Raw genomic sequence first — 1,153,433 nt, forward strand, 5'->3', positions numbered from 1 at the left:
CTTCCGAGACTGACCAGTTGGCTCAACTACTGGGGGAATTACGGGCCGAAGTACACGCCGCTCGTCAAGATACTAATGCTCTCAGGAGGGAAGTGATTGTAACAAAGGAAAGAGCTGATGACCTGGCTAGACAACTTTTGCAAGGTCAAGCTGGACAAACCCCTTTACTCGGTTCCGGAGGGAACCCCGCTCCTGTGCTTTCCAGTAACCCGGTGCAGATAAATCTACCTGGAAACATGCCGCTGGCCCCACCCGAACGCTTTGCTGGGGACCCCAAACGATGAGGCCTACCCCCGGAGCACCAGGCCAGGCCCAGCACCCCCGGGAGCAGGCATCACGCCCCCGGGTAAAAGCCCAGCGGCCCTATTGTAGGGGCTCTTTGGACTCTGTCCTGGCGCCGTTGGCGCTCGGCTCATGTTGGACATCAGTCCTGGCGCCATAAGCGCCAGGCTCATAAGGGGAAGTGTTTGGTGCACTTACCTGAAGCAGACCATGCTGCACACTCACCTGATGCGGACCATGCTGCATGAAGAACCAAGCCAAATGAGGCTTAGGGGGAACTATTTTTCTGATGGAACTATTTTGTTACTTGGGTGGGGCTGTGGAAGAATACTCACCTGAAACTTCTTCCAAAGCTATTTAAGCCACACCTGGACAGCCACACGTGCTTCGCGTTGTTCTGCATCCCAGCAGCTGAACGCTCACCGTGTCTGCTCCTGGACTCCAGCCACGCCCGCCTCGAACCTGGAACACCTGTAAGGGAATAAGAGAAGAGAAAGGTGAAAACCAAGAACTTATTCAAACTTCTTACCTGCATCCGGAATCTTCACGCCAGCATTCCTGAAGGAAGACTTCCATTTAAAAGCACTGCGCTGCTCTCTGCAGCGCCGCGCTTCACTCACCTGTTCCCGAGACGCCGCCCGGCTCCATCGCGGCTCTCAGCACCGGTCGCCACATCTCTGCACCTAGGGGAGAGAAGAAGAGACAAAAGGTGAGCAAGGGAAGACAAGAGGAAAGCCGAATTTTCAGCCATATTACTTACCGGCTTTTCTTGGTAAAACCATTCCACATCTCGGGTCGGTGCCGCATCTTTGGCAGGTACCGCACCCCGGCCCCTATGGGGAAAGGACATTTTTAGCCATATTACTTACCGGCTTTTCTTGGTGAATCATTCCACATCTCGGGTCGGCGCCGCATCTTTGGCAGGTACCACACCCCGGCCCCTATGGGGAAAGGACAAAAGACATTACTGGGGAATTATAAAGACATTTAGAGGGGTCGCCCTCATCACTAACTCACCTGATTTTACCACCGGCAATTTAACCCCTCAACGCATCGCCTTTGTTCTGCACCTGAAATAAAGGACAGAAAAGACAACATAAAAGGAGGCTCACACTTGAACTTTTGCATCTTCATACTTATGGCGTATTGCTCAGAAAAGTCAAGTGGATGTGCCAGCGCCATTCTGAAAACCAGTGAAGTAACTGGACGAACGCGCGCCCCTGCGCCAGAAGCAGGATGGAGAGTTCATCCTTCCAAACCATAAGGTGAGCTTAAACCGGGGGTTTTGGAGGAATCAGAGAGGAACGAAGGGGGGAGCAAGCACACTATTCGGCAGACAGTTAATCCCCTTTCTCATCTGCAGAAGGATAATCCTACGGGCCCGACAAGCAAGATTTGGGGGTCCTGTTCAATCGGTGGTCTGAATTCTGCGCATCACGCTTGAAGAGGCCACAGCAACCCAGACCAGCGCCTCCGTGGGAGCCAGGTGAGCGTTACAGCGGAAAGGGCTTTGCATTTGCTGCACGTTGCTCGTGCCTTGAAGTTCTACGTGGCACGATTGAAGAATTTTCAGAAGACTTCTCAGTTGTTCGTCAACTTTGGACCTGTTAATCAAGGAAAGGCCTTGTTGAAGGCTTCCATCTCCAGGTGGCTTTCCGGCTGCATCATGCACTGTCATCAACTGGCTAGCAGGCCACTGCCAGACGGGCCGAGAGCCCACTCCACCAGAGCCATAGCAGCAACAACAGTGTTTCTCTCTGGTGTGCCCTTACTCGACATCTGCAGGGCTGCTACATGAAGGTCCACACACACCTTCCTGAGGTTCTACTGCATTGACGGGGATTCCAGGGAGGAGTCCCGAGTCAGCCAAGTGGTGCTACACAACCCGTTTGTTGGAGGTGAGTCTGTTCCAGAGGAGAGTGTTTATTGCATCTGTTGAGCCTTACCAACTCCCTGTGGTTGTGTATATTTACTGCTATGTAATCATTATTTATGAGCATGTGAATCCATGCCAGACCCCATGCTGGAGAGGGTTTGTTACTTACCTGTAAGTATTGTTCTCCAGCCTGGGTCTGGCATGGATTCACATGCGGACCCTCCCACCTTCACCTCTGTGGCTCTTCTTGGTTCATACTGCCACTTTACATGCTTACCATATCTGAAGTTGGCCATCAGGGGTGAAGCTTGGGGAGAGGACTGTCATTGGATGGGGGCAGTATGACCCAAAAGGCTGTGATTGGTTTAGAGGAGAAATACAGTTTTAAAGTGAAGTGAAACTGTTTTTTTCTTTTACCGAGCATCCTCAGCCTGACAACAGGAATATTCATGAGCATGTGAGCCCATGACAGACCCATGCTGGAGAACAATAGTTACAGGTAAGTAACTTAAACCTTCTACCTGGGGAGCAGAGGCGACATTGGATCAGGGAAAACAGACCTTCCCCAATACCAAGTGCAGTGCTTTTGTTTCCACGTTAAGGGAAGCAAGGAAAGATGTTCCTGCGAAACCGACAGTGCCTGCCATTTTGCTGCCCTCGCGCAGATACAGGAACCCCATTGAAAAGTATCGAATGAAAGACTGGCACCAGAATTAGGGATTGATACTCGTCGGTCAGCCAGACATCCATCGCACAAGTCCTCCACTCTCATACAGTTGAGAACCAGGGGGAACTGACCAAGAGGAAGGGACCTGCCAGCTCTATGTCCCACCTCAGAACAGGATTGGCTGATGGACTCCAGAGGTGGAGTCCACCAACCTATCCCTATCCCAGTTACCTGAGGAGACACAATAGGGTTCCCTTGCCCCAGAGAGGGTCTATGCCGTAGGACCAGGGTGTGGCAGAAAGGACTGCCGAAGGAGAGCGTTGAGCCAATCGTGAGTCCAATATTGCAGCAATGAGTTATCCCAGGTGGCGGACCCAACAGCCAGGTCCCTCCTAGATAACATACCTAAAGCCCTATTCTCCAGAGACAGGCTGAAAGACTGTGACACAGCACTATAAAGAACAAAGCCCCTTTCTGTCACTGCAGGTGTTTGGAATGGGAGCTAAAGACGACAGTGGACACAGGAGTTGTTTTGGAGAAGGATGATGGAGAGAGCAGGAGGACCTGGAGTTGTTTCACATATCGGGGGCTGTTGGAGAGACCCAGGAGACAAAATTAAGGGGTGTTGTGAATTGGAGGCACAGCCCTTCTTATGTTTGGAGAGAACTAAGCCACAGGAACAGTGATGGTCCAGCTGCTAACAGAAGTGCCTCACAGAGGCTGGTTGGAGTAGGATTCCCTGGGTGTGTCACCTATTCTGAGATTCTCTTTATATAGTTCCTTTAGGTGGACACTGGCCCATCAGCAGCTGAATAGGAACTACACGTCCCAGCAACTGTGAGCTTTGGAGGCAGACCGCAAACTGAATTCTTCCCTGAACGTGAGGCGGAACAAACACATCTGTATGTTAAGAGGCAACGACGAATCCAGACCGCATTGCACAGTCAGCCATAAATGCCACACCAGCTCTATCTGCCTGTGCTGACAACCACAAACAAGTATGCCAGTGATTTCCAAGATGGCCACAACATCACAGCACATAATTAAAGCCGGTAATTGAGAAGAGTAGAGGCCAGTTTGCATTACCCCAATATGAAGAGAATAACAATAATGGAATTACAAACTAAATGAAGGATCAACAGAGAAAGGGCCAATAAAGACCTGAAACTAGTAAATCACGGGAAAGAGCAATCCAGGACCTGTCATTACTTTAATCTATGAAATATATCTCAATTTTTGCAGGTGTTTTTTAGGGAGAAGCGTCCACTGATCTAACATCCCCAGCCACCATGACAATCCCACCCTAAAATCTGGGACAAGAAACAGTTGTTTTTTGTTGTTAAAATAAATCAAAATAATAGGTGGTCCCCTAACTTTGACTGGTGGGGAAGTCTCCATAATATCCCACACAAATATAGGCAGCTTGACTACAGAAAAGAAACACAAAATGCCTGCTATTATTTTGCTAATGTTTACATTCACAATGCACCCAAATAACCATTCATATAAAAGCAAGACCGAATAGCTATTGTAGAGAGAAATATGCAATCTTCCCCAATATCACTGCTTTTCAGCATCACGTTTCAAAGAAACCACAACTTTTCCAGCATGGGGTCTGGCATGGATTCACATGCTCATGAATATTCCCCGTCGTCAGGCTGGGAATCCTCGATAAAAGAAAAAACAGTTTCACATTCGTTTATAAACTGTCTTTCTTCTATAAACCAATCACTGAGCTCTGGGTCATACTGCCCTCTACCTAAGCCCCTCCTCTGGCAGCCATATTCAGATTTTTACTGCACGTTCAAGTGTTGGGAGTCCTCGTGTTTTGCTCTTCCAGCTTTCTGTGTTTTTTCACGCTTTTCCGGTAGGAAAAGTCTGTTTCTGTCATTCAAGCCTGTGTGCTCCATTGTTTATCCATCCGATTAACAGGGACCTGTTTTTCGGCATTGTTCATCACCCCTCAAGGGCATACATCGTCAAGTGTTTTCTTTGTAGTTTTCAGAAGTTCATCGGGCCTTCACCACGCCGGATCATGTTGGAGCAGAAGGACGGAGCTTCCCTGTTCAAGCTCTGCACCAGCTGCGTTTTGCAGAATGTTTTCATGGACGACAAGTGCCTGTATTGTCTACAACCGATGCACAAGGAAGAAGATTGGGAGATATGCCTTCGCTTCTCCAAGAGCACGATGAAGGACCGGCACGTCCGACTGGTGACGTGGCTCAAGTCCAAGGCCTCTACGCCGGGTGGTCCACAGGGGCAGGCCTCCTCCGGATCCGGCCATCCCGAGCAGGCTTCTAAGTCCTATGAGGGCGCTCCACCCGTGGGGGCCCAAGACAAAGCCGAGCACTGCGAGGCCGCTTCCGCTGGGGTCGCTGCACAAGTGGGTCCTGCGACGGTCGGGGCACGTTCATCGTCCCCATCAGCCTCGATCTCCAGCCATCAATCCAGCTTTTCGTCCAAGAGAAAGTCAGCTACCCCGGGGAAGCTGTGAGAGAAATCCGAGAAGGCCAAGCAGGACAAGGTGTCTGTCCTGCCAGCTCAGGCCCAGGTGATCCAGGCCAATATGTCCTCTTCCATCGAGATGGTTGCTGCCACCCTCTCAAAGGCGAAAGGGGGTGACCTGGCCCAGGGTACCTCAGTGGTGGCCAGGGTGGCGCTCCCTCCCAGGCGAGAGGCCTCGGCCAGGCCTGTGGAGAAGACTCGGGAAAAGAGGATGCTGGACCTCAGCACAAGGCCCACACCTCAGGACCCGAAGAAAGGGTGGGGGCGTGAAAGAGCTACAGGGCATGGATATTTCATCATCCGAGAAGGAAGACGTTGTTTCCGTCCACACCATCGCTGAGGCGGTGACGTGACGAGGTAGGGGGAGACGACACAGGCACTGGGCCCAGCGATCCTGTCCCCCAGGCACCTCCCAGGGATCTGTCGCAGGATATTCTCTCGACCCTACACACGCTGCTGTCAGAGATTCAGAAGAGGATGATGACGGCACCACCAGCGACTCCTCCAGCGATGACCCCATTGACACCGGGGCCACAACCGCCGAAGAAAAGAAGGCACCCTGCACCTCCACTCCAGCCTTCACTGCCCTCCCCCCGCCAGGGAGAGGGGGATGGACACGGCTACAACGGACACTGACGACGACGGTGGACTCTCTCCGCCACCAAGAGCTTCTTCGCTGGACAAAGTGTGATCCTGCCACTCCATGATTGCCCGTACGTCTGAACTTTTTCAGCTCACCCCGGAAGAGAAGAAAAGGAAGGTTTCCTGTACCAACGCCGCGAGGCGAAGAGGAAAACTATTTTGTCAATACCACTCCTGGACGACGTCTGGGATGAGGGGCTGACTCTCCTTAAGTACCCCTCCTCGGCCCCAGCAAAGAGGGACCGGCTAGAGAAGAAGTATCGAGTGCCATAGTCTGCGCCCAAATGTCAGGTCGCAACCATCGCCGGACTCGGTGGTCTCGACTGCGGCAAAGAAGAAATCGTCCAACCCATCGTCGTCAACCTCTGCACTCGCCGACGACGGTCAAGGTGGCCAATGCCTTAGCGATCCTGGCCAGGTATGATCGGGAGCTATGGTACAAGATGGCTCCCATCCTGGATTTCCTCCCCTAGGACAAGTGGGTAGAGGCAATGGAGATCCTTCAGTAAGGCGAGGTGGCATTGGACCATGCCATCACTGTGGCCTTGGACATTGGGGACACAGTGTTCCGCCAAATGGGAAACAGGGTTTTCCTCCATCGTCGTGGCTGGCTGAAGGCCACCAACTAAGAGATCCAGGCGAGGGTCCTGGACATGCCGTTCGACAGAGACAACCTTTTTGGCAAGGCAGTCTATGAATCTCTTCAGGCCATCAAAGCCGACATAGAGACGGCCCGTGCCTTGGGCATGCTGCAACAGCACCGTCCATCCTTTCGTCCCTCAGGAGGGAAGTCAGGGAGGTCTTTGAAGAGTTTTGGCGATGGATCGTCCTCTTACCGCCAACCCTCCCGTTCCACGACCCAAGAAGCCTAGAGGGGTAGTTCAAAGGCCCTCTGAGGTGGGCGGCCGTTGTTGTCAAGGCACCCAGGGTGGCATGCCGGCCTCCAAGCAGGATTGAACCGGCCGTGATGTCGGGCCCCCACCCCTGCAACCCGGTGGGAGGCCGGTTGGTGAACGTCATCAGCGTGTGGGAAAACATCTCCACTGATCAATGGGTGCTGGACGCTCTCGCCCAGGACACACTTTGGAGTTTCAATGAAAGTGTCCGAGAATACCACTGGTGGCCCGGCAGGAACAACACATCCCTCAGCTACTGCTGGAGGTTCGGGCCATGTTAAGAAAAGGGGCGATGGAGCTGATTCCGAAGCAACTCCGGGGCTCCGTAGTTTACTCAAGATACTTTCTGGTAAGAAAGAAGACCGGGGTCTGGAGGCCCATTCTCGACCTACGATGACTCAACAAGTACATCAATTCCCAGAAATTCAGGATGGTCACATTGCAGCACGTGCTCGGCCAACTGGAGAAGGGAGACTTTCTGTCGTCGTTGGATCTAGAGGACGCATACTTCCACATCCCCATTCATGTAAAGCATTGCAGGTTCCTGCGCTTTGTCGTACAAGGGAAGCACTACCAGCTCAAGATCTTCGCTTCGGACTGAAGTCGGCGCACAGAGTCTTTCTGAAGTGCCTGGCTCTGGTGGCGGCCCATCTACGACTACAGGGAGTTCATGTGTACCCTTACCTCGACGACTAGCTCATCCCGGCCAAGTTGGAGGACATCGTTGTTAATCACACGGAAAGGACTGTTCGGCTGCTAACGAATCTGGGGTTCTCAGTGAACTATGCAAAATCCTGCTTAACTCCATCGCAGAACGTGCCGTTCCTGGGACCCAGGCTTAACACAGTGTCCTGTCTTGCGGCTCCGTCTGAGGAGAGAATAGCGGCCATTTTGGGCAAGGTCCAATGACTGTTAGCACGAAGGATCGCCATGGTGAGGACCATCAAGCCGCTGCTCGGCATGATGTTGTTGTGCATCTACCTGGTTCGCCTCGGCAGGTTGTGGATTCCACCGTTCCAGGAGTTCCTGGATGTTCGTTGGATCCGGATGTTTCACAGAACTCCTCGTCGAGCGATAAGGTGGTGGGGCGCGCGCTCCAACATCGCCGGGGCACAGGCTTCCATAACCCTCCATACCAGGAGACGGTCACGACAGGCGCTTCCCTGGAAGGGTGGGGTGCACACACCGAACATCTCCATGCCAGAGGACTCTGGCGACTGGAGGAGAAGACGCTACACATCAACGTACTGGAACTATAGGCTGTGTTTTGGGCCCTCAAGTCATTTATTCTGTCCCTCAAGGGTAAAGTGGTGAGGGTCTTCACGGACAATACCACCACAATGTTTTACATCCGGAAGCAGGGGGCACCAGATCCACGGCGCTCTCCAGAATGGCACAGGCATTGTGACACTTGGCTGTCGCCCAGGGGATGTTCCTCATTCCTTTCCACCTTGCAGGAATAAAAAACACTCTCACTGACTCTCTCAGCAGGGAGCTGCGCTCTTGTCACGAGTGGGAACTTCAGCAGGATCAAGTGGACAACCTCTTCCTCAGGTCGGGCAGTACCCAGACCGATCTGTTTGCGACAGCGATGAACACCAAGTGCCAGAAGTTTGCCAGCAGGATTCCCCAGCCGGGGAGCATGGGGGACGCATTCTCCTTCCCATGGGAAGGCCTTTTCCTGTATGTGTTCCCTCCGTTGCCAGTTCTACTACGAGTCATCAGTCAACTCAAATGGTGCTGGTGCAGGATGAACCTCTTCGTGCACCGTGGGCGAGGCAAATCTGGTACCCAGACCATCTCAGCATGTCAGAGTCTCCTCCAGTTAAGCTGCCAGTGGTCGTGGATCTTCTCGCTAGGAAAAGAGGCACAATCCTGCACCATGACGCAGGATCGCTGTACCTGAAGGCCTGGCTACCGCAGCATTAGAGTTTGGTGGGTACGAGTTGCATGCGGACTGCATGGAGATCCTGCCAAGGCCCGGACGTCATCAACTCTGAAGTGTTACAGACACAAATGGAAGCGTTTCACGACTTGGTGCCGGTCGCAGAAGATTAACCCTCTGAGGGTCATGACCCCCCAGGCCCTTCCATACTTGTTGTCGTTGGCTTAGTCGGGGCTGGCGCACACCTCCATCAAAGTGTATCAGGCAGCGGCTATCTCCCGTTACACCAGGTCTTCGGGAAGGGTGTTCTCTTTGGTCACACTGTCTGGTGAAGGAGTTCATCAAAGGATTGTTCCTGCTGGTGAAGGCACCTGCCCCGGCGTGGGAACTCAATGGGGTGCTGACTAGGCTCATGGGGGCACCATCTGAGCCGATGCATCAAGCTCTGCTTATGTTCCTGTCTTGGAAGACCGCTTTCCTCGTGGCCATCACCACTGCCAGGAGAGTAGGTGAGATCCATGCCTTGTCCTGCAAGCGGCCTTATTTGACTTCCCACGAGATGAGGGTGGTGCTACGGATGCACCCCTCATTCATGCCCAAATTTCTGTTGGAATTTCATCTCAACGAGCCCTTGGTGTTACCTGTGTTTTTTCTGACGCCTTTGTCGCAGGCTGCTAGGACTTTGCACTCACTGGATGTGGCTCGAGCGTTGAAGTTTTATGTGGCCCGCACAAAGAGTTTCCGGAAGACTTCTCTGCTTTTTGTGAACTTTGGTCCTGTGAACCATGGGAAGGCCTTGTCCAAGGCTTCCATCTCCAGGTGGCTCTCCGGCTGCATCACTCATTGTCACCGGTTGGCAAACCGACTGCTGCCTGGCCGTCCAAGAGCGTTTTCTACCAGAGCAATCGCTACAACGACGGCATTCCTGTCTGGTGTGCCCCTGCTGGACATCTGCAGGGCTGCTACGTGGAGGTCTACACACACCTTCATGAACTTTAACTGCGTCGACAGGGATTCCAGGGAGGAGTCGGCCAAGCAGTGCTACGCAACCTGTTTGCTTGAAGGTGAGACTGTTGAGGAGGTAAGAGTAATTGCTTCTGTTGAGCCTTGCCACCTCCCATGGTTGTGTATGTATGTACTGCTATGCATTCTTTATTCATGAGCATTTCAATCTATGACAGACCCCATGCTGGAGAAGGAACAAGTTACCTGTAACTGTTGTTCTCCAGCATGGGCCTGGCATGGATTCACATGCGAAACCTCCCTCCTGCCCCTCTACGGCTCTTGGTCATACTGCCACTTTACGTGCTTCCAAATCTGAAGATAGCTGCCAGAGGAGGGGCTTTGGTAGAGGACAGTCATTGGCTGGGGGCAGTATGACCCAGAGCTCAGTGATTGGTTTATAGGCGAAAGACAGTTTATAAACGAAAGTGAAACTGTTTTTTCTTTTACTGAGGATTCCCAGCCTGACGATGGGGAATATTAATGAGCATGTGAATCGATGGCAGACCCATGCTGGAGAACAACAGTTACAGGTAAGTAACTTGTTTTATTTCTAATATTAACTTGAAATTATTTAATTCACTTATTTTTCTCTGGCACCTGTCAGAGGTATTTTGCTGTATTTTTGGTGAGCTTGTTGTGGTATTCCATGGTATAGTGGTGCGCATAAATACATAAAACTGCCTGATATTATTTTATATCGCTATAAACCGGACCTGGTGCACGCCCTAAATCACAATTTCATCCTCCTGTGGTATTTTATCTACAACACCACTTTGGAAGTAATAAACAATACACTTGCTGTTATTTATGTCATCAGCCCCTGGATGGACCCAATTCAGAGTTTTACCACAAACAGTAAAATAGCAATACCACCTGCGGTAAGATGCAATTACCACCTTGTTCACAATTGTCAGTATGTTATTACAAGAGACCAGGACACATAATAAGTAGTCTGAGGCTGATTCACCTTGCTTTTTTTTCATAAGGGATTAGAATTTATAATATGTAAAAACAAAATATGTAATGCACTGAGTTCTCTCATTACATCCCCTTGTGATTCAAAATGAAAATAAACAAAAACCACACAATCCATTAGCAAAGTTCCCCCACTGTAAATAACTTTTTCTCCGAACAGGCTTCTTCCACCCTTCTTTTAGTATTGCAATTTAAATCATTGTTATCAAAAGACCTTGGCTCACAGCATCTGCTTTTCAAAGCTTAAAGAAAGCTCAAGCTATATTTGACACTTTTTCCATGGAATGAGTAACAAAAGAAAAATATCTGTCTCGGTTTAAGAACGCATTTTCTAGGCTGTCACTGTTTAAAAATGCACTTATCAAGAGCCCTTGAATAACAACCCACGTCTGTTAACTTATGACAACATTCGCCAGACTACACGCTCCTCTCGGGTGGAACTGTTTAATTTGGTTAACATGTACAAATTGTTCCACATTCAACTCCCCCTCCTTTATGGCAGTTCTGTAGACTAAAGGTGAATCCTTAGCTACAATCCTAAATGGCCCTCAAGATGATACGAGGAACTTTGCATTTTTATGTTTACTTTTTCGGAAATCAAACTTATATTCCTTGTCACCTACTTCATATTCCCTCACCGAGGTTTTCTCGTCATAGTATGATTTTTGCACTATCAGCAGCTTTTTCCAAATTCTGCCGTGCAAATGTTAAAGCATGTTGTAGGTGCTTTCTCAACTCTTCCACATATTTGTGGATTGTGGTTGCATTTACAAAGACCTGTTAATTGGGTCTGTAAAGCAGATGTTGTGGCAAAACCATTTCCTACCTGTCAAAATTTCATGTGTACTGCAATTTGTTAATCTTGATGGTGTGGGACCTAATAGTCATTAACACCAGAGGAAGTCACAAATCCCAACTAGATCACGCTTCAGTTACATATTTTTTCAATATTTCAACTATTGATCTGTTTGCACCATTATACACCTCCAGAAGAAGAGGGCCGGTATGAAGTGTGCAACTTTCTTTCCACACCCAAGATTTGCCACATTTTTGTCATTACTGCACTAATGAAATGGCTTCTACGGTCTAACTCTGTTATCTGAGGTAATTCAAATCTTGCAAAAATATTATTGACTAGCAGAGTGGCTGCCGTTTGCGCACTACAATCTGGGGCTGGGATACATTCCACCCATTTGGACATCAAACAAACGACTCAACAAATACCTGTTTCCCCGTGCTGACCTTTGCACAGGCCTGATGAAGTCTATTTGTAGGTCTGACTATGGGAGTATCAAACCTCTTTTCATTTGTGGCACCCTGTGTGTTTAGGAAGTAGGCTGGAATTGTGCACCCACTAAACTTCCCCTATAGAGTTCTACATTCCCGTTAGGTGTGTGGTCAATATGCATAATCTTTTAAAATGTCTAAAGATTTCTGGGAACCTTTGTGGCCTGCAGTTATGGCATGGTGGGCATGATGTAGCATCAATCCTCAAAATGACAACGGTACAACGGATTGGATTTAGCCTGATACTGATTCCTGAATCTTCAGCCCATCTTGTAAACAAATTCTTTTTGTTTTTTAATGCAACTCACAATTCTTTCCCTTTGCAGTCCTCCTCAGTCAATGGATTTTGCACTGCATCTAGCAAGTGGTTATAAAATGGACCTAAAATCAGATCTTTTTTTCTGTGCCTTAATCAAGTCTTGATCAGGGGTATCAAAGCTCCACTGTGCCACAGACTGATCAACTGTTTTCTGGGTTTTGAAGCTTGTTATTGCATCTACCTGGATTTCACCAAGCAGGTCAGTAGGAAGCAACTCCCCCATCACAGCTCCAAAGTTTGCTAATTGGTCTCTGTAATGAATCCCCTGTGAAGTGTGCAGGAGATCTGCCATCAGACGCTGACTCTGGCAATACCAGGATAAGCAAGGAGAACCGGTCATCAAAGGGTCAATTCCTTCTGTCAGCTAGGGAGAGTAATTGACAGTGTTTATAGCCAATCATGGCAGAGATTCAAGCTGTTGACCATTTCTTTTGTTTAGCTGGTTACTAGGAGACGGGGGAGTTGGAGGAGGAAAACAACGGTTATAGCTGGGCTTACTAAGAGAAGGGTCCGGGAAGAAGTAACAAAAAAACAAAGAAGACTGTTTTAACTTGTAGAAGTTGTAGTAGCGCTGTTGCGCTTATGTTAACAAATGTTGCTGTAATTTAAGGAGCAAACAACAATCGATATGTGATGCCAGTGCTGAGGTCTTCACGCCGTGAACAGCCCGAAGAGGTGAGAGGGAAATGTGTCCCGATAAATGCTGAGAGGGGAGGAAGAGTGTGCGAAGCGACACCCTCTATGAAGTAGATGCAGTGGAGAAAACCCTCCTGAAACAAGCGATCCGAAGATCGTTACTACGAAGGCGGGGAGAGGAGCGGAACAAGTTGTACGGAACGCGTTGTTCCCTGAAGTGAGAACGAGAGGCAGAGCCACCAAGTTTCGTTGGTACCACCGCTGAAGGGGCGGAACACTGTAGGAGCAGACGGGTGTGTACAACGGAGCCCCGAGGCTCATTTAACAGACAGCTGAGGGGCGGAGCTTTCTAGCCGCTGCCGAGTTTTGGAGAAGAGAGTGGCTGGGAGGCTGAGGGCTCCATACAGCGTATAAAAGGGGACTTGAGACTCGAGGAGAAGAAACGCTGCCAGCCAGTCCCGAAGGTAAACAATGGAACAATTCAAGCTGTGTGGGTGCCAGAGAGAGTCAGAGTGAGAAAGAGGAATTAAGGGCATATACAAGCATCTAGGGAAAGTGAATTTCCCAAACGAAAGAGACTGTCCTCCATTGAAGGAACTAGACTTTAGTAGCTGAGAGGAGAAGAAAAGGGAACTCTCACGAACTGGGGTTAAAGGTTAAAGGCTGAAGAGTGGACCAACCCAGGCGTTATAGGGTTAAGAAATTGCAGTTCAGTAAGGGAAAAAGCACCAGAACTAATTAAAAGAAACAGAGACTGTAAGATTCAGAGAATTGGAAGAATCTATAGTGAATTGACAAGAAAAGGCAAACGACAAGCTACAAGATATGAACTAACAGAAACCATAAGGAAAGACGTAAAGGAAATGAGAGAAGAACGTTACTACTCTTAGAGACTTACCTGAAAGAACAAGTCCTGCCGTCACCAGTAGCAGTTCGCATCCAAGTTGAAACGTATCCTTTTTCTTAAAATAGAATAGAAAAGAGAATTAATTCAAAATAAAAGTTATTCCACTAACAAGAAAACAACTACATTGAGTCTCAGTGTACTGATTTCATATCATATAGAGATTACCCGGTCACAGTCTGGCTTGTCATTTCCTTGCCCTGGTGTTTTCAAATTACCACAGATCTTCCTCCAATGGATGATCAGGTCATTTTCTGAAACAAGTTTGTCTAAGGCTTGGATCATTTTGCCATGTGTAAGTGCCGGGTAAGTATTCCACAAAGCTATTTTGTGCATAATCCAAATCGTTGACAAAAAAAAGAATTCTTTAAGCTTGTTTCTACTGCTGTAGATATTCCCTTATAAATGGTGGCCAATTCTGCAACCTGACTGCTTTTAGAATCTAACCTCATGCTTACTCTTGGAATACCATTGCATTTAAGTCACCAATTTCCTATTCCTGCCACTAGTTCTTTTTGAGAATCACCTTCCACGTGGCATGCACATTCATCTATATAATTGGTTGGGAGGTGCCTACACGTTTCTTCATTGAAAGCCTTGTGTGGGGATTGCTCACATTAATTTACATTTGTTTCTAGCTCTGTCTCTTAAGTTGCACAATCATGTAAATCTGCTAGCACTTGAGCAACTGGGCTCTTTTTGTTCTGTCCATATCACAGTTCCACTGGAAATCCCTGTAATGCTAACGTCCATGAAGTGATTCTTGACTAGGCCAAATTCCCTGATCTGATCATTTTACTTTGCAAGAATTGTAGAGGCTGGTGATTTGTTTCAACAATCACCCGCTCCCCTTGAATTATGGGGCGGAAATGTTGCAATGCCCAGATAGTGGTCAAAAGTGCCTTTTCACATTCACTAAATTTGCTCTCTACCGGTGACAATGCCTTGCTGGCATATTCAATGGTTTTGCTATTTACTTCATGTTTTTGGTATAATACCGCTGACATACATCGATCTGTGAATCCTATTTCCACAATGAAGTATTGGGTTTTCATTCAATATGCTAAACATGGCGCTATCATCAAATAGTTTTTTTACTTGGCCACTGCCTCACTTTCCTTTCCGATTTCCACGTTCAACCGTGCTTCAGTAATTTAGTCAAAGGCTAAGTAATCTCTGCATAATGTTTAATACATTTCCTGTTGTAACCTGTCATTCCTAGCAAATGCCTTAGACTTTTTAGGTTGGTTGGATTTTGAATTTTTGAATTGCTTCCACTTTTTTCTTTTGCGGGTTTAAGCCATGTTCTGTCACTTCATGACCTACAAAATGTTCCATTTTCCTGCACCACTGTTCTTTCTGTAAAGATACTGGGCCTCATTACGAGAATGGCGGTAAGTGGTAAAATTGGAGGTAACTGCGTTACCTGCAATTTTACCATTACGCCAAATTATGAGTTTTGGCTTTGAGTGGAAGATTTACCTCCAGCAAAACCCTGGAGGTAAATCTTGCCACTCAACCGGTAAAAAATGGGCAGAATTACAGCGGCAGTGATTCCGCCAAAAAAAGCCCCATTGGGTCCAATGGGCCCACAATAAATGGGGATTTACACCGCTACCACCACTTGTGAACAGGCAGAAATTCCGCCTGACCAAGTGGTGGTAACTGTAAATCCATTTGGTGGTATTTCAGAGGATTTCCCTCTGAAATACCTCCAAACTCGTAATGATGCCAACTGTTGCCCCATCCTTTTTGTAGTTGACCGAGCACATGTTTGATTTAATTGAAGTGACTTTTATTTTTTAAATCTCCATTTTTGATTAGCACATCATCTTCATAAACTATGGTTCCTTTCTCAGCTACATCTGGGAGCGCCTTGCTCAGGAAAATCCCAAATTCACTCCCACTGTTGACATACCCAAAGGGGGACCAGGACCATGCATATTGTAATTTGTCAAAGGATAATGCAAATAAGTGTTGCATATCTTCAGCTAGTGGTACACACCGGTACCCTGTTGTGAGATCTAAAGTGGTAAACACCTTTAACCCTTGAACCTGTGCAAGACCTTGATCAATAAATGGAAGGGGCCATCGTGAAACAGGTACCCTCTTGTTCAATTCTCTTAAGTCTGCACACAAGCGCCATTGGCCATTGGGCTTTAGCACACCTAATATGGGAGTATTTGAAGTACTGTGAATAGGCCCAATAATGCCACTAGTTTCCAAATGTTTCATTATTTCCACCTGTGACTCCAGGCATGCCAGCGGTATCCTTTATTGTTGCACAAATACTGGCTCTCTACCATATCCTTCCGGCAGTGTGGCAACATGTAAATCAGTCCACCCACAACCATGGGCATCTTTATCAAAAACCTCTTTGAATTCTATAAAAAATCTTCCTCAACTGATCTTTCTTCTTCATTTGTGCAAGCATCTACAGCTTGAATCTGCTCCTCTACCATTTCAGAACATTCTGGGAAACCCTCCAAAGGAGGAACCTCTGTACTTTCCTCTAATTGTGTGGCAGTATCTCTATGGAGAGCCGCTACTCTCAAATATATTTGAATATTGACCGCATCTCAATTTGCTGTTTTTCTTTTTACCTTGCTGCTTTTCCCTTTCAGATTCACCGACTTCAAATAGCATACAAGTATCTTGATGACAGCATATCACTTCATTTGGCTCATAGGGGTGTATAGAATGAATTCTAAAAATTCCTTTTGTTCTAGAATCCAATTATTCAGGTTAATCGCCCTGTGAAGTCACAGAGCTTTCAGGAATATTCCCGATCACTGGGTTACATCGATCAGCAGTGCAGTAAGATTACTACACTGTGTAAGGGAGGCATGGTATCGCAAGTATGACACTGACACTAGAGGTGCAAGTTTCAAAACCTTTATTCAATTTTCCGGGTTTGGAAAATCTCCTGCTTTGCCCTATAGCTACGATGGGACTAGTCTCTACCAACAAATAATAAAGAAAATGCAGTCCTAGTCAGTATTTGTTAAATCAAAATGACCTATACTAACCTAACAAAACCTAATGCCTCTTATACAAAAAGTGTGCAAAGTGGAATATGTATGCAAAGGAAAATCAGTGTTATAACATAAAGGATCAAGATGGCTGAGTCGGCTCTCCTCCCCACGTTGGACAGCATGGAGTAAGGCGGCCCCTGTAAACAGGAGGACAGGCTCAGGTTCTCAAAACAAGGCAGTTCATAACGTGGGTTGAGGCCCGCTTGGCCTTCCACGTCAAAGTCACGTATTCCAGTTCACCATAAGTTCTTTCACAGTTCAACAAAAAGTTCATGTAGGTCTCCCTCTGTTGGGCTCAGACCTCTCGGAGCTTTAACAGTTCACATAGGTCTCCCTCATCCGGCTCAAACCTCTCAATCAACAAGTACCTGATTCAACGCAGATCTCCCTCAGTCGGGCTCGGTCCTCGCAATCACAGCAATTGCAGGGGTTCCCTTCCCCAAGCTTTATTCACATTAGTTAGGGAGTCCCTTACCCTAACTTATTTCCCGCTTCCGGTCTCCCTCAGTCGAGCTAAGACCTTTCACTAATGTCAGAAGACTTTTGAATGTGCAAGGCTTTTACAATAGACCTCCACGGGACCACTTCGACTTTCACTTCAGCTTTCCCTTTGGTTAGTTGCCCCAGTGTGTCTTGGTAGTTCCGTACAGTATACAGTCTTTATAACAAAACTTGTATGTAGACATGCAGGTATACCGAAAATTTTACAATGACAAAAAATAACAAAAATGTATGTGGGGGTGGGGTAAAGGGTTACATCTTGCGGGTAAACTGTTGGGGTGGGGTTTTTGGTGTTTAAGAAAATATTTTGTTATGTTTGGCGTGAAAGTTTTGGTATATGTGCATTCGTTATAAAATATGTCTTTATAGAGACATATAATCGTTCCATACCATAAGCACAAAAGTTCAAAGAAATCTTTCTCTCAAAGCATTCACCTTTTAACTTCCCCTTTTCCGGGGATAATCTTGACCATTGTGCGTTTCAGAGTTCGTTCACTTTGCTGCTTTTGACAAGATATTGCACATTTTGCAGAGACTTTCGAATGGGCTACTTCCTTTTGCCAGACCACTCTGCTACTCTATCACTGGCTTCAAAGTTATCAGTAACTTAAAGTTCACTAGTGGTTTGCTTTCCCTCGCGTCTCATCAGCATGTGCACATCCTTCAATTGTAAGATGCACTGTTGCAGCTTCAATCTTTCCTTAACACACACCAGCCTTTCATGTCTTCCGCTAACTCAATGGCTATGTGCATTCCTTGTGGCTTTGATTCACAAATCAAGGTTGATACCACAGGCTTGGCCTCGCCTCCCCAACTCTGTCGTTAACGCGGGAGGGTTGCTGGTGTCCTTGAAACACAATGCAGTCTTCTTGTCTGGGATTTGGCCTTCTCTGTGTACCCTTCACGGCTCTTCGGAGGCAACATCCTCCTGCAGGGATCTCCTGGGTTTCCCTACCCTTTTCTCTCGTCCTTTGATCAGTCGTTCTGCTACAGTGGGCTCACCTTCGCCCCGGAAGATCTACTTCTTGTGTTCTACTTTGCTCAGAGTGGCTCTCTATGTTCCACCTTTTATCCGTGTGGTGAGAGCTAATAGCCATCAGATGTTTGCGATTGAAGTCGGATGCCTGACTTTGCCTGACCTGATTAGCGGGACATGTCCAATGAGATATATAAGTATTCGCTTCTTTACTCTCAGTTGCATGATATTACCCAAATAGAATTTATTTTGGGTTACACTTACAATCCAAATATTATGATGAATGCTTTTAGAACCAATTGTAATCTTTAGCATGCATCTTCCCACAATTCTTTGCCCCAAATTCAGGGTCATCCAGCCCAAAAATCTTTTTTTTTTTTCAATTTTAAAATTTGGAATTTCCTCTCTGTCAAGTATTTGTTTAAACACCTTTTCGTTAATGAAACTTCTTTCCTGCTCTAGCGCCAAAGTGGCTTCAATCATTTCAGGATGTCCATTCCCATGGATAGGGATCCAGGGCTGTCCTTCTCCCATGTGTATTTCTGCAATTGTGGAAAAGTATTTTTCCTGATCTGACTCTGCAGAAATATCTGGTTTGTAGTTTTCCTCATCTAGATAAAAACACAAGGCGTTTTCATCTATCTCTGCCAGTTTTTCTTAGGATCCAAATAAATCTGTTCAATAGTGATAGGAGCATAATATCTGTCCTCACATTCCTCTATTATGCATAGAAAATGTGAATTGTTACTGATTTCAGGGCTAACTTTCCTGCGACCAGCCTAGCTTTTTGCTAGAGAAAGGTCATATGAAATTACTTTTTACCCCCTTTTTGCCCATTTCTTTTTAATTTCTTTCTCTATTATCCTGGGTTCAGCATCCATTTGAATTGTAGCCATAACTGCCTCTGTGATTGGGGACCGCTAGTGCTCACTTCCCATTCCTTCATTGTTCTTTCCACATTGCTGGGTCCTTTCTGTTATATAGTTGAAGCTTTAGAAGTTATGTAATTATATGTATATGCTTTAGAGTAATTTATAGTATCCGTGCATTGTTATCATAGCATGTCATAATAGCTTAGTTAGATCAGGAATGGATTTGTGTTGCCCATGAGGTAACATTCTATGTCTTTAGGATGCTTGTGTTTATGTTCATATAGGATTCTAAGTTTGTTCGTTGCTGGAGAGAGATTTGTATGGAAGCAGCTACTCAGCTGGAGGTCCTTATATATATTATCATACTTAAATAAATATCTTGTTTCATTACCCGTGCTGACCGAAGAGTGGTATTTATCACTTTCCACTTACTTTCACTCTGGAACCTATTGACTGTGTATTTTCAGGTGACAAAATGTCAGTTCTGATGTGTGACACTTACCTGCATTTTGCAAAGTATCTGTCATTTCTGTCTCTAGCAATATCTGGGGCTCAAAATATTCTTTGGGGAATTGACCTGCATCTGTCTTTTGGGGATTTTTCATTTCTGTAGAGGTATGAACAGTATTTTGTTTCTCAAGTAACGATAAACTATCAATTGATCCTGACTTTTCATTTTGTGTTTTAGTTTCATGTTGCATATTCTTTTCAAATTGTCATCTATCACGTTGTTCTTTTTGTTTCTCCTGTTCATTTTTTATTTGCTGCTCCTCATTTTCACACACCTGAAAAGTCTGGTTCAAATCGAAGTTAAACCACATTCCCTTTTTTTTGTGTGTTACTGTTCTCTGTCTCACTCATTTGTTTTCAAAATCGCTAGACAACTGTGTTTTCATTCAAAGGTCATTCATGGGCATCTGTGTTCTCATGTCAAGAAGGACTAAATTGTCACTTGTTGTCGCTGCGCACAAGGTCACTCCTATGACCATCTGCACCTTCATTTGGTTGCTGTTTCTGCACTGCACATAATTTTCTGATTTGCTCAGACAACATTTAACCTTTACCTCTAAGCAATGCAACTTGTCCATGTCCATGAACTCATCCCTTTGTGGTCTGGGTCGGTAATGATTGAAATTACCCTGATTAGTCCTGTTCTGGTACCTTTCAGGAGATTGATTTCTGTGTGTTTTTAACCTGAATTCCTGTGACACAGGAGGTGGGGAACATGGGGTGACCATTGTCTGACCATGGTCAATCTGTGTTGGGGGTTGATAATATTGGTGGGATGCATAGTTTGCATTCTGGCTTTGTGGTGGGAATTGTTCCCTGTGCTGATTCCCATTCTCAATGAATATATCCACATACCTTGGTCTTTCTTGATGGCCATACACCATTGCATTAGGGTCAAATCTACTCTGGGCCCCTAATGTCTGGTATGGACTGTTGTGCATCTGATCTAGTTATTGTTTAGCCCTGGGATATCATAGCGAAATCCCACTTTTGTAGCATTACTGAGATACCAAGGCTTAATATAAGAATTTCTGTCACTGGGATCAATAGATTGGAACATGGGAGTTTGGGGTTGTGTTCTCTGTTGAGCCACGCCCCTTTCATTGTGTGTTGTTCTTTGCGTGAACTTGCACTGTTTCTAGGGCCACCTTTAAAGACTTTACCTCTAGAATTACTTGTGTGGATTCTTTAGTCTTTGATTTAGTTTCTTTACTTTTAGTTCCCTCTTCTTTCTCATTAAATATTACCTCATCGATCTTGGTTGCCTGTTCAGTGATCCAATCTAATGGTTTTTTCCTATCAAATTCACATATTAACTGAGGCACGATATTTTTTGGATCCCGTAAAAGTATGCAGTTTTGGATTCTCCTGAGTGAGAGTTAAAAGCCACATCAAAATGTGAGCATGCACTTTTTAGAGTTTGAAAGAATTGGTGAGGGGATTCATTTGGCTGTGCAGACATGCTATAAGCAGCCTTCTTGGATAATTGTATAGATTGATAGGGTGAGAATTGGTGTCTAATTTCTTTTTCAAAATCTGCCCATGACAATTCTGTCTGTTCGTTCAGGCCACGGATAACACTAGCAGAAGCAGCATCTAAAGTGAGGTGAAAATACTGCCCATATTGTTCCATAGGGATCTGGAGGGTCTTAAAAATATCATATATGACCTTGAGATGATCTTTGATACAGCTATCCTCTCCTTTTTTTGAATGGTTTTATTGAAGCCTTGATCGATTTCATTACCTTTAAGGCACTACATGGTGCATTATGGGCTGTGTCGTTTTGTGCCCCACTCTTGTGTTCTTTTGGATGATGTGAGAAACCAGAAGGTGTCTCACCCACTAGTCCCTGGAGATCTATCATCCAGGTGGCCAGGACATGGCCATCGCTTTTGGATCCAGTCCCTGGGGGTGGACCAGTGCTGGAGGATCACCTGGGTGAGGGGTCTTTGGGGAGTGGGACACCGGATGGTGAGATGCTGTATCCCCTTCCCTATAACACCTTTACCGCATCCTACCAAGTAGGATATTTAGGAACTCTACCCCTCCCCCTTTACAACACAAACACTTTCTCATGGACAGCCCACTATGAGAGAAAACGGACTAACACCCGAGCTGCATACCTGAAGTGTCCCAATACAAAGGTCAGGCAACTACTGACCCTCACACACACCTGACTTCCATTAAGCTTCCCCACACGGATAAAAGGGAGAGCACCAGAGCACACTCTGAGCAAGGACAAATGCACGAGGAGACAGCAGTTCCAAGATGGCAGTTTAACAAGAGAAGAGAGATGGCAAGGCAGAAGGGAATCGCAAGGAGGGAAGTTCTCTTGACCTTTTCCACAAGGAGCCATTGCTTTCATGAGCCCTCAAGATTATAAGACCAGGAAAACAGGCTGAAGAATCTTACATTGGCCCTCCTGCGTCAATAATAAAGGCAGGGAGAATCACCAGCCACCGTGGTACTGTCCTTGGCTCCAAGAACAAAGCAGCGTCAGTGAAATCCACCCAGCCCGAGAATTTGTACATGTGAACTCTTAAGAAGAAAGGAACTTTGATGTTAGTCGTGTTGCATCAGGCCCTCTGAAAAAAGACTTTGGCACAGAAGGCCATGATGTGGAAGTTTTGAACTGCACCCTCGTGCTAGAGAAACCAGAGACTGTGCTAAGCTCGAGTGTGCCGCCTTGTCCTGTGCTGAAAACGTGAGCAAGGGAAGCCAATGGCTTGAATATCCTGACATGATTTCTTGAACACTTTTCTTTTGCATAACATTGTTTCCCACACTATTTGTATTTAGAAGTAAGGATTGGTAATAGGTTTATTAGTATAGGCCCATTTTATTTTGACAAGACAACACGAGGACAGCGTTATTATTATTTGATGGTTGTAGCTTGCTCCCATCTTTAGATTTAGGATTAGATAGTTGTTTTTCAAATAAAACACCCTCGAACTACTGTTAGATACCATGCCTTCCTTACAGTGAGCATGTGGTGTTTCAGCCTCAAATACTGGATAATAGCCAGGCCTTGTCACATGGACAGAAGCTGCCAAATTTCCCTGGTTAGGGCTGTGATTAATTTCGGCTTCAGTGACTGTGTTGCACTGGCGATTTTCTTGAGATTTAAAATTACATATTTGCTGTTTCATTTCTCTCCACTGTGCATGGAGCTGCTGTGCTTCATGACGGAGAGCAGAATTCTCATTCTTGACTTTAGTGATTATTCGTTGCAACTCATTGATGTGTGCCTGTCAACGATTTTGGTTTTTTATTCATTCTCATGCAACAGTTTAAATATTTTGCTTTCCTTTGCACACAATTCTTTAACTTTCTTGACACTACCCTTCCTTAGAGTTTGAATTTCTGAAATTGCAACATCTCTATCGTTTCCTACACTGTCTAACACAGTTTTTAAATGAATTCATTCTTGCTCACTTTCAGCAAATTGCTTGTCCCTCTGAGCCAACCATGCACTGAGGTTGCTACACTTGGCCTGCAGCTCTCCATATTTTTCCATCTGTAGCAATCGTTCCCGTTCTGCATCTAAACTAGACTGTAACTTGCTAATGGCCTCAACATCTTTTCCGCGCAGCTTTATAAACTTATGTAGCAAAACCACGACTTGGCATGCAGCCTAATAATATGGTCATACTCCTATTTGCATTCCTATGCTTTAAATACTCTAAGAAGACACGTTTGTATAATGCTTGCTTCATCAAAGATCTTTTCAGGGCCCTCTTTCTCGACTTCAGTAATAATTCTGTCTTTCCATGGTATCAGATTTTCAGATGACCAGGTTGCAAATGCAAAATGTTTTGTTTCGAGATAAGCCGATAGTTCAGAAAACCCAGCTTCTATCTCAGACATGGTGGAACTAGTGACAATAACACAGTAACAAAAGTCAATGTGCACACAGCCAATAGTTGCCACTTCCCTCACAGCTGTAGATCAGAGAATGAGCGCACAATATGGTTAAGCTATACTAAACAAGGCCACGCCCAGTAATTACTTTACCGATTTCCCCGTCCAACGCACCATAAATCTGACAGGGAATTAGTTTTCATCATTGTTGAAATTCTGAACCCTAGTTAAAATTCAGAGCTTAGGCTAAAATTCTGAGCCCTCTCTTCTTACACACCATTGACAAGTGTTGGCATCAGAGAAAAACATTGGACCCACTGTAGGGAAGGAAGTGGTCCTATCCCACCCCCATAGTCAGGGCTGACTTAAATAAACTCCATTTGCAGATAAGGGAGGGAGTAGCCCCCACCCGAAGGGTGCATATACAAGCCCAATAGTGCATAGAAATAGGTGAATAACATTAGGCCTGCCCATGTCCAGCGACTCCATTTTGTTTTAGGCCTATGACAGACACGCTGAGGGCTGCAGCGCTCCCATCCCGAGTTCACACAGAGGAGCCAAGCCATCTGCGAGCTCTGCACGAACCCTGTTCCCAACGGAAGTCCATCCTTTGCCTGTCCTCTCACTGTTGCATATAGCTAGTATTATTTCCAAAGAATGTACCCTGCGAAGAGCGTTAGACAGTACCAGGCCCCAGCGCAGTGTCTATCCATCTCCACTAAACTGCCAGTGCACAACTGACCCCCATCAGACCACAGCCCACCACACCACCTCATTTCGACCCCCTAACTTTTCTCATGCCGATAAACTTTCAACCCCTGATCCTGACCCTTTCAGATTACTGACCACAGATCTAAAGGCTGTGCAACTGTATATCTTTCTAACAGAAACATGCGTCTCTTCGTATCATGAGGCACCAGGGAAGGTAGACCGTAGATCAAACCCCCAGGGGAGAAACCTGCGTGTGGGAACTGCAGTATCAACAAAGCCCTGAATGCAGGGGTCAGCATACATATATAGGCACCCCATTCATATGATGTTCATGTGCATTCCATGACTAATGAATAATTGGTTCCTGTTGTTTAGCTTAGATTAGATAGAATGTTTCTAACGTGTGGCTCGACCTTCACCGTGAGTATTAGCCCGTCTGACCCACGTGCACCAGGATCGACTGGGAAAAGACAGCCAATTAGCACCTGGCATCCCCTATGGAGCAGGCTTTGCTATATGTCCGCACCAACCAGCTGTGTGAATTGTTACCATATATATCCATGTCACGGATGATGCATTTGGCCTTTTTAGTGTGCTGCCCGTGTAATTTTTGGCAGAGCGCTCTCGGGCAGCAGAGTTCTTTGCTGGCATTTATATTATATTAACTTAGCTATCCTTGCAAAACTATCTCCTTGCTTTATTCCCTAGCGGGGCGTCTTTATTTTTTGGAGTGTACATCAGCGGTCTAAACCTTCACCGCATAGGACTTTATTCTTGGGCTGATTCTTCTCTAAAAGTTGGACATTGTTTTCTAGTTTGGACTTAGGGGGTTGGGTTTGTTTTGCTACTTTAAATGCAAGCTTAAAGCATTTCTTTTAGAGAGCACAAAATCTATATTCATTTAAACAGTCACACAAGCATGAGATGTTAATTTGAGAAAGAAAAAGAATCAACGCTTCATTTTACTTGGCATTGGGAGGGGGCGTGGCCTGACGCGCATGGAGTGAGGACGGCGCTTCCTTGAGCTCCGGCTGGGCCGCGCAGTCGGATCCTTCTTCGGGCATTACGAGCGCAGCTGTGCCGTCTACTCACCGGTACAGCTGCTCATAAGGCGATCGCCCGTGTGTGGCACCTCTTCCCGAAGAAAATCGGAGCCTGGGCACCCGTGGAATCGACCCAGCCCGGCTCCCCCCTACCTCCCGAGGGAAGTCTCCAAGATGGCGGCCGCATTACGTCGTTGACTCCGGGGCTCCGGAGCACCCGCGGAGATCGGGACGCCCGCCAGGCTGATCACTCGCTCCTTCGGATAACAGCTGCCATCCAGGGGCCCGAGCCACCCCTCGGACCGAGGCCCCACAGACCTCTACCAAGATCGGACGGCGGCATCGCGGGGGCCCCCCACTTCGCGCCCAGAACCGGCGCCCCCGCGGATCATACACCGCCGGCTCCGCGGACTCTGAGCCCCGGCCTGTGGGGTGCCTGACACACTCGCCGCCAACCGGGGGCCCTGGCCACACACTGGGGCGGACTTCCACACCGGGGCCGCGTCTGGCCTCCAACTGGGATTGGCACAAGGACGCCTTACCTGGGGCGTGGGCCGCACTTGCAGTGGGAGCCCGCCCGCCCCATCTAAAGGCCGACCCCACCATCTTCCTGCGAGCCTCAGACCAGCAGTCCACCGGCCAGACGACGGGGGCCTTCTCACCTCCCCCAACTGGCACCCTCCTGCCCCGCAGCAACCAGCTTTGACCGGCTCCCGCCACCATTCCAACTGCATCACGCCGTTGACTCCGGGGCACCGGAGAGCCCGCGGAGATTGGGTCACCTGCCGGGCTGATCACTCGTTCCCTCTGCGGACCGCTGTCACCCAGGGGCCCGTGCCACACCTCAGAACGAGGCCCCACAGACTTCAACCGGGATCAAGGGACAGCATTGCGGGGGCCCTCCGCCTCCCGCCCAGAATCAGCGCCCCCGCGGATCAGACATTGCCGGCTCACTTGGGCGGACTTCCACACCGCGGCCGCGTTCGGCGGCCTCCAACTGAGACAGACACAAGGACGCCGCACCTGGGGCGTATACCATACTCACTACGGGAGCCCCCCGCCCCATCTAAAGGCCAACCCCAACATCTCTCGCGGGCCTCAGACCGGCAGTCCACCAGCCAGACGACGGGAGCCTTCCCACCTCCCCCAACCAGCACCCCCCTGCCCCGCAGCAACCAGCTTTGACCGGCTCCCGCCACCACTTCATCCTCGGGCCGCAACGACTTGCACGCCCCTACCACGGGGCAGCTGCACACCTGTCACAGGGAGTGCACTAGGATTGGCGACACGACGCACCTAACGGACACGCAGTGGTGGGCTGCCTGAAGTCGCATGCTTACCCACTCTGCGGGAAGACATTGAACCCCTTGCCTCACTCATCGAAGCCAAGAAACTCCACTATGGCGGCCGCAAGAAATAAGGCCAGAAATGCCACCATGGACCCTTTCGTTACATCTAAGTCTCAGCCAGCCTCCCAGACCACCCCGACAGGCCCAGCACCGCGAGCCAGCTCGGAGGACGACACCAGGCACAATCAGGTACTGGATGCGATCGCCGCCCTAAGATCATCCATAGAATCGAAGATAGGCGAAGTCAAAGCTGACATCCAACTGATAAGACAGGATGCCCGCAACCTGACGGAACGTGTCACTGCTATTGAATCTTCCCAGAAGGACAGGTCCGACGACACGGCGGTCCTAAAGTCGGAGGTTGCAACTCTCAAGAACAAGGTGTCCCTTCTGGAGGCGAGGTCCGAAGAGGCGGAGGGCCGCGCCAGGCGCAACAACATCAGGATACTGGGGGTGCCGGAGGGGACAGAGGCTATGGACCCGACAGCCTTTGTGGAATCCTTAATCCAACAGGAGATCGGGGTAGCAAATCTCTCCCAGGGCTTCGCCATAGAGAGGGCTCACCGATCCCTCCAAAAGAAACCCCCCCCAGGCTCCTACCCTCGCCCCATCATTGCGAAGGTACTCAACTTCCGGGACCGGGAGGTAATCCTGAAATTCTCGCGAGAAGGCGGAGAAATACAACGGGGCAACTCTAAAATCACTATATATCCCGATTACACCCAGTCGGTTCAGAGAGCCAGGAACTCGTTCGTACCAATCAAGGCTAGACTGAGGAAACTGAATCTGAAATATATGCTGCTTTACCCCTCCAGACTGAAAGTGCTTTTTAAGGGAAGGGCAGTGTTCCTGGAAACTCCAGCGGCAGCCACTATGTGGATGGAACATAACGGCCTGGCCGAGGTCCCTGCGGATGCTTCTCTCGGACAACATAATGAAGATAGCCAGGGATGACGCAGATGCCCCCCCAACACACCAGAAATGGTAAAAGAGTCCCGACCCACCTGAAGCAAAACTACAAAAAGAGTTCGCTAAACGAGTGCGCGGCCCGCCGGACTCCCCATGCACGTACATGGACCCCGTTCCCGCGAGAGACCAGTGCAGGCCAGTTGCCAGCACATACTTACTCGCGCTAGACACCCGGATGGGGACAGACAGTGCGAGAGCACCCGAGCACTGCACCGTTGTGACAGGAGCTGGGTGCACCAGTTACAGTTGTGTTTTTCAAGTTGTTGTTGTTCTAACTCTCCCGCCTCCGAGAACTCTTACCGGCTCCAGAACGAACTCAAAATTAAACATTGAAACGGATCGCCCCTCACGGTTTGGACAGGTCATGGCCCGAGACAACATACGATCAACCCTTGGAAAAGTGGGGGTATCTCTGCTGACATCTGAAGTCGACGCACAATGGCATCAAAACCTAAGGTGATCACGTGGAACGTCAGGGGAATGGGGTCCTACCTTCGTAGAAACCGGATACACTCCTATCTGAAGAGGAAGAAGATATCCTTCGCTCTACTACAGGAAACGCACCTCTCCACAGACTCCGCGGACAAACTATTGAAATACTGGGGTGGCCAGGGGCATGGCTCATCCTACTCGAGATATGCACGGGGAGTGTACACATGGGTAAGCCCAGGCACCCCTTTCCAACAACTGGGCGTAGAAAGAGACAACGAAGGAAGATACCTGATAATGTGGGGCATGCTGGAGAACACTCGGCTATGCATAGTGAACTCATATTTCCCCCAACACGGCATTCCCTCTCACCTCGGGAAGCTGTGCGCCAGAATCATGCTCCATAGGGACCACACTCTAATATGGGGAGGGGATTTCAACTGTGTCATGGACGCTGAAATGGACAGGTCTATCACACCACGCGCACCCAACAATCTTTCCTCCGAAGCCCTTCGCAGAGCAATGGAGGAGTTACACATGACCGACATTTGGCGGGACTTGCACCCAGTTGATAGATCCTACTCGTTCTATTCGGCCCCCCACAACCTCCACACCAGGATAGACTATCTCTTCATAAACCACGAGCTGACTTCACAAGCTGAATCTGCGTCCTACCTGGGCAGATCGATATCGGACCACTCTCCGCTAGTACTGCAACTCTGTCTGAGAGGCCCTAGACCCCCTATCCTGATGTGGCGCATGCCAACAGAGGCCTTGACCGATCCCGCATTCAAGGAAACCCTAGCTGAGAAGCTTGAGGAATATATAGACCTCAATAAGGGCTCAGTCGACAAATGGAGTACACTTTGGGAAGCAATGAAGGTGGTGACGAGGGGAGAGGTAATTGCCGAAGCAGGCGGGATTAGGAGGCAATTGAGACAAGTACTAGAGTCCGAGGAGGAGGAGATCAAGCACCTTGAGAGTACACTCCCCCCAACGATAGAGACGGAAGCCAGGCTGAAGGAGGCTAGAGAAGACTGCAAAACCGCATGGGAGAGACTCTCGAAGTTCGACTATTCCACTCGGTCTGCGAAGGCACACAGCGAAGCGGACAAACCAGGTAGGATACTTGCCTGGTTATGCAGTAAAGAACACCCAAGGTCGGCACTAAATTTGATTGACAGCGGGGGTACACCCCACAGGACACAGCAAGCTATAAATGACACCTTCTCTGACTACTATGCCGAACTATACGCCCATACCAATCGCATACCCAAGGCTGACATCAAAGACACCTTGGAGGAAGTCGGTCTACCCAGACTGAATCAGGAGCAGAGAGACATGCTGGGGGAGCCCATCACGCCCGAGGACATTTCCGAGGCGATCAGATCCCTTTCCACGAACAAAACCCCCGGAACAGACGGCCTTACACCGGAGTTCTACAAGGCATACGAGGAGCTCCTATCCCCCATACTACAAGAAGTCTACGCGGAGGCATTCGAAACTGGAGGGTTACCTAGTAGCATGAGGGAGACCCTTATAGTCCCACTGCTTAAGCCTGGCAAACCACCACCTGAAAACTGTGACTCATACCGCCCAATAGCGCTCCTGAACTACGACAGCAAAATACTAACAACTATTCTGGCAAAGAGGCTCTCGAAAGTAATAGGAACCCTGGTACACGAAGACCAAACTGTCTTCGTTCCGGGACGCAACACCACGGCCAACCTGCGTAGACTCCAGCATGTGATAGCACACACGGCCGAATCCACCGAAGACCTGGCTGTGTTGTCGCTGGATGCCATCAAGGCTTTCGACTCGATCTTCTGGGAGTGGCTGATTGAGACCCTGAGGGAATTTGGGCTTGGCGATCAATTTGTTCGCTGGGTCGAGGTGCTTTACAACAACCCAGTTGCGAGAGTGAAGACTGGTAGCATGATATCGAAGGCGTGGCCCATCCAGAGGGGAACCAGGCAGGGATGTCCCCTCTCCCCAATGCTATACATTCTGGGCCTTGAACCGGTGGCGATCTATTTCAGGAATCAGCTCTTTGATGCCGGCATCAGCTTGGGCGGAACAGACAATATCATCTCCCTGTATGCCGACGACGTCCTCCTATACCTACGAGACCCCCAGATAAACGCCCCTATAGCCCTGGATATCCTAGACAACTTCGCGAAATACTCTGGGATAAAATTTAGCCGCCAGAAATCATGCTCCTTCCCCTTGGCTGGACTCAGAGGCAAGAGCGCTGACGAACTCCCTACGCTTGGGATTCAATGGCAGGTGGAGGCGTTCCGCTACCTAGGCCTCACCATTAAGCACACGCCGGCCTCTACTCATGACTGCAACACGGAGGTGGCCATGTCCGGAGTACGCAGATCTATCAAATTCTGGTCGAAACTGCCGCTCTCAATGATGGGTAGAGTGGCAATATCCAAAATGATAATATTGCCCAGATTTCTTTACTACTTCACAAACATAACATACTACATTCCACCACCCTTCTTCAGGAAGCTAGAATCCCTATTAAGAGACTTTCTTTGGGGCCGAGCCAGACACAAGCTTGCACTGAACATCCTTATGCTCCCCTACGCTGAGGGCGGCGTTCAGCTTCCCGACTTTCAGAGGTATTATCTGGCGGCACAACTGACCCATATCGCAAAATGGCTATGTGACGACCCCTAGGCAGAGACGAATCTCCTGCACCAACTAACATCCCCCATGCACCCCAAGGAGCTAATATGGAACAAGCAAGTGGGGCCTCGTGACCCACCTATGATAGCACAGCTGGGGCGACAGGTGTGGACAAAAGTCACCGCTATGCTGGGGCTACGGCACCCGTACGCACCAGAGATTCCCATCCTGGCAGACGTGTGCAAAACCAACAGCGACTTATCGGCGATGAGGAGATGGGAGCACCACGGCCTTTACTCATGGGGAGACATGTTCAGCGATGGGCTGTTTAGAGACTTTGAATCACTGCAACAGACAGATGGACTCCCCCCAGGACAATTCCTATGGTACCAGAAGGTGAGACAGGTTGCCAAAGAGAAATGGACTGAATGGCTCGTGACCCACCTATGATAGCACAGCTGGGGCGACAGGTGTGGACAAAAGTCACCGCTATGCTGGGGCTACGGCACCCGTACGCACGAGAGATTCCCATCCTGGCAGATGTGTGCAAAACCAACAGCGACTTATCGGCGATGAGGAGATGGGAGCACCACGGCCTTTACTCATGGGGAGACATGTTCAGCGATGGGCTGTTTAGAGACTTTGAATCACTGCAACAGACAGATGGACTCCCCCCAGGACAATTCCTATGGTACCAGAAGGTGAGACAGGTTGCCAAAGAGAAATGGACTGAATGGCCTGAGGAGCCGGACACACGCCCACTTGTGCGGGAATTGTATGGTGTCGGCGACGGCTGGAAACCGACGTCAAGATTGTACATCCAGATAAACGACAGGACCAACCCAAGAAGCGCACGCCTGAAAGAGAAATGGGAGTCTGACTTAGGGACCGAAATCACAGAAGGAGAATGGTCGAGGGCCCTATCATACCCGAAGGAGATATCCCGGAATGCGAGGTTCAGGTTGATTCAGCTCAATATCCTCTACAGGACCTACATGACTCCGCATAGGATAGCCACATTCTCCGACAAGGTGGCTCCGACCTGCCCATGGTGCACTGCCGACCACGCCGACATGATCCACATGTTCTGGACCTGCCCTAAAACACAGAAACTCTGGTTCGCCGCCGAACAGACCTGTAGGAGAGCTGGGTTGGAGACATACGAATGGACACCCAAGGAATGCCTCCTGGGTACCTACCCCAGGTTGAGTAAAATCAAACACCTGGTGAAGTTTATGGACATTGCATGCGCACTCACGAAAAGAACAATTGCCATGGCTTGGAAATCCCCGACTGGCCCCAGACACGAACCCTGGACTAAGGAGATGCTAAGATGGACGGCAGCCGAAACCAGGGCGTGGGAGGAAGGGATAAACCGAGGCGGAGAAGATCCAAGCACCGCGCTGGAGGCCTGGAAGTCCCTCCTGAGAGACTTGATTTCCTCAACGAGCCTCAAGCCCCCTTGAATCTACCCCCCCTGGACCATCGAGTAAGTTCGACCGAGATACTGGAACATCAAACCCACACTCCCCTCCACAATACGCTCTAGTATTATTGGCCAGCCCTCACCGACCTGAGACGAGGGTCCGACAACAAAGCGATGAGCCCAACATCCCGGAGGACATGCGAACAGTTAGTGTTACTTTTGTTATTTGTTAAGTTAAGTTGCCCACCCTTACCAAGCTCAAACTGCATATATGTTACACTTTAGGTGACTCACCCTCACCATGTTCTTGATGCTTCACTGTACATGCATACATAAATGCTAATAAAAACATTTAAAAATAAATTACTTGGCATTGGGAGTGTACTTAAGGCAAATTCCTTTCTTTTCTGCACCATATTAGCAAAAAGGGCATTGAGGATGTAAAATGATATTGTTTTCTTAGGAATGATGGGAAGGAAATAGCCATCTTCCTATTCCACCTTAAGGAATATACAACTATATTCAGGATTTTTCTTTTTACGTAAACTAAGGTTTTCACAGGTCAAGAAGTCTATAAATTCCTACAAAAATGTGATTCACATTGTACACTATGGTAAAAAATCCAGACCAAATATAAATTGCCCCTGTGAATACCCAGACATTAATTATGTGGCTACTGTCAGAGAATAATATGCTTGATGCATTCTAGGCCTTCTATTTTATATATGCTTCCACCAAATTTTCACTTATAGGCACAGTCCACATTTAGTGGCATAGCTCGTAATAGACTCCCGCAAATTAATTTTAATTGCTATCTAGGGTTTAACCCATTGTGGGGACATGTACCTAAATTCACAGGAGTTATTGTTCTGGATTTTGGTTTGTCGTTTTAAAGGCCCAGCACAGCTATGAACATCAACAGGACCAGGCAACTCTGTCAGGTAAGCTCTGCTCCCAGTCTGTCCCGTACTTCCAAATTCCCTCTCAGGAGATCTGGTTCTATCTGTAAAAAGCTTCTGCATTTAGCTCCCTCCTTTAATGGAGGATTTCCATCAGCTACATCCAGGTAGGTGGATGGAACTAGCTACATCCAGGTTATTGGAACCCCAATAAGCCCTTCCCCCATTCAACAAGACCCCTTTGTCTGCAGACTTCCCAAGAACTCTGGCAACTTCCCTCATGTTTGGCCTTAAATACTTGACAGGCTTCATCCATGCGGCATCATTTGATGCAGCAATGCCTGATTGGACAGGATCTATGATAGGTTCTCTTCTGATACTGACACTTCCAACAATCCTCCCCTTTATTGTGACTGGCCCCATGTATTTTCCAATGTGACAAGGGGGTGTGTTTCTCTCCTCCCCTCGGGAATTATGATCAAATTAAAATGAAATGTATCTTTCTCTTACAATTTCTTGCATGGACTTGCACCATTATTAAGGTCTATATATTCATTATCACAAGAAAACTTTGATTTCGTGGACATCCTTCATGTTTTAGTTGCTGACGATAGTTATTAAAATATGTACATTCATGAATAATTCACAAATATTAATATATATATCATGTTTACAGGCATGTGATGCCTATCACTTTATTGAATTTTTAATCTGGGCGAAGGACTCCTACATTATAGCAATAATGTGATTACATTATTTGGTCCCTTCAAATGAATTTATATTTAAATGGCAGTGCCTTGCACTTTTATTGGAGTTTGGCATTTACAGAAAAATGTGCAGAATAAATATTCTGAGACAGTAGATCATGAAGCAGACACATAATGACTTATCGTTCTGCTTCTGTTTAAGGGGTTGTGGGTAATGGTATGTGATCCTTTGAAGCATCCTTTTACTAAAGAACCAGTCCCATGAGCTCTAACCTATCTTCCCTCATAACTTGTTTTTTTTTAACGCAATAGGTATTTTTAAAGACAAGATATATTACTTGTAACACAACTGTGTCTGTTCAGCTCAGATTAGTTACTGATTAATGTGGTATGTTTTACCAAAAAGCTGATCTCTGGGCCTTCAGCCTAAAGAACTGAGCTCTGGATTACCACAGTCCCGATTTACAAGTTTCCTGCTGCATTGACCATTTTAAAGTCACATGCATCAAAAAAACAATGCTCCTCAAGTAATTTTCACTTGGTAATGATAATGTAATGTTTGATATAGACCTTGTCAACAAATGTATCTTAATCTGCATAATATATACTGAACATTGACTTGCCATCTTCTTGTAGAGTATTAAAATACACTTTATGGATTGTTTATGTAACCTGGCTGCACAAGTAAACACTGTTTGCATCCAATATTTTGCTGGGAAAAATGCATTCTTTGTTCTCTTAAATGTAACATTATTGGGATGAGAAGCTATGCACAATGCACCTTGCTTAGTGAAATGCCTTACATCTTGTCTTAATAAACATGACAGACAGGCTTAGGCATAGATCTCTTCACCCAGGTGCATTAAAAGGGCTGTGGAAAACCACTGAGAGCCATACTATGGGAGGGAGCAGACATGCTGCTTTCCTCTCTTAGGAGGAAAGTGAGGCTGCTACCTGGGCTGGTGTAGCTTATTTGCTGGCAGAGGCACAGCAGAAATGGTTCCAGATACAAGGAAGAGATGAAAATGCCAGCAGCCTTGGTGCACAGAAAGTGGGGACTAGAGCCAGGTTCCAATCCAGAAACCTGAAAGGAGACCGAAGACTTGGCATTTCCCAAAGAATCCTGAGACTCAGAGACCTTGGGCAGAAGGGTTACAATATCATTTGCCTCACAAAGAGCCAGACATAGAGGGGGAACAAAACTTTACATCCATCGAAGGGGTGTGTCTGGTTGAGGGAACGTAAGCCACCATTTTGAAGCAAAAGACAGGTGAAGGAGCAAGTACCCTGGCAACACAGAGTACAGAGAAGAGAAAGATTGTGCAGAGGTTTAAAAAAGCCAAAGGACTGTGAGGAAGACTGGAGTAAAGAAGGACTAGCAAGGTCTGTAACAGAGTAAGACTGAAGCAGTAAAACCAGTGGATTTGCTCTGGAGGGATTATCCAGTGAACTGCAGGAAGCAAAGGGACTGAAAAAGCCAGAACTGCAACTACCCCTAGGTGATATTGTCAACTCTGTGTTCTCCATCCACAGGGTTGAGATCATCGATCTCATCCCTGGAAGCAGTGTGAAGAGGCTGTATGAGGGTGTCTGACATCCTCTGAATCCATGCCTGAAACTAGGTCAATGAGTTGTTCCCTTGTGCCCTCTTCACTTCATGGCACTTCTGTGAGGACATGAAACTGGAGCTCATGGTCTGTGTTAAGAAGAAAGGTCTTGCAGCAGTTCTGGCCTCAGTCGGGTGCTTGACACTGTGGTCTGCAATTCAGTTTCCCGAGACTTCAAGGTACTTAAAATATACATGGACAAGTAGTGTGCCTCTGGTTGCAAAGCTGTTCTTGAGGGCCTTGGTAGCTCATTGGATGTGATGGCGACATGAACATTTTTTGGCATTTCTGTTGCTTTGATGGCAGCCTCTTTTCCTCCATTGCCTACTGCTCTTCAAAAAAACACCCTTCTGCACGTACAAGGTCAGAGTCATTTTAGCGTTCCAGAAGGTCTTCTGGCGGCATCTCTGAGGGTCTACGAGGGTGGGTGGGGCATATGATTGCAGGGCAGTATACCGTATTTCTTTGGGGAATGGCAGAACCCTTGATGTAAATTGTATTTAGACAGATTAGTTCATATATTAGCTACATGTTGCAAAGGTTGTCTGCAAAGTTGAGTGGTTGGTCATCGACGAGGCTGGAATCGCCATTGTTGTGGTCCCTGTCGTTGTCATTGACAGTGTTACAGTAGATGAGCTTGTCAATGATGATGAGGGTCTTACTGGTGCCGTGGGATTCAACAGTGTTGCATGCTTTTGATTAGCTTCAGTGACAATTGCACTGATGTTTTTTTGGGTGTTCAAAACGAGATGATTCTTGAAGTTGAAGCAGGATGGATTCTTTCAAAAACTTCAAAGACACGAGTACTATCAAGAGGGCTCACAAATCTGAAACGTGTGTTGAAGAATCTGAAGATGTCCTACATGTATAGAGTTAAGGGAAAGGTTGCCTATTATCTGGAGGGTAGATCACTAAAGTGAGTACAGTTTCTTGCCATGTAAAATGCTTTATTAATGCACCAAGGATTTCCAGCCTGATGATTGGAATATTCAACAGCAGGAGAATCTGTAAGATGCTGGAGAACCGTAGTTACAGTAATTAGGTAAGTAATTTTTTCCTCTTTCAGAGATGTCACCCGATGACCAGTGTAAACCATCTACACACCTTTACAGCTGTCATTAGGACTACTCTAGCGCAATCAAATCCAAAACAATATGAAAAATGTTCTCCAAAGATCACACTTTGAAAGAATCTAAGTAGGTAAAGTGAGGCTGCATGTAGCAAAGCATTCAGTTTCTCAAATGATATTACGCAATTTTTTTGTAACTCACTAGTCCTTTTTTGTTTCTTTCATACAAAATAAATCTAGATATTATTCCTAAGTGAAGGGAAAATATTCAAAGAAAAACACAGGATCAGGATTTGTTGGATTTTCAAGAGGATCTGCACAACTGTAATAAAAAGTCTGGAGTAATATGTAAGGGGGGAAAAGAGACCCCTGTCTGCCCGATTGACTGGTAGTTGTTTTAAAATATCAAGAAAACAACTTGGTTCCACCTACTTCACATGATAATGAGAACTTATTTGAGTAAGAAGAATATTTTCCCAAGGATGAGGAATCCTTCTAGAATGAACAGCAAAGTGTCTGGGAGGGATTTTAGATTCACCCGAGAAAACCAAGTTGCATCCTCTTACCTTAATGAAGACCAAACAAAATCCTACGCCTTCGTTTGCAGAGCTGTCCAGCATTTTATAATGAAGATAGCGACGTACGTGGTGGTAGCCTTGTTCAATCTCCCCGACTTTCTGTGAAATAGACTAGAGGGGAGCTTTTGGAAGAAGGTGCTGTGTATCCCAATGTCTACTCCGATTGCCATCATGCGGAGGGACCTGGGCCTAAACTCCTTGAAATGTACGGTTGCTTGGAACAGACTGGCTCTGTTCAGGAAATGTCATCATCGCTCACGACTGGCCATCTTGGAAATGGTGCATAAGGAAATGTTTTCCAACACAAACTCTGTTTTGACTAGATGGAACCTAACCATGATGCACCTGTTGGACAAAATTGGAAGTTCCCTAGAGCAATTGTTGTCTAACCAGATAAGGGTGGAGAAAAAAACTACAAAACTATGACTGTCATGATGCCTACCTCCAAGGAGCCAGGTCCGACCCAGCGACCCCAGAGGCAGGCATCATTTCCCCCAGGAGAGTGCCAGCGGGCCCAAGCTGGGGCCCTTTGGACGCAGTCCTGGCGCCTTAGGCGCCAGGCTCATGTTGGACCTCTGTCCTGGCGCCTTAGGCGCCAGGCTCATAAAGCTAGACATGTGTTCAAGTGTTTTCATGTGCACTTACCTGATGCAGACCATGCTGCCACATCCAGGCCCTCTTGAGGCCTGAATGGAACTACTTTACCTGTGGGACTACTTTCCACCCGGGTGTGGTCGGGGAAGGATACATACCTGTTCGGGGGATGGATACACACTTGGGACTTCTTCCAAAGCTATTTAAACCACACCCGATCAGCAACTCACGCTTCGCGTTGTTCTGCTCCTCGCAGCTGGACGCTCACCGTGTCAGCTCCTGCATCTGGACTTCAGCCACGCCTGTCAGCATCCTGGGTCACCTGCAAAGGGAGACAAGAGACCTTACCAGCTAAATCTGCCCCACAGAGACATCACCGACGATCCTGAAAGGGAAGACATTATTTTCAAAAGCATTTCGTTACGATCGCTGCAGCGCTGCATTTCACTCACCTTTCCTGGGTTCCTCCATCTTCAGCAGCGATCATCCGGATACACAGCCACTTCCCAGAGCCTAGAGAAAAAGACAAGAATAAGAGGTGAGAGAAGGAAGGGAATAAGACTTACCTCATTTCATTTCGGGTCTTGCCGCTTCCAGGCATTCTCTGGACCCCGGCCCCTATGGGGAAAAAAGACAAAGACATTGAATGAGCGTATGCAAAGTCAGTTCCCGAGCGCTCATCCAGAACTAACTTGCCATTTACTGGAACTGGAACTGCACGTTTCACTTCGGGTCGGTGCCATATCTCCGGCATTCCGAACCCCGGCCCCTAAGGGGAAAAAAGACATAAACATTAGCGCTTGCTGCAACAAGACAATGAACATTACTATTAAGCTTGGACTTTTGAACTTGCAACAGAACTTTTACAGAGCCTTACCTGAATAGTCAAGCTTACCTGAACTCCCATCAATCCTCAATCCAGTGAAGTAACTGGGTTTCAACGCGCCCCTGCATCAGAAGCAGGATGGAGAGCTCATCCTTCCTGACCCTAAGGTGAGACTTCACGGGGAATCGTGGAAGGGTATCGTGGAGGGTTGGAAGAGAGTGGGAGTCTTGATCATAACTCAGTCAGTGGGTAATACTCCCTTTTCACGCACAGGGGAATATTCCTGCGAGCCGGAGAAGCCAGAGTAGAGGGCCCTTCCTGTCCATCTTCAGAGTCCTGCGCTTCACCATTGAAGAAGCATCAGTACTCGAAGCCAGACCTGCGCCTCTGTGGGAATCAGGTGAGCGTTACAATGACTGGATTTTAATGCTGGAAAGGGCTAGTGGCTACCAGTCGGTAGCTCATCTCCCACTGGAAGTGTGAGGACAAAACACAGTCTGCGAGTACTTGAAAGAGTTTCCTGACAAACTTGTCAGGGACCAATTTCTGAGAGCTCGCCTGAACCTACACCCTACAAATGAGATGTTATCAGTGCGGGGTCAGGTTCCAGACAACCACTGTCGCCACTGTAAAGACCATTCTAAAGTAGAATCACTTTGTCATTTGTTGACATCTTGCCCGGCCTTAAAAGATCTTCTTTCAAGACACTTCAGAATCCTTTTTTCTGACTTTGAACTTTCCGACAATGGAGGCTGGTGGGCGTCCTTGATGTAAGGCCAAAAAACTAAACATGTAATTGCAACGGTGAGGTTCTTGACGGAGGCGCTGCCAGAAATTGGAACCGTCAAATATGTTTTAATTATAAATTGCACACTAGAAGCCGTACATGGTAATTTGTATCTTTTCGTTTTTGCTGAAAAAAATAGATTATAGAATTTTAAAGCAAATAAAAAAAAATTAAGATTCAGGAAGAGGAGAATTATACTAATTTCTTGTTGGAATCACTGACTGAACCAGAAAGAAATATAGGAACACTCCCTTGACTGGTGCATACTAAAAATGCTATTCTAATGGGTTGTGTTCTCCCCACATATTCCTCACCTTAGATATATTCATATTCTGCTTTTCAGTCTCAAAATCTTTTTGACAGCACAGGGCACTGTGCAGCATTGAGTTGATGTCCCTCGATGGTTACCTGATGATCGTATAAATAACACGCACTGCGCCAGTTACCTCAGTTTGTTTTTCCACATGCACAGCACGCACTCTGAACGGTTCAACTCGCCTCAGCGAATCTCTCGACTAACTTCTTCATCCTTTTTTAAGAATCTTCACAATGTCTATGACAAACAGGCTTCAAGAGATGTGCAGAATGTGATTAGAAGATGTCATCACTGATCTGTACAGGATTTGTCTCTGGTGCTTTGGTGGAACACAGTCATTGAGTGTGGCTCCTGCCAATTGATGACCAGCAAGGCCTTGAAGAAGAGTAGATTGAAGCTCAGCCTAGGTCAGTCGGTTTCCAAGTCTTCGTCTTCCACACCTTAAGAGAGAAAATCTTCTGCAGGTAGAAGCTCCACCAGAGACAAGTCTCCATAAAGGCCCAGGAAATGATCTCAACATTCCAAACAGTCAAGATACAGGAGCAATTCCTGTCATCCTTCCTCTTCATCGTCACAGAAGTCAAAGAAACTACGCCATCCTTCCTCATCCTCTGACTCCTTGCCCGACAAGGGGCAGGTATGTTTTCCTGAAAAGACCGCTTCTGCAGCAGAATGGTAAAAGTTTAGAGAAAAGATAATGGAGGACTTTTCGAAGGTGGCCCCTCCTGGTCCCTCGGAAAAGGCTATTGACTTCACAGCGTCTTCCAAGACCGGCAGGGAATCCAACAAGGCTTCGACTCGCGCACCCAGAAGTCCAAGTCTGAAGACCTCAGGGTTGTCGTCTCGCGTATCATTAACCGCAGACACTTAATCAAAGCAAAAAGCTTCTGTGACTTCCTCCTCAAAGAAGTCAAAGGGTCCTTCAATGTTGAGTTTGAAGACAACTTCAAGTTTTCACCCAAATTGAAGATGGATTTCATCAGATCTTTTAGATCTTTCTTTGAAGAGTTAAGGAGGAAGATGACCTTGTGCCCTTCGGGTCTGAACGATTTGGAACTCCCAATATTCCAGAAGAGTTGGTCTCGGGCCAATCCCAGTTTGAAGACCTAGGCCCTCATTACGACCCTGGCGGAAAGGGTTTTACGCCAGCGTAATGCATGGCGTACCTTTCCGCCTTACTACGAGTTCCCGTAGCGCCATGGTGGTTTTTTCGCCTGGTTTTTCCGGGCGGAAAAATCTATGGCGCTACGGGACCTGTTGTTAATTACGCCACCGTAATTTACGGTGGCGTAATTAACGCCTTCCCCACTCCCATTATACCCTATGGGGCAAAAATGGGAATGGGGAAGGGTAAATGGGGATTGGGGACTTACCGCCCCGCCAAGGTCAGAATGGGGTGGTAAGTCCGCCAACCCCCATGGCGGAGTTGGCAGCTCTGCGCCATGGACCATGGTGCAAATTGCACCATGGTCCTCCGCCAGGGTCGTAATGAGGGCCCTAGCCAATTGTCTAAAAGAAGCCAGTGGTCTGGACACCTCCCCTGAAGTTGAGTTTGACACACAAGACATACACTCTCACCCAAATGCAGCCTATAGAATAGTCATGAATAGGGTGATTGAGTATTTGGGTTGAGGGCTTCCTGCTAAGGACATTACCCAGGATGACCTTACAGACTTTCAGGATAGGAGCCCTCCTATGGAGCCTGTACTGCCCTTCCATACAGCACTAAGAAACCCCATCCTGGAAAGCAAACACCTAATGCAACTCCTGCTGTAAGCAATGAGTTGTTAAACAAGTACAGACCTGCTTCTGTTGACCCTGACTTCCTTTCCAAGCACCCTTCACCTGAGAGTTTGGTGGTGCAGACGGCTACTTGCACCTCAAAGGCCACAGTTTATCATACCATACCCCCCAGATAGGGATGATAAGAAATATGATGCACTGGCAAAGAGGGTATTCTCTGCTGGGAACATGCACTAAAAGCCTGGGATCATGCACTAAAAGCCATCAATGTATTTTGTGCCCTGGCAAAATACACTTGCACATTATGGAATGTCATTTCTCAGGCTGCAGAAAACATTCCCGGAGGGGAGATGAGAGATGGCTTTAATTTTTTTTTTTTTTTTTTATTTTATTGTAAAACTTCAACTTGATAAAATATATCATGTTTTTGTTACATTTCGGTAAGTCGGGGAGAAGGATGAGATGCTCATCTCAATCGCACCTTTCATCTTTTCATAGATGTTACCAAAGTTCTGGTAAATGATTCCACTTTATAGTCATACAGTTATCCGATTGCCTAAGCCATCTGATGTGTGGGCACTGAGATTAGAATTTCATCGAAGAAATTGATTAAATTGCAAGACAACTTGATGTTGTGTCCTGCCACAGCATAGTCCCACCAATCGTCTTCCTCGTTAGTTAGTGATTTAAAGTCCTTTAGGTGTGTTTCGCGTAAGTTGGTTAGCGAAGGACATACTGCTGCTAGATGTTTTAAGGGCTCGATTGCTGATGTACTACAAAAGCGGCATTTGTTGTCGGTTGCGTCTTTGTTCCTACGCATCCAGAGCATCTCGTTGGTGTTTAGAGCATTTAGGCGTAACTTCAAAAATTGTGCCCTATGATGCCGCGAAGGACAGTGTGTAAGGAATTTCGGTTGGCAATGAAGCTTGACTATGCTTCTCGAAGGAGGTAGCGTGGATTTAAGAGCTGAGCGGTTGTTATAAGTTGTAATCCAATCCCAAGAGGCTAATTTTTTTTTAGCATGTTGGGGACGTTGGATTAGCTCTTCCTCGGATTCAATTGTAATCTTATTTAGCTTACTCCTCCATGTATTGATCAACACATTTGACGTCACATCTTTGCTTGGTTGGAGGATGTGATAAGCAGAAATAGAAGAGCCAAGTTGTATCTTACGCAGCAGTGATAGAGATTTCCAAACTACTGACATATAGATTGAGTTTAAGGCTAACTCATATCTTAATGCTGATATTGAAATGTAGTTTGGAAGCTTCAGAGCCCGTCTCCAGAACTTTCCTTCCAGTCGACTCCAGACATCATGGTTGATATTCAGCGCAGCTTCACTCCCGAAAGTGATTGTAGGGACAACTTTTTGTAAATAAAACATTATGACGGGGGTGATGGAGAATTTCCCGTAATCAGAGTTAATTTTAGCCGCTTGAAGGCTTAAGATCTTTGTTTTAGCTGTCAGATCTTTAATCCAAGCAGTTTCTGAAATTGAGTCATTGATCATGACGCCTAAGTAGCGGATCGACTGGACGACCTCAAGTACTTGTTCGTCTATATGCCATCTAAATGCTTTATCTTTTCTTGACATAGATCGACCGATACACAAGATATTTGTTTTCTCAGTGTTTATGGTCATCTCGTTTGCAGATAAGAACTCTTTCAAACGAGAAAGAAGGTGCTGAAGGCCAATTTGTGTTTGATCTACCAGCACTATGTCATCAGCATAGACCAGATGGTTAATGACCCGGCCATTGAGTTTCGGAGGAAAGCAGTGAGTGGATTTCAGCCAATCTGGTAGATCAGCAATAAAGAGTTTGAAGAGGTCTGCTGCAAGCGGACATCCTTGTTTGACGCCTCTGCACGTTCTTATTGGTTCTGTGAGGTCTCCTTGTGAGTTAATTCTGATTTGAATTGAAGTATTCGAATGCAGGGCAATGATTGGTTCTAGCAGATGGTTCGGGCAATCCCACAGATGTAATTTTGCCCACAATTTGGACCGATTGATAACATCGAAGGCTTGACGAAGGTCAATAAAAGCAAAGAAGATTTTTTTCTTCGCCTCCATTGCTGACAGTTTCAGGAACGATAAAAGTGTGAGGTTTGCGTCAGTTCCTACATTCTTCGTGAAACCCGTTTGTCGAGGATCGAATTTACCAGATGAGAAAGCCCAATTTACCAATTGTTGACGCAAAAAAAAGGATCCGAAGATCTTGCTAATTGTATCCAGAAGGGCGATTGGGCGATAGTTCACAGGATCGGCCCGACAGCCCTTCTTGTAGATTGGAACCACTATGGCTTTGGACAACGAAGATGGAATCATCTTGCGGAGTGCAATCTGAGAAAAGAGTTCGTGAATGAATACGGCCCAGAGTACTCTATGCTTTTTCAGCGTCAAATTTGAAATTTGATCAGGACCAGCAGCTCTGGAGTTGTTGAGTTTAGAAATTGCGAGCTCAATCTCATCGCATGAAGGTGTAATGCTCCAACTGGAGCTTGATAAGGTGGAAGGCATAAATACTTCGGACACAGAGTCTCCATATATTGAGGTGAAATGGTCATGCCATTTTTCGCTTGATATTTCATTGAAAATTGATGGATTAGATTTCGAGCGACCTTTGTTTAAGATAGCCCAAATGTCACGAATATTTCTATGAGCCAGTAGTTTTAACATAGTTTCTGCTCGTCCTTGATCAATTATTACAAGATGTGATCTTAACCAATTGCGATAGACTTGCCTGCGCCTCTTTATCTCCATAACCTTGGAATTTTGGTCACGATGTGTTCTTTTGATCAACTTGATATCTCTTCTCAATTTTTTTTTTTGCTTCTGCAATTTCCAGACTGTACAGATGTTTCGGAGTTGTTCCAACAACTCTTGAGTTAAGATTTATCTGGGTGAAATCTGACAAGAGTGGAGTGTATTCCACGGTCTGAAGTATATGCAGGCTCCGGCTTATGTGGTTGATCTTTGGACCACTTACTCTCAGTCTATTTCCTGCGGCAGTTGATTGGAGTGGAACTGGATGTTTTTCTGGCGAGTTACCAAGGTCCTCACACCAGACTAGTCGCAACAAGTCATGATCACTCGATGTCGTTGGCAGCACGTTTAGAGAGGTTGCTTTTTCGAGCACATCAGACGAGGCCCAGATATAATCCAACGTGTTTTTCCGATTCATACTGTGCCATGTGGGATTTGCAGGAGAATCGCCTCGAATTGTTCCATTTAACATGTAACAATTGCGATCTAGAAGATCTTTTGCCCAGAGTTGTCCCCTCGAGATAACACCAGAATCTGGGAGCCGAACATTTGATTTAGAAGAGGGCTCAAATTTAAACCAGCTGCAATTTAGATCCCCGCATATTATTACTGAAACATTTTCATGCTTCAGAAAAGTATGATCAATTTCAGTCATAACAGATTGGATGAAAGCTGTAGATGAGATCATGGCGGGATTCCAATAACCATTTACGATCAAAATATTAGAAACCACGGTTTTTAATGAAGATTTGATTAAGGTGCTTTGCACGAACGGATTAGGGTTCGTGGATTTAACCAATGACCACTGGTTCCCAATTTTTAGAAGAGTTATTAGACCTGCAAATGGTCTTCCTTTAGAGTTCTTTTCAGCTGGATTGATTAGGATGGCAAATCCATCGCAAATAGGTGGGTCGCGTAACCACGTTTCTTGTAGGCATATGATAAAGACTTTTTCCAGGGATTCCTGGAATGTGTTGAATAGATGTTTGAATCCTCTGGTATTCCATGATAATAAGATTAACTCCTGCTTGGTAGTTTGTTGTCGTTGTTATTTGCATAGGCCTTGTGGATATCTTTTGAAGTTGTTGGCTCTTCTTTCAAAAGATTGGTGCATGGCAGCGTCTAAGATGTCAGGAGAGGAGACTAAAGACTGACGTAGGGCTGCACGCACAGCAGCTCCGCGGTTTGCCTCAAGGGCCATCTTAGATGCAGATGACAGAGTTGTTCCCAGAGCAGATGGTTCAAGAGTGAGATCGAAGCCGTACACCAAAAGATCTTCATTTGCTTGGAGTAACATGTTTTTTACTGCTGCAGAAGAAATGTGCAGTAGCACATGATCAGAAGCTGATTCGGATACGTATTCCACAATTTTGATATCGTCAGATGATATGGCTCGCAGCGGTGGAATACAAGCGAGCAATTTCAAGATGTTTCTTCGGTTTAGATTGACTTCATTTCCGTCTGAGTGAACATTTTGGAGACGAAGTTTCCACTTGCAATTTCTGGCTTCAGGATTTCCAAGGTCTGACATTCTTTTAGTTGGAGGTACATGCGATTTTAATTGATTTGATGTTTGTTTGGGATTTAACCTTGCACTTAGCGATTTTTGCTGTGCCTTATTTGGAGCAGAGGTAAGCTGATTAACAGCTGAGTTTACTTGTGGTAGCTTTGTGCGTTTGCCTGCCTCTTCAATTCTCCTTAAGAGATCATCAGGTGGTTTGACAGTTTGAGCTTCTACAGAAGTAGGAGTGGAATTTCCAAGGTCGTCCGAATAGGTTGATAAGTTACATAAGTCAATTGCAGAAGCTGAGGAGCCATGAGCAGAGGATGACAGACTCGAATCAATCCGCCTGCGTTTTGCCGCTAACTTTGGCTGGTTCAATTTGGTACGCGGTGAAGTTTGTTGCTTATTGCCATCAGTACTTTTGGCAGATATAGTCAGAGATGGTCTTGAGAATAAGCTTGACTTCTTTGGAGTAGTGAGATTTCTTACAAACTTGTTCGTCATTTGTTGTGATTGTTTCGGTAGAGTACTTTTTAATGGATTTGGTGTGTATACTTGTTTTCTACATGGCTTTTTCAGTTTGCTTTTTATCGTGGTAGTAATAGATTTTGCTGAGCCCTTGAAAATGTTAAATGAATTTACTGCCATAGCAGTTGATTTTACTTCTATTTTGCCAATTGAAGATGCTTGGGTTCGAGATTATTCACATGTAAGTCTGTGTCCTGAGTGATTGGAACTGTTTTTAAAGCATCATGAGTTGAAAATGGCAAGCTCGGAGCAGAGCCAGATTGTACAGGTTCAAGTGAGGCTGTCACTGAAGCTCTGATTGGAATAGAGTCAACAATTTCAAGTGACGTGTCTCGAGTCGAGTGATCAAGAGCTCGGGTGGGTGCATTCTTCCGCATCCACTTCACTGAGTCTAAGAGACCCTCCATTAGAGCATCATTTTGACAGTGATGCCTTGCAGCAAGATCGCTCAGCCTGTCCTGCCATCTCGTGGCGGTCTCGGCATTGATTGTCATTTGGTCTTGAAGAAAACTCGAGAAGTGTTCTAGCTTGTCAATTTTAGACATTAGGTTGCTTATTGCAGTGCCTTGTTCGCCGATTGTTCCAATAAGCGATTCAAGAATTTTTGTAAATGGAGCCAAGGCAATCGCCGAAGCAGCCAGTACATTATTATGAATTTGAGTAAGGGCTTCAGTTGCGATCCCAGAAGCTTGTGGTTCGAATTCATGAAAAGACGAAGAACAGTTTGAGTTGTCTAGATTATATTGTAGTTTAGCTGATCCATATTTCTTCGCAGGATTTGAAGATTGAGCTTCCTCGCCAGAATGGATGTTTGTGGCATGCGGAGTACTTGCGTTCTGAGTGGAGTGTCCCAATAGAGGAAGTTTGATGTGAATGCTTTTCCTCTTAAGCTCAGCTACTCTTTGTAGGCGGCTAGCACGCGCAGCTGCACTCCGCTCCAAGTGTGTAGACAGTGGGTTAAGAGACGGTGCTAACGGATGGATGGTGTGTTCAATGTTGTTACCATGTTGTTGATCGCTGGTGATTAGCGTGGAGGAGAGTCCTACCTCCGGTGCTTGACATGCTAGACCACTGTTGTTCTCATGGTCTGAAAAATCAGGAATGAATCCTGAGGACTGAGGACAGTTTGAATTGACTTTCAGACTGCTGCGGATATTTTCCTGATGTAAAGGAATTGCGACAGATACTTTCGAAGTTTGTGCCTTCAAGGGTGTTGGTGATGGTTTGGTAGTCACGGCATCGTTAGAAGACGAAAACTTTGTCACTGGATAATCCAAGCCTGAATTGGAAATTTTTAGCAATTCCTCATCGGATACCAGATTTGAGGGGGGTCCTTTATCTTTCCAAGGGTCAGCCTCATTGGTTGATTTGCCTGAGTTGAGAGATGAGAGAGTCGCCGGAATCCTTTTCGTTGGTTGAAAAGGAGGTGTAGAACTTGTGTCTGACAAAGAAACCGAGATGACAGATACAATATGAGCCGATTGTGGCTGATCGACTTTTGTTATTTTAGGATCAGAAGAAGCGATGGTACTGACATGCTCACAGTCGCATGAAGCATCAGTAAGAGGTGGATTGTTGATAGGTGTGAAAGTGCAGGAGCTAGATGATACTAAATTAACTTGTGAGGTTTGGAGGGCACCTGATTGAATATTGGACTGTTCTGAGAGACTCGGTGCGTCTTCAGGTGTAAATGGCTCGTCAGAGCACATAAGTGTCGAAGGTGACAATGGTTGACTGGCCCCAGTCATTATTGGACTTGATAATATTTGTGATTTGTTTGCAGCCAGTAACACACGTCCTGTTGATTTGCTTACCTTGATTCCAGCCGTACCTTTCATCATCGACCAAGGATTTGTCGAACGACGTTGTTGTATAGTTTTCTTTCTTGTTTGCGGGCCTTCTGCTCGTAGAGTCATTGTTAATGTCACTCGAACGGGAACAGCAGTAAAGCAGCAAACAGCCAAACAGTAAGATTCTTGCAGTCGCCCTTAACGCAGCCGGGCTTCACGCCGCAAGGGTTGCTGGGATTCTCTTTTGAATCTTTGCTTCCTGGAGTGGGTGGCGCCGAGAAGTGGGCGGGACTTCAACCCGCGTCGCAGCGGTTCTCTCGCACACTCGTAACCAGCCTCTCACCTCTCACAAGGCGGGGGGTGCGAGGGGGGAACTCACTGAAATGGATTCAAGGCTAAATCAATAGCGCAGCGCAGCACAGCCAAACAGTAAGATTCTTGCAGTCGCCCTTAACGCAGCCGGGCTTCAATGATGGCTTTAATGATGGTAAGGAGGCTTCTTGCCAGTCCATTCAGTCAGGCCTTGACGTGTCAGATTACGTCAGCCGGTATATGGGCTTGAGTGCACTGATCAGGAGATTTGCATGGTAACGCAAATCTAGGTTTGCCCCTAGCATCCAATCAATGCTCCTGGACATGCCCTTCAATGGGTCCAACCTTTTTGGACCAAAGGCGGACGACCTCCTAGAAAAGCTACAGGCTTCAAAGGCTGCAGCAAAATCCATAAGCAAAAGCAAGGGGGGTTCTGGGAGTTTCTCTACTAAAGGCCTATAGCCCGGGTTAGAGTCTCAACCAGAGTCTTTAGCTCACCATCCTTTCACAGAAGAGAAATTTCCACTACATATCAGTCTTTGTCCTGCCCAAGGGCAGTCCAGCACCGAAATGCCTGGCAATTCTCTTCTGAACAAGAGTACCAATAGCAACTCCAGACACGTGTTTCAGCCTGGTTGGGCCTCGTCAGTGAGGTGGAGCTGTGCCTTTCTAAGAACAGTGAGCAAGGGTTCCACGTCTGGATTACCCTAGTAACTTTGGGTGAAAACCCAAAACTACTTAATATGCAAAAACAAGGGGGTTTCTGGGAGTTTCTCTACTACCGGCCTGTATCCCGGGTTAGAGTCTCAACCAGAGTCTTTAGCTCACCATCCTTTCACAGAAGAGAAATTTCCACTACATATCAGTCTTTGTCCTGCCCAAGGGCAGTCCAGCACCGAAATGCCTGGCAATTCTCTTCTGAACAAGAGTACCAATAGCAATCCCAGACACGTGTTTCAGCCTGGTTGGGCCTCATCAGTGAGGTGGAGCTGTGCCTCTCTAAGAACAGTGAGCAAGGGTGCCACGTCTGGATTACCCTAGTAACTTTGGGTGAAAACCCAAAACTACTTAATATGCAAAAACAAGGGGGTTTCTGGGAGTTTCTCTACTACCGGCCTGTATCCCGGGTTAGAGTCTCAACCAGAGTCTTTAGCTCACCATCCTTTCACAGAAGAGAAATTTCCACTACAGAGGCTGTGGAGGAAAAACTGTTCAGGCAGCCACCTCCTCACTGCCCACTGGCACAGCCCCAAAACCTCTCTGAGCACTTTGCTCTCAGGACCCGGTGGGAGGCAAGTTGACTCAGCATGTGCAAGAAAGGCATTTCATTGCTTGTGATGCATGGGCACTATAGACAGTGGCCCAAAGGTACAGTCTCCCATTTCGACATAGACCAAATTGTCCCCTGATCAAGCAATCTCTTTGGGAACCAGACCCGCTTTTTCTACAAGAGATTCTTTCGCTGTTGGAGAAGGGTGCCATGGAAAGGGTGCCTCAAGTGGAACAATACCAGGGTTGGTACTCCCAAGAAGGGCAAAGAACTTCGACCCATGTATGACCTGAGATGCTTGAAAATATACCTCAGGAAGGACAGATTCAAGATGGTCACTCTTTTTTGAATATCCTCCAGGCCCTTCAGCTCCAGGATTGGATGGTCTCACTCAATCTTATCTTCAAGATGACTACTTGCATGTGCCTATGCAGCCCAAGCACAGAAAGTACCCGAGGTTGACCATTGGCAGTTCTCACTTTCAGTTTCAAGTACTGCCTTTTGGGCTCACCTCTGCCCAAGGGTCTTCACCAAGTGATGGCGGTGGTGGCAGCGAATCTAGCCCTCTCCCCCCTCACATATTTCCCTACCTAGACGATTGGCTGATCAGATTATGTTCACCCTAACAGGCTCTGGAACATCTCAATATCACCTGTCACTCCACAAACTGGGCTTCTCCCTCAACTTCAAGAAGTCCCAGGTGACACCTTCTCAAAAGCTGCAATTCCTTGGCACAGTCTTGGACTCTTCTCCGGTAAGGCATTGCCTCCGGATTTGAGGGCTCAACATATATTGCAGATGGTAATGAGAATTTGTAACACCCTATATCTACTGCCATTTGACTTTCTGCGGTTGCTGGGCCCCATGGCATCCTGCATTCCCCTCATGCCAGAAGACTGACTAAGGATGAGGTCCCTCCTTTGGAGCCTCTGATCCCAATGGTCACAATTCTCAGGCAGGATGACAGACCTTCTTTAGGTCCAGAGCAAGGACCCAAAGGATCTCCTGAGGTGGGCCTGAGAGGAGAATGTGATGATAGGGAAATCTTTTTGGCAACCCTGGCCAGAGATGACTGTAGTCATGGATGCTTCCCTCATGGGATGGGGGCTCACATGAGCAATCTGTCAATCAGCGGACTTTGGTCCCCCGCAGAATCAAGATTACACTTAAACCTTTTAGAGATGAGGATGATCAGACTGGCACTGATGGCCTTTTTTGCTGTCCAAACTGGAAGAACATCCTGATAATGACGGACAACACAGTGGCCATGCATTACCTCAACAAAAGAAGAGGTGTAGGGTCACTACCACTGGGCAGGGAGGCAATGCAGCTCTAGTTTAGAACGTTACAAAATGGGATCTCTGTCGAGTGTTTACCTAGCTGAAGAAGAGAATACGATGGTGAATGCTCTGAGCATGCACAGCACAATCTCCCACGAGTGTCAGTTGGCTCAGACAGTCCTTCTAGAGACCTTTGCCCTTTGGGAAACCCCTCAAGTGGATCTGTTTGTGTCCAGTATCAACAGGAAGTACAACCTGTTCTGCTCCAGTGAACCTTCTCAGAGAGAAGCTCTGGGGGATGCGTTAATAGTGGGAATTTCCACTCCTGCACGCGTTCCCACCAGTCCCAATCATTCATCATGTCATTAGGAGGTTGAGGAAGTTTGGGAAATCTATGATCTTGATTGCTCCGGATTGGGTCAGGAGGACGTGGTACCCAGACCTTCTAGACATGTCCATCTGCCCTCCATTCTGTCTTCCCCAGAGAATGGACCTACTCTCACCCAAGAATCAGAACTTTGAATCTTCACAACTGGTTTCTGAGTGGTTAAGATATGAAGATTGTGATCTTCCGGAAGACGAAATGGAGGTGTTGCTTTCTGCTAGAAGTCCGGCAACAAAAGCACTATACCACTGCTGTTGGAACATGTTTTGCAACTGGTATAGAGCTAAAGATATAGATCCTTGCGCTTGCAGTACACCTACAGTGCTTCCTTTTTTTTACTGCACCTAGCCCATCAGGGGCTGCATGTGGCTACCTTCAAGGGATACCTGGTGGCGTGATCCAGTTTTAAACTCCTGAGGGAGGGAGCGGAGGTGAGTGGAAGTGAGGGAGGATCCCCAGGATGGGGGTCCTTGGGGAGTGGTAGTGGGATGCCGAGGGTGAGACGTGGTATCCCCCTTCCTTCAACACCTTTTCCCCATCCTCTTCCATAGGACCTTCAAAAACACTGCCCCCCCCCCTTTTCCGACAGAAACACTTTCGCACAACATGAGAGACAACGGACTAACCCTAGATCTGTTTACCTGACATATCCCGACACAAGAGTCAGGCAGAGTCAGACAATTAAACCATAATCACACGCACCTGACAGCCCTTTCCTTTTTGCAGAGGGATAGAAGGTGGAGCAAGAGAGCACTGTACGAGCAAGACAGACCGCAGAACGAGACCGCTATCTGGGCCCGGCAGTTCAAGAGGAGGAGAAAGGCGGCAAATATCGAGAGGCTGACAAGGAGTGACACGACCTTGTCCTTTTCAGCACAGACCCTCGAAACCTCTGCAGTGGGAATCGTAAGACCGAGAACAATAGCTCAAGTGTGCTGCAACAGATGTCAACGGTACATGGAGCATGTTGATGCTGATAAGCGGGAGCGAGGGAAACTCCTGCTACTGTGGTACCGACCTTGATTCCAGTTACGAAGAAAGCCAAGTGGTTCATCACAGCCGGTGAGTCAAGGGACGAGCCGATAAGAGCCAGTCTGTAGTGACAAGTTGAACGAAGTTCAAAGAACTGTGAAAGTGTTAAGGGGAGACGAGCTGCAGAGGGAACCGGCACCGCATGAAACCTCAAGAAACCTCGAGAAACTGTTCAATCCCTGTCTGAGTGAAACTACAGATACCGGAAGGCAGTAGGAGAGCCATCAAGTTAGGTCAAAGTGGTCATACAGGAGATCAAAAAAATCCCCATACAGTCGAAAGACTTTGACCTAAGAACTGAAGAGAAAGCAAGGGAAGTGAATCCCGCACCATGAGGAACAAGGGTCAGCACCCGGAAGAGGAGGACCCAGGGGTGAAGAATCCTCACCCTAAGTGAAACCAGGGAACAAACGTTCATTTTGTTGAAGGAACATTTGTTTTATTTGAGTACGTCGGGTTCTCGAAGGCAAGAGACTTTCCAGAGAAACGACAATTGGCCATCGAGGCTCCTGATAGATTGGACCCGTGCTTAAAATGTGGGGAAGGAAGACCGGGACTAACATATCATGACATATTATTTGTGAACACTTCTTTCTTTCCTTGAAAACTATCCCACACCCTTTTTGTATTACTTTTAAGATTTGTCAATAGGTTTGTTAGTATAGGCCCTTTTTATTTGACACAACGCCACTAGGACTGCCTTATTTTCTTGGTCAATGCTTGCTCCCATCTTAGATTTAGGTTAGATTAGTCATTTTTCCAACCTGCATACAGTTTAATAAACATCCTTGAACTGTGATCACTTGTGTCTGTCTTTCCTGTTGCCACCATGAGATCCTTACAGTAAGCAAGTGGATAACATGTAAGACAAGACCAACAAAGAAAATAAAACCACCAGATCAATGGGGGCATTACCATCTTGAACTTTTCTCAAAGGGGTTATCAAGCACCCTTTTGCAGATCAAAAGGAAGAAGTGGAGGATGTGACACAAAAGGAACACCCTTACCAAAGCAGTGACTATCCAGTACACACAGCGTCCCACAGAACACAGTTGGAGGCAGGATAACCTAATGTGCCCTTCATCGTGAGGAGGTTGCAACAGACCAATGGGTGGTAGGCAACTGGTACTGCATAGTATTTGCTAAAGAATGATCCAGTCCAGCATGGCAAAGACACACAAATCCACATCTTCAATGTCTAGAAGAAGTCTATACCCTTTTACAAATTGAGCCATAGAGGAAGTCCCAAAAGTGGATCTTGGAGCGATACACAAGACGGAGGTTATTGGCAAGAGAAAAGTGCACAAGATTGCACAGAGAGCAAAAGGCTCAAACAACATGCATTCAAGAACCAAAACAATGCATGCTAATACTCAGGTTGTGTATGTAGAAAGTTCTGAAATGGGATGTGGAGCAAGTAGGTAGTTGATCTGTATGATTACATGGATATTCCGCAACCTACTCTGCTGTTACCAAGAATGTCAGTGGTAGGTCACAGGGTCTGTGAGCGGGCACCTTTAATTGCATTATATAAGGCAATTTAAAGACCATTTTCAAAAGCCCAAGATAGAGAGGACAGCATAGGCTATTCCCATTGTTGTAGGAAAGCGCATCACTCACATAAAACTGAATACCTCACCTAATAATCAACCGGCAATCAGTGAGAAGAGCAAGTGGGAAACTAGGAAAAATCCCAACATGTAGTCAAAGAACAGAAGCAGCATAAACACAAGAACTAGCCCAAAATCACTTTGCTTCCCACCGAGAAAAAGAGCAGGGAAGGGAAGGAAACTAGATATTAAAACTCTGACAGTAGAGAGCCTCAGAGAACAATGGAAGACTGCAGAACACTGGGATGTCACAGAACTATAGAATGCAGTCAAACATAGCTGTTTAGGAACAGGGAAACAATGGAAAGTGTTAGCTCAAGAAAAAAAAAAAATCTAGAAAAGGAATCCAGGAAGCAGGAAACCCTATTCGCACCCGGGAAGGGCGCTCAGCCAATCAGGTGGCTGGAACAGCAGGCGAGAATATACAATCCTCGCCTGCTATCCCAGCCACCTGAGGTCCTTCCGCAGGTGGCGCCTTTTTTTTTCTTTCTTTCTTTCAATGCAGGGAGGCAATAGGTAGCCGCTCCCTGTTGCCCACAAACCCCCCAAAAAATTACCTGATTCCCCTCTCCACCCCCTCCTTTTACCTGCAGGACTACCCCTGGCTGCCGCCGTAGACATGAAAAGGGACTTAGCACCTTTTCTATATGGCGGCAGCAATCTTTTTTTTTTCCATTTTTTTATTGGAAGAAGATGCGTAGGCAGTGTGGAACTCCCGATGAAAAAATTTGAACGCCATTCTCACCCCAGACGAACCACAGGGTGCGAATGGCTTTCATGCCCTGCCAGTCGGGCGACATGGCCTTTAACAGCCTACAGCGCATGCTGATGCCCTCCCTTTGCTCTGGCCTGCCTTAACTCGGGCTGGCAGGCCATTAAAGGCATTTTCCTCCTGGCAGGGCAGGAAAGCCATAATATCCAACAAAATCAAATTCCAGGAACTAGAAGTAAAGCACTGGGATCAAGAGACTCTGCCACAAACAGGAATACTTCAACGATAAGCTGCATGTGTCTGAAGTAAACTGAGGCATATAAAGCTAACTAAAGATCAAATGTCTAAGGAGTGCGAGGAACCTAAGGGTGTCCTCACATATTTTCCCCATCATCCTCCTCTCAGGTGGCCTGGGAAAGGTCATCGCTTTTGGATTCCGACCCTGGGGGTAGATATGCGAGGGAGGATCACCTGGGTGGAGTAGACTTGGGGAGAGGATGTCCTTAGGTGAGACAAGGTATCCCCCATTTCCCTTTCACGACGAACCCTCAATCCCTCAAGCCTTCATATGCTTTTGTCGGCCCTTTCACTATAATTCCCCTAAAGTATCCCCCGAATTGAATCAATATGGTACTGGGACGAAGAAGAAGACAACTGGGCCAGCACATCCTCATTCGTAAACACAAACACTTATCAGCCCCAACTAAGTACTGGGATGAGGGGGAGGACAACAACAGCATGGCGGGGCTACCACTTGAGCAGTCTAGTCCTATTTGAAATGGAAATGGAGGCGGGAGCTTTAAAAGCTTGAAACCCCAAACAAATGGAGTCGGCTGTGCAAACACAGTCAGCTCTGTGCAGGGAGATCTCCGGGCTGGCAGCGTGGCAGGAGAAGCGCTGCAGATCTGGAAGCAGTACAGAGTGTATGCAGCAGGAAGCGGTGGCAGAAGAAGCTGGAGGCCAGTGGAAAGCCGTGTGAAGGAGGCCGGTCAGACCAAGGGAAGTGGTCCTAGGTATCCTGCTTCACCGTGCAAGAATTGCTCGGTGTGTGCGAACCACAAGAAGACTGCCGTTAGAGGAAACAAGTGACCACACAGAGAAACAGGAACCCATGGTGGTGGACGGACTCACAAGGAGCCGTAAGACCGACAGGTAAGTGAAATCGGAGAGTGGGAACACCAGGCTGGCAGTCGGTGATGATGAATGAAACGAAAGCACTTCAAAGCATATGTTCAATACTGAATGAAAGGAAAGCAAGGTATATTGAATACTGAATGAAAGGAAAGCAAGTTAAAGCACATTTTGAATACCAAACGAATTGAAAGCAAGTTGGAAATACTTTGGCATATTGGAAGGAGTGCAAGAAAGATCGTGAGCTTTACTGAAAGGAAAGTTTTGAACCAAATGAAAATAATGAACTGCATTTACTGAAACCAGTGGTAGCATAGCTAAAAGAGCACAAAGAGGAGAATGCAGGATATGAGAAATCCAACACTGGTCACCGCAAAAAGAGAGTTCAAAGAACTGTATATTATAAGGAAACGAGCCTTGGCAAGAGTCAAGGAAACACAAGAAGGTTGAGCAAGAGCAAGGTGGTTAAACCAGCCACCATACAGTGTCTGGAAGGTGTGATACACACAACGGAGGCAAGGCTGTATATTATAAGGAAACAAGCATTGGCAAATGCCAAGGAAATATAAGGAGGTGTGGCAAGTGCAAGGTGGTTAAGCAAGCCACAATACAGTGTCAGGAGTGTGTGACACATGTGACTGAGGCAAACCTCACTGCTGAGCAGAAGCAGTGGACTGGTGTCAAAGCGTACCGGTTGCATGGCCTGTAATGGGTGGACTGTGTGGTCCGACAACTGTGCCTAGACTGGGTGTCCCTGAATGAAAAGGCAACTGAAAACACCTACAAAGAAGCTTGTGTTGTGCAAAGACTATCTTGTGACATTTTAGTCAAGTATTTTAAGATATCCCTGTGTCGCGGCTGTTTCGACAGTGCCAGAGATCAAATGAATATGCCACTTACAGCTGAGGAACTAATTGCTGTTATTGGAAATCTTCCAAAGTGTAAGGCCCCAGGCCCGGATGGGTTGAGAGCCGAGTTTTACGCAGTGTCTCGGGAGGATAGCTCAGGGGCAACATGCTCACCTTGGAATCAAGATGACACAGAGCAACACAGGTTCGATCCCCGGGTCTGTGCTTAGAAACCTCTGGGTATTAAGCACGTTTTAAATAACCTATCATATCATATCAGAGTGTGGCGCGGTATTGGCCCCTCATCTCTTAAAAGTCTGGGAGGAATCAATGGAGAACTCGCTTCTGCTGGAATCACTATGGGACACCACAATAACAGTGTTGCTCAAACCAGATAAACCTCGCAACGACTGTGGGTCATATCGATCCCTGTCACTCATGAATGTCGATACTAAGATCTATGCAAAGATGCTGGTGAATCGATTGCTTCTGCTGATGCAGTACCTGGTCGAGGGAGATTAGGCAGGCTTCGTTCCTGGTAGATCAACAACCCTTAATATCCGTCGATTGTTCAATGTTATGGCGAGGCTGGCTCCTGAGGCTTCTACAGCAGCAGTGAATCTAGATGCACAGAAGGCACTTGATATGGTGTCATGGGAGTATCTACCGTATTGGGGAAGATGGGGCTCGGCTCCAACATGATTCGCTATATCAAACTACTGAATACCCGACCAGTGGCCAGAGTTTTGGTGAACTCTCAAGTCTCCAAACAATTTGCTCTTGGTAGTGGCCCTCATCAGGGCTCTCCCCTATCACCGCTGTTGTTTGCCCTAGCCATCGAGCCAATTGTGGATTTAGTTAGAGAACGCCACGGGAAGCGAGGGATACAGTTGAAGGGACCCCCAGAGATAATTTCATTGTATGCAGATGACGTATTACTTTACGTCAGAGACGTGCAAATTAACTTAGACCCGATTATGCATGATATTATTGGTGAGTAGGCTTGGTAGTAAACTATACTAAATCCGAAATCTTCCCGCTGACAGCTGCCACAAGGGAACCGCACAAGGACTTTCCTCTGCGATGGCCGCCAGACCAGATTAAATATTTAGCGGTCATTATGTCGAGGGAAAAGAGCACGCTCTTCTGGGACAATTATGCTGCCCAGGAGCGATATGTGGAAGAGAGAATAACTAGGTGGAACCTGGCCCCCATCTCACTTGTGGGTAGATTGGCTTGGTTAAAATGAAATTTTTGTCTGCCTCAACGCCAAAAAGGCTTTTGACTGGGTCGAGTGGTCATTTCTTTTTCTCACGCTGTCTTAGATGGAATTCGGCCCAAAGTTTATAGAGAAGAAAAAGGTAAACTGTGAATCTCTGATAGCCTGCCAATTGATTAAAGGACAACTCTCTCTTCCTATTACACTTCAAAGAGGGATTAAGCAGGGATGTCTGGGTTCACCGCTGCTTTACGCCATCTGTCTAGAGCCGTTTCTCGCAAAGGTCTGCCAAATGAAAGATATACAAGGGATAATATTTGGGGGGATTTTGCATAAACTGATGGCCTATGCGGAGGATATGTTGCTTCTCATAACCGTTCCAGTAAGAACTTTGCCCTCAGTGGAACGAGGGCTAAAGAAATATGGCTCGATGGCAGGGTTAAAAATCAACCATACTAAATTGGAAATTTTAAAACTTTCCCTTTCCCTGGAGTATGTACAGGCTCTCCGCACACAACCACAATTTGGCTGGGCACAAGACGGAATCAAATTGTTAGATGTCACTGTAACCCCTGGACTATCTGGGATGTATGAGGCTAATTATCCTCCCCTGTTGAAAGAAATCATGGGCCAACTAAGTAAATGGGCCCAAATTAACACAATAAAAATGGCAATCCTCCCCAAAGTGCTTTACTGCTTCCAGGCTCTCCCAATCTGTGTTCCAGCCCCCTACTTCAAATAGCTACAAACTATATCATCTACATTTGTCTGGAATAACAAAACTCCACGGGTAGCATATGTTGTTTTAACTACTCTGACAAATAGGGGAGGACTAGGCCTTCCAAATATTCAAATGTTCTACCAAGCCGCACAACTTCGAATAGTGATGGACTGCTGGGGTAAGGATTCAGAGAAAAGGTGGGTGTAAATGGACCATGCGACAGGTGGGCCGCAAATAGGAGACAATGTATGGCTGCCCAAAAGGGATCGCCCCCACCATATCCATAAGAGCAGGATTACAAGCTTAGTCGAAGAGGTCTGGGACATTGCGTTTCAGAAATACCAATTCACGACATTTCCCTCGCCCTTCACGCTGCTGTTTTTTAACCCCCAGTTCACACTGGGACTAGACTCACAGGCATTTAGTAAGTGGAAACAGGCTGGCTGCATGAAAATGCGAGACATGTTTCAGGGTAAAGAGCCCAAGCCTTTTACTCAATGCAAAACAGAACTATGTCTAAATGAATTGGCTAGATTTCAGTACTTCAGGTCCGGCATTGAATATTGGCTCCCCCGAACAAACAGGCAGCTACCAAAGAGCTAACCTCTTTTGAAAAATTTGCTATTTCCAAACCAAGGAATAAGGCTCTAATTTCAAATCTATATAAAATGATCGCAGAGGTTCCCCTTATTAGTCCCCCGCACTATAAATCTCGCTGGCAGCTAACCTTGGGAGAACAAATGTAGTAGAATGGGAGGGGCTTTGGAAAGATATTCCCAAATGTACCCAGTCACTCCAAGTAAGGGAATTCTGGTATAAGATGTTAGTTCAATGGCACTACACGCCGGCCCGTTTACACAAAATTAGATCATCTCTCTCGCCGCAATGCTGGAGACCGTGTGGCTTGCTTGGTGATTGGGGGCGCATATGGTGGAGCTGCCCGAAATTGAAGGGATACTGGGCAGAAATCGATGTTCAGATGACACAGATATTTGGTATAGTGAAATCTAGTACCCTTAAGTCTAATGTTCTGTTGATACTGGAGTCAAAAATGAGACGATGTTCGAAACAAAAACGCAAAACCTTTGTTATATTACAATTGGCAGCTTTACTATGCATAGCACAAAAATGGAAATCCAAAGACTCACTACATTTTGCTGAATGGATATGCAGAATATGGAACTTTGTCACACTTGAATGGATCACGCACATTATCCAAGGAGATCAATCGAAATGTTCACAAGTCTTGGCGGAAGTACTTTTCTTCAAAGTGACTATAACATTCGATACTGTCCTTAGCACTTCCGAATCATCCTTGGAATTCATTGACTTAATGACTATTTTAATATGTACCATGCATAAGAGTTAGAGGGAGTGGGTTGGGGGGCAGGGTTGGGAAAAGGGGGGTCGAGGGGTGTAACCTACTGTTTGTTATATGCGAAAGGCCAATAAAAACATTTTTTTTAAATGTTTTTTGTGCCCAAACTACTTTATATTTTTGCCCATGTTCCCCTCTGGCCAGGCAAAACTTTTTTTGCGCGGATTCATGGATCCCTCTCGCAGTTTCTGTGGCATGCGGGTGCTGTACAGAAGAAATGGGGTGGTTTTGCTGCACCGCAGTTTGAAATGTACTGGCTTGTAGCCCAAGCAAAGTTTGCCACATATTGGTATGGGAATGGGCATGCCCCGCTGCATGTTAAACGGGAAGGGTTGGCGGCAGGCAAATCAGACACTAGGACATTAATAATTGACACAAAGTTTACAGATGACTGCCCATACGATCCAGTTCTCAGTACAGTGAATGCAGTGCAGGCTACTTATGCCAGAATTGGAGTGGCACATCCATACTATAAATGGCTTCCATTGTGGAAGTTCCCTGGCCTCACCCCGACATGGGATATACCAGTTATTGCGCACTGGGAGCAGATGGGGTATAGGGCTCTGGGTAACCTGTTCCCGAAAGGGAAGTTTCTCACACCGTAAATGTGGTAACAGGAACATAGGGGCACTGGTCTGGAAATGGTACCATTTTTATTGGCTGCATGCGGCGGTCTCTGCATGGTGGGAGGGCTACCCTGTTGAAGCCCCTAAAGATGACCTCCTTGTGTATATCACCAACTCTTGGGGTGGGTCCAGGCTGCTGGCCACACTATATAAAATGACAATAAGCAAAATAGAGTTACTTAATCCCAGAGTAAGGCTCCAGTGGGCTGAAGATATTGACCTGTCAGATGGCCAATGGAAGCAGATGTGCTCTCTGACCAAAACGATATCACTTAACTCCAGGTTCCAACTTGTGCAATACAAGATTCTAAACAGACTGTACTACACGCCTGATAGGATTGGCAAAATGTATGAGTTGGTTAACAGAGCATGCCCGAGATGTTGCCTTGATAAAGATGATCATCTGCACATGCTATGGAGTTGTGGTCGCCTGGGTGAATTTTGGAGAGGTCTGTATTTAATATGCTGTCTGAGGTGGTGGGGTGGCTTGTTACATACTCGCACATGGGGCCACTCTTTGGCCTGTGGTCCGTCATTCTCGTGAAACAGATGAGAACTTTTGGCAATATGGGGTGCATGGTAGCCAAACGGTATATTTTAGGGAAGTGGAAGGACAAAGCCCTGCCATGGACTAAGGCGTGATTGGCAGATCTGACTTGGGCCGAGAATTGTGAGGCTTATATTGGGACACTACCGAATATGTCCAGGCCCAAGGACATTTGTGGGGAATTCCGTGCATATCTGGCTAATACAATGCATAGCAAGGGGCTTATCCAGCACTGGTGGTGGAGGACAGGCCCAAGCAGAGTCTGTCCCTATGGAGATCACCTGAGTATCTACGTTTGTTATTCCATACACAATTGTTGTGAACATTATCTGTTGATTTATCCTTTTCAGGATTCTGTACTCTTACGCTGCCTAGCTTAAATACAGTTTTCAAAATAAAAAATAAAAAAGGGCGGGTAGAGAATTTAGAAAAGCCCAACCAAAAGGAGAAGAAAATGAAGAATAAACAAGAACCCTGAATTCTTTTATACACAGGAGGTAAAACCACGTATAGAGTCCCTGCTACCCTAGAGAGAAAACTTATTTGGGCGCAGTTGGATACTGGGAGTAAGAGGTGCGCTATCAGACTGGAGTTACTTCCCCATAAATGCAAGAGAATTGGAAAAGAGAACATGGGCTTTGTTCATGGATACATTGAGAGATGCCCACAAGCACACATCCCATCTCCATCTTAGGACGAGAATTAAACTCTGTAGTGGCCATAATACCCATGTTACCAGCCCCATTAATCCTGGGAAGTAATTTACCACAATTTGATCAGTGGATCTCATGAGTAGCTCCAATCTACCAAACCCAAAAGGGAGACCTCCCTGTCAGAAACAACCATCGAACCCACGGATAGAAGAAAACACCTCGGAAAGGGTTAGCAACGGCCTAAGGGGATACCCAGGCCCCAATTTCCCAAGTATCCCTTGTGCTGGAGGCCCATTTATTAGGGGAGGGGTATGTGGGGGACCTGAGGACGGCCTCACTTCTTTTCCCCCTGGATTCTCTTCTCAGGTGGCCTGGGAAAGGCCATCATATTTGGACCTGACCCTAGGGGGTGGATAAGCGAGGGAGGATCACCTGGGTGGAGGAGACATGAGGAGTAGGGAGAGGACATCCTTAGGTGATACATGGTATCCCCCATATCCCTTTCACAGTGAACCCTCAATCCTTCAAGCCTTCATAGGCTTTTGTCAGCCCTTTCACTATAATTCCCCTTAAGTATCCCCCAAATTGCATCAATATGGTACTGGGAGGAAGAGGAAGATAACTGGACCAACTCATCCTCATTTCGTAAACAAAAACACTTATCAGCCTCAACCAAGTATTGGGACGAGGACGACAACAAGAGCAAGGCAGGACTACCGCTTTGCTGGTGAGCCGTATAGTCCTTTTTGCAATGGAAATGGATGCAGGAGTTTTAAAAGCTGCAAACCCCGAACAAATGGAGTCAGCTGTGGAAGCACAGTCAGCTGCAGGTGCAAAGACAGCTGTGTGCAGGGAGACCTCTCTGATGTGGTGGGGTGGCAGGAGGAGCGCTTGAGGACCAGGAAGCAGTGCAGAGTGTATGCAGCAGGAAACGGTTGTGGAAATGGCAGTATCCATATGTCACTTGTTTACTGTGGGTTTGCATTTTACCAATGTATCTATCGTGTAAATGTCATGGTTCCCAAATGTATTTTCCACCTTGCAATGCATATGACTGTATATTCACTGCACTGTTTATGCTAGGTGGGTGACTCTGCCTTGCTAGTATCTGCCATTGGATTTAGTCCACTCTGGCCCCTGCACCTGGGGTATGTGGGGGGTTTGGTGGACTTCCTCCAGCCCTGGAAAAGGACTCCAGAAACCAATTAAACCTGTTTCCCGCCCAGCTACCAGAATTCCAGAGCTAACAATCTGGCCTGACCTTTTTACCCAAGTGTCCCACCCTATAATTTCAATCTCCCCTTTGTCTTGGCATGAAGCCTCTCTTAGGCCTGTAAAACTAGTTCCACTTGTGCCCATCATGGGGGTGTGAGGGCTCTGGAAAGCCATGTGTCCCTGCCCAACAGTTAGCCTGCCATTTGGCCCCAACTGTCCTGCACTGTATAATTTCATCTCCCCATACCCTACAATGAACATCCCCTCTGGGCTCACACTGCCATTCCCCTGACCTGGGAATCACACAGAACACCTGAAACTGTGTGTCCCACTCTGCATCCTATTTTCCCTGGAAACGACCCTGGCAACACTTGCCCAAACAAACATTTGCCTCGGTGACGGGGGAAGCAACCCTGGCCACACTTGCCTAGGTGAGAGAAGATGGCCTGGAGGGGGCAGAGCGACAATACGTATCCTGCAATGCCCAAACACTTGCCTGAGTGAGGAAGGCTGGCCCTGGAATGGGTGGAGCAACAGCCTTATATAAGCCTGTGTAGAGAGGACTCTGGGTCTCTTTTTTGGCTGCTGGCAGAGTGTGCTGACCATGGGGGTTGAGGGCCGAGAGGCCTCCTATCTAAGGTACCTTTGTCCTCCGTCTACCCTTTATTTTCGCCCTCTTCCCCAAACTGTTCTATTTCTCCTCTCACCCTTCTTCCCCCCAGTCAGTGTCTCTGTGTCCCTGTTTGTGTCTGTGTGTCGCTGTGTGTGTGTGTGTTTGTGTGTGTCTCTCTTTTTCTCTTTCTCCCCTCGTGTGCGATCTCTCACTGGGCGCCACCTTTCTCATTGGGCACCCATCTCTCTCTCTCGCATCCTCTATCTTTTGTCCTACCTCTCTCAGCCCTTTGTCTCCACCAACCCCCTCCTCCCATTTCCTCCCCAACCCTTCCCTTCAGGTCCATGTTCCACAGTGCATCCAAGTGTACTCCCCGGACCCACGGGTTCCATGCCAGTGGGGGTGCCTAGCAAGTGTGCCTCTCATCAATGCCCCACCTTGTGCCTGCATCGCAATGTAGGCCATCACCTGTGTCCAGGGTGTCTAATTTGTCCTGCTGGCAATGATTTACTCCTCTTCCTGTAATAAATGGGTTCCTGATTTCTACAAAGACTTTGGTGCCTTCATTGTGTTCCCACCTTTCAGTGCAGCCTGCCTGTTATTGCCAGAGGGGGAGACCCAGTCCATCTGCATACACAACGCTCCCCCACCGGGTCTGTTGACTCTATGGTCCAAAACTGTGGCCCTGTCTGGGGTCTCCATCTCGACCTACCCCATGTTGGCCTGCCCCACAATTCCACACGTTGGCAGAAGAAGCTGTAGGCCGGTGGCAAACCCTGAGAAGGAGGCTGGTTGGACCAAGGGAAGTAGTCCTACGTATTCTGCTTTGCCGTGGAATAAATGCTGCGTATGCGCGAGCCACAAGAAGGCCACCAGGAGAAGACGCGAGCGACTGCACGGAGAAACAGGAACCCGTGGCGGTGGATGGGCTCGTGGGCAGTCATAAAACCACAAGGTGTGCGAAACCAGAGTGGGCGCACACCCGGCTGGGAGGCGGTGATGCTAAATGAAACAAAAGCATGTCAAAACATGGGTTGAATACCGAATGAAAGGAAAGCAAGGTATATTGAATAAAAGGAAAGCAAGGTATGTTGAATACTGAACAAAAGGAAAGCACGTTAAAGCACATTTTGAATACCGATCGAACTGACAGAAGGCATTTTGAATACCAAACTAATTGAAAGCAAGTTGGAAATACTTTGACATGTTGGAAGGAGTGAAAGAAAGATTGTGAACTTTACTGAAAGGAAAGTTTTGAACCACATGAAAATAATGGACTGCAATTACTGAAACCAATGCTAGCATAGCCAAAAGAGCACAAAGAGTTGAATGCAGGATATGAGAAATCCAACGCCTGTCACAGCAAAGAGAGTGCAAATAACTGTATATTATAAGGAAACAAGTCTTGGTAAGAGTCAGGGAAACGCAAGAAAGTGAAGCAAAAGCAAGGTGGTTAAACCAGCCACCAAATAGTGTCAGGAAGGTGTGACTCATACAACGGAGGCAAGGCTGTATATTATAAGGAAATAAGCATTGGCAAGAGCCAAGGAAATATAAGGAGATGTGACAAGTGCAAGGCGGTTAACAAAGCCACAATACAGTGTCAGGAGAGTGTGACACATGTGGCTGAGGCAAACCTCACTGCTGAGGAGAAGCATCAGACTGGTGTCAAAGGAAAAACAGTCAAGGAAGAGTACCGGTTGCATGACCTGTAATAGGTGGACCGCGTGGTCCGAGTGGTGCGACAACTGCGCTTAGACCGGGTGAAAATGAATGGAAAGGTCACTGAAAACACCTACAAAGAAGCATGTTTTGTGCAAAGACCTTGTTGTGATATTTAAGACGAGTCTTGTTTTGAACGCTGGAGGAGTTAAACTTTTGGGGAAAGAAATCCCGCTGTGTTGTTTCTGTTTTGAAAGCTGGAAGATTTGAGCTTGGGGAAGGGAACCCCTGTATTTGCTGAACTACCTTGAACTTGGGGAAGATAACCCTTGTTTTTTATGAACTACCTTGAACTTGGAGAAGGGGAGCTAATTACAAGCCAGAGAGCTAGAAGAAGCTCTGAACTTTACTTTGAACTCTATTCCTTTTTGATGCTGACATCCCTACAGATTGAATGCAGTTAGTTATGAGGGCAAGTATAGGTTTTGCACACAGATGGATGTTTTACTTTGGACTTCCTGATGTAAACTATCCGTAGCTTTCTCTAGGTAGGGAAATCCCACCTTAGCAAAGGGCAAGTTAGGCATTCCTCCACCTTGCTTTTTAAGTTGAATAAAATTTGGTTAAGAAAGCTTGAACCTGTCTGTGCCTGATTCATGATGCCTTCAAAGGTGTTATTAAATGCTATCACCCTCACCCATGGGCTTTCCTTATTCTCCACCCAACATTGTCCTACCGGGTTGGAAAGGAAGCTTTGGGCAAGGAATTCTGGTAGTCTTTTTTGGTAGAGTGCACAATGGCTGCCAAAAATCCAAAATAGATCTGGATAGGAAGCTTGATCCAACAGTTATTGGATCACCACAGCCATGGACAACAGTAGGAAAGTACAATACTGGGCAGGTCTCAAGACATACCCTAAATTGGTAGGAAGGAGATTGGAGGGGAGTGAATGATAATACCAGAAAAGAATCAAGGTATGTGTTTCTACATATTTCCTTACTTCCAAAAAGGACAGAAGAGTATGTCCCATTCTGGACTAGTGATTACTGAAGAAGTTTACCGAAATGCCAAAGATTTGGATGACGGCACTCCAACAAGATGCCATATATCAGGTAAACGAATATGATTACAAGACCACCATCAATCAATGGGATGCTTATTTTGTATAGATAAATGCATCCAAGCCAAACAAAATATCCACTCTTTCTGGTGGGTGTCACCCCTTAACGGTTCAAAGTCCTCCCTTTTGGTGATAAACTCAGCAGTAAGAGTGCTTAGCAGTGTGATCACTGGTGTCAGCAAAAATGGGATACGTATGTATAATTACCTAGATGACGGGAAGGTAAAGGAGAGCATGTCCAATCAATGCATTCAACATACACAGAGGATAGTTCAAATCCTACACCACACTGGATTTACAGTAAACATTGAGACATGTGTAGGCGCTGTAATAGATTACAAGCAGGCACTGGCCTTTTGGTCAAAAGAGGATTTACAAGCCTTTGGGGACATGGTTGTTCTTTAGAAGTCATCAAATGTCACAGATGGCACATAAACACTCTGAGGTTAAAGACCTTTCAAGGGTCTTTATTTTAATTTTGTGGGCCCTAGGGCTGTCTCTTGCTCTTCTCCAAGGGTGTTTCTCCCTAACACAGGTGTCTGTAATCCCAGATTAGAACTACCAACCGGTAACCCCTCCTGTCTATTTCAGTCTTAAACTACTAATGTCTCCATAAGACGATGGCTCTCCATACTCCCTCTGGGGTTCCTAGCTGTCCCTGTCCTAGCCAGTTGTTACTCTAAGGGAGATGGGAAGTACCTTGCTCAGTTGGAAACAGGCTTGTTCACTTACACCCACCCTTACCTCTTCTCTTCTACTCATACTTTCACACCCTCTTTATTACTCCACCCACCCCTCTTCTGTTTCCCTGATGTGTCACTTCCCCTAGCTCTCACTTCCATCCGTTGGTATTATGTCTCCTACCACACCAATCAACTCCTACTCCCACCACTACTACTGAAATGGCACCACTACTACACTCCTCTTCCCAACACTACTACTCTCCTCCCTCCCACTTTCCAAGCACTCTTCTTTCACTTTGTAACAACCACTTCACATTCACTCCCTACACTAATTTTCTCTACTCACTTGCTACACGAGCATGCACACTCACACTGCAGAACCGCTGTCACTCCTAAGCCAGTACCTCAAGTATTCACAACTCTCCACAAGCCGCCACTTCCTCCTTCCTCTCGCTGGTCTCTTGGCCCACCTCCACTGCTGACCACACCGGAATAACCCACACGTCCTACTTCCTTGCGCAGGTTCACTAACATTGGAATTCCCAGTCTAATTTCTCGTGATTTGTGGCAGCTCTTGGTAGGTTCACTGGTGAAGGGTAGGTCTGTTGCCCCTATTAGACCCCAGTGGCCTAGGGGGTTTTGTGAAGCTGTGTGGGTTTTCCTGACCCGCTTAGGCTATTCTTCTCCCTGCCGTGTATGAATGTGGCTTCTCGCTCTCTGGCCCATACGGTGCCGCATTGTTGTGCGTCGCTTACATCGGCTCTTGCCTCTTTCTGCTCCAGGGGACTCTCTCCGCAGTGTGTAGCGTGTAGCTGCGCCGTGGTTGCTGTCATCCGGTACTTAAGGACAAAGCACTGGTGAGCAATTGTGCAAGGGGTAAGGCTCGAGGTACCTGCCTGCCATCATTCATAGCGGCACAGAAATGGGGGTTGACTTGGCAGGCTGTGGACTGCCCCCATTCCCTTCACCTACCCACCACTACTTCTTGACAAGCCCTGTAGTCTCAAACAGTGAGGAAGGTGATGAATATGTTATGCATGGTGCCAATTCTCCTGGTATCAAATGTCAGACTACAGATGACACCGTTACAAGAATGGCTCAGTTCACTATGGTCACAGGCAGATGAGGACTACGAGGGTCTCGCGATAGTAGCGCCAGAGACCGTTCAGTAACTCAAACAGTGGAATGCCTCAAACCTAGCAAGGGAACAGCCTTTCACAGTAACCCTCTATGGCAACCATAGCAGAATCATGCCTCCAATGATGAGGGGCCCACATGCAGGAAAGCACTGTGGGTGCATAGTCCACAACCATCGCTACACATCAGAGTGTTGGAGATTATAAGATGATAGCAGTAAATCTTTGCACTTTTCACACACGAATAGGCAAGCTGAATTGCGAAGAGACCTACGTAATTTAAAATTTGTCCCTATAATCCATCGTTTGCTTTTGAAAACAAAATTAAAAGCATCCTATAGAACATGGCTAAAGGGTCAGAGAGCTGTGCGCTATCAGCAAAATGGGGAAACCATGATGTCCCAGATTATTAAGAAATCCACTAGTGGTATATGGGCTTGTCTAAATGAGGCCACGCATAGAACACAGGATGCTGTTCAAATAAATGCTATTCCAAATGCAATTTGGAAAACTTACTGTGAAAAGCTTTATGCATCGTCCTTCTCGAACTTGATTCCAAAGACATACTCCCTAGGCTGGTCCCATTTTTTTACCATCACCGTCAATGATATACTGATATGTATTAAAAACTTCAGTCGCTCGAGGGCAATAGGCCCGGATGGTCTCCATAATAGCACACTTAAAGATCACCCACAAGAATGGGCAATGATCCTCCATCAGATCTTTAGCAAAGTCATCTCGACAGGGGTCATTCCTAAATCTTGGCAGAAGTCCATCATTCTGCCCATATTTAAGAAAGGGAAGCGTGATGACCCAGCTGCTTACCGCCCCATAGCACTCTTGGATTGTCCTGGGAAAATTTTCGCCCGACTAATCCTGAATAGATTTAACATTTGGTTGGAAGAAAATAACTATCGAGACATCTTCCAAACAGGATTTTTGCCTGGAAATGGGACGACTATAAATGTTATTACCCTTACAAGTATTATTCAGAAGGCTTCCCACCAACACCAGCCACTCTATGCAGCATTTATAGATTTTAAAATGGCGTTTGACGCTGTTCCTCGTGAACTTCTTTTTAAAAAACTTATGGATAAAAAATGTCCCTGGTCAATTGTCAAGTGGATAATTGACTTACATACAGATACCTCGATACAAATCAAACTTTCTAGTGAGGGACTATTGTCTGACCCAATTAAGACTGCATGTGGGTTGAAACAAGGTTGTTTGCTAGCTTCTGCTTTATTTACTTTTTTTATCTCAGACATTGGTGTAGATCTCAGTAAAACTGTGGCAGATCCACCCAAAATTAATGGGGTTAATGTTACATATCTACTCTATGCTGATGACATGGTGTTATTCTCAAAGACTCCCAAAGGATTACGGGCACTTTTGTGTGCGTTGGATACCTACACTAAAAAGAACTGTATTTCCTTTAATTTAAGTAAAACAAAGGTTATGCAGTTTGGCAAAAGCATGCAAAGGAAAGCCACCTACAAATGGCCTTTACAAAATGTCAACCTGTCTTCAGTTTCCTCTTACATCTATTTGGGGGTCTTCATAAGTAACTCACCAGATAAGAATGCGAATCATCGACATCTAAAACAGCGTCTAACGACGGCTATATCACAAAGCAGACTAATAAGGAGTAAATATTGTAAGTTTTCAATAGTACCATTATTGGTTTATTATAGACAAAAATGTATTCCGGTAATTCTTTATGGTTCAGAGGCTGTCTTGGGAAAATCATATCAATACTGGGCCATTATGGAAGGATGCTATTGGAAGCGTGCTCTTAACCTCCCATTGTCAGAACCCATTTGCATCCTGCGACACGAGCTAGGACTCCTGTCTTTATATGCCATCTACAAGTGGAGGCTATGCTCGTTGTATTTCAAATGCATATTGAGTGTCAATCAGCCTGGGTTGTTAGGAATGATTGCTATTTACCTTTTAAGATCTGATGATCCATTTGCAGTGTCTTGGAGAAATCAAGCAGAAAAAATCATTATTAATATTGGATTTTCAATGGCACTATTGCTAGGCAATCCCACTAAGGCAAAAAAACGGATATGGGAGGATGACTGGATAAAAACAAGATCTGCATGTCTCCTATACAAAAAGTTTAAGAAAAACCCATTTGCCTTAAAGCGCTATGGGGAAACAGAAAGTTACCTAATGATGTTCCCACATTCCCGACAGCGGGATGATTATTTAAGATTTCGATTAAATATCTGGCCCGTAAAAGAAATTCTGTGCCATCGCAGAATTATCAGAAAAGACGATGCTTTGTGTCGGTTTTGTCAATTAGCCATTGAAACAATGCAACACTTATGTGTTGAATGCCAAAGTTTGCAAGCAAAAAGAATTGTGCATTTTGAACATTTATTTACTGGGTACATGACCATGTCTCAAACACGTTGCTGGTCTCTCCTATTTAATAGTCAGTTGAAAGTTGTTAGATATGCAATATTGAGTTTTTTGTATAGTTTGGGACTTAAAGGCAAAGTTAGTGTGCAAAGTCACACTGAAGGAAGTTCACTAATCAGGTTTTAGTTACAGGATTTATTTTATTACTTGCTTTTTTTGAATGCTCTTATTTTGTCTAAAGTGATTAGGTTTAAATCTGTATCTAATGAGTTTGTTGTTATTAACTATGTAAATCTGCATATGGACGTAATTCTTGTTAATATCAATTTTATTTTTTCATAATATGTTCTCTTTTAATTTTAAATACGTTATGTTAATTTTGTATGTTGAAAAATCAAGATATACTTGATTAAAACAACTTTTAAATAATAAAAAAAAAAAAATAGGCAAACTGGACTTCATTAGCATAGACAATCCCACAGCAATTATATATGTCAAAAAACATGGAGACGAGCAGGATGATCAGGCTGGCACAAATGCTATGGCGCCAGTGTCCCCTAAGGAGCATCACAATAGTAGCAGGGCATCTGCAATGTATACAAAATCACATTACGGATCAATGAAGTCATACTTTACAGGATTCACATGCATGAGAAATAGGCACATTGTGGGATATCTTTTAACATTGGTTAACGCCAGATGGTGATCTGTTTGCAACCTGAGAAAACAAGAGTTGCTATAGAAAATCCAGCATCATGCCTTGTGGTGCGGGGAAACAGTTATTGCTCCTTGCATGATGTATTTACTAGAGCAAGGACTACTGTACAAATTGTTCAAGGGTCATTTGTCTTTATTGACAGCCCACCCAACTTCACATCACATGCTCGTGGTGGAAAGTGCCAGTCATAAAGGCCTTTCTGGAGGCGGCCAAGTGTTTGCACCCACCATTGGCAAACCTGGTCCCAAACTGAGATTTAAATACTGTGCTGCATACGCTCGTGCTTCCTCCTTTTAAATCGATGTACAAATAGTCCTTGAAACATTTTAAAGGTCGCTTTCTTAGCGGTTATTACTTCAATTGCAGAATGAGTTATAAACCATGTTATCAGGCATAAAGACAGGGGGGCTTAATGTCTGCGACCCTCATGGTCTCATGAACTAACCTGCCCAAAAAATTTATAACTTTAATATAAGTGTTTTGCCTTATGTAGCAAGTCCTTTTAAACACTCCATAATGCAATAGTCTTTGCAAAGATTCTAAAAATATGTCAATTATTTTCAAATTTAAAGACTGGTGGTGTGTGGCGTTCTCTTCTTTCCTCTCTCTTTCCTCCCTTCCTGCTTTCTTCTTTGTCTCTCTGTTTCTTCTTTTTCATTGCCCGCTTAGCCCTCAAACCCACCATCCACTGACAGACCCGAATAGCCCCTCTTGCCTGAAATAGAGTTCACTGATGGTGATAGACAATGAGGGAGTGTCGAGGATTGTGGGGAGTTCAGAGTTCTCCTTGCTATCTCCTGAATTTGGGAGTCACTCGGCTAGCAACTCCCTTTTAGACACTCCATAATGCAATCGTCTTTGCGAAGAATCTAAAAATATTTAAAGGATTTGCAAATGTAAAGTCCGGTGGTGCGCTCGGTGCCTTTCGGTGGCTAAAGGTTAAGCCATATGTGCACTGGTATGGAATGCATTAGCGAGAAGTGTTGTGATGTCACAGCCTTCGTTTCTCCTACATCGCTTTGGAAATTCGGCCGAAGCAGGACATGAAGACGCTGCACCCCCACTTTCTCCCTCTATCTCAGGATAGTGGCAGGGTCAGTCCCCTACCCCCACAGCTAGCCTGATTCCTGATCAATGCAAGGGAGTTGTGAAAGGAGGCTTCTAACCCCTAACCTCCTTTCTTCAACCTGTGCCTGGAGGAGAGTCCTTTGGAAGGAGAAGCTGTCATCCCCATTACCCAAAAGTACGTGTTTAAAAAAGAGAAAGAGAGAGCGAGAGAGAAAGAGTGTGTGTGTGCGTGCGTGCGCCTGTGAGTGAAGTTAACATGGTGCGAGGTAGGACTTCTCCCCCATACAAACCACAGCTCCACAAACCCCGAGCCCATTCAACTAGAACAAAAATGGAGCTAGAATTGCTTTCTTAGCTAATGTAACAATACCGTACATATGCAAATCCGTAACTTGGAGTTATTTGCATACTTTTTCAAAGCATTACTGAAGAGTGACTCAAACGAAGGCTGATTCACAAGTGGGAAATGCATCCTACTCCAATGCGTACGGGTGCTTGCTATTTCCTGATCTATGCAAATCTAAAACACATTTTTGCAGAGTGTGTCTGCTTTAGATTTCCTGCACCACAGCCAGTCGCCTGTTGTTTGATATATTATAAATGTATGCACAAGTGTATTTTATGAGTGATTAAAGTGTTACACATATGTGCTTTTTTTGGAGAAGTGTTTGACATTAGTTTTACTTAGCGTAGTGTTAAACATGACAATATCTTCCACTAGACAATTCTTAATGTCGGGTCTTAATGTAGAGTGTAAAATATGAATCTGAAGATGGTGTCAATTTTAAAAAACCATTGTAGGAAGAACATGCAAATGTACATACAGAGTTATACGGATCCTTCCATACCGACACCCATTTCAAAACTTACAGTAAATAGTGAAATACTCCTAATGAACCACTAGATGGCAGACTGTGCATAGCACACGATCCTTTAACAGTTCAGAACTTCGAAAATACAGTTAAATTAAGTCATGGTATCCTTACTTATTTGTATAAAAAGGAGGGGTGTTTGTGTCAGATTGAGGTATATTTCAAACAAAACCGTCCTGGTAATGGATATGGGCAAGAATTGTGTTTGCACAGACTACTATCAAATAACATGACTAGCATTACCTCCACGTACACTCTTCCTCGTTACAGTACTTACCTCATGAGGCCCCTGCCTCCGACACAGGACCTTCTTCTATTTCGTTAAATCCCTATAACTCCTCCCCCACATCCACGTCACTCAGTTTAATTTTTCCTGGGAGCACCGATTGCTGGCCCCCTTGGGGGGGCTGTGTGGCGGGGCCCTCGGCTCCCCCAGGTGCGGCGCTGCTCGTGGGCCCCTTGCAGGGCTTGGGGTCACAGTTGAGAAGGATTGCCTCGCTCGGTTCTTTGCTGGGCTCCGGACCGCAGCGTGAGCATTGTGTCCCGGGTCCTGCACGGCCCGGGGGAAGGTAAGGAGAGGGGAGGACTGGGCTTTATGTTTTTCGCCTCTCCTCCGGTTTTGGCCATCTTGATTCGACAATGATGGCAAGCACTTGGCAGTATGGGCTAGCCTTCCTTTTTGTTGTGAGGCCTCTCTGCTTCTTGTCGTGGGGTGACAGTGGCAGAGAGTCTTTGAGAGTGGGGGCTCTGTTCTGTCGCAGGCATGTCACATACCACCCGCTCCTCAGACACACACAGCCCAGGATGCACCGGATGTTAGCTGCATTCTCTGGGGGAAGGTAAGGAGAGGGGAGGACTGTGCTTAATATTTTTCCCCTCTCCTGCTGCTATGGCCATCTTGACTCCTTCGACATGCCGTTTTCCTCGTGCTTTGTGTACACATCTTTATTTGAAATGATGGCAAGCACTTGGCAGTATGGGCTAGCCTTCCCTTTTGTTGTGAGGCCTCTCTAATTCTTGGCATGGGGTAACTGTGGCAGAGAGTATTTGAAAGTGCGGGGGCTCTGTTCTGTCGCAGACATGTCACATACCACCCACTCCTCAGACACACACGGCCCAGGAGCATTATCTGGTGGAAGGTAAAGAGACGGGAAGGACTGTTCTTGGTGTTTTCCCCTCTCTTGCTGGTATGGCCATCTTGATTCCTTCGACGGGCCGTTCCTCGTGCTCTGTGTACACATCTTTATTGGATATGATGGCAAGCACTTGGCAGTATGGGCTAGCCTTCCCTTTTTGTTGTGAGGCCTCTCTGCTTCTTGTCGTGGGGTGACAGTGGCAGAGAGTCTTTGAAAGTGCGGGGGCTCTGTACTGTCACAGGCATGTCATATACCACCCGCTCCTCAGACACACACAGCCCAGGATGCACCGGATGTTGGCTGCATTCTTTGCTTGCTGCCTGTGAACACGGCGCAGATTTGGACACGTCTGCAAGTGGCCGGAAGGGTACCGGCCTGGCATAATCTACACTTCGGGTTCAAGTCTCAGCGGTGCTGACTCAGCCCTTCATCCTTCCTAGACTGATGCATTGGAACCATTTAGAGCATGGGGCTACCAGCTACTGGATACAGGGCTCAAGCCACCTCTCAGTCATGTGGCGAGTTAGGGTCTGTGCTAGCTATGGACGCAGACTCCTTCTGTCCTCTTCCTCTGAACTGCACGAGGGAAGGTCAAAGGAGTTGATTTTCGTTTCCCTTGTTCGGCATGGAATTATGGAAAATGCATCATGGAAGTAACAGCCATGCAGGAGGTTCCCAGTGTCTCTTCTTTTAGGGCCTAGGTCCTCCGGTGCCGACGTGTTGCTTTCACGCCTCCTCTCAGACTTGTGGGAAGTGATATGGCACATGGTGGCACATGTCTGTGCTTAGAGGGGTTCTCAGAGCCCCTGGTGCCGGTGGAGGGGGATGTCACTTCAGTGGGTTTTCCAGTATAGGCATGCCCCAGGTAGGGGGTTGCCTTTGATGTCTGCTATCCGGGATGGATTGCTTTGCCCTGCTTTATGACAGTACTCTGCCCTTTTGACGCCAGCCTGGTGGCTCCTCTGTTGGCTGAAGGGGCCATGGTCTGCTGGACTTCTGGGCTGTCCTGTATCTTCCTTTTGATAGGTCTGATCTTTTTGTGGGCTGATAAGCATGCTGTTATATTGTGGCGCAGGCCTGCTTCAACGTCCTGTGATTTTCCTCTGGTGCAAGTGCAGTGACTGGCGGTTTTCCCTGGCTCCTCGTCTCTATCTTCTCTGAGGTGTATGGGACCGGTGGGGTTCGGCTTCCTGGGTAATGGGCTCCTTCCGGAGGGGGTTGTCAGTTACCGTTCCTGTCTCCTCCTGTCCAGGTTTGCATGGTTAGGACTTTGGTATCCAGCTCACGGTCCAAGAAGTTGGCCATGGGATCCGTTCTCTCCGAATGGTTGTTGTGGGTTACCGTCTTGCCCATTCCTCTCCCTGTTCATGGTCAAGTTTTCTACTTACGGGTGTCCCTGGCCCCTATGCCTTCAAGGATGTGTCACCTGCTTATGGGTCTCAAGGCCCTGCTCTGCTTGTCCGGACTGAACGCTTCAACGTGGGGGCTTTGCAGAACGTACTCTGGATGTTGTGCAGGGGAGGTGCTTGCTGGCTGTTCTGGGCTGGGTTCTCAGAAGGCAGTATGTCTCAGCTCGCCTGTTGCTGAAGTTACGGGGCACGTGGCATCTTGCGTGTTTCCAGTTCCTTGAGCCCGTCTTCAGTTACGTCCCCTGGTGTCTTATACTCTCTCCCCCTGGCTCCCGACGTCTCAGCTTTCGTAGTTTTGTTTTCAGTGTCCCCAGCGCTGCAAGTCTCCCTGCTATGTTGGTGGGGGGTTCCAGGTCTACAGGCTGAGGTGTGCATGGTCCTTCCTCGTGTTGCCTCTCTTACTACCGACGCCAGCAGAATGGGTTGGGCGGGGGTCTACATTGGGGGTACTCTCAGCTCAAGGGTTGTGAGATCTGGGGAGAGCCGGCGATCATCCAATTGGCAAGAGTTGTGCCATTATCCAAGCTCTGGTGTACTTCGAGGAGTTGCTGGACGGTCGGCGATTTTGGTCCGATCAGACAATACGACGGCCATGGCATATGGCAACTGCAAAAGGGGTTCCGGCCGCTCCTTGAATGCTCTGGGAGCGCTGATAGGCACCTGCGAGGAATCTCATCTGGTGTGTCTGGTGGCCTCACGTATCTGAGGGGTGGACAATGTTCAAGCGGATCTTCTCGGACGCCGGTTTCACTCCTCTGCGGAACTGGTCCTGTCGGCCCAGGTCTTAGCGGTGACCTGTGTCAGATTAGGGTCCCCGGTTCTAGACCTGTTTGCATCCCTGGCCTCAGCAGAAGTTCCCCTCTTCTGCTCTCGGTTTCAGGCCGAGGGGATTGGGGGATGGACATCCTCTCTGTACAGTGGCCTTGAGGTTTTCCTTTATGCCTTTCCACCTATTCCTCTTCTGCCCTGGGTGGTTTGGCGCATCAGAGTGTCCAGGGTGACTGTGTTGTTTTTAGCTCCGTTCTGGTCCCACCGGAGTTGGCTCCCCTCTCTGTTGGCGCTTTGTTCCTAGGAACCTTGGCTGGTTCCGAGGTGGCCGTGTCCCCTTCAAGGGGATCTGCGGTTGGAAGTCCACCGGTTGCAATGGGCAGTGTGGCTATTGCTCGGTCTAAGTTGATATCTCAGGGGTTCTCAGATCCTGTAGTTGTGTCCATAATGGATGCTCTTAGACCCTCCAATCTGAAGGTGTTCGGCAGGCATTGGGGCCATTTCCGACACTGGTATGGGCGGTCTGGGATCCCTCCCCTGCGTTCTGGCCTCTCTGCTATCCTTTCGATTCCTCCAGGAGGGGTTTTGACAGGGGCCTGGCAGTTTTTTTCCAGGCTTCACTCTCGTGGGCCTCCATGAAATTCCTTTTGGGGGACTCCGATGGTCAGTTTGATGGGGAGGTGTTGGTGGGGAAGTTGCTCCAGGGCTTTTCTTCTTCCCTTCCTTGTGCTGATAAAGGGCTTCCCCCTTGGGATCTCCCTCTTATATTACGGTTCCTTCAAGGGCCTCCTTTTGAGCCCTTTTCCGAGATTGATATCAAACATCTTACACTGAAATCTGCTTTTCTTATTGCCCGCGCTTCTGCCCGTAGGCTTGCGGAGATTGGGGCTCTCTTATGTCACCCTCCTTTCCTGAGGGTGCTGCCAGACTCGGTGGTGCTGAGGTGTGGCCCGAAGTTCCTCCCTTAAGTTGTATCTCGGTGTTCACACTTCTCAGGATCTGGTTCTCCCTGACTTCTTTCATGATCCGAGATTGCCTGAGGAGGAAGCTTGGCATAACATTATGTCCGGCGGGACGTGTTGGAGTATTTGGCTAGGTTTGCTTTTTTCCACCAATCTGACAGTCTTCTGATTGCTTGTGGTCCGGCTGGGGCTGGGCATAACGCATCTGTGGTTTCCATTTTCCGGTGGTTCCGGGTTGTGATCTCCAGGGCCTATGTGGCTTCTGGCCTGCCTGTGCCTGCGCACGATCAGGGGTGGTCCGCCAGGAGTTTGGCGGCTTCCTGGGCCGATGCAAGGAGGGTTTTCTCTGCAAGAGATTTGTACGGCTGCTGCCTTGGCTGGTCTAGGCATTTTCATCAACCGCTATGGGTTGAGTTTCTCCCACTCGGGGGTTGGTTCCTTCGTGATTGGAGTTTTTGTCTGTTGGGATGTGAATTAAGAGTCATTGTGGGTGTGTTTTGCTGCACTGTTTTTGGCTCTGTATCTCATTGGGACCTTTTCCCCGTTGCTGCTTTGGTATACCTCATGAGGTAAGTACTGGGACGAGGAAGAGTGGATGTGGGGGTAATGCTCTGATTAGTTACTGGTAATCTTCATCACTCCTAGTCCTACTCTTCCTCGTCACAGTACTGACGACGCTCCTCACCCTGCCTGCGGGGAAGGTCCCATGCTCTGCCTTGATAATATGAAACTGAGTGACGTGGATGTGGGGGAAGAGTTATAGGGATTTAAAGAAATAGAAGAAGGTCCTGTGTCGGAGGCATGGGCCTCATGAGGTAAGTACTGTGACGAGGAAGAGTAGGACTAGGATTAATGAAGAGTACCAGCAAGTAATCAGAGCATGACTGCTTATGCTTCTTGCACATAGAGTTCTTTTCTGTTGGTAATGGTGGTTTTGTTTGCCATCGTTGGCCTTGCATGGCTGTTAGTTAGACTTCTGGGTTTTCAATGTAGAAATCGAAAGAGGTGATTGCATCTTTCAACTATGATTATCTGTGGAATTAATCACCCTAAAGAGGAAAGTTGCCTAAAAGCCACATCAGCAACTTTGGGACCAGCGCCTACAGACAGTTTGACACTCATAGGGCACAACCATATGAGTGCTGTGCCCTACACTTCAGCTTAAGAGGTATCCAACCTTGCCCATTTGATCTTGGGTTCTGAACTGTAGAAAGAGGTGCAGCCCAGTGGGCGAAAGGGTGAGGAGGGAGTTCGCTGATACCAAAACAGTGGGAGACTGGACGTTGTCCAAATATAAACATAAACCGAGGTACAGATATTGTCATTTAGCAATGCCAAAGCTAAGGTTACATGAAACGTCACATAGGGAAATGTGCACATTTTCTTCTGGAACGTTTGATCTCGCCCAAATGCATTGACCAAAATTTGGCCAAAGAAATGGCCTGGCCTCATCGTACATGCATGCAAAATTTGGTGGATGCGGACATGTCAAAATACAATGTGCAAAAAATTATTTTTTTCCATTGGGTTTCAAATAACCTTTCTATGCACACATCTTGAAATTGTCTATTTTGATTTGTGAGATGTTTTGCATTTGCCTCATCTTTACTTGGAACTGGTCCACGCTTCAATAGTTTCTAAAATTGTATCGGGCAACTCAAGATATTCCGTTTCTTAAAATGTGTAAGAAAATGTAGCTCTTAATTGGACCTGCACAACCGTCCATAGCGCAAAGAAGTATGTGTTTTTGTGGGTTATGCCTTCCCATTCAAGCACACACATTGACTACCTACCAACCATACCTTCAGAATATACACATTCCTATACAATAATTTCAAGCAATACATTCTGAACCGAAACCAGGGCAAATCACTCTGAATGATGATGACTGCACAACCCCACACACACACCACACAACCTACCCCCAACACCCACTCACACCACACATCTGCAATATAAAGGGATGTTTAAAACCACAGGACAGAATCCTCGCCACATCTACAAAACCAAGACACCAGCCAGGAAACATGGGTACCTATCACATTCCATGCTTATGGAAGATAGCCGAAAGGCACGGCCACCCACCCGCACGCCTCTGCTTTCATACACTACTCTAAGACACATTGCACAACACCTCTGCCATAAGAATACACCTATCACCCACGACACAAATTCGGTCTAGCTGGTCACATAGGGAGTCCGCAGCAGTCGCATACACTCCAGACTACATCACAGCACCCACCCACATGCCAGCTCAACATGGGTAGATAACAGGGACTTGGCTACCCCTACCTACTTTCGTATTGGCTAAAATACACACACGCATTCTAAACTCCTCTGACGAATTTCCCATACTTTGGACTATGGTCCCTCTAAGGTGTTCACCTACAGTGCTTTGAGACCATACTGTACTTTGGTTTTTATAACGCATGAACACACCCCGGGAGCCCAGGGTGCACAAAAAAGACATCAAACAGACAGACGAAAAAAAAGATGAGGAAGGAAATGCAGAAACAAAGCAAATCTAATCTACTCCTCTATTAAAGAAGACAGTCTCTGTCATTTTCCTAAAACGAGCCAATGGGAAAAGGCGCTATACAAATGACAAATTACAGGACATTACATTACATAAGAATATGCTCTGACACGGGGCAACACTCTGGTCTTGGAAGCAAGACCACGCAGAGCAACAGTGGTTCGAGTCCCGGATCCGAATTCAGGTACGGTATTAGGTGTGTTATAAAAAAAGCAATTAAATAAAATAAACTTGCATATGCACATAGACTACGTTTGGGATATAACTAAGACCAATGCACGCATAAAATATGCTTAAGCACAGAAAATGTATTTATTATGTATTACAATAAGCTTGGAATGTGCTTTGGCGAACTGTTGTTGCAAAAGAAAACAAAATGGCTAATCCGTAAGTCTATTGTCCCTGTCTTTGATCAGATGACTGAGCTCTCAGCCCTGCAGAGCAGAAAAAGGGGCAGAGCAGAAACCAGTCGGAAATGTTGAGCAGGGACCATTTGAATCCAGTGTGAGATGCACTATGGTGCAGAGTTGCTCAGAAGCTCAATAAGCAGGACAATAAGAAGGATGGCCCAAGGGCTGGAAGTTGCTAATCCTACGAAGAGCAGATGGAAAGAACCCCGCCGGTGGGTGAGAGCAACAAAGGCCAGAGATGGAAGGTTCAGAAATGGAGTTGGTGCCCGAGGAAAAGGAAGGTAAGATCGAACTATAGCAACGTCAGTGCTTGGAGACCGAAGGCAGCGATGCACAACTTGTTTCGCTGGAGGGCCGAATGTACCACACAATTCCCATGCAGTGGGCCGAACTATCCATGAGAACGAGCGGAGGAAGGTACATCAGAGCGTGAATTTGAGTTTTTAAATACATTGGTTTCAATGTGTACTTTTTATTCATTGTTTTTCTAGTGTAACACGTGATATATAGCATTTTAATGGCATTACCATGTTGATTTATTTGTATTATGCGACTGAAATCATGTTTTAAATAGAAGTAAAGCTGCACGCATCATGATGCAAAGTCCAGAATTGGAGCACAGCGGCTTCACGAGGGACATACTTAGGGACTGACTTTAGGCAAAGCAGCACTTCATCATTAAACTCGTGTGACTTGGAGGGCCATAAATAGAGTCCCAAAGGGCTGCATTTGGCCCTCGGGCTGCATGTTGTGTGCCACTGGCCCAAGGGGTCCACATGCTGGGAGCTGCTGTGCCACCGACTCTGTGCACTGGAGTGGCTTGGGCACTGAGACTGGGGTGTTGCTATGATAATGTCGGGGCTGCCAGGACTCGGGACTAGCTAGCCTTTTGGTTGTAGCCCCTGAGATTCTATCCGGGCTACAGCCAAAAGACCTGGGGCTATAGCCCTCTAAGCCCCCCTAGCAACGCCTCTGCACTGAGACATTGGGCCTCATTACGAGTTGGGCGCAAAGGGATACCGGGGACACTGGTGCCGGTAATCCCTTTGCGTCCTATTCCGAGTACCCTTGGCGGGTCCCTTCCTTAACGCCTGGACATTTCCCCACCACTATTATTGGTGGGGCGAACATATACATTTTATACATCAGGAGACATTTGCATTAAAGAATCATAGGATTTTATAGGATATATGTGGAATATTTTAGGGTTGGACTTGTATTACTCTGGAGCGGCCCCCTCTGGGATTGCAGAGGACTCCTCCAGTTGCTGCAGAGCTGATTTATATGGACCCACTTGTCTTCCCCTTCCGCCAAACTATCCTTGGGGATGTGGATCTTGTAGGCGACTGGGGAGATCTTGTCTACAATTTCAAAAGGTCCCTTCCATGTAGGCAGAAATTTCCGCTGTTTGGCCTGGTTCCTTTGGAAATTGTATAGCTAAACCCGGTCCCCTACATTGTATTCTTTCCTAGTAGTCTTCAAATCACAGTGAGTCTTCATGCTATCGGCTGATCTTTCTAGGTTTCGCTGAGCATAGGCAAAAGCATGTTGGAGGTGTTTCTTTAAATTTTCAACATACTCATGCGTTGTGGAGGCATTGATCAAGGTTTGCTCTTGGGTCCTGTAAAGCAAATGCTGGGGAAGCACCATCCTGCATCCAGTCATCAGCTCAAACGGTGACATTTTAGTTGCAGATGAAGGGGTAGATCTGATGGCCATTAGGACCAGAGGTAATCGGATATCCCAACTTGGCCCAGAATCTGCCACAAACTTTTTTAAGATGCTCACAATGGTTCGGTTGTAACGTTCTACTGCATCAGAAGAGGCTGGCCGGTAAGCAATGTGTAGCTTCCTTTTAACCCCCAGTATCTGGTCAGACTTTTCCTGTTGCAGGATACCCATATCCTCTTTTATTTTAATGATATACTGCCTACTATCATTTTTTGACTCCTGGCTCCTCTGCAGCCTCTGCTCGGAAGAGACCAGGTCAGATTGGGCCTTCTCTAATGCCATCTGTTGCCTATTCGCCAGATCTTGGCCTTCAGCACATTTGTCCTGTATGGCTCCCATATATAAATATAAATATGCCACTATCCTGACAATCTTCTCGTGCTCATCTTTGGCTTTAGGGGCCATATGTAGTTCACTCAGGGCCACATGTAATGGCCCTGATCTCTCCATATGTCTGACCCTGTTGCAGTGATCTGGGGTGCGATTGCCTGCAACCACACTGTCTGGTCCTGTTCTGTCCATTCGCCTCTCACAAATAGCTTATGTAAGAGATGCTCTCTGGCTATTTTGATATCTACCAAGGTCGTCATTCTGGAAATTGATTTACTTCCTGATTTACAGAAGTTAGTAGTTTATTTTGCAAAACAGACCGTCTCCTTAGAGCGTCCTTCTTTTGAGGGATGCTTTTACAGTGTAACACAGCGTGGTGATCCAACAGGATTTATGTATCCTGTCAGTTAGCACACTGTATTAAGCTGCAAAATTGGTAGTTCTAATCCAGACATCCCGGACGAGCCCCCACTCTGTTAAGTGACTTCAATTCAGCACTCCAACTAAGTCAATGCCTAGTCTGGGATGCCGAAGGGAAGCCCTTATTTATATATTTTTATGACAAGTTCATAGATCTGGATGATAAACCCTTGTACAACGCCCCTCTCTTTGAATCCCCCTGACCTCACTGAGCCAAGAAGTAGGTTTGTTTTGCAAATTAAAAGATTTATTTTACAAATTAAACAATATATATATATATCACACTTTTATAAATAAATTAATATTTGATAGCACACTTATGAATATGACAGTTATCAACAAGGGATAATATTACACTAGCACACTTTTTAATCACTTAGGAGTTGGTTTAGAAAGGATAAGGTAGCTGAGAATACTTTGTGGTTTCAAGGAAATGCAATGATGGAAAAGAATGCAGCACAGAAATAAATTGATATGGTTTCAACAAGAGATAATATGATCACTTTTTCCCTTGTGGCAATTCACTCCCCCCCCTATGCAATATGAAGAGATGGAAGGAGAGCACACAGTTTTCAGGAAGACAATCACAATACAATACAAATTCTAGTTCCCCCCTAGCAAGTTTGGAGCAGCCGGTATGCTTTTAAAACATGCAGAAATACTTTTAATGTGATTTACAATGAAGTGAAAATATGCTAAAAATGATTTTAATTCCCTATAGGAGATTCAGGGTAGGTGACAGTTACTTTGAATTAGTTCAGGTCAACACTAGCAATGATTCATGAGGGATTATCAGGTTGAAAACGAATTTCAGCAATGGAAGCAAAAGACAGCGATTTTTGACAGGTGGAGAAATTGAGTCAAATTGCAATTCGCTGCACTTTTTCCGAGTGCGTCGAGCGCGATTACGGAAAAACGATAAGGAGTAGAAAGTCGGTTTTGAGCTTGTTGGAAAGCTCAGATTCTTAGCTTTAAAATGAAAGTTAAATATTGTTCCATGTATGGTTCAAAAGATACGGACGATTTAGTGGAGGTAGATTCTCAGAAATAAAGTAAGATTCAAATGACAAATGACACTTTCACAGGTTTGAAATCACAGAATGAACACACGATTTCTAATACAGTTCTAGGCAGGTTGAATTGGTTTGAATTAGATTATTTTAAACTAAGAGATTGGTTCTGCACAGTTCTGGCTGGATACTCACACTATAAATTTGAACTAGGCTGTCAAGATCCGGTCAGGTTTGGACTGGACTTCTGGCGGGTGGTTCTGAAGTCACAGCTATCTGGGTCAGCTCTGCTCTCCGGGTCTGGTTCTCTGGTTCTGGCAAAAGTTCTTGGCACTGCACAGCGGTCTGGTCTGGGTCTGGTCTTCTATCGGCACTGCACGGCGGTCTGGATACAGCTCTGCTTTCTGGGTTCTGGCACAGGGTTCTAGCCAGAATCAAACAGCTCGCCCGGCTGTTGAATATCAGGTTGCAAAAGATTTTGAGGCCTGCTGAAAAGGATTCAGCTTGTGGATTGGCCCCTCTGCTTTAAGTTCTGGAGTCTAAATTCTGGATCTCAGGATCTGTCTAGATTTTAAGTCTGCAGTCTGGTTTTCTAAGTTCTGGTCTCTGGATATTGCCTGAATTTGAAGTTGTCCGTCAAAGTGCTTCGCAAGAAATCAGTTTGAAGTGGGAAGTGAATGTCCCTACCTGGGTCTCAGTGGCTCTTTTTATGTCTTTTGAAAGTGGGTGGGATGGCTGACTTTCTATGCCCAACCCTCTGAGGATACTGATAGGCTATAGGATTCTCTGTCGCCTGACTGGGGAACAGAGTTGTGAGTCATCCAGTGCTACCAATTTACAATCTATTGAAGAAACGCCCCTTCGCTTTTACTTAGAAAATGAACTTTTCATAACTAACAGGTTTCCCAGATACACACGTCGTTGAAATTACATGTACACATCACAGATTGCTTAAGGTACAGTTTGGTTCAAGGCACATGTTTCTACGAGCTTGGGTTTAGAAACAACAACATTTTGCGCTTTTTAGTGACTTTCGCCATATTGGCTTTTCCTCAAAATTTACACAGACCTGCACCCTCTCCCTGAGCATATTAATATAAGTTATCATGTTTCTAGCATAAACCCAGTGTCTGCAAGATTAATAAATCGCAGCGTTCGGTCTCAGAACATCGTACGGAGTTGAGTTGAGTCTCAAATTGTAGGTACATTTTCCATATTAAGAATCTCCAAATTGTACATTTTTGTAAGCTTCATACAATATTTTATAATCAATTTAATAAACATACATTTGCCTCTCCTTCAGTACACCCATTTGCTTGTCCCCGCCCCCGGGAACTTGGTTTGACTCAGAGATCAAATGTCTTCCTTCCCCCAGAGCAACTGTTGACAATTACACCTCAAATCAGCATATCCTATTCAGCTGAAGAGTCTATTGTGTTGTCTGAGGTCAGCAGAGCAGGGTGCCACTCTGCATTTGGTTAACAGAAACCTGTGATCTCCTTGTGCTGTTGCTGGTAAGGGCAGGTGTGAATGCTTCCCATGGACAGAGGCCTCTTGAACCTTTAATTAGATCAGACTGCCTTCTGATGTGGGGCCTGGGAACAGTAGGTGTTAAGAATTCTCATTAACCAGCAAGGCTTTGAAGTTTCCAGCTAACTCAGGTTTCTTGTCAGCTCCTGAAAGACAGGCCTCCTGTCAGAGTTTAGACCGCTAGCGCTGGTTAGTGTTGGGAGCTGTCTTGAATTAATACATTTCAGATTTTGAACAGCACCATATTTCTTTGCACTGGTTTTTGCTCTGTGTGTAGCCAAATGATAGGGCCTGGCCATGGTCTCTTGTATTAACATTAACAGAGGCAAAAATGGATGGCAACCTATTTTTCATGTTTTCCCTGTGCATTTTCTGGGGAGCTCTGGCCATCATGATGTTTTCAATGCCAGTAATGCACAGTTCTGTGGTAGGGCTTGGATGCATGGGTAAAAACATCCCACAACACATTCTGAATGTAAGCAAGCCCACTTTAAGGTATAAGGTGAGCTGAGTCTGTAGCCTACACAATTGACCCATGAAAGGTTTTGATACTAGTTGCTTTGGGAATGGTTGCGGTGCGTTTCTTCTGAAAGTTGTGATGAGGTTGCGTGCGTGTTTGGAGGGGATGTCACTGCGTGGCCAGGAGCTGGGGTCTTGGGAGAGAATGCATGCTTATTATAGGCTTGATGCATGTACTACTGCATGCCTGCAGCTCCGATGGGTGATGTTTATCCTGAAACATGTTACAATGTATTAAATGGCTCCATTAAAATTAGTAATTATGACAGGGAATTTGATGACTCTGCCCATATAGATCAAATTCTAGTATCAGAAATATCAACTGGGTGGATTTAAAGTTGTGATATCCTGCACGCACACTTTTGGATATTATCCGGAGAAGTCACCACTAATGCAACCATTCAATAGAAAAACAAAAACAAACATGCATATGAGGGTTTAAGCCCAATGCACTGTATGTTGTCTTATTTAAACAAGCTGTCACCATCCTGGATTCGCATGATACCAATGATGGTTCGGTACCATACATGGCCTGCTCCATGGGAAACATTTAAAATATACGAACACGAAATCTGCATGTGAAAGGAATCTGGACTGAGTTCTGATATTCTAGCACCCCTTCATGACAGACTCACTCAATTTAGAGAGACAGCTGATTCTGAGGTAAGAAACATTAATAGGCCAATGGGAGGCTGCCAGCGGGTATGAAAAAAGAGAAAAAGAGAAAGACCACATACGATTTTGGCATTGTTGGTTAATAGAAAAAGTGGGAAGCCTATCACGTATTGGCCTTAAGTGACGAAACGGGGCATAGAATTAACAATACTTAAGCAATATGACCCGAGCGGCGGGGGCATTACCGACTCAGGTAATGCCCTGGGGCCCATAGTTATAGGCTCGAGTCATTACAAGTGCACACAGTACCCCGGCCTGCAAGATTTGCGTGACCGGGCACTAAAAGCATTTTTTTCTGTCCCGAAACTTTTCGGGACAGAAAAAGAAAATAAAAATGACCAAGAAAATGCCCGCCGGGAAAGGGAAAGCATCCGCTCCTGAAAAAAAAGGAGACGAAGGTAAGTGGGGTAGGGAGTGAGTGGAAATAAAAAAACAAGGAAAAAAAAACATACCTGCGTCCCCGGTGGGGGCCGATGGAAGCCTCCAGCTGTGTGCCATCCTCCCCCACCGGGGACAAAGGGCGGAGGTAAGTGTGGTGGGGAGGGCAGGGAGGAGGGAGGAAAGAAAAAAAAATCCTTACCTGAGTCCCCGGCGGCGGGCGAAGGCAGCCTCTCGGCCGTTGGGAGGCTCGGAGCGGGGATGGCCCTGCTTCAAGCCTCCTCATTGGCGGAGGGGCTGCCCCGCCCTCCTCCGGGTACAATGGCCGTGGATTCCCGGCCGGGTAATGCCTCGGCGAGGGCCAATCAGAATGGTTGTTTCATTCTGATTGCGCCCTCGCCAGGTTTTAAAACAGATATGATAAACGGGATGCTAGGACAATTTTACAGTGTGCTTTATGATTCTTAAGTAGTGTTTAGGGAGGAACACCTCGAGTGATATCATGGTAAGTTTGAATTCCGCTAATTGACTAGTGAAGTTTGCATTCTGCTTGAGAGCCCAATCACACTCCCTGAATTAATCACCGCTATTGACAGTTGACAAACAGTAAATGCATGGGGCCCGAGGCACTGCAGCTAAATCCTCGAAGACATACGAGGACATTCTATCCCCCTGCTTGCTAGATATTTTTAAAGAAGCTTTTGAGGTCAGAAAACGTCCTATGTAGAATGTGGTTAACAATATTCTATTATTGTAACTGGATAAAGCGCCAGATAATTGTGGCTCATGCAGTCCTGAATCCATGTTATACACGGATAGTACTGACCAAGATCATAGCTAATCCTATAATCACACACATCACATTTGATAAGCATTGACCATTCAGGGTTTATCTCTGGTGGGTCTACGCATCTCAATTCAAGGCAAATGTTTGGCACTATCAACTCACTAAATTCTTATATTACCTTGATATCTGCATTTCTTGATGTTGAAATAAGCCTTTGATTCAGTGGAGTAAAGATCTCTTTGGGCAACATGGAAAAAATGTGCTTTTGTGGCAAACCTTACACACTGGATTAATTTAATGTACAAATGCACCATTGGCCGTGTGATCCTACATTCGGGCATTTCTGGCACTATTACATCCTATTTACTTTGGCAACTGAGCCATTGGCAATGCTATTAAGACAATTCCACTTACATTGTGGGGTTCAGATGGCACGCTGTACTTCACTTGGGTCACTGTACACTGATTACATGATTATATACATGAAAGTCCCTAAAACGATGCTTGTCCCATTATTGACAGAATTAAATAACACATTTTAGGATCTATCCCTGCCTCAATTGATTAGAATAACTATGAAATTCTTCCATTAACACTTACTGCCTTAAAGACTCTGATAAGCAAGAGATTTAAATGGTGCCCTGTGAGGATTAAATTGTTAGGGGTTATACTTATTATAAACCCCAGAATGTTGATTCAATTGTACACCACTCTGTTGGCGTACCTATACGTTCATGGGGATACGTGGGTTACGTTGCTGCTGTCCCTTCGGTTATCATTAACACGATTATATTACATTAGTTTTTATACATGTTTCAGGCAATACCACCACCCTCTGTCTTCAAACTTTTGGTACCCCTCAGTGTCTATGCTAATCCTGAATTCCCATCAACAATCATTGTAGGCTTCACCCACTGCAGCAGTTATTAAAAGCTTGACTTCCAAACTGAAGTGGGGCGGGAGCATTGCTAGAGTTAGTTGAGAAAACTTCACATGTATGTATGCTCATAGGCGGAAGGGGTTGCCCATGCCTAATCCATACTACTATTGTATACTAATGTGCTACTATTGGGGTCACAAAGGCACTTGTGGGGATGCAAGTCCAATGCCCCAAACGTAAGAGACAGTACAAGCTAAGGATATCTCTCTAGAATGAGACATGATCTACACAGAAGGCCAGACATGTAGCCATTACGCACCACATGACATATAGGCCTTATGTGAAGTTGTCAAAAGGATAGATGAATTTCTGAAAGCAGTCAAGGAAGAAATACATATGTTTGGCTGGAAGCAGAGAATGCAGCAAGTTCCCAAGCCCTAAACGAGTGAAAAATATAACAACAAAAATGTTTTACACATCACTTAAAACTAGCAAGATGAAGGCCTCAGTTAGGTGAGAACAAGATAGTGTGCTGAGAGGTGCACCAGTCGAAGTTGATTAGGCAGAAGGAACACACTTCCCACTGCCGGAAAATGGCCACTTAGACTGAAGCTGCAAGCACCAAGGGCTTTGTCAAATAGAGGCAAAAGGTTACCTGCACAAGTGAATAAAGTAAAGTATCATGGAAGGATTGGGAGGAAATGAGTTACCCCGCTGCCCCACAACCAACTATATACATACAATCTAAAGAGGGGACACGAACACACACAAACACATGCAAAGAGCAAGAAATAAGCCTCATGCAGTCACATCATGGGAAAGGAAGAAAATGTACTAAAAGAGAAGTCACAATATTAACTGTCATTTGTACAGTCACAAGCCTGAGAACAATCAGATGGTGCCAACATTTGAGTCTCAAGAGAAAGTGATGAAGTAATAATTTTTTGTTGCCACACTGTCTACACCTCACAAAACGATTGGTCTATTCAGAGGCAAGAAACCCACCATGGAACACTTGAGGTCGGACATCCAATGGGAAAATGTTTTGTAGGTTGCAAAATGTTAGAATTTATATCAACCAATTAGGAATGGAGAAGCTGTATAACCGGGTGGTTAGCTGGTTAGGAAGTTTATGTCATTATGAAGAGGAGGTCATTATATTGGTCACAAGGAATAGGATAGGCCAATAGGGCTACTTATTGTATAGATTTATGCAGGGGACTAAAATGACTGTCCAATCAGGTAAATAATAATTTACATGTATCTTGCAACATTCTTAGAGCTCTGATGTCACTCACTCCTATAAAAACGGCCATTTAGTGATGTCACGTTGAATGATTTTTAAATTGTTCCCGGGAGAGGCTACATGTAATAAACTCTTGTTTTTCTTGCTACTCATGCACTTTTATTGGGTCATTGGATTGCTTTTTGACTAATCAGTTTTTGGGAATAACACACAGAACGCAAGTGCACCTGTTGCAGGAATAACGAACGCAAGTGCACCTTTTGCAGGAGCAACAAACCCAAGTGTGAGTATCTGGAGTGAGAAGTAAAAGAGGGAGTGAAGCATGTGGTGTATATTTCTTACATTTTTAATTTTTTAGTAGACATTTAGAAGAGAGGTCCAGCAGAGGGGAGCGTGACATCACAGTATTGGTAGAGGAATAAAGGGACGTTGAAGTGAAACATCCCTCGAGAAAGGAAGAAGGGCAGAATGACTTCCAAAAAGAAGTGGGAAGTCCCGTAGTAGAGAGGCCTGTATCCATCTGTCCCGAGGTAAGGGCAAGACTAGGAAAAAGAAACCATTGTGCACATAAGTGGTGATTTTTGATTTTTTGTAGGAATTGTATGTAGCAGTATGTTTTTGATTTAAGGTAAGAGTAGTTTGGTGTATATGTGAAGAGTGGGAGGAGAATTTGGGGTGAAGAATGCATTTTGGGAGGTAGATTTACTGGGGGTTGTACTGCGGAGATGCACTGTGATTTTTGTTTCCCTTTGTGTTTTTCATGGTAAATAGGTGATGCGCCGTTGGGGGGGTGGCCTCTGTAGGGTTTTTGTTGAAAACGGCTTTTCGTTCTTGTTGTGAATGTTTGTTGTTGGCTATTGTGTCATTATTACTTTTTGTTATTTAAAATGTGTACCTCGGTTGAGCATATCTGTAAGGAGCTCTCAACATATAGGGATACAATTATGAAGTATCTGTTATGCTCACCTGGTCTTTGCGAAGGCGTTAGGGCACGGTTGCAGCCCTCCCGGCGTTGAGGTCGCTCGGGTCCGACTTCGCCCTCTGCGCTTATGTGGTGACTGGTGGTAATAGGTGATGCTGCTCGGGACTGCTCCTGTGTGGAGAATAGGGGGCGTGAGTATGCCAGCTTGTGTGCCTGATCCCCTTCCAGACCTCGTCTCCCAAACCGTGGTACCCGTGGGATGCGCTGTCCCTGGAAAGCTCACCTGTTGATTAGTTTTGGCGAGCACTCCGTCCTGCTGCTTCTGGCAGGGGCATTTGTATGATCTGGACCGAGTTCCTTCACTGTTCCCTTGCACTTGGTAGTCCAGTCCTGCTGCGACTAAGCCACTATACTTCAGGTAAGTGTTCCTGTTTGCCTTTGTCTTTCCTTGTCTGTTTTTGTTGTATTGTAAAGTTTGTTGTCTTGTATTGCTGTCAGTTCTACTTTTGATGTTTGTTCTTTTGCTTTCTTCCCTTGCAGGTGATGTTGCCGGCCCGGCTTAAGCTGCAGAGCTCGAGGCGGCAGCCGGAGGGAATGAGGAATGAAGCTGCAGCGGTACAGTAGCTGGTAAGTTGTTAACTAGGGGGCATGCGGGGTTCAAATGCAGTGCGGACCTAGGACGGATGTTCTAACCTTGTCTTTCTTCTTCTTCACAGTTTCCGAGTTCGTGGATGCGGAGTACGGTGCTGCAGCGTCGGGATCAAGATCACTGGATGTCAGGAGATGAGTCTGCAGATGAAGTGATGAAGCACTGGTTTCCTGGAGGTGAGTATGGAGGAGAACGCCTGGTTTCAAAGGTAAGTAAACTGGTCCAAGCGGCGGTGAGCACCACGTTGCACGCGAGTGCACAGTAACGCGATGCACCGGGCTTAAGGATGGAGCAGCTTATATAGCTGAGCTTCTGAAGCCACCCCCACCAGGTTCAGCCTGCCTGCCACACCTGATGAGTCAGCACATGAAGACCATGCTAGGGAGCCACACCTGATGAGTCAGCACATGAGGATGTTTGTTATGATGTAAGTGTAAGTTAAAACAAGTTCATAAAAATGTATTACCAGATCCTAGTTAAACATTGAGCTGCACTATGAGCTCATTAGGTTCTAAGAATGTTATTCTAGGAATGTGGAGGAGATACAGTAGAGACTGCAGGGAGAGAGCCATGTTGGCACTCAGCTCTCATAGGCCGCTGTCGCTGTAATGAAATAAATTACTGTTTCTTCATCACTGCTGCCTGGAGCCCTTATTTCTTCATTGGCGACGAGGATGGCTCTCAGCAGTGTCTCCCTACTCCTTTGAAGTCTCGTCATAGCGCGGCCTGAATTATTCCACACTCCTGTGCAACAGCGGACGCTGCAGAAAGGTCAGGAGGAGCGGAACAACAGGTCAGCAGGCGCGTCCCCTGGGGGGTAATCTTGCCTTCCCCATTCCTGTATTGACTCTGTCTCAAAGCAACAGTGTTTACTTTCAAGGATCCCTAGCATTGACGTTATCGTTGCTGAGCAACCTGCCCATGCAGTTCTGGCAAGTTTCAGGAGCCAGCCATTATGACATGTATCCATTCTGTGGATGAGCAGCCATCATGTTCTAATTCAGACTGATGTAAGGAGGATTGTGACATCATACACAAGGGATTGTATTCATACAAGACTGATCCCTTTGCATAGCACAGCACTGTCACTGCTCAGTCTGTGCATCCACTGGGCATACTTGAACTGATCCATAGTCTATTGGTTGCATCCAGCAAGCCCACTCTTTATCACCTTTTTACCGCTTAAGACATGGCAGCTTCAATACCTCCGCCAATGTCATTTTTGAATGAACCTGGACGCCCCCAAGTTAGGTGGGACAGGTGGAAAGACATGTTTTAAAACTACCTGGTGGCAATGGGAGGAGAGAGATTCAGCTCAACTCGCAAAAAGGCATTATTACTTCACAATCTTGGTGTGGAAGGCCATGCAGTGTTTGATGGGTTAGGCAGTGCACAAGCTGGTGAAGCGGAGGACACAGATGAATATGCCCTTGCGATTAAACAACTCAAGGATCATTTTGAGCCTAAGAAAAATGTTACATTCGAGAGGCACAAGTTCTTTCAGCGTACGCAGGAGTCCTCAGAATCCGTGGAATCGTACATAGCCTCATTAAGAACATTAAGCCACTCCTGTGAATTCGAACATCTATCTGACTCGTTAATTAGAGATCAGTTAGTGAGGTGCACAAATAATATTAGGATACAGGAGAAATTGTTGGCAAAAGACATGAAGTTGGATGAAGCAGTGGACCTAGCCAGAAGCATAGAACAAACCTCACAATATGTCAAAAAACTGAAGTCTGACAAACAGAGTACCCAAGCTGTGTGCGCAGTTGATCACAGGAAGAGACTGACAGGCCGATTCATGGAATAATTAGCGCGGCGCAAGTGGGCAAAAACGTGCGAATCGCAGTGGAATAGCGAAAATCGCAGTGCAATTGCGAAAATCGCACGAAAAGCAGCGCACGTCGATTCATGGAAGGCCGTGCGCGAGAAAACCAGCGGATGTGCGATAAAAAAGTGCGCGGCGCACGTTGGCGCACAGGCCATCTAACAGCGTGCGCCAGGTCACAGCGAAAATCGCACAGGCCACAGCGAAATTCGCACATAGCGCGGCGCACGCAAAACAAAAGTAGGCGGAACACGGGCGTAACACTCGGATTGGGGAACAACTTGCCAAAACGTGGGCGTCACGGGGGAAGTACAGGGCACAAGTGCGCGGAACGCCCACACGCTCGCCTACAACACGTATTCATGGAATAGAATAGTACAAAAAAGCGCACGCTCAAACCAGCGCACAGGCACAAACACGACCGCCACAAGAAAGCAGGCGGTAGCGTCTCTGCGGCTGTAAGAAATGTGCGCCAAAAGGTGCGCCAACAAATAGCACCTATATACTGCCATGATGAATGTCCCATACTGTGGCCCTGCAGGAAAAATGACGTGCAAAGGGGTACCCACAAACACGGACACCCGCTGACTAAAAATACGTGTGCGTGTATACCGGGGTGCGCGGGAAGTCCAACACGCGATTTCAGCAGGGTACGTGCATCACAGGGGTTCGCGTGAAGTTATTCACGCGATCGGGCCTGGGGCAGCGGGCTACGTGTATTACAGGGGTTCGCGTGAAGTTCCTCACGCGATCGGGCCTGGGGGAGCGGGCTACGTGTATTTCAGGGGTTCGCGTGAAGTCTCACACGCGATCGGGTCTGGGGGAGCGGGCTACGTGTATTTCAGGGGTGCGCGTGAAGTTCCACACGCGAATAGCCTGGGCGCGTGTATTCCAGTGGTGCGCGGGAAGTTCCACACGCGAATAGCCTGGGGGCGCGTGTATTCCAGGGGTGCGAGTTTCCACACGCGAATAGCCTGGGCGCGTGTATTTCAGGGGTGCACGGGAAGTTCCACACGCGAATAGCCTGGGCGCGTGTATTTCAGGGGTGCGCGGGAAGTTCCACACGCGAATAGCCTGGGGGCGCGTGTATTCCAGGGGTGCGAGTGAAGTTCCACACGCGAATAGCCTGGGCGCGTGTATTTCAGGGGTGCGCGGGAAGTTCCACACGCGAATAGCCAGGGCGCGTGTATTTCAGGGGTGCGCGGGAAGTCCCACACGCGAATAGCCTGGGGGCGCGTGTATTTCAGGGGTGCGCGGGAAGTTCCACACGCGAATAGCCTGGGGGCGCGTGTATTTCAGGGGTGCGCGGGAAGTTCCACACGCGAATAGCCTGGGGGCGCGTGTATTTCAGGGGTGCGCGGGAAGTTCCACACGCGAATAGTCTGGGCGCGTGTATTTCAGGGGTGCGCGTGAAGTACCACACGCGAATAGCCTGGGGGCGTGTGTATTTCAGGGGTGCGCGGGAAGTCCCACACGCGAATAGCCTGGGCGCGTGTATTTCAGGGGTGCGCGGGAAGTTCCACATGTGATTTGACAGTGTGGGTCCTCCCAGGTGTACCCTGTACACCCTCCACGGCCCCTGCAGGCAGCCCACACCACAGGGGACTACCCTGCATCCCTGGTCATGTCCCGCAGGCAGCCCACCCACCATGGGCATGCCCCCCAGCAAAGGCACATGTCTCCTTGAACTAATGAACACCAACTCATGTCCCCTTGCACCCCCACCCCCCAGCAGTGCAGGGGCAGCCTCCACCAGGCCCCCACTCATGTCTCCCACCACCCCCACCCCCCAGCCACCAGGGGCACCCTCCACCAGGCCCCCACTCATGTCTCCCACCACCCCCACCCCCCAGCCACCAGGGGCACCCTCCACCAGGCCCCCACTCATGTCTCCCACCACCCCCACCCCCCAGCCACCAGGGGCACCCTCCACCAGGCCCCCACTCATGTCTCCCACCACCCCCAGCCACCAGGGGCACCCTCCACCAGGCCCCCACTCATGTCTCCCACCACCCCCACCCCCCAGCCACCAGGGGCACCCTCCACCAGGCCCCCACTCATGTCTCCCACCACCCCCACCACCCAGCCACCAGGGGCACCCTCCACCAGGCCCCCACTCATGTCTCCCACCACCCCCACCCCCCAGCCACCAGGGGCACCCTCCACCAGGCCCCCACTCATGTCTCCCAACACCCCCACCCCCCAGCACTGTGGGGCACCTGCCAGCAGGCCCTCACCCATGTCCAACTCATGTCTCCCACCACCCCCACCCCCCAGCCACCAGGGGCACCCTCCACCAGGCCCCCACTCATGTCACCCACCACCCCCACCCCCCAGCCACCAGGGGCACCCTCCACCAGGCCCCCACTCATGTCTCCCACCACCCCCACCCCCCAGCCACCAGGGGCACCCTCCACCAGGCCCCCACTCATGTCTCCCACCACCCCCACCCCCCAGCCACCAGGGGCACCCTCCACCAGGCCCCCACTCATGTCTCCCACCACCCCCACCCCCCAGCCACCAGGGGCACCCTCCACCAGGCCCCCACTCATGTCTCCCACCACCCCCACCCCCCAGCCACCAGGGGCACCCTCCACCAGGCCCCCACTCATGTCTCCCACCACCCCCACCCCCCAGCCACCAGGGGCACCCTCCACCAGGCCCCCACTCATGTCTCCCACCACCCCCACCCCCCAGCCACCAGGGGCACCCTCCACCAGGCCCCCACTCATGTCTCCCACCACCCCCACCCCCCAGCCACCAGGGGCACCCTCCACCAGGCCCCCACTCATGTCACCCACCACCCCCACCCCCCAGCCACCAGGGGCACCCTCCACCAGGCCCCCACTCATGTCTCCCACCACCCCCACCCCCCAGCACTGTGGGGCACCTGCCAGCAGGCCCCCACCCATGTCCAACTCATGTCTCCCACCACCCCCACCCCCCAGCCACCAGGGGCACCCTCCACCAGGCCCCCACTCATGTCACCCACCACCCCCACCCCCCAGCCACCAGGGGCACCCTCCACCAGGCCCCCACTCATGTCTCCCACCACCCCCACCCCCCAGCACTGTGGGGCACCTGCCAGCAGGCCCCCACCCATGTCCAACTCATGTCTCCCACCACCCCCACCCCCCAGCCACCAGGGGCACCCTCCACCAGGCCCCCACTCATGTCTCCCACCACCCCCCAGCCACCAGGGGCACCCTCCACCAGGCCCCCACTCATGTCTCCCACCACCCCCACCCCCCAGCCACCAGGGGCACCCTCCACCAGGCCCCCACTCATGTCTCCCACCACCCCCACCCCCCAGCCACCAGGGGCACCCTCCACCAGGCCCCCACTCATGTCTCCCACCACCCCCACCCCCCAGCCACCAGGGGCACCCTCCACCAGGCCCCCACTCATGTCTCCCACCACCCCCACCCCCCAGCCACCAGGGGCACCCTCCACCAGGCCCCCACTCATGTCTCCCACCACCCGCACCCCCCAGCCACCAGGGGCACCCTCCACCAGGCCCCCACTCATGTCTCCCACCACCCCCACCCCCCAGCCACCAGGGGCACCCTCCACCAGGCCCCCACTCATGTCTCCCACCACCCCCACCCCCCAGCCACCAGGGGCACCCTCCACCAGGCCCCCACTCATGTCTCCCACCACCCCCACCCCCCAGCCACCAGGGGCACCCTCCACCAGGCCCCCACTCATGTCTCCCACCACCCCCACCCCCCAGCCACCAGGGGCACCCTCCACCAGGCCCCCACTCATGTCTCCCACCACCCCCACCCCCCAGCCACCAGGGGCACCCTCCACCAGGCCCCCACTCATGTCACCCACCACCCCCACCCCCCAGCCACCAGGGGCACCCTCCACCAGGCCCCCACTCATGTCTCCCACCACCCCCACCCCCCAGCACTGTGGGGCACCTGCCAGCAGGCCCCCACCCATGTCCAACTCATGTCTCCCACCACCCCCACCCCCCAGCCACCAGGGGCACCCTCCACCAGGCCCCCACTCATGTCACCCACCACCCCCAGCCACCAGGGGAACCCTCCACCAGGCCCCCACTCATGTCTCCCACCACCCCCACCCCCCAGCACTGTGGGGCACCTGCCAGCAGGCCCCCACCCATGTCCAACTCATGTCTCCCACCACCCCCACCCCCCAGCCACCAGGGGCACCCTCCACCAGGCCCCCACTCATGTCTCCCACCACCCCCACCCCCCAGCCACCAGGGGCACCCTCCACCAGGCCCCCACTCATGTCTCCCACCACCCCCACCCCCCAGCCACCAGGGGCACCCTCCACCAGGCCCCCACTCATGTCTCCCACCACCCCCACCCCCCAGCACTGTGGGGCACCACTCTCCACTTGCACTGCCTCCCCTGGCCCCCCCTGCACCGTGGGACTGTCACTGTATCCCTACAGCCCCCTTCCCAGCACTTGCTCTGCACTTACCTCGCACTTGCCACCAGCTGGCCCTTTTTATTCATTATTTATTTTACGCTACTTACCTTGTACTGCACTTTCCCCCCCACCTCCTCCCCTTGCACTTTCTCCTTTTTCCCCTTACCTCGGCACTTGCGCGATCTGAATGACACCTGGCCTAGTAGGATCGTTTGTCTGTCTTTCCCTTGTTTCCCCCCCCCCGCCTCGTCGCGCCTTGAAACACTTGTGTATAGGCGCGTTACAAATACCATATCATATCATATCATATCATATCACCCATGTCCAATCCATGCCCCCCTGCACTTGGGTCCCAACATTCCACAATCATGTCCGTAATGCCCATCCTCCCCTGCCAAAAGGCCCAACCAACTATCACACCCACCCACATATCAAAGGCAATTACATGTTACACCCCCAATTTAAATAATGCAATTGAACACATGTCTGTCACACACAATGGCTGCAAGTGAATGACAAAACACCCAACATGACATGCCTGAAAGCAATGAGATGATACGACACATTGAAGAATAAAAAAAATAATGTATTGAACAGCAAGTAGAATGGAAATGAAATAAGAAAAAACACAAAGCAAATCAAACAAAACAAGATGAATGTCCAGGAAAATAATCTGAAAAATAAAAATAAGCCAACGAAGAACCATGAAGAAGATCATCCTGGGTCCATGAGCCCAACCAAATTAAACCTAACTATGACTACTAACTAAAAACTGAACTATATACAAAAAAGTGGTGCATTGTCCAATCGCTACCAAAAAAAATCAAAAAAACAAAGGAAACCTAACCCTAACTATACAACTATATACAAAGGCAGCGGGCTATTCGGACGGCTCACTGGTTGTTGTCATGGGCCAGGGCATCATCGAACTCCTGGTCAATGGCTTGGAGGCGGGCATGTTCCCTGGCCCCGAGGTCCCGCAGGGATAACGCAGTGTCAAGCTCAAACTCCCTGCGAAGACCCTCGAGGCACTCAGCCCGCCTCAGCGCCCTCCGCATGGAGTCCTCCGCCCTGACCATCGTGAGCCGTTCCTCCTCTGCCCGCTGCCGCTCCGCACCTATCCGCTGGCACAACCGCTCCCACACGGAAGCCACTCCCATTCCACGGTTCTCCTGCCCTCCGGCCGATGCCTGCACCCCTGATGTTGACGCCGTCGTGCACGTGCCCTGCCCGATGATGCCGTCACATCCTCCATCTGCTGGGGTCCAGTTGCTCTGGTGTCCACCCCTGCTGGATCACTGACTCCCGACTGTGGCAGGGATGGGATCCCCACTGAGCTGGCTGCATTGGTCGGGGCAGGTCCACAGGGGGCCCTGGTGGCATCTGGGCTGGAAGACGGCAAGGAGAACGACTGGTGGATAGCCTGCACAGAGGAGGAGAGGGCCGCCACATTGGCCAACACATGCAGGAAACCCCCGAACATGGCCGATCCCAATTGGGCCACGTCGGCACGGTGCACTTCGTGATGCCGTGCGTGCTCCTCCCGGGAAGCACGCACGGCATCACGAATCACAGCCGTGCGCATCGCGACCCCAATCAGGACCTTCTCCGCACGGCCAGGGGTTCCCACGTCCGCAGGTGGAGGGGAGTCAGGTGACATGGACATCCCCTCTACCTGCGGACAGGCCTGGGACGGGGCATCCCTGCTGGTGCATGGTGGTGCACTCACAGGGTCAGGGACAGCGACATGCACAGGCCCCTCCACGGTGACCTGTGCTGCCTCCTGCCCCTGGCCCTGGACTGCACCACTTGCACCAGCAGGGATGCCCCCACCAGGCCCCATGTGTGCCCCAGTGGCGGCCTCCTCCTCCTCTGTGCAAACCACCAACCTGGATGGCTCCTCACCGTCTCCCACCGTAGCAGGCCCCTGTGGGGGCTCACCCACCCCTTCCGCTGCAGCCGTGGGGGCATCCCCGCCGCCTTGCTCCACAGCGCCGTCTCCGCCCTCCTCTTCACTAGCCGCTGCGTAGAGGGAGACAAAGAACACAAGCATCAGGGCACTGTACAATGGTCCCCTAGACAGGAAGCAATAGCAGATGAGCACCACTGTCAAAGTACACTTCCATCATGTCCCTCCACAACACATGGGTCAGTCCAGGCAAAACACACACAGTAACAGGCATGGTGCATGCCATGGACATTTCCATGCATGTCCAATGGACTCTTGGAACATTCAATGATATGTAACTCACATGCATCATGGCTCATGCCTATCACATGCACACACTTCACCTCAGTCACATCCATCTGGCCCCAAACACAGCGGATACAAGGGTAATTTGGCTGCTTTACTGAATCTGTGCATTGTCACACACATGTGTCATGCATCCATGGCATGCACAAGTCACAGACACGCAGGTCAGGCACACAGACATGGCTACCATATATGTACCTGGCATCAGCACCCATCCCTCACCCCCACCCATGTCCAGGTACAGAGACTGGCATGCTCTCATGTTCTGAATCTGCATAGGGCTCCCCATGCGGCATTTCAACACATGCAACAACCATGTGGGTCACACATCACTGGTCGCACATGCATTACCATGATGTCCCTGCACACATACATGCATACATGGCCTATGGCACACATACAGGCAAGTATCATAGAACCAGCACACCGCAACATGCCCTGTCTCACACAGTAATGCATGGATACTTACCGCTCAACTTCAGACGGGCCTCCCTCTCAAGGATCTGGGCGTGGAGCGCTGGGCGTACGCGTTCCAGGACCCTCATCTGGATGGAACTCATGCCGCCCCGGCCCCCCTCCACGAGGCGCCGGGCCTTCACAAGGGTCCTGGACCTCAAGTCCTCCCAGCGCTTCTTGATCTTCAGGACGTTGCGGGTTGCCACCCCCTCCGCGTTGATGGCAACCACACAGTCGGCCCAGATCCTCTGCCGTCCTTCCTTGCTGGCGCGGGACGATCCAAAGAGGGCATCATACTGCCCCAGGACATGCTCCACCAGGACACCAACTTCGGTGACAGTGAAGCTGGTGCCCCTCTGCCCCTCTGGCCTGGGGTTGCCACTGGTGCCAGATGTGGAAGTGCCCGACATGGCAACCCCAGAGGCAGGTGTGGGTGGGCAACTGGGTCCTGGGGCTGGGCTGTGGAGCGATGTAATCCCAGTCGGGAGTCTTCAGTTCCAGCAGGGGTGGACACAGCAACTGGACCCCTGCAGATGGCTGATGTGCAGGCACCAAATGGCAGGGCACGGTGGCAGCAGGCAGGCAGGCAGGCAGGCAGCAGCAGATGGCACGTGGGAGGCTGCTCGGGGCACGGGGGGCAGTAACTCGGCCTTCTGGGCAGGAGCGTGGTCTTCCGTGTGTTTTCGCGTGGCCAGCTTGATACGGAGTGATTTGGCACGTGAAAATCCTGCACGTCAGCGTGAAATCCGAGGAAAGGCCCTTAGCGCGTAAGCGCGCCAGCACGCATACGCGATTCTATTGGACCAGAGTCCCTCAGCGCGTAAGCGCGTCTGTGACGTGACCCGCACGGGTGTTCCCCACTCAGCACGTGATGACGGGGCACACGTGGAGATACTGCACGTCAGAGTGTCATCGCGTGTAATTGGACAAAAGTGCGCATACACGCGATTGGCCTATGTACGTGTATTTAATGGGTGCGCGGGCACTTACACACGCAAGTACGTCAGCGAACCTGTATCCCGTGGTGCGTGTGAATTTCCACACGCTATTGGACTGGGAACTGGATTCCAGGGGTGTGCGGGTCACACGCTGTATCCCGTGGTGCGTGTGAATTTCCACACGCTATTGGACTGGGAACTGGATTCCAGGGGTGCGCGGGTCACACGCTCGCCTAGAACACGCGCAAAGCATACATTTGCGGACCTTAACAATAACAAGCTCAGACGCCAGGATGAACATACCGTTCCTAGCAGCAGTGGCAGTGGGCTACCAAAGGAGGAGGAGGAGGATAGTCAGGGCCAGAATATTCACCCCCAGAACCAGCCTTTTCGGGATGCCTGATGACCAGGTGTATGGGAGGTACAGGTTTCCACCACACATTATACTGGACCTGGTGAGTGAGTGGGAGGATGACCTCACATCACCCACCCTGTGCTCCCAAGCACTCAGCCCCCTGGAGAAGGTCCTCAATGTACTGCACTTCTTAGCCACTGGATCATTTCAGCGGACAAGTGCCATAGTGGGTGGGGTGTCACAGGCCACCCAGTCACGCTGCCTACACCAGGTCTTGAACATCATCACTGCACGCCCATCAGTCCGCAGGCACATATACCTGCCCAGAACACCTGCAGAAAGGCATGCTGCCGCCCTGGATTTTTACGCTGTGGCACGATTCCCCAAAGTGCTAGGTGCCATCGACTGCACCCATGTGGCTCTACGTCCCCCCAGGGCATCTGAGCACATCTATAGGAACCGCAAGCACTGGCATTCCATCAACGTGCAGGTAGCATGTAATGCCAAGGGAATCATCACCTCAGTATATGCCAACTATCCCGGCTCTACCCACGACAGCTTCATTTACCGAATGTCCAACCTAAACCGGGACCTAGAAGCTGGGCGGCATGGCGATACATGGCTGCTTGGTGAGTATGTATGCCACTGCACATGCATGCATGTTGGATACTGAGCAAGGTCACAACCCCACCAATGATACCAATCACCACCTCCACAGGGGACAGTGCCTACCCTCTCAGCCCCCACATGATGACGCCAATTCGGAACCCCACCACACCACCCCAGGTAAGATATAACACAGCCCACATTACAACCAGGGGCATAGTGGAGCGCACATTCGGAGTGCTAAAGTCACGCTTTCGCTCCCTTGACCGTTCTGGCGGGCAGCTGTTATACGCTCCCCCAGTAGTGTGCAGGATCATAGTGGCAGCATGTGTCCTGCACAACGTTGCAACACGCCGGGGCCTGGCCGTGGACATGGTGGTGGCCCCACATCCCCAACCACATGCACAGCCGCTGCGCATGGGAGGGGAAAGGGCACGGGGGGAGGCAGCCCGTACACAGCTAGTGGCTAATTACTTCACATAGAAATCACACCCCTGTGGAGTGCACACTGCCCTGGCACATTCCATCTGACAATCAATGATGACTCAACCTGACACTGATCCTGAATGTCTGGAGAATGAACCGTCAAAACCATATCAGCCTGAGATTGTTCACCTGGAAGTGTCACAATGTGTGCATCCCTACCCACACAGACACCACCAATGCAGTTTTGTGAAGTTACACATTGAAGCAGCTAAAATGAATACCCACTTGCAAAATGCAACAAGAGGACAGTGCCATGTCAGCCAACCCAACCCCAGCACCGCCACACGACACACCGTGCCATGTCATGCTAATTGCAGGTAAACAAAGTAATCCCCACAACATGACATCAGTCTCACTATGTACAGTGGCACTATTAGAAACCTGCAACACCTGAAATGCTCACAGCAATGCCGGAACAACAACATACTTGAGCACGTAGTAACATAAACATGACATCACAAATGTTACATATTAGTAGTCTCACCACCTGGAAATGCCTGCACTCCCACCACTACCAACTGTGCAGTGTTGTCGCCATGTAGAGTTGTAGGTGCACTGCTGCCAACATGGACCCCATCTCCAGACTAGAGGTCCTTGTGTGGACATGAGGAAGGGACCTGCAAATTGGGAGGTAGACACAGAAGAAGAGTTACGCATCAATGCAACATGCAGTGTACAACACAACAGCAATATGCACTAGGAATGTATACACAGTATTGACTACAGACTGCCCACACAGCTCATGGGAGTCCAACGTCACTGTGTAATTCACTGTCACTTGGGCACACCCTTTACAAGCCCATGGAAACGGGAAGCAGGAGGGGTGTGTGTGACTCAAACCCAAGCATCTGAACCAAATACATTACAAGCCTGCATGTGCCCAGCCACAATGCAGCGTATGCCCACAGGAACCACGGAAGCCAACAGATTGTCCCAAAAAAATTGGGAATAAAAGAAATAAAAATAAAAATAAAAATAAGAAACAATCAAAAATGGCCATTGATGGGCCCGGGGGGGTTGGGGAGGCCACCCAGGAGGTCCGAGGACAGGATGCACACCAGAACCCACCTGCGTGGATCCTGGGAAGATAAAACACCTCCATGGGCTCATGGCCCACACGGCTACCCTATTGTGGGAGTATCACTGCTGTCGCTATTATCACCCTGTGCAGCTGCATCCGGAGGTGGTTGCACTATGGGAGGCAGCCCACGCAAGGCCCTAGTCTGCTCCTCCATGGCTGCAAGCATGCGGGTGTGGTAGGTCTGGTTCTGGAGGATGAGTGTGCGGAGGTCCCCATGCAACAACTCACGGTATGCCCGGACCTCCGCCCTCGTTGCCTGCATCTCAGCTGAGAGCGTACGGGTGAGACGCTCCAGCTGCTGTTCTGTCCTTTGGTGTGTTGAAGCCTCAAGCTCAACAAGAGTCGTCCTGAGGTGAAGGAGCTCCTGCCTCAGGGCTTCCCTGTGGCCCTGGGACTCAATGGAGATGGCCTCCTGCAGAGTCGCCAGTGCCGCCCGCCTGTCCCTGTTGGACCCCAACATGTCCTCCCTGTGTGACTGGCAGATGGAGTCGGTTGCCTGCTCTAGTCGCTCCATCAGCCTTTCTGGGGGGACAATGGAAGTGGCCACCCTATCCATGGCCTGAGCCATCATCTCGGATGATGCAGCCTGTTGGGTTGCCATACCGTAAATGGATTGCTCCCATGCGGTATTGCCGGGTGGCGTACGGCCACCACGTCGGCGGGCACCACACCTGTCTGGGGCAAGGCGAACTGCGCCTTGCTGTGCCGGCACTGCCTGAGGCTGCAGGACTGCATTCCCCCTCTGATCTGCTGGCCCAGGAACAGGATCAGATGTCGCGGAGTGTGACCCTGCATCCGTAACCACCGAAGGCGTAGCTGCCAACACTGACATCCCCATGGAGGGTTCTGACCCTGGTGCAGGTGGGTGAGACAGAACAGAATCCCTCCCTGGAACACTCACCTGCGACGGCACGTAGGTCTCATCCGAATCAACACCTGAGTACAGCTCGGGGGAGGTGCAGCCAGAGACACCCCTTGAGAGCACGACCTGCAGCACTTGTGGGTTCTCCCCCACCACCACACCACGTCCCTCACTGGTGGTTGGTCGGCCCTCGGACCCCTCCTGGGTCTGCACCATCTCCACAACCCCAGCAGTATCAGGTGCGTCTTCCCCTGCAAAGACATGAAAACAAAGAAATGGAAACAGGCATTAGCACCATGGCACACATTGAGGGCTGAGAAGCAAGAGAACCAGTACTTGATTGACACATGTCCCACATGACTAAAACCCTCCCATGCATGCACCCTCACTGCGTATGAAGTCCAGGCAAATGGCACACACTGATGACACCAAGATGGAAGATGAACACATTTTCTGCATGCTGCCTGGCAGTGGCATCACACATTGGCCTGTGATTGGCAGGTGAAACACACATGCCATCACACAGATGGCATGTACCATTGCTATTGAGTGAAGATGGAGAGGAGGGCAGCACCTATTCATTCAGTCCAGTTCCCGCATGTAATAGCTTTTCTAATTCTAACAGGTCAGATTTTTCACCTGGAGCTGCCAGTCTGAAATGGTCCAATTGCACAGGGACATGTGTGTACAAATGATATCCAGGTAACAAAGTCACTCCACTTTACCATACCCATGTCAGACATGTGACTAGTGGACAGCGACATGCCTAGTGAAAGTGGTGGAATGCAAACAAACTGACTGAATGAACAGTGAAAAAGAAGCAAATATGTTGTGGCAAGGTGACACTTCAAGGGCAACTGGCGTGCAGTTGGGCTAGATGTCTACTGTTGGCAGAAGGGATACTGCTATGGCCAAATGCAGCTGCGCAGGAAGGATTGCATGAAGCACATGGCTGACCCATACGACTCAGGCGCACACACTCTCACCTGGCACCCGAACAGAAGCCCTCACACACACACCATGCACATGGATGACACACACATGCATGTGCACTCACCGGACAATGCCTCGTAATCAGCCAGATCTCCCACGCCTTGGATCTGTTCCTCCGTGACGTAGGTCCCAGCGACTGACTCATGTGGAGTGAGTTCCATGTCTACTACTGGAGACCCACCTCCAGTCACTAGAGTTGCGGCATGACTTGAGGCCAGCTTACTCTTTGCCCTGCGCTTTAGGTCATTCCAGCGCTTATAGCAATCATTGGCTGTGCGCCTCACAATTCCAAGGGCACTTACGATGTCCGCAACGGTCTGCCAGTGTGCCTGGCGTTGTGCAGGTGTGGTCTTGGATCCTGCAACAATGACCATCTCGTTGTCATGTCCGGACACATACTCGACAAGTGCATTCAGTTCGTCATCCGTGAAGCTGGGCTTCCTGGACGGGCCGGACTGTGTAGCCGTGTCTGGGGCATCAGCCTGTGCCGGACGAGCACTCTTCCTCTTCCGCTTGGAAGGTGGTGGTGATCCTGAGTGTCCTGCGCCGCTCTGGACACTAGGGGCAGGAGCCCTGGTGGACTCTGTATCAGGAGTGTGGGATTGCACACTCAGCATGGGAGTTGGTGCAGGCATTAGCTCTAGTGTGATGGTGTCAGGGGGAATGTCAGCAGCATGGACTAGGACCGACACTGTCCTGGCTGGGTGTGTGAGGGCTGGGGTGGATGGAGCCGCAGCTGCCCCTGCAGCCTCTCCGCCCTGCCTCCTTGGTGCAGCAGATGACCTTGCTGCCCCAGATCCACGTGGCATGATGGCATCAACGTGCACCAGCGCACGTGTCGTAGCCCTGCTGACCTGGAAGTCAGCCAATGAGTCAGCTAGGTCTGGTGCCACAATGGGCTGGTCCAACAAGGGCTGAGCATGGATGGTGTCAGCCACATCAGCCTCAATGGGAGGGGGGGGGGATTATGGGTGCCCGTGACTGGTCCTCCACACATGGGGGGACAGGCTCACCCTGCAAGTTACGACCACGTCCCCTACCGGATCCACCACGGCCACCACTTGTGGCTCTTCCACCTTTGCCACCCTTACGGAATCCTCGCCTCCCAGCCATGGCACTGATGTTAATGTGCGTATGGGAGTGGATGTAGACTATTGTCCTGGGCAATTGGGGGTCAAAGGGGTTGGGTACCAGATGGTAATTGTACCCTAGTGCTCTAGCAATGCTGAATGTAACCCCTGGGGAAAGATGACGGGTCACGCAACGCACAGGAGGCCCAAAAAAGGGAGATGACGTGCACGCAACCCCTCCTAGACCACGTGTGCAGAAAGAAAAACCTGCACTACGCTGTGGCACCCAGAAACACAAGAATGAACGTATGCGTGTCACACGCAGCCTAGAATGACCTCTGAAGGGGTAGGCTACACACGGGGCTAGCACAGATGTTAGATACGTGCGTGACTCACCGTCTGCCAGGTAAACGAGCGTGTAAAATGAGCACGTTTGGTTGGCAACACCCCCGCCAAAAGAAGATTTGTCCGCTGTCTGAGGAGACAGGACAACAGTAGAAGGGAACACTGTTTGAGGGAACAGGCCCAGGTAAACCAGTAAAAGAGAAAAAAGAGAAAAAGCTGTCAGAGGTAACAGGGAATACGAACTAGAAACGCCGTGAAGTAAATCGCGTGTGAAACGACAAGAAGTACAGAATTCACCCACTCGCTCTCCACGAAAAGCACGTACAAGGAAAACGTGTTCTACACGTACCTTTTATACAGGCCCACACGTCCAGCGTCACTTACGCGGCGTGTACGCGCTAGGGCCATTTCCACCTATTACATGCTTTGTCACTTCTGCGTGTAGGGCCATTTCACCAATCACACGCTTTGTCACTTCTGCGTGTAGGGCCATTTCCACCAATCACACGCGATTACACTCTGACGTGCAGTCTTTCCACGTGTGCTCTGTCATCACGTGCTGTGTGGGAAACACCTGTGCGGGTCACGTCACAGACGCGCTTACGCGCTGAGGGCCTTTCCTCAGTTTTCACGCTGACGTGCAGGATTTTCACGTGCAAAATCACTCCATACCAAGCTGGCCACGCGTACGCACACGGAATACCACGCTCCTGCCCGGAAGGCCGAACTACTGCCCCCCAGAGCCCGAGCACGCTCCCACCTGCTGCTGCCTGACTGCCTGCTGCCCCTGCACTGCTGGGGGGTGGGGATGATAGGGGACATGAGTGGGGGCCTGGTGGAGGGTGCCCCTGGTGGCTGGGGGGTGGGGGTGCAGGGGGCATGAGTGGGGGCCTGGTGGAGGCTGCCCCTGCACTGCGTGGGGGTGGTGGGAGACATGAGTGGGGGCCTGGTGGAGGCTGCCCCTGGTGGCTGGGGAGTGGGGGTGGTGGGAGACATGAGTGGGGGCCTGGTAGAGGCTGCCCCTGGTGGCTGGGGGGTGGTGGGAGACATGAGTGGGGGCCTGGTGTAGGCTGCCCCTGCACTGCTGGGGGGTGGGGGTGGTGGGAGACATGAGTGGGGGCTTGGTGAAGGCTGCCCCTGGTGGCTGAGGGTGAGGGTGGTGGGAGACATGAGTTGGACATGAGTGGGGGCTTGGTTGAGGCTGCCCCTGGTGGCTGGGGGGTGGGGGTGGTGGTAGACATGGGTGGGGGCCTGGTGGAGGGTGCCCCTGGTGACTGGGGGGGTGGGGGTGGTGGGAGACATGGGTGGGGGCCTGGTGGAGGCTGCCCCTGCACTGCTGGGGGGTGGGGGTGATAGGGGACATGAGTGTGGGCCTGGTGGAGGATGCCCCTGCACTGCTGGGGGGTGGGGGTGGTGGGTGACATGGGTTGGGGCCTGCTGGCAGGTGCCCCACAGTGCTGGGGTGTGGGGGTGGTGGGAGACATGAGTCGGGCATGAGTGGGGGCCTGGTGGAGGCTGCCCCTGGTGGCTGGGGGGTGGGGGTGGTGGGAGACATGAGTGGGGGCCTGGTGGAGGCTGCCCCTGCACTGCTGGGGGGTGGGGGTGGTAGGAGACATGGGTGGGGGCCTGGTGGTGGGTGCCCCTGGTGGCTGGGGGGTGGGGGTGCAGGGGGACATGAGCAGGTCTGCAGGGTAGTCCCCTGTTTTGTGGGCTGCCTGCAGGGGCCGTGGAGGGTGTACAGGGAACACCTGTGAGGACCCACCCAGCCTAATCGCGTGTGATAATTCCCACGCACCCCTGTAATACACGTACCCAGCAAAATGGCGTGTGATAATTCCCACGCAACCCTGTAATTCACGTACCCTGCCAAATCGCGTGTGATAATTCCCACGTACCCCTGTATTACACGTGCCCTGGCTAATCGCATGTAAGACTTCCCGCGTACCCCTGTAATACACGTTCCCTGGACAATCGCGTGTTGAACTTCCCGCGTACCCCTGTAATACACGTTCCCTGGACAATCGCGTGTTGAACTTCCCGCGTACCCCTGTAATACACGTTCCCTGGACTATCGCGTGTTGAACTTCCCGCGCACCCCTGAAATACACGTACCCTGGCACCCTGGCTAATCGCGTGTATAACTTCACGCGTACCCCTGATATGCACGTTACCCGCTTTGCGTTCCTTGTTTGGCAGCCCTGTAAACTGGTCCAGGGTTAGCGCAGCCCTTTGCGATGATTTAGCGATTTTGATGGCTTTTCCTTGCGCGAGGGCGTTCTTGGGGGCGTTACTGGCGCTGCTGCAGGGTCGCTGCGATACTCTGCGCCACGGCTGGTTTGGGAGCCTAAAATCCATGAATACGCTGTGCGCGGAAATCGGTTTTAGCGCACGTGCCTGGCGCAGACAATCGCACGCGGACACTCTGCGCCAGCCGCTTGCGACACTTTTCTGCGAAATTCTATGAATTACCCTCTGAATGTCAATACAAGCACGAAAGGAACATGGGGTGCGAAGTGTACCAGATGTGGCAGTGTCAAGCATGGTCCGAATTACCCTTCGTGCCCAGCAAGGAATGCTGAATGTTTCAAGTGTAGGACCAGAGGACATTTCGCTAATGTATGTAAGAGGTCATCAATAAATCTCTTGGAAACCAGAGACAACCAAGAAGAAGGTGCTCACTCAGCTTACAACATACAGGAGGTGTACTCCTCGCAAGACAACCCCAGACATGTCTTCGAGATTTCGACCATTGGAGGAGGAGACAGCAAAGGTCCAACAGATGTTTTTGTAATTGATGGTCAAGAAATACTCATGAAAGTTGACACATGTTCCCCATGGACCATCATTTCTAAAGAGACATTTAAAGATGTTCTAAAAAAAGATGAATCAATGCTGGATCCACCAAGAATTCGGCCCTGCGGCTATGCGGAATCCCCTATTGAGATGCTGGGACAGTTTACTGCAAGTGTGCAATTGTCATGCATGCTGGACGCTACGCTCGTAGAACAGCTAGACCGTTCTATTCTAAATGGAGGTTATTCGATACGTTACCGGGAAAACGACGTTTGCACTTTTCACGTCGCTAACTTCACGTGACTTTTGCTTCGTCACGTGAACTACGGTATTACGTATTTAAGCAGCGTAGAAACTTCACTCGCTGCTTCTGATCGAATCTATTGGCGTTGTGTAGCTGAACCTCTGATCTGCATCCTGGCATATTTCTACAGCTACTTTTGGGCCTTCAATAGCGTGTGTTCCGCCACACGCTAATTCCTGGAGCTATTCCTTCGCGTGATAATTCACACGCGTTCTCTGTCTTCAAGCGTGGCTGGTCCGGACTGCGGGAATCCTGCCCGCGTGTACATCCACACGTACACTCTGTCTTCATACGCGGCTGGCCCAGACTGCGAAAATCCTGCCCGCGTGTAATTCCACACGCGCACGTTGTCTCTAAACGCGGCTGTTCCGGACTGCGGGAACACCGCCCGCGTGTAATTCCACACGCGCTCTCTGTCTTCAAGCGCGCCTGGCCAAGGCTGCGTAAATCCTGCCCGCGTGTAAAATCCACACGCGCTCTCTGTCTTCAAGTGCGGCTGACCAAGGCTGCGTAAATCCTGCCCGCGTGTAAAATCCACACACGCTCTCTGTCTTCAAGTGCGGCTGGCCAAGGCTGCGTAATTCCTGCCCGCGTGTAATATCCACACGCGCTCCCTGTCTTCAAGTGCGGCTGGCCATGGCTGCGTAATTCCTGCCCGCGTGTAAAATCCACACGCGCACGTTGTCTTCACACGCGGCTGGCCCAGACTGCGCGAATCCTGCCCGCGTGTAAAATCCACACGCGCACGTTGTCTTCAAACGTTATTTTCTTCGCGGCTGTTTATAACCGCGTGTACTTTGTTTTTCCTTAAAAAGAACGCTATCTCTAACTCCTGCATCTGTGGAATTAACAGAAGGATTGATCCCTATAGTGGGAAGGAAGCTTTTCAAGGATTATTGGAAGGTGACATTGAACTGAACATTTGGACGCTATCCTGTGGTGAATTCAACCCGTATCTAGCGTGAGCCTCGTTCCGTTCGGGATAAGTCTCCCTTACTAATTTTCCCTTCCTTGTCGTTTGTTCTTCATTTCAAATCCATCAAGAGACTTCTGGATTATTCTACCCTAAACTAAGGTCAGTGTGAACATTCCTGTCATTATCTATCTAATTCATCATACTCAGGTTGGAGCAGTTATTCATGATCCTTTAATTTGTCCTAGGCTGGCTTTCTATACTTTACCCACGCCCTTTCCAGTGATCCATCGCTCTGCCTGTTTTATCAGCCAGAGGGTTGTATCATTTGGAAGGTCTTCAATTGACTTCACAACTATCAAATCGTGTGAACAGGGATACGGAAGACCCTACCTCCTGTATCCTTTTGAGTATTGTATCCTTTTCAGTTAATACTTTGGTACATTCTGACAGCAATACAGAGGTGGAGAATGCATAGCTGACATTTTGGTTTCAAGAAAGGGAGCCTCCCTTTTAGGTTGGGAGGAACAAAGGAAGTTGAGAGTCAGGGTGCAAGCTAGCGCCACTGAGCCTGTCCCCATTGCCGAGATTGATGATATGTGGTCAAGAGAGTTCCCAGAGGTCTTCACCGAAGGTCTGGGCAGACTCAAGAACTTCGAACACCATATTAGACTAAAGAAAGAATCTCAGCCTATTGTTCATAAAGTGAGACATGTGCCGTTAAACATGAGAGCGCAACTACTCAGTGAACTCAATAACTTAGTAGATAAGGGTGTCATTGAACCTGTTGAGGCCACAGAGTGGTTGTCCCCCATTGTTTTAGTGGCCAAAAATAATGGTAAATTAAGAGTGTGTGTAGATTTGCGCAGTCTTAATCACAATATTCTGGTGGAGAGACATCCCCTACCCAACATTTCCGAGACACTCTCCACTCTTGGCGAACCCAAATTGTTCTCTGTCATTGATCTCTCTGCTGCCTATCACCAAGTTCCCCTTTCCTGAGAATCGCAACATCTCACTGCCTTTATCACACCTGAAGGCACTTATAAATACAATCGCATGCCATTTGGGTTGGCCTCGGCCGCATCTGTGTTCCAAAAGGTGATGGAGGAAGTGCTAAAAGGGTTGGAAAATGTTAAGGTGTTTCAAGATGACATTCTGATTTTTGCAAGTAATGAGCATGAGCATGACAGAGTACTTAGGGCAGTACTATGCAGTCTGAAAGAGGCTGGGTTAACGGTCCAAAGAAGCAAATGTAAAATAAGTGTTGAAGAAGTGGAGTATCTGGGACACAAAGTTTCGAAAGAAGGTATTTCTCCCAAAAAGTCACTCATAGAAAGCATTAGTAATACTCCTCATCCCCAAGACAAGGACCAACTACGTTCTTTCATGGGACTAGCGGAATATTACCATAAATTTGTGAATGGCTTTGCATCCATCTCATCTCCATTGAGGGAGTTACTAAAAAAGAACGTGAAGTACACATGGTCCAAAGAGTGTCAGGAAGCATTCTTGCAAATCAAAGATTGTATAGTCAAGGCCCCATCCTTAAGTGGATTCATGTTTGGCAGGAAAACGTTGCTTTCAGTTGATGCTAGTACCCTTGGCTTAGGAGCAGTTTTGACTCAGTTTGACTCAGGTAAAACTGAATACACAATTGCATTTGCATCCAGGCCACTTAGAGGAGCAGAAAAAAATTACTCGGTCATTGAAAGAGAGGCACTAGCAGTATTTTGGGCAGTCACGCACTTCAAGTTCTTTCTATGGGGTCGACCTTTTATTGTCAGATCAGATCACAAGCCTTTGGTTCAATTGATGAACGGTTCTGAGTGGGCCAAAGGATCTCCAAGAGTTTCGAGGTGGATGGTAGAACTCTTGGGTTATAATTTCAAGGCGTGTTACATTCCCGGGAGGGAGAATGTGGTACCAGATTGTTTATCCAGATTACCTGTGTGTGATGGTGAATTGGAGGGAGCACCTGAATTTCAAGATGTGAGCATTGCAGAAATTGAGCATGATGCCATTGATAAAGAGATGTGGATAAGAGCTGGTGAGGAGGATTTAATATTGAATCAAGTTATGATTTGGACCAGAGAAGGATGGCCTCACAAGAATATTGTGGGAAAAGAGTTTGACAGATATTTTGGTGTGAAGGACGAGTTAAGTATGTCTGAGGATGGATGTAAACTTAGAAAAGGAAATAGGATAATACCCCCAAGTGGAGTCAGATCTCATTTAGTGAATATAGCACATCAAGGTCACCTGGGCATGGGAGGAACAAAGAGATATTTGCTGCAATATTTCTGGTGGCCCGGGATTGACAGTGATGCAGAGAAGTGTGTTAGGGGTTGTAGAGAGTGTGGTAAGAGTGACAAGACCAAGATGGTTAGAGAAGTACCAATACATCCTGTCAAAGTACCGAGTGAACCATAGCAAAAAGTTGCAGTTGATTTGATGGGACCATTACAAAACCTTGACAATGGGTATAAATACATTGTTGTGTTAGTAGACTACCATTCCAAATGGATTGAATGGAAGGCTTTGCGTGAGGCAACCACTGCAGAGATGGTGTTATTCTTCGAGGAAGTGTTTTACAGGGAGGGTTTCCCGACAGAATTAATCACTGATAACGGAGTACAATTCTGTTCTGAAAGGATGTTAACTTTCTTGAAGAAATTTTGCATCAAACACACTAGAACTGCTTTATATCATCCAAGGGCCAACGGCCTCGTTGAGAGAGCCAATAGGTTCATAAAGGGTGGTTTGCAATTGGCCATGGCTTCTAATCTAAGATGGTTTGGTGTAGTAAGAGAAATGATATGGAACTACTGTACCACACCACACTCAGTTACAAATGTATCTCCGTTCATGTCATTGAAAGGGAGACAACCTGGAACAAAACTATGTCCAGGTTGGATGGACTTAGCCAAGAGTTCCAACATTGATCGCGAGAGAATTATGACTCTCATCAAAGAAGCACAGGATGTGTACAAAGAAAGATTTGATGAGGACAAGAGTGTCAAAAGTAATACCTGGAAAGTGGGAGATTGTATTCTCATAAAGAACCCTAGATTCACTCCCAAATGTGTAGAAAGCAAATACATTGGTCCCAAGAAAATATCTGCGGTAAGAAACAATGAAGTAATTGTAGAAGGGGGGGGAGTGTTGGTCAATGTCCAGAATTGTGAAATGTCCAGAATGCATGAAGGACATTGCACATGATAAACATGACAATGGTGAACATGACAATGGGGAATTTGCTAATAACAGTATCAGAGACTCTAGTGTCATAGATAAGTGCTCCAAGGATGATAACAATTCAAGGTCTGCAGCAGAGACACATTCAAATAGAGTCAAGAACAAACCCGGCTGGTTTAAGGATTATTATGTGGAGTAAACAGCTGTATGCACATAAGGGATGAAATGTGTTATGATGTAAGTGTAAGTTAAAACAAGTTCATAAAAATGTATTACCAGATCCTAGTTAAACATTGAGCTGCACTATGAGCTCATTAGGTTCTAAGAATGTTATTCTAGGAATGTGGAGGAGAGACAGTAGAGACTGCAGGGAGAGAGCCATGTTGGCACTCGGCTCTCATAGGCCGCTGTCGCTGTAATGAAATTAATTACTGTTTCTTCATCACTGCTGCCTGGAGCCCTTATTTCCTCAATGTTCTCTGGAATAAAGACTTTCAGCTCCTGGAAAGTTCTTGTAAAATGAAAGCACTCCTACACTGAAATAAAGTGTTCCTGCTCACATCACTATATGAGCCTGGCGCCAAAAGCGCCAGGACTGAGTCCAGCCAGGGCCCCTGTGTATATGGGTCCCAAAGGGACATAAGTGAGCCAAGTGACCCTTTGCCCCCCATCACTGGATGGTGTGTTTTTTGAGTTCTGGGGCCTGTGGCTATGACAGTATCACAATGAATGGGTGATGGGAACAGAAGTGAAAATGTTTACCGTGTGGCCTGCGGAAGGTACACATAATAGGGGAATCATTGAGCACATGTATATGCACTTTTTGTCAACATATAAATGCAACAAATTAAAGATGTGCCAGAGTATATTACAGTTATGGAAATTGTATGATGAAATAGATGGGAATCAGAGAGTAGAAATGTAAAATGGGATAAGACACCTGGTGTGGCCACAGCCCCACCCCTTGCAAGGGAACACACCATTGTGGCACAGGCTCCAATGCCTGTACAGTCGACAGCCCCACCCCCACTTGGACATATCCCTTACAGCCTGATGCAGGATACACAAATCCCAAGTATAAGCCCCAAGCAGAATCAGAACAGAGGGCATACTGGAGCACTGTAGAAAATAACCAAGTTTGACACTCGATTATAAGAGAGATAGAAAATAAAGCATGCAGGGATCTAGAGGCACCGATCCAGAAGACAAAGGAGGAGCTTGAGAGGGTGACGAAGAGAGGGCAGGACCGTGCCAAATGAAAATGCTGAAACATGTACAGCAAGGGAGATTCTGTTAAAAATGAATAGAGCAGTGATTACAGATGTTAACTAGAGATAGAAGCGGGTACCCGAGGGAAAGAATGAAGAAGATATACTACGCAGAGAACAGAATCATTGAAGCTTCAATTATGATTCACAAGTTTTGGAGGGTGAAAGGGAACAGGAGGAGGACAAGGAAGACTGGGAGACAGAGGAAGAGCAGAGGGAGAGAGCGCTAAGGGGAAAAGGATTAGACCTCGCCCAAGACGAATGGCTGTAGTAAGGGAAAAACAGACCAAAAACATTTAAAAAAGGAAAGAGCAGGACACAATTTCCCATGATAAAGAAAGGAATAGGAAGGTCACATTATATGCCATGGCCACACATGGATAAGAATAATCTGATGCAGACCTTCCCTACACTCACAGCGGAAGCAGGAAACTGGATTTATGCCTCGTAAAAGCAGACCACGGGAGTCACATTAGCAGTAGGAGACATGAAGAGCTTTCTTGCAGCTATATTAGGAGAGTAAATTAACACAATTTGGGAGAAAGCAGGGTACCCTGGGGTTTGATTAGATGGTGATGTACACAATAGGGCTCCATTTAATAATTGCTGAGCCCATAGCTGCGATGCCTTAAGAAGAGCATACTCAGATAAACCTGACATAGGATCAATCATAGCCCGTACAATGAGGTAAAATGAAGGCCCTGCATTGTAAATTAATTCATTTCAGGCGATGTGGTGGTGAGAAGAGACAGGGGAAGCTTGGGATAACACTATACAAATATTTTATCATTTGTTATGCAGAGGTCTTCCAGCAGAGGTACAGGTAGACTTGGACAGACTAATGGGCATTGGAGCTAAAGGAAGGGGTGAGAGACAAGCGTACATAGTGTGTTATTGTAAGCGGAAGTGCAAGAAAGAATGGGAGAAAGAAGCACACGCCCAGCGAGCATAAGCAGCCATATTGTTTCACCATGGAACATCGTAGGGGTTGAGATAAAGGAAATGTTGACTTCCTTTCTTGATTTCCATGTGAAACAACCTGATCCTGATCCATTCTGCATAGGGGAAGGGTATGTGAGGAATCTGAGTGTGTCCTCACTTCTTTCCCCAACCTATCCTCCTCAGGTGGCCAGGGAAAGGCTGCCATTATCGGATCCTGAACCTGGGGGTGGATATGCGAGGGAAGATTACCTGGGTGGAGGAGACTTGGGGAGTGGGGAGGAGGAACCCTTGGGTGAGACACGGTATCCCCCATTTCCTTTTTCTAGTTAATCTAATGTCCCCTAGGCCTTTGTAGGTTGGTACCAGTCCCTTCCCTATTATTTACCTAAATATAAATATACCCCTGTCAGGCACTGGGACGAGGAAGAGACACAACAGAGCCATAAATCCTCTCTTTTGGAAGTCTTACTCACATGAACACCACTTTGGTACTGAGATGAGGAGGCCACCATTAACACAGAAGACAGACTGGAAGAAGAAACATGAGCGGTCTAGTTTTTGGGCTCATTATCATGAAGCCAGGAACTTTAAAGCAGGCTCAGCTGAGAGAGTTAGGAGGAGGCACAAAAGGACAAAAGGCACAAAGCAGAGTTCCAGGGCAGAAGTTGTGGTGGCAAGAAGACACCTTCCCAAGATGCTGGGAGGTATAGGGCATGTGATCCAGAGCAGTGAGCGCGTGGTGCTCATTGGCAGTCTAAGGCAAAGCTGGGACAGCAGTGTGGCATGGAGCGAGGGTACCAGGAACAGTGGAGAGACTCCTGAACACTCACAGGTGCAGGACCACTGACTGCAGTCTACCAGAGCTCCAAGATAACCAGCGGGGAAGCGAGGAAGCTATGGAGGACACATATGCCAGAGGGAACTAGCGCAAGCAGACCGCAAGCCGAACCATTTCTCCAGACAGCCGCAGAAAGAGTAAAGCAGGCCGGGAGAAGGCTGGTGAGTTGACCTGGGTGAAAAGGGGGGTCTAGACATGGTGGATGGGCAGTTTAGTGCCAAAGGCATTACCGTTTGAATATCTGAATTGAAATTAACCAAACCTGGAGAGCTGGAAAGCATTGAATATTCCAGGAAATTGTGTTATTTTGAAACAGTAGACCTATTGTAAGACTTGAAAGCTTGGGCCAGGGGACCCCTCTTTTGTAAAGTGAACTAATTCAACCTTGGGGAAGGGAAACCACTTTTCCACCAAAGAGCTTCAGGAAGCTCTGAACTTTTAGTTTTAACACTTCTTATTTGATGATGACATCCCTGTACATTTTATACAATTAGGTGCAAGGGCAAGTATAGGTTTTGGACACAGGCAGACATTTGCTTTGGACATCCTGATGCAGACTATCCTTAGTTTTACTTAGGTAGGGAAATCCAACCTTAAAGTTAGACCTTTCTCCCATTCTCTTTTTAGTCAATAAAAGTGTGTATCTCAAAATTGCATTCAGTTGTCTTTGTCTACTTCATGATGCCTTCACAAATGGTGACAGAGGTGGGATCCGGCTCGGCCGATACAAGTTGGGAAACCCTAAAGTTTGAGAAGTTAAGTCCCAAAGCATCAGACCCCTCAGTAGCCACAGAAGCCTCTATTGGGTTTGATATCTGCTGTAGTAGAGAGAAAATCGCTCCCCCAAGTGAAAGAAGATTAATATCTACTGGTCTTGATTCCACCCCACATACATACATACAGTTTCCTCCCAAATCTGGGTTAGCTTGGAGATTTGGAATTGATGTGTTAGCTGGGGTTACAGACCCAGACTTCAGCGGAGACATAAAGGTGTTACTATGCAACCATGGGAAAGATCCCTTTCAGGTCTGTCCAGGTGATCAAATTGTACAGGGGGTGCTCTAAAGAGCAGTGTTTCTTAGAGTAAAGGAAGATTCTGGGAAAGAAGTAACAGAAAGAGGTATCTGAGGTTTTGGGGAAGCCTATGAAACACCTGACACCCCACAAAAACCTGAACCCAGAAGGGTTATAGAAGACGAACCTGAAACTCTTCCCGACCTACCCTTTGCCCAAAGGAATAATCCACTGTTAGCTGAAACCCTCTTGCAAATGTTACCGAAACAGGAAGGCTTTGATAAAGGAGGCCCTTTTTTCTTTTTAAATCATGGACTGATGTACAGGGTAGACACCACTTCAGAGGGCATAGTTAGAACAGAATTGGTGGTACCGAAGAATCACAAACAAATTGTCCTGGAAATAGCCCACTCCCAATTGACAGGCGGTCACTTAGGGCAGACAAAAATCCAGGCACAAATCCTTAACAAATTCTACTGGCTCGGAATTCATGCAGACATTAAAACCTTTGTGCAATCTTGTGCAATCTGCCAAAAGGCCAGCACCAATATGCCACCACCAGTACCCTTACAGTCACTCCCAATCATTGAAGTTCCATTTTCTAGAATTGTTATGGATATTGTAGGTCCCCTAGAAACATCCAAGTTTGGGAATAAGTATATTCTGTTGAAAAAAAACCTTGGCCGTGAAGGCCAGCGGTGCGGGCTGCACACCCGAACACCACACTAAGGTGGTTTGGTAAAGTACTTGTGATTTGACAAATGTTTGTTGTATTTATAAAACAAATATGTTTTTATTTTTCGCTATTTATTTCATAGATTATAGTCCCTTTGAGGGTATTCAAATTGTCGGGCTGAAATGTCACATTAGAGGCCTATGCATTTCGGGTTTAAGAACCCTTCTTCACGGCCTGTGAACGTGTATATTCGAGCTGCCTTATGGTCAAATCCACTTACATTAATAATATATTGTCCGCAATTAACAAACAAAACAACAGTTTCCACGATAAAGCAATGAAAAACCATCCATTGTATGCAGAGAAGAAAATCATCAAATGTGTGCATGGACAATTAGACATGAATGAGAGTCACATATACGTTACCAGTTGCATGTCATAAGGTGGATAATTGAATAGGTCATCATCAAGAAGTGCATCGATTAGGGTAATTCAGAGAAATAAAAGGCAAAATGAAAAAATAAATGAAATAAAAGTGTGTTCAGGTACAGGGATATTAATCACTAATGTTGCATAAAAATCAAAGATCTTCATGCAGAAGAGGGAGGGTCAGAGTACTGACCTGCTGCTCGCGTGTGTGATATTCTGCTTTCAGCCTCGTAGAATGGAGACGAACGTGTAGGTTTCTGGTCATAGTAGACTATGCCACATGTTATCCAGAAGCCTTTCCCCTTAGAGCTAATACCACCTAGAAGATCCTGAGGCCTCTACTCCCCTTCTTTGTGATGAATCAGGGCTCTACATTCATGAGCAAACCCATGGGGGGGAGTGAAACAACTACTACATATTACCACCCTAAGAACTTCAGTATACCATCCACAAACAGAAGGCCTTGTAGAAAGGTTTAATAAGACCCTGAAGACCATATTACAAAAACTAATGGAACAACACAGAAGGATTTGGGATCAGATGGTACCTTGAGCTTTATTTGCTGTTAGAAACACCATCCAGGCCTCTAGAGGTTTCTGCCCGATTTAATTACTTTATGGCCGGGAACCCCCCCCCCACCCCCGAAACATCCTGGACATGCTGAAAGAAACCTGCGAAGGAAGAGCGGAAGCCCCAAGTTCACTCTCCCAAACCATCTTAAAAAATACATGACTGTAGTAAGATCTTAAGTCCACACCCATATGGTTAAGGCACAAGAACAGCAGAAAACCTCACACAATTGAAAGGACACTTTATGATCTTTCTCAGTAGGACAAAAGGTGTTATTACCTAGCTACAAGTATAAACTCATTTCCAAATAGCATGGGCCTTATGAGGTGTTAGAACAGACAGGACCCTGTAACTACAATATCTCCCAACCTGAATGTCGATTGAAAACCCAGGTATACCATAGCAACCTTTTAAATGAGTGGAGAGAAAACCCTACAGAGTCTACTACCACCATTCTGTCATGTCTGTTACCCAATGACTCTGATAAGGAGGTACATATCCCTCCTGAACTTGGTAACAACCATAAACAAGATCTCAATGACCTACTCATCCAATTTACTGCCGTGTTCAGAGAGGAGCCAGCGAGAGTGAAAGTATTTTACCCTCATATCCGCACCCCTGAGGGCAAAGTGGTACACTTAAAACCTTACAGACTACCTGAGTCAGGGAAAGCCACCATCATCCAGAAAGTCAGGCAGATGCTTGAGGCTAATATTATTGAACCATCTAGTAGCCCCTGGTCTTCCGCCATCACATTAGTGGCCAAACCCGATGAGACAGGAAGATTTTGTATTGTCTTCAGAAAAGTAAATGCAATGTCTGCCTTTGATGCTTACCCAATGCCTCGTATTGATGATCTCTTCGATCGACTTGGCAACAGTGTCTATCTCTCTACCCTAGACCTTACAAAAGGCTATTGGCAGGTTCCATTGCATGACCCAGATAAAGAAAAAACTCCCTTTGCCACACGCCTAGTGTTGTTCCACTTTAATGTCCTTGCCTTTAGACTACATGGGGCACCTGCAACGTTCCAACGGTTGGTGGATATGATCTTACACCTTACTCTGACCTCTGTGGGGCCTATATAGATGACATTGTAATCCACAGTAAAACATGGGAGGATCATATGTATCACCTTTATATTATCATGAGAGTCTTAAGAACAGCAGGATTAACAGCAAATCCTAAGAAGTACAAATTGACTCAATCCTCAGTCAAGTAGGAATTTTCATGAGAAATGGCATGGTACAGCCACAACAAGAAACGGTCAAAGCAGTCCTACACACCCCTACACCAAGAACAAAAAAGATCTAAGGGTTTTCTTAGGTCTAATCGGCTATTACTCTCAGTTCATCCCCAATCTTTCAAGTAAAATAGTTAGACTCACTGACAAATTGAAAAATGCAGAACCCCAGAAGATCAGGTGGAATGAGGAAGATCAAAATTGCTACACAAACTTGAAAGAAACCCTTTGTCAAAGCCCCATCTTAAAGGATGACCACATTTTCAAAGGAGTTCACCCTTCAGAAAAATGCGTCTCTAGCGGGACTAGGCTGTCTTCTCCCAACATCACGATGGCCTGGAACTCCCAGTCCATAAGTAGAAAACTAGTCCAGAGCGAGAAAAACTATTCTGTTATTGAATTACAAGCCCTTTCTATAAAATGGGCCATTGTCCATCTAAAGTACTATGTGTTGGGGCGGATGTTTAGGCTAGTCACAGATCACTCACCTCTGGTATGGATTAGCCAACAGAAGGAATCCAATCCGTGAGTTATGTGGTGGTTCTTGGATCTGCAGCCATATTGTTTCACCATGGAAAATCAAAGGGGTTGAGCTCAAGGAAATGTCGATTCCTTTCTCGATTTCCATGTGAAACAAATCTTTCCATTCTGCATAGGGGAAGGGTATGTGATGAATTTGAGGGCGTCCTCACTTCTTTCCCCAACCTATCCAACCTATCATCCTCTTATGTGGCCAGGGAAAGGCCGTTGATATTGGATCCTGACCCTGGGGGTGGATATGTGAGGGAGGATCACCTGGGTGGAGGAGACTTGGGGAGTTGGGATGAAGCACCCTTGGGTGAGACACGATATCCCCCCCTTACCTTTTTCTAGAGGATCTAATGTCCCCCAGGCCTTTTTAGGTTGCTACCAGCCCCTACCCTATTCTTTACCTAATGTATTTCCCAGTAAAGTCCAGTTAGGTCCTGGATGGGGAAGAGACACAATAGAGCCGTACATCCATCCTCTCTTTTGGTATTCTTACTCACATGAACACTACGTAGGTACTTAGAGGAGAAGGCCACCATTAACACAGAAGACAGACTGGAAGAAGAAACATGAGCAGTTTAGATGTTGGGCTCATTTTCTTGGAGCCAGGAACTTTAAAGCAGGCTCAGCTGAGATAGTGAGAAGTAGGCACAAAAAACACAAAGGAGAGTTCCAGGGCAGAAGTCGTGGTGGCAAGAAGGCACCGTCCCAAGATGATGGGAGGTATAGAGAGCGTGATCCGGTGCAGCGAGTGAGAGGGGCTGGTTGGAAGTCTGAGGCAAAGCTGAGAAAGCAGTGTGGCACAGGGTGAAGGTACCAGGAGCAGTGGAGAGACTCCCAAACTCTCACAGGTGCAGGCCTGCTTACTGCAGTCTACCGGAACTCTGAGATATCCAGCAAGGAAGCCGTGGAGGGCGCGTATGCCAGAGGGAACCTGCGCGAGCAGAGAGCGACCGAGACGTTTCTCCGGAAAGCCGCAGGAAGTGTAAAGCAGACCGTGAGAAGGCTGGTGAGTCATTCTGGGTGACAAGGGGGCACGCCGGACACTGTGGATAGGCGGTTTAGTGCCAAAGACATTCCTATTTGAATATCTGAATTGAAAATAACCAAACCTGGAGAGTTGGAAAGCATTGAATATCCCAAGGAAATGTGTTATTTTGAAACAGTGGAACTATTGGAAGACATGAAGGCCTGGGGAAGGGATTCCCACTTTTGTAAAGTGAACTATTTGAACCCTGGGGAAGGGAACCTCCTTTTCCACCAAAGAGCTGGAGGAAGCTGTGAACTTTTAGTTTGAACACTTCTTATTTGATGCTGACATCCCTGCACATTGTATAGAATTAGGTGTGAGGGCAAGTATAGGGTTTGGACACAGGCAGACATTTGTTTGGGACATCCTGACCCAGATTATCCTTATTTGTACTTGAGTAGTGAAATCCCACCTTACCTTAGGGCAAGTTAGGCCTTTCTCCCGTCCTCCTTTTAGTTAATAAAAGTGTGTATCTCAAAATTCCATTCAGTTGTCTGTGTCTACCTGATGATGCCTTCACAGTATGTGCCTTAGAACTGTAATCTCTAGAGTCTCCTGACAGGGTTTCCGACTTGTCAGATTCCCTGGACTCTAGGTCATCTCTTGCTTTGAGATAGTCAGAGGTATCTGACCCCAAGGAAGGGGAACAATTATTTTCCCAGGATAGGGCCTCAGAAGCCTCTTCTGTCCCCTCAACACTTTCTGAACTATCTGGAAATGCAGTATTAAAAGGTGTTTGGTCTGATGTGGGATCAAAGTGTAAAATGAGGTTGCCCTTAACTACTCCTACTGGGAAGGGACTTTCTTGTAGGGAAAGGTTCATAACCTGGGGTCCCCTGGTTTATGTCAACCAAGTTAGGATTCCAACTCCTGACTCCATATGTAAGGGTGCAGGAGTAAGAGGTAAGGCTTGGGCACAAGTAAGGCATTGTGTTGGTTATAAACTTTTATTTAACAAAGTAAAAGGTTTGGAGAAAGACCTTTTCATATCCCTAAACTAAGAGGTGTTTCACTGCCTCCAAAAAGAAAACAAATCTGTCAATGTCCAAATAAAAATAGTCAGTCGCTGTTGTGTCCCAAAACCCTACTTCTGACCCAATTACCTAACGACTAAGATACAAGGACTCCAAAATCCAAAATAAACTGGCAGTGACAGCTCTTGCCACTTCAAAGTCTCAAGTGTTCAAAGGAAAAACAAAGGTTCTGCTTCTTAACAATCGATGTCCCAGTAACCAGGGTTTGGCTACTTTCCCCTGGCTTCGAAGTGCTTACTCTCAGGCCTTCATAAGGGTGAGAGTCCCAGACTTGCATAGCTGTATCACAAAACATGGATTTAGTCTCTTGGCAAACATACCCTTCCTTCTGGACATTCTCGGTTTCTCGTAGGGTCCCAGACCATCTTATTTGATCCCCATATGTGTGCGGGTCCCAGACTCGCAATGCGGCAACACCACAACTTGGTTTAGTCTTCTGCCAAGTATGTGTGTCCCTTTCAAATATTTCAGTACTCCTCAGGGTCCCTGACCCTCTTGGGGTTTCATATGGGTGCGGGTCCCAGATTCGCAATGTGGCAACAGAATGACTTGGTTTACTCTCCTGCCAAGTACGTCTGCCCCTTTCCAATGTCTCAATATTCATCAGGGTCCCAGACCCTCTTGTGCCTTTCAGAATTGGTTTCTTATATGGGTGTAGGTCCCAAACTCGCAATATGGTTTCCATGTGATAATGTCCCTGCAAAATGTCGCCTGGCAAAAAAGTCACCAAAAACTGGCCGTTTTTTGCAGGGGCATTATCACATTGAACATGCGGGGGACACTCCTGCAACCCGCAAAACCTTTTTTTTTTCAACGGCAGCGGGGGTTGACCACCGCTCCCATTGAGCCCATATATATATAGTCACTATATATAATGTCACCACAACCCTTTCCCGGTGACATTATGTATGGCAACCATATATATGGGGATAATATTACCGGATGCCGCAATATGTGGTTACCACAGCGTGGTTCACTCTCCTGCCAAGCTTGTGGTTCTCTTTCTTTGGTTACTTTTAGGGTCCCAGACCCTCCCCATCTCTGTTTCTCATGGGGTTGCTTGTCCTTAACTCGCACCCTGCTTGCAGGGTCTCTGACTCTTCTCAAGTGCTTTTCACTCTTCTTCCCTGGCTTCCCCAGACCTCCAGCCCTCGGGCTATGCCTTGGGTACTTGCTCACAGCGTCCGTTCTTCCGAGACTTCCAGTGCCAGACCTCCATTTTCCATGCGTGGCATCGCCCCCTTCTTTATTGGGCTTGCACATGCAGTTCTCGTCGCTGCTTGTCGGCTCCCCGCAGCTCTCGACTTTCCTCCTTGGAAGGAAGCACTCTCCCTCTGTGAACTCCTGCACTTTTCTGTTAGGTTGAATCGACCAATCACATTTTGCAGAAGACTAGACCGTTCACTCTGGTTCTCTGGAGTGATCAGTATTCTCCTGCACATCTTCTTCACAGCACTGTTATAGTCCTTATATGGAAAACCAATAGTATCCCATGGAATTCCAGTCAGATCTGCGAAATTTGGTTGACTTATAAAGATAGGGAAGAAGGGCTGGACTTTGGTAAGGAGGGGGTTTGATGTAAAGCCAGATTGTACCGCATTCTCTGGGAACGGTCGTCCCTAATCCCAGAATGGGCTTCCTCTCCCATGTGATCCTCCCCCTATGTACCACCCCTAGGGGGACTATTGCACTGTGGATGCACCACTGTGGCCCCATGGGAAAGGACTCTGCCTATGGGAGAAGGGACAGCATTCTCAGATTCGTCACAATAGCCAAGCATAATGTTTCTGGTTTCCTATGGTTGAATCAGAGAGCCCATTTCAATGTTTTCAAGTGTTCAGGAAAGTGAGCTGTGAGCGAAATAGCATACTGCTACACACATTGCTTAACCATTGGTATAGTAATTTTAATAATATGTCAGAGTAAGGGGTAATCTAAAAGGAGCTGTGAGAGAAATAGCGAATAATAAACAAATTGCTTTAACTATTGGTCGAATCATTTTAATCAGATGTCCTAGGCAGAGGAGATCTGAATTGAGCGTAGCATGCACTTGTTGATGCAGTAGATTTTGATAAATGTTTTCATTTATAAGATGATGCATCCTAGAAATTGCATTTCGAGCAGAATGATACATTGCGCTTTTAGATCAAACAAGTACGTTTGGGTGTTGGATCTGGGTGCAGCTAGCAAGAATGTTTTTCTTAGATGCAAAATCATTGTTTTTGAAATCAATGCAGATATTTAGAGGAATATACAGTGCAAGGATGCTAATCACATTAATGGAAAAACATGTAAGATCACTGAGACCACCTTCATACACCCTGATAACATTTCTCCATGGAGATGGAGTCACCAGTTGACCGTACTGCACCTGAGTGCATGTCTGCATGTGCAACTCCACAAACATATTATATTGCCTCCCACTATCATGTAGCAGGTGGAATGGAACCAAGTAACAGAACCCATAGAATGGTCTTGTCCCCAATGTGCACACAGCATGGTGATTACCTCCCATTCTAGCACTTGCAGGCACTGCTGTCCCCTCAACTCATTTACCCGTGTCAGCACATTGAAGTGTAAATGATGCATTTAAGAGCAGGCAGAAATGAGTTTCAAGATTTGTTGTTCAAATTAGTGTTTGTGCATTCACAGATGTGGGGAGGCGTTTACACTGGAGTCCTGTGGAATTCCCTACCCTTTCACAGCTGCCGAAATTTGGCAGAATATACAGGAAGCAAATGCATGTTGGCTACCATGCATGCAGTCTTAAGCATTCAAGTGCAGGTAGAGACAAGGTTTGTGTCTGTTTTGCAAGTACAATCGTGACAGTGAACAGCATTCACATTTCAGATTAATGTGCCCCCATGCACTACATCCTTTTGCACAACCCCACACCAGAACATTGATGCATGTGCATGCACTATGAAATAAGAATGGAGAAGTGAAATACATAGGATTCCAATGACCATAATCATGTCCTCACCTACCTCCTGTGACGATCCTTCAGATGACGTCACTTCTCCCCGAGGGATAGCCCCTTTACATGAGGTCAGGGATGTGAGGCCACAACCCGATAGTCCCCCTGGGGGTGGTACAATGCGGGAGGATCTCATGGGGAGGGACTCCCCCCAGCCCACGAGGAGAAGGATGAACACCTGGGTAGAATTAGGCACAACACCCCCAACCTAACCTTCACAAACCCTTTACCATCTTTTAACCAACCTCCACTTGCTAGCACTTCCATTTGCTATTGTGGCATTATACCATTTACTGACTCAGGTACTGACAAGCAGAGGATGCACAGATGCAGAAAGAGCACCTCCGTGAAATCAAAGGAGCATTCTAGCCTTCCAGTAAGAAACTTACATGCATGGGCTTACAAATAGAAGGGTCACTTGACACAATGTCAAGCCTCACCCACAGCAACAGCGTTTGTGGAAGCTGTTCGGTGCGGCAGATTCAAAGGCCTGGAGACCAGAATGCCATCGTAGGAGAGATGCATCTCTAGCAGGTCTGACAGGAGTTCCTGCAAGAAGCTGGCGTGGCAATAGCATAGCCTCCAGGCAAAGATGGACATCGTGGCCCATAACAAGTGTTGATATTACAGGGAGCCAAACGCTTCGGAGCCGCAACAGTGACCAAGAAGCTGTCGGAAACTGCCAAAGACTGATGCAAGCCAGTGTAGATCCTAGGAGAGACCGGAGCCTGGCGGAAGAAACCAAAAGTTACAGGGGATTATGAGCTGACCAGTGGGGGTATGAGAGGGTCCTGGCAACCAAGTAACAACACATGGGGGAAAAGGGTCAGGCACCAGTCTCATTTGAAAGGAAGTACGTGTGAACTGTGCATGAGAAGAAATCTTCCTCGCGTCAGTGATAGTACCAAAACAACTGACCACAAGAGAAGGATCAAGAACCCCAATGTGAGTATGTCTTTTGCATCCGAGGATATTTTCCTCATGTTGGTGGTAGCCCCAAGCCACTAATCTTTCACAGAAGGGTCGAGGACCCCAACGATAGACAGCAAGATAAAGGTACGAGTCATCTTCCTTGTGGCAGTACTTGTCAGGGTAGTGAACTAAGGGGGCCAATTCAAAGAAGAAGTGAAACCAGAATTAGGTGTTGTAGGTATGAAGCCTGATGGAAAGACGACCAGGTTGTGATGAAATGAAAGCAAGATACCAGGAGAAGGGAGTCATTCTACTGGTAACTGGGACCAACCATAAACTCCAAGAATGCCTGGGGAAGGGAGTCATTCCCTCAGGCTGTTTGAAAGAACAGATAACTCAGACTGATAGTAAGGTCAAAAAGGGGCATGGAGAAGGGAGTAATTCCCCCGGGCTATCTGACAGCACACCTCAGGAAAAGGGAGACATTTTCCTGAGCCACCAAGAGGGAGTACCAGAGTGTTTGGGACTCTACTATCAAGGGAAGGGAGCCATTCCCCCTGATAACACATGAGAAGTATTGTTTGGAAGATTACCAGCAGGAGATGGGAGCTATTCCCCCTGAAAACGTGTGAGACACAAGACTGTTTTGAATGGAATAGAACTGTTACAGCAAACCAGGAACTTGAACCCAGGAAAAGGGAGTTATTCTGCTGGGATCGGCCAGGACGATTCTACATGAGAGTTTCTAGTGTGAGGGTTAGAAGCAATGTTTTCATGACACATGATGCTGGACATTTTGAGTTGACAGACATCCTGATAGTTACCTTAGATCTTTTAGTTGAGGCAGGTTAAAAGAAACCTCCCAGAGATAGTATTTGCCTACAACTATGCCAACTTTGTGTCAGCCTCCTCCTTCAGCACCCTTACACTGCCCAAAAAATTCCCTCATTGTGTGCTGCGGCCATAATGCGTATGAAAGGTGCATCACGTTTCCAGTATTTCCACATCAACATGACTGTTAACAGCCCCCACAGAACCCACCTGACCCTCCCAACACTATAACACTATGGCCTCACCAACTGAAGACTGGTTGCTTACAAAGCACTGGGGCAAGGGGAACGGGGAAGTGGAAAGTGCTCTATCTTGTCAGCTCGTCGTCCTATCAAGCCCCCCCCCCCCCGGAAGAGCCCTGTGCAGGGATTTAGCATAATTCTGAAATGGAAGTTATGGAACTGCCTAAAAACTAGCTGATGGGGGCCAGAGGGTTTATTTGAGTATTTCTTTTTGGCCTGTAGCTGCGTGCACTGTGAGAGACGAGATTGCGGCCAGTTGGAGGCCCTTGGCTAGATCTCTGTTAGAAACAACCAAGGATTCTAGTCCCTACCCTGATTGATATACAAACACAGTGCATTCCCCAATGGGAAAAAGTCCCAGCAGGGCTCACTGAACACAGCACTCGAGCTAGTTAGAGTGAAGTTTGAGACCACACTCAACCTACCAGCCAAAATACGCAGGAAGGTTGACTGCAGGTCTGAGGTTTCCATATCTCTGGCAGCCCATTCTTTGAGTCTACAGTTTATACCTCGCATAACCCTTAGCACTCTGCTTATGGTAATGAATGGAATCACCATACTGCTCCCTCCCCTCATCTGCCAATACCCAGGTCATCATTGTACACAGGAGAGAGAGAGAGAGAGAGAGAGAGAGAGAGAGAGAGAGAGAGAGAGAGAGAGAGAGAGAGAGAGAGAAAATCAGGAGTAGGAGACCAGGCTCCTTTGCAATGTTCAGAAATTGCATGCTTTGTCGTGACTTCTAATGATTTGTTATGCCCAGCCAAACTGTTATTATGCCATGCTAGTCATGTTATGCCTTGTTACCTCAGGATTGATTGTGTTCTGCCCTCAGGAACCTGCTTACCATTCTACTTTCTAGCTCATGCTTAACTGATCCCAAGTGGCCCACTTTAATTTTGTCTGCTATTATTTGCCCTCATGTCTCCCACTACAATTTTGCTCCTGTGTGTCCCACTGCATTTACCCCCTTTGATGTGCTCCCTGTTGTCTTACTGGGATCTAGGTCTGGAGAGGGTATGGGCCAAATAGCTGGCAGGCTCAGAAGGTGTCCTACTAGAAGAGTCTTGCATAGTCATCCCATCAGAGCTAATGTCTAAAGTCTTCACCATTGCGCATACTGGCCATCAAGAGGCCTGTAAAACTGAAGCCAGACTATAAGAATACATGAAGTGTGTCCCCCTCCGTGGTAGTGGAAGAGGTAATGGCATAACAGGGGCCCCCGCAGCCCCTGCGGTGCGGGGGGCCCCGCCAGCACATGTCCTGGGAGGGGGGCCACACTTGAAAAAAAAATGTTTTTTAAATTTATATTTTTTCTCAACAAAAAGAAATGTTTCGTTTTGAATTCACTCTGAATTAATAAAGAAATAATTTCTGCAACAGAAATAATTTCTTTATGAAGGCAGAGTGACTACAAAAAGAAACTTTCTTTTTGAAGGTTGAGGGCTTCCCCCAACCCATGACATGGAAGACCCTAGGCTGGAGGGCTGCATGTCATGGGGTGGTGGGGAGCCCTATAACTTCAAAAATAAATAGTTTATTTTTGAAGTCACTCTGCCTTCATAAAGAAATTATTTCCGTTATGGTTAGCTCCTTAACTGAATAATTTCTTAATGAAGTTAGAGTGACTTCAAAAAGAAACAATGGGGCTCATTGTGACCATACCGGCCCGGATACAACGGTTCTGGTAATCTTACCGGCACCATTGTTTCCGGACCTGCATATTACAGATCTACCTGCTGGGGCCGCTGTGCCCGACAGGACTGACCCTGACGGGCACAGCGGCCACGATAGGCAGACCCGTCACAGAAGCACCGGCACCGTTAGCAACAGTGCCGGCGCTTCCGTGTCCCCAATCCCATGGAGTCCTATGGGACTCCACAGGAATGGGGATTACCGAAATTACTGGTGCCTGACTTCCCGTCCGCCGGACTTGGAAGAGCCCAGTGGCACCGGGAAGTCAGGCGCCGGTCATTTTTTACAGGTCTGGTGGCAACCCGCCAGCACGGTTACCACCGGACCCGTAATGAGCCCCAATTTCTTTTTGAAGTAATAGGGCTCCCCTCAACCCCATGACGTGTGCGTGTGAGAGTTTATGGTGAAAGGGTGCACACAAATGTATGGGTCGCTGGGTGTGCGTGTGTGCATGTACGGTGAAAGGGTGCACACTTAAATGTGTGGATGGCTGCCTGGGTGTGCATGAATGGTGAAAGAATGCACACTTAAATGTATGGATGGCTGGGTGTGTATATGGTGAATGGTGTGTGCTTGTGTACAGGGGCACAACAAAACCTGCATTTCGGGGGGCTAACCCTTCAGATGTTTGGAGAGCCGCTAACTTTACGGGTGGCGGGGAGGGGCAAACTTATATGTGTGGGGGCATCTAACTTCTTTACATGTTTTAATGAGACTATTCTAGTGCAGCTTCAATTTTACAAGCAGTTAACTCTCTCCTTTAAGTCTACTATTCCCTCTCTACCCTTCCAATCACTCCCCTGGCACGCAAGTACTAGACCCACATCGCGATTTCAATTGCCTAAAATATGTGGCATTTGAATGCAGGTACAAACAGTGAAATGCTTTACGTTGGTAATTGCTGGGCCCTTATTAACAGTAAAACCTAGGTACCCTTTAACATCTGTGTCCCGTTCTGTCCGGCAACTGCTATAAAGATCAGCCAGGTCGAGTCAACATAGCCCAAAATGTCAGGGGGGGGACTGCTGAAGCCCAGTCAACTCAATGGTGTTGCGCCACTACTTGTGTTTAATGCCTTGATTACTCCTAGCACTATTCTTCCTCGTCCCAGTACTTATGTAAAAGGCAGTACTTGTGTACTCTGCCTCCTAAACAAGTACTGGGATGAGGTAGAGGTACATGGAGGTAATGCCTGACTTAGCTACCTGTAATCTTCATTACTCCTAGTCCCACTCCTCCTCATCCCAGTACTTACCTATGAGGCAAGGAGCCTCATACGTAAGCTCTGGGACAAGGAATAGGGACGTGGAGGTAATTATTGGCCAATGAGCTGATTTTGGAGGTTGGGGTGGGGGGTGGGAGGGAGAGGGGATGTGTGGGGGCGGCGGGATTGTGCAATAAATCACGATGGTTGTCCATGTCAAGGCTACGCAGGTATGATATGTGGTATTAGTGGCTAGAGAGGCATTTTGGTGCAGCCAGTCTAGTCATTCCTCAGTTTGGTATGACTTTCTTTTAACTGGGAATTTCTGATAAAGCAGTCCTGCTAAGTGTAATTACCTGGCTAGATTGGCATTTGGGTCCTGCCAGTCTAGCCATTTCTTACTGCGGCATTGTACATTTTTCTGGGCCTCTGTGATTAAATGATATGATAAAAGTCATTTAGAACGCGCCTGTACACAAGTGTTTCTATGCGCGACAAGACAAGGTAGGGAAGATAGAGGGAGGACAAGACAAACGATCTCACTAGGCCTTGTGTCATTGTGAGAACGAGAGGTGCAAGAGGAAAGGGAGGGGGGAAGTGCAAGGGAGAGGGGAGGGGAAAACAGGGCTGTGATGCTCTGAGTAAGTGCAGCCAGGGCAGCGCAGCTATGGGTAGTGCAAGGAGAACAAGGGGCTGCAGGGTTACAGTTTGCATGATATTCACAGAGACAGTGCAAGGGGGACCGATCAAGAAAGAGCCTGGACTCCTACAGACTCTGAGGGTATGCAAGCAACTGGTCAGAAAAGCAGCAGACAGGTAGGTCAGCAGGGGAGGAAGAGAGAGAAAGCAGAGGAGAAAAGGAAAGTTTTGAGCTGCTTCCGAAACTTCAGATGGTCTGGCTCAAGTTTGAAGGGGCAGGGAGGCCATTCCAGAGGGAGGCACCAGTAGAGGAGAGAGATCTACCCCCCACTATCTGTCTGGAGAAGCATCTAACCCTTAGAGAGTTGGAGGTAGCTGAGCGAAGGGCTCGAGAAGGAAGGTATTTTGGAAGAGAGCGTTGGATGTAGTGCAGTCCCCCCGCCCCAGAAAGACTTGTGGACAATGCAAAGGGTCTTGACCTTGATCTTTGCAGCCACCGGGAGTCAATGGAGAGATTTCAGGGCTGGAGAGATATGATCCCTGGGCTTCAGGCCAATGATAAGTCTTGCAGTCTTGTTCTGGATTAGTTGCAGATGACAGAGAGTAGAGGAAGGCAGAATGAGAAAGAGGCTCTGGAGACAGTGAGCTTCTGGTGGAAAGTGAGAAAGGGAAGAGTCCCTTTGAGGGGGGGCAGATTGTAGTGGAACTTCTTGGTGACATCCGAGATGTGAGGAGAGAAAGAGAGAGTGGCATAGAAGATGAAACCAAGGTTTTTTGCCTCGCAGGAAGGTGAAGGAAGAGGGCCCAAGGCGGACGGCCAGAGTGAGAGAGGGAAAGTTGGTTCCATGGTCCCAATGAGAAGGACCTCCGTCTTACTGGCATTAAGGCAGAGATCATTGGAGGCGCACCAATCCTGAATCACGGATAGACTGTCAGGAATGAGCGAGAGAGGCGAGGAGGCTGAGGGGAGCCTGAAGGAAAGCTGAGTCATCCACATAACACTGAAAGTTTGAGGAGAAGGTAGAGATCAGGTGGGCCAAAGGGGCCAAGTGGAGGTTGAAAAACCAGGGTGAGAGTATAGAGCCCTGGGGAACGTCACAGGTAGAGAGAGGTGGCAGAGAGATAGGGATCAGTTTGGACCTAAGAGGGGGGGGCGATCCAAGAGGAAGGAGGTCAGTCACTGAAGGGCCTGGTCTGTGATGCCCAGGTTCTCACAGAATTGATTGATCAGGATGGCATTGTTGACCGTGTTGAAAGCAGAGGAAAGAAGGGGGGTGAGGATAGAAGGAATGCTGGAATCAAGGTTAGAGAGCAGATCTTCACGGGTGTTCAGGAGAGCAGTTTCAATGCCTCTGGCAACTCTGACGCCAGACTGATGGTCATGGAGATAACCAACATATTCAGTGTAGAGAGTAAGCTGGGAGATGGCATGCTTTTCCAAGAGTTTGCCCAAGAAAGGGGTGATGGAGATTGGGCAATAGTTTGCCGGGCAGGTAGGATCAGCAGACGGCTTCTTGAGGAGTGGGTGCACAAGGGAGTGCTTAAGGGGAGAGGGGAACATTCCAGTGGCTAAAGAATGATTACAGAAATCGGCCAACGCTGCAGCAAGGGTGTCAATATGGTCCTTGATGGTTTTGCAGGAGCAGGGGAGCACCTGTTTGGACGACGCTTTCATAGATCAGACTTGTCTAGAAACCTTGTCAGGTGTTGTCAGAGAGAAAGAAGAAAAAGGAGGGGGAGAGGTAGAGATGGCCAAAGGGGGCCGAGAGAGGAAGAGGGAGAGGAAGAGGAGATAGAGGACAGGATGTCCTGAGATTTAGCAGAGAAGTGAGAGTCCAAAGCCATACAGAGGGCCTTGGAGGGAACAGGAGAGGAAAAGACCGCAACAGGATTGACCAGTTCCTTGCAGATTTTAAAGAGTTTGGCCGTGTTGGTAGAGGCCGCCGAGACACAGGCTTTAATGTGTGCTCTCTTCTTGATGAGTGTTATTGCTTTGACTGGTATTTTGGTGAAACCAGTCTAGGTATGTCTAAATGTGGCCTGGCATGCTTTACTGTAATGATATTACATGTCTACACTGGCCTACCTTGTCTAGCCAGTTGGACATGTTTTCATTGTGGCATGGCATTTTTAATAGCAAAGCATTAATGTTCCTGTGCACTGTTGGTGACTTACATGTATTGGAACAGTGTTACTCTACAAAACAATTGCAAACACTGTGGCTTTATAGTCAATCTTTCTCAGAAAGTGTGCTGTATATTGCATTAAAATACATATTTATATCTTTCTCCTAGTGCACTGTGTGGCATACCCCTTCAGCAGCACGTTCGTGTATATTGCGCAAGCGTGACAATCTAGGCCAGCCCAGAGTGTGGCACGACCCGTGATTTGTTGCCGAGTTGGGGGGGCCACTCAGCATGGCTCGCAGGGGGCCCCCCACATTTTGTTTTACGCCACTTTTAATACCGGCCTTAGAAGATCTGTTTGCAGTGCATTGCATAACAGAGATACTTCGATCGAACAATGGCCCGCAGTTCCAGAGAACGTCATTTGAAACAGTCATGAAACAGCACAGCATCATGCATAAGATGATCACTGCCTGCTTGCCTCCAGCCAATGGGGACATGGAAAGGTTAATGAGAACCTTTAACAAGAAGTTCCCCATAGCAGCTGAGAGAGGAGAACCACTTGAACATGCACTTACAGCATTACTCATGGCATATCGCACCACCCCACATGCTTCCATGTGAGTGTCTATCTACGAATCCTTGTGAAACTAGAAGGCACGCTCCCTATGGCCAGAGCACAAATTGGTATGAGCCAAGTAGGTTGGAAGCAAATCAATGCAAATGGAAAATAAACCTTAAGGACAATATTCCCCTGTACGTTGGAGATCTGGTGTTAAACGAGACACTTGCTGAGTCATAAATGCTGCTGGGCACAAGCCCATCCAATACTTTGGCACAATCCTGATCAGAACACCGCTTGTTTAATTTTGAAAAAAGTTCTTTTATCTATACATGTGGTAAGATAATTACTCCTCCTTGAACAGATATCACATTGTAAATACTTTATTACAATTTTATGTGTTATAAATTATTAGTGACGTTCTATAATCTATATATTTTTGAAACTGTGTATGTCTTCATGTCCACTTTAGAAATTAACGGGGGACGACGGAGAAGGCTACAAAGGGGCCTAATCTAACAAGGGTATCTGTCTTTATACAAGAAATGTAATGGTGTGGTTGAAATTTGCTAAAGTGCCGCCGCTCATGGGCAATAATACAATTAATGATCATTTTGCTTAATTCAAAGTTGCTGAAGTGGTGCCCCTGGTGGATGAATTTAGAATACCTGTTTTGCTTAACAAACGACTATAGCTATTTTGCTTGGGACACAACCATAACAAAAGCTAACAATTAGCTCAACAAACAGCCAAAATAAAAGCTGAAAATGCACCAAACATTAGTACAAGGAAATCAGGGAAATTTTGAACAAGAGGATGCAGGCAATTACTCTACTTCACACTCAAGAAGCACATGTCCCCAGTGACAAAATAATCTGTAATCCAATCATCATACCACCCAGAGACGATCTACTTTTGGTGACACCAGAACAGGGACAAGCCAGACATCAAGCTGATGCAGCCAGACAGGCAGCACAGAGACAGCCTGAGACCCCACAACAAAGGCAAACCAGACAACAGCTTGATGCACCTTGCCATGCTGCAAAGCGGCAGCAAGAGCCACCAGTTCAACGTCAACCAAGACAGTGAGAGAGCCAGGCAAGTTGAGGTCATCTTTTTGTTTATGCCCCTACTAGAAAGACACACAACATTGTGTATAGTGAGGTGTTCAGCAACAATGGTAATTATTCCTATGCATGTTAATATATCACTGTGCATTGATGAACAGAACTTGAGCCACTTCTTCTGTCTCTTTGTTCACCAGTGGAAAACCATGTCAAATGTTTGGCTAGTTGTTAGCCCAGGCAACAGCAGGTACATCTGCTTGTATTAAATTATAATTTGATTATGCTGGACTATTTTAAGCATTTTCATTCCTGACATGCACAATAATATTAAACCTTCTTCGTTGGTTTTTCAGATTGTATAATAGCTCATTTGATTAATTCAATAGATTGAATATTAGACCATTATTATTTTTAAATAAGAAACACTATAAATGTGTGTGTCTTTTGGAAGCATAAGTATGAAAATAGTTTTGAGACTTGAATAACAACAGCTCTGTACATTAAATACCTGTTTTCTATTAGACTAGTTTGGTATCATTCTCTAGCATCAGTGATTGATGGCAAACCTTATTTGGTTTTTGAAATAATGAGTGTGCCAGCATGTACATTATGTTTAAACCCTAGCATTGTGCTGTGAAGTGTCCATTCTTTGTGTGCTGACTTGTCTTTCTATTTTCCAGATTCAAGTCTCAAATTCATGTAAAACAATTGTGTATTTTCTAGGTTATTAATTGATCTAAAAAAGCAGGTTTGTCTGGCAAAACACACGTTGGCCATTGAGTCACCCAATTTTATTTAATAATAAACTTGGTTTGAAAAATGTATATTTGGATTTCAGCTATTTTTTTAAATCATTGTATATGTCTACTAACATGGTACAACTCATAGCTGTTGTGGGGAATCCAACAGGATTCCCCCCATGAACCTGGTCTCTGACCCTTGTCATGTGGCCAGGAGAAGGCAGGCGTTGTCTGATCGTGATCCTCTGGTGGGGTACTGCGGGAGGGTCATATTGGGAGGAACCCCTTTTTATTTCCCTGATAACCCTGCCCTTTTTATTGCCTTTTGCTGTTCTAGAGAAGTGGAAAGGAAATGTTGCAAAATAAATACAAATCCCAGAGGTCTGAAGAGGCATCTAGGAGTCCAGGTCAGGCAGACAAGCCTAATGTCTCTAGACAAGGTCAGGCAATTCATCATAATGGCCTCTACCTGAATCTAATTATCCCACCTGAGGGGCATAAAAGGCTGCAGCAGGGAAGGGCAGTAGAAAGAAAAGGGCAGTAGAAAGAAACTGGGACAGGAACTGGAAGGTTGTCAGTAGTAGAAGAAGCAGAGCACGTAGCCAGCAGTTTACAAGGAAGTGTGACCACAACAGAGACACCGGAGTAGAGAGGAGGCAGATTTCACCTGCAAACTCTGTGTTGGTCCTGTGCTCACAAACCCTGTATGGGTGTGCCTCATTGCTGTGAATGCAGAGCTGAAGTTGCAGTTGTTCCCAAGGCCCATGTGCAGAAGCAAGTCGAGGGAAACTGGAGAGAATGAGACTCTCCCTTGATGAGGCCAGATCGGAGACACCCATGTAGCAGAGGGGTGTGGAGCCCAAGACTGCCCGCAGTAGTAAGCAGAAGAAGAAACAAAGTCTGGAAGCTGCAGCAGCCGGCAGTCATCGTAATTGGGATTCAGAAAAGGAAGCTCTGTACTCCTGAACAGCCAGATTACCTTGCTGATAACTGTAGCCAGCTTTTAATTGCACACATGCTGACATCTAAGTCAGTGCAGGTTAACAGCAGAAGTGGGAAGTCTTTTTATCAATGGGAAAGTAATATGTGCTTATGTGAAATGCTTGCGTGTAATTAAAAGCCTTTCTTTTCCCTAACATCAGCATTACTTTGTTGCAGAGCGGTTGCATGGCTCCTCTTAACGCAGAGCATGATGTTGGTAGCTTAATTGAAGTTAAACTGACTTCCCAATGTTTCCTGATACTGTGGAGGCTGAGTGCTGACCAAAAGGTGGGAACGCATCCCTCTTTGAAGTGGCCGTTCAAGAGTGAAACGAAATTGCGTGTGCTTATTTTGTTTTCAGTAGAAGGTCCACATATTGCACATTAAAGGCTGAAGCAGAAGTTGTAGAAATAGTTGAAGCTGAAGCCAGAACAAGTATTACCCAAGCCCATAGAGTGAACTCTATAAAAGTGAATCCTGCGCACGTAAGAACTGTACACGAGTGTTCTGAAGTTGTTGAATTCATTGTTACCCAAGAATCTTCATTCAAAGCTGGAAGAGTATCATAACAGCTCTGGGGTAACCATTGAAGGAAAGGTGTATACGAAGCTGGGGAAGGGAGCTGGGTACTTGTTAACAAAAGTTGTTTTCATATCTGAATGGTAGAGACTCCTTGAAAGAAGAAGTGGTCTAGAAGCAGATATGGTAGCTGCAAGACAGGCAAGGAGGCTGTCCTTTTTTATGGCAGAGAAAGTAAAATGCCTTGCCAACCTGTGGAGGTAGAAAATGTCTTGTAGAAATTGCCTACCCTTGAAGTTGCAGTTGTCGCAGCAAATTACCTAACCGCAGAGGTTGTAGTAGCAGTAGCAGGACTGTGGTTGTCAATATTTGTCAGAACTGTTGAAGCTAAATCTAAATGTGGGACAAGGGAGCCTGCTCTCACAGTTCTATCGCAGAAGGAAGTTGCTGAGAGAGAAACAAACCTTAAGCTAAAGCATCCTGACAAACTGTATATAAGACACTGCAGCAGTTGAAAGCAGGGAAGTTGTCAAAGTGGAAGCGGTACTTTTTGTCTTCATCTATTCTTTCCTGGAAGGAAGTCATCCAGAAAAATCCATTGGTGCTGGTATTTTCTTTGTGGAACTGTAAAGGCTGCATCTTTTCACCAAGCAAAGAAGAGACTTTGGCCAGTGGATTTTATTTGTGTGAACTATTGTTTCTTTAGAACTTTTCAAGACTTTGGTGGAGGAAAATTGACTTTGGGACATTCCTGGGGGAGCAGGATCTTCCCAGGACCACAAAGAGTCATCCAATACACTGGGTGTTTGGTAACCTTTTATTTATGTTGTATATGTGTTGTTTTGAATGTTTAAGTTGTTTATTGTGAGGGTTTGTTTTGTGAATGCAAGGCGGTTTTCCCATAAATCTTAGAAGAGGTAGGGAATCCCCTGGTAGAGTAGGTTTAGTTAGGATTTCGGATTTCTGTTATAATGTTGTGTTTTAATAAAATGACAAATCCTGAGAAAACTCCATAGTCATGAGTCTCACATTACTGACCCCTCACACTGTCCAGGGATTCAATATTTGTATTCAATTTAATCAGCTTCCCTCTGGCGAAGTAATAGCTGCTTGGGATGGTAACCCTGCTCTTGAATGAATGTGTCTGTGTTGTAGGGTGGTGGGGGAATTGAGTTGTTAAAGCATCTGACAGCTTCCTGTGTAGTGATGTAGATGAAGAATCTTTGCTAAATTGCTTCAACGATCTTCTATCAAACTATGTCTAGCAGTTGTAGCATTTTAGCCTGTTGTACTGATTAAATATAGGGAGTACATCTGGGATTCATTTTTTTCACTACTGAGGACATTACATTTTGTGTTAAGACAGATGTAATAATTGGATGCAATGAAGGTCCTGTTTTAATTTGTCTTGGCATTTATGGTCTGCTGATGCATGAATTGGTTATGGGTATCGTACATCCGTTGTAACACATGGCTTTAATAATTTCGGGAGTCTCTGGAACAGTTCATGGGTCTTTTATTACACAGATGCAAATGGCTAGTATGTCAGAACGACACAGAATCACATAATCTGAGGGAATGGCCCATGGTGGTTATTAAAAGCTTGTGGGCCGTAGGGCCATCCCTCTCTCTCTCTCTCTCTCTCTCTCTCTCTCTCTCTCACGTCTCCTTTGCATTCCCTCCCTAGTTAGGCCTCCTTTGTCCCATGTTAGTGATACCGATTGGTATACCCTACTGTCTGAGGACTGTTATTTTTCTAAGGTTGTTGTCTCTAAATGCCGGCTTGCTAGCCGCCTAAGGGGCTTTCTACCTTTCCCCAGTCTACCCACTGCTTATGGTTTCAGGAGATTGGTGTTTGTGTATTGCACATGCTCTCTTTGACTTCTGTTGGTTCACTCATGCTCACTTACACCTCTCCCTCCTCTACTTTTATTCTCACCCTCCGTCTCACTCCTGCCACTCTTCTGTCCCTCTGTTTTTATTCTCTCCTGGTTCTCACCTCCACCCTTTGATCTCACCTCTCCTACCCATTCCTCTTCCTTGTTCCCCCTGCTCCACACCATTCTACCTGTCTTACACCACCCACCCCTTGTCACCAACACTTTCCTACCACTCTTCTCCCCTACTACTGCTCTACTCCCATTACTACCCCTCTCCTCCCACTACTACCAATCTCCTCCTTCCAAACTCCTCAAAATTCTTCCTTCACTTGGTATTAGCTGCTTCCCATTTACTCCTTACACTAGGCTTCTACACACTCACCCCACAGACACGCACATTTATATGGCAGAATGACTGTCATCCTTACTCCAATAACTCTCCAACACCCTCCTCCACAGGCCACTGCTCCTTCCTTTCTCCTGCTGGTCTCTTGGTCAACCTACACCTCTGCTTCTGACCTAACCCGAAAACCCCACTATTTCCAGCTCTAATCTTTTCCTTAAATCCTCCCTCCCTTCCTACAGTTGGTTAGCTCACCCCATCCAATCCTTTTTTGACTTTCCCTCGTGGGGTGGGTTTATGTAGAAAAGGTGTATGAGACAGGGGCCAGGGACATCATTTGGGGCATTGCCAGGAGTAGCAGCTGCTACCTCTGGTTCCCCTTCTGCTACCCCTAGACCTGTCATACCCCTGGGCCACTGTACAAAGAGGCAGTGCCAAGAGCAGATATCTGGGTTGCAGCTGAAAAAGGCAGTTGTACATGCAGATACATGTGCCACCTCTTTTTTCACCTGGAATCTCGATCTCGTTAGCTGGAGAAATAGCAGGGATGCAGGAAAAACTATGAAGCGCCATCACTAACAAGTTGGCAGTCCATTAGCGAACAATGCCTGAATGGTTAGGTTCAGTGACGGGGCTGTCTGTGCAGCTCCTACGCAGTATTGTAGCAACAGGAAGAGTATAGCGGGGAGGTCTAGCTAGTTGGGAATGGGTAAGAGCAGCCTGCAGTACTCAGTGATGGCACAGCATGAATGCAAATCTCATCAGTGTTTCTTATTGTCTGCTTTGCACATCCAGTGAGCCACTGGGCCTGTGATGAGGGGTGTGCCCCTGGTGGCTACTGCCACCAATTCTGCCTGTGCAATGTGTGACCTGACTCAGATCTGCCAGACCTGCATCACAGGCAAACTGTAGATAGACCCAAGGTGCGATAATTAATTTAAATGAAGTTGTCCTCTGCCTTTGAAATTAACCATCTGTTACTTCCTCAAGCAAAACAAAAAATATATGTTTGGAAGAATAGCTCAGGGGCAATGCATTTGCTTTGAGAACAAGAAGATACAGTGCAATATGGGTTCAGTTCCTGTTCCACTGTTTAGAAGCTGGAGGAGGCTGGCATTAAGCAAGATATAAAGGACCAAAGAAAATAATAAAACACGCCTTTTCTACGGGTGATGTCATGGAGCTGCTGCTGCTCTTTACATTTTTAAATTTACAAAACTGCAATTAATGTGACCTGCAACACATCCTTTCCCCCTATCTCCCATCTAACAATAAAATGGTGGGTTACCTACCAAATAAGCAAAACAGAAAGGTGATGGCTGGAAGGTTTCAAATCATTCATAACCACTGGCACAACTCTGTGCAACCCTCCAGACCATCGTGTTTCAGCCTGCCAAGCCACCATAGAAGGGGAAAGATCATTTGCAAATCAAGCTTGTTCCCACCACCAAAAGGGGCACCACCCAACTGCTAGGTCACATCCCTTCTGCACAAGACCACAAGAATCCCCAGACATGTTGCAGACTCATTGGACGTCATGAGTGAGGAGTAGCCTAGGTCTGTAGGCCCACAAGCATTTCTAGGGATGATGTTGTGGAACTGCTTCTGTTTACATTTTAAAATAAAAAAGCCTGCAATTACTGTGACCTGCAACACATCATTCCCCTCTATCACCCATCTAACAACAACTACTGTCGGTTACATGCCAAATAAGCACAACAGAAAGATGATGGCTGGAAGGTTTCAAATCATTCATGACCACTGGCACAGCTCTGGGCACGCCTCTAGATCATCGTATTTCACTGGATGTCTGCGCTTTGGGGTTTAGGCCTCTTCGAGATGCTCTGTCTGTTTACAGTTTTCCCTGAGTGATGTACAATAGTCCAGGATGTTATATTGGACGTCTGTGATTCACAGTAATTTGGTAATATGGACCTAAACATACTGATTTTAATGCTACATATGATGATGCATTCTTGTATGAAATGTATATCATATTACAGTGATATTGTAACCATATTTTTCTTAGTGTACTGAGGAACAATACTGTGTGATGCCACTTCCTGTTTTGTCAAGGGCTAGAAGGTTGTGTGCCATCACTTCCTGTGATGTCACTTGGGGGTGGAGTCAAATGCCATCATTTATTTTGTGTGATGTCATCAAAGCCCAAGGGGCATGCACTATCACTTTGGCAGCCCTGGCCTTTTGGTGAAATAACATTCCTGACAGGGGCTAACCCCACCCATTTTCTCCATGCAGGCTCACAGTGTTTTGGAAATGCCAAAGGCCATCTACTCAGTGTTTTAACTTCTCACCGGACCCCGGTAAGCCTACTTGGTGTGAGGGTGTTACAGCCTTTTTGCATGCCTGGGCCTTGTGAGGTTCTCCCGAGATGTTACGTGTGTTTATCGGTCAGGCATGGCCACATCTAGTCATTCCTGGGACCTCTTTGCAGAGGAATGGCTTCTCAACAGCACCGCTAGCCCACCTGGAAGAGCATGCTCTGTGTTTCCTTTCCTTGTGTGTCTGCTGCACCGCCTGTTCCTTCTATCACTTCTTGCTCAGCTATCAGGTATGTTTCTTCTCTGTCCCGCAGTGGCCTCTGTATTCCCGGCAGGGGTATAGAGGGGCAAGTGATCCTACCCACACATAGGTATAGCAGGCAAAGGGGTTCTACACATCAACATACCAGCACAAGCGGGAAGTTCAGGTTTTGAATGCTTTATAGTACAATTGGCCCTCAGGTTTAGTCCTAGTGTCTCTCTCTCTCTCCCTCTCTCTCATCCTTCCCCCGTTGAAAACACCAGGTCCCTGGCCTTGTCCCACTGGTACGTTGGTGTAATGTTACACTCAATGCACAGTATGTAAATTAAATTAAATTAAGTGTTTGAGTTAGTTCATAAAGGATCTAGAGAAAAAAGGAGTTGATGTTTTTAATTTTTGCATTTCATGTAATTTATATTCCTTATATTATTGGATGTTGCAGTCTCCATGAAAGAATATCTGTTATTAAAATTGTGTTATGTTATATGTATTATTAGGATTCAATGTTCAAATGGATGAATATCTCTATGAAAGTATCCCTATTATTTTATGTGTCATTAACAGTGGGCCTCATTATAAGTTTGCCGGTCCGATAATAACGGTACCGGTAAGCTTGACGGACTAGCAAACTACAAGTTCTGCTCGTGGGTACCTTCCCGCCCACCAGGTCTGAACTCTACTGTTACCCCAGCCTATTAGAAAGCACATCAGGATAATTTTGTACCGCCATACTTATTATGGTTCCATTGAGGCATGATATTTAAATGTCTCTGGTCGATCCAGCCTACTACACAAGACCACTTTTCAGTGACATATATTTTACACATAGTTGCTGTAGGGGAGGCATGGTATGACAAGTATGACACTGACACAATAGATACCATTTGTAAAACCTTTATTGAAGTTTCTGAGGTTGGAAAAACTCCTACTTTGCCCTATAACTAAGATTGGAATAGTCTTGACAATCAAACGATAAACAAAAACAGTCCTAGTAGAGTCTGTCATATCAAAATGGCCCATGCTAAAAAAAAAACTAATGCCTGCCCTATCTCTTGTACACACAATGTATAAAGGAGAAATGTATGTAAAGGAAAAGTCACTGTTCAAAAGAATAAATATGGCTGAATCAGCTCTCCTCCCCACGTTGGACCACACAGAGTGAGGAGGTCCCTGTAGATAGGATGACACACTCTGGCTCGGGATTTCAACACAATAAACAGTTTCAAAATGTGGATCGAGGCCTGCCTGGCATTCCACGTTACAGTCTCTTTTTTCAGACTCCTTAATAATGTTTCGACAAAAGGTTCACGTAGCTCGCCCTGGTCGGGCTCAGACCTCTTCAAAATACAGTTAATGTGGGCCTCCTCTGTCCTGCTCAGACCTTTCACAACAGAGTTCACATAGGTCCCCCTCTGTTGGGCTCAGACTTCTTCAGAAGAAAGTTCCCCAAGCTTATAACACTTTGGGTCTCCCTCAGTCGGACTCAGACCACTTTCGGATGTCGAAGACTTTCGAATGTGTGTGGCTTTCTTTACAGACCTCTGCAGGTCCACTTCGACTAAAAGTTCATGGTTCAACTTTCACTTTGCCCTTCTCTAGGAGTTAATTTTGCTTACTTCACTTTTGCAGTACATTTGCTTTATCTTTACAAACAATGCACCTTTTAACAGAGACTTTTGAGTGGGCTTCTTCCTTTCGCCGGACCACTCCATTACTCAGTAACGCTGATTTCACAGCTATCCTTACTTGAAAGTTCAATCACAGGTCTGCCTTCCTTCGCATCTCATCTACACACATACAGCCTTCACTTGGGATATTATGTTGCCACTTCAAACTTTCTTTAACGCACACCGGTCTCCCAGGTCGCTTTCCAACTCACTGGCTGTGTGCATTTCTTTCTTGGTTTTCTGTTATTCATTTCAAAAGTCAAGGTTAGTACCACAGGCTTGGCCTCACCTCCCCAACTCTGCCATTCACATGGGATGGTTGCTGTCATCCTTGAAACATAATGCAACCTTCTCATGTGGGATCTGGCCTTCTCCACGTGTCTTTCGTGGTGTGTTAGAGGCAACAACCTCCAGTAGGGAACTCTTGGGGTTTTTGACCCTGCTGCTCTTGTCACTTGGTCCGTCACTCTGCTACAGTAGGATTGCCTTCACCCCGGAAGTTCTGCTCATACTTGTGTTACGCCTTGCTCAGAGTGTGTCTCCAGGTTCTGCCTTTTATGATTCCATGTAATAATGTCCCCTCAAAAATATCGTCATGCAAAAATGTCGCCGAAAAATGGCAGTTTTTTGTGGGGACATTATTGCATGGGGACATTGTTGATCGACGAGGCTTAGGAGCCCGGCCTGCACGGGATTCAACCCGGTTACTACGCCATGAACAGACGGCAGCCTTTAAATTACACTTGTATCAAGTAAACAGCCCTGGTTTGAAAAAGGTATTTCTGTGTTGCTAAAACACGTGTTACCATGAAGGGCAGATAACAACACAAAAAAGAACTGTTCAGAATAAAATGTGAAAATAAACCATATTTCTGGACATATCCTATTACCTAATCTGGCGCATTTGTACGAAGGAGAGTTCCATCACAATATTATCTTCTTATAGAGGTGGGGGTGTGTACCTCTATCTCTCCTGCCAAATGCGACACAAAGAATAGTGTTACGAGAATCTAACGTCAGGTCGCAGAATGTGAAAGTCGGCATCAAACCACCCCATTTCATTTTCTCATGTATAAGAGTTAGTCTTGTTACTCTCAGTCACCCTCTTCCTCTGCCCAGTGTTTGTGTAAAAAGGGGGGGTCAGGACCTCGGAGGATCCTCAAAAAAAGGATGGGCTAGGTAAACAAAAGAGGAGGGAATAACGCCTCTCACCATCGGCTGCTTCATCCCCACTCCCCAAAGGCACCTCACCCAGGTGATCCTCCCGCACTGGTCCAGCCCCAAGAACTGGATCCTAAAGCAACAGCTTTGTCCTGGCCACCTGGATAACAAGTCCCTGAGGAATAGCGGTTGAGACGGCGTCCGGTCAAATGGTCGAAAATAAATGGTCGAATGACCATTTGATCGAATCAAAATGGTTGAAAAAAAAAGGTCGAATATTTTTATTTATTTATTATTCTTTTTTTTTTTAAGTTTTGGTTGCTTGAAAAATATTTTTTATAAAGAAAAAGGGGGGTTAGGGGGGAACCCCCCCATAAAATAAAAAAATAAAAAAATAAGAAAAAAAGAACAAGTTCACATCTAATTATATAAACCCAGTAGCTTTACAAAATCTTAAAGTTGCAATGGTCAGGTAAATTCGTTTGCCATGTATTAATCTATATCACAAAAAAAATCCTCATAAAATCACTAGTTAATACAAATTGTTTAAAATATTTAGAATGCAAGTCAAGCAGGGCAGGACATTGAACCACAAAATCTTTCAAGGTTTTGAGTTTATGCTGTTAACAAAATCTGCAAATTCTTTTTAATAAGTCTTTGTTGTTCCTAGCTTCCACTACTTCTCCTTTAAGCAGTAAGTTAAGGCTAAATTTCAAAATGGGCTTAGCAGCATTTCTCGCCAGGAATTTTAATATATAATCTTGAGGGACCTGAGAATTAGGAAATGTAAACTTAGCTCCCATAGTCTATTTAACTTGCTCACATGTTTCTTAACCCATTCCCAGAGAGCCAACTGTTTCACCACCTTTCCCCTAAAAGTGCCTTCATTTGTTATCTCAGTTTCGAGTTTCAATTTAGTCATGAATCTTTCACAATTAATTATGTATTCCAGCAACCCTTCACACATCCTTTTCTGCAATACTTTATTTAAAATGTCCTACAACGTGTTTTCTCCAAAATTGCTAATTTTAAAATACATCATGTACGGGTGTCAAAGAAGGAAGCTGACACAAAGGTGGCATGATTTTGGCTGTAGACTTTTACTTATCGTATTGAAAACCTAACTGTCCCAAACTCTAAGAGGGGTTCCCCTGCCTCAAAACTCACACTGACGGGTCTGTCAGAATGGCCGTCAAATCAAAGTTCCACCATACTGTGTTCCAACTTACTTTTATCCCTCACACTACAACTAAAAAATAAACTAACGGAATGTTCCTTCTCAGGAGAATGGCCCCCTCCTTCTGCTTCTTGAAGAGTGTCTAAAAGAATGTTCTCTTACAACAGAAATGCCAGAGGGAATGACTCCCTTCCCCTGGCTTGCAGGTTTTACCCAGTCTTTACACAATTTCACATCCAACAGAATGGCTCCCTACTCCTGGTGTAGATCTGTACAGTTTCCAATAAAACCAGGGGGAATGACTCCCTTCCCCTGGTGTCTCCAGTACAACTGTCAGCCCAGTACCAAGTGAATATCTCCCTTCTCCTGATATTACTTGGTACAGTTCACCACAATGTCAGGGGAATGAATCCCTTCCCCTGCCCTCTTCAATGCAAATCCCAGGCCTGTAGCAGGAGAATTACTCCCTTCTCCTGATGTTGCTTGGTTCTGGTCACAATGCTGCCAGGGGAATGACTCCCTTCTCCTGGCGTCTTTATCACAACTCTTTGTTCGGTACCAGGAGAATGACCCCCTGCTCATGGTATTGCTTGGCACAGTTCTTTCTCGCTGTTGTTGACCTAGACCCTTCTCGGGTGGCCAGTCATTTCTTTGTTACCACTGAGCCAAGGAAGATTACATCTGATCTCTTTCTCTCTGTTGGGGTCTGTGAGAAACCTGAGGGTATTTTCACTCCTATTCCTCTTGAATCCTCTGTGCAGGTGGCCAGGGAAATGCCATCACTTTCTGATCCTGATCTTGGGGGTGTAGAAGCGAGAGAGAATCACCTGGGAGGAGGGTCCTTGAGGATTGGAAGTGGGGTACCCTCAGGTGAGACATGGTATCCTCCTTTCCCTGTTAACGACCAACCTAATCCTCCCCTGACCTTTTTGGGCTATTATAGGTCAGCTCCCCTCATTTACCCATATGTAACACTTGGCAGTACTGAGATGAGGAAGAGGAAGCTGAGAGTAATGCACACTATGCCATGTCATCGCTTAACTACTGGGACGAGGAAGATGCCTGCAAAGAGTAGTAAAGGTCAGTCATGTCCTGTTATTCATAGTCGGGCAAACCAAATTGAAAGTCCACACCTGCAACCTACAAAAATGTTGCAGGTGTATAAAAGGAGACAAAATGTACAGCAATAAGAGAAACAGGGAGGCATGTGGGAATGAGACCCGCAGGGCATCCGTTTTCAGAGGAAGCAGCCAGGGTAGGACCTGTGGAGGAGCCAGGATGCTGGACAGAAGCCCAGAAAGCCTATCAAACCCAAAGCGAATTGGGCAGTTAGGCTTTTGCAGGAGCAGGAGCCTCTTTGGTGACAAACCTGCAGGCGCGCAGGACAGAGCAGGACCCTGTCCCCATCCAGACAGAAGCAGGGGAACAACCAGCGAGGTCAAGACAAGCCCTGAAGCGCGAGCAGGGCTTGTAGCAGCTGGGCCACCGACCTGCGAGGCTGGAAGAAAGCAGCTCGAGCCACCAGAGAACAACGCAGAAGTCTGGTGAGTGTCGAAAGAGGCACTCGGCAGCTGGGGGCGTTCCTAGCGGGTAGCAAAAAGTTAATGCTTTACCGAACTGAAGGAAAAACTTTAAATTAAATTAAATGTTCTAGATGCATACTGAATACTGAACCAAATAGGAACTTGAAATTAAGCATATTGAACATTTGTTAAACACCGAACTGAATGAAACTTTACAACTAAGCACATTGAATATCTAGTGAATACCGAGCGGAATGAAATATCGCAACTAAACTTGTTGAATTTAAAATTAAGTGAAACATTGTGGAATATATCAAGAAAGGGCATTGGCAGTGATTGGATGAGGCAATCCAGGAAGATGGTCAAGCTCACCTCGAGTTCTGTTAAATCTTTTGTTTGAAAGACTGACATAAGTATAACTTACAGAGCTGGAGTCTTGGGGGAGGGAGCCCCGAGAGACATGAGGCATTACACCTGTTGTCCTGAGAACAAAGCCTCAAGACCATTTTTCGTTGAACTGTGCTGCTTGGAACTTGGGGAAAGGAACCCAGAGGGTTGTGTGGTGTGGCACTGTATCACCTTGCGTGGGAGAGAGGTAATTCTGGGACATTTGTGGAACTTTCTTGAACTTGAGGAAGGGGAGCGGAAAAGGAAGTGGAGAGCTGGAAGACGCTCAGAATTTGATGTTGATCACTATTTCTTTGATTATTGGCATCCCTAAACCTTGTTTAGCTCTAGTTGTGAGGGCAAGCATAGGCTTTGGACACAGACAGACTTTTAAGTTGAACTCTTTTACTCAGACTTTCCTTAGCGCCGTTCAGGTACGGAAATCTCACCTTAATATAGGGCAAGTTAGGCCTTCTATCATCCTGACATTTACTTTAATAAATCAGTTTGTTTTGAACTTTGAACCTGTTTGTGTCTTGCTTCCTGATGCCTTCACAGGTCCCAGACCCTTTTCTGATGGCCAGTGGTTTCCTCGTTACCACTGCGCAAATGAAGATTTCCTCTGATGTTCCCTTATTTATTTTATTTTATTTAGTGCGTATTCATAATGCGCCTATACAGAAAATGATGTTCCAAGGCGCAACAAGACAGAAGAGGGGGGGAACAGATGGGGAATAATAAAAAAAGAATCCTACTAGGCCTTGTGACATTTGGATCATGCAGGTGCAGTAACAAGAAGTGCAGGGGAGTTGGGAGGCAGGGGGAAGTGCTTGACAAACGGAATGCGCTAAGGCTAAGGAGGGAAAGGAAGTGCAGTTCAGAGTGGAAGCATACAAGTGCTGGGGAGCAGGGATAAAGAGGGGTAGAGGGCACCTGGGCTAGGTGAGTGCTAAGGCAAGTGCCAAGGGGGAGGCCAGGTGGACTCTTGCCAGCGGAAAGCAGAGAGTTCAGGGGATGGAAGGGGGAAGAGGGAGGTAGCCCGGTAGGGCAAGTGCAGAATAGGGGGTCAGGGAAGACCAAAGTGCTGGGGTAAAGTGGGTGAGGATGGCCTGGTGCCTTGTAAAAATCGGAAGGAACCAGGCCACCAGTCAAAAAGCGGCAGAGGGGACATTAGCAGGGGAGGAGGAGAGGAAAGGAAGAAGAGAAAAGGAGCGCCTTGAGAAGCTAACAGAACTTGAGGAGATCTGGCTCCAGTCTGAGAGGAGCTGGGCGGCCATTCCATAGGGAGGCACCTGCTGAAGAGAGAGATCTACCCCTAACTCTCTGATCTACAGAGAACTGGAGCTAGAAGACCGAAGTGCTCTAGCAGGGAGGTATTTAGGGATAGAGAGTTGGATGTAGCAGGGTCTCAGGCCCCAGAAAGCCTTGTGGATGATGCAGAGGGTCTTGAACTTGATCCTCACAGCCACCAGGAGCCAGTGGAAAGATTTTAGGGCTGGAGAGATGTGGTCCCTGAGCTTGAGGCCAAGGATAACTCTTGCAGTCCTATTTCAGATTAGTTGAAGGAGGCAAAGGGAGGAGTAAACAGTTTGAGGAAACGGCTGTTGCAGTACTCCTGTCTAGTGAGGACCAGAGCTTGGGAGACATAGAGTTTCTGGGGGAAGGTAAGGAAAGGAAGAATGCCTCCGAGCAGGTGCGCTGAAAGTACACCTTCTTGGAAAGGTCTGTGGTGTGAGGAGAGATGGAGAGAGAGGAGTCGGTGATAACCACAAGGTTTTCTGCCACACCTGTCGGTGTGCCAACACTGATGGGTGTACCACATTCCTGTACCTCTACACGGAAGACCTTCAAAGGTGGCAACCAGCTCCACTGTGCTACCCACAACTCAAACACTGCTGTTAAACATTCCTCTGACATCTGCCACCTCCTCGAAGATCTCAACATTGACGTCCTCACTCTTTCTGAGATGTGGTTCACGGCTAGCTCTGTCACTATTTTTGACACACTCGCCCCAGAGTGCTACAAGATCCTATCTAATCCCAAGACTAACCAGTCTGGGGGCGGAGTGTCCCTGATCATCCCTGAATGGGTCCCTGCTACTATCATACCCACTCAGTCCTACTCTTCCTTCAAATGCCTCTTCTGCAGGCTTGGTGTATCTCCAGTCCTCTAACTGACTCTTACCACCATCTACAGGACCCCTGGTCCAGTCTCCCTCTTCCTCCCAGAGTGGTGTGACCTCACCTCTTCTCTCCTGGCCTCCACCTCCAATCTTATCCTCCTCAGAGGCTTCAATATTCACTGTGACTCCCCTGATGTGGCCTGCCAGACACCTACTCACATCTCAGCAGACATCCCCATCTCCAACCCTCTCACTAAACCTCTCTCCTGGTCTGCTCATGCTCTCCTGTCCTCTCACCTGGATCTCTTGGGTCCCCCGGCTAAGCCTATGCCCACTCTGTTAGTCTCCGTCATTTGACCGATGAAGCGATTGTCAGTAGCTTTTGCCAGCACCTTCATTCCCACTCTAGCCACTGACTCTCACACTGACACAGCCCTTGCTAACCTTCAACTCTCCATCTGCAAACTCTGGACATCCTTTCCCCTGTCATGAGGATCCGCATAAAGCCTGCGTCTAAGTGCAAAACCTGGTATGATTCTGACCTAGCCTCTCTGAAACGCAAGTGCAGAGCTACTGGGCTGAAGTGGCAGGCTTTGAGCACATCCTCTGACAGACTGGCCTGCCATCTGCTCCAAAGGCAATACAAACTCTCCCTCCACTCGAAGAAGGTGGCCAACATCCAAGCCAGCATCTGTGGGGCCACTAACAACATGGCTGAACCGGTTCAAAATCTGCAAGGAACTCACCAATCCTACTGCAGTCTCCATTTGTCCTCTGCCATCCCTGGCACTGTGCACTGCACTGGCCTCTCACTTCATAACCAAAACACAGGACATTGTGTCCTCACTCTCCTCTACACCCCTCCCTTTGCCCTTCCCTCCTACTCCCCCCTTTCACTCCCATATCATCTTTAGACAAGTCCTCTCTATGAAAGTCTCATCCAAACAGGTGCTCCCCTGCTCCTCCAGAACTATCGAGGACAATATTGCCTCCTCGCTTTGGCTGATTTCTGCAATCACTCCATCCTGCTACTCCTCAAGCACTCCCTTGTGCACCCTCTCAAAAAGCCATCTGCCGACCCCTCAGTGTCCTGGATAGAGGCCAAAGTGCCAGATATGATAATTTCAAGTGTGGGGTGATGTACAGCAGACTACAAGCTTTTTGGAAAAAAAGGAGTAATAAGAGAGTTGAGACAGTTTAATAGGGAGCAGTAATGGCTGTTTCCCTACTTGCATCTTGCTTACCTTGTCAGTCGCTCCTGGTTGACGGCTGCGCTGCATGCTCCACCGGTGAACACTGGTAAACATGATCTGGAGCTGCAAAAGCAGGAGCTGCCCTTAGCCACGGGGCCCTTAGCCACAGGGGCTGCATGGGCAATGGGCTGCCCGGTGTTCCAGACTTAATTGGGGCAACATGCCCAGCATGGGGGAGGAGTGGGAGGCGGGGAACAGTTTCTCACTGTTGGGGTTGCAGACCCTTCTCTGGTAGCCAGTGGTTTCCTTGTTAGCACTGCGCTGAGGAAGATTTCCTCTGATGCTAGCATTCTCGCTGTTGGGGTCCCAGTCTCTTCTCACCTTATGCCCATCAAGGTTCTTGCTAATACAGGGCTGAGGAAAAGCCATCTTAGCCTCTGTGTCAAAACCCCAGGGTCCCCTCCAGTTGTCGTGTACTTCCCCTTACGGCTCTGGTACATTGCTGGGACTTCGTAGGACTAGGGCACACTTTTCTGGACTCCATGGGCTTCTCTCCTCTGCACTTGTGGCTTTGTAGCGTCTTCCTGGCTTAGGGATTCAGTCTGCCTCCATTCAGCGGGCAGAGAATTTTTTTCAGCATCCTCTTGCCACTCTCTGCTTTTCCCCAGCTGTCAGTCGGCGTTTGAATATCCTGCACTGAAGAATTCAGATGCGCTGCCTTCACCAACAGGACTGGATACCTTTGTGTCTGCCACCACTGTGCAGCTTGCTACAGCTGCATTCGGCTCTGTGGTTGGGCTCAACTATCTGTTGAGTGTTTCTTTGCTTTTTATCTTCCTTTGTTGGGCCCGCCCCTGCGGAACACTAACGCTCCTTGTGGTTCAGTGGTGGAATCTTCATACCTCCTCAGGGGCCTACTCGTGCCAGTACTGTCAAAGTCCCTTATCGGTTTCAACAATGCAATCGTCATGTTTCCTCAGGGCCTACTTATGTCAGTAGTACCATAAGTTGCAGTACTGTAATACAACATGCGAGTGTGGAAAGGAGTGCCCTGTGATGAAGGTATGGGCTGTGTGATGGGGAAAAGAAATGGAATCAGGGTTGTGTGGCCTAGAATGTACGTCCTCATCCACAAGAGGAGAATCCTCCCCTGATATGACGTCCTGCATCTTACCACCCTTAGGGGGAATATTGGTTAGAGGCCACAGCACCTTAGCCTTACAGGGAAGGGCTCCCACTTGGGGAGAAGTGAAATCATTCCATGATTCGTCACAGATATTAGATATTAGATATGCATTTGCCAGGTATTGAATTCAAATGCCTAGGTAATCACTCCATTTTCCAGCTGTTGTGATTTTATGCTTAGGTAATACCTTTATATCAGTACCTAGGCAATGCCTATCCCATAGCTACACAAAAGCCCAAACTTTTGGATTTGCCAATGCTTATTTTATTTGCTCTTCTGATCCACTGAGAGAAGATAAAAGCAGGGCCATTAGCCGTTTGATGGAGGAACATTAACACCTCAGTAATCTCTAAAGATGCTGTTTTTTATTTTATTTTTTTAATTAAAAAACATGATTCCAACTTCTCTCAAGCAATATATGCTTCTTAAAGTAGTTCCTGCTTGAATTCAATTTGCTTAAAGCTTTTTTTGAGCTTGGCGAGTGGGGTGGGGTTGGGGTTATTGCCATAACCACTCTGCGAAGACTAGTGATTTAAAGGCATGGCAACAAGCAGGATACATTCAGTTCAACATTTGGAGGATTCACAGGATTGCAACTATTCTTAGACTGAAATAAAATGTCTGTTTACAAGTCACACATATTTGCCAGAGCAAAGTATTAGCCCAGCGTATTTCCTTTTTTTTAGGGCTTGAAGGGACCATTTTTTGGAAACAAGTTTTGTCAGCGATGGTCCTTATGATATGATATGATATGGTATTAATAACGCGCCTATACACCACTGTTTCAATGCGTGCCTTACCTTACCTATGTGTGTGACTAGGATCGTGGTCTGAGGAGAAAGGGTCTGTCCCTGTGAGTCACCACTCTGAACCCTGGACTTAACTGGTCGGAGATGGCCTCAGGCAAAGCTAAACCCATGAGGAAACCCCAATGAGGTGAAAACCTCAGGCAGCTGGGGAGAAGTGTTGTTCCACAGGAGGACTTGTCAGATATGTGCAGAACACACATTCATAATATTGCAACCTCTCTAAAAAAAATAGACTTTCAACGGGAAAACATATTCTGGAAGTAAATACCATGAGCTGATGTTATTTAATGTATGTTTCTTTTTTGTGGGAATGCAAGTCTCGTAGTTACTTCATCCATAACAATAAATGCATTGGGGCTCATTACGATAATGGTGATGCGGGAAAAAATGGGTGGATTATGGCCCTGGAGGGCGGGGACAGGGACGTCATTTAGGGGTCGCTCTTGCGATCCCTGGTTCTCCCTTGCTACCCCTGTGGTCTCCCTTGCTACCCCTAAAATAAAAAATGTAAAAAAACAAAAACACTTTTTATTGTTTTATTTTTTACAAATGTAAGCTCCTGGCCTGTGGCCAATGCCAAGGGACGTACCTCCAGCACCGTGCTGGAGGTAAATCTTCCTACTTTCTGTCAAAAATCGGCGAAATTACTGCAGTGGTAATTCCACCTAAAAAAAAGCCCCACAGAGTACAATGCACTCTCAAAAAGGGCAATAAAATCCACCACCGCCACTTGTAATGCGGTGGTAATTCCACCAGGCCTGGTGGCAGTAACAGTAATTCCGTTGAGCGGTATTCCGGCGGACTGGCTGGCAGAATACTGCCCACTTCGTAATGAGCCCCATTGCTTTTTGAAATCGTGACCATGAGCAGAAGGTTTTGTCACACGTGCATATTAAAGACATCTCGGTTTGGCCCATGTGAGTGTTAGGACACGTACCAAGAAGGCTGCGGGTCGCCACTTTCCTTGGCAGCTCTATTCCAGGTATCGGATCAGTGGGAGGGAGGTTCCCCGACATCCGAATCAGCTGTTTGGTTCTGGCTACGGGCGCACGCGTGTGCCGCGGACCAAGGCGATCGATGGATTGCGCTCCAAGCCTCGTTCTCGCCCCGGAAGGACCGCAGCGCATGCGCGGAACTCTCCGTGCTCCAAGCCTTGGTTTCGTGCCACTGCTGTAAATAGCGGTCGGGTGCAGGAACGAATCGCGTCTTAACGCGGTTCGTTCCTGACCCACCGTTGTTTCACCGCCCGGCTCCAGTTGGATTCTGTAGCCTCGCTCTGCTTCCCTGCCTGGATTTCCAGCCCTCCCCTCTGTCTGGCCTCCATGTTTTCTCTGCCGGACATTCCAGTTTTTCCCGCCTGGGTCCCTGCTTTCCTGCCAGGCCGTTCAGCTTTCCTGCCTGGTTCTCCAGTTTTTTCCCACCGGACCTCCCCGCCTTCCTTTGCTTGGTTTCCCTGTCTCGTTCCCTGCATATTGCCTGGTCTCCCCTGCTTCCCAGACTGGCTCCCTACTCCTTGCCTGGCCTCCCAGTTGTCCTCTTGTTTCTCTCTCCCTGGTTCTTTCCTTTGTGGTTCCCTGAGGTCATTCCGTCAGCCTACTTGGTATCCCTATTTTTGTTGCCTTGCTGGGGTACCAGTCTTCTTGCCTGCCCCAATTGAACCTCAACACCTTCCGGATTCGCCTGGGCCTGGACTCTCTCTCCGGCAACTTGGCTACCCATCATTCCTCAGCCTGCAAATTGACTGTTGCTTGGATTCCCATTGAACTGAGTGTGCCTGGTTCTTCCCAGCGACCTTCAGAGCTCTCCTTCTGGGCCATTCTACTGAGCTCTCACCACCCTGGACTTCTCAACCTCCTTGTCGCCCGTCTCGCCTGTGCCAGCTACAGGGACCAAGATCACTACAGGAAGAAGATCTTTGGTGTCGGGGGGTGGCCCCCGTCCATTCCTGTGCCCTCAGGACAGGATTGAGGCTGCTTCCTTGTACCATAATCTCTACTGGTTTACCCGAATTTCAGTCTGGCTTCCCCAACGCGGACATCATCCGGAAACAGAGGTACGTCCAAGTTGCCTGACGCACACCTTAACAGTGAGATGCTCTACAAGCGCTTGCTTTTAGAATCCCATCAGATTGCATTCTAGTATTTGTCATGCTATGTTTTAGACTTGCAAAATAATATTTTAAAGTACTGTACAAGAATAGAGAGTGAACTTACGTAAAAAGCCACAACTTGACAAACATCCATCCGTCACCCAGAACAACTAAAGATACATCTCAAAAAGGTGCAGTGTGAGCACACGCATGTGCAAACTGTTCAGTCAGGAAATCTAGACTTACAGCCAGGCTTCCTCGCTTGACCTATCAGGGTCATCCTGTGCAAATCACTACCTAAATGGGTCTTATTTTCATGGGTTGCCAACATTGGAAACACCTAGAAGTGATTCTGTCCAGTGTCTACTACACATGAAAGCCTCACTTTAATGGATGCATTAGTCCACTGAGCCACAGACGCGGCTACAGGCAGTCCACCCTGTACTGGCCCCAGTGACTGTGCTCCACACTCTATGCCAAGGGGTCCCGTGCCTCCACTCAGTTCTTTGTTCCCTGTATTTTATTTTGTGATTTGAACGCTACATTCGATCACTAGAGATTTCTTTTTTTTAATTCAAGCAATGTTACCAATCATTTCCGATAGCGGGCACCTTTGTCAGCAATATGGTCAAAGTGCCAGGAGATGGCGCCCTTCAACAGCATAAAACATTCCTGTCGATTTTTAGCATGTTTTCTTTTTATGGAAAATGTGCATTGCCAAATAAATGAGATTTGTTTCCTCCATATCATTTTAAAGAATGTTAGCACGAAAGGAAGGTTAGTGTGTTAGGTATGCTGATTATTATAATGCGACAAACTATGTGGGTTGGCGGGGACACCCTGCCGTCTCCCGTTGCCCTAAACATACTCAATGCCGGTGTTGTATGCTATCCTGCGTCCCATAGTAGCTTGAGGGAGGCGGTGTTCGGCAATCTCATTTTTCATTTTGACGCTGTTTGTATGGCTGTAGCCATCTGTGGGTGGGCGGGGTAATCAAAGTGAGCGTGGCTCCGAAGATTGCCAAACACTGCCTCCCTGGAGCTACCATGTGACGCTGGAGAGCATACAACACCTTCTCCTATGAAAAAGACGTTTCCCTAATTTGGAGTAAGAAGAGAGCTATGGAATTGCTTGAATCGCTGCCTTGGGGTGCGGATTTGTAGTGAAGCAGAACCTGCCGCTGCACGCTTGTGGGCAGCTAAACAGTCCACATAAGGAGGGATCTGCCAGCCAACACATGAGCGCACATGTTATTAGCACAGCGTGTGGCCTTAACAGTATTGGTCTGAGAGACAATCAGCAGCCCTGCAACCAGGGCCAATTTACGGGATTTTGGGGTCGATGGTTCAGAAAATGTTCCATCCCACAACCACAAACATAAAGGAACCACAAGAATCTCTGGTTGTGCCCCCATTCCCATTCGTCATGCTCACAAAAGATAGCTTGATATGTTTCCATGGCAGCGATTAAACAAGGCATGGGAACTCTAAATCCACTTACCCTGTGCTTTAAGTGGGCTGCAAAATCAAAGGGGGGCTGGCTCTAAAGGGAGTGTGGCCCAAACGGTGGACAAGACCTAAATAGTGATAGGCTTTGCCTAAGGGGGTGCTGCATGACCCAAACAAGACACCACGAGACCCTGCAAACACTGTGAGTAAATCACTGTCATTCTGTAAATAAATCACCTATGCGAACGGGGAATTGAACAAATAGCACCAATATGGTTTCCTGGCGTTTTGCACAGAATCAAAGAGCATTTTGGGAGCATAAGAATGACCACAGAAATGTATATTTGAAATATATCTGTGACAGAACTGTGGCAGTCAAGCCTGCAACCCATCTGGCCATGCAATGCAGAGTGGACTCTGCTCATTTCATTTGCCACAACACACACCCCAATAGTAAAATGTATGCAAACAAAAAGCCATGTCTACTCATTTGGAAAGTGTCCACTTATGGGGGCCTGGGCTGTTCTGCTTGAGGGAAGGACAAGGTTTCAATGTCATACATAAATGCTTCAGAGCACGCACATGTCCTGGGGTTGTACAGGGGTTCAACAACTCTGAACACGAATAGTGCAAGCCTGCAAGAATGCAGGTGTAACAAGGTATAAATGGATCCCGAAAGAATGCTTGCTGGGCGCATGCACAAGAAATGGCAAATTTAAACACATAATCCAGTTCATGGACATGACTTGCATATTGGGCAAAAGAACCATTGCAATGGCCTGGAAGTCAGCTGGGGGCCCGCAATACCTATGCTGGTACAAGGAAATGGAGCGTGGGGTGGAGGCAGAAACCAAGGCGTGGGGTGGAGGTGTAGCCAGGTCTGAGTCAGACACGAGTGATGCATATGAAGCCTGGAAGACACTGGTTTGGGACATGGTCCATCCGTCTGATGATAAACCCCCCTGAACACACACAAGATTTTTTAGTGATACACACCACTGGTGATAATAGTGTGCATTTGTTCCCCTCCTGCGACCACCCCCAGACAAACTACAATGTCCCCCCCACTGAACCCTGCTCGTCTATTACAAATAAATGATAGCTACAAATGCAGAAATCCCCACAAGTGAAGACATTCTCTCTTGTTCTCTTTCCTTTTGTTTTGTTTGTTAACTAGTTAAGACACTGTTAATTAAGGGCATTATTTGTGAAGAAGACTTTGGACAAATATGTAAGCTGAATGTCACTATATAAATGCCAATAAAAACATTTTAAAATAAATAAATGCTTCTGGGCACTTGTAAATCAATCACTCACTCAACTTCCAGACTAAGAAGTGTACACAGGAGAAATGACATGGGGTGTTTATGGGTGAAAGAGAGAGAGCCCCAGTCGCAGTTTTTGGAGACTGCTGCGGTTCTGCACTAGCTAATCCTGGCTCACTTTAGGTCCTGCACTTATCCCCTTCATCCATGCTGGAATGAGAATATAAATGAGTGGTATTTCAAAGTCAACATTAGTTGCCCATAGTAAGGGTGCTTGTGTTCTAGCATTGGTACAGGAAGCTTTTTTGAAATAGTGAGCACAAGAAAGGTACACAGGCCATAGCATAGATGCGGAAGACATATTAGGAAACCTTTGAAAAAAAGAAGGTGATGGTTTTCAAGTGGTAGTGCCATGTGTGAATCAAGAAACAAATTGCAGAGTGCAGTATACCAATGGTCACTATTATTATATATGAAGCAACACTATAGTCAGTTAAAACATGAGGAAGGAAGTAATTTACTCTTAGGGGCTGACCAATCTGAAATATTAGGGACTAAACATTTTGGCATGTTAGGCACTATGGGATTAAATGACTTGCCTTGGAACACACACTTTAACTGGTGAAGCTAAGGTTTGAGGCAGTTCTGCAATGTGTGTACTTGACCACATTGGCTCCCAGTTCTTGTCATACAGCAAGGTGCAATTGTTTGTGAATGCTTGACTTTAAAAGTAATACCTTCTTTTGTACCCTGACTTACAAAGTGCATTTATCACATGATAAGCCAACATGAGAATATTTTTTTTTAAATCCGTAATTGCATGGAGGGGACCATGGAAGTGTACAATTGGGTCCCTGTTTTACGATTTTCGAAATGTGGACAGCATAGTGGAGCAAAGGCCTTAAATCTAGTGAAAACAGGTGAACACATTTTCTGCACTGTGGTTTGCAGGAGGCATTTCATGATTGTGGGAGGCATTTACAATGGATTCCTATGAAAATGGGCCTGCTTTTTGCAGGTGCTAAAACAGGTAGATTCCATAGTAATCCATTGTCATGCTGTTGTTAAAGCTTAAGGTTTCTGAAGGCGGAGTGTGGCGAACAGGTGGACAGGGGATCCCAATTCCATGCCCCAGATCTGTCTGCAAAAATCTGTAAATTCCCCTGGATTGTGAGAATAGGTAATTAAAAAGGCATTAACCTTTAACATGTTGGGGTGAATGTCTTACATCCCACACGTGAGATGAATTATGAACTTAGAAAACCCATAAGCAGTTTACCCTGTCATTCCCACCATATCCCTTCACTGAGAGATAAAGAGTGAATAGTAATGCACACATACATTTTGTATTTAGATGCACAGAAAGACATCAGAAACTACTAATCCACAAATACACATTAAGAGTCAACGTGGCACAAACAAATAAAGGTGCAAGCGAGTAGGCCCGAAGACACAGGGAGCCCAGTAGGCGAAAGAGTAAGCATCCAGTAGATAAAGCAGGCATTAACAGATCCTGGCAACACACACACAACGCACTAGCAGTTCCGATAGTTTCCTTTAACATAAGGTAGTGTGATGAATGCTGTGGAATCCTCACAAAAAACCTGACTAAAGTCTCCTTCCACGTGGCCTGGGGAAGGCAGCCGCTACCCTGGCCACGAGGGAGGAGACTTTAGTAAAAATTTTGCACAAATAATGTTTAAACCCCTTTAATTTCAAGCACTTGGAGGCATCTATTTTGTGAAATGGATGATCGTCCTGTGCTTGTGTTAATCTCTGCCCTCGTTGCACTAATGAAGCAAAAGCCACCTGCTGGTAGCTTTTATTACAGCGGCTATTGCTTCATTAGTGGCAGAGAGCAGAGAATGCAGGCAGGAAGGCTGCTGCCGGTAAATGCTTATTTTATTATTTATGAACACCATGGCATTTATAAATACAACATTTTTGTATCCATAAACGCTGTGGTTTTCTTTTCGTCCCTTCAACTCATCTAATGGTATATCTGGCCTGAATAAGTACTCATTTGGAAGGCGCCACATCTTCCCCTAAATCCCTGGAAGCCATGCTGTTACAATCTCAGTCCCATATTCAAACAACTCCTCGTCCACTGACAACCCCCTCTGTACCCTTTACCCACAGTATGCTTGAATGATTTCTCTCACATTGAGAAGGTGTATCCCTGGTGCGAAGCACACTATCCCTTTGTCAGTGAATGAGATGGTCATGTTGAGTCTGCTCATAATGTCTCTCTCCAATATATTTACAGGTGTCTGTCAGGAATAAAGTAGAGGCCAGGATACATTTTGTTCTCTTATTGTATTGTATTGTATTGTATTTGGTTATTTATGTAGCACTCTTTTCCCACTTGTGTGGCCTCAATGTGCTTTTTCCTGGTGGGAACGCCCTCGGTGACTCTAGTCAATATGGTAGAAAGTTCTAGGGAGTTTAGGTTAGGAGATGCATGTGTGCATGTTGCCGTTCTAGGGCTTGGATGGCTGGCAAGGCTCGACTAAGCAGCCCAAGAGAGGGCCGACACATGGGTGGGCGCTGTTGAGGGTTTGAGATAGATTGCTATTGTTGAGAGAGTCTATGTGAGGCCAACTATACCGGGTTCCTTTCGGGTGGTATTCGCTATATGCTAGTGGCAGAGGTGTTGAGTTAAGTCAGGTGTTTTATTCTGGACGACTATGTGTGATGCTAGACCAGATGTGCTTAGCCATAGCCATATTCTATCGTGCATGGATGCATGGCCGTGCCTGCGGCCTGTGTCCACACTAGTGATATGAGATATACATGCCGTAAGCTGCGAGACCGTTTGGCTGGGGCGATAATTGTCCAGGTCGAGAATTCAGAATCATGTACCAATATACCAATGTGCCTAGGTTTCACAGCGTAACATATATCAGCCTAAATTAAACAAAGATGTAGGCTACGCCTAGGTTTGAAAATCCTGCACCGTGGGAGAGAGGCCCAGGCTTCCCAATGTAGTAGGTTCCATCACATAATAAAGAGAGATGGAGGTACACCCAGACCCGAGAATCCAGCGCAGTGGGAGAGAGGCCCAGGCATCACAATGCAGTAGGTTTCATCATATAATAAACAAAGTCGGTAGTTACACCTATATTTGAGAATCCTGCTTAGCGGGAGAGAGGCTTAGGTTTGAAATGCGGTAGGCTTCATCATGCAACGGACAAAGAAGAAGGCTAAACCTAGATTCAAGAATCCTGCATGGTGGTAGGGTGACCTGGGTTTCACAAGGCTGTAGCTTAGAGCATATAGTACAGTGCGTTTCGGTAATGTTGCAATCATCCATGGTAAGTTATACTTAGTTTGGGAGTAAATCTGTAGTGGGGGACTGGTAGTGTGCAGAATTCCCTGAGTGAGGCATGCGGATTAGTAATCACATTGATTCCTTAGTGTGGTGCGTGGGCTACCCTGGCCTACTTATCTCATTGTTTGTGGTTTCTCATGTGGACCCGCAGGCGTGCAGCATGGTGAGAATGTTGTGGGTGTGCCACAGCGAAAGCTGCTGGTTTACCCTGAGTGTTTGTCAGGTGGGAGTATTGTTTTGGGTGGGTTGAATAGAGTTTCAGGTGTGCCACAGCGAAAGCTGCTGGCTTACCTGGAGTATTTCTCGGCTGCCAGTGTTGTTGAGCAATTTGTGGTGGTGTGTCAGGAGAAACCGCTGCGAGAGCTGCCGGCACCTGTGTTGTGAATGATGCAGGGGGGGTTTATTGATGTATTCTCGAGGTGCAATGAATTAGGAGAGTATTGGGAAAAGGCAGGTTTCAAGGGCCTTCCTGAATTTCAGGTGGTTTTCAGTGTTGCAAATGTGTAGGGGAAGGGAATTCCAGATGATTGGGGCTTGGACGGAGAAGGAAGAACTGCCAAGTTTTGTGGAGCTGTGGGGTGCGATCACTAGGCGAAATGCTGTGCGAGATCTGAGGTTCCTGGAAGGTTGGTAGGGGACAATTTTATTGCAGAGGAATTCTGGCCCAGTATTGTGGACTGCCCAGTGGGTGATACACATGGCTTGAAAGCTGGTGTGTCGAGCAATGGCGAGCCAGTGGAGGACTCTCAAAGTAGGGCTGATGTGCTCTCTGGCGGCAGATTAATGAGCAGGCGTGCTGTCGCGTTTTGGATTCTTTGGAGTTTTCTTAGTTGGGATACCGGTGCTCCTAGATAGAGGCAGTTTGCATAGTTTAGGCAGGACAAAATGATGGAGTTGATGGCCGAGAAACGGTGGGGATAGGAGAGGTAGGGGGAAATCCGCCTGAGAATCCATAGGTGGAAGAAGCAAGTTTTGGATAAACTGGTTGTGTGTTGGGTGAGGGATAGATCTGAGTCCAATTCAATCCAAGGTTTTTTTACAGCATTAGAGGTTGCTGGTGTTTTGGGCCAGGGGATTGGTTGGGGAGGAGTGAGGTTTTCCCACAGACAAGGATTTCAGTTTTCCCATGGTTCAGGATGAGGTGGTTAGTCGTCATCCAGTGGTGAATGTCAGAGAGGCATGATGCCAGGTCCGGGCTGCCAGAGCCTTCAGAGTTAGGGATTTTAAAGATGATCTGGGTATCATCTGCGTAGTTTTAGCAGGTAAGGTTGTACGAGCGGATGACTGAGAGGATAGGTTGTATGTATAAATTGAAGATTAGTGGTGATGTGGACGCTCCTTGGGGTACACCTTTACATACTGGTCATGAAATGGATGTGAACTGGTCAAAGTGCATAATTTGTGACCGGTTCGAGATGAAGGATGAGATCCAAGAAAGGGCTGTGCTTTTGATTCTTAGTGCTTGTATTCTGACTAATAGAATCGAGTGATCGATGGTATAGAAGGCTGCAGAGAGGTCTATCAGGATGAGAACCGTGCAGCCGTCTGCGTCGGCTGATCTTTTTAGTTCGTCCCAGATAGAGACTGGGAGATTCTGTTCCCCTTAGTGTTCTGAAGCCTGATTGCGCCAGGTCTAGGAGGTTGTTGGCTTCGGCAAATTGGCCAAGCTGTTTGTAAGCTGCACGGTCAATCAGTATGGCGATGAACCGCGCATTGGAGATGGAACGGTAGTTTTGGGGGAGGAGTGGGTCAAGAGTAGGTTTTTTGAGAATCAGTTAGATGTAGGATGTTTTTAAGGCTTTCGGGAAGGATCCTGATGTGAGTGAGTGATTAAGGATTGCATGTGCGACGTTACCTGCACAGGTGGAGGTTAGTATTTTTTTTAGCATAGAGGGTGGGCAGGGGTCTTCAGGGGAGCCTGATGGGCGGCTGGCTGGTACAAGTGAGAGGAATTCTTGGTGTGTGGTGAAAATCCCCCTGAGCCCTGCTGCATTTGTTGCCTGTATCCTCAAAGCCCCCCTGGAAATCCCCTGTGATTGTGCTGTATCTGTGGCCCGTATCTACCCACATCCTCTAGGTGGCCGCCCTCTTCCTCGAAACATGTGCTCTGCATTCCCCCACCCCATGAATCCTCCCCCCACAGGCGGCGGTGCGTACTGCGTTTGTGATGTCCCTTGTCCTCCTATCCTCATCAGTACTGCCCCTTCCATGCCATATTTAGATAGATTTCTCTATATTAACTTCGCAATCAAGAGTGTTCAATCAATGGTTACATGAGGACCGGGCGCTCCCTCATATCGGAGGGGAGCTAGATAGAGTAGAACCACTCACTCCTCTTCAGATACTGTATGATACCAAGGCCAGATTGACAGGAGTGGCCAAGACAATACAACACATTTGCTAGGTCTGGAATGAGGCCCATCACCACATTAGGTGGAAGGCGAGACCAACATTAAGTCAACCTCTCTGGCATAACAAGAACCTTCCCGAAATCAGTAAAATGGGACACTTCAAGAATTGGGGGCAATTAGGCATAGCCACACTCACAGACATAATACACGAAGGGCACCTCGTAGAATTTGAAACCCTGAAGAGCATGTTTGAGTTACTACCTATGGACCGCTATAGACATAAGCAACTAACCCATGCCATAAAGGCCCAATTCGAGGATCTGAACGACATTCCCAACTGCTCTCCCCTAGAGACTAACATTTTTCCGGCTCGCATCCCAACCAAGGTTACCACCACATTTTATCAGGTTATCAACTCCTTCGGAACTCGTGACTTACCAGTGCTAAAACTGAAGTAGGAAAAAGACATGGGCCCAATTAAAACTGAAGAATGGGTGGAAGCATTAATGTTTCCTCGCGAGATAGGCATTGAGGCAACGTTGTGGATGATCCAACTTAGGATACTACACCAATCATACCACTCTAGGTTGGCCATGGCTCGATTGGGGGGGGGGAATGTGCCTCAGGTGTAAAAGAGCAGAGGGTACCTTCTTTCACATGGTCTAGGATTGCAACATTCTGCAAGACGTCTGGGTGAAATGCTGTTAAAATGGATTTCTGAACTCTGACCTGGAGGGGCAGAGGTTCAGAAGGCCAGCCTAGTTTCTTGGAACAGTGTAACCTCTGGACAAGCCAGACCAATCAGGGTAGCTATGGCAGGCGGTCAAGACTAAGTCTCAGGAGGGGTGAGTGTGACTGAAGGACCTCAATGAGCACACAAAGCAAGGACACTTACAAATTACTCCAGACAGGTGTTATATGAAAAATATAGACACATTTATTACAAGGCCTTTGTAACATAGTCCATAGCAAAAGAATCACAGTACCACTAAGTAAACCAACACACCACTATCAATACAATGTATATACAAGACCATTGGGGTCTGAAGGGTTAACTGCACGAAATATGTTGACAACCTAGAGGGGAAGGAAACAGGCAGTGCAGATAGCCTTTAGGCCCCGTTCGACATCGACAATACACCTAACTAAGAGGCAGTCCAAGCCCTAAGAAGATAGGAGCCTTGTGCTCATTAGTACATGCAATGCAAGTGCACGCGGTTGTTCCAATGGGCAAAGTTGGGTCTCTTCAGGGGTCTCTAGCAGCTTGTGAAGGTGGATGAGGCAATGCAGAACAAGTTCCCACTATTCAAGAAGGGCCTCCACTTGAAGGCAGAGGCAGTTCGAGAGTTTGGGATGGAGTCGCTATTTCGCAATAGTTGTGGAAAGGAGAGGGACACCCAGGGGCCACTTGTGAGTAAAAATTGGCCCTTGCGCTAGGGGCCACCGGTTTGGGTATGGAGTACTCACCGGTCCCCGACGCAAGCAAACCCAAACTTCGCCAGTTCAGTCCACTTCGCTTGCAGGTTCGAATGCGGCAAAAAGGACGTCTCTGCACTGTTCAGTTCCCGAGATACAGCGATGATTCCCAAATGGGACAGTGGCAATTTCTCCGCTCCGGGTGGATGAATCGACCCAGTTTCACTGCAGCAGGCTTCAGGGGCAAGAGGGTCACAAATGCAGTGGACGTGCAAAAGACGTTGCTGCGGCAGGGCAACACGGTAACCGCGTTCACTCCAGTCCTGGCGCACTTGTCTCACTTCAGACCTGGGAATGCCAAGTGTACAAAATTCAGTGTGATGGTGCCGGGCACACAGAGCTAGCAGTATATCAAGTTTCGAGGGCCTCCTTGAAACGGCGGCTGTGACAGAGCAAAGCAACTGGGTAAGCTGGTCAGCCCACTGGTTGGTCCAGGGACACTTCCGAGAAAGCTTACTTGCAGGGTTTGATGAAGGTGCCGAGAATAGTTGGTCCCACTATTCCAATGGGTGAAAGCATCTTTGCTTCTAGGATGACCAGATGCAGAGGGGTCCCACGGGACGACAGCGGGCTCAAGGTGCCAAACCTTCCAGCGGATCACCAGCGGTTTCTCGACTCGGCTTCGTAGTTGCAGGATACTTGGATCCTATCCTTTGTTCAGTGAGAACTCAGGAGATAGACATGGTATGGGTGTTTTTGGCCCCCTCTTATCCAAGGTTCCCCCTGCACCAAAACGGAGAGGACCCAATGGGAGATCTTCTCACAAACACACACTCCACACGTGGACAAATCACAGACCCTGGTGGTCCGAGTCATTCATGGTACTCCAGACCCTTTGGCACCCAGGATGTGTATTGGAACCAGACGTTGCAGCCCACATCTTGGAGGCACACACACAAGGCACGCAGAAGCCCACAAAAGCATTGGGATTTGCGGGAAAGTGCATGACCAAATAAGCACTGACCCGGGTCGACTCAACCTGGGCAAGGTGAAGGGGCAAGATGGCCAAAGGACTGCACAAAGAACCTTGTGGCATGGCCATTTTGGAGCCAGGCCACCTATTCGTGCCAAACGTAGTTAATGCGGTTAATATGGCAGGAAAGGGTTAAAAATCATTCGAAAAGATAGCTGCCATCAGTCCTGTCCATGACACATCTGCACAGTTCATAAAAAGTCCAGCGAGAGTATCTAGGGACAATGGAAATTACTATAGACCCAAGTGTGCTGTATGGTAAGATACATTGCACACTTGTTACATGTTGCACAAAAGTGACTAAGGAAAATGGAGTCTCCCAGTACTGACTGTCTGAAGGGCAGGTCAGTTTCCCCATAAAAAGTGAGCAAAAGCCCTGAGGAGTGCAGCTGAAGGCTGTGCTTCTCTGGCAAAGTCAGTCAATGGTGTCTAAACAGCAGCAAAATGTTTGGGGGTTGACACATGGAGGGAACATTACATACAATTATGAAATCTTTCCTAACAAATACATTGAAAGAATCTCCAGGATCCTGGGGGCCCCCATCCAACGTGACCCTAAATTGATACTACTGGGCATATGGGGGGAGGAGGAATTCACTAAATACGAAAAAGGGTTCCTAGCAGCGGCATTAGGTGCAGGTAAGCGCCAGACGGCCACCACTTGGGGATATGCTACCAAGCTTAGCATGGACCGCTGGTCTAATGATATGGACAGATGCGCTGCCCTGGAGAGTCGGATCTACCAGGCCAGAGGTTGCCCCACGAAATTTCAGAAGATTTGGGTATGCGGGAGGGTTCCGGATAGCTTCCTTTCCTGGACATGGTTGCCCGAGCATCCGATAGCTCTCCTTAATGGACCATGGACCCCCATTTGGTGACCGCACTTCGTACATGCCAGTACTCCTACGGCTGCTTTTAATGTACTTCGCAGCCACTGCCGCAGCATATTGTATATGTGAACTGCCGATGGTTTTGTTTCTTTTCGATGTAATGTTGTTGTGCACTTTCATAAACCAATAAACAGAATTCTATAAAAAAATAATTTTTTACTTTCTTAGGATCTCTTCAGATTCATGTTTCATACCCTTTTTTTTGCAACAAATGAAATTATTTCTCCTCCTTTACTGCTTTAAAACATTTCTGATTATTAGGGACTGATATATCTCCTGCTTTGTTAATTTCAAACTAATTGTTATGGACATTTGTTAGAAAAGAAGCACATTTTTTATCTTTAAATAGAGAAAAATTAAATCTCCATCTATTTGATTTGGAAACAGGATTGGTATCGCCAAGTTTATTATGGACAGGGGCATGATCAGACAGGGATAAACAGTCTATAGTAGAAGCTATTTGGTTAACAGACAAATATGTAAGCCAGGAAGATATTGTTACGGCTCCAGCTTCCAGCCATCATCGCCGTCATTTACTGAAGTGGAGAAGGCCAACTGACCTTCTGTGGTGGCCCTGGCAGTTGCCATGGCGCTGTGGGATATTTTGACCCATTCCAATGTGCCCCACTGCATCACTTTACAAATAGTGAAAGAAACAGCCAAAGATGGATGTGCTATCCCATGTGCACGCAAAAATATGCAAAACTGCGTTTGGGTTACAACCAAGGAAAGGCTGCACCTCTGCCACACACAGTCAAAGTGGGGGTGAAAAACAGAGTTATCAGTGCAGCAGCATGCCAGTGGGTTTTGTTACATTCAACATGGAGCAAGGCAGCAAATGCCTGTTAAAATGTAGCTTTGCAACCTTGAAAGTGCTGTTTTTGGTTGTAGATCCATTCATTTCCAGTGAATCCTTGAGAGTAAAAGGGTTACAGATCATCCAGGTGGCTCAGAGGAGCCGGGCCTCATTGACTGACAGCAGCTAAGAAATGCATCTCATGAAAAACCAGCCCAGCAACATTTATTTTCATTTCCACGGGTAAAATGCGGCTAAAATAACAACATGTAACAATTTCAACTGTGCAGACAGAAACTCCAAACAAAGGCTGACTACATATATCCAGACTGCAAAACAAATCCCAGCACATAAGGAAAGAACAGGTGCTGAATAAAATGTGTGTGCTGCAGAGGAAAAGCTGATGTAAAGGACACAGTTTAAATGTGCTTTTTCAGGAAGAAGGTGCAAAATTGCCTGTTTAAAAGCATTTTTTTGAAAGGCCTAATTCTGTAAGAAATGTCAAAGGATTGCTAATGTCAAAACCCACCTATAAACGGTGTTCATTTTATGTTTTAATGAAAGATGTAGGTAACTTAAAGTTAAAACCCAGTCCTGAGTTAATTAACTATTTAATTCTGATCTGACAGCCTCAGCCTGGGAATGGGTGACACCTCACTGCTGGCAGGAAAGGACTAATTGCTGCTGGGAGGTTTTCACATACTCATGACAAAGAACTCATCAGACTTTCATCTGGGCCCCAGCCAAAGACAATGGCAGGCTTGAACACTCATCCCCAGAGGGGAGGGGCAGGAAACTTCCTTCTCAAGGAAGAATACCCCCACCCTGATCAAAGGAATTTGACAGCTGTTGCCAGTTGAAAGAAAAGTTTAAAAAAACTGCTAAGACTTTTGGTGGTTAAATGCGTATTTGTAATTAAGCTTTAAAGACTGTTAACTTTGCCACAAGAAGGAGGATAAATCTAAAAGTTGGTAGTTGTAAATCTAATGTTATGTTCTTTCTTTGAAGACGTGATTGGACCCTGTACTGTATAAACCACAAAAGGTATACAAAAACACTAATTGTGCAAGGACTATTGATGCTGCAAATCTAATATTGGATACCCGTGTTCTAGGGGTGATTGCACAGATATGTACCGAAATAGGAATTATGTCAAATCTTTATGATTAAAATTGACAAAATTCCACAGAAAGACAAAGCCAGCTTTCGCTGACGTGGGAGTTGGATGTAAATGTAACCCACAAAATATGTAATGTATGTGTCCGATTTTATTAGAGGGCATAATTATAGAAATGTGTATTTGTGGGAAAGTTAAATATGTGTCCAAAAAACTGTGGGAGTTCATAAAATATGACAGACCTTTCTGGCTTCCAACCAGAAAAATGCAAGTACCTTTGATCTATCAGAGCATTGTGGGTGTGGGTTGTAAGTATGTCCCTACCATAAACTTAGTGATGTCACTTGGCATGATAAATAAGGGAACCTCACAACACAACACACACTGATTCCTGACTCATCCTGATTTCCGTGTGACTCTCTATTCCTGACTTCTTCATCTTGCAGCTGATTCCTAAGTCAAGGCCTCAGCATTTGCTGAACTCATTTTCAGCTGGGCCCAAATCCTGAAGCTATCCCAAAACTTAATAAGGGAAATAATTCGGATCCAGTCTGGCTTGCTACCATTAAGGCTTGCCTGCTGAAACTCGCCATTCCACTGATCTACAGTGTCCAGCAGCCAGAAGGGCCAATCCAATCCAGTCCAATTGACCAGAACCGCCCAGCTGACAATCCCGCCAGAAGTGACTTGCTGCGTAAGACCCGATCCTTGATGACCAGAACGTGATGGTCCAATCTTAATTTACAGTGGACTGTAAGTATAAATAGGAATCATAGTAAGCCATAACATGTCTTGTCTTACCTTGTCCTATCCCCATCTCTCAACCTATCCCATCTTTAACTGAAGAACCTCCAATATTGTCAGAACCATTCTTGCAACCCTGTTTGTAATCCCTAGTGTTAGCGCTGATTTTCTCTCATTTGTTTTACTAGACCATGAGCCATTAGTGATTTGGATTAAATAAAGTAATTCCCGTAAAAGAAAAACAGAGTATCCACCACGTGAAGGGTTACAATCGGCCATGCGTAACTGTGGAGATTCACGGGTGGCATTCTTCTTTTTCTTAGCATTAACATAGTTTCAATAAAACCAATCTGTCATTTTAAAACCGAATTTCTGCTTTTCTCTGTTCTATTTTTCTCAAAAACGCCTCTCATTCAAACTTGCATAACTTCCATTTTATAGCTAGAGACTAAGGGGCTAATTCATGGAATTATTTGTGCCGAAAAACAGAGATTTGTGCGCCATTCTGCCCGCAAATCCCTGTTTAACAAATGGGGATTTGCGGCCAGAATGGCGCACAAATCCCTTTTTTTCGGTGCAACAATTCCATGAATCAGCCCCTTAATTTCAACTCTGAGTTAAACCTAAGACCTTTAGCTACATCCCTACCCAAAAACCGCATCCCAAAACAGTGTCTGTGACCCGTTTTCATTAAGAATCGCATAGTGAAAATTAGCCGGGAATTCGCAATTTTGCAAACTTTTTACACATGTGTTTTCCCATTCAAAGTATTTCCAAACTCCCATTCTGATTCTAGTGTGTATTGTTGCTCATATTGTAGATTATATTTGTTAGGACCTTTTTAGTGTTGCTCCCACAGGAATTTAAGGATTTTTGCACACTTTTCATTGTTTTTCTAAGCCATTTTTAAATGTCATTTTAAAAGTGTAAAAGTTCCAAAAACGTTTTTCTCTCTTCTTTGAGAGGGAAGATTGCATTCAAACCCTGTACACTGTTTTTTTTATTCCTGAGTACATGCTGCTTACTTACATCTGTGTAGAATTGCTTCTTTGTGAGTTGAGAACTTTGTAGGAGAAAATCTTAACCTAAGCGCTATCTTTTCACAAGCCAAAACTGTTATTTTCTCTGTGTTTTATATTTTATGTTGCTACCAAGTGAACTCAATTGCCTTATTTACTTTCTGATTTGTATTGTCACCACATTGGTGATTGCTGCCCCATATATTAAAACTTATGTTTGATTTGAATTTTAAATAAATAAATAATACATTTACCAACCAGCCTGATTCCTGGTCCAGTGTGACCTGGGGGGTATTTTGAGAAGGGTGTGATGAGTGGTACATCACTAAGAATATTGAACCTATAGACACAATAAATAAGTATTTCATTTGTGCATTGCATGCTAGGCTGAGACCCGCGTGTACTGCCTGATTTAAATCCTTAACAGATTTGGGGGCTTGTGCTGTGGTTTTGAGTTCAAGTTACCACCTGTGACAGTCTAACACAGCATACTAACCAGCAGGGTGCAGGCACCTTGTGTGAATGGTATACTGTGCTACGCTGTACAAGCACCTCTCAAAATAAATACTCCAAAATCAGGCCTGTTTGTAAAAGTAAATTCACCCTAAAATAATTCATAAAGAAATTGATAGTTTCAAAATGGCTTTCCCAGTGGAAATCAATATGGCTAGGGAAGACTTCCTGCACAAACTGTTTGTCAGGGATGAGTGGCCTGAACAGAATGAACAGGTATGGCTGCAGGAAATCAAAGAACAGGTCACTGCCATGGACCTAGATAAATGGCAGGACAAGGGCCCATTACACCAAGCTCTTAGTGAACTGTACATGCCCCCAAAAGTAAAAGAGGAGCAGAGTAATATTGCCAATAAGAGCGGCCTACCTGTACCTACACATAGGAGTAATGCAGGAAAAGCATGTAGAAAACATAGTTCTGGCAAAGAATCAGGTGGAAACACTAGAAAAAATCCAAACTTATCTAAACTCTGCAGAGCAAAGGCTACTGAAGAGCCAAGAATTAGACACAGAAGCTACACAGTATGTCAAAACTAAAAGAAGATCTGGCTTTCCTACAGCAAGAGAATGCAGAGCAGGACACCGAACTACAGGCACTGAAAGAGGAGTGTCATGAAAGGGTGGACTTTTTACAACAGAGTCAACAGAAACTGGCGCAACAATTACATTTTAATAGAGCCTCTGCAGAGCAGGTAGTCACCTTACAAAACCACGTAGAATCCTTGAAAGAGGAAAATAATAAATAAATTATTAAAGACATCCACTCTCAAGAGGAATTTGATGAGGAGCGCCAGAAATCCAGTGCATTTAAAAGACAAAGGGACGACCCCTGCTGAACAGAGGGGCACCCTAAGTCAGGAGAGGGACACCTTAGGCCAGGAAGTAGGCCAATTAAAAACCAAGCTAGAGGAAAGAAAGCTGGCCCTCCAGGAGCTCAAGGAAGTAAAAACCAAATATGAGAAGCTACTAGAGCACACCAGGTGGGTGGAGGATCCTCTGGAAGAGAACACCAGACCAATGATGCTAAAACTCAGGAGGTGAGTCTCCTGCAGCAGAAATTGGCCCAGTATTTCCAAACCAGGCAGGAAGCACAGAGAGACATTGAGGTTCTCCTTGAAAAGAATGATAGGCTCCACCAACAGATAGCCATGCAAGAGCAATTAATGCAGACCAGTAAGGCCCTGATAGAGGAACACAAGATTCAGATTTTGGCATATCACCAGGAAATGGGGGCTGAAAGAGAAGAGGTAGAGAGGGACAGAGAAACCCCTGAGCACAACATAAGGACCCCTGTAATCAGGGACTCTGACTCCTTCATTACCATGAACTCTGCCACCTTCATGTCCACTGGCGAATATGAACCAGGGGCCATGGGGATGGTAGACTTCAACAAAATGGGTAAGATGGGACTGACAGATCAGCGCCTCCCAGAAATTGATGGACGGGCGTCTCTGTACAGATCCCCAAATGTTAGGGCTAACATCTCTGATCAGGAAGACTCCTGTGAGGGGAGAGTCAGGGAACTGGATCCACAAAACTACCGCCTTCCCAGAGATCAGTTTGTTAAATTTGGTGGGGGACTCCAGGAAATAAGGCCCAAAAAGAGTATCCTCAAGACCTCTTCCCAGCTATGGCAGTGGGGAAGGGGTACTCTGCCAATCCTGGGAACAGGGGAGAGTCAGAAGACTCTTCTGAGCACCACAGGAATAGGGAATCTAGGCACCCACATTCTGCAAGCCCTTCTCAAGCTCGCAGAATCAGGGAGTGCCTAGAGAATCAGATAGCCACCTCCTGTAGTAGTGCCTCTGAGTCAGAGGATGAGTGGATGCGGGTGATTAAGACCAAAAAGGCCAACAAAATCAAGAGGGCAATGCAAAAAGATCCCCTGAAGCAGATCAAGGCCATCAGGAGTGTTATAGCTCCCTATCACAAAAATGCCAAGTATTCAGTCTGGGAACACCTTGAATTATACGAACAGATGATGGATACTTTTCATCTATAAGACAGTCAGAGTTGCACCCAATATGTGAAATGGACATTCTCCTATGAGTACTACAGCTTCTTTGCGGGGCTAGAGGATCAGAACCACTCAAGATGGTCCACCTACAGGGCGGCCATCTTAAAACACTTTTCTGTCCATAGAAATCCCCAAGAGGCCCGCAAGGCGGCCTACAATCTGCAGTGTGGGGAAGATCAGGCCCCACAAGAATTTGTGCAGGAACTCAAACGTGCCTTTGCACAGACCACCAGTAGGGTGCGCACAGACAGTAGGGAGTTCATCAATACCTTCTTCCATGCACTCCCCAAATACATCATGACACAGCTGGTGAGGGACTTTCACAAGAAGTGATCACTGGACTGGGTCATAGAACAGGCGACCCGTATTTATGAGGTGCAGAAACCTGTAGAGAACAAAAATACCAATACAAACCCCAAACCAGCCAACACCCCTGCTGCTGCTAAGGTGGCAAAGGTGAAGGTTGGGGGGCCTATAAATATACCTGCACAGAATACATCTAACCAAGGAACCAGAAGGCCCTCGGGCCAATCCCAGACAGGTAGTCAGGGGGGTAATCCGACAAATGGGACTCCTAACTCCTAACTCCCCTGATTACATTAGCCCCCATTACAAGGGCAACAACCCCAACCTGGGGTATGTGTGGACTCCCCCAGCCCAAGGGGAGGGATCCAACCAGGTAGGTACCACCCAAGGAAACTTCCCTCCTAACTTTCCCCAGGAGGGCAGTAATCCCCCTAATGCCGAGTTGGGTTTCCTTCACCGGTACCCTCAAAACTTCAACCCCCAAAACAACCCTCCATTTTTCCCCACTTCCTGAGCCCAATTCGGGAGAGGGGAAGCCAAGGGTGGAGGGTTAACCAAACTATCCAAACCCAGGGTATTATGGGAGAAGGGAGAGCCACCCTTCCCGGTATCCACCTAGGATGGACCAGAGACCCCCGTATCACCCAGAGCGGGTGTCCCAAATGGAGCGCCAGGTCCAGTACTTGTCCCAGGGTCTGGGTTGCATGTTGAGGGCTCAGCAGAACATGGCGGCTCAGAACTCCACACATAAAGGGTCTGGTACTCCAGAACAATGACGGGGAGAGAAACCCGACAACTCACTGGTTCCAAGGGAGGAGGCACAGGGGGAAGGGGGGCGCAAAGCCTTAGAGGAAGCTTCCTTCCCCACTTGTGAAAAACTCCTGGAAACCCAGGAACTGTAACCAAAATCTCCTGCCCCCGAAAGTCTGCAACCTAAGGAACAGAGGGCGGGTAGGAGAAATAAAGGACCTAAAAGGACCCATTTTGTGGAGGAGGTTAGTGTCCTCCAATTTGAAGGAGAGGGGTCCTCAGAGGACTCTGGGAAAAGGATCTTCTCCTTCATGGATGGGGGGACTCCTCCCAAAGAAAAATGGGTCCGTAGAGATCCTAATGAAGACTGGGTAAATGTGGGGACTGAGTTAGAATTGCCCACCACTGAACCCCAGAATGATTGCTTGGAAAACCACACTGCCCAAAAATATAATTTTTTTTTATTTTATTTTTTTATAATATTTATTTACAATTTAACCAACAATACAACAGTCACATAGCAAATACCATGAATGAAAAACGAGAAGAAAAAAAAAAAAAAAAACCCAACCACCCCTGTAATACATTTAACTCTCAGGCCAATGTAAGTACACATATAGGCCACTTGCTAATACAGGTCTAAGAATGAATCCCACACCTTAGCATGTATCTGGGCGGACGACTGCGGAGGGCGGACGACTGCGGAGGGCGGACGACTGCGGAGGGCGGACGACTGCGGAGGGCGGACGACTGCCGAGGGCGGATGACTGCCGAGGGCGGATGACTGCCGAGGGCGGATGACTGTGGAGGGCGGATGGCTACGAAGGGCGGATGACTGCGGAGGACGGATGACTGCGGAGGGCGGATGACTGCGGATACGAGTCCAATACCTTCTCTGATGAAATGAATTTAGAAGTGTTCCCATTAGACTCTGTATGGAAAATTGTACTTAGAAGTTCGCCCAGTTCCCTCTCTGGGAAAGTTGCATTTAGAAGTTTGCACACTGAAAGACCATATAACCCATCACACCACACCCCACGCTTACTCTCTCCTTACATCACCACTCAACTAGAACACAGAGATACTATGACACCATTCGGTATAACTGTTCTCATACGAACATCCACCGCTTACTCCACATCATTCTATGTAAACACTGCTGGTCCCACACCCCCAGCCAGGCGTTTTCCTCAGGCCTAACGCAGCCACATCCGTTCCGGATAAATCCTGCCAGAACGAACACATTCTCCTGATCTCTCAACCACCACACCTACCGATAAGAAGCAGCTATTACACGTGTACCGCACAAGCTGCACACATATCCGGTGCTCACACGCACCTTTTGACTCTCCCTACTCTCTCTACTGATCTGAACTTCGGTTCCCAAGGGCGTTCAACCTACCAGCGCCTTCAGACCATACCAATGGTATATAAGGCGCTATATAAGTGCAAAATAACAATAACAATAACAATAACACCTATAGGCCACTTGCTAATACAGGTCTAAGAATGAATCCCACACCTTAGCATGTATCTGCAATTTCCTCAATCGCCTATATATTACCCTCTCAACATTCGCCAATGAAATCATCTCATCAATCCAACTTTCCGCAGTCGGAGGAATCCGGGATTTCCAACCCCTCAAGATCAATCTTTTAGACACTGAAGCTCCCCTAAACAAAAATTTCTTTTCAGACACCGAAAGATCTTCAAGTAATTCACCACATCCCAAAACCATCGTCTTAAAGTCCAGGTCAATCGTGCAATCCAGGACTCGCAAGCACATACTGCAAACCTCATGCCAGAAGCTCCGTACCCTGACACAATCCCAGAGCATATGTTCAAGAGTCCCAACATCCAAACCACAGCACCAGCACGCATCAGAATCAATCATGCCCCTCTTCCTGAGCTTCTCCGGACACCAAAACACCCTGTTGAGAACTTTAATTTGCCTTGAACGTTCACACAGATTGACTGAGCAAAGCTGTACATTCGCACACATCTCGTTCCACATATCAACAGTAATCTCGCAACCTAAACGCCTACTCCATTCCTCCACCAACCCAGTATTATCTTTATAGCTTGCAACCATTCTGCGATATAATCTGCTCGCCACCGACCGAGAATCCATCGCCAAATTCTCCAAAGTTTCAAGTTCACACACATCAATCTCACCAACGCACCTTTTTAATTTCCTGTAATCCGCCATGGACACATTCTCAATATCAAAATTAGCACATAAAAGATCAAAATTAATGAACTTTCCGTCTCTGTAAATGTCTCTAATCCATTGAACACCACCAAGAAACCACTCCGGCTAAAAAATAGGCTTACCAGCCTCAGTGATGGATTTATTAAACCAGATCGATGCCGAAGGAGATCTCTGAGCCGATGAGCCACACATTTCATGAACTTCTCTCCACACATCTCGCAAAAACCCAGTCAAGGGAAGCGTCCTACCCCTATTGCTAACCGACGTAAGTATCGCTCTTGGTGCAAGAGGACCTAAGGCACCCGCCTCCGCCACCGCCCAAGCACCCGGAGACACATCCAGGAAAGGAATCAAAAATTGACAAGAGAAGGCAAGATGATATGCCCTAAAATTGGGGACCCCAAGACCACCTCTGTCAGCAGGGAGCTGTAGCTTCCATAACTTAAGCATCGGCGGTTTCCCATCCCAAAGGAAGGTTTGCATGGAAACATCAATCAATCTCCAATAACTTGCGCTAATCTTCATAGGAAGCATACCCAGAATGTAGTTTATTTTGGGGGCCGCCACCATCTTCAAAGCGTTTACCTTGCCCCATAACGACAGACGCAAAGCCGACCATCGTAGCAAGGATGACTTTAGTTCACGACAAGCCTCCCCCAAATTTGCCTCCACCATATCATGCACAATCGGAGTAAGCCAGAGCCCCAAATATTTCATTTTTCGAGTGCACCATTGGAATCCAAACCCTGTCGCCACAGATTTAATACAACTTCTCGTAATAGGTAAAGCCTCCGATTTCAACCAGTTAATCAAATAACCAGACGCAGCATGGAACCGATCCAAAATCGCCATCAATGAAGGCAAAGAGACTTCCAAATTTCTTAAAACCAATAGAAGGTCATCCGCGTAAAACCAAGTTTTTTGCATAACTCCATGAAAGGGTACACCCTCCAAGGTCAAATCGTTCCGCAGAGCAATTGCAAGTGGCTCAATAGCCAACACAAACAACAAAGGTGAAAACGGACAACCCTGCCTCGTGCCACGCCCTAGTGTAAAAGTTCCGGATAGTAAACCATTCGTCTTAACATTAGCCGTAGGGCAAGCATACAAAAGCGAGACCCAAGAGATAAACTCCTCACCCAAATTCATTAACCTCATCACAGCAAACATGTATTGCCAGTTAATACGATCAAAAGCCTTCTCAGCATCCAAGGAAAACACAGCCACATCATCGTCCAGATCTCGGGCCGTATTCATGGTCAACAAAAGATTCCGAATGTTGCTGGAGGTTCTATGATTTTTTATAAAACCTGACTGATCTGAGTGAACAAGTTTCTGAATCAAGTCCTCAATACGTAACGCAAGAACCTTGGCCAAGATTTTGTTATCAGTGTTTATTAAGCTTATCGGCCTGTAACTGGAAGGTAGAGCACAATCCTTACCCTTCGTAAGGAACACAGAGATGGTGGCATGGTTAGTAGACTCTGGAAGTACCCCCACCTCCCTGGATTCAACATACATGTCTCTTAGAAGACCCAACACCGCCTCCGGAAGAGCCTTATAGAATTCAGCCGGCAGACCATCAGGACCAGGTGATTTCCCAGAATTCAAACTCGCAATAGCAATCCTAATTTCATCAACACTAACTGGCTGACTCAAACCATTCATGTCATCATCCGAGACTTTAGGAATAGTCAAACTGTCCAAGAAGCATGCACCATTGCTAGTAACACCAGCCTCATTCTCATACAACTTCATGTAGAAGTCTTTAAAAACTTCATTAATCTCGCAAGGATCAAAAGTAACCACCCCATCAGTCCCTTTTATAGAATTAATGGCACCCTCCAAAATCTGTTGCCTTAATCTATAGGCCAGCCACCTGTCACACTTCTCTCCTTTCTCAAAGTAAGCGCTTTTTATCCTATATAAATCCTTCTCAGCTCTTGCGCCCAAAGCGTCATTCAGATCCCTCTTCAACCGCTTCATCTCCATTCGATTTGCAACATCATTCGGATCACGAACCAATGCACCCATCACCTCAGCAATTCGAGCTTCAGTGTCTCTCAGCACCTTAGACATTCTATTCCTCCTACTACAGGATAAACCCAGAGCAATGCCCCTCATCGTACACTTAAATGCCTCCCAAATGACACTTTTACTAATAACATCAGAAGAATCCTCAGTCACAAAATATTCAGCTTCCAGTCTAATCTTTTCTAAAACAGACTCATCATGCAATATAGAAGTGTTCATCTTCCATTGAAAAGTCCTGCTTCGCACAAAATTCAAGGACAGGCCCAAAAAGATAGGCGCGTGGTCGGTGACAGCTATACAGCCAAGTCGGCTATTCAAAAGTCTGGCAGTCGCATCCCCAGCAGTAAAAAACATATCAATCCTTGAATAGGTGTCATGTGCCCCCGAATAGAATGTGTATTCTTTGGAGTCTGGGTGGTGTAGCCTCCAACAATCCTTAAGATCAAAATCCTCAAGTAGTGTCCGAAAAGAACCAAAATGCCCATCCTTCCTCTGTACAGCAGAGCGTCCAGTGCTATCCATGGATGAATCAATCACTAAATTGAAATCCCCACCCAAAATGATATTAGCTGAGCCCAAATCAAGCATCAACTGTGACACTTCCCCAAAGAAAGTGCCACAGTCCACCGAGGGAGCATAAACATTACATAGCACATGTAGGACACCCTGTATTTCCACCAACACAGCCACCGCCCGCCCCTCCCGATCACAAGTGGTCTTCAGAATCCTAACAGGAGAACCCTTCCGTAAAAGAATTGCTACCCCCCTGGACTTAGAGGAATAGCACGAAACAGCAACCTCACCCAGCCAACCTTTACGCAAGACCCCAATGTCCTCCAGCAAAAGATGAGTTTCTTGCAAAAAGTAAACATCACACTGCATATCTTTTAAACTATTCATAACTTTTTGCCTTTTGAGAGGATTATTCAGTCCATTAACATTCCAGGAGGAGAACTTAAGTTGAGAGTCCCCAGCAGTAGACATAACATAAGATTCAAGCGATGTCGAAGAACAAAAGAAAATGAAAACAATAAAACAAAACAAAAAAAGAAGAACAACCCCAAACCCTCTGCAACAGAAAAAGGACGCCAATGCAGAAGAAGCATAGGAGACCAAACCAACACCCCAGCACCCCTCCCAAATCCAAGGTAACCATCAATCCGTCAAATCCTCTAACATAAATAACCAAAGTCATAAATAAATAATATGCAATAACGTCAATCCCACCCCATAAAATCCAGTAAAAGCAGCATTCTAATCAGGTCATCAAAGAACAGATATCAACCATGTAAAACCTACAAACAACGACACACACAGATAATTGAAAAAAGGAGAAAATAGACAATAAGGGAGACCTATTTAAAGAACCCATGCACCAAACAATGGACACAAAATCTAAAACCCGCCCGAAGAGAGCAAGCATATGACGCCCCACCACATACCTAAATTGAGAAACATATAGACAGTAGGCCGCTCTCCCATAACAACAGAGACTGCAACCTCTATCAAACTTTGCCCCATCGTCAGACCCCCCAGAACAACAACACCATATACATATATCCTGTTAAAACCAGCACATAAGGTAAGGACAAAATGGAACTCCTTAGAGCAAGTGAATGAGTGACGTGCGCCATAAAAAGTACCATAGCATTCACAGATCCATGCGTTGTAGGGGGAATTGAAAGGGTCCAAATGCAGTCCCATTTACACCAACGCTCACCGCCGCCCATTTTGCTGAGCACCGAGTTCCGGAGTAAACAATCACTGGGAGTCAGGCCTTCCACCGCGGTCCAGCAACACTAGCTCTCATGGAGCCGACAGAAAGCAGCCTGCAGCCGTGACGAGCGCTGGAGAGAGGGAAACACGGCAGCACCCGGAACCAGGAAGTACATCCCCTGTGACGTCGGGAAGAAAACGGCGTTACGTCAAATCAGCTGACCTGAGCCTCGGAAGGTGCTTTACTCCACAGCACGGGGAATCCACTTCGTAATGAAGATCTCGGCATGCGCATCATACGAAGTGATGAAAGTTCCTTTCCAACGAAAAAAGAGCAACTGTGGCGGTAGATGGGCGCCATTTTAACCCATAGCAAGTGATCAGAAATAAAGACGAACATAATTGAAAAAAGATTTGAAAGGGAAGAAGTCCTTTCTAAACTCACCCCATTCCCTTTCGTGTCACTCAGCAATGTTATTATCATGAACACCAAGTTTGTCCAGCCATAAAAAGGCTTCCTGGGGGTCCGAAGTGGTCTTGCTGCCTCCAGGCAGGATCAATGTTAAATTATTGAATCTGTTTAAAAAAGCCTTCACTTGAAGGGATTTTGCACGCTCTTTCACCCCTTTAAACAGCTTCCTTGCCTCCATCACCATCTTGGGATAATCAGGAAACAAATAGATAGGTTTCCCTTTAAAATTGACAGACACCTTACCCCTAGATGCCTCCAACAAGGACTCCTTAATTCTTGCCAGAGTAAAGGACACCAAAATGTGTCTAGGCTTCAGGCCAGGAAGTTTTCCAATACGATAGACATTGTCAATTTCACTTTCCAAAGTGTCCACACCATAGCACTCTTTAAATATCTGCAAAATCAATGGCAGCAACTTTTCACCTGTAGGATCTGAGTGCTCTGCTACACCAATTAGCCGCAAATTCCTCTCACGCAGTCTCAAATCCATCTCCAGGCGGTGATTTTTTCCCTCTTGTACATCAGCCTTCAAATTCTTGTAAGCTCTATAGCTCCCAGTAATTTCTGATCCCATTTCAGAGGCTTTCTTTTCCAGACCAGTCACCCTTGTATCCAAATGGGAAACTTTTCCATTCAGTTCTGCTATGGTTGTCTTAACCTCAGCCATGTCCATGGCCCCCTGGCGCATCAACTTGTATAAATCCTGGACACTTGGGTCGTCCTCATCCATCACTGTGATTTGTTTTTGTTTTTTTGAAGTAGGATTATCAGGTTCCAAGATCTTTTTCTTGGAATTCATATCAGCAATAAAGCAGCTTCAGGGAGGAGGCCAGGAGCTGAGGACTCAAGCTGCTCTCACCTTGACCACCATTCCAAATATTATGGTGACTGCCTCCAAAAAGGGGGGGCAGCCCAGAAACAGAACCAGGGGGCCCAACCCCCCGACCCCCCAATATCCAACTGCCACATTTTTCTTACACATCCTCAAGCTCCCACACAGAATCCTGCCCAAACTACCCCTGTGTCGGAATCAAGAATCAAGAAACTAACCCACCAAATGGCACAAAATACACATTATCTTTTCCCCCTTGAGGATAAGGAGGGAAGATTAGATGCCCCGGTCCAAGTACAAGGGCAATGTACATTTTTGGCACTGGTGGACAGTGGATCCCAACCCACTCTTCTGTCAAAGAGAGCCTTTGATCAGCTGAATTCAGGAAGTGGGGAGAGATACCAGATCCCTCTCACCCCTCTTCCTGGACAACTTCAGAACTTTGATGGGAATGAAATTCCTGCGGATTTGGAAATTAAAATTGGGTGACACAAGGTGAAACACCCGGTCATAGTCATGACTCCGGAGGGCACCCCATGATTACTGGGGAATGACATCCTGCGCAGATTGTCTCCCCTAACAGACTGTGTAAACAAGGTCCTCTGGACCCAGACTAACTGACCAATAAAATAAAAACATAGTGTCAATTATGTTAGTTTAAATGGCACATGGTTGAACAAAAACAGGATCATATTGAGTTCCATTTTCAAAACAACCAAATCCCTGATGTGACAGTAATTGCAGTAGGACAACAAACTGGTGATGGGAATTCCTCTCTATTTCTGAAAATCAACCTTCCTTCCAGTTTCAAGTGGCATTCCACACTGGAAGGAAATACTACACTAATTTACAATCAGTAAATCCCACATCCATAGTCCAAAATGATGAGAAACCAGCTCAAAGAAAATTAGAGAACAGTTATAGATCCCTATTCAGTTAAATGAGGGGAAGGTATCTGTTCTCGCCCAAGTGTGCGTGAACAACGGTAAGAGCTCCATCAGCGAAGCCATGTTCCGAAAACTACCAAAAGATCCAGCCATTCCCACATTTAAATTGATAGACCAATGGGAAATGGACCTGGAAACTCCCAATTCTAAACATCTCCTGCCTAGCAGGTGTGTGCTCAAACTTTCTATAGGCAACAAAAGCATAGTACATAACGGTTGTGCGAGATGTCTCTGCTGCATTTTATTTAGGCAATGACATTCTCAATCACTTTGCCTTTAGTTTGGACCTGATAAACTTCAAAGCCTGGTCCCGATTAAGGGGTAATCCCATGGACTTTGATGATTTAGAAAAAGCATTTCGGTCAGCCCACTTACTGCCGTATGCAGTTGAAGTTCAAATTGGAGAGGATGTCACCATCCCAGAACGGACCCAACTATTCTCACTTAAAGTAAAAATTAAAAGAGGACAGAAACTGCAGAATCCTGATGCATATGTTCACCTCAACGCCCATCTCCAACAGCAAGGGTTGGGGTTAAACCCAACACCATTTGTCAATACACAACACGACACCATTCCAATATTGGTGGATAACAGCCACCTTAGGAGTATCACTCTGGGCGCAGGCACCATTATTGGAATGGCGGTTCATGACCAACATTTTTCCATAGATTTAGGTAATGAACTGATGGGACCAATCCCCAATGACTGTTTTGACAGTGATAGCGACAATGACACACCAGACAGGATCTTCACCTGGCATGGGGGGAATTTCCTGGTATACTCTTCCTGCCATTATGGTAAGGAATAGGTGACCTGTGACTTCAGGAGGGATGAGGTGATATTTCAAATCCACAAGGACTGCCTTCCCTGCCTGGAACCCTCAGTCCAGGTCAATACTTTAACCAGGGACTTCTCCACCCAGCTGGAGGAGGCCGCTGAGATATTATTTCAGGGCTTCTGGCAAATGGTTGAAGAGAGAGTCAACCTAGCTGATGCCTGTGAGACTCTGGAGCAAAAGCAAAAGTTGAAACAAGTTTTCTTAGATTTTCAGGATCTCTTTGCGGTGGACTCGTATGACTGTGGTCGCACTGAAATCCATACAACAACAATTCCCACGGACCCTGGTATGACTCCAGTGTTTGTGAAGCAATACCGCTTGCCTCTCACATCCATGGAGTCCCTGACAGAAATAATTAAAAACCTTGAGTCCCGTGTGATAATACGTCCAGTCCACGGCACCTTTAATAATCCGGTGCTAGGGATTTTAAAACCGAACGGCCGGTGGAGACTCTGTGCTGACCTAAGGGAGCTGAACAAACGTGTCCACACTTCCCGATGGCCTCTTCCCTACATTGACCAAGGGCTGGACCAGATCCAGGGGTCAAAGGTATACACTGCCATTGACCTGACCAATGGGTAATGGACCATACCTGTCAGTAGGGCGGACCAATACAAGCTAGCCTTTACCTTCGGGGGCAGCAGTACACATGGACCCGGACTCCCTTTGGATACATCAACTCTGGCAATTCATTTAATATCTTCTTACACAAGGCCATGCTCAACCTGGGTGAAAGGGGTAACCTGGCCTATGTAGATGATGTTCTGATCAAAAGCTCAACTGTGGAGGAACACATAGCGGAGATCCGTTATGTTCTGACACCATTGAGGGCTGCCAGAGCAAAACGACCTTTCCAAAAGGCACAGTGGTGCAGGACCCGTGTCAATTTCTTGGGGCATGAGATAACTCCTGAGGGTCTCTGTCCCGAGGAAAAAAAGGTGGAAGCACTCCTGACACTAAAAGAACCCACAACTCTGCGTGAGCTAAGGAGCCTCCTTGGACTGACTAATTACAGCAGAAGGTTCATTGAGTATTACGCAGAGCTCACAAGACCCCTGATCCATCTGTTGAAGGGGGCGGGGGGTCAAGTGGCCATGGCATCCAGAACAAGCCGAGGCAGTAAAGCAACTCAAAAGAAGCCTCTCACAAGCGCCTTGCCTAGCTTACACCTGTCAAAAACATGGAGTTCTTCTTGGAGACAGGTTTCTCAAATTAATGCCTGACCGCAGTATTATACCAAAAGCATGACAAGGTCAATAAAGTCATCTCCTATGCAAGCAAGACTTTATCCTCTGTGGTGGAAAAATTCAACGATTGTGAGAAGGCACTCCTGGCAACAGTGTGGGCATTGAAAAATTACTACCCATTCATCCAGGGGGAACACATCATAGTGGAGAGTCCACACCAGCCTCTGCAATATCTTCAAAGTGACAGAAACCGAGCCGGAAATGTGAGTAATTCCTGAAGTACTTCCTGGATTCTGTCAATGCAAGGCTTTCCTGTGGAGGTCAGATATGGGCAAAACAAGAAGAGTCCCCTCGCGCAAGGTCTGGCTGACTTGCATGATTGTGCCAGAGAAAACTGTCTCAAAGACGAAAGTCTTATAAACCAAAACAACATGGGGACGTACCTCAATTCTCTGCACACAGTCTATGAAGAAGACACGTGTGAGGGAATGCCCACTGTCTATGTGGATGGGTGCTCCTACCATGTTGACAACAATAGGGAAAATGAACTAGTGGCCGGGATGGGGAATGCCTTGGTGAATGATGCCCCGGAACCCTCCGCTGGGTACAAAATTGGCCCCCGTAGTAGTCAGGTGGCAGAGCTGATGGCAGTTCATCAAACCATCCTCACTGCTGTCCAACACCAACTCCACAAACTGGTCATAATCACTGATTCCGATTCTGTCCAGAACGGGTTCATGGAGCACCTGGTTAATTGGAAAACCAGAGGCATGCCATGTGCTAACAACAAACCACTAAAAGATGGAAAACTAATACAAAATATTGATGATCTGGTCACCTCTAGTGGGATAACCATCTACTGGAAAAAGATCAAGGGTCAGTCCAAAGTAGAGGGACCAGACACAACTGGAAATTACTGATCTGCTCAATTGCTGATCTGCTGGCCAAAACTGGAGCCATCCAAGGGGATCTCCTTGAGATCGAGTCCCTGTTGGGGGAAATGCAGGTCACTGCTATCACTAGGTCCCAGACAAATGCTCACAATGAGCTCTCAACTGCCCAGTGGAGTAAGGAGACCCCAGCTGCTGATTTAATCACGTCTCAAAAAGGGGTTCTAATCATTAGTACGTTTTATCAACACATTGAGGACCCTGAGAACTTTCCTCTGATGGATACCGATTGCATTGGGAAAAAGGACCTCAGAGTGTTGATGAAATGTCCAAAGATTTTACAAATTCAAGACGGTTTGTTGGTGGGGGGATCCATATCTGGCTGTGACCAGTGGGTGGTCCCCGCCTCATTCCAAAGCCTGATGCTAAGTCACACCCATGATGCAGCCACAGCCGGTCAGCGGGGGTTTCATACTACATTAGAAATCTTGCAGGAGGTTGCATACTGGCCACACATGGGGCACGACCTCGACCACTCCTTGAAGGGGTGTCTTGTGTGTGCACAATTTCAGCCAACATCACTCACACACCGTGCTCCCCTCCAAAAGAGGGGGATGACACTGCTTTGGTCAGATTTACAAGCAGATTTCATCGGGCTCGTGATTCACTCCTCTAGGGGGAACAAGTACATGTTACCCATAACATGCTTCTTTACTAAATGGGTGGAATGTCTCCCAGCCCCAAATTGCAAGGCAGAAACAGCAGCTGCACTGATGATCAACCCAAAAGGAATGGGTTGATCATCAGTGCAGCTGCTGTTTTGGACTACCCAAAAAGATTGAGTCAGTTCGAGGTAGTCACTTGTATGTATGTATGTATGTATTTTATTTTTGTATAGCGCTGGCAGCCCGAGGGCATCAGGGCTCTTAAACTTACAACACAGCAGCTGCACGACAGACATTAAGTAACGATTACTGCGGCCTGATGAGTGACCCTGAACACTGCTTTCCCCCAATTCATCATCTAAAAAGGTGTGTCTTCAGCCGCTTCCTGAAAACAAGGTGATTTACTTCAGACCTTAGAGTTTCAGGAACGCTGTTCCACAATTTAGGAGCCAGCACCAGAAAGGATCTACCCAACCCGGATTTCAACTTGAACTTAGGTACAGTCAAAAGGCACTTTCCCTCCGAGCATAGTCTTCTCCTGGGTGTGTAGAGCACTAAGCTCTTTTTCAAGTAGTCCGGAGCTATGCCATAAAGGCACTTGTGTATCAATCAGAGAGCCTTGAACTTTATGCGTTCCTCTACTCTAAGCGAGTGCAGAGATAATCTATCTGCAGTAGCATGGTCTTTCTTCTTCAAATTCTTAACTAGCCTGACCGCATTGTTCTGGATCACCTGGCAGCTGGATAGATCCTTGGGTGAGGCCCCTAACAACAGAGCATTACCATAGTCAAGCCGTGATAGAACGATGGCTCTGGCTATCGTGGCCATATTGCCTTCATTAAGGAACGGCTTGATAGCTTTCATTAGCCTGAGATAATACGCCTTGTTTTTTTGAAGATAGCTGGTCTGGGCATGAGAATCGACCGCAGAATTGACCATCATACCCAGGGTTTTCACTTTAGGGGCCACCGAAATAGTGGCATTCTTGATTTGGAAAGAATTGTACTCTGCCCCCAGATTGGCCAACTGACGACTGGAACCAAACAACATCAGTTCGGTTTTTGAGTCATTCAGGCACATCCAATTAGCCTGCATCCAGTCGTCTATTGTCTTGTAAACCCTTGCAATCACTTCGCTATCCGTGGCGTGATGACTACCCCCAATTCCAATCTAAGTTGGGTGTCGTCCGCGTAATTCGTAAACGACACTCCTGCTTCCACCAATAAGCTGCACTGCACAGTGTGCGCATATATATATTAAACAGCATCGGTGACAGGCTGGCCCCTTGGGGAACTCCAAATAGGATGTCACAGGGATCAGAGAAACTGCTACCCCAATGGACTCTGGCTTGGCGGTTAGATAGAAATGACAGAAGCCAATCAATGGCTCCTTCGGAACAGCCCACGTTCTCTCCAAGTGCCTTGATGAGAAGATGATGTTCCACCAGGTCGAAAGCGGCACTTATGTCGAGGAGCATCAGCATCCCTAACTTATTCTTGTCTAACAAACTCAGCATCTGATTCTGCAGGTCCAGCATGGCTGTTTCAGTACTATGGGACGCTCTGAAGCCTGATTGTTGCTGGTGCAAAACCTCCTGGTTCTCTACAAAGTGGTGAAGTTGCTGTGTTGCTACCTTGTCTAGTAGTTTAAGAACGAAATTCGAGTTAGTTATTGGGTGAAGGTTTGCTGGGTCCTTAGGATCCAGGCCAGCTTTTTTAACAAGTGGGGTGATGGTGACTTTCTTCAGATCTCTGACTTCACCAGCAAAGTGATGACAAAGATGTGGGAGATACTTGGGGTAAAAAGGAAACTACACATTGCATACCGCTTCCTCTAGTGGTGGAGTTAAGAGGTACAATAAAACCATTGTGAGCACATTAAAAATGTTTGTGGCAGACTCTGGGCCAAGTTGGGATATTCGATTGCCCTTGTCCTGATGGCCATTAGATCAACCCCTTCTTCTGCGACTAAAATGTCTCCATTTGAGCTGATGACTGGACGAAGAATGGTGCTACCCCAGCATCTGCTCTATAGAACCCAAGAGCAGACATTGATAAATGCCTCCTCAACTCATGAGTATGTTGAGAATCTGAGAAAACGCCTTCAACATGCTTTTGCGTATGCTCAGCGGAATCTAGAAAGATCTGCAGACAGTATGAAGACCCACTATGACCTTAAGACAACCAAAAAGGAATATCAAGTAGGAGACAGGGTCTACTTGTACAATTTCCAAAGGAACCAAGCCAAGGAGTGCACATTTTTGCCCAGCTGACGGGGACCTTTTGAAATTGTGGACAAAATCTCACCAGTCACCTACAGAATCCGCATCCGCAAGTGTACCTAATCACCAAGGAGGATCTCCTCGGGGAACCGGGAGGAAAATCCAAAGAGATCCAGAGTGTCGCTCCACACACCAGAAAAGAAAGCATGAGAGAAGACGGGGTCTTGTTCCTACTCCATCCAGAGCCGGCAAGGAGAGCGTGTCGCATCATTCGCTGATGGGAGAAGAACCTACACCTGAAGAAACCTGTGTTCTTCACATGGACAGAAAGAAAAAATCCCACGTGCCCGACTTCCCTACGACTGGAAGTCAAGCCAAAGTCGGGGGGGGGCTTCCGTGGGATATTTTGACCCATTCCAATGTGCCCCACTGCATCACTTTACAAATGGTGAAAGAAACAGCCAAAAATTGATGCGCTAACCCCGGTGCACGCAAAAATCAGCAAAACTGCATTTGGGTCACAACCAAGGAAAGGCTGCACCCCTGCCACACACAGTCAAAGTGGGGGTGAAAAACAGAGTTATCACTGCAGGAGCATGCCAGTGAGCTATGTTACATTCAACATGGAGCAAGGCAGCAGAATTGTCCTGAAAATCGAAAATGCCTGTTAAAATGTAGCTTTGCAACCTTCAAAGTGCTGTTTTTGGCGCTAGATCCATTAATTTCCAGTGAATCCTTGAGAGTAAAAGGGTTACAGATCATCCAGGTGGCACAGAGGAGCCGGGCCTCATTGACTGACAGCAGCTAAGAAATGTATCTCATGAAAAACCAGTCCAGCAACATTTGTTTTCAGTTCCACGGGTAAAATGCGGCTAAAATGGCAACATGTAACAATTTCAACTGTGCAGACAGAAACTCCAAACAAAGGCTGGATACATATATCCAGCCTGCAAAACAAATCCCAGTACTTAAGGAAAGAACTAGTGCTGAATAAAATGTGTGTGTTTTGTTGAAAGGCCTAAATCTGTAAGAAATGTCAAAGGGTTGCTAATGTCAAAACACACCTATAAACTGCGTTCATTTTATATGTTTTAATGAAAGATGTAGGTAACTTAAAGTTAAAACTCAGTCCTGAGTTAATAAACTATTTAATTCTGATCTGACAGCCTCAGCCTGGGAATGGGTGACACCTCACTGCTGGCAAGAAAGGACTAATTGCTGCTGGGAGGTTTTCGCATTCATATGACAAAGAACTCATCAGACTTTCATCTGGGCCCCAGCCAAAGACAATGGCAGGCTTGAACACTCATCCCCACAGGGGAGGGGCAGGAAACTTCCCTCTCAGGGATGAGGTCCCCCACCCTGATCAAAGGAATTTGACGCCTGTTGCCAGTTGAAAGAAAAGTAAAAAAAAACTGCTATGGACTTTTGGTGGTTAAATGCCTATTTGTAATTAAGCTTTAAAGACTTTTAACTTTGCCACAAGAAGGAGGATACATCTAAAAGTTGATAGTTGTAAATCTAATTGTATGCTCTTTCTTTGAAGACGTGATTGAACCCTGTACTGTATAAGGGGCAAAGGTTATACAAAAACACTAATTGCGCAAGGACTATTGATGCTGCAAATCTAATATTGTATACCCATATTCTAGGGGTGATTGCACAGATATGTACCTAATTAGGAATTGTTAGGCCAAATCTTTATGATTAAAACTGACAAAATCCCACACAAAGACAAAGCTAGCTATCACTGACGTGGGAGTTGGATGTAAATGTAACCCACAAAATATGTAATTTATGTGTCTCATTTTATTTGAGGGCATAATTATAGAAATGTTTATTTGTGGGAAAGTAACATTTTGGTCCAAATAACTGTGGGAGTTCCCAAGTCACATCATAAAATATGACAGACCTTTCTGGCTTCCAACCAGAAAAAGGCAAGTGCCTTTGACCTATCACAGCATTGTGGGTGTGGGTTGTAAGTCTGCCCCTACCATAAACTTAGTGATGTCACTTGGCATGATAAATAAGGGAACCTCACAACACAACACACACTGATTCCTGACTCCATCCTGATTTCCATGTGGCGCTCTGTTCCTGACTTCTTCATCTTGCAGCTGATTCCAGACTTCTATGAAAAGCCAAGACCTCAGCATTTGCTGAACTCTTTTTCAGCTAAGCCCAAATCCTGAAGCCATCCCAAAACTTAATAAGGGAAATCATTCTGATCCAGTCTGGCTTGCTACCATTAAAGCTTGCTTGCTGAAACTTACCATTTCACTGATCTACAGTGTCCAGCAACCAGAAGGGCCAATCCAGTCCAATTGACCAAAACCGCCCAGCTGACCTTCCCGCCAGAAGTGCCTTGCTGCCTGTAGACCCGATCCGTGATGACCAGAACCTGACAGTCCAATCTTAATTTACAGTGGACTGTAAGTATAAATAGGAATCATAGTAAACCATAGCATATCTTGTCTTACCTTGTCCTATCCCCATCTCTCAACCTATCCCATCTTTAACTGAAGAACCTCTAATATTGTCAGAACCATTCTTGCAACCCTGTTTGTAATCCCTAGTGTTAGCACTGATTTTCTCTCATTTGTTTTACTAGACCATAAGCCATTAGTGATTTGGATTAAATAAAGTAATTCCCATAAAAGAAAAACAGAGTATCTGCCATGTGAAAGGTTACAATCGGCCATGCGTAACTGTGGAGATTCACGCGTGGCATTCTTCTTTTTCTTAGCATTAATATAGTTTCAATAAAACCAATCTGTCATTTTAAAACCGAATTTCTGCTTTTCTCTGTCCCATTTATCTCAAAAACGCCTCTCATTCAAACTTGCATAGCTTCCTCAATTTTATAGCTAGAGACTTAATTTCAACTCCGAGTTAAACCAAAGTCCTTTAGCTACATCCCTATCCAAGAACCCCAATCCAAAACGGTGTTTCTTACATGTGTTTATTAATAATCGCATAGTGAATATTAGGCGGGAATTCGCAATTTTGCAAAGGTTTTACACGTGTGTTTTCCCATTCAAAGTATTTCCAAACTCCCATTCAGATTCTAAGTGTGTATTGTTGCTCATATTGTAGATTATATTTGTTAGGACCTTTTTAGTGTTGCTCCCATAGGAATTTAAGGATTTTTGCACACTTATCACTGTTTTTCCAAGCCATTTCCAACTGTCATTTTAAAAGTGTAAAAGTTCCAAAAACTTTTTCTCTCTTGTTTGGGGAGGGAAGATTGCATTCAAACCCTGTACACTGTTTTTTTTTTATTCCTGAATACCTGCTGCTTATTTACATCTGTGTAAAATAGCTTCTTTGTGAGATGAGAACTTTGCAGGGGGAAATCTTAACCTAAGCGCTATCTTTTCACATGCCAATACTGTTATTTTCTATGTGTTTTATATTCTGTGTTGCTACCAAGTGAATGCAATTGCCTTATCTACTTTCTGGTTTGTATTGCCAGCACATTGGTGATTGCTGCACCATATATTAAAACTTATGTTTGATTTAAATTTTAAATAAATAAATAACACCTTTACCAACCAGCCTGATTCCTGGTCCGGTGTGACCCGGGGGGCATTTTGAGAAGGGTGTGATATGAGTGGCATATCACTCAGAATATTGAACCTATAGACACAATAAATAAGTATTTCATTTGTGCATTGCATGCTATGCTGAGACTCGGGTGTACTGCCTCATTGAAATCCTTAACAGATTCTCACAGAGCGTCGTGGCTGTAGATGGCCCCGTCCACTTTCTCCTCTTTGTTCCGTGTCTGTCTCTATCGTTAAGCGGAACAAGCCTGCATCGCACTTACGCAACTTGCACGTCAGCCGGGAGAACGCCTAGCCCGGAGTACTAAAGGGCTCTTATTTCATTGCACAAGCGCTTCTGATTAAAGTGAGTTCCTTGTGCTTTTGATCCTTCGCCTTGCTTCCTGCCCTTCATTGCCTGGTTATCGACTTCTGCCTTGCTGACGCCTATCGATTATCCTCCTGTTTTCTGACCTCCAACTCTGGTAATACGCCTCTGCAAACTGATTGCGATTTTGGACTCTTTGTTTTGGCTGCTACTCACCTGGTAAGATACATTGTTTTTTTGCAGATTTCTCCTGGATTACCTTCCATCTGATGAACTGGTCATTTATAATTCAGAAGTGCCTTTGAACTTAGACGCCTTGCTGTTTTCCATTGCACTTCTGTCCCCTTTAGGGTGCCCTTGTTTCGTCTGGGAAAAGTTCCTTACTAACCATATTAACTCCCCTTCCCTTTTACCCCACTTCATTCAAACCACTTCATTCTTGTGCTACTACTTCAATCCCGGAATCCTGTCAGAGAACGTCACTAAAAATAGTGTTTTCTGTCTCCTTCTATCCTTCCATCCATTGAAAGCAGATTCCCAGCTATCTCAGGTTAGTCTCTCTCAGTGCTATTATTACTATATTTCCATATTGCTCTGGCAGTAAAACGGTCTTCCCTTTCTTTTCATGCTGGTGAATACCTGGCAGTATTTTGCTCTTCCAACTGAAATTCGTTCCCGCCTTATCACAGTCCGGACGTTGTGGTATTTCATAGGGAAGCATCGCCCTCTTTGAGGAGGCCCAAACTGGGCTACCTGTTTTTCATCCAAATACAGAGTTTTGCTGTCTCTGAGGACAGAGGGCCATTTTCATTATCAGGGAGTATTTAATCAGAAGCTTTAATGCCATGGAGGTGGCTGATACGCTGGCCGCCATTTTATAATTGGTCACAGATTTGCGTACCGACATGGCCACTGCTCAGCCGGATTTCCACTATAGAATGGATGATCTGCAAGAACTGGCGTGCCTTTCCTCTCGGGATTCAGACTATTCTGGTGCTGCAGCGTCAGCCCCTGTTTACCCTATACCACAGCAAAATCTTGTCCCTGTCTTGATGTCTACCCAATTCCCATTCGCTCCTCCGGAAAGATTCCAGGGTGATCAGAAATCCTATTGTACTTTTATCAACCAACTTAGGGGGTAATTCATGGATTTGCACTGAAAAAAACAGGATTTGTGTGCCATTCTGCCCGCAAATCCCCATTTGTTAAATAGGGATTTGCGGGCAGAATGGCGCACAAATCCCGTTTTTCCGGTGCAAATAATCCATGAATTACCCCTTAATTTTCTCTGTCGTCCTGCTTTGTTTCTCGACTCAACCACTAAAATGGCTTTTGTGCTTCCCTATCTGGGTGGAACCGCTGCAGCTTGGGCAAATCTGTTACTGGAGTCCAACAGTTACATGTTGTAAGACTACGATGCCCTAATAAATGCTATGAACCGGGTATTTGATACCTGAAATAAATCTCAAGCCACTGACCTAGAACTTTTGGAATTTAAGCAGGGGAGTGCCCCTTTACTGACCTATTTGGCCAAATTCAATCAGTTGGCTGTGGAAACTGGCTGCCCAGAGGAAAAGAAGGCTGCAGTTTTTTATAATGGTTTGTCAGATGATTTGAAGAATATTATTGCCACAGTTCCCGTAGTACCTGTGGAGCACCCTGAACTACTCAATTCGGTCCTCCAGCTAGACACATGCAGAGCAGAACACAAGGCTGAAAAGAGGGCTCCTCATATTCCCCCTCTCAAATCTGAGACCCTTGCTATCATACCGTCTGAGGGTGAACCCATGCAAGTTGGTGTGGAACGTGGTCCTATATCCTCACAGAAAGGGTGCCTAGACGGTCTTCTAATCTATGTATGTACTGCGGTTCGGTTGATCATTTTTTGCGTAACTGCCCAAAGAAACCCATCCGGAAAACGGGAAACTCCAAACTCTGGCCGCATTAGGAGTCCCTCTGCCGGGTGCTGAACCTTTGGACTCCTTGTCTTCAGCAGCCATGTTGCCTATTTATTTATCTGTTTCCTTGCAGTTTTCAGATGATCAATGAATCCATACTCAAGTGGTCCTAGATTCTGGGGCCACTGGTAACTTTAGTTATGTTCGTTTTAGCATGGTTCAAAGGGGGTTAATGTCACCTTTAATAAAAGTCCGGAAGGACCGTTGTGGCATATACACTGCCCTTTTTATGCAATAATATGTATTTTTCTATTAACTCAACTCCAGCCTTTTCCTTTATTCACTTAAGTTGCATTTACCCTTAAGCATGTGATCAACCAGAGGCTGGATCATGTTTTTGTTCGCCTTCCCCTTCAAGGCTTGCAATGGCCCTGATTGCAACTCTAATGCACATTTTATGGGAATTGTGACCTCAAGGTCACTTTTTATGAAAGAACAGGCATGGCCTTATCTGTTTCCACTGTGGTTTAAATCTAAGCAGTGTATTTCTTTCTATATATTTAAGCAATGGCCCTGATTGAAGGTTGACAACCAGAACTCCCTTTCCAAGATCAGCAGCGGAAAGGTCTTGGAGGTTAAATTTTATCTTTAGGAGAAATGACCGGCTGCATGTAAAATGTAAATGACTGGAGCACAATTGGCTATTACATTGAAGATAATGTACGCACGGCTGTCTCTTTAAGTAAAGGTGCAGCTCTCCATGGATTGAGTAAAATAGCACTGTCAGCCACATGTCTTTCTTTTCCTTGCGGAAATGCATTGTGCATATCTTCGCACTTTTGTGATTTAAGCCCACTTTCTTTCCTTTGAAATGTAGGCCTGGTTTTGGTTCAATAGGCCTCATGTCCGACATCACCGTTTCTGTGCTGGCGTTATACTTCAATGGGATTTCCCAAATCACACTGGCCTCTTTATTTCTGGCCTTCAGAGGCTCAATTTCTCCCCACAGGGTTTTTGACTTTCTGTCAAGAAATGGATCTACTATTTCATTGCAATCCCCAAATACAATAAGGTTTTGTATATTTGAGCAGATGTTCCTCAAGTTGTTTCCAGAAGATAGGATCTGATACGTTAGGACCATATACATTTAAAATTGAGTAGTAAGTAGAGTTGAAGAAAAGATTCAAAAGGACCCATCTACCTCAGTCATCAGATTCTGAGCTAATGGTCATGCAATCAAAATGTTTTTTATCAGGATAATAACACCATTTGTCCTGCTTTGTGCCGCACTAGCATACACTTTACCCAGCCAGACCTTTTTAAGCTTAGCAGCGTCAAAGGTAAAAAATATGCACCTAAAATAAATGGTTAACTGAGTAGTTGGTGATTATGAAAACGTGGATTTCCAAACAGTTTTGGTATGACATCAGGTTATTATGAATGATATGATACAGTTGGGGAAAGAACAAAAGGATAAAGAGATACACAAGAAGACAGGGGTGACAAATACCAACATGAATATGAGTAAATGTTGACAATAACACTTGATATCACACAAAAATATGGCTAGCAGGAAACAGCCAAAACATTTCATGTTGAACAGAAAAATGATAAGGGCCATCCAAGGCATCACTCTTGCACGGTTATATTTGAAAGTCAGAGAAGAATTTACAGAAGACCTTATGATACCTTATTTGGAGGAGGAACAGCATTAGCATTTCATCCGGCTTTTAATACTGAATAAATTGCCTCAGATCCCCAGGATTATCAAAAGAAGTGGTGTGTCCGTTAGAGGTTACTTTCAAGGATGTAGGATGAACCAGTCCATATCTGGCATTATGTTGTTTCAAAGCTGGCCGTAACGCAAGGAGTTATTTTATTCTAGCAGCAGTAGAGTTTGCAACATCTTGAGAGAAAAATATATTTTTTCTGTTCCAGGTAAGGTGTTTAATCAGCTTAACCTTTTTCATTATAAGCTGTACATGTTTGAAGTCTAAAAGAGCAAAGATAAGAGTTCTTGAAAAATTTCTGGTTGTATACGAATTGTACGAATGACAACTGTTTGAATAACAATTGACCTTCTGGACAATTGACCTAATTTAAACGGTCAATTAGGATATATATATGCAGGGGGAAACCCCCCTCACCCCCCCACCCAATCCAACCCCCACCCAATCCCCTTATATTATTATTACACCAACCCATAATATATATAAAAATGACCATACGGGCAATTGTGCAGAAGGTCAATTCGGACACCTATTATTCGAACAATTGTGTCATTCGAACAATTGTAAATGAACGATTCGGGTAATACCGAATTTCTAGCATTAGCTAAAGCGCGTATTGGACCAATCCTATGAGCATGTTGGATGTTGTGTTGCAAGGAAGGGGGTAGATCCAATGTATTTATTTATCTATTTCAATTTTTATAAAGCACCACACGCCCGTGGGCCTCAAAATGCACCAAAAAACTAAAGACAGACAAACAAACAAAAGGGGAGGAGCAGGGGAAGTCAGCAGAGAGAAAGCAGGCTATGTTCAGCCCGGATTCAAGATTAAAAGAAACGTTTTTATTTATTTTTTTAAAAGAGCCAGGTTTTCGGCCATGTGTATATGTCCTGGAAGAGGTTTCCACTGCAGTGGTGCTTTGACATTGAAGGAAGTACCTCCAAAGTGTACCAGTTTGTACCTAGGTTGAATGAGTGTGAGGCAAGTGGAGGAGCGAAGCTTCCTTCCGCCTATCTTAGGCTTTACGCTGCCAATGAGATAGGTCGGGCAGGCATTTATTTGAAATTTGAAGGACAGGGTCAAGATCTTACGAGTGATCCTATAGCATGGCAGCAAGGAATAGAATAGAATCATCATTTCAATTCCTTCAGGAAGGCCAACAATGCAAAGGTTATTTAGTCTATTCCTATTTTCTACGTTTTCATAGTGTTTTTGAAGCCCTTTGACTGTGTTTTCTTAGTTAGAGATATCTACTGCATCACTCCCTCTACGTCCTACTTCTGATATCCTAGACTAAAAAGCTCACCATTTATCATCCAGTAGTTGCAGTTTGTTGTCAGTTGATTCCATAAATGGTTTTAAGGCTCTTATTTCAGTTAAAATGGCAAGCATAGCTGGATCCATACCTTCTTCATTGGGAGTTGGTGATTCACTTTTTTGCCTTTTTATCGTGGTAACAAATGTTGAGGCAGAATCTTTAACAAGGTTTTTCTTAGATGTAGCCATAATTGTATTGTAGAGGTGCCCCGAGAACGATAAGTTGAGAGGTATAATATTAGTACCAGATATCACCTCTTTATATTGCAGAGCCTCAAATTACCAATACAATTTCAGAGTTAAGCATCCAAAATTACTGAAATGAGGAAAAAGACGTTTTTCATGCAGTATAAGGAGTTATTGCTAGATAAGTCTGTGAAGATACACCCGAAGGGCTATCATTCAGCACCTCCAGTACTTCAGAGAGCAAGAAATGATCTCACTGAGCTAACTTGGTCAAAGAGATATATTATAGTTTTATTTGAAGTACCCAGAGCACTAATATATGATGGTTTAGTGATATTTTCTGCCCGTTGACTTTAAATGGTCTGTGTTGTGAAAGAAATGAGCCTCCACGAGCAGGAGATATGCACGCTACACATCAGCTGAAGTAGCTGACAGGAACCTCCGCTACGCCACTACACCAGCGCGCTCCTTCACGGTCTTCATATGCTGCCTCCTCCACACTACGGTCTAACAGCCATGCCAAGCATACGACATTCTGTAGTCTGGCTCGCCTCTCTCCAAAAGCCTTCCGGATGTAAAAAAAAGGTTCGTAAATACGACTTTTAGATACTTGTTATATTATCCGAGTAAGTGGGTAGAGCAGAGCCGAGAATGAGCCTGCCATTTCCCTCAGCGCCAAGCCACACCCCCTCCCTTCCCATTTTGAAGTGAGCAGCAGTTGCTAATTTTGCAAGATGCATGCTGGCACTTCACCAAGCCTGAATCCAACATGAGAGGATACATAAACCCTGCCAAAACCAGTGATTTAGCTGAGCATTGCAAGGAGAATGTGTGCAACTACAACCCTCTGCCCCATGTACTCAGCGCCTATCCATATATCATTGAGACTCCCCACCTTGTTTTTTGAAGCCCTGTTAATTATGTAAACATTTGAAGACCTGAAAATTTACTTACTTTCTTGCCTCAAGACCTCCCAGGTAAATAGGCTCTGTAGTACTATAAGGCACTCCTGCAGTAAATGCAAGCTGCCATGTCTGCACCAGAGCAAATACCTGCCCTGCCATGACATTCTTAGAACTTGATTGGAGTTTATTTCTTTATCTGTAGCTTCTGAAATAAAAGCATATGGCTAGTTTGGATAGGATGGCCAAATATGTACACAATACAAATAAATACAAATGGGAAACACACACACAAACAGCAGCAAACTGCAATCACCATATTTTTGCAATGCCTTCCATAGTCTGGTGGTGTTTTCAAACAATAGTTTAAAAAATACCTTTTACAAATGATATTTTTACTTGGCACCTAGTGCTAAAAAAGAATAAGCAGCAAACGACACTCTCAGAGCTACCTGCATCGTGATTCCTGTTATGATATGGTTTGAAGCAACGAAACACAATGGATACTGGAGAATATATCAAAAGGTTCTTGTAAAGGATACAGGCTGGTAGTAACAAAGGATACACTCGAAGTCTTCTTATCTTCGTAAGATGACAGGTAGGGCGTAGAGTATCAAAAGAGAACCTTCTAATCAATGTCACTCTCTGACTAGTAAAACTAACAGTCAAAGAGAGTTATTGGTGGGAAGGGCATTAGAGGACCAAGATTCACCAGGCTGTTGATGAGAGGGAACTGATTAGAATGCTGGTTGATAAGAAGGACCATATAAACCTATGTTGTAGACACTAACCTGGATGTGTAGACAAGGAAGTCTCTCAAGATGCTCCGAAGGGTCCAAGGATACAACGACCAGGAAAGGGTAGTGAGGAATCTAACCCGGGCGGAACGAGGGCCGTGCTAGAGACGGGTTGGTGCAAACAGGAAAGCGTCCAGCGTCCAGTGCACGTGTAGGAGAGAAGAGGAATCCTGATCCAAGAGAAGCAAGTCCTTAAAGCAGTGGAAGATCGGTGAGAGAGGCAGAGCGGGTATCTGCAGGGTCTTGGTTGACTGAGGTAGAGCGGGACTCTGCGGGATCATGGTTGACTGAGGCAGAGCGGGCCTCTGCGGGATCATGGTGGACTGAGGCAGAGCGGGACTCTGCGGGATCGTGGTGAACTGAGGCAGAGCGGGACTCTGCAAGATCGTGCTGAACTGAGGCAGAGCGGGACTCTGCAAGGTCCTGGAAGTCGTCGCTTGATACGACGGGGCTCCGTTTGGATAAGTGGAGAGAAGAGCCGCGTATGAGTGCGGTTAGCAGGCAGCTCAAGGAGGAGCTGAAATGTTGCCGGGAACTCTGCAAGGTCCTGGAAGTCATTGCTTGATACGACGGGGCTCCGTTTGGATAAGTGGAGGGAAGAGCCGCGTATGAGCGCAGTTAGCAGGCAGCTCAAGGAGGAGCTGAAATGTTGCCGAGAACTGCGTGGGAACGCGGAAGGCAACCGTACCTTGAATGGAAGTAGCGTCCGTGAGAAAACAGCAGAAGCAAGCTCCGGAACGCGGGATAACAATTAACGATCAGAAGCGCAGTTGCAAGGCTTCCGCCTTGCTAAATAGTGTCAGCTGACGTACGTCTGACCAACGCTCTGACGATACGTGTACGTTGGTCATGTGACCTTTGTATTAGCGTCTCCCGGACAGCTTCCATTGGGTGTAGAACCGTCTAGCCGTTCTCAAGGCTGAGGAAGCCGGGAAACAGGGACGCCTGGATTTAGTAACGGAGCCGGATGGGGAGGTAGGCATGACAATTCCTCTTTCTTTCTACAAACAGACTGTTTTTCATCGAGCAAGTGGTGTCCACAGTACTAAAGATTTTTTCTTCCTTTACTGTACTTGTAAAAATCTTATTGATTAAACACAAGAATAAATAAACATAAAAAATAATAATATTTTTACCAATTACATCTGGGCAGAGATGTGTTCAAGTTTCTGAATTGCAGACTGGTCTCAAATCCTGGCTTCTCCACTTAACCACAGCGCGTGCTCCAGGCCAAATCTTTTCATTGCACTTATCTGCCAAAATGTAAAGACTATTTAGGGTAGTTACCTCACACTGTCTGCTACTTCCAAAAAAGATTCACTCCTGATATTTCAACATAGGTAAAGATTAACAGTGCCAGTTCATATACTGAACATCACAGTTTATTTCTCTGCTGCGTTACTCGTGGCATCATGTTTTTAATGTGTCTTCCCATGATACCTTTGTGTATTGAAGACTCATTCTATGATATAATTTCTGTAATATCACTATATATGCAAATAAAGGGGGCGAAGGGGCACACCTAACGCAACCCAGGGCCCAGCAAATGCAAGCTTATGCCCCTGCTTGTACCTTGGCATGGGTGTATTAAGGCATTATCGTTTGAACCCTACAGCTAGTGCAGGGTGCTCCAGCTGCACAACCCATTATTATTCTGTGCCTCATCAAGCAGAGCGCTTTCTTCTGAAAGTAGTTAAGTTCAGAACACACACAGACATGTTTAACATTTAAAATTGTGGACATTATGTTGTTCCCATAATGCACTTTGGTTTTATGCAAATCGCTAGGATTGGCTTCTACGTAGAGATACTAGACTGTGTTACCAATCTGGCCAGGACACGCCCCTTAGCGCCGCCCCCTCCTTCCCAAAGCCCTGCCCCTAAGAATTAGGTTCCCCAATAAATGTTTTCCATTTCCAGCACTGCCTGCTGCAGACACTACACGTGCTCAAATAAATATACCACTGAAGGTTTGCCCTGAGAAATTCCAATGGTTGTGATTTATTTTAAACATCACCATCTATCACTTTTAAGTATTTGCAGATAGCAGAATGCAATACAAACGAGACTCTTTACCGCCAAACCACACCCCTGAATCGCCCTCTTGCCCCAACCACGGGAAAGTGAAAAGTGTGTCACCCCCGCCGGTTCTTGTAGGTCCTTGTGTAGGACTGGAACAGCAGTGCTACCGGTGCACAGATTGCAGGTCCTTTTCCCTGTGCAGCTCGGGAGAACAAGCTGCAGGTTCTCGCATTGCTGAGTCCGGGCACGGCTGGCTACGGTGGCTCCGCCCCCTGCCCGGTCCCGCCCGCCTGCGCAGCAGCTCCCCGGCTCAGTCACCCCCGGCGGCAGCGGCAGGCGGAGGGCTCACCGCATCCAGTACGCTCCCCGTGCTGCTCAGGTCGCCATCTTCACCCAGGCTCCCTTCCCGAGCCGGTTCAGAGATTCGGAAATACCTAGACAGACTGGCTACTGGCGTGCGAGGGAGCTGTTCACACACTCCATCTTCAGGGAGGGCGCGGCGCTGCCCGAGCACCAGCTGCGAGCTGGCGGTGTCGGGCACACTGGGCTCACCGACACACCGTGTGCTCCGGTAGGGTCTGTACCCGTATCCAGCGAGGAGCGGCACGCAGTCTTTGGACATGGGAGGGACAAAGGAGCGAGCCGGGCTTTAACGGTGAGTGCTGGATGTCTGCTTGCACAAGGTAGCTCGCCCGCAAGCGGACAGGGCTGTTTGTGTTGTTGTGGTTCTCGCCTAAACGTTGCACCTCCGAGGATGATGCGTGTGATGGAGGCATCGGTCTACAGACGGCACAGCATAGCTCTGTCCCCTGTTCCTCGGCGGAAGGACTTCGCGAGCGCTCTTATTTAGGTCTCCGCGGTTACGTGTTGTCACTTGCGGTTGCGCCCTCTGCCCGTATTTTCCGTGTTTCTCTCTGTGCGCACGTCCCATTTACCTAACCAAGCGTGCACCAGTGTTGCTATCAGTTGACATACAAGGCGTTTGCCGAATTGAGAGCCCGATTAATAAAGCGGGAGCAGCAAAATCTTTGAATTGGTTAAGAATGCACATCTTTTAATTCAGTGTTTTGCACCTGGCCGATATCCCGTCTTGGCCCATCCGGAAATGTATGTGCGTGCACCTGTCCACCGCATCTTTGGTTTATGTACGTTTTCATGATTTATGAAATCCAGTAAACAACCTATTAGGGTTAAATCAATCCTCCGGATCTGTTATTTGCAAGTATCGAAGGCCACCTGTTAGTGGAGCTCTCGGGTGCAACGGGGGAATGTTGCTTGCGTTCACCACTTTTGGCATCTCCGGCCACCCCCGATAATTTAGATCAGAGGCGTTGCTGGGGGGGGGGGGCTATATCCCCTGGTCTTTTGGTTGTAGCCCCGGATAGAATCTCAGGAGCTACAACCAAAAGGCTAGCTAGCCCCCAGTCCCAACATTTCCGACATTAGCTTAGCCCCGGGTCTTTTCCAGACCTAGCAACACCCCTGATTTAGATGCACCCAGGCATACAAAATGTAATCCCTGAATGAAAACAGTATGTGAATCGTTGAATTGAGACCGTTGAAAATGGGTCTAAATGCTCATGTGCGTACGTTTTTTTCGCCCGTATGTCATGAAACATTGTGTATACGTGTGAGACTTAACTCCTGGAATTGAAATGCCGCACTCTTGCAGCATTCTGAGCCAGGTAGGGTTGCTTCTGTCTTTCGCCAGACTGCACTCACGTAATTTTTAGCAGGACGCTTGCATCTTTTTACATGGCGCAGAGCTGAAGGAAAGGCCGCTTCTTGGACATTTAAACGTCGTGACGTCGTGTGTTCCTGGCGTAGAACGTATCCCTGGTTAGTGTAATCGCTTAGTGGTTGCTGGCATTTCGGGTGGGTGGTTAGAGCGAACTCTGTGCTGGGTGGCACTTCGCTTATGGCTTTTCACGAGCAATACGGCCAAAACGTGATGGATGGAAGTGTTGCTGATACCGCATCTGTACTGCTGGGTATTGCTTCCGGTAGAGCAATATGTGCCAGTCTAGAAGAGGACAAGGTATAAGGACCCCGTTCGCTTGTCTTTTCGGCATATGCTAGCCATACGGATATTTGCTTGTATTTCCATTGACCTGAAGGGAGGGCAGTTAGTGTGTGCAGTGATTTCATTTGTGTGAATGGCAGTGGCTTTAGTTTCTGTATATGCGTTGTTGACAGTTCATTGCCTGTCACTTCCTTGACCAGGTGGCTTGTGACTTGATGGGTAAGGCTGTTTTAAATAAAATCTGGTTTCTTTTCTCTATCGAAGACCATGGCCGTGTGTGTATTGATTCCATTGGATGGCTGGGAGTTGCTGGAAGTTTCCAGTGGGTGAGCTGGTAGCCGGACAGAGGAATCCGGATACGATTTTGACAGATATGTTTTTGAGGTGATAGAAATAAAATGCTATTTTTTAAGTTGTAAGTAAAATAATTTTTTCAAGGAATCAAAAGGAATTCACTTCATAATGAAGATTCCCCTGCTCATAGCGCAGAGAGCTCTTGATTCTATTAACGACAAGGAGGCGCGCATTATGCTTCATCTTATTTATTACTCTCCAGCAGTTTCAACAAATGACTAAATTTTTTAATCCTTCCATTGAAATAACATTTAAAAAAAAAACCTTCATATCCTATCAGTCTTAGCTCCATGTACTCCAGTGACCTAGTCCTTCATCTTCCTGTAACCCTCCTCTTCTTTGACTGCTTTCAAGTGCAATCTTAAACAACAACTGAACAGTCAACTTGTTCCACTTAGTCTCTGAACTTTAGAGCTCTGAGTCGATCCTTCGCATTCTAACTTGCGATCTTGGTCAACGTGTCTCTTTCACTACTCGTACTTCTTCAGCCGTTCTTCTGCTCGTCTCCTAATGATGGTAACAGTACATGTTAGGGCGGCGGATACACACCTTATTCTGGGAGGAAATCATGTGAATTATGCTGATGCATATCGCAGTACATTTTCCTGTTATTACTTTGGCTCTCCCGTGTATCTAGGGCGGGAAAGTAATGCTCGCCTCCTTGTCTTTAATAGAATCAAGAGCTTCCTGAGCTGTTAGCAGAGGGAATCTTCATTCTATATCAAGACAGAGGCGAGCATTCTACTTTATCATAGCTTCTGCTAGTGTGTTAATTGGTCTAAAATAAAACGTTCTAAACGTAGTATCACTTGCCCAATCAGCTGCTTTCAGGATATCTTGCAAAGTCGCGACTTGCCTCAGTGCTTTTGATGCCATTGCGCCTCGAACTGAATGCGTTCCAAATTTTGCCATGTCTGTTCCTGCTCGGCTCATAATCTCTGTAACCCATCTCGCTATGGTGGCTGTCGCTATGCCTTCCTGCAGCTTCCTGCACGCTTTCAGCAATTGCGTCGTTCCCATCGGTCTCAGCTCAGCTGTCTTATTTACATATTCTTTTATGCATGCGGCCACGCACCACTTCGGTGTACTTGCATATATGGGTATGTTATTGTGGAAAAATCTGTCTTCGTTCTCCTGGCCAGATGGAAAGTCACTCAGTCTGGTCCATGTACCATTCTGTCTGTTTCTAATGCTCTGACATCTGCTACTCTTCTACATGATACCATACATAGCAGCATTGCCGATTTCACAGACAGTCTGTCTAATGGCAGATATCTATTGCTGGGCCAGTCTGCTAATAGCTGCAGTACGACTGCTACGTCCCTTAAGGACTCGTATCTTGGTTGCAGTGGTTTCCTAAATCTTATCCCTTTTAGAAGTCTAATTCCTGCCACCTTCTCCCCTACTGGGACTCCTACGTTGGGCGTGTGGCCTGCTGATATTACGGATCTATACACTCCTATCGTTCTGTAGGCTTTCCCATCTTGTAGGAGCTCTGCTAAGAAATGTAGTATCTCTACTAAAGGGGCAGAAACAGAATGAAAACTTCTCCTTTTGCTCCACATTGACCCTCTGTTCCACGCTGCGGCGTAGCTCCTTCTGGTCGACGGAGCCCATGACTCAGCGATGATGCTCGCAGCTTGCGCCGAAATTCCTGGTAGATTCCAGCGTCTTCTGCTATCCTGCACGCCATCAGAGGCAGTGTCACCTTCACTCTCAGAGGGTGACATGACCCAACTGGGTTTGTGAGAAAGTTTTCTCTGAGGCAACATTCTTGGATAGTCAGATATTGGCTCCATGAGCGCTGGAAATCATACTTGCGACTTCCATATCGAAACTACTATTATCAGATTTGCTGCTTCTCTGCGTACTTTCGTTAAAACTCTGCTTATTACGAATGGAGGAAACACGTATAGCGTCTCTTCTCCCCAATCTTGCTGGAAGGCATGTGCCCCTGCTGCCGCTGGGTCCAGCCTCCAGCTGAAAAATCTGTTCTTCTGTGCGTTCAGTCTGGATGCAAACAGATCTGTGTGAATTGGCCCCCAGAGCTCTTCTATCTGCCGAAAAACTGCTCTGTCCAACATCCAGTGGCTGGAGTCTGTTAGATGTCTGGAGTTCCAGTCTGCTACTACATTTGGAGAGCCCGGTAAATATTCTGCTATTACTGAAGTCCCTGACTCCAGGCAGGAGTCCCAAAACTCTGTGGCTATTTCCGCTAACAATCTGGACTTCATTCCACCTAGTGATTTATGTACCTGACTGCTGAGATGTTGCCCATCTTCAGTGGGATACATGAATTCACCCTGTCTTTCATGAAAGCTTTGATCGCGAATGAACCGGCTAATAGTTCTAGACAGTTTATGTACAGTCTGAGTTCCTCCAAGCTCCATCTGCTCCTGTTTGGAGCTCCCCACACCGGGCTCCCCAGCCTGCTCTGCTGGTGTCTGATTCTATTACTATGTCGGGTCGGTCGCCATAAATGGCTCTGCCGTTCCATGCCTCCATGTTCTGCAGCCACCACTCCAGCTCTGTTCTGGACTCTTGGTCTAGGGGCAGTAGCTGGTGGTAGCTGAGGCCCTGCTGAAGATGTCTCATCTTCAGCCGCTGCAGCGCTCCATAATGCCGGGGTCCTGGAAATATTGCTTGAATTGACGCTGCTAACAGGCCTACTATTCGTGCAATCGTTCGCAGCGATGTGACTGTTCTGCTGAGACAGTTCCTTATGTCCCTTTTTATGTCCCGAATGTTCCTGTTCGGTAACTCTAAGGTAGCTGTACTGGTGCCTATGATGAATCCTAGGAACTCTATCCTCTTCGCTGGTATCATCTCCGACTTCTCTCGGTTCATTAGAAAACCTAGGGAGGCCAGAAGATTCGCTACCCAGCTGGTCTGGTAGCGTAGTATGTCTCCGCTGCTTGCCATTAGCAGGATATCATCTAGGTAGACCATGATCCGTATCCCTTTCTCCCTGATCGCTGCTGCTACAGGCTTCATCAGTTTTGTAAACGCCCAGGGCGCTGATGCTAGTCCAAATGGCATCGTTGCAAATTGCCATAATTGCCCGTACCAGTCGAAAGCTAGAAAGGGTCTGTATTCTCCTTGTACTGGTACCGTAAGATAAGCATCTTTCAGCTCTATCCTCACGAGCCAGTCTCCTTGTTTGAGCGTGTCTCTTAATTGGTGGGTACCTTCCATCTTGAAATGGTTGTAGACTACCCAATTGTTCATGTCTTTCAAATTTATAACTGGTCTCGCTGTCTTTTCTGTGAAACAGAAACATATTGCTTATGAACCTCAGAGCTTCGCACAGTTCGATTTCTTGTTTCCCCGCTAGGCTCTGTAGTTCTGCGTGTAGCAAGTCTTTCTCTGTTCGCGCTGATACTATTGGTTGGGGGGCTTTGTACTAGGTTGGGGTCTGAGTAAATTCTATGTGCAAGCCTTTGGCTGTCTGCAATACCAAAGCGTCGTTGGAAAGCGTGCGCCTGTTTTCCCAGCATTTTGCTGTCACGCCCCACCCCCTACCGATGGATATGTGGATGCTCTCACCTGTGTGAAAGTTTGGTCCTCTGCCTCTGCCTCGCCTTTCTCTGCTGAAGCAACCTCTGGGTGGGAAGAAGGTGTCTGGCTGCTTATTCTCCCAGTATTGTCCTCTGCTCGATTGTGGCCTCCTGGACGTCAAGCAGTGACCAGTCGTTCGGCCTCTATACCGACCTGTCCCGCCAAAAACTCTTCCGGGGAAGATCTTTTTTATGGAGGCTTGTGCCTTCTCCAGGGAGGTGCACGTCCCTACGAATCGCCCCATCTCTTTTCCAAAGGTCTCACCGAACAGCAGCCCTTGCGCTGCTTCGCCTGCTTTTGTATGAGGACAGATCCCCTAACTTGGGGTCTATTTTAAGCAGTAGCCCACTTCTGCGTTCGGAGGATATTGTGCAATTGGCATTCCCCAATAACCACTCCGCTCTCTGTGTCCAGTTTGCTAGTACTTCCGGGTCCACTTCTTCTCCGTTGTCTTTCGCTCGCTCCGCCAAGTCCATGATCTTGGCTAGAGGACCCGCCAAATCCAGGACTTTCTCCTGACAACTCCATGAGCGATCGATCCCTTTCCTGGGGTCTCTGTTAGATTTGGTGACAAAATCCAGCATCTTGGGGTCCAGCTCTGGTGCTTCTGCTACTTTACCTGGAAGTTCCGGTTTTGGGCATTCCGCCTTCATCCTTTGCCTCACCTCTTTCTCCAGCACCTTGCACAGTCTTTGAGTCATGTGTCTTGTGACTCTTGAGGAGGGCACCCATTCTGAGGGTTTCGGGTTTCGAATCTCTTCTGGATGAAACACATCTGAAGTCTCCTCGTCCTCTTAGATTGTTTAGCTTCCTCAGCCTCTTCTTTGGTGGATGCAGACTTCCTTCATCCCCTTCCTTATCAGCTTCCTCTTGCGTAGAGGTTGGCGATTCTGTGGGTTCCTCTTCGGGGAAAACCTCTTCCTCTGTATTGCACATATTCTCTTCCCCTGGGTAGGGGGTCACGAGGCTCGGCACCACCGACTTAATCATGAAGGCTTCTCTCAGCCTTTTAAGAGTCGGTCGCCTCTGGGGCCTTTGGATCTGCCCCTTCTGGCTGGCCCGGGGGGTCAGAAGAGTCCTTGCTCTTCTGGGCCTTATTACACACCTGTGGGCCCTCTGGCGCGGCCCTCGTGGATGTGCTTGCTTGTAGTGTGGTGCTTCTGTCTCTTTGGCTCAGGAATACCTCAATTGTTTCCAGTCTTTCTTGAAGGGGTCTGACCCTTGAGCCACTGCCTCTATGAGCGAATCTCCTAGCACTTCCTTGACGTTGTGGGCCAGGTCCTCTGGGTACTTGCTCCTCCTCACTCCATTCAAACTCAGCTATACTGTGTGCAGGTAGGAGCCTGGTGTTAACTTCTCGGGTGTAGTGGCCCGTCCACTGCTCACTCTGCTTAGATGAGGCTGCACCTAAACTGCTAAAGCAGCTTCTTTTATTCAGTGCAGGGCACTGTAATCACTGTCTGCTCTTGTTCAGAGCTTATCACTCGCTCTGGTGTGAAAATATATATCTTTTTCTAAGCTTGAGTGTCTGGGGCTTTCTCTTGCGTCTCTTTGATGTCTCAGTACGGGAGACCGGAGCGCAATGCCTGCAAATCGTTTAGCGAGGGTGGGGGCTCCTCATGTGGCTCTCTGAGAGCTGCTTACTAGCGCTTGTGAGTCCGCTCCGCCCCCACAAGTGTGGGGGCGCCTCGCTCGCAGCAACACAAGTGAAGCAAAACTGCCGGCAAAAACCCCTGAGGTGCTGAAAATGCAGCACGGGGCCGCCGGATGATATTTAATGTCAATTGTATTTTGCTGCGCGGTCCATGCGCTACAGCCTAAATTCAATCCCCATGTGAATTGATATCCTCACTCGCACTATTATAATCCCAAACACGACTTTAATGCTGACTGTATACGCAGCTAAGTCAAAAGGGTACTTCTCTCTGGAGAGCAGGAAAAGAAGAGGAAGGACTAGGTCGCATGACCAGGACACTGGCGTACAGGGACCTAACACTGATGGGATATGACGTTTTTTGAAAGAAAAGTTATTTCAATGGACGGATTGAACATTTTTAATAATTTGTTGAAACTGCTGGAGAATTATGAAGATGAACCATAATGCTCGCCTCCGTCTTGACATATAATGGGGGTGTCACTTAGCCATGTAAAAATAGATTCTGTTTACACCATGCTCCACATGTTTGTAATCCGTACCAGTTTCTTTGTATGGAGTCATTTATGCACATTTAAAAGTCCTGTACATGTGTTCCCTCAGAACAGGCAGTATTAATATTGGAGGTACTTGCTGTGGCACTACCCTGTCAGTACCACTTATTCAAAGATATATGTGTAGCCTTTGCGTGAATCCAGAAGGCAGGACCCTACTATGTGTCCAGTGTTTCTGTATTTTCTCTCCTCTGTTTTGAGTTTGTTTCTAGGGAGCACACGGCACCCACCTATCTGCAGGGCTGCCTGGAAATGTGGACATTTCCTGACCCGTTGGAGAATTGGTTTCAGGCAGTCAGTCGCAATGGATATACACTGTTTTACTCTCTCCAAAAGGGGGAGTGCTGAGCGAGCCAGATCTCCCTCTGTGCATAATTGGGCAACCTGGCTGAATGAGGAGACACGGGCATCGCTGTGCAGCACAACAATGTGGGTAGTGTGCTGCTGGGTGGCAGTGTCGAGCAGGAGCAAAGATGTAGCTGAACACCAAATTGAGGTGTGCAGCAGTCATTGCTGTTATAATATTTGTGTGTAGGTCAAGAGTTGACTCTAGCTGGGATCTCTGGTAATGTTCTCTGCATGGATCAGATCCCGTAATTCAGCGGATGGCACTCCACACCCATGCACCTCATCTGCCAGTCATGACTCTAGTACTTGGTTTGGGGAAGAGGTAGAAAGGCGTAGACACCAGCCTTATGTGGAGCCTCTGGCGGTGAAATTTGAGTGGATGGACACTTGGAATAAATATTGGCTTCACAAAGTGCGGGGGATTTAGGGCCACATTCTTGGTGTATGTGGAAAGAACTGGAGCGAGTACCAGCTGGGAAGAAGCTAGTGATTTGCATGGAGCTGTCACCAAGAAAGTAAAGCAAGGCAATAGATTGCAACAAATGGTGCCAAGGAAATTGCTACATGGCCCTTCTGCAAGTGCTCGAATAAGTAGAAACGCTAGACAGGAGTGGACATTGTTCGTTTGTCATGATTCTTTGGGAGGACAAAGATTGTTGTTCCCGACCCAATATTTTCTCACTTCGACTAGGGTCGGCAATGGAAATCTCGGTATAGCCATTGCAACTTACATCTGAAAAGTGGATTGTTATTGGGTTGTGGAAGAAACAGGAGTGAGCAATCCAGGGTAGTCGATTCAAGAACCCTGGCTGTCGACACGTAGGCCTGTTCTCTTGTTCTACCTAGCCGGTAGCTATGTGCCGCGTTTGTTTTTATCCCTTTGTTGCTTTCTGTCGTGAGGCCTCAGCTGTGGTGTAATGGAAGAGGGATTCGTCATTGAGCTTGCTGGTGGTCCCAGATCTGTCTATACCTGTCACAAGGAGCACTACCGGTGTTGGCTTGTGATGGCCCAATGGGTTTGTAAATCTCCCCATGGTAGAGCAAGGCATAACATGAACAGTGTCGTATAGCAATTTGCTACACTATTCTGTAGGTTTGCTAATTAAATGGACACTTGTATACCACAGTTAGTTATTTCAATTGCCCTGTTCAATGAAAGCAAAGCTCACCCTGCATTCCTCCCGGGACTCTCTCCACCCTCTTTTTCTCTTCTCACTGCAAGTTCAAAGGGGCTAACGGAGACGGTGCAGCCGAAATCCTCTCCTCCACTCTTAAAAAAAAAAAATGCCAAAGGCCTGGATGGGAGTGCCAAGCTAGAAAACATTTCTTTTTTCTAATAATTGCAAACCAGAAGTAATTGGTATAATATTTTTACTAAGCAAACAATATCCTCTTGGGCAAACACCAGTATGTGTTAAGTTTGAATGTATATATATTACAGTATTGCTATTGTAAAACATTGTATTGTCTCTGTTTTTCAGTAACGTTTAAGTTCTTGTATGTACATCTCACACTGTCAACTTTATTTCATTTTGTTAGGTGCTTCATATTAAACACTTTTGAAAATATACATGATCACATGGCCAAATGCTTTTGATGGAAAACTAGTTCTGTTACCTGCTGGGTGCATACATCTCTGCAATTGGTGCTCAACCCATGAGCTGATCCCGACATTGTATCACCCTGTTGCAAGTGAAAGGTAGCCCAACTTACAAGGGTACCCCTAATCATGCTCACAGCAGATTAAAGTTCACCCCTCTAGGGAATTAAGACCAAGAGTCTTTATCTTGCAAGGATAACAAGTTTAATCTGTACAGAAATGAGGATGGGGGGGATGGCATTCTGTCCCTCTTCCGTGGCTGGCTTCTGCAGACTTGTGCCAAGGTGGAGCCTTATATACTGTTTAACTTGGATACTGTATAATGGCATGGCTCATCCAAAACTGTCCTTCCCTTACAAGGGATGCTGCAGTCTTCCTTCTTGCATGGCTGGGTTTCCATTTAGGACAGTGCGCTTGCTCCTTCCCAACACAAGTGAGATGGCCACAAATTACAATATTTCACCTTGTATGCCCAGTTCTCTGCTTGCTACGTCATCCATTCCACTTAGTCTCTTACTTTCTTTCCTCTTGCATAATGAAATCTACAAGGCGAACTGGAAGTGATCAATAGTTCTATCCAGTATGTACAGCTACAGATCTACTGCAATACCTTGCACTGTAGTTGGCCTCAAGAGCTCGCTTTGCTCTACAATTAGGATTGCATTATATATTACCACCTGTGGGGGAGGCCGGGAATATAAACGTAATCTGCAAGTAGCAGTCCATATTTCATGCCGGGCTGCTGTGCCTCTGCCCAGCTTTTACCCTGTCCTTGGAGGCAGTGCCGCAGGACGAGTGCCACACCTCCACACCCCTGTACCTCCTGTCTCACATTCAGGTACTAGAAATAGTTATTTCCAATTGAACAGGTATGTGTGTAATTTCATTTTAATGGGAGCATAATTACACAAAGCCTGGTTCCCTTACAAACTTACCAAAACATTTTTTATCAGCACCCCATATGGGACTCGGACTGCTGATAGCGAATTCTGTGCTTGGGACTACCTGGCTTTTACTTGAGGATCTTTAGAGGCCCGGCCCTCCCCAAAAGTGATATTTAACGGTACAGGTGATATCGATGACTTGCCCACCTGAAGTTTAAAATTACTCTACTTGCCACAGCTCCACATTGTGTACTTGGACTCGGGCTATAATTTTCCTTTAACATTGTGAACCTTTGGATTTACAAAACCTCTGAGCTTTATTACACTGCAAATGATGAGTCAAACATACAATATACGGGACAATGCCCTGTATAACACCGACTGCACTCAGTTGCTCAAAGCCTAGCATTGAAAACTGTTTTCAGAGCCTTTTTATCGTATTTATTAATTTGTTTACATTCATGCAGACAACCTTTACATTTTACAGACTTCACTGTTGCACAAAAATAATGTATTGTTGCTCATTTTATGTCTTGGGTACAAATAACACCTGGTGACATTAGAAATATCAGTACAAAATTGCTAATCAAATGTTTGCCAATCAAGAATATACACCAAACCACTCCCAATAGATTCTGGACAAGTTAAGCTGAAAAAAAGAAGTGTGAGCAAAATGGCACTCCAACAATTTTAAAGGGAGGGAAAGACAGTTAGATACAAATTGAGCAGCACCAACAGGTAAGTAAGCAGGGCAATCTAGAAAGAGGAACTACAGTGATGAAATCAAATCAAAAAGGCTTAGGGTCAAAGTCACTAGGACAAAAGTCTTTTGCTCAAGATCACACAGTTCACGGTAGGTCTTTGCCAAGAGTTCCGGACGAAGTTGGTCAGTAGAAAAGTTAGTTTAAAGAGTAGAGAAGGGTAAGCCCTCGGATTGGCGAAAGGTTTCACAGACCTCCACCGCGGCTGGACGAAACGAACAACCGGAATTGCACAGTACCTTTAAATGGAGAAGAAGCTGTGGATGAGGCAGACGTTCCTGGCAGGTCCTGCAGGCTCACAGTTCCTGGAGCGACTGTCGGACTGTCACAAAGTAGGAAGACTGGAGGGTCCTGCGCTGCCCAGGGAAGAAACCAGCCGCAGAGCAAAGCAATTAATAAAAGGTGCACTCCTTAAAACCCAAGCAGGGTCTGACCTTCCTGGTTATCCGGTTCACTGTAGCTCTGTACAGCAAATTTGACCAGAGGAGGGAGTCCTGGCTTGCACTTTGGGCGAACTGGTTGGTCCCACCAGTTCAGGGGAAGAAGATTCCTGGTGGATCTTCTGTCATTCCAAGTCTGAAGATTCGGACCTGCAGCAGGGCTTCACCGTGCAGGTCGGTCGTTGTAGGGGTCCTCTTCCGTTAGCTCCTCGTCAGTTCCTTCGTTCCAGTGGCGACTCTGCCTTTCCAGACCCAGAGAAATGCTTTTTATGCAGTTTTCCCCCATTCACACAACCTGGCTGTCAATCGCACAGCAGGGTGGCTGTCCTGGCGGGACAGTCACCTAGCCAATCAAACAGGAGTGCGACTTGGGTTACCAAGGGAACCCATGGCAGGGGTCCTAAAACCCCTCCCTCACATCCTGCCTACCCAGACTTTCAGGCGCCTAAGGAGGGCTTCTGCGGAGAAGCCCGCGAAAAGACGGTGAACAAAGGAACCAAACATAGTTTGGCGAACGGAGTAAAACACGAGAGACACTTTCAAAAAGGAATGGTTAATAAACCCAGCCGGAACCGTATAAAAACGTATATGGTCTAGCAGGTTTAAGTTCGAGGATACCAAGATAGCCTAAAACAATACCAAGGTTATTTAAGATAACCTTGCTAGGAAAAATAGGGTAGTTACCATTACCACTGCCACCAGCCAAGTCTTGATGAAAAGGGAGCGAAACAGTGCTCCAAGAGAAACGGCAAAAAGAGATAAGTATTAACCCTTTCCAATACTCTATGTAAGATAGTTTGTATTGGGTCTGTGGATTTTAAAGAGACTAATAAAGTCAATGGCAACTTTACATGTTCTGGGAGACAGTGTCAGTCCCAGAAAATGGAGTGTGAGTTGGGAAGTCTAAAAGACAACCCTGTGTCACTGCACTGAAGGTGCTGTGTAACACACAGTAAAAAGATGATGCCTATGGAGTAGCTGAGGCTCCACAGTCTATGAACACAGGAAAATGGTAAACACACACAGCAAAACGCATGTAAGAGTGGTAAAAAATGCTCACACTCTTAACATGTGAAAAAAATAAATCTATGAAATCCAGCAAAGCTGCTGAGGGACTCAGTAGGTAAGCAAAATAGCCATTCTGGCAAATTCTAACACTTGTAGTGGTAAACTGAGAAGGTGGGCGAGTCCAGGGAGGAGGCAGTTCCGCCATTGCATGCAAAATGTACCTCCCTGAAAACGTAGGTGTCTAGTCTGAACTGTTTGGACCCAATACATACACAGAGGACATCGTAACCCAACTTTGTGTTTCTGAGCACTTTGAGCAAACCGCAATGTAATTGAAAAAATTGAAAGTTCTGACTGTTTTGATAAACCACACAAGACTCTGCACACATTAGGCTTCTACAGGGGCCCTGTGCCCCTGAGAGAGCCAATAGCCCTAATGCCTTTTTTATTTATAGTTTGTGTGGTGGGGTGCTCTTAAGAAACTCTGAGACTGTGCTTCAATTTGCAAATTGCCAACTGAGTGCAAAGCACTGTCTGCTTTACCATTGACTCGGCTCTCATGCCAGTTTGATAGCATTGATGATCTTAAAAATGATGGAATTGACCGTCGATCAGACAACTTTATATTTCCTTAATTGATGTCAAAGTGTCAACTTGATCAATTGTGATATTTAGGACATGGGCCTATTTCGCCTTTCATAAATGTGTTCCAAAAGGGTATCTCCTAATTGATGCTCATAAAACCACTTTTATATATAAAATGCAGGCAAATCTGTGTGAAAGAAAAGTATGCAAAACTATACGTTTAAAAACAGTGTTTGTGAGCTGCATCGTGTGCACAGAATCTAAACAATTGCATCTGCAAGGAAAATGTGTGATCTTTCGCAGCAAAACTATACGTTTAAAAACAGTGTTTGTGAGCTGCATCCTGTGCACAGAATCTAAACAATTGCATCTGCAAGGAAAATGTGTCATCTTTCGCAGCCTATCTACAATAAGATTATGTCCACATTATTTGACAAGGCACAAAAAGGAATTGTTGTTTTACATGGAAGAATCCAGCACACTTTTATTAAATGTAGAACTGTCCAATCTGAGATGAAAAGCACAGCAGGTCATATGAGAGACAAAAAACGAATTTGGGCCTTGCATTGTGTGTATTTTCCTTTGTAGGACAGTCGGATTTGTATAAAGAAACATAGAAGTATTAAAAATGAGTTGTAACGGTCGTATGATGGCCAAGAAAATGTTATAATCCTGCTCTGTTTAAAATGCAGAAGCCACATGGAAAATAAATGACTATAAAGGTGTCATTGTTGAATAAAGCCACTTTTCCTAATGGTATTCATTCCAACCCACAGCAAAGTACTGGGGAGTGGCATGATTTCCCATGAGAAAAGTATGTACACTGGCCTTGAAATTGACCATTAAAGCTGATATGACTGGCTTGAGTTGGTTTTCAGGAAGCCGGGCCGAGCAGAGCAAAACTGGTACGTACTCACTACTTCACCTGTCTCTGAACCTTCGCTGAAAGCCTTAACTATACAAGAACTAGCCCTTCTGCAATAATCTGGTTCACCATCAGCAAAGAGAAGGCAATGTCGGCCCTCATCTAGATCCTGGGATCACTCAAGGGGGCGTGTGAAGGCATCAGGAAGTAGATTACACACTTTTATTAAAATCACAAAAGGGGTTGGCATAAGGCCTATCTTGCACTGCTATGCTAAAGTAGGATTTACCTACCTAACTGAAACTAATAGTCTGTGTCAGGAAGTCCAAAATAAATGTCCGTCTGTGTCCAAAACCTATACATGCCCTCACATCTATTTGTTCAAACTGTGTAGGGATGTCAGTATCATATGAAAGTATTCCAACAAAAGTTCAGTGCTTCTTCCAGCTCTTGGTCGGAAAGGGGTTCTCCCTACCCCAGGATTGAAAACATTCACTTTTAATCACACGGGGTTCCCTTCCCCATGCTTTCAAGTCTTATTGTTTTCACAACACCATTCATCTGGATTGTTTCCAGCTTTTAGGCTTTTTGGCTCTTTCATCAATATCATGAAGTTCAACTCGTGAAGTTCACAATGTACCAGCTTCTCTGGATATTCAATCATATACGTATAGATGAGTCAAGTGGCTTCTCTTTTAGTGGGGTGTATTTGGTCTAGGCACAGTTGTCGACCGCTTGGTCCACCCATTACAGGCCACGCAACCAACACACCTGATCAGCTTCCTTTCCACAGTTAAACCACCAATGCTTCGGCTCAACCATGATATTGGACTTATATTCTTGCAGTACTTTTTACACTTGTTTTGCCACCATTCACTTGTTGGATTGTTAAATCTTCTCATCGTATTGCCACAGTTTCAACTTTCAATTTGTACAGTTCCCCTTTTCCTTATGGCTCTTGTTAATGCTCTTTTTGGCTCAGCTTGTACAATTGAGTTCTTTATATTCAGTACCAATGCTTGGTTTCTTTAGTTTCCATTGTGTCAGGGAACACTTTTCTCTGATTTCCACTCTGTGGCATTCACTCATTACTTTATTTTGGTCCCGTATTTAAAACTTTATTTGATTCATATCCAAAACAACATAAATGCAAATTCCCAGTTCACTCTCCTGCTGGGAATTTGCACCCTGCTCACGGGTTCCCCATCCAATTTAAAGTTTACTACTTTTCTGACCCTTTTCGTGACCATCCCAATTTCACTACAATTCGGTATTCACAAACCGCTCCGTTCATCAACCTTCACATTATCATAGCCCTCAAACATCTGTGTTTTAGATTTGACCAGCAATCCCATTGCCTCCTCATTTGTGAGCACCTCGAATGGCATTCACAACGTGGCTCGCACTACAGCGTCCCAGAGTCATTCAGCCTTACTTGACTCACTGGGTACACTGTCCTTGTGTGCCCTTCTCCGCTTCAGTTGGACCTTCATGGCTGAGCGGATCCCGGCTCGGCACGCCCCTCTTCCTTGGTCTCTGACACTTCGGGCTACCGGAGATGGGGTCCTCTTGACTCCAGGAGGTCAGCAGTCTGCCACTGGAAACCTTCCGACAATGCCCGCCACAGTCTGCTTATAGTGCAATGTCTTTGCAGTGCTTCGGAGACGCACCTCCCAGCCTTCACCTCCGGTTTCTCCGTCTGCAAGCATTCCACAGGCGATGATCTCATTGGCCTCACCTGAGCGAGCCATTTATGCCGCCCCTTTGGCTTCAGGTACAGGTCATTCTCATTGATTTCACAAGAGTCTTGGTACTCAGCATCCCTCTTCCCAGCACCAGAGTGGTGTTTCTGTATGTCTCAGTCAATAAAGGATGAATCTAAGTTCCTATGTTGTCTCTTCCTTGTCTCAGTACCATAGTGGTATGCATTGGGAGATGGTTTTCTAACACAATAGGGAAGGGATTGAAAATATCCCATAATATCCTGGGGGACATCAGATTCCTGATGAAGGGGAAATGGGGATAATGTGTCCCACCCAAAGATGCCCCATCCCGACTCCACAAGTATCCTCCCTTGCATATCTACCCTAAAGGTCGGAATCTGAATGCGACAGCCTTTGCCTGGCCAGCCAGGTGGGGTCTATTTTGTGGAAAGAAGTGAGGACACCCTTGGATACCTCACAGGTGGGGCTGAATCATAAATGGCCACTGCCAGTTGCAATTTCATAGGGCATAACACCATGTTGACTGCACTTTCAAGTGTCATACATGACCAGCTGTCAGATGCAAAGGAACCAACAGTATCTGATCCAGATGTTCTGTTACCATGCAAAGGAAATTAAGATGCCATTAACTATTATGTAAAGTCAGGGAAAAACCTGCCTTTTGAATTTAACATGTGCAATGATATTTTCAATTGTAACTTCTAAACAGAAGGACCTAAAGACTTCATTCTTAAAGTATTCACGGTGAAATGCTCCATCAGCTGAATGTAAAATGATATGTTCATCATGTAAATTAGGCCCGTTTTTCATATATCCTAGCGTTTGCACTGTTCTTTGAGATGGCGAAATAATGTTTGTATAGAAGTCTCCATGTGTAACTCATAAACCATAATTTGTGCTAAGATGAAAATCACATTATTTGATTCATCTAAGGGAGAGTAATCTTATTAAGTGACTAGTAACGTGATCACGTGTGAGGAACATGCTGGTCCAGTAAACTGCAATTTTTAATGTAGAATTATCCAAGATATCAGATGAAATGGGAGGGAAACTGGGTGTAGAAGTTAATATCCTCTTCATTAAATGGCCCAATGAGTACAGAGGGGCTGGTTGAATGTGATGTCACTTTTGGAACCTTGTCCAATCACATTGACCAATTAGATTACAGAAATTATACACCCACTGGAAGGGAGTGTTGTCTTTAAGTCCAAACCTAGAGATTCCAGAGGGACACTCGCCCGCTGATGGAGTGGAAGGAGAGAAAGAACTGATAACGGAAACGAGAATGGTATAGATTGTGTTCCCTTTGTGCCCATATTGGATTTCTAGCCGTACACTGCAAGTGAGGCCTACCTGGAGTTAGTAACAGGTCTTCAGTGGGAAAGAATGCAGATGGGCCCAAATACAGAAATAAGGGAACCAGACTCTGGAGGGAAGCTGACAGTCTTGCTGACTGATGCTAACCTGTTCCACAGGGGGAGAATTAAACCAGTGCTTAAGAGGGTTCCCACCTGGCAGTAAGATAGCCAAAAGAAATTCCTATTTAAGTATAATACCAACGGGAAATAGTTTTCTCTCGAGAGAAATTCTCTAAAGGGAAATATAATAAATACTGGCCTCTTTCACTTGGAAGTTTTGAGAGGTGAGGGGGTATAAATTGACTGTACATCCTGAGAGGTTAGTACGCATTTCAGAAGTATATGTGTTTCTGGAAGGATAGCTTTTAATAGATTAGTCCCTATAGTGTGTAAACTGGGAGATTTCCGGACTGTAATGCTCAAACAACGAATAATATTCAGGGAGCTAAAGGGACATCTCACTGTCTGGATACCTAGACAAATACGGAAATTGACTTACTTGTGCTGATCCAATAAAGAGAAAAGGGCGATTAATCGCTTTTCCCACCTTTTTTAAGTTGCTTATTTAAAATGAGAAATGCACACTTTTACACATTAATACAATAGAAACACCACTGAAGGGAGTTTGGCAAACATACGCTTTCCTTTTGTTGATGTTTCACATGCAGGAAAGTTAAGTAGATTGTCTTGCATTTGAGTTTGCTATAACGGTCTGAAATTCTGACCTGTTTACTGAGGGGGGATTTTTGTTTGCAATGAACAATAAGTACAGAGATTAAGATGGGCATGTATGTTATGATTTTCATTTGGTTTTCTGGAAAAGGACAATTTTAACCCAAGCCCTCTTACACTGTACAACTGTGTGGATGGGCCTTTAACCACCTTAACCCAAAGCAGACCCACCACTTAAGTGAGTGCACCTTTGTGCGTTAAGCAAGTTTATTGTACAATTGGCCGGGAGGGGCTAGATGATGATATAGATTCAAACTAACATGAGTCTCCCTGAATCACACAAGTTGACACATTACATACATTTTTGCAACAGTTAAAATACTCCCATATATTTTATTACAATCCACCCAACATGTGATTGGTCAAGACCTATACAAAAAAAAAAAAATATTCTTTCTCCAATTCCCCCGTTCTCAGTGGTCATGATGACGACCTAACCCTAAACGTAATTGCAGGTGGTTTGCACACATTCTTCAAATAACATGAGGAGAGGAAGAATAAATGGGTTCCCTTTGAACTGGCGATAACCATCTCATCCACCCTGACTTGCTGTCATCTTCAGAACACTCCAATGGACTACCAATTCAACACACATGGCCGCTGTTTACAGCCTGAGAAAACAATCAGAACTCAGTATTGGTCACTCTTGCCTCGAGTGTTACTTCACCCCAAGTTTATTTTTGGTCAAAAGCAAATGGACGAATCCCTCTGAACAATAAATAACAAACTCGTATGCAATTAAAAGATTACATCTTCCTTCTGCAATACTGCCAAGCCATAGAAACCCCAGCCTGGCTTGTTGGCTCTCCATCTGCTTAATGTCATGGGTAATAATTACCTTTTCTTTGGCCTCCAGAACCCCGCAAAACCAGTTTTTTTTCTCAGTCACTCAGAATTTGCCTAACAAACCCATACTGTGGAGTTTAACTAATTTATAAAAAGAGCACACTGCATATGGTTTTGTAAATTCCCCATGTGTGTATCCGTGCATACATGTTTAGTAACTATTGTCTTCTTTACAGTGGGTTTTTCGTGACAAGTCGCCTTCCTCGCATGCACACTATGAAACTCCTCAATGCCCAGCTTCTAGGCACTTCGTAGCACACCAAATCTAGATTGTGCACATATTTCATTGGTGACTTGGACATGTCTTGCTGCGCCTGTGTAAGCCTAAAATGTATCAACTTAACACAAAGTAACACTTAAAGTAACGCATATCCCATTCACATTACCTACGCTTGATACATATAACATTGCAACATCGCGCCAGCTTCGCCGCTCCCCCAGTCACAAATATGGGACCTTTCCTGACACCAACACAAGCATGGTGGATGTGTGCGCAGGATAAGTAAAATGTACATTTGGTGATGTGTGATTTAAACGTTTTCTTTCATGTTAATGGCATTTTGTCAGTTGAAGCCAGAATTTCATAGAAGGATAATTTGCTTATATTTAAATTATATTTTACTAATAAAATACCTGTGCAACCCTGCTTATTTCTTGTTCCGAGTGGAGGGAGGCTGTTGGGAATCAATATTATTTAATTGGGGGTCCCAGTTTCATAAAAAGAACTTAATTTAATAAATATAAATTGTACACGCCTGGTGTGGACTGGGTGGAAAATTGCCCGAAATTGGATGTCGCCTGATTAAATGTCCTAGAAAACTGTAGTTAATATTGTTAAGATTATCCGATTTATGGTAAGAAAATCCATGAAATTCAGCGGATGTGGGAAGTCTGCACCAACTGTAGATGTCCCACATAAGGCCATTTTTTTCAGTCTCATTAATCCCTGTTGTGGTGACACGTATGTGCTCCTGGGTTGAGAAACTGGGAGGACTTGGTTAAGTTTTTAATCACTTCCCTCGCACGCTGAATTCCATAGTTTATTTTTTTTTGTTTTGGTGATAAATTGGATCATCTTGTTACCAAAAAAAGAAAATCACTGACTTTGGTTTTTTTTATACTGTACTTTGGCAGTGTTTAGCAGGGGCAACTGTCCTCTTAAGGAAACGGATCCCTCTGACCATGGGTAGTAGCCATATGCTTTGGCCATGTGCATGTTGCAACACTAAGGATACCAATTGTGGACTAGCCCTGTACCCATAGTTAATGTGCCTATACTCCTGCAAATGACCATATTCCTCCTGCATGGTAATTTGCCAATGTCCACGGCCTTCAGCTGTTTGCACAGTCCCTGTTTCACCAAATACGCTAGAAGACCATAGCCATTGTCAGTGGTACAGGTCTACAGCCAAGGCCAACATTCCCATCACAAACTATAAAATCACATGGGTTATGTGTGCTGTACTAATGTTGGTGGGCCCCTGCATGTTTTAGCATACAGTTTGAAAGAGTTTTCTGATCCACCCTTTGTTCTCATGTAAATTCACTGCAAAATGACTGCAGAAATGGCTCAGTCAATGGGAAAAGAAGATGGCTGGTTAGTGTTTACTGCAGGATCGGAAAAACGCTTGACAATTTCTCTTCTCCACCCCTACTGCAACTTTCCATGCATTTTTATTTATCCCCCCCCTTTCTCCTTTCTAGCCGCCCTTTGCTTTGTATAAATTTTTTTGAGTAGTTGACAACTAGTGGATGGTTAGTTTAGGTTATATTCTTATTAAATTTGGGGATTAACAGATAATTGGGTTTCTCCAATGGTATTGGAGAGCTCGAATTTGGGGTGAAGATCTCGGTAGAGTTATCCATACTTGATAACGATCTAATGGTTTGGAAGCTTAACTGCTCACAATGCGATGGGTATTAACTGCAAAAAGGAGGTGGAGTGTTTTCTTTTGGATTCTCATTGAATGTCCATGGCTCTATGATCAAATTGAGAAATTCAAACCGCATAGATCTTAGCGTGCAGTGTGTGTAATTGCACACTGGTGAATCGTGCTAATAGAATTCGAGCCACTACTGAAGGCCTAAATAGTTTCCTTCCTCAAAGAATATTTTGATGTATGTATTAAACCATTGCATGGCCCTATTTCATTTTTCATTATGAACTGGTACTGTATATTGGTGGTGCAAATGTCTATCGCTCTATCTTTGGACACTTGCAAGAATAGTGCCCTGTGGTTTTATACTTGGCCTGGGTGTTTTTGTCTTGTGGATTATTGCAAATTTCTGATTTTTGTAAAATACATGATAGTTACTGTAGAGGCCTTTTGACTATAGTTTAAAAAAAATAAAGATCCATGGGATCATTGTTAATTATGTATCTTAAAATATATTTAATGAAAAGGGACTATTGTTTGCTGTTCACATCCATTGGCAACATTTGACATTGGTGTAAACATTTCATCTTTTGAAGTGAAAAATCAGGCCTTTCATCGAGATGTTAATGTAACTCATCCGAAAAAGACCTACAAGAACGGTAGTATTTTTTTTTTTTTTAAGGTCTACTAAGGTGCAGACGAGCATTGTATTGGTTATTAGACACTGTATCAGCAATAATCGAAAAGAGGACTATCCTTTTTTTTAAAAAACATCTTTTCATTGGTTTCATAAAACAATACAGGTGAATAAAGACTTTTGCATGCATTTCAGTGTAACTTTGCAGCCAGCGGTTCAGAGGCGTTCTGTAGTCCTAATTCACCTGTCGCGAAAGTTCCCCTCCTTCCCCCCCTCAGTAACTTGGTTTAACTACACCCCACACCCCTGCCCTTAACTGCGTGAGTGCTCTGTAGGAGATAGCTCATTAGTGATTGTTGTTGGTTCGCTAGTGTCTGTTAGTCATTCAATCATCCCACCTCGACTTGCTGTGTGGCTGCTCAGTGTAAATCCCATCGTTCCTCCCCTTACCCTTATATGTTACGGTTCGACAATTTCCCCAAACCTGATCCCTCTAGTGGGGTTGTGCACCGATTGCCTCGTGTATGCCACTCTTTCCTTTTGGTATGTCTTGGAGAGGAGGTGGGCCCGTTCAGAATCTGATGGTGGGGGTTTGGACTTCCAGTGGATGACTAGAGGTTTTTGTGCTGTGAACAGGATGAGACTGATGAGTGTGCAGATTAGTATATCTGCGTGTCAATCGTCGGAGTCTGCTCCCAGTAGCATGGCTTCGGGTGTGAAGGCGACAGCCGTCCCCTCGATATCTGTAATTTGTCTGTGTACTCCACGTCAGTAGGAGGTGATAGCGGGGCATTTCCATATTATGTGACCTATTGTGCCTATCGCTCCGCAACTCCCCCAGCACTCTGTAGAGGGAGCGATCCCCATCTTCTGTAATTTGGCCAGAGTGTAGTATAGTCGTTGCAGGATTTTATATTGGATTTCCCTGTTTTTGATATTTGCGGAAATTAGCGGTATGGCAGTAAAGTATTTGAGAATGTCTGGTATGCCAATTTGAGCCTCGAGGTCCTCGGACCATGCCATTGCCAGTGAGTGATTCCTGCTAAGGTTCCTGGGGATTACCATCAGGTAGGTGCGGAGCCGTGGGAAAGTGTTAAGGTGCTGTTCCATCTCTTTCTCGGAAAGGGCCGGGTGAGGAGGCGCGAGTTCTGTGTCGTTTGGGTGTATATTGTGGCTTGTATAGTTTGGTATGTAAGCCAGTCCCCGTGGTAGTCCCAGCACTGCACGTGCGGCTTGGAATTGCATTAATGTTCCTTCTTTGCTAATGTCCATCAGCCTTATAGTTGCCCATTCTTGGTCTTCTTTGCCATGTGCTCTTTGTATTAGCCCGTATGACAATATCGCCCGTAGGCTGGACCATAATGGTGCGTTCTGGGTTGGTACCCCCTGTGCGGGCCGTAGTTTGTGCCATTGGGAGATCATTGGCCCGATGATCGGGTGTCTCTTGTATGTTTGCAGACAGCTTTATTGGGGCTCGTGGCTTCAGTAGGACTATTTCCATTGCCCTCCAAAAGAGGATTATTCTTAACTGTGGTGTGGCCTTCCCAAGTGTATTGCCCTTTTAACAGGTGTCATGTCAACGTCATGACACCATGCTAATAAAAGGAGCTCCTGCACGCACGTGCCTTAGAATGGCTGCAGACTCCAACAATGGAACTCCTGTGTCCGTCTCTCATTCATGGGCCTGCAGGCCTCCCCACGTCACCACAGTCCTGTGGCCCTGGTCTGCAGGCCCTCACCCTGTGATCACGGGCTCACTGACCTGGGACCCTCAGTCCAGCATGGTGCCCTGGGTACGCCCAGGCAACTCCACAATCCGGATGCTCCCAGCATCCAGTGTCCCGGCACCCCAGGTCACTGTCTGCATGTCCTAGCAGGGTCATCCCTGCAGCACACTAAGTCTGTGGTGATCCCGGCAACCAACCGAGGTGCTGGCGCCCAGCACTGATGGGGACGGCTCTTGTGAGCATGCCATGCCCCACAACATTAACCACCACTTAGACTGGTGCACTTCCTCATGTCCCTTTTGTTGATAAAGCTGTTTTAGGACCAAATTGCCCGTGAAGCCGTTTTTTTCCCCCTTGTTCTCGCAATAAAGAATTTGCATTTGTAATGGGGTGCAATTTATTTTCTTCACTGGTGCAGACCGTATTGAGAAGAGTGCAGATGTGGAGAGGGAGCTGTTTGCTTGTTTCAAAGATGAGCCTTTGGGAGAGGTGCGTGTGCGTGTGTGCGCTTTACCTGAATAGTTTGTCATGTATAATATCCATTATGCATGGCAAACTTTATTTCTTTAAAGAAATTTATATACACACAAATACGTACACCGCACGAGGCTCAAGTTTGAACAAAGCATACCTCTATGTATATTCGCTTTACCTGAATACGTTTTTGTGATCTATGGTATCAAGATTATTTCAGGAGTTCTGTTTCTTGTGCTTCCTTACATTGTCTCCAAGAGATGATATTGTAATGAACATTATTTAACATCACATAGCATGCATCTTTCTGCCACGATGTCCATTATCTTCCTAGAACTCGTGCATGCCACTCCACTGTCCTATTAATGCCTTTTCTTTCTATTTGTTGAATGTTTTTTTTTTGTTTTTTTTTTTTTGGGCCCTACAAAAATTGAAGTAGCATACCATTGTAACATCATGGGCTGGCCACTGCAAACGATAAAACTTTTCTTATGAGACAGTATTGTACTTATTCAAACCTCTTAACAGAATATTCGACAGCTTCGTGATATGACAAATGTAAGTATTGAAGCCTTTCACTTGATCAGTTAGTCGTTCCAGGTTTCGAAATATGCTTTTACCAAACTCCTAGTCCTTAATGTTGATCTTTAGACCCGGCGGGCAAGGGCATGCTACATGCTCGAGCGGCCATGTTCTATGTGCATCCTGTCAAGCATTCTGGACTAAGTCTGAGGTGTGGTGATGTTTTCTATAAGACATAGTCGGTGGTGAGGGATCATGGGATTTGTTGTATGGTAAAGCTGGATAACCATAGATTGCAGACCCTGCCAGGCTAAGTGATAAGATTTTATTTCAATTCGAGAGATTGTTTGTTCTGATCACTGTGTAAGTCCTTCTTATGATGGCCGTTAGTGTCTGTTAGGTGGTGGTGTCGCCTTCTATCCTCCCCCCCTGTAATTTTATTGAAGATCTGGATTTAACTTTTGGGTTTGTCTTTCGTATTTAGTTTCGGCTTGTCCTATTGCTGTTGGAGTCTTGTCCACAGTATCGAGTATCTAGAGTGCTTGTTGCAAACTCCACCTCCTCTTAATTCAGTGCTGCTTTAGATGATAAATAAGGACGCTTGGTTTCATCCGGGACTGACATATCCTTTGTGTCCCATCCTGTTTTGTCAAGTCGTTACTGAACTCTGTACTTTTGTGTAATTTTTTTTGTTTGTTTTTCCCTTTTGCAGTTGGTAACGCCCTTTGGCCGAGTCCAATAGGCTTTTTTAATAAACTTTATTTACTGCCCGCAAAGAAGCCCACGTGGGGCAAAAGTGTAGCTAAGTGAAAATGCTGCAGTTGACAATGGTGGTGATTTTTGTTCGAAAAAGGGTGTTTAGCTCCTCGTATAGACTAGAAGTGCCTTTTTTCCCTTTAATGTGCGTTCTTTGTCCCATATTGAGACTCATTAAGAATGAGTTGCACTGTCCACATGGTAATGTTTAATTAAAGGCTTGTTTTATTTTTTTTAATTACTTTTCGTCTGTGTTCTCTTTAGCTTTTTGCTGCCACGTTTTTTTTATTTTTTTTTCAGGCTTTCATAATCGCTTGTTTACTTTATGCTTTGAGATTCTGTAATTCTGTAACGCTCAAACAGAATCTTCCTGAACACTACACACCCTCTTATACTAAATGGAGAATGACCGGACAGTACACCTAATGGCAAAGGGGAAGTTCGTATAATAAAATTTCAACGTTTTGGGATGTACGATGCACAACTTTCTTGTGTGATTTTTGGATTAAACATGAAGGGAATTCTTTATAAAGACCATTTTGTCAGAGCATTAGCACATTTTATTTGGTAAGGTAAGTTTTGTGGTCTTGCAGGTAACTAAGTACGCCTGCTCCCTGCCCACGCCACCGAAGTATGTGACATCCTCGCCAACCCGGAGCTAAACCCCCTAGCCATTTTTGGGGTCATGGCTTCATGAAGCCGCAGGACCTGCCATCGCCTTAGCTCTGCCACCAGGGTACACCATCTACTGCCAGGACAGACTGCAGATGAAAGGGAGAGGACTAGCCATCATTGTCAAGGACTCTTTATCCATCAGACAAACTCCAATCTAGCAGGGAAAGCTGATTCCCTGGTCATTAAACTCTCCCTCTCCCCAAACTGCACGATCGCCATCCATGCCGTCTACTGCTCCCCAGTCCCCATCCAGAGTTTCAGGAAAGCTTACTCCATCTCTTAGCTGAGAACCTAAAATCTACCACAAAAACTATCCTACTGGGGAATTTTAACTTTGGTCTCAATGACTCCAAGATAAGCAAGCCAAAGCCCCTATGAAAGAACTTCAAGATACGGGATTCTTGCAACGGGTCACCGAACCCACTCATTCCAAAGGACACACCCTTGACTGGGTTGCAGACTTCAACTGCTCTGCCACCATTAACTCTAACACTCCTTACCCCTGAACTGACCACCACCTCATTCACTTAACTATCCCCATCCCCATGACTACCAAACCAAATGCTACGACAAGTCCCTCAATAGCGAGGAGTGCACATAAACTTACCAAAGCAAGTCTACAACCTTTTCTAGAAGGTCCTTGCTTCAAGCCTCCATTTTCCAAAGACCCAGTGATTCTAGCAGAATTATACAACAGCACCCTTAAATTAGCAATTGACACCATAGCCCCGCTTGAACAAAATGAAGTTCTGAAGCATGCAAACCCCTGGTTCACCTCCGAGCTCGAGGCATTACGCACTCTCAAGCACAAAGCACGCACCAAATGGCAAAACAATCCACAGGACTCCCTCGAGGAAGATTTTAAAAAACCTATCAAAATCAATATAAAAAAGCCAAAATCACAGCCAAGGCCAACTCATATAAAACCGAATTTCCAATGCCACATCCGAATCTAAAGAAACGTTGGCAATTTTTAGAGAACTAGCTGCTCCCGCCACCAGCGCCCAAGACATTGATAAACAATGAAGCCTGGTGCTCTAGTATACAATTAGCCATGCTGAGCAAAATTGACCTTGTGCAGACGAAAATTCGAGCCCACCATAAAGCCCTTGATAAATCTGACCTCCCCTCCTCTCCCACAAAAGACACACTCCACCAGGACAGAAACCTATTCTTCTTCAGGGTTGTCTCGGAATCTGAAGTTGTAGCCCTGCTCCAACATCTAAAACCATCTAACTGCAAAGGGGACATCTGCCCAGTCAAAATGGTCCAAGAATGCGCGGAAACCCTTGCACCGCTTCTGACCGCATTCATTAATGCTTCCTTTGCCTCGGGCATCGTCCCACCTTGCCTTAAAGAAGCCTGGGTTCTCCCGCTCTCGGAAAAGCCAACTCCAGACCCCATCTGCTCCAACAGGTACCGTCCCATTACCACGGTACCATTTCTGTTAAAAATCCTTGATAAAGAGGCCTATACCCAAATGCAGCACTTCCTTGAATCTAATCGCATTTTAAGAAAGAGGCAATCAGGCTTTCGCCCAGGTTATGGAACTGAAACTGCCATACTGGATCTAAAAAAACAACTGGCTGAGATGATGGCAAAATAAATGCTCTTCTACTTTTGATTTATCTGCAGCATTTGATCTCGTGGACCACGGATCCTCTGCAGATATCTCACCAAGTCAGCCGAGTTCACCCATCAAGCCACTACTTGGATCACCTCCTTCCTTGGGGGGAGAGCCATGAAAGGCTTCTCAGACCAGGCATGAGCAACACCTACCACCATCCGTTGCAGTGTCCCCCAAGGCTCCTGCACATCGCCCACTCTGTATAATATGTTCACAGAACTGCTTTTTGACAAACTTGACGCTCGCAGCATAGCTTGTACAAACTATGCTGACGACACTCGGGTCCTCCTTCCTCTCTGGCTCATAAGAACATAATTCCATGACACTGCACCTGGTCTACTCCACCATCCAAGATTGGATGGCAGCCAACAGACTATGCTTACAACATAAATCCTCATAGTTGGCCCAGGGAAACTCTCAGCAAACTGGATAAACAATACAGCGCTTTGATGATAGACCATACAATACAATAATTTCTCTCACCCTCAGTCAAGACTTTGGGGGTATACCTTGACTCCACACTCTCAATGACTCGCCAGGTCAGCGTCATTGCCTCCTCGGCTGCTTTCACAAATAAACTCATCAATGCAGTCAAGCAATACATGCCCAAACAAAACTGCCTCTCAAAAGCCAGAGCCACTATTGGGGCCAAACTAGATTATTGTAACATGCTCTTTGCTGGCGCTTCCTCCAAAAACCTGCACCAACCCAAAGTTCTTCAAAATAATGCACCCAGGGCTGCATTCAACATTCCTAAAAGAGAACACATCTCCCAGGCTAGGCACGATGCCCACTGGCTTCCCATCAAAGAGCGTATCACTTTCAAGACGTAGGCCATAACTCATAAATGCCTCGCGCTCACTGCCCCCTCTTGTCTCTCAGACATAATTGTAAGAAATAACTCTGCCAGACCAAAAAGAATGAACTAAACCAACCAACCATCCCCACCGTAAAAAGGGCTAAAGCAGGCGGTGCTAGTTTCCCCTTTGCCTTCCGGAAAGCCCTCAAAACCATGGGCTTTAACTAGCCTGGCTCCCCATTCTGCTAATGTTGCCAACCATCTAAGAACCCCTGAGTTCCATAACTTGGCTCTCTGCTAACTCCATATTACCCCCTTCGTCAAGGTACACCTCATGTATTTACCCATGTATTTCTGTCTGCGTTTGTTTCACTCTCTCCCCAAGGTCAGTGTCTTGTATTGGTTCACTTTAACCATGAACCACATGTCTTGTGTTTTTCTCCATTTTTTTTCATCATGTAACTAAGCAAGTTTTGCTCGCAAAAGCGTCACGATGCCCAAGGGCTTCTTTGTGCGCTTTATAAATGTAAAAAATAAATAAATACGTTTGTGGTTTTGAATTGGCAGTGGGTCGGGCATACTGTAATACCCTGTTTAAATCCAGGGTGAACGTATTTGCCTTTAGCATTTAAGTGGTTAAAGTACAATACCTCCAACTAAAACCAGTTAACCTGCCTGGGTCAGGGTAGAGACCCAGGGAGAATAAGGGGCACCTTGGTGGTACATACGGATCCCCAATGGGTGTTCCGCCGGGTCAAAAAATAGTTCACACAAAAAGGCAAGTAAAAAGTGGAGGATACTCTCAAAATGTGCAAGAAGTGGATTTTCCTCTTTGTACTGCCTCTTCATCTGCAGACCTTCTGAGGAATCCAACACAAGAATCCAGTTTACTCCTAGATAGCTGTAATTCATTAACTGGTAAACCAACAGCCACAATTACAAGCTTAGTCTTGTACCAAGCATTGTGACTGTATAAATTGTAGCCATTTTGGCTCACTGGAAGGCTTTCCTAGTGGCTTCCAATATGGAGCCTTTTGGTTTTGTGAAATCCAGCATCCAGTCAACTGTGCTTGGCTGCCAATAGACATGATTATGTGGTAACAATGCATGCCAATGTAGCAGGAGCTGGGTGTCTGGGGTACCTCTGGAATACATATCCTCAGTGTGTCCCTGGGAGAATAGCTATAGAGGTTTGTGTGTGGTGGCCAGCACATGCTTGGCTGTCAAATGTTTGAATGGTTCATGTGTATGATTGGTTGGTGGTTGGGTTTGCCCCCCACTCTCTTGTTTTGGCTTAAAAGCTAACACTCAGTACCAGGAACTTGACAAATGCAGCGGTTCGATCCCGAAGCACCCAACAGAGATGACTGACCTGAATATGTCTGTGGAAGCTCTGCACCAGTATAGTTTGGCTTTCTCAAGAACTGACTGCTAAACTCTGCCTCTCTTCTGACCAGAAGGAATGTCTGGTGCTCCTTCTTCAGGAGTTGGATGCCTTCGACCCCCATGGCTTGCCTGTGCTGCTTGACCCTTGGAGACAGTCGCTACATCCTCTTGCCATCCTAGCAGGGCCGTTTCCTCTGCTTGGTCTCTGTAATCAATGATTCAATGATTTTTCTATGTAGTGAGACCATGGTTCAGAGTGTGGAGACCTCCTGTGGCATATCCTACAGCACTTTATTTAAACTATGTGACCACCTGGCTTGGGGGCACTACTGCTAGATATTGATACCACTGGCACAGAGTTGCTGTTCCACTGCCTGCTTTACTTCAGGGGATCCATCTTACCTCACTCAGTTGGGCTACTAGTTTGGTTCCTTCGGAGGGTCTTCTGGTGCAAACCTTGCTACTCCTTTTGTCGAACCATCCCTGCTGCTCCTGCAAGGGTTCCAATCTGCTGGCTCTTCACTGGAACATCTCTGACTGGCCTTCAACATCATGCTTTTTTGTTCAGGGTCTTCTAACTCACTTGCAGGTGTGTGTTCCATTTGTCCGTGGCTGTAGGGCTTCCTCGCTGAGCTACCCCATCTGGAACAGAACTGCATTCTTCCCTACTGGTGATCTAATCACTCGCCTCTGCAAGCTCCCATAGTGGTGTTTGGTGAGTACAACTCGTGAGCTGGCCTGCCTGTGCGTTCTGATCTTGCAAGTTACTTTTTCTTGTGTTTTTTTTTTTTTTTTTTTTTTTTTTGTTGATCCAAACTACCTTCAAAGCCACGTGTGCAGACCCTGTACCTACCTCCTTGCTAACATTGGTATATTGTTTCTAATTGACCCATAGATGTAACTTGGCTGGGGGTAGTGGGACAGAGGTGAGGCTGGCAGGGGTGTGGTTTTCCATGCCTGTGCACTCCAACTTCTGTAAAATATGTGAGCATTCTATGATCCCTGGAGACCGCTTTCTATATTTTATCCATATTCTGCTGTTATTTGAATGTGTTCTTTCCTATACATTTTGTAGTTCATTCCTATGCGACTAAAAGTATTTTTACGTATCTATTTTATGGCCATTCCCTGATAACAAAAAGGGATTACTGTCTATTTAAACCAGTTCACTCCTTCCAGAGTGTTGCCTTGACTGCTCTGGCCATACTACCACCCGGAATCCAAGAAGAGTGATCTATTTTGGCCCTAGGAACAGAGCCTAACAAATAATTACAACAGGTACTTGCGTGTGGAAGTGCCAGAGGCGTTGCTGGGTGAGCCAGGCTGCGGGGGTGATTTATAGTTCCAGGACTTTTGGTTGTAGCGCCAGATAACTCTGGGGGATCCAACCAAAAGCTGGCTGGCTAGCCCTGCGTCCAGTCCCGGCATTAGCGTAGCCCTGGACCTTTTCCACACCTAGCAATACCCCTGGGCAGTGCAAAGATTTATTATTTTTTTGTTTTAAACTAGTTGTGAATACTTTATTAGAGAAACCATGCTTGGTGACTGTGACAAATTAACTTCCGGGGCACCTGTTGTCCAGGGATGAATGTGTTTCTAAACCATCAATCGGTCCCACACCTCTAGTACACCAGTAGGAATCCAAACAGATTGGAAACACAAGCAAATTATAAACCTCCTTGTCCAATTTTGGTAACGTGAACGGAACAGCAGGCTTATCGCTGCAAGGTCGTGGATGTTGGTTAGTTGCAACACAGCGAAAATACAATTATTACCCAATGACGAAAGGGACTGTCCAGTCAAGGTTGTATACAAATATCTACTTTATTATCACAACCGACAGTTCTAGCACACTACAAAATATAACCCACCCTGTAAAGGAATGCAGAGGACAGACCGTTTCAAAGAAGTAAAGGGGATGAACTCTGGATACTGATAGGAGGGTAGTCAGTAAAGTAATTCATCGGAATAGTTCAAGGATACCTGGTTTCAGCATCAAGGGAGCAATGGGTCGTAAAAGTCCCTGTAGGGGCCTTTGGACAAGGATCAGGGGGACAGCACCACAATGTACCTTCTGAAAGTTCTTGGTGCTCGACGGGGTCGAGTCAGTTTCAGGGCGCTTTGCAGCTTCTGCAAGGATGGGAGACAGCTGCGGGTATTAGATGTATTAGATGGCAGGCCGTTCGGCCAGCGAGGCTGGACGGATGGCTACAGGCTGGTCTATATGGTGGCTCACTGTCGGAAATTGTTGTCTCGGTGCTGGATAGTGGGTCTGAAGCACTGGTTGAGGTGTCTCGGATAACGTTAGCGACATGCAGCGTGACAAGTCAGTGGAGCAGTCGGTTGCAGCTCAAGGGGCTCGACTGGCTCAACAATGTCCTTTAGATGGGTGCTGATTGATGCTTGTCGATGCACTCCTCCTAGCTTCTTCACTGGACTTGTGTGGTCCTTTAAGGCGGACGGCCCAAAGTTGAGGGGAGTGTTGCAGGCACCGGCCTTGTCCTGGGTTTGATTCAGAGAGACTCTGGCTCTCTAGCATGCTTGCAGAGCCTAGCAGGGCATGTTGTGTGCTGGCTCGGTACCGATTCTGGAGCTGCTGGAAGGGTCCTCTGGATACAGTTTCTCCCTCTGTTCCCTGGGAGATGTTTAGGGGAGGGATCTTGCTTCCCTCTTTGGAAATCCTGGCCTTCCTTCACTGGCGGAAGCTGTAAGGCAGACTGTACCTTCAGCCAGTGTCCAATTTAGTTCTTCTAGTTACTCACTCTTTTTTAAAGACAAATGGGCCACAGTGATTGGTGTAGGCTACGCCTACCTTAATGAACCAATCCTGGGTCTCCACCAACCATCTCCTGTATGCATGAGGTCATAACCAGAGTGCTTTGCAACAGAAAATGTAAAGGGGTAAAAACGTGCAATACTGAGTCCCACCCATCTTCCTGTCCATTGTGGATGAAAGGGGCTCTCTGGTTAATTGAGCTCTATGTGGTTACTGATTTTAAAGCAGAAGGTCTCCCTTGAATCTACAGCAAGAACAGACTTTGTCTCTATCAATCCACACACTCATACCTTCTGAATGGGGTCCCCTGCGGGGGTGACTACTGTAAATGCATAGTACCGGACATGACCGGGTCACTGCCCTTGATACTGAGGCCGGAGCTGGCTTCAGGTTGACACAGTGCATATGAAAGGGGTGTTGAGGTTTCCTGTCCTTTGTTTTAGCCTCTGCGGCCAGGCCCTATGTGGGCCTGTTTGAAGTATACTCTTAGTATGTCCATTGCTGCCACCATCTGCAGAGGTTAAGCAAACGGACAGGGTAGATCCATGGAGCCTTTGATAGTTAATTAGGCTGGCCCTGGCAGGAGGAAGGTTTTGGCCTTCCCGCCTCTGAGATGCATCATGTACTCTGCCTGTCTGATTCCAACTAAATATGATGGGGAGGACTGCGCCTGTAGGCTGTGTCCTCCCAGAGTACATGGGTCTATGTTGTGGGATGAGCATATTAGCCACCCACATTTTCCAGAGGTTGATCTACCATCATTCAATTTCATATAAAATTTCAAGAAAGATCAGGTGAAAGCACACCCACTGCCACAGTAACACGTGGTCAAATAGAACTGTCCATCTAATTTGTCCTGGCATCCCTTATTCCACAGCAAGGCATGCAATAAGCAGTGTTGCGTAGCGATTTGCTTTGCATTTCTGTAGGTTTGCTAATTAAATTGGCACTTGTGTTACCCTGTTCAATCGGAGCACAGATCGCCCTGCATTCCTCGCTTGACTTTAGGGCTCCCTCTTCCCTCTTAACTGCAATTTCAAAAGGGCTAATGGAGAGACGGTGCAGCAGTTTCCTCCACCCTTATGTGCCAAGGCCTGTGTGAGTATGCAAGCAAGAATTTTGTTTCCTTTTTCTAATAATTGCAAACAAGAAGTAATTGAGAATATCTTTTTATTACGCTAATTGTATCCTGTCTGCCAAAGACAAGTGTGTGTGTGTGTTAACTTTATTATTTAAATGCAGTCATTCAGGTCCATTTCTAAAAATGTAATTGGTTATATCATGCATAATTACAGTATTGTTACTGTAAAACAGGAGGTCAGTCAAAATCTCAAAAATAAGGTCGAAAAAAAAAGTCGAATTCCTGTTTTTTAAATTATATATTTATTTTGGGGTCCGAGGATAAAACAAAAAGAATAGGGGGGGAACCCCCCCCATTTCGAATAAAAACATTTTAAAAAAGTGACTTTTTTTTCGAGATTTTATTGTTCGAGATTTTGTCATTCGACCTTTTCAAATTCGACCTTTTCACTATAAACCGTAAAACAGTGCAGTGTCTCCTTGCTTTACAGTAAAGTCTAGTTAAGTGTCTAAATCAGTGTCAACTATATCTCATTATGTTGGGGAAGATGCATCACATTGACAAGTGGACACTTGAAAATGTACATGATCAAACGGCCAAATGCCTTGGATGGCAAACTTAGTTCTGTAACCTATTGGTTACATGCAGCTTGCAACTGTTGCTGAACTCACCAGCTGATCCCATACTCCTTCTCGTTTTGTCTCCTCACCCTTTTGCTTTATACCAGCTACCCTGAAAGAGAGATGTCCACGAACTACAATATTCCACCTAGTTTGCCCAGTTCTCTGCCTGCTACACAATCCAACATGCTTTGTCTTTTCTTTCCCCTTACATAATGAATAGACAAAGCTAACTAGATGTTTAGTCTGTACATCTATAGATCCACTGCACTATCATCACTGTAGTTGGCCTCCAGAGTTCGCTTTGCTCCAGGATTATGATTACATTATATATTGGCACCTTCAGTAGGGAGCTTGCTAAACTGTTTTCAGAGCCTGGAGATTTTACAGACACTCATCCAGGGCTTGCAAAGTATTTTTTTCGCCCACTCACATAGTCTAGTAGATCTTAAGAATGGCCAGTACCATCTGCACAGGATGTTTGAAACTTTTATTTAAGCTTTACTTTGTTTGCAACAAATGTCAAATAAGTTTCACAGTGTAGGGTTGGCCTCTGGGTGGCAGCAGTGTGCCAAACTAACGCTGGATTGTAGTGACATGCACCATTTTACAGAAAGCACATTTAAATTTGTTGTCATCCGTTGCCACGGGTCTAATGCATTTCTTTTCAGTTGAGTGGGTAAACGGAGTTATTCGACCTGAAGGTGTAGTGAAATTTGAAAGAACTCTCCAGGTCTGGTTTCTCACTAATGTCTTACTTAAATGATGCACAAAACTGCTGCATTGTTGTACATTTGTATGATACATATACCTTCTGGTGGCATTAAAAATATTAGTACAACATTGCTATAATTAAATGGGATTCTTTGCTAATCAAGAACATTTTAATTAGAAAACTCTGCTAATCAATTTTGGAAAACTAATGTATGCCTTGCACAGACGCCTGCCTACTTGTTTAGTCTACCTTTCACAGTCTTAATCATTGTTCTTGGAAAACCTACAGCAAGGCCCCTCCCGTAGTTCAGCTTTGGTATCCTTAATGTGTAAAGAATGTTGAGATGCTGGCAATGGGTACATCCTCCTTTTTAGTTTTAGTCAATGGATACTTATTGAACAAAGTTTTATGGAGATAAACACAGAAAATGCAGTTGGTGAAAATACCCTTTCTTTCGAATAATCATACAAGATGGTTGCATTAATTTTATCTGTAGACATCACCCAAAACGTTTTGTCATCTACCCATGCGCTACAAGCCCCCATCAATTTAAACATGGAAATTAACCTAACGTCAAGACCCTCTATTGGGACTCCTAATTCTGAATTGCTTGGAGTATCACGGGGCAGCACTTCTGTTTATTGTTCAAGTGATCATGCCATTACAAAGTAAAACCATCCGCCAACCCACAAATGTAGTAGTCTGGCTGAATTGTAACTCGTGTACTCTACGAATTAGACAAAACGCGATTTAACTCTGATGTGTTATGACCTCATTGGGCTTCTTGTAGGGCTGCATGACCTGCTCCTTTTTGCTTCTCTCCCCCCAATCCAGTTCCTGTCTTTATAAGCGCAGATCTAAAATGTGTATAAGGGTTCTATTTACCATTGTGCAGAGGCTGTTGAGTGCCAAGGGTTACAATTGGCAGTTCAAGGAACCAAGGCGCAGTTATGCACTTTAAGCAGATGCAGTGAGGTAAGGATTTGGTTCCATACCTGAGGCAACAGATAGTCTTGTCAAGCGGTGACAGGTATTGGCATGATAGACTTTTTTAACAATACAAAATGAAACATTTTCGGTGGTGTTGGCAGGCACTTACACTTACAACGGCGCTCAACCTTTTTTCAATGCGCTCTGTTTAATCCAGTCTCACTTGTTTTTATCAAAAACATTGATTGTATCCTGCCATTCCCTTTTGAGTGCCGTGCCTTGTGCTTTCAGATCGAAAATCAGTTGGGTTGGTATGTTCGCTGCTACCAACTTGCTCAGACAGAGCAGTGCCCAGTGGGTCAATATACCCTGATATCAAAGACCTCGCTGTCTGCTGGCCCCCACGGACTGTGATGAGGATAGGAGGAAGTTGGGTCCAAGAACTGTTGCGCCACACCATTTTGTATAAAACAAATTGCAGCCAGAGATTGTGATACGTGCAGACTTCAATGTTCCTCTTGCCACCAGGCGTAGTCCTTTTGGTTTCATTGCAATCCTAATATGACTGAAGTCCCACCAATGACTTTGAATACTGAAAATATATCCTAGCTAGTTAGGAGTGAGAAAGAAGGAAAGTACAGTTCTGCGATGTGCATGACCACATTACCTTATTGTGAACTAACAAAACGTTTTGAAATGAAGCCAGTGGTGTAGGTCTACAGAATGCCCACACTGGCAACGATATGGGCAAGCGATGGCAGAATGCCTCCTAGCTCCGTACCACACGCACCCCATTGGCACTGCTTTGAGTTGGACAGCGCTGGTTCTCCACTGTAGGATAGCCGCAAGCGGGATCCAGACTCTAGCTGCAACCGTGTACAGCAGTGCATATGTATGTCCTGGTCACAGCATATTGTTTGCACATTTACGAAGAAACGACCACATACTCTTAGAACTCCTGTTTGCTTGACGATGCACAATGTGAAACATTTTGGATTCAGAAAACGCAGGCGTTGCATTGAACTGTGACCGTCGTTCTGCACATGGGAGTGTTGCAGAATCCAAGCTTGACACAAGGGCCGGCTACTGCATGCAGCATGCTTCTGGATATTTCATGTGCAACAACCAACATGCTATATACTACGTGCATGCAGCCGACACCTTGCGCGCTGAGTGTTCTGCGTCATTTGTACATGTTCCTTAGGTCTGCTGCCCATCGTTTCACGCGAGACGTGCACCATGCTTATTTGTTGGTGGTTCTCTTGTCACCGTTTTGAATCCACAATAGTATTGTCCACAACAAATGCGATTGCAGCACAGGGCTACATGCACCACATTCATTTGATGGGGAACTGTTTCATGTCAAACTATTTTGCCAACAAGATAGTGCATCTGGCCACATTGATTCTGTGCCTCCCCCTATACGTTTCAAGTAGTGGCTTGGAGGGACGTCAGTGGTCGGTGCTATTTTGTCACCATTTTATCTTCCTCAAGTTAATAGAAAGATCCTAGTTCAGGCTATAACATAATGCATTGTTTATTTAATCTGCACCCCCCCCCCCCTCCTCAAAGGAAATAGACTGACAATTACAGAAATATCACAAAACCTATTCTCGCCCAGCCTTTTGGGGGGAGGGGGAGTTTAAAAGTGTGTGCTTCCATGGGGATGCAACGGGATCTGCATGTGCTCCTTCTGTTGGCCTTGCGCGGAGCATTGCCCTGCTCCGAGCGTCGTCGTGGCCGCGCAAGCGGAGGCAGATCATCTTTCTCATTTCCAGTTACTACTTGTCTCCAGTTGTAAAGCAGTAGCACATTCTGAAATATCTTGGAGCACATTCTTTTGTTCTGCTTTATTCAGCCTACAAAGAGAGCCAGCCACGCTCTGCTGCCGCTTGTGCACTCATGCTGTCAATTAGTGTAAGCCCACAAGCGGTGCTCGATTGGGAAATTCATCTTCTGTGCTCACCGAGGGTCTCGCACGTAGCAGGATCCCACTCCTCAAAGCGGAAAATAACATTTCCTGATCTACTTCAATTTGCCTCCATCTACTCCTACCCCCCTCACATTTCTCTTTTCACATCCCTAGATCTGCATAACCCACACCATTCGTATTCTAGAAACCCCAAGTGCTGGAGCTCTACTACTGTGGTAACTGGCACAGCATACATTAATATTAAATTGTGTTCTGTGTGTTTGAGCAGTGCCATGTCTGTGTCATGTGCTGCTTTGTTATACAAATCGGTGGTATATTTTACCACAAAGGTTCCAATCCTACCTCAGGGTTCGAAATTGAGGGGAGCTATTTAGATCCTGCTTGTAGCCCAGAAGATCCTAGTTAGCTGGACACCCATAGCTATTAGGTGCTACTTTTGGCTCTGCAGGCCAACTGAGGCCGAGTAAAACACACCTGTGTCAATATAAGTATGTGCTTTTGGGACAATCCACAAATAAACATTAGGACATATGACATTTAAAGCATAAGGGGGTGATAACTTAATCATTGCATCTTATGTGAAAGTTAGATTTGCAGAATGCTATAGACTAGCTCCTTGTTTCCCGATGATGGCTCCTGGTCATTGGTTAATGCTGGATACCCAGGAGCTGCCATTAGCTCCTGCTTAGCCAATCTTAATTTCGAGCCATTAACCCATAGGAGAATGGCACATTGCCCATGTGTGACTGTTTGGTACAGAGGGAGAAGTGATTCTACGGCGGGTGATCCACTCTACAGGTGGACGGTCTCCTTCAAGGCGCCCTTCAGTCCAGCATTTACAACTTGAAAACTAGCTTGGTATTCTTGGAGGTCTGCTCCCTAGAAACAAGGCAATGAAATTGCTTTAGTTTTTTCAGTATGGACCCCCCCCCCCAATCATTTTGTCAGATTGAGTCTGTCTGCTGTTTGAGATGCTCCTAATGAGGTTGAGCGCAACCCTTGAAAAGGGAGAGGTAGAAGTAGGTTATTTGAAACCTTGACACCAGTGTAACAATGAAATTGAGTTTCACCAAATGCTCTCATTGTTTAAACATACTTTAGTTGTCTAAAGATGCATAATAAACAGGTGCTCTTAAGCAGAAGTATAGAACTGGGTGCCCATTATGTCAATTATCCAAAATGCCACACTGGTCTATTTGAACCAAACTGCTTCAACAGGATCAACACATTTGGATAAAGAGGGCACCTTGCGAGAAAGGAGATGCCTGAAAAGGAAAAATATGTATTGCAATGTGCAGGAGAAGAGAGAAAAAACATAAATGTAGCCTTTGTGAACTCTGGTGTAACAATGGCCGTGGCAGCATCGCCACCTGACACTGCATCATAAAGCAACATTGATGACTGAACGATGAGCAAGAGACCAACACAATTAAAGTTCTCGCGATGGACTAAAGAAGCAGCTACTCTATTTGCTTTTGGTGGTAGGAGAAAGTTTAGTTTCTCTTTAAGAATGCCTCTCCTTGTTGTTTTTTGTTGGGGGTGTGTACAGGGGCAGCTATTGCTTTCGTTGTGCATAGACACAGCTTTTGATGAGGTTTTATTTGTATTTATCGTGTTTTATATAGCGCCTTTGTCCAAAGCGCTTTACATAGGACAGTCAACAATATAATGAATCAGAATGCAAATCAGCGTTCATAAACAGTAACATTCAAACTGTGTTCATAAATAGTAACAATCAATTATCATTCCTGGGAGTATCAGTCAATCAGTGTTCATAAACAGCAATCAATTAGCGTGCATAAGAATAAATGAATCGGTGTTCAAAGCAGATTAAATCGGAGGACTCTAGCAGATGGGTTTTTAGAGAGGGATGGAACAGAGGATAGGAAGTAATGGAGCAAAGAGACACTGCAAGCATGTTCCAGTGAAGAGGGGCTAGGAGCTGGAACGAGCGAAAACAGGATTGGGCACAAGGGGGATGTGGGACTTTGAGTCTAAAGATTAGTAGAGCGGAGGGAGCGAGATGGAGAGTAAATAGAAAGGACAGATGCAAGGTAGTCGGGAGCAAGGCCACAGAGACATTTGGACACAAGACCGAGACAAGATGTATTTAAGTTGAGAGTAGAAGGGCAACCAGCTGAGAGACCAGGGAAGGAGAAATTGGGTCATGGTAGGAGAGAAGACAGAGTGAGCGAATTGAAGAATGAAACATTTAAGAGGAGCAAGGTGTGAGTGCGGAAGACCAAAGAACAGAACAATGGAATAATCGGGAGAAGACTAGTGAGGAGATGAGGAGTTTTGTAGCATGGAAAGTGAGAAAAGGGCAGACTTCACGAATGTTGTAGAGATGAAATCGACATGCGCAGGATGTAAGGGAGATGTGGTGGTCAAAGGAGAGATTGGAGTCAAAGTAAATGCCAACATTGCGGGCGGAAGGAGATATTGAGAGACTGAAGGGAGGAAAAGAGATGGAAGAGGGAGGGGATTGCGAGATGAGTGTTTGCGGGAAAGAATAGGAACTCTGTTTTTTTCGGCATTGAGAAAGTGAGAGGCCATCCAGGACCTGATGGCGGTGAGGAAGGATGAGAGAGTCTGATGAATGTCCGAGGAGAAGGATGAGAAGGATAGAAAGAGCTGGGTGTTGTCAGCGTAGAAGTGGTGTGACACTCCACAGGAAGAGATAATGGGGGCAAGTAAATGAGGAAAATAGAAAGCGACCAAGGACTGAACCTTGAACGCCATGGACGAGAGGAACGTGAGAAGTGTTGCCACCCCAAGACAGCAAAGGAACGGTTGGTTAGGTAAGATGAAAACCATGATAGAACAGATCCGTGCAGACCAAGGGAGGAGAGAGTGTCCAGGAGCAAAGAATGATCTAAAGTGTCAAAGGCAGCGGATAGATCAAGTAAAATAATAGATGAGTGTTTAGATTAGCAAGCAGTGAGAAGAGAATAAAGTACGCAGGTAAGGGCTGTTTCAGTTAAATAGTGGGGGCGGAAACCAGACTTTGGAGGAAGGAGAGATAGGCTAGACACAAATTATGAGATTCGTGAATAAACGAGGTGCTTTAGGAGTTTGGATAGAAAAGGTAAGAGGGATATAGGACGGAAATTAGAAGCAAGAAGGGGGTTAGCTGTAGGTTTCTTTAAAGGCAGAAGGAAAGGTAGAGGTGGTGAGACCAATGTTAAAGAAGGAGGTGAGAAAGGTTACTACAGGTGGGAAGACATTGGGGGTAAGTGAAGAGGGGGGGTGGGGTCAGCGTGGGCTGCTGTAGGGTGAGCTTTGGCCAGGAGGAGGGCCATCTCAGAGTCCGTTACGGCAGGAAAGGTAGAGACAGTGCTGGAGGGGTTAGGGAAGGATAAGGGGGAGGAGTTATAGGAAGGTGAAGATGGTATGTCCTGGAGTGGGGAGTGTACTTTGGAAGAGAAGAAATTGGCAAGTGGTTCATATAAGAACAAATGTTCACACTAAGATTAGGCTTTTAGAAGGGCCATAACCAAAACCGCGCAATACCACTGCTTCTGAAGGTGCTCCAAGCAGAGTAGAATTTACACTGAAGTGGACATTACCTCTTCCACTCTGCAGAAATACAAGCCATCATCTGAGTAACACCTGCTTGAGTTGAAGGTGCCTGCCCTTTCTTTGATGAGGTAATTTCCGGCCAATCAAAAGAAGCAAATGCCCTTCATACAAGCATTCAGTGTGAGTGTAGAAAAAGTTTACAACAGCTTTTCTCACGGCCTGCGGTATAAACCTGAAAAAGAAAAATCACATATTCAATGTTTTTACTGGTCTATGCAAAAAAAGAAAAAAACATATGTATTTTACTGGATACATGTTCAGTCAGACTATTTTTTACTTAGTTCAAGTAGTAAGAACATTTTTGACTCACCCAGTCAAAATGAGTCAAAAATGTTCTTTCTACTAAGTAAAGAATAGTCTGACTGAACATGTATCCAGTAAAATACATGTTTTTTTTCATTTTTTGCATAGACCAGAAAAAACATTGAATATGTGATTTTTCTTTTTCAGTTTTGTTAGAAATAAAGTTCCATCTCCTGAAGAACCACTGCCAATAACAGTGGGGAAACGCGTGTCGAGTTAGGAACTACGATAGTAAAACTAAACATTGAATTACAAAATCAATGTGTCAGAAACCAAAACAAAGAAAGTAATGGATTGTCATTAAAGCCAAGAACCAATAATCAAAATTAAAATCAAACCAAAAGTTAATGAACCAAAACAAAACTATAAGTTAATGTGCCAGAAAATTCAGCCAAGGAATGGATTATTTGGTGCGAAAACACTGAACCATCTTTTGAAATTTATGACCAGCAAGAAGTGAAAATCATATTTTACCAGCATTGTAATTCAAAGTGAAACAATGATCAAATTATTAAGGTGTGAAAATAACACAGAACTGGTTTTGTTTATCTGAATAAAAATAATTAACGATTCAGACTCACCTGTGAATATTTGACCTAATAGGTTGGCGCATTCGAGTAAGCTATTCCCATTTCTTTATTGTGTAGCAGCCACACAGTAATCGGGAAATTACTCATGCTGACAACAAAAAGATTTTAGACAACTGCTATCTTAGTACGCATCTTTAACAAAAAGGTAGTCGCCAAGGGAGTGTGTTTTCTCAGTCTGTAATTTCTTTTATTTAGACATTATGAATACCATATCATATGATATATGCCCCACAATTGTTTGAGTGACACACTTTCGAAAATGTCCTTCTAGATGCATGCGAGGAGTCGGGCGGGAGGGGGTGGGGGGGGGGGGGCGAATGAAACTTGGATACAAGGTGGACATGGTTTTGGCTAAAGACTTGTATTGATAAGAGGGGGTTGGGAAAATGCCTCGCTGTCCCTGCACTACAGGTGTTTCCCTACCTGAACTCAAAACGAAGGATCTGCCAGTGTCAGAATGTCCAACAAAAAAAAACATACTATGTCCAAGTACTATTCCGACCCTCACATTCTAGGGAAATGAACTTTAAAGTGGAAAGGATAATTGTCTTTGGCCTTCAATGTTCTAGAAATGTTTGAATGGGCAAAGCAAATAAGTAACTCGAACAAAATCTCTCAATGATATTGCTCCTTACTCCAGAGGCGTTCTCCCTTCCCCTGGATCCTTTTTCACGTTTTCTTACAAATAACTGCTCTGGTCTTTTCTCTTGATCAATACCAAAATCATGCCCAATTACTTTGCCCTTTGTTTTGTCAGGTTACCTGGGGTACTCTCCTACCAGGGTTTCTCTGTTCCCTTATCTTCTGTTTGACACAGCCCTCTTCATAGTCTTTATTTATTCTCAGGACCTCTTTATTCTTGGTTAACACAGTTCTGGTATTTCCTTTCAGAATTTCTTTAGCTTTAATATATTACTTGTGACTGCCTCATATACCCTCCTGCAATGGCTTCTTGTATTCACACTGCCTGGTCTACTCTCCTGCCAGGGCTTTTCACTTGTGTGCCCTTGTCTGCACTTCAACTCTTAGTAATTCACCACATTAGCCCTTTTGGCTAATCCATTCTTTCCATGGCATATTGCCTCATCAGTATTTTGCTCTCACTTCCACTCTTGGTAATTCACCACTTTAGCCTTATTGGCTATTTTACTTTTGTTAAATACTGACTTGTTACTTTTTCCTATATGTATATCTGGCGCATATTGGAAAGGTTCCCTGCTTTAGCAGATATACTTTCAGTTTTTCTCTTTCTGGTTTCATAAATGTTTTCTTTCTTACTCTGATCTCTTTTGTTCAATTATTTGCATGTGGCATACTTGCCAATACGCCCTGGTGTTCCCTTCATCCTAGCGTGGACTCGCTGGTTCTTCGTGGCGTTCCTTGTCCTTCTAGCAGCCTGCCGGCAACAGCCTTTGGGCGTTTTCTGCTTCACAGCGATCGTCTTTCCGCATCCCTGCTTCCTGCGGCTCCAGCTGCACGTCTCTGCTTCGCACAGGTCTCTGGTAAGTGTTTGCTGCTTCCTTTCACCAGTGAACGCCCAGGCGCCCTGCATTGGCCTCTGGCATTCCCGCTGTGTGAAATCTTCCTCGCGCAGCTTCCTTCTTCTCTGCACTTGAGCCGGTTGATTCAACCTTCTTCCTTTCAGCCAATCCGTCACACAGAGAGTAGCAGCCTGCTCCCATCAGCAGTCTACTATGGTTTCTGACGGTCCTGCTTTAAATGTCTTGGGCACAGGTGTGTGCTCCCAGCAACTAGAGTGCTGCCTATGCTCGGTGCTACATTTGCTCTGTAGTCCTCTGCTCCTCTTCCTGCCTCGTCAGTGTTAAAGTGTTTCTGGGAACAGTAGTCTCCTTTTGGATAACATGTGCGAAAACATTGGAGTAATGTTCTTAACAGGTTTTGATGGCAAGTCAATGTTTGAGAGATGGTCTGCAGATTGGAATGGGAGGGATTCAACACTCTCCATTGAGGGAGAATGGGAGGAATCACAATAGTCCATTAGAGTATTACAAATGGGAGTTTCATCTGGCAGGGGGAAAAGAGGATACCATGTCTCATCCAATGAAGCCATGCTATTCCCCTTGAGGTTGTCTCCCATGTGATCCTCACTCATATACCGCCCCCAGGGTCAGGATTAGCTAGCGGCTGCCATCCCCTGGCCACATGGGAGGAGGTCACCACCAGAAAAACAGTAACGACTCCATTGGATTCATCACATGCACTAAGATGACCTTCGCAAAGCTGCCCACCACAGTGAATGTCTCAGCCCTTCTGGAAACATTCAGACACTGGCACAACTAGACCTCAAGGGCACATAGGAGTGCACGCAAATTCAAACCCTACACAACGGCGCAAAGACATCTAACCAGAGGATCACTCGTCCCTCAAATGCCTGTGTACCAAACGCAGACACATGATCTCTAAGGCAAAGTCTGTTTACTACACCTACCTCCCTACCCCCAACAGAAGAAAATCCTTAGTCCAAGTAGTCCAGCCATGCACAAAGAACACACCTCTCCCCAAGGTGCTGCCTTCACAAGAAAGATGGGACTAAATCAATACCTTCTTCATTAACCTAATTGAAGCGATCAAAGGTCTCAACAATGCTTCAAAGCCAAACAGTGCTGTATGGTTCTCCCCTCCTACCCCAGGCACTGCCTTCCTTGATGGACTTTACCTTTGTCAGGGGTCAGCAATGAGAGGTGGACGCAAATATTGGTCATTTTTATTAACAGAAAAGGGAATATGGATAACAGCCTGACTTTCCCTATCCTAACGTAAATGCCCCTTCCTATGGAATAAACAGGATTAACTTGTGTCCAGACACAATCTGACCCTCACATTAACATACACAAGCAAACAGTGCAAGGTAAATGTTTCAACGATCAACTTAATATAAATGTCCAACAACTCAAAAATATAACTTCAACAAAAAATCTTTCTGTATCCATGGTTGACTCCCTTCCCCTCGATTTACTTCAGGCTAATCTCTCAAAGGCATTACAAATATCTTTTTCACCTAATACTTTCCTCAGGTTGATAAAACAAATGTTCTTTTCATAACGCTTGTTCAGAAAAAGCAAGGAAAAGTCTTTATTGCTTTTCAGGATGGCAAAGCAAATGTCTTTTTCAGAACAATGACTCTATTTAAGTATTGCCAAAAAAGCACGTTTTTTCAAGTCTTCTGGTTGACAAAATGTTCATATTTAAAGAACTTAATATGATCAATTTTCCTTTTAAAACACCAACTCAAAATAAGTTTCCTTACTCTCCTGCTTGGAAACTTCTCAATCTAAAAAACTCCCGATATCCGGGTTTACTCTCCTGCCAGGAATATCCCCCTTTTGGTTCAGTTAGATACCCTGGTGTACTCTCCTGCCGGGTATCTCCTTCCAAAAAGGTTTCACTACCTGATATCCTTATCAGGCTTCGCTGCAACATTTACTCTCCTCTTAGATATTCTTACAGTTGCACCTCTCCAGCGGTACAACCTTTGTTGACTTCAGTTAGTACTTGCACCAATCTCCCTCACACTAGTCTGATATTAGGGGTTTGTTCAAGCTTCTTCTGACAACCTCTCTTATAAAGTCTCTTGGCAATGTTGGTTCCAGCTTTCTCCCAAGTGACCTCCTTAAATCATGTGAATTGAACCATATTTTCCCCTGTTGTTCTTCGGGCAATATATCTTGGCTTAGACAATGCTGGTCACAGGTTTTCCCCCAACTGACATTTCCGCTCAGGAAAATTGCACCATATTAGTCTTTTCCGTTCACTTATATTTGATCGCTATTCAAAAGTACTTTAACAATGCTGTTTAGCATGTTTGCACGTCCCAGGGCCCCCTTCGACACCAGGGTGATTAACCGGTTCACTGTACAGCAGCTGAGATGTGCTCGTGATTGGCCAGCTTACCCCCCTGGACAGAGTCTCTCTGGGTCTCCTCATCGGCTCTCCGGGCCTATGCTGCCAAGACCTGCGCAGCCTCGTAGGACCACGTCTCTCACAGTCCCACTGTGTCGTGTGCTCTCTCCCGGAGTTCTCCTCTGCACCTGAGCAACGCCAAACTGGTTTGGCCAGGTGTCTCTCGTTCTCCCTTAGGTCTTCCTGTGCCACGGTCACGCTTCCTGCTATGCACACTCTGCAGCCTTCTTTCTCTCTTCCTTTGTTCCCGACGTTCTCAATGTCTCCATTTCCACAGCTGATCAGGGGATTTAAATTTCCAGTATATTTGACTGGGCTTACAACAGCTAGACTGCACATTGGTTTTAAGTCCCGTTTCCTTCACATGAACTCCTTGTGATTCCTCCTCGTCCCAGTATTTGGAGCTTTCTGGGACTTGAAGTTCTCATAGGTTTCAAAGGATTTTGAATCCCGTTGTTGAGCAGTTGTGTTTCTGATTAAATCATCAGATGTTACACAACAATATGCCATCTCAAATTCTGGTTTCCTCCTCACAAGAAGGGGGAGAATACCACGTCCCTCCCGTCATAGCCAACACTCCGCCCCCCGGTCTAAATCTTCTCCCACAAGATCCTCCCTCCTGACACCACCCCCAGGGTAAGGATCAGGTAGTGGCTGCCTTTCCCTGGCCATGCGGGAGGAGACCGACACTGGGGAATCGGTGAAGACTCTGCAGGATTCATCACACCTTCTTCTCCCCAATAATATCTCATACACGCTTGCTTCTCTTCAACGTATCTCTTGCACAAAGATGACTTCCTATCCTCCTCCCTCAATAAACAACTCGCCTTCCTAGCACCCCATGCACTACTTGGTGTTGTGAACGGCTCCCTCAGTAAAGGTGTATTCCCAGACGCATTGAAGATTGCACTTGAGTGGCCCCCCTCTTTCTCTAACCTCCCTTGCTTGACTCGGAGAACCTAGACAACTACAGGCCTATCGGGAGTCTCCTTTTCATCCAGAAGCTTATCGAGAAGATGGTTGCGATTACCAGTCCAGCTTCTGACCCAAATGCAGTAAAGAGACTGCATACTTCCAGTGCTGGATGATGCGCTGCGAATCACAGACACAGGTTACTTGTGCCTCCTAGCCCTCTTGGCTGCCTTTGATGCATTTGACTACCCAACCCTTCTCTGTCTTCACCGACAGGACTGGCTTTTCCAGAACCATCATAAAATGTTTTGCATCCGATCTATCTGGCAGACACCAGACCATACCGATGGCCTCATTCAGATCCAGCCAACTCCAAGTCACGTGTGGTGTCCCCCAAGGTTCTATGCTCTACCAAACCAGCTTGTCTATACATGGAACACTTGGGAGCTTTCCTAAAGACCCAAACGTAGTCCTCCTCCAGTAAGCTGATCACACTCTGCTGTAACCGAAGGTCAATGGCCCCATAAGACATGCCAAATAGCTGGCCACCATCCAAACATGGATGTGAAATGCATTCCTCAGAGACTCACCAAGACCAAATTTGTTACCCTCAATCCTTCTGCCAAGCAACAACTTGGGCAACAAGGGCTGGCAGACATGCGCCTGAAGGGATTCACTCTGCAGTTGTTCTACTTGTTCAAATCCTTGGGCTTCATTATTAACTGTCGCCTTTCCTTCCAAAAGCACAAAGCCAAAAAGGAGCATACCGCGTGGTTACACACCGCCACACTCCATACAAACGCTTAACCCCCTGCCTGACGTCTGTACTCCCTCTTTTCTGGGCTTCCAGCTGCATACTTCTATCCCCTCAAGGCAGCCAACCATGCTGCAGCCTGCCTCATTGAAGGCGTACACAAATTCAACCATACCTTTCCTACACCACACACTTCACTGGCTCCCTCTCCCCACCAGGATCATATATAAAACTGCATGTATCCCCTACAAAGCATTCTTGAACAGACTTGCCGGATAAACCCCACACATCGCGCCTCATGTAGCAACACCATAAAAACTGTTTTAGTCTAAGCTAAGTCGTAAATGGAAGTCTCGCAAGCAGCAGCCCTCTGCTTGCCATGCACCAACAGAGGCTCGAAAATGCCCCATCATCTGTTCTTCAAAAGTCTAAAAATTGGGCTTTTTCAACTGTATATGCTGGACGAAGAATACAAATCCAGCCCGACTTCAGCAACAGTACTGTGCTACTGTATAACATGCCAAGCCTAAAGCTTGCACCCACCTATTATGAAGCGCTCCACTGCTCTTGAGTCACGTTTGCACAATAAGCGATAAAAGAAATAGCTTTTGATTGAAATGTAAACCAACAAACGCAAAGATTTAAGCAAACCTGCTATGCACAGGAGTTAAATAGGAAATGATAGCCTTCACTAAATGTTGACTTGGGCAAGTGCAAACATTTCAGTAGAGACATTTTTCTATCCTGTTCGACATGCACGAACAGCAAGAGGTAGCTACAATTTCCAACTGGAAATAACCTGCTGACGTGTTGACCTTTAACGCCCAAACCCAACAGAGGCTTACAAGGAGCACAAGACCATCACATGAACTGACCACGTTTCGTTAGGCACATTATAATTGCCCTTTCATGGATCTGTATAGTGTTCCACTCTAAATGATAATTAATGCATTAACAATGGTTCTTCAGAGAAACCCTAATTGACCGTACTCTGTTAATGTTTGAAATGTTGTACGTTTCAGGAAAGCCCCCTTGGGGCGTACATACTAAGGGCCGTTACAAAATGACTATTTTGTAACAGCCTGAATCCTCGGGCACCTTCTGCTAGTTCCTCGACCCCAAAGTTATCCTTGCAGTCCTACAATAGCAGCTGCCCTCTCTCCACTGCTATCACAACAGAGGTTTCTCTGTAATGCCATAGCAGTGTTTTTATTTTTGAGGGAGGGGTGCCAACTTTGGGTATATACTGTCTTCTTGTTCCTGCTTCCCTATTCCAAGGCTTCTTGTCCCTGCTGCACTTAGTCCTGGGCCTTGGGATCTGATGCTATATATATATATATATATATATATATATATATATATATATATATATATATATATTATGGATTTTGAATCCCGTTGTTGAGCAGTTGTGTTTGAAATTAAATCCTCAGATGTTACACAACAATATGCCATCTCAAATTCTGGTTTCCTCCTCAGACACTCTTTTGCTGAATTGGTGGTTCCTTGGAGTGTGATACACCATACTTGGTGTTTTGGATATATATATCACGGAAAATACTTTGTTAAAGGGACGTTATGGTTCAAAGTAAAACCGAAAAACCCTTGAAATTCGGCAGTTATGGTAAGATAAGCAACCATAACTCGCGCCACCGTGCACTGCTAACACTAACACCCAGGGCATCAAAGATGACATCACAAATGTCATTGATGACATCACATGGCTGGCTCTCCCTTTGTTTCCTTTACTGACATATCTAAGCCACATTGTTTTCTTCAGTAACAAGAGTTATCAGCACTTTCTCATAGTTTTATTTTTATTACTATACCTTCCCTGTATATGCTTGTATTTGTATACATTGTACTCGCACTCCTTTCCTTAGGGTTCACTGACATCATTTGATACACATACATACAGTAAGTAGCACCTTTGAAACCGAGCAATCATTTCTCTGCATAAAGATAATCAGTTAGGTTATGCACTCTTTCTGCTACTACTTCTGCTTTTTTGCTTACTTCTCTGTCCCTGTATATACTTATATTTGTATGTGTTGTTGTCTCTTTGTGTTTTGTCTGTATTAAGTGTAATTATGTATTAAGTGGGTTTTATTAGCTACTTATTACATGTTAGATTATGAATATTGCACCTTCATCATGTATACTGCACACACTGCCTAAGTTTCTGCATGAGTTGCTTCGTATACTGGATAGAACTTCATAATAGAATGCTATTTATATCAATGCATTGCTTAATGCACTAATTAGCTCATGATATTTATTGAAATGATCCTTCACACTTTTTGGTCAACATTATAAGAATCCCTCCTACAGAGTTTTCATGAAAAGTAAATGCACATGTGATGTCATCAGTGATGCCATCAATGACATTTGTGATGTCATCTTTGATGTCCTGGGTGTTAGTGTTAGCAGTGCACGGTTTCGCGAGTTATGGTTGCTTATCTTACCATAACTGCTCAATTTCAGGGGTTTTTCGGTTTTTCTTTGAACCATAACGTCCCTTTTAACAAAGTTTTTTTTCACTGAATTTCATATGTTTTTAGTAGCACAACTTAACCATAATATCACTGACTTTATATACATGTAACATAGAACATACTGAACCCCTAGCTAGTGATTTCGTTGTCCGCGGACTACCGCCATGTCCGCGGACAAATCGAAAATCTGAGCGTGGTGAATGTAAATTTAAATAGTGTGCCCCATTTCCCCTTTGAGGTTGGCTCTGAAAAGCGCTGTTTTTTGGGGGGGGGGGGGGAGGTTTGCAGATGCTTGACACACCTGTTTTGATTTTTTTTCTTTTTTTTCTTTTTTTTTTTCTTACTTTACTCCTAAAATCTTCACATAACCTTCTCCAAAGCAACCCTTACATTCCAAAACAGAATGACATTTCCCATAAAAGATAAGGAAATGCCATGTTCTTTAAAATAAACAGCATTACTGGAATCAATATTCTCATTATTACAGAAGAACATACCAGCTCTAAGCATGAAGGCACACGTGCCTCGGTTGATTACACACCTAGCATTGTTTTGCTGAGTACAAAAAACTGAACTATTGTCCCATATTGCCCTAGGCACTAATCCCGAAAAAAATTACTTTGGCATTTGGAAGGATGTTCATTACTGCTTGAACCAAGTGTTCCAAATCTGCCAACAAAGTAGGGGCACTGACATAGCCCAAATGGAAAGCACCATAGTGTAAAGCTACTACATGGGGACTGTTGATCCTGCCCATATCTTCACAAACTTGTACAATTCCCTGTACATTGCAATCAGGCACAGTGCTCCACACCACCTCCACTCCTTTAACATCAAAATTCTTTGCAACATGCCTGCATTGAGCATACTGTTGTAAACCATGCACAAACATATCTCCGAGCACCAACACCCTGACTTTCTCCACTTCTGCCATCTTCACTACACAGTCTCTTTGAACAAAAATCCACAACCTCAACATCTGATTGGCTGATCCTTAGTCTTCTTTCCATGCTGGATTTGCTGGAAAACCCTGGATGTAGCACGCTCTGTCCGCAGACCGCATAACTCTTAGACAGCCCTTCTACCATTTCCACTTCATTCTCTGTGCCATTCCCTCATTGGATACAGCTAACCAGGCACACAATACGGAGAACGTCCTCAGAACACCCTCATTTTGTTTATTTTCGAACATTTCAGGACACCGCAAGTGTTCTTGGATCACTTTCAGCTTGACAACGAACAATACAGACGTCGTCTTCAGGACACCCCCTGCGAACATTCCAGGACCCCACGAGTCTTAGAACACTTTCAACTTGACACCGAATCCATTCTGTTTATTTACAAACATTTCAGAACAGCCGTGTTGTCCTCAGAAAAATCGAACACAACAAAAGTGTCTAGCACATAAAAAAAACACAACATTGAACCTATCTCATACTCCCCCCCCCCCCCCCCCTCCACAAACACTCTTACACACCAACACACTTCACTAAATACAATTTTTAATCCAAGTTTCACCGCGCTGTCCGCGGTTGTCTGCGAATGCAAGATGGCGGGCGCCACAGAAAATCTGACGCGCTTCACGCACCACGCCATCCAATCAGCGAACACGTCGCATGTCCACAGACATCACGCAAGCCGCTCGGCCAATCAGGGCACTGTCCGCGGAGCGAACCGGGAAGTCCGTCCGCGGAGCGAACGGAGATATCACTAATATTTTTTCCTTACATTTTGGTCATTTTAAAAACGGCTACTGGACGGATGTACACCAAATTTGCAAAAGAAAGCTTTCGGGACCAAGCCCCCACTCCTGCCGCAAATTTGGTGTAAATCCATCCAGCGGTTTGGGCTGTAGGCGTGCGCAAAGTTTTTTCCCATTACGTCTATGGGAAAAAAACAAATGTTTTGGGACCCCCCTATAACTTTGCCCCCCCTGGACCAAACCTCTCCAAACTATGCAAACAAATTCAGAGTGGGCCATATACTTTTTTTTGCAAAGTTTGGTGAGGATTCATCCAGAGGGAGCGAAGTTATGAGCCACCCAAAAAATGCTCTTCCTATGGAAACACCAACTTAACCATAACTACATGGACGCTACTGCGTCCATGTAATTAGTGACATCCGTTGAGTATCAAGTTCGAAAGGAAACCTGAAAATGTAATAACTTATAACGTTTGACTTGCACAATGGACTTGGGCACGAAGCGTTTCAGGAAGGGGTCTGAGGTTTTACAGTCCAGTAGATATTTGATGGAGAAGGGGGTGGCCTCTTCTCCCAAAATTATAGATATATGCTTTTCATGGTGCTTTGCAGCAGAGCCCTTTCAGAAATGAAAACTGCCATTTTTTGGTTGTTGCCTGCTGCAAGCGTTAACCACGTTTATAATGGGTACAACCGGGGTTAGCCAAAACGGTAAAGTGGAAAAAGGTCATATGGAGGAGGTCAAAGGATGAAATGGCATCAGGCTAGAGGAGGGGGGCTGTGGGGGGACACCATGTGACACTGGTGAGTTGGTGTGGGGGGGGGGTCACAAAGTTCAGAGCTCAAATGTTTTCGCATAACCAGGGTTATACTGGGGATAACAATGGTTATAGTAGTAAACTGTATCGGTAATGAAAGTGCGTCACACGAAAATAGCCACGGTTATTTAAGGGCATTTCCAGATAAACAGGGTTATATGTATTACATTACTAATATAACCGCGGTTATAGGAAAAATGTCATTTAAAAAAAATGAGTAATACCAAAAAAAGTTGAATTTTACTGCCACATTGAGGTGGGGGTAATGAGTGTTGCCGAAGGATATGGGATCTGTGTTACTTTAGAGAACCGAATGGTGCAATATGGAAAGCGAACACGACTGAAGGCCATGGCTAGTGGGCCCCTACAAAACCCTATATGGGCAAGATGTCGAGAGGTGCAATTTGGAAAATGCTCTTGCCATGGCCATGGCTAGTGTACCCAAAGGAAACCTAGTGGTGTGGCTATGGCGAAGGTCATGGCTAGTGGGCCCATTTAGGAAACCTATTGGAGCAATATGTAGAGTGGCCACGGTTCCATGCCATTTTTCCAACGTTAATTACTTTGAAGTAATTTACTTCGAAAGAATCACCCCTCCTTTTTTTATTTTGCGGGATTCCCCCCCCCCCCCCCCCCAGGCCCCTGTACTCTTACCACCCCTTTTTTTTTTTTTTAACCCTTTAACTAATCGAAGTCATTACTGTCGGAAAAAACCACAGGATACCCTGGCCATGGCTAGTGCGATGTGAAGAAAGCTATTGGGTTAGCATGTAAAGGGGTTCTGGCTGGGGCCAGTGGTCATGGGCGAAGGACCTGGCTAGTGAGTAAGAAGGGAAGATAATGCTTTAAAATATACAGTGGGCATGGCCAAAGGGCGTGCTCACTCTCCAGGGTCAAAATCCAAACTAGTGGGCCCGAAAGACATAGTATAGTGGCTATGGCTGAAGGCTGAAGGCCGGGGCCAGCCAGTGGTTCCAGAAGATGTATAAAGTGGCTGGGGGGGGGGGCAATTCAACTTCCAGTATTCGAACCCAACACAGATCCACTGTTAAGAATGGCAGAGTAATACTGATCACTCCTTCATGGCAAGTAGAGACCATTGGCAATTCAGTAAGAAAGTGTACCTAAAGGTATCGTCCACTGGGGAGGACCCAGCTCAGATCCATACAAAACAAAAAGATTTGACTTGGGCAGTCATTTTCACAGAGCAGGTGAAGCCCAGGAAGTTTGAACCTGGGAGAGAGAAGCCAGGCATTCCAGGGAGGGGGTGGGGGGGGGCAGATGATGAGGAGGAGGAGCGGGAGAGGGAGGAGGAGGAGAGAGGGGGATACTTGTCTCAGTGGATGGGAAGACCAAGCAAAGAACCACCTACATGGTGGTTCCATAAGTGGAAGTACTTAGAAGATGATAAAGTGGTATAAGGGATCAGGGACACTTGTCTCTGTGGAATAAGAGACTGAAACAAGTACAAGTGGGAGATATTGATGCAAAATAAATCCTCGAGTGGGAAAACAAGGAACTGTAAAGAAGTAAAAATGGGGGATCCCTGAGAGAAAGTGCAAGTGTTCCCTTGAGGAATTCAAGGAACTGATTATGTCACAAGGAACTATCTCAAGATAGACTTTTAAGGCTGAAAAGACCTTTCATTCTCCTAGAACCACTCGGTTGATACAATCTTTAGTGGTGGGGGTCAGTGTAGGGTTTTATTTGTACGGAGGACTGACTATTTTGATTTGGGCTACTTCACTGATGACGACGAGCACCCTTGTTAGATTTTTAAGGTAATGAAACCCCCATTTTTGTTAGGGATAGCTAGGCCTTTTGAACAGAATCGCAGGTATGCCACCTCTTTGTCAGCCTCCTTCTTCCGACTAGCCACAATGTTTTGTGAAGGTGGAGTTTACACATGGTTTCTGGTCATTCTGGAATACACTTGAGGTATCTTGTGAGTTGGTGGAATTTGTTGGCTTTGAGTTTGAAGATGATTTGGCTGTAGTCTGCATAGTTATAGCAGGTGAGGTTGTATCTCTTGTCTCATAATTGGGGCCATGTATTTGTTGAAGAGCTGGGCAAGTGAGCTTTATCTTTGCAGGATTTAATGGATTATGTTGCATGTTTGATATGTTGCGGTGTAGCTAGGTGGCTTCCATTCTGCTGGAAAGGAATGAGATCATGCATCATAGTACAGTGTTGACCAGTCCTGCAACTCTGAGTCTTTGTGTTAGAACTGACTGGTTCACCTAGTGCTACGCTGTGGAGATGTTCAGTAGTATGAGGACAGAGGTGATGTTACTGTAAAGTTGCATCTTTATTAGATAGGAGTGCTTTTTCTGTTTTTCATGGGTATGAAGCCTACTTTGTTGTGGTCCATTGGGGTGTTCGACTCAATATTTCATGATCTTGTTATTTAGTTCCCTCCCCATTAAAGTTGTTGGAAATGCTTGGTTGAACAGATGGCATCTTGTGGGTTCTTCGGGATTTCCATTTTTGAGCAGTGATTTTATGCATGACATTTTGAAGTATTGTGTTGGGGTTCCAATAACCAATGATGAGTCCATAAATTCTAATTGGAGGTTTCCTTGCTGTGAATTGGTCAACTGGTGAGCCTGCTTTGATTTCCTTAAACAATTTGGAGGTTTCAAACTCTTAACTGAACCGGAAGTGGTTGAGTGCAGGTGGACTTGGCATGAGATCCTTTGTATGATGTGTTTTTTTTTGTTCCTATTGGTTCATGATGCATCTATGGCTCCTTGGACTTTTCTTTATTTTGAGGTATCTGGTGATGTTGGATATTTCTTCTGATGTTGTTCAGGGATTGAAATTGTAATTTGTAACTAGGAGTGAAAGGCAGCTCCTGGGTATCTGTATAACGAGTTAGGCAGGAGCTACCTCTGGGGAACCAAGAGCTAGTACAAGAGTGCGCAGCAAATTGAAATTTGCGCAAGATACAAACTCTAACTTTTTGTCCATTTCATGTTATCCAATATGCTCGAAATGCTCCTTATGTGTGTTCTTAATCTTCCTTAATATACATTCCCAAACATACATAGTTAAATATCACATAGCTTAGTTTGTATGGCACCACTTGTGCCAGGAGTCAAAAGTAGCTCCTGGTAGTGGTTTGTTTCAAGCTAACCAGCCTCCCGTTGGCTATATCCAGGAGCTAAATGGCTCCCAGCTCCTGGCAATTTTAAACCCTGATATTGGTTTTGCTGCATTAGCTTGGATTTGTCATTTAGTTGATAATCCTGAACATCTTTCTGTAGATGTGTTGCCTTTCTGATGCGTCCTGCATGGTAGAGTTCCTCTAAGCCTTTCTAGGGCAAGACTGTTTTGTAGTGTCGAATCTACCTTTTGGTTTGTTGCTTTGTCCTTGCTTCTGTATCATGTCCTCCTTGCCTGTTCCCCCTGTTCCAATTTCCAGTTGGCTTTCCTGAGGGTGCATAGTTCTAAGCTGCACCCCGGATTGTGTTGTGTGTCGGGTGAAGTCTTTCAAGTTTGTTGATATGTCCAGTGCTTTAGTTATTGATTTGTGAAGGATATTTGCCTTTTCCTCTTGCAGTCCTTTGATGTAGGACTGCTAGGCTCAGTTTAGTGTTATACATCACTTTGTTCAGATTCTCTGAAGTGAGCTTTCCAGGTGATCATGTTGGACTATGATATTATCAACTGTGTCTGTGGCTCACTCTGTAAAAGTGGGGATATTGGTTGGAGGTTCTGTTTTTAGTTGGAAGGCTTGAATTGGTTGTAGGTTGAGGTGGGCAAGAAGTGATTCAAATGTCTGTGCTCTTAGGCTGAGTTTGGTCTTTTGCATGGCTGTGATTCCTCTTCCTCCATGGTTTGCATGGATGAGTTTGATGTTTAAGAGCTTTGTATGCTACCACCTTAATCGCCCAAAATCCATGTTTTCCTTAACAAGTAGGTGGGTGTCTTCCCACTTGGTTAAAGGGTCATAGATGTCAGTTATGTGCAGTGTACTGTTTTGTCTGCTGGGGTATTTCTCTGATTTGGCTAGTGTTTCTGTTTGGCTGGGGCATGTCCCTGCTGTTGAGCTCTTTGGTGCGGTCCGAAGAATTAAAGGGATCAGAGTACCAAACCAAGACTGATTGTTCAGGCATTAAATCTTTATCAAGGGAATCTATATAGCATGCACCAAAATAACAACACTGTGAAGGGTTATGAATTGCCAACTCAAAAACGTGGGTTCCAACTGTGTTGGATGTGTCCCACAACATGGGTTGGGAATTAATTGCCTGCCCTCTGTTCTTCTCCCTCCTGGAAGGTAGTCTTGACCAGGTTAAGTGGGGCCTAAGTGTTCACACAATTCATCACCCTCCCTTCCTTCCTTTACGCTTTGTTTGGACTCGCATACCAGGGTCGTACGGTCACTGAGCGTGCCATCCTGCTCATGGCTGGCGTCTTCCGTGGCACCTTGTGCAATGGGTTTTGCATTCCAGATGCAGTGTTTCCCATGGTGTTCAACTGCATGAAAGAAGTGGCGAACACAGGACTGGTATTTCTCTGCTGCAGTAATTGCCTCTGGGAGTCGCTATTTCTGGATTACCTATTGGATTTTGGAACTTTGGTTTATGGACTATGCCTTTCTTCCTGGGTAGCTACTGGTACTGCGATTCGGACACTGCATTCTGGAACACTGTTGCTGTTTTCCCCCCTTGGATCAGGTGCTGATCTTCCTCTTAGTTTCTGTCCTTGTTCCGCCTGTGCATAGGTTATTGCGTTTTGGTGACTTTTGGCATTCGCTTGACAACACAACATCCAGTGTTTTTTCTAGTCTGTGGACTGTGTATGCTGATGGTAGGAGAGATTCATCATTAGGTACATCCTTGTTTTTGATTCCGCGATCGGGTTGGATAAGGGAATTGGGAGACCGGAGTGGGGGTGTCTTGCTATTCTTGTATAACAGGTACCAAATTGTTTATTCTTCTTTGTGTTCCCACGGCCTGGGAGTGGTTCAGCTATCTCACTCATGCCTTCTCACCTGAGCCTAGCCATTGTTGTTTTTTTTGCATTATAAAGGCTGTGCTCTTGTGAGGAAAGCCGCTCGGAAATAGGGGACCTTCAGTTTCTGACATTATGGTCGTTGGTGATAGTTGGTTTGTTTCTCTTTCTCTTTCTCGCATGCTCTTTCTCTGTCTCGCATGCTCTTTCTCTGTCTCGCATGCTCTTTCGCACATGCACCTTTACAGCAAGCGTCTTCTGCATTTGCCTTAAAGGGGTTTCCCGACACCTTTCTTTGGCTTATGGGTTTTCGGCACCCTTCACTAAAGCTTCAAGGACCAAAAACTGAACCTGCAGTTGAATGACAATTGGTCTGATATGTGATGGGGTGTTGTCTTTTAAATGATTAAAAACTGAAGAGGTTTTCCATAGAGCGTTAGGTTGAGATGTTGAGCCTGAACTACCCTCACTGTTCCCATAGATCTTCACAGGGATTTCTGTTTTACAAGACTGAGCACTCCCACCCCTTCAACCCCCCACTTTTCCCATTGATCTTTCAAGGCGAAGCGCCCCCCACCGAACCCCCTCATGTTAGTTTCTCTACTATTGTCCCAGCTCTCCTTGATGATACCCGTGCTATTCTTCCTCCTCCCTTTGTGTGTTCAACTGCTTGTTATCAGGGTGTGTCCCCCCCTCTACCCCCTGTCTTGGGCCAAACTGGCGTTGATGAACCTCCCTGTGCTGTCCCTGCAGCACACCTCCTGATATTTGTCCACCTGTTCCTTAAGTTATTTTAGCACCTCCTTTTGACATTCTCCAAGAAGCTTCTTCTCGTCCTCTAGCATCTCCTTCTGATGTTCACCCATATCCTTTGTTTTCCTCTGTCGCCTCCTGATTTAGACCAACCTCCCCCTTTCCTCTAATGCCTCCATCCTGATGTTCACCAGCTTCCTCCTTATTTACATCTACCACCGCTTCATTATTTGCTACTCCCTTGCCCCATCTTCCTGCTACTCCTTTCTCCATGCTTTTTCCTCTCTCCAAACTCTTGCCAGCAGATCTTCAACAAACACCCTCCTTGTCTGACTGGGCAGGTTGGCTAATATAGCACAGTATTCCTCTGTCCACCCCTCAGGGCTCCGTCCCTGTGAGGGTCAGCACCTGTGCTAGCAAATTGGAGAGGAATTGGTATTGGCCTGGGCCATAAGTTCACCTGTGCTCATAAATTGACTGGATAGACCGAGTCTTTAAATTGCTGATCCGCCATCTTGGATTACATACAGAGAGCCTTGGGACTTGTGATATACTGAGGTATGGTGTTGAAAATGATAATACGTGCATGTTAAGTGGTATCACCTCTTCCGCTTAGCATGTTGTTGGTTCCGCTCATGGAGCAAGTGCTGATGTCAATTTTGTAGTGGCCTGTGGTCTGATACTCGCTCCATCATTCATGCAGGAGATTTCTGAGTGAGGGCAGGAAAGATTTTTTTTTTCTTTTTTTTTTTTTTTTTAATGTTTTTATGTCATCTGCCCCAAGAAGGGGACTAATCGTGGGGTACCCAGGAGGGCCTTTCCCATACAATGTCTGTGCTCATCTGAGTGATTGGTAAGGAATGCTGCACCGGTTGCATGTCATTTCATTGCGGGGATGTTTTTTCGTATTTTTTACTGCGACTTTTTTTTCGAAAAAATCCATTTTTTTTCTATTTGGGGGGGGGGTCCCCCCAACTAGCCCCCACCCACCAATTTTCTGAAAAATGAGTTTTTTTCCCCCAAAAAACAGTTGCGGTTAAAAAAAACCCTGCAACAAAAAAATCCTGCGACAAAAGGACGTGTATCGCTGCACGTTGGTCGTCTTATTGCATCGGCCCGTAATCTGATGGGTGACCTGGTCTCATTGGTTTTGGAGGCATGCAGACTCTCTTCATTGTTCTTTTAGTTGATTGGTCTTTATATTTTTCTTTCGGGGTTTCTGTGTTTAAGCAACTGTGGCTCTGTGGGTTAGTACACGGCTTTGGAAGCAACTGGTGTCATAATTGGTTACATGTATGGTTTTATATGTCTGACAAGCAATCTTAAAAAGTGGTCCGATGAGCTGCCCAATGCAAAGCGTAAATTATGGGCATTAAATGCTTCTGCCGCCACGTTAGCAGTGGAGTTTAAAAATCTCTGAAGGCTCATACCATGTAGTGTCCCCCAAATTGAGCTTGGACAAAAACGAATGCCTGAGCAATCATCCACAAGATTGAAGCACTTTTCCTTCTAGCACACAATCGGATTTTCTATGAAGTTTGGCATATGTTTTATATTGGAGAAGTATACTGGCGGTACCAACTTCCAAATACTTAACAGAACCAGCTAACACACCAACCCTATTTAGGCATACTAGATATTTAAAAGAACTATGCGATCAATTATTGGGGTTATTGAGAGCAGCATTTTCCCAACCTAAGTTTGCACAGGGCCTAGAAGAAAACCTGCAAATTGCGAACCACCACTGTCCCTACATTCAGACTTCTAGGAACACATTAAGCCTTTTATGTGCAATGGAATTATGAGGCTAAAGTGTCATGAAATTCTCTGTATGTCTATGGTTTTAATTAATTATGATCGCTCAATTCCTGGCCCTGATCCCTTTTATGTACCACAGAGATTGCTTTTCACCCACTCTTGTTGTTCTTAATATGGAGCCATTGGGACATCATAGTCAGATATGTTTGTATACACCAATACACTGACACCCATCTCGACTTGAAATTATATACGAATGGAGATTTAATGAGATTGGGCTAGTGCTTACAGGACATTGCGGGGTGGATGGCCTCATATTTGTTTTAATTGAATACTTAAAAAACTGGATTTCTTTTAATTTCACATGCAAAGTCCAATCCCTAGTTTATAAAGCAATTCCATGAAGCAAAGATTGTGGTTGCCCCTTCAAAGATTGTAACGTGAGCAAAATACTTTGGTAAAGACCTTTCATTTATTTGTGAGCTACATTGACCGACGGAACAGAATTCCTCCCATCCTTAACAAAGCTACATTTCAGCAGGAACAGCAAAATGGCTGCACTGGCTCCTGTGCGCACCATGGCCCCAAAACCACGTTTTGCAGCAACAAAAAAGATGGCTGCACCACCTTGCCAAGCACACATTGGGCAGGGTGGAACAATGGGGCACACTGAGGGAGCGTGCCAGTGTGTTCTTACATATACAAAGGGAATCGAGTGAAAAAGCAGCGCTGTTTTGCTGCCAGCCCAAAGTTCCATGGAAAAAGGGAATTATTCACATTTAAAAATGATGCTGCTCTGATGCTCTTTTCCTCCGATTCCTTATGCCAGCACGTTATTAATAAGACACTGCTATGCTTATCCTCTTGAATGAACGACCTGTGCACGATCCGCTGGATTTGAGAATGCAGCAATCGGCTGTTTGAATTCACTGATCTCTTCAATGATCTCGATGATTAACAACTTGGTAGGACTTTATTTCCTGTTAAAATGTGCTTCAGCTACTCCGCACACTGTTTCCCTGTGCTCGGCTTATCAGACCCCAAAAGTCGCAGAGAAAGTGATCAGCAGGCACCAGAGCTAAAAACTGTTTGTCGTGCCTTGATCTCTTCCGTGACCGTGATGCCTTTCTATGGGCCTGATCTATTGCAGTCATCGGAGCGTTCGCTCTACTTACCAGCTCGATGATGAAGCTTACTTCCTAACTTCTCACGGATATGCTCCGTCAATCCCCAATGATGCCACACTAGCACTACACTGCTAACTTTGCTACTGATTATTTGTGTAATACTTATTTCGACTATTCCACATATTAAATTGACAAAATGTACTTAACTGGCTGCCCGAGCAGCAAAGAAAGAGGAGGATCTAATATGGTCGACCGTGTTTACTGGAACTGGTGAACGACTACTGGTCAGAAGAATCACTTGGTAAAGGAAAGTCCAATAATCTGAACTACCAAAGACTCGAACATGTTGGGGATTGTAGTTTTATGCTTTGTTATATTGATTATTGTGGTTATGTTTGCTGCTCGAGAAGGTAAAGATGAGAGAGGGAGAGAGCATAATACGAGCCTCCTGGTCTTGACATAGAATTTTGTTTAGTGCTGTAAACTGATCTTTAGAGGTCCACCTGTGTCTAAGTCCTTCTGTAAGAATTGGAATCGAGTTACTTTGAAATATATGCCTTATTTATGTGATCATAAAAACAAAATGTTCCGGTTTACTTGCCAAACGTTGCATTCAATATGTGCTGGCGTTTCGACTTTATGCTGAAAAACAGTGATTAACAAATTAATTAAGAAGAGTAGGGCCCAGCGATTTGCACTGTTTTCAGTACAGCGCAGATCCACTTGGCAGAATCTTGATTCATACACAAATCTTTACTGCCTTGTTGTCTAAGCCAAAGGATAAGTAGTTTCAATCGTATGAAGTGATTGGATGCATTAGCTATTTCGTTGACTCGTCACTCATTGTACATACAGGGCCTTAACAGGCAGTTTGGCATTGGATGTAGGTTTTGAGAGGTACAGTTTTAAATGTGCAGCTTAAGGAATAGATCTGCATGGGGATCTCCTTGCATAAACTGCATTGAATTTATGTGGCATAAGTGTATGTTCACTTTGGGAAAACTGGGTGTAAGCCTACGTAATCATACTTCGGCTCCATGGTACCGATCTATGAAACTAATTCAGCCGTTTGCAAAGTGCTGGCTTTCTGGTTCGCCTCTATACGTTGCAGAATTGGCGGGTCTGATGGTGGTTCTCCTGTATCCAAGGCGGCCTTGGCTCGGATTAGTGGACTAAATTGCTAAATTAGACATTCTTCTCCTGTAGCTTGTGTTTTTGTTGAAAGTTTTTAAATGGTTTTTGGTAGAAATGCCAAACAGTAAATATGTTCGGGAGGATATAGGGGACGATTTGGGGGTGGATGGGCACAGCACTTTATTTGGGAGTGTGGGGGGGGTGGGGTGGCGTGGGGTGGCTGAATGATGTGCATATTCTTTGAACGCATCTTTCCTAAACATTATTTATGCATAAAGTTACAGCTCAAGCGTGCAGTTAATGGATTTTTGCTGCTGATCTATTCATGGGTCAGGCAAAATCAGCTCTGCACTTTACGAGGGGTCGCTAATTTTAAGCTAGCGAAAGCATCTGTCGCAGATTTTGTGCTACACCATCAAAGGTCGGCTGCAGGTTTGCATAACAAGGCCGGTGGAGGAGTACGAGTTGTCTTCTGCAATGCTACTATTTTTACTTGCGTCGGGTCTGAGTCACGTGACCAGTGTCACTGAATTGACGAGCTTTTTGTAGATGGGGCTATGAAAATGAAGGAAACCGAATGCTGCATCTCCATGGCAATGGCATGTGTAGGTGGAAGGAAGAGCTCGACCACAAGCTGATTTGTATGTAGACTGGTGCATTGCCTCAGAGATCCGCCAGCCCTTGTGAGCAAGGCTCGCGCGCTGCTTGACGGGCAGCATTGAGGAACCAGCGCTCCAAGTCTTGGGTGCATTCGTTTATTTATCCGTGAGTAGTCGAACTAAAAAATCTTATATAAAACGTGCAGGGTTGGGTATTCTGGACTAGATGTATAGAACGCAACGTAGACTGGGTTACTTGATCGTACGCCATGCACGCACACCGAGCCTCGCGCTGACGTCGCTGCCATACTTCATATAATTTAGCGTCACCCGTGCCCTGGTTAATTGCAATTATTGAAATATATTTCGTGAAAAGGGGGTGGGGGGGGGTAGCTAGAGGGGTGTATGTATCGTTTTGATAAAAATAGTCGGAATGCGCCTCTTTCAGTATATACCCAGGGATGCAAGAAAGCTCCCGTGATAGGGTCCAGTTACTGGCGAGCCAGCGGCGATGTTCGCGCACAGTCGACACGAGAACCGCCAGTCCACCGCATTTGCACAGCGAGGCGTGAGGGGCAGATGGTAATCGGCACGGAAGCAGGAGCGTGCATTAAGAAAGGGCCATAACAATTTTAGGAAAAGGTCAGGAGGGCATTGCAGGAAACGGCCACAGACCAAACTTAAGAGAATGTAGATTGCTCTGAATTCATATCGGAGTCACGGCATACGTTTAACAAAAACGTGGTCCGAGCCCAAAACTAAGCTACCAGTAAAGTTTGACCAAGTAATGTGAGGGTCAAACCCAGAGACGCCACTATGTACAGGGCAGAGCTCACGAAGTGAAAAGGCCCTCTGCACAGGGCTGCCTAATATCCAAGACAGGCCCAGAGACTGCGGGGTTCAAGCTTTTCTCCGAGTCTCCAGGGGAGAGAAGGGTGGCTCTGGGTTTTCAAGTGTGCTGCAGCGTCTGGAAAAAACAAGCATAATATTCCCTAACCTGCACCAGGGTGCACTAGCGGCTCTTCAGACGCAACACGTGTTGCGCCTTTTATGTAGGCGCTTTATGGGACCCGAATATATAGAGGCTGCAGGAGTTGTAAAACTCGCTACAGTGCCAGAGCTGGCTGCCTCCCGGGCGATTAACAGGCACTGGGGCACAGCTATCCCCTATGGGCCTGTCAATGACTTACTGAACACCTTTTTGTTATCGGCATTATTATATGGGTAATGGGGTATTTGCATCTAAAAGTTAGACTGAGAGCACCAGTGAACTTCAAATTCTGTGCCTTCTTCCAAGACCATTAAAGTGAGAGAAGTACAACACCCTTTTAAAGCTTAGTATACATATTCATGATGTCTTGAAGTCTAAGAAACTGCTTTCTATTATTTACAGTCTTTCATTCAGGACGTGGAAAATAAAGCTCTAATTGTACCCTGAGTAATATATGCATTTATATATTGTCACATGGCTGATTTGTGCAGTTTACAAGTAATCTCTGTACTACAGTAGCTGTGCAGTTCTTAAATATTTGTACCATATCGTTCAGAACGTATGTGTTAACGTGCCTACATTTTAGAGCAGTGGAAATACGGTCTTTACTGCTTCACGAAAGTATGTTATCCTGGGCAAATAATGTAATGTCACTGGGCAACATTCTTTTAGAAAGTGTAAATTGCATGCAGGGTATCGCGAACATTAGCACTGACATGAGGTTATGTCCACTGCATGCCATTTTCTACTTTTGCAAAGCGGAATGCAAACGTGGAGTGTAAAAGGAGACCTAGTCGTATTATACTTCACGTTTGCAGTCCATTTCATGAAAGTCAAATGCAGCTGGTATAAAACCGAGTGGTTTTGCAGGCGGGAAGTGGAGGCGGAAATCTACTACCCCTCCCATCTCCTACTGCAAAACATGACCAAGCAACCCCGGATCCTTAAAGTGTGGCATAAAATGCTTGCACCTTGGTTTTATGCCTCACTTTACCGCTCCACGGCATAGAAAGTGAGCCCACTGTGTCTCATCAAGCATTGGTTGGGCATCCCTATGAGTCATTAAGTTCACACTATTCATAAAATGCCTCTGTTACAATGGGGCAGATTTCATGTTTTTAGGTATAGTCTGGTGTCCTCCTGATCAACTGTTATGGTCCTTCATGCTGTGTCCTAAAATTGGCTTATTGTAGCGCTGACCCCGGTAGAGTTACCCGTCACTTGCTTTAAAAGGAAATATACACTCCGCACCTTGTCAGTATACCACAGATTCTAAAGAAGCAAAGGGACTGTAGGAGAATGAACTGTCATTTCCTCCCCTGCTACTGGCAGTCACTAGAGTACCTTGGGCGAGGCAGCGCTCTTCCTCGCAGTAGAATGAGTTCAAATGTGATATGCCATGTAGTTGTGTTTTCATTGGGTCTTGTATAGCACACATTCTGCCAGTTCATTGTCTTTTAGTGCTTCAGGATCTGCAAGGTATCGACAAACATAGGTGTTGAAGGAGCATGGTAAGGTTGCTTTGTTGCAATGATAATGTGTGCAAGTCTGGATAGGTAGGCCCCAATGTGGATTGTAAGTGATCGATTATTTTCAAATAAGGTTGTGTAAAATGTGTTTGGCTGCCAATGTTTGGTTAAATCATCCTTTTTAAAGGTATGCTATGCTAGTGCACAAATACAATGTTTACACTTTGGAGTAAGTTGCCGTAACCCGCCATTCTGATGCCCGACGGACACCTCAAAGAGACATAAATGGCACTATTCAGACTTGTATGGGATTATGGTACAATACAGCTGGACATTCACCATGAACTAATGGGATGTCCTTAGGCATTGCCTCGATGAGAGGGTGGTTCTTAAAGGGGAAGGTAACGGGCCTGTCGCAGGAGCAGTGGTATAGCGCAAGGAAAATAGGGTGGTCACCCATCCAAGCACCTTCCATGTGTCCCGGTGCTCCCCCTGTTGCCTGCTTAGCCACTGACTTGCTTTTACCGTTGAAGTTTGCAATTCCGTGTGGGAGTGTCCCAAGTGCTTTTTCACATTACAATGCATACAAATTAAGTATGGTCCATGGAGCTTTGTCACTTGCTCATTGCCTTTGCCGGTCTCCAGGTCCTTTACTTTCATTGGGGCTGGAGCCTTGCGGACATTGGTCTGAATTGCCAAATCTATACTGATCTTATTTTATCCATTTACTTTCTGTAAATGCACAGTACAGCATCTCTACCCGCAAACCTACCTGGACATGAATGACACAGATGCTTAAAAAAAAAAAAATAACACTCCTTCCGCTTCCAGGTCCCATTTTGCAGCTTGCGCTGCCTCCTTTACTGTTTTGACTTGCTGGTGCCTCGAGCAGAGTTAACAAGGACAATGGCTCACTACACTGGTATATTTTATTTTTAAAAAGGGCAACATTTGTTTGTGTGTTTGCCTGTGGTGATTGCGATGTGTGTGTGTGTGTGTGTGTGTGTGTGTGTGTGTGCGTGCACGCGCAAGAGTTTTAATGTGGGTGTCTGTTAGCACATGTGTGGTGAGGGGGCGATTCACCAGCACCTTGACTGTGAGGGACCCACACCTTGAATAGGTTTTACAGTGGCATACTGAGTATACTCGGCACCATTATTACATTATTTTAAAGGCAGCATGAGAAATGGGTTACAGGGTTGTGCTGCATTTATCATAGACACGGGCATCATGAAACTATGCTTTTATAGTACCACCGCTGGCATATATTTCAGACTGACCAGCATGGAGTGTTTTACAGTGGCAATATTGGCATATATTGTTCTGACAACATGGGTAAGTATTTTACAAGGCAAAGGTGGAATATATCAGAGATGTGGGCAGAAAACCACTTTCATCACAGTGGCAATATTAACAAATATTGTGGGCACAGGCATGTTGTGTCATCCAATGCGCCTGTGTACTGTTTGGAACCTGGCATTCATTTATTAGACTTTTTTTTTCACAGAACCAATTGTAAATTGTACGGCATTTTACTCAGTTCTTCATAAACAGTTGGTGTAAAATTCACAATTTCAACTCGTTATTTTAAAAAAATCTTGAGGGGAGTGGTGGTGGGGAGAGAGAATCTCCCCTAACCCTCTGACATTTTATCCTTGGTCATTCACACACATTCAGGACACATTCACTCTCCTTCAATGAAAACCGCTACAGCCATCATTAACTTTGTATCATTTATAATCGAAGTGCCTCACCGGCATCCCCAGCGCTTCTCACCATGTGAGGCTGGGACAAGGATCAATGGGCGTGGGGATAATGACTGCTGCCGCCGCCCATGTTCAATGTGTGAAAACCAAGCCACAGAGAGACACAATTTGCCAACACTAATAGGCCCTGAAACACATGCCCCTGACATGGCAGCAGCAGCAGTACATCTGTAGGAGTACTTTCTTCATCTCATCTTGACTTGGATTTCATTCTCCTCCTAGTTTTTCCAATACAGTTCAGGTTTTTAAAATGCATTTTCTAAATATAAAAAGTGCTCACATTTGGTTTAAAAGATAAACCACACATTAATATTAAATACATGACTTATTTTTCATTGGGACCTTGATCATACATCATTCACCAAAGAGGACCCACATAACTATTCTTTTTCAATTATCAATTGAAGAGCCTACCAGAGTCCTGTGTTTAAGTAACACTCCTCTACTAGAGGTGCCAACATGCACTATGTAAAACAAGGACTGTCTGAATGCGAGGCCCACTAAGACCCCTGTGACTGGAGAGGGGGCCGAGTTTGGTGGGCAGGGGCTGTGTAAAATGTGGCCTCAGCTGCTCGCCCCCTTCCTCTGGTCCCCCCACCCATCCCCACTCGGTGCACAATGATGGCACAAAGCAACTGGGCCAGAAACGGCCAGGTGTGCTGTGTGGGAGAAGAGGCATGGTCGGGGGCGTGTGCTGAATTTCATAGGCTTGGCGGGGACCGGGAGGGAAGTTGGCGGCACAAAAAATGCTATTTAAGGACAGCCCGAGGAGGTGGAGGGCATCGCCTTCATCATCCTCCTCCTCTGTGATCCCGCTGCCGGTCCCTCTCCTCATCCACAGCTTGTGTCATGAATCGCAGATGATTCCCCAGAAAACCTGGCCTGGGACCCTTTTCATGTGGCCAGGGAAAAGACCCTCTTTCTGATCATGACCCTGGGGGGGGTTGATCTGTGGGAGGATCACATGGGGGATGACGGGCAGGTCAGGAGAAATGGGGAAACCCCTGCCTCCCCCCTCATTAACTTCCCCAGAAGTTCTACCATCTTAATGGCCTACTTAAAATTGAAACTGTAAAAGAAAGAGTTAATTTGAGCATTGGGCATTGTGGGACTTGAAGTCTACAAAGTACTGAAACGAGGAAGAGGGATGCAAGCCACTGAACTGCAAGATGCAGCCCAGGGAGGCTAATGACCCACACCTAAGAGGGAATGGGCATTATAAAGGGCCCCCTCCGGTGCAGGTCATGAGGAGAAGCAGATGGCAGAGTGATTGTCATGACTCCACGTTGCATTGACCGTAGAAGTTGAAATAGAGCAGAGACGCTGGAGCCACTGCTATTTACGGAGCGGATGCTGATTCTGAAATTGTCTCTACCTGTCAAGACCTTGTATGCAACAGCTGTGCAGTTGGAATCCTTGTTCTGGAAAGCTTTCCCCCTTTGGGCCATGAGTGCAGAGGTCACGCTGTGGGAAGCGTTACACTTAAAAGGGGTGACTCCGATGGCAGGCGAGCACTAGAGTGTTTGTGGAGCAGGGAACCCTCCTCTCCCGACCAGTGTGGGCCGCATGGAATGCAGAGGAGCGGACTGCCGTGTAGAAGGAAGCGGAGGAAGCGAAAGTTACTGTGGCAGTGGAGCAAGCAGACGTGTATGCAGTGAGTTCACTGATACTGTGTAACCCAGGAATGCTCCGTAATCGCCCGCTGGCCATTAGTGAATACCAAGTTGATGTGCAGAAGGTAAGTGGCAGACCGATAATGCCTTTGAATGTCGAACTGATGAAAAGAAGTTAGAGGCTGATTAAGAACTTTGCGAACAAACAAGAAGGGTATCATTATACCTATAACAACCTAAGGAATTGCCAAATACCAGAGGGGGTAATTTTAAGAGAAGTGAAAAAGAACCGCTATTGCCAAAGCCAAGAGAGGGCAATTCAGAAACAAGAGTATAACGCATGTTGCCAAAGCGACAGAGGCAATATTTGTAAAATAATCAAATAAACATGGTCCAAGCCTAAGAATAGCAAGTGTGAGGAAAAAGCTATTTTCTGTCATTGGTTAGTAGAAGCGTGAGAAAACAGAGTGGCAGAAGAGCTGCCCTCCTTTTATAGAATGTAGTCAGGAGGAGCGGAGCATAATCTGTATTGCAGGTGGTAATCACAAGTGTGGAACAACTGGCAACAATGTGTTTCACGTCTTCCCAAAAGAAGCAGTCAATACTGAAGTAGTTGGAAGTCAAAAGCTGTTTGAGGCAAACTTTACCAGATAAGTACTTGAAGCAAACTTTAACACAGATGTACTTGTAGTGTTGGTAGATTTAATTAGTCCTGGCAGGCGAGTGCACCAGGCCAATGGACTTTGTAGTGGTAGACCTGGCAGGTGGGTCTACCAGGTGAAAGTCATTGAAGGTCTTTGGTCTGGTTAAAAGCGTTGAAGTGGCAAGACCACTAAAGTATATTGTGAACTGTTGTGGAACCATCCTGACAAAAGCATGATTATTGATGCAGATTAACTGTGGAAGTGTGCTCGTTATTTAAGAAGTTATGTGGAACGCTCTACAAGTGGAGAGATAAAGACTTGTGGAATATTTTGAACTGTTGGTCAAAGTCCAAGTGGAGACTTTTGGAGCAAGAAGAATCTTATTAAAACTCTAGATACAAAGATGACACTTTCCTAATTTTGAGCGGTTGGTTGAAAATCAGGTTTGAATCTGTCGAAGGGGAGTTCACCCAAGTTGCAAGGAGAAACAGTTATCCGGTTTATGTTGAACAGAACTGGTATTTCTGTTATGCCATACATTACATTGTTAAGTTTGTTGTATGTACATCTCTGAGGGACAGATTCCTTTTGTTAGTTTCCTTTCGCTTATTTTGATGGGCAGGTAAATCCTCATCAGGGTAGGGATAGTGAGGCGCTTGTCAAACCCTTTTTGAGTTAATAAAATGGCATCTTATGAAAAACCTTTACTAAGTTGTCCGCCTCACATATGCCAGCAGGACATCTTTTTGGTTGCCTTTGCTGAAATTTCTGTTTGCAGCTGCCTCGGGGAGCGGGGGTTTCATTCAGCCTCTGTAGAGGGGACAGTGCAAGCTGAGGCACAAAGGGGGGAGGTAGCCGTGCCACACCCAACCAGTATTGATATGTGGGACAATGCAGTGGTGACCAGTGAAGGAGGAAGCAGGACCTATCAGTGTAATGATGCATAGTCTGGACCCCTGGTGTGTGGGAGACTGGCAGTGATCGGTCCGGCACACGCCATTCCCACACAGATGGACAGCATGGGCATCAATTAGGTAGGAACCCATGGACAGGAGTGGGGTGGTGGTTGTAGGGTTACTGCCCCCCCTTCCGTGGGCCTCCCAGTGTGGTCCATGGTCACTGCATCCCAGGTGGGCGGCTCCATGATCTGGGCAGCAGGGGAATAGTGCCCAGTGACTGGAGTATCTTAATCCCAACGGAACGGTTCCGAAGTCAGTCGGAACTGCAGTGGCCAAGGGTTTGCAAGGGGTGGAAAGCCCGTCATCAGACTTTGCTGTGCGGAAAGGTACCACCAGGTTGGAGGAGGTTGCAGGGGACGTGGAAAAATGGCACAATGCTCATGGACCCTCCAATGCTGTCTTATCATGCAGTGCTTGGGACAGTTGGACGTTGTGCTGTTCAGGGTGGCGCTTGTAACTGCCTTCTTTGGGGCCTTCAGGATTGGCGAGCTGGTAGGGTCCACAAATGCTTTTGAGTGAGGTGAGAAATCGGGGAGGTGCTGTAACGAGGGGTGTGGCCTACATGATGGAATTGGCCTGAAATGTCCCCAGCATGGGAAAATTAAAAAAATAAAGTGGCTTTCCTCCCTGTCCAGCACCTATGAAATGCTTTGTTTCAAGGAGTCTATAGAACGAAATAAAAGAAATCTAGCATCTACTAAATAGCATAGTGTGATGTGACACTAGCTTGTCACAGAAATCGATTCCCCAGCATGGGACCAAAAAAGTGACTTTCCTTGCTGTTGGGAGCGGAGGGAGCCCCGGTAGAGCCCTGGCCAGTTCGATCAAGGTTTTGGGAGACTGCCGACCCTGGCCCACTTAAATCTCTGGTCGGCCACCACATTGGGGGTAGGGGGTTCTCATGCTCAGATGTGTTGGTCTGTCACGGCACAACGGTCCAGTTTTGGGTCAGATGGTCCAAGACGGATGAGCAAGGAAAAGGGGATGGAGTATCATTACAAGGACACCACGATACACATATTTGTCCTGATCGGGTAATGGCAGATCTCCTGAGGTTGTTTGGGGGGGGGGGGGGGAGATGCAGGGCCTTTGTTTTTGCACTATGATGGCTCCAGCTTGCCTCGTTTCCAATGTAGGATGGTTTTTGAGAAGACGGTAGCAGGGCTGGAAGATTTAGGATTTGCACCCCATTTATTTAAGATAGGGGCAGCCACAACAGGATGGGATAAGGAACATATTATGAAATTGGGTTGGTGGAGATCCAATGCATTTAAGAGTTAAATTTGCCTGCACCTATCATATTAAGGCGTACAGGGTGTAGATGAGCAAAGCAATAGGGCATTGAGGGTTCGCCAGTAGTTTTATTTCGGTGGCAGAGGCAGGTTTGTTAATCCATCATTATCGTGTGTCTCATGTGTCTTATTGTCAACTTACAGGATGCTGCCAACGAGAGTGGTATGGTCATTGGCCGCTCATTTATCAGGAGGATGGAGCAGATGGGGCCTCCTGAAGTTTCCAGGGGTCCGTTTTTTTTCCATCGGTGTAGGGGCCCTGTGGGCGCAGTAAGTGCATGAGGTGGTGTCAAAGGAGAGAACAAAGTGGCAGCTGGCTGTCCCACACTTGGTGATGTTTCTACATTGGGAGCAGCAACCTGGTTCCCTTGGGAAGGAAGGTGCTGAGGGAGGGGTTGGTGTTCCTCTTCTTGTGGATATGCAGGTCCTGCCCTCGAGTGATTGTCGCATAGTCAACGACCATTCCACGATCTAGGTGAGACTCAGGTGGCTGCTCACCCTTTGAACATTTCTGCAGGAAAATTGGAACAATGCACTGGCTGGCATCATGCCACTGGCGATTCAGGATTTTGGCCAATGGTTTGGTGAGGGGCATGTCTTATCAGGACAGGGAGCACCTGTCTGATCAAGGAACTGAACTTTTGTGGCAGAACCATTTTGACTTTCATATGCACTGTTTGGGTTGGGGCATTGGGAGTGCCCTGGAACGGTAGGTCCTGGTCCCTGTGGCAGGTGGTGGCAGTCCTAGAGCATGTTGATTTGCCCCTTTGGGGGGCTCCCCACTGCCCGGGATTGGCCAGTGGTGTAAGTGGGTTGCCTTCACTAGGGATTGCTGGCCGCTCGAGGTGACAGGGGCATGATCAGAAGTCAGTCAGTACAGGTACTCTGTATGGGGCCTCCTGGTACTACCCCCAGAAAGGGCATGGTGTCACCTCCTGGTCCTGCACCGCCCAGAAATGGTCTCCAGTGTTTCGTCTGTCATTGTGCGGTGCGCTGGCTCAGCCCACTACCGGCACTAAATCTAAATGGAAACAGATTTAGGTACTGTGTACGTGCTTGTATCATGGACAAAGCCTGTTTTAAATTGTATTCAGAGTAAGCCTTAAAATCTTGAATGGGGCACACTTTAACATCCCCCCCAACTCTGCCCTAAAGAGTTGTAGGTCCCGCCCTGTGGTGACCTCGATTTGAGGAGTCTGACCAATTGAAGGCATATTTGTTGCTGTAGACTTTTATTATAACATTGAAAAACCTATCTCTCCCTAACTCTAGATGTGGTTTCCTACCTCCACCAAATTAAACTCTGGTCTGTCATGCAGCGTGTGAAGTCCAAAGTAAAGGTACCGTCCTAGTGCAAACTCCGACTCTCTCCCTGTCACTTAAACACAAATCACTAACTAGTTCTTATATTCTAACCCAGGAGAAGGGATGTCTTCTCCTGGGTAAAAGTCTCTCACCGTTTGTGTTTCACAAAGTTCCCCAGATATCACTGGACTAGGAGAAGGGCTCCCTTCTCCTAGTTTATAACCGTCTTTTAGCAGGCCTCTCGTCTTGAACGTTGTCTTTAGACTTGCCTCACCAGGACGAGGGAGAGACTCACAAGCTCTCTGTTCTCTTGAGTTACTGCAATTTTAGATTTTCCATCAATTCTTTAAGTTCTTTCCACAGATTTAATGTTTTTCCTGCTTGAACACTGTCTTTCAATATGCCCCCACTGGGACGAGGGAGAGGTTCCCAGAGTCCTTCACTCTTCAATACCACAGTGTTATGGAACTGACCAGGGAGTTGCCTCCCAAAATAATCTATTTCTCTTGCTTTCAGCTTCGCCTTCTCAAGTTTTCCTAGCCCCCCTCCTGAACTTACTACCATTCCTTTTACCTTCTCTCAGGAGTGCTTCACGGTTTCACCAGGGGTCGCAAGTTAACATTCTTTCTGTCTTCTACTCGTCTTTGGCCTACATCACCTTGCACCCAGTTACTGCTGGCAGTCTAGGCGCAGGTTTCAGACCAAACGATCCACCATGTACATGTCACGCCACCACCACACTGGCTCTTCGTTTCAAGATTGTCGACTCCCAGCTGATGGACAGGACGCTTTCCTGGCATCCCTCGGTTCGCTCTAGTCACTCCATAGTGCTGCTTTGACACAGCCTTCAAATGTCTTGTTTCCAACTCATGGGCTTTTTGGCAGCATCCTAGCTCGCCAACTTCTCCTTCTGGAGGTTGCTTCCTCTCAGGAGGTTGCTCTCCTTGTCCGTCTTTACTATTTAGCTTAAGTAGCTGGAACTGCCCCAGTGTAATGTCAGTTTGACAACAGCTGGTCGAACACTCTTCATGCTTGCCTGTAGCGTTCTTGAGTTCTTCCTCCTCCTAGTACTTATTATAGTGAGACTGTCGGCCACATTACAATAACACATCTTCTCAGATTTTATGATATTTAAGGAAGGGTGGGTTGATGTTTTTGCCCTGTAAGGTAGGAGGAAAAGGGTCTGTTCCAGATGAACACCCGCGTCCCCACGAGGGAAGTCACTCCCCATGAGATCTTCCCGCATGTTACTACATCTAGGGGGGGACAATCGTTTGGTGGCCTCTCCTCCCTAGCCTTATGGAAAGGGACTCCCCTCTGGGGAGAAATGACATCTGGAGGATCATCCTAGCCCCCAATGACACAAAGGTGCGGGGGCCGCCTATGAAAGGTAATGTGTGATGTCACAAGCACTCCTGCAGAGAGGCTTTTGTGCACACGAACTACCCACACCCCACTGCACCTTCCCTTCCATCAGAATGCAGGCACGAAACCATTCAGTGACTAATGGCCCATCATTAGCAGTTTCAAGGGCTGCATTCTAATGGGAGGGGCTGCAAGCTGCTCTCCACACTATGGAGGTCACTCTGCAGAAGCCAGACAGGACACCTGAGAAGTGTCTCGTGCTCATACCTATGCCAGAATGCATACCAAGATCACTGCTAGCGTTGAGACAAAAGGAGCAGAAGGAGAGTATTTGCTGTGTTATATGCAGACATTTGCCTTAGTGAGTGTCACAAATGACACCACGAACAGAGAACATGATCACTTCTTGCCTTAGGAAGCGGGGGCACAGGATTTCAGAGGGGGGGTCACTGGCCCCCCCGAACCTCCGCCCCCTAGCGACACCACTGGGTGCAGAGGGGAAGATTGTGCCGAAAGGGCCACCTGCTGGCGTTGGTGCAGCCATTAGGACATGAAAAGTGCAGTGATTAGAAATGTTTGCATGGTCCCCATTGCCTTCATCCGTTTGCTCTCTGTGGGTAAAATGTAAACTGCTCTCAATTTACATTTCACTGGGACCATCCACTCCTCTCATTGCATTTGCTGTGAGGCTGCAGGGAGTCAGGCTGTTGTTTCTAATTGTGATGAAAGTGCCTGTTGGGTGTAGAGGGGATGCAGAAGTGCCGCCTGTTGCGCTTTGATGTTGCCATTAGGAAACAAAAGTCCCTGCTGAGTGGACATTGTTTCCATGGTCCCTATGGCGACGTTTCTGGCGATTTGTCTTGATGAAAGCCATTTTTCTGGCTGAAGAATTCATTGCTTTCAATAGTGAAGCGTGATCTTGAGGTTAAGGATAAGAAAGATCCCATTGAATGTCCTGCTGAGTTAGTGTCCTGCTTGGCTTTTAAAAGTGCCACTGTGCTGGAATTCTTATTTTAATAGCAAATTTAAACATTTTTTTTCGTGTGACCTTTTCAGCCCTCCTCAGTTTCTCAAAGCACTGGTACCAACTATCTGAACGCATCGTAGCCATTGAAAAGCCAGCATCCCGTTCTGACCAGCTTGTATTTGCTTGTACGCCGCCTTTTGCCCTGCCCCTTTGCACACCGCCATGCAAATGACGGACATTTAGCAGCAGAGGAGACCTGAAGTGTAAACGTAACGGGTTCCTGCCGCCAAATGACATTGCACTCTAATATGTGCTCAACTGTGTGAGGTCCTATCATCAGGTTCATGGAAAGCTTTTGACGTCCAAGCACTGTACACAGGTCCTCCGAATGTATGAACAGTGCTGATGCAGTGAATTAACCCAGCATACAACACGATGTGCCGGGACACTGCCTACAGTGAAGAACAATGCAAGTTTCTAGTGAGTCACTACCCTATGCTAACAAATTGGATTGCATCCCAAAAACAAAGTGTGAGTGATTTTTGCGTTCCGTCTGCCCAGTGGTTTTGAGATCAAGATGAGCGTGGAGTTAAACAGGCCAATGTATGTTTTAGCATCCCAGCCTCATTAAAACTCCCATCATGCCAGCGTTCACCCCAAAGAACTGGGCCAAAAAAGACGTTGGATGTGTCATTCTAGAAGGTGTTTGCGAATGCATTCTAGGTGGCCAAAGGTAGAAGTGCCACAAAAGTGCCTTTTTAGTAGAAAATAAGACCTAGCTAGAGCTACGACAGATTTGCTTTTAATGACACTGGTGTGGGGGTTTATTACTCTAGATTTCTGCGGATTAAGGTAGCACCCGTGATTCGCTTTTTTGAAGTTTTGCCTCGCAGACACTCGGTTACATAATGGCTTGTTGCCATACTGGTCCCTGCACCCCTTCCTAATTTGTGTGGTGGTATATGCATACTGCAGGTGGCTGGGAAATGGTGCCCTTAAAACGGTGGATGCTCTGACTCTGGCTGATGGAAGGGATCCTGGGGCTGAAAGAGTGGGTTTGATAGGGCATGGAGAGTTCAGGATCAGGATGAACCTAGGAGAGGGAGTTATAACAATCTGTGCTGATGTTTTTCAGAGCATATTGCACATGTAGGCAACAAGAGTGCAGAATCCTTTCTGTTGCATGATGCATTTTGCTTTTACTCATATTTGCATTTCCATTCATCCGGATTGAGTGTTGCATCAAAATGTGATTGCCACTCATTGACCACCTTCTAATGCTTCATCACTATGGGAGCCACCCCTGCAATGAGACCAAGTACTTATTCTCCACTGCACGACTGAGTGGCCTGCTGTCACGTATAACACATAGACTGACCACTCACGGTTGACATCACAATTCCAAACCTGGTTGGCACGATGACTGCTTGGTCACTACAGCACTCCCAATTATAATCTATTCATATATAAATAAACGCTCCCTGGCACTCCTCATTCTTTTCTTTTTTTCCCCCTCTGTTTCTACTCCTACAGGATTATTTGTAAAATGGGCAGCGGCCCACTGTATATGTAAATCGGAACGGACTGTAAGAAATGACAACCAATTAATGTAACAACATAATGACAATGGGCTACTAATGCATGTTACTAATGCAGGCAAAGGTTTACCAAGTGGTAGAACTTCAGATTAACCAAGGTAGCTGACATCCGAAAAGTGGGCATCGACGATACAAGGATATTCAGACAAACAATGGAAAGTTCCACACAATGTTATTAACACCCAATTGCCTGTGATTTAGAACAGGGTCATTTGTTTTTACCGTTGTATGATTGTTGCTACGCCTTGATAAAGCCTGCAACGGGGTGAAACATTAGCACGTGCCACCAATGGGTTAATGTTGGCTTAGGAAGATTTAGAAACAAACTAGGATGATCTATAATTGTACCATAGGTTTTTTTTTTCAATTAAGAATATAAATCCATTTGGTCATACATGCTTGCTTTGATTTCTATTGGTCATGGTGCAGAACTTACTATACCCAACTAGTCCAGTCTGCATTTTCTGTTCGAATCACTACAGGGAGGGTTTGCTGTCTCCTACAGCAACAAAATAATTGGAATCCAGTAAATGCTGTAAATGATGCAGACCAAAGTTTCCATGAATATCTCACCTGGGGCATAAGCCATTTGGATCTTAAAGTATATAAATGTAAAAAAGGGACTGGCTTCTTTGCAAATCGGCCTTGAATGAATACACATTGTTGAAACGCCCTGATGCCTTTGCTGGAAACACGTGCAGCTGGATTGCATTTTACCATTCAGGAGTGCAGGAACTCACGCATCCAGAAGCTACAGTGCCATGGACGGGTGAAGTAGTTGCCTAGGAAACTGTCAGCTGGTGCCAGAGTAGCAGAAGAGTTGGAGTCAGTCGAAAAATGGTAGGCACATGATTTCAGTCAAGTACGAAATAACACGTGAGCAAGTGCCTAACCGGATTCCTAGGCTAACTCCTTTTTAGGATTTGAAGAAACGCTTTTCAGTGTACGAAACTTCCTTCGGAGATGCAAAACATGGGAGTTCCAGATATGGGGCTGGATGGACGTAAACTACCATAAATGCCAGGCATCCATTAAAAAAAAAAATCTATACGCTATTGTGCTGCAACAATTGAGCATAACCTATAAGAAGGCACGGGAAACTCAACAGGAACAAGGTCCCCCTGGAAAGCACACAGACCCTCGCACCACGATGCCAACTCTTTCCTCTGCACCAACAAACAATAGAATGCAGCTACACCCCTTTATTAATTTGGCCTAGCTGTAAACATACTTGCGCAAAACCAGCGCCGCCAGAATGCGGCTACCCAAGTCCATTCGTCTTGCTGCACACGTTCTACTGGTCTCGCACAACCACCACACCACAGCTAGCTCTAGTATGCAGACGCACACAACTTATTCCACACTGGCTGCACACATACTGAATGCACCCAGGCACGTTTTACCACATTAATCAATCCTCTGGACCGGACTGCAGTCCCTGAGGGCGTTCAACCCACACCACTTGGGAATCATAGCAATGGTAAAAGGCGCTATACAAATGCCCAGTAACGTGTAGCGTTAATCTGGAGTTCCAGCACACATGCATACTGTTTATACAAAATTCATTTAATTGTATTTTTCTGTTGGTTGTAAAAGCGCATTGAGGTCCTTCAAATGGACAAAGGGTGCTATATAAAAGACGAACACAAGTATACTTTTTTCATAATGCATTTTAGACATATTTTTTGTTATATCGTTTGTTGTGTTCCCCTCATGGGAGACTGCTTTTTGTGTTTAATATAATTTCACCACTGTTCGCCTACTGGCGTACCACAAACCTGATTGAGAACACCCTGCTGTGCGCAATTTCAGCCGACCGTTGGTTGAGGAGCCAGAAACCAATCTGATTTGTAGAAACTGTCATTGCTGACAACTGTTGGATCATGTTCTCAGCAATTTCAGTGGGTGTTGTTGAGGTATGGCTATTTGGTTTGTTTACAGTTACAGCTTCCCACTGGTGTTGCCACGTGTGGCGCTTGTGTTTTTGATTAAGGGTTTAGGCCCCTTCACCTTTACTGCATCCCAAAGAATGCATGCTTCCCATAACAACTGCTTCCGTACTGTTTTACAATGATTTTGTTTGGGGCGGGGGATGGGGGGCTCTTGGGGAGACTGCTTTCCCCATTTTGAGTTTAATCCATCTAGTATCTAACGCTAGGCACCAGGAGCGTCGGTCTGCTTAAGAGGAAATGGCGGGGAATCGTTTTTTTTTTTTTTTGCCCTTTCAAGAAGGGCTATTTGGCACAGCTGAGCTTCTGCAGCTCTGATTTGAACGTACACGAGCGTTTGCCAGAATTTCCTGTTACTAGCCTTCATTGGTCAGTGACAGCACTTAATCTGTTTACTTGTCACCTGATGTTTTAGAGACCAGGCTTCTTTATACAATTTATCCAGCGACTAGGATGAGCCAGCCGCCTAGAACAAAGGGTCGGCGACCAGTGGCTCTCCAGATGCCTAAGACTATGACTATCGCGGTCCCTCACTATTGACTGTGCTGGCTAGGGCTGATGGGAGTTGCAAGACAAAACACCAGGAGACTCAGACACCTGACCTAGGGGGCAGCTGGTCTGACATGGTTCCCTAAGGTACCCAATCCAGCCCTTCATCACCCTCCTCCTCAGGGTCCCTTTGTTTCCTCAAGATTCCTCAAGCTTCTGGCGTGCCCCATTGCTGGACATCGCTGACCCAGCTCAGTAGCTATGGACTCTCTGGGATTTCCACAATATTGCAATTCTACTTTTTGTTAGAATTCACAAAAAGTGCACCATTTTCTTATTTGTTTTATCCCTGTTCTTCCCTGGACCTAATCCCCAAAGGCACACCTTTGGTGTAGGCGTATATGACCCATGTACCAGGAGTTTATTTTGGCTATTACCCCCTCCTAGTAAGCTACATTCCTCAGGCATTCCCGTATCACCCGCTGAGGCTCCACCGCACCTAGGACAACAGTGGGATGCTTGTGTGTTTATCATGTGCATCTGTGTCTGGGTCCTATATACCCTGTGTAAGTAATTGAATTAAACGAAACCTCACGTTTCGTGATACTTTTTGAACCTGTTGACATATGCGAGCCCATTTCTTTTCCGAGATCGCATAACCTACATCTCTTTACCATTAGGGTTTTACCCCCCAGAGCTCGTTTCTGTTCCTGAATACCTGTATACATTCTTGAGATAGCCCCTTTCCATCGTCAAGTGTCCATACCAACTGAAAAAATGGGTTTGCTTCCGGCTCCTGTGCGATGTCTCCCCCAAACTCCCCCAACCCCTTCACGAGCTTTGCGTATACCAGGAAGGAGCCCTGCTGCATATAATGGGTCTGTCTCCATTGTTCAAAAAATATCTTTTTTCCCTACCTCGAGAGAGGTCTCCTATTGTCAAGCAGCCTTTGCTGCTTAATTTACCGAGATCTAAGCCATTTCCTGCTTTTTAAAGACCAGCCTTAAATGTTCTCAAGAGTCCCGGGCTCTACATTTCAGTCATGGGCAACTTTCATGGGAGTGCCCCTTGCGACATCATGAATATTTCCCGCCTACACTGTGCACATGTGATCCAACAGTAGTTCAATCCCTTCCCTATTTCTTAGTAGTTTGAGTTGCTTCTGATTTCCCTCAGGCGAGTCATCCCAGCGGGTCCCAGCCTGTCATTAGGCTGCTATAAAATGATTCAAAATCAGGAAGGGAATAGTCCTCCTTCTTGGCAGGGCCTGCGAAGCATTCCCATCGCCACTCGTGGACTGCCACACCTGTTAACACCACCCTCCTCCCCTTTGCAGTAGGCGCCCCATCAGGAGTCTGGTTGCAACACGCACCAGACAGCTCGACTTCCCATCCTCACGACGCGGTATGGTAGAAAGCTAAAAGTATCAAAGTATGTATAGGTTGCGGGTACTGGTGTATTATTGGAAAGCTTTTATTGGTATGATTCGTGTCTTTCTTTATGGGGGACGCAATCAGACCCTGCACCATTCACAGGTGGTTAAAAGGAAAAACCTTTGCAAGTTCTCGGTAGGGGCTCTCATTGCATGCATGTCCTTTAGGTTATCTTTATAATGTCCCTCCTTGTATTTTGTCTCTGCTGTTATTGTTATTCGCGCTGGGGGAAGGATGCTCAGCCAATCAGGTGGCTAGAACAGGGAGCGAGAATGCACAATCACCACCCGCTGTTCCAGCCACCCGAGGCCCAACCCAGGGTGCATTTTTTTTGTTCCTTTTTTATTTTATTTTTTTATTTCTGACGTGGGGAGGCAACAGGGAGTCTCTCCCCGTTGCCTCCCCACATTAGAAAACCCCAATTCCCCTTCCCCGCCCCCCCCAACTAACGTGTGAGACCGAAGCCTTGTGCTGCAGTCCCCGTTGCTGCTCTTGCCTGCTAGCCATCAAAATAGAAAAGGGACATTTCGGATGACAGCCATTTTGGAGAATTATTTCCATGGCCACCGTCATCTGAAAAGGGACCTAGTCTCTTTTTGATTTCAGTGGTGGCAGCCAATTTTTTTGCTTTTTTTTCCCCTCCAGGAGATGGGCTGGTGCAGAGCTGATCTCCCTTGGATGGGAAAAAAAAAGAAAACGATCTGCACCATGGTGCGCTGGTGCGCTTGTTGTGCCCATCAAAGCTTAGGCTGGTGGGCCGTTAAACCCCATGTCCACCACCAGCTGGGCGTGAAAGCTTTAATCTCTATAAAGGAGCCAGTGTTTCTGATCTTTAGAGCAGAAAAGGGTGAGTGGAACCGGATTGGCACATCAAACATATTCACATGCTTGTCACAAAAATCTTATTTTTGAATAGTCTTTTATAATAGGCCTATCAATATGCCCAACTTTCCAATAGGCAGTCTCAAAATTGCAGCAAATGCATCCCTTAGTTAGGATATTTCCAAATAATGGTTGTCTCTTTAAAATCTTCGCTATGTACCATTCGTATTCACCTCGACATTAGTCCGAATCGGATATTAATATTTAATGTTTCTGCATCTGACTCGAGGTATGCAAAAGCACGCACTTTTTCCCCCGCTTCCCACTGTGAACCCTTTAAGTTCGATGAGGTGATGGGAAATTATTTGTCTCTATTGTGCGTTTGTCATGCGTACCTGATGCTGTACACCAGGAAACACGATCTCCAGCTTTGATGGTGGTATGGTTCAGGTAAGGTATATACATTTTTAAAGTGCAAACATCCACCTTAACAGGCAACAACAAGAAAAACCCAACCGATAGTGCAATTGGAGCAGAGATGACCCCTCTGTCCCCTCAAAGCGACTCTCTTTAGGGAGGTCTTCAGCTTGCGTCTAAAGGGCAAGATGATCTGGCTGTGCCTTATGGTGAGATTCGTACGAGTCCCCAGACATTGCCGCTCGCGCAGGCCCGACCTGACAGAATTATACATAGCTAGCTATGCGGTCACGCGAACATTGTACCAGCACTCATTTACCCGCGCTGGAAATTCTTCCGCTTTGTTTGACAACGTATAAACTATAATGGGGACCAATACGTATTACCTTTGACACCTTCATCCTTTACTGTCCTTAACAGCACGTACGCAGCTTTTTATCCTTATTTTGATGACATACAACATGTTGTTGCCTACATTTTTCCCACGCGGGTTCTGGGAGATACCGGTGTCTATCTTGGGCATATACTATTTACCGATACTTAAAAGCGTGACTATCTGGTCAACTCTGCAACGCGTTTTTGCAATGAAGGATTCCTTCCTGAACAGCAATTTAGTGGGATTAGTATCTTAATTTCACCCTGTGGGAGACTTTATCCTTTCTTTTAATGTGTATTGCAACCCGCCTTTTCTTTCCCTTTTTTCGCATCAGCACACACAGTGCTTCCAAGACCGTTCTGTTATTGATAGCTGCTGTTGCTGCTGCCGCCACAGCTGGGGGAGTGCCTTTTTAATTCTAATTCATTCTTACTGGTACAGATGTGTTTCTACTAACTCTTCTTGTTTAATTGACTTAGACTTGTACAGCAATGTTTTTCATAAACAGGCAGGATCCCTCTCACCACAATCATATGGGCTAGAAGGTTACTACCGCACATTGACAAACTTTACAGCCTATTGTACTATGTAAATAACTCCCCTCACTGAGTTGTTCTACTTATAACGCCTTAGGTGTCTACAAGCAGAATTAACCACAACACGTAGGAACAATTGGCTCACTTGCCCTGAAGATGGACCCTTAAGAGTCTGAAGCGCGTCAGCATCGCTATGATCTAAAAAGAGCTATTTTGGATTTTTCTTAAAATTGGGTGGTTGTGGACCACTTCACTTGTGTGAATTTTGTAAACACAAGTGTTCACTGGTTAAAAGTCATTAGAATTTGATTTGGAACAAAACTGTCATCAGAACATTATGGTTCTAACTATAGAACTTGATTCTTGTGTAACTGTTATGTCCTGTACCATTATTTCTCTAATTCTGATGAGATGAAGTTTCTTTTTTGCGTACAAAAAACTGATGACCTGTTGTTTTCCTTGAACCATATTGGTTTGGGATGTTTATTATGAAATATGAACTGGTTGAATGACCTTCGATTGCCTAAAGACATGCTTTAGAAATAACATAATTATTAAAATATGAACCACTGATTGTACCAGTCTACGTGTAGGCTTACTTCCTATGTTTGACCTGTGATTGAGACTATTTAATCAATTGGGGCTTTTATGTCCTCCAAAGAGTGCATCACAGGGTTACCTTTTGGCAACAAACTGTCTTGTTCTATACTCTGAAGGGCCTCCAGCAAAGAGTTCCAAAGTTTTACCGCCTCTACTGAGAAAGAGCACCCCCATCTTTCCAGTCTGAATTTGGGGGTATCGAGGAGATTGGGCCAGAGCGGAGCACCCTGGAAGGAGAATACCACTGCAATGTGCTGCCCAAGAAGCCCAGGGCCATGTTGTGGACAACTCTGAGTAATGCACAGTGCATTGAATTTTATCCGCTCGTCCACCAGGACTCCGTGTAGAGCCTGCAAAGCCAAGGAAGGTTGATTCCCTACGACCCAAGTTCATATGTGCATACATGGCCAATTATGTTAGACAAAAGCAAGGAGACCTGATGGTTTTAGGTAAATCATTGCCTCCCAGCCATTGCAACATGGAAGACTGGAGCAGCTAATGTACGAGTTGGACGTGGATAGCTACTTGTTTCAGAGTCTGAAAATGTTCTCCACCTCCTCTTAATGAGGCCTTTTCTGGTTGAAATTGTTAACTAGATTTTATGGTATAATATCAAAGAATTGCTGCACACTTGTCTCCATTTGCCATTTTGCACATTGATTCAGCCAGTTGATCTTTAAATTGTAGAAAAATGTTCCCAATGATCTACGCAGCTCTTTCACTGGAAATGGCAATATAAGTATCCTGTAAGAGCCGGCTGTTGACTTTCCGGTTGTAAATGTGCTCTTCCGACATAAGTAGTCCTCCATGAAACGCAATTTATATCTTCCCCCATCCATAAGACCCTGAACCATTTTCTTTTACGTTTTATATAAAATATTTTGGATTTCACATCCACGGGACCACCTACAACTATTGGTCCTTGTACCTGTGCAACCCTCACCTCAAATCGCCCTGACCCCACAAGTCCACCTACTCCCACAGGGTGTATTATTATTTTGTTTCGCCTTATGCAAAGACTGTGGCGTACCACACACACATTAGTCTCATCTCGGTCATTGTATTGTACTTTTTACTTTTTGTTATATTTATTTAATTCTAAATCCAAAGCTCTTACTGTCTTGTGTGTTTTTTTTTTTGTTATTCAAACCATGCAATTTCAATTTTTAGGTGCAGGCTGAAGACCCTTCTATTCAAATAAATTCAGATATCTTGCGTATTCCCTCCTTCCTGGATTCCCTGGTTTGGTTGACTGAAACGTTTTCCCTGTCTGTGTTGTCTGTCTTGTCCCCGCGCTTCTATGCCTATGGGCTTTGTCCTAGTGCGTTGCAAATAAATTAAATGAGACTTGGGATTGATTTCCCGTGTGTCCATTTTAGTCCCTTCAAAATGTGTAGATTGCCCCCCTCTCCAAAGCACCTGTGGGTTCAACACCACATTTGTTGAACACTTTTAGCACCCTTGTTGGGAGCAGGAACTGTAACCGTTTTAACTGTTTTACATTTCTCCTTGTCCACGAAATGTAAGTGCAGTGATCAGTAGAAGGGGTGGGGGTGCAACAAGCCTTCTCCCCTTTTGATATTTTTAGAATGCAACCTATTTAACGGTAGTTTTTTTGCTTCAAGCACGCCCACTGTCCTTTATGGGGAAAATGTCGTGAATTCAAGATTTTCCTTCACGAGAGCAAATGAGGACGTAACAGGAAATGGAATTCAAACCAATATAGACTTAAAAAATCATCCTACGCTTACATTTGTTTCCTCATTCTGACATTTTGCACTCATTGCGCACAGAGTGTGTAATGTTTTGTGTACATCTTTTACCGTTATGTGGGAGTTTACCTTTAAAAGAACGTCAACTCTGTTTACAAACCAGAAGGTTTTTGGAAAGCTATTATGCCTTCCCTTATCAATCCATTGTTAGATGCGTAAGAAATGCATTTATTTACAGATCAGTGTTGAAAGGTGAACTAATGGCAGGTTTTTTGTGACCATGTGAACGGGTTATGGTCGTGATGTTGACCACCTTTACCCATTGCACTACCCTTCAGGGAGGACCTGCAGATAATTTGCTTGAAGAAACATCTCGCTGATTGTTCCTCTCAACCTTAATTCCACCTCTGGAGCGCCCCACTTTCCCATGCTCCCTCTGTCCATCCAATCCCCTGGCTGTGTCGCCCATGTACGTGTCCCTTTGCTTCCCAGCTAGGTTTGCACTTTATACACCCCATAGATACATACACATTTTTTTTTCCTAGCAACTAAAATAAATAAATACATCAGGGCATTGTCAGGAACAAGGCAGGGATCTGGGAACATCTGGGGAGAAAAAAGATGCCTCAAAGAAAATGTATTTACCTCGGCTTACCGTAAATGATTTTCTTGCCAATGCACGCATGGCCTGAATCTTGGGGTTCTTTGCCGTTGAATGCCAATCCTACATGATGTGATCTGTATATTTGGGGGTTGGGGCGCAGGAGTGTTGCGCTCCAAGGGTCCTGCACTGGAAAAGCTAGTATAATTTGTAGGATACATCTTTGTCTGTAAAATGTGTAGCCCGAGTGATCTGTTGCCGAAGTCTGTACAAATCTGCTGTCTGAGACTCGAGATTGCAAAGTCTAAGTGAGTCGAAACCTCATTAAAGGCAGGCGGCCGTGTTGCCTACCCATTTCACTTATGATGGCCTCAATGAACCAAATCACCCGGGCTGCCGATCATCCTTAATGAGGCTTCTCTAGGCGTTTGCAAAAGTAGAATCTTTAGTTTCGTGAAAGACTAAGCTGGCATTGCTGCGATTGCAAAGTCGCTCCTAAAAAAACATGAGCATCCTGCATGAAAAGAAAGTCCTCACCTGCAAGTCATCCAGATGCGATGGCCGGCCAAAGATCTGGCAGGTGGGTGTCCTCATTCGCTCCTGTAGATACTTTGCAATAGTTTGGTGCATTAAAGTGCTAGGCTGGTGATTGAGTGCCTAATTGCATCCCACCTTGGTAGCTACTGCAGGGACCTGCAAGTTGTACACACATTGGGCCGCTTTACGACTTTGTTAAATTTGTGAGCGGTAATGACGGTGAGGTAATTGCGGCAATTTTTGGTAGTAAGGTGGATGATGGACCGCCCAGCTTTGCTGTGTTTTTTGCAGTGTGTGGGGGGAGGGGAAGCAATGGAGGATGCAGAGTCCTGTGTCAGGGTAGAGAGAGAACGCGCCAGTGGTTCAGCCCACCTAGACTTTCTTTTCAACAATGGACTCTGGCGTTTGTTCTGGATTTTGGATTAAGAACATATAATCGATCACAACTTACCACTTTCGTTCGAAGTTAGGAAAGTGTCCATAGTATAAAACATTTTTTGGCTCAACAAAACAATTCCCCATTACAGATGCACCGTAAAATAAAATGCATACATCATAGTTGTGCTCTGCAAAATGTTAGATTCGTCATACTTCATTGTAGACGATGCCTTTGGCATTGCAAACCTATTTCTTCCACGTATATTAAGGCATGGTGCAGAGTTGTTGCATTACAGCTAATGCCTTAAAGGTTTAGATATGTAACCTTTGCAATCCCCATTAGCAGAAAATGACCCATATTATTAAATAAACTGCCGGTTGACATGAAGAGCAATAGCAGTAACGATGCTAAATTTGAGACTAAGTCCCTTGGCCTACTTGGCCTTCAAAATATATATCTCGATAGTAGCCGCTTAATTAGCCCAACTGAAAATGTACACATATCCGTCCATGATAATTGCATTGAAGGCCAAGTAAAAAGAATCCCTTTCCAAATCAAATTTCTTTTAAACAAAGTATAAAGGTCTAAACTGGTGTAGCCCTGCAGATTTACAAATGACACGGGTGCTTTGAAATATAATGTCTACTCGATTTCACTGTTTAACTCGTGGGATTGGTTCACCGGTCTGTTGAAGTTTACACCGTGTTCTACCTTTAGTAGGTCGTTCTGGAGTACACTGGCGCCATGAAACATTGTGAAGCACTTCCATCCTTTCCCTCTCCATTTCAAGAGACCCAAGCAGCTGACCCGTAGATTATAGTACCTCAATGGTACAGTATTAAACATGGTACTATTGATTGCCTCTGGGGTCGCCAATTGCAGGCCTCAAATTTGAACAATGAACTGGAGAAGGTTGACCACCATGGATGAAACGGCCATTCAAGAATATTGAGGTGATCTTTGAGCTGTGGCCTTTCCATCACTGTGTGGCCTGTGCATTACACAACAGAAGATTAGGCAGTATAATGTTTGCAATTATTAATTGATCTATGATGGGTGCCCAAAAATCTATAATATATTTTTTTTCCTAAAATGTTAACTTCTAGGTAATATTGTGTACAATACCAGCAGTATGCTTTTAGTTTGCTTTGTAGACCAACTAACATTGCATTGTAGAGAATGGTGTCATGGGCTCATAAGAAGGCACGAGAACAAGCGTTTGGAAATGCCGTTAACTGTAGTAGCATTTTGTGCCTTCGGTTTTGCTGGTTCTTTATGTTTTTATAAAAAACATGAGGGTCCTCTATTTCTACTTTTAAAAACACTTGTTGCCTTCTGTGGCCAATCCCTAAAGGAATCTAATACAAATACTGTAACGCATGTCCCTGCACAGTGGGCGATGAATATTCAAGCCCCTCAATGACTGGCTTTGAAGAATTTACGGTTTATGCCCTTAAATGGGTATTATCAGCAATGGCTAATGCTTTCACTATTCTGACACCTCCAGGCACGTGTAGGCTTTGATGTTCACATGTGTTTAGAGAGACTGTTGTACTGTAAACTCGCCTATTAGTCGTTACAAAGGTTATCTCAGAATGTTATGTCTACCAGGAGATCGAACTTTGATTCTTTTCTTATTCTGAACAAGGTGGATAAAATCCCCTTTGGATGTGTGGGTGACTCATGGATTCTCTGACACTATCTACTAGTTTAGATGCATTTCCAGGCAGTTTGCCAGCTAATGCAAGAATTGTAAAAAGATGTGGCTCTCACAGTGGCTGGCCCTCTTCTGGGATCTTGCAATCTGTTCTCCACTGGTACAGCTCCAAGAGCAGGTGCCTGCTGATTTGGGTTTGTGCGATGGCAGCATTGGGGCTTTTGAGAAGATATACCCCTGCATTAAAGCTAAAACCTGTTGATGTAGGTTTCAAAATTTTGTAACTGCAGTGAAACGCCAATGGGAATGCTGAGTATTACGTAGGGTCAGAAACCACTCAAAACCACAGGAGGAACAATTCAGGGATGTTTTTTTGTCCTTGCTACCAAAGCTGTATAAAGTGAAACCTAGAGAAATTTGCTTCAAAGACAATATAGCACATTATTGAACCCCCACTGTCTCAATGCTCTGAAGTGCTGTAGTGTAGTGTTCTTGCAAGAAGTGTGTAGTAACAATGCATGCGCAATGACTAACAGAGGTGGCGGGGGGAGGTTGCTAAACATTTTCAATGTGGTTGCTTTGTTGATACCAGGGTCGGACTGGGGTATAAAATGGACTCTGCACCAATGGAAGAGTGGGCCGCAGTCGCAAATGGCATTTCATTGTTTTTATGATGGACCACTTGAGTAGTAACCAAAGTGGAGATTTTGTGGTAAAATGATTTGCAAATTGTGCATTTTAAAGAATATTTGATCAGTAACCATGGTAAAAAAAAAATAAAAAAAAAAAATAAACTATTAGTTGCACAGTGAAGTAAATCATCCAACTGGTCTACTTTGGGAAACAAAGTTGGCACTTTGTCAAAACTGAGCCCCACTAGCATGTTGGGCCTGCACATAGGACATTGCCCTATAAGCCGGTCCGGGCCTAGTTGATACCCATCATCACTACTTCAAACTCTACTTGGAAGGCTCCATTCAAGCACATTTGCATTGCTTCATCGAAAGCTCCCTTGTATTCTGTCTTGGTGACAAAGGTTTGAATGAACTTGGAGTAATGCATGTTTCAAACCTGCTCTGAACGACTTGGCTCCTGCTGGTAGCTTGGAAGTGCCTGGTTAGTTGGACACAAACAGCCACCAGGAGCTAGTTGTGACTTCCCAGGTCAACTGGTCCCAAACAAACATGATTATGCAACATTAACTCTTTGTTTTTGGGAAAGTATATATGAGCATAAAAACACATAGACCACATTTGAAACATAAAGGGTCATGTATAAAATATAAGTTTATATATAAAGGTTTCTAGTATACATCTCATGTGGAAGATAGATTTGAGACTCCCGTTGCACTAGGTCCTTGTTCCCTAGTGTTCCTGTTTACTGCGTGATGCCCATTTCACAGGAGCTGCCTTTTGCACTTGCTCATCGATCCTTGTTTGATTCCTGCTAATACTCTGCCATTTTCCCGAAGGATAACCCTTTATATGATATCCTCCGTCTTTTTTGTGCTTTATGGTGTGGCCAAGGTAGTACTTTTGCATTCTCAAAGGGAGACCTTTTCATTTGATGCTGCCAAAAGACGTCCCAGAGGCAATCGTCGTTCTTTTTTGCTTTTCCCGATAATCAAGTTGTTCTCTTGCCGGATGTGGATCTCTTCTGCCCCTCCTAAAAGTTCTTGCATGAGAAGTTGAAATACAGCAGTGACAGAAGCCAACACAAAGGGCAACACCTGGTATCTGTATGTTCCCAAGTGCTTGACAAATGATGTGTGGGGGTCTTGATTGCTCACAAAGGTCAAAATTATGATGGGTGGATGAGAACAATGGTCCATATTTATGTACTTCATTGATTCACGGTGCATCGCCCTTTCTCAACTTTCATGCTGGACTTCCTTTGCATTTTGTAGCCATGGTGGCCCAGAATCATGCTGTTCCCACCTTCACCTTGTAGCCTGGGTTGCAACATTGTGTTACTACTGACTTCTGCAATTGTATTCGCTCTCCCCTCTTGCTTCTCCACTCTTTTGACTGCTGTTCTCTCCTCCTCTACTTTTCTCCCTTTTCCTATCTGATCCCCTTACTTTCTTTTATGCACTTACTCTGTCAGAATTGTCCCTGGACCTAGTATGATAACCTTGTCTGTTTCCTCCCCCCTCCTATTACTTGTCCCCCTCCAAATCCCGAGCACTATCTGAAATGTCGTCAGGCCTAGTATGATGGTCAATTGTTTTGGTCCTCCCCCTCCCTTTCTGCACCCCTCACCCTCACCTTTTGTTTTTCTCTGGCTCTACGGTAGTCGCCCGTCTGTTTCCATTTCCTTCCCCCTCCCCCCCTCCCTTCCTTATCGATGCCTTACCTCTTGCACTTTCTGAAATGTCGTCAGGCCGAGTATGATAGTTAATTTCACATCCTAACTGTTCATGGGCTGTAAGAATGTAATTTTATTTTCCTTTGTTCCCTCCCTTGCCTTGAAGCGCTATGAAACAAATTGTGTATAGGCGCTATATAAATTATCATATCAATCCTTAAAGTATCCTAATGTTGCCACTAAAAACTTGATAGTCTTCTTGGAAGTCTTTTGGGTCACATTCCCCAAGGTCAGAAACGGTGAGTATTGGGCATGCGTCACCTAGGTAAAATCACCACCGCCGTGCAGTTTTCCACTATATGCAGTTTGCATACAGTGCCTATGCCCCTAAACATTGTTATCCATTCATATGCCAGAATGTGGATAGAGTTCTTTCTGTAACCAGTAGCATGTGTGCCCGCCTTGGGCAAAGGGACTTGTAGCTCCTCCAAGATCTGAGATGCATATCTCTGCATCAACTAAAGTGTATGGGAATCCTGAGTTGAACATGTCTTTCCCATCTATTTGAAGCTCGTTCCTGAACCCTTCCTCCTGGCCCCAATGGTTTAAAGCCATCTCTAGGGGAAGAAATTGGGATTTGTTGACCTGGAACAAAAAGTAGCTCCTAGGTATCGGGCATCACCTGCTCGGCAGCCGCTACCTCTGGGGAACCAGGAGTCAGCCCATAGCACGCAGTAAATGTAACATGAGCGCAAGATGCAAAATGTAACTTGTGCAATATGCTTTAACTGCCCATTAAGCGTGTCCTTTATTCTCCTGTAAACACATTCCCAAAACGAAAGTGTGTGTATATATATAATCTTTGTGCGTCTTGCACCACATACCAGGGGAGTCAAGGAAGCTCCTGTAGCTGTTGGTATCAAGCTAGTCAGTCTCCTCTTGTCTAGGGAGATCAATAGCTCCCAGCTCCTATCAATTTCGGATCCTGGATCATCCTCCAAGTCTGATTGTGTGTACTCCTGTTTTTTTTATTCATTTTGTGGTATTTGCGCCCATAGAGCCCCATGACACCATACCAGATGCGTTCTGCTCTGATAGCCGGGCATTCCTTGTCTTCATTCTGTTTTGTCAAAGTACCATTTGTTCTTTTTTTCTAGAGTTAGTGTTGGCCAAGGGCACCTGCTTGCTGTTCTACACTTCTCCATCTGGAGTGCTCTTTGCACTGCACTTCATACACCCTGCGGTAGGCACGCCTGATTTCAGCGAATAAGGACAACCATCTCTGCGCTGTTCGCAACTGGTGTGGCGGATCCGTGTATAACCCCAACCTTTGTTTGTTCTGCCTCTTTGTTTGGAACAACCCTCATGCACTTGAACCATAGCGTGATGTTTGGGCTAAGCCTATGGCCTGTTCGGGATTTGGGGTGTTTGGCTTGCCAAAGTCTGTTGAATATTGGGATCTGATCTATAGAGCAGGAGTTGTTCTCTAAGGTATTTCTCTGTTCCACCCATGAGCTTGCAGTCAGCTGTTAGGCCTAGGAGTGCAGCAGTGTAGCTATCCAGTCTTCTCCCTTGCAATGCTTGTGGGAAAATATATAGTATTAGACAACTACATTGGTTTTCTTCCCAAATGCTGTGTTTAATGTTGTTCCATAAAGCCATGTGTGGGGACTCGGCGCTTGCTGCCATGGTCCCAGAAAACTTGTGCCTGGTCTGCGTAGTGCACGCCTGACAGTTGGCTTCCTACACACAAGGTGACCCCTTCGCTGTGGTAGGTGGTGGAGTCTTGTGATGTCACAATGTCTGTCCTTTTTCTGCTCCTGTGTGCTCTCAAAGTCCTTGATGATTTTATTGCTCCAGGAATGACTTTTTCCTCTAGTGGGAATGGCTGTGGCAGGCATCGTCGGTTCCTTCTGTGCCCCGCAAGGATAGTGTTGTAGTTCTGGCGGTTGTGTCCGCACATTGCATGACTGCACTATGCAAGCAGATGGGTCTAGAGGGGTCTACATTAAGTGATCGACCCATCAATGGAGTAACTTGTTCAAAATTATGAGTGGGACGAAATGGTGTGCCACAAAAGTTAGGGGGGGAAAACACCTTTTCCCCCGCCCCCTCTTAAAATTACACCCATGCTACCCTTTGTAATATATTCAGGTAAGCTCAAAGCCCAGCCTTTCTGAAGGGAATGTTGCCCCTTTTTAGCTATATATTTTTCTACCATCATAATATCTCTGCACTCTGAACGGCCACTGGACTTCTGTTAGTTGAGGGTATTTTACACCTGTTCCCTTTATGCTTCATTAACCACAGGAATAGCTTAATTTTAATGCCAACGTTTGGTCACAAGATTGCAGCGTATTATGTGGAGTCTCTCTACTCCGCAGTGCTGGCTACAACAGTAACTTAACAAAAAATGGTATCCGCGGCGGACAGACCATGTTGGCACTGCCCAACACCCCTTCCCTCCCCCCTGGATGTTTTTGCGGAATTGAAAAAGGAAAAAAAAAAAACGTTGGTGCCGTGTCGTGTTTTCAAAAATGTCGAGATTCCAACCCAGGCGGTTGGGCTTGGGCCAAACACTTGCTCCGAAGAAATTCTGATCAAGCTGCATCTAAAGAGGATTAATCATGAACTCCCGAAAATAACCTGCGAGGTGATTTCCCTATATAACATTGCTGGCAAAGTATGAAGGCGCAAGCGATTTCCCACTGAAATTTGCAGTTTAGACACATCCCAGGACATGAACAGGATATTATGACAAAAGCGTATCCTTTTTACACACCCTGTATTCTGAAGAACAGAAGAGGAAGGGCTGCTTTGACCATTTGAGTGAAATATTCTGATTTGAAATGTAACTTTTCAGAAACCGCTGGTTAAGGAGGAACATAGTATGTTTGTGTTGTGCAAGACACAACGGGGACATTATTTCTTACTGGGAAGGTTGCAATGTATTGCATTCACAGTACAACATTCACATCCATGGATATGAAAAGGGTTTACAAGTGTCCTGCAAGGATATGGCAAGTCTTCTTTGAGTGGCCGGACTTTATAAAGAAACCCAGCCGACTGCCTAGTTCCTTTGTTTGATCCCAGCTCCTTGGTGACTAGCAATATCCTTATAAGGTACGTTAGGGGTTCTTTATCGCATATTTTAACTTAATGGCTGTAGTGAATAAGAAAAATGGTCGATTCAAGACAGCGAATGAGATCTGGCTGAATTTCTGGTCCATTACACGCCTGGAAAGAGGTTCTGATTTATTTAAGCCTTTGTTGGGAATTGACAGAATGTTCTCCCCCATTTTAACGTGCGAAGAATTTACATTTATTTGCGAAGGGCCACAGAGTTGGCCACGCGATCAAACACATTTTTCCAAACTTAACCTGCAATGAAATAACGTATTCAAAGTTCCCTAATAATGCATATTTAATTGAAAAGTGGAAATCTGTGTGAATCCTAAACATTCAAAACTAAGTTTGTGTTCTGCAACTCAAACATACCACTAATTGGTGTGAAAACTGAAAAAAATCCTTTTTTATAAAATAAACTCTGCTGGGCGTGGGTAGTGGCTGAAATGTTAATGTTAATATTAAAGGTTTTATACCATGCACGGGTGCCATTTGCGTGGTCTTTGGCGTTTCTGTGAAAGAAAGAATTAAGGAGTGGGAGGGTTGAGTTTAGTGGGAGGAGCAGAAAAAGAGCAAGGGTGCTGTGATGTGCTGTTGGCAGCTTCAGTTCGGATGCACTGTTCACTGACCCTGGGTGCGAGATTCGGAGGCAGCCGTCATGTGCTGTTGGTTGTGTGCTACGTCTTGTGGTTGCAGTGTTGTGCTATATGTGCGGTTTGCTGTGCAGAGGAGTTCTGGGTGTCTTTAGTGCAGTATGTGAGAGGTGTATGATGAGGGTCGAGTGTTCGTATTCGTTCACACAGATGTGAGAAATGGTTAAGTAACACAGTTTGCCTAGATGTGAGAGGAGGCTAAAATGGGGGCACAGCAGTAAATGCAGCAACACCTAGATTGGAGGTAGCTCAGGAGAGGGAAAAATACCTGCAATGGGGCACAACAGTACATGCAGTAACAACTAGATTTGCGAAGAGCCCCTATGATGGGGACACAGGAGTCTTAAAGGTTGGAGTGCAGAAGTGATAGGACTATGTCTTACTATCTAGCAGATCTTGGTAAGCTACGTTAAGAGGCTGAGAGGGGCAGTAGTGTCATGATTTCACTAAGGGCAAAAGGCATGGGTGTTGGGACCAGGAGGACACCCCCCCCATGAGAATGTAGTTAGAAGGTGGACTTGTATGGTGACTGGCTGGTATAGGCGTTTGATTGGAATGGCATTAACCCACACTAACATGACTGCCCAACAAGAACCCACTATGGAACCTAAGATGGCCCCTGGCAGATACAAGGTCAAAACATGGCTTCAGGAGCAAGACCTCAATCTGGCCGCATAAACATATAGGCATGTAATTACTATCCGATGTACATATGTAACCTGTAGACATATAACTGTCCATTCTCTATGGTCTACTGATGTAATCATCATCATTATTTGATGTAACCTGCTACTGACTGATGTACAATTGTAAATTCCTGTATGTAATCTATTATGCTGTATTCCTTTCTGTCTGTTTGATTTGTAATCTGGAAGAATAGCGCCCAGATGCCTCTGGGCTGGGTTGCGCTCTATAAATAAACTAAATGAGCTGACTTCCCTGGTGGTCTAGTGTTAACAGGGCATAGCCCGAGGCTATACAACCTCGCCCCGGGCCACACCCTGTGCTTAACATTTTGTCTGCTACCAACCAGAGCAGTGTAATGCTTACCGCTCCTGTTCATCCACGTGCGGTGAACGCCCGGACTTATTTACGGCAAACTCACCTGAAGACCGGAGGCATCAGCGCAAGAATTCCACTGCACGCTCTTGTCCTGACACTTAACTGGATCGTCGTCGACCTGTAGCTGCACAACCCGATAACTTAATTCACCGCAAGAAGTTCAGTTTCGAGATTTTGTTCTCTGATTGAAGTCCACAGCAACCACAGCTCCTGAAAACGAGACACACTAGTAAGAGATTGTAATTACTAGCTAATCCTCCCCAGTTCCCTGTGGTGCAGACTTACCCGCTCCAGATTTCAACCGCATCCCTTTTCCTGCACTCCGCAGCAATTCCTGCAAAGACATTTTGTGATTCCGCACCTAGGAAGAGAGAGAAAGGGACTCATTAAAGTGCATCACAGCATTTGAAAGTAGAAAACCGTACAAAGTAAGCTGTGCTACAGCGCCAGAGCAGCATTCTGCAAAGACTCGGCTTCATACTTCCAGCATCCAGTGCGTCGCAGCCGGCCTGGACCACTACCTTCAATGTAGTAACTGGAGTCGGATGCTTACCAGATCTCCCAGGCCTGCCTTCTTCATTCTTAATACAGTGAGCACCAGCATCAGCGTGCCAGCCAACCTACCTAGGGGGACAATGGGAGGTGGGGGGAGAAAGGAAAGGAAACCAATACTGAATACCTGTACTTACCTTTTTAGGGCTTCATCCAGACCCCCTATCACACCTTACCAGAGGCTCCCAGTTCATCCAAGTCCCTCCCAACCTCACTGTCCCCTGGTGTTTGATTCACCAGCGGACCAGTGGGGAAATGAGTGGCTGGGATATTAATCGTAGCAGAGTTATTCTGTGGGGGCAATGCTTTGGAACAGTCCGGACCAGTCACTCCTGCAGGGCACCAGAGGTAAGCGTTACAAGTAGGGCTTTCCGGAATATTGATTGCTGTATTCCCCACCCAGACAGTTCTTACCTGGTCTGTTGCTGCTGGTTGATGGCTGCAGGTTTCACAGGTGGACACTGAGTGGAGCTGCTTCTTCAGGAGCTGCCCTTTGCCTCTGGCCCTTAGCCGGTGGCTGCCCTCGGAGCACTGTTGAAGAAGGGTGTTTCCTGGTCATGTGTCCAAGGACACACGCCAATTGGAGGGGGTGAAAAGCAGTCTGGGGCCTATGGATCACTAATTGCAAGCAAGGGAAACTACTGACAATGGACAGACATCCCAGCAGAAAAACGATTTGTAAATTCCACTTAAAACACAGATTTAAAAACACCCCAAAAGTTCACAAACCGGCTGGAAGCATCTTACCAGGTGCTTGCTGTACAGGATGCCTATTGATTACTAAATGCAAGCCAGGGAAAACTACAGACAATGAACAGTCAACCCTGACTCCCTCATCCAACTGTTTGCAACATGGGAGGAGAGAGGGAAAAAAAGGAACAGAAACCAACAAGGAACTATACAGCCCCCAAGGCAGTCCTCTCGAAGCTAAACCAGCAGAAAGTGATTTGTAAAATCCACTTAAAACCCTGATAATCCACCTCAAAAAAGCCCCAAACAGGCTGGTAACCTATCACCGGGTGCTTGCTCTACAGGATGCCTATGGATTATTAACTGCAAGCAAAGGAAACTACGGACAATGGATAGGCACCCCATCAGTAAAACTATTTGTAAATTCCACTTAAAACACAGATAACACCTAAAAAGACCACAAATGGGCCGGAAACTTTATGTAAAAAAAAATGTTTTCTTCATTTAGAAGGTGCTTGTCATTGCAACAGAAGATGGAAATAGCAGCTGCGAAGACATTTTGAAGCATAATCTTACATTTTGTTATTATTGCTCACATTGGTTTGATACAGGATGAGGCATGGTGTACATTAAATAGTGGCATGGTTACATGCATGTTGTCTTAAAGGGGAGAGGAGGGCTAAACACTGTTTGGTGAGCCCCCATTGCTTCGAGCATTCACCTGCCTAGAGAGTAAATAATTGCGAAATGGTGGCCAAATGTCTATTGGTATACAGTTCGTGAGTTGGAGCAAGGGCCAACGTTGTTCTTGGTCGGAGGCCCATGTGATGGCCCGTAGCCATTGTGTCACGGAAGGGGAGGTGGGCTGTAGCCATAGTAACATTATACACCTAATTGCCAGCAACATTATGAGGCTTGCCAGTTTGTGGAAGCCGCGTTGCAACTGCGCGAACCTGTGGAATAAACAGTTCAATGGGGTAGTCTCAAGAGCTGGAAACATCTTACCAGGTGCTTGCTGTAGAGGATGCCTATGGAAGGAGAAGGGTGAAAAGAGCAGAAAGCACGAACAATACAGAAAGCAGGGTCAGAATGTGACAGAAGTACACTGAAAATGTGCGCTGGCAAAGTATGACTTTTCGGTAAGCACGCTTCCCCCGTAGTACTTTTCAAACATTACAACTTCACATATTACAATTTCCTACAAATCATTTCAATAAAACGATCAACAGGTTACTACTGTTTACTTTGTCTTTACAGCAAAACTTACTATGCCTCTCCCTTTTCTATACAATAGATACTGTATTTTAATTCAGAGATACTGTATTACATAGAAATAAAGCAGATGAAAGCACATTTCGTTACTGTTTGCATTGCAGCAGACGTTTCTTGATAGCTACAGAACTCGCTACCATTCTCACACATGCTGCGCAGGCAGAATTAGTAGTTTTAAATCTTCTTAATGTGATACACATTTTGATAACTCCTATTGACTCCTATGCATCACTCTACATATGCCACAAACAAAGGCCAGCCACCAAGTACTTTCTATTAATATCGTTTTTTCATATAGGTGCCTAGCGCCAACACGAAGCTAAAACAAAAAAGGGGCTGAACAGGGAAAAGGAAACTGGTAATGGGAGGGGATTTAGGTATACTCCAGTTCCCCAAATTACATTGGAGCGAGCATGGGCTTCTGTTCCTCACGAGGTGAAAAAAGTAACAATGTTTTAAATGGCTGTATGTCAATGCTTTTCAACAAAATGTTCTCTTCAGTACGTTCAAGGGGAGTGGAGAACACAATGATTTACTCTGTAGTTCAGGATGAAAATATATGCCCTTCACGCTTAAGGGGTTAAACCATAGCTGGAGTATACACACGTCTCTAACCTCTCGGGTGAAAGAATGTGCATTCAACATGCCTTGGCAAAGCCAACAGTTTTGACTTTTGTGTTACAATGAGCGCCATTTGCAAGGCATTTCCATACTGGTACTATATGGCTCTTTGGTTGCAGCAGTTGGAAAATGGTGTACCTCGCATATGGTGTCAGTGCCTGGCAAATTCCTATCAAATACCTGTACACAAACCAAACAAGATTTCAGTGCAAGAAAGAGATGCAAAGACATACACATTGCTTATTAGAAGTGGTCCTTTAGCCACTTGATTTAAGGCGTTTTTGTCGGGCCAGGAGCCCGTTTACTGCTGCCATTAAGTCATGAACACCGGTGGCTGCTTAGAAGGACACGGCATGTTTATAAATCGCCTTTGAAGTTACTGCTGGATAGGGCTAGATCCCAGGAGATGCCAGGAGGGTGGGTTTGTTTTGGGTGGAGAGTGGCAGGTAGTGGGTGGATACGGCTATATGGTTTAGCATGGCAAAGCGCCGTCAATGGGTGTGTAAAAAGCCAAACGCCCATAAGCTATGTTTCTCCTCAGGCGCCTCCTGTCTGTACTCCAGTGCAAAAAGTCCGGCTTATAACCGGCCAAAACGAAACGTTATTATGCCCCCACCTCGTGGGGTGTGAAGTCTGTTTGGTGTGGGGGAGCTTGGTGCTCTTGTGAGACTGCCATCTTGAGGCCCATATTCCCGTGTGACGTGATTGTTAAAATGACACTGGCCTTTCAGTCGCAAGCCCTTGTAGCGGGAACACCTACATGCCTGGATGTCACTCACAGGTGGATCCATAAGCAGGCACAGCTTCGAGAGCGCGAGGCTTCCTCGTTGGAGAGACTGACACTAGAGCGTTCTGCTGGCCAGCTCTGGCAGGCCACCTCCATCGAGCGGCTGGCGTTGTAGGCCTGGGGATGCTGACGCAGCAGGCAATACATGTTTGTTTAGGCCAGTACGCTCGTATGTCTGTCCTAGATTTTTAAACGACACAATCGGTCCGTCGATTTGCAACACTTCTCACCAATCAATCTCGTGACCTCCGTTGAATTAATTCATGTTTGATGTCCAAAAGCCATGGACATGAATAGTCGCTTGGTCGGATGCAAGGCATTGAGCCTGCTAGTGGGAGACACCAGCCCTTGCCTTCCTGAGCCACCTGTGCGGCCGTGATGGCTGAGTGCTCCCACATATAGCGTTTGCCAACATTTAGTTCTCTGCTGAACGAATGCTAATTATTACTAATGTTCTCTTTTAGGGGATATGTGAACAACTGTCACTATGTTTTTAGAAACGGACATTGTTTCTGTACTGAGGTGTGCGATCAATGCAATGCTCCGCCCACCCTTCTTGTAAATATACATTTTATTGAACCCGTTCATACATTTTGTTTGTTTTAGTCACACGACGAATTATTTTCTGTCATTAGGAGCCTATGTGTTTTTAAAAGGTCTGGTTTATGTCAAAATGATGAACACGTAGATCAGTATTAAGTGGCTTACATAGAGTGCTGCGAATGTGCGGAGCAACCGGCCGGGCTCGTGCCCGAAGTGTTGTGTTCACGTTAATCATTCCTAAATGATACTGTCGTGTAGCCAGGGGTAAACATGTCAAGTTGTAGGCTGCCTGACAGGCATATGTAGGTCTGTCGCCCACATGGACGCAGGGCAGCATTTCTTGCTCGCGGAGAGCCCTTCAGCAGTGGCTAGTGACGGCCTTGGATAGTGCCCAGGAAGGCTGCCTGGTACCTCCTCAAGGACCTCCTCAGAGGCTGTCTGGATTGAAGTTGTCCTGGGTTGCAGGGAGACTAGTATTGCACAAATGTTATGTTGTGAAAGAAGGGGTATGTGAAGTCCATGGGTTGAGTACAAATCGAGAAAACCGAGGGTATAGTTCTTTGGTTAGCAATGTGTAGCCACAGCCTTATCTTGGGAGGAGATAGCAAGACGACGTGGAGCAACACAGGTTCGATCCCTGGGTCCGCGCTTAGAAACCTCTCGGTATTCGGGCGTTCTAAATACCAATTCCAATTATCTGCAGCACTCCTTGTGGGTGCTCATTGGCAATTCTCGGATGCATGAAGCCAAGCTGCTTGGCTTCAGAGTTGGTTCCTGGCAACTGTCCGAGATGGCTAAGCCAGGGTTGGATTGGCCCCTTGGCCTTAAGGCCTGTGGCCGGGCCGAAATCATCCCTGGGGGACTGGTTTCTAGCTATGCCTGGGCCGGTTTGGACACACTTATTTTTTTAAGTGGAATTTTTGGGGGGGGAATAAATATATATTTTTGGAAAAAAAAATACCTGCAACTGCACAATTTATCAAAGCAAGGTAACACGTTACCTTCCTTTGATTTCTTTGCATGCATGATGTGTGCATCATTCACATGCTGCTGCAGCATGCAACGTTGAGGGGCCGGGGCTGCCCCCTGGAGTGGCTGTGCTGTTGTATTAGTGATAAATATGTATTAGTGATATTAGTTAAACAACCGATTTTACAGTAGAATAAGCATCCATTTCGGACTATGTTTTTGGCCTTTCGCAAGTTGCAGTAATAGCATGTTTTTTTTTTTCTGCCGTTGTCTCCGTTATGATCATCACAAGACATTCCATCTCGCTGTCCTCGGTCACTTGACTAAATCCTTGTGCCTAAAAGCTTCTGTACAGTGTACACATATTTGACCATAGCACATCAAGTGTTCATTGACTTCATTGTGCCACAATGAATGTTGTGTTGTGATGTGTCTATCTTTCCCATCTCACTGGCATGCTGTTCAGGATGTTTGTTTGCATGTATGAGGTAACGAGTGCTCCGAGTATGGGATGTCCTGGGAGTACACTGATTTCCCTATTTTGCCAACCTCTGAAGCCTGAAAATAGATGCATGCATGCTTGACATGCAGCCAACTTTGCACCAGACCTGCAGATGAATTTAACAGGCCTGCTGTTAAATCTCAGTTACCTGTTTAATGGTATCCGCTACAGAATAATTGCTCATTTTACGATGGCCGATATGATAGCTCAGTGGGTTGAGCGCTCGCTGCTGTGATGTGTGTGCGTGCGTGCGTGTGATATCTGCTGTTTGAATCCCAGCAAGGCCATCTCAGCCTTTCATCCTTCTTAGGTCGATAAATGAGTACCAACACAGGTTGGGTGATATTTTATGCATATTTGTTCTATAAAAAAGAGCTTGAGCGTAAGTGCTATACAATAACATATTATCATTTGGCCTTGGACGTCTACTTGCATTCGCAGCCATTTGACAATATGGATCTATATACACGGATATTAATGATGCATATGATGATCCATTCTTGTATGAAATGTATATCAGGTTAGTGAAATCGTAACCATATTTTTCGCAGTGTACTTAGGAACAATGCTATTTGATGCCACTTCCTGTTTTGTCAAGGGGTGAAAGGTCGTGTTTCATTGCTTCCCGGGTTGTCACTTTGAGGTGGGGTCAAATGACATCACTTCTGGTGATGTCATCAGAGGTCAAGGGTCTTGAGGCGAAGGGTGGGCCACTTTTTTGAGGCAAGGGGTGGGGCAATTTTATTTTTTTTAGGTGTCTGGGCCTATTTCTTGTCCCAGTCCGACCCTGGGCCAAGCACCTTTTAATCTTCAGCAGGAGCCTCCTGCTTGCCGTCAACGCAGCCTAACCAAATAGCCTGTCCTGGAGTGGTATTGATAGGTTCTCTATATGTGAGCACTCGCAACTATACAAAGCAGCCACTTGGTAAAATGCGCCCTTTTATCCTGGCATGGATACTCTTCCACCAATTCGTGTCCAGCCACTAGCCCAGTATTTGTTGCAGATTCCATGTTGGAAGATTAGGATGGCGTGAGCATTGAGTTCTGGATTCCGCCCTCCTTTTAGGAGGTCACCAATAAGGTGCTCCCGGAAGAAGTCTTGAATTCTCCATGCTGAATAGTACAATAGACACTTGGCATACAGTGGTAGGCTTATTTGTATGCTTCCAAAGCGTGTGTACTTTGTGCGAGGTTGAATATATTGCTTGGCTTTTGCGCAAATTAATTATTCTGTTAATGTTTGCAGTTTTCAGCGGTGATTTATTTATTATTATTTTTTAATCCATCTTCACGACAGCATTTCGCCTTAGTTCTGCATCGGTTCAGCTTGTTAGCATACACTACAGCAATTGTTTCCATGAATCGTAAGCAATATTACAGCCTTTACACTATTAAAGATATTGATAACGTTAGTCTAAAATATTGCATGTTTTGCTGCTAATTCAGCTCCTCCAACAGTCCCAGCCAAACCTCGTAAGAACGACTAAACTGACAAGATGAGTAACACATCTGAACTCGCTTGAGCTTCATTTTCAGTGCGACTCCATCAAGCCTATTCGTTACAGTGGCATTGCACAACCTGTCTGGTTTTATACCGTGGTTTACTTAAGCAGTCCTTCACAGTGAAGCTGTTGTCATCCTTTGGGATTGTAGGAACTCCTCATCCCTCTTCTGAGCCCCTATATTTTGAAAGCCTAGGGATCTGAAAATCCTCACACTGTTTGCCATTCTGTTTATTTGGGTGTAGGGATATATGTTGCCTTTTTAGTGTGTGCTGTTTGGTGGTGCCCGTACCACCTATAAGCCAAAACAATTGCATTAGAGAACCTATAGGAAGAAATGGCATTTGAGAAAGGGACGCCAAGCTTGTAGGTGTTTGGTTATTTGCCCATCCAATGACTGCCCACGGCCATTCTAATCTCTATGGCCATTCCCACCTACTACTTGGCCAAAACACCTCCTCATGGGAACTCTTAGAGCTCACTTTAATCAACCCTCACCCATCGCACTCGATGTGCCTGCCAGTGTTTTTCCTTCAAAGCAGTCTTCTGAGCGATAATGACTTAATTGGGGCTGTGAACGCACTCGATTTATAAGCACTCTGAATGTCCTTCCCTAAAGTCCTGTTAAAAACAAGCATTGGGAAAGCCAACAGGTTTGGCTTGTGTGGAAGTATTCAGCATCTGCCAGCCACTGACATTAGATGCCCAGGTACTCACAACTGCTATCAATGGGCAGTTAATACCACTACGGCAGTGCTTGGCAAGGGCCTAACCCATGCCTACAGACAAGCTGAAACTGTGGGCATTGCCCATGCGTGTTCGTTTTGGTGTTAGCAGGGTTTCTCAAATGACTGCTTGCTCTCCATGATGTTTGGAACTTTGGCTTACTGGGAACTCATTTAGTAATGTGAGGCTTACTGGGAGCGTCAAACTGGGACTCTCCACCTGGTAATCTGCAATTCCATTCCATAGGAAAGGGCATGTCATTGGGCATGGCATATCATGACATGTTTTGTTCAATCATGTCATGACATTTTATTTAATTGGTCATAAAGAACAAAAAGGTGGTTTTGGGTTTGCCCAATAAGTCAGACTCTGGCATAAATCAGTTTAGGAAAAGAATTGTCCTGCCGACTATCATGTATTTATCTTAATATGAAGGTCAATTAATACATTGATTTAACGCAGATCTAATTTCAAGAAAGTCATGCACCAGCAGTTTACAAAAAATACATATGCTCGTTTCTGAAACCTGTTCTGGTATGTTGTCCAGTGCAAGCATAGCTTGCCTGACCTAGCTAATAGGAATAATAACCACCGAGACGGAGTCGAAAGATCAGCAAATCAGCAGGAAAACAAACTGCTTGCAGCAAAGCAACCGGAATCCGCTTCTGGACAAATCTCATCCTTGCCCCATGTGCAAACTAGACGAATTGGACACCATGCACATCAAATGTATGGTACAATTGTTAAAGTAAAACAACTCAAGAAAATATAAAACAGGTTTTAATGTGCAAACTAGTACAGGTTTCATTACACCAACAGACTGCTTTTGGTTCATTCATGGCTCATGCCTGCTGGGCCTAGAGACCCAAGCTACTCCTCACTGATGACTTGCCGTGAGGCTGAAACATGTCCGGGATGCTTATGGTCTCGAGCAGAAGTGATTTGACCTAGCAGTTTGGGCTGGACTTCCCCTTTGGTGGTGGGACCAAGTCTGATTTGCATATGCCCTTTATCCTTTCTGTAATGGCTTGGCATGTGAAGAACGATGGTCTGGAGGGATGCCCTGAGCAATTGCCTGAGGTTTAAGTTTAATTCTGAATCTTCCAGCCGTCACCTCTGTTTTGCTTTGGTTCATTCTCCACCAGCAGAAAGGGGAGATCCCTAAAGGTCAGTTGCAGGCTAGGAAAATCGAGGGAGCACCAGTCAGCCAGGGACGGTGCCAGCCGCTGGCCTTTGCACTTTGAGGTAGAAGGCAGTGCACTCCAGTGATGCCCTGCCTGGGATTCCGATGGCAAAGGGGTGCGACGCCAAGAGCGTGTTCAATTTCTCACCTGGGAGAGCCGAGCATTTGCATTTAAACAATCATTAACCTGGCAGCAGCACAAAACGTACCAAGAACAAAAGCCTGCTCAAGCGCTGCCAATATATATCCTATGAAGAAGCCAAAGGCTTAACTGCTGGGCTCTGCTTTTAGATGGCCCACCCCTCCAATTGTTTGTGAAACTAAATAGCCTCTGAATGTGGGGTGGGGGAGATGCATCGAATGGGCCAAAGGAAGGCGTCCTAGCTATTCAGCCTCCTGGCCTCAGAGGGAGATGGGTTGGTGGGGTCGACAACACAATGGGATAATGGCCACACTCACAACCAGCTTTCAAAACGGTTGTCCAGTCCCACCTCCAAACCCCACTCCCACCCCCTTTAAGGTTGAGGCTGGCTCTGCCCGTGCAGCCATCCCTTTGAGGCCGAAGCAATGCTGCGGTACTCTGCTGCTACTCCATGTACTGATTCCTTCGTGGGATGATCCCAGAGGGAAAAATATGAACTGCATCCACAATAATGGAATGGCGGGGTGCAGGTGGCGACGTGATTGACTGGTCACGATCTGGCTGCGGACCTGAAGGATATGAGCTGGGGCAGCAAGGGAGCAGCCTGCTCGTGCCTAGCGGGCTATGAAAGATGTGTGGGCATCAGTTGAAACTGTACTTGAGAACACAGGGTTGAGAGGCAGGAGGATTCGCAAAGACAGAAAAATCACGCTGTCCCTGGACGTGGAGAAATGTGTTGGAGATCTGCATGCTGGCTACTAAACTTCGGAAAGTTTGTAGCTCTTTGCCCGCGTGCACAGTTCATCCTTTTCATAGTGGATAAATCGAAGACTGTATTTTTGTTTTGCGGCAGGCAGAAGGGGAGGTGGAAGCTTTATACTGTTATGATCCACTTTTTGGCTCCCGCGTTACTTTTGTGACACCCATGTTAGTTGTGCAGTGCTGTTAACCAATGCAACACTGCCCATTTCAGTTATTTCTGAAGTTGTTTAGGCATCCTACGACAGTTAAGGGCACAAAGCTGGTTTCCCTCTTCTTTTGCTTATTTTTTTATTGGCTCTACCCAGGCACTTGTCCCTAAGGTGATGCATGAGCTGTATGGTCTCTGCTGGTCATGAATGAGACTTGTCCTTGGTTTAGAGGTGCGCGGCTTGATGGTCTAGAGATGCGTGGGCGTGAGGCCGCCTGAGTGACAAGCAGCGTGAAAAGTTGGCCAGAGCCCACTTTATCTTCACCTCTGATGGTTACATCTTTTTGGGGCAGAGTCATTGCTGCATTTTGTGAACTTCCCATGCCCTGTTTTTTCTTGGGCCAGCGGTCTCCTGCCATTGGCATGCCGGGATTGATGGTGTTGGGACAAGGAATTGCAAGCCTATACCTAGTCTAGTGCTTCTATGCATGTGTCTGCTTGAGAGTTCTGCATGTACAGGCATGCTTCAAACTAGTGTAGTTCTCGCAGGTCTTTTCAAGTTGTCTTTTGCATGTGCTTTACTCGAGGACTATTTCTTTGCTCCTACTTCCGGTATTACTACAGCAAAGGCATGGGCGTAATTTTAGGTGGGGGCAGGGGTGTTTGTCCCCCCCCCCAACTTTCATGGCACACCGTTTTGTCCCCATTTATTTGGCTGGGGCAACTTTTCTTCAGATGTCATGCCCCCCCCCTCCCCCAATTTTTTCAGCAAAGTTACTCCACCGAGCAAAGGGTAATCTGCAAAATAGCTATGCCTAACTGTTTACCACTGTATTCATCTCCATTTAACATGTTCATAGTGCTGCAACTTTGAATATTTTAATCCGGGGTAACAAATTCAATCTGCTAGCCAGCCATCTAAAGTCACAGCCATCTATTAACAAATGCTTCATCGGCCTCGGTGTCATCCCTAATTAACAGATTCCTTCAGCTGAGTTATTGTCAGTTAAACTTTGCATTTCACCAAACCGTTACCCTGCACCTCATCTAGACGCTACCTGGACCTGTCACCACCTTCGCTGATGACATTACCTCCATCCTTGTAGATAAAACTAAGACTCGATCTCAAATTATCCTACTTGGTGACCTTAACCTTGTTTCCAAGTCCCCAACGACCCCACAGCATTGGATATTGCCAACAGTCTAACTGACCTGGGCTTCTCCCATCGTATCCAGGAACCCACCCATATCAAGGGCAGAACACTTGATTGGCTGGTTGACTTAAATTGCAACGTTAATCTACAGTCTAACCTACCTTGTGCCTGGTCAGACAACATACGATCACCTTCAGCATCAAAGCCAACGACCAATGCCTTAGACAGGACACCGCACCCTCAATTTGTACCAGAAACAAAAGGGACATAACGAGCGGAAAAACTGCTCCCCCTTATCCTACCCATCTTAAACAAAGTTTCCTCATCCTGCACTGACCCCACGGTACTAGTTGATGCTTTCAACCACACCATGCTCAAATCTAGGAATTCCATTGCCCCAATCAAATCAAGGAACCCGAAACCACGTGCACACTTCGTGGTTCATCCCACATTTGAGAGTGCTTTGTAAAGAAAAGCGAAATGCTGAAGCCCTCTGGAAAAGCCATCCTTCGGACTCCAATAAGGACTGCCGCACCATAGCTACCCTCAATTATAAAGACGCTGTCTTCCTAGAGAAAAAATATATTTATAACAAGCGTATTATGCAAGCAGAATCCAACACCAAAGACCTCTTCAATACTCCGAAAGAACTTGAATCTCCTGCAACCCCTCCTGGCACCTGTAGCAAAGACAGCACCTGGTCTTGAATATACAAAAAGCAATCCTTGACAAAATCGCTACACTCAAATCCAAAATCAATGCCAAACAAAGTAGTCTTCGGATTGACCAACCCCTGAACTCCCCCATTGGTAAAACCACCCCCATCTCTCACTCACAAACCCTTCAGTTTTTCACCTCTAACTATCCAAGAAGTTGAAAACATCATTAACAAACTCAAACCCTCCAACTGCCAGGGCGACGCATGCCCATCTCCCATTATCAAGGAGGCCTCTCATGAATTAGCCCCTTTTATCACTGCCTTCATAAACCCGTCCTTCAATGCAGGCATTGTCCCAAATAACCTTAAGGATGCTTGGGCCATCCCCATTCTCAAAAAACCATCCCTTGACCCAAACATACCCACCAACTACAGGCCCATCACCACTATACCTTTTTTCTTTTTGCTTAAAATACTAGACCGAGCTGCGTATTTGCAGATCCAGGATTACCTGGAATCTAAAACTCATCACCCTTAGACAATCTGGCTTCTGTCCTAGGCACGGAACTGAAACTGCCCTTATTTATTTAAAAACCAAAATTGAGGATCTGAAAGACAACAGGAAGCTTGCTTTTTTATTACTAGATTCATCAGCAGCTTTCGACTTGGTTAACCACCAAATGCTCTGCCGGCATCTCAAATCAACAGCCCATTTCTCTGACTCTGCCACCGCCACCTCCTGGATTAGATCCTGCCTGGAGAATAGATCCATGTCCGTCGTCTCCCCCTCTGCCTCCACTGATCCTTCATTTGTCCACTGTGGTGTCCCTTAAGGATCTTGTGTCTCACCGACACTCTACAACGCATTCACAAAACCACTTTTTGATATTCTGGACTATCTGGGTGTCACCTACACCAACTACGCCGATGACACCCAGATACTCACCCCGATCACTGGAGAACACACAGTGGATCCAAAATCCTTAAATGATGTTTACCAGGTCATTTAGGCGTGGATGGCACAACATAAGCTTTGTCTCAATGATGACAAGTCTGAGCTCCTCATCTTGGGCTCCTATCATCGGCTTAATAGACTTGACCCGTCATTCAAATTGTTCACCATCGATGGCAATACCATCAAGGTTTCCAATTATACTAAAACCTTAGGCATCTATCTTGACTCCACCTTCTCACTCACCAGACAAACTAATGCTGTAACTTCAGCCTTCGCCTACATGTGTAAACTCATCATAGCCTGCCTACCTTTCCTTACTGCTGATAACTGCACCATCCTTGCCAGAACACTCATAATGTCAAAGCTTGACTATTGCAATGCCCTTTTTCAACGAAACCTAAACAAATTACAGATCACACAGAGCAATGCCATCAGGGCAGCTCTAAATATTCCTAGGAATCAGCACATCTCTGACACCAGACGCAACTTACGTTGGCTCTCAGTAGCCCAAAGAGTCTCCCTCAAAACGCCCGCCCTCACCCACAAATGTCTGTCCAACCAGGCTCCCATCTACATGGCGAGTGGTTTCACACCTCACACCTCTACCCGTCCTCCGAGTGGCCCAAGCTCACTGTCTCTCCCTTCCTAGGTTCAAGCTTCAGAAGGCTGGCGGGGCTAGTTTCCCAGTCCTAGCCACCAAATTGTGGAATACACTGCCCCACCTGTTTAGATCTGAACCCTCCCACTCCTTAAAGAAGAAAGCCAAACTGTGGTTCTCTACTCAAGACACCTGTTAATATTTCCTTCTTTCATGTCCTACATTAATCCTCCACTAGAATGATCTTGCACCATTGTGGCTGCCATTGTCCGGCACGCACCTTGAATGTAAATACTGTGTCTATAGTCTGTACGTAATTTGATTGTGTATATATTTATATAATTTCACTGAAAAACGTTGTTAAAGGGACGTTATGGTTAAGTTGCACTAATAAAAACCTATGAAATTCAGTTAAAACCCCTGAAATTCGCCAGTTATGGTAAGCTAAGCAACCATAACTCACGCCACCACCGTGCACTGCTAAGACTAACACCCAGGATATCAAAGATCACATCACAAATATCATTGACACGTTTTGGTCATTTAAAAAAAAAAAGCTACTGGACGGATTTACACCAAATAAAAAAAAAGCATGCTTTCGGGACCAAGCCGCCGCTCCTGCTACAAATTTGGTGAAAATCCGTCCAGCGGTTTGGGCTGTAGGCGTGAGCAAAGGTTTTTTCCCATTATGTCTATGGGGAAAAAGACATTTTGGGACCCCCCCTATAACTTTGCCCCCCCCTGGACCAAACTTTGCAAAAAAATTCAGAGTGGGCCATGTACTTTTTTTTGCAAAGTTTGGTGAAGATTCGTCCAGGGGGAGAGAAGTTATAAGCTGCCCAAAAAGTGCTCTTCCTATGGAAACAGCAACTTAACCATAACTACACAGCACACCATTTCCTACTGAGTTAATTATCACTAGGCAACAACTAGTGGCGTGAGTAAGCTTTGCACCTTGTTTGAAGGTTTTGCTTTTGTTTTCTGCTGCTGACTTATATAATGTAATCTCGTTACCTCTGGGAATACATGTGCTTGATCTGGAGTATTCTTTGCTCTGTTTTGAAGGTGAGTTTTATTATTTGTGAGCTGTCTAGTGCCTCAAGACATGGCAAGGGCTCTTTTCCTAGTGAGAAGAGGGAACCAGTCTAATGGTAACATGTTGCTGCCATACTACAGGAATTGGATTCTGTTAGGCTGGCCCTTTCTAATACGGTTGACGACTGAGGTTAATTGGGCAAATATCAAAATTATGCAGGATGAAATGTGGCTGTTCACAGGGCGCCTGGATGATGCATAATCTAGAATGCCATCTTTGGAGGATAGCATGGTGGTCTTGGATCAGTTGCTACATGGGGCTACAGACCTCAAGGAGGCACACAATAACTTGGAGAGAAATAACAAGAAATAACATTAGCTTTTAAGAGAAGCTTGAAGGAAGCGACCTGGTGACTTTTATGTAGAATTGAATACAACACTGTTAAATCTTAATGTTCAACCATCCCTTTATCTCGAATTCATCGCATTGAACCAATATAAAGTGAAAGCTCGCAAAGATCTGTGCACTGAGGTTTCAGTATGACCGACAGATCTTGACTGCATCAAAATGTCTGGCCTAAAATAACTATGACGAATAAGAAATGCATTTCACTGGATTTGCCCTGGCTAGCAGCCTGCAAATTGAAAGTGTTAACGCAGCAAATTTTATACAGAGCCGTTGTGCACTATGCTATATAACGCAACCCAATGCATTTGGACAATTAAAAGGACAAAGAAGGCTGCAAAACATTACTGTGGTTAGCAACACACCACAGTGGCATCAACGACCATAAACGCTATAGGTTGTCTTTTTGCTCATGCACTCCTTTGTGGCCAGGATTTCTGTAAATTGTACAGCCCGAGTCACAGGACTGCATTATATCACGACCCTCGCCCAAAACCCCCTATGGCAAACCCATTGGCCAGTTGGAGTCAGGACTCGGGTCTCTAGAGCCTGGCATCCTCTACAAAAGCCCTCATGGGGCCAGGCTCAAACACCATGAAAAACAATGTGCTTGGGAACTACTTTATTGTATTGTCAGCCAATATGGAGGCATCCACATAGCTTTGTTTTAAAAAGGCACACGCCCGGCGTACTTTAGCATGGCTGTCTCACTTAATGTATGGCCCCCGCCCCAGCCACTCCTCGATTGACTAGGACTGTACTGTTCCTGACAAGGTGGTGCACAGGGTGAGCGGACAGTCGACTAATGTAAAGGGGAGTGCTCCCTCTTTCTGGCCCAGTGCTTGCTCCCCTCTGTACCTCCACCTACCACACTCAGCTCGACTTCCTCACGCCATCCAAAATAAAATGGCACTGTAATGTGCCTCCATCCCCTTTTCCTTGCCGAGCCCTTTTCCCCACACATCTAAATAACAGCACTCTACTCTTTTCTGCCCCATGCCCCACCATCCCCATTACCTCGTTCTTTGCCCCAGCCCACCCGTCCAAAAAAATACTGACACCGTCCTCACCTCTCTCCCCCTGCTCCACCATCCCCTTTACCTTGTGCTCTGCTCCAGCCCACCTCGCCATCCAAAAAAAACCTCACTGGAGCTGCCTTAGCCCATTTCCCCATTGCCATCTAAAAGACACTTCTGCTTTTCCAACCACCCCCCCTGCCGTCCCTTCCCAGCGCTGCCATTCCTGTTTCTCTACTAAACACCATTCCCGCACCTGGTGGCCATTTTTCTTGACTGGACGCGCATTTGGCCGTTCGCGGCCGCCGGACGCCCTGTCTTTGCCTTATTGGTGCGTTTGTTCCCTGGCTCTACCAGCTCTACCCACAACCTGGTCTTCAGCACCTTTGGAGTGGGATGCACTAGAACACTGCCTCTGCGCTCTCCCAGCGATGCGATGCGGAGGCGCGCAAACCCCATGGGCTGCGCAGCACATGATGGATGTCCTTTCAAGCTTTGAAGAAACGCCTGAAGTCACGGAAGCAAGCACAGCTTACCCTTTGCAGTTTTGAGCATAAAAAACGAAAACGTTTGGCATGCAAGGCCTGCTGCAGCTAAAGACCAGTGTCAAAAACCGGATATATTGCACACGGATATTCCTCTGCTATATGAATTCTGAGCCGTTTGTGAAGGAGCTTTTCTGGAAGTACCTGTGCAAATTAACCGCACGCTGGAACTCTGCAGACACATTTGCACAGCGTTTCCCTCTCTGGTAAAGTTGCTCTCTGGTTAATTTGTGCACCGAAATATTCCCGCTGGGCACATTTGCCATGGCTGCTGGAATTTCCTAGCCCGCGTGCTGCAGAATATTGAATCTGGTATTGGCGGCTCTATTGGGCAGTTGGAATGATGACACCTACACTTCTCCATCATGGGTGCAGAATTGAAAGCTGAGAAACGCAACAGGTGAGAATCATTTCCCAGTGTATGTGGGATATGTTGAATGACCATCTGCGAATTGTGTCGCACACAGACATATCGTGGTGCCATCCAAGGGTGACCTTTTCTGGAGGAAGACGTGGGGCCAAAACCTATTAATTAGTGGTACATCGGACATGGTCCATGAACGACACGTTAGTGCAAAAGGGTGCCCCTTGAACACACTGGATTTTAGTAGAATTTTAAGTGCTTGATGAAAGCAAGAACAAATTAGCACTCCGTTACATGTGTGGCAGATCAATAAAACGCACTAATGGTGATCTCCTTTAAAAATAATTGTTCTAGTCAAAGTGGTCACTGGGATAAACACCTATAGATCTATAGGCTTATGGTGTTCTGCACATTTAAGCATTCCCATGGATATGGCAAACCCTCACTAATTGTAAACGTCCAATGATAAAGTTCCCAGCTCACTTTTCATCCCGGGCAGAGTTCAGCAACCTGGGGTCCTCCGGTTGTTTTGACCTACAACTCCCATCAGCCCTACCTCGCCAGTATAGTCGGGGGTCAGGGATCATGAAAGCAATGGGTCAACACATTCTCTAGCACTGGCTTAGGGGTACAGCGCCCATGCCTGCTCCCACAGCCAGCCTCAGATATTCTCACCCTCTGGCTTGATCACCCTCCTTCAGTCTTGCAGGCCTCTCTGGGTTTCCAGGGCCCTCTGGGTCTCTGGGCTCTTTGGTCTCAAGTCTTTTTGCTTTCTCAGTATTGCTAAACATGTCTGCTGCCGGGTGACTGTTTTCTCAGGTTCTGGCTCTCTGCTGCCAGTCCTCCGGTCTCCAAATTCTGTCCTCTAAAGTATCTTGCGAGGTGGTGCAGCCAATAAACTACAAACTGCACCACCTTTCTAACGAGGTAGTTTTCCCCCTGGAATCTCTCTCCCCGCTGGCTCCAGGTAACTAACCCACGTACCTACCAGGCTGGCTTTTCTGCTCCCCAGAGGTGACCTCCACTCCAGAGGCTGGGGCAGGACACAGACTTTGTCGCACTGGTTACATTATATTCATTTGGAAAACCAAGTTAGTCTTATACATTGTGACCTCTTAAACCATAGCATTTTGCGTAGCATAGAAAATACAGTATTTTTCCTATTTCGGCCTCTGTGTGAATTATGAGGCTTTTCTAAAGCATCAGCCTGTACATCAGCAGGGCGCACAGCCCGTGACTAACATTCTATGAAAGACGAGGGCACGGGGCACCATGTGATGAATTCTGGTGGTGGCAGCACTAGATTCGCCATCCTCTACTTAGATTTTAGGTAACTCACTACACAATCATCTTGTAGCCTGTGCACTGGCTTGCCTACGTTCTTTTAGTGCACTGTGTACAACTTCCTTTTTTTGATTTGATACTTGCTTTGCAAAGCTGGCTTGATCCCTTCCTGGACACCCTGGTATGCATTCTAACTTGCTTTGTAAGACATTCGATTAACTTGCGTTGTCTCTTTGGTAACGGCATTGCATTCTTATACAGGTCAGTGATTTATCGCATGTTCATGATTATTCTCCAAGGTCTCCCTCTCGTACACTGGGGTCTGAGATAAACTGCACTTTATTGTCGGTGAGGTGCGGATGTTGCCCGGTTTCCTGAACCGGTCCTTCTGGGCGGGGTAGGGCGAGGCAGGGTATGGGTGAGTGGCCAACAGCTGAAGATGGTGCTACCAAGGAGCCTGTGTCTGCTTATCAGAGCTCGTATCGTGGGCATCGTGTCATTCTGGATGTGATGAATGCTCGTACATCAGCATTGAAATTAAATTGACATTAAAAGTCCATATTTTTTGAATGGCCAACTCACATTTTTCAGTTACATCTGCTGTGTTAACATGAAGAAGAGGGGCCGCAAAAATATGTAAACTGTACACTTTGGGGGCTGGTAGAGATAATGAATAGGTCTGCCCAAGGATGCTTTTTTTTGGAATTTTTATTTTACTCAGCGAAACTAGCGAGATACCAGGGACGTCATTTGGGGGATACCAGGGGTAGCAGATGCTGCCGCTCTGCTACCCCTAGACCTGTCCTTGCCTACCCCAGGGCCACTGGACAAAGTGGCATTGCTGAGAGCTGATATCTGTGTTGCACCTGAAAAAGGCGGTTGTAAATCCAGCTAAATGTGCCACCACTTTTTTCACCTGGAATCTAGATCTTGTTAACTGGAGAAATAACAGGGATGCAGGAAAAACCATGAAGCCACCATCAATAACGGGTCTGTCCATTAGTGAAGAATGCCTGAATGGTTGGGTTTAGAGGCGGGGCTGTCTGGCCAGCTCATACCCAGTACTGTAGAAACAGGAAAGCTATGGGGCTAGGTGTAGCTAGCTGGGAATGGGTAAGAGTAACCTGCAGTACTCAGTGACAGCACAGCACAAATGCAAATCTCATCAGTGTGTGTTGTCTGCTTTGCACATTCAGTGACTCACTGGCCCTGTGGTGAGAGAGGGTGCCACAGTGACTTCTGCCACCAATTCTGCCTGGGCACTGTGTGACCTGACCCAGATCTGCCAGACCTGCATCACAGGCACACTGTAGATAGACGCAAGGTGTGATAATTTACATGAAGATGCCCCCCGCCTTTGAAGTATACAATCTGTTGCTTCCTCAAGCAAAACAATATATATGTTTGGAAGGATAACTCTGGGGCAACACAATTGCTTTGGGAACAAGAGGGTTCAATGCCACATGGGTTCAGTTCCTGTTCCAGGGCTTAGAAGCTGTCAGAGGCAAAGATATAAAGGATCAAAGAAAATAATAAAAATTGACATTTCTAGGGGTGATGTCATGGAGCTGCTGCTGTTTACATTTAAACACAAAAAAATGCAGTTACTGTGACTTGCAACACATCCTTCCCCTCCATCTCCCATCTAACCAAAAAACAGTGCGTTACCAAATAAGCAAAACAGAAAGGTGATGGCTGGAAGGGTTCAAATCACTCATAACCAGTGGCACAGCTCTTGGTTTGAGAAGTTTGCTTGAGGCTGAATGTTATGGATGCTGGTACTGGAGACTTGGAGATATTGTACTAGTAACTTACAGATGTTGGGAGAGAATGTTTGAGACATAATGTGCTGCAAGAATTGAAAAGCATTGAATGCAGATATAGGATAATTGAGACTCACATTGTTAGGGTGTTGAAGGAGAATACTGGAGACTTTCTTTGCTAGTTTGCTTGAGATCGATGGTGTTCGAGAATGCTGGAGAGTTGCCAGAGAGTGACAATGTGTAACATGAAGATGTTGGAGCAAGGTATTGGAAGTGTAAGGTGCTGGAGGACGGGAGTATTTGCCAGACATGTAAAGCTGTTGACTGAGCGCGCTTATAGACAAGGATGCCGTGGTGAAAATGGTTGGGGGATATTCATGCTCTGGGTGATTGGTGGGAGTGGGTTGCTGGGCATTGGTTCAAATTGCACTATTCACAAGAAAATTCATGCGTGTATTGTCGAAGTGTAAAAGCATGAAGTGGTACAGCCTCTGATTGTGTTCTGGTTGGACCTTGTGTTGGTCAGTTGCGGTTTCCATCTGTGGCCAAACACTTGGCAGGCACTTGATCTCTACGCTTTGGGCTTATGCTTCTTCGAGATGCTCAGTCTGTGTACATTTTAGCCTGAGTGATGCACAATAGTCCAGGTTGTTTTGTTGGACGTCTGCTTACATTCACAGTAATTTGGTAATATGGGCCTATACACGCTGATATAATGCTACATATGAAATGTATATCATATTATAGTGATATTGTAACCATATTTTTCTTGGTGTACTAGGGATCAATGCTATGTGATGCCACTTCCTGTTTTGTCAAGGGGTGAAGGGTTGTGTGCGATCACTTTCCGTGATGTCACTTGGGGGTGGTGTCTAATGACATCACTTCTTGTGATCTCATAAGAGATTAAGGGTCGTGTGATGTCACTTCTGCTACCCCTGGCATGTTGGTGAAATGACGTCCCTATGAGATCCAGGGTTCTATTTATGGTGACCACGACTCCAAGCTTTCTTAAATGACCAGCGAAGATGTGCCCTTTCAGTTAGAGGAGCTTGGGTCATCTACCACTCCTTGAGGCTTGGGTCTTTCTGTTGGAGTTAATATTTTACAGCCGTGTCTGAGGTGGAACTAATTTTGAACCCTCAAGTGTTCGAGCTCACTCGAAAAATAGAGATTGACTATTTTTCTGACGGTGCCCTTATTTGTAAAGAATAGCTCTGTGCCGACTACATGCTGCCGAGAAAACAGAGCAGTCTAACATAGTTCCTAGTAAGCGGTCTGTGGGGAAATCTCAAATGAAGAACCAATGGGTGCTGGCAATGTGGATACAATCTTAAACTACCAAGTTGTAAGCCTTGGAATGCCCTGCCACCCAAGCCCCCCACCCCCACACTGTCAAAGGCAGAGGTACCGAGGACAAATGAGACTGGTGCCCCAGGAGTTCCTGGGACTTGAGGAAAGGGAGAGGACCCAACTGTCTGTGTTGTCAAAATATAAATATATATATATGCATATACTAACAAAAAGCCTCTGCATGTCCTTTGGGCACTTCATGGGTTAATGTACTAAGAAGTAGTGCCAATAAATCAATGTTTGTGTTAATTAACATCCATTGATTTCCTCCATTTACAGCAGCATTCATTTTGTTGTCATGAAAGCTCGTTCACTCCAGTCCTCATCAAGAGAGGATTAGGGTTGTGCCTTGTTGGTGGTGGTAGTAATATTGAAAATGATCAATCCGTATTTTTATATGGTAGACACCTACTTCCATCAATGCTGTAATGTAAATATTGCCCATATGCAGTTCTGAGACTAGCTCTCCAAAGAACTGAACACTTCGCAGGTTTGTGGATCGACAGTACTATATGTATTCATAAAATGCATTCTATAATTGCAGTGTGCTATATTTTACTAGTATTTGCTATCGACTTCAGCTAATCAACCAATCTATATGTTGTGATGACTCTGGACAATTTGGCCCGTCTCCCCAGAGGGGAGCCACCCACTGTGAGGCTAGGGAGGTGACGCTGCTTCCCAAAACCCTCCCTATGGGTCTGGGCAAGTAGGACCTCACTGGGAGTTACTCACCTTTCAGGGACACAGACTCCCAGTCCATGACGACTTCCAAGAGCTGACTACATTGTCCACCTTCATGGGACTTTGGAAAAACCTGTTTGTTCCCGTGTTTTGGCTATAACTATCAGTGATCCTACCGGGTTGGCTTCAGGTAATGCTGACTTTCATCTCAACGTCTCCATCAAGGAAAGACGCACCTTTTTATGCAATGTTGCCGAGCCAGCTTTGGCGTAGCAAAAGCAGAACCGCTAGCTGGAGACTATTCAGCAGATGCGCTGACTGAGCAAGAGGCTGCGGTCAGGTGCTGAATGAAGACTGGAAGCAAAGTCTTCTCTGGTGGCGTGACCACTAGAGAATAGTGGTGGGCCTAGCGCCCAGCAACTGACGCAGAGATCTGGAGAAAGAAAGGAGTCTGAGTCCCTGAGTACCACGAAGGGAGTGCCGGTAATGGCAAGACGAGCATGAAAAGGAAAGCAAATGCTCCCAACATGAGTACGCCAGTGAGGACTGTAAACATTGGTGTCAAAAAGACTGCTGAAGCCATCCATGGTATGAGAAGCTGGGAAAATTGAACGGGCCGAAGACCCAGGTAAAGCAGAGTGAGAGACGCTAGATTTTTATACTGAGGGTGGCTTCCCCAGCCGTGATATGCAGTACTAAAATAATCGAATGGGCACATATTTTGGGAACAAGAGTGAACGGGACATGTTCAGTGCTCCCAGATAAGATTTGGAAGTGGGGGTATTTTACTCCCTATTCTTTTTAAAGTTGGGAGTAAAATGACTTTTTAGGGAGTAAAAATGTAATTCGAATTCCCAATGAGAGTATTTAAGTGGGAAGAATGTTGCAACTAGAAAATTGAATTTCCTTTGGCAATTTATAATAATTTCTTTGTATTCATGCACATTAAAAGCGACTGCTTTACTACTTCTGATCAGGCAGTTATAACAGTAGTTTCGTCCCGTGGTACTACATGCATTACTGGTCCAAACATATCCATGGAGCTGTTTGGGTGAAAACAAGGTGTCCCATTTTTTGTTGGGAGTATTTCTACGCCCCATTTTTATTTTTTGCGAGTATTTGCCTATTGTTAGGCAGTTAAAGTGGCTGATACACCCCTTATGTGTAGGACTGGACATGTGTGATTGTTACCGAGGCTGAGAAAGTGGACAACTCTGAGATCGATTGTTCTGAGAGTCAATAACCCTACCAAAGTGCCAACAGACATTGTGGAGTCACAGTGCCACAAAGGAAGGCTACAGAGAAGTGTGTTCAATGCAATCCTGAAGGGATTTAACCACTGGTAAAAAGCTGAAAAACATATATAAGAAGAAACAGTTCTTTTTCCCAGAGTGGCAGGAAACAACCATCCATATAACACTTATAATTGTAATCGACAAACTCTATACTTAGACTGTGAACTGTGTAAACACATTCTAAAGGAACTCTGCGTCTAATTTCCAATGAGCCAGGTCCGGAAGTAGCCCATTCTGATATGTTCCAAGCCGCCTAGCCATTTTAGGTTACCTAAAGTGGTAGGGCCAGTAAATAACTAGGAATTTGGACTCCACACTTTCATTTTGTACTTTGACAAGCACCCTTAGTTTTTGTTTTAGAAGCTACAGAACTTCCCTCGTAGCGATAGGGCCAGGTAGGAATTTATTTTATTTGAATGAACAAATCTGCACTATGACCCATTGTATTCTTGAGTCCTTCTGGTTCATCACAATATCCACATAGCTTACTTCATGAAATCCTTAACTACCGCAATAGAGCTTAACCTATTAGTGCTGAACTGCAGTGAGCAGAGTCGTTGAAGCAAAACTAGGGCAAAGCACACACGATTAAAGTTTCAGCATTGGAAGTCTTGAGTTCTGTCAAACGCCCTAATGTTAGCTTGGCTATGAAAAGATGTTAGTTCCTCTATGAAGCAAGTTCTGAATATCTTGAATTGTGTGCAAAAGATGTGTGACTGTTTTATCCTGCCAGTGTTGTCCTATACTCTTGGACAAGCTGTCATGTGATCAATGGACTAATAATGACAATTGTCATGCTACCCTCCGTTGTCCCCTAGCTTTGTTTTGGTGACGTGTGCCCTAGACCAATGAATTGACCTCTAGCCTTGCCAATGGCTTGCCACTTGATACCTTAAATCTGGGCCTACGCTATAATATTGTTCCACTGTGCAGTTTTTCTGATGCACTGCAGCTGTGCCTATTTTAAAGAGGATTCATTTAGTCACTAAAGTATCACTTCAGATCCGCTTATCCCAAACAGGACCTCAGAAAGACCATGGGGAACGTCGACCGCAGTACAAAAAACCTTTTTTGTTTGTGTGTCTTTGGAAGGCATTCCCGGACCCTTGTACTGTTGTCAGTTTACGGTTAAAAAACGGTTAGGAGGGCTAGGATGCACCCTAGTTTTTCCTTCTCTTTTCTTAGTCCTTGAAATGTTTGGCATGGACCATATTTTAGCAGCATGGGAGAGGCCTTGCTTAAACGATCGATTTGTTTCTGGTTCAACAGGTTTTTGGAAGGGTAACTGGATGTTACTTGGGTTTGTCATAAGTCATCAACTGTAACAGTCAAGTCCTTATGTGATACTCTTCATGGCCAAAAGCCTTTTACCAATATCCCGGCCGTGGTAGTTGCTGGTGTCCTCCAGAGGTGATAGAATTCCATCTAAATGCAGATGACCGTTTTTTTTTTTTTTTTTTTTTTTTTTTTTTGCGGACATTTTCCTCTGGTCATTTCACCACAAAATCAAGGCACATGCAAAAGTTCTGGCTGTTTAAAATGTTCACTGAGGAACACCACATTTTCAGAATGCTATACGCAAAAGCAGAGACATGTGCCGTAAACAAGTACTTCTGGATCCATTGAGCTAAGAAGGTTTGAATGGTGGCATTCGAGCAAGATTAGTCGGTCACTTGGTCAATTGTTTTCAAATGTTAATTAATTCTGGCAACTAATCATGGACATCTATTAATGCACTTGCTATGGAGAAGAATGGAGTTTAATCTATTTTTAGCAATCTGGGGCAAACTTCTTGACTACTTCAGTCAATATAGTATAGTGAAATGAAAAAATGAAAACATTCGCTCTAGACCTAGTATAGACCTGCTCCCAGAAGCGCAAAAGCCTCGGGCTGCTCCAAAGCCTATGCGTGTAACCTGTGCCCCCACAACCACATCTTGGGCACAGGCCATCATGATCAAGGTATATTCTCCAACATGCATGGAGTATAGTGCAGCAGGTTTAAAATCTTACATTGAATCCGCTGAAACCGCATGTTCATTGACACTGATTTAGTAAAAGAGCACATTCTTTTCCATAGCCCATCTGATAAATCCAACCTCAGGTTGGTTGCCCACGTCCCCCGAACCTAAACCCTTCTCAGCAGGGACTTCTCTATAACCAATTCATATAGGGAGGCCAGAATTTTCCGGCAGCCATAAGAGTTGGTTATGTAGACTACCAGCTCATTTTCAGGGGGTTCCAACAGGTAACACTCCCGCCGCTTTGATGTCGCTGCTTGCAGTCTGTAAAACTGCAGCATTTCCATAGGTTTTCCCTTATGTCTCTTGTGATTCCAGTCGATTCCTCATCAGTGACTTCCTCCCATGTGGCCAGGGGACAGCAGCTGCTACCTGATCCTGGCTATAGGAGGGAGGATCACATCGGAGGAGACAACCACCGGGGAGTTGTCATGTCTTCATTGGATGAGACGCGGTATCCCCCATTTTGCCATGGAAAAGTCCCCATTGTACCCAATACCCTAATAACCTGTTGCCATACACCAGTTCCCCTCTTTAGGGAAAATAGAAAAACCTCTTCCCAACACCCTTTAGGCCAAACTCCCATTTATGGTCTAAAGTAAAGGCTCCAACCTGTTTTCAGTTCTAATTCCACTTCATATAAAATTGATCCTTCATATGGAATAATTGATAGAAGTTTTCATAGCACTGCACATCAGTTGAAATCAGTGGACTTCAATTCACACAACCACCGAAGTACTGAGACTAGGAGGATGAAGGAAATGATGCAGAGAAGTAGGAGCCGCAAGCTCAATGAACGTGCTAGTTGTTTTCTGAAAGCACCTGTGACGGAGAGCTCACAAGAAGACATTGCATCTCTCCTGAAGGAGTGCAGAAAGCTGGAGGCACGAGCCGGTGTGGCAGAGCTAACAGGCTCGCCAGCAAAGAGGGAGCAAATCATTGAGAGTAAGCAGGGCAGCAGAAGCGTCAGGGACCATGAGACTATTCCTGGGCGTTCGGCAGCTGGAGGAGGCAGCATTACCCTCACCGGAACCTGAATGCGAGTAGATGTGCAGGGGCGGAGCCGCGGGAGAAGGCAGAGCGACGTCAAGGCAGTCCAGAGTGGAAGGCAAGCGGCAGAGCTGCGCGGCATGAGCACGAACGGGACCCAAGACTCCACACAGAGCCGGCAAGTCAGCCGAAGCAAAGCGGGGATCCCAGGGATTTAGGCAACTGTCCCAAACACAATTTGAACTTTGTAAGGCCGCAAAGAATGAAATAAGATTATGAGCTGAAAAGGCTGAATACAAATGCAACTTCTAACAATGAGGCATGGAATGAAGGGGGAAATAGGGGGAAAACTGAATGTAAACAGTGAAAGCACCAGAAATAGTGAGTCGAGGAAAAGATATACAATTGTGAATGTAAAGAGAGGCTTGAACGTATATGGCAATGAAGTCCTAGCAGGTGAGTATACCTGGCAGTTGGAAGTGCTTAAGAATTCCTGGCACGGGAGTATACCAGGCAAAATGCAAACTTTCAGAGAAGTTCCAAGAAAGGACAGTGTCTGATTGAAAAGAAGGAACTTTTCAAAAGCAGGAAATCACAAGGCTGAACAGTTTTTACCTAACCAAATTGTTGTGGGCCAAGGAGAGGCTGTTATAACAAGAGACCTTGCCATCCCCTTGAAGAATCCAGGGCAAGGGAGCCATACTCTGGATCCAAGGTTCTCTTACCTTGGAGAACCTTTATGTTGGAGCTGTCATACGTTTATTTATGAACACTTTTTGCAAATACCAGCTTAAAGACATTTCCCTGCTGGCCTTATTAGTTTGTAGTGTGAGAGTCAGGATAGAACGTTTGGACACAAGGACGGCTTTTGATTTCTGACATCCTGAGAAAGACAGATCCTTCGTTTCTGGTTATAGGTACGAAACCCCTCTAAGAGCAGGGTCAGAGAGGCATTTTCCCCAGCCATTTATGTTAATAAAATTCTTTAACCAAAACATGACTACTTTGCGTGGGCTTTCATTTCTGACTCCTCACACCTTCCCCCAGGTGTGCAGCGTCAAGAACTTCCCAGGGAACAAATCGCCAAATTCATAGTAACGCAGCCTTCTCCAGTGTGTTCCCAATGCATTATCCCAAGCCACTAACAGGTTGAAGAGATTCCAAAGCGGCAACCATCTATAGTACAGGCTTTGTACACCTGCTTGCTCTACAGAAAATAGCCCTCCATGCAAGCAGCGTAGTCTGCACAGGGTCAAATGGGCAATCGTCCTTATAGAGTATTCAATGCCAATCTTTTCATCACTGAATTCCCTGCTTGCCAGTTTTTCCAGCTTGACGTGCGTCCCAAACCAATAAATTGCAAACTGTGCTTGGGCTGCTAGCTAGTATACCTCATGTGTTTTGTTTTTTTATTTTTATTTTTTTATTTTTATGTATTCTTTTTTCATTTGTATCCCCCTCGGACATCTTATTGTGTAAGCTCTTGAAAAACTGCTTTTGCTGCCATATTGGCACATTAGCAAAAAGGTATAGGAGTTTGGGTAAAAGTATCCTCTTAATCACTGGTAGCCGACTCACATTTTTCAGGTGCCGATCTAAAAGGGAATGCCCTCTGTGATCAGGCTGCCCTGCCCATCAAGGGAAGACCTCGGATTTTGGATAATTCACTGGGTTCTACGTGATTTCGCCGAATTAAATGTCATCGTGGGACATTTCATTGCCAAAATCTCATTGCTAGAAACCCTGTATTTTATTATTTCTGAGGGGGGTCCCCGTCCCCCCCCAGAGCACCCCCCTACTTTAATAATCATGCCCCAAACCGCACAAAACACCCCCCAAAAAATATTTTTTTTTAAAAAGGTTTTCTGGCGATGAGAATTCCGGCGATGAAATGTCCCACGATGACATTTCATTTGGCGAAATGCGTGTATACCCCTGACATATAACACATCATCTGCATATAGCGAGGTGATCTCAAGTTGGCTAGTAATCGGAATCCTGCGTCTCTTATGATGGTTGCTGATCAGGTCCGCCAACGGCTCAATCGCTAGAGCAAATAATATAGGCGGTAGTGGGCAGCCGTGATGAGTCCCCCCTACTAAGCTCAAACGGTTTAGATGTTGCTGCCTTGACACAGACCGCAGCGACTGCATACGTCTATAGGAGTTGAACATATTGTACTAGTCACTCAAACATGGTGCATTTACAGAGGACAGCACATTGATATGATCAGGACACCATGTTGAATGCCATTTGCGCATCTAATCTATCGCCACTACACAAGCCTCGGGTAATGATGTTGAACAGCTTCATGAGATTCAGGGACGTGGACCTTCCAGGTACAAAGCCTGCCTGGTCATGGTATACCAGCAAAGGCACCTGGGGCAATCATTTATTTGCTATGATTTTTGTATCCACGTTTATTAAAGAGTGTCCTATATGATCCACATTCTTCACTCAGATTCCCATTGTTCCTATACTTTCAGGATGAAGGTGGCGAAAAGAGCCTCATTTTCTAAATAAAATTCTGCAGTGAGCCCGTCTGGCCCAGGGCCCTTATTTCTCAGCAGATCTTTTATAACTTGCAGTACTTATTCAGTAGTAAATGGTGGTACTTGTCTGTACTCAAGCACTTGCAGGGAGCATCGACATTGGGATGTCCTCCAGCAAGATTGTTGTCTATTTTTCAGCTCCTGGTGCCCGGTATAGCACCTCATAGTATTCTGAATTTTTTTTTTTTATATCTCAAGCGTTTCATTATCTGGTGATTATCCCCAACGCCAACTATGTGGCTTGAACCCCTGTCCCCTTGTATTAGTTTGGACAGCATCCTCCCAGGGTGCTCGTTCACCATACCTTCTGGCCACCGCAGGCTTTGAAAAATATTTTACCTCTCCATTTGCATGTTTCTTTAACAGCTCGAGGTTTTCCTTAATTTCAGCGAGTGTGGCGAGGTTCGGTGTAATCACCGATTTGTTCCCCAGATCTTAGTTTACTCTCACTGAGGTTTTTGTCCCTATGGATGGCCTTTAATACCCCAAGCTCCCTGGACATAGCCATTCACCTAATAAAGACCATAAATGTTTGCCAGAGGATGCCATGCAACACTGTGCCATTGTCGTTCATATGAAAAAAGTGCAGATATTGTCCTCTACCCTCACTCTAAACATTAAATCCTGCAATGCTGCGGATTTCAAGACTCGCCCTTCATAATCCAGTCCCCCATTCCAATGAAGGCACTATTGGCGAGTGGTTAGAGTAAGTACGGGATAGCATATCCACCCCTACAGTTTTCCCTATTTGAGTAATTCGGGACAGATCGATCCTGAATGACATACCATGTGCAGTGGAGTAATATGATAATTCCTGCTCCCCTGGTGGAGGGTTCTCCATATGTTACGCAATTCTAACCTGGCCACTTGACTCTGGATACATTGTACTGCTTTTGAAAGCGGCCTCAGCGTTCTCCCTGTTCTATCCGAATAGAGGTTTAATATTGTCTTCATGTCCTCCACCCCATACGACTGGTGTTGGGCGGGGGGTGGAGGGCTGTATATCTAGAATATCTGCTATTTTCGTGTAGAAGTATGGATCATCCAGATTGGGCACATATGTTTGCCAGAAATACTTCCTTGTTTTGCAGTTTACAGTGTATTATCGCGTAACTACCATCCAGGTCCACGAGCGATTGCAACAATGTAAATTTAATTGATTTGTGGATCAGGGTGAGGACGCCCCTAGCTTGTTTAGAAGTTAGTGTGTAATCTATTCGCTCCCCAACCCTTGGCAAAACTGGCATTAGTGTACAATCTTGAATGTTTCTTGCTGAAATAACACTAGTATCTTATGTCTATTTATGTAGGAGTGTAATCTTCTGGCTTTTAGAATAATTCCCCAGCCCCTGTACATTCCAACTCATAAGTCTCCATTCAAGTTTATCTCGGTGCATACATAGTCTGGACCCATACTTTACTCGTAGTACGCTCAGATGTGTACATTAACAGCACACAGTAAACTTGACGTGCATGCAATATCAACTTTAACATAGCTGCCGCCACGAACATCACACATCCCAACCCCCTCGCTGCCCTCCCAACCAGGGTCATGTTGACCCCCCCGACCCCCTGCCCCACTGAATCCCAACCTAACCCCAAAAACAAACCCCAAGCTCAGCCAGCCACCTTGCATAGGGGAACACCTCTTAACCTAGTCGGCTCCCGTTAAGCTGCATGTTAAAACATTGGATAAATGAACCACAAATAATATTGCCCGCTCCAGTTTTAACTCCCTACTACTCATCAGGCACTCTGTGTCATTTCAGGACAGGGCCCACCACTCATCTCATCCTAGCATATCAAACCACCATGTTAGACCTGACTAGTCTGAGTTCTCCACCTTGTAGTGTCATTTGGAGGAAGCAGCCAGGTTCATCTTTTCATCAGGATCTCATGGTACAGGTATATTGGCCTCAATGAAGGCCGGCGTCTTTTCCGGGACAGTGAAGAAACAGATCTTGTCCTGGTGTTGTGTCCACGATCTCAAGGGGAAAAGCATGTCATGTGGTGTCGATCTTTCCCGAAGCAACTTCTTGATGCCCAGGAATGACTTGCGCTCCTTCAGCACTGCTGCTGAAAAGTTTGGGTAAATGCGTATTGCAGCATTCTGCAAGCCCAGTGGCCCTTTCTCCCTCGCCAGTGTAGGATGGTGTCCCAGTCCCTATAATTCAGTAGCACAAATGCCATAGAGAATACCGGGTGTCCAAGCAGGTCCCTGAGCATAGTCTCCAATGCTACTTCCATGGGTCCATGACCAAACCTCTCGGGATGGCCTACTATGAGGACGTTGTTTGTCCTGGACCTAGAATCCAAATGAACACACTTCAACAGGGCTTTCTTCAGGTCCTTGGACATCACTGACCCCTGGCTCTTGATTGCGGTTAAGTTACTTCAGCAGTGCTAATATGCGTTTCCACCTTAGTCACCCTCGACACTCACCCACTCGACTCCATTTAGCCATTAAGGGTGCTGATATTAGAAGTATTACCATCGAGCTTGTCAATAGAAGCAAATCTTGCCTGCCTGCTCTCCATGATTTGCCAGAGATTCGGGGGTGGGGTGGGCTCCGTGGTGCTCTTGTCTAGGTGACTCAGTAGGTGCACGCACCGTTTCAACATGAGGTCTGTCAGACGGGCACCCAGATACCTCCAAATTTCTTTTTCTTTTGGGCTCCACCACCCTTCGTCGTGGTGGCATCTTATTCCAGCACTGCAGATCTATGAAACCAGGCCCATCCACAGAGTTCGACACTGTGCCCCTACAAATGCAAGAGGTGCATGGACTGTTCCCAGCTAGGTATTCTCACACTTTCAGTACTTTTCCCCTCACCAGTAGCCGATCCAGTGGGCAGAGAGACCGCAGGCACAAGTTAGCACATAGCTCTGTTTTTTCCAGCCACTTCTTTAGTATATCCAGATGGGCCCCAGTCTGAATCCACACCACACGGCCCGTACGTTTGGCCCTTAATCTGCCACTGCACAGTCAAATCCTGAGGAGTCATCTGGACAAAGAGCTGGCTGCAGTGCTCATACATTGTTCAAACCCTGCTGGGCCCTACCTCCAGGTCACTGCAATGTCAATGGGCCCCCTGCCTGCTCCAGTTGGGGCGAAACTCCAGTGTCACCAGCTGCCCAACTGCCCGCTGGCAGGACTACGCAGTACTCCAGGGCCCTGGTGGGGACCCACCACCACTCCACACTGCCTCAGAGTTGTACTCGTTTTCTCCTGCCCAGCATGGGACCCCACTCTCAGCTCTGCACAAGTTTGGTCCTCAACCACCTCCCCCTCCAAGCATGGGCATCCAACCAGTTTTCTCGGCTCTGGCTGCCCACCACCTCCTCCCACATCCAGGCCCGGCAGCGTGTCATCTTTCAGCCGATATCTTCAACAAGGAGATCGCCACAGGGCTCTTGCTCCTGGCAGTCTGATCCTGGGTCCCTCACATAGCAACATTAAGTTGGGTAACTCAGCCAGGATCACATACACAGGTGGTTGAAGCTGATAACTGCCATGGAGGTTCAGCAATAGTGCAGGCTACTCAGCAGCGCCCTCTCCCTCCACCCCGGTAAAGTTCTGACCCGGTAACAATTTCAGTGACGAAACAGTACCGCCCTGAAGAGGGCTGGGTCGATCAAATGAAGTGACCGAAACTAGAGTTGGGAATTTTACATCATTGTCTAAATTGTTGAGTGGTTGCAGACACAGATATGGCCTTATTAATACAAAACAATGTATGATGAATGCATGTATTAACATCAATGCACTTGTTAAATTGTAATAGGCATTGGGGCATTATTTCATCCTGTTTTTCTGTACTACGAGATTTTATAAGTTTTGATTGTGTTGGTGGAGTATGCGTATGTATTGGTTGTGTGTGGTAGGAGTCATGTGGTTGAATGTCTGACCAGTCACCGGATGTTTGGGGGGGAAGAACTCGCACTTTGTGTGCCATGTGGTGTTCATGGCTGTCATGTAAATTGCACTTTATAATGTATATAATAAATGGTTGGCATAGAAATTGATTTGTTATTGATGAGCACATGTTTTTATGCATTTACCCTAGTAAATTCAATATGAATTGAATTTGCAGCATTTTCACAAATTGTTTAGCAAGTGTATGTGTTTAATGTGATATAGTTTTAGTATAAAACTTTACACATATACAATAAATACAGAAAACACAATTAATTTCATCATCAAATTACACTGTAAAATCACTACATCCAATCAAAATCATTGCAACAATTAAAAAATCTTACAATATAAATGTAGATAACATTGACAGACAGTATAGACCAATTTCATATATAGGCCGAAATGGCATGGAATAAGATGAAATGGGGTGAAATAAAATGTAGTCCAGTATGATGGATGTGCTTGCTTTGGGCTCGAATTATGCCAGAGTCGGTACCCCCTTCATTTTGGAGCAGTGGCAGAAGTTTATTCATGTGCCTCTTTGTTCTGTGTCGAGGTTAAAAGCCTGTCCACCACCTTCCTGATTCTGAATCAGGCCATATGGAGCCCCCTGTTGTAGGTGTTAATACATTGCTTCCAGAATAGGGTGTCCTTTACAGTGTCTAAGTGGTGTACAAATTTGCCCAGGTGACACATGTATGTGGACCGTACCCATACTAGGGCATTCTGTCAGGACATGCTTATCCCTCTGACCATTTGCTTTGTTAAGGCAGATACGGTAAAAGCGATCATGTTCCGATAGGGACAATGATGGGCCCAGAACACTCGGAACAGGCAGGCGATCAATTTGCAGGAGGAGGATAAATCTCCTCCATTGAATTAAGGGACAATCTTCCAAATACGGCTGCGCCTTCCTAAATGTGTCCAGCACATTGGACACAAAGGAATAGCTTTTTAGCCAGCTCAAATGTATAACATTTGCGTTCTAATCCCACGACTCTAGACGATTTTAAAATGGGCACCCAAGATTAGTATATTCATCCCCCCAGTTTGGGGTCCATCCTATATTTTTAAATGGAGTATTCCTGTTCTTACTGAAACTACACTTTAATTCTAGCCTCTGCTCGATGTTTCCTAAACTCTGTAAGAGGGGATTGGAAGGCCCATTCAGCATTTTGATGTACATAATGGCTCTTTATTTAGTTTTTTGTATTTTTTTTAAACCAGGGATTTAAGAGACCGAATTAGCAAGTATATGAAATTGTATATATGATCTAGAAAGGAGTCTGGCCCAGTCAGGACTAAATGGACATGTTCACATCCCTCTTTTCCTAAACTGTTTTTCTTCACTTAAGGACTCAGCACTGCCATAATTGAAATGTGATCTGTGATTGGTAACTTCGTCCAATCTCTGTCCTTTATGTAAATCCTTTGGCATGTCTTCAATGTTTTGCAATAGAATGTATAATTAAGGGTTTTGGAATGGAATTAACTTCAAAAATTCTAAGCTCCATATCTGACTGGCTGTTTGCCTGCATATATAGGTTAGTGGTTGATCTTCTCATTGATCCCTTCATTCCTAAAGCAAATGTCCACAGATGACTCTGCCTCCCACGGCAAATGCAGCCACTACAGGAAAAAGCATATCGTGAAGTTAGCTTGGCTTGTGTTGGCTAACTAAAGGGAGCAGAATGTTGGCAGGATAGTCCGTCCATTCCGTTAATATCCAGAAATCTACCATTTCAAACTGCCAACATTGTGAGTTGTGAACTAAGTCACTGTTGTGACTGGTTGTCAATCTCTTATTCCCTATCTCTTGTTTCCCTATTAACAATATTTTAAATTGACTGAATTCACAGGTATGATTTTAGTTCTAGTCACCACCCTCCCTTCTGTTGGTGACACTAGGCATAGAAAAACCCAATGCCTTGAGTCGCATTAAAGGGGGAAAACCCATTGCTGGTTATCACATCTATTAGGCTCTCTGTAACAACTTTAATCAATATCTGTGTAATTAGTCCACCGACTACCACCAAGTCACTGGACCTAGAGACACTTCAGCAATCTTGAGGTACCTTGTATTAATAAAAAATGTAACTTGAAGAGATGAGCGGATTGCTTGTGAAGATCATGGATGTGATCAGGAATAGGTCTCCTTGCATCATAGTAGGCTCTTCCAGTGGGATTCCCCCATTAAAACCATAACGGCGTGTTCTACCTATTATGAGGTTGAGTGATTTTGGGGGGGATTTGTTTTGGGTTTTTTCAGTTCGTCTCACAAAGATGTTCTCTGCTGCAGCCCCAAGGGCCAAGAGGATTTGACAAACCCAGTGATAAAGTTCCAATGCACTGCTACATCCTGAAAACTATGTATTTAATTCCCTCTGCCAGGTTGGATAGATGTGCATTAATTCTTCCCGCTTAAGTCAGATTAAGCCATTTATTTCACTCTTTCTTCAGAAAAGCGTTCCAGGGTGCGTTGTTTTTGTCCTCTGCAGAGTTGAGCATGACACGTCTGTCTAAATCTGTCTCCCAACTATCTGATGCTGATGAGTAGACCTGACTTTGATGCTTGCCTCTTCTTTTTTCTTGTACTAATGCATTTTCATCCAGGCATCTCTTGTGGGGCGTTGCTCTCTACTTTAGATGGTCTTGCTCTGTGTGCTTTACTGATCTTTATGCCTTCTAAATAGTCATTACCCAAGATTTCTGCAGAGTGCCTGCATTTGGTTTTCCTATCTGCTCCAAGAATCACTCCTCAGGAATTACACCCTCAGGTTATCCTTGAGTCCTTGTAGTGCTGAAGTAAAAATTCAGATATCTTCTCCACCAGTGCGATTCTCACCTTGACATTGGAACGCTCATCCAAATAATTCATATTTTTGGTGTGGGGCCTCTGGTCTAACCCTGCCAATTCTTTCTGTAGATACCTTAGCCGTACACTTTTATGACATTTTAAGGCAGGCCCCCACATCTTTAGCAAAAATTAATGACATGGTGTTGTTTTCCAGCTTAAATGAGACTTCAGCATTTTATCTGGGATTGTTGTCTGCCACTTTCAATGCCAGAGCCACGCACATTTTCCAAAATCCACAATGCTGAAGGGATTTGCTCTACCTATTTCCCTTAGTGGTGCTATTCTCATGCAGAGCAGTACTTTGGAGACAGGAACTGTACTTGTTAGTCTGTCATTTTTTTGCATTAACCCACACTCTTGCAGCTCAGTGTTCTTTCTCTGGACTGTGATCTCATCACTGCAGCATTTTGGGGTCTCAAATGTGGGATAAAATAGGCTTTTTATGTTTTTGTTTTCTTTTTTTAGGTGTTTCTTTGTTTGGAACCTATTACTTATTAGGTTCTGCAATATTGTGAGCCGGACTCCCTTTTCAATAATGGTCAAGCTTTTACAGGTTACAGGCTGGCTTTCTGACTCCCCCCCCAGAGAAGTCAGCTGCAGGTTGAGCTACAGGGTCCCAGAAGCGCCTTCTCAGAGTGGCCGTGCTCCTTCCTTCGGTAATCCGGATCCGCAGATCCTCCTCCAACTTAGTAGCACTGCGGTCCATCAGGGAACCATGGTCGCCTTTGTAGCTCTTCGTCCGTGCCTGTCATGAGTCGCTGCATCCACTTCTCATCTGCCTCTGTCACACTTCATCCTCAGACATCATGCCTCCCTGTCACAGAGAGCCTTCAGAAACTCGCAAACCTAAAGGATGGTTCAAGGGTTTTTATTTATATGCTTTTTATGTTGTGAGGTGTTTTTGGATGCTCGTGTAAGAAACCTGAAGGTACTCTCACTTCCTCTCCCCTGGGATCTTCTGTTCAGGTGGCCAGAAACGGGCCATCGCCTTTGGATCCCGACCCTGGGGGTGGACTAGCGAGACAGGATTACCTGGGTGGAGAGTCCTTTGGTATTGGGGAGAGGGTGCCAGAGAGCGAGACATGGTATCCCCCATTTCATAACAGAATATACATAATTTTCTTTTATAAAAACATTTTTATTGTTTTCAAAACAAGCACTGCAACTTACATTCACCTTTCCACAATCATATATCCTGGTTGTGGATAGACCACATAACAGTCACATACATAGTTATGTTAAATTGCAACAACTCGTATCCTAACATCTCCCTCCGATTCATCGTGCAGTGCCCAGAGAATCCTCATACCCTTCCTTCCTCCCATTTCCCCCAAATCTTATCAGCTTTCGTTGGACAGCCCTGTGCCGCATATATTCTGTGTTCCGTTGCTGCGCATATATCTACCTTAGCAGCCCATTGAGCAAGGGTCGGGCACTCTGGTGCGCCCCATCTTTGGGCTATATTGCGTTTGATTAATCCCACTGCTGTGGATAAGAACAGTTTTTTCCACCTGTTAACAATATTTTCCTGTGGGATACCCAATAGCAGTACCTTCGGATCCAGTGGTATAGTTCGTCCCAGGACCTCCGCTAATTTGTCACAGCATTGTCTCCAGAGGTTTTTGATCTGGGGGCATTCCCACAGGATGTGTATGAAGGTGCCCTCCCGCTCCCGGCACCGTAAACAATTTGGGTTCGGAGCACGCTTACAGCCATGAAGGGCAACCCTGTGATAGTAGACTCTCTGAAGTATTTTTAGTTGTATCAGGCGGAGCCTTGAGACAATCTCTCGTGGGTACATTAGGAACTGTATCCAATCTTCTAGTTTGATGCTACCTATTTCCGCCTCCCATTTAGCTTTGAGACTAGTCAGTTCTAGGATAGCAAAGGCTGTTATGGCATTATATAGGATGGAAGGGACTCTGGTGGGGATGTGCTCTTTGAGGAGATTGCGCTCCAGGGTTGTGCAAATTGGCACATCGGTAAGTGCTGGCAGGTGTTTCCTCAGGGAATGGGTTAATTGCATATAATGGTAGTGTTCATTCTCTGAGAGTCAGAATTTCTGTTGCAGCATTTCAAATGGGGCTACATTGCCCTCAGTAATGATGTTGCCCACTTTGATGATTCCAGCTTCCACCCACCTCGGCCATGGGGTGAGTTTCCCTAATTTAGGATGATTGCAATTGTGCCATAGGGGTTGCATCAGGGTCACACTGTTCCCCCAACCAATGTAGGTGTGTGCTTGTCTCTAGACTGCAGCAATATGTACTGCCATCATCAACTGGGGGATCTTGTGAGGGTCTTGTAGATCATGCCATGTGGCGCCATGTTGTGGGTACTGGTCAATTCGACCCTAATGTGTGGTAGTTCTCGATCGCTGTGGAGTAGATCTTTGACAACCGTCATTTGGCTTGCCCAGTAATAGGATTGGAGATGTGGGGCCCCTATACCCCCCGCCCCCCCTCCCAGACTGACCTTTGTAACGTAGCTAGAGCAATACAGGGTTGTCCACCCCCATATGAGTTTCCTGAGGAGACCTTCTACTCAGTTAAATTCGAGATCGGGAATCTTAAGTGGGGCATGTTGTAGCACATAGGAAGCGGGGTAGTGCCATCATCTTAAAGAGCGCTGCCCTGCCCATTAGCGTCGGGGGGAGGAGCATCCAGTGTTGTATATCATTCGTGAGGCGGTCAGTGAGTGAGTGTAGGATGCGTGGCATGTAGTCTGAGAGGTCCCCGGAGATCCATAATCCCCAAATAGTGAAAACCTCCATGCTCCACCCGGTACGGGCAGTTTTGGGGGGAATTGCATGTTCCCTGCCATTCACTGGGAAGAAAATCGATTTGCCCCAGTTGACTCTTAGTCCACTAAACAGGCTGAAGCATGCCAGTATCTGTGTCACTACCGGGCAAGCACGGATTGGGTCGCTCAAGTATAATAAAAGATCAGCGTAGAGGGACACTTATCCTCTCCGCCCTTCGGCCACTTGAACCCTGTCCATGTATTAACCTGTCGGAGCCACAGGGCCAGTGGTTCTATTTCAATGCAAAAAGGAGAGGTTAGAGGGGGCGTCCCTGCTGTGTTCCTCTGCTCAGTGGGAAGGTCCTATATTGGCCAACCATTCACTTTCACCTCCGTGTGTGGAGCCTTGTATAGCAGCTTCGCACAGGCCAGAAAGGTCTCATGCATCTGTTTCCCAAAAGCCTTCCCATATCACTCAAATGCCTTCTCGAAATCAATTGCTAGTAGGGCAAGTGGGGCATAAGGATAGGGGCCCGCTCCCTTATTAAATGGAGACATTGTATATTCATTCGTGTCGATTTGTGTGGCATGAAGCCACATTGATCAGGGTGGACCAGAGATGAAATGACTGACTGCAGCCGATTGGGTAGGAGCTAGGCAAGACTTTTAGCCACCCCGTTGATCAACGATATCGGCCTGTACAAGGCGCATATTTCAGGGGGTTTGCCCGGTTTGGGAATGACCACGATGCTGGCCCTGCGCAGATCAGGTGGGAGGGCACCTTGCTCCCTTGCTTTAAGGAACATCTTGTGGAGGGGAGCTGCCATCTTGTCGCTGCCCAGTTTTTTCCAGGTCTCAATCGGGAACCTGTAGGGGTCTGGTGTTTTCCCGATTGCAACTAGGCGATAGCTTCAGTAATTTCAGTTTCAGAAAGGTTCCAGTCTACCTGTGCTCTGTTGCTCGGACAAGTGTGGAAGTGTAATATTATCCAAGAAGGAGGGATCTATTGGATGTTGGGGTTCGATAGAGAATGGCGTAGAAGCTAGAAAAAGCCTCTGCTATGCCAGGGTCCGTTTGGGCCCACACATTTCGCTCGTCCACAAACTTCTCTAACATGTCGGTGCCCTTCTTCCCTTCTCTCCAGCCAGGCAGGCACCTTGCTTGCTTTATTTCCATGTTCATAGACCCAAGCCCTTGCTTCCCTGTGTGCGTGTTTGGCGTTATCTAGTGTAATGTTGCAGAGACATTCTCTAGCTTTTAACCGGGATCGGTATGTTTCAGGGGCAGTATCTACGATATCTTTAGCCTCCCATTGTTCTACCTCCCTCTCCGCCTCTGACTTTCCGCAGCTGTTCTTTTGTTTTATTGAACATCCAGGAAATTCTTTCTCCCCTGAGCACCGCCTTGTAGGCCTCCCACAGTATGACAGGGCTATCCACTGTGGTGGAGTTTATTTCAAAGTAATAGTCAGATTTCTCTGTGATATGGTCTGAGTTCAGGGAAGCCCAGGTAATAATTAGCCTCCATGTCCGGGCGGGGGGGAGGTGCAGGCCTGTCTATACGCATCTCTGTCACCAGGGGCGAGTGATCCGAAATTACTTGAGTAGTTCTATTGTGGTTACCCTATATGTTTCTGGGGTTGGGTGCAAGAAACAGTCTGGACAGGGAGGCATGGGCTCCGGAGTGGAAAGAGTAGCCCCTATCCGTGGGGTGAAACTCCCTCCGTACATCTCTAAAGCCTAATGCTGATGTAAAGGTTTCTAGTCTTGTGAGGGTGTTCGGATTACGTCGTGCGGATGTGGGTGCAGTCTAGGGTGTTGCTCATTACGTTGTTAAAGTCCCCCCTCGGATCCACATGTCTGGTTGATGTTTTACTACCAGGGCAGTTATTTCGTCTAACAAACTGTATCCGAGCCCCGGCGGGGAGTATATTTCTAAAATGGCCAGCGTTTCCTCCCAGTGTGCCCTGAAGTGTGTATGAGAACCAAGACTCCCCGGGATCCCATTGTGTACCCTGCGTGAAGTGCAGAGCGGTAGTTGGTTCTGTGGAAAAGGGTGCAGGTCAAGCCTGCCAAATGTGTTTCGTAAGGAGGGCCACGTCAGGGGAGTGCCTGTTAAGAAATTGGGTAATGAGACGCCGCTTGATTCCGGAGCCCATGCTGTTCACGTTCCAGGTAAGGAGCTTAAGAAATCTACAGCGATCAGTGGTCGTTAATGGAGTCTGTATATGTGTCATGGGTGGTGCATGACATTCGGGTTAGAAAGGCCATGTGGCGTATGTGTGCGAGTTGTACATGGTGGGTGAATGTATCGGGTTTGTCACATGGGCATGCAATAAATCTAAACAATACTTTGTAACTTGCTTCCCCCCTCCTCATACTCCACCCCAGCATGAAGTATCTGTCACCTGAACATTGCTGGCGATCAAGATCTATACCGCCAGCTCAAACTTAATAACATCAATTGTCCCAATCCCAAAAAACAAGGTGCGTTGCCAACCAACGCAATAGCGACTCAAGTTGTGTGGCTGTCGCGTATTTGGGGGGGTGAGGCCCCCCGCATGTCGGGCCGCCAGCCACGGTTGAAGGAGTAGGGATTGCGATACGCTGACGGGCAGTATATTCGTACTAGAGTTGGCCCGGGTGATGGCCATGAATCGTTGTGGTATCAGTGGCACTTATTCAATCATTGTCCATGAGTGATTCCGCCTCTTGTTCCGGGTCCTGCTGCAGGTGTAATGGTGGTGGTATTTCAGGGTGGGCCCTAGGCCTGGCGTTCTCATTCCTCCTGTCCGGCTGAAAGGGGCCCCTAGGAGTCTCTCGTGCTATGGAAACAAGGCAATGACCATACACGAAAAGATGCGCCAGACACGAGGTTTCAAATTACCAATGCTAGGGTTTATTGCAAGCAAAAGATAGTATCAATTGGCCAATTCTGATCTCACGCCCCACGACGTGCGTTTCCTAGACCTCGAGGGACGCAAGAGAGCGAATTATGTACATCAGTTACATATATACAAAATGCATATCATACAATCAGCAAAGTCATGTTCAACACCCCTCTGTATTAAGTTCCTTTGAACTCGGGATGACGACGGACATATCCGACGAGTATGACGATTATAATGCTTTCGATGTCTATTCTAGTAACCATGTGCAATTTAGAAAGTGCGGAGGCATCTTTTAGAACACGGTGGTTCTGTTCTTGGAAGCAATCTGTACACGGGGGAAGAGCCAAAGTCCAAGCTTTGCTATCTATGAGGTACTATTCGTGTCCTGAGAGCCGACACGTTCTAAAGGGTTTTGCGAAGGGGGGGCCGTAAGAGAAGCATAATTCAAGCCTTTAACTGTATTATTCTAACATATTCTACCATCGTACGAGACTGGCTGGCAGCTGTGAAGTGATTAAATGCCCTGCAGCTTCCTCCCAAGGCTACAGAGAGGGAGCGTGGGCATTCCTCTCTGGGCTACTCATGAAGAGTTTCAGCAAACTCTTCAGTCCCGCGAACTTGTCCTTTCATGTTCAGACAACAATGTTAACAGTTGAGCAGAGTAAGCAGAATCTGCAAGAATTGCAAGCTGCAAAGCAGTTTTTAGACAAAAAACAATGAGCAATGGTTAACGAGCGAAATGGCGATTCTTAATACATTTAAAATGGCCGCTCATCGGTCAAGCATAGCAGTTCATATTTCTCCAATTCGGTGCATAAGACGGTTGGCCCACGGCCATCAAGTTACGTCTATCATTCAAATGAAGGGTCTTCATTTTTCCAGATTGACAGGGCCTCCAATCCCCTTCTAAATGTTGTTCTGCCCACCTCCACGCCTCCTTGGGGTCCGTGGTCGTGCCGTTATGGTAAATTTGAGCTGTGCAGGGAATATTAGGCCGTATTTAACATTTAGGGTCTGTAGGCGTCTTGTAAGTGGGTCAAAGTATTGTCTTGCTTTTTGTACCTCCCTAGTGTAGTTAAAAAAGAACGCAATCCGGGACTTTTGAATGTGATGGAGCCTTTGGTCCTGGCCATCTGGAGGAGGGCGTCTCGGTCTCTTATAATTTAGCAGTTTGGCTATCACCGTGGTGGTGCTCTGGGCGAGGGTCGATCAGTTGGCATCCGGTGGGCGCGTTCTATGGAGAAGAATTCTCAGAAGGTCTTGGGGGCAAATAAGTCCGTCAGTGATTGTTCGAGGAATAACTCCATGCTTGGCCCTTCTGTCTTTTCAGGGAGGCCGAGGACGCCGATGTTGTTGCATCTCGATTTACCCTCTCCTTCTTCCACCCAGTCTTCAAGTGTTCTGAGATGGGTCAACACTCCGGGCATTTGTTGACCCATGGTGCGGAGACCATCCTCGGTTTCAGATATGCGGGTTTCGGCCTCTCTCGTGCGAGAAGTCAATTTCTGCAAGTCATGATGTAGGAGAGAGACTTCAGCACTTATCCAGTCCATTTTCTTCTCCATAGAGGCTTGCAAACCAGTAATGGCATTCATCACATCTTTCAGGCAGATATTTTCTTCTCCGTTCGTTATTTCTCCTGACCTTGCTTGCTCCATCTGGGGGGGTCGAGATGGTTGTTGTGTACTGTTCAATTTTGGTCTTGTCTTTGCCCATCTCTGGATATTCACCCGTCCCGGAGCGGTCTATTCTTTTTGCGTTTGGTGCCAAAGTCTGTCGGGGTCCCGGAAAGGTCGTATCTGTGTCAGGTGGGCATGCGTTTTATGGGGCCTCGCTGACGGGCATAGTATTGTCTTGGTGAGCTTCTAGCAATCAGTAATTCCTTCCCCCAGCCTCCCTCAGTGTCTCCACCACTCGCAGTACTCCAGCAGTGATCAGCTAGGCAAGAAGACAGATAGCTTGGTAGGAGTTGGTCAGGACGACGTTCAGACCGTTCCAGGCCTCTTTTACCTTCTAACGGTGATGTCCTTCACTGATGTGGGATTTCCTGTGCTCCCGCTCCACCCCTCTCTCTCCGTTCTCTATCGAGGTCACAGAGTAATGCTGGATGCGATACCTTTCACCCTTGTGACTCCTCCATGGTGTATTAATGTAAGACGGGGTCTACACTGTCGTTGATTAATGTATTATTCAAAAAGTAGCACCAACTTGGGTGTTGTAGGTCCAAACATATCAGTAAGGGGCCGCAGAGGGCAGGCACAGGTGCGGTCACCACTGTGTCAATTTGGGGACTTGGTGTTCGTGGTATCCAGTGATTCCCTCGAATACAAAGCATTTAATGCAAAAGCACCGAAAAATGTATTTTCTTTAAAGGTAAAGGTTTTATTTTTATTATAATGGGTTTTAAGGGGTAAAAAAACAGGGGTTGAGGGGGGACCCCCCCCCCATGGTCGCGAAGCGTGGTGTGGTCACAATCCTTCAACAAACTGCAGGACCTCGGGCTGGGTCTGACCTTTGAAAAGAGTCGGTATACACCTCCACCCCGTCCCGTTTCGTATCCGGACTATGGTGCCCCGCCCCCCGCAGACCACTCCCAATCCAATGTTGACCGACCTGTTGGCTGGTGAAGGGCCAAGTCACCGCTCCAGTTCTGCCACGGGTCTCGGCGCCGTATCTTGCAGGCTTTGCTTCCTTTTACGCAGATTCCACCATGCAGGTGCTGTGGCCCGTTGTGTGTGGTTCCTTCCAGTCTCTCGGTGAACTGGAGTGCTGCACGATTCGAGAAGGGTGGCAGGTGGTGGTTCTCCTTCCGTTCTCGCAGACTACGGCTTGCGTTATAAAGTAGGCACTGTAAGCGTTGTTCCCCATGATGGGGTCCGCACACCACAGGATCTCATTTCGGCACCTTCTCCTGGTCACGCGCCAGCTGTAGGTCATCGGGGAAATGGCCTGCAGGTTGGTTACTGCCTTCATTCTCCCCAGTAGCCTGCGACGTCAGGGACGCTCCTGGTAGCTCTTGGGCAGGTTATCCCAGGGGCAGGGGAGATGGTCTTTTCGTGCAGTTCGCTTGGGCGCGTGCCCTCAGGTCTGGGCCGCCTGTCTTCCTCCACGCTCCGCTTTACCATGGGTACCAGAAGATATGGGTTGCAGTCTAGCGGTGGTGCCTTGCCAGGGACTGTTTACGCCCCAGTGCTAAAGTAAGTTTTGCTGAGTTACCACGGCAGAGTGTCAGGATTGTGGGCCTCACTTGTCAGTCCTCCCAACGCCCCAGTCTCGGTGGGTCATGCGGTCTTCCGCAGGCACCAGGGTCTTCGCTGAGTGGCGGTGCACCGCCACACTCTGCATCAGAGTATTAAAGTTCAGGCCTGTCGATCGGCGGCATTAATCTGCTCTTAGGAGGTGTTGGGGTCGTGTTCAGTCCCGACTGATGTCTCGTGTCACTGCTTTTTATAGGCTCTGAGCGCCCAGGGGTCTGTCCGCAGGTCTTTTTGTTTCCGCAGCCATGATGGTTGTAACCCCGCTGCTCGGCGATGCAAGTGCACGCTGTGGTTACAGTTCTTGCAGTGATGCCGGGGGGGATAATCGTGCTGCTTGGGATGTTCGTAGGCTGTGTAGTGATCAGACATTCACGCCCTAGCTCCTTGCCTCACAATGCAGACCAGGTCCAGTGGCCATTTTGGGAAGGCTGTTTCAGCAACAGGCAGTTCATTCCGCAGCAGATCTCTGATTTCGGCCCACACCTTCCCAGTTTGTTCAGCTGGTCATCTCCGTCGGGCAGGTATCTTTCAAAGGTAGTTGGTGATCCACATTGCAGGATGTCTTCAGGATCAAGCGGGCGGCCCCGGGAGCTCAGAGGATTCACGTCCTCATTGCTTGCTCGCTGTCCACACCTCTTTGTAGGATATTGCTGTACATATCCTACTTCTCCCCTGACTAAGTACTGAGAAGAAGAAACTAACCCCAAGAGTAATATTGATTACCTATGGCAAACACCACTATAGTACCAGGACGAAGCAGAGGGAGCCAGAAGCCTATGGAGCTGAAGGTCAGGCATGTCCTGTTAATTGGATCAATTGTGGTCAGGCAATTGAGCCTGAGACTTTACACCTTCAGCCTGTTCTATACTCACAGGTGTATAAAAGGTGGAGTCCACTAACAGCAGAAGGAAGCCGGGGTAGCCTGAGAAGAGCAAGAAGCCTGTGGGAATCGAGAATCCTGTGGGGAAGAGGAGCAGGAAGGCCAGTACAGCCCATGAGAAGCCTGGTGTGCCGAGATGCTGTAGAAGGACACGTGGCAGTGTATCATTGCATGGTGAGAGAGCAGTGTCTCCATGGAGCCGGGGAGAGCAGAGACCCATGGAAGTAGGCGCTCCCTGTGCTGTGGCCGAGAGGTACTCTTTAATCGACTGGAAGCCACAGTCTAGGGATGTTTGTAGGCAAGCAGTGAGATCCTGACTGTGCGAACTGAGCGACTGAAAAAGAACAGTTTCATGACCAGTTAGTTCCAATGAATAAGAGGAACCTGGTGCGCATTTGAAAGTTGGTGAACCAACATTGCATCGGAGCGGTCGTGTGCAGGCAGCACCTTCTTGAAAGCGTCTGATGAAACCCGAATGGTGAGATTTCTGCAAGGCATCAACTAAGGGAGCAACTAACTGTGAGCAAAATACTGAATTAAGTTAGAGCGGCATTTGAATCCTCCAAGTGTTTTGCATGACCTGTAGTGGGTGGACCGTGTGGTCTATCAAATGTGCCCAGACCAGGCATGCCTGCCAAAGGAGAAGAAACTACACAAGCAATCTAGAAACCAGAAAAAGCTTTGGTAGCCTGGGGTGCTAATGGCCGTACCCCCCCACCCCATTGCAGGGCTTAACGGCCAAGAACCCTTGTTAAGGCCCTTGCTTTCCTCAGGCTGTTAGCTTGGGCTGCCCGGGCCGTTATCCCCCGTTCCAGCCCTTAGAATGGTGGCTTAATGCCATCTTCTGAGATTGTTGGTGAAAAGAGGCACTAAGCTTGGGGAAGGGAATTTTGGAAACATTAATTGGGAAACATCACCTTCACAGGACCACCGAGGTGCAGGAGCCCTCAACACTGCAGGAGCAGTGGGCCAGCCCTCCAGCAGAGTGCATCCATCTTAAGGTAGGCACCCTGCCCATTCTCAGCCCCCCTTGGACACGAAAATCCCTCCACCTATCTCCATAATTGCACGTGAGCTGTGTAAATTATATCTTTTTTGAAAAAACGAGCTAAAAAACGCATTTAGAGCGTTTTCTCTGTTCCTCCATTTGAACACACAAGGTGTTCCTGCTTCAACATGGCCGCCGACCTCCTCTTTGCTAAGATGGCGACCACATGACTTCCATGATAGCCCCATTGGCCAACTGCATCTACAGAAGGCCAATCGGGCGCCGGCAGGCGAATGCCGGCCCTCATCCAAAGGATCCTCATCTTAAGGATCTTTCCTGTCTGGAGCCTGTTCGGGGGCGTCTAAGGCCTGGGCCAAGGACTCTGCAGCTTGCCCACACCTCCCCAGAACCTAACCTTCCCACCTAAACCCCTTCATGCGGTGCGCCTCTTGGGTGCCTTTGCTTATCACCGACATTGGACAATTGCTTTCAATCATCTGGTTTATTGTTGATATGTAATATCTCACTATACTATTTAGTGCATTTACCAGTAATGTTTATCCCCATTGTAATGTATCCTCTTGTGTAGCCAAGCCTAGCAGTCTATGAACGCTGGCATCTGCCTCTTTATGCCCCTCTACTCAGCTTGCACTGAGCCTTGTTGACCCGCCTAGCTTAGCACATTCTGCGCTGTCGCTACTGTGATTGCCTCACTCCCATTGCGCTATTGACAATGTTTTTAGTTGCCCGTATCTGAGCCTGGTGCACTATAGCCACGACATTTAGTATAGTCTTTGTATTTAGCCTTGATGTTGTATCCTCCTGTCATGGCTGTTAGTAATAGATACTGCATTTTGCCTCCGTGCCTTGCCACTGCTCTTAACATCTGACATAGTATGGAGCAATAGCTCCTGTGATACTGCAACCAGCACCCGACCCTGATGTATGTTCTGTCCTCTGGTTCGCCAGCGGCACATACAACAACACGTCGTATCATGCGCCTTTGCATCTTATTAACTTGTGTCCATCTTCTGCTCTCACTTGCGTCCATCTTGGTCAGGCTGCTCACCCTTACACCTCCCTTCCACTGCTCCTGCCACCCTTCACCTACGGTACCACCTGCATACCCTGCCCAATACCAGCTACTGTGCCCACTCTGCTACACCATGGGCTGCCTCCTGCCAGCGGCTAATGAGTACAATCACAACGATGCCACCACTTACCAGTACCTTAATACCCCTGCTCTTTGGCTTGAACACTTTGCTATGAAACCTACACAAAATCAACCTTGTGCCATCCACATTAGAAATAAGAGATTAGGATCCAGGTTCTGTCATGTGAATGGGCGCTCCAACTCTTTTGCCCGCACCTCGCCCAAACTCCCCTCACCCAGTCGCAGCCCCCTTGACATACCTACGCCCATCACCTGTAATAACCCTATAACTGTAGACATAGCAGCCAAAGCTACTCAGATCAAAGGCGCACTTATCAACGCCAGATCGGTCACTGCCCATGCACTTGACATTGCTGACCTTATCACGACCCAAAAACTTTACTTTATTGCTATATCTGAGACATGGTTACATGCAGCATCTGGTCCCACATTATTTCTTGCCATACCTCCAGACTACAGTATTACGCGATGTGATTGTAACACTGCTCAATCTAGAGGGGGTGGAGTTGCCTTCATCCACAAAAATTCACTTGGCCTAAGAGCTGTACCCAATGTCAACTTGGAGTCTGCAGAACTAATCTCTGTCAAGCTACCTCTAATGCCCAACCAAACCGCCACCCTACACCTTATCTAATGACCTCCTGGCCCAGCTTCTTCCTTTGCAGATGACGTTTCTACCCTATTACTAGATAAAGCTAAAACTAACTCGCAAATCATTCTCCTTGGAGACCTTAATCTGGGATTCCGTGACCCTAATGACCCTGCCGCCATTGACCTGGCGAATACTCTAACCGACCTTGGATTTACGCAACACATCCTAGAACCGACACATATTAAAGGTAGGACACTTGACTGGCTTGCCGATACCAACTGCAACATCAAGGTTCTATCTAATACTCCTTGCCTTTGGTCAGAACCCCATATCATTACCTTTACGATTGAAGCAGCCTCACGCCTCCTACCTACAACGGCGCCTGCCCTCCCTACCAGAAACAAAAGCGACATAACTAGAGAGATATTACTCCTTCTTTTACTCCCCTCCTTTAACAAGGCCACATACTCCTGCTCTGATCCTACAATCCTTGCCGACACCTAGAATCAAGCGATGCTCTTCGCTTTAAACCACATTGGCCCCATTAAACTGAGGAAGCCTAAATCGCATGCGCACCTTAACTCCTGGTTTACACCGCAGTTAAGAGTGCTCCGCAAAGCTAAACGCTGCGCTGAAAACCGTTGGCGAAGCCATCAGTTAGATGCTCATAAGGATGGCCTTATCCTAGCCACCCTTAACTATAATGAACCATTTACCTTGCCAAAAAAGAATCTTTTAATACCCGCATCATGCAAGCAGACTCGAATACCAGAGAACTATTCAAGATCTTAAAGGAACTTGAATCTCCTGCCACACCGCCTGACAATTGTATCAAAGACAGCAATTGGTGTACTAATATCCAGACCGCCTTACTGAAAAAAATTGCTTCCCTCCAAGCCAAAATTAAAGATAAACAAATTGGATTGAAACTGGATAATCGTCAGCCCACTCCTATCGCGACTCTTCCCCAGGCATCACCTAAGATCAAACAATTTGCCTTCTCTCCACTTACCATTGCCGAAGTGGAAGTCATCATCAATGGAATTAAACCGTCCAACTGCTAAGGTGATGCCTGCCCTGCTTCCTTCATCAAGGAATCTGCTCATGACCTCGCCCCTTGCATAACTGCCTTTATCAACTCCTCCTTTAAAACAGGCATTGTTCCTGGTCCTGACAATCTCAAGGATGCTTGGGTGATCCCTCTGCTAAAAAAACCTTCCTTAGACCAGAGTATACCAACTAACTACAGGCCTATCACAACTGTCCCGTTCATGCTCAAATTACTGGATCATGCGGCCTACCTGCAGATTCAAGACTTACTGGAACGTAATAACCTCCTTGGACTAAGACAATCCGGCTTCCACCCCAGGCATGGGACCGAAACGGCTTTGATAGATTTTAAAACTCAAATCGAAGTCCTGAAAGATAATGGGAAATTAGCCTTGCTATTACTCCTAAACCTCTCTGCGGCCTTCGATCTGGTCAATCACACAATCCTGTGCCAGCACCTCCGCTCTGCCGCTTACTTCTCCGATTCAGCCACTGCATGGTTCAGCTCCTTTCTCAGCAACAGACACATGAGTCTTCTTCCCCCCTCAGCAGCTGCTGACCCAACCCCTATCCAATGTGGGGTCCCTCAAGGCTCATGCGTGTCACCCACTCTTTACAATGTGTTCACCAAACCACTCTTTGATGTTCTTGATTATCTGGGTGTCTCTTATACTAATTATGCGGATGACACCCAGATACTCATCCCCATCACAGGTGATCACATTGCAGACACCAAGGCAATGAGCGAAGTATATTTGATAATCCAGGCTTGGATGGCCCAACACGAACTTTGTCTCAATGATAAGACGGAGCTTCTCATCCGGGGCTCCCCTCAATGGCTTAACAAATTAGATCACTTGTATCAGTCCTTCATCATTGATGATAATGTCATTAAAGTGTCCAAGGATACCAAAACCTTGGGCATCTATCTTGACTCCACCCTGTCCCTGACAAGACAAACTAATGCCGTCAGATCAGCGTTGGCATATACCTGCAAAATCGTTGCGGCCTGTAGACCTTTTCTGATCACCCCTAACAGCATCACTTTAGCTAGAACGCTCATCATGTCTAAGATCGATTACTGCAGTGTCCTTTATATAGGGACCAGCCAGGCTAACCTCAATAAATTGCAAATCACCCAGAACAACGCCATTAGAGTGGCGTTAAATATTCCACGAAACCAACATATTCCGACATCAGGACAAACCTGCAGTGAATTGCGCTGAAAACACTGGCCCTTACCCAAAAATGCCTGACGAACAAGGCCCCCCCCTCTGCCTTTCCAACCGCCTCTCCCTCCACACTTCCTCTCAACCCCAAAGAACTGTCCAGACACATCTTATCCTTGCCTAGATTTAAACTCCAAAAAGCTGGGGGCGTGAGCTTGCCTGTTCAGGCCACTAAGCTTTGGAACACTCTTCCATCCACTATCGGGACCGAGCCTTCATTCAATTATTTCAAAATGAAAACCAAATCTTGGCTTGTTGCTCAAATCTAATCTTGCCTTCTGCCTGTAGTAATCACCTTGAGCTTTGCTTCCTCTAAACTTTGTTCAGCCTAAATTATGCTCCTAGGTTTATTGCTCCCGGTGATCACCTGTGTATTATACTGTAAATTTACGTTTTGTGCTTTTATATTGTATATTTTGTGTATTCTATGTAAATATGCCTACCAAGTTGTTTGAGCCCGAATGCCTCTGGGCCTGGCGCGCGTTACAAATAAAACAATACAAATACAAATTGGGAACATTGTGTTGTGAATCCAGGCTCAAAACTTTGGGAATGGAGCCCCAAACTCTTTTGAAACTTAGTTTTGGTGAGCCAGTGCCTGCAGCTTAGTGGAGTGGAAGAAGAGCCCTGAGCTCCTTTTGAGAACATACCCTGAACATGGGAAAGGGAGCTAGAGATTGCTCCAGGCTTTAATTTGGACACTATTTTGAGTTGGTCTATCCCTGCACTACATTTAGGTATTTAAAGTGAGGACAAGCATAGGTTTTGACAGACATTTGGACTTCTGGATATTGACGTTCCTTAGTTTGGTTAGGTGTAGGGCAAGATGGGCATTGTAACCATCCTGATATTTTAATAAAGGTTTTCAAAACTGTTACCTCTGTCTCTCATCTCTTGATTCCATGCCTCTCACACTGGGTAATTTGACAAAATGGTGCTCCTAGTCATCTCTCAGTCTACCTGGGAAAGCCTGAGCTAGGCAGGAGGGAGCACCAACAACCAAGATTAGCTTAAACACTACAGATTGGGACTCCCTACTGTCTATCATATTCTCTACCATGCAAGGCCCTATAGGCTGAGGTCTTATCGGCCTTACTTCATCCGGGGCTTCCTACGGGGTACTCTACTCTAATGTTCTCCCAATTTTTGTAGTTGAGCATAAACAGTGCCTGTAGTCTATCGGACGCTTTCATGTTCACTCTCTCCTTCTCACCCCTCTTCATTCCTCTCCTTGATCTTAGGTCTCCCTGTTCCCTACTCTCTTCTCTTCATCCTCCTCACTCAGTGGTCGCCTGCCTATCCTATTTCCACAACACCACCTCTGTCCTCCTGCTCCCACCTGTATTCCTCCTTTTACACTACCATCTTCTCCCATCACCTCGTCCCTCCATCCACTACATTCACTCTCTCATGCACTCACAATCACAGCTGTACTTGCACGCAATACTTAACTTGCATTCCTATTCAACTTCTTCAGACTTCTCAGCACAACGCTCTACCTTCCGTCATCCTTCTAGTCTCTGGGTCCACCACTGCACTTCCTAACCTCACCTGAACACCCCGCAGTGGGTCATTTATACCAAAATCTTCATCCTTCTGACTTCTCCGCCTCCCCCAGTGGTTTTACATTCCACCTGACTCGGTGGACCATTCTACTACTGTTTTTTTCCCCAGGGGTTTGGCCATTACGGTGCATGGTCACAAACCATTTAGGCCCGCTCCTCTGTGCACACAACAGTACAAAGGATCTTGCTTGGTGCTTGCAGACTGCAGTGTCGGTGCTCCCCTTTTCGTGATGGTGAGTAATGCAATTGTTTTGTCACCATCGCCGGAGCATCACAATTGGTATGTGTGTTTTTCGTTCTGCTGTGCTTGCTCAACACTGCGGGGTATGCTTATCTAGAAAGTCCTTCAATGAAAAAAGAGTTGGAGGATGCATGGCATTGGGTGATCAGAAGTAGTACCGGGCATTACACACACACACACACACACACACACACACACACTGCACTCCCTCACCATGTCTCTGGGGCAGGACTGGCTCTGGCATGTGCCTTTTTTGTAGGCTTTCTACTCGAGTTTGGAAGGGATCCCTGCCCTCCACACCTCCCCGCCGACACGGTCAAGCCCTGAATACGGTCACACTTCCCTACTGTAAGAACACATGGCCCATCTTAAATCCCGTATGGTTTATCACTGTGGATGAACCACACATCTGACTAGGCCCCAGAGCATTTCTTCCCTGCACAAATGACCCCACAGTGTACCCCCAGCTTTTTGTTTACCTTGCCTGCATCCGGTAGATCATCTGTTGCTTCCCCCACTGGGTTATTTGTTACAGGGGTACACAGTTACTCCCCAGTGTTTGTGGAGGCCTCATTAAATCCATACGTGTGGCCCATTGGATGCAAACAGATCCCCAGTGGTGCAGGATGACCGCATTTAGAGGAAGCGATCGACCATTTTTGCTCCTCCGTAAAGTTTGAACTTTGGGCACAAATTAATTGTGTAGACACAAGGCAGCATTATTTGACAAGAAGTAGTTGTGTCGTTTGAAATGTTCTTTAGTCGTTGGAACATGCTTCAGGAAGAGGTTTGAGCTTAGAAAGAGCATCTTGAAGCCAAATAAAAAATGTATTCATGCGTTTTCTGCAGACTGACATTGACTAATCGTCCACGCCACTGCATTTTAGAACTAGTTGGCTACCAGTAGTATTTGCACTATTAAAAGGGTGCAGGAAGTATGATTGTTTTTCTAGTTGATAAAAGACCGTGATTTATGCTGCTTTTTATAGTTAACTGCATGGATATTTGGGCATATCTAAATCTAGGGCAGCATTTGGTAGCTGGGTTAAGACTTTTTCTGGACTCTGCCTGAACATCTGCGAATGGCTGGATTGTGGATTGTGGAAATGTCGCAGAGCCTCTACGTTGACCTACAGAGAAATCTATCAGTGTGAAGTACCAATTCTGCTCTAGATTTCTGTATGTACGTGCGAGTTTGGTATTGCAAATCTGTTTTTGTTGTGTATTGTTTTATGGAGGACTCAAGAATACGAAATGTTTAGCTTGCGGAAAAGGGATTCAGAAAATGTGCTAGTGCACAAATGTAACCACCACTGACCATGCCCAGTTATAACCTTGATTTTCCGTACCAACAAAGTACAATTGGTGAAGGACTATCCCCATTCCTGAAACTGTTGTCGCCAACACAGAGGTGAAGAAAACTTGAGGGACGCGAGAGGGGCGACACTAGCTCAATAGAAGCGTTCAGTATGGAACCTGTTGGAAATGGTAGGCATTCACTACACCTCAGTACTGATGGGGAGTGATGAATAAAATGGGAAAATGCATTCCTCCCTTTCGCAAGGGGATTTTCAGATGGTTGCAGAGCTTGGCGGCTCTACACAGTAGGGTATACCATCAAGCTTTATAGCTTTTCTTTTCAGGTCTTTCCAAGCCCAACATTGATGCATCGTCCCCGCAAAAATCTCCTAGAAGGGCCACTCTCTAAAGAAAACGTATAACATTTCAGTATTTTTCTCACACACAAATAAGCTTTGCTTTCTGATTTCCAAGGTCTAGAATAGATCAAGCCTCACAAAATGTTCTTTGTAGAGCTCACAGAAGCTTTTACATAACTCAAACTTGTATTTTTTTAAAAAGATTTTTAGAGATTTTAATTCATTGCTTTGTTCACAGAACTGGTGGCCTGTCTTCTCTGGAGTTGCAGTAAACGAGCAGACTGTCCTGACTGATGTGGCATTTAGCTCCTCTAGGGGTAAGTTGCACTCTTATTTGTCCAATGGCTGCTTAATTTGTTTTGCATCCCTACGTTTCTGTTCACCTTTGTGAATAAACGTATGATGCTGCATTACCTGAAGTCTAAAATAGTGACCAGCCTGGGAAAAGCCAATACCTTTATCATATTTGAGCTTTGCACATGCATTTGCGTTGTATTTACAGGTATTGCATTCACTAGATATTGTCATCATACAAACATGTGCTAGCATCATTTGTCGGGTACTTGCATGATATCCTCTCGTTCTCGCATCTATCTCGCACTCTCCTGATCTCCTCATCACCCATCCACATGCCTGACCATCATGGGTAGCTTGCTTGGGTGTGGCTGTCCCACTCAACTATCTATTGTGGCCAAATGCACAAACACATTCTGATTCCTATGGACAATTTCCCCATACCCAGGACTCCGGTCCCCTGAGGGCACCCCACTGCCCCCACAAGCATGTTGAGGCCATACTTATGGTATAAAGACGCTATATACATGACCAGTTACTACTACCACCAGTTGATTCCATCAAATCCCAGGTATTCACTGCATTGTCTGGAATAGCCAATATGGCCTGACGGCCGCCTCCTCCAATGGAACTTGGACCATAGTTAGAGGCACATCTGCATTAGTTTAATGGTGCAGAGAATGGCACTTGGGACATACATTATGAATGCTGTTGCTGGGATGTATTGCAGGGCCAGGGCAGCCTATGCAGATACCTGCCTGCCACACGAGACATCGAAGGGCTGATAAAGCTTCACAGAGGGAAATCTCCCTGAACTCTAGACAAAGACTTGTAGCATTGACCTGAAGGGGCCCTTCGCGTATGGAAACAAGGCACAATCGCCACACACAAACTGATACGCCAGACACGAGGTTGTATTCCCAAAAGCTAGGGTTTATTACAAAGCAAATAGTCTGTTGGCCAACTGGGGCCCACGCCCCGCAATGTGTTTTTCCAGACCCCTGGGGGACGCAGGAGAGAGAGAATCGTACAACAGTTACATATATACAGAGCAAGCATCTTACAATCAGTAGTGACGCATCCAATACCGCCCCTAATACATTTCCTTTGAATTGGGCACGATGATTGACAATGGTGACGAGTATGACACCTTCAAACATTCATTTAGCAACAGTTTGCAATTTCACGAGCTTACAGACATAAGTCTTTGTTTTAAAGAAAACAATGCTTCTGTTTCTGCAAGCAAGCTGCGTGCAGGGGAGAGACACATTCCAGGCCTTGCTATCTCCTAGTTTCTATTCGTTTGCCTCAAATGGCAAATAGGGAGGGCCAAAACTGCCTGTTGGAGTCACCGTTCCCTTCCCCACATTGTGCTGTAGGCACGTGATACAATTCTGGACCATCCTCTCTGCATTTTTCTTTGTGTGTTCTCCCATACTGTGGCTAGATGCTGAACTATCTTCTTGGCACAAATATGAGTAGGGTTGTGGGCCATCGTGACCATTGCAGTTAAATGGGAGTTGGGCAGCATCCAATTTCTACTCTTCTTGTCCACCCAGCAATCTTCTAGATCTAATTCAGCAGAGCCCTCAGCCCACCCGTGTATTTAGTCAGCAGTGGCTTCTGCCTGCATCTCTTTGACAGTAGCAATTCCATTCTCTGTCATGCAGGGCACTTCCTCAGACTGTACTGTTAACATTTTGGTATTCAAGTCAGTGGCAGTTTGCTTCGCAATCCTGTCTGCAAATGCGTTCCCTTCTCCCACTTTGTATTTTACTTTTTTATGTGCCCCGCATTTCACTATTGCTAGGCACTTCGGACACGTAAGTGCAGACAGCAATCGTACAATCAAAGGGCCATGTTGAAATCTGGCACCATGTGATGTCAAGAAACCCCTCTCAGCCCAAAGTCGGCCAAAGTTATGAACCACGCCAAAGGCGTATTGGCTGTCAGTATATATGTTTACACTCGGCTTTAACCAGAGCCTGTGAGATTTCTGAAAATCTATCATTTCTGCTGCTTGTGCAGAGTTTTAGGGGATAATTTTACTTTCTACAATACTCTTTAACGTGGTGATAGCATAGGCAGCAGTTGATGTGCCATCAGGTAGTTTAAAACAGGAGCCGTCACAAAACAGTTCTCCATCTGGCTCTTTTTGTGGGGTATCTCTTCAATTCTTCCTTTTGTTTCTTCCTCAGAAACCATTAAACAATTGTGGGGAGGTGATTCATTTTCACCAAGTTCTTCAGTGGGCAGTGGCATTAAGTCTGCAGGATTCAAAGCGCTACACCTCATAATTTGGATGTGTGGCGCAAAAAGGACAATTTCGTATCTAGGCAATCTAGCAGAGGTGAGGTGTTGCGTCTGTGTTCTATTTAATAGAACGTCTATGGCATGTGGCAACATCCATATTAAGGTGTGCCCCAATACCATCCCTTCGGTTTGTTTCACTGACGCAGCAGCCGCTGCAACAGTTCGCAAACATGGTAGTGCGCGCGCTACAGGGTCCAGCGCGGAAGAAAAATAGCCGCATGGCCTATTTCTTCCACCTTGTTCCTGTGTCAAAATAGCCAGCGCGCAGCCTTTACTCTTTTGTGTATAAACAATCTGAAAATGTTGTCATAATTTGGTGTGCCCAAAACTGGAGCAGAACACAATGCAGTTTTGAGCAAATCAAATGCTCTCGGACATTCTTCATTCCACTGCAAAGACATCACAACATCCTTTTTTGTCAATTCCTCCATTGGCTTCACAATCGATGCAAAGTTTACCATCCACTGCCGGCAATAGGAAGCAATGCCTATTATGGCTGACTCCTTTCTGTGTTTTTGGAATAGGCATACCAGAAATGCTTTCTATTCTTTCCGGGGTCAGTCTTCTCCCTTCTCTCGAAAGTAGGTAGCCCAAATAAGCCACCTCCTTTCGAGAATATTGGAATTTCTTTAAGCTTGCTTTATGGCCATGTGCTGCTAAATGTGTCAATAATAAAACAGTACTCTTTTTACAAATCTCCTCTGTATCAGCAGCAATCAATAAGTCATCTATATATTGTAACAATACACAACCTTCCGGTAATTCTAGCATATATTTTTTTTTTTTTTTGGATCAAAGACTATTGATTTTAAACATAGGAAAACAACTTAACAGTACATGCATCTCTCTGTGTATCAGGGATGGGAGCAAGGGAGCAGTCATACAATCAACATTTTCAGGAGGAGGGTCAGGAGAGAAGAGAGAAGCGGGTAAAAAAACTAAAAACAACAAAAGAGAGGAAAGAAGAGAGAAGAAAAGAAAACTCTTGATAACTGGGACTGCTGTCTAGTGGTCCGTCAGACTTTGCCAGAGCAGGAGTTACTCGTGGCACAATCAGTATGTTCCTGGCTCGCTTCATTCAGCATCATGCGGCCCTGTCCGTTCCTAGCATCTGCCGTGGCACACCTGCCTTCTAGCTGGCGTCTTCCCAGCGACTCCATATTTTGTCCGCTTTTTTTCGGGCAGCCCCTTGCAGCATATACCCGATGTTCCATGTCAGCACAGATGTCCACATCCACAACCCATTGGTCGTAGTCCGGAGTGCGTTCAGCGCCCCACAGTTGTGCTATATTCCGCCTGAGCACGGCCGTTGCAGTGGAGCAGAGTATCTTTTCATACCGGGACAGGTCGGTTTCATTAGAGATCCCCAGAAGGAGATGTTTTGGGCATCTGACTATTGTCTTGCCTATAACGCTGGATAGTTTGTCACAGCATTTCTGCCAGAGTTGTTGGATATTGTTGCATTCCCATAGGATATGGAAGAATGTGCCCTCCTCACGCTTGCATCGCAGGCAGCGTGCGCCTGTCGTCTTCCCCCAGCGGAAAAGGGCGACTCTTGGGTAGTAGACGCGGTGCAGGATCTTTAGTTGGACCAGCCTGAGTCTTGAAGAGATGGTTACCTCGTGCGGGTACATTGGGGCATCCACCCAGTCTTCCGGCTGGAGCGGTCCCACGTCCCGTTCCCATTTGGTCTTCAGACTGGTCAATTCTGGTGTCGCAAAGGATGTAATCACATTGTACAAGGTGGAGGTGACTTTCCGTTTCACCTGGTCCGACACCATATTGCATTCAAGGGGGGAGCTTTCCGGTATGTTCCGTATATTTTGTTGGTGGGTGCTCCAAGCATGTTGCAATTGCATGTGGTGGCATCTTTCTGTGGCTGGGAGGGAAAATTCCTCTTGTAATGTTTCAAATGGTGCAAGTTTGTCCTCCCGCAGCACAGCCCCGACGGTGGTGATTCCTCGTTGGACCCATTCGGGCCATCTAGGTAGCTTTTGTATTTCAGGAAGATGGCAATTGTTCCATAGGGGTTGGGCCAGTGTCGGTTTCCCATCCCATCCTAGGTGTAGGTGTACCTCTTTCCATATTCACGTGTGTCGCCATATCTGGTTTCGGTGGGCGACCCAGGCTTCCGTAGAGATGTTCTAATGGTGCTGTTGTGTTGTGGGGGTTAATTGCCTTGACGTGCGGAAGTGTCCCATCTCCATGCAGCATGTCATTGACCACCGTCAGCTGGCCGGCCTAGTAGTATGATTGCAGCCTGGATAGTCCAATCCCTCCTTCCCATATGGACCTTTGGAGCGTGGAAAGAGCGATCCGCGGATGCGCCCCCCCCCCCATAGCAGTTTTCTGAGGATGCATTCGAGCTTATGGAATTCTTGCTGCGGGATATATAGAGGGGCATTTTGCAGGATGTACAAGAATTTGGAGAGGGCAATCATTTTGAATAGTGCAGCTCTACCCAACAATGTCAATGGCAATGAGATCCAGTTGCGGGTGTCTTCTGCGAATCTTGTTACGAGTGGGGCAAGGTTCAGGGGTGTATAGTCTGCAAGTTGTTGCGTGATACGTATCCCAAGATATTTGAACTGCTCCATTTCGATCTGGTAGGGGCCGTTCATTGCACTGGTTGCAGGCGCATCCCCTATAGGGAATAGGATGGATTTGGCCCAGTTCACTCGTAGGCCACTGAATGCCCCATATTGCTCCAGTATGCTCGTAACTCTGGGACAGGAGTTGGCTGGGTCCTTCAGATAGATGAGCAGGTCATCAGCATAGAGTGATACTCTGTCCTCCCAGGTTGCTGACCAGCGGAAGCCTTCCCAGGCAGGTGTGTTTCTCAGGAGAATTGCCAGGGGTTCTATTGCGATCGCAAAGATCATGGCTGACAGTGGGCAGCCCTGCCTCGTTCCTCTCCCCAGCCCAAAGGGATCTGATTGCCATCCATTGATCCTGGCAGTTGGGCGGTTGTATAGTAAGCGTACCCAGCTCATGAAGTTCTCGCCAAAGCCCATACGGTGCATTATGTCCCAGATGGCCTCCCATCTCACTGAGTCGAAGGCCTTCTCGAAGTCCATTGCTAGTAAGGCCAAGGGGCCTTGTATGCTGTGGGCTCTTTCCAGGGCTGAATATATTCTATAAAGATTCATGCGTGTTGATCTCTGTGGCATGAAGCCACACTGGTCCGGGTGTATCAGAGAGGGAATGACCTGTTGGAGGCGGTCTGCTAGTATTTTGGCGAGTATCTTTGTTTCGCTGTTGATAAGTGAGATAGGCCTGTATGAACTGCAGGTTTCGGGGGGTTTGTCCGGTTTGGGTATCGCTATTATTGTTGCTTCACGTAGGTCAGGTGAGAGAATGCCCTTTTCACGTGCATGCTGGTACATCCGTAACAGGTGCGGAGCGATCACATTGGTCCCCACCTTCCGCCATAGCTCGATCGGGAAGCTGTTGGGACCTGGGGATTTGCCGGTTTGGAGGCTGAATATGGCGCTTAGAATTTCGTCCTCCGTGACGTCTCTCTCCAGTAGTTCCTGCTGCGCCGCATTTAAGGTAGCACAGCCCCGACGGTGGCGATTCCTCGTTGGACCCATTCGGGCCATCTAGGTAGCTTTTGTATTTCAGGAAGATGGCAATTGTTCCATAGGGGTTGGGCCAGTGTCAGTTTCCCATCCCATCCTAGGTGTCGGATGGCTATTTCCTCCATAATCGAGGCATCCATTCGAGTCCTGGGTGCCTCATAGAGTTCTGCGTAATACTCTGCAAAGCCTTGTGTTATGTCCTGGTCCGTTACACAAGTGTTTTGCTCTCCTGTCTCCAGCCGCAAGACATGGCTGCGCCCTTGCTCTTTCCTCTCCAGCCATGCCAGCATCTTCCCAGCTTTGTCTCCCGTTTCATAGATTCTCGCTCGCATCGCAGTATGTGCGTGCCTTGCGTTATCCATTGCTGTATTTTGGAGCTTCTTTTGTGCTCGAAGCAGGGTGCGGTTTGTGTCCGGTGTGTCTTCGTTTATGTGCTTTTCCTCTGCCTGCTTCACTTGCTGTTCTGCTTCAAGTATCTTGCTAAGATGCTTTCTTTTTTGGGCAGTCGTCCATGATATTAGCTCGCCCCTTAGCACTGACTTGTAGGCTTCCCACAGTGTCTCAGGGTTAGAAGCAGACTGTGTATTAAGCTCAACGTATGTGTTTGTGCTCTCCTGGAGTTTATCCACTAGCTCGGGGGTCCCCCAAGTAGTAGTTATTTAGTCGCCAACTCGGCGGGGGAATCGGCCTGGATGTTGTGATTTTCAGTTCAAGCGGGGAGTGGTCAGATATGCCTCTAGGGAACAGGTCTGTTTCCTGTACCTTGTGTAAATCAGAGGCCGGGACGAAAAAGTAGTCCAGCCTAGATAGGGAGGCATGTGCCCCTGAATGGAAGGAGTATTCCCTAGTGTCTGGGTGGAGTTCTCTCCATGTGTCGCATAGGCCCAGTGCATTAGTGAATGCGGCAAGTCGGGTAGTTGTGTTGGGGTTCCTGTTGCGTAAATGTGAGCGGTCTAAAGTTACGTTCATGACTTCATTGACGTCTCCACCCAGAACCAGCAGGTTGGAAGTGTCGTTTGTGATCAGCGGGGCAATGTCTGTGAGCAGTTGGTCCAGTTGGGTTGGTGGTGCGTAGGTGGCTAACAGTGCGATGGATTGATCCCACAACCTGCCCGTCACATATACGTATCTGCCGCCAGTGTCCAGGCGCACTGTGGTGAGTTGGAAAGGAAGGTTTTTGTGTAACAGGACCATGACTCCCCTTGATCCCATCGTGAAGCCTGAATGGAGTGTCAGCTTGTAGTTTGTGCGTTTGAACAGGGTGCATTCCGTGCCCGCAAGATGGGTCTCAGTCAGAAGCACTGTGTCTGGTGCCCGTCTATTAAGGAATTGCCTAACCAGGCGCCGTTTGATAGCGTTGCCAAGGCCATTGACGTTCCACGTCATGAGCCGTAGTGTTCTGAGGGCATGAGCAGAGTTATGTGATGCCATGTCTGCTTATGGGAGTGGATACGTGTGCTGCCGATGAGTCGCGTCTCGCGAGCTTGTGGCCATAAGTTATGCTCATACTGATTGGTCCTGATATGTTTCGTGTCTGACGTGTCCCGTGTGTAATGAAACTTAACAAACCCGTTACCCACCACCCCATACTCCTACCTACTAGAAGCATCGGTCGCCCGAACCTAGAAAACCACGGGTGTCAACTGGACACCTTACATGCAATAAACTCAACTTGTGTATGTATGCTAGTCCCTGGCGGTGTGCAATCAGGGGTTAGCACCGCTGGGGCTACTCTCTGATGTCTCTTAGAGGGTGGGGGCCCCTCTGACGTGTGGCTGCGAGTCGACCCCGCAGCCGCAATTTTAGGGAGTGTGTTGGTTCGTGTCAGCAGGTACGGTTTGTGGATTGTGTTAGGGTAGTGCATTGTGTACTCACTGGTATACCGCTCGGCGTCGCTAGGAGTGGTGACGGGGGTCATCCATCGCTGTCCTCTGGTAGGTCTTGTTCCAGGGGCGGTCGGGGTGCATGTTGTTGGTCGGGGGGCGGTCTGTTGTTTCTGCTGGCTCTGGGAGTTGACCGGTCCCCCTCTAAATGTTGTTCCGCCCATTGCCATGCTTCCTTCGGATCATTGAAGTGGATTGATGTGCCTTTATGGTAAATCTTAAGCTGTGCTGGGAAAAGTAGGCCATATTTGACCCCCCAATGTTTGCAGGTGCTTTTTAAGTTGATGGAAAGACTGCCTCGCTTTCTGCACCTCTCTCGTGTAGTCCGGAAAGAAGGCGATCCTGGAGCCGTTAAAGGTGACCGGGCCTTTGGTCCGTGCCAGTTGCAGTAGGGCGTCTCGGTCCCTGTAATTTAAGAATCTCGCAATTACTGTGCGTGGTGGTGCCCCAGGCGTTGGTCTACCCGTGGGTACTCTATGTGCTCGTTCTATAGAGAAAAACTTGGAGAAGGAGCTCAGGTCATATAGGTCTGTTAGCCATTGTACAAGGAAGAGCTCCATGCAGGGGCCTTCAGCTTTCTCAGGTATGCCGAGTATGCGCACGTTATTGCGCCTTGAGCGGCCCTCACCGTCTTCAACTCGGCTTTCCAGCAGTTTGAGTTTCGAAGTAACGCTTCTGAGCTGGTGTTGCATGTCTCGTACTCCATCTTCTGTAGTCGAGACGCGCGGTTCGACTTCGCCAGTTCGCGCCGTCAGCTTTTGGAGATCGTGTCTGAGGAGGGACACGTCCAGGCTTATCCCATCCATTTTTTGCTCCATTGACGTGCGGGAGTCTGCAATGGCGCCCATGATGTCCCTCAGGGAGATTGCGTTACCCGGTTGTCCTTCTTCCAGGGTGACCGGATGGTAGTCGGGGACCTGTGTCGAAGGGATTGTATATTGTTCCATTCTGCTCTGTGTCGGGAGTTTCTTAGCTTTATCTTTCCCCATTTTCTCCGATGTGTCCCAGGGCCACTGCAGTAGTTTAGTGAGGTGCGTAGTGGCCTCACACACTTGGATAGGTCGCACAGTTGCGCCAGGGTACATATGCTCCCAGGCGGTTTGACAGCTTCACAGGACGAACGCTCGGTGCCGGTGTTTTCGCGGGCCGCCCAGGGTTGTTTCGCCAGGCTAACCGGGGCAGTTTTATGCTGGTCTCTTCTCCCGCTGTTTGCTTCTATTGGCGAGCTGTTGGTGTGGGCAATGTTCAGACTGGGGTATGGCCCCACGTCTGCTCAGTTCCGTTGTTTGGGAGACTGCTTCCACCGCCCGTCGCACTGACAAGGTAGCGGCGGATGAGACGGTAGTTTGCAGTTATTAGGCGCCAGCTCCGTATTACGGAGGAAGCGTATTATGGCAGGAGCCGCAGTCCGCTCCGTTGCCTCACCGCTTCCGCCCCAGGAGCGTACTGTATTCTCCCAGGTTCTTCGTCTTCCAGTGGCGTCTCCAGCGGTATGCTATGGTGAGTCTCCCTCGTCCGCACCGCGAGCTGTGTTGGCTCGCGGTCCCCGGCGGCGGACACTGGCTGTCGATACACGCCGCCCCACGCTTGACGATGCGTGCGGAGGGGCGTAGGGTCAACTTGCGTTCAGGTAGGAGTCACCCGTTTCAGCGCCGTCTTCTCAAACCCCGCGGGGGTGGTTGCAGCTCAGTGTGGCCCGGCCAGGGCCTAGGGGATACGCGGCGGCCATTTTGTTTGTAGCAGCGTTTCAAAACGTGGCCTCGAACCAGAGTCGATGTTTCTCTTCCTCGTGTATGCGTTTGTCCCCAAAAATTTACCAGGATATAGAGCAGATCCTCCGCATTCCGTACGTTTGCTTATTTTTGGTCCATCTTGTCGAAATCAGGCAGGATGTTTCAGGATTATGTGGCGGCTCGCGGAGCGGTGCAGATTCACGTCCGCATCGTCTCGCAGCTGGCCGCACCCCCCCAATTCTAGCATATCTAGCTGTTCTTTCAATGCTCTGCTGTAAATATTTGCTTTCTTTGTGTACTGGAATACTGAAGAAGGCATTTTTCAAATTAATCACACTATACTCTGCCGAGGCAGGAATCATTGTCAAAATTGTGGTGACGTCTGGAACCAATGGGAATTGAGGATCTACTACCTTAAGTGCACGCAGATCAATTATGAAACGATATGGTACCTCATTACCTCCTTTCTTATACACCGGAATAATGGGACTGTTACATGTACTGCCTGTAATCTCTTCAATCACCCCCAATTTTACCAAATCCGAAACAATGCTCTTCAATCCTTTCTTTAGAGCAATCTTCACTGGCTCTATCTTCAACCGTCCCACATTGTTATTCATCGCCCATATACAAATTGGCACTTCACTCAATTCTCCTGGCAAAGGCTTGGACACAAATTCAGATACCGGTACATTCTGTGGTGAAATTGTCAAGAACACTCCATCTGGTGTACAGTGGATAACTGCACTTAGTTTTTCCAATAGGTTTAACCCCAATAGATTTTCTCCGCAGTTTTCTGTTAAGAGAAATGGGCAATATTCAGTGAATGGACCTAATGTCACTGCTACTGGTTGGGGACACTGGATTTATTTCTGGGGTACCTGCAAACCCTACTGAAATATTTCTTTGCACTGACAGTGGTATTTCTGGAACCAAGTGATGATCTATCGAGCACTTTTGTGCCCCTGTATCTACGAGAAAGCTATGCTCTCTATTCCCGACTTTCATTTCTACGTAGGGTCCTTTCTGATTCACGGGAATATGCACTGGTTCCGACCCCTGTCTTGGGCTGTCCTATTGAGGAAACAACACATCATCCGATGTGTAATCGCTGCTGTTATTATAGTACGCATTTGATTGAGTGTCAAAGGTTCCCTCCCCTTCCTCTATTTCCATTTTGCGTGTTCTGATGGCTTTGATTCTGAGTAGAAGCAGTTTGATTCTGAGCTTGGTTCTGATTTTGGTTACCATTCCCTTGGCTATTTTGGTGCTGCTGCATGTTATTTCTATTTTGCCCATTTGTTCCTGGATGCCCCCTATGCTGTCTTCTCTGGCCATACCCATTTCTATTTTGCAGATGTGGACATTGCGATCGCCAGTGACCTTCCTCTCTGCAATACGCGCACTGATTTAGTCCCAGAGGCCCTCCATGCATGCTCGAATTACCTCTGCCTTGTGCGTTTCCTCTTCCTCTATTGTGTCCCGCCACTTGCTGGAGTAGCACCCTTGTTTTCAAATTAGCCCTTTCCTTCACCTCTTTTTCTTTCTCCGTGTTCACTCTGTTCTCATAATATTGGGTCATTTGCAATACTTTGCTCAACGTTTTTGCTTGCTATGCACTCTGTCATTATTGGGCTTTGAATAGGGAGTATTAACCCTCTCACATACTTCTCGACTAAACTTTTTCCTGCTTCTGTGCTTACATCCTTTACACTAAAATCTGTAAATACTTCCTCAAATCTATTAAAATAATCTGTAGCTAACTCATCCTTGCCCTGAACGCATGCAGTCAATTTGTCCCATTGAATTCTTTTTTTCTGGAATAATTTCTTTCAATCTTTGTATTATCTGTGCTGGTAACGCCGCCATATTTTCCCCCGGTTTTCCCCCCGCTTCTTGCTCCTTATCCTCCACTGCTAAATTCGCCCAAGTGGCGCCATAGGCCGTTTCGTCATCCACTTTTCTTGTTTGCTTCCATATGTCTGCTTGCAGAACTACTAGGAATATTAGATCTATATCATCCATAGTGAACATGGACGATTTCAAATAGGACTCTATTTCCTTATAGAATCCCGCCGGATTCTTTCTTATATCGGGAATCGTCTGTTTTATGTTGTTCACTTCCTGTCTGGAGAAGGGGACGTGCACATATTGTGCTGTATAATGTGCTTCTGTTACCCGCGCTGGTGTGGTACCTGTTGCAGGAATCTCTACCTTTTGGTACAAAGGTAGGTGGGAATTCTCTCATGGGAAATACCGCACTCACTGTTCCTCCCCCTTCTCTCATATGCAATAATATTCCCAAATCAATAGATAAGGCTGTTTCTCCTGTTCCATGTTCTAATGTTCTCTTATATACTGCCATCATTTCAGGGGGGCTGGCTTTCTTCTCATCTATATCTTTGTCTATCAAATATTCAACCATTGTCTGCAGTGCTTTTCTTTTCATGGGCAAGGGGTATTCATCAAATATCTCATGTATTTCCATTGTGGGGATACTAGGATCTGGAATCCATTTTAACGCCTCTCGTATACATACTTTTAGTTTATCACTTGGCTGTCTTGGCGACGGCAAAAATCGCCGCTGTATATATGACACTGCCGCTTCCTTCCTACCTCTCCTAATATCTTTACTCCTATACCCCGGTGTGACAAACATTTCAGCATATTCATCATCAAGTTTGTTCTTAAATTCAAAAAGTCGGTCTACATGTTCCCTTATTTCTTCATCTCTCTCTCTACAATGTGCTAATGCATTCAAATCCAACAACCGTTGTGGCAGTAGCCTTCCAATTAACTGTTTCCATCTCGCCATTAAATATTCCAACACTACCTGTCTTTCATTGCTCCTCCTGAAATCATACATCGAAGCTAGTGTTGACGTTTCATCATTCCAGTTTATATACATCTCTGCCTGTTCTTGCAACTCCCGTCTTCTCCTTGCTGATCGCACTACGGGTCACTCTCGCGCATCCACTTTGTCCAGCCCCTTTCCTCGTTTCAGTGAGTTCAAGTTCAATTACAGGAGGGGCAGATGGGACAGAAACTATCTCTAGGGAGGGCGGTGCAGATGGGACAACGGGAAGTGACTGTTGCGGCGCTGACTGGCTAATGGGAGGCGCTGATTGTGTGGTCTGTGGCTGTGCTGGGATTTGATCAGTAGGGAGGGGCTGAGCAACTGGAGGGGGCTGTGCAATAGTCACTGACGTGGTCTTTTTAGTCTCTTCCCTTGGGCCTCGCTTCGTATCAGTCAATATTTTATTTATCAAATCTGATGAATGCAACTCTCGTTGTGGGTATATTTTTTCTATACTCAACTGATCGTGTCTATTTGACTTTCTCAAACTATCATTCCACTCCTCCTCCTCCTTTTCTTTCACTCTGCTTTCGATTTATGCCTGTGCGCACGTTTCTCTCTACTTCTCCAACGAAGCATAGCTTCCCTTCTCCAGTCCCTAATGATATCAAATTCTGCAGGGCGTGTTTTCTTTTTCATCAACACCTTATCCAAGTTATCTATTCTTGTAATCTCAAAACTCCCATGATTCGGCCACTGAAGATCTTCCTCTTTTCTGGTTTGCCTATGCCAAGTCTCACAAAACATTATCGCTCCTACACCATATTTCACATGCATCTTATACGCCGGCGACCCCACGGGTGACGCGACCTGGCCAGTTTCCAAAGATTGTCTACCGCAGCGGAAAAATCCTGCTAAAGTGGACAATACCCCAGGCATGTTTTAACCTTACCCTCGGCTAATCAACCTTACGCTGGGTGTTTGATTTTGCAAAATCAACTCTCAACCAATATCAGGGTTACTTTGAATCGGGGCTCGACTCACCTGATCAGTCAAGTCGTCTTTCAAGACGCAATTCGTCCGTATACTGACGCAACCAATGATGATGTGTCTGCGTATCTTGGCTCACTGTCTTGTTTCGGGACCCTCGCCTCCTTGTTCTCTGGCTGGGTACGTCGATCAGGGATCAGTTGTGTGCAGATCCGGAAAGGAGTCATCGCATTCACAGGGGCGCCCCGAACACCTCTTGATCCCAGCTCTATCGTCCCGTTCTCTCCGCCTTCCTTATTTTACAACTTACACAATGGAACAAGTGGGGGGAGGGTCCCTATTCGGGTGCCATCTTGAAGGGGCCCCTGAGGGACCCTCTCGTTTGGAAACAAGGCACAATCATCACACACGAACTGATACACCAGACACAAGGTTGTATTCCCAAAAGCTAGGGTTTATTACAAAGCAAATAGTCTCAGTTGGCCAACTGGGTCCCACACCCCGCGACGTGCGTTTCCAGACCCCGGGGGATGCAAGAGAGAATCGTACAACAGTTGCATATACACAAAGCTAGCATCTTACAATCAGTAGTGACGCATCCAATACCGCCCCTAATACATTTCCTTTGAATTGGGCACGATGATTGACAATGGTGAAGAGTATGATGCCTTCAAACATTCATTTAGCAGCAGTTTGCAATTTCACGAGCCTACAGACATAAGTCTTTGTTTTAAAGAACACAATGCTTCTGTTTTTGCAAGCAAGCTGCGTGCAGAGGAGAGACAAATTCCAGTCCTTGCTATCTCCTAGTTTCTATTCGTGTACTGGGGGTCAACTTGCTCTCCAGGGCTCTACAGGGCTCGGCAAAGGGGGGCCGCAAAGAAGAGCATAATTCAAGCCATTTAATGTGCGCTTCTAACATTTCTACTGTATTAACGAGACTAGCTGGCACCTGTGTACTGATTAGAATGCCTCGCTGCTTACTCCCAAGGATTTGTGAGGGAGGAGACCGGGCATTTCTGTCTGGGTTTCTGCATTATGTTTCAACATGTCTCTCACAGCCTTGGTTATGCACTAGTGGAGCAGAATAATTTTTCAGCAAAGCAGTTTTAACAGAAGACAAAAGGCAAACATTAGAGAAAACAAAATGACGATTTCAGTCACCTTAAAATGGCTGCACTTTAGTCAAGCTTATGGCTATATATTTCTAATACTAAACACATATATTTCTAATACTAAACACATGAGGCGGTCTTCGGCCAACAAAGTACATTGCCTTATGATTGAGGGGTGTCTACTTTTTCTGCACTGACAGACCTGCAATGCGTGGTTGTGTCATTGCTTCTGCAGCATCCGACAGGAAACCAGGAATTTTCAAGAATGTTGACCTCCTGTCGGGAGCCATTGCGGAAGAATGGAGGGGCAGGAGTGTACCCGGAAACTGAACCCCAGTGGTTGTAAGAATTGTCTAACAAACTCAATAATCACCAGTCAAACACAAATTATTGCAGTAAAAGTAACCCCCTCTGGTTTAATTAAATAGAGATGAAAATAAGTTCTGATATCTGCAGATGTTCAAGCATAGCACTGTGCTATTATCCGTGTTGATGCAGAGCAGTCAATGTTCTTCATTCTAGGTCTGCATATGCGCTGCAAGAAAGCCTATACGGGGCTTCCTTTCACAAATAGTGGGGGTACGTCCAAGGCCTGCGGCTTAGAGTGAGCCACTGAAAGCCACCTCTGTTTCTACCAAGCAATGAACCCCTGGTCATCTGCCACCGAGTCAAGCCCCGATGGTGCCACAGAGCTATAAACGGCGATCAAGTCCTAAAAAAAGAAGTGGGGGGACCACATTAACATATGAAATAGCATGTGAAGTCACCAGATATTCGCATATCATGATGAAAAATACAAATTTCATTTAATTGACTTTGCATAGCTATACAAATTGCACAGGGTGAATGGCGTTTGCCTTTCATAAAATGAACACGCGAAAAAACCAAGGGACGATATTTTTTTTCTGGGTTTTGAAAACGTTAAAAGGTGTAGATATTTTAAAACCCAAGATCCAATACTAATGTTTTCCCAGGAGCATGCAGTCCCGAAATGTGACATTTCACCTTTATTCGTGTTATATATTTCATCAGGTTGCATGGTGCAGTGGTGAAATACCCGTTCGGTCGGGTGTAAAAGACAGTTGACGTTTCTCGTTTTATACACCACGTGTACCCTCGGCTTGATCCATGCCGGAAACCACCTTATCCTGAATGTATTTATACTCTGCAGTACTAATACACTGGCAGTGAGATCCAATGCACACAAGCAAAACCATATCACTTAAAAGCCCACTAATCCTGCTATGTAATTCTAAATCCTGAACACCAGTTCAAGAAACCGAGGATAACTGCATTCTCGAATGAAACTCCATCTTCAACGTAACACTGTATACATAATGTTGTGGCCTGAATGGATGACAGGACACTGTAGGATTTCTAACAGTCTTTATTGACTGACAACAAGGGAGAATGTCTTAAGACGGACCGGTGGCGCAGGGCGCTTACTCACTGTTTACTGCCCAGGTCCTGTGCTTCCCCAGTTACTTCACTGTGGAGGGGTTGTGCTCACCGGTGGCACGCCGTAAGCTCCCAGGGCCCCCATGAAGCCTCCAGTGGCTGTGGTGTTATGCCCTAAGAGCTGTGATGATGATTCTCGAGTTGACTCTCCTTTTTCCTGTAATCAGGAGCAGCGCTCCTGTACGACCGCTCTGGCTGGCAGCGCGCCAACTCTCCGAAGCGGGAACGTTTTCCTGCGGAGCGTGGGCTCGCGAGATCCCGTCTATCGAGATCTCGCGAGAACACGCTCCCGCGATCACGTGATGTCCCCACACATAACTCGAGCATAACTCTCACAAGGGACGCAGAAAATGCAAATACTTCAGGTAGATGCATAGACATCAGAACAACTCGAACGGGCTTACGTTGCTGTTTAAATGCACGGATCAGAAACGCTATACCAATGCTACGGGCAAAGAGCTAGTAGAGTAGCTTCCTAAACGTGTGCGTGTTTATACTCCAAGAAGCAATGCCAGTGTTTTCCCTGGAACATGGAGTGCCAAAATGTGACATTTCACCTTTAGATGGTTTCTATTTTATTTTTCTCAGGTTATATGGTGTCGGGTGAAGTGCCCGGCCTGCAAACCTGGCAACTGTGGTTCGAGTCCTGACGTTGGTGTAAAAGTGATAAAATGACGTCATTGTTTTTTGTTTTACACACAGGCATCTAAAATGCAAAAAAAAAATCTGAAAAAAGTGGACGTGTGCCCACGACTTGAGCCCTGAATAAAATAGTTAAAATCGGTATACATGGAAACCTTACTGCAGACTCATAACTTGCCTTTAAGAGCCCTTAGCTGCCAAATAGGCCATACGCAGTTTTGTGACGGCTACAACGGAACTAAAAAGTACTTAACTGTGACCGTTAGGAAAGGACCCAAAACATTAACACCTGTTCAGGAAACGAATTGCATTTCCCAGCCATCTTGTACCATATGTCACTTAAGATAGTCCTCAGCGTCCTTATCTTCATATTGAAATCGCATGATTGTATTTCCTCGAGGGAGCTCGTGTTAACGTCCGATAATTCTGATACAGTTGGCAAAACGTGTTACTGGTCTCTTACTCCAACGGTGGCAGGAACTCGTACGGAGAGCAGCTGCCCCAACCTTACCAGGCACAGGCATGTGTGCTCAATTCACCATGGAGTTGGCTCCCTCACTCGCAAACCCCAGCACAATGCTTAATTCAGTTCCTCCGTCCAAATATAGAGGCTCGGGCACATCACATTTTGGCATGACTTTGAGTTGCTCATTTTACATTGGCGAGATGGCTAATTGGGATAAGAAGTGCTCGCTGCTAAAGTGAGTTCTGCATTTACATGTTCGAATGCCAGTTGACTGACTCAGCCCTTCCCTGTACCGGAGGTAATGCATTTAGTAGCGTTAAATTAGCATATCGTAGAAACCTATCAATAAAGCACGTTGAAGCCCGAAGAATCTGGCTTGAAAGCCTGTATTAAATTTTGACCTACTGTATTTTGAACTGTCCCAAGATAAAACATGCAATAAAAAGTCGCTGTCTGGCAAGGCGGGGACATCTTGTCTGTTAATGAATGGCAGAAGAGGAATGTTAGGGTGCCGCTGATTCTTTCCCCTCATTCATTAATAATTTGCTTTCCACAATAATACCTTCTGCAGAACATTGAACTGTACGTCTCAATCTTTTGAGTTCTTGAAATTACATGCTTTTTGTGTATTGTGTTGAATCCGATTAAGATGTTTTAAACAGTATTCAAGTTTTGGGAGTGTACCTTGGATAATAAAGTGGGTTGTTACATCTTTGTGAACACCAATAACTATTTTCGTTTTTTCACCTCATGAATACTTTTCTTAGGCCAGACATCCATTTTGCCTGACTTAATGTTGGTGCCTATGGCCGACTAAATTTTTAGCCTGTGGATACATTCGAAAAGTATTTTCTGAATTTCTTGATTGCTAGAAATTGCAATTCTTTCTTTCTTTTTGCCTTTCATATACTTGCAGAGCATCCCAAAGCATGGTCTTGGAACAACCTCTCTTCAGAAATGTTACATGTTGTTTTTTTTTTATGTAGTGCAAGGTTTGGCTTTTTTATCTTCTTGACACTGATGTTTTTTTTTCTCTGTGGAAATCCAAGTTGTTTTGGGGTTGATTTACGTTATGGAGGTTCCTCTTTTGAGGTGTATTTTATGTTTCAGCTTGCGGCATTGAGGAAGACGGAGTGTGCGTCTGGTCATGTTTGTGCAACCTGTCACTCCTTGTTCTGGGAGTTGGTGAACTTTGTTCTTAAGAGGTGTGCTTTAGTGGCGCAGGCTTCTGCAACTCTGGGCTGTCAGTGTAGGAGTGAGATTACTTGTTGTTTTCAATTCCTCTCTCCTCACTTGTATTTTCCCATCTTCCTTTAAGCATGCCACTATTCTTGAAAATATTCTGTTTAGATGGTGTCTGCCCCAAGCTGAAAATAGTTGCCCTACCCCAGACCAAGGTCTTTTGTTGGTGGTGCCCCAATTACGCCACACGGGGCACCACCACATCATGGGACCCATGCCTGTTATCTTCTGGATGACCCTGACCACCACGTGGGGCCACCTGATCCCTCACACCGAGGCCTGCACCATATCACACCCAGTCAGCCGTGTCAGACCCCCTACTCACCTCAGCATCTCCATTGTATATGTTCTTCACGGAGGCCCCATGCCCTCATAACACGGAAAAGCATTTAGTGTTTGGGAGCATGAAGGGCAAACGAGTGAAAACAATATTGCGCACATGGAGGGGCGAGGGACAGGCAAGAGAAACAGAAGATTGAAAAGTATGATTAGCGGTATAGACCCACCGAGGAAGAGAAATAAAAGTGAACAAGACGATGGGCACACCTAAAAGCAATGTGTAGAAGTCAGTGTGAGGGCGGTTTCTGTAGAATAAGACTGGAAACCACAAAACAGTCAATCACCATCGATCACATCGAAGAAAGAACTGAAACAATCCAAAATAGATGACAAAAACAGTAGATGACCTTGCACCGGGAAAAAACATTAATCCCTTTACTAAAAAGAATGGCAAGATGGTTCACACCCCACCTCAGAGGACTGAAGAAAACTAATGGGAAACTGGAGCATGAATGGAGGAAAAACTACGATCAACAGAACATAAGAGATGGATGCGACTATACAAAGCTGAAATACTCAAAGCAGGTAGCCCTTGGAAAGGATATGCCTCTTTACAGAGCACTGGCTGCCAACACCTAGCAATGGAGGACGGTGGAAGAGGTGCCGGGGATGCTCCTGTCCCGTGCCTGGGGCAGAGTAAAGCCTATGAGGTGAGGCGGGGAGGAGAGGAGACATAAGGGGCCTCTCCTGTGGGATCGTGCTTGGTGTCCGGCTTGGTGCCCCAGTGGAAGAGCGCTGGCGACAGTACCCGACCTCCAGGGGGCCATGCAGAGAACTTAAGCCGGAGTGGGGTGAAAAAGAGACCCTGCAGGCTCGGGAGGTTGCTTGCTGGTCCGCGTGAGTCCTGGTGCACCACCAACAGAGTGAAGGACCCAGTAATGGGGTGGGGGGGGGGGTCTGGAGATCCTTGGACTACGGGGGATTGAATTAGACTGTACCTGCTGGGGATGGGCAATCAGTGCTAGCGGGCAAAATTGGCACGTTAGGCTGCGGCACGACTATGCAAGAAGCTAAAGGGCCCTCTGGAGGTACTGTAGGCTTGGAGAAGTACCTGTGCTGCTGCAGCTGGTTGCAGCTCCGCCTTGATACTCTCAAGACGGTTGGATGGAGTCTGGCCCGGGCTGTCTGGTGAGTGAGTTGCTGTGTGCAGAATACCAGGGAGAGGGCTCAGGAGGATGCAGTTGGGGCGGTCTTGAAGGTCCCCAGCCTTACTTGCAGATTTTGTGGTGGATGGTTGCTGGAAACTCTAGTGCGTCTCCCAAGTACCAGTTTGGCCAACAGGACTCCAGGTTGGGCCCTTCCAGACGGCGGATTCCCACATGCAGAGCCCTTCACAGAAATAAGCCACTGAGCTCATGTTCGTCGTGCCACCGACAAGGCTGTGAGATTGAGCGGAGATCACAGGGGGGCTATGTTGCCCCGTCAACTGCAGATCCAAGTCCTGAGGCATTTGCCGCTTCACCAGCATTCTCAAAGTGCGAGCTCCAAGAGTGTCTGCAAGCGCTGAAGGAGGAGCTGACTTGGTTAAGGTGTAAATGCAGACAGCTACTGATGAGATCAGGAAATCCATTGTGGAGCTATCCACGGACACTAAGCAGCTAAACAGGTTGTGGGACACTGAAGCCTTGGTCCATTCCCACCAGGAGGAGCTTGCAGAAGCCGAGTAGAATATGGCTCTCATGGTATCAACGATAAAGAATTTGGAAAGCAGTCAAGACTGTTCCGCTCTGCATTCCCGGAGGTGGTGACGGATGGTATAGTGCTAGACAGGTTGCACAGGGTGGGACCAATCCGTAAAGGCCCTAAAGCGCAACCTCGAGAAATTATGAAATGTCTTTTGTATAAAACGAAAGAAGAGATTCTTAAAGCCTTGATGGCTGTAGGCACCATACCGTTTCAAGGACAGTCCCTAAGACATCGCAACACTAGTCCTCCAAAAAAGACCAGCTTTTTGAGAAATCACTGAGAAAATGGGGGGAGGGGGAGAAGGAGTGAGTTACAGTTGGGCCTTCCCCTTTTGGCCATCTATTAAGTTGGAATGGGAAGACCGTTTGCTGCACGACCCCAGAAGAGGCGACAGATCGGTCTGCAATTGGCAGCGGAACCGATGCACTTGGGTGACGGAGGTTGGTTGAGGGTTCAGGCAAGGAGAGGATGCTCGCTGATGGGCCCCCAACCACTGGAACGGCAGCAGCTAACTTGAAGATCTGGCAATTTGTCCCGATGATTGTGGGGGGCAAGGTGTTTCCTGGGGGCTTTAGTGGGGTGGGCAATGATCAAAGGTGGGCTTGGGATTGTCACCAGTGTAGGGTGGTGGGATCCTTCTACCCTTTCATGTCTGGGCTTGACAATGTTGGGATTTGCTATGTCATATTAGAAGTTTCTTGTTATGTTTTCACTTGTTGTGGTGTTCATAATCCGCATGCACTTGCACACTGTTCTCTAGGGTGATCCCTGACTATTGTCCTAGTGTCGGCTCATTTGAACCCACTTGTCTGGTACCGGCACTATTGCCCAGAGCTTCTCTTCAGTCTAAAAAGTGACAATTCAAGGTCCTTGCATATGTTTGAATTCCCCTCAAGAGATTGAAGCTGCTTGCTGAACTTCGATGACCACTTGTGGACGTGACATGCCTCCAGAGACTCACCTGCTGTGGGGGTGGGAGGATACGGTCAGGCTATGGTCCAAACACTTCCCTCATCAGTTCTTCATGTCTACTGCAAAGAACAAAGGGAACGGGTATTTTTATTGGGAGGAATGTTTAGTTTAGCCTGAGGAGAATTAAAACTTAAAAAGGGATTAGAAATGTGTTCCTGGAAGGTTGGTTTAATGGGGTGCAATTTACAGTGGTTGCGATATATAGATCACTAATGCGGGACAGAACAAATTCTGCTGCTCTGTACTGAAGGAGTGCTCTGCTTTCTCTGGGGGTCTCCTGGTGGTAGATGGGGGTCCTGAATTTGACCTTCGACCCTAACTGCGACATCAGTGGTTTGGCTGAAGCAAGGTTGTCTGACTCCTGGAGGCACGTTCACCCGGGGGGATTAAGGACTTCACTTTGTACTCCCATGTATGCAGGATTTATTCAAGAATTGATTACATTCTAGTGGGTCCCGGGATTATTCTGTATATAGATGAAGGCTGAAGTGGCAGCCTTCACCTTCTCTGACCATGCTCCAGTATAGGTCTTGGTTCTACGCCCGCAGGAGCCGAAGCCAAGGTTCTGGAAACTGAAGCCCACTCTTCTTAAAGACTCTGTGTGTTTAAAGTAGAAAGGGGAAGCCATTGACCATTACTGCAAGCAATACCAGCAGGGGGATATGGATGAGTGGGTCCAATGCAATTCTTTTAAAGCATATTTGGGGACTCTTGATTCTAAGAGTGTGGGGTTGAACCGAATTAGGAGGGAAGAACACGTTCAACATTTGGGGCATTTTAAGGTCCTAGAGGAGGCTTACCCTTCTTCAGGATCTCGCAAACGCAATACAGAGCTTCAGGCGGTTTGCAACCAAATCAATGTGATCAATGTGATCGAGGGGAGTAGGGCAGAATAATACTCGCTAATGAAACAGAAGTATTATGAGCATGATAATAAAGCTGTCCGACTACTTGTCTGGAAGTTAGATGAGGGCTTTGTGCCAGAATATTGTGGAGGTATGTGGGTTTGGTGATGGAGCTGCGAGATCTGAGTTCGAGCCCTGTACACTTCGGATGGGTCCAGCCAGGATGGAATACGTGCTTTCCTTGAGGGGTCCATGATGCCAATTGCTAAATGGAGAACTTACTAAGGAGGAGATTGTTTGTAGCATCCTTGAGGACGAACAGAGCCCACTGGTTGGTCTCACTTCTAGGTTCTACATGGCATTTTCGGGGAATCTACTTCGTTATCTTTAATTACATGTGGTGTCTGCGTTGTACGTCGGGCACTGGGGGTGAGGCATTGATCCATAAGGAGGGGAGGGACCCTAAATTCTGCTCCTCATACCGACCCATTGTAGTTTTGAACACAGACATAAAGCTATATGCCAAGGTCTTACCAGCCCAATTGGATCAGATACTTCCTGATCTCATGGAGGTGAAACCAATCCGGCTTTGTAGCGGGTAGGCAGGCCGGATACAATACAAAGAGGTTGAAAAACCTTATCGACATCACACACCGGAGGAAGGAACAATCTATATTCTTAGACATAGACGCAGAAAAGGCCTTTGACTGTGTCGAGTGGGCCTACCTGAGAGCAGTGCTTCGTATATTTGGGCTGGGGAAAGATTTTGTAAGGGCGGTGTTTGCCCTGTGCCCGGTGCCAACAGTGAGGGTCTCTGTAAATTGATATTTGTCCAGTGGGTTGTGGCTGACGAGGGGTACTAGGCAGGGGTGCCTGCTGTTGCCCCTGCTATTTGCCCACTCTGGTGAACCTTTGGCAGCCAGAGTGAGTTTGGATACGTGGCATTACATATGCAGGTGCCTTAGACAAGTTGGCCCTTTATGCGAACAACATTTTTTGGGCCATTTCAGATTGTGATGCTGCTCTTCCTCACCTCCTGGAACTGCTTCAGGGATACCGGGAGGTATCCGGATTTAAGATCAATCTAGACAAAAGCAAGGCCTTAAATTTGAGCTTGCCCTAGGACAGGTTGGAAAGGATCAGGGGTGTTTCTTCTTTCTGCCGGTTGGCAAATAGCATTTGCTTTTTAGGGGTACACTACAAGTCGCACTATTCTGACTTGTATGGGGCCAACTACCCAGTGCAGTTTGGTTATATCAAAGCCGATCTCCGGAAATGGGGGACACAATCGCTATCACTATTGGGGAGCATCTCATCCATAAAGAGTAGTGTCCTGCCTAGGTTAATGTAGCTGTTCAGCACCCCCAGTGGAAGTGCTGAGGCACACTCTGAAGAAACTTCAACTAGACGACATAGCTTTTATTTGGCAGAGTAGCCCAGTCGACCCTTAATAGTACTAAAGCAGGAGGGGGCTTGGCAATGCCGCACATACGTAGATACTTTGAGGTCTCGAAGCATGAAGGCCTTAGCGGCTGAATAGATCCCAGGTCCCTGAAGAGGTGGAGACTGTCAGAGGAGCAGATGGCGTGTCGGCCTTTCAGATCTATGCCCTGGATTCGCCACAGTGAGACCCCTGGGAATGTATGAGCTCACAACAACTAGGACAACTCTCTGGGTTTGGGACGGGTTGGCACGTAGGTTGGAGTTGTATCTCCTTCCCCAGGGTCGGTAACGCCTATACATTATAATCAAAGTTCACTCTGGCATACATGGATGGGGCATTTGGTTCTTGGAGATCCGGCAGGTTTGAGGTCCTGGTGCATATTTTTGATGGACAGATTGGGTTTGGGTTTTCCGAAAGTTAGTGATTTCATTACCTGCAGATTAGGCACTGGGCATTGCAGAACAGGTGGGCAGGAGAAACCAGGCCTTTGGTGCCTTTTGAGTGGCTCATTTATTTTCCACTAGAGTTCGGCAGGGCTTATCTCGGGTGTGTATGTATGTATGTCTGATGTCAGGTTTAAATGATGGCTTGCTGTCCTACACAGCAGCATGGCACAGGAACTAGGGGGCGGGAGGGTTCTGTATGAGGAGCCAGTGGTCTAGGATTTTCCGGGTGACAGGCCAGGCCACTTTTAAGGGCCCAATATGTGGAGCAGAATAATAAGAACCTCGCTGGGTGGTACATGACGCCGGACAAAGTGGTGCATATGGGGAAAGGAGCAATGGGGATTTGTCGGAGGGGTTGTGGTGGCTCCTGGACATTCCTCCACAGCTGGCGGAACTGCCCCAAGCTGTCTGTATTTGCAGGACGTTGTGCCCCTCTTGCGTAGGGTATCGGGGATTGACGTTCCTCGATCTTCTGAAGCATGCCTTCTTGGCAATATAGATCACCCTGGGGGAGTGCGATGGGGGAGGAACTCTGCAAGTCGATGTTTTAAGGAATGCTGTAGCAGCTTTATGAATGTCTTCATGAAGGTGTGCTCCGAGACCCCCGACCGGCCCATAGAGTCGGAGTTTGCTCAGAAGCACTTTAGATAAGATAGCAGCATGCGTGAGATGAATGGGGGTGCAGATATATACTTCAACACCAATCCATAAGGACAACTCAACGGTTTGGCAAAGGGAGTCCGTTTAATGACAAGTACAATGGGGAGTCATGAATATCAGCAATGGTGCGATCTTCCTTCTCGCTTCAACTCCAACTAAAAATCCTAACATTTATACTGAAAACTTGTCATAATTGACGTGTAACACTCAAAAGTTGACATGCAATTCTATTGGTTCGGAAAAGGTAACTTTACTATAGGTACTATATCTGTACATGGTAACGGAGTGAGGGATTGGGAAAACACTGTCAGGTGAGCATTTAAGCCCTTCCTTCAAAAAAGACTACTGCAGATTTCACTAAAAGTACGATGTCCCATTGGTTCTACTAACTATAGGACCCTAGATTACTTGGTCCACTGTGATTGGGTTGGCACCAACCCCATGCATACTTTTCCACTTTGTTTAGCAGCACGCAGAATGGTCAGCCAGGTTCAGGGTGCCCCTCAACTTCCCCGGCCTTCCTCTAATCAGTCATCACTTTAGTGGCTATGTGTCAATTATTTCGCTGTGGTTGGCCTCGAGTCTGCATCTTCTGATAGATATCTTCTCCTGGCTCAGTCATGTGTGGGTATGGGGGTCTTGCTTCTGTTCGTTCGGCTAGTCGCGTGATTCAGACACCGTGGATTTGCCTTTTCTTTAACACTTTGTGTATTTAATTTCATGTTCACCCACCATCTGCCTTCTCCTTCTTATCTTGTACCTTCAAAGCAGTATATTCTGGTCCTTGCTTCAGTTAATTGTAGCTACTGCTCGTTCATTTTGATGTATACAACCTTGGTTCCCTAGGCACGAGTTGCCTCTGCAGAGTTTCGTTTCTGCTGCTCTCCTCCTGATTTCGTTGAATGTGAAACCTTTCTTGAATGGCCTTAGTAATTTTGTTGATTCTGCTTTTGTGCAAAGTGGAAGTATGCTTCATTTAAAGTGCTTTATTTGAGGTAGATATGTATATGTCGCTTGCCGCACTATCCCTCTACTAAGCGTAGCAAGACGCACGGTTCTCTTAGCTTTCTTGCGGTTCCAAGCATATGTACAGCTGTAAACTGGTCAAATATCTTTGCCATGTTTACAGCTTAAGCTTCTTATATTTGATATCGTCTTCACACTCTAGTTCACGATATCCTTGCTCATGGTGTTTCGTCTTTGCGTCATTCTCTGGTCATCATTTCTTCTACATGCGAGTCAGTCCGGGTTCTAGTGACGTCACTATTAGTCTTCCATTAGGACCGTTTTGGTTTCTTCCAGGACTGTACTTGGGCGATCTTCGGTTCGCCTCATTTGTTGCTCTGGTTTTCTCAATGGGTCCCTTACTGTCCATGGTTTCCTCGGTACAGGTACTTCAATTGGTGCTATTCTTCCAATAGGTACTGGGCAGAGCCCTACCGCGGCTCTCTGCTGGTTTATTTGCTCATCATACGTCACATATCTCGGTGTGAATGTTCTTGGTACTTCAAAATGGATGGTTGGAGTGCTGGCTGTATTTGGGACCTCCTCTACAAAGGGTTCTCTGCGCGAATGATTGGCTGACTGAAATATAAAGGATTTTGATATGCAAAAAGGTAACATGTTCTCTTCAGAACAATACAAGTTGTTTTTTTTGTGAAGAGGGGGGTGGAGGGGATTCTTCAATATGTTAAACTTGAGAATAAATATTACACTTGCCCCCCCCCCCTCTCCTCGGTTCAGAGCTCTGGGTTATTGGACATGAGGGATTGCAAGGGTCAAAATTTCTGTGGGATGAGTCTGGTGGGATTGACAGCATGAATTTGTGTAGGCTTTTTAATTGTATTTTTTTGTTTTCTCTTTTCTCTTCTTGTATTGCTCTTGGTGGACAAAGATGCAGCAGCCCCTTTGTTGGGACTGGCCTACCTTGGAGCTTGACTTATTTCTGCTACTTTTGTTAAGCATGTCAACAATGCTGTTTCATGATGCGTATTATAGCAATGTCTGCATTGTGTTACACCTTTAATAAAAAGATTTGAACACAAACATATTGGCATGCTTAAAGGATAATGGAAAAATACAAGTGGGGAAAGAGGAGTTGAAATGAAGTTAAATAGTAAAGAAAATGTACATGTATCAAAGGAATATGCGCTTAATGACGAGGATCCATTGCCGAGTTAATGGGGTAGGCCTGTTGGAGAAGGATTGCATTTTCGGCTTTTAAAGACGGGTGAAACAAGAGGAGTTGGGACTGAGAGATGGGGTGGAGAAGAAATTGTCAATTTTAGAAGTATGAAGTAAGTAGCAAAAATAGGAAAATTCAAGAAGCAGTTGGGAGGAAGTGGAGCCAGAAGATTGAGAAGAGAAAATGAGGTTAAGGGGAGAGTAGTGTGTAAGGGATTTCAATCGGGCACACACCCAGTTCTCGCCTAGCAATGTAGTGCGCAAATGAAACGCTTATTTATTTTTGTCTAGAAGTTCAATATTCTGAATGATATACCACTCATATCACACCCTTCTCAAAATATTCTTCCCCTCCCCCGCCTTCCCCGGTCACACTGAGCCAGGAATCAGGCTAGTTTGTATGGTAGATATTTATTTAGAATTTAAAATCACAATACATTTTAATAGGTAACAATCACCAAGGGGTGACGAGGACAATGAATAATATCTTTAATGCACTGGGAATCGGGGAATGCACACAAAAAGAATGCAGCAAAGAAAGGAATACTGTTGGGTTGGTTTGGAACAGATAGCACTATGGTTAGAGGTTCCCCCTTGCAACACCCCTCAACCCACCAATAGGCAACTAAATAGATAGGAGGAGAGAGCAGGTACTCGGGAATAATACAGACCAAACGGAATATCACTCCCACCTTTCTCCCTTAAACACAAGAGAAAAACGGATGTGACTTTTCAATTGTCAGGATGGCTTTGAAACTGGCTGAGCAAAAACACTAAATGTGTTCAAAAATACTTAAATTATGATACATTTCTACGGGAGTCACTTTGAACAGATACAAGCTCACAAGCAATGATTTAATCAAAAGAAACTATTTGGAATCTCAAAGGCAAAGTGGGAAATAATTTAAAGGCAATTCACAAGTGTAAAACCTTTGCAAAATGTAAATTTGTGTCAAACTTTTACTATGCGATTTATGATAAAAACGGGTCAACTACACTGCTTCGCAATGCAGTTTTTGGTTGTGGAGATAGCTAAGGATGTTAGGTATCGGGGGAGTTGAAATTTCGTTTCTATCTTTAAAACTGAGGGAATTATTTATGGAGGATTTAGTGAGAGGTGTTTTTCTGAAATAAAGACATGAATTTGGACAAAAACTTCAGTTTAAAACCAGAAAATATGGATTACCTAAAGGTCAGTTATTTTATTAATTTGAAAAATACTTTGTACCTTCCATGCCAATTAAGATCAGTGACCTTTAACTTGATGGAGGCCTCATTGAGAAGTCTGATCACCTCTAGGGAAACTCACTGCGTCGGGGTGCATGTACTCTAGAGGGAGTTTGTTCTCGGGAGGTTGTGCCGACCTCATGAGGAAAGTAAACCTTTGCTTTAGTGCTAAGAGAGTGTTTGGAGTGTGCTTCACACATACAGAATCCTAGTACCTAGCCTTACCTTTAAGATATGAGAATGTAGGGGGGAATCCCATGAGGCAGAATGAGACTTTGGTGGCATGAGGGTGGGCCCCTTTTTTGTTGTGCTCCTTTGAGATGAGTGGTTTGAATTGAAGCGGCTATAAATGATTGTATGTGTGGTGGGGGCAATTGAAGGGAGCGAGTTCAACATCTCAAAACCTGATTCTTCACCTGAAATAAACAAGCAAGCCCAAGGTCGGTACAACTTAACCTAGGTCTATTTCAAGACCGCTTTTTTAAAAATGTGTTTTATTTGAATATGATAAATCAAAATTCCACCTTTTGCAAGTGTGACCTTTTGCAAAAAGAGATGAAATAAAAGGGCATCTCTTTTTGCAAAAGGTCCCACTTGCAAAAGGTGGAATTTTGATTTTTTTATCATATTCAAATAAAACACATTTTTAAAAAAGCGGTCTTGAAATAGACCTAGCAAGTATTCCAAAAAGGGAAAAAAACATAATTACCATGTAAACCAATGTCCTCACAATCGCTAAAACGCATAAAATATCTAGTTCATGTTGTTCTTGTAATGTTAAAGGACATTTGTACCGCGCACTATAACCACCGGAGTGGTGCCCCTGGCGCACTGGCAGCTCTGAAAGAGGAAGGCAGGGTGAGTTAGTGGGAGGAAGCGGGAAAAATGCAAGAGAGCAGTGATGTGCTGTTGGCGGCCTCAGCCCGTTGGGTCGTGTACTGTTGTGCAAGTCTGTGTTTTTTTTGCTTTGTTGCAATGTAGTAAAGTTTGTGCGGTTTGTTGTGCTGTAGGTTTGTGGTTGTGTTTGGTTCGGAGTTTGAGAGTTTTATGCAGAGGTGGGAATTGTTAGTGGATTAGCTTAGTTGGCATCTCTATTGTGAATTGAGGCGCTGGGCTTGCGTAGTCTCCCCTGATGCCTCTGTCCTGATCTAGGCCCATCTTGCATTCAAGGTCCCTTTTCCATCTGGCCCTCAGCTCCACCAGCCTCCCTCACAACCCCACCTGTCCTCCCTTCCGACATCTGTGGCCAGTGCACCTGCCAATGTCCACAACTCAGCTACTGTGGAGATTTTCCAATATCTCGACAATTCCACAACACTGTGGTACCTGGTAGCAACTAATGGGCGGGTGAAGATGTTGGGTGGGATTGGCTGGGGTAGTTGACTCCGTCTCCATGGGTGTCACCTGTGTTCCAGTCTATCCGGTGTCACCCGTCCAGGTGCCGTGGGAGCTTCCCTGTCGTTCTGGGGCTGTCAGTGACCTTTCCAGTTTAGTCATCCTTTTTCTCTGTTTCGGTTTTTCAGTTTGCGTCTGGTGTTGAAGAGCCAGGTTTTTAGTAATTTCCTGAATGTGATCTTCGGTGTTTCTCTTTTGGGATGTTGTTCCAGGTTTTTGTGGCTAAGTGGTAGAAGGAGGTGCCTCCAAGTTTGTTTGTTTTTTAAGGTATGATTTTAGTTTCAGGTGGATTTTGTTGCTGGATCGGAGGGGGCCTCGTTGGTTTGTAGATTTTCTTTTGTAGGAATTCTGCTCCTTGTCCACTGATAGCCCTGTGCGTTATGCACATGGTTTTGAAGGTGATGCAATGTTTTACTGGGAGCAAGTGCAGTGTTTTTAGGGCAGGAGTTATGTGATCTCTTCTGTGTAGTTTGAGTAGTAGTACCTATAGTAGAACTATACCAGATAAAACAAAAGAATATTACAAGGAAGAACAGTTTACTTGTAAATGGCAGGAGACCCCTGCCATTAGAGACACTGGGGCCAGCATCACAGTGGTGGATGAAACCTTTTTCAAACCTGATGATGTTGCTAAGGCACTGAAAGATCCCACTAAGCTTCCTGGAGGCCCTATACCGATGGTTCCAATACTACCAGCTCTCACCTAGTGTAACAATATGACTGTAAGAATACCGGTCAATGTACAAAGTGAGGTGCGTGGGAGAGTCTTGCTGAGGAATGACTTAAAAACTCTTGGAGTTGTATCCAGCACCCCGGGCCTCCCAGTAAAAGGAAGCAGGAGCAGACTAGGAAGGCCAGAGAGCTCACCTTAAATGACTCTCGGTGGGTTGTTACAGAAGAACCTAGAACGCCCAGTCCACAGGGAAAGCCAACTTCTATTCCCAGGAAGGAAGGGAGACCGTGGAAACCCAAAGTCTCAGGAAACAAGAAACATCCCCGGGAGGACAGTCCAAAGTCTCACCTGTGACTACTCCACCAACTGAGGCTGAGATCCAACCAGAAGAAGTTGAGTCAGCTACTGATGACAGAACTGGAAGAAGACCTTCCCCCTGTTGGAGATCTGGATCCTAAAGACTATCCTGAGCTGCAGTCTTTACTGGCAGAAGGTGACCCCTGTATGGCAAACTTCAGTAGAGGTCAAAGAGTGTCCTATTCTTGAAGAACCTCACCAACAGGCAGCTTCCCAGCTGGAAGGACAAAAGCCAGGGAAGCACAGGTTGTACTGGGAGGATGGCCTCCTCTCTCTACAGTGAATCTATTGAGTCTACACCAGGAGACTACAGAAGACTTGTAGTGCCCCAGGAGGTGAGACCTCAGTTTCTACAGTTGGCCTATGAGATTCCTTTGATTTAATGAAACAATGAGTTGCAGGGATGAGTAGTGGCTAAACTGCCTACTCGGCACCACCCTACCAATAACCCTGCATTGTGATCCCAGTTATAAAGGTAGAACGGGCACAGTCCAACAGGTATACCTTCTCCATCTCCTTTTAGTAACAGTCCGAGGGCAGGGTATACTCTTCAGGTGATGTTTGAACTGGCAAAAGTAGCAACCTAAACAGCTTTAGAGCAATGGTTCCAAAATGAGACTCCAATGAAGGTTTTATGATATTGGAACTTTAGTAAAAATGAATGCAAAAAAACGAATGTAAAACCCACCCATGTAAAAAATAGAGAATGCAGACCTTTGTGTGACAAGCGTGGATGTTCAGGCAAGGATTTCTTTAACTTCCTATGTTCAAGTATATACTCTTGTATAGAAGGGGGCTTTAAAAGTTACTATGGTCCCAGAAAGTGAACCAGTGTTACTGGGCCTCTTCAAAGTACATTTAAGTGTTGTATTTGGTGCTAAACAGCATCAGGCCAGGCTTCTAGGTGCTTTTGTTGTGGTCGAGATGTCGAGACATTTGAGTCAATAACATCCCACTGGAAGTGGGTGTCTAGTGGGTTTGAAGGTGAGGATCTCTGTTTCGTAGAGTCGGTGTTCGAGACCATGACCTCCAACTGAGTCTTTGTTTTAGAAGGGCAAGTTCAATGGCTTCCAGCAAGTAGTCTGCACTCATGCAAGCTGTGCCTACTATCGGGTCGAGATGAGTTGCTCCACTTCAATGGACCAATCTGGTAGCAAGTGCAGCAAGCAGTTCAAAGTTTGCATAGAGTGCTAAAAGCAGTACTGTGGGTCTTGTGGTGTCTCAAAGGGCGCAAAGTGCAGTTGATCCAGCTCAAGCATCTCGAGGCGGCAAACCAAGATTCCAGCTGCTTCTGGATTGCAGGGAGTACCAATCCAGGTTCTTCGGGACAAGTTCAGTCATTCATTTCTGCTCTTCCACTCCAGTAACTTGGCTGGCATCTACAGGAAGACCTTCACCTCCATTGCAGGATCTTGGTTCCACTACCACAGATGCTTTGGTCCACAGCAGTTCACGCTCCGTGTTCCTTGAGGATGGTTGGGGAGAGTTTGGATGCCTTCTGTCTTCATCTCCTTGCAGAGGCCTTTGGGAGAGGCTGTTTCCCCAAAAGTGGTCCAGTGAATCATTCTGGTCTTGAAGGTCTAAAGATTAATCAAAAAACGAAGGGGGGGTTTCCCATGTTTTTATAAAGGCAAAATGTCACAACATTGTTACAAGCAAGCCTGCAGTAAGGGGTCCCATCTAACAAGTGCCCTTTACCTTCTGACATTACCAGAGTGACTTGTCCTTCAGAAAATGGGGCAATATCAAGTTGTGGAGCCCTAGCAGAAACCAAGATGGTGAAACCACTCATTCAGCCTACCTCGCTCCCCTGGCTACTCTAACTTCACCCCCTTCCCATGTCTGCTGACTTAAGAGGCTCCAGTGGACTACACCCTGGTGTGAGTGTGCCTTTGTCAGTGTTGCCTTTGAAGCACTGGCTTAACAGGAGATCTCCTGGGCAGGGCTCTTGTGTCTTGGAGGATCAAAGAAGGCAGCTTCCTTGCCATTGTCCCACTTGGCTGTGGTAAAGCCGTCCAGGCCAGATGCTGATACACCAACTGTCATAGCTGGAGTCCTCACAGAGCTGACACTTGGATGATAACAAATTGCTGTGGTGGCATAATTGTGTGAGCTTGGCACCCACCATGCCATAACCAGGTATATCTTATATTTGAAGATATATGTGCTACCAAACTGACTGTGGCATACTACTATTATATTTTGTATCAGACGTACAGAAGATTAAAAACCCATCTCTGCCTGCTGTCCCTTTGTGTTGCAGCAGCTGTCACCAATCCCATGTGACCTTTGGCCCTGTTCTGTGCCACCTGAGGGCTTGTGCATGTGGGCGCCTCTAGAATTTCACAGCAAAAACACATTTTTCACACTATCATTTTATTATGGTGCATTTGTGAAAGGGGGTCAGATTAGCAGACCTCACTTTCAGCAACAGAATGGCCTGTTTTATTTATGAAAAAGCAAACCATCTCGCCTTTCCCCTCCCTCACCAGTTGGCTATTCTCTCAATTCTCCTGTGTCACCTCTACTTTTCCGTTCATGTATTTCCTGTGCTTTATATGTAATTCTTGTGCTAACCCCGTTTTTGTTTCACGTATCACACTAGACTCGTGCCATTATTTCTAATGTTTAGTCCTTTTTTTATGTAACTTTCATCTTTAAATGACTGGTGTATCCTGCGATCAAATTTGTATCCATATCCAGCATTTGTCCTGTTCTCTGTGTACAGTACTTAGTTTGTTTCTATGTTATCTTCCTTTGTGCTTGTTGCTACTGTTATGCATTGCATCCGTTCAGAGGCGTTGCTAGGTTGGGGCTGAGGGGGCTGTAGCCCTGGGTCTTTCGGTTGTAGCCCCTGATAGAAGCTCAGGTGCTACATCCAAAGTGCTAGCTAGCCCCGAGTCCCGCCAGTGCCGACATTAGCTTAGCCCCTGATCTTTTCCAGACCTAGCAACACCTCTGCATCCGTTAACGGCATTTATGCACTATGCAAATAGAAATTGGGTTATTCCATTCATCTTCCGTGTCCTGTTTTAGCATCATTTTCCTTGTCCATGTTGGGAATCCTTTAAATGCCCCTGCGTGTGTTGATCGTTGCAAGATAATGCCGTGACAGGGTTTTGTTTTGTGCGCTCAGCACACCTCATTGTGCATTCCGCTTGCTCTGGCTGTAAATCCTTCTGCTCAGCAGGCCCTCATTTGATGGATGCTTTACCAACCTGCTGTTTTTCAAATGAGTTGCAATGCTGTGTTTGACATTGCACCAATGCCTTTAGCACGTTTTGAAATGTTTACTCCTGGGGGATGTTCAGACAAGTCCTGGTGTGGGCCTGATGCTAGGATAGCCAAGCCCATTTTTATGACTGACCGATGCTTTACACAATTACTTTTAGGTCCATGAAACCATTGCATTTTGAACGTGCAGATTCTGTTCAACTGATCGAAATAAGGAGAAATTACCAGTTGGTGATTATGGTGTTGCTTCCTTGTCCGTTCTCAATAGTGATTGGATGGCTCCCCTACTCAATCCCTCTTCCCTTTACTGGCACTCAGCAGAGTGTTGTTGCAACTGTTCACCTGCCATGTGAAACCAAAACTGGCAAAGCCAATAGTTATATCTTTTGTGTAGTCATAGGATCGGCATTTGCCAGTCACTGCCATATTAGTAGTAGTAGCTGCACATAAGCCAGCAACAGCTAAAAGTAGTGTGTGTACACCTGAGCATATGACGGTGGTGCCTGACAAGTGGTATTATATATGCCGGTCAAGTGGCACAGCGAGTAGAATGCTCGCTTTGACATCGGTGCAGAGTCTGCTAACGCAGGTTCGAATCCCGGCGGGGCCAAACTCAGCCTTTCATCCTTCCGAGGTCGATAAATGAGCACCACACACCGTGGGTGGTAATAAGCAGCGCTCAGATACCTGAGGGTTTGTAGCGCTATATAAATACCAAACTATTATTATTATTACATAAGCCAAGAGGGTTAGTTTTGCCAATGTGTGTTTGCAGCAGGACTTCCGATGCAAAAACATACATGATGCTTATAAATCAATTGCTGAGGGCACACTTAAGACATTTTTACCTCACCAATGGAGCATTTAAAGCTTCGGCCCATGGGCGTAACTTTAGGGAGGACAAGGGTGTTTGTCGCCCCCAACTTTTGCAGCACATCCTTTTTCCCCGCTCATTTGGCAGGGGTCCCTTTCATTTAGATATCATGGCCCCCCCAACATTTACAGCAAGTTATTCGACTGCTTCGGGTTTCTTCTGCCCTCTGAATGAGAGAAACCCTCAAGGGGATAATCTACAATGTCCTCTGCAGGCTTCTCGGGTCGGTATCCCTTTGTGGGGTTGTCTCCAGTAGCCCCATATCAGCTATGGGCTCCACGAGCCATTGCAATACCCCTGTGTGGCATGGTGACTCTGTTAGCCCTTTGTGGGCACTGGGACTGTATCTTGCCATTTCGTTCTCTGGGTGGTGGAGGTCTTTCATCTTGTCTCAGAGGTCCCTCCGTGTCGGGGGACTCGGCCTTCATTGAAGCATCAGGGTCTCCAACACCAAGTCCTCCACTCACCTACCATGGCTTTGTCGTCCTTGCTCTGTCGTGGCGTATCTCCTCTCTCCATCTGGGATCTTTTGGCACGTTCAGAAAATGGTGCTCCTGGAAGAATGAAGATTCCATTGGTTGGTGGCCTAGTCTGGCTGCGGGGTCATGCACAGGTCTGTACTCCAGCCATGCCCTGAGTGTTTGCCCTAGGTTCAGATCCCATATAACTCATGAATATGGATGGGTGGTGTAAGTTTGGTACTAGGTGAGAGTCTCATTAGGGCCTTCCTCATTCCCAAACGGGGGGGACAGAGGGGTCACCACCAGTGGGATCCTGCCTGCCCATACCCCTAGCGAGGGGAGGGTATTGTAGCGGGCTCATCTCCCTAGCCCCAAAGGAAGTGGCTTCCCCTTGAGAAGCCTCAGTCTGGGCAATTTAAACGTTTGCAATGTTTTGTCTCCTTAGAGTAGTTGCTGAGTATTTAAAATAAAATCTAGGTTGTCAACTTGTGGAATCAGAAAATACAATATTAAGGCATTTACACCATGCAAAGAGAAATACACCGACACAGGCTTGTAAAGATTCCCAGAATCTTTATTGCAATACTGAACAGTTTACAAAACAAAGTACACAAATAGCTATTTGGCCGTCAGTACATCACTGCTCACATTGAACCCGCTGGTGGTCTCTGAACAGGAATTGCTAGCTGGACATCAGCATATTTATACAGTTTCTTCATAACGATGTCCAGCCTCCTACAAGTTAATCAAGTACTGGGCTAGGGTTCGCGCCAGGTTCATTCCTAATTTACATATCTCGTGCATGCGGTTTACTTCTTAATACATTTACTAACAAATACTATTATTCTCTGGGTTTAACTTTACACTCTTTACACATTTGCTTCAATGCAGGTCAAACAGATGTTTCGCATGTCATGTTAAATAGCATTATTGTTCTTGTATACTTGTAGGTTAACATCGCTGATTCAAATAATCCCCTAATCCCGAGGTCAACAAAGGACAAGGTCTACATGACCCTAACATGTAGCCTGCAGGCAGGTTGGACATTAACTCGCCTACAGAGGTTGAAGAGGTTAAGTAAGAACAAGAGAACACAGGTCGGCCATTTTAGGCCACATGGTGACTTTGCATGACAAACTAAAATGGCGGCTTTAACCTAAAATGGAGGCTTGATTAACTTAAGGTCACGACCTTGCGATGCGGATTTCCTCGCAAAGCGACTGGGCATAGGCCAACATATACAATGAGGACGAAACAATATTATATCAGTTTTAACAAACTGTCTTGTAAAGTTCTGGGCAAACCAGTCATCACACAACCTGGGTTTCGTCATTTTACGTAGCTAAGATTGAAGATTGCATTTGTGTTATTTGATATTGGTGCTTCGTGATAGCCCTCCTGTGCACTGAAACACAGATTGTGTTGGGTAACGGGAAATGTCTGCGCTCACACAGCTTATGGGAAAGTGAAGATCCAGTAGCACATATATTTTTAATGTGTAGACTCTTTCAGATATTGAACAATGAAGAAAAAAAGCACACAAATGGTGCCAGGTCGCACTGCAACACAGGCACACGAATGCACGCACCAGACTCTGTAATGCCTAGTAACAAATATGTTTAATTGGAACAATGTCCAAAATAACCAGAGAATAAAATGCTACCCGTTTCACGGCCACAAAGGGTGCTTGATCACACACCAACAACATAGTGAAAGTACTTTTTATAACATCGCGCAACTCTATGGTGGTGTGTCTCTATTGTAACCTTGTGCATGGCATTGGCCATTTTATAACATTGTAAAGTATAGAGCACACAGTCTTTCAGTGTAAATGCACAGGTTAAAACAAGCAACATAAATACCTGCAAGCATACTGACAAAAAAGGTTTTAAAGTGCAAAGTGCCAAAGTCAATCTTGATGGTACACATACCAATATACCTAAAACTCGTTCATATTAAATAATCATTTGTACAACCACTGTAAAAATCGAGTGACCGCCTGCCATAAAACCGCCATAAACACTTGAGCATTTCATACAACTGCTATTAACCAATTCTCTGCCATGTGCACTAACAATATCACCCCTAGGGGAAACCACAATCAAAAGAAAAAAATAATGTAATTTAATCTTTAACCATGTAAACGCCAATAATTTGGCTATTACAGTATTGAATCAAATAACGCAATACATTTGACCTCCGGGCCGAGGACTCATAAAGGCGTTTCCACTACCCCCACCACCCGCCCAAGTACAGCAACCTATACAGAAGTACACCAGCCCGAAGACTAATGTGTACTTAATAACACAACTAGTTTGTCAAAATAGTGGGGCTCAAAGACAGGCAATGCTAAATTGAGCCATGGGCGGGTCTCTAAGGTGTGAAGTGCAATTGAATGTAAACAATAATAGCAGCGATAATCTCATCATAATCTACACAATACAAATTGTCCTAATGAACAATGTGCATAAATTAGCAGCACAATCTATAGCACGCTTCATGTGTTTATAATGAAAAATAAATATGGAAATGGAAATATAACGACAATTTAAAGAAAAGGCAAATAACGAAAGGCGTATGGTCTAATGTAAAGTGTCCTTATACAGAAAAGGAAACGACAGATGTATGTAATTAAACCGTAGGGTTACCAGGCAAGTAAAGAAGAAACTGACACAACGAATAATACTTAAGAAGTATGGCTTAACAAATAATCCACCATTCTGGAGTTTTCTGAAGCATTTGAAGAAAGAACAATCTTTCCAAGAAATTAAAATGGCAGTGTCAATTGTAAGAGATAAAACAGAAGTACAGAGCCAAAAATATAGATATGCGGCAACACAATTAAAAGAATGTATTCAGAATTTCAGTAAAATAGAGGAATTAGCATATGTACAAAGCGTGGCAATTTACTTGAAATAATAAATAATGAAAAAAGACTTACCAGCTCGGCGTAGGGATGTTTTGGGACAGCAGTACAAGGATTTTAAGTAATTAAAAAAAAGTGTAGATGCTGTTTCGAACCCTGGCCTGCAGGGCTGTGAGACTGACGAGCTAACCACTCTGCTATGGGAGTTATGGTTTCAGATGCACCAGCTACTTAATGTGGGTTATTCAGAATATGTTACGTTTACTTTAAGTAACTGTTGCAGATGAAATCCATAGCATCTCGATGGCCTTGCGGTTAACAGTTCCGCCTCGCTACCCTGCATGCCAGGGTTCGCGGCGCCATAATTCTATATTTTTTTGTTTAATTTAAAATTGTAATTTCATTACATTTTTTAATAAACTTGCGCCAAACTGGCTGCTGCAGTGATTCGCCCGTGCCACATCGGCCCGCGCCACAACAGTGGCGCCTAAATGTCCTGCTCCGTTCAGCTCAAAATACATTGAAAAAAGCCATAGAAAGAGTGACACCTACTGATGAAAAATTATATTGTGCTTGAAAAAAGAATGGAGTATTAGTTTTAAATATTAATATAAGATAAAATACAATTCAATAATTCGTTATGTTTTTCAGTAAGTTATTTAGTTATTTTAAATTCACTTCGATTTGTATGGTTGTTATTGTCGTTATTATCACTGTATACAATATAGCACCATGTTTCACCTCAATAGGTGATAAAGTGCATAGTAGTCAGATTTAAAGTGACATGTGCAGGGAGATGATTAATCCACTCCATATACAGTACAGTTACATATACCCGAAGGGCCATAAAGCACCAACAGCCCAGAAATCTGAAGGCTATAATGGTAAGAATCTAAAAACAACCATATAGTTAATTGCTTCAGTGCACGATGTGCTACACAGAATGACAATCATCAAATCATGTTCGCCAAGCCAGTCATACTCAACAAAATAATATGAAATGAACCCATCAAACAATTGGAATATAGTGAGCAAAGAAATAAGGACTATATATATATATATATATATATATATATATATATATATATATATATATATATATATATATCCCAATCAAATTACATAACCAAATATTGATAACAAGTGATACAATGACCAGCAGAAAAGAAAGAGCAAATAATATGGACTGCATGCTGGTCCTTATACTCCAATGAAGGTGTAGAGGTCCTCATCAATATTATGTCCTGAAGGGAATTTGGTTTGAAAATCCACAGTAGTTCTTGTCTCGAGCTGTCTGAGCTTCAATGTCCCGTGCTTCCTACTTGCCACTTGGAGCATGGACAACTGAGAATATAAACCAGTGTCCATGTTGCAAGTGATGTTACTGCGAATGGTGAACATGGTATCGGCTGTAGGATGTTTGAATGAGGACATGCAAGTAGCATACTGACAAACCTTACATCTGGAACACGTAAAAAAAATAAACAATGGTGTTCTGAGCTAACAAAGTTTGTGTAGGAAACTAGAAACAAGTTTATCCTTCAAGGAAGCAGCTCTATGAAAGGTAAGGCAAGGGTGAGCTGGCAGGACTCTATTCAGATCCTTATCCGCTCTAAGAACATGCCAGTACTTGATGATTTCACAGACACGAATAGAATGTGAGCCATACCTTAAAATCTATTTGATATGAGTCAATAACGCAAGTGATCGCTGTAGTCACCAAAGAATAACTAACAAGATTACAGGCTTTCACAAAAGCGCTTTCCACAGTTTTTTAGAATAACCCTGAGTGACAAACCGAGATGCAGCCGCTGCACTCTGGGTAGTGAAAGCCGTTACGGAGGAACCGTATAAACTCCCCATAGGGTATACTGTTAATACAGGTCCCAGGATGATTACTTTTGGCTGCTAAAGGCTGATTAGAACTAGTGGGCTTGCGAAACAGTGGTGCACAGACCACCAGCCTCTTTGTACCTTGACATCTAAAAATACTAGATCAGTATTGCTATGCGTTTCTGTGAAATGTAAATTTAATTCATTATTATTCAGAATCCCAACAAAATCCAGCCACTCTCCCTCGTTGCCTCTCCAAATAATACATAAATCTATATATAGGAGCTTGCAGGACACTTTGTCCATATAAAATTAATTGGCAGAAGTTCAAACCTGGTTGTGTTCCCACCACCCCATGGTGAGATTGGCATACGAAGGTGCACATTTAGCCCCACATTGCAGTTTTCTTCACCTTGTGGTAGTATGAAACATTGAATAAAAAATCATATTCAAGCAAAACCTTGTCATTTCAAAAAGAATCGCAGTATGGCACAGGTAATTTAAAGATCTGGTGTCAAGAAATGATTTGCATGCTGCTAGTCCAATTTTGTGTTCAATAGAAATGTATAAAGACACTATCTCAAGAGTGGTCAGCAGCATGCCATCTTCTGAGGGTATTCAGTTAATATGAGATGAAAAGTCCTTGGTATCCCCCAGGAAGGAGGGAAGAGTTGATACCAACAGATTTAAGGGTTCATCGATAAACCCGGCCATATTTTCTGACATTGACCCCCCCCAAAGAGTAATGGGTCTCCACGGTGGTTTCTGGAGGGACTTATGAATTGTGGGGAGGAAAAATTACTTCGATTGAGGGCATTAATAACGGATTCAAGCCCACGTTTCAAGCAATCCCAACTCCACTGCACATTCTACTTTCTTGTTCTCTTCTCCGCACGTCCAAATTGGACTCATTCAGCTCACCTCTCACGCAGCCTTCTCTTACTTTCTGAAGTTAAACACCTACGACATCCCATCTCGATCACCATGGGAATAGAGAAGCAGATTTTTCATGAGCTCCTTTTTATATTTCACACACAGGACCCCAAATTGGTTTGGGCTTCTTTTTCTTTGATGCTAAACTGCTTGCGAGAAGATTTTATCCGATTTGTATAAGCTTGCGATGTACACCTTGTACGTATTGCAGCAGGGCTAATGGTGAAAAACACCTTGGGGGTGCCATATGCAGTAATGGCCCGTGCTTCCCTTGTGCCTTCACTTTGGGTCGGCATGCTATTACTGGCCAGTACAGCCCCCCCCCCAAAACCTCTGACTTGTTCTCACCAAATTCCATGCCACCTGCATACTGCTCGAACATTCCTTGCAGGCCTGACACCACCAACAATGTGTTTACTGCCTTGGGAATACTCTCTACATCGATTAGCATATATTTCTGAATGGTGTGCTGCATCATGTTTGGGTTGTGGCATTTATACGCCTTCTTTTGTCCTTTTCCTTGTAGTGTGCAACTTTTCTTCCGTCAATGGGACGGCCACCCGCTTTATGACTGTGTTTAAAGTGTTGTTGGGGTTGTGACCTAAGAAGGCTGTCTGAATTTAAGTTTTTATATTGTTCAAGTCAACACTACTAGTGTAATCCGTGCTATAAAAGAAAAGAATCCCTACAGGGCTGTGACACTATAACCGGCAGGTTTTGCACCGACCGAACTGTACAGCATACCGTCTAACCAGCATCCAAACCTGTTGCATGCAGTCCTCGCATGCACCTCTTAGGTGGGCAGTAGTTGAAAGTACATTCCTGTCATGGCAAGATGTATTCCCTTGCAACAGGTATGACTAGTGACATTTTAAAAGCTAAAACCCCATCCGGATCAGAATCGTGGGGCAACAGAAGCGTGCTCTCTTAAGTTGTCCGGGCAGTGTCACAGGAGGTCCCAGAGCAGCCAGCTCTTGTCTTTCCTTGGACTCTCTGGCAAAGACCATTTCAGACGAGGGCTGTGCTACAGCAGCATGAGGGGCGTTTGTGGGCAGTGTGTTGGGAACCCACCGAAGAAGGAAGGAGGGCTCCAGGCTCTAAATCCTCTGTCCTGGGAGAAGTTTTTTAGTCTAGGCAAGGCTAATGTGCATGGAATTTAGGGACTAGAAGGTATTGTCTTTGCCATTTTTTAGGCTTCCCTGATCCCGAATTTAGTGGGAACGGGCTCAGTTGAAGTCCTCCTTTCGGCTATTAAGTGGGGCCGTTTCTGGCTGAAATTATCATAAGCACTTTTGATTTTTCTGATTAAGGAATGCTCTTCCTCTGGTGAGCACTTGTGCCTCTCCATAATCGGGCCTAGAAGTTACTGGCTGTACATTCAAAGGCTGTTAAATGGGAGTGCTGCATGCTTCCTTTTTTAAGGCGTTTCAAATCCTGGGTCTGCCCTTGAAAAATATGTTCAGATTGATGGGATAAACCTCTATAGAGACCAACAGTTATGGGCTCTTTAGTTGCTCTGTCTTGGTCAGTGACTCTGCTCAATTTCTCCTCGCACTGGAATGAAAAGGAATCTTATGACCGTCATATGATGAAGTTTAATTTAGGTCAAGTAAACATTTGTTCGAGCAGCAGAATATGCCTTGACAAACAGATCAAACATTACTGTAAGTCATTTACTGGGGGAGATTTGCCACTCTTCTTCAAAGCCCACATTTCTTAACCGAATCCTGAAATGTAGCTGAGACGGAGGAGAAGTCGCTGTCCTTTAAAAACCTATCATTTACTACCCCGTGTGATTTCTATACACCCACGTTCTTCAAATATATTGAACTGCAAAAACTAACTGGAGCTTAACACAAAGTGCTTGCATTTCAAGGCATTTTAAGGTCGTGAATCCTATCGTGTTAAGATTCCCGTCCCAATAGACACTTGAATTCGAGATATTGGGAGTGTCTGGGATTTGTGCTAGGTCGGAAGGAGGACATATACTCCAATTAGACATTCCACTCATTAGTTTATTAAAGAATAAGATAAAGCCTGTGTTCCCCTAGTCTACGAGGCTTCCCTACTTATCAAAACTAGCTAAGGTGCTAGTCGGTCATCAGTGAATATCTATAAATTAAGTACCGTCCACTGTTGAACTCTAACCTATCTGACCCAACCACTATTTCTAATAACTTAAATGAGTTCTCCCTTCTCATGAGGTTTTCTGACTTGACTTTCAATCACTCTTCAATAAACGATATTCAAAAAATCTTTTGCAGTCACTCTATCAGTTCATACAGTCATGCAGTAAAGTGTTGACTTTGTGTTACTTTTCCTTGTTTTCTCTTTCCCTTGGCTACAATTACTGTTCCCCTCTGGAATATCTCTTAATAGTTTATTTGCCATGAACCTTCCATTCTCAAGTCTCGGCGGCACTTTCCCAAAGTTTTTCTTATCTCATTTCTCTTGTATGTCCGACTCTTGTCTATCTTTTGGACCTTCCTGGTCTGATTTATATTCTGTTAAATACTTCCCAGTATACTTGTCTTTCAGTTTTCCATTTCTCTTGTATCAGGATCTCTTGGTATATTTTCTTTTCTCTTAACTGTGATGACTAAGAGCGTTCAAATAATGATTTTTACTTACTCTGATTGTTTGTTCTCGGGACTGCGACGAGTAGGAGCCGTCCAGTAAGGATTTTCGTTTACTCTCTCATGATAAGAAAAAGTATGCGTAATCTCAGAATGATTTTCATTCACTCTTACGGTTTTCCTCTCGTGACTGGGACTAGCAGGTGCATTCCAGTAATGCTTCACAACCCCTTCCCCCGGGTCTCCTGTTATCTCGGTTAACTTCTCTGTTAACTTCTGTGTCGAGGTTTAATGTCGCTGGGTTTTTGGGATCACCTTCCTTCCGTCCATTACTGCCGTCTCGCCAATCTCGATCGGTCTCGCTCTACCTGCTTCTTTCCTGATGAGGTATGTTCAAGTGACTGAAGCCGTGACTGGGGAGGGCTCCTAACGGGTGGAGTGAATCTAAAGCGATACCCAAAGATGCTTAGGAGAAAAGGTTCTGACGTTCAAAGTGTTTTCTACCAGGCCTTTGTTTACTTAGACACATTCTGTTTCTGGTATGGAACCTTGACTAGGTTGGTGATGTCCCTCCGAATAGCTTACTTGGACCCCCTCTCCAATGAACAAGCTTGCTCGTTAGGGCCTTTGCTGTTTTCACAATACACATTTGACTATCAACTCGATTTGTTTTCTGGGCTTGCAACCAAGAGAGAGGATGAACGTTTGCAGATGCAAAGATACTACGGGTAGTGTAGCTCAGTGGCAACGCGCTCATCTTAGAAGTAAGAGAGCAACATAGGTTTGAGTCTCGGGTCCGCGCTTAGAAACCTCTTCAGTATGAAGCGTGTTATGAAAAAACTATTATGTAAAGGGGCAGGAAAAAGCCAAAAGTGGAGAAATGTATGTACATGAAACGCTGCCAGCCATTACTGACTTCTCCCTCTCTCCAATGACTCACGCCCATTGCCCTTCTTTATCAGTTTCAAATGGGGAGGCCTCCATAGGGAGCCTGATGCATGGGACTTGTCTTCAATAAACCCTACTTGAAGTGCCAGATGAGCAGCCAGGTGTGCCGGTAAAACTGTGTAGATCAAACCAGGCTGCCCTATACCATTTTCTGAGCCCCCCGCACCCCACCCCAGGATATTGAAATATTCTGGAAAAGAATCCATGGGCTCCTTGGTAAAGCAAATACTGTTTCCATCCAACTTCCCAAGATGATGTAGATGAACATGTCAAGCTTGGTGAACAGCTGAAGGTTGGATCAGGGATTGTAATTGAGTACTACCCAGGAGAATGAGGACACAGAGGGGGGAAAGATGGAGATGCTAAGGTCCTACACTGCACCAATGGGGCTTGGGGGCCTAGGTGTAGTGGGAGCACTCGGAACAGTAAACATGTTTTGAGTTGGGGACAGCATGCTTAAGGGTGTGGTAGTAATTATCTGAATAGAGTCCAAGTGGCTCAGTGGGCCCTAAACCCCCTTTTCCTCTGCTCAGGAAGGGTTTCCTTGCAGGATAAACTGGAACTCTTTGTAGTCTCTGCTCATTTCTACCAACTCTCCTTTTTTCATTTTCCCATTTCACCCTTGCCATTAGCCCTTGGCAGAGACTTTCATTAAGGCATTCCACTTGGCCGTACCAAGATGAAGAGTAGCTAATATGCTTGCCAAACCTGGCCTGACCAGCTACCTTGGTTGCTCTTAGTTTCAGTGAGCTATATTTCTGTGGCAACTAGAGATGCCCAAGCTGGGCACTCCTATTACTGAACTAGACATCCACCTAGAGTCCCATTGTCACACTCTCAATGATGGAGCCGTAAACTCACAGATAATGATCTAGAAGGCACAATAAAGAGAGGGAAGTGGGCAATGGCTGAAGGGCTACGCTCTATGGCCACACATCTCATGGCCTCTGACCTCCCCCTTCTGCCTTCTTCCACCTTCACTCAGCCAGGGGTACCCTAGAGTAATCACTGCTTCAACTATCCTGCTTTTAGTTCACCACCTCAAATTTTAATCAGCTGAGCAATGGACAGCAATGCCGGTGCACAGATCGTGAGACTGACTGGAGGAAAGGCTCAAGCCGCACTCCATTGAGGAGCCTGCGCAAACGAGCATGCCAACGTACTACGACGCAAGATGGGTGCAATCTCTGAGCAAGGCCAATGCGTCAAGAATGCCACATGCTTATTGTGAGGGCATCCACCTCAATTGGGTCAAGGACCAGGGCTTCAATGCATGTTGTAGTGCTCTGGGAAGGTGTCCGTCAATGGCTGGTCTCTGCATCTGGTGGGACAAAAGATTATCTAAAGATATTTGAGAAGAGTGCCTAGTAGGCAGTGGGTGAGTGATATAAGGGGTTAAGACAAATAGAAACAATAGGTGTATGGTGGACAGAGTGGAAAGTGGAGCTGTGGGAGGCCTTAATTCTTAGCAAAATGTAGCCCTTTATTAAGTGAGGTTAAGTGACCCCTTTTGGGTAGAAGGCCTCTTGGTGGCTAGGACAACATCTCACATAATACCAGGGATCCTTTGTGTTGCTCTGCCAAAACATCATTCAGATTGGACTCCTCCACAGGGGGGGGGAATCTGTATTTTTGCAGCTTTTTCGAAACTTGTGTGTATTAAGAGAACATTGGTTACGGATATAATTGGATTCCGACAAAAGCCTCAGCATGCAGAGGAGTTCATTTTCTGAAAGTGAACAGAAGCGGGTGATGAACATTTCTTGTGTCCCTCTGCCACAAGCCAACCTGCTCAGAGCCCCAGACAGGATGAACATTTCCTGTGTCCCTCTGCTACAAGCCAACCCGCTCAGAGCCCCAGACGGCACGCTTCAGCCACCAATTCAGCATTGCCTCACCTTGAGACTGATGCCTAAGAACGGGCTGGTCTATGAACCCCAGATGTAGGGTGACCAACATTCAGCGGCCAATAAATTGAGTGCCCGTCATTCATAATAACGCAAGTGTGAGGCATCCGTCATTAAGTGCTATTACGAAATCCCCACTATACAACTCTGCCCTCCCTGATCTTGTAGATCATGGGAGGTTGGCAGACCGGCTCAGGGAAGTGGGCAGAGGCGCTAAAGCGGCTATTGATTGACTCCACTCTTTTTTGGGTCCCAGAAAGGCTATGGTAACCTATGGAGACTTTAAGTCTGAGGAAGGCAGCCTTGATTGTGGAGTGCCTCAAGGCTCTAGTGTGTCCCCTTTATTATGCAATATTTACTCCAAGCTATTTGTTTATATTTTGGATAACATGGGATTCAGCTATGCTAATTTTGCTGACGACACGCAGTTTGTTCTGGAACTTACAGGCTCATATGAAGATGATGCAAAGTTAGTCTCTACAGCCTTTCTAGCTAACAAGGCCTGGATGTCTAACTTCTAGCTCTAAACGACAGTAAGACCGATCTTGATAGTGGAAAGTCCAGCCAAGATCAAGTCTCTTGATTATCGATGCAGTGCTTTTCAAGTTGGAGGGGTCTCTGTCAAAGTCTCCAGCCAAGTCAAGACCTCGGGAGTAATATTTTGATTTCAACCTGAATTTTGGTAAACAAGTTGCATTTGCAAATTCAGGCTGCAATTACACAATCCATCTGCTTTGGCAGATTAGACCCTACCTTCTCAAGAAAATGTATTGCAACTGATTATTGGCTGGTACCTCTGCCTTCAATATTAAACTACAAACTTTACAAAATGGAGCTGTCAGGGCTGTATGTGGGCTAAGGCGTAGAGATCATGTGACCAATGCACGGAGGAAGATGCATTGGCTCCCAGTGGCTCAAAGGATCCGCTTCAAGGCCTCCTGCCTTATTTAGAAGTGCCTTGCCCACTCTGCTCCCCAGTATCTACAAGACCGCCTTAAGAAAATGCCTTCTAGGTGTATTCTTCGTTCAAACGATAAAGATCTGCTGCAACAACCTCGTTCTAGACTTAAATCGTACAGAGATTGCAGTTTTAATGCATTGGGGCCCAAGATTTGGAATGACCTTCCAAATGCCATTAGAAAATTGCCATCATATCTTCAATTTAGAAAGGCTACGAAAACCAGCCTATTTGACAATGCTGGTACTTACATTTTTCTTGCGCTAACTGTCCTTCTGGATATACGAATGTACTGGCATACTGACGCACTAACGGCACTATGATTCTGTCTTGTCTGTTCTATGTATTTGTGTCGACACTTTGAGGCCTGCGGGCAATTTAGCGCTTTATAAAGATTAAATAGAATAGAGCCCTGCATCCATCCTTGTTCCCACTCGCCCCCTGCATGCTCACTCCCCATCCATATCTACATATATTCCAGAGCTGTGCATTTGTGAAGTACTTGTATCATCTGGTTTACATAAAATACAGGCATTATATGTTCATGCTTTGTTCCCAGGCAGACGTCATGCTACTGTAACCTGTTGATTATTGTAGCAGATCTAAGCATCCACAAATGGACATTTTAGTACAGAGCCAATTTCCTATGTGAACATCTTTTGCCATTCTGTTCTCAATTGTTCTTCCAACATGAACATGTGACCAATGCGTGTGGATACATATACAACAACCTGGCTGCATTTCATTTGCCGGTTTGAAAATACCCCACAGAAGTTGGGTATCCTGCACTTATTAAAACTGTTAAACTTTAGGGAGGGGACGCATGTAGAGAGTAAGACGGACTGCGCACGCCAGAGAGTGCGGGTCAAGCACATCCGTGCTGGTCCTTTCTGATAGGTCTTCATGTTTATTCGTGGTAAGCAGTGTCTCTCCCTCCAGACATTGTGTGATGTCTTTTCCTCTTAAGGGGCGTTTGACATTTTACAGGAGTTTTCCCTGGCAGATCATCAGAGGAGCATTTCGAATGCTAGTTCCCTGTAAAAAAATAAAATTAAAAAATAAGCATAATTCTAGAAGTGTTGTCTGGGATTTTCTCAATCGTACCTTCCTGTTTTATACCTTTTGGTTAACAGATGTTCGTAGTCTTGCTCAACATTTGTCATTGTATCAACCTTAGCTTCCAAAAGGCCTCTCATAAACCGTCCATTTTTTTTTTCTACCCGACTTGAACATTTGTGTTTCAGGAGGTTTGTCTGTACTTCACAAGACATTGTGTACAATTTCACATAGCGTTCTTTGTGATATATTTTGTCATCTGCATGAGCACCTTTCTGATTGGTGCACACTCCTCTTGCCTTTCCATTGAATATTTTCGCTCAATTGGACCGCATCATGCGTCTTCTGACCTGCATCTTCAGTGCATACCGTGTACAGTGGATGCCCCCTGGCTTCAGGTCTATCACAAAAGAAGCGGGAGATTTTTGTATACCGGTACTTTGGGATCCCGTACAGGGAAGCTCCTTAATGCTCACTGAGCTTTCAACAGCATCTTCGTGTTCTGCCAGTTTTGCATCTGGCCTTGTAGTCTATAAACATCACCTTTGTGTTTATTGTAGCTTGACTGATGCTATCCTGTTTTATATTGGTTTCTTTCTTCTGCGGTTCTATTTTTGAAGTGTTATGCAAGGTTTTCACAATCAGTGTTCGTACTCATTTCAAATTCTTGCAGCATCAAGAAAATGTTCTGTATATTTTATTTTCTTTTTTCTTTTTTTTTAACCTAAGTTCCTTTTGTTGGTGCGAAGAAAAACACAACTGCGTCTATACAACTGGAGTGCTTGGCTTTGGACTTCAGATCTTCCATAACTTCAGTAAAACAGTTCTACCTGAAACGGATAATAAAAATGTATCTGAGATCAAATGATGAACTGAACGTATAACACTAGTGCTTTAACTCTATATGTGCACTATAGGTATGGACATTTTTGAGACACCATTGACTTCAGAGTAAATGTTATAAGGACCACTTTTTTAAATCTTATAAATGAGACTGTAGAAATTAATATCTGTTGATAAATAAGATCTTGAAGATTATATGTGCTTCGTTGGTGGTGATCACAATGGCGTCATCAACACTGCCACACATCATAAATGACACCATGGAAATCATTGATCTCTAGCTAGTTTCTGATGACACAAACCCAGTCCCACCTTTTAATCACTAAAACCGCCGCATGGCATCTTTATTGCCACCTATTCTCCTGTACTAAAAGTGGCAGCCCAGCACCCCCGAATATACAATCTTTGGCTTTGCATCTCTTTCTCACTGTATACTAACCTTTTTTTCGTCCCGGCAGCAGAGCTTTAGAGTGATCCACACACAATACCAGCCCAACTCTTGGAACAAGTGTCTGATTGCTGCCATTTAATATCTAATGATCACAGCTGAACCTTTAAGGCGGATTCCTGTGCTCCCGCCTTAGTGGAAACCTTTTAGCCCGCTGACCATCTGCAGAACTGGTCTCCATTCCAGATGAGGGTTATGGACTGAATTGTTCCCTGGATGGAGTCCTTGACAGGGAAGCAAGGGTCAAGTCCTAAAAAAAAAAGTGGGGTGACTCATTAACATACCAATTGAATGGGCTGTCACCAGAAATTAGCATACCAAGGTGCCCTCTGAAAATAAAGTGGGGGTCTCCATCCACCCACATTTACCCTCGACTTGGGCCCTGCCTCGAAGAAAGGTTTTTGGAAGTGACTCTTCCCCTCCAAAGAATTGATACCTTTTACCCGTAGTTAATTCAATGAGGTAATAGAATCACGTGAATGTAAAAGCACTTATTATGTAGTGAACTGCCCCACGTGTAATTGTTTTAGACCTGCGGCTTCCTTTATTTGCTTGAAACTGGACTACTGAATGTGCTGCGTTTGTGATGAAGCCTTGGAATCTGGCTTGGTCCTAGCAGCAGGCTTAAATCACAAATGCTGTCGGGAACAGACCTGTAATTAACTTCTCGCATTTTCCATCACTGACGGGCAGGGCCGCGGCGGAGGTTTCTTCTAATGCCAGCTGTGGATCAAGTCAGCTGTGCTTGGGTGTTGCTATGATTTCAGCGTTCATGTGAAGCCTCGGCGCTTTTAATGTGCGAAGTCTAGACTGCCGAAGTGCAACGCTGCCTGTAAACCCAGCCTGAGCCCTGTGACTGCCAGCGCCCACTTGTGCACTGGCTGTGATGGTTTAAGCAGCAGAAAGCCACGAACAATACTCGGCTGGGAGCGCGATTGCAGAGCACAAAGTCTGAACTGCGCTTTTGTAGCGAATTTCTGACAGTAATTTTCCTCCACATGTAGACACCTTAATAACAACTGATTCCCGTGTGGTTTCGGATCAACCTCGTTCAGACTATTTTGACAATGAAGGAAGTACATGGATATCGATGGACAGTCCTAGATGGATTTTCTTTTTCTTTTATTCTATAGGGCTTTGAAGCAGCCTGATACTGTGTTAAGTGGTGCATGTGACGCAAACATGCGCACTTTATCTGACGGCCAGGTGGTATTTGGTATCCTAAAATCCCTGATATTGTTTCACCGAATTTGATTATGCTTTGTACCAGTGTTGCTTGAAATCATTTTTTTTATTTTAAAAAAGGGTTTCATTGCACCTCCTTACAGGCTCCCATTGACCCTTCTTTAATTCACTTCCAGGCCCGCATAAAACATTCACAATGCTTCCTTGTGCCTGCAGTTACTGTGATTGGGCTTGGCCTTGTTTTTGAGGGTCTCCCTGGTTTCCCACATGCAGCAGACACTCGTGCAGGATGACCTAGTAACACACGAGGCCCAAGATGAAGGGGAACAAAGGACGCCCCTGGTTACCATGGCAATGTTGGTTTCTTTCACCACATGAGTTCGTTAATTAACATTGCCCTTATTTCAGTAGTGTCCAGGTTTTACATGCAGCCTGACCCTTCGTTCCTTATACACAGGGCTCAAGTCAGGGGAACACACGAGTGGACGGCGTCTGCCCACTTTTTTCAGGGGGTGGACGACGTGGCCGTATTTTATATTGAATGACTTTTTTTTTTTTTTTTTTTTAACATAAAATGCTACTTCTACTTGATACAGTCCCATTTCCGGGATTCCAACCTAGGTCCCCACGTGGTTGTTTTTTTTTTTTTTTACACATGTTTAAGATGTAAAAGGTGTGCACCGTTTCCCTTTATTAAGCCATGTTTTAAGAAATCATGTTCTCTTGGGGAAATGCGTATTTGTTCTGTGGAAATTCTTGAGTTGGGAAAGACATCCTTAAATGACATTTGCACATGTCTCTCAATTTACATTCACTGCCTGTGATGTCACTCCCCACTGTATACACCAGAATCTCCCACGTTTTTAACATTTATTTTAAGGACTCGAGCCCTGCTTACACACCCAAGCACACAAATAGTTAATTGTTTTAACCAGAACTCGATTTATGGACCTCGAAAGGACGGAATATCAACTCAGTCCAATGGAATTTCATGTTTTATTACTTTACTGTGCATTTGGTTATCATTCAAACCTTAAGCACATTTAACATCAATATATTGCATACATTCTGCAAATCCAGGTTAGGCATAGATCTCTGAAGCAAGTGCTTAAACCATTGAGCCTTCTTAGTAGGCTTTGCAATGATTCCTTAGCGACACTTGTATAGTCTGCTCATACCCTGAACTACTTTGCAAAAATGTGTGGGAGGCCTGCGTTTGAAACGCGTCATGGAGGCTGATCAAACGTTTGAAGGCTTGGGTTGTAAACCGAAGCCCCTTCCTCTCAGAGTGTACCCTCTTGGGCGTGTAGTAGCCGTCCATCTGAGCTGATTACGTGCGTGGTATTTTGAGGATTGGAGGGTGCCAATTTGCTAGGGTGTTTTTAAGGTCAGATGGACATGTGAAAAGAATGGTGGTCCTCGGATGTGGTCACGCCTGCAGACTAGATCAGTAGCCTCATTTTGGACCCTCTGGGGTTTCTCCAAAGAGGAGCTGCTATCGGGGCCATGTGCAGTCAAACCCCATGAGTTGACTGCCGCTCACACCAGAGCTCAACGTTGGGAGTGAGAATATGAATCCCTTTTGAAAGGAGTTTAAGGTGGAAAAGGTTGCTGCTTACTACTGAGGGTCATCGGGGCATCGTAACGTGAGGCGCGGAGGAAGGACTGAAATACCATGCGCGTGTTTTCAATTTAAGTAGCAAATGATATCTGTTTAGTTTTAGCTCTTTAATTGCAGTTGGTGGTCTCTTGTCCAGGTCAAGATTATATTACGGCATTCCAACAGGATCCAATTCTCAACATAGATCTTGGTGTCTTCTAGGTATGGCTGTATGAGCGTAGGCAAAGACCTCCGGGTGTAAGTGGTACCACATATACGTTGAAGTGAGCGAGGGTGCTCCAGTGCCTCTGTTAAGTGACCATGTAGGTGTTGTGGGGGGGATGGCCTACTGAACTTTCTGGGGCGTGTACTTTCTTTACTTTAGTAAAGCTCCTTTTCACCCAATCCAAGATATATTTTGGTACTCCTCATAATTCAATTCTCTGGGGCCCTGTTGCCTTATGGCAACATAATGTGCTTGTGAACATTTCATCATTCCTTTACACCGGCCTCACTGGGGAGGAATGCATAAGCTCACTGGACCAAATTTAAAGTGTGTAATTACAACTCAGTTGCGGCTGAGTCAGCTTGAGCAAGGGGGTGTTCTAAGGACTCCAGCATCATCTTGAGATTTGCTAATGACTTGGGTGGAATACAAATTCATTAGATTTTAATGTGCAAGGCACACCCCTCCCAGTGACCCGCATTCATTCCTGAAATCTTGATGTGCTTGTTTTGTGTACATGAACAGTTTGTCATGTTCACCGAGGCGTGATGCAGCCTATAGCTCTCCTGGTAAAAGAATTGTGGGTGATGTTGCTGACTTTAGAATCCACAGGTTAATTGGGTTGATTTGTTGTTTCCGCATTTGCCCTGCACATCTCGTGACGTTTGTTTGTTTTCATTCCATTACTTTGTTCAGCCCTGTGACACTTCTATAATTGCAGCTTCTACTTTTTGTTATCCGGAATTGCTGTTTAGAGCGCCCCGAGACGCGTTGGGCCAGTTCCATGCTATATAAAACCTCAAAAATAAATATGTCGCTCAATTTAAGATGTATCAGCAGACCGACTCTGAAGCGTTTCACTTCCGGAAATGGGCTTTGTCATTGACCATGGGACATGCCAAGATTCTGCTGCGCCGCCGCGAGCTCTAAATTTGTAAACGGCAGTAATTCAGCGTCTAGGCCTCAGATTTTTGTTAAAGGAGTGCACGTTTGGGAGGCGGGGGCGGGGGGGGGCGGGGCAGAGGGTGTTAAACTAGGAAGCGATAAGGGCTGGAACTGACATGCTTTCACTGCCTCTGTACCCAGGGGGTTTTGTAAGCCTTCGCAGCAGATATGTCGACACATTAACGGAGAAAAAAACCTTTTCTGCTTAGCTGCTACTCCTGCTCATGACCTAATAGCATTTTAACAGCGCATTGTGAGCGTCGCTTAACATTTTAAAAGAAACCAGCAAATATTAGATCAGCACAGGAGGGGGTGGTGTCAGGGGGGAGCTGAGAGCAGAAAGCTACTGGTGTGGGGGAAGCGGATGGGGTGAAGCTTTGGGAAGCTTACTGCTATTTTCTTACAATGCAAAAGCAAGTCCATGCAAGAAAGGTTACTCCAAGGTGGTGTTAAGCCATCACGGAATAAATGCCTCGTCTGGACTTGGCACCTTTAAGACCTCTTACATGGAAATTCCATAAGGATTTAAATCTGGATTTCCTGTTCTTAGCCAGAGATACTTCCATCCTGTGGACATTGCAAGAATAATCGCCCATAGATGGAGAGAGACAAAGCACGTCATATGAAATGATTTAACTCAATGTGCAAACTAGAAGTCCAATACTTTCTGATTAGATGTAGCACACTGATCTATCCCAACACCAAAGAGATGTGGAACCTGTGACCTGTCGCCCATACTTATTACCACGCTTCTTCTCGTGGGGCATTCTGATAGCATGCGTGTTGAGGAACCTGCCTCTTTAGCAATGGGCCAGCATGAAGCTGATAACTGATATGCTTTGCACATTGCTTGTTGGGGGTTGCCATCCTCTTGCATAGAAAATAGTGTTAGCATAGCATGCCCCTGAGGTGTTAAACCTACATGTCTATCCGTTGTACATATCTATCGTTAGGCTTATGCAAGGGATTAAGCATTTCAATTACTATCTGTTTAGACCGCCCAGATTTTAGTTTGTAACTATTTCAAAGAAATTTGAAACTAATTCACTCTTAATTGGGATGTGATAGTTGCGCTTTAAATTATATCCTGTTTGCAGGATTTAAAATGTGCATTCTGCACTAGCCATTGGCTAGTTATAACTGACTTGACGAATAAGAAATGAGGTGTTTGCATTTGTAGAATTGAGGTCGCGAGAGACTTATTTATGCTTTGCTAGTAGCTTGTAACTTTCATTTCCATCCCCCCTTGTATGCATAAGCAGGTATCCAGTGGGCCCAGTATCAAATCTTACTGTGTGATTAATCCGATTTAATGTCCAGTGTAACAAAACCATTGAAGCCAGTATCGCAGCAAACCTGGGTACGAAATATGTTTCTAATTTCTTCCAAATGTGCATACATTCCAAGTTACCTTATTTACCACTTGTTTCTTTCCATGATTTGTTGTGCTTGTCCTTAATTGTCTTTCATATAAATGTATTTTGACATTGCTTTTGGGAGTTGGATAAAGCTTGTTGGGTCTGGGGGGTTGGGCCACAGAAGCATCTTGCAAGAGTTCTCTGCCTTGTTTTCAAGGCTATCTGAAGAAGTGGTGTATGCATGGAGTAGGGGGAATTACTGCAGTGTTGACACAGCTCTCCACTGTGTTGAACGTGGCAGCAGCTCCTTGGAGGAAGAGGTGGGTGTGCTGCTGGAGGAAGGGGGGGGGTTCAGCAAAGGCTTTTTATGGGTTTGTGGTCGGAGCCATGGTTTTGCAACAATGTTGTGTGAGAAGCTGAGAGCAATGGTAAGTAGTGGAAGGTAGTGAGGGAGACTTAGATGTAGGTAGACAGGTGAGTGAAAAGGTCCTGGTGGAGGCAGTGGTGATGGAGTAGGATGCTGTGTGCTGTGGTGATGCTGGTGGACAGTCAGCACATTTGTTGATGGGGCCGCAAGGCCATGGCTCCAGTGTTATTACAGCAGACATGAATGGGAGAAAGAGGGGTTTCTGGCAGCTACAATGAAGGCCTTCATGGTGGAGAAAGTCAAGCGGACTGATGCACTGGTGCAGGAGGTTCTGGTGAAGGCTACTTAGGTGGAGGCTGTAGTTGCTGAGCCAATAATTATGAAGGGAACTGTGAGGCATTTGATAAAAGCAGGTTCCTCAGCCCCAAAGGCTCCCACCAATGCCAGTCTCATCGTCCTGCATGTTGGACTACTACACTCTGCCCAAGAAGACTAAACAGGCAGAATGCTCTTTGGCGTGACCTTCTGCCATGAGGCAGATATAATTTGATGGTAGTATGCATGTGGATCTGCTGCCACAGCTAACCTCATTGATAAGTGGAATATCAAAAGCTGCAACCTCGCCTCCAAAGCAGCATACTGTGAGGAATCCGGCGGCACCTGTGGGAATCCTGGACATGCCTCACCACATGGAGCGCTATTCCACAGGCACTGCACCACACACACACACACACAAGCTCTCCCAATCATACAGTGGCATAGGCACCAGGTAAGGCTGTGTTTGTTCCCCATCCACTTTTGGTGGTTGGATTGGCTGTACCTCCAGGTGGGGGACAATGGGGGATCGCTGGTTCGGTCACAGGCAATATTGTCTGCTTTTCGAATACTATGGTCTGTCGATACTAGCTGAATGGCAAGTCTAATTTAGGATGCTCAAAGGAGCCACCTACTGTCCCGTACAAGGGCAATTAAGAAACGGGCAGACCGAGGGAATAACTGTCCCCTGTGGGTAAGAAAAATATTTTTATTGATGCGGCAACCCTATGTAGGAGAGCGTGGTTTCTGAGGAAGTGCCTCCCCTGTGAGAGCCATGAGTATTTTTGTTCAGAGTTGCCCTGCTCCTAGGGAGAACTATAAATCTTTTCTTTAGCATCTCTGTGGTAGTGCTGCAGACCTATTTGAGGGGGTGAAAAAGGATGCTCTTTGTGGCACAGCCAGAATATTGGCAGTTAACCAGTTTTAGCCACATTTATCCATTTTCTAATACTTGGATTATTAGGCTCATAATTTAAGACCATTTGGTGTTGGGATAGAATTGAGGTGAAAGAAACCACTGTTAAAAAATGCTTGTTCATATTAACAAAGTGGTTTCATAACTGGTTCTTAAAAGCAACAATCGTTGTAGGTAGGCCCCTGTAGAGCAACATAAGCACTGACTTTAGATCTCATTTAGGAGGTAAAAGATTCAGATGTAATTGCACATTTCAAACAGACATGAACTCCTTTTCAGATCTGCTCCCACGCAACATTCTGATCCAGCGTTGGCTCTCCTAATCTGATGTGTATTAAACTTAAACCTTTTGAATGCAGTCAATACTTTACTCTCCCTTATGATTTGAGTTTGTGTCTGAATTATGGAATTCAGTCCAAGCACCAATCCACTTACCCCGGTCTCTGGAGAATGAGGTCTGGGATTAGGGATCTTTTTCTGATGCAATCATATGATTGATTCCGAAACGAAAAAGCTTTGAACCTCTTGTTTTACTCTAGTCCAACATCTTGCATTCATAGCCCAATCTGAGAGGCCATGTGATATGGCCTAGACATATTTTTGAAGACTTTCAGGATCAGTTAAGCCCTTTACAATGCTCTGTGTTTTGCATTCCATGCTTTAGTTGGTATAAATCGGATCCCAGACTTGTCTAGGTTAATTTACCTTTTGGATTGTCCTCTTGGATACAGGAGAAATAGGTTATTCTTCCAGACAGGGTCTATGGGTGCACATAGGTTTTTTATCACAATCTACTATAACACTTCCTGCTGTGACAGAGTCATGAATGTGACCCTGTCAGAGGCCTGCAGGGTACTCTCTCCAACCAAGGTAGTCTGCATATTAGGGTACAACCAGAACTGGTCCTACCACATGGGTGGTGTGGTGGAGTGGTCGGACCTCAGTCCCTAGCGCCCCAGAGTGTCTGAATACATGTATGGCTATTGGTACTACTGTCACTGTTTCTGTACCTCAAAACCTCTGTCCTGGCCATATCTTTGTTTCTTCCATAGAACAAAGTCCTGCAAGCACCTGAGGCATCTGTAGCCTGACAGAAATTACAAATCCGGGGAAGTAATACCGGGAGAAGGGAAACTCGAACTACCACAAACGGAATGTACTTGGTCACAACTGACAAAGCTCAACGTGGCGTGGGAGGAATTGGTTTGCTACACAAATGGAAATTGATTGTAGTTTCGACTTTTTAAACTAAAGTCGACACCAGACCCACACCCCAAGAACCCTACATGAGCTGCCTGGGAACAGTGGGATTGCAATCAAAGGGCTGGAACTGTAAAGAGACTGTTGGGGAAGAGTGGGGAAAACGCACTCCCCAACCCTTAATTAAACAGACACACCCAGATCGGAAGAAAACTCAGGAGCAAGCGATCGGTCTAAACACCTGGCTGCCTGTAGGAGAGTGGGGGTCTGAAAAGGGGTGGAGGCTAGAAGTCTTCTTGAAGACTTCCAGGGGGAAGTCATGGCCAACCTCTACCTGAGTTACTCCCCTTGGGGCTAAGTAGAGTAGCTGGCTTAGAGAGCCAGTAGGAACCAGGAGAAACTCTTGTGCATGACAGGCTGGCCTATTGCAGTAGAGTGTGGAAGGTGTTCGGGTGAGATCGAGAGCAGAGCTGGTGGACCTAGAGACCAGATGGTAGTACAGAGTGGTTGGAGGAAGATTTGGAGAGGAGATTTTTGGCTTGATTGGAGATGGTCAGGTAAAGTGTTAAAGCGATTAGAGGTGTACCGGTTGGGTTGTGTGCGAAAGAATGAGTGAGAAAGAGACTGAAGTGAGGTATGTAGAAAGAGATAGAATGGGGGAGTTTGAGAGTAATTGAGTGGGGTTGTGTGAGAGGGGGTGAAAGAGGTACACAAGAGGCGGGAGGGTAGAGGATGGCGGAAGGGGTAGTGTCTGGAGCAGAAGATAAGAATTGAGTTGGAGGGCAGAGACCGGCGAGAGAGCAAGAAATGAAGAGTGGTAAGACCAGTGGACTGAATGCGGAGAGGGAGATCAAGAGAAGTAAGATGAGGAAGCAGAGTATAGGGAGTAGGAAGTGAACACTTGTGGAGGTGGAGGATATGAGAAGCAGGAGAGAACTGAAAGACCAGCATATGGAGTGTGGAGAGTGTGAGACGGGACAAGGAGGGGGAGCGTAAGATGAGACGGAGTCAAGGAGTCCGCCTTCCATCCGGAGAAGCGATAGAGCAACTAGACTACCCCATTAGGCCTTTCGGGAAGTCCCTGAGGGAGGTAGCCAGATATGGCTAAAGCCCTCCCTGGGTTGAAGGATGGAATCAAGTAAGGGGTATCCTGGCTGTGATTAACCAAAATCTTGCAGGGTCCTTGCAACGAATAGGGGGCCTGGGCTCGGGAGGTGGCCCCACTGTAAGGTTATAATGGTGTACAGGGACCACCCCTAAACTGCAAACCTCAATTGCATTGCAGATATATCAATATATCTGTATATTTTTCGATAAAAAGTGGAAACCTATTCGCTGTTATTGTGGGGTTATGGAACCCCTTGTCACACTAAGTTGTACCAATAGGAGCAAAACAACGCTATCTCTTTTTCTAGTGTCAGTCTTCTGATTCATCACTTTCCCATCATTCCTTTGAGCCCCTCCTCCATCCAGTCTTACTTTAAGCTCTTCTTCCCCAAAGGTCTTGCATCAAAATCTTCTCTGCATCTCCCATCCTGCCCTAAGCCATAAAATGAAGCACTTGGAGTTATTCTAAATTTATTATATATTTTTGGTTTTTGTACTTTTAATTTGAGTTTTATATATTTAGTCATTGTTGGGTTTTTCAGTATCATTCTGCATGAAACTCACTGGACAACATTGCATTGAGAGGTGGTTCCTCCAGTCAATGTGGGTTTGAGGTCAGGGTCTCGCCACCTGCCCCTCGGGGTCGGCACTGGCCCCAAGGGAACGTGCACTCTTGGACCTGGCCTGCAGAATGCAGGTAGCACTTCTCTGGCTCCCTGGAGGCACGGCTCCCTCGCCACACTGCTGCCCCTCTTCCACACCAGGCCAGCATCTCTGCACACAGTCTTCCTCCTGCCAGCTGCTCTTGGGCCCCACCAGTCCGGACTGCATCCCCAGCTTGTTCATGTCTCTGTGACTGACCACACCTTTTATAGCTGAACACAGTCAAATGGAGACCGTTGTGAGTGGTTACCTACAATTGCCGAATCTATTAGTGCAACAGTTTTTTTCTAAAGTAGGTTGCCCTTGCTATCCCCATGTTATTCCTATAGGTAAACTTTACTGATCTTAGTGGCCTCCTCCTCATCTCAGTATTTATTGGATATGGGGGGAGGGGGAGCGGGGAGATGAGGTGCGATTGTACACATTCCCTTGAGGGTAAGGGAGAGTGTTTAAATGGATAACAGGATTTAAGTTGAGTTCTGTTCATCTTATCGGGGTATTGATAGGGGGTATAAAACTCCTTGTTTGTTCTTCCCCAAAGGAGGAGCTTGTCCCCTTCCTTATGTCTGCTGGTGATCTATCTGGATAGGGTTTTAGGTGGTGTTCACTATAATCTGGAGAGAATGAATACATATTACTGTGTTCTGATCATGTATTACTTGCATCTTCCTCCCTCTCCCTCTCGGAGAGGGAGTCCTTTTCACAGAGAAGAAATTTCCCCGCATATCAGCCTTTGTCCTGCCCTGGGGCAGTCCAGCGCCGAAATGCTAGGCAATTCTCCTCTGAACAAGAGTACCATCAGTAACCCCATACACGTGTTTCAGCCTTGTTGGGCATCATCAGTGAGGTGAAACTGTTGCCTCTCTAAGAACAGTGAGCAAGGGGTCCACGTCTGGATTGCCCTGTTAACTTAGGGTGAAACCCAAAGTTAATGTATGCAAACAAAGGGGGGTCTGGGAATCTCTCTACCAGCACGAACACAGCCCAATGACCTGTTCTTGGGTGAGTAACCCCTGGGAGAGACTCTACCAAGTCTTTAGCTCACTGTCCTTTTCACAGAGAAGAACCCTAGGTCTCCTGGGGGCAACCAGACGTGGTCTCCCTCTCACTGTGCTTAGAGAGGCATCAGCTTCACCTCACTGGTACTCTCGTTCAGATTGGAATTGCCATTGTATTTCGGTGCTGGACTGCCCCTGGGCAGGACAAAGACTGATATGCAAATGGATATTTCCCATCTGTGAAAGGCACAGTGAGTAAAAGCAGTGGCTGCGAACTCTCAAGTGGTTAACAACCACTGAACAGGTTATCATGTCTGTTCTTGCGAGAGAGGGGCGCCCGCTACCTTTGTAAAACTATTTGTTAAGGAACCTGGGATTGGTAACCCTAGGTCTCCTGGGGGCAACCAGACGTGGTCTCCCTCTCACTGTGCTTAGAGAGGCATCAGCTTCACCTCACTGATGATCCCCAACAAGGGTGAAACATGTGTATGGGGTTGCTGGTGGTACTCTCGTTCAGATTGGAATTGCCATTGTATTTCGGTGCTGGACTGCCCCTGGGCAGGACAAAGACTGATATGCAAATGGATATTTCCCATCTGTGAAAGGCACAGTGAGTAAAAGCAGTGGCTGCGAACTCTCAAGTGGTTAACAACCACTGAACAGGTTATCATGTCTGTTCTTGCGAGAGAGGGGCGCCCGCTACCTTTGTAAAACTATTTGTTAAGGAACCTGGGATTGGTAACCCTAGGTCTCCTGGGGGCAACCAGACGTGGTCTCCCTCTCACTGTGCTTAGAGAGGCATCAGCTTCACCTCACTGATGATCCCCAACAAGGGTGAAACGTGTATGGGGTTGCTGGTGGTACTCTCGTTCAGATTGGAATTGCCATTGTATTTCGGTGCTGGACTGCCCCTGGGCAGGACAAAGACTGATATGCAAATGGATATTTCCCATCTGTGAAAGGCACAGTGAGTAAAAGCAGTGGCTGCGAACTCTCAAGTGGTTAACAACCACTGAACAGGTTATCATGTCTGTTCTTGCGAGAGAGGGGCGCCCGCTACCTTTGTAAAACTATTTGTTAAGGAACCTGGGATTGGTAACCCTAGGTCTCCTGGGGGCAACCAGACGTGGTCTCCCTCTCACTGTGCTTAGAGAGGCATCAGCTTCACCTCACTGATGATCCCCAACAAGGGTGAAACATGTGTATGGGGTTGCTGGTGGTACTCTCGTTCAGATTGGAATTGCCATTGTATTTCGGTGCTGGACTGCCCCTGGGCAGGACAAAGACTGATATGCAAATGGATATTTCCCATCTGTGAAAGGCACAGTGAGTAAAAGCAGTGGCTGCGAACTCTCAAGTGGTTAATAACCACTGAACAGGTTATCATGTCTGTTCTTGCGAGAGAGGGCGCCCGCTACCTTTGTAAAACAAGATTTAAGGATCTTGCTGTCTGGATTTGGGTAATGGGAATTGAGATGTCCCAAGAAGGCATCTGGTTCTTCCTTTTCCACCACTGTCTGGTTAGAATACTGTGTCTCTCCAAAGGTATTCTCCTAAGGGCAACCCCGATATCCCCTAATTAGTTGATCCTCCCTCGCTTATCAATCCCCAGGGTTGGGATCCAAATGTGATGGCCCTCTCCTGGCCACCAGAATAGAGGATTCTGAGGGTCTACATGGGAGAAAACCCCCAGGTTTCTCACAAACCCAATTGTGAAGCCGTCTTATCACTGCTGGCATTCCATTAATCACCACCAATACCTCCTTCTCCATGATCTGAGAGACTACCCACAACTTTTCCTCTGGTCTCAGGCCGGAAAGCGGGAACCCATCCAGGTATTCCCTCATTTCCTCTACCGAGGCCCCTCCATGCTCATCATGTAGCCTTGTCTAGGTGCGTGCAAAGCAGTCTGAAATGCCTGTTGGGGTGGAGGAAACCGTCCCATATTCCTCCTGCACCTCATCTACCCATCCAGATTCCCTCTGGGCCCAAAGGCCTGTTGGCAGAATGGAATCTGCTTTGTCACCCTTCTAGTAAAACTTCTGCGTTAGAGAGGGAAGCTTCTGAACTGTTTCAGACCGTGCCAAGGATTTCAGCTCCTGACTACTCTGTTGCAGCCCACTCACTCTTCCTCCTCCCCCTCCTTCGTAAGCAGACCCCTCCACGTCGCCTTTGCTGCCTCCCAAACAGTACTTGCGTTGACCTTCCTGGTGTCATTCCACTTGAAGAATCCTTATCTCCTTACGCAACCCTTTCCCAAAAACCTGGTCTTTCCAAGAGTATTATTACACGTCCACGAAGAGGTCCCTCTGGTATCAACCTATCACCTCCATACTGACTAAATCGTGGTCTGACCAGCCCACTGATTGTACCGCACTACTGGAGACTCTCTCTACCATGCCTTTACCCATCAAGAGAGGCTATCCTAGTGTATGTCTTAAGCGTAATGGGGGGGAAAAAAGGAAAAACCTCTAACATCTGGGTTCTTCAATCTCCATACGTCCACCAATTCCCCTGGAACCCATTATCTCCCTTACAGCCCGCTACCTTGTGTTGTGTAGGAAGCGTCCACTTTCTGCAGAGAAAGCGCATCTCATAACTTATCCGCCAACATGTTTAGGTCCCCTCCAATTCTCAAAGTCCCACGGTAGACCCCAGTGCGAAATCCAATGCTGCTTGGCAGAAAACTGTATGGCCTTGATTGGGACAATATGTAGTCGCTACAGTGGCCTGATCACACACCAATCCTTGTACCACCAAAACCCAACCTTCATTATCCCTAACAACCTTAGTCACTTTAACTAAGAGCGCTCTATGATAGACAATCTCCACGCCTGCCTTCTTAGCCCTTCCGGAGGACCAGCATGTGTGACCCACAGCAGTACCCACAAATTTGCATTCCCCTCCTGCAATAGGTCTAGTTTCCTGAAAGAGCACTATGCCTAATACCTTATTTCTAAATTCCCTGACTGCTAGAGACATTTTTGTAGGGAAATACAAATCCCTTAACATTCAAGGAACCTACCCTAACTTATCTTTCCCCCATATCCCTCCTTGTATCCGCCATCATGTTACCTCCTGTTTCCAAAGGCTCCGCCACCCATCCCACCGCATCCCGAAACCGACACCCAAACTCTTTGAACATCTTGTCCACCTCATTCAGTTCTTACATCCCTCATCCCCCCCCACAACCCTAAAAAACCATAACCAATAGAGAACAAGTAAAACTTAAAACGCCCATACAAAATTGGCCCACTAGGATCAGCTTCTGCTACCCTGCCTGTATCAGTCACCTTCATCGATGCGGCAGTAACTAAACAAGCCAAATGGCATACTCCAAGCCCCCATGGGCGTGAGAGAGACCTCTGCCATTAGAGGCACCCCTCCAACAGTCTCATACCTCAAACCCCTCCTCCTGGCCAAAGTCACAACCGTAGGCCATCCAGTCCTCACTTCAGGTGAATGTGTCCCCAATCCAAAGAATGTCCCCTGCCAAACCCCTGCACCATTTACCTTAGCGTATGGCTCTGTGGGAGACTCCTTCCCTTGGCCATGGTCTTGGCCTCCACCCGATTGTTCTCCTCCTCAGGCAGGCTTGCTTAGTGTTCCAAAACCGAAGTTGCCAATGCACCGGTCTAGATCATGAAGTCCTCATTCCCCACTACAAAGTTCAACACAAAAGCTAATGCCCAGCGGTACCTAATCCCCGTGGCCGTCAGCCATTGTTCGAGTGGTTGACAGGCTCTGTCTGGCAAGTGTAAGGCAGGACAAGTCCTGGTAAATCTTCAAGGTATCTCCTTGTACTAAAATTATTTCTGTAGCCTGACTTTAGTCAACACCTCTGACTTTTCCCCATAGTAGTGGAATTGTACGACGACCGATCGAGAGCCTCCTCCGCAACCTGCTCCACACCTGTGAGCTTGGTCAGTAGAGGTTACCTTTCCTCCCTTGTCCTTTAAAAGGGTACTCAGACTTTTTCACCTTTCTCAACGTCCTCAAGTGTCTCCCAAGAGGATTTCTTCAGACGGAGTACCCGCAGGTTGTTCCACCTCTCTCATTTTCCCAAGTCGCCCACCTTTAACAACACCTCAGTTTCTTGGGTTTCTAGCTGCAGCAATCTTGCGTTGTACCACATTTCTGTCATGTCTCCTTGTAATTGGTTGTTTTACAAACCCTCAAACCTATTTTCTAAGGTGTCCACTCTACTCAGCAAGTCAGCAATCGATGTCTGAATGTCTCCCATTCAGGGCCATATTCTTGGGTCTCAGGTGGGTTTGGCCATTGGTACTCATGTCCGGAGAGCTTCAGGTACGAACTCCAGCCGCCATCAGGGCAACCCTTCAGTACTTCTGTACAGCCTGGATACTGTGCTGGCCCCACTCGTCTCCTCTACGCTCCAGAGCTCCCCAGCTGATATCACATTCTGGAGCACACCTGTGCGCCGAGTAGGTTCTGCTACACTTAAGGCCTGCATCAAGCGAACTGGCCACCTCAGAGGTGGGCTGCACAGCCCAGAGTCAGCTCGGGTCAACAGGAGGCCAACCAATCCAGGCCCCAGTCCTGCAACAGGGAGAGTTTGAAGCCACCACTCTCCACCAGGCCTCCACAGAACCCAGAAGCCGGTCCCCCTCTGATTGCTGCCTCTCAGCTAAACCAGTCCCATTGGTATTTGCCATGTGTCCCCTGCCCCGGGCAGCCAGCCTTCTTCCTCCCCACCCCCCCAACAGGCCAGGAGTCTCTAATGTCACCAACAATCGTCTAGGCTCTGGTACCTCACAGCACCCAGGACCAGGCTTCCCTGATGGCTCAGGCACGGCTCGCCTCGCGGTGTCTGCCGACAGGAGGCCACCCGCTGCTGCCTTGGCGAGTCATTTCTCCTCTTTCCCACCATGGTTCACTGCTGGGGATTGCCACCGGGTTGGACTACTTGTGCTCCGGGCTGGTCCCACAGGCCATATGTCTTTGGGCTTCAGCCTCTTCTCCAATTACACTGGGTGGCACCATGTGGCTCACAGGGCCCCTGGTAGGCCGTCACCTCTCCGGCTGCATTGGCCCACCTCTTTCTCTGCGGCATCAACTACTGGGGAAGCCCTTTGCCTCTCTCCCTGCCATGGGATATCACCCAGCGAGGGCTACTACCTCTACAAATCTCGCAAGTTGGCAGGGCAGTGACGGAGCTGATGTTCAGGTGGCCCCTAGCGTTCTCTGCAGACCATTTTTAAAGTTCTGATCGAGTTAAACCTCAATTTGAGCAGTGGAAGGACGTATGCTATGGTGGGGCAGACCTAGCATGCCTGTTAATGATTTGTATCATCATTTTGGAAGTAGCCATATTGTTGAAATGTTAGCATGCTCAGTGCGAGGTCAGATATGTTTGCAGGTTACGCTCCTCAATTTAGATTGCAAATCATGATGCACTGTAGTTGTTTTTTTATTTATGCATGAAATTCAGACTTAATACAGTTTATTTTTGGGAAAATGTCATTTGGAGCTATATTCGTATTTAGATTTGATCCTCCTGAAGAACTCTCCTCCCCATCCCCAACACACATCCTCCCTCTCATAACAACCACCACTCTCCATGGAAGAATACTTTTCAGGCGTGTACACTGTGCAAAGTTGCAAAGGTGCTTTCTGTCGATCATTTGGATGTACGTGAATATTTTGCAGGGGATTTTAACGTGGCTTAAAAATGCAAAGCGGGAAATTTCACATTGAACGAAAATTTCGAATCCGTTTATTCCCTCTACCCACCACCCATTAAACCTTACCTAAATACCCCCACTTACCGTATTGCTTCTCCCCTCGACGCCAGTTCCCATTTGCCAGTACTTCCGCCGCAGAGTCCCTTTAAAAAAAAAAGTTATATTTTTTTTCTTTCTCCCGCGCTTTCCATGTAATGGAAGCGAGGGACACCCCCAACCCATAATGTCGACCAAGGGGTGGGGGACAACCCCGCAACCCCTGCTCCCCTTATTCGACATTATGAGATGTAATGTTTTTTGTTTTACCGAATGCGAATTAAACACGCCTTTGGCTTTTTTTCCGACCTCTTCGGATGAAATGATTAATTTTAGTTGGCATGCTCGCCGCTGGGTTTTAGTTTGAGCTATAAGCCGAAACTATTGCACTGAAGTACAGGTAGGAGTGAAATGACCTAGAAGGGGCACACTGCTTGTGTGAGTTTTGGCTATTTACCCACACATTGAATGGCCGTGGCCATTACCATGTCTACCTTCCCTTCCCTGCCCAAAATCCATCCTTCTGGGATCTCGCTGATCAAGTAGTAACATCAGACAGTGGCCTGCCTAACCTTTCGGCAGTGTGTTGAGCATGAATGGCTTTATTGCAGCTGTAAATGACTAATGGATAGTTGGGGCCTTTTTATGCACACATGTCTGTAATTGCCACCATGGCAACTTTGTGTTGGCTTCCTTCCTCCACACCCTTGCACCAGGAACAGCTTTTCCCTACTGTTGACATTTTATGGTTAAGTGGTGCCATTATGACCTATCAAATACTATGCCATGCCTGCACAATAGCCCAAATTGTTGGCTTTGCCAATGCTTGTTTAATGGGGTGACCGGACAGAGTACCAAGGGTCTAAAACATTAATTGTTACTGTCTCCGGCAGAAAGAAGCACTTGTGCATTTTTCTCACGGGTGACCACAATATCCTACATACAGATCACCGAGTGTAAATGTGGGGAACACGGTATTCGATTTTTCAGTTAAATCAGACCAAATCCCTGCTTGTGGGCAGACTGTTCCAAATGTCGCCATTTATTTTTGTGGTAAATTTAGACTCCTCTTCAATAGCATCCAGTCCAGTAATGGGGCCTGAACTGCAAAACGGCGATGCAGCATAATATGGCGCTGGTATTTTGCTCTCCAATTCACTGTTCCTTGAAGGGCAAACCCATGCCTGATGTAAGAGGTGCGATTGGGGCTCTGCCCTTCCTTCCCTTTTCCTCTTCCTAACTCGTGAGGAGCAGTGGGACAGACTTTGGAAGGACTGGTAGAAGGGCCGCTGAAAGCTGCTCACAAAAAAACGGTGGTAGCAAGCAGCTTGCCCTCTCCTCCCGATACCACTAAAAAGTTGCTGGCATGGAGTTGTTTTTTCCTTCAGTATATGCATGCTGCCTATGCTTGACCTTCTCACCTCGTTATCCACGCATTTCGGCTGCAAACATCTGTGTGAACTTGCCAGCCAGGGCATGCCCTTAGCAGAAGTGCCCATTGTTGTTTTGTTACTAGGTGTAATTATGGTTTATTTAATCGAATCTCAAGTTTTCAGGGCTTTCAATTCATGCTTTTGAATTTGAAGTTGTAATATGGAGGAAAGCCACGTGCATTTTTAAGCTTTTAATCCACGTTTTCTTGCACTAGTGTAGCCTTCAAAAGAAAACAATTCGAAATCATTGTGTGTTGATGTAAAGCGGAGATCGAAGTGAGCGGGAGCTATCGGAAGCGGAGTACCAGTTTTAGTGTTACCATTTCCCCATACTTTTTTAAAAAAAAACTATTTTCACCATTTTTTAACAGTTCTTTGTGAAGTTAAAACATACCTCTTCATGTTACCACCCTATAGCAGTTACTGCTGAAGAGAAATATGTTTCACTGTGTATTCACGAGGCCTGGATGAACTCTTATTTGTCTTCAGTTTAACTTTTGTAAACAGGAGCAGGTTCTGCCAAGACTAAGGCATTCTCTCGCAACACCCCATTTCCCCCTTATTTTTGGAAAACTCGTCAAGTTGTCATCTCATGTTAAATACTTAGTATTGTTGATATAGTCCATGTCTTATTGTAACATTGGGTGGCTACATGGGATGTGCCCCTTCACGCCACTGGACACGTGTGCAGTTCTAGCAGGAGCTTTGGTGAAGTCACTTGGACTATTATAATGCACTCCTGTGGGATACTTCAAGACCACAGCCTATTCATCGCTCTGATCCTGTCGGATCAGAGGAGATCAAGCTTTTATGTCTTGGGATGCAGGCTATGTAATAAATTACCAGATTCTATTCATGACCACACACATTTTTCTAGTCGCTGGCCCCAGGCCCCAACTGCAGCTGCTGCTGTTCAGGTACAGGTGATCAGTATGGGTCCCAGCAGAGTTCAGATCAGCGCAAGGAGAGGCGTTTGGTTTCACAAAGGTCAAATTTAAATGTTTCAAATGACTGACCAACTGAGGGAAATGAATGAAAAACAATAGAGGGCCTCCTTTGTTTGCCTGTTTCGCCCACTTAGCTGACAACCTGGCCAGTCCTCCACTCCTTGATAAAATTGCTGCACCTTACTCCCTCTTGCCTACACCATCCCCGCTCGAATCACAGTTCCACTACTTTTTTTTGGCACACTTCTACCACTAGTGTAAAGGCAAAAATTGGATGGGGGACATGTGGCTTACTACCAAATTGCAGACCATGAAACCAGCAGACTCTGGTGCACATTCTGGCTTCCCCGCCCTTTTCCATTGTGATCAAAGTATTTATCACTGTGCCTTCTTTTCATCAGCTACTAAAATTGCAATATTGAAGTGATTCTGTTGAGCGTACAGTACACTATACTATGCATGGTAACGGGGACTACAGTTTTGTTCCGAAATAATAATAATCATGCTTATAGAGCGAACGCCACAGACTGAATTATCACTTAATTATTCCTAGCATGTCACCTGTGAGCTATGATTCTTTTAATGAAATGTCACACTTACGCCACTGCCCACAAGAGTGGTTTAACACAAAATGTGTGGGTCACACTTGCGAGCCAGGCTGAGGGGACCCCCCAGACTCAGCAACAAGTCACGGGTCGTGCCACACTCTGGGCCAGCCTAGATCACCACACCTGCACAATACGCACAAGCGTGAGGCGGCAGGGGTACGCTGCACACTGCACTAGGGGAAAGATATAAATGTGTTTTAATGCATTATACAGCACACTTTAAGAGAAGAATTGGCTAAAAGGCCAGAGTGTTTGCAATTGTTTTGTAGGGTAACACCAATCCAAAAATCCAACACATGCAAGTCACCAATAGTGCACAGGAACATTAATGCTTTAATATAATGCTTTGTTACTAAAAATGTCATGCCACAATGAAAACATATCCAACTGGCTGCACAACGTAGGCCAGTTTACACCCGTAATAACATATTACAGTAAAGCATGCCGGGACACATTAAGACATACCTAGACTGGTTGCACCAAAATGCCAGTTGAAGCAATAACACTTATGGTTATTTCATCATAGATGCCCAGAAAAATATACAATGCTGCAGTAAGAAATGGCTAGACTGGCAGCAACCAAATGCCAGTCTAGCCAGATAATTACACTTAGCAGGACGGCTTTATCAGAGATGCCTAGTTAAAAAAAAAAAAAAGTCAAGCCAAACTAAGAAATGAGTACACTAGCTGCAACAGAATGCCTCTCTAGCTACTAGTACCACATACCATGCCTCTTAGCCTGGACATGGATGACCATTACGATTTATCGCACAATCCCTATCCCACCCATCCCCTCTCGCCCCCTGCCCCAACCCCCAAAATCAGCTTGTTGGCCCAGAATGACCTCCACATCCCTTTTCCTTGTCGCAGTGCTTACGTATGAGGCTCCTTGCCTCATAGGTAAGTACTGGGATGAGGAAGATTGGGATTAGGAGTAATGAAGATTACAGGTAACTAAACCAGGAATTGCCTCCATGTCCCTCTACCTCATCCCAGTACTTCTGTTTGAGACAAAATGCCTCACACCCAAGTACTAGGACAAGGAAGAATAGGGCTATGAATAATGAAGATTAGCAATAAGTAACCAAGGGGTTAAACACAAGTAGTGGCGCAACACCATTCAGCTGACTGGGTTTCAGTTACTCCCCAATTCACCTCGCCCATTGAAATTTAGGGCTATGTTGACTCGACCTGGCTGACCTACAGAGCCAGTGGACAGAACAGGACACCAATGTTAAAACGGCACCTGGATTTCGCTGTTAACAAAGGCCCAGCAATTACTAATGTAAAGCATTTCACTATTAGTACCTGGAGTCAAATGCATAATTCTTCAGGCAATTGAAATCTTGATATGGGTTTAGTACTTGCATGCCAGGGAAATGATTGGAAGGGTATAGAGGGGACAGGAGACCACTTATTCTCCTGGCAGTCTATAAGTGGGTGCTTTCAGACTTAAATGAGAGAGTTAAATGCTTGTAACATTGAAGCTGCACTAGAATAGTCTCATTAGAATTCATAAAGAAGTTGGATGCCCCACACAAATGTTTGCCCCGCTCCCACCGCCCATAAATTTAGCACCTCTTGGAATGGACAGACATGTGTTAGACGTGTATGAAGGGTTCCGAAAGGTATTACTGTATAATATAAATTATACAGTAATACTTTTTGGAACTCTTCATTCACGTCTAACACATGTCTCTGTCCATTCTTTGACGGAGTGACCAGGGCCCTCCCACCACCATTTTTCTCGTCCTGGTGAAGGCCTACAAAACAGTAGCTACATAGTACAGCTAGAAATGGCCGACACTGTCGTGTCAACTTTGTCCCAGTGTCTAACACATACTGTCAAAGTTGTGTAATTACATTTTACTGAATGTGTACATTTGTTCTTACGTTATCCTTCACAAATTGAAGGTTTTGTATGTCTTGTACTGTGATCCAAGTTAATTATCTTGGGTGAACACTAATGTATCATGTGTAGATATTGTTTGTGAATTGATCAATGTCCTGTAAATATGTCCTATTTGAAATATATAATTTATGTTGTGTATTAAATCTTTGACAACAGGAAAACAATCCAGTCCATTGTGTGAAAATTAGTAGAAGCGTATGCATCGGGTTCAGTGACCCTGTTCATTTGTTTTGTCAATCATTAACCCACCTGGGAAGAGCAGCAACTTAACCAGGAGCCCTCTTTTTTGATAGTGTTATGCTGTAACAGAAATGCATTCTTTATGAAGGCAGAATGGCATGTGGCGGCGGGGCCTCCCGCACCATGAGGGATGCAGGTCCCCTGTTACGCTGGTGCTTGCAGGGACAGGGATTCCTTCAGTTTGAGCCTGCAATGTGTTATTTGTTATGGGCGGGTTCAGTTTGTGCCGGCTGGGGTCCATTAGAATTTTTGAAGAATGCGTTAACTCTGAGAACTGGTTTCATGTAAATTGTTTGAAATGTAGGTTTTTGTATTTTAAAAATGTTTCATGATTTTAATGACTGTGGAATTTATTTTTTAAGTGTGTTGATGTGTAATTATGTTAACTGTTGTTTTTATGAGATCTTTCTCTATTCCCGAAATAAACTTTTGTTTTGTTACTACTTAGAAATGTCAAACAATTAACTACTTTTTTTGATGGGCTGTTCTGATTCCTTGGTACCAATGAGACAACGCAAATATCATCTGAAAGATATCTTGCACCCTGTCCTGAAATGGAACTAATAAATAAGTATTCTTCTCGGCACACAAATACACTTGGGTTGCATAGTTACTTGGTAATGAGTCTGTTCTCTCGGGCATTCTATTGCGTGGACATGGTGAACTATGTGGAACTAGGGGCGCCTCGTCTGAATTCCGGTTTCCTTCAGAGGAACAGTATGGGCGTCCGTGGCAAAATGACCTTGCCGCGCTATGCCTCGGGTGCGCCTCTAGCAACATTGGATGTGTAAGTGCGGACCCCCTAAAACAAGCCATTGCTGTAATACAATTGAAAAAGACCATTCTCATCCAGCTGAAGTGTTTAGGGCGGTTTGTTGCTATGCTCCAGTCTCCTCACGTGCACGGTCACTTACACAGAGCAACTTGTCGTATGGGCACTAAACGTGCCTGGGCAAGGTTTCTAAACTTTTATGTAGCCCGCCCTTCCTTTAGTTTAGGGTCCCCCAACTTTTATCATTCCACCTAGAGCACTGGTAAACAGAATGTGAACAAGTATGGAATCCGCCAGATGTGTGCCCCCACCAGCCCCTCTCCCTGGCGCTCACACCCTAACCAGTCGGCACCCTATCCCACACTCCCTCCCGAGCCACCATTGAACAGCTCTTCACCCGACCCATTTGCGGGAGAGGGTGTCCCCAAAGCGTTTCATTTTCCGTCCCTGTGGCCACCCTTCCGCGGTGCCTACATTGATGAGGACAGTGGCTGTCATTAATTACTGCGTCATTACAAGTGGTTTGTCAGCTCTGGGTCTCACTGTGGTGCTGCTGAGAGGAGGGGGTTCCTCTGAGAAAGTGTTGCCAATTACCTGTGACTGAGTGGCACATAAAGGGTGCTTTGTGCCCGCGTTTGGTGGGGGAGGGAAAACGGAGGGTGGTGGTGGTGGTGGGAGAGGGGGTCGGGGGAGGAGGGCATTACTTATGCGCTTGAAGAATGCTAACGTTGCTGGCCTTCACAATGAGTGTGGAATGTTAGATTTCTCCCCCCGCGACGCTTGCGCGCAGCTGCGCGGACCTGCCCTACACATCCAGTCAGCAAGTCCTTGTGCCTTGCGCTTGGTGCCACGGTTTCGTTTCCATTTTCACCAAATAGAATATTTAAGCCATCAGTGTTTGTGATTGCTGTGAAAATATGAACCGCTATTTTCGCACTGTGATTGTCGCACGATGAACTCTGAAGTGCTTAAAGCATCATAATATGGGAATGGAACTGATGAATGATGGGATCCTAAAATAGATTACGCTGGGCGCGAGGTGCTTCCTTGCTAAATTATTTCCATTTAAAGGGTAGAAATATCAATGCGTGCTCCTATGCCAGCATGTATAGACGTTCAACTGTGAAGCGAAAACCTGTAATTTTCAAATAAAAGAAAAATCAACGTATACAATTTTTTTTAACTGTGGCGCTTGGGCGAATATCCGAGCTACACGCTCTCCGACGCCTCGTGAGCACTGCTTGAAATGGAGGAGAAGGAAGGAGGGTGCTAAGAATTTCATGTGGTAAACATCGCGAAGTGGAAAAATACAAGTTTGACTGGTGACCAATATGCTACCTCCTGCAATCCTTTGGCCTAGGCCTCAGTTTGTAGTGAATTCAGTGGGTCCGTATTAAAGAATCTCCTCCTATCCAGCATTGCCCCATTAGTCACCCCACGCAAGCGCAGACGAATCCATTTAGACAGTTAAGGGCCCCAATTACACGCGCAAATATACAGGAAATAAGATTACATTAAGAGCATATGTATAATAATTGTGGTTACGTGTGGGCAATGAAATGCTCTTGGGAAAGTGTGAGTCGCACAGCTGTTTTGCACTTTAAATCATACGAGTGGTTCAGCACCATCACGATAACTTATCCCATCGATTTTGTTTAAATGTCGGTCCTCCTGACGAACACGGAGCCGGTGTTCCTTCCTCTCGGGCTCTCTCCCTTTCTGCAGCACTTGCCACTCTTGGACGCTGAAGTGTGTGGCTGCCGCCTTGCCTTGAATGATGCGGTTCCCTGTCGTTTTTTTTGCTTGCACTTAATTCCCAACCAATCCTGTTGGAAGCGCTCTGAAGCGGTTTCGCGCCGCATGGAGTGATGTTCAAAACCTTTAGAATGAATGCATGCTCTTCGCCCAACCTGGCCATCTTGTGCAGTCATAGTGTTTTAAAAAAAAAAATATGGTGCATTAATTTAATCCCAGTGGTCATGACCACAAAAGTTGAGAAAAGGAATCATCATTGAAATTACAAAGACGCATTAGTGATGGGGTATCCTGTCTGGTGAAATGCATTTGCGATGAATCCCCCCTTACTTTTCATCCCTGGCTGCTCTCCCATGCATGCATGCACTCGTGTCTGAGTCAATCCGGGTGTTGCTAGGTCTGGATAGGAGCCGGGGCTATGCTATTGTCGGGACCGCCTGGACTCTGGGCTAGCTAGCCTTTTGGTTGTAGCCTCTGAGCTTCTATCTGGGGCTACAACCTAAGAACCCAGGGCTATAGCCCTCCCTATCCCCCTTGCCCCCCCCCGCAACACCTCTGGAGCCAATCACGGTTCCTCCTGGCGGCACCATTCCCATGCTCCGCACTTAGTCACATGATGCAAGTACCCATTCTCTTAAGTCCCACATAAACAAAACTGAATGTGTGTCGGGGGTTGCGCTCAATGACCCGACGTTATAATCTCTCAAGATTTCCACAGACGTTTTTAAAATGTAATTTGAATTGCAATATGACGACTTCATGAAAATCCATTGGAGCAGAGCAACAGGACCATGATGCTTAGTTTAGCTCAACCCGTTTCAGATCTCAGGCCCGTGTTCAGGTGCATGTTGCCTTCTCACACGGGCAGTATGCTTTGCCCACTGTAGCAGTTCCCAGTGCCTGCTGGCGACAGGCTTGGTGAGGCCCATGTTTATTTGGTCCTCTGCATACATCGTGGTGCACTTGGTGATGAAAAACTGACGTCACCCTCACAAATACCATCCGTTTTAACTCCTAGATGCTCCCGTGCGCCTTTTGTATCCTAGAACTTGCACAGACACCAGTATAGTGCTTGGATCCCTCCTCTGCGGTCACAATGGTACCTGCCCAATTCACCATGGCAGTTTCACTGCATTTGATTTTGATTGTTTATTTGTATAGCGCCTATACACAATGTGTTTCAAAGGGCTATGCGTGTACATAGAGGGCATGCGAGACCGCCCCCCATAAAAATGCCACAAAAAATGTGCCTCATCCCTCTAGTGCGAAAAACATGTATGTCACGTTCTTGTCACAACCTTCCAGGTGTGGAGAACATACAGCCAGTAGTCATTAACTGCTAATTAAGCAATAATCACAGAGCTGTGGGGAAGACCCATACTTACAGGCCTGATCAAAGCGAGGCCCTTAACGAAGCCCACGGGTCATTACTGGATTCGGTAATGCCCCCCTCTCCCCCGGCAAGGGGGATTATTGCTATTAGTACCCCGGCCCGTCGGGCGGGGGTACTAAAAGCAATTTTCTTGGTTGCGCGTTTTCAACGAAGAAAAACAAAAATGGCCGCCAAGGATGGGAGAACGTAGTACGTTCTCCCTTTCTTTCCATAGCGCCATTGGAAATAGTAAAACAAGTAAATTAAAAAAAAAATGGCCACCATGGAAAGGAGGAGGGACTATGTAACGGATCGGGAGCGGACGCGCTGGAAACAGAAGTGTTTCCAGCATGTCCACTTCTAACGAGGAGCCAAAAAAGAGCTAAGTGAAGGGAAGGGGCTGGGAGAAAAGGAAATCTATGGAGGGGGAGGGAAGTGGGGAGGGGAGCACTTGCCATATTCCCTGGCGAGGGGAGATGCCAGCCCTGAGGAGGCTCAAGGAGGCAGGATTGTAAAAAGGAAATGTGGGCACCACTAAGTTCTATTGGTCTAGTTCCAAACTCTTTGCTGGGTATGCGTTGCTTATATCAAAACATAGTTTAAAGGAGCTGTCTGGTAAAGAAGATCCAAGGACACCCGAATCAGAATACAGTGACAGAAAATGTCTAAGATTTACACACTTCATGAAATCCTCTCCATGAAAAGGTTCTGTGCAACGTTTGTATAGAAGATCCAAAAGCGTCTTACATGAACAAAACATGTATTTGTAATTACAGAACAGTTGAGGCATTCAAAAGCCTCATCAATTCGAGCTCATTAGCCATTGCATTTCGAATAAAAAACTCCATCAGGACTGAGTATTGGTAGGTGCAGTGCTGGTCATTGGGCCGGCTTTCGCCGGTTCTGAGATCGGCTACCAGATGTGTAGCCGGATCTCGGGATCCGGCCAGAGTCAGCCACCACAAACCCATGCTCTGTGCTGGGTTACATGAAAAAAAAAATGTGAAAAAAACGCCTACGACAGCAGAGCGCCCATGGCAGCAATGAGCTGCTGAGCTGCTCTGCACCCCCTACAGGACTTTGATCCAGGTCACAGCTGCAGGACAAGCAAACTAACTTCGTTTGGTGACCCTGTGCGAGGGGGACACCAGTGGAAGTTAGTCCTCAGCCACGATCCGGTTTATTTATTTATGTAATGTCTGTCAGCTCCATGGACCCAATTATTTATTTATGCAAGGTTTGTCGGATGATTTTATCTGACAAACCTTGCATAAATAAATAAATATACAGGTATACACAAACATTGCATGAATAAATAAATAGCCCTATTAACATTGGAACAATTGCACACCATGCAGCCACCCAACTGCTCTGAGGGGAGCTGCAGGAGCTGTGCGGATGTGGTCCAGGTAAAATAAAAACGTTGCTTCTGGCGAACAGAAATCACTCCGTCTGAATAGTACCCAATCGGGAGTTTTTTTAAAATAAAATGGGATTCAAATTGTATTTAAAATATTTACTCAGCAACACTGGTCAAAACTATTATGCGCACAGTGAAGTAACTCATCACCAGTGCCATGGAAGTGGTTTAAAGTGGAATTCATATATAAAGAAATTGCGCTGTTTTAAACTATTATTTTGGACATTTCCTTTGATCAGAGGTCAACTGCCAGCTCCGCCCCCCCAACCTGCCTCCTCAAGCACCGCCCCCTAAACTCTGCCCCATCCGGACCTTGAGGGATCCCCACCACATTTTTTCCAATTTCACCACTGGGTAGGTGCTAGCATAAACAAAACACCACTTCTCCCCAATTCTCTCTAGGCTGCAATGATGCAACAGCCTCTTTCTAAATATGCCTACCTCTACTCTTCACCCTCTGCAACTAATCCAGAACAGGACTCCGAGACTTGTCCTTGACCTCAAGCCTAGGGATCATATCTCTCTAACCCTGAAATCTCTCCACTGGCTCCCATTGTCTGCAAGGATCAAGTTCAAGACCCTCTGCATCGTCCACAAGGCTTTCTGGGGCTGGAGACCACACTAAAACCAACGTTCTCTTCCGAAGCACGTTCCTTCTAGAGCCCTCCAAATCTGAGGGTCAGACGCTTCTCCAGGCTAAGAGTGCGGGGTAGATCTCTCTTCTCGGCTTGTGCTTCCTTCTGGAACAGCGCCTCTCAAACTTAAGCAGGACCACTGCAGTTTATGGAAGCAACTCAAGACCTTTCTTTTCGCTTCTGCTTTCTCTCTCCCTGTCCCCTGCTTATGTTCTTGTCTGCTGCACTAACTGGTTGCCTGGCCTCCCTCTGAACCTTATTGGGATCAGGCTCTATCCAGACCAGTAGCCCCTTTCACTGCCTCTGGGCCTACCGCGCACTTGGGACTGTTTCTGCAACCCTACAGTCCCCTGCCTCCTTGCACTTACTTAGAACCGGCTACCCCAGCAGTACTTACTTGAGCTGTGCTTATTGCACTCTCCATTTCCTCCCACCCCTGGCACTTCTCCCCCCTGCACTTGCATGAGCTGATTGACACAATGCCTAGTAAGATCATTTGTTTTGACCTCCCTTTATCTCCCCTTTCTTGTCTTGTTGCACATGTACATGCGCATTATAAATGACATGACTGTAAGTGGTTTCAACCCAGCACTCCACCTAAGTCATTGCCTAGCGTGAGATGCCCAGCTGGAACCCTTAATTATATATTTTTATGTCTAAAGTTCTTTTATTCCTGAATGATGTACCCTTATATCACGCCCCTCTCTTTGAATCCCCCCCGGGTCTCGCTGAACCAAGAAGGTTGTTTTACAAAGTAAAAAGATTTATTTTATGGATTTGAACAATATATATATCACACTTATGAATTTGAACAATATCTATATATCACACTATTAATATTTATAAAATGATCACCAATGGGTGATATTACAATCAGCAATCTCTTTAATCAATAGGAGTATGGATGAGAAGAATAATGTAGCATAGAATAAAACTTTGTGGGTTCAATGAAATGCAATGCTAGGAAAGTAATGCAGCACAGAAATAATACTTTTGTGTGTTCAATCAAATGCAATGTAATAACTCTTTCCCCCGATACTACTCATTCCCCCCTAATATGCAATATAGAGATGGAAGGAGAGAAAACAGGTTCAGGAATAACACTCTACAAATGCAGGTTCAATCCCAATTCCCCCAGCAGGCTTAGAGAGAAACGGGAATGATTTCAAAACCGGTCAATTGCTTTTGAATGTGAAGGGGAAAAATGCTAAAAATGGATTTAATTCTCTAAATTGAATTCAAAACTAGTGGGAGCCGCTTTGGATAGGTTCAGGTAAACACTAGTACTGATGATTGAATGACTGGCAGATAGGAAACTGAATTCAGAGGTTGAGTGCAAGAAATAGCTATTTTACATGTGGTGAAATTGAGCCAAATGCAGATTCGCAGCAAACTTTTCAGCGTGCGGGAAACACAATTACAAAAAAACTATGAGGAGTTGGAATGCGTTCGTTTGAAAGCTGGGGATGTTAGCTTCAATTTGACATTTAAATTCCGTTTCTAGCATGTACGGTTCAGAAGGTATGAAGGTTTTAGTAGAGGTCGATTTTGTTATTTATTTTTTTATTTTTTTTAGAAGGAGTCAAGGTTTTCAAATGAAAGATGCGCTATTGAATATTACAATCATTTTCTTGGCACTAAGGAGGCTATGAAGATGCAAGATAGCCAACGGTACAGCCACCAGAACAGGGCGCCTCCGCTCGGACTTTTGCCCGCTGAGAAACTGGTCTATCTTCAGCAAATATATTAACGCAAAGATATTATCACTACAATTAACAAAGGACTATAGGGATGAGGGAAAGATTCAGAACATACGAAAGAGATTCTACAATGCAGTTCTGGATATGTTGGAATGGGTTGGATAGGATTACTTAAAGGATGAGAGATTGGCTATGGACAATTCTATGCTAAATACTCACAACTATGGTTTTGGAATAGGCCCGTCAGGATCTGGTCAAAGGTTTTGGACTGGAATTCTGCTAGCCCACCAGACAGGATTCAGGCACCTGGTTCTGCACTCAGCACAGCACTCTGGTCTCTGCACAGCACTCTGGCCTGGATCTGACGGGTTGGTTCTGGAGTTACAGCTATCTTGTCACAGCTCTGCTCTGATTTGGATCTCTGGGTTCTGGCCAGAGTTCTTGGCTAGAAGCAGAAAACAGCACAGCCAGGCTGTTCAATTTTTGATGTGCCCCTTGGAAGTCTGGGGTCAAAATCAAGTTGCAAGATTTTAAAGGCCAAGCTGAGAAAGGTTCAGCTTTGGAACTGGGCCTTCTGCTTTCAGAGCTGTGGAGTCTTGGATCTGGGTACTCCTGCAGAGCACTTTGCCAGTAAATCAGTTGATGAGTGAATGTGTGTCTGTCTCTAGGTCCTAAAACAGTCCCTATTTATGTATTTCCCACAGGGGTGGGTAGGCTGATTATACTAAGCCCACCCTCTAAGAATCCGATTGGTCAGAGTATTGCCCCTCTCCTGATTTGGGAAGGAAATCAAGTGTCATACTGATGCTGCAATTTACAATCCAGGGAAAAACCTCCCTTTGTTCCTACACAGAAAATCTATTTTTCATAGAAAGCTAATCTACAATATCACCAACTTGCTAATAATTCATATTCACATCACATATTTAATAAAGCATGTATCCGTCCGATTCCCATCTTCTTGAGAGTTTTGGTTCAAAATTGCGCTTTTGGTTGGTTATCAAGTTTCAGATCTGTACACATTTTTCCACATACACACGCATGACATCTGGGCATAATCCTGTAAATTTTCATATTCCTAGCATTATCACAATTGCTACAATATCAACATTTTAGTAGTCCGGTCTCTGAATATCGCACAGGGTTCAGAGTAGTTTCCAACTGTGAGCAGCATTTTCATATTAACCTAGAAAACTGAACAATTTGGAAAAATCTGTATTTTAGAAGTCTTTTTCCAAAAAGATATTTCGTTGGAAATTCAGATACACATCAGTCTAGCTCCGCTTCCAAGGTTTGGCTGGGCCAGAGCAACCTGAGCCACTCTTCCTTTGGCAGTTGGTTTCTGTTGACGCCCGAATTGCATTTCCTTTCAGTCAAGGGAGCCTTTTGTGCCTACTCAGAGCAACAGGCCAAAATCTCCTCCCACTTCCATTAACAACTCAATGCCAGTTCCTGAGCAGAGAGCAGGAGGAAGATTCCTTTGTTTGGGGAGAAGCTGTGGAATGTCTTTGAAGTCCAGTGTGGCTGACATTAGTGCACTTTAAAACATTGTTTGAAAATGGGCTTTTCTAAAATCCAATTTACATTTTCTACAAATATACACACATCTCTTCATTCCAGTCTTTTTAAAACATAGACTTTTAATTGTAGCAACCCATATTGCAATTGATGGCAAGTCTGTTCTTTTCTACAATTTGATTTTAAGACACAAGTTTTAAACTGACAGTATAAGTAATGACAGCTAGTAGAGAGCGACGGTACTGCACCCATTTCTGACATATTTCTCGATGGAAGCACCTTTTGAATGTGGATTTTTTTTTAATGATGAACAGTGTTTCTCCTGACATTGTGCTTATGGGGATGGTGAACACCCCACAAGGATGTTGGAACTTCTCTGCTGTTTTGGGAGCCATGATTTTGCACTTTCAACAGCCAAGGAAAAACGGATTTTAAAAAACTTCTGGGTTTTCCTTGGAATGTAGCACTGCCTTTTCAAGCAGTTTTATTTTACTCTGTGGGCAGCCCAATGATATGTTTTGGCAGTGTGGTCTCCTGTTTTACCACTGACATAGGCAAAATGGATTGGCGGTCTATTTTTCAGGTTTTCCTGTCCACTTCTCAGATTGCGCGCTTTTTGGCAGCCATTCTGTTTTTGATGAAAGCAGCACACAGTGATGTTGCAGGGCAGAGCCCGTGGGTCCGAACATCCCACATGACATATATATTAATGATGAGCCGAGTATAATCTTCATGTGTGTCGCTCAAATAGTCAGACCCATGAAGTTAAAAGCCACACAACCATTGAGCTTATACACTTCAATTGCTATCCTTTTTAAAAAGCGACATCAAATCCCAAACAAAAACCGAGCAGCAGGCAGCAGAGATACATGTGTGTTTCAAGACCATGTTGTCTACAGGCTGCACGCAGCATGCATGCAAGTTACAAGTTCCTCTCAGAACTAAATGCCGATTTACTAATAAAATCACAAGCCATTCAGAAGACGAGCTTGCTGAACTGCCATTTACCACTGCCCTGCTGTATCTTGTGCCCCATTTCCAGTATTCCAAGTAACCCATTGTTGTAAAATGCTCCACTTGCTCTGGAAGCTGCGTCCGTGCTCAATAAGCACTCCGAATAAGTAAAAGAAATAGCCAGTGGCGGTGCAAGGAAAGCAAACCGCGTGAGACTGAACAAAGGCTGATGCTGTAGTCGGGTGCCTGCCTTGTTTGGACCTCAATCTCATTGACTGTATTAATGTTTCCAGTGTTTCAAATCAGTTATTGGATCAGCTACTCATCATTTTCTAAAACATATTTCCTGCTGTTACTTTTGAGTGCGGGCTGGTGTTAAAACGCTCACATCCTTCCCAGGATGTATCTCTCAAGGGCACAAATGCTTTGAAGAGCATTGGGTTTATGCCACTTTGGGACAGTCTAGTCTACCAGTCAATTGCATTGTGGTAGAAAGACTATTTGAACCTCACTAGAAAGGCATGGGGCCTCATTATGAGACCAGCGGCACGGCTGCCGCCGGTATAATTTTGTTTCCAGCACCCGCAAATGGGCATTTACCGGCTGGGGCCTTACGGCCCCACCGGACCCGTTAATTGTCCATTCCCGGGCGCCGGAAAAAATTACTCCCTATTCCCATTTGAGTCCCATTGGACTCAATGGGAATGGGGAGGCCAGATGCACAGGTGAGGTCAGACCTGGTGGGCGAAAAGGCACCCGCGAGCAGACCTCGTAGTTTGACGGTACAGTAACAGTACCGGCAAGCTTACCGGTACCGTACCGGCAAACTCATAATGAGGCCTATGGTATCGCCCACATTTCTGTGCGAAATAATGCCCTACTTTAAAATATTGCAGCAAGTCTGCTCAGTCAATCAACGGAGGTCTCCGCCATGCCTGCGAGTGGTGTTCTAAATGTGCTAAGTGGAATGTACTTCTCAGCGCTTCAGATAGAGGGTGCCAGTCTGGTTTTATGGATGTCCTGAATTAATATATACACTTAGCTCATTCTGAAAACCAAGCCAAAATCTACTGTTCCTGGCAATTCTACTCGGTACCAAGAGGCCAAGAGCACATAGTTAATTCCATCACTGATGCCGCTGTTATGCTAAAGTTTATTAGTTAAATGTTACATCTATTGATCCAAAAGTTGAACCATTGTTGTAAGAAAACAAATTGGGAAATTATTGACATTCAGATTTTTCTTTAAATCGCAACTAATAGATAAGATTACATTTTGGAATCATGTCCAACATTCTTTGCAGGGTGCATCGCCTGATATTAACTGCTAATCATAAAGGTGTGACGGGGAAAGTCGGTTAAAAAAAAATATATGTATCCAGCTGTAACCAAGCAGGGAGAACAGCCAATCCCAGACTGCGCCAGTCTTTAAAATGCCTGTCTCAGGATTCGAAATGAAGATTTCTTGAGCAGGATGTAATACCAGCTCTTTAGTGTCGGGCATTACCCAGAAGGGAGGAGCTACCACTTGGAGCCCAGGAGCATGTACGCAGCACACCTCACATCCAGATGAGATCATGAGATGCACACTTTAACTTTTTGCCCATAGTGTATCATCCATTATATTTCAATGTGTCCTAATTTTTTATTTACATTCTCAAAGACGCAAACTTAATTGTTTGAAGGCACCAATTGGCCTGGATAGCCGCAAGTCGCTCCTGGTAACTATTGGTTATGAGCTGACCAGGCTCCCCCAGGGTACAAGCAGGAGTTAAATGGCTGCCAGCAATTTTGAACCCTGCTGGTTGCACAACAATCGGCTCATGTACTGCCTTTGTCACCCTTGCAATTTCGCTTACTGTGTGAGCTGTAAAAGTGCCTTGGCATGCTCCTGATGCTCGGAGTGGTGGGTATGGGGAGAATTGAAGGGTCTTTACGAGGGGCTGTGTGCATTTTCAGGGGGTACTGTTGGAGAAAGCTAAATTGGTCAGACCAACTGCCCCAGCCCTTCTCTGTCCTGCTTTGTCTTTCTCTTTCTTGCTTTCCCTCATAACCACACATACATAAACCCCCTGGGGATGAGAAGAAAACAGTGGTTTCTTTCTTAACAACACAAGCTCTGGCTGAAGACTACTCCAGCAAGAAAGATCTCACTCACGTTGTCGGTGGCATCTGCTGTTTAGCAGTAGTAGAGGGCAGAGCAATGCTCTGCTATCCCATGCAAGCAAAGTGATGGGCACTAAGGGAACTGGTATCTCAGACCTGGAGGCACCCTCGCAGCCATTTCCTGGTCTAAAGGTGTGTGCACAAAACTAAATGAAAATGCATGTTTATTTTGGGCCACCGAGTAGCACGACATTCTTTAGCTTTCAGCTCTTGCCCCAGTGCTGTTTTTGCCAGGGGCTACCTGGGAGGAGATTGTCAAGGGTAGCAGATGCTACCCCTGTCAATCCCTAATTCATGTACATGAGTAGGGCTTATTTAAAGCACAAATCCTAAACCAATTGCAGAAATGGTGTCATGAAATACATGTTACCCAGAGTCGGTGGTAAATTCTTTACGCTTTCAACTCGAAAAATGTGTTTTGCACATTGTTTTTTCATTAATTTATTTTTAAGCATTTGGGGGGGGGGGGTCTAATTTAGCTATTTCCGCCTCCTTTGGTCTTTCCTGAGCGGTTTTAACTCTGCCAGGTCTCTCTAATATATATATTAGAGTATCCCTAGTGCCTATCAGCGGTTCCATGATGAAGGCGTACATCATAATGAAAGTTATGTCAGTGGCAGCCTTTTTGTAGGAGTGTGGGGGGGGGGGGGACTGTCTATATTGGGGAGAGATTTGTTGAATTTGGCCTTTAAGAGCCTTCTTTGTTTCCATGATGCTTGTACATGGATTTTGTTATCACGTTCCTGTTTAATTCTGTTATGCACTTCAGCACGCTGGCGCTTGGTACCTGAGATCCATTCGTGACAGGCAGAACGCTGCGCCGGGATGGTGTACTATTGGCAGGATTCGCAGGCAGTGATGATTAAGCGTCTCAAAGACTGTTCCGGTCTCTCCTACACGAATGACACACGGGGGAGTTCTGTGCAAGTCTCCCAGCACTACAAATAATACCCCAGCAAGAAAGGGGGTGCAAGGACATGAGAGATGTATAAGCGGGTAGCAAGGTATAAGAAAGGCATAAAGTAGCTAGCATCAGGGTAAAGAGAAACAACAATGCCAGACAAGAAGAGCAAAGATGGCAAGGATAAACAGGGCAATCAATGGTCAAACCGAGCTCCAGAAGGGAGGAAGAGAAAATGAGTAGGAAAGGAGTAAATCACAACTGAAGTAGTGGAGACGCGAGGAGCTCGGTCTCAACAGGGCTTATCTAGCCTTAAGGCGGTGTTGCCATGAATGATGTTGGTTGCAAGGCGATGGTAAGCTGGTGCAGACTGCGCATGCGTGGAGTTAGTCTGCATGAACTTGTGCATGCGTCCTGGGGAAGACCTAGCAGCACCCAGTCATGCGATCAGGCGTCTGTTATTAAATGGGGACCACCGTTCTCTGTACTGTTCCTGCTGAGGCGTCGGCACCACCGTTGGTACAGCCTCCAGGCTCCTCGAACAGGTAAGACATGCCTATGCCTGTGAGTGTGGGCCTGTGTGGCCGGCCGAGGCCGGTGTGTGACATATACTGTATAAATAATTACTCCAATCCATAAAATTCGAATAAAGTACTTTAATTACCACTGTCTTGGAATTAAATCACATGCCTCAGTGCTATTATCTCCAACCACTGACTTGTGCAGACAAGGTACAAAGTGAACACCAGGATAAAATGAAGATCGCATTTCACCTAACCCTTATCAGATGTTGCCGCAATGGATTACATTGAACCCAAGCCATACAGTTGGATAGAGATATGTAGTCAGTTATCCCATAGGTTGTCGTGTTACACATCAACGCAATGGTACAGAACACTGCGCCTCAACCACTCTTCATCGTCTCTCCTGAGCTGTCTCGTTTATGTTGAGTATGTAATGAATGCTCTCAAACATTTGCTTTATATTTTTGTCTCGTCTGAACAGCAGTGTAACAGTAGCATGATGTCAGATTCTTATATTGAGGCTAGAGATTTTCTTTTTTTTGTTTTTGTTGGCAACAATGTATGAACTATTTGGCTCGACCACTTCACCTTTTTCCATTACTCGATTGCCAGTTTTGATAGTGGGAGTTTGTACTATTGTAGACGCATGTAAGGTCAGTTTGATTTGGTTTCTCTCCTGAGGTGGTAGTGGAGTGAGCAGTGCAGAGATGCTGTAAATGCAACCTCGTGGTAGCAACGTCTCTGTATTGGAGAGCTAGGTTATCTATGCCTTTTCTTGCAGCCTGGCAATTTAAGTGCCTTGTGTGACAAATCTCTTGGTATCGTCACTTCTCCCCCATGGGGCCAGGGTGATGAGGCCACTACCTGAAAGTCTGCTTGGGGGTGGTACGCGGTGGGAGGACACCATGGGAGGGGACGCCCTCTGTGGGAGAGATGACTATCGAGGGAGAACGTGATATGTCAATTATCACTCTACCCGCCAAAACCACAGCCCCACACATTGTTGGGGCCACACAACTCCCATCGTATGTAACTCTATTTCTGCTTAGTCACTTTATGCAGAGTAGACCTGTCTATGAGCATGATGAAAACCAGACTGTGACGAGGAAGAGTAAGGAAAGCTATGTCTCTGTAGATACTGACAGGAAGAGGCAGAAGAAAATAGGAATAGAAAGAGCCCTTTACGGAACCAAAGCGAACATACTTCCTCTCACACGAGCCGGCCAAAGATGGAGGAATGACTTCTCTCATGGTCTGAACCTCCCTGGAGTAACCATGAACAGCTGTGCAGAGAACAGGGACTGAAGGAAATCGGAATGGCGAACAGCCAGCATGCGCATCCCAGCAGAGCACACCAGAGAGTAGGAGAAGGTACCACTGTACCTGTGAGGGACCCATGACGGTGGAACCGCTGCACGACTTCTAGGGCTGAGAGAAGCTGGGAGCCGGCAAGAGAAGCTGGGAATCGTAGAGAGAAGCAGCCTGCTGCTCAAGGGTAAGGTGCAAGCCCTTATAGTTTATAAAAACTATAAAGAGAACTGTTAATGAATGGGAACATGCTCTACGTAGCGGGGGACAGTGTAAAAACCCTATTGAGACCCTTTGGGGTGGAGACGAACCAAGTCTGGGCTAAAGAGATCCCCAGGATAAAACCAATTGCTTAAAACAGTCAAGCCGAGTACACAAATAGTCATCTTCCGCGTGCCACCACCTGGAAGAATTCCAGATAACTTTGTGTCAAACAGTGCCTGGCAGGCTAGTGAACCGGGCCCGAGTGGGAGACGCAAGCCTAGGAAAGGGGTCAGAGGTCCCCACAAGTGGAAGAGAAGACCAATGGAAGATCAGGGGAGGAAAAAGATATCCTCTGGCAAAAACCCATACCTTAATTGGAATACTAAACGAGAGCCTGAGAAAAGGATTGTGGAAGGAGACGTATTCCCCTATCTTTGTGGAACTGTAAAGAGTTGTCCAAGAAAACCTTGGGAAGGGAGACCTTCCCCTCTTTGTGTGAAACTACCATGGATGGCCTAGTGATGGCCAAGGGAAGAAGGAGATCTCCCCAATAGTCGCAAACTGCCTAAATCCACCCAGAAGGAAGGAACCACCTTTCTGGAATCTGGGTGAAGCTAGTATTATAGTTTTCTTTTGAAGTGTGCTGGACGGAAATAGATTTGGGACATACAACATTGGACTATCTTTCTTTTGACTGACTTTCTGACACTATCTTTAGTTGTTTTTGGAAGGGAAACGCCTTTTGGTTATAGGGACAGATAGGGGTTCCACTTTATTTCCTTTCAATGAGTGTTTGACCAGAGCAATGTCGCCTCTGTGCCCGGTGTCTACTTCTGCACCCTTGCACTTGTAGTTGAGACGCTTGATCTCAACGTTGAATAAGCTTTACAAGTGTGAAGTGTTCTGCTCACTTTATCCTAGACTTCATTCTATGGTAGACATTAGTGATCACAGTTCAAGGGTGTTTATTGAACTTTATAATGGGTGAGATAAACGTATAATCTAATCCTAAATCTAAGATGGCAGCAAGCTACAACCATCAAATAATAAAGCATTCCTAGTGGCGTTTTGTCAAATAAAAAGGGCCTATACTAAAACAAAAGCTTGCCAATCCTTGCTACTAAATTTAGAAAGTGTGTGAGATAATGTTCACCAGAAAAGAAAAGTGTTCACAAACTAAGTCAGGATGGTATGGCTGGGTCTCCCTTACCCACGTTTCAAGCACGGGACAAGGCAGGACTCTCGAGCACAGCACACTCATTGGCCTCGTCACCACGAGGTTCACAGTTCAAGTTCAACACTATCAAAACTTTCAAAGGCTAAGTCTTTCCTGAAAGTTTCTTGCCGTAGAAGGCTTGCTGATTCAAAGAAACAAACAAAAGGTTCCTTTAGGTACTCTCGTACCTTGAGCGATTGCTCTTTGCACCTCAGATCTCCTTCCGTCTGGCTCAGATACATCTTGCAACTTGTGCCTCCCTCTGTTGGGTTCACGACAGCCTTTCTTTAACACAGTTAATGTATTGCTTCTTTACATCAAAAAGCAGTGTTTTTCCTTCTTTTGGCATCCAGATGTCGGGTTCACACTTGCCTTTTTCTGCAGTTCACAATCTTATTGGAAAGCGAGGTTGCTTTCCCCTAGCTTTGCTCTGGCAATGGGTCAGACTTTTGATTGTACAAGGGATTTGACGTAACCCTTGTAGGACCACTGACGCCTCACGCCACCCTTTCCTAGGGCTTCTGGTTCTTGTAGTTTCAAAGAACAGGTCCTGGTCAATAGTCTTGCAAATGAACGCCCACGTGGCACCGGACCCCTCTGCACCTGGACCTCAACTGGGCTTTCTTTAAAGTTCAAACCCATACACAAGTTTTCTCTTTCAGATTCCTTGCGTTAAAAATGTTGCTACTTGCAACTTTGGGCTCAATACAGTTCAGTTTACGATCAGCTTCCTCCGACTCACCGGCTGTGCTGAACCCGTTGGCTTCTTTGTTCTCTGGAGTGAAGGATAGAACCACAGTAGCCAGCTTGCCTCCCGTCCAGTGTTATCAAAGCGGGAGGCCCCTGTGCACCATTGACATCTGCTGCTCTGCACGCCAGCTGTAATTCACGGTTTTAGGCTTTCCCTTTCTGAGGCTCCGCGGGTCTGAGTTGAAAAGGGCAATGGCAATTCCCCCTTCTCAGTTTGAACTGCTGGTTCGGTGTAGCGGTTTCCTCGTGCATTCAGCCGTGCTCGAAGTGTGCTTTCGTACTCGGCCCTTTACCTTCGCCACAGGGATAAAAGGCAATCGGGCATGCATGGTTATTGTCAATTGCCTGACTCTGCGTAACCCGCTTGTTGGGACATGTCCGGTAAACGGCTCTGGTGTAAGTCCATTGTCTATTACAGTGTAAGAGTGTTTGTGTGGGAAAAGGGGTGGGGGGTATAGCTTCTAAATATCCTATAGGGTAGGATGGGGGAAGAGGCGTTACAAGGAAGGGGATACAGTGTATCAATCCTCTGTGTCCCACTTCTATTCCCCGAAGACACCTTGCCCTGGTGATCCTCTTCCACTGGTCCACCCCCAGGAACTGGATCCAATAGCGATGGCCGTGTCCTTGCCACCTGGATAACAGATCTCCGGTGACTAGCGTGTGAGACACCTTCAGGTTTCTTAGTCGATCAGTGAGATAGGTCTATAATTAGATGGTTGTTCCTGATATCCCTTCTTATAGATGGGGAATGAGAACCCGCCTCCCTCCAACTTTGCAGTTGCGTATTCGTGCTTAATGTGTCATTTAAAAACTTCGTGATGAAGGGAATCCAGATAGCAGGTCCATTTCTTTTATTTTTTTAAAACTTTTATTTATTGGCAGGAAGTTACAACAGGTACAACATAAATTTCAGAGATATACAGGAGCCACAATATCACATTTCAGCATTATATCATACAATTGTTCGAGCAGCACATACTGGTGGGGGCGGCGGAAGGGGAGAGCTGATAGCTCAAAGGAGCGTGTGGTGTTCAGGACTCAGGGTGTGTCAGGCAGGCCCGACGGGGGAGGGGGGGTGGAGCTCCACTCAACTTAGTCTGTTATTCAGATAGCTGCAGAACTCGGTCCACACATTTCTGGGGCGGGATGCCATGGGGAGAGAACCAATGTATTCCTCTTCACATGTTTGTACCCAAGTGAGGGATTTCAACCACATCACATCAAGGTGGGGGGGGGGACAGCGCTTCCAGCATTGTAATATACATCTTTTTGCCACTCACCAGCTCATATTCCGAACAGCAAAGCAAGTGGGTCGAGGTCCAGTGGGGACTCAATTATCTCTGAGATTTGCATTTCGGGCATATGTGAGTCGGGGTGTGTTTGAATTTCGCTACTTTGTTTGGTATATAATAAAGTCTGTTAAGGAGTTTATATTGTGTGCACCGGAATCTTGCGTTACGGCAAACTTTGCGTTGGTGTGCACACATTTTGTTCCACATCCCTTCATTAATTTCCAGCTCCAGCAGGTTAACCTTTGAACAAATCGGATGGAACTAAATCTGAGCCTGCAGCTCTACCACTTTGCTGCTAGAGTATTGCCCGCTTCACTTCCAATGACGAGATGGGGATAATCGTAGCATCACCAGACTGCAGTTATCGCTGGTGCCATATCTATAGATTGTGTTCTCTCCCCTCGCTAGTTTTATACAATCCTGGGAGTAGAGAGATTGAAAGTACTTGTACCACTATTCTGAGCAAATGTTGTTTGGAGCAGATTCTGAGCCAGGCTGAACTCTTTGCTATTGTGGGACCCTGGCGCAGTATCCAATGCCATTCAGATAGTCTGGTTGAGCTCTGCCTTCTTTCTGACCAATAGGGACCTATATGCATGCCTTAAACCCATTTTTCTCCCCTCCTTTCTTGTAAGTGCCTTTACAAGTCAGGCCTTTGCTGATCTACACTCCATATGATGAGGTTTGGGATTGGGGAATCAAACTAGAGCTGCCTAATCTGTAACATGCGGGGCCATCCACTCCACCAGCATGTTGTAAAATTTGAGGTGTGTAAATTGAATAACCGTCCAGTACTGAAAGTAAGCCCCCCCCCCGTGTATCAATACAAGAAAGACATTAGGGGCAGGAATAGGCCACCTCAGTCATATCCTTTTCAGATTCTTAGCACCAGGGTGTGAGGCAGCTTTATCATACCTATCTGGCCAAAATATTTCAGGTGATAGACTATTACTGGGCAATGATCACTGTCTGCACACACTAGATCGTCAAAAGACTGTATTTAGACCCCAATGAGTCATGGGGTCCATGATATGCTCAATTAGAATGTTTGCTTTGAGTGCGAAAGGTGGTATGAGCTGGCGAGTCCTCTATGAACCTCCATTAAAAGCTCTGATGCCATGGGAATACCATCTTGCACTAATCAGCCCTGCTAATGGGTAATTACAAGATCATGGGGGGCTGATAAAGCCAGGATTCCCCAGGCCTCATCCTCTCCCGACAGATCTTCAGAGAGTTGGTTAGATTTTTTTTTAGTTGGCAAATGAAATTGCTGACCATTATCAAAAGCCCATTAGGAGACTTGGCCATAAGATTGGACATTTTATTTAAAGCCAGTTCCAGTTGGGTGATTGTTCACGGATTTAGCCTCAGGTACTCATCAATATTATTACCCCCCCCCCTTGAACACCAGCACCATGCAAATCAAATCCGGAGATAACAATTCCACTTGCTAGCAAGATGCCCCAAGACTAGCATGGGCCCAGATAAGCATACCCCTTTTGGTCGCCCTCTACTCACTTAGACTGCTGGTTTTAAAAAATGTGTGGTAATTGGGTTTGCAGAAGGAATCAGTCGACCAAGTTTCTTGCAGGCATATGACAATGTGATTGTCAATTAGTTCACACCAATCGGGTTCCGAATATTTATTAGCCAGTCCATTAATATTCCACAATAGAATTTTGAAAGTGTCACGGATAAGGAAGTTGTTAGATGGACCAGGAATTTCTGCCTGTGGGGCCATGTTGGATCGAGGGTGGTTTGGGACCATTTATGGATTGGGGACCAAGGCCTAAGTCCCCCACACTTGATACCTTACCCTTCAAACCACCATTAGACTGTGGAGCGAAGTTCATGCAGTGAAACACTCTCTGAAGCACCACGTGAGCTAGATCTACTCGCTTGTTGAAAAGGTGCTTTCAGAGAGGGGTTCAAGATTTCCAGGACAATCCAGGATTAGCTGCATTTCTAAAGACAATTGACAACTGCCCTACTGCCCCCACCTCACCCTGGCAAATGACACAGGACCAGCTACATTACCTACATTGGGGTCAAGCCAGGAGTCGTGGAGATGACAGGTCTTAATAACATAATCCAAGTACACCATAATCCCTTTAGCAGCGAGAGCATCCTTGCAGTTAAACACACAAGTCCTGACATATGAATGAACAAAACCAAACCTAATATTGCAACCCTCGCAGAACATACAATCAAAGTATTGGACATGCCGTGAAAAAACTACTTGCAATGTCATTTACTGCTAATATTTCTGGCAGGGCCTTGACGAGGAAACTCTTGTATGCCTTCTTATTGGACATGCCGTGAAAAAACTATTTGCAATGTCATTTACTTCTAATATTTCTGGCAGGGCCTTGACGAGGAAACTCTTGTATGCCTTCTTATTGCCATGTGACCTGACCTTGAAAGTGTGCATCAAGTTCATAGATCCTCATCCCTGCAGCAAATCAGTTGCCGTCTTCTTTGTTGAGGACAGAAGGTGATTACTGCTCTAGTGAATTCCCCTGGTGAACTCTGCCAACAGATGTTTGGGCTCCCAGGCTTGCTAGTGCTACCGTCTCGGGCTCCCAGGCTTGCTAGTGCTGCCTTCTCCATCTCCCACAACTGTAGTAGAAGGTGCCATTGAAAAAGCTGTAGGATATTGAAGTACCATTGTTGAAGTAAATTGCGGCCGATTCTCCTGAGGCAAAATGGCATCCCCTTGTGCTGTCGTGAGCACCACTAACTCCGGCCAGACCTCAGACATTTGTGATGTTTGCGTTGCTTTATCCACCATTTTCAGTCTGTCAGCTTGCCTGACCTTGGGGAACAATGACCTTCTAGGAGCTTATCAATTGTACCCACACATTTGTCCAAGCAGCTATTGTCATTCCTCCTGGCTTCTTGTTCCCATATGATTTTTTCCAGGTCCTACAGATGTTGAGCAAAATTCTCCATAAACAGCAGAAAGGGTCACGCTGTGCTGTCTCATCAGGGCCATCTCTCACCTCTGTCTTGTTACAGAGAAATGGAGCGATTACAAAGCTACGATAGTGGGGGGGATCCATCTCTGGACGGAGAAACTCAAGCAGGGTAGCTCTAAGTATTCTTCTCGGCACACAAATACACTTGGGTTGGATAGTTACTTGGTAAGGAGTCTGTTCTCTCGGGTATTCTGTTGTGTGACAACGGTTGGATGTGGTGAACTATTTGGAACTAGGGGCGCATCGTCTGAATTCCGGCTTCCTCACAGGAACATTATGGGCGTCCATGGCAAAATGACCTTGCCGCTCTATGCCTCGGGTGCTTATCTAGCAACATTGGATGTGTAAGTGCAGACCCCTTAAAACAAGCCATTGCTGTATTACAATTGAAAAAGACCATTCTCATCCAGCTGAAGTGTTTAGGGCGGTTTGTTGCTATGCTCCAGTATCCTCACGTGCACGGTCACTTACACAGAGCAACTTGTCATATGGGCACTAAACGTGCCTGGGCAAGGTTTCTAAACTTTTATGTAGCCCTTCCTTCCTTTAGTTTAGGGTCCCCCAACTTTTATCATTCCACCTAGAGCACTGGTAAACAGAATGTGAACAAGTATGGAATCCGCCAGATGTGTGCCCCCCCCCAGCCCTGCTCCCTGACGCTCACACCCTAACCAGTCGGCACCCCACACACTCCCTCCCCAGCCCCCATCGAACAGCTCTTCACCCGACCCATTTGCGGGAGAGGGTGTCCCCCAAGTGTTTCATTTTCCGTCACTGTGGCCACCCTTCCGCGGTGCCTATATTGATGAGGACAGTGGCTGCATTAATTACTGCTTCATTACAAGTGGTTTGTCTGCTCTGGGTCTCACTGTGGTGCTGCTGAGAGGAGGGGGTTCCTCTGAGAAAGTGTTGTGCCAATTACCTGTGACTGAGTGCCACATAAAGGGTGCTTTGTGCCCGCGTTTGGTGGGGGAGGGAAAACTGAGGGTGGTGGTGGGAGAAGGGTGCCGGGGGGAGGAGGGCATTACTTATGCGCTTGAAGAATGCTAATGTTTCTGGCCTTCACAATGAGTGTGGAATGTTAGATTTCTCCCCCCGCTACGCTTGCGCGCAGCTGCGCGGACCTGTCCTACACATCAGCTGCCATGCCGAGATCTCCTCCAGCTGCAGACCGACCACGACAAAAGGATCCTTTTTGCTGAATATGAGCTTCTACAGTAATATTGGTTCCTGAGGTACTGTGGCACTCCAGAATTACTTCCGTAACTTCTGGAATATCTGCAAAGTTCTGTGGCTGAGAGCCACTCCCTTCGGCAAATCATGCCATCGCTAGGGAGAGCAATGGACCCTCGAAACCAATGCAATCGACCACCACCACCACCACACCTACTCCCTCCGTCGAGGCTCCAGCCACACCCTGTCTTGACCATGGCAATTTACCAAGAATAAACAGTCAATAGTGATCCACTGGATCTAAGCAAAAAACGAATTGAAGGATCCTCCACCCTGGATACTGGTAGAGCTTCTGAAACACCCAATAGCTTTACCAGGTGGGAAGCCAAAGGCCCAATCAGCAACCCTGACAGCTCTTCCACTGCTGCCGAAGCTACCATACAGAGCCCCTGAAATCCAGATTGGGTTGCAGGAGTAGGGTGCTATGAGGATACTACCCCAGTTGAACCGGGGTTCACCCCCCAAGTCGTCCATTATACACGTACTCCCGCTGGTGGAGTGTTCCAAGATTGAAAAGGCCAAAGAGTTTATAAACGCACAGGTTGCGCCACACGTGGAATTATCACACTGTAGTGCCTTCGGGCTTCACAGGGGCCCACTTATTGGATTGCTGTCTGCTCCCTGGACATTTGAAAGGTCAGACAGCAAATTGTTTCCACTTCAGCCTCCCGGACTCCCCCACCCTTTCCTGGTTCTTGGTTTGAGCACCATTCAGGCGGATCCTTACACACAAGAGTCACTTACACCTGCCCACACAGATCTATTCACAACAACCCCTCTCAACTCACTCTGCTAATCAAATGATCTATATCACCATGTACTGACTGCTAAAAATCTTTGTGCTGACAGCTTAAAAATGTATGCAGGGGCTTGTGCATGGACATAAGCAGGCTCTTGGTAGGACATATGCTTGTTCTTACCCAAGTTAAGATGTAGAATATATGCACATTACATATATTTACAAGGTGTCACTCTGAAGTATGGCTCTATTGCTTCTGTCTTTGGTGACCTTGGTTCCTCCCACCATAGCTCCTGATACAATGGTTCATATTCAGTTCTGTTTCCTTGCGAATTGCGCAAATTCATTGTACTCGTTTTTCAAATGATGTTTACAACTGGAAGATTAGAGATCTTTCTTTTAAATGCAATACATTTTCTATCGGAGAGGCCTTTACTCTTTGCCTTTTTTGCCTATGTTTTCAGTTTAGAAAGTTGAAGTTCATTATTCCATTGGTTATACGTTTTAAATATTGTTTTGTAGGGTGCCCACTGGAAAGAGGGGCGCTAGGATGCGAAACGATTGGTCACTCTTTGATCTGATCTAGAGCTGGTAAGTATGGGGAGCAACGAGGGGGTGGGGGGAGTGCAGGACAGCTTGGCAGTGTTTGAAAGGACCAACAGCTAAGGAGATTAGCGGCTGTTGTAGAGTCATCTTCAAGTCTTGAAAAGAATGTCTGGAAGCCTGAATGTAGTGTGAGTGGAATGCATTGTCAATGCAGTAGAGTCCAGTCAGCCGTGCAGGAGAGGTGGATTTCGTCGGTCGAGTGTGGTAAGCAACATCAAGTGAGGATGAGCCAAATAGTGCTATGGTGAAGGGCAGCCATAGACTAAGAACAGTGCGAGACAGTGGACCGTCAAACATGCTTTTAGAAGATCTTAAAACCCTCACATAACTGTGTCTCTTGATACTTCAGTGAAATTTGGGATGAGGTCGTGGACGGAGACTTCTGAGACCCATCTTAACTGTTTGGCCACTGGCCCGATCTATTGTGGCCCCACATATTGATTGAACATTCAATCAACTTTTCTGATGAACTATATGTCATGAAATTCTTTTATAGATTGTATTTTATATTGTATAACCCATTGGTGCATGGTATAAGTGGATTGTTTGACGGATGCATGTGGATGAATGCTTTGACGATTGAATAGTATGAATTTTATCACTTAGATGTGTTCTTAACAAGTTTTTTCCTGCTATGTAAATTGCTGCTCGAAGTGCAAATTAAGTCATGATTTGTTTCATATATTTAAATTGTATCAGGTCTAAAAAAAAATCCCTGATACCAAATCTTTGAATTGTATCCTCTGGATGTCTTTCTGCGATTAATTGCTATATTAATACTCCTACCCAGAGTGTGGGGTCCTCTGTGTCTTTCAGAGAACACATCTCGATACTTTTGCCCATAAACCCCAGTCTCCGCCCCGCCCCTCCCCGCTATGGAATCCTGTTATTTAATACCTTTAACCAACTTCTTTGTACCAGATAAATGTATTGGGTCGTTTCAACATTCATTGTATTTTTGTAATTATATACTGACTTGGTCTACATGTTGGTTAAATATTTTCTGCTTTGCTCCTTTCTTCCACGGTGACGTGGATGGGGAACCTTGGTCCATTCCAATCTAGTGCACCAGTGCGAAAGTTTGCCCACTGATAAGCATTTTGCATTCCTCTATTCTTCCACCCAGTGCTCCAGATAGGATTTATTTTAGTGTTACAGTTCAATTGAACTTTTCACATCTTACAATTATCAAAATTCTTAAAATAAATCCATACAAAACAAATGCAGTTATTTACTTTAACTGAATTCACATTGTAAACTAATTATATGCACGCTTTTGCCTTAATATCACACAATACAACATCAATCATTCTCTAATTTGTTTCTAAATCAACTGTCGACTTCTTAAATATAAAATTCCTACTAGTCTAAAATTAATAATCTGTTCTGCTTGTGACAAAGGGTACTGTGAACTTTTAGTTTTCTGTACATTTTAACTTGCTCAACACTATATCCCAAACTCGACTCAAAGCAATATTTAGGCATGTGCCGGCTGGGTAGATATTTCTGTGGGGTCATAAAGTCCAAATTCAAAACTGCAAATGTACTCGGATGTTTTAACGTTACAATCTGTTCATGATTTGTTATCCAGTCCCACTGATGGGCTTTTTCACAAGTCCATTCTTTAACGTATTCTAATCTTGTTCCCATTCTGTTTTCTGAAGAACAAGAAAAACTCATCTTTTTGGAACTTTATTAGTGGACTAGATGTTTTTCCTGGTGTTATAATGAACATTGCGGGTCTTTCATTGCCTTCATATACAATAGTCCTCTTTTTAATTGTACCTGTGTTCTGAGAGAAACTAAGCCAAGTTCTAGACGTATAACCTCCCCAGCTCTACTATTTGGCAATCTCTATAGCTTCTGCCAAATGTTCCCCTCCATAACATCTAGCCATTCTTGATTCTGTTCATAACCTGCTTCAAGACAGTAGCGTATGGTGGCCGCCAGACTGTTTATAGGCTATGGTGATGCCTTTAGGCAATAGCCTGCTGTGGACATTGCAAATGTATGAATCATGGCCAGAAGAGAGGGCCCTTGCGTCTTTTTTTTATCTATCAAATCTTTATTTTTCTGGTCTATAGACACTAAGAATTCCAAATAAGTATATGAGCTGATGCATTAAATGGCTACGATTTTGAAGGCGGGAGTATTTTACTCCCCATTTTGTAAAGTTTGGAGAAAGATTATTTTTTTGCAAGTAAAAAAGTAATTCCCATTCCTAATGGGAGTATTTCATGAACTGGTAAAAATGTTCTAACTGTAAAACAGCTATACTTTTATAATGAATGTCTGTGCACCTAGTTATTCTTGCACATTAAAAGATACAGCTGAACATCTTCAGAACGGGTGTTAATTTAGATCTGTGGCACTCTGTATAAACCTATCCAATGAGCTGTGCGAGTGAAATGTGTTTTTGATCCTTTTGGTTAATGGTCATTTAAAAAATGTCCCTTGCAGTCCTTGGTGTAGTTCTCTGGTTCATCATTACATGGTTTAAATCGTCTTTAAATCGTCGATTTTAACTTTTTTCTCTTGATCTAGGAGAGGCTCCAAAATGTTTCTACCAGTCTAAGAGCAGCATTGGAGTTGATATTTTGGGGGGCCTTTGGTATGGCAGTATACCGATAACCCTGTCCCACGCCTGTGGCATCCAAGATTCTTCAAATACAATGGTTAACACACATTTTCTTTTTTGGCGGCTTTGGCTGTGCTTCAGGTTTTACTGTAATTAACACAATCACTAGACGTGGGTTCGTTTTGATAGGAGTGTGTGCACGTGTGCGATGGAGTGGAAGAGCAGCCTGCACAGAATGGTAAAAGTTACAAGGTGTATTTGAATTCCAAATGAACATTCTTTGGTTTACTTGTCCGACTTTTGCTGCCATACCAATGCCCCACATATAGTGTGACACTTTGGAACACTGATCCTGGAAAGCTGCAGCTTACACATTTCCAGTTGGTCCACGTATTCTGTTGGTACATCTTTTCTTAACTGCAAATCTATTACTTTTTCTGGAATGACTGTAAATTCTTCTCATTCATGGTGGATGGAATTGCTGATGAAATTCATTAAAGTGGGCACACGCACAGCAAGAAAATCCCCCTGTTACCTAGTGCCCAACATTGCAAGGACTTTGGTTACTTGGCTGACGGGTTGTCTGGGAGGAGAAGCTTCATTTGCGATGGTGTTGGTACATGTCACCAGAGTCAGCCACTCTTTCTTTAACAATTTCAGAGAGTGTATGCCTTGATGACTTTAAAGGCAGGTGGTGCTCATCCTATTGATGTTCCCTTGCTTAGCTCTGAATGCCCCTGTATTTTAGAACTTCCATCTTTTGCGGTCAGTGTGAGTAGAGTAAGGAAGTGAGTCCCTTCCCGCCACCCCAATGCCCCAATTGCCTCCTTGGGACAGCTTTCTATCAAAAATGAGCATTGCCAAGCACAACCATTTTGGCTTTAGATATGCAGTAGCTAGAGATTAGGTAAGCACTGCCATCAGATGTCCAGGACCTGGTATGTGTTGGGAGTGGATGTCTGTGCCTGGTGTGAGGCTAGGTGGGGCGCTGCGATGAGTTTGGGTGGGCAGCAGGAAAAGTGCTGGAGTGAGCTTTCAAATACTCGGATGTCCATGGATGGATAATTTGGGCGAATGCTTGGGGAAACTACGGTTGTTTGGTCCATTGGGCTGGCTTGCATAAGCAAGGGTGGGAAAGGGGGGGGGGTAGCCAGGGGGCTAAGATGTAATTGCATAATATAATTGTAAATATCATGCACCACGAATTGAACTAGTGGCAGCTAGTGAATTCTTTGAAGTGGCGGTGGTGTAAATATTGGGCATGGAATGGTGTAAGTGAGCCCACTTGTTTGAGGTTGGTTGAGTGGGCTTTCCTGCAAAGATCATTGTTGAATAATGGATTGGAGTCCTGATTTTTTTTTTTTTAATTAGCATCTGTTGGGCCTCGCAGACCTCAGACAATAGCGAGGGACACACACGAGTGTAATCATAACGTCTTCTTTATTTTAAGTACAGCACGGAAATGAACTTTTTCTTTTTCTCTCCCTCCTCCACTTTTCGTCACGAATCAAGTGGTTAGGCCCACATGACTCTGTCTCTCTCTTAAAGAGACATTGGCCCTGCAACAGCATCCTAAAAAACGAAAGTTTTCCAATTCCAGTTTGAGTTGAATCGACCATGGCCAGAATCCCCGACCTAAGGGCATGCTTCCAGCTCTAGCACTGCTCCTGGTGCTGCTCTCATTGTCTGAACGGTGGTGGTACATCGGCCCAGTTGGTGGCTTTGCAATTATAGGCACCGTCTGAGCACAGAGTGGCGTGTTTCTTTTCTTCTTTGTTTACCTCTAAACTAATATGAATGCTGTTCTTGGACTGTTTTAGATTTAAAACTTTAGCTGTGCAAAAGAAAACACGTTCTCTATTGAGTAAGCTCTGAAATAAGACACAATCCCTGCTTTGTAAAACATACCCAACCATTGGAAAGTATGATTGCAAAGCTGTGGTAAGCACTTGAAAATATGTTGCTCATAGCTGTGATGCGCATTGAATTAGTGAGTAGGTCCCCATTGAGGCTGCCCTAGTCACGTTAGCGAACGAAAAGAAAAAAATAAAGGACGCCCCTTCTAAGAAATTCCTATTAAGTGCAGTCATACTTGCAATCACTCCAGTGATTTCAAGTACGATGGCTGCATACATCTAAACGGGTACTTAGTTCAGGAAATTATGTTTAGATCAGGCCTATATTTGGTTTCCTACAGGAAATGTTCATTATGTTTATGGCATATTCGTGTAGCTTTGGATGCTTATCGTCTGAGTTAGTTCTTTACGAATTGTTTAGTCTCTTATTTTAAAGGGGCGAGTCTGTCACTTTTCAGTTTTCCCGTTTTCTTCACTTATTCGTTTCCTTTGACTCCGTGTATAACTAGTGTCTGAAATCCATTTACTTTGTTGTAAAATCATGTTTCAAAATTCTTGAAGTTTGTATGCATCTTTCTTGAAAATCAAAATTGGCTTCCTAGGTTTAGATTTTGTAAATAAAGGGATGGTGAAACGTCAGTTAATATTCTAGTAACTTGATTAATGGAATTAACGGACACTAAAGAGATTTCTTGTGAAAGATTTTTTTTTTAAATTCTTTTGATATATCTACAAACTCCTGCCCTTTTTAGTGCTAGCCCCTTTTTGTTTTCTGGTCACACTAGTCAGCAGTGTCTTCTCTGAGCGCATACAAAGCATTTCAAGGCCCTAGAGAGCACAGAGCTTTGTTATAGCTCTCGCTGTCCCACGGAAAGCACCGCTGGCTCCCATGGTATGATCAAGCCTTACCCCGTGGGATGCCAAGCAATTCACAACAGTGTCCTTTGAGCATATCGCCATCAATGACTCTACTATCAGCCAGCCACACTGGCTGCACGGTAGCAAGGCAGGATTTTGAGTGGTTGTGGCAGGTTTTACTGGATGTTTAAAGTGTGCACAATATAAATGTGCAAACAATGACTGAACTCTTGTCCATATTAACACAATAGCTGAAATGTTCTCGGCCAGTATCTCGCCTTAATTGTGTAAGGATGAAGGAGACCTTGCGCGTTGAAGGGCAGTTTGTTAGATGCTTCGCGATGGAGCAGCTCCCATTATGTTTGGCTGGGAAAGTCTTAGTTCTAAATTGGCCTCCATTTCCTGTAGCTAAAAACCTGCTGGTGGCGTGTCCCTTTATATCCGCCTCCCCTCACTCTGCATATTCATGGCAATTTTTTTGCTTTGCCAAGTTTTGTGACACAACATCTGTGTGCCAAAAACAAAATGGGTGATGGCTTGAGGGGCTCAGGTGAACGAGTTTCACTTTTCATCACTTAATCACGAGGCATTTAATTATACGAATACTGAACTGTAATTACATTTTTTAATAGTCTTATTTACTTGGTAGTGAAAGGGAGAGATCATGTGATGGCCTCTGTAAAAGCCTGTATAAGAAAATGAGATGCAATATTTACAAGAAACTTGATTTAAAAAAAAATGCAAGATTTTATGTGATTAAAGCTCAGCTGGCGAAAAGCGATCTCTTACGTTAAATGCCGAGTTCCTTTCGTCAGGCTAAATGGTAGCTGACCACTGTCTTTTCAACTGAGGGTAGGAATCGGAGCGCTGAAGACTTGGGTCCCTATCAGGCTGCATACAATGTGCTAATAAGAGCCAGTAGAAACAGCATTTGATGATGGATTTGACTGCTGATCTTCCAAATTTTTTAGATTATTGTAGTAGCCCTCAAAAATATTCCCCTAGTTGCAAAAACCCTTTTGACTGCAGCATGTTATCTTGAGGAGGAAAGCACCCATCGCTGGAATTCCATGAGCCAAATATTCTTCCTTATAAATATTTCTAGAAAGCCTTTGTCTAACTTAACACATGGTAAAATGTCTTGCTGGCCTGAGCACCAGCCCAGAGACCCGCAGGTCACAGGTTCCAATCCATGCAGGCCAATTGCTTGTACTTAAGTCACCTACCGCCATCCCAGCACCCTCTCTACAGCCCCATCACATAGTCGGCACCTTGATTCAAAATGTGATCGTGGGAGGAGAGGAGTTCGATAACTGCAGTGTGTTTGTGCAGATGATGCTTTGTTTGGAGCAAGTTGTAAGGAATGTGTTTGAAAAAAGTCACGAGAGAACAAATCGCAACCTAATAATATTGGTAAGGGTAGAAAAAATCTATCGGAAAAAAATCCAAAACGGCACTGAAATACAACTGACAATTGTAAATGCGTTTGGACTTCACAAGTCTTTTAATTGACAGGTTATCTAGAGAATGTCTTGATAACCTAGATAAAGCTCTACTGTGGCAATAACACCCAAGGTGGTGGGCCAATACCGGCCCAGGTAATGCCCCCGGGGCCTTAACGAAGCCTCGGGGACCTTACCGTGGATGGTATTGGCCCGCCAGCGAGGCTCTTATAGCCATTAGTACCCCAGCCCGTTAGAACGGGGTACTAAGGGCATTTTTTCCAGTTTGAAACGCTGCTGCAGTGAAATAAAATGGCCACCGGGAAAGGGAAAATGTAGTCAGTTTTCCCTTTCTATGGCAGCCACCGGGAGAAGACGCGCTGGGAACAGAAGTGTTTCTAGCGCGTTCGCTCCCAAGAAAAGAAGAAAAAAGAAGGGAAGTGGGGTTGGGAGGGAGATGAGGGGATAGTTTGCAGGGTAGGGGGTTTGAGGAAAAACAAAACATACCACAGTCCCCAGCGGGGACGAAGGCAGCCTCCAGCCATAGGGAGGCTCAGAGCGGGGATTGCCCCGTTTCGAGCCTCCTCATTGGCTAAGGGGCTGCCACGACCCTCTCGCCGGGAATAGAGTACCATGCACACGCGAGACGCACTAACGTACACAGGAATACCGTGTGGTATGGCTCAGAAAAGAGCCAATCCACACATAGTATTCCCGGTGTACAGCGCGCGCCGGGTACTAATGTGTATAACAATCCCCACCACCTCTCCATCCCTGTAGAATCTGGTGAAAAGTCATCAAATGACTACAATGAGCTTGTGGCAAGTGTTTTTCCTGGAGTGGAAAAAGATGCTCCCACTAACACACTTCCATCATAAAAGCAGGGGGACCCTTTGTAGGAGGGTGACTGCAAAGATGCAAAAGCCAAACGGATGCCTCCATTCAAAAGAGCAGGTAACTACACCATCATCAGCCATGCATGACATTCATAAACCCCTAATCAAAATAAAAAAAGACTAATTTACTGACCTAAAATTAGGGTGAATTTGCCAGGTTGGCATCTCGGAACGAAAAGGGGACCTGTTGGTAGAGACCGATTTTAAAAAGAAACATTGAAGTCATCAAAGTAAGCAGTAGTTACAGATCTTCAGACTGATCTTCTTCACCAACTGGCAGGTAGCAGAAATGACTGAAGAGAAGATGAAAGGAGCAAGATTTGCTGCAAGAAGAGCACAAGGAAGCTTCCAACAACGACCATTAAATAATCTGACAGGAAAAGACTGACACATGGACTAACACAGATGCCTTGCGATGCTCCTGTGCCTAATTTGCTTCCTCCTGTCCGTTTCAAGGAGTTTCCCTCCCTATTGATTCCAATCCTTAAAATGTTTGTAGACCTTAATATCGCTGATCACATTTCCCAGAATCATGAAGTGCAAGCATTGTTACGTTGACATAAAATTGAACAGAATGTTTTCTGTAAAACAATAGTGAGGGGAATCAGTTTTTAGACTGTAGAGGAGCAAGTGGATGCATTCTCTAGTCACAGCCCCCTCAACCCCCCCCCTATTGGAATGACAGATGAGGAGCCACAATTGGGAACCCATGCACCAGTTTATGCAACATGTCCATACTACGTCGATTGTATGAAAGACATTATGCACTCAGGCAGCCATTCAGAAGATACTGTCACGTGGAAACAGTGAGGGAAATCTAGCAGGAAGGATGTCCCTTGCTGTGTTGCCGGAATGCAGCCATGAATAAAAGGGTGCGTGACATGGAAGTATGTTAAACAAAATCTAATGACCACAAAAGAATGTCACCAAGAAGATATATGAATCTATGCTGAAACGATATGAAAATACTCAAGAATAATGATGTATCTGGAGTACTACGAAAAATATGTGCTGCATGATGCAGTACATATGAACACACAGAAAAATTAAGTGACCCACTGGTCAATAGCTGGAAATGCACTGAAACGCAAGGTAGAAAGAATACGTAGAAGCTTGCTTAAGAGAGGTATATATTCAACATTTAGGACAACTGTTAGAATAAGATGGACAGCGGTTTATGTAAATCAGTCCAGCTACCTCCAAATACGAGCCCAGGATCTTAACGGAAATAGATGATGAAGAAGCTGTTTTCCTTTGCAAAATAAAGGAGTACATTGGCTTGAAACGAAGGATGCTATTTCGAGAGATGAAGGAAAAGCAGAAAGGGAGTCTACGAGCAGACCCTGCACGAGGGCATATTTCTCACAGATTAGGAGGAAAGGGAACATTTACCGATGCCAAAATATTGGACAATTAAAAGGGCATGAAATTGATATGGGATAGTGAGCAAGTGTCCAAAGGCCAAGAGGAGCCACTGCACCCAGCATAATTTATTCAAATGGTACTAAAAGCATCGTCAATATGAACAATTTCAAGATCCTGTAATGCGTGAAAAAGAGCTCACAAACAAGGGCTATTTTTTTAAGCCCGAAGCTAAGATAATGTGCCTACACTCCTAGCAAGATCAACCTTCAAACAGAAGACGCTGGCATGAGGCCTACCATTGAGCTTGTGTAGACTAATTGGGCAAACAAGGGGACACTGACGTATCTCCAAGTACCTGGGTTTTGTGTCTATGTACGTGCTGCTAACAAGCCGAATGTCCAAGGTTGGAGTTGGGTTGCCAACCAATTAGAATAGCCTGCCATGCACTTTTGCATAGTATATTGCAAAGTATTATTCCGCTGCTACATTCTCTGCTATAACAAGTGCCTTGCACCACGTGTATAGAAATAGCTCAGGGTGTGTTTTACAGATAAGAGACCATCAATGAGGAAATAACATGCATATATTCTATAGGTAAACATATTCCCCTAATCCAATCCCACCCCTCGATAGGTTTTAGCAACTTGCCACGTAGGATGACATCATAGATGACTCATTCTAGCATTATATAACCTAAGTATGATCGAAAAGACATTGTGATCCTGCATGAATCGACTTGATTGTTTATTCGTCCTGCTTTACTACTTTGAGATTAAAGCAGTATTTTGCCATCTCCTTTATTACCAATAAAATAGCTCATACCAAATAACTGGACTTTTAAAGTTATTTGGTATGAGCTATTTTATTGGTTTTTCCATCTAGCACACGGATGCTTCAAGGTGCTAGAGTACTGGACGATGGAGAAAAACATCCTGAGCAAATACTGGATGTCTTCCAATGAGGCCTGGCAACAGGTCAAAGGTTACAATATCCTGCATGTGAGCCGCAAATATTGGAAGAGAATGAAACCGCAATCTGTGGAAATATTTGGACCTATCGGAGGCCTTTTTATTTTATTAACCATGCCTTTGGGCCAAACCCGAAGCTATAAAACAATGTTTTGCTAGAAATCAAGACCCTATAAATGGCAATTCAAATATGCATTTTTTGTTAAGAGATAGACGTCTGTACAATCCATGGTATAATCCCAATGCCAAAAGCATACTTGACTCATTTGTGAGCTCTAGAATGGATGTCTGTGGGATAGAATACTTATTAGTACCCGTGGCGGGGGCAGCCAATCGAGTACCCCAGATCGTGGGCTGAAACCTGTAATCTCAGCCCACGTTCCCCGGAACCCACATGCTGCCTCCCCGCTGCAGGCCGCAAATCTCCACCCCTCCGCCCACCCGGATCCTCCTTTTATTTTGTTGTTGTAAAATATCTCCTAACCCCCCTTGCCATTCCCACTTACCTGATTGTGGAGTCCCACCCAACAGCAGCTTCCCTTTTCCATCCACCATGGTCATAGAAGAGGGGCTCTGTACAGAGCCCACCTTCTATAACCATGGCAGCCATTTTAAAGTATTTTAATTTAACGGGTTGCACGTGCTGTCCCGTTGAAAACCATAAATGTTTTAGCACCCTGTGTTACAGCTTTGCTAATCCGGGGTGATAGTAGCATTAAGCCCAAGTTCTAAGGGCTGGAACAAGGGGTGGTGGGGTGAGGGAGAGCTAATGGCCCGGTGCCAACCTTTTGCTGACCAGAGAATCCAGAAAAAGGAGAAACTGCTGAATCTGGCCTGAACTAAATGCTCAAAATCACCTTCACTTAGTTGCACTTTACCAGCTTCTTGCTTTGTGCTGCTTTGTATTGCTCTGGCTTACCCTAGTCAGCTTTGTGTCTCTGCCATTACATATCACACAGTTCTTGCCAGTCTTTGGCGTTGCCACACAGTTATTGCACTCTTACACTTGTGCCCTTTTATTTCATACACTTTCACATGGGCACTTGGGCTGTTTTGCTGTTCGGCTTGCCCATAAGGTTCTATTCCATTCCATGTTCAAAATGTTTAGTTTTCAGATTTCACTTAAGTGTTCAATAGCATCTCATGTTGCTTAATGTAAAGTGTCCATTCAGTTGAGCATTCAATATGTATGCATTTATTTGTATTGATTCATTATGAACCTTTACAAAACATATATAAGACATATTTAAATGATTAGATGTTTATATGTTTCATATTTCATTATCTTAGGTTTCATAGATGCCTCACCACTTATATCATGACATGTCACACTAAAAACCGTGGTCACAAAAGCACATTTTCATTGTGGATCTACAACCAGTTATTTGACTTCTAATAATCCATACTACGAGTTAAAAGCTATTTAAAAAAACCCTTAAACATCAATAATTGATATGCAAGTTCATTTCATTTGGCATTGTCCATTAATATTAGATAACAGGTATGATACTACAGGTCATTTCCTCAATTCTGGGTGCTCGCATTGTTCAAATGCTTTGATATATGACCCCAAAATCCTATATAGTGCTATGTGGACAGATTGGAGGTTAGAATTGAAACAAAAGTTACAATATTCGTTGCTTCTTATGGCATCATAACTGGCCACAAACCAACGCAAGGTAGTCATATAAACTGTTCCCATCTTGGGACCTAATGTTAGGACATGTTTTGGGGATTCGATGTTCAACTTCCGCTTACAAACATGACACATTCTTTGTTCAAGAGGGACGTTAGTGTGGCTACCAGTAATGCAAACACCGGAATTTGGTTTACTCGCAGTTTCATCATAAATTTATGGACAGCCGGACATGGACATTTCAAAAGGTATTGTTCTGTTTTGAGGTAATGGTGGCTAATATTCGGTATATAATTATGTAGTGTCTGGAGATGCAAATAATTGTTAGTCCAGTCACACTGTACAAGTTTGTTTAAACATAGCCTTCAATACTGCATACTTTGTACCGTGTGTATAATCAGGGACCCAGTTCATATCCATAAAACATTCATCATTCTATTTTAGAAAGTTGTTGAAAGATTTCAGATCAGGATTTATACCCATAAAATGTAGCAGTGGGCATAGGGGGGGGAAACCGCAGGATTTAATGTGGAGGGAACCTCTGTGTTGGTACCCGAATCTTAAGAGAAACCAGTCATAGTTTGAGGCAATTGGGGTGGTTGGGGACAGTTGTAACAGCTTCCCCCAAAAGATTCCTTCAACAACATTAAGTCATGTAAGATCTTTCATGGCTAAAGCTTCAAGACCATATAATATGGCAGGTGTAAAACTTTGCTTATACAGATTGAGGATATCTTCAGTCGAATATCCCACAATCTGGTTTGCACATTTGCCAATATAACCAGTCAACTGCCTTGCATTCCTTTTCTTACCCTCTACAATAGATTTATATCTTCCATCAGCTCAACTCCTAAATAGGGGTCTATCCACATACTCGACTCAATCTGAAAGTTTACTCTAGCAGGCTTACTTCCAGATACTAACATGATTTTGGTTTTATGTATGTTGATCACTAGATCATACTGTTTTGCAAACTCTGAGGGTCTTATTTATTTTTGGCTCCCCTTATTGTGCGGTCCAGCAGAACAAGATCGTCGGCATAAAGCAGGCTTGCAATGTGTCTGGAGCCACGCTTAACTGCACATCCATCAACAGCCAGCAACTTTGCTGGAAGGTCAGTTATAGATTGAACAGAGGGGCAGCCAGGGTACAACGTGGTCCAACCCCTCTGTTCACATCCACAGGAGCTGTCACTGTACTGGAGTTGTCTAGTCGCACTCGAACACCGTTACCAGAATATAGATGTATGATGATAGATAATAACCATTCTGGACAGCCCCATGAACGCAACTTCGTCCATAAATGGACCCTATTGACCGAGTCGAATGCAGCACTAAAGTCCACCCAAATTATGTACAAAGCAGGATTTCCTTTTTTGAGAAGCTTTGCGGATCAATGCCTCTAATAACCTAATGTTATGAGAAGTCGCAGAGACACGACGGAAACCAGTTTGGGTGTAGTGTAAAATGTTTTCTCCCACCAATGACTGGAGGGCTTTGGTACAACGGTGAAAAGTTTACCTGCGACATCCATCAAGGACAACAGTCTATAATTCGCAGCGCATAATCTATCGCCTTTTTTATATATAGGCAAGAGGATGGTCGTCTTTCATGTAGTGGGACATTTTTTTTCTGAACACACCTTTCCATATAGGATATGCAACACTTTTGCCCATGCCTCTGAATCGGACTTAAGGACAGCGTTGGACAACCCATTTGGTACAGGTGCTTATGAACTTTTCGAATTTACAATCGCTGTGTGGACTTCAATGACATTAGGGGCTAATAACCAACTCCCCTTATAAGCATTTTCGTTGGTTGCCTCTTCTATAGACACAAAATATGATAGAATATATTCTTACCACCTACACTCTGGTATTGGGTTCACCATTTGGCATCGGTAGTCACCCTTAGCTCTGGCCAGAATTTGCCAAATGGATCTGATATTCCCACTACAAAGGGAGGAGAACATTGATTGCCACTGCCCATTAAGGACCAAATGTCTTCTCCCACTTAACCAACTCCTGTACTTTTTTTAAAATTTTTATTTTCTTTTAATATGCGCCCAATTCTTGCTTCTTGAAGCCATTTGCAATCTACTTCTATTCGTGCTCTCCTAATTTGGTGCCAGCATTAAGTGCTTTGCATCGCATACTTCAATGTCAAAGGCTTTTTTATGTTTACCATAACGAATTGCAATTTGATGGCAACCTACTTTCCCTGTTTAATGGGCAAGTGTCTCCAGCTGACCATTAATGTATTCAGCATTGCATCCTCCCACAAAAAAGGCTTTGTCTAGAGTGAGAGCATTGATGTATGGTGTGACCTTGCTAAGATTTTTAGGTGTCCAGCATATCTTGGGGCCCCCATGGTTCAATGTTTTGTTTTTTCTTAATTTGAATCTTCCATTCAGTTCGGCATTCAGTAAGCATTTGTTTTGCTCAATTTGAAGTTTCCATTTAGTTCAACATTCAATATGCTTTAGTCTCAATTAGTTTTGCGGACCGGTACTTAATTTCGGTTGATAGGAGCACCTTGGTGCTCTAGTGCCCTCCCCGACACTCACCCGCTCAGGCATCCCATTTCAGCGGCTCCAGCTACTTCCTCTACACTTCTGGAGTCGGGAAGTCCACCGCTACGCGTCCAGCTCATCTGCCGGATGTTCCTTCTAACACGCCGGCAACCGGAATAACTCTTCACCGATGCGGACAGTGTACTTTCTTCTCCGGGCTTCCTCGCAGCTCCTTCTGCCTGCCCTCTATTACGGAGGGCCCCAGACCTGCTGCATTTACATGGGCCCCCTTGCTTTGGGTCCTGCAAGTCCTCTGATATATGCCGGCTTGATGGCTCCTTCTCCGGTCCTACCATGGTTGTCTCCTCCACACAAGCGTCCCCTGTTGGACTCTTCCTTAACATGCCTCCCTTTTCCTCCCTTTGGTTTTCTGTCTCTCATTTTATACACATGCAACCAGTTAACCAGATTAATTGGTTGCATGTGTGCAGGCGTGCTCTCTCAATTGGGTCTGCCTGACTTTGATTAAGGGGACATACCTGACTCTTGCATGCATCTTCTTCGTCCCAGTACTAGAGTGGTGAAATGGTTAGTGTTCACTACTCTTAGTCGCCTCTTCCCCATCCCAGTACTGTCAAGTGTAATGTGGGGAAATTAGGGGAACAGCTTTATGCTAACATATAGAGGTTGGGGGAGGGTTAGGTTGGTCTTCAAAAGACAAAAAGGGTGATACCATGTCTTGATTGTGTGTGCCCCACTCCCAATCCCCAAAGGTCATGTGACCAGGTGATCCTACCTCGCTTCTCTACCCCCAGGGTCAGGATCCAAGAGCAATGGCCTTTCCCTGGCCATCTGAGCAGAGGATCCAAGGGGAAAAGGCGTGAGAATACCCTTGGGTTTCTCACACAAGCTAACCAGGGTCTTCAATGACACAAAGATCTAAATACCTCCACCTCATGGCATTGTCTAACTTTGCTTTGACACATTGCTAGATCCAGTAGGCAAAGCTCCTATCTCAGCTCCATTCTCTGGATGGTTACATCTTTTCAATATTGGAGATTTTCCCTTCCCAGATGAAATCTTTGAATAGTTTTTCAATAATAAAGAGTAACTGTTGGAGCACCACAAGTATATCAGGAAACCGACTTTTAGGTAGAACAAACGTCTTACAAGTATTTAGTTTCCGCCGAAGAGACCAGCATTCTCAGTCCTCCTGTATTTTCTCAAATTGTTTTTAAACCCTATTCATAATACCTTCTGGGGGCTTTATGTTGATTACTTTAGTGGCCGGTCCTTGACCTCTATCTTTTGTTCCAGACTTTGATATCGGGATGGATGCTTTTTCCTCCCAGGTTACTTTATATCATGAGATGTCAGAATTTGAGTGTAATTGAATATTGTTGACATGCTGACCCAAGGCCGTCGGCAGGAAGTAATCTGCAAATTGGTCTTGAACTCCACAAAACCCCCTCCATCCCATTGTGGTTGGTCTTACATGGTCACCATCGGTTCAATGCCAAGTTGAAAAGTAGGGGGTAAGTGGGAAGCTCTGTTTTGTTCTTTCAACAACTGGAAAGAGCACAGAAAGGGGTAGGTTCTCAACAGGACAGAATCAGACCAGGATATTATAGACACTTGCACATTGACCAACCAAACAGGAAGAGGCATGTCTTTGTACTCTGCGCACTGTAGTTTGGTGAGAATGGACATTTCTTTGTTATTCCAGAATCCAGGAGAGCAGTCTGTTACAATTGTTAATTGTTGTCACATCGGAACAATCACAGGTTACTCTCCTTGTACTTGTATTTATTGTACACCCACTAACCATAGCTGAAGGAAGAACGTGTATGCACTTCAAGAAACCTTAGCTAGTCAAAAACACTAAAAAGATATCAAAGAATCATTAAGCACTAACTGGGTTTAGTTTCTAAACTATGTATTTTCATCTCTGTACTTAGTTTAGAGACCAATCGCATGTTAGTGCCTAAAAATGCTTTGTTTTTTAGTGGAGTTAAAGGCCTTTCACAGGGGGAAATGCTTCTTGATAACTGTGCCTAAAAACACATTTTTAAAGGAACTTTATGGACTTGAGTAGATTTAGGTCTGCACTAGACAAAGGTGATAAGTAATATTGAAACATTAAATTGAGAGTATAAAGTACTCCCAACAAAAATCATGCTGCTAAATGTTCGGACTATAACGGTGTTAACTCTTATATGCTTTTATTTATTTTGAAAAGGATCTCCAATTACCCAGGATTCAAATAGGCTAGTGCAAAAGAATTGTATGACATTACCACCACAAAGCGGAAAGCTGCTGGCAGCAATTGGACCATGAAATAAGGTTGAAATATTTGTAATACACTATTTGCAATATCCATTGGTTTAAACATCTAAGTTTGGATAGATTGCCGGGAGACATTAAAATGAGGTCTCCCCTGAATTAACCCCACCTCTACAGGAAATATACAAGAGCTTGATGACTAAACGCTTTTTGAATCTATCCTCCAAAATTACGCTAACACCAAAAGCAGGAGAAGACCTCAATTGTGCAACAATGTTTTATCCCAGACTTCATTGTTCAAAGACAGATGGTGCTGAAAGATCACTTCAGATTGAATTATTGAGGATTACTACAGGATCTCTTGGTATTGCAAAAAGAGGAGGGATCAAATATTTTGGTGGGGGAATTACACAAAGAAAGCTTTCCGTACCATACATTTGTAGTTATAATTCCCATCTATTCTTAAAATGGGTTGTATGAAGGCATTCAATGAAGGTTTTCACACTTTATTTTGGCTACAGAGCCCGCCTAGACATCAGCATCCTGATTTATTAAATTAAATGGTATAAAATAAATATTCACCTAAGTTACAGCGCAAAATGAAATTGCTGCAATCTCGTTCAATCCGAAAATGGATTGCTCCAACCCCACTACTCCTCCAAACTATTACATTATTCTAGTCCAGTGGTCTTTTAATTTAGAACTGTGGCAACAGCCTGTCACTATGCTTTCACCAACACCACATATTCCCCCAAATTTGTGTCACAAGTAATATTTGCCTAGATGTGTTGATTTAAAAAAAAAAAAAAAAAACACGAACCTATAGCTGCAAAGCTGCTTTTCTAGCTAGAGCGGCACAATCATTGTTTAGAAGAGAACATAAAATACATTGTTTCAACAACCCCCCTCCCCCAACCGCTCCCTCAAATTGTCTACTTGCATGCAGAATATTTTCTGTATTTTCTCTTTATTTCCATTCCATTACATGCAAGTATTTTTCTGTCATTCAATATTCTGGGCCTCTGAGTCTTTATTTTCTGTCCCGGCCTTCACAAGTGTATTCTAAAACTGTGTTCAAACATGTTACTTATTATGTTAATCAGTTTATTCGCCATATCCTTCATAGATACTCTGCTCATGATTTGCACAATTTCTTCAGCTGTTTTTCTTTTCTGCTATGAATGTTATTTCTTTTTTGATTGAATAGCTTTATTAATTAAAAGTCCTTATGGAATACAAATCTAAAGAAAAACGTAATACTGCCTACCAACAATGTAAGCAGCCTTTCGGTATGTAAACGTGTACATGTGAGGAATTATCTCTCAACAACAAAGCCAGGATAAGAAGGCAATTATTACTGTAATAAGCGACTGCTCGCATTTACCTATGAGCTGGCTTAAACATCAGGGTGATTTGACAATAATTATTTGCGGTGCAGGGAGTCACTAATTGTTCAATGTTCTGTTTTAAAGGCGCTTTTCTCATGATCAAATGTCAATTGCAAAATTGCAAAATGTATAGTTAACCTCTTAAGTGCCATTGAGGTTCCCGCCCAGTGCCAATGGTTTTTTTTTTTTTTTAAATCGCGGTATTCACCGCCCAAACCCACCAGCATTTCCCCCCTCATTAACCCCTTAAGTGCCACCGACGAGCCGGCTCGTTAGTGGCAACCTGGAGCGGTTTTTACCGACGAGCCGGCTCGTCGCTGGCATTTAAAGGGTTAATGTAACATTTTCAATTTCAAGTGCAGGGGTGGAAGTTCACCAGCGCCAAGTGAGGGCACTCAGCCCTCAGGGCCCACAGCTGCAGTATCCCCAGATGTGGTCTGGTTCTCTTGCGAAGCTTGTCCTCAGGGTCTTTTACTTTCTGTATAACTGGCAATCCGAGGAGATTTGCACCATGCTGCATTTCTACTAAAAGCTTTACTGGAGGAGCTGCCATCATTTTTGTTTTGATAAAGCTCGATTTTCCTTTGATCCTATTCTTCACCCAATTGTCTTTGCGCTGTAGATCGTATTGACCTGGGCATAACATGGCACGGACCACAGTTTGTGTTTAGTTTGTTAACTAACCTGTGGAAATAGAAGTTATTTCTGTTTCTTTACTTCTCCATGTATGGCCCCATATTTCGCATTGTCCACACAGAGTAGGACCTATAGGTTGTTGTGAACCCCACAGCGTAGTGATTTTCTCTGTGTAGGTCTGCTCTGTATGCCATTCATCAGAACTAGGTCTTATATTTTGTTGCTTAGCTTGTAAGCACACATCAGGGAAACTGATGTTCTCCTCTGAACAGTATCACGTTTTTCATAATTATATTCTTGACGCTTACTGACAGGTTTGTAAAGGGACTCCTATTCACAATATGTTCTCCTGTTTTAAGTATTGGCTACTTCAAAGACCCCAGCCGTAGAGATGAAGACGGGAAGGCATCCAGGATGGAGGAGGGCTCTGTCCCCTAACAATCCCAGGGGCGGGGGGAGGAGTAGGGTTGATTGATGTCAAACCACGGTTATATTGTTGGCTGCACTGAACCCAGGACCCTAGTCACTGGACGTGAAGGATCCCTGAAGGTGCGAGCCAAGCTCCCTGAAGTGGGATACTCGCCTTGTCCCTGTAAACCCCAGACTGGGTCTCCCGGCATCCACATGCCCAAGGAAGCGGCCCCTGGATCTCCCTGTATTTCCAAATTGCCTCGACTACGCTTACGGGACCTTCCGCTCCATCCAAGCTTCAGTAAGCAAACCACTGTAGTCATTCTTGAATTTGATGCTCAAATGGCCCCACATCCCTGAGTTGGCTCACTGCCAAAGCTGTCATGTTCACATCCGAGACCCCCAAGCTGCGTTGAGCTTTGAACTGGTGCTGCTGCATTTCCATGATGCTGTTTTGAGCCAGGTGTGCCCAATTGTTGCTGAAGCAAAGTCTCAGTTCTCCCTCAGATTGATTTCAATCACTACTGTCGTGACACCACCTGTCATTCTGCACGTCCTCGACCCCAAGCTGACGCAGCTGCCAAACAATTCTGCATTGTTGTAACCCGTCACCGCTGCTCCCAAACTCCTCCCGACCGGTGCCAAAAGCACCCTGACTGCTGTTTTGATGCCAAAAACGTGATGAGGCCCTGTACACTTCTGGGGACCATAGTGACTTTTGAACCGTTCAAGCCGTCTATCTTTTCTTTAAAGACAAACCTTTTAAATCATGGACTTGTGCCTTCTTGTGCCGAACACCCATGCTCACCTAACCAGAGGGTCCTTTTATACCAAGGTCTACATGTTGTGTTCTTTTACATGGGTGGTATTCCCTGGTGTTTACTGATTAGTTGTTGGCAACTCTATTTATAGAACTTGAGTGGACATCATTTTATTTCGGAGTCTTTGTACTATTGCTATTTGGGTTGCTTTTGATATCAGCTCACTCCGTTCCTGAAGGTATAGCCTACCTTCCGCCCATTTTACCAAAAGAGGCAGAGGCGGTGTACATTTCGGGCTGTCTGGTTTACATTTTTGATTGGGATCACTTCTGGTTTAGTAGTGTGGGGCTAAGTAGCCGGTTTAGCCACTAATCTTCCTTGTGCTCCTGCAGGGCAGTAGTCATTTCGTCACAGGTGCTAACCGTGAAACACTGTTGGTGGGCTTCGGTTAAGGCCTGAGCAAAGCAAGGCCAATTTCCTCAGGCTGAATGGCTGTTACCGGTTGCATTGTGTTGCGTTCTGTGCTTCTCAGGACACAGGACTCAATGAGGACAGGAGCAAGAAGCAGGTACGTGTCGGCTTCTTTATTGCCAGTATATGTACTGCACAGGGTACTGCTGAGATGTGATCCTCAGACACGGGTGTTATAATGTAGATGTTATAATTACAATGTTACTCATGTGTATAGTTCCAACCAAGAGTGTTCTATCCGTGTGGTTCTGGAACTTGGGATCGGAGCCACACGGGAAGAAGACGGCCGTTGTATGGGGTTAGCTGTGGGGGACTTCCTTGATGAATAAACCTACATTAATCCTATACCAATCGTGTGGACATTCATCTACATAATAATGTAACAACGGGCACCCACCACCTAGGCTGGCTGCCAGGATCTCTTCCCCACCAACAGTAACTCCTAACGGACACCCGGGAACTCGAGCACTCCCCGCACCAAAGTTCCACATGTGACGTCATCATGAAGTAGAGCTCACGCCCCACCATACAAAGATCTAGCTGACCTCCACACATTGGCTGCTGGCCACCTGTTTGTCACGTAATTAAAAGCCCCTTCCTTTCATCCTAGAAAAGGACTTTACATGCAGCATGTTCTTTTTCCAACACGTATACTTCGTAGATCGTATACAGCTGAAAGGACGTTATCCTGATGTATGTTGCATTAGGTTAATCAGTAGGCATTGCACACCCAGCCATGGGGTAGGCCATGATTGCAACAGTTACATGTTCGACTCAGCAGTATTCCAAGTGCACCACCTTAGTGGCATAACCTTTCCAACCTCGCATTAATTGCGGAAGGTTCTGACTTTTAATTATGCTTCTGTTTACTTTGGGGGTGGGGGGGGGATCCCGATGGTATGCCTGAGGTTTTGCTGAGGGCACTTTAAATGCAACTGGAACGTTTTCTCAAGGCTTGGTGAATGAATCCCACGTCATCGCCAGGGTGTTTGATGCGCGAACAGTAAAGGCTACTCGCCGGTCTTGTGACACAGGCTCCATTGCCATGGAGATTTCAGTGGGAATGTTCTGATCATGTGGCATTCCGCCCACTCGTGAAGAAGTACGCAGCTTTGAGAGGCGCGCGCGTTTTGCTCCCGGCAGGTTTAGCATGAGAACGTGCAGTGGCTGCTCTTGTCTAATGAGGCTCTTCCTGCAATGAAAGATCTTCCAGTTAATTTCGGTTCATGGACTTTGACAGTTTACTTCTGATCACCAAACTCTTCTGGTAAGGGTCCAACCAACACACTGTGTATTAATGCACAACGATGCTATCCTGTATCTTGTGGTTTCAGAAAGTCACACAGCCAATTGAAGTTAAACGCACAGTGGGTGTGTGGGGGTTATGTTTTTACAGAGATTGTGTAGCAAGTTCAGAGACTAACCTTCTTCGCAATATATATCATTATTGCTGCACCCAGCAGAAGAACATTTCTGAATTGTTTGTTGAATGTCTGTACTTCGGTATTGTCATGCATGCAGCCTAATCTCCATGAACGCGCTCTTCTGCTCCTTTGTCAGTTAAGTGAAGCATACTTTTCTTTGGCTCCTGCTTATTGGGCTTTCGCAACATCACTTTTGGTAGCCAGGGTCTCCCCTCCAACTACTACCCCTGCTGCTTGGGAATTCCTTCCCTACTGTAGTGTTTCAGATGGTCTGTTTCCTCCTTCTGCCACCTTTTACATGGTTTTCCTTATCTTCACCACATGCTTAATTTCCGGTGGCATCAGTGTCCTCCAGCTGGCATAGGTAAAGGGTGTGTATTCTCCGAAGTCTTCACAGCATCTGCATGCCCCACTGCGATTTATATATCAGACGGTACCTATCTTCATGTGCAGTCCTCCTTTCTTCTCATGAGCAGTTTTGTATCCAGGCAAGCTTGCCTGACTCATTAATGAGCACTCGGAGTACATCTTTTGTTCAAGTGGCAATCTAGGGGAGCAGGCAAGTTGCCTGTTATGTATGTGTGTTCCAGAGCTCACTTGAATGGGGGTTCTGGAACCTGTGGGGATAGACGTTTGGTGGTTGACGAGGTGGCTCCATCTTGTTACCGCTGCTGCGGTCCACAAATAAATAAAACGACTGCAACTAACCCTGAGGTCTGTGACCATTCTTCAACATTTTCGCGACGAGTGGGCACCTGGGGACTGTGACAGCAGCCTCCTGTGCGAGCAAACGCAACGTGCATTGCGAGGCCCCGACAGTGAGTGAGGGCGAATCGAAGTAGCATTAAGGAAAGAAGGCAAGTTAGGAGACGCCTGCATCAGTGCGTCACAATGCTCACCCCTGCACGGCACTGTGGCGCTGCTCCGGAAAATTAGCCAAATATAAGCCGTGTGAAGTAAAGTCGGAGGCAAGGTAAAATGAGGGTTAGACTTTATTTTGGAAGACAGAGCCCGTGGCTACATCGCCAACTCAGCCCCTTTCAACTGTCAATCTAACACCTGGAATGCTGACCGTGAAGAAAAGCGAGCCAGCATTCTAGATTTCATTAAGATACTTCCCCCACACCCCTTAGCAACACACCAAACATAACCATATAACAAAACGGGGAATTTGACACAACTACTAACTGGATAAACACACATCTGTGAGAAGCAAAGAAATTACAACAGCACTAGAATTGAATGCACACATGAAAATGCTCCCTGGTAGCAGGAAACCACACAACAAGAACAGTAAGAGAAAGTAGCAATGAACTTGCATGCGTGCATTGCTCAAACACACACACACACACACACGCACTGCTCACTGCCCCCCTTCCAAACATAAGCCTTCATTCTAACAGGGGGTGCCCGAACCCTCAATGGATGCCCCCCATCATTACCACCCGATGCATGAACAACACCCTCCTCAGACGCCACACTCCATCCCCCCAATTATCACTAGCAGGCACTTTGTTGCATCCTGCTTCCGACTCCCCAGTGGACCCACTCGCCTTCTGTTCCACAGAAAAACCACTTAAATGAGGTTCCGAAATGGACTCACTCTGAACTGATGGTGCCACAGTAGCACCCCTCAATGGAACAGCCCTTCTCTTGCTCCACCTTGTTCCATCATCCAAAAGCACATATCCTGTCCCCACCCTCACCACCACATGTGGGGACATGAATGCATTCTACCCCTTTGGTACAAACTTAGGGTTTTTCACAGAAATGCGATCCCAAACCTCAACTTCAGTGGGTTTTTTCATGCTCTGCTGTGCCCTCAGGCGATCCTGGTGTACACGCACCCTTTCCAACACATCTGACATATTCACCTCCATGATGACGCCCCCACCAAGGGCAGCAGTCCTCAATCTTGACCCAGCCATCCTACCCCTCATGAGCTCAAACAGTGATTTGCCCTTAAACGTTGAGGGTGTACGCCTATACGCTGTCAAAGCCTCTGAAACCACCTCCTGCCAACAGAAACCGTTTTCGATGACTAACTGAATGACCCCCTTTACAAAACCATTCATTCTTTCCACCAACCCACTGGCGCACAGATTTTATAAAGCTGTCCTGTGATGCCCGATACCATTGTTTCTCAGGAACGCCTGCATTCGATGGGACACAAATTGCACCCCGTTGTCTGTGACCATACTAGCGGGTACACCTTCCCTGTCAAATATCCTTTTAAGGTAACCAATCACCTTATCCTTGGCTAGTTTCAAAAGCAGCAGCCTCAACCCACTGCAAAGTATAGTGACCAACACCACCACAAATTTCAAACCACCCTCTAAACACTCCATAGAACCCATAATGTCCAATGCCACCTTAGACCATACCTCATTGGGAACACAGGTTGCGGATGCATCACTCTGCTCTCATCGCTCGTGGCACATGCCACACAATCCTTGACCACTACTTCTACTTCATCATCCATAGCCGGCCACCAATACCTCTCCTGCAGCATGCTTTTTGTCAGGGACCTACCCAAATGCCCCTTGTGCACCAGCTCAACAAGCCTCCCTCTCAGGCTCACAGGAGGCACCAACCTATCTCCATGGTCCTTCCGCCAGCTCACTCAATACATGAATGTACCCCCTTCCTTCCTCCCTACCCTTGACTGCCTTCCAGCCACCCCGCAGAGATCTGATCCACACTACTCTGCATCCTTGGACGATTCTTTCTTCCACTCGTCCTTGACCACAGCGGGAAGCACACACGCTACCTGTGTGCCTATATCCCACCCCCTGCTCTTCCAGTACTTCCACCGGCAATTGCGATAAACAATCTGCCACAACGTTCCTTATGCTTGGTAAGTACTCCACCCTGAAGTTGAATTCCTGCTGATCCACCATCCACCTCACAATCCTATGGGATACCGACCCCACAGCCTTGGTGGTAAGTAGATATACAAGTGGTTTGTGGTCGGTCCTGATGACATACCGAATACCCCACAGAAATGTTCTAAAGTGCTTTGAAGCCCAAGCAGCAACAAACGCCTTCCTCTCAATAACTGCATACCGCTTCTCGGCTTCCCTAAGTGCCATGGACGCAAATGCAATTGGCTTGCACACCCCATCCTGCCATTGCTCCAAAACTGCCAATAAGCCGACATCACTGGCATCCACAGTGAGCACCGTCTTGTTCTTAGGATCAAACAAGTTCAAAGATGGCGCCTTATCTACATCCTCTTTAGATTGTACAAATTCAGCATGACACTCCTTGAGACCATTCAAAACTGCCATTCTTCTTCAATAACACACTCGTGCACAGTGTCTTCTCCACATACAAAGGTATAAACTTGACCTAATACTCTCATTCCCAAAAACGACCTGAGTTGGTCCTTATTCACTGGGGAAGCAGCCTCCTCTCTCATGATTCCAACCAACCCTTGCCTAGGCTTTATGCCACTAGCATAGAGTGTGTGCACTAGATACGTCACACTGGGCAGCCCCACTTGACACTTTGATAATTTCAGTCAAACCACACCGTTGTAAAATTTCCATGACCCGATGTAACCTCTTGTCATGTTCCTTTTTGCTCTTACCCCACACGAGAATGTCATCCTGAAAGTAGCTCACGCCCGCCACACCCCCAAACAATTCCTGCATCAAACACTGAAAAACTGCAGATGCCAAACAGAATGGCATACTACAAAACTGGTACGCCCCAAAAGGTGTCACAAATGAAGTAAAAGGCCGCGATTCAGCATGCAGATCAGTCTGGTGATACACAGGTGACGGATCAAAAGTGGAAAACCACTCTGCATGTCCCATTGTCAACAGTAATTTGTTGGCGAGAGGATGGCGATCAACCCAAATATCGGAGTTCAGCTCCCAAGACCCACACACATCCTCAATCCACCATCCTGTTTCTGTGCTAACACCACAGGCGATAGCCACTCAGAACTCTCGATTTCCTCTGAGCCCTACCTCCAATTTTTCCAATTCCAACGTCAACCCTTCCCTGGCCAAAACGGGAACACCTCGGACTTTGTGTACCTTTGGTTTAAGACAATTTTGTGGGAAAATCCACGCAACATACCTAGTCGCTCTGTGGTACTTGTTACATAAATATTGTGCCGACATGACATCACCAGACACTTCCTCCACACTCCGCACGTGTACACTCTTCCCATGGAGTATTTCTATATCAATAGCCGCTTTCTCATCCCACCCCAAAACACTTGCACCTTTATGTGCCACCTACAATTTTCCTTCCGTGCTGCGTCCCTTGAATTCAATTCACATCCATTAATATCCCGATACCTTTATGGGCACTTGACCATATTCACTGGGATTAATGTCTAGAGGTTTGAGAGTAGACGCCTCTTTCCCAAAGTTCTCTGTACACTTCTGGGGAGAACATGGTATAAGAGGACCCCAGAGTCTACCAGCATTTCCAAACCCGCACATTCACCGTCAACATGTCCCATGGCCCCTTGTTGACCCCACCTTCGACGTGCAGTATTACCCTTTCCCTCATCACGCTTCTATAAAAGGTTCCTGCACTCCCCAGAACATTGTCGGCTTCTATCATGCTGAAGTTATGTTTTACTTGGACATTACTTGGACATTGCCATCCTCCCCATTCATCCCGCCCATCCTAGCATAATGACCTTTAGTTTTACAAAGCCTGCACTCTACTGCCCAGGCAGGACACTCCTTTGCCACAGTGAGATGAATCGACCAACCACACTACTTACATGCCTCTATCACCCCACCCCCATAGTTCACTCTATTAAGTCTGTTGGGCTGCCCCTCAAACTTCTCTGACTTTCTCCTGACATTGCTGCTAACCTTCTTGAATGGTGGCAGCACTGCTTGAATTGACTCTTCCTGGCCATTCCGGTCTGTCTTTTCAGTGACAACTTGAACACTGGCACGTGACTCCTCTATGGGTCTCGCAATCTCTATTTGTCCAAAGGCGGGTCTCTCTATCCATAACCTCTCCCTGACGACCTTGGAATTGCTCGTTTTCATCATAATCTGGTCTCTGTACCCCTCCTGCTCACCTGTAAATGTGCATGTAGCCATTATGGTCCACAGTGCCGTAACATATGCATCAATGCTTTCCCTGACTCCTGTCCTGGAGAAAAAGTGGTACAGCTCAAGTACTACATTGGGTCTCTTCCCAAACCGCCCTTCTAATTTTCTGAGCGCTGTTTCATATGCACTCACAACCTTCTCCGCTGCCTGGTACATACACCTCTTGACCCAGGAGATACCTGAAGACTGAGTCCTTCGGTCCCCAGGCAATTCAATAAAGCTGCCTCCTTTTCATCATCACTGTACTTCACTCCTCCAGCTGCTCTCATGTACACATTGAAAGCGACCACCCATAAATCCCACAAAACTGGTGGCCAGGGGGGGGTTCACCCGGGGACATAAAAAATGTTGGGGAAGCCTGACGTTGCTGTGTTGCATGATAGCTTGGGGTCAGTCTCGTTGCTATGCGGATGCAACTTGCAGGAAGGTGCACAGTGCATCTGGCCACTCACTGGCCTTTGTGCCCCTTTCCTTCCTGTGCCCCTTGAGATACAGTTTATGGGCTAACTTTGTACACTGCACGTCTTGCAGCTCAATGGCCTTATGCCTCTTTTCCTTCTTGTGCCCCTTTGAAGTACAGCTCAAGTGTTATTAATAACATATACTTTCCTTCTCACAGTACCTTCACTTGCCATATGCTGTTGCCAACACCAACTTGGTCACTCTCAGATTCCAAAAGTCATCTCCTTTACTTCTGCCATGCTTTGTGCAACTGCCGTGTAAATCCTACACAAATTGTTGCCTGGCAACCAAAGATGGCTGCCGGAGCATCAATGTCACTAGGTCCTTTCCTCTAGTTTTGCAGCATCTTATTGCCAGCTCCGATGGTTGGGGCTTGATGTGGGCAAATTTCGAGCATCCATCGTCCATGGTCGCTCCCTTGTGGGCCACTGTGCCCACCCCCTCTATCCCCACCGTCACCAAATAAGCAGATGGATACCGGCAATAACACTGCGAATCGTTAACTCACGCAGGGTCTGTCCCTCACTATAGTGCTCTTCATTGCCAGCGAAGTAAAGTCGGAGGCAAGTTAAGATGAGGGTAGCCTTTATTTCAGAAAACAGACCCCGTGGCCACACCACCAACTCGGCACCTTTCAATCGTCAATCTAACACCTGGAATGCTGACCACGAAGAAACGTAAGCCGGCATTCCAGAGTTCATTACGACACTGCGCTCCTAATTTAATGATCCATGCATGTGCACAAGTCGCGCCATCCGACAACAAGGTTGTCTAGGCCACGAGCATTCACACCGAAGAACGACATAGTACTGAGGAAGTCGCGCAAGGAAGGGAGTTGCCAAGCAACGTCCCAGTAACGAAAACAAGGCAGAGCGCATAGAAAATGCTCAAGAAGCTGTGAATCTTCCCACGATATTCAGCCAGTACTAGTTGTCCAAAAAGGATAAGAAAGAAAAGCAGCACAGCAAAGGTTTAAAGGAGTTATCTTAAATATGATTTCACTAGCCACAAACAATAAAGAGGAAATGACTTAGCAGTTGTTAAACAAGCAATCTAAAAACTGTTGCATTGCACACCAAGCACAATAGTAAAATAAAAACAACAAAGAACTCCACCAATCATATACAATATGTTGCTCCGCCTCCCCCCCCCCCCTTGCTTGCTTGCTACCCCTGGAGAGCCTCCAATTACTTGGAAAAAATGGACAACCTCATTCCAGGTGTACTTGGAGCAAAATTCAATGACTATCTTAAGGAAGCCTCCCTCTTAAATTGTCTAGGGAGTGTAGGCCTGTGCATCTTTCGCACATTACCAGAGGTAACGCCACTGGAAGGGGGGTGATGCAGCCACCTCCTCATCCAAGAGATACGATTTGGCCATGGAAATACTGGAATGACAATTTTGTCAATTAGACCAATGTTCTCGAGCATTATTATTTCTTCAAGAGGAGACAAAACAAAGGAGAATCAGTAGACTACTATATAGAAGCTCTGAGAAGTTTAATAGCAACTTGCAAGTTTACTGGTATAGCAGAGAATATATCGGGGACCAATTGGTGTTGCATACAGCAGACACACACACACACACACACTCAACGTCTGTGGCAAGCAAAAAAATAGAGATTGCCAGAATAATACAGTTGGGGAATAAGTGTATCAAAGCAATTCAACAGAAAGACCATTCGATTTCAACAGAGAAGGTGCAGCTAGTGGCAGAATCTCAGGAAAATGAGGGTTCTGAAGTGGCAATGATTAGAAAGGACCAAATTCCCATGAAGACAAAAGGGAATTGGCCTGAAAACCCCAACAGAGCAAGCTATTGCCCAAATTAAGGATGTTATCGTTGTGGTTGTTTCAGACTTGCTGACAGAGTGAAAGAATGCCCTGCCAGCACAGTAGTGTTACAAATTCGGTTTAATAGGACATTGTGAGAGTTTGTAGGAACTCGCATGGAAGAAATATGAAGAAATGCAGTGTCAAAGACAGGCCAAGTGTCGGAGGTCACCTTGTCCTGGGCACTTCTCCTGGTTCTTGAAAATGTGTGTTAGGCCTAGTTGAGACGGAGGTATGCAGCTTTCATTTATAGGTATTTGTTAGGCATTTTGGGGTATTGGCTTCAAGGTTAATTTTCAAATCTAAGGTTTATCTGTCTCAATAGCCAGTGGGCTCATACTATGTACAAGGGGACTAGCAAGGGTGACTGGTAATGTAGCCCTGCTACACATTACCACTTTATCCGGGACTATTTGGTTGGGCAAAAGCAGGTATGTTAACTGTTTTTTTGGAGCAATGACTTGGCAGGCTTTAGGGCAATGCATGAGATTCCCATCAACTCTGGTGTATACGCATATTTAAATTGTCTGCAGTGTGTAGGCTGCAAAGGGCTGGAAGTCTTGATGCTGGTCTAAGCAGAGTGCTGAGGTTTGCAGTTTTTTCCTCTTCTACAGCTGATACTGTGAAGTAGATTGTGGTGGTGTCTATGCGCAGTTTTGTTTTCTTCTATTTTGTTTTCTTTAACTCTACAGTAACTATTTAAAATGAGCTAATCATTGGCTACCACCTCAGGTTAAGTGGTGTGGATCTGTAGAAAGCAGATGATGATCACACCTCTGGAACACCCCCATGGAGGGGACATGTGGCTGCAGGTTCTGCCATATTGCAACAGTGTTTTACTTTGTGTGATTTCTTCTGGAATTCTGAGTTAGCCGTTGTAGAAAACCTTTTCTATTTCCTACAACTGGTGGACTGCCCTTCTGACTCAGGTGAATTTGTTGTCCCTTGTTTAACCTATTGGCTTCTTTAATGTAACTCCTCATGCACATTGTTTACATATGGTTGTGCTGGGTTTATACAGACCCTTGACCCCTGCCCTTGCATATCCCCGCCTGACCTGTTCAGATCGATGAAGTCTGTATCATTGGGTGATAAGTTTGATCTCCAGTTTATCTTTATTCAGGCGGGAGGGAAGTCTCTGGTTTGGGAAAACTATCGGTTATGGTAAGGTAGAGGGCTTCCAGCAGATCATGCTTTGTTCTTGGACCGTCTCGAATGTGTTGATGATTGAGTGTACTTTTTCTCTTTGAATGGAATGTTGGGGTCGGGTTGGCACTTTTTGCAATGGCAGTGCAGGATTTGTACATTGCTGATTTAGAGGATGAAGATCGAACTGTCAAGACTTGGCTGGATTGCAGTGCTAGTTTTACTTCGATGTGTCAATTCCACGTATAGTGCTCTAATGCTTCCCAGCTAGTTTTGTGCATTATACGTTCCACGCAGACAATTCTAGGTCCACCATGTCTGGTGGGTGGCATAGTCACGTTCATCAATTAGCTGAAGCTTGGGCCCTCTGCTTTCCTGGAGATTTGTGGAAATCTCTTGAGGCTTTGTCTTCCCTTTTGGTTTTTTTCCTTTCCCGATTTTGTCCTTATCCTCTTTATTCTAAACCCCAATATCTCTTAAATATGCTTGATGAATCACTGTTTGATTTGTCCTCTTTCTATTAATGTTTCTCCTCGGAGGCCTGTGCATTATGGGAAACCTAGTGTCATTGTATGCTTCATCTTGGATTTCTTTAGCTTATGGCACAAAAGCTGTGAACATTAGCTTTCCCATTCCGCTTTCATGGGGTCATAACCATTCTACACTGCAGTGTTGGGGGTGAAAATGTTTTGCTCATAATATAAGAAACATTTTAACATTGGTATTAAAGGCCAGGTATAACACCCTGAATGGGAGAAGCAATTGGTGTCCTATAATACATATCCTGAGAGGATATATTATATTATGTTATTTTAAGTATAGGTAAGCAAAGGTAGAGTGGTATATGCTTGAGGGCAGTGCAAACTGCAATACTTAAGCCAGCAACTATATTTCGTTACCATTCAACAGCGTACTCGCGCGCTTTAGTGCTCAGAGGCTCCTAAAAACCCATATTAGCTTTGTAGCAGAAAATCGCTCTATATAGCAATGGAGAGCTAGAGGTTAGGCTCAGACACTGAGAAAAGTGTGTTTAGAGTTGGCATTCATATGTTTACCATATAACATAGCAAGGCGCTAAGCAGCTTGACCATACATCATGCATGCATAACATATGTAGTGTAGCTGGATTAAGCAGTCCAGTTCATTCATCGTTCTGTGCACTTATAGCCATTAGAAGTAGGCCATGGAAGTAATTCCACTATCTAGCAAGACAATAGAGCAGCTCTTTTGGAAGCTTATATAACCACCATGTGACGCTAAGGCCTTGGGCAGGGACACTCTGGTCTTGTTTGGTAAATTCACTCTGTGCCGTTACTGATTATTTGGCTTTGGGATTCTTCTGATAATTCGGGTCGTTGGAAATGTTACTGATAAATGAGCAGAGGGTACAAGTAGTACCAACTAAAATTGTTAACCATAGTCATGAAGAATATGGGCGGAACTTCGAAGCCAGAAGCTGTGGCATAGTCTGACTGTGGACGCCTTTAGGTAAGTGGATTTCCAAAGTGGGGAACCCTATCAATATACTGGCAGCTCTGTTCTTAATGAAGGACTAAGGGACTTGAATATCCCTGCATCCATCCTTTTTAGGTTTTGGTAGGTGGTGCTGTAAGAGTTGCCTATAAGCTGAAATGCTTGCCATGGGAAGTATTTGCAGAGGGACACAGTCTGTGGGAGTTCGGCTTTTCACCCACTCATTGACCACCAGTGGACCTGCTATGTTGATGGCCATTCACACCCACTAGGTGCCCCTCCCAATACGCTCCTGCGATCTTTTTTGATCCAACATTGTGCTTTTATGGTGCTAGTGTTATTTCTAAGCATTTCTTTGTAAAGGTAACACGTTTAATTGCTGCAGTAAACCAGCTTTTGGTGTAGGTCTTAACCAAACGTGCTTTCAGCCACTTGATTTATAAGTGGTATGTGTCCTAGCAAGTGTTCTTTGTACTGAGTAACGGTTAAAACAATAACTGGTCAAAAACAGTTTGGTATTGTACAGGCATTAGGAATTTCTCAGGCACGGCCATAATAAACCCAGATACGTCTGCCAGCTATTGCCACATTCTGGCCAGACCGTGCCTGGAAAATAACTGTCCCATCCCTACATAAATGCCAAAACGATTAACTTTGCCATTTCTTGTTTGAGTGCTCCCTCAAAGTGTACTGTCATGCACGTTACTGTGGTGTAAGTCTGCATGCTGCTGTCTGGTACTTGCCTGCTCTATGGATCATGCATTTTCTGTTACCACCTCTCAGACTAGCACATTTCAGAAACACTACATTCATAGAAAGCCGTGCATTATAATTTAAGAACATACACCGCGAAGTTTTGGAACGCTTGTTTCGATCTGACCCAACGTGTGGAGGTCGCCTGCAAAGCTGTGCTGCTTTTTAATCTTCGAGCAGATCTTCAGTTGGGCGACAGTGTGTCACGCTGATGACACACTATGCTTCCTGCCGGGGTTTCTGGAGAGCCTGGGTGGCCATATATGGAAGCAATGAGACTGCTCTCATTAGGCACACAGGCGCAACATATCCCATGGCTGACAACACGTGGAAGTGGTCATCCCCACGTGCATGAACAAAGGCATTTTACATTTCCAAGATGAACAGTTCTGCATAATGGGACGCATTATTGCGCCTAACGTGAGAGCACGCCGAGGGAGGTAAAGGAGGACCTTTTTTTTTTTTAACGTTATGACCTCTGGGTTTGTCGTGCAAGTTTGCTTCCATTAACGCTGACCCACTTGGAGAGCAGGGCACCAGAACAAAATAATTAGAGCGATTATGCCGCTTTATGTGCCACGTCTATTTGCCAACTGTAGGAGACATTTGGGGATTTATGATGATTTTTCTTAAAAACTTATGATGAAAAAGACTAAAATTAGTTATACAAAAACAAATATTACACAGATTTAATAATCAGCAGACCTAGATGCATTTGCCACAATCTAGCTCGGCTATTGAGGCTTCACGCGCAGCATCTCAAAGCTCAATTTTTAACTTCACCCCGAAAACCTCAAACAATTTTCGCTACTACCGCCTTGTGCTAAAAGCATTATATAGGTGTTGGGAGGGGTTACTATTGCTTGGGATAACGACCCTTCCCCAATTTATGGCTTTCTGCTTTGACCCTGCCCCATCTTATGGCCATCAGCTTTGCCTCAGGCCCCAACTTGGTGGTGGGACATTACCTCTGTCTATAAGGCTATATTAATGTGTTAGGTATTAATTAGTGCAGTCCAGCTGGTGTGGGACTACACAAGTCTGATCTCTTGGTATTAGGTAACCAACCTTTTAATATAGGCCTGTACTACACAATTTGGTAGTGTGACTGAGCAGCCAGGCTTATCTTAAGAGGGGTAATGTGATCTGTAGAGCTGTACAATTAAATCCATAAATACAGTTATGCAATTAGACACTTGGACACTTAAAGTTAGAATATAAATATTTATTTAAATTATACACCGATATTTAAGGCATTCTTTAAAAAGCAGTAACTAGCAGTAACATTAATCCCAAGTTAGGATTCAATTCCAAAAGTGAACAATAAAGCAGTCATTTTTCATGTTGCACGCTTTCCAGCACCAAGGGTGACATAATTTGAGGTCAGTAATAACACTCATTTAGTATCACCTTTGCAGTATTGAGTTAAGGACGAAAAGGTTGGGGTTAGATCAGAACATACTGGTATTCTACAAAAAGTTAGATTCTCCCAGAGGGATGCAGGCAGTCTTTTATCCCAGCATAAAGTGTTCCCTTACAGGTTTTAATTCTTGAACAAGCACTGCCAAACCCAATAGTTTCAGAAGGACGCTTTTAGGGAGCTTGGACAGCCAAAGTCAATGGGCAAAGTCAACCTTCTTATGCGGTTCTTCTTCGAAAATGTTCTTAAATCAGTAGTTAAAAAAGAAATCGCAGCATCTCAAGATGAGTCGCCTTGAGGAAGCACAACTGAAAGGCCAGTGCAAAGTGAATTGAGGTTGACTCGGAAGGGTTAAGTAGCACCCCCAAAGGTATAAAGCACCCCCAAATGGCAAAAGGATAATGTACTCAAGCCCCACTGTACCTTTTGAATTGAATTTTTTCCAGCTGGATGCTTTCTGGTTGCAGTGCAGAAGAGCCTTGTTCCTGGTCCTTGGTCGTAGTGGCCACCACACCCCCAAACTACCCTCCCAACTACACCTCCACCCACAAACTAACCATCTCAGTACCAGGCCGAAGATTTTATGATACCCTCGGGGACCATCCCCAAAGTTTTGGCCCAGGAAAATTTCCTGAGGTTATCTCCTCTGGGAAGTATCCTGACTCCTCCCTGAGATTCCAAAACAGTATACACCAGCCCTCCACACCAGGCTAAACCTCCCGTTACCAACCACACTGCAATCCACCCGCCTCTCCACTTTACCTTGTGCTTACACACCCCTATAGAACACCACCTGTTCCCCCCTCATCTTCTCCTCTCACTTGCCCTTTCCCCAACGGTTTTTGCTCCCCTACATGCCCTCCTCCCTTGCACAGTGGACCAGTCCCATTGTCGCATTCCACGCTGGGTACAGGGGTCCCCTTCTCTTTGCGTGTCTTTTTTCCTCCTCCAAGTTCAGCAGTGCCAGACCCTTAGCGCACAATGTTATCTGGTGCTGTGTGCCCTCCAAATTAATAAGCAATTCAAATGGAAATGTCCACTTGTATGAACTGTTTTACTATCCAAGATCTTGTCACTTAGCCCATCCATGTCTCTCCTCTTGTGTAGTGTTGCCAGCGCTAAGTTTTGGAACAGCTGCACCTGTACCCCATTCCCTGAGAGATTTCCTTCCACTCTTCCCGCTTGTAAACATTGTTTTATGCCATATGAAGTTGGGGCAAGCAAAACATTCCTTAGGTCTAGCTCCCAGTTCTCTTCTCCTCGGATCGACTCTATGAACTCTGTCAATTCCTATGTTTTCCGGCTGTACATCTGTCAGTAAATTACTAAAGCATTGCTGAATTGTGCACTTCAAGTCTGTGTCTAATATTCTCACTTAAATACTTCACCCGTATGTTAACCCTCCATGATCGGTTTTTCAAATCCTCCACCTGCAATTCCACGTTATGTGAGACACTGGTCAGCTGATCTAGCAATTAACTGTTCTGCCGTACCTCGTCTGACCTCTCCGCCGGGCCCTGTTGTGTAATATTCACACTTTCACCTAGCTCTTTCACTTCTCCTTTAACTTCCGTCAGGGAGTTTCTCAGTTCTTCTTGCAATGAAGGTAACTGTTCCTGGAAATTTTTCGCAATTCTTCCTCCCATGTCTCTAAGGCATTCCTTAAGATCTTCCTTACTGAAGGCCATCTCACCCTGCTCCAGGGCATCCTCACTTTGTTCCTCAGTGGCTGCTTTGGCATCTGGGAGGGATCTCTTCCCCCCTATATATCCTATGCTTCTCTGTCACCTCTTGCTACGGGGCCGCCACCCACTTAGTTTATGAGCTCTCCTCCACTTCCTGGCTTCTTATTTACTCACTCTCCTATATCTCAAATATATCAATGTCTCAGCGCACACTGTCCAGCAGTAATTCTTCTATTTTTCACCACTTTCCACACCTCTGGCTATCTTCATGTAGGGACGCCCCCACACATCTGCCACAACATCATGCCATGCCACAACCCACTGTTCTGCCTGTTTCAGGGCAATAACCCTCTGGCCAGATTCACTATATGGGCGATATGCTTCCCCTGGAGATGGGCTTTTTTTCCAATTTGCTTTCCCTCCGATAGGCCTTTGTACCTTTTCCACTTGTCACCCTCCTTTTGCTCGCCCCCTCCTCTGCTGCTTGCTATTATTCTTTCACTTTCCAGCGTTCAGGCACTGTCACCAGAAGCCCAAACCATTGCAGTGGCCTTCTTCCTTTCATTCCATCATTATCCTTTTTTTCTTTTTTTTTTTTCCTCCCTGTCCACCTGCCGTACTGGAGGTTTAAATCTTGCTGTGATCCGTTAAGGAAATATGCCTCAATGCGCCCTGCACTGTGGCCAGGATCCCCTATTCTTATACTGCTGCTCTTCTCTGCTTCACTCCCTCTTGCCGGCAATCAATGTTGCTTCCAACGCCCCTTTCCCTCTTCATTGCAGGATCTTCAATATGCATGATGGGGGTGGGGGTGGAGCACCTCCAAGGGTCACCTACTGCACCCGCACCGCATTGTGTGGATTTGCGTGGCCCAGCCCCCTCCAAAATCTGGAGAAAGGCCTGCTAATTTGGCCTGGAACGGAGCAAGGACTAGCACGTCCTTATCCACTGGCGGCCATCTTGGAATCCTAGCAAAGGCTATTAAAAAGCATAAGGGATGGCCCCTTGCTTGATGGAATCACAGAGGAGGGCTAGGAAGATGCCTGCTAGTTTGGGTTGCTTAGTTGTTACTTTATAGATATTGGGGGAGGCATTAGTCATCCAGTGAACCTGGTGGATTGCTAAGGTTGACTATGGTAAGCTAGTACTGGGAGAAGAGAAGAAAAGCTTTCAGTGTTAGGATAGGTTGTGTTTTCTGTGCCATTGTTGGGAATAGTGGAGTTGGTCCATTCCTGTCATGGTGGTCTTGGCTTTGAAGAATTGTATTGCTGAAGTGTCGCACTAGACTAAAGGGCTTTTGAATGTATTGATCATCTTGAAGACTTCCTTCTGAACATATTGTGCTGAGCTTATTCCCTTTGAGTAATGTGATTTTTATTTGTGTTGATTGTTTCCACTCTGTATAAACATAGCTGCTGTTGATAAGCCATTTTGCTTGTCAAAAGGTAATTTCCTCTTCAGATTTGCTTGAGCTTTATATTTTATTTTCTGCTGTGATTGTTTTGGGGTAAACCATTTAGCGACTTTAATTTGTGAGTATTTCAGGAGCTTTTCAGGGCCCAGCAATGTAGGGTGATTGTTGGAGTAATCGAGTAACCAAGATGTCAAGCTGAATTTCTTTGCAGGCTCTGAATACATTTGTGGGAGTTTTAGTTGAAGATTTTTTAAGAGATGTTTCAGTGAAGATGTTGTACAGGATGGAGAAGTGGTCACCTTAGGGTTAAGGGAACTGGGGGAGCGGGGGGGATGGTGTGCACATTCTTATTGCTAAGCATGCCATCCAATGCGTGACTAGCTTCTTTGGGCGGGCCCTTTCGCTAGTTGTTAGAGGTGCTATGCTACACTCCAGGGTTGGCGGAGACTGAAATTCTAGTTTCTCTCCTTTTCTAGCTAGAGATTAAAGTCAGTGAGGTGTTTGCTCTCGTGAAAAGTTGGCAGAAGCGTCCGTCATGTTGTCTGCAAAAGATGTGTTGTATGAAGGTGATGTGTACGTTTTATTTTCCCCCAGTCCAATCCTTTTGTCTGATTGAAAGGAACCAGAAAAAAATGTCAATTCTTGAACAACCCAACAGATTATTACCCCTAGGAAAGACTAGCAGGAAAGAGCACTGCAGTACAGTAACTAGGAAATATCCTTAAGAAATGGCATGTAAGTTGACGGGAATGGGTTTTGAGGGTATTTGTCTGGGGCAGTTCTTCATTAACGGTGGAATGGCGTACCACTTACAGCCCAATAGTCCTACTGAAGTCCTTCCATTAGCATTTGACAGGGCAGTATCCAATGCTGTGGTGGCAACCAGGCAATGTCAAATGACTTTCACACACAGATCAGGAGTAGAGAGCAGGTTTGGCAGGCTGGATGGAAGAGGAACTTGGAAAGGACAAGGGGGCATGGGGATTGGAAGTGGGGAGTTTGCGTGGTCAAAAATTATTTCAGTACTTGGGGAATGGGCTTCCTAGCCGATGCACACCTGCGTTCCCAGCCTCCTGATTTGCGAGCTTCCTTCACTGGGTGCAAATATTTCATCTTTTTCATCCCATTTAACGATTGGGAGAAATAGTGTACATTCAAGTACATTTGTATGACTAAGATATATATAGTCTTGTGTTTTCAGCCAGAGATTAGTGTTTACAAATATGATCAGGTAAACAATTGTTCTCCTGTAATCGAGGGAAAGAAACCAGATATTTGGTAGAAAACAGATTGACTGGCTCAGTTCTTAAACCTCCACTTTAAATTGGAATTTTAGCCTAAATTTGCTTCACGTTGAAATTTCCTTTGGACCACACGTCCAAGTTTTTTTCATTTTCACTGTAGCAAGTTTTTTTTTGTTCTTTTTGTTTCATTTTTGTAAAGCTCATTTTTACCCAAGATATCACTTCTCTGTACTTTGTCCTTCTCAGATACTTCTATCCCAAGCAGCCATTACCTCCCTTTCAGATATCAATGCAGTCCTAATGTTTGGAGAGGTGATGCTTGTGGCATGTCATCCGATTAATTGTTGCTTTGTTACTTCTTATCAGTAGTCTCAGTGTTTGTCAAGAAGGGGTCGTGACTTATTTAAGAACAATGCTGCTGGGATGTTGGCTCTGGGGCAACGCGTTTGTCTTGGAAGAAAGACAATGCAGAGTAAGACTAGTTTGAATTCCAGTCCTGCACTTAGTGACTGGTCTCCGGTATGCTGACCCCTAGCTCCATGCACACAATGTATCCAATCTCTGACAAATTAAAGTCGTGTGGTTCAGCTATCTTGTACCCCTGGCTGACTTTCAAGAGAACTGTAACCTGCCGGCTGTGGGTGACCTGCACAGGGGAAGCTGGTCGGCGTCAAGAGTTCCTGAGCGTTTAGATCACAAGATGGGCATCGTTCTACAAGCATACTCTCCTACAGCTTATTAAGCTTGTAAGTGAACGGGATGCTCTGTCACTTGGCTGGACTCAGAGGTTTTCACCATCCTCTTATAACTGGAAGACCACTAAACTCGCCTATTGGTTTTGTCACCACTATCAATCTCTGCTTTAATCCATTACAGCCAGCTACACACACCAGTCCCTACTCCAGATTAATACATGGACCACATGCTGCACTGTATGATCAGTCACTGCATAGCCACTGGTGCATGATGGAACCTTGCCACATTAGGATAATCCATGCACCCTTGGTGTTAATAATACAAATAAGCAATTATAATCCTCCACACTGGGCAGATTTATCAATCCTCATCCTTTGGGAATCTCTGTGGTTTTCATCGCATATATTGCACTGCAGTGGCTCAGGGTTGTTGATTTCTTATTTTATTTCTTTGACAAAGCTTATATAGCACTTTAGATAAAAGTGCTGCACAGTTAATAGACGGTACAATCAAACGGACAAAGCCAAAGTAAGGAATGGAAATTAACTCAAATATGAGGAAGAAAGGATTTTGGAGACAGACTGAAGCAAGTCATGTTTTTAGACGTTTCCTCACCAGAGTGGGATAGGGGTGCATGTCGGGGCGAGGGTGGGGGGGGGACATTCAATTCTACGGACTAGAAGCTGAAATGAACAGAAGTGGGAGTGTGCTCACAAAGCATAAGGGACCAATAGAATACATTGTGAAACAGATTGGCGATATCTATAATGGTGGTACAGAAAGACCAAATAACAGAGGTGGGGGGAGCAAGTGGAGGAATGCTCTTGGAATGAGACCTAGAAACTGGAACCCAAACCGTAGTTTGACAGGGAGCCAGTAAACATGTGATGTATAAGACAAGATGTTAGAAGTCCTGTGGAGTCAAAATAAATATTACTGCAGAATGTAAGCTGGAGCACAGTCGGAGTATAGCATAGTTAGGAAGGTGGCAGGAGAATACAAAAGGAGAAAAGATAATTAAGATGAGAAAGAACAATAGATTGCAAAAGTATTCACAGAAGCGAAAGTCAGAGGGGGGTGGATTTTTCTAATATTAAAAAGATGGAACTGGTGAGATTGATACAGAAGTAATTTCCAGTTGAAGAAAGATTAGAATCAAAGATGAGCCCAATATTATGTGTTTTTTACTGACAGCTAGCTGAAGGGTTGAGGGAGGAATTCGACAAGTTGGGAGCAGTTGTGGGAAAAACAAAAAATCTGTCCTTGGGGTTAAGACAAAGGAACCAGTTAGCATTTATGACTTAGCTGCAGAGAGACCAGAGGAAAGTTGCTGCTGAATAGTCATCCAATATGGAGCCAGAGATAAAAATGAGTGTCGGCATATAGGTGCATCTGAAGACCTTGATCAAGAATTTAAGTAGCCAAAGGGTATGTGTAGAGAAAAAATAAGAGGGGGCAAAGGGTCGAACCCTGGGCTACTCTGAAAGGCAGAGAGTGTGACCGAGAGGTGGAATTGTTCCAAGAGAAAACAAAGGAGCTATAAGGTAAGTAAGAATCACAGTGTGCGACCAATGGAGGACAGTGCGAGAACTTTAGAGAAGAAATGGTGGAAAGAAGAGCAAAATGGTCCACGTTGTCAAAAGAAGCACTAAGGTCAAGTAAAACGAGAATATAGGACTGCTTAAGGTTGCAGGCGTCAATGATAGAATTTACGACGAAAAGGAGAGCGTTTTTTGTAGAGAACACAGAGTGGGAAACCAGACAGATGGCAACAGAGAAGACTGAATGAGGCAAGCTTAGAGAACAAAGTTGCAGATGGACAAGTTGCTCTAGTAATTCTGATGGGGAAGAAGGGAAATGGGGTGAAAATTAGAGGGTTCAGTAGGATCAAAGGAAGATTTATTTTTTTTGTTTTTTTTTTAAGGAGCAGAATGATAGTGGCGGCATTGAATGCAGATGGGGGGGAAAATAGCCAGAAGAGTTGAAAAGAGAAGGCCTCCGAGATGGGGCTGAAAACAAAAGCAGGAACTTCAGGCTCCAGGTTGGGGTGGGGGTGTGTGTGTGTGTGTGTGTGTGTGTGTGTGTGTGTACGTACGTGTGTACTATTGAGGTACAAGAACTAGTGGTGATCTGCGGGGTTAGATCTAATCGCAAGTAAGAAATTGGCAAAATCATTGGGCAGAAGAGCAGACAGACGAATCCATGTTGGGAGAGACTAGAAATGTATGCATTGCCTTTCATGCACTTTCCTTCTCTACCCCAATCACACTTAACCATATTGGTAATATATCGTCCCCCTCTTCTATGATGATTTTGACTTTTTGCGGTCACTTTTTTCCTCTGCTCCCTCTCCTCAATGCTTAGAGATTTCAATATTCACCTTTATTCTCTTGACCCTTCCTGTTGATCTCTGATCTTTTCTACTTGCTATTACAATCTGATGCTACTTCCCTTGCCCGCTACCCACATGAATGGTGGAGTCTTGGATCTGTGTTTTTATTTTGGCTAACTGCTCTGCAATTCTATTCAGCCCCATGTTCTTACCTAGCTTGACCATTTTATGATGTCATTGTCTTTTCTTCCCACCTACTTTTCTTCCCACTACTAGTTCATCTTTTTTCCTGCCCTCTGACATCCGTAATCTTGATCCTCTGCCTTAATTACTTCTGCTCTTTAGCCGATTTTGCTGATTTCTCCTATTTCGACCTAGCAATTGACAAGCTTCATTCTTCCATTTCCTTATCCTTGGATTCATTGTCTCCCCTGTCCAAATGTACACCAAGCCACAAATATCGGTATCCTTGGCTCTCTGGCTTCCTTGAATTGAATAACTCAAAACTCTGCTTCGCAGAGCACAAAGGAGATAGATTAAATCTCTCTCCACTGCTCTTTCAGTCATTGCCTTCTCAACTCAAACAAGCAAAAACTAATTATTTTAAGAATCGCACCCAGTCCCAGCATCCTTCTCCTAAACTCCATTCTACTATAAATGATTGCAATGCTTGACTGGTGGTTAATGCTTAGACCAGGTTATAATTACAACCCATGCACTCGGACTGTTTCTGTATCCCTACAGCCCCTACTAGCACTGCACACCCGATGTCTGCGCTTAGCCTTGCACTTGCCACCAGCTGGCTGCACTTATTTATTAACTTTATTTTACTGTTATCCTATGTACGGCACTGCCCCTTCCCTTCCCCCCCCCCCTGCACTTTTCCCCTCCCCACCCCTCCCCTGCACTTGCGCGATATCAATGTCACCTGGCCTAGTAGGACCGTTGTCTCAGTCTTTCCTCTGTTTCCCCTCCCTTGCCTCGTTGCGCCTTGAAACACTTGTGCATAGGGGCGTTATAAATGTCATATCATATCTCCTTTTGTGGGGGTATGAAGTGCTTATACTTTGATTTTTTACCTCGTGATTGCCCATAATTTGCTAGTGACTAATATTTAATGTAGCTGTATATTTTCTTTTGCTTGGTAATGTGGCTGAATTTTAAAAAAATTATCCCAGTCACCTGCAAATGTTTCCAGTTCTATGTAAGCTACAGCGTCTAATTATGTTTTCATGCTATTGTAACACTTCGTTTTTTGATTGGCTTTTTTACCCATTTCACTTGCATCTCCTAATCTGGTGTTCATTTTTGATGTTTTAAATCAAGCAATCTGCAATGCCTTTTCCTTAATCTTTTTAGTTGCTTACTAATTCATATTTAAGAGTTACAAAGACTTCAGCTCTCATTGTCCATACAACGAATCTATCTGAATGCCGGATTCTATTCATTCAGTCATTTCATACACAGCGGCATTCCTGTTATAGATGTGAGACCTTAACAAATACATTTACAGCGTCTCTTATTTTCATATAATAGTTACTTACAAATGTTTCTATATATCATGAAATGTAAATCGACACAATGGATTTAAGGGCACGTTCAATGGGGAGCATAAATCCATTGAAGTGACCAGACATATTTCCTCTTTAATCACGTTTAAGATGGTTTCTTGATCATGATGGGTGTTCTCAGCAACCTCCCTTTTACCTTAGGTTGCCAGTCTAGAATGTGCTGATAAAATACATTTCCCTACTGAAAATGTTATGCGCTTTTTGTAGCATGCCACCAATTACCCACTTCTGAGGGCAGCGTAGGAGATGTGTCCCTATGGATCTGTGGGCCTTTGGGCGATAGCAGCACAGTTGACACTGATAACGCTCTTTCTTTGATAAAAGGTTGTACTTACTGTAGGTCTCTGAAGGCTTACATATTCCATCATCCTTGGCCTTCACGCTGTACATACCAGTAATTCCCTAAACTGTCGTCCTGTCCTGTCCTTTGAATGCTGAACTTTAACCTTTGATGTAACTTCCAGTGGAAAAACTAATAATAACTTGCACATGTTTCTCTTCTGGCTATTTTTCCAGGATGCTCTGTGTGCAACAACTCAAGCTCCCACCAAGCATGTACTAATGTTCCTACAATTTCCTCTCACGCCCTGAACAAGAAACCCAGCAAAGGCGACCCTTCTTAACGTATAAACTCTGCTCAAACAATACTGCTATTAATAGATAAAAAGGGGTGGGAGGGTCCAATACTGAAATGTTTGTGGGTACCCTTGGTCTACGTGCGAAATGTGTTCCCTCTTATGAATTCTCTTTACAACTCGATTCTCTATGCAATAGTGTAAATCTCTATTTCATCCTAAATCTTTTCCATTGTGCTTGCCATGGGGTCTCCTAGTAGCTGCATAACCATATGTAGTAGCCTCTTCCGTTGACCTACGCTCTGGTCCCCTTTCATTTCTTTCTCTGTAATATTTATCACTGTCCACCTCTGAGTTTGATGATGGCACTGCTTGCGAGGCTGGCCTTGATATGGCCAACTTTTCCGTTTCCAAGGCGCTCACTTTCGGTGGGCCTGACTCTGCACTCACTTCCATGTGCCCATCACCTCTTACCCCTTGCATGCACTGTGCCATTTCACTTTCCCTCCACTTTTCTTCCACTTCGGCCGTTTGTGCTGCTCTCCTCCACGCCTCCTTAAGTGCCCCGTCATGCTTGCCCCCGTTCCTGTACATCACCTGCTTCCTCCACCGCACTCCTGCTTTAGTGCTGGGCCACTTTTACTATATTCTCAGTGATGTTCAGCTCCTGTGTCCACCTCTACCTGCCTGTTTTCTCTGTCATTCACTGCTCCAGACCTCCGTCCTAGATGCTTCCCTCCATGCCCATGCACCTCCTCACACTGCTGTATGCTGCACCGGTGACCAGGCCAAATCCACACCCTGCCGCTCTCCAATCCCTAACTCCGTGACCTGTAACTTCTTTCATGCTCTACTCCTGATATTCATCCACCACCATTTCTTCCTCCAACCCAGTCTTCTGCAACCTGAGGCTCTCCAGATATTTTAGCGTATTTGACTATTCAGACTTGGGCTGATGGGCGTTGTAGTCCACACCCTCAGTCGCATTTCTTCCTTCCAATGGCAAAACCGCTGCATGTTCTAGCCTTTCTTTGGGAAAGCAGGACCACACCCTCCCTTTGTCGTGCTGTCTCGTCAGCTAGTGTGGGTGCACTTGCCCCACTGATACGCGTGTCCAACATAGGACTGGCTGCAATCGTCCCTGCCCCAGAAACCAATGCTTTGTCATTGTCTACCTCTGAAACTATTTCCTCTAGCCTCCTTTGCTTCTCCCTTGTTTAGCATTCGCCAACCTTTCACATGTCCTTTTCCCTTTCTTCCACTTTTTCCTTTTATTGGTATGTTTGTACAGGCTAGTATTGCTACTGCTGCTACTCAGAAGGAAGTACCCCCCAATGTAGGTCTTCCCACCCCTCACACTACACCCATCTCTTAATTTGCCCCACCTTGCACCTTCTAAGTTTGTTGAACTTTGCTACCGCTCTACCTCCATTAGCCCCATTTCCACCTTAGGTCCCTGCTCCCTCATGTTGCAGGACTCGGAAGTTAACAGGTCGCTTCTGCCAGCTGCCCGCTTCAATGCTCTGGCCACCACCTCTGCACTGCTGCATAGTGAACGGAAGATAGCACAGGGGCAACTTGCTGGTCTTGGAAGCAAGACCACGCAGAGCATCAGAGGTTCGAATCCTGGATGTGCATAGTCAGTGCCAGCCCAAGGACGTGGCCCAGCAACCAATCCTCTCCCTGCACCAGACACGCTCTGCCCCTCCCTCCCCTCCCCCCACCCCCCAACACCCCAGTGGGATAAGGCATCCGGCCTCTGACACAAGGTCTTCACTACATCTGGGGTGCAAGTGTTCCACTTTCGGATGTATTGGCAAGTTATGAAAGTCGGCAACAGATGGAGATGAGGTCCTAACAGGAAGGGGGGCCCGGGGGAACGCTTAGCGCTTCCCCCAGTGTGATTTTTGGCGCTGCACAGGCCAGCGAGTGGCCCGTGCATAGAGCGCTCCATAGGGTATTTAAGGGGGCAGGGGAAGGTCCTGGAGCAGGCGACGGTTAGGACTTTAGTTTGTCAGGTCGCCTGCTCCTGAGCCTTCCCTTAGTTGGGCCTAGTTTAGGTCGTGGTTGAGGTAGGACAGCTCTATTTTCAGTATAGTGGGGACAGTGAGGTATATATTAGGGAGGTCTTGTTTGATTTGTGTATATTGTTTGTAGTCGGGTGTGCTGTAAATAAAGCGCACCCAACGCTTACCGGCATTTCCTTGTGGGGCATAGCTGGTGGTGCTGCTTTGTTCAGGGGTTGCCTGCCCCTGCTGGGTGGATGTTTTCCAAGGGAGTGGCGCTCCCAGTATTCCATACAGCTGCAGCGGAGGCTGTTTTTCATCATCGTGCTCTGTAGGCGGTCCTGCGCTTGTCCGGCTCTCGTGTGAAGTTAGGGAGCTTAGTTTCTCTTGTTGGTTTAGCATATTGTTTTTAGCGGAGGGTAGGAAGCATTAGGTTAGCAGCCGCAAGCTGTGATTGTTGGGGGCGGGCCATAGCGCGGTGCCGAGCGGCAGCCGTTAGGTGACAGTGGGATTGCCCAGGTTTCTTTCAGCCTCAGCTGTCTGTCTCCCGGCCTCGGTGTCGTGTCGGGAGGGCTTTCCAATTAAAGGGCCCGCGCACAGATTATTACGCTTATAGTGAGGAGCATCTGCTTCGCTCGGCAGGGACATTTCCCTGCGGTTCATTAGGTTTCCCTAGTTTCAGTTCGTAGCTGGGACATCATGTGTTTTTGTGGGTCTCTTTTCCTTTTAGTTATTGGTGGGGGTTTTCTAGGCTATAGGGGTATTTTTGTGAATCCTTGCAAAAAATAAAAAAATTAAATTAAACATATTTTGGTTAATAATTTTATTATGAGAACATGAGTTTAATTCTAGAAGGGTTATAAGATTATCCCAATTTTAAGTCTGCCCCTTTAGGGTATTACTTGTTAATTGGTTTTTTTTAGTGCTTTTTGGCACCCAGCTTACTAATTTTGGTTCACCATGGTGGGACAGGGGGCTAAGAGGAAGGGAATGGTGGATGCCAAGGCCCTTAGGGAAGCCTTGGAGCTCATTAGAAGGGCTACCAAAGCCCAGCTGGAGGGGGCTGCAGGTGAGGTTACAGTTGAAGGGGAGGATGTCGGAGGAAGGCCACAGTGGAGAGCAGCGGCCAATGGGGCGCTTGCGACAGGGGAGGTTTGGGAATCCAGAGGTAGGAGGTTGAGGAAGGAGACTGACAGGAGAGCGTCCAGGAGGGGAGTGCAGTTGGGAGGAGGGTCCAGACAGGGGTTTGGAAGATAACGAACAGGAGGATGATAAGGTCGGTAGGAGTGTCCAGAAAGATGCAGGTCGGGGGGGGGGCAGGAAGGTGGAGGTGTCTGGGTGCAGAGAGGTGTGACTGGGCAGAGGGGCAAGGGTGGAAAATACCTACAGAAGAGTGCAGGTGGGAGGAGGAGAGAGAGGTCCCCATCAATTAGTTAGGTTAGGGAGGGGCGCGGAACGGCCCTTCCGACAAGGAGAATTTCGGGCGGAGGGCACAGAGCAGCCGCTGCCGTTGCAGAGGATGAATATGAAGAGGGTTTAGAAATGGCCCTGCCTCGAACTCTGCCAGGACAGTCTAGAGGGCAAAGCGCGGCCCCTAGCAAGGAAGACCACAGGGTGGAGGAGAAGACACCTCGCCCGAGAGAAGAGGACCAGGAAGGGATTTCCGTGGCCCCGCCGAGAAGATGCCGAAAGAGTGGCGGGGCGGACGCCCGGTGGCGGGGCGGACGCCCCGGGCTCGAAAGAGGAGGATCTAATCGACCCGAGCAGGTGCTCGCAAGCAGCAATGGTATTTCATGGGTGATGATGAAGGGATGGAAGAATATGTGGGGCAGTGGGAGGACGAAGGTTATAGGTCAGTAAGGAGAAGGGGGCCTTAGATGGGATTGTGAAAGACAGGAGCAGGGGGATTGGGGGCAAGGGGTCGGGGGAATAACTGGCTGGGTGAGACGGCTGACCTGTTTTGTCCCCGCAGCAGGAGCCCATTAAGGAAAGAGACCAGGAGCATCGGAGTAGTGGCCAGGCTGCAGACGGGCAATGGCAGGGCAGAAAGAGGTGAGCAGGAAGGGGACTGGTCAACTGCATGGCAGAGGGGGGACACGAGAATGGGGGCAAGAAGGGAAGGGTAGGGAGAGAGATTGGCGTACAGGCTATTGGGGCTTAGGTTGTAGAAAAGGAAAATTGCTTGGTGGAGGTACAAACAGACAAGATGATTGAGCCATTGGCGCTCGAGGTACAGGTTTAAAAAAAAAAGAGGTAGAGGTGAAGGGCAAGGAGAAAAAGCTACCATACATGGGCATCACGAAACCTTTGGGAGAACATTTGTTGACAGCAACTAAAGATCAGATACAAGCAGTGGAATTTGTGGATCTGTTTAAGTTGCTCCATAGGGAAGTGAGAGCAAAGGAGGGTTCTAAGGAGGAGGAGAGGGAAGTGGCCTCGCGCCCAAGAGTACCGATGACGATAGAAAATTGGACCTCAGCATTTATTATCTACGCGAGTGTCTATTGTGAGAAATGTCCGGAAAGATGTGTGGCCCTGCTAAAATACATGGATGTGATTAGAAAGGCATTTACAGGTTTTGGGGGTTTTGCGTGGGTGCATTACAATGAAGAATTTAGGGCAAGGATGGCAGAGGACAGCCAGGCGGTCGGGGGTGAAATAGACATGGATCTATAGCTGCAGTGGATGGCACCGACGAGGCATGCCCCAACATTGCACGCAGCAAGTGGTTTGCCTGTGCCTTTCCGGCCCTTTCTTAGTCGCCCCGCCCAGAATGGGGGCAGGTGGAGGAGGCAGAGAGCAACCCTCAGCGGCATGCTGGGCCTTTTAATAAGGACAGCTGCACAAGGAATGTGTGTAGGTTCAGACATGGATGTAGAAAATGTGCAGGGAGGCACCCACTTACTCGGTGCTTCCAACAAGGAGACAGGGGGAGGGGGAGAGGATCCAGCAGAGGGGTTGGGGGGGAAAAGGCTTTTACTCCAATTAAATTGGAAGTGTTGGAGAAGTGGTTGGAATTTTATCCGGACAGAGAAGGGGCTGAGATTTTGGGGGATGGTTTTCGTCATGATTTCAGGCTGGGTTACCAGGGGCCAAGGGTGCGTCGTTGGGCGGAAAATTTGAAATCCGCCAAGGAAAATTTGAGGGTGGTGAGGGAGAAACTGGGCAAGGAGATAGTGGTACGAAGGGTGGTAGGACCATTTGATGATCTGCCAGGAGATTGAGTGGTATCCACACTGGGAGTTGTACCCAAGAAGGTCCCGGGGGAATTTAGATTGAAACATCACTTGTCATGGCCGGAGGGCATGTCTGTGAACAATTTTATTGCTCTGGAAGAGTGTGGGGTTGTAGACGCAAGTGTGGACCAGGCGGTGGACTTGGTGAGGAAATCTGGGTGTGGGGCCTTCATGGCCAAGTGTGACATTAAGGCGGCTTTTAGGTTGTTGCCGGTGCTGGGAATGCAATTTGAGGACCGCATCTACATCGACAAAGCTTTGCCAATGGGGTGCGCAATTTCTTGCGCCTTGTTTGAGCGGTTCAGTTCCTTTTTGCAGTGGGTTTTCTCACACAGTTCGGGTTGGGAAGGGGTACTACATTACCTAGATTTTCTGTTCATTAGCAGGGCAGACAGAGGGGGAGTGCGGGGAGATGCTAAAGATGTTTTAGGAATTGATGGGAGAGTTGGGGATGCCTTTGGCAATAGCCTCTCTGTGAATTTAGAAATGTCTGAAAGGGCATGTAACCCATCATATCTCACCAACACGCTTACTCTCTCCTTACATCACCACTCAAATAGAACACAGAGATACTATGACACCATTCGGTATAACTGTTCTCATATCAACATTTGCCGCTCACTCCACATCATTCTAAGTCATCACTGCTGGTTACACACCCCCCAGCCAGGCGTTCTCCTCAGGCCTAACATAGCCACTTCCGATCTGGATAAATCCTGCCAGAACGAACACATACCCCTGACCTCTCAACCATCACACCTACCGCTATGAAGCAGCTATTACACGGATACCACACGAGCTGTACACATACCCGGTGCTCACACGCACCTTTTTGACTCTACTCTCTACTGATATGAACTTCGGTTCCCAAGGGCGTTCAACCTACCAGCGCCTTCAGACCATACCATATATAAGGCGCTATATAAATGCAAAAATAACAATAACAAGAAGACCAAACAGAGCGACCGGCAGTGGTGTTGACCTTTCTAGGGATTGAATTGGACTCAGTGGCCATGACCTCACACCTGCTGCATGAGAAGGTGAGCAAACTGGTGGGATTTCTGGAGAAAGCGGTGGTGGCTCGGAAGATGATGCTAGTGGAAATGCAGAGACTGGTGGGGCATTTGAATTTTGCATGCAAGGTGGTGGCCCCAGGGCGGACTTTTTGTAGAAACATGGCGCGATCTATGGCAGGAGCAAAGTGCCCACATCATCGGGTAAGGGTATCGGGTGCAATTCGGGAAGACTGTAGGATTTGGCTGCGTTTTCTGGAGGGTTTTAATGGGGTGTCCATGTGGTTGCAAGGGGATCCGCTGTCATGGGAAGTGCAGATATTTTCGGATGCAGCAGGTGCGGGAGGTTTTGGAGTGTTTTGGGGAGAAAAATGGTGCACAGAGAAGTGGCCATCGCATTGGTTGGAAGAAGGGAGGAGCATAGCATTTCTTGAATTCTTTCCTTTGTTGGTTGCAATGGAGTTGTGGGGGAAGGAGTTGCAGAACAGGAAAGTGAATTTCAACATTGACAACGAATGCGTGGTTCATGTAGTGAACAGGCAGTCAGCTAGGGATCAAAGGGTGGCGAGACTGATGAGAGAGTTTGTTCTGCGTTGCATGGCATGGAATGTGGTGTTTAAGGTAACATGTGCCGGGGAAGGATAATGGCATCGCTGAGGCATTATCTCGTTTTTAATAGCAGAGATTCCGTGGATTGGCTCCAGGAGCGCAGCAGGAGGGGCAGCGGATTCCGGAGGAGCTGTGGAAGATGGGAAGCTGAGAGCACTTTCCTTAGTGGAGGGTTTGCTTGCCCCGGCATCTAGGGAGTCATACAGGAGAGCATGGGAGGATTTCATAAAAGGGGAGCTCGTAGTTGGAAGGGTAGGGAGGATGCAGAAGAACGGCGAAGGGATGATGACACTAACTTCCACTTGAGATGCATTGATAAGGGTTGGTCTAAGGCAACTATAACAGGGAAGATGGCAGGGATCTCTTTCTATGGGAAATGGTTTTGGGGATTGCAGCCAAGTGGTGGAGAAATGGCAAGCAGGATGTTGGAAGGTTGGGTAAGGGAAAGTAAGAGGGCGAAGGAGAAGAGGAGACTGGTTTCAGCGGATTTGCTAGCCAGGTTGTGTCGGGCGGGGGGGGGGGGTTTGCTGGTTGGCTTGGGAAGGAGAGTTGTTCGCGAATTGCTTTACATGGCTGTTCTTTGGGGCCTTTAGGGTTTCTGAGCTGGTGGGAGGAAAGGGTGGAGTAAATCGACTGCGTTGGGAAGATGTTTATTTTTCGGAATTTGGGCTGGACATCAGGATTAAAAGGTCTAAAACGGATCAAAAAGGAAAAGGCTCTTGGGTTGTTCTGGGCTGGGGAAGCAAAGATTTGTGCACTGTGCAGACTGGTCTGGCATGGAAGGAGCTATGTGGGGGAAGGACGGGTTTGGTTTTCCAGCATGAAGATGGGGCGGCAGGATCAGCTACGCAAGTTTTAGGTGTGCTACGGAAGGCATTGGTAGCGGTAGGGGAAAAGGCAGAGGAATTTGGAACTCATTCATTTAGGATGGGCGCGGCATCTGAAGAAAGCAGATTGGGTTTATCGGAAGATGAGGTGAGAAATTTGGGGCGGTGGAAGTCCGGGAAATATAAAGGGTACGTCAGGGACCTTGGGAAAGTTGCTGTTTGAAGTAGGGTTTGGGGAGGTCAGGAGCGTCGAATGTGGTGGGGTGGTTGTGATCGGAGAGTGATATTGTCATTTCTTTTTCAGAGGCTGGGGGAGATGCTGCAGATTTGGATTGTGGGTCTCTCTATTGTTAAGTGGGCGGGCAAAGAGGCGGAGAAGAGTTTTTGGCAGGCAGTTGGGTTGCAGCTACAAAGTGGCATTGGTAAGGTGGTCCGGTTTAGGGGGGCTTAGCTGGGATCAGCTGCTTCCTATGTTGGCAGGGCTGAAGGAACGCTATGGGTCTCCAGAGGGGGTGATAATTCATGCGGGCGAAAATGACCAGGTAAGAGATACAGGTGTGTTTCTTCTTAGAAAAATGAAAAGGGATTTGGTATGGGTCAGAGAGATGTGGCCCAGAGCACAGGTAGTTTGGACAAAGCTTTTGCCACAGAGTTTGAAGGGGAGCAAGAAGTGAGGGAGCAATAGAGCGGGCTAGGAAGGGAATAAACAGAGAAATGGAGACATTTTGTGCCTCAGCGGCGGTGAAGGTTTTAGAACATAAAGAAATAGTTTATGAAGGTTTTAAGATTTTCAGGGATGATGTTCACCTGTCCGTTTACGGGAATAGTTATTACTTGGTGGTTTTGACCTTGCAGGTGGAAGAGATGGTAAGGAGTTGGAGGTAGAAAGAGTGGTAGGGGTGGGGCAGAAAGAACACCTCGCTGGAGGGTTTTTCTGTTGCCGGGGGCATGGCCCCCATTAGATGAGGGGGGGAGTGAAGCACAATGGGGGAATAGCAGAGGAAAAGATGGGGGTGGTGCTGTTTGCACAAACTGGCTACCCGAAGGGAACAGGTTTTGAAGATGGAGGGGCATGGCCCCAGGGAGAAAGAGGGACGCCTTGGGAAGATGGTAAGGAGACGGTAGGGACCAAGGGATAGGTAGGGAGGAAGTGGTTCTTATTCATTTATTTGTTGGGGGGAAAGGAAAGTTTGAATTATTAAATTGGTTGTTAAAACATTTTGTGTTAGTCTGTAAGGCCAGGGAGCCAGGTTAGCAGTTAGTGAGCTTTGGCCTGTCACATTAAAGCGACCTTTTCCACTACAAGTGAGTCTGGGTATTTTGTGCAGTAAGCCAAAAGTACTGTTTACGGCTGCAAGAATGAATGTGTTATTTCTTGATACGCGAATAGATCACTGTGGTCTCGAGAGAGATCAGACAACATGTTTGAAGATTTCAAAAGGGAGCAAGAGTCTACTGTTGTCACAGGTCCTCTATAAATACAATTTCTAAAGTGGCCAGATACATGATTCGTCCATCTTCTCTAACATTTTTCCCACAAAAAATGTTCCTGCATAGATTGCTTTGTCGCAGTTTTATAAAATAGTTTGGATAACAGCTCAGACCTTCACATTAACTTGCATGCATGCTGCGCTCCTACGAGCAGTGTGGTTAAAGGAAATGGCGTCATTGTGGTACTTCCGTTTTGAAGAGGCGTTGCAACGATTTATTTACATTGATGTTCAGACAGGCAATGGTGCGACCGTCATAGGCGTAACGGAGCGTGTTGTCAACCAAAAGAGGGAGAACTGTTAGTGAGGTTATTTTACAGGACTTGGTATGTATTGTATTCGGCTTCCTTACATTTTCTGGTTCTTTACATTTCTTTTTTATAGGCTTGTCAAAGCAGCAAGCATGGTTCACGTCCAGAGTTACGATAAACGGTACTATTTTGAAACCCTTGAAAAATCGTACCAGGTCCGGAGTTGGATTAATCGCACTTGATGAAATCCAGTGACTTGTGTGAAATAAATATCGATCTTGGGGAACAACCTTTGTAGAAAAAAAAAACTTTAATTCCTGAACATTTTGTAGTAGATATCCCTGCGCTGTACACATGGGTGCTTTTCGACCGTTAATACTTGCAGCCAAATGGTTTTGATCCCGAGCGCTATCCTCCCGAAATGGAACATTTCCATTGAAAAGCCCACTGGTGGTGTGTAGTCTGATTCCTTATTGCGCTGGTGATGGGCTTTAATGAATTCCTATCTGCCATCTGAGCGCATGTTCACATACATACATATAATCAATATTGCACCTTTTCGTGAGCCCCACTGCTCGGCTGCATTTGTAGGCTCTGAAAGGAGCAAACAATCCATATTAACTTGCAGAAAGCAAAGCGGTTTTTTTGCTGTCCATATAGTACTGTTTATCTGTTATATCAGGACATTGGTAAATGGTATTATGGGTTGGGGTACATTGGCCACACTAGTTTCTTTATCACTATCTGTTTGTAAAATGATCTTCTCAGAAGAAAATGGCTGCCAGATGGTTTATGCCCCTCCCCAGAGCCCTGACTTAAACGAACTGGAAACTCGAACTGGCTTGGAGGAAGAACTACACCCAAGACAAAACCGCATACCAAAATAACCAACATATGTTTATTCTTAATCCTAACGTCCCTTTTCTCTGAATCTGTATATTCGGAGAAAAAAAGTTACGGGACATGTTTGCATCTCAAAATAAAAAAACAGACATTTGCCAGTTATGGTAAACTATACAACCGTAACTCGCGCCCCCAGTGTGCACTGTTCCGAAACACTCACATGACCTCAAAGATGACACCACAAATATACCAATTTATATCATGGCTTTGGCCCTGCTCTGGTGTACCTCTACCACTTACTGTATAGCCAGAGGCAGTAGGAATGCATGGGTGGACTAGGAACCAAAAAGAGGCCCTTGAAATAATTTTCAAAATGGCCCCATATTGCACATTTTCATCAAGCCCAACCCTTTGCCTATGAAAAAATGTGGAAATGCCACACAAGAGGCCCAGGGTGCAGAGGTGGGCTGGGAAATCTCCAGAGTTCCCTATAAGCCAGTACACCCCTGGGATGAGGCACGTTGTGTACAGTGTAAATGTGAATAGTGGCTAGTTGTATGATAGCCATCCCATATCTCAATTGATGTGGTTTAGAGATTACCCACAATATTCCTATCTAGTACAACTTCATATGTTTTGCTCCCAGCTGTGCATTCGCCCTCCACAAAACACACCCTTGCAACCTTTTTCCTCATGGCCTCTTGGTAAACGTTAAATGAAGAGACATCCATGGCTGCTGTGATGGCGGCATACCAAAGTTTGAATGGTCAACCAGCAAGGTGGACATTCCCTTCTCTCCTGTTGCTTTCAAAGGGAGATTTGCAATTCCCTTCCTAATCTATTGAAGGGCTGGCTGTACTCATGACAAAGGTACTGTACCCTAATGCCAATGAAACCACCCACCTCTGCACCAGGCCATATAAGAGTATTAGAGAGAGAGAAACAGGGAGGCTGAGGGGGTGCACCTGTCTGGGAGGCTGAGGATGTGGGACTGCTGTTGGGGGTGGCTATCTGGGTGGGGGAAGCGGGAGAGAGGGAGGGGTGGATCGTGTGGGGCGGAACGTGTGTGGCTGTCTGGGAGGCTGAGGTTGTGTGTGTGTGTGTGTGCCTGTCTGGGAGGCTGAGGGTGTGTGTGGGGCTGTCTGGGAGGCTGAGGGTGTGTGTGGGGCTGTCTGGGAGGCTGAGGGTGTGTGTGGGGCTGTCTGGGAGGCTGAGGGTGTGTGTGTGTGGGGCTGTCTGGGAGGCTGAGGGTGTGTGTGTGTGGGGCTGTCTGGGAGGCTGAGGGTGTGTGTGTGTGGGGCTGTCTGGGAGGCTGAGTGTGTGTGTGTGTGTGGGGCTGTCTGGGAGGCTGAGTGTGTGTGTGTGTGTGGGGCTGTCTGGGAGGCTGAGTGTGTGTGTGTGTGTGTGGGGCTGTCTGGGAGGCTGAGTGTGTGTGTGTGGGGCTGTCTGGGAGGCTGAGGGTGTGTGTGTGGGGCTGTCTGGGAGGCTGAGGGTGTGGGGCTGTCTGGGAGGCTGAGGGTGTGGGGCTGTCTGGGAGGCTGAGGGTGTGTGGGGCTGTCTGGGAGGCTGAGGGTGTGTGGGGCTGTCTGGGAGGCTGAGGGTGTGTGGGGCTGTCTGGGAGGCTGAGGGTGTGTGGGGCTGTCTGGGAGGCTGAGGGTGTGTGGGGCTGTCTGGGAGGCTGAGGGTGTGTGGGGCTGTCTGGGAGGCTGAGGGTGTGTGGGGCTGTCTGGGAGGCTGAGGGTGTGTGGGGCAAGGTGTGGGTCTGTCAGGAGGGTGAGGGAGGGGCAAGGTGTGGGTCGGTCAGGAGGGTGAGGGAGGGGCAAGGTGTGGGTTGGTCGGGAGGGTGAGGGAGGGGCAAGGTGTGGGTTGGTCGGGAGGGTGAGGGAGGGGCAAGGTGTGGGTCGGTCAGGAGGGTGAGGGAGGGGCAAGGTGTGGGTCGGTCAGGAGGGTGAGGGAGGGGCAAGGTGTCGGTCGGGAGGGTAAGGGAGGGGCAAGGTGTGGGTCTGTTGGGAGAGGGAGGGGGAGGTGTGGGTTCATCTTGAGGGGGAAGGAGGGAGGGAGTGGGGGTGGTGCGGGGCTGTCTGGGCAGGGTGAGTATGAGCATGGTTGTTTGGTGAGGGTGATTGCACGTGGCGGGCGGTATGTGTGGGTGCATGGACTGCAAGAAGACTACTTTAACAATTAGGTGCAATATACATTAAGCCTTATTCAATGCTAGATTGCTCATGTTGCTTTGATGTATATTCACATAACATTAAATTTAGTTTTTAATTTGAGGCAGAGATCGTCGTTTCCGGATCCAAGTGGGCAACCTCACTCCTGGAGCCGGTCAGATCGCACAGTGAGTTCAAAGATGGTCTTTGGTCTGTGCAACAGCCTGTAGCCTCCAAGAGCATGGCCAAAGCCCAGCAGGGTCGACTCTGCCATTCATTCTTCTGAGCTCTATTATCTGAGCACTGTTGCGTTTGGTAATATTTATTACCTGCTCTGTGAACCAATGCATTTTCTGGTGTGAAGTAGATAAATGGTAAATATTATATTATCAGACCAGCCATCGTTTATATTGTTAAGACCAATGTCTTTGTCGGTAGTATGAGAATTCCTGCGGTCCGAGCTATCTTGACATTCATCTGGATGCCCAGATTCCTGGGTTTGGGTTGTGCCACTAGAGTTTTCTAAGAAAATCGAGGGGGCGGGGAAGATGATTTTTAAAGAAGAAACTATTCGACTTCAGTGTTGTAAAGCAACAATACCCACTTCAGATGTACTTAGTCAAGTGGGACATCACTTTCCTTATCCAGGTTTTGAACATGTGAAAATTGTAGCTATGCGTCTTAGACTTTTTGGTACAATTAATCTCTAGCCAGAGTCTTAATACTGAATTGTTTACAGCTCAAAGGTACTCACTTGTTCTTGGAAATGGAGGCAGGCTTATTTTATGCACCTTGATGTACAGGTTTCTAACCTCTGTGTAGAAATTGCTGTTGCTCACTGATCCTCCTTATATTGTTGCATACTTCTTCTGTACTTCGCTGCTTTGTAATGGCCTGAAAACATATATGAATGAATAAGAACAAGATGGTTACAGGAAGGAAAGATTGTACTACATATGTTCTTTTAGTTTATTCTTGAATCTACCTTTGAATATGTTGTCTGTGCCCTTAGGTGTGTGGTAAATCTAAGGTATGTACCTGACTTGTAGCATAGGGTTGTTCGGGCAGCTTGTAGTAGACTCGTTTCCCAATAGGAAGAAAATGTATGTAGAGAAATGTTATTCAAAGATCTTTTCTATAGCGGTGATGGTTTAAGCAACATTGACGCATACCTTTTGAGGAAGTCCTCAGTCTATAATCCATATTTCAATTCAAATTGTCAGCAAGAGCATACCATTGCAATGCAGATGGTAAAATGCAATTCATTACATGAAATACCAAAATAAATAGTGTAGGGGAGGACTGGCCGCGAGGCCCTCCTCACCTGCAGCCTTCTCCCCAGGTGAGGACCATGACTCGGTGGCCGTCCCCTCATGCCACCCGGGCCCAGGTGGAGGAGGGGTCACCCGCCGACGACATTGCCCACACATATCCGTTCCCTGCATATACCAAAATTCAGTTAGGCCTAGAAGCCATCTTGTTTAGCAAACATGGCGTGAGTTCAGCACACTGTAACGAGGCCCCCACCTTTGGAGGGCCTTTCATGCAACTCCGCCGCCGCAGTAGCCCTGGTAGATCCGCTGCGAGCGCGTTCCCATGAGAAAGTCGGGTATGAGCTAACCCGAGATGTTAACACTGTAACATTTCATCGTTCACAATGTAATATTGCACCCCGCACGACCTGGTCCGCGAGGCCAGGGTGACGGGAAAAAAGCTGAAGCATCACTATCTGAAGAAAGTAGAAAATAATTCAAGTATTGGTATTAACGAACTACCTCTGTTTAAACAGATCCTGTAAACTGTGAATAAACTATAAAGATGCAACGTTACATGATACCACCCCAGGTCTGGACTAGTGCTGCTATAACCACAGAGAAAGATGTCGACCAAATGTGTAGCCTTTATCTGTATAAGTGTTCTTACAATTTTATGTAGAAACCTGAACTCATATATGTTTTCTTAATCACCTAAAGCAGCGAGCATTAATCTCTGTAGGCCATAACCTAGAACTACCTCGTGTAACGTCTAATGTACATAAAATAATCACACCATGTAGTAAATATAATGTTAGGTAATGAAAAGGTACTCGGACCGACTGTATTAAAGAAATGTGTAACGAAATTGAAATATATATGTGTGTTTAAATAACATCAAAATAAGGCGGAACATTATAAAAGTTCTGCATTCAAAAGTTAGCAACGCACGAGGAAAAAACCTTTGTGAATATATGCAAGGCCATTCTCCCTCCCACCCTACCAAGCCTGCCAGATAAAGAAGCTAAGGCATGTGCCGCGCTCCCTCACCTCCCCCAACCAAGCTGGAGCCGCTTCAGAGAATCAGAGGCCCCGGTACCGCACCCAAGGCCAGAGCCCGCCACCTGTGTTATTTACAGCACGGTAATAAACCCACGTTCGAATCTACTGATCTACCAGCACCCTCTCGTAAATCCCACAACCCCCCTAGACCGCCCCAAGAATCATGACGACCCCCATCACTGGGACAAGACACAGAGACCCATTTATATAATAACTTCTAACGCGGCAGACAGACATATATCATTCGGCCCAGGCCCCAGAGCCCAGCCCCTCGACCTAAAATACCGGTCAATGGGACACAGGTAAATCTCACCCCAACCGACAACCACCGGACCTCTCACGAGGTGCATTCCTCATGTGTTGCGTTTATTTTATAAGACAAACTACTGAGCGATTTATTGATGAACTTAGATGTCGTTTCTTGAATAACTGCAGTGTGCATGGCCTAGGGCAAACGAGTCAGGAAAGGTATTCATCTTTGTCACAGGCTGCCCCAGCATACCAACACCGCTCGGATGACCTCAAGCTGGCCTGCCAGGCCCAACCCAACCCACGAGGCTGACCAGTGACGTCCTCACGCCAAGACCAACCACGCTGCAGCAACACCTATAGTTAGTCGACGCCACCCAATCCCAATTAACTTGTGCCCCCTATAGTGTGTAGGTTCTGATGACGTTTTTTGTATTAGAAATACGCCTGTCTTTGCTATTGTCAGACAGAGCGCTCTCGGAGGTTGCAGAGTTCTTTGCATGCCCTAATCTTTGGATAAACTCCCACTTACGCTCACCCGCACTCTGTCTTGGTCTTATTCCCACTACGGGAGAGTCCCTTATTGTCTCTCATTGCGGGGAGGATCGTGCTGAAATTGGGGGCGCTTCCTTTCAGTGGTGACCCCGATAGCGTGATATCTCCAAATTATTTTTCCTAACTCCTTTTTAACGACCCCCTTGTAGCACGAGAATCTCCGGTCGAGAAGGGATACGCACGGTGAGCCGGCTCCGGGAGGCTGCCCGCCAACGGCGACCGGCACAATAAGAAGTGCGCACTCAATGAGAAAGGGTACGGGATCCCGATTGGAAAAAAATCCCCTTTGAGTGCCGCTCGCCGGAGCCAGGGGCTGACCGTTGAGTTACCGGTTCCACCCATCACTTTTGTGGTCAGTTTGTTTCTCCTTGTGAGAGAGGGTATGCCCAGACGTGGGTCCCTTGCTCGCTGCGCCACAGGGAACCAGGCTGCGCCTCACTGAGGAGGTCCAACGGGGCCGAGGCATGTCTGGGGTTGCTTGGTTTTCTGTGCAGAGGGGACCTGGCCTAGCAGTTCGGGCTGGGCTGCTACCTTCGGTGGCGGCAGCTGCTGACTGATTTGCACATGGCTGGTCCCCTTTTGCAATGGCGCAGACGGGCTAAAAAACGGTGGTGTGGAAGGTTGCCCAGAGCAATTGCCAGTGGTTTAGATTCATTCGAAACCTTCCACCCATCACTTTTGTGGTCGTTGAGTTACCGGTGACACCGCCTGGACGGACCCAGTTTCGGAGACTATCGGTTCAAGACGGGCACGTGAGTACTGAGTGCGAGCGATCGTAAAGGGGAAGGGAGGGGAAATTGTGAACAGAAGAACGGGGACAGGTAGAGGAGAAGAATAACGGGGGTCTACTAAAGACGGGTCTTGAAACTTTCTTTATCTTTTCTTTGCATATGGCCATTAGGAGTAAGAAATAAGTGAAGTGGTAGAAGTGACGGAAACCTAGCTCCGAAAGGGGGTGGAAGGCGGCGCCGCATAGTGCTATCTAAACTAGTACTGGGAATATATGAAGAAGTAAGAAATAAGTTATTGGTGTCTGGCAAAGGGAGACACCGGGAATATTTTTTAGTGATTGCTACTCTCTCTATTTCTTTTTTCCATTCCACGGGGCAGGGGGAGAAAGCGAAAAGGGTATAAGGTGAATATACTTGTAGAAGAACTATAAAATAGGGAGCACATTTGTAGGAGTGGGGATTAAGTAGTGGCACGTACAGACGTGAACATAGTAACCTTAGCAGAAAAACAGGGACAGCTGGCCAGGGAGGAAAGGGAGGAAAAAAAAAAAAAAAAAAAGACGAGGTGTGAGTGGAAAAGCATTGTGAAGGGTGCGCGCACCGTGTGAGTGTTGGAAACGAACGGTTGACCGCGAGGTGGCGCCAGAGAGTGTTGACCATAACTGGTATTTGATCAGTTGCGAGTGAAATCACATGAGAGTGTATGGGAATGGGAGGGAGATGAGCTATGGTAAGTGAGAAAGGATTTGCGCAGTGAATAAAATTGGGTGATAATTTTTGAGACGTCCGCTCTTGTCTGTGCCATACAGGTATACATACACATATCTACACCTAACTAAAAGTAAAAAAGGTGGACACGGCTGTGTTAGTGATTTAGAATATGGGGGCCGAAACTCCCTTGTCACATATTTGTAAGAGCTTACCGGGATACGCTGAACGAATAAATAAATATCACGATCAATGGGTAACAGAATTGAAAGGGGAGGGTCTGCCCCAGATTTGGCCCGAGGGAGGGTCTTTTGACAAAAGCGTTCTTGATATGGTACGAGCATGCATTAGCCTCAAGTATAAGGGGAAACAATGGCAAAATAGGAAGGAGATATTAGACCTCTGGAGATTGTTTGAGGAAGTACCCCCACCCAAAGCTCCGGCACCAAATAGTGATCTACCTTCCACCACAGATAATCCACTGATGATTCCAAGAGAGGAAAAGGAACAGCTAAGTACGGAACAACCTACGGAGGTGATTAGTTTGTACCCGATATTACCTAAACCAGCCCCCGCAGCAGGGTATAGCGACCCTACTTATGTGCCTCCCCCCACAACTGGTACACTACAAAGACCAACAGCCCCCCGCCATACGAAAGCACCAGAGAGCGCGCCCAGGGAAGCACACAGAGGGTGGATATAGAGAAGCTAACAAGTGACTTAGAGTCGAGGCTTACTGTGGCAAGGGATGAACTCTCAAGAATAAAAGACAGATGTGAGCGCACGGCGTGCGCCCCTATACAATCAGGACGCACGTCTAGAGCGTCGAGCGAAAGTAGACACATTGAGGAAGGATGGAAAAAGGGGGAAATACTGTTCAGAATTGAGGAAGAGCCGACACGAATAATAGAGATAGGAGCAGTAGAAGGGAGCATTGGTGATGTATCACGAGAGAGAGGGATCAGAGAGGACTTGTTATGTGATGTCAGAGGAGGGTTGGATGAGAGTGATAGGTTGAGTATGGCAGTAGGAATGGAAAGCGAGGAGGTGGACGGTGCATGTTCGCTAGGGACTATAGACGACGAATGGATGGGACGACTAAGAAATAGGGTGGGGAAGATGGCGTCGTTGGAGTCCGCAGCGACTAAGGAAAGGGAGGGTGCAACCGCAAAAGGGAAGCTACAACTTCCATTGATACACAGAGGGGGGGGGAGACCAAACTATATACCATGGGCTCAGATGGATAAGGCTAATTTAATGAAATTATTGCCCCAGCTGTCAGGAGGGGCGAGCAAGTGGATATATGCATTTGAGAAACATACCGCCGGCATACCGTTGGCAGTAGGCGATGTGAAAAGCCTACTAGTAACAGCAGTAGGAGATCAAGCGGACAGAGTATGGGCTAAGGCTGGTTTCCCGGCAGTGACGTTAGACTGTGATCGCCATGATGGGGCTTCCTTTAATACAGTACGAGCAAGGGTGTGGGACGCACTGCGGGAGACATTCCCAGATACCCCTGATTTACAGTCAGTAATGCAATGTACAATGAATGACGGGGAGGATGCTATGGATTACATTCTCCGGGTGCAGGAGATGTGGAGAGCGGAAACGGGCACGCCCTGGCACCAATCCACATCTCTATTTTATTTTATCATTAAGAGAGGGCTCCCAAAAGAGGTGCAGAAGGCACTCGATAAAATAGCGGGCGTCGAGGCAAAGGGGTGGCCAGAGATCCAAAGTATAATAGTGCACCATTGCAAAAGGATCAAAGAGAGAGAGAGGGAAGTAGCACAGAAAAGGTTGGCAGACGAGGCAAAGTTGGTACAATCAAAACTGGTGAAGGTTGCAGCAGCGGTAGCAGGGCTCCCACTCATGAGGGAGGGAGAGGAAGGAGAGGAGGGGCAAATAGCAATACAAGGAAGAATAGCAGCAAATTGGGCAGGACAAGGACAACGACAGTGGACTGAGCAGGAGCAGAACGGAGGTCCAACGTGGCAAGAGTGGGCCCCAAGAGGGGGAAGAGGTGGGTACAGGGGCCGAAGAGGAGGACAAGGGTATGGAGGAATGGGAGGAAATGGGTGGCAGGGTCCCAGAGGTCCACAGGGGAGCTGCTGGAATTGTGGGAGATGGGGGCACTACTCAAGAGAGTGCAGGAGCAGACAAAACAACGGGTTCCAGGAGATAGAACAGTACGGTCACCCCCACCCAGGAAGCCCCTACGGCCTCCCCATGGGACAATACCAACAACCAGAAAATGTAGGACAAAGAAGTAACGCACAACTACACGGACATCAGTACAGAACACAAAACCACCCACAGAATAATGACAATATGCAATACACGCCAGGTAACACTTTCGCCACAGTAGCTAACGGAGCTCCTGCTCCCGCACCTTACAGCGGGGTGTCAGTAGTTTCGGGGATAAAGACCACCATTTGTCCCCGCATGAGATCGTCACGGGAAGGAGAATGCACACAGCGCATTCGCCTCTCCGTGAACGTTCTGATGCACACAGAAGTGCAGCGATATTGGGAGAGGAGTTCACAGAGTATTTGAAAAAACTGACACGGGCAGCGCGCGTAATTGCAAAGCAACTAGCCCCCCCCTCTACAAGAGAGGAGGGGAACACAACAGAAACAGAGACACTGCCTGAAAAACCATTACAACTAATGCCTGGTGACCTCATATATGTCAGAAGTTTTGTGCGAAGGTGGAATGCGCCACGTTTCCATGGCCCTTATGAGGTAGTGTTTTGCACACCCACAGCAGTAAAGGTGAAGGGCCTACGATACTGGGTACATTTGACAGACGTACGCAAAGCCTATAGCGCCGTGGAAAGTGAGGTGCAGGACGAGGCACAGGCAACTGCGGACAATGAAGTTGTGCGGAATGAATGATGGGAATTTTGTGTGCATTAAGTGATGAACCTTGAACGCGACTGGCGCACGACAAGTGTACTGAAATAAATGTGTATATATATATATAATTTTTTACAACTTTTGAAGGTTTTTGCGGTTTTTTTTTGTTTTAGAGAAGTTTTTTTTTCTCCTCTCGACTTTCCTCTTTATATATGAAATAATGTACGGATAGTAATGATTGTAAAGTTACCTTGTCTGTGGACACACCCCCTCCCTCACCCACTCCCATACTTTGTCGAAAAAAAATGTCACAACGTTATAAATGTTTACATGCTTGTACTTAATGCACTTTTATGTTTCAAACAGGATTTACTATGGCATCGAATGGGCAGCCTGCAACTAATAGATTTGTTAGATTTAGAGAAATGTTAGTAGATAGATTGACATATTCATACGAATGTGGTTTATCAATGTGTGTTATTGTGTTCTTCATCTCAATATTTTGCCTAGTGACATATTGGGTCATAGCGTTCATCTCTACCGAGATGAACGAGGGGGGAGGGGGGAGTAACACCACCCTTGCCCCTGGCACGAATTCAATTACAAGTATGAATATTAAAGAAGGTGATTTTTTTGGTCTGGGATGGATCACGCCTTGTATGGGGTTACTACACTGCACCACCCACTGCTGCCCCGTCACAATCAAGATATAAAGATATCGAAAATGACACAATGCCCCTACCTAAAATATATAACAGCCCCACTACCCTTCCCGCCCCAATACAAAACAGCGATTTGTTGTTTATTGAGGAAAATGGAAAGGTAATTACGATGACAGAACACAAGCTCCTGTATGAGGAATTGGAAAAGGGGGGTGGGAATGAGAGAGGGGGACCTATTATTTCACCTATCGAAACTAAAAGGTATAGGAGGGGGGAGAGAAGTAGGCGAAGAAGAGAGACAAGTAGGAGGGGGTATGATGAGTATTATGGGTTAGGATTGGACAAGATGGAAGACCCACGACACCCCCACCAAGCAAATAAATGGTATACAGATATGAGTACAACAGCTAAACAGACAACCAATGAAAGCTGCTATGTCTGTTCGCTCATCCCCCATGCATCAGGTACACCCAAAGTGTTGTTGCCAAGAGAATTGCCCATTGTGGATGCCCAATGTCTCCTTCATCTCACACTGTGTAGAATAAAGAACACCTTCCAAGCACACGATGTCTCTTTCAAAATGATACAGGACAACAAAACGTGCTATTCAAAAGCGTCTGGAGTGGTCTGTCTTAAAGAACCTTTCTTTGCAATACAAGGGACGCTGTTTTCCGAAAACAAATGGAAAGATGAAGAAGTACTGTGCAAAGCGGAAGCACTGAGAGGTGTCCAACCAGACAAGCTGCGGTGGATGGAAAAAACGTGCTTACCAATATGGAAAGAACACATCTCTAAACTAACATGGGTAACAGCGATGGAGAAACCCTTCAAGCTACAAAGTGAAATACAAAACGAACTATGTTTCAAGGGAGAAGGAAAAGTGGCAATGGGAACGAATAAAAACTGTAACAAAACTCTCACCATCCCAGACATGAAAAAAGGAACAGCAGCACTAATGGACACATACTGGGTATGTGGGAATCAGGGTTACTTGCACCTTCCCCAGGCATGGAGTGGCAGCTGCTCAATGGCCACTTTGCATTCGGCCCTAATGGTGATTCCAGAAAGTCACGTCGACGAAAATAAAAGGACGCAAGGAAACGTGAACAAGGATGCGACGTCTCCCACTGCAGAAGCGCACCTCTATGTCCTGTCCTCCGGAGGGAAAGAAGAGGAGCTATCACGGAACAAGCGAGCATCAAACTACATATCGCAAGCATCATCCGATTTATTGGCACAGATCCCAGACAGGTATCGCCTGTTCAGCTCCGTGGAAACATTTTTTGCCTCACTAGTTTCAAGTGTCCAAGCAAGAGCAAATGCAAAATGGCTCCAGATCACACGGTGGGAACTGATTCAGCTGGCCAATGACACTGAAGAGGGGTTCAACATAATAAAGGTGGAACTACGAGCTCTGCGACTAATGACCATGCAGAACAGGTATGTTCTGGACCTGCTAACAGCGATCGATGGAGGTGTTTGCCGAAAAATAGGAAGTGCGTGCTGCACGTTCGTACCTTCTGAAGACGCAGAAAATGGGTCCCTGTCCCACGTCATTGAAGCAGTACATAACCTGGGAGAGAAGATGAAGCTGGAAGGTGGGGCTAAAGATAGCTCATGGTTGGACAATATCTTCTCCTGGGTTCCCTCATGGCTTGCAATGGCGATGAAGTTCTTGATACCAGTTGTGGTGGTCCTCCTCGTGGTGTTCTGCCTGTGCCAGGTGGGCCTCCGATGTTGTGCTAACGCAGTCCCTAACGGTGCAATGATGATGGTGACAATGGGCAACTCTGGTGGTACAATTAAGGCGACACAAGAGGTACATGTACAGACAGGAACAGATAACACTCCCAGATACCAGTTAGTGCCTATGTGCCGTGATAAGTACATAGTAGATAAACTATGGCACACCACTATCAAAGAACCCCGAGATGTGGAACTGGAATGGTATGAGGAGGTCTGGGTAGACTTGGAAGAAACTGGTGACTGTATATATTTAACATGTACCCCAGATGAGTATGCTAGAAGAGGTGAGAGCTTGAGGGGGGTATGCAGAGCCTGGATGCCTAGAAAAGGAACACCTGCATGGGATGACGCAGTGATAGAGGAGCAAGAATGTAGAAGATTAGAAGAGCTAAAGAATTCGTTACTTTAGTAACGAAAGGGGGGAAATGTAGGGGAGGACTGGCCGCGAGGCCCTCCTCACCTGCAGCCTTCTCCCCAGGTGAGGACCATGACTCGGTGGCCGTCCCCTCATGCCACCCGGGCCCAGGTGGAGGAGGGGTCACCCGCCGACGACATTGCCCACACATATCCGTTCCCTGCATATACCAAAATTCAGTTAGGCCTAGAAGCCATCTTGTTTAGCAAACATGGCGTGAGTTCAGCACACTGTAACGAGGCCCCCACCTTTGGAGGGCCTTTCATGCAACTCCGCCGCCGCAGTAGCCCTGGTAGATCCGCTGCGAGCGCGTTCCCATGAGAAAGTCGGGTATGAGCTAACCCGAGATGTTAACACTGTAACATTTCATCGTTCACAATGTAATATTGCACCCCGCACGACCTGGTCCGCGAGGCCAGGGTGACGGGAAAAAAGCTGAAGCATCACTATCTGAAGAAAGTAGAAAATAATTCAAGTATTGGTATTAACGAACTACCTCTGTTTAAACAGATCCTGTAAACTGTGAATAAACTATAAAGATGCAACGTTACATGATACCACCCCAGGTCTGGACTAGTGCTGCTTATAACCACAGAGAAAGATGTCGACCAAATGTGTAGCCTTTATCTGTATAAGTGTTCTTACAATTTTATGTAGAAACCTGAACTCATATATGTTTTCTTAATCACCTAAAGCAGCGAGCATTAATCTCTGTAGGCCATAACCTAGAACTACCTCGTGTAACGTCTAATGTACATAAAATAATCACACCATGTAGTAAATATAATGTTAGGTAATGAAAAGGTACTCGGACCGACTGTATTAAAGAAATGTGTAACGAAATTGAAATATATATGTGTGTTTAAATAACATCAAAATAAGGCGGAACATTATAAAAGTTCTGCATTCAAAAGTTAGCAACGCACGAGGAAAAAACCTTTGTGAATATATGCAAGGCCATTCTCCCTCCCACCCTACCAAGCCTGCCAGATAAAGAAGCTAAGGCATGTGCCGCGCTCCCTCACCTCCCCCAACCAAGCTGGAGCCGCTTCAGAGAATCAGAGGCCCCGGTACCGCACCCAAGGCCAGAGCCCGCCACCTGTGTTATTTACAGCACGGTAATAAACCCACGTTCGAATCTACTGATCTACCAGCACCCTCTCGTAAATCCCACAACCCCCCTAGACCGCCCCAAGAATCATGACGACCCCCATCACTGGGACAAGACACAGAGACCCATTTATATAATAACTTCTAACGCGGCAGACAGACATATATCATTCGGCCCAGGGCCCAGAGCCCAGCCCCTCGACCTAAAATACCGGTCAATGGGACACAGGTAAATCTCACCCCAACCGACAACCACCGGACCTCTCACGAGGTGCATTCCTCATGTGTTGCGTTTATTTTATAAGACAAACTACTGAGCGATTTATTGATGAACTTAGATGTCGTTTCTTGAATAACTGCAGTGTGCATGGCCTAGGGCAAACGAGTCAGGAAAGGTATTCATCTTTGTCACAGGCTGCCCCAGCATACCAACACCGCTCGGATGACCTCAAGCTGGCCTGCCAGGCCCAACCCAACCCACGAGGCTGACCAGTGACGTCCTCACGCCAAGACCAACCACGCTGCAGCAACACCTATAGTTAGTCGACGCCACCCAATCCCAATTAACTTGTGCCCCCTATAGTGTGTAGGTTCTGATGACGTTTTTTGTATTAGAAATACGCCTGTCTTTGCTATTGTCAGACAGAGCGCTCTCGGAGGTTGCAGAGTTCTTTGCATGCCCTAATCTTTGGATAAACTCCCACTTACGCTCACCCGCACTCTGTCTTGGTCTTATTCCCACTACGGGAGAGTCCCTTATTGTCTCTCATTGCGGGGAGGATCGTGCTGAAATTGGGGGCGCTTCCTTTCAATAGTTAAATATAATAATACAAAATGGCATAATTGTAAGAAAGACTAAAACCAATGTTTTTAGATAAAAGAAAGGACTTCTAAATGAGCCAAGTTGAGTAAACACATTGGACCACAGCAAACTGTAGCCATATTACATCCGTGCATTGTTATATAAGAGTTAGTCCTGTAGTATCTTACCTGCCAAACACTTAACCACGGATACAGATGTTTTCCAGAGGTGATGCGTCTTTGGACAGAATAAAGGAAAGTTCGCCTCTATTGAGACCTAATCACAAAAGCATGTGCCATGAGGTTTGAGACTTCACTTCCAGGCTGATAATATAACCACTGGAAGTACCTTTAACCTTTGCTTCAAATATATAGTGTGTTGCTGTTTTTCAGCCGGGATTGTTGATTTGTGAATATTTACAGTATGAACCTACCATCGGTAGTTTCAGGGCCTCTTCCTTCATCGCCTCTATGCTTCTAGGACGTAGTCAAAACCTCACTTAAACGAACCTTAAATAATCCATCCTTAATATAATTAAGCCAATGGGCCCAAGGAAATTGTGCAAGGATATGGCATCTTCCAGAACCTGCCTAAAAGTTTCTGGCATTGGGATTGGACCACTGGCATACCCTATGAGTTTTAAGGGCAGCCTGATCTACGATGGAGTTAAGTAGCTCACAGCTAAAAGAAAGCATTGGCATCCCTGCTGGAAGACCAGTAAGCGACCAATAAGTTATTATCAGGATGGGCAAAGACATTTAATGTTGCACAGCACCAAAGTTCGGCTCAATCAGAGCTGCTAAGCAAGCCTTTGCATAGTAGGTCTGAATAGCATGAGTAAGTGCTGCAGGACCACATTTCCTATAAGTGAGGAAACCTTTAGCAACCTGACTCAAAGAACAAGCTGACTTATTTGTCGGTGAGACGCAACCATCCTGTCCTTTTGGAACTGTAACCCTAGGTAATCAAAGGAGGCGGCTATTTGCAACTGCATCCCATTTTAATTTCCTAGAGCAGAATAACTAAGTTTCTTTTCAGATCTTAACATTGTTACAATGATTCCTTTGCTAATAATGGCCATTTAAAAATTGCTTGGCGTTTATCCCAGTTAGAAACGTATATCTCCAATCGTGCATTCAAAATGGTGGAGTAATCTGCAATGTATTCCCCGTCTGGGATCCATTACCGGAGTTTACATTGTTGAGCTGCATAGTCTGCATCTTTTGATTCATCCTCGTTTCTACCCATGCACTTGCAACAGTGGCCAGATGCTTAGTGTCACTGAGTCTCATGTCCTGTCTCGTCTCTCCGTGACCTCGATTAAGTATCTCTAAGGGAATGGGGAATCCTGATGGGTATTAACACGTTCTGCTGCTGAACACTTGTCCCAGTGATAGTTCCTGTCATCTTTCATCCTGTTGGCATACACCCACCTGCGCGCCTGCTTTTTGAATGGTTTGATCCTCTGTCTTGAAGAGGGCTCACTCTGCAAATCTATTTGAGAGCCATTAGTTTTGCACCATTCTGCATAGGCAACCTCTCCCAAGTGCACTCCGGTAATATCGGGCAAAATAATGCATCAGCTGAAGCACCCACAATACTCCTACCTCTTGAATTGGACAGTCATCCCAAGTAACTAACGCCGATTCGCACTTGGGTAGGGGAAGCCATCCAATCGGATGGCTAGGAGCGCAGGCTTGAACCGCTGGTACAAGCCCGCATTCCAAGCTGCCTGATGTCCAGCTGCCATCTCTCTCTCTCCCCCCCCCCCCTCTGTCCAATTTTTGTTGCTGCTCCTCCCAACCCCTACTTACCTTTTCCGGCAGGTGCTGCCGCTGCATCCGCTCCTTCCCTTCGCCTCCCGCAGGCTGCCATGAAAAGGGAATAGGGGCTCCGTACGGATAATTTATTTCCACCTGGATCCAGTAAGAGATACTTTCTGTTTTTTGCTGCTACGTTAGAATAATTACCCAATGATTTGAGCCTGTTATGTTTGTTCTGTATCTAAGCCTCCGGGTCAGTGGTGTACATCATAAATATAATAAAGGGGCCATCTTGGAAAACGATTTTCCTTCCTACAGCTGGACTCTGCACACATCCCATTGTAGGAACGCTCCCTTTGCTCGGGCTGATAACTTGGGCTGCCGGGCTGTTAACCCCCATTCAAGCCCCTGGAACGGGGATAAACGCCACAATAATGATGGGACTCTAAAAGTCATCAGACAGCATTTTTCTACCCCCGTTTTTCTTCTTTTCGAATTCTGTTATTAAACATTTTCTGAGTGGCAAGAGTACAAAGATGAATACATGACAAAACAGTCATGCACATAAACAGTTACGTGTTTGGTATTTAACGTGTTCTTGCATATTAATAAATCCCATTTCCTTCCCTGTGACAATCTTCTTACTTTTTCTGCACAAAAATGTTTTGTACATTGTTACAGCTTTATTTTTTGTTGCAAGTTGGAGGCGTGTGCAGTGATTTTAAGAATTAAATTACAAAGAATGCTGTAATAAACATTTTATAACGAAATAAATACAATTTCTTGTTTAAAATGTATATGGGGTGGGGTAAGGCGTTAAAATGGGTATGGAGGTGGTTGGGGGGGGGGTTTAAAAGCAAAGGGAAACGGGGTGCGAGTTAGGGGATCCACCACCTCCCAAAATTAAAAATTCAATATCTTGCGTTCTAGAATTTTCATGAATACAGCCTTCTCTGTAATTTAATTTCTTAAAATCACATGTAACCAACCTGTTTGCAGCATTATAGACGTCCCGTCAAGCAATGTACATATGTTTCTTTCCATTCACACATACCTTTGCAAACTAATGGACTATAAAATAACATGTACTCGGATCACAGTATAAACAATAACACCTTTTAAACCCAAATCCCCAAACTTAGAACATCCAGCAAGCAACACTAGGGATGTTCAGCCCTATGGTTGATGGGCAGAAAATAGCTTGCCATGCAAGGATTTTCTACTAGACCTGCTACTAGACATTGTGGGACACCAAGCCTAGGAGACCTCCTACCGTAATATATATCTCGGGGGCCTTCAGCTTTTCACATATAATCGTCCTCTCATGTGTACTTGGTCTGAGTTCTGCTTAAAGCAGCTGGCATACCACTAAACTATGGACCATTGATCCCTTTGGGTATTCTCACTCCCTACCAATACTTTGGAATTCCCACCAGATGTTCAAAAACTGTCTGTTTTTGTTCTTCATTGGATTCCAAGCACTTTGAACCTAGACGACATCTTGCAGTCTCATATTTTTTTATAAACCATGTTTGATGACAAAAAGTTAAGTTCCGTAAAGGCTGGCTTTGTTTCATACCACGTGACTCAAGATTGCCTCAATCATTGCGTACATCTGAAATGGACGATTTGGGCCACATTCTGAATCTGAATCTCTCCCAGCATGGCCTGTAACGCCCCTGGCTGCAACTCTAATGGACTTTTTATGGGAATTGTGACCTCAAGGTCACTTCTGCTGAAAGAACAGGCATGGCCTTATCTGTTTACACCGTGGTTTAAATCTAGGCAGTGTATTTCTTTCTATATTTTTAAACAATGGCCCTGATTGATGGTTGACAACCAGACCTCCTCCTCCAGCATCAGCAGAGGAAAGGTCTTGGAGGTTAAGTTTCTTCTTTAGGAGACCTGACCGGCTACATGGGAAATTCTGCAAGCAATGACTTTTAAACTACTACACAATACATTTTACATGAGATTGTACAAGGCACCTGGGCTTTGTATCCATGTGTAACATACTTCTTCAATCTCATAGTTGCAAAATACATGAATATCGCTTCTGGATTGTTCATATGTATAGGGCAGATATATGAGAAAACCAGGCTCAAACTCGGAAAGTCTAGTGAGCACTTCTCAGCATGCTGTCATTTGGATGAGGAAAAATGAAGTTTTCATTTCTTATAATTGCAATGAGCTCTGTTTCACGTGAGATGACTGGAGCAGAATCTGGTATCACATTGAAGATCATGTGCCACTGCTATCTGTCTCTAAGTAAAAGTGAAGCTCTCCATGGATTTAGTGAAGACAGCATTGTCCGTTGCATGTCTTTCTTTTTCTTGCTGAAATGCATTGCACGTATCTTCGCACTTTTGAGATTCAAGCCCACTTTCTTTCCTTTGAGATATGTGCCTGTTTTTGGTTCAATAGGCCTCCTGTCTGACATCACCATTTCTGTGTTGGCCTTATGCTTCAATGGGACTTCCCAAATCACTCTGGCCTCTTTATTTCTGGCATTCGGGGGCTATATTTCACCCCACGCTCTGTCACAGAAAGGTAAAAGGAGGCCAGCACTGCTCAGTGTTTAATTTTTCAAATGATATGATATGGCATTTGTAACGCGCCTATACACAAGTGTTTCAAGAGCCCAAGAACCTGACCAAATGCCAGCGAGAACCAGACTTTTCCATAGGCTGTCTGTCGATTCAGCACCAGGTTTAAAGTGTCTTTGAGGTTGCTCTTCATTTTTTCAAATGTAACACCTGTATCCCCTTACCTTATTTAGATGTGTATTCTTGGCCACCTATGCTGAAGACAAATGCATTTTTTTGACTAGATCATTTTTCTTGCTCCGCTAATTGCTTGTCCCAATGCTAAGAAGCCATTCACTTCTGATTGCATGCAAGCTGACTAATGCAGACTGGACACAGGACTGAGGATCTTAGATTTCCTTTGTTAATATTAGTAAGGCCTCCATTTCAATGTTTTTCTCCTAGTGCCTCTTCTGAAATCCAGAACATTGCCTTCCGCTTTGACCTGTGCCTGCCCCAAAGTAAACAGTAGTACACATTTGGCTCTTCTAAATAAGAACGCCACCATAATTCAAAACGAAATCGCAATGACCAATCTGCAAATCTACCCCAGACTAGACGATGACACGAGCCTGTACCTTAGACTCCCTGATTTCCACTGTTGCTTGTTTGGTACTGAGACACAATCACAGCCCCCACCTACCCGCCCACTGTGGCCTACATTTGCTGTCTTCCCCTGATCAAGAGAATCCAGTTTCTCTGCACATGGTATGGGGCTGTGGTCCCTGAACTAGTCCCTGAATCCGTGTCCAGAAAGTTAAGCCCTACACAACAGCCAAACACATGTTCTTGGTCCCCTAAACACCTGCAGTTGCTACAGTTATTTCTGCAAGACTGGGCCGTGCCTTCTCCAACCTTGCTTCTATTCTTTGCAACTCCTACTGTCGGAACACCAAGGCACTGACAGTCCTTCGCAGTGTAATTGAAACGATGCTTCCCACTCTGTAATACTCCTCTCCCAGTGTATTGCCCGGCACCGGCCCAATCTACTGCCAAGACACCATCTTGGTGATGAATTTGTGGGCTCTGTAGCATCTCTAAATAAGTCTGATAAGAAAACATGGTTGCCTCATCTTATTTGCTGCTTTGAGTTATCCACATGTTGGGAACATTTATGATATTATTTTATTTTAATGTAAATGTGTAATATTACACGTTGGGGAAGACATTGCTTGTCTGGGGTGTACCAGCAAAGCAACATCAACCGTGATTCTTGCAGGTTACCTGTTGTGGCACGGGTGGAATTAGTTGTTTGACTTTTTTGTCTCTGTGCTAGCAGTTGAAGAAACACTTGTCATGCGATTTGGATATTTATTGTATACACACATCTGTGATGTAGTTAGGAATAGTAGTTTTATTGGCCATTAATCCTTTGTTTCTGTTTTTAATTTTCAGGTTCTAACTAATAGCATACACTACTGGATCGACCGTCCTCTGCAGGTGGTGTGTTACTGTCAGCAGCGGTTCAGAGGGAAAGCCCCGTCGCTCTGCAAGGCTTGAACTGGAGCTTAACACTCGAGAAGAACACGCAGAAGGGGCCAGAAACTGAAACCTGTACATGCTGCAGCCTTTTGGTATTTTTTGGAATATATGGGCTCTTCTCTGTGAACACAAACCTTTGGAGTCATAGCCTTCTTTCACCTTTCCGCCTGCTGATATACTGAACTCTTTACAATGAGTGAATTCTGGTTGTGTTTCAACTGCTGCATCGCAGAACAGCCTCAACCAGTGAGTATGAACCTTGGGCAATATACTTCCCTAAATGTTTTTTTTTTTTCTTCAATTAACTGCACAAATCGGGTCCTTGCATTTTATAATGAGGACCTGCTTGCAACGTCTGACAGTGACGTTCAGGGACGGCTTGTCCATAATGGATAACTGGGGGCTCACCAAAGCCATCGCAGTGAAAAACGTAGTTTTCCCATGGCAGCAGGAAGCTGCAGAGGGAGCACTCCTGGGTGGGCTGTGTTGTGGGGAAACAAGGTCTCCTATTGGCTGAAAGAACTGCCCCTGCTTTGATCATCCCATTGCCATGTTGCCTGGGGTACTTCTGTCCCCTACAAAAGGCCAGGGGGCACTCCTTCGCCTCCCCATGTGTTAAGAGGGCCTAGTGCGGTCAGTACCTGCTGCTCTGCCTCGCTCTCCAGGAATTATTATTATTTTGTATAGGTATAATTGTTTTTTTATATTATAACGCTCTTAATACCCAGAGGTTTCTAAGTGGGGGTTCGGGGATCGAGCCTGTTGCCCCGCGCCAGCTTGCTTCAAAGGCGAGCACGTTGCCCCTGGGCTATCCTCCCGAGTTTGACACCTCACCCTGCTTCGTGCCTAAAGGGAGTCATGGGCAGTGAGCAGGAGTCTGGAGCTTTGCCGCCAAGAAGGTAAGCAACTTATTCCTAAAAAGAAACCAGTGTGTGCATGCATGTATTTAAAAGATTGTATGTTTGTGAATGTGCGTGTGTGTGTGACTGTGAGGGTGTATGCTGGCCGGGCTAGGTGTGGCTGGTGGTTGTGAAAGGATGCTGCTTGCTGAAGGTGCAAGTGAATGGGGATGTATGCTAGTGATTTTTTTTTCATCAGTATATATGCATGCAAATGGGTGCATGACTGCTTGTGTGAATGGGTATCAATGTGTGTTTTTCGTGTTGGCTTGCGGTGAGGGTCATTGATGTGCACATTGCAGAGGCAGCGTGGATGTGTTTTCTTATAATTAGGGACATTATGGGCATGGCAAACATGGCTGTTATTACGTGAGAATACTGGCATGTATTGGTGTATGGGCAGAATCGGCATGAATGCGTTTTTGCAGAATAACTGCATACAATGGGCAAAGTGCTCCTGTACCGTCATTCTAATGGAATGTTTCACGTGTTGCCTTTTTTGTAATTGTTGACAGAAATGGTGTTGAAAAATGCACTATTTAATCAGTGTTTTCGGGTGGGGGGGTGTTAGCGGGGAGAGATCCCACTGAGTCAGCCTTGGTTGGTTGCTTCAGGCTCCCATGCTACGCTGATTGTTAATGTGTACACCCCTCCAAATAAACAAGGAATCCGCTGCCACTGACAATGTCAAATATTGGATTATGCTGTGATTGACAAATGGAACGTGAAATAATGTTCCTAAAATGATAAATACGTACCTGGATGCTGAAGACTTGGTCTGCTATTTAACAAGATCCTGCGGCCATCTATAGTAGGCCGTGCAGTGTTTGTGACTGGCCAGAAATCCATGTGTGGGAGTGCTGTATGATGCAGGAGCAACTGCAGAGGTGTGGCAAGTGAACACTGGTAAGTTAGGGGCCATAGTGTTGCAGTTCCTGACCCACTGTCACAAGCACGAATTTGCCCTTGCATCAGTGCCCGCTTTGTAGTTGGGCGCTCTATTACGAACCCGAGCTGAAGCTTTTTTCGACTCGCTACTGCAATGGCAAGGTGATGTAGGTTTCAGCCCTTTAAAGCTGGACAAGTCGTGTCACCTTTTTTTATTTTAATTATTGCAATGCACCCTGATTTTTCCAGAATTTAAAAATGCAGTTTAAAAATGGCACTGCGTGGTGCTGCAGTCAGTGGGAAATGAGTTTCACGATTGGATATTTTTCTGCAGTGCTTCGCATTTGTTTTCTTCGAGATGTTGTGGTTGGCATTGCCTACCCACCACTAGGCCTTTGACTGTCAAGGCATGCAGACTACAGGACGCTTCCTCCAAATCATTGGACACGGTGGGCGGGGCATGGAGGGAGACATCCGTGATTATGGCCGCAATTTAATGAAGTCCTTCAATCTCGAGTGAGTCGTAATACAATAATTCTTAAAGGATGTTTTTTTTTTTAGACATACCAACAAGAAACGAGCTGAAATTAGTGAGGCATTGGTTTCAAAGTGTTATTTGGTTACACATTTTTGGATCCTTTAAGAATTATTGTAATACGACTCACTTATGGTGTTTCTACTTGTCTTGTTTTAGTATATTGTATGTGTTTTATGTACTATGATCATTTTTATGATTGTTTTATGAAATCTGTTTTATTACTAATAACATTTTTGATCATTAAGATGTTCCACTTGATGTGGGAAGAGTGAAGGGCGACGCCTTAATAGCTAATAGGACTTTTTTGTGTATATAGAAAAAATATATGTTCACAGAGCAAGAAGTCTGTCTATCCCTTCCTGTGTTTCAGAACCGTTTTTGAGAACAGAGTCCTTCAATCTCGGCCACCGCCATTTTGAATTACAAGAGCCCCTCAAAGGCAAGCTCGAAACTTCATGTAATTCATGAGACAAGTTGTTGTCTAGGTATGTTCTTCAACTCTGTCCCCGTTCGTAACCGCTGCCGCGGCACCGCCCTCTTCTAGGTGGTTTCTGCATCGCCCATGCCCTTGCACCGTGCACGTACTGCTAGGGAAATTCCAGCCGAGTGTTTGCATCTGAAGGATGGTGTCTTATTCTGTCCATTGCTTTCTCTAGGTATTGGTACATGCAATGCAATAGCCACTCGCTGCATTGTCTTCTGGACCTGCATAGCCCAGTAACCCAAGCGCCACAGGGGGATCCGATAGAAACTATTAATAAGTGTCCACCAACCGCACACGCTGCAGTTGCCCCTTTGCCTACTGTTTCTAAACTGACTCTTTTGTCTTTTTTCCTTTTGAACTTTAGTGCCCACCTTTGTATGGTGTATACTGTGTAGTCTAACTTATTACAAACAAAACAGCTAACCTTTGAATTCTGACAGCACCCTGCAGGGTATTTTCGGCATACAATCTCTAAACTGTTGGTGTAAGGCGGCCAGTCTGAGCACATGCCAGTGTGCAGTTGTGACAAACAGTGGGTGTCGGGATGACTACATGACACAGAACAGAGCTGCGAGCCATGGGTTCTTCTTGCTGTGAAACCCTGCATGGCGCGTAGCACGAGGGGGAAGTTCATTCTCTGCATTCCAACAGTCCAGTTGGGAAATTCCACCACGAAGACTTCGTCTGTCTCCTTCTCATACTGACGAATATTTGAGCATGCTTGCCACCTATCGCGAAAGGATACGTTAGTTCCTCTGTAGTAAAACAGAGTTAGATGCGCGGATATCCTCGATTTAAGAATATTTAGGAGTGTTATATAACGGCCAACGCACCGGAAGAGCCCTTATGGCAACTGTAGACAGCGCAAATCTTCCGGTATTGACACAACGCTCTGCCTCCACCACTCGCAGCAAATGTATTAACCTTTGAGTGCAGGCGACCATTAACACAATGTCATGCAAGTGGTTTGGGGAGCACCTCGTCCCCGCCATGCACGGTAAAAGACCGGGTACACACATGAGTGTAGCTAAAGCATGTTGGCCGCTTCTCCTGCCAACTCCGTGAAAGGACCAAACCAAGATATTCCCCTAAACCCATTTAGGGCTTCCCCACTTGTTGCCTGGCCACTGGAATGAATGTTAAAATAAGAAACACCTACTATTGCAATTAATTCCAACACTGACACTTTATTACAACATCTCGAAGCTAAGCGGCCACTAGACCGTGCTGCACAGTTGTGCTAGCTTTTGTGACCGAGAGCCTTGTGGTTTCTTTTAGTGGACCTAACTAAAACAGCGAGTTCCCAATAGGCAAATGTTCGGGCCACTGATGTGCACTAGGGAGAGTGCTAGGGCGGGCTTGTTATGGTTCTGCCACCTTGTTAGGTTCGAAATGCTGCAGCTTTTCCATAAAATAGAACGCATAGTTGCACGATTTCACAGCTGCTCGTCTCGGTCCTGTCCAGTTGCTTACCAGAGATGGAATTTAGGGGTGGCCAGGTGTCGCAGTCTCCCTTGCTACCCCTGTAGTCGGTCTCCCTTGCTACCCCCAAAAAGTGTTTTTTTTTTTCGTTTTTATTTGTTGTAATGAAACTCTTGGTCTGTGGCCAGTGCCATGTGGCCCTTTGATTCTGGGGTGGCCAGCTTTCTTGTTCAGGCCCCTAAAAAAACAGGGTATCCACATGTCTTAACACTTTCAGCAGTGACCCTAAATAAGAAAGAATAGGAATACCAAATCATGTCTTTCTGGAATTTTATAAAATTTCTAGACTCATTAAAGGTTTATTTCAGGCACACTTCAGCGAGTGAGTCGCTGATTTGGTCTGTTCTTAAACACCTCAACCCAGACTTCCATCCTTCTGTGGTCGATATGAGTATCAACGCAGGTTGGGAGATATTGTATGTATATTTGTTCTATATAAAGCGCTTACGCGTGACTGCTATATAATAGCACATCATTATCATTTGGCCATGGACGTCTGCTTGCCTTCACAGCAATTTAATACAGGCCTCTCTCCACACACTGATCTTAACGATACATATGCGATCCATTCTTGTATGAAATGTAAATAACAGTGATATCGTAGCCATATTTTTTGTAGTGTACTTGGGAACAATGCTAGGTGATGCCACTTCCTGTTTTGTCAACGGGTGAAAGGTTGTGTTCCCTCGCTTCCCGTGATATCACTTCAGGGTGGGGTCAAATGACATCACTTGCTGTGATGTCATCAGAGGTCGATTGATGTCACTTCCTCTACCACTGGCATTTTGGTTTAATGACGTCCCTGTTCCTTAACTCCGTATCAGAAAGCTCATCACGCAAGCAAGGCCTCTAGGGGCAATGAAACAAGCCACTTCATGCATGTGGCTTTTTTTGGTGATAGAGTTGAATTCTGAGACTGGCACTAAGCCGCATTGTTTTGTGCTGGATTCCTCAGAGGGCATTGTGTGCATTATTTGCGGAAGTGTTTTCAAATGTTACTGGTATTATTCAAGATTGGCCTGGCTTATTTTACCCATCTAGCTACTAATAACTACCCTGCCGTGAGGATAAAGGAGTACCAGAATTCTCTCTGTAGCTGTGCCAGTCGGAAGGCCCAGTACTAGCTCTATTTCATGTTCATATGTTTGCCAGCAAAAAAGCCTCTGTTTTCCCAATGTCTGAAGGGTTTGCTTCTACCCAACGAATCGTGGGATGGCCATGGACCGGCAGGTTTTTGTGTGTGGTGTTGGTTTGATAAATGAGTGCAGTCAGGGCAGTTTGTAGTCCATTTTATGCCAAGGGCGGAACACTAAAATACACCCTCTGCGCTCAGCATGTGGGATACTCCCAAACTACACTCCACGGTTAAGTAACTCCTATTGTAGTGTGATTCAAGATCTCTGCAGTAGTTACTCAGACAAAGAGTACACAGTTGATACTAGTCTTGGTTTTTAAAGTTTTGTCAATTTTTGTGTATGCTAAGGGCACTCTCATTGACATTGCTGCTGCAAAATCATTTATTGCTGCTGCATAATTTTTTTCAGCAAGTTCACTCTCAATTTGAAAGTATTGCAATGGCTCATAGCCTTTCTGCATCCATTGTGGAGCACACGTATGTCTCCGTTTAAACTAGCTAAAGCTCCTCTCACCATTTGCCACAGTAATTGGAATTGTTAGTAAGAGCCTCATGGCAACCCACACATTTGGAAACTACCAATGTCTTCTTTTATGATATATGTGCCGCATAACTGGTGAGTGTGGGGCAGAATTCTTCTGAATGGATGGCTGGTTATGTCTCTGGTTATGTCTCAGCTCATCAGCCAACCGGGAGCCATCTATATCCGAGTCTGGTGCACGATTGCCGGCCTTTGCTAACAATTGCTCCTGGTGCTTGCGCAGTTTTATCAGTTCTTCTATTCCTGGCAAGAGCTTTATGTTGGACATGAAATCCTGGCTTGTATTGTGAGCAGACAACTGGGGAAAGCACCTTTTAAGCAAAGTAGTTATGGCATCAATCAGGAGGTACAATTTTGTTTCTTTAAAAAGTTGTTCATTTTCAGGAGCCTCGTACTGAGTCTCATGGGCAAACATTCTTTTTCTTTTATGCCGTTTAGTTGCCTTAAAAGTAGGGGCAACATTTAAAAGTAAGTGTGTGTGTGGGGGGGGGGGGGGTTGTGTGGCTTGGCAGCCATGGACTAGGCTGCTCTTCTTGTGCGCTCCTCGATCCTAACATTGATCCGTGCAGGCGCATGCCTCTAAACTGGGAAATCGAATGAGAAACAAAGGAAATAATAATAAGAAAGCGGAAGGCAAAGAAGGGTGAGCTGGGAAGATTGGCAGCGCACGCCAAATGTTATGGATTCCGAAGATATTGAACGGCGCTGCGGGTCCAGAATCAGAATGGTGGCATGCCCCAGACAAAGGAACCCCCAGAGGCGCGGTGACCGGTGGAGCCTGCAGTCTCGCAGAAGGCGCCGTGCTAATAAGCTGCCGGACAATACACCCAGCGGGTGCGCTGGAAGACGCGGTGGAGCGAAGTGGCTGGTGCCGGAGCACTCGCATGAAGGTGGCTGCGGTGGCCCCCCAAAGCGTGCAGCAGTCCGGGATGCCCACCGCCGGGGAAGTGTAAAGACGCCGGTGTGCAGAGGTGCGCAAAGCCCATATTGGACCGGGGCGCAACAGGAGGTCCCCACGGGAAGAAGCAGTGGGCGGCAGGAAAGAGCACCACAAAGGTTGCGGGCACACAGGATGGCCTGCTTGTAATACACTCCGCAGATACAGCGGAGCTCAGGCGGACAGAAAGGTGAACGCTAGGCAAGCATAATTACAGCATAAGGGAAAAAACACGTGCCGCTCAGACAACAGTGAACCTGCGGGCATCTTACAGTAATGGCAGCACACCAAGGACATGGACCCTAACGAAAGATGTTGGTGTGAGTAGCAACTGGCGAGTGCAGCTCGCACGGGTAAAGGAAGGGGTGAGCACTGTTGCACCAAGAGGAGACGCCCAGGGAGTGAGTCCTATCGAAGAAGGAGATGGTTATTGGAGATGCACCACCTATAAGCCACAGACAAGAGCAAACCACAAGTTGAGCGAATAATTGAGGACACCACAGGGAGGTGTGCGCTAAGAAGGTCCATACCCCTGGGGCAACTCCAAAACGACAGAGGCACACCCGGTCAGGTAAAGGGCCAGCGGACCAACAGAGCCAACGGATTGCATGCCTAGCCCAGTCACAACACTCTGGTCCCGGGCAAAGGGATCAGAACACATCCCAACAGCCGGCACGCTCGGTTGCTGGGAGAGAAGGGGCACGCAAGGAACACACTGGAATGGGCTTTGGAGGAGCCTACACCAAGGCCCAATGTGGGATGTTTCAACCCACTAGTCCAGGCCCTGCAACATTACTGTGCACATCAGAATGGCCGCCGGAAAGCATGCTGCTCGCTAAAAATCACCCAAAAGTGTGCAGTAAAAATCTGAAAAATAGGCCGCCATCCACTTTTGCCTATCTCAGTGTTAACACAGGAGACCACTGCCAAAACCCATCATTTGGCTGCCTACAAAGCAAGGCTGATTGCAAAAGAAACACAAAGCTGTGTGAAAATCCGTTTTTCTTGGTTGTCAAATTTGCAAATATCATGGCTAACAAGCCACCCAAAAGACCCAACCTCCTTGTTGGGTGTTAAACATCATTCTACTTCAAGAATCCACATAAATACAATGTCCACAGAAGTACACTTATCAGAAGAAAATCCACATTGAAGATTGCTTGCTTGGAGAAATATGTCAAAAATGGGTGCACTACCGTTACTCACCTCTGTCAGAAGCTGGCGATTTCTAAAACCTGTCATGTGTAAAGTTGGACATTGAACTCCAAGTATGCCAAAGAAATATTTGCTATTAGAAGCCTAAGAGGTGGAGACAATTCAAAACTATATTTTAAAAAGGCTTGAATTAAGAAATTGGTTGATGTATTTGTTAAAAATGGAAGTTATATTTTAAGACAAGACAATTTCAGACATTGTGTTTAAAAGTTAAAGTTAGCCACACTGAGCTTCAAAGACATTCCACACCTTCTCCCAAACAAAGGAATCTTCCCCCTGCTCTCTGCTAAGAAACTGGCACGCTGGTGTGAAAGGAACTGGGAGGGACACTCTGGCAGGTTGCTCTGAGTGTAGACAAAGGACTCCCTTGAGCTGAATGCAAATGCTAATTCGGGTGTGACTGACATCTGCCCTGGCAGGAAGAAGCTCAGGTGACTCTGACTCAGCCAAGCTTGGAGGCGTACCAGACTGGAAATGTGGATTGGAAACTAAAGTAACTGTTTTGGGAAAAGACTTATAAAAGATTGTACGGAACTGACAGAAATATGAAACTTGGAGATTAAAATGAAAAATTCACTCAGTTTAAAACTAATCTGGAATCTGTGCGACATTCAGAGACTGAACCATGACATTTTTAATATTGTAGCTATTCCGATTAGGCTAGGAACATGAAAAATTACAGGAATATGCTCAGAGGATATGTGCATGTATGTGTAAAGAATTGTATAGATCCGAAAATGTGTAACCAACCAAAAGCGCAAAAAATTGTCATTTATGAACCAAAACTCATAGGAAGATAAGATTTGGACAGAAACGTACCTTAGTCAATCTGTCATGTAATTATGAATTATTAACAAGTTGTGCATATTGAAAATATGTTTTTTGGGAAAAATAGATTTTCTGGTTAAAAGCAAAGGGGAGGTTCTTCCCTAGATTGCAAATGGCAGCATCACTCTGACACATGACACACTGTTCCTTTCTCAAATCAGGGGACAGGGAATTCTCTGACCTATCAGATCCTTAGAGGGTTTGACATAGACAATCGGCCTCCCCACCCAATTTGGAAAATGGATAAATAGGGACTGCTGAGGACAGGCAAGAGACGCACACATTCACTGATCAACTGATCCACTGGCGAAGCACCCTGCAGGAAGATCCAGATTCCAGAACCTAGAACCAGACTCCAGAACCCTGAAGCAGAGGCCTAACCCAAAAAGCTGAACCATTTTCAGCAGGCCTTTAAAATCTAGCAACCTGATTTTAACCCCTCAACTTCCAAGGGGCACCACAAAATCCAACAGCCTGGCTGAGCTGTTTTGCTGCTTCTAGCTAAGAACCCAGTGCTAGAACCAAGATCCAGACCCATTGAGCAGAGCTGTACCCAGAACCGACCCGTCGGATCCAGTCCAAGAGGCCGTGCAGACCAGAGTGCCTTGCTGAGAGCAGAGTCCAGGTGCCCTGAATCCTGTCCGGCGGCGACTGAAGTCTAAGCCAAAGCCAAACCTTTGACCAGATCTTTGACGGGCCCATTCCATTCCAAAGCCATAGTTGTAAGTATTTAGCATAGAACTGTCCATAGTCATCTTAGTATTAAGTAATCGCATCCAACTCGTTCCAATATATCCATAACTGCATTATTGAATCTCTTTTGTCTATCCCAAATCTTTCTCTCCTCACATAATCCTGTGATAATTGTAGTCATAAGCATCTTGACGCTGATATATAATTTCTGGAGAAAGGCAATCATCTCAGGCAGATAGAAACCATCGGGAGGCGCCTATGGATAGGTGACTGTGCTGTCCGTGTAGTTTGCGGATGCATAGACTCCCTAGTGTTAAATATTTATTCTAAATCTAAATCTTCAACAGCGCATCTTTCAATTTGAAATCTTGACCTTTTTGAGAAAAATCTACCTTCCCTAAAACCTCTAACTCTTGAACCGTACTTGCTATGAACGAAATCTAAATGAAGCTAACATCCTCTTTCAAACAAACCCAAAACGACATTCCAATTCCTTATATTTTTTTCCGTAATCGCGTTTCTCGCACGCAGAAAAGTTTCTGCGAATTTGCATTTGGCTCAATTTCACTCCATGTAAAATGGCTTTCTTGCTTCCAACTTCTGAAGTTCATTTTCCATCTGCTTACCATTCAACAATCATTGCTTGTGTTTACCTGACCCAATCCAAAGCAACTCTCACTAGTTCTGAATCTCATTTAGGGAATTAAAATAATTTTAGCATTTTTCCCATCCAATTCAAACCACATCTAAAAGCAATTGACCTGTTTTAAAATCATTACTGTTCTCTCTAAGCTTGCTGGGGGGAATCAGGATTGAAACTGCAATTGTTGATGGTTGTTCCTGAAACCTGTGTGCCCTCATTCCATATCTTCATATTGCATATTGGGGGGAGTGAGTAGTAACAGAGGGAAAGCGTAATCCCATTGTCTTTGAAGTCATCAAGTTTATTTCTGTGTTGCATTCCTTCCTATCATTGCAATTTCTTGAACCCATAGAGTATTTTCTGCTACATTATTCTTCCTATTCCTAATTGATTAAAGAGATTGTTGATATTGTAATATTACCCATTCCTGATCATTGTTCATATTCATAAGTGTGATATTCAAATATTATTCATATTCATAAAAGTGTAATCTATATATTGTTAAATTCTTCAAATAAATCTTTTAATTTGCAAAACAAACCTACTTCTTGGCTCAGTGAGGCCGGGGGGAGTCAGAGAGGGGCGTTATATAAGGGTACATCATCCAAAATTAAAAGAACATTTGACATACAAATATATAAATAAGGATTTCCATTGGGCATCCCATACTAGGCATTGACTTAGTTGGAGTGCTGGATTGAAATCACTTACACCAAGCTCCAGTCTGGAATAGTGCAAGGGCCCCCCACTGACCGACCAAGCACCTGCAGACCGAGAGGCCAGTGCGGCGACACCGTGGTCGCACAAGTAGAACGCTTCCACACTTAAAAGCGCATTCAAGCAGCACTGCGGGAGGCGCGATGGCAGACCTGAAAGCGGCGCTGGAAACAAAGATCGATGCAGTAGAGATAGAAGTCAACCTGCTTCGGCAAGACGTAAGAGCACTGGCGGAACGTACAAATAGCTTGGAGTGCGCAGTGAAGCTCAACAAGGACGTCGGCACCACTAAAGCAAAAGAGGTCCACGTCCTGAAGCAACAAGTGTCCTATCTGGAGAACCGAGCTGATGAAGCCGAAGGACTCGCACGACGCAACAACATCCGAGTGGTAGGCCTACCAGAAGTAGAGGGTCTAGACCCTGCTGACTATGTGGAAAACATGCTCATTCAGGAAATGGGAGCCGCCACGCTCTCCCAAGGGTTCGCAATCGAACGAGCGCATCAGGCCCTGATGAGGAGGCACCAAACGGGGCTCCTCCCCGCGCAATCATAGCAAAGATCTTGAATTACAGAGACGGAGAAAAGATCCTGGAATTTTTCCGGAAAGGCGGAACAATAACGCGGGCGTCAGCAACCATCACAGCATACCCAGATTACACCATGTTGGTGCAAAGACAACGGTTCAGCTATGTGGCAGTGAAAAGAAGATTGCGGACAACCGGGCTCAAATACATGCTGCTGTACCCTGAAAAACTGAGAATTTTGCATAAAGGCAAGGCACATTTCTTCGATACCCCAGAGGAGACGGCGAGCTGGCTGGATGCCCAGGACTTCCGGAGACGGACAGGATAAGTGAACCGGCGTTATACTAGAAATTGAGGGATGGGGGGTTTCCTCTGAAGCTAGCAGAAGTAAGGCAAGGTGCGCACTAAAAAACCATGAAAGCTTATTACCCGATATGCCCAATGGGCGGACTGGTTGGACTGGAATATAGAAATGCATGAGACAGCTGTGAGCTACAAATGCGCTGCGCACAATGGTCAATATAGGAGACACAAGCTGTAGACGACCTATCCCCCAATAGGTAGAGTAGTTGAGGCGCCAGTAGGGCGATATCTCCCTGCTGTGCCCGGAGTACAGGCGAGAGCCTAGAAAAGGGCTAGATGTGGGGGTGCCTGAGATCCAGGGATGGAGCTGGCCATCAGTTGGGGGTGGAGGGGGTGGAGGGAGTTGGGGGGGATTCAGTTGGGGCCAGGTAGGGAGGAGGGGGCGGGGGTGGTTGGGGAAGTTGTGATTATTTTGAAGTTGGGGAACAAGCCTACATACAGGAGCGATCGCCAACAAGCAAGACCGGGACACTTGCGTAGGGAGGAGCGGGATGTTCTTGGATCATGGGGGACCTTAAAATAATCACTTGGAATGTCAGAGGGCTCAATAGCTACCTGAAGAGGAATAAAGTTATGATGAAGCCCTAAAAGATGCAAGGTTCAGAGAGGATTTAAGAGAAGGGATAATAAGTTACTTTGAGACCAATACTGGCAGTGTTGAGTCAGCTGGTACACTATGGGAAGCCTTTAAAGTGGTAGTGAGGGGGATAGCCATAGCTAAGTCCAAGGGACTACAAGGAGGGATAGTAATCGAACTACAGGAAGCAGAAATAGAACTTGAAACAGCGTTGAACAGAGAAGGTAACGCCAAGGAAGATACTGAAACTATACTCTGGCTGCAACAGAAATGTGCTGGACTCTGGGAGAGATTGTGCAATCTAAACTATAAAAAAATAGAGACACAACATGCTGGAGGAGACACACCAGGGAGGGTGCTGGCATGGTTATATAAAAGCGAGACCCCCAGAACCACAATTGGAGCAATAACGACAGAGGATGGATGTATAGTGGATACCCAAGAGGGCGTGAATCGTGAATTTTTAGAGTACTTTCAACACTTGGATGATGATGAAGGGGGAAGCGATTGCAGGGAAATGAGAGAAACACTGGAAGACATAGGCTTGCCGCAAATCAGCACAGAGGAGCGGGAGGAGTTGGATGCCCCAATCACTTTAGAGGAATTAGAAGAGGTGGTAGTGCAGCTACCCACCAGCAAGACCCCAAGGGTCGATGGGCTCCCTAGCGAGTTGTATAAAACGTACAGAAATGAGGTGGTACCCCCGCTTTTAGAGATGCTAAAGAGGCATACGAAATAGGAAGGCTGCCAGAGTCCCTAAGAGAGGTGATTATCATACCGCTCCCTAAACCCAATAAGCCTGGCAAAGATTGCGGATCATTTAGACCACCGTCGATGCTTTATCAAGACAGCAAAATGCTCACATCTGTCCTGGCAAACAGACTGAGAAGAATCATTACTAAATACACCCCGATCAGACTGGATATGTTCCACATAGGAATATATCCAACAACCTTAGACGACTCCACTGGGTTATTGAACATACGAAGGAAGACGCTGGAGAAATGGCAATTGTATCATTGGACTCAATAAAAGCTTTTGACTCAGTCAGGTGGCCTTGGCCGAGTGCAGCCCTGTCCAACTATGGGATAGGACCTGGGTATCTTAAATGGGTCAGACTATTATATAGCGCACCACTGGCCAGGGTTAAAACTGGAGCAATAATATCGGAAACGAGTGCCTGTGGTCCCCATTGCTGTATATTTTAGCGCTAGAGCCCCTGGCGATATACCGAAGACGGCAGTATGACACAATAGGAATCACCATAAATGGGAAATCGCACTTAGTCTTTGTATGCTGTACTTACGGTACCCTGAAGAGAATCTCCAATATGTATTGGAAGTGATGGAGCGATTTGCGTCGCTGTCTGGCATAGCGGTGAACCCCAAAAATCCATGTATATTTCCGCTGGGTAGATACAAAGGGATCCCGCAAGATCAATTACCGGTTCTACAAATACCGTGGGAGGTCAACACGTTCAGATATCTTGGGATAGAGGTTTACCATACGGTGGAGGCAGGGCACCAACACAATACTGAGAAAGCGGTCAAGAGCATTGAGAATAGTATGAAGTTCTGGGCAAAACTCCCCTTGGTGATGATGGTAATCCTGCCGAGATTATTGCATTATTTCGGGAACATACCATATCTGATACCAAAACAATTTTTTGTTAAGATACATAGCATATGTAGGGAATTCCTGTGGCATGGGACGAGGAACAAAATGGCTATCAGAAGACCCAACCTCAGAATCTAGGTTTTTTAGAAAGGAATGTGCCCCATTCTTCCTGAAAGAAATGATATGGCTGCCCAAATCAGATATGAAAGAGCGCCCAGACATGATGATATTGGGATGGGGAATATGGCATAAGGTCTGTCAGGTAATGGAGAACCCATCCCTGTGTTCCCCGCAAGTACCACTAGTCCCATTGACGGGAAATTAAAGCCAACTAATGAGGACGATCAAGACGCACTGGGAACCGGTAGGGATAGCAACAGTGGGAGACATATGGCAAGAGGGGAGGATAAAAGAATTTGAGATGCTGGTGGAGAAAACGGGGTTACATACAGGACAATATTTTACATACCATAGGGTAGTGAGGCAAATCAAAGAGCTGGTCCGAAACAGTATTAGAAGAGCAACCGGACGCCGCCATAGAAATAATATATGGCATAGCAGAAGGAGGGCATGAGATATCTAGGATATGAGCTGGTGATGTCCAAAGTGGGGAAGGAAGTGGTACAACTGAGACAGCACTGGGAGGAGGAAGTAGGTGCCCCAATGAGTGATGGGATGTGGGAGCAAGCCCAAGGGTACCATAAAGTGTCAAGGAATGCGAGGTTACAGCAAATACAATTGTATATAACCCAAAGGGCGTATGACGCCCCAGAGGATAGCTAAATTCAAAAACGCAGAACAACAAACATGCCCCAAATGCGGCGAAGAAAACGCTGGGATGACTCATATGTTCTGGGCATGCCCAGAAATTGAGAGATTCTGGGGGTGGGGGGGGGTAGCCCATAGACTTGAAGAAAAAGGGATCAAGATAATGGTAGAAACAGCATGGGCATGCCTGGCAGGAGGGTTCCCCAGACCACGTAAACTCAAACATGTAGGTAAATTGAAGGATTTGGCATATATACTGGCGAAGCGCAGAATTGCTATGGGGTGGAAAGCATGCCATAGACCAAGGATAGAGATATGGTGGAAAGACCTGCAGAAATGGGCAGAAGCTGAAACTGTGGTATGGCAGGAATCTAGCAACGCTGGAGGGGATGAAGAGGCTGAAACCCTGGCAACTGGAAACATTTGATAGCCACACTGTTTGGGCCCATACAGGACGGGTCGTGCAACCAGGACCCGGCAGAGAACATCGAAGTAGAATAGGCTCGAATGGGGGGGCACTGAACGGGAGACGCAGTAGACCTTGTTTGAGCTGTACAACAATTGAAGTAATGTAATACGTACTGCAAGTTTGGCTGTGTGTTTGAAATAAAATCAATAAAACTGTTTTAAAAAAAGTGTGTGTGCATATCTCTTGCTGTTACAGCAGACGCAAAAGCAACAGTTCTAGAACTTTTGACAAAGGCAATGCAGTTCTTAAATTGGTCATACAGATATGACAGAGGATAGGTGACAGCAAATTTAGGGACACAACAGAAAAATGTAAGGTTAAAAAAAATATCTCCAGGAGAAGGAGCATGTGTTCCCTCCCCGGAAAACTGGCCACAACTAGCCCATGATTCCCAGCCCAATGAATAGGACTGGTCTAGGTCCTTAATTAGACGGTGCACGTGATTAAATGGCATTTGTTGACACAACTGCAGTAAGGGTCTATTGCACCTGAATTAACAAAACGAGTGAAACGGTGCAAGAAATATCGGCTGTCTTCAAATCGCTCCCTTCCTTGTGAGTTTGTATGTAGAGTGTCGTGTTTTGCAGCCCAACCTACCTTTACGGCTGACGCACAAACGACTGAAAGCAGAAGCTGCGGGGCACCAGTGCTGGGGGAGTCGAGGGCCAAAACTTCAAGCACCAACACGCTGTCCCTCGACTATTTCACATTCATATGGGGACACGAACTTCCCTGACCACAGCTGATGTAACACAAACCTACACTTTGTGCATGTACACTTCCATTTTATGGGATATTTTACGTTACATATGTGGGGGTATGTTTATGAGCTGAGAGGTATTTATTGCCCGTCTGCATTCTTTCTCTACCCACTTGAGGAGCACAGGGGCTGCACTACTCGTTCCAGCAATGCCCGCAATAATGGTCTATACAGTTATTTGTTACTAGTGAGAATGAAACCACACCACTCTCCTTCACCGTCCCTTGTGAGTGTGTGTGTGACAAAAATATAGAGATACAATGAGGGAGATTGAGCTGAGAAAGAAGGAAAAAGGGGAGAGAAAGAGATGGGTGAGGGAAAGGGGGAGAAGAGGAAGAAAGATGTGGGATAAAAAAAGTGCCCAGCAGCAAAAAAGGGTTTGGAAGAACAGAGGTTAGAGACCGAGAAGTCGAGGAAGAGAGATGTTGCAAGAGAGGCAGAAAAGCAAAGGGTACGGAGTGCAAGAATCTGATTATCATTTATGGGGAGGAAGCTGAGCTTGGAGACGGCAAAGAGACAAAGGAAAGGAGGAAGAGATAGTGAGAGAAAGAGAGCCGTAAATGGTGTCTGCTGGCAACAGGAGCCCCACTGCCAGGACATCCACCAGGACCCAATAGAACTGATCAACAGGCAGTGCTTGGTGCTTGAGCAACGTACACGCAGATACAGACTACGGCTACGGCAAGATTCTTGAGCACATTCTTTTCAAACTTGATCTCTAAAGCTTGATCGGGGAAAGGCTCTAAACCTAAAATAGGATGATCGCTGCTAAGGCAGCAAAGTAATGGCTTTCCCTTTTATGAACTCTGCACCCCATCTCCTTAGGCCCCACCTCTGCTGCTTCAAAATTCACCAAAGACCTGCCATGCCTGTCTGCTACACACGGCACCCCACCCCCTTGCCCGCTGCTCAGAACAGTCGATATGAGGTTTTCCACTTACCCCAAAAACTCAAATCTGATCCATCCATTGGGGATGGTCCATGCTGCATCCTAGGCAAAGCCATAGTCTCTGCATGCTTGGACTACATGCAAAATCAGCTGTCTTGGGTAGTTTATCTGTTGCCTCCTTATACGGTATGCATACACCTTCAGCATCCATTCTAAACTAAGTTCTCGCCGAGCACCTTATGGCTAATGGGCAACGCTACCCCTTTACTTCCAAAAATACACCTTTCAGCTTCTGTGGCACCCCACCATAACAAAATGACATGCTCCTGATAGATGAGGAAGGGTTGTTGAGCCTGATCTGGATGCAAACTCCACGCCCCATCCTCGGGGTCCCTCAAGTTGTGTACCAGGCTATGCAGGCCTAGTGTTGCAAAGCCTTGCCCAGCCACCCAAAATGTAGGTCAGGGATATAGTGTATGTTAAAGTTCCAAGACTGGTGTCCTCAGCCTGAGGTTGAAATGGTTCTGCAAAATGCCCAAAAAGCCATTGAGCATGCATGTGGGTGAGACTGCCTCACTACCACTTAACATCGCACAATTGTCATATTAAGCCTGGCGATCTTACCGATGGAGCTACCTTACTGGTGGCCATCGTCCTTGGTTTTCTGAATCCCTGAAAAGCTGAGGATTCAGCTTCATAGGACTGATCGTAAATGGTTGATAACTAAGTGTTGCTAGATTTGAATAATTCGTCCATGCTGTTGTGCTCTTTTTCTCACCTTACTAAACAAGGTGAAGCAAATTTTTTTCAATAGCTCAATTCGATCTGAGTTATTCTCTTAAACTTCATTATACCTTAAACTTCTTGTCCTTTCTTCTCCTGACCATTCTGCCCTTTCTTCGCTTACTCCTAATGACTTTGCATACTTCTTTCTAAGATTGAGAAGATCAGATCCTCATACCCCCCTGACCCCCCCCAGATACCACACGACTCAGCCATGGACTATTCAAAGTCCATTTCTGTCCCCGTCTCTGATCATCCCGTTTCCTTTAGTCCAATCTTAGAGAGTGGTATTATGCTTTGATCCTCTTCTGCCCCTCTAAACTTTTTTTCCTGCCTTCAACCCATTCCCAACTTCTCTCTTAAATTCTTCTCTCCTGATTACTATGATTATTCCTTCAAAGTCGCCATTATAATTCCTCTCCTTAAACAATCTCTCAATCCTGCTGAACCATCTAATTTCTGCCCATTCTTTCTTCTTCCATACCTTTCTAAAGTTCTCGAGTGACTACTTTACTCTCCACTCCGATCTTAATCGGTATAATCTCAATTTTCCAGCTAATTTCCCTCATTCATCGACTCTACTCATCAATGTCTGTCTTCTTGTCACTCTGCTGTTGAATCACGGATGTCTTCTCGGTTTCTCTGTCTTAATCCAGAAGAAACCGAAATTCTGTTCTTCCCAGCTACTTCTTATTCTCGCTCTTCTGGCTATTTCTTTGCTGCCTCTTCAGCTCCCTGTTGGTAATCAAGCTCATAATCTTGGATTTGTTTGATTCTTCCTTTTCACTGCAATCTCAAAATACTTCTGTTGTAAAATCGTCTGTTTCATCTTTTAACATTAATAAAAGTCACTGCTTACTGACTTTTGCCTTTACCAAAATACTCCTCCAAACTATTTTTATCTTTTCTTCATTGCTGCTGTTCGCTTTTTGTTGGTCTTCTAAACTATGCTATCCTTCTTTGCATTCAATTCTACGTTCTGCAATGTGAGATCTTTGTTTACCCCAGTGCGCTTGTATTTCCCACAATTTGGCTCATCTCTATTGGCTTCAGAGGAAACAGTAGTTTGAGTTTTTCTCCGTTTAGTTAAGAGTATCGGTGCTCTGCCCCACCACCCCACTTATGTTCCTGATTTCCTTGTACCACCCTTCTAGAAAAATTGTCCTGCTTTTCAGTTGTTCCTCTAATCTATGCCCACCATATGCTTCCTCTCGATTATGCTCTTTTGAACTTTTTGCCTCCTTTCTTTGGAACGCCCTCACTTACAGATTTATTTCAGTCCTTCTTTCTCAGTTCAAAAACGCCTTAAACTCCATCTGTTAGTTTCCATTTTCTTAATTACATTTTCCTTTTAAAGCATTGCGTTGTGAGATTTATTTTTTCTGGATCATGCCCCCATCAATTATTTTGCATTTTTTTGTACTGTCTTTTCTGTTGTCCATCCCTTTTGGATAAAAGTGTTTGGATGCATGATGGCCTTGAGGTGTGCTCAAAAGTGCCTATAAGTTAGCGCACAGTCTGCGTTGTGTGCTAGGGCCAGACAGGGGTTTTGAATTTGTCCTGCGTTCATGTTACTGTGTTTTATGAGTAGCAGTAGCGAAGGTCAAGTGCTGATGTTAATGGGTGCAGTAGCAATGTCGAAGTAATGAAGAGATAGTCCATGCTTACAAGGCATTGTGATTATTCTCGGAGTTTGGGATCCTGCATCTCACTCTAGGGTACAGAGTCAGTGAGCATTAAGAGCCTGGGAATAAGGGATGCTTCGGTAGTCCGTGGATGCATAGGCTTACCCATTATTTTTGCAGGTAGTATCAGTTGTCACTAATCCCCGTTCCGTGGGGGAAGAAAGTATTTGGTCTTGTGGTCGACCTACCACCTCTGATCTAAAAGGCAAGTTCTCCTTTTGTTGTCCGGCGAGGTTGCTGTACTTCTATAGTTATTTTGCTAAAACTGGATATACATAGTAGAATAGCAAAGCAGATGCTGAAATGCATGGACGAGGTGCAAATAACCCCAGAACTTTGTTTTTAACTGGATAATCTCAAGAAAAATACAAACGTGGGTGAGTTTTGATACTGTGAAGTAGATTCCACCAACAGAAAAAGAAATGGTTAAGAAAAAAGCAGCCCAGGAAGTGGGAAGCAAAACTAGGGGAGTTAAGATGCAGCAAAGTAGGTGGTGTCAGATGTCCAAAGGATTCGGTTACTACTTGGATGTAGAACATTTAAACGGCTTCCTTTTAAACTTTGACACGATTAAATTCTGGGCTACCAACTTCGAAACCTTATGGTGAGGTGTATAGTATCATACATCACAGCATGCAATGCGGATTTTGTTTTGCCTTTTGACCCAGCCTTCCCACCTCCTCTAAAGTTTTAGGGTGAGTTTATAGAAGTTGGAGTTAACATTAGAGCCCTTATCGTCAAGCTTTAACAGATTGCAAATTCGTTAGAATCATTTTAGTAGTGCTGGACAAGATCCTTAGTAAAGTCTGCCATGCATTGGAATATTTATTTGCCATTTGCTGCATCCCCATACCCGCCAGCAAGATAGAGTACCATGCAAAGAGTACTCGCCCTTCATAGAATCTCCTTGTCAATGCAAGTAGGCTGGTAGATTTTGCAGCCCTGTCTGTTGTGTGCTATGTGACCTTCACCCTTGCTAAAAGTCTACCCCTTTAGTTCGAGAACGCTAACTTGTATGTTGGTCACCTAGAGACGCTGCAATCACTTCCTATAGAAGCCAATACACACAGTACCAGTGCCCCGGTTTAAGATGGTTTTCAGATTCCAGCACTTAAGGCCGATTGTTTAGGTTGAACGACTGTCTGGATGAAATGTAGCTGCATGCCAATTAGATGCCCTTCGAGCTTTCTTTAAATTTATGATGTTCATAATGACTGTTCATTATTTACAGCCATGACACTTGTGTCATTTATTTAAAACGTCAAATGTTCATCTCCCTGTGACATTCTTTCCGCTTTTATTGACGCGACCTGCAACAAGCTGCAGAACAGTGCGGCTGTCAAAAATAGTTCCTGCCTTCGAGGCAGGGGAACAGGGAAGTGCTCGGGCGGTTGCAAGGGCTGCAGGTGACGGATCCAGTGGAAAATGTGAGTGAAGGCGTGGGGCAGGGTATGGAAAGAAAGAAATGCACTGTTCTCCCCAGAAGAAATAAAAAGGCAACAAATGCAGACCCGGAAGCTCGTGAAGAGCAAGAGGGAACCGGGCGAAAGTTTACACGCAGGTCACACAGCTGACTGGGATCAAGGAATGCGGTTTGAGGAGTTGCATTTTTTTGCAGATGTTAGGTGCAGCCTTTGGGTGATGATGGATTTATTATTTGCCGCTTCAGTGAACTTTATATTAACATCTCACTTTTTTTGTTTAAGGTTTAATGAACGTCATGCCCTCATTACAGAATCTGACAATTAAAAAATGAGACGTTAAAGTCTTATTTAAGATGCTAGTTTCAAATTTCACCACTTTGAAAAGCAGATTTCCTCAAAACATTAAAGCAAACTTGCCTATCGTCAAAGTGCTTTATTTTGTCCTCAAATCTGTTCCTTACTTCACTATTCTATATTATCACTGTTTATCACTTTGCAAAATATATACAAATTTGGTATCAGGCCCAGATCAAGCCATTGAGCGTATATTAACCTTTCAGGACCAAGTGACTAAAGCAAAGACGGCAAGGCCCACCCAAAATCTGTACATGCCCACTCAGCAGCAGTGCGTGGGCATTTACAGATGTTAATGTCACTGCGGTGGGCCCAGCTACATTAGCTTGAAGCCCCACTTGTTAGCGAATCCTGGCTACGCCTCTGAAAGACGGAAACCACATCTTATCTTTCTGAAGAAAAAAAACAATTGATCATATAATTACAAAAGGAATGCCGTCTTCTTTTAGGTGGTACACTTCGTGCACAATCCTAGGATCCCTTGCTGCCTGCAATTCCATGGGCCTAACCCTAGGTATAAAACATGACTTCAGAAATGGGCGTGCAGTGGGGTAGAACATTGGTCACAGGCCTATAACTCTCCCCAATTGAAGTCCCAAATCTCGATTTGGAATCTTTTCAAACAAATTTGTGCACGTGTTGAGGCTCCGATGCATTTTGTGGAACTGGCTGAATTGCCTTTTGTAAGGAAAGGCTGGTCTCTGCATAGGCTGGATCGAAATGAGGATTTGTTGAGCAAGAGCTAAATGCAACTCTTGAGTATCTCGTGGTGTTCACCAGAGGAGCTTCCTCTGGGGAACGAGGAGCTAGTGCCTAGCGATTTCCAAATCTTACTTCCAGATGATGGGCCAATTATATATCCTTTTGACCATTCTATAAGACTGTTATGGTTTAAAGGTCTTCGGGCTCATTTAGACACATTCCCAAATGCTCTGTTAATGTTGCATAAACATGCTGTATGGCACCAGCTGGCCTGGGGAGTAGAAAGAAATCCCTAGTATGTCGGTGCCAAGCCAACTGGGCTCATCTAGGCTGCAAGCAGGTTTTAAACGACTCCTAGCCATTTTAAACCCTTCTACCTAATAAGGAGGTTTCGACTTGGCTGTTGTGCAACCTTGGAATTATGTTTAGACACCCAGTGTATTTAAAGTGCAAAAGCGCTCACTTTTGCTTCTCTGGCTTTTAATATTGTTTAGTATTAACCAATGCAGTAGCCTTTGGTAATCTATTGGATATAGAGCCCACAGTGAGTTAATCTGCCCATTTGTGATAGCGATCAAGGATTTCTGGCCAGGGACCAAAGTTGCCAGGCCATGCTATTTAGCTCCTTTTTGTAGCCTAGTTAGAACCTGGTTGGGTTGATGCCAACAGGTACCAGGGGCTACTTTTGACGCCTAAGTTACCTAGTGCCATACAAACATGCAAATGCCACTTTATTTATATAGTGCCAAAGCCCGCAGGCATCAAGGTGCACACAAACACACGGACTTGGTAGGACAGGATAACAGAGTTCACAGGAGAGGGCTAACCAACCAGATGGGACAAGGGACGGTCACCGTGGCAGAGGGGCAGGAGATTATTCAAACAGTAAAGTTATTAATCTTTTCCGTAATGAAAGGTAGTGTTGTTCCAGTCGCAATTCAATGGGTAGAACATTCCATGCTTGGCCTTTGAGGACTGGAAATGAGCGTCTGTAACCTTGTGCTCTTATATGTTTTGGCACCTGCTGAAATCCACAGGCACTGGAACGGAGTGACCTAGATGGAGTGTATAGCTTCATATGCTCTTTAAGAAAGGTGGGCATATTCCCTTATATACATTTTGTGAGCCACGGAAAGAGCCTTGAATCTTACTCTAGCTGATACTGCTGACCACTGAAGCTTCTTTCTTGCAGCTGAAACATGTTCTGTTTCAGAAAGGTTGCAGCTAATGCGAACCGCCACGTTTTTTAGTACTTGGAGTCTATTAAGACATCCTTTGTTTGCTCCAATCAGTAGCACATTGCAATAATCTAAACGCGGCATTATGATAGCCCTAACCAATGTTTCACGGTTTTTTATTGACATAACGTTGTTGGTGTGTCTTACTACTCCTAAGTGATGGTGTGAGTTGATGATGACCCCATCCACATGTGCTTCTGAACACGTAGATGCTTCCTGGTGTATCCCTAAGGTCTTAACCTTGTCCATGATACCTATACAGCACCCTTCGATGTTCCTACCCTTGTATTCTGAGCATAATTTAGCTCTAGCTTGTTGGGACCCAAAGATCATCAATTCAGTCTTGTTACTGTTTAAACACATCCAACTATTGGACATCCAATTTTGTATGGCTTCATAAACGTGCGCGAGTCTGGAGGAGTCAGTCTTATAGCAACTACTCGACTCCATAAGGAGTTGAGTGTAGTCTGCATAGTTGGTAAAGTTAATTCCCACCAAGAGTCTGATATATAGGTTCAACAACGTTTGACACAAACAGGCTCTCACAGACTCCACAGTATATTAGCTCGGATGCTGAGCTCACGTCACCACAGCATACCCGTGAGGCCCTGTTGTTCAGGAAGGACTGAATCCAACGTAAAGGTTCTTGAGAGAATTTTCCAGTGGTCACTAGAATATCCAATAGGCATCTGTGATCCAGAAAATCAAAAGCGTCTGTTAAGTCAAAGAGTATCAGAGTATCAGAAAAACCTGTTCCTCATTTTTCAGAACCTCCAACATATGTATCTGGAGGTCCAGAAGGGTTCTTTCAGTGCCATGATGCATTCTGAAACCTGATTGTTTCGAATGGAAGATGCTTGCATCTACCACGTACTGTTGGAGTTTGGTATTATCTACCTTGTCCACGATTTTCAACAAAAATTGTGTATTGGTAATGGGGCGTAGATTACTTGGGTCTATAGGATTCATCCTAGGCTTTTTTCCTGCAGGGTGGGGGGGGGGTCACAACTACCTGTTTGATGGATTCGGGTATAGAGCTGAAGATTAAGGACTCGTTTACAAAGCGAACCAAGAAAGGGGTAAATATGTCCAGATTGCTTAAGATGAATTTAGCCGGAATAAGATCCCCCATACGCGAAGTAGCGTGCATGTTCTTAAGGAGACTTTGTCTCTTCTTTAGCGATTATTTTATTTATTTTGTTTTTAAAGGAGAAACTTCACCTTTTGTTTGCAGCCTGTGTTTCAATTCCTAGTGTGGTGTTATTTGTCACACTGGTGACAATCTTTGCCCAAGCTGAATTGATTTTATCTCAAAGCTTGTTGAACCGGCTTCTCATGAGAGAACAAATGGCTGTAATTGTGAGGAAGGCTTCTCAAGCATTTTATAGATCTCTAACCTTTTTGTTTTATTTCCTACCCTTTCAGATTGTTGAAACAATCTTTTAGTTTCAAAAATGTGATTTATTTATTTATATTTTTTTGTCAGGGATTTCCATGCTGCCTTATTTCTTTGTAGGTTTTTTTTTTTTTGATTCGAAGTACGTTCTGTCTGCCTCTTTTTTTGTTTGTTTTTTTGTTTTAGACTACTGAGCGAAGGGTTGCATATTTTATCTTTCAGTCTCAGATTTCAAGGGGGCTACGTTATCTAGGAGGCATTTTAACTGGACGTTGTAGACTTCCACCAGAACTTCAGGGGTGTGTTGATCTGAAGTCTTATTCATAATAGTCTAGACGTTGTTCTAGTTCGTCAGGTTTGATCTTATGCAGATTCCTGCTGATTATCTTTTTAGGCTGGCTGTGTCTTTTCTGTAGTTTTTTGGGATATGTAATACAATATTCCACAAAAGAATGATCGGACCATATACAGGCTTTGGTGCACGTGATCCTCAAGAAGATATTCCTTGAGACCACCCAATCTAGGCTGTTGCCCCCTGAATGGGTGAGTTCTGTGTTGTGGATAATGAAACCAGACGTGCTAAGGAGCCATCCCAGATTTAAGGCTTCCTTATCTTTTGGGTTTCTCAGCCATCGGGTGAACTCTCCCAACAAGATGGTGGAGCAGTTAGGCTTGTTAAGTGGGGCCAAGATGTGGGCTACGTTCTTATTGAAATCTGGCATAGATGCCGGAGAACGATGGATTAGGATAAAATTAGTACAGTTGTTGTTGTTTGGGGTAAGGTTTAAATGAATAATTTAGCCTCTTGCACATTCAATGGTGGATTCAAACAGTGAAGGGTTAGATTTGGCAATAAAAGCCAAGCCGCCTTCATTTCCTTGTTCTCGGTTTTTACTAAAGAATCTGTAAACCAGGGGATGGTTGGGGGGCGGGAGCTTAGGGGCTGCCAAACTTATTTTAAGACCACTTGACTCATTGAGTGAGATTTCTGTGATGCAAATCACATCAAATTCTTCTTCCGCAATACAGTCACTGATATCACTAGCATGTTTACTAAGTGAACAAGTGTTCAGAAGTGCCATTTTGAGTGAGTGAGAAGTGTTGAACAAAGGGTTGGCCGTGGGACATGTTAATCCTCTTAAGGGGCACGCCAGGCTTCACTGTCATATTAAGCGACAGATCTAAGCTAGGAATGGGCTGAGAGTCCTGCCTGGGGGTTGTGCTGTTCATGGGTATTATATTATTGGAGTTGTCTGTATTTATTTCTATCTCAAAGAACACAATTGATCAGGGTGTATCTGGACAAGAAAGCATGTGTTGGAATAAATCTGTTCGGACAATTTTTTGATCGCAAATATTGTGTAACTGTATGTAAATTATACAAAAGCATACTTCACCATCAAGGTATAGTGAGTCTCACATCCCATAAAAACATACACATTTTGCACAGTTCGTTACATATAAAACATTATCTCGTGATTTATACAGACAAGCCATGTAATGCCAAGGTTTTTACAATAACAAAGTATACAATGAAAAGAATGTCTTTTTTGCCACTTTTGGCGCACTCAAACAAAAAAGTCGACACAAAGGTGTTTCGGCCTATGATATTCTATTAGCTCCAATTGTGATGGCCTTCATCACGACGGGAGAAGTGAAAGTGTTGCCTCGCTGCCTGTGGTGTATATCATGTCGAGTAAATTGAACACGGAGAGTCTGGGAAGCTCAAAAGTCTGCACCATTTATGTGTGCTGGGTGAAACCGAGTCTAAAATATCTCTAGAATCTGTACCATATATACGTGTTGACAGATGCAGAAAAAGTTTGCCTCATGGACAAACAGATTAATATTTGTCTCCAGTATGTATGTCTTAGTCCTCGATCCACCCGTAGATAATTCAGAGTAGCGCGGTGTCTTGAAACAAGGTATGGCGCGGCATGTCTGCCCTTCTGCTTATTCTTCCTTTTTGTAACGAAAGGGATAGCCTGTACTCGAACAAGACAGAGTGGCTAAACAAATATCTTGTACAGAGGGGTGGTCCTGTCCTCAAACATTTAGACTACACTTGATTTTTGTAGTTGCAATTCTGACACTTCTCCAAATTAGTGTAAATGCATCTACCACAGTATGCAATATTGGAGGAAAGTTCAAATCCATAAACTGGAAAAACAGTTGTAGTGTCCTTTATTAATTAGGCCACATGTAAATACATTGGAAATTCGGTGTAGGAAACTCATAATTATACATAGAAAAATAGGTAAATTGAACATAAACCTAGTCACCAGTTTAGTGAATAGTGTAAATGGAACAACATATATTGTAAATATTTAGTGCATATTACAAAGACATTCCATTTACAGTGGTGGCAGGTTGTCACTAGATATGGACTGTTTTTGTCCGTGCAGTCCAGTATTCTAAAGTGACTAATTTGAAAATATACTTAAGATTCAAGATTCAAAAAGTTGGGTACAGTGTGTTGACTGCACACAGCTGTACTAGTGCTGTGTGGTGTTTCCTGTGTCCAGTGTTGCAATATTACATCATAATTGCCAGTTGGACAGTGTATTATCAAAGTAACATACAATAACTTCACAACACCAGGCTCATAGCTTAAAGAAACCTAAAAATAGGGTCTGCTAAAAGGCCTTCTTGCTTTTTGCACATTGATCCGCCCCCACTGTGACACTTCGCTTGTCACGTATGACAGCGCTTCATGTAACAACAGATGGGGCCGGAACTGAAGGGCTCACAGACTTGACCGAATAAGCGGTATTGCAGGATCCAGCAGTATATTTAAGCGGCAAACCCACACGCAAGAGGATTGTACGAGTAACAGGAAAGCCCTACAGTGAAAAACCACCCGGTGCCATCCCTTGTTACATGAAGTGCTGTCATACTTTACAAGCGAATTGTCACTGTGGGATTAAACAGTTGCAAATCTATGTGCAACCTTTCAATAGACCTCTTTAATTGGTAGCAGCTGCTGCATGGACAGAATGACCGCAGGACAACTGGGTCAATGCAAAATGCAGTACAATTGCCTTGATGCCCAGGAGGCATTGCTTCAGCAAGCAAGTACTTTGTTCACGCCAGCTCTGCACCCTGCTGCTCTTCACTCCAATGAAGCATTTGTTAAATACCTGTGGACTTCTCCTACTGCACTTGTGCATCGGTTACATGGTGCAGCGGTCAATGATGCCCTGACCACAAGAGTTGACCCCTGCTGCATTCCCCCCATCACTTGCATAATTGATAGGTGCGCTCCCCCTTGGCAGTGCTGAATCTGCACCTTTAGCGCACCTTTGCAAGGACTTTACTACTCGCCTACAGATAAGGGGCAAGCATTCAAAAACTCCCACTGCTACGGAGCGGAGTGTAGCGGAGTGTGAGGGAGTGTTTGTTTCCTGTTACTGGTGAGTCTGTCTGCCATTGCTGTGACTGGAGGCGGAGCAAGCATTCAAAAACTCCCACTGCTATGGAGCGTAGCTGAGTGTGAGGGAGTGTTTCCTGTTACTGGTGAGTGTGTCTGCCATTGCCATTGCTGTGACTGGAGACGGAGCAAGCTTTAAAAACTCCCACTGCTACGGAGCGTAGCGGAGTGTGAGGGAGTGTTTCCTGTTACTGGTGAGTCTGTCTGCCATTGCTGTGACTGGAGGCGGATTAAGCATTCAAAAACTCCCACTGCTACGGAGCGGAGTGTGTTTCCTGTGTTCCCTGGTGGTCCCGTGGGATCCGCGGGGAAAAAGCGACAGAGCCAACACCAACAGAAGGACCAAGGTAAGAGCTTGTGCAAGTGCTGTGCGCCGTGTTAATAATGTCAACAATGAAGGCTGCTACGATTAAGGCAAACAAACCTGCGCAAGCCAAGCGAGGGCTGAACGCGGTGTGCACCGCAAAAGTAAAGCACAACGTAAAAACAAGAACTTTAAAACATATCTCTGATGCCGCCGCTGCCGTGGTCGCTCAGAGCTCGGCTCCCTGGGATGGTGGATCAGGGACAGTGTCCGCTGCCTCCTCCTAACAGACGCAATTCCTCGACGAGTGGCCCGAGGCTGTGGTCTCCCAGGGGGGCGCGGCTTGGCTGTGGAGAGAAAAGGATGTTAATGATACAATAGAAACTCTAGACTTAAGGAGTGACACTGAGGGCGAATGCGATGAGGATCAGGATCACGATGAGGATGAAGAGAGAAATGAGGCGTGACCCAGAGAAATAAAATGAGGGGTCAATTGAGAGGGGGAGGAAGAATAACGGAGACAAACAAATGGGAACCCCGTAGACACTTAAAACAAACCCCATCTTGACGCCGGAAAAGGGAGCAGGGGGACAGGCGGGCGGCGCTCACGGAGAGAGCAGTGAGTTGGAGGACAAGCTAACTGGAGAGAAGAGCGCGGAAGTAAGCGCTGTAATGATTCACCAGGTCCAGAGTGCTTGGTCCTCCCTGACATCCCCTCTCCTTAGGCCGACGCATGAAGACCAGACACAAGACTCGGGGCAAATGACACAAAGCAAGAATGGAGGCACAAATAACAACCAGAAGGCTCCAAATATGGATGAGCAAATAAAGCCGAGCTCCTCTTTTAAAATTACTGGCATGGGCAAAGGTGGCCGAGATGCATAAACCAGAGGCAAACAAAAAGGAAACCCTGATTATGTCGATAAAACGAGATGATCAAATTACTGAGACAACGCAAGATATGAGGGGATGCTTTGTCAACCCAAGAACAAAAGAAAGCCTCAGTGCCCCTAATAGAATGGAGGAAATGGCAGAGATGTGGTCACCCCATGATGAATGGATGAAAAGATCTGCATTCCCAAATATCGCACCGCAAAACAATACTAAATCGGGAGGTAGAAGAAACTCATTAGAGATAGCAGACCAAGTGTTAAAAGATTTAGCAAGGATGAACGCCAGCCTAATGCAACCTCGAAGAGCCTCTCAACTAAGCTCCAATGGGGGAAGTCCACGACAAGCAGAGATACAATATCCTAAGCATAAGAGCATTCATGAAGTAATGTATCTCGAATCAAACTCCCCAGCATTCGAAACTAGAAATGAAGAGATCATAGTGTCTCAAAAGAGGAGTCGAAGAAGAGAAAGTTCAGAGAGCAAAGAGGGAAGCTTGAACGACTCAAAGGCAGAACATCAAGGAGAAAAATTGGCAGTAATAAAACAGGCGAGACGCTATCACCCAAAAGGACAAAAAGGTGTCCCTCCAAAAATGTAGCTTCAGAGTTCGAGGAAGAGGACGGCGGAACAATTTGGAGAAATGTAAGTCCGCAGAAGCCTAATGAAACACCTTCGAAGGAAAGAAACAACCTAGAAGGCATCCTGCCTGGTGTCGAGACCATAATCTCAAAGCTAAGCCCTATTCTTATGTCAGCTACAACGATAGCTGTAGCCCCTCTGATGAAGCTGTATGAGAACCTAAATGAGAACTGCAGAGACCAAACAACCCTGATTGCCTTATTAAACTCTAAAATGATCAAATTAGAGACAGACCTAAAGGAAATGACATCTAAGGTCTTGCTGACTAAAAGAGGGAACGATATTTCGCTAACAGCGCTGAAGGAATCGCTAAGAAATAACTCTGAAGACAAGAAACTTCTAGCAGAGGTGACGAGACAAGCTCTCACGCTGCTACAAAAAGAACGAGAAGGAAAGAGTGACCTAAATAAAAATCGAGTCTCAAAGTTCAAACAAACATGATTACAGTGAGCATCTCGGAACTACAAGAAACATCAGAGAAATCTGGATTAAATAAACACCCTCAGGAGAAAAAAAGAGAGGAGGAGAAAAAGATCTCCCAACAGAACTGCTGTTATGACAAGGTTCTACTAATTAGTACCGAAGATTGTGACTATGGAGAGAAAGATCCCAAGGTCGTCGAGACGGTAAAGAAAACAAGGTCACCCACACTGATGGTACCAATGAAAACGCCAGAAAAAGAGGAGGAACTTAGTAAAACTCAAAATGAACGAGAAGCTGTCAACGACCAAGCCCCCCCTCGCCCAGACATACCCGCAGCGCAAAAAACCATTGAAGCCACTATAAAGGCCACAAGAAGCAGTTCTGCTTCTATAACATCAAAAAAGAATGATGGAGAGTGGTTCAATATATTTGAGCACCCGAAAGCGCAATTGGGAATGTGCAAAGGGATGAAGACAAAGAGGGACAATTCAAAACAAAACAATTGTAAAAAAAAAAACGAAGAATCAACAACTCCAAAAGAGAAAAGAGTAAGAAACCTTGGAGTTCAGCAAACTTCTTTAGGAATATTAAAGCTTTGAATATAACAGTGAATAACTCTGAACAACCGGCATCGAAGGGGAAAAAAAAGACCGAAAATGCCATAAATGTGGGCGAAAAGGCTCAATCAGAAATTCAGAATGAGGATAATAAGCTGCAGATGGAGAGCATAATTGAGGTAGACTGAGGACGTAGGTGACGATGAGGAGCTGTTGAACATGTCAATCTACAGCACATCTGACGCTGACGATCATAAGGAAGATAACAGGGCGGTGAAAACCAAAGAGGCCGTCAATAGTAATGGGCAAGGTGTCCTCGAGCCAGAGGTAATTACTCCAACACTATCCACACAAGAATGTGAGAAAGAGAGAGAGGAGGAAACACCAAGCAAAAGAGTAATTTCTTGGCCAGAAACAACCAAAAAAGCCTTGCCTATATCAAAGAAAGCTGCGAAAAGGGTTGAAGACCCTCTAATCTTCCTCACCTTGGAAGAGAAAAGGTTAAAGAGTACGCTGAAGTCGAAAACTAACCTTAAGAACAGGGAAGAAATACAAGGCTCTTCAACAGTTGAGCGGGAGAAAAATCAGTCGGAAGTCGAACTTCAGAATGAGAATCGGAAGAAACCAACAATAGAAGAAGGGGTGACGAGGGAAAATGCAGATGAGCCTGTCAAGCCACGAAAAGCCACTATAAATGCCGTCAGTAAAGCGGCAGTAACGAATCACCAGTACAGAATTCTAGTCGAAAAAATAGACAGTAAAAAAAGCAACACTCCTCTGAATCGATACACTATTCTACAGATATTCCAAAAAATACCGGTGTTAAGAGCGATAAAGAGTCCACAAATTAATCGCGTGGAAATCATCGCTGACATGAACCAGAAATTTGTGCTGTTGCACATCGATGACAAGAAAGATGCAGAATTGATCATGTTGTGCGAGAGGCAGCTTCTGGAAGCTGGATATCAAGTGCATGAAGTAGACAATACATTAATGGACAAAGATTGCGAAAAAACAAAAGATCCGAAAGAATCAAAAACAAAGGAGAAAGAGCCACTGTCAAATAAAATAATCAATAAAAGCTCAAAACAGGAGCGCAAGACTAATATCAAGTCAAAAGGCGATGAGTGATGCAGAAACACCATACTCACCTGATGAGATAAGAAAGAAGAAAATCAAAATAACAGTGGAAAACCGTGGAAAGGCAGGTGCTGCGAGACCCAAAGACATAGAATTGAATGCAGGAGAAGAAGAGATGAAAAAGTGGACCTGGTTAGCAAAGTCACTAAACACTTCAAGGAAGAGCTAATGTCATAACGAGAGAGCGAATTTGGTGATAGCCTCGTGGAACACTAGAGGATTCTCACATCTTCTGAGAGCCCCTGCAGAAGCATTAAAAAAGGCCGACTTGATATGTTTACAAGAGACATGGGTTACTATTATGCCATGTGTGGACGGATTTGAAGTAGCAATAAATCCAGCCATAAAACAAAAAAAAGGGCGGCCAATGTCGGGCCAACTGATTCTAATCAAAAGAACATGCGGTCTAAGAATCAAATCAGCCCAAAATGTGTCACCCTTTCTTCAGGAGGTCTGTTTAGAACAAGTGGAGCAATCAGAGAAGTATCCACACCTATTGTACATATTAAATATATACTGGAACACAACACCAAAATCCAACCAGAAGCTTGAGGATGACATTATTGAAGCCATAGACTCCATTCTAATGGACGACCCAAAGGCTTCAATTATGTTGTGTGGAGACTTTAAAATGAAATTAATCGAACTGGAGCAACGGAATACAATGAAGACCAGTAGTGAGAGATACAAAAACGAATGTTGCCTAGAAGAAATGTCACTCAAAGTTCTCAATGCTTAATGGAGCAATAAGAGGAGACATTCCGGCTAAGCCGACATGGGAAAGAGAAAATCAGCGGTCTGTATTAGACTACATTTTTGTTTCCGATAATCTACTGCAAGAAATAGTCTCCTTTAGAGTCATTAAAGATGACCGAAGTGACCACAATATTATATTGACGGAATGGAATTGGAACAAAGTTGTGAAAAGGGAGCAATGGAGTTGCGATATCTCAGTGGAACCAGGGCGAAACAGATTAAGGCTAAAGAAAACTGATATCAAGGTGGTATCAGACCAACTGCAACGAGCCCAGGAAAAAGGCCTAACTGAGGCAATGGAATACCAGCAGTTGCTAGAAATTTATAAAACCAAAAAGATCTCTTCAAGGAACCAAAATTATCTAAAACACAAGTACGACCCGGAGGTTGCGCAAAAGAGAGAACTAAGGAAAACCTTAAGAGAAATACTTGCGACTAAAGGTGCAATGATTCAAGGCTTGTCAAAAAAAGCGAAAAACCAATATAATAATTGGTGTAAACAACACAGAGCAAAGATGGAGCAAATAGATGCTGAAACAATTTTCAAGGCGCTGAATCAAAGGAACTCCAGAGGCTTCTGGGCCATAATAAATGAAACAACTAACTCAGAAAAGGCCATAATAACCAACATGGTAACAGAAAACGACTGGGAATGCCACTACAAAAATCTATTCAAAAGAAGGAAAAGCACATGTACAATTGAGTTCCAACCAAAAGTACCATGGGAAATTGAAATAGAGTGGACATTAATAGATAGAGTGGACATTCGATCTTCAATTTTAAAGAGTAGTGTCTAGAGCCGCAGGACCCGATGGCCTGTCCAATGCCAAGTTAAAAGAAAATATCGAAGAATGGTCAGAATTCTGTGATATTCTATTCTAGGCAATAATAAAAGAAGGAAGGATCCCCGCAACCTGGAAATCGGGGATCATTATTCCGATATTCAAGAAAGGAATGCGATCTGACCCAGCTAATTATCGACCCATAGCCCTCCTCGACGTAGTAGGAAAAGTGTTCGCAACCCAGTTCCTTAAACAACTAATAACATGGATCAACCAAGAAAAGATCTATGATGAGCACCAGTCTGGGTTTGTTAAAGGAGTGGGTTGTAGCACGAACCTCCTAATACTAAATCTATTGAAAATCGATGCCATCCGAGCAGGTCAGAAAATCTACCTGACATTCATTGATATGGCAAACGTGTTTGATGGAGTAAACGGAGAAATTCTGTGGTGCAAACTAAAAGAGGGGCTGCCACGAAAGTCTAATTGCTGCCATCAAAGACCTCTATTCCGACACCTACATTCAGGTACGGTTAGATAGCGAAGGAAATCTGTCAAAACCAATACCCACAGAGAGAGGTTTAAAACAGGGGTGCCCACTAGGGGCTACCCTGTTTAACTTCTACATCTCAGAAGTGGGAAACGCCCTGGCAAACGTTACTTAATTCCTGCCGTGCATTAATGGATTCCAGTTGCACCACATTCTATCTGCTGATGATATGGTGATCTTAGATCGTACACCAATCGGTTTACAGCGAAAACTGACAGCATTAAAGATCTATTCAAAAGATCTCGGGCTAGAGATAAATGCTGCTAAATCAGAAATCCTAGTCCTGGAGAATAAAAGAGGAAGGAAGTCACTTAAGTACAGAACAAGTTGGTTCGTGGGGAAGAAGAAACTGGAAAAAGTGCAATATACAAGATATCTGGGCACAATGATCAACTCCAGCTTAAACGACGAACCGATGGTGAAAAAAAATCTTAAACAGCTGCAGACAACTAGCCTCACAAGGAATCGTAATGCAAAAGAAATTTGGGAAATTCACGTGTGAGCCAGTGAGAAAATTGTATCAAAATAAAATCACACCAATTCTAACCTACGGAGCGGAGAACATGTTTGGCTGCGACCACAAGATATGGTCCAGGTGCGAAGGATTTTTTTGGAAGAAAATCCTTCAGATACCCCAAAGTACGCCGACTGCTTGTGTCCTTTACGAAGTAGGGATCTCCACCCTGAATGCAAGGATTACATGGAATAAATTACTGCTATTCAGAAAAACCCATGAAGCAAATTTGCCAATGTTTAAAATCTTGTTGGAAACGAGATGGGAAACAAATCAGCCTTAAGAGACTGGAAACACCAATGCAGAGATATTCTTAATCAACTGGGGACGGATGAGACACTATGCTACAATCCAGAGTTCGTGAAAAAGAAATTGCTAGATCTCGACTGGATTGAAATTGGTGAGAAAAGAGCAGCACAAATATCCATGATAAACCAACTAAAAGAAGCAAAAAAACGGAACACACTCCAGTAATATCTGGCTCTATCGCCGTGCAAACGCCTAAGACACTACCTGAGGTTCCGCTTGAATATTATAGAAACAAAAACTCTGAGGAACAGGCGTGTGATCCCATCGGGAAATGTACTGTGCAGATTCTGTGCAAAGGAAGAAGAAAATCTAAAACATCTCGTCCTAAACTGCACCGAATTAAATGTCCAACGCGAAAATTGCCTAGGGAAGGTGATGACAAGCTATCGGACGCTGAATGGGGAGGAATGGTGGAAGCAACTACACCTGACTGAAAGTAATTCAGTGTTGATTGCGCTGATGAGATTCCTGGAGTTATTACAGAATCAACTAGAAATTAGACCAGCAGGTGCCAAAGGAGAGTCAGACTCAGCCGCAAGTCAGGAGAGCAAACGCTTAGAACAGGATGACAAGCAATAGCAAATGTAGAGACAGAACTCAATGCAATGACAATGTGTAAGGAATTAAATAAAATCAAAGTTATAGAGACACAACAAGTAAAGATGATACTTTTTTTTGTTTTTTCTAATGTATGATTTTTCAAAAGTTTGTATAAACTAAATGAAAATAAAAAAAGGGGTGTATCAGCCACTTTTACTCCCTTAAAAAGGTCAATACTCCCAAAAATTCAAAACGGGGAGTCAAAATACTCCCAACAAAAAATGTAACCCTGGCACGTAGAAAGAACCTTGTGCCCCTGCTTTCACCCACAGCTCCACGTATGCGTTTGGACCAGCAGAGAACGAGTGCCACAGGAATAACTAGGTGCCAATAAATAAATAATGGTTACAAAAACATTACTGTTTCCCAGTAAAAAAATATTTGTACTCCCTTTTGAAATAAATACTCCCTTTTGGGAATTGAACTTAAAAATCGTTTTACTCCCAACTTTAAAAAAATTGGGAGTAAAATACTCCCACTTCAAAATCTTATCTGGAGCACTGCTACTCGTTTTGTTTAAGTCGGTTCAATTGTTTGTCGGTTCAAAGGAAACAAATTCTACCAATCGAAAAGAAACCATACATGACACTGCAATCCTGTGTGTAGTTATTTTTCTGTCCCTTTTTATAGACGGGTTTTATATAAGGCGAGCATATTTTCTTGTCTAATAGTTTTCTACAATAAATGTAGTGCTTTTTAAAAGCCAAATTCGAGTAAGAGGAAAGAGATGGCTGTTCTCCCAGGTGGTGACTCACTCTCAAAGCATGGACTGTGAGGATGGTCCGGGTATGGACTCTGATGAGGTCAACGGCAGAACACAACTTGCACTTTTCAGGTATTAAGAAAAAAAGCTTTGGCGGTCGAGCCTTGGCCACGACAATCTCCAATTTCTGAACAATCCAAAAAACCTTAGATTGGGGAAAAATAAGTATATTTAAGTGAACAAAATAATCTTAAAGCCTGGTTCTTCAATAAAGCGTCTCCCTGCGAAACTTCACAAAGAAGGGTACTCCTTCAATTAGTCTTAGATTGGTAACTGAGGGAATGTAAACTCTGAATCGCTTATCGCCAAAGCGCGGACCCAATCATCAATCTGTAAAATGGACGACCAGCACCAGCAAGGTACCCGCTCACAGTATTGATATGGTTAATTAAATGTTCTGTCCGACAGATCTCTTGGTTGATCAGGAATGTACTCGCCAGTACTGTGAAACTATACTTTGCTTCACCGATTGCTGCCTCATCCCCTCATCTGATGTGTGCTTTCAGGCATTTCAAGTTGGCGCATAAGCAAGCAAAATACATTTTCTAAAGCAATGCCGTCCTTTTACAAAGTGTTAATGGGACAGGGTCACCACGGGAGAGAAAAGCAGGCTGTGCCCAACTTGGGTTAAGGATCTTACTGTACCATGTTTACCATCTTGAACATCAGGTCCGTTTTGCCAGTACTTTAAATGGGCCGGCCCATTGGGAGTCCTGAGAGAAGAAATCCAACCGAACAATGGGCCTGGTTTAGGGGGTCATTTTCCAATCCCCCAGTGAGATAAATGAAGAGTAAACACCATGTGTGAAAGATGTAGGCATGGTTTTTTTACCTCATTTGTCACTCCAAGGGATTTTCAAGGTTTTGACTGGTTCGGTTGAGCACCGAGCACAAAACGTATGTACCCACCACCCCATCAGCACTACCTTTTTAAAAACAAATGCATATCTGCCAGCATCGGATTCTGTTGATGGCAGATCTGCATTAGATTCACGTAGAGTTTGGCTGCGTTTAGCAACTGGTAAAAACTGGCCGATTACATAGGAATCAATGGAAATGCCTCATGCCATTCAAATGCCTGGTAGGAGGCAACTACGGTTGCACTACGAAGTTCAAAGAATCCGTTCAAATTCGGGTTTGCTTGAATTTCCATGAATTTATTACGCTTGATGGTGCAAGCAATTAAAATTGCAGGGGACTGTTAGCATGCCAGTGTTATGGAGAGCTATCCTCTCTCTGCAATTAACGGGTAAGAAACTAACCCCCTTCCAAACAGGAAATGGGCATGATAGGCTGCCCTCAGGAAAAGCAACAGATCTACTTATCCATCATCCGTTTGAAGCCAAGTTAACATGTACAAATCTGCAGAGCAAGTTGTACAGCTATCTGCTCATTGTTTCATGTATGCAGCCACCCTGTGTCCCTCTGCAGGTTTCAATGGGGAGTGTGAGAGTTTGTCATTGACTTTTCTCTTTATGCCCCATAGCTTAGCCATAGATCATAGTTATTCATATAGTATTAGTGAGTTGTAGAAGTGTGGTCCCGGCAGTGGAGAGGGTAGGTGGAAGATTAGTGCAACATGTGACGAGGTGCTGCGACCGGGGCATTGTAATAGTCTAAGTGACTAGTAACTAAGGCTCCTATTGCAACTTTACACTTGCACAGGGACATGAATGGCGAAATCCTCTATACAGAATGGTTAATATGGTAGGAAAAAGTAGAGGAATGGTAAACAGAAAATATAAAAGTAGTGGAACACTACTCCCAACCATCCCTGCGCACTAAGATCACTGGTATTAGTTGTCTTTCAGACCCTCTTTTCCTCCAAAGCCTGGCAACGTTTGTACATCATAATATTGGTGCAAAAATAGGGCAAAATCAGTCTCTGATGGACATCTCCGAGAGGTGACTGCATTAGGATAACAATGAAATTACTTTAATGTGCACCCTTATACTGAAATTTTGGTTGGAATCGCCGATTGTAATGTTTGTGTGCCAGGATCCCAAGGCCCAAGCTCAGGAAAAAAGGGACTTGCACAGAGAAAGAGGGTGAAAATATGATTGGAGAGAGACCAATAGAACGTGAAACAAATAGACGGTGAGAGACAAAGAGCAAGACCCGAATAGAAAGTGAGACAAATGAAAAATTACGCGACTAGACAGAGATACCAGATGATTTTTTTAGAACTGGGTCGGGGAGAAACGGCACCCTGCTGAGTCTGAGCCCCACCCCACTTAAAGCCTAGATTGGTGAATACCTGCATTTTTTTTCTCTCCATTTAAAGCACTGCTTTTGCCCATGACAAACAGCCATGTATCCGCATTTGCGAAGCCTTTGTGAACAACTAGGCCACTGCACAGGCCACGAAGAACCTACCACTCAAACGCGGGCACGAGGACGGGAGTTTTAAAGAAAGCTGCTGCTGTAGATTCCGCTTATTCGTCGGCACGAATGACGATTTTTCAAGCCCCTCCAGCCCAGGGGGAAGCAAACACTTGAGCTCCTGAACCGAGGGCAGGATGGAAAACCCGAACCGGTCCTCGGCAGGGAAACCATGAGTCATGCTTTGCGCAACGCCTCATCCTTTTGAATATTATAAATGTGTCTCTGCTGAAGTCCATGAATGCTTTAAAGACGAAGTATCTGAAATCTGGGGCACGACCTCCCCCGAGGCGTATCCTGAGCTAACCTGTCGGGAGCGCCCGGATAAGCTGGGTCGCTTGTCTCTTTGCTAGCGATGGCAGGCCCTGAAATCGCTGCACAGAAAACGGCAACAAAGAGCTCTCTTGATGTTTAGCGGTGTAGGGTGAAAAAAAAATGCCCAGGCCTCCTGCCCCTCTGCCAGAAACACATGGCACTTTCTGATATGCCACCCTTTGAAACAGCAGTTGTATTTTCTGTATAAATCAGAAGCTGAGGCACAGGAATTCTATGTATATCATATTGGCTCGGGTGGATAGGTCAACGGCAACGTGCTTGCCTTGGAAGCAAGACGACCCGAACCACACAGGTTCGATCCCCGGGTCCGCGCTTTGAAACCTATGGGTATTAATCGCGTTATAAGTAACCCATCATATCATATGGCAATATGCGCCGGTGAGTTTTGTATTCTAGCGAATTTAATATTTAATGAAATAAACTGATTAGACTGAAATGTGTGTCCATTTCCCCAAATTTGAAAGTTCCACGTGTGTTTAATTAGAGGAGAGGTGGCGCAGGAATGCCTACCTGTCTTGCATGGCTACTTCGGGTCCCGTTGAAGCACTATTTTTCCAATAGTGAGAAACGCCACTTTCAATAGACCCCTTTAATTGGAAGCAGCCGCCGCAGGCACAGAATGACCGCAGGACAACTGGGGTCAATGCAAAATGCAGTATAATTGCCTTGATGCCCAGGAGGCATTGCTTCAGCAAGCAAGTACTTTGTTCACACCAGCACTGCACCCTGCTGCTCATCACTGCAGTGAAGCATTTGTTAAATACCTTTTATCTATTTCGAGAGATTATATAACGAAAAGACAAACGGACCTGAATGAAGTATAGACCTGCACCCTTCCCCGAACCCAGCCCCATCTTCAACTACGTCATATGCATGCATGTATGTATGTATGTTATGATTACGTTTTTCTATAAAATACATAGGAATGCCATCATGTCAGTACTCCTTTATGTACGTTTAATCATGTCCTGTCAGTGATGACCCGCGTACTCTCCACTGCCCCCCCCCCCCGATATAGTTTGCCTGTCATTGCTAGCATTGTTCGAATGTAAAGCACCCTCGGTGTGTGCCCAGTCAGCTGCACATGACCAACATTTAAAGAAAGGTTCTGGTCGAAACTCCCTTTGCTATGCTAATGCCAACATGTCCACTACCATGCAGCAAGGGACCCCTCCAGCCAATGGCGCTCATTCTACACCGCTTGCCACCATCATAGAAAACTCACCTCATAAACACGCGCACACACAAGGAGAGCAGGTGCTGTAACGACTGAGACTTGCACATTCCAGCTACAGCGCTAGATGGCTACACGGCATCGAGAGGACACCCTGGCCACCTCAATCTTGAGGACTTCAAACCGGTGTATAAACGATAAAAAAAAAATTAATTGCGATTCCGTGGCAATATTTGTATCGACCTTTAATGAACAAAAGGCGAAGTAGGCCCACACAGATTGTATGATCTGCGCATTTAATACAAATTTAAAAATAGACAGTGGAATATATAAATCTATAATAGAGAGCAAAAATGTTATGCTCACTGGTATGGACTCCTCACGCCAAGGCTAGTTAAAATGGTTCCATGCGTTAAAATCGCGGCAGAAATGGCCGTTTACACGAAACATCGCGGCAAAAAGGCTGTGCGTGGTTTTGCCGCCGCAATCCATGTAAAGTATGCGGGGGACACCCCTGCAACCCCAGACCATTATACCATTTAAGGGAAGCGGGGGACAGACGTGCAACCCCTGATCCCCTTAAATGGTATAATGGGGTACACCTTTACCGGGTCAAACCATGGCATTTTTGGCACTTTTTTTTTGTAATGGAAACATTTTTGCCACGATTTTATTACTGCATTCCGTTAAAATTGCTTCCTTGGTGAACGTGAAGCGTATGAGGTGAGAATATGCAGGTGTGGCAATACAAGGACATCCCCCTGGACCTAATATCACTTTACCATGCCAGTGCATGGTAACGCAGCACCTCTACTATCCTGATGTTCTCGGTTGACGTAAGGACTAGCTTGAAATTGCCTATGATTGGAATATGGTAGTGATGCCCCTGCAGAGGGGAGTTGCGCTGCTGGCACTTTTTTCATCGACTGACTGAAACCAGGAACTTCTTCAAATAACGGCTAAACTGGATAGATTCTCCTTATCCAAAGTATGGCATGACTGACTGCACTGTCCACCTGACAGTGGAGTTGGCTCCTGATTGCTAGGCCTTGTTAGATGCTGGTTTCTTGAACCTGTGTGCGAACAGAATGGGCCTGCATGGTACATTTCCTCTGCTTAAAGAGGCATGCTGTACAAGTCTAGGAGCACCTATTCTTCACATTATGCAACTATTATGTTCTCACAAACCATGGCATACCTTGATAGCCTTGGATATGCAATTCATATCAGTATTATTGTTTGCTATTTTACATTCTGTCTGACTCAACTGTGTAAGATTTTGTAGTGCATATAAAAGAAACTACTTTTGAACCACTTCGGTCATTATCAGCAGCTCCCAGAGCCTGCACAAAGAAAGAGGAGCAGATATGGCAAAGTAACTGCTACATCAGGACTCGCCCTCTGCTTGCTGAACTTGGAGGTACGGGTACCACACACATCTGTTTATTTTTGTACCATGCATAATTATAATTGAACTATTTCAAATGACCACCTCCGCCAGACTCTGAGAGTTTTGAGAATTAGCAGGCTGAACCCTTCTAGCTGTCCCATATTCATTGAAAACTGTTATGATCAAGTAGATCAAAATGAAAAGCAATGCAGGAGGGCTCACTTATTTTGTCCCTTCGATCCACATTGTCTTCATATGCCCTGGTGTTGACCCATTAACACATGATCAAGAGGTTCTGATGAGCTACCCAATACCACAATGCAGCATCCATTCCTAGTTCTACATGCTATCTCTTCTGCATTGTTTTGTGTTAATTGGGAAGACAAATGAGATGTTTGTATGGTCAGAAGTACAGTAATTTGACCGTATTGCATATGGAGTATAGCCTTTATGAATGACCACTTTTGTGTAGGTCCCTTTCAAAGAGTGCATTCCATTAAAAGAAGTCCTGGTGTGTCGGCCCTACCATACCACTACAAATTGATAAGCTGTGGAGAGATGCCAATGGGTGTTACCAGGTATTGTGGGAAGCTTGAACACCAGGCTTACGCTACTATGTACATAACCTATGTTCGTCCTCCCACTACTACACGCTCTGTGGACAAACATAGTCCCCAGTAAACCTTCCTGTTCCGGTCTCCATCCCGATCTATTGTTCCGTGACAAAATGGCACTACTCCAATCTCATGGTTCTACTTCTCAATCTCCCAACAACATTTCTTGCTTTCAGCATTGCGAGTTCCCTTGCACTCCAGGTGACCTCCATCATACCACAAAGCCTCTCCCTCTGACTGATAACTCTCATATACCAATCCATAGTAATTTCTTTCCTATCTGATGAGTTCTTCAACTCAGTCTTCCTCTGTTGTCTCTCCACTTCTCTCTCTTTTAGACACTACTTCCCCGGGCTTCCCATCTGGTACCCATCACTTTCTTCTCCAAGATGATACCCCAATCTTTCTCTTCACAAACAGTTTCTTCCTTTCTCTCTTCTCAAACAATAGTTTTTCCCTCTGTCTGTAAACCTCAGACTACCCTTCTGTACCCTTGCTATTCCTCTATTGCCCAGATGGGTACTCCGAGACGCCCTCTCCTAGGTGTTATCCGGTGCTCTAAGAATTCTCTTTTCTAAACCCAGTCCTCCCTTTACTTCTCAAATCTTGCCCTCACCATGTCGCCCTCCCTGCAGCACTTTGTCATTGTCCTTTGTCAGCAGCTGAATTCAGTCTTCATGTAACCGCAGGAGCCTCATGTACACTACCTTCCGACCTTGGTTGGCACAGGTTGCTGATATTTTGAATCTGAGGTCACCCAATTGGGGCGGGGCAACGAGTCAGGGAGACGTTGCGGATGAGGGGGTAGTTTGGAAAACCAGAAGCATGGTTAGGAACCTAAATGGTGGATGGTGCAGGGATTTCTTGGCAAACACAATATTAATCAGTGCAATTCTTGGTACGTTAACTCATGCATGTTGGTTGTCTAAAGGTATATGTCTTCATCCATGCATACTACGAGATTCTAACTTGGTGTACCATCCCCCGTGCATACTGTGCGCCCTAACTCGCACGTAGTCCAGCTGTAGTAAAATGAATAAGCAAAAGTCATTGACACAACCACCCGAGCCGCAGAAACATAATCCCTGTCCTTCTTCCTTATCAGCCTTAGTTTTGGGTGCATTTTTCATCTCCCAGCACTCTGAATAACGTATATAAATTGAGCTATGTAGGTGGTTGTTGACAGTTCCCAATTAAGTGTTTTGCCCTAAAAGGGACCAGACACATTTTAGCCGACCCTTATGCTAAGGAATGGTCAATGTTCTTGCAGCAGATTGTATAGTAATGGAGGAGTTATTAGCACAAGAGGAAACGGGCAGGGCCTGCCACAATACTAACTTTCCAGGGCATTGAGCTTGGCTCTGTGGCATGCCTCAGCAGATATCCAGTGGACAAAGTAATGGTTTCCAAGTCATGCGTAGAGCAGTATTTGTCAGGCAGGAAGGTAAGCTTGCGCCAGTTGTACCTGTTGTGGGAAAGCTAAATGTTGCATTGCGGTTCTTGCCTACAGCCCTGGGGCATCCATTTGCTGTGTACATTGCTTTGTGCTATGTTCTGTTTGTGAACCAAGCATTATGGAACGTGAGGGCACCTCTGTGTATAGGTATACCAGAGGACCGTGGTTCATGCTACACAGTCTCCGTTCGGCAGAGTACCCAGGGCCCAATAAACCCTCCCCCGGTAAATAGACAGGACTCGGCCAAGGGCAAGGAAGAACTGTCCTTTATTTTCCATAACAGACTGGGATCATACAGGAAATGGGAACATCACCAGCAATCACAGCTCCTGAGCCCATGTCAGGGGATTTTGTTGGGGTGTGTTGTCACTAGTTAGGGCTCTACCCCAAAAACCTACGAGCTTGCACTGTTGAGTGGCTGGGGTGGTAGTGCCTATAGACGGCACCTCTAGAGGTTAGCTGACTGGTCCTCACACATCAGGTGGCTTTGCCTGAGCCGCCTGAAAAAACATCTATTACATTGTTGCAGGATTACCATTGGCCTCTGCCCTTTGCCATCTACCCCTGGATTTATGTTCCCTGATTGGCTGGAGCAGGTCTCCCCAGGGCTGGGACCCAGCTCTGTTCTCAGCGCTCTGTGTAGCTTCTCAAGGTGTTGAGAGAGACTGTGTCCCCATTGTTGCTACTGGTATATCCATTTCACATTAGAGAGTGCCTACAGGTTGCAACATTGTAGAACAACCTATGTATCAGTTCTTGTCTGCTTCGCTGGGAACCGCTCCTCGTCCCACCACGGGTAAATGGCTATTGCTCGGCCGGACCTCGTGGGTAAAGACCACAAAATTGAGCTTTTCTGTGTGCCAGTAGTCAGGATTTATTCTGTTATTTTACAGGTGGCTCCTTGTCTCTGGGGCCAGGAATGATCTGTTCATCTCTGTCCTTGGCTGCTCGCACCAGCCCTGGCCAGTGTGCTGCAAAATTTGTTTTACTTCGTCCCATATTCTCAGGCCTGTGGATTCATGTAATTCTACTATAGTTATGCTATGATTTCTATGTGTCTATGTTGTAGTGGCACTGCTGGCACTTTTGATTGGACTGTGTGAAGCAGTGGGATGCTCGCCATCGGGTATAGTCGAGATATGTAAGGGCCTGGGTTAATAGGAGTGGTTGGGAGTAGGGTCTGGGCACCTGCAATCTACTGTCTTCACCCTTTCATCTAGGACTGCTCTCGGTATTGCGAGGAGGGCAGATCGGTTGTACTACTGCTCAAATTGTTCTGGTAGCCACATTTTATGGATTTTTCAAGGAACAATTTGTTCCAGTCTACCTTGTATCACTCATATTTGAGTTAAGTTAACCCAAAGCTAACCCTGTCTTGAGGTTCCCTGCCCACGGAAGCGATGGGTCCATGATACATAGGATAAGGAAAAGTTCTCAAACTCTGCCTTTAACAATCAGAAATGATGCTTATTGAAGCTGTAACATCACTTAAAAAGGAGCCAGCGGCACTGGTCAAACAGATTACTGCAGCACAAGGAGAATAGATGATGCATTTTCTAAATTGGTTTCCATGTCAGCTGCTGCTGGAAGGAACCTGAAAGGACATTCGCTCACCAAGAAAATGACCTGCAAAATCTATTTACTCTTTGAAAAGCTGTCTCTGAATGAAGTGCGGAAATGAATCCGCACAGCCCGGTTGCCAAGTGAGGAAACAATAAACAGATCTACATAATGGGCCGCATTGCCGCCTCCCCCGCCCCCCCATAGACGAGCCTTCCCCTCCACCCCATGCATGGCAGCCTCCTCTGAGGGCCGTTCAGTGTGTGAAGCCAATTAAGGGTGTTATCGGTGCTCCAAGCAGAAGCGATATGTATGTGTACACAAGAATGGCGCTTCTGCTTCTACCTCCTCCACCCTCCTTCCCTGAAGAATCGTAACATTTCTGAAAGGCATTGCGACCAGTTGTGTTTCTAACCCTGTTCTGCAACAAAGTCGGATGTGTACCAAATGGCAGCTTTAGTATTCGGCTACCAGTCAACTATGCGGCACAAGCCCGATGGTTATTTTATTTAAGAAATAAAGCTCAACTTTAAAGGTGTTCCCATGTTTAATTTTCCATTTTAATCCATGGATCATTTTTTTTTTAAATCAAAAAATCCAGAAAAAAACAGATTAACAAAAAATAGGGACCAAATGTACGGAAGGATGTTGTGTATGCAACACCAGTGCTTCTCAATGTGGCAAACTACATGCACGCGAATAAACAAAAAGGATTTTGAAATTTGCAATTGCCACAGTCTATTGCAAACAATGCAATCGCATGGAAGTTGTAATGTTATTTAGGTGGCAAGTCATCTTCAATCTTCCTTGTGGCTCAAATAGAAGCTACAGTTATACAGGTCTGTCTGTTGGCGCATGACACAAGTCAAATGTATGTATGTATGTATGTATGTGCGTGTGTGAGGTGAGTGGTCTCCATCTCCTGAATAATTTCCCTCTTAATGTCCAAACGAGGGAGAGGACTTAGTCACAAGTTTAATCACACACAGAAAAGCCTGATGTGCCTTAATCTGCCCAAACTATACAACATATAAGCAGGTACGTGCGTGTTGGGCAATCGCTAATTTCCACCTTATCTCTTTCCATATCCAATGAACCTACCTTTACTTTATTCACTTGTATAGCGCACCATAAAACCCAGAGGCGTGAGGGCGCAACAAACAAACAAAAATCATGCGCAGAACAGAAGCAACTGGAAGTACACAACATTAATTAAAAAGCAATGTCTTGATCTTTTTCCTAAATATTGCTGTTGAGTCAATATCCCTGAGGCCAGGCGGGATATCATTCCATACTTTAGGAGCTGCCATAAAGAACGCACATTTAATGACCTGGGTAAGATTGCATTTGGAAATTTGTAACCGATGTAAGTTATTTGACCTCAACGTTCTAGCATTGGATTTTTTCGTCAATGCTTCCATTACATAAGGCGGCCCCAATCCCTTCAGGCATTTATGAATGATAGTCAGCAGCTGTAACTGAATCTTAGCAGCAACCGGCAGCCAATGCAAACCCTGCCTGGCCTATGACACATGGTCTCTTTTTGAGGCCAACAAAAGTTCTAACCATGGTATTTTGTAGTGTTTGAAGTCGAGAGATATCAATCTTAGCTACTCCAACTAAAAGACTACTACATTAGTCAATCTTAGACCCAACAATAGACCTGGCAACAGTCGCACAGTTGGTCTGGCAGATGTAGGGTCCAAGTTGGGCCAACAATTTAATATGATATGACGTAGAAGACATTTGGCTGCCTATGTGTGCTTTTATGTTAAAGTTCTGATCAAGAGCAACACCAAGGATTTTTACCATCTTTAGTTTCTATATCACACCCAGCTATTGAAAAATGTTTATAGTCTTCATCCAATTTCTTTATTTTACTGCTTGTGCCTATTCTCATCAGCTCCATTTTATTTTGTTGAGTGCCAGGCCATTTTCCATCACCCATAATTGGATGATCTCATAAGTCTCATTTATCTTTTTTTCATCCTCCTTATGTTGGCCTTACTTGGGAATGACACACTGGGTGTCACCTGCAAAGTTAGTGAACCCTATTGTTTTTTTCCAGCAAGTTGAAGAAAGGAACTGTAAATATGTTGTATAGCGACTGTGACAAACACGCTCCCTGCGGAATACCACGTTTCAAGATTAGAGTATCCGCCTCAGCCTCCCCACTCCATACTCTGCAACTTTGTTTGCTTAGAAATGACGCAATCCAACGGGCTGCATTGTCTGAAAATCTCCCTACCTCCTTTAACCTGGTGACCAATTTACCATGGTCCACCAGGTCAAAGGCAGCAGGTAAGTCCAACCACATCAATGTCGCCATCTGACCTTTATCCATATGCCTTAGCAACCGTGATTTTACATCCAGTAAAGCCTCCAATGCTCTGTGCCCCTGTCTGAAGCCACTTATTCAAAATATTGTGTTCATTCAAGAACACAGAGTTGCATGTAGGACACACGGTCCAACATTTTCAACAAAAAGGGTGTATTTGTGATAGGACGATAATTTAGAGCTATCGCTGGACAGAGACCAGGCTTCTTGAGCAGTGTCGTAATCCACGCATTAAGATCACGATGAACATGGTTCTCCCCTAATGATATGTTTACAAATTTCCTGAGTGCACCCATCAGCTGTTTAGTGCATTCCTTAATTACCATGGCCGGGCATGGGTCTCGTTTGCAATTTGTTGGTTTCAGGTGGTGATAATTTCAGCCAGTTCGGTTTCCGTAACAGGTTTAAAATCAAACCTGTGTTCATAATTCTGATTGCTGGCTGGGACCATGTATCGATATATTGTCTGATTTTTTTTTTTTGTTACCTTCAATATTCCGCTTAATAATATCAATTATTCCCATCAACGCATCTTGAATAGTATTACACCATTCAGCGTTCCATTCAATAGTGTCTGTATTGACTTTACAAGGCTTTTCTAATTCCTTTAATTCTTTAAAAAGTTCTTTTGAACTTGACTGTGCCTTTGTAATCCTGCCATCATAAAAGTTCCTTTTTGCTGTAACCACAGCTTGTCTGAACTCTTTGTGCAATCCGATGGTCCTCCTTCTCGTGAGTACATTGTGTTAATTTCCATAAATAGAAGTATTTCTGTTTAGTAGCCTTCAGCTTTTGTAGATCTGCCAAGAACCAAGGGTTACTTTTCCTCTTAACCACTTGCTTAGTTTTCAGAGGAGCAATTGAGTTAGTAGCTTCCAGAATAGTCTGTTTATATATCAGTGCCATCTCATCAGAGGTTGTAAGATACACAATTATTTGAGACAAAGATGTTAGCCATGGTTCTAATGCCTTGGCTGTAAGCTTGTTTAGATTTCTAGTCCGATTTCTACCTACTTGTTACCACACTACAGGAGGCAAGGCCAATGCGTTTTGTACGACTCTCGCTCCAACTCTCCACACTAGAACACCAACAGCTGCAGTGCTTCCTATCTCTCCCTGTCCACACACGACAAAGCTGCTCTCATCTCCCACACCTTTCCCATTGAAGCTGACTGGCTTATAATGTTTGAGGAATGTTCACATAAGCATGTTTTTCCAAGACATCCGTATAGGATCGGCAATGTCAGTCACATCTTGCACTACTTGATATGCCACTAACCTGTTTCCATTTCCATGGACACCGAGGCAGCTCACTTCTTGTGAAGTCTTCAGATTTCTAAACATCCTCCCCACCTCCAATGTTCAATAGCAGAGCATAGCTCTCTGACTATGCCCATGTTAACAAGGTCTCTCACACCTATCACTCTATACTCCCTCTGGCAGATTGGCCCAAAGTGGACATGAAGTGATTTACCATCCTGGGCCTCATTAAGGGCGTGGAGGTATCGTTTGTTGTGATCCCCTGAACTGGAATTATCCCATGCAGTAAGCATGCTGTAACTAAAGGGTCGGCATATCCTTTAGCTATTACCCATTTTGGAGTCATGTGTGTGGTAATAGCGCTTGTGATTGTGGTTTTGTATGAAGGAGATTTCATCCTTTCAAAACCAGACCGCTTCTGTTGAGTTTCAATGCAAACTCTTAATTTGGTGGCAAGAGTGACGGTAATATCATTGCACCTTTTTTACTACACCTTCAGACTCTTTGAGGCTCAAGAAGGGATAAACCATGCTTGCCTCTCGCTCATCCTCACCACACCTTCTCTCTTCTCTCCAATACACAAACGTAAGCACCTAGTCTTCTAGTTCAGGAATGCTGTTTGGCAATGTTTAATTCTCCTTTGGAATCTGCACTCTAGATGTGTGTCTCTTGAGTTATGTTGCATTCAAATGAGAAAACCAAGTATTCGGCCTAATGGCAAGAAATTATTTGGCGTGAAATGAATATCTTTTTTTCAGCCAAAGACTTACCCGAGCTGAAGTTTGGTACTCCCCTAGTAAGTCACTTATAGGAAAAAGTACAGCATTGCTTCTTTTTTGTATGGATCTTTGATGGCTTTAAACGTCTGTAGTGAAGGTGTTTTCTACAAATCAAAACACTTTCACAAAAAGGGTCAAGTACGTATTTCGACACTTTCTTTGGCATGTATGCCTACTCGGGATTGAAGAATTCCTTTGGTAAATTAATTGGTTTTTGCCCTTCAGCATAGTACTTGTGCAAATGCAACCTTGAACAGTTGTATTACCTACTTTTCAAGTTCTTCTGTCATTTATTCTGCTGATGGACTCGTGTGACGAACCACCATCTCCCTTCAGCTGAAGATTTGTCCGACATGTTTTTTCTTCACAAAGTAGTGTGTGTATGTACACACTCGTGTGTTTCAGTAAGCTATTACTTTACTTTTCTTCTATTGGAATTTTGTGCAGCTCTCTATGCCAAGTACTTCACTTCATACTGCTCAGGGAAGGTCAGGAGAACAAGGGTACTCCCAGGGACAACCCAATGGAGGGGAGAGGAGAAGGGAAAGCAACCGGGTGATAGAAATACTGCTTTTTCAATTGCAGTTAACCACTTAAATCAGATTCCTGAAATCCCAGGTGTAAAGATGAGGAAAGAAATGGAGAAAGTGCTTGAGCAGATTCGTGTCTCGTTCAGCAGGATGACTGAGGTAATTTACAGAGTTTGATCTCAGAATTCTAGATGGTTGAATCAGACACAAATTATCATTTACATGTATTAATTATATTTATTTACATAGTGCTTTTAAATCCACAATGTTGTACATTATGCCATACCAGTACAAATGTAAATATATACAGGACCATAACCAAATACTCAGCAAATCAAGCCAAAGGATTTTAAAATGCTCTAGATGGAAAAGCAATGTGTAACAGATGTTCTTTTAGAAATTGTTTAAACGATAATAAAACATTAACATTTCTAATGGTAATGCGTTCCAAGATTTCGGGGGTGCTCATCCAAAATTGGAAATCCATGATGAAGCACATGGAGGACATTGAGTAGAAGGTAACACCTGGGGCTTAGTAACAGATGGCAATGGGAAAATAGGCTCCAAGAGATGAGGAGTAGCAAGAGCATGAACACATTTAAAAACAATGCAAAGCAAGTGGAACTCAAAATGTAAATGAGGGGGAGCCAACAACGTGTAGTCGGATAAATAGAAATCCTAGATGAATTACTCAAACCGTGAAAGATCCGCACTGCAGAGTGCAAGATAAATTTAAAAGGAACTACTGTATATTTAGAAATATCCACATACATCGAATAGCATTAGTTCAGTTGCATGAGAACCAAAGTTCGAAGTAGTTCAGCGGAGGAAAATGCAAGTGACAGATTTTGCAACTATTGTCATTGTTGAAAACTGCATACGTCAAGCTACTGACAAAATGTGATATTGGCAAGAAAAGAGAGAATCAAAAACAAAGCCAAGATTTGGACGGTTTCTTGAGTTTGTTTATTCTGTTCAAGGTCTTTAAGCTTTACGGCTGTAGCAATATGATCCCAAGGTTTTAGTCAAAGGAAAGCTTCTTGCCACTGTGTTAAAGACAAATTGGATTTAATCACTTGACCCTCTCAAAGAAATCAGAGTTCAATGCAATAATCAAACTTTGGAAGACTCGGGATTTGGACAATTTTAATTTTATGGTTGAAGATGTACAGGCAAGGGCAAATCTTTTTCAGGACGTTTAAGTGAAAGTGGGAGGTACAAGTGTTACATGTGGGATAAGTGTTCTACATCTAAAATAAAACCCCTGTGTTCGATCTAATCGGCGAGCTTAAGAGTATTTGAAACCATTGTAAAGGTGATCATTGATGCTGGCACTCCCGAGCATGAGGATTTCTGTTTTTCTCTGTGCAGGCAGAGGGAATTAGTGTTTGATACCCAGTTTTAAATAAAGATTAAGCAATACAATTCTCCATAACTGTCATTTTTGGGATGATTTAACAGGGCTTGCATGTCATCAGCATACAGTTTGAAGATTGAAGTGAATCTAGATATGTCTGTAAGGGACCCAACTTAAGCATTGAAAAGCCAGGGGGAGAAATTGTGACCTTGTGGGTAGTCCATGTGATGGGGTGCGGCTATTGGAAAAAAGTGGTCAAATGTATATTGGATCGTTTGATCCTGGATGAATTTATGGTCTAGTGTCCTATGTTGCTGTTGGATCCAGGCAGATTACGATAGTTTATTGGCTATTATTTGGACCGTTATCTCGTATGCTACTAAGTGCCACCTTAGTATTTCTAGTAGGCCAGAACATGATTTAAATCCTACAGCTTATTTTGTGATGACCAAAGTAAGTTTGCCGTTGTTGGGTAACCATTTTGCTTAACTTTTACCCATATAGATGACGTTTGAGGGAGACATAAATGTGCCCAATCCTTAACATCTATTTTATGATTCTTCTGTATTGCCCTGAGAGAATCTTTTATTTTCTTTGGGAAAAGGGCCTGGCACACACTGATGTTACATATCTGGTTTAAGGATGGGGCAATAAGATTTGCTCTTTTAAGATTGATGCTGGGATAACTTTGGAAAGATGTTGCATTATGTGTTTGTCTGACTAATTTGATCAATTCTGTGATAGATTCTGGTTTGCACACATTGGAGTCTTTGAGATTACATTTTAAAACTGGGCAGTGGTTGGACTACACTCCTATTTAGGGTTAGGATTTTATCTCTAACAAAATCAGGACTGGTATAAACAATGTCAGGATGGGAAATAACTATAAGATTTCAAGATTATCAATGTACTAAGGCTCTTAGTATTCATCAGGTTATCTAATATTCAGGATACATTTATTTATTATTGGGGATATAGGTTTCCCACTGGTTCTGTCTCATGCAATATCTCGGGATCATCGCAGTCCAGCACGCTTCTTGGGTCCACTTCACTAGGAAGGGGCTGGATGAACACCTTTTGGGATTAGGGATTTCTCTAAAGGAAAAATATATGAATTTATGGTACAAGGATGACATAAAAAATGGGATCCTCTCTATTGTGGGGGATACTTCTCACACCCAAGATCTCTTCAGAATAGCAGTTTCAGAATAGCAGTTTCAGGATGTAATGCCTGCACTTTTTGCTGGTCACTGTTGAATCTCCGGGATATAAGACACAGCTACTTCTTAACTTAAATCAGTCTTTGGGGATATAACATCCACTCATTTGTCACAGTCCCTCTTTACAGCGGTACAGCACCCTTCTCATGTTTTTATTTTTTTAAATCCGTCCCAGAAGGATAGTGCCTGGTGCACTGTTTCCTGGCTCGCAGATTCGGGGATACAGTGTCCAAGTTAACATTGAGGTTGTGATGGTGTTCCTTACAATCTAGAGGGATTCTATCTTCTTCAGTGCTGTTTAGCTCTCCTCTTTTCTCACCCCAGCTCTCTGCGCCCACCCAGTCCACTGTGTTTGCCTGCCAAGCCCCATTCCTCTCTGTTCTTATTCCTTTGCTTTTGTAAGTTTCTAGGGCTCCCCTGGGTCGGAGGAGCCCATGAAACTTAAAACAAAAGTACCGGCAATTATGAACATTCCACCGCCCACCGATGCAATGGAATGTTAGTAATTGCTGTCACTTTCGTTTTAAGATTTCAGGGCTCCCCCAGCATGGGGAGGGAGCCCAGGAAACCTAAATAAAGTACCAGCAATTATGAACACTACGACGCCTGCTGATTGCGGTGGAAAATTTATATTTGCAGTTACTTTCCTTTTAGGTTTTCAGGGCTCCCCGGTCCGTGGTAGCCCTTGAAACTTTAAAAGAAAGTAACTGCAATTATCAATACAACACTGGCAGGCTGTAGCCTGCCAGCATTCTCTGCCCTCCATCAGCAATATGCAAAAGCTCCCAGTAGAGGGCTTTTGCTTGATTATTGCTGCAAGAGCAGAGTTAACATAAGCACAGGAGGTTCATTTATTTCACAAAATGGATGCCTCATAGTGCTTACAATGTATGGCTTGGAGGCTCATTTGCTGAAAATTTTACATAGGAACTTTTTGTAAAAATATTTTGTATGTATATTTTTTTATTATGGCCCATCTTTTAAAAGAATAACATTTTTGAGTGAGCTTCCCCGTTGAGAAGTATACTCCCCTTTTCACTGTCATAGACCCTTCACATTTGTTCAATGTTTATAGTGCTTTCCTTACTAGGTGGGATAAACTGTCCTTTACACTTGGTTTGGCTTAATTATTTGGATGCAAAAGGGCATAGGCATGTGAGATTTGGTGCCCCAAGCACACAGCCTAAAGTTGCTACTCCTCCACCATTTTAGAAGCAGGTCTCTGCTGGGTCTCCGCCTTTGCCTTCCCTTTTTATATGTGCCTTTTCTAATCTTGGGTTTTCTATCTCTTGTTGGGACTTATTACTTGGTCTGTATGTGAAACATGTTCTTAGTTTCTCCTTCCTGTTTTTGGCACTACTTGAACCCATAAAAGACATGCCTGCCATCTGGTGATCATGTGGCAGTCACACTAATTTGCACACTACGCAAGGGCCTTTGCATGCTTCCTCTTTGCAATTTTGCATTTCCTGGGCTGCTTTGCCTCCTAGGCAACCTCCCAACAGCCCTGGCATGGAGATGGGGTCCTCCTGTTTTGAATGTCATCAGTGTTATGCTCACGCATGCTAGTTTGCAATATGCCCCTATTGATCTTTCACTGCATGTACCGGGCTCTACTAAGGAGCACATTGACAAGGGTTCACATTAAATCACTGCTTCCTTTCTCGCTGGTGTGCCAACCCTACCGTCTCTGGGATAATATATCTTTAGGGCTTTGCAACCTATTTGGCTTCAGTGATTGAATTCAGTGGGATTGTATCGTTGCTCTCCTTTGGTCCCTCTTCTGTCAGTTATCACTTCCTCATTGACCTCTGTATAAGAAGTCCATGATTATCCTGGAAGTGCAGATTCCTCAGGCACAGACTGGAGGTCAATCATATCTGGCAATTAGTCCACTGTGGGTGGATTCTCTGCAGCATGCCCCAAATACTTTCTCCAGGAAGTTCATAGGATGGTTCATAAGATAGGCTGGCTTCCCTTGGCTGTAGAAACCTGAGTCACGTCACAAAGGTGGTAAGTCACCTTCATCACAGGGACAGGGATGTATGTGTGTTTATGGTACCATTTGGCCTGAGGAGTCAAAAGTAGCTGTTGGTATCAAGCTAACCATGCTGTCTACAAGGCTAGAAACAGGAGCTGAATAGCTCCCAGCTCGTGGCAATTTCAAAACCTTGAAGTGTTTTGATGGTTGATCTTGAGGATTGATTCATTGAAGAAAATGGCAACTTTGTTCTCTGTTTCATTTTGTCGTATTTTGCCTGGGATGTGTTATTCTGCACATCATGTCTGTATTAGGTTTTTATAGAGATTTTTTATAAAAGGCCTCTGGTGAGGGCTTCACACGATCAGCTGGTTAGTGGTAGGCCCGGGATTCCTCGCTCTCTGTGGTAGCTATATAAGATATGGGTTGTTCCCATTGGGGCTCATTACAAGTCCAGCCGTAACCTTGCAGCTACTACCGGTGGGTTGCTGCCGGAATCGTAAATATTTACTGGAACCTAGCTTCCTGGTAAAACCGGGACATTACAAGTCCCGGCGGACTGGGAGCGAGTTGCCGGTACAATGTTCTTTCCCCATTCCTGTGGAGCCCTATAGGACTCCACAGGCCTGGGGACCATGGAAGCACCATGGCCGGTGCCGGTGCTTCTGTGGCGGTCTACCTACCGTGGCCACTGTGTCCGGCAGGGTCCGACCTGTCGGGAATAGCGGCTTCGGCAGGCAGACTCTTGGTTGGCTGGTCTGGAAACAACGGTGCCAGTAAGCTTACCGGAACCGTTGTTTCTGGACCGGCAGACCTGTAATGAGGCCCATTGTTTTGTTTTTGGAGGACCAATTTCAAAATGCGAAGAGGTGAGATACGCAATCGTATAAAGTGGAAATTGGTTACCCCTCCCTTGCACTTTCACACAACATGAAAGGAGTGCAGGGGCTCACTTAAAGATTGCATAAGAGATATAGCTGAAGAAAAGGAGAGGCGAATACAAAGTGCTAAACATTGTTTGCCAGTGGTACATTGAAAGTATTTTCCGATGCAGCAAGACGAAAAGCATAAAAGAAATGGGATATTCGCAATAAATGAGGTTCTCTACCCTGTATAAAAGATATTTGAATCCATAAAATCTTTTCCCTGCACAGCCTGCACGTAGACTGAGTGTTCACGAACAGATGGGTTTTTTCGAGACGGAGTCTCACATCAAGCAAAGTTCACGTCCTGATAAAGGCCCAAAAATAATTTGAATGAACACTAGGAAAAAGCGGATCACAACAGAGGGGCCGTAACATGTGTCAACATCCATATGACTAGAAAATATTATATGTCTAGCGTTATGTTTTTCCAGAAAGGATACCTGAACATTTGGGTCCTTGTACTAGAAGTAGGATTGGAACAAATGGGTTCGAAATTAGACCAGGGTGCTATTGACCACTGTTGTTGTTTAGAAAGTTGCAGGCTGCGTCCACCGCTCCACAAAGCCCACCCAGACAAGGGCTTTGAAAGATTAACAAAATAGATTAAACTGGATTCTGGTGTATCATGCTCTGCTGATAAGGGTTTAATACATAGTCCTCCAGATGGGTATTTCAAAAGTTTCAATTTATTCCTGATATGGCAAGCATGATAAAACCTATGGAAATAGCCAATGGGTTTGCAAGAAAATGGTGTACTTAATATGAAAGTCACCCTGTACTATCCCATATGCACACATTGTATTTTATTATTTGTGTTGGTTTTTATAAACTCTTACAAAACAGATACAAATGAGAATACATTAAAAAATAGAAGAGCAAAATTCATCTGCGAAGAACAATATATACAGTATGCAAAAATGTACAAATTTACATCCTGATACAATATAAAATGACATATTAAATTACAAGGCCAATTGATTCTCTTTTCCATATTTTAAAACAAATTTAAACTTCATAATTGGCAATTTGCATTTTCGATTATAGTTTTTAACTCAAATGCACATTCCTTGACAAATGACAAACATCTTGTAAAAATCTTACTACATTCAAATTAAGTGAGGTAGATTTGCCATCGACAACCATAAATTCTCTGTGGTCAGATGTGAAGACATTGACAAATTTGCTAAAATATTCAATGCATTGCGTTCTGAGCTTTGAACAATATATGAGTAGCTGTCTCAATGTCTCCAACTTATTACCACAACCGCCAAAACAAGTGTCATCCGAATTTACAATGCCATCTCGAATATGTAGAATTTCTCGAGTTAACAAGATATTCATTCTGAATCTCAAAGTTGGTTTTAGCCCTTTCATCCTGAAAACAGCATAAGTAGGTTTCAGCTGTTCCTTCTTTTTGAGAAGATATTATGTGACTAGAGCCGATATTTAGATAATCCTCATTTATTGCCCAGTCCCATCTTTAAATTAATTTATTTGCTTTTTTCGGTCTCAAGTAAAATTTCTAACAATAGATTCATTAATCCCAGGGGCTGCATACATTCTTGATGAAATTCATAATTGAAGCCTTTTTTCAAATTGCCTTCAAGTAATTCTTTACTCAATTTGTTATATGGACTGTTCTGAGTTTATATAAAATCTCCTAAAAAGCGAGAGTCTTCGCCAAGTTACTATGCTTTGTAATGATTCAAGTCCCAGTTCATATCTTATAGCATATATTGGTACACATTTGGGCAGAAAATAAAAAACAGATTGCCATAATTTGGCTTCCATTATATTCATTTCTGACCGCATCCAAATCGGAAAGAACTCTAATCCATAACACAATTTGAGTATAACTTTCACCTAATAGAACTTCCTTACAGGTAGAACCAAGAATTCACCATATTTCCCCTCTAGTTTTTTTCATCTGTCTGGCAAGGAAATGTCTTGTCTTTCAAATAGTTAGTAGAAGGACTTTTTAGTTCTAATAGGCTAACCCAGATAAACCATAGCTATTATTTGCAATCTGCATTCACCTGGGAACCATTTATGAATAATACATCTACCTTTTTTCCTTTTTTTCCCTTTTTTTTCTTTCTTTTTTTGGTTAAAATTATAATCACTGATTTTTGTTGATTAGCCTTAAGATTATTTAAATTCATGTGTTGGTCAAAGGCTGTTAGTAAGCGTTGTAGACCAATGGGGGTTTGATCCATTAAAAGAAAGTCATCTGCATATACTACCCGAGACATTTATTCCTCCCATTCGTGGAGGTGCAACTGAAGCGGTAGCTAGAGAAATGGCAATACCGGCAACATATATGTTGAATAGGCAGGGGGCAAATCTGCAGCTCTGCATTAGACCATTTTCAATGGGAATAAAGCAAGATAATACACCCTGGCTATTCAGTCTAACCTGAATACAGGATACTTCATTCAAGTGTATTAATATCTGTAATAAAGGCCCGGGCATACCTAGTTTCTCCAATTTATTACAGAGAGTTGGACCATCAACTCTTAAAAGGCCATAGAGATCCATAGTTGCCATATAAATTGACGGTACTTACTCTGACCATACCAACTTCTGATGGGTGGGTAGAACAATGCCCCCACAATCTTGTACCCATGTTTTTCCGAAACCCAGTCTGGTTGAAAGTGAGGATACTATTAGAGTCCCACCAAAGTTGAATGTGCTCTAGCATCACTGCAGCAAAAATCTTGGAGTCCGCGTCCGTAATGGCGATAGGGCGGTAATTGAGGAGATGATTTGTCCCCCTTCTTAAATATAGGAACTACATATAGGGGTGGGGAGGAGAACCCGCCTTCTCCTCCCCACACCTCTCTCTCCCTTTCAGTTCTACCTCACTACTTTCCCTCTTCCCTTCAATTTAATTGCTCTACTTGGTTTTGTTGGACTGATTCTTAATTGTAAATTGCTTCTACTGTTATACTGTTATAATGTTAATGTTATATGTATCCTGTTGTTAAAATGTGCAGCGTTTTGGAGTAAAGCGCTATATAAACATAATAAATACAAAAATATAAGCAGTTTTCCATGCTGCTGGAATGGACATGTTGATGACAATATTCTTGAACAGAATGCTCAAGATCGAAGACCATAATGGTACATTTCCCTTAAACACTGAATTACTAGTTACATTTGGACCCAAAGCATTAGAATATTTTGTTCGCATAATTGCACCTTCAATGGCTCACCTCCATGAACCCTTGACGGTCCTAGTTACGAATTTGTTCAATCTTCTGAGTTTGATCGGTAATGGTTTGTAGACATCTACAAAGTGATTATACCGTTCGGATATCGGATTGGTCTGCATTCCATGTTTCCAAAATACCAAGGCCCTTTCCCATTTTTAACCCAATTAGAAGTCCACCCTCCGGTCGCCCTCTGGGACCTTGTCTGGCAGGTTCAACTATTATTTCATAGCCTTCAAAAGTTGGAGAACCCAACATCCAAGTCTCTTGTAAGAATATAATGTCAGACAAGCCAAGATAGTCAAATTGCACAGGAACAGAATACAATGAGAAGCCACTAACATTCCAGGACAGAAATGTCGAGGCCCCTCATCGTTAGTGAGCCCTTTACCTCCTTCAGTTGTGAGATGGCATTACGCAGAGACAAAGCTAAGCAGCGTAAATCGTTATTTCCACAATCCTTATCACCGGTTTTTATATTGTACCCTTCTTCATGTTGTGAATTTGATTGAATATTTGCTTTCTTCGAAAGTCCCCGAGTTTCCCATTCAGCTCCATGCACTCTTTGTTTGGAGAATGGAATGACATCGGAACCCATTTTCTGAAAGTGGAATGCCTCCTTTGATAATCTCGGAAATGGTATGTGCAGGGATAACCAACCTAATAAGAGCACAAGTGAAATTTTTAAATGTGTGATTAAATTAATGTATCGAATTACCTGTTCGTAAAACAAAAATGTATTTGCAAAACATTAGAAGAGTGGCATTTGCTATGACTTACTGAATATATGGTTGGTGTTTTCGCTTGGTCGCCCTGATCACTTGTGCTCTCACTACTTGATTTACCTGGATAGGTCAGGGAATTGCCAGGTGCCCTATTGATTGTACGGGATAACCAACCTAACATAGTCATAACGTCTGGGATGTATAAAGTCTATCGGTTGTGCATCCATCGATATTTCCAAGTCTTGGGGCCAGGATTTCAGCAATGAGGGTCAATATGTATGATCTATGTAAGGAATTAGGGCCCCCTTTGTCAAACATGTAGCTAATGATGATACTTGGAACTTGGGTAAATACCGGCTCTCGCATTAGTGGATCCTTCTCTAGGTCAAGGGTCCGGTTGAAAAAATCCCCTTGGAACTGATCAATGTTAGATTCAAGGACGGACTGAAAACTCAGTGCAGATACTTTGCTCAGACCCATCAAACATGTGATTCATAAGGTCTTTAACCAATAGACCATTGTGTGGGTCTGTCCTCCTTACAGGTTTTGGAAATGTTTCATGTAAATTCTCTGAGATCAGCATTGGTCAGGCCTGTAGTCTTTGTGCTATCGTTTCCTATTGATGTTTTCGATGGATCAGGCCTGCTGGGCGATATGGTCATCTCTTTACCCTTACCCGGAGGCTGGAGATTTAACCCATCACTTTGGCAAACACATAAAGGATCCCTAGACAAAATAATTTTTACAATTTCTCTTATTTCTTGTTCACCAAGATGGCTGGGCGCAAAGCTTCTCCACTTGTTTGAGAAATTCCTGCCCCTAATATGGGCAAGTCTTTCCCTCCCTAGTTTATCATTCCTTTCCAAGGTAAAATTGGATCTACCGGAGTAGTATTTGTCAAACAAGAGTGAAGTTTATTAGTCCGATATACCTGTAGCACCTACTACAACTGATATGTGGCTCCCTCTGGGGCAGAAGAGCACACAGTTTTAGTTGCTGTATAAATGAAGTCCTTCTGTCTAAATAAGTCAAGGACTGATGGTTGGATACCCTTCACCCTGCCCTTGTGTTTCATTACATCAGTTAATCTTGACTCACGTTTCTTATTTGGGGCAGTTGACACATAGACAGGTTGTATTTCATAACGTAATTAATTCCCTGTAAACTGTACTTCCATTGGTATAGGTGCACATACTTTCAGCTCCTCCATTATCCTACACTCTGCATCAGCATCCTCCAGCTAAGTAGCTTCCTCGTTGAACCCACAATCATGTGAGTCCGTGATTACAACATGTCGTAAACATTTTCTTGAGGAATTATTCAAATTTTTTGGGAATGTATGTTATTTTTCTTATTGGTTTTTTTTTTCATGCCCTTTTTTGAAGATCTATTGTTCTGAAACACTGCGCTGGACTCGGGCTTGAAGCTGTTTGCAGGTGTAGGAATAGTAATGTCCCTTGAATAATTGGAATTCGGTATGTTAATGGGTTCTGTTTGAGTCATTTCATCTTTTAGATGATCCAAAACTCTTAACTATTCCAGAGCTCGCCTTAGTAGGCTTTATTAGGTTGTCATCGGTTTCCCTTACCCTGTCTGCACATAACACAGAGGCTACCAATGATATTATTTCTAATATGCCTTTAGTTTGTTATTTAATTTCTTCGAGAATTTCAATCTGTTTACATTGCAGGCTACGATTCTCATTGTAGCGATCGAAGGCTCCTGCAAAGTATGATTTTCTTTTTTTATGTTTTATTTTTATTTTTGGGCATAGCTCAGATAGTGTACCCCTGCCTGTCGTCTTCAAAATGCTCATAAAATTCTAGGAGGGAAATCTCTCCCATCGAGAATAATGGTGTGGTGTTTAATAGGGACTCATTAAGTAAGGTTGATGCCGGTTCCACCACTTTGGTTAAATCTGACCCAATTATTTGATTCTGGATATCTTGGGGCAAAGAGCCCATGTCATCCATATGGATCAGATATGGGTAATTTGGCAGGATTTTATTTATAACCTAACTCCCACTTCCCGGCCTTGCCCGTTTGTAATCGTTGCATCTTTGCATAAGGGAGCCCCAATTGGATCCGCAGGCTTTGGTGAAGGAGGAAGGTGGGGGGGGGGGGGGGAGAGTGCCAACGCCAAGGGCAGGCTATTCCTTCTTGTTGTAAAAACCCAGGGTGTGCTTAGGATGTCCTTCCTCGATGACGCAATGCGTTCTTTAGGTTTCAGAATATTTTAAGAGTGCAATAGGGTGCCATAATGTTGAACACCCAGACAAAATTACAACTAGGTTATCAAGGCGACTAGGCTCACCCACTACCGTATCATGCTGTGCTGCAAGCCAGCAAACCGCACACTCTGAGCGCACTCCGGATGCACGCGCCCAGGAAGTTGATGTCCACGTAGGTCAGTGGCCGGAGCTTCTCGCTCAGTGAAATCCAATGATTGCAAAACAGAGATGAGAGCGATCCTACTAGTAAATAGTCAAAAGTAATGAGATCAGTGTTTCAGTGTTCCATTGTCCTGGTAGATGCAAATACCTCCAGATCTGAGAAGGAGATACAAGACGAGATGCTTGACACGATTCACAGCTCTCAGCAGCAGCGTCCCTGGCAGCCAAACGGCACACTCTGAGCGCACTCCGGATGCACGCATTTTTTAGAGTTTTGTTTGCAGTTGCGAGATTGCAGGTATGGATATGACTGTTTATTTGTATATGTAAAAAAAACAAATAAAAAAAAAGTGAAAGAATACAAATAGATTTTTTTAATAAAAAACTCTGGTGATTGATTTTGAATGTCTGTGGTAGCTGGCACAGCAGTCAAATCTTCATTCTAAGGGTGGGAGAGGAGCAGTAGTAAAGAACAGTTTACAATCGAAACGACAAAGGAATGTCCACAGAGTACAACTGGAATATATTTACATGGCGCTGGTCATAAAAGTAGTATCTATATTAAAAGTCAAGAATTGGAAACGGCATCAAAAACAAAGTGACGCCTGAGGAGATACAAAAAAGTATTTAACAAAGCTTTAAAGTTAAGACTATTCAATAATTAACAGTAATTGACATTCGGTAATGCATTTGCCCACAGAAACCAGTACCAAGTCAATAGGCAGTTATATTATGGAACTTTCAAAATATGGCTAACTTTAGAATAGGGCTGTGGAGAAGACTAGCTCTGGCCAGATGTCAGAGTGACCACACAAGAGGATATCCAGACACAGAGCCGACAAAGAGGCTATAAAAGGAAGAATTCAGAGACAGATCCAAGATTGAGATACAGACAGTTGATGACTGGGAGTATGGAACCGTAGCACCTAGTAGGGGTCAGAAGACTCCCGACATGTTGACAAGACTGCTGATGTATGCGTAAAAGCTCCAGGGAAGAAGGGTAAACTTCTAACCTTTGGTTTTCCACAGGTCTTGTTGCTGTTCCATGTGCAAGCACTGCAGACACTCGGGTCAGGACTTAGCACTGCAGGACAGGACAAAGGAGTAGCATTTGAGCAGAGCAGAAACGATCACACATGTTCTCAAGCAGAACAGAGGGCCTTCCACTTCTGCATTAGTGATGGCACATACTCCAAAAGAATCAGGTGAGCACACAAAGGCTGCAGAGGCGGCTCAAACTAGGCCAACTGCATTAAAGGATATGACTGCCTAAAGCAGGTTCCCTCTTGTGGGAAAGGGCACAGCTTTATTTTCAAGAGGAACAGAGTTCCATCAGGCTCCTCCTTAGTGTCTCTTTCACCTACTTCAGAAGCAATTCCAGGTTGTCGACCAAAAAACGTCTGACACTCCATAGTTCTACCCACATAGGGCTGGGGGCGGAGGGGGGGGTAATCCCAGCATTCCAAAACCAACCATGCATCTTTTAAACATCTGGCAGCCTCCCAATCAGTGGAGGCCGGCCATGCTCTTGTTTCTTAGGCACTGTGAAGAATTGCGGGATTCTGTCACTTCTCCCCAGTGGTGAACTTTTCCTTGTGAGGCTTCGGGGGTGGGCCTTGCAACACAACTCTCTCTAGGGCTAGAGGCAAGCAGGACATCACCGGGAGAGACTGCCCCTTTGGGTACAAGGAATACCATTCATGTGAGGAAATCCCTAAACCGATGATCAATACACCCTCTTCAATAAGAATCCATGAACAAAGACATGAAGAACAAGTTAGTTTCCTGCTGTCAACCAAGTGTACCATTAATGTTTGTGAGAAAACTTAAGAAAACCGGGGCATGAAGATTATTATGTGAGCCATATTGAATGAGTACGAAAGGGAAGTACTTGTACGAAATATCAGGGAAGCCCCATGACCACATCACAAAAGTGTGGTCCTGGAAGGAGAAGGAGATTGCATGTTACAAATCGGCTGACTCTGCCTTGCTGAGGAAGCCCTGAACTTTCAGTGTCCGATGCAAGGAGGAGAGCCGGCCGAAATCCAAAAAGTGAGACTTTGAGAAAGGCAGCACGCTCAAAAAGCTGGAACCAGGAAAGTGTATCGACTGGTAGAAGGTACTGAGACAAGTCACCAATGCACAACACTGGCAAGAAGAACAGATGATGCTAAAGCGGATGGAGGATGTGCCGTGAAACGTCCAGACCCCAAAGGGAGGAAGAGTGGTGGCGGAACTGCAGGCGAGAAGCGGTGGACCGATGGGTCCATAACGCTGGCACAATTGTTGAAGAGCTGACGGAGAAGGAAGCGAATGTAAGAGTGACAAAGCAACCGTCTTATACGTTGCAGGAAGGGCCCAAAGCTCTTCTGACATGAAGAGAAGCAAGTTCCTGTCCACATGGTACCCCTACAAAACAGTTAACTGGGAAATCTGGAGATCCGGGAGGGGGCTTGGGGAAAGAAGAAAGTAGTAATCGTTGCTGGAACGCTCATGCTAGTCCCAGTGAAAGGAGACATTGAAACTATCAAGACAGAGTAATAACAATTTCTGGAACATTCATATATAATATATAATTTGTTATTTATAACAAGCTGGTTTCTAAGCGCGGACCCGGAGTTCGAACTTGTTGCTCCACGCAGTCTTGATTCCAGGGCGAGCGCGTTGCCCCTCAGCTATCCTCCGTCCCAGTTTAGACAAGTAAATATAAGGAAATGAGAAAGAATATGTGGGGACTATCACCTGCATAGGGCCTCGCGGCAATGATACGCGGGAGCCGGGGGTGCGTACAACCTTTCTTTATTAAATTAGGCGGCAACTGCCGAACTGCCGTCCCGCCCCCCCCTTCCCCTGACGTCACGTCCGGGACGTCATCACGTTACGGCCGCAACGGCGGCCGGCCCCCCACCCAACGATGCGGGTGGGCTGACATCTCCCCCCTTTTTAACATGAGGGGTACTCTTGTCTCCTTACCCCATTTCTTCAATCAGGCGGAGCGGTTTGATGCGACTCCTCTGAGGACGTCTCGCCCCGCAAGGTGTCGACCAGTCTCTGGCAGGGGTTGCGTTGTCTTTTTCTGTCTCTGACTCCTCGGCGTCTCCCTGGTATGGTTCCTCTGCCGGGCCATTCTCGTCACTGTCTCTGTCCCATTCCCACCGATCTCCATGATAGGGCCTTACCCGCTTGAACTGGAACTGTTTCGGGTTATGGACGTGCAGTCACTTCTTTGTGCTGTGACCATCGTTCCTTTCTTATGGGTGATGACGAGGGGGTTGGGTGCAAATGTCGCTTCTTCCTTTCTGTGCTTGGGTTGTCTGACCCATACCTCATCGCCTGGCTGCATGAGGTTTTCTCTCGCCCTTCTTTTCCTGTCCGTTGCTTCCTTCATTTGCGCTTTGTTCCTCATCATTGACTCTTGCTTCTCGTTCAAGACTTGTCACGGCCTTGGGTCTTGGGTCCTCTGGTAGCCTTGTGGTAATCGGCCTCCGGAATAGCAGGTCTGCCGGGCATATGCCTGTGGTGCTGTGTGGGGTGTGACGGTACTCCCTGAGCAGTTGATTGAGAGCCTGCTCAAAGGGTTTGTTTTGGATGTGGGCGATCTGTAGTGTTCTCTTGACGTTGGTCATGAATGTTTCGACCATGCCATTTGCCTGAGGCCATCGGGGTGTTATCCTTTGATGTTGGAACCCCATGTATCGTGCAAACTTTTGAAATTCGTGACTTATGAAGGTGGGGCCGTTGTCTGACTTTATGACTTTGGGGATCCCGTACGCTGACAGCATCCGGTCAAGGGCGGGGATAACGCTCGATGTTGCACTGCTTTCCACGATTTGGGCGTCGGGGTATCTCGAATGTTCATCCATGAGTACCAGGACGTGCGTGCCGCCATTCAATGGTCCGAACAGGTCTACTGCGAGCTCCTCCCACACTTTGGTGGGGAGCGGTGACATTTGTAGTGGATTCGGGTGTGGCGGCGGCGCTACCTGTGCGCAGATATGGCATCCTCCTATAATGGTTTCTACTAGGTTGTCTAGCTGTGGGAACCACACCTTCTGCCGTAGAAGCCGTTTCGTGGCCACTGTCCCGCGATGTCCTTCATGGGCCAAGTGTATCATCCTCTCCCGGAGTGTCCTCGGAATGACGACCTTGCACCCTTTTAGCAGTACCATGCCCTCCACCACTGTCAATTCATCACAGACTAGATGTAGTCCCTTGACTTCTTCCTTGACTTCGTCCGCTTCCGCCTTCGCCTGCAGCCTCATGAGGGCCTTTTTGTCTGTTAGAAGGCAATGTCTGACAATGCGTAGTGCAGGATCTGATTCTGACTGCGCTGTTATCTCTGCCCATCCTATTGGCAGCGGCTGTAGGTGATGTATTACATAGTTGATGTACGCATCCGCGATGGAGGGTTGAGACACCGTGGATGTTGAGGGGTGACGGGAGAGATAGTCGGCTGGATTGTCCTCCTTTCCGGGCTGATGTTTTACCGTGAACTGGTAGTCTTGTAGCCTCAGGCCCCATCTGGCTATCCTTGGTGGCATGACAGCTTTGGGGTTTCCGTAGATGGTCAGGAGGGCCTGGTGATCCGTGACTATTGTGAATCTTTTGCCGAAAAGGAACAGGTGAAAGTACTCGCAGGCCCATACTACCGCCAAGCTCTCCTTTTCTGCCTGGGAGTATGCCTGTTCTGTGGTTGTCGGACTCCTGCTGGCGTATGCGACTATGTGGACGTTTCGCGGCTCTTCCGGGTCCTTTTGTGTCAGGATGGCACCGAGGCCTACAGGGCTGGCGTCTACAATCACCTCAGTGTCTCGTCGGGCATCGTAGTACGCCATGTCTTCTGCCTGTGAGATGGCGCTTCTGATGGCTTCGAACGCCTCCTGACACTCCTTTGACCATACGAACGGTGTGTCCTTACGCGTGAGCAGCCGAAGAGGGTTGCTGACTGTGGCGTAGTCCTTTAAGTATCTAGAGCAATAGCTGGCTAGGCCCAGGAACAAGCGCAGATCCGTTGTGTTCACGGGGGGGGGGGTGGCAGAGTTCAGCGCTTCTACTTTTTCCGGGTCCAGCCTCATGCCTTTCCCTGAGAAGATGTGACCGAAGAATCTCAGCGAACCCTTGGAGAACTCGCACTTCGCCTTGTTTAGTGTGAGTCCGGCCTCTTCCATCGCCTGGCATACTTTGTGGAGCGCCCTGTCATGTTCCTCCTGCGTTTTGCCGTACACCAGGACGTCATCTGAATAGTTCAGACAGTTTGGTATGTGCCGAATAACTTTGTGAATCTCTTCTTGGAATATTTCAGCCGCCGAAGAGATTCCGAAGCTGAGTCTTTTGTATTGAAATAATCCGAGGTGGGTGACGAACGTGGTGATATATCTCGATTCAGCTGCAATTTCGATCTGGTGATAGTTTTGAAAAGACCCTTGATCCGTGTAGGAGGTGGATCATATCTGTGATCCTGGGCACCTGGTGTCTCTCTCTCTTGATGGCGGTGTTTGCCCTGCGCATGTCGACACACAGGCGGATGGACCCGTCCGGTGACTTTTTGGGGACTGGGACGATGGGTGAGACCCAGGGGTGTGCCCCGAGACAGGTTCAATGACGTCCATCTTGATCAGCTTGTCCAGTTCTTCTTCCACTTGTCTCTGAATGTTGAATGGAATGCCGCGGTAGTGTTGGGCTACAGGTTTAATGAGTGGGTCTATGTGCAGGTGTACTTTCTGGTGTTTTAGTTTTCCTAGGCCGTGGAATAATTTAGGGAAGGTCTGTTCAATTAACTCCGGTTTGGAAAAGTACTTGTGGGCCATCAGCTGATAGAGAATGTGTACCAGGCCCATCTCCACGGCGGTCCTGAAGCTTAGGATGCAACCACTGTCGGCTTCCGTTCTGAGGATGTGCAGTGGGATTCTCGCGGAGTGGTCTTTGTGAGCGCACCACGCTGTTATGGTGCCTTTGCACGGTAGAGGCGTCGTGGATCCATACGGGTAAATGTCTGTCGGGCTTCTTGATTTTGGGAGGAGGAGTCAGTGCTTCATAGGTTTGTTCGTTAATGATATTCACCGTGGCCCCGGTGTCTATGAGAAACTTCACCGGCGTGTTGTTTACGTGTAATGTGAGTATGGGACTGTGCTGTGTGGCTGCCGTGTTAGTCTTGACAGCCCACACATAGCCCTGTTTCCTCTGGTCGTCCCCTGAGGATGGGGTGTCGTTGCTGGTGGGGGATCGTGTTTCTATGTAGCGGACATAGCGTCGTCGGTGGGAGCGTCGCGTGTCCTCTGACGAGCGCCTGTCGTCCCGAGAGTAGTGGCTGGACCTGCTGCTGTCCTCCATCGGTTTCCTGTCGCTCTCACCTCTGGGTTTGGGCGGGCTCTGCCGGCTGTATCGGCGTCTGTCTTGTGTTCGGGGCCTGCCCTGTGTGGTTACTGGGGCGTTCTTGCACGTGGCCCTGAAGTGGTCCATGCCTCCGCATGCAGCGCACTGTTGTCCCAGGGCCGGGCAGTCTCCGACGTGCGGATATTCGTACCCGCATTTGTAGCAGGTGGCCTCTGTGCGCCTCCCACCCTGGCTGGGACTTGTTTAGAGCTTGTTGACGGATTCTGCAGGTTCTCCTGGCTGTTGTATGGAGACTTTCCCCAGGTTGTCCAGTTGTGAGTCAACAGCGGCCTCCATGCGAGCCAGTGCTAGGATCTCTTCGAGTGACCTTTGTTTTTGCAGGAGTTGTTTACGGAAAGGTTGCGAGAGGCAACCTGCACCTGCAATCACCTGCGATCTGAGCGCTTCTTCGTTCGAGTATCTGTGGAATTCGCAGTGTTTTAGTTTTATGCGCAAGCGCATCACGAAATTGTCGATGGATTCGCCTTTTTCTTGCCTAGTTGTGTGGAACACGTGACGTTCGTAGTCGACGTTTGTGTGAGGAGCGAAGTATTCGGATAGTTTGGCATGGAGTTCGCCGTAAGTTAGTGTCAACGTCGAGGAGCTCTCCGGCTATGTCCCTCACTGCTGGCCCAACCGCCATGAACAGCGTGTTCTTTAATCTTGCGTCATCAGTTAACCCTATGGCTCCCGTGTAGAATTTGAAGTCCCTGAGCCATATCGTCCACCGGGGCCCCAGATTAGATGTGTCTCTAATTTCGAAGGGATTAGGCATGTGCATCACCTGCGCCGCTCCTCCTTCCGTGTGAGGGGGCAGATTGTTGCCTTGAATGCCATTGCCACCTCCTGGCGAGGCTGCTGCGGTGCTTGCCCCTCCTGTGGAGGAGGCAGGCGTGCTTGCGGTGTCCGACATCTTGCCGCCGACCGGCGTGCCTCCGACAGCGGGGTCGTTCCCGTTCCCTTGCTGTGGTCCGTGTCTGCCTGTGTGGTGTGCGGATCTTCAGTGCGGGGTACGCTTGCTCTCTCCCGCTGTCGCGCATTGTGGAGGTGCGCCGGCGCGCTGAGCCACACGATTGCGGACCTCACCACGGCACTCGTGGGCCGTATAGCCTCGTCGCCATTGTGGGGACTATCACCTGCGTAGGGCGCCGAGCGCGCGCAGGCCTCGTGGCAATGACACACGGGAGCCGGGGGTGCGTACAACCTTTCTTTATTAACTTAGGCGGCAACTGCCGAACTCCCGTCCCGCCCCCCCCCTTTCCCCTGACGTCACGTCCGGGACGTCATCACGTTAGGGCCGCAACGGCGGCCGGCCCCCCACACAACGATGCGGGTGGGTTGACAGAATATTTGCGAATTTCATATTGAACTGAACTTTGGGGGGAAAACGCATATAACAGGAGAAGGGAATCATTCTTCTGTGTCTTAGTTCTTTGAATAGTGGTAGGATCAGAGTAGACTAGTTTTGGACAGTAGACGGAATCTGATTTAAGACTTGCACCGACGACTGACGAGCACCTTTTAGTTTGTTCGGCAGGAAACACCCATAGATTAGGGAGAGTTAGGCCTTTGCACCTTTTTGGGAAATAAAAATGACACTAAAAGGCTACATCAGACTGTGTCCTTCTGACCCGCCACCCCACGCACAAAAAGGTGGGGTTTGAGGTGCCTGGTAAACCTTTGCTCAGTTAGAACTGGATCCTACTCGGCTGGGAAAGCCTTTCTGAGCGGACTCGGCGCTCACAAGTAAAAGGCCAAAGAGGGCTGTTCCTACAACTAAACCTGTACAAAAAAAGAACACCAAGCCAATTACCAAGTCCCAAGACTGGATGCAAGCAGTCATTTTGTTCATGCACAAGGACTAATCGCTGCCATCAAAATAAAACGGCTACACCGCCTTTGAAAAAGTGAAAAGCTGCCACTAGTTTCTCTCTCTCGCTCTTTTTCTCTTTCCTCTCTCGCTCTCATTAAGGGTGTTAGCTCTTACTTGCATTGAAAGGAGTCTGGGTTGGTGAAAGTGTAAGGGTGCAGAAGTAGACATTGGGCACAAAGGTGGCATGCTTATTGGCACAAACCTTTATGTAACAGAAAATAAGGAAGAACCCTACCTGTCCCTATAACTAAGAAGGGTTTCCCAGCCTCAAACAAAACTAAGGATAGCGTCGGAATGTCAGTTTAATAATCCACTGTCCTATATCCCAAACCTTTTTCTGCCCCTTACACTTCAGAAGAAATATATAAAGTAAGCTACACCCTGACTACACCAGGATGACTCCATCCTTTGTTTTTTTTTAGGCAGTTAACAAAGGATTGGGGGGGGATATCCTTCTTCCCCTAGCCGTCACTCATCTTTTCTGTATTGTTCCACACAAATGGGGAGGAGGTCTCTCTTCCCCACACCTTCTCGGATGACATGCTTAAAGTTCCAAAACAAGATTGGGAAGGTATCTCCCTTCCCGAAGCCTTCCATAGGCTCTCTTTCAATAGCATTATTATTGCCTATTATTCTGCCAAAGGACACATCTTCCTTCCTCTGGTCTTCTCATAACTTATTCCAAAGGATCTTGCTGAATGTTATTGTGGCGGTAGGCATTGCTTGTGGTGTATAAAAGTGATTTGATCTGGGGCAGACTTGAAACGGCAGTAAGGGCACAGTTGGGGGTGATTTTATGTTTTCGTTTATAGTTGGTTACCTTTTCCTCATGCTGCGTGGGCATTGGATAAGTGCTAAATGTTTGTTATGTAACGCTATTGACTGCTGCATGTGTTAAAAAAACCAATAAAGTTATTTAAAAAAAAAATGGTGCCAAAGGATCTTTACTTCTCTTGGCTTTTGTTGAGGAATCTCTCTTCTCATTTGCGCTTCTGTCAAATGATACTTCTCATACCCTGGTCGTCTTTTCTCGTTATGTTTCCAAACCCCATTCTCAGTTCTGGAATGTGTCTTGCTTAAGCCCTGTTCACTATCCTGCCAGGTGTGATCTTGCATGTGCAACTCTGTTTCTTAGTATTCTGGTCCCAGACCCCTCTCTCAGCTTTATAATCGCTCTTAATTTGGCCTTGTTCATCATAATGCCAGGCCTCACTTCTGGTCTCTTTGGGGTCACCCAATACGTCCTCAATTGGCCTGTTTGATCCCACTGGGACAAGGTTCTGCACTTCCTCCCAACCACAGCCTCTGGGATCTCCCAGTGCCTTCCCAGTCCCCCTACCATGTACCTTTTTAGCACGGGTCCACAAGGGTTCTTGTCCTCCGCAGCACCACAATATTTTCTCGTGGCTTTACCTGGGCTCTCGCGGTCTGCTCTTGGCTTTTGGCAGCTCCGCCATTCTGGTTTCTCTGCGCACATCTCTTCACTCCTGGACCACTCGGATGGCTACCTTCTTGCCACCAGACATCGGGGCCCCCAGCCTTCGGGTAAGTGTTGGCTCCTCCACCTTATTGATTTCAGCATTCCTACTCCATGCGTTCGGGTCTGCAGCCCGTCCTCTCTGCGCAGTTTCGCTCCCCAGCATGATGGTCCTCTGGGGTAGGACTGTCATTGAGGCTAGTCCTTCCTCGGTTTGGCAGATTGACTCTCTAGCTTTGGCTATCTATTATGTTCATATTGGTTCCACGTAAGGCTCTTTATCACTCTGCTCTTCCTTGTGTCCGTATCTTTGGAGTCATCCATACTCGCGCTTCCTCGTGAAAGTGCCGTCTATCTGATATGCATGGCAGCTATTTATGAGATAACAAGCAGAATGAAGAGGAGAATGAGGGTGGGGGTTCTTGGACCCTATCCATGTTGTTGCATGAACAAAGACTGGCAGCATGGTGGTGAACATACTGCCTTCTCCCTTGATAGTCTTCACTTCTCCCACTGAGGGGGTCACCTCCCATGGGATCCTCTCACTGAGTACCACCCGAAGGGGAACTATTGGGAAGCAGTCTCACCTCCCTGGCCCCATGGGAAGGGTCCCCCTGTCCAGAAGAAGTGATGACCCCCCAAGGGACTCGTCACATACCTTTCCCCTAAAGCCAAAGGATCCCCATCGGTTTTGGCTCTGGTGGAAATAGACTCGTCACAAAAGCAACACCCCTTTATTTTTTTCTTCCTTATTTTAGGCAGTGATTTTTAAAACCTGTATGCATTGGTTTGTCGGCATGTCTTAGATTTGTATGTAGTTTGTGAAACATGCGCTCCACATAATGAGATTGAATAAATGCTATTTCACAATGAGCCGAATAGCTAATACCTGGTCCAAAGCACTACAGCGAAGACGTTTTTTGACCTATACCCAGGTCTTCTTCAAAACTAATACTGTCCAAAGTTGGGTTTCAAATTTGAAAAATAAAAGGACTGTGGTTCCATATATTGATGAGCCACTGTATATGTACGTGTTCAAAAAAACTGATGAGGTACTTTGTTACAAAAAGTTATATTAAGAAGGTCCCAGCAACATCTCTGGTCTGTTAAGTACGATAATGAGAGGGCTAATATAAACTGAGCTGTTTTGGGCTCAGTCCCCACGATGGGCTGCCACGTGTTTGTGAAACATGTTTCTTTGATTACTAGCACAGCTAGTTCTGGAAGGCTTAAGGTCTGGAGGTTGAGTTTGCTCTCTTGTAGGTTTAGGAAAATAACCATGAATATGCCATGCCAGTACACTTTTTGTTTAATTTTCTTTTTTTTTTAATTGTTTGAATTTGTAATGTGCCACAATCAAACTGAATTAAGGCGTCTCCTCTTTATCCAGAAAGATGCATCATCAAGATGCTGAAACCGCTGTCGTAGCAAAGAGACCAGGTTTTTATGGCTTTACGAAAAGCTGATAGGTTGTTAACCTTTGAATAGGAGAAGACAGTTTCAAAGACGAGGGGCCGCAACTGAGAAACTTTGGTCGCCTCTGTTTGAACTGGAATTTTGGAATCCCCAGCAGCAAATGACCTTTTGAACGCAGGGCTCTAATTGGAAAGATAAGGGACATTTTTCTTTTTCCAAGTGGGGGTGGGGTGAGAGGAGGGGTGGGAGGGAGATGCCATGCAGGCATTTAAAAGTAAGGCATAGATCCTTAAACCTAATCCTTACTCTAACTGGGAGCCAATGTAGAGCATGTCGATAATAGGGGTTGTAGATCAAATGATCGAATCTAAATGGTCGACACCAAAAGGTCGACAGGTCAAATGATCGAATTTTCTTTTCTTGTTTTTTCACTTTTTTTTGGGGGGGGGTCCCCCGAACCTTTTTTTTGCAAAAAAACTTTTTTCCCTAAACGAAAAACTAAAAAAAAAATATATAAGCTAAACAAAATTCGATAATTTGACCTGTCGACCAAATTGTGTCGACCATTTGACTAGACACCGATAATAGGAGGCATGATCTAATCACGAGAGCTGGTAAATCAAGCAAATAGCTGCATTTTGGATTTTTTGCAGACATTCACTAAATAATCTGGGATCCCCAAATAGAGGGAATTACAATAGATTATATTCGAGTTGATTAAACTAATATAGGCGCAAACATTTCTTCCAAAAAAGGAAGGGCTTGTCGGAGGAGGCATGATGTTTATTGGAATTCCAAGTTCAAATCATGTGACCAATAAAATCCCACATTGTCTTCTTTAGGAACGAAAGATATAGGGATGCTGCATGACAGGGGGGTGGGGGGATATTGATTCTGTAAATGTTGTTTTGGATCAAACAAATGAGCTCCGTTTTGTTAGGATTTATTTAGAGAGCATTTTCTAACACCCAAGCTTCAACTTCATTGAGGAAAGAGGTCAGAGTGTCCAGGTTTGTCTTGGGATTGTCTACAGTTAAGTAGACTTCAATGTTGTGTAAGCGGGGGTAGTCTAAGTTGTATTTAGAGAAAATGTCATATAAAGGTTTAACATGTATGTTAAACAGAAGAGGGGAACCCTGAGACACACTGCATTTTGACTGCGCGGGGGACAAGAATTGGGCTAATTTCACCTGTTGCGTTCTTTTCGAGAGAAAAGATCTGAACCCCTTCAGGGTATTACGTGAGCAGCATGCAGTTTGTTCTAATCAGTTAATTAGAATATCATGCTTGACTGTCGACGGCCACCAATGAATCGAGCATAACCAATAAGGTTAGGCTCCCTTTATCTGCTTGCTGAATAATGTCATCCCAAATGTTAAGCAGGGCCGTTTTAGGCCCATAAGGATGAAAACCTGATTGAAATTAATTGAAGATTGAGTTGTTAGCTATGAAAAGTTGCAGCTGTTCGGATGCCTCTTTTTCTGGTATTTTAGAGAGCCATGACAAACCTGCAACTGGACGATAATTATTCGAATTTGTCTTCAAAAGAGGAATAATGAATGATGATTTGAATTGCCTTGGCTCAGATTCTTTAAATGATTTATTAATTAAAACATTTATATATTCTGCAATTGAATTTATGAAGGGTTTTGCCGTGATGGCAGCATGAGGATCTTCAGGTCGAATGGTAGGACGTAGCTCAATAATTCTAGAGGCAATTTGCATCACTTGAATCTGTGCAGGTTTAAATCGGGATGAGAATTTGGTACATTAATAATAATCTATGGTATACATTTAGCCATCAGCCGTGAAGATATGTTTTGAATGTTGGAAATCCTAGACACAAAATGATTGAGACTTGGAATGTTTGAATGTTAGGCATGGCCTTATGAGCCACGATAGGGTTCAAGAAAGAATTCCTGGAAGAGTTATCATCCTTCGAAATCTGTTCATTAAAGAACCTCTTTTTGGCTTTAAAAATTGCACTTTTTATGTTTTCTTTGGGTATCTATATTATGTATTAAGAAGGGGATTGATTTATTATGACTCTTCCAAAGGTGGTGTTAATTAATGAGATCATGTTTGATTTCTTTTAATTCTTGGTTAAACCGCAGACGTTTTCTTGGCTTTGTTCTGGTTAGTCATTTTTAATGGTGCTAGTTTATCACATGTGTCATGAAACGATGTGCACAGTACGTCCGTTTACTTATTGCACGGGAGACCAAGATTTGGTACCAGTGGGTCCAGTTGATCCTTAAGGAGAGAACAAATTAGATTAGGTTTCTCACAAAGGGAATTTTTCTTGCAAAAAGTTAACTTTAATGGTAAGTTTAAATGGTTCATAGTCTTGTTTATGGCCGCTGTATATTACAAGTTTGGGTCGTTTCATGTTACCCTATGTACTCCTAGGTCCTTTCCTTCTTCCTCCATATTCATGGGAGTTCTCCTTCCGAGGGATTGGACTCTGTCGGCAGTAAAATAATCCCTCTTTTTAATCTGTATCTACTGGCGCATGCGTGAACGCACACAGCCATGCCCCACCTTGTGCAGCCTCCTCACCCCCCTCCTGCATCAACCTCCAGTGCTTTGCCCCAAGCTGGATGGGAGCCTTCAGCATCATGCCCCTCAAGTAATTCCCTCTGTTTTTCTTATTAGAGCAATGACCAAGCGGTGGAGTATATTCAAGCACACACAGCCTAAGTTGTCTGATGTACAGAGAGTGGGGGAAGATGCATGTGCATGATTATCTGCAAGGTGTAAGGGTGCGAAAGTATGAGACTGACACGAGTGGCATAATTAATTCTATAGACTTTTATTATCGAATGAAAAGGAAAACCTACCTGTGCCTATCTCTAAAGGGTTTCCTTGCCTGAACTAAACACTTAGGGTTCTGTCAGAATGTCCATCTAAATGAAATAGTCCATCGTCTTGTGTCAAAACCTATTTCCGTCCCTTACCCCCCCCTTAACTAAACTGATCTTCTTGGTCCATAAGAATGACTCCGCTCTTCTGGACCCCGAAGAACAGACAATCAAAAGTTCCAGGACTTTGGCTCGGTCTTGTTTGTATCAATGTTCCCTTTTTGGTCAATCTATTAATGCTCACAAAAAGAATGTTCCCAACCATCCTCTTGAGGGATTCTTTGAAGCAGAACAAATCACTAGGGGGAATTACTCCCTTTCCCCTGGTTTCTTCAGTGCTTCTTGAAACACTAGTGATGAGTCACAACACCAGGGCAATGACTCCCTTCCGCAGGCCTTTCTCAGGCTCAATGTTGGTTATACAAACCAGGGGGAATGCCTCCCTTCCTCATACGTTTTGTTTCTTGTAAACCTCTCGAGTGGCTCGGGCAGGCAGACCTGGTACACTTCCCTGTCAGGTACTGGCATGGGGAAGATTCAAAATTGAAAATTTCCCCCGTCTTAACCTACGGGTCCCCGACCCGTTCTCTTTCACGCAGTTCAACTAATACTATTCCCTGTTCACTATCCTGCCAGGTACAGACATTTGGCTAAACTTTCTAATATTTTAGCTTTGGGTCCCAGACTCTCGTAACATGGTTTGTTTTGTTTCCTTTGTGGACCTGGTGTAAGGGTGCCGGAGTAATGTACCGACCAAAGGTGGCATGTTTTTGGCTGTGGACTTTTATTATCATGAAAGTAAAAGGAAATTCTAGCTATCCCTACTTCTAAGAGGGGTTTCCCTGCCTCAACTAACAAACTAAGGGGATGTCAGAATGTCTAACAAATCCTAAAGGTCCACTATTGTGTCAAACATACTTCTGTCCCTAGCGCTTATATTTAACTAAGGATAATGTCTCTAGAGGGTCCAGAAGGATGCCGCCCTCCTTAAGATTTTGCCAGTTCTTCGTACGATTTGCCAGAAAAAGGGTTCCTGTCTGTTTCCCTGGCTTTCTTTGAGTGTTCGCAACAACTAGAGGAGTTGCCTAATTCTGTTTTTTCCACCTGGTGTACTCTTGCCAAGTACTGCGACTATGATGAGCATCCTGCATGCCTTGGTATTGTTTTATGGTTGCGAGTCAAAGACTTGAATGCCCTGCTGTTTCAGGTGGGTGGTATACCTGGTGTACTCTCCTGCCAGGTACTGTGACTATGATGAGTACCCTGGGTGCCTCTGCAGTCCAATATTGTTTGTGCCCAGGGGGTCCAGACCCTGTAGGTGGAGCCTTTCTGTGTTTGACTATGCGTCTCCCCTGCTGCCCGAGTACCTTTTTCTCTGGTTTGCGGCGGTGTCTGGGCTCTTCGGATGCTGGCTGTCAGCCATGTGGTCTCCTCGCTGTTGTTTGCCTGCTTTCGGTCTGCAGCGATTCCGCAGGGGCAGTGTTTCTCCTGGTAGCTGGACTTCTGCTCCCCACTCTCTACAATGTCCCGGTTTGCTGGGAGATTCTTCCTCCACTTCTCCATGTTCTTTTGACACCGGACCGTCTCTGGACTGGCTTTCCCTTGGTGCGATGTTTCTGTCCATTCTCCAGCCTCCTTCAACTTTGCAGTTCCGGCAGGGAGGGTGGCTCGAAACAGCTAGTCTGTCCTGGCTTTTAAAGAACGCATCATCCACAATGGCTAGACTGCGTGTGTTGGTGCTTTTCCTCATCACTCCTTGCTTCTTCCTATGCATTCTGAAGGGCTTTTTGCCACCAGGTGGTGCCTTATGATGGGGTCATCATGTCGCCCAGCATTGGTACACCACCCGATGTCTGCTCCCGAGGCGCCTCCCCACAGCACACTGACAACCTGGTATGCAGCCAGGGCTTACTGTGAAGTAGGTGGTTGCTGTTTCTACAGGGTAGTTGATTGCAGGCCTGTAGCGGTTTATTCCCTTCCTTTGATGCACATTCAGTGAGACTCATTAATTGCCTGAAATGACAAAGCATCACTGCGACAGATGGCAATCTGCATGGGTGTGAAAGTCCTAGCTTGTTTGATTTTCATCAATATAAAATGTTGCAGGTTGTTCTGTTTCTGGAAAGAACTGCTTATTGGACCTCCTTTTCAAACTGCCCCATGCCACAATTATAATGCACACAGGTGCCTTGCTGCCAGAGCAGGTTCAATATTCAACTGTGCATCCTTGACAGCTACCGGAACCCATTCACTGCAGGCAGGGGGGTGGGCAGTTTAACTTCTGCACCTCTCGTCTAAATTATAGTTTCACTCTGCCCTTAATCAGACTAGTGGCATGTAAATCTCTAAACGGAAGCCATGCCTGGTTGTGGCCTAGTGACTGACAAGAGCACACAATTATGAAAGCCACACTAATCCTTGTGAGCCATCACTGCTGTGACAAGATGGATGAGAATGGGTGTCTAAGCTGAACGCCTCCACAGCTGAGCCAAGATGTAGCCTCTTTTGATTATCCACTAGTATAAAAGACCCTTGCCCCCAATGCATAGAAATGTCCCCACTGCATGTCCCCTGGGAATGGTGCTTCATACGCAGAACTGACACGAAGGCAGCCTCTCAGCAAGATGCTGACCACTGGAATGCCTTTTGAAGCCAGAAGGCATGGAAAGGGGGCAAAGTTAGAATAGCCGAGAGGGAAAGTGTGGATGGAGAAGAGTTCCATGCTCTTGACATCTCTTATGACACTTTTCCTGCCCCCAGCATTTCCTGCAAGAAAGGCACTCTGGGTGAAATGTAGAAGTCAAAGGGCACTTGGTACAACAACGGAATTTAACCCCTTACAGCAGGCCCTCTTTGGACAAATCTTCTGTGGCTTTTTAACTTTAAAAAGGAGAGGGGCCGACCCTCATTCTTGGATTCAACTTTGGACCATGATGATGATGATGATGATGATGCACTTGTGTAGCTTTGTTGGGAGTACAGTCCATTCCAAAGTACTCTGACATAGGAGATGAAGGGGCAGAAGGCATCCCGTGCAGAGTAGAGCTCTGTACCCTAACCATCCCCAGGAAACAGTGAGGACGCAGCCACAGTGTGGCTGAACTGGTATCGAGACCCTGTCACTAGAGGTGAAGGGCCCCTGTAGGTACAAGCCAAGCTCCCAGAAGTGGGAATGCAACAGGAAGGACTTGCCTTATCCTGGAGCCCCTGATTTGGGGCTACCAGCAACTACAAAACCAAGTAAGAAACCCCAGTCTCTCCCTATATCTCTGGACTGCCAGAACACCGATTTGGGGATCTTCGACACAGTTCAAGTTGCTGCACAGAAACACTGGTGCTCTCAGACCAGGACACTCGAACCGCCTTCTACTTCTCAGAGGCGGCTCGATGGCAAAGCTCCACCATCTCTGCATCAGAGACCTTTTGAAGCATCTGGCGTACCCAACTCGACACTGCCTCCTCGCCTTCAGCTTCTTTGAGCTTGAAGCCCATACTGCTCAGTACCCCAATGCTGTTGAGCCAGCCGAGTCTGCCTACTGCCCAAGACCAGTCTCTGCTTCTCTGCACCTGAGGCTGCCAAGTCTTCCAGTGCTGTTGACCTGACATCGACTGCTGCAGTGTCTTCACCTGCCTGCCATTGCCGCTGCTGAACAGCACCTTATTGTGGATCCTAGCATAACCGCTCCTCGAGTCTTCACTAGCCTGGCACCGAAAACGCTGAGACTGGTTTGACCCCAAAAAGCCCTATTTAATGTGGTTGCATGCTTCAGCAAGTAAGGCACTTTGAAGTGACCCTGTCCTATGGTCCACTTTTCTGAGACTGCACTGACTTTATCTGCCTTTTCTTACCTTAAAGACCTAGTCTTGAACATTGACCTTCTGGCAACTGAGTGCGGGAACACCCCTGCTCATCTACTCTGCTATTGTACAGCACTTTGCATTTTCTGTGTTTCTTTGTAGGGGCGCATTTTTCCTTTTTGTTTTTATTTTCTTATTTGCATTTGGATTTAATGAAGTCTATGTTTGTATAGGGCGTTGATTGGACATTGTTTTATTTTTTTTGCTACTGCTGTTTGGGTGGCTGCTCTTATCACGTGCATTAATTGTTTGCTTGTTAGGCGCTTATACATAAGGACATACGGTTTCAAAGTGCCACATCACACGCACCCTGAAGAGTATAGCCCGCCCTCAAACCGTGTTACCACAACAGGTGAAGGAGCTATACCAGTCAGGCTGTGTCTGTTTCATCTTTTGTCTGGGATCACTGCTGGTTTAGTTGTAGTGTGGGGCAGAGTAGTTGGTTTAGCCACTACTCATCCTTGTACGCTTGGAGAGCAGTAGTCCTTTTACGTCACTGCCCCTTTGTTTGATCTAAACATGATTCTTCAAAGCTCCTTTGTACCAAAAGTACGTCTGGCACAGTGAGTCATCTGGCACAATGCTCTGTTTATTTAGAAAACATGCATCGGGCTGCCAGTTGTCATGCGAATCGTAATTCCGTGCTGATATAATGGGGATATTGTGCTTGCGGTTTTGCAAACTGGGCTGCTGCTAGCATGTAAAAGTGCGTAAGCAGGACAAAAGCTGTGGTAGACGGGGAGGATTTCAATCCGAAAGCCAAGGGATTGAGTGGGAATCTAAATTACTAAAGTGGAGAACAATTCACCCCCATGTGTTTCCTGTGCTTGACGAGAAAATGGCTTCCGAGCATTGTTCTAAGGCAGAGCAATTCCACCACAGCAACCAAAGGCCATGTGCAACAGACGCAACACCAGGCCCAGCCTCGCGACCTGCGAAGGGGCCGGTGTGACCCACGCTAGTTGCTCCTGTCAAGATGCGTGAGCAGGTGCGTACATACTCTGAATCGAAATCTAGTCAAATCCTTTCCTATTAATGCGGAAAGAAACTTGCATGGCAAGAATTGGAGGACGCTATGCAGCATATAAATGGTGCTACTATTGTCCATGGCACTCATCTGTGCTTTTCCACATCTTGTATTTGTTAAAGAAATATGAATGAAGGCAACTGTGTATTTTAAACATTGTAATTGTAAAAACGTATTTGCATTTTGTGTGTCCTGCTGAAAGTCGGCTTGCACAAAATTGAACAGCATTGCGTGACGGTACCTGCATCCATTAGGCAGCTGTGACATTCATATCAGGATTAGGGACTTTTGTCTAAATAAGTTGGCATTTACCTGTTTTACATCCGGGTATGTATTTATCCATCTAAATAAAACATGGAGATGCTTAATTATCACCCTTTTTACTGCATTATTTTACCACAGACTCCTGTTTCCTGGGTGTAACTAAAATGTACATTCAATGACTTTGCTTTGTTTACAAGCATTTTCAATTTACCTTGGAAACTCTTCCCTACAAAATAGAATCAAAAGCTCCCTGTACTACTTTGGTCATGTTTGTTTTGCTTAAGTGAACATCACTGCTGTGAAAAGAACGCAATAGTATAGCGTAAACTGTGCTATGAGGATGCTTGCTTGTCTTGCAAAAATCCGATATCAACAATAGTTTGTGGCGTTAACGTTAAAATCCAGGCTCCAGATAAGTGCTGTACAAGTCTGTTGAACTGCGTCATGCAATCGGGTCAATAGTCCCAAAGACTTTCAATTGCATGGAAAATGCCCATTTCTTAAATTATAATATATTTGCATACCAATAAACCAGGAGATACTCAATGAGCCAACTGAAATGGTGTCCTCTTTTTTGTTTAGGGGCTCCTAGGCGGAGGACTAAACATGTGAAACAAGGGGGTTAACCCAACGAGCTACCTTTCGAGCTGACACAATTAATATAGCGATTTTTCAAAATCAGATATGAATTGTATCGATTAGTCACCCATTAGATACTAACACCACTTTAGCTGCAGTGTATTTTGTGATACACTTTTAGATCTAAAAGGTTGCTATTGGCATAAAACCAGTGATTCATTGTATTGTGAAAATTGGTGTTAATGTTGTTTTTATGTACAAATGTGACCATTGGGTCGAAACAAATATTTTTTCTATGTGTGTAGAAATAAATTTTGATATTTTTTTGTAAATCCGACCCCCTCCATATTTTTTACATGCGTTAAAAAAGATGTTTTTAAACTGACTTTGGTTCCGACCAAGTTCCTCTACCAATAAACCAGACAGGAATGAGAATTTTCAGGACTAGGGAGTACAAATACCTGTGCATCTTATTTTCTGGAGCCCTGGCAACAATATATAACCTGAAAACCCACAACTTGTATGCTGTCCCATGCGTTGCGCTGCGTATGACCTCGTTGACCTGACAACGCTTATCACGAGTATTGCAAAGCCATCTGCCATAACAATCCTTTCAGGCCTACAGTACACTCACACCTTCACACTCTGTCTCTGTAGTGTGATCGCCAAAGTCATTGGTGAGCTCCACTCTGCTGCTCTGGTCTGCGTTAGTGGACACTGGCATTTGAGTTTTGTGTGCATTAAACTAAGTATTGTCCGCTGGGTAGACGGTGTTAAATGACATTCTTGAGAGGTTGGGATATTGTAGCCTGCGAGTTGTCCTTGTAATATAAGATTGATGGGTTTGCGGTCATGAATGATTCCAGCACGCTACAAATGTGCAAATGACGTTTTCAAGACCAAGAAATTGCCGTTGCAGTTGTGCGCAGTTCCACTGATCAAAGCAGTCACTGGTTGGCTGCTATGCTAGTAATTCATTGAAAAGTAAATGGGTCATGATCAGCTGAACACTTATACACCATTAAAGTCAATTATCATCAATTTGTGTATCATATTGTGATCATTAACACATGTCTAGGTCTTTTAGTAAGAGTTAGCATAATTGCACGACGCAGCCGTTTGGAAAGAAGACATGATGTAGAGAATAAAGGCTGCCCCGCCGCATTGTCCTGCTCGCGGAAGGCTATTGGACGTGAGATCACTAGCTCTTGGTTGGATGCTGCAGAAGCTGTATACTGTCTACAGCGACTAATCCACATTGGCATTTTGTGACCTTCTGAGCTCTAGTTTCCAAAGTATTGCTTTACGCAAATACGGTAAGAAAGGTTCAGGTTAGGAAATCAAGCCGCTCTAACGTAATTACACGTGCCGGTTATGCTTCATAAAGTAAATGAATGGAATGTGCACTGTACATACCTTATTTTTATGGTACATGAATATACCTCCTTCCTACTTGCATGGCCCTGTCTTCTTTGACTGGCACTTTCCTTCTATGTGCTGCCCCATCTAGGCACTGCCATGAGGGGGAGCCGTGGGGTGGGGTGGGGGTGCGGTAGGAATCTAATTCGGCCTAAGGGCGCTATAGCCCCATGTCTTTGGGTTGTAGCCCGGATAGAAGTTCAAGAGCTACAACCAAAAGGCTAGCTAGCCCTCAGTTCCAACATTAGCATAGCCCGGGTCTTTTCCAGACCTAGCAACACCACTGCAGTTGCTAGCGAACATATCGCCAGGCACGTGCGATTGCGAGGTGTACAATGCACAGGTGTCAAAGTATGCCAAATGCAACCTAAATGACACATTCTGCCTGCGTAGGTTTCATTTAATTAATAACATTTTTATAGTGTCGTCCTAGTTCAAGAACAACAAAGCGCTGTCCCTCACATTGGTAGCGGCAAGTCATCATGTAAACATTAGGAATAATAATCGCCAAGAGGACCGATTGATAAAATGACTGCCACTGAGTCACAATGGCAACAGCAGCTATCGCTTAAGCAGCGTATTAAGTTGTCAAGACGGTGGTGGCAACGGTTGCTTTTTGTTGTTGCCCTCTAGATCCGTAACTGTGCTCCGCAGCTGGCATGCGCATGTCCAAGGCGTCATGGCATTTTGATTCATCCTGCTTTTCACGTGTGTGTGGTGAATTGTCCGACATGCTTGTCGGGCAATGTGGAATGGTACGGTTTTATGCTACATGTTCGTTAAGTCAGTATTGTGTATGTTTTAGGATAGCTTCTACATGAAACTAGATAAACCTGTATGCCTGACTGGGCCCACAAGGAGGGGTGTTTTACAATAGTAGCAATGGCAGACGCACAAAAAAGGGACGGTAGGTCAGTAGGCAATAGACACAGTAAGAGGGACGGTACATGTTTAAACATACATTAAATAGGACAGACTTTATATCCTTTTTTATATTACTGCGTTACGTAAGCAAAACATATTTCCATGTCTATTAGATAGTTGATGGTAGAGGCTTTGCCAGGGGGGCATTGAGGGGGCAGGGGGGGAGGAGGTTGCATATCTATACTTTTATAAAACAAAACATTAAATTGTCCTGAATCTCTCAAAATAGATGCAGGGTATTTTAACAAAAGCTTCCTAGTAGCAGAGAGCCAAGGAGTACACAACTGTTGTGAACGAATCAGATATTTGCTCAAGAAATTCTTCATGTGGATTAAAGGCAATTGACTATAATTTGCAATGCCCCTTTGACTGGTAGCCTCACATTACTCAAGTGCTGCCTCAAATGCCATGTACTGCCATATTATCCCTGTTAAAGCCCCCTACACCGGGTATATTTGCCATACCGGAGAGCCGGCCTCGCACATCCAGGTGCTGCAATACAATGTCAAGATCAGGTTGGTTCTGTTGCACCTCCTCTTGTCATCTAGTCTAATGACCATATGTAAGGTTCAGCTGACATGTCAAGGTGCTGCCACAATGTGCTGATAGCTGCCTCACTGGCTCATCCTCAGTGGTATGCCAGTAAATGCCTTCTATGCCCGATCTATTCCTTATTTGGAAGATAGTCTCCCCCCCCTCCTGCAGTTTTAGGTTTCTCCTTATGCCAAGCAGTGGCCTGCCCTGTCTGTGGTGTTAGCGCTTTACCCTGCTCTCCAGTCTCCTGCTTGGGGACGGGGGTGGCGCCTATCAGGAGTTCTGCTGTCACTTAGTGTCCTCCTGGTCGCCATGAGCTTCTTCCTTTACCCTCGCAACAGCCTCCTATTGTTGCTTGGAGAGGAGATGAAGGGCTAAGAGGGTTGGAACAAGCAGAAGAAAACCTGGCGAGCATTAGTCCTATTAACTTTCTCTTACCAGCGCTTCATCCTCTGACCCAGTGATGTGAAAGGCAGTTGGAGACGTACCAAAGGGGAGGACGGGATGGTAGACCTGTCCAGCCCCTTGCCCCCGCCCCCCAACCTCCCAGGCCGTGATCTTTCGCATTCACCTGAACTTAATGCCTGGCAGGTGGTACTATTGCCGAACGTGTTTTGGATGTCCTTTTTGACACGGCACGTAGGCAGATCTGCAATAAGTTTTGAAAAATCTAATCAAGACTTTTATGTTTTGTGAAATCCTATCAAGACATTTGAAGTTTAAATATTTTTGCAAATGTAATTGTTTTTCTCTTTTATAAATACGTTTTTTTCTACTTAATTGTTTTAACAATGGCTTTTCATGCATATATATTTTTCAAATGTTTTTTCCTTACACCTACCTAAAATGTTTAAAAAAAAAAAAACGTGTCAATCTGATTAGACTTATCCAGTTCTCTAAACCATCTTTTCATGGCTTCCAGAATTTGGTTTTTACTAGAATTTTTGTGATATCATTATGGATACATAAACCATTTAAATGCATGATTTATTGAATTTGCTTTCCTTAAACGGAGGAGACCTTTGTTTTTTTCACCAATGGACTTCTAGCCTTCCCCTAAATGTCTCTGAGACTGATTAAATCATATGCTGATGTGCAACTGCCAATGGCTCAGAGCTACTTCCAAAGTGACAGGGACCCCATTCCCATGCCAACCTTGTCCCTTCCCCACCACTAATCCTCCATCCCACAGGCTCAAATCTGTAACCCCATATAATGTGATTGGCAGGGCGATCCTTAAGCTGTTAGACATTACCTATGACTAGGTACATTTGTGGCAGATGTGATTACATTTTGTTACACATCATACAAAAAATAATAATGTGGTAGTGTCTACTTTCTTAACATTTCTTTACTAAAATAGAATATACCGACCAAAGATTTCATTGAATGTTTGCTTCCATTGAAAATGAACATGCGCAAAGGTTATGCCTTTGCTTTCATTCTGTTAAAGATAAATGTCTGCTAGAAGGATTGCTTGTTGTATCCCGGGGAATGCTTCATACATGTATCACTCGTCCCAATCGTTGAGGTGCATTTATACTGGGATTGGTCATCCTTCTATTTTTTCTCTTTGGCAGCGTTTGAACATTACATAGATCATGTTTCTAGAGCAGGGGAGGACTGGCCACATTTGGCCTGAGTAGCAGACGTATTTTTCTGGCCCATATCGCAGTGGCCGTAGCCAACCATGCAGAGGCCCAAACTTCCAGTAAACTCAATACCAACCTCTGCAGCCACACTTTCTAAAGTATATATAGTAGACATTATTGCCATTACTTTCCTTTTATGCAACTTATTTTTCTGTTATGTTTTTGGTTTCTTAGGGGTCCGGACTCCCGGAAACTCTCCCACAACCAAACATCTTAAATTGATTTCACCGGATGATGTAATAGTTGGGATTTGAGCTCTGGTTTCTGCATGTCCCATTTTGCAATTTGACAACAGGCTACATCTCCTTCCATCCATTCTCAACTTTAGTTTCATACCAACATAACGAGGTGGCGGAGCAAGAGAACTCATTAGTAGAGTTGAAACATTGCTGAATCCTGAGGTCTGGCTTCACTCTCAAAGCCAAACATGAGCCGAGACGATAAAAGACCCATACTTGGCACCCAGGCTAATCACCCCAACACACCCCGCAATATAAGGCCTTTACATGGCATCCGGCCTCCACAACCCGCGTGCAATATATAAATGGTTAAAATTATTTATGGATTAATACTACAGACTATAATCACACAAGTGAGGCTTTCTATACAGATTATAGGGAAAATAAGGCACAGTGATGAAATGTATGACGTGTTAAAGGTGGGGATTGGAGCTTTCAATTTCTGACTTGAATCAAAGAGGGCTCCATAAAGCTGTGAAGGTGCCACTCCTGGTGGGTGTACAGAGAGATACCGCTTGTTGGTTTCCTAACTGTTTAACAGGTTGGTGTGGAGGGAACTTCTCCTATGCCCCTTAATGCATGTTCCTCTCTGGAAGTCTTTTGGGGCAGGGGACGGTGCAAGGAACAGTCACCCACCCTCTGACTTTACTCCTTGCCTTAACGTTTTCACAGTCCCTCTGGCCCTCTGTGAAGAATTCACACTGCCCCAACCCATTAACGTTCTCCGTGGTCTGCTAAACTGGAAGTCATTATTTTCATTTATATTTTTTAATTTACCTGATGTACAACACATCTCTTTAAGGTGCAAGAACAGTAGGGTGGAGAAGCAGGGAAACTGATAAAAGCAGGCATTTCAAAGCAGTTAAAACACTAAATTCCACATGTTACTAAGCAGAAGTTTAAGAGCAAACAAATAGGGGCCTCTTTCTGGTAGAATTCATGAGATGGCCAAACAAAAACCTCTTAAGAAGCTGATAACTTCCTTAACACTCGCTTCAGGAACTCTGACTTCAGTGCTGCCTTAAACCTCCTGTGGCACTGTTTGCACACACATGGTGTATTTCTCCACACAGTGGGACCTTGGACAGATGCACTTTTTGGGGACCCTCGATCCCATTTAGTTAGCCACAGCAGATCAGTTGCTGTCTGGGCAGACGTTTGTCCAAGTAATTCAGGACCCTTTCCAAATGCATTTGTAGGCAATGAAGGCAAGGCGATGCAGAGATTCCCATGAATTGGGAGGTGGTAAAGCAATGTCAGTGCAGGGAAGCTATCGTGTTGGTTATTTAAATCTGTGGCAGGCATCTCCTCGTTGCATGGCTGAGAGGTAAAAAAGCATGCCACATTTATTTATTGATTATGCTTCCATTAGGCCATTAATTGTGACCAAGTTCAACATTCACAAAGATGTCTAAACATGGATTTCTTTACAACTCAGTCTCTAGCCCATTATAAAGAAAGTAGATCCTATAAAAACAATATGCATATATCTAATAATGAATAAATTGCTCCTCAACTAATGTGAGGGGTCAGAAACGTGATGCAGAAAACTTTGTGAGGAGTTTTCAAAAGTCGTGTATTTAATTTAGAAGTTTGGATAAATGCTTGACTATCCCTACCCTGACTCGGATTTCCCTGCCTAAAATAAACTAAGGAAAACCCTGACAAAATGTTTCTGTCCATCACACTTATACATACATGAACTCAACAAGGTAATATATATGACAATTCAAAAGCAACAAATATAACTGCTAGATTCACCATATGACAATTGTCCCTCCTTATAATCTGGGTGAATTCCCTGTCCCTAGATTAAAGCAGGATTCGGTTTAACAGTTCCAAAAGAATAAGGAAATTCTGTCTTGTATTAAAGTTCCAATGCAGTTGTTTTACACCAAAAAGTTCAAACAGTTCAGGATCATTCAACAAGGTTTCTTTCTCTTTCACTTGTAATATTATGGAAAACCATCTTCTTTGCATAAACCCAGAACAATCCCTGAATTCAGTAAAATGAATATAAATTATATTTGTCAAAACGATTTGTCAACTACACACTTGTTTAGAAACAATTGTACACTTCTGCAGCAGTTTATACCACACTTTCTTTATCAATGAAAGTTTGTCAGGATGATTCGTGAGCAGCACTTCATACACTTGTGAAAATCCCACCTGGTTAACTTCTATACCAGGTTTACAACTTCAATTACACCTGGTTTACTCCCATTCCAGGCCCACTACTTAAAAGTTCTCTGCTCGGGTATATTCCCCTGCCAAACAGGATACAGTGTTAAACTGCAACCTCTGAATTGGTCTACTCTCTTGCTAGGTCAGGCAATTATAAATATTTGCTTCGAATGGATTGTCTCCTCCAACGTATTCCTCATCTTTGATAATCACGTCCAGCTTTGGCTGCTTCGGAAAAATAATTCTCGGCAGAGGGCGCTGTGCGTCGATGGTGTTGAGTCGTCCCTCGAAGGTCTCCATCGAGGGTGATGTCATTGGGTGTATAAGTAGCAAGTGCAGCGCCCATTGGCCTCTGTTCCATTTTTCCGCTAACATGTTTGCTTCGGAGACTTGGCGCGCCTCGCTAGTAATTATTTGCTACGCAATTCCTGAAAGGAATCGAACGACAATGTCTTTGTCCTCCACCCAGACGACTCCTCGCATGGGCTTTAAGAAGTATAAGGAGTGAGATTCGAAAATGTCGATCACCGATCCGCATCGTTCTTGCCTGTGGTGCTTGGGGGAAGACCATGACGCAGATTCTGGCGCAAAGTGTCAGGCTATGACGGGAAAAGCCCTATAGAATGAAAGGGGAATTTACAGGTAGGGTAATTGCCCCGTAAAATTTAAACGATCGTTCCTCTGGTCGATTCCGGAGATCGTTCTCTTCGACGTAAGAGTGATAAAAAGCGGTCGACGTCCCGTAGTGGTTCGCGCCACTCGTCCTCGACAAAGCAATCGAGGAGACTGCACCATCGGTCGCCATCCTCATCCTTGTCGGACGAAACCCCCCAAAAATGTAAGTGCCCCACCAAACATTTGTCATCTGAAGATTGGGAGGCATTCTGCTTGAAAATGCTGGAAATATTTGAAAAGGGCAAGCCTCTGTCTGCGCCTTCTACAGAAGCCGGCAGAGAGCGGTCCCGCACCGACACTCGTGCCCCCTTTGAGCCTGGGTGGTTGAAGGAAGGTTCATAAAGAACCCTAGAGGTCTCCGGTGAGTAAAAGTCACCCGAGACGTGACGAGCGTTCGAGGTCCTCGAAGCCACCCCAACCCTCGAAGTCAAAATCTTCGAAGGGAACAATCGAATCCTCAACGCCATTGCTGCCATTAATATCGACGCCATCAACTCCGACACCAAAACTTCTGGTGGTTTCAGCACAGCCTACAGATCATGTGAAACCTCATAAAGGCACCAAGCCAAAGCCTTTGAGTGTTCGTGAAAAAACATACACACCTTTGCCAAGGAAGGAGTTTTATAAATCAACTTCTTCAATTTCTGAAGATAAAGAAAGATCTGGTGAAGAGGATCTCCCTTTTGGCCTTGAGTTTGGAACTCCAAATGTACTGGAATGTCTTATTTCGGAAGAGAGTAGGATGAGAGACCTTGTTGACACTCTGCATAATGCCAGTGGCGTTGATGCATCGCGTGAAATGGAGTTTGGTAGGCCAGAGCCAGGAGAGCATGCTGACTCTTCATACCATCACCTGATGTCCAAGGTGGTGGAATATCTACGCTGGGCTAGACCTCTGGTACAATTTGTCCAAGATGATCTTAGATATACTGGACCAAGGTCCACCTACAGACCCAACACCATCCCTGCGGTAGATAAATACTGCCCTTCCTGTAGCGACCCTGACTATGTCCAAGCACCCCACTCCAGAGTCTGGTGGTCCAGGCAGCCACAGCTACATCAAATAAGGCAGCGTACCCTACCATCCCTCCAGATATGGACGACAAGCGTGTGGATGGATGGGCGGGGAAGGTATTTTCAGCTGGCAGTATGGCCCTGAAGTCAGCCAACTCCACATATGCCTTAGCCAAGTTTTCGAACACTCTGTGGGAGTGCATATCCATGGCGGCGGAGCACATTCCAGAAGGGGAGGAAAGGGAAGGTTTCCTAGCTATCGTTAAGGATGGCCAAGAAGCCATGTGTGAATCCCTTCAATCTGGATTGGACACTGCGGACAGCATCAGCAGGTCCATGGCTATGAGCACAGTAATGCGCAGATTTGTGTGGTTGCGGAAGTGTGGTTTTGCACCGGACGTGCATGCTTGTCTTCTACACATGCCATTTGACGGGCATCACCTTTTTGGCAACAAGCCTGACTAGAGCCTTGAGAGGTTGCAGACCTCAAAGGCGGCTGCCAAATCTTTAGGGGCCGCTGTTAGACAACCTCAGCTTTTTCGTTCGTCAGGACAAACATAGAGGGGGCGATCCTAATCGTTACTACTCCTCATTTGGAAAGGCGTGAGGAATGGCCAGTCAGAGGCCAAAGAAAAATCCCTTGTGGTGGACGGGGAAAAAGTGCAAAGCCAGCTCCAGCTTCCTTGCCATCAGCAGCTGCAACATCTGCTCCAAAACCACTTTGAGAGCTTGCGTCACAAATCACTGGGTGGGGGGCAGACTGTCTCAGCAGCTCGAATGGCGAACCATTACTTTAGATGCTTGGGCTTTGGAAACAATAGCCCAAGGTTACTGCCTTCCATTTATAACGCAGCCTCACAATAATCCCCCAGGGAAACACTCTGAGGATTCCTGATCCGCTCCTTGTGCAGTAAATAATAACCCTGCTAGAGAAAGGATCTATAGAACCAGTACCTGTAGCGGAGAGGAACAAGGGTTGGTATTCCCCATATTTTTTTGATCCACAAAAAGGACGGAGGACTGAGACCCATCTTGGCCTTGAGATACTTGAACAAGTTCCTCAGGAAGGACCAATTCAAGATAGTCACACTTTCTCAGATCCTCCAGGCCCTCCAGTTACAGGATTGGTTGGTGTCATTGGACCTTCAGGATGCTTATTTTCATGTGCCAATCCATCTCAAGCACAGAAAATACCTGAGGTTTCGCCGGCTCGCACTATCAGTTTTGAGTCCTGCCATTCAGGTGTACCTCCGCCCTGAGGGTCTTCACCAAACTGATGGTGGCAGCGCATCTCGGGAGAGGGAGGTTTCATGTCTACCCCTACCTGGACGATTGGCTAATCGGGGCATGTTCTCCCGAACAAGCTCTGGATCATCTGTCACCTGCCACTCCCTTCACAGACTGGGCTTCTGCCTCAGTTTCAAGAAATCACAGATGACACCTTCCCAGAAGCTCCAGTACATCAGAGCTGTACTAGACACCTCTTTGTCCTTGGGAAAGTGCTTGCCTCCCAAGGCGAGGGCTCAAGACATTCCTCAGATGGTTACCAAATTTCAAACTGCCCAGAATCTTCCGGCTTTCGATTTGAAGTTGCTTGGCTTCATGGCAACCAGCATTATTCTGGTTCCAGAAGCCCGCCTGAAAATGAGATCCCTTCAATGGGCTCAAAGAACACAATGGTCCCAATTCTCAGGAAAGATGGCGGACCGAGTTAAGGTTCCAACAAGGGTCTTGCAGGATCTTCTGTGGTGGGCCTGCGAGGACAATATACTGAAGGGAGAAACGTTTTGGCAGCCATGGCTGGAGATTACAGTAGTGACGGACGCCTCACTCATGGGGTGGGGAGCCCATGTCAACGGTCTGACAATCGGCAGTATTTGGTCTCCATCGTAGTCCAAACTACACATCAACCTTTTGGAGCTGAGCGCAATCAGACTACCGCTGAAGGCCTCTCTGCCCTCTGTCAGCAGAAAGAATGTCCTGATAATGAGGGACAACACAGTGGCCATGCAAGGAGGTGTAGGGTCACTACAACTGTGCAGTAGGCAATGCAGCTCTGGTACTGGGCAATTTGAGAAGGAATCTCCCTATCGGCAGTTCACGTAGCTGGGGAGGAGAACTCGACGGCTGACGCTCTGAGCAGATCTTCGGGAAACCCCTCAGGTGGACCTGTTTGCGACCGGAAGAAACCGAAAGGGCGAAAGGTACTGCTCAAGGGAATTTCCTCAGAGAGGAGCTCTAGGAGACCTGTTCATGATGGATTGGGATTTTCCACTTCTATACGCGTTCCCACCGATCCCTGTCATTCCTCAAGTAATCAGGAGGTTGGGACAGTTCAGAAGCCGCATGATCCTAACTGCCCCGGATTGGGCCAGGACACCGTGGTACCCGGAACTTCTGGATATGTCCATCTGTCCTCCAATACGTCTTCCACAAATGGAGAATCTTCTCTCGCAAGGGGAGACAGGTCAACACTCTCAACCTTCACGCGTGGTTTCTGAAAGGTTGAGATACAAGGATTTGGACTTCCCGGATGACGTGATGGAGGTGTTGCTTTCGGCAAGAAGGCCAGCAACTAAATCTCGGTACCGTTGCCGCTGGAACAAATTCTCCTTTCATTTGCACAGAAAGGTCTTAATAATGGAACCATTAAAGGTTACCTGGCAGTGCTTTCCATATTCAAGCGCTCTTCAGAAGAATGCTCTTACTTCATTGAGGTTATTAACCTTCAAAACCATATTGTCGGTTGCATTGACATCTGCACCTAGATTCAGCGAGTTGCAGGCTCTCTCCTTCAGGCCACCCTATACCGTATTCCACAAGGACAGGGTTGTGTTGAGGGGAAAACACTCCTTCCTACCTAAGGTTGTATCTGATTTTCATCTAAATCAAAAGATTGTTCTGCTAGCGTTTTACCCCCGCCGCATCCCGTTAAAGAGGAAGAGAGGCCTCATATATTGGACGCTAGAAGAGCTTTCAGCTTCTATATTTCTAGATTCTCCAAACTAAGAGTGGGTGACCAACTCTTTATTTGCTACACCAGAAGAAAATTAGAACAAGCTGTTTCGAAACCGACTTTGTCAAGGTGGATTATACTAGGTATATCAGAATGTTACAAATTGGCAGGCAAAGACCCACCAGAGGGTTTGAGAGCTAATTCTACCAGAAGTATAGGCTCTTCTGCAGCCCTTCAAAGGGGAGTACCTATTAGATCCATGTGTGATGCTGCAACATGGTCATCATTGCATACATTCACAAAGCATTGTCTATATGCTGCCCACTCGAAGGATGTCACCTTTGGTAAGGCTGTACTGTATTCGGCCATATAAAAAGCTGACCATTCTAAATTCTCCTCTCCTCCAATTCTACATACTGCTTTGGGAGTCTATCAAAGATGAGGAATACGTTGGAGGACACAATCCATTCGAAGAACAAGTTACTTACCAACTGGTAACGTTCTTTCAACTGGATGTTCCTCCAGCGTATTGCTCATCGCCCTCCCATCTTACCCCTCTTTAGAATGTCCTATGCTGTTACAGCTTTCATTCTTGCAAGGCTGATTACTGCTTGCCTAGGCTAACAGCCAACACAAAGGAAAACAGAACTGAGGCCAACGGGCGCCGCGTGTGCTACTTATAAAGCCAATGATGTCACCCTCGACGGAGGCCTTCGAGGGACATCGAATCGACGCACAACGCCCTCTGCCGAGAAAAGTTTCGGAAGCGGCCAAAGCTGGACGTGATTATCAAAGATGAGGAATACGTTGGAGGAACATCCAGTCGAAAAAACCAGTTGCTAAGTAGCTTGTTCTTCTGGAGTTGTCAGCTTACAACAACTTCACAATGTCTCGTTTCACAACACCACATTTGAGAATGTATTCAGGGAGACAAAATTCACATTGGTGCCCTTTATTACACCTCTGTGATTTCCATGACCTCTGCAAGTTATGCTCCACTCCCTCTGAATCTGTTTGAGCAGAAGGGCAGCCTTCTTGCCACTCATTTCCTCACTACTTCATTAACCAAATACTGACAACAATGTGGTCTTACTTTATCTCTTCTTTGACTTTGGCAACGTTGGTTATCACCTGCTTCATTTATGCATTTATTTAAGCATGGGCAAAAAACGTTACAAACTTTTGCATTCCTATTCACCCTTCTTGACTTTGGCAATATGGCTTAGTTTTGAATTGCCTTGTTTTAACTTTCTTTTGGCTTGGGCAATGGTAGTTTGTATTTGGTTCTAGGATTATTGTCACCTCTTGCTACTGGCTCTCACTCAACACTGGATGCCTAAGGACACAGTCAATTTGCTTAAAAAAAAATACTTTCTCTGCTTTTTGTCAGTTTGGTATTCAAAATTGCCTTCTTTCAGGGTTTTCTCTCTACGCAGTTGCTTTTTAAAATTTAACTACCTGTTCTGAGCATGCATGAGATTACGGAGTGCTCTGGGGTCACATTTGCCTAGTCAACTCACTAGGTATGGCATGCGTGTCCATTTCCCTTGCTGTTCCCAGGTCCTGCTCCTCAGCAGCTTCTTGTGATCCGTCAATCTGTGACATCCATTCTGCCACTGCCTGCGTAACGCACACACAGAGCTTCTCCCACTCCTAAGGCTCTCCTATGCTCACCAGCCTTACCATAAGGAAAGCACTTAAAACTTTTGCTTCCTGCTGCGCAACCTCTGCACTTCAGGTCCCCTTGGGGCAAGCGTCCCGCTCCAACACTTCCCATTGCGCGACCTCTTTAATTCAGGCTTCTTGAGGGGAAGACCCTCTCGGGACCGGCTACTGCTCGGCACACAGCATTCGGCAGTGGTCCCGCCGTCTTCCTTCTCCAGTCTCTGCTTCTGCCGCAATGTGGAGAGTGCACAACTCCTCCACCTATGACTAATGCTCTACTCATTCCTTCCAATGGCCCACACTTCAGGTGGACTTTTAAGCCTCCCAGTCTCCATCAGTTGTGGGTAATATTCCTTAACAAAATGCTCTTTGAAGTTTTGTTCCTCTGCAGCCCTCTTCTTCATCCCAGTACCTTGGCGATTATGGGCCACAATGCACAAATCATGTTTTCAAACTTCTATTTTACAATAAGCCATTAGAAGATTGTGGTCTCGGGAAGTTGCAAAAAAGGGGTTTCCCATTCCTCCCGACCTGCTTCCCCTCTCATCTGATCCTCCCGCAGTACAGCACCCCCAGGGTCTGGATCAGAAAGCGTCTGCCATTCCCGGAGAAGGGTCCCAGGCCAGGTTTTCTGGGTGAATCATCTTATTCATCACACTAAGCAGCTCTAGCATGTAGTGATTTATCAACTGAAAGATAACCTGGCCATTTGTGTATTTAAGCAAGAAACGCCCTTTTCTTTACATGTCACAACTCGGACCTTCTGCGAGTATGACAACTCTTATGTAAATCAAGATTGAGGAAACCAGTGTGTGCAGAGTATCCAATCCACTTGTCGAGCATTGGAGTAACCTCTCTCAATGAGAGACTTTACCCAGGTCATTGTAAATGACTGAACATTCCAATTCAGCCTTTTAAGAAAGATCTCCTGGCATGAAACATAGGTTTAAAAAAATGGAACCCTGCTGCCATCTTTGTGCCTGTTAAAGCACCCTATAATATTCAAAGGAGTGCTTGCCCAACAAGAAATTATCCTCTTCCGATGGGGATGCAGACATATGTCTGATATGTCTGTGTTTAAATTCAGAACATCACTCCATTTTGGTACACCAGATTTTTAGGTTAAACATGTTTGTGGGGTTTGGTGGAAGATTCACAACTTTTTTTTGATTGATTTATGTTGGTGGTTTTTGCAATTTTTATAAATTCATATGTTGAATTATTATCTCTATGCACTTTATTTTGTTCACACACAATTTTACGCGTCTCTAGATGAATTGTCCTCTGTACTGGCCTCATTATTAGTTGTGCATGATTTTCATATCATTTTATTGACCTTGATTCAATATTTTGTAAATTAAATGTCCAAGCAAGGCTGATTCGAACAGTTATTTGATTGGAGCTTTTTGACTTGTTATATGAATCAAATGAATGCTGTCTTTCTCCTTTTTGATGTATGGACTTATATTGTTACCCTTCCCATGACTACATGAATGGCCTTTAACCAAGGTTTTCATTTAATTGGGTTCTCATTCCACTAATTGGCACGATGTGACATTGTTCCAAATGTTGCCATCGGCCAGCATCCAGCAGTCGGTCAGTTCCGTTTCCTATCACAATCAATGCGATTACTTGTTGCTCGGCACAGATTCAGAACTGACCCCCCGCCCCCCCTAAATCCACCCCAATAAAAGCACATAGATTAATCTAGCAAACAAAGGGCAATGTTTGTGCTCCCTATTCATTCCCCATGAAGGATTGCTGGTATTATTTGCTTCATTTGGGTTGAGTGCAGAGGTAATACTAGAGGCCTCCATGCTAAGTATGGAACCTTTAGAAAGTCAATTCCATAATTTTGGTTAACTTTAAACCCTAAATATGTATAGGTTGACATTCTGAAGCAAAGCCGATTACAAATAGCACTGTGCCCATACATTTTGCTTAAGAAGATCATTTTGGCTTTCTGAGTGTTTAATGGAGCATAGTTATAATATTCGAATACCACTGGCCTGCACTGTACACTGTGATAGTCGACTGGGAAAGCGTCGCCAGGGGACGTAATTCCGATACATTAGCACTCCAATGGAAATCGAGCACTTTCCCCAAATATTCCAAGACTGGAGTTAGACTAGAGAAAATGTTACCTGTGCTAGAATATGTGGGGAAGGCTTTTTGGATTGCAGGGAAAAAGTCACCAACCTGGCGACTTGACATTTTCACATATAACCGCTACCGCTCTGTCAATCCTGTCTTGTTCATGTATGACCCTGTCATCAGTATCCATTAAGCAAGAAAAATCCAAAGTGGACTTTGCCAAAACTACTTTGAGGTTGTGAGGGCAACAGGTACTTCTCAAGCATTGGATATTTCATAGATTGACATGCTTGAATAGATTTGCATGCTTGAATAGAATATTTCCCGTCATCAGACTGGGAATCCTCATTAATTTAACAAATTATAAACTATATTAAAGAACTTACCCTTAAGGAAATGCTACACACTCAGCCCATAAGGCCCATGTAGCCTCTCACTTGTGCAGTCCCTCCACCTCCTTTGATCCTTTTAGACCCTAACCAATGAGGTGGCAGGACGTAAGCGCCACCCCAGTCATCCATCTTCAGATGTATCACTTTGTAGGCTGACAGTTGATGACTGACTGTCATTGGCACTATGCCTTTACTGGCTTAGTGTTCCTGAGCTCAGGTCACTGCTTTTCTTCCGAAATGTTGGTCTGCCTTGCTTCACCTCATTGCTGCTTAAGAAATGCAGGTTGCCAAGGAAAAGACCTCCCTTTTCAGGTACTACAGCAAATGTGGAAAAAGGATAATCTTTATTCAAGACCCTCACAAATATTGTATTTATTGCCTCTACCCTCATGAAATCCAGTTCTGTAAAATCTGTCCGACTTTCTCTAACGAGACTCTGGAGAACAGACCTAGAAGACTAATGCATCTAAAAAGCGAGCACATTTTTTCCGACAAATCTTCAAAGACTGCAGTTCCAAAGAGGAGAGCTTCATCAGTGGATAGAGAAGAGTCTCCACCTCCTAAAGCAAAGGCATGAAGTGAAGGGCCCGCTCTGGGGTCAGAAAAAGAAAGGTAAAGATTTTAAATCTTCGACAGAGCGGTCGTCCATGGGGGCATCGTCCACGCCTAGACACTGTTCACCATCTACAAGTGGCCTCTAGCCGTCTAAAGCACCTGGCAAGTTGACGAAAAATCGCCCACCAAGCAAACCATTACCTCGTCGACAAACGTTGTCGAAGCAGTCTTCAATTAAGCATTCGTCCACAACACTTGACATAGTTATGCTCGTTGATGGATAACCGAAAACAGAAAAAGACCCGTTAACTGGCACTCAATCAGACATAGTCGTGGAGCCTCCTGTGCAGGTGGTACAGCCAGAGGATGCGCTAGTTCCACTGGATTTGCATACTCCACAGCTGGTGTGCTTAGAAAGAACATCACAGCTGTCCCCTATAACCGAAATGGACATCATACCACAGGAGGAGTTTTCAGAAGGGGAGGAGCAGAGCCTGTAATGGCAACCAGTGATGGAGGGCACGACGGATCCCTTCGACCCGGCTATGATGCAATCCTTGCACAGAATAATGGAGGAGTTTCAGAGAAAACGGAGAAAGGCTGCTTGCTACTCAACCAGGTCTGGAAGGGGGCTGATCCTCGCGAATCTCGTCTCTGGCTGGCAGTGCCACTTAGACAGCGATCGCAGTACAGTGGGTCAACCATACCTCAAAGAAGGCATTCTCCCTCCCCACCATAATCCTCACCCCAAAAGACCCGTGGTACCATCTACCATCATGGCTCCCGAATGGCCCGACGACCCCACGGAATACCCAAGGGAACGGGATGATGCTTTCAGGGAATATTCAGACACGGACACATGTCGAAGAACCAGAGGAGGGTGAACTGACACCAGACACAGACCCTGACGATTGGGCGTCAGTCGTCATCGGAAAACAGAAGAAACTGGACTCCCCTGGAGGACCCTTCCCTCCGGGCAACATTGCTGAGTTTGCAATAGTAGAGTGAAACGAGACAGAGATTGTCAAGAGTCAAGTAGCTTCCAAACAGAAGGCTTCGGTCCTATATGAGCGCAGGGACAAGACGCTGAACCGTAACTACATTCCAACACTAGATACACTTTGGGAAACCGGGGAAACCCTTCTGAACACCCCTCTTTCCACGCCAGCACTGGTGGCAAGGCCAGAGAAAATACATAAATCTCCCGACTCAGCACCACTGTGCTTCAGATGCCACCCTAAACCCGACTCCATGGTCTTAGTTACAGCTAGAAAAAGGCTGCAGAATCCAGCTTCCCCTCTCACAGCTCCACCTGATAAGGGGGCGATGCAATTTGGAAGCTATAGGAAGAAAGGTCTCAGAAGCAGCTTCACTAGATGTAAGGGCTAGTAACGCCATGGCGATGATGTCCAGGTTGGACAGAGAACTTTGGCTTTGCATGTCGTGTCTAGTGAAACACCTGCAAGATGAATTCTAGGAGGAGGCTAAAGTCTTAGTCGCAGATGGTGAGGCTGCCTCGGACCATATAATAGAAACCTCAGTGGACCAGCCCATTGCTGTTTTAGACAAATTGCACAGGGCAAAGTCCTGCGGCGTCCGGCTTGGATGAAGGCCTCTAGCTTTAGACTGGAGATGCAGGCCCAAATCTTAGGAACTATGTAGGAAGAAAATAGACTACCATTTGAAAGGCATCAAATCGGAAACAGATACTGCTAGGGCTATCAGCTGCTTAAGAGACAAGGAAAAGGACGGCTGTCCCTTTTTGTTATTTTTGAGGCTCCAGCTCCAAATACCAAACGTACAGCAGATCCTTTCAAGGGCAGACACCATCATCAGGATCCTATCAATCGGGGGCGGGGGGCAGATATCAACAGATCTCCATGAGATATCACAACCAAAGAGGCAAGAGGGGATCCGGCCTGGGTAGAGCCCAGGTCAAGAAAATTTGACTCCAGGATAATGCGCCTCCTGCTTTGCACTGCAGTGGGAGTACGCGTCACCCAACACCTGAGGCACTGGAACAGCATCACCTCAGACAAATGTGCACTACAGATGATAAAAGGGGGCCACACCATAGACGTCCTGCAGCGACCTCATTCCTGACCTCCTTGTATGAAGAAGACACACCTACTGAAACAACTGGGGGCAGAGGTCGGCAAGCTAATTCAAAAAGCACCAATAGAGCGTGTCCCACTCCAACAAAATGGAAAAGGCTTTTACTCCTTTCGAGTAAAGATAAAGAATGGGCAATGGTGCTCGTTAGTGGATCTGAGGACCCTCAACAAATTTGTTTGTCGCCTCAAATTCAAAATGACGTCTCTCCAGCAGGTCCTCCAATGGCTCAACCAGGGCAATTCTTGGCCGATTCGATCTAGAGGACACCTACTTTCATGTTCCCATCCATCCCTCCCACAGGCGGTACCTTGGGTTCGCTGTCTGCAAGCAACACATCCAATTCAAGGTGTTCTGCTTCGTGCTCAAGTCAGCACAGAGAGCCTTCTCTATGTAAGCTATGTAGCTTCAGTTGCCACGCATCTCAGACAGTCGGTGTGATGCTGGAAATGCCTTGAGGGACCGGGCCCCCTATCCATGTCCTACCAATTCTTTGTTTTCTGCCACTGCGGTCCAGCCTGGACCTTTGGCAGTGCAGGTCTTCATGTTTATCCTTTGGTTAACACCACCCTTGGGATACTATTATGGCACCCATGGGTGGGGGTACACCCTTGTACCCCTTGTGTGGTTTTTGGCACCTGTGTACTGCCCACACAGCAGGGTATGAGCTGGTGGCAGCTACATGCTGACTTGGCAGTAGCTCGGAGTGTCTTCCATTTTTGGGATACCCAGGCCCTGCCATAGGAATCAATGAATTCCTACACAACGGCAAGATGGCCATTGTGGCCTCCTGCTTTCTATTGCCTTTTACCTTGTTTCCCAAATTCCTGACAAGCCCTCGCTCCTCCTGAATGGCTTTTACGTGAAACACCATGTATGTCTGTTGTTCCCTTTCCTCCTGACTGGCTGTTGGGTTGAAATACCATATATGGCTCTGGGGCTACCTCGTGTCAGACTGACCGGAGCCTTCACACGTCTTGTGTGTTGTGGGTGCACCATAGGTGTGGGACCTGTGTGAATGGAGTTAGGCATCAACTCACATTTCCTGTTGGTGTCTGGTTTCTGTGTGTGTGGCACAATGAATGAGACAGTCCTGACTGAAACTGAAATGAATGCAGTGTAGTGTGCTGAAAGGCTGGGTATTTGCCCCTGCCCCAATTCACATCTTTTGTTCTGGGTGGAGTGAATGGCCTGAATGTCTGTGAACCTGATTGGCTTCCAGCCTGCATGAATGCCCTTCTGTGTGATTGGCTGACTGAGCCTGGCTCTGCCAGAGTGAATGAGGGACGGATGTGTATATCTGGGGACCGCTCACTTACCAATTAGTTCAGAAGCTGAAGCAAGAAGAAGCTGTTCCTTGAAGCACAGCTGGAGGAGAAGTCTGCTGCTGCAATTTCTTCAATCTGAAAGCGGTTGGGTCTCCTAAGGACTGATCTGGAGAGCACCTGCAATGGAGACCTCTCCCCGAGCTATGAGGGACCATCGTGCAAAGCTGGTGCTCGTCATCAAAGTATCCTGGAAGCCAGTTCTGTGTGCCTGCCGTCCGGACAGGGGATCTTCAAAGTCCAGAAGAGGAGTGCCGGACAATTCGAGCCAGAGAAGTCCATTGGTGTCGCCCAGGGTCCAGAGGTGCGTTTTGTGACCCCTGGAAGCCATTGTGGTCTACCACCCAGAAAATGGGGGTACCCTGGCAGAGTGCTGCTGGACACCCAGAGCTGCGAAAGTTCCAAACTGCCTAAGAACATTTGAAAGGACATCCTTGCCGTCACCACTGACTACTTGTTCCCGCCAGAGAGAGCCCAGAGTCGTTGGGTGCAGTGGAAGGTCTGCCGGTGGGTTTCCCCCCACCAGAAGCTAACGAAGATTTCCCTATGGTCCAGGCTTGGTAATGGTTTGAGGTCCACACCAGTTGTAGAGTCGAGGTCACTAGAAGCCATCCAGCCGCCCGTATTGTGGCTCTAACACTGACAAAAACCGCAATATTCCAAAACCCGACATCAAAAGTGACACATGCACCTGTCTCTGCCAGAGGTCATCGAAGGGTCCCAGGGGACTTGCTTTCATCTGTCAAGTCTTTAAGGAGCCCACAGCAAGTTTCATCTTCACAGAACTTATACAGTCAAAGAAATCGCTGACCAAAGGAGAGCACTGGGAAGATAACTGCTGCATTTTAGAAAGGCTTTGGATCCCTTTTATTCTTGAACTCCTCATTCCAGTGGCTCCTTCTTCCAAAGGGGGTCCATCCTCGAAGGGAATCGCTGAGTAAAGCCGAGAAACTCTGCCACTTTGCCTGCCAGTGCATCACAGGTACTGTGGCGAGGATGAGCATCTTCTAGCCTCCCAGATTCGTCTTGGATCCTGTTCTCCTGTGGCCTCTCAGGTACTTTGGGGTGGTACAACCTTTTGAAAGATAGGTTTTTGAACATTATTGGTCTGGGCTGTAAGACATTAGTTACCCCCGAACTTTTCTATTACAGGTTTCCCAGGTGGGGGATCCTCACTCAGAATTACTTGTCTAGTCTAAAGAAAACCTTCTGCCAATGTTCATAACTAACCTGCCTTTCTTCCCTATTCTATGCTGCTATACCTCACTTAAGAATTCTCATTCCAATTTAAAACGGTCTGCAGCTGGTGCATTTCCTACTGAATTTGTGTTGTGTGGTACCACCTATAGTCTATATTTGTCATTCTTTGAAAAAGTATTCCAAGTACAAATTTTAATTTTTTATGTGTATTTGATCGTGGTAGCAAACCTTATTTTATATAAAGAAGCTGTGTTATCACCGAACAGTGTGTGGACATTTGTTTGTGGGGGCTTTGGGGAAACACTGTACTTAAGAACCTGCCTGCATCACCCCCTGAAAGCTTAAGCCTGGCTGCTTGCCATGTTCTACCAAATTGATAGCCTTGCTGGACTGTTCTGTGCCTTTACCCTACCATATAGAGGGCAGAAGTACATATACCCCTCTCCAGTCTTTACAGTGGGGTATGCAAGTCTTTCCATACCTAGACAACTGGATCATAAAGGGAGTTTCCCTGAGAGCAGCGTCAGGCAGTGAAGAAAACGGCTCTATTTCAAAATCTAGGTTTTTCAATCAACAAAGACAAATCATCGCACCAGCGCAAACATCCATCTTCCTGGGGGCAGACTTGGATACTCGATTCTAAAGGGTATGCCAATCCCCAGACAGGGTGACCATACTGAACCTCGTTGCGTGGTTCCAAAGAAAAGCAAGCTCCACTGCAAGACAATACAAATCCCTCCTGTGTATGATGTCCTCCTGTATCTTTCTCGTGGCCAACTGCAGAATGAGGATGAGACCGCTTTAGGAGAAACTGGGCAAGCAATGGGTACAACCCAGCGGATCATAGGATGACATTGTGCACCTCACACTAACATTCCACAAAGCCTTGAAATGGTGGGCCAAGGACACCAATCTGCTATAGGGCATGCCGTTCCAAATACCCACATCCACTCTACTCTTAAGGGCGGATGCCTCACTGTCGGGGTGGGGCACACTCAGGCGATCTACAGGCCATTGAGGTGTGGTCACAAGCAGAATCCTGACTAGACATAAATCTGCTGCAACTCGGGGCCTTCTGATGGGTGCTGCGATCTTTCCTACTGAAACTAACCGGGCAGGTGGTGACAGTTCAGACGGACAACACCACGTTGTTGCACTACATGAACAAACAAGGGGGCACATGATCCACCATCCTGTCACTAGTGGTGCAGAGGGTCATTGCAGCTGAAGCCCCATATGAGGGCAGAGCAAGGACAACATACTAGCGGACAAGCTCAGCAGGCGTTTTCGGCAATGCCACGAATGGAAACTGAGTGATCAGGAGCTGGACAAACTGTTCTGCAGGTGGGGAAACCCGCGATAGACCCATTTCTAACATCCAAAAACAGAAAATGCACTCAGTTTGCTTCCAGGTACCCAGACAAATACTCCCTGGGGGATACATTCTCAGTGAACTGGAGGGCGACGTTCCTCTACAGCTTCCCTCCAACACCATTGATACTCTGGGCGCTCCGCAGAATGATCAAACCACCATGATCATGATAACCCCGACATGGGCACGTCAAATATGGTACACCACATCTTGCAGCTGGCACGGGAGACCCACATCCGTCTCCAACCACATCCACACCTACTGTTGCAGGATAAGGGCAGATTGTTACACCACGGCCCTGCCCGTCTGTCTCTCAGGGGCTGGTTCTTCTGTAGCGAAGATTCCACTTCTCCAGCATGGGGTCTGGCATGGATTCACATGCTCATGAATATTCCCCGTCGTCAGGCTGGGAATCCTCGGTAAAGAAAAAATCAGTATCAGTTTCGTTTCTGATCTGTCTTTCGTAGTAGTAACCAATCACTGATCTCTGCGTCATACTGACCACAACCAATGACTGCCCTCTACCTAAGCCCCGCCTCTGGCAGCCATCTTCAGATTTTTACCGCACGTTCAAGTGTTGGGATCCTCGTGCTATTGCTCTCGAGCGTTAGTGCTATTTTTCACGTTTTTTCTCAGAAAATTTCTCTTTTTTCAGTCAAAAGAGCCTCAAGCTCCACCGTTTCTTCATCCGATCAACGGGGACCCGTGTCGGATTCGTCTACGCCCCTCAAGGGTGAAGATTTCGTCGAGCTACGCTTTTGGAGGACTCCAGAAGTTTCTCAGGCCCATCTCGGACATGGCCCAGGAGAAGGGAAGCTCGACGCCCGGAAAGCTGTTCAGGGTCTGCCCTGGATGCCAGCTTCAGAATGTCTTTAAGGAGGACGAACACTCCCTTTGCCTTTACTGCCTACATGAGGACAAGACGCACGTGGAGAAGGACTGTGCGTTTTGCGGCAATATGTCGGAGCGGACCATGAAGGACCGCCATCAACGTCTCGCCAACTGGCTGGAAGGAAAGAGCCCGTCAGGCGAGAAGAAGAAGAAGTCCGAGCGGTCTTCTAAGACCTTTGAGGGCGCCCCGGCGACGGGGGTCCAACAGAAGGCCAAGCACCGCGAGTCCGCTGGCACCGGGAGTGCCGAACGGTCAGGCTCTACGGGCACCAGGCAGGGCGCATCCTCCCTGGCGCCATCAACCACGAGCCAACGCTCTGACTCGGGTAAGAGGAAGGCCGAGCACCCGGCGAAACTCCTGGAGAGACCCCGGTCGTGCCCTAAGGCCCCATCGGAGGGGGAGCGAGGTGGTGACCCTCCCCCCAAGGAGAAGGCGGTGAGCGCACCTAAGGTGGTGAAAGCCTTGATCCATCCGGCCAAGGCCTCTATCGAGGCAGTCGCGGCGGCCCTGGCTCAGCCTGTGGAGGCTACACCAGTGGTGGCGACCCCGGGGCCCAGAATCTCCCTGCCACCGCAGAGGGAGTCCTCTTTCATGCCCATCGACAGGACCCCTGTGAAACCTCCGACGGAGAAGAAAAAGTGGGGGCAGGAGGTCGTCGTTGACTCGGCCTCAACCTCTGAGGAGGAGCTGATTGAAGTCTTAGGCCACGGCTCTGGCGTGGACAAAGGCCATCCTGTCGGGAGGGAACCCGACGTGGAAGACGACGAGGGCGTCGAGGATGCCGACGGGGCTCCTGATCGCCCGCCGGATCTCCCTCAACCAGTGCCGCAAGACAACTCAGCGGCCATTTTGTTGGCTATACAGTCCTTATGCTCGGAGATAAGGACGAGACTGCCGTTACCACCAACGGAGGAACCGCTCCCGACGGGGGACCCGGAGCCAGGCCCTTCTGGGAGCCCTCCCCCTAAGAGAAGGAGGATTCATCCTCCACCTCCTTTTCAGCCATCGCGCCCTGTTCAGCCCTCCTCCCCGTCCACGACACGTGGGGATGAGACGGGGACTGACACAGCCGCGACGGGTACAGACGACGAGGTTTACGACGAGGATCTCCCGTCGTCACCTCCCACCCGGGCTTCCCCGCCCGACGAGATTGGATCGTTTCACTCCATGATCGCCAGGGCATCCGAGCTTTTCCAGCTCTGCCCGGAAGAGAAGAAGGAAGGTTTCCTTTATCAACGGCGCGAGACCAAGAGGAAGACGGTCCTCGCTGTACCTCTACTAGACGATATTTGGGATGAGGGCCTCGCCCTCCTCAAGAACCCATCCACGATGCCGGCTAGAAGGGATCGGTACGAGAAGAAGTACCGGGTCCCGGACGCGCCCCCCTTGTGCCTTCGGGCACAGCCGACCCCGGACTCGGTCGTCTCCGCGGCGGCCAGAAGAAAGCGGGGAGGGGGGCGCGGCCTCTACGTCAACCTCCCCGCCGGACGGCGAGGGAAAGAAATTAGACACGATGGGACGCAGAGTCATCTCGTCGGCAGCGACGACGATTAAGGCGGCCAACGCCCTGGCTATCGTAGCCCGCTACGACAGGGAGTTGTGGTACAAACTGGCCCCCCTGCTGGACTTCCTACCAGACGACAAGAGGGTGGAAGCCCTAGAGATCTTGCAGGAAGGAGAGGTGGCGTTGGACCATGCCATTACGATTGCGACGGACATCGCTGACACTGGATTTCGCCAGTTGGGCAACGGCGTGTGCCTTAAGCGGCGTGGATGGCTCAAGGCTACTGACTTCCGTCGGGACGTGCAGACCAGAGTCTTGGACATGCCGTTCGATGGAAACAACCTGTTTGGGAAAACAGTGGACGATTCCCTTCAAGCCATCAAGGCGGACACGGAGACGCCCGGGCTCTTGGGGTTCTCCAGCAACGGCGGCCGCCCTTTCGGAGCGGTGGAGGCAAACAGGGTGCCTCCAAAGGTTCCAGCGGCGGATTTTCCACCTACCGTCAAGCGGCCCGTTCGTCATCACAGGAAGCTTACAGGGGACGAGGCAAGTCAGGCGGACCCCACCGTCGTCGCCAAGGAGGACAAGGCGGCAAAGCCTCGTCGAAGCAGGACTTAACCGGCCGTGGGGTCGGGCCTTCGTCAGCGTGTGGGAGTCCATCTCCACCGACCGTTGGGTGCTGGACGCCCTAGCTCAGGGTCACGCGCTAGAGTTTCTAAAGAGGTGCCCGCGCGTCCCCCCTGTGGCCAGGGAAGAACATCACGTCCCTCAACTTCTCTTGGAGGTAAAGGCGATGCTCAAGAAGGGCGCCATCGAGCTCGTCCCAAAGAGGCTTCGGGGCTCCGGAGTTTACTCAAGATACTTCCTCGTGAAGAAGAAGACGGGAGGACGGTGTCCATCCTTGACCTACGACGACTGAACAAATTCATCAAGGCACAGAAGTTCCGGATGGTCACCCTCCAACACGTCCTGGGTCAACTGGAGGAGGGCGATTTCCTGTCGTCGTTGGATTTGGAGGATGCATACTTCCATATTCCCATCCTAAAGGGACACCGAAAGTTTCTCAGGTTCGTGGTCCAAGGGCGTCACTACCAGTTCAGAGCCCTTCCCTTCGGATTGAGGTCGGCACCCAGGGTGTTCACCAAGTGCCTCGCACCGGTGGCGGCGCAGCTGCGCCGAGAGGGGATCCACGTCTAGCCCTACCTGGACGAATGGCTCATCCGAGCAAAGACGAAGGAGCTCGCCGTGGAGCACACGGCAAGGACCGTCCAACTACTCACGGACCTGGGATTCTCCATAAACTACGCCAAGTCCCACCTGGTGCCCGCGCAAGACGCACTGTTTCTGGGAGCGAAGCTCGACACAGTGTCGCTTCTGGCCTCTCCGTCGGAGGAAAGGACGAGGGCCATCTTGGGCAAGGTGCAGCGGATGCTGGTTGCGGACGCGGCCAGGGTGAGGTCCATCAAGTCCCTCCTCGGAATGATGTCTTCTTGCATTTATCTGTCAAGCTGGGATGTACGTGAAGACTGCGTACCTGTTTTCTTTGATGTGAATCTTGTTGGGGCCGCCAGGCTGTAGCCAGCTGAATGACTAGTGTGTGACTCGGGGAGTCGGGGCACCAATCCGCAGGAAGACACTTTCAGGCGAACTTCAGGTAGCTGGTTTGGAGATGGCTGACTAGCCCGATGGTCTGTAGATCCAAAAAGGACGAGGCACCAGGCAGGACCAGACAGGAAAAGGGGAACCAGATAGGGAAGGGAAACCAACAAGGGAGAGCCCCAGGAATAGGGAAAAAGACAAAGGCCCAATTGGTCCCAGGAGAGTCAGAGGGGAAACTGGAGCCAAGGGAACCCAGGGCGAGAACAAGGAACCCAGGCGACTGGAGGTCAAGTAGGGCAAGTGGGACCAAAGAGACCCTTGGGCAAAACTGGGCACCCAGGCAGGCAGAAGGCAAGCAGGACAAAAAGGACCCAGGGTTGAGCAGGGCACCCAGGCAGGCTGGAGGCAAGGCAAGGCAAAAGGGCCCAAGAGGACCCAGGGTTGAGCAGGGCGCCCAGGCAGGCTGGGGGTAAGGCAAGGAGGAAGCAGGAACCACAGGAAACCAGGAGCGAGCAACACGAACGAAGCTTCCGTGTTGAGACGCGGTTAGCTTCTGCTTGCGGTTCCCTTTTATGGGCCGCCGGCACCCGCGAGGCCTGAAACGCAAGCCGTTTCGTCTCCGGGTGCCGGCAGACCCGAAACGAGGCTTGGAAGGCAAGCCCTTCCCAAAGCGCAGGCCCAATCTACGGCGCATGCGCCGCAACCCTCCAGCAGCGGTTCCAGAAGCTCTCGTCCTGGCGGCTCCCCAGGCGCGAAAGCGCGGGTAGATCCGCCAGGAGGGAGAAGGGAGAGCGATCGCAACGGACCTCGGTCTCCCCAAAAGTGGCGTGACATTATCTCATCCGCCTGTGCAGGCTCCGGATGCGCCTGTTGCAGGAGTTCCTGGACGCGCGCTGGATCCAGACAACGGGCAGCTTCGAGGAGAGGATCACACTAGACGAGAGTTTCCGACGAACGATCCGGTGGTGGGGCACCCGCGCGCATCTGACGGCGGGCATGGACTTCCAGACAACCGGCCACCAGGAGACAGTGACCACGGATGCCTCCCTGGAAGGGTGGGGAGCGCACACCGAAAATCTGCACGCGAGAGGCCTTTGGCTTCCGACGGAGAAGTCCCTCCATATCAACGTCCTGGAGCTCCGTGCAGTGTTTTGGGCCCTCTGGTCCTTTCTTCCGTCCCTCAAGGGCATGGTGGTGAGGATCTTCACCGACAACACCACCACCATGTTCTACATCAGGAAGCAGGGCGGTACCAGATCCCCAGCCCTGTCCAAGGAGGCGCAGCATCTGTGGCATTGGGCCGTCGCCCAAGGGATGTTTCTGGTGCCATTTCATCTGGCAGGAATAAAAAACACCATCGCCGACTCGCTCAGCAGAGAGCTGCGCTCGTGCCACGAGTGGGAACTACGACAGGATCTAGTGGACCGCCTCTTCCGACGGTGGGGCACACCCCAGATCGATCCGTTTGCGACGGCGACGAACTTCAAGTGCCGGAGGTTCGCCAGCAGGTTTCCCCAGCCGAGGAGCATGGGCGATGCTTTCTCGTTCCCCTGGGAGGGCCTGTTTCTATACGCGTTCCCTCCATTGCCATTGCTGATCCGGCTCATCAACCAGCTCAAGAGGTCACGGTGCAGGATGATCCTCGTCGCACCCGCGTGGCCGAGGCAGATATGGTTCCCGGACCTTCTGGACTTGTCAGCGTCCCCGTCAATCAAGCTGCCAGTGGACGCGGATCTTCTCTCCAGGGAAGGAGGCGCCATCCTCCATCACGACCCGAAGTCGCTGAACTTGCAGGCCTGGCTCCTGCAGCGTTAAAGTTTGGAGGATACGACATACCAGCCGACTGCAGAGAGGTTCTTGCAAAGGCCAGGGCGTCCTCAACTCTTAAATGCTATGGACACAAATGGAAGAGGTTCTCTGTCTGGTGCCACGCACAGAAGATTAACCCTCTACGGATTACGGCTCCCCAGGTACTGCCGTACCTTCTGACGCTGGCCAAGGCTGGACTGGCGCACGCGTCTATCAAGATTCATCTTGCTGCGATCTCCCGATACACCAGAACCACGGGGCGGACGTCGTTGTGGTCTCATCATCTGGTGAAAGAATTCATGAAGGGACTGTTCAGATCGTTCCCGCCGGTGAAGGCTCCGGCCCCGGCGTGGGAGCTCAACGTGGTGCTGACCAAGCTCATGGGACCTCCGTTCGAGCCTCTGCACTCGGCTCCGTTGAAGTTCTTGTCGTGGAAAACAGCGTTTCTTGTGGCCATCACCTCCGCACGAAGAGTGGGAGAGATCCAGGCCCTTTCCTGCAAGCCCCCGTACTTGACTTTTCACGACACAAGGGTAGTGCTCAGGACGCACCCCTCCTTCATGCCCAAGGTGCCGTCGGACTTCCACCTCAACGAACCCTTGGTGTTGCCTGTTTTCTTCCCGTCGCCGGCCGAAAGAACTTTGCACTCGCTGGATGTGGCTAGAGCGCTGAAGTTTTACGTGGATCGCACTAAGTGTTTTCGGAAGACGTCACAACTTTTTGTGAACTTTGGACCTGTCAATCAGGGGAAGGCTCTCTCAAAGGCCTCCATCTCCAGATGGCTCTCCGGCTGTATTATGTACTGTCATCGGTTGGCAAACCGACCGCTGCCTGGCCGTCCGAGAGCCCATTCCACCAGAGCGATCGCAGCTACCACGGCGTTCCTATCTGGTGTGCCCTTGCTGGACATCTGCAGGGCTGCTACGTGGAGGTCGACGCACACCTTCACGAAATTCTACTGCGTCGATCGGGATTCCAGGGAGGAGTCCAGGGTCGGCCAAGCAGTGCTGCGCAATCTGTTCGCCTAAGGTGAGCCTGTTGAGGAGGTAAGAATTGCTTAATGTTGAGTTTGATGTAATGCTTAATGTTGAGCCTTTGCCACCTCCCGTGGTTGTGCATGTGTGTACTGCTATGTATTCTTTATTCATGAGCATGTGAATCCATGCCAGACCCCATGCTGGAGAAGGAACAAGTTACCTACCTGTAACTGTTGTTCTCCAGCATGGGTCTGGCATGGATTCACATGCGAACCCTCCCGCCTACCCCTCTGCGGCTCTTCACTTGGTCATACTGCCACTTCACGTGCTACCAAATCTGAAGATGGCTGCCAGAGGTGGGGCTTAGGTAGAGGGCAGTCATTGACTGTGGTCAGTATGACGCAGATATCAGTGATTGGTTACTACTATGAAAGACAGATCAGAAACTAAACTGATACTGATTTTTTCTTTACCGAGGATTCCCAGCCTGACGGGGAATATTCATGAGCATGTGAATCCATGCCAGACCCATGCTGGAGAACAACAGTTACAGGTAAGTAACTTGTTCCAACTTTGCACTAGATCCCAAGTGTTGAGGCATACTCCGAGCAGCCAGGGCTCCTTCGACGTGGCAAACTTATGCTAAGAAGTGGAAGCACCGCAAGGTGTGGTTCTCTGGTATGAGTACAGACCCTTTCTCAGCATCGGTTGAACAAGTCTTGCCTTATTTATTACAGTTGGCAAAGAGTGGGTTTGCGCGGTCATCCATCAAGGTTCACCTTTCAGCCATCTCAGATTATACCACAAAACCTCATCAGGACTCTGTGGTCTCGAATCCTTCAGTCAAATAATTGCTGAAAGGTTTGGTTAGCACCTTCCCCAGAGAAAGGAAGAGACATCCCTTCTTGGAGTCTAAACACAGAGTTGGCAGCGCTAATGAAAGTACCCTACGAGCCCATACACAGATGTGACATAAAATTCCTATCTTGGAAGACAGCGAAACGCTATCAGGTCAGACAGATGCATTGGGGAACTGCAGGTACTTTCAATCGAACCTTCACCATTTTTCAAAATCATAGACATGACATTAGGGATTAATCTAAGGTGCGGTCAGAGGATGACTGAGTCTACACTGTCGGAGCGGATCGTATTGCCTACTTTCTTCGGCAACCATACAACTGCAGTGGAGCAAACACTGGACGTTGCTAGAATACTATAGTTCTACCTACAAAAGACTTCAGGGCCTCCAAGAGGCTTTTTGTCACATTTGCACGTGTAGCACGGGTTGATGCATCTTCAAATCTGGTCTGGCTCGTTTGGGTCTCCAGCTGCATTACCCACTGCCACCATATCCGTATAAGAAACAACCCGCTACCGTCAACGCTGACAGCACACTTCACCAGGGCAAGAGTGGCTTTGGCAGTGTTCCAAGCAGGAGTATCTCTAAAGGACATATGTTGTGTGGCTATATGGAGTACGCTCCACACGTTCGCCCAACATTACTGCTTGGAAGAAGACCGCAGAAGGGAAATGGCAGTAGGACACAGAGTGCGTCAGCACCTGTTTGCTTGAGGTTGGAGCAACCTAAAGTTCTTTGAATGGTTTCTCCTCTTCCCACCTTTCAGTTTCTGGTTTAACTGTATTGTGTACTGTTAAACTCGCTTCCACTAAGTGAGGTTTTTTCTACTGTAAGGGTATGTCAGTGTTAGACGTGTTATATACTTGTGTATTCATATATATATTTCTGAGGCTTGTGGAATCTGCTTGGATCACATGCTGTGCATAGGCCGACATCTAGTGGAAGCTGCGGAGTATTACAGTTTGTTTTTCGAAACTCAAATGGGCGTCGACACAGGGCGTGCCAATAATACTATCCCTAGTGTGACGTCCACTGCACCAAAGATCCCTCACGCGTCTAGGATCCTCAGATTGTTTTTTTCCGCCATACTGGTCGGAAGCATTTTGCGGAGTCCCCTGGCCTTAGCCATACTTTTGCTAAAATTTAAAATAATAAACTATTGACATCCTTCCCCACCCCAACGTCGAACTTCGACACTCGACGCCGGCTGGAGAAGAAATCGACCGTCGGCTGCTGCACGACGGATTTGGGCCTCGGAAGGCCGCTGGCCTCGGCACTGCAAGTGGGGAGAGTGGGGGGTGGTACATACTCTATACTCTTGGTATATAGGTACACCTTATACATTTCCTACACTTAACAGCCCGCTGCCTCAAGGTGCGTATGGAGGGTGCCCCTTTTCAATTCTGCCCCAAGTGCAATCGCAAATACCCTTGGGTCGACAGGCATGCCACGTGCAATCTCTGCTTGCCGAGGGACCACCCCGAAGCGAACTGCAGAGCGTGTAGTAGGTTTAAACCTAAGACACTTAAGGACCATTCGACGAAGCGTTGGGCCCACCACGCCAGGCAGGCGGCCATGGCAGCGGAGGGCGCCTTCAGCGACGGCAGCGACGCCGTACTTTCGGACGGCGAAGGCATTACGGCGTCGAAAGACAGCCAAGTGCACGTCCCCGACCTCGGAAGGTCGTCCGGCAGGGCGGCTATGGGGAAGACCCCCGGTGACACTTGCGCTTCACATACTACACACACTAAACACACGAAGTCCAACCGAGACTCGACGACGTCGAGTTCTCGGAAAGAGGCACAGACAGAACGGTCCGATTCGGTGTCCTCTGGGCGCTCTCGATCAAGATCGCCGCATGACTCCAGGCAATCATCCACTCTTGCCAAGAGTGCCTCGCTCCCTAGGCTAACAGAAGTTCGATCGTCGGAAGACGAAGACGACTTCCACCCCCAGGCTGCGCTCCAGGAGTCGGAGCCCGCAGTTAAAGCCAGCGAGGCCACACGCTCGAAGGACAGGGACACCTCTCCCGATCCTCGACGCCAGGCGTCGAAAAACTCCAGAGCCACTAAGGGACAGGGAAAACATTTTTCAAAGCACGGGGAGGGGGGAAAACAGCAGAAAAAAAACTACCTGTGCATTCTTCCAAACCTGTGAAACACTCCACTCCCCGTAAACAGACGGACAAGACCAGGTCTGCTGATAGGTCTACAACCAGCAAAGCTACTCAAGATAAATCCCATAGACTTGCTGAGAGAGTCATTCCCAGTTCCAAAAAATGGTCCAGTGAAGACATAGATGGGGTCATGTCAAGAATGTCTTCTTTGGCTGATTTTTATGATAAAAATCCAGAACATTTCCTCTCGTATGATCCACAAGGGGCCACACCCTCAGGCTCTACTGATCCTATCCCCCCCGAGTAAAAGGGCCCGGTTTGAAACTCCGATGAGGTCAGAACCCTTCGAGGTACAACCTTACGCAAGACCATACTCGCGGTATCAAGGAGAGGCTTCCTTTTTTGAGGACCAAGAAATTGGTATGATAGAAGAGCAAACCGGGACGGGCTACTATGGGGATGAGGACCAGGAAGAAGAAGAGGATGACCCAGAAACATAGTAGATTCCCCGGTAGAGAACGAAGCCCCGGTTACCGACTCCCCGGTCGATAACCAACCCCTCCTAAATGAGGTTCTCGCTCGCGCAGCAGAACATTTCCACATTGACACCCACGGTGTCCAGGAGGAAAAGGACTTCGCAGAAGAGTTAGTGGGAGAAAGGAGGCCTGTTGCCCAGACCATCCCTATCCTTAAATCCATTCAGCGGAGAATAGATCCGTCCCTGGTGAACCCGAACCTCACCAGAGCAGTCAATCCCAGGGTTGAAAAACTTTTCAGGGCGGCCCAGTCTGACCCTCTCTATATAAGAGGACATCTGAAGCCAGACTCCCTAGTTGTCACCAACACTCGTAAGAGGGCTGGGACACCCTTGTCATCGTCAGAAGCTCCTCCCGACAAGGAGAGCAAAAAACTATACTGTTTCGGCAGGAAGGTAGCCTCAACGTCTGCCTATCAAGCAAGGATTGCTAACTCCACCACCCTGTTGGCCAGCTACAACTGCCATCAGTGGGAAGAAGTCGCGGCACTCATAGCCTCTGCTCCTGAACCTTTAAAGGGCCAGTTAGCTCGGATTTCCGCAGAGGGTAGAGCCGTGTCTGGTTGTATTTTGAAAGCAACCTTCGACGCCGCGGACAACGCAGGCAGATTGATAGCGGAGGGCACTGTTATCAAAAGACATGCGTGGTTACGGCAGTCTGGTTTTAAAGCAGAAACCCAGGCATCATTGTTGGACAAACCGGTGGAAACCGATCTGTTTGGTAAGGCGGTCGAAGACGCACTGAAAAATGCCAAGGACGAATACGAGACACTCAAGTCCCTTGGCCAGTTAACCAATAAACCCCCTAACCAGAGAGGGAATAGTAATTTTCGTCGCCCACGCAGCCAAAATTCCCAGAGGATCTAACTATTCCCAGGGGCAGGGTACACAGTGGAACAACCAACAGTCTACCCAGGGTTACAGCAGAGGTAATAGGAGAGGTCGTGGTAAAGGCAGAGGCAGCCCCAGCAAGGGAGGCGGCACGCCTCCACCAAAGCAGTGACGCTCAGTTCAGGGTCCCTTCTCACGCAACCCCAGTAGGGGGGCGCATTTCAAACTTCACCCAGGCTTGGGAAGGGATCACATCAGACAGATGGGTGCTGTCAACAGTATCCACAGGATATTGTATAGAGCTACTGCAGCGTCCCCGGAACCATCCTCCACGACAAAGAGTACACTCCTTAGAACATCAGAAGATTCTCCTCGAGGAGATCGCCATTCTTCTACAAAAGGACGCGATAGAACTCGTCCCGGGACACCAGGTAAACAAGGGTATTTATTCAACTTACTTCCTTGTGCCGAAGAAAGACTTGACAATGCGCCCAGTATTGGACTTGCGGCCTGCCAACAAGTATGTCAAGCCCCAAAAATTTCGTATGACCACGCTACAAGAGGTAATCCCCCTCCTAAAAAAGGGGGATTACATGGCAACCTTGGATATGAAAGATGCTTATTTTCATATTTCCATGTTCCCAGCGCACAGAAAGTACTTGCGCTTCAAGGTGGACAGTCGACACTACCAATTCAAGGTACTGCCCTTCGGGATAGCTTCAGCACCAAGGGTATTCACCAAGGTACTGGCGGTGGCGGCTGCACACCTACGCAGGGAGGCAATCCCAGTGTACCCTTATCTGGACGACTGGCTCATAACGGGGGAAACCCCAGGAATTTGCAGGACAAACATTCAAAGGACTATCGACCTCCTCCACGAGTTAGGCTTCTCAATCAACGAGAAGTCGTCCAGCCTGGTGCCAAGCACCTCAAAACAATTCCTAGGAGCAATCCTGGATACCCAAGAGGGGTTGACCTTTCCTTCAGAAGAAAGAATTCGGAATATACTACTGCAAATTCCGCATTATCAGTCCGGTCAACAAATAACGGTACGCAAAGCAATGCGTTTACTGGGCATGATGACGTCATGTATTTACCTGGTTCCCCACGCGCGCCTGCGCATGCGTCCCATGCAGGAATGGTTGGCGAAATAGTGGTCTCAGGCAAGTGGTCAGTGGGACGATCTAGTGGTCGTTTCGCCAACACTGGTACAAAGCCTTCACTGGTGGACAAGAGAGAATCTCGCACAGGGGAAACCCTTTTACGATCCCGAAGCACAGGCAGTAGTCACTACAGATGCATGTCTGACGGGGTGGGGAGCTCACCATCTCCACCACACAGCTCAGGGTCTCTGGTCTCACTCAGTGGCCAAGAACCACATCAACCTGCTAGAGCTTCTGGCAGTATTCAGAGCGCTTCAGGCGTTCGAGCCCCACCTACGAAACCTGTCGGTGCAAATCCGGACGGACAGCACTACAGCCATGTTCTACCTGAACAAGCAAGGAGGGACTCGCTCGCCAAATCTGTCCAAGCTTGCCCAGAAAATCTGGATATGGGCACTCAGACGGAACATCTTCCTGTCATCACATGTTCCAGGGGAGCTCAATTCCCTAGCGGATGCTCTGAGCAGAGACTCCCTCCCAGAGGAACACGAATGGGTTCTACACAGAGAGGTCGTAGAAGATATCTTCTCTCAGTGGGGTTTCCCCACTATAGACTTATTCGCCACAAGCGAAAACAGACAATGCCCAGGATTTGCATCCAGGTTCACCCAACCAGACTCCAAGGGGAACGCCCTGTGGATGAACTGGTCAGGGATGTTTGCGTACTGTTGGTTGTCCTGACCCACGTTTGGACTATTATGCTACAACCTTTGGTGCTGTGGGCTTAGAAAATCCAAGATGGCCAAAAAGCCCACAAGTGTGCCAGAATCCAGGAGAACCATGCAGTTTGTGCGCACACCAAAATGGTTACCTAACTTGCCGCCCACCAGTGTAAAGAAAGATCTTTAACAAAATCCACTGTTACTGATGTCAAAAAGTTGCTGAAATCGTGGCTCACCGGACCACTTTAAAGATTCAACCCTTTTGTGGGGTTCCACATAACCATTTTACTGTAAGGAGCCCCATCAAAACAATGTTAAGCAAGGATTATTACTACCATGTAAGAACCATTCCTGTTTGGAATGCATTAATCCAAGAAAGACCCCAAAAATGGATGCAGTACCAACAAAATCCTCAAGGCGGCGCTAGCGGTCTAAACTTTGACAGGAGAACTGAGTGCAGTTGCTGACAAAGGGATTTGACTCAGCTGACTTCAAAGGCTGCATTTTAATTAAAAATTAGCCACCTGCTGTTCCCAGAGGCCAGAAGCCTGGGAAACCCTCTCACCTCAAGAGATTCACACCACAGCCCACAGACGCTGTGTTTAAGCTAGAGACATGGTAATTTACTGGAGTATGTATGGACAGGCCGTGTACATGTGTACAAATCTGGAGAAAAATCCGATGTTGCAAAACCACTAAAAAGCACAAAATATTGCCATTTCTGAATGCAAGCCCCCAAGAAGAGCAGAGTTTGAACAGGGGCTACCATCAGTAAATGCATGATGGGTGCATGTAATTTCAAACCACTGTGTAGCTATGAAATATGTCTTTTTGATCAAATATAGATTGTGTGTAATTTGACAGGGGAGTGTCTTTTCTGCAAGCCATTAAATGACATCGCTCTGACACTCCACTTCTTTTCCCCAATCAAGAGAGAAAGGAAAGCTTGGCCAATGACAAGTGGAGAGGGATAGGGCCTAGAAAGCTAGCCTCTCCACCCACTTTCTAAACCCATAAAAGCAGACAGTCAGGACAGATAGGGACATTCAATTCCATTTGCTGCAACGCGCTCTGCCGGACCACACCACATCCAGAAGATACTAGATTCAACACTTAGACTTTCAAACTCCAAAGAACTTGATTCAGAACTCAAAGCAAGGGCCTAAACCCACAAACTGAGAACTCTTCTCAGTGGGCCTCAGCATCCAGCAAACCTAACAGCGGTAGCAGCATCCAGGAGCCGTGCAGATCAGCGCTGGGTCCAGAGAAAGCTGTGCAGAAAGATCCAGAAGCAGTGCTGTACCCAGAGAAAGCAGAGCAGTATCCAGAACCAGAGGCAGAGCTGAGCTGACCCAGACCGCTGTTCGCAGAACCAGAGAGCTGACCCAGACCGCTGTGCGCAGAGACCGTCCGTGGCGAGTGAAGAAAACCTGACCAGATCCGTGGCGAGGCCTATTTCTAAATATATTGTGAGTACCTAGCAGAACTGTGCAGAACCAATCTCTTAGTTAAAATAATACAATTCAATCTATTTTAATCTAACCAGAACTGCCTCTTAACTGTCACCTGTCATTTGCAAAGCTGTCACCTGTCATTTTCTAGTTGCAAGCTGTAACCTGTCGCTTTGAACTTTAAAATTTCAAATCCAAAAAACAACCTTCACATAATCGTTCATAACTCCGTAACCGTTTGGGCTAGGAACTTGGTTTAACTTTCCTCTGAAAGCTTAGAATCTTACCTTTCCAACCGACTTCCTACCCCTTATACTTTCTCCGTAATCACGATTCTCGCACCCGCGAATTTTGCCGCGATTTGCGATTTGGCCCGATCTTTTTACTTGTAAAAAGATAGCTGTTTTGCCTGAACTGCTAAATTCGTTTGCCTCTTAAGAACCATCCCTGAATCATTGCTAGAGTGAACCTGGACTAATATTAACTAGATACCACTCACCCTGAACCTCTAGAGGGAATTAAAAGCATTTTAGCATATCTCTCCCTTCATTGCCAGCACATATAAAAGCATTTTGGGCCTGTGTTTCAAAATTCTGTAGTCTAAGCTTGCTGGGGTGAACTGAATTACATTTGATTGCATTTCTGAGAACTGTGTGCCTTCCTTCCATTTCCTTGCATTGCATAAAGGGGGGGGGGAGTGGATTGCCAGAGAAAAGTGATTACATTGTTTTGTTGAAATCATATTGAGTATTTTCGGTATTGCATTTCATTCAACATTGCATCCATCTGAACTTATATAAAGCATTCTCTACCACCTTATTCTTCTGTTCCTATTCACAAGTGTGCTAGTGCCAGACTATCCATTATTGATTACTGCTCAGATTAAGTGTGATATTCAATTATTAATTATTATAAAGTGTGATATATATATCTATTGTTTAAATTATCAAATAAACCTTTTAAACTTGCAAAACAGAACTACTTCTTAGCTCAATGGGGTCAGGGGGATTCCAAGAGATGGATGTTATATAGGGGTAGTCATCCAGAACGCATGAACTGGACATAAAGATATATCAACAAGGGTTTTCATTCGGTATTCTAGACTAGGCGTTGACTTAGCTGTAGTGTTGAATTGAATCCTCTTACAAATTGGGGGCTCGAGCCGGGATATTCTGGGTTAGATTTACCATTTGTGCAGATTAATACAGTGTGCCAGCTGACCAGATACACATATCCGGTCGGATCACCACGCTGTGTTACGCTGTAAAGCACTCCTCAAAGGAACGCTCTAAGAAAAAGGTCTGTTTTGCAAAAAATAAAATACAAACTTCTGTAAGTCAGGACAGAGACCAATCTCTAGAATGACGACCTTAGTAGACATGAAAATAGCCAGAGAGCACTTCTTACATAAGTTATTTGTGAGAGGTGAGTGGACTCACCAGGACGCATGGTCTGGTTGCAGGCCATCACGCAACAGGTCACGGAAACAGGGTCAGATATATGGAGAGATCAGGGTCCCTTACATGTGGCCCTGAGTGAACTATACATGGCTCCTAAAGCTAAGGATGAACAAGACAAGATGGTCAGGATAGCGGCATACCTGTACCTATATATGGGAGACATGCAGGCTAAATGTACTGAAAGCCAAGATCTGGCGAATAAGCGACAGATGGCGTTAGAGAAGATCCAATCTGACCTGGTCTCTTCTGAGCAGAGGCTGCAGGGGAGCCAGGAGTCAGAAAATGAGAGTAGACCGCACATCATTAAAATAAAGGATATGGACATCCTGCAACAGGAAAAGGCTGACCAGGATACCAGATTTCTGGCCTTGCAGGAGTAGTACCAAGAAGGTTTGGACTCCCTACTGCAGAGCCAGAAAAAGCTGGAGCAACAGTTAGACTTCAATAGGGTATGTGCTGAGCAGGTAGTCACCCTGCAAAGCCACCTAGATAGGGAGAAGGCAGAGAGCAATAAACTGATTCTGAAAGACCTGGATACCCAGGCAGAGTTTGATCAGGAGCGCCAGAAAGCTGGTGCCTTCCAAAGGCAAAGGGACGACCTGACGGTACAGATGCAGACTCTTAGTCAGGAAAGGGACACCTTAAGCCAGGAAGTCTGCCACTTAAAAAGGAAAATGGAAGAAAATCACCTGGCCCTCCAGAGACTGGGTGACCTCCAAAAAGAACACCAGAACTTGTTAGAGCACACCAGGAGGGTGGAGGAGGCCCTGGCAAGACAGGAGCAGGCCAGTAGGGATGGGACTCAGGAGGTAACCCTCCTGCAGCAAAGACTGGCCCAGTGCTCCAGGACCAATCAGGAAACGCAGAGAGAGAATGAGGCTCTCTGCCAGCACAATGATAGGCTCCAACAACAGGTAGCGATGCAGGAGAGACTGATAGTCTAGTAAGGCCTTAACTGAGGAACTGAAGGCGCAGGCTCTTGCATTGCAACAGGGAGCAGGGGTGGATAGAGACCAGGTTCGCTGGGAAAGGGAAACTCCTGAGCATAACCTCAGGAGCCCTAGAACCAGAGACCTTTATCTCTCTCAGTCCCTGGACTCTGCCACCCCCATGTCCCCGGGCGCACATGAGCACCGGGCCACAGGGATGGCAGATTACTATCCAGCAGAAGCATGGAGCTCATAGGCCAGTACCTCCCAGGAATGGATGGGCGGGCATCCGGGTATGGGCACCCAAGCACAGTGCAATTTAGTGGGGAACCCCAGGAGAATAGGCCCATTAAGGGCATCCTGAAAACTTCTGCCCAGTTAGGTTAGTGGGGGGGTACCCATCAAATCCTGGCAGCAAGGAAGAATCTGAAGACTCCTGAACGGCGCAGGACACAGGAGACCAGGTCCCCACATTCTGCCAGCCATTCCCAGGCTCGCAGAATCCGGGAAAACCTGGAAGATCAGACAGGAACCTCTGGGAGCAGTGCCTCTGAGTCAGAGGATGAATGGACCAGGGTTACCCGAACCAAAAAGGCCAATAAGGCAAAAAGGGCCTTGCTTAAGGACCCATTGAAACAGATTAAGGCAATCAGGAGTGTCATCACGCCTTATCATAAGAACGCCAAGTACTCTGTTTGGGAACACTTGGAGCTCTATGAGCAAATGATGGAGACTTTTCATTTGAAGGACAGCCAAAGCTGTATCCAATATGTAAAGTGGACATTCTCCCCAGAGTACTCCAGTTTCTTTGCGGGGCTGGAGGACCAAAATCATTCAAGGTGGTCCACCTATAGGGCAGCCATATTAAAACATTTTTCTGTTCACAGAAATCCCCAAGAGGCTCGCAAGGCAGCCTACAATTTGCAATGTGGGGAGGATCAGGCCCCACAAGAATTCGTGCAAGAACTGAAACGTGCCTTTGCGCAGACCACTAGAAGGGTGCGCACAGACAGCAGAGAATTTGTCAATACATTTTTCCATGCCTTGCCCAAATATATAATGACCCAGCTTGTGAGAGATTTTCATGAGAAAAGATCTTTAGACTGGGTCATTGAACAGGCTACCCGGATCTATGAGGTGCAGAAGCCCACAGAAAATAAAAATAATGCGCCCAAAAACCCCAAAACCAACAGCACCCCTGCTGCTGCCAAGGTGGCAGAGGTAAAGGTCACCCCCGTTTTGGATTTGGAGATGGGGGGGGGGGCCTAAAAACCTACCTGCACCTAATAATTCACAGCCCAGAAGGCCCTCGGGCCAGTCACAGACAGGGAGTCGAGGAGGTAGTCCCACAAATGGGGTCCCCCCGCTCCCCTGACTATGTAAGTCCCCGCTACAAGGGAAACCGACCAATCCTGGGTTATGTGTGGACTCCTCCAGCCCAAGGGGGGGGGGATCCAGCCAAGCACCTGACCCTGGGAACTTCCCTCCTAACTTCCCACCGGAGGGCAGAAATTCTCCAAATCCTGGGCAGAACTTTTTCCCCAGGTATCCACCCAACTTCCAACCCCAAAATCATCCATCCTTCTTTCCCCAATTCCCTGAGCCCAGACAACCTAATCCGGGAGAGGGGAGGCCAAGGGTGGAGGGGTACCAAAATCTTCCCAACCAGGGGTACTACCAGAGAAGGGATAGCTACCCTTCCCGGGATCAGCCCAGGGGAGAAAATAGAGCCCCGTATCAGCCTGAGCGGGTTTCCCAGTTAGAGCGCCAGGTCCAAAATATGGCACGGGATCTGGGTCACATACTGAGGGCTCAACGGAACCCTCAGATGAGCATGCCACCGCAGAATGCCCCCAACTCTGGACCTGGTGCTCCAGAACAATGACGGGGCCAGTCACAGACAGGGAGTCGAGGAGGTAGTCCCACAAATGGGGTCCCCCGCTCCCCTGACTATGTAAGTCCCCGCTACAAGGGAAACCGACCAATCCTGGGTTATGTGTGGACTCCTCCAGCCCAAGGGGGGGGGGATCCAGCCAAGCACCTGACCCTGGTAACTTCCCTCCTAACTTCCCACCGGAGGGCAGAAATTCTCCAAATCCTGGGCAGAACTTTTTCCCCAGGTATCCACCCAACTTCCAACCCCAAAATCATCCATCCTTCTTTCCCCAATTCCCTGAGCCCAGACAACCTAATCCGGGAGAGGGGAGGCCAAGGGTGGAGGGGTACCAAAATCTTCCCAACCAGGGGTACTACCAGAGAAGGGATAGCTACCCTTCCCGGGATCAGCCCAGGGGAGAAAATAGAGCCCCGTATCAGCCTGAGCGGGTTTCCCAGTTAGAGCGCCAGGTCCAAAATATGGCACGGGATCTGGGTCACATACTGAGGGCTCAACGGAACCCTCAGATGAGCATGCCACCGCAGAATGCCCCAAACTCTGGACCTGGTGCTCCAGAACAATGACGGGGGCAGCACCCCGATAACACACCGGTTCCCAGGGAGGAGGCACAAGGGGAAGGGGGGTGTAAAGCCTTGGAGGAAGCTTCCTTCCCAACTTGTAAACAGCCCCTGGAAAACCAGGAACCGGAAACAAAATCTCCTGCCACTGAAAGTCTGCCACCCAAGGAGCAGAGAGGAGGTAGGAGAAACAAAGGACCCAAACAGACCCACTTTTTGGAGGAGGTTCAGGTTTTCCAATTTGAGGGAGAGGGATCCTCAGAAGATCCTGGGGAAAAGGATCTTCTCCTTCAGAGATGGGGGAACTCCTCCCAAGGAAAAATGGGTCCCAAGGGATGTCAATTCAGACTGGGGAGATATGGAGACTGAGCTACCGCCACCCATCATCTCATCCCAGAACCCACAATACCGAAATCCCCTGGTTCAAACCCATCCTGGTGACTGCCTCCAAAAAGGGGGGGCGGCCCGGAACCGGAACCCGGGGAACCCACAATGGCTCTGATCTCCAGTTGCCAACTTTTTCTTTCAGATTCCCAAGGCTCTCCACAGAATTCTGCCCAAATCTCTTCTCTCGCCATGTCCAAAACCAGAAAGTTAGCCCACCAGTTGTCCAAAAATGTGCATTATCTGTGCCCCCTTGAGGAAAAGGAGGGAAGATACTATGCCCCGGTACAAGTACAGGGGCAGGGTACAATTTTGGCGCTGGTGGACACGGGATCTCAAGCTACCCTTCTGTCCAGAAGGGCCTTTGATGAACTGAATGCAGGAAGGGGAGGGAATTACCAAATTCCTCTTCTCTCACCTCACTTCCTGGACAACTCCAGAACTTTGACGTGAAGGAAATTCCCATCGAGGGGACGGCAGATTTGGACATTAAAATTGGGCGACACAAGTTGAAACACCCGGTCATAGTTGTGACTCCAGAGGGCACCCCTTGTTTACTAGGGAATGACCTCCTGAGAAGGTTGTCACCCCTAATAGATTGCGTAAACAAGGTCCTCTGGACCCAGACTAGCCGACCCATAAAATTAAAACTGAGTGTCAACCATGTTAGTTTAAACGGCACATGCCACATGGTTGAACAAAAATCTGACCAAGTAGAATTCCACTTCCAGAATAACCAAATTCCAGACGTGACAGTAATAGCAGTAGGACAACAGACTGGTGATGGGGGGTCCTCTCTATTTCTGAAAATCAACCTCCCTTCCAGTTTAAGGTGGTATTCCACACTGGAAGGAAACACCCTGAAATTCTTTACTAATCCACAATCAGAAACTCCCACTCCTGTAGTCCAGAAAGATGTGAAATCAGCTCAGAGCCTGGCTGATATTCAGCAAATTGGAGAGCAGTTGTTCATCCCTGTTCAGTTAAATGATGGGAAGGACTCTATTCTCGCTCGAGTGTGTGTGAACAACGGTAAGAGCTTCATCAGCGAAGCCATGTTCCGCCAACTCCCAAAAGATCCAGCCATTCCCACATTCAAACTGATAGACAAATGGGAAATGGAACTGGGTGCTTCCAGTTCCAAACATCTCCTGCCAAGCAGGTGTATGCTCAAAATCTCCATTGGCAACAAGAGCATAGTCCACAATTGTTGGGTCGCGCGAGACGTCACTGCCGCTTTTTACTTAGGCAGTGACATTCTAAATCGCTTTGCCATTAGTTTGGACCTAATAAACTTCAAAGCTTGGTCCCGATTAGCGGATAATCCCATGGGCTTTGATGATCCAGAAAAAGCATTTAGGTCAGCTCAATTGCTACCTTATGCAGTTGAAATTCAGATCAAAGAGGAAGTCACCATCCCAGAAAAAACCCGACAGTTCTCCCTGGAAGTGAAAGTTAAAAGAGGACAATATTTGCAAAACCCTGATGCTTATATACATCTAAATGCTTCTCTCCAACAGCAAGGGTTGGGGGTAAACCCAACTCCATTAGTCAACATAGAACATGACACTGTTCCAATAGAGGTGGATAACAGCGACTTAAAGAGTATTACTCTAGCCGCAGGCACCATTATTGGAATGGCGGTTGATGACCGACATTTTTCCATTGATTTAGGAAATGAACTGTTAGGACCAATCCCCAAGGACTGCTTTGACAGTGACAGTGATGACAATACAACACCAGACAGGATTTTTACCCGGCATGGGGGAACTTCCTGGTGTACACTTCTTGCCCTTATGGTAAGGAAGATGTGACTTGTGACTTCAGGAGGGATGAGGTGATTTTCCAGGTCCATGAGGGCTACCTGTCCCACCTGAAGCCTCCAGTCCAAATCAGCACTCTGATCAGGGACTCCTCCACCCAGCTGGAGGAGGCCGCTGAGATAGCCAAACCAGAAGTCTTTCCAGGCTTCAGGCAGATGGTGGAAGAGAGAGTCAACCTAGCTGATGCCTGTGGGACTCTGGAACAAAAGCAAAAGTTGAAACAAGTTTTCTTGGATTTCCAAGATCTCTTTGCGGTAGACTCATATGACTGTGGTCGCACTGACATCCACACAACAACAATCCCCACGGACCCTGGCATGACTCCTGTGTTTGTGAAGCAATATCGCTTGCCTCTCGCATCAATGGAGTCCCTTACTGAAATAATTAAGAACCTTGAGTCCCGGGGAATAATCCGTCCAGTCCACAGCACCTTCAATAATCCGGTGCTGGGAATATTGAAGCCAAACGGCCAGTGGAGACTCTGCGCCGACCTCCGGGAGCTCAACAAACGGGTCCATACTTCCCGATGGCCTCTGCCCTACATTGACCAAGGGCTGGCCCAGATCCAGGGGTCACAGGTATTCACTGTAATAGACCTGACCAATGGATACTGGACTGTGCCTGTCAGTAGGGAGGACCAATACAAGCTGGCTTTTACCTTTGGGGGCCAGCAGTACACATGGACCCAGAATCCCTTCGGATACCTTAACTCCGGTAATGAGTTCAATATTTTCCTACATAAGGCCATGCCCGACCTGGGTGAGAGGGGTAACCTGGCTTATGTAGATGATGTCCTCATCAAAAGTTCATCTGTGGAGGAACACATAGCGGAGATCCGTTATGTTCTGACCCAGTTGAGGGCCGCCGGAGCAAAACTTTCCTTTCAGAAAGCACAGTGGTGTAGAACCCGTGTTAATTTCTTGGGGCATGAGATTACTCCTCAGGGTCTCTGTCCCCAGGAAAAGAAAGTGGAAGCACTTCAGAAACTGAAAGACCCCACAACTCTGCGGGAACTAAGGAGCCTCCTTGGACTGACTAATTACAGCAGAAAGTTCATTGAGGGCTACGCAGAGATCACCAGACCCCTGATTCATCTCCTGAAGGGGGGGGTCAAGTGGGAATGGGGTCCAGAACAAGCCGAGGCGATAAAACAACTCAAAAGAAGCCTCTCACAAGCGCCTTGCCTAGCTTACCCTGTCAGAAACAAGGAGTTCTTCCTGGAGACGGGGTTCTCTAATATTATACCAGAAGCATGACGAGGTCAATAAAGTAATCTCCTATGCGAGCAAAACTTTATCCTCTGTGGAGGAAAAATTCAACGATTGTGAGAAGGCACTCCTGGCAACGGTGTGGGCATTGAAGAATTACCGCCCGTTTATCCAGGGGGAACACATCATAGTGGAGACTCCACACCAGCCTCTGCAATATCTCCAAAGTGATAGAATCCGGGCCGGAAATGTGAGTAATTCCTGAATTACTTCCTGGATTCTGTCAATGCAAGGCTTTCCTGTGGAGGTCAGATATGGCCAAAACAAGAAGAGTCCCCTCGCTCAAGGTCTGGCTGACTTGCATGATTGTGCCAGAGAAAACTGTCTCGAGGACGAAAGTCTAAAAATAAAGGACAACATGGAGGCATACCTTAATTCCCCACACAAAGTCTTTGAAGAAGACAAGTGTGAGGGAATGCCCACTGTCTATGTGGATGGATGCTCTTACCATGTTGACAACAACGGGGAGAAAGAACTGGTGGCCGGCGTAGGGAATGCATGGGTGAATGAGTCCCCAGAACCCTCCGCTGGATACAAAATTGGTCCCCGAAGTAGTCAGGTGGCAGAATTGATGGCTGTGCATCAGGCCATCCTCACTGCTGTCCAGCATCAACTCCACGAACTGGTCATAATCACAGATTCGGATTATGTACGGAACGGGTTCGTGGAGCACCTGGTTAATTGGAAAACCAGAGGCATGTTATGTGCTAACAACAAACCCTTGATGGGAAGTTGATCCAAAACATTGATGATCTGGTCACCTCGAAGGGAATGACCATCTATTGGAAGAAGATCAAGGGTCTTTCCAAAGTAGAGGGACCAGACAAAACTGGAAATGACTTAGCTGATCAGCTGGCCAAAACCGGGGCCATCCAAGGGGATCTAATTGAGATTGAGTCCCTTTTGGGGGAAATCCAGGTCACTGCTATCACTAGGTCCCAGACAAATGCTCACAATGATCTGTCAACTGCCCAATGGAGCAAGGAGACCCCTGATGCTGATTTGATTACCGCTCAGAAGGGGGATCCAATAATTGGTAAATTTTACCAACACATTGAGGACCCTGAGAACCTTCCCCTGACGGATACCGATTACAACGGGAAAGAGGACCTTAGAGTGTTGATGAAATGTCCAAAAATGTTCCGGATCCAAGACGGTTTGTTGGTAAGGAAATCCAAAGCTGGCCACGATCAGTGGGTGGTTCCTACCTCATTCCGAAGCCTGATGTTAAGTCACGCCCATGATGCGGCCACCGCCGGTCATAGGGGGTTTCACACAACACTGGAAATCTTAAGAGAGGTTGCATACTGGCCACACATGGGCCAGGACCTCAACCAATACTTGAAGGGTTGTCTTGTGTGTGCACAATTTCAGCCATCATCCCTCACACACCGTGCACCCCTCCAAAAGAGGGGGATGACACTGCCATAGTCAGATTTGCAAATCGACTTTGTAGGCCCCGTGATTCGCTCTGCTAGGGGTAATAAGTACATGTTGACTGTGACATGCTTGTTTACCAAGAGGGTGGAATGTCTCCCAGCCCCAAATTGCAAGGCAGAAACCGCAGCTGCCCTGATGATTAACCACATCTTTTCCCGTTTTGGTCTACCTCAAAGGATTGAGTCAGACAGGGGTAGCCACTTCACCAGTGAAGTAATGACAAAGATGTGGGAGATACTGGGGGTCAAAAGGAAGTTACATATTGCTTACAGGCCAGCTTCTTCTGGGGCAGTAGAGAGATATAACCGAACCATTGTGAGCATATTAAAGAAGTTTGTGGCAGATTCTGGGCCAAGTTGGGATATCCGATTACCTCTGGTCCTAATGGCCATCAGATCTACCCCTTCATCTGCAACCAAAATGTCACCATTCGAGTTGATGACTGGACGCAAGATGGTGCTTCCTCAGCATTTGCTCTACAGGACCCAAGAGCAGACACTGATAAATGCCTCCACAACTCATGAGTATGTGGAGAATTTAAGGAAACACCTTCAACATGCTTTTGCTTATGCTCAGCGGAATCTAGAAAGATCAGCTGATAGCATGAAGACCCACTATGACCTGAAGACTTCCAGGAAGGAATATCAGGTGGGGGACCGGTTCTATCTATACAATTTCCAAAAGAACCAGGCCAAACAGTGAAAATTTTTGCCTACATGGAAGGGACCCTTTGAGATTATAGACAAAATCTCCCCTGTGGCCTACAAGTTCCGCATCCCCAAAGGCGGTTTGCCAGAGGGGGAAGACAAGTGGGTCCACATTAACCAGTTGAAGTGTTGCCATCCCAGGCACACTCTGCAACAACTGGAGGAATCCTCTGGAATCCTAGAGGGTACTGTCTCAGATTAATTCAGTTCTAACTTAAAATATCCTACATATCGCCTATCAAATTCTGAGTTTCTCAATGTGGGTGTTTTGGGTTTTGAATGCAAAAAGAAATGTGCATGTTCATATGTTTTGACTATAAATTTATATGCCACCCCACTATATCAATGGTGGGGGGAAAAATGTCTATGAATAGGTATTGCCGCTCTTCCTTTGTCGTCCTAGGAGAAAGAAAACCTGTAGACTGGCCAAGGAGGATGATCCGGAGACTGGGAGGACGATCCGAGGGGCCCGGGGTACCGCCCAAGATTCCCATCAGGACCGGCGAGGAGAACCGATCGATCAATACCGGATGCAGGAAAAGATGCTGAACTGTGCCATTTGCAGAATTGGAAGAAGATTATGCGGACAGACCAGTGCGTGGGTCCAAAACCCTTGTGCACCCGACTCCCCATCGACTCAAATTCAAAGGGCAGTCACGTGGGGGGGATTTGTTGGGTGTCCTGACCCACGTTTGGACTATTATGCTACAACCTTTGGTGCTGTGGGCTTAGAAAATCCAAGATGGCCAAAAAGCCCACGAGCGTGCCAGAATCCAGGAGAACCACGCAGTTTGTGCGCACACCAAAATGGTTACCTAACTTGCCGCCCACCAGTGTAAAGAAAGATCTTTGTTAACAAAATCCACTGTTACTGATGTCAAAAAGTTGCTGAAATCGTGGCTCACCGGACCACTTTAAAGATTCAACCCTTTTGTGGGGTTCCACATAACCATTTTACTGTAAGGAGCCCCATCAAAACAATGTTAAGCAAGGATTATTACTACCATGTAAGAACCATTCCTGTTTGGAATGCATTAATCCAAGAAAGACCCCAAAAATGGATGCAGTACCAACAAAATCCTCAAGGCGGCGCTAGCGGTCTAAACTCTGACAGGAGAACTGAGTGCAGTTGCTGACAAAGGGATTTGACTCAGCTGACTTCAAAGGCTGCATTTTAATTAAAAATTAGCCACCTGCTGTTCCCAGAGGCCAGAAGCCTGGGAAACCCTCTCACCTCAAGAGATTCACACCACAGCCCAGGATATCACATGGTCATAATAACCAAATGCAAAGTGACCCCCTGGTCTGCTGACCTCAACCTCCTGGAGACCACACAATAGGCTAGTGCACTTGAATAGAATATGTTGATTTTGACTGTTTCCTGTCAACAAAGGCCTGCCTGCCCGAAGACACATGGGATCACTGACCCACCAAAGTCTTGGAGGCGGACTCCAACACTCTGAGAACTGAATTGAAAGCAAAATATATATTTTACAGAAACACTGTTAACTCTTTGTAATCAAATGACAAAAATGTATAACTTTGAGAGCCTTAATTTAAAAAATGTACCTTCAATTCAAGCCGAAACTCCAATTTGTGTGATGTTCTGGGGCAAAACCCTGCTATTTATGTATACTACAGATGCTGTGTTTAAGCTACAGACATTGTAATTTACTGGAGTATGTATGGACAGGCCGTGTACATGTGTACAAATCTGGAGAAAAATCCGATGTTGCAAAACCACTAAAAAGCACAAAATATTGCCATTTCTGAATGCAAGCCCCCAGGAAGAGCAGAGTTTGAACAGGGGCTACCATCAGTAAATGCATGATGGGTGCATGTAATTTCAAACCACTGTGTAGCTATGAAATATGTCTTTTTGATCAAATATAGATTGTGTGTAATTTGACAGGGGCGTGTCCTTTCTGCAAGCCATTAAATGACATCGCTCTGACACTCCACTTCTTTTCCCCAATCAAGAGAGAAAGGAAAGCTTGGCCAATGACAAGTGGAGAGGGATAGGGCCTAGAAAGCTAGCCTCTCCACCCACTTTCTAAACCCATAAAAGCAGACAGTCAGGACAGATAGGGACATTCAATTCCATTTGCTGCAACGCGCTCTGCCGGACCACACCACATCCAGAAGATACTAGATTCAACACTTAGACTTTCAAACTCCAAAGAACTTGATTCAGAACTCAAAGCAAGGGCCTAAACCCACAAACTGAGAACTCTTCTCAGTGGGCCTCAGCATCCAGCAAACCTAACAGCGGTAGCAGCATCCAGGAGCCGTGCAGATCAGCGCTGGGTCCAGAGAAAGCTGTGCAGAAAGATCCAGAAGCAGTGCTGTACCCAGAGAAAGCAGAGCAGTATCCAGAACCAGAGGCAGAGCAGAGCTGACCCAGACCGCTGTTCGCAGAACCAGAGAGCTGACCCAGACCGCTGTGCGCAGAGACCGTCCGTGGCGAGTGAAGAAAACCTGACCAGATCCGTGGCGAGGCCTATTTCTAAATATATTGCGAGTACCTAGCAGAACTGTGCAGAGCCAATCTCTTAGTTAAAATAATACAATTCAATCTATTTTAATCTAACCAGAACTGCCTCTTAACTGTCACCTGTCATTTGCAAAGCTGTCACCTGTCATTTTCTAGTTGCAAGCTGTAACCTGTCGCTTTGAACTTTAAAATTTCAAATCCAAAAAAACAACCTTCACAAAATCGTTCATAACTCCGTAACCGTTTGGGCTAGGAACTTGGTTTAACTTTCCTCTGAAAGCTTAGAATCTTACCTTTCCAACAAGCCTAGAACTAATCCTTATACTTTCTCCGTAATCACGATTCTCGCACCCGCGAATTTTGCCGCGATTTGGCCCGATCTTTTTACTTGTAAAAAGATAGCTGTTTTGCCTGAACTGCTAAATTCGTTTGCCTCTTAAGAACCATCCCTGAATCATTGCTAGAGTGAGCCTGGACTAATATTAACTAGATACCACTCACCCTGAACCTCTAGAGGGAATTAAAAGCATTTTAGCATATCTTTCCCTTCATTGCCAGCACATATAAAAGCATTTTGGGCCTGTGTTTCAAAATTCTGTAGTCTAAGCTTGCTGGGGTGAACTTAATTACATTTGATTGCATTTCTGAGAACTGTGTGCCTTCCTTCCATTTCCTTGCATTGCATAAAGGGGGGGGGGGGGGAGTGGATTGCCAGAGAAAAGTGATTACATTGTTTTGTTGAAATCATATTGAGTATTTTCGGTATTGCATTTCATTCAACATTGCATCCATCTGAACTTATATAAAGCATTCTCTACCACCTTATTCTTCTGTTCCTATTCACAAGTGTGCTAGTGCCAGACTATCCATTATTGATTACTGCTCAGATTAAGTGTGATATTCAATTATTAATTATTATAAAGTGTGATATATATATCTATTGTTTAAATTATCAAATAAACATTTTAAACTTGCAAAACAGAACTACTTCTTGGCTCAGTGGGGTCAGGGGGATTCCAAGAGAGGGGTTTTATATAGGGGTAGTCATCCAGAACGCATGAACTGGCCATAAAGATATATCAATAAGGGTTTTCATTCAGTATTCTAGACTAGGCGTTGACTTAGCTGTAGTGTTGTATTGAATCCTCTTACAGTACGCTTTTCCACCAACTCCTCATCAGGAAAGTGGTGAACAAGATGAACAGGGAATCGATGACGCTCGTCCTATTTGCTCCCATGTGGGCAAGACAACCGTGGTTCCCACACCTACGCAGGATGGCAGTGTGCGAGCCCATCAAACTTCCAGCCTGGTACAACCTACTGTCCCAGCACCAAGGTCAAACAGTGCACCAGCTACCCAACTCAATGAACCTGGCAGCATGGCTCCTGAGGTCATAGAGTTTGGACATCTCAATTTACCACAGAGGTGTATGGACATCCTAAAGGAATCTAGGAAACCAAACACAAGGCACTGTTACTTTGACAATTGGAAGAGGTTCGTTATCTGGTGCCAGAGTAGACAAATCAACCCGGTTGATTACACTCTTTCCACTATTGTTACATACATGCTCCACCTGCTAGATGCAGGATTGGTTTTTAACTCACTGAAAGTACACCTGGCAGCCCTGTCGGCTTACACCACTTCCCATAGCAAGGTTTTGTGGTTGAAAGTACCAGTAGTTAAAGCCTTCATGGAAGGAGTAAAGAGACTTCACCCTCCTATTTCAAACCCACCACTAGGGTGGGACCTTAATGTGGTGCTAGCCAAGCTCATGGGCGCCCCTTTCGAACCCATGCATAAAAGCAGTCTCAAACACCTGACTTATAAAACGGCCTTCTTAGTAGCTATTACTTCTATAAGAAGGGTCAGTGAAATTCAGGCTCTGTCAGTGCAGGATCCCTTCTTTACTGTCTATAAAGACAAACTGGTTTTACGCACACACCCTAGGTTCTCACCTAAATGTATATCAAAATTCCATGTAAACCAGTCCATCGAGCTTCCGGCTTTCTTCCAGGACCCGCAAAGCTCGGCTGAGGTGAAACTACACACCCTAGATGTGCGTAGGGCGGTCCTCTACTATGTAAATAAAACCAGACCGCTAAGAAAAACAGATCAACTGTTTGTCTCCGTAGCTACAGGCAGAGAGGGGGATCGCGTCTCTAAAGGTGCCATCTCGAAGTGGACTATTAACTGTATCCAGCTGTGTTACTCACTCTCTGAAAAAACTCTGCCTTTCACGCCAAGGGCCCACTCGACTAGAGGCATTGGGGCCACTCTGGCTTTCATTGCAAATGTACCCCTTGACACCATTTGCAAAGCAGCTACATGGAGCTCTATTCACACTTTTACTCAGCATTACTGCTTTGACACCCATTCCAAGGCAGATACACAAGTGGGACAAGCGGTTCTAAGATACTTATTTGCTCATGACCCTTCTCACATCCCACCTCCTTCTTCAGGCCACCTCCTTCTTCAGGTACTGCTCGCTAATCTATGCACAGCATGTGATCTAAGCAGATTCCACAAGCCTCAGAAGGGATACATTACTCACCGTAATCGTATTTCTGATGCTTGTATCTGCTTAGATTCACATGCGACCCACCCTTCCTTCCCTCTGAGAGAAGGCGCATGATTGCTTGTAGTCTTACCTTTCTGTCTATCTGCTTGGATTATCTGTACTCGCGCTACTCCTCATGCTACCTCATGTCAGAAAAAATACAATCTGAGGATCCTAGACGCGTGAGGGATCTTGGGTACAGTGGACAGTATTACTGGCACGCCCTGTGTCGACGCCCATTTTCGAGTTTCGAAAAACAAACTGTAATACTCCGCAGCTTCCACTAGATGTCGGCCTATGCACAGCATGTGATCTAAGCAGATACAAGCATCAGAAATACGATTACGGTGAGTAATGTATCATATATATATGGAAAGAGAGGAGGAGAAGGCGAATCGCACTCCCGCAGGCACAAACATGAATGCCAGGTTCAAAAGGTTCGGAAAAAAACAAACAGACACAGTGTAAGAATTACTGATGTCTTTAATGTTTTCATAAGGTAAAAACAAAACGCATCGTGCAAAAAGCAAGTACACGATACATAGCAGCACATAGAAGACAGGACAACAACAGGACGCCTAGGGGCAGCAGCCTGCAAACAACGCGTTTCGCGCTATACTAAGCGCTTGATCTCAGACACACTACTGCTCCTTTTGTACTGCTTGGTATTCTATTCAAGCATGTGAATCTAGGAAAGAGACAATGCTGGAGATGTCTTAGTTACTTGTAACTGTATGTCTCCAGCATTGGTATCCCTTGGGGAATGGCAGCTCCTTTCTCCAGTCATCAACTGTCAGCCTACATGGTTCAAATTCTGAAGATGGCTGAGTGGGGTGCAGCCTAAGCTCTGCCACCTCATTGGTTAGGGTCTAAAAGGACCAAAGAAGGTGGAGGAACTGCACGAGTGAGAGGCTACACAGGCCCTAAGGGCTGAGTGTACGCATTTCCTTAAGGTAAAGTTCTTTAATATAGTTTACAATTAATACCAAGGATTCCCAGTCTGGCGACAGGGTATATTCTATTCAAGCATGTGAATCTATGAAAGATACCAGTGCTAGAGAAATACAGTTACCGGTAAGGAACTAAGACATCTACCATTTTAAAGACTGAAATACGCAAATCTTACCAGCAGGTGCTTAAATGCAGGGACACAATCCAGTTGGGAAGACCAAGGTGTGGTAAGATAACCACAATCTATGTTAACATTTTTTTCTACAACCCCTCAGACAACTTTGGTTAGGGATACAATGACCCAAGCTTCGATGACCGCTGCCTCCACAACAAAAACAAGCAAAGTGTATGTCCTGAGAAATGACACCAATAGAAATTCTGCTGGAGTTCCTGGAAGGGTGCCTGTCCACACTACACAGTGAGTAGACTTTTGCAGGATCCATTTGGGAAAAATTGAAAAGGGAAATGAGTCTATATGCCCTAGGCAGTTCCTGTTATTAAAGGGGTATAATCGCTGCTCCTCCAAGTGTATGCTAATCAACCACTACTTGGCTCACACTGCTGTCTAACATGCCATGCTTTGGGTTCATAATAGTTTGAAATCCCAAAGCATTCTAGATCGCTTAATTGCCAGAGTGTTGGTGGATCAGATAGTATAACTGACATCTGGGAAGCAAGCAAGCCCCAGAAGCTGTGGGTTTAATTCTCTTCACCAGTGACCTAATATTAAATTAACACCACTTTCCCGAATGATTGCTTTCATTTTTCAGTAGATGGTTGGGAAATATAGTCCAAAACTCATTTAGCATACTTTTGCAACCTCCATAAAGGAAAATGTAAATTGCATGATAGAAATGTCTTCTATGTACTTAAGGCATTTACCTAGATATAAGGAAAGGGCTCCATGCTGTTTAAAGATACAGTAAGTAAGTTTCCCTCAATTCTACCTAAAGCGTATTCACTCTCCCAAAACTCAGCCAAGCTGCTCTCCCTTAGTAGTACTTGTTCTCTCACAAGTCTTCCATTCGGTCTGACTGAAGCATTGTTGAGTATGTGGCAGTGATTCTGGTGTACACATGCACAACAGCAGCTTGGGCTTGCTTTGCATCACCAAATTAATTATGGGACTTATAGTTGTGTGTAAGTTCATTGATTACAGTATGATCAGCCTCAACGATGCTCATATTTGTTTTTACATCAAACTCAACCAATGCTTGCCTTTTTTCCACTCTGACTTTACCAAATGTTGAGTTTGTTAAATACAGTGTAAACATTCCATAAATATATGGGTAGCCATGATTACCTGTCCCTCCCCACATTGTGACATATGAATTTGTATTTTAAGGAGAAACAAGTGTAGAACAGTGACCTTCGGGGGTATGAGCTGAAGGTGTATCTCACCGGCCACGGGGGCCTTTCCTTCACCTCAGAAGCTCATTCCTTAAATAAGATTCAAACTATTTTCTAACACTGCAACATTTTGTTGAAATTGTCAGCGATTTGTAGGCCCTAAAAATTCACAGTAGGAAACGGTGGCTTACAAGACGGTCTGAAAGTTGATTGTGGGTTCCGCCACACTACCAGCACTGTGGCTATGAAGCATGTGCATGAGTATGTGAGGTTTGAGCACAGTGTGGTACAGAATTTTGCTCCTGGAGTCTCTACAGTAACTCTACCAAAGTCTTGATTTGTATCCTGGATGGTTGCTGGGGGAGGGTTAGAAAAGAAGCTTCTGGACATCCGATGCCATGGGCGCTGCAGAGTACTTAAAATCTGGGACCCAAACTTGGCCAGGCATGCTTCGACTACAGTCTGGAGAACGTCTTAGTTTCATTTAAAACCAGTTCTCCTGTTGTTGTCTCCAGTGTTTTTGCCCATTAATCGTGTGGAAGAGATTAGCCTAAAACAGTACTTCAGTGGTAGTGTTTAGGCCATGTACGCAATTTGACCTTTCACACAGACCTCTCCATCAGATGGTGACTTTGACAGGTTTACTGAACTCTGCAGTGTTATTCGGTGTTTAAATGATGTGTAAATGTGTGACTCCTCTGTTTAATTCACCACAATGCCCCCTGCATTTTCATTTCAAATGGTAGCAAGTGTTGTACGGCAATTTCAGTGGTCTCTGTAAAAGTCACTTCTCAATAGCCATAACGGGTTCTTTGCGTTTCAGATCATGATTGGTTTGCTGTGTCTTGTTTTATCTTGGTCTAAGTCATACAAAAATTACACGATGCAAATATTTCTGTACTTTCGGCTTTTAGTGAGCGTTAAGTAGTAAGTGCTCCATTACTGTGAATTATGTTGTTCCAGAGTATAAACACCGAGTATACCCTAAGTATGTGAAACTGACTAGCTCAGTCGAGCAGTGCCTCAGTGGTCTTGGGGTGGGGGGGGGGGGTGGGAGGGAGAGATCTTGCTGAGGATTAACTCAAATATTTTCCCAGTACCCGGTTTCATCCCTCCTAGTGAACCAATGCTCATAGGGGAAACTTTCAAATGCAGGCTCGACAGTTGCACCATCTGTTAAATGTAGCCTTTCAAAGTTGTCACCCCCCCTCCAGACAACCAGTAGTTTTCATTTGTTTTTTGGGAAACTGCCTCCCTGGTCATGATTAATGATTTGTTATTGGCACATGTTAATGGCTCTCACAGACCCTGCTTCTGGGGCTGCATCAATCTGGGTTTCACCCGGGGCATGGCACAAAAACTGCCCTGCTTGATTTAAAAAACCAAATGGATGACGTGCGGGGCTCTTGGAAACCGCCTTACTTCTACTCTTAGACCTATCCGCGGCATTCAATCTTCTGGATCACAACGTCCTCTGACAGCATCTGACATTGATAGCCAACTTCTCTCCCAATGCGACTTCTTGTATCACATCCTTCCTGCAAGGTAGAACCATGCAAGTCTTCTCCGACTTAGTTCTACCTCCCCCACCCTCCTCCTATGCGGATTCCTACAAGGCTCCTGCATCTCGCCCACCCGTTAAAACATTTTCACCAGACCCCTCTTTCACATCCTGGACTCATTAGTTATCTCCTACACCAACTACACGGATGACACTCTAGTCCTTTCCGCTAACGGGTGACTGAGTATCTCAACACCATATACACAACCATCCAAGCTTGGATGGCCATGAACGGGCTGTGCCTCAACAGTGACAAGACTGAGCTTCTCCTGATTGGCTCCACCGAAACGCTAAAAAAAAAAGGTAACCAATTCAGCCATTTTACCATTGATAACCTCAAAATCTCAGTCTCTGATGCACTAAAAATACTTGTACCTAGACTCAAACCGCTCTATGTCTAGGCAAGTTAATGCAATCGCCTATGCCGCAGCTTACCACTCAAAACTGCTAAATGCTGCCTGACCATTCCTATCCAAGGAAAACCGCATCGCAAGAGCCATAACAATGCCTACACTCGACTACTTCAATGCCCTCTTTGCTGGTACGTCAGTGAAAAATATGGAGAAGCTGCAAATAATCCACAACAGCGCCCTCCGTGCAGCCATCAGTATCCCGAGAAGGGAACACATCTCTGCCGCCAGGAAACGGGCACACTAGCTACCCAACAAAGAGTGCGTTCTCTTCAAAACCCTCGCTCTAACACACAAATGTGTCAACCAAATGGCCCCCCTCTATCTGCCTCAAATAATACAGAGCTGCCTCCTCCAGACCAACCAGAGCACCATACTCCAACATACTCACAGTACCCAAAATCAAGCAAGTCGGAGCAGCCGGCGCCAGCTTCCCCTACCTAGCCGCCCTGCAATGGAATGCCCTTCCACCATCCCTAAGAGCGGGAACCTCCCACAAAGCAACCCTTGTTTTATTATTTGTATTTTATTGTCGCATAGCCAGTATTACTTTTGAATGGTGCCATTTATAGCAATAACTATTGTATTGGAGTACAGATAGGAGGGAGCTGAAAAGACGGACAGAGCTTGTCAGGAGAGTTTGGCTTTTTACTCACCCATTGACTGCCCATGGCCATGCGTATCCTTGTAGCCATTCCACGCTACAAACTGCCCCTCCCTGCAAGAAATGCACCATCCTCCGATCTTTTAGAAAGCTTAATCATGAAGGAACATCGGTGTATAGCCTGCCAGTGTTATTTGTAAACCGTTTTCCGAGAGTTAATGGCTTAACATATGCTGTAAGTGAGATCCAGGTTTAATAAAAATGTCTTTACCAAGTGTCTTCACCCTGTTGATTTAAACACAACATGTGTGACCTTGCATCTGTTCCTTTCACTGAAGTCCTTTTGAAAAATATAATTTGCAAAGACAACTGTTTTTTCTTGTGTACAGGAACTGACATGACCTGCTACTTGCACCATTTCAAATCTGTTGCCCTCTTATGGACAGGTATTACATTATAGCAACGCCTGGCAAATACATATGCCATGCTTAAACATAACCCAAAACTGTTGGCTTAACCATGCTTATTAAAACCGAGGCTGGAACACATACTTTGGTTCTGTTGAAGTTCTAGTAGTGCGACTAGAACAGCAATCGGCTGTACAGGCGAGAGTATGACAAAAATTGAGGTTTTCGTTGATATCGCAGAGATCCGTTGGGCATTCTCCTCCCTTTGCACGCAGGGACGCTCGAAATTAACCTTTCATGTGTTTATATTGTTTCATGACTATCTTTCAAATTCAATGGGAGTGGGTAACCCTGTGATAAAGATGCCTGCTATTACATAGTCGCCAAAAAATGCACTTAGAATAAAAAGAATAATCTCGCATTTTATGTAGCGCTTCGTGACGCATTTCACTTTAAATCGCTGTACTAAATTCATTGCGTCCAATTTGTTGTCCTGGAAGGGTGAAGGACTGTTTTAGCATAGCTGGGATTCACACCTGTAAAATTGAGTGCACGTTGAGTGTGGATGTCTGGCACGCGCCTAGTGTTTTCTTCTTTGTCGTTAAAATGGGCGCCACCTCTCCTTTGGTCCACAGAGAACTTCGTTTAGATAAACAACCACTGCTTGCCTAGTTCTATTTATCCTTAAAACCTCAAATCCACGCCCAGCAAGTGTATGGCACTATGCGTCGCAGGTGCTTATTTGCCACCTTTCCCAAAAGCATCCCATGTCAATTTATCACATTATTTTGTGGGGTTTTTTTCCGTGTCGCTTTTTCAATGTGACTGTTACAGGGCTTTCTCTCAAACCACGTTTGCCGCGTGAGACTCAAGTTTTTTTTGTTTTCCTTGGTACCTGCGCTTGAAATCTGCCTCGGGCAGTAGAGCCGTGTTATTAAAAGTAAAGTGAAATGGATGTCCTCGACAGTTGTAAGTTCAGAGTTCAAGCTGCGCGTGGGCGTGCCAGCGGGGAACCGCATTCTTGTGTTAACCTTTTTTGAGGTAGTGAAGCCTTTCCTTGACTAAGGGAAGAGATTCTGCAAAACATGAACCCAAGCAGTGGTTCAATCTCCCACGATCTCTCATTTGTCCAACATTGTTTTAAAAGGATTAGTGTGTAAATATTTGCTCTCATATAGAGCAAGTCAAGATATCCAAATAAAGGCTGGGCAGGCTGCTACGTGGCATGTTACCTCATCTGAAGACACTGATCCCCATTTAGCTGTATGTGGAGTTCACTCATTGCTTTAAGGGTGAGGAAAAAGGGGGTCTCAAGTCTCATGAAAGGGGGTGTGGTATGAACAAGGGTGTGTCGCCAAATTCTAATGATTAATCTCATGAATTGATATGTGACCCAACTGTGCAGCCTGTTCATAGTATTTTAAACCATGCCCTTTCTTGCTCTAAATCCACAAGTTCTTTCTGTGCATAAGTGGATCAGCAGGAAAGTGAGGAGGCCTGTGCATAGCTCAACAAATCAAGCGGAACTGTGTGACCACTTACCGGAAGGACATGTGCCACTGTAGATCACATGGTCCATCAATGATCACAACGTGTTTTGGTGATGCGGGAAAGCCAGGACTGGAAAAGGTTTCTCTTGGCATCCAAATTGCATATCGCCTGAAAGCAGTTAGTCAGGTGATAAACGATTAGAAGGAGAACATGGGATGGAGGGAGGCAGCATTGTGACCCAATTAATCAGTGCATGAGAACTCCCAGTTGAGGCATTTCCCATGAGCAGGGTTTTCTTAATGTACACTGCTCTGATATGGGCCACTCACTGCTAACTAATCGGTGCCATCCTTGAGGGCATGAGACGCCAGGTGGGCAGAGAGCAATAACATTAGCCGAGTGCTGGAGTAATTTGAAAGGGGTGCCTTGGTCTCCTACTGCTATTGTCAATCACTGAAGAAAGTAGCATCCCGGAAGACCCGCTTTGCAGTGACTTGTCATTTAATTGGCTGTCCAACTGTACAGCAAGGATAAGCGTAATAAAATATTTGCTTGCCATTCTGATAGTCCACAGTTCGACCTGCAAATTTGAAGAGAAAATAGGGCTGGTCTATGCATGTCATGCCCTGTGACGAGGTAGATTCTGGCCTACCAAGCTGGCTTAGAGAAACTTAATTTTGAGACTATTTCCAAACCTCCTACAGGCTAATCTTTCGGGGAGAGGTGGGTGGGGGAAGTGGGTTAGAAGAGGGATATTTTTGTAGGAAACATGGCACTGCTCTTAAGGTAAAATTGGGAGGAGGAGGGGATAGATGGAGATGGACTAGTGCATTGGGAAGTGAGATATTGTAACAAGCAGCCACTTCTTATTGGATGATGGTGCTGAGGATGAGTCTGTCGGGCAGAGGGAAATGCAGCTCGCTCTAATCTTTCCTTAATGGGCAATGTCTGCGGGACTGGTCTATGAAGCACTCCACCTGCTGGTGTGGTCTATCTGAAGAGGGTCGAAGAAGAAGAGTCTTAAGACCGTTGAGGTCTGCACCTCCTTTTATGGTGAGGAGAAAAGTTACATGGAGGTAGTCTGGCCTAAGTTACCATATAATGGTTTGCCAACAGGCAGGTATGCTGGCAAAGGCACTAGGATTTAGGAATTGAGTTTGACAGCAAGCTGCAGGACTTCTTGGTACATTTTGTTTTCATTATAAGCGAGCGCGACTCAGTAAGGAGTGTGAGAAATCCTTGCCTGTTCAGCACAGCGTGCAGCTTCTGAGAGTAGATGGACGCACTTACTTTAACTCTGTTGTTAAGTCCCACCTGAACTACTAGGTCCTACCCATTTTGCACAAGACCACAAGCAACCGTAGACCTGTTTCACCCTCATTGGAAATCGTTAGTGAAGTGTAGCTTATAGCTCTGAATATGTGCTTCATGCATAAAGCAACCACTGCAGCCACGGAGTTGAGTTCCTAAACGTCCTTGGCTTTGCCTGCGTACATTGCAACAGCCTGTCCTTTTGTGTCCTAATGTGATGATGGCAAATGTGATACTGGCAGCGGTCTTGGGTGATGCCAAACGCTGCCATGCACGCAATATAAATTGTACTTCATGGATCACCTCCCCTTTAGGAATGGTTACTACTTGCCGATGGCAGACCACAACCATTAAATACTTTGGGACTGCATTAGCAATTGTAAACTATTGATACTTATTGTAAGGCAGAAGAAAGTGTAGTAATGCCCACTTTAATTATCCTCTTTCTTGTGCATGGACGTTACAATTCACAATAGCAAATCAGTGTGGTCTTTCAATGCAGTTTGTCCTGGCGTCGTTGCCACTTTAACTTGCCCTGGTTTTCCATGTGCAAATTTCTGTTACACCTGCCATTTTTTCTATTTAACACATTATGTTACGAATCGGGGGAAATGTGTCTCTACTCCACATCTGTGAGGCTATGGAGGTGAACCCGATCCGCAATACCCTTGCTAGGGGTAGCGTCAAGTGGGACCTCACTTGGAGAGCCGCCTCCTTGGGGGGGACACAGACTCCCGTTCCTGTGAGGAACTCCCTAAAGCTGTACATGCCTTGATGTACATGGGATGTTCTAAAATATCAGACTTTTAACCATCAAGACTGGGATGAAGAAACACTTAAGAGATGTTATCACATAGAACATGTCCCTTTAAATCGAGATATCGAATCCATTGGAACAAGTATATTATATAGCGTGTACCCATTGAGTAACATGGAGAGAAACTCCTATGCAGGCATGGGAAGGCCCTGGGCTGCATAGCAGCTCTGGGGAGAGCATAGGCAGGCATGGGAAGGCTCCGAGCTGCATAACACCTTGAGAGAGCAGGCAGAGTAAGTGTAAGCCAGGAACCCTGCAACTTTGAAACTCGCACAAAAGTGAAGAACGTGATGTCGGAGCCATGGTGAATCCCCAGAGTGAGAAGCCAACAGGGCAGGAGCCCGGAGGAAGGTGGTGGCGAGGCCACGAGGAATCCATGGTGGACAGCTGATCTACCAAACATTGCTGACAACACTGCAAGCATAAAGCAGCAGGTTGTCCGGCCAGGCATTGAGAGACTGAGACACCGCAAGGAGGAAGAAAACGCGGACAAAGAGAAACAGACTGTGGTGGGGGACAAGAAAGGTCGTCTCCAGGCAACAGGGCTCCCGAAGAGGTTCTCCTTCACAGTTGAGGGTAACGGGGAGAACGGAATAACGGGAGGCCCAGAGGCAATCATTATAACGTACAAGCAACTTATCTCAGGAGGCGAAGTTAAACTTGAAATTAATAAACTTAAAACATTGTGACGCAGGAGAAAGAAATGCCAAAAATCTAAATCCTGAGGGGAAAGCCTAGTGTATAACAATACCCTTGGAAAGGGGGGGAGGGACTCCATGTTCTATGCAACAAAAACAGTATATCCGAGAGTAAATATGAGCCAGAGTTCATAAGAAACATTCAATTGAACTATATGTACAAACTCAAGTAGACCAGAGCAAGCAGGACTATAATTGCACAGGAGCGCAAGCCTGTCGAGGGGGTTGGTCGTGGGGGGGAATAATAATTTCTAAGACATAAAGATACAAAACATCTTCGAGAGGGATTCTCAGAGTAGTTTTGGATGGCAGACTTATTTCTTTAGACATTCACGACTGACGAGCACCTTAGTTACATAAGCAGGGACCACCCATAGTGATAGGGAAAGTTAGGCCTCATAGTTTTACTTTAGTAAAATATTGTGATACATGTCACCAGTGTCTGCGTCGTCCTCACTCACAACACAATACATAAAACAAATTGAGATCATCACTACGGAGAATGAAGGTAAGGCAAAATATCACAACACATGTTTGAGTCCTTTAATTGCTTTAAAAGTGTTTAAAGGCTTTTTAACTTGATTTATTAAAATCACTATTAAGCTTCATTTTATTCTTTGGTTGAATAATGAGCAAACTAGTCAGAAAAATACTGAATATGTTCTTCAGTGAATCCCTGCTGCTGCAGATGGGTAGAAAACAAGGTCATTGTTCCGTTTGTTGCTGTTAACACCCATGTGAACGGGTCCATGGTGCCATGGTACTTTGAGTATGCCCCCTGGGCTGGAATTTGGAAAACATTGAACGTGAGGTGAGGAGACCGACGAGACACCAAAGTTGTGCCCTCGGACTGCATTGGATGCAGAGAGCGGGATGTTTCTGCGAAGCATGAATCAGAGTACCAGAACTGGGAGACGCTGGCCAGTTCCACGAGGGAGAGAGAGACTAGTTGGCCAGCTGCTGCCGCAGGATTGGTGAGACATATCCTGCAGCATATCTTAATCATGCCGCCAAGTGCTACTTGTTGTTAATGACCTATGCTTCTTTGAAACTCCCGCACATAGACCGTTTAATTCCAGACTTTGGAATATAAACTTATTCTGCAATCTTGATCTAAAGTGCACCACAGCTGTACATGAACCCAAGCTACCAATAACGTGTCTAGCCTCTGTCTGAATCCTTCTTCTCTTTGTGGCACCTGCAAACTCTTTCCTTCTTCCTATGTCCCTGCTTCTATATCCCTGCTGCTTTCCCTCTGCAGGCCAAGGTCTGGATTTACCTAGCGGGGGCACAAAGCGCCAACGTCCAAACAAGCCCTGGCACTCTGAGACTACGAAGGTGGCGATTTAGCAGAGTTTGAAAGCTTTGTAACATAAGGAGGAAAATATTTTTTCTGACAAAAATCCTGAATGGCAAACCAATGTCCAGGTGGGAGTTGTAAGTGGTGAGAACGGGAAAGGGACGAGATGGGAGAGATAGGAGGCCGGAAGCTAGAGATAAAACTGCCGGAAAAGAGGCACAGATGGGGCGGGAGAGGAAGAATTTTCATGATATAGAAAAATAGGCTGCAAAAGATTTGTGGACATATCAACAGTGCACTAGAAGAATTTATTAGAGGAGAATTCTATTTCCCTTAAAGCGATTCACTGTGTCACTGGGATAAAATCAGTCCAGGTGTAAAGGGCGCAAACACACCACACGAAAAAGATTGACATCTTAAAACTATCGTTGGACGATGACTGGAAATAAATATGCATCACATGATGGTTTTCCGTTGAACCAGAAGTTAAACCCAGTGTTGTATTCACACAGTTAAATTGAACATGTGCCACTATGCATGCCTTATTGGTGATTGCATGAGTGATGTGTTCTCAGACACAATTGTGACACTGTATTGTCACTGCTTGTGGGAGTCTGTACGATATGGATGAGTGGGCCATGTGTTGCACAGAGTGCCCATTCCCTTTTCCCTCTTTCCATGATGTTATTGATTTTGAAGCTTTAATGTAATTGACAACATAGAATGAACCACTGACCTATGCAGAAAGAAAGCTGAAGATGTGCTGGAATGTTGCTGGTTGCAGACAAGCCAACCTGCAGAATCCAATACAGTGGAGTGGGATAACAACGTGAATTCTTTGGCCACAGGAGAATTCTTTTTTTAGGAGTCAGATCGTTGAAAAATGAATTTCGGAACAGGGCAGTGCCCGAACTATGTGCAAATATATAGTAATACAGTTGCTAATTTGGAAGCAATATCTTCTTGAAATTATTTAGGACCATATAGGTAGAGGTCCTTTCCAAATATAAAAGAAGCAGGTCTGCTGGTCTCCCACAGAACCCACTCAAACCAGAATGATTTGCTGCCATATGAGTCCTATTGTTTTGCAAGGACATTAATTGCTTGTAGTTCCCAGACACTTAAGGTCGCTGTTGTCACCCCTATATTTGTGCAAAGCCTCTTTGGGTGAAAGCCAGTCTTGAACTTTCCAAGTTGTTTCAAGTGTGCCTTTTTGAAGCAAAAATTATGAAAAGTAAGGTGACAAAACAACTTAAGAACTTTTCAAGGCAATATATGTCCTAGTTGTCCGTATGTGGTTGCGCCATGTGATGGACAGCTATTGTTGGCATTGGAAACATGGTATCATTTGAGTGCAACAGGGGCCTTGTTTGGACTTTACCATGGACATTGATACTGTCTTCTGCAAAGATCTTGATTAATCTGGTGTACACTGGATTTGATCTCATGCCGGTAGCGCAGGCTGACTATATTCATTTATCATGGCATGCCATCAGCGGATACAAATGTGAAATGATCAATCTTCCCATAATACCTTGTCCTATGTGGCTGACCTCCTATTCAGAGGTGAATAGGCATAGGCTGCCCGATCTGAAATTAATTTATACAGTGGCACAAAGTTAATTATGCTGTCTATGATGGATGCATGACTACTAGTCTAGTTCATAAAAACTGGTGCAGAAAACATTTGGATCTGTGTGGGAGGGAGAAAACCAGATCTGCACCTTCTGCCAGATTAACATACATGCCCGGATTCATGAAAGCTGGTTGGCAATGCTTGGTGGTAAAACCGGATGTCTCCGATTTAGGATTGGGATCCCAGATTGCAATTCCGTTCCTATGTCCTTGTATATCATACCCGGATCAAAATCTGATAACCTCTGTATGAGCCTTAATGACCACTTTTAACAGGTTTCCACTCAAGACCAGATAATCTTCTACACTGTACAATGTCCTGTGTGCAGAGCCAAACACGTATCCGATTTGCCACCCCACCTTCCACCAATATATCAGAGACTGAAAATGCTCAGATTTTAACTGCTGCAGGGTTAACGGTTTTGGGTGCTGAAATGAAAATATTGAGGGAATCGTCGTATTCAATTTCTGATTTAGCAATATTGCCTATATCTGGCCCCTCCATGCCTCGTCAAAGTCTTGATTCAAATCGAGGCTGGTACTCGATCTCAGACGAAGAGATTACCTTCAACCAGCACTAAAATATCTGAAACATTACCGTTGGGGCAACCGTCCATTTTAAAGCCATCTTATCCATCATGCAGACTGCGAATGCAGAGCCATGCAACTAATAAAAGGGCCTTCCTCACTTACAACCACTCAAGATCACAAAGGACTCAAACACTTTGGACTTCTCTGTTTTAATAGCACATTCACTATGTTAGCATAGTTGACTATACACTAGGATAACGTTCATACAGAATTGATTGATGTGACTCAAATCATAATTTGTTACTCGCCCTTTGAACGTACTTTCATGCATCAAAAGGAAACCTGCTTATAGACACAGTCTGCGAAAGATGCAATTCTATCCCAATTGACACTGATGACAATTGCTATATATCGAGAACAGAACAAATTAAAACATAAGTCCATGGTAATTGCAATGAGATGAATGAAGATTTCACTACTGGGTGCATTTGCTCGAAATAGATAGAAATTTAGAGATCAAGAAGATATGATTAGGTGACCTACCCTTACCTTGACCAACAAACAGTTCTATTCAGCAAGCAGGGTAGTTAGTAGCAGGAGAACAGGTAGCGCAATCACAAGTTGACTTCCAGTGCTCAGAGATGTTCACAGGTAGCACGAAGATCAGATGATCAGATGATCAGTGGCCACAGATGTTCAGGTAGCACGAGTTGACTTGCAGTGCTCACAGATGTTGTCATGCTAAATATCAAGGGATTCATACAGAATTAGAAAAGTGTGTGTATTTGAATGAGTGACATGTTTATGGCGTGGTCTTATGTGGATAGCTGGGGCGCGGCCTGCTTCAGGGGACCCTGCTTGGAGACACTGGGTCTGGGGAGGCCATGTGAACAATGGCACCTGCGCTTAAGATACCTTGATTCACTGAAAAATTGAAACAACCATTCATAAACGTTCTGTTGTATTTTATTCTGTTGATGGCACAAATGTACTACACATTATATACTTCGGGTTGCAGCACAGTGTGGGAAAATCCCATGTACTGACTGCTGTCACTGGGGAATGTGGCTATAATGGCACCAATGACACAGGCGGGTATTACTCGTCGAACGCAGTATCCAAGCCTCCCATGAAGCCACCATGTAAACGCACACTATGCCACCAGCCTGTAACACCTGTGGAAGAGAGCGATACAAACTGTATTTAAATGAACATAAGTGTATCAAACTTTAGTTGAAAATGCGATCTTGTACCCTATGGCATCGTTGCCAGTGCAAATGTTACTTCATGGATCAATCAACTTGGGCTTTAAAGTGTCGACACATTACAAAGTGAATAGCTATGCATTCCATAATGTTTGGGGCACAGAGAAATATTGTTTATTGGTTGTACGTGAAAGAGACATAAGATGACCAGTATGATTGCCCCAAATCGCGAGTGATGTATAGAATTTCTAGACTACATTAATTTGGCGGTGATAGATCAAAGTTATGACAGTATAAGAGACAAACAAGAAATGTAAGTGGCCTCAGTGGTCAAAGTGACATCAAATCTAGAGTACACTTACTTGTTACTTGGATTGCGAGGGCGAAGTGTTGCGCGCAGTTCGTGCATAAGCACCATCATAATCCTCAACATGGACCTTGTGAGGCAGGCTACCTTGAAGTCATACAGCTCGGTAACGCATAGCGGTGGTGTGCCTTCTTCCAATATGTAGGCCGAGCATCCCGAGTTTTCTCTGCAGCAGCTCTCCTCCTCGGTTGGCATGACCTTGCACTGATTGCTAGTACACCAGGTGGAAACGTCTTCCATGCGACTAGGCTCAGTTCTTGATCAGTGATTCGCCCTACCAACTGTCATCCGAAGCCCCATCGCTTCTGCATCTTTCTCCTTTGACTAATTCCGCCTCGGAATACTCCGGCTCGTACTGTTAGGGCTGTATTGTTGCCATTATGCGACAACATTTAAAATAGATAGTAATGATAGTACTAGTATCTTTTTGCACGGGCTACGAGCAATGAAGACAGCCTAACAGAGCAGTAACGAGCCACAGGATACCCAAAAAAAGACAGCGAAACGATTGAAAAAGCAACTCTGATGTCTGAGAAGTGGTCTGTTTATACTTATTGAGGAAAGAGGCGTCCTGCCATTTCCATGGAGACACGTCATTCGCTGGAGCGCAGAGAACATTGACGTGAGACGTGCATTGGCATTGTGAAATGGGGCATACGTGTCTAGTGATGTCAGCTTCAGGGGCGGGGGATATGATTTGGTGCCGCCAGGGCAGTTCACCTTAGGGCGATGCGACAATGGATAAGATTAGCACAAAATGGGCGCGCCCTGCGTCTGATTTTGCATGTGTAAAAGTAAGGAAAACTACAATAAGGTGCATAGGAAATGTTTGTACGATCGACCAACGTATGCTTAAAAACACATGCCCGAACACTCGGGACAATAATATTTTTGAGCGCATTATTCCTTTAAACTCCCAGAAGGATGTATAGAAATTCTAAGGGATGCTAGAAAACCCAACATAAGGCACTGCTACTACAACAAGTGGAAACATTTTGTAATTCTGGTGTAAGGGAAAAGGAATTGACCCCATTGACTGCACATCCACCCACAGGTATGTAATATACCTACATTTGTTGGACTCCGGGTTGTTTTGAACTCTATTGAATTACATCTAGCGGCGCTAGCAGCCTATAATACATCCCCTGTAGATTCTCTGTTGTGGAGTTTAACACCTTTAATGAATGCCTCGATCAGTAGTAAATTCCCCTCCAAAGGTGGAATCTTAATACAGTTCTACAAAGGCTCACAGGAACGCTTTTCATGCCCATGCATAAAGTTTCTTTAAAATAACTTGTAAGGTAGCTTTTCTAATGGCTGTAACATCTATTAGAAGAGTACATGAATTACAGGCACTCTGTTGTAGAACCTTTTGTATTCATTCATGAACACAGTGATCTTATGAACACATCCACGATCTCACCAAAATATATCTCAAAATGTCATGTCAACCAATCCATCGAACTAGCTTGCTTTTTCACCAAGCCACAAAGTAGTGGGTAATACGCCTTTTACAGACTTGATATATGCAGAGCAGAAATGTTCTACCTTTATAAGACAAAGCAAATAAGAGAAACAAGCCAATTCTTTGTTTTATTTGCAGCAGGCCGAGAGGGCGACCCTTTAGTTAAGGCCACTGTCTCGAGATGGATTGTCAAATGTATACAATTGTGTAATTTGTTGGCAAATAAGACATTACCATTTACGAGCTCACTCCACACAAAGCAACTTTATTTTTTTATTGGTAATGTCCCTCTAGGAGATATGCAAGACTGCAACCTGGAGTTCAGTATATTTACATAGCATTATTGTGCAGATACACAGACCAGACCAGATTTACAAGTGGGTTAAACAATTCTTAAACATCTAATCTCATCTATTGCTACTTCTCACCCCTACCTGCTTCAGGTACTGCTTGCTGATCTATGCATAGAATGTCAATCTAACCGGATTCACAAGCCCTAGAAGACTAACATTACTTACCCAATAACCATCTTTATATGGCTTGTACCTGCTTAGAATCACAAGTGCCCGCTGTGGAGGATTAGGAGGAGGACATGGACGCTGTGATACATTTTTACCATATAGTTTATTTAAAGTAAAATAAGGCCTACCTTTCCCTATGTCGCTGGGGTGTTCCCTAGCTATTATACTAACTAAGGGGTCAGTCCCTCAGAGTGAATGTCCAAAGTAAGCCCATCCACTGTAAAAAAATAACCATCTGGCCCTACCGCTAGTATGACTAACTAAGGCCAGGAGATTGACTCCCTTCTCCTTGGTGCTGTGTTGTATCACAGGGGTTTTCATGGTTATATTCTACTCAGCAGGCCATCTGTAAATAGTGTCTGCTTATTTCTTATACTAAGTCCTGCAATTCATTTAGCGGACTGGTAGCTTTCTTGTCCTCTTTCTTCGAGATTATATACTTGTTCTGCTCAAGTTCCTTCTTGCTCGTGTAGGATTCCAGACTCCCTTGTATATGGTTTTCCTCTCAGGAATTTTGGTTGTTTAACTCCCAATTATATTTCACCTCTTCCTGGAGTGCTCTTTCATGTATTATATTTATCTTTCTTATCTTTGGGATATGAGTTGACCCCTCTTCCTTTTCCCAAGGCAATAAGATCCAAAGTCTATTTCTCTCTAACTCTGTTTGGGTGTTTCTCTTGTTCTCATCGATATACTTGTCACGTATCTGCTTATTTCCAATATTTTTCCATTAGTACTAATGGGTTTCGTGTAAGTTCTACTGAGTCCCTTTGAATTTTCTGGAAATTCCCGTGCCCCGTATTACCTTCTGTCTTCAGGGGTAACATTGCCAGTACCTGTTGGACTTTGGACTCTCTCTCTCTGCTTCTTGGTAGCTCCGCGGCTCACTTTCCACAGTGTATGTTTCATATGCTTCGCGCTATCTCCTTGTGGATTGAACTGTTGCCGAGGCTCTCTTTGGGAGTTGCTTCCTCCCACTGATGGCTTCAGCATCGTTGTGCGGGCCGGCTTCCCATCACGATTGTGGCGTGGTCACGAAACCTCCAAACTCTGTTACAACTTTTTTGGATTTTCTCCATTTGCACATGCCAGTCTCCCCGTCGTTCTCATTCTGTTGTAGTGCTGCTCTGGCTTATGTGGGCTTTGCATTCTGCGACCGGTCTGCGGCCTTCTGCTAAGTTACATACAGGAGGCGTCCCCTGGTAGTCTCGGCTTTCCGTCCTTGTTCGGCTTTCCGCCTGCTTGTTAGTTTTTTGTCTTGTCATTCCTTTTCAGCAGCCTCAGCACAGTCTATTGAAGACTCTGATTTAAAGGCATATCCCCAGTTTCTTGTTGATAATATAGATTCACTTTATGGAACTGATGTTCTGGTGTATTGCGTAACTCAATATGTCATCACTTGGAGGGAACAGGGGAGTTCCTCACGGGAAAAGCGGGGGTTGGGGGGGTGTCTCTCCTGATGACGTCCCACTTGCCTTGACCCCTATGGAAGGTGTTGCTGAGCAGGCTCACCTCCCTAGCCTCACGGGGGGGGGGGGGGGTTGGGGGCTTGCCCAGGGAGAAGGGATGAATTCCCTCAATTCATCACACCGCCGATCTTCCCCCACAAGGGGCAAAGCAGAATAGTAAGTAGAAAAAACATCACTGTTACAGACACAATATGTTCAGGACTGGAAAAAAATCTGAGGCTTTTGACACGTGAAGGATTGTGGATCCCTCTAAAATAGGGATAGTGTGACAGGAATGCCCCCTGTCGATGCCTAGTTTTTCGAAGTTGAAAACATCAGTAAGACTCTGAGGCAAACACTATACGGCAGACTAGGCATAACGTGATTCTAAGCAGATACAAGCCACAGAAAGAGGATTACTAGGTAAGTGATGTCATATATATTACATACATTTTTCTGAATAGCATTGTTAAATATTAGAGGGTAAGAACCTATGAATTGTGAGTAATGTGTTTGATTATCTTTGCTTGTGCACTATTACGGTGTGAGGGGGGCTTTTGGAACCATCCCAAAGTAGGCACATACACCCCACTACTGTCAGGGAACGGCAATTAACTCACACTGGAGAGATAATAATTCACTTATTTTTATTTTAGACAGTGCCTTTTCTCTGCCTATGTTTTTGTGCGTCAATGCGCACTGCCAATGGATCTATTTTCCATGAAGTTGGCTCGTTTCATCACAGCTTTGAGAGTTTCATTCTAATTAATTGCTGTTCTTTTAGAACGGAAATATCATTTAATTTTCGAATCTGCATCCCCATCATGCATCTTGTGGAGTGCTTGCAAGAAGAGCCATGCAGCTCTGTGCTCCCATGTCATATTCCCCAACGGTAAATCGGGCAAACATTCGCTAATGACTTCAGGGGTAACCTCATTTTCCAAAGAATCCAATGCCCTTGACATGGCGTGCCTAGACATGTATTCTGCACGGATGACCAAGAGCTGCAGGCAGGCCATTCAGGGATTTGTCGGAGCGTTCCTTCCTCATCTGCAGTGTGCTCTCCTTTACCCATATTTCTCCAGAATGGCATGGCTTAGCACAAATCTCCAACGACTAAGAGGGTGGGGAGGCCAGTCCTTCAGCTGAACGGGTCCTTGGCGTTTGGCAGTGTATGTGTGCATCCAAGGAAAGCAAGACTGTTCGCTTATGTATCTGTAACCAACAACTTTTCCCATTTATGCCAAATTGCTTTATCAACATATTGTTAAATGCCAAGTTAAGACATAAATTATCTCTCCAATGTGAGTTCACAGCTGTTCCACGAGAAGTGAACTTATAGCGGTCTGTCTGTGCATGTTTTGGGCTGGTTTAAAAATAAAAAACGCGCATAGTGTTCTATTACTTCTTCTGATGGGGGTTTTTAAGATTCTATGGATTGTTATCTATAGTGTACTGTATGAAATGATTGCTTAATTGTCGCATTTACAATGGGGTTTTTTGTTGGCTTTTTTCTTTTTATTAATGTGTTTTGAACTGTTGCCGTACTATGTGAAAGGTTAATTTATGATATTAATGCCCACAAACTAATAAAATTGTGTACGAGCATACTTTGAGTTGTAAAATGTCATTGACTATGTATTCTATCTTTCAGACATCATATTTACCTCCGTCTTGGAAAGAGATTTAGGTTTATGTGACTTTCGATTTGTCGGGTGTTATACCAACCCTATGATGTAAAAGAATAGGCATGTGGCATAATTGCAAATGTGCATTGATTTACAATGATCTATTCAACATGTGACCACGTTGGTTGCAGTGCTCACTTTCCAGAATAAGATGAGGAAATAACTAGACGGGGGAATGGAATAAAACACTATGAATACATACCAGTTTTTCTTTTCTTTTTTGCTATGATGAGGGTAGCCTAGCGTTATATGCACCAGTAGTGTGCACGTGTCATACTTCACAGGCACTTTTCATTATCACAGTGATGGATCAAGCTTAAAGCGCTTTGTTTTACTCACAAAGCAATACATGATGAAGATTCAAGATATACATGAAACTGCATCCAAACCAACGATCCTACGAGATTCCTTGGGATCGTTTAATTCAGTCAGAAAATCTGCCTAAAACATTTGGATGGTTAAAGATTTGAAGTTCAAATGAAATGCCCACCCCATGGATTGCAGTGCCTCTACAATTACACATTGAAAATTGTCGCTAGAGCCCTTATTCACTCATTTTGTTTGACGCTTTACCTAACAATGTACCTTTTGACTTTCCCCTCTCTAATGCATGTCACTGTTCTCTTACTTACCTCGATTTGCTTATCTGCAGCTGGTTTGTCTGACCAAGTTTTGGGGTGGTTCTCTGTGTTCCCGGCCGATGGCTCCCAGTCTTTTTCTCTTCCTCCTTTTCATTCTAAATCAGTGCTGTTGTCGTGTGGAGTCCCACAGGGCTCTGCACTGTCACCAATTCTGTTTATTATTTATATTAGACCACATCTCCGCCTCATTCTATCCCATGGGTTCAGGTACTACTCATATGCTGATGGCACGCAGAGCTTGGTCCGGTTGGATCTTAATCGATCAGACACTGCGGCACGGCTGAGGAGCTGCCTTGATGACCTGTGCTCCTGGATGGCAGCAAATTGGCTAAAATTGAACAGTAATAAAACTGAGGTTCTGGTTGTTGGAACTTCCAGTCCTCTTTCTTTTTGGATGGCTGATTTCTGGCCTATGTCTCTGGGTCCGTTTCCATTGCCGTCGTCTACAGTAAAAAATCTGGGGGTAAAACTGAGCTTCTCTCTATTGATGAGCAGGTAGCGGTGGTTTGTAAGGCTGGGCATTTTAAATTGAAAATCTTGTAAAAAGTCCTCCCTTTCATCCCGACTAAATTTCAAGCACCAGTGATTGCAGCTCTTGTCCTCAGCGCAGTTGACTACTGTAACTCACTTTACCGTGGTCAGCCACGCTCTTTTCTAAATCGTCTTCAGATGCTTCTAAATTCTGCGGCCATGTCTAGTCTCCATCCCCCGTTTGGAGCCCATACGTCTCCTTTGCTTATACAGCTTCACTGACCGCTTCACTGGCTGCCTATTAAGAAGCAGATTCTTTTCAAATCTGTGTGCATTGTCCATCGTGCCTTCTACGAATCTGGGGTGGAATATCTTCAAGCCAAGTTTCCTCAGTATTTGTCCCCTCTCGTCCCCTCCACTCTGTCGGCCTTACTGGTTCCAGTGCTGCGGGTCAGACTATCCCATATGGGTGGTCGAGCCTTTTCAGTGGTGGCTGCTAAGGCCTGGAATACTCTGCCGCATTGTTTGTGAGCTATCTCCAATTACCTTATCTTTAGACCGTTCTCTTAAAAATTTATTCTAGGCTGTGAATAAAATTGCGGGTCTTTGTTTGCTAGTGTAGCGCCAAGATGCCTTTGGGCAAACGGGCCCTCTATACATTTAAATAACATAACATAACCCTCTCTCGTGCTCTGTAGAGACAAGTTGGATTCAAATGTATGCTTCAAGCAGCCACAACAATCGTGTCCGAGGCTGTCAAATGTGGGATTGAGTACAGTAAGGGCACTGTTTTGTTCCAGTCGGGAGAATACTTATTCAACAGCATCTCAAGTTTTACCTTGAGCCATGAAGCCTTCATTGAGGAAGGAGATATTTGGTCATATGCCTTAATGCTAGCCATGATGACCACAACCAGTGCTTCAGATCCCGAAAATCCAATGTGTTTTTTTTAATTTAAACAAAAAGATCAGAAGAACCTGAGCAGTGGCTATATTGCTGTTGGACAAAAAAAGCACATTTTCTTCTCGTCATACTAACTAAAACTTTTTCACTATGAATATAAAATGAGGATGATGGATAGTTAATTGAGTGGAGGATGGACACACTAAAGTCTATTACGAGTCCCAAGCCAGAGGAATTTGGTTTGTGAGATTCTCTGCTCAGCCTGCTTTCATTCTGTTGTTGGTGTTCTCAAGGCAATCCACATCATTCATTAGGCAAACTTGCACATGGCATCTGTAACTTCCCTGTTTTTTTTTTTTCAACTAAGTTTTTGAGATTTTCTTAAACAAGAAACGGAAGAACAAAACCCACCCCCCAAAAAGCCCACCCTCCCTCCCCCCTCTCCCATGATCCAAGAGCACAACAGTTAGGCCCCCTGCGTAGTGGACCCGGGAAGGCATCTGTATGGAATCATTGAGTGCTTGCACTGGGACTATCGGACCGTAGGTCCCACTAAGTCATTCTTCACAGATCAGACTCGTCCTGTGGTCTAATACCAAGAAGTTCCATGGCCTTGGGGCACCAAGCTCTGCGGGAGCCTGCTTTCAAGTAAGCCAGTAGGTTGGACCAGTCGGATACAAAGCGCATGTGATCCCCCTGAATATTGGAGGTGAGCCAGTCCAGGGCGACATACGACAAGATTTTTGCAAGCTATTCATGCTCACATGGAGGATCTTTCGATTTCCATTTACGGGCCAAAACTGATGCCACCGACATCGTCATCATCACATACAGTTTCTGGTCGGCCTGCGTTGTAAGGGTTGCTAGGGCCCCATTTAAACCCAACAAGTCCAGACCTCTGTTCTGACTCAGCCTGATACCCAATACCTGGGAAACTGCCTGCTGAACCTGTAACCAGAACTGGTCTATTTTTGGACACTCCCACCAAATGTGAGCCCTCCACCCCGCACCCCCTCCAACACCAACACCTACACCTGTACCTCTGTTCCGACAAGCTCTGCAAGACATTCACTGTACCGGTTTAATGAAAAGGCTTTGAAAGCTACATTATCTGTCAGATAACTTCTCTAATAAAGGGCGGCCTCCTTCTACGGAGAAGGACATTACATGTGCCCCTTCCTTGTTGTGACCGTTTCCACCCTGCTAATGCCCCGCTTCCTTCTGTGCTCATTCTCTTCTTCCCCATGTGTTCCCAAGCCCCTGTGCACCAAACTCGGTACCTTTCCTTCAGTATTGTCCTCTGTGGCCCTCTTCCTGGGATGCTTCCTATGTTCGACTTTTTGGATTCACCTCCTGTACCTTCTCTACCCCATTGCTCTTTTCCCACCTGTGCTCTTTATCTCGAGTACCCCAGTGATCTGCTTAGAATTAATTGGCAGGGGAAGCACCCTGCTCTTCTTGGGAGAAGGTTGCCATTTTCGAAAATCGGTGCATTTTCCTTTCATAAGTAAATGTAAAATCACTGTGCTCCTTTCTTTTGGCCCTCTCCCCCTGTAATCACCATACTCCCCACCCTGTAACCGTCCCATTACCCTCCTGTACTATGCAATCCTCTGTACTCCTGCCCTCTGCTTGTCTGTTTGTTGCCTCTAACACACACAACCTTTTCTCTGTGCAAAAGCCCAAACTCAAGCTACCGGTCCTTGTTTTAAGGTATCTTAGAAAAATCATAGGTTTTCATGAAGCGTTCTGATGGGGGAGGGAGAGCACCTGAAAGTATTTTTAAAAGGGTTCTAGTCCCTTTACGTTTACTCTATATTGGGATTGGGGGATAATATAAAATGTCGAAGTTGTTTTGATTGTGCTTTAAATTTTATTGGTAATTGTTTCATCTAGATGAGTAGATTGTTAAAAGAAGACATTTTATATTAATATCGGATTTTTGAAAATCTGTGTTCATTGTTGCCAGTTTCAGATCAATGTTTAATTTTAAAAAGCCCACTTTCTTTAATCTGTATCCTTCCAATTTGCTCTAATTTCTTATGGCTTTTATTTAAATGTTTCCCTATCGTTTCTACTTTCAGAAAAGGCGACGGCGGATTGACCGAAGCATGATTGGCGAGCCAACAAATTTTGTTCACACTGCTCATGTAGGATCGGGGGACCTGTTCAGCGGGATGAATTCAGTAAGTGCTTCAAAATAGTTTGATGTTGTCGTCTTCACCTTAAATGGGATGAAATTACTGTTTTGGAATTTTGAATTTGAGAGGTTTCTACTGATGATATAAACATTCTCTGGTAGACCGGCTGGGTTACTTGTGTCTCAGCAGGTATCCCCTCCTGCCACTCATTTTCCTAAATGTTGGAGCAGATTGGAGTTGAGACACATTATATGGAGTTTTTGCATAACGTTCTATTAACTCACAGTATTTCTTTGACTAAGCTGACTCCAGCACCCTTTTCCCTGAGGAACTCTTTCACATTTGAATCCTAAATTTGACAGTTTTAAGGTTAAAGTGGATGTTCACTCAAATATTTTATTGTCTCAAAAGATGGGCCATAATCAAAAATGTATATAAAAAAATATATTTAACGAAAGTTCCTATGTAAAGTTTTGAGGAAATGAGGCTCAAAGTTTTGACCTAGGGCATCCATTTTGTGAAATCAAGCCAATGTCTGTTTATGTTAAGCTCTGCTCTGGTGGCAATAATCAAGCAAAAGCCCCCTACTGTGAGCTTTTGCTTACTGCTGCCAGAAAGCAGCTCTTAATATGAAGAGATGAGGCCGCCACAGTAATTGCCTTGACTTTCATTTTATGTTTTCTGTGCTCCCCAAGCACAGAGAAACACAGAAAACGTAAAATGAAAGGCACATCAATTATAAATACTTCCCCGGCCGCAAAGCACAGGAAACTAAGAACTAAAGTCGCAGCAATTATGATTACTCTGCCGGCAGCCAGCAAAGTATTCATATTATTGTTTGCTTGTTAGGCGCTTATACATTAAGACAATACTGTTTCAAAGCGCCCACAGGGCAAGGAAGGGAGCAGGGGTGGGGATGTACATTGCAATACATAAAAACACAATATTTAAGGACAGGGGGGAGAGGATGAACCTGCTATGCCTTGTGAGTATTTAGAATATGCAAGTGCAGTAAGGAAGAGGGCAGCGGGGGTAAGTGCTGGCGAGTCTGAGCTCATGGATGAGCCACAGATGAAGTACTTGGGGTGTTAAGTGCAGCACAGTCTGGAGCCGCCAGGGGTCTAAGTGCAAGTGAAGAGGATGGACAGAAGCAGGGCCAATTGGGTGGGGAAGTTGGGGCCCTGAGGATGCATAAGGGCCCAGAACACCAATCGCAGCAACTGTGGGATTAGCAGGGGAAAGACTAAAGAAAGGAGGAGTTAAACAGCGTCTTAAGGAGCTTGCAGAATTTAAACAGCTCCTGCTCCAGGCGCAGAGGCGGGAGGGACGCTGTTCCATAGGAGGCAGTCAGCAGAGGAAAGCGAATGACCACCTGCTCTCTGCTTAGCAAAACGCTTTACAAACAGTTTGAACCAGAGGAGCATAGTGGTCTAGAAGGAGAGTATTTAGTAAGATGAGGTTGAAGATGGTGTGGTACTCTGGCCCAGATCGCCTTGTGGATGATGCAAAGGGATTTGAATTTAATCCGTGCAGCAACCGGGAGCCAGTGGAGACTTTTTACTGCAGGAGAGATGCGGTCCTTGGGCTTTAGTACAAGGATAAGTCTTGCTGCCCTATTCTGAATGAGCTGGAGGGGTTGCAGCGTGGAAGATAGATTCTGGAGCAGGCTATAGTCAAGCCTTGAGAGAACAGGGCTTGGATCACATTGAGCCTCTGGTGAGTGGGGTGGAGTGAGAAAATGGAAAATTCCTTTGAGAAGGAAGAGCTGAAAATGGGAGCTCAGGAGGAGCCTGGGGAAGCTTGTGAGACTTGAAACGAAAGGCACGGCAATCATGAATACAACATTGTATTATTTTTTTTTTTAAGACTTTATTTACATTTTTCATAATTATAAGTCAAAAGAGATATGAGAATACATTTTAGAATGATAATCGAAACACAACAATTCCTCATTGAAAAGTTCAGATAAAGAATAAGACTGAGATATAATTGGCAATAATCTGACTATCAAACACTATGTAGACTAAACATAATATCAGCAAAAGTATATACATTATATACAAAAACACAAGACACTAGACGTGACAAACATCTATCTCCACTTACCCATCCTCCCCCTATTTGGAAATTTAAAATATAATCAAAACCTACTTTGTCATAATTCAAACATAAAACTCATTGAATACACCCCATTGCTCTTTATAGAATTCCTCTCTATGTAATGTATCATATTAGATTTTTTCAAAACGTGAGAGGAGCTGTACCTGCACTAGCCATTCTTCCACACATGTTTTTTTTCTAGTTTTCCAGAGACACAAGATTTGTCGGGTCGCCACCAGAAGGACTTAATTGACCCTACATCTGGCAAAATCCAGGTCTACAGATTGACAATAGAATGTTGTGTTGGAGAAGTTGGACCAATAAGGGTATATTGTTAGTGAGAGATGTCTGGTGTGAGGAAGGAATGCTATCTTTTGAACTTTTAAAGAGGAAGTTTGCACTACATAAGCGGGAGCTAAGGAGATATATCCTGTTAAAGGCCCTGATTTCTGAGAGATGACAAATGCTTGATTTACCTCTGATGGAGAGGCCTGAAAAATGTGATTTTCTTAAGGTTGCTCCAAGTGCGCTGTCATGTTTTTTTAAAACTCTTCCCGTTTGAGAATAGTGTAAGAGTATCTTGGGATAATTTGAGAATGGCATGGTCTGAAGAATTGGGTGCGGTAATAACACGAAGGAGTTGGATAGTTTATGGAAGGTTCCGGTTAAAATGAAAACTGATCAGAATTTGCGATATATTCAGCAAAGGACCTTGGGCTGTCTTTTTTGGACTCCTGATAAAATGTATAGTTTGGGATTAAGTGACAATGCTAGATGCTGGGGTTGTGCTAAAGAAAGGGGCACTATGCTACACATGTGGGATTGCATTATGGTTAAGGGTTTTTGGAGTGATATTTTAGATAGTGTTGATATAGTTTGGAATATGGCTTTCCCAAGGACGCCATTAGCTGTACTTTTGAAATCTCTGGGTGGTTCTCGCCACTTGAGCTATGTGACAATATGTTGGGTCAACAACATTGTATTTATAATTGCTGGCACTTTCGCTTCAAGTCTCCCAGGCTCCCCCGATTCGGGGAAACCCCGGGAGACTTAAAAAAGAAAGCCACAGCAATAATAAATACAATGCTGTTGTATTGCTGTTGTATTTATAATTGCCGGTACATTCTTTTTAAGTCCCCCAGCGTCCCCCGAGCTGTGGGAGCCTGGGAGACTTGAAAGGAAAAGACATGGCAATCTTAAATACAACAGCTCATGGGGAGCCTGGGAAAGCAGGGAAAAAAAGCACTCAGTATGGGGCTTTTGCTTAATTATTGCCACGAGAGCAGAGCTTAACACAAGCCGAGGAGGCTCATTAATTTTAGAAAATGGATGCCTCCTAGTGCTTGACATTTCTGACTGAGCCTCATTTCCCAAAAATTGTACATAGGAACTTTCTTTAAAAATATATTTTTTATATATATATTTGGTTATGGCCCATCTTTTGAGACAATAACTTTTGAGTGAACTTCCCCTTGAAGTCGAAGTCTGTCCTCGAACCTGTAAGAGAAGATGGCAGGGAGGGCATGTGAGGAAGGTAGGAGGAGTTGGTATACATTGATAGAGGTCTATTTACACCTCCCACCTTTTTCAATCAAGCATTAAAGGATGAGGGAAAATATGTTGTGAATCTACAGTCTTCTAAAGCGAAATACATTTTTCATTTACTTTCAAAAGTGTACACTTAATTTGTTAACTTTAAAAGTGAAAAGCAGTTTTGGGTTGACAAACCTGCTACAAATTGGTGGAAATGTTACTGACCTTAGGAAGATGCCCACCAAAGTATGTATGGTCTACAAGGGAAGATATTCTGAATGTTGCACTTCCCTTTTTTGGAATACAAAAGGGAAACTATTTGATGTAAACCCAGATTTAATTATTAAATGTTACTTTCACAAATCTGATGGCCGTGCTACTGCCCCCTTGGGCATATGGACAGTGCAAAATAAAACTATATTCTGGATATAGTGATTCAAGGAAAAATGAACAATTAAACAGCCCAAACTAAAGTTGCTCATATGGCCACCTTAGCATTCCACTTTGGCCTAGAGAGGAGACACCCTCTTCAGGCTTTTGCCCTTTGAAGCGGTTTCCCCAAACACGTGTGCCCAGCTACACCCAGGTAACTGATTCTACTCCGATGGAGAAGACTGGCTTCTTCAGGGGGTAGTGCTGTGAAAAGGCACTTCTGTTGAAGATGCAGGACAAAAGGGAATTCTTGCAATGTCATCATTTGCATAGGGGACCCTTTCATTTGGGACAGATGGTGCTATGGGGTATTCTAGAAGATCCCAGAAGCCAGCAAGCTACAGGAAGAGTTTGGTCATATTGCTTACTGTATATCACTTCCTTCTTTCTCAACTCTGCGCCCCCTCACTTCCTGCAAATGAAGAATACTGAAAACGACCTCTACCTCTAACGGGCACGTATTGGTCTTGTAACAGACAGCTTGGGGAAAAAAGACCAATCCATTGTTGGGATTTGACTGGATATGGGAGTGAATCCCCCATTTTGATAAATCATCTTTTGCTATGAAACAGAAGGATCCAGATGTTCAAAGTCCCTTGCATAAGGTGAAGGCAAGATTTGTGGGCGATCTGGCAGCTCTCCCTAAACATTTCTGGGGAGACGAGAGAAGGGACTGCTGGAAGAAAAGCTTGCCCAAGACTGCTGGTACTCTTGGAGCCCCTGCCCAGGATTGTGGCAGAGATCTTGCAAGCACCCCTAAAGCACTTTGTTGGACTGGTAAGTCCAGGGCAATGCGTTATTTTCTTCAAAGGTCCTCGTATCTTTGACAATGCTGGTGGCAGAAGCCAGCATTTCCAACTTTGAGGCATACTGAGCCGACATCAAGCTGCTGATCCAAACACTTCCCATTCACCGGTGCCTCTGGTCCTGTTTGTTTGAGACACTCAAACCATTAAAACTGAATCGCCAGCTTTTTAATTTAGTCCCCCATCATGTGATCAAACTGTTAGTGCCGGAACCACCATATCCTGGAACTGTATACCATTGAGCTCTCAAAGGCACCTGTGTACCGTTCTACCATGCTACATGCAATAGTGCTAAAATCCAGTTGATCCACTTGTCTGTGCGAACCACAACTTGAGCCATTGAAAAAGCACGAAGAAGACCACCTTGATGCTGTTGAACTGCTACAAAAGACCAGGTAGTGTTTGAATGGACTAGAGGCCCTTAAAAAGGCTGTTCTATGTTCTTCCCCCCTGGTCTTTATAAATTGGGCCATAGAGGTAGTTAGACATGCCTTCTTAAAGTAGGGAATGATGTCCTAACTAACATTGTTGCATATTCTTGTTTTTCTGGGTTTATGCTAGTTTTACCACCCTCTGACTTCTACCCAGAGTCAACAACATTGATATCCAAGTCTGCATTGATCTGTATTTGCTTTATATTGGGTGGGAGGGTTTGGTGTTTTTGCCCAATTGGCTGTATTTAAATAAAGACCAATTTTTGATAAGAGCCCTCTGTGATAATGAGTTATATAGCGCTTTCACTAAAGCTCTGTACATGGAGCATATTTACATTGAACACCTAACTGAAGTTGGTACTCATTTATCAACCTCGGAAGGATAGAAGGCTGAGTCACACTTAGATCGGGCAAGCAAGTGCTAAACCTACAGAGCTGTCTTAACATCACTCATTGTATTTTGCCACCACAGTTGCCTGTAGCTTCACAGTTTGAACTTGCTACCCTTTTGTCTGCTTGTAATTCACAAGGCATACAATATATACAAGTGCTAGTAGCTCTCTAGAACGAATCCAGCTCATTGCTACTGGCTGTGCCACATGAGTGATATAACTCTGCCTGAACCCATACCAGTGCTTGCCTTGTCATGTGCCATTGGCACTCAATCTCCTCCAAGGCCATACTATGGTGTATTTCATATGTTTGGGTGTTCCAGGCACTGCAATTCCTAGGGCACTGGGGTTCACTTATGTTCTCGCCCAATTGGCGTATCATTATCTCGGTATGATGAGACTCTCTATTTTGATTTTATCTGCACTACTGCACAATGCCTATAAGTTGGTATGGATTCCTGGTAACTTTGAAGGTTCCTACTCCCATCCTACCATCCCCAGCCGACTTTTGAGGCACCCTTTTTGAACGATGTATGCCATTATAAACCTGCTATTATTACTACTGCATGCCATACTAACTGCTTCTAAACAGGGTTCAGTTAGTCTCCAACATCATAGTACTGCAATCTTTGACCATGGCAAACAAACTGTGTCCAACCTTGGAGATCAAACCTACCCCATTCTTGCCCCTGCTTAATATTTACTACCAATCACTGCCCATGAAGCCCACGAGTTCCTACCTACGTGGCTGATAGACAATAAACCTCTCCAAGCAAATCTGCCTAGCGACATGAATACCTGCCTTGCCACTCCCCCAGTCACTAACTCCACCCCAATACACTATAGCAAACCATGTTGCCTTGCCACTACAAATAACAGATTTCGCGCCAGACTACCCCAACTCTAGGATCCACTGTCCAGTACCTTAACCAATACACGCCCTACTACCAAAATGAAAAACCTTAATACCAAAACCAACCCTATAAAAAAATATCTCCACCATTCAGAGTCCTAAATTAAAGAATACCCTGAACAAAAAAAGTAAAGCACGGCAAACCTACTGTCTATCAGACAACTACTAACACCATAAGCATTAACGGCGCCCTAATTAACGCCAGATCTCTGGTAGCGCTTGCCCCCGAGGTAGCAGACCTGATCATGGCTGACAACCTTGACTTCTTAGCCGTTACTGAGTCCTGGCTACATGAAGCTGCAGGTCCTGCCTTGCTACTAGCTGTACCCGACCACTGTAACATCATAAGATCAGACAGAGCTGACTCTGTAGCTGGAGGTATTGCGCTCATCGCCAAAATCAACCTAGCTACAAGATTAGCCTCCTCACCAATAGTTAAATCTTGCGAGCTTCTCACAGCTAAATTACCGTTATCGAAGTCACGTACCTTAACAATATAATTAGTATACAGACCACCTGGACCCATTGGTTCATTTGAGGAGGATATCTCCACAATACTATCTGACAATACTAAAGATTCATCCCAAATATTATTGTTGGGGGACTTCATGCTTGGCTTTAAGGATCCCAATGACCAACATGCTCTTGCTATGTCTAATGTGCTTACTGAATTTGTAGTTACCCAATGAGTGACCCAGCCCACCCATGTCAAAGGCTGAACCTTAGACTGGGTGGCTGACCTAAATTGCGATACTGCTATCACATCCATCACTCCCCTATCATGGACTGATCACTTCTTTCTGTCATTTACCTTAGCTGCTAACAGCCTGACAACCAAAGCTAACCCTTTAGCACTGTCACTCCTTACAAGGAACACAAAGAATATAACTGTGGATAAGATTATACCACTCATTATCCCCACCCTCAACTCACTGTCAGACTCCTCTGACCCTGTCGCTTTAGTAGATATCTACTATGACACTATGACTAAAGCCTTAGACACAATTGCCCCTCTAAAAATGCGGAAAAGAAAACCTACAGCTCATTTGAACACTTGGTTTACGCTACAACTAAAATCCCTTAGATCAGAAAAAGGAGTCATCTCGAGAAATCTACCTTCTGAGGAAAACAAAACTAACCTGATTAATATCTCGGTCACATACAAAAAAGAAATACGTACTAAACGGGAAACGTACAATGAGAGGATTAACAAAGTTAGTTCTAGTACTAAGGAACTATTTGTGATATTAAGAGAATTGGAAGCCCCTATCCCTCCCATTGACAACTGTGTGAAGGATAAACTCTGGTGTACTAATATCCAGAACGCCCTCTCGAACAAACTTGCCTTTCTACAGAATAAGATTGCAGACAAAAGGCGAATCTACCTTACTTAGACATGCACGGCGGAGCACCCGTTCTTTCCACAAAACCACCCCAACAGTTCAGATTCTCCTAAGTCTCCACACTAGGTTGAAAAAATGATCTCTTCACTTAAATCTTCTTGATGCAAGGGCGATAGTTGTCCGGGTCAGATAATGAAATACGCAGCCAAAAACCTGGTGCTATTTATCGTGAAACTAATCAACACATCCTTCTCTTCAGGCTTGGTCCCTATTAACCTTAGGGTCATGGGTTCTACCCCTTCTAAAAAACAATCTCTGGACCCTACCTTCCCTGCAAATTATAGGCAAATCACAACTGTACCTTTCCTACTTAAATTATTAGACAAAGTAGCATACATTCAGATACAGGAGTACCTAGAGACCAATCGTCTCCTAGGCGTCCGTAAGTAGGGCTTTAGGCCACATGCTGCCGAAATGTCACTGACTGATCTAAAGACCCAGATCGATTATCTGTAGGACAAAGGGAAAACTGCCTTACTACTTCTCCTGGATCTGTCAGCTGCCTTTGACTTGGTGGACCACAAAGTACTTTCCAAACATCTTGCCTCAGCAGCCTACTTTTCTCAGGACGCCATAGCTTGGATCCAATCCTTTTCTGAATAATAGGACCATGAGAGTCTTCGCTCCTTCAGCGGCTGCTGACCTTATCCCAATATCCTGGGGTGTTCAGCAAGGATCCTGCCTCTCACCAAAAATGTACAATATTTTAACAAAGCCTTTGTTCAACGACTTGGACCATCTGGGTGTCATCTATACTAATTACGCAGATGACACCCAGATCCCTTATACCTCTCTAAGGGGACTTTGACAAGGATACGGCTTTAGTGGAATAAAATGTATTTAATCATTCAGGCATGGATGGCCGTCCATGGCCTTTGCCTAAATGATGACAACACGGAGCTCTTGATACTTGGTGTAGTTGCCAGCCTGAACAAACACATCACAAAATATTCCTCATTCAACATTGATGGGAACAATATTAAAGTTGTAAAGGAAGTAAAAATGCTAGGCTTTTACCTAGATTCAGCTCTAACCCTAGTAAGTTAATTAGAGCCTGCAAGCCTTACTTATCCAAAGAAAGTTTCATCATACTAGCCAACGCCCTCATCCTCTCGAAGTTGGACTACTGCAGTGCATTATACCTGCGTGTGTGTACGTATGTTACTAACAAAATCCAAATCCTCCAACACCCTTTGATTTGCTCTGGGCATTCCCAGGAGAGAGCGTATTTTGGATTTGAGGAGACAGAACAAATGGCTTTCCATTAACGACAAAATTCTACTCAAAACGGTTTAACACACAAATGCTTCAATATTGCCGCCCCACTTTACCTTGCAGAGAGAATGGTAAAAAAAAAATCCACTTCATGCCCTACCAGAACAGTCAACTCTTTTTGTCTGGTCACTCCCAGATTCAAACTAAAAAAAGCTGGAGGAAGTAGCTTCCTGGTGATGGCGGGAGTATAGCCTGCTCTTGGCCCATGCGATCTCAAAGGAGTTATAAAATTACTGGGTGCTGTTTTCACATTTATGACCAGATTCCTGCTCTGCTATTAGTAGTGCTTGGTGAAGCTTAAGGTTTAGAAGCCATCATTCTCCCCTGCACTGTTGCTAAGCATTATTCATTTTACCACATGTTTCATTTGTGACAATCAGAACGGGTGCTGGAGAAGAACTGTCTTCAAACTTTCCTTGACCACGTGTGCAAGTTCATGAATCACGCTCCACAGTTGTAATTTTGTATTTGCAGGACTCCCACGGTACAGGTCTATTTTAACTTCATAGCTTCCCATACTCTACAGAACAGGAAATGTATCAAAACCAGCAATCTCAGCAGAATAACCTCTTTTCTCTTAAAGGGGAATTTATCAATTCTTGTGCTGAGTGTTTGGGTCTGGCTGTAGGATTAGAATGGCTCACCAAGAGGTTATCCTTTGCAAGCCATTAAAAATAGTCCTCATGGTGAGCCATTCTAATCCTACAGCCAGACCCAAACACTCAGCACAAGAATTGATAAATTCCCCTTTAAGAGAAAAGAGGTTCTTCTGCTGAGATTGCTGGTTTTGATGACCCCATTGCTATCCTGGGACACCAGTGCTGTCTCCCTTAAATGGGCAATGACCCCATTGTTCACCAAGGGTTTGTTCTTGTGACTCTCCTTTGCCCTAGTGTTGTGGATTTCCTTAGAATACTAAGACTGGCCCATACGCTTTCAAATCATCATTGCAAATGTTGCTGGAGCGACATTTCACTAACTATTGGTGAACAAGAAGAAATCTGGGCCCTCTCCAAGCCAAAGGTTGACCTTTATTTGCTACATATGGGTGGCACCCTGACATATTTTTCCTACCTCTGGTGTGAATGACATCCATGTGTGTTTCTTCGTTTTCTGATCCCTGGATCCACTGGCGCATGATGTTCGGTCTTATTGGCATCTTTCATCGTAGCACTTCCCCTGGTGAGGCTCAAGATGAGGAGAATGCAGCCCCACTTAGAATTTGTGGAACCCAGAGTTTCAAAGTCTGTAAAGAGTTCTTGCCATACCCCTTGCGCCATGGGATTGCAGACAGATTATCTTCAATCACTACAGCATGATTCTTCACTTATCAGGTGAGGGGGCAAGTTCTCCAGCCTTTTTTCACAATATATGGTTCCCCCAAGTCCAGATCAAATCAATGCACCCTGTGCCCCCTCCCGCTTCCGCTCTTTCAAACTCCTCACTCTCTTCCACTGGAACCACCTCCACATCCACATCAGCTCCTCTCTAAAATCTTCTTTTCCATTCCCCTACCTTTCGCTTCCTCTCCTACTTCTCCCACCGCCTCATGCCTTACCTCTTACTCCTGTACTTCTTACCCTCTCCATCCTCTCTTCTCCCTTCTACCCCACCTATGGCTTTTATCTAGTCTTATTCTTTTCTCTCTTCCTCCTCACACCTTCTAGCCTTCCCTCATACTTCCCTTTTACCTCCACTAACTCCTCCCTTTCCCTCTCACACCTCTTTCCCTCTCCACTCCCTCATCACCTCAGCAATATTGTAAATTGTTCCTTATACTGTTTTCGAGTTGTGATTCAATTGCCATCTTATGATTGCATTTTTTCTTGTTCTCATGTAAAGCACTTTGGATTAAAGGGTGTTTGTGCCCTCTCTGACGATGTGTAAAAAATGAATAATACACTCCCTGGACAGGGAATAAGGCACAAAAGAGCAGGCTGCGAGAGTTCAAGGAAAAGTTTATCTAGATCTCTGAGAGCGCTCTTACCACATCAAGGTTACAACACATTTATATAGTACATTGACATTTTTAACATATGATGCTACGTTGGACCTGGATTGGTAAGCCGGGGTGGTGTCTTAGGTGTGGGCATCATCTCTTCCTCCGGGTTGGTTGCTTGGTTGGCGGGAGGATTGACATCAGACATCTGTGCTCTGGATGGGTGATGGTCAGGTCGCTGTGAAACACGGTGGTCCTTATCTAAGCTAAGCTAAGAAAATACATTCTGAGTAATGCATGCACTAAATACTGGTTGATCAAAAGACCCTCAGTAGTGTATCATGTCATTGTACAGATCACTCAAGAGTTTATATCTAAAACATTTGGGTTATGCAGGTCACATGTTTACGGGCCTTGACCACTATAATACTGTCATTGAACTATAGGGTTAGTCTCTCAAAAATCTCAGGTATGTGGCATTTGTTAGTATTGGGCACGATATACTGCAGCAGGGGTCTAATGTTAGTTGGGGGTCTGTTGGGTGGGCTTCATACCATGGTTGGCAGTCTGGCACATGAAAGACATGCCTTGCAAGGACACAGGGTTAGAATGGCAATAAGTTTCAACTGGCGAGGGTAAGAGGGCAAGGACACTTTTGTGGAGATGGACGAACTATGTGCTTGGCTCATGTTGGTTCACATGCAGGACAGTGATCTCAGAGGAAAAGGGATGTGTTACATTTATTATTTGTTGCAAGCAGCTCCGGCTTCAGCGTGAGAATGGAGCTGCAGAGTTTTCCAGTTGGAGTGGGAACGAGGGTGGGGGCCATGTGCTCTGTGCTGCTGCGGTGGGGAAAAGGGAGAGGGGCATTTTGTACTATCGCAGTGAGGCCTGGTCACCAAGATGGAGTCAAAAAGGGGTACAAAAAATGGATGCCCCGTGTCCTGCTTTGTGGTCCCATCTACGCGAATGTAACCCAAAGTTAACATCGCATAAGGGCGAGGGGCGTACCCACCACTAGAGGCACTTGGTCCGAGTTTGTAGTGAGAAGTGATGGCAGAGAGGGGCCCATTGGCCCCTCGCTCCCACACAAGGGCTATATAAATTAAATAAAATACAAAATAAAATACAAATTTCCGTCCATCTTACTGGCACACCCAGCTTTCCTGCCAGTCCTCAAACAGGGATAGGCTAAACCTCATGGACCGTGTAGGTGCCTTTCCCCGGCTTACTACGTGTGAGAGAAAATAAAATAACCAACACAAACCCCTGTCGGGGAAGGAGGCACTGAGACCCGGCTGCAAAAGTTCAAAGGATGGTTTATTTCTCCAGCTAGGAAATAATCCAAAAAACCCTCACCTAACGTTTACATCATACTCGTGTATATATATCAATTAAAGTGACTCTAACAAAAAATACTAAACGGACCCGATTGGCCAGGCGGTGTGGTGCTGTAGGTGGCATCTCTTCCTCCTGATTGGCTGAGTGGCTGACGAGATGATGGACGTCAAATATCTTGTGCTCCACGCAGGTCAGGGTCCGGTCACTGTGGTCACTACCTAAGCTAATATGTTGCATTCGAAAACACTAAATAACAAATGATCTAAACATTTTATGCTACTTTTCATATTTCTACACAAGTTACACATAGCAGTTATTGTCAGTACAATTGGGTAATTCGTGGCTTTAATTGGAGGCCTTGACCTTTACTGTGCCTTTAAAAAGAATCAAGCTGTGTTTCACATATCTCCTAAGCTTAGACCTATTAGTATAAGTAAAAACATACATTGTGGTAAGATGCTTAAGGTTAGTAGCGGGTGTGTTGGTTGGGTTTCGCAGCACAGGCGAGGGTCTGGCACTTGAAAGAAATACCTTACAGGGAGCACAGGGTCAGGATGGCAATAAATTGCTCTTAAATGGGGGTGGGTGGCTTGCACGTTTATGGGGACGCGCGAGCAGAAAGTGCTTAGCTCATCCTGGTTCACATGCTGGTTCTCATGCTAGCAGTGATCTCAGAGGAAGAAAACTGTATCCTATTGGTTGTTGCAACTTTCTCCGGCTTCAGTGTGAGAATGGGAGCGCAGAGCTTTCCTTCGCAGGGGGAGTGCAAGGGGGGGGCCAGCCAGCTGCCTGCGCGGTGTGTGTGTGTCTGTCTGTCTGTCTGCCTGCTGCGGTGGAAGGGGAGCTGAGCATTGCTGTACTATCGCAGTGAGGCCTGTTTACCCAAGATGGAGTCGAAATGGGGCACAAAAGATGGATGCCCCGTGTCCTGCTCAGTAGTCCATCTATGTAGCAGTCAACCGTGGTTAACTTTACATAAGGGCAAGGGGCAATCCCACTACCGGAGGCACGTGGTCCAAGCCTTGTACTGAGGAGTGTACGGCGCGAGGGGGCCTGTGGACCCCCACTCCCATACATTCCTCCCTTTCGTTACATCTAATGTAACAAACTACTTATCTCGTTCTTTCCGTTCTCCCTTCGGTAGCGCTCAGCTTCAGCCACAGCCTCATCCCAAGCGGGTGTACCCTTTATTGGCATCCATGCTTTGCACACACTTCTTAAGCTGTTACCTCTTCTTGCATATTCTTCTGGGGTGACCATTAAGTATATCCCACCATCCCCATCTAAATCTATCCAAACCTCGTTATACCACAACAAGTCCTTTGGTTCTTTAAAGGTAGTGTGATGTAGATTATCGACCACGTCCCCATACTGCCTATAGCTGGCAGTCATTCTATACTGTGGTGTGGTGTATTCTCCAGTTTGTACTTGGGCATCTATCATGGTAGCCACCGTAGTCTGTCGGCCCACTGTTACCATCATTGCTGAATTAGGCATATTATTTTCACAGCATCTTAGTCCCAGTTGGCATACACAGAATATTAGGAGAAGAAAGACAATAATGGGAATGAGTATCTTCGCTGCTATGTTCACCTATGATGGTATCCAGCTGAACAGATTGTCGAACCACGTGTTGTCTGCTCCACCTTCTGTTCTCATTCTTTCTCCTAAATTATGCACTGCTGTTATCACTTGTGACAGTGTCCTGTTATCAGCATCTGAAGTTGGTACAAACGTGCAACACACCCCCCCCCCAATTTCTTTGCAAACACCGCCGTCCATCGCCGTGATAAGATCTAAAACATATGTGTTTTGCATCGTCATCAGGCGCAGTGCACGGAGCGCTATTTTTATGATGTTGAATCCTTCTTCAGTGTCGTTAGCCAGCTGGATGAGCTCCCAGTGTGTTATCTGCAGCCATTTCACGTTTGTCCTTGCTTGAACGCCTGGTGCTAGAAATGATGCAATAAATGTCTCTGCAGATGAGAAAAGCTTGAAATGCTGTGGGATTTCAACAAGGAGTTCTGACGATTTGGACGAAATATAATTGGATCTTTTGCTGCGTGACAACTTGGTTCTCAATGTTTCTTCTGACAATAGTTCGTCTGCTGGGGGCTCCGTGATTGTCTCATTGCGCACCGTCGATGTTTCAGCGGATTGCCCTGCTGCCGATATGTCAGCCGATTGGCCTGCTGTCGAACTGTCAGCCGAAGGCCTTGCTGTAAACTGAACATGGCTCTCTGGTATCACCATTAGTGCTGAGTGAAGTGTGGCTAGGGCACAAGTGCCCCTCCAGGATGCTGGGAGATGCAGGTAAACTCGTTCATCCAGCACATGTCCATTAATGCAGCAGTGCCTTTTTTCATATCTGGTATTATTAAAGTCTTATTGCACTGCTGGGCGGTTCCCATATTCACCTTCCCTTCTCCATGGAAGCAAAGTTTGTGCAGTATTTCCCTTTGAATCTTTATGGGTCTCTCCAGGGGTGTGACCCATGTCAGCTTGGTGATATGCTGTGACCAGATGGGGATGCACGTTTCTTTTGCCCACTCGTATGTTTCGTCTGGCAGCCCTCGAAGCCCCTCAGCTTTGCATTTAATCGTTTCATCATGCCACTTGTCGTCTGCGTACCTTGTCCCTTTTATGATGAAAAATGGCTCTTGGAGGCAGATTACTCCTTGTCTGCTGGTGCACGTTTGTTCGTTTTCCAATTTTTCCATGGCAACTGTGTGTGCCTGAAATGTCTTTTTTATTCTACACAGCATCAGATGAATCAAACATTGGGCCTCAGACAAGGTTATTTTCTGTGGAACTAACATTTTTGGGGTTCCAGTTGCATGAGGAATAAGTGAGCACACGTAGCAACTTTCATTACTTGCTTGCTTTGCTGCAGTGCTCATGTCTGAATACCATTTATTTGATTGGTCAGGGTGTCGGGGGTCCTCTATTTCATCTAACCCCAGATTGTGATAAATATCATATCTGTTTTTTCCCGCCCCCCTTTTTCTCCTCCTTTTGTTTTTTAATTGGGTACCAACTCGTTGATATTGCAGCGGGAATATTCTGGACCATGCATCATCAATGTTGTTCATGGTGACGTGTGTATTCAGTAGTGGTTTCTGGTGCCGTGTGTGTGTGTGTGTGTGTGTGTGTGTGTGCATGCTTGTATTTCTGGAGTTAGTCAACCAATAGTAATCGTCATTTACGTTCCATCCAAGCTCTATTTCCTTGGCCATAGTATTACTCAACAATGGAATAGCAGTTTTGTTTACATGCAATTGTTCATAGGGTGACGTTGTATTTATACTATTCGATTCAACGTTATAAGTGTCCTTCAAAATGGTTGTTACTCCAGTCCATATTTGTTTAGACCCTGGTTTTGTCATATTAGCCCCGCTCCCCCCTTTGTTCATTTCATTTGCCAAAAATAAAACAACGTTATACCAAATAAAATAAAACATCATTATTGCAAATAGTATGGCAACATATTTTATAATGCATTCTACATTGCTCAATCTACTGGCCCTAGTGGCATCCCTATTTCTATCTAACATTTCAGCCTGCTCAGCCGTTTCATCGCATTGGCTCATGTTGTACCTATGTGGGCGAGACCAATTCGTTAAGTCATCATGAAAAGAAATATATTTGCAATTGTTCATTCTTTTTCATCTTTTTGCTCAATTAGGCATTTAATGATTTCTTTCCATTTATCATAAAAACAATGAAAAATAGAAAAGAAATAACACTATTCATATGAGATTTAAAAAGATAAAAGAAAAGAGAGAAAGAATATATATATATATAAAAAACATTTTGCTTTTTCACTATTCTTTCCCTGTCTTAGTTGCAGTTTTCATCGTGTCAAACTGTTAGCGGTGCCATCCACACAGTCTGTTTCATTTTGGGGGAGTGTAACACCACGCGCCCTTCTCACGTCCGAGAGGTGCACCCAGTATTTCAGTCCCTTCACTTTAACTGCAGTTGGGGTGCTGTACACCACTGTGTATGGACCATGAAATCTTGGTGAATTCCACCTTCTTACAAAACCTCTAACATAGATGTGTTCCCCTGGCATTAAAGGCCCCTCGGGCTATCTGCTGCCGGCATGGAGATGTCTGTTGCTACATCTTCAGTAAATGGCAGAGCAATTTGTTTTGTTTGCTATGCTGCGTACTGCGCGCATTAGCTGTGTTAGGTATTCTTTAAACTCTTCCTCCAGCACTGTGGCAGCCCTGTGTGCATCAGACGCCCTCCTAACAGGAGAGATCGGCGTGTGCATTCTTCTCCCCGTCACGATTTTGTGCGGGCTCAAATGGTGATCCTTGCATGTTGATTTCTGAGTTGGAACAGTGCTAGGGGCAGACAATATACCCAATTTTTTTTCAACGTGCTGCATAATTTCGATAAATTGCTTTTGAGCAGCCCGTTGATCCTCTCCACAACTCCATTGGCCATTGGATGATAAATCGAACATAGTTTGTTTCACCCCCAGAAGGGAGGTTACTTCTTTGACGAGATCATTCACAAAGTGCATGCCGTTGTCTGAACGGATCACGTCACAGATTCCCCACCGCGAGAATACTTCTCGCACAATGTTGGCAGCACATTTTGCATCCGGATGGGGACAGGGGCCCGCTTCCACCCAGCGCAAAAAAAAAAGGGCATACCACCACAATCAAGTATCTCGCTCCATTACACCTTTCTCCCATATCGGCGTAGTCGATATGTAGTTCTCTGAATGGACCTGTAGGGCGTGGCAAAGTGCCACGCAGCGTTCGTAATGTCATTCCTGAATTGTAAGTTTGGCATGTAGTACATTCAAACACAAATTTAGACAAATATGCGTGCAGATTGGGAACAAACCAATCCTCCTGAATATCTGAGGCGATGTGTTTTGCAACGTGAGCTGGGAAATGCAGTTGTTGGAACGCTACTTCTAATAATTCTACAGGCATCACTACCTTGCCTGGTGTTTTCTGTCTCGAAATGAGATCTGTGGCTGATTGTTTACATCCTCGTTTGCCTCACAACTCCTGCTCTTCCGGTGGGGCCCTTCTCTGGAGTTCTATCAATTGTGATATGGCGTGTTACTGTATGCTTCTGCTGGTTGTTCTGCTGTGGCTGTTTTTACAATGTACTCTGATGTTGATGTCTTATTGAAGTACGAGGCTTCCTTCGCTGCTGTGTCGGCTGCCGCGTTTCCCAATGAGACAGCATCTGTGTTATTGGTATGGGCCTGGCATTTATCCACTGCCACTACCGATGGCTCTGCTAAAGCTTCTATTAGTTCATTTAGTAACGTGGCATGTTGTACGGGGGACCCGTCTGCTCTTCTAAACCCTCTCCTTCGCCAGCGTGATAGCTCTGAATGAACTGTGGTGGTGGCGTAAACTGATTCTGAATATATTGTTACGGCACAATCTTTGGCTGTATATAATGCACTGATTAGTGCAGTCAGTTCAGCTGCTTGTGCAGAGTAATGTGAGGGGAGGCGCTTTTGAACAATCACTTCGTATGAGTCTTCTTCCATGCGCACTACTGCCATCCCCACATGTTTCTCTCCTGTCTCTGAGTTTATGGATGCTGACCGGTCTGTGAAATAGATTTCTCCTTCTGTAAGGGCATTTTCTCTTGCTTTGGGAATGTCATCGCCCTCTCCCTCATACGTGCTACAATCGTGTTCCTGTAAATCTTCAGTTGTGCATAGCTCTGTAATGAATGTGGCTGGGTTCACTGTCTTGCATCTGACCACGTGTACATTTGGACTTGATATTATTATTTCATAAGCAGATGCTCTGTGTTGTGAGAGTAGATTTCGATCTTTCCAAGATGGCAAATAATGAGTGTTCCGCATATAGCGTCACTGAACATCCCATTACGATCGTGGCACTTTTCTCAATGGCGAAGGCCGCTGCAGCGAGGGCCTGTTCGCATGCGAAATGTCCCTGCATTACTGGGTCTAACATTCCACTGTAGTACGCTAATAGTTTGTGGCCTAGCAATGTCTTTTGTGTCAATACTGCTGTCATCAATGTTCCATTGCTGTGTGAAAACAGGAAAAATTCCCTTTCATAAATTGGATTTGCAAGGACTAGGGCGTCTGCAATAAGGTCTTTTAATCGGGAGAATTGGGCAATTGTCTCATGTGTCCATTTTATTGGGGCCCTGTTCTTCTGTGCTTCCTTCAGTGCTTGTAGCATTGGCCGTGTGTATGCTGCATAATCGAGGATCCATGCTCGGCAATAGTTACATATGCCAAGAAATTTCTGCATGTCCTTCACTGTTTTTGGTATAATAATGTGTCGAATGGCAGCTGCTCTGTCTGCTAGTATTCTTTTTCCATCTTTAGATATTTGCTGGCCGAGATATACAACGTCTGCAAGGCAGTATTGTAACTTTCCTTTGTTCACCTTGTATCCCTTGGCAGCCAATACGTTAAGCAATGTTATCGAGTCTTCTCTACACTCTTCTTCTGTTTTGCTACAGACGAGTAAATAGTCTACGTACTGTATAATGGTGCTCCCTACATCTATGTTGCCGATGTCTTCTCGTAGTACTCTGTTAAAAATGCTTGGGCTCTCGCAATACCCCTGTGGGAGTCTGCGGTGTTCATATCTGCTGTTTCCTAATGTAAAGGCTGTAAGGTACTGCGATTCTGGTGCAAGTGGCACAGAGAAAAAGGCATTTTTCAAATCAATGACAGTGCAGCAAGTTGCCTCTTTTGGTATACTGCACAATATTGATGCCGGGTTAGGCACTAATGGGAACTCTTTTTGGATGACGTCATTGAGTGGGCGGAGGTCCTGGACCATTCTCCACGCCCCTCCTTTTGCTTTTTTAATTGGAAAAATCGCTGTGTTGCATGGGGAAGTTGATGGCACTAAGATACCTTGGCTTAGGAGTGCATTCACTGTTTCTCTAATACCTTACTCTGCTTCTTTGGATATTGGTATTGTTTCACTCTGGGTGGGAGGGCACCTGGTTTCAGTTTTATCTTTTTGGGAGTCACCTCATGCAACAATCCCACATCGTGTGGCCCTGTAGTCCAAATTTCAGGTGCTACCCTGGCCATGTCTTCCTCAAATATTGTCAGTGGGGCCTTTGTTAGCCATGAGTGGGTTGTGTATTTCTCTGTATTGGATCATAATGTCACATGGTGTGCTTATTTCCATTATTATTTCTCCATCCCCCTCATAATCGGTAAACAATTCTTCATCAGTTATATCTTTTAGCATTATGTTTGGCTCTATGCATAACACACTTCTCCACTCGCGTCCCTGCGTGTCCAGGCCTATGACCACCATGCGTTTGTTGGAAACTTGAACTGCCTCAATGTCTATAGATATAATTGTGCCTGGCACTACATCTTTTGGTGTGATTGGGCGGAATATGAAGTCTGATGGTATTCTCCACTCTTATTGTGTTATTTCAGGCACTACTCGGGCTAACGCCTGTATTCCATAGACGAACATGTCCATGTCAATGGGGATCCCTCTTACTGCAACTTCCTTTGTAATCGTGCTTATTATCAGGTGTGCTCGTACGGGGCATACCCCTGGCGTCGAGCATACTATCCCCCTTTCAGTAAAAGCTATGGTCATGTTTAACTTACTGAGCAAGTCTCGTCCCATCAAATTGATTGGCGAGCCTTCGTAATACAATAAGGGTGCGCGCACTGTTTTTCCCCCCTACTGTTACATCAAGATCTTTTGTATAAGGAACTTTTAAAATAGCCCCAGAGAACCCCTGCGTCTCCAAATTTCTTCCCGAGAGCTGAAACCGCCCTTCTGTGAGACATGATTTTTCTGCTCCAGAGTCTACCATAAAGATAAACTGCTGGTTTCCTATCTCTGCCGCCACTAGTGGTTCCTCATTTGCACTTTGGGTGGTGGATAGGACTGGACACGCAAGTACTCCCTGTGGGCTGTCCTAGTCTTGGTATCTTTGCTGACCTGGCAGTGAAAAAACGTTGTCACCTACTACCGTTATGCCACGAAATGGTGCCAGGGCCCCATTTGCGGCAGCTGCAAAAGGGTTATTGTTTATGTTCCCTACTGAGTTTTGTCTTGCCATGGGCTGTAGTGCGTTTTGCTGTTGTGGCAGCTGCTGTTGCTGCTGTTGTGGGGCTGGCTGTCTTTGTTGCATTTGGGGGTCATAGCAGTACTGATCTTGTTGTCCCCTGTCCCCATTGGAGCTCCACAAGGGCTACCTGGATGGGGGCAGCCCCACCCCTGTTCATTATTCATGGGCTGCTGCTGCCCCTGAAAATACCCTGCTGGTCGCATTCTACAATCTCGTGAATAATGTCCCCACCTTCCACAATTCCAACATGACCCATGTTGTCCTCCTCTTTGTCCTTGCCCACATTACCCTCTGTTTCCCATTCTTCTGTATCCTCCCCTCTGCCCACAGTACCCACCTCTTCCTTGGGCCTGCCTTTTCTGCCACTGTGATCCTTGGCATGGCTGTTCCTCTCCATTCCACTGTCCTTGGTTCTCTCCAATCCACTGCGCTGCTATCCCAACAAGCCTTCCTCCCGCGTTTTCCTCTCCTTCGTTTCCTCGCTCTCTGCAGTTACGCTGACCGTAATGGCGGCGACCTTCACTAATTTTGTCTGCACTAATTTTGCTTCGTCGGCCAGCCTCTTTTGTGTGACCTCCTTTTCTTTCTTTGATCCTCCTCCAATGGTGTACAATTATGCTCTGAATTTCACGCCACCCTTTGGCTTCGATCCCAGCTATTTTGTCCAATGCCTTCTGCACCTCTTTCGGCAACCCCTTTTTAATGATAAAATAAAATAAGGCTGTTGATTGATTCCATGCCATACCAGTTTCACTTCTCCATAAGTCTTGCACTCGCAAAATGAATTGTGCAGGATCCTCGTTCTCCTCCATCGTGCACTGCATCACTGCATGTAAATTTGGAACATCTGGAAATGCACGCCGCAATGCATCCCACACTTGTGCTCGAACATTGGCGATCACAGCTCATTGTTACTCCCGGGAACCCTGTCCTTTCCCAGATTGTGTCTGCTTTGTCCCGATTGCTGATAATAAGCTTTTCACATCACCTATAGCTAACGGCACGCCTGCCGTGTTCTTTTCAAATACATGTATCCACTTACCTACTCCGCCCGTCAGCGGGGGGAGGAGTTTTAACAGGTTGTTTTTGTCCATTTGGGCCCACGGACTATAGTTTGGCCTACCTGCTCCTTTATGAATCAGTGGCATTTGTAGTTTGTTTCTTTCCTGTTTTGCTCGTTCTCCCTTTTTTCGTTTTACTTACCAGTATGTTCCCTGTCCTCCCTGTTCGTTGTCTTAATCTACCTTGCCATAATGGTGATGATAGTGTATCTGGGTAACGGCAGTTTGGCAGTGGGGAACCTTCTGCGTCAGCTGCCTCTTCGTATTCATCTAAATCATCCCATACTTCTTCTATTTCTGACTCTAGCTCGTTATTATCCTCCCAGTTTTCCTTGGGTTCACTTCCTTGTCTTTCACCCTGATCTCCACTTCGTTGACTCTACGGTGTATCTGGGCGTATAATTCTCATTGGCTTGTTATTCAATTGGAACAGGAACTGTCCTGACTGCCACTCTTGTTCTTGTCTTTGCTGTGATGACGTCCCTTGTGATGCTATAGATTGTCCTGATACTGAGACTGCTGGGGTTGCATTGCTTACTGCCCCTATCGGGGGTGTGAGATCTGCCAGTGACAGCGGGGGTACCTCCCCTCCCCCTGGCAGCATCTGCCCTTTGTCACATAGAGCTCTTAACCATGTTATTTCCATTTGTGCCTGTGCTAGCTGGCGATTTAAATCGCCTGTTTAACGTGCTATGTCCACAGGAGGTGCACTCGTGGGGCCGTACAGGCTTCCTTTGTCATATGGTGGAGGTTCAGGGGCTGTTGCCCCGCACTGAGTAGTGGGGGTGGGTGGTATATACAGGGGCTCGCTAAACCCTACTGCTGGTCTGGTCATTAAGGGATAGATTTCTGTTACTTCATTCTCGGTTGTAGTTGTCGAGCACTCCCCTTTTGGTGTCCCGCTTACTTCTTCAGGTATTTTCTGCTTTTCTATCATTCGGCTTATACCTACCTCTGCCGTGGGGGTAACTTCCTCGAACATTCGCCATAAATCTAATACTTCTCTCCGGTTCTGTAACTGTTTCCCTTTGTATCGTGCTAGCAAATGTGTTGATACTAGGTCCAACACTCTTTTGTCGAATGAGCATCCTTCTGGCCAAATTGGTATAACTCCATCTCCTTTTATCTCAGTGATCCATGGATCGTGATACTTCTGTATCCTGTCGCTATATAGTGGAAGGTGCTGGCAAATATGTGCCAGTGGCGTTACTCCCCCCATGGCAATGCCTCTTTTTCTTTCTTGTTTGTTCTGGTACCCTTGAGTCCCTTCCCACCTCTCACTTGATATGTTGGTTACACTATGTGAAAATACGTTCTTTATCAATGCTCGCAATTATGGTATGTCACATTAGCTGTTCTTTCTGAGAGGTGTTACCTGGTCACCTCTCACAATTTATTTCTTTGCCTATTATTTATTAATCAACAAGTTACTTGTACTGAAATACTTTAGCGTGTTCAACAAGATATATACACAAAGCAGACCAACAAACATATAATCATGCAACATACACATGCACTGCCAGCGCACGTTTGTTCTTTCCCTATTCCCGTTACTGTCCCTAGTTTTTCTTCTTCCCTATCTTACTATTTCGCCTTCACTCCCCACCCCTTTCATCTTTATTATGTCTCAAGATTTCTTACCTCCACGGAAAAAGAATATTCTAAAACTACTCCGAGTCTACTCAATATACGAGACCCCTACTATTTTCTCTTAATCTCTATTCTGCACTTGGTCGGGACAAATGGTACGCGGCGCTGCCTTCTACCCCGTACGGGCTAGGATACCACTTCTCTTCTTCTCACTTCTTACAAAACTTAATGGCCATATAAAGGATAGATCAGAAAAGCCTCACCATCACTCACACAGGCCCTATTCTTAACTACCTTCCCTTTGTTGCTAATTCCCTTCTTCCCGTATTTCCCCTTACCTTCCTTTGGGGTCTTTGCAACCGGGACTCCACGTGACCAGTCAGGTACTCCGAGGGTCGCCGCTCAGGTCCGTCCCCCATCCAAGCCGTGGCCTGCCTTGGCGAGCAGCCTTCTCGATCGGGTATTCGTCAACCGGGAACCCTTGACCCTTTCTTCTTGGTGTGCAGAGTCTGGTCAACCGCGGAGGCGATGGTTTTGCTGGGGGCGTCCTGGATCTTGCTGCCGGGCGGTGCCGGCCTCGAGGCACCGCCTCTAAATCACGTCGCTGGGGTCACCAAAAATGTACGTGCCTTTCCCCGGCTTACTACGTGTGAGAGAAAATAAAATAACCAACACAAACCCCTGTCGGGGAAGGAGGCACCGAGACCCGGCTACAAGAGGTCAAAGGATGGTTTATTTCTGCAGCTAGGAAATAATCCAAAAAACCCGGACCTAACATTTACATCATACTCATATATATATCTATATATCTGTAGATATATAGATATATAGATATATATATATATCAATTAAAGTGACTCTAACAAAAAATACTAAACGGACCCGATTGGCCAGGCGTTGTGGTGCTGTAGGTGTAGGTGGCATCTCTTCCTCCTGATTGGCTGAGTGGCTGACGAGATGATGGACGTCAAATATCTTGTGCTCCACGCAGGTCAGGGTGTGGTCACTACCTAAGCTAATAAGTTGCATTCGAAAACACTAAATAACAAAGTATCTAAACATTTTATGTTTCATTTTTCTACACAAATTACACATGGCAATTATTGTCAGTACAATTGGGTCATTCGTGGCTTTAATTGGAGGCCTTGACCTTTATTGTGCATGTAAAAAATCAAGCTGTGTTTCACATATCTCCTAAGCTTAGACCTATTAGTATAAGTAAAAACATACATTGTGGTAAGATGCTTAAAGTTAGTAGTGGGTGTGTTGGGTGGGTTTCGCAGCACAGGTGAGGGCCTGGCACTTGAAAGAAATACCTTACAGGGAGCGCAGGGTCACGATGGCAATAAATTGCTCTTAAATGGGGGTGGGTGGCTTGCACGTTTATGGGGACGAACAAGCAGAAAGTGCTTAGCTCATCCTGGTTCACATGCTGGTTCTCATGCTAGCAGTGATCGCAGAGGAAGAAAACTGTATCATATTGGTTGTTGCAACTTTCTCCGGCTTCAGCGTGAGAATGGGAGCGCAGAGCTTTCCTTCGCAGGGGGAGTGCAAGGGTGGGGGCCAGCCAGCTGCCTGCACGCCTTGTGTGTGTCTCTGTCCTTGGCTGCTGCGGTGGAAGGGGAGCTGAGCATTGCTGTACTATCGCAGTGAGGCCTGTTTACCCAAGATGGAGTCGAAAAGGGGCACAAAAGATGGATGCCGCGTGTCCTGCTCAGTAGTCCCATCTATGTAGCAGTCAACCATGGTTAACTTTACATATGGGCAAGGGGCAATCCCACTACCGGAGGCACGTGGTCCAAGCCTTGTACTGAGGAGTGTACGGCGCGAGGGGACCCCTCACTCCCATACAACAGCACTACAACTTTTTATCACATGAACAAGCGGGTGGGGAAAGGGGATCAAAGTTGTCCTTTGTGCTCACTATCCATCAAGTTGTGGGAAGAGACAATTAACGAGAATGTGCATATGCAAGCAATTTACCTTCCAGGAGTCCTGATTGAGGAGCAAGACCCCCTTAGCAAACAAAGATAAATCAACCACAACTGTGATCGTCACCCGGAAGTAATGACCCTTTTTTAGAGGTGTATTTTTTTCATTAATTGAACCATTTTTGCTACATATCGGAATGCCAAGTGCCCCCTGAATTTGTCTTGGGTGGGTCAGTGGCTGCAGTCTCTGGGTGATGTTCTGTCCCAGTCCTAGGACCGGATCACTGCGTATACATTGGCTCCAATACTTTTACACAAGGTCCTAGTAAAATTCAGATGTGCTCTTGGGTGGTGTTAGATTCTGATGTTTCCTCACTGGCAAGAAAGGTTGTGGATTTTAGACCTAATTAACCTGTTTCAGCTCCAATAGCAGTGCTTCTCCTTCAACAGTAATATCAAGTCCTGCATCATTCCCCTGCATCTATGAACGTAGCTGTCAGTTTCCTGAAGAGCTAATTCTAGCCTAGGGCCATTTAGGCTCGTCAAAAGGGAATCTTGACATTATACAGGCAGCATTAAAAGGATTCCACAAGGTTTCAGTACCATGGTAAATTACCATGACTGTGCCTTGAAAAGACAAATCGTCTTACCTGCTCTCTTGACTATGATCTTTCATCAATTACTGATTGAGCTAGGTTAGGGAGGTCAGGGATAGCTGTTACTCATCTCATTTGGAAGCATATGGCTGATCTGAGTTGAGGCTGTCCTTCACCTCCAATCCTGTGATCAAAAGAAACCACAAAGTACTCCTGCACCTGTTAGGGATTATACAATAACAAAGGGTTTTGAAAGTAGTGCTCTATTCTTTGGCTGAAAAGAAGTTGGAGGCTATAGCTACAGTGGATCAATTGTGTTTTTCCTTGGGCCTTTTTCGCTGAATCCTGGCTTTCTAGCATGGGTTTGACACTGCCGCAAAACAATTGTCTGCTCCTCATGGCCTCCTTCCAAAGCGGAGGGGGGTGAGGGGGTCACCCCCGCAAAACCCTGTCTTCCCCCACCTCACCACCCCAGCCATTGCCCTGTAGTCTGTGGGGGACACCTCGCAACCCTCACTCTTCAACCGCTTGCTCCCCTTCCCGTCACTCCACCCATTCCTGTTCACCCACTGATCCTTTCCTCATCCATTATCTTTCCCCCTACACCCGTACCTCCCCAGCATTCCCACACCGTAGCTATGACTTGGACAGCCACCACTTCCTGAACCCTCCATCGGCATGCGCCGTAAGTGCCTGTGCTCATCCCTAAGAGGTCGAAGATCGATGAGCACAGGCACTTACTGCGCATGCCGATGGAGGGGGATCAGGAAGTGATTGCAGTCTAAAGTGCTATAGATTTTATTGAGTGGACAATCTTCTCTTTATTGCTGCATGAATATTATACATAATTCTTTTATAGCAAAAACAGATTATTTTGACGCAGCCCATTGTATCCCTTTTCATTCTTGGGCTTGCATTCCTTCTTAATGGAAAATTAAATCTCCACATTCAAAAAAGCAAAGAATCAAATAAGGACTTGATGGGCTCCAATTGCCTCAAATGGGGCAAGATCAAGTTCACAAAAAAATGTATTTGAGCTCCTAAGATATGCACAACCCAATGTTAAAAAAAAAAATCATGTCATACAGGAGAGGAAGGTGAATAGGAGACAAAGGCAAGTGTATCCGTGTATACATTTTAAACGCTGCAGGTGGGACAAGGAACAGAGCAACCTTTTTTGTTTAAAAACAAAAAAAAACTTGTGAGTAACTAAGCCTCTCATCAGGATTACAATGAAGCCCTTTTAAAAATATAAAGTTTGCATACTTACTAAGTAAATGTAAACAGATTTTGGAGCAAAAAAAAAGAGATGCATATCTAATTTGTTCGCAATTAAGGATTTCAAAAGACAGACCTCACTCTATTCTTCAACTGACCTGTACAATTAAAACATCCCGAAAACCTCACATTACGGAAATAGAAGTGACTTTCCTTCATATATTTCCCTAGTAAAACTTGAACACATTAGTGTTTGATGGAGGATTATTGGAATACAAGGCACCATCTCGTGAAGTAGTCCATTTAGATAATCTCTGATGGACTATTGGCTAAGTGACGTTTTTCGGCTCTATAGCTCTTGGAATCCAATAATTAACACCAAATTACTTTTTTTTTTTTAAAATACATGGTAGATGAAATAAACAATTAAGGGGACTATATATTATTGCCTATTAGTTTTAATTATATTTGGGTATGAGAATATCTTGTATGGCCACAAATGCATGTAATGCAGAAATCAATGTGTAGCAAGTTCAGTTCGGCCATCAAGCGGCTAGTTGCAGAGATTTTTGGATAAATCCTTGAAAAGGAACATTCTTTCTGGGGGGCAGGAATCTGATTACTAAAATCCAAAAAGCATCTTTATAGTTCTTGACATTTAACTGCTGATTTTCTTTGCTTTGCATATGCAAAGAATTCTTGCAACTATTCATTGCTCAAGGGTGAAAGGAAGCGCCCCCAATTTCAGCACGATCCTCCCCTCAATGAGAGACAATAAGGGACTCTCCCGTAGTGGGAATAAGACCAAGACAGAGTGCGGGTGAGCGTAAGTGGGAGTTTATCCAAAGAATAGGGCATGCAAAGAACTCTGCAACCTCCGAGAGCGCTCTGTCTGACAATAGCAAAGACAGGCGTATTTCTAATACAAAAAACGTCATCAGAACCTACACACTATAGGGGGCACAAGTTAATTGGGATTGGGTGGCGTCGACTAACTATAGGTGTTGCTGCAGCGTGGTTGGTCTTGGCGTGAGGACGTCACTGGTCAGCCTCGTGGGTTGGGTTGGGCCTGGCAGGCCAGCTTGAGGTCATCCGAGCGGTGTTGGTATGCTGGGGCAGCCTGTGACAAAGATGAATACCTTTCCTGACTCGTTTGCCCTAGGCCATGCACACTGCAGTTATTCAAGAAACGACATCTAAGTTCATCAATAAATCGCTCGGCAGTTTGTCTTATAAAATAAACGCAACACATGAGGAATGCACCTCTTGAGAGGTCCGGTGATTGTCGGTTAGGGTGAGATTTACCTGTGTCCTATTGACCGGTATTTTAGGTCGAGGGGCTGAGTTCTGGGGCCTGAGCCGACTGGTACATGCCTGTCTGCCGCGTTAGAAGTTATTATATAAATGGGTCTCTGTGTCTTGTCCCAGTGATGGGGGTCGTTCTTGGGGTGGTCTAGGGGGAGGGTTGTGGACTTTACGAGAGGGTGCTGGTAGATCAGTGGATTCAAAACGTGGGTTTATTACCGTGCTGTAAATAACACAGGTGGTGGGCTGTGGCCTTGGGTGCGGTACCGGGGCCTCTGACTCTCTGAAGCGGCTCCAGCTTGGTTGGGGGAGGTGAGGGAGCGCGGCACAGGCCTTAGCTTCCTTATCTGGCAGGCTTGGTAGGGTGGGAGGGAGAATGGCCTTGCATATACTCACAAAGGTTTTTTCCTCGTGCGTTGCTAACTTTTGAATGCAGAACTTTTATAATGTTCCGCCTTATTTTGATGTTATTTAAACACACATATATATTTCCATTTCGTTACACATTTCTTTAATACAGTCGGTCCGAGTACCTTTTCGTTACCTAACATTATATTCACTACATGATGTGATTATTTTATGTACATTAAACGTTACACGAGGTCGTTCTAGGTTATGGCCTACAGAAATTGATGCTCGCTGCTTTAGGTGATTAAGAAAACATATATGAGTAAATAAAGGCTATACATTTGGTCGACATCTTTCTCTGTGGGTGTAGCAGCACTAGTCCAGACCTGGGGTGGTATCATGTAACGTTACATCTTTATGGTTTATTCACAGTTTACAGGATCTGTTTAAACCGAGGTAGTTCGTTAATACCAATACTTGAATTATTTTCTACTTTCTTCAGATAGTGATGCTTCAGCTTTTTTCCCGTCACCCCGGCCTCGCGGACCAGGTCATGCAGGGTGCAATATTACATTGTGGACGATAATACTGTTACAGTGTTAGCATCTCGGGTTAGCTCATATCCGACTTTCTCATGGGAACGCGCTCGCAGCGGATCTACCAGGGCTACTGCGGCGGCAGAGATGCATGAAAGGCCCTCCAAAGGTGGGGGCCTCGTTACAGTGTGCTGAACTCACGCCATGTTTGCTAAACAAGATGGCTTCTAGGCCTAACTGAATTTAGGTATATGCAGGGAACGGATATGTGTGGGCAATGTCGTCGGCGGGTGACCCCTCCTCCACCTGGGCCCGGGTGGCATGAGGGGACGGCCACCGAGTCATGGTCCTCACCTGGGGAGAAGGCTGCAGGTGAGGAGGGCCTCGCGGCCAGTCCTCCCCTACATTTCCCCCCTTTCGTTACTAAAGTAACGAATTCTTTAGCTCTTCTAATCTTCTACATTCTTGCTCCTCTATCACTGCGTCATCCCATGCAGGTGTTCCTTTTCTAGGCATCCAGGCTCTGCATACCCCCCTCAAGTTCTCACCTCTTCTAGCATACTCATCTGGGGTACATGTTAAATATATACAGTCACCCGTCCCTTCCAAGTCTACCCAGACCTCCTCATACCATTCCAGTTCCACATCTCGGGGTTCTTTGATAGTGGTGTGCCATAGTTTATCTACTATGTACTTATCACGGCACATAGGCACTAACTGGTATCTGGGAGTGTTATCTGGTCCTGTCTGTACATGTACTTCTTGTGTCGCCTTAATTGTACCACCAGAGTTGCCCATTGTCACCATCATCATCGCACCGTTAGGGACTGCGTTAGCGCAACATCGAAGGCCCACCTGGCACAGGCAGAACACCACGAGGAGGACCACCGCAACTGGTATCAATAATTTCATCGTCATTCCAAGCCAGGAGGGAACCCAGGAGAAGATATTGTCGAACCATGAGCTGTCTTTAGCCCCACCTTCCAGCTTCATTTTCTCTCCCAGGTTATGGACTGCTTCAATGACGTGGGACAGGGACCCATTTTCTGCGTCTTCAGAAGGTACGAACGTGCAGCACGCACTTCCTATTTTTCGGCAAACACCTCCATCGATTGCTGTTAGCAGGTCCAGAACATACCTGTTCTGCATGGTCATTAGTCGCAGAGCTCGTAGTTCCACCTTTATTATGTTGAACCCTTCTTCAGTGTCATTGGCCAGCTGAATCAGTTCCCACCGTGTGATCTGAAGCCATTTTGCATTTGCTCTTGCTTGGACACTTGAAACCAGTGAGGCAAAAAATGTTTCCACGGAGCTGAACAGGCGATACTTGTCTGGGATCTGTGCCAATAAATCGGATGACGCTTGTGATATGTAGTTTGATGCTCGCTTGTTCCGTGATAGCTCCTCTTCTTTCCCTCCGGAGGACAGGACATAGAGGTGTGCTTCTGCAGTGGGAGACGTCTCGTCCTTGTTCATTTTTCCTTGCGTCCTTTTATTTTCGTCGACGTGGCTTTCTGGAATCACCATTAGGGCCGAATGCAAAGTGGCCATTGAGCAGCTGCCACTCCATGCCTGGGGAAGGTGCAAGTAAGCCTGATTCCCGCATACCCAGTATGTGTCCATTAGTGCTGCTGTTCCTTTTTTCATGTCTGGGATGGTGAGAGTTTTGTTACAGTTTTTGTTCGTTCCCATTGCCACTTTTCCTTCTCCCTTGAAACATAGTTCGTTTTGTATTTCACTTTGTAGCTTGAAGGGTTTCTCCATCGCTGTTACCCATGTTAGTTTAGAGATGTGTTCTTTCCATATTGGTAAGCACGTTTTTTCCATCCATCGCAGCTTGTCTGGTTGGACACCTCTCAGTGCTTCCGCTTTGCACAGTACTTCTTCATCTCTCCATTTGTTTTCTGAAAACAGCGTCCCTTGTATTGCAAAGAAAGGTTCTTTAGGACAGACCACTCCAGACGCTTTTGAATAGCACGTTTTGTTGTCCTGTATTATTTTGAAAGAGACATCGTGTGCTTGAAAGGTGTTCTTTATTCTACACAGTGTGAGATGAAGGAGACATTGGGCATCCACAATGGGCAATTCTCTTGGCAACAACACTTTGGGTGTACCTGATGCATGGGGGATGAGCGAACAGACATAGCAGCTTTCATTAGTTGTCTGTTTAGCTGTTGTACTCATATCTGCATACCATTTATTTGCTTGGTGGGGGTGTCGTGGGTCTTCCATCTTGTCTAATCCTAACCCATAATACTCATCATACCCCCTCCTGCTTGTCTCTCTTCTTCGCCTACTTCTCTCCCCCCTCCTATACCTTATAGTTTCGATAGGTGAAAGAATAGGCCCCCCTTTCTCATTCCCTCCCCCCTTTTCCAATTCTTCATATAGGGACTTGTGTTCTGTCATTGTAATTACTTTTCCATTTTCCTCAATAAACAACAAATCGCTGTTTTGTATCGGGGCGGGAAGGGTAGTGGGGCTGTTATATATTTCAGGTAGGGACATTGTGTTATTTTCCATATCTTTATCTTTTGATCGTGACAGGGCAGCAGTGGGTGGTGCAGTGTAGTAGCCCCATACAAGGCGGGATCCATCCCAGATCAAAAAATCACCTTCTTTAATATTCATATTTGTAATTGAATTCGTGCCAGGGGCAAGGGTGGTGTTACTCCCCCCTCCCCCCTCGTTCATCTCAGTAGAGATGAACGCTATGACCCAATGTGTCATTAGGCAAAATATTGAGATGAAGAACACAATAACACACATTGATAAACCGCATTCATATGAATATGTCAATCTATCTACTAACATTTCTCTAAATCTAACAAATCTATTAGTTGCAGGCTGCCCATTCGATGCCATAGTAAATCCTGTTTGAGACATAAAAGTGCATTAAGTACAAGCATGTAAACATTTAGAACGTTGTGAAATTTTTCCGGCAAAGTATGGGAGTGGGTGAGGGAGGGGGTATGTCCACAGACAAGGTAACTTTACAAATATTACTATCAGTACATTATTTCATCCATAAAGAGAAAAGTCGAGAGAGAGAGAGAGAGAAAAAAAAAAAAGAAAACTTCTCCAAAACCCAAAAAGGACCACAAAAACCTTCAAAAGTTATAAACAATTATATATATATGTATATACACAGGTTTATTTCAGTACACATGTCGTGCGCCATTCGCGTACAGTGTTCATCACTTAATGCACACAAAATTCCCATCATCCATTCTGCACAACTTCATTGTCCGCAGTTGTCTGTGCCTCGTCCTGTACCTCACCTTCCACGGCGCTATAAGCTCTGCGTACGTCTGTCAAATGCACCCAGTATCGTAGGCCCTTTACCTTTACTGCTGTGGGTGTGCAAAACACTACCTCATAAGGGCCATGGAAACGTGGTGCATTCCACCTTCGCACAAAACTTCGGACATATATAAGGTCACCAGGCATTAGTTGTAATGGTTTTTCAGGCATTGTCTCTGTTTCTGTTGTATTCCCCTCCTCCCTTGTAGAGGGGGGGGCTAGTTGCTTTGCAATTACGCGCGCTGCCCGTGTCAGTTTTCTCAAGTACTCTGTGAACTCCTCTCCTAATATCGCTGCACTTCTGTGTGCATCAGAACGTTCACGGAGAGGTGAATGCGCTGTGTGCATTCTCCTTCCCGTGACGATCTCATGCGGGGACAAGTGGTGGTCTTTACTTGGCTGATTTCGTAACTCGAACAAGGCCAAAGGCAGGCAGTACATCCAGGTCTTTTTAAGGGAAAAACACAGTTTTGACAATCTGCTTTTTAACAGACCGTTCATCTTTTCCACTACGCCATTACTTTGAGGATGATAAATCGAACATAATTTGTGCTTTGTTCCCAATAGGGTAGTCACTTCCTTGAATAGTTCATTAACAAAATGCGTGCCGTTATCTGAGCGAATAACTTCGCAAATCCCCCAGCGCGGGAACACTTCCCGCACTAGGAACTTCGCGGCGCCCTTCGCATCAGGGCGCGCACAGGGGCCTGCCTCCACCCATCTCGAAAATGGACATACAACCACAATCATGTAGCGAGCCCCGTTACATCTTTCTCCCATGTCTACATAATCAAGGTGGAGCTCTCTGAATGGGCCATTTGGTTTGGGTATCGTTCCTCTCAGTGTGCGCAATGTCATACCTGAGTTGTAAATCTGACATGTCGTGCATTCTAAAGCCAGTCTGGTGACGTGTTCATGGAGGCAAGGTGCAAACCAATCTTCTTGTATCTCTGCCATTATGTGTTGCTTTGCGTTATGTGCGGGAAAGTGTAGTTGTTGAAATGCTATTTCTAACAATGTGACTGGCATTACCGCTTTTCCTGAACTTTTTTGTCGCCACAACAAATCAGTCGGCGATTTGCTGCATCCCCTTTTAGTCCACAGCAATTTTTCTTCTGCACTAGCTCCCTCTTGCAGCTCTATTATTTCTTGTGTGGGCATCATGTTGTATCCTGTGGGGACCTCTTGGCTTGCTGTGTGGTGCAACATGTACTCTCCTACTACACCTTTCTGTAAATACAAAGCTTCTTTGGCAGCGGCGTCTGCTGCCGCGTTCCCCAAAGATATAAAATCTGTATTTGTGGTGTGGGCTTGGCATTTTACAATGGCCACTGCCGTGGGGTCTTGCAGAGCCTCAATCAGTTCTTTCAATAGTTCTGCATGCTGAACTGGTGTTCCATCTGCTCGTCGGAACCCTCTCCGCCCCCACCGTGCCAACCCGCCGTGTACTGTCGTTGTCATGTATGCTGAGTCGGTATATATTGTCACTGCGCACCCCTTGGCGGCATGCAATGCTTCTATTAGCGCAATTAGTTCTGCTGCTTGGGCTGAATAGTGGGATGGGAGGCGGTGTTGCACTAGTGTCTCGTATTCATCTTCCTCTAATCGTACAACTGCCATACCCACATGTTTCTCTCCTGTCTCCATATCTATTGATGCTGACCCGTCCACGAAATACACCTCTCCCTCGTTCAGGGCATTCTCAAAAATCACTTGATCCTGACCTTCGTCACCTGTGAACGTAGCGCAGTTGTGGTTTTGCATGTCCTCTACGGTGCACGCCTCTGTGATGAATGTGGCTGGGTTCACTGTTTTACATCTTACTATGTGGATGTTTGCGCTGGACAGTATTATTTCATATGCTGTGGCGCGTTGTGTTGTCAATGTGCTCTTCGATCGCTCTAATATTGCAAAGAGTGAGTGTTCCACAAACAGTGTCACAGGACAGCCCATCACTATCGTGGCACTTTTCTCAATCGCGAACGCGGCTGCAGCTAGAGATTGCTCGCACGCGAAATGACCTTGCATTACTGCGTCTAGGGTGCCACTATAGTAAGCCAGTGGTTTGTGCCCTAACGATGTCTTTTGTGTCAATACTGCTGTCATCAGTGTTCCTTTGCAGTGTGAAAATAAGAAGAATTCGCGCCCATAATCTGGATTTGCCAGTACTGGAGCGCTTGATATCAGCTCTTTTAGTGAGTCAAATGCTGTGTTCATCTCTTCTGTCCATTCTATGTGTTTGTTTTCCTGCTGTGCCTCTTTTAGTGCCTGTAACAAGGGCCTCGTGTATGCTGCATAATCCAATATCCATGCTCGGCAATAGTTGCACATACCCAGAAATTTCTGCATCTCTTTTACTGTTTTGGGCTCCCCAACTGCTCTAATCGCCTGTGCCCTGTCTGGTATGATCCGCTTGCCATCCTTTGATATCAGCTGTCCCAAGTATAGGACCTCTGTCAGACAGTATTGTAACTTCCCCTTGTCCACCTTGTACCCTTTATTGGCCAATAATGTCAGGAGTGTTATTGAGTCCTTTCTACACTCTTCCTCAGTTTGTGCACATATCAATAAATCATCAACGTACTGAATCACTGTGCTTTCTACAGACAAATTCCCCAGATCTTCATGTAGTACCCTGTTGAATATGCTTGGGCTCTCGCAATATCCTTGTGGTAGTCTGCAGTGTTCGAACCTCCTCCCCCCTAGTGTAAACGCTGTTAAGTACCTGCTCTCCTCTGCTAAGGGAATCGAGAAAAATGCATTTTTTAAGTCAATAACTGTGAAGTGGGATGCCGTTTTCGGAATGTTGCACAGTATTGTTGATGGGTTCGGGACTAAAGGGAACTCCTTCTTAATCACATCATTGAGTGGGCGTAAATCCTGTATCATCCTCCATGAACCTCCCTTTGCCTTTTTAATCGGGTAAATGCATGTGTTGCATGGGGAGTTTGAGGGCACTATTATTCCTTGTGCTAGCAGTGCATCTAGTGTCTCTCTGATCCCTTCTTCTGCTTCGCGTGACAATGGATATTGTTTTACCCGGGGTATAATTGCTCCCGGTTTCAGTTTTATTACCACAGGCTGAACCCCATGTAATAACCCCACGTCATGGGGGCCATTTGTCCATATGTTAGTGGGTACTAACCTCATGTCGTCCTCAAAAAATGCATGTGGTGCTCCTACTACTGCCATTAGTTCAACTTGAGTTTTTCTGGCTGTAACTACAATGTCACACGGCATTGCTAGTTCCATCACTATTTCGCCATCTGTCTCAGTGTCTGAAAATAGCTCCTCGTCCGAGAGCTCCCTCAGTGGGATATTTGCATTTGTGCACAGTACTGTCCGCCACTCACATCCTTCCATGTCAACGCCAATCACACATATTCTGTTTGCTGACACGTGTACTGCGTGTAAATCCAACGATATCACTGACCCGAGAGCAGTGTCGGGGCTTGCTATGGGGCGGAAGAGGAATTCGGCTGGAATCCTCCAATCCATCCTTTTTAGTTCTGGTACTATGAGAGCCAATGTTCTCATGCCCTCAACAAACATCTCCTCGTTACTTGGTAACCCTCTGATCTCTTGCATAATTGTGTGGCCGTGTATTACTGCTAATATGCGGAGGGGGCATATGCCTGGCGTCGAACATACGATACCGCTCCCTGTGAATGATATTGTCATATTTAGTTTGCTTAAGAGATCTCTCCCCAGCAAATTAATGGGAGAGTGTTCATAGTACAGTAAGGGTGCTTTCACTGTTTTACCCCCCACTGTCACATCCAATGCTTCTGTGTAAGGAACTTCAATTACAGCCCCAGAGAACCCCTGCGTCTCTAACGTTCTATTAGATAACGGGAACCGGCCCTCTCTAATGCATGATTTCTCCGCTCCCGAATCCACCATGAATATGAACTGCTTGTCTCCTATCTGCGCTCCTATCAATGGTTCCTCTGATGCATTGTGGGTCGTAGATAGTACTGGACACGCAAGTGCTCTCTGTGGGCTGTCCTATGCGGGGTGTCTCATTGCCCCCCCTTGATCAAAAATGTTCCCCGAAACTACTGACACCCCGCTGTAAGGTGCGGGAGCAGGTGCTCCGTTAGCTACTGTGGCGAAAGTGTTACCTGGCGTGTATTGCATATTGTCATTATTCTGTGGGTGGTTTTGTGTCCTGTACTGATGTCCGTGTAGTTGTGCGTTACTTCTTTGTCCTACATTTTCTGGTTGTTGGTATTGTCCCATGGGGAGGCCGTAGGGGCTTCCTGGGTGGGGGTGACCGTACTGTTCTGTCTCCTGGAACCCGTTGTTTTGTCTGCTCCTGCACTCTCTTGAGTAGTGCCCCCATCTCCCACAATTCCAGCAGCTCCCCTGTGGACCTCTGGGACCCTGCCACCCATTACCTCCCATTCCTCCATACCCTTGTCCTCCTCTTCGGCCCCGGTACCCACCTCTTCCCCCTCTTGGGGCCCACTCTTGCCACGTTGGACCTCCGTTCTGCTCCTGCTCAGTCCACTGTCGTTGTCCTTGTCCTGCCCAATTTGCTGCTATTCTTCCTTGTATTGCTATTTGCCCCTCCTCTCCTTCGTCTCCCTCCCTCATGAGTGGGAGTCCTGCTACCGCTGCTGCAACCTTCACTAGTTTTGATTGTACCAACTTTGCCTCGTCTGCCAACCTTTTCTGTGCTACTTCCCTCTCTCTCTCTTTGATCCTTTTGCAATGGTGCACTATTATACTTTGGATCTCTGGCCACCCCTTCGCCTCAACGCCCGCTATCTTATCGAGTGCCTTCTGCACCTCTTTTGGGAGCCCTCTCTTAATGATAAAATAAAATAGAGATGTGGATTGGTGCCAGGGCGTGCCCGTTTCCGCTCTCCACATCTCCTGCACCCGGAGAATGTAATCCATAGCATCCTCCCCGTCATTCATTGTACATTGCATTACTGACTGTAAATCAGGGGTATCTGGGAATGTCTCCCGCAGCGCGTCCCACACCCTTGCTCGTACTGTATTAAAGGAAGCCCCATCATGACGATCACAATCTAACGTCACGGCCGGGAAACCAGCCTTAGCCCATACTCTGTCCGCTTGATCTCCTACTGCGGTTACTAGTAGGCTTTTCACATCGCCTACTGCCAACGGTATGCCGGCGGTATGTTTCTCAAATGCATATATCCACTTGCTCGCCCCTCCTGACAGCTGGGGCAATAATTTCATTAAATTAGCCTTATCCATCTGAGCCCATGGTATATAGTTTGGTCTCCCCCCCCCCTCTGTGTATCAATGGAAGTTGTAACTTCCCTTTTGCAGTTGCACCCTCCCTTTCCTTAGTCGCTGCTGACTCCAATGACGCCATCTTCCCCACCCTATTTCTTAGTCGTCCCATCCATTCGTCGTCTATAGTCCCTAGCGAACATGCACCGTCCACTTCCTCGCTTTCCCCTCCCACTGCCATACTCAACCTATCACTGTCATCCAACCCTCCTCTGACATCACATAACAAGTCCTCTCTGATTCCTCTCTCTCGTGATACATCACCAATGCTCCCTTCTACTGCTCCTACCTCTATTATTCGTGTCGGCTCTTCCTCAATCCTGAACAGTATTTCCCCCTTTTTCCATCCTTCCTCAATCTGTCTACCTTCGCTCGACGCTCTAGACGTGCGTCCTGATTGTGTGGGGGCACACGCTGTGCGCTCACATATGTCTTTTATTCTTGAGAGTTCATCCCTTGCCACAGTAAGCCTCGACTCTAAGTCACTCGTTAGCTTCTCTATATCCACCCTCTGTGTGCTTCCCTGGGCGCGCTCTCTGGTGCTTTCGTATGGCGGGGGGGCTGTTGGTCTTTGTGGTGTACCAGTTGTGGGGGGAGGCACATACGTAGGGTCGCTGTATCCTGCTGCGGGGGCTGGTTTGGGTAATATCGGGTACAAACTAATCACCTCCGCAGGTTGTGCTGTACTTAGCTGTTCCTTTTCCTCTCTTGGAATCATCAATGGATTATCTGTGGTGGAAGGTAGATCAATATTTGGTGCCGGAGCTTTGGGTGGGGGTACCTCCTCAAACAATCTCCAGAGGTCTAATATCTCCTTCCTATTTTGCCATTGTTTCCCCTTATACTTGAGGCTAATGCATGTTCGTACCATATCAAGAACGCTTTTGTCAAAAGACCCTCCCTCGGGCCAAATCTGGGGCAGACCCTCCCCCTTCAATTCTGTTACCCATTGATCGTGATATTTATTTATTCGTTCAGCGTATCCCGGTAAGCTCTTACAAATATGTGACAAGGGAGTTTCGGCCCCCATCCTCTAAATCACTAACACAGCCGTGTCCACCTTCTTTACGTTTAGTTAGGTGTAGATATGTGTATGTATACCTTTATGGCACAGACAAGAGCGGACGTCTCAAATATTATCACCCAAGTTTATTCACTGCGCAAATCCTTTCGCACTCACCATAGCTCATCTCCTTCCCATTCCCATACACTCTCATGTGATTCCGCTTGCAACTGATCAAGTACTAGTTATGGTCAACACTCTCTGGCGCCACCTCGCGGTCAACCGGTCGTCCCCAACACTCACACGGTGCGCGCACCCATCACAATGCCTTTCCACTCACACCTCGTCTTATTTCCACCCTTTCCTCCCTGGCCAGCTGTCCCTGTTTTTCTGCTAAGGTTGCTATGTTCACGTCTGTACGTGCCACTACTTAGTCCCCAATCCTCAAAATGTGCTCCCTATTTTATAGTTCTTCTACAAGTATATTTATCTTATGCCCTTTTCGCTTTCTTCCCCTGCCCCGTGGAATGGAAAAAAGAAATAGAGAGAGTAGCAATCACTAAAAAATATTCCCGGTGTCTCCTTTTGCCAGACACCAATAACTTATTTCTTACTTCTTCATATATTCCCAGTACTAGTTTAGATAGCACTATGCGGCGCCGCCTTCCACCCCCTTTCGGAGCTAGGTTTCCGTCACTTCTACCACTTCACTTATTTCTTACTCCTAATGGCCATATGCAAAGAAAAGATAAAGAAAGTTTCAAGACCCGTCTTTAGTAGACCCCCGTTATTCTTCTCCTCTACCTGTCCCCGTTCTCCTGTTCACAGTTTCCCCTCCCTTCCCCTTTACGATCGCTCGCACTCAGTACTCACGTGCCCGTCTTGAACCGATAGTCTCCGAAACTGGGTCCGTCCAGGCGGTGTCACCGGTAACTCAACGGTTAGCCCCTGGCTCCGGCGAGCGGCACTCAAAGGGGATTTTTTTCCAATCGGGATCCCGTACCCTTTCTCATTGAGTGCGCACTTCTTATTGTGCCGGTCGCCGTTGGCGGGCAGCCTCCCGGAGCCGGCTCACCGTGCGTATCCCTTCTCGACCGGAGATTCTCGTGCCACAAGGGGGTCGTTAGAAAGGAGTTAGGAAAAATAATTTGGAGATATCACGCTATCGGGGTCACCACTGAAAGGAAGCGCCCCCAATTTCAGCACGATCCTCCCCTCAATGAGAGACAATAAGGGACTCTCCCGTAGTGGGAATAAGACCAAGACAGAGTGCGGGTGAGCGTAAGTGGGAGTTTATCCAAAGAATAGGGCATGCAAAGAACTCTGCAACCTCCGAGAGCGCTCTGTCTGACAATAGCAAAGACAGGCGTATTTCTAATACAAAAAACGTCATCAGAACCTACACACTATAGGGGGCACAAGTTAATTGGGATTGGGTGGCGTCGACTAACTATAGGTGTTGCTGCAGCGTGGTTGGTCTTGGCGTGAGGACGTCACTGGTCAGCCTCGTGGGTTGGGTTGGGCCTGGCAGGCCAGCTTGAGGTCATCCGAGCGGTGTTGGTATGCTGGGGCAGCCTGTGACAAAGATGAATACCTTTCCTGACTCGTTTGCCCTAGGCCATGCACACTGCAGTTATTCAAGAAACGACATCTAAGTTCATCAATAAATCGCTCGGCAGTTTGTCTTATAAAATAAACGCAACACATGAGGAATGCACCTCTTGAGAGGTCCGGTGATTGTCGGTTAGGGTGAGATTTACCTGTGTCCTATTGACCGGTATTTTAGGTCGAGGGGCTGAGTTCTGGGGCCTGAGCCGACTGGTACATGCCTGTCTGCCGCGTTAGAAGTTATTATATAAATGGGTCTCTGTGTCTTGTCCCAGTGATGGGGGTCGTTCTTGGGGTGGTCTAGGGGGAGGGTTGTGGACTTTACGAGAGGGTGCTGGTAGATCAGTGGATTCAAAACGTGGGTTTATTACCGTGCTGTAAATAACACAGGTGGTGGGCTGTGGCCTTGGGTGCGGTACCGGGGCCTCTGACTCTCTGAAGCGGCTCCAGCTTGGTTGGGGGAGGTGAGGGAGCGCGGCACAGGCCTTAGCTTCCTTATCTGGCAGGCTTGGTAGGGTGGGAGGGAGAATGGCCTTGCATATACTCACAAAGGTTTTTTCCTCGTGCGTTGCTAACTTTTGAATGCAGAACTTTTATAATGTTCCGCCTTATTTTGATGTTATTTAAACACACATATATATTTCCATTTCGTTACACATTTCTTTAATACAGTCGGTCCGAGTACCTTTTCGTTACCTAACATTATATTCACTACATGATGTGATTATTTTATGTACATTAAACGTTACACGAGGTCGTTCTAGGTTATGGCCTACAGAAATTGATGCTCGCTGCTTTAGGTGATTAAGAAAACATATATGAGTAAATAAAGGCTATACATTTGGTCGACATCTTTCTCTGTGGGTGTAGCAGCACTAGTCCAGACCTGGGGTGGTATCATGTAACGTTACATCTTTATGGTTTATTCACAGTTTACAGGATCTGTTTAAACCGAGGTAGTTCGTTAATACCAATACTTGAATTATTTTCTACTTTCTTCAGATAGTGATGCTTCAGCTTTTTTCCCGTCACCCCGGCCTCGCGGACCAGGTCATGCAGGGTGCAATATTACATTGTGGACGATAATACTGTTACAGTGTTAGCATCTCGGGTTAGCTCATATCCGACTTTCTCATGGGAACGCGCTCGCAGCGGATCTACCAGGGCTACTGCGGCGGCAGAGATGCATGAAAGGCCCTCCAAAGGTGGGGGCCTCGTTACAGTGTGCTGAACTCACGCCATGTTTGCTAAACAAGATGGCTTCTAGGCCTAACTGAATTTAGGTATATGCAGGGAACGGATATGTGTGGGCAATGTCGTCGGCGGGTGACCCCTCCTCCACCTGGGCCCGGGTGGCATGAGGGGACGGCCACCGAGTCATGGTCCTCACCTGGGGAGAAGGCTGCAGGTGAGGAGGGCCTCGCGGCCAGTCCTCCCCTACAAGGGTCAAGTCGAGCTGTCTGTTTTCTCCTTGTCCACAGCTCTACTCCCAGATGCAAATAATTTCCCCCGAGTTTGGGGTGTGACAAATGATTGTAGTGACATTTGTTTTAGCCATTCCAAATCACTCTGCCAAACCTGCCTCATTTGTCTTCGAGATACCAAGACTTTCTGCTTTTGAGTAGTTGCCCATGGTCTCAAATGAAGGACCTAGCTCTTCTATGTTCGGCTAACTTCTCTACGATCTAAAATATGAACACCCCAAAATCTCTGAAATGGCTGTCTTGAAGTTTGATGGGGAAACTCAAACGGAGGTTTGTATACAGTGAAATTAAGAAATAAAATGTGTGCATGTATTACAGAATTGTATGTTCCAAAACAAAGGATTTTGGACTACTCTGACTTCATCACATAAATCCACTGAGCAGATCCCTTCTCTTGGCTGTTTATCAAACTTTTAATTGCCTTCCGCTAATGTGTTAACAGATCTCTTCTGGTCAAATGTAATAGTTGTAAAGCAATGTAAATGGGCCATGTCGTGTGTTGGAACCCTTTCCACATATAGATCCTGTGGGCGTGGCTTTTTGCGCACAAGAGCACTTTTCCTTCAAAGATTCATTCAGCATAGAGATTGAGGAAAGGTATATAGATGTGTTTAGAGGACAATTGCATCAAGAAAATCTCAGCATTTTGGGTTTGAGACATTGTTGGATTTTCATTTGAGGACTTTGCATGTTTTTTCATAATTTTCCCTATGGAAATGTGACTCCTAAAATACGTTAGGAGGGTTGCCTTTATAGTGTATTTGCCGAAGACTGATTACAATGAGGCGCTGCATTATTAGGATTTGCCTTTTGCTGACATGTGCAGAATTGTGGCTTTTTCGGAAAGGCACTAATGTCTTGACTATCACCCCTGTGACAGTATGGCAGCCCTCATTTTATCCTGGCATCCCATTGTGGGTCTCACAATCGCGGCACTGAGAAAGAAATGTATATCGAAGCAAGGGAGGCTATTGATCGGGTCCAAAGGATCAATGGGCATCTCAAAGCAACTCTAGTGTACAGGTCCTTATTTTGGAAGAAACTGGGAATACGGGTTAACTTGAGACCACTGTGTGGGTTTTATGTTTTCTAAAACACTGGCAGGTTCTTTCTAATACTGTGGTCCTCTGTCCTCTCATTCACCTTAGATCAAGTCCATAAACCAAGCAGGAAACAGTGAGTTAGTCTCTGGGATTTCTAGTGTATCACGCTTCTTTCTTGGTCTTTTGATGGGTCTTTCTTGGTTGTGTTTGGTGCTTGTCACATTGGTTCTCCAATACCTCTAGGTTACTTGGCATTAGCCACTCTCATTCCTTGGGTCATCTGGATAGGGAATGGGCATTAGCACTTTCAAATTCATGAGACCCCCAGAGCCCATCAGGCTTGCCTTTTGAGAATGGTAGTTGATGTCTTTGGTTGTAATGCGAGGCTTTCCAACCACTGTGCAATACTCTCTAGGACCAACGCTCTGGAATTCTCTCAATCTCTTACCGAAGTATCTTTCTGCCTCTTTCACGATCTTCTTTCCTCCTTCTGACTTCTCCATGATTTTCCTTCCCTCTCTCTCCTAGTACTCATGTATTTTAATTTCTCCTCTCCTCATCCACTGAGCTTTCTCTTCTCCTTTCTTCTGCCTTGTCACTGCTCAGCAAGGTTTTTTCCTTCTTTTATTGCTGCTCCGATTTGTTCTTTCTTACCCTTGCCCTCTCCTTTGCAACCATTAGATATTAATTTCATCTCTCCATATCTTTTTTGTCATGATGCCTACCTCCAAGGAGCCAGGTCCGACCCAGCAACCCCAGAGGCAGGCATCATTTCCCCCAGGGGAGTGCCAGCGGGCCCAAGCTGGGGCCCTTTGGACGCAGTCCTGGCACCTTAGGCGCCAGGCTCATGTTGGACCCCTGTCCTGGCGCCTTAGGCGCCAGGCTCATAAAGCTAGACATGTGTTCAAGTGTTTTAATGTGCACTTACCTGATGCAGACCATGCTGCTACATCCAGGCCCTCTTGAGGCCTGAATGGAACTACTTTACCTGTGGGACTACTTTCCACCCGGGTGTGGTCGGGGAAGGATACATACCTGATCGGTGGAAGGATACACACTTGGAACTTCTTCCAAAGCTATTTAAACCACACCCGATCAGCAACTCACGCTTCGCGTTGGTCTGCTCCTCGCAGCTGGACGCTCACCGTGTCGGCTCCTGCATCTGGACCTCAGCCACGCCTGTCAGTATCCTGGGTCACCTGCAAAGGGAGACACAAGACCTTACCTGCTAAATCAGCACTACAGTGACATCACACCAACGATCCTGAAAAGGAAGACATCATTTTTAAAAGCATTTCACTACGATCGCTGCAGCGCTGCATTTCACTCACCTATCCTGGACGCCTCCATTTTCAGCAGCGATCATCCGGATCCACAGCCACTTCCCAGAGCCTAGAGAGAAAAAGACCAGAACAAGGTGAGAGAAGGAAAGGAATAGGAAAAGCTCAGTTTCCTTCTAAGACTTACCTGTTGGGTCATTCCCATTTCATTTCGGGTCTTGCCGCTTCCAGGCATTTTCCGGACCCCGGCCCCTATGGGGAAAAAAGACAAAGACATTGAATGAGTGAATGCAAAGACATTACCCGAGCGCTCATCCAGAACTTACCTGTCATTTACTGGAACTGCACGTTTCACTTCGGGTCGGCGCCATATCTCCGGCATTCCGAACCCCGGCCCCTAAGAGGAAAAAGACATAAGCATTAGCGCTTGCTGCAACAAGACAATGAACATTATTATTAAGCTTGGACTTTTGAACTTGCAGCAGAACTTTTGCAGCGCCTTACCTGAAAAGTCCAGCTTACCTGAACTCCCATCAATCCCCAATCCAGTGAAGTAACCGGGTTTCAACGCGCCCCTGCATCAGAAGCAGGATGGAGAGCTCATCCTTCCTGACCCTAAGGTGAGACTTCACTGGGAATCGTGGAAGGGTATCGTGGAGGGTTGGAAGAGAGTGGGAGGCTTGAGCATAACTCAGCGAGTAGGTAATACTCCCTTTTCACGCACAGGGGAATCTTCCTGCGAGCCAGAGAAGCCAGAGTAGAGGGGCCTTTCCTGTCCATCTTCAGAGACCTGCGCTTCACCATTGAAGAAGCATCAGCACTCGAAGCCAGACCTGCGCCTCCGTGGGAATCAGGTGAGCGTTACACTTTTTTCCCTTTAACATCTTTTTGCTCATCCTTCTCAGCTCCTTCTTTCCTCTTTTTCCCATCCTCTGGTCTTCTACGTCTCATCTCAGCCTCTTTGTTCTCACCTCCTTTTTACCCTCCTCTTCCTCCTCATCGACGCTCCCGAGTCTGCTGCTCGAGCTCCATATTCCTAACTCCTACACACTCCCTCCATTATGTACCCTTTTTAGAGTTCTCCGCGTACGGGCCAGGGCGTTGTGATTGTATGTAATGTGTGTGTGGAACGAGCATGTATTGTGATTTAATTGACACTGGCTAGATCACCCCTCGCCTCTGCTTGACAAGGTTAATAATCATATTAATATTGTGTTCTTATATAGCGCATCATGCCAGACTCCTGCAGCTTCTGTGCGCTGTAATAACAGATGTTCATGCTCCATTGTGTACGATACTTGATTTATCCTATGAATGATCAAAGTCTAAGTCACACTTGTTACTGAATTTAGAATTGCCAAGTGTAGTCTGCCCTTGTGTCATTGACCAACGCATTACTCAAATAGTTAACCATCTTTCACCATGTTACAAGAGCAGTACTTGCCATTTTGGATTCACTTGGTTTACACTACATGTTCTGTGGTGAGACAGGTAGAAGAGTCTGACAACGAGATGTTTTTCAGAAGAGCATTGTTTAACTTAAAGATAACCCCTCACCTAGCCCTATTGCTATGAGGGACTGTCCTTTATTTCCATGTTAAGGTGCTTATACGAATGTCTCAACAAAATAACCTGTCCAAGCCTATATCGAACTGGCCCTACCACTAGAGAAAACAAAGGAACAAAATCGGCAGAGATCAGCAGTTGGACTCGGTTGCTCTGGAAGCTGACTTCTTTCCCCAAACAAATGTCGATGTCCAACATGACCCTTCTCTGTTTCCACCAAAAGAGCCTCTGAGCCACAGTCTTGTTAAAAAAAAATAATACAAAACAACCTTAAACTCTGTTGGTATAGAGGGGATATTTTCCTGCCTTCACTGTCCTTGCTCCCCTGCACAATCCTTGCAGAACAAAATAATTGTTTCTTTGTCGGAGCAGTCACAAAGTAAACGTTTGTCGTGTTCACTTAAATAACAGTGATGATTTCCTGTTTATCTCCTACCTTTGATGGCTAAACTTCAGAAGTTTATATCCTACGTCTTGTATTTTTCTTTTTGAGTATGGCAAATAAATCTTGAAGTCGTTACCAGACTATCTCTCCTGGATTGATTGATATGCCCCCCCCTTCTTGTCACAGTTCCTGGGAGGGGTCTCTAATCCATTATATTTGTGTGTAATACCTAGGTTTTCTTTCGGTCTGCTTAATCTTTTCAAGCACCTTCTTTTCTGGTTTGCACTCTTCTCTCTGGTTCTCACCCACTTCGTTGATGTGCTCATTTCGGATGGCTTTATCCCTTGTTCTGACTCCCTTTCTGGATGTGGGATATTAGTTTCCCTTCCTCGGGCCGGTGGCTGGTTTTCTGAGGGGAAACAGGTTCCCAGTTTTGATTCATTGTTTGGTTTCTTTGAATAACTATGCTTTTCTGGTATCTTCAAATTGTATTCGGGCCAGCTAGCCCTCTGACACCCTGTTCCTCTGTCCCTCTGAGAGGTTCGCTTTCAATTTTCAGAAATACACTTTTACTGTGTCCCCCTTTTGGATTTTAGTTGGAGTTCATTCAATTTGACATCTGTTTTGGATGTCAAGAGATGTATTCTCAGGCTGATACCTGGTGACCTCAATATCAAGTTATTTTTCCCATTTAGCTTACTAGGCTTGGATGTCTGACAGTATGCCGGTATGTACGACTTGCACCTCCTTTGGTCACTCTAATTTCTTTGTTCCCTTTCTGGGGTACTCTGTCTCTCTCTGTGGGTTTCACATTCAAGTTTCCGAAAGATCTTTAATTCGTCCACTTTTTTTGACTGGTTTGATTATTTTTTTTTTTTCTCTTTAGTTTCTATATTTGTTTTGTAACAACTTTTACCCTTGAGATATATTGTTAATTGCACTATACTTTCAGCGCTGCAGAACATGACCGCCTGCTTCCCTCTTCAGTCATCACACTGCTTATCTGGGATCCCACTGTCTTCTCTCCTGTGACGGGTGGTGACTCCATCGACTACCTCTTTCCCTGCAGGACGCAGGATTTCTTGCAACGGCTTCCTTCCTCCTGCTTGGCAATCTAATTCCTTGTGGCTTCTGCTGGTACTCTCGGTCCGATAGCTAGGATCCTCGCTCCCCCAGCAGCTCTGGATTTGGTGTCATTCCACGGGCCAATAGTCGACGTAGCATTGGTGGTCCCACTTTCAGTGTGTGCCAGTTCCGCGCAATAGAGCAGCATCTGCTCTGATAGTAAAGTCTCTGCTTGCTGGTGTTCAGGTCAGCTCTCCCTCTGCTGCGTGTGTTATTTATTTGTAGTTTTTTACAGTGAGAAGCACTGTCCCATTGGTCGTGTGAACTTAAGTGTTTGAAGGGTTCAACATACACATTGGTTCTGGGCATAGACCCCGTTGATCATCACAATGGTCAATTCTCAGGTAGGCGGAAAACATGGAATTTAAGGGAGACCTCATTGTCTTCTGAGATTGGGAGTCCTTGTTCCGTAAGGGGGAGTCACTCCCAGTGAGATTCCACTTGCTGAAACCCCTTGGGAAGGTTTTGCAAAGTGTGCTCACCTCCCTTGTCTCAAAAGGGATGAATTCCCTTGGGGAGAAGGGACACATTCCCGGCATTAATCACATTTCCTGCAACCCTCTGTGGCTGCCTCTCCTCGCATCTCCCTGATTCTCAGTAAGCCGCTATTCTTAATTACCTGTGAATATTTGCAGAATATCACAGGGAACATAGTAGAGCCAGCGGACCCTGGCGTTCCTGGGTTTCACAAACCTCTGACATTGAGGTTTACACCACGTAACTATTCATTGCCTCATCGCATCGTATCAGAAACTATTTTGACATTTTGTGCTGTTTTCAACAGAAGATTGTTGGCGGATTTGTGGCATGGTTCACAGTTCATTACCTGATTGCAGTGGAGATAGATTTCGCTCCGATTGATCCTCTGGGGTCGAAATGCATTGGCCAGCTATCACCAAGATTAATATTTTGTCATACTAAAGAGATGGGTATTGAACATTGTGTGATTCATGTCACAAACTATAGACCAACCTTTACCACCTTTAAGCAATAAACCCTGGGGGCTTAATGTTAGCCCGAGGCCTTACCATGGACAAGGGAAAAGGGAACTATGCATAGTTTCTTCTCTTTTTCCATGGTGCTCATTACCGGGTCAGGAACCGTGTTTCAGGCTCTGACAAGGGAGCACAAGGTAAGTGGGTGAGGGTGTGTTAGGGATGGGCGAAAAGGTTGCAGGAGATCGTGGAAGGCTGACTTACCTTCTTCCTGGTGGGGTAGATGGTGGCCTCCTGCTTCTGAGGATGCTCTGAAAGAGTTTTACCATGAGTTAAAGCCCCTTTGTTCCGAGCATTCTGATTGGCTGGGAGGCCGTGCTTCTTCTCCCCCTCCCCATGGCCCTCATTGGTTGGAGTTCTAATTGTGTAGTAATGTCACTACCATGATTATGTATCACGGAGCATTGTTGGTCTTTTTGGTCTTATATTTACCCCAAGGTGTGCTTTTGGGGTCAGGTTGTGTGCACCACATACTTTTAATTAGTTTAACTTGCTTAAACAATTGTGGTGGTGCTCAATTCTTCACCTTCATTTCACTAGTAGGTATAGAATACTAGCATTTTAAGAACAAAATTAAGCTGATTGGATTCAGGGTCAGAGTTATCTTTGTCAAATGGTCAATCAAGGGCTGGTGTGTCTGTGACCTTCAGAAAAACATCAGTTGGAAAAAGTTTTGTACATACAGGATTTACAAACCAGCGCACCAAGCGTACAATGAATACCGGCCTCAAATGGTAACCAATTAAATTGTTCTATCAATTAGCAGAATAAATGAAATGTGCCCTTGCCACAAATTAAGCTGAATTTAAAAAAATGAGCTGAATTAAAAAAAAGTTATCCTCTGTACACATTTTTGAGTCCACCCAGAGTCTACACTCCGGCGTCTCCAGATCTTACTTTTTAAAACCAATTTCTGCTCTCCGTTCTCTTACTTTCTTTGCCTCTGCCTCCCCATAACACCTTTGGTTCGTATTCCAGTTGCTATTCCATGACCTTTCCTTCTCCCTGTAACTATAATAACCGTACTTAACCCCACCACAGATCTTTCAAAGAACCTTTGTCGGTCTGTGGAATGCTTGTTCGCTCAACAATAAAGCTCACTTTGCTCTTGACCTGTTTTCCCCGTTTTCACTGACAGTTTTTTTTTTGCTTTACTGAAACCTGTCTTTCTTCTACTAATAATGTAACACCTCACGCTCCTCTGGCTACGATGGAGGGGTCTACATTCTAACTTCTGTTGCTCCAAATTCTCTCCCGCCAGGTTTGCACCTACCTATGCCTTTGTCCTTTGAATACCACTATGCTGATGCTTCTTCTTCACCCCCCCCACCCTTTCCTTTCTGGTGATTTACCGCCCTCCAGATCCTGTCGCCACATTTTGTGACGATCTTGATTCACTTATTTTCTGCCTTCTACTTTTTGACCATCCTTTATTTCTTGTAGGTGATTTTAACATTCACCTTGCTTCTACTCATGCCTCTGTTCCTTTATTTTCTATTCTTGAATCTTACTGCCTGTCACAAATTCCCAATCCCCTTCTCACATCTCTGGCTCCTCTCTGGATCTAATTTTTCAAATGACCCTCTTTTCCCCCCTCCTCCCCCTTCAATCTGGGTTTCGTCCCCATTATTCTACAGAGACTGCTCTTATGGCTGTATTGAGTCTCCTCTCTTCACGCTATGCTAAACACTCCTCATCTGGTACTCCTTGATCTGTCTGCAGCTTTCAATACCATTGACCGTTCTATTCTACTCTTTCTCATCTTGATCTACAGGATTCTCTTTTGAATTGGCTTCAATCTTCTCTCCCTGACTGCACCTTATATTTCTTGGACTGGTCGATGTTCTCATCTCCTCCCTCTTTCCTATGGTGTACCCAAGGGTTTGTTCTCGGTCATCTCCTAGTCTCTTTCTACACTTTCCCCAATGGTTCTATTATTACTTCCTTTGGCTTTTCTTACCATCTTTACGCAGATGACTTGCAGATCGTTCTTTCCTTTTCATCCTTCTCGCACTCTATTCACTCCTCCTTCCTAGCCTGTCTGTGATGTATCCAATCTTGGATGCCTTCTCACTATCTACATCTTAATCCATCAAAAACGGAAGTTATTTTCATTCCTCCTCCTCCTTCTTCCATCCTCTATCTCTTTTCCCCCTTCTTTACTCCGTCACTGCTTCGACTTATCATGGAGTTATTTTTGACTCCTCCCTCTCATTTTCATCTTGTACTTCTTCTATCGCCCATAGGTACCTATTTCAGCTTTTCAATGTCCATAAAGCTCGCTAGTTCTTAACCTTCACTGCTTCCAAAATACTAATTTTGTCTTTAGTCTTTTCCCACTTAGTCTATTGTTCTTGTTTAGTACTTGGTTTCCCTGTCTACCGTCTTGCTCCTCTTCGCACTATTTATCATTCTTCGATCCATTTTCTTTGTACTCTTTTGCTTATGATTCTATTTCCTCTGCTTTGCATTCTCTTTGGTGGCTGGCTTTCGAAGCCCTACTTCATTTTTAAATTCTATGCTTAGTATTCAAATGTCTGTGGTCTCGCTCCCCTCTATCTCTCCTCCTTAGTCTTTGTATTCTCCTTCCCGCTCCCTCCATTGGCAGCCTAAAATTATACTGTATTGCTTAAACTCTGAAAATAAAATAAACTCTAATAAAAAAGAAAAGTTAGCTTTACCCACGTTTTTAAATTTGAACTGGTTTTAATTCAAACAAAAATCGTAAGCCTCTGAGACTCCTGCTTATGTGGCCTTGACTGTGATCGTTGGGCAGGAATTTTGTATGTAGATAAATCTTTTCTGAGTTAGCATGTTTGTTAAAAGGCAGCGTCATTTTATGAAGCAGAGCTTTTGTGTATATGTTTGGTGCACACTCACTAACATGCATGCCTAGTGAAATTCAGAAGGTGCAATTTAGTGCACCTGCCGTAGATATTTTTGGTGTAACATAATACAGTAAGAAGTTAGAATTAAGCCTGGTACAAGTCCAGCTGTCATCCTTCTGCAGTTGATAAAGCTGCAATCTTTGACTTGGGTAATAACTTGTATGAATAAACCACGGGATAATGCGTTTTGTGGGCAATGAGTGAGCCACAATTTCAAAGGCCTGGTTTTTGCCAATCTTCAGACATGGTTTTATCATCCATGCAGCAACCAAACCTTTGACAACAGTCCTTTGTTTACCTCGTGAACCATACATTATCTGCATTACTAATTTAATGTAAAGTTGACGATTGAATGCCACATTAATATACATGATCTATATGCTTTGTGTCGTTAAAACAGTTGTCTGACGCCTCTGCTCCAGATATCAGTCTGAACCATCAAAACAATTTTAATGTTCTCCCTTTCAGTTGACTGCTCATATGTAAGCAGCAGAGTCGCCTGGTATATAAAAGGCCCTTTGTTCCGATTGGAGTAATGTTCCCTCTGCTATTGTCCTCAGTTCTTTGTATTCTTAATATTGCAACACCAGCTGACCAAGAAGTTTTAAGCTGCTCTAGGGAAAGGTTCAGCCATTCCCGGTAAAAAATCGTGGCTGAGCATTTCAATTAAACATTCACTAAGCACTTCAGGCACCCCATCATCCAGTAGGATTAAACAGTATGTTTAGCTGTGTGGTGGACAATCTGGACCCTAGGAAAATAAATTGAAAGAAACATGTATCAATATAATTGCAAATGGTTTACACCACGCTGACACTGGTTCAAAAATAGATCAACATTGAGGAAAACCACAAAGCTGGTACTGTATATATGCTTTTATAAACTTAAGTTGGACATTAGAAAGAGGTACTCCAATGGCTGAATATTGATAACTTTTTTTCTGAATCAGAAGTGCACCTGTTCCCCAAAACTATACTGTTACGGCAGGACTTTCTTCACCAGGAGCAACATCAAGGTTGATGGCTTGCTCTCAGCTCTGTAAAGCCTCTATGTAACTCTTGTTCCGATAATTTCCTCTCTTAAGAAGCACATTGCATACCCAATTCTTACATTGGGCTGGTGCAGAAATGGATCCTCCTAGTTTCCCATGAAAGGTCTGTTGAAAGAAAAAGTAAATCCCAGTAATATGGTGATGATATCCGAAATTTGTTCGGCAAAGGTTTTTTAATAATCACTTTGCTGAAATTGTCTTTGTCTAATCCAACAAATGTCCACCCAGCAATCTGCCTCTGCTAGTGGTCACGTTAATGAAGCCAACACCAACATTCTGTAGATGGAGCTGCTTTTAACCAACAACCTATTCGTTTGTAGCCCCATTTATAAGAGACCGAAGCAGTGTCTGAGAGCAGGATGACAGTCTTCTTGCCCTGATTTAATTCGGACTGGTCTGCAGCATCCTGCACAGTGTCGTTTATGTTGGTCAGTAACCTAATAGTCACCAGTGGTTTGTCCTGATGCAGTGTTTTTGCTTCCTTTTTGTGCTAAGACTTGACTCGCTGTTAGGTATGTAGGGCACATTGTTATCTGGTGATCTTTTGAACTTAAATGTTTCCAATGGCTTGGCTTCCAATTCTACTCTTGTGCCAATGATAACCAATACTCTTATTTCCTTGATGGGTTCTGAAGTCCACAAACGGGCACTTTAAGGAGTGTTTGGTAAGCTAGGTAGTGTATGGTTGCAGAGGTAAGACTTGGACACAATGCTATTAGAGTTTTGGATATAGACTTGTATTAATAAGTGGACTTCAAAATGCCTCTCTATTCGTACGGCTAAGAGGGGTTTTCCTACCTCAAAGGAAACTACAGAGATTCTCAGGACGTCTGAAAGTAAAGTCTGTCCCTGTCTGTCCTAAAAACGTACTTCTGCCCCCAACACTAACAGTTGGATATAAATGTTCAGGGGTACTCTCCTCACAAAGGAAAAAGTGCTCTTTGTGTTTTCAAATAACTGAAAAATTCCCAGCTCTGCCGGCTGAAATAAAGTTGTTACAAAAATAATGTTCCAAAGTGTAAAGTTCCACTCTTAGGGATGTACTCCTTTCCCCCAGCTTCGTTCTTTTGTTAGGTCTCTGAATAATTGGCGAGGAACTGTTGTCTGTTCTCACAGTTCTTATTTCTTACTAGCATGGTATGCTCTGTTTCCAATGTTAGGGTTTTGGTTCTTCCCCTAGCCGTCTTTGATACAAGTTAGGAGGAACTGTTTATTGGTTGTACAGTTCCTGTATCCTACCAGCTTGGTATGTTCTGTTGCCAAGCTTTAGGATTTCTGTCGTTTTGATCCTGTTATTGTTCTCTCTCATACGGATGTGAGTCCCAAGCTTGCAATGCTTTGTGTGACGAGTTTGGTTTCCTTTTTAAACACATGGTTATCTTTGGTGCTATCCCTCCAAGTCTCAGACCCTCCTGGCTCTAGACCTTGGTATCACATGTGGGTGAGTCCCAGACTGGCAATGTTTCACTGTTACGACTTGGTTCACTTCCCTCCATGTGTAATTTGTCTTATTCATTTTAGAGTTGCAGACCTCTCATGAAATAGGTAATGGTCTCTATCGTTCTCCAATCCCTCTTGGCTTTGAAGTTTGGTTTCTCTCACTTGTTTCAGGGTCCCAGACCCTCATGGTTTTGGGTGCCGGTCCCAGGTGTATTGAATTGGTGTGGTTCACTCTCCTGTCAAACATACAACTGTCACTTATTTGGTGTAGGTAGTGCTCCAGATAAGATTTTGAAGTGTGAATATTGTACACCCTATTTTTTTAAACTTGGGAGTAAAATGTTTTTATAGAGTAAAAAAAGCAAGTTCCATTCCTAAGGGAGTATTTTATAAGCCAGTAAAAAGAATGTTTAACTATAAAACAGAATGCATTCTTAATACTACTTTGCACCTAGTTATTCATATTCTCTTCACTGGCTCCTGGTTGCTGCAAGGATCAAGTTCAAAACCCTCTGCATCATTCATAAGGCTGCCCTTACTAAATATGCTCCCTCTAGACGTCTACACTACTCTGGTACCAACTCTGTCAAGCGTTTTGCTAAACGGAGGGCCAGAGGTCGATCGCTTTCCTAAGCTGTCTCCCTATTATGGAACAGCCTCCCCCTTCGTCTTGAGCCGACTTCCTAAAATTCCGGAAGCTCCTCAAGACTTTCCTTTTCAGCCCCTCCTTTCTTCCCTCCTTTGCTAATCTCAGTCGCTGTGATTGGTGACCAGGGCCCTTGTGTGTCCTTCGGGCGCTAGCCTCCCACACCCAATCCCCTGCAGCCTCTGACTACACTCTGCACTTGTCTTGGCACTTACTGACCTCCGCCACTGTAGGCCTGCACTTACCCATCTGTTTTTACAGATGATGGTTCTCTAGCACTTCCTACTCTGGGCACTTACACCTGCTGCTCACTTACGAGCATAGGCACTCCAGCACTTACCCCTCTCTCCCTCTTCTCTCTCTGCACTTGCAGGCTCTGAATGCCCACAAGGCCTAGTAGGTTTGTCTTTATCTTCCATTTTATCAATAGTTTTTCTATCCCATGTTCCCTCCCTGTTGCCCTATGAACACAATTTACTTGTAGAAACGCCTAACAAATGCATAATAAATTAATAAATAAACATTAAAAGATGCATCTGTATCTCTTCGAATCAGGCAGCAATAATAGTTTTTTCCTGTGGCACAGCGTGTATTACTTGTCCAAACATATTCGTGCCGCTGTGTGGCTGAAAGCAGGGAGACGAGCACCTTATGTGACTGTTTCCTATTTTTCTATTGGGAGTATTGTTACTCCCTATTTAAATTTTTTGGGAGCATTTGCCTTTTTTAGGGAATAAAAGTGGCTGATGCACCCTTTATCTGTAGGGCTGGGTGTAGGGTCTTAGACCCCTCATTTGTTTCAGGGTCCCCCCAATCCTTGCGTTTATGGGTGCCGGGTCCCAGACATACACAGGTACATTGTATTTGTTTTGTTCTCTCCTGCCAAACATACAACTGTCTTTGATTTGGTGTAGATTCCCAGCCCTCATTCAGTTGGTTCAGGGTCACCAAACCCTTGTGGGTTTGGGTGCGGGTCCCAGACTTGCACAGGTGTGTTGTATTTGTTTGGTTCACTCTCTTGTCATTATTTGATGCAGTGTCCCAGACCCTCCTTCTCCTGCTCTGTAGCCCACCCCTGCGCTTCCCCAGACCACCTACAGCTCCCGGGCGTTCCGCGTACCTGCTTGCCTCCTTTGTGGAGGTCTCAACGGGCCCCGTGCAGCTGTCTTCTTAGAGAAGGCTCCAGCAGCATTCGGGCGACCAGCAATTCGTTACGCCCCTGCCTTTCACCTTCCACCGTCAGAACAGCTATGCTAGAATTCTGAGAGAACGGAGGGGTCGCCCAATCCAGAGTTGCAGATTTCTTATGGAACATTGATTATATGAGAACAACCAGGTCCTGAAGATGACACGAATACCATTAGTCATTGAAACTGGTCGACCCATTGTGAACATGGTGATATCCTTAAAGTTGTTAGGATACACTTGTTACATTTTGCTTACACCTGTTCCAATAGACTGGCTTCTCCAAGCATTTTAACTTTAATGTTGGTCCTGCAAAAGGGATGCTTTGTTTGTCTTTTAACATCCAGGAGTGACCTATAGATGCTCCTCGAGCCTGTCACCTAGATGGTTAAAAGTGATGTGAAACTCCCCTAGGCAGCACGCATCTTGAGAACACTTATCAGACAGGACTAACTAGTACACTTGTCTGAGATCACCCCATTTGGATTGTAAAAAAGTTTCAGAACTTTTTCATTGTCTCATTGGGTATCGGGGACAGCCTTTTCTCATGCTATCCCTTTTAGATAGGTGGCGCACCACCGGCAACCTAGGGAGAGCCCCCCCCCCCTTACAGGGTGAGGGTGTTCTTCTTTGCGAGGGACAGCTTGTGTGGTCTTGAGGCATTTGTTTCTTCCAGGAAGCTCCAGCAGCATTCGGGCGTCCATCTCCAGTGGGGTCTGCAGCCTCATTGCAGAGTAAGGAACCTTCCCGGCCGCGTGTTCGGTTGTGGTTCTGCGTGTCGTCTCTTGTCCGGTTCTGCTTGTCCTCTTCAGGGGACGCTCTCCCTCTCACGTATGCTGTTGTTTGAGCCTGAGCACCTTTGGAACTCCCGCGTTGGATTGATATGTTCCTTTAAGCCAACTGCGGGCCTCTGGAAGCTAGACCGCTCATTCGGTTGCTCATGAGTGATCTTTGTACTCCTGGCCATCTTCCTCAGTTACCTGAAAAACATTTTCTATTATCAACATTGTTCTGAACGTCGATTTTGGCTATATGCATTTTCAGTGTTATGCATGTTGGTTTGACGATATACGTTTTCAATATTATTATTCAGGTCAGTTTGGGTATATGCATAATACGTCATACTGTCTAGGTCTTCAATATTATCACATGGGTTATTTTCTCTAACTTGGCAGCAATACATATTAGCTGTATCGAGGGAGGGAATAGTAGGAATTTGTTTTGGAAAAAGGGTAGGCACAGGTAAAACGAAGCGATACTGCCTTCCCTGGTGGCAATCCTCCCCACTACCATAGGGGTTTTCATTCTCCATGTGATCCTCCCTCTGTGCACCACCCCAAGGGGGATTATTTTACGGTGGAAGCACCGCCCTGGCCCCATGGGAAAGGTCTCCCTCGAGGAAAGAAGGGGTGGCATCCTTTGATTAGTCACAAGAGGCTTTAACCAACCTTTGTCTAAAACTGATGTGACTAAGGTCCCTTTGTTGGGGGCATCCACAAGCAATAGAACACATTCATACTTCACTCCCACTGTCTTTGTCAAGAATCTGGGATTTAAGATCAACACAGAGGCAGAGCAAGAGTTGTGCAAGATGGCCGTTTCCTATATCTGCTTTGTGATTTTAATCTGAGATTACGTTTCTGGGGACCTATTGGGATGTTGTTGTGCACTAGCGAGGGGGTGTGGGGGGATGAGGGGAGGTGCCACATGGTGTTTGATGAACGAGGAACCTTTCTGACTGTGTGCAAAAATGAGAGGTGGAGTAAAGAGTGGCGCTCAACAGCAAGACAAAATTGAAGGGGTTCAGGCTGCTAGTCAATATTGCGCACTGCTTGCTGCAGGACAGTAAGAGGGTATTTCCTGTTGGCCCATGGAGGAGCAGTGTTTGAGATCCTGGTGATGGATAGTGTTAGTTGGAGCTTCCCCCGGACTGCCCCCATCCCTGCAGTTATGTCTGCTGGTGGTAGTGATGGTTTAGCCTGGGATGTCATTACTTTGGCACCTCATGCTGTATTGGAGTGGATTGGAATCTCGCAGGACAGGGTGAAGGCACCGCAGGTTGAGGACCTTTGCAGGGCAAGACTGTTCGCTGGTGTTACAATGGGGAGTGCACCAAGAAGCCAATATCCTGGCAGATAAAAAACAAAAAGGACAAGAGCAGTTCCTTCAGTCCTCATCCCGGACCATCGGAAGTAACGTGGATGCAGCAGAAGCACCTCCACCAGATGCAGGTATGCAGAAAGGGCTTCTGTGAGGCATTATTGCCCGTAAGTATGATGTAGCATATTGTGGAGATGGTAGAGCGATTAGTTTCCTACACTCACTGGCAAATGGAAACACTGGTCGTATACAAGGAGCCGAGCAAGGTATGCTGGCTGCGGGGTCCCAGATAAAGACCCAGATAGTATGATTGCAATTGGCAGTTAGGGGGTAGCTAGGAATTGAAATACCTAATAGTGGACTCTGTGGTGATCCTCGATTGGAAATTCGAAATTATAGAACCTTTTAAGTAAGCAACAAATGTGCAGTTGTTTAATGTCTTGTATCTGGTGATGGCTGATTGAGTGTGACATTACAACAGTTCCTTAACTCGGGAGCAGTGCTGCGACACAACAGTAAGCTCTTTCAGTCGGACAGCATTTCTACTTTTTTTGAGGTGCAGTGTCCCCTCGGAGAGCTGATGACAGTGATGCTTATTTTCAGGGACCCCGAGTTGGGGAGAAGGTTTTGGGGCAGGCAGCCAAATGTAGTTATTGGAACGGTAAGCCCAGCAGATTCTCCTTTTTCCAGGCCTGTACACTTGGTCAATGCACAAACATGATCAAATATTGAAAGGCATGAAAGGCATGAAAGGAATTGGCTGTGAGGGCGGTCTGGTACCTGGCTAAATTGTGAGTGGGCTGCACTGGGCCGCCCTTTTGTTCTTTGTTAAACCAAAAGCCGGTGAGACTTTTCTACCCGCGGTTTCTTCTGGATCATGGTGGTCGGGATGAGTGATGATGCCCCTTTCCTTGAGGTATTTTTGAGATTTTCTCTGTATTGGTGTAGTAGCCTAGCAGTGATTAGTAGTCAGTATTTTTGCATTTGTCAGACTGCATGTATTTTTAAGATTTCATGGGGGAAACGTTGATTCTTTTGCTACCCTCCCTTGCCCCAACCCACCTTTATCTCCCTTTTGCTCCTTTTTGTTTTGTTTTTTCTCTTTCATTATTATTGGTCATTTATATTGCACTTTATGCTTGACTCCTCCAGGTTCCAAGTGCAGGACCAGGGACTGAACCTGCGTGACACGGCATATTCTTGTTCCGAAGGCGAGCATGTTGCCCCTGCGCTATCCTCCCCTCCTAAACTTGTTCAATGTAGATATATACTTTTTCTTCTCTTTGAACTTTCCTGTGCTTTAGATAGGAGATGAGGTTATTACTTAAAATTGTTGGGTAGCTTGAGGTTTTTTTGGAGGGCTTACGGTTTTGTATGTGTTGCCCAACTTCTAATAAAAAAGAGATTAAAAATATATTTAATGAAGTTCCCATAATGGATCAAGAGTCAATCTCAACCATATTTGCACAACAAGTGATGCATGCACAGAATCAATCCTCGAACCAATCAAACTGGCTGACAAACATATACCAGGTTAACCAACAAAGCAAGCAAGAAGGACATGTTGGGAAAGGAGCAGGAGTCTCCCACACCTCATGCAATGTACAGACCAGAAAGGAAGTGGAGCAGGGCTGGAGGAGCAGAGTAGATTGGTGATGAGAGAAATTCAAAGGTCTGGTTAGTGTATGTGGTTTTTCGGGATCTCCTTGGTACTTAGACTTGCACAGATACCTACCTTACACATTGCATGTTCCAGCAGACGACGCAACTGGGCTGCAGGAGATCTGGAAATGAGGCGAAGGATTTGTAGATCGTCGACACGGAGATGCAGCACAATCGTCTGCCTGTTCTGGCCCATCCTACAAATCGTCAGTGTGTCAACATTCAAATCAGATGCAGATGACATTGGAAGGTCAGCAGGGTGCAATTGTGAGTCAATGACACAAATACTCCTCCCTCAGTGAATACTTAACTTCACTTTCACACGTCACATCCACCATCCACCTCATTCAACTGAAACGTTCAGCTGTAAAACTTAAGTGTGCACACGAAAGCTTCTAAGACCCCTACTTTGAACTGTACTTGTTCCTCTTTGAGGCACTCCCCATGACCCATCCAAAGCCTTCTCAAGCACCCATTGTTGCTACTCTTGGAGAAAACCAATAGAACGTTGAAATGATTGTGAATCATGTGTAAGTATGTTTATGGATTCAGAGTAACTTAACCATGAGTTGGTTACTACTTCTTCAGCATGAGTTGGTTACTACTTTTTCAACGTGTTAGTGAAACTTACTCCTGGGATAAACATTGACAATCTGTCCAAAGTGTCTCTTCTTATTCTCTTAAATTCTTTACTTTTAGGCTAACGCATTTTGAAGCAGCCACAAGGCACTGTTGGCATTATACGAAAAGCAACAAATAATGACATTGTACACGTTTTGGCGATGCGTTCCTTTGGCTGAAGGTCATATACAAAGTGAACAAATTGTCTCAAAATATGATCTTGCATGTGCAATTCAAAGATATATTCAGACTCTTGAATTGTCGATTTGTTTACCAATTACTTTCATATTTAAATGTTGTGATTTTTGACAATGGTGTTGTGTGGTATATTGGTTTCCCTTGAGCTAGTACCCCCACACGTGTTTCCCCACTCACAGCAGCTTCATCAGGGGCACTAATATTGAACTCTGTTCTAAAACACAATAACAATAGAACAAAATCAAATTCAAGAGGTTGCAAGTCAATTATACAAGTTATGTATATTGATTGACTGTAAACGCAATTTGTTCATAGTTTTTTTAAAATATTGCGCCTTTGCTGGGAGACAATATTATAAAGGGCACATGGAGTTTGTGTACTGTAGATGGTTACCTTGCATTTGTATAGTGCCTCGTGGTGAAGGTTTCATTGTTACTGTCAGACTTCTACTGTTTATCAAATTAAAAGGGTGCAAGAATGAAAGTGTTTGCCAACATTTAAAAAGTTAGCTGAACTCCCACTTAATAATGCATTTTGGTAGTTATTTATAATCTAATGATTAGACATCCGCTCTACCCGCCTCCCCCCCCCCCTCGCCCCCACCTGTTTGCCATCGCTCTCTCCTCTCATATCCTTCTATTTTTGGGAATGTCGAACGATCTGGCGCTCTCCTGCAACACGTGATGCTACTGTTTACTGGTGTAGTGCAGAGCTGCCCATTGTTTCACATGTTAAAGGGCAACCTTGTGTTGGGATTTAACTTAACAATTGGAATTGCTGCTGGGTTTTCCTGTTGTGCACCATCCATCATCAATCGGGAGTAGCTTGCATGAACAGCTCACCACCGGCTGGCCCCGTTCTCGTTGTCTCTTTGCATGCCTATGGTTTGCAAACATATTCATTCTTCCGCCTGTCTGCAGTGCACGAACAGGCTGGTTTGCTGCACCCAATCCAGCGCTCAGGGAACAGCGTTATCTGATGGTTCACGATTCCAAGTTGGACAATGATGGAAAGCTTTTCTTTTTTTCTCGAAAGGCGACAACGCTGCGCGCATCGGCCACGTGTCTTTACGGGTTCTTATTTTAATGTCAAACTCTTTGGTTTTCTCGCAGGTGAATTCAATTCAGAATCAAATGCAATCCAAAGGAGGTTACGGAGGTGGCATGCCGGGAAACGTTCAAATGCAGCTTGTGGATACAAAGGCAGGATAACCGCCTAAGGAAGCTTTTCCCGTAAGTATTGTATCCAATCGGAAAGTTCAGCTTACAAAATATTCAACTTATTAAATGGATCCTATACAACATTGTACAGACCTGGGAAGGAATAGGGCTGGAACAAGACGGACCTGCGCCCCTGCACACATGGTCTTGCCTGAGCGCGGTTCCATATAGACATGAGGCCCAACAGTTTCGTCTTTTGTGTAGTCATGGGAAAGGATGCATCGAAATTAAATTAGCTGGAGATGAATTAGTATCTATGTGAATTATGTGGGAGTGTTTCTGTGCGAGTGTTTCTGTGGAGGTGCTCTGCTCATTGATTTTTCTTTTACCGATTGTGTACTTATGTATTGCGCGTAAGGTACTTACAGTGCCTGAAGTGTGATGGGTTCCATTCTTTTGTTCTTTCATTTATTGAGATTTTATAATGCGCCTATACACACGTGTTTCAAGGCGCAACAAGATGAGGGGAGTTGTGCTTGGAGGCAGGTTTAATGTAGATCCTCATGACATGGTTAATCATGTTCAGAGTGTTGTAGATGGAGAGTTGAAGGTTAGTAAGGTGGCGTCAAAATCAGCAACTGACTCTCGCTTCACAGGTTGAGTGACTGAGGAGACTGGCAGCGCAGGCCGGGCCTTAGCTGGGGTACCCAAGAGGTTCAGGTGAGGGGACCGGACCGCATAATCAGATCAGGAGAGAGGAGTAATGCAAGGGTTGGAGATGGGATGTCTGCAGAGATGAGAGCATCCAAGGTTTGTTGGACCGTAGCTGAATATTGAGGAGGAGAAGCTTGGAGGTGGAGGCCAGGAGAGAAGAGGTGAGGTCAGCCCACTCTGAGAGGGAGTAAACCTGGCCAGGGATCCTGTAGATGGTGGCCAAAGTCGGAGAGAGGACAGGGGAGACACCAATCCTGCAGATGAGGCATTTGAAAGAGGAGTAGGCCTGAGTGGGAGTTATAGTAGCAGGGACCCATTCTGGGATGATCGGGACCGCTCTGCCGCTGAAACGGTTAGGCCTAGGCTTAGAGAGGATCTTGTAACCCTCGGCGAGGAGAGTGTCAAAACTCATGAAAGAGCTTGTAGTGACCCACATCTCAGTGAGAGCGAGGACATCTAGGTCGATGGTCTTCAGGGAGGTGGCAGATGTCAGAGGAGTGTTTGACGGCAGAGCAAGAGATGGGGTAGCGAAGTGGAGCAGGTTGCCACTTCAAGGTCTTCTGAGGAGGGGTACAGGAGTGTGGTACACCCATCGGAGGTGGGAGAGGGGCCAGAGGGGTGAGTGGCAGGAGGAGTGGTGGCTTGAGAAGGGAGGACATTGCTGGATCTATTTTTCTGGTAAAGTTTAATAAAGTGCAGCTTTCTCATTTTGGTGTTCTGTAGCAGAGGCACTGATTTAGTTTAACCCAAAGCCTTGAACAAAGCCCCTCTCCTGTGCAGTGAGAGCAGGTGTGTTTCTAACATCCAGGCACTGGCTCCTGCACTTGCGGCATATACTCTGTGGATCAGAATCCACTGTAAAGATGGCCGCCGCCATCCCCTACTCGAACCCTACCTCCTGGAGCATTGAGGAACCACAAGACAACATCCAGCCTGCTGATAGGCTGAGGCCCATGACTAATTACAGCACTCGGCTGAGCCGGGCCCTCTACAAAGGCCTCAGTTCAAGGCCCCTGTCTATCTGATGCTGCCACTGATTAAGAGATATCAATTTCTAGACTACACCTAACTGTACCCCGTGTCACCCCCATATGGTCAGAGGTCCAAGACTCCTCCATTCAGCAAGACCATGAGGTAAGATTCTTAGTAGCCCTCCCACCATGCTCGTGGCCACCTTGGTGATACCCTCTGTTGGTTCTGACGCCCACAATAACCAGGGGCACATACGAGCCCCAAGTATTCATTCAGATCACTATGGCACTTTGCCGAAACCCACTTACTTCCTACCCTCCTCCGGATACTAGCCGCACACCCCTGCACCTCCACCAGCAACATACCCACGGCTCTAGCCACCAGGTCCTGCCTTCCCCTGTGCCCCCCCTCGTGACTGCCACACAACGAGCACAACTGCTGCACCATTTCGCCATTTGCTACGCCTCTCCTATAAGCCGCGTGGTCCTTGCTCGCCCCCTCGCCAATAACAATCTCCAGGAACTGCACAATCGCGCTTCATGGGCCGCATGCCAGAACTCCTTGGATCTCCCACATCTCTCTCCTACCTACTGCAACACCCTGTAACCAAATGATATCCTGTCACCCCACCCTACTTAACACGCCTACTGCTAATCCTAATGCCTCAGTCCTCCAAACTAACCTCAATGCTGTCTGCACATCACCCTTGCCCGTTACCTCTGTCTTGCAACCCTCTAATTGTACATCTAGCACACCTAGTTATCCTTATAAGCATAATGCCTACCACTGCTACAATGCCAATGCTGTTTTCATGCTCAAGGATACTACATATCCTATGTCTAATGCAACTGTTGATGTCTTCTGCAATGCAAAGGGGTAGATCAGTAGAAGCACTCCCTAATATTATATAGTTAGAGATTGATTTGCTCAATGATGTGTAAAAATGTAAATATTCTTTTGAGGTGCGGGGGAGGAAACGTGAACCTGGCACAGGATCACAACAACCGTATAAGAAGAAACAAAAAACGAGGATCCAAAGCTAGGAACCCTCCCGTCCCCTGCACTCTATCATAACTCCATCAAATGATGGTTCAACAATTTTTAAATGCATTTGTTATAGTTAACCAATGGTATTCTGATTAGGTTAGTAGTAAGACTGAACACTCAGTAATTTCGTAAAAACCCAGAACATGGGGGGGTTTTAATTAATGTCACAGTAAATTCACCATACAGACATGGAGTGAAAAAGCCAAAATGAATGTCTACAAAGAAATATAAGAAAAGTAAACAGTGATAGTCCATTTATATAATTTATGGCTGACGTGTTTCGGGATACATCCCTTCTTCTTGAGCCTATTGAATTTGGACTGAAAAACATAAAAAAAAACAAAGAAAAATCGTTTCAATAAACCTAGTATACACATGTTTAATGCTAAACACAGTGGTCCTTATTAATCCCACATCGGATTTCCATGTAGAGGTATATCTTAACTCGTACAGTTCAAGTATAACTGACTGAGGTATACATAAACGTTACTCCACAGTAAGGGGTCCCAACTGTGGCTAATGCACCAAGCAAAATCCATAGTTTACATCAAAAGATAATTAATGGAAAAACAGTAATTGCCTGTGAGAAACATCTCTATGAAGTGTGTGCCAAAAGGTGGAGAGTGAGTAAACCCTAAGGTTTGATGAACTCGTGACTATCAATTCTTCAATTGGTGTCTTCCGCAATACCACTGTTGACCAATGTACTATTGAACATGTTGTTCCTCTAGATATTCCTCACACCGATCAATCCTCCAAACACTCAGCATTCACCGCAACTCCTATTCCTCCTGCTCACCCTCCTACTAAAAAGGCCACATCTACCCCGTCCTCCGCGTGGAAGGCCCACGACCACTAAACTACCCTCAGCACCATTCCCTTGGCTGCCCGCCCTGACCTGGATTGGTTTTCTTACGCCACATAGTAGCCAAAGAATCTTCCCCCAAACAGCCCGCGTCACCTACTAAACCCCCCAAACTCAGACCCCACACTCCCACAGGTCTTCAAGACCATGGATACCTAGTAACTTGCCTAGGCCCAGCCCGGCTACACAGGTTATGCTCCAGATTACACAGCCCCCATTCCCAGCCAGAGACCAAGCTCTTAACCACCTCCATCCCCCCAGAGGAGCACCTAGCACCCTGCCTAGGCTCAGCCCGTTGACACAGACTCTGTTCCAGACTGCAGAGCCCCCCTCCCACCTCCAAGAGACTAAACACAACTGCCCTGAGAACCCCCACCCTACACCTTCTCCTCCCATCACAACTACCAGCATACCCCTAACCCCCAATACCCCATGATCCCCTACCCCACCTCACCAAAAACCTTTGCTTGCCATCTGGTCAATGCTTGCTCTATCTGCACACACACCTCTGACATCCACGACCTCCGATTAGCCACCAACCTGGACCTACTAGACATATCCAAAACATGGCTACATGAAGCAGCAGGACCCCCTCCTATCACTTGCTCTACCCATCGGGTATTTCATTCTACGTGGTGACCGACTAGACGACCTGGGAGGAGTTGCAATCATCTCCAAATCCACTCTCCCCATTAGAGCCTCCCCCTTCAGAGTCTACCAGGCTACGAACGAACTACTGGGCAAGATTGAATCCTCCCCCCAAACTACCATCAATATACTACTCTTCTAGTGGGTTAGATACAGATAACTGCGCGCTATTCTCCAAACTCAAATAGTATCTACACAAAAACCAGCAGCGAAAATCTTGATAACATGAACCACCCATCAAGGTCCAAACTGGGATAAATAAATTTGTAGAACTGTTACGAGACAATATTCGCGCTCTGGTATAGACTACTTTCCTTTTAAAAAAGTTAGTTGAGACAAAGCAACAATATTAGAACATAGGATGGTTAGAGTAACTGTACAATGTCTTAGGATAAACAATATCTTGATTTGAGAAAGTTAAGTTTTGTATTTAATTTCTCTTAGATCAGCAAAACGGCCGACACGTGTTTCGACCAGCCTGGTCGTTATCAAGGCAAAATCGAAGACTTAGTAAGCTTGAATCTTAGGGACCAGTCTGTCCCGCTTGAAAAAGTGTGTTGTCACTCCAGTGGTAGTCTCAAATAGACGTGGCACAAGATTGTTTTTATATCATTATTGGGTTCGTATAATGAGTCTCTGGAAATCAAGAAATGTTATACGGTGGGTTAAATCCCGATGCTGAAACATGCCGGCTGTTTTGCTGTTCTAAGAGAAATTAAATACAAAACTTCACTCAACTTTCTCAAATCAAGATATTGTTTATTCTAAGACATTGTACAGTTACTCTAAACATCCTATGTGCTAATATTGTTGCTTTGTCTCAACTACCTTTTGTAAAAGGAAAGTAGTCTATACCAGAGCGTGAATATTGTCTTGTAACATTTCTACTACTCTTCTACCTCCAACCCTCCCACACTGGCGTCCTGACACCGACATCCCCCTACTCATTGCCCCCTCCTCAAGCCAAATACCAAAATCTTACTCCTAGGAGATTTTAACTTGGGCTTCTAAGACCCCGCTTATCAAAAGGCCCCTGCTCTCACAGCTACCCTCAAAGAGGTGATTTCACCCAATTGGTCCTCTCACCCACCCACGAAAAAGAAAGAATCCGTAACTGGATAACCTCCTGCAACACACTCCTCCAAGTTGCATCCATTTATCCCCCCCCCCCTTCCCTGGGCAGAACACTCACTGATCTGCTTCAAAGTAACCACCTCCACCAAAACCACACCAACAATGGGGGGACCACATGTAAACTCACAGCCGAGCAACTAGTCCCTGCCATTCTAGCCTCTCTCGGATCTGCACCAGACATTGCCACCCCCAAAGTCCTCCTTGTGGCATACAACTCTGCACTACGCTCTACAAACATGCTCTGCTTAAAACTACTTCCCGCAAAAAAAGAAACCCCCAGAACGGGTACATCGACGAACTAGCCTCCCTCGCAAATAAAAACGCACCCTTGAGCGTCTTTGGAGAAAAATAAACCAACTCCATCAACAGAGCTGCCTTCCATCGCTCAGCCGGTACTTGCAAAACAGCCATCATTGCCACCAAAGCCAACGTATAGAACACTAGAATCACTGAAGCAAGCTCCAACGTTAAAGAGCTTTTCAAAATCCTCAGATATCTTAAAACACCTGCCCCATCTGATAATTTCCCAAAAAACGAAGCATGGTGTTATCACATCCAATCAGCCCTTGACACTAAAACTAAGAATTTTAGGGGTAAAGCCATTCTCCAAAAGTCCCATCTACCACCTGCACCCTCGTTCCCTGGGAAGCACCACCCCCACCACCACTAAATCTCCACAGTTCTATTGCTCTACCTTCTCTCCCTTTGAAGTTCTCACCACCATCCAGCAGTTGAAAGCCTTGAACTGTTCCAGAGATATCTGCCCAGCTCATATTGTTAAAATGTGTGCAGAACCTCTGGCCCCAACCAAAGCCAGACTCATTAACACATCATTCAAATCCAACTCTATTCCCAATGCCATCAAAGAAGCCTGGGTCACACCACTTCTGAAGAAACCCACCCTAGACCCCACCAGCTACCATATCTCCTCAAAATTCTGGACCGCACTGCCTACTCACAACTCCAACTATACCTTGGAAACCACAACCTACTAGGCGCCCGCCAATCAGGCTTCAGACACAGCATTGAATCTGCCCTCCTTGACCTAAAGATCCAGCTTGAGCACATCAGAGACAACGGGGAGCTTGCCACCCTCCTCTTATTATACCTCTCAGCAGCCTTTGATTTGGTAGATCATGCAATTCTATACCAACACCTCACCGCTACCATCAACCCCTCCCCTGATGCAACCTTATGGATCAAATCCTTTCTATCTGGCCGATCCACTGGGGTCTTTGTGGGCATGAAGCAGCTGACCCCATCCCTGTCTCCCACTACATCCCCTAAGGCTCCTGCCTCTCCCCCACCCTGTACAATGTGTACCAAGCCCCTCTTTGACCACCTGGATAGCCTTAACATACCATACACCAACTTTACCGATGACATGCAGACTCTTCCAACATTAACCGCATCTTCAGCATCATCCAGGCATGGATGGCCACCAACCATCTGTCTGAACGATGATAAACCAGCACCGTCTCAAACACCTCTGTCCTGCGTTCACCTCCTTCTGCATTGACAAACATTATCCCTGTGTCCGCCCACATCAAAACGGTAGGCGTTTACCTTGATGCAGAACTAAACATGCAGAAACATGTTAAAGCAATCGCCTCCTCTGTGGCTTACTCTAAACACTAAACCGATCAAACTCTACAGAAAATTCCTCACCCTAGCTAGGGCCATGATAGGAAACAGGATTATTGCAATGCCATCTTAGCAGGTACTTTAACCAAAAACATTAAACTCCAATTGCTACAAAATAGGGCACTCGGAGCAGTCTGGGGCCTGAAACGCCCCAATCATATCCCACAAATCCGACGGGAGGGTCACTGGCTCCCCATCAAAGCATGTATCAAATTCAGACTCATTACTACCACCTATCACTGCTTACACAACACTGCCCCCATACCTCATTAACCTCATCTCAAAGAGAAACACCTCTCGGATTCTCCGCTCCTCTTCCACATTGGCCTTGGTCACACCCAGATTTGCCAGAAAGAGAGCCGGGGGCTCTAACTTCACTAGCATCGCACCTGCCCTCTGGAATGCCTTCCTCCAGCATATCCAAGATGACCCTTCCTACTCACTGTTCCAAAAGATAGTAAAAAAACAACCCTGTTTAACAAATATGTGTAACCCATGCCAGAACTGTAATTTGCCTGTTTTGAACTGCCAACTTACCTACTCTGTACCGCTCTCTTAGCACTGTGATACCTCTGGGTCATGGGCGCTACTTATAAATGTAATTAAATAAATAAAATATATGCTAGTGGTGCAACAAATGGAGCATTGGGATGGCATTTTCAGGCTGAAATGTTCAAGGCCTTGATCAGGCAGAAACAAAGACATATACTGTGGGATTAAATAGGGTGCTTCATATTAAAGCTATATTTGCTGGTTATCCACAATCGACTCGGTCCTGTAAGTAAAGACTTCAGGTAAGGCCCGAGATAAATTGGCCCATCGATTTACAGATGCACGCTTGGTTCGGATTTTGTTTGCAGAGGCCTAAACTGTTTTCCTTCTCATGGCATATCCTCACCCTAGCACAAGTTGTACACTCTGACGGCAACCTTAATAGGACTTTGTCCCCGGGGCGAATTCCTGTCTGTTAGCTTGTTTTAGTTGATTGTGGTTGTCAGCTACGGTATTGCATCATTATCTAGATTGCCATAGATAGGCAAGATTTCTTATCAAGAGTTTGTCTTTTTATTCCATACATGAACTTTTTCTCTTTTTCATACATGAATTCTTTCTTTCTTTCTCTCTACACGTGTTTCACCCCTGTTATTGTCACAAGGGATCATCAGGAGAGGTTTATAGCTGTTTTAAAAAAAAAAATACATTTGTTTTAAACACTTAAAAAGAAAAAAGTAAAAAAGGGAAAATAATTTTCTGAAAATGTGATTACAATGAAATATTCTTAGACATCCTGTTTAAGTCTTCTAAAATTCTTCATGTTAGAATTTTACAGTCTTTATAATGGCTTTCATTTTTCTTATGTCAACATTATAGCATTATTGGTAGAGAATTCTATAAAAGTGACACTCACCAATGGTGTATACTTTGGGTTTGTTTTACCAAATTTCAATCATTCAACTTTGTATCTATGCACTCTCTTTGGGCACAACTCTAAGATTCCTTTTGATAGTTTTCCTATTAGAACAAGAAAGCACATATTTTTTGTTAAGGGTTAGATCTTGTCAGATATCCTTTAGATGGCGGTCAAGGAACTTTTAAACCTCGGGGGAATCAAAAAGCTTAAAATGCTTACCTTCTGCTCAGAAGAGATCCGGTTGTGTCTCCCTGGCTCCTTGTTTTGGCGTGCTTTTTTTGTGTATTGCACGTGTTTAAATACGATTTCTGCGTATGATGTCATCACGCCCGAGTTCCTGAGTGTGCGATGACGTCATCGCGTACTCGCATTTTGCGTGCCGGCCATTTTGGATGCCGGAACCTAGCTTGTTTTCTATGTTTATAATTCTTGTTTTAATTTTGTTTTTCGATGCATGAATGGCCACATTTTATGCCCAATACGTAAGTATTTGGAGATTTTTGAGTTATCACTCTATCTTCACTTTGAATTTTTTGAGATCTTTTGAAAGTTTACATGTAGTTTTGACAGCATATTATGTGCAAATTTGAAGTCTTTATCATGGTTTTTTTTTAAATTTCCTTACAAATTTCAGTTTTCCTTTCTAGATCTTATAATTTCCTTAATTCCCTGAGATAATTGCAGGCAAGGTATTTTTTCTAAAAAGATCTATGCTTATTGGATCCTAGTAGAAAAATTACTTGCATATGAAGGTGTTCTATTTCTGAATAACCAGTGAATAGAAGAGATTATAAAAGAGGCTGGTTGATGTGAAATAGAGATGGGATGTAGAACAAATGAAAGATGGGATATATGAAAAGAATGATAGTTGTAAAATAAAAATAAGGGGGAGGAAGCTTTGTGTTAGTAGACAACCAAAACATGTATACTTTAAGCCAAATAATTTTCCAAATTCAGTCCAGTATCATCCTATGTGTCCATTAAGCAGATCCATTTTGATTCCCGTTGTCTTAGGATCTGTTTCTTGTTCCCTTCTCTGGGTGCTACACCGAACGTCTAATCGAACGCGTCTGTTGCAGCTCGCACTATACAGACTCGAACGGTCCCAGTCCATCGTGGTCCTTCAGTCTCAGTAACCGGCCACTCGGGCTCCTAGATACCTTGACTGCCCAGGCGCCGGGGGCATTTCTTGCGACTCCAGCTCCACCTTCTAAGAAGCAAGCACTATCCTCCACTAGTCTTCCACTGGAACTTCTTTTCAGCCAGTTGGCTAGTACCCAGGACCTTGTCCTATGTAAGGGGTTCTTCAAACCTTGGATCCATGAAGAAGGCTGTGATCTACTGTTTAGCCGAAACGTCTAGGGACCCTGCTCCACCTTGGGTCCAATAGGTCCCATCTTTACAATTGGCTTTGATTTATGTCTATGACGTCGGTACACTTATGCATCAATCTGTTTTCGTTTTGTGGAATTGCATTATATAATCCCTGTATTACTTATGAATCTATGCAATTTGTGTTTGTTGAATAGTAAATATTAGACTGAGGAGTGAAAATAATAAATTATAATTTCTCCTAATTTCATATTAACAAAGTATTTGTGGCATACTCTTTCTCCTTGGTGCTCTCCCATCCTGCCCCTGTATATGTACAAATAAGAGAGATAACAGAGGTTCAGATACACCTCACATTTTATTTGCATCCTAATAATTTGCAAGTAGCTTTGACTGTTCCAGTCAGGACAACCCCCCTTGTGTTCTTTTGTCACTGACAGCCCTTTGTCCTGAGCTGTATTTGGGCTTTCCCTCCCGTACACTACCCTTCTCTGGGTAAGTCTTCAATTTTGTCCAGACCCTAGATTTTTAATTTTTCCACTATTAGCCCTTGATGTTCCATCATGCAATGAAGTGATAATGGCTATTTCATGTCTTTATTTCTTATGGCACGTAAATGTTCAAATACCCTTGTTTTTAGACTTCTTATTGTACTTCCTATGTATGTTTTTAAACGGATACATTCGATTGCGTATAACACAAATTTACTATTGCAATTGATAGTGTTTCACCTTTTCTCTTCCATTTGGTAATCATATCTCTTTCTTTCCATTTACCATTTGTGGGCACAGTTTGCAGTTTCCACATTTGAATGATCCATAAATTAGTTGCTGATAAAACATTCTTCTAATCTCTGTCTTCTCAGTAGATTTAAGTTGACTGGGGCTTAGTTTATCCCAGTGTTGGGGCTTTTCTATAGCATATGCCTGGCTTTTCATCAATATGCTTTTGTAGGGTATCATCTAATTTTAGCATGTCCCAATGTTTTTTGAGGATTTTTCTTAATTTTGAGGCATCTGATCCATAGGTGGTAATACATTTTGTTTTTGTTGGTAACTTCCCCATTCTCAGTTTATCTTGTAACAAGTAATCTCTTGAGATTTTTTCAGCTCTTTTGATTGATTCCTTTACTTTCTTTACTTTGTATCCTCTTTGCGTGAACTTAGTAATTGTTCCTTCTATGTTTGATTCAAATGCTTCTACTGTAGTGCAGTTCCATTTTATCCCCATATTGGATATGCTGTGCTTCGGATGGTTGCTCTGAGCCTGTAAGCGACTGTTGCCTGCAGTTGGTTTCGCATATAAGTTTGTGAGGATTTTGTCTTTTTCTGCATACATTTCTAGATCTAAGAATTGGATCTGGTCTTTGCTAAAACTTTTAGTAAATATCAAATTGTATTCATTTTTGTTTAGATAGTCTTTGGACCCCATCGCAGTGCCTTGCTCCTGCCTATAGATTTATTTGTTGAAGCAAAAGATGTTATTGTGTAAGGCGAAATTCAACATTTCCAGTAGCATGTTATTCTCTTCTTTAAATGACATCGATCTTGTTTTAAAAAAATATTCAGATGCAATTATTCCTTGATGATGATTGATACTTGTATACAATGATACAACGCCCAATGTTGGTAGGTTATAGGTGCCTTGCCAAGGGATTGAGTCTAGCTGATGAATAATATGTTTTGTATCTCTTATGAAAGAGGCTAGTTGCATTGTTAGAGGTTGTAGATGTATATCAATGAATTGCAATATTCTTTCCTTGATAGATCCTATTGCATTGATTATAGGTCTAAATGTTGGGTAACCTTTGTATTTATGGATTTTTGGGAGGAAGTAAATCGTGGACATTATTGGATGTTGAACATTCATATAGCTTTGTTCTTCCTCAGTTAAGAGACCAGTTTCAAGCCAGTTTTTACTCATACCATTCCATGTTTTTGTTAATTCCTTCAATGGATTTTTATTTAATATTTCATAGTTTTGCTGATCATTTAGTTGTTTTGAGACTTCTTTTATTTCCTGTTCCTCTGTATATTTTTGTATTGTGTACTCTTCATATCCAGCTAAGTTTAGCAGGTCAACTGTTTGGTCTATAAACTCTTTGGAGAGTACTGATGGTGTTACCGTTACTTCAGGTGGAGTTTTTCATTTTGGATTTTCCTCAAAGTATTTTTTCAATTTTAATTTTCTACAAAATCTGTAGAGATCTAATTGCATCTGAAAGTAGTCCATTTTATTGGAAGGGCTAAAGGAAAGGCCCTTATTAAGTGCTGAATTCAGATCGGCATCTATTTCTTGATTTGAAAGATTCACGATTAGGTCTACCTTTGATTCCCTCTCAGCTTCGATCTTGTCTGCATTCGTTGTGGATTTCTTTGGGCGTTTTGTCCTCCTCTCTTGCCTCTCCTCCGCTTGATGTGGTTGTCAAAATATTTCGTTGGGGCCTTAAATTGGTATTTGGATTAATCATATTTATTCATTAACTTTTTTGTGTAGCCAAAGCTCTTCCAAAAAAGGACAATCTTGGTCATTTTCTGGGACTGCTTCTTCACCCAATATATTACTTTCTTCGTCATTTCTTTGCTCAGCTCTTTGGTCAATGTCACTGGCAGAGTCTGTCTGAGGATAGCGGCGATATTTGTGGACTAGCATTTTTCGTTGCTCCCAGTTTTTGCAAAGGTCTGATTTTCTGAGTTGTTTTACGGTCCTATTTTCTTTGAAATTTAAAGATTCTTTTTTTAAATCGTTTTCATCATGTATGAATTTCTTCTGTTTTATTATTTTTAATTCATCCTCAAATGTTTGATGATATTAGTCCATTATTGAATAGTTTTTATAGGTTACCTCTGGTAGGTTAGGTTTCTCTATTTTTTGCTTGATTTCTTCAATTTCTTTTGTTATTTTCTCATGGGTGCTTGCTGCTTGATTAATTATGCGAATCATCATTTCCATAGATGTATTTTTTAAAAGATTCTCCCAATCATTCAATGCTTGTATATCATCTTCCTCGAAGGAAGGAAAGATGCATAGTCTTAATCCCCTGGGTATTCTTCCCACTTCCATGTACATTTTAAGTGTTTTTATGTCCCACCATTTGTACAATTCAGTTTTACTTGCTCTTTCCAGTTGTTCAAATAGATTTCTCAGAGGTATTGGTAGGAGAACCTGTATTCTGTGATTTTCTGTGTCGTACGAACAATTCCTCAGCTACTGCTTCCCGTTTTTGATATGCTTCATCCATTTTAGTTTATTCGTCTTTATTTTAAATGCTATTTGAATTCAGCCTGATATGTCCTTAGAGCACACTTTATACACTCTGGCGGCAACCTTAATAGGACTTTGTCCCCGGGGCAAATTCCTGTTTGTTAGCTTGTTTTAGTTGATTTTGGTTGTCAGCTGTGGTATTGCATCATTATCTAGATTGCCATACATGGGGTTAAACTATTTTTCAATTGTATACATTTCCACTGGCGACATACCATGTAGTGTTTTGATTCTTGGTTTGGTGTTTCCAGGTAGTATTCATGCTCTCTTCTCACTTTAATTTACAATGGGAGGTGTTTCATTTTGTAATACTGCACCGTTAGGTTATGTTTAGTTTTACCTGAAATACATAGGCATTCAGTTACACAGCATATCTCAGTGGGACAGGCTTTTTAGGAGGCTAAATCCGGCATTTTTTAACGTTGCTTTTGGGAGGATTTCAAGATTGAACAGCTTGTTTGGCAGATACTTTGCAACCCCCTTGCCCTCATCTATTTTCTTGAATGAGCTCGCCATCCTTTGTCCGGCTTCGGCTGTGACCTGCTCATAGTCATAGGACTGACTCCTGCGAGAATCCAACATAACATACATCGCAGGTCCCGATGAAAGTTCGTTGAAGTGTGTTTTCGCACATGGAATATATATTTGACACTGTAAAATTCGGGAAGCTGATTCATGCATCACAAGCTTCGGAGGGAATGCACTTGCCCGTTTCACCAATAAGTCTACCCATATGCAGTTTTAAGATGTAGCCACATTTACAATAGCCTAACTTATATTGTATATGGAAGTTACAACGTTGTTACCTTTGGAGGTAGTGGATTTGGTGCAAAGGTTATGATCCATGTTATTTCTGGAAGTAGTCTGCATTTTTCCGAGCGGTAGTCTCCGGACTTATGTTGGATAGTAGAGTTTAGTACGGTGTCGGGTATTCTTTCCGGTAGCATAGTGGTCATTGGCACCACCTGAAACACCAGAAGACCAGACTACAATACCCGAAAGGTTTAGATCATTGCCATGTTAATTAAGAGCTGCAAGTTTAATGCGAGGTGGCCATCCAGTTGTGGTTTTGCTTGGCATTCTGGGGCTTGTTGTTTTCCCGAATGTCAAATGGGAAACAAACCTACAAGTCCCAGACTACAAAGGGAAAAATACAGGACTGGATGGCCTTCTCGTGTAAGGCCCTGGAAAACCTGAGGGCTCTGGTTAATCGCTCACCTGCCCCAAAAGCATCATTTGTTAGTACAGGCTATGCTGGGTCACTACTCCTTAATCGATGAATAAGATTAATCCAAACCTCTGCAATCAGATACAAGTAAACTCCAATTCTGCAAGAAATGAATGCAGATGTTGAGAGTAAAAGCATTGGGAAATGTAATAAACTGTCAAACGCGTTCCCCTTTCTGCAATGACTTGGCAGGCTAATGATGCTCTTGAGAGTTGCCCAGAGCTATTGCAGAGGTTAAGATTAATTATAAACTTTCCAGACATCACTTTTTATTTTGCTCTAATCATCCCAAGTGAGACGTGTAGGCCCAGACATTCCTCCCGAGCTAGCCGGGCCTAGGTACTCAAGCTACACCTCACTGGCGAGGCCCAATGAGACTGAAACATGTCTGGGGTTGCTTGTGGTCTGAAGCAGAAGGGATGTGACCAAACACGTCGGGCTGGACTGCCCCTTTTGGAAAGGGATCAGGCCTGATTTACATTTGTTCCTTCCCCTTTCTATGCTGAGGTTGTGATTAATTCTAAACCTTCCAGATTTCGCCTTTTATTTTGCCATTTCATTCATATTTTGCATAACAGGCTGTGTGCCTGCATCAACATCAAAGGAGGACGAAAGTAGGTGATTTCATAATTTGCCAGTAGATATGGAGATTTCAATTTGTCCGATGTCACGTGTGAGATGGCAAGACAGCACTTCCTTTTATGCTCCCATTACTTTGAGTTCTTGAGGTTGTAGCCCAGCATTTATGGGTGGGGGAGGACAGGGGGAAGCATTTTACCAGAATGACCTGGGCTACAAAAGCAGGAGTTGCTGATCAACTCAAAAACTGCACAGTGCCTCCTTGAGAGGTGTAGCTCTACATTGTGTAATTAATGGGTGTGTAGGTGAGCAACACCTTCACTGGGTGGTTAGTTCTTAGTCTTCATTCTTTAGACCATTGGTATATTTTGAACTGACCAGTCGGTGGACTGAATATCATTTTCTTGCCCCTGATGGTGACACTTGGAAAGCCAAAGAAGTGTATTCTCCCCACTCACCTTGTTGTGGTTGGTTATCCCCTGTTCTGTTATGTCAATGCCCCTGATACTGGCTTAGTCAAATGTTGTACGTTAGACTCCGTCCACGCCAGAAAAATCTACAAATTCGCTCTCAAGCCATAAGTCTCTAGCAAAAATAATCGCTAGTGATTAGAATTGAATAGTGGCATCTCTTTAGCTTTAGGCCAGAAATGCGGTCTCTTGTTTGATGGACATTCCACCAATGAGCAAGTACAGCTACTCGCTTGCTTTGGAAGCATCTGTAACTTTCCACCATACATCCCCATTTATATAATTGCACTGCACTACATTCGTTCTGATAAATTATTTTGCTGCAGTAATTGCATGGCTTGTATGCACTAGAAAAATATTGTTTTCACCCATTATTCACATGCTATTCACTGTATGTTCTTGCAATTACTCAGATTCGGTCATCAGTTTTTAGTTTGGGCTATTAGGTGTAACTTGACACTTGGGAGTAAAATGAATTATGAGTGAGTAAAAAAAGTAAGCCCCATTCCTAATGGAAGGATTTTATACGCAAGTAAAACATTTTTTTTTACTGTAAAACAGATTTATTTCTTAATAAATACTTCTTTGCACCAATTTATTCATGCACATTAAAAGATACATTTTTACCTCCTCAGATCAGGCAGAAATAATAGTAGTGACTTCCTGTGGCACTACGTGTACTACTTATCCAAACATATCCATGGAGCTGTGTGGCTGAAAGCAGGGGGACAAGCACCTTATGTGTCCTACATTCTATTGAGTATTTTTACTCCCTAGTTTTATTTATTGGTAGTATTTGCCCATTTTTAGGGATTAAAGTTGGCTGATACACCCCTTATCTGTAGGGCTTTTAAAGACTAATGCCGGCATGCTACTTCCAGCAGGATTTTGCCCCCACTAAGTGCATCTGGTGTTATCCCTCTGGCAATTGCAAATATTGACCTAGATCTGTTGAATCCCATTATCTAGGCTTACCTCTAGCAACCAGTAACCGGATTGTTGAGAGAATAATGTTGCAAGATTTGGTAATTAGTCACGACTTTAGCCCCAGGGTACCATAGAGTTATGTGATTGATAAACAGTGAGGGCTAAGTAAATTGTTCTGATGTGAAGTGTGAGAAAAGCATGTTTTTGCGGTAGGTTCACACTGGGATATATATATATATATATATATATATATATATAAATCTCAAAGGCCCACACGCATGCCTTCTATACATTTAGCATACAGATCCATCATCTTCTCTGTTCCCCCATCATCTTTGTAACTCTTGTGTGCTCTCCACAGTTCCCTACATCCCACCCTGACTTAATCTGAGTGCAATAATGGGGACATTGTTTCGAGAGGTTTAGGTATCATACATTAGTTGGCTTACATTCTAAGACAAAAGTGTCCATCAAATAATCCAGTTATTGATTGATTGAGGAGTGAGTTTGGCACAGAATGTTGGATGTTTATACTGACCAAAACCTTCATGACTGCTCTGTAACTGATTGTCTGACATTTGGAGCAATTTGGCCCCTTGACTGTGCTTCAGCATCCGTCTCAGGAATACTGTTTCCATTTAAGTATGATTAATACCCTCCGAAATCTATTTCAAAATCTGGTTTGCAATGGTATTTGCTCCAAATAGATTTTCTTGCACATATGTCCTAGTAGTTCTGGCCAGTACTAGTGCTTTGCCGAATTTAAGTATTTTGATCAATGCTTCTACTTCTGGATCAGTGAGGGGTAAGTGTATTCATTCTTGATCACCCACAATTTAGGTTGGGCAACAGGCCAGCAAGAAAGAAAACCTGCATCATTGATATTACAATGTATTTTTCAAAGTGTAAGTGTGCGAGAAACTCCGAATTGATTGAGGTACATTTTAATGACCACAGCCTCTGTTATTAATTGCAATAGTGCTCCTGAAGGCCTTTATCATTTTCAGTCTTTGTAAATAATGTCAGTCTTCACATTATCAGAGGGCATGTGTAGGTTTGCACAAGGTGTACTATTCCTTCTCATTTAGTCTGGCGTACAAACCATATCTCGCTTAAATTGTTTTTTTCGAATATTCTGCCCTTTCTTTCAGGTATTTCACTTAAGGTTCTTTTACGAGCCTTTTAGGTTTAGTTTCTCCATTACGCTTTCTCTCTTTCGTGGATAACTCTTAGTTGATGCAAAACTGTTTATTTTCCCTCCAACAAAATCCTTTGACATTCCAAACCTTTCATGGCCAGTAGCAGCATAAATATCGTGCCAAATAAGTTGCCCACGTAATATTGACACCTCCTTTTAGATGCAAAAAAGTTTTTTAAAAAATACAGTTGCAGGCGATCTACATGGTTTCATTTATGAACTTCATTTTGTTGTCTTGGTGGTTACTTGCATTTGACTCTTCCTCTGTTCCTTTGTCTTTCTGCATGCACATACATAGGACTGGTGTACATGCTTTTGGTGCTGCATCGCCCTCCCCTTTCAGCATGGACGTTGCAAACTGTTGTAGCCCTTGTTGGACACTCCCTTTTACTCTGTTTATTGCCTACTGAGTTTTATGGACCTCTCTTTTGGGCTGACTCTTGCGTTTCCTGGGCCACCCTTCAGTCTTTCATACAACATTTATGACTTGAGAGACTGCGACACGTCTCTTGACTTTATCTACTGGATTTCATATTCCGATGGTACAAGTGTTTCCTTTGGCACGTCTACCAAATGTGCATGGAATATGCATGAGTTTGAATGTTATTTTCTTTGCATGCAACGTTTTACAGAGCCCCTAACTGAACAGTTCTCCTTGGGATTGGTGGGCTCACTTGCACTCGCCTCCTATTCCATCTTTAGTGCTGAGGCCCGATAGAAAATGGCACAATTGCACACACAAATGTGGCTGTCACCTTTTCACTGACACTATGCCTGAGCACCATAATTGCCGAGCTATGGACACTGCATTTGTATTTCTGCTAGTTATTAGCCATTTGCCTTTAATTATAAATAAACCTGTTTAATTTCATGTATGCTCGGACTACAGCTGCCGATGGCCACACATCCTGGGGACTCTTTAAGGCCACAGCAGTGGCGGTGGGGGGGGGGGGACTGTGCAAATATCACCTAACATAGTGCTTTTTGCAAGAAGTGTTCATGCGGGCACAGCACGTGCCAGTGATGCAGAACTGCCTAGCGGACACCTTCAGTGGGTTAGTAGTGCACATTTGCAAGTGGACACTGTGCAGATGAGGTCCGGGCCAATATCCTTGCGGCATGTCCGTGATCAGCCTGATCATTTAAATGGCATAAACAACTCTAGGTGCCCTGAGTCTGTTCACTCTACTTCTAATCGCTTCTTGACACCTAGATAGTGCCATCATACCTCTATCTCAATGATCCTACTATCATGAGGAGGCCATGACGGTATGGCCCTATAGAGGATAATGACCACATCCCTCTCCCAGCCTTCCTTCGGTGTGACCAAATTCACCTTTCAGAAAACCAATGCTCTGGTGTGTCACCTCGGACACATGGCCAGGCAGACCCCAGTTCACATATCTGGGACAGCAGGGGTGCCCTATCAATGCTTCCTGACACGTCTCTGGGCAACACATTAATAGGGAATTCATGGGTACTTCTTGGGCCCATCACGCATCCATTCTTCACTAACTTTTTACAAACACTTCTCCCTGATGTCTTGGAAAATCTACCTTCATGGGAAAATACTCGCTTCCTTTTCTCTCCATGTGCTTTCTTCCAACATCACCCTACACATCCATCTACACATAATGACAACAGCACTATCCACACTTTCTCGTTTTCAAATAATTGTTGCGTTGCATAATTATGTAGTATATCGGAAAAATGTCCATCTTTGATTGGAGTTTTAAAATGCGTGTTCTACAATGCATTGCACCCTGCAACATCTATATAACAACCTGGAAATAACGTTCTTATGTCAAGCAAGTTGTGAGATCACAACTGACCTTTAATCAGATGGCATCAGAACTGTTCTATAATCAGTTGTTATGCTTTAGTTGTGAGGTCCCAAATGCCTCCTGCTTGAGCCAGCAGAGTGAATTTCAGCAGTCCCTGTAGCACTTGATTAAAGCTGTGAAAAGCTTTTAAAATTCCTTGCATGCAGAGTAGTTTTCTGTGACAGCCGGTAATTGAAAAGGAACTGTTTATGGTAGAATGTTTCATTTGTGCACTGCCAGAGTTTACCTCGGGCAACAATCTGCAGGGTATTATTTATTTCAAAGCGCAAAATGAGTTTTTTTTCAATACAGGTCATTAAACTGCTTGAACAATTGTTTTGCAACACATTAGGAGCTTTTTTAGTAAATTTTGCTTTTTTTAAATCCAAACAGATTTCACATTATATGGATCAGCAAGTGGAAGATCTCTTAAATTATAATAAGCAAGAGACGTGGTATTAAAGGGAATGACAGTGTGTGGCCATGTATCATAAGGAATAAAATGCCCTCTACTACCATACATAAGGATATTGCAAATCACCTTAGAGTTCAGTGACTCTTAAGGGAACTCTGCCTTCGCCCTCGTTCTGTCACGAAGTTCCCGAGTGGCTTGCAATATCCTTAGAATGTAGGGTAATGGGTACATTATTCCATATATGAAAATATCAGAAAGGTTGTGTGGGCTGGTAGGCAGCTCATTTGATAGTTTGTTGTGCCTATTCTTAATTTTGTTTTCTCCTTCTCTCCACAGGTTCTTGTGACTAGTTTTATATCATCTTTCATGTGTCCCCTCCCCTTTTTGCCTGGTTGACTGCGTTGGGCACAGCGGCACGGTGAACAAGAGGAAAAGAGACCTGGGTGGCTCACTGCCCATGCGATCATGGCTGTCAAAAATGTGCCACTGCTGCAAGAATGCCTCTTTGCAACTGTGCCTTCCAACGGAGCATGTGGAAGAGGCCTCTGGGCAAGAAGACCACGGACATTTAGCATTTTTTCTTTAAACAATGATGTAAGAAAAGATCAGACTTTAAGGTGATCTTTTTCTGCTTGTGCACAGAATTACTTTGCATTTTTTCTAGATTCCCGCGATTTTCCATCATGATTCCTCTGCAACGTTTTTCCCCCTTCATAATAGTTTGAAAGGGCTGGGACCTGCAAGCACAATATTTTTGTTTTGGAACGTCAACCGTATTACATGATAACACGCATGCTTGGCCTTTTGTGCAGCGGTCGCTTCTTGGTGCCAAGGATAAAAAAAATGCTTGTGGCTGCGAGCTGATGTTACTTTTGGTGACTGGCGGTTTGGATGAGGCACCAGTCAGCACCAAGGAAGAAATGAAAAGCAAAAAAAGACTTGCAACTTAGCTTCATTAGAGATTGTCCTTTTTAGTTAAAGAACCCCAACCTGGTCTTGACAAAAATAAAATAATGATTATAATAATACAAATCTTGCATCGGAATGGGATTCTATTGTAAATGTTGGTATATTTATTTTGAAAGATCTGACCTCGAGATTGTAAACCAGTGCAGTAACGTACAAAAAGTGTTGTGTTTGTGTTTCGTTCTGTTTAAAAGAAACACTGTCATGTTTGCTGCTTCTTTTCTATTTTGCCTAGTTTTAGGTGGAAATCCTCTCCTGTAGCAGCATGTCGCACTGCCCGCATTACTCACTAAAGTTCACTGGCCTTTTTCGTGGTTGCCAGTTACTGTGTACTAACAGACTAGGGACCATGTGGCCACTAAAGGGGCAGCATTTAATACTGGTAACCGATGCCAGCTGAGGGAGGATGGGAAGCCAACTTACAGGGTTGCTTTTTACTACGTTGGTAAAAAGCATTTGCTCAGGTTCTCAGGCATGTTTTCCCCTTCACATCTTGTGGCAATTGTATTTTGATATTGCTCTGTCTTGAAGTATCCATTTCACGTGTTGAGGGTGGGGTTTCCAGTGTCTTTGCATTCAGTAGGAACCTGGCAAAAAGCCAATTGCAGTGTGATTAAATCAGTTGCTCCTAACTTAATACAAAAGGGACCAAATGGGCCTGATCCATGTCTTTTCAATATTCATGGAAGGCCAACTACCCTATATTGACTTTTATGCCGGCCTCTGCCACGGCACAAGACCACATTACAGCAATTTTTGTTAGTTGCTACACCATATATTACTTAACCACAGCCAAAAAGAGATTACATTTTTCTGGACAACCATAATTAAGAGGCCTTCGGCTTTCAGAATTAAACATTCTCTGTTTGGAAGCACTTTGGATTACAGACTTGTATATTCTAAAGAGCTGATAAATAAGCCGTCGGACAGTGCCAATGTTTTGTGGAGCTCAGTTTACTTTGCCATTCTTGGTTTGTATGGATTACTGGATTGTGGTACCAATATTATTTCTAACAGTGTTAAGTAGCCATTTCTTAGCCCTACCCTCTAATTATGGGACATTTTGATTTTCTTTGCAAAATGTTTGGATATGATTTTAACAATGGTTGTCACTTAAAAATATACTATGGAAAGCTGGTTTATCTTGGTTTCATCAAAACTGTAGCCAGAACAAAAAAATGACATATTTTTATAACATAAACATACATTTTTTGTACATTGTGTTCATTCTTGAATAAAGTCAGTTCAGTGTTGGCTTGTAGATATTAATAAGAAACTATTGACTTTAATTCAATAAACATCTTCTTTAATTTTCTGGTTGTTTCCTGTTTCTGTGACAATTACAAGCAACATTGTGTTTCTGTTTCTTGATCTGTTTGAAATGCACATACAGCAATATTTAATAAACATGTATGTTAAATGCACATTTTAGGGTTGAATTCAATAAACCAATATTGTAGGACTGTGACACTTACTAAAATATTAACAAAAGCACCATTTGCTATTCCTATTAGTGCCCAGATGGACATAACCACAATATCAAAAACATCTATAAAATATTCCATTCATTAGTGCGCAAACACTTGGTGGGCCGGTATCCTGTTAGGGATGCTGTACACTAGAAGTAGATTAAACAGAAGATTGTCTAAATGGTTTTGGAATATGGTCAAATAAAGTTGGGACAAAAATACTACTTGATGTTTCAGCATAAGAGAATCCGATGCCAAACTACAAATATTTCTGTTGGAATTTTAGGGTTACCAGACATTTGTCGAAAAAAATTGGTCGACCAGACAAATGGTCGAACCAATTTGGTCGAAAACCAAATGGTCGAATTTATTTGTTTTTTTATTTTCACTCCTTTTTTTTATTTGGGGGGGTCCCCCAACCCCCTTTTTTTTCTAAAAAAAAACACTTTTTAAAAAACGAAAACCCGAAAAATAAATATATAATTAAAAAAAAATCGACCATTTGGTTTTCGACCAAATTGCGTCGACCAAATGTCATTCGACCAGTTTTAATTCGACCAAATGACTGGACACCAATTTTAGTCATGAGACTAAAAAGTGGTGGGTGTGCTTTTTATTTTTAGTGAATCCCAACAGGATTTTAGCCACTTAACCCCCAAATCATGTGCACAATTGTAGCAATGGTCCTTCTCCACCAAGGACAGCGGTCGCTTGTAAATGGGATCAGTAGGATTCAGTTTAGTTACCTAAATCCACTTTTGTATATCCGTGCTTTACACTGGGACATCCTCCCTATCATGCTAAAGACATGTAAGTTTGCTGCCAAGAAATATTCTTTTAACTTAATTCCGCAAAACATTTTGCATAATGACCATTAATGCTGCGTTGTGAATTACTGTTTCCTGTTCCACAGTATTTAAACATATGTTTCTACAAGTACGATGTCGAAGAGTTAATTTCTTAGGCAAAACTGAATAAAGCCATTTCATGACATGCAATTGTGCAAAGAACAAAAGCTTTTATTTCTTCACAGCCAGCCGGGAGGTTTCCCATGCAACAAGATGTTTTCCGTTGGCAATGAAAGTCTCAAGTTTTTTCTAAATCCAGCTTCCATTTATAGCAAGAAAAGCATCACACATCAGTCCTGCTATAACCTAAACCTTACACTGTAATTGGCCAGGTTTCTGTGTAGAATACATTGCCCTTTCTTATTGGACAGGCACGCTTCCTGAAATAAAGAATTGTCTTATTCTAATGACTCATTCTACGCTGGTCAGCATATAACTTGTTTTTCCCATTTTCAAATGTATCATGGAATTTATGTTGCAAAGCAGCTTTGTGATGAATCGGGCTGTAGCTCAGCTCTGTCAATGACACAAGGCCTGCAGTCATGTTTCCATTGGCTACTCCGTCTTATCTATTTCTTACTTTACTGCCAAATTCATGGAACTCTTGAGCAACACTGCTAAAACCTGTCTAGTCTACTATTTAATGCTTTCAAGTTGGTGCATCAGGCCTCACTTGATCAGATTCTGCCTTATTCTACATTTTCAACCATGCCTGAAGAATTATTTCTATGGCTTCAGCATTTCTAACTTGCCTGAGGCTTAAAGCCTGTATTTATTTGTAATGCATGTTTATGACGTCCATTTTAAAAGGAATGGACACCTTTTGCTGTTGCATTTCTATGGCAATTAAATGTATCCATGTGTTAGTCATGTTATTCGGAAATGTATGCACTTCTTTATGTATGTGTTTTCCTAAACAAATGAATGCAGTGTAATACTTTTTATGTCTTAAGTGCATTCTTTTAACTCTATGTTCATGTAGCTTCATGATGAATGTAATTTACTTTGTCTATTGAATGTATACATATACCCCTATCCACCTTCAATTCAATTGATATGTCATTTATAATACGCCTATACACAAGTGTTTAAAGGCGCGGCAAGGGAGGGGGAACAAAGGGAAGACCGACAATGATCCTACTACGCCAGGTGTTATTCACATCGCAAAAGTGCATGGAAAGGGGGAAAGGGAACTGCGAGGGGGAAGGGAGAGGGGAAAGTGCAGTACATGGGATAGTAGAATAAATAAGATAAATAAAGGGCCAGCTGGTGTCAAGTGCAAGGTAAGTGCAGACATAAGTGCTGGGAGGTGGACTGCAGGGATACAGAAAACAGTCCCGAGGTGCAGGGGTTGCCAGGGAGGCGGTGCCGGTGGGCAACTGTGGGGCCTAGGCCCGAGATCAATGACTGGCCAGGTAACCAGTGCAGTTTCTGTCAGGAATTTAGCAGGGGAGAGAGAGAGAAAGCAGAAGCAAAAAAGGTTTTGAGGTGCTTCTGGAACCGGAGATGGTTCTCCTCAAGTTTCAGGGAGGCAGGAAGGCTGTTCCAGAGGGAGGGCCCTGCCGAAGAGAGAGAGATCTACCCCCAACTCGTTGCTTGGAGAAGCGACTGCCCCTGAGGGAGTTGGAGGCGGATGAGCGAAGAGCTTGAGAAAGAGGATATTTAGGGAGAGTTGAAGATATTTCAGCCCCAGAAGGGGGAAGGAGAGGAAAGGAAGAATACCTCTGAGGAGGTGCAGCTGGTAGTGTGACTTCTTAGAGACGTCAGAGATGTGAGGAGAGGAGTGTGTGGAGTCGAAGATGACCCCAAGGTTTTTAGCCTTGCAGGTAGGAGCAGGAAGAAGGCCAAGAGAGGCCGGCCAGAGAGCTGCAGGGAAGGAGGGAGTGGGTATGCCGATGAGTAGAATCTGTCTTACTGGCATTAAGGCAGAGGTCATTGGTGGCACACCACTCCTGGATGGCAGACAGACAGAGATGAGGGAAGGAGAGGAGGTGGCTGAGGGTAGCCTGAAAATGAGCTGGGTATCATCTGCATAGCACTGAAAGTTGGGGCAGAGAGCAGCAATGTGGGGGGCAAGGAGTGCCAGGTATTGGTTGAACAGCCAGGGAGAGAGGTTAGATCCCTGGGGGACACCACAGGTAGAGAAAAAGATATCTGAGAGGAAGGACCCAAGTTGGACCTGGGAGGTTCAGTTGGAGAGGAAAGAAATCAGCCACACCAGGGCCTGACCAGTGATACCCAGGTTATCACGGAGACGGTTGAGCAGGATGGCATGGTTGACGTTGTCAAAGGCAGAAGCGAGATAAAGCAAGATGAGAACGCACGGAGTGTTGGAGTCAAATTTATATTGTATGCATTCCCTGATGCACCTGCCTGGAATAAGAGTGGTATGTTGCCTCAATGAACAATGCTTCTCACTTTTATAATGTTGGACAAGAGTGCGGGGCACGGGCTCTGAATGGCATGGTGCCTGTCCATCACTAGAGGGGTTTTGGGGTTAGTCTCTTTTGGTCTACGCCTCTTCAACTTTGTGTAAGTGTTTCACCTGCAAGCACATCTGGCATCCCGTCTTCTTTCCTTTATACTCCTCCAGTTTCTTTTGGACACTCTTGTGATATCAAACACCCCTTTCCGCTGTATGTTCATTTTCAGCACCCTGTTCATCTTAGTTTGGCCCCTCTGTCTAAGAAACCAGTAATGGAGAAAAGGAGTCAAGATAGAACTGTCAAATATGTTCAAACATTTTTATAAAATGTGCAGACAAAATTGCAAGACATTGCAGATGGATGGGAACTACCAAATTTGAATTTTTAAATATTCAGCAAATTCAAAAAAATGTAACCAAAAATCTAAATACATTTTAGTTAAAAATGCCAGAATGTACATATAATATTTCAATAGTTTCAAACTGTTTTAGAATATATGCATTCTCATTTAGTTCAATCATGGAAAAGATTTGAGAAAACAACACTTTTAGAAAAACAAAAACCTGGTAACAATTCATGTCCTAATAATGCAATTCATCAAGTTAAACAAAGTTCAACAAAAGAAAAACTTTCTTTTTAAGGTTCAGCTTCAGTTGTGACCAGAAGTAAAGAAATATTAGTGTCCTGTAGTTTCGGGACTCAGCCTTTAGTCAAACACAAACAGATTAGATATATCGATTAGATATATCTGCCCTAATAAGTCCAGATATTCTTCCATCAAGAGGAATTCAGTCGATTTCCAAACGATTTAGAAGTATACCGTTATGGGTTCTCTTTTCAATTGATTTACCATAAGTGTGATCTTCCATCCATATAATATATCACTGTAAAATAAAACGCTAAACTTCAATAATCATTCTCTAGTGTGCCAAACTTTAAAGAAGAATAAACCCTCTCTCCTACCTTAATCCTGAAAGTCCTGTTTTTCCACTCAGCACCCTACGTGTTCAAAGATCTGAGTTACTAGCCATACAATCAAATTTACCACCTCTTTTGTGATCTAATTAGATCAAAGAAAATATCCCGAAATAACTTGTTAATATTTCTAGCAGGTATAAGTGAACCTCTGAAGTTTCATGCAAACCTACCTGACTGCTGGGGTTTTTTATGTGTCCCTAAAATTCCCATGTGAAAAGCTAAGTTACACTAGACCGTCAACCTCAATTCCATCTAACTCTCTAGTGGGTGCCCTGCTGGAATCCACTGAAGCTCACCAAAAAGTATAATTATTTCAAATCAGTCTCATGATGCTCCCAGTAATGTAAGTAAAATCGCATTGCCATTGAAGTTCCCTGTATAAAACATTAAAACAGACTCTTCTCACCAGCATTTCTCTTCAATCTTAATAACTGTTCTTTTAGTCATTTCATTGTATTCCAGCTCAAATTCCCTTTTACAATCGATCTCATAACCTTTTTCAACCAATGATTAATGAAGATTATGGACATTTAAACAAAGTGATCTTCTTTGCGTCACAATTAATTGATATTATCTCACAAGTTAAAGAGGGGGGTTTTGTAAGCACCGGGAAAATGTGGCTACGGCGCTGGAGTTTACTTCGTTGAGGTTGATTGTGTACTTGCAGCCCGTTGTAAGAACCAAGTGGGGCTGTGCTTGAAGCCCCTGGTGAGATGTTGCAGCGGGGTTGGAGATTCTTACGGAGTTGCCGCTGTACACAAGATTTGCATTTACAGAAGACTTCAATTTTGTTTTTCATGTTTCTATTTCAAAAAGTCACGACAACTTGTATCTTGCATTGTGTGATTGTTTTTTAATGTTATTGAGGTGCCGACACATGTTTTGACCACTTGGGGGTCTTTATCAAGGCGGGTAGGTTATTTTCATGAACACTAGTCTGGGGTAGCTGTAATGCTTAGCAATGTGGGGCACTGGATAGTGCTTCTGTATAGCAGGGGATGTTAAGATTTGTGTATTCTATAAAATATTCTGAGGTGAGGCAAGGTGATAGTGCCTAATAACAAAGCTTTGCCTGTAGTCATTAGGTTTACTGTTGACATTTGTAAGAGGACTGATGGTTTAGGTTTAAATGCACTAGACTTAGACTGGAAAAGAAAACGCACAAAACAATTACACATTTCTGGCCGCACTGCCCATGTTACCTCAACATCCTAGTTTCTTGGGGTTTATCGTCACTTTCACCACTTTCGCCGTGCAATTTGGTCTCATGGCAACCTTTTTAAGCCCACTCTTCTGTTTAAAGATTTGTAAACTTCAGCATTTTACCTTTAGCTAAAATGAAATGACAGGTTCATTAACGAAACTGCACCCTTTTATTAATTGAACAGACATGAATGGAAGGATCTGCGCATCGTTATTGCGATTAAACAATTCATGCAGAAAAACTGCAACCTATTTACAGGGAATTACAGACGCTGTAGAAAATGATTAGAGACGTACATTCTTGGAATTATTTTGCTCCTAGCATGTCTAGAAGCATTTCTCACATAGTCGCAGGCGATCTTTCACTGTGATGCTGACCATTTCTTTCCCAATTATTTGCCCCATGTACCAGTTGTGGTGGGTTAGAAGGTACACTTGAGGGACATTTCTGCTGACGTTTATTACAATAATGATAAGGCCTATCTTCCTCTATTGCTAGAGGGCTATCACTGCCTATCTAAACAGAAGGTGCATGTCGGTAATCGGGAAGTTCCAAATGAATAGGCCCATGCTCCAAACTAGTTCTAACTGACCCTACCACTATTTTAACTAACTTAAAGTCGATCAGGAGAATGTATCCCTTCTCCTGATAGTCTCATATTGAAATGTCTCTTTTTTACTCCAAAGTTCTCTTTAGAATCTTTGCCACCTTCTGGATACGTTGTTGTAACTCTTTAACAATACACTTGGGTTTTATCTCTTTAGTGCCTGACTTTCCACAGTCTTCCTCGATGCCCTTTCTTATAGTCTGTCCCAGACTTGTGTGCCTTTCTAACTCTTGTATCTCAGTCCTCCTTAGTTTGGGTGGTGTTTCTTGTAATTTGACCTTCCCCCTCTCCTGGGTGTTCTCCCTTTGATTATCCCTCTCATCTGGTTCACTTGAGTTCACTTCACATTGTTGGGAAGGAGAGAGGTCTTCCACGCCCCTATGCGATTCCGAATGAGAAACAAACAATAAACCGCACTTCAACGGAGCAGGGGGGCGCGCATGCAAGAAATTGCAAAATTGCGTATTGCGTGCATTAGGAGAGGCGAGTGTAAACTTCATCTTAGTTATTGGCAGCCATTTTGGATCATGGGCCCAAGCGCAGCCAAAACTCCAAACGTGTTAGTATTAGGCTTGTATTAGTGGTACAGCCGTTCACACCATGAGTGAGCTGCAGAGAGTTACAAGCCTTTAATTATCTCAAAGACTACAGACTTTAGCGTCCCAGTAAAAATGTGCTCAACAAGGCCATGAGGTGGGGGCAGTGCGCCTCTTGGCTGTTACCATCCCACGATACAGAAAACATGGCACTTAGCCCCAATACCCCCCCCCCCCTTGCATCAGAACTACAGCCCTCCTATGATTTCATCTGACGCAGTTTTTCATCTGACACTCCAGCCAAGGACTCCTTTCCCGACAATGAATGTGGCGCTGTTTTTTTATTACTGTACTTTCCCTAGATATGCTCATATTTGTATACATTGTACTCCCGCTATTTTCCTTAGAGTCTAGTCACATTATGTGATAGTTATGCATAAGGAAGTATTAGCTTTGAAGCAGAGCAAGAATTTCTTTGCATGAAGATAACCAGTTAGGTTATGAAGATTGTCTGGTAATACTGCTGTTTTTTTGTTTGCTACATTTTCCCTGTATATGCTCATCTGTGTATGTATTGTCTGTGTTTTGTTTGCACTAATGCAATTATGTCGTAAGGGGGTTTTATTGGCTACTTATTAAATGTTTAGCAGTACGCAAAACTCTAATAAAGCATTTATCATTTTACTATTCAACATGACAAGATTATTAATATTGCACCTCCATCATGTATACTGCACACAATGCCTATGTTTCTATATGAGTAGCTTAGTATACTGGAAATAACTTCATAATAGAATGCTATTTGGATTAATGCATTGCTTAATGCACTACATACCTCATGATACTTATTCCAAGGATTCTTGACACTTCTTACTAACATTACAATAAGAATCCATTGAACAGACTTTTCATGAAAAGTAAATGCACATGTGATATCAGTGGCATTTGTAATGTCATCTTTGATGTCCTGGGGGTTTGTCTTAGCAGTGCACGGTGGCGGCGCGAGTTATAGTTGCATATCTTACCGTAACTGGCGAATTTCAGTTGTTTTTTGGTTTTACATGGAACCATAACGTCCGTTTAACAATGTTTTTTTCACTGAATTGCATAGGTTTTTAGTAGCGTAACCTAATCATAACACCCCTTTAACAACGTTTTTTCACTGACTATAGATAATATAAATTTGATAAATATTTACTAGGATTCCCTTAGTTTATATAAATATAACCTAGAAGATACTGAACCCTCTGCCTCACGCTAGTGATTTTCGATGTCTGTGGACCGTGCGCATGTCAGTGGATGGAAGCAGTCCACATCAATACTATCCAAAAACTCAGGGGGTATCTTACATTGTTGTATCATGCAATAGAAACACTGAACATGTTAACAAAAAAAAGCACATAAACATATTACATTTAATAGTAAGTGGAAACTGTATATGTTGGACATCAACGGTCCAATTAAATAGTATATGCAACAGAAAGGAATATACCAAAACAAAATAAATATGCCTCCAATATAATTACCTCACAGAAACTGCACATCAAAAACCAACAGCAGACCTACGCAGCATTAACAGCAAAACTTAGCAAGAAACTAGTAAGTACACTACATTTATTTTATATATTTATAAACTTTCTGTATTGGGTACACTAAAAGTATTTTTTTTTTGTTGTTTACACAGAAATGTCTAGTACTTTGCAATGGCTGGAAGAAATTTTTCCCCGGGATGAAATGAGTGAAGACGGTGATGCTAATGGTAGACACTACCTGCACTTCTCTAAATAAACCAATTAATAACCATTATTTTATTTTTACTTTTTTTTTAACAGACCATACAGACATTAAACATAATATACCGAGAGAGACGTTAGAAAATCCTCTGCAACGAATGGAGCTAAAAATGAATTTGTTAATGAAAAATGTCATTCTTTTAAAAAACATTGTGGAGGACCATATAAGATCGAAAATTAAATATCACTGTCCCACATTTACCTGTACCCCCCTCTCCATGTCCCACCCAACTATCCCCAAAAACTCCCCAGCAAGAAAAATGTTACGATGACACTTCTCCCTTCCTCCCCTACCATCCATCATGTCCAAACCCCCGATTCCCCTGTATTTGTTTCAGTTTCTGCTTCCCCCTCTCTTTCGTAATTTTTATACTTTTATACAATAATAAAATATGAAGTGTGTAGTTAGTATATTCCTCTGTGCTTTTTTTTTTTTAAAAAAGGCAGTTAATGTGTCCGCGGAGAGCATGGGTGTTTGGAATGTCCGTAATTAACCAAAATGGGGTTGTCCTAAGGACACTATACCTGTTCACGCTCAAAATGGATGTGTCCTTAGGACACACAAGATGTCCTCCTGTCCGTAATTAACCAAAATGGGTGTGTGCTAAGGATACTATATCTGTTCGCACTGTCCTCAATCAAGATGGAAGTGACCTTGGGACACACAAGATGTCCACCTGTCTGCAATCAACCAAAATGGGGGTGTCCTAAGGACACTATACCTGTTCAAATTGGCCGTAGTCAAAATAAGGGTGTCTGCAGAACACTAAAGACGTCTCCATGTCCCTGATTGCATTGTCCGCACCCAGAATGAAAATGTCCGTCGAACACATATCCTGTCTGCAAAGTTATGACGCACATTTATTTGGTTCGTGGACCTGAACACTGTCCGTAGAACACCCGTGTGCATGCGTATCACACCCTTTGCTCCTACGAACATTGTGCCTGTCTGCCGCATGTGTAGCACTTTTAATTAGTTCGGGGACTGGAACACTGTCCGTAGAGGACCCGCACACATGCCCACAACCGACCCACGCATTTGGTGTTCTACGGACAGCCGTCTCATTGTGAACATGTCTGCGATGTCATGTGACCGCACCCGCGCTAAGCGTAACAAACACTGTCTTTGAACCCTTTTTGCTGTTCGAAGTGTTCGCGGGCAGCGCGTGTGTCTGCGAAGCGGACCCCAGCACCCCTATAAAAGGCCACATTGCAGAACTGCTCCTCAGTCTGTTTTTGCAGTTCCAGGACAGACACTGCTGAATTTTATATTCTGCTAATTGCTGCCTTTGCTAGCCTCCTGAAACCATTGAAGATGGCAACCATGACTGCTGCTGCTGCTACTGCTGGTGCTACTTCTGCCTAAGCACCACCCCCACACCACCACCACCACCTACCCAAGGGCCTGCAGAGGGGAACAGGCGTGAGGATGCAGAGATGAAGAGGACGAGGTAGTGGAAGTCCCTACTACTAGCACTCACTGTGAATCTTGGGTGTGGAGGTTGTTTGCCACTCTTGATGGAGTACCAAAAGCATGTGCAAACAAGGTGTGCACTCAGTGCCAGGTGGTGCTGAGTCGTGGCAAGCCTGGTTTGTATAACTATAGTACTACATCAATGAAGCGGCACCTAAGGTCGTTCCAGGTTGGGGCTATTAGTAAGGTTGTACCTTGCGATAAACGTAGTAGGTTGAGTTCCCATGCAGCATCCTCTGTTTCTGCTCCTGCCACCACAAGACATTCCTGTGAACAGCGCATCCCTCCAGCTGCCTCACAGGCCATACGTGATGATGTTGACCCTTACTTTTCGAGGGTCACAGTATTGTGCATGTACTGTGATGCAGTACTCTGCAGGGGGAGAACCTTCGAAGTGCTTTTGAGGCTGCAGTTAAGGAGCATGAGTAGGACTGCCCACTATCTGAATAAGGCCCACCCTACATCTTCCTTTCTCCACCTGCCCTTTCTTATCCCCGTGGTTGGTGTCCCTTCCTTACCCTCCTTTCCTTGTGTCATGTTTTAAAACATTACATGCTGCAGGGCCCTGTGCATTTTTTAGAAGTCTTTGGACTGCCCGCGGACCTCTAAAATTTTTGCGGTGCTGCCCTGTCAGAACCATTGCACTTTTCTCTGGGAGGAAGTGATGGCTCTGAAAAGAGCCTTTTTGTGGTGTTTTTTTGAGTTTCAAAAACTTTAAATGGTCAACACCTACTGAAAAATGGATTGCTATAATTCCAAAAAGGGTTGCAATGCTTTTTGTATATTTCGTAAAAAAATCTGATTGCATAAGTAAGATGTACTCCATCTCTGCGAAAAATGTGTGTGCTGCGAAACATATTTTCATTGTGAAAAGAGGACATGCCAACATCTCTCAAAAAGGCACAAACAGACATTGCGCCTCGCTTTATCGATTTGTGGACAAAATGAAGAACGCAGCCTCATTTGTGTCTGCGCAATACGAGAAAAAATTACTCAGGGAGTTTGGAAACTTATACATGATTTTCCCAAGTCCTTCTTTCATTTCAAATTGCAAAGAAATTCCAGATACATGTCCTAAACTGTTCCCTCCACAATGAATAATAAGAATATCTGGATGACACTGTCACCAAAGTAGCACAAAAAAGTACCAAATCCAGCCACTTCATTCCACGCACTCCATGCCACTGCACTTCCACATGAGGGAATCCAAGATGTACAGCCACTCCGCAGCAATCTGCATGCACCTCCAACCAATTTATCCATGAGTCTTCCAAAATCCAGACAATCTGCTTCCTGAAACACACAGCCATAGCTATCTGATCTCCTCTCAGGAAAAATACTTTCTAACGGTCTCTCCTTACACATCACACCCAGTAAACCTTAGTGACCAATCCCTTGCTCGAAGTCTCATTTGCATGCCTCTCAAACTCAAAATCCCTGTATATAATACCCGCTGTCCGCGGACAACCGTGGTGTCTGCAGACCAATCGAAAAATTTGAGTGGGGAATCAAAATTTAAATAGTGCGCCCCATTTTCACTTTGAGGTTGGCTCTGAAAAGAGCCTTTTTTTCTTTTTTTTAAAAGATGCTTCAGAAACACTTTTTTTTATTTTGTATTTTTTGTTTTTTTTCTTATTTTCCCTCCAAAAATCTTCATTAGCTTCTCCAAAGCAATCCTTATGTTCCAAAACAGCATGGCATTTCCCATAACAGATAAAGACATGCCATCTTCTTTAAAATCAACATTACCAGAGTCAATGTTGTCATAGTTACAAAAGAACATGCCAGCTTTAAGCATAAAAGCAAGCATGCCTCGGTTAAACAACTAGCAATATTTTGCTGAGAACAAAAAACAGAACTATTGTCCCATATTGCCCTAGGTACCAAACCAAAAAAAATTACCTTTTCATTTGGAAGTTGTTTCATTACTGCCTCAAACAAGTTTTCGAGATCTTTCAACAAAGTAGGGGCACTGACATAGCCCAAATGCAAAGCACCACAGTGCAGAACACCCACATGTGGACTGTTCACCCTGCCCATATTTTCACAAACCTGTACAATTGCCTGCAAATTAAAACCAGGCACAGTGCTCCACTCCACCTCCGCTCCTTTTATATCAAATTTATTTGCCACATTCCTACATTTTGCATATTGCTCAAAACCATGCACAAACATATCTCCAAGCACCAACACCCTGACTTTCTCCACCTCTGCCATCTTCACTATACACACCCTCTCTCAATACAAAGCAGAACCTCAACACCTCATTGGCTAATCCCTACAGTACCCTTTCCATGCTGGATTTGCTGAGAAACCCCTGATGTGTCACGCCCTGTCCGCGTAACAATGGGGCAGCCCTTCTACCCTTTCCACTTCAATCTCTGCACAATTCCCTCATTGGCTACTGTTAAGCAGTCTCACAACCATCCACCAATCACATGCAAGAACTCTACATCTAACTCCATCATGACAGATCAGAACTTTAGATGTACTATTGATAATTCTCAGTACAATTGGGCCGTGACTGCAAAGGACCTACAGCAACAAGGACTATAAAACTCCCCAATATTTCTACTTGCAGATTCATGCACATCCACATGCATGAACACAAACTACAGGTATGAATATTTTATGCACAGTACATGTACAGCTCTTGTATGAATGCATATAAACAGAGTAACTGCCACTTACCCTGTATAACCTGTAAAGCAAACGTACTGTCATTTCTCCCATCTGATATGATCAAGTGCCACTTGCAAAGCTGTCTGCTCTCCACATTTTTATTTACACACACAGCTATCTAAAAGTGTCATTGCATGTTAAATAATGAGATAAATAACAGTATCGTGGAAAAAGGCGTTGTAGTGTGTTATAAAATGACACACAGCCAGGATCAGTACATGCATCTTTATTCATGCACACAGATAAGCAATATTTAAAAGGCGCCCAGCTGAAATAACACCACTGCCTCTACATCAAATCCTTCTGCTTTGTTTCCCACACCTTCACAAATGCATACATTGCATGCTTTTCTGTACAGTTCCTGCCATTTACCCTGTAAAAATAGCAAAAGCGTATGATTATTTCTTCTATCTCCTAACATCCAATAACACCGCCTTTAAAAAGCCAAGTGTGCTATGTGCACTTACTATTGTACTCCTCAGTAGGGGAAGGTTGTCGGGCTTGGCGTTCGCTCGGGTTCTCTTCCTCCGCTCTGGATCTCGTACTTATCGTTATTGCTGGTGTCCCACTCTCTGTCTTCTGAGTCCGGTTAGATTGCAGGCACCCAACAATCTTGTACACTCCCCACCTGGATGGTTTTGGCATAGTTCGACAGGCTCATGGCGCACCACAATCTCGTCGTAGTCACGCCTCCACCAGGGTTATGTTGATCTTCTCCGCTGTTTCTCTGTTCTCAAAAAAGCAGGTCCTCCATTGTTTTCCTCTGGCATTCAGGTCTCCACTGAAAGTTGTATGCCCTGCAGCCCTCCTTTGCTCCACCTCTCAAGGCGTGATGATGTCAGGGGACTTCCCCTGCTAATGATCCTCTCTCCCCCTCTTCAGACTACTTGCCTCAATTAAATGTTTGTCTCTCCTTAAAGAGACGGTTTCTTTTAATTGTGCGTAGTAGTGAAGAGGAAGTGTAGAGTATTGTCCCCACTCCACTTGCCCCCCTCCCATAACCTATTGGGTTCACACCAAAGTATGTGACGGATATGGAGAACAGGAAAATCAGCAAAGAGCAGCATTTGGGCTGTTAGCAGTACCTATCAGGGTGACCGCACCTGTTAATATATGAACACCTAAGAAAACCTGGACGGTAAGGTATCCATTAAAGAAGCCATACCTACATACTAAACAATATGATGGTTGTTTGAATAAAATACCTGAAGAAGCAAAGAAGGTAATGAAGGAAGACGAATGGTTACGTGATAAGAAATCAGACTGATGCACATATAGATGATATCATGACCTGAGAATACTGACAGACGAAATACCATGGATAAGTGACATCTTGAGCCTAGGGTGAAGAAGTTGTCAAGATGAAGAAACTTATGCCACATACATGATGAAGATATTTAGTTAGTTTAAACATGTACAGATGCAAGTAACTGCAAGAGGCATAGAAATCGTGAAGCTTGCTTATGCTTTATAGTTGATAGATTGTGGCAAGCACCAACGTTTACAAATATATACCTCAAGAAGCACTTTATGTATGAATGAAAATCCACTACGTATATGAGCAGAATTGAACAAAGGTTACTAATGGCCTCAGATGGAGTGTGTCGCAGCAAGAAAACCGAGAATCAAGACTGAACAAAACTCAGCAAAAGGATGACCATGCCAAGAAGCCAAGGTCTTGTCTGGCTGAAATAGGCCGACATTGGATACAATTAAGGAGAGAAAGAGAATAGAGGATCCTGTTCAGAAAGGTCAAAATAAGCCACAGATATCTGAAGACTGGTAGAATTAAATCAAATATACGAACAGACAGAGAAAAGCTGATTTCATGGTGTTCAGTCACGTGACAAAGGCAGGCTGGAAGTAGGAGAGTTTCACACCTACGCATGGATCCCCGCCATGCCCATACTCCTTTAAAGTTCTCAGAGTACAGAACAGACACAAGGCCAAACTACAAAGCAGTAATTGACACATGACCACTGAGGTGATGATTGATTGTAGCATAATTGCTGGGAAGCTGGGGTGCGGATGAGCTTCTCTGTACCTGGATGTTCTTTCTGTGTGCTGCTGGATGTAGGTGGAAAAGTATGAGTGGGGTTGATGCCAACCCAATTATAGTGGACCATGTAATCTGAGGTACTATAGTGAGTAGATCCAATGGGACGTTGTACTTTTAGTGACGTTCATGGTGGCCATTTTGAAGGGCGGGCTTAGTTGCCCCACCTGACACTTATTGTCCAATCCCCTCTCCCCGTTACCATATACAGATATAGTACCTATGTCAAGTTACCTTCCTATAACCAATCACGTTGCATGTTAGGTTTTTACGATTGCCACGTAGAATGACGTTGGTATATGCACATGTTGTACGTCAGCAAGAATGAGTTTTTGCTATAAATATTGCGTTTTTTCTAAAAGTGAAGAGAGCGAGAAGATCGAGTGGTTGCTGATGTTCGTTGTACTCCCCGATTTATGAACTTGTCATTAAAACGGACTCCCTTTGCCAAACTATTGGGTTGTCTTAATTATTTGATGCATGAGTATGAATATGCATCCCCATCTATCTCGAGATCATCCAGTTCAGCAGTGTGTTTGGTTTTCAGCCAAACATCCAAGTATTACAGTGCTCTTCACAACAGATAGTCCCATATTTGCTGATATGGTGGACGGCCGAGGGAGTTCCTCACAGGAACTGGAGTGCTTTAAACCTAAGGGGGAGTCTCCCCCATTGAGGTCCCACTTGCCCAGGCCCCAAGGCAGGGTCCTGCAGAGCAGGCTCACCTCCCTACTCCCCAAGGGGGAGCATCCCCCTTTGAGGGAAGGGACAAACACCCTGGATTCATCAGTGTACTTACAATACACTTAAATAAATATCCTGATCCCGTTGAGTATTTCAATTTGGTCTTCCAGTTTTGTCTTTTTTGTGTTGTGAATTTCTTGCAAAATAGATCGCAAAGTATCAACAAATTTGGCTGTGTGTTTTTTTGTGGCTTCATCTGTGCCTCATTGCAGTGATTATTAAACCATACAGAAAAATATATGCACAAAAATGATACAGAACAAACAATCCATCAAAAAAGTTTGATTTACTAATGGAAGTAAAATTGTGTCTGCAGCTGAAGTCTTTCCCTACATGAAGAATTTGGTAAGTGCTGGAAATAGTTGTCCTATAAAATGTATATATAACCTCATTAACAACAAGAATATCCTAAACAAAATAAGTGGAAAATACAAAACGCAACAAGAGGATAATGAATGAAATCCGTGGTGTGATGTTTCATTTCATCATTCAGTGTTCTTCATCATTCTCAGCCCTGGCCCCGACTCTGTGGAACGCACTTCCACCCCACATCCGACTCACCGAGGACCTCAAGTCTTTCCGCAAATTACTAAAAACATGGCTCTTCCCCTAAAATTGACTCTCCAGTCATACTGGATAACAGCAACAAATGACCTTAGCCCAAAGCTGCTTTCTCATAAATGACAATCCAACATCATGATCTGAGCGAGAAATCGAAAACTAATAACCGCTAATGTAAATTAAAAAGGCTAAACTTAAATAGAAAGAGTGAAGTGGATGAAAGTAGAAAACTGGACGAAAGGAATAAACTAGATGAAAGCAATGAAATGGACGAGAGGAGTACGTTGGACGAGAAGATGGAAAGGATGAATACATAATATGGATGGAGTGCACGGAACAGAGTGAAGGGAACGGATACACGGCATGGAATGACGGATGGAGTGCATGACACGGATGGAGTGCACGAGATTGATGTAGTACATGGGACGCATGGAGTGCATGAGGTGGTTGGAGTGCATGGGACGGATGATGTGGATAGACCAGATGAAGTGAGTAGAACGGATAAAGTGGGTGGAACAATGAAGTGGGTGAAGCGGATGAAGTGGTGGATTGGATGAAGTGGGTAGAGCGGATGAAGAGTGGAACGGAGGAAGGGTGTGTGGGGTGGAGGAAGGGTGTGTGGGGCGGATGGCCTGAGTACGTGTGATGGATGGAATGCATGGAACAAATAGAGGGCATGGAATGGACTTTGTGCTAGAATGGTTGGAATACATGGAACGTTTGGAGTGCATGGATCGGCTGGAGTGCATGGAGCATGAAGGCGCCCAATCTCAAGCACCTACTGAAAACTACCATATCAGATCACCATGCTTACTCTCTTCTATACACCACCACTCAACTAGAACACAGCGATACTATGACACATTCGGTATAACTGTTCTCATACCCACACCTGCCACATACTCCCCATCATCCTAATTAAACACCATCGATCTGGGTAACACCATGTCAGAACGAACACATACTCCTGATCTCCCAACCACCACATCTACCGCTAAGAATCAGCTATCTGTAATGCTCACCTGGTTCCCACGGGGGCGCTGGCCTAGTCTGGATTGCTGTGGCCTCTTCTAGCGTGATGTGCAGGACCCGGAACACCGATTGGACAGGACCTCCAAATCGTGCTTGTCTGGCCCGTAGGAATATCCTTCTGCAGATGAGAAAGAGGATTAACAGTCTGCAGAATAGTGTGCTAGCTCCCCCCTTACCCCCTTCGTTCCTCTCTAACTTCCTCCAAACCCCGGTTTAAGCTCACCTTATGGTTTGGAAGGATGAACTCTCCATCCTGCTTCTGGTGCAGGGGCGCGCGTTCGTCCAGTTACTTCACTGGTTTTCAGAATGGCGCTGTCAAAATCCACTTGACTTTCCTGAGCGATGCGCCGTAAGTATGAAAGTTCAAAGTTCAAGTGAGGTCCCCTTTATGTTGTCTTTCTAACCTGTGATCTGTCCTTTATTTCAGGTGCAGAATGAAGGCGATGCGTCGAGGGGTTAAACTGCCGAGGTGAGTAGTGATGAGGGCGATCCCTCTAAATGTCCTTATCATTCCCCAGAAATGTCTCTTGTCCTTTCCCCATAGGGGCCGGGGTACGGTACCTGCCAACGGGGAGGCGCCGACCCGAAATGTGGAAGAAAAGCCAGTAAGTATGGCTGTTAATCAGGCTTTCCTTCTGTGTTCCTTCTGCTCACCTTTTGTTTCTTCCTCTCTCCCCTAGGTGCAGAGATGTGGCGTCCGATGCTGACAGCCGCGATGGAGCCGGGAGATGTCTCGAGGACAGGTGAGTGACGCGTGGCGCTGCAGCGAGCAACGGGATACTTTTAAATGGAAGTCTTTCTTCAGGGATGCTGGCGAGAAGATTCCGGATGCAGGTAAGAAGTTTGAAATAGTCCTTGGTTTTCACCTTTCTCTTCTCTTCCTTCCTTGCAGGTCTTCCAGGTTCGAGGCGGGCGTGGCTGGAGTCCAGGAGCAGACACGGTGAGCATTAAGCTGCAGGAAGCAGAACAACGCGAAGCATGAGCTGCTGTCTGGTCGTGGCTTAAATAGCCTCCAAAGAAGTCCCAGGTATGTATCCTTCCCCAACTAGGTATGTATCCTTCCCTGGCCACGCCCGAGTGAAAAAATACTCCCTATGAAAAAATAGTCCCTTTCAGGTCTCAGGGAGGCCTGAAGCGTGCAGCATGGTCTGCATCAGGTAAGTGCACAAAACACCTCCCTTTATGAGCCTGGCGCCTATGGCGCCAGGACTGAGTCCAAAGAGCCCCTATAAGGGGCCGCTGGGCTTTTACCCGAGGGCATGATGCCTGCTTCCGGGGGTGCTGGGCCTGGCCTGGTGCTCCGGGGGTAGGCATCATGACACTATCAAACGAGTGACACACCTGCTGCACACATCAGGTGCGCACACACCTTTTGTGTCTCCTTCTACTGACGAACTACGGTTCCCGAGGGCGTTCAACCTACAAGTGCCTTGAGATCATACCAATGGTACATAAGGTGCTATATAAATGCAAAGTAACATAACATAACACAACATTTATTGTATTAATACTCAACATTTAGTTCTGGTTTGGTGTCCCTCAGAGCTCTATTGACACTGCTCTTTCCCCATCTACCAATGAGTAGGGTACTTTGTAATAACCTGGTCAGTTGTAGGTCATCAATGCAAAATTATGCTTTTTTAAACTGCCATTCCATGATGACCTTTGGGCAACAGGATTTATGAAAAGGATCTATTTTGCTCCCTGTCCGCCTAGCCACCTCCTCTTCAGGCATGAACCCATTAAGCCTCGTCCCTCCACCCCTTCACGGCCCATCACTCTCCACTTATGGCTCCCCCTGCCTTTTGTGTTCTGGTTTGCACAATGAACATTTCAAACTTATTACGTTCAAAACGTTCATTGCACAATCTAACAAGTGTACCACCATAGTCCTCTTTGGAAGTCTAAAATGCCCTTCCAACTATTGATTGGAGCTCCAAAGAAGCCTTCGGGTAGGCAATTAAGTATGAATATTTCCCTGTAAAGTTTTCGAACAAGGTGAATGTTCATTTACATTATGATGTGACATTTATAAAGCGCCTGTAGACAAGTGGTTTCCCATTTTTTTTGTTTTCAGAATTAAGGTGGCTGAAACATATGCTAGCATTCATGTGTGGACGACAGACTGCAACAGTCGTGATGCAACTCAAAATTCTCTTTATGAGATGGCCCACTCCTTCAAATAAGTTACACCACATGCGTGGGGAATGTGTGGTACTCCTGCCATTTATGCAGCAAGGAATTCAATAGGTTAAAGGGTTCTAGTACTGATCAGTGCCTCAGATTCTGACCTTGAAGTAGCACCTGATAATGAGACCAAAATCCACAAAATCAGCAGCAGGCGTTTCAAGTGACACTTAGTGCACATAGTATTTGAAGCACTTCAAGAATTCATGGGCAAATTCTTCAAAGTTAAACCGTAAAATGTGTGCCATGATATAGTTGGCACTGCGCACCTTATGGGTTGGGAATCTCCAATAGGCAAACAATGATGGAGGATACAGGTCTTTAACCCAAAACATGATGGTAGAGCCTTAGCTCCAAAAATAAAATAAGGTCTGCATTTTTTTTTGTTTAATAGTTTTTATTAGGTGAATTCATAGACAGGTAATACAAGTATATGGTTAACAATGATACTCTCTTGGAGCATTACAACCATAATGATTGATAAAACAAGTTAACAAAATAACTTTGATATGATTATTTGACTGAATAGCTAAATGAGACAAACAGGGGAATAAAAATGAAAATACAAGACAGAAGACAATACGAAAGGAAACGAAATCAGTGATTGAGAAATTGACTATGCATAAACAGGATTGTTAGGGTAATGAACATATTACATTTTTTGTTACATTTGTGTAAACAGTCAATAGAGAATGCATGACATTTTTTCAATCCGATGCATGGAGTAAATACTCTAGAAAGAATACAAAGACTTAAAAAAGATCTAGCCAACTACTCCCACGAAAAGGCATATTCATATACAAAAGATGGATATAAAACACAAGCAACGCCAACATATGGTCAGCCACGTCAAAACAGACAAGTAAGATTTAGAGCCACGTCATACAGTTCGAGTAACTCCAGCAGCGATCCAGACAATTCCAACACAGGCCCCCCTGATACCTCCCCAATAGAGGAAAAGGGAACCCTAATTATAGACAAAAAAGAGGGAATCAAAGCACACAACCTTTTTTATACAAAGGCCCCAACAGGGGCAACCGGAACGGAGACCAGAGATCTCTCCGGAGCGGCAACAACTTCTAGTCAATCTATCGACCTATGAACCCACCAATATTGAAAAACAATTATTCGAAAAAGGTTTAGGTTTTGTATTCTCCAATAAACATGACCCATTCCAGTTCCACATGGAATTTTTTAAATTCATGCGAAAGATTAGACTGAAAGAATTTCTTGCCACAGAACCAAATAGACCAAAAGAACCCAACACAGTGAACCATTCAGGCTTAAGGAATCCATCCACTTTCTGTCCACTGACCTACACCTATTTGCCAGAATCAATAATTTTTGAGAAAAAAGTTCTGGCAGAAGTAACCAAGCTAGAACAACAGAATATACCCATGTACCACGACACAAGAAAGATTAGCCATGGAATCACTAGCGACAAATGATAAAATCATTATCAAGAGAGCCGATAAAGGCGGAGCCATCGTAATGCTTAATAAGAAAGATTACATTGCAGAATGTCTAAAACAACTGGAGAATGGAGATTACTATAAGAGACTAAGTACAGACCCCACTAAAGACTTACAACAAACGATAGAACTCAAGACTACAAAAGCTCTCGAAAGGAACTGGATTAGTAAACAAGAATGGGCATTCCTAAATAATCCAGAACCTACCGTACCAAAATTCTACTGCCTATCTAAAATTCACAAATCCCTTGTGAACCCTCCAGGCAGGCCAATAGTTTCTGGGATTAACTCTATTTTAGAACCACTTTCAAAATTTGTGGATCACTATTTAAAAGGCTATGTGGTCAAAATGAGATCATATCTAAAAGATACTAAAGACGTGATAAAAAAAATATGAAAACTTACCATACAATCCTGAGAATTCCTACATAACAGGGCTAGACATAGTCTCCCTATATACTAATATCCCGCAACAGGCCACACTAGAAACAGTAAGCGAAATCCTACTCAATAGACTAGATAACGATCCGGTACCTAGTTCATTTATCCTTTGGTGCATAGAACTAGCACTCACACGAAACTATTTTGAATTTCAAGAAATCTTTTTTCAACAGATCGAAGGTACATCAATGGGAGCAACTATGGCTCCAAGCCTAGCAAATCTGTTCGTTGAATTCTTTGAAAAACAATTTATTTATATGACAAACCCTTTTGAAGACAATATTCAATCATGGGCAAAGTATATTGATGACATACTTATGGTATGGACAGGAACAGCAGAAAAAGCCGAAGAATTCTTAAACTGGCTAAATAGCTGCAATCGCCACATGCAGTTCACCATAAATATTCAAAAACACTCAATCGATTTCTTAGACCTCACCATCTTTCATGAAGAAGGCCACTTACTTGTAAAACCTTTTCACAAATCCACAGAGAAAAACTCCCTTCTACACTACGAGAGTCACCACGTTAAACATCTAAGAGACAATTTACCATACGGCCAATTTTTACGCCTTACAGCAGTCAAAAACCAGCTTTCGAAGAGGAAGCTGAAAACCTAACTGCCAAACTGAGACAAAGAGGATACCCTAGAAAACTAGTGAGAAAATCCGCAAAGAGGGCATCTAATAATAATAGTGATGCCCTGTTGGAAGATAAGTTTAAACAACCTGCTAATGATCACCTTGTATGTGTGAATACATTCACAAATCTGAGTCTGAAGATCAATAAAATAGTCAAGAAGCAATGGAAAATTTTCAAAAAGGGAAATTCACTAATACCAACACCAATGTTTGCATATAAAAAATCAGCAACGATAGGTAACAGAGTTAGCAGCAGCAAACTGAAGATCAACAGAACCAAAACGTTAAGCCTCACACAAACCTGGGGCCTTAACCCAATTGTAGGCCATTATCCATGTGGTAATTGCATGATGTGTAAACAAACACAAAAAACCAAAGAAGTAGATATTGGACTACTCAAAATGTGGCAACAAAAACAGTTTACGAACTGCAATTCGGAATATGTCCTATATGATTACTTGTCCCTGTAATAAACATTATATAGGAAAAACAAACAGAAGAGTAAAAGTCAGAATGCAGGAACATAAAAGCTGCCTTAAGAACAAAACATTAAATGCTCCTTTAGTAAAACATTTTTCAGAAGCCAAACACGGACACGAAGATTTGAAATGGACTATACTGCTAATGGTACAAGGGAACGACCATTTCACTAAAAGTAGAATTCTCCTCAAAAAAGAACAAAGGTTAATTTTTGTAACACAGAGCGACAAGAAAGGGCTCAATGAGTCCATTGAATGGCTAAAAATTTAAAGATTTGAACTCCGAAAAAACGACGAATCCACGAAAAATCTGCATTACGAAGAACGCAATGAAAAATTTAATTTTTTGCAGGGCAGTAAATGCTTTTTATGATAGTGAAATTCAATGTTAGCAGAATACTATAGGATAAAAGCCTCTTATTCAAATTGGAAACAACCTAATACTCTAAGAAGTTTTAACAACACAAAAGAAGGACAACACAGAAAATCAGGCTTTTACAGCTATTTCCTAATTTATACACCCAATATGGCGGCCCACACCGGCGTTCTTCCGGCATCAATAGGCGTCTTTCGGCTCCACTACCACGATCCTACAGAAGGACTCAAACCTTGTGTTAAGAATAAGGAATCCGCCAAGAAAGGACACACACGCGTCCACCTGCTTCGCTGAAAAGGTAAATAGTCCTACATTAATAAAAAACTCCCAGACCCCGACACCCAACACTAAGGCATAACTAATTTGGATTTCCCACCCTCTAGATGCCGCACAGAACATATACCGGCACGAATTTTGAAAAATAGAAGGTTCACTTACTCCGTATTCCCAGCCACGAGGAACCTCCCGACTGGCAAAGATCAGTGCGTAGCACCCTACTATCCTCCTTTAAAGGTAGGCGTTACATTTCTTTTTAAAAAAGGCAGAATATTCATATTCTAGTTCTAATAAGCTTCAAAAACAATATGAAGCCTTATCTATATGGCACTGTTTAGCTCCGACTAATAGAGGAAAGGCAGATCTAACTGCTCCCTCACTCTACCCATTGCAGGTACCAAAGGAAGAATATATACTTCTCACAAGAGAACTTGCCCAACTAATGTGGATTTTTCTCTACCCGCCAAGGGAGCTCCTACACTAGAACGGAAAGGTAATTTATCTATCTTGTCCCGTTCCTCAACACCTTAAATTGTGTTACCAGAATACTATATAATACTGATTTTGGTTTTCGGTTTTGTCAACAGTTACCACAACAAACATCTCTCCTTTTAACCAAAGACTCTTCACCTAAGGAAGATCACAGACCATTTGCTTGACCACTCTATCTTGATGTCTATGACTACTCCTGAAGAAAGTCCCAGCACTTGTTATAGAGGACTGAAACATGTTGAGTTGGCAATCTAAAAGTTTAAATAGATTGCATTAAAATATTTTGAGATCTAGAAAGATCGAATACCATATGTAAACTAAGTATTCACAGCAAAGGTTAAATGCAAACGGCTATACTAACATACGCTTCTAATTTTTTAGAACTATTATGTCTGAAACAGTTTTTGCCAATGTCTCAATTGTGTATACATTTTAGAGTGTCTGAAAATTAATTTTGTGTATTAATATATGTCTTATGTCCATCTTAAAAATTACTTCATATTACAGTTTATATATTTTTCCAAAATGCAATTAATTACTAAGAGAAGTAGTAACTGTTGACATTCCTTTTTCCTACCTTCCCTATATTGCAAATGGAATTCAACCAGCTACTGTAAGATAATTTAGATGTATTTTTCCAATTTAAGTAATGTTATGAAAATTAAATAATGCAGATGATTCAATTTGTCGCATAATCGGGTTAACAATAGAACCAAACATAAGATTAGAGAGCGACAAAGGTTCTGTGAAATGAAAGATCATTTGCAAACATGACCAGAACTTTGTCCAAAGAGCATAAACATATTGACAATAAAAAAATTAAATGAAGGCCTGCATTTGGTTCATGACAAGACCAGCAATTGTTGGGTGGGTAATGCGTGACTTTGGCGATTCGCAGGGGTGTAAGGAAAGCATGGTGGAGAATAAATAAATGAGTTTGTGTAAGATTGGCAGCTACAGATGTAGAAAAGCACATTTTCCAAATTTGGGCCCACACATCTGAGCTAGGTTGAAAGTTCCAGTCAATCTCCCATTGCCTGATAATACTAGAATGTAATAGATTGGGTGAACGGGGATCATTTAGGAACGCATATAATTTGGCTGCACTAATGGAAGTATTCATGGTTAAAGTCAGAAGTGGGGTAGGGGATTCTTGCGTGAATATGGGCAGAGATTTAGTTGATTTGAGGAGGGATGTGTGAAAGGGGAGATCAGATTCAGGGATATTGTATTGTGAGTACATTTGTGCAAATCGGATTTCTACAGATTTGTGGAGGAGTAGTTTGATATATTTGATGCCTGATGAATACCATCTGTACATGGTAGTGGGGTTAGATTTGGTGCAGTTGTGTTTATTGAACCAGTGGAAGATGTCACCCATGCTGGTTTCAAAGAAAGAATTGATAGGGAGTTTATTCCAAATGGATTTTAAAAAGTGCAGTGAGGTAAATTAAGTAATATTAGGCCATTAAGATGCAATTAAGAAGTAGGAGAGGGAGAGTGATGATTGATCCATAAAGAAGAGTTTTCAAGATAGGTCTCATAGTATTTAAAAATAGTTAATTGTTTTAGGGCAAAGGCTTTATGATACAAATGATACAATTGAAAGTTTGGAAATGTAACTACACCTACAAGTTTAGGAAGTCTTAGTTTGTTGATGGCAATTCGCTGTGTTTTATGGTTCCATAAGAATTTAAGAAGTAGGGAGTCATGTTTTTTGTCAAATGTATAATGAATTGCAATGGGGATCAAAGATAGAGTCGAAGATAATGGGGCTGGTCATAATTTTTTATTGTATCAAGACGCCCCACCAAGTTAAGAAGAGGTGACCATCCTGAGATAATTTTTGTAACTTTTTCTACTATGAGGCTGGTGTTCAGGGTAATAGTGGTTGTGACTGTTCACTTAATTAATGAATAAATAATACTCTGAGCCAGTGAGTAGTTTGTATGGATTACAAAGAGAACCCGAATGTTTAATTAACAGATTTTTCTTTCTCTTTCAGGTTTACTGATAAAGGATGCATCTTCTCACGGTCTTCTCAGGATTATTTTAAAGTAGATACCACCCGATGAATCTTTCAGGTAAGAATTTCATTTAGATCTTTCTGTCCTTACTTCTTCTTAGTATTTTCTAAGTTGTAGTTCTTCTTTCTTTTCTTCTAATCTGGAGCTTTCAGACTACCAATTTTCTCTCCAGTTCTTGGTGTCCTTAAACACTCAATGGCAGCAACGCTGTAAGCGTTTCGGCACCTTTTTAAAAGGGTTCTTTCAAATTATTTCTCTGGTCTTCTGAATGTCTAGGATCGTCCCCTTTCACAGCTAGACTGATGAATGACCCTTCTTCTTTTCAAGAGTTCATTTAAAGTGTTTGCCTTTCTTTGAGATAAGGGACAACTCTGTTCATTGTTGCCTGACGGTTCGCTTTCAGCGACTGCTTTCTACACTTGCCTGCCTTGTTATGGATAGTGCAACGGCACCTTCAGATTCACTTTGTACGGCGATAACGATCGCCTTTTCCCCAAGTAAGCCTCTTCAAGCGGTTCACAACGTTTCAACCATTTCCCTTTCAACCGAGGACAACGTTCGCCTCATGTCCATTAAACTTCACACAGTAAAGCGCAACGGCGCTAGTATTCCCCACTTCTTATAACGATAACGATCATCAATTTCACTTCGATTATCCCCTTCAGCTAGCGCAACGGTGCCTATTTTTTATAGCGTTCAAGCAGCGACACGTTCGCCGTTCATCTCGATGAGATTCCGCCCTTCCTGCAGCCAGCATTCATTCAGTTGTGTCATGCTGGAACTCTCACTTCCTTAGATAAACATTTGCACGTTTCCCTCTTTCCGTGCTTGATTTTCACTTACTTATAGTTCTCTATGGGAACAATGGTCCCCTTGTATGAGGATGTCTTTCGTTGTGCGCAACGGCGCAAACAATCATATATTTCCCTCAACGACAACGGTCGCCAGAATTAGTTAACCTCTTCGTTGGAGCACAACTTGCTGAAAAAACCTCGAGGGTCAAGGTCTCTCCAGCTTCTTCCCCGTCTCACAGCCTCAGTACGCCCAACTATAACGGTCGTTCTCTGGATTTTCTTCCTCGACGCTTGTTCCCTAGGCAACCAACAGCAGAAGCAAACATTAGAGGAAAGTCCATACATGCAGGACTTCCTGTATTTACAATTTAGGCGTTTTTCCATCATTTTGTCTGTAATCCTAGGCAAGTAGGTATCCACATTGTCACAGTGGTGTAACTATCTTTAGCAATATGAAGCCGTAAATATTTAATGTGTGAGGGTTGCCACGACATACCAAAAAATGGGGTATTGGTTGGATTACATGCGTTGGTGAGTCATAACCTCAGATTTGTCCAAATTTAATTTGTAAGCTGAGACAGAGAAATTATTTATTGTAAATATTAAGTGTTGGATGGAAGTGGCATGATTTGAAAGATAAAGTAGAATATAATCCGCATAAGCAGATAATTTAATTTCTATTTTATTAATGGAGATGCCTTTGATGTTGGTGTTTGTTCCGATGCTTTGTAGAAGGGGTTCTAGTGCAAGGTTAAATAACAAGGGAGAGAGGGGCAGCCTTGAAAAGTGCCTCTTTTAATTTGGAAAGAAGATGAGAGACAATTGTTAATGAGAATTCGAGCTGTAGAAGATGAGTAGAAGACTCTGATCAGATTAATAAAGTAAGGAGAGAAGCCGTGCCATTTTAAGGAATGAAACATAAAGGTCCAAGATACACCGTCAAAGGCGTTCTCTGCATCCAGGGCCAAGAACGCTAGGGGGTTGTCAGAATTTTGGGAGTGAGAAAGTGTATTAAATAAGAGTCTAGTATTAGATGAAGCATAGCGATCTTTGATAAAAACCAGATTGATCAGGGTGTATAAGCTTAGGAAGATATCATTCTAAGCTTTTTGTCAGAATTTTGGCGAATATCTTGGAATCGGAATTGATAAGAGAGATGGGTCTGTAATATTTAATTAAAAGGGATCTTGATCGGTTTTGGGGAATAGTACAAGAAGCGCCTCACCAAAAGAACCGGGGCTTTTACCAATTTCAAAAAAGTACGAATATAATTGTAAATGTTTTGGTGCAATGGAATCAAATGCTTTATAGAAATCAATGGTAAAACCGTCGGGATCTGGGGCTTTATTGGGTTTGAGATCTAATATGGCTTGCTTAATTTCTGTTAGGGATATAGGTGTGTTAAGGGGGGATAGGTCAATTGGATCTAAGGAATTCTTTTTATTTTTTTCAAAGAAAGGATACATTTCAGAAATCTTAAGAGGTATTAGAGGAATATAGGTTGGAGTAAAAGTCAAGAAATGCTCCATTAATGTCTTTTGGATTGGTTAATCTATTACCTTTGGGAGAGATGAAATGGGTAAGGAGTTTTTTTTGGGGGATTTTTTAAAGAAAACAAATGCTAACATTTTCCCAGCTTTGTTGGATCCACTGTATAATTTAGATTTGGATCGAAGTATAGAATTAGCAGCTCTATCGGTGCCTAGTTTGTTAAATTTGATCCATTTATTAATGGGAGCTTTTGCAATATTGGGATCGGGGTTAGCATAGTATGACCGTTTGAGATCTTTAATTAATGTTAATAGTGTGTTATGAGTGTATTATGATTGTTTTTTTTTTATGGCAGGAAAATTAATTTTAAACCCGCGCAGGGTGGCTTTGAAAGCGTCCCTGTTATTATGCATTTTGGTGTGTTCTGGATGGTTGTTGAGAAAGAACTCTTTGATAAGAGTTGGTTTTGCAGATGAAGGATTTGTCTTTAAGGAGAAATGAGTTAAATCTCCATCTTAGAGAGAGTTTCGGTATCCATTCTAGGGTAGTGAAGACAGGTGCATGATCAGAAATGGTTATGGGGCTGATCTCAGAATTGATAATAGTCGGGGTTAGTGAAGAGTTAACAAAAATATAATCTAGTTTAGAGGTGGTTTGGTGGGGGGGGGGTTAATGGAAAGTATAATCTTTTCTGTCTGGGTGACTGAATTGCCGAGAGTCAATTAAATTGAGGTTTTGTAGTAAGCCGAGGAAACTACTGCAGGATTTGGAATTGACAAAATTTGAGGTAGATTTGCAATTAAGGGTAAAGTCAAAAACCTGGTTCATATCTCCACATAAAGTCTATCTTCTGAGCAAGCTTGAAATTAGACCAGAAACGGGGTTTAGACGCGTTGGGACTATAGACATTGATTATAGTTATTGGCAAATTGGTAATAATTGCTTCTATAACGATCCACCATGTTGTAGTGTAGTCTTGTCTTGTCACTGGCCTGGGTGCTTGCTGTAAGAATGTTGGTGCATGAAGGAGAATGTTGGGTGGATTGAGAGTGTCAGTTGGGAGCCTGAGCTGGGGATGGTTGGATGGCTGGCAGGTCCACTCCTTTGTTAGTTATATTTATCCCCATCCATGTTCCTGTCAGTGTCTATACATAGATACATTACTCCAGTTTCCCTTGTACATAATGTACATATGTAAAATAAAGCCTTCCCTGGAACCAAATCTAGACTCCACAGCAGGCCTGTGCTTCAGTGATGCATCCTGATGTCTAGTGGAAGGCTTTACAACACTGGCGACGAGAATAACTGGAAATCATAAAGAACATGGAGTAAAGGATTGGACAGCGTGCATACTAAGGAGCTGCAAAAACAATAAGTACAGTAAGGGGTGCTGTGGGGGGCAAGCAGCGTTTAAAGTGACCCACTGTTCCCCCAAATTGCATTTACATGAACAATCCTGCCCAGCGTAACGTGGGAAAAATGAAAAATGACACTGGACTCTGGGAGGGAGGCCCCAACAAAGAAATTGTCCCAGAGATCCCCAAAGCAAAGCGTGTGCCATGGAACAAGTCATTGCAGAGGAAGATGAGCACACAAAATTGAGTTATGGAACTGCTATAAACAAAATGTAATCAAGATTTAAAGTGACTCGCCTGGTGAGTGTGCCAGTTGCCATTGGAAGTGAAGCGTTCCCCAGTTAAGCGTATTGTCATTGCAGGAGAGGTCTTGATTTGATGTGCAATTATATCCCATAATGAAAACGAGTGCGGCATTAAAAAAAAAATGCTTCCAGGACGTTTTTCCCCAAAAGTAAATGTGATGCAGATGTTTCGTATAATGGGTGAGGAGAACTCTGTCCTCGCTGACGTGCACACTGATGGGGTGACGTCAGTAGAATGCAAGGGGATATGGCGATGGCTGGCTGCACAGCGAAATTACAGTTTGGAGTGTTAGAAACAAACAGCGCTGTGTTGATGGTGATCAGTGCGAAGATGCAGCATTAAAGGAAAGGACATTTGGCTGCGTGAGGGCACGTACGTCCAATCGGGAAGTTTAAGAGAATCGTGTGTTTGGAAACAAACAGCGCCATAGTCCATGATGATCAGTGAGAGGGCACAGCATTAAAGGAAAGGACAACACGTCCGATTGGGATATGTATGCGAATCGTACAGGGGCTAAGTTGGGGCGATCTTCTGGACTGCGAATATTAGGAGTTTGAAGTGGAAGTCCTGAGGACTTGGTTTGTTTATCAGGTAACTGTGGCTCCGTGAATAGATAAGGACTTTGTTGCCACAATGTTTTGTTATGAGAACAATGGGAAAGTGATCGAAGTGATTATACCGCATCAATGGGGGACCGTTTCATTTGAAGGAATGGAATTTCTAGGTACTTAGGTTACACAAGCAAATGAAAATGCTATGTTATGCACTGAACAATCTAGTTTTGTAACAATAAAGGCAAAGGTTTTATATATGGTGAATAAGGTAATAGAATTCAATATGTTTTGGATGATGTGTAGTATTTTAAAAGCATTAGTGGAATTGAAGGTTCAATGTGCATTTAATTCATGATACAAAGTGGGTTATTGTGAATGAAGTAATTCAGATTTTCAACACATTCATTACTGAAAGTCATAATTCTATTGAAGACACGGAGGCGAAGGATTATGCTTTCTCATCATCTTTACTGTCAGCAGCAAAGAAAAAACAAATATGCAATAACCATACAAAACCCAACAAAACTACAATAACCACTAAGTTTTTGGATTTTGTAGTCCATCCCCATTGGTCTTCAAACTGACCATGTGTTCCAAGTAACCAATCAAACAACAGTCCTCAAATAAAAGCTCTTGTCCTATTTCTATTCTTCCTCTTTCTTTGATCCTGCGTGGATGTGGTCAGTACTTCTTCGAAACTCCATCTACGTCCTGACTCAGATCCCGGCTTGCTTGTTATCTGTCGCCCCTCCTACAGAAAACATAAATTTAAAAAGGTGACTATAGACCGAAACAAGGGTGGGACAATCGTATACATAAGCACCATAAACCATATCTTCAATAAAACTAGTACACATATTTCCTCATAAGCAGTAAGTATTACAGATAAAACATGATAAATATCAACTAAACATTCATACGATTGATAGGGTGGGATAATCCTTCGCCTCCGTATCTTTAATAGAATTATGACTTTCAGTAATGAATGTGTTGAAAATCTGAATTTTATGTCAAGACCGGAGGCTCGGATTATGCTTTTTCAAAGCTTACCTACCACCAACGATGTCGCACTTTCCATGGTTTTAAAATAGAAAGTTTTAAACGTCGATTCATTCGACCAATCTGCAGCTCTCATAATATCCTCTACTCTGGCTCCTATATTATACGCTTTAGTAGCCATCGCTCCTCTAGCGGAATGGGCGCCATACCTCTCAACATCTATGCCCACTTGAACCATCACCCATCTAAGCCATCTAGCAATGGTGGCCGGTGTAACTGCTTTATAAGGTCTACAAATCGCTATCAGCAATTGTGACACTCCCGGGGTTCTAACCTCCCTCGTCATCTCTTCTTAAGCCTCTACGCATCTGACTGGACACAACTTTGGTTGAGTCGGGAAAGACTCATAGGAAATAGATCTCAAACCTGTTTTGGTCCTTTTTGCTATAAGGAAAGTCACCCCGTTCGGAGATATAATCTTCCTATTAACCTCCAACGCTCTAACATCAGATGATCTCTTGAATGCTAAAAGACATAAAAGCATAGATAACTTGCCTGAAATTGCTTTCCGTGACAATTCCTGATTATCCGGCCAAGATAAAAACAATTTCAAAACTTTATCTACATCCCACAACTGATTATATTTCACACTGGGGGGTCTTAACATCCTTACTCCCCTTAACAATCTACAGATCAAAGGATGTTCGCCAATCGCTATACCCTCTACTCTAGGGTGCCCCGCAGATATCGTAGACCTGGCTGTGTTGATAGTCCTGTAAGCCTTGCCCTGCGCTGCCATCTGAGCTAAAAAATTGGCCACATGAACTACATCTGCTCTATCGGGATGAATATTCCTTTCCAAACACCAGCTATTCCATTTATCCCAAGCTGATCTATAAGCCTTGTGAGTCCCTGGGGCCCATGATTCATTAATGATGTTTGTAGCCTCATTCGATAATCCTGGCCTAGCCCAAGATCTCCTGAAATCGCCCATGCCACTAGCCTGAGTCCTCCTGACCTCACCAGTGGATGACTGCCACCTCTGGGATCTCGAATGATAAATTCTGTGTCGGGTACAACTACTGGGTTGTGATATGTCCGTTCCAGTAGACTGGGAAACCACGCCTGCCCCTTCCAGCCCGGCGTAATTAGAATTATGATGCTTTTTGGCGTCTCACCTGCGCTAGCGTCCTCGCTATCATTGAAAAAGGAGGAAACGCGTAATTCTTCTGGTGTTCCCAGGATTGAAGGAAGGCATCTGTCGGCTCTGCTTCCGGGTCCGGTCTCCAGCTGAAGAAACAAGGAAGCTGTTTGTTTAACCTCGATGCAAAGAGATCGACCTGGTAAGGACCCCATTGTGTCATAATTTCCTGGAACACCACCTCGTCCAGCTTCCAATCGCTGGCATCTCTGAGGTATCTCGAGTTCCAATCGGCCACTTCGTTCATCTGACCCGGCAGATATTCCGCCGTCACCGAAACTCTTCTCTCTAGACAGAGATCCCAAAATTCTTTCGCCAGTTCCGCCAATAACCTGGACCTTGCCCCCCCCCCCCAGTCTGTTGATGTACCTGACTGCGGAGACATTGTCCATCTTTAACAGAACGCAACAATGTGCTTTCTCTTGGGTCCAGCATCTCACTGTTAAAGACCCCGCCAACAACTCCAGGCAGTTTATGTGGAGTCTCGTCTCCTGGTCCGACCACCTGCCCCCTGTGGACAGGTTCCCGCATCGAGCTCCCCAGCCCCATCTGCTGGCGTCGGATTCGATAATTAGGTCCGGGGATGAACCAAATATGGATCTCCCGTTCCATGCATCCATATGAATGAGCCACCATTCTAACTCCTCTCTCACCTCCTGTGAAATATTCACTTTTGATTCGTAAGAAACGCCCCTCCTGAGGTGAGATATCTTCAAACTCTGGAGTGCCCTGTAATGCAGAGGTCCTGGAAAAATCGCTTGAATTGATGCTGCTAGACGGCCGACCAATCTTGCGATGTCCCTCAACGACATCTCTCCCTTCGCTAGTGTCATGATCTCTGCTTCCAAAAGGTCAGGGTTTTCCCAACTCCCTTGGAAGCAGATCCATAACCCAGGTCCCGAGTGCCAACCAGTCCCAATTGGGACCTTTTGGACCCAGTCCTGGCGCCAGTGGCACCAGGCTCATAAATATGCCCAGTCCCAGCGCTGGAAGCGCTGGGCTCATAATGCTTGGGTGGACTTACCTTCAGCAGACCATGCTGCTTACTTGCCTGCCAGTTGAGCCTCTGATCCTCTTCTGTTTGGAACTACTTTTCCTGTTGGGTGGGGCTGGAGCCACTCCCTAGATTCAGAACACTGGAACTCTTCTGGAAGGCAGGAACTCTTTTCTTACCAGGAACTCTTTTCTTACTTAGGCGTGGCTGTGGAAGGAGACACCTAAGCACTACAGGAGGCTATTTAAACCACACCCGGTGGATGAATCTTGCTTTGCGTTATTCTGCAACCTCTGCAGCAGAACGCTCATCGTGTCTTCTGCATCCGGTCCTGGGCCTAAGGAAAAAGGCTTACCATCCTGAATCCAGTCTTCAGCAACACCTATAAAGACAAGAAAGAACATGTTAGCATTCCGGAATCTGAAAGGCAAAGGCTTACCATCCTGAATCCAGTCTTCAGCAACACCTATAAAGACAAGAAAGAACAGGTTAGCATTCCAGCATCTGAAAGGCAAAGGCTTACCTACTCTTCGTGCGCTCCGGAGGTCTTCACACTGCATTCCGGCATCTGAAAGACAAAAGTTTACCAACTCTTCGCACGCTCCGGAGGCCTTCGGCGCTGCATCCCGCATCTGAAAGACAAAACAAGGTGCGTTAAAAGACATTGGGGAACTTTAATACTCACGTGCCATTACTCCTTTCCACATCTAATCCAGTGGGTATTCCGGCACCCTGCAGCCGCTCCGAACTCGTACCTGCAAAAATAAAAGACAATTAGAGCGCATAGTGAAGCAGGCAACAAGCGCTTACTTACGTGCTTCCAGGCGCTTCTATTCATCACACGGGCTCCATCTTCAACTCACTTCAGCCTGTCATCCGCCATCGCCGGAACCCTGCAAAACAAGAGACATCATTACTAAAGACTTTAAAGACATTTGAATGACTCGAAACTTACCGTTCGTGCAGTAAACGACGGACAGCAGTCCTCTGAAGTCAAGAGGCCTGCGCTACCTATCCAGTGAAGAAACTGGTTACAGCACCCTGCCCCGAGGCAGATGGAGAGCTCGGCATTCACTTACCTAAGGTGAGAGCGTTAACCTTTGGGGGTCTACAGGAGAGGAGAAGAGGAAAGAGATAGGGACACCCCAATAACCCCAGTTCATTAACCCCATATTTTCTATCTGCAGACATCTTACTCTACACGTCAGGCATACAGTGCACAGAGGTCCAGCCCAAAGAGCCAACCGGGTGCTACACATCACCTTCGAAGATACGGTAGTCGCCCAGTCAAGACCGGCGCCTCTGCGAGAATCAGGTGAGCGTTACAGCTAGAGTATGTCTCAGCTGTTTCTTGATATTGTTCTCCTTGTGAATGGGTAAACAGAGTTCCCTGAATCGAGTCCACTATGAAACCCAGAAACTCTATTGACTGAACGGGTACTATACTGGATTTCTCCCAATTTATCAGGAATCCCAAACTCTCCAAAACCTCTATTGTTATCTGAATCTGCTCTATCAACATTTCCTTCTCCTGACACATCAGACATATGTCGTCTAGATAAATTATCAGTCTTATCCCCTGAGCTCTGCAATGATACTACGGGTTTCATCATTTTGGTGAAACACCAAGGTGCCGATGCCAGGCCGAAAGGCAGTATCGAAACTCCCAAATCGTTCTCTCCCATCTGAACCTCAGAAATCTGCAGTGCTCCTCTGCTATGGAAATAGTCAGGTATGCATCTTTCAAATCTATTCTGGCTAACCAATCTCCCTGAATGAGGGTATCTCTCAACAGATTTATCCCTTCCATTTTGAAATGTCTGTACACTACTTAACTGTTTAGGCCTCTCAGATTTATGATTGGTCTCGTCTTGCGTCTTCCTTTTACTATGAACATATTGCTTATGTAACCTCCTACCTGACCTGCAGCAGGTCGAATAGCTCTTTTGTTTTCCAAACCCTGTAATTCTCTTTCCAATAAGACCTTGTCTTCTCTGCTCATTTCTAAACATTTTGGCGGTTCTTTCTGATATGGAGTTTCTATAAAATCTATATAAAAACCTTGAGTCGTCTGAAGTACCCAGGGATCACCTGAAATGTTCAACCAATTTTCCAAAAATTGCGCAGTCCTCCCCCCTACCTCTGGGGTCATAGGAAGTAGGTATGGTAATTTCACCTGTGTTATTCTGCTGACGCTCCCCTCGCCAGATCCTGCCTCTTCCCCTACTTCTCGATGGGAAGGAAGGTGTATGTCTGCGCTCTTCTTGTTCGCGCCAATTTGCTCTGTCTTGGAAGGATCGGTTGTATTGGAACCAGCCGGCTGATCGACCCCTACCTCTGCTGGCCCGTCCAAAAATTTGCCTCCCGAAAACTCTCTTAAGAGAGGCTTGCGCCTTATCCAAGGCTGCGTAAGAATTCACAAATTTGGGGAGTTCCTTGTTAAAGGAATCCCCAAATAACTTTCCCTTTTCCGAAGAGGCTGATTCTGAGGAGGCTAATTCACTCAATTTTGGGTCGATCTTAACCAACAAGGATCTCCTCCTTTTGGTGGTTATGGCATGATTAGCATTGCCCAACATGCATATCGTCCTTTGAGCCCATCCTATAAGAATAGCCGGATCTATCAGCTCCCCTTTTACTTTTGCCTCTTCTCCCATCTGGAGAATCTTTGTGAGGGGTCCCGTCATATCAAGCATCTTATCCTGACATGATCGCCAGGATCTATCAAGGCCTTTCCTCACATCTTTTGTGAATTTACTCATAAAGGTTATCATTTTATCATCTATTACAGGTGTATCGGCCGCACCTTCCGGGAGGAGTGGTCTGGGGCATTCCGCCCTCATCTTGCTTCTAGCCTCTTTGGCTAGCGGCGCCCTCAGGCGTTTCTTTAAATATGCCGCAATTCTTTTGGGTGGTTCCCATTCTGATGATCTGGGATGGATCAGTACTTATGGATCAAAATCCTCCTCATCTGCACCGTCCTCCTCTGCCTCCTCCTCCTTTCTTTTCTTTAACGCCTCATGGCTTTCCTCATCTGAAGAGGATATAGATAGGACTTCCTCCTCTTCTGGGTACTCCTCCTCCCACTCATTCTCACTCTCATCTGAGGTATGAGATGATTCTCGTCCCCTGCTAGGCACTGCCTTGCCTTTCCTTTTCCTTTTCCTTTTTCCACCTTTCTTTCCTGGTGGGTTGCCCGGGGGAGGGGGGTGTGGGCTTCCTCTGCCCTACAGCCTGATTTACTGCCCCCTTTTGATTTCATACAAGCCTTAAGACCCTTGACCTCCTCCAGGCCCTGAGAAAAATCGAGCCAATCCTCCATCAGCGCTCTTTGCTGAGGATCATGTCCCAGTGAAGCCCCCAGGGCTTTGTGTAAGACATCAGTCATGGCTGTGTGGCTCCTCTTTTGGCTAACACTAGCCTTCCCCTCATCACTGGAGGAACTCATGATTTTCAGTCCCTGGGGAGTTATGAGGAATTGAATGTTATGAATATATATATATATATATATATATATATAAAAAATATATATATATATAAAAAATATATATACCAGGGATCTCCATACTCTCTCAGTACAGAGAAACCAAATAGTAAAGTATTTCCCCCTGGTTCTGCTTATGTCACCGATATAATGACAAATATTAAATCACAGGTTTTACCTGGGACTGTGCCCGTAAAAGGTGCGGTATCAGCTGACAGCCTGCAGGGGCGCTGTTGACCTCTCGAACAGGACGCTACGTTCGTACGATGCGTGCTGTTTAGGATCGAATGGGCAAATATATATAAACTTTACTGGAGTAACACCAGTAAAGTGTTACTTTAGCCCCGTCGCGGCCGCAACTCCCTAGAGCCGACTCCTCGTAGCAGATATGCTCCGCCTGAATAAACACTCGCTTGTTACACGAAATTATGATATGATATGATATGATATGATATGGTATTTGTAACGCGCCTATACACGAGTGTTTCAAGGCGCGACGAGGCAGGGAGGGGGGGGAAACAAGGGGAAGACAGACAAACGATCCTACTAGGCCAGGTGTCATTCAGATCGCGCAAGTGCAGAGGTAATGGGAAAAGGAGAAGTGCAGGGGGAGGAGGTGGGGGGGAAAGTGCAATACAGGGTAAGTAGCGTAATAAAATAATAAATAATAAATAAAAGGGCCAGCTGGTGGCAAGTGCGAGGTAAGTGCAGAGCAAGTGCTGGGAAGGCGGCTGTAGGGATGCAGTGACAGTCCCGCAGTGCAGGCGGAGCCAGGGAGGCAGTGCAAGTGGAGAGTGGCTGGGCCCTGGGCCGAGGTCACAGAGTGGCCCAGATGCAGGTTAAGTGCAGACTTCGAAGGGGAGTTAAGCAGGTTTAGCAGGGGAGAGGGAGAGAGAAGGCAGAAGCGAAGAGGAAGGTTTTGAGGTACTTCCGGAACCGGAGATGGTTCTCCTCAAGTTTCAGGGAGGCAGGAAGGCTGTTCCAGAGGGAGGCCCCTGCTGCGGAGAGAGATCTGCCCCCAGCTCGTTGCTTCGAGAAGCGGCTGACCATGAGAGAGTTGGAGACGGATGAGCGAAGGGCTCGTGAAGGCAGATATTTAGGAAGAGAGAGTTGAAGGTATTGTGGCCCCAGGCCCCAGAAGGCCTTGTGGACAATGCAGAGGGTTTTGAACTTAATCCTCGCAGCCACTGGGAGCCAGTGAAGAGATTTCAGTCCTGGAGAGATACGGTCCCTGGGCTTGAGGCCAAGGACAAGTCTCGCAGTTCTGTTCTGGATAAGTTGCAGAGGGCGGAGAGTGGAGGCAGGCAGATTAAGATAGAGGCTATTACAGTAGTCCAGCCTTGAGAGAACCAGGGCTCGGGAGACAGTGAGCTTCTGGGGGAAGGAGAGGAAGGGAAGAATACCTCTGAGGAGGTGCAGCTGGTAATGTGACTTCTTAGAGACGTCGGAAATATGAGGAGAGAAGGAGAGTGTGGAGTCGAAGATGACCCCGAGGTTTTTAGCTTTGCAGGTAGTGGCAGGAAGGGGGCCAAGGGAGGCCGGCCAGAGAGCTGCAGGAAAGGAGGGAGTGGGTGTGCCGATGAGTAGAATCTCAGTCTTACTGGCGTTAAGGCAGAGGTCATTGGCGGCACACCATTCCTGGATAGAAGACAGACAGTCGGAGATGAGGGAAGGAGAGGAGGAGGCCGAGGGTAGCCTGAAAATGAGCTGGGTATCGTCCGCATAGCACTGAAAGTGGGGGCAGAGAGCGGCGATGCGATGGGCAAGGAGTGCCAGATACTGATTGAAGAGCCAGGGAGAGAGGTTGGATCCCTGGGGGACACCACAGGTGGAGAAAAAGATGTCAGAGAGGAAGGAGCCCATTTGGACCTGGGAGGGTCGACCAGAAAGGAAAGAGGTCAGCCATGCCAGAGCCTGACCAGTGATACCCAGGTTATCACGGAGACGGTTGAGCAGGATGGCATGGTTGACAGTGTCAAAGGCAGAGGAGAGATCGAGCAGAATGAGAACACGGAGTGTTGGAATCGAGGTTCAGGAGCAGGTCCTCACGGATGTTCAGGAGAGCAGTTTCCGTGCTTCTGGCCGCTCTGAAGCCGGATTGATGGTCATGAAGATTACCAACATATTCAGCATGGAGGTTAAGCTGGGAGATGGCCAATTTCTCCAGGAGCTTGCCCAGGAAGGGAGTAATGGAGATTGGGCGATAGTTGGCCGGGCAGGAGGGGTCAGAAGAGGGTTTCTTGAGGAGGGGGTGCACAAGGGAGTGCTTGAGGGGGGATGGGAAGACTCCAGAGGCGAATGAGTGGTTGCAAAAGTCAGCTAGGGCAGGAGCCAGGGAGTCGATGTGGTCCTTGATGGTTTTGGAGGAACAGGGGTGAACCTGTTTAGACGAGGTTTTCATAGATCGGACTTGTCTGGAAACCTCATCAGCAGAAAAAGGTGGAAAAGCAGAGAAGGAGGGCGGAGGGGCGGCTGCAAGAGAGCAAGAGGAAGAGCAGGGAAGAGAGGGAGGGAGGAGAGAGGAGGAGAGCGAGGACAGGATGTCCTGAGTTTTTGAGATGAAGTGCGAGGCCAGTGCAGTGCAGAGGGCCTGGGAGGGGACAGGAGAGGTAGAGACTGCAGCAGGGTTGGCCAGCTCCTTGCAGATTTTAAAGAGTTCGGCCGAGTTGTTAGATGCCTCAGAGATGCGGGCTTGGATAAGGGCTCTCTTCTTGGTGAGAACGGAGAGCCGGTATTGCCTTTGGAGCAGGCGGCAGGCCAGTTTGTCAGAGGATGAACATGAAGCACGCCATTTCCTCTCTGCCACCCTGCACTTGCGTTTTAGGGTGACGAGATCCGAGTCATACCAGGAGTTGCATTTGGCTTTGGGCTTCAGGCGGATTCTCATGACGGGGGCAAGGATATCGAGAGTATCAGATATAGAGGAGTAGAGCATGGAGAGGGCTGCGTCAGGGTGGGAGTCAGCCGAGGGGGGAGAAGGGGTTGAGAAGGTAGCAGCGAAGGCCTCAGCTGACACGCGCTTCATGGGTCGGATGACCGAGAAGGTGGGTGGCAGTGAGGAGGGTGGCTTTGCCTGTGGGGTAGGGAGGGAGAGGTGGGAGGATAGGAGAAAGTGATCGCTCCAAGAGAGAGGAGTGGAGAGAGGGAGGGAGAGGGGAAGGTCAGAAGAGATCAGAGCATCAAGAGTCTGCCCTGCAGAGTGAGTAGGCCCAGACGGGAGAATAGAGAGTGAGAGAGAGTTGCAGAGTTCGCGGAAGAGACCTGAGGGGGGACAGGAGGCATCGAGGTGGATGTTGAAGTCACCGAGAAAGAGGAGTTGGGTGGTTGAGGACAGGAGTGAGGAGGAGAGGTCAGCCCACTCAGAGAGGAAGGAGGAAATTTGGCCAGGTGGCCGATAGATAGTAGCCACGGTAAGGGAATAGCTAGGAGAGAGAGAAAGTCGGCAGACAAGACATTCAAAAGAGGAGTAGGTCTGCGTAGGAGTGACAGTGGCAGGAATCCACTCAGGGAAGATAAGGGCAACACCACCCCCTGAACGGTTGGGCCTGGGCACGGAGAGGATCTTGTAGCCGTCAGGTAGGAGTGTGTCAAAGCAGGTGGCAGAGCTGGCAGTGAACCAAGTCTCAGTGAGACCGAGGACGTCGAGGTCCAGTTCCTCAAGAAGGCGACAGATATCAGAGGAGTGCTTGATGGCAGAGCGAGAGTTTAGAGTGGCAATGTGGAGAGGGTTGCCATCCTTGAAAGACTTCCGGGGAGGGGTACAGATCAGAGGTACGCCCTGCGGAGGTGTTAGAGAAGGAGTTGAAGAGGGAGCAAGAGAAGGGGCAGGGAGGGAGGGGAGAGGCAAGGTAGCCGAGGACAGAGGAGGGGGGACAGCGGGAGCGGAGAGGAAGTTGATAAGGCATGGGAAGCGTCTATCAAAGAGGTGAAGGTTGGCCTGAGGGCCTTGGACCAAGACGGTCCCGTTAGCATAGACATTAATGATGGCTTTAGAGGAGTGGAAAGGGGCCAAGAGGACATCCCAGCGGGTGCCACCATTAATGGGAGAGGTAGAGAAAGGAGAGAGCACAGCGACCATGTGAAGGGTCCATAGGTCAGGTGAAGGCACGAAAAAGAGGATGTCAGTGAGAGTTTCCTTGGAGCAGGCGCTCGTGTAGGTGTCAGCGATAGGGAGGCCTGGGTTGGAGACCAGGATGTCCTTTTTAAACTTTTTCCTACCGGATTTAGTGAGGAGAGCAGGATAGTCAATAGAGAAGCAGTTAGAGTAGATAGAGAGCACCATGGAGTAGGATGGGAGGCGGACGACACGAGTGTGCAGACAGGAAGTGAGTGGAGGGCACTAGTTTACCACAATGCAGAGCAAACAGTAATGCGTAGTAGGTCAGGGCCACCTAAGTTTGAGAATCCTGCGAGGGGAGAAAAACACCCTAGTTTACCACAATGCAGAGCAAACAGTAATGCGTAGTAGGTCAGGGCCACCTAAGTTTGAGAATCCTGCGAGGGGAGAAAAACACCCTAGTTTACCAAACAATTGGAATAGGGGGGGGGGGCGAGGCGTCATGAGGATGAGGTGAGCAAGGTGAGGAGGGGGGGGGCCAGGGAGTGGAGAGCAGGTGGAACTGGCGCCTGGCGTCCCCTGCGGACACCTGCAGACACACAGGGAGCCGCAGTTGTAGGAGCCGCCCTTTGCCTAAGGGGCCCTTGGCCTAGGGGGCTGCCGGGCAGGGGGGCTGCCCAGAGGGAGTGGGATAAAAAGCAGAGGGAGAGGAAGGGGAGGGGGGGTGTGGGCGGGAAGGGAGGCGGGAATGGAGAGGGGAGAAGGAGGACCAGGAAGTGAGGGAGGGGGAGGGAGGGGGCAGGGGGCAGCACACAGACGCGCACGGAGCGCAGGCAACAAGAAACGAATTACAAAATAAAGAAACTGGAAGGCTTAACTGGAGCCCAACGGGGCTCGGGAGGCAGCCTCAGCAGCAGGCCACACGGGGCTACGGCGACCGCTCCAACACGCTCAGGCTCAACAATGGAAGCGAGCGTGGTGAGCGGTCGAGCCGTAGTCCCGGAGCGGCTGCAAGGACAGCCAATCAGAGGGGGGGGTGGGCGGGAAGGGAGGCGGGAATGGAGAGGGGAGAAGGAGGACCAGGAAGTGAGGGAGGGGGAGGGAGGGGGCAGGGGGCAGCACACAGACGCGCACGGAGCGCAGGCAACAAGAAACGAATTACAAAATAAAGAAACTGGAAGGCTTAACTGGAGCCCAACGGGGCTCGGGAGGCAGCCTCAGCAGCAGGCCACACGGGGCTACGGCGACCGCTCCAACACGCTCAGGCTCAACAATGGAAGCGAGCGTGGTGAGCGGTCGAGCCGTAGTCCCGGAGCGGCTGCAAGGACAGCCAATCAGAGGGGGGGGTGGGCGGGAAGGGAGGCGGGAATGGAGAGGGGAGAAGGAGGACCAGGAAGTGAGGGAGGGGGAGGGAGGGGGCAGGGGTCAGCACACAGACGCGCACGGAGCGCAGGCAACAAGAAACGAATTACAAAATAAAGAAACTGGAAGGCTTAACTGGAGCCCAACGGGGCTCGGGAGGCAGCCTCAGCAGCAGGCCACACGGGGCTACGGCGACCGCTCCAACACGCTCAGGCTCAACAATGGAAGCGAGCGTGGTGAGCGGTCGAGCCGTAGTCCCGGAGCGGCTGCAAGGACAGCCAATCAGAGGGGGGGGTGGGCGGGAAGGGAGGCGGGAATGGAGAGGGGAGAAGGAGGACCAGGAAGTGAGGGAGGGGGCAGGGGGCAGCACACAGACGCGCATGGAGCGCAGGCAACAAGAAACAAATTACAAAATAAAGAAACTGGAAGGCTTAACTGGAGCCCAACGGGGCTCGGGAGGCAGCCTCAGCAGCAGGCCACACGGGGCTACGGCGACCGCTCCAACACGCTCAGGCTCAACAATGGACACAACAACAATTCATAAAACTCATCAATTCACACGCACAACACTTCACTGAATAAAAGAGAAACATACTTAACTCGCTGCCAAGCAGCAAAGAAAGAGAAAGAATAGAAAGAGGACAAGAGCTTTTATTTGAGGACTGTTGTTTGATTGGTTACTTGGAACATATGGTCAGTTTGAAGACCAATGGGGATGGACTACAAAATCCAGAAACTTCATGGTTATTGTAGTTTTATTGGTTTTTGTATGGTTATTGCATATTTGTTTTTTCTTTGCTGCTGACGGTAAAGATGAAGAGAAAGCATAATCCGAGCCTCCGGTCTTGACATAGAATTTGTAACAAATAATTATGGTAATACCCTGAGGTATGTATGGCCCGTTGTCTCATGCATGTGTATATTTTGTGGACCAATAGTTTATAGTAGTGCAGTCTATGAATGGTTTATAGTGACAATGTAATGTTTGTCAAAATGGTGAATACTGGAAAAGTAAATATTGGAAAGGTAATAGTGGAATGTATAGATGGAAAAGATAAATACTGAAAAGGTAAAGTGAAATTTATATATATTGTTTACAGGAAATGGTTGATGTAAGTTTTTTTTTTTTTAAACATGACATTTTATTTTGGGCAGCTGCACCGCTTTTGTGTGCGAGTGTGGTTGGAGTTATGAGGGGACATCCACCAAGTTTTAGGTTGGATGGTATTGCAATTGTTACGCACTTATATAGTGAAAATGGAATCGTGTGAGGATTTAATGCCATTTACCATGTTTTTGGAAAATGCAAATATAAAGAATATTTAGTGTTTATATGATCATATATATTGTATAGGTTGATAGGGTACCCGATTGTTTTGAGTTTGTTATAGTTATTAGTTATACATTTCAAAAGGAAATTGTTTGATGCTACCAGGAGCTTTTCATTTGTTATATGGTGTCTTGGCATGGGTCTGCTAGGGTTTGGATTGGATGATGCTTGTGGTAAGTTAGGTGCATGTGTTCAATGTAGGCTGATTGGAGTTTGCTTGAAGTTGGGGTGGTAGTTTTATGTATTTGTGGTTTTAATCTGTGGGATATCTGTAGGGAGTTAAGTGGGAGCAGTTTGTGTTTGAATGAGATGTGTGGGTGCAAAGAGGAAGAAGTGTGATCTAAGTTATCCCTTTTGCAAATGTTGTTTTTGGTTGGCAACACCTCTTTTTGTTAGATGGTTGGACTTGTATGGACTACAGTTCCGTTGGGTGTCGTGGTTCGGGTGATACCAGGTCCGTGGTGGGACAGATTCGTGGAAATCCCCCCTTTTATTTCCCCACCTGATTGTATGATTGATTTCCTTTGGTTGTGTTTGGGTTGGTGCCAGTGTGTGGCAGGCTCTGTGTCTGGATGTGGTGAGTCCAGATGGAAGGTGTGTGTTGTGGTTAGAGGGTTCTGGTGAAAGGGAGATGTTGTGGTGAGTCTGGTATGAAAGAGAGATGTTGTGTGTAGTTGGGTTCGGTATGAAAGGGAGATGTATTGTAGAGTTGTCTTGTCACTGGCCTGGGTGCTTGCTGTAAGAATGTTGGTGCATGAATGCAGCTCAGGAAAATATTGAGTGGATCTGTGTGTGAATGTTCTGAAAGTGTCAGCTGGGAGCCTGAGCTGGGGATGGTTGGATGGCCGGTGGGTCCACTCCTTTGTTAGTTATGTTTATACCCATCCATGTTCCTGTCAGTGTCTATACGTGACTGTACATATATACAAGAGAAATTGGAGTAATGTACATATGTAAAATAAAGCCTTTCATGGAACCAAATCTAGACTCCACAGCAGGTCTGCTTCAGTGATGCAGCCTAATGTCTAGTGAAAGGCTTTACAACACATCACCCTTCAGGATCTTTTTCTTCATTGACTAATGTGAAGTTTAGATGTTTGTTGATCAATACAAACACCACCTTTTTTTGTCTATAGCATTGGAGAATAGTGTATGGCTGACCCAAGATGCTCTGATTTTGAGGTTTTCACTATCATAGCACAGATGAGTCTCTTGGAGACAGTCGATATCAGCTTTAATTTTGCTAAATTGGGTAATTATCTTGTTGAATTTAATAGGATGATTCAACCCTTTGAAATTCCAAGTAACAAACTCAATAGACATTTGAAATTAAAAGGTTGTTGATGACTATAACAAAGAGCACAGTGAAGGTTAATATATTAAAGTAATAGAATATATGTGATTCTAAGAGACATAATAAACCAGTGGGGCAATAAGTTGTAGTATCACTGGTGTACATGGGGAGGAACAGAGAAGGGTGGGATCACGACACAAAAGGAAAAAACAAATAAGAGCAAGTAAGATGAATTAGTGTTGATAAAGGCATAATGGCAAAAGAGATGTGCTGAGATTAGTTTGAATGAAAGTAATAGAGTATTATGGGGGGTACCAGAGTACAGAGACGGCATGAGCATACGTGAAGAGAAGCAAAGAACAGGAGATGAGAATATAGTCAAAAGTTATAAGAGCATGAACAGACAGAGTAATACATAGAGTAATTATGTAACAACAATATAGTTGGACATAGGGTAATTTGTAGATGTGACAGAGTAATGGCGAAGTGTAATAAAAGTATAAAGTCAATCAAGTTTGTAGAGTTGAAAGAGTGGTATCTGTGTATTTAATGGGAGATCTCGATATATCTTTCTGATGAGTAGAAGTAGACGGAGAGTCAAACGGAATTGAAGAAACCGATCTGCTACTTTTGGGAGTGAATTTGATGTGTTGATTCTTAGGCTTTCTGAAAGTAGGTATTTGAAGTTGTGGGTCCAGTTTGGAGAAACTGAGCGAGGAATCCAGGAAGGTTGTATCCATCGGCATAGCTTGAATACTTTGGTAGGTCCATCCGGAATGGTAACTATCATCTTTGCAGGATCCAGTAGTCCATATCTGATGTCAAGGGACTTCAAGAGAGGCCTCATATCAAGGAATGTTTTCCTCTTGGCTTGAGTGATCTGGGAGGAGTCTGAAGCGATAAAGATTCTGATGCCCTGAAAAAGAATGGGGGAATTCTTTCTGCCAGCTAGTAGAGTTTGGCATGCCTGTTGATGTTTTAGAAAAGCAAGCAATGAAGGGTCTTGGCGTAGTGTTGTTAGAGAAGCAAGGCCTTATCCGATGTACATGTTGCAGTTCCAACGGGGGTAAAAAAGTGATACCTAAGGCGGAGGGGATCCATAGTGCCACCATTAATGAGAGAGTAGGAAAAAGGAGAGGGTACCAAGACCGTATGAGGGGTACATAGGTCTGGAGATGGAACGACAAAGAGGATGTCAGTGAGAGTGTGTCTGGAGGAAGCACTGGTGTAGGTATCGGCGATGTGGAGGCCTAAGTTGGAGACCAGGATGTCCGTCTTGAACTTCTTCCTTCCAGATTTAGTTAGAGGGATAGGGTAGAAGATAGAGTAGCAGTTAGAGAAGATAAGAGAGAAGGAGAGCAATATTGCGGGTGCTCGGAGGAAAGTAGAAGGAGGGAGCACAAACAGGCAGGTGCAGGATGCGCAGGTGGGGTACACAAGGGAACAAGCAGGGGGGAAGACAGGCGACTAACCAATAACGTGTACCCCCAACAGGAGTGGGGGGGGTCCTAGAGAAGTGGGAGAGAGCCCAAGGACACAGATCACAGTGAACAGTTAGTTATTTGTACATATGCAGGTTCATTGAAATGCTGACATGTATGACCATGGGGATTGGGAGTCATTGCACATGGGGAGGTGCATCTGTATCCTGTAATGCAAATGTATATGCATTTTAACCTCTGTGACATGAGGGGCTATGAACACACTATTTATATTTAATTCATATAAGGTGCTCCCTATTTTGGGGTGGCAGGACACTGTGTTTAACATATATATAAGATTGTAGTTTTCAATTATTAAATTGAAAACTACAATCTTATATATATGTTAAATTGACAGACATAAAAAGGTAACAAAATAAAACAGGACCTTTTGAAGGCATTTTGAAGGACAGTCAAATGAGGAAAAGCTAGTTTAATAGATATGGTCATAACTGCTTCACAAAATCTCACAGGGAACGAGACATGCATAGGGAGGTCGGAAGTGGAATCTGAAAACTACACGGCTTGTTTTGAGAATCTAGCTTGCTTAAACCTTTTGAAATGTAGGCACCTAAAATCATTTCTGCAAGTGTCTCTAGAACGACTAGATGGAGAGAACAGCTCTGCCAAATACACAGGTAGTCTCGGGACAAGTACCTTGAAAGCCAAGCAACCCATCTGGAATTGAATATGAAAATCCCAAAACGCCCTTGATGTTAAAATAAGAGGAGTGATGTGATTGAATTGCCTTGCTCCCACCAATAAAAGGGTTCTGCTGAAAGTAAAGCTGATTTTTAAGAAATCAAGGGACGCAAGAATACCACAGAGAAGATAATTTCAGCCATCTTTTCTTGAAATAACCATTGGCCGAACTAACAAAAGAGGCAAATCAGATGATGATTTTGTTTGTATCTGTGTCTCAATAGATCAAGCAGCACTGGGTTAGTTACGCAAGGTGAGTGTGGGAATTAAGAGAAAAATCTGAGATAAAACCTAAAGAATGTCTCTAAGAATCAAAAGCTGGAGAAATACCAAGCAATGATACTGGATAGCCACAACTGAATATATGATGCAGAAAAAGAATAGTAAATAAACAATTTCAGTTGAAGGGTTTAGTTTGAGAAAGCGTGAAGACATCCATTTCTCTATGGCATGGAGGCAGACCCACAAGGAGGGGATGTATTTTGGAGATGACAGTTGTAGATATGATTGGCTGTATACTGGTGGGTGTAATGTCCGCCCCCCACTAGCAAATCCTGGTAGATGTTGAAAAATATAGATGACTATATGGACCCTTTGGTGCACTTCATAGGGTCAAAGATTTGAATACAAAGGTTCGAATAACAATACTCTCGAAACAAAATGACAGAAAAAAAAAAATCGCATGCACTTTTTTGGTGGGAGGAGGGGGTGTCTGCCCCCAAACCCCCGTTTTTGGGACAAAACCCCTTATTTCGACCTATACCAAAACCAAAAATATATATATTTAAAAAAGGCATTGTCTTTTTTTCGGTTCTTTTGACTCAAATGTATTGCATTCAATCCTTTTGTTTTCGAATTAATGACTGGACACCCTTCCTACCACATGTGAATGGAGTTGGATCTCTAAGGGCCAACTTGACCCAGTTGTGAATCGTTTTCCAAGAAGGAAGACAACCACTCCAAAACCCCACCACCAATCCTTTTGTAGGATTGCATGGTCCAGAGTATCAAATGTCAGAGTTCCAGGAGAGGAGGCAGGGAGGCACCTACCCCTTTCAGCAGACAATAAGGACACCATTTAAAAAAATAAAATAAGTTAAATGCATGTATGGGACCACCAACATGTTAGTGGTGCCGCCACATTCAATTTTCAACACTGAACACAAAGTCAAAAGAGTAAATGAAGGCAACATCTTTTACTTTCTGCTTTGTGTGAAATAAAATACCTGCAAATGATGCTTTGCGGGCAGCATTTTCTAGTGGATTACAATGGAATCCTCCTGGCCTTAAGCAGGTGCTAAACCAAGCTATATTCTATTAAGGAGTCATTTTGATTTATGCCTGTATGAAAATCTAGTGCATTCGTGAAACCGAATTTCCTCCTCCGTCTTGGCAAAGCAACAAAGAAGAGATGGAAACTCTGCTTTGCTGCCCTCATACCATTTGGGAACAGCAGGAACATGAGATGGAGCACAAAATGAAAGCTGAAAGGCACTTCTACACTTTCATTTTGCGCCTCTCATATTTGCACATGACCCCCATAGTATCATCCACCACCTGTACTGAAGCAGACTCCATGACTCAGCCTGCCTTTAACCAGATTGATAGTCCAAAAATCAAAGTGTGAATTGAAAGGTGAGTTTCTAATTGTGAGGTGACATGACATTCAAGGCACTTGCTGTAAAAGGCAGAGCAGTGATAGGATGGTAATTAGCAAAATCTTCCATAGCTAACTCAATTTTCTTGTTATGAAAGCCGAACTTGCCCAATTTTGTGCATTGATTGTAAAATCCCCTCAGTTAGGAAAGCATAATACCTGGAGAAGAGGTTTTGATCACATAAGTGGAAATAGGATCACCATTTATTTGAAAAGACTAAAGCAATCATGATCCCCTAATGGAGAAATCCTCCCAAAAAGGCAATGATTAGTTGAGTCTGCACAGCAGAATGTAAACTTTACATTCATTATCTGCATAATTTAATGGTTTTTTGAGCTAAAAATAGATTTGAGTAAACTTATTAGCGGTAAAAGAAAGTTGTGTCTGCAAAATGGGATTTAAGCAGTACCTTTTTGAAAAAGCTCTTGCGGATGATTTGTTGCAGAAACAATTAGATTTTCACTATACGAGGCCTTTTCCACTTTGATTTTCATTTTGTAAGTGGATCTTAGGCTCCTGTCACAAGACAAGACCAGTCAATCGTGCCAGTTTTAAAGGGTTTTATTTCACCAAGCCAAAATAACGTGAACGGTGAGTGCTAATAGGGATTTCTAGATACTGATTGAGATGGGGACAATAGGGATCTTTAGACAAAGTATTAAGAATGGGGAACCATCAAGGAAAGTGTCTCATCAGCTCTTAAATAGTGTGGGGTATGTTTTACACCAGAAAATGACTTAGGTTAGCTACTCGATACTTGGGGTGTTATCTTCTCTACCCCGGGGTTGGATTACTCTTGCAATGAGGGAATTGGACTTGGGTTAATACAATAATCCTTGTAGCCCGAATTCTGATTAGTTTGGTTTGGAGTCTCTCGCTCTCCCTTTATTTTCCAGAGATCCGGGACTTTAGCCTATGCAGAGAAATAAGTCTTCCGTGTTCTCTTGGTTAACTAACCCCCTGACAGTTCAAGGATCATAGTTAATTTAATAACATGGGTATTTGACCAAGTCTAAGGGGGCCTGCATCCGGGTTTAATTTCAAATCTGTGAGATGGTATTAACATCCTGGTATTTTGTCTTCATGTTGTGGGTTTTGGGATTCTTCAACCTTCTTTTATGAGGCTTGGTCACTAAATGTTCCCAGCTCTGTGGTCGGATGATTTTGGATCCTTCCAAGATTAGTGGTTAGGTATTTGGCACAGTTTCTAGTCCTCTGCTGTACTTTGAGTGACTGCCTAGTTTATCTGATATCAAGCGGGCCTTTAGGGGGTGTAGCATACACTGATGTGGCTCCTGAGCTTATCCCTGCTCTTTGAGTCTGGTCTCCAAGGTTCACTCCCTTTTGGGATTACCTGGTATACTCTCCCTTACCTTCAGTGAGGTTCCACCAGTCGTTCTTCCACCTACCTTATGTCTGCACTCGACCAGGTTGGTTCACCAGAACCACCTCATGTACTAGATCTATGTGGGTAGACTGCTCTACACCATAGTCTAGCTATTTTCCACATCAAAAATTGTTCTTTCTGCCAGCGCAGTTCTCTCTGGCACCCACTATCATCCATCCTTCTGGGGACTTTCCTCTCATTTGGTAACTTTTTCTTGGATGGTTATCCTACTTCGATGCATAGTTCTCTTGGATAAGCGCCTCTGCTAATGTGGTAATCGTCCAATAACCCTTTTTTAGATGGAATGTGTCCTCCTTTTCCAAAGCAACCTCCATATCGCAACCTCCAACTTCCCTGCTTGGTAGTATGCCTTTTGCTCACCCCTCATTGAAATGATCCTCTCCAGTTCATACTCAAACCCCACACTTGGCGCCTGCTAGTCCAGCTTTTGTCTTGTGCCTTCACCTCTGTGGGGCCTTGGCAATCAGGTGCACTATTGCAGGACTATTATGGACAACGAAAATCCTTGAGAAAGTTGTAACCACACAACTTCAGGACTACCTGGAAGCCAACAATATCTTAGATGCCCACCAGTCTGGCTTTAGACCAGGACATGGGACAGAGACTGCTCTATTAAAAGTCTGGGACGATCTACTTGAAAATTACTACCAGGTGGACATCAGCATGCTAGTCATGCTTGACTTATCGGCAGCTTTCGATACTGTGCACTATAACATACTTGGCTCTAGGTTAACATCTGTGGCACAGGTATCGGAAAAAGCAATGAATTGGTTTACCTCCTTACTTACTAATCGATTCCAAGTTAAGACTGGCCAGTATGTTTCTGTAATGCTGACAGTACCTTGTGGGGTACCGCAGGGCTCATCTTTGTCACCTGTGTTATTCAACTTGTACATTCTTCCATTGTTAAAAATCTTTGCAGAATTTGATCTTCTGTATCACTCCTATGCAGATGATGCCCAGATCTATGTTAGCCTAAAACAACCACTGGAGGCAACAGAGTGCATTTTGCACTGTGCAGAAAGAATCCTCCTTTGGATGGTTGAAAACAAACTCCAGCTGAACCCTAGCAAGACGGAAATTATTATATTTGGCTCGAATAACAAATTGGCAAAAATCTTTCCTATATTACCCTGTCCAACTCTTTTTGGAATTGCTTCCAAGTTTACTGACTCTGTGAAGACTTTAGGATGCATCTGGCAATCCAATTTGGACTGCAACTTACAAGTAAATCAGACTATTAAGTCTGTACACTTTTAATTGAAGACTTTAAAACTGATTCTCCGTTTGATAGCTGAGCATGATCGAGCGGTGGTGGTGGGCACACTTGTTAATGCCGGGATGGACTACTGCAATGCGCGCCTCGTACGTAGTCCTAAATATCAACTAAAACGCCTGGCAGTGGCCCAGAATCCAGCAATACGTCTTTTTTTTCCTTACCCTGGAAATCACCAGATTCCAATTTCCGCAAAAGTCTTCATTGGTTGCCGGTCGAGCAGCGGATTCAATTTAAACTATCGTATCTTGTGTTTAGGTGCATTCACGACTTGGCGCCCTCATATTTGTCATCAAAAATTAAGACCTATAAAGCCACATGCTACTTGCAATCCATGGATCAGGGTCTGTTGATTCCTTTGTCTAAAACCACCTGGGATGACAGATGCTTTTTTTGCTGGCCGGTCCTCGGGCCTAGAATTTAATGCCAGGGGGGAGGGTAGCGGGTAAGCAGCATCTATGACTAATACGATATGAGACACTTAAAAATGCATAACATATACCACGAAGTTTGTTTTTATGTGTTTGGATGTTATAAAAGTTAATACAATTTTTTTTTTTTAAAGAATTTAATGCCATTTTACCAACGAAGGACATAATACCTGGCCTTGTTAAGGAAGAATTTGAAAACCTATTTGTTTACATAAATCCACAATACCTACACTACACTGTTATGTCTTTTCTTGATATGATCTGCGCCTAGATGCAACTCGCTGTTTGGTTCCTATGGATATGCGCGATATAAATTCCAACTCAACTGCAAGGTGCCTATCTGTAGTGGATTGCACCCTGAGCCTAGTAATGTGGGAGCTGTTTTCCACTCCCTTTGAGAATTATGGTGAGGCTGTCTTCTGCCCTCTAAATCCTGCTGCTCCTCCAGGGTGTGTAACATCATTTGGTAAACCCATTTGAGTCAAGGCAGCATTTCTGTGTTGGAGAGCTTTTACTGTGGGAGAATTGCCTCTTGGTATCAAGCTAGCAATGCTAGTTTGACTTGTGGAAGGGTGGGGAAGATGTTATTTATCGACCTGCTTCATGCGAACCGTGCTGAGTGTACTTAGTTGTTGGCTGATTAGAACCTTTATCTGTTCCGGTCCTGTAGACCATGCTGGTTTGTTTACGATGCTTGTGTTTTCCTTAGCAGCGTTGATGAAAAATACATGCAACAGTAACTCCTCAGTGTTAATTTTTCTCTGGCAATGTTCCTGTGGAAAAGGTTTATCAGCACCACAGTCCAGAATTGTCTTTATACTTGGCACTCATGCTGAGTGTATCATTGAATCCCTGCTGTCACACTCATCTGTGTCTCTGCAGGAGCGATGGATGAGCCTCCGTTGACCCTGAGTCTTCACTTCCCCTGTTTCACCCGGAGGAATACCTGTCAAATACAAGGTGTACATTCAGACCTGAATTCACCCGATTCCCCTGGGCCCTTCGCTTCTCTTTACTGTGTGCTGTGATGTCCCCCTATGGGCTTACCCTGATCTTTAGTAGGGTGTGCACTCCATCCTGCATTTTCAGGGGCGCGATTCACTCATGTGATTGGTGCCAATGTCTACAGGCGGAGTTCAGATGCCAAACGCTGTTTTATGCCTTCACAGCGAGGCAGAGAGTTCAAGGCGCCAGTTTCTTCACTGGCTAGAAAGTCCTTCCCACAACTGAACGTTGTGCAGAGAATGTTGAGTGTCCAAAATTGTCTGTATTGTCTTTGTTTGCCAGTATTTTTGTGGGTGAGTAGCGTTGCGTGTAGAAGCTAGCTGCTGGTAGGTTTGCGCAGCGCCTTCAATTCGAGCACGCCTGGTAATGTCTCCCTTTCCCTTGCAGGAGAAATTGTGGTATTAGCGCCTCAAATCCGGGTTCAGCGCTACTGGAGACTTGGTGGGTAGGTAAGTTTGCACGGAGGCTTTTGATAAGTATGCACCATGTAGAGAGAGAGAGAGAGAGAGCGCAGTGAAACAAGTGTCCACTTTATTGGAGCGATCGCAATGAATAATGTCTCTTCTTTCTTACAGGGGTTTGTGCGCTCGTGCAACTAACCTGGATTTCAGCATCGCAGGAAGATTTGTTGAGTATGCGCAGCATTACTGATGTGCGCGTGTTAACGCTGTTTTGTTCTTACAGGTGTCAGTGTAGAAGTCCCCTCTTGACTGGAGATAGCTGCGGCATGGAGTAAGAACCGGGTAAGCAGGATGATCCGGAACAGGTAAGCAGAAACAGGATGATCCGGAGCAGGTAAGCAGAAGCAGGATGATCCGGAGCAGGTAAGCAGAAACAGGATGATCCGGAACAAGTAAGCAGATGCTGGCAGATCCAGAGCACGGCAAGTGTGTTGCTGATATAGCTCACAGTAAGCAACATGAAGCACTGGAAGAATCTTGGGTGTGGCTTATATAGCCAGCCACACCCAAACACTAGAGAGCTCATGAGTTATCATGCACTTCCTATTTGGCAACAGGAAGTGGTAACCAGGAAGTTACTACAAACACTGGGAAGGAATGAAAGGAGGGATTTGTTATGGGTTCTTTGTGTGCCTATGCCAGGCCTGCCAAGCCTCCACCCAGCTTGCCCCAACTACCTGCCTGATACCCATGACACCTGCTGGATTGGTTTAATTCTGAGGTCTTCTAAAAGCTTGGAGCTTCCAGAGGGGCAGGTACCATTTTGGACTTCAGGCTGTAGGCTTTGGTTAACAGAATAGGGCCACCTCCCTGAGGGTAGGGAAAGGTGAATGGAACTGCCCTTATGCACCTCCTCTCATAAGCGTCAATGGGGTCTTCAAGAATCTCCATGATTTTGTTCCCAAGCACAAACTGCGGCAAGGTGGTTTTGGGGATTCCTTGTTTACCTTCCCTGGAACCTGTATCTCCTACCTTATTGGGGCAGCCACTACACTGTCAATATTTTGTGTCAACCAGGGGACTTTATCACAATTACTGGAAAATGTTATAGAGCGAATACTGCTATGGCACAATATGTTCTCCATTCTTCTAATTTCTTTTTTTTAGTTCCTAAGGTCAATGGAATACCAAGGTGAGATGTTTTACTAGACATGGGATTTCAACTGCAATGCCGCATATTGGTGAATAATTTCCTCAATATCTCGAGATCTAAGACTAATGTATTTGCTGTGGAATTTTAGTTGAATACAGAGTCTAAGGAAGCAGTTGAACATTGTAAATTATGTGTGTTCACTGGATATTTTCTTAAGATTAAAACCAATATTTCTCAGCATTATAATAAACTGATAGCATAGATGTGGTATTTCCAAACACTTACAAAGGTTAACACATAGAGGTCAGACCAACTAACTTCTATCAGTTCATCCCGTTTAACAAATAAAGATCTGCCAATACGGAAATCCAAAGTAGTGCCTAAATAGCAAGAGGCATTTGTAACATATTGAATTAAGTTAGAAAGAAGTAGATGATTTTCAAAATTGGAAACATCTGTTCCATTGGAGTTTGAAGTGTAAGTAATGAACATGGGTAAGATCTGATATAACAGAAGTATTCCAAATAGCAGAGTGCCAATGTATCAATGTTCATTTTAACAACTGTTGATTGTCATGGTGCTAGGCTTCTTAAAAGGGAATCAACGGATGGAAGTCGATTTTTGTTTTAAAACAAAGTGAATGTTTACAGTGCCTCTCAGTTGGCCACTCTATCTTGAAGAACTAATCAATGTAAGCCTTGCTGATATTTTTACATCCATGTGATTGGTTTCACCTGACAAAACCCCTATCCCCAACCACTACATCGCATATGCATCTCAGGGTTGGGTCATCGAACACATTTGCCACACGTGATAGCAGTGATGGTATTTGTCCACTGTGATGTGTGCATATGGACACTAGGATTTTGCTTCTATGCAAATATATACCCCTGACTGAGTGTTGTTAAATATTCTTGACAACAGTGAAGTAGTACTCTTCCTGTTGAAAGACACCCCCCTCAAGCTCAGAATACAAAGAGCCAAATTTATCCACGCACCGTAATGACTTGTTTGCTACACCCAAGTTCCCTTTGGTCCAAGCATTACAGTGCACTCGAATTTTAGGATTGCTCAGTCTAAACTGTTACCCAGAATTTCCAAATATCAAGTGTGCCCAAAGTCTGGAGAAGGAATAGTCCCAGTCATTCCCCACATGCCATCCCCACAGGCCAGCCCCACTCCTTCTAGTCCCCCTGTGATGTTCTCTTGTGCCCCCCTCACTTCTCGCACACAGGTGTTGCCTGTTTTGCTAGATTCTTCTACCCTACCCCCATCCAACTTGCTTCTGCCGGAGTCTGCCCTGATACATTCTGGTTTCACTGTCACGGTCTTGTGGCCAATGCTGGATTTGACTTTTATGGACTTCATTGATTCATGGTGCGTCACCCTTTCTCAACTCTCATGCTGGACTTCCTTTGCATCTTGTACTCATGGTGGCCCTGAATCATGATGTGCCCAGCTTAATCTTGTATCCTGGCTTGCAACATTGTGTTACTACTGACTTCTGCAATTGTATTCGCTCTCACCTCTTGCTTCTCCACTCTCTTTGACTGCTTACTCTCTGTTCTCTCCTCCTCTCCCTTTTCCCATCTCCTCCCCTCGTCGCCTTACTTTCTTCTATGCACTTACTCTATCAGTATTGTCACTGGACCTAGTATGATAGCTACCTCGTCTGTCTACTCCTCCCTCCCCTTACTTGTTCCCCTGTCCCCCTTGAGAACTATCTGAAATGTCTTCAGGCCCAGTATGATAGTTGCTCGTGTTGTTCCTCCCCTCCCTTTCTTCACCCCTCTCCCTCACCTTTTGTTTTTCTCTGGCTCTACCAGAAATGTCGTCAAGCCTAGTACAGTAGTCGCCTGTCTGTTTCCATTTCCTTCCCACTCTCCCCTTCCCTTCCTTAACTATGTCTTGGCTCTTGCACTATCTAAAATGTCGTCCGGCTGAGTACGATAATTCATTTCACATCCTTAATGTTCATGGCCTGTAAGAATGTCATTGTATTTTCCCTTGTTCCCACCCTTGCCTTGAATGACTTTGAAACACATTGTGTATAAGCGCTATATGAATAAACTATCATATCAGTCAATCCCTCTCCAAGCAAGAAATACTAGTTTCAACCAGTAGTTAATGCAATATCCATATACTGCCTATGAGAAAAAAAGGGAGCGATACTTAGATTTGTTCAAGACCTTATGCCAGTAAATGTACTACCAGCCTTCCTGGTGGTCCAAAATGTATTTACCACACTTTCCTTTGTCCCTCCAACAGAAACAAACGTTACCATTGTAGATCTCTGTTCTGCCTACTTTTCTGACTTTATAGGTCCAGACTGTAGATATTTGTTTTCCTTTTTGGTTTGCCTCCCACAGCTGTACAATGAGTATCCCACAGTGTTCTTCCCAAAATTGAAAAATAAGACCTAAACTGTGTTCCATTCATCAGACAGTCTGTTTTAGTACAGTACATAGATGATATTCTGTTAAAGAAGACTAGGTATAGGTACTCTTGACTGCTTTAGCTCTTAAAGGACATAGGACCTCCAAACAGAAACTATAGCTGTGCAGGGGAAGAATGGATTATTTAGGACAAAACATGACAGGCCATACATTTGTGGCCAATACACACACAGTAGCCATTTTGAAAGTGCTGAAATCCCAGACAGTCACAAAGATAAGTGTTTCGAGGGATAACATGGTACTGCAGACAATGGATATTGGGTTACACAAAACTTGATAAGCCACTACAACTATTTACCAAACTTAATAGTGAAAGCCCTGAAGTGGGCAGAAGAGAAAGAAAAATAATATGCTGCAATTGAACAGGTGCTATCCTATGCGCCAACATTAGGATTACCTGATTATAGAAAAAGTTGTACACTGCATTTTCTTGCATGAAACTGATTTTCATTATCAGCCCTTACACAAAAGCCTGGAGAAAAACAGCTCAGTTGCAGCAAGACTGCCCATATGTCTTCAAAAATGTATAGCATGAGGACCATCTCTAGAGGTATCTACTTCACATGCAATATCAGCCCTTTTGTTGAAAACAAAAACTCCAAATCTGTCCTTATCTTGTCTAACCAAATAAAAAGTGTAGCTGTTGATTGACTCACATATAACACTCATGTGCTTCTCTGTCCTAAACTCCGCTCCACTGCACCTCCACCCCTGTATGTGAACAACATAACAGTTGGAAACACTGATTAACAACTTCAACTAAGACAGGGCCTATGTGCTCCTGATTACAAAACCTGGCATTGGTGTACTTTGATGACAAATCTTGTACTAGAAATGACAAGGTCCAGCTGATGGCTGGGCATGCAGCTTGATAACAAAACAAGGTTGATCTTCAAACCTCATTAACAGTACATCAAGTAAGTGAACAGGTAGCCAAACAGTTTGAAAAAAGAGAACAGTTTGTATGAAATTATATTATTATTAACATACACATCATTTCATTGGTAGTGTCATATACAAATGATCATATTGTTTCATAGAATGAATGCAAGCATTTACCACAACATTGTACAGAATGAATGACTGGAAACATCATTAAATTGACCTTTTTCTGTTATTGTCTATTGTCCCCACATGGTCCTCCTATGAAATTATGTTTGGGATTCCCCTGTACCTTTGTTTGTAGATATGCAGCGTGTGCACCTCAAGATGAAGTGAAGATTGACTAAATAATGTACACTATGCACAAGTAGCAGAACTGGTTGTACTACCAAATGCCTGCAAGTTGTCAGAACAGATCATAACATTATTCACAGACTCCCTGTATGCATTTGGAGTTGCACATGATTTTGGACCGTTTTGGAAGCACATGAGCTTTCTCACTTCATCAAGTTCACCGATAAAAACCATAGGTATCTACCAGACCACTTAGATGCCACATGTTACCCAATCAACTAGCAGTTGTGTGTGGTAAACCAGCTGGTTAATTACTAGATTATGCAGGGAAATGCAGTAAGTGATGCTGTGGCTAAACAGGTAGCTGGCTATGATGCTCAGGCTGAATATGTTTTAAGAATAAACAAAGACACAAACTCCTCCAATTACAATAATGAAAGGTGAAAAACATTCAGGATGCAGCTTCTAGAATCAGAAATAGACTCTTGATCCCAGAGAGGTTAATGTCTGTGCTCCAATACCCTTTAGCAAGATGACATGGTGGTCTTGTCGTGCCAAACAACATCAGAAAGTAAGATGTGCCATTTTTAGCACTGTGAGGATATTGAATAATGATAAAGCAGAAGAGATTGACATCCTAAAGAATATTGAAACATAGATTGTATTGAAGGGATTAATAAAGGGCAGTCTGCATTGATCCGTTATCCACAAAACATTTGACAATGTTACAGGGGGAATAATACATTTGGAATATGGATACAAATGTTTTGTTTATTCGTTCTGGTTAAATTATCTTATTATGTTCATTCATTTCTTTCAACACTATGTACAATGTGCTCTCTGACAGTCCTTTTTGCTTTCCAGCCTATATAGGGGAAATTGATATCACATTAATTTGTATTATTAGGTTTTAATAGGTTTTCCTTTAAGATCATTTCAAAGGCAAGTGCTCCACAGAGAGGTAAAACCTGCTGATGCAGAAATTCTCTGTGGCACCAGAGGTTTATCATGGTACAGACATGTGAACTGAAGGCCTAAGCAGGTAGCTGTAGAAATGTTCTGGCACGTGGAAGATGGCAATTCCGTTTGTCATGTGGGTAGGAGGCTTCTAGAAAGATCCAGCTCAGATGATTGGCTTGGTGTAGCCTTTTACATCGATACCGGACTGATGAAAGTTCTAGAAAAGGTGAAACGGAGGAGGCAACCTGCCTCTCAGAAACAGAAGACTATTTTATTTATTGTGCTTCTATATAAATGTATGCCAAGGTGCTGTATTTAAATTAATGAAATGGTAGAATAGGTTTTCTGATGAAAATCTCCAATGGAACAAATAAAACCAGAGGTTTTTGTTTCCAAGTTTTGATTCAGTCATGGTGTCATAGCCTATAAAGGTGGAAGTCTGGTAGAAGGGTCAGGTTGTTGCGAGATTGGTCTGGTATTGTTACGATTTACAAGGGGTTGTCATTTCACCCCAAAGAAAGTGCTTTTCCATGAGTCTAGGGAGTTGCGGCCACTACGCAGTAGTCCTCCTAGGGGTGGTTTAAAGTGGGAGGACCTCATGGGGATGGACTCCCCCTCTGGGGATAAGGACGAACACCTGGGTTAAAGCCCAGCGAATGTTGCCACTATCCAACCTTCCATAGCCTGCCTAATATCCAGAGCCACTACATTGAGAACAAACCTATGTATTGCTGCAACAAAGGGCCTAAGACCAAAATTGCTAGGATGTGGACGAACACATGAGAAAAGATCATGAACTGTCTTAACACCGGTATGTGGTGGCCCCAAGGAGGCACAAGGATTGACCTGATAACAAATAAGAACTTATGTAATCTGCATGGGAGGAACTGCATACTAAGTGTACAAATAAACAGGCTTTTTGATCAGAGAAGCCCAGCCGCAGAGCTGGACACAGCCATAATGGGAAGCACAGTGGTGGCAGGAGGAGCGGTATCCAGTCCTGTTGGGGAAAGCAGCCGTCACCTGAAGTCTCCAGCGTGAGAGATTTATACGCCAACCGAAAGCTGTGAAGAACTGGGCAGGAAGGATAGCTGGCCTTGGAAACAAGACTGTGCAGAGCGACACAGGTTAAATCCCCAAGTCCGTGCTTAGAAACCTCTGGGTATTAAGCATGTTATAAGTAACCAATTATAAGTAATCAATTACAAGAAGCAGAGAGCAATAAGAGGACACCAAGGAAGTTCTCTGCCTGTCGAGTGTAGGGCGGACCACATCCCAAAACCAGGAAGATGCCACGAAGCCACAAGTGCAGGGGTGTAACGCTCACCTGATTCCCACGGAAGCGCTGGTCCCGGCTGAACTGTTATAGTCTCTTCAATTGAGAAGCGTAGAGCTCGGATGACTCTCTGGACTGGGCTTCCTCTTATTGACCGTCTGGCTTGCAGGGTAAGGTTTATGCAGGCGGAAGAAAAAAGGGTTAATGACCGTTTGGCTGGACTTCCTCCTCACTAATCGCCAACTCTCCGAAAGTCCAATGTCCTGGTGAGCTCTCACCTTAGGCGTATAAATGCTGGGCTCTCCATCCTGCGACTTATGCAGGGGTGCGTGGGTTCCAGTTACGTCACTGGAGGTCCTCAGTCTTTTGTGGCCTTAGAAGTGGCACAGGTGCTGAGATGCCAAAAGGTGATGCCGCCGTTACTGCACGAGCGGATGCCAGTAGGTATAAAGAGTTTAAAGTCTTGAAGAGATGGGCACCTTTAATGAAGTCTTTGCATTGTCTTTTTCAGGTGCCTGGATGCTGAGGGCGTGGTCACTGAGAGCGCGACGCGTGCGGTTGTACGTAGGTATGGGAATTTCAATGACACCTCAATAATGTCCCTTGTTTTCTGTTTTCAGGTCTTGAGATGTTGCAGGCGTTGTTCGTCCGTTGCCGTTGCACGTGCGAAGTACGTGAGTATAATGATCTGACCTTATTATAGCACCTCTAACAATGTTCTTTTCTTATTTGCAGGTGTCTGGACCTTGCGGGCGTTTTCCCAGTCGCGGATGCAGGTGGGGAAACGCGTAAGTGTTAGGCTTTCTTGCAGTCTTTAATGGCACTTAAATAATGTCTTTTCTTGTTTTCAGGTGCCGGGCTGCTGCGGTTGAAGAGATCGTAATACACGCACAAAAGCAGGTAAGAAGAGTAAATGCGGCCGCCTTCACCCGATTCCAACTTAACAATGTTCTTTGTCTTTACAGGTGCCATTAGGCTGCTGAAGAGAAGGCCGCGAAGAATCCGTGAAAGCACAGATGGATCAGGTAAGCGAGCGCGGCTCCGAACGTGTTGCAACTTGCTAACTTTATGTTTCTTTTGCTTGCAGGTTCTGCCGGTGTCTGGATTCCTGGATGGTAAGTATAGTTCTCATGTCTTTCTTCCACAGGTTGCTGAGCTGAAGCTGGAGATGTCACTGGAATGCTGGAGCTGACTCGGTGAGCGTCCTGCTGCAGATGCAGAATAACGCGAAGCACGTTTTCCCAATCGGGTGTGGTTTAAATAGTGTTGGAGTGATTGGGTGTCTTCTTCCTAAGCCTCGCCCAGGTAAAAGAGTTCCTGTGTTCCAGAGCTAAGGAGTGGCACCAGCCCCACCCAGGTAAGAAAGTAGTCCCAGTTCAGGGAATAGTTCCTCCCAGCAGAAGGCTGGGGACTTCATCCTGCCAGCATTTGCAAAGGTGAGTATGCAGCATGGTCTGCTACAGGTAGGTCCACCCAAGCACCTTTGCAAGAATTATGAGCCCGGCGCCCCTGGCGCCGGGACTGAGGTTCCTTATGAGCCTGGCGCCAGAGGCACCAGGACATGGTCCAAAGGGCCCCAATAGGGGTTTGCTAGAGCCGGGGACGAGGGTTGTGAGCCTGCTTCCGGGGATGCTGGGCTTGACTTGGCTTCTCGGGACCAGTGCTCATGACAAGGGGAGAGAAGACCACAGAGCCGGAGAAGTGTGCCCCGGTCCCAGGAACTCCTGACAAGGTACCAAAGCCCTGTGAGAGGTAAGGGGGAGGTACATGAAAACCAGAGGGAACCCAGGGGTTGACACAGAGGCTAAGGTGGCTTTTCCCCAGCCCCGTATTATCAAGGAAGTTAATGGGCATAATGAGAAAAGACTCTGGGACCTCAAGAGTAAGAAGAAAAGCAACAGAGGAAATATTCCTCGATGCAGTGTTAGTGAGGACACCACTGGCCTCCAGAGAACGGATCAGAACACCAACAGTGAGATCTAACTGTACCAAAGAATACCAGGAGAAGGCAGTAATTTGCCTGGCATTGAACAAAGAGTTGTGATTAAGATGCCAGGTGAAGGGAGTTATTCCCCTTGGCCATATTGTGAATTGAACCAAGCACCAAGTGGAGAAGGGAGCCATTCTCCTGGTGCAGGACCAGCATTTGTGTTAAAGACACCAGGAGAAGGGAGTCTTTCCCACTGGCCTTGGTGTGAACTGTACAGAGTAACTCCAGGAGAAAGGAGATCTTCTCTTGGCACTGGGTTGAGTTTGTTTATTTATTTGTATAGCGCTCCTGACCCAGGGGTATATGGGCGCTTAAACATCAAGTTACAGGCAAAGGTAGGGAGCATTTGCACAGTTGTGAAGCATATGTATAGTTGACAAGAAAGTAGTTAGTGCAGAGATAATAATAGGCAGACATAGTAAAGGATACATTCATACATTAGGTATGCATACATACATAGTTGGTTATTTATTGAGTTACCAAGTGATGACCATAGTTCTGAAAGGTTGGAAGGTGGGGGTGGATTTGATAACCAGTGGAATGGTGGTCCACAGTTGTGAGGCTAGAGCTGGGAAGCTGGATCCACCAGCTCTTTTAAGGGAATATTTGGGCACCGTCAGTTGTAGTGTATTAGAGGATCTAGTGGTTCTGGTGTTCTGTCTTAATGTGAATTTGTTGGTTAGATAGGGCGGTGCTAGGTGGTTAAGAGCTTTGTAAGTGAGGCAGATGGTTTTTAGGTCTATTTTTTGTTGGATGGAGAGCCATTTGCATGAGATTCTTGTAGCCGAGCTATGTTCTCTTCTGGGAATATTTAGTGCGGCACGGAGTGCATTGTTTTGTAGAACTTGCAGTTTATTGATTACCGTTTTGTTGGCACCGACATAAAGGCTATTACAGTAATCCAGTTTGGATTGTATGAGTGCTCTGGCTAAAGTGAGGCAGTTGTTGGGGGAAATCGGCGGTCTGCAGGCCCTAATTAGTTTACCAGTGTAGGCAGTGGCTGAGGCGGTCATATTAATTTGTTTGGCGAGGTTCGTATTCGTGTCTAGGTAGAAACCAAGGGTTTTTACACTGTTTGGCAATGGGGATGGTGTTACCGTCAATGGTGAAGCTGGTGTAGCTGGGACTGAGTTTCCGGATGGTGTTAGGTGAACCGACAAGGAGCAGTTTGGTCTTGTCATCATTCAGGCAGAGGCCATGTGTGGTCATCCATGCCTGAATGATGGAGAAGACTTCATTGATCCAGTTAGCGTCCGAGTTGTAATTGCCGGACATGGTGAGGAGTACCTGGGTGTCATCTGCGTAATTAGTGTAGGTGACACCCAGATGGTCCAGCTTGTCGAATAGGGGCTTTGTAAATATACAAAGTAGGTGAGACACAAGATCCTTGTGGGACACCGCAAGTAATGGGGATAGGGTCGGCCACTGCTAGGGGTGAAAAGACCCGCATGGTACTGTTGTCCAGGAAGGATTGGATCCATGTGACCGCAGAGTGGGAGAAGTGTGCTGCCAATGACAAGTGGTTGCACAGGATTTTGTGGTCAACCAGGTCAAAGGCAGCAGAGAGGTCGAGGAGAAGGATGGCAGCCTTACCTTTTTATCTTTGAGTTCGTCTATCTGGCACTTGAGATCCACAAGGGCCATTTCTGTCCTGTGTTGAGGACGAAAGCCAGATTGGTGAGTTCCTAATAATTGGTTTGTCTCGAGGTAATCCTGAATTTGTAGATAGGCCACTCTGTCAAGAATTTTTAGTAAGAATGGGACAGTGGTAATGGGTCTATAATTCGTGGGTATATCTGGGTCGAGAGTTGTTTTTTTTAGTAGTGGTAGGACCCAGGATTGTTTCAGATTACTAGGGACCGAGTTATCGGAGAATGACAGGTTTATTAATTTGGTAATGAAGGGGGAGAAATCCCTGGCTGCATCTTTTATGATCTGTGTGGGGCAACTGTCCCCCTTACAATTCAAAGGTTTCAAAGATGCTATAATTTTTTGTACTTCAGGTATGGATACCTTTTTGAAAGTAAAGCCTGAGCTGGTGGCGGTAGGTGGAAGAAGGGTGGAACTGAAAGTAGGGCCATGAGTGAGTTGTTGTCGTTTGTTGTCAATTTTAGTTTGGAGCCCTGAAATTATGTTACCAAGGGCATTCTGGATCCCTGTGCACCATAGTTTATCCTTTGTGCAAGTATCAGTGGGAGGAATGGGGTTTTCGAATTCCTTTAGGATGTTAAAGAGCTAGAGTGGTACTGGAGACACCAGGGTAAGGGGGTCATTCCCCCAGTTCTATTGGGAACTGCATAAACTGATACCAGAAGAAGGGAGTTATTCTCCTGGACATTGGATAAAGACTGGGTGAGGCCAGTAAGGCATGGGAAGGGAGATATTCCCCTTGGTATTTTCTGTGGAACGAAACCAATTGTTGGACACTATTCAAGAAACAGGAGAAAGGGGCCATTCTCATGGAAGAAGAACTTAGTTTATTCTTCAGTTAAAGTGTGAGGGGTAGAGTAAGACTTTACACAGGTTGGTGGGATTTTGATATGACGGCCATTCTGACACCCCTCTTAGAGATAGGAACAGTGAAGCCTTATACTTAAGAAATAGAAGTTTAAAACCAAAACCATACCACCTTTGTGTCAGAATACTTCCTTGACACCCTGAGATATGGTGGATCTGACTCAACTGATATACATTGGGGAACCCTGAGTAACCCCAGTAACCCCCGAGAACTACCGAGGAAGAGGCAGAGATCATTCCTGACCTAGCTTTCCCTCAGCGAAAGGATCCTATCAAAGGCCTTCTTAAAAGTATTGCCTGAAGAGGAAGGAAGGGCTCAGGACTGTCCGTTTTATTTCCTAAAGTAAGGCTTTCTATATTGGGGAGTAGATCTTACCACAGAAGGGGTAGCCAGGACCCAGATTGTTGTCCCTAGAAGTCACATGAGAATTTTCATCAAAATGGCTCATGCCCATCTGAGTTCGGAACACTTGGGAACAGCAAAAACACAGGGGCCGATTATCAACAGATTTTACTGGCCAGGGGTCTACGCTGACATAAAGCACTTAATAGCGCTATATATCTATATGCCAGAAAACAGCTTGACACTCCCCTCCACCTGCACAACTCTAACCCAGCCCTATAATAGAGGTACCGTTCTCTAGAATTAGCCTGGATATAGTGGGTTCATTAGAGCGGTCTGAACTAGGGAGTAAGTATATTTTAGTAATACTAGATTATGTGACCCAATACCCAGAAGCTTTCAAGCTGAAAAATAACACCTTGCATCAGATTCTAAAATGCCTAATCCCTTTTCTGTCACTGGTAGGCTTCCCAAAAGGAATGCTGACTGACCAAGGGAGTACTTCTATGTCACAACTGATGGCAGAAGGAGAATATATCTTGCAGATATAAACTCTGTGCACCACTGTGTACCATCCTCAAACAGTTTGCTTAGTAGATTGTTTTAATAACACCCTGAAAAATGTGGATAAAGCTGAACTCGAAAAACCCAGACTGTGAAGGAAAGTAACTGTTTACAATGTACTGATGTGAAGTGGTTTATATATATGTATGTGCATTACCTGTGTGCAATGATAACGTTTTTTTTTAAAAAAAGCTAGGGGAAGCAGATGGACGCAACTGGGACAGAATGATCCCTTGGGCTCTTTTTGCCGTGAGAAAAGCTCCCCAAGCCTCTCTAGGATTTTCTCCTTTTGAGCTCCTTTACGGACATGACCCCAGAGATGTACTGGACCTGCTCCAGGAGACCTGGGAGGAAAGGGAAGAGGCAGTATTACCTATGTCCTAAGAAGCTAAGAGGTTCAAAGAGCACATGTCCATAGTGTGGGACCATGTCCAATAACATCTGGAACTAGCACAAGAAAGCCAGAAGAGTCATTATGACAAGAAGGCGGTTTCTCAGTCCTTCTCCATCAGGCAGAATGTATTAGTACTATTACCCACTTCAGAGCATAACATGCTTTCACGATAGTATGAACCTTATGACATTTTGGAAAGGACTGGTCCTTATATTTATAAGGTCCTTCAGCCAGACTGAAGACTTAAAACACAAATCTAACATATCAACCTCCTAAAGGAGTGGAAAGAGGACCCGGTAGAATCTTCTTCTTTCCTGGTGGCTACCTTGTTGTGTGACAAAATAAGTGAGTGTAGTTTGATCCCCCGCTGATCTCCCTAAGCAACAATAACAAGATATTCAAGACTTGCTGGAAAAGTTTCCAGATGTCTTGACTAATGAACCAGGGCGAGTGAAAAATGTCAAACACTGTTATTACCACCCCCCGCCCCCCAGGCAAAGTAATTAACTGTAGGTGAGAAAGTAAATAGTCCTCCAGGAGGTGGAGAAAAAACATTAGCAGCAGACATAGGTGAGACATCTCAGAGTCTGTGGTCATCTCCATTAGTTCTTGTAGCCAAACATGATCAGTTGTGGAAGTTCTGTTTAGAATTCTGAAAGTTGAATGCCATGTCCCAGTTTGACAATGATCTGATGCCTCTGATTGACTACCCCAATTGATTGACTGCGAGTGGCTGTCTATATCTCCACGATTGATCTAACCAAGAGCTATTGGCTGGTGCCACTGAAGCCTTCTGATGAAGAGAAGACAGTTTTCTCCACCCGCTGAGGATTGTTTCATGAAGTCCTTTCCTTCGGACTATGTGGGGCCCAAGAAACCTTTAAACACCTGATGGACCAGATACTGCAACCCTTTTCCCATTTCTGTGGTGCATATCTGGACGATATTGTGATCCACAGCAAAACCTAGGAGGGAACACATGTTTCATTTGTATGAGATCCCTGTGCTTTGAGGGAAGCTGGCCTTACGGCTAATCCCAAAATGTGTAATTTAGCCCAATCAGCCGTAAATTATCTTGGCTTTTTTGAGGACAATGGACTAGTCCATCCCCAACTCGAAAACATCGGGTCTTTTCAAGAAACACCTCCCCAAAACTAAGCGTCCCAAGGGCATTTATAAGGCTGGGGGATGCAGATGTTAGTGCACACCTATTCCAATGGTATGTAGAGTTCAAATTAGCAAAATATAAAGAAAAGTTATAGGCGCAAGGGAGAAACAATCACCCTGACACAAGATCACAAGAAATACTAAAGACAAAAGACGTCCAAAGTTAGGACCCTCCCGTCGCCTGCACACTTTAAAGTGCTGAGAAAATCAGCCAATTCTTTGAACTAAGGACTCATAGTAGTACAGAGAAAAGTAAAAAATACAGGCATACAACATAACACTGTAAAAGGATGTCGCTGTTTAATAACTTCAATATCTTCTTAAAATCAGGCAGTCTAAAAGAGGCTGAGGCGTTTTGGAGTCAAAACCCCTTCTTCAAGAGCAATTAAAACTGGAAAAGAATATCAAAACCAACCTTACAGCGTCTGCATACTCAAATTGACCAAGTCGATGTGCCCTAGTGTAGCCGAATGGCTCGTGGCAATTCTTGTGATTTAACACATAGGATTTGTGTTCCAACAGTGAATACTAATGGAGGCAATCACCATGAAGTCCAATGAACCAACTGGATGTAATTGGGTGATAAAACAATAGCGGAAAACAGGCCCTTAGAGATAATCACCCTTGTGTTGCATGCCATAAGCATGCAAAAAGTGAAAGGTCCAAAATAGATAGAGCAGAACCAATGCACAGCCTACCTGGCCTGACAACAGATGTTTTTAAAAAGAATGTTCCAGGAACAAGGACCTATTGGCAAATCTAATAAAGCAGTAAATAAAATGGTCAGGGACGAATGTACTAGAGTCACTTTCTCCAAACACAAAACAAGGGAATGGGGGAAGATATTGACCTGGTCTAATCCTAATGAGAGAACAATCCATACAGTCTGACCAGGTATTACCTGAGGTTTATTGCCAACTATTCAGCCATAACATCTGATGGCAGAAGAAAGATCATTGAAAAGTATCTTATGTAGTAAACCTGTTCTGAAAGTTCAAAATTTCAACGATGAATTCACCCTCCAGACGGATGCTTCCAAGATAGGGATAGGAGCTGTTTTATGTCAGGAGTATGATGAGATAGAGCATTAAGTCTTATACATCAGCCGGAAGCTCTTCCCAAGGGAAGGGAATTAAACCACCATTGGATTTGAGGCCCTAACAATCAACTGAGCAGTGGGTTATTTAAAATACTACCGAATAGGTAGAAAATTCACCCTTCCGACTGACCACTCACCTGGCTCAGTCTGAGAAGAGACCAACCCAAGGATAATGCGCTGGTTCCTTGATCGCTAGCCTTTCTGTTTTCACGTGGAACACAGGAAGGGCAAAGAACAGGGGAATGTTTATTTCCTTTGCCGATTTCCCTTAGAGGGAGATGGGGAAGCCAGCAGCATTAAGTGAAGGGTATGTGATGATTCACAAGGTGTTGTCAATTCTCCCCAGGAGGGAGCCCTTTTCCATGAGGCTAGGGAGGTGTGGCTTCTACCAATAGTCCCCCTTTGGGTCGTTTAATGCGGAATGACCTCATGGGCAGGGGCTCTACCTCTAGAGATAAGGACGAACACCTTGGGTATAGCCTAATGAATGTTGCCACTGCCCAACATTCCTTAGCCTTCCCTAATGTCCAAAGCCACTACAGTGAGAACATACCTATGTATTGCAGAAAGATAAGGCCTAGGACCAAAAGTACTAGGATGAGAAAACACAGGAGACATGAAGGTCATGAACTGTGATAACACTGGTACGAGGTGGCCCCAAGGAGACATAAGGATTCAACCGATAACAAAGAAGGACTTGTGTAAGCTGCATGGGAGGAACTGGATACAAAGTATAAAAAGGAACTAAGGACTATTGGATCAGAGAAACCCAGGCACAGAGCTGAATTCAGCCTTAACACAAAGCACAGTGGTTCCAGGAGAAGCAGTATCCAATCCTGTTGGGGAAAGCAGCAAGCACCCGAAGTCTCCAGCATGGGAGATTCAAACACATACTGAAAGCTGTGAAGAAGTGGACAGAGGCAAAAGGACGCCAAGGAAGTTCTCCACCCACCGAGTGAAGGCGGACTGCATCCCAAAGCCAGGAAGACTCTGCAAAGCCACGCGTGCAGGCGAGAGAAGCCCACAGAGCCGGAGAAGTGTGCCCCGGTCCCAGGAAGTCCAGACAAAGTACCAACACCCTGTGAGAGGAGAGGAGAGGGGAGGTGCATTAAAACCAGAGCAGTTTACACAGAGGCAAAGATGGCTTTTCCCCGGCCCAGTATTAGCAAGGAAGTTAATGGGGGAAAATGAGAAAAGGGGATGGGACCCAAGAATAAGAGAAACCGCATCAGAGGAAATCTTCCTTGGCTCAGTGGTAGCGAGGAAATCACTGACCATGGGAGAAGGATCTGGGACCCTAAGACTGAAAAGAATAACCTTAGAGGAGATCTTCCTCAGCACAGTGGTTGTGGGGAAATCAGACCTTCAGAGAAGGGGTCGGAAACCCCAACTGTGAGAAAGAACAGTACCAAAGAATACCAGGAAAAGGGAGTCATTCTCATGGTGTCAGACAGACACAGAGTTGTGATAAAGGCACCAGGGGATGGGAGAACCTCCCCCTGGCCACACTGTGAATTGAACCAAGCACCACCAGGACAGGTGCAGGTCCAGAACTCGAGTTAAAGGTGAGGTGACAGGTGGAGAGAGCACCCAGCGAGAGGTGGAGAAAGTGCCCAGTAGGTCCCAGTATACTGCAGCTTGCCAACTATCGCCCCCTCTCCACATCTGGTCCGGGGTATGTAAGCCAGCCACACGCTCCCATTCTCAGTGCAGTTTACTTCAGAGTGCAAAGCACATCAAGCGACCAGCGACACAGAACAGCAACCTACAGGATAATTGATTTTAAACAATTGATGAGTTATCATTTCTGTCTACAGAACCCGTGCGGAGTACAGGTAGTTTTTGCTAGTTCTCTATAATAGCCTGTGACATTGAGGCATTGTTATTTTTCCATATAGAAGCTCAAAGCTCAATAGGCCAAGCAACAAGTGTCACACATGGAAGCATCATTTCAATGTGTTTTAATTTTTTTTGTATGATATCTTCATTGTGGTATATTGCACTGTTGTGTTTCTTCTATCCCACACCTTGGGTTGTACATTTCTTCTTCAGCACAGCCATTTAGCATAGAAATGTATTGCACTGATAAAATATTATCATGCGACTGCTTCAGTTAGAGTTGTTGGTATATTAATATGAGGCATCAGTTATTAGAGTTGATTGTGCATTACTACAAGGCCAGTGTGGCATTATGCTGCTGGCACAATGAACTCTTGACTCTGTACTTGGGGCACTGGCAAGCATTGCAACATCTGGACTCTTAAGCAATGGACGGCTGTTGTAAGAATGTGGGGTGGGGGGAACTATACTGGCATATTAGAAAGGTGGCAGGTAGCCTCAAGGTTAACAACGAGTCTGGACACTTTGAGACACATCCTAGTCATGTGATCACCAGACTAGGTGCAACGGAGGATGACAATGGACTAATCAAAAAAGAGAAGAAACACTTAGTGGAACTTGATTCCTTGCTTCTGATGCAAAGCCAGCAATCTTCCCAGGACTGGCCAATCTCGACATAAATCATTTTGTGATACGGCTTCCTTTGGTTATCATATTGCTTTTTATAATAGGGTATTGGGGGTGGGTATAGGTTGATGCTGGCATGTTGGCGTGGGGCATACTATTGGTCTGTTGTTTAAATATAACACACTCTCTACTCTCCGTTCCTTGATACTCTTCAAATGTATATTGTGTGGGTTCAGTTTCTTCCACACATAAGTATGGAATACGCAGGAATTATCAGGGATCCAGTGATTTATATAAAACATATTCTGTGTGTTTTTTTTAATGGATATTTAAGTCAGGTTGTCCCCAATCTCCAACTACATAGTTGGCATACCCTACCATGTTTATCTGATAACATTTGACTCTACAGAATCCTTAGAGACACTATAGTCAATTAACCTGCTACACCTGAAAAGGAAATGAAGACACGCCTGAAAAAGTAAAGAGAAACAGCCTCCCTGAAGATTGATGGAGTCATGAAAATGTGCGTTTGGAGGTGAAGCTAATGCAGGAAAACTTGACTGGCAGCAGAGTGCACGCCTTGTCACTAATTCTTAAACATTGTTCCAGGAGTCCCGGGGTCAAAAGAGTGCAGCACCAGGGCCATCATGCCTTACAATGGAGAGCCGTAAACATGGCTTTCCCCCTGCCCCCCCTTCAAGGGGACGATCTGTGCTCTGGAGGGAGTTGTTTCCAGCCACCTGCAAGAAAAATTAAGTGTGAAAAATACAAGTACCAGAATCCTTAGAGACACTATAGTGAATTAACCTGCTACACCTGGAAAGGAAATGAAGACGCGCCTGAGAAAGTAAAGAAACACAGCCTCCCTAAAGATTAATGGAGTCATGAAATCGTGCGTTTAGAGGAGAAGCTAATGCAGGAAAACTTGACTGGCAGCAGAGTACCCGCCTTGTCACTAATTCTTTAACATTTGACTTACCGGTTGATAGGAAGTACAAATGGCAAATGTAAAGATGACACCATTCACCTGGAGCTTCCTCAAACACATTTTATCTATATGATCTTTCCAGGTCAAGGAGCAGTTGAACCTTAAGCCTAGATAATCAAATGCATTCCATTGGTCCATCTGCTGGCCATTCAGATATAACCTCTACATTTTCTTATGCCCCTACTTTGATATTGCAGATGAGTTCCTTATGTTGACAATGAGTTTGTGGTTTGGCATATAATCTGGTTCTTTTATTAGTCGATCCTTAATACGGGGAGCATCGAGTGCTACCAGCTCCTGTTTAATGGAGTTGGTTTTCAAATGAAAAAGTGGAGGAAGTACACAGCCTTGACAAACTCCCGTTCTCAGTCTTTGGCACTGCCAAGTCACCATCCGTGCCAAATCTTATTCTAGAAATGTAATCTGAATCAGTATGCTCAATAGGGGAGACAGCATTTCCATATCTTGAGCAAATATGCCCTGGTATTACAATCCCTGGTACTTTCTCCTCTACCATTGCCCAGAACTACCCTGTTATAAAGCCTTGTACCCAGTGGACAGGTGTGCCCATCAGCATTTCACAAACCTTCTCCACTTTCCATCAAGTGTTAGAGGGAGCCTCACTATTATTGTTACAGTATTTGAGTGTGGACCTAGCTTTGGGAAGCAACAGAGTGCTTTTCAATCATGGGTGGAAAAACAGGTTGTGGGAAGCAAAGAAATAAGGAAGCAGGGAACTAACTACAGGAGAGAAGGAGGGCAGGCAATTTAGCAGCAAGGAATCTACAAGTAAACCGGAGAGGAAACTGTGGGGAGCAGATCACCCAGTCTTAACTGTGGTGTAGGGGGTGAGGACCTAGGTGCTAGGGGTGATACATTCCTTGAGGAGGTGGTTTTTCAAGCCCCTTCTTGAACTGTAGAAGTGAGTGGACGAGTCTGATTTTGGGGGCTTTGAGAAGGCTGGTCTTATTCTTTCCTATCTGCACCACCAGAGTACAAATCTGCCCATGCGCTTAATGCTGGTGGATTTTAGGCATCTGGAGATGCTGAGTTTCTCTGTGAGGTGGCTTGGGGACATCAGGGTGAGAATCTTGTAGATGATGCAGTACAATTTGAAGATGACACAGGCCTGCAGAGGAAACCAGTGCAGTTCGATGAGGGTCGTGCTGCAGCATGCAGAATAATATCTCAACGGTGCCATGGCAGTTGTTGGAAGGCCTTCTAAATGGGTATCCCCACCAGCTGGGTGGGAGAGAGACCAGGCTTGGACAGCAGATCTCAAGTTGTTTTCTGTGATGAAGGGCTTTATGTTGCACAGGAAAGAAAGTTGTTACCAAGCAGTTTGTGTCTTACTTGCTATATGGTGTTTTAAGGAGAGCTGTCTGTTGATGTCAAACTCAAGGGAGTTGGCACAGGAGGCCAGCTGGAGTGTGAATCCCTCAAGGTTCATAGCAGAAAGCCAGGTCTGTATGGCAGCTTGTTCTGTGTTGTTGTAAACAGTAGGTATTCAGCCTTGAGGGGTTGAGCTTCTGGTAAACAATAGACACCCAGGCCTGAATCAATTTTAAGCAGGCTTTGAGCTTGTGAATGTCTTTGATGAAGGATATCTTGAGGTAGAGCTGTGTGCCATCTGCTTATTGATGGATGTTGTCTGAAATGAGGAGGCTTCCAAGTGGGAGAGAATCGATCCTTGTGGGTCCACAGGTGAGGGGTAGAGTTGGTGATCTGACAGAATCCATTTGTAAGAACTAGTGGTGATTAGCAAGGTAGGATTTGAACCAGCTGTGGATGATTTTGCTGGTACACATGCAGCGATGTAGTTGAGTGTCTGATGGCCTACTGTGTTGAATGCCCCTGAGAGGTCATGGAAAACCAAGAGGCAAGGATGGCACTGTGTGCTCTGCACTAGTATACTGACGCACCCATTTTTAACGGTCACTGTTACCAGTGTTCAGCCATGCGTGCGTTCCAGGGCCCCTGGACCAGTGTTAAAGGGCCCAATTATGCACCCTTTATTGTGCAGGCATCGGGAGGAGTATAAGTAAGTGCTACTATTTGACAACCTCATTTACCAGTCTTTAGCATTCTCCTGTGGTCTTCAATCTAAACTCCCACCTACCTGAGAATGGCATAGACGTACCTCCAGAAAAGGCATGCACTCACATTTACATAGAGAATCCACCTACTTTACAGGTCCCTCAACGAGCATACAGATATGCCTCATTGAACAGCATCTCTGCCAGTGAACCTACAGTCTCCTTTATGCAGCCTTCCCAACCTATCAACAGGGGAGTCGCACCCATCTGCTTACCACCCTGTCAACGCTGCCAGGAACTCAACTTTCGTTTCCACCACTGGGAGTGAACCACTGCCTTATTTGACAGAAGGACAATAGATGAGAGTGGTTATAGACGTCGACTGAAAATCGGAATGCCTGTGAGAAGGGGGCAGAAAACTGTAACCAAAGGTATGGGTAGAAATGTAGACAGTTACATTGCAAGACTGATTTTTATATAATTAGTATCATTTGTTGAATTTTAACTGTGCCCAGCCACGCAATAACACACAGACTCTGATATTGCGTCTTACTTCTTTATTACTCCAACACCAGCTGCCTTCCCCACGTGCGTTCCCTCCCCCTTCCCACTCCTCCCTCTTCTCTCCCCCCCAGTCTCTTGTTTCACTTTCCGTGGCCTACATCTGTTTGATGAGATGAGGGGGTTTACATATAGTCCGCTATGGGCTGCCGTGCAGGTCATCAGCATCTTCATCAGGTGCCTTTCGCGGAGGGTCCTCGGGAGGTTCCGCCTGGGGTTCTCTTTCCTCTGTTTCCTCTTCCGCCTTAGGCATATCTCCTTCGTGGTCTTCTTGGAACAGTTTGCGGAAGAACGAGGCATTCCTTGTTATCTCTCAATGGTCTCCCATGGTTGTGATCATCGGCCCTTTCACTTCAGTGACTACAAGTGGCTCGGGTCTACATCTGGAGTCTGTTTTCCGTTGCTGCTTCTTTCTGACTAGTACAACCTGGCCTACCGGGATCTGAGGCTCTTTGGCTTTCTTTTCTGATCAGTCCATTCTTTGGCCTTTCTCTTCTTTTCAGCCTCTCATTTTCTGATTTCGGTGTCTTTGGCCGGAGCGTAATCCTCTAGCAGTGGCAGCCTTGTTTGTGGCTTGTAATTTATCATGAGCTCTGCTGGAGTCCGGACGGTTGTCTCACGAGTTGTATTTCGGTAACTCCTCCGCATCTGGGAGTTGGCTTGGGGCATGGAGGCCTGGTCTGCTGCAGCTTTCTGGCGTGTCCTCTTTATGGTGGCCATGAAGCGTTCCACCATACCGTTGGCTTGGGGCAACAGGGGGGTGATCCTTTGTTGGTGGAACCCTAGGTGTGCAGCAAACTTCCCAAACCCGTGTCCCTGGAAGGGTGGACTGTTGTCGGTTTTTACAACATTTGGGTCGCCCCATTCACTGAACAGTTCATCTACCATGACCACCACCTGGTGGAATGCCGTGGACGTCACGTGATTCACCAAGGAGAATCGGGAGTATTCATTAATTGCCACAAGGAGGTGGCCTCCCTCTTCTAGTGGCCCGTAGAAGTCTAATGACACCCGTTGCCAGGGTCCATCTGGTAGTGGAACTGTTTGAAGCGGGCATGGGGGTGGGCGTGCTGGTGTCACTTGACATGGTGTGCAATGCCTCAGTGTGTCCTCAACTATGGTGTCCATGTGCGGAAACAGACCTGGTTGCGTCAGATTTTATTTTTATTGACTATGCCCCTCTGTCCTTCATGCACAATTATGACTAGGGCTTTCCTGAGGCCTTTGGGACCACAAGCCGGTTTCCTCCATTGTGGCCAGTTCTCTCTGTACCCTTGCCATTCTCTGTAAGTCTCTCCTGTCCACTTCCCCTGTGTCAGTGTTCCGTCGTCACGTGTCACAATCTGTTGATGATCGTGAGTTTAACGGCCGCTCGTATGGTGGGGTCGGTTCTGCACTGTTCAGCGAACTGTCCTTCATGATGACCGGGGAAAGGGCGTTCAGGGATAGGTAGGCGATGTATGCTTCCACCTCACACTGCATGTTGGAGTCTGGGGCACTGTTAGGGTGTCTTGACCAGTAGTCTGCGGGATTGGCCTCTCCCCCGCCCCTCTGGCTTGTGGATAATGGCGAAGTCATATTCCTGGAGGCGGATGCCCCAAAGCTCAATGCGTGGTGGTATTTTGATTTTGGGGTTCTCGAATGGGGACAGGAGTGCTTGGTGGTCAGTTGTGAGCACAAATGTTCGCCCAATGATGATATGGTGAAATTTCCCGCATGTCCAGACTGCAGCTAGGCTCTCACATTCTGCCTGGGAATAGGCCTGCTCGATGGAGGTGAGCGCTCTGCTGGCATATGCAACTAATCATGCCTGAATATTTTGCTGTGTGTTGGTCTGGGCTAGAATGGCACCCACCCCAGCAGGGCTGGCGTACACTGTAATTTCCGTGTCCCACTATGGAATGAAAAATGACAGCTGGTCGACAGTTCGCCAGCTCCTGTTTGCTTGTGGAAAAGGCGTTCTAGCACTGTTCGCCCCATACAAAGGGGAGGTCCTTCTTGAGGAGTTGTCTCAGCACGCTGGTGAGCGTTGCGTAGTGGGTAAGATATTGAGCACAGTATCCAGCCATGCCAAGGAACGATCGCAACTCGGACATGTCCTTTGGGGATGCCAAGTTGACAATGGCACTGATTTTATCAGGGTCTGCCCTGATGCCTTGGTCAGAGAAGATATGTCCGAAGAAGCACAGGTTGTGCTTGTTGATAGTGCACTTCAGTGAGGACAGCTTCTTGAAGGAAGTGGCACACCGGCTGCAGTGCCTCATCATGGTGGTCTTGGGTGACTCCAAAGACCAAGATATCGTCACTGTAGTTGAAGGCATTGGTGACCGGTGCTATCAACCTGCGTATTGTCTCCTGGAAAATCTTGGCTGCTGAAGATTTACCAAAGTTCACCCGTTTGTACTGGAACAGGCCTTCGTGCGTCGTAAAAGTCGTTATGGGTCTTGATTTGGGGTTGATGACCAGCTGGTGATAGCCTTATTTCAAATCCAGTTTCGAGAATCGGGTGGCCTGGTTATGAAGGGGCCCCTGAGGGACCCTCGAATGTGGAAACAAGGCACAGTCACCACACACGGGTAGATACGCCAAACACGAGGTTCTGTTCCCAAAATCTAGGGTTTATTGCAATACAAATAGTTCCAATTGGCCAAGCGGTCCCACGCCCCGCGACGTGTGTCTAACGGACCTCGAGAGACGCAAGCAAAAAAGAGTTGTACATCAGTTACATATATACAAAAGGAGCACCTTACAATCAGCAATGACACAATTGATGCTGTCACCAATTCATTTCCCTTTGAATTAGAGGTGATGATTGACCATCATGACAAATGAGACACTTCAGACTACCATATTTAGTAACAGGTTGCAATCTCCATTTTTACAGACACCATTCTTTGTTTGCGAGAACACGGCGTTTGTTTTTTATAGGCAAGCTGTGCATAGGAGACTGGCACATGCCAGGGCTCCCTATCTCTAAGTTTCGATTCTCGCTCTAGAAGTCAGCCCGCTCTCCGGGGCTTCACTGGGCTCAGGAAGGGGGGCTGTAAAGAAGAACATAATTCAACTCTTTAAATGCTAGTTTTGTACATTTCTATTCTTCCAAGAGACTTGCTGGCATTCATGTACTGATTAAATACCTCACTCCCTGTCCTCAAGGATATATGAGGGAGGTAATCGGGCATTTCTGTCTGGCTCTCCAGCGTGATGTTTCAACATGTTTTCGTAGCCTTGGACCATTGAAGCGAAATAATATCTACAGCAAAGCAGTTTTACATGAGGCAAAGTGGCAACGTTGGAGAGAGCAGAGAGAGAAAACAAAATGGTGATTCTGGTCATCTTAAAATTGCTTCACTCTAGTTAACCTAATAGCTACGTAATGACTAATGAATATATATTCTTACACTGTAAATGAGGCGGTTGGTCTTCGGCCAACCAATTATCATTCATTTCCAGACCCTCAAGGGGTGCTTAGTTTTTCTGGACTGACAGTTAAGTCTTACTAGCATATCCTCGATATTTGGACCAGGATGTCTCTCTTTGGATCACAGTGTTGGGAATCCTCATGTCGACGCAGAGACAGAGGCGTCCATTGGATTTGGGGACGACCACCAAGGGGAACACCCAGGGAGTGGGCCCTTCTACCCTTTCAATTATGTCGTCGAGTAATAACTAACTCATGCGTCACCTTGGCCTGTAGGTGGAATCGTATCCTCCTGGGGTGCTGCGCTATGGGCCGTACCGAAAGGTCAATGTGAAGTCTTATGACTGTATCCTTCAGCATGTCTACGCCTTTGAACAGGTTGGGGAACATTGTTTTTAGTTCATCCATATCCAGCGCCTTCTGGGACAGGGTATGTATGGAGTGGGCATGTGGTTGGAAGCCTTGGATCGTCTGATTGATCATACTCCATGTCAATGAGTTGTAATGCAGTGGCCGTTTTGTAACTGGAGGCACCGCCCAGTCACTGGGCTACGAATGACATGAATTGTGAATGGCACTCGTCATCCTCTATGCACTAGGTCATACGGGATTTGTTCCTTGGATTTCAGTGGCAGGGTCGCTCCCAACTGGAAGATGTGCATTTGAGATGGGTGTAGGGGATACGTTCCCATCAATGCCTCATATGTTTTCTCGTTCATCACATTGACAGTGGCTCCTGTATCGATGAGGAACGGTGTGTTAAGTCCTCCGAGGTGCACTGTTACTCTAGGTGCTGTTCTGTCGTCGGATGTATTGTATATGAGCCAAACATATTCTCTACTGTACGGTCATATTCTTGGTATTGTGATGTCCCTGGTGGTGGTTCTTCAATTGGTGGTTTCTTGTACGGGTCTCCGCTGGAGAATTCCCGTCTTGGTCCCATGGTTGGGTTGTATATGATAGAGATGCTCCACACTGTCGTACACTCCACTCGACGCGTCGACTTGTAGGTTCTCCACAGCTCGAATGAATCCAGGATGTGCTGTGTATGTGGTACTCCTGTTCAGGTTGTTCCTGTTATTGTCCCTCTCCGGGTACGGCCGTGGATTAGGTTGCCTTATTAGATCATATCTCCTGGCGGGAGTCGATTGGGGTGGCAGTCTGTATGCTGGCAGTAGTGGGGTTCTTTCCCGACACATGCTCTGGAAATGGTTTTCCTGGCCACACGTCATACACATCTGGCCAATGGTGGGGCATTGTACTTTGTGGGGGAGTTCGAACCCACAGCAATAACATTGTCTCTCGGGTTGGATCTGAAGGGCAGTGTTCCAGGTGTCCTGGCGAGACGATGTGCCAAGGGGACGTGTCTGCCCGTGTGTGTTATTGATTATTGCGGCGACTGCGTCTAGTTTCTTTGGATTTTTGATATTGCTGCTTGTGCGTCGACCCTCTCGTAGACCCTTGGCAGTTCAGCAATCTCCTGTAGTGGGAGAGGTTTTTTTTACATTTCTGAATTGGGATGACCGGTACTGTTCGATCATTCGTAGACAGATGGCTCCGTCATCGTTAAAGTTTGCAAAGTCACAATACGTTATCTTTCTTTGGAGACACAGTATGAACTGTCCTATTGTCTCATGTGGTCCCTGGGTGCACTGGTTGAATGTATATCGTTCGTAGTCTCTGTTTGGCAGGACCACAAGGTGTCCGTTGATAGCAGTGATGAGGAGTGGGTAGGTTGATTTTTCTTGAGCAGGGATGGCCTTGATGATGCTTTTGATTTCCTTTCCTACCAGGTTAGTAAAGATGTCCAGTTTCTTGGGTGCATCTTGATTTCCCACCGCCCTCATAAATTCTTTTAATTCGTCCATCCATTCCTGCCATCTCTGAGCCTGGTTTTCTTGTGGCTCCATCGTGAAGGGGTTGGGGTGGCGTAAAAATGACCCTCGGTTGGTGGGGGTTACTCCTTCTGCGAGTGGTGCAGCACCATCCACTGCTCCGGCTCCCGCTAGTGACATCCTTGGCTTGCCTTGTCATAGACGCTGGCGTCTAAGCCTGCTTTATCTCCGCAGGTTTCACTCTATGGCTGCGTACATGCCGCTGTGGTGGCTGTGTGGCTGGGGTTCCTAGGCCACTTAGTGTGGATGTGTCGCCCTGGTGGAGTCTGGTGATTGAGAAGGCAGTGTTGGTGCCTTTATTTATTTATTTATTTATTTATTTATTTATTTAGGTCGTTGCAGCCTGCCTCTGGACTGCCATGCTACTCGCTTTTAGTGGGTTTGTGCTGATACCTTGCACATGCAGCGTGTGCAGAGCTGTATAGCAGCCAATTTTCGGTTACTGGCGTGTCGCAGTTAAGTACCAGTCCTCGCTTTCTAGTGGGTTTACAGTTATTAATTATCACTCCTCGCTTTCTAGTGGACTTATTACCATTCCTCGCTTTCTAGTGGACTTTCATTTCCAGGTGCAGGCAGCGTTGTCGGCGCGGCTTCGAGCAGCGTGTCTTGACGCTTGTCTGCGCCCCCCCTGGGACTTCTCTGTACCTGGTGGCGTGTGATACTGTTCCTTCATGCAGATCCGACACCAGCCGCAGCGCTGCGTCACTTCACGCTCAGCTCCTCTGCTGTTGGTCTCCTTCTGGCAGACTGCGCCCGCAGTCCTCCTTACCGCTGGTCTTTCTTCAGCGGTTTCTGGGTCTCCACCCCCTCCGCAACCGCTAGCTCGGGCGCCTCCGCCGGTCACGCAGCAAATCTCGGCCACCACTGCAGGTCTCACATGGACCTCCGCCACATTTCACCTGTCATCTTGGGCCATCTATGTCCCCTCCTCACTGGGCCGACGGCATGGGCCGACTGCTCGTCGCCAGTTGTTGCATTTTAACTGGGCCCAGCCATGCAATAACACACACACTCTGGTATTGCATCTCACTTCTTTATTACTCTAACACCAACTGCCTTCCCCACGTGCATTCCCTCCCCCTTCCCACTCCTCCCTCTTCCCTCCCCTATGTCTCTTGTTTCGCTTTCCCTTAAAGGGACCAGCGCCCCGATTGACAGCGTTTTAGGAATGATGTTTTGACATTCAGGTTACTCTTCTTCAGGAATGATACATATACCTGGTAATAGTGCTCTGGCTGTGGGCGAAAGTATGTAATGAAGTCTAAGAGACCCCGATTACTTCTCGCAAGTAACCCCAGAAATCTGCATGGAATGACACTGAACCAGAACCAGTAAATAACTAACCAGCTCACCTGCAGCAGAATTACAAATGTCATGAAAGGATTCATAAAGGGTATGAAGCTTGGTGTATTTTCAGATCAGCCAGGCAATCAACACTATGTCACATTGCATGGCGGGTACTGCTAACACGTCTTCCTTTGTCTCCTGACTCCAGCACACTTGCTCCAGGGACGGCTATCGGATTGTAGACATTCTTTAAGTGAAAGGCCTTTTGAAAGCTGTGATAAAGTCAGCTATTGATTCTAGATTATAAAGAAATGCAGTTATTTTTTTTCTTCTAACAATGTTTATGTGCAACACACTTGTGAGAGCCATAAAGGAAGGCGCGTTAGCACTACGAGTCATGCAATGTGGCTAGTGTTGATTGCCTGGCAGCTCTGAAAATAAAACAACCTTCATACCCTTTATGAATCCTTTCATGACACATGTAATTATAGCTCTCATTTTATAGCCAATTTATCCTAGCATATTAATTCAGCAGGCACATGAAATCGCAGTAATACAGCTGCCAAGCACAGCAAAGCTTTGGCTCACGTGCAACAGAATCCGCTATTAGCTCACCACAGATTGAAATGTTGCCCTCGTGAATTATAAAATGTCGCACAAAATCAATAAGTGCCGCACAATATAGGTGCTGAAAAAATATCATGATGTTCCCGTCACGCCGATACTGTTTATTACCCATGTTTCTCTTTATAAAATTCGAAAACATTTCATGCATTACAAAATACACCCCTGGTTGGATTTGAAGACCACAAGATTGGGTTCAAGTTTAAACATTTGAACGTATGGGCGTATTTGGCCATGTGCCATCCATAGTTTAAACATTTTTCAAATGTGATATTGTTCAATAAGGCAAGACAGTGACCCCACCGCCCCCCCCCCCCCCCCATTTTTCCAGCTATGGCAGGACTATTATTTCATACCCTCCCCCAACAGAGGTAATCCCCAGGTTTTATTTTCACAAAAAGACATGAAAGCAATACAATGTCAAACAAACCGATTCAAGTACAATCGTAATGTCGTCATTGTATATATAATTACATAGCAGCACCAAAATATCTAAGACAACTAAAATAAAAAACAATTTGGGATAGAAAATAAAAATGAAACCAGCTCCAAATACGGTGCCTAACAGCATGAACATACACATAATAATATAATCAATCAAATTATTGCCACAGTGCAAAAGAAAAAAATATCCAAATAGCTTCATGGAAAAAATATCGATACAATAATGTTTATAACCGGCATCTTCGCCTAGAGATGGGAGTTTGTTTCCACGTCTTCATAATGTCGGCCTAAAAGCCCGAGGCAAATGACATGTCTCTCCATGCCCATCTTTATCCCTGTTTTTTAATGTTAGCAGGGCCCTCTCATACATGGGAAGCCATAATCCATAACATCAGGCCCGACTGAAGATGTGTGGGGCCCCATCTCAACATGATGGTTGGGGACCCCCCTTTGCTTAGAGCGGAAAGCAGTCTGAGGCACCCGTGGGGGTCATAGATTATAATGGAGATAAAGATAAGGTTAATAGCCTTAATAGCAGAGCCGAAACACTGAATTCCCGCTGAATAGCGATGAATCCGTCTTTGATAGCAAGTGGCTGACGTGGAGGAACCAGTGTTGAAAGGCAACAAGGTGATAAGACTTCTATTTTCCCCAATGGAAGTGTGGTAGCCAAGATCATGCCCCTTCCCAAGGGCCCCTCTGCATCCGCCTCAGTTTGCAGCAAATAGGATGAGACACAGACTGATGGTAAACCAAACTTCTTGTATTAGATACCAAATACACAGCATACAGAGACCTTATCAGCGGAGAAGCAGGGAAATACAGAAGGACATGTGTCCCAGCAGTCAGCACACAGAGTTCTCTAGGGCCCACCCCTAGAGTACCGGTTTTGGACCACCCTGGAGCCAGAGGGCAAGGAATCCGGCACTAAGGCCACACAAGGCCCCGTCCGCCATCTGGCCTCCTTACACGATGCTCCCCGAAGTGAGAGGATCTCCTGGCTCCCCATCCCATGACCCGACCCTGCTCTGAGGCTAGCTTACTCCACTTGCAATTATAAAGGCAGGTAAGCCTATTGTGCGCACGCTTCCTCGTAGTGTTGCACATCACATTCAAATACTATCCTGGGCAGCAGCAGTGCCCTTTGTCACCCGCACCCCGATTTCGCCCACATCAGCCTTTATTGTGCCTGGCCCTATGTGCATGCAACACCAGGTCTGTTGGCTCTTTCATCACACCGACATGGCTGCCCTCTTCCTCGGCACTGGAGTGCCTTGGAGGGTAACCATGCCACTGGAGTCCCAATGCTCCCCCATTGGCCTGATGCTTCTCCTCTTGGACCAACCCAAAGCTAGCAGGCGAGGAAGCCGGCCTCAAGTACTAAGGCCCACACAAAGGCCCCTGTCAGAATACCTCGCTGTACAACTCTTCCCCAGACTTTCAATACTGATGGATCCATAGAGCTTCCACTGGCCTTGGTAAGAAGCCTTGAGCCACAACTTTCCATCCTCCATTTTTGCATTTTTGGACACTACCCCTGTTCTTATGGCTGCATGCTTTTTCCCCTCTTCCCATCTGTAGCTCCCTGTCCACCCGCAACATCACCAGCATGTTATGCATGCCTTAAGTGTCTTGTTTAAAAATTCAAATCAAGATGCTTTCACACCTGTGCAGCCATTTTCGTTTTTGTGCTTAAAGTGCCAATTTTAAAAATTCTAATCTATGTGCTTTCACACCTGTGCAGCCATTTTTTGTTTTTGTGCTTTAGAGTGCCTTTGAGTGCCCTTCATATGGGTGAGACCTTCCCACCATGCCCACTGCTTATTGCTCACTTACCTGCAGAACCCCAACTGTGTGGCAACTTGATTGACTGTGCCCCTCACTCCTTGAGGTGTGGCTTTGCAAGTCGGCATAATCGCACCTATTTCACTTTTATGCTGCCTGATGTAGCCTGTGTAACATGAGGTGTGGCTTTGCCAGTCTGTGTAATTGTACCTATTTGACTCATATGCTGCCTGATATAGCCCCCCTGTAACATGAGCTGTGGCTTTGCCAGTCGGTGTGATTGTACCTGCTTGACTCTTATACTCCCTCAGGTAGCCCGCTGTAACATGAGATGAGGCTTTGCCAGTTTGTGTACACACACTATTTTACGCCTGTAACCATATGCGTATTCTTGCACTTCACCAATTTGCCTTGCACTTTCTGTAACTAGCGCCTAAATGCCTCAGGACTTTGTGCGCTGAAATAAATGCAAAAATAAATAATATATTCTAGCACTTTCACAATGGGAGGGTGTAACCTGGCATGACATTGCAGACATGTTTCAAGAACTGCAGACAACTCACTTGTGACCTTGTAACACAGCCCTGCAGGGACATCGTGTTGTATTATGGATAAACGGCATTCGCAGAAACCCCACGGTTATCTCCCATACATGGTGCTAATGCTATACTTGTAGAGAATATGTGGAAGAGAAGGTTAGCTGTGTCATCTGCCACAGTAGGGGTTTTGGGCATGTGCAGGGTGCTGCGTGCAGATGGAGGCAGAGGGGGGTGACCTGGAGGGTCTGAGGCCTAGCTGTATGGGAGAGCCTAATGTAGCATGCCAAATTATAGCATTGATAGCATAACACAGCATACTGTAATATAGCATTGCATAACATAGTCTAGCATAGCATAGCATTATATTCCTGCCACATCAGAAGGGACGGCTGGACGGGCTCAGCAAACACAGCTTGTAAGGCAAGCGCTGCAAAGCACACTCTGTAAGCCCCAGAATGTAAGCAATATATCAAGGACTATATTGCTGTGTTATTAGACTGCTGACTGGCAATATCGGGGAAGTTTCTAGACTCGAGGGCCATTTAATTTGAAAAGGTTGAAAGGCCCTCAGGCCGTCCCTGCCTAACATTATCTATCTGCCTAAGGGGGTAATAGATATTTCAAAAGATCTGTAATAAGGGGGCCAATTGGTTCCCTGAGAGTAATCTCACCTCCCCATGTCAGTTAAATGAGACAATGTTTTCCTACATGCTCCGGGTCATTTGTGACTTGAAGGCCAGGCAGAAAACATTTTACTGGGCTAGGGGGTCCATGTGATGCTTGCCCCATCCACCCTCAGCCCGGTGGCGGGGGCCATTGTGGTGAACAAGGTCCCCTGGAACATAATCAAACAATGAGTTTTGTGGACACCCAACAGAATCCAATGCAGAATAAGCCAGGTTGTTTTATTCTGTGCGGTTTAGGCTCAGTCGTTTCCAATTTGATTTTTGTATCTTGTGGATACTGGGGGTTGGGCAAGATTCCTATGTGGCACAAACTTTGAAAATGAGACCCGGCTCACCGTCTGGGATAGGCTGTTGCTGGCATGAAATCCCAATCAATAGGAGCCTAAAATGGCCTTACTGTAAAACTGGATTAAATAATAATATATGTGTGGGGGAGTAGAGGGTTGGGAAGTTGGACAAGCATTGGTAAATCAAGAGGCGTTGCCTTGTAAATGTAACCCCCTCCCTTCCCAGAGAAAAAAGCCTTACTCTCTACATTTGCAACATCAGACCTACTGGCTTTGAAACGTTTATTTTTGTGTATTTGTCCTTCCTGAGAATTCCAAATGCTTCTAGCTTTTAATGTCTACCAGCTTGCCCATCTCCCAGATTTCTGTGCAGTCATATTTGTATTATTTCCCTGAGCAGCACATAACCCGTATGCTCCAGAATTCAGCCGTGTCATTTGCATACAATTGGATCCCTTTTCCTTGGATTAGACAACGCTGCCATAGTCGTGAAAATCATATTCTATTTTCATGCAGACTGGATTACAAGTCTTGAGTGGAGGGAGTTACTGGAGACTATTCGAGCCCTATTTTCAACAATGTACTGCTACTAAGCAGCAATGTGCACGTTTATAATATAAATAGCAGGTATGGCTGGGGGTGCCATGGACCATATTAAATTACAATACTGAGGAAAGAGAAGGGGCACAGTATGCGACATAATGACTGGCCTGAGTCCCCAGGCAATGCCTCTCTCAAGGCCCAGGGGATGGTAGGAGAAGCTATTAAAAGTATAAGTTATTAGAAAGGGTGGGTGAGGTTAACGAGGAACCCCACATATGATGAAAGGCTCCTGAACAGTGTGTCATGTTTCAATATGGATCATACGAGCGTGGAGTATATCAGGGGTGGGCAACCTGCAGCCCTGCAAATGTGTTGGCATTCGGCTCCCATGAGCCCTCAACACTAACTACTATCCTGGCTAGGGCTGATGGGAGTTGTAGGCCAAAACATCTGAAGAACGATATGTTGTGCATCAATGGAATATACTGTTTGCATAAGCTCACAAAGCTGATATGCAATAATGCTTCACTTTCTAGTTCTGATTTCTCCCATTCCTGCCCTTGGAGGCAGCATAAGATCTTTAGATTGAATGTTTGCCCAAGACCACAAAGCTGCACTGACTGTGCAGTTTCCTTTTCCCCAAGGTTAGAACATAAGATTTCCAGACCTCGAGCACTGCTCGTGAGAGGGCAGGAGCCCTCTCAGCTGATCTCCCTGCTGATCGACCTGAACACACTAGACAAACACCAACGGCATGGAGTCAAGCCCAGTGCCTCACCCATGTTTCTCCCCTCCTGCCACAGCAGACTGTGTGCCCGTGAGCACCCACCAGCGAGGGCCTTGTTCCTCACACACACGTGGCATCAGCGAGAGCCACCATTGTTCTTTGTGTTCTGTTGCCATGACGACCTGTAAAATGGCCGCTGCATCGCCCCTACGCCTCTGACGACGCGAAAACAGCTGATTGGCCAGCATCAGCTACTTCCCCGGAGTGCCTGCACAGGAGGAGGAAGCCGGCCCAATTGCCAGAAGGCCCGGTGCTAAAAGGCCCAGTCTGAGCCAGTCCGAGACACCGTGCACCGTCTGCCAGACACGCTGTTTCAACACTACAAACTCTCTAACATTGTGCGCCTGTAGCTCCTCCATCAGCCTTCTGAGCATTGAACGCCCCAGAGACATCCACCATAGCCTCCGGCCCCTGCAACTACCTCTTGGTAAGCACTAAGCACTTTAAATAGAACTGGCCATCTCTTACCTCTAGGATCCAATGTTGCACGCACCGTACCTCTGTATATTCCTTAGTTTGTATAGTGAGTGATTGGGCCCATACCCCTCACGGCCACCTATGAAGCTATATGTGCCCCACATACATTGCCTCTCTCTGACATGCTTACCTTTGTGCTCGGCCTCCTCAACGCAGGGGTAGGCACTCTGCACTTTCACATCGTTAGACATCTCTCTAACCTATAACTGTAAATACATGTATGAGTAGCCACCCAGGAACATAAGAGCCTGCCCCCCCCCCATTGCATATCTGTAGCCCTGCATTCATCGCTCCACCAATGTAATGAGTAAGTACTCTTAAAATGAATGAAGAAAGTATTCTTACAATATAACTAAATACGCCTGTAACATAACCAAGTATTCGTGTAACACAACTATGTACTCCTGTAACCAAACTAAGTATTCTTGTAATGCAACTAAGTTCTCGTGTAATGTAACTAAGATCTTGCAATGTAACTAAGAAAGTATTCTTGTAACAGCGCCACTATGCCCGAGGGCTGCTGTGCGCTTTATAAATGCAAAATAAAATAAAGATCTCTGAATATACTGCTTGCCAAAGATCACAAGATTGAAAAGCATTGAATCCCTTTACATCCACTTGCTGATACCTTTCCTTTTCTCCCATGAAAAGCAAATCCTCACGATGCAATACTTGACCATATTCACAAGGCTGAACTGTCATTACTCTTTCTATTTCCTAATGTTGCCAACTGCTTTCCTTCCTTCCTCAAAGGAGCAAAAGAGGAGCTCCGAATGTGCTCCTTGCCAAAGATCACAAGGATATGTTGTCATGAGTGTTTCTTTCTCTGTATTGATTCGATTTCCATTTCTCCTTATGGAACCCAACAGCTCATTGTCTATGGTAGAGTCGTTGCTAGGGGTGGAGGTTGGGAGATGGCCGAGAGGCATATTGTCCCAGATCTTTTGGTCTAGCCCCGGCTAGAAGCTCAGGAGCTACAACCAAAAGGCTAGCTAGTGCCGAGTCTCAACAGTCTCGACATTAGCATAGCCCCAGATCTTTTCCAGACCTTGTAACACCCCTGATCTGTGGTGTTTGCCCGGGATCTCGAGGCTGGACGGTATTGAACCCCATAATCTCCAAGTGTGTATTTCTTCCCTTTTCTCTGTAATGAAGCCAAGTGTTCTCAACAAAGGATGCAACACATAGAATTAGGTTTCCAGAATTGTATTAGTCACTATGTACAATTTAGGGGCACCTTAAATGTAAACAATGGTACAAGTGAACTCTTTGCTGACAATAGACTAATGTTATTCTTTAACCAGTCTTTTGGGTCTCTCCCTGGCATCACTCAGCCTCTTGTCGACGAGTCCTTGAAAATGACAGTTTCAGGGCAGGTGGATGGTTCCAACAGTCGAATAGTGTTGCAGTCGTACTTTAGATAGCCGCTTTACAGTTCTGTGCCACGGGTCAACAAGTGCCACATCTTCTTCCATAGGTAAAGTGCCCAGTTAAGTTTGAGAAGATTTCTGGAGGTCTGCTGGCCCTGCCCCCTTGTCAAGTAATTTAGACCTCTACATGTCCCACGCACTCTTGTTTTCCTCCTCACACATTCTTGTGCCTAAGGGCCTGTACTCCATTCTCACATCTGGCCCTGATGCTGTCTCTGGATAAGTTTCCTCGATGTTCCACCACAGACTTGTTCTTTCTACCACCTGTCCCACACAATCTGTGTGATTCAGTTGTGTTTTATCCTCACTGGCACTCTCCCTGGGTATTCAAGAGCGCCCCCACGCTGCTCCACTCCTAGTCTTTCATTTCTTCTCAACCCCTTCCCCCTACCTTTATTTTATTCCTTCTCCCACTTCTTATACTCTGGATTCTTATACTCTGCCTGATTCTCTCTACCATCTCCTCCTTTCCCACTTGGTATCACTTCTCCCAATATGTCACTTTTGCTTCTTATCCATCCAGGTTTCCTTTGCCCCATCTCTTCCCTCCAACTCACCCCTAACTCTACAGTCCCCTCTGGCTATTGCCTTCTTCCCTCTTGCACTTCCTCAATCATCTCTTGCTCCCCCTCCTTTACTTTCCATGTCTACTTCCTGGCAGCTCTTTACCACCTTCAACCTCTTCTGTACTTGTGACCTCTCCTCTACCTCCAGCCCCTTGCACCTCCAATCTCTCCTCTCCGTCCGGTCTCTTCGACACCTCCATCCCCTGCTCTGCTGTTCTGCACTCTGCTCTTCTACTCCAAACTCTCACAACCCAGGCACCTTCCACTTTATAGAAGCATCTATCTACACCCCAGGCTTGAATCAAGTGTTTGGATCTGTGTAGTATTATCACTGGGAGTGCAGGACTGGTTCCACATGCAATTCATATTGAGACCAGCTGTAAACCTTTTTTTTTTAGTCTGCAAGGGGCAGCCTAAGCCTAAAAGGGGGAAGGTCTGCCATTTTGGTTCCCTCATTGATGGGTATGCACGTTGAAACACACGCCGGAAATGAAGAGGGAAAATCAGTGTGTCCCGTCCCTCATATTGGGGGCCCCCAACCGGAAGACGCATTGCCGACAGAATAACTACCGACCAAATGAGTTTGCACTGAATCCCACCGCCCCCAGCATAAGCATGCATCACGAACGGTACCCAGCCACCCGACCCTACAACCCTGCGGTGGTACGAGCTCTATCCAATCCAAGCAATGACAACAAAGACCGAGCTGGAGATGATTATATGGACCAAATCCATTGACGTTCCCGCAAGCCATGCTGCAGGTCATTAGAGATGCCATGACGACATAGCCGCGTTAGACAGGAAGCACAAATGCAACCTGCACAGTCTGGACACTCGCACACCAATCCACACGACGAACATACGCGTACTGTTCTATGAGCTAGATGACAGTGACATACACATACTGTCTGCATGTTTATTATTTTGCCACATAAGCTCACTACAGCACAGCAGAAACGCAAGACGCCAGAAGAGCTTGTGTATATGCTTGCAGATGCTACACGCTATTAACCATATGGATGGACAGAATCACTCAAGGGACCTGACCAACCATGACATGCCTTTAACCTATGGACAATTACGTCGAATGAATATCCGGAGCCGAAGTAGACCCCAGACAAATCCAGCACACTAGAATCATCTCACAGAAATCCCAAAGCTGCAAGTTGCTATGCAAGCAGAATAGCCCTGTCAGGGACTGCCACCGCCAAGGCCACGATGTTGCAAATGACATTCCTCAATCACCGCGCCACAGTGGGCTCAGCTACAGGGGAGAATATCCCAAGCTACAATACAAATCAAATCGAATTAATTCAGCCTCACCAGCGGTCTCCTCACACGTGATCCGGCCGACCTGACATGATGCCAAGACCTGGAAGCTGGGAAGACGCAGCCGTCTCACGTCTGAAACTACTGAGCTTGCAACAAATCGCAACAATCCATCTACAACATGCCCTGGGAATGGACCGCTCTCATGGCATTAGTAAAAGTCCCAATTGTTACACACTGTCACATAGTCACACCCTGCTGATACACACTGTATGTAAGCAGGTATCTTGCGGGCTGGGAACAATGGTAGTCCCATGCTTGGGGGCCCACAGCCTGACCAATGAGGACACTGAGGGATAGGGGCTGGCGGCGGGAATCCCCAGCCAATCATTGGGGTTTCTAATGTAACAATTTCCAGGTAACAATTTTTAGGGGAGGTCCAAGTACACCACCTGACACCATATCTACTACTAACAACGTACACTATAACTTCATATAGTGGACCTATCACTCTGGGAGCCAACCCGGAATGGCGTTAGATTCAGGGATGGGTTTTGGTACTTGACGCTGATTGTGACATCACAAATGTACAAAAATGGCCTGCGAGCCCAAAAATCGGCGAGATGTGCCTGAACTGGATTTTGCTCCATGCGTGTGATCCCTGCCTGGTTGTCATAATAAAACGGAGTCCTTGTGTGGACCTCGACTTCCTTTGGGACATTGGAAGGAGTTGGGGCCTTCTGCGAGCTGGAGGTCTAGGTACGGATCTGCCAACCCCAGAATTTGCTCTAACAGAAAGTTCATGAGGTGGCTCAGCACACCACTTGCTTTCTGTTTCTTACTTGCTTGTTCTTTGCATACTCTGTAGACCTGCATGTAAGCCTAGCTCGAAGAAACTCTGAAGACACATTGCAAAAGGGTCACACAGTCTGGTCTTCTGGGCAGGTGGCCTGATTGTCTTAATCTGACTTCCTTTTTAAAGGGCCACTGTCACCTAGAGCCCACATTTGACAAGCCTGCACTCCTCGCCCCACACACACTCTCTGGGACAGGCAGGGGACATCGACGCCCCTCTCCATGCATTCAAGAACTCAGAGTATCCCAAATTTGCCAGAGATCACAAGGTGCTACTTGCTACATTGAACAATAACCAGTGCTTTCCAACACCATCTTGTCATATTCAGGGGTGTACCGAATTTCGGCTTCGGGTTAGTATTTGGCCAAATACCGGTTGAAAATTAGAAATTCGGCTTTGGCCGAATACTTAACTAGATATCACTTGAAGGCGAAAAGATTACCCTATAAAATCCATTAAGAACTGCTTTCACTGCATGCCTGGAACCATTCAGGCATAGCATGTTTATCCATTAAAGAATGCTGCTGTCAATTTTGTGATTGATTACAGGCAGAGCAGAGGTGTGAAAGTGCAAACCATCTGAGCCTTTCATGTACTGGACAAACGGACTTTAATCTGGTGGTTTGTTGGGAAGGGGTGAACTGAAGCAATATACCCAACATTTCGAATGTGCAATCAGATGTCTCTGGTCTCCCCTGTATTTTTCCTTTGAAAACCATTGAGCCAAACATTAGCTTACAAAGTCACTATTGGAAATTTGTATTTCCTTTTGAGGTTTATTGATTTGCTGCTGGCCTGTGGGAGTAATATGAAGGTTACAGGTTCCAATGTCACCAATTCCCAATCCAAGTAATATCATTAAGTGAATTAATATAAATGTGTCAGAGATCCCAGGAAGTTCCACACCCTGAGTAAAATAGCTCATGAGGTAGTGTGCCTGCATCAAAGAACTGTATTCAACCTGCACGCCAAGGTTATAAAGCAAGTAACTCCGTGGGAAGTGTGCCTGCAGTAGAGATGTGCTTAATATCGAAACAAAGGTTACAATTCCTGCCCTCCAACATTCTCATGCTGCCAAAATGAGTTTCTTTGTAGTGGGTAAAAGTGACGGATGTTACTAAAGAATCTGGCTATCCAATAGATTGAGAGTTTTAGAAAAACATATTTTAACCAAAATGGCCCTGTCTGTGGAAGCAGAAATATTCCTCCCAGCCCTAGAGAGTTAAAAAGTGGGATATTTGTGTAATTAAGATGAAGAGATACAAGTTTACACTTTAGAAGCATTAGACCTAATGGATGTACAAGTGAAGCATATATGTAAAATAAACATGCACATTCCAATTAAAGATCTGAAAATCAGCACTGTTCCTTTCCTATATGGTCGGCTGACAATCCTAGAGGACTCTGCAGTCACTGTATATTTTTGTTTGGTGTCTTTTACCATGCCCCAAAATACCACAAACATACCCCACCTGCAAAACAAAGAGAAATACTAACTATTAATGAAGAGACATTTTTCAAATGTCTCCAATCAGTACACAGGTAGAACGCATGGCTTTAGCATCCCAAAGGTTTCTATTCAGTAGCAATTCAGCAGTCAGCAGAGTGCTAATTGATGTAATCTCTCCTTTTGTGTTTCAGGGCCTTGCTGGAGCCAGAAAGTTATAAATGGGCAGGCCCAAAAGGAACATTTGAATGTATAAGTAGACGCATCCCAGTCCCCCTTCACAGTAATTGTATACATGCATACTATACTTTTGGGCTAGTCTTAGTCACTTGGGCCTTTCCCAACCAGCAACACCCATGAATGCACAAAATACAAACTGTGCTGTTAATGAACTGTTTATTTTCTGATAACGTATTCCATTTATGGTGTACACAAACATCTTCTGTACACAACAATGAAGAGAAATGCAATAAAGAATGGATTTACGTATTTATTTTAAAGTGTGTTTTTAATTTGCAAAGTGTTTTTCTTGTCTACATAACTTTATTTATTGAAAAGAAAAGTATTTGGCTACGACCGAATACTTGTCCTACAATTCAGTATTTGGCCGAATACTGAAATCTACTATTTGGTACACCCCCTAGTCATAATGTCTACCACGTAGTGCTTTACATACAGCACCAAATGACACTGTTGTCGTAAAACACACTAATGAGATTTGAGGAGTACTCTTTTCCTGTCTAAATCTACTTTTATAGTGATTGGTCATATTCTTTGAAGGTTTTATGAATCAAGATTGTATTAGTTTGCACTTTACTTTAATCAATACGGTATTCCATGTCAACCTACCATAATGCAGTTTTATAACTACATCAAATTAATATCAAATTTGTTGAATGATTTTTGTATGCAGGTAAGTGCTTGGTGTCATTTAAAGCCACGCTGCGCTGATACACGGATATTGCTTTTTGAATGATACAATGGTCTACTTTGAAGGATATGCTTTGTTTCTTTTGGTTTGTTGATTTTGTACCGATTTAATGCATGAAAATAAACGTATAAACAAATAACTTATGTCAAGTGGTTTTAAATCGAGTCCTGCTTTATTTGCACTCTGAAGTTTAGAGGTCAAACAATAAGATGCAAGCTGCACTTCATTACTAAATTTCTGCGACTTCAAGGGCTAATCCGGAGGGCTTGCATCTGCCCCAAGGGCAATTTCATGTACAGTGAATTACACTATCTTGCAGAAACTGTAAGTGGAAAGATTATCCTATAATGCCATACAGTGATGCTTTCACTATAAAGCATTGGTGCATTACAAGTCACTGTTTAAAGTTAAAACACATACAGTAAAAATACGTTGCTGTAATATAATGAAGTGATTCATTAGATATGACGTACAGTTAAGAACTGCAGCTCAGCGTTTTTACACACAAAGAAAACTCACACTAAATATAAACACTATCAGTGCGCTGACACAAAGAAGTAATTATAACATTTTCAAGTGTAATCTACCATTCCAAAAAGGCCTAGTTAAAAAACAGTTTTAGTTAAGGTGCAGTGGTCCAATGCATCTTCCACTCTACATCACAGAGCAGCTGATTGTGGATCGGGAGCCTCATTAATACGTTGTTTAACCAAACCGTTATGTTCCGCACAAATGTGGGAATATATCAATACATCACGGATCATACAAACAAGAAGCTCTTATAAGCAATATTCAAAAACCCTCTCCCCAGCTTACACAGTAGTGCCAGCTTCTATGAAATTCCTGTCAGTGTATAAGAGCTTCCGCTATGACGCACTATTTCGACATCAAAGAGCATGTGATTCACGCTATATGCATTAGTCACCCAAAAATGAAAAATTCACCAATTCACTATCTGCTTACTTATATATTTTGTTTGAACTTTGGTAATACTTACATAAAACAGGCAGCTCCTTTGAATGGGAATGGAAAGAGGGTGAAGGTTAAAGCGGCAGGCTGCTAAAAGTGTGGTTCAGGGCTTTCTGCATTGCTCTCCCAGTAAAGCCAGTATAACACTGAAGTTTGTTTTTCAGTTTTTAAAGGCAGACATGAGTCAGATCCTTAATGCACAGGATAGTTAACAATTTTGCAATCTTTTTAACTGAACAGTCAGCATCAGTGAAAGTATTTTTAATACATCAACTATATTTCATAAAATATTTGGGAAATAAGAAAAAACACTAAACCCAGAGGGCCAAATTTACAAAATTAAAATTGCTAAAAGGGGCCCAGAGTAGCATACACCTTATGCTCTGATTTGTGTGATGCTCTGATTACACCGGTAATCTTCATCACCTCTAGCCCCACTCTTTCTCATCGGTTTCCTTACTTTTGAGGTTCCAACTTCTACAGAGGGAACCCACTTTTAAATTACCTTGTGTCCCACCCCGTTTTCCCCAAACTTATAATGCACACAGTATTCCATAATCCCTCAGTTATAATTAACCAAGTTGACCATGCCCCCCACCTTCCCAGAAAGTGATTCTTTAGCACTGTGACTGCACACCACAGTAGGTATAAACTGCACCAACTTCAATCTGGTGTCCATAACTAAGCATCTATGCAAGTCTACATAGTCAACTCCCGGATACCATACACCCCACCAGAACATACACCCAAGGACGTCTCACCCTCCATCTCCTTCCCCCTTCCTACCCATCCTGAAATGGATAGCAGTGGAATGCAACGTGTTAACCCAAGTGTAAGGCACTAACAACCCACCCTTGATCCAGAGACTGCCAAGCTCTCGCACAAGACCCTCTGACAATCAGTGCCCTATCACTAGTAAACACTTATTCAAAGGTTCCTCGCAAACTTAAGTGCACAACAATTTCCCGCAACCGCCCGCCTCTCACCATGACATGGTAGGCAGCACTCAGCTGGCACCACTGCCCACTAACACCACAGTCGCAGGCCAATCAAGCCCATTTTTGTATTTTGTATTTCGTTTATTTATAAAGCGCAACCAGGCCCAGCGGCATACGGGCGCGTATGTTTTTTGATCATGTTCCGTGCTTAGGTGAACCTTGTTTCCACAGATTGTATTCCAGAAAACACACCAGTCTTACCACCTCACTCATACCAACACCAAGAAGCCCTGAGATCACACCCAGGACCAGTCCACTCTCGCCACACACCCACCTATGCACCCATGACACAACCTTCAGCACACTCAAGCACCCCCACCAACTTGTACTCGATGGACTCGCTCAAGTATGCCCTCATCAATGCTAAATCACTAGGTGCCCATTCAGTCAAAATCCGCAACTCGATATGCTAGCTATCACAGAATCATGGCTCCACAAAGAGGACTCGGTACCACTTCTATCCCTAGCCATCCCCCCCAAATACACACTCTACAGAGCTAACCGTTCAGTCGCCATAGGAGAGGCAGTTGCCCTCAAAGCAAAAGCTTTGCTACAAATCAGGACCTGTCCCTTGCCCCCCACCCTCGGATATGAAATAGTACTCCTCAAGCTGAGCACAGACCCACAAACAACGTTCAATGTGCTTTTGCAGTACAGGCAACCCAACAGGCCAAGTCACCCAGAGCTTGGCATCCCTCTTGTGGTTACCCCCTTTCTGAAACCTGCAACGAAATGCATCATTCTGGGAGATATCAACCTTGGATATGATGATGCAACCAACACCCAGGCAACAGCCTTCTCTAACGTCATGAATGACATGTGCTTCACCCAATCTGTCACCACCCTGACTCACTCCAAACGACGCATCTTGCATTGGATACTCTCCACCAATGCACGCGTTAACATTGGCCTGGGCCGTTAACGTGGCCTGACCACCTCATCATACATTTCACCCTCTCTCTTACCATACTCCACAAACCCTGCCTATGCCACTGAGCCCCAGACTAGTCTGTAACACCTACAAACTGACACACAAGGACTTAAAATCATCCCTTCTCACGTGCTCACCACCTATGTATTACCCTAGAACCACCAGTCCAGGACCTGGCCTCCCAACATGACACATGCCTATAACAGGCCATTGATAGACATGTGTGTGTGAGTGTGTCTGCTTTCATTTATCGTGGTGTAAGTTTATCTGCAAGTCTGCATATATAGCCAAGCAGTAAGGACTGCATTAGCCATGTCCTGCGGGTTTTCTCACATTGTGTTAGTGTGCTCAGTTGTTGGTCGCATTGTACATTTGTGCTCACTTACTTTAACATTCCATGCCTTCATCGCAAGCCTCTTTCTTCAATCTTGCAGAAGCCTCCTCATCAAGCGAAGCCGCTCTCGTTGTTGGTAGTTCCAGGAAACTACATTTCCCAGGCACCCCCGGCCTACTTCAACCCATCGGCGGCGCGTTAGCGCCAGTGCATTTGGAGGGGGCGGTTGGCGCCATACCATTTAAGCATCTAGGTACTAAGTGCCCTTTTGTGTGTGTATCAGTGTGTGCGCTTTCATTTTTCGTGGTGTAATTTTATCTGCCAGTCTGCACCCATAGCCAAGCAGTAAGGACTGCCTTAGCCGTGTGCTGCGTTTTTTCTCAGATTGTGGCAGTGTGCTCAGCTGTTGGTCGCATTGTACATTTGTACTTACTTTAACATTCTGTGCTTTTATCACGAGCTGCCTTCTTCAGTCTTGCAGCAGCCTCCTCATCGAGTGAAACCGCTCTTGTTGTTGGTAGTTCAGGAAACTACATTTCCCAGGTACCCCAGCCTCCTTCATCCCGTCGGTGGCGCATTAGCGCCGGCGCCCTAGCGCCAGCGTGTTTGAAGAGGCCGGTTGGCGCCAGTTAGCGTCCAGGGAGCTCCAAGGACGACTCTATACCACTCTCCTGTAATTCATGTTTTCCTTCAGGTTTAATTTACTTTACTGTTCTCACATTAGTTCTGGCAAACACCCTTCTTGCTATATACACGAGATGACCATCAGGCCGATAATCCAGCTCATTAGGGCTGTCGCCACCACCCAGGTGCAGTCTGCAGCGAACAAGCCTAAGCAATATCCGCAAGGTGGACCACTTAGTCTTTTCCTCCTCAACACTAGATCCCTCATGTCTAATGGAACTGAAATTGAGGACCTTCTATCCCACGAAGTCCCTGACTTCCTGATAGTGACCAAAACCTGGCTTAGTGAGTCTATACCCTCTGAAGCCACAATAGCATCTTCAGCTCGATTTCCACCAATGCGATAGGTAGAGTAAAAGGGGTGGGGGATTGCGATTTTCTACAACAAACATTTCAACAGTCATGTACTTTCATGTAAGGCACCGGATGATTGCGAGTGTTTGGCACTCAAAATCAAATTAAATCATAAAGTGTTCATAGCCATCCTGGCCCTATACTGGCCACAGAGAACAATGCCCTCCTTTTAGGAACAATTCATTGGGGTTCTTAACACAGTCACGAAAGCTAAAACCCCTGTCATCATTTGTGGTGATTTCAGTCTTTGGGCCAATGACCCGCTGGACAAAGTGGCCACCTCTTTATCAGCAGCTCTAGGAGTCAGAGTGCTCACAGCTTGTAAATTAACCCACACACTCAGCAGGCCACGTCCTACTGGTGTCGGACATTTGTGCACGACCATGTCCTTGTCAGACCATTTTCTGATAACATCTCTTGTCCATCCCCTTGTCCCTCCCACCAGGTCCAGTACGAGCTCCAACCACACTACGATTTCAAGAAATTTAAAAAAGATTACAGCCGAGAATTGCTTACCCATTCTCAAGACTAAACTCATTGGGCTCGAGAGTTTCGTCAATGTTTCCGAATTGGCATCCTTCCTAGTGGAAACTTTGACCACCACAATTTATCTTCTTGCCCTCCCTGCAGGATAAAGTGGTTAAACCAGCTGCTTCCATGAATGGATGGTTTAACAATGACATATTGGAGTGGAAACACTCCAAAAGAGCAGATGAAAGAATGCTGTGAAAAAAACCTTTGCCACTCACGCTGGCTTCATACAAACAAGCTGCACAAAAACTCAAGCAGGGCACCTTAGCCGCTAAAACTACTACCTATAATAACAGGATTCATCATGCTAAGTCGTGTTTGAAGGAGCTTTTCACAATTCTAAAGGAATTTTAGGGCAAATCAGCAGTGGGACCTACTCCAACTGAGGACGCACATTGGTGCCAGTTAATTCATAATGAATTCAAACAAAAAATGTGTAGGCATCAGGAGGCCCATTGATGTTGCTAGGAATTATTTTCCATCTCCCAGGGTGGACATATCCAACCCGGCCCTAGCCACAAGCCGATTCCAGGTCACAAAGTTGATGACTTCATCCTCTCGCCCTGTTCGGGGGTGGATATCTTGCAAATTATAACCTCCCGAAAACCTACTACCTGTCGAGGAAATATTTGCCCCTCCAGGGTATTTAAGGATTGTTCACTCATTTTGGTTCCCTCAGTTACCAAGCTCATGAATCTATCCTTTGCCGAAGGTTTGGTCCCCCTATTTTTGAAGGAGGCCTGGATTACGGCACTTCTAAAAAAAAAAAAAAGCAGCCTTGATCCCTTTGAAGCAGGGAACTACCGCCCTATTACAAATGTCCCCTCTCTGGAGTTGTAGTGTAACTGGGCAATACAATACTTTCAACAGAGTTACATCGAGGAACATAACATTCTTGGCAATCACCAATCTGGCTTTCGAGCCAGACATGGTACGTAGACAGCCCTTATAGATCTGAAATCCAATCTCTCCCTTATAGTGGACAATGGCCACCCCACCATGTTGATGCTGCTCGACCTCTTCTTGTGGATCACTGCCTTTTGGTCAAACGGCTGCAGGAGGTGGCAGGCTTCTCGGAGATGGCTACCCAATGGATTGCCTCCTTTTTGGTACCCCATAATGCTAGAGTTACCGTGGGTAATGTCGCTTCCACTCCCAAGGCAATCACCTACGGGCTACCACAGCTGTTATGTATTTCACCAACTCTTTCTAATATTTACATTCTTTCCTTCCTGACACTACTTGACGACCTGGGTGTACGATATGCTAACTACGCTGATGACACCCAGGTGGTCCTGAAGCTTTCGGGAGTCTACGCACAAGACACAACGACTGTCAATAGGGTCCATGGGGCCATCCAAGGTTGGATGGCAACCAACGCATTAGTCCTGAATAAAGACAAGACAGAGCTCTTGATTGTTGCCACCGGGCAGTGTCTAATGAAACTATCTGTTGAATTTGAAAACTTTTGATATAGCTGGATCCATCATCCCATTTGCTAAGAGCGTCCAGACCCTTGGGGTCTCGCTTGGCACTGAACTATCCATGAAGCCCCACGTAGCTCACCTACGAGCATCCTGTTGCTACATTAATAAACCTCTGAGTTACATCCGGCCTTTCTTGTCACCCGACTACATGGCTCTCCTTGCCTCAGCACTTGTGTACTCACGCCTGGACTATGGTAACAGTCTCCTCTTTGCACCTCCCAGGCTAATCTAGCAGCACTCCAGGTGACCCAACACCGGGCTGTCCGGGCTAGGGCAACACCTAGCCAGATGTGAACATATCACTCAAGCAAGGGGGAGCTTCACTGGCTTCCGGTGAAACATCGGGTCACCCATAACGTCCTGACACTTAGCTATAAATGCCTGAATTCTCAAGCCCTGCATACCTCTGCAAAAGCACTAAGGTATACCAGCCCGGTCGAGCACTCCGCTCGGCTGACAAGGCTAGGCTCCAGCAACCAAAATACAAACTAAAAGGTTTTGGCAGTACCTAATTGGACTTTCAAGCTCCAAAAGCATGGAACACACTCCCTCTTGACACGAGAAAGACAAGTTCCTTCAAATACTTCAATAATAAAAATAAAGACAACTTTTTAACATGACTTAATACAACTACCTTGACAATCCATTGCTTCTTCTAAGTTTGTCTTTTTGTGATTTTGTTTGTTCTTTGTATTTTGTGTTTTATGTGCACCCTGAGACCTACGGGTGAGTGGCGCGTTAGAAAATTAAAATAAATAAATATATAAATAAATGCACCGATCCAACTAAAAAACCAAAGCCAATGGCTCCTGGTTCGCCAAAGAGCTAATACTCCTAAGAAGGGATAAAAGATCCCTTGAACACCTCTGCGAAAAAAACCTCCCCCACAAATTGCGAGAACCTAAACACTTGTGTATAGGTGTGCTATGAATGCCATATCATACCTTACCACCCTGGCCCCCAAATACAAAAAAGAGGTTGTCAAGGCTAAAGCTGATAGCCTTAATGACAGAATCTCCAATGCCAACTCCAACAGCAAAGAAGTATTTGCTATCCTGCGTGAGTTGGAAACACCCACCGCCCCAATCACCAGCACACGAGCTGACAAAGCTTCATGCATCACAATTCAGGATGCCCTTTCTCACAAAATTGAGTCCCTTATCAAGATCAATGACAAAAAGATGATCCTCGACAATTAACCTCCAGTGTCACACTTGGTCAGCCCTCCAAAAGAGGCACCCCCACCGAACACCACTCTGTTCACTTTCTCTCCTGTTACACTGGATCAACTAGCAGCAACCATCAGAGCACTTAAACCATGTAATTGCAAAGTCGACTCTTGCCCAGCCCATATCGCGAAGCACTGCTCGCCTTCACTCTCCTCCATCATCACTGTGTTCGCCAATGCCTCGTTTGCAACAAGTATAGTGCCCTCCTACATCAAAACAACCATGTTCACACAACTACTAAAAAAAAAAAAAAAAACAATCCTTGATCCTGAAGAATTTACGCCCCATCACTTCTGTCCCATTTTTACTAAAAATCCTGGAATAGCTTATGCCCAAGTCCAGCAATTTCTAGAAAACAAGCACCTGCTAGGGATATGACAATCTGGTCTCCGTCCTAAGCACAGCACAGAAACCACACTGTTAGATTTAAAAATAGAGATGGATACTATCATTGACTCTGGCGATATAGCCATCCTCCTGCTACTCAATTTATCCGCGGCCTTTTCCTTGGTTAATCATAATATCCTCTGCCAGCACCCCAACCAGCACCTCCATTTCTCCCATAAAGGCTCAGCCTGGATGCAATCATTTTTTAGTGGAAGGACCACACAAGTGGCCTTAGGTGATTCGGCAGCCAATGGCATCCCAGCAACATTAGGTGTTTCCGAAAGTTCTTGCCTTTTGCCCACCCTATATAACACATACAAAAAAACCTCTTCGATTTACTTGATGCCAGTGGTATCATTTCCAACAACTTCACGGACGGCACTCAAATTCTAGTCCTGCTCTCAGTTAATCATGTCACGGATACCACTAAACTTGATACAGCCTATAGTACCATTCAAAACTGAATGTCCACCCACAACCTCTGCCTAAACGATGAGAAAAGTGAGCTCCTCGTCTTTGGCTCACCACACCGGATGAAAATCCTCGATTCCACATTCTCCTCCTTCTGCATTGATGGCACACCCATCCTGGCCTCTAAGCAAATAAAGACATTAGGAGTTCATCTTGAAGGTGACCTCTCTATGAACAAACAAATCAACGCACTATCATTATCAACGGTCTACACAGCCAGACTCTGGCGCTGAGTAGGCAGTTCCTCTCACCGAGCAACTGTTGCATCACTCTTGCTAGAGCCCTGATACTCTCTAAACTACACCATTGCAATGTACTACTTATGGGTAACTCAAAAGCTAACTTGTCAAAAGTTAAATGACTCCAAAATAAAGTTCTTTGTGCCACCATCGGCCTAAACAAATGTGCCCATATTTCGGCCATTAGACATGAAGCACACTGGCTCCCCATCAAAGCCTGTTTGGAGTTCAAAATAACTATCACACATCACTGCTAGAACAAAGATGCTCCCCAGTACCCAAATAACTGCATTACCCAATCTGTTTCAACATGCTTGCTCAGATCCAGCTCCAGCATCGCACTGGTGACCCCCCCCCTGCTTTAAGAGAAAAGATCTTGTGGGGCCAACTTCTGCATATCAGCTCCCAAACTATGGAATGCTCTTCCAGCGCACATTCGCAATGAACATTCATTCCCTGTCTTTAAGAAATTAGCCAAGACTTGGCTATTTGATAACTATGAGTAACAATGAGTCCTGTATTGTACTTAACTACAATGTTTTCACTGTTAATTACCTGTTTCCACCCAATTGTAACATGCTCCTACCGCTTTTTTTTTTTCTCTCCTACCATTTTGCTGTACTAACACCGTGATACCCTAGGGTTTGGTCGTTGCCACAAATGGCAAATAAAAAAAAAGAATACATATGTGAATACATGAGTTACAGACACAAAGCCGATTTGGCTGACACATGGGCATATGAGCAAACTCCAACAAAAGCATACAGAGAAAAAGACTAGGAGGACATGTGGGTACTCTAGATACTTAAGTATCGATGAAAAATAAATAACATTTTTGATTTTTGTCAATGTCAGTCATTTTGATTGACAAGCTATGGGTCGAGATACCCAACATAATAAACTATTGAATAAAATGGATGGTAAACACATGTGGTTGATAAACACAAACACATACATCTTGTATTAGAAATGTGTTTGGGAGAAATAGACCCTTAGCCCTAAAATCTGTTGTGCAGATCCACACTGCAAAGACCTGTATAAATAAGTAAATTGCACAGTTGTACGACTCCATGCAATAGATATACTGGTCTATGAGGGGGATAAAGGGTGTGTTTAACGTTTCTGTAAACATTACATTCCAGCCATATGTTACTATGAAATGGAACACTTGTGAGAGTTGTACATGATCATGTATACTATGCATGCTTCGATTCCATGAATAAGATTAACTTGCAATCTTACATTCTGGCATAACTAAATTTTATCTTAGTAAATGAGCAGGCAGCTCTAGCCCTTTATACGCCAGTATTGAAACTTACCCAACCACTGTGAGGGGTCAGAAATGCGAGATAGACAAGTAGTTATAGTTTTCTCACAAGTCGCCATTTTATGAAATAATATGGGTGAGACAAACGCCCATCTTTCCCAAACCTAACAAGGATTTCACTACCTATTCAACTAAGGCTAAAGGAAAATAACCTAATGTACAAAATTATCTGTCCCTCACACTCATACATACAGCTAAATTATACAGGAATTATTTCGCAGTTCAAACTTCCTAAAATCTAAATATAAAAAAGTCAACATTTGTTTGTGGCTTGGCGAAGCGTTGGCGTATGGGAGACGGAGGCGTGTGTGAGGCGAATTGACCTAAGAGGTGATCTGAGAGACGAAGGCAAAGGCAAGGCGTATGGGAGGCAAATGAAACAGGCGACCTGAGAGGCGAAGGTGAAGGCAGGTAGCATTCCAGAAGTTTCAAAATTGTTGCTATATAAAGAGGTGTGACAGGCATTTCTGTTACTCTCTTACGAATAGCACTAGCTGCCCAACGTAATCGGAGTGACAGTGTTCACCGGGAAGGGAAAAGAAGATGATGTATTCATTCACCACATTATTTATTTTATTTATTTAGACACTTATATAGCGCCCAAAACCCAGAGGTATCACAGCACTTTAACTTAAGAAGTACGGTTACAGTAAGTGCTTCAGGTTACAGAAGGAAGTTTAAGAAGTGGATTAGGTAAACATTGAATGCCAATTGCCAAGGGAAGTACCTAGTGATCACATCTATTGGGTCTGCCCCCATGTTGTTGAGGGGCAGAAGCCCACAGATGGAAAAATCCAATCAGTAAGCAGATACATGGTGCCTGCCCCATGGTACAAGGCGGCAGCTACACACAAATGCAGGGTCAAGTCAGTAACTAGATACATGGTAGCTACCCCATGTTACAGGGCGGCAGCTACACACAAATACAGAGTCAGAGGGGGCAAAAGCACTGCAATACCGGCGACCATGGGGGTGGAGACACACATACTACAATACAAGTGACCGGGGGGGGCACACACACTGCAATACAGGCAACCAGGTGGGGGGGCACACACACTACAATACTAGTGACTAGGGGGGGCACACACACTGCAATACAAGTGACCATGGGGGGATGCACACACTGCAATACAGGCGACAATGGCGGGGGACACTCACTGCAATACAGGCAACCATGGGTGGGGGCACATACGCTGCAATACAGGTGACCATGGGGGGCACATACGCTGCAATACAAGCGACCATGCAGGGGAGACACAGGCTGCAATGCAGGCGACCATGGGGGGCCACATACGCTGCAATACAGGCAACCATAGGGGGGTACACAACCTGCAATACAGGCCACTATGGGGGGCACACGCTGCAATACAGGTGACCATGGGGGGGGACACATACACTGCAATACAGGCGACCATGGGGGGGCACATACGCTGCAAAACAGGTGACCATGGGGGGGCACATATGCTACAATACAGGCGACCATGGGGGTTTTCACTCACCTCACGATCCGGTTAATGAGCAGGGGCCTTAGAAGGAGCACCTTGGGGAGGAGGGCCGGCATCCAACTGCCGGCATTAGGAATGGCCAATAACAGCAAAACATTATAATGAAAGAATCAATAATGCGAGCTGCCATCTTGGAAGAAGGAAAGTTACACAGTGTGGTGGAAAAGGCAGTGGAAAACAGGAGAAGCTCTTAGCACACACTCACCATGCGGGGTTCAAATGCAGGCAGCCATTGCGTGCAGTGCTATTAAGCACAAAGGCATCACCAGTTGGCAGTTTGCCCTGAATGGAGCCTGCCAGTATCTGAAAATGTTAGCAGCATCATGGCATCAACAGGATGAAGTTGCTGGCCTCCAAGGGTGGGATGAAGGTTAGGTCCGTAGCAGGGTGAAGTAGGATGTGGTGAGAACAGGAAAACAAACAGGGGCCTTAGAAGGTGGGCTTTGGGGAGGAGGGCCGGCATCCACCGGCCGGCATTAGGATTGACCCATAACAGAAAAACATGGGCCAATCGCACAACAGCACAGGCTGTAGCAGAGGGACACTGAAAGAAGCAATAATGTGAGCTGCCATCTCGGAAGAATGAAAGTTACACAATATGGTGGAAAAGGCAGTGTAAAACAGGAGAAGCCCTTAGCACACACTCACTGTGCGGGGTTCAAATGCAGGCAGTCATTGCACAGTGTGCGTGGTGCTATTAAGCAAAAAGTCATCACCTGTCGGCAGCGTGCTCCGAATGGAGCCTGCCAGTATCCGAAAATGTTAGCAGCATCATGGCATCAACAGGATGAAGTTGCTGGCCCCCAGGGTGGGAGGAAGGTTAGGGCCGTAGCAGGATGAAGTAGGAAGTGGTGAGTACAGGGAAACAGGGGCCTTAGAAGGTGGGCCTTGGTGAGGAGGGCCTGCGTCCACCAGCCGGCGTTAGGATTGGCCCATAACAGAAAATCATGGGCCAATCACGCAACAGCACAGGCTGTAGCAGAGGGACACTGAAAGAAGAAATAATGCAAGCCGCCATCTTGGAAGAATGAAAGTTACATGATACAGTGGAAAAAGCAGTGTAAAACAGGAGAAGCCCTTATCAAACACTTGATGTGCGGGGTTCAAATGCAGGCAGTCATTGCGCAGTGTACGCAGTGCTATTAAGCACAAAGGCATCACCAGCCGGCAGTCTGCTCCGAATGGAGCCTGCCAGTATCCGAAAATGTTAGCAGCATCACAGCATCAACAGAATGAAATTGCTGGCCCCCAAGGGTGGGAGGAAGGTTAGGTCCGTAGCAGGGTGAAACACTCATTCCGACATAAATGCTGTTCCATTTCAAGCGCCTACAGTTCCCGGTCAAGCCAGCATTCGGGATCACGATCAACAAGGCACCGGGCCAGTCCATCAGGTGCACTGGTATCAAGTTGGACTCTCCATGCTTGTCCCACGGGCAGTTATGTCGTATGTTCTAGGGTGGGTTCCCCCAAAACAGTTATACATCTATCTTTGCTCCAACTGGAAAAACAAATTTTTTTGTTTATGAACAAGTCTTAAAATGAACATGTACTTTGGTAATATTAAACTTTAGGTCCATAGTTGTTGGTACCGTCGCATCATGTCCCCCATCATGCTGCTCAGGAATCTCCATGTTGTTCTGACCTACAGTTATGAGTTTCAGAATGAGTTTTTAAGAAGAACAAAAAATTGTGTTGTGTAGTCTTTATACGAAAACATTTTTTAAATATTAATCTAAAAATTTTGTGCATTTTTCTTTTCACCATTCTTATGCAGTCTTTCCGAAAAGCATAAAGCTACCTTAAGGTTTTTCTAACAAATAGTACCTATAAGAACATGAAATCCTGGGCAACGGTGGGTATATCAGCTAGTAACATATCAATTAAAACATAAAAATTATATACAGGAATCCTTGTAACCAGGGCTGAATTCCCTTCCCATGGATCTATTCAGGATTATTCAAACCAAAGTTCAACATCAATAAAGTTCTTTTCAATATCCAAGTTCAGTCCAGATATAACACAGTTATTTCATTCCATATGTGCTTCACTTGGCAAAGTGACTGTCTTAATTCCAAAAGGTTTTCTCACTCTTCAAGACAATTGTTAAATTGTCCACAACCTTCAGCTTGGTAAACTAAAAAGGCCTTTTCTTTATACACCAAGTCAGTTGTCAATATAACTATTCTTTTCTCTGAAGGCCGATCACTTTTCATCACATCATAGTTCTCCTTTATAAGTAACAAATTAGTCAGGATGATTCATGCATTTAGTCTGGATAGTTATACACCAGTTCATCAGTCTATGGTGGTGGACTGAAACTTCTTTTCCCACTGCAACCTTCTGCCACATTCCCAGTATGCCAAATAATCTTCTTCCTGGTCCACTCGCCTGCCAGGACTAACCACTATTTGTTCCTTTCTTGATTGACTTGCCTGCCAGGGTAACAACTCCAACTACTACAACTTGTACTTTGTGATGAGGTTGGTTTCCAACTTTCCACACTTCAATCCTTAATGGGGAAAGTTAAAGCAACCACTGCTTCTTGAGTAACTCTTTTGACTTTAACACAATTAGTTTATACCTTCTGTCAAATGTATACTGTGCACATTGACAATATTTCTCATATTGATCTGTTGGCCCCAGGCAATGTAGGTTACAGTTCTATCCCCCATGATCCTTTCTACAAGGAGGGCTTTTCTCCTGCAATCTTTGGGTTCTTTCTTCACCACCAATTGACTGCTGGTTATGCAATTTACAACTTCCTTCCCCGGGCTATCTTGTCCCGGGAGGGCTACTTTCTAATTGCTTTGGTGTCACTTCCAGCTTTGTTTGACTTTGGAAATACAAGTTGGAATGCCCCTTTACCAGATATCTCTCTTTAGCAAAGTTGTATCCCCTTTGGTTTATCATTGCCTTCTTTGACTCTAGTATTTGATATATTGCATTCACTTTGTTTGAATATTGTCCCCTTTTGACTTTGACAATGTTGGTTACAATATTCTCTGATTTAATATCTCCCTTGAGGTAAGTTGCCTTTACTTTGCCTGATTACAGCCCCTTTCTGCCTTTGGCAATGCAGGTTATATTCTCTCACCCAATTTGCTTTAATTCACAAGTTTGGTGTTCAAAAGCTTATTTCTTGTACAGGGATCTACTTATGAGCGCCTTGGGGGTCACCTAGAGCAGGCTAACTCACTCGTATGTCCTGGCATCGCCTTCTGACTTGCTGCGTCTGCTTCTTCGTTGGTCGGGACTTGACTGGTGCTTGACAGCTCCTGTCAGTCTCCAGCCGCTCATGCTGTCTGTAAATGGAGCTTTCTCTGCTTCGCACATACTCCAGTGAATGCCACACACCAGAGCGGGATGCAGGACAGAGAGTGCTTCTCTCTCCTCCGGGACAGCTCACTTCAGTATCGCTTCCCGCTGCGATTGCTCTGCAATTTCCCAGACTACTGACTTCTGCCATGCTCTCAGTATGGCACCCTGAATTCAGCAGAGCGGCATCTCCATCTTCTGCTTCTTCCTGCTGGCCCGCACCTGAAAGACCTTTATATGTTTAAAGGTCCCGCTCAGTCGTGAGTCATTACAACCACTAGACCGTTCACCGGAGTTTGGTAACTCTGAACCCATCTTCCTCGTCTCAGTACTGAGAGCATTATGGGACTTGAAGTTCACAATGTTTTTTATTAATTTTAACATTATGTAATTCACATTGTTTGAGGGATTTATTGGATATACTTGTTGAGGAAGTGTTCAAAGGAAATAATGATTTTCTCTTGGGTCTATAATTAAAACACAGTGTAGAATTATAGCTTTAGAAGTAGTTGTGTTAACTCCCTGACCCTTATATATGCCGTTTCCATGAAAAAGGGATCTCATACTTGGCATGCTGGTTAGGTTTAGGAGGGGAGGCCCTACTGTTACAACATTCTATTAAATATTCAGGCATTAGGGAAACCTCACCCTCAGATGAGGGCGAATACTGTGTCTCTCCTGACAGAGTTATGATGTTCCCATGACAGCCTTCTCCTCCCATATGATCCTCCCACCTAACACCATCCCCAGGGTTAGGATCAATTAGCGGCTGCCTTTTCCTGGCCACATGATAGGAGACTTTAGCCTGGGATTCTGTGATGACTCCACAAGATTCATCACACCACCCACTGAGGTTCTAGTTTCAGAGGTAATTATACCTACCATTTCATCATCTTCTCATCCCATACCAGACTGAACTGGCTGATAAGGTGTGAATTCACAGAAATCCAAACAGGATCCCACCTATTATGTACACTATGCAGGTAGTAGGTATGTTCCACTTGCTAATGGAGACTACAGAGTCCTTTCTACCAGCTCCTGAGCACCTAAAGGCAACAGGTTGAAAGCCGCCCTGAAAGCAGCTGTTATGTTCACGTAAGTTAGGAACGCTCTTCATGTCCAGGTGGCGCACCAGTTCTTCCTCTTGGAAAGAGTAATCTCTGTTAAAAGAGGTTAATATAATGTTCAGGGATTGGCAGAATGTGTATGCCACCTTCACTGGGAGGTACTAACGACTCTAGGTGAATCGTGAGGTAGGGGTCTTCATGTAGAAGGGCCACAATTTCACCCAGCCTCTGGGCTGTAATAATGGCCACCTAAAAGACTGTTACATCAAAAGAATCAATTGGTTCAAGCAGATGACTTCATAGAGCTTTGGGGACTAGCGATAGGGCCAAGAGTGGGCGGGGGGAGGGACCTCCCGTGTGTGTCTAAGGTCTTGCTAGAAAAATATTATCCATCAACCTAGATGCCAGTGCTTTACCTTCCAAAACATTAATTCATGGTTCCTGTAAAATTCTCACTGCCGCCCTTCTAACTGTATCACTGAGCCAGTATGGGAGATGCTGGTTTGGGTTTTTCAAGAACCAATTCACAAAATTCCACCTATGCTGTTTCTAAACTTTCAGGGTTGTAGGCCTCCTGGACCCCGTTGTATAGATTCTGCTAGCTGAGATGTCAGTCCTTGATTTGAATTTCCATGCAGACCAATACAAGAGGCTACTCATTCAATTACCTTGGATTGGGCTGAGAAGAGGGAGGTTTGATGGCAAGTGTAACATAAGGGCTATAGATAATACAAACTACAGGGCAAATAGTATCTCCCTGGCAGCCAGTATGCAACTAATGAGATCACCAGTCTGTGATTAACACGTTTGGAAATTAATGGCAGAGACGGAAAGGCAAAAGGAAGCTTTCTTTCCCGGCCCTAACCCAGGCCATGGAGTACTAATTTATTTCCCAGATTAGGGACAATCCCCATGGGAACCTCCCCAGTTCTGCAGGATAGGAAGGGGTGCAGCACCTGTAAAATACATTTGCTATTAACAGGAGATGGGCTACACCCTCAGTTCTTATCTTATTAAATGGACATGGACATCAAGGTGAATTGTATAGGGATCCCAACGGGAACCCCCCCTAATTAATAAAACACTTAAACTACCTTAAACATTTGTATCCCCCTTCCTAACATCTTCCAGGTGTGAGTAACATCTAAATGGGTATCTGCTACATCAGCCAACCCTTCCTTGGAGTGGTCTCACGAACCCATAGAGTGAGTCCAACGCAACAGACCCCTTCCCAACTCTATGTACCACCCACATGGAGTGTGAGGCTAGACAATGGCCTCTATAGGTGGTCCCACCTCCGTAGGCAGATTCAGACAAGCTACCACTTTGCTTTGCTACCTTACACTAGAGTACCTCCCCTCTACCCACTAATACATACTTAATATCCTACATAACATGCCTCCTAATGCCTTTCTTAACTCTACTCTAACCCCACTTAACAGTTTCCCTATATATATATATATATATATATATAAATATTTACACTGCACTACTTAACATTCATAATACACTTAGCTATATATACACCTAACTATACAAACCATATCATGTATGCTATCACAATGGTGGTGGTGTCTGCTGCAGTCACCCCCCTTCAGTACCTTTTATGGCTGTGGGTGCTGGGTGGGGGCCTGTCCCCTTATGTTATATAGGGGCCTGACCCCACTTCTGCTTGTTTTTTCTGGGTGGCCCCATCCACCACGTGGGTCCACCCATGAGCATGACATGGCTGAACTCTGTTCATAGTCGTAGGGTGGCCCTAGCATGCATGGGGGTTCACCCTTTCACCACTGTGACCCTGCAGTGCTTATGATACCTTCACAAGTGCTGCAGGATCTTCTTAAGTGTTGAGCCGGCACTTCTTAAGTTCCAGAAGCTTCTCAAGACCCTCCTTTTCTCTTCTCCCTTCCCTCTCTCCCTCGGCCGCATTTGACTGGCTGCCTGGTTCCTTCTGATTCATACAGGGCACCTGGCCCTCCTCGCCCAGTCTATCCCAGCACCCCGGTTTCCCCTGAACCCCAAACCTTTACCCTGCCCTTGCCCTACCAGGCTCCCTCACCCTGTACTTCCTGGCTGGGTCTGCACCCCTATTGAGCCCATCCAGCCCGCCCTCGCACTTAGCATGTGGACCTTCATTCCCCTGCACTCTTTGCATTCCCCTGGCCCTTATCCACCTGGCCTCCCCTTAGCACTTGCTTAGCCCATGGGACCTCTTCCCCGCCGCCCCTTCGCGCCCCCCTCCAGCCCTTGCACGCTCTCCACTGCGACCTGCACTTCCTTTCCCTCCTTAACATTAGCGCATTCCTCTGACCGGCACCCCCTCCTCCCCACTACCCTGTACTTTTTGTTACTGCAATTGCATGATCCGAATGACACAAGGTTTAGTAGGACCATTTTTGTTATTCTTCATACCTGCCCCCACCCCCTCCTTGTCTTGGTGCGCCTTGAAACACCATTTGCTGTATAGGTTGCATAGGTTGGGGGACCCACCAGTACTCACCGCCATGACCTGCAGGCACTTTAATGCTTTAGGTTGGCCCTGTTGGCGTGGGTGCTGCCCACGTCAATACTGTGCCCGAGCGTCATCTTTTCTTCTGAGAGAGCCTCCTCATTGCCATGGGGGCACCACCGCACTGACCGCCGCACACCGGCGCCATTATAAAGTCAGGTGGCATCCACATAGTAACCGGGATGCTGCCGTGGTCATCGGTGCACCCCTGGCTCGCTCCTCTTCCTGGCCTGTCCCTTCTGCAAAGCGTCGGAGAGATACAGTGGGTGGGCCGCTGTGGCTTCACCTGGGCTGCCTTACCACAGCAGCACCAGGGCTTCTCTTCACATGGGCCACCATGACAATGCAACCCGGGACTTAACACGACCTGCTCCTTACCGAGGTTGCCTTGCGGGGCAGCCTGGGACTTCACCTTCACAGCTCTGTCCTCTGGGGCAGAGAAGTCTTTGTGCTCTTCATCTCCCGAGCCGTCATATGGCTCGTGCAGCCTGGAGGACTTCCAGGAACGGCCCTCCTCGCTGGCCACGAGTGGGCCCAACTGGGGCACAGCCAGTGAAGAGAAGGTCCCAGGAATTCCCCCCCCCCCCCCAATCATCCCCATGAACATGACGGCCCAAGTAGGCTCAAAACCACTCATTATTCGGACAACCCCCAGGAGCACCAGTGACTGACATTTATGCATGGAGATATTCTCTCAGACAGCCATTCCAACCTTATGCAGTGAATGTCTTTATCGATAGAGGTGCTTGAACAGTGGTCATGGACCCAAATGCCATGATGAATAACGGCGACTAATTGCTGCGAAACCACTGTGCTGACATCATTAGTGACACCACGACATAGTTACGTTAGTCATGAAGTACACTCACAACCATGCACAGCTTTACGCAAACACACACTCATATACATGAAGAACATGCTTACACAGTTCTGTAGATGGAGGACATATACATATGCATACTGTCAAAGCTTTTATTATTTTTCACATTAGCCAAGTGCAGAAACATTGAACGCAAGACAACAAAGAGATGCAGCGCAAACTTGCAGATGCTTAAGGCAACTGACCCTACGGCGCTACAGGATTATATAAGGAGCCTGGTAGGACTGAATTTGGACTAACCTATAAGAAATATAGCACAATAGAAGTGTGTAGAAATCGTAGTAGAAGTCTAATGAAAATCACAGAAGGTTTCAAGCGATGCGACAAGAGACGAGGGGGAGCAGAGCCAGGCTGCACAAAGTGGGAAGGCCAGGGCTCGAAGCCAAGGTCAGAGACAAGCAGCACACTCCAAACCTCAAACAAGGGGCCAGCTGCAGAAAAGCAGAATAAATCCTCATAATTGCAGACCAGAAGGGCCCAATTTTGTGGTCCACAACCACGTAATGCGGCCAACCTAGACAATGGTCATTCACCGTGGTGAGAAAATTAACAGTTTTCAGCAACCCAAACGAAAAGTGAAACATGAACAAGTCAACAATGTTGAAACATGGAAAGCACTCCCAGAGGCAAAAGTAGTGTTGCTACCGTGGGTCCCTTGCTCGCTGCGCCATATGGAACCAAGCTGCACCTCACTGAGGAGGCCCAACAAGACCGAAACATTTTTGGGGTTGCTTGTGTTTCCATGCAGAGGAGACCTGGCCTAGCAGTTCGTGCTCCGCTGCTATCATTGGTGGCAGTACCTGACTGATTCGCATATGGCTGGACCCCTTTTGCAATAGCACAGAGGGGCTAAAAAAGAGTGGTGTGGAAGGTCGCCCAGAGCAATGCCAGTGGTTCAGATTCATTCAAAACATTCCACCCATCACTTTTGTGGTTACAGATTGTCTCACTATGTGAGAGAGGGTATGCCCAGACGTGGGTCCCGTGCTCGCTGCGCCATAGGGAACCAAGCTACACCTCACTGAGGAGGCCCAACAAGGCCGAAACATGTCTAGGGTTGCTTGTGTTTCCGTGCAGAGGGGACCTGGCCTAGTTGTTGGGCTGCTACCATTGGTAGCAGTACCTGACTGATTTGCATATGGCTGGACCCCTTTTGCAATGGCACAGACGGACTACAAACGGTGGTGTGGAAGGTTGCCCAGAGCAATGCCAGTGATGCAGATTCATTCAAACCCTTCCACCCATCACTTTTGTGGTTATGGTATTGCTACCAGATACATTGAGAACACAGTGTAATTTCACATCACATTGAAGAGGTGCACACAGGGCTGAAAACCGAACTGGGTCCCATGCCTGAGGAGACCATTTCCAGCCAATAATGGACAGAAACCCTGGGGTCGATGACAGGGGGCAAGTGCCAATGGTAATCCTGCGACCCTGCAACAATGTAATCGTTTCTTGGGAAAGGGGCAGGCCGGCCACCTGGCATGGAAGGACCAATAGAGTAAGATGTATATGGGCAATACATAGTGTCTACCACCCTGAACACCCAATGTGGGGCTGAGAGGACTAGTCAATTTAAAAACACATACAAACATACAGATAAAGAAACACACACCACATTTACTAAGATACTTGATTCAACCATGGTGTCCATAACTTTCTTTCTTGGCTGTCCCTTAGGGCAAAGGTATGTAGCCATTACTAGCAGGGCCCTCTATGGGCAACGGGCTACATATGTCTTGGTATCAACTTACCATGCCGCCTCACTCAGGAATGTAAGTGACTTCAATCCAGCACTCCAACTAAGTCAATGCTTAGTATGGGATGCCCAATGGAAGCCCTTATTTATATATTTTTATGTCAAAGTTCTTTAAATCTGGATGATGAAACCTTATATAACACCCCTCTCTTTGAATCCCCCTGACCTCACTGGGCCAAGAAGTAGGTTTGTTTGCAAATTAAAAGGTTTATTTGACGAATTGAACAATATATATACCACACTTTTATGAATATAAATAATATCTGAATATCAAATTTATGAATCTGAACGATGATCAGTAATGGGCAATACTACAATATCAACAATCTCTTTGTAACGCTCACCTGATTCTCGCAGAGGCGCCGGTCTTGACTGGGCGACTACCGTATCTTCAAAGGTGATGTGTAGCACCCGGTTGGCTCTTTGGGCTGGACCTCTGTGCACTGTTTGCCTGACGTGTAGAGTAAGATGTCTTAGGTAAGTGAATGCCGAGCTCTCCATCTGCCTCGGGGCAGGGTGCTGTAACCCGTTTCTTCACTGGATAGGTAGCGCAGGCCTCTTGACTTCAGAGGACTGCTGTCCGTCGTTTATTGCACGAACGGTAAGTTTCGAGTCATTCAAATGTCTTTAAAGTCTTTAGTAATGATGTCTCTTGTTTTGCAGGGTTCCGGCGATGGCGGATGACGGGCTGAAGTGAGTTGAAGATGGAGCCCGTGTGATGAATAGAAGCGCCTGGAAGCACGTAAGTAAGCGCTTGTTGCCTGCTTCACTATGCGCTCTAACTGTCTTTTTATTTTGCAGGTACGAGTTCGGAGCGGCTGCAGGGTGCCGGAATACCCACTGGATTAGATGTGGAAAGGAGTAATGGCACGTGAGTATTAAAGTTCCCCAATGTCTTTAAACGCACCTTGTTTTGTCTTTCAGATGCGGGATGCAGCGCCGAAGGCCTCCGGAGCGTGCGAAGAGTTGGTAAACTTTTGTCTTTCAGATGCCGGAATGCAGTGTGAAGACCTCCGGAGCGCACGAAGAGTAGGTAAGCCTTTGCCTTTCAGATGCCGGAATGCTAACCTGTTCTTTCTTGTCTTTATCGGTGTTGCTGAAGACTGGATTCAGGATGGTAAGCCTTTGCCTTTCAGATGCCGGAATGCTAACCAGTTCTTTCTTGTCTTCATAGGTGTTGCTGAAGACTGGATTCAGGATGGTAAGCCTTTTTCCTTAGGCCCAGGACCGGATGCAGAAGACACGATGAGCGTTCTGCTGCAGAGGTTGCAGAATAACGCAAAGCAAGATTCATCCACCGGGTGTGGTTTAAATAGCCTCCTGTAGTGCTTAGGTGTCTCCTTCCACAGCCACGCCTAAGTAAGAAAAGAGTTCCTGGTAAGAAAAGAGTTCCTGCCTTCCAGAAGAGTTCCAGTGTTCTGAATCTAGGGAGTGGCTCCAGCCCCACCCAACAGGAAAAGTAGTTCCAAACAGAAGAGGATCAGAGGCTCAACTGGCAGGCAAGTAAGCAGCATGGTCTGCTGAAGGTAAGTCCACCCAAGCATTATGAGCCCGGCGCTTCCAGCGCTGGGACTGGGCATATTTATGAGCCTGGTGCCACTGGCGCCAGGACTGGGTCCAAAAGGTCCCAATTGGGACTGGTTGGCACTCGGAACCTGGGTTATGGATCTGCTTCCAAGGGAGTTGGGAAAACCCTGACCTTTTGGAAGCAGAGATCATGACAGTACCCCCCCCTCAAGGCCCCTCCCAAACCGGGCTTCTCCGGGGGTTTTGGCTTGTCAGGAAATGTTCGGTGAAATCTTTTGATTAGGCGAGGAGCGTGGACATATTCAGCAGGTTCCCAGGATCTCTCTTGGGGGCCGTAGCCTTTCCAGTCAATTAGGTAGAATAGTTTAGATTTGGAGATCTTGGAGTCCAGAATGCTTTTGACTTCAAACTCGAGTTCTCCATCCACTAGGATAGGTTTTGGAGATTTGGTTAGTCGGGTTTGAGGTTGCACGGGTTTTAATAGAGAGACGTGGAAGACCGGATGTATCTTCATGTGCGGGGGCAAGTCCAACTTGACCGTTACTGGGTTTACTATGGTAGTGATGGAATAGGGACCAAGGTATCTTGGGTTGAATGTGCGTGGCCCTTTTAGAGATAGATATTTGGTGGATAACCAGACTTGATCCCCTACTTGATAGTGAGGGGCTTCCTTCCGATGTTGATCTGCTCCTTTCTTGTATTGTTCTTTAGCCCTTTGAAGGTGAGAAACAGCTTCCTTAAAGGCTTGGGTGATTGTAGAATGCAGGTAGTCTACTGCTGGTGTTTCAAGATCTTGGAGGGGATCCAACTCCGAGGTTCGAGGGTGACTGCCGTACAAAAGAAAAAACGGGGTTTTCCCAGTTCCCGAATGGACAGAGTTATTGTAGGCATACTCGGCTATCCAAAGGATATCTTTCCAAGTTTTTTCAGTTTGTTGCAGCATGCAGCGTAAATACTGTTCCAGAGTTTGATTGGTCCTCTCGGTTTGTCCGTCGGTCTGAGGGTGGTGACTGGTCGATAGTCTCACATCAATTTGAGCCGACCGACAGCAACTTCGCCAAAAATGAGAAATAAATTCACTACCTCGATCCGAAATTAGAACCAAAGGAAAACCGTGCAGTCGGACGATGTTTTCGAGAAATTCTCGGGCCAGAGTTGCTGCTGTTGGCAAGCCTTTGAGCGGAATGAAATGCGCCATCTTGGAGAATAAGTCCACGATTACTAGAATCGTATTGTATCCGGAGCATGGAGTTAGATCGGTGATGAAGTCCATAGAAAGCGTATGCCAAGGGCGAGGTGGGATGTCAATAGGGCTTAAGAGGCCTGCTGGTCTTTCCTTTTGACTCTTGTTTTGGGCGCATACTCCACAGGACATTATAAAGTCTCTGATATCTTTTTTCCAAGACGGCCACCAGAAGTAGCGCTTGATCTTTTCTGAGGTCTTGGCTATACCGGGATGACCTTCCATTAAAGAGTCGTGATAACAAGAGATTACTTTTTTCTGTAAATCTGTGCTGGGTAGGTATAATCGTTCTTGGAAATACAATAAGTTGTCCTTTACTGCAAAGTCCTTTCCCTGCAGATGCCAATTCTGTATGTCTGCTGGAGTTACAAGTTGCCTGGCTTTATCCTTAACTTCCTCTATGGATTCTGTGGCGATTACACCCAGAATTCTTTGTTCGGGAATGATTGGTACAGGTTTAGGGTTGACCAAGTGTTCTTCCACTCCCATCCGAGAAAGGGCATCGGCTTTACCGTTCTTTGTACCAGGTCGATAGGTAATTATGAAGTCAAACTCGGCAAAGAATAATGCCCAACGGAGTTGTCTAGAGGATTGGGCTTTTGCGGTCTTCAAATATTGCAGGTTTCGGTGATCCGTAATCACAGTAACGGTGTGTCGGGCCCCCAGCAGATAATGCCGCCAAGCCTTAAAGGCAGACTTGATAGCCAGAAGTTCCTTGTCAGTAATCGTGTAATTGATTTCAGGAGGCGAGAATTTGCGGGACCAAAATGCCACGGGATGCAACTGATTGGTTACCGGGTCCTTTTGTGATAGAACTGCCCCCATGGCAAGGCTTGAAGCATCAGTTTCCACGATGTAGGGGAGTTCGGGGCGAGGGTGTTTTAAGATTGGTGCAGAGATAAATTTAGTCTTCAAATCCTGGAAAGCTTGTTCCGCCTCGGTAGACCATTCAAAACGTTTGTTTTTCTTTAACAAGGCAGTGATGGGCTGGACTATTCGAGAGAATTCGGGGATAAACCTGCGGTAAAAGTTAGCGAAGCCTAACATGCTTTGCACACCTTTTACGGAGGATGGTGATGGCCATTTGAGAACTGCATCGACCTTCTTTGAATCCATACGCACTCCGCCAGCTGATAATATGAATCCCAAGAATTCAACTTCAGTCACGTTGAAAACACATTTTTCCAACTTAGCGAAAAGTTTGTGTTGACGCAATCTTTCGAGGACCATTTTCACGTGTTTCCGATGTTCAGATTCCGATGAAGAATAAACGAGGATGTCGTCAATGTAAACAACAACACATACATCTATGAGCTCTCTGAGGACATCGTTCATAAAATATTGAAAGGCGGCCGGGGCATTGCAAAGTCCGAAGGGCATGACCTGATATTCAAATAGCCCATACTTGGTGCGGAAGGCCGTCTTCCATTCATCGCCCTCTTTTACTCGTACCAAGTGGTAAGCTCCTCTAAGATCCAGCTTTGTATATATGCATGCTTTTCTGACTTGGTCCAGGAGTTCAGGGATCAAAGGTAACGGATATCTATTCTTAACGGTGATCTGGTTCAGGGAGCGATAATCGATACAAGTTCTAAGGTCTCCTTCCTTTTTTGGAACGAAGAACAAAGCTGAAGAAGCAGGGGACTTGGAAGGACGAATAAACCCATTTGCCAGGTATTGATCCAGGTATTGTCGAAGGTGAAGGTTCTCAGGCTCGGTGTGGGCATAAATTCTACTACAAGGAGGAGTAGATCCAGGTATCAGGTCTATCTGGCAGTCATAAGACCTATGAGGAGGTAGAGAGTTAGCCTGATCCTTCCGGAAAACATCTTGGTATTCTAGGTATTCGGGAGGTAACTGGGGAGTCTCTGAAGAAATTGCGGCCAGTGCAACACCAGGTGGAGGGTGACAAGTAGAGACACATTCTGGAAACTGGACCGTTCTTGCTCACCAATCGATCAGAGGATTGTGTTTCTCTAACCAAGGTATTCCTAGAATAATCTGAAACTGAGGGGCCTTGATCACATCGAACACGATCTTCTCATGGTGTCCATCTTGACTTACTAGCGTCACCTCTTGAGTGGTATGCGTTACTGGCCCGGAGGCTATCTCCGTACCATCCACCATAGTAATGACGTCCTTTACAGCCTTGGGACAAAGAGTTAGATTCATCCTCAAAACCATTTCATGATCCACATAATTGCCGATGGCACCGCTGTCGACGTAAGCTTCAATTGCATGTAATCGATCCGGATTATCAGGGCTAATGAGGACCATAGGTATCACGAAATGCGAGGTCACGGAACTGGTTTTCACGCTCGGCAAGAGGACCTCTATTCTTGTCGGGCGAGGTCGTTTCCCTGCTCAGAGTTTGTAACTTTGGTAACTGCAGCTCCTACTGCCTTCTTGGCAGGTTTCACCGGACAGTCTCGAAGAAAGTGCCCTGAGTTTCCCCAATATAGGCATAATTGCAACTGTTTCCTCCTTTCCCGCTCCCTTTGTGTTAGAGGACCTTTCAGACCCCCTATTTGCATGGGTTCCCCGGAGTCTACTCCTTTGGAAGGAGTTGGCGGTTTGGAAAATACTCGAGCATCAAACTTGGAACGATCGGCCTTCCTGTTCTGCAGCCTGTGATCTATTTGAACGACCAAGTCTATATAATCCGAACAATCTTGTGGGGGATTCACTACTTGGGCTAAAACGTCTTTGAGCTCTCCACGTAGACCTCTATAAAACAGCGTAATCCTTTTGTCCTCAGGCCATTGAGTTTCCACTATTAGTCTATTGAAAGATGCAATATAAGCCAAAAGGTCTTGATTACCCTGTCGCAACGAAAGAAGCTCATTGTCCAAGGCCTGCCCCTGTGAATGTCTTGCGAACAGTTTTTCCATACTAAGCTGAAAGGCTTGAAAATCATGGAGAACCGGATCATCTTGATTAACTAGAGGGATCGACCAGTCTGCCGCATTGCCACTAAGGTACGAAAGTACAAAAGCTACTTTTGCTTGATCAGTTGGAAAGGCTGCTGGCCGGCATAAGAAGTGCAACCGGCACTGATTGATAAATACTGCAAACCTCTTTGGGTCACCAGAAAATCGTTCGGGCGGAGCCAGAGGTACATTCCCAGGTAGGTTGATCTGCACTGGATTCATAGAGGATGTTGAAGGAAGATTTGCCCCTGATGCGGGTAACGGGGTCTGTCCGGCTTGTGACTGTAGTACTTGTCTAGCAAGATTGTCTGTTCTCTCCTTGGAAATAATTAGTTCCCTTCTTAGAGCATTCGTTTCCTGACGAGCTGCATGCACTTCTACCCTTAGTTCCCCAAGTAACCGGGCTAGGGGGTCAGTATCCGAGGTTTCCATAGCGCCTGGGCGAGAGTTTTGCGGTAGGCTTTGCGTTCTGTAACGCTCACCTGATTCTCGCAGAGGCGCCGGTCTTGACTGGGCGACTACCGTATCTTCAAAGGTGATGTGTAGCACCCGGTTGGCTCTTTGGGCTGGACCTCTGTGCACTGTATGCCTGACGTGTAGAGTAAGATGTCTTAGGTAAGTGAATGCCGAGCTCTCCATCTGCCTCGGGGCAGGGTGCTGTAACCCGTTTCTTCACTGGATAGGTAGCGCAGGCCTCTTGACTTCAGAGGACTGCTGTCCGTCGTTTACTGCACGAACGGTAAGTTTCGAGTAATTCTAATGTCTTTAAAAGTCTTTAGTAATGATGTCTCTTGTTTTGCAGGGTTCCGGCGATGGCGGATGACGGGCTGAAGTGAGTTGAAGATGGAGCCCGTGTGATGAATAGAAGCGCCTGGAAGCACGTAAGTAAGCGCTTGTTGCCTGCTTCACTATGCGCTCTAACTGTCTTTTTATTTTGCAGGTACGAGTTCGGAGCGGCTGCAGGGTGCCGGAATACCCACTGGATTAGATGTGGAAAGGAGTAATGGCACGTGAGTATTAAAGTTCCCCAATGTCTTTAAACGCACCTTGTTTTGTCTTTCAGATGCGGGATGCAGCACCGAAGGCCTCCGGAGCGTGCGAAGAGTTGGTAAACTTTTGTCTTTCAGATGCCGGAATGCAGTGTGAAGACCTCCGGAGCGCACGAAGAGTAGGTAAGCCTTTGCCTTTCAGATGCCGGAATGCTAACCTGTTCTTTCTTGTCTTTATAGGTGTTGCTGAAGACTGGATTCAGGATGGTAAGCCTTTGCCTTTCAGATGCCGGAATGCTAACCTGTTCTTTCTTGTCTTTATAGGTGTTGCTGAAGACTGGATTCAGGATGGTAAGCCTTTTTCCTTAGGCCCAGGACCGGATGCAGAAGACACGATGAGCGTTCTGCTGCAGAGGTTGCAGAATAACGCAAAGCAAGATTCATCCACCGGGTGTGGTTTAAATAGCCTCCTGTAGTGCTTAGGCGTCTCCTTCCACAGCCACGCCTAAGTAAGAAAAGAGTTCCTGGTAAGAAAAGAGTTCCTGCCTTCCAGAAGAGTTCCAGTGTTCTGAATCTAGGGAGTGGCTCCAGCCCCACCCAACAGGAAAAGTAGTTCCAAACAGAAGAGGATCAGAGGCTCAACTGGCAGGCAAGTAAGCAGCATGGTCTGCTGAAGGTAAGTCCACCCAAGCATTATGAGCCCGGCGCTTCCAGCGCTGGGACTGGGCATATTTATGAGCCTGGTGCCACTGGCGCCAGGACTGGGTCCAAAAGGTCCCAATTGGGACTGGTTGGCACTCGGAACCTGGGTTATGGATCTGCTTCCAAGGGAGTTGGGAAAACCCTGACCTTTTGGAAGCAGAGATCATGACACTCTTTAATCAATTAGGAGTAGGAATAGAAAGGATAAGGTAGCAGAGAATACTTTGTATGATTCAAGGAAATGCAATGATGGGAAAGAATGCAAAAAAATAAACTTGATATGATTTCCACAAAAGACAATATGATCACTCTTTCCCCTGTGACTACTCACTCCCCCCACTATCCAATATGAAGAGATGGAAATGAGGGCACAGAGGTTTCAGAATACAATCAATAATGCAGTTCAATTCCAGTTCCCCAGCAAGCTTAGAGAAAACGGGTATGATTTTAAAACAGGCAAAAATACTTTTGAATGTGATTGCAATGAAAGGGAAAATATGCTAAAATGATTTTAATTCACTAAAGGAGATTCAGGATAAGTGAGAGTTACTTTGAATTGGTTCAAGTCAACACTAGCAATGATTCATGAATGATTATCAGATTGAAAACGAAATTCAGCAGTTGAAAACAAGAAACAGCTACGTTGACATGTGGTGAAATGGAGCTAAATTGCAATTCGCTGCAATTTTTCTGCGTGCGGGAAACGCGATTAGGGAAAAACTATAAGTTAAATACATTTTGGTTCTAGGACGTGCAGTTCCAAAGTTACAGAGGTTTTTGTGAAGGTAGATTTTTCAGAAATAGTCAAGATTTCAAAATGAAAGATGCGCTATTGAAGATTTGAAACAAAGATTTCTTAACACTAAAGGGTCCATGGAGCCGCAAACTACATGACAGCCCAGCAACCTATCCAGATGCGCCTCCGGATGGTTTCTGTCTAAACGAGACGATTGCCTTTCTCCAGAAAATATATATTAGCGCCAAGAGGATTATCACTACAATTATCAAGGATTATGTGGAGGAGAGAAGAATTTAGGATTGACAACAGAGGTTCTGTAATGCAGTTCTGGACAGATTGAAATGGATGGAATGGGTTACTTTAAACTAAGAGATTGGTTATGTACAGTTCTAGACTGGATACTCACTCCTATAGTTTTGGAATGGAGTGGGCTCTGTCAAAGATCTGGTCAAGGGTTTGGCTGGGGTTCTCTCATCACTGGACAGGTTCTGTCTCAGCACTGCACTGCGGTCTGCACGGCCTCTTGGACTGGATCTGATGGGTTCTGGATACAGCTCTGCTTTCTGGGTCTGGATCTTGGTTTTAGCACAGGGTTCTTGGCTAGAATAGCAAAACAGCCAGCCCGGCTGTTGAATGTGAGAGCTCATTGGAAGTTTAGGGGTTAGAATCAGGTTTCTAGGTTCTGCAGGCCTGCTGAGAAGGGTTCAGCTTTTGGGTTAGGCCTCTCTGCTTCAAAGTTCTAGAGTTGGTTCTAGAGTTTGGTTCTGGATCTATGTCTGGAGCTCTGTCTGGATCTTCTTGCAGGGTGCTTCGCCAAGAAATCAGTTGAGTAGTGGAAAAGTGTGTGTCCTGTCTGTCCTCAGCAGTCCCTATTTATGTATTTCCAAAGTGAGTGGGGAGGCTGATTCTACAATGCCCAACCCTCTAAGGATCTGATAGGTTAGAGGATTCCCTGTCCCCTGATTGGAGAAAGGATCAGCGTGTCATCCTGTGTCATCTTTATGGCTTAGGGAAAACCACTCCCCTGGGTCTCTATACAGCATATCTTATTTTTCATAAAACACATATTTACAATATACACAACTTGTTAATACTACATAAATCACATGACAGATTAATTAAGGTACATTTCTGTTCAACTCTCATCTTCCTAACAGCTTTGGTTCAGAAATGACCACTTTTTGTGCTTTTGGTGGGTTTCTCAATATTATTTCTGCACCAATTTTTAGACATGCATTCACACCCCATTTGAGCACAATTCTGTAATTTTTCCGGTTCCTGGCATAAACACAGTAGCTACAATATGAATAATTCCGGGGTTTGGTCTCAGAACATCGCACAGAGTCCAGCTTAGTCTTCAACTGTGAGCAAATATTTCATTTTAACAATCTCAAAGTTTCACATTTTTGTCAGTTCGGTACAATATTTTATAAGCATTTTTCTAAAACATACATTTGCAGTGCTTTCTGAATCCACACAATGGTTTGTCTCCGCCTCCAAGGTCTGGGTTGACTCAGAGGTCACATGTCTCTCCTTCCTGCTAGCAGTTTGTTGTCAGTCACACCCGAATTAGCATTTTCTATTCAGCCCAAGGATTCCTTTGTCTGCACTGAGAGCAACAGGCCAGGGTGCAACTCCCAGTTCGTATTCACAACAGCCTGTCAATCTCTTAGCCAAGGGCAGGGGGAAGTCTCCTTTGTCCAGGGAGAAGGTGTGGAATTCGTTTGAACACAGTGTGGGAAACTTTAACTCTTAACCCAATGTCTAAAAATTGTCTTTTCTTATAATACAACTCACATTTTTAACACATACATTAAACAATTTCTTGCTTCAAGCCTTTTCAGAATATGGTTTTGAATTGTATCCACCTCTTAGGCTTCTGATATCAAGTCTTTCTTTGGCATAGTTTGAGTTCCATGTTCAACCTTACCCAAAATGGTTTTAAAACGCCGGCTTCTGGGAGAGGTGAGTAACGGTATGACACCCATTTTTGCCATATTTCTTCCAGCAAGCAATCCTCAAAAGTATACTTTGTTCAGCTATAGATACACCTCTGTGGACCTTATATTTATGTAGATTCTTGCGGGAGAATGATGTTGACCACCCAACAAGGAGGTTGGATCTTTTTGGGTGGTTTGTAAGCCATGATTTCTACAAATTTGACACCAAATAAAAACAGATTTTTGAAACCAGCTCTGTTTCTTTTGCAATGATTTTGCTCTGTGAGCAGCCAAATGATGGGTTTTGGAAGTGGTCTCCTGTGTTACCACTGACATAGGCAAAAGTAGATGGTGGCCTATTTTTCAGGTTTTCACTGCGCACTTCCTGGTGATTTCTGGCGAGCAGCCTGCTTTCCGGCGGCCATTATGATGTTTCTGCTGCCAGCAATGCACAGTGATGTTGCAGGGCTTGGACTAGTGGGTTAATACATCCCACAAGCCCCCCTCTTGCGAAGGCCGTTGATCTTCCATCAATGGAAATTCGCAAGACTGGGATGTCAGCCTTATCTCTCTGGATTCCACAAATGGCAAAGTTCAGCATCTTTTCCTCCATCAGGGGTGGATCGCTTGGTTCTCCCCGCCAGTCCTGATGGGAGTATTGAGCGATACTCCCGGCCCCTCGGATCTTTGCTCCTGGTCCCCGGGTCATCCTTCTGGGTCAGTCTCCATGATTTATCTCTCTCTCTTTCTCTTTCTCTCCTAGGATGACAAAGCAAAAACATATTTGTAGACATTTCCGCACCACTATTAATGTAGTGGGGCAGACTAATACATTTTATAAATCAGGAGACATTTGCATTATTGTATTTTATAGATTATATGTGGAATATTTTAGGGTTGGAATTTTATGGATCTGGAGTGGCACCCTCTAGGGTTCCAGAAGACTCCTCCAGTTGCTGCAGAGTGTGCCTTGGATGGCAACACTTTAGCTGATTAATATGGACCCACTTGTCTTCCCCCTCTGCCAAACTGCCTTTGGGGATGCAGATCTTGTAGGCGACTGGTGAGATCTTTTCTACAATTTCAAAATGTCCCTTCCAGGTAGGCAGACATTTTTGCTGTTTGGCCTGGTTCCTTTGGAAATTGTATAGATAGACCTGGTCTCCTACATTGTATTCTTTCCTGGTAGTCTTTAAGTCATAGTGGGTTTTCATGCTGTCGGCTGATCTTTCTAGATTTCGCTGAGCATAGGCAAAAGCATGTTGAAGGTGTTTTCTTAAATTTTCAACATACTCATGAGTTTTGGAGGCTTTGATCAATGTCTGCTGTTGGGTTCTATAGAGCAGATGCTGGGGAAGCACCATACTGCGTCCAGTCACCAGCTCAAACGGTGACATTTTAGTTGCAGATGAAGGAGTAGATCTGATGGCCATTAGGACAAGAGGTAATCGAATATCCCAACTTGGCCCAGAATATGCCACAATTTTTTTTTAATGTGCTCACAATGGTTTTGTTGTATCGTTCTACTGCAACACTAGAGGCTGGCCGGTAAGCAATATGTAGCTTCCTTTTAACCCCAAGTATCTCCCACATCTTTGTGATTACTTCGCTAGTGAAATGGCTACCTCTGTCTGACTCTATCCTTTGGGGTAGTCCAAAACACGAAAAGATGTGGTTGATCATTAGGGCAGCTGCTGTTTCTGTCTTGCAGTTTGGGGCCGGGAGACATTCCACCCATTTAGTAAATAAGCATGTCACGGTCAACATGTACTTGTTCCCCCTAGAAGAGCGAATCACGGGCCCAATGAAATCTACTTGCAAATCTAACCATGGCAGTGTCATCCCCCTCTTTTGCAGAGGCGCACAGTGTGTGAGGGATGTTGGCTGAAATTGTGCACACACAAGACACCCTTTCAAATATTGGTCGAGGTCCTGCCCCATGTGTGGCTAGTATGCAACCTCTCTTAAGATTTCAAGTGTTGTATGAAACCCCCTATGACCGGCTGTGGCCGCATCATGGGTATGACTTAACATCAGGCTTTGGAATGAGGTAGGAACCACCCACTGATCATGGCCAGCTCGGGATTTCCTCAACAACAAACCGTCTTGGATTCGGAACATTTTTGGACAATTCATCAACACTCTGAGGTCCTCTTTCCCAATGTAATCAGTATCCGTCAGGGGAAGTTCTCAGGGTCCTCAATGTGTTGATAAAACTTACCAATTATCGGATCCCCTTTTTGAGCCGTAATCAAATCAGCATCTGAGGTCTCCTTACTCCATTGTGCAGTTAAAAGATCATTGTGAGCATTTGTCTGGGACTTAGTGATAGCAGTGACCTGGATTTCCCCCAACAGGGACTCGATCTCTATTAGCTCCCCTTGGATGGCCCCGGTTTTGGCCAGCTGATCAGCTAAGTAATTTCCAGTTTTGGCTGGTCCCTCTACTTTGGAATGGCCCTTTATCTTTTTCCAGTAGATGGTCATCCCATTCGAGGTGACCAAATCATCAATATTTTGAATTCACTTCCCATGTTTCAAGGATTTGTTGTTAGCACATAACATGCCTCTGCTTTTCCAGTTAACCAGGTGCTTCAAGAACCTGTTCCATACATAATCCGAATCTGTGATTATGACCAGTTCGTGGACAGCAGTCAGGCTGGCTTGATGCACAGCCATCAACTCTGCCACTTGACTACTTCGGGGACCAATCTTGTACCCAGCAGAGGGTTCTGGGGACTCATTCACCCATGCATTCCCTACGCCAGCCACAAGTTCTTTTTCCCCGTTGTTGTCAACATGGTAAGAGTATCCATCCACAGAGACAGTGGGCATTCCCACCCTCACACTTGTCTTCTTCAAAGACTTTGTGTGGGGAATTGAAGTATCCCTCCATGTTGTCCTTGATTTTTAGACTTTCGTCCTCGAGACAGTTTTCCCTGGCACAATCATGCAAGTCAGCCAGGCCTTGCGCGAGGGGACTCTTCTTGTTTTGGCCATACCTGACCTCCACAGGAAAGCCTTGCATTGACAGAATCCAGGAAGTAATTCGGGAATTACTCACATTTGCGGCCCGGATTCTATCACTTTGGAGATATTGCAGAGGCTGGTGTGGAGTCTCCACTATGATGTGTTCCACCTGGATAACGGGCGGTAATTCTTCAATGCCCACACCGTTGCCAGGAGTGCCTTCTCACAATTGTTGAATTTTTCCTCCACAGAGGATAAAGTTTTACTGGCATAGGATATTACTTTATTGACATTGTCATGCTTTTGGTATAATACTGCAGTCAAGCATGTATTAGAGAACCCTGTCTCCAACAAGAACTCCTTGTTTCTGACATGGTAAGCTAGGCAAGGCGCTTGTGAGGGGCTTCTTTTGAGTTGTCTTACTGCCTCGGATTGTTCTGGACCCCATTCCCCCTTGACCCCCCCTTCAAAAGATGAATCAGGGGTCTGGTGATCTCTGCGTAGCCCCCAATGAACTTTCTACTGTAATTAGTCAGTCCAAGGAGGCTTCTTAGTTCCCGCAGAGTTGTGGGGTCTTTCAGTCAGTTTCTGGAGGGCTTCCACTTTCTTTTCCTAGGGACAGAGACCCTGAGGAGTAATCTCATGCCCCAAGATATTAACATGGGTTCTACACCACTGTGCTTTCTGAAAGGAAAGTTTTGCTCCGGCGGCCCTCAACTGTGTCAGAACATAACGGATGTCCGCTATGTGTTCCTCCACAGTTGAGCTTTTGAAGAGGACATCTACATAAGCCAGGTTACCCCTTTCACTGAGGTCGGGCATGGCCTTATGTAGAAAAATGTTGGACTCATTGCTGGAGTTGAGGTATCCGAAGGGAGTCCGGGTCCATGTGTACTGCTGGCCCCCAAAGGTAAAAGCCAGCTTGTACTGGTCCTCCCTACTGACAGGTACAGTCCAGTATCCATTGGTCAGGTCTATTGCAGTGAATACCTGTGACCCCTGGATCTGGGCCAGCCCTTGATCAATGTAGGGAAGAGGCTATCGGGAAGTATGGACCTGTTTGTTGAGCTCCCTAAGGTCGGCGCAGAATCTCCACTGGCCGTTTGGCTTCAATATCCCCAGCACCGGATTACTGAAGGTGCTGTGGACTGGACAGATTATCCCACAGGACTCAAGGCTCTTAATGATTTCAGTAAGAGACTCCATTGATGCGAGAGGCAAGCGATATTGCTTCACAAACACTGGAGTCATACCAGGGTCCGTCTGAATTGTTGTTGTGTGGATGTCGGTGTGACCACAGTCATATGAGTCCACTGCAAAGAGATCTTGAAAATCCAAGAAAACTTGTTTCAACTTTTGCTTCTGCTCCAGAGTCTCACAGGCATCAGCTAGGTTGACTCTCTCTTCAACCATCTGCCTGAAGCCTGGAAAGACTTCTGGTTTCGCTATCTCAGCGGCCTCCTCCAGCTGGGTGGAGAAGTCCCTGGTCAAAGTGCTGATTTGGACTGGTGGCTTCAGGTGGGAAAGGCAGCCCTCATGCACCTGGAAAATCACCTCATCCCTTCTGAAGTCACATGTCACATCTTCCTTACCATAAGGGCAGGAAGTGTACACCAGGAAGTTTCCTCCATGCCGGGTAAAGTTCCTGTCTGGTGTGGTGTTGTCATCACTGTCACTGTCAAAACATTCCTTGGGGATTGGTCCTAACAGTTCATTTTGTAAATCTATAGACAAATGTCGGTCATCAACCGCCATTCCAATAATGGTGCCTGTGGCTAGAGTGATACTCTTTAAGTCGCTGTTATCCACCACTATTGGAATGGTGTCATGTTCTATATTGACTAATAGTGTTGGGTTTACCCCCAACCCTTGCTGTTGGAGAGAAGCATTGAGATGAATATAAACATCAGGGTTTTTCAATTTCTGTCCTCTTTTAACTTTCACTTCCAAGGAGAATTGTCGGGTCCTTTCTGGGATGTTGACTTCCTCTCCAATCTGAATTTCAACTGCATAAGGCAGCAATTGAGCTGACCTAAATGCTTTCTCTGGATCATCAAAGCCCATGGGATTATCCGCTAATCGGGACCAAACTTTGAAGTTTATTAGGTCTAAACTAATGGCAAAGCGGTTGAGAATGTCACTGCCTAAGTAAAAGGCGGCAGTGACGTCTCGGACGACCCAACAATTATGGACTATGCTCTTGTTGCCAATGGAGATTTTGAGCATACACCTGCTTGGCAGGAGATGTTTGGAATTGGGTGTTTCCAGATCCTTTTCCCATTTGTCTATCAGTTTGAATGTGGGAATGGCTGGATCTTTTGGGAGTTGGCAGAACATGGCTTCGCTGATGAAGCTCTTACCGTTGTTCACACACACGCGGGCCAGAACAGAGTCCTTCCCTTCATTTAACTGAACAGAGATGAACAACTGCTCTCCAATTTGCTGAATATCAGCCAGGCTCTGATCTGATTTCACCTCTTTCTGGACTATAGGAGTGGGAATCTCAGATTGTGGATTGGTAAAGAATTTCAGAGTGTCTCCTTCCAGTGTGGAATACCACCTTAGACTGGAAGGAAGATTGATTTTCAGAAATAGAGAGGACCCCCCATCACCCGTCTGTTGTCCTACTGCTATTACCGTCACATCTGGAATTTGGTTGTTCTGGAAGTGAAATTCTACTTGGTCAGATTTTTGTTCAACCACATGGCATGTGCCGTTTAAACTAACATGGTTGACACTCTGTTTCAATTTTATTGGTCGGCTAGTCTGGGTCCAGAGGACCTTCTTCACGCAATCTATTAGGGGTGACAACCTTCTCAGGAGGTCATTCCCTAGTAAACAAGGGGTGTCCTCTGGAGTCACTACTATGACCGGGTGTTTCACCTTGTGTCGCCCAATTTTAATGTCCAAATCCGCAGTCCCCTCGATGGGAATTTCCTTCCCATCAAAGTTCTGAAGTTGTCCAGGAAGAGGGGTGCGAGGAATTTGGTAATTCTCCCCCCTTCCTGGATTTAGTTCATCAAACGGCCTTTTTAGACAGAAGGGTAGCTTGGGATCCAGTGTCCACCAGTGCCAAAATTGTATCCTGCCCCTGTATTTGTACCGGGGCATAGTATCTTCCCTCCTTTTCCGCAAGGGGGCACAGATAATGCACATTTTTGGACAACTGGTGGGCTAATTTTCTAGTTTGGGACATAGAGAGAGAAGCGATTTGGGCAGAATTCTGTGGAGAGTCTTGGGAATCTAAAAGAAAAAGGTGGCAACTAGAGATGGGAGAAGTTTTGATTTCCCCTGGTTCCGGTTCTGGGCCGCCCCCCCTTTTTGGAGGCAGTCACCAGGATGAGTTTGAACCAGGGGATTTTGATGCTGTTGGTTCTGGGATTGGATGATGGGCAGCGCTAGCTCAGTCCCCACATCTACCCAGTCTGAATTTGAATCCCTTGGGACCCATTTTTCTTTGGGAGGAGTTCCCCATCTCTGAAGGCGAAGATCCTTTTCCCAGGATCCTCTGAGGATCCCTCTCCTTCAAATTGGAAGATTTTTACCTCCTCCACAAAATGGGTCTGTTTGGGTCCTTTGTTTCTCCTACCCTCCCCCTCTGCTCCTTGGGTAGCAGACTTTCAGGGGCAGGAGATTTTGTTTCCGGTTCCTGGGTTTCCAGAGGCTGTTCACAAGTGGGGAAGGAAGCTTCCGCCAAGGCTTTACACCCCCTTTCCCCTTTGCCTCCTCCCTGGGAACTGGTGAGTTATCGGTGTGCTGCCCCCGTCATTGTTCTGGAGCACCAGGTCCAGAGTTTGGGGCATTCTGTGCCGGCATGCTCATCTGAGGGTTCTGTTTTCTCCCCTGGGCTGATCCTGGGGAAGGGTAGCTATCCCTTCTCTGGTAGTAACCCGGGTTTGAAAGATTTGGTTACCCCTCCATCCTTGGCCTCCCCTCTCCCGGATTAGGTTGTCAGGGCTCAGGAAAGTGGGGAAAGAAGGATGGATGATTTTGGGGTTGGAAGTTCTGTGGGTACCTGGGGAAAAAGTTCTGCCCAGGATTCGGGGAATTTCTACCCTCCTGGGGGAAGTTAGGAGGGAAGTTCCCTGGGTTAGGTGCTTGGTTGGATCCCCCCCTTGGGCTGGAGGAGTCCACACATAACCCAGGATGGGTCGGTTTCCCTTGTAGCGGGAACTTACATAGTCAGGGGAGTGACAGATCCCATTGGTGGGACTACCACCTTGACTCCCTGCCTGTGACTGGCCCGAGGGCCTTCTGGGCTTGGAATTATTCAGTGCAGGCAAGTTTTTAGGACCCCTCATCTCCAAATCTAAAATGGGGCAACCTTTACCTCTGCCACCTTAGCAGCGGCAGGGGTTCTGGTCGGTTTGGGGCTTTTCTGAGCATTATTTTTATTTTCTATGGGCTTCTGCGCCTCATAGATTCGGGTAGCCTGTTCAATGACCCAGTCTAGTGATCTTTTCTCATGAAAATCTCTCACTAGCTGGTTCATGATGCTGTCCGTGCGCACCCCTTTGGTAGTCTGCGCAAAGGCATGCTTCAACTCCTGCACAAATTCTTGTGGGGCCTGATCCTCCCCACATTGTAAATTGTAGGCTACCTTGCGAGCCTCTTGGGGATTTCTATGAACAGAAAAGTGCTTTAAGATGGCCGCCCTGTAGGTGGACCATCTTAAATGATTGTGGTCCTCCAGCCCCGTAAAGAAACTGGAGTAGTCTGGCGAGAATGTACATTTTACGTACTGAATGCAGCTACTGCTGTCTTTCAAATGGAAAGTCTCCATAATTTGCTCAAAGAGCTCTAAGTGTTCCCACACAGAATACTTGGCGTTCTTGTGATAAGGTGTGATGACACTCCTTATTGCCTTAATCTGTTTTAAGGGGTCCTTAAGCAAGGCCCTTTTTGACTTATTGGCCTTCTTGGTTCGGGTAACCCTGGTACATTCATCCTCTGACTCGGAGGCACTGCTCCCAGAGGTGCCCATCTGATCTTCTAGGTTCTCCTGGATTCTACGAGCCTGGGAATGGCTGGCAGAAGGTGGGGACCTAGTCTCCTGTGTCCCGGGGCGCTCAGAGGAATCTTCTGATTCCTCCTTGCTCCCAGGATTTGATGGGTACCCCCCCCACTGTCCTAACTGGGCAGAGGTTTTCAGGATGCCCTTGGTGGGCCTACTCTCCTGTGGTTCCCCACTAAACTTCACAGTACTTGGCTGCCCATACCCAGATGCCCACCCACCCATGCCTGGGAGGTACTGGTCCATGAGTCCCATACTTCTGACTGGATAATAATCTGCCATCCCCGTGGCCCTGGGCTCATGTGCGCCATCGGACATGGGGGTGGCAGAGTCCAGGGACTGGGAGAGATGAAGGCCTCTGGTACCAGGGCTCCTGAGGTTATGCTCAGGTGTTTCCCTTTACCAGCAAACCTCATCTCTATCAGCCCCTGTTGCCATGCAAGAGCCAGAGCTTTCTGTTCCTCAATCAAGGCCTTACTAGACTCTATCAGTCTCTCTTGCATGGCTACCTGTCGCTGGAGCTTATCATTGTGCTGACAGAGAGCCTCATTCTCTCTCTGTGCTTCCTGGTTTGTCTTGGAGTACTGGGCCAGTCTTTGCTGCAGGAGGGTTACCTCCTGAGTCCCGTCCCTACTGGCCTGTTCTTTTCTTGCCAGAGCATCTTCCACCCTCCTGGTCTGCTCTAACAAGTTTTGATGTTCTTTTTGGAGGTCACCCAGTCCCTGGAGGGCCAGGTGATTTTTTTCCAGCTTCCCTTTTAAGTGACAGACTTCCTGGCCTAAAGTATCCCTTTCCTGAGCAAGAGCCTGCCTCTGTGCCACCAGGTCGTCCCTCTGCCTTTGAAGGGCACCAGCTTTCTGGCGCTCTTCCTCAAATTCTGCCTGGGTGCCCAGGTCTTTCAGAAATAATGTGTTGCTCTCTGCCTTCTCTCTATCTAGGTGGCTTTGCAGGGTGACTACCTGCTCTGCGCATGCCCTATTGAAATCCAGTTGTTGCTCCAGCTTTTTCTGGCTCTGCATTAGGGAGTCCAAACCTTCTTGATACTCCTTCTGCAAGGCCAGATTTCTGGTATCCTGGTCTGCCTATTCCTGTTGCAGGTTGCCCATGTCTTCTTTTATTTTAATTAGATACTGCCTACTTTCGTGTTCTGGCTCCTCTGCAACCTGTGCTCAGAAGAGTCCAGATCAGATTGGGCCTTCTCTGATGCCAACAGTTGCCTACTTGCCAGATCTTGGCCTTCAGCACATTTGTCCTGTATGGCTCCCATATATAAATATAAATATGCCGCTAACCTGGCAATCTTGTTGTGCTCATCCTTGGCCTTAGGGGCCATATATAGTTCACTCAGGGACGCATGTAAGGGACCCTGCTCTCTCCAGATATCTAACCCAGTTGCAGTGACCTGCTGTGTGATCGCCTGCAACCACACATTCTGGTCCTGCTCAGTCCACTCACCTCTCACAAATAGCTTATGTAAAAGGTGCTCTCTAGCTATCTTGATGTCTACCAATGTCGCCATTCTGGAAATTGATTTCCTTCCTGACTTAAAGAAGTTTATTATTTTATTTTGCAAAACAGACTGTTTCCTGTGAGCGTTCCTTTTTGAGGGGTGCTTTTACAGCGTAACACAGCGTGGTAGCCCAACAGGATTTATGTATCCTATTAGTTAGCACACTTTATTAAGCTGCACAAGTGGTAGTTGTAATCCAGAAATCCCGCAACGAGCCCCCAATCTGTAAATGACTTCAATCCAACACTCCAACTAAGTCAATGCTTAGTATGGGATGCCCAGTGGAAGCCCCTATTTATATATTTCTATGTCAAAGTTCTTTAAATCTGGATGATGAACCCTTATATATAACGCCCCTCTCTTTGAATCCCCCTGACCTCACTGGGCCAAGAAGTAGGTTTGTTTGCAAATTAAAAGGTTTATTTGACGAATTGAACAATATATTTATATCACACTTTTATGAATATAAATAATATCTGAATATCAAACCTATGAATCTGAACGGTGATCAGCAATGGGCAATACTACAATAGCAACAATCTCTTTAATCACTTAGGAGTATGAATAGAAAGGATAAGGTAGCAGAGAATACTTTGTATAATTCAAGGAAATGCAATGATGGGAAAGAATGCAACACAGAAATAAACTTGATATGATTTCCACAAAAGACAATATGATCACTCTTTCCCCTGTGACTACTCACTCCCCCCACTATGCAATATGAAGAGATGGAAATGAGGGCACACAGGTTTCAGAATACAATCAATAATGCAGTTCAATTCCAGTTCCCCCAGCAAGCTTAGAGAAAACAGGTATGATTTTAAAACAGGCAAAAATACTTTTGAATGTGATTGCAATGAAAGGGAAAATATGCTAAAATGATTTTAATTCACTAAAGGAGATTCAGGATAAGTGAGAGTTAGTTTAAATTGGTGAAATGGAGCTAAATTGCAATTCGCTGCAATTTTTCTGCGTGCGGGAAATGCGATTACGGAAAAACTATAAGGAATTGGAATTGTGTGGGTTGCTTTAAAAGCTTAGGATCTTAGCTTCAAAATGACAGTTACATTTTGGTTCTAGGACGTGCGGTTCCAAAGTTAGAGGTTTTTGTGAAGGTCAATTTTTCAGAAATAGTCAAGATTTCAAAATGAAAGATGCGCTATTGAAGATTTGAAACAAAGATTTCTTAACACTAAAGAGTCTATGGAGCCGCAAACTACATGACAGCCCAGCCACCTATCCAGAGGTGCCTCCGGATGGTTTCTGGCTGAACGAGACGATTGCCTCACTCCAGAAAATATATATTAGCGCCAAGAGGATTATCACTACGATTATCAAGGATTATGTGGAGGAGAGAAGAATTTAGGATAGACAATAGAGGTTCTGTAATGCAGTTCTGGACAGATTGAAATGGATGGAATGGGTACTTTAAATTAAGAGATTGGTTATGTACAGTTCTAGAGTAGATACTCCCTCCTATGGCTTTGGAATGGAGTGGGCTCCGTCAAAGATCTGGTCAAGGGTTTGGCTGGGGTTCTCTCGTCACCGGACAGGTTCTGGTCTCAGCACTGCACTGCGGTCTGCGCGGCCTCTTGGACTGGATCTGATGGGTTCTGGATACAGCTCTGCTTTCTGGGTCTGGATCTTGGTTCTAGCACAGGGTTCTTGGCTAGAATAGCAAAACAACACAGCCTGGCTGTTGAATGTGAGAGCCCCCTGAAAGATTAGGGGTTAGAATCAGGTTGCTAGGTTCTGCAGGCCTGTTGAGAAGGGTTCAGCTTTTGGGTTAGGCCTCTCTGTTTCAAAGTTCTAGAGTTGGTTCTAGAGTTTGGTTCTTGATCTATGTCTGGAGCTCTGTCTGGATATTCTTGCAGGGTGCTTCGCCAAGAAATCAGTTGAGTAGTGGAAAAGTGTGTGTCCTGTCTGTCCTCAGCAGTCCCTATTTATGTATTTCCAAAGTGGGGGGGGAGGCTGATTCTACAATGCCCAACCCTCTAAGGATCTGATAGGTTAGAGGATTCCCTGTCCCCTGATTGGAGAAAGGATCAGCGTGTCATCCTGTGTCATCTTTATGGCTTAGGGAAAACCACTCCCCTGGGTCTCTATACAGCATATCTTATTTTTCATAAAACACATATATACAATATACACAACTTGTTAATACTACATAAATCACATGACAGATTAATTAAGGTACATTTCTGTTCAACACTCATCTTCCTAACAGCTTTGGTTCAGAAATGACCACTTTTTGTGCTTTTGGTGGGTTTCTCAATATTATTTCTGCACCAATTTTTAGACATGCATTCACACCCCATTTGAGCACAATTCTGTAATTTTTCCGGTTCCTGGCATAAACACAGTAGCTACAATATGAATAATTCCGGGGTTTGGTCTCAGAACATCGCACAGAGTCCAGCTTAGTCTTCAACTGTGAGCAAATATTTCATTTTAACAATCTCAAAGTTTCACATTTTTGTCAGTTCGGTACAATATTTTATAAGCAATTTTCTAAAACATACATTTGCAGTGCTTTCTGAATCCACACAATGGTTTGTCTCCGCCTCCAAGGTCTGGGTTGACTCAGAGGTCACATGTCTCTCCTTCCTGCTAGCAGTTTGTTGTCAGAGAAAGGATCAGCGTGTCATCCTGTGTCATCTTTATGGCTTAGGGAAAACCACTCCCCTGGGTCTCTATACAGCATATCTTATTTTTCATAAAACACATATTTACAATATACACAACTTGTTAATACCACATAAATCACATGACAGATTAATTAAGGTACGTTTCTGTTTAACTCTCATCTTCCTAAGAGCTTTGGTTTAGAAATTAGCACATTTTGCGCTTTTGGTGGGTTTCTCAATATTATTACTGCACCAATTTTTAGACTTGCATTCACACCCCATCTGAGCACAATTCTGTAATTTTTCTGGTTCCTGGCATAAACACAGTAGCTACAATATGAATAATTCTGGGGTTTGGTCTTAGAACATCACACAGAGTCCAGCTTAGTCTTCCACGGTGAGCGAATTTTTCATTTTAACAATCTCAAAGTTTCACATTTTTGTCAGTTTGGTACAATATTTTGTAAGCATATTTCTAAAACATACATTTGCTGTGCTTTCTGAATCCACACAATGGTTTGTCCCCGTTTCCAAGGTCTGGGCTGACTCAGATGTCACATGTCTCTCCTTCCTACTAGCAGTTTAGTTTGTTGTTAGTCACACCCGAATTAGCATTTTCTATTCAGCTCAAGGATTCCTTTGTCTGCACTGAGAGCAACAGGCCAGTGTGCCACTCCCAGTTCCTATTCACAACAGCCTGTCAATCTCTTAGCCAAGGGCAGGGGGAAGTCTCCTTTGTCCAGGGAGAAGGTGTTGAATTCGTTTGAACACAGTGTGGGAAACTTTAACTCTTAACCTAATGTCTAAAAATGGTCTTTTCTTATAAAATAACTCAAATTTTTAACACATACATTAAACAATTTCTTGCTTCAAGCCTTTTCAGAATATGGTTTTAAATTGTATCCACCTCTTAGGCTTCTGATAGCAAGTCTTTCTTTGGCATAGTTTGAGTTCCATGTTCAACTTTACCCAAAATGGTTTTAAATCGCCGGCTTCTGGTAGAGGTGAGTGATGGTATTACACCCATTTTTGACAGATTTCTTCCAGCAAGCAATCCTCGAAAGTATACTTTGTCAAAGATATAGATACACCTCTGTGGACCTTATATTTATGTAGATTCTTGCGGGAGAATGACACCAAATAAAAACAGATTGTTGAAACCAGCTCTGTTTCTTTTGCAATGATTTTGCTCTGTCAGCAGCCAAATGATGGGTTTTGGCAGCGGTCTTCTGTGTTACCACTGACATAGACAAAAGTAGATGGTGGCCTATTTTTCAGGTTTTCACTGCGCACTTCCTGGTGATTTCTGGTGAGCAGCATGCTTTCCGGCGGCCATTATGATGTTTCTGCTGCCACCAATGCACAGTGATGTTGCAGGGCTTGGATTAGTGGGTTAAGACATCCCACAGGAATCTGAAGCAACACTTGATTAGAAGAGCATCTTCTGGAGCAGCAAAAAGGCCAGAGATTGGATTTACAAACCGTGCTCCTATTTCCTTGAAAGTCCCTAGGTACAGTGCCATATTGGAATGGGGAAATAGTATGCTGAGCTGATCCACCAACTTATTGTCCGCTCCCTTGGTCATGCAGGAATTGGGACTATGGCATGTATTACAGTTCAGCAGACAAAAACACTCGCCCCAAGAGAAAAAAATAGCTATTGCATTATGAAGATTGTGAGCATCTGTGGACATTTAACCAAGTCTTGGAAGGCGATGCTGAGGACTTTTATGCGAAAATACCATTCCTTTGCCCAACTAACTACTCTGTAAAACAACTTCGGCACACCAACTTCTTCACTCTTTACATAGACCTGATCTTCATCTTAACTTTCCTAACATGGCTCTTGCCCTCAAATTCATTAGCACTATATTTAGAATACATTACCAGCATTTTCAGCTGGCGACCGAGAGGGCAGGAGCCCCTCTGTCCCAGCATCAGCATCATCTGTTTCCCATGCGGGCGCATCGATCCACAAGCAAAGTGGATTTCGGTCGATCCGTGAGGATCCTGCTTGTCTGAGCCCTGACTGCACCTGGAGCACCCCCTTGCTCTACGCCCATCTGCAACGCGGTGGGTGAATGCTCTGGAACAGCTGTTCGAGCGTTCCTCAGCTGAGCCTGGCCCTAAAATGGCCAGCGCAACGCAGCCTCAGAACGAGGCTTGCCGAGGTTGCTAAGCAACCTATTGAATTTCTGCCCCAGACATTCGCCGGCAGACGGAAGGAGCCGGCCACACGGATGAAGGCCATAGGAAGAGGCCTTGACCATTGGGGTGAGCCCCATTACCAGCATTTCCAGCTGGCGACCGAGAGGGGAGGAGCCCCTCTGTCCCAGCACCAGCATCATCTGTTGCCCACGCGGGCGCATCGATCCACAAGCAATGAGGATTTTGGAAGATCCGTGAGGATCCTGCTTGTCTGAGCCCTGACTGCACCTGGGGCACCCCCTGAACCGACGCCGCTGCCCATCTGCGACGTGGTGGGTGAATGCTCTGGAACAGCTGTTCAGACGTTTCCTCAGCTGAGCCTGCCCCTAAAATTGCCGGCACAACGCGGCCTCAGAACGAGGCTTGCCGAGGTTGCTAAGCAACCTATTGAATTTCTGGCCCAGACATCCGCCGGCAGGCGGAAGGAGCCAGCCACACGGACGAAGGCCATAGGAAAAGGCCTTGTTTGCTGTTGTTCGCCGGTGACGCCGCAGACTGCTAAAATTTTCCCCAGCTTCCTTTCTGCCTATCAAGAGACTATAGAGGCCAGGGCACGGAACATTTCATGCCGCCTTCCTGACACTTATGAACAATCGTCTGGCACTATCTGGTAAGCTAGACCTAGCGCACCCTCTCACTGTTATGCTAGACTCTTGCCCTCATATATACAGCATGTGGTTTGTTTGTATCTGCTATAGCACGCTCATCCTTTTGTCTGCTCGGTTAAGTGCCACCTTATGGTAATAACTTACAATGCCAACCCCTGTGCTCACTGTTTAGCCTGATAATACCATCTTGTATAATCTTTTGTATAATTTGCTTTATAATCATGCCACCGTTATGGTTAGCTTTGTACCCTGCGCTACCTGAGTTGCGTTGTACTGTGATACCTTAGCAAACTTGCCTAGATCCCTGCGAATTACCTTGCCGTGTGTCTACTAGCTTGCCCCTACCTACCGTTGATTTGACTCTCTGGAGCCTCCTCTCCTGTTGCTGACCTGGCGCTCCTGTGTGCTCGCCATTTGAATAGCCGGCTGCTTTACAACACCACCATGCTCATTAGGACCATCCAGAGCCTTTATTACCACATACCACCTTTAGCCATCATTGCCCAGATACTTATACTGGTAACACCTACTCATTCCCCGCGTGCGCTCTCGCTAAACTTCTCCCCCTCACTCACCCCATTGCTCCATCAGCCATCTCATAGGGCTACCACACCTATCCCCAGCCACCAGCTACCACCCAGACTCATCCTTACTATGGGTTGCCCTGTGACCACCACCTCGGAACACTACCGATACAGCAACTATGCCAAACAGTACCTTAATGACGATGCTCTATGGCTGGAACACTTTGCAAGGAAACCCACACCTAATCAACCTTGCTTCCTCGCACTCAGAAATAAGAGACTTGGCTCAAGATTCCGTCACTTACACACCCGCAACAACAATTCCAAGCACACTACACCCAAACCACTGTGCACTCCCTCTCTTATCATTCCTAGAACAACCACTCCAACAGCCAAATTTCAACAGATCAAGGGCGCACTTATCAACGCCAGATCTCTTCCTGCCCACGCACTTGACATCGCAGACCTTATCATGTCCCTAGATCTTGACTTTATTGCTATATCTGAAACATGGCTACATGCTGCATCTGGACCATCACTATCCTTGGCACTACCGCCAGACTATGGTATCATTCGATGTGATTGCAACACTCCCCAGTTTAGAGGGGGCAGAGTTGCCTTTATTCACAAAAACACACTTGGTCTAAGAGTGGCCACCAACTCCAAACTTGATTCGGCTGACCTACTTTCAGTCACACTACCACTATCGCCCAACCAAACGGCCACTCTCCATCTTATGTACAGACCTCCTGGCCCCGCACCTTCATTTGTTGGCGAAATGTCTACATTACTTCTTGATAAAACTAAAACCAACTCACAAATGATCATTTTAGGTGACCTCAATCTGGGACTCGGCGACACCAAAGACCCTACTGCCTTTGACCTGGAGAATGTCCGAACTGACTTTGGGTTCACCATACACATTCAAAAACCCACCCATACCAAAGGGAGGACCCTTGACTGGTTAGCCGGTACCAATTGCAATATCAATGTCCTTGCTAACACCCCCTGCTTATGGTCTGACCACCATATTACCAGCTTTAATATTGAAGCAGCCCCACGCTCTCCTCCTACGATAGCACCAGCCCTCCCCACGAGAAATAAAAGGGACATAACCAAAGAGAAACTACTCCCACTGCTTTTCCCATCTCTCGATACAGCCACTCACTCTTGCACCGACCCCACAACTTTAGCAGAAACCTATAATCGCACCATGCTCACAGCCATTAACTCAATTGCCCCATCAAACTTAGGAAGTCCAAACCACATGCACACTCAACTCCTGGTTCACACCCCAGTTAAGAGTGCTCTGCAAAGCTAAACGCTGCGCTGAAAACCGTTGGAAAAGTCACCCTTCCGTCGAGCATAAGGTCGGCTTCATCCTTGCCTCCATCTTTTACATAGATGCTATCATCCTTGCTAAAAAGGAGTCTCTCAATAACCGTATCATGCAAGCAGACTCTAACACGAAAGAACTCTTTAAGATCTTAAAGGAACTTGAATCCCCAGCCACCCCCCTGACACCTGTGCTAAAGATAGTAAATGGTGTGCCAACATTCAGTCTGCTCTACTGAATAAAATCTCCACTCTACAATCCAAAATCAAAGACAAACAAGACAGCCTGAAGCTGGATAACGTCCACCTTTAAGGGGTGCCGCTCTACCCTCTACTAATATTAAACCTTTTGCTTTTTCCCCGCTCACCATTGCTGAAGTGGAAGACATCATCAAGGGAATCAAACCGTCCAACTGTCAAGGCGATCCTTGCACTGCCCCTATCATTAACGATTCTGCCCACGACCTGGCGCCTTTCATCACAGCCTTTATTAACTCCTCTTTCAAAACTAGTATTGTCCCTGACAACCTTAAAGACGCATGGGTGATCCCACTGCTGAAAAAACCATCACTAGACCCAACCATACCTACTAACTTCAGACGCATAACCACTGTCCCGTTCCTGCTTAAAATTTTAGATCGTGCTGCATACCTGCAGATTCACGACCACCTGGAATCCAATAATCTCCTGGGCCTACGTCAATCAGGATTTTGTCCCAGACATGGGACCGAAACCGCTTTGATAGATTTGAAAACCCAAATCGAGGTCTTGAAAGACAACAGGAAACTAGCCTTACTACTACTCCTAGACCTTTCCGCTGCCTTTGATTTGGTCAATCACCAAATCCTATGCCAGCACCTCTATTCCGCTGCCCACTTCTCTGACTCAGCCAACGTGTGGATCAAATCCTTTCTGAGCAACAGATCCATGAGGGTCTTCTCACTCTCCGCAGCAGCAGACCCTGCCCCGATTCACTGCGGCGTCCCTCAAGGTTCTTGCATGTCACCTACACTCTATAACGTCTTCACTAAACCACTCTTTGATGTACTTGATTATCTGGTTGTCTCCTACACTAACTATGTGGACAACACCCAGATATTCATTCCCATCACTGGCGACTATATAGCTGACACCAAGGCCTTGAACGACGTCTATCTGGTCATCCAGGCCTCGATGGCCCAACACGAATAATGCCTTAACGACGACAAGATGGAGCTCCTCACCCTGGGCTCCTCGCAACGTCTCAACAAACTATCCCCGTCCTATCAGTCATTCACCATAGATGGAAACATCATTAAGGTCTCTAAAGACACCAAAACCTTGGGTTTCTATCTCGATGCCACTCTATCTTTCACACAACAAACTAATGCAGTCAGATCAGCCTCTGCATACACCTGCAAACTTATTACAGCTTGCAGACCTTTTCTGACCACACCGAACAGCATCACTCTAGCCAGAACTCTCATCATGTCTAAAATAGACTACTGCAGTGCTCTCTACTTAGGGACTAGCCAAGGGAATCTCAATAAACTACAAATCACCCAGAATAATGCCATCAGGGCAGCTCTAAACATTCCCAGAAACCATCACATTTCTGAGTCTAGAACTAACCTACAATGGCTTCCTGTCAAGCAGAGAATCTCACTGAAAACACTCGCCCTCACCCTCAAATGCCTTGACAATAAGAACCCCCCTACCTCTCCAACCGGCTCTCCATCCATACCTCCACCCGACCTCAAAGAACTGCCCAGATCCACAGCCTGTCGATACCAAGGTTTAAACTGCAAAAAGCTGGGGGCTCCAGCTTCCCTGTTCTAGCCTCTAAGCTGTGGAACACCCTCCCTGCCACCATCAGATCTGAGGACTCATTTAACATCAAGTTAAAAATGAAAACATGGCTCTTTGATCAGAACTGAGGCATTCCTTATTGCATTATACGTCATAGCTCGCAGTCACCTGCCTTAGCCCCAGACTTGTCAATTTTATGGCATATTTTACCTGCCGTACTTATGTTAATACTATGATGACCGCCTCACTCTTTCCATGCCATGCTCTGACCTATGCCCTGTGCTCGCATGTACATATTTCTGCCACTACATCTCAACTTCGCAACTGCTTTTGTAAATACATGTATGTAACGATGTGAACTTTGTATGTAAATCATTTCACATGGAACGATGTGAACTTTGCATGCAAATCAACTTAAACTTGGCGCCCTGATGCCCCCGGGCCTGTGGGTTCCGTGTTATAAATAAATAAATACAAAATGAGCCCTATTGAAGTACATGTCAGGACAGATAAAGTATTACAAAGCTATTGTGATGAAGTTACAGTCTGGCGAAGTGGGTGACAGATTAAATGCATATATTCCTTTTTCAGGTTTGAGAAGGAGTGGCATGAAAGGGAGGCGTCAGTATAAACATTTCTGCTTGCTGAGGATTACAGTATTAATCTGGCTTTTAGTAGAGGGAATTGACAGGTGAATACAACATCTGAAATATGTGGCTAATGCCCCGACCCTACTGGTCTTCCTAACATGAAGCTGTTCAAACTGGGGTCCCCAAAGTGTTCCTCACTGATTCTTCCCTCTGGCTCCTAGGGCAGTGAAAACATTCTATATTGCCCTGCGTGCGATCTAGCAGTCGCTTGCTTGCAGTAGGAAAGCAGTTGTAAAAAAACTCTTCCAAACAAGCTGCTTGCTAATGATCCCTTCAGTGAGCCTTTATATGGGGGGGTGGAGGGGGAATTCTGTGTCACAGTACCGCGAGGTAAAAAAAAAGTAAAGTCAGCACAGTCCTACGTGCCCCTGGCAGACTTCAAGAGGCCTGTTGTGGTGTCGCCACTCTCATCCTGTTAAGAGGATAAGTCCTCTTTCTGTGTTTGTTTATCCGTGGGCTGTGACCCACGTGTTGGGAGGCGGGGTTACCGCCCGGGGGCTAGTCCAGGTTGGAGAGCAGTCTAATAAAGACGTGTTGCACCCCAGCTCCGATGTCGGCCTCGTTACTGTATGGGTGAACGAGCGACTGATGATAGAGTGTGAGGAGGTCCACGCAGTAAGACATTACACTGGCGACGAGGCGGACACGAGGTCCCACTGTGCCTGCCATTTCCGGTCTACCGCGCTCGGGTGTACTGCTTGACACCGCTAGAAGCGCAGGACCCCACCTGCTAAGGAGGTCAGTTACTGTCGGTGGTGCGCGAAGTCTCCCCACCAGCCTCCCTCCGGCGCGAGCGCCTCTCGAGCTCTGACGCATTACAAGCCCGTGGGTGGAGCAGCTGCGACGGCTCCCCGCATGGCGGATTTTCCGGGCGGTGGAAAGCAAAGTCTCCTGCCAACGGCAACGTCTGAGAGGCCTGGCCCGCGCACACTGAAACACCAGCGAGCAGAGCAGAGACTACCTGCTCGCGCATTCCGGGCGGTAGAGGAGCACTTGCCTCCCGCCTACGGCAATGAGTTAAGACGAGCGGTGGAGGCGCGGACCTCCCGCTCCAACAAGACATGCCAAGGGGCAAGTACAAACTCTCTCTCCCCCGCCCCCCCCTCAAGATCCAACAAGGCACATTGCGCACAAGGCCTCATAGGCCCGCCAACACGCGGCGCAGCGCCCATCCTCCTCCCACCATTTGGCGCTCAAATCTACAGAACCGGCAGGAACAGGCCCGCAAGCCGCTCACCAGCCAGCACAGCGCCCTCTTCTGGCACCAGGGCTCCACCGCGCCAAGTCAAAGAAACTCCCATCTAGCACATCCAAAGGATACGCCAGAGCAACATTCAGCTCATGAGCAACTCAGAGGAAGAATCGCTAACAGTCCCAGTGACTCCAGTCAATACAGGACATCAAAAAATGAAAGACGGCTTGTTAACTCAGCTGCCAGCAAATTTCGACCTCACTGACACCGGCACCCTTGGATCAAGGTGGAAGAGGTGGCTGAGAGACTTCGAAGTGTGCTTGAAAGCGGCAGGTACATTAGATCATGAACAGAAACTCAACCTCTTAAACCATGCCGTAGGACCAAATGTGCGAGACATCCTTGAGGAAATACCCGAAAGCAACATAGACACCTATACTAAGCTGAAAACAACACTCACAGAGTATTTCACACCGCACACAAATGTGGACTATGAACGACACGTGTTCCACACTACCAAACAAAACAAAGGCGAAACCATAGACGCATTCGTCATGAGACTCCGAGCAAAAATGAAACACTGTGATTTCAATAACTACTCCAGTGAGGAGGCCCTCAGATCACAAATCATAGTGGGTTGTGAAAGCTGCGATTTCCGCAAACGACTGCTGCAGCAGCCTCGCACCCTAGATGAAATCCTGCGTCTGGGGCAATCTGATGCTGCCCTCGCCGCACAAGTTGAAGGTTTGGACGACATAAAGATCACCCATGGAAAGCACGAGAGCCTCAACAAACTTGAGGGGACAACAAGAAACGGTGACCCTTTCTGCTACCGGTGTGGACATGATTATCCCCACGAAGGAACATGCCCCGCAATGGGTCAGAACTGCTCCGCGTGTGGAGGAGAAAACCATTACAAGGCCGTGTGTCTGATTTTCCGCAGCAAGATGAGAGGGGCGGGAAGAAACAACAAACCCTTGATAGAACCGGAGCAAAACCAAGTAGCACCCCACCACCACCGGGGATCATACCAGCCCCATGAACAAGGGCGCCACAAACGCCACGACGAACAACCAGAGAGAAGGCACGACAGAAGAGAATGGAGGGAAAGCAAGACCCTACCGTCAAAAACAAGAAGAAGACCACGAATGTATGTACGATGCCTAATTGAACAATCACAGTCTGACAGCGTGTCAAGTGCATCATCCGACGAGAGAGCTCACCGAATGGACAGACCACAGGAAACGCCACGGAAAAATGGGTATCTGTACGCCCTAGGAAACAGCACGGCATAAGAACATAGCCCAATACTCAGAATACAGGTGAACCAGATGGCAGCTGAATTTCTAATTGACACTGGGGCAACCGTGAACGTAATTAGTGAAAAAGTCTATAAAAGCATACCCAACGCCCCTCACCTGCAACCAGCTCGAACACTTATTTTTCCATATGGGTCAAAGACCCCGCTGGCATGCAAAGGGTTCTTCATGGCATCGTGTAGATACAAAGAACATGAGAAAAAGATCCCCATGCATGTGCTGAAAGCGGCCACTGAGAGAGGATGCATACTGAGCTATCGAGCAGCCATAGAAATGGGACTAATTCACATACTGTATCGCCTCATGGTACACAAATGTCTAGACCCCACAGCAAGCATAGACCAGATCTTCCCAGCACTATTCAAAGGACTTGGCAAACTGAAGGATAGACAGATCGAACTCCACATTGACACCAGTGTCCCACCCATAGCCCAACACTACCGGGGAATCCCCATCAACATTCAAAAACAAGTTGAAAATGAACTGACAAAATTGTTGGAGGCGGACATCATTGAGCCGGCGGAAGGCCCCACCCCATGGGTCTCTCCCATTGTACCTGTGCCCAAAAGAGACTCCCAAGATATCCGAATATGTGTAGACATGATGAGACCAAATGAGGCCATCCTAAGGGAACGCCACCAAGCACCTAGAATAACCGACATGGTGCATCTCCTAAACGGGGCAACAGTGTTCTCAAAATTGGATCTCAACAAAGGGTACCACCAGCTGGAACTCTGCAAGAGCTCTCGATACATAACAACTTTTGCTACTCACCTAGGACTCTTCCGTTACGAGCGACTAAGTTTTGGCGTGTCGTCCGCGGCTGAAATCTTTCAAGCAGAAATTCACAATGTCATCAAACGCGTACCAAACTGCTTGAACTACAGTGACGACATTCTGGTATTCGGCCAAAATCAAGAGCAACACAATGACACGCTGATGAGAGTGTGCATGGCCTTGGAAGACGCACGACTTACACTAAACAAGGAGAGAGGTGAATTTCGCAAGAAGACTCCGTTTCTTTGGGCACATATTTTCTGAGAAGGGAATGACACCAGACCCTGAGAAAGTCAGTGCGCTCCGAGAAGCCAAGCCGCCCGCCACCACCTCGGACCTCAGGTCATTCCTGGGCCTTGCAAGTTACTGCACCAGGTACATATGAGATTTCGCCTCCATCAGCGAACCCCTCCGAGCACTCACCAAGCTCAACACAGACTTCATATGGTCATCCCAGTGCCAAGAGGCGTTTCAAGCCATCAAGGACCGCATCTCCGACGCCCGAAACATGGCATATTGCGACCCCAAAAGAACCACAGAACTCATCGTCGACGCCAGTCCAGTCGGCCTAGGCGCCATTCTAACACAACTTGACGACAGAGAGGAAGGCGGAAAGCACATAATATCCTATGCCAGTCGAAGCCTCTCCAAAACAGAGCAAGCCTACTCTCAGGCGGAGAAGGAAGGTCTGGCAGTAGTGTGGGCCTGCGAACATTTTGATTTGTTCCTGTATGGGAAACCTTTTGTAGTCGTGACGGACCATCAGGCCCTCATCTTCATCTATGGCAACCCTCAGGCAAAAATGCCACCCCGGATCGCTCGATGGGCGCTTCGACTACAGGACTATCAATTTACCATCACACATAGACCTGGAAAAGAGCAGAACCCTGCAAATTTCCTCTCGAGACATCCACAGGACACCTGCGGACAAGAACCATCCATAGCTGACCAGTACATAAAATATGTCATCCACAGCAACACGCCGCAAGAACTTGACATGGATCACATAACTCGTGAGTCCAACACTGACCAAGGAATACAAGTTATTCTACGATGCCTAGAAACAGGGCGATGGAAACACGCCAAACAGATCCGAGAGACGGTGAGTGAAGACATCAAGCAGGACATCACATGTTTCCTAGCCGTGAAAGAGGAGCTTGCAAAGTCAGAGGAAGGGCTGCTGCTGAAGGGCACAAAGCTTGTGATACCGCGCAGCCTGCGGCAGAAGGTATTAGAACTCGCCCATGAAGGACACCGAGGGATCGTATCCACCAAAAGGATGCGAAGGCAGAAAATATGGTTCCCGCAACTGGACGTCTCGGTAGAGGAACTATTGCAAGACTGCCCCACCTGCGCACTTGTAAAGCCACACACAGCCCCGGAACCCGTGAACATGACCGCACTGCCCGAGGGAACCTGGGAGGAGATGGCTGTTGATCACTTTGGACCCATGGAAGGAGGGGAATACATTCTGGTAGTCGTGGATGAATATTCAAGATACCCCGACCTACAGATAGTCCAGTCCACATCAGCGCATCATACCATACCAGCCCTAGATTGGATGGTCGCAACATACGGAGTACCCAAGGTAGTAAAGTCCGACAATGAACCTCCGTTCACAGGGCAAGACTTCCAAAGGTTCGCAGAATACATGGGTTTTAGACACAGGAAAGTGACGCCTCTGTGGCCACAGGCCAATGGAACAGTTGAGAGGTTCATGAGTAACATTAAACGCACCACCCAAATCGCTCGCATCACTGGAGAGCCTGTCGAGAAGTTGCTATACCAACTCATGAGAGACTACAAAAATACGCCACACAGCACCACTGGAAAGACGCCATCAGAAGTGATGTTTGGGCGAACGATACAGACACGAATACCACATGTGACCATTGATGAACATCGATGTGAAAAGGACACAGAAATGAGAAAGAAAGACACCCTCATGAAAGAGAACATGAAAAGGACTGCCGATGCCACACGAAGAGCAAAAGCGAATGACCTGACACGGTAGTGGAGACATGGTAGTGGTTCGCCAACCGCAGCATAGGAAAAACATAGCCCCGTTCAGTGAGGAACCACTCATCATTGTCAAAAGGAAGGGATCACTCATCACAGCCCGTCGGTCCATAACGAGAAACTCATCTCACTTCAGGCGGATGCCGAGAGCCCCAACTCTAGGTGACACAAACCTGAGTGAAGACTTCACCCAATGGGATGCTCCCTACGAAGGAGACAGAGAAGACTCCGAAGGAGACATGGCCCCAGAGATCGGGCCAGACCCGTCGGCCAGAACAGAGTGTCGGCCAACGAGAACGAGAAAGAAACCCCATCGCCTCATTGAGGAAATGAACTGAGCCGGACTTAAAGTTTAGTGACGGGAGGGTGTGGTTTCGCCACTCTCATCTTGTTAAGAGGATAAGTCCTCTTTCTGTCTTTGTTTATCCGTGGGCTGCGACCCACGTGTTGGGAGGCGGGGTTACCACCCGGGGGCTAGTCCAGGTTGGAGAGCAGTCTAATAAAGACGTGTTGCACCCCAGCTCCGATGTCGGCCTCGTTACTGTATGGGTGAACAAGCGACTAATGATAGAGTGTGAGGAGGTCCACGCAGTAAGACATTACACCTGTCCCAGTCATTGTGGGGCACAGGGTGAGCAGGGCTTCTGACCAGTGTTTTCCTCCTGTGGTGAATATGGATCTCGTATGCACGCCACTGACTGCTGAGTGTGGATGGGTGGATATTTGGGTGCAGTGTGTTAACATATTTCATAGGCTGATAAACAGCAAATGAAATTAAAGTAAGCTTGTTGTGTTTATTTGGGCCTATTTCATCAGGTGCAGGGATGGTGCAGTGGCGAAGAACCAAGGCTGTTAACCTGGGGATGCAGTTCGAGTCCCCGGGGCAGATGATTAAAAACAAAGAAATGGATGTTTATTATTATATTCATCCATTGCGGTGTCCACCCTTTGAAAATAGTGGGTGGATGCCAAATTCACCCACGTGTACCCTCGACCTGAGCCCTGTTATTTGCTAGAATTGTACCTGGTCCGCCCTTGATGATTGATATAGGACGTAGTCGTGGTATTGTCTGTCCTGATTATGGCAAAATGTCTTCACACCTTGATGTGAAAGCTAGGTGTGCCCGCATGCTGCTAGAAGTTCCTTCCAGTATGGGTGGGTGAGGGGCTACCTGTTCTTGTTTCCATTTTCCCTGTTGCTCCCTAGCCCCAGTCTTAGCTGCTTGCATCTGGTAATCATGATCAGTGTGTGCTGCTCCAAATAGAAGGCCTTCATCAAATGTATTTCTTCCAACTAGCCTTGCGGTGTGTGCCTCAACTCCTATTTTATTGGGATCTGCGTCTTGAAGCCGTTTCAGTCTGTAGTCTAATGCTGGTGAATGTGTGATACCATGGGGCGTAAGTGCAGTCATTCCCAAGGGGGAACAAACATGCCTGCAGCCATGTAGTCATGTGCTTTAACATGTGCATAGGAGAAGTCTGTTCAATATTTAGAAACTTCCTCAGCAGGGTTATCTGTCTGGCTGCTCCGTCTTCTATATGAGGCACTCCTTTGAAATGAATTTCATGTGATGGGTTATGGCATGATTCTTTCCAGTTCAAAGGCCCCCCAGTGATGGCAATTTCTTGCAGGTCCTTTTTGTATGATTTATCATTTGAGCTTTTTTGTTGCTCTGGGAAACCAGTCACCCAAATAGGGAAAAAGTCTATTCGCTCCTTGTGAAGGGATACCATCACCACTGGAGGCAGGGCTTTCTTGAAGTCCCTCGGTGTGGCTCTAGTCTGAATCGCAATGCTCTGAACAGATAGAGTTGTACTGCTACTGACAATCTTAGGAAAAAATTACCTTTGGAATCTTTAAATTATGTGCCAAAATATATTTGTTCAGCTTCTTCAGAACCAGTCGAATTTGCATGCCTGTTTTGTCACCATGAATACGATTGTGTAGAAGCCTTGGTCTTCTGAACACCTAGGCTCTTTTGTTATGGTCTTTGTCATCAGAAGTTCTTTGATATCTTAGGATAGAGCTTGACTGTTGGCTTTACCCTTTGCCAGGGGCCTATATATTGGGCTCTACAGGTGAGGGGGTACTCAGTCTTGTACTCTCAGTGAACAATGTGGCCAACCAACAATTCCAATGACAGTTGGTTCTAGCCACTCAAGAACAGCATTAATCTGGCTGCTATTGTACTTCTGTAAGCACCAGGATTTCTGAGGCTTCGTTGAGTAGTGTAATTTCCATGGGTTATGAATCATCTTCGGCTTGAACCTGCTCTTGGAGTTCATTTCGGTCCTGGTGTTCCATTTTAATCCTGGTTGTCATGGATCTGCATTCATATATTTGTAAGTTTGTCTGTGTGCTAATTGGACTTGAAGCCCTTCTGTACCTTTTTCATTCAGGAGCTCTCCAAACAGTTTTTCTCCTCTGATTTATCAGCATCATTTCCATGTTCTTCTGCAGTCCTATGGTATTTCAGTCCCTGACATGGAGTTGTTAATGTGTAGAGATGGTAGCTGGAGGGGGCCTGGCTTGCCAAGAAGCTGTTAGGAATGCCTCAGAAGGGTTCCCGGAGCAGATCCGTACATTGATCCTTTAGGCGGTGCAGTTCTAAAATCTGTTGCATGTGCCTGAAGTAGGAAGGATTGAAGAGCCCATTGCTGTGGTTTTGGCCAGATTTCTGGTCCCAGAGAGTTTTTATGGAGCGAAAGGAGCTGGCAGTGAGGGGCGAAAGATGGCCGCTGACAAGCAGCACAAAGGGGTCAGGAAGAACTGAGAACGGGAAGTCGTGGAAGACCCAGCACTCTCATCCGGAGCTGAAGGAGAACAAGGGCATTGCTGTGATGCTGCCAGTGGACAAATAGTATAACGTAGCAGCTCTGGGTGTATGGAGTGAGAGGCGGCTGACCTGGAGCACCATAAAGAGGAGGAGATGGGAGCCTCTGAGGGTGAACAACGAGAAGAGCGCTGGGCTTATGTGAGGGCGACTGAGCAAAGCCGACGGAAACAAGTGGGCGAGCAGTACCGGCGCGTAACAGACTGTGGGTGTCCGGGGAACTCTTGATGGCCCTGCATTGACAAGCAGCCCTGGGACGAGGAGGTGCAGCTGTCGACAACAAATGCCCCTGTCATGGCAATCTGTGCCTATGCGGAGCAGTCGGTGCGCCGACACAGTGCGATCCAATCTGCGAGATCCGGAGGAGCTGAAGTTTTCCTGAGAGAGAGAGAGCATGAATACAAAGCGTTATTCGTTCTGCCACAGAGAAGGAGATCCCGAAGGTTTGGGCCATGCTGGGTAGACGTAGCGGGTCCCTCAGAGGCCCGTTGACAACACTGGTTGCATGAGTAGCTGTGGATGATTGCTGACCCGCTGGCCAAGAGGACACCCGCAATGATCTCGCACTATAATGTCCTGGCTGGATGAATGTGCATCGAAGATCACTGGTGAGGACGGCTGCCCTGGTTCCAGTGAGCGAACATTTGCAGTGGACCGTAGTGCAGTGGCACTAGCCCCTGGCAGCTGGCTGTGTGGAAGTGAACCACGGCCCGGGCTCTCCCCCTGTGGAGGGTGAGGGACTCGAACAACAAGAGCACGGTTGTGTGTAGGAAGAGCCGGCTGAGACCGAACTCTTAGTCTGTGAAGTGGACCTGTGGGGCCATGGGTAGGAACAGCGGTAGCACCTAGGGAAATACATTGTTGAGCGACCCCTGCGGGGTGCCGAAGGAGAATACTGCTTCGAGTGAGCAGGTGTCAGGAGGATGACGAGCGCCCTTAATGAAATGCAGTTGTCCGGCTAGCGTGGAGGAAGCTGGGAGTGGTTTGACTCTGCATGAGCGGGGAGGATGGGCCGCTCTGGATGTGAACCCCCGGTGTGTGCCTGAGGAGTGAGCGAAAGACACTGGAGGTACACACTGAGCACTGGGCTGTGTGGCCTTGACACTGATTGCAACTGGGGTACCACCGCTGCGCTGCTGACTCGAAGAAGGGGGGCCTGCTGCTGTTGTGGCTCTAAAGAAACTGCACGGGTGCCCCGAGACACTAAGAGGGGTAGAGAGGACCGTCATTGCTGTGGCGGACTGTGGTTAAAGGAAGTCTGTAGCTGAGAAGGAATCAGTCCCCCGCCGGGACACTTGCTGGAACTATGAAGGCAATTGGACGCTGCTAGAAGGTCAGTGGTGTAGTTATTGGAGGTCCTGGGGTTGTTTCTCCTTGGGCTTTACGGACGTGAAGATGATGTGGCCTTCTGGGAACTGGCCCCTCGGAGGACCCAGCCCCTGAATAAGGAAGTACCCTTAAAGCTGGCAGGCACCCTCCATTATTCGCTGACTGCCAGCATTTACTACCGAAAAAGGATGCCTTGAAAGGCCAATAAGCACAGGTCTGCACAGACGACACTGGATGCCTTTGCCAAGACCCCACAACAAGATCTGACAATGACCGCAGAGATGGTACCACCGCAGGAGAAGGATGATGATGCCATGGGAAGGCACAACCAGCTACTGATGGCAATCGCAGACTTAAAAACTGCCCTGGGTACACAGATCGAGGAGATTAAAGTGGGCGTTGGGCTTCTGAGGCTAGATGTCAGAGGCCTGGCAGAGGACTTCTACCCTGGAGACTCAAGTTAAGTATAACACAGAGAGGTGCCAGGAGATAAGTAAGGAGGTCCACATCCTGGAACAGAGGGTGAGCTTGCTCGAAAGTAGAGCAGAAGATGCTGAAGGACGGGCCCGAAGAAACAACGTCTGGATTGTTGGCCTGCCGGAGGGGGCTGAAGGCAGCGACCCCACCACGTACAGGGAAAACTTGTTTCTACAGGAGATAGGCCAGGGATGTAATTTCACCAAAATGCCAGGTGTAGCGGAAGTGACATCACACGACCCTTGACCTCTGACGACATCACAGGAAGTGATGTCATTTGACCCCACCCGAAGTGATATCGCAGGAAGCGATGGAACACAACCTTTCACCCCTTGACAAAACAGGAAGTGGCATCACATAGCATTGTTCCTAAGTAGACTACAAAAAATATGGTTACAATATCACTATGATGTGATATACATTTTATACAAGAACGGATCGCCATATGTATCATTAAGATCAGTGTATATAGTCCCATATTACCAAATTACTGTGAATGCAAGTAGAGGCCCATGGCCAAATGATAATGATGTGTTATTATATAGCACTTACGCTTAAGTGCTTTATATAGAAAAAATATACATACAATATCACCCAACCTCTGTTGGTGCTCATTTATCGACATCAGAAGGATGAAAGGCTGAGTTGAGGTGTTCAAGAACAGAATAAATCAGTGACTCACCCCCTGAAGTGTGCCTGAAATAAACCTTTAATGAGTCTAGCAATTATTGTATAGAATTCCAGAAAGACACATTATTTGGTATTCCTATTCTTTCTTATTTCGGGTCACTGCTGAAAGTGTTAGACTTGTGGAACCCCTGTTCTTTTAGTTATTTTTTTTTTAAGATGCCTGAACTAGAAAGCCAGCCACTCCAAAAGCAAAGAGCCAAATGGCGCTGGCCACAGCCCAGGAGCATGCATTATATTTTTCTTTTTTAGGGGTAGCAAGGGAGACCACAGGGCTAGCAAGGGAGACCTCAGGGGTCACAGTTGCGACCTCTAAATAACATCCCTGAAATAGGCCCATGGAACCTTGCCCAGGGCTTTCTGATCGAACAAGCGCACAGGGCCCTGGCAAGAAGACCCCTTCCAGAAGCTCCCTCCCAGGCCTGTTATTGCTAAGGTACTAAACTATAAGGACCAAGAGAAGATCCTTGTGTTCTGGACGCAGGAGGTGTTGTCCTGCGAAGGGATTCAGCAGAACTAGCGGTGTACCCAGATTACACCTTTCAGGTACAGAAGAGTCTGGCTCAGTTCTCGGCAGTCAAGGCTAGGCTGAGATCAGCCGGATTGAGATGCATGCGAATTTACCCATCGCCTTTGAAGGTCATGTACAAAAATCGGGCCCTCTTCTTAGAGCCACCTGTAGAAGCACAGTACTGGCTGGATAGGGAGAAGATATTCCCGACCAAGGATGATCAAGATGGCCAAGATCAAGATAAGGGAGCAACTTTGACGGCGGTGTCAATAGGATGAGTTGCCAGGGCTTCAACATGCATGGAGAGGCCCACTGTAGAAGGTGCACCCTGTGAGGGCCGCGGAATGAGAGGGACCCCCTGGAGAACGCTTATGGCTTAAAGACGCACCTCCCTGCTTCATTGGACCTGCTGTACGAGGATCAGTATGGGCTCCATGCCATTCTTAGCTGACACTAAGCCTATGGTGGTAAATGCCGAGGTTTCCGGAGACGCTTGGGATCTCTTCTTTTCCCCCATGTGTGGTGTTTGACGTTTGTTTTAGTTGTTTTTCTGGTACTTGTTTTTGTGCCCACCCGCTGCGCATAGGCCACTTGAGTACGCGCCAGTGGAGGCTGCGAGAAGCGGATAAGCCTGTGCATGAGCAACAGTGAGGGGCTAATGTTTTTCAAGGAGAGCGTTAGGTGGGCGGGTTTGTTGATCGAGGTGTGCTTGGGTCACAGATTGGTGCACCAATGGGGAGCTGGAGGGGCCTATGGAGGAAAGGCTATTTGCAACTTCGCTTCGCAGATGGCTAGTCCGATTAATGTGCTCACCTGGAATATGAGGAGTTTGAACAACTTTGTGAAAAGGAGTAGAATGTATTCCTTCCAGAAGAGGAGGTAAATTGACATGTCACTATTGCAGGAGACGCACCTAACAGATGAGAGGCAAGCATGGTTATTAGGCAAATGGAGGGGGCAGGGGTTTGGATCTCCCTATTCAGCATATGCTAGAGGGGTGCTGATTTGGATATCGCCTACAGGTACCCTTTAGGGCCACCCAAGTGAAAAAGGATGATGAAGGCAGAATGGCATTAGTACAAGGTTTCCTAGAGCATGTGGAGGTATGCCTGATCAATATGTATGCACTCAACCATAATGCGGCTGGGACTTTTCAATTAATGTATCATTGACTCAGCCCCTATAGGATGGGTAAATTAATATGGGGAGGAGATTTCAATTGCATCATAGACCCGCAAACGGATAGGTTTGATAACAAGATGAGTAAACCGGCCCCACAGGGCTCTTAGATGCATTTAGCCTGGAAGACATTTGTAGAGTATTGCACCCTGATACCAGACATTACTTTCACTATTCTGCCCTGCACACAGTCCATACCAGGATTGATTACTTTTTTATCGATCAGGAGGGTTTAGATGGCTTCCCGGTTGCCGAATACAGTTGAAGAATGTTGTCTGACCATGCGCCCCTGGGCCTTCACTGGCAGTTTGCACCACCTACACCCACGGTCCCTACGTGGAGAATGTGAAGTGAGTCTCTATGAGACGTCCCATTTCGGGATTGCATCAAAAAAAGCATAGTAGAATATGTTCAGCATAATCAGGGGATCATTCCCAGTGCATGCACAGTATCGGAAGCCCTTAATGTAGTCATCAGAGGGGTAGCCATAGACGGAGCTAGCAGTGTTCAGAGTCGGGTGGTTAGGGAGTTAACCAACACGGAGGACCAATTACGACAAGTGGAGCAATCCGGGGCAGAGAGGAGTGATGCAGTTTAGGAGATTGTGAAGCTTAAGCACAAGTGCGCAGAATGCTGGGATAGATTAGGCAAACACAATTACGCAAAGTACATGAAGAGGCAACATAAGGAAGGGGATGAACCGGGAAGGCTACTGGCCTGGTTTTATAAGAAAGAAGAGGAAAAGACCCTGATGCACGCGAAACTAGTGCAGAATGAAGCTCCTTGCCAGACACAGGTCGAAATCAATGTGGCCTTTAAGGAATTCTATGGAACCCTCTATTGCCAGGGCCCTCAGGTTTAGCAGGCACGCATAAAGGAGGTGCTGGACGAGGTGACCTACAAGGTTTGAGTCCCGAGGTACACCAGAAACTAGAAGAGCCTATAACATTGGAAGAAATAAAGTGCACGATTTGGGCACCACCCACAGACAAATCCCCGGGCTCGGATGGGATGCCTGGAGAGTTCTATAAAGAATTTGTAGATGAGGTGTCTCCTCAGCTCTTAGGTGTCTTTCAGGACACTTTTGAGGCTGGGGTTCTTCCGCTCAGCCTAAGAGAATCGATTTTCACACCAATCCTGAAGCCGCGGAAGCCACCCATGAGGTGTGACTCTTACAGGCCCTTGTCTATGCTCAACTAGGATGGTAAGATACTGACGACAGTCTTAGTGAACCACCTAAGGCAGGTGATCCACATGATTGTCCATCCGGATCAGACTGGGTATGTCCCAGGCAGGTATATGGCCTGGACCCTCCATAGGCTGCACCATGTCATTGATCGCACATCGTCTTGGACTACCCCGTGTGTGATAGCAACGCTGGATGCGATCAAGGCGTTCAACTCAGTGAAGTGGGAATGGCTGTATGAAGTGCTGAGCAGGTTTGGGGTTGGGCAGACATATATAAGGTGGGTTAGGCTGATTTACACTCAGCCAATGGTGAGAGTAAAAACTGGTAGATATATTTCAGACTCTTGGGAACTTGGAAGGGGACCAGACAAGGATGCCCGCCGTCAATGCTGCTGTACATCCTCGCCATGGAACTGATGGCCCAACACCTGAGGTCTGAGTATCTAGACGTAGGCATTGCTGTGGACGGTACCTATCACCTCATATCACTGTACGCCGATGACACCCTACTGTACATCCAGAATCCAGAGGACAATCTGGAAATTCTGATAGAAGTCCTGGTGTTGTTTGAAGGGCTGTCGGGTATAAAGATTAGCATAGATAAGTCTTCCTTGTTCCCATTAGCCAGTCTTGCTCTTGGCATTGAAGTGGACAGTAGACACATTCAGATATCTAGTGGTTAATATTTACCGCACTACAGCATTAGAAACGAGAACAACATAGGGCGTACCTTGGAAGGGATTGAAAATTCCATGCGGTTTTGAAGTAGACTGCCCCTGTCGGTAACTGGCAGAGCGGCCTGACTGAAAATGGTGGTCTTGGCTCGGTTGTTACACTATTTTGTAAATGTTCCTCATTACGCCCCAAAGTCTTTTTTTAGGGTACAAGTTGCTCTATGTGTGGGTTTCCTGTGGAATAAAGGTAGGTCCAGAACAGCGCTTGCTTCCCTGCGCAGACCTTATAACCAAGGAGGAATCGGGGTCCCACACTTCGAGTTGTATTATTTGGCGGGACAGCTCCAATTCATAGTAGACTGGCTTGCTGATGACCCTAACCCTGCTACACGGATGCTTGGGACCACTGTGCCGCATTATTATCTGAAGGAATGGCTATGGGCCAAGAGGCCGAGGGCCTGAGTTAGTTCGCTCCTGGTATCCCTTGGAGTGCGATTGTGGGATAGGGCAGTCAAGATGTTAGGTCTGGGGGACCTGATCTCTGTTCAGACCCCCCTGGTGTCAGTAGTTGTGTCCTCTGTGCAGTTGCGGCTGGGGATTCGAGCCACCTGGGAACCCTGTGGGGTGGTCACTGTGTGGGATTTACTACGAGAAACTGATTTCATACCGTTTGGCGAACCGGCTGACAGCATCGGGTTGCCTAGAGGCCAATATATGGCACATTGCACAATTAAGAGGGAGTTGATGAGGCCCTGACCTGTGTGGCGGGAGTCTCTGGAAAAGCATGCAGTGGTGGACACCTTTTATGATATGTCAGAGGGAGGACACACCATATCGAGACTATACAAGTTATTGCTCACGGGAGGCCCTGCCGCCTCATTGGTAATTAGACACAAATGGGAGGAAGACTTGGGTGCTCCTTTTTCAAATGCACAATGGAAGGATGTGCTGGGTAATCACAAGAGGGTGTCCAGAAGTGCCCAATTGCAATTCATTTAACTGTTTGTGACACATAGAGCATATCTGACCCCCTTCCAGATTTCGTGATTTCCAGGCGCAGGTACCAGGTTATGTCGAAGGTGTGGCTCTGAAGAGGCGGCATGCTTCATATGTTCTGGGAGTGCCCCATGGTGCGCAGGTATTGGGAGGGGGCGGCAGCCAGACTGCAAAGGGGAGGGTTGTCACTGGATGCTCTATCTCCGGTGGCGTGCTTGCTTGGTCGTTTTCCGCGCCCGAGGGGAGTTAGGCACATCCTTAAAATGAAGGATTTAGCATATATTTTGGCGAAACGCTGTATAGCAATGGCTTGGAAAACGCCCTGAGGCCTTAAGGTGGAAGACTGGTGGAGAGACTTGAAGAAATGGGCACAAGCGGAAACTGAGGTATGGAGCGAGGCGGTGCACCTTGACCCTCCGTCAGCTGCGGATAGGGTGTCGGCATGGATAGCCCTGGTGCAAGGCTTATATGAGCCGGAGGCCACTGAGATTGCTATAGAAGCCTGCATGACTTAAGTCACGAGGAGGGTTATGGCCGGGTTGATTGGTGCACTGTGCTGGGGTGGTTGCCCTTAGTGAGGTAAGCGAGCCTATGACATGAAATAGTGCCCAAAGCAAACCGGGGGGTGGGGACCGGGGTGGGGTTAGGGCGAGGAAGGGAGGTTTAGGGTGTGGAATGTTTGATTGGTTATATAGGGTAGACGAGGCGTGGTTACTGTTTGTATATCGTGTATCACAAAGAAAATAATAAAAATGTTTTAAAACAGAAAAGTGTAGAGATCGTAGCTCCCATGCTTTTAGCACACACTCTTACCCCATACAAAGACTGATATTGTTGCTTTATGTCCCCTACAATAGGCACACAATCTGAACCCACTTCTGTGACTCTAGATAGATTAGGGAAACCGCCAAGAACCGTTTCTTGTGTGTATGATAGACAGGTGCTTGCCCTTATTGAGAGATGTGCCTCTGTTTATTTTTTCTTTAGGGAAGAGTCCAGCCTCCTGTCAACTGGTTCCAGTGCCACTGCCTCTTTAGCCACCATTGATGAGCATCCCATTAGGCTGAATAATATAGCTTGGATTTATATCGACTTAGTGATGATGACTCCTTCTTTAAGGATTAAAGTTTAAACATGAACTTCAGCATATATATTTATTCAGGGTTGCTCCATTGGGTTAGAATATTGTTTTGATGACTGATTTCAAGGGCAGGCATGCTTTAGCTTTGTTTAAATAGACTGATTTGTGAATCCTCTGATGGGCCAGGCGTATCATGTTTATTAAAGCCAATACATTCCGCCACATCTGAAAGTACTTTAGAAAAAGCCTGCCTGTATAGGCACTTCTCCTTTGGATCACTCTTGAAGTCTGAGTTGCTCGAGGACGACGAGGTAGAGGATAATTAAGAAAGGGAACTCTTTTTGTTATGGTAGGTCAAATGAAGGAGGTAGATTCGGAACTGCCATATTGAACCGACTTTTATTTAAAGAAAATAGAAAAACGCCTAACTTTCCCTAAACTAAGGGTTTCCCTACCTAACAAAACTAACTAGGGTGCTCCTCAGTCATCTGTGAGCTCAACAAAAAAAAACAGTCTACTGTCCAGAAAGCTAATCTGACATGACCCTACCACTAACAAAACAACTAAGGCACAGTAGAATGACTCCCTTCACCTGTGGGCTGCTTTCTCAAAAGGTTTGATTTAATAATGTATTTTTAGATAGTTCTTGGTTATCACTTTTATCAAGTTGTCATGTTCAATTTGTGGGCTCTTCAACTTTTCCTTCTCTCTTCTCTTGACCTCTTGAGATCCTATTGATTTGGTTTTTTCTTCTTAATTTTAGTTCTCTTAGTTTTCCCTTATTACACAGACATGAGAGTCTTGTTTCAGTGTCCACTCTTTATCTTGTTTACCACATTCAATATTGTTCCAGTTATAAATCTCACTCTTCTTGTCAACTTGTGCCTCACTGGGACGAGTATGAGTAGCCCTCTGATGATTCTAACTCTTCTTATGAACTGGTGCCTCACTGGAGCCAGTATGAGTAACCTAGTGATTTGTGCCTCACTGGGATGAGAATGAGTAACCCAGCGATGATTCTCACTCTTCTTATGAACTGGTGCCTTACCGGGACGAGTATGAGTTACCCAGTGATGGTTCTCACTCTTCATATAAACTTGTTTCTAAATGGGACTAAACTGAGTACTCCATTTGTTATACTCAGTGCTCTCCCCAGGTCTCCCACTCTCCCCGTTACCTTCTTTAAACAGGGCTTGCGTCTCTGGGCCTGCAGCGCCGACACGGCTTGCTTCTTTTCCTGTCAGGACGGCTTTCTTGCTCGTGACTCGCTCTTCTTTCAACACGCTCCACAATGCCTCTCTGCAAGTGGCTTTGGCTTCGGTGAGACACTACCCTGTGTCTTTGGTAAAGCCCCCACCTCCGACTAGGTAAATCCTTTGGTTTCAGTCAGCCTTGCTCTTCTGGATTGCAACTCAGGCATTTTACACGTGAGCTTCCTTCCAGCATTGGAAGCTGAGCTTCGCGGTCTCCTTCAGCTTTGCTCCAACAACTGATTTGGAACTACCAGGCTTCTCTCTTTCACGTCTCCTCCTTTGGTTTTATGACGCTGCACTGGGACTTCCCCAGCGTACCATTAGAGTCCTTCTTTTGTGTTGTACTTGCACCCAGTATCACTTAAGTGATTTTCTTCAACTCAGTACCACATAAGTAATTCTCTTCAAGTTTTCTCAGTGGTTCCACATGGTAATGACAAATATCCACGGATCCTTCATGTTATCTTCCAGCATGGTTTATAAATACTGGTTTACTCATAGATTGGGTAGTGTGATTAATCCAAGGATGTCATCACTCCTTTCCCTTGGATAGCCTCCCCCTATGAGGCCAGGGGATGGCTGCAGCTGCCTGATCCTGACATGGGGGTGGCTATATGAGAGAGGACCGCCTGGGGGGAGGTGACTCTCAGTGAGACTCAATGACGTCATTGGAGGAAAACATATGCCCTCCTTTTCCCTTCAGGGATGTTCCTTCAGTCCTCCATGCCTTAATGGCATATTGTGAGACCCGTCCCCCACCTCTGTGTAAGGCTAGTATGTCTAATCCCCAATCTCCCATTAGGAAGAATATATTGATAGCTGGGATGAGGAAGTGGCAGGGAGTATTGAAGATCACTCCCCGGGAAGCTCAGTATCCACTTCCTTCAAGTCCGTCAGAAACCAATTACTAAACACCTGACACGAGGAAGAGTGACCGAGTAATAATGATCACAAAGACGGGGCTGCAAACGCTGCAGTCTAGTTGTTGGGAAATACGTAAGCAGACCAGGAAGTTTAAATACCCGCCGGTCGCAGCTGACAGCAGGCAGGAGAGTGGAGAGCTGCAGACTCTGATTCACCTCATAAACAGTAAGCTTGCTGCGCACTGCGTTGAAGGCAGGGATGCCATGGAAGAGGTCAGAAAGGCAGACTTGGCGAAGGAACGACAAGCCAAGATGCGGGCGGTCCATTACCAAGAGAGAAAGACGTGGGAACTAGGGAATTACAGAAACACCACAAGACTGCATCGCTGGACGGAGCAAACACGAATGCAGTACAGCAAAGCAGAGATTAATGAAAAGGAGCTGGAGCCAACTGGTAAGCCCTGGGAAGGAAATAGGGTTGCTGGGTTTCCTGCGAATTAAGGTTGCTGTACATCAGCAACATAAATAATTGGCAAACCTAGAAGAAGCAAGCGGGTTACCGGATAGCCAAGCAAAGTGAAACGCTTCTTGAGAATGCAGAGAACAGGAAGAAGCAGTCATTAGAGAAACAAGTGTTTATAAAACAGGTGGCTGATGGGTAATTAAATCACCATATGAAAGAAAGAGTCACTTATATAGTTAAGTCCTGGGAAGCAAATATACAAGGTGAAGTTTGGTATCTGTATACCAAAGTGTTTATCTAACAAAGTCCTGGCAAGAGAATATACCAGGTGAACATTGTGATAGAAGCCAGATCTATAATATAAAGTCCCGGAAAGCAAATATACCAGATGAAGTTCAATAGTTGAGCAATGAAGTGTTTATATAACACAGTCCTGGCAAGAAGTATACCAGGTGAAGTTGATGCAATAAAAGGTTGGTGTAACAAAGACATGGCAGGAGAGTATACCAGGTGAGGTTAAGTATCTGTACAGCAAGGTGTTTGTGTAAAGAAAGTCCTGGTAAGGTAGTACAAAGGTGAAGGTTAATGTTTGTGTAAAAGAAGTCCTGGTAAAGAAGGACACCAGGTAAAGTAAAACAATTGTGTAACGTGACCTGGCAGGTGCAGACAAATATTCCAACCATTATAAAGATATTCAAGGAAGCCTATGTCCTTTACACAAACACTGTTGGGAAACTATAAAGAAAAGAGGGAAGTCCTTAGAAAGAGACATGGCCATAAAGAGCTGTGATATTTTACGGAGAAAGAGAAAGCTTGGGGAAGGGAGACGATTCCCTGAAAAGATGTGGAAATACTGAGGGGAGAGATTAACCCCTTGGAAGCTGATCAAGTCTTTTTGGAACTAATGAAAGTTGATCCAAAGAGCCTAGGGAAGAAAGCTAAACCCTGGGAAGGTGACCATTGTTCAAGAGAAAAGCCTTTTTGTTTGATTGGAACTGTTGTGTTGAACCTGTACATTTGAGCACTTGGAAAAGTCAGGAAACCATCACCTTTAATCCTTTAGAGTTTATTTAGAGTGTGAGGGCCAGAATAGGGTTATGGACAAGGACAGATCTTTTGGTTGGACATATTGACATTGGACAGACTCTGTAGTTTTGGTTTGAGATAGGGAAATCCCTCCTAGAATAGGGTTAGTGAGGCATTTTTCAACCCCAATTATTATAATAATAGTTTATAACCAAAAACATGTCTCCTCTGTGTCCGCGTCTCATTCCTGACTCCTCACAGTAGGGACTTCCTCACTGGAATGGCAGTCCTTGTCCCCAAAGGGGCAGTCTCTTCTGATGTGGTCCTGCTCGCCTCCACCCAAGGTGAGGGTATCGCGTAGAAGGCTCATCGCCCTCGTCTCACAGGGAACGGCTCCCCACTGGGGAAATGTGACTGAATCCCGCGATTTGGCACACTTTCTATTTAATTCTTTTTTGTGAATAGTCTTCTTTAAGAGATTTCCTGATGCTGGCTTTCAGCCTACTTTTATACATTCTGTGCATTGTCTTTTTACCTACTTTTTCTTTGGGGGTAAGATGAGGGCTCTCTGGCATCCTTGGATATCTCCATGGGATTCCTTCAGCTTGACAGGCACACAGCACATTCGCAACATATTTATCATACTTTCTGCTGGCACGTATTGTGCGTGCTTTGTAAAACCATGAACCTCTCCCAATGTAAGTGGCCCGACCTGCACGTTTTGCTCTGATGAATGCATGCAGGTGCATTCTTGGTATTGCATTCATGCCTGGGCACTGGTGCACTTTGCTGATTGTCAGTTGCTGGGCTTTTCTAGATTATGTGTGCTGCATGGAAGCGGTGGCCCTCCCAATTGTATGCATCACTCATAAGGATGTGAATTGATAGATTTAACAGACATTGTTAAAGTTTTATTTTGATCTTACCTGAGCCCAGGCACAGAGCAATTCTCTGTCCTAGGGCCGCTGTATGCTCTCTGTCCACAGATTCTGCCCAATGTACCCAGGAACTACAAACAATAATGCAGTTATGAACTGGAGAGCATTGCCCAGCAGAGGCACTAGGAGGGACTATACTATCTCACGTGGTGGATCAGAAGGAGGACACATACCCTGGACTTCCATTTTAGGCTTTTTCTTTATTAAAAGAAAAATGAAAACTCCTGGCTCTCCCTAAACTACCGGTTTTCCCTACCTAACAAAAACTAACTAGGGTGCTTGTCAGTTGTCAGTGAGTCTAAAAGAAAGATCTGTCCAATGTCCAAACTAATCTAACCTGACCCTACCACTAACTAAGGTACAGGAGAAAAACTCCCTTCTCCTGTGACTGGTTTCTAAGCAAGTTCACTTTAGTAAAGTATTCATAGGTAGTTCTTTGTAACTACTTTTATCAAGTTGTACAGTTCAGATGTGGGGCTCTTCCAATTCTCCCTCTCCCTTTTATTCAGTTCTCTTGTGATCTTAGTTGTTTTAATTTCTCTTTTCCCTTGGGGCTCTTCTCTTATTAGTCAAACTTCAGACTTCCTCTTTACTTAATGTCCAATACTTTTCTTGACTAGGAAAACAATACTCTTCCAATTACAACTCTTACTATTCTTAAGTATTCGCAACACTTGGTTTTCACTGGGATGAGTAGGAGTGTTCAGTAATGTTTCTTACTCTTCTACAACACTTGTTCATTACTGGGACAAGTATGAGTGTTCCAGTAATGATTCACACTTTTCCCAACACTTTTTCGTTACTTGGACGAGTATGAGGGTTCCAGTAATGATTCTCACTCTTCCCCAACACTTGTTTGTTACTGTGATGAGTATACATGTTCCAGTAATGATTCTTACTCTTCTTATATACTTCCAATACTTGGTCATTATTTTAGGTGCCCGCTCCGAGTCTCCCACTTTCCCTGTTAGCTTTATATCCCAGGGATCGCGCCACCTGGCCTGCAGCGCGGACGGGGCTCTCTTCTCTGGCTGTCAGGTTGGCTTCTCAGATTTGCTGTAACCCTGTTTCCTGTTGGTAATGAGCACACAAAGCTGGGACTAGCAACCTGCACTCCAAATCTTGCTGGCCCACTATGAGTGTGTTTTCAATAACTAAGCCCGCATCGCAAGAGAGGAAAGTAATAGCTGGATAGAGCACCCTGGCGCTATACACCAGCTTGGCCGCTGCAAACTACCTGGCTGTAGGCCACCTGAACAAAAAGACTTGCTCTCTGAACAAGTTATGAGCATTATTCCCATGTGATAACTCTGCTTTTTGAACACTAGTGGTGTATCTTTTCCACACACATCCGCAGGCACACCGATGTAATATATATGCACTGGCCCAACAAGATTGCTGTAAGCCCATGAAGCATGTACAGATGTTCTTTTATATCACGCCGCAAGCAAACCGACTAGCAATTGTTCTCATTAACCAATCGCTAGAGGGTTCATAAAGATCAACATAAAAGATCCCCTGAAGAATGTTCTCATTTCAAAGAACAGAAACATGATGGGGTAGAAGAAGCAGCAGTATTTGGTTTCTTGTGCTCCGCAATACATTTTTTTGTATTGGGCAACTGGCTTTTAGATATATGGTTTTAGGTCATGTACCATCCTAATTTATTGCGGTGAGGTGATGGGAAATTTATATTAATTTTGTTGCATTTGTTGTTTCATGTAGTGTAATTCAGTCTGTTATTGCGCTGTGTATTTTTCACAGCGTAGTTATGTGCATTGCTGTGTCATCTTTCATGGCATTGTTTCAGTGCGTAAAATATTTAGATTGAGAGTGGCGCTATGTCTATGGTGGCCATTGAACATTTTTCATGTGATCTATTGATTTTTCATTGAGTTCAATTATGTATAAATGTTTCTCCATGAAATAGGCATATACATTGTTTTCAAACATAATTGATGATTTTTATATGAAACAATAAAGATAAATACATTGTTGGCTAATTGGCTGTGTATTAATGCTAACGTTTTTACTGTGGGCTACTTCCTCTGGTGCCTACTTCTAGAGGGGACATGTCTGTGTAAACATATTGTGATAATACCTGGGACAACCCCTCTAAATCTGCATCCCTCAATTTCATGTTTTGAATGACTTCTCTGCTCTCCCCATTCTCTTCTCTCAGCACGCTGCATGGTGCCTTCAGGTAAGTGGACTCTGCATCCCACGTACACTCGCTCACGCCACCACTTCGTTCTTTGTCCCTTGTGATGATCCTTCAGATGGCGTCACTTCACCCCAGGGGTGAACACTTTTCCAATGAGGCTAGGGACGTGAGGCCGCAAAAAAATAGTCCCCCTAGGGGTGATAACATGTGGGAAAATTTCATGGAGGGGGACACCTCTCCTGGGGATGAGGACGTAATTGGGGGGCACAGGCCCTGTAAAACCCCACCATGTAGGCTGACGATAACACCCACATCTTATAAACATAAGATCACCTCAGAAACCTTGTGTTATTGTAAAATATCATACCGTCCTGATGACATAGGTACTGAGACGATGAAGTGCTCAAAATGTTTACATTTCAGCAGGATGAAGGCTAGAACAGCTGCTGTTAACTGGATGGATGTTATGCGGAGCCCATCCCCACTATTTAAACTGAACAGCCAAGAAGGACTGTGTTCTCCATTATCCTCTGACACATCCAGCAATGGACTGTGCGGTTCTGGCAAGCTTGAAGCTGTGATACAACCAGAGGGAGAACCAGGCAACTGAGGAGGCTGCTTCAAAACCTGGAAAGCTGATTCAGGGCTTCAGGAGACTGGAAAGAGGCTTGTCTCCAAGGCTGAGAAGAGGAATAGCGAGACGCCCCAGAGGTGTCTTGCGAGTCGGTTGGGAACCAGCATGATAAACTTGCAGAAAGTGAGAGGTGGTGGCACAACATGTAGTGGATGGACCATTCAGTCCTACAACGGTGCTGAGACTGCCTACCAGGGCCTATGGCAGAACCACGTAGGTGACTATCGGGTGACTGCAAGAGACCGTGGAGGAGGTGTAACCTGTCACGGCTGGACCAAGGGGTCCACAGCAACTCTGGGTGGAGAGAGATTAGACAGAGGACTACTAAAGGAAGAAGTTGAAGTAAAAAGAATGGACCTGCGACCCCTGTCAAAACCAGTGAAGAGTTCCCCTGGAAAAGGTAACAGGAACATGCACAAGTTCAGGAGGGGTCCGGGCAGTTAAGAGGCTGTTAACCATAATGAAATAGAGAAAAACGTAAACCATTTTGTGATACAGTTTCCATGCCAGTTCCACAAAAGGATGGGGCTGGAAGGTTGGGAGGGACTACTGTAATAGCTTTATCATCCCAGTAGGGGCAGATCTAAAGATGTGCAAAACACAGAGATTGTGAAAACTTCCATAAGGGAACTACAAACCTAATTAGGAACTGTGAAAGACATTGGGGACCAAGCAAGGAGAAGGGAGTCATTCTCCTAGCCACACAAGAACGTTATGTAATTATTTGATTTTCTGTTGGGTTACGGATAATCCAGAACTCTTATGGATTTTTTGCTTTGAACAACCTGAGAGGCATTCGGACGGACGCCTTGCATCCAGGAGAAGTGAGTCATTCTCCTGGATTATAAACAGTAGCTGGGCATTATGCTGTTTTGTTGTAGTGACAGGGATAGAGTAGGAGCCTTTGTGACCAGGACGGTGCCTTCTTGTTTTGACTCACACAGACTTCCTGATGAGCACCCAAGTTTCTTTTAGTTTAGGTAGGAAAACCCCCCTCAGGGGAAGGGATAGATGGGTTTTGTTTTTCCATTTCATAAACATCTATAGCAACTACTACAGCACCACTTGGTCAGTCTCTTCATTCCTTGTCACCACAAATGGTTTCAGGAGGATCCTTCCCAACCGACAGAAATTGGTGGACCCTTAGACTTACAAAGTTGACCACAAGTTGACAAGTAGTTACCCCAAGTCCATATGATTCGACCTAAGTAGTAGTCAGGACCTAGTGATTGAGGCTGGTGAACGACAATTCCCACCGGCTTAATCCCCCCCCCAAAAGGCACATACATATGGCTTGTCTCTAAGTCCGGCCTGGTGTGGAGGCATGGACCAAATGTGTTAGCAGGGGTGGTCGACCCAGATTATTGGGGGGATGTGAAGATTCTGCTCCATAATGAAGGGAAGAAATCCTACCACATGGAAATTGGAAACAAAATAACCTAGGGCGTGTTGGAGGCGGCCCTTTTTCCTAAACCCGTAGAAGTCCTCAAGCAAGAAATTACAGAACAGGGTACCAAGGGTTTTGGGGAAGCCGGCGAACCTCTCGTTGGAGAGGTTCCCCCATTGATAGACAAGAATGGTTCAGTTAGTGCAAAAATGCGAGCTCCATTTGATGAGGTCACAGAAGTAGTCCCTGATCTAGCATACGCACAATGGAACAATCCGATATTGACTGAGGCTTTTCATCATGCCATTTCTGAGGAAAAAGGTAGAGAGAAGGGAGGCCCCTTATTCTTTGTAAATAAAGGTATCCTTTATTGGGGAGATGTTAACTCTGAAGGAATATCGAGAACACCATTGATGGTGCCATCGATACATCGTCTGAAATGGTGCATGCCCACCTAACATCTGGACACTTAGGCATCACCAAGACGCAGAGCCAGATAGTACCCTCTTTCTACTGGCACATTGTTGCCACATGCACCCTATGCCAGAACACAGCTCAGGCCCATGTTCCAATAGCCTCATTACAGCCATTTCCGATTCTAGATGTCCCATTCTCAAGAATAGGGATGGATATTGTTGGCCGTTAGAACCATCCCGATTAGGAAACGAGAATATTTTGGACATTGCTGACTACGCGACCGAAGAAGAGCAACACCGCTCAGCCAATCTTAAAATACTTGATAACTAATTTATCACATGTCGGTTTCCCTAAGGAGATTCTAACCGACAAAGGGAGTACCTTTATGTCGAGACTGATGACTGAAGTGAAACAAATCCTCCATATTACCAAACTTTGCACCTCTGTATAGGATCCACAAACAGATGGGCTTGTGAAAAGATTTAATCAGACCCTGAAGAACATTCTTAGGCAGGGGTGGAATGGCCTATAGGGAACTCTGGAGATTTCCCAGTAGGCCTCTGCACCCAGAGCCTCTTTTGTGTGGTAACATATTTTATTTCTACATTTTCTAATAGAAAAGGGGTTGGGCTTGCTGAAAATGTGTAATAAAGGCCCATTAAAAATTATTTCCAGGGCCTCTTTTGGTTCCCAGTCGGCCCCTGTTCTTAGGGAGCTGGTCGAGGCCGATGGCCATAATTGGGATTTGATGGTGCTTTGGGCCCTTTCTAAAATCCGCAAATCTCCCAAGCTTCTTTAGGTTTTTCTCTATTCGAAATTGTATATGGTTCGGGACCTGAGTGCCATCCTAGATATGCTCAGGGAATGTGAGGAGGCTTTCTTACCCTTATCTCAGATGGCCCAATGTGTGAAGGAACATATGACGCTGCTCCGGGACCTGGTGTATAAACACCTGGAGAAAGCAGAACAAAGAAAGCATATTAGGACCAGAAAACAATAAAAATATCTTTTTCTGTTGCCCAGAAGGTTTTGGTATTACTACCAACCTCAGAGCACAACATGGTGGCACGGCCCATTTGAGATCTTAGAACAAACAGGGCCAGTTAACTATCATATAAACCTTTTAAAAGAATGGAGAGAAGACCCAGTTGAGAAAACCTCAGTGATTATTGCGGTTCTCTTGTCTGAAGAGACTGCTGAGCATACTTGGATACCCCAGGGGCTACCACCTGGATAAAAACAGGATATGCAGGAGCATTTTCCTGAGGAAGAGCCAGGAAGAGTTAAGAATTTCCATTGCTATATAAGAACTCCTCCTGGGAAAGTAGCTAACCTTCATCCTTACAGAATACCCGAATCTAGGAAGGAAGTAATACTCAGTGAGGTGGAGAAGATGTTGGAGGCAGAGCTCACAGAAGCTTCTCTGAATTTCAATGGTCCTCGCCAATAGTCTTGGTCAGAAAACCAGAGTCAGTTGTGGAGATGGTGTGTAGATTCCCGCAAACTGAACGCAATGTCCCAGTTTGACAATTATCCCATGCCTCAAATCAACAATCTTATTGACAGACCGGGATCCGTGGTTTTCACTTCCATGATTGATCTGACCAACAGCTATTGGCAGGTGTCATTTAACCCCTCTGACAAAGAAAAAAACTGCCTTCTCCACCCCCACGGTCTTATTTCAGTTCTGTGTCCTACCTTTTGGACTCCACAGTGCCCCATTGGCTTTCCAACGGCTAATGGATCCAGCATTTAAGGGGCATATCTTGACGACATCGTAATCTACACCACTTGTACAAAATTGTAAAGAACCTGAGAGAGGCAGGGCTGACTGCTAACCCTAAGAAATGCCACTTGGCCCAGTCTTTGTGGGGAATGGCTTGTTAGGATCTCAGGCCAAGAACCTTAAGGCAGTCAGTGAAACTCCCCCCACTAAAACCAAAAGAGAGTTAAGGGCATTCCTAGGCCTTTCAGGCTATTATCAGCGGTTCATTTAGCACTATTCAAGCATTACGTCCTGCTTGACAGACAAACTAAACAACGCTGAAATGCAGAAAATTCGATGACACAAACAATAGTCTAAAACACATCGGCCCTTATTACGACCCTGGCGGAATTCGGAAAACGATGGCGGAAATGCAATACCGCCATCGAATAGCGCTCGGTGCGACTATGACCCGTCACCGCAAAGTACGAAGCCATTAGCGACACCGTAGTGAACGCCAACGCTAACTGCACCAAGCACGCGCGCGCGCGCCATGCCAAACCGTAAACACCACCATGGCGCAAGGGTACGCTAATTCCGACCCTAGCGGACATGTACCTAACGCCATCAAGCATGGCGGAATGTACCATTCCGCCATGGTGAGAAGTACGGCATCGCGAATCAACCGTAAACGGCCCCACTGAGTGCCTGTACACCGCTCCCTGCCCACAAAGTACAACTCCCCGTAGGTGCAATGAAGTCACAATGCAACCAGTGAAATGTACAAGTCACCCATGCATGCCAACGAACAAAAGAAACACAAGAGGGGCCAATGGGAGCTGCAGGGCACAGATGGCACGAATACAGAAGCCATCCCAATGGACATGACCACAGTCCCCCACCAAGAAACGCACGCAAACACAGGCACCTGTGACCAGCAATATTCCGAAAATCACATCATTCCACCAGTCCACCTGGCTGACCGGCATCTGTTACACAAAACCCAATCCCCCGCCCCTGAGCATGACAACATTCAAACAGTCATATTGGCAGCCCCCATCCCTGACCTCACTGGGCTTCGTAGGCAAACGCGCCCAGTACAGTACCACGCAACTAAACTCCGAAGCTGGAACCCAATGCAGATCTCCTCACAATACATCGCTCCCCAAATAGGAATATGCCACATCACTTGCAAAGAAGAACGCTACACGGGCCAAATCAGAATAGAAATTTAATGCACAACAAAATCACCAAGCCCATACAGCCATTAGGCCATGAACTCCAAAACACATTTCACCATTGTGGGCTGCATCCGCAAGAAATGACCAGCCACTACTTGTGTGACGCCCTGTTCCATCATGGTACACAGAGCCACATTCACGTACGAAAAGGCAACATGGAAGCGCACAGAACCGCAGGGCCGTCCCAATGGGGAGGCACTAGTCCAGCTGAAAGGCCGAAATGTTGCTCCGAGCCACCAGTACTGCGTAAGGGCATGTGGCCCATTGGCGATCGTCCCATAAGATCGTAATGCTGCTCCACTGATTAACACGAAGCAGCAGGTGTCGGGAGTAAAAGCCATCTGCAGGAGTGGCATACAGATGGCAGTGGCAAAAGGGGAGGAGATACCTGTCAACCAAAAGAAAAGAAAAAGAATAGAATGGCCATCAGAACTACATTCGAACAACTCACTTCAATGATCACACTAAATCCACAGCCATATGCATGCTAGCCCACTCCAAAGGTTCATCACCACCCAAAAACCACTTGCGACTCATAACTATCTATATCGAGGTGTAAACACCATCACAAACGAGTGTACCTGTGCATGCGTCTGTCAAAACAGAATCCATCAGATGGGATTGGTAACGTGCATGGACACAAGTGTCTGAGGGCGCGTCGAGACAGGGAGGGCTCAACAAGGCCAGATAGACGATGGTCCCACTATGGCAGCCCTGCATCACATAGCGCAGGGGAGGCGGATAGATTCCAAGAAGCCCTGTACATGGCAAACTCTGTATCAAATCACCTGCCCATGCATCCATTCATCATTCCCTCATCCCGGGATTAAAACGCCTGAATATTTACTCACATAACATTAGAAATATCCATTGAGTCTGTGCGTTATGCAGCCTGCAAAATCCACAGTGCCCCAGCCCGTAATTCCAGTGTAGTGAAGTAACATGTATTTGGGAACGTCCGGCCTCATCGCCCACGTCGCTATTGCGCATCCCAAACCATTCATATCAATCATTGCATCCTCGCCATGGCCCCTGTCTCAAGGACATTGAACAATAGAACGTTATATTTGCAGTCAGACCTGTGGGCATTTCCTCGCCGCTAGCTGAAAACCGAAAGCGCCGCCCTTCGAATTCCTCATTTGCAACATCACGTCGAAGAGGCATCTGTGGCCGTTTGAAATCACTAATTAATCCATCTAGTGCGGCTGTGTGTGAAAATGGCAACTGCCTTCACCCACAAATGGGACGCCCCGCCCGTCGTTGCAACTCGGTACAGTGATGCATGAGGGCCCACCGTTACTCGAGTACTACGTTCCACTGACCCTTCACAAGTCTGTTCGCGACTGCACAGATAGTATGTGAAACAATGGGACCACAGCAGAATGAACATATCAACCAATGTTACACGGCCATCGGGTACAAATACATGATTGCAATAGCAAGATGCCATTCCTCGAATTGCAGCGTTGTGTGCGGGACGTGCTCGGCCAAAGGGGAGAGCAGTTTGCACAGGTGGAATGAATCACCACAGGTGGAGGCCATACAGCCTGAAAACACATAAATTGCACACCCAGTCTCCTCCCACGACCACACCGAAATGCTACCGGCAGGACTCGCGATGTTGGCCCTGGGGGACCTGATAGCACTGCAAGTACTCCAACTCCAAGAAGAAGACGAACACCAACTACAACCGGCCGCACGGAGGAGACGCAGGAGGAGGAGGAGGGCAAGGTAGGGCCAGCAAGGGCCGCCAGCACAGCCACTACCACCACGCAGGCAGCCCGCAATCCCACGCCTCCGAGCACATCCGTTCAACCTCACTGATGAGCAGATCCACACCCTCTACCGTCTGGACCGGGACACCATAGCCGCCATTGTGGACATGACACAGGCTGACCTTGTCAGCATGATAGATAGCCCAACCGCCATCCCACCCCTACTGAAGGTGGTGTCTGTACTCCACTTCCTGGCCACAGGCACCTACCAGCACACAGTCGGACAGTTGCATGGCATTTCTCAGCCACTGTTCTCACGGACACTATTGCAAGTGCTCGATGCCCTCCTGCAGCACGCAGACGACTACATCTCTCTACCACGCTCGGAGCAGGAAATTACAAACACAAAAGTGGGATTCCATGCACTTGCCGGCATACCGGGTTGCATTGGTGCCATCGACTGCACCCATGTGGAATTGGTCGTCCCACATGCCATGGAGGCCCAGTACCGCAACCGAAAACAATTTCATTCTCTGAATGTACAAATGGTGTGTGACTCCAACAGGATCATTACACATTGTTGTGCCCGATTCCCTGGATCAACCCATGATTCTATGGTCTTGAGGAACTCTACAATACCACGCTACATGGAGCGACACGCAGGGAACAGATCATGGCTACTCGGTGAGTCTCATTACATGCATGATAATGTGGGGTATGTGATTCGGCAATGACCTGGCAGGAAGGGGGGGGGGTGCGTACGTAGCAATGGCATTCCACATCATACGTTTATCGTCCACATACAGGTGATGCTGGATATCCACTGAAGAGATGGCTCCTCACACCAGTCCGGAACCCACGGGACCAGCATGAGGAGGACTACAACCATGCCCACTCACGTACCCGTGTAGTCATTGAACAGGCATTCGGCCTACTGAAGGGTCGTTTCCGCTGCCTCAGCAGGTCTGGCGGGGCACTCCTGTACCGCCATGAGAAGGTTGCAAAGATGGTGATGGCATGTGTCATGCTCCACAACATGTGCGTACGTAGAAATGTGCCCATGCCCCCTGACGCAGAACTGCAAGCACCTGATGATGGTCATGATGAGGGTGGGGATGTGGCAGCACCTCAAGGAGTCTGCGAGGCACCGGAGGGCCGTGACATTCGTCAGCATCTCATTGATGTATGCTTCTAGCACTCACGCCTGGTGGCTGATACATGGACACGGGACTCGTGGCACTGTGTGTGTCTGGGACATGCACAATATGGACTGTACGCCTATGATGGCCTAGTACACAAAGATCAATGTCCACACATCTCATTGGTTGATCGTGCACTGTTTATGGCATATGTGATATCATGTTGTACACCCTATCGACCCGCCACCCAAGTGAGCCCAACACACCCCCTCCACCCTCCTACCTCCCCCCCGAACACCAGTGTCCAAAGATGCTCATTGTCAGTGGGCAGTCGCTATTGCAAGCCCCCTCTGCGGGTATCAGGGGCACCCCTGCCTGTGGAGCGCAGGTTCCTCCCAGATCTACGTTGGGGGCTGCCCTGGACGGAACTTGCAACGGATGATGTCTCTGCCTGCTCACGTCCATGCATGTCCCTAAGGGTTTGCGAGAGCTCAGTGAGCACACGGCGCACTGCGGCAAGTTCGGCACATACGTCCTTGGACGTCGCATGCAGTTCCCCCCTCAGGCTCTCGGTGCTTCTCTCCATTTGGACTCTCAGGCTCTCGGTGCTACTCTCCATTTGTGCCCTTAGTGTCTCTGTACCTCTCTCCATTTCTGCCCTAAGTGTCTCAGTTGATGTTTCTATGTCTGCCTTAGTGCCCCCACATTCATCGGCATGGTCCTTGAGGAGCGTGGCCAGTTGCTGCTGTTGCACGATTAACTGGTCGAGGGACTGTTGCCTCTGCTGGGCCATGGCCATTTGTGGGGGTGTCACAGAGGGGCTGTTGACCTCATGTTGCCTTGCCACAGGGCTTGTGGGGGATGGCCAGTCGTCGTCTTGTGGGTGCCCCTGCGTGGTATCCTCATGTTGTACGGGATGGGACAGACAGGGGGATTGGGACAGGTCATGGATGGATCTGACTTCGACATCCCCGTCTTCTGTGTCGGAGCATGCTGCCATCAATGGGGTGTCACCTATGGTGCTGCTGCCACCAGAGGCAGTGCCTTCTGTGGCATCCGTTGGGGGGACCTGTGGTGGTGGTGGTGTGGGCATGCTGGCTGCTGGGGTGCCTGTTGATGTTCCCTCCTCTGTGCTGCCACCTGATTTGTGCTGCTGCCGTGTCTTGATGCGTGCAGCTGAGGTGGAGGGTCTTTGGCCGTTGGTCTTGGCCCTCTTTGCAGGTGTGCTGGTAGGGGTGTCCTGATGCTCGTCGTTTGGATCGGACCCTGTGGTGGAGTAAAGGAGGGCGAGGGTTATTGATGGGTCTGTGGGAATTGGAATGGCATTGTATCACATGCATTGGGGTGGTACCTGAGGGTGATTTGGGTCGGGGCCTTGGAGGTGCTTTCATTTGTGTGTGGAGTGAGGGTGCAGTTGTTTGGCAGCCTGCAGTTAGGGTGTGCCTGCTGCACGTGTAGTGCGTGTTTTAGGGGTTTTTTATTATTTATGTATTTATTGTGGGTTTTAACGTGCGCTATCAGGCCGATGTGTGTGGACGTTCTCCTGGACATGTGTTTCTGTTGCACTATGTGGACACATGGTACTTCACATGGATGGACTTTGTGGATTTGGCATTGTTTTATCTGGCCCACCTACCTGAATCTTCGGATGTCTGCACTCCTTTCTCCATCCCTCCGACTCCCTCTATGCTCTCCATTCCGATGGTGGAGGCACAGATTTCTTCCCAGGGGGTCAACTTGATGGGTGATTCAGGACCTCCCCCGGTGGCTGTGGCAATGTTGCGGTTGGCAGAGAGTATGCTGCGGACGCGTATCCGCAGGTCGTCCCATCGCTTTCGGCATTGCTGTGGGGTGCGGGGTGCGGTCCCCACCGCACTTACCCGCTGTGCCACCAGAGCCCATATGGCCTTCTTGTTTGCAAGTGCCGTCCTGGTCATTTGCGTGGAGAAGACGACGGCAGCATTTTTCTGGAGGGTCTCTGTTAGCACGGTGAGTTCCTCACGGGAGAAGTGGACCTGCCGCTTGCGGTCGCACGCTTTCTTCGCTACTTTTCCCATTTTTCTTGGTTTCGCTAGGGTGGATGACGGGTTGGGGTGTGTCTCAGGGTAGTGTTTTTGGTGGTTGTGTGGTTTTAGTAGTTTTATAGGTGTACGGCGGGATGTTTCCCGTTCCGGGCCCAAGTTTTTACTTCCGTTTCCGTATATTTACGGTCACCGTACTTTCCGGTAGGCGCACACTGCGGTGTCCGCTGTGATGGGTGGCGGTATTGCACCTAGGGCGCCGTACGGCGGCGGTGTGGGCCGTTTTGGGGTCATTTCTGCCATCGCGGACTTTGCACTTCCGCCATGCCGTGGTGCTCGTGCCCGATGGGTCGGAATGGGCCGCACTTTGCTCCTTCGTGCAATGGCGGAAACGCTATTTACGCTGTGGCGGTCCGGTCAGTCACTTTCCGCCAGGGTCGTAATGAGGGCCATCATCTGCAGTGAACTGGTACTTAAAGTACTGAATTTCAATAAAGAATGTATTCTGCAGACAGATGCTTGAAAGGTTAGCCTTGGGTTGGTCCTATCACAAATCCATGATGGGATGGAACATCCAGTTCTCTCTCTAACACCTCTCCTGCTCTCAGATTTATGACGCTGTGCTGGGACTTCCTCTGCGTAGCGTAAAAGACCTTCTTCTTATTATACTTGTGCTCTGTATTGTTGCAGTGGCTTTCTTCGTCTCAGTACCACCTAGGTATATCTTTTAGGTTTTCTCAAAGATTCTACATGACAATAAAAAACAGCAGCTTGTTGTTCATGTTTTCCTCCAGCAGGTTTTCTTAGCAGTGGGCTACGGGTGGATTGGTTAGGGAGTTCCTCATCGGAACAGGAGTCCTTGTCCCCAAGTGGGGAGTCTCTCTCTGTGAGGTCCTGCCCACCTCTACCTCTAGGGAGGGTATTGCATAGAGAGCTCACCTCCCTGGTCTCACAGGAAAGGCTCCCCACTGGGGAGAAGTGACTGGATCCTGTGATTCGTCACACTCCCTAACTAGCTGCTTGCCAAGCAAGGGAAGGTTTGATAAGAGAGTTACTCCTTTCTGTTGCTCATCAAATGCCAGGCATTAGAGCGTGAACTATGACAAGGTCAGACCCTGACCCTGTTGGGGTGAAGAGGGAGCTGGGGGTCCCATCTGATACCTCTTCATGTGCTATGTATGTTGTTAATGATGCCACCCCCTGTTGCAAAATGCATCCAGCACTTCTTCTGGCCAGTGTTCTTGTTTTTTAGAACCGCAACTTCCATGGTGGACCTGGGAGAAACCCAGAAAACCCAGACTCAAACCAAATGAAGGGTAATCGAGAAACACTGCAACTAATATGAAATATGAGCCTTCACCACAACCCAACATGGTCAAGCACCACAGAAAAGCAAAGAACTCACCACAACAGAAAAACACATTTTCAGATGGATAGCATGCCAGAGGAAAAGAAGGGTAACCACCAGAGACTGCCAACAAGACTGTGTTGGAAAAGAGGGAGTAGCTTACAGGGTATTTTAAAGCTTTTAAGCTGTGTGTCCTAGGCCCTCGGGAAAAGACAGGAACATATTGGTGATTAGTCAGATGAGTGCTGGAGCCAGTGAGGGAGGGAGGGAGGAAGTCAGATGCAAGCGAGCCACAGCATAAAAGGTGAAAGGCAGAATGTGGGTTGCAGGGGTGTGTTCAAGAGGTGTAGAGGTAGACCAAGAGACCAGGCAGAGGATGGACAGATGGAGGGGTGCAGTGCAGAGGAGCTGGTGCCAGATTTGAAGCACAGTGCAGGTGAGGCATTTGTGAGGGAGAGCGGAACCAGTTTGTGAGAGTGAAGTATTGAATGAGAGAGGGTTTTTGAAGGTGAGGGAAGAGTGGGTGATAGGAGTAGGGGAGTGAAGGTAGTACATAGAGTGAGAAGGAGAGGGCGTTGGAAGACAGTAGGTATTCTATGCATCACACTAAATGTTCAGGTAACCATGGTCCTGCATCTATGATCCTTGACTCACTTGAGAACATTCTTCCTTTTCTGGTGAACTTCATTAGCATCTCTCTGGAGTCTGGTTCTATCCCTCCAGTCCTGAAACCTTCTTGAATTACCCCCCTTCTCAAGAAGACAACTTTGGATCCTGATTCACTTGTTAATTACCACCCTATTTCTAATTGTCCTGTCAATATGAACAGTCTGAAACTGTGGCAGTCTCCCAACTTCAAGATTTCTTTTTTAACTCAATAACTGCTCGTGCATTGGTCAGTCCAGCTTTCGACCCTCACATGGTATTGTTATGTTAATGGAATTTGTAACGTGCACTATCACCCGAAGGCATCCTGGCGCAAGAATAGCAGAAAGGCGTGAGCCATAATTGGGGGACCTTAGAACAACCATGTTTTCAAAGCTTTCCTGAATTTGAAATGATCTATTACGGCTCAGGTAGCTCATTCCAGTGGCGACCGGCCCCATAAGAAAATGCTCGTCTACCAACGTGGGCCCTACTTATCTTTGGGATGGCCAGTAGTTTAGCATGTCCCAACCGCAAGAGTCTGCATGGGACATATGGAGAGAACTTTTCCTGAAGATATTCAGGTCCTTGTTTAAAAAAAGCCTGGTGTATTAGACACAGGGACTTGAATTCAACTCTTTTGGCCACCGGGAGCCAATGCAGTGCCCTCAGTACAGGACTGATATGAGCACCATAAGGTGATGCAGTCACCACCCGGGCCACTAAATTCTGTAGCAATTGGAGACGGTGCATCACCCTAAGAGTTTGTGCCAGATAGAGTGCATTGCAATAATCCAGCCGGCTGATAATCAAGGAGGATACCACTCAGGGTTGCAGCTTTTCTGTCAGAAAAGGCAGGACGGGACGAACGAATTGGCCAGTCTTAAAAACAGTACTGACCTGCGGTGACATAGACAGATCAGAAGACAGAAGGACACTAAGATTCTTAACCACCTTCACTGGAGTAGGACAGTCACCCAAGGTGGAAGGCCAGAAAGAACCCGACCATTCTGCCGTGATCAGAGAAGAACCCACCACCAAGACTTCGGTCTTGTCCCCATTCAGATTCAGCCAATTCGTACTCATCCAGTTTCCTACTTCCGACAGACACTAACCAACCTAGCGGCCCCCGCATCATGTTCCTGATCCAAATGGACCAGGATCTGAGTGTCGTCGGCATAGGAGTAGCAACAAAAACCAAAGGAACGGGTGAGGCAAATCTGCGGCTGAATGTAGATATTAAACAACATGGGGGACAAAGCCGAACCCTGGGGAACACCGCAAGAAAGAATCTGAAAAAGTGAAAGATAGGGAGGTAGAGAGATAGATTGGCCACGATCAGTGAGAAAAGATGAAAACTAGGCCAGGTGCAGGCTTGAGAGGCCTGCCTACTGTAAGCGAGATAACAGGACGGCATGGTCAACAGTGTCAAATGCCGCTGACAGATCTAATAATATCAGGGCCCCCACACCGCCTGATCAACCCACATGGTCAAATCATCGATTACAGACACTAGGACACTCTCCATACCTCGGCACGGCACAGGCAGAAACCTGACTAAAAAAGGGTCAAAGATAGAAGATGACTCCAGAAAAGAGGAAAGCAGCGGAGCACTAAGAGACTCTAACAGCTTCATAGAAAATGGAAGCAGTGAGATGGGACGAACATTCGTGAGTGCCTTCGCATCCAAAGAGGGTTTCTTCAGGAGTGGAATCACTGTAGCCTGTTTTAGCTCTGAGGGTACCACACCGTCACGGCAAGAGGCGTTAACCGTCTCTAAAATGCAAAGCACTATATCTGGCAGTATCTTTTTGAGAATAGTCAAGGGAATAAAATCAGACAGGACAGCAGACTTCAGACGTCCAACAGCTAGAAAGAAACCTATTCCAGCTACTGCTCTCTGTGGGAGGACCCTCATCCACAGAGGTGGTAACCATCACCTTTTCACCAGCAAATATGTTGGCACGAAAAAATTCAGAGAGAGAGTCACCCTGGGCCTGAGACGCGGGCACCAAGGGGGAGAACCGAGACGACGAGGAGAAAGATTTGACCACTGAGAAAAGCTCCTTAGATTGATTCAAGGCAGACTCCACTTTGCAGGCGAAATAGGCTTGTCTAGCCAGAATAATATCATGGTGGTAAGCTCTTGAGAGAAGATGAAAAGAGGCCTTCTCAGCGGTTCCATAGTCACAGAGCCATTTACGCTCTACTTGTTTCACCAGCAAGCTGGAAGCCCTCAGAGCCTTAGTAAAGCATGATTCCGAGGGCTGTCTTCTGGTCTGAACCAATCTAAGAGGGGCCCAAAGATTTGCCGTATCTATAGGGATGTCTGACAATATAGAAAAATCCATGATCCATTGATGTAATAACATTTTATTTATTGCAAGTTGCCAAGGCCCTGCCGTGGAGGGGACATTAATTTGTATGTGTAAAAAGACCACAGAAGGGTGCATTTGCTACTACATTTGTACTGTCTAATGATAAAGACTGGGGATTAAGATCTACCTTACATTTGGAATAATTGCAATGTGATTATGTTCAATGCGATGTGTACATCATGTTTTATGTTTTGTTAGTGCTGTCTGGCCTTTCCACCTATATAGTGCTCCTTCTTGTTCAGAGATACAAAGGGTTGGCTTCGTGGCATTTTACAAATCAAATAGATTGTGGTGTTTGTGTTGAATGTCTGTTGTTGTTTTACTCTTACATTCTCCTTGGCAGCTATATTTAAGTTATTAAGTAGTGTACAAATGCTCTCCTTAATATTAGAGAAGGCCTCCTTTAGAACATGGACAGATATGAAACCTCCCTGCTGACTTTGTTAGATCTATCAGTGGCTTTCGATACCTTGGACCATGATGTTCTCCTCTAGAGATTATCTGTGGCCAGCGTATCGAAAACTGCCCTCATTTGGTTTGCTTACTTTATAATGGGTTGTCGGTACTGTTTAACCTTGGATGGCTAGGCCACAGCTTTTGTTCCACAGGGTTCAGCCCTTCCCCACTGCTAGTTGATATTTATGTTAAACCCTGCACAATATTCTTGCCGACTTGGACGTTATCTTCCATTGCTATGCTGCCAATACCCAGCTTTTCTTTAAACTTACTGGTAATCATATTGATGATAATGCCACTCTTTCCAATATTAGGACCCATGTTATATACTGGATATTCTTCTTATTATTATTAGGGTATTTATTGAGCGTGGGCCTAGCTTCAGAAAGTAACTGAGAACTTTACAATCATAGGGGGGAAGAACACAGTGAGGAAAGCAGAGAAAAAAGGAGCGGCGGGCTAACAAGGCAGGGTGGGCAATTGTCAGCATGGCGGAAGACAGTGGGTAACAGATCAGAGTCTCCAGTTGGGTGGGGAGAGCAGGGTATGTGGACTGTGATGAATCTGATGATATCATCACTCCTTTCCCGGCTGTGACTTCACCCCATGTGGCCAGGGGATGGCAGTCACTCCTTGATACTGACCCTGGCGGCAGCTAAATGAGGAAGGACCACGTAGGTGAGGCGACCGTCGAGTGATGAGATGATGTCATTGGAGAAAGTCACATACCCCTCATTCCCTTCCTCCTTCTCTTCCCTTACTCCGTTCAGGGGGTGGATCTTTAACCTCCTCAGGTGCCTCCCTCTGGAACAGCCTCCCTGCCTCTCTCCGTCTTGAGCCAAAGCACCTTAAATTCCAGAAACTCCTCAAGGCCTTCCTCAAGGCCTTCCTCTTCTCTTCCTCCTTCTGTCTCCCACTACCCTGCTAACTTCCCCTCTTTTTCTCCACCCTCCATCCTCCTTCTCCTCCTTTACTCCACCTGCCAGTCTTTACTCTTGCCCAGTGCCACTGCACTATGTTCAGCATTACTGTACTTTCCTCTTACGCTCTATGAGCGAGGCAACCTCTCTGCACTTAACCCAGGGCCCTGTTGGACTGGACGCGCTTGTTACCCCCCTCACCCACTCTTCTACGCACCTCTGTCTGAACGCATATGTTACCTAAATGTACTAGAACTAGTGAGTTTGTCTGTCCTGTCCCCCTCCCACCCACCTTTTTTCTGTCCCCCACCCTAGCTGGGTCAAACACTGTAACACCGCATGCACTTGGATTAGGAGAAACACCATCAGGCCTAGTATTCTAGTTTATCTGTTTAGTTCATTCAGAAACTTCAAGGCTTAAGAATGACTACTGTATTGCCTTGTTCCCTTCCCGCCTTGGAGCGCTTTGAAGCACTCCACCTGTGTATAAGCACTGTATAAATACACAATTACAATAATAATTGCCTCCACTCCTCATGCCCTGATGTATTGTAACACCCTCTCTCAGCCACTTGCCAAGTCTACTTCAGGTATTCCCCAACATCAACACGGGACAGTGTGCCAACAACTGAGACGAGGAAGAGGCAGGGAGCAGTAATGATTACTCCCAGTGGGGTCCAACATCGGCTTCCTCAACATCATACGAGGAACTACGTGTCAATAACTTGAAGAGGGACATAGCAATGAAGATGACTAAGACTGATAAACCAACACAGCAGTCTAGTATGTGGAAGTTGTTCAATAATCTCGGGAAGTTTAAATCAGCCAGAGCTGACAAAGGCGGGAGAGAGCTGCAGAGGCTGGGTTGTACCGCGGCCTGTGCTGACACCGGTCAGAACCCTGAGGGAAAGCACGCCGTAGTAAGCGGCATGAAAGAGAATGCAGATGGAGAAGAGGTGATGCGGAGTGCAGGATGCCTGCCACCTGAGAGTACGATGTAGCAGGAACTGTGCACAGTCGCAAATGACACATCGAAGGCACAGTGGCTCCCGGGATACACGACAAGCCAGCAGATTTAGAGGAAACGAAATGGAGACACGTGAGGGATACTTAAAGTACCCAGTAAGCCCAGGGAGGACGGATGGGTTACCGGGTTGCTTAAAAGGGTTTGCCGTTCCGTAAAAGTAACACCTGAGATGTAAACTGAAGCCTGTGAAGAGGTTGAAAGATTGGTGAAAGATACCACTAATGGGTCATTGAACCTATATCTAAAAAGGAGAAAACAAAGTAAGTGCAAATGGTCTGAAAAAAGAGACTTAAACCCAATATATGAAAGAAGAAGCAAATATAGAAACTATGTTAAACTAGAATCAATATGTCAGTGTTAAATAAATATCGTTTTGTGGGCATAAAGCAAGGTAACTGCTTGCAACTCCTGGCAGGAGAGTATACGAGGCAAAACCAAGTGTATGTTGTTAATGTTAATGTTAAAGGTATTTATATTGCAGTCCGTCATCAATGGAATTGTTCCCCAGGCGCTCAGACGGATCTGCAAACAAGAAGGCGGGTTTGGTTAGTCAGGCGAGGAGGGAGTAGGAAAGGGACATAGGTGGTGTGCTGTTGGCGACTTCAGTTCGGTTTTCACCATGCACTGAGCATTGGTGTGAATATCAGACCGATGCGAGACCTCATGTGCTGTTCGTGCGGTTTATGTGTTGGTTTGTTGTTGCAGTGTGGTGAAGTGTGTGCGGTTTGCTGAGCGAGAAGATGGTTATCTGGATTTTCAGGTGAGTTAGGTATTCAGACATATGAGCATAGGTTTAGTGGGTTATATATCCTAGTCCTTACAGATCTTGTCCTATGTATCCAGTTGTCCTGTAGGTAGGTATAATTTCCACTTTTCTTTCTTTGTCCATCTAATTGTTACGAGTGATTGCGTGGCCCGTTCCCGGCTGTGTTGTATTTGAACATAGTGTAATGGGGCGTGGTATGTCTAGTCCCCCCCATCTGATATTGGAGCTTGATATTAGCAGTCACCTACTCCCTCGCTATCTATTTTCGTCACTGTTCTATTAGTGCCTGTGTGTAATTTGTTGGCCAAGGTGCTATTGATAAATCATCCTTGTCTTTCCATCCCGATCTAGCTGTGTTTAATCCATGGTATTGTTCCATCATATCTATCTCTCTGTTAGTAAGTTGGTATGCCATAGATTGTCTTCCTTAGATTCTGTTTATGGACGATAGCTTATGGGGATCCGGGATCGGTTTCTTCACTCATTTCAGCTGTGTATATGCCCCCGTAGGCGTTCTTCCAGTTATAAGGTGAAGAGCCAGGATTTCAGGAGTTTTCTGAATAGTAGGTGGTTTCTTGTGATGTTCTTTGGTAAATCGTTTCAAGTTTTTGGTGCGAGGTGAGAGAAAGAAGATCCTCCGAATTTTCTTTTATTGTAGGGTTTTGGTTCCAAGTGGATTTCGATGTTTGATCTGAGCATCCTTGTTGGGTGATGTAGGCTTAACTTGTCTCTCAGGAATCTGCACCTTGGTTTTGGATTGCTCTGTGTGTGATGCACATTGATTTTAATTTGATTTGCTGTTTTATTGGTAGCCAGTGTAGTGATTTCAGTGCTGGCGTGGTGTTTTCTCTTCGGGGTAATTTGAGAAGCAGTCTGGATGACGCATTTTGTATGCCTTTTTACAAGTCGTTCAGGCATACCCAGATATAGGCTATTGGCGAAGTCTACTCTGGATATGACGAGAGCGATGACAGTAAGTGTTTTGTTTGCGAATGACAGGAATGGTAGGATCCTTTTTACTGCTCGCAGGAGAAAGAAGCATTTCTTGATTAGAGTGTTTACTTTTGACTCTAGAGTAAGTTTGTTGTCCAGCAGGACTCCCAGGTTTTTTACAATCCACGATGGGCTGCGGTTGTACCGAGATCCCTTGTCCAAGGGATATAATGGTTGTCTCCTCCATTTTTTGTGATGACCATTATTTCTGTTTTTCCCGTGGTTGAGTTTGAGGTAGTTCGAGTTCATTCAGTTGTATATTTCATGAAGGCAGTTCTCTAATGGTGAATGTCCTATATTTTGTAGACTATTTGTGTATCGCAAGCGTAGTTGTAGGAGGTGAGACTGTGTCTTTTGATGATCTCGGTTAGTTGAGATAGGCAGATGTTGAATAATAGCTGGGAGAAGGATGATCCTTGTGGTACTCCGCATGATAATTCTCTTGGGTTGGATTTGAAAGGTTTCCTCCATATGGTCTCTGTTCTGTTTGGTAAGAATGATTTGATCCACAATAGGGCGCGGTCAGTGATTCCCAGTTTTTCCCATCTCATGATGAGGATGTCGTGATTAGCTGTGAGAAATGCCGCAGAGAGGTCTAGAAGTATCAAAGCAGTACTGTTGACTGAGTCTGCGTTTGCTTTTAGGTCCTCCCATATTGAGAGAAGTGCTGATTCCGTTCATCTCATTGGTTTGAAGCCTACTTGGGCCTAGTCTAGTAAGTGGTGATCTTGTACGAATTCTTGGGTTGTTCTGTATATGTACGGTTCGAACAGTTTAGCTGGATACGGGATTTTGGAGATGAGTCTGTAATTGGAGAGATCCTCTACATTTCCTGCTGTATCTTTGAGTAGAGGCCTGATGTTTGCTGATTTGAAGGATTGTGGCACTTTCCCTGTTGAGATTGAAAGGTTGAAGACATTCCTATGGTATTCCATGGGTGTTCCTTGTGAGAGGATTGATTTGTATATGTCTGGAGGGCAGGGATCCGCAGGAGAACCTGTTTTGTTGCTTTGATTTACCAGTTTCACAAAAGTCTCCACTGATATTTCGGGGAAGCTTCGGAGTTTGTTCAGGCGTTCCTCATAGAGGTAGGTTGGTTTGATAGTCTGTTTGCATGGTCTGTTTTGTATGGTCTGTTGGATGGTAATGATTTTGTTTTTGAAGTGGACTGCTAGGTCATTGCGTAGTTTCTTCAATGGTATTGGCATGTTGTTGCAGCACGGTTGATTTTTTATTTCATTTATGATTTTAAAGAGTTATTTTGGGGTGTTTGTTGTTTTGAAGATTCGGTTGTCGTAGTATTTTCTTTTTGCTTTTTGTATTTCCTTTTTATATGAGCTGATATGTTGTTGAAACTTGATTTCATTTTCGCTGTCATTTTTGATCCTCCATTCTAGTTCCAGTTTTCAATTTTTTCTTTTCATGGCGCTGACTAGTGGGGTGAACCATTTTGCCGTTGCTCTTTTGCGTGAACGGGTGAAAGGTTTTTCTTTGGTGATTTCGTCAATCGTTGTTGTGATCCAGTTGTGGAGTAGAGCTATTTTTTTGTCCAGGTCTGCTTCGTCCATAGTTGTTGCGTGTGGTTTGCTGAGTTCCAGAAGTTCTGTTTGGTTGGAGTTTTTGATGGTTCTCCAATTTCTTTTCATGGTGATCTATGGCTTGTCTTGTTGCTTGATTATTGGAGTGGTCAGTATGATTTTGAAGGGAAAGATGATGTGGTCTCTCCAGTGTATTTGGATTGGAGGTGCCGTGGAAATGAGTTCTTTGTTGCCGAAGATTGTGTCAAGTGTATGCCCTGCCATGTGGGTTGCTCCTTTGACTAGTTGGTGTAGGTTCATTGCTGCTAATTGGCTGGCTAGAGATTTTTGTGTGGCTGTGGTTTCTTCATCGAACCAGATGTTGAAGTCTCCGAGGACGATCAGATGATTGTGCTCGATGGCTATGTTAGTGATTGCTCCCATGAAGGCGTCTACGATGGTTGCATCGCAAATTGGCAGTCTGTATATCAATATGAATTTCAGGTTTATTCTGGGGTTTGCTGATAGGATTAGGATTAGGGATTCACATTTATCGATGTTTAATGGGTCTTCCAGTTTGAATTCTAGGTGTTCCTTTTGGATGATTGCCAATCCACCACCTCTTTTGGTTTTCCTGTTTGCTTGGACGCACTTGAAGTTATCAGGCAGGCAGTTGTTGAGGGTGACCTTGTAATTGTCATCTAGCCATGTTTCAGTTACAAATAGCATGTTGATACCTCCATCACATAGGAGGTCGCAGATTTCGGTGGCATGTTTGGACATTGACCTTGCGTTGATTATATTGCAATGGATCTTGTTGGTGTGGTTTTATTTGCTGTTACTTGTTTTGGTTTGTGGGTGTTCAATCGGGGTGCTTCTGTGTTGGCCACTGAGTGGAAGAAGATCAGCGAAGGCTGCTTCTTCATTGAAGCGGTCTATTAGATTGATAGTTGGTCTATTCAATCGTGGTGCTTCTCTGTTGATGCCGACTGGTTGAAGATCAGCGAAGGCTGCTTCTTCATTGAATCGGTCTGTTAAATAAGTGGTTGGGTTGTTGACCACTAGAGCTTCGTCGTCGCGTATGGTATGTTGTGGGTGTCGATATTGCCCTTCTGTTCTTGTGATGTAAGGAGTGAGGCGGTTGATATCTTCCCAATCTCTTCTTGGGCACTCACATCTTTCTTCAGGTTGTTTGGGGGGGGTTCTTTGCTTGTCTTGAGATGTCAGTGTCGTGGTAGTATCGAGGCTCTGTGGTCATTGGTAAGTACTGTGTAATATATAAGGATTTTTCTCTTGCAATGTTTGTTCTGTTGATAGTGGTATTTGGTGGGTTGTGTTCTGTATTTAAGGCCCTTTCTGCTGGGTGCAGTTGAATTTTTGTATCCGTATTAGTTGATCCAAGTTTCTGCTCTCTTTGTCAGTGTCCATTTCTATGTCGGGCCATTTTGGGTCCTCAGTGGAGGGAGTTGGTCTTGGTGTAGAGTTTATAGGGCAGATTGCCCGCCTGTTCTGTCTTGTGCTTGGACAGTATTGATGTTTTCCTCTTATGTTGCAATGCCTGGTGATGTTGAGGGTGGTCTGTCCATTCCGTCGGTTGGATAAGGTGTTCCTTTTCTAAAGGAGCACTGTCCAACGGCGTATGGGAGTACTAGGAGTTGGGCGTGTGGCTCGGCTATTTGGGGCTATATGGAGGAGGTTAGCAGGGTAGGTGGTTGAAGGTAATTACTAGCTTTGGAGGCTGCTGGGTGTTCTTGAGTGTTGTGCGGCCTATGACTCAATAAAGGTAGATATCGATAGAATGCCCAGAGATTTGGTGTGACAAGATAGTGGGAGCCTAGGTTTCACTGATGTTACAATTGAGGCACTCTTTGATTTAGGATCTCCGAGTGTTGGGGAGGGATCTAGGTTTGGCGCGGCCCAGCAATAAGTTAAGCGACTTGATTCCAGAAATCTAGTTGACAGGGGGGATGCCCTGGCTTCCCAGAGTGGCAGGCAGTGGTAGATAACTAAGATGTGGCATACCTGGATGACGGGGGAGAGGCTAATGTTTCTCATATGGGCAGGTGATAATTAAATGCCTACATTTGCTATGCCTAGTTAGCAATAATAGGGCCTAGGATTCACAGAGGGCTAGTGGTATTTAGAACATTTAGAATTGACAGACCTGAATTATGGGTCAGAGGCCTGGGTGTCAAAGACTTGAAAGCAGAATGAAATGCCTCGATTTGACAGACCTAGGGGACCATTACAAGGTTGGCGGTAAGGGGTTAATGGTGCCAGTAAAGGTGCCGAAGTCGTCAACCCCTTACCGCCGCATTACGAGGTCCTTAGCGGGAGCCGCTAAAGGACCAGCATGCTAACAACGAGCCCATTATTAACATGGTCCCCATTCCCATTGAGCCCTATGGGGGCTCGAATGGGAATCGGGATGTGTTCCCTGAATGGGGAAATACTGGGTCCTCCAAGGTTGGAATGGCCCGGTATTTCCCCATTCAGGGAACTCGGATCCGGTATGCGGTATGGGGGTAGCCATGCCGCAAATAGCGGCATGGCTACCTCCAACCTTGTAATAAGCCCCCTAGACAGCTGGAGGGAGGCCCGGTTTCAAACAGTAGCAAGCAGTAATTAGAGCAGCTAGATTTGAGACACCTAGATAACAGGAGAAGGCCTAGGTTTCAAAGAATGGCAGGCAGTGGTTAGAACACCTATATCTGAAGCACCCTGACAGCGGGGGAGAGGCCGAGGCTTCAAACAGTGCGAGGCGGTGCAGGATAGAATTCACAGTGCTATTTCAATGTAATATGGACGATTCTTTAAGAGTGCAGCGCAGGCAAGTATTAACAGCACTATCTCAGTATGGCACTTTCCAGGTGTGACTTAATGCAACATCAGCAAATCTCCAAGAGTGTGGGGCAGGCCGATATTCACAGCACCATCGCAGTGTGGTACCCCCTAGAGGTGAATCAAGTTAATTTGAACAACTCTCTAGGGGTGCAGCGCAGGCTAATATTCACAGTATTATCACAGTGTGGTGCAGGCTAATATTCAAAGTACTATCACAGAGTGTAACTTTCTAGATGTGGTTAAAGTCAATCTGAGCAATTCTCTAACGGTGCTATGCAGGCCAATATTCACAGTAATATCACAGTGTGGTGCAGGTTAGTATTCACAGTACAATCACAGAACGGCACTTTCTAGATGTGATTCAAGTCAGTCTGAACACTAAGGGTGCGACGCAGGGTAATATTCACAGTCGTATCACAGTGTGGTGCAGGCTAATATTCACTGTATTATCAATTTGGTGCAACCCAATATTCACAGCATTATCACAGAATTGCACTTTCTAGATGTGATTCAAGTTAATATGAACAATTCTCTATGGGTGGGACGCAGGCTAATATTCACAGTACTATCACAGTGGCACTTTCTAGGTGTGATTCAAGTTAATCTGAACAAGTCTCTAGGGGTGCAACGCAGGCTAATAATCACAGTACTATCACAGTGTGGTGCAGGCTAATATTGACAGTACTATCACAAAATGGCACTTTCTAGATGTGAATCAAGTCAATCTGAATAATTCTCTATGGGTGGGACGCAGGCTAATATTCATAGTACTGTCAGTGTGGTGTAGGCTACTATTGACAGTACTATCACAAAATGGCACTTTCTAGATGTGATTCAAGTCAATCTGAACAATTCTCTAGGGGTGCGATGCAGGCTAATATTCACAGTACTATCACAGCGTGGTGCAGGCTAATATTGACAGTACAATCACAAAATGGCACTTTCTAGATGTGAATCAAGTTAATCTGAACAATCCTCTATGGGTGGGACGTGGGCTAATATTCACAGTACTTTCACAGTGTGGTGCAGGCTAATATTGACAGTACTATCACAAAATGGCACTCTCTACATGTGAATCAAGTTAATCTGAACAATTCTCTATGGGTGGGACACAGGCTAATATTCACAGTACTATCACAGTGTAGGCTAGTTTAAGTGGCAGGGCTTCTAGGGTAGAGTGATTGCTCTACTCCCCATCCAGGCCACTCCTACCTTGATTGAAGCTGCTGGTTGACGGCTGAACACTGGCTTCCCCTTTTGACACTGGCAGACACAAGTTGGAGCCGCCTCTGTTGGAGCCGCCCTTTGCCTCGGGGCCCTTAGCTGCAGGGCCTGTATGGGCAGTGGGACTGCCCTGGGAGGATGTACTAAGAGGGAGCGCTGGCCAATCAGAGAGGAGGTGGCCGGGATGAAGGGTGAAGGGAGTGGGGAAAGTAGGAATCAGGTCGGGAGGCCAGGCACTCAAGAGCACGTTTGCTTTGGTTGTGTTTTTTTTTTTTAAAGTGAAAATTCAATGCCATCTGGGAAGGAGCAGGCTGCCCTGGACTCATTCCCTGTTGGTGGCTACCAGAGGCTGGGAGGGAACGTGCTGCCCTTACCCGTGGCTTCTGCAGCTGCGGGTAATGGATGCCTTAATGTTTTCAAAAGGGACTAGTTCCCTGTTGGTGGCTACCGGATGCCTGGATGGCCAATCAGAGAGGAGGTGGGCAGGGTGGAGGGAGCAGGGAAAGTAGGAAGCAGGCCGGGAGGCCAGGTGCTTGAGACTGCATTTGTTTTGGTTGTTTTTAAAGTAAAAATTCAATGCAAGCCTGAATGGCCAATCAGAGAGGAGGTGGGAGGGGTGGAGGGAACGGGGATAGTAGGAAGCAGGCTGGAAGGCCAGGCGCTTAAGAACACATTTGCTTTGGTTGTTTTTAAAGTAAAAATTCAATGCAAGCTGGGAGGAAGCATGCCACAATTACCTGTGGCTTCTGCAGCTGCGGGTAATGGATGCTGTAATGTTTTCAAAAGGAACTAGTTTCCTGCTGGTGGCTACCGGAGGCCTGGATGGCCAATCAGAGAGAAGATGGGCGGGATGGAGGGTTGCAGGACCACGGAAAGCAGAAAGCAGGCCGGGAGGCCAGGCGCTCAAGAGCGCGTTTGCTTTTTTCTTTTTTTTTTATAAAGTGAAAATTCAATCCAAGGTGGGAGGCAGCATGCTGCCCTTAACTGTGGCTTCTGCAGCTGCGGATAATGGACGCTGTAATGTTTTCAAAAGCGACTAGTTCCCTGTTGGTGGCTAAGACATTACAAGACGAGTATTTGAAAGACTGCATGGAGGTCCTGGCAGGAGAGAATACCATGCACAGCCAAGTTTGTATAAGAAAGTGAAAGAGATTGTATCCAAGACCCAGCAGGAGAGTATACTAGGCAAAGTCAAGAGTGTGAGAAAAGAGAATCTCAAGGAAGATCCATGCCCTTGAGCTTGTGGATATTTGTAAATGTGGAAATGAGCCTGTCAGGCCACACCCAAATAGTAATAAAGTCAAAGGAGAATTCCAAGGAGGACATATGTATGCCCTTAGGATTTTGAACTGTGAAGAGAAACCTGTGGAAGGGAGACATTTCTTGGGGAACTGTGAACACACCAGGAGAAGAGAGTTATCCTCTTGGGCTATAAGGAACTTAGTTATTCTTTATTGGAACTTTTCATTTTGATAACAGGAATCTGGGGAGGGGGATGGTTGGACATTTTTGGTTGGATGTATCCCTTTGTGTTGGATACAAACATGTGTGCACTTTGAGAACCAAAGACAATATCCTTTGCACCTTAGCATACGTTTTGAAGTGTGAGGGTCAGAATAGGATTTCAGACCCAGAACATATTTTTTCTTTGGACATCTTGACAAAGGACAGGCCCATTAGTTTTGGTTGAGGTAGGAAAACCCCTCCTAGATTAGGGATTGTTCTGTAGGAGATATAAGTATAGCGTGTATTGATTTTATAATGTAAATCTATGTGCAAAGATGGGTGTTATGTTATGTGATATTTTTTATAGTTTGTGGTATAGCATTGGCTGGATGATTTTAATGGTGTATTGTAACACAATGCATTATATATACAAAGCCGACTTGGCTAAAAGTAAATTAATAAACAAATTAAATTACATTAGGAATAGTGAGGCATTTTCCAAACCCTTTATTATTTTTAAATAAATGTTTATAACCAAAACATGAGTCCTCTGTGTCCGCGTCTCATTCCTGACTTCTCACAGGACCTAGGTGTAAAGGAGGAGCCATTCTTTGAGGTTCTTGAGCTCTTTCCTGTGCATGCACTAACTGGCTGGGCTTCTATACCGCCAAACTGAACTACTTTGGTTCATCCCCATTCGCTGTCTTTCGACTCTGTCCCTATACTCTTTTTCCTTTGATTCCACTCCCCTGTCTTTACAGAAGAGGGTCAAGTCTCTAGGTAATTATGTCAACTCTCTCTTAGATTTTTCCATTCAAGTTAATCAAATTGCCTGCTCCACTTGCTATTATATTAGGCTATTTAGATATACTCATCCTTATTTTGCCAGGATCACCCTATTGTAATTGCTCCAGTCATTATATGTTCAAATTGGATCATTACAATTCACTTTCTGCTGGTTTACTAACATTTTTATGTCACAAATTACACATTTTGCATAATAACACCCTAAGAACCGTGTTGAATCTTCCTTTTCAGGCTCATATCACCCCTGCCCTAAGACAACTGCACTGGCTGCCTGTTCAAGCTAGCATTTAGTTCATAACCTCACCTTGATCCATAAACGTAGACATGGTAGGGTTCTACTTAGCTTTAAAACAGACTATTTTGGAGCTCATGTCCTACTGTGGTGTAACCTGAATGGAAGGTGTAAAAGCCTAGAGTAAGGCTTGAACTCCTTCCATTCACACCAAGCCACATTTTTCATTTGTATGGTGGAGCAGATGGGAGGAATGCAACTTATTTCCTCTCCACCATACAACTGCTCCAGCATTTGCGACGACATGGATTTTCATGACACTGCAAATGCTGGTGATCCCTATGCATGGCAGGCAGCATGTACAATTACAATGAAATACTGCTAAGCAGTGTACACAATTACAAATAAACGCTGTCCGACATGCGAGCATGTCAGGCAGCCTTTAATTGTAATTGTGAGTGCCGCTTGCAATTCAAGCGTGGCAAGTGCCGCTCACAATGAAAAGTAAATGCTGCCTGCCATGCGAGCATGCCAGGCAGCGTCCACTCACTTTGCATGGTGCAGTGCAGAAGTGCAGGGCAAAAGGCGGCACACATGTATGTATGCCTCCTTTTGCCCTGCAGGTTTGCACACCACTTCGGGTTTGAGCACTTTACAAATAATCATTGAGAATACAATGACAGTAGAGAGGGGTGTAGGAGTAGGGGTCTGAGGAAAAGACTGCAGGAGAAAAGGGAGGGGCTGTGAGAATAGTGAGTATTGGGAGAGTGGACAGGGCACTATATCCCTGGAAGGGTGAACAGGGCACTATTTCCCTGAGCTGGGTGCGATAAGAGGTTCGTAATGGGAGGTAAGAAGAGGGCTGTAGTGAGAGGTGAGAATAGGAGTACAGTGTAAAGCAAGGGGAGGGGTAGGAGATGGTTGAGAGGAGAAGGAGAGAGAGAGTGGGGAATATGACAGACAGGGCGGACAGGAGAGGACAGAAGAAGAGAGGGAGGAGAGCAGAGGAGACCCTGGAGCAGCACATTAGATGGAAGCAAGAGAAATAGTGACATCAAGGCAAAGGGAACAGAGAGAGGGGCGTGTGGATGAGTGTGAGAAAGGACCAGAATTGGCACAAAGAAACCATGACCTCTGTTGAACACACTGGGGATAAGTGCACTTAAAAGACCCCTGAGGGAGATAGACAGAACAGGCATTTGTCTTAAGGCGTTCATCTAAGCTAGCCTCAGATAGTAGGTTTTACCAATCTCTAATAGGGAAACCTGGGATTTAGGGACACGTGGGCTAGGGGCTGAAGGGGAGCTCACGGGTGACAAGAGAGGGATGGCCAGTAGTGTAATTTCCCCCCGTTTTCTAGTCCAGTTTATGGCATTGAACAATCTGTCTACCATTGCAAACAATCTGAACATTCTCACCTTAACAGTCCATAAACCTAAAGGTGTTTTTGAAAATGAAAAACATAAAGTCCTTGAATATTCCTGGGGGCTGTGAGTATCCATGGCTGTTTGTGCAGTGTAGGCTCCCCAGCTTTCCATGGAGATGTCTGGTGTTTGTGACGATTTGTCAGATGTCACTTCTTCCCAAGGGGGAGCCCCTTTCCATGTTGCCAGGTAGGTGAGGCCCTTTCGGTGGTACAATGCGGGAGGATCTCGTGGGGAGGGGCTCCCCACCCTGAGGAGAAGGGTGATCACCTGAGTAGAATTTGGCTCAATATTCCCAACTAACCTTCCCAAACCCTTTACCATCTTGTAGCCAACTTCCACTTGCTAATACTTGCATTTGCTATTGTAGCATTGTACCCTTTACTGACTCTAGTACTGAGACAAACACGAACATGTGTGAGGCAGGTACTGACACGAAGAGGATCCACAGATGCAGGAAGATCACTTCTGTGAACACAGAGGAGCCTTCTAGCCTTCCATGAAGAAACATAGCTTTATGGATTTAAACCAAAGAGGGACTTGACATGATGTCAAGCCTTCCCTGGAGCAACAGCGTTCCTGGAAGCTGCTTGTCGCAAGAGATTCAAAAGGCTGGAGACCGGGATGCCGTTGGAGGAGGGGACGTGTCTCTAGCAGGTCTGACACAAGACCCTGCAAGAAGCTGGCAAGGCAGTAGCATGGCCCCCTAATTTAAAAGCAAGTACAAGTGAACTGTGCATTAGAGGAAATCTTCCTTGTGTCAGTCATAGTGCCAAAACCAATGACCACCCGAGAAGGGTCAAAGACTCCAATGGGAGAGTGTGTGACTTTTGCATCCAAAGATGTCTTCCTCATGTTGGTGGTATATAGCCCCAAGGCCACTATCCATTAGAAACATGTTGTGGACCCTTATGATAGAGAACAAGCAAAAGATATGAGTCATCTCCCGTGTGGCAGTACTTGGCAGGGAAGTGAACCAAGTGGGCCAAGTCAAAGAAGAGGTGATTTGGGTCTTGTAGGTGTGAAGCCTTATGGAAAGAAGGCCTGCAGAAAGGAGTCAGTTGCCCTGGTTGTGATGAACTGAGAGCAAGATGGCAGGAGAAGAGTCATTCTCCTTGTAGCCAGAAATGGCAGTAAAGTCCAAGAAGGCCTGGGGAAGGGAGTCATTCCCACAGGCTGTTTGAAGGAACAGGTAACTCAGACCGGCAGTAAGGTCAAAAAGGGGCATGGGGAAGGGAGTAATTCCCCCAGGCTAGCCGAAAACATATGTCAGGAAAAAGGAGTCATTTCCCTGACCTACCAAAGATTACCAGAGTGTTTGGAACTCTACTATCAAGGAAAGGGAGACCCCCCCTGATACAATGTCAGAAGTATTGTTTGGAACATTACTAGCAGGGGATGGAATCTATTCTCCCTAACAACATGTGAGACACAAGACTGCTTTGAACTGAATAGAACTGTTACCACAAGCCAGGAATTGAACCCAGGAGAAGAGTCATTCCCCTGGGATCGGCAAGAATCATACTACTTTAGTTATAGTTTTCTAGTGTGAGGGTCAGAAGCAACATTTTTATGGCACACGACAGTGGACATTTTGAGTTAACAGACATCCTGACAGTCACCTTTTAGTTGATGCAGTGAAACCCCCTTCCTATAGATAGGGATAGATAGTTTTTTTTCTCTTTTCAATGAATATAAGTCTTTGCCAACACATATGCCACCTTTGTGTCAGCCTCCTCCTTTTGCACCCTTACACTTCCCAGAAACTTGATGGCAAGATGTTTAAGGTGTTTCGTAAGCAACCTTGTGGTAGACTTGATGCCAAATGGGATGACCTTGAACTGAAAGTGGCAGCCTACCACCAAGAGGCACAGGAATTGCTGGTGATGGTGGTGAATGGGGATGTGAAAATAGATGTCATCCATGTCTATGGATGATAGATGATATAAAGTCTCCTTTGGCATACTTGCTGACAATTGCTTTGTAGCATGATCATTTGAAATGACTCTGAGTGTAGGAATGTGTTGGGATATCATAGGTCTAGGATGTGTCTCCACATACCTGTCTGTTTGCGAACCAGAAAATAGTGTGTGTAGACCCTCAGATTCCACTGGGAGCGAGGTACTCACTCTATGGCCCCTTTGCACTTTAGCAATAGTACCTTTAGCCAAATTGAATGTTTTTTCTGCTTGCTGGTGGCTGGGGGTGGCGGTGATTATGTATACATTTGAAGGAGTGGCCTGGGCCTTTATCTAAAGTACCTATTTGTCCGATGTTATTTGCTTGACTTATGTTATTTGCTTTCATCTATGTTGAAATGAAGGCAGGCTGTCTCCAACTGGGGTGCTGAAACAGGAGGACATCAGGCAGGATTCAATCTTTCTTGTTAGACTGGCCTTTGGGCTGAGAAGGGCTGCAGCATCTGTGGGCACCTCTGTAGGGCTGTGACTGAGCTTTGTGAGATGTGCCTGTATGACTGGGAGCGGTACAATGAGCAGTAGTCTGTGCCAGATCTCAAGGAACAGTGTTGCTTCAAATGGAAGGGCCGAAAGGGCCTCATTTGCTGCAGAGTTTCAAGGGACTGGGCTGTGTCTGTGTTAGTCGTAATCGCTTGTAAAGTATCATCAGCCTTTTTGCCAAAACTGTATTTCTCGTCAAATGATATATTGACAACCTTCGCTTGCAAATCAGGTTTAAAATGTGTGGATTTTACCCAACCTTGCCATTGCAGAACTTCGGTGTTGCCCATTTGATGAAATCCTGTGTCAGCAATATCAACAGCCACTGAGATGGCATGGCCAGAGATGGATTCACCCTCCTGAAACATTGCAAAAGCCTCCTGTTTCTTGTCATTACGGAGGAACATGAGGATGGGACCGAACTTAAACCAGAGTTCCCAGTCATATCTCGCAAGCATGAGGAGCGAATCTGCAGCCTTGATAGTGGTTGCCGCTGTGGAAATGTCTCTTTTGCCAAAAGCATCAAGCTGCCTTCCATGTACAGAGGGACTTGTAAGGAAGGCATGGTATCAAACAGTGAAGACACAAGTGACCACAGTTGAGGGTGTTTATTGAACTTCAATGGGTTGGTTGAACACCTATCTAAACCTAAATATAAGGATGGGAGCAATCTACGACCAACAAATAATAATAACGCAGTCGTAGTCGAGTCAGTCAAAATAAAAGGGCATATACAAATTAACCTATTGCCAATCCTTACTTCGAAATACAAAATGGTTTGGGATAATAATGTACGCAAAAAGAAAAATGTTCAAGAAATAATATGTCAGGATAGTTGGGCAGTTGGCTTCCCTTCCCCACGTTTTCAGCACGGGCAAGGCGGCACGTTCGAGCTTCGCACACACTCTGGCTTCTCTGCCATGAGGACACAGTTCAAAGCATAGGTATCAGGGCCTTTTTCCAAAGCCTCCTTTCCAATAACAGTATCTTGCATTCAGAGGATCTGTTGTAACAAATAAGCACTGAAGTTCCTTTCTTATCAGGGTTTTCACATGTACAAGTTCTCGTTTCTGAAATTCATTATGGGTCTCCCTCCTTCGGGCTTGGACCCCTTTTTACTGCAATGTTCACAACTGGTCTGCCTCGTACGGGCTCCGACCATTGATATCCCTCATTCATGCTCAGATCCCTTAAGCACAATATTCACATTTGGTCTCCCTCGTTCGGGCTCAGGCAATGCAATCTCACTTTCTACACTTTCCTCTTGATATCAAAAGTTGAAGACTTTCGAATGTGTGATGAGTTTTGCTTAACCGTCGCAGGACCACTTCGATTCATTTCACACAATGTTCTTACTTTGGTTTCTGCCACCTCTTGGCTGAATACCTTTACAGAGACCTTCGATTGAGCACCCACGCGGCACCAGACCACTCTGTCACTGGATACCTTTACAGAGACCTTCGATTGAGCACTATCACGGCACCGAACCACTAAGTCAATGGTATTATATCTTTCCTTCGCAAAGTTTATACATTCATCAGCAATTAGCTTGACTACTGTCTTTCATCACACATGCTTAACAATGTTAATTCCTGCACTTGTTATACAATGTTGCCGCTTGCAATCTTGACTTCAACACAGACCGGTCTTGCATCGGCCTCCCCAACTCACCAGCGGTGTTCATTTCTCTGGTGCTACTTTGTTCTTGGAGCCACAGATGATACCACAGCGCTGCTGCTCCTCCCCAACTTGTTCATCTACAAGGAGGGCATCTGGTATCTCCGATACAAAATGCAGGATTCTTTAGCCTAGTTTCCTGGTCTTACGCTTTCTGATCTGCAGGGTTCTTGAAAGTAACCTTTTCCTGCCGGAAAGGTCAAGGGTTCTTCCCTCCTTGCCAACCATTCTTGGTTTGCCAATTTTCTGGCCTTGTTCAGCTGCCTTCTCAAAACGGATGTTCCTTTGTGTTCTTTGCCTCTCTCAGAGTGTGCTCTGCCTTTTATCCATATGGGTAAGTTTAATGGAAGTGAGGTGTGAACGATTACCATTAATTGCTTGGCCTTGCCTGACCACAGTGATGGGACATGTCAGGTACAATGCTTAGGTGTGAGTTTGTTTTCTCCCGGAGCGGGCTGTCTGTGAGAAAGTGTTTGTGAAGGGGAAGGAGGGAGGGGGTTGAGTTTCTAAATATCCTATCGGGTAGGATGGGTTAAAGGTGTGACAAGGAGGGGGATTCCGCATCTTGCCATCAGGTGTCCCACTCCCTCTCCCTGATGACCCCTCACCCAGGTGATCCTCCCGCACTGGCCCACGCCCAGGGTCTGGATCCAAAGGCAATGGCCATGCCCTGGCCACCTGAGAGAGAGATCCCCAGAGAATAGCGGGTGAGACACCTTCTGGTTTCTCACAAACTGCCCAGTGCAATGAAGGGTTAGTCGATCTTTTTCTAGCCACTTCTGAGACAACAGAGCTAGGGCTATTCTGAATGCACAAGCATTTAAGGGCATCATCCGATAGTCTGTATTTTTTATTGAATCATCCTACTTCGGCAAAGCTGTGAAAGGATTCTTCATGGCAATGAGCACAGAGGCACATTTCTTGGTGGAATGCTCCTACGGCTCTGTATCAGCAAGCACAAGATCATTGACCAAATTTGTATAGGAGGAGTGAGCGAAGGCTGTATCCGGATGTCTATCATCTTGGGAATCTGGATTTTAGGACACATCTATGGGTTGGTGAAGTGGCAGTTCTAGTGGATGTGGGTACTGAAAGAGGCACAGAAGCCAAGGCTGGGGTGGCATCGCAAATCTTGGATTCAGTGGAGGAGGAATTGAGGGAACCCTTGTCTGGAACTCTGACACTAGTATTTGCAGGGTGCACAAAATGTCCATGGACAAGTAATGCACCTCTGGCCATGGCTGTGAGGGTCCTCGCATGTCTACTTGAAAGTGGAGCTGGCATTGAAAGCACTGGTCGAGGGAGGGGCTGTGCCGGCAGGAACCCAGATAACTCTCAGTACTCGGAAAACACTATTTCTGGGCCCTCAAAATCAGTATCAACCGTGCGTTCCAGGATGTCCTCTGGAGGAACTTTGGAAGGTTCTGACAGAGTGGGTAGAACAAAGGGCTGGAGTGTGAAAAGGGGCTGTTTAGGCCTTTTAGGTGACTTGAGCAGTGCAGGAGCCATGTATGTATATGCTAACAAGACATAAATAGAAAAGGTTGTTGATGAAGCTGTGGTCAAAGGGATAATGTTGACGGAAGCGGGATGGAAGGTTTCACAAACGTAGTCATCAACGAGAACATTGATGACTGAGTTCTTGATGGCTTGCGCTTCGTGAATGAAGGTGCTTTTGTTGTTGACGGAGTCACCAATGCTTTAGGAGTGGTGTTGCTGGAAGATGCCCCCGTTGGCAAGGATTTCATAGACTGGGTCATCATTGAGGATTTTGTCAACAAGATGGACGGGTTTGTATGATGAAGCAGCCGCCGAAGGAACAGGTTTGCTAGGCATGCTAGGCCTATCAGGGCCCGTTTTAGCATAAGTGGAATCGACTTTCTTCACCCTTTTCCCACAGGAACTATCTTCATAGGATCTCTTGAAAGAGAGAACTCTCTCTGGGGTCCTGCCATGACCTGGTGAAGCACAGCTCCTCACTGATGCAGAGTCAGAGGCCACAATGTCTTCATCAAGCCAAACCGTGTCTCCTGTGCCTATCTTTTAGAGTCTTATTAGGGAAGGATTGGCAAATAGAGCAGGAATCTGGATTATGTTCTGTTTAATAGCATTCTTGATTTCTGCCTTCCATGTAGATGTACTTTAGGTTAGAAGTGAGGGAAGTCTCGATGAGGCTCGTTTTAGCCTTGGTGTCAGTCATGGTGAGGTGGGGGACACGTCACTGGGTTCTTCCATGGAGGAACACAGATGAACCTATGTGCCATGTAGGAGAGCACCATATGAGTGCTGGAACTTCCAAGCCCCACAATAATGGAGCACTTATCTGTTGCTTTCAAACAATGTAAAAAATAAAGCCGAGTAATGAAAATTCTTGGAGAAAATGTTGATTAAAGTGAGAACTTTGTAGGGCACTCCGAACTCTAAAAGTGTGGTAAAGAATCTGATGATGGCCTCCAGGGGTGGAGCTATTGGAGGAACTGCCCATTTTCTGAAGGTTAAATTACCCAAAACAACATTAAGAGAACAATGAATTGAATTTAGTTTCTGGTATTTCTATGGAACGGCTTAATGTTACGGAGGATTCCCAGCGTGATGACGGAGAATAGTCAACCTGAATGTGAATCTATGAAAGGTCCAATGCTGGTGAGCTAGAATGCCTTCATGGTGGGACACTGATATAAAAGGGGCCATTCAGAAGAACTGTCAACTGACCATGCAATTCCACAACAGCTTAATGCAAGAACAGCCAATGAATCGAAACCATATTAATGTGCACATATATATCCCGTGTCCTGGGGGAAATGTTAGAAACAATTCCAGGAAGGGTGTCCACCCGAAAATGAATATTCTTAATGTATTTGTTCAGTTTCTTGATATCAAAAGCTAAACAGAACAACCCTGGGCACTTCAATGCCATAAAAACTAATGTAAACAAGGTTCCATTGCAGGCTAATTTAAGATGATGTATTTCCTCTGTAAGATGGAAGCGATGCATGCCTTCACAGTCCCCTATTAATATCACGCTTCCTCCCGGATAAGTTAGTAAGAGGGTCACATGTGATCCTTAGGGGAAAGGATTCTGCACCAGCTGCAAGTAAATAACACAGGTTTGTGTAAATAGAACTCTCAACCCTCCCTTTTCACCTGTTTACAATAGAATACTGTAACATCCAATTATTTAATCATGCCCTGTATTTAGGGAATGTTGAAAAGGTCCATCATTAAATGCCACAATGATCAACAGATGCTTGAACGTTAGTCATAGCTACATCTTCAATTCTGGATCAGGCTGACACTTTACACTGCAATGCTTTCATGGGGCGTTAACCTGCCTCTAATCAAGATTATTTGCGCTTGACCCAGCTCCTGGTATGCTCAGTGAAGATTCCCTATAGCTCCTACACACTATAGGGAATCTTCAACATGCTGTTATGATTGTTGCCCAAATGATTGTTAGTTCTGAATTGTGGATTGTCAGTTCAATTGTTCTGCTCCCTATTCTTCATCTCCTTCTCCATTTGTCATTTGTCTCATAACCTGAATACAAATGTTCTTGACACAGTTCTTATCTATAATGGCCTCGAAAGATTCTTTGACCAATGCTATACCCATGTTGAGATGTCACTGATGTAACAATACCAGTAATTTTTAGATATGTTTTTCCCTTTCGCAGATTAACTGCTGTCGTCATACAAACAAATGAGTTAAAAAAGTGTAGGGTATTGTTAGTCCAAGAGCATGGATTGAGCGATTCTCATCACAGAATGGTCTTGACTGAAGAGCCTTTAATGGCTACTGTACATGATTTGCAGATCCACATTTTGCAGAAGCAGAATGTCCATTACCAGCCCCTACGAGATAACCATGAATGTCATGTAGTGTTTCCTCAGTTTATACTGTGCCTGTCCTTAGGTCAGGTTAAGGTGCTTTAGCTTCTTTTGCCCCCATGCTTACTTCAGGGAAACCAACACTGAGACATTTGAATTCCTAGGTGTGGGTCTCTGTTTGGATACAGTGGATGGGGACTGGAAATGCGAGTCCATGACAAAACCCTGTCCCTGTTCAGAGTTGGCTACTGGAGCCCAGACATTCTTCTGAAAACATTCTTTACCATTGTGCCACACCTCCCCTTTAACATTCAGAACTTATTAGAGAGGGCTGCTACAGATCAATGTTCACCACCTAGCTAATTGACCATACTTGCCCCATTCTCTGTGGTGACAGCATGCTTATATACTCTCTCCGCTTATGTGGCTTTATACTACAAAGAGGCACCTTTTGGCAGCCTCCCTGGTTTCTCACTCTCCGCCAGTCGCCTGCCTTCAGCTCCACACATTGCAAACTCATACCACACCATGTACCTTACTCTCATTTGCACATGCGTCCTCTGCACACACGTGCGTACCCACACACACCACTCATTCCCAGCCAAGGTGGACAGGTCCTAGTGTTCGCCTTCCTCCCCCTCAAGAGTTCAAAGGGTGATATTCCTGTGGCAGAGAGGGTAAAAAATTGCACGGCTACACTCATCCTCACATACTGTTGTTTTGCTGAAGTAAATTACTCTGTGGTGATTTACTTAGACAAAATCACTTAGTTGGGGAAGTCATTATTTATATGTTTTTAAGGGTAAGTGGGTTTTGGAGTGTAGGAGTGGTAGTGGAAGGATGGATATGGGGGAACCCCTCATTAGAAAAAGACAATTCAAAATAATGTTTTCAAAGTAAATTACCATATAGTAATTTACTTTGGCAAATCGATGTAGAACCTACAACCGTACCTTTTTATTGCTTCCACCGCAGTCAAATCTGACCCTCTACCCATTTGCACAGTGTGCATAACCATCCTATTCACTCTCCCTGCTACTCCATTAGATTATGGGTAATACAGCAAAGTTCTCTCATGGGTTACGTCACTTTCAATAGGATTGCCTGGAAAGATCTACTCATGAATTGCGGCCCATTGTCGATCTGTAGATTTTATCTCATAACAACCATTCATTCGTCCTTAAACAAAAAGAAAAAAATACACTCTCCTGTCGGGGATTGCTTCTCTGAGAACCTTTACCTGAATCTATTTCAAATAGCGATCAACCCAGCATATTTCATACTGTCCCCCTCTTCACCCAAGTATCTATGGACCCAGGGCATCCATCAACCATTCCTCCCAATAATTTTGTGGTAAAGTGGCTGAGTGACATGAGTTGCGATAATGTTTATACGTTTTATCCGATCGTTGGCATTCGGACAATCTCTTAGCTGCTGCTCTACACAAAGCTCCAATCCACGTCATCAATAGTCTCTGCACAGAAACTGCTCTGTGCAAGTAATCCCAATATGTTCCTCAGCAACCATTTCTATGAGACATATCCTTACACCCCATGCCCCTTCCTCCACTACATAAGAATCCTTCATCCACACATAGTTTACCCTTGATGGACCAATATACCCTCACTAAGGGAAGATTTCTATGGCCACCTTTCCATCACATATTGTTTTTTACCTTGCAAATATCAGTGCCTGCTGCACACACATCTGACCAGTCCTCACTTGTCACAATTCCTTCAATAGTCATGAATACGACCCCCATGTCGATCCCTCTTTCGCCAAGTAAATCTTTCGAAGGAAGTTTAAATGTTTCCAATTAACCAAGGCTTCCAATGAAACCAGGCCTAGTTCATACCTTAGAACAGAAGCAGGGACACCTGGTGGCAATCCCAGCACTCTCCTCCAAAAGGCTCCCTGAAACTTAAACCATTGCCCTTTAAGAACAAAAAATAACGTCTCGGCTCCATAGACTATTACCGGCACCACCTTTTTGCAATAAAACTCTTGCACTGGGAATAATCGAGAAGTGACGAAGTTTCTTGTTCAGAGTAATACCCTGGGCGGCTAGAGCCTTAATCTTCAATTATTTTCCCACTTTCGCAGGTCTCTTAAAGCCAGGCCTGTGAAGATCTTCGCTGAGCAATCCAGAAAGGAGATTGGTCTATAGTTCAGAGAACTCAATCAGGACCCCTTTTTAAAAATTGGTACTACAATAGCTGTTTGCCAAGAAACTGGTAACACTTTCTCCTCAAGAACGGTTTTAAACATTTTATCGAGAACAGCCACCCAAGTATCCGGCCTTAATTATTTTACGTCATCCTTGAGATTTTTGTAAAAGACTTTAATTTGGATGATTTCTTGTGACTGTTCATTTCGATTCATTTCAGTTATTTGATTAGCTATCTACTGTATGCGTTTTTCTTTTTTCCCCATGGGAACTCTATCTTTGTTGCTTTTCTTGCTCAATTTCCCTGAGGGGCAATGGCATCTATAATATTTCTTCTCCAACTAAGGGGAAAACTGTGCTTTCCTCGCCCAAAAACTCTACCTTAGCACCAGGTAAAATGGGGCCTGTCTCATGGAGGAGGGAAGAGGGACAGAGTGGCCAGAGGTAAACAGGCGGGACTGGGGACACATGGTTTTATACACACCCTTAATGACGGGGTAAAGGCTTTTATTTCAGAAATAACATATATTTAATGAAGCAATGGGGAAGACAATGTGGACAATTAGCTTGTCTTGATGCACGTCAGGCGAAAAAAAAACCTGTTAAGCCCATGCTGCATTAACCTTTTTAATTGCACAATTACACGTTTTGCTTATCTGGTTTTGAATTCATCAAGGGCCTGCACAATTTGTGTTTGCATCTATTTTCAAATCACCCCAAATGTTCATCTTTTATTCTTGACGAAAGCAGATGAATTGCACTGGCGCTGGTCGGACAGTTATGGTCCGTGCAGGGTAATGTACTGGCTCCTGCTGGACATTTGTACCCTATTTCATTCTAATTTTAAGTATTCACTTGAACCTTTGGAGCTTTTACTTCACAAGTATTACATGGCAGAGGAAGCAATCATATGTCTAAATCAACTAAAGGCATTTCTAACCACAGATCATTTATTCTATCACCCCCCATAATGTTGAACATTGAAAACATATTTCTTTTAACATCATGTTTTCATACACACAAGAAAACAGACCAAATGAAGACCACAACACCAATATTGCTCACAACATAAGTAATACAGATACTGCAATAATATGATTTGAAAAATCAGACCACACTAAGATGTAATATTTACAGCACCGCAAGAATAACAAATAAAATAGAAATTCATTTTGTATCGCACTGAGAGTTCGTTGACAAGAATACCAGAGCAATACCTAGCTGTAAATTAGGACTGCCCGTATGCTCTATAATTGTTCTTTTATACCGCTTAAATGCCAGCAAGTGGTTTCTAATCGCGGGTTCAGGATTTGAAGCTGTGTTCTGCTGCGTTGTCTTGCTTCCAAGATAAACGCGTTGCCCCTGAGCTATCATTGTGGTAATTAACGGTCGATAGGCAATCTCCGAGAAACATGTCTGCATTTTCAGTGTGCCAACAGTACTAATAAAATAATTATTTGTGATTAAAAGTGTGCTTAGTTTATTTAGATATATTATTACTCCCTGCCGTTTAATGACGCCCTTGGTGTGATGTCGTCACTCACTCCCTTGTCACGTGGGAAGGGACACGGGGCAACGGGAAGGGGAGGGACGGGAAGTACTGGTATTCAGGCAGTTCCTGAACAGCTGTGAGAAATAAAGACGTGTTGATTCGCACCGCATTCGTGTCTGTCCATTTTATGTGGGAAGCTTGAAGATGTGAATGTCTAAGTCTGCGGGAGACCCATCCACCTCTTTACATTGGCGACGAGGCGGAAGAACCACCGCCAGCACAGCCACGCAAGTCCCAGCACCGTGCGCTCGGAGACATCGGGTGCAGACGGAGCAGCAGGCTGCGGCCCTACCAAGACGTGACGGTGAAGGTAAGGCGGGTGGGAGTGAGAAAACTCCCCACCAGCCACCATCCTTGGTAGGATTCCGGGCGGGGTACTTGCACGTACCCGTCAACGGCAATGAACACCCGGCAAGTGGAGCGCGTCGGCTCCCTGCGACGGCAACGAACACCCGGCAGGTGGAGCGCATCAGCTCCCTGCGACGGCAACGAACACCCGGTAGGTGGAGCGCGCCAGCTCCCTACGACGGCAGTAAACGCCAAGCAGGTGGAGCGCGTCGGCTCCCTGCAGTAGGAGCGGGCCATCCGAACAAGGGACGTGAGGCCCGGGCAGAAGGAAGCTGCCCACGACTGGGAAAAGGAGACAGCGGTGGGTGGAGCACGTCGGCTCCCCACGTGAAGGTAGGCTGTCAGTTTCTCCCAGATCACTTGCCAGAGACGGATACACGGGAGGGGAGTGCATTTTGGCTCCTCACCACAGTTTCCCGCCAAATAAGCCGTGATCTAAGTGGGTGGAGCGTATCGGCTCCCCACATATCAAACGGAATCCCGCTACCGGCGGCAAAGCATGTGGGTGGAGCACATCGGCTCCCCACGGGCTTAAAAACTTTCCTTTCTTTCGTTTCTCCTTATTTTTCCCATTTCATCTCTCATCACAACGAAATTTTCACGTGGGAAGAGAGCACTGGCTCCTCGCATTTCTTTTGACCAGCCACACTGCAGCAAACAATAATTGTGTCATGCTGGATGACTCCTCTTCGGAGTCACTTACCGTACAACTAACACCTGCCCGGACAACTCGCTCAAAAATGACGGACAGCCTGATCTCACAACTGCCCCCCAATTTTGACCTCAGTGACTCCAGCACGCCAGGGACCAGGTGGAAGAAATGGCTAAGGGATTTTGAAGTTTGCCTTAAGGCAGTGGGCCCTCTTGAAGATGAAAGGAAACATAGTCTGCTCACTCATGCCATAGGATCTAACGTAAGAGACATTCTAGATGAAATGCCTGAAGATACCATAGACACCTAAATCAGCTTAAAAACTGCTCTCACTGATTACTTCACGCCCCACACCAATGTGGATTATGAACGGCACATTTTCCACAACACGAAACAAGTAAAAGGTGAAACAATGGACGCGTTCGTGATGAGACTGAGAGTAAAAATGAAGCACTGTGATTTTAACAAATATTCCAATGAGGAAGCACTTCGCTCACAAATAATAGTAGGATGTGAAAGTGGTGACTTCAGGAAAAGACTATTGCAAAAACCACGGAGTCTGGAAGAGATTCTACGCCTAGCACGATCAGAGGCAGCCCTAACAGCACAGGTAGAAGGGCTGGATGGCATCACCATCACCCATGGGAAACATGAGAGCCTACATAAACTGGAAAACACCCATAAAGGGAACACAGAACCATTTTGCTATCGATGCGGGCATGAGTACCCACATGAGGGCACGTGCCCCGCCATGGGTCAAATCTGCTCTGCATGTGGTGGAGAAAACCATTACAAGGCTGTTTGTTTCATATATTGCAGTAAAATGCGAGGAAGCGGAAGGAACAGAAGATCCACGCCAGAAAAAGAGCCGAGGCGTCCAAGTCCCAGTCGTGACTCACACAACAAAACCGAGTCGCCACGTCACAGATTTCGTGAGGAACCCACAGACCGAAGACAAGCAAAGTCATCACGAGAGTGGAGAGACAACAAAGCGGCGTCCTCCGGACGAAGAAGGCACCCTAGGAGATACGTCAGGTGTTTAGTGGAACAACCACAGTCGGACAGCGTCTCCAACACCTCTTCAGAAGACAATCCCAAAAATGAACTGAAACCACGAAAAGGAGAACCACAGGTGAAAGGCTACTTATACGCACTTGGGAACCCCACGGCAAAAGAAAACAGCCCCACTCTCATAATACAAGTCAATCAGGTGGCTGCTGAATTTCTAGTGGACAAGGGAGCCACGGTCAACGTAGTAAGTGAAGAGGTCTACAACAGCATGCCAAACGCACCACGCCTGCAACCAGCCCGAGCGCTTATTTTTCCATATGGCTCCACAACACCCCTTGCGTGCAAAGGTTTCTTCATGGCCTCATGCAAATACAAAGATCACGAGAAAGAAATACCCATGCATGTCCTAGAAGCCGCCACACATAGTGGGTGCATTCTCAGCTATAAATCGGCTGTCGACATGGGGCTAATACATATTCTATACAGACTCATGATGCACAAGCATTTGGATCCCACTTCAAGCATTGATCAAGTCTTCCCCGCACTATTTAAAGGTCTAGCAAAATTGAGGGACAGGCAAATTGAACTACACATAGACCATGGCGTCACGCCTGTAGCCCAACACTACAGAAGAATTCCCATTAACATACAAAAACAGGTAGAAAACGAACTGATCAAACTCCTAGAAGCCGACATAATTGAACCGGCTGAAGGTCGGACCCCCTGGGTGTCCCCCATAGTACCCGTACCAAAAAAGGACTCCCCGGACATTCGCATTTGTGTGGACATGCGAAGACCAAATGAAGCAATATTAAGAGAACGTCATCAATCTCCCAGAATAACAGATATGGTACACCTACTCAATGGTGCCACCGTCTTTTCAAAACTGGACCTCAACAAAGGGTACCATCAGCTAGAACTCCATAAAAGATCCAGGTACATCACCACTTTTGCTACTCACCTGGGTCTCTATAGATACAAGAGACTCAGTTTTGGAGTCTCCTCAGCAGCAGAAATCTTTCAGTCAGAAATTCACAACGTAATCAAACATGTGCCAAACTGCCTAAATTATAGCGACGATATCTTGGTTTTCGGACAGACTCAGGAACAGCACGATGACACACTCATGCGGGTGTGCATGGCACTGGAAGAAGCGCACCTCACACTAAACAAAGAGAAGTGTGAGTTCAGGAAAACAACACTACGATTCTTCGGGCACATCTTCTCTGAAAGTGGAATGACACCGGATCCTGAGAAGGTCAGCGCCCTCACAAACACCACACCACCAACCTCCGTCACCAATTTGCGATCATTTCTGGGCTTGGCAAGCTACTGCACAAGATACATCAAGGATTTTGCATCGGTCAGTGCACCCCTACGAGCCCTCACCAAACTCAATGCAGAATTCAAGTGGTCAGACGAGTGCCAACAAGCCTTCCAAATCATCAAAAACCGCATTGCGGATGCCAAAAACATGGCCTACTTCGACCCCAAAAGACACACAGAACTGATCGTGGACGCAAGCCCAGTTGGCCTAGGGGCCATATTGACTCAACTTGATCGCAAAGATGGTCAAGCCACACACGTGGTATCCTATGCAAGTCGCAGCCTCTCAAAAACTGAGCAAGCCTATTCACAGGCTGAAAAGGAAGGTTTGGCTGTAGTTTGGGCCTGTGAGCACTTCCATCTATTACTCTATGGAAAACCATTCACAATAGTTACCGACCATCAGGCATTACTGTTCATCTACGGCAGTGCTCAGGCCAAGATGCCCCCGAGGATAGCTCGATGGGCCTTAAGGTTACAAGATTATCACTTTGACATCATTCACCGGCCGGGGAAAGAACAAAACCAGCAGACTTTCTCTCGCGTCACCCCAGCCAGGATAGCAGCCCAGACCCCTCCATAGCGGACCAATACATCATGTATGCAGTCCAGGGAAATGCCCCAAAAGGTGTGGACATGGAGCAAATAGCCAGAGAAACCAACACCGACCAAGCAATACAAATCATCATGAGGTGCCTCGAGAAGGGCCGCTGGAAACATGCAAAACAACTCAAAGAGAATGTAGGAGATGAGACTAAATAAGACATCACGTGTCTACTGGCCGTAAAGGAGGAGCTTGCCAAAACTGAGGAAGGACTTTTACTAAAAGGAACCAAGTTAGTTATTCCCCAGACCCTGAGGAAAAAAATCCTGGAGCTGGCGCATGAAGGACATCGAGGAATAATGTCCACCAAAAGAATGTTGCGTCAAAGAGTATGGTTCCCTCAATTGGACACTCAAGTAGAAGAACTGCTTAAAAACTGTCCCACCTGCGTGGTCCTCAATCCACAAACCAGACCAGAACCACTCAGGATGACTGAATTGCCTGAAGGGACCTGGGAAGAAATTGCAGTAGACCATTATGGCCCATTAGAGGGAGGTGAATATATCCTTGTGGCCATTGATGAATATTCCAGATTTCCGGACGTACAAATCATACCTTCCACAGCGGCCTACCATACCATTCCTGCGTTGGATCGGATGTTCGCCATTTATGGCATTCCAAAAATACTGAAATCCGACAACGGACCCCCATTCACTGGACATGATTTTAGAAACTTTGCAGAATACATGGGTTTCCATCACAGGAAAGTAACACCGTTGTGGCCTCAAGCCAATGGTACAGTTGAACGATTCATGAAGAACATCAAGCGTACCACGCAGATCGCTCGCCTGACAGGAGAATCGGTGGAGAAATTGCTGTGCCAATTAATGAGGGACTATCGCAACACACCCCACAGCACCACAGGCAAATCGCCACCCGAAGTCATGTTTGGAAGAAATGTAAGAACCAGACTACCTCACATAGGGCTGGAAGAAGAACGATACAAAGGTGATGCAGAAATGAGAGAGCAAGATGCATCACGGAAATCGGACATGAAAGAAACAGCTGATAAGAAAAGAAGGGCTGAAGAGAGTCGTCTACCAACAGGAGACATCGTCATTGCAAGGCAGTCGCAAAATCGCAAGAACATGGCAGCTTTCAGAGAAGAGCCCCTCACCGTAACGCATGGGAAAGGGTCTCTCAACACGGCTGAAGGCAGCACCCATGTCTTGACAAGAAATAGCTCCCACTTCAAAAAGATGCCAGGAATTGTACCGCCAGTTGAACCTCACATACCCCGAGGTACATGGGAAAGGGACGCACCCTACGAAGGAGACAGGGAGGACTCCGGCGCCGAGGAGCCATGTTGGCTCTCCCAGGAATCGAGCGAGAGAAACGACTGGAGGCCACAAAGGACTCGCAGAAAACCACATCGCCTCATTGAAGAAATGTCATGATCCCAAACTTAATGTTTAGTATCGGGGGGGGTGTGATGTCGTCACTCACTCCCTTGTCACGTGGGAAGGGACACGGGGCAACGGGAAGGGGAGGGACGGGAAGTACTGGTATTCAGGCAGTTCCTGAATAGCTGTGAGAAATAAAGACGTGTTGATTCGCACCGCATTCGTGTCTGTCCATTTTATGTGGGAAGCTTGAAGATGTGAATGTCTAAGTCTGCGGAAGACCGATCCACCTCTTTACACTTGGGTTCAAATGTATTGCTCCCTAAAATCAGAATGGGCAGTAGAGTGCAATGAGCTGGAAACGTTCAGCAGTCCGGCACATGCTCCTGTAGGATTCTCCTCGGTTCACCCTGGTTCCTGGCTGTGTGTAGGGCCCTCCCCTTTTCGTGTTGCTTGGGCAATGTGGCACTGCTATTCGCAGCCACCGACTGGCAACATAGTGTCCTTTGTGCACTCTGTCATTTTCTCAATTTGCCAGTTGGTGCAAATGTCATTTTCCGGCAATGCTAATGCAAATGTTTGGTGCAGAAATGCCTATCGGGGTGGCATTTTCTCTCAGGCATTGGCCATTTTCTGTGGTCGAGCTCACCCCCTACTGTACGTTTCCTTTTATCCTGTTCAGAAAAATTAGGAATTAGGCAGCAGACCGGGGGCAGTGTGAGAAGCTGGCGGGCCACCGTCGGCAGAAATCCCAATCTTTCAGATGTCGCGGGCATTAACCCCGCGAATTCCTCTTTGCAGTAGAACATTTTGCCACTATAATGATGATATATTCTCGTCGTCATGTACATGTTGTACTGAATTTAATTAACGCTCCCACATTTCACATGCACGAAGGGCGGCTGTGGTTAGCAAAGCACAATGCAGGCCTTAATTCGGAGCTCGCTACTAACCATGAATCCCGGAAATGGCTTCTGCCACTGAACGTCGTCTGTTTCCGGGAACGCCGTAACGTCAACAGTGGAACTTTACAAGCGAAGAATGCGCAGGCTCGACACCTAGCTAGTCTTTCTTTTCTGCCCTCCCAGTGTTATATTAGTAAACGGCTGATACTAGTTCCCATCCGAGAAACGGACCATCGGTTGTTAGGGCCATTTCTCAGATGGGAAATAGCTGCTTCATTGTGAGTGAGCTAGTTCCCATTAGAGAAATGGCCCTTTTTTGCCCCCTAGTGGCTAAGTCCTGCATAATAATGGGAACTAGCCCACTCACACAGAGAAGGCTAGTTCCCATTAGAGAAAATGCCCTTTTTTCTCCCCTAGTGGCCAAGTCCTGCATTATTAATGGGAACTAGCCCACTCACACAGAGAAGGCTAGTACCCGTTAGAGAAATGGCCCTTTTAACGGGTACTAGCCTTCTCTGTGTGAGTGGGCTAGTTCCCATTAATAATGCAGGACTTGGCCACTAGGGGAGAAAAAAGGGCATTTTCTCTAATGGGAACTAGCCTTCTCTGTGTGAGTGGGCTAGTTCCCATTATTATGCAGGACTTAGCCACTAGGGGGCAAAAAAGGGCCATTTCTCTAATGGGAACTAGCTCACTCACAATGAAGCAGCTATTTCCCATCTGAGAAATGGCCCTAACAACCGATGGTCCGTTTCTCGGATGGGAACTAGTATCAGCCCAAACTGAGAAGGCTAGTTCCCATTAGAGAAATGGCCCTTTTTGCTCCCCTAGTGGCCAAGTCCTGCATAATAATGGGAACTAGCCCACTCACACAGAGATGGCTAGTTCCCATTAGAGAAATGGCCCTTTTTGCCCCTAGTGGCCAAGTCCTGCTATTTCCTATTAGAGAAGTGGCCCTTTTTGGCCCTAGTGGCCAAGTCCTGCATAATAATGGGAACTAGCTCACTCACACAAAGAAGGCTAGTTCCCATTAGAGAAATGGCCCTTTTTGCTCCCCTAGTGGCCAAGTCCTGCATAATAATGGGAACTAGCCTACTCACACTGAGAAGGCTAGTTCCCATTAGAAAAATGGCCCTTTTTGCCCCTAGTGGCCAAGTCCAGCATAATAGTGGGAACTAGCCCACTCACACTGAAGCAGCTATTTCCCATTAGAGAAAGTGCCCTCCGACCTGGAAAGGCAGAAAGGTCCTCTCGTCTAATGGGAACTAGCCCACTCAGACTGAAGCAGCTATTTCCCAGTAGAGAAAGGGCCCTCTGACCTGCAGAGGCAGAAAGGTCCTCTCGTCTAATGGGAACTAGGCCACTCACACTGAAGCAGCTATTTCCCATTAGAGAAACGGCCCTCCGACCTGGAAAGGCAGAAAGGTCCTCTCGACTAATGGGAACTAGCCCTCTCACACTGAAGCAGCTATTTCCCATTAGAGAAACTGCCCTCCGACCTGGAAAGGCAGAAAGGTCCTCTCGGCTAATGGGAACTAGCCCACTCACACTGAAGCAGCTATTTCCCATTAGAGAAACGGCCCTCCGACCTGGAAAGGCAAAAAGGTCCTCTCGTCTAATGGGAACTAGCCCATTCACACTGAAGCAGCTATTTCCCATTAGAGAAACGGCCCTCCGACCTGGAAAGGCAAAAAGGTCCTCTCGTCTAATGGGAACTAGCCCATTCACACTGAAGCAGCTATTTCCCATTAGAGAAGCGGCCCTCCGACCTGCAGAGGCAGAAAGGTCCTCTCGTCTAATGGGAACTAGCCCACTCACACTGAAGCAGCTATTTCCCATTAGAGAAGCGGCCCTCTGACCTGGAAAGGCAGAAAGGTCCTCTCGTCTAATGGGAACTAGCCCATTCACACTGAAGCAGCTATTTCCCATTAGAGAAACGGCCCTCCGACCTGCAGAGGCAAAAAGGTCCTCTCGTCTAATGGGAACTAGCCCACTCAGACTGAAGCAGCTATTTCCCAATAGAGAAGCGGCCCTCCGACCTGCAGAGGCAGAAAGGTCCTCTCGTCTAATGGGAACTAGCCCACTCACACTGAAGCAGCTATTTCCCATTAGAGAAACGGCCCTCTGACCTGGAAAGGCAGAAAGGTCCTCTCGTCTAATGGGAACTAGCCCATTCACACTGAAGCAGCTATTTCCCATTAGAGAAGCGGCCCTCCGACCTGCAGAGGCAGAAAGGTCCTCTCGTCTAATGGGAACTAGCCCACTCAGACTGAAGCAGCTATTTTCCATTAGAGAAACGGCCCTCTGACCTCGAAAGGCAGAAAGGTCCTCTCGTCTAATGGGAACTAACCCATTCACACTGAAGCAGCTATTTCCCATTAGAGAAGCGGCCATCTGACCTGCAGAGGCAGAAAGGTCCTCTCGGCTAATGGGAACTAGCCCACTCAGACTGAAGCAGCTATTTCCCATTAGAGAAACGGCCCTCCGACCTGGAAAGGCAAAAAGGTCCTCTCGTCTAATGGTAACTAGCCCACTCACACTGAAGCAGCTATTTCCCATTAGAGAAGCGGCCCTCCGACCTGCAGAGGCAGAAAGGTCCTCTCGTCTAATGGGAACTAGCCCATTCACACTGAAGCAGCTATTTCCCATTAGAGAAGCGGCCCTCCGACCTGCAGAGGCAGAAAGGTCCTCTCGTCTAATGGGAACTAGCCCACTCACACTGAAGCAGCTATTTCCCATTAGAGAAGTGGCCCTCTGACCTGGAAAGGCAGAAAGGTCCTCTCGTCTAATGGGAACTAGCGCATTCACACTGAAGCAGCTATTTCCCATTAGAGAAACGGCCCTCCGGCCTGCAGAGGCAAAAAGGTCCTCTCGTCTAATGGGAACTAGTCCACTCAGACTGAAGCAGCTATTTCCCATTAGAGAAACGGCCCTCCGACCTGGAAAGGCAAAAAGGTCCTCTTGTCTAATGGGAACTAGCCCATTCACACTGAAGCAGCTATTTCCCATTAGAGAAGCGGCCCTCCGACCTGCAGAGGCAGAAAGGTCCTCTCGTCTAATGGGAACTAGCCCACTCACACTGAAGCAGCTATTTCCCATTAGAGAAGCGGCCCTCTGACCTAGAAAGGCAGAAAGGTCCTCTCGTCTAACGGGAACTAGCCCATTCACACTGAAGCAGCTATTTCCCATTAGAGAAACGGCCCTCCGACCTGCAGAGGCAAAAAGGTCCTCTCGTCTAATGGGAACTAGCCCACTCAGACTGAAGCAGCTATTTTCCATTAGAGAAACGGCCCTCTGACCTCGAAAGGCAGAAAGGTCCTCTCGTCTAATGGGAACTAGCCCATTCACATTGAAGCAGCTATTTCCCATTAGAGAAGCGGCCATCTGACCTGGAAAGGCAGAAAGGTCCTCTCATCTAATGGAAACTAGCCCATTCACACTGAAGCAGCTATTTCCCATTAGAGAAGCGGCCCTCCGACCTGGAAAGGCAGAAAGGTCCTCTTGTCTAATGGGAACTAGCCCATTCACACTGAAGCAGCTATTTCCCATTAGAGAAGCGGCCCTCCGACCTGCAGAGGCAGAAAGGTCCTCTCGGCTAATGGGAACTAGCCCACTCACACTGAAGCAGCTATTTCCCATTAGAGAAACGGCCCTCCGACCTGGAAAGGCAGAAAGGTCCTCTCGTCTAAGGGGAACTAGCCCACTCACACTGAAGCAGCTATTTCCCATTAGAGAAACGGCCCTCTGACCTGGAAAGGCAGAAAGGTCCTCTCGTCTAATGGGAACTAGCCCACTCACACTGAAGCAGCTATTTCCCATTAGAGAAGCGTCCCTCCGACCTGCAGAGGCAGAAAGGTCCTCTCGTCTAATGGGAACTAGCCCACTCAAACTGAAGCAGCTATTTCCCATTAGAGAAACGGCCCTCTGACCTGGAAAGGCAGAAAGGTCCTCTCGTCTAATGGGAACTAGCCCATTCACACTGAAGCAGCTATTTCCCATTAGAGAAACGGCCCTCCGACCTGGAAAGGCAAAAAGGTCCTCTCGTCTAATGGGAACTAGCCCACTCACACTGAAGCAACTATTTCCCATTAGAGAAGCGGCCCTCCGACCTGCAGAGGCAGAAAAGTCCTCTCGTCTAATGGGAACTAGCCCATTCACACTGAAGCGGCTATTTCCCATTAGAGAAGCGGCCCTCCGACCTGCAGAGGCAGAAAGGTCCTCTCGTCTAATGGGAACTAGCCCACTCAGACTGAAGCAGCTATTTCCCATTAGAGAAGCAGCCCTCCGACCTGCAGAGGCAGAAAGGTCCTCTCGTCTAATGGGAACTAGCCCACTCAGACTGAAGCAGCTATTTCCCATTAGAGAAAGGGCCCTCCGACCTGCAGAGGCAGAAAGGTCCTCTCGTCTAATGGGAACTAGGCCACTCACACTGAAGCAGCTATTTCCCATTAGAGAAACGGCCCTCCGACCTGGAAAGGCAGAAAGGTCCTCTCGGCTAATGGGAACTAGCCCACTCACACTGAAGCAGCTACTTCCCATTAGAGAAACGGCCCTCCGACCTGGAAAGGCAAAAAGGTCCTCTCGTCTAATGGGAACTAGCCCATTCACACTGAAGAAGCTATTTCCCATTAGAGAAGCGGCCCTCCGACCTGCAGAGGCAGAAAGGTCCTCTTGTCTAATGGGAACTAGCCCACTCACACTGAAGCAGCTATTTCCCATTAGAGAAGCGGCCCTCTGACCTGGAAAGGCAGAAAGGTCCTCTCGTCTAATGGGAACTAGCCCACTCAGACTGAAGCAGCTATTTCCCATTAGAGAAGCGGCCCTCCGACCTGCAGAGGCAGAAAGGTCCTCTCGTCTAATGGGAACTAGCCCACTCACACTGAAGCAGCTATTTCCCATTAGAGAAACGGCCCTCTGACCTCGAAAGGCAGAAAGGTCCTCTCGTCTAATGGGAACTAGCCCATTCACACTGAAGCAGCTATTTCCCATTAGAGAAACGGCCCTCCGACCTGCAGAGGCAAAAAGGTCCTCTCGTCTAATGGGAACTAGCCCACTCAGACTGAAGCAGCTATTTCCCATTAGAGAAGCGGCCCTCCGACCTGCAGAGGCAGAAAGGTCCTCTCGTCTAATGGGAACTAGCCAACTCACACTGAAGCAGCTATTTCCCATTAGAGAAGCGGGCCTCTGACCTGGAAAGGCAGAAAGGTCCTCTCGTCTAATGTGAACTAGCCCATTCACACTGAAGCAGCTATTTCCCATTAGAGAAACGGCCCTCCGACCTGCAGAGGCAAAAAGGTCCGCTCGTCTAATGGGAACTAGCCCACTCAGACTGAAGCAGCTATTTCCCATTACAGAAACGGCCCTCTGACCTGGAAAGGCAGAAAGGTCCTCTCGTCTAATGGGAACTAGCCCATTCACACTGAAGCAGCTATTTCCCATTAGAGAAGCGGCCCTCCGACCTGCAGAGGCAGAAAGGTCCTCTCGTCTAATGGGAACTAGGCCACTCACACTGAAGCAGCTATTTCCAATTAGAGAAACGGCCCTCCGACTTTTCTGCCTCTCCAGGTCAGTGGGCCGTTTCTCTAATGGGAAATAGCTACTTCAGTGTGAGTGGGCTAGTTCCCATTAGACGAGGGGACCAATTGATCTCCTGTTCATCATCAACTTGTCCCGAATGTCCTCATTCTGATAATGTTCAAAACAACACTTTATAGCCAACCCTCACAGTGCTGTAACAAACTCCTCAATGGTCTCACAACATTTCTGTTGTCTGATGGAAAATTGATAACAAGCCAAAATGTTATTCCCCTTCACCTCTTAATGCTTGTCCATCTTGGCTATGCATACATCAAGCTGGTTGCCCATCTTGATGCATTCAGCTAGTTTTAAGAAATTGTTGTCCAGCCCGACCTTGACAAAGAAACAGTGCGTCTTTCTTTTTACTCAAATAATTAGGACCATATACTGCTAACATATGCTTCTGGAATCTTTCTTTCGATTTAATAACCTAGGAATATCCCAGTGCCTGGTATATTTCCCATAATCTTTTAATTCATTTCTGTTGCTTCCCATTTTTGTGCTCTTGGTATTTGTCACCTTTTTCACAGGGACAAATGTCTGTAATCTCCCTTTTAAAGTGCAATGAAAAAACACCTCTCAGAGTAACAGCCAATTGTGCTATGGCATGCTCCCTTCTTTATGTGTGCAAGTGTTTCTTTCGGTCGCTACAGTGCACGTGGGACAGGCACAGCACGGAGCGCAGTGTCCGCAGTGAAGGCCTTCAGCTTGTTACATAGCTAAGCAACAGACATGTCAACTCCTTATCATGTCTAAAATTGCCAGGTAACAACTTGCAACACCGGACAAAATGCGTCCTTGGATCACGTGTTCTGTCGTCTGCATGCACGGCTATGCTGCTAGGGTGCTTCCTGTGTCCTCATAGGCTCACGCACAGCCCAGATAATCCGCAATGCATGCTTGGAGAGTCCCACTGAGCTACCATTTTGACTGTGCAACTAACCCTGTACCTGTTCAGCCAGGGCAACCACACTCAATGGCAAGTGCAGGCTCTTTGTCATTGCCGCAACTCACCACCAGTTAAGGAAGTGAACCAGAACACAGCCAGTATGTGTGACTTAATTTCTTTTAAGTTCATTTTTATGCTGTAACAACTCTCTCTGTCCTCCCCCTTACACCAACCACCATACAACTTGCCTTGCATTCTCTTCTAGTGTTCTCTGTTCACATTCCACACCCATAAGATTCCGTCTGCTGACATTCCTAACACTGTAAGGAGTCCCCCTTTCTTCTAGAGGACTTTAATCCCATGGCCACTTTCCGTATTCTAATATTACTCAATTAGAGTTGTATTGCCAAGTGGGAATGCTTCAGTTAGTCCCCCTCTAGTGCTCTATATGAGCATGGGTTGATCCTCCTCGGATTGACGACGCATTGGCCCTATTGGGCATGAAGATTTGTTTGCTCTCCTGGCCAGAAAGACCATTTGTTTGTCCCGGGCTTGAAGATGCGCTGGCACTCCTGGGCTTGAAGACAAAGATAGGCCCTTCCAGGGGCCAGAAACTGATGATGTGATGCATCGGCAGGGCCAGAAACCGAAGACAGGCCCACTCAGCTTGGTGTTGAGAGTTAAACCACGGTCAAGTTAGTTTACCCAGGGTACTGCACTCCTCCTCATCTTTCCAATACCCCTCTTTATTTTGATGGGCTAGGTATTAGGTTAAGATGTACAACCAGGCACCAGCTAGCATAATACTTAATGGACACAGGCTTTCGTCCACAGCATTTACCGTATTTTCAGGGTCCACCTTCTGCACTTCTTCCTTCCTCCACCTTCCTTTTCTTCCTCAGTACCTTTCCAAAAATGTTCCTCCATCGGTGGCCCTCTTCCTACACCGATTTTGTCTGTACCTTTTAAACTGTTCTCCAAGTAATTTCTTCTTTTCTCTTGTGTCTCACCTTCCATCTCTGCTTTTCCCCCATTGCTAGTTTTCCCCTTTTTACGCTGCTCTCCACTTTCCCTTCTTTTGTCCCATCTTCACCTTCCTCTCCCATCCACCTCAAGTCTTACTCTCCTTCAACTTCCTTCGCCTTCCTTCTTCCTCTTTTACTCCGCTCTTTACTGCAACGCTTGTTTCTAAACTCCCATACTAGGCCTTCTACCAAAGCCTCTCTGTATAGTCCTGCCCCTTTTTATACTGGAAAAGGAAAGGTGTTAATTAATGTGCCCAACTCCTTGTGTGTACGTGACAAAGTGATTGGCTCTTCTGAGTAACTCGCCATCTTCAGATCTAGTGATTCTTATCAGTTATAAATTGTCAGCTGCCAACTTGAAGTCAAGCAGCGCAGTCATGGTAGCTGCCTGACCCCACCATGGTGCCTCCTGCAGGCAGCTGCGCAATAACTCTGCCAACCTTGAACCTCCTCATATGCCAACTTCATTGCATACCCAAGCTCAAGTAGGTCTTTTCCACAGTCCATCCTGCAGACTGTGTATTCAAATGTACTTTTAGTGGGATCAAAGACGATACCCACAAATCTTTTGACCTTCTAATGCAGAGTTGTTCATTCTTCAAAACTCTACCAGGTCTTGAATTACAGACTGGTACCTGGCAAAGGATAAAGTGTATAGGGTATACGCCTTGGGAATACCTTATATACTGGCTATTATCTTTCTGAAAGTACAGGCCCCTCCAGGGTCTCGTAGCTCCATTCCCATATGTCCACCTAGAAACATGGTCACAGTTCTCTCCTTTTTTATGCTGTCACTCAGTTCATTGTTGTACTTAATATGTAATTCTTTTCATTGACAGTTTCATATTTTAAGTCGTTTATATTCCATGAAAGTATTTATATTGTTAAAGTAGGCCTTATTTTCATTTATTTTATTACTTGAGTTATCAGTTCATGGTTCTTACATATTTATCATATTCAAGATTTATTATAACCATTTAATTGGACCAAAGTGTGAAATATCTTAGCCGTTGGCATAATTATGGATCTATGTGTTTAAATTGAACCTGAAGTAGTTGCATTTTTTCCAAATGTTTTGTACCCATTTTTTTAAATATCAGATTTTGGGGTAGGTCGCTCTCACTGCACTTGAGGATGGTGGACTTACATGGGAGACAGATGCCGAAGGCCGGGGACATCACCTCCAGCCGTCCTTGAGTTTTGGCTGGGCTACATTACAGCTTTTCCCTTCGTGGAGGTTTTGGCACACTGCCGGGGCTCCCTGGTGGGGGAAAGCTGTAACATAGGCCAGCCAGAGCTCCAAGATGGTTGCAGGTAAAGTGCCCGGCCTTGGGCGGCTGTCTCCCATGTGGGTTGACCATCCCGCAGCCCAGCAGCGGTTCCAGGAAGCACCAGAAGGGTGCCACTCCCTCAGGGTAGGTGACCCTGTCAGTGCTCCCTGGGACAGCCGCTGCACTTGGAGATGGTCACTCCATATGGGAGACAGCTGCCCAAGGCCAGGAACAAACTATCCTGGAGTTCTGGCTGGCCTGTGTTACAGCTTCTCCCTCTGGGAAAGGTCGGGGAACCTGCCGGGGCTCCCTGGGAGTCCTACTGCACTTGGGGATGGTGGTCCCACATGGTAGAGTCATCCAAGGCCGGTGACATCACTGCAGACCATCCTGGAGCTCTGGGTAGGCAGCATTACAGAATTTCCCCTCAGGGAACGGATGGAGACCCTGCTGGTGCTCCTTGGGAGTGCCGTTGGACTTGGGGATGGTTAACACTTTTTCACCCAGGTAGGTACACCCACACGAGGTACTGTTTTCATCCAGACACCTTTGGGAAGGTAGGCCATGTGTTGGCGGTATGTTTCAGTAGTTTCCAGGTTGGAAATGTTTGGAAATTGTGTTTATTTTCCCTAAATTTCAGACTTTTCCGGGCTTTTGGGTAATACATTCTAGGGCAATTGGCACAAGTCAGACCTCTGTGGGTTCCTACGGGAGTCTGCTCTCCTGAAACGCTTGGGTTACCAGTGGTTTAGCCCTTTCCATTTGCACCCAGGTACTTGCACCGACACATGAGGTACAGTTTTCGTCAGGACATGTGTGGGTATGTAAGATAGTAGGACATTTGTTGTTTTCTCTTGGTTTAACATTTTCATACATTTGCTATTGCACTTTGTTACACAACCCTTTAATTTCCCAAATGTGAACTACATGTAGTTGCCGATTTAAGCACTGTATGCTTTTGTAACCTGCTCAAGTCACCTACCCTTCAAAAGGGCTGCCTGTGCTCTTTCAAAAATGGTATGCTTGCCATTCCTCACATTTATTTTCCTTATTTACACATGCTAAGTATGTCTGTTTAGGCCGTCAGCATAAAATTCCTGTGTACTATGGCTCCGTTTTTGGCTTATGGTACATGCGATTTCCTAACTGGAAAAGTCAGGGGAATGTAGCGGGGCACTGCTTTTCTAAATATTCATAGAAGCCATTACCTTACAGGTCCAACCATGTCCAGCACATACCTTTTTTAACTGTTATTTTTCAAATCTTTTCCCAAACTATGGGCATTTTTCCTACATAGATGTTGCCTCACCTGCACAAATAACCCTTTCCTAAACTTGGAATTTTGTCTACTTTTCAGAAATGTATGCCTTGGTCTTCCCTTTCAGCTTTCCTACCCTCCTCTTCCATTCCGTCCCCGCATGGACTGTTTGGGGGGGGGGGGGTAAACCTGCATAGCTCTCACAAAATTGATGGTAACCTTATTTTTTTGGTTTTCACTCAACCTGTTCGTGAAAGCCTGGAAAATGGCAAATTCAGCACAGCAAATCATTTGTTCCTAACTCTTACAAGGAAACACCCACAGGCTTCTTTGTACATAATTTTATTGGCATTGTCTGACAAAACACGAAATGTGCTCCGTTTTCGGTTATTTTCTCTCACACCCATACAGCAAACTAGGATTCCTAGGTGGCGTTATGATCACCTACATGTGGGAAGAAAGGGGGCCAAATTTGAGGGCGATATCACATGTAAATAAAGCATTACAAGGGATTGAATGGCGACATACCGAAACCACCAAAAAAGGGCTTGGCGCGCGGGGGGGTGGGAGGCATTGGCAGTTAAGGGGTTAAAAACAAATAACACATTAGCTTAAAGAAATAGACAATTGGGTAACTGAAGTGTTTTTATTATGACAAGTGCTTACACTGTAAAGCAACAAATAATACATATACATGTGTAAACCAAAGATCAAATTGGTGGAGCCATATGGAGTGAACCTGCTTTACCTGGGGGATTGGAAGGAAAAAGAAGACGAATAGTGAAACATTTATGGAAAAACAGTTCTCATAACTGCACGAGTCGCTGCAAGAATTGGATAAAAGAAAAAGTAAACTTTATTATTGCAAAAGTTCACAATCTTTTGTCACAATATTTCCTGTAAGGGCTCAACAGATATTACGGCTTCACACCTTCAGCAGGGGAACAATGATACACAGTGCCGGAGGTTTGTGACGCAATTATCGATCTATAAATTATTTGCTTTTAATAATGGTGCTGTAGTGTGAATAAGTACAGGTAAACTATAGACAACTAAAGGTCTCAGAATATTTGCAAGTAAAAAATGTCACTCGAAATATGGATTTATATGACAGTGGGCCTCATTACAAGGTGGGCGGAATGGGTTTAACAGCGCCGGTAAGCCCAATCCACCCTATTACGAGGTTCCGTTGCGGGACCCCCCTCGGAACATCTGGTCAGACCAGACGTCCTTTGCGGGTCCCGCAAGGGGACCATTCCCATTGAGCCCTGTGGGGGCTCAAATGGAAATGGGGATGGGTTTTTTGGATGAGGAATTACCGGATCCTCCAAGGTTGGAATGGCCTGGTAATTCCTCATTCAAGGAACCCGGACCAGAGTTAGGAGGCTGCCATGGCGCTAATAGCACCATGGCTACCTCTAAACTCGTAATGCGGCCCAGTGAGTTAAAATAACATGAAAAGCAACTCACACTGCCTAAAATTAAAAATGCGATTAGAGTGGAAGGAACTCAGAAACACTTGACACGTTTCTCAAGCGCACCTGGCACTTTTTGAATCCGTTATACTCTTGGCACTTTAGTCAGGCATTTGCAATAGTTACGATTTGCCTTGAAGTAATATGGTTCTGCTTTGACTTTATGACGCATTTGCACACAGCACTTTTATATGGATGTATAATGGATTTATATGTACAAGGCAGTTTGTCAGTATTTAATATCAGGCATTCCAAGCGGAGTGGCCGAGCACGAATGTACAAACAGAATTTAGCCTGTAGACATTCTGCCCCAGTTCCATAAAAGGCATGATGTACTAGACATTAGCCCTTGACCTGAATGGGCTTGGCCATGGGTAGCCAATGAAGATGGTGCACACATGGAGTAATGTGAGCACAACTAGGTGTGTACGTGGCTACTCTGGCTGCAGAGTTCTGCAGGACCTGAAGGTGCCATAAGAAGTAGCCAGTTTGTGCCAGAAATGGGGCGTTGCAGTGTTCCATGGAGGACATAACAAGTAAGGACACCACAGGGGCACGTAACTGAGAAAGGAGTAAACAAAGAACCTTACTATGGGGTTTTCAGTTGAAGATGGCCCCTTTGACATACTAGACTTAGCTTTTCTGTCTGCGGAATCTCAGATGACATATTTACCCCTAAAGATGGCCAAAAAGAGGGGGTCCAAAAGGCAGTAGAGGAAGGAGGGCCCACCACCAACACCTCATTTTCTCCCCTTGAAGCAGCTATTAAACATCCATGCACCCACAGCTTCGAGACAGGACCTAAATCTGGTCGCTGTCTCGACAAGAGAGAGATCTAAACGGACCAGGATCTGTGTGATCTGTTAAGAATAACAGTGGAAGCCGTGAGAGCAGATAACTTTGGTAAGAGGTTACATGTACATGTTAAACAAAACCTGGAAGATGGAGGAAACCTGAGGGAATCCACATCTCAAGGCAGACGGTACAGAGTGAAAAGGGGGGGGGGGATGGAAATTGACTGTTTGGTTAGAGGAAAGCAAAGAAAACCAGGAAAGTATGGCACCAGAAAGGCCGGCCCAGACGAGCAAGGCGGCATGGTCAACGGTATCAAAGGCGGCAGATAAGTCTAGTAATAAGCACCGACGCTGCCAGAGTTGTGCATCCAAGCCGCATCATCAGCGTTGGAGACCAGCACCCCCTCTGTGCCACATCCTGGACGAAAAATGGATTGAGAAGTGTGGAAGAAAGATTACTCAAGAAAGGGCAGACGAAGGTTCAAAAAGCTTCATAAGAAGATTCCAAAAGGGCCCCGCGACCACCCCACCGTGAGGAGCGCGCTCCTCCCCGGCCATCCGAAAAAGGAGCAATAAGCGGCGTTACAAGACCCCAGGGCAGCAAAAGCAAAGGGGACGACCCGTGAAGCGAGCGGTCCCCAAGAAAACTTCAACTGCAGCGTTTGGGGGCAGAGTTAGTGGGCCTGAGACCGCCAGCAGCAATGCCTGTGTGGGGACTGTCAGTCAAGCCGGAGGAGATCAGAGAACCCACGCGGGTGGTGCAGAAGACGCAGGGTGCCCATTCAGCCAAGGCAACATAGGCGAGACTGGGGAGTGTGAGCGGACCACCGCGGATCCACTGGCAATACAGCAGAGCCGGCGCAGCCCGGACACCCAGCTACAAATGAGAGGGAGCGGGTAGTATTCCCCTGAAATCCTGCGCCTGCCTCTGCCCCATACAGCAAGCCCGGCTCCACGCAGCGCAGGGCCTCCACGAACCACGCGGCACAGGGCCCCCATGAGCTGTGATGCGCCCCAGCTGGCGCAGGGTAAGTAGGCATAATTAAGGGAGTTGGCAGCCATGAAGCAGGCGCACGCAAGACGCTCCTCTCCCAAACAACGGACATGGAGGTTTATGAAAGCATCTGCCCCAGCGCACCATAACCTACACTTGGAAGGAGACTCCCCCTATGGCAGGAGACCCGCAGCATACCCGTACCCCAGCAAAGGCCCATGCCCATACCATTCAGCAACATCAGAGGCAAACTGCAGTAATAGAAGGGTGACAGCACTAAGTCTCCTGCAGCATCCCCCCGCTAACGGCCAGGGAAGGAACCCGGGGCGAGGGGTGGGGACGGCACGTGCCCCCAACCCTCAGCATTTGACTCTGCAGGAGAGCGCTGATTCGCTCCACCACCCACCCTTATGAAAACTAACCCTGCCATGCAAGATTAACCGAGAAGGAACCTCCATGGGTTCAAGAGCATACTTAGAGGCTCAGGAGTGGTGGGAGCACGGGGGCCCCCCGGGTAGAAATTCAAGAAGCTCCTGGGCTCCAGGCCAGTGTGACACTGCGACCATAACCACTTTCACCTTTGAGCGTATTAGCCCCACAGCCCCCAGGGGGCAACCAACCCAGGCTCTAAAGGGGAGCTAGACCCCCGCTGCGCACAGGAGGGAGAGAAAAGCATCCCCTTCCTACAGAACAACTGGCCAATACCCCGGGGTCAAGAGGAACCTCAGAGGCCTGGGAAGAAGCCCCCTACAGTAAGGTGCAGGCAGGCACTCCCCATCAGCAGGCAATGTTGCGCAACAAGGCCAAGGAGGCCAAAAAAGGCCCCTCAAGGACCAAGATCTCAAGAAAACAGAAGGGACCCTCCAAAAGCTATGTAGAAATGAGGGGGAAGCCCCGGAGGAAGAGGATCCATGGGTGACAGAGAGGCAGCAGTTGGAGGAGCCCCCGACGCTACCACAGGGGCAAGAGGTCACGAGCAAGGGGCTGCAACAGTGCTTTAAGGCATTCAGTGACCAAATGACTGCTACCCTTCAGACACAATTAAGCCTAACATGCACAGAACTTGCACAATCCCTGCAGGAAATCAAAGGCGACAGTTGAATTGATACAAATGAAACACAATTCAAGAACTCACTTAAAACACCCGGAAGATAGATGTATTAGCGAAGCTGCAAGTGGTAGCGACACAACCTGGAGCTCCAAGCCAAGGACTTGGAGAACCGCTCGGGAAGGTCCAACATCAGGATGAAGGGGCTGCCAGAAAGTGTGAGCGATGCCGACCTCAGGGAAACAATGCAGCATGTGTTCAAAGATTTGCTGGGCATGGCTGGGGGAGAAATTCTCAGATAGAAGGTCCGCAGCGAGAAGAACCCGGGGCCAGGCCAAGAGAAGTGGCGATGGCTTTACAGCGATACGACCGAAACAAATGGATCCTCCAAGCGGCAAGGAAAGCAACCCTGATAAAAGTGAACAGCGCCGTCAGAACTTTTCCAGGACCTGGCCAAATCCATACTATCAATGAGGAGGCAAATGGGCCCGGTGACCAAAGCCCTTACCAAAGCCCAGATAAGATCCAGGTGGACATTCCCCTTTGGAATGGTCTTCAAGTGGGAAGGGTGCCAACACCACATCACTACGTTGGATGAGGGACCCAAGATCCTGAATATTGAAGAAGAAGGGGATGCAGGGGGAGGACCTAATAGGAGGCCAGAACATGAAAGCCACCAAGAGAAGCCATGGGAGTGGAGAAGAGTAGAGAGGTCAGAGCCGAGACACAAACAATTGCAGGGTCCAGGGGGGATAGCAACCGAAGCCCCAGGCTGAATAGGCTGTCCACTTAACAGCAGCGGGGGGGAGGGGAAATCACGAGACAAGACCCGGTGGGGTTACACAGGGAATGTCAGCCTAAGGGTCGGCTCAGGGAGACGGGGGGTTAGGGGGTGACGGATCTTGGAAACAGGGGAGAGCAGAGGAATGGCTCTCCCCGCACAGTTATTCTCTGGGATGTGAACGAGATCAAGCAACCTAGGACGACATTACGGTTTGGGGAAGTTGAGCCGAGTCCAGCCGGAGGGGGATCGTTTCGACATGGTTACTCTCAGAACGTAACGGGGTATGGGTAGGGATCCAAATACTGAAACTGAATGTTAGAGGACTAAACACACTGACTAAAGAGACAGAAACTGGAGAACCTCCTCCAGGATACCAAGCCCGACATTGTGACGCTCCAGGGGACCGATATCCGTAAGCAAGACAGATACAGAATGAAGTTGAGGATAACCCCAGGTTCTGCAGGCCAATGACAAGAGCAAAGCTTGAGGGGTCCTCATAGCATTTAGACACCTACCTGACATCGAAATAATAGGCACAAAAGTCGACAAGGAAGGTAGATTCCTCTTCGTCCAGCTACAATGGGGGGCGGCCTCTCACAATCGCCACAGTGTACGCCCCCAACTCAGGGCAGGAAGAATACTTGCAGGGGGTTTTGGAGAAGCTAAACCAGTTAACAACAAGCCAGCTAATACTGACGGGATTTTAACTTGGCGTGGCGCCCATCCACGGACAGAAGCGCAGACAGGACACCCACATCTGAAGGCCCATCTAGTAAACTACAGGCTAGCATAACAGAATAGCATTAGCAGATACATGGCATGAACTAAAAGGGGACTCCAAGGGGTATACTACTCACATGTGCACCGAACATTCTCAAGAATTGATTACATATTGATTTCGGAGACACTGCTCTGCCAAGTACGGATCATAGAAAGGGAAACCATAGCCCTGCCCGACCACACTCCCCTGCAGCTAGAAATCCAATGGGAGGGGGGGCCTCTGGAAGTGGCGGTTCCCCTGACATCTGCTGATGCAGTAATTTGCGACGAGATACACAAGTCCATCCGCAACTTCTTTGGGGAAAATAAGACCCCGGAGGTGCAGGAACATGTAGTATGGGACGCCTTTAAGGCAACCATGCGGGGGGTGCTCATAGCAAAGCAGGCATCTCGAGCCAAACAGGAGAAGGCCCTCCAGGTGGACCTAGAACAGGGGTTAACGGAGACAGATAGGGGGGTAATGATCAGGAAGGAGTATAGGCATATCAAAGGGCAAATCAATATCCTTCTAGCTAAACAAGCAGTAAAATCGCTCCGATTCTTGAGGCAGAAGTATTACCTCCAGCAAACAAGACAGGCCGGCTCTTAGCCAGGTAGGTTAAGCAGAAGGAGGCGGCAGGTACAATACGCCACATTCAGATGGTGGAGGGACAGGAAACCACACGTACAGAAGAGATCCTTCAGGCGTTCACAGAGTTCTATACAAGCCTCTACTCTGCGGAGGCACCGGAGAGTGACCTCCAAAAGGCCTTCTTAAAATCTTGCTGGCTAAAAATATTAGAACAGAGCCAGCGTGACGCTTTAGAATGGACGATTACCTAAGACGAGGTGCATGCAGCGATCCAATCGCTACAACCAAATAAAGCCCTAGGCCCGGACGGGTACCCCGCCACATTCTATAAAGCATTCCATACCACATTAGTCCCGTTAATGGCATCCCTGTTCAACTCCTTCTCCGATACGGGCCGCATCTCCCAGTCCATGGAGGAGGCCAAGGTAATCCTCTTCCCTAAGCCAAACAAGAAACAAACCCTCTGTAGCCTACCACCCTACTGCCCTAATAAACCTTGATGCCAAAATCATTACAAAAAATTCTAACATCTAGAATGGATAAAGTAATCATTGACCTGATCCACCCGGATCAAGCAGGCTTTGTCAAGGGGCGACAAACGTTTGTCAACATTAGGCGAATATCCCACCTGATAGAGAAGTCAAACAGGGCAGTTCTGAGGGCAGGGAGTGTTAGCACTAGATGCAGAGAAGGCATTTGGCCGAGTCAAATGGTCATTCTTGTTTGCTACGATGATGGTTATGGGGTTTGGCCCGGGACTTGTCCACCTGGTCAAAGTCAACTATGGAGCACCACTTATCAGGCTGGCTATCAATAGGCAAGTCTCCCAGGCAATAAGGATCACTAGGGGTACTAAGCAGGGCTGCCCATGTCACCATTCCTGTACGCAAACTTTCTCGAACCCTTCCTAGCTAGAATTAGACAGGAGAGGGGAATAAAAGAGATTACATTCGGTGGGGAAGACCATAAGGCAATGGCCTTTGCCGACGACCTCCTAGTCGTGCTAACAGACATGGACACTTCCCTCGGGAAGTGAACAGCACTCCTAGGGGAATTTGGCAGAGTGACAGACCTGAAGACCAACAACCAAAAACAACAGTAGATTAATTAAAAGCTAATGCTTTCACTTTGGTTCGTCTTGCGCTGGTCCAAGAATGTTACCTCTAGCGGCACAATACGAATGCCCCCGGCCGTCCCTCTTAATCACGGCCCCAGTTCCGAAAAACAACAAAATAGAACCAGTGTCCTATTACATTATTCCTAGCTTAAGTATTCAGGTGACCAGCCTGCTTTGAACACCTTACTTTTTTCAAAGTAAACGCTTCAGACCCCCAGGACGCTCAGGCAGGGGCTCGGACAGGCAGTGGTAGCTCGCCTCACGGCGGACCGCCAGCTCAATCCCAAAATCCAACTACAAACTTTTTAACTGCAGCAACTTTAATATATGCTATTAGAGCTGGAGTTACCGTGGCTGCTGGCACCAGACTTGCCCTCCAATGGGTACTCGTTAAAGGATTTAAACATTGTACTCATTCCAATTACAGTGCCTCGAAAGAGTCCTGTACTGTTATTTTTCGTCACTAACTCCCGGAGTCGGTATTGGGTAATTTCGGCGCCTGCTGCATTCCTTGATGTGGTAGCCGTTTCTCAGGCTCCCTCTCCAGAATCAAACCCCGATTCCCCATTGCCCGTGGTCACCAAAGTACCATCGAAAGTTGATCTGAATGCATTGTCACGGTCACATGGATGTGCGATCGGCCTGAGGTTATTTAGAGTCACCAAAGCGGCCGGGCGAGCCCGGATTGGTCTTGGTCTGATAAATGCATGCATAACTGATTTAATGAGCCATTTGCAGTTTCACTGTACCAGTCGTTTGTACTTACACGTGCATGGCTTAATCTTTCAGACACGCATATGCTACTGGCAGGATCAATGAGGTAGCCGCACCTGATGGAGGGTGGCAACGGGGGGAGCTGCGCGACTGCCTCAGAGCCAACCTGCGCACCCTCTTGGGCTGTCTGCAGGACCCGAGCGCCAAAGAGCATCCCTAGATGTGTGCGTGTCGGGTGGACAGGTTGGTCACGCAGGCGCCGGCGGCCGGGCCTGCTCAGTCATGCCATAGGGTGGGTGGGAGGGAGAGGCCAGGCACAACTTGAACCGGTAGTGGGGTTTGCCAGCACGCTGCCCCTGGTATGGCGACAGAGGGGGTCAGCAGCCAATGTGTGTTCCGAACTGCTGGAGAAACGTGCTTGGTGGAGGAGGGGCCGCGTCGTGGCTTGCGAGGGGAACCCGTCTGATCTGACCACTGGAGAGCTGCCGGGCAGCTTAGCCTTCGCTCTAGAGCTGCCCAAACGAGGGGGCCCTCCCCGAGGGAAGCAAACCCTTGACACTGTCCAAAGGCGGGTGGAAGCAAATTGCTTGAAACAGCCGAGGATGGCCAAGCAGTCCAACCCTAGACAGACCAAGTGCACCAAATCGATCCCATGGAGTGCTCGGAAGAGCACCCCCAGCAGGCCAGTCTCTGCTGGGGCATTGCGTGGGGCACACCCCCCGGCTGGCCCGGGTTTTCACCATAGAGCCCGGGTTGGGCAACGAGAACCTAGAGGAGCGCAGACAGGTCCCTCTCACCCAGTCTATAGTAATCCGGAGGAAGGAGACTAAGATTCGTCATCTGTGTACCCAGAGTGACAGAGCGGGACCTCTCGGCAAAAGCCTCAGGCTCCTTAGAGACCCAACTGGAGAAACATTTTAAACTGACACCCATCAGAACTTCCAGAGCAGCCAAGCCGCCTGGTCCTTGCAGATATTCCTCTGGCCAATAACCAGATGGCCGGGCTCGGAGAGCGGCCATCTGGTAGGTCAAAGCATTCCAATGGGCCTGGATGGGAAGGGCCTTTGGCCCCCCTACCTGACAAAGGACAGGGCACCGGCAGGTGCCCAAAGGCATAGTCCAGCACCAATCGTCATCCTCGAGCTCTGGCAAGGCCACCTTAGAGTTTTTCTCCCCCCCCTCCACATAAGAGGTTTTTGATCCACCCTGGAGCTTATCCCTCTGGGGAGGGACAGTCGCCCCGCATGTGAGACAGGTACCCAAGGCTGGGTGCTTGGGGGGACCAGCACCCCCCCAGCCAACCTGGAGCTTTAGCAGGGCCCATTTAGAGCTTCCCCTTCCAGGGCTCCCCGCAACTACCGCAAGGCTTGGGGACTCCACCCACACGCACAAGGCTGGCACCCAAGGCCAGTGGGGGCAGCAGCCCCAGCTACTGTGGAGCCCTGGCCCGGGCCGCCTTAGAGCTTCGCCCGCCACATTAGATCTTTACCCTCTAGAGAGGGACAGGGCTCCCCACGATCACCACCAGGCTTGCGGACAGTCAACCCAGACGTGAGACAGGCACCCAAGGCCAGGACACCCCCGCCGCCAGCCACCCTGGAGCTTTAGCAGGGCCCCTTTAGAGCTTTTCCCTGTGGGGAGCGATGTGACTACCACTGGGTCCGGGGGCTTTCACCCTGGAGCTCTGGCCTGAGCTGCTCCCACAACATTAGAGCCTTTCCCTCCAGGACTAACCCACAAACACTGTGGAACTCATGGCCGGCCACTGCGAGAGCATTTACCTCCACGCGGAGGAAAGGGACCCGCTCAGGGCGCCCCTTGACACACGCACCTCGTCTTGGACCTGACCACAACTTGTTGATACTTGTCAGAGGACCGGGAGCAACCTACGAACGCCATTGAACTAAAGCCGGTAATTGCGCCACGGCCGCCCTGAAGGCCGCAAGGTGGCACTTCCATGCCAACCGTAGACAAATGCAGGAGTCAGCCGTGGCAACCACAACTCGGGCCATCTGGGCCTACTCCCTGGGCCAGATGGCCCAGCGGCCGTACCTGCCCCCACCGCCCAGGGGCACAGGCTTAAGGTACCACCCCGCGTGCTCTGGGGTGGGTGCTTAAGCTGCTGCCTCTCTTCCCCGCCCTGGGTTTAAGGCACCAACTCAGCGCTCTCGGGCCAGGGAGACACTTCCACGCCGACTATTAAGCTTACGGAACCCGACCGGAGACAAATGCAGGAGTCAGCCGCAGCTCGGGCATCTGGTCCACCAGCCACAACTTGGGCCATCTGGGCCTACTACCAGGCCAGGTGGCTGCACCCTCTCTTCCCCTGCCCTGTTCGGGGGCATAAGGCACCACCTCGAAGGCCCGGGCCCAAGGCCATCTGGTCTGCCAGGCTGACCAGGAAAGGTGAGAAGAGTGCTCCCCGCCCAGCCCGCACACCCCCGCAGGTGCGCCCCTATGGTGGGTGGTATTTTCCTGTTTCCATGTTGTCAGAGGATGACTTCCAATAGATCGCAGCGACGTAGCTGCTCTGCTACTTACGAAACCCTGAACCAGAATCAGGTTGTCGATGAATGATTTAGCACCAGATTCCCACAAACATGCGGTGCACTATGGGTGAGAGAGGTGGCCCCCATTCTGTCCACACTCAAGTCCTGAGGCAAGCGGCTCTACACACCGGCCCAAAGGCCGGCTGTCCTAAGCTAACTGATGCTCGACAGCGCTGCAGTATCACGGTCTGGGGTGGAGGGGGGGATTTTGGACGTAGAGGTGCTCAGTCATAATCCCACAGATGGTAGCTTCACCCCATTGGCTCCTCAGCCAAGCATGCACACCAAATGTCTGAACCTGCGGTTCCTCTCGTACTGAACAGGATTACTATTGCAACAACACATCATCAGTAGGGTAAAACTAACCTGTCTCACAATGGTCTAAATCCACCTCACGTTCCCTATTAGTTGGTAAACAATCCGATGCTTGGTGAAATCTGTTTCACAATGATAGGAAGAGTCGACATCGAAGGATCAAAAAGCGACGTCGCTATGAAGGCTTGGCCGCCACAAGCCAGTTATCCCTGTGGTAACTTTTCTGATACCTCCTGCTTGAAACCCAAAAAGTCAGCAGGATCGTGAAGCCCTGCTTTCACGGTCTATATTCATACTGAAAAATCGAGATCAAGCTAGCTTTTGCCCGTCTGCTCCGCGGGAGGTTTCTGTCCTCCTTGAGTTCGCCTTAGGACACCTGCGTTATCCTTTGACAGGGTGTACCACCCCAGTCAAACTCCCCACCTGCCACTGTCCCCGGAGCGGGTCGTGCCCGGCAGGTGCCGGGTGCTTGGAGCCAGAAGCGAGAGCCCCATGGGGCTCGCCCCACGCCTCACCGGGTAAATGGAAAAACAATAACTGTAGTGGTATTTCACCAGCGGCCCGAGGGCCTCCCACTTATCCTACCTCATGTCTCTTCACAGTGCCAGACTAGAGTCAAACACAACCGGGTCTTCTTTCCCCGACGATTCTGCCAAGCTTGTTCCCTTGGCTGTGGTTTCGCTAGATAGTAGATAGGGACAGTGGGAATCTCATTCATCCATTCATGCACATCACTAAATGACGAGGCATGTGGCTACCTTAAAGGTCATAGTTACCCCATCCGTTTACCCACGCTTCATTGAATTTCTTCACTTTGACATTAGGAGCACTTGGCAGAAATCACATTGCGTCAACACCCTCCACAGGCCTTCCCAATGCTTTTGTTTTAATTAAACAGTCAGATTCCCCTGGTCCGCACCAGTTCCAAGTCAGCTGCTAGGTGTCGGCCGAGGCAGAATGCCGGCCCTGAACCCCCAGAGGAAGAATGCTGGGGTGATCCCCAGGAAGGGACCGGCTCGCATCCAGAGGCTGACTTCCCGTACCTACATTGTTCTGACATGCCAGAGGTTGTCCGCCTTGGAGACATGCTGCGGATATGGGTACGGCCTGGCGCGAGATTTACAAAATCTCACCCAGATTTTTAAGAACCAGCAGGAGCTCACCGGACGCCGCCGGAACAGCGACGCTTTGCAAAGCTCTGGCCCCTTTCTCGGGGCAAACCCATTCCAGGGTGCCCTGCCCCTCACAAAGAAAAGAACTCTCTGTGCGGCTGGGGGCGCGGCTACAGAGCCATGTAGGAGGACGTGTTTCCAAGGAAGCTCCTGATGATCCTGAAATGATCCGAGAAAATGTGACACATTGAAACCATCCTGGTCTGAATACATCGTTTGCCCGAGTTCATGAACTAACACTGCCCAACTGGAGCTGGAGATGGTGAGGATCAGCGCTGTGATGCAAGCGAAATCAGCCGGAAGAATTTTGTGGCGGTGCGCTTGTGAGGAATCTAAAATGGCGATCCGCCAACAACAAAGAGATGTGAAGGACAGCTGACTCGCGAGCAGCCCGCTGTAGGAGAGAGAGCTGCGCTCAGATCGGGTCTGCCAGAAGGGGCCGCGAGTAGAGCGGAGCTGTGAAAACCCCCTGTGGCCACAGCGTGGGACCCGGGGGAGAAGCCCGACGTCGGATTAAAACGGCAAACGAGCAGTGCTGTGATTGAAAAGCGCATGCCCGGTGCGCAACGAAACGGGACTGGAACCCCAAGCAGTCCGCGTGTATGCGTGATAGACTACAAGGCTGCTCACCCATGAATAAGTGACAGTACAATATACACTGCAATACTCGGCAGTGTATGCGCAACACATACGAGGCACCGGCGTGCCCACAAGCAGCTGTAGCGAAGTGACGGCGTGTGAGCCGTCCAAGCATTATGGGCGGTTTCACTTGCAGCTGCAGTGGAGACTTGGTCATTAGACAGGCCTATGACAGGGCAGCTTTTCGGGTCGCACATGGTGTCCACGGCTGCAGGCTCCGTGTTGCGGCCATCCGGACCGAAGGTAACGCAATAACACGGATGTACAGAGCCAGCTTAGTATACGGAGTGCCACAAAGGAAGACCCTGAAACGGATGCAATCAAGTTTCACTGATAATAAAGCCGAGCACAGCCTAAGGGTTGCCTGAGACCTGACGGAGGCACACAGGGGGACCCTGATTAGATGTGATAGCAGCTCCTAGCAAAACAGATGCCAGCTTAATCATATTACCCTTTGCAACGTGTATAAGTTCACGCATCCACCGGGGACAAGGGAGTTGATCTTGCAATTGCAGCACAGGGCATGGTCATGCAGAGCGCTGACCCTGCAAACATGGAACTATTGCATGGTGGAATGTGGAACCAGTAACTAGAATGAACCGGTGGCGACCAGAGCACTACTGTTACGCTCACCTGACTCCCACGGATGCGCTGGCCAGGATCGTGCTGCTGTGACCTCTTCTAAGGTGTTGCGCGGGGCTCAGAAGATGGACTGGACCGGACTCCCAACTCCTGCTTGTCCGGCTTGCAAAAGTATCCTTCTGTAGGCGAGAATAAGGGATTAACTGTCTGCGGGGAATGCTACCAGCCTCCCCCTTTCCCGTCTCACCCTCCTCAAAACCCTTCTGTGCTTCCCATGGCGTCTCACCTTAGGGTCTTGAAGGGCGAGCTCTCCTTCCTGCTTCTGATGCAGGGGCGCGTTGGTATCCAGTTACTTCACTGGATTCTTGGTTTTATGAGAACCAAACTTGCTTGGCTTCCAGGTAAGTTCCTTGAAAGGTTCCCCTTTTGTCCTTGCATCAATATGCTAATGTCAATGTCTTTTTCCCCATAGGGGCCGGGGTACGGAATGCCGGGGAAAAGGCACCGACCCGAGATGCGAGGTGCAATCCCTGTAGAAATCAGGTAAGTCTTGATGAGCGTTTTTGGGTAATGTCTTTTCATTCGCTCATTGACGCTAATGTCTTTTTCCCCATAGGGGCCGGGGTCCGGAAACGCCTGGTTGCAGCGCGGACCCGAAATGAAGAGGGAATGACTCAACAGGTAAGTCTTAACATGGAGGTTTAGGTTTCCTCATTCCCTTCTCTCTCTCACCTTTGCTCTTGTCTTTTTCTCCCTAGGCGTGGAAGCGTGGCTGCGAATCAGGGTGATCGCTGCTGAACATGGAGGCGCCCTGTGAAGGTGAGTGGAATGCGGCGCTGCGGCGGTCGATGCGATGTGCTTTTAAATTAAGTGTCTTCCTTTGCAGGATCGTCAGCGAGCTGACTCCGGAATGCGGATCTTGCAGGTAAAGTCTTTTCCTTCTCCTATTCTCTCTTTCTCTTCCTTTGTAGGTGATCAGGATGCTGGCAGGCGTGGCAGAAGTCCGAATGCAGGAGCAAACACGGTGAGCGTCCAGCTGCTAGATGCAGAACAACGCGAAGCATGTGCTGCTCTTCGGGTGTGGTTTAAATAGCTTGTAAAGTAGTTCCAGGTATGTATCCTTCCACTCAGGTATGTATTCTTCCTCAGACCACACCCGATTGATAAAGTAGTCCAAAAGATAAAGTAGTCCCATTCAGTCCTCAAGAGGGCCTGGATGTAGCAGCACGGTCTGCTTCAGGTAAGTGCACATTAAAACACTTACACACATGTCTTGCTTTATGAGCCTGGCGCCCAGAATGAGCCTGGCGCCGAAGGCGCCAGGACTGCGTCCAAAAGGCCCCAACTTGGGCCCGCTGAGACGTCCTTGGGGAAAATGATGTCTGCCTCTGTGGTTGCTGGGCTGGGCCTGGCTCCTTGGAGGTAGGCATCATGACAGTACCCCCCCACAAGGACCCTCCCAAGGTTGTTTCCTCCGGGGGTTTTGGCTTGTTCGGGAATTTACGGTGGAACCTTCGTATTAATCGAGGTGCGTGAATATGGTTACTAGGCTCCCACGATCTCTCATGAGGTCCATAACCCTTCCAGTCAACAAGATAGAAGAGTTTTGACTTTAACATTTTGGAGTCTAAAATGTCTTTCACTTCGAATTCTAATTCCTCATCAATTTGAATAGGATCTGGAGGCTTGGACAGTCGGGTTCCTGGTTGTACCGGTTTCAAAAGTGATGCATGAAAAACGGGATGATTACGCATGTTGGAAGGCAAATCCAGTTTACAGGCCACTGGGTTGATTATGGCTTTGATGGGGTAAGGCCCAATGAATCTGGGATTGAAAGTTCGTGGGCCCTTGAGAGAGAAATGTCTAGTTGCTTGCCAAACCTGGTCTCCTTCTTGGTAAGGAGGTGTTTTACTTCGGTGCAAATCAGCGTTTTCTTTGTACTTTTTCTTGGCTTGCTGTAAATGAGTTGTAGCTTCTTTGAAGGCTCGGGTTATTGTGGAATGCAGATGATTTACTGCAGGCATTTCCAGGGTCAGAGGTGGATCTAGGTCAGAGGTTCGAGGATGGTGACCATACAAAGTATAAAAAGGAGTTTGACCGGTTCCGGAATGCATAGAATTGTTGTATGCATATTCTGCGATCCAAAGAATGTCTTTCCAATTGTACTCGAATTGGTGCAACATGCACCGAAGATATTGCTCGAGAGTCTGATTTGTCCTCTCGGTTTGTCCGTCGGTCTGGGGGTGGTGGCTGGTGGATAATCGCACATCTATTTGTGCTAGTTGGCAACACTTCCTCCAAAAATGGGAAATGAATTGACTTCCACAATCTGAGACTAGTACGGAAGGGAAACCATGTATTCGAACTATATTCTCCAGGAATTCCTTGGCCAGGATGAAAGCTGAAGGCAATCCTTTTAGAGGGATAAAGTGGGCCATTTTGGAGAACAGATCCACGATTACTAGGATAGTGTTGTAACCACTACACGGAGGCAGGTCCGTAATGAAGTCCATAGACCAGGTGTGCCAAGGTGCCGGTGGAATCTCCAAGGGTTGAAGTAGGCCAGCTGGCCTGTTCCTTTGACCTTTATTTTGGGCGCAAACTCCGCAAGACATCACAAAAGACTTTATGTCTTTTCTCCAAGAAGGCCACCAGAATTGGCGTTTGATCTTTTCTTCCGTTTTAGCGATACCAGGGTGTCCTTCCATTAACGATTCATGATAATGAGTAGTAACTAGTTCTTGCAATTCCTTACTTGGCAGAAATAACCGCTCTTGGAAGTACGGTAAGTTATCCTTAACGGTGAAGTGGGGACCCTTTTGAGTCAATTCCAGTAAGGCTGAAGGGTCAAAAAGTAGTTTGACTCGAGTTTCAACATCCTCGATGGTTTGCAATGAAGTCAAACCTAAGATTCTTTGTTCAGGTATTATCGGCACAGGTTCTAAACACGAATTGGGTTCTTCCATGCCAATCCGGGATAAGGCGTCCGCTTTGCCATTCTTGCAGCCAGGGCGACAGGTAATTACAAAATCAAATTCTGCAAAGAATAAAGCCCATCGGAGTTGTCGTGAAGATTGGGCTTTGGCCGTCTTTAAATACTGCAAATTTCTGTGATCCGTAATTACAGTGATGGTGTGTCTTGCACCGAGGAGGTAATGACGCCAAGCCTTAAAAGCAGATTTAATGGCCAGTAACTCTTTGTCGGTAATTGCGTAATTAATTTCAGGAGCTGAGAATTTCCTGGACCAAAAGGCTACAGGGTGTAGCTGGTTAGTTTTCGAATCCCTTTGCGACAGGACAGCTCCCATGGCTAAACTGGATGCGTCACTTTCAACAATATACGGGAGATCAGGACGCGGGTGCTTCAACACAGGTGCGGAAGTGAATTTGGTCTTTAGGTCTTGAAAGGCTTGTTCGGCCCCTGGAGTCCATTCAAAATGTTTATTCTTACGTAAAAGAGCAGTAATGGGTTGGACTATTCGTGAAAACTCCGGGATGAATCTTCGATAGAAGTTGGCAAAGCCAAGCATACTCTGAACCCCTTTCACTGAACCGGGAGATGGCCATTTGAGGATGGCGTCCACCTTTCGTGAATCCATTCGAATTCCTTTAGGAGTCAGAACAAATCCGAGGAATTCAACCTCAGTGTTATGAAAGACACACTTTTCCAGCTTGGCAAATAGTTTGTGCTGGCGCAATTTCTCTAGAACTGCTCGAACATGTTTTCGATGATCTGACTCAGAAGATGAGTACACCAGGATGTCGTTGATGTATACGATGACACAAACATCGATAAGTTCTCGCAGAACATCGTTCATGAAGAATTAAAAAGCTGCAGGCGCGTTGCACAAACCGAAGGGCATAACCTGATATTCGAAGAGCCCATATTTGGTGCGGAAAGCTGTCTTCCACTCGTCACCTTCTTTTATTCGCACTAGGTGATAAGCTCCCCGGAGATCTAACTTGGTGTATTTACGAGCATCTTTTACTTGATCAAGAAGTTCAGGGATCAGAGGCAGGGGATAACGATTCTTTATCGTTATCTGATTTAAAGCGCGGTAGTCAATACAAGTTCTAAGGTCTCCTTCTTTTTTAGGCACGAAGAACAAAGCGGAAGAGACCGGGGACTTTGATGGGCGAATAAAGCCATTGGCAAGGTACTGATCCAAATACTGACGCAAATGCTGGTTTTCAGGTTCAGTGAGAGCGTAAATCCTACTACACGGCGGTTGAGCATTGGGAACTAGATCGATCTGGCAATCATAGGAACGATGAGGGGGTAGCGTGTTAGCCTGTTCTTTCTGAAAAACGTCCTGGTATTCAAGGTATTCTGCCGGTAGTTGAACAGTGGCGGGGGTTACTGTGGCTAAACCAATAGCTGGATTTCTAGGGTAACAAGTGGGACCACAATCTGGAAAAGTAATTCTCTTTGCTCGCCAGTCTATTCGAGGATTGTGTGTTTCTAACCAAGGAATTCCGAGGATTACTTGAAATTGTGGAGCCTTGATTATATCAAACACTATTGCTTCCCGATGCCCATCCTGACTCACAAGTGTCACTTCTGTGGTGGAATGCGTTACCGGCCCAGAGGCTATTTCGGTACCATCAACCGTAGTAATGACATCCTGGTTTATTTTTGGATGCAGAGGAAGGTTCATCCTGGAGGCCAATTCGCGGTCCACATAGTTTCCGATAGCTCCGCTGTCGACGTATGCTTTGATGGCATGCAACTGTTGGGGCTTTTTTGGATCCACGAGCACCATTGGCAAGACAAAATGCGAGGTCAGAGAGTTCGTTTTCAAGCTCGGCAAGCGGACCTCTACGCTTGTCGAGCCAGGTCGTTTCCCGAAACAGGTTCCATTAAGTTGTTGTCAGAGGCACCAACCACCTTCCTAGGAGGTTTTACCGGACAATCACGAAGAAAGTGACCGGAAGCCCCGCAATAGAGGCATAGTTGCTTTTGTCGCCTTCTCTCACGTTCCTTCTGAGTTAACGGCCCCTTAACTCCCCCTATTTGCATAGGTTCCGAAGCTTCGGTATTCCTGGGGTTTACGAGGGTTCTGATCGGTACTCGGGTTTCAAACTTGGACCGATCTGCTTTCCTATTCTGAAGTCTGTGATCCAGTTGTACCACAAAGTCAATATATTCTGCGCAGCCTTGGGGTGGATTCACTACTTGGGCCAGAATGTCTTTTAGCTCTCCGCGCAGACCCCGGTGAAATAAAGTGATCCTTTTATTTTCAGGCCATCCGGTTTCCACCACCAGTCTGTTAAAGGAGGCTATATAAGACAAAAGATCTTGACTACCTTGTCGTAGAGATAGCAGTTCGTTGTCAAGGGCCTGTCCCTGCGAGTGTCGAGCGAACAACCTTTCCATGCTGGCCTGAAAGCCCTGAAAATCCTGGAGAATTGGATCGTTCTGGTTCACCAAGGGAACAGACCAATCGGCAACACAGCCACTTAGGTACGATAACACGAAGGCCACTTTGGTCCTATCATCAGGTAAGGCTCCTGGTCTGCATATAAAATGTAAGCGACATTGGTTCATAAAAATGGCATATTTCTTTGGGTCCACCGCAAAACGTTCAGGCCGTGCTAAAGGCATGGACCCCGGCAGATTGATCTGAACAGGGTTACTCGAACCCAACGAAGTGGAAATTCCCCCGGCACTAGGTAAAGGAATTTGTCCAGCCTGACTCTGTAGCAATCGTTTGGCCAGGTCATCAGTTTGTTCCTTGGAGAGAATGAGTTCTCTTTTGAGGGCATTAGTCTCTTGGCGAGCTGAGTGTACCTCTGCCCTTAATTCCCCCAACAGCTGGGCCAGCTGGTCTGTCTCAGAAGTCTCCATAGCGCCCAGGTGGGAAATTGTGGGTAGGCTTCGCGTTCTGTTACGCTCACCTGACTCCCACGGAGGCGCTGGCCAGGATCGTGCTGCTGTGACCTCTTCTAAGGTGTTGCGCGGGGCTCAGAAGATGGACTGGACCGGACTCCCAACTCCTGCTTGTCCGGCTTGCAAAAGTATCCTTCTGTAGGCGAGAATAAGGGATTAACTGTCTGCGGGGAATGCTACCAGCCTCCCCCTTTCCCTTCTCACCCTCCTCAAAACCCTTCTGTGCTTCCCGTGGCGTCTCACCTTAGGGTCTTGAAGGGCGAGCTCTCCTTCCTGCTTCTGATGCAGGGGCGCGTTGGTATCCAGTTACTTCACTGGATTCTTGGTTTTATGAGAACCAAACTTGCTTGGCTTCCAGGTAAGTTCCTTGAAAGGTTCCCCTTTTGTCCTTGCATCAATATGCTAATGTCAATGTCTTTTTCCCCATAGGGGCCGGGGTACGGAATGCCGGGGAAAAGGCACCGACCCGAGATGCGAGGTGCAATCCCTGTAGAAATCAGGTAAGTCTTGATGAGCGTTTTTGGGTAATGTCTTTTCATTCGCTCATTGACGCTAATGTCTTTTTCCCCATAGGGGCCGGGGTCCGGAAACGCCTGGATGCAGCGCGGACCCGAAATGAAGAGGGAATGACTCAACAGGTAAGTCTTAACATGGAGGTTTAGGTTTCCTCATTCCCTTCTCTCTCTCACCTTTGCTCTTGTCTTTTTCTCCCTAGGCGTGGAAGCGTGGCTGCGAATCCGGGTGATCGCTGCTGAACATGGAGGCGCCCTGTGAAGGCGAGTGGAATGCGGCGCTGCGGCGGTCGATGCGATGTGCTTTTAAATTAAGTGTCTTCCTTTGCAGGATCGTCGGCGAGCTGACTCCGGAATGCGGATCTTGCAGGTAAAGTCTTTTCCTTCTCCTATTCTCTCTTTCACTTCCTTTGTAGGTGATCAGGATGCTGGCAGGCGTGGCAGAAGTCCGAATGCAGGAGCAAACACGGTGAGCGTCCAGCTGCTAGATGCAGAACAACGCGAAGCATGTGCTGCTCTTCGGGTGTGGTTTAAATAGCCTGTAAAGTAGTTCCAGGTATGTATCCTTCCACTCAGGTATGTATTCTTCCTCAGAACACACCCGATTGATAAAGTAGTCCAAAAGATAAAGTAGTCCCATTCAGTCCTCAAGACGGCCTGGATGTAGCAGCACGGTCTGCTTCAGGTAAGTGCACATTAAAACACTTACACACATGTCTTGCTTTATGAGCCTGGCGCCGAAGGCGCCAGGACTGGGGTCCAGAATGAGCCTGGCGCCGAAGGTGCCAGGACAGCTTCCAAAAGGCCCCAACTTGGGTCCGCTGAGACGTCCTTGGGGAAAATGATGTCTGCCTCTGTGGTTGCTGGGCTGGGCCTGGCTCCTTGGAGGTAGGCATCATGACAACTACTGACTTATATTGAACTAACTTCCACGTTGCCAAGCAATTCTTTGAATGGGCTGCGATGCGGAGCTTAGATAGCGCATTCAAAATGGCGCCAATGCGCGCGTGTATATAGACGCAGGGAGCTGCCCGGTACGCTGTGCACCAAGCGGATCGATCAGAGGGAGGCGACGCTGGGAGCGTCCATCTCCTTTAACGAGGTGATGGGAGGAGAGAAAAGAGCAGCGTTGCTGCTCACAGACAGCTGATAAGCTGAAATGCCCATGACACAATAAACCCAGCGCCGCACCGTGAGACGAAGAGGCGCAGGCACACATCGGCAACCCAACCTGCAACAAGCTCCACTAAACCATCCTGTGGAGGCTAGTAAACACAATAGCACAACGAAGAACAAGACATGCCTATGATTGATTTACGAATGCTGATCCAGCCACCCGAGCGGCACAGACAGGCTTAGACAGAAACACAGAGACTTGCAGCCGCCTGAAGTGGGAACAAAGAGACGCAGACAACGTGCCCGAGGTGGCCGCAAGAGGTAACTGCAGATGAAGGTGTACGGGGTTGCCCCATGAAAGTGGGGACCAGCAAGAGTGGCCACCGGAGCCCGCAGAGCCACACCAGCGCCAGGCAGACAGCCCGGGGAGCTAGATCGACTGGGGCAGGGTCCTTAATCCTGTGAAGGCTGAATGAACCCACATGGGTACATGGGAGGACAAAGTCCATTCTAGAAATAGGGGAGGTCGCTGGAGGACACCCCTGAAACGATCAGGCCGGGCCTAGACATTTTGGGCAATTTAGCACATTCTAAAAGAGGACAGCACGTTTTGGGGCCGACTCACTTTATCCTGACGCAACAAGATGTAAAACAAACCCATCAGACAGAAAGGCAAGCAGCCCACACTGGACGATTTTGCCAAAACACCACCAGTTGCAGAAGGGGCCAGGAAGAAAGACAGGACCCCCACTGGGGGCCCAGACATTATGGGCAACCAGGAGGTACTTGCGGCGATTGCGGACCTGAAAGTGGCCTTGGAGACCAAACTGGGCCTGGCAATCAGTGAATTGAAAGCTGTACTTGAGCTCAAAGTTGGAGCGGTGCAGGAGGACGTAAATCTTCTCCGGCAAGACGTACGATTGTTGGCTGAGCGCACGGAGAACCTGGAAAAAGAGGTGGCCCCGAACACAGCAGCCTGTGCTGCCCATAAATCTGAACTTCACGCCTTGGTACAACGTGTGGGCAATCTGGAGAGCAGGTCGGAAGAGGCGGAGGGACACGCCCAAAGGAACAATATTCCCATTGTCGGAAGGAGCTGAGGGAACTAACCCTACGAATACATCGAGTCTATGCTATTACAGGCGATAACCGGGGGAGCTCTGTCCTAGGGGTTCGCTGTAGAGAGGGCACACAGGGCCCTGATGAGGAAGCCACCGCCGGGGAACCCTACCCCCCCCCCCCCAGGCCGGTGATAGCGAAGATCCTAAACTACCGGGACCGGGAAAAAAATCATTGAACACTTTCGGAAGGGCGGCACGATACAAAGAGGTGCTGCGAACATAACGGCATACCCGGATTATACCTTGCAAGTACAGCGCAGCCGCATGAACTTTGGGTCCGTGAAAAGAAGATTGCAGGATGCAGGCCATAGGTACATGCTGCTTTTTCCAGCTAAACTGAAGGTTTTCTACAAGAGCAGAACCTTGTTTTTTGACACCCCAGAGGACGCCATGGGATGGTTAGATGCGCAGAGCTGTCCCCAGGAACCGGACATCCAGGGAGCAGAAGGTGGAGATAAGTAACATGCGTCGGAAAAGCGCCCTAGGTGCTGCAGCTCATGACAATGGGAATTGAATATAGCATTGCATATACCTGCAGACGAGTGTGTTCAGAGCTACAATTATAAATATGAGACAGTGGCACTGGAAACCTTGATATAGATATAGGAGCTATACGGAGCACGACCTCACACCCCCATAGCGAATAGTTTAGTTAGGTCACTGGTAGTTCGGTGACACCCTGCTGGGTTCTGGGCTGGGTCCTTTTAGGGCAGAACCAAAACGCAGGGGGGCCCGAGATCCAGGGATGGAGCTGGGCACTTGTTGGGGTTGGGGTAGACGAAGGGGGGGAGGTGGGAGGGTGAGAGGGGTGTGCAGTGGTTTGAAGTTGGGGGATGGGGAGTTGGGAAGGCGGTTGGAGGGAAGTTTGATGGGAGGGAAAGGGTATTGAGCCAAAATGTGACCCTTAAGAGGCGGGATATCATGGTGATGGCGCCAGGGTGCCTTACAGTGGTTACCTGGAATGTCAGGGGCCTCAACAGCTATCTGAAACGTAACAAGGTGATGATGTATCTGAAAAGGATGAGGACCGACATAGCATTATTGCAAGAGACCCACCTCACTAGGGAGAAATTGGAGGTGGTTAAGAAGAAGTGGAGGGGGTGCCTGGTGGGATCCACATACTCGGCCTACACTAGAGGAGTTATCATATGGGTGGCGCCGCAGGTGCCATTTCAGCTGCTTCAGGTCCCAGGTGACCCAGATGGCAGATTGACTGTTGTGAAGGGTATATTGGAAAACCCAGAAGTGTGTATTGTAAATTTATATGCCCCTAACCAGGACACAGAGGCTTACTTTAGGACCCTGTATGGTAGAGTCGGCCCTCTACTGGGTGGTGGGATTATTTGGGGAGGTGATTTTAACTGTGTACTTGACCCTAATGTTGACAGATCGGATAGTAAGATAGACAAACCAACCCCAGCAGCAAAGGTGCTGCAGGCCCTCCCGAGGGACTTCGACCTAGTGGATGTCTGGAGGCAGTTGCATCCAGTGGATAGACAATACTCGCACTATACGGCACCACACGCCCTTCACACAAGATTAGACTATGTGTTCGCCTCCACAGAGTTGGCAGGAGAGATGGAAGGTGCGGAATACAAAGCTAGGGTGCTTTTGGACCACTCCCCCCCCTGGTCCTGGAGTGGCGGCATCAACCTCCCAGGGCACGGATTCCCACTTGGAAACACAGAGCCGAGGCTCTACAGGACCCGGGATTCAGGGAGGATTTAAGAGAGGCGATCACTGAGTACTTCGAGATAAATACTGGTAGTGTAAGCTCTATGGGAACTGTTTGGGAGGCGTTTAAGGTGGTTTTGCGGGGGGTTGCCATTTCGAAGCCTAGGGGGCTCCAGGGGGGCATAGAGCAGAGTGGAAGGGAATTGAGGAGGAGTTGGAGGGCAGGATGCGTACGCAAGGCACCGCTGATGAGGACAGAGACAGGATAAGGCAATTACAACAGGCCAGTGGGGACTGCTGGGACAGGTTATGTAAACTAAGCTATAAGAAATACGTGGAGAGACAGCACGCAGGGGGAGATAAGCCGGGCAGGTTGCTGGCCTGGCTATACAAGAGTGAGACGCCGCGAACGGTGATCAGGGAAATTAAAGGCAAGGGAGGGTGGACTCAGAATACCCAGGAGGGGGTGAATGAGGAGTTCCTGAGATTCTATAAACATCTTTATGAGGACCCGAGTGGCCCTAGAGACCACGAAATTTGGGTAAGATTGCAGGACATGGGCCTACCCACCTTAGATGAAGCAGAACGCGCAGACGTAGATGCCCCTATTACGATGGAAGAACTCGAATTAGTGGTTCGCTACTTGCCCACCTGTAAGGCCCCCGGGTCCGATGGGCTTCCAAGTGAATTTTATAAAACCTATGAACAAGAGTGGCTTCCCCCGCTGCTGGCCATGCTTAACCAGTCGTATGAGCAAGGCAGGCTACCAGAGACCCTGCGAGAGGCGGTGATTATCCCGCTTCTGAAGCCGGGCAAGCCTATCACTGATTGTGGGTCGTACAGGCCCTTATCAATGCTCAATCAGGCTAGTAAAATCCTCACTGCTGTACTGGCAAATAGGCTTAAGGCTGTCATTGGTAAACTGATACACGCCGACCAAACGGGCTATGTCAGGAACATAACTGATAATCTCAGAAGACTGCATCACATCCTTGACCAGACAAAAAATGACCCAGGTGAACTGGCAATAGTTTCACTAGACGCGGTCAAGGCCTTCGAGCCAGTGAAAAGGCCCTAGTTGATCGCGACCTTTAAAGGCTATGGAATGGGACCGGGGTACCTCAGGTGGGTGACAATGTTATACAGCTCCCCGATCGCCAGGGTCAAAACGGGTGCTATCATTTTGGACAAATGGTAACTAAGCAGAGGCACTAGACAGGGCTGCCCGTGGTCGCCCATGTTATACATATGGGCACTGGAGCCATTGGCCACCTGCCTGAGACAGCAATACGGGAGATAGGTATTCGCACTGCGGATGGCATGCACCTTGTTTCTTTATATGCGGACGACATACTGTTATATTTACGCTACCCAGAAGAGAACATGCAATATATTCTAGACATGATGGAGCAATTTGCCGTTCTCTCTGGCATAGCGGTTAACCCCAAAAAGTCTAGCGTGTTCCCTCTGGGGAGAGCAAGCTTGTCTTGCCCAGGAGTCTGCCAGTGTTGCCGATTACCCTGGCACAAAAAGTCGTTCCGATATCTCGGAATTGACATATACCATATGGCAGAAGAACATGCACGCAACACGGTTAAAGCAGTAGAAGGAATTAAGAACAGCATGGGATTCTGCTCCAGGTTACCCCTGGCTATGGTGGGGAGGGCTGCTCTGCTAAAAATGGTAGTTTTGCCCAGACTGTTGCATTTCTTTGTTTACATCCAGCATGGGATCCCGAGGCGCTTTTTCGCTAGCCTCCATAGCCTGTGTAGGAGCTTCATCTGGGGCAACTCCAGGAACAGGGTGGCCCTCAGGAAACTACAGAACTCGTGTGATAGGGGAGGGATCAACCTGCCAAATTTTGAGCTATACTATCTGGCAGGGCAGCTGAAGTATGTAGCAAGATGGCTGTCTGGCGAGGAGACGGCAGAAACCAGGCTGCTGTGCAGGGAACTGCTCCCCTTCTTTCACAAAGAAGTGGTGTGGCTGTCCAAGTCGAGGGTCCGGGGGATGGCGGGGCTGCTGGTACTGGGATGGGAGATATGGCACAGAACGTGGCAGATTGCGGGACACCTGGTTCCGTACTCTATGCAGGTGCCGCTTGCAGCACTATGTGGAGAGGATCCCCAGCTGATACAAGGGGTCCGCAAGTACTGGGAACCAGTGGGCCTGGCCACCCTGGGAGACATATGGCTGAAAGGGGAGGCATTAGAGTTCCCGAACCTGATCGAAGATACTGGTGTGCATAACGGGCAGTACATAACTTACACCAGAATTGTCAAGAGAGTACGAGTGAAGTGGCCAACAGAGGTGCTCACCGGACAACCGGATGCCACCATGGAGGCTATATATGATATTTCAGAGGGTGGGAATGAGATTTCCCGCATATACGAGCTGTTGGGGTCCAAGGTGGGGAAGGACTTGATCCAACAGACAACTTTGGGAGGATGAAGTGGGAGAGCCCATGTCGGATGGGCTCTGGAAAAGAGCCCAAAGATATCATAAAAAAGTGTCCCGGAACGCAAGGCACCAGGAGATCCAACTATATGTCACACATAGAGCATAGCTCACCCCCAGTAAGATCGCTAGGTTTGGTGGCCATACGACTCAGAAATGCCCTAGGTGTGGGGTGGAGGAGGCTGGGCTACTCCACATGTTTTGGGCCTGCCCTGAGGTGGGGCGGTTTTGGCAAGAAGTGAAGGCACGCTTAGCAGGAACCGGTATTACACTGGAGGTGAAGTCGGCCTGGGCATGCATGCTGGGGGGATTCCCTAGGCCACGTAACTTAAAACACATAAGCAAAATGAAAGATCTAGCATATGTCCTGGCCAAACGAAGGATAGCAATGTGCTGGAAGGCAGCCCAGAGGCCGAGGATAGAGTTGTGGTGGGCTGATCTCTTAAAATGGGCAGAGGCAGAAACGGCTGTTTGGTGGGACACGGTTTGTAGGGGAGGGGAGGAGGAGGTAGGACCCTTAATTGAATGGAGGCAGCTGGTGGCTACCATGAGTGGCCCCCCCAGTCTGATCAGAGCGATGATAAAACGGATAAAGAGTCGACGATAAACCCGCTTGAAAAATCACAGGATGATGACATGGACATATTGGCTCAAGTTAGGGGGGAGGGAGTTTCATGAGACTGGACAATGCTGATTGTAACACCCTGATGCTGAATCTGATGATGGAAGTCCCAAGAATTGTGTGTTATATAAAATAAAAATTGTTTTTTCCCCCAAAAAAAACCCAAAACTATCGCCGGCTTCTCTGGGATCATTTGCATTGCCGCACTGGACGCAGCAAGGGCGCCCGTCCCAGCACTCTGCATTTGGGGATCTGAACCCGACTTCCTGTCGATCGGCTGAGGGCAATGGAGGCCATAGCCCATCCCTTCCGAACGGCACTCGCCCATCCCTTAGGACTGACTGACCCATGTTCAACTTCTGTTCACATGGAACCCTTCTCCACTTTATTCTTCAAAGTTCTCGTTTTAATATTTGCTACTACAGCCAAGATCTGCACCTGCGGCGGCTCCACTCGGGCCCTCGCCCCGGCCTTCTGTGCGTACTGCAGCAGCCCTCCTACTCGCCTGACTTAGCCCCCGTGGCTCCCAACGCAGGCCTGGTATGGGCCTGATGCTCCAGGGCCATCCAATTTCAGGGCTAGTTGATTCGACAGGTGAGTTGTTACACACTCGTTAGCGGATTCCGACTACCATGGCCACCATCCTGCTGTCTATATCAACCAACACCGTTTCTGGGGACTGATGAGCATCTGCATCATGCGCCTTAACCCCGGGTGTGGTTCATCCCGCAGCGCCTGTTCTGCTTACCAAAAGTTTCCCACTGAGCACTTTCATACAATACCCGGCTCCACGCCAGCAAGCCGGGCTTCATACCCATTTAAAGCTTGAGAGCAGGTTGAGATAATTTTGGCCCCAAGACCTCTAATCATTCACTTTGCAAGATAAAACTCGGGTTTCCGTGCGCCAGCTATCTTGAGTGAAACTTCGGAGAGAACCAGCTACTATATCATTCGATTAGTCTTTTGCCCCTATACCCAGGTCGGATGACCGATTTACACATCAGGACCGCTACGGACCTCCACCAGGCCGAGTTCACCATCTTTCGGGTCCTATCACACACGCTCATGCATCATCTCTGACAGAGTGGGGGAGACGGGTCGGTGGAGAGCCCACCGCGACAGGATGCCACTGCAATCGCCGGGCACCGGCCCTCAACATCATTACATCACAGGGTTTCATTCATCCCTCTGACTCGGGCAGTCATTATATTCTTAGTCAGTGTTTCCAGACAGGTCGGGTGGTTAACCGACCCCTGGCGCCCTTTGTGGGCCTCCCCGCCCGGCAGCATGACGTGGTTGGGGTGTATTGAGGGCAGTCCACCACAGTCTCATCGGGAGCCCCGTCTCCCGTGGCCACTCTAGCAACCCCCAAGAGGGGCCAGGACAGTTGCCGGATAAGGGCCCGGTGGTGGTCTATCTCCCTCAGCCCCGTGGACACAGCAAAACTGCTGTCAGGGGGCTGTAACACTCTCTGCTGGAGCAGAGAGCCACCTGCCCCCTGGGGCCTTCCCAAATGCACCCTGCTGGGGCTGGATGTGCCCGGGCCGCAGACCGGCAAAGGCCTCCACCGTTCCAGGTGACCAACCTGCCTGCCGTGTTGAATCCTGTGGGTGGACTGCACAGACCCCACCAGTTTACCGCTCAACCGTTTCACACCCTCTTGAACTCTCTTCAACTTTCCCTTACGGTACTTGTTGGTCACCAGTCTCGCGCCCGTATTTAGCCTTAGACAGAGTTTACCACACGCTTTGGGCTGCATTCCCAAGTAACCTGACTCCAAGAAGACCTGATCCCGGTGTGCAAGAGGCTGCTATCGGCCTAACATCATCCACTTGGGGAGACTCGATCAGAAGGACTTGAGCCCCCTGAGTGATGCCGGGGAGTCGGTCTTCTGTACGCCACATTTCCCACGCCTGCTGCTGAATGGGGATTCGGCGCTGGGCTCTTCCCTTTTCACTGGCCGTTACTGAGGGAATCTTGGTTAGTTCCTTTTCCTCTGCTTAGTAATATGCTTAAATTCAGCAGGTCACCATGTCTGATCTGAGGCCGTGGTCGGGGAGCACAAAGCTCAGGGCAGCTGGCCTCGGACCCGTATGGGGGGTTGCCCCAGCCCTTGGCGGGTGTATTCTGTCCCAATCTGTGACCGAAGCCCACATGGTCACGAGGTCCGTGCTCCATGGTCATCCTGCGCCGGCAGCCGTGGGACACCGTGGGACACCAAAGACAGCCAAAGGTGCCCCGGGGTAGGGTGAAGGTGCGCCAGGCTTTTTTAAAGCCTGCTGCCGCCGCCACCACATCCGGGGCGCGTCGGCCACCCGGCCCTCCCGAAACCAGCATGAGGTGGGGAAACTGGGGAAACCAGGACGCGTCGGCAATGAGCTTGCGCACCAGATCCAAGGATCCAGCGACGGTGCTGATCGGGGTCTGACCTTAGGGGGATGAATGGAATGGGGTCCCTGCGACAGCCCCAGCCACGCCCCTGGGAGTGAACCCCGGGGCGATTGATGTAGAAGCGACCCTCAGACAGGCGTAGTCCCGGGAAAAACCCAGGGCCACATGGTGCGTTCGAAGTGTTGATCAATGTGGCCTGCAATTCACACTAATTCTCGCAGCTAGCTGCGTTCTTCATCGATGCACGAGTCGAGTGATCCACCGCCAATAGCCACAGGCAACTTTTTTTGTCCTAGACGTCAGCCTGACCCTGCTGGTGCAGGAGAGGTTGGGGGAGGCAGCGCTGGCTGTGGCAGGACAGCCCAGCTCCCTGTCTAGCTCGGCCGAAACCATTGTGCTCAGCCTGACCGCCAGCTGCAGCAGCACAGCGCTTCCCAGGGGGATGGAGGTAGGCCGCTCCGCCACCTGCCCACACGGCCCGATCCACTCATCCTTCCCCGACCCCTTCCGCTTCCCTTTTGGGAGGGGGGGCTGGGAGATGGACAACGAGGCAGGCCAGAGACAGCACAGACAGGGGGTCGGGTGGTACCACTAGAGTCTTCAAACCCCAGCCCGGCCGCATAGGATCCAGCTCCAGGTACCAGGGCAAGAGGGAAGGTCACCCACTGTGCCAGCGGGCCTGGCCATTGCTCACACACAGATGTGGGCGGCTGGAACCTTGGCGCCCACCGTCAAGTGGTCCAGCTGCACCATGGCTCATGCCTGGCTTGCCTGGGTGCCTGTCTGCCTGGGGAGGCACCCCTCGAGAGCAGTCAGGTTTCCCTCGGCTCCCGGCTGCCCCCAGTCAGGGCTTCCCTGGTGACCGGGGTGTGCCCACCAATGCCCAGCCGCTGGCAGGTCAGAGAGAGGAGTGTGCGCCCCCCGGCCAGCGCAGATGCAGGCTCAGTGAGGAGAGGGGGCTGGTTGACCACACGCACCGGACCGCTCTGCGAGAGATGCCCCGGGCTGTGGGTGTGCACGTCTGGGATGCAACCGAGGTCGGGCCCACGGCTCTCCCTCCCGCTGCTCCGCTGTTAATGATCCTTTATGCCCCCAACCACAAGCAGAAACCATTAAATGCCCCATTTCTCCTTCCAAACACGTTCCAGATTCAAATGCCACCTCCCTCCTGACCTACATGCCACCATCCCTCCATCCGAACCCACACAAAGACACCAACATCCGTCCCTCCATACCTACACCAAGTTGCTCCACCCCTCAGAGCCACACCCATATGCTTCATCTCTACCTCCACACTCAGATGGCGCCATTCGCCCTCTCTCTATACCCACACCCGATTACCCCATCCCTTCGACACACACATGCTCCCACCACTCCAATAAACCAACATCCTTCTCTCCAGACAAACATACCCCATCCCTCCATTCACACCCAGATGCCCCCTTCCTTCCCACCAGAGCGCTCCAGCCCTGACACACATGCTCCACCATTCCCTGACATGCCCCCATCATATGCCCATTCCATATCAACAATGCTCCCTCCGATCCAGACTCCACGATGCACAATCCCTTCATCAAGACCCATACCATGATGGCCCATGCTCCCTCCACACAGAAAGATGCCCCTATCCGTCCTCCGACCAATGAGCCCCAATCCTTCCCTCCAGACCCACACCAATGTGCCCCATCCCTCCCTCCAGATGCACATCAATGTGTCCTGTGCCTCCCTTCATACCCAAAGCAATGTCCCCATCCCTCCCTACAGACCCACACCCATGTGCACCATCCCTTCCTCTCAGAACCACACCAAGATGCCCCATCCCTCCCTCTAGACCAATACCATAATGCACCATACTCCCTCCACATAGCAAGATGCCCCTTGCATCAGATGCCCATGTGCCGATCCTGAATCACATGCAGATAGCCCCAGCCAACCCCCTCTAAAACCACCCATCCTAGTATGCCCCCATCCGCTCAGACCCACACCAATGTGCCCCGTCCTCTCCTTCCAGACCCACACCAATATGCGGCCATCCCTCCCCAGACCAATGTCCCCATCCCTCCCATCAAACCCACACCAATGTGCCCCCAACACCTCCCTACAGAGCCACACCAAGATGCCCAGTCCAACTTCCCAACCCACACCTAGATGACCCATGCCACCCTCCAGACCTACTGTGCCCCATCTCTCCCTCCAGAAAAACGCCCATGTGCCCCATCCACCTGCCTCCAGAGCCATACCAATGTGCCCCACCACCTCCTTCCAGAAACACACCAATGTGCCCCCACCACCTCCCTCCAGAGCCACACCAATGGGACCCAACCACCTCCCTCCAGAGCCACACCAAGATGCCCGTCCCACTTCCCAACCCACACCTAGATGACCCATGCCACCGTCCAGACCCACTGTGCCCCATCTCTCCCTCCAGAAACACACCCATGTGTACCATCCCTCCACCCAGATCCACACCAATGTGCCCCCACCACCTCCCTCCAGAGCCACACCAAGATGCCCCATCCCACTTCCCAACACACACCTAGATGACCCATGCCACCCTCCAGACCCACTGTGCCCCATCTCTCCCTCCAGAAACACGCATGTGCACCATCCCTCCGCCCTGATCCACGCCAATGTGCCCCCACCACCTCCCCCCCAGAGCCACACCAAGATGCCCCATCCAACTTCGCAACCCACACCTAGATGACCCATGCCACCCTCCAGACCCGCTGTGCCCCATCTCTCCCTCCAGAAACACACCCATGTGCACCATCCCTCCGCCAAGATCCACACCAATGTGCCCGACCACCTCCCTCGAGAGCCACACCAATGTGCCCCCACCACCTCCCTCCAGAGCCACACCAAAATACCCTGTCCCACTTCCCAACCCAGACCTAGATGACCCATGCCACCCTCCAGACACACTGTGCCCCATCTCTCCCTCCAGAAACAAACCCATGTGCACCATCCCTCTGCCAAGATCCACACCAATGTGCCCCACCACCTCCCTCCAGAGCCACACCAATGTGCCCCCACCACCTCCCTCCAGAGCCACACCAAAATGCCCCGTCCCACTTCCCAACCCACACCTAGATGACCCGTGCCACCCTCCAGACACACTGTGCCCCATCTCTCCCTCCAGAAACACACCCATGTGCACCATCCCTCCACCCAGATCCACACCAATGTGCCCCACCACTTCCCTCTAGAGCCACACCAATGTGCCCCACCACCTCCCTCCAGAGCCACACCAATGTGCCCCCACCACCTCCCTCCAGAGCCACACCAAAATGCCCCGTCCAACTTCCTAACCCACACCTAGATGACCCCTGCTACCCACCAGACCCACTGTGCCCCATCTCTCCCTCCAGAAATAAACCTATGTGCATCATCCCTCTGCCAAGATCCACACCAATGTGCCCCACCACCTCCCTCCAGAGCCACACCAATGTGCCCCCACCACCTCCCTCCAGAGCCACACCAAAATGCCCCGTCCCACTTCCCAACCCACACCTAGATGACCCATGCCACCCTCCAGACACACTGTGCCCCATCTCTCCCTCCAGAAACACACCCATGTGCACCATCCCTCCACCCAGATCCACACCAATGTGCCCCACCACCTCCCTCCAGAGCCACACCAATATGCCCCACCACCTCCCTCCAGAGCCACACCAGGGGGCCCCGTTCCACTTCCCAACACACACCTAGATGACCCATGCCACCCTCCAGACCCACTGTGCCCCATCTCTCCCTCCAGAAACACACCCATGTCCTCCATCCCTCCCCAGACCCACACCAATGTACCCCAACCCACACCACTGTCCCTATCCCTCACCAAGACCCACACCACTATGTCCTATCCATCCCTCCAGACCCACACCAATGTGCCCCCTTTCTCCAGAGCCACGCAAAAGTGGCTCATCCCACCAGACCTACACCAGCATGCCCCTATCCAACCATTCATGCCTGTGTGCCATCCCGAATCAAACGCAGATAGCCCCAGCCAACCCCCTCTAAAACCACGCATCCTAATAATCACACCCTCATAAAACATTAAATCACTCTATTAACCCCCGTTGATCAGTTAAACACAAGCATACACTGTCTCCCTGTTCCTTTTCTTAGCCCTCCATACCTTTCATGTTGCATAGCTGAGCATGATTTTTAAAGTAAATGCAATTTCCTGCTCCCCCGTCTAAATCGGGTGTCTTGCAGGAACGTTCACGGTATCCGGAAGAAAATTCCAATTTACAGCCAGCCAAAAGCACACGGGTTTCTGCTGTTCCTGCAGCCTGGCAGCCAGAGCCTTGCCGCTCAGGACGCTCCAGGGTGTGGTGTCACGTGCCCCGTGAGACGGAGGTCACGTCTCACCACGCCGCCCCCGCTCGTAACATCACACAGGGCCTCCTAGAAATGTTCCCGGTGTTGAAATGTCAACCCCAAACGCTGCTAGCCAAAGGCTGGCAGGGTCCGGTTGCACTTGCACCGGCGGCAGCCAGAGCGTTCAAAATTCCCGCTCAGCCCCAGCCCTCTTACTGAACGTGCTCCGGAACCGCTTCTCTGCTCCGGAAAGCACACGAATGACATCAGAGGTCACGTGACAACGAAGGGGCGGGCCATTGCTATGGTCCTTTTCTCGGATGGGAACTAGTCGCTACCATTAGTAAACCATATGGAGTCTGCCTTTAAAATACATGTCCTTTGTGGGCCTGAGGTACCGCTTGGGTGTATTTTCTAGGGATGCCCACAAGATCAAAGTAATCAACGTTAGCAGGGCAGCACAATATCATTTACCCACTGAAATCTCCAATAGACCCTTTCATAACGTTTGATCCCATGAATGCTGAGTGACACATAATGGACGAAGGGGCGACGACCTGCTACCCAATATGGGTGAGCCAAAGCCCACACAGTGAAACATCTGAGCACTCCTTTAGCTATGGAATGAGGGGTGCTCCTGGGCTGGTTTTAACTGTTAAGGTACACATGGTTTCCCTGGTATCAGTACATAATATCCCCAACAAAAATATCGCCGTAGATATGGCCGTATGGTTCGCCATAGGCGATATTTTTGTTGGGGATATTGTGTGGGAGCATGGGTTGCGGGGGTGTCCCCCACACATTAATAAATGATGCAGGGGTTGCGCGGGTGTCCACCGCAGGGTCCATATGTGAATTTCGCTGCAAAAATATGGTGACATTTTTGCATCGCGATATTTTTGCAGCGGAATTAACACATGGAACCGTTTCCCCTTGACCGCCAGTGTGCATGCCCAATGAGCCATGCAAGATAGGGAATGTTTTACTTTCCCAGCCTTGTATGGCCCATTGGGGATGCAGGCCGGGAAACGGACAGCCTAAATGTGTGTGGTGGGTGCTCCTGCACCTCCCCACACATTTAGGTCTCCCTTGGTGACATGATGGTGGCGCATTAGCCCTTTTTCTTCATGCATCACCCGTCCCTTCTTAGTCTCCTGTCTCCCATAGGGGACCAGTCCCTCCATATTTCCTGCTTGGGCTGCCCCCACATCAGTCACTTACTCAGGTAGCTCAACAGGAGGGAGTCTGGTTCATACCAGTTTTTGTGAGCATGATGATGAGGAGGAGGACCTCCACCACAGGCTTGGATGAGCTTGTACCTTCTGTTGCAGGATTCTTCCTTGAGTCACCCTCCCAACTTTCAAATGGACATGGAGGAGGTTCCTGCATGGGGCCTCTGCTTGTCCCTTGAGAGGACAGTTTTCTCCAACTCTAATGGTGCTGCTAAGAGACACACCATCACCCGCTTTCTTTTCTACAGTTCTTCAATCAGTCCTATTTCATGATTTGGCCAAGCACCCTCCTCTCTCTAGATCCAGGGTGGACTGGCCTATAGGGAATTCTGGAGATTTCCTCGTAAGCTTCTGCACCCTGGGCCTCTTTTGTGTCTTAACCTATTTTATTTCCACATTTTCTCGTAGAAAAAGGGTTGGGCTTTCTGAAAATGTGTAATATGGGGCACTTTGAACATTATTTCCCGGGCCTCTTTTGGTTCCCAGCCCACCACTGTCCATATTCTCAAAATGTGATCATCTCTTTTGCGAGGTTAACCTTATCAATTCGTCCCTGCGTGGCTACATAAGTTAGGAACAAGTGGTTTGAGTTCCTTTTCTTCTTTCTCCAGAAACTTCTTAAAGTGAGACATCTTAAAGGTGATAGTTGTTCCTTCCCTTTCAGCTGTGATCATTGTCACTTTTACGTGTGTCGCTTTCATTGTCTTGGTCTCAAACCTGCTATCTTTTTTTCTGACTTGTTGCTGTCTCACAAAGGTTTATTTTATCTCCCATCTTGACATCTAGCTCATGGCATGTCACCACCCATCTGTGTAGGCGTTCATTTTCTTTTACCACCTATATCTCTTTCTCAGTTCGCTGCACACTCTCTGGGTGGCCCGAATCCATTCTCTTGTTCGTTGGCTTGTCATGAGCTCTGCTGGGATCTGTGAATGTTTTCATGTGGGGTGTTGGGATAATGTCACAGGACAAAGAGATAGAGTGCCCAGAACACCTCGATTACAGATTGATGGACTGCTTTTTTTCGACAGTGGATGTGAGCTGCGTTTCCACCGGAGAGTATATAAAATAAAAGGGTACTCCATGCTTAACGGGAACTGAAGGGAGTAATCTAATATAGACAAACCTGAGGGTGTTCCCGTTGGGTGCACTTTAAGTATGATCCAAAGCGCATTCAGCATGAAAACATGCCACTAGGACTCAATCAACTAATTCTTAATGTACATGATATATATGACAGTTCTTAATACAACGAATGCTGCAGGGAATGAACCATGAAACTACGAAAAAATATGTCTTTTTATTATTTGAAAAAGTCAAAGACAAGTGAATACTTGACAAAATTCTAAGGAAACAAAAACAGGAGAATATGTATAACCAAACATCACAATTACAAAAAACAGACTAACTCAATTGTGACACAGGTATAAATACACATGATTGCAATGGAACAAAACGTTTGTAAATGATTGCTAGGACCGAAAAGAACTACTCAAATGAAGAACAAGAATAAGATGAGCAATTATTGTCAGTAAACCAATTTCTGATGCTGCTATAAATCTTGCACTGAACCTAACTTGCCCTATCTAAAGTGAGTACAATTCTCAAGGGAAGTGTTACTACATACCGTTATAGACACTTTAGTATTTCAAATGATAGCATTATTGTGTGAGTTTATTAACACTTTAGTATTTCAGATGTCCAGCCTCTCACCAATATTATAGAATGCAGGTGTGGTTAGAACTGAGTCTATTTAATGGGACTACAATGGACATATCATCGAAATGAAGATCCTTGATCTTGTTCGTTGGCTTGTCATGAGCTCTGCTGGGATCCTCTCTGTGTTTTCATGCGGTGTGTTGGGTAATATCATATGACTCTTCAAAGAGATGGCGCGCCCAGAACGCCTCGATTACAGACTGATGGATGGCTTTATTCCAACAGTGCTAATGAGCTACCTTTCCACCTGATTAGCCTTGCGCAGTGTTAGGGTTGGTGTTCAAATCCTAAGTAGCCCTCAAAATGTCAGTCAATTATGTCCGTTTAATGGTGGGCTATGGTCCGATTTTACTCCTTTAGGCATTTCCCATGCACCGAGGGATGCAGCAACTGATGGGTATGGAGTGAACGCAACTGTTCCTGTCTTCAGTAGTTGGGAGAATTCATCTATGGCAACAAGGCCATATTTCCCAGACCATAACAGTCCGTGGAAATCAGTGGCCACCTCCTGCCATATGGCTTTGGACAGTGCAGAATGCATAGGAGTGTTGGCAGGTCATCCTTGTAGGTGCTTTGACAGAGATGGCACGTCTCGACAGCCGGCTCCACCAGCTTTTTGATATTGGGAAACCAAGCCCAGTCTTTTTATAGAGGTTAACAGCAGTGATGCCACAGTGGACCTGGTGTGAAATGCTGCTTGTTCTATGTTTCAGAGTACAAGGACTAACCATTCTATTGCCATGCAAAATAATGCCATCTGCCGTTATTACTAGCTTTGTGTATCCTGTTTTTATGTATTCGAGCTCTGGTAGGTCTGCGCCTGGCTCATGTATTCATGTGCATTGGGCGCGCTTCCACAGGTTCTCTTGTGTCCATTTCTTTGTGCTCGGTGTAGAATCTGTGGCTATGATAGTGATGTGGAATGGCAACGACCGTCATAAAATGGAGGTATTTTTCTGCCTCTCCTCCAAAATGTGCAACAGGTTGTCCAGCAGAGTGGTGTGACACATAGTTAGCAGGGCTCTGTTCCCGTCCCAGTTTGTAGACTATGCATTCATTGTAGATTTGCAGTCAAGTTCTCCAGTATCCAATATCAGTTGCATCTTGGCCTTAGGATTCCGACAGATGGTTATGAGCACCTTGTGATCCTTCATACAGAAAATAGTTAAGATGCGTATGTGCACAAAACTAATAAGCTTTCAATTCCGGTTGGCATTACGCTTTTTCAGCTTCTTACAAGGCTCTGGCTGAGCATGACACTGCTGTGCTTGGTGAGTCTCGGTGTATGGTGTTGTGTGAGCTTGTTTCCGAGCCTAACAGAGTTGGCATCAACTGTAATCTCAGTCTCTAGGCTTGGGCTAAAGTAAATCAGGCAATGAGTGCTGACCAGCTCCATTTGGAGCCATGTGACGGCTTCTTGGCACTCAGGTGACGAATGGAATGGAAAACATGGTTTTGTTCGCTGCTGTAACCTGCCTTGCCAAGGAAGGATCTGTACTTGCCAGCATCTACCTGAGTGTCTAGGTCGTTGAAGACACAGACTTTGTTGGCATCAGGTCTCATACCCTTTGCGTCCATAAAATGTGTGGTTTGATATGTTGAATTCCAATGTATTCACATTGGGCCTCATTACACGGAAGGCGGTAATGGTTAACGGCCACCGTTAATGGTAACGGTGACCGTTAACCATTACCGCCTTACTACGAGGTCCCTTTGCGGGTTGGGGGATTTAACGCCTGCTTCTTGCAGGCGTTAAAATCCAACCCGCTAAGGGACCTCGGAGCTAATTACGGCACCGCAAAATTGCGGTGGCGTAATTAGCGCCTTCCCCATTTCCATAGAGCCCTATGGGGCAGAAATGGGAATGGGGAAGGGCAATGGCGGAAAGGGGATTTACCGCCCCTCCAACCTTGGAATGGGGCGGTAAATCCTCTTTCCGCCAAGGCGGTGCCGGTATTTTACCGGCATGAGCCATGGCGCTAATAGCGCCATGGCTCACCGCCTACCGTGTAATGAGGCCCATTGAGTGTGAGATTTACATTCTGTAGAGCATGGGTCTGCAAATGGCTCCACCAAGTGTTTGAGACTACAACTCCCATCTGCATTTGCCAGCATAATCAATGGTGAGGGATGTTGGAATTAGTAATCCAAAACATCTGCAGAACAGTAGGTCACAGACTCATGCTGTAGTGCTTCGCAGACTTGGTCTTTGGTCTTGTTGTGAATTTTCTGGGTATCTATGAATGCAAAGATGACGTTACTATAGCTCTAATTATTAAGGTGTTTGTGTAGTTTCTTCCTGATTGGAAATGTGTGTTGTTGATGGAAGTCCAACGTTCGGTCTCTTATATTTAAATAATTCCAAGTTGGCCGAAATATTGTTGTGTGTCAATTGAAGGTCAACTTCAAATTTTTGGTACCCCTTGTTTTAAAAAGAATTTTGAATACATATTTGCATTAATTAGTCCGATGGAAGTTACTCAGTAGGTGATTGTCAGGTTTTCACCAGAAATATCCTCTCCCCAACCCCCAAGTACCCTCCACCCAGGTGATCCTCCCTCAAATCTCCACCCCCAGGGTCAGGATCCAAAAATGATGGCCTTTCCCTGGCCACCTGAGAAGAGGATCCAAGGGAAGAAGGTGTGAGGATACCCTCAGGTTTCTCACAGTAGCAAGTTCCAGATTCGAGGAGTGAGGGTTGAGAAAACCGAACCTCCAATCCAAGCAGTCACATGCACAATGTTAATATTGTATGGTAGTGGCAGTGGTCCACATCATGGGAGAAAAGCAGGTGTTTCTCACAATGAACAGACAAAGCACAGGGTAGCACAAGCACCCTCTGACAAATTGAACAGATTAGTACTAACACTATGAGCTTGCCTTGAATGCAAAGAATAGGTACAGCAGCAGTGTATGCTATTTAATGCTTTGGTCACACAGAACATGCCAGCGTGAGTAGGAGCCATTCAACCTTCTCTCACACAAGCAGAAGAGGTGAATCAGGGCAACAGCAATGCAATCTTTCATCATGTAGAACAGATGGAGTGTATCTGTGCAAGGTAAAGCAAAGGGTAGAGGATACACACACACAGAACAGAAAAGGAATGGGTCCCCCCAATAGAAGCTCCCCTTACATAGAACAGGTGCAACATAGGCTTCTGGAGTGCACACTGCCTTCCTAATATATAAAAGCTATGTCATGGGCCTTAGTAAATCATTCTTTCGTCACATGGAACAGGAACAGTGAAGGATTAGCACAGATAAGTCGTTAGTCACAGCAGTAGATGTTCCACTCACATAGGAATAGCACAACAGCAGTTGGAGCAGCACCCACATGAAACTGGAACAGTTTTGTGCCTCTGCAGTGCCAGCTTCTCACAGATAGAACTAATATAGCATTGACTGTAAATAGTTCAAATGCGTACTAACTCTGCTTCCTGAGTGGGAATTTAGTAAACTGTAATTAGAAGGACTTCACCCCAGCTACTCTACAGCTGGTTCCCTTCCTAAAGCATGTTCCAGGAGGGGATATTAATATTACAATTACAGGAGGATAAGTCACTCAATAATCTTTCATTATTGTTTTACAAAGGTCTGCACATTTAATCCATTCCCTTCTGTGTATATTTTCATCTTTAGCACACAAACAAACCTAGCCAATTACACAGTAAAGCAAACAAGACTTGTATTATGTGTTAGGTTTGATATCAGATTTGTCTTTTGATGATTAATGAAAGTCCTCTTTTCCTGGATCTAGTGGTCCTTAATGGTATGCCAGTGTTGTGATACTATAGTCCCGAGAGCCAAGTGCTCAATGCTGTATTTATACCTAATCCCATGGTCAAATGTTGGCTACCTATCGGGAATTACCACTACAAGGAAATGTTTTGCTGAGTTTCTATTTCAATTGAATAAGTAACCATGTCATTGTTGTTTTGTAATAGCGCTTTCACTTGGTGGAAAGTCAGGTTTGAAATGTTTTAAGGGTAGACTTGAAGATTTGAAACAGGCTGTGACCCCTGTGATTGCTGTAATGATAATCGCTCAACCTTGAAGAGGGCTCGGCTGCCTCTGGCCATTTATAGTCCCATTTACCATATTTACTCCAAGTTAAGGTTTAATGAATGTTTAAACTAGACATTGCACACTCATCCATGCCTCAGGTTTATATTTAAAGTGTACATTATATTGTAAGAGTAAAATTATTTGCCTCTGGAAGCGTGTAAAAAGTTTGCACTATTCAACCAAAACATGACTAAACTTGAAAAAGAATAGAACACATTATAAGCAAAACAGTTGTGAAGCAAAGATGCCTGGCTTCAATCGCTGTATTACATTTGTGGACGTTCTACACATTAATCTGTATAAACACACCACAAAGATGCATATTTATTATAAATGCACACAACAAAGGAACTCCGAAAAAACTTTTGTGCAATCCAAGCAAGCATTCACTGAAAATGTACTCACTGCACCACCCATTTAGCAGAGTGCAAAGAGTACTTTTGCAGTGCAAAGTCACTTTGCTCCGCAAAAATGCAATTTGCACTGCTATGTGAATCGGGGTTGGTTCAATGTGTTTGTTGACGGTGCAAAGTGTAAGGGAGGCATGGTATCACAAGTGGGCACTGACACAAGAGTTGCAAGTTTCAAAACCTTTATTGTTAAATTCAAGGGGGTTGGAAAAATTCTGTCTTGCCCTATAACTAACATGGGAGTAATCTCGACCATTAAGTAATAAAGAAACAGTCCTAGTCAGTCTTAGTCAAACAAAAAAGGCCCATACTAACAAAAACCAAATGCCTGCCCTCACTCTAAAACAAACTAATGTGACATAGGGCTATGGGCCTCATTACGACCCTGGCGCACCCGGAATGAAGGGGGCCGGTACAGCACCGGCCCCCTTCATTCCGGGAGCGCCGATTACAAGCTTCCCACTGCGGGACCCGGATCGCACGCCTGGTAAAACCAGGCCTGCTTTCCGGGCCCCGCGAGGGGAAGAGGGAAGCAATAACGGGCAAGATGTAATCTGCCCGTTATTACCTCCCTGCCCATTCCCATTGAGTCCTATGAGGGCTCAAATGGGAATGGGGATGGGTTCCTGCATGGAGGAATTACCGGGTCCTCCTATCTCGGAGTAACCCGGTAAATCCCCATTGCAGGAACCCGGTAATGGAGCCCGGAACAGAGGCAGCCATGGAGCTAATAGCTCTATGGCTACCTCCATTCTCGTAATGAGGCCCTACGTATCTAAAAAAGGAAAAATCTGTGGTGAAATAAAATGTCAGAATGGCAACATAAATCAGTATTAATTCTCGTACCCACGTTGTATAGCACTGTGTTGGATGGAACACTTGATGGATGAACACACTTCGGCTTGCGAACACAGTAGGGCGGCTTGCTCTGCCCTCCAGAGCCTTCTTGGCCGTTCAAGTCTAAATCACAATTTCACGGGTTTAATCTCTCAGGTTCCCATCACCAAAGTCCAGGTCACCCTTCAATCTTCTACAAAGTTTCAACAAAAATTTTGTAAGTATAGTATTTGGTCGCAGTTCACTATAGGTTCCCCTCAATCGGCTCAAACCTTTTCTCCTTGGGGGGGTTCCCTTACCCAAGCTTTCTTCACATTCCACATATGGGAGTCCCTCTGTCGGGTACGAGCCTGTGGTTTTGTGGTTACTTTCTATCTCTTACTTCCCGCTGCCTCTGTAGCTTTAAAACATTTCACAGAGACTTTCGATTGGGCAATCTCACTTTGCCAGACCACTCTGCTACTTTGTATTTAGTATTCACAGTTCTTAACAATGGATTCACTGTCGCAGCTTATCAGCGTTCGCCTAACCTTCCCTCGTATACTGTCGCAAGCATTTCAATTAAACACAGACCGGGCTTTCTTTGCTTCCTTCAACTCACCGGTCGTGTTAAGATTCTTCCCATCTTTCATGCCATTGATGTAGCAGTCAAGGTTGTTACCACTGCCGCTTCTGCACCTCCCCAACTCTGCCTTTCTCCTGGGAGGGTGGCTGGTAACCTTGTAGCACTCAGAAGAATCTTTCTCTCTTCCCGCTGGGCTGTCGTGCGCAATCCTCATGGCCTGTAGGAAATAATAATCTCTCACCAGGGTGGTCTCTGGCTTTCTGCCCCTTCGGTTCAACCCCTTGGTTTGTCCCTTTCCTTCGCCCTGGAGGAACTGCTCCTTATTGTGCACTGCCTTGCTCAAAGTTTGTCTCAGTGTTCCATCTTTTAACCATGTGGGGAGAGTTAAAAGGTATTAGAGGTGCGTGATTAAAGTCAAGTGCCTGACCCTGCCTGATCTCGTTGGAGGGACATTGCATGCATGTTGTATTGCATGGGTAGTAATCCTTTCAGCCTTAGACCTCCTCTTCCTCAGCTCAGTGTTTGTGTTGGAGTGGGGGGGATTTGGGAAGTTGGAATATCCTAAAAAATAGGATTGGGTAGGGGTACTGGAAAAGGGTGGATACTGTGTCTTGCCATCGGATGTCTCTCCCCCACTCCCTGAGGACCCCTCACCCAGGTGATCCTCACAGACTTGCCCACCCCCAGGGTCTTGATCCAAAGGCAATGGCTGTGCCCTGACTACCTGAATAAGGGATGCCCGGTGTCTGGGCAGTGAAATACCCTCTGGTTTTTCACATACCCTTCCCCTATGCAATGTGGATGGATCTGTTTCGCAAGGGAACCGGGAAAGGAAGTCAGCGTTCCCCTTGTTTTTACCCTTTCCATGTTCCACCATAAAACAGCATGCTCGCAAGTCCAAGAGCCATCGCATGACTCGAGGGTTAGATAATTTCCTCTGACTTATCCAAACTAAGGATGAATGATCAGTAATAAGGGTACATTTCCTTCCCAGTAGGTTGTACATGAGATGGAGGATCGCCCATTTGATGGCAAGGGCTTCTAGTTCTAACACAGAGTAGTTTTTCTCTCTGGGAAATAGTTTGCGACTGATAAACAATATAGGATGTTCTAATTCATCATGTATTTGAGATAGTAGGACTCCAAACCCAGTCAGGGAGGCATCAGTTTGTAAAACAAACTCTTTCGAGAAGTCTGCCACTTGGGGGTGTCTACTATGCACCAGCAAATGGAGTCCTTCTGCCGAACATCCTGCATGCCTAACAACGCTATTTCCCTCCGTCCTGTGCAGTATCCAGCAGGCAGAAACTGCTGGACCAACGCCACCCACCTACCCAGCTAACATCACTGATCTGGCCCTGCAACCACACCTGGTTGAACATTGATGACCAACGTGGAGATAGTAGGATGGCTGCCCACCATAGATGGTCCACTGGTGGCCGCCATGGTGAGTGGCCCCCCTAACAATCGTAACATTACTTGTCTGTCAAGCCTACATGTAACTTTGGTACTGCTCTGCACTTGCCCCGCTTTGCCTGGACGCTTACCAACACTACTTCCCACTGTCCTGTGCAGTTTCCAGTGGGCAGAGACTGCAGGACCAACATCACGCACCATCCTAGCCAACATCACTGATCTGGATCTGCAGGCCCCCTGGATGAACACTGGCGACCGCCTTGAAGATAGCAGGGTGGCTGACCACCATAGCTGGTCCACTGGTGGCCGTAGCTGTGAGTGTGCACCAAACAGGCGTAACATTACTTGACCGTCAGGCTCACTGTAACTTGGAAATATGGTGAGGGAGACAGGCCTGGCAGACTACTCGCTCGCATGGCGCAACAGGAAAGCTGCAACCAGTGCATTTCATTCCTAACAAGTACCTTGGATAACCTAGTTCACAGGCCTACAGCCATCAATTAGGTATTTGCTGCTGATTTCTATAAGGCCCTATATACCAAGAAGGACACATGCACGTGGGAAGAGATCGATGTGTTTCTCAATAACCTCCCACTCAGTCAGATATTGCATGACACCAGGGCCCTACTAGATCTTCCGATCTCGTTGGCCGACATAACTCAAACGATAGACCACCTGCCATCTGGAAAGGTCACTGGTACTGACGGCTTCACAGCTGAATTTTACAAGTGTTACAAGGAGACCCTTGCCCCACACCTCCTACAGGTCTGGCGAGAGTCCCTCGAGTCCCAGTCGCTCCCAGGCACCATCCGCGAGGAAGTTATCATGGTTCTGTTCAAGCCAGAAAAACCTGCGGATCAATGTGTCTCCTACCAACCTTTGTCCTTAATGTCCTTAATTAACACGGATGTAAAGGTATTTAGCAAAGATCCTGGCCACCCGGCTGATGCCGGTCATGCAGTACATTATCCACCCTGATTAGTCATCCTGGGCAGGTTCACAGCACTAAATCTACACTGTCTCTTCAATATATTGGCACAGATAGATCCTGGGGTTCAAGCAGTAGCTGCTACACTAGATATTCAAAAGGCGTTTGACTCTGTATCATGGCGATTCATGTATGCCGTGTTGTCCAAATGCAGTTTTGGCCGGGGGTTCCTCGATGCATTACACCTGCATTACACCTGCTGTATACGGCACCAGTGGCCAGGATCAACACAAAAGGGACGCTCTCACCACAATTTGCGATAGGCAGAGGCACCCGTTAGGGATGCCCCTTGTCGCCCGTGATATTCGCTGTCATTATAGAACCATTGGCAGATTTGATAAGGTTTAAACATGGACACAGAGGGATCAGAATAGTGGGCATACCGCAGATAATTTCCCTTTATGGAAACGATGCGTGGGTATATATTCGAAACCCTCAAACACCTGAGGCCCATTATGGAGTTTATCCTACACTATGGAGAACTATTGAGACTCTGGGAGAATTGTAGTAAATCCAAACTCTTTCCCCTCATGGATGCCACTGCCCAACCCGAAGAGCTACAAGGATTCACATCGTCTCCAGTGTCAATACGCTACTTAGGTGTGACAGTGGCTAGACAGAGCCTTATGCTACATGACTGCAACTGCAATGTGTATATGGCCCACCTGCGGGCTAAGCTCACAAGCTGGACTCACCTTCCAATTGCGATAGCCGGCAACGTAGCACTCCTCAAGATGACCGTTCTTCCTAAACTCTTGTATCTCTTCCTTAACGTGCCCTTGTGGCTTGGCCGATCTTTCTTTCAGGAGCTAGAAAGCGTAACGTATCAATTCATATGGCAATCCTGTGTGGTACGATTTAAATGAGACACCCTAACACTGCCATATGACATGGGTGGGTTTGCAGCCCGCAATTTCCGACTCTACTGGATAGCTGCACAGGCACAATTTGCGGCCCTCTGGTTTGGTTTGATGATAACTCGCTCACCGCCCACATATTACTGACGCGGGGCCTGGCAGTGATGCAGGTTTCACACATTGGGGTCACTATATATCGAGAATAACTTCATCCAAATCACTTACACCCCAGAGCTCACTTGCACAAAGACCTCACAGTGGTTGCACTACATGGGCCTGTGCAAAGCCTGCAATAAATTATGGAGTTGCTTCCCGGTCAAGCCTGCTAATGATGCCCTGTTGGGCTATGTTTTCACGGCAGACATCAGCCAGAGCTGAGTGTCGTCCCTATACCACTTAATTCAAACTCACTCGGGTATAGTACACCACAATGTATGAGCTAACTGGACGGAAGATTTCCAACGAGATGTAACTGACGACTTCTGGTCCCACATGTGCGCACAGACATGCAACGCATAATATAATTCCGATTTCAACTGATACAACTTAATGTACTGCACTGCTACCACTACACTTCAGATAGATTATGTGACCTTTTGGGGTGATGTATGCGCGACACTCTCAGAAATGACTGGCAAGGCTGTTACCCCTCTACCATTATTCTGTTTGTTTCATATTTCTAACCCACTACTGGGCAATATGTGCAAATGTGTATGGTTATGCCTGCTGTTAGTCAAGCGCTGCGCTCTTCTGTGCTGGACGAATGTGCATCCTCCCAACAAGAACCACTGGTTAAAAGATGTAATATGGGCCAATGATATGGAAGAGCACTGGGAACACATGCAACCACCTGAATCCCGACCATGAGACATTTGGAATCCACTTAAACTGTATCTTTGGCGCACAACAACAAGGCCAAATACATCCTTGTCCCCCCAACTGACATGAACTGTCCCCCTGATATTGAATCCCTGCTACAAGAACAACATGAACTCACCCGCTTTATATATGCATATCTTCCCCCTTTGTATGTTGTGATGCCTAAACCAGATCTCATCGTCCAGACCCCATTGTCACATTTGTATGAATGGCCGCTTATGTTGTAAATTGTGCTGTGTGTTACGAAGTGTACCAATAAAGAAAGTAAAAACAAAAATTGGAATAGCCCCATTGATTTTCAGAAGGCTGTTTTTTGCCTTGTCAGGTCCATGTACAGGAACCTGCCAATACCCTTAGTTAAATCTAGAGTTGACAAGAACACTGCATTTCCCAGGTTATCTATCAAGTCATCGATGCGTGGCATAGGATATGCTTAAAAGGCAGGGATGGCGTTGACTTGCCTAAAATCTATGCAAAATCTCCAAGATTGGTCTGGTTTGGTTACCAACACGCTAGGGGAAAACCATGGGCTGGAAAAGGCCTCGATAATATTAGCCTTCAGCATATTTTCAACCTCCTCAATGACTGTTTTCTTTTTTGCCTCTAGGAGTCTGTATGGTTTTAGATGAACCACTTTATCTTCTGGGGTTCTGATGTAATGATAAGTTCCATGTACTCTCCCTGGTTTTCCACAAAATACAATGAGGAAAGCAGTAACAAAGTCATTTAAATGTTTTTGTTTGTCATTAGGGGAATGAGTTCCAGGTTATCACTCTCCTGCGGTACCAAACAGGATAACATGGAAGAGTTACAGGCAGAAGGGTTCTCTTTCCATTCTTTCAGGAGGTTTATGTGGTAGATGTGGATCTGTTGTCTTCTATCAGGTTGGGCTACCCTACAGGTACATGTTCCATTTTGCTCTAGTATTTCATAGGGCCCTTGCCATTTTGAAAACAGTTTATTTTCAGAGGTAGGTAAAAGAACCAGAACTTTCTGACCTACTGAAAATGATCTAAGATTTACCATTTTATCATAGGCAAGCTTCTGTTGTTTTTGAACTTTTTCCATATGAGTGTGAACTAGAGGTCTGACTAGATTAATGTGTTTTCGTAACCGGGTGGCTGTCTGTGAAAGAGGTATTGGTGTTTCTTCCCTTTCTTCCCAGGTCTCCCTGAGCATATCTAAGATATCTCTAGGTACTCCACCATACAATAATTCGAAGGGGGAGAATCCAGTAGATGCTTTACGGGTCTTTCTCACCGCAAACAGGGCCCATGGGACCATGCACTCACAATCTTTCCCATTCTCGTCTGCTAACTTTCTTAGTATCATCTTGAGGGTCTTATTAAATCTTTCTACCAATCCGTCAGTTTGGGGATGGTAAACAGAGGTCCTTAAGGTTGTAATATGTAGCAATTCCTTTATTTCACCCATAAGCATACTCTTGAAATGTGTACCCTGGTCAGTTTGAATTTCTTTGGGGAATCCAACCCTAGAAAACAACGTTAGCAAATGCTTTAAGATATTCTGGTTGGTGTTATTTCTCATGGGAAAGGCTTTTGGGTATCTGTTGGTGTGTTCAATGATCACAAGAACACATTTGTTGCCCAACTTAGAAGTTTCTAATGGTCCGATAATATCCATCCCTATACGGCAGGAGGGAACTTCGATTATCAGTAGTGGATTTAAAGGGGCAGGTAGAGTAATATGCGAGCTATTCTTTTATCATATTTCACATGTCTGAACCATGTTTTTTATGTGAGTATGTATTCCCGGCCAATAGAATTTTCCACGAATGTCAGTTTAGGTCTTAGATTGTCCTAAGTTTCACCCTGTCAAGCGAGAGTGTGCAATTTCCAACACAATTTTCCAATGGTTCTGGGTATCATTAATTGGATTTTACTCATGTCTTCCTCGTTTCTCTTCAATATAATAGTCCCTGTTTCAGAAAGACAAAAGGGATTTCTTTTTCCTCTGCCTTCTCCTTCAGGAAGTATTTGCATGAAAGCCTCTTCCAGCATTGGGTCATTTCGTTGGGCGATGGCTACGTCTGGAAAGATAGTCTGTTCATCTTACACTTTGGCTTTGATTTTATGTTTCTCATCGGCCTTCCCACAACCTAAGTTACCTCTCTCTGTTTCCTCAGGCTTTATCACTTCCTCAAAACAGGGAAATAAAGCTTTCTCAAAAAATCCCTGTGCAATCCTGTCCCGAGGACATATTTCAAAAGGGGTTTCTCCATGATTTTGTAAGAGTACATTTATATATCTCAGAGAGTTTGGGTCTATAACTCCTGCAATAACTCCTGCAAGTACATCCAGAGCACATTTCCAGGCTAAACCAGAGTTTGGTGCCAGCCTAATCCAACAACCAAGGTGGGGGTATTAGAAATCCTTCCACTTTTTCCTGGAGGGATGATAGCCTCTCTACAGCTGCATATATCATATCAAAGCTGATGGATTCTTTTGTGGCGGTAGTGGGGTCTAAGTTTTGGTTACTGAGTTTCAGAAATGTTAGTGTTCCCTAACTTGTTTCAATTGAGTCGTATCCCACTGCTGACACCATATGTAAGGGTGGTATGGTATCACAAGTAGACACTGACACAAGAGTTGCAAGTTTCAAAACCTTTATCATTAAATTCAAGGGGGTTGGAAAACCTCCTGTCTGACCCTTTAACTAAGATGGGAGTAATCTTGACCATCAAACAATAAAGAAACACTCCTAGTCAGTTTTAGTCAAACAATAAAGGCCTATATTAACACAAACCTAATGCCTGCCCTCACCCTAATACAAACTAATGTGACATAGGGATATGCACCTAAAAAAGGAAAAATCAGTGGTGAAACGAAATGTCAGAATGGCAATTTAAATCAGTATTAATTCTCGTCCCCACGTTGTATAGCACAGGGTTGGATGGAACACTTGATGAATGAACACACTTTGGCTTGCAAACACAGTTAGTCGGCTTGCTCTGTCCTCCAGAGCCTTCTTGGCTGCTCAAGTCTGAGTCACAAGTTCACAGGTTTAACCTCTTGGGTTCCCATCACCCAAGTCCAGGTCACCCTTCAAGCTTCTACACTGTTTCAACAAAACGTTTCTAAGTATAGTATTTAGTCGCAGTTCATTATAGGTTCCCCTCAATCAGGCTCAAACCCTTTCTCCTTAGTGGGGTTCCCTTCCCCAAGCTTTCTTCATATTCCACACATGGGCTTCCCTTTGAAGAGAGGGTCCCTGGATTGCCCCTCCTTACCCCCATGAACATGACGACCCTAAGAGTCAAAAATGCACGAAGCCACTCATTATTTGGCCAGCACCCAGAAGGGCCAGTGATATCCACGTATGCAGAAAGGTACCCTCTTAGACAACCATTCAGACCATATCCAGTAAATGTCTTTATGGATATAGTTGCTCCAACTTTGGTTATGGACTCAAATGCCTTGATGGATGACATTGACTAATGCAGAGAAACTAATTTGCTGACGTCATTAGTGACACCACGACATAGCCATGTTAGTCACGAATCACACTCACAAAAACATACACGCGCATACACGAAGAACATGCTTACACAGTTTTGTAGATAGAGGACAGACACACATACATACTGTCAAAAGCTTTTATTATTTTTCTCATTAGCCAAGTGCAGAAACGTGGAACTCAAGGCAGAGGAAAAGATGCAGAGCAAGCTTGCAGATGCTTATGGCAACTAACCCTATGGAACTACAGGATCTTGTAAGGAACCTAGAAGGACCAAAGACGACTAATCTGTGGGAAACATAGCACAGAATAGATGTGTAGAAATCAGTGTATGTATACTGAGGAGCACATGAAGCTACAAGCCGCAGGATGAGAGATGTGGAAAGCAGAACCAGGCTGCACAGAACTGCAGGCCAGGGCTCGCAGCCAAGGTCAGAGACAAGCAACACATTCCAAAACTACGACGACAAGGGGCCATCTGCAGAAAAATAGAATAAATCCTCATAAATTGCAGACCAGAAGAGCTCAATTTTGTGGTCCTCACCCACGTGATGCAGCCGAGCTAAACAATGGTCATTCAACCGCAGTGGGATGATGAACAGTTCTCAGCGACACACACATAAAGTGAAACATGAAGTAATTGACAACGTGGTACTGCTAACAGATACATGGGGAACACATAGTCATTCTCATCACCTTAAGAAGGTGCACAGAGTGCTGAGAACAGAGCTGGGTCCCAGGCCTGGGGAGACCAGATCCAGACAATCAGGGAACAGAAATCCAGGGATGGATGGCAGAGGGCAAGGGCCATTGGTAATCCTGTGACCTTGCAACAATGTAATAGATAGTTTCTTGGGGCAGGCCAGCCACCTGACATGCAAGGGCCAATTAACTAACGTCTAAAGGGGTTATCTGTAAGGGATACTACTCTGATCAGCCAACCAGAAGGACTGATAGGTTTTTCGGGGAAGGGCCCATGTCGTGACGCAAGAGGACTTGGCTTCTTGGTTGGACAAAATTCAATTGTTGCTGCAGCGATCTAGATGCCAATAAAGGTGATATTAATTCCAAGACGCATTGATAGACCCAGAGGATCTCATGGATATCCAACACGCTTCAGCTCAGTTAAATTCTTTAAGAAGATTTCCAGATTTTAAAAGATTTAATCCTGCTTTTGTCTTACACCAAATACAATTCTAGTTTAAACATCTGACCCCAGACATCAAAAATGGGAATCTCTAAAAGAAACATGAACAATAATGTAGGCTTTGCGTGTGTGATATTTGTGTCTTTGGTGGTAACAGCTGCATGCCCCCAGTAGAGAACGTGTTGGCCACATGATTACACCTGAGGAAGAGGGCGAAAACATAATTCCTCTTTCTCTGCTGCATACCGTAATCTTGCAAAACTACATATTTAAGTATTTGGAAAATCAGTTTCTTGGAATATCTGGATTAGAAAAGGTGTGATAAATGCAGACCAACTTTGGTCCAAAGTTGAAATTTAAATAATTGCAAACCTTTACGAAGGCTTTTGAAAGAAGTTATTTAGAATCACTTTGCTCAGAAGGGTAGATCCCTCGTTAGCATGACTCAAGCCAGCAAGACTGATGTTAAGGTAGAGATTAGTTTGACTAGAGGAAGGAATACATTATATAGGACTGTTAATTTCTTTAAGATGCCCGAAAAGAGACTAATTTAAGGTCCTTGGAGAAAGACCTAAACATGTCTATCAGTGATACAAGGTGGTAAAGTATTCATTTAATGGTAAAAAAATGTGTGTGTCCAGACTTAAAACGTCTGCTAATCCAACCAAAAGTTCATTGCCAACTGTACTAGAATTTAAAAGTTGATGTGGTTACCCATTTTCATTTCAAAACCCTTTTGGAGATTTCACTTTGTTTGTAATCTGCCCGTTATTACCTCCCTGCCCATTCCCATTGAGTCCTATGAGGGCTCAAATGGGAATGGGGATGGGTTCCTGCATGGAGGAATTACCGGGTCCTCCTATCTCGGAGTAACCCGGTAAATCCCCATTGCAGGAACCCGGTAATGGAGCCCGGAACAGAGGCAGCCATGGAGCTAATAGCTCTATGGCTACCTCCATTCTCGTAATGAGGCCCTACGTATCTAAAAAAGGAAAAATCTGTGGTGAAATAAAATGTCAGAATGGCAACATAAATCAGTATTAATTCTCGTACCCACGTTGTATAGCACTGTGTTGGATGGAACACTTGATGGATGAACACACTTCGGCTTGCGAACACAGTAGGGCGGCTTGCTCTGCCCTCCAGAGCCTTCTTGGCCGTTCAAGTCTAAATCACAATTTCACGGGTTTAATCTCTCAGGTTCCCATCACCAAAGTCCAGGTCACCCTTCAATCTTCTACAAAGTTTCAACAAAAATTTTGTAAGTATAGTATTTGGTCGCAGTTCACTATAGGTTCCCCTCAATCGGCTCAAACCTTTTCTCCTTGGGGGGGTTCCCTTACCCAAGCTTTCTTCACATTCCACATATGGGCGTCCCTCTGTCGGGTACGAGCCTGTGGTTTTGTGGTTACTTTCTATCTCTTACTTCCCGCTGCCTCTGTAGCTTTAAAACATTTCACAGAGACTTTCGATTGGGCAATCTCACTTTGCCAGACCACTCTGCTACTTTGTATTTAGTATTCACAGTTCTTAACAATGGATTCACTGTCGCAGCTTATCAGCGTTCGCCTAACCTTCCCTCGTATACTGTCGCAAGCATTTCAATTAAACACAGACCGGGCTTTCTTTGCTTCCTTCAACTCACCGGTCGTGTTAAGATTCTTCCCATCTTTCATGCCATTGATGTAGCAGTCAAGGTTGTTACCACTGCCGCTTCTGCACCTCCCCAACTCTGCCTTTCTCCTGGGAGGGTGGCTGGTAACCTTGTAGCACTCAGAAGAATCTTTCTCTCTTCCCGCTGGGCTGTCGTGCGCAATCCTCATGGCCTGTAGGAAATAATAATCTCTCACCAGGGTGGTCTCTGGCTTTCTGCCCCTTCGGTTCAACCCCTTGGTTTGTCCCTTTCCTTCGCCCTGGAGGAACTGCTCCTTATTGTGCACTGCCTTGCTCAAAGTTTGTCTCAGTGTTCCACCTTTTAACCATGTGGGGAGAGTTAAAAGGTATTAGAGGTGCGTGATTAAAGTCAAGTGCCTGACCCTGCCTGATCTCGTTGGAGGGACATGTCCAGTGTATTGCATGGGTAGTAATCCTTTCAGCCTTAGACCTCCTCTTCCTCAGCTCAGTGTTTGTGTTGGAGTGGGGGGGATTTGGGAAGTTGGAATATCCTAAAAAATAGGATTGGGTAGGGGTACTGGAAAAGGGTGGATACTGTGTCTTGCCATCGGATGTCTCTCCCCCACTCCCTGAGGACCCCTCACCCAGGTGATCCTCACAGACTTGCCCACCCCCAGGGTCTTGATCCAAAGGCAATGGCTGTGCCCTGACTACCTGAATAAGGGATGCCCGGTGTCTGGGCAGTGAAATACCCTCTGGTTTTTCACATACCCTTCCCCTATGCAATGTGGATGGATCTGTTTCGCAAGGGAACCGGGAAAGGAAGTCAGCGTTCCCCTTGTTTTTACCCTTTCCATGTTCCACCATAAAACAGCATGCTCGCAAGTCCAAGAGCCATCGCATGACTCGAGGGTTAGATAATTTCCTCTGACTTATCCAAACTAAGGATGAATGATCAGTAATAAGGGTACATTTCCTTCCCAGTAGGTTGTACATGAGATGGAGGATCGCCCATTTGATGGCAAGGGCTTCTAGTTCTAACACAGAGTAGTTTTTCTCTCTGGGAAATAGTTTGCGACTGATAAACAATATAGGATGTTCTAATTCATCATGTATTTGAGATAGTAGGACTCCAAACCCAGTCAGGGAGGCATCAGTTTGTAAAACAAACTCTTTCGAGAAGTCTGCCACTTGGGGGTGTCTACTATGCACCAGCAAATGGAGTCCTTCTGCCGAACATCCTGCATGCCTAACAACGCTATTTCCCTCCGTCCTGTGCAGTATCCAGCAGGCAGAAACTGCTGGACCAACGCCACCCACCTACCCAGCTAACATCACTGATCTGGCCCTGCAACCACACCTGGTTGAACATTGATGACCAACGTGGAGATAGTAGGATGGCTGCCCACCATAGATGGTCCACTGGTGGCCGCCATGGTGAGTGGCCCCCCTAACAATCGTAACATTACTTGTCTGTCAAGCCTCCATGTAACTTTGGTACTGCTCTGCACTTGCCCCGCTTTGCCTGGACGCTTACCAACACTACTTCCCACTGTCCTGTGCAGTTTCCAGTGGGCAGAGACTGCAGGACCAACATCACGCACCATCCTAGCCAACATCACTGATCTGGATCTGCAGGCCCCCTGGATGAACACTGGCGACCGCCTTGAAGATAGCAGGGTGGCTGACCACCATAGCTGGTCCACTGGTGGCCGTAGCTGTGAGTGTGCACCAAACAGGCGTAACATTACTTGACCGTCAGGCTCACTGTAACTTGGAAATATGGTGAGGGAGACAGGCCTGGCAGACTACTCGCTCGCATGGCGCAACAGGAAAGCTGCAACCAGTGCATTTCATTCCTAACAAGTACCTTGGATAACCTAGTTCACAGGCCTACAGCCATCAATTAGGTATTTGCTGCTGATTTCTATAAGGCCCTATATACCAAGAAGGACACATGCACGTGGGAAGAGATCGATGTGTTTCTCAATAACCTCCCACTCAGTCAGATATTGCATGACACCAGGGCCCTACTAGATCTTCCGATCTCGTTGGCCGACATAACTCAAACGATAGACCACCTGCCATCTGGAAAGGTCACTGGTACTGACGGCTTCACAGCTGAATTTTACAAGTGTTACAAGGAGACCCTTGCCCCACACCTCCTACAGGTCTGGCGAGAGTCCCTCGAGTCCCAGTCGCTCCCAGGCACCATCCGCGAGGAAGTTATCATGGTTCTGTTCAAGCCAGAAAAACCTGCGGATCAATGTGTCTCCTACCAACCTTTGTCCTTAATGTCCTTAATTAACACGGATGTAAAGGTATTTAGCAAAGATCCTGGCCACCCGGCTGATGCCGGTCATGCAGTACATTATCCACCCTGATTAGTCATCCTGGGCAGGTTCACAGCACTAAATCTACACTGTCTCTTCAATATATTGGCACAGATAGATCCTGGGGTTCAAGCAGTAGCTGCTACACTAGATATTCAAAAGGCGTTTGACTCTGTATCATGGCGATTCATGTATGCCGTGTTGTCCAAATGCAGTTTTGGCCGGGGGTTCCTCGATGCATTACACCTGCATTACACCTGCTGTATACGGCACCAGTGGCCAGGATCAACACAAAAGGGACGCTCTCACCACAATTTGCGATAGGCAGAGGCACCCGTTAGGGATGCCCCTTGTCGCCCGTGATATTCGCTGTCATTATAGAACCATTGGCAGATTTGATAAGGTTTAAACATGGACACAGAGGGATCAGAATAGTGGGCATACCGCAGATAATTTCCCTTTATGGAAACGATGCGTGGGTATATATTCGAAACCCTCAAACACCTGAGGCCCATTATGGAGTTTATCCTACACTATGGAGAACTATTGAGACTCTGGGAGAATTGTAGTAAATCCAAACTCTTTCCCCTCATGGATGCCACTGCCCAACCCGAAGAGCTACAAGGATTCACATCGTCTCCAGTGTCAATACGCTACTTAGGTGTGACAGTGGCTAGACAGAGCCTTATGCTACATGACTGCAACTGCAATGTGTATATGGCCCACCTGCGGGCTAAGCTCACAAGCTGGACTCACCTTCCAATTGCGATAGCCGGCAACGTAGCACTCCTCAAGATGACCGTTCTTCCTAAACTCTTGTATCTCTTCCTTAACGTGCCCTTGTGGCTTGGCCGATCTTTCTTTCAGGAGCTAGAAAGCGTAACGTATCAATTCATATGGCAATCCTGTGTGGTACGATTTAAATGAGACACCCTAACACTGCCATATGACATGGGTGGGTTTGCAGCCCGCAATTTCCGACTCTACTGGATAGCTGCACAGGCACAATTTGCGGCCCTCTGGTTTGGTTTGATGATAACTCGCTCACCGCCCACATATTACTGACGCGGGGCCTGGCAGTGATGCAGGTTTCACACATTGGGGTCACTATATATCGAGAATAACTTCATCCAAATCACTTACACCCCAGAGCTCACTTGCACAAAGACCTCACAGTGGTTGCACTACATGGGCCTGTGCAAAGCCTGCAATAAATTATGGAGTTGCTTCCCGGTCAAGCCTGCTAATGATGCCCTGTTGGGCTATGTTTTCACGGCAGACATCAGCCAGAGCTGAGTGTCGTCCCTATACCACTTAATTCAAACTCACTCGGGTATAGTACACCACAATGTATGAGCTAACTGGACGGAAGATTTCCAACGAGATGTAACTGACGACTTCTGGTCCCACATGTGCGCACAGACATGCAACGCATAATATAATTCCGATTTCAACTGATACAACTTAATGTACTGCACTGCTACCACTACACTTCAGATAGATTATGTGACCTTTTGGGGTGATGTATGCGCGACACTCTCAGAAATGACTGGCAAGGCTGTTACCCCTCTACCATTATTCTGTTTGTTTCATATTTCTAACCCACTACTGGGCAATATGTGCAAATGTGTATGGTTATGCCTGCTGTTAGTCAAGCGCTGCGCTCTTCTGTGCTGGACGAATGTGCATCCTCCCAACAAGAACCACTGGTTAAAAGATGTAATATGGGCCAATGATATGGAAGAGCACTGGGAACACATGCAACCACCTGAATCCCGACCATGAGACATTTGGAATCCACTTAAACTGTATCTTTGGCGCACAACAACAAGGCCAAATACATCCTTGTCCCCCCAACTGACATGAACTGTCCCCCTGATATTGAATCCCTGCTACAAGAACAACATGAACTCACCCGCTTTATATATGCATATCTTCCCCCTTTGTATGTTGTGATGCCTAAACCAGATCTCATCGTCCAGACCCCATTGTCACATTTGTATGAATGGCCGCTTATGTTGTAAATTGTGCTGTGTGTTACGAAGTGTACCAATAAAGAAAGTAAAAACAAAAATTGGAATAGCCCCATTGATTTTCAGAAGGCTGTTTTTTGCCTTGTCAGGTCCATGTACAGGAACCTGCCAATACCCTTAGTTAAATCTAGAGTTGACAAGAACACTGCATTTCCCAGGTTATCTATCAAGTCATCGATGCGTGGCATAGGATATGCTTAAAAGGCAGGGATGGCGTTGACTTGCCTAAAATCTATGCAAAATCTCCAAGATTGGTCTGGTTTGGTTACCAACACGCTAGGGGAAAACCATGGGCTGGAAAAGGCCTCGATAATATTAGCCTTCAGCATATTTTCAACCTCCTCAATGACTGTTTTCTTTTTTGCCTCTAGGAGTCTGTATGGTTTTAGATGAACCACTTTATCTTCTGGGGTTCTGATGTAATGATAAGTTCCATGTACTCTCCCTGGTTTTCCACAAAATACAATGAGGAAAGCAGTAACAAAGTCATTTAAATGTTTTTGTTTGTCATTAGGGGAATGAGTTCCAGGTTATCACTCTCCTGCGGTACCAAACAGGATAACATGGAAGAGTTACAGGCAGAAGGGTTCTCTTTCCATTCTTTCAGGAGGTTTATGTGGTAGATGTGGATCTGTTGTCTTCTATCAGGTTGGGCTACCCTACAGGTACATGTTCCATTTTGCTCTAGTATTTCATAGGGCCCTTGCCATTTTGAAAACAGTTTATTTTCAGAGGTAGGTAAAAGAACCAGAACTTTCTGACCTACTGAAAATGATCTAAGATTTACCATTTTATCATAGGCAAGCTTCTGTTGTTTTTGAACTTTTTCCATATGAGTGTGAACTAGAGGTCTGACTAGATTAATGTGTTTTCGTAACCGGGTGGCTGTCTGTGAAAGAGGTATTGGTGTTTCTTCCCTTTCTTCCCAGGTCTCCCTGAGCATATCTAAGATATCTCTAGGTACTCCACCATACAATAATTCGAAGGGGGAGAATCCAGTAGATGCTTTACGGGTCTTTCTCACCGCAAACAGGGCCCATGGGACCATGCACTCACAATCTTTCCCATTCTCGTCTGCTAACTTTCTTAGTATCATCTTGAGGGTCTTATTAAATCTTTCTACCAATCCGTCAGTTTGGGGATGGTAAACAGAGGTCCTTAAGGTTGTAATATGTAGCAATTCCTTTATTTCACCCATAAGCATACTCTTGAAATGTGTACCCTGGTCAGTTTGAATTTCTTTGGGGAATCCAACCCTAGAAAACAACGTTAGCAAATGCTTTAAGATATTCTGGTTGGTGTTATTTCTCATGGGAAAGGCTTTTGGGTATCTGTTGGTGTGTTCAATGATCACAAGAACACATTTGTTGCCCAACTTAGAAGTTTCTAATGGTCCGATAATATCCATCCCTATACGGCAGGAGGGAACTTCGATTATCAGTAGTGGATTTAAAGGGGCAGGTAGAGTAATATGCGAGCTATTCTTTTATCATATTTCACATGTCTGAACCATGTTTTTTATGTGAGTATGTATTCCCGGCCAATAGAATTTTCCACGAATGTCAGTTTAGGTCTTAGATTGTCCTAAGTTTCACCCTGTCAAGCGAGAGTGTGCAATTTCCAACACAATTTTCCAATGGTTCTGGGTATCATTAATTGGATTTTACTCATGTCTTCCTCGTTTCTCTTCAATATAATAGTCCCTGTTTCAGAAAGACAAAAGGGATTTCTTTTTCCTCTGCCTTCTCCTTCAGGAAGTATTTGCATGAAAGCCTCTTCCAGCATTGGGTCATTTCGTTGGGCGATGGCTACGTCTGGAAAGATAGTCTGTTCATCTTACACTTTGGCTTTGATTTTATGTTTCTCATCGGCCTTCCCACAACCTAAGTTACCTCTCTCTGTTTCCTCAGGCTTTATCACTTCCTCAAAACAGGGAAATAAAGCTTTCTCAAAAAATCCCTGTGCAATCCTGTCCCGAGGACATATTTCAAAAGGGGTTTCTCCATGATTTTGTAAGAGTACATTTATATATCTCAGAGAGTTTGGGTCTATAACTCCTGCAATAACTACTGCAAGTACATCCAGAGCACATTTCCAGGCTAAACCAGAGTTTGGTGCCAGCCTAATCCAACAACCAAGGTGGGGGTATTAGAAATCCTTCCACTTTTTCCTGGAGGGATGATAGCCTCTCTACAGCTGCATATATCATATCAAAGCTGATGGATTCTTTTGTGGCGGTAGTGGGGTCTAAGTTTTGGTTACTGAGTTTCAGAAATGTTAGTGTTCCCTAACTTGTTTCAATTGAGTCGTATCCCACTGCTGACACCATATGTAAGGGTGGTATGGTATCACAAGTAGACACTGACACAAGAGTTGCAAGTTTCAAAACCTTTATTATTAAATTCAAGGGGGTTGGAAAACCTCCTGTCTGACCCTTTAACTAAGATGGGAGTAATCTTGACCATCAAACAATAAAGAAACACTCCTAGTCAGTTTTAGTCAAACAATAAAGGCCTATATTAACACAAACCTAATGCCTGCCCTCACTCTAATACAAACTAATGTGACATAGGGATATGCACCTAAAAAAGGAAAAATCAGTGGTGAAACGAAATGTCAGAATGGCAATTTAAATCAGTATTAATTCTCGTCCCCACGTTGTATAGCACAGGGTTGGATGGAACACTTGATGAATGAACACACTTTGGCTTGCAAACACAGTTAGTCGGCTTGCTCTGTCCTCCAGAGCCTTCTTGGCTGCTCAAGTCTGAGTCACAAGTTCACAGGTTTAACCTCTTGGGTTCCCATCACCCAAGTCCAGGTCACCCTTCAAGCTTCTACACTGTTTCAACAAAACGTTTCTAAGTATAGTATTTAGTCGCAGTTCATTATAGGTTCCCCTCAATCAGGCTCAAACCCTTTCTCCTTAGTGGGGTTCCCTTCCCCAAGCTTTCTTCATATTCCACACATGGGCTTCCCTTTGAAGAGAGGGTCCCTGGATTGCCCCTCCTTACCCCCATGAACATGACGACCCTAAGAGTCAAAAATGCACGAAGCCACTCATTATTTGGCCAGCACCCAGAAGGGCCAGTGATATCCACGTATGCAGAAAGGTACCCTCTTAGACAACCATTCAGACCATATCCAGTAAATGTCTTTATGGATATAGTTGCTCCAACTTTGGTTATGGACTCAAATGCCTTGATGGATGACATTGACTAATGCAGAGAAACTAATTTGCTGACGTCATTAGTGACACCACGACATAGCCATGTTAGTCACGAATCACACTCACAAAAACATACACGCGCATACACGAAGAACATGCTTACACAGTTTTGTAGATAGAGGACAGACACACATACATACTGTCAAAAGCTTTTATTATTTTTCTCATTAGCCAAGTGCAGAAACGTGGAACTCAAGGCAGAGGAAAAGATGCAGAGCAAGCTTGCAGATGCTTATGGCAACTAACCCTATGGAACTACAGGATCTTGTAAGGAACCTAGAAGGACCAAAGACGACTAATCTGTGGGAAACATAGCACAGAATAGATGGGTAGAAATCAGTGTATGTATACTGAGGAGCACATGAAGCTACAAGCCGCAGGATGAGAGATGTGGAAAGCAGAACCAGGCTGCACAGAACTGCAGGCCAGGGCTCGCAGCCAAGGTCAGAGACAAGCAACACATTCCAAAACTACGACGACAAGGGGCCATCTGCAGAAAAATAGAATAAATCCTCATAAATTGCAGACCAGAAGAGCTCAATTTTGTGGTCCTCACCCACGTGATGCAGCCGAGCTAAACAATGGTCATTCAACCGCAGTGGGATGATGAACAGTTCTCAGCGACACACACATAAAGTGAAACATGAAGTAATTGACAACGTGGTACTGCTAACAGATACATGGGGAACACATAGTCATTCTCATCACCTTAAGAAGGTGCACAGAGTGCTGAGAACAGAGCTGGGTCCCAGGCCTGGGGAGACCAGATCCAGACAATCAGGGAACAGAAATCCAGGGATGGATGGCAGAGGGCAAGGGCCATTGGTAATCCTGTGACCTTGCAACAATGTAATAGATAGTTTCTTGGGGCAGGCCAGCCACCTGACATGCAAGGGCCAATTAACTAACGTCTAAAGGGGTTATCTGTAAGGGATACTACTCTGATCAGCCAACCAGAAGGACTGATAGGTTTTTCGGGGAAGGGCCCATGTCGTGACGCAAGAGGACTTGGCTTCTTGGTTGGACAAAATTCAATTGTTGCTGCAGCGATCTAGATGCCAATAAAGGTGATATTAATTCCAAGACGCATTGATAGACCCAGAGGATCTCATGGATATCCAACACGCTTCAGCTCAGTTAAATTCTTTAAGAAGATTTCCAGATTTTAAAAGATTTAATCCTGCTTTTGTCTTACACCAAATACAATTCTAGTTTAAACATCTGACCCCAGACATCAAAAATGGGAATCTCTAAAAGAAACATGAACAATAATGTAGGCTTTGCGTGTGTGATATTTGTGTCTTTGGTGGTAACAGCTGCATGCCCCCAGTAGAGAACGTGTTGGCCACATGATTACACCTGAGGAAGAGGGCGAAAACATAATTCCTCTTTCTCTGCTGCATACCGTAATCTTGCAAAACTACATATTTAAGTATTTGGAAAATCAGTTTCTTGGAATATCTGGATTAGAAAAGGTGTGATAAATGCAGACCAACTTTGGTCCAAAGTTGAAATTTAAATAATTGCAAACCTTTACGAAGGCTTTTGAAAGAAGTTATTTAGAATCACTTTGCTCAGAAGGGTAGATCCCTCGTTAGCATGACTCAAGCCAGCAAGACTGATGTTAAGGTAGAGATTAGTTTGACTAGAGGAAGGAATACATTATATAGGACTGTTAATTTCTTTAAGATGCCCGAAAAGAGACTAATTTAAGGTCCTTGGAGAAAGACCTAAACATGTCTATCAGTGATACAAGGTGGTAAAGTATTCATTTAATGGTAAAAAAATGTGTGTGTCCAGACTTAAAACGTCTGCTAATCCAACCAAAAGTTCATTGCCAACTGTACTAGAATTTAAAAGTTGATGTGGTTACCCATTTTCATTTCAAAACCCTTTTGGAGATTTCACTTTGTTTAAGCGGGCAATGTTCACCTCTTTCTCTTTTTACCCAAAAAGTGAGAAACTATGGGGAAAAGGTTGCACAGAAACTGAACCTGGTAATGAATGTGAATGTCAGGTTAACCACTGACATTATCCTTCTCCATGATTTAAGGAAAGACAACTGTATGCCAATTCCCACAAGGCAGTGAATTAGAAAGGGGTCGATGGTTTGTACAAGGATAACACATCGTCCCCGAATATCCCACTCCCACCTTTCCTCTGAACATTGTCTATCTCAGATTCTTTGCACGCTATGAGGGTTATTCTAGCTCTGTAACGGAAACCTTAATGCTCTAACTAAGCACTGAAGCAGCTTTCTAATAGTAAATGTTCTATGCTTATTTGGGTTCTATGTGGTTGTCAGGAATCTATTCTCTGTGAGGATCTCACTGTGAGATGCCTGCTCAATGAACCCTGCCCATCTGATAGGGCTTCTTGACCAACTCCCAGTGTCCGAATTGACATCCCGCCAATGGTGCAGCATTATTCCTCTCTCTTATTGTCTGTGAGCCTGAAATTGTCCCACATCCTTCAAACTCTCTCCCCTCTGACAATGGGGGTAGGCTCCCCCACCATACCCTGACCTCATGGCCACCACATCTCCCACAGTGGGAGGTTCCCACATATAACTACCTCCCCATCACCATATCTACCTTGAGGACTGCAGGTCTCACCAGCACCTTTGCCCCGCTGCCTGCTTCACATCTTGCTCCATCTGGACCCAAAGTGTAGTCAAACATGTGCCCTGCGGCACTCTGCAAACAAAGAGAGAGTGAACCAGGTTAGCCTCTGTACGTCTGACTAATACTGTATTCATTGGTGGTGCAGTTGGTCTACTGCATTTGACCTACTCTCATTCAATGAGTGGAGCTCATTTGTTTTGTATTATGAGGGTGGAGGACAGCTTGAACATCCTGGAGAGTACTCCTTTGGCATTGCTGTTGGGTATAGTTTGAACTCAGAGTTATTCATTTTCTTCTCTCTCTCTCTCTCTCTCTCTCTCTCTCTCTCTCTCTCTCTCTCACACACAAGGTCATTTAGTAATCCCTAAAGAATGATACTATATGGGGAGTCTATGGGCCTCATTCCGAGTATGGCGGTAGGGGGTTAACGGCACCGGTAAGGATGCCGGTGCCGTTAACCCCCTACCGCCATATTCCAAGGTCCCTTAGCGGGTGCCACCAGGAACGGCTGGTCTGACCAGCCATTCTTAGCGGGACCTGTTAAGGGACCATGGAGCAAATAACGGGCCTGCTATTTGCGGGCCCATTATTAGCTCCTTCCCCATTCCCATTGAGCCCTATGGGGGCTCAAATGGGAATGGGAAATGGTTTTCGGAATGGGGACTTACCGGGTCCGCATAGGTCGGAATGTCCCGGTAAGTCCCCATTCCGTCTACCCGGACACGGACCCGGGTTTGGAGGCAGCTAATAGCTAATAGCGCCATGGCTACCTCCAAACTCGGAATGACCCCCTATATTTATAATTTATGATATGACGTCAGTTTTCTTCAAACCTTTATTGGTGCTTCTTTCTATTTGTCAAAGGTGTAGTCTGTCCTTGTTTGTTATACTGATTACTGTACGTATTGTCAAAATTTCAAAATTCAATGCAGGTTGATATAAAAGAAGCGATGTTGCGGGTTCATACAAATAGTATTCATCTAGTGAAAAGTACTCCTACATATTCATTAAATGTATATAAGCCTTGCTGGGAACTGCTGTCAGCGTCCCACTTCTTGGGAGGATAGCCCAGGGGCAACGTGCTCACCTTGGAAGCAAGACGACGCTGAGCAACACCAGTTTCGCCGGGTCCGCGCTTAGAAACCTCTGGATATTACGCACGTTATAAATAATCAATTACAATTAAACATGTAGTTCTGATGATAATTACTGGTACTGTCCTGTTAATATTGTAGGAACTGTGCTGAGTACTAGTAATGCGCTATCGAACTATACAGCAGTCTGAGTACTGTTCCATTAAATGTATATGAACCATGCTAATAATCTCTGGTACTATTGCATTCAGTAAGTGATGGGTGTGCTGGGAAAAAAAAGGCTTTGCAGAACTACCCACTGAAGTGCAAATGGGGGAAGAACTCAACCCAGATGGGTAAACAAAGGAAAAACATGGTACTTATGGGTACATTGGGGCATAATTTTAAACTGAGGGGAACATTGTGCCAGAACCTAGAATACGGGGAACAGTGGTGCCGATCTCCACAATGAGGAGCAAAAAGGGAACAGAACTAAGCACAGGGGACCACATTTTGACAGAAGTGAGGTAGGGAGATTTGCATGAGTTAGGACTGGGGCAAAAAGCAACATGAAATTGTACTGTATACTGTCAACACTTGCATATTCTATTGAGACCAGACACATAGGGCCTCATTACAAGTTAGCCAGTCCGGAATCCGTTGTTTCCGTGAAGACGGTGACACCGTTTCTGCGACCTCAAGCAAGCAGTAATAAGGTACGATTACGGGTTGTCGGTCGCGCGCACCAGCCCATTGTGGAAACGGTGTCACTGCTGTTACGCTAACACCCACGGAGACCGATGCACCGCGCAACATGGCAGCGGTACATCTGTATCTGCTCCCGCGGTCCCGGATGCGGAAATACCAGTCCCGGAAACACACTGATCGTGAATACCGGAAAGAGAGTGCTGGCCATTATTTAAACCACAATCCACTGCCATCCTCAGCAACCACTGGGCCTACACCTACTGTGACTTGATCCAGAGAAGCAAGAAGATGAAATCCCGCATACCAGCCACACGACAGTGCAAACCCCGCTTCAGTGAGGCTGAACTAACAGTGCTGGTTGAGCACATTGTTGACAATGCACCACTGCTCTTCAGTGCCGATCAAAGGCGCAGCACCTAGCAGCGGCTAAAGGAAATCTGGACAGCCGCTGCACAGAAGTGCACAGCAGTCGGCGTGACAGTGCGCAATGATATGATATGATATGGCATTTGTAACGCGCCTATACACAAGTGTTTCAAGGCGCGAAAATGTCAAAGACTGCCACAAGCGCTGGGACGATATGCGCCTGCGTGTACGCAACCTCATGACAGCACACCGACAGCACAGCACCAGGACAGGAGGAGGACCTGCTTCACCCCTGAAGCTGCAGACCTGGGAGGAGAGGTGCAGCAGTGTAATGCACCTCAAGGGGATCGAGGGAGTAGGCGGAGCAGAGGACGGAGCCGGCACACCTGCCAAGGCTGGTAAGTATACAGAGTGCAAAGCCATGAGTGTGAATGTTGGAATCCCCTCACCTCCCGCAGGGCCTAGAGGCACACAACACATCCACCAATGACCCACAAACCCCTCTGCCCCAGCCAGGGCCTAGAGGCACACAACACATCCACCAATGACCCACAACCCCCTCACCCCCACCAGCCAGGGCCCAAAGGCACACAACACATCCACCAATGGCCCACAACCCCCCCCCCTCCCAGACAGGGCCCAGAGGCACACAACACATCCACCAACGACCCACAACCCCCCCGCCCCCAGCCAGGGCCTAGAGGCACACAACACATCCACCAATGACCCACAATTCCCCCCGCAGCCAGGACCTAGAGGCACACAACACTCCCACCAATGGCCACACCACACGCAACATAGCCATGTGACAACACCACCAGGACAGGCAGACGACGTGCAACTGTGTGCAAGCCGTGATCCACACACCTGAGTGCATCACCCATCAAATGTGTGTACATGCAAGTGGACCGAGTATGAGGAGTGTGTTGCATGTGATAGCCCCATTCACATCCTGCCACACAACTAACAGCATGCTCTACATTCCCCCACAGGCACATCATCCGACAGTGACTCGGCACAACAACCAGCGACAGGGGTGACTGCACGTTGCAGTCGTACACAGACATCCTGGGATGCCACTGCCTCCACCTCTGGCACACAACCACCTGCCACGCTGACGGTGGCTACGGACAACTCCATCCCCGCTGCACCCGAAGTGCAGCACGTGGCAACCGAGGGCACACCTGCTGCCACTTCCGTCACACCAATCATTGGGCGACCACCTCAAAGCAACAATGATGCAACGTCGACAGTGCACCGGGGGAACAGGGCGCGGTTGCACCCAACAATATGGATGACGGGGTCAACATCACTCCCGAACAGGTGCCCATATTCAGCCCCATGGGACCCCACAGTCCATTCTGCTCCCCCACACTCATGGAACTCAGCACCCACCTCCTGCGCATTGAGGAGCACCAGGCAAGACTAACGCAGCTTGTGGAGCAACAACTCCAGGAGGCGAGGCTGCAACGACAGGAGGCCAGACTACAACGGGAGAGCAGGTCCACCTCAGTGCGCCGCCTATCACGTGCAATTGGGCGATTTGCAACAACCAACATGGTCCTTTCACGGAGTGTCAGGGAGGGCAATAATTTAATGTTAAATATCGCTGATACAATGCTTGTTGCCCAACAGGCATTCCTCAGCAATGTGCCACCTGCGAACCCGGCAGTGCCATCTGCCAGCAGCACATCCTCCAGATCGGTTGCCAGTAGTCCCCAGAGGAGGTCTTCACGCCTGTCAGGACCATCTGGAAAGGACATGTACGGCCACAAGCGTGGACGGAAATAGACAGTGCATTGTTGAACTGTTGTCCAAACAGTTGTGACGGGGTCGTGGTTGGTGGGTGGGTACATTGGGGAGGTATGGGTGGTCCTTAGTGGGGTAAGTCAGTTGGGCACAGACTAAAGGGCACTGTGTGAACAGTGTACAGGGTGCTGCCCTGACTAGCAAGTATTATAACACAAAGAGGGGGCAGAACACAACTGTGTATCAATTTGTTGCAGCATAAAAACAAATGAAATGGAGAACAGGGTTGTTGATAGAAGAAAATCATACTATCCTTCTGTCTTCAGGAATCAAATACATACGTGCACCCCCACCTCCCCAACGTATCCATCCACCAACCAGGCCCCAACGGACTTACTTTTTTTATAACACAATTTCACAGTCAGTGAGTGAAAAATGGAGAACAGGGTTGTTGATAGAAGAAAATCGTACCATCCTTCTGTCTTCTATCACACTTGGATCACATTACCATGCAGGGGTCAGTGACGGTAACATTCGTGGATTGATATTGGGCAGCGACATGTTGCGCACATGTCAATGCCTATGGGTTCTGATTTGGTGGGTGACTATGGCATTGTGATGTGATGGGCAGACCTGCATCAGGCTAACACAGGTCACTGTACAGATGTGAGCAATGCACACTGCACGGGGAGCGCACATCGTGTGCATGGAGGAGGCACAGGTACATTGGGCGGGGGAAGGACTCGCCCCCTCATGTCGATATTGTATGTAGTGCCACCACATGGCTAGGGTCTGCATGGAGGTGGGCAGGCCATGTACCTGCGCGCTGTGGCCATTGAATATTCTACGCGTTGAACTGTGTGGAATCTGGTGCCTGTCCATTACATCGAGCAGGGGTCATGCATTGGCAGTTGTATTCACCCCAATGCATGGGACACTGTGGCCCTTCACAACCCTCCTAACCCCCAAAACACAGGGGTCATGCATTGGCAGTTGTACTCACCTCAATGCCTGGGACAGTGTGGCCCTTCACTACCCCCCAACCCCCAATACACAGGGGTCATTCATTGGCAGTTGTACTCAGCCCAATGCCTGGGACACTGTGGCCCTTCACTACCCCCTCCAACCCCCAATACACAGGGGTCATGCATTGGCAGTTGTACTCACCCCAATGCCATGTGTTTTGTCGCGCATAGCGTTCCATCTAGCTTGGCAATGTAGAATTCCGCAAGACCATGGAGGCATGTGTAGACCCCGGGAAACGTGCACAGCAATGGGTGATCACTTGTCCGGCATCGCAGACCATCTGGACATTCAGTGAGTCGAATTGCTTCAGATGGCGGTAAACCACCTCGATTGCATGTCCAACTGTCAACTCAACGTCTATTGCAACAGTCCGTGCAGCTCCCCAACAGTGTGCTAATATGTCCCCTTCCGAGTAAATGCAGTACCGAGACTACCTTCAGCATGGAGGGGGGATTGCAGTCCGGATGCCAATGCGGCTACTGATGTCCTCTTCAATCAGGGTGACGATGGATATGATTGAGGCCCGGTCAAGCCTGTATAGTGTGTGGATTTGAGCGGGCGGGGTGAGGCCCTGTCGCGGGGTATTGCTGGCTGCCTGCGGGGTGGTGCCTGCTGCACGTTTATGTTTGGGATGGGCATGGGGTTCAAGTTTTGCCTCCTGCATCTGCGCCTCCTCCTCCTCTGCTCCACTGCTGCCACGATGTGCACTGCTGCTTGTAGGTTCCCTAGCCCAAATGCTGCTACAGCAGCTGACAGCATGGTTGTGCTGGAAGGTGGTCTGTGTGTGGGTGTGGCCCTTTTGAAGGCTCTCAGTGGCCTATGAGGTGCAGCTGCCCTCATTTTGCACACCTGGGGCCTGATTCAGCTCACCTAAGGGCATGTCTGCGGTGGCGGCGATACCACCGCGATGTTCACGGTTTTTCTGCCACTTTTGTGGCGGTGTTTCCGTGTCCGTGCCACTCGTAATGAGAGCGGTGTTGCGCATTGCCGGCAGCTGAGGGGGGTTCACCGGCAAGTCGACTCAATGTTTCCTCACGCGGAGCTACCGAGTACATTGACACCACGGGGGTCGCTTTGCGGTGATGGTGTTTCGGGATCGCGAGGCAGAATGAGCTGGTCCGGTAAATGGTGGTGGAACGGTTTTACCGTTAAATCCGGACCGGTTAAATCCGGACCGGCCTACTTGTAATGAGGCCCATTGTTTCTTTGGCTTCAGCCAGCATGAAGGATGGCAGAATTGGTATATATTATTGGGAAATTCATCATGAATTTCTCTGGGCACCAGCAGCAGGAAAATGTATTTTACAAAGGCAGTACTGGCATATATTGTTGAGACAGGCTTCATGATTATCTTTGGGCGAAAGCATGATGAAATTCGATTTATAGAAGCAATGCTGGCATGCAATGTTGAATCAGGCCTCATGATTTTCTGTGTCGTTATGTACTCTTGGTGACGTAGCATTATTTGGAGGATGTTGTGTTCCCCTAAAGGTCCGATTGAATTATTATTCCCCTGCATTTTCAGACATTTTCTGAAATATGTGCTGTAAAAAGAAATATTCTGCCCCATTATTTGACAAATGTTCTCAGAGCAGAACCATCCCCAAATCCGTGGAGTTGGTTCAGACTTGCTCACTGTAATCTTTCACTCTGGCCAATTTGGGGAAAGCATTTACACCACACCACTTGAAAATGTCACTATCTGCAACTAGTCGTTCCTTGCCCTTTCTCTTGAGACTACTAAGTGCCATTACCCTCTCGCGATATATATAATCTTCTACGTTTTCAATGTAAAAAAATGCAATACTGAATTGTTTTATTTTTCTCTATATATTAGTACTTACTAGTGGATGTTAAACTCACAAGTAGATCTAACAACGCCTTTTACACACCAGTGACAATTACAAAAGCATTCATGTTGGGTATGTGAGAAACTCATGATGGCAACAAGTAAGACAGACACACTTCATCACAGTTCAAGAGTGTTTATTGAACAATGAATGCTGTATCCAGGTTGGAAAAACGCCTAAAATAAACCTAAAACTAAGATGGGAGTAAGCGTCAACCATCAAATGAAAAATAAGGCAGTCTTACTGGCACTGTGCATAAATAAAAAGGGCCTTTACTAAGAAACCTATTTCCAAACCTCACAATGAATACAAAAAGAGGTGTGGGATAGTGCTCAAGACAACAAATAATATGTCAGGAAGCAGTAGCCTGGGCCTCCCTTCCCCACGTTTTGAACACAGGGTAAATTCGGAGCTTGGAGCACAGTATAGTCTCGGACTTCTCCTGCACGGGATGACAGCTCCAATGGCACTTCTCAGGACCGTCGATGGCCAAGTCTCGTTTCCTTTTAAAGCGTCTTGTCTTCGGGGCCTGATGTGGTCAAATAGCAAAAATAAAAAGTTATTTTAACCAAATGAAAGTTTGTTAGGGTGATAATTATTCACCCCCTGCCCCCCCGCTCCCCCTTTCTGGGCGCTGACCCTTCTCAATTGTAATCCACAGTTAGGGTCAAATAGGGTGATGGTTTCACCCTTGGGTCCCCCTATTCTGACGCTGACCCTTCATATATCGTATTCCTTAATTTATATGTCTGAAATTTGGTGATAGCTTCACCTCTGTATCTCCCTCTGCCGTGTTCGGACCTCTCTTGACTGCTAGTACTTGGACGATAGCTTCTCTGGATCTCCCTCTGCTGGGCTCGGACCGTCTCTTAACTTTTGCATTCACTTTTCTCAATCTTGGGGTGACAACTTTTCACCCTTGAATGCCCCTGTGCTGGGCTCTGACCCCTCTCGATTCTTAGCCTCCCTTCACCGGGTTTACTGTGGCTTTCGATCAGGGTGATAGTGGCTCACCCTGAGTCCCCCTCTTCTGGGCGCTGACCCCTCTCTACTTTCAATGTTCTCTTTATACACAGTTCAGTGGTTTCAGGATTTACTTCCCTTTCTTTCACAGTGCTTGCAGATCAAAGTCTTTCGATTGTACAGGGATTTTATTATGGGCTTTTGGTAATTGTAATTTCGCTCAGATGGGGATCGACTCGAGTTAGCACCCACAGGGTGCCGGTTTCCCTCTGCAGCTGGTCTCCCCTTCAATATTTGTTACAGTCCTTTCACAGTTCATAAAACTTTTTTCAAACTTGCCACTTTGCGCTTCTCATTCAACACAGCCTGGTTCTTATCGATTCTCTCCTCGACTCACCGGCTGTGATGAACCGCTTGTATTTTGGCTTTCCTGGAGTCAAGGCTGGTACCACGGGCGCGGGAGCCTCCCTCGGTCCTGCTTATCGGCATAAGCTTGCCTTGTGTACCGTTGACATCGGTTGCAAGACACATGTGCTATTGTTCCCGGTCTTAAGCTCTCTTCCACAAAGGTTCTGCGGGTCAGGGATGAAAAGGGCAAGGTCACTTCTCTCTTCGCCACCCTTTCGATTCCTGCTGCCTTTCTCCTTCTTTGAACTGCTGTGCCTGCTTAGCCGTCCCGTTGTGCCGCCTGCCGTCCTCGCCTTGCTCGTATTGTGCTCTCCCGCTCCACCTTTTATCCCTGTGGGGAAAAGGAAGGGCTGCTAGGTATGTGTGATTTAACTCAATTGCCTGACTTCACCTAACATGTCCCGATACAAGGGTCAGGCGGCAAACAGTTTTATTACAAGTCCGTTGTGCAAGGGTGTTTGTGTTGGAAAGGATGGAATTTAAAACATTTGAATATCCTAAGGGATATGACGGGGAAGATTTGTAAATTGGACGAGAATGACAAAGATTGTAAACAGAACATATGGGAGGTTGGGAATTGTAAGTGTTGGTCGCTTTCGACTGAGAGTTCAGAAAGTGACAATCAGAGGGACGGGAATAATAGGTATTGCGGTGTAAACGGGAATAGTTGGGACCATAAAATAAACAGGGGGATTGTGGGAACTGTAGTATTTTGGCTAAGCAGGTTGGTAGTGTGGAAAAACATAATAATCAGAGGGAAGGGAAGAAGAATGATTGGGATTCTGGGAGATATGGTTCTCAGTGGTTCCTACGGGATATCTAGTTGGTCTATCAGAGTTGTCTGGGTGGCAGGATTTTGTTAAGGGAGCTTCTTTGGGCAGAGGGGAGGTAGTGGTGGAATAACCAAAGAAGATCTCCTGGGTTTCCTCCTTCTCTTCTTCTTCTGTGGTAGAGTACTGCGCCTCACCTGGGGCACCCCCTCCTTGAGCATAACCCCGGGCTCCCCTACCCTGGTGATCCTCCCCCACTGACCCACCCCCAGGAACTGTATCCAACAGTGATGACCGTGTCCTGGCCACCTGGATAAGGAATTCCTGGGCTCTACTCCGGAGAACACCCCTAGGTTTCTCACAGGTAGGTGAGGGGGGAATTGGGGAGCAATGATCTTTCACAACATTTTCTATTTTAAGTTAAGTGAAGTAGGGAACAGAGGTGTTTCTAGAGGCGCTAGTCATGGTTTTCTGACAATTGCCAAAAGCTTCAACTTGTGGATGCTTCTTGTCTCTAAGACACTGAAGCCTTTGTACATCATATGGGCAGTTCTAATGCATACAATAGGTGGATTCTTACTAGGCTTCTGTAGCCCAGTATGGCTATGGACAGAGATATTTGGATGTTGTTCTAGACGGTTAGGCATGTGTAAAGTCATCTACATGGGGTAACGCCCAGTGGTCGAAGTGGGGGAAAAATAGTAGTGGAGCTATGGCTTTTGTAGAAAAATGAGTGTTGTTTCTAGTGACGGCTGGTGAATTTTATAAGTGGGCGGGACTGGGAATAAACATTTGTCATAAATACGTGGTAGCAACCGAATATAGCGAGTGAGCCTGAAATAAATGAGAAGGGTTCCGAGGGTTTTCCTCATGAGAATTTTGTTTTAAATAATGGTTTAAACAGTGCATTTTACAACACATTTTCGGAGCAAATTGGGTAAAACAATACAAAGTTTACAAACTGATGTCTAGGGTAAGTCATGAAAAGCCAGTTTGAAGCAGAGTCACCAACAGTGCACAGGAGCATTTCCCAGCACATTTTCATGATGCCTTTTCCCACTATAATGTAATTTTCTGACATTGTAAAAAAAAAAAAGTAATTTAATCCTGAGTGCGCCCATACATGTCCATGCTGGTTAAACCAATATATGCTAGTATTTACACCTAAGAATGTACTAGTGTTTGCTTTGACCATATTACCAGTAAATATACTATAGAAAAGCATGCCCTTACTGGCAATTAAAACATGTCCTGACTGGCTGCACCGTGTTGGCTGGTGAGGCCACATAGAAAGTGTTCATCATGTTGGCTTTGCCCTTAACGTCAGTTTAAGATGGCATGCCACAGTAATAAAACATGTCCGTGCTGGAAGAACAAATTTCAAATGCCCACACCACCCATATTATGAATACACTTCATGATGGCTTTGCCCTCTCAACACAGTTCAAAATGCCATGCCATAGTAAGAAAACCTTTCCAGATTGGCCACATAAGAGCACTTATATTGGCTTTGCGCTTAACACCAGTATAAAATGCAATTCATAATAAGAAATAATGTTTCCTCTTGATGCATAAATGCTATGGCATGGAAGAATGTTCATCGTATTTGCTTTGCCCACCATTCCACCCAGTGCTCCAGATAAGATATTGATGTGGGAGTATTTTACGCATGATTTTTCAAATTAGAGAGTAAATGCAATTTCAAGAGAGTAAAAATGAGTTTTCTCCTCTGCAAGAGAGTAAAACTTATCCAACACATACACCCAATGCATACGTATAATCAGACCCATAGACCAAAAGCGTTGTAGATCAAAGTTGTCTGGCTTTTGCAGAGTCCTTCACTCCACATGCAAACGGCACATCCCGTCTGGGCACATAGTAACAGCACATCACTCCACTTGATAATGGCATATATCCTCCCTGAACTTGGTAGCTACGCATCTCCTCTTGACACATACTAACGAGTACGCCACGCACTCTGTGCACATGATAAAGGCACATCTACTTTCAGCATTTTCAGAGATGCGCCGTTAGCATTTGAAGAGCAAATGTGTCATTTGCATGTGTAAATTGCACCTTTACACTGTGCGCATGCTAACAGCACATCTCTATGCATATGCTAATGGCAGACATTGTTTTCACGTATTGATAGAACATGTTCTGTTTAGCAAGCCTGATATTTGTACACGTTGACAGGACATATCTCTACCCATAGTGACCTCCAATCTATTCTCTGCGCATGCTATTGGCACATCTCTTCTCGTCTGCTAATGGTGCATCTTCTCTGCGCACATACTAGTGGGACAACTCTATGTACATGTGTGATAACTGCGCCCATGTGCACAGAGGAGATGTGCATGCTAATGACATGCCTTCTACTCACATGCTAATGGGACGTATCCTCTCTGCACATGCTAACTGCACATCCCTTGCCTGCATGTACTAACTGCACATCCTGTGCAGCGACGGGATGTGCAGTTAGCATGTGCAAATTCCACATCCTGTCTATGCAGAGGCCAACAGCACATCTCGGCTCTGCATGCTAACAGCACATCTCGGCTCTGCATGCTAATTGCCCTTCTGTTCCATGGCACGTGCAAATGACACATCTTTACTACGTACGTACTATGGGGACATTTCTTATATGATATGATAGTTTATTTATATAGCGCCTATACACAATGTGTTTCAAAGCGCTTCAAGGTAAGGGAGGGAACAAGGGAAAATACAACCACATTCTTACAGGCCATGAACAGTAAGGATGTGAAATTAACTATCGTACTCGGCCTGATGACATTTCAGATAGTGCAAGAGCTAAGACATAGATAAGGAAGGGAGGGGGAGAGTGGGTAGGAAATGGAAACAGACAGGCGACTACCGTACTAGGCCTGACGACATTTCTGGTAGAGCTGGAGAAAAACAAAAGGTGAGGGAGAGGGGTGCAGAAAGGGAGGGGAGGAACAAAACAAGCGACTATCATACTAGGCCTGACGACATTTCAGATAGTGCTGGAGGGGTGGTGGGGAGGAAAAAAACAATGGGAGGGTGGAGGAAACAGACGAGGTTGCTATCATATTAGGTCCAGGGACAATTCTGATAGAGTAAGTGCATAGAAGAAAGTAAGGGGAGGAGACAGGAAAAGGGAGAAGGTAAAGGAGGAGAGAACAGAGAGTAAGCAGCCAAAAAGAGTGGAGAAGCAAGAGTGGAGAGCGAATACAATTGCAGAAGTCAGTAGTAACACATAATGTTGCAAGCCAGGATACAAGATGAAAATGGGAACAGCATGATTCAGGGCCACCATGAGTACAAGATGCAAAGGATGTCCAGCATGAGAGTTCAGAAAGAGTGACGGACCGTGAATGAATGAAGTCCATAAAAGTCAAATCCAGCATTGGCCACAAGACGGTGATGGTGAAGGAAGGCCCCAGGTGGGCTGGGCTTGCTAAGTGGTGAAAAAGAGCAGCAGGCAGGAAGGCACCAGGTGGGCGGGGCTTAGGCCAGGTGACCTAGATCCACTTGCACCTGCTCCCCATCTGCAAAGGAAAAGAAGCTGGAGGGCTCCTTAAGTAGGGAAACAGAGCGGCAAGCAGGAAGGCACCAGGTGGGTGTGGCTTGCTAAGTGGTGAAAAAGAGCGGCAAGCAGGAAGGCACCAGGTGGGCGGGGCTTGCTAAGTGGTGAAAAAGAGCAGCAAGCAGGAAGGCACCAGTTGGGCGGGGCTTGCTAAGTGGTGAAAAAGAGCAGCAAGCAGGAAGGCACCAGTTGGGCGGGGCTTGCTAAGTGGTGAAAAAGAGCGGCAGGCAGGAAGGCGCCAGGTGAGCGGGGCTTAGGCCAGGTGACCTAGATTCACTTGCACCTGCTCCTCATCTACAAAGGAAAAGAAGCTGGGGGGCTCCTTAAGTAGGGAAACAGAGCGGCAAGCAGGAAGGCACCAGGTGGGCGTGGCTTGCTAAGTGGTGAAAAAGAGCGGCAGGCAGGAAGGCGCCAGGTGAGCGGGGCTTAGGCCAGGTGACCTAGATTCACTTGCACCTGCTCCCCATCTACAAAGGAAAAGAAGCTGGGAGGCTCCTTAAGTAGGGAAACAGAGCGGCAAGCAGGAAGGCACCAGGTGGGCGTGGCTTGCTAAGTGGTGAAAAAGAGCGGCAGGCAGGAAGGCACCAGGTGGGTGGGGCTTAGGCCAGGTGACCTAGACCCACTTGTACCTGCTCCCCATCTGCAAAGGAAAAGAGGCTGGAGGGCTCGTTAGGTAGGGAAACAGAGCGGCAAGCACTCTGAGTGCTAACGTAGCATCTCCTCTGCCCATGCTATAACAGCACATCTCCCCTCTGCCAGTCTTAAAGGCAGGGCTCCCTTCTGCACAGGCTAAAATGTTGCATCCAAAGAAAGGGTGGAAAGCTACTGGGCAGGAGGGCGGCTTGCACTTCCCAAGTTCCAATTACGTGACGCAGCCTTGATGGGTGTGGCACAGAGGGAAGACCGCAGAGGAGTCGCTTCTTTCTTACAAGAAATGCAATAATGAAGAATGACCGTTCACACAAGTTACTATCAGTGCTGGAAATTGACAAAATGTACTTGGGCCAAATGTACCCGATTTTCCCCCTCCCCTTTCCTTATTCAGCCTGACTCGAACATGTCCTCGCCAGCCCCCACCACAATACCCAACAGTGCTCCCCTGGCATTCTGCTGTGTTTTGCTGTAATAAATTAAGTACCATATCGAAATGGGATAATAACCGTTACCACAGTGCTTAAAAGCAGAAGGAATTTGGCTAAAAGTGCTATGTAAGAACACATACTCCCTTTCGACCTGTTATTAGCATAGCTTCCGTACACATGCAGCAGCACATCTCCTCTCTGCACATGCTAACTGAGCATATCTGTTCTGCATGCGCCAGTGGCACATGGCCTCCCTGCATGTGCTATTGGCAAATATATTCAGTTCAGGCTAATGTGACCTTTCATCCCTGCATGGGGTAATGGCCCATCCCTCATGGTATAGCCCAACAGCAAGCGCACGTCTTACTACAGCCAGCATAACTTTATAAATTATACATTACAGAGCAGGTTTCCAACACCCAACAAGTAAAGGAATAATTGCAAATGTGTTGGCTCCCGCCCCTTTATTTCAGCACTTTGAGGGGAGAGGTGTTGGTGGCTGGTGGCTTATGAGAGTAAGCCGACCTACCTGACCCCTCTCCCATGCAGGGGCACAACAAAACCTACATTTCGGGGGGCAGGAGGGGGGAATTAAGTTGTGATGGGAGGGGCCGCTTCAAAAAATAGGCAGGACAAACTTGGAGGCTCTGCCCCCACAGTTCCACCCGACTCCTCCCATGGTCTGGTGTGGGGAAGAACTACTTAATAGTATATTTTAAAGCGCAATATGCAGAGGTTATGGAAGACTTTCTTGAAAGTAACAGCTTTAAAGTTTTACTGCATTTGTTCAAGTACATTTTTCTGAGCACACACAGTAAAACTAACACCGCCAGCTTGGGGGAAAGACTTCCCTCACCTCCCTGCCTATCAAAATGCAAGTGCGCACATCCAGGGGTGCACCTAGGCTAAAATGTAGACTGGGGCCAACCCTTCAAATGTTGGGAGAGGCACTAACTTCAGTCAGAGACTGTGGAGGAATGGCAAACTTTCTTGTGTAGGGGCATCTAACTTCATTACTCATTGTAATAAGAATATTCTAGTGCAGCTTCAATGTTACAATCAGTTAACTGCTCTCTCCTTTGAGTTTGAAACACCCACTTCTTGCAGAACCTGAAGGTCCTAGAAAGTGTGAAAATGGCAGATGGTGTGCAATGAAAGACTCAATATCCTAGCATAACGGGGCATTGCAGAGTGTGGGGCAGTACTCTGGACGGCCCAAGCACCTTCGGTGGCTGGGAGCAACAGGGGAGAAAATGGAATGTTGGTTCTACCACAGTCCGCTATACTAGAATCTCTGGTGCACTGACTGGCTGGTGACCCTGTGTCTGCATATCAAATCCAGTGTTACAGAATAGGCGAGGGCCAGTGCAGCAATAATGCAATTCTATGCAGCAGTATTGGAGCCACTAGCAGAGGAGCACCAGTATACACCAATGTGTCCCTACACTTATTAAAACTGTCCTTTTGTAAGGGTGTAAACTTCTATGCACTCCAATTTTTGCAATTGAAGTCAGGGTGAGATTACATTATTTGCCCAGCATCACACACTTACGCTAAACAGCAAAGCTGGGATTTTAAACCGCTCTTTCAATTTGGGCATGGCCACCTTCTTCCACGCTTTACTTGGAACAAAACGTTTAGTTTTGGGTGTCAAGACCTACAATAATAATGTCCTATAGAGTTTACTTGCATAGTAAAGCATCATAACATGACAATCCCCATTGCAGCATTTTGTGCCAAAATAATATCACTGCACCTTTATTTTCCACATCCTGCATGGAAAACTAGAAGATGCGTCACAAACTTCCAGCGTGTTATGTATGGTTAGAGAATATTCAACTTAGGACATCAAAGCAAACTTTACTTTTTAGCATATCAAGCTATTAGATGTTATGGGTATGAACACATTTTAAAAGGGTGCATGCTTTATTGTGTTGCTCGCTTAGCTGTCACAGATTTTGTCTTTCAGTTGGAAATTCGCCATCATGTGTAAGAAAGGCGGGGCAGGATGATTAGCCGCGCCCGCTTCAGCACAGGGGACAATTGGGCGCACCTAGTTCGGCGCTGGGACGTTTAGATGCAGGGATCTTTTGGCACGAGGGAGGGGATACGCGAGCGAGGGATAGTGTCATCACTTTTTTTTCCGAGGGAGGGATAGTGTGATTATCTTTTATAGAGGGATAGTTCACCTATCGTCCAGTGCACACTGACCACCCTCACACAGACCCCCCCTCCACTTCGTAGTGCTGGATGTGGAGATATAGGGTGCTGAGATGGTGGGTGTGGAGGGGGATCTCAGAGGCTTGTTGTGGAAATGTGGCGGGCTCGGAGAATGGAGAAGAGGGTGCTAAGAGGCGGGCTGTGGAGAGGAGTGGGGCTCAGCGGCTGGGTGTGGAGATGAGGGTGATGGGAGGCTATGTGTGAGGGAAGAGGGTGCCAAGAAGGGGGGCGTGGACAGGAGCGGGCTCAGAGGCCTGGTTTGTGTATGGTGTGCAGTGGCTTGTACTATGCCCCACTGTACCCCGCAATGCCAGCTTGACAGCCTTCAATAAAGGCATGACGGGTCCTGCGCTGCGTGTCAGCCAATGTATTTTTTCCTTTGGCTCTTTGTTTTGCCCAGTGATGTATTTCGTCTAGAAAGCAATGAATGCCATGGGAAGCCATATGCAACTCACAGTGAAATGCCAACCAGCCGGGCAAACGCTTGTTTAACTTGAGCCCTATAAAAGGTATAGTCCCTGCCAGATCATTTGTCCCTCATGCTAACTTCGCATTCCAATCAGCATTACCAGCAAAGTGTTTAGCCTTAAACTGAAAACTACCAATTGCATGGATTTAAATCGTGTTTTGTGGGAATGCAACATCTGTTCACATCGTGCATAAAAAACAACGAATAAGAGATGTGATGTTCTCACACATGTATAAACCAGGACGGGATCAAAGACATCTCAAATGAGCCCTGTTTAGAGGGAGGCGCTGGGACCTGGCTTTCACACTCACGTTACAGCCTGCACCTACCTTGATTAATCATTCTACGTGCGGGCAGCTTTTAATTACCAACACAGTGTGCTCTACACCCCTGCCCCCCCCCCCCGCCTCCCTCCTGGATTAATAAACGTGAGGTCCCAGTACAGTAATGATGACACTGACCACTTCCCTCTGGCCATATTGCCCTGTTTGTTAGTAGGACGTTCTTCTCGGCCATGGGGTATGCTTGCCTCCCTCCCTCCCACCATCCAGGAACTGGGGGGGGGGATTCCGCCTGCTGCTTCCCTGGGGCGGGGGGCATGACTGCAACCTGCCCCCCCACACTCACATCCAGTTCCTCCTCAGACAGGAGGGCATGAGCCAACTCCTTGCAACTCCCTCAGAAGGGAAACCACGTGTTGCCTGCCCCTCTAGGATAGAACTTGTGCCCTGGCAGCAGCTTACACCCAGATCACTGCAGCAGGTGCACCAACCAAGTAGAGTACTTCACAAAGACCATTAAAATGCCCTATTGTCTGCGGTTTTCTTCTTAAGGGTATGATGACACAAGTAAGGATTGCCCATGAGAAATGTAATTCTGGAACGGAAAGCAGAGAAAAGAAGCAATGGGTGAAAGGCTTCGAATTAATCATAACCGCTGTCATTGGACGGGGCAATCCTTCAGTACGATCATTTTTTGCCAGCTTTTCCGTCTGTCTTGGTCCTGCCACCAATAGGGTCAATCCAATCCAAACTGATGAGCCGTGGCCCTCAGCAACCCCAGCCATGTTTGGGCATCATGTTCTAGCAGCTGGCTGGTGGCAAGAGCCAGCCTGATCTGCATGCAATGCCATTGAAGGCTGCCAAGAGCATCGCCGGTGGTTCTGATGGATCTGTGTACTCCCTATAAATGAGTGTATATTCGGGCGTGTGTGCATGGGGAATAATAGGAGACCTCGGTGTGCAGGTCCGTCTACACTCTCCTCCTCCGCATCCTGGCAGAGGGGTTTCTTCTGGTGCCAACCAGAGAAAAGACTTGGCTTACCCAAACAAAAAGAAAAGACTGAGACAGATGTCCTGAATGATTAGAGGAACACGACAGCCTCATTCATTTCAAATGGCCGCGGGCGCCGCTCTGAAGATGTGGCCGTGACAGACGTATTGAGCTAGACGCAATCCTGATTGCTAAAGGCCCCCCACCCCGGATTCTGTCATCTCTGATCAAAACATGCCCACACCCACCCGCAGGTCTGTGTGAGGGGGTGCGGTGGGCAGTGTGTGCAGGACGATAGGTTTTATGGAATCATAGGAATCATGCGTGAAAAAATTGGCGTGAGGGACTTTAGGCATGGCTGCAATATCAGCCACGTCCGAACGGCCCCTGCGCTGAATTGGCGGCACCAAAAAGGGGTGTACTGAAGAAAGGCTATGCTGCTGACAAAAACGCTACAGTGCCATCTAGTGGTGGAAAGTATGTTTTTTAATGAATAAATCAATACACTCTACGCAGTAGAAAATGAAATCATGTGTATTTGCCATAATTATATGCGTAAAAAGGCTCGATACGCACGTTATCTGCAGGCCTGATTCCACCTGAGAAAACATTTTAGTGCACCAATACCTCCTTAAACCCCAGACTTCCACTCAAACACATATTCATCCACATTTATATCAGAAGGCATGCACATATTCTAAGCCCCAGAATGAAAATAGCAAAATTAATATATTGCAGTTTTACAAAACTGATGACTGGCAACATGGGGGCTGCTGCTGGGGGTACAACTAGACTAAAATTTTGGGGCGGTGCTAACCCTTCAAATATTGGAAGTGGCGCTAACTTCAGAGACGGTGGAGGAGTGGCAACTTACTTGTGTAGGGGCATCTAACTTCATTACTCATTGGGCCTCATTACGACCCAGGCGGTAAGTTACCGCCTGGGTCGTACCCTTACCACCATGGTGTAAACTATGTTTACACCATGTTTTACAAAGGTGGATGGCGGATTTACCGCCCCATTCCAAGGTGAGTGGGGCGGTAAATCACCATTTCCCATTTTACCCTTCCCCCATTCCCATTTTTGCCCCATAGGGCATAATGGGAGTGGGGAAGGCGCTAATTAAGCCACCGTAAGTTACGGTGGCGTAATTAGCACCATGGTCCCTTAGCGCCATGGATTTTAACGCCTGCAAAAAGCAGGCGTTAAAATCACCATGGTGCTAAGGGACCTTGTAATCAGGCGTTAAGGGTCGGTGCCGTTTACGGCGCCGTTAACCCCTTAACGCCTGACTCGTAATGAGGCCCATTGTAATGAGACTATTCTAGTGCAGCTTCAATGTTACAATCAGTTAACTCTCCTTTAAGTCTGAAAACACCCACTTCTTGCAGATCCTGAAGGTCCTAGAAAGTGTGAGAATGGCAGATGTTGTGCAATGAAAGACAATATCATAGCATAGCAGGACATAGCAGAGTGTGGGGAAGTACTCTGGACGGACCAAGCAACTTCAGTGGCTGGGAGCAACAGGGGAGAAAATGTAATTTTGGTTCAACCACAGTTAGTCTGCTATACTAGAATCTCTGGTGCACTGATTGGCTGGTGAGACTATGCCTCATCACGAGTTGGGCACTAGCCCCGGCGGTATTACCGCCAGGGCTATTAGCCCTACCGCCAAACCCCCTGGCGCTATTAGCGCCAGATCACGGGTTTGGCGGATCAGTAAGTCCCCATTGAACCCATTCAGGAATGTTTGGAGCTATTACTGCCGGTGGTAATTGCACAAAATATCAGCAAAATTGCAGAGCTGGGGGTAAATCCGTCAAGCCTGTGATTTGGCGGATCCTTAAATGCAGCAGTAATAGCGTTACCGCCGCATTTAAGGGTTACCACCAAACTCGTGATGAGGCAGTATGTCTACCTTTCAAATTAAGTGATACGAGACGGGGAGGGCCAGTGCAGCAATGATGCAATTCTACGTGACAGTATTGGAGCCACTAGCAGAGGAGCACCAGGGTACACCAATTTGTCCCTACACTTATTAAAACTGTCCTATTGTAAGGGTGTAAACATAATCATTTCTACGCACTCCAATTTCTGCAGTTGAAGTCAGGGTGAGATTAAATTATTTGTCCACGATCACACACTTACGCTGAACAGTGAAGCAGGGATTTTAACCCACTCTGCAATCTTGCACGGCCACCTTCTTCCAAACTTCACTTGGAACACATATTTAAGTTTTGGGTGTCAATACCTACAACAATACTGTCCTATAGAGTTTACTTACAAATTGCATAGTAAAGCATCATGACAACATGTAAATTCTTATACCAGAATGTTGGACCCAAATAATATCAGTGTACTTTTATTTTCCACATCCTGAATCGAAAACTATAAGATGCAAAAGGCAAAATATCTATTTACCCACTTTATTTTCAGCGCTTTAAGACACACTCACAATAAAATAAATTGTGTGATAAACTCACTTAAGTCTAGAGATCCGTCACAAACCTCCAGTGTGTTGTTATGTATGGTTTTAAGAACATTCAACTAAGGACATCAAAGCAAACTTCACTTTTTAGCATATCAAGCTATTAGACGTCATGGGTGTGGACACATTGTCAAAGGGTGCTTTATTGTCTTGCTCACTTTAACAGTCACAGAATTGCAAGGTGACTGGTGGTCTTTCAGTTGGAAATTCAACGTCATTCATAAGAAAGGCTACTCTCCTGATGATGCCAAAGGAAACGTGTTGTCGAGCTCATTACGGCACTGGCTGCAGAGCCTGGGACGTAGCCTGTGTGTCTCAAGGGGGGCTGTGAGTGTTACTCTGGGAAACGGGCAGTGCAATGAAAGGTGTGATGGTGAGTGTCAGGGCCCCAAGGGTTCTGTTTCCGCCTCCGCCGATGCGCGGGGGCGGGCGATCTCACAGCGCAGCGCGGGGGCAGCCACGCGTAACAAACCACGCGACTCGCGGCTCCGATGCATAAACCCGGACTGCCCCTACGTCAGTTCCGGTGATTCCTTTTTTTCCTTTTTCCCCGGTGTCACGTGCTTGTGCACGCAGGATCACGTGACACCACATTCCTCCCCAACTTGGAGATATTTATGCATTACACTTAATAACATGGTAATTAACACGGGATCTTGTATACAGTTTTGACTGACAGAGGAACATGCGACTTAACTGTCTCTGCTGTCTTTCTCGGGGTTTATCTTGGTTTGGGCGTTCGCCTGTAGATTCCGTCTACTATGTATCCTTGGAGGCGACATGACGGTTTGGGCTTTTCTCTCAGGCGATAGCGGGTGTTCCTTTCTGTAGGCCTGTCTTTCCCCGTGATCTCTGCTTCGGTTTCCCTGTTGGGCGAGTGTGATCCGCCTGCGTTTCCTGGCGTGGCTAGACTCTCCGTTGGAGCTGGTCCTTGAGGAGTCTGCGGCGTCCTTCTGCCGTCTTCCCTTGGGGGTGTCGATGGTTCTTCCCACATCTCCGGAGGTACTTTTCTGAAGTGCGATATGTTGCGTGTCACGGTTTCTCCCTCCCGGGTGGCGGTGACCATGCTGTGGTTGGTTGTGCTGACTGTCCACGGTCGTGTTTCAAAGTTTAGGGACATCTTCTTGGGCGGTGCCCGGTTCTTGACAATGACCGTGTCTCCTGGGATTAGTTCCCGGTGATTGGCTCGCCTGGCGATGCTCTCCTGTTCGTTTCTCCGTAGTCGCCTGGCATCTATCGCGGGGATGTCAGGTTCTGGGGCTGTCCAGTGGGGGTGTATGGGGAGTTCTGCTTGTATAGGTACCCCGAAGATGAGGGCGGCGGGGCTGATCCCGGTGGCTGAGTGCGGGGTCTGTCTGTGTGTTCTCAGAAACCGGTATACGGCCGTCAGCCACGAGTGTCTTTGTTCTTTTGCGATTCTGATGACCTTGTTAAGTGATCCCATGAATCTTTCTGCGTCTCCATTTGCTTGGGGCCATCTCGGGGTGATTCGCTGGTGCTTGACGTTCACTTCCTTGAAGTAGTCGCGTAGTTCTTGACTGGTGAAAGAGGGCCCGTTGTCGCTCTTCACTTTCCTCGGGATTCCGTGGGTGGCGAATATCTTCTCCAATGTGAGGATGGTGGTCGCGGCGTTGGTCGAGGTTACATGTTCGACTTCCGGATACCTACTAAACTCGTCGATGACTACGAGTAGATACCCTTCTCCCGCGATGGTGCAGTGGTCCATGCTGACCGCGTCCCAGCGTGTGCAGCTCCTTGGGGTACTGCTAATTGGTTCGGGGTGTTCGGGCCTCCTGGATGCTTGGCAAGCCGCGCAGGATTCGACTAGCTCTATTACTCTTTGCTGCATGTTCGGCATCCACATCCTGGACTTGAGGTAGGCCGTGGACTTTACGATTCCTTGGTGTCCGCTGTGTGCTAATCTGAGAGCCCTTTCCTCTAGGGACTCAGGCAATATAATGCGGTGTCCTTTCAGCAGCACTCCTTCGGGAGCTATTGAGAGTTCGTGCCTGATCCCAAACAGTGCTCTGAGCTTGGTCTGGGCTGGTGTTGTGCGGTGGGCAATTGACGTAAGATACATTTTCCAATTGCCAGACTGGATGGCTGCCACCGTGTGTTGTAAGACGGTATCTTCTTCTGTCTCCTGTATGACTTCTTGTAGAGTCAGTGCTCTCGGTCTTGCGCAGGCGACTATCTGACAGACATGCTCATTGGTCTCTTTCGCGTGGTGCTGCTCACTGTCGGTAGCTGGTCTTGGGTGACGAGACAGGTAATCTGCTGGGTTGTCTGATCCTGGGCGGTACTCCACCTCAATGTTGTACGGTTGTAGCTGCAGCATCCATTTTTCTATGCGTGCAGGTGGGTGGGGGGCTGAGCCTCGGAAGATCGGGATTAGTGGTTTGTGGTCTGTAAAAACTTTAGCTTGCTTCCCTAGCAGGTAGACCTTGAAGTGTCGGCATCCCCACAAAATGGCCAATGCTTCCTTTTCAATGTGCGCATAGTTTTGTTCGGGTTTTGTGAGGGCTCTGCTGGCAAATGCGATGGGGAACACTCTGCCCTCATTGTCAGTTTGGGTTAACACTGCTCCTAGGCCACAAGGGCTGGCATCCACGAGAAGCTCGGTCTGTTTTCTTATGTCGAAGAATGCCATGGTGGTGGAGGTAGATAGAGTGTCCTTGATTTGTTGGAACGCTTGTTGGTGAGTAGCGGTCCATTCCCACTTCTGGTCCTTCTTTGTTAATTCTCTGAGTGGACTTGCGACGCTTGCGAGGTCAGGGATAAAACGTGCGCAGTAGGTAGCCATCCCCATGAAACTCCTCACCTCGGAGGCAGATTGTGGAGCTTTGGAGTCCTTGGGTTCGGATCCCATCCTCGTCGCCAGTGTGATGGTGAGTGTCAGGGCCCCAAGGGTTCTGTTGCCGCCTCCGCCGATGCGTGGGGGCGGGCGATCTCACAGCGCAGCGCGGGGGAAGCCGCGCGTAACAAACCACGCGACTCGCGGCTCCGATGCATAAACCCGGACTGCCCCTACGTCAGTTCCGGTGATTCCTTTTTTTCCTTTTCCCCCGGTGTCACGTGCTTGCGCACGCAGGATCACGTGACACCACAAAAGGCAGCGGCAGCCAGGCTGCAGTAAAAATATGCTCGGGTGGGTAGAGAGGGACGACAATGAACCGCGTCCCTTTCTGCCGACCCACTAGTCTGCCCCCGACTTCCCAGCCGCATTCCCCACAGTAAAAATATGCTCGGGTCTGGAGAGAGGGACGGCACTGAACCGTCCCTCTCTCCTGACCCACTTATACACTCACCGCCATCCGAACTCCACCATTACCTACCTGGCTGCTGGCAGTGGCAGGAGGTAAAAAAGTAATTCTAGGCCTGGCGGCTCACCCAACTGAGTCCAACAAGAGTGTTGTGAGGCTGGGTCACTGCTGCTTGGGCCATGCTTGCGCATAGTGAGGGCACGTGCAGATATGAACAACACTGCTGCTCAATGCGCAGGCGTGAGCCAAGGCTCTGTCATCCACTCTACTGCAGATTGCATCAGGCAGTGCTGCAAATCAATTGACTTCTCCCATACCTATACTTTTACTTTAAAAAGAAGCGGTATAGGAATGGTAAGAGAGAAAAAAAAAGTAGAGCAGCACTGCTGCCATCTGCTCCCCATCACTTCGATCACTGGTAACACCCCAAACCTCCAAACATTTTCATGAAGAAGCTGCATCAAAGCAGGAATGATTTCACTGGAGGAAGTTTGGTGGATGGGATCTTTGAATATCTGAAGGTTAAGTACATGCTTGTGGGTTGTTTGGCTGTTCATCAGGATCAACATGACCTCCTCTCTTTTCTGGACTGTCAGTGACCGCGGGAATCAACACTGCACAGGTTCATTATGATATGATAGGATATGATTGGTTATTTATAACGCGCTTAATATCCAGGGGTTTCTAAGCACGTACCCTGGGATCAAACCTATGTTCTTCCGCGTCGTCTTGCTTCCAAGGTGAGCACGTTGTCCCCCTATGTTGTTCTGTGTCGTCTTGCTTCCAAGGCGAGCACGTTGCCCCTGAGCTATCCTCCCGAGACAAGGTTGAATACATTGGCCCTCATTACAACCCCGGCACTAAACCATGGCGCTATTAGCACCATGGTTGGTGCCGGTGTTGTAACGAGTCCGCCATGGTGAAATGGGGAAATACCGCCCCATTCCAAGGTTGGCGGGGCGGTATTTCCCCATTTTTTTTTTTATTTTTTTTTTTATTTGGTTGGTTGATAGATCAACCTTTCAAATATAACAATGTAACGATTATTTAAGAACAATTGAGAACAGTTTACAATGCACAATATACATAGTACAATTAAAATTGCAGCTAAAACATTTTTTTTTTTTTTTTTCTTTTCCTAGTTTTTGAGCAGATGCATATTTCCATATTCGTAACAATTCACGGGGTTCTGTATTCAAGACTCATTTAAGTAGGTTTATGATAAGTTTCAGTTTCCCCCAACAACACTATATCCAAAAATTGTACAATTGCAATTCTAAGTCCCAGCTTATTGCTTGAAAAGATTTTGTGCCAGATTTCATCAACAGTCAAAGGTACATATGTTCGCAGTTGCTTACTGAAAAGTTTCTTTCTTGTCACATCTAAAGCTGGACAAACTACTATTAAGTGTTTCAATGTCTCACGACACAATTTGTCATGGCAGAAGTGACAATGATTTAAATCATCAGTGACCAAGCCCCTCCTGGCCATGATTTCCATTGTCGGATATAAGTTAAACCTGAAACGCAGATATTGTTGCCTTATATAAGGTGATGGAAATTTCAGTAAGTAATCAGACATTACCCGGAATCTTTTATGACCAAATAGCTGAGTGTCAAAGTCCTTGTAAGTGCAACATTTGTTCCTGGTGCATATCCAGTCTCTTTGATACAATTTTAGTTTAGCTCGGTTTGGATTTGTCAAAAGGACAAGTAAAGGTATAGAAGCATCAGATAGAGCATTCAATACACAGTTTCTCCAAGTGCGTGGAAAAAGATGGTTAGAATTCACAAGGTAGTATGCAACAGGACTCAAGAGGTCACGATGTTCAAGACCTAAAAGACATTTGCGTAGAAATGAACACATTTTCCATATTAATTGTACATGAAGTGTAATCAAACCAAGTTCATACCTTACGAGTGGCAATGGGGTACAGTTAGGAAGTTTTAACAATGCTTTCCAAAATTTAGACTCGAGCATGTCCCATACTGATGAACTATGTATTAGTTTAGTTTCAGCACCATACAATAATATAGGAACCACTTTTGCTTGGTAAAATGACATAACATGTTGAATAGAGAATTTACCGAATTTGGACATTAGGATAGTTGCCTGTGATTTTAATGTTTGGAGCTTGTATGACAAGGAATCTATATATGATTTTTCTGAGATTTTATTATAAATTGAAATGCCCAAATACTTATATTCAGAAACATTCTGCAATTCAAAGTTTTGCAAATGCCACTTAAATGTTTTTTTACCGGCTGCTTTTGCATTTGTGAAACAGGTCACTACTTGTGTTTTTTCCAAATTGATGGTAAGATTGTTGTTTAATGAATAAGTCGATAGGGTATCAAGTAGATTTTGCAAGCCTCGTGGAGTTGTTGATAAAAGAACTAAATCATCTGCATATAGCATCCATGGGATGAGTTGTTGGCCTAGTTTTGGTGCATCAGTTAGTATGACAGAAAAGGACTCGCCAAGATCTAGAATAAACTGGTTGAAAAGAAACGAGGCCAGGATGCAACCCTGTTTAAGGCCTCGAGCTGTATGAATAGGCACAGATAGCAATCCTTCTGTTGTCAATCTAACTTGTAGAGTAGTGTTAGTATGAAGAAGTTTAATTATTGCAAGGAGTGAAGGTGGACATTCATATCGCAGTAGTTTTTTATACAAAAGATTGCGGTCAATAGAGTCGAATGCAACCCGAAAGTCTATGAATGCCAAATATAAAGGTTGATTTAGTGTAGAGTAGTGCGATCTTATCATGTTCAAGGCGACTATGTTTGGGGTAGTGCCCAAACCAGAGACAAATCCTGTCTGGAAAGGATCCCTTCTTTGATGATTGGTGGCCCAGGCATTAAGGTCTCTAAGTACGATACGGTTGAAAATTTTACTGGGGGCATCCAGCAATGCTATGGGCCTATAACTAGCGGGATTAGTTCTGTCACCTTTCTTGAATACTGGTAAGATTATAGAGTGGGTCCAGGTTTCTGGCATTGTTTGAGTCTGAATAATGTTGTTAAACATGTTCCACAGAATGTCGGTCCAAATATCTGGGTGTTGTTTCAAAGCATGGTTGGACAAGCCATCGGGACCTGGAGCCCTAGAAGTGGTAGCTTTCTTTATGAAGTATGAGATGTCCTCTTTATCAAACTTCAAAACAAATGTATTTGTTTCCACAGAAGCTAAATCATTAGATGAAATTTGTGGGAGCTCGTACAATTGCGTGAAATGTGTAACCCAAGCTTGATGTGGGACATTATTACATTGTAATGCAATTTGGTGTCCTGTTGAACTCTGATTAATAGTTGCCCACATTTGGGCAGTGTTTTTCCCAGCAAGATTCCTGAGCATACAAGCACTATCGTTTTGATATAGAGTGGCTTTCATGCTTCGCATCCAATTCCTATGTTTGGTTTTTAACTTTAGCAATAGGCCATTCTTATGTTCTGAGGCTGATTTAAAAATCTGCCTTTTGCAGGATCTGTATAACTTTTTTGCGGATTGAATTTCTTTGTTAAACACATGCAGATGTACTGATTTAGGCTTTGCCTCATGTGATGCTTTGCGTTGAAACAATTGCATCAAGTTGTGATAGTCAACAGGTTTTGTTTTCACCCCACTGGATTCGAGTAATTCCATTGCATAAAATTGATTAAACCGTTGTAAGGACGTGGCAGACCATCTTAATCTATTGCAGCCTGGGTTGATGGAAAGAAGGCCAGCTATGCATTGCGAATATGGACTTTCCACAATGTCTGATATAGTCCAATTAACAAATAGAATATTGTGATCGCTTAAGTTAGTGTCTATGACTTTAAATTTGGTCACGTTATTAATTAGGTTCTTATTAACATATATATAATCAATTACAGCCGTGGATGTACCTCTATGCCATGTGGGGTGAGGGGGAATGTCATCAGCAAAAGTACCATTTAACATTTGCAGATTTCGAGAATCAACAAAATGCAACCAAAGATCCGATCTAGATTTGTCATAGAGAGGTTCTAAACAATGTAAATTAAGGTCACCGGCCAGAATGACATGCGGCACCGGTTTATCAACACAGATTAAGTCCAATAAATGATTTATATCTTTCATGAAAGCATGATCGGATATGCCTATCGGGTTCCAGTACATGTTGATTAGAATATAGCTGAAACCACCAGCTTTGAGCTTCACGGCTTGTAGAAAAGGGCTGGGAGAGAGCCACTGTTCAGATGAAAATGAGGGAAGTTGTTTAATGGCGATAAGCAGGCCTGAGGTTGGTCTTCCCAATTTTTTCTTAAGAGCGGGATTAAGATATAGATCATAGTTGTCCCAGATTGGGAGATCCATAAGCCATGTTTCCTGCATCATAATTATGTCGGCATTCGCAATGGCCAAATCGGGATTGTTAATGAGATGACGATGTCCTCTCGTGTTCCAACTGGCTAAGGTGACCAATAATGTTTTTGATTTGGGATGGCATAGTTAGTGCATGTAAGACACTCTATTACATGTGCAGGGCGATTTGGTTGAGTCCTTTCTATTTGATTCAGAATTTTTTGATGTGCCGCACTTAATCTCAGCTATAGCTGATTTTGGAGCAACTTCTGGTAAAGGTATGATCGATGGGTTTACTTCAATGATAAAACCTAAGTCATAGAGTTGTTTTTTGGCAAGCCAGATTGTATTTAAGACAACCCGTGAGTTGATCCATAGTTTCACTGAAGAGAGTGAATGCTCATTATCAAATTCCACTAGTTGTAAATCAACCGAATTAATGTCTTCTAGTGCAGGGATTTCTGCGAAGATTGTTAGTATTGACCTGCGATTCAGATCATATTGAACACTCGGAAAAGGCCTGCAAGCTATGATTAAAGAGTATAAGGCGGGTCTTTTGATGTTTGATTGCAATTGTTTTTTCGCAATGTTTGGATGAGGTGCGGCATCAACAAGAGGTGGGGCTACCTGATTCGAGACTTCATTGGCTTTTTGCAACGCCAATTGAAGTATTTGAAGAAGTTGGGGTGGTAGAGAAACCGTACCACCTTCTTGTCCAGACCTCGCATCCAGTTCCTCAACAGTGTTTGATAAACCGGGAACGTGAGATGGTAGACTGTTCCGGAGGTATGGAGTGGAGGATGGACTCCAAGTTGTTTGTTTTTTCTGTTGATTGGTTAAACAAGAGCAATGAGCATGACAAGAGTCGGCCCGTACAGGTAATGTTGGGGTTGAAGTAGGCACATTAGCGCCAATAGCAATAGATGAGGAATTATATTCTGTATTTGCATGTTTTAAGGAGGTGCTGGCCGCTAAAGATGATTTTGTCGGAATTACATGAGGGAGCGCTGTTTTTATAATGTCTGTTGTACCTTTAGATTTACAACAATTTAAAGCTTTCTGAAATGGCTGTTTACTCATATATTCATCAACAGCATGTCTAATTTCCTGCCTTCTGAGATCGAGTGCCCCTTGTGAAAGTTCATCAGATTGGTCTACAGGACCTGTCTTGCCAACTAAGGGGACAGTTGTGATCTGTGAGCTTTCAACTCCATGCATGTCGGCCGCCACCGCTAACAGATCATTAAGAGGAGCGTAAGATTTAACCTTTTTTGGTGGCCTAACTCCCGCACTATCTTTCCGAACTTGTGCTTGCTGTTGATATTTTTTAGCAATGGCAGTGGAGGCTAATATTTTTCCTTTCTGTGAATTTGTAACTGCTTTTATGAACTGTTTGGTTTGTGAGGAGCCATGATTCTTTTGAGTTGGCATGTTTTTTGATTTCTTCACATCTAAAAATCTAACAGTCTTCTGTTTGTCGGACCGCTTTGATTCAAAAAGTGTGTATACTGGTGTCTGGACTGGCAGCTCTGAACTGGTCGGGGAATTAACCTGCAGCACCTCCACAATGCTATGAGGAGTCACAGATTGACTGTCCAGACTTGTATCCATCGGATTAACCGTGTCTGCAAGGGACTGTGTAAATGTGGACGGGGCTCCCATATCAGCCATTTGATGGTTGTCTCGAATAGGTTCTGAAAAGTGCGGGAGAATGGGACACTTGTTCTGTAGAGCTTCCGGGAGAGTGGGAAAAGGGCCAGTGGCAAGAATGGGCCAGCAAGCAGTTTGTGTGGCCACATTAACATTGTTTGATTTACATTTGGCACCACTCGAAACAACCTGTTGTTTTAATGTCGTCGTTTGCATGAAGGCGGATTGCCACGCTAACACTTTTTCGATTTGCAAATTTTGTTTTGACAATTTCGAATCAAGGGTCTCAAACAGTTTGGCTATAGATTGGATGGCCAAATTTACGGAGTTTAGAGTAATTTCTAGTAAATTGGGCCTTAGTATGGCATCATCCTTTTTGGGTGTATTAGAGCCAATAGTACGCGGATTACGTGGCGTTGGGGCCATGTATGAAATTTCAGAGACAGAACGTGAATGGGTATTGTTTGTGAATAAGTCGGGTGAGGCAGAAAGATTTTGTATACGTGAATGGGAAAGATGAAAAGGAGTGGCATTCTCTTGTGGTCGGGCTGCCATATCACTGATTGTGTCATGTATATCAGCAATGGTGTCTTGGGCAGGAGCTGTAAATATGTTACCCAATATGACACTATCAGTGAGTGACCTATCAGTACTAGCAATTATTGCGGCAGGGGCAATATTTCCATTTGTGTTGGCAGACCCATTTGGAGCACCAACAGCACTAATGTTCACATTTGAGGGAGTCAGAGGTATTGAATCTGATATGAGTAGAGGAAGATTTTCTACCGCCCTGCTGCTAATGGGGTTTTGCATCATTTCAGATGGATTCTTGCAAAACAGACGGATATCAGCATTTCCAGCTGGTTTCAGACTCCGCTTTCGTAACATGTGAGAATTATGAGCAAGCGGGGTTGAAGTCCCCGTACAGTTTCTAGGAAGGCTTTTTAAGGCATAAGCCTGTGACCTGTGCTCATAAGAGCTTCTTGTTAATGGGCCCATGTTAGGCATACCTGATTTCAGGGACATTAGCACACACTGCATGATTTGATACTTAAAAAAGCAAGTACGAATACAGTGTTGGGGACCGAAGAGCAGCCAAAATAGCAGTACGTACTTGGAAATAAGAGGCTGCGAATGCTGCAAAGCCCAAATGGAGAGTCGATGCGCGTCACTCTCCACGCCTCAAAGCCGCCAAACAGCCCAACAGCTTGACTCCAGCCCTTCTACCTCAGGGCTTACGCCGCAAGGGCGCTCCAGGCGTGTTAATGAGCCCAGCTGGATGTCACGTGGCTCGTGCTTCATACGGGATTCGGTTCGTGCTTTCCAAGGCAAAGGCGTCCTTTTCACCTTTCTGCCTTGATTGCCTTTAGTGATTATAGTACAGGCAGCTGCAGGGGAGCGGCAAGCGGTGCTGAGATATGCTCCTTTTGTTTTCTCAGCCCGCAGCCCTCCAGCAGATAAAAGCTTTCAAGACTGTCTGCAGGAATAAGTGAAGTGACAGTTCACAGCGCCGCCACAGCCCAACAGCTTGACTCCAGCCCTTCTACCTCAGGGCTTACGCCGCAAGGGCGCTCCAGGCGTGTTAATGAGCCCAGCTGGATGTCACGTGGCTCGTGCTTCACACGGGATTCGGTTCGTGCTTTCCAAGGCAAAGGCGTCCTTTTCACCTTTCTGCCTTGATTGCCTTTAGTGATTATAGTACAGGCAGCTGCAGGGGAGCGGCAAGCGGTGCTGAGATATGCTCCTTTTGTTTTCTCAGCCCGCAGCCCTCCAGCAGATAAAAGCTTTCAAGACTGTCTGCAGGAATAAGTGAAGTGACAGTTCACAGCGCCGCCACAGCCCAACAGCTTGACTCCAGCCCTTCTACCTCAGGGCTTACGCCGCAAGGGCGCTCCAGGCGTGTTAATGAGCCCAGCTGGATGTCACGTGGCTCGTGCTTCACACGGGATTCGGTTCGTGCTTTCCAAGGCAAAGGCGTCCTTTTCACCTTTCTGCCTTGATTGCCTTTAGTGATTATAGTACAGGCAGCTGCAGGGGAGCGGCAAGCGGTGCTGAGATATGCTCCTTTTGTTTTCTCAGCCCGCAGCCCTCCAGCAGATAAAAGCTTTCAAGACTGTCTGCAGGAATAAGTGAAGTGACAGTTCACAGCGCCGCCACAGCCCAACAGCTTGACTCCAGCCCTTCTACCTCAGGGCTTACGCCGCAAGGGCGCTCCAGGCGTGTTAATGAGCCCAGCTGGATGTCACGTGGCTCGTGCTTCACACGGGATTCGGTTCGTGCTTTCCAAGGCAAAGGCGTCCTTTTCACCTTTCTGCCTTGATTGCCTTTAGTGATTATAGTACAGGCAGCTGCAGGGGAGCAGCAAGCGGTGCTGAGATATGCTCCTTTTGTTTTCTCAGCCCGCAGCCCTCCAGCAGATAAAAGCTTTCAAGACTGTCTGCAGGAATAAGTGAAGTGACAGTTCACAGCGCCGCCACAGCCCAACAGCTTGACTCCAGCCCTTCTACCTCAGGGCTTACGCCGCAAGGGCGCTCCAGGCGTGTTAATGAGCCCAGCTGGATGTCACGTGGCTCGTGCTTCACACGGGATTCGGTTCGTGCTTTCCAAGGCAAAGGCGTCCTTTTCACCTTTCTGCCTTGATTGCCTTTAGTGATTATAGTACAGGCAGCTGCAGGGGAGCGGCAAGCGGTGCTGAGATATGCTCCTTTTGTTTTCTCAGCCCGCAGCCCTCCAGCAGATAAAAGCTTTCAAGACTGTCTGCAGGAATAAGTGAAGTGACAGTTCACAGCGCCGCCACAGCCCAACAGCTTGACTCCAGCCCTTCTACCTCAGGGATTACGCCGCAAGGGCGCTCCAGGCGTGTTAATGAGCCCAGCTGGATGTCACGTGGCTCGTGCTTCACACGGGATTCGGTTCGTGCTTTCCAAGGCAAAGGCGTCCTTTTCACCTTTCTGCCTTGATTGCCTTTAGTGATTATAGTACAGGCAGCTGCAGGGGAGCGGCAAGCGGTGCTGAGATATGCTCCTTTTGTTTTCTCAGCCCGCAGCCCTCCAGCAGATAAAAGCTTTCAAGACTGTCTGCAGGAATAAGTGAAGTGACAGTTCACAGCGCCGCCACAGCCCAACAGCTTGACTCCAGCCCTTCTACCTCAGGGATTACGCCGCAAGGGCGCTCCAGGCGTGTTAATGAGCCCAGCTGGATGTCACGTGGCTCGTGCTTCACACGGGATTCGGTTCGTGCTTTCCAAGGCAAAGGCGTCCTTTTCACCTTTCTGCCTTGATTGCCTTTAGTGATTATAGTACAGGCAGCTGCAGGGGAGCGGCAAGCGGTGCTGAGATATGCTCCTTTTGTTTTCTCAGCCCGCAGCCCTCCAGCAGATAAAAGCTTTCAAGACTGTCTGCAGGAATAAGTGAAGTGACAGTTCACAGCGCCGCCACAGCCCAACAGCTTGACTCCAGCCCTTCTACCTCAGGGCTTACGCCGCAAGGGCGCTCCAGGCGTGTTAATGAGCCCAGCTGGATGTCACGTGGCTCGTGCTTCACACGGGATTCGGTTCGTGCTTTCCAAGGCAAAGGCGTCCTTTTCACCTTTCTGCCTTGATTGCCTTTAGTGATTATAGTACAGGCAGCTGCAGGGGAGCGGCAAGCGGTGCTGAGATATGCTCCTTTTGTTTTCTCAGCCCGCAGCCCTCCAGCAGATAAAAGCTTTCAAGACTGTCTGCAGGAATAAGTGAAGTGACAGTTCACAGAGCCGCCACAGCCCAACAGCTTGACTCCAGCCCTTCTACCTCAGGGCTTACGCCGCAAGGGCGCTCCAGGCGTGTTAATGAGCCCAGCTGGATGTCACGTGGCTCGTGCTTCACACTGGATTCGGTTCGTGCTTTCCAAGGCAAAGGCGTCCTTTTCACCTTTCTGCCTTGATTGCCTTTAGTGATTATAGTACAGGCAGCTGCAGGGGAGCGGCAAGCGGTGCTGAGATATGCTCCTTTTGTTTTCTCAGCCCGCAGCCCTCCAGCAGATAAAAGCTTTCAAGACTGTCTGCAGGAATAAGTGAAGTGACAGTTCACAGCGCCGCCACAGCCCAACAGCTTGACTCCAGCCCTTCTACCTCAGGGCTTACGCCGCAAGGGCGCTCCAGGCGTGTTAATGAGCCCAGCTGGATGTCACGTGGCTCGTGCTTCACACGGGATTCGGTTCGTGCTTTCCAAGGCAAAGGCGTCCTTTTCACCTTTCTGCCTTGATTGCCTTTAGTGATTATAGTACAGGCAGCTGCAGGGGAGCGGCAAGCGGTGCTGAGATATGCTCCTTTTGTTTTCTCAGCCCGCAGCCCTCCAGCAGATAAAAGCTTTCAAGACTGTCTGCAGGAATAAGTGAAGTGACAGTTCACAGCGCCGCCACAGCCCAACAGCTTGACTCCAGCCCTTCTACCTCAGGGCTTACGCCGCAAGGGCGCTCCAGGCGTGTTAATGAGCCCAGCTGGATGTCACGTGGCTCGTGCTTCACACGGGATTCGGTTCGTGCTTTCCAAGGCAAAGGCGTCCTTTTCACCTTTCTGCCTTGATTGCCTTTAGTGATTATAGTACAGGCAGCTGCAGGGGAGCGGCAAGCGGTGCTGAGATATGCTCCTTTTGTTTTCTCAGCCCGCAGCCCTCCAGCAGATAAAAGCTTTCAAGACTGTCTGCAGGAATAAGTGAAGTGACAGTTCACAGCGCCGCCACAGCCCAACAGCTTGACTCCAGCCCTTCTACCTCAGGGTTTACGCCGCAAGGGCGCTCCAGGCGTGTTAATGAGCCCAGCTGGATGTCACGTGGCTCGTGCTTCACACGGGATTCGGTTCGTGCTTTCCAAGGCAAAGGCGTCCTTTTCACCTTTCTGCCTTGATTGCCTTTAGTGATTATAGTACAGGCAGCTGCAGGGGAGCGGCAAGCGGTGCTGAGATATGCTCCTTTTGTTTTCTCAGCCCGCAGCCCTCCAGCAGATAAAAGCTTTCAAGACTGTCTGCAGGAATAAGTGAAGTGACAGTTCACAGCGCTGCCACAGCCCAACAGCTTGACTCCAGCCCTTCTACCTCAGGGCTTACGCCGCAAGGGCGCTCCAGGCGTGTTAATGAGCCCAGCTGGATGTCACGTGGCTCGTGCTTCACACGGGATTCGGTTCGTGCTTTCCAAGGCAAAGGCGTCCTTTTCACCTTTCTGCCTTGATTGCCTTTAGTGATTATAGTACAGGCAGCTGCAGGGGAGCGGCAAGCGGTGCTGAGATATGCTCCTTTTGTTTTCTCAGCCCGCAGCCCTCCAGCAGATAAAAGCTTTCAAGACTGTCTGCAGGAATAAGTGAAGTGACAGTTCACAGCGCCGCCACAGCCCAACAGCTTGACTCCAGCCCTTCTACCTCAGGGCTTACGCCGCAAGGGCGCTCCAGGCGTGTTAATGAGCCCAGCTGGATGTCACGTGGCTCGTGCTTCACACGGGATTCGGTTCGTGCTTTCCAAGGCAAAGGCGTCCTTTTCACCTTTCTGCCTTGATTGCCTTTAGTGATTATAGTACAGGCAGCTGCAGGGGAGCGGCAAGCGGTGCTGAGATATGCTCCTTTTGTTTTCTCAGCCCGCAGCCCTCCAGCAGATAAAAGCTTTCAAGACTGTCTGCAGGAATAAGTGAAGTGACAGTTCACAGCGCCGCCACAGCCCAACAGCTTGACTCCAGCCCTTCTACCTCAGGGCTTACGCCGCAAGGGCGCTCCAGGCGTGTTAATGAGCCCAGCTGGATGTCACGTGGCTCGTGCTTCACACGGGATTCGGTTCGTGCTTTCCAAGGCAAAGGCGTCCTTTTCACCTTTCTGCCTTGATTGCCTTTAGTGATTATAGTACAGGCAGCTGCAGGGGAGCGGCAAGCGGTGCTGAGATATGCTCCTTTTGTTTTCTCAGCCCGCAGCCCTCCAGCAGATAAAAGCTTTCAAGGCTGTCTGCAGGAATAAGTGAAGTGACAGTTCACAGCGCCGCCACAGCCCAACAGCTTGACTCCAGCCCTTCTACCTCAGGGCTTACGCCGCAAGGGCGCTCCAGGCGTGTTAATGAGCCCAGCTGGATGTCACGTGGCTCGTGCTTCACACGGGATTCGGTTCGTGCTTTCCAAGGCAAAGGCGTCCTTTTCACCTTTCTGCCTTGATTGCCTTTAGTGATTATAGTACAGGCAGCTGCAGGGGAGCGGCAAGCGGTGCTGAGATATGCTCCTTTTGTTTTCTCAGCCCGCAGCCCTCCAGCAGATAAAAGCTTTCAAGACTGTCTGCAGGAATAAGTGAAGTGACAGTTCACAGCGCCGCCACAGCCCAACAGCTTGACTCCAGCCCTTCTACCTCAGGGCTTCCCCATTTCACCATGGCCCTTCCCCATTCCCATTTTCGCCCCATAGGGCTCAATGGGACTAGGGAAGGCGCTAAGTACGGTACTGCAAATTGCGGTACCGTAATTAGCACCGAGGTCCCTTTGCGGCACCCTACTTTAACGGCTGGTAAAACCAGCCGTTAAGGTCGGGTCCCGCAAAGGGACCTCGTAATCAGGCGTTAAGGGTTTAACGGCGCCGACACCTTTTACGGCGCCGTTAAACCCTTAACGCCAGGGTCGTAATGACCCCCATTGACAGACATTATGCATCTCCACAAGTTAACCTTTGGAGCCAAGCTGAGCCTGGACAGAGGGATGAGATGTTTACTGTCATCGTCTCCATTCAGACCTTTGCAGGATCACAGCCTAATACTAATCTACCAGGAAACAAATGACTGGGTGTATTGGACACCCCTGAGAATGGTCAAGGATTGTCAAATGCAAAAAAGTATCTATTAAACTGGTTTGATGTTGCTGTGTGTGCCATCACGTGATTGTACATTTACTCTTTTAATAGTTGCGCACAGTATATGGGTTAAATGATTATTTACCAAATATGAACTCACTGTAATCATGTGAGAATCCTTACGAATGAAAATAATGTCTTTTTGCGTTTTGAATGAGGCCATCGTTCAGATCATGTTAATTCTATAGAATGATTGGGAGAAAAGCTGGTATTATTAGGAGCAGAGGTTTGATTGTCAGGTGTTTCACATTGTGATCCACAGAAGGCCAGGCCTCTGCTTACTGCTGTGCATCTACATCGCTGCATTGTGGCAGAAGATGACATGTTCTGTCGTTAACATGCCTAAGCTCGGCTGCACCGCGCGCCTGCAATATGTCCATGCACTGGTCATGCATTATGAATGGCTTTCATGCAGAGTCTAAATTTAGAACACAGGCACTGCTCCATCCCACGGGAGGGGCGGGGGCACTTCGATTTGGAACGCGGTTATGCTCTTAGTTGCAACAAGCAAAGATGCTTACTGTATGAAATGATTGCCGCTCAAGTGATCTGGGGCATGTATTCTCTTTTTCCACCGAATTCAGCCTCGAGGCAAAGAGTGCCCTACATAAGAAAAAACACATATAGTCATTAAAGTCTGCATTTTTATCGGTATGAAAATCCTTTTTTGCTGCATATTAAAGCCTATCTGTATGCTGGTCACATTGGCCGGATCTGATCTTGACCTGCAGTGCCTCATGAAATTCCACGCAGGCGGCTATTTGTATACATAGCATTGCTCACGCTGCACCTTGGATGGGGACGGTCAGCACTATGGTCCCCAGAGTGGGGACTGCGCCCTGAAGGGCGCTCGGTTAAAGCGGAAAGAAAAGACAGGTGAACCATGCAGACTTGCTTGGAAGTTGTATTCTTACAATGAATGTCCGTGCACATTTGCTTTGCACTTCAAGCAGTCTCCCATGCAACCTGCCTGCCATTGCTAGCTTGGTGCTGAGTCCTGCAAGCTGTCTCCCTGGAGCCACATTTTAGATTGTGAAGAGTTGTCCCTTTTCCAGTGTCGTACCAACCTTTGCATGGTTTTCAACCACACCCCGTATGATTGCAGCCCACACTGAATTACAGTGACTGCACTGCGAATCATAATTGGCAATCAGTATAATTGCAGGTATTTTTTTTACTGGCAGAATGCCAGACAACTTGACCTGCATCGGCTTTGTGCTTGCATGCAGCCCAAGAGATCTACTCCTGTATATGCAGAGACATTCTTCCAATGAGGGCTCTGACGTGGGTCGGACTGAATTTGCATATCTCTCATCACTCACCAACAGACAATACCGGTCTGCTCTCATTGAAAGCGAGGCACCATTGCTTCCCACAATACGTTTAGTTTAATATTTATAACACGCCAGAGGCCCATATGTTAAAAGGCACACATATAAAACAAGACCCCCATAAACAAGTGGAGCAAGACAGAGAAGGTCCAAATACCTATGGATGGGGTGGATCATGTTTGCATATTCAAGACAGCCGAAAAGCAAGAATTTAAGCAAAAAAGGAAGTCTTCAATGCCTTCTTGAAAATTAGCAAAGAGCGTGTTTCTGAAAGATTAGGTGGAAGGCTGTTCCAGAGGCAAGGTCCTATGGAATCAAATGCTAAATCCCCCGCTCTAACAAGTTTCATATGTGGTTTACCCAAAATGTTAGAGTTGTTGGATCAGAATACAAAAGGACTGGGTTTAAAGGCTAATCTGTTTTGCTAATAGTATAAAGATGGGAAAGGTGGTCCTCCCACGTTTTACTGTAGATAACTATATCGTCAATCATCAATTATCAGGTCTGTGTGCAAGGACCTGCCAATACCCTTTAGTTAAATCTAGAGTTGACAAGAACACTGCTTTTCCAGTTCATCTATCAAGTCATTGATGCGTGGCATAAGATATGCTTTAAAGGCAGAGATGGCGTTGACTTGCCTAAAATCTATGCAAAATCTCCAAGAGTGGTCTGGTTACCAACACGCTGGGGGAAGACCATGGGCTTGAAGAGGGCTCGATAATATTGGCCCTCAGCATATTCTCAACCTTCTAAATGAATATTTTCTTTTGCGCCTCTGTGAGTCTGTATGGTTTTAGATGAACCCCTTTCCCTTTTGGGGTTCTAATGTAATGATAAGTTCCATGTACTCTCCATGGTCTTTCACAAAATACGTTGGTGAAAGTGGTAATAAGGTAATTTAAATGTTTTTGTTTGTCTTTAGGTAGTTCTTGGGGAATGAGTTCTAGGTTATCACTCTCCTGGTGTACCAAACAGGACAACATGGAAGAGTTAGAGGCAGAAGGGATCTCTTTCCTTTCTTTCAGGAGATGTATGTGGTAGAGGTGGGTCTTTTGTCTTCTATCAGGTTGGGCTACCCTGTAGATACATGTGCCAGTTTGCTCTAGTATGTCATATGGCCCATGCCATTTTGAAACCCGTTTATTTTCAGAGGTATGTAAAAGAACCACAACTTTCTGATCTACTGAAAACTATCTAAGATTTACCTTTTTATCATAGGCAAGCTTCTGTTGTTTTTGAGCTTTTTCCATATGAGTATGAACTAAAGTTCTGACTAGATTAATGTGTTCTCGTAACCGGGTGGCTGTCTGTGAAACAGGTATTGGTGCTTCTTCTCTTTTTGTTCCCAGATTTCACTTAGCATATCTAAGACATCTCTTGGTTCTCTACCATACAATAATTCAAAGGTGGAGAATCCAGTAGATGCTTTATCACTGCAAACAGGGACCATGGACTTTGCAGTCCCAATCTTTCCCATCCTCGTCTACTAACTTTCTTCGAATCATCTTAAGGGTCTTATTAAATCTTTCTACCAATCCGTCGGTCTGGAGATGGTAAACCGAGGTCCTTAAGGTTGTAATATGTAGCAATTCCTTTATTTCACTCATAAGCTTACTCTTGAAATTAGTCCCCTGGTCAGTTTGTATTTCTTTGGGGAATCCAACCCTAGAAAAAAACGGTAGAAAACACTTTAAGCTTTGCTCAGTGGTATTATTTTGCATGGGAAAGGCTTCTGGGTATCTGGTGGCGTAATCAACGATCACAAGAACACATTTGTTGCCCAACTTAGAAGTTTCTAATGGTCCGTTAATATCCACCCCTATTCGGGAGAAGGGAACTTCAATTATCGATAGCGGATTTAAAGGGGCAGGTAGAGTAATATGTGAGCGATTCTTTTTACATATTTCACATGTCTGAACAAAGGCTATTATATGAGCATGTATGCCTGGCCAAAAGAATTTTCCACTAAAGTGAGCTTGGGTTTTAGATTGCCCTAGGTGTCCCCCTGTCAAGTGAAAGTGTGCAATTTCATCACAATTTTCCAATGGGTTCTGGGTATTACTAATTGGGTTTTACTTATCCCTTCCACCTGAGTTTTCTCTTCGCTATATAGTAGTCTCTGTTTCAGAAAGGAAAACTGATTTATTTTTCCTCAGCCTTCTCCTTCAGGAATTATTTGCAAGAAAGCCTCTGCCAGCATTGGGTCGTTTCATTGGGCGAAGGCTAAGTCTGGAAGGATGGTGGGTTCATCTTCCACTTCGGCTCTGATTTTAAGTTTCTTATCGGCCTTCTCAAAACCTAAGTTACCTCTCTCAGTTTCCCCAGGCTCTATCTCTTCCTCAAAATGGGGAAATAAAGCTTTTTCAAGAATTCCCTGTGCAATCTTATCCCTGGAACATATTTCTAAAGGGGGTTCTCCATGATTTTGCAAGAGTACTTTTGTAGTGCATGGAACGGATTGGAGTGCATGAACAGATTGGAGCGCATAGAATTGCGCGACATACATGGAATGATTTGGAGTGCATGGAACATTTGAAAGAGCATGTAAACCATCATATCACATCACCACGCTTACTCTCTTCTTTACACCACCATTCAACTAGAACACAGCGATACTATGACACCATTCGGTATAGCTGTTCTCATACCAACATCTGCCTCATACTCCCCATCATTCTAACTAAACACTGCTGGTTACACACCCTCCAGCCAGGCGTTCTCCTCAGGCCTAACTCAGCCAGAATCGGTCTGGATAAAACCTACCAGAACGAACACATATCTCTCAACTACCACACCTACCGCTAAGAAGCAGCTATTACATGAATGCCACACCAGCTGCACACATATCCAGTGCTCACACGCACCTTTGACTCTCTCTATTCTCTCTACTGACTTGAACTTCGGTTCCCGAGGGCGTTCAACCTACCAGCGCCTTGAGACCATACCAATGGTACATAAGGCGCTATATAAATGAAAAGTAACATAACATATCTCCCTGAAAGTCTGGGTCTATAACTCCTGCAAGTACATCCAGACCAAATTTCCAGGCTAAACCAGATTTTGGTACCAGCCTAATGTAACAACGAAGGGTGGGGTATTAGAAGCGAACACGTGGGAATAATTCTTCTTTTTCCTGGAGGGATGGTAGCCTCTCTACTGCTGCATATATCAAAGCGAATAGATTGTTTTGTGGCGGTAGTGGCGTCTGAGGCTCGGTTACAATTGAGTCGTATCCCACCGCTGACACCATATGTAAGGGAGGTATGGTATCACAAGTAGACACTGACACAAGAGTTGCAATTTTCAAAACATGTATTGTTAAATTCAAAGGGGTTGGAAAAACTCCTGTCTGGACCTATAACTAAAATGGGAGTAATCTTCACCATCAAATAATAAAGAAACAGTCCTAGTCAGTCTTAATCAAACAATAAAGGCCTATACTAACAAAAACCTAATACCTGCCCTCACTCTAGTACAAAATAATATAATAAATTTCGGTCCTCTCTCCCCTGAACATTTCAGTCACAAGCTTTCAACCCTAACCACACCCACCCCCCAGCACACCCCTACTTACCTTGCAGTGGCACACTTCGCTGTGTCCTTCCGATGCCTGCTCCCTTTCACTTCTGTGATCGGGAACTGGTGCTGCAGAGTCCTTTCCTTTTGTTTTTAAAAACTTTTTACAGGATCGGCTGCGGGGGACAGACCTGCATCCCCCATTCACAAACTAGTGAACATGGGTGCAGGGGACACCCCCGCAGCCCTTGCCACCAAATGGGGGATTTGGTCGAACTTTTCAGCCATTTTGAATTTTTGAACGGCCAAAATTCAGCCAAATCTCCCATTCAGTCCTTCTTTTTTCGGTCTTTTTGGACGTTTCCGACATAGGGATATGAATCTGAAAAAGGAAAAAATCAGTGGTGAAACGAACTGTGAGAATGGCAATTTAAATCAGTATTAATTCTTGTCCCCACGTTGTACAGCAGAGGGTTGGATGAACACTTGATGGATGAACACACGTTGGCTTGCAAACACAGTTGCTTGGCCCTCCAGAGCCTTCTTGGCCATTCAAGTCTGAGTCACAAGTTCATGGGTTTCACCTCTCGGGTTCCCATCACCCAAGTCCAGGTCACCCTTAAAGCTTCTACACAGTTTCAACAAAAAGTATAGTATTTAGTCGCAGTTCACTATAGGTTCCCTTCAATCAGGCTAAAACCTTTTCCCCTTGGTGGGTTCCCTTCCGCAAGCTTTCTTCACATTTCACACATGGGCTTCCCTCTGAAGACCCCCATGAACATGACGGCCCGAAGAGTCAAAATGCACAAACCCACTCATAATTTGGGTAGCCCCCAGGAGGGCCACTGACATCCACGTATGTGGAAAGGTACCCTCTGAGACAGCCATTCAGACCTTATCCAGTAAATGTCTTTATGGATACAGGTGCTCCAACATTGGTTATGGACCGAATTGCCTCGATGGATGAAGTTGACTAATGCTGAGAAACCAATTTGCTGACGTCATTAGTGATACCATACCGTAGCCATCTTAGTCATGAAGCACACTTGTAACCATGCACAGAGTTACACAAAAATACACACACATACACAAAGAACATGCTTACACAGATCTGTAGATAGAGGACAGACGCATATAAATACTGTCAAACGCTTTTATTATTTTTCTCATTAGCCAAGTACAGAAATGCAGAACGCAAAGCAAACAAAGAGTTGCAGAGCGAGCTTGCAGATGCTTATGGCAACTAACCCTATAGGAGACTGGAAGGACCAAAGACAACTAACATATGGGAAACATAGTACAGTATAGATGTGTAGAAATCATAGTGAGGATCACATGAAGCTACAAGCCGCAGGATGAGGGAAGGCACAACCAGGCTGTACAGAAAAGCAGGCCAGGATTTGCTGCCAAGGTCAGAGGCAAGCAACACATTCCAAACCTAAGATGACAAGGGGCCATATGCAGAAAAACAGAATAAATCCTCATAAATTGCAGACCAAATGAGCTAGATTTTGTGGTCCTCAACCACGTGATGCAGCACAGCTAGACAATGGCCATTCACCCGCAGTGGGAAGATGAACAGTTCTCAGCAACGCAGACATGAAGTGAAACAAGAAGTCATTGACAACGTTGCAACGCTGTGTCGATCCAGAAAAACAGACGCCCCTCGATCATGGGGAAATGTACTATGTTGGCCGAAGACCAACCGTCTCATGCTCTTAGTGTTAGTAATACATAATCATAAGCTTGACCAAAGTGCAGCCATTTTAAGGTGACAGAAATCGCCATCTTGTTTTCTCTAATGTTTGCTTATTGCTTTCTGTTCTAAATGCTTCGCTGACATGATATTCTGCTTTACCAGTGTGCAATGCAAGGCCAAGGGAAATATGCTGAAACATAACGTAGCAACCCTGATAGAAATAATGGGTCTCCTCCCGCGCGCTATGCTTGAAAGAGGGCAGCAAGGCATCCTAATCAGCCCACAGGGGCCAGTGTGTCTCGAAAACACAGTGAAAATACTCGGAACGAACATTAAGGGGGTAATTCATAGAATTCAGCGCACAAGTGGCGCACGCGGCTGGTGCACAGTGTGCGCGTGCGAATCCCTGCGCCAGCCGCGTGCGCTAAAATCCATTTCCGCGCACAGCGTATTGATGGATTCCAGCCACCAAAACCAGCCGTGGCGCACAGTGGCGCAGCGACCCTGCAGCAGCGCCAGTTACGCCCCCAAGAACGCCTCTCGCGCAGGGAAAAGCCATCAATATACCCAATCCAGCGCAAAGGGCTGCGCTAACCCTGTACCAGCACGGCAAGCGGGCTATGTGTATCACTGGGGTGCGCGGGAAGTACCTCACGCGATTGGCCCCGTGCGAGCAGGGTCCACGTATTTCAGGGGTGTGCGGGAAGTTCCACACGCGATTTCCGCAGGGTACGCGTATCTCAGGGGTGCGTGGGAAGTGCCACACGCGATTTCAGCAGGGTACGTGTATTTCAGGGGTGCGCGGGAATTTCCACACGCGATTGGGCCCGTGCGAGCAGGGTACGCGTATCTCAGGGGTGCGCGGGAAGTGCCACACGCGATTTCAGCAGGGTACGTGTATTTCAGGGGTGCGCAGGAAATTCCACACACGATTTCATCATGGTACGTGTGTTTTGGGGTGCGGGGGAAGTTTCACACGCGACATCAGCAGGGCACGTGTATTTCAGGGGTGCGCGGGAAGTTCCACACGCAATCTCACCAGGGTACGTGTATTTCGTGGTGCGGGGGAAGTTTCACACGCGACATCAGCAGGGTACGTGTATTCCAGGGGTGCGCGGGAAGTTCCACACGCGATTCCATCAGGGTACGTGTATTCCAGGGGTGCGCGGGAAGTTCCACACGCGATTGGGCCCGTGCGAGCAGGGTACGCGCATTTCAGGGGTGCGCGGGAAGTTCCACACGCGATTCCATCAGGGTATGTATATTACAGGGGTGCGCGGGGAGCACCACACGTGAATTGCACGGGTGGGTCCTCCCAGGTGTTCCCTCTACACCCTCCACGGCCCCTGCAGGTGGCTCACACCACAGGGGCCTACCCTGCACATGTCCTGCAGGCACACCATCCACCATGGCCATGACCCCCAGCCAACCCACATGTCAACTTGCACTACTGCCCACCAACGCATGTCCCCCTGCACCCCCAGTCACCAGGGGCACCCTCCACCAGGCCCCCACCCATGTCTCCCAGCACCCCCACCCCCCAGCAGTGCAGGGGCACCCACCACCAGGCTCCCACCCATGTCTCCCAGCACCCCCACCCCCCAGCCACCAGGGGCACCCACCACCAGGCCCCCACCCATGTCTGCCAGCACCCGCACCCCCCAGCAGTGCAGGGGCAGCCTCCACCAGGCCCCCACCCATGTCCAACTCATGTCTCCCACCACCCCCACCCCCCAGCACTGTGGGGCACCTGCCAGCAGGCCCCCACCCATGTCCAACTCATGTTCCCCACCACCCCCACCCACCAGCACTGTGGGGCACCCACCACCAGGCCCCCACCCATGTCTCCCAGCACCCCCACCCCCAGCAGTGCAGGGGCAGCCTCCACCAGGCCCCCACCCATGTCTCCCAGCACCCCCACCCCCCAGCCACCAGGGGCAGCCTCCACCAGGCCCCCACCCATGTCTCCCACCACCCACAGCCCCCAGCCACCAGGGGCAGCCTCCACCAGGCCCCCACCCATGTCTCCCACCACCCCCACCCCCCCAGCACTGTGGGGCACCCACCACCAGGCCCCCACCCATGTCTCCCAGCACCCCCACCCCCCAGCAGTGCAGGGGCAGCCTCCACCAGGCCCCCACCCATGTCCAACTCATGTCTCCCACCACCCCCGCCCCCCAGCACTGTGGGGCACCTGCCAGCAGGCCCCCACCCATGTCCAACTCATGTTCCCCACCACCCCCACCCACCAGCACTGTGGGGCACCTGCCAGCAGGCCCCCACCCATGTCTCCCAGCACCCCCAGCCACCAGGGGCAGCCTCCACCAGGCCCCCACCCATGTCTCCCACCACCCCACCCCCCCAGCAGTGCAGGGGCAGCCTCCACCAGGCCCCCACCCATGTCTCCCACCACCCCCACCCCCCCAGTCACCAGGGGCAGCCTCCACCAGGCCCCCACCCATGTCTCCCAGCACCCCCACCCCCCTCCACGAGGGGCACCCACCACCAGGCCCCCACCCATGTCTCCCAGCACCCCCACCCCCCAGCAGTGCAGGGGCAGCCTCCACCAGGCCCCCACCCATGTCTCCCACCACCCCCACCCCCCAGCAGTGCAGGGGCACCTGCCAGCAGGCCCCCACCCATGTCCAACTCATGTTCCCCACCCCCCCACCCCCCAGCACTGTGGGACACCTGCCAGCAGGCCCCCACCCATGTCCAACTCATGTTCCCCACCACCCCCACCCCCCAGCACTGTGGGGCACCCACCACCAGGCCCCCACCCATGTCTCCCAGCACCCCCACCCCCCAGCACTGTGGGGCAGCTTCCACCAGGCCCCCACCCATGTCTCCCACCACCCCCACCCCCCAGCCACCAGGGGCAGCCTCCACCAGGCCCCCACCCATGTCTCCCACCACCCCCACCCCCCCAGCACTGTGGGGCACCTGCCAGCAGGACCCCACCCATGTCCAACTCATGTTCCCCACCACCCCCCCAGCAGTGCAGGGGCACCCACCACCAGGCCCCCACCCATGTCTCCCAGCACCCCCACCCCCCCAGTCACCAGGGGCAGCCTCCACCAGGCCCCCACCCATGTCTCCCAGCACCCCCAACCCCCAGCCACCAGGGGCACCCACCACCAGGCCCCCACCCATGTCCAACTCATGTTCCCCACCACCCCCACCCCCCAGCACTGTGGGGCACCTGCCAGCAGGCCCCCACCCATGTCCAACTCATGTTCCCCACCACACCCACCCCCCAGCACTGTGGGGCACCCTCCACCAGGCCCCCACCCATGTCTCCCACCACCCCCACCCCCCAGCAGTGCAGGGGCACCCACCACCAGGCCCCCACCCATGTCTCCCACCACCCCCACCCCCCAGCAGTGCAGGGGCAGCCTCCACCAGGCCCCCACCCATGTCTCCCAGCACCCCCACCTCCCAGCCACCAGGGGCAGCCTCCACCAGGCCCCCACCCATGTCTCCCACCACCCCCACCCCCCCAGCAGTGCAGGGGCACCTGCCAGCAGGCCCCCACCCATGTCCAACTCACGTTCCCCACCACCCCCACCCCCCAGCACTGTGGGGCACCTGCCAGCAGGCCCCCACCCATGTCCAACTCTTGTTCCCCACCACCCCCACCCCCACCCCCCAGCACTGTGGGGCACCTGCCAGCAGGCCCCCACCCATGTCCAACTCATGTTCCCCACCACCCCCACCCCCCAGCAGTGCAGGGGCACCCACCACCAGGCCCCCACCCATGTCTCCCAGCACCCCCACCCCCCCAGTCACCAGGGGCAGCCTCCACCAGGCCCCCACCCATGTCTCCCAGCACCCCCAACCCCCAGCCACCAGGGGCACCCACCACCAGGCCCCCACCCATGTCCAACTCATGTTCCCCACCACCCCCACCTCCCAGCACTGTGGGGCACCTGCCAGCAGGCCCCCACCCATGTCCAACTCATGTTCCCCACCACCCCCACCCCCCAGCACTGTGGGGCACCCTCCACCAGGCCCCCACCCATGTCTCCCACCACCCCCACCCCCCAGCAGTGCAGGGGCACCCACCACCAGACCCCCACCCATGTCTCCCACCACCCCCACCCCCCAGCAGTGCAGGGGCAGCCTCCACCAGGCCCCCACCCATGTCTCCCAGCACCCCCACCTCCCAGCCACCAGGGGCAGCCTCCACCAGGCCCCCACCCATGTCTCCCACCACCCCCACCCCCCCAGCAGTGCAGGGGCACCTGCCAGCAGGCCCCCACCCATGTCCAACTCATGTTCCCCAGCACCCCCACCCCCCAGCACTGTGGGGCACCTGCCAGCAGGCCCCCACCCATGTCCAACTCATGTTCCCCACCACCCCCACCCCCCAGCACTGTGGGGCACCCACCACCAGGCCCCCACCCATGTCTCCCAGCACCCCCACCCCCCAGCACTGTGGGGCAGCCTCCACAAGGCCCCCACCCATGTCTCCCACCACCCCCACCCCCCAGCCACCAGGGGCATCCTCCACCAGGCCACCACCCATGTCTCCCACCACCCCCACCCCCCCAGCACTGTGGGGCACCTGCCAGCAGGCCCCCACCCATGTCCAACTCATGTTCCCCACCACCCCCACCCCCCAGCACTGTGGGGCACCTGCCAGCAGGCACCCACCCATGTCCAACTCATGTTCCCCACCACCCCCACCCCCAGCACTGTGGGGCACCTGCCAGCAGGCCCCCACCCATGTCCAACACATGTTCCCCACCACCCCCACCCCCCAGCAGTGCAGGGGCACCCACCACCAGGCCCCCACCCATGTCTCCCAGCACCCCCACCCCCTCAGTCACCAGGGGCAGCCTCCACCAGGCCCCCACCCATGTCTCCCAGCACCCCCAACCCCCAGCCACCAGGGGCACCCACCACCAGGCCCCCACCCATGTCCAACTCATGTTCCCCACCACCCCCACCCCCCAGCACTGTGGGGCACCTGCCAGCAGGCCCCCACCCATGTCCAACTCATGTTCCCCACCACCCCCACCCCCCAGCACTGTGGGGCACCCTCCACCAGGCCCCCACCCATGTCTCCCACCACCCCCACCCCCCAGCAGTGCACGGGCACCCACCACCAGGCCCCCACCCATGTCTCCCACCACCCCCACCCCCCAGCAGTGCAGGGGCAGCCTCCACCAGGCCCCCACCCATGTCTCCCAGCACCCCCACCTCCCAGCCACCAGGGGCAGCCTCCACCAGACCCCCACCCATGTCTCCCACCACCCCCACCCCCCCAGCAGTGCAGGGGCACCTGCCAGCAGGCCCCCACCCATGTCCAACTCATGTTCCCCAGCACCCCCACCCCCCAGCACTGTGGGGCACCTGCCAGCAGGCCCCCACCCATGTCCAACTCATGTTCCCCACCACCCCCACCCCCCAGCACTGTGGGGCACCCACCACCAGGCCCCCACCCATGTCTCCCAGCACCCCCACCCCCCATCACTGTGGGGCAGCCTCCACCAGGCCCCCACCCATGTCTCCCACCACCCCCTCCCCCCAGCCACCAGGGGCAGCCTCCACCAGGCCCCCACCCATGTCTCCCACCTCCCCCACCCCCCCAGCACTGTGGGGCACCCACCACCAGGCCCCCACCCATGTCTCCCAGCACCCCCACCCCCCAGCAGTGCAGGGGCAGCCTCCACCAGGCCCCCACCCATGTCCAACTCATGTCTCCCACCACCCCCCAGCACTGTGGGGCACCTGGCAGCAGGCCCCCACCCATGTCCAACTCCTGTTCCCCACCACCCCCACCCCCCAGCACTGTGGGGCACCTGCCAGCAGGCCCCACCCATGTCTCCCAGCACCCCCACCCCCCAGCCACCAGGGGCAGCCTCCACCAGGCCCCACCCATGTCTCCCACCACCCCCACCCCCCCAGCAGTGCAGGGGCAGCCTCGACCAGGCCCCCACCCATGTCTCCCACCACCCCCACCCCCCCAGTCACCAGGGGCAGCCTCCACCAGGCCCCCACCCATGTCTCCCAGCACCCCCACCCCCCAGCCACCAGGGGCACCCACCACCAGGCCCCCACCCATATCTCCCAGCACCCCCACCCCCCAGCAGTGCAGGGGCAGCCTCCACCAGGCCCCCACCCATGTCTCCCACCACCCCCAACCCCCAGCAGTGCAGGGGCACCTGCCAGCAGGCCCCCACCCATGTCCAACTCATGTTCCCCACCACCCCCACCCCCCAGCACTGTGGGGCACCTGCCAGCAGGCCCCCACCCATGTCCAACTCATGTTCCCCACCACCCCCACCCCCCAGCAGTGCAGGGGCACCCACCACCAGGCCCCCACCCATGTCTCCCAGCACTCCCACCCCCCCAGTCACCAGGGGCAGCCTCCACCAGGCCCCCACCCATGTCTCCCAGCACCCCCACCCCCCAGCCACCAGGGGCACCCACCACCAGGCCCCCACCCATGTCCAACTCATGTTCCCCACCACCCCCACCCCCCAGCACTGTGGGGCACCTGCCAGCAGGCCCCCACCCATGTCCAACTCATGTTCCCTGTTGGGTGTCCTGACCCACATTTAAGCTATCATGCTGCAACATTTGGTGCTGTGGGCTTAGAAAATTCAAGATGGCGGAAAACCCACATGTGCGCCGAAATCCAGGAAAGCTGCGCAGTTTGTGCGCACACCAAAATGGTTGCCTCACTTGCCACCCACCAGTGCGAGAATGATAGGCCGGGTTGCCATGAGGGAAATGGGTTGCCAAAGGAAAAACAGTAGCGCCGGTTAGCTTCAAAGCGCTTTAAAACCACCCTGTGTTTCTCTGAAGGCAGGCTCAAAATGCCTATTTTCAAACATTGCAACATGTGCAAAATATTCACTGGACACCAGCAGACATTTGGTAGAATGGAGTGTTGTGTGCCTACAAAATCTGGGAAATGAAGAGCCCAAAACAATGCTTATAACAAAACTGCTATGGAGTCAGCAGTTTAAGTTGCACTGGATTTAAAGACACTAAAATCGAAAATGTTAGATTAAATGAGTGACCTATGTTTGGTGTCACATGCCTTTGTAACTGTTGAAATGTCATAATTTTGCACTTAGAATCAGCATTCTAGCTGCATGTGTAAAATTGCAAGTTAATTTAAAAAGCAACAAAAAAAACATGACAGTTAGCTGAAACTTGGCTTAAGGAACTGAATTCTGCCTGGCAACTACCCCCATCAGGAGTGAAACTTGAGTCACAGCTGTGTTCCCAGGCCTATCTGCCTTTTGCTGGCCACACTAAGGATATACCATCTCTCTGATAATTGAATTAAGGGGAGCCCCCTACAGAATACAGGAGCTCTGAACAATGTAACCCCCTTCACCCAGGCAGATGGTTTATGGCAGGAGTCGTAAATGGTCGTAAAAAGTGGCTTCCTCCTGAAGGAAAGGGGAGGAGCACTGCCTGTGAGAGCAAGCTGGCTTGGCAGAACTGGAAAAACCAGAAATTCAACCTTGTGCTGAGGGTAAACCACACCCCTTTGGGGCCAGAACATAACTCTAAAAAAGATGAATAACTCATAGTACGGACATGTGAAAATGTTATAAATGACACCATTATTCTTGTGATTTTTCTGCCCACGTTTTAAGACGTGCTAGGACCCGGTGGTATGTTCAGGGGGGTTTTAGCGGAAAAGAGGATATTACTCAAAATGTGTGCATGTTAAAAATCTGAAACTTCATCAGTTAATGTCCATACTCCTTGCGCACATGTGTGTAAAATTGGGTTAATGTCAGAAATTGCAAAGTCAGTTAAAAAGTGAAATAAGTGCCATTTCTGAATGCAAGCCCCCAAGAAGAGCAAAGTTTGGACAGGGTATATCTCCTGTGATATGTGATGTGTGCATGTAATTTTAAACCAATGTTTACCTGTGCAAATATGTCTTTTGTTATCAAATCTAGATTTGTGTGCAAGTTGACAGGAGAAGTGGACTCTCTGCAGGCTGTAAAATGACATCACTCTGACACAACTTAGCTCCCCCAATCAAGGGAGAAATGGAAGTTTGACCAATTAGAAGCTGAGAGAGAGGTAGGGTCAGTGATGCTAGAACACACCCACATTCTAAACACATAAAAGCAGAGAGACAGGACAGATAGGGACTTTCAAATCCATTTGCAGCTGGAAGCTCTGCCGGGAAAATCCATACTTTACCTCCATCAATCTCCAGAGAAAGCTGTGCAGAAAGATCCAGACTTTAAATCCCTCAATCTTCAGAACCAGAGAGAGCTGACCCAGATCACTGTGAAGTGCAGAGACCAGAGTCCAGTTTAAAACCTGACCAGATCCATGACGAGGCCCATTTCACTCAAGAATATAGTGTGAGTACATAGCAAAACTGTGCAGAACCAATCTCTTAGTTAAAATAATATAATTCAATCCTATTTTAATCTAAGTAGAACTGCCTCCTAACTGTCACCTGTCATTTGTAAAGCTGTCACTTGTCATTTTCTAGTTGCAAGCTGCACTTGTCTTTTTGAACTTTAAAATTTCAAATCTGAAAAACGACCTTCACAAAATCGCTCATATCTCCGTGACCGTTTGTGCTAGAGACTTGCAGTAACTTTCATCTGAAAGCTTAGAATCGTGGCTTTCCTACGAACCTAGAACCGCATTCCTACCCCCTATAGTTTTACCGCAATCGCGGAACACGCATTCGCGAATTTTACCACGATTTGCAAATTTCTTCACGTGTAAAAATCAGCTGCTGCTTGCCTTCCATTTGCCAGAAATTCGTTTAACCTGCTCATCATCCCTGAATCATTGCTAGTGTGAGCCTGGACTAATATTAACTAGATACCACTCACCCTGAACTTCTAGAGGGAATTAAAAGCATTTTAACATATTTTCACTCCATTGCCAGCACATATCAAAGCATTTTGCCTGTGTTTTCAACGTCTGTAGTCTAAGTTGCTGGGGTTAACTGAATCACATTTAATTGCATTTCTGAGAACTGTGTGCTTCCTTCCATTTCCTTGCATTGCATAAAAGGGGGGGTGAATTGTACAAGAAAGTGATTACCTTGTTTTGCTGAAATCATATTGAGTATCTTCTGTACTGCATTTCATTCAACATTGCATCCATTTGAAATCTATAAAGCATTCTCTACCACATTATTCTTCTGTACCTATTTACCAGTGTGCTACCTTATCCATTTCATGTCAACTCCTTAGTGATTATAAAGAAGTGTGCTAGTGCCAGATTCTCCGTTGTTAATCTTTATCATACCAGATTAAGTGTGATATCCAATTATTAATTTATTATAAAGTCTGATATCTATATCTATTGTTTAAATTATCAAATAAACCTTTTAACTTGCAAAACAGAACTACTTCTTGGCTCAGTGGGGTCAGGGGGATTCCAAGGGAGGGGTGTTATATAGGGGTAGTCATCCAGAACGCATGAACTGGACATAAAGTTATATCAATAAGGGTTTTCATTCAGTATTATAGACTAGGCGTTGACTTAGCTGTAGTGTTGAATTGAATCCTCTTACAAATTGGGGGCTCGGGCCGGACGTTTGGGTTAGATTTACCATTTGTGCAGATTAATACAGCGTGCCAGCTGACCAGATACACATATCCGGTCGGATCACCACGCTGTGTTACGCTGTAAAGCACTCCTCAAAAGGGACACTCCAAGAAAAGTTCTGTTCTGCAAAAATAAAATACAAACTTCTGTAAGTCAGGACAGAGACCAATCTCTAGAATGACGACCTTAGTAGACATGAAAATAGCCAGAGAGCACCTCTTGCATAAGCTATTTGTGAGAGGTGAATGGACCGAACAGGGCCAGGATGCGTGGTTGCAGGCCATCACACAACAGGTCACTGAAACAGGGTCAGATATATATAGAGATCAGGGTCCCTTACATGTGGCCCTGAGTGAACTATATATGGCTCCTAAAGCCAAAGAGGAACACAATAAGATTGCCAGGATAGCAGCATACCTGTACCTATACATGGGAGACATGCAGGATAGATGTGCTGAAAGCCAAAATCTGGCAAATAGGCAACAGATGGCATTACAGAAGGCCCAATCTGATCTGGACTCTTCTGAGCAGAGGCTGCAGAGGATCCAGGAGTCAGAAAATGACAGCAGACGGTACATCACTAAAATAAAGGAGGATATGGATATACTGCAACAGGAAAAGGCTGACCAGGATACTAGATTTCTGGCCCTGCAGAAGGAGCACCAAGACAGTTTGGACTCCTTACTGCAGAGCCAGAAAAAGCTGGAGCAACAATTAGACTTTAACAGGGCATGCACGGAGCAGGTAGCCACCCTGCAAAGTCATCTAGATAGAGTGAAGGTAGAGAGCAACAAGCTGATTTTGAAAGACCTGGATACCCAGGCAGAGTTTGATGAAGAACGGCAGAAAGCTGGTGCCTTTCAAAGGCAGAGGGACGACCTGGCGGCACAAATGCAGGCTCTTAGTCAGGAAAGAGACGCCTTAGGCCAGGAAGTCTGCCATTTAAAAAGGAAAATGGAAGAAAATCACCTGGCCCACCAGGGACTGGGTGACCTCCAAAAAGAACACCAGAACTTGTTAGAGCACACCAGGAGGGTGGAGGATGCTCTAGCAAGAAAGGAGCAGGCCAATCGGGACACAGCTCAGGAGGTAACCCTCCTGCAGCAAAGACTGGCCCAGTGCTCCAGGACCAATCAGGAAACACAGAGAGAGAATGAGGCTCTCTGCCAGCACAATGATAGACTCCAACAACAGGTAGCGATGCAGGAGAGACTGATAGAGTCTAGTAAGGCCTTAACTGAGGAACTGAAGGCACAAATGCAGGCTCTTGCATTGCAACAGGGAGCAGGGGCGGATAGAGATGAGGTTCGCTGGGAAATGGAAACTCCGGAGCATAACCTCAGGAGCCCTAGTACCAGAGGCCCTCATACCTCTCAGTCCCTGGACTCTGCCACCCCCATGTCCCCTGGCGCACATGAGCACAGGGCCACAGGGATGGCAGATTACTATCCAACCAGAAGCATGGGGCTCATAGGCCAGTACCACTCAGGAATGGAGGGGTGGGCATCCGGGTATGGGCACCCAAGTACAGTACAGTTCAAGGGGGAACCCCAGGAGAGTAGGCCCATTAAGGGCATCCTGAAAACCTCTGCCCAGTTAGGTCAGTGGAGGGGGTACCCATCAAATCCTGGCAGCAAGGAGGAATCTGAAGACTCCTCTGAACTGCGCAGGACACAGGAGACCAGGTCCCCACATTCTGCCAGCCATTCCCAGGCTCGCAGAATCCGGGAAAACCTGGAAGAACAGACGGGAACCTCTGGGAGCAGTGCCTCTGAGTCCGAGGACGAATGGACAAGGGTTACCCGAACCAAAAAGGCCAATAAGGCAAAAAGGGCCTTGCTTAAGGACCCCTTAAAGCAGATTAAGGCGATCAGGAGCGTCATCACGCCTTACCATAAGAACGCTAAGTATTCTGTTTGGGAGCACTTAGAGTTGTTTGAACAAATGATGGAGACTTTCCATTTGAAGGACAGCCAAAGCTGTATTCAATATGTAAAGTGGACCTTCTCCCCGGAATACTCCAGTTTCTTTGCGGGGCTGGAGGACCAAAATCATTTAAGATGGTCCACCTATAAGGCGGCCATCTTGAAACATTTTTCTGTTCACAGAAATCCTCAAGAGGCTCGCAAGGCAGCCTACAATTTGCAATGTGGGGAGGATCAGGCCCCACAAGAATTTGTGCAGGAGTTAAAGCGTGCTTTTGCACAGACCACAAGAAGGGTGCGCACGGATAGCAGAGAATTTATTAATACGTTTTTCCATGCCTTGCCCAAATATATCATGACCCAGCTCGTGAGGGATTTTCACGAGAAAAGATCTTTAGACTGGGTCATTGAACAGGCTACCCGGATCTATGAGGTGCAGAAACCGATAGATAGCAAAAGTAATGCCCAGAAAAACCCCAAAGCCAACAGCACCCCTGCTGCTGCCAAGGTGGCAGAGGTAAAGGTCACCCCCGTTTTGGATTTGGAGATGGGGGGGCCTAAAAACCTACCTGCACCTAATAATGCTAGGCCCAGGAGGTCCTCGGGTCAGTCACAGACAGGGAGCCAAGGAGGCAGCCCCACAAATGGGGTCCCTCGCTCTCCTGATTATGTAAGTCCCCGTTACAAGGGAAATCGACCCATCCTGGGTTATGTGTGGACTCCTCCAGCCCAAGGGGGGGGATCCAGCCAAGCACCTAACCCAGGGAACTTCCCTCCAAACTTCCCACAGGAGGGCAGACATTTACCAAACCCTGGCCAGAACTTTTTCCCCAGATATCCACCCGACTTTCAGCCCCAAAACCATCCATCCTTCTTTCCCCAATTCCCTGAGCCCAGACCACTGAATCCGGGAGAGGGGAGGCCAAGGGTGGAGGGGTATCCAAATCTTCCCAACCCGGGGTATTACCAGAGGAGGGACAGCTACCCTTCCCGGGATCAGCCCAGGGGAGAAAACAGGGCCCCGTATCAGCCTGAGCGGGTTTCCCAGTTAGAGCGCCAGGTTCAAAACATGGCGCGGGATCTGGGTCACATACTGAGGGCTCAGCAGAACCCTCAGATGGGCGTGCCGGCGCAGAACGCACCCAACTCTGGACCTGGTGCTCCAGAACAATGACGGGGGCAGCACCCCGATAACTCACCGGTTCCCAGGGAGGAGGCACAAAGGGAAGGGGGGTGTAAAGCCTTGGAGGAAGCTTCCTTCCTCACTTGTAAACAGCCCCTGGAAACCCAGGAACCGGAAACAAAATCTCTTGCCCCTGAAAGTCTGCCTCCTAAGGAGCAGAGGTGGGGTAGGAGAAACAAAAGACCCAAACAGACTCAGTTTGAGGAGGAGGTACAGATCTTCCAATTTGAGGGGGAGGGATCCTCAGAGGGTCCTGGGAAAAGGATCTTCTCCTTCAGAGAGGGGGGAACTCCTCCCAAAGAAAAATGGGTCCCTAGGGATGCAAATCCAGACTGGGGAGATGTGGAGACTGAGCTACTGCCGCTCACCATCTCATCCCAGAACCAACAGCAAGAAACTCCCCTGGTTCAAACCCATCCTGGTGACTGCCTCCAAAAAGGGGGGGGCGGCCCAGAACCAGAACCAGGGGAACCCACAATGGCTCTGATCTCCAGTTGCCAAATTTTTCTTTCAGATTCCCAAGGCTCTCCACAGAATTCTGCCCAAATCTCTTCTCTCGCCATGTCCAAAACCAGAAAGTTAGCCAACCAGTTGTCCAAAAATGTGCATTATCTGTGCCCCCTTGAGGAGAAGGGGGGAAGATACTATGCCCCGGTACAAGTACAGGGGCAGGGTACAATTTTGGCACTGGTGGACACTGGATCTCAAGCTACCCTTCTGTCCAGAAGGGCCTTTGACGAACTGAATGCAGGAAGGGGAGAGAATTACCAAATTCCTCTCACCTCTCTTCCTGGACAACTCCAGAACTTTGACGGGAAGGAAATTCCAGTTGAGGGGACGGCAGACTTGGACATTAAAATTGGGCGACATAAGTTGAAATACCCGGTCATAGTTGTGACCCCAGAGGGCACTCCTTGTTTACTAGGGAATGACCTCCTGAGAAGGTTGTCACCCCTAATAGATTGCGTAAACAAGGTCCTCTGGACCCAGACTAGCCGACCAATAAAATTAAAACAGAGTGTTAACCATGTTAGTTTAAACGGCACCTGCCACATGGTTGAACAAAAATCTGACCAAGTAGAATTTCACTTCCAGAACAACCAGATTCCAGACGTGACAGTAATAGCAGTAGGACAACAGACTGGTGATGGGGGGTCCTCTCTATTTCTGAAAATCAACCTTCCTTCCAGTTTAAGGTGGTATTCCACGCTGGAAGGAAACACTCTGAAATTCTATACTAATCCACAATCAGAAACTCCCACTCCTATAGTCCAGAAAGATGTGAAATCAGCTCAGAGCCTGGCTGATATTCAGCAAATTGGAGAGCAGTTGTTCATCCCTGTCCAGTTAAATGATGGGAAGGACTCTGTTCTCGCTCGAGTGTGTGTGAACAACGGTAAGAGCTTCATCAGCGAAGCCATGTTCCGCCAACTCCCAAAAGATCCAGCCATTCCCACCTTCAAACTGATCGACAAATGGGAAATGGACCTGGAAGCACCTAATTCCAAACATCTCCTGCCAAGCAGGTGTATGCTCAAAATCTCCATTGGCAACAAGAGCATTGTCCATAATTGTTGGGTCGTGCGAGACGTCCCTGCCGCCTTTTACTTAGGCAGTGACATTCTCAATCGCTTTGCCATTAGTTTGGACCTAATAAACTTCAAAGCTTGGTCCCGATTAGCGGATAATCCCATGGGCTTTGATGATCCAGAAAAAGCATTTAGGTCAGCTCAATTGCTACCTTATGCAGTTGAAATTCAGATTAAAGAGGAAGTCACCATCCCAGAAAGGACCCGACAATTCTCCCTGGAAGTGAAAGTTAAAAGAGGACAACATTTGAAAAACCCTGATGCTTACATACATCTAAACGCTTCTCTCCAACAGCAAGGGTTAGGGGTAAACCCAACACCATTAGTCAACATAGAACATGACACCATTCCAATAGAGGTGGATAACAGCGACTTAAAGAGTATTACTCTAGCCGCAGGCACCATTATTGGAATGGCGGTTGATGACCGACATTTCTCCATTGATCTTGGAAATGAACTGTTAGGACCAATCCCCAAGGACTGTTTTGACAGTGACAGTGATGACAACACAACACCAGACAGGATTTTTACCCGGCATGGGGGGAACTTCCTGGTGTACACTTCCTGCCCCTATGGTAAGGAAGATGTGACTTGTGACTTCAGGAGGGATGAGGTGATTTTCCAGGTCCATGAGGGCTGCCTTTCCCACCTGAAGCCTCCAGTCCAAATCAGCACTCTGACCAGGGACTTCTCCACCCAGCTGGAGGAGGCCGCTGAAATAGCCAAACCAGAAGTCTTTCCAGGCTTCAGGCAGATGGTGGAAGAGAGAGTCAACCTAGCTGATGCCTGTGTGACTCTGGAACAAAAGCAAAAGTTGAAACAAGTTTTCTTGGATTTCCAAGATCTCTTTGCGGTAGACTCATATGACTGTGGTCGCACTGACATCCACACAACAACAATCCCCACGGACCCTGGCATGACTCCTGTGTTTGTGAAGCAATATCGCTTGCCTCTCGCATCAATGGAGTCCCTTACTGAAATAATTAAGAACCTTGAGTCCCGGGGAATAATCCGTCCAGTCCACAGCACCTTCAATAATCCGGTGCTGGGAATATTAAAGCCAAACGGCCAGTGGAGACTCTGCGCTGACCTCAGGGAGCTCAACAAACGGGTCCATACTTCCCGATGGCCTCTGCCCTACATTGACCAAGGGCTGGCTCAGATTCAGGGGTCACAGGTATTCACAGCAATAGACCTGACCAATGGATACTGGACCGTGCCTGTCAGCAGGGAGGACCAATACAAACTGGCTTTTACCTTTGGGGGCCAGCAATACACATGGACCCGGACTCCCTTCGGATACCTCAACTCCGGTAATGAATTCAACATTTTCCTACATAAGGCCATGCCCGACCTGGGTGCGAGGGGTAACCTGGCTTATGTAGATGATGTCCTCATCAAAAGTTCATCTGTGGAGGAACACATAGCGGAGATCCGTTATGTTCTGACCCAGTTGAGGGCCGCCGGAGCAAAACTTTCCTTTCAGAAAGCACAGTGGTGTAGAACCCGTGTTAATTTCTTGGGGCATGAGATTACTCCTCAGGGCCTCTGTCCCCAGGAAAAGAAAGTGGAAGCACTTCAGAAACTGAAAGACCCCACAACTCTGCGGGAACTAAGGAGCCTCCTTGGACTGACTAATTACAGCAGAAAGTTCATTGAGGGCTACGCAGAGATCACCAGACCCCTGATTCATCTCCTGAAGGGGGGGGTCAAGTGGGAATGGGGTCCAGAACAATCCGAGGCAGTAAGACAACTCAAAAGAAGCCTCTCACAAGCGCCTTGCCTAGCTTACCCTGTCAGAAACAAGGAGTTCTTCCTGGAGACGGGGTTCTCTAATACGTGCTTGACGGCAGTATTATACCAAAAGCATGACAAGGTCAATAAAGTAATCTCCTATGCGAGCAAAACTTTATCCTCTGTGGAGGAAAAATTCAACGATTGTGAGAAGGCACTCCTGGCAACGGTGTGGGCATTGAAGAATTACCGCCCGTTTATCCAGGGGGAACACATCATAGTGGAGACTCCACACCAGCCTCTGCAATATCTCCAAAGTGACAGAATCCGGGCCGGAAATGTGAGTAATTCCCGAATTACTTCCTGGATTCTGTCAATGCAAGGCTTTCCTGTGGAGGTCAGATATGGCCAAAACAAGAAGAGTCCCCTCGCGCAAGGTCTGGCTGACTTGCATGATTGTGCCAGAGAAAACTGTCTCGAGGACGAGAGTCTAAAAATAAAGGACAACACGGAGGCATACCTTAATTCCCCACACAAAGTCTTTGAAGAGGACAAGTGTGAGGGAATGCCCACTGTCTATGTGGATGGATGCTCTTACCATGTTGACAACAACGGGAAGAAAGAACTGGTGGCCGGCGTAGGGAATGCATGGGTGAATGAGTTTCCAGAACCCTCCGCTGGATACAAAATTGGTCCCCGAAGTAGTCAGGTGGCAGAATTGATGGCTGTGCATCAGGCCATCCTCACTGCTGTCCAGCATCAACTCCGCGAACTGGTCATAATCACAGATTCGGATTATGTACGGAATGGGTTCGTGGAGCACCTGGTTAATTGGAAAACCAGAGGCATGTTATGTGCTAACAACAAACCCTTGAAACATGGGAAGTTGATCCAAAACATTGATGATCTGGTCACCTCGAATGAGATGACCATCTATTGGAAAAAGATCAAGGGTCATTCCAAAGTAGAGGGACCAGACAAAACTGGAAATGACTTAGCTGATCAGCTGGCCAAAACCGGGGCCATCCAAGGGGATCTAATTGAGATTGAGTCCCTGTTGGGGGAAATCCAGGTCACTGCTATCACTAGGTCCCAGACAAATGCTCACAATGACCTTTCAATTGCACAATGGAGTAAGGAGACCCCTGATGCTGATTTGATTACAGCTCAAAAGGGGGATCCAATAATTGGTAAATTTTACCAACACCTTGAGGACCCTGAGAACTTTCCCCTGACGGATACCGATTACATTGGGAAAGGGGACCTAAGAGTGTTGATGAAATGTCCAAAAATGTTCCGGATCCAAGACGGTTTGTTGGTAAGGAAATCCAAAGCTGGCCACGATCAGTGGGTGGTTCCTACCTCATTCCGAAGCCTGATGTTAAGTCACGCCCATGATGCGGCCACTGCCGGTCATAGGGGGTTTCACACAACATTGGAAATCTTAGGAGAGGTTGCATACTGGCCACACATGGGGCAGGACCTCGACCAATACTTGAAGGGGTGTCTTGTGTGTGCACAATTTCAGCCATCATCCCTCACGCACCGCGCGCCTCTCCAAAAGAGGGGGATGACACTGCCATGGTCAGATTTACAAATCGACTTTGTAGGCCCTGTGATTCGCTCTGCTAGGGGGAATAAGTACATGTTGACTGTGACATGCTTGTTTACCAAGTGGGTGGAATGTCTCCCAGCCCCAAATTGCAAGGCAGAAACTGCAGCTGCCTTGATGATTAACCACATCTTTTCCCGTTTTGGTCTACCTCAAAGGATTGAGTCAGACAGAGGTAGCCACTTCACCAGTGAAGTAATGACAAAGATGTGGGAGATACTGGGGGTCAAAAGGAAGTTGCATATTGCTTACAGGCCAGCTTCTTCTGGGGCAGTAGAGAGATATAACCGAACCATTGTGAGCATATTAAAGAAGTTTGTGGCAGATTCTGGGCCAAGTTGGGATATCCGATTACCTCTGGTCCTAATGGCCATCAGATCTACCCCTTCATCTGCAACCAAAATGTCACCATTTGAGTTGATGACTGGGCGCAAGATGGTGCTTCCGCAGCATTTGCTCTACAGGACCCAAGAGCAGACACTAATAAATGCCTCCACTACTCATGAGTATGTGGAGAATTTAAGGAAACACCTCCAACATGCTTTTGCTTACGCTCAGCGGAATCTAGAAAGATCAGCTGATAGCATGAAGACCCACTATGACCTGAAAACTTCCAGGAAGGAATATCAGGTGGGAGACCGGGTCTATCTATACAACTTCCAAAGGAACCAGGCCAAGCAGCGCAAATTTGTGCCTACATGGAAGGGACCCTTTGAGATCATCGACAAAATCTCCCCTGTGGCCTACAAAATCCACATCCCCAAAGGTCCTTTGGCAGCGGGGGAAGACAAGTGGGTCCACATGAACCAGTTGAAATGTTGCCATCCCAGGCACACTCTGCAACAACTGGAGGAATCCTCTGGAATCCTAGCGGGTATTGTCTCAGACTAATTCAGTTCCAACCATAAAACATACCACATCTAGTCTCTAAAATATTGTGATTTGCATGAAACTGTCTCTTAGTTATACTGTTTTTTTTTTTCAAAATAAGAATGTAATGTTTCGTGATGATGAAATGCATATGCTGCCCCACTATCTCAACAGTGGTGGAAAAACGTCTATGAGTAGGTATTGCCGCTCTTCCTTTGTCGTCCTAGGAGAAAGAAAACCTGGAGACGGACCAAGGAGGACGATCCTGAGACCGGGAGCAGAGACGCGATGGGCCCTGTGTACCGCCCAATACTCCCATCAGGACCGGCGAGGAGAACCGATCGATCAGTACCGGATGGAGAAGAAGATGCTGAGCTGTGCCATTTGCAGAATTGGAAGAAGATTATGCGGACAGACCGGTGCGTGGGTCAAAACCCTTGTGCACCCGACTCCCCATCGACTCAAATTCAAAGTGCAGTCGCGTGGGGGGGCTTGTTGGGTGTCCTGACCCACATTTAAGCTATCATGCTGCAACATTTGGTGCTGTGGGCTTAGAAAATTCAAGATGGCGGAAAACCCACATGTGCGCCGAAATCCAGGAAAGCTGCGCAGTTTGTGCGCACACCAAAATGGTTGCCTCACTTGCCACCCACCAGTGCGAGAATGATAGGCCGGGTTGCCATGAGGGAAATGGGTTGCCAAAGGAAAAACAGTAGCGCCGGTTAGCTTCAAAGCGCTTTAAAACCACCCTGTGTTTCTCTGAAGGCAGGCTCAAAATGCCTATTTTCAAACATTGCAACATGTGCAAAATATTCACTGGACACCAGCAGACATTTGGTAGAATGGAGTGTTGTGTGCCTACAAAATCTGGGAAATGAAGAGCCCAAAACAATGCTTATAACAAAACTGCTATGGAGTCAGCAGTTTAAGTTGCACTGGATTTAAAGACACTAAAATCGAAAATGTTAGATTAAATGAGTGACCTATGTTTGGTGTCACATGCCTTTGTAACTGTTGAAATGTCATAGTTTTGCACTTAGAATCAGCATGTGTAAAATTGCAAGTTAATTTAAAAAGCAACAAAAAAAACATGACAGTTAGCTGAAACTTGGCTTAAGGAACTGAATTCTGCCTGGCAACTACCCCCATCAGGAGTGAAACTTGAGTCACAGCTGTGTTCCCAGGCCTATCTGCCTTTTGCTGGCCACACTAAGGATATACCATCTCTCTGATAATTGAATTAAGGGGAGCCCCCTACAGAATACAGGAGCTCTGAACAATGTAACCCCCTTCACCCAGGCAGATGGTTTATGGCAGGAGTCGTAAATGGTCGTAAAAAGTGGCTTCCTCCTGAAGGAAAGGGGAGGAGCACTGCCTGTGAGAGCAAGCTGGCTTGGCAGAACTGGAAAAACAAGAAATTCAACCTTGTGCTGAGGGTAAACCACACCCCTTTGGGGCCAGAACATAACTCTAAAAAAGATGAATAACTCATAGTACGGACATGTGAAAATGTTATAAATGACACCATAATTCTTGTGATTTTTCTGCCCACGTTTTAAGACGTGCTAGGACCCGGTGGTATGTTCAGGGGGGTTTTAGCGGAAAAGAGGATATTACTCAAAATGTGTGCATGTTAAAAATCTGAAACTTCATCAGTTAATGTCCCTACTCCTTGCGCACATGTGTGTAAAATTGGGTTAATGTCAGAAATTGCAAAGTCAGTTAAAAAGTGAAATAAGTGCCATTTCTGAATGCAAGCCCCCAGGAAGAGCAAAGTTTGGACAGGGTATATCTCCTGTGATATGTGATGTGTGCATGTAATTTTAAACCAATGTTTACCTGTGCAAATATGTCTTTTGTTATCAAATCTAGATTTGTGTGCAAGTTGACAGGAGGAGTGGACTCTTTGCAGGCTGTAAAATGACATCACTCTGACACAACTTAGCTCCCCCAATCAAGGGAGAAATGGAAGTTTGACCAATTAGAAGCTGAGAGAGAGGTAGGGTCAGTGATGCTAGAACACACCCACATTCTAAACACATAAAAGCAGAGAGACAGGACAGATAGGGACTTTCAAATCCATTTGCAGCTGGAAGCTCTGCCGGGAAAATCCATACTTTACCTCCATCAATCTCCAGAGAAAGCTGTGCAGAAAGATCCAGACTTTAAATCCCTCAATCTTCAGAACCAGAGAGAGCTGACCCAGATCACTGTGAAGTGCAGAGACCAGAGTCCAGTTTAAAACCTGACCAGATCCATGACGAGGCCCATTTCACTCAAGAATATAGTGTGAGTACATAGCAAAACTGTGCAGAACCAATCTCTTAGTTAAAATAATATAATTCAATCCTATTTTAATCTAAGTAGAACTGCCTCCTAACTGTCACCTGTCATTTGTAAAGCTGTCACTTGTCATTTTCTAGTTGCAAGCTGCACTTGTCTTTTTGAACTTTAAAATTTCAAATCTGAAAAACGACCTTCACAAAATCGCTCATATCTCCGTGACCGTTTGTGCTAGAGACTTGCAGTAACTTTCATCTGAAAGCTTAGAATCGTGGCTTTCCTACGAACCTAGAACCGCATTCCTACCCCCTATAGTTTTACCGCAATCGCGGAACACGCATTCGCGAATTTTACCGCGATTTGCAAATTTCTTCATGTGTAAAAATCAGCTGCTGCTTGCCTTCCATTTGCCAGAAATTCGTTTAACCTGCTCATCATCCCTGAATCATTGCTAGTGTGAGCCTGGACTAATATTAACTAGATACCACTCACCCTGAACTTCTAGAGGGAATTAAAAGCATTTTAACATATTTTCACTCCATTGCCAGCACATATCAAAGCATTTTGCCTGTGTTTTCAACGTCTGTAGTCTAAGTTGCTGGGGTTAACTGAATCACATTTAATTGCATTTCTGAGAACTGTGTGCTTCCTTCCATTTCCTTGCATTGCATAAAAGGGGGGGGGTGAATTGTACAAGAAAGTGATTACCTTGTTTTGCTGAAATCATATTGAGTATCTTTTGTACTGCATTTCATTCAACATTGCATCCATTTGAAATCTATAAAGCATTCTCTACCACATTATTCTTCTGTACCTATTTACCAGTGTGCTACCTTATCCATTTCATGTCAACTCCTTAGTGATTATAAAGAAGTGTGCTAGTGCCAGATTCTCCGTTGTTAATCTTTATCATACCAGATTAAGTGTGATATCCAATTATTAATTTATTATAAAGTCTGATATCTATATCTATTGTTTAAATTATCAAATAAACCTTTTAACTTGCAAAACAGAACTACTTCTTGGCTCAGTGGGGTCAGGGGGATTCCAAGGGAGGGGTGTTATATAGGGGTAGTCATCCAGAACGCATGAACTGGACATAAAGTTATATCAATAAGGGTTTTCATTCAGTATTATAGACTAGGCGTTGACTTAGCTGTAGTGTTGAATTGAATCCTCTTACATCCCCACCACCCCCACCCCCCAGCACTGTGGGGCACCTGCCAGCAGGCCCCCACCCATGTCCAACTCATGTTCCCCACCACCCCCACCCCCCAGCACTGTGGGGCACCTGCCAGCAGGCCCCCACCCATGTGCAACCATGTTCCCCAGCCAACATGTCATCACAATCTAGATCCCTGGTCCCTATGGTCAGCCTCCAAATGCTAAACACCCACCCGAGAATTGCATCCACCACTCATAATTTGCAATTACATCACAGAACACCAATTGCAAGTTCCGAAACAAACACATTTCCCTCACATACACCCAATGGGTGTCAGTGAATCTCAAAACACATATCATGAAATGTATGAAACCAATGAGATACAACACATTGAAGTTCACCAAAAAAAATATGTATTAAAGGAAACATAAATAGAATAAAAAATGAAGAAACAGAAATGTGAATGTACAAAAATTAAAAGAAGCATGTCCGTGAAAAAAAGCAAAACCAAAAATAAAATTCCAAAGTAATGTTGTCCAAAGTCAATGTCCACAAAACAAAATCCAATGGGAAATAAAAAAGAAAGCCATTGCTCCATGGTTAAAAAGTGAAAAAAAAATACAATCCAACAGTGAACTATTTACATGGGAACAAGCCAGGGTCCATTATCCCAACAAAAGAAAGGAAACCTATCTAACTACACTAACTAATAAAATAAACTATATACAAAAATGTGGCCAATGTCCGAAAGATCCAAATAAAATCAAAACAAAAATGAAACCTAACACTACCTACATAACTATGTACAAGGGCAGCGGGCTAGTTTCACGGCTCACTTGTGGATGTCCCGGGCCAGGGCATCATCGAACTCCTCCTCAATGTCCCGGAGGCGGTCCTCCTCCATGGCCCCAAGGGTCCGCAGGGCCGTCGACGTCTCCACCTCCAAACCCCTGCGGATTGCCTCGAGGCACTCGGCCCGCCTCAGGGCCCTCCGCATGGAGTTCTCCGCCCTGACCATTGTGAGCCGTGCCTCTTCCGCCCGCTGCCGCTCTGCATCTATGGCGTGGCCCAACCGCTGCCACACGGAAGACACTCTCTGTCCTGGGTCCTCCTGCCCTCCGGCCGATGCCTGCCCCTCCGATGTTGAAGGCCCCGAGCCTTCATGGCTCCCACCACGTTGCTGCTGCTGCTGTGCCTCTGCCCGTGCACTGCCTCCTGCTGCCTGCACATCCTCCGCTGGCTGGGGTGCAGTCGTAGATGTGGCCACCCCTGCTGGACGTCCGACTCCCGACTGTGGCAGGGATGCCTCCTCCACCAGCCTGGCCGCACCGTCAGAGGCAGCTCCACAGGGCACCCAGGTGACTGATGGGTGGGAAGATGGCACAGAGGACGACTGGCGCGTAGGGGGTCCAGTTGAGGAGGGGGTCGTAGCAAGCCCCATCAGACGGAGGAATCCGGCCTGGGTGACCTGTCCCAGCAGGCTGACGTGGTCAACGAGCCATTCGAGATGACGTGCAGTCTCTTCATGAAAAGACTGCAGGTCACCTCGCATGGCCCGTTGACGCAACGCCACACCAGCCAGGACAGGCTCAACCCGGACCTGGATAGCCACGTCCGCAGGCAGAGGAAGGCCAGTTGACGTGAGCTCATCCCCTGCCTGAAAACGGGTCTGGACGTAGGCCTCCCTGCTGGTGCAAGATGATGCAGGGACAGGATCAGGGACAGGATTGCACACAGGCACCTCCGCGGTGGCCTGTGCTGCCTCCTGTCCCTGGTCCTGCACTGCACCACTAGCACCAGTGGGATCCCCACCTCCAGACCCCGTCTCTGGTGCTTGCACGGCCTCCTCCTCCACCAAACCCCCCACCAACCTGGATGACTCTGTGCCATCTTCCCCTGTTGGGCCCTGTGGGGTCCCAGCTGCCCCTTCTGCTGCCGAGGAGTCCAACTCCAACCTCCGCCTCTTGGACCTCCCCTCGGCAGCTGCGGCCTGGGTCGCGGCACCGGACTCCTCACTCCCCGACGAGATCACAACATGGGAGGGGAGCCGGGCCTTGCGTCTCCGGCTGGCGGTGGGATCCCCGCCGCTGTGCTCCACAGCACCTTCTCCGCCCTCTTCATCAGTTGACGCTGCAGACAGGGAGAAACAAAACACAGGCATCAGGGCACTGTACAATGGACACATACACACATGACAGTTGTACATGAGTGGCATTGGCAAACCTCAGACATGTCATCACAATCCCCAACACACATGTCATTACAACTTGCACACATGAGCCATACCACAGCCATATCGCAACTGCCACCACCATCCATACACATACAACAGCATGAGCAGCCAAAGGTGAGCCAGACATCCCATGCAACACAGGAAGTGCACCACACATGTACACACACCACCACACTTGTATGCATGTGTACACCTCTGCCAACTGTCGCAGTGTTCAGACGGGCATCCATGTCACATCTGCCAATCAGGCTTCCACATACCGCTGTCACATGCATCCATGTTACATCACTGTTGCACCCTTGTCAAATACACACACATGCACATGTACACAGTGCTGATACATGCAGCCAAAAACAACATACATGAGTGACATCACGGACACGTCTACTTACATACACATTCATCCAAACATGTGTGCCCACACAACTGCATTTGGCATGCAAGCCTACACACACAAGCACCATCCATGTCTCACACATTCCAGCCCTCGCATGTGTCAGCCCCACGGCCCTGTACACCCCCACCCATACTCGACCCCATACAAACAGATGTGCAACCTGCACACTACTGAATAATCACCACACGCACTGCTCACAATCAGAATGCATGTACACTCACCGCTCGACTCCAGATGGGTCTGCCACTCAAGGACCTGGACGTGGAGCCCTGGGGATATGCGTTCCAGGACCCTCATCTGTTCTTCCGACAAGTGGCCCCGGTGCCCCTTGGCATCCGCTGCCTTCAAGAGGCGCCGGGCCTTGTTCAGGGTCCTGGACCTGAAGTCCTCCCAGCGCTTCTTGACATGTTGTAAGTCGCGGACTGCCACCCCCTCCGCGTTGATGGCAGTCACGATGTCAGTCCAGATCCGAGTTCGTCCTTCCTTGTCGGCGCGGGAACTTCCGAAGAGGGCATCATACTGCCCCAGGACTTGCTCCACCAGGACACCAACTTCGGTGGCACTGAAGCTGGTGCCCCTCTGCCTCTCTGGCCGGGGGTTGTCAGTGGTCTCAGATGGTGTTTGCCCCGACATGACAACCCCAGAGGCAGGAGTGGGTGGGCAACTGGGTCCTGGGGCTGGGCTGTGGAGTGATGGAATCCCAGTCGGGAGTCTTCGGTTCCAGCAGGGGTGGTCACAGCAACAGCACCCCTGGCTGATGTGCAGGCAGCAAATGGCAGGGCACGTGGGCAGCAGGCAGTCAGGCAGCAGCAGATGGCAGGTGGGAGCGTGCTCGGGGCTCTGGGGGGCAGTAGTTCGGCCTTCTGGGCAGGAGCATGGTCTTCCGTGTGCTTACGCGTGGCCAGCTTGATACGGAGTGATTTGGCACGTGAAAAATCTGCACGTCAGCGTGTAATTCGAGGAAAGGCCTTTAGCGCGTAAGCGCGTCTGCACGCATACGCATTTTCATTGGACCGAAGGCCCCTCAATCGCAAGCACCCCTGTGACGTGACGTGTACAGACGTGCATGGGCATTTCAGCGCGTGTGAAAAACTGCACGTCTGCGTGTAATACGAGGAAAGGGCCCATGCGCGTAAGCGCGCGTGGAAAACTGCACGTCCACGTGCAATATGAGGAAAGGGCCCATGCGCGTAAGTGCGCGTGAAAAACTGCACGTCCGCGTGTAATACGAGGAAAGGGCCCATGCGCGTAAGTGACGTGACGCGCGCGTGCGTTTCCCTCAGCACGGGTTAAAGGTGAGCGGGCCCAGCAGTTCGCTGTACGTGCCATTCGTGGAGACCGACGTGTGTTGCTGCTTCCTGTTGTTTCGTGCGCCATCACAACTTCACAGCTATCAAGGACGTATCTCTTCTTTTGGCGGGGGTATTGGCTACGCGTGTTTTTCTGCATCGCGCTAGTCAGACGGTGAGTCGCACACGCTCTTTTTCCCACAGCGGGTGCCCCTGTGTATCGCACCCATTTTCGATGTCATAGTAGCCTGCGTGTCCCACGCGTACGCGTTATTCGTGTTACTGGGTGCCACCGCGTACTGCGGGAGGTTGAATCCACGCACGTAGGCTGCAGGGTTGCGTGCACCGTTTTACTGCAGTTTTGGGGTGCATGAGCGTTGCGTGACCCGTCACCACATCACCGGGGTCACATACAGCCTTGCAGGTGCAGGGGGGCTGTTAACATCTTGCTTCCCACCCCCTTCACCCCAATTGCCCAGGTCAATTGTGGTGTACACCTCCCATTGGCACCACTCCATCTGTGCCAGCACTACTACGTCTGTGCCATGGTTGGGAGGCCACCAAAGGTGAGGGGCGCCTCAGCTGGGCGTACTCCTCGTGGCGGGCGTGGTCGGGGACGTGGCCGTGGTGACCAGGGAGTAGGGGGACTCCAGGGTGTCCAGGGCAGCCACAGAGGGGGAAGAGGCAGGGGTGCGCCACTTGAGCACAATGTTGTGCCATGTGTCGGTGCAGCCATGCCACCACCCTCTGTGGTTCCGGGGGATGCAGCTCCTGCATCTGGCACTGGCACCCATATGACCCGGCAGTCCGTTCCATCGACTGCCACGGGCCCAAGGGTAGTGGTAGCTGCAGGTGCAGCTGTGGACACCGCCACCCAGGCTCAGGGTCTGCCAGCGCAGGCTGCGTTGGCACTTGAAGAGCCCTTGGTAGATCTCCAACAGGCCAGGGGGGAAACCATAGGGGCAGGCCGGGCTGCTCAGACCAAGACACGTGTCCCTGGGGCAGTCATATCATCTGCTGCCCCGAACAGCCGGGTGTTGGCAAGTGCAGGGGCAGATGCACCCAACAGCACCCGGTTGTGAGTCTGCCAACCAGGACCATTGCGGTCAATGACCCTGCCACAGCTGATGTTGCTGCGCAGGGTCCATTAGTGGGCACCCAGCTGCCACTGACACAAGTCAGGCCTTTGGTCATCCCTCCACCTGCCACTCCCTTGGCTCAATCCACCGAACCCACTGGCCATACTGGTCAGGGCGGCATTAGCCAGCCAGGGTCTGCGCCACAGTCCAAGAGGAGGAAGGTTGCACCTGCAGCACAGGCTGGGACCCCACACACAGCCACGACCTCCTGCACGTCGAGGAAGAAGCCTTTCTGTAAGCAGGAACTGGACTTCCTCGTGGACTACGTGCGGGGCCACAGCCGTGACATGCTAGTGGGTGCCAATAGTCAGACTACGGCTGCCCATCGTGACACCCACTGGAAGCATGTTGTGGAACATGTCAGTTCATTCGGCCATGAGGTGCGCATGGCGCAGGAGTGCAAAAAGCGTTGGAATGACATCAAGCGCAGCACTAAGGCCAAGCGTGCCTCAAATTACAACTTAACTCTGGTGACTGGCGGTGGGCCTGCACCAGAGGAGGAAGAACTCACTCCGCATGAGGCTCTCGTTGCGGAGTTCTTACCACCTGAATTGGTCGAAGGAGTGGGAGAGATGCTGGACTTTGATGCCCAGTCCAGTGAGTGTTGATGCGTGTTTGTTGAGGACGTGTGTGTTTCACTTGTGGGATGTGTTGTGCATGATTGCTGCTACATGTGACGTGTACATGGTTCTGATGTGTAAGTAATGCAATGCTACCGTCATGCATGTCTCCTCTGCCTGCATGCGGGACTCCATGTGGGCATGCTCCCTTGCCCCTCCTCCGCCACTCTGCACTCCAGTTCCACCTTTGCACTGGTCTGCTCCAATCTTGCCAATGTGTAGTTTCTTGTTCATGTGTCCTGTGTAGATGCTAACTTCCAGCGTAGAAACTGCCAGACATATGCCGTGTGGTACAGCCTTAGTACTCGATGCAGGGTATCTCACTTGTACTGTGCATGGGTCAGATGTCCCGCAGGGACATGAGTGCCCATTCATGCTCCATGTGCATTGCACGCATGCCCCTATGTGTCCTTGACTGGATGATCACTGTAATATGAGTCCTTGGTTACATACATTGCCTGCCATCTCATCGGCCTCCCCATGTCAACTGTGGCTCAGTCCTGCGTTGCACACATGTTTAGGCCCTGACAATCTGTGTGGCTCACAGGCCTCAGCCTGTTCAATGGCCAATGACTCTGTCCAACTCTTGTGTCTTCTTCACACGTGGGCGGCCTCCGGAGTTTTCATCATGTGTCCTGCCCACTGTCCCAGCATCATTTGCAGTGTTGTAATTTGAATCACATTAAGCTGTTGATGCCAGTCAACACTGCCTGTCAATACACAGGTGTATGGTCAGCCTTTTGATACCATGCTAGGCATCCCTGCTTTGGTACTGGGGTGGAGGGGTGCTTGGCTTCTAGACATGGTACACATTGAATGCACAATGCATGTGATGTCTGAATTTGACATTGCACTGCCTTCACATTTCCTGGCACACACCATGTAGTGCTTGTACATGTAGGTAGTGAGTGGCGTACACATTTTCTGCACTGCATAGACCCACTTCCATGGAAACTGCCACCTTTCAACAGGTCTGATCACAGAAGCTATTCAAAGTAGACCCAGCATGCATGCCAGGTCATATGTTGTGTGTCACATGTCTGCCGGATGCCTTTGCTGTCGGTGTGTGTGTGTGTCGTGTGCTTCTGACATGTGTATTGACCTTTTTCTCTCTATTTTTCAGGTGATGACGCAATGGAGGCGGAGGATGGTGTTGTCATGCCAGACACAGGGTTGGTAACACCACATCAACCCAGCACTAGTGGGGGTCGTGGGGTGGTAGGCCACGAAAACCCCCAAGTGCTGCAGTCCATCTTGTCTCTGGCTGCCTATGAGTCCAGCCTTGATGACGACTCTGACATCCATGTTGAGTTGGATGAGCATCAAGTCCATGTGTCAGGGGTGAGTGATTCTGATGTGGACACTCCTCTGTCTGCGACACCTGCACTGAGGGATCAGACAGTCTTGGTTCCTCTGCCCGTGGTGGATCGGGACGCAGGGTCACCCTCCACACCAGTCACTGATGTGCCTGGGACATCACGTCGACGGGGGCATGTAGTCGTGCAGCCGCAGGCGGTGCCAACACAGCGAGGACCCCCGGTCCTTGGGTCCCGCAGGGGTCAAGCCCGGCAACACGGTCGCCGCGTGCAACCTCTGTATACTGAGTGGGAGCAAGACATGACTGCCAATTCCGAACGGCAGGGGGCAGCAATGGAGAACGTCGCTGAGAGCATGGAGCGTGTGGCCCGATCTGTGCTCCCCCCTGCTAGGCAGGTGCTTCTCCAGCAGCAGGCGGCACGGTCCACGGCCCGCTCGCTCAGGCTGGGCATGGTGGCCTCAGACAGGGCACGCCAGGCTGAAATGTCTTCTCTGCGTCAAGCAATTGCTGCTCACGCAGAGGCGCACATGGATGCCCTGAGGGAGGAGTATGCTTCCCTCAGATCCACTCTGGGTGTCCTTATGATGTCCCAGAGGCAGCAGGCAGAGGAGAGGTTTGCACAGCTTGAGCGTACCATCTCGGCTGAGCTACAGGCTTGCCGTGAGGTGCAGCGGTTGTCCAGCCAGGCCTTACAGGAGGAACTCCGTGTTACACGTGCTACCTTGCAAGAGGAAGCACGTGTATCACGTGAGGTTCTGCATGCAGACCTACGTCACATTGCCACACAGAACCAGGCTCACCCGTCCGGCAGACTTGCTGCCGACGAGGGGCAAGCTGCGGCTAGGCGTGGCCAGGCTACTGTGCCACATCCTCCTTTCCAGGATGAGCCAGACTCGGACGACCATCTATCTCCCACATAGGTCGTGCTGTGCAGGCGTTGAGCCCATGGAGGATTTTTTTTTTGGCTCAGCATCATCGCATGTGGATGTTGAGCAGCACCCTGTACCTCCCCCCTCCTGGGTGCCTCCCTTCCCCCCCGGGTCGTATGTGGCCATTTTTGATTTTTCTTTTAGTTTAGTTAGTTAAGCTTCTGTTTGATAGTTAGTTTAAATAGGTAATGTAGGTTTTCCATAGTTAGTGTAATTAGTTAATAGTTGAGTTAGTTTAAAATTGCTAGTCTATTGTGCTTTCATGTGACGGTGCGGTGCTTTGTGGCTTTTGAAGGCATCCACTGTCTGTTCCAGCTGGGCCCTTCATGGTTGTCTTGTGTATGTGTTTGCTGCTTGGGGTCCTTGACTCACATATGCCACTCCTGCCTCCCTTATCCATGGGCTCGCAGGGATGGTTCGGTGTTACAGAATTTTACACAAGGGCTTTGGACTGTCATATCTGTGGCATGTCTGGTGCTGTGTGACTTGTGTTGACACCCCTAGTGGGGATGATTTAGGTGTCATTGTCCACTGTTCAGCTTTTGCTAGATGGGGTGTGTCATGATTAATGTGGACATTGATTTCTATGCATTGTGTAGTATGTTTCATATCTTTCCTGTACACATGCTTGTTGCAATTCATGCTGTAGATAGTGTTCCACACTTTGGAGGTGAAAGACGGACTGATGGTGTGATTCGTGATGTGACTCTCTGACATGGTCAAGTAATGAGATGCCTGATGAGACACACACAGATGACTTTAAAGCATTAATCATGTGTTTCATGCCCTTTCTGCAGGGGGATGAGCCTCCAGAGCACCTTTGCCAGCAGACATGGCCCATTGGACGACGGAATTCTGGACCCGTTTGTTGGTGCCCACATGCACATGTGTGCACAAGCAGAGGCACAGTGATTGCAGACCCACATCCTAGAACTGCTGACATGTTCCAAGGAACTCCAGGCAAGGTGAGCATCACAGGGGGACCACGACACAGCAAAGCTTGCACCAGGCGAGTTGCACATGCAGGCTTAGTCACAGCACTGAGGGTGAGCTTAGACGAATATTGGTGTTGAAGCACACAATGCAGCTCAGATGTGTTTGTGGACTGATGGCTGTTGATAGTAGGGTTGTCTGGGACACATGCAGGGGCAGTGGCACATACCCTCTGGTACACCAAGGTCCATTGAGGCACTTGTATCAACCATGTACCCTTCCGAGACATGGAAAGGGGCAGCTCACAGGGACATACAGCAAGGGACATACTCGGGTGCAGTGCATGTCTTTTCCACGTACTTCATGATAAATGCACTGCCAACTTTGTTTCGGTCATGGTGGTACGCAACTTGCTCTGTAGTCATGGCTTGCTATATGGGTCTGTCTGCTTACCCAGGGAACATTTCATGTTGTGTGAATTGTGACACATTGGTGTTCCATTTGCCACGCACCCACCAGCGGCTGACTTACTGCATTGACTGTGTATGACCCGTCACAGGGGTGATGTTATATATGGGTACGAAGCATCGAGCACAGATTGTCTGTTTGTAGAGTAGTTTGTTGCTATGGGGCATGTTTGGTGTTGTGTTTTTGTGTAATTGGCACGTACAGGTTGTTGACTGTGGCTCTCTTTGCAGCATTGCAGTGCTCCTGTAACCGGACCTGAGAGTGCGCAGGCAGTAGGCCAGCACTCAAAACCAGAGCTAAGTGTCTTGTTGTTTTTCTTACGAACTGCTCGGCATAGGCTTGCTGGGGAGTGTACTGATGCATGGATGTATGTGTGGTTCAATTTGGTATGTTTTTTCTCCCTAATCACCCGTGATCCTATGCAATTTTGAAACCTGTACCCTCTACCCAGTGTTCCTGCTTCCCGTGCCTATCCAAGCAACGTTCCCTGACCCTCTTTCCCCACTGGGGTTGCGGATGCCTGTGTAAGTCCCGAACCTGCAGGTGCCAAAACCCTAGAGGGGGTGGTTGGTTCGTACCACTCTTGAGCCTGGACTACAGAAGGCCATGACAAAGATGTCCAAGTTTGTTTGGATTGTGTATGTGTTCATGCAGGTTGTACATTTTCGTGCATTCCCTAGTTTCATGTGTCATTCCTCCTCCCCTCTCCTGCCACTCATTCCAGTCATCCAGTGTGTCAACACCTGTCCCGACTGCATATCCCTGAACCTCATTCCCCACCAGGGTCTCAGGGGCCTGTGTGAGTTTGACCTTGCAGGCACCCGGGACATGGTGGGGGTGGTTGTTTCGTGACACTCCCGCGCCTGTACAGGGGACCTGTGACAGTACACATCCATTTATGGTGCATCATCCTATGTCATGTACCACACATGTCTCACATCCTGTCGTGACATTGTTTTGCTGTGCTACCTTGGTTGTTGCATCATTGTGGTAGTACTTGGCCTTTGTGAGGTACTGCTACGTCAAGTCATCTACTGGAGGGTGTTCGGGTTCGTTTTTATGCCTTGGATTTTGTGATTTTGGAAATGAGTGTGGATTCTGAGGGTTCAGGCATCTTTTTACACACAAGGTGGGAGATGGTGACGAAGGGTAAAGGTGATCCTGTGGCCAGGTGGAATTGAGGTTTGGAGGCTCCATGACCCAGGTGCAGTTGTTCAGTGGGTCATGGTCATTTGTGGGGGGGGGGGGTTGTTGTTGATAGTTGCCTTGCCCTGCGGTGTGATGGGAACTCTGACATAGTAATGGTGGTATCCTATGTACATGTTGTGTTCTGCTGATCAATGCCTGTTCATGTGTTGTGTTTTCCTTTCAGGTGCGAGGGGATAGTTGTGGTTTGACATGCTGGGGTGTACACATGGTGGATGTTCACATGTGATGTGTAGGGAACACTAATGGTCACTTGAGTGCACATGCATATGTGGAGTGCATGTCCTTGTAGAACCACACACTTGCACTCTGATGCACTACATGTACTCCCACCCTTGCATATCCACATGTACACTGTTTGCCTTCTGGTGCCCACTGTGTCCCGGCAGCACATGTTCTGTGACCGATTATGGATCCAGTACATGCCTAATTTGATGTTTGATGTGGTCTGTCACTTAGATGTGATGCTCAGGGTGTGCATCACACACAATGGCTGTTCACTGTGCTGTGCGCTGAGCAGTGTGATGCAGGAGTAGGACACTGCCCACATGAGCTGCAGTGTTGATTTTGCAATGCATAATGTGCATGTAGACAGGCATTCATTGTGATGTTACGTCTACGACTGTTGTAATGCATTTGGAAATGACTTATTTTGGGTGGGAGATTTTGTTGGTCTGTCATTTCATCTGATTTCAGGTCAGGCAGCAGTGTCCGATGCCACTGTACATTTAGGACATGGCAATGTGTACCTTATCGTTACTGCGTTGGTGTATGGGTATTGCTTGCCATGTCATGTTGATGTTTGGGAGGGTTTGAGTGACATGACAGTGATGGCCATAGCCTGTTTTGCAGGTGTGTGTGATGCACACCTTGCATGTCCGGGTCATCCACTTCTCAGAGCAACTAGCTGGGGGTAGATTTCTCTCCGCAGCAGGGCCCTCCCCCTGGAACAGACTTCCGGCCTGACTTGAACTTGAGGGGAACCATCTCCAGTTCTGGAAGCACCTCAAGACCTTCCTCTTTGCTTCTGCTTACTCTCTGCCTCTCCCTTGCAGAATTCTTCACTGGAACTGCACAGGAGCTGCAACTGGGCCACTCTCACCGACCTCAGTCCCTGGCCCAGCCACTCTCCACTTGCACTGCCTCCCTGGCAACCCCTGCACTGCAGTACTGTCTCTCTATCCCTACAGCCCTCCTTTCCCAGCACTTGTCTGCACTTACCTTTGTAGTTGCCACCAGGCGACCTATGTATTATTTTTTTGGGCTACTTCCCCTGTACTGGACTCCCCCCCCACCCTTCCCCTTGCACTTTTCCCTTCCCCCTACCCCTGCACTTGCACGATCTCAATGACACCTGGCCTAGTAGTACCGTTCTCTGTGTTCCCTTGTTGCCCCCTCCCTGCCTCATTGCGCCTTGGAATACTTGTGTATGGCCCATATCATGTCATATGTCATATGTGTGCCTTTTGGTCACACAGGATAGCTTGTGTTTAAGTAGCTAGGGATGCAGACGATGTGGCACTTCCATGGCAACTATCTCAGGGTGGTAGGGTTGTGACAGTTGACTGTCTCTTTGTCATCATCGATTGTCACCTGGTATGTGCCAGGCCTGTGTGCACTCCGCAGGGGTGGGAGTTTAGGTGAAAAATGTGGCCACAAGCTTGGTCCGGGCTTCCTCGCCACGTGCCCTGTCCCCTCCCATGGGCAGCGCCTGTGCCTGTGGTTGGGGATGTGGGGGCACCACCATGTCCACCGGGACGCCCTGCCGTGTTGCAACATTGTGCAGGACACATGCTGCCACAATGATCCTGCACACTACTGGTGGTGCATAGAGTAGTTGCCCACCAGAGCGGTCAAGGGAGCGGAAACGTGACTTGAGCACTCCGAATGTGCGCTCCACTATGCCCCTGGTTGCAATATGGGCGGCGTTGTATCTTACCTGGGGTGGTGTGGTGGGGTTCCGGATTGGCGTCATCATGTGGTTGCTCAGAGGGTAGGCACTGTCCCCTGGGGAGGTGATAATAGTTGAGATTATTAGGGTTTGGATATTTGTCTGTGTGTGACTTGCATGCATGTGCAAGGGCATTTGTACTGACCTAGGAGCCATGTGTCGCCATGCTGCCCAGCTTCCAGGGCCCGGCTCAGGGCGGACATTCTGTATATGGAACTGTCATGGGTGGAGCCAGGGTAGTTTGCATAGACAGAGGTGATGATTCCCTTTGCATCACATACCACCTGTACATTGATGGAATGCCAGTGCTTGCGGTTTCGGTAGATGTGCTCAATGGCCCTAGGTGGACGTAGGGCCACATGGGTGCAATCTATGGCACCGAGCACTTTGGGGAAGTGTGCCACCCTGAAAAAATCCAGGACAACGGCCTGCCTTTCTGCGGGTGTTCTGGGCATGTATATGTGCCTGCGGACTGAGGGGCGCGCTGTCATTATTGCCAGTACCTGGTGTAGGCAGCGTGACTGCGTGGCCTGTAAGACCCCCCCCCACTATGGCAGTGGTCCGCTGAAATGACCCAGTGGCCAAAAAATGCAGGACATTGAGCAGCTTCTCCAAGGGGCTCAATGCTTGGGAGTAAAGGGTGGGGGATGTGAGGTCATCTTCCCACTCCCTGACCAGGTCTAGGATGATATGGGGTGGAAACCTATACCTGCCATAGACCTGGTCGTCAGGCATCCCAAAAAGGCTTGTCTGTGGTGCGAAAATGCGTGCCCTGGCTATTCTCCTCCTCCTGCGATGTCCCACGATCAGTGCAGCGACAAATGGGGCATTCATCGTAGCTGTATATACGCGTTTGTTGTTTGCGCGCACTTTTATGCTGTGCGCGGGGACGCCTCCGCCTGCCTTCGTGTGGGCGGACGCGTTGACGCCTGTGCACGTCTTTTGCCGTGCGTGGGTTTCCCGTATTCGGATACGTGGTAAGACTGTAGGTCCGAGTGCCATCGCGTGTGATCGGAGGGGAGTGAGCGTACACGCGATTGGCCTGGGTACGTGTGTTTCGGGGTGCGCGGGAAGTTCCACACGCGATTAGCCTGGGTACGTGTGTTCCGGGGTGCCGGGAACTTTCACATGCGATTGGTGGAAATCCACGTGTGTTCTGTTATCACGTGCAATGAGGGAAACACCCGCGCGCATCACGTCACAGACGCCCTCACGCGCTAAGGGCCTCTGGTCCAATGAAATCGCATATGCGTGCTGCCGTGCATACGCGCTAAACGCCTTTCCTCGTATTACACGCGGACGTGCAGTTTTCCACGCGCGCTGAAATGCCCATGCACGTCTGTACGCGTCACGTCACAGGGGCGCTTGCGCTTTAGGGGCCTTCTGTCCAATGAAAATGCGTATGCGTGCAGACGCGCTTACGCGCTAAGGGCCTTTCCTCGAATTACACGCTGACGTGCAGATTTTTCACGTGCCAAATCACTCCGTATCAAGCTGGCCACGTGTAAGCACACGGAAGACCACGCTCCTGCCCAGAAGGCCTAACTACTGTCCCCCAGAGCCCCGAGCACGCTCCCACCTGTCATCTGCTGCTGCCTGACTGCCTGCTGCCCACGTGCCCTGCCATTTGCTGCCTGCACATCAGCCAGGGGTGCTGTTGCTGTGACCACCCCTGCTGGAACCAAAAAATCCCGACTGGGATTCCATCGCTCCACAGCCCAGCCCCAGGACCCAGTTGCCCACCCACTCCTGCCTCTGGGGTTGTCGGGGCAAACACCATCTGAGACCACTGACAACCCCCGGCCAGAGAGGCAGAGGGGCACCAGCTTCAGTGCCACCGAAGTTGGTGTCCTGGTGGAGCAAGTCCTGGGGCAGTATGATGCCCTCTTCGGAAGTTCCCGCGCCGACAAGGAAGGACGGACTCAGATCTGGACTGACATCGTGACTGCCATCAACGCGGAGGGGGTGGCAGTCCGCGACTTACAACATGTCAAGAAGCGCTGGGAGGACTTCAGGTCCAGGACCCTGAACAAGGCCCGGCGCCTCTTGAAGGCAGCGGATGCCAAGGGGCGCCGGGGCCACTTGTCGGAAGAACAGATGAGGGTCCTGGAACGCATATCCCCAGCGCTCCACGTCCAGGTTCTTGAGAGGCAGACCCGTCTGGAGTCGAGCGGTGAGTGTACATGCATCCTGATTGTGAGCAGTGCGTGTGGTGATTATTCAGTAGTGTGCAGGTTGCACATCTGTTTGTATGGGGTCGAGTATGGGTGGGGGTGTACAGGGCCGTGGGGCTGACACATGCGAGGGCTGGAATGTGTGAGACATGGATGGTGCTTGTGTGTGTAGGCTTGCATGCCAAATGCAGTTGTGTGGGCACACATGTTTGGATGAATGTGTATGTAAGTAGACATGTCCGTGATGTCACGCATGTATGTTGTTTTTGGCTGCATGTATCAGCACTGTGTACATGTGCATGTGTGTGTATTTGACAAGGGTGCAACAGTGATGCAACATGGATGCATGTGACAGCGGTATGTGGAAGCCTGATTGGCAGATGTGACATGGATGCCCGTCTGAACACTGCGACACTTGGCAGAGGTGTACACATGCATGCAAGTGTGGTGGTATGTGTACATGTGTGGTGCACTTCCTGTGTTGCATGTGATGTCTGGCTCACCTTTGGCTGCTCATGCTGTTGTATGTGTATGGATGGTGGTGGCAGTTGCGATATGGCTGTGGTATGGCTCATGTGTGCGAGTTGTAATGACATGTGTGTTGGGGATTGTGATGACATGTCTGAGGTTTGCCAATGCCACTCATGTACAACTGTCATGTGTGTATGTGTCCATTGTACAGTGCCCTGATGCCTGTGTTTTGTTTCTCCCTGTCTGCAGCGTCAACTGATGAAGAGGGCGGAGAAGGTGCTGTGGAGCACAGCGACGGGGATCTCACCGCCAGCCGGAGACGCAAGGCCCGGCTCCCCTCCCATGTTGTGATCTCGTCGGGGAGTGAGGAGTCCGGTGCCGCGTCCCAAGCCGCAGCTGCCGGGGGGAGGTCCAAGAGGCGGAGGTTGGAGTTGGACTCCTCGGCAGCAGAAGGGGCAGCTGGGACCCCACAGGGCCCAACTGGGGAAGATGGCACGGAGTCATCCAGGTTGGTGGGGGGTTTGGTGGAGGAGGAGGCCGTGCAAGCACCAGAGACGGGGTCTGGAGGTGGGGATCCCACTGGTGCTAGTGGTGCAGTGCAGGACCAGGGACAGGAGGCAGCACAGGCCGCCGCGGAGGTGCCTGTGTGCAATCCTGTCCCTGATCCTGTCCCTGCATCATCTTGCACCAGCAGGGATGCCTACGTCCAGACCCGTTTTCAGGCAGGGGATGAGCTCACATCAACTGGCCTTCCTCTGCCTGCGGACGTGGCTATCCAGGTCCGGGTTGAGCCAGTCCTGGCTGGTGTGGCGTTGCGTCAACGGGCCATGCGAGGTGACCTGCAGTCTTTTCATGAAGAGACTGCACGTCATCTCCAATGGCTCGTTGACCACGTCAGCCTGCTGGGACAGGTCACCCAGGCCGGATTCCTCCGTCTGATGGGGCTTGCTACGACCCCCTCCTCAACTGGACCCCCTACGCGCCAGTCGTCCTCTGTGCCATCTTCCCACCCATCAGTCACCTGGGTGCCCTGTGGAGCTGCCTCTGACGGTGCGGCCAGGCTGGTGGAGGAGGCATCCCTGCCACAGTCGGGAGTCGGACGTCCAGCAGGGGTGGCCACATCTACGAATGCACCCCAGCCAGCGGAGGATGTGCAGGCAGCAGGAGGCAGTGCACGGGCAGAGGCACAGCAGCAGCAGCAACGTGCTGGGAGCCATGAAGGCTCGGGGCCTTCAACATCGGAGGGGCAGGCATCGGCCGGAGGGCAGGAGGACCCAGGACAGAGAGTGTCTTCCGTGTGGCAGCGGTTGGGCCACGCCATAGATGCGGAGCGGCAGCGGGAGGAAGAGGCACGGCTCACAATGGTCAGGGCGGAGAACTCCATGCAGAGGGCCCTGAGGCGGGCCGAGTGCCTCGAGGCAATCCGCAGGGGTTTGGAGGTGGAGACGTCGACGGCCCTGCGGACCCTCGGGGCCATGGAGGAGGACCGCTTCCGGGACATTGAGGAGGAGTTCGATGATGCCCTGGCCCGGGACATCCACAAGTGAGCCGTGAAACTAGCCCGCTGCCCTTGTACATAGTTATGTAGGTAGTGTTAGGTTTCATTTTTGTTTTGATTTTATTTGGACCTTTCGGACATTGGCCACATTTTTGTATATAGTTTATTTTATTAGTTAGTGTAGTTAGATAGGTTTCCTTTCTTTTGTTGGGATAATGGACCCTGGCTTGTTCCCATGTACATAGTTCACTGTTGGATTGTATTTTTTTTTCACTTTTTAACCATGGAGCAATGGCTTTCTTTTTTATTTCCCATTGGATTTTGTTTTGTGGACATTGACTTTGGACAACATTACTTTGGAATTTTATTTTTGGTTTTGCTTTTTTTCACGGACATGCTTCTTTTAATTTTTGTACATTCACATTTCTGTTTCTTCATTTTTTATTCTATTTATGTTTCCTTTAATACATATTTTTTTTGGTGAACTTCAATGTGTGGTATCTCATTGGTTTCATGCATGTCATGATATGTGTTTTGAGATTCACTGACACCCATTGGGTGTATGTGAGGGAAATGTGTTTGTTTCGGAACTTGCAATTGGTGTTCTGTGATGTAATTGCAAATTATGAGTTGGTGGATGCAATACTCGGGTGGGTGTTTTGCATTTGGAGGCTGACCATAGGGACCAGGGATCTAGATTGTGATGACATGTTGGCTGGGGAACATGAGTTGCACATGGGTGGGGGCCTGCTGGCAGGTGCCCCACAGTGCTGGGGGGTGGGGGTGGTGGGGAACATGAGTTGGACATGGGTGGGGGCCTGCTGGCAGGTGCCCCACAGTCCTGGGGGGTGGGGGTGCTGGGGAACATGAGTTGGACATGGGTGGGGGCCTGCTGGCAGGTGCCCCACAGTGCTGGGGGGTGGGGGTGGTGGGGAACATGAGTTGGACATGGGTGGGGGCCTGGTGGTGGGTGCCCCTGCACTTCTGGGGGGTGGGGGTGGTGGGAGACATGGGTGGGGGCCTGGTGGAGGCTGCCCCTGCACTGCTGGGGGGTGGGGGTGCTGGGAGACATGGGTGGGGGCTTGGTGGAGGCTGCCCCTGGGGGGTGGGGGTGCTGGGAGACATGGGTGGGGGCCTGGTGGAGGCTGCCCCTGCACTGCTGGGGAGTGGGGGTGGTGGGAGACATGGGTGGGTGCCTGGTGGAGGCTGCCCCTGGTGGCTGTGGGGTGGGGGTGCTGGGAGACATGGGTGGGGGCCTGGTGGAGGCTGCCCCTGCACTGCTGGGGGGTGGGGGTGGTGGGAGACATGGGTGGGGGCCTGGTGGAGGCTGCCCCTGGTGGCTGGGGGGTGGGGGAGCTGGGAGACATGGCTGGGGGCCTGGTGGAGGCTGCCCCTGCACTGCTGGGGGGTGGGGGTGGTGGGAGACATGGGTGGGGGCCTGGTGGTGGGTGCCCCTGGTGGCTGGGGGGTGGGGCTGCTGGGAGACATGGGTGGGGGCCTGGTGGAGGCTGCCCCTGGTGACTGGGGGGTGGGGGTGCTGGGAGACATGGGTGGGGGCCTGGTGGAGGCTGCCCCTGGTGACTGGGGGGTGGGGGTGGTGGGAGACATGGGTGGGGGCCTGGTGGAGGCTGCCCCTGGTGGCTTGGGGGTGGGGGTGCTGGGAGACATGGGTGGGGGCCTGGTGGAGGCTGCCCCTGGTGACTGGGGGGTGGGGGTGGTGGGAGACATGGGTGGGGGCCTGGTGGAGGCTGCCCCTGGTGACTGGGGGGGGTGGGGGTGGTGGGAGACATGGGTGGGGGCCTGGTGGTGGGTGCCCCTGCACTGCTGGGGGGTGGGGGTGGTGGGAGACATGGGTGGGGGCCTGGTGGAGGCTGCCACTGCACTGCTGGGGGGTGGGGGTGCTGGGAGACATGGGTGGGGGCCTGGTGGAGGCTGCCCCTGCACTGCTGGGGGGTGGGGGTGGTGGGAGACATGGGTGGGGGCCTGGTGGAGGCTGCCCCTGGTGGCTGGGGGGTGCTGGGAGACATGGGTGGGGGCCTGGTGGAGGCTGCCCCTGCACTGCTGGTGGGTGGGGGTGGTGGGAGACATGGGTGGGGGCCTGGTGGAGGCTGCCCCTGGTGGCTGGGGGGTGGGGGTGCTGGGAGACATGGGTGGGGGCCTGGTGGAGGCTGCCCCTGCACTGCTGGGGGGTGGGGGTGGTGGGAGACATGGGTGGGGGCCTGGTGGAGGCTGCCCCTGGTGGCTGGGGGGTGGGGGTGCTGGGAGACATGGGTGGGGGCCTGGTGGAGGCTGCCCCTGCACTGCTGGGGGGTGGGGGTGGTGGGAGACATGGGTGGGGGCCTGGTGGAGGCTGCCCCTGGTGGCTGGGGGGTGGGGGTGCTGGGAGACATGGGTGGGGGCCTGGTGGAGGCTGCCCCTGCACTGCTGGGGGGTGGTGGTGGTGGGAGACATGGGTGGGGGCCTGGTGGTGGGTGCCCCTGGTGGCTGGGGGGTGGGGCTGCTGGGAGACATGGGTGGGGGCCTGGTGGAGGCTGCCCCTGGTGACTGGGGGGTGGGGGTGCTGGGAGACATGGGTGGGGGCCTGGTGGAGGCTGCCCCTGGTGACTGGGGGGTGGGGGTGGTGGGAGACATGGGTGGGGGCCTGGTGGAGGCTGCCCCTGGTGGCTTGGGGGTGGGGGTGCTGGGAGACATGGGTGGGGGCCTGGTGGAGGCTGCCCCTGGTGACTGGGGGGTGGGGGTGGTGGGAGACATGGGTGGGGGCCTGGTGGAGGCTGCCCCTGGTGACTGGGGGGGTGGGGGTGGTGGGAGACATGGGTGGGGGCCTGGTGGTGGGTGCCCCTGCACTGCTGGGGGGTGGGGGTGGTGGGAGACATGGGTGGGGGCCTGGTGGAGGCTGCCACTGCACTGCTGGGGGGTGGGGGTGCTGGGAGACATGGGTGGGGGCCTGGTGGAGGCTGCCCCTGGTGGCTGGGGGGTGGGGGTGCTGGGAGACATGGGTGGGGGCCTGGTGGAGGCTGCCCCTGCACTGCTGGGGGTGGGGGTGGTGGGAGACATGGGTGGGGGCCTGGTGGAGGCTGCCTGTGGTGGCTGGGGGTGCTGGGAGACATGGGTGGGGGCCTGGTGGAGGCTGCCCCTGCACTGCTGGGGGGTGGGGGTGGTGGGAGACATGGGTGGGGGCCTGGTGGAGGCTGCCCCTGCACTGCTGGGGGGTGGGGTGGTGGGAGACATGGGTGGGGGCCTGGTGGTGAGTGCCCCTGGGGGGTGGGGGTGCTGGGAGACATGGGTGGGGGCCTGGTGGAGGCTGCCCCAGGGGACTGGGGGGGTGGGGGTGCTGGGAGACATGGGTGGGGGCCTGGTGGAGGCTGCCCCTGGTGACTGGGGGGGTGGGGGTGGTGGGAGACATGGGTGGGGGCCTGGTGGAGGCTGCCCCTGGTGGCTGGGGGGTGGGGGTGCTGGGAGACATGGGTGGGGGCCTGGTGGAGGCTGACCCTGGTGACTGGGGGGGTGGGGGTGGTGGGAGACATGGGTGGGGGCCTGCTGGCAGGTGCCCCACAGTGCTGGCGGGTGGGGGTGCTGGGGAACATGAGTTGGACATGGGTGGGGGCCTGCTGGCAGGTGCCCCTGCACTGCTGGGGGGTGGGGGTGGTGGGAGACATGGGTGGGGGCCTGGTGGTGGGTGCCCCTGCACTGCTGGGGGGTGGGGGTGGTGGGAGACATGGGTGGGGGCCTGGTGGAGGCTGCCCCTGCACTGCTGGGGGGTGGGGGTGGTGGGAGACATGGGTGGGGGCCTGGTGGAGGCTGCCCCTGGTGGCTGGGGGGTGGGGGTGCTGGGAGACATGGGTGGGGGCCTGGTGGAGGCTGCCCCTGCACTGCTGGGGGTGGGGGTGGTGGGAGACATGGGTGGGGACCTGGTGGTGGGTGCCCCTGGTGGCTGGGGGGTGGGGGTGCTGGGAGACATGGGTGGGGGCCTGATGGAGGCTGCCCCTGGTGACTGGGGGGTAGGGGTGCTGGGAGACATGGGTGGGGGCCCGGTGGTGGGTGCCCCTGGTGGCTGGGGGGTGGGGGTGCTGGGAGACATGGGTGGGGGCCTGCTGGCAGGTGCCCCACAGTGCTGGGGGGTGGGGGTGGTGGGGAACATGAGTTGGACATGGGTGGGGGCCTGCTGGCAGGTGCCCCACAGTGCTGGGGGGTGGGGGTGGTGGGGAACATGAGTTGGACATGGGTGGGGGCCTGCTGGCAGATGCCCCACAGTGCTGGGGGGTGGGGGTGGTGGGGAACATGAGTTGGACATGGGTGGGGGCCTGCTGGCAGGTGCCCCACAGTGCTGGGGGGTGGGGGTGCTGGGGAACATGAGTTGGACATGGGTGGGGGCCTGGTGGTGGGTGCTCCATAGTGCTGGGGGGTGGGGGTGCTGGGAGACATGGGTGGGGGCCTGGTGGAGGCTGCCCCTGTACTGCTGGGGGGTGGGGGTGCTGGGAGACATGGAGGCTGCCCCTGGTGGCTGGGGGGTGGGGGTGGTGGGGGCCTGGTGGAGGCTTCCCCTGGTGGCTGGGGGGTGGGGGTGCTGGGAGACATTGGTGGGGGCCTGGTGAAGGCTGCCCCTGCACTGCTGGGGGGTGGGGGTGGTGGGAGACATGGGTCTGGGCCTGGTGGAGGCTGCCCCTGTTGGCTGGGGGGTGGGGGTGCTGGGAGACATGGGTGGGGGCCTGGTGGAGGCTGCCCCTGCACTGCTGGGGGGTGGGGGTGGTGGGAGACATGGGTGGGGGCCTGGTGGTGGGTGCCCCTGCACTGCTGGGGGGTGGGGGTGGTGGGAGACATGGGTGGGGGCCTGGTGGAGGGTGCCCCACAGTGCTGGGGGGTGGGGGTGCTGGGAGACATCGGTGGGGGCCTGCTGGCAGGTGCCCCACAGTGCTGGGGGGTGGGGGTGGTGGGAGACATGGGTGGGGGCCTGGTGGAGGCTGCCCCTGGTGGCTGGGGGGTGGGGGTGGTGGGAGACATGGGTGGGGTCCTGGTGGAGGGTGCCCCTGGTGGCTGGGGGTGCAGGGGGACATGCGTTGGTGGGCAGTAGTGCAAGTTGACATGTGGGTTGGCTGGTTGGCATGGCCATGGTGGATGGGGTGCCTGCAGGACATGTGCTGGGTAGGCCCCTGTGGTGTGAGCCACCTGCAGGGGCCGTGGAGGCTGTAGAGGGAACACCTGGGAGGACCCACACGTGCAATTCACGTGTGCTGCTCCCCGCGCACCCCTGTAATACACGTACCCTGATGAGATCGCGTGTGGAACTTCCCGCGCGCCCCCGAAATACACGTACCCCGCTCAATCGCATGTGTAACTTCCCGCGCACCCCCGAAATACACGTACCCCGCTGAATCGCGTGTGTAACTTCCCGCGCGCCCCCGAAATACACGTACCCCACTCGCACAGGCCCAATTGCTGTATGTTGCCACTTTTGTGATGCGCTGGGACTCTACCGCCTGCCTTCGTGTGGCGGACGTGTTTCAGCTTGTGCGTGTCTTTGTCTGTGCGTGGCTTTGCCCTATTCGATTCCATGAATACGTGTGGTTCGAGTGCGTGTGGGCGTTCCGTCTGCTTCCCTGCAGTACATCCCCAGTTACGCCCTTATTTTCACGCGTTGTTCCCCATTCCGCGCATTACGCCCCGTGTCCCGCCCACTTTCTGGTGTATGCGCCGAGGTTGTGCGCTTTCACTGTGCGCGTCGCGCACGCCTTTCGGGATGTTGCAGTGACTTGTGCGCCATGCACGGGTTTGGCGCACATCCCGAGGTGTACACGCGCAGGGACTTCCATGAATCGCACGCGTGCGCGTGTGCCTGTTTTTTTCCACTTGCGCCTGCTTGCGCGAAGATTTTCGGCGCACGTTTGTTCCATGAATCGGCCCCTAAATTGCTTGAATTATGTTCTTCTTTGCGGCCCCCCTTCTCGAGCCCTGTAGAGTCCTGGAGAGCGAGTTGAGCCCCAGGACCTAAATAGAAACTAGGAGATAGGAAGGTCTGGAATGTGGCTCCCCCCCACATGCAGCTCGCTAGCGAGAACAGAAGCATTCTGTTCTTTTCAACAAAGACTTATGTGTGCAGCCTTACAAAATTGCAAACTGTTGCTAAAACAAATGTTTGAGGTGTCATACTCGTCACAATTGTCAATCATCGTGCTCAGTTCAAAGGAGATGTGCAAGGGGCGGTTTTTGATGTGACACTACTGATTGTAAGATGTTAGTTTTGTATATATGTAACTGATGTTTGTGTCTCGCTCTCTTGCGTCTCCCAAGGTCTGTTAGACACACGTCATGGGGCGTGAGACCAGTTGGCCAACTGAGACTATTTACTTTGCAATAAACCCTAGCTTTTGGAAATACAACCTCGTGTCTGGGGTATCAGTTCGTGTGTGGTGACTGTGCCTTGTTTCCACATTCGAGGGTCCCACAGGGGCCCCTTCAAGATGGTGCCCGAATAGGGACCCTCCCCCACTTGTTCCATCATGTACGTTGCAAAATAAGGAAGGCGGTAAGAACGGCGAGGACGGGAACAATCGAGCCGGGATCAAGAGGTGTTCAGGGCGCCCCTGCGTAAGCGATGAGACTCCTTTCTGCAGATCTGCGCACAGCTGATCCCTGATCAACGTGCCCGGCCAGTGAACAGGGAGGCGAGGGGCTCGAAATGAGGCAGCGCCGAGATACGCAGACACAACGCCATTGGTTGTGTCAGTATACGGACAAATTGTGTCTTGGAAAGACAAATTTACTAATCAGGTGAGTCGTGCCCCGAATCGTAAGTAATCCTGATATTGGTTGAGAGTTGATTTTGCAAAATCAAACACCCAGAGTAAGATTGATTAACCAAGCGTAAGATTAAAACATGCCTGGGGTATTGTCCACCCTAGCAGGGTTTTTCCGCTGCGGCGGACAATCATTGGAAACTGGCCAGGTTGCACCTCCGGGGGGAACGCCGGCTTATGATATGTATGTGAAATATGGGGTGGGAGCAATAATGTTTTGTGAAATTTGGCATGAGCAAACCAGAAAGCAGGAAGATCTTCAGTGGCCGAGGAATGGGAGTTTTGAGATGGACCGAATAGATAACCTGGAAAAGTTTTGATAAGTAAAAAAACACGCCCCGCAGCACTCGATATCCTTATAGATTGGAGGAGGGAAGCGATGGTGCGATTTAGAAGTAAAGAGAAACATGCGTGCAGGCATAAATCGAAATCAGAAAAGGAGGAGGAGGAGTGGAGTAATAGCTTGAGGAAAGCAAATAGACGCAACCAGTTAAATATCGAGAAAATATGTCCACAAAGAGAGTTACACTCATCAGACGAATTGATAAATAAAATATTAACTGAAATGAAACAAGGTCCGAGAATAGAAACTAAAAAGACTACGTCAGTAGCTGCGGCTCAGCCCCTCCCAACCCCAGCACAGCCACAGGCTGCATCAGTAACCACGCTGCCCACTAGTCAGCCCGCCCCGAGTGTTTCACAATTACCACAGCCCCAACAAACATCTCTCGCTTACACTGCCCCGTCCGCACCTCTCGCCCAAGAGGGTGTCTCCATCCCGACTGCTCCCCCAATAAACGAACTTGAACAAAGTGAATGTTTGAGAGTGACCCGCAGCGCGATCAACAAGGAGAGAAAGCAAGAGTTGCAAGAGCAGGCGGAAATGTATATAGACAAGAATGATAAGGCGGCCACGCTAGCATCGATGTATGATTTCAGGAGAAGCAATGAAAGACAGGTATTGTTGGAATGCATGGGGGAATATTTGTCGACACAATGGAAAAAGTTAATTGGGAATTTGCCGCCACAACGATTGTTGGATTTGAATGCATTAGCCCGTTGCAGAGAGAGGGATGAAAAAATATGCAGCACCAGAATAGTGAAGGGAATGGAGCACAGATTCAAAGCCAGGCTCTGAATCAAACTACTTTTACCCAGAATCAAAATAATCAGGGTATGCAAAATGGAAATAGAGAAGAGGCAGGAACATTTTTGATACTCAAACGGGTGCATACTACAATAATAACAGTGACTACACTTCAGATGATGTGTTGTTACCCCAATAGGACAGCCCCAAGACAGGGGTCGGAACAAGTATCTATTCCCGTGAATCAGAAAGGACCCTACGTAGAAATGAAAGTCGGGAATGAAGAGCATAGATTCCTCGTAGATACGGGGGCACAAATGTGCTCGATAGACCATCACTTAGTTCCAGAGATACCACTGTCAGGGCATAAACATATTTCAGTAGGGTTCGCAGGTACCCCAGTGATTAATCCAGTGTCCCAACTAGTAGCCATAACATTAGGCCCATTCACTGAGTACTGTCCATTCCTGTTAACAGAGAATTGTGGGGAGAATCTTTTGGGATTCAATTTATTGAAAAAATTGAGTGCAGTTATTGCTACCAGATGGAGTGTTTTTAACTATTTCACCACAGAATGTACCAGTGTCAGAATTTTTGTCCAAACCTTTGCCAGGAGAATTGAGTGATGTGCCAACTTGTATATGGACAATAGATGATAATGATGTGGGATGCTTGAAGATAGAGCCAGTGAAGATTACATTGAAAGAGGGAGTAACGTTGCCACGTATTCCACAGTATAAAATTTCAGCAGACGGAGAGAAAGGATTGAAAAGTATTGTGTCTGATTTGATAAAATTGGGAGTGATTGAAGAGATTACAGGCAGCATATGTAACAACCCCATTCTTCCGGTGTATAAGAAAGGAGGTAATGAGGTACCATATCGTTTCATAATTGATTTGCGCGCACTAAACAAGGTAGTAGATCCCCAATTCCCATTGGTTCCGGATGTTACCACAATTTTGACAATGATCCCAGCTTCCGCAAAGTATTTTAGTGTTATTGATTTGAAAAATGCTTTCTTCAGTATTCCAGTACACAAAGAAAGTAGATATCTGTTTGCTTTCACACTAGGAGGGTGATCGTTTACTTTCACGCGCATTCCTCAAGGCTACACAGAAAGCCCTAGCATCTATAGCAGAGCATTAAAAGAACAACTAGATATACTACAGCTAGCAACACGTTGTGTATTGCTACAATATATAGACGGTCTGTTGATCGCAGCAGACACAGAGGATATTTGTAAAGAGAGTACCATTTTACTATTAACACACTTGCTGCGCATGGCCACAAAGCCAGCTTAAAAAAGTTTCAGTATTGTCGAAAGGAAGTGGCTTATTTGGGTTACTTACTTTCGAAAGAAGGGAGAAGACTAACGCCGGAGTGAATAGAGAGCATTTCTGGTATGCCTATTCCAAAAACACAAAAAGGAGTCAGAGCTATAATAGGCATGGCTTCTTATTGTCGGCAATGGATAGTGAATTTTGCCTTAATTGTGAAGCCGATAGTGGAGTTGACAAAGAAAGATGTTGTGATGCCCTTGCAGTGGAATGAAGAATGTCAGAGAGCATTTGACTTACTAAAAACTGCATTGTGTTCTGCTCCAGTTTTGGGGACACCAAATTATGAAAAGAATTTTTAATTGTTTGTGCGTGAGAATGACGGCTGCGCGTTGGCAGTTCTAACACAGGAACAAGGTGGAAGAAATAGGCCATGCGGCTATTTTTCTTCTGCGCTGGACCCTGTAGAACGCGCACTACCACAATGTTTGCGAGCTGCTGCAGCGGCTGCTGCGTCAGTGAAACAAACAGAAGGGATGGTATTGGGGCACACCTTAATTTTGATGGTGCCACATGCCATAGACGTTCTACTCAATAGAACGCAGACGCAACACCTCACCTCTGCTAGATTGACTAGATATGAAATTGTGTTGTTTGCACCCCACATCCAAATTGAGGTGTAGCGCTTTGAATCCAGCAGAATTAATGCCAATGCCCAGGGAAAACCTTGGTGGAAATGAATCACCCCCCTCATGATTGTTTAATGGTTACTGAGGAAGAAACAAAATGGAGAATTGATTTAAGTGATACCCCACTAAAAGAACCAGATGGAGTACTGTTTTGTGATGGTTCCTGCTTTAAATTACCTGACGGCACTTCAACTGCCGCATATGCCATCACCACGTTAAAGAGTATTGTGGAGAGCAAAAGAATCCCTTACAACTCTGCGCAAGCGGCAGAAATAATAGCATTAACCAGAGCTTGTGAGATAGCTGAGAATCTGAGCGTGAATATATATACTGACAGTCAGTACGCCTTTGGCGTGGTTCATAACTTTGGCCAACTCTGGGCTGAGAGAGGTTTCCTAACATCACATGGGGCTAGAATCCAACATGGCCTTTTGATTGTACGATTGCTATCTGCACTCACGTGTCCAAAGCACCTAGCAATAATGAAATGCAAGGTGCACAAAAAGGTAACATGTAAAGTGGGAGAGGGAAACGCGTTTGCAGACAGAATTGCAAAACAAACGGCCAATGATATGAGTACAAAGATGTTTACAGTACAGTCTGAAGAGGTGCCCTGCATGATAGAGAATGGAATTGCTACTGTGAAAGAGATGCAGGCGGAAGCCACTGTTGATGAAATCCAAGGCTGGGCTGAGGGCTCTGCAGAATTAGATCTGGAGGGTTGTTGGTTGGACAAGAAGAGCGGGAATTGGATGTTGCCAAATGCCTATGTAAATGCAATGGTCACAATGGCTCACAGCCCCACTCATATCTGTGCAAAGAAAATAATTCAACATCTACCCACAGTTTGGGAAAATCCACTCATAAAAAAGAATGCCGAGAGGTTGGTACAGAATTGTATCACATGTCTACAACACAATGTGGGGAAGGGAACGGTGACTCCAACAGGCAGTTTTGGCCCTCCCTCTATGCCATTTGAGGTGATCCATTTTGATTTCATAGAAATGGAGAGATGCCAAAACATGAAGTATGTCCTAGTGGTTATATGTGCATTCAGCAAATGGGTGGAAGCATATCCATTGAAAGACTGCACTGCTATAAGCACGGCGAAAGTGATGTTAAAGGAATATTTCTCCCGTTTTGGCCTGCCCCGTGTCATATGGTCAGATAATGGTCCGCATTTTGTAGGTGCAGTAGTACTACAGATTTGTGCAGGTCTCCAGATCGATAAGCGATTCAATTGTTCGAGACATCCGATGTCGGCCGGTCTTATTGAACGCCACAACGGAATCCTCAATCTAAGATTAGCAAGATATGTGCAGGAAGCAAGTTAAGTTGGGTAGATGCGTTACCAATAGCACTATTATGCATGCGAACATCTATGCAGGCGAGAACTGGGCACTCCCCATATGAGATAGTTATGGGGAGACCGGCGAATGTTTGGTGTGCACCTCAGCCGAAGAAACTGAACGAAGTTGAATACCCAGTGCTCAGCATTTATTGTAATCTCCTGATTCAAAAATTGCGTTTGATTCATCAGCAGGTGCAGGAGGCGCTACCGATCAGATATACTGGCCCGGGACACGCACTGGAGCCAGGTGATGGGTGCTGCTTAAAAGTTTTGAACGAAAAACATCGTTGCCACCCAGGTGGCGTGGTCCCTATTTGATACTCCTGACAACGCAGACGGCCATTCATGTGGATGGGCGTAAAGCGTGGATCCATGCCAGCCATGCAAAAAGGTGCCGTCACCATCTGAAAAACGGACTGATCGAGGCGACCGGAAAGAAACAGCGGTTCCAGAAACGAAAGAAACAATTGCCAGTTCTTTGCCACAGAAACTGCCTGATTCTGAAACAAAGCCAGATGAGATTGCCATAAAAGAGGAAGGGCAAAGAACGCCCCAACGTTGTCCAGCAGATTCTGCATCACTGCTGGCCGACACCAAGCAAATACCTCTGTGGCGCCCACCATCCTCTGTTGCGCCACAGCCTGCATCGTCGCCTGGGCTCCCATCATCATCTGTCATTGGGCCCCAGGCTGACTCCAAGCTTGAGTCCGGAAGTGCACCCGCACTATTCATTGATCACACTGTACCAGGAGCAAGGTGGTACAATCTACGAAGTCGCAAAAAGGAGTGATCAAATTTTTGTTTCATCAATCTTTTGTTGCCTCTGTTTCCTATTCTCAAATGAAGTAGGAGCCGGAGGCCTAGAGGAGAGCAACGTGAGGGTTGTGCAAGTCAGGCAGCCTAAAAGCGAGACTCCTCAGTGCTAACATCAAATCCATGTGTCCTGAACCCGAGCGGACAAGCGGGGCACACATGGTACAGAAGGAAATTGATAACTGCTCTGAAGTTCTTTAAGCAGTATACTAACGCATAAGAGATCTTGCCCAACGTGTAAGCAATCCAGGCTGCTGAGAACTGGCAGAATAGACAGTTGACATTTATCGAACTCATTGACATTCGGACGAGTGCCGCGAGGAGAGATATCCACGACGAGAATCGCTGAGGAAGAAGGACCGTGAGAGAAGATGCCAGAACTAGCTTTTTCCCCCTCCTGCACCATTGCTGACAATGCTGATAATGAATCAAACATAGAAACTAAAAGATTGCATAAAACAAGTTACCGAAAGAATTGCATGCTGACCTTGACGATAATCATGTGCATAATGAGCATAATGGCCCCAGTAATAACAGCGCTGATACTGTGGTATTTAGAGGAGATGCACCCTTTAGAAATTCTCTGACCAATTTGGAACATCTCCACCACCGAAAGCCCTGTTTATGTAATTACTTACACTCTGTCCCCAATGGAAGAGAGACATAGAGAGGGTTATGGAAATAATACATTACTGCAAATTATGAACATGACACATTCAATTTTGAAAAAAGAACAACTGTTGGGTGTGTGCTCATTTGCCACAGCATGGTGGCAAAGGAATAGGTTGGTACGTGCAGCCACTGACATTAAGTTCTGCATGCAGTGCATCTCTGAGTACATTGTATTATGGAAAATGGAATAAAAGTGAAACGGGTCAATTAGATAGCACAAACATGAATTAATTTGAAGAAATTATTATGAGACCCATGGGTTGCTCAATATTTCATAAAGCACGGATGATAACACCAAAAGCTACGCCCAAACCAATGCCACAAGATAGACTGTCTCCACCAGAAAAGTCATCTGTGATCGTATTTCACATAAGATCAGAAGGAAATAAAGATGCAGTGCCCCCCTCTTACACAGTAAACTACAGCCCACGTTCTGTTCCTTTTTGTTTAAAAAAGAAGGGCTCCTATTTTGTAGGGACATTCACTAGATATATAAATACAGCGATTATTAATAGGGAAGTAGAGCCAGTGTATGTAGGTGACCCGGTGTATTTCATATGTGGAGATAAAGCGTATACTTGGTTACCTAGAAACTGGGGAGGTACATGCTATTTAGGACTACTGTTCCCAGGAGTGTTTTTCTTATAAACAACAGACATAGCCAAACTATCTAAACCTAGGCCGTGAAGAAGTAATGAAGACGGATTAATAGCAGTAGATGTAGCAAAATCATTTATACCATTTTTGGCCCAAGCAATAAACTCCTATAATATTCGACGATTATCCAGAATCTTAGAAAAAACAATAAACGGAACAACAGATATATTATACAACATGACGTTGGAGGAGAAAGGGGTTAGATTGATGACACTGCAAAAGAGAATGGCTATTGATGTAATCCTGGTTGATCGTGGTGGTGTTTGCAAAATCGTGGGATCAGCGTGCTGTGTATTTGTAAACTACTCCTCTCCCACGATTTTTGAGGCAATAAGAAAATTACATGTATTTAGTTCTGAACTCCATACCCAAGAAGGGGGTTGGGATATAAGTTCCTGGTTCTGGGAATTATTATATTCATGGGGTTGGAAACTATTTGCGCTTCTGATAGTAGTACTAGGGATTTTTATGACATGTTGTTGTTGCATACACTGCCTACATGTGATATGCACCGAAATTAGTGAAGGATGTGTACAGATGACAGAGAAAAAGAGCACTAGTACATCAAGTATCCTTGGCAGAGAAGAGACAAAGACAGTAAAAGAATTCATGTCCATTGACATAGGTGACAATGAGGAGGAAACTAAAAATATGCAAGATTCAGAGCCTGATTCAGAATCAGAATCTGAAACAGATATGTGGCCGGAAGAGGATGCAATGTACGGATGAGACGTTTGGCATAAGGCCAAAAGGAGGGTTTGTCGATCCAGAAAAACAGACACCCCTCGATCATGGGGAAATGTACTATGTTGGCCGAAGACCAACCGTCTCATGCTCTTAGTGTTAGTAATACATAATCATAAGCTTGACCGAAGTGCAGCCATTTTAAGGTGACAGAAATCGCCATCTTGTTTTCTCTAACGTTTGCTTATTGCTTTCTGTTCTAAATGCTTCGCTGACATGATATTCTGTTTTAACAGTGTGCAATGCAAGGCCAAGGGAAATATGCTGAAACATAACGTAGCAACCCTGACAGAAATATCCGGTCTCCTCCCGCGTGCTATCCTTGAAAGAGGGCAGTGAGGCAACCTAATCAGCCCACAGGTGCCAGTGTGTCTCGAAAACAAAGTGAAAATACTCGGAACGAACATTAAATTGCTTGAATTATGTTCTTCCGTGCGGCCCCCCTTCTCGAGCCCTGTAGAGTCCTGGAGAGCGAGTTAACCCCCAGGACCCAAATAGAAACTAGGAGATAGGAAGGCCTGGAATGTGGCTCTCCCCCCCTCCCCACATGTAGCTTGCTAGCGAGAACAGAAGCATTCTGTTCTTTTCAACAAAGACTTATGGATGCAGCCTTACAAAATTGCAAACTGTTGCTAAAACAAATGTTTGAGGTGTCATACTCGTCACGATTGTCAATCATCGTGCTCAGTTCAAAGGAGATGTGCAAGTGGCGGTTTTTGATGTGACACTACTGATTGTAAGATGTTAGTTTTGTATATATGTAACTGATGTTTGTGTCTCTCTCTCTTGCGTCTCACGAGGTCTGTTAGACACACGTCGCGGGGCGTGATACCAGTTGGCCAACTGAGACTATTTACTTTGCAATAAACCCTAGCTTTTGGGAATACAACCTTGTGTCTGGCGTATCAGTTCGTGTGTGGTGACTGTGCTTTGTTTCCACATTCGAGGGTCCCTCAGGGGCCCTTTCAGCTGAGGGCACTCTCAGAGCAAAGGTGGTACTGCTAACAGATACATTGGGAACACATATTTATTCTCATCACCTTGAGAAGGTCCAGAGAGTGCTGAGAACAGAGCTGGGTCTAGGCCTGGGGAGACCAGTTCCAGCCAATCAGGGAACAGAAGTTCAGGGGTGGATGGCAGAGGGCAAGGCCCAATGGTAATCCTGTGACCCTGCAACAATGTAAAAGATTGTTTCTTGGGGAAAGGGCAGGCCAGCCAGCTGACATGCAAGGGGCAATTAACTAAGGTCTATAGGTGTTATCGATATGGGATACCACTCCGATCACCCAACCAGAAGAACTGATAGGTTTTTTCGGGCAAGGGCCTATTTTGTGATGCAAGGGGCCAACAGAAAGGCCCGACACGGGCTCAGGAGCGGTAATTCTGGGGAATGTTCTAAAGTCCTGCATGATCCCTGTTGGTTTGTGTAATAAACGACAGTTCTAACTTGCCCATGGCTGGTTCCTCCGTTTGTTACTGGGGAAGGGTTGTTGGGCTCTGGGAGCTGAACAGGTAAACTCGTAGTAACCCCTAGACCTCTGGCATACATATGCCAACACCTCTGTCAGGTTTGTGCCTGCGGTTTTGTGGTTACTTTCTTGCTCTCACTTCCTGCTGCCTCTGCAGCTTAAAAATATTTTACAGAGACTTTTGCTTGGGCAATCTCACTTCGCCAGACCACTTTGCTACTTTGTATTTCGTATTCACAGTTCTTAACAATGGATTCACTTTCTCTCGCAGCTTATCAGTGCTCACGTAGCCTTCATCCCTCGATACTGTTGCAAGCATTTCAATTAAATACAGACCAGGCTTTCTTTGCTTCCTTCAACTCACCTGTCGTGTTAAGATGCTTTCCGTCTTTCGCGCCTTTGATGTAGGAGTCAAGGTTGCTACCACTACCGCTTCTGCACCGCCCCAACTCTGCAGTTCACCTGGGAGGCTGGCTGGTAACCTTGTAGCACTCAGAAGACTCTTTCTCCCTTCCAGCTGGGCTGTTGTGCGCAGTCCTCATGGAATTTCGGAAATAAAGATCTCTTTCCGGGGGGGGGGGGGTCTCTGGCTTCCTGCCCCTTTCGTTCAACCCCTCTATTTGTTGCTCTCTTTCGCCTGGTTCGCCCTGGAAGAACTGCTCCTTCTCGTACACCGCCTTGCGCAAAGTGTGTCTCAGTGTTCCACCTTTTAACCATGTGGGGAGAGTTAATAAGTATTAGGTGTGTGCGATTAAGGACAAGTTTCTGATCTTGCCTGATCTTGTTAGAGGGACAAGTCCAGTGTATTGCATGGGTGGTAATCCTTTCAGCCTCCTCTTCCTCGGCTCACTGTTTATGTAGGAAAGGGGGGTAGATTTGGAATTTGGAATATTCTAAAAAATAAGATTGGATAGGGGTATTGGAAATGGGGGGTTACCGCTCCCCACCATCAGGTGTCTCTCCCCCACCCCCCGAGGACCTCTCACGCAGTGGATCCTCCCGCATGTGTCCACCCCCAGGGTCTGGATCACAAAAGTCCCTTTGCACTGCACTACAAGTGCCAGGAATTAGCCCCGACATCTGTAGTCTGGAATTACAAAGAAAAATCTATTATCTTAATGAAATCCCAGATCATATGTTCAGGGAAACGGTTTTTGGCCAAAATCTTCTGAAAGTGAACCACAAGATTCTCCTAATAATATACTGAGAATGTATTGAAATGCCATGTACCTTTGTACCTTGGTAGGTTAATTCAACTATGTTAAAATGAGTGTCTGTCCTAAATGTTTCTTTTTGTTTCAACAGCTCACCCTATTTGTCCCTAATGTTGGGCCTGATTCACAGAGCCTTTCCTATGGGATTGCGCCATTATAACACACTTCTGTGAATCAGGCCCTTAGTTTCAAACATTTGAAAGCTTTGGTTGGTCACTTTATTTGGGTGAATAGAAATGCTCACATTTAGGAAGAAAAAAGAGAAGACACTGGAAAACGCAGGGAATGGCAAGGCTAGAATTCCTCCTATACTTTTGGGATTCTTGGTTGGACAAAATCCAATTGTTGGTGCAGCGATCTAGATGCAAAGAAAGGTGATATTAATTCCCAGAAACATTGATAGACCCAGAGGATTTCATGAATACCCGGCACGCTTCAGCTCAGTTAAATTCTTTAAGAAGATTTCCAGATTGTAAAAGATTTAATTCTGTTTTTGTTTTACTCCAAATAAAATTCTAGTTTGAACATCTAGCTCCTGAACTCTCAAAATGGGAAGCCCTAAAAGAAACAAAAATGTCACACAAGCAAAGCCCACATAATTGTTCATGTCTTGCCACATTCCATAATCTTGCAAAACTACAGACTTAAGTATTTGGAAAATCAGTTTCTTGGAATATCTGGATTAGAAAAGGTGTGATGAACGCAGACCAACTTTGGTCCAAAGTTGAAATTTAAATAATTGCAAACCTTTACGAAGGCTTTTGCTCTCCTGAAAGAAGTTATTTAGAATCACTTTGCTCAGAAGGGTAGACCGCTCGTTAGCATGACTCAAACCAACAGGACTGATGTTAAGGTAGAGATTAGTTTGAGTAGAGGAAGGAATACATTATATAGGGCTGCTAATATCTTTAAGATGCCTGAAAAGAGAAGAACTTAAGGTCTTTGGAGATTGACCTGAATGTGTCAATCAGTGATACAAGATGGGGAAGTATTCATTTAATGGTAAAAAAATATGTATGTCCAGATTTAAAACGTCTGCTAATCCAACTCAAAGTTCATGTCAACTGTACTAGATCTTTAAAGTTGATGTGGTTGACCATTTTCATTTATTTCAAAACCCTTTAGGAGGTGTCACTTTGCTTTGGCTAGCAATGTTCACCTCTTCATCTTTTACCCAAAATGTGAGAAACTATGGGGAAAGGTTGCACAGAAACTGAGCCTGGTAATCATTGTGAATGCCAGGTTAAACACTGATATTATCCTTCTCCATGTCTTAAGGAAAGTCAACTGTATGTCAATTCCCACAAGGCAGTAAATTAGAAAGGAATTGATGTTAGGTTAAAGCACTTGTATAGCGCAGAATTCACCAACTTGGGCAACTGGGGCATCAAGGCACTAGGCAACGAAAAGTACTAAGGTAGCATAGAAGTAGAGTCAAAGCACAGATGAGTTAGACCGACAGAAAAAGTAGCGTCTTCTGCTGGTGCCGGAAGGCAAGATGGTCCTGAGCCTGATGCAGAGAGAGGGGAAGGAGATTCCATAACTTAGCAGCACAGACTGAAAACAAACAACCTCCGAAGCGAGCATGTTGAATACAGGGGACGGAAATGCAGCAAGAAGAAGAACAAAGGGAGTGAGAGGGTCTATAATGTGTAAATTTGGCTTGAAGATAGAGAGGTCCCTTTTTATAGAAAGAGTGGTGGACAATACACAAAGACTTAAAATCCACCCTGCTAGCACTGGGTAACCAATGCAGAGTATTCAGGGCTGCCGAGGCCAAGGAGAACCGAGGCAGGGAGGCGAGCCGCAGAGTTCTGTAGAACCTGAAGCCGATGGAGCAGATATTTGGGTTGAGCCAAGTACAGGGAGTTGCAGTAGTCCAGAGAGCCAGAAATAAGAGAAGAAACAACTGTAGAGTGAAGGGGAACCGGAAGAAAAGGAAGAGCCTTCTGAAAAACACGAAGTTTAAAATGTACAGCCTTGCATACTGCACTCACTTGGGGAAGAAGTGAAAGATAAGAGGACAGCTTAACCCCCAGGTTTTTAACGACATGGGAGGGAGTAGGTAAAGGACCCTGTTCCGTAGGCCAGAAAGCTGCAGACCAAAGAGAGGCATCAGGCTGGGGGCCGACCAGAAGCACCTCAGTCTTGTGCCCATTGAGACAGAGCCAGATACGGACCATCCAAGAATGAATTGCCGACAGGCAAGACAGGCAACGGGAAGCGGTGTCAGCCAGGCCAGATCCAGCAGCATCAGGATCTGGGTATCGTCCACATAGGAATAACAACGAAAGCCAAAGGAGTGAATTAGCAGGATGAGTCGATGGGTATGGACATTAAAGAGTAGAGGAGAGAATGCCGCGCATTGTGGGACTCCACAAAGAAGAGGAAGAGCAGAAGAGATGAAAGGAGACTGAGAGAGATCAGTGAGAAAAGAAACGAACCACGGCAGGACATAGTCAGAGATACCTAATAGAGAAAGCCTCTGAACGAGGATGGCGTGGTCAATGGTGTCAAACCCCGCTGAGAGGTCCAGGAGGAGGAGGGCACCCTCCCCTGCCTTGTCAGCAATCTCTGCAAGAGCGTCTACCACGAACACTAGAACAGATTCAGTTAATGATGGTTTACACAAGGATAACACATCAGCCCTGAAAATCCCACTACCACCTTTCCTCTGAACATTGTCTCTCCGATGCTTTACCCGCTATGGGCCTCATTACGAGGCGGGCGGAAAGGGATTACCGGCACCGGTAAGGGCACCGGTGCCAGTAATCCCTTACTGCCCTACTACGAGTTCCCTTTGCGGGTATGCAACTATGGGGGCTCAAATGGGAATGGGGAAGGGCCCTGGTGAATGGCGAATTACCGGTCCCGCCAACCTTGGAATGGACCGGTAATTGCTCCATTCACCAGGGCTGAGTCGGAAAGAGTTTGGAGGCAGCCATGGCGCTAATAGCGCCATGGCTAACTCCAACCTCGTAATGAGGCCCTATGAGTGTTATTCTAGCTTTGAAAGGGAAACCTTAATGCTCTAAGCACTGAAGCAGCTTTCTAATAGTTCATTTTCTGTGCTTATTTGGGTTGTATGTTGAAGGAGAATGGGATAACACCCTTCCTCCAATCTCATCCAGACCATGGCTAGGGGATCAGGACCCAGACACCCCCCATGAGAGGAGTTCATTTATCTACCAGATGACAAAATACCCTGGTTCAGAAACCTAAACATAAGAGGAGTGTGTCCACCAGCGCAACAGGCTCAAGCCGACGCCTGCAACATGGACCAGCTGAACTAGAACAACAGCCATAAGTATCCACATCATTAGAGATGCCATGATGACATAGCCAACAGACAAGAACACACGTGGCACCATGCACGCTGGTTACTCACACACCAACCTACACGAAGAACATACTCAGTGCTATGACGTAAGGGACTGACACACCCACTGACGTGCATCGTTGTTATTATTACATAGGCCTTCTACAGCTCCGCGGAAACGCAAGACGCATGAAGAGCTTGTGTACATGCTTGCTGACGCTTTTCCCCGCCACCCATCCCTATGACGACACCACCATGTATGTCTAGTGCTGCTTGTGACACTCTGTTGCCCCACGACCTCCATGCTATGGATTATGTACCGCCACCCATGAACTAGGCCCGAGTAGGCCGCAAGCAAGAGTCCCAGACAGGAGCCTCGCCATGAAAATCATCTCAGCGACAAGAGTACAAGTGCTGACCATGCAGAATGAGCCTCCAACGAGAGCTCACAGCCAAGGCCAGAATGTTGCAACTCGCATGCCACGAGCCCAGCACCAAGGTTACACCTGTAAGTGGCAAGCCCTCAGAGGCAAAATATAAAAACTAATGCTCATAATTCTGCTTCAGCTACGGTCTCTCCCCACGTGACCAGGCCGAACTGACAAGGTGCCAAGCTCACGAGACAGACAGTCACCAGAGTCCCACGTTTGGGACACAGGTTGCAACAACGAAGCGGCAACATGGACACCTACAGCGATGGGAAAGACCCGCTCACAAGCCCATGAGCAGACCTGTCTGTTGTCCGCACAAACACATAGTTGCACATTGTTGCTAATGACAGGTAAACCGCAAGCTGGGAACGACGATCGTCCCAGGCTTGGGGGCTCACGGGAGAACCAATCAGAATACAAGGGGGCTTATTGCTGATGCCAGTACTCTTAGCCAATCACCAAGGGTCCCCCTGTAACAATTCTAAAGTAATAACTGTTAGGGACAGCCCAAGTGTACCACCTGACCCCTCCCTATCCACTAACATTTCTTCCCATAGGGGACATATACTAACCCTACCACTCGGGGACCCAATCCAGAGTGGCGATAGGTTTTGTGACGATTTTTCCTGGGTGACGCGAGTAGCGCATCATACTGCTGTAAAAAGGGCCTGCGAGCCCCACTAACAACGAGAGTCTCATCGGATGCATACGAGTCGAAACCCATCCCTGCCGTTATTATAATAAACAGCAGTACTCGCCTTACTTCTTGTGTGTGTGTCTCATACTCCTTTTGGGGACACGGGTGGAGTTGGGGCCTCCCCAGCCCGGAGGTCCACGGACGGCTCTGCCGGCCCCGGGAGAATCACCCCGACAATGTGGTTGACAGGAATCTAGTTTCTGGAAGGATCTAACTGTGAGATGCCTGCTCACCGAACCCTGCCCATTGAATAGGGCTCCTTGCCCAACTCCCAGTGTCCGAATTGGCATCCCACCAATGGTGTGGCATTATTCCTCTCTCTCATTGTCTGTGAGCCAGAAATCGTCCCACATCCTTCAACCTCCCTCTCCTCTGATAATGGGGGTAGGCTCCCCCACCAAACCCTGACCTCGTGGCCACCACATCTCCCACAATGGGACGTTCCCACATATATCTACCTCCACATCGTCATACTTACCTTGAGGACTGCAGACCACACCAGGGCCTTTGCCCCACTGCCTGCTTCGCATCTTGCTCCATCCGGATACAAAGTGCAGTCATACATGTGCACTGCGGCACTCTGCAAACAAAGAGAGAGTGAACCGAGTTAGCTTCTGTAGATCCGAATAATACTGTATTCATTGGTGGTGCAGTTGGTCTACTGCATTTGACCTGCTCTCATTCAATGAGTGGAGCTCATTTGTTTTGTATTATGAGGGTGGAGAACAGCTTAAACATCCTGGAGACTACTCCTTTGGTAAACCTGTTGGGTAAAGTTTGAACTCAGAGTTATTTCTTATTTATTTTATTTATATAACATTAATACAAAGCCCGGTGGCGCTAAACAAAACAGACAACAAATCACAAAAATCAGCATCGGAGCGGGCAAGTCAGAATAAGATAAATCAGCAGATTAGAATAGTTTTTAGTCCCTGCCTGAAGATGGAAAGTGAAGTGCAAGCTCGCAGATCAGGTGGGAGAGTGTTCCAGAGCCTAGAGGCTGCATGGGGAAAGACCCTTCTGCCACACGGGATTTTGGTCCTTAGGGTGACCCGAAGAGATGTTTTATTAGACTGCATGGTTCTGAGGGAAGGCAGCCAAGAAAGACATTTGGCCAGGTATTCAGGGCCCTGGCCATAGAGGCAGCAATGGGTAAGGCAGTGTACCCAGAACAGAATGGCGCTGCTCACAGGGAGTCAGTGTAAGGCTCTTCTGGCCACCGAGACATGGTCTTTTTTCTGCAGCCCCTTCACAATGCGTACAGCATTGTTCTGGATGACCCGCAACCAAGCAAGTTCCTCTTTGGCAATTCTGAGTAGCACGCTAGAACAATAATCCAGCTTTCCCCCTATGATGGCACGACCAATCGTGGCACAGTTGGAGGTGTTCATGAAGGGCTGAAGCTGTGCCAGCATCTTGAGATAGTATAATTTGCAAGACACGAGGCTGCTCACCTGCGCCCTCATAGACAGGTCTTGATCCAGGGTGACTCCCAGAGTCTTGACTCTGGATTGGGTTTTAATGGAACAGCCTGCAATATCAAATTGGCCGTACTCTTGACTATGTTTTATGCCATGGAGGGCAGTTCGTACCACCATAATCTTTGCTTTTGAGACATTGAGTGCAAGCATATTGGCCTGCATTCAAGTTTGAATTTGACCATAGGCAAAGTTAAGGGAGAGTCCAGATCATAATCTCCTGAGAGAGGGAGAAGGCACTGGGTGTCATCAGCGTAGTTAGCATAAATGGACCCCGGTGCATCCAACTGGTCGAATAATGGGAGCATGAAGATATTAAACAGGGTAGGTGACACGCAGGAACCTTGTGGTACGCCACACGTGATCAGAAACTCTTCAGCCATCGACTCCTGAAAGAAGACTTTGGCTTTACGATCCGATTGGAATGATTGTACCCATCCAGCAGCAGAGCAGACGCAGGGAAATGTGCTGTACTACATAGTCTGCACGCGAGAATGGAATGATCCACCAGGTCGAATGCTGTGGACAAATCAAGTAGCACCAGCATAGCTGATTTCCCTTGATTAAACATGTTGTAGATGTTACTTTTTAAATCAAGAAGGGTTGACTCTGTACTGAAACCCTGTCGAAATCCAGATTTCTTTTGCACCAGAATGTTACATTGCAACAGAAATTCTTCAATCTGAAGCTGTGCCACTTTGTTCAATATTTTGAGCAAGTAGGGGGCGTTAGTTAATAATGCTCCGATAGTTGATTACTTTTCCTTTCTTTTTCATTCTCTCTCTCTCTCTGTCTCTCTCTCTCTGTCTCGCTCTCTCTCTCTCTCTTATAAGTTCATTTAGTAACCACCTAAAGAATGATAATATATTGGGAGTCTATATTTATAATTTAGGATATGACGTCAGTTTTCTTCGAACCTTTATTGGTGCTTCTTTCCAGTAGTCAAATGTGTAATCTGTCCTTGTTTGTTATACTGATTACTGTACGAATTGTGTTCCGTGGAAATTGCATAATTCAATGCAGGTTGATATTATAAAAGAAGCGAAGTTGCTGTTTCATACAAATATTATTCATCTAGTGAAAAGTACTCGTACTTATTCATTAAATGTATATAGGCCTTGCTGGGATGTGCTGTCACCGTCCCTTTAAACATGTAGTTCTGATGATAGTTACTGGTACTGTTCTGTTAATATTGTAGGCACTGTGCTGAGTACTAGTAATGTGGTATTGAACTATACAGCAGCCTGAGTACCGTTCCATTAAATGTCTATATCAACCATGCTAAGACTCTCTGGTACTATTGCATTCAGTATGTGATGGGTGTGCTGGGAAAAAGAGGCTTTGTAGAACTGGCAACTGAAGGGTAAATGGGGATGAACTCAACACAAATGGGTAAACACAGGACAAACCTTGTACTTAGGGGTAAATTGGGGCAGAATGTTGAA

The 1,153,433-nt window shown here is 46.3% G+C and overlaps 1 protein-coding gene, 1 long non-coding RNA gene and 1 other non-coding gene across 8 annotated transcripts; 1 reads left to right on the forward strand and 2 right to left on the reverse strand.

Annotated features, from left to right (window-relative positions):
• The first annotated feature begins 202,386 nt into the window (after positions 1 to 202,386).
• Positions 202,387 to 762,126, forward strand: CDC42SE2 (CDC42 small effector 2). 4 transcript variants are annotated; one of them, XM_069625633.1, is made up of 7 exons: positions 202,425 to 202,818; positions 352,375 to 352,453; positions 447,538 to 447,606; positions 521,124 to 521,456; positions 678,869 to 678,970; positions 740,127 to 740,246; positions 760,182 to 762,126. In XM_069625633.1, the coding sequence occupies exons 4-6, from the start codon at positions 521,403 to 521,405 to the stop codon at positions 740,223 to 740,225; spliced, it is 255 nt and encodes an 84-aa protein (XP_069481734.1). In that variant the 5' UTR covers positions 202,425 to 202,818; positions 352,375 to 352,453; positions 447,538 to 447,606; positions 521,124 to 521,402; the 3' UTR covers positions 740,226 to 740,246; positions 760,182 to 762,126. The 4 variants fall into 4 exon arrangements, with proteins under 4 accessions (XP_069481732.1, XP_069481734.1, XP_069481735.1 ...); XM_069625634.1 differs by lacking the exon at positions 202,425 to 202,818 and adding an exon at positions 265,447 to 265,564; XM_069625631.1 differs by lacking the exon at positions 447,538 to 447,606 and having other exon boundaries at positions 202,387 to 202,818.
• On the reverse strand, positions 690,239 to 859,365 carry LOC138510157 (uncharacterized). Of its 3 annotated transcripts, none has more exons than XR_011280332.1 (3): positions 859,281 to 859,365; positions 765,674 to 765,811; positions 690,239 to 690,418 (listed from the first exon to the last, which is right to left on the reverse strand). It is a non-coding gene; the product is annotated as an uncharacterized lncRNA (long non-coding RNA). The 3 variants fall into 3 exon arrangements; XR_011280331.1 differs by lacking the exon at positions 690,239 to 690,418 and adding an exon at positions 742,331 to 743,227; XR_011280333.1 differs by lacking the exons at positions 690,239 to 690,418; positions 859,281 to 859,365 and adding exons at positions 742,331 to 743,227; positions 858,900 to 858,984.
• A 155,118-nt stretch (positions 859,366 to 1,014,483) lies between these two features.
• LOC138512545 (5.8S ribosomal RNA) lies at positions 1,014,484 to 1,014,634 on the reverse strand. Its single transcript, XR_011281350.1, has one exon. It is a non-coding gene; the product is annotated as a 5.8S ribosomal RNA (ribosomal RNA).
• Positions 1,014,635 to 1,153,433: the final 138,799 nt, after the last annotated feature.

This window comes from Ambystoma mexicanum, chromosome 6p (genome assembly GCF_040938575.1).
Source record: "Ambystoma mexicanum isolate Mex_15411 chromosome 6p, UKY_AmexF1_1, whole genome shotgun sequence".
Classification (NCBI taxonomy): Eukaryota; Metazoa; Chordata; class Amphibia; order Caudata; family Ambystomatidae; genus Ambystoma; species Ambystoma mexicanum.

What these genes read in the sequence shown, in the direction of transcription:
- CDC42SE2 (XM_069625631.1), top strand. Translation starts at nt 521,403, where the DNA reads ATGAGTGAATTCTGGTTGTGTTTCAACTGCTGCATCGCAGAACAGCCT. An exon ending in TCGCAGAACAGCCTCAACCA is followed by an intron (nt 521,457 to 678,868) that starts GTGAGTATGAAC and finishes TTCTACTTTCAG; the next exon opens with AAAAGGCGACGGCGGATTGA. An exon ending in TGTTCAGCGGGATGAATTCA is followed by an intron (nt 678,971 to 740,126) that starts GTAAGTGCTTCA and finishes GTTTTCTCGCAG; the next exon opens with GTGAATTCAATTCAGAATCA.